Raw genomic sequence first — 1153433 nt, forward strand, 5'->3', positions numbered from 1 at the left:
GGTAAATTTATTAAAATCAAATTTGGCAGATATAAGTTCGCGAAGAGAAGATTCAGAATTAGAATTATAATAGGCATATTCTAACTTCCTAATTTTATCTAAAAGTTGAGTTGATTTGGAGATTGATTGTTTTTTCTTTTGAGAAACGAAATTAATGATAAAGCCCCTAGCAGCCGCTTTAAAGGAATCCCAAACCGTGACAAAGGGAGACTCAGGGAGGTGATTTAGTGTAAAGAATTCAGTGGTAAAAGCTGTAAATTTAGTGCAGAAAATGGAGTCAAGGAGTAAAGAATTATTAAATCTCCAGCGTCCTGAATGAGGAGAGAAGGGGATAAGATCAATATCAACAAAGACGGGAGCGTGGTCTGAAATTAAAATGGAACCGATGTCTGAGTGAGTGGCAAGTTGTGCTAGGGGTTTGCTGAGGAAGAGGTAATCAATACGAGATTGGGAGTGATGGGTGGGGGAATAAAACGTGTACTCTCTAAGGTCAGGATTACAAAGTCTCCAAATGTCAACTAGAGCATTATTTCGAATAGATGTAATAAATTGGGAATGCATTTTGGAGGGAACAAACTTAACTTTGGAATTCCTGTCCATAAAGGGGTCTAGGACTTGATTGCAATCACCACCGAAAATAACATATTGTTCATTAAGTGTAACAAGTTTGTCAGAAATAGCAGGCCAAAACAATTTATCAACACCTGTGGGAGCATAAACATTGAAAATAACTATAGGTATTTTATCAATAAGAAGATTAATAAGAACCCAACGACCATTAACATCGCTTTCTTGAGATATAACTGAAACTGTTAACTTTTTATGACACAACATAACAGTACCATTTTTCTTACCCATAGCAGGAGAGTGAAAAACATGTCCCACCCAGCAACGCTTGAGTTTGATAGCCTCCTTGTCCGAAAGGTGGGATTCTTGGAGGAGGGCTACATCAGCTTTAAGCCTTGTCAAGTGTGTTAAAACACGTTGACGTTTAATGGGGTTATTTAACCCCTTAACATTCCAAGTAACTACACGGAATATAAAACATCAATAGAATGATATAAAAGATAAGATGTAGTAAAAAGGGAGCCGAGAAGATGAGAAAATAGTAACAAGAATAGAAAAATAGTATTTGTAAGAGAAAGAAATCAGGAGAAAATAATGAGAATATAGTAAGAAAAAGGAAGAGAAAGGAGTAAAAAAGAAGATAGTAAAAGAGAACAGTAGAAAAGATAGAAAAATGCGAGAAGAATGTAGAAACATATCAACAGATACAGAACGAAGAAGAATGAGGGATGACGACGCCAGAAGAAGACGACATCGACAACGGAAACTCACACCGTCGAACACCTGAGGAACCAGCAGAGGACCAAATTGAAGGGGAGCATAGGTACACCGGGACGAAGAACATGGGGAGAGGATCTGTAAGAAGACAAAAATCAAAAGGGGATGTTAGAGATACACATGATATACAAGATAAAGAAACTGCACAATACACTGCACAATACTAGGCGAGATATACGGGGGTAAGATGTACTCAGCAGTATGGAGGAAACAAAAACAAGATACGGCAGGGTAACAGAAAGGCAAACATTTAGTCTAACATGGTAAAACAAGGATGGTTAAACAGCTCTTGCAGTGTCCATGCTATCGGTTTCATGATGACAAAGAAACTCTTCAAGGACTTGTGGATCTTCGAACGTTGTTGTCTTGTCTTTGTAGGTCACCTTGAAGAGACATGGATGAAGCAGTCCAAACCTGGCACCGAGAGCTCGCAGTCGTGGTCTCAAATCAAGGAACTGTTTCCGACGATCAGCTGTCACTTTAGCGACATCCTGAGAAAGGTATAATCGGTGACCCTCCCACATAACTTGTTTTTTAGCTTTGCTGCTGAAAGAACTTGAAGGAGATCAGTATATTGTAAGAACAACATGATGACTCCGCGGGGTTTGGTGGAAACTTTAGGACCAAGTCTGTGCGCACGTTGAATGTTAAGTGAAGAGGAAGGAGGAAGATCCAACATTTTCGGCAAAAAGGTTTGGAAAAAAGCTGTTGGATTGGACCCTTCTGTAAGATCAGGAAGATTATAAAGGCGTAGGTTGTTTCTACGATTGCGATTTTCCAACTCCTCTGACTGTCGTTTCAGAAGAGAGACATCCTTTTCTAACAGTGAAATTTTGGCACAGGAGGTTTGAAGAGTCTCTGTAGATTGTTCCACCAAAAGAACCCGCGATTCAAGAGTAGACCATTTGTCATGAAGAAATTGCAAAGTTTTAGTGGTTTCAGCCATGACGGGTTTGAGTGCACGAATTTCCTCAAGGATAAGATCCATAGATGCTGAGTGCGACGAAGAGCCTGGAGAGGGAGGATCTTTTTTCAGACGTTTCGTTGAACCGGGTTTCAAAAGCTTACTTGAGGGAGTAGCTTTAGGAATTGCCCCAGGAGTGACATCCGGCTTAAGGGAAACAGGATCATCCATGGTCTGTGCTGTGGAGTCAGAATCTGAGGAATGACGAGGTTTGGCCTTAGAAGCAGTAAGCTTGAGGTTACGCAGCTTCCCCATAAAAGGCAAGGGAGAAAAATAGCAGTGCCACCACAGATTGCAGAGGAGAAGTTTCTGTAAATAAATTGCAGGAAATACGCTTTATGATGAAATACTGTAGGAAGCGTACAGGAAATGCGCCGAACAATGATGAGATAAAGCCAAATGGTAGTTGTATCACATACAGCTTCTCCGCAGAAAAACCTCCACAAATATAAGTATTGCGCCAATAGAGTATCACCGCATGTCAAGGAACAGAAAATCCAAACGCCCAAGGTCAGCAGCAAAGAGGATATGCAGTAAATTCATGAAGTGAATATGACATAGGAGTCAATGGTCATGAGGAGAATTACTGCAATGGCAATGCGTAGTGAGAAACTCTGTGGTAGACATGCAGGTTTGTGTATATTAAATTACGATGAGAAAAGGCGCCAGACATGAAGAGACAGCGTGGAGCGCTGAGGCAGCGTGAAGGAAAATGGCGCTTGCACGTCAAAAAATGAAGAAGGAGAGTAACAGTTGGAGAGGCATCATTGACGTGAGAATACTATTAAGGCGAGAGGCTGACAATGGAGAGTTCTGCAGAGGAAACGTTGAGGTAGAAAAGCGGCATTTGCCGGTCGAAGAAATATCGCGGCAGAATGCGAGAAAATGGCGGCCGCATAAATAGCGAACCGCGTCACAGATGAGAGGAGCGCATAACGCTGGAGTAGAGGAAAGCAGCTTAGATCTTCCTGTTCACCTCATGTTCCGACAGCGAAATATGCTTGTAGTGGCCACAAATATCCGGTATACTCGGAGAAATTCGCCGGCTCCGGTGCTCGGTTAGCGGAGCTCCGGTATCAAGCCGCCATCTTGTGCGGCGCTCAAGCCACGCCCCCATGGCTATCATTTCTTGGAGAGGATTGCAGTGCCCGCTTTCCAGAAAGCTCCATCATTTTTGGTGGTATGTGTGTTTGAGGAAACGTAATTTCTCTTGTCAGGAAAAGAGTACGGGCTTGAGTTCATTTTCTCTATTGCACTACACGCCGGAGAGAGAGCTACTAAGAAAAAGTATATATTTATACTTTAGATTTGAAAATTAAAAATCATAAAATAGATGTAACATATTGCATAATTAGTAATATATTTCACAAATGAAAATCTGTCAGAAATAGGGCCTTACCATGAGTTTCACACCGCTCGTAGGTGGATGCCACCAATTACTCTGACCCACACAGCTGATTGGACTTTCCATGCGAAAAAACTATTTTTCCTACCGTAACAATATCCTGTGCCAAGAAACAAAATATGAAAAATGTTGTGAGGAGGATATTCTGCACATCTATTCTGAAGGATCGACTTAAATTGTTCAGATGCAAATGGAGTTTGCCTAAAGTTACAAGAACATCTAGGAGAATCAGTGCAAATATAAGCTTGCAAGAAAAATGTGATACAAATCATGCTGCGGGGGGCTGAAAACATCTTTAATTTACCAGAAATTATCAGTAACTTTGAAAACGTCACCAAGAGAACCATTCAGGATCTTCGCAAAACGTATCATGTTAAAAACTGATTTTGAACACTCACGGTCCCTGTCTTTTCACAATCTTGGGGACAGACTAGGTTCTATAGCATCCAATAGGAATTCGTGGTCATGCCTCACAGTTGGCTCCATTACAGAAAAAAATGCTTGAGAAGCCTCATGTCTTCAACATAAGGATCATCATCGAATCCTTGAGCCATTTGCATATTGCAAAACCTTAGTGAGAGTATTACTTTTCTAGTGCTATCTATTTGGAGATTCTGGTTTGGCATGAGGTGCAGCAAAATATATATAAAATCCCCTGCCATACATTATAAGCATATTGCAAGCCACCTCGGAGTTCCTTTATAAAGTATTGGTACTCCAAGGTGACTTGCAATATCCATGTAATGTATGGCAGGAGGTACTTTATTCATTATAATACATGGTCAGACCATCACCCTTACCACAAACTGCTAACATCCTTGGCATTTTTCTTCTTCATATGACAAAAATGCAAAGTTTGCAACCTTGAAGAATAAAGTAGAAGGTGTAGTGCTTAATTAAACACACCAAAAAGCTGCCAGATGTTTGTTGATATTACATTTTGGAATCAGCTTAATACAAGTTACATTTACAAAAAAGCTGTAGCTCAGTGTGGAGAAACATGCAGATAGATTCTATGCTTCCTAAATTTACATGAAACGTGCAAAAAATAATCATCTTGTTGCGTGCTTATCTAGGTTCCTGATCGATACTGTGACCTTATGCCCCTATTCGGCTATAACTCCATTTATTCCCTATATTGGCATAACCGTTCAAGTGCGATTTTCTGAAAAGTCATCTCTGGCCTCACACGAACAGAGCCACATTCCAGCATGACTCTCTGCTACTTCCTTTGCGACCAATTAGTGCAATGACAGTGCAGCAGTCACTATCTGATATTCCTAGATAACACTCCGAGTTCTTCAACAAGATAAAAACTTAGCAAACCTGGAAATCCCCGCTTGCTATGTTTTGATTAGTAATGGAACTCTAATGAGCAACTGATAACTGTCACTTCCTAGTGACATCTTTAATTGACGTCTTATGTCCAGCAAACTTGCGTCAAACCCGGCACCTGTCAGGTATAAATATTACCAACGTTGCCTTAAGCAATGAGCGAACCTGTTGCTGATGCCAGCTGCCTGCATGACCCCGTGTTGGTAAAAACTAGCACTCGGTCGCTGCAGCCTGCTATCCTGTGGTGGTGAAGCTGCTGATTACCATTATCGCCGCTACAGCGCGAACTATGGTTCAGTACGCTTGAGGAGCCGTGCAGCCGTCCTCTGCGAAGACATCCAGCCCAGCTGCCCGCGGACGCTGTCACCCCTCCTTCCTCGACGCGCTGAGAGAAGCCGCTGCCTTTCTCGTGCAGAGAAATCCAGTCCCGGCGCTTCCAGTTTACCCTCGCGGGTGACTGGGATATCGAGAGAGACCCCTGAAGGAGATACCAATCCTCCATCATTCTATTCAGAGGTATGGTGTTGACTAAACCCTTAGACGAGAATTCTTGAAACAAACCTTGGCAAAACCAACTTAACTTAAGCTACTTACTTACTCCCCTTCTCACGTGTTAGGCTTAGGTCAGGCACACTGGGGTAGGCTTAGTTAGAAGCACCAGTTGAGTATGTTAGCCTAATGTATATATGACTGTATATATGTTTTATTACTTTTAAACCATTGTATGGCTAAGAAACCATATCAATGCTTTTACAGTTCTATTTCGCAATACTTATCTTACTGTACGTACTTTTCATAATAACAGTTATTGCAATTGTGGCAATACATTTCTCTTGTACGAGAAGAAAGACTGTTCAATAAATGTTAACCCTTTATTGATACACGCCCGTCTCTCTATTCTCTACATACTGTGAAAGTAAACTGCACTAGACTGACTGAGTGAAATCTGTGTCTATTGTTTCACACGACCCTAGAGATCGACTCTTGATCTGAGGAGCAAAGTTGTCATGTTGCACGGTTGTTGGAAAGCTGAATCCCTTCTTGTCTGTGCCAAGGAAGCTGATCACTTCCTATGCAGAGAAGAAAGTTTCCAGTGACCTCTGAGCTAGTTGGTAACACAACCCAATTAAGTTTAGCATAGTCAGTGGAGGCCTGGAATATCCGCAGTTCCACGTCGATACTACTGTTTATGTTATTCCAATGCGCAGGGCCTAGTGGGAAACTAGGAACTACACTACATAGATAGATAGATATATAGAATTCTTATTTTTGCTGATTACTGTTCATCAAGAAAAACAGAGCAGAAGAAGGAAAAGCCAGGATTAATTTTAATTGTTTAAACTGCAGCTTTAATTATGCTCTTTGCCCTGCTTTTCCCCGAACTGCTGATTCTGGCAGAAGGCTATAGGATGTCAGAGCTCAACTGAATTCATAGAGGTATCCTCGCCGAGGGCCCAGCAGGCTGAAAACAGAGGACCCCATTTTACCATTCCATCGCATAAAGGGAAAAGGCGAAAGAGAGGAGAAGCCAAACCTTTCAAAAAAAGAAAGGAAGCCCACAAAGCAGAGAAGGACAAATGGCATGATGCAGGGCCAAGAAGGGGCAATGCATCTTTTAAGCAGCCCCATCAGATCAGGGCAGCATGTAGCAGCGGCAGCTCCTCCACTAAGGCAGAGGACTGCCGCCCCACTGCTTCAACTGCAAGCATAAAAATGATAATAACATTCGTTTTGTTTTTTGCATTCAGCTTGCAGCTGAAGAGAGAAGGGTGGGCTGAGCTCCCCGCATCACAGTGGGAGGAGTGGTGCCACACCTAAAGCGTTCATGACTCTTTGACCGTCTGCCTTGGGCCGGCCAAAGCATCATACACACTGTGCTTGTTCTCCACCCAAAATATCCAAAAGGAGTGGGAACCCAATCTACCCTTGCAGGTATGGGCAATGAAGTTTACAAAAAGAAGGGGTTTACCTACAAGGGATTTTATTTATTTAAGGTTTTTATAACTTTTTGTGACAATTATTTATAGTCTCACCCTAAACAGTAGTGGAAAATTGAATAAATAAAAATAAAAATACAAAATGATCACAATTTATCAAATGAATCATAAATCATGCACGGGGCAACGAAATATATTCCAAAAACATTCATATATTTAATATATATGTATCTTAAAATTTTATCAGGGAAAAGCAACAAAACATAGTATGTAAGGTAGCGTCAGGTGACCTATACAAAAAACTATGTTGACACCTTCTCTATGCCATTTCAACACTCAATGTGATAAAGAGATAGATGTTGAAGTCGACGTTTCAGTCTGTCAAAGGAATAAAACCATCAGACCATCTTCAGGACAGAGTGTTGACTGTAGCTCCACATAGGTGTACAGTGAAACTGTAACCTGTTGTATTAATTAATCTGGTGTAATTGCTGAACAATGTTTGTTGAAGACCAAGAATAAATAACTGTTGCGTAGATATTAGATGTTGGTCAGACCGTCAATTGGCGGCACCACTCTTTTACGTTTGTTTTGCCGGTTTTGTCCTGGCAAAAGGTCGAGTTTTTTAAAAGAGAGTTTTCATTGATTTCTGTAGAGCGGCTGTAGTCCTAATCGTCTTATCGCGCTATCGCCTTTGACAGACCGAAACGTCGACTTCAACATCTATCTCTTTATTACATTGAGTGTTGAAATGACACAGAGAAGGTGTCAATATAGTTTTTTGTATAGGTCACTTGAAGCTACCTTACATACTATGTTTTGTTGCTTTTCCCTGATAAAATTTTAAGATACATATATATTAAATATATGAATGTTTTTGGAATATATTTCGTTGCCCCGTGTATGATTCATGATTCATTTGTTCATTTGATAAATTGTGTTCTCCACCCAGGCTGCATTACAGCCTCGGTGGAGAACATGCACAGCGTGCCAGCCCCTGTCTGAGTGCCGAACTACAGTGCTCGGACCAATCACAATGCTGCCATGGCACCGTTGTTATTGGTCAGGGGATTCTGGGAGGGTGAGTGCTTCCTGCCAGTGCAAACAGGAGGGCGGAGGAAGAAGAGGTGACGGTAAAAAGGTATGTGCTTTTTTTATTTTATTATTTCCCAACTCCTCCCTTCATCCCCTCTTCCCCTGCCCACCACCCATGTATGGTAGCAGCCGCTACTGGCAAGTAGATACGTACGGGAGATGGCAGAAATAGCTATCAGCACTGCCACCAGGGCGGAAATTGCATTGCAATGTTTCGTCCTAAGAAGAGAAGAAGGAAGGAAGAGTAAAATGGTGGCATAGGAGGCGAGTTGTGGCGAGTCTAGGAAGAAAGTAGGAGCTTCAGCAGGGCCACCAGCTCCCTCAGAAGCTCCAGCCAATGCCACTGGAAAGGACCAGGTGTGAAGCTCAGAAGCGACAGAGGACGTTGGGTCTGAGCATCTCCCGCATACAACAAAGAGCAGTGCTTGCATGGGCCCATGCTGATAGAGATCAGGATGAATCACTTACAAGAAAATAACTAGCAACATGAAATCTTGGCCACCCATTGCCAGCATTCCAGAAGGAGCAGTAATATTCAAAGCTCAGGCACCACCAGTGCAGGAAGGCAACCCACGAGCAGCACCAAGCAGCCTTCCATGCCAGCACATGCAGTTGGGGTCGAAGGTCAGACATGACCACGCCGAAGCCAAAGATTCCCAGATGTGCAGCCAGAAACTGGGGGCTGAGAACTAAGGCATGGTAGAGGGTTTCACCAGAACTGCCGGCTGAGGAGCAGTGGTCAAACCGCAACTGAAGAGAAAGAGACCAGGCAGCCACGATGACCTAGGAGGTATACTTAAGCCAGCAAGGGCAGGAGCTGGGACCAATGGAAATAATGGCGGATAAGGCATCTTCTCCAAGGCACAAAGACCCACGAGGGCAGTGAGGAAGAGGATCTCTTAGAGTCAGAGAGAGAAGCGAAATGGGAGACGCGAGGAACAATGGCGCAAGACAGGCTGGGACAAGGGCTGTCAAGAAGACAAGGGAGCCTAACTCAGAGCTTGTATCCAAGAGGGTGCTGTTGAGGCAGGACATCACACAGGAAGAAGCAGACATGGTGGAAGAAGAGGATGGTGAGCATAAGAAACATTGGGGGCTATTACTGGTGTTAATGATGGTAGCAGCTGAGCGGGGTCAGGCGCATCAGGAGTGAGCAGGTTCACAGGGTAGTGACCCAGCAGAGGCATGGGTGCACAACCAGATGGGGCAACAAGCCACAGCAAACCAGACACCCCAGACTCTTGCATGGTATTGGGCAAGTCAGGCTGGGGCAGCGTGGCTAAGCACAGAAGACATGGCTGGCTGGGTCATCCCTGGCACTCCCTGATCAAGCATACCAATGCTTTGGGCCAGATTCGGGGCTTAGACAGATGATGGCTTCTGGAACCAGGAGCTGGTACAGCCATCCGTATATCACCAGGATAATCTACTGTGATAACAAGGGAAACAGAGCTAGCTGTCTTGGTCCAATTATCATTAAGGGAAATAATATGGAGGGAAGAGTATATAGACATATGTGCACTTTTAGAAAACTAACAGGGTAGCAAAGACCTAGTGCAAGATTTTTTTAAAAGGAAGAAAAGAGAGAGAAGAAGAAATTCAAGAAAGAGAGGAATATGGATAATTAGCTGATGCATATAGGATGCTGACCTATCTATTTGTGAAGACATTTCTCTACAGTGCCCCAGCACTATGGCTGTATGAAGCCAAGATACAGGAGGCGAACAAGATGTGGACTGGCCTGGCTAAACTATGGTAAGGGGTTCAAGCTAAAGATGCAAAAGTAACCAGTAATGACTCAAGTGTCTGATCACTCCTTATTGCTACCAAAGAGTACAGCCTCCTTCTGTGATTCCTCACTGCCAGTAGCTGCAAGTATCTGATAGCCCAGATTCTCCACTTTCGTAGCCTCCTGTAAACTTAGATGGGTCTCCTGTAAGCATACCCACAGCGGTTTAAGTGTAATTAGCTCTTCTTTCACATATCGGAGAATGGCAAATGCTCTCAAACTATTCATGTTCCAGCTGAGAATATGGATGCCCTGGCTATGCCAACCACCAGTCTCAGCCATCAAAAAGAGCTAGATCTCTGCATATGAAAAAATATTTACCAACAATGATTGATACTTTACCATTTTAAAACATTTACAACTTCCTAGTGAGTCGAACAGGCTCTATGATAGTGTACCAAAGCTCCTCCCCAGAAACTTTGAACCCATTCTCCTTTGCCTACGCCACTCCTTCCAAACCCCACGCCAATCATTCCCCAAAGCCCATGCCTATCTTAGTTTTCCTAAAACAATTGGGATCTTCCCCATGTCCCCTCACATTGGGCATAAATGCATCTTTCACGATGCGGAATATAGCCACAAAAATGTTTGGCAAATCACTGATCCAAAATCCATCACCCAATCAGCCCGAGACCTCAGCCATTGATTGAACAGGAAAATAGAAAAGGAAGAAAAGCAACATGACATATTAATGTCTGCCCCTTTAGACCAATCATGAATGTTACTCTTTGGGATATGTATAAAGTGATCATGCGGAGAGCACTCACAATTCAGAAAGTAGATGTCAAAGGAGATCTGGGACCAAACAAATGTTTTCAACTGTGGACCTCATGCCCCACATGTTCAGATGGTCTTAAGCCTTCAAAGCATCCTAGCAGAAATGCATTTACCCTGATAAAAAAGGTTAAGCTTGACTAGTTCCAAGAGAGAGACCTATACTGCCAGATTGACAAAAGCAGTCATCAATTTTCTGAGCTTCCATTTCCATCTGCATTTTACTGTCTTGTGACAGACGTTTGAGCATACAATATAGTGAGGGCAGGGCCTTGCGTGCACACATTGCTATGTTAGCCTAAGCTTATTAGATGTTTAAATGCCATTTTGCAGCTTTTGCACAGAACACTGCATGTAACTATTGTTGTAAGTTAGATTGCTTTATTTTCCTCATATGAGAAAGGATTGTTTTCAACATCTCTAGACTTACATTGCAACCTCCGTCTGTACAGTGTGTGCAGAAACCTCCAATGTTACCATAACAATGTAGACTGTTATTCTGGCTGATCGTCCCACGCTCTAGACACAACATGCATGCAGCTGCAGCTAACTGAAATTCTAGTGCCTTTAATATTGCACTGCTTGCATGATTAGAGCACTTGGAGAAAATCCTTTTCCAGAGAGAGAGAGAAAGAGCTTTGCTGATCCTGATGTGATTCACTTCTGCTGTTCTTAGAGGTATGGGGTTCCCCATTCAAGCCTAAGAGACCTTCTATTATTATAAAACGTAGTTCCTAGCTGGGGAGGGTGGTACACAAGGCACTATAAAACCTGTTTCCACTATCATTATAATATGATTTCTCCCTTTGTGTTTTATGGAATGTATAACAATGCTGATCATATTATTTTTAATCATATGCCTGCCTACTGCATCTTAGAGCACATAGTTAAAATAAATATTTTAAACTTTTCTGTGTCTCTATTTACTCAGGTTGTAGACTTGTATGAGATTGACAAATGAAAGAGTGTTCTTGATTCCCACGATTCCTGAGAGTAATCTAAGTCGCATGTTCCGGGTTGTCTAATCATTGGTAACTTTGCTATAAGATGAAGAGCTAATGAGACACTAGTCGGTTAGGGGTTCTAGGTACTGAGGGGAGTTTTTTGGTTCACCACAATTCACTGAGGTCCTGGGTCTCAGTGCACAGTTCTGTGTATGAGCAGAATCAACAAAAAGGACCAGACTCAACCTCCCTCAGGATGTTGACTGCTCCTGAGCTTGCCTTGGCCCATTTAACCCCCCTCCCACCGGTAGATCATTTAAAAAAGTCTGGAAGTGGTTTTTGTGTGGTGATTGCGGGGGCTGTATTTGACTTCCCTGGAGGATGTGTAGAAATGTCTTGTGTATGTTTACCCTGATTTACTTGCAACTGAAGCTCAGGGTCATAAAGGGTTAATGGCTGAGGCTGTAGTGACTTAAGCTTTAAGATCTCACCCCCGAGATCCCTAAACTTTTATGGTGTGCAAGAGTGACCTTGCTCTGGCAGCTGCTTCTGCTCCATCAGCTCCATCTCATTTTCTACCTTAGCAACTCCATCAACTCCCTCTACACTCTCTGATCCATCCACTCTATCAGCTCCCTCTGCTCCATCTACTCCCTTCTCACCGCCAGCTAGAATGCCTGTCATTTTCTGTTTTGGGCTTCAGGTGCTTCAGCCTGTTTTGGCTCTTTGCGCTTTGCAGTATCCATAGACGGCTTGGGCTCCCTTAACTAGACTGGTTCCTGAGGCCATGCCCCTTGTTGCACGCTTGCTGCTGCATGGTCTAAGCCGTCTGCACCGTTAGCAGAGCCAGAACTGTCAGTATTTTCCACCATTGCAGAAACCATCAGCCCTGGAACCACTCCTCTCATTGAGTCAGCCAGTCAGCTTGTCTGGCTGTAACTTGGCTCCCACCATGATCCGCCATGCCAGAAGGTGAGCCGCACTCTCTCCTGTGGTGCACCTCCCCACCGAGCCTCCAGCCCGCCAAGTGGAAATAACTGAAGATGACAGGCAATGAGCCATGGCTTGCGTTTGACAAAAAGAAGCACTGCAGCCCTCCGGTAAGTGCAACAATATGTAGTATCAACAGAATAGTATCAGAGTTTAGAGCCGTATGGAAATGTGAGGTCTGGATGCCCCCGCTAAGCTCCACATGCTAGCAGGGCCTCCTCCAAGGTTACGAAAAAAAGTCTTCCATAACATACACCTGGTAATTGGAAATTCGTGGGCTGGGGGATCGCCAAGGCTGGGCAACAGAGAAGTGATCAACAATTCATGTCCTTTTCTTTTGCAAATTTTACACGCCACTTCGCAGGAGGTGGATATTACCACTACTAAAAGTAATGAATATTCGAAGATGTCGCCCTGCCTATCTGGCGTTGCAATTCCTGGAAAACAACTTAATGACAATATCTGTGGCACAGTACCTAAAACTATGTCTCAGGCACCGCACAAACTTATAAAATAATAATGAACTGCCTGTTTTAAAAAGGAACGTAGCAAAATATTTTTTTTTTAAAAGAATTTTTTTTAACATAGTATGAATTTAGTGGTTTTTTTTTAAATATATTTATTGTGTATTTCTGTACTTTTATGGCTTTCACAACGAAAACCGAATAAAGATGATTTGACATTGACATTGACATTGATCAACAATGAACTGCCATCTTGCCCCCCGCTTCACATGTCTCTATGTACTATGAGGGGTTCAAGCTAAAGATGCAGAACTGGACAGCAAATGGAGTGGATTCACAAGGATATCATCAGTTACACTCACAAGATGGTAGCAGCAAAGGAAGCGGTAGCAAAACCTGAGCAGCCCTTTTGGTTGAACACAGGCAAAGAAACAGTTTACAGATACAACCCCCCCAACAAGATTTAGGACACACAGGCAGCCCAGGGTTCAGAAAGAAGTGGGGACCATATGCTGGAAATTTGAAAAATAGGACTGTACTTGGGTCCACCCACCCAAATTCAGGAACATGCTACAACTTTCGGGGGACACCCAACAAGAAAATGCAGAAGATAAAGGGGAGTGGCAGGCAAGGAAGATAGATCCCTTCAAAGAAGCACTAGCCCTGAGGTAAACTCCTGCCACAAACAGCACATCTGTGGATGGGGTGAAGGTCCTGCTGGGGGAAGTCATATGCTGAGGAGGAACAGTAGAAGGGCCAAAGGACGCAGGCAAAGCCAAATTCCCAATTTCAATAGCTGCTTTGAGAAGACACCTAAAAGAATTCCACAAGAAAGACGAGGCAAGGAAACTAATGGAAGATTTTGAGCAAACCTTCATCATTCCCTGCACAGGGCCATATAGTTCAATGATGTCTAAAAATCTCAAATCTGCACAATCCAGCAGTAGTGTGGGGAAGAATAGCAAAATAACTGAGGCTAGGCATCGTGGCCAGGCATTTTGCAGTAGATTCTCAGAATCTATGATCTCTCTGTTAGATTTGATTCCAAAAGAGGAGAAGGGGCATTTTAGGCTTATACACCACCTCTCATATCCAGAAGGGGAATTGGTGAATGATGGCCAGGAACCAAAACAATGCCTGGTCAACCACACCAGCATAATTTAGGCCATTGACCTATTGAGGATGCGAAGATGACAAAGTAAAAAATTGGATCCACCTTCTGCCTCCTGCTGGTGCACCCAGTTAGCTTTCAGCTCTTCTGATTCCACTTTGAGTGCAACTTCTACTACGACAGGTGTCTCCTGATGGGCTGCTCAGTTTGCATAACTGCTGGCATGGAAAGGGAGAGGGACGAGAGCAAACCACCACCACATAAGAATGAACGCCGCTCAAACAAAGATAAAAAAGAAAAATGAAAAAATATATGGGGCTGGAGTTTGGGGCTATGCTAATATAGGCAATCTGCAAATGGAGGAAAATTGCAAATTCTGTCATCTCCTGTATCTCCTCCCACTATATGGCCTGAGTTACGCGTGTCATGAGGAATTGGGCATCGCATTGTTAGAGGATTCTATTAAACTGACCCCCCTTACCATCTGTTTTTGTTGTTGTTTTTTTTACTCCTCATATCACCGTGTCAAGTCTTTGTGGAACATTTACAGCCGTGCTCTCTCTCTGTGGGCCACCAGGCTGACAACGCTTTACTTGGGTCACCAGACCTCCTCCCCCTTAGTATCGGGGACATGGTGTAATCATTGGAGTGTCCGGATCATTCTTAAGTTCCTTCCCCACCTCATTAGAGGGTGCCAGATGTTAGACGGCTTCTCCTCTGCCCTTTCGTATTCCAGCCGGGCCATACTAAATGATGATTTTAACCAGTTCTCACTGCTCGGGGGAAGGTGGTCTTTCCATCTCCTACATATTTCCCTCCTTGCCAACAATATCAAACATAGGAGGAGCCCTTTTTCCTGACATGTGGCTAGCTGGTAGAAGAATCCATCATCCCCAAAAATAACTAGTGAGGAGTTTACTTTAATTGTAGTGCTGAAAAGTCCCGACAGTGCCTGTCCTATCTCTTTCCAGTATTGATCTAGCTCTTTGCAATCAATAAACATCTGAATATCGTTAGCCATCAGTTCCTGACATCTTGGGGAATTCGGTGGGGGTATAGGGGCAAATTTCCGGATTTTATAGGGGGTGTAATAGAGCCTATTAATCACGAAAAAGTGGTTCTTCTTCAAACAGGCAGGCTTTATATATTTATATAAAATCTTCAAGGATGGTTCAAGCATGCCCTCTGCCTGCAATGCTAATGCGGTGTTGTTCCAAAACCCCTCTGCCGGTGGTATCCCCATATCTTCTCCCTCTACTAAATGTTGGTAGCATACTGAGATTTCTTTTGCTATGGGTGTGGGGGATTGGCTAAGCCTTTCTACTATCTCATTACTCCCCATCTCCTCCCGTTCCGCTGTATGCCAGGACACTAATTGAAGATATTTGAACCTTGATAGATCTTTCCCCACCTTTGCCCTCAAATACTCCCATGGGTGTATCCCCTCTACATCCATTAACTCATTCCACTTCAAAATTCCGGCTCTTTTAATGGGTATGGCCATGGCATCTTTTAGACAGTGGAGGTACCAGGCGAGTCCCAAATTTGAGATGAAGCTGAAAAGTATCCAATCCCACTGCCTACCCTTACCCTGTATCATACCTCCGAAGCTGTTTTTAATATCTTCAGACGGACCCTCTTGAAGTATCTTGGAGAGCCAAACTTATACAAAAATTTGTCATTCCTCCCTTCTACTCTCACCATTTCTTGTAACAGTTTGCCCCAGGATGAATCATCAGGTCTGGTGAGTAACATGTGGAGGCTCTTAAACTGAAAAGCCACGGCATAGAGGCTGATATCCGGGAGGGCTATCCCACCCTTTAACAGTCTTCTTCTAAGTTTCTTCCAGGTTAGTCGTACCCCTTTGTCTCCCCACACAAAACTCCCAATTTTGCTCTGTATTTTTTTCACATCTTTCTTGGGGAATAGTAGCGGTATAATTGAAAATAAATATAAAAGCTTCGGGAGAATAACCATTTTGACTAGATTCACTTTTCCAAAAATTGTTAGTGGGAGGTTCCTCCAGCTACTAAACAGACGTTCTATTTCCTTAGTGGTTCTATCCAGATTTATCTTGGGAATCCGATCCAGTTCCCTCACGATGTATATCCCCAGGTATCTAAACTCCACACTCTCCACACCTAGCCAAAGATTTATGTTCCAACAGATGACCTCGGTCTGTCATCTATTCGCCTTATAGCCAGACAGTGCACCGAACTCTGCTGTCAATTCCTCAATACAAGGGATAGCTGTCACTGGGTCTCTTGTGTATCGGACCAGATCATCTGCATAGAGGGCCAACTTGGAGCTATACTGGCCAGACTGAAAAGGTGTTATAATAGTATCGAGCCTAATAGCCTGAGCCAAAGGCTCAATAAATAAATGGAACAGTAACGGGGAGATGGGACACCCCTGTCTGGTTCCCTGCTGAATGTTGAATACTGATGTTAATGTTCCATTTAAAAGGATCCTAGCAGAGGCACCCCTATAACAGCTCTTAAGCGTATATATAAATAGTGGCCCAAACCCCATTACTTCTAGGACTTCTCAAATGTATTTCCAGCAGACTTTGTTGAACGCCTTGGCTGCGTCGAGGGCTACCACTGCCAAGGGTTCTGATTTTCCCACTGCAAGGTCTATGTTTCCTAGCAGAAGGTGTGTTTGATCTTCAATGTGTCTACCAGCCACAACGCCCTTCTGATCTTCATGGATCAATTTAGGTGTTAATTTGCCCAATCTCCCTGCCAAAATGCCCATAAAGATTTTATAATCTGCATTTAGCAAGGAGATTGATCTATATGGGTCCGCTCTTTGGGGATCCTTCCCGGGCTTCATGATCAGGACTATTATAGCTTCCTTCCATGAGTTTGGGACCCTGCCTGTAAATGAATAGATTGAGATATAAATGATTTCTAATATTGGGCATAGATCGTCTGTTAGGTGTTTATATACCTCACTGGGTAATGCATCCGTACCAGCTGCTTTTTTATATTTTAATTTCTTAATCTGTGCTGGTATTTCTTCTCCAGTTATGGGGGCATCCAAACTATTTCTTCCCTCCTCAGACAATTTTGGCAGATTCTTATTACTCAGCCAAGTGCGTACGGCTTCAATGGGCGGATTCACCTCTTCTTTATACAGATCTGAAAATAGAGAAAGGAGGCAGCTTTGCATATCCTCAATACTCCTTGATGTTTCCCCATTATTGTTAATTAATAACTCCTTGATGTCATTCCTAACACGGTCAGTTCTAGCCTTCCATGCTAGTAGTGCTCCTGCCTTTTCTCCATATTCAAAATTGTCCATCCTACTTGAATCCCACTGGGCTTTACACTTTGCATCTAAACGCCCTCTATACGATTGTTTAGCCAATTCTAGATCCATTTCAATCTGGGCAAGTCTTTCCTGCTCGGTACTATGCACATTAATCCTATCTTGCTCCAGCTGACCTATTCTGTTCTCAATTTCCTTTAGTTCCCTCACTTCCAATCTGTTCGTAGCACAGACTAATGCATGGAGCTTCCCTCTGATCCCTGCCTTATAGGAATCCCAAACGTTATCTAGAGTGGTAGACCCCATATTAAATGTAAAAAACTCCGAGGTTGAATGCCTGGACCGATTGTATAGTCTCTGGGCTAGACAGAATAGCCCTTTTTAACGTCCATCTAGACTGTGTCTGTGTTATACTTTTCACAAACACTAACTGTATAGGAGCATGATCTGATAAAAGGCTAGGCTTCACTTCTACCTTCTTGATGTCATTAATTGAATGCCTATCTGTGAACATGTAGTCTATCCTAGAGGCATGTTTAGACTTCTTACTATAAAATGTATGTCCCTGTAGTGCACCCTGCTTAGCTCTCCATACATCCTCCAAATCGAGATCGTGAATCATATTTCGTAGTGCACGCCGTATCTTTGGTGCTCCTACGTATTTGCTCAAGTTTGACCTATCTTTGATGGGGTCTAGTAATACATTAAAATCCCCTCCCAAGATATAAGGTGGTGCCTCTAACATCAATATGGATTGTAGTTTCAAGAAGTAAGATGGATCATCCACATTTGGGCCGTAAAAAGAAGCACATACAACCTCAATGTTATTCAATAAAATTTTAACAACTATTCATGTTCCAGAGAAATCTGTTTGGACCCCCCTGATTGTTGCGGAGGTGCCTTGTTTCACTAGTATGGCCACTCCTCTATTATGTGTTGTCTGCTGGGAGACCTCAAAGTCCTTTATCCATTTGACCGTAGAGAATATGGATCGACTTTCAACTTCACTCAAATGGGTCTCCTGTAATAGACAAATCTGAGCGCTCGATATTTCCAAATACTTGAGAATAAGTCTCTGTCTACGAGGACACCGCATTCCATTCACATTCCAGGTGGTAAAAATGGTTTGTTTACTCCCTGTACTTTGTTCTCCCATCATTTTTTCTATTCCCTAACAGGCTTGATTCCTTAACTCTAGTGAGATGAGTATTTTTTTTTATTTTATCCCTATGCTCTCCCCCCTGTGATCCCCTGTCCCCCCACCCCACACAGACTCCCCCTGTGCCCTTCCCTCCCATGAGGAACCCTTCCTTCCAATAAGCTAAGCCTATTTGGCTTGGCTCCTTCTCCTGGATGCAGGTTTATTTTCAATTAGTTTTGTAATACGTTTGTAGTTTTGTAATACTCTGTCATTAGCCGGTCACTGTATTGCGGCCTTACGGCATATCACCAATCAGGCATACTCAATCCCAGAAAAATGCCGCCAGCCCGCCAGGTGGAAATAACGGAAGATGACAGACAATGAGCCGTGGCTCGCGTTTGACAAAAAGTAGCACTGCAGCCCTCGAGTAAGTGCAACAATAAGTAGTATCAACAGAATACTATCAGAGTTTAGATCCGTATGGTAATGTGAGGTCTGGGTGCCCCCGCTACGCTTTACATGCTAGCAGGATCTCCTCCGAGGTTCCTATAAAGTCTTCCATAACATACACCTGGTAATTGGAAATTGTAGGGCTGGGGGATCTCCAAGGCTGGGCAACTGAGAAGCGATCAACAATGAACTGCCATCTTGCCCCCCGCTTCACATGTCTCTATGTACTATGAGGGGTTCAAGCTAAAGATGCAGAACTGGACAGCAAATGGAGTGGGTTCCCAAGGATATCATCAGTTACACTCACAAGATGGTGGCAGCAAAGAAGCGGTAGCAAACCTGAGCAGCCCTTTTGGTTGAACACAGGCAAAGAAACAGTTTACAGATACAAACCCCCAACAAGATTTAGGACACACAGACAGCCCAGGATTCAGAAAGAAGTGGGGACCATATGCTGGAAATTTGAAAAATAGGACTGTACTTGGGTCCACCCACCCAAATTCAGGAACATGCTACAACTTTCGGGGGACACCCAACAAGAAAATGCAGAAGATAAAGGGGAGTGGCAGGCAAGGAAGATAGATCCCTTCAAAGAAGCACTAGCCCTGAGGTAAACTCCTGCCACAAACAGCACATCTGTGGCTGGGGTGAAGGTCCTGCTGGGGGAAGTCATATGCTTAGGAGGAACAGAAGAAGGGCCAAAGGACGCAGGCAAAGCCAAATTCCCAATTTCAATAGCTGCTTTGAGAAGACACCTAAAAGAATTCCGCAAGAAAGACGAGGCAAGGAAACTGATGGAAGATTTTGAGCAAACCTTCATCATTCCCTGCACAGGGCCATACAGTTCAACGGTGTCTAAAAATCTCAAATCTGCACAACCCAGCAGTAGTGTGGGGAAGAATAGCAAAATAACTGAGGCTAGGCATCGTGGCCAGGCATTTTGCAGTAGATTCTCAGAATGTATGATCTCTCTGTTAGATTTGGTTCCAAAAGAGGTGAAGGGGCATTTTAGGCTTATACACCACATCTCATATCCAGAAGGGGAATTGGTGAATGATGGCCTGGAACCAAAACAATGCCTGGTCAACCACACCAGCATAATTTAGGCCATTGACCTATTGAGGATGCGAAGATGACAAAGTTAAAAATTGGATCCACCTTCTGCCTCCTACTGGTGCACCCAGTTAGCTTTCAGCTCTTCTGCTTCCACTTTGAATGCAACTTCTACTACGACAGGTGTCTCCTGATGGGCTGCTCAGTTTGCATAACTGCTGGCATGGAAGGGGAGACGGACGAGAGCAAACCACCACCACATAAGAATGAACGCCGCTCAAACAAAGATAAAAAAGAAAAATGAAAAATATATGGGGCTGGAGTATGGGGCTATGCTAATATAGGCAATCTGCAAATGGAGGAAAATTGCAAATTCTGTCATCTCCTCCCACTATATGGCCTGAGTTACGTGTGTCTTGAGGAATTGGGCATCACGCTGTTAGAGGATTCTATTAAACTGACGCCCCTTACCATCTGGTTCATGGTTTGGATGAATCCTCAAGCAAGCTTAAACCATGTTAGTGTTAGTGACTGCCTACAATGTGAAAAGGGCCTTAGCAAACTCTGGATATCTTATGGAATAGGAGTTTTAAAAGATCTTGGGCTGTCCCACCTCTTTTATAATCCTTCTGTTATTCACAACTCAGACAGCTCACTGGTGAAATCCTCGTTCTTGGATAAAAGGTAGGATGAAAGAGTGCAGGAGTCATTGAAAAAACCAATCTATTAGGGAGTAGGTGGTGCTCCAAACTTCGCACGACCTGCAACCTTACTTGCTCACAGTTGCCGGACATTGCGATAGGGCCCTACTGAGACGTTTTCAGACTAGGGTGATATGTTTCAATTGTGTTTCCCCCTGGTCCAACAAGACAGGGCCTCCATTTGTCTTTGCCCCTGTGATGGGCACTCAACCCAATCTTTTTTTGTATTTTGTCTCTTCTTGCTGATGTTATTGTATTTATTTAAAGCATTTTTGAATCTCCCTGTTGAGGAGAGACAATTTTAGGCAATGCAGACATGCCTTCTGTTTTTTACAATTGCTAAATGTGGATGAAGTTTGTTATGCTGTTAGGTCGTTCTAAAAATCTTTTTAATCTGTTTTTTATTTGTGCCCGCCAGTATGCACTACATATGTACTTTTATGATGTTGTAACTCTTACAATCTGCTCATGAAAATGCTGAGGCTTACGTTTTTTAGATGTATTATTTACAACGTGTCTGTTGGTATGCACCGCTTGCACATGCATTTTTATAATTATGTCTACAATTGAATAACGTGTTTTTTTCCTTTGACTTGACTTAAGCGCAGCATCCTTATTACTAACTCCCTGGGACCGAAGACGGAGGCTAGAAGCCGGAAACAAATGGGCTGGTTCCTGGAGATAACGTGAGCGACAGACTTGAAAGACGCAGATCAGACACAGAGCGGTCTGCAGTTCTTCATTAAACGGTCAGTCACACATTTCACAAGGCTGGAATGGGACACGGATGTCACAAAGTCACTACAGCAGGGTGGGAGTGAAGGGTTGGGATAGACTTCAGGCAAAGTGAAGATATGCCATGCTGCCCATCAAATTTAGGAAGCTGGACCCCCCAATCGGGATGCTAGAGACAGTATGCCACTCACACAAGAGACAACCATGATCCGCATGGTGTTTGTGGTACTTTCTTCAGCACTAGCAGTGTAGCACCCCACTCCAAAGCTGGCTGGACCAGTGACTCTTGCCTCATGATAGATGGGAGGCTACACACATGCACATATTGCTCAGGCTTAGAAAATCAAAAACAGATCAGGTAGGCATGGCTTGGTCATCCAATTGGATTGCACAGAGTTCCTAGCCTGCCCAGAATACCGGCTAAGAGAACAGTTAAAGATACAACCAATGGGGGAGGGCCCATTGCTCAAGCACACGGATGGGGACTATTTGAGGATATTTCAGTTTAGGCAAGGAATGACGAAAGCACACCGGGACCTGGGACTCCCCGCAACAGTACAGTGTGCGTTTACTCAGAATCGGGGTGGCCACCACCGCGTTAGAATGCGGAATCAATGATGAGGGGCCCAAAAGGATAGGGCAAAAGGAATTCAGAGCTTTCAGAACACACATTATTGAAAGGAAGTAGGCGGAAACTACCCATGTAAAAAAAAAAACAGTTTTTGTTTTTACAGCTCGTGGGGGAGGGGGTTGGGGGAAGGCACAGGAAGAATGTGGAATGGAGCATGGGCCATTCATACATTTCGAGAGCTCTGCAGTGGGCCAATAGGAGGAATAAATATGCTGGAATATGGCTGGGAACCACAGTGGTAAAATTGCTTGTGTACCCAAGGATGCAGCGGGCCCAGCTCATGCTAGAAATGAAGAAACTTCATAGAAATCAGGCCCCTCCAGATGAAACGGTTGTCCACCCTGGGTCAATGCCCTATTGGCTGCAGGCAGGAAAGGGCTCTTGGACGCCATGACTGTCAAACTAGCAAGCTTCGTTTGTAAGACCAGGATAATATGGTCACGACTGGTACCCAGTTTTGAATAGAGAAGGGCAGAGGATCATACTGCCGAAGGAAGATCAACATGGAAACTAAACATAACAGTGGGGAAATTCACAAAGAGCAGAGGCTTCCAGTCAGTGAGCCACAGGCTTAGAAATATGAGAATGCCCAAATACTACCCAAGAGATGGAGTGCACCTCGAGGGCATGGACATAGACTTCTTTATCCTAAATATCAAAAGGTTTCTAGAGTTTAGTGGCTGCACAGAAAGGGCGAACTGTAGGGATTAGGGTTAAGGAGAAAAAGAATACGAGCACCTTTATCAGGGTGGCAGTAAGAAGGGCCACAAGGGCGGCCGAAGTCTGCAGTCATCTCTTATCTGTGGGCCTTAGGATGCAAGCTAGCAGGACAACCGAGAGAGACCACAAGGACGTTTGTGTGGCCGCAGCGTAGGTACGGCACTTGCAGCGAAGTAATGCAAGGGCTGGCCTTCTGATAGTAGCGAAAGCAGCAAAGGGAGCCGAGAATCCCTCAGGAAGTCACCTGTTAAGAGTCTATCTGGTGAGAGACTCAGAATTGTCAATAAAATAATGTTTTATCATGATCATTTTATCATCATAAATTATGCTTCTACCCACGTCTCTGCAATGTATTGACAAAACAAATGTTAAGGGACAGAACTGCAGGGATTACAGAAGGAAAATGCTGACCCAGAAGATCCAGTCAAAATTATAACCATCTCCCAAATGATTTGGCATGGCAGCTAGTAACACATGTAGAAAACAATTATTTTTACCTTCAAAAGGCCTCTCTCGTTTCCAATAAATTCCCCTTTATCTTGCCTGCCAACCCTATTCGCCATCCTATGGCACCCTTTGCCATCTCGTGTGGCTGCTCCGCCCCGTCATACCATCCTCTGCTGTTTTCTAGTCTACATGATGCTAGATGTCCTGTCCGTCATGGGTGGGAGATTCTGTCTGCTGGACAACTGCCCGCTTGTATGACACACCAGAGTAGACTATGCCTCTAGTTGACAAAGGCAGGAAAGAAGCCGTCTTTGTCAATGATGTGCCCCTGATTTATTCGAAATAAACACTAATTGCTGTTAGAATCGAGGGCCAAGCCACTGTCAACATTTCTGAAATATACTGTTTGTTTTATGAATTTTTTGGCCCGGGCAATTCATATTCAGGGACCCTGCTTCATAACAACTTTGACTTTTATCAACTATTTTCTGCTAATTGAAGCCCACATGATGACACACTTCCTTTCAGTTCACTCAAAAACAGTTGAAATATGTCTTTCCAGGGCCCCCCAAAAATCCTTAAGATGCTGCTGTGCGATGAGAGTGTGACTCTGAGGTAGAGATGGGCAGAGAGGAGTGGGGTTGGGTATGGAAATAGAGATGGTGGAGCAGATGGACTGTTTACTTTCCCAGGGTCCCCCGGGGATTTTGGGGCCTTGGGCAATAGGCCACTTTGCCCATGCTTTAAAACGTTCTGGAACTATAACGTAATTAAAGCCAAGGTTTTTAGGATAGTGGTACACCTATGGTAGAGCATTTGTTTATGCCACTGGCCGCTCTGTGCTACAAACCAAAATCATCCCTAGTAAAAGAGTTCCAACCAGCACCACACAGCAAGAGGCACCGAATGAAAGGGCGAATGGGGCCTTGGTGGCTGGGTCAAGACAGACATCATGCTCTGAAACAGCCCCTCCAGCTTGCAACCCCCGGGAACATTCCAGGGTTACAGAATGGCCGTTCTGGCCTTTGCCTTGGGTGTCAGGATAAAAATGGGGGGAGGTTCCCTGGGCATCATATCAAGGGGACGTCCTGATATTGTTTTACGCTTCTCTGAACCATATAGTTAGCTGGCCAGGCATTTACGGTAGGCGGTCGGCTGGGAATAAACAGGTGAGAGGGGAAGTAGAAGGAAACGAGGAGAGGAATGCGCGCAGGGTTAGCGGAGAAATACAGAAAAACTGGGGCTCACTCGGAAAGATTAGTACCCGGGTAACCATGAGAACAGAGATCAGAACACCAGCTATAATAAAAGCTCGGCTGCTAAATTTATACCGTCACGCCATGCTCCCGCAGCTGTGCCAAATCACAGCCATTGTGCTTCTGGGCAATTACAAGCGCGCGCCCCTCGTCCTCCCACCCCCTCGCCACACGCCGAGAAAGCTCTCAGGAAGGAAGCGGGACGCTGCTGTTCATGGAACGTTTTTGAACATCGTGTCAATTATGGTGCGCAAGAGCTGTTTTCGAGGACACCGAAATGCGAGGGGTGAGGGTGAATAGCAAAGAACTAGCGAGCCACTTTGCCGACGGCGTGCCGGTCTGAGTGGAGACAGACACACGAATGTACCTGGGAACTGGTGGGGGGATTCGGTACATATGGAATATCCGCAAGATTCCTCCATGTCACGACAGACGCCTCATCAGGCATGGCATTTTAGGAGCAGCATGTTACTGATTATGATTGCAGAGCTCTCTTCGTGTTCGTATTTTGGGACTTGTAGTACTGATGATCTAATTATACAATCGGGACTACAAGCCCCACAATGCAAAATAGAAACCTACCCAACAAAGTTCATGCTTTAGAAAATACCTTTACATACGTACAACATTAAAGAGTGGCACTGGATTGGAGATGACAAGCACCTAAAGCATGTTACTGTTTTGCTTATTAATGATGTTTTTCTACTGGAAGGAATAGTTAATATCTTCATGCAATATATATATATATATATATATATATATATATATATATATATATTATTGCTTCCTTGTGCCGCCAGGTCGCGCACTCAAACACGGGTGCCTGTATGCGGGGGGCGCCACCCCGCTACTATCCAAGCTTTCCTCTCCCTCACCTTCGAAGAAGACACGGCACTCGCGGGAGGAGGGTTCAGTTTCTTTATTTTGCCCTCAGAGAACCAGACGCGTTTCGGCTACTGCCTTTGTCGATGGTACATTGGCGCGCCATTTTTTGTTTTTTAAATACCCATCACGTGATTGTCTTAGAGGTAAACAAAGGACTGGTACATAGTTGCCATCTTGTAATGGTTTTTCATAACAATGTTCTATCACGCCCTGAATGGGCATTGTTATTTTACCGCACCATGGTGTTCTAACGTATCGCACGTGTATGAAAAACGCGTGTAAGAACAAATATGTTACTCATGCCGATTTATAATGTATATATGTCCTAGATTAATGTTTCTTAAGCATATGTGTATATAATTGTATGCGGTAAAATAACAATGCCCATTCAGGGCGTGATAGAACATTGTTATGAAAAACCATTACAAGATGGCAACTATGTACCAGTCCTTTGTTTACCTCTAAGACAATCACGTGATGGGTATTTAAAAAACAAAAAAATGGCGCGCCAATGTACCATCGACAAAGGCAGTAACCGAAACGAGTCTGGTTCTCTGAGGGCAAAATAAAGAAACTGAACCCTCCTCCCGCGAGTGCCGTGTCTTCTTCGAAGGTGAGGGAGAGGAAAGCTTGGATATATTACCTACTGGCTATCGCCAGTAGGTATATATAGTTAGGATTAATTCCCTATGGCATTTCAGAAAATTCTATGTCTAATAACTTTGGCGTTTGTGGACGGAATCGGCTGAAATTTTCAGGAAAATGGCACATTTTGTTTCTGAGCAGCCCCTGAAAATTTGGGGGGGTTTCGTCAAGGGGGGGCCGAGAAAAAAGGGGGGTCCCAAAACGCGTTTTTCCCATGTTAATTTCCATAGGGCGGTTGGACTCACTTTTAGCTCGAACGGCTGAATGGATTTGCACGAAACTTGGCAAAATTGTAGGGACTGTTAGCCCGATGTGCCTTTGCTAGGTCTCAATATATGTGCTTCAGTGGATTTTGAGAAATTAACGTTTAAATCAAGATATATATCTGTAACAGCGCTCCGGGCAGCGATCCGGTCCGCTTACTTTTCGCGTTTCGGAACTTTGCGCGCAGAAAGCTGATTGGCTCTCCGGTGTCTGTCAACATTCTAAACAGTCCGGAGCGGCCGCCATCTTGTCTCTCGGTAGGATCGAGAGAGAAGAAGAGGTGAAAAACGAAGGGGGAATTTAATGAAAGGGGGCAAGGTATCCCCCTCTTGACCCCCTAGGAATGTTGTTGGGGTTATTAAAGGGTCCCGTGGGGAAAAGAAAAAAAAAATGATTTTTCACGGTAGAAGCGCTTCACGGGCCGCGAACTGGGCCGCAAACTGGTAGCGAAACGGGAATTCGCCATTTTGTGCTTCGTTAATTAAATTACTAGGTATAAGGGGGTGCGGGAGACGTATCCTAATCCCCTATGTTTCCTGAGGGTGGCTGAGGAGGCTGATATATGTTGATACATCTCTTCCAGCGGCTGTGCGTGAGCTTTTTTTTTTTTTTGCTGCGTGACAGTCCGGAGCGGCCGCCATCTTGTCTCTCGGTAGGATCGAGAGAGAAGAAGAGGTGAAAAACGAAGGGGGAATTTGATGAAAGGGGGCAAGGTATCACCCTCTTGACCCCCTAGGAATGTTGTTGGGGTTATTAAAGGGTCCCGTGGGGAAAATAAAAAAAAAAATGATTTTTCACGGTAGAAGCGCTTCACGGGCCGCGAACTGGGCCGCAAACTGGTAGCGAAACGGGAATTCGCCATTTTGTGCTTCGTTAATTAAATTACTAGGTATAAGGGGGTGCGGGAGACGTATCCTAATCCCCTATGTTTCCTGAGGGTGGCTGAGGAGGCTGATATATGTTGATACATCTCTTCCAGCGGCTGCGCCATCTTGCCTTTTTTCCAATGCCACAATTTTGTCGTGCACGGCAGCCATTTTAGATGCCAGGCTGGTCCCAGGCTATCACCTACCCCTGCGGATGTAGTTTATGGCCCCAGCTGTAGAGAATTCTGACATGCCAACCCTCCCGATTCAGGCGTGTGACTACTGATTTCAGTGCTAGTCTCCCGCCTCCCGATTTCTGCAAGCAAAAATCCGGGGGCATATCACGAACAACTAGCGATAACTTTTGTCTCTAACTTGTTTAGAGACAAAAATTATCGCCGCACATCGGCGATTTTTATCGCAGATAAACCTTGCTATTATCGCAGAAAAGTCAGCGATATTCATGTATTATCGAGCAAATGCTCTTAGCCATGTTATCCACCTCCCATTGGATAACATGGCTAAGAACTGCTCAGGGCAGGTGTTACATTTTGGAGATATTCGCGCTTAGCGCGAATATCTCCAAAAGTTGGTAATAGGAGATAGCGATGTTAGGGACTGTTTCCAGTCGCTAACATCTTGGCACGCCACTTTGCATGTCATTAGTGATAAGTATCACTGACATGCAAAGCGGGGCCCAAGATGGTCGCTATCTCCTTTTAGCTGTCACTAACTGGTGTTAGCGACAGCTTGGTAATAGGGAGATAATTTTATCTCCGCTTTCATGGCTTTTAAAGCCAAAAAAGCGGAGATAAACCCTCTTGATAATATGCCCCACGATTCCTTGGGGGTTTCAGCTGACAGGGCTTGGTATTGTGTTACATGGTAATTTTTCCAGGAAACGTCAGAGGGTCGATGCAGGAGTTCTAGAAGAGGTGATAAACCATTTAAGCCTCATGAACAAGCGCATGGTCTTTTAAAGATTTGTGAAGTACTCGGGGCGGCGGTGTGTGTGTGCCCTCTTTCAGGAGCGGGCGGGGGGGCACTGCCAGCAACTTGCCAGGTCAGGTAGTGTTCAACACGTGCATCACCCTTTCTCTGCCTGCTATTGCGCTCCATGCTTCAGAAAGGTAAGAAAAAGAACGTGCATTTGAGTTTGAAATGTCCGATCCTGCAGCAGCACACTTCCAAAGCCCACACATGACAATAACCCGATTCAAGGCCCTATTCACCCGTTTTTTAAAAAATAGATAACACTCCAACAAAGTAAGATTATAAAACTTTATTAACTTTTAACTATAATGAACGGAACAAAAACTAAAAACATTTAAACATTTTTCAACTCAAAAAGCAACAATGGTTAGAAGCTGTCTTTTGTGCGAATAGTCCCAAGGCAGCACAACGTGCAGAGTTCTGGACGGCACCCAGGTGATGTCGCCTGGGTGCCGCACTGGTTTTGGGATCCTACAATGCAGCACAGAAAAACAGCGTGGGGCGTCCCGGGTGGTGCGGGGGGAGGCCTCGTCAGTAGCGGTCTGTTGTGCGAATAGTCCCAAGGCAGCAGAACGCGTTGAGATGTTGATGGGACTGTGTCCAGTGTCCCATGGCTGACACAACATGTACGACAGGCACCCAGGTGATGTCCAGTAAACTGCCGCACTGGTTTTGGTATCCTACAATGCTGCTCCGAAAATTGGCGTGCGGCGCCCCGGGGGGGGGGGGGGGGGGGCGTGGGGGAGGCGGCGTGAACGGGCCTCCCCAGGTGGCGGCCATCTAGCTGAGTTGCGCCCGCTCTTGCGGCTACAGCGTCTCGCTCACCATGTTGTTGAGTTGCTCCCACTCTTGCAGTGCAGCGATAGACGGCTGCCACATGGCTCTTAAAATGGCGGACGGCTCCTCGGTTTTGGGCCTGGTCCACTGAAATGGCCCTGGGACACCTTGGAACTCGGACGCTTGCCTGCTAGGGCTTGGGCTCCATTCTCGAAAAGCGTCCCCTCAGCCGTGAAGATTCTACAAAAGTCTTGGGGGCCCCCGACTCCCGCAGGCTTCCGGTGGGGAGCGGCTGCCATGATTGCTCGCGGAATGACCACGACGGAGCCACGAGATGGTGGTGCTCTCATGCTGACGCCAGCTTCAGTCTGAATGATCCAGAAACAAGGTGGGGCTTTCATCGTTTGGGAAAAAAAACATGTTCTAAACCAATGAAAAGTGTTATTTTTAGGTCATATGACCAAGCCTTCCATTTTTAGGAAACCAAAAGTAAAATGAACCAATGAAAAGTTTTATAAACAAGTCACATGACCTGTTATGCGGCATAGGGCTACAAAAAGCGTAGAAAATCCGTTGGCACGTGAGGCAGCGTCAGTAGCGGACCGATGTGCGAATAGGCCGAAGGCAGCACAACGCGCTGAGATTCGGATGGCACCGAGGTGGTGTCCAGCAAATTGCCGCACTGGTGTGGCCATCCTACAATGCTGCGCCGAAAGACGGCGTGTCCAGCTGAGTTTCTCCCGCTCTTGCGGTACAGTGACTCGAACGCGCCGAGATCCGGATGGCACCGAGGTGGTGTCCAGCAAATTTCCGCACTGGTGTGGCCATCCTACAATGCTGCGCCGAAAGATGGCGTGTCCAGCTGAGTTGCGGTCACTGTTGCGGTACAGTGACTCGAACGCGCCGAGATCCGGATGGCACCGAGGTGGTGTCCAGCAAATTGCCGCACTGGTGTGGCCATCCTACAATGCTGCGCCGAAAGATGGCGTGTCCAGCTGAGTTGCGGTCACTCTTGCGGTACAGTGAGTCGAACGCGCCGAGATCTGGATGGCCCCGATGTTGTGTCCAGCAAGTTGCCGCACTGGTGTGGCCATCCTACAATGCTGCGCCGAAAGTCGGCGTGGGGTGCCCCGTTGGCTTATGAGGTGATGTCAGTAGTGGACCGATGTGTGAATAGGTCGGAACCAGCACAAGGCGCCAAGATCCGAATGGCAAGTCCTGGATGTTGAGTGCCTCAGTTGAGAGTTCTGAGCAGTGCTTGTAAGACTGTCTGAAGCTTATTTGCACCTGCTGCAGCTTCACTATTGCCCTGGTGTGGCCAAAGGTGGCACATGACATAGGCGGCCGGCTCCCGAGGTCCGGCGGAACTTTTTTCCTTTTCCTTTCTGCTTCTTTTCCTACAATCCGTTTCATCTGAAGACACGACCAGGTCCCTGAATGTGTGCAGGGGGACGCTATTGATTGAATGAAAATGGCGGCTTGACACAAAGCTGACTCAAGCGTTACTGTTGATGCTATACAGACAAAAATTGGTTTTCAGTTTGTACATTCTTCAGGTTTTTTTTTTCCATCCAAGTCTGATTGAGAGTTTGTAGAAAAATGGCTTCAGATTTTCCACATACTACTCTTCAACATTCTTCCTAAATGTAACAATGTGAAACTCACTAGGAGAACGGCTGTTTCTGTTTCCTTTCAAAATGCTGCCAACAATATTTTCTGAATGGAAGACACCATCTTGTAGCATAAAGGGCCGAAAGGGGTTCTGGTCTGGCCGATGGTTGGTGGAGACATTTTGACTATATCTTGGACCTGCCCGGCCTCGCCCAAAATGGCGCCGGTATAAATGGGACTCGTAACTCCTTGCCCGCAAATGTATATCTAGAAAATGTTATTGTAAGTGGCCCTGTCGTATTTTAATTACAAAATGTACGTCCACCGATTCCGCAACTGTTAGGCACCTTTGTTCTTGCAACCTAATGGCCCGCTCGTTACGTTCTTCTACAGTGTAAATGTCTCCTCTTCATATACGATTTCAGTTTGCTCCGTGGCCGGCCCACGTGGTTATAGGCCCGTATTTGTATACTGACATTTTCACAATAAAGGTTTTTAAAACAAAACACGGTAGTAGTATTTACATTGGTAAAGTTTTTAGGTCTCGGCTAAAAGACGCGCGTAAGCGCGTCTCCGCCGAGATCTTATGTCAGGGACTATGCTTCCCAGGAGACAGCCTTGGTCACGCGCATTGCCTCTTCAAGGAGGCGATTTCCGCTGGCCACGCGCTCGCGAACGCGCTCAGCTGCTGTCTCCTGGGAAGCAGCTACACCACACGCGCATGCGCAGAAACAGCGACAGACACACACGAGCGCTCATGCACGCACGCACCCACACATACAGCGAACCCACCCCCCCGGCGTCGCATGCATACACACACACACACACACACACACGTGCACCGAGCATCCCCCCCCACCCCTCCGTTGTCGCACCCCTCCCCTCCGCCGTCGCACCCCGCCCCCCACCCCTCCGCCGTCGCGCACACACACGCAGACATACAGGCATTCTCTCTCTCCCCCCCCCCCCCCGCCCCGCTCACCGGTCAAAGGCCCTCCGGACACGCAGACATACAGGCATTCTCTCCCCCCCCCGCTCCGCTCACCGGTCAAAGGCCCTCCGACCGCGGGGCTCTCCCTCGGTGCTCCTCCAGGCACTCCGTGGGCGCGGGCTTCACAAAACGGAAGTCCCGCCCCACGATAGGTTTCGTTTTCTCAGTCCCGCCCCACGTTAGGTTTCGCTTGCAGCTCGTTGGGTATAAAAGCTTGTCGATCCAAGTGTGTGTGTATTGCATATGTTATCCCTTTTTACAACAAACCTTGACCTCACCAGAGATTCGTAATTGTCCAAACATTCCTCTATCTTGGTTAGTTTTTGTGTAATAGGAGATAGCAAGGTAGTTAAAATACTCTCAAATGTCTTCCACTGTTCTAAATCACAGTTCGAGTTAATACCATTTCCCGCTGCATAATTGGTATCACCATCAACCAAATCGGCATTAATTATAGGACTGCCCTCCTCGGGTGAGACACTGTCACGGGTTTTGTTCGACCTTGCCACTTTTGCTCTACAAGGCTCTACAAGGCCTTTGTGGTCCTCCTCCCCGCTTCCTTTTTACTGCCGGTTCCAGAGTTAATCATTTGGTAGAGGTTTTTTTATTTGGGGATGTGGCAGATGCACGTGTAGAGACGCTGGCTGTAATGTTACTTTGGGTCAGTGGCAATTTTGGGGAATCCTCTAGTGTTCCAAGGGGATATGGAACTTCAACGCCAACCTCAATATTAGTCGATGGTATAATAATGATTACATCTTGATGAGCTGGCGAGCGAGCTGTAGCTATAGTCCCTAGGGAAGATCTCCTATTTAATAACTGGACCAGAGACAACAGATGCTCGGTACAGAGGTCCCCTAAGAATAAACTGATCAAGCGTCCCCACCACGCTGCCACCATGAGAAGTACCTAGGTATTTCCTTTCCTGTTTGCTCATCTTTAATAACTTAAGTGAACTTAAGCCAACTGGTAATGCAGAGTAGTGAGTAGTGAGTGCAGAGTGGTAATGCAGAGTAGTGAGTGCAGAGTAGTGAGTGCAGAGCAGTGAGTGCAGAGCAGTGAGACCAGAGCAGTGAGTGCAGAGCAGTGAGTGTAGAGTAGTGAGTGCAGAGTAGTGAGTGCAGAGTAGTGAGTGCAGAGTAGTGAGTGCAGAGTAGTGAGTGCAGAGTGCAGAGTAGTGAGTGCAGAGTGCAGAGTAGTGAGTGCAGAGTAGTGAGTGCAGAGTAGTGAGTGCAGAGTAGTGAGTGCAGAGTAGTGAGTGCAGAGTGCAGAGTAGTGAGTGCAGAGTGCAGAGTAGTGAGTGCAGAGTGCAGAGTAGTGAGTGCAGAGTGCAGAGTAGTGAGTGCAGAGTAGTGAGTGCAGAGTAGTGAGTGCAGAGTGCAGAGTAGTGAGTGCAGAGTGCAGAGTAGTGAGTGCAGAGTAGTGAGTGCAGAGTAGTGAGTGCAGAGTAGTGAGTGCAGAGTAGTGAGTGCAGAGTAGTGCGTGCAGAGTAGTGAGTGCAGAGTAGTGAGTGCAGAGTAGTGAGTGCAGAGTAGTGAGTGCAGAGTGCAGAGTAGTGAGTGCAGAGTGCAGAGTAGTGAGTGCAGAGTGCAGAGTAGTGAGTGCAGAGTAGTGAGTGCAGAGTAGTGAGTGCAGAGTAGTGAGTGCAGAGTAGTGAGTGCAGAGTAGTGAGTGCAGAGTAGTGCGTGCAGAGTGCAGAGTAGTGCGTGCAGAGTAGTGCGTGCAGAGTAGTGCGTGCAGAGTAGTGCGTGCAGAGTAGTGCGTGCAGAGTAGTGCGTGCAGAGTAGTGCGTGCAGAGTAGTGAGTGCAGAGTAGTGAGTGCAGAGTAGTGAGTGCAGAGTGCAGAGTAGTGAGTGCAGAGTGCAGAGTAGTGAGTGCAGAGTGCAGAGTAGTGAGTGCAGAGTAGTGAGTGCAGAGTAGTGAGTGCAGAGTAGTGAGTGCAGAGTAGTGAGTGCAGAGTAGTGAGTGCAGAGTAGTGAGTGCAGAGTAGTGAGTGCAGAGTAGTGAGTGCAGAGTAGTGAGTGCAGAGTGCAGAGTAGTGAGTGCAGAGTGCAGAGTAGTGAGTGCAGAGTAGTGAGTGCAGAGTAGTGAGTGCAGAGTAGTGAGTGCAGAGTAGTGAGTGCAGAGTGCAGAGTAGTGAGTGCAGAGTGCAGAGTAGTGAGTGCAGAGCGCAGAGTAGTGAGTGCAGAGTGCAGAGTAGTGAGTGCAGAGTGCAGAGTAGTGAGTGCAGAGTAGTGAGTGTGCAGAGTAGTGAGTGCAGAGTAGTGAGTGCAGAGTAGTGAGTGTGCAGAGTAGTGAGTGTGCAGAGTAGTGAGTGTGCAGAGCAGTGAGTGCAGGTGCAGAGTGGTGTGTATTGGCAATGTAAATGACAATGCCATTTATTTAAGATTTAAAGAAAAAAAAGAAATGTCATGAGCAATGCCAATTGCTCTACCTTTAATGATGCCGAGACCATTGCATTGCAAATGCTTGTTACTTTTAGTCACTGTTTTCGAATCAGTAAAGGCAAGTGAAATAAAGCAGTCCAATTACATGACGGATAAAAGGTATAATATGTAGGAACGCAGTAAAGATAAATGCTTAAGGGCAGTTGTGTTTTTCATGTCTGCAATATAAAGTGATCGATAAGAATCTGATAATCAGGCGTATCGGCGACTAAGACAGCAGGCTGAATCTCTTTTACTCAACGGCTCCGTCATGGAAGGAAGAAACGCCCTTTTTCTCGAAAAAGGAATATATTTTACTTACAAGACAGTTGTAAATTTTCCGGGAAAGTACATTAGCCTGGAATATTATAACATATGTTTGAAAAAAAAATATTGTTCGAAAACAATAAAAAGCGTAATTTTTAGGTCATATGACCAAGCTTTTCATCATTAAATTAACAAAAGTAAAATGAACCAATGAAAAGTTTTATTAACAAGTCACATGACCTGTTATGCTTACGTTACGCGCTGCGCGCCGCGCCTCGGATCACTTCCGGGTGCGGTAACGCGGCGTGTCATATAACGCATTACGCGACAACGTAGGTCAAGAATATAGTCAAAATGTCTCCACCAACCAGCGTTCGGAACACAACTCCTTTCAGCAGTCCAAAAAGTTCTGTTAAATGAGAACAGAGGGGACAGGCAACAAGAACCATCAGTCAAAGAGGGGAGGGCAAGTTCTTCTCTTCCGGGTCATGTTGGGGCGCTACCGGAACTGATCGAATTGGTAGTCTACAGTGTTTCTGGATGTTTCAGACTAAAGCTGGCGTCAGCATGAGACCACTACCATCTCGTAGCTCCGTCGTGGCCATTCCACGAGCAGACATGGCAGCCGCTCCCCACCAGAAACCTGCGGGAGTCGGGGGCCCCCAAGACTTTTGTAGAATCTTCACGGCTGAGGGGACGCTTTTCGAGAATGGGACCCAAGCCCTATCAGGGAAGCGTCCGAGTTCAAAGGTGTCCCAGGGCCATTTTAGTGGACCAGGCCCAAAACCGAAGAGCCGGCCGCCATTTTGAGAGTCCTGTGGCAGCCGCCTATCGCTGCACCGCAAGAGTGGGCGCAATTCAGCTGGATGGTGGGCAAGACGCTGTAGCCGCAAGAGTGGGCGCAACTCAGCTGGATGGGACAAGGTTCAGAATTGAAGAGTCATCAAAAGGCAAAAAGTTCCGCCGGACCCCGGGAGCCGGCCGCCTATGTCGGGGGCGATCTCAGGCTACACCAGTGCTATAAGACTTGGGGAGGGTGTCGGAGCCAAGCGTCTTCTCCGAGTCCATGGCCATCACACCGCCCCTCAGGGGCCTCCGTCAAGCTGTTTAGGAAGGTAACATATCACATTGTTTTCTAATGCAGTCAGGTCCACAAACGACACTCACTTACTTTGAGAATAGTGAAGTTGCAGTAGGTGGAAATAAGCTTCAGACAGTGTTACAAGCGCTGCTCAGAACTCTTAGCTATGGCACCCAACATCCAGAACTTATGCCATTTGAGAATGGCAGTGACATCGAAGCAACTCAGTGACCAAAACCATTAACGTACTTTCACGTATGAAAATCTTACTTGGGGAGGGGGCAGGAGCGAAGCGCCCCCTCCCAGTCAGCGCCACCACACCGTATGTTGTAAATTTGAAGCCATCGTTCTACAAAGTCAACCAAACTTGGATTGAAAAATCTAGAAAAATGTACAAACTGAAAACCAGTTTTGGTCTGCATAGCATCAGTAGCAACGCTTGAGTCAGCTTTGTGTCAAGCCGCCATTTTGATTCAACAAAGCACAGGCATTGAAAAAGGCTCAAAGTCAGAACTTTGAACTATGGCACCCAACATCCAGGAGCTTGCCATCCGGATCTTGGAGCCTTGTGCTGCTTTCGACCTATTCACACATCGGTCCACTACTGACATCATCTTATAAACCAACGTTATGTAAATAGTTTTTTAATAAAATGTTTTACCCTGTTTCTTTGCTGGTGTGTTGTCTATATTTTTAATATTTGCATAGGGTTTGTCGTTATTTTGGGCGGGATGGGTGACGGAGCCGAGCTGTCTTGCAGCCCTCATGGTGTGGAGCTCAGTTCATCTCACTATTTTCGTATTTCTCATGAAGGGTTGTTCCTAATATTTCTATTTTAGCGAGGTCAAAAAGAGATCCAATTAGTGGCCTACTGATTTTGCTCGATTACTTTTATTTTTTTACACGATTTTTCACTATCTGCAAAGACTAAACAGAGTATTGCGACTTTGTGCTTGTTTGTAAATAGAGAATGATCCAAAGAGAACCAATTCTAAAACAGTAAATGCTTGGACAACAATCAATCAAATGGAGAGACAAGCAGGCACGACGGATTACAACGGGGGTAAAGGCCTGCGTTAACTACCCTTCAGTATCTGCAAAGAGAGAGTACTACTAAGACAAAAGAGGGGAGGGGGGGGGGTGCAGCGTTCAAAGCACATCAGCGTGCATAAATACAAAAATGTTTTTATCTATCACGTACTTGACATTTTAAAGCTTTTCATATTTGCTATTAAAAAACCAATGAAATTCACAGAAAAAACCATAGGTTATAGTGGATATATAGTTAGGAATTTGCATTTACAAAACCTTGAAAATTCAATGAAAAAACCATTGGTTTTAGGCCATATATAGTTAGGGATTTGCATTTACAAAACCTTATTTTACTCGCATAAAACCATTGAAATTCCATATATAGTTATAAGCGCTAACTATATATCGCGCACCCGCAATCCACTGCTGATGATGTCACATATTACATCATTCATGACATGGTTAGTGACATCACTGATGACATCACTGATGACATCTCAAATTACATCACTGATGACATCACTGAAAACATCTCATTTGTCATGACTGATAACATCACTGATGATATCATTCATGTGATAATACGATGAACCTTTTCAGACTCTAATATAACCTTAGATACAATCAGTGTAAACAGACACTCACAGACTGTCACTCATCCATGGAGTTACTCACACACCTAGTCAGTCATGCAAAGAATCAATCACACCTCCATTTCCTCAAATATACAGTTATACAAACTTTACTTATTCAAACATATACTAACACATATTTACTCTCTTATACAATCCCTGATACAAGTTCACAATGATCCATACAGCCACTCACACATTCACTGGCTCTTATGCACAGTTATTTATATATGTCAACTCTCACATGTACTGTGTTTTACATATGTACTTACTTTGACATGTAGCACTGAGATATCCATTCACTCACCAATACACTCATGCACACAGTCAACCGCCCATACAGCTGTTTCCACATGCACTTTTGAAACCATACATCTAGTGAATCAACTGCTTACAGATCTATGCACAGAGTCACACACCTCCCAGCCACCCACACACACACTCAATATCCCATACAAATACTTGGGCAACCAATCAATAACCCATATAGTTACTCATATAGCTACTTACCAACACATGCAACAGTTTACAGAACAACAGACATAATGATGCACAAATTAAGACAGTTTAGTCACTAACCCATGCACTCAGTGAGACACATTTAATCACTCACTCATACAGTCAGTCATGCACCTACTAAATCCTTCATCCAGACACTTATATATCCACTCATTCTTCAATATGTAAGAGATATTTTAACTTTACAGAAACATACAGTCACTGGATGATGTCATCAGTGATGTCATCAGTGATGTCATTTGAGATGTCATCAGTGATGTCATCAGTGATGTCACTAACCATGTCATGAATGATGTAATATGTGACATCATCAGCAGTGGATTGCGGGTGCGCGATATATAGTTAGCGCTTATAACTATATATGGAATTTCAATGGTTTTATGCGAGTAAAATAAGGTTTTGTAAATGCAAATCCCTAACTATATATGGCCTAAAACCAATGGTTTTTTCATTGAATATATATATATATATATATATCGAAAATCCACTCTCCTCGCTGCTCTTTCCACAGCGCTTCCAAAATGAGAGAAACGGACGCTTATTTAAGTTTTGCAGCCGCAGGTATTTTATTAATCAAATATTAAAGTGCATTGCAGTGTCCAAAAAACCAAACACGTTTCGGCGTTCCCTGACGCCTTGTCCGCTGGTGTAATACGTGAGAATACCCTCCTACTTTTTAAAACAAACCCCAAACCATCGTGATTGGCCATGGTTTTACTAAGAAAACAAACTGAAAAGGGGGGCTCTTGGCCCCCCCGCCCGCATGACGGCGCGGCGACCGCCTCCTCCTTCGTGCCTCTCGGTGGTGGGGCGTGCCTTCCCGGGCACGCCCCACCACCGATTGGTCGACGCCCTCCCTGACCCGGATGTCATAGTAGGACTTCCGGGTCAGGGGGGCGGGCCGCAAGAGGGGCTGGGCGGGGGGCGTAGCCACCCCCCCGCCGGGTCCCTTGGGGATAAAGAAGCAGGGAGCGCCCGGGAGACCCTCTTGTTTCCTGGACGCTCCCCCACAGCGTGTCGTGCCCTGCGCTCGGGGCTTCTTGTTTTTAGTGACCTATTGAGTTTTGTTTTGCAGGCCGTCAGATCCGGGAAGAAGCTGAGAAACCGGAGGGAGCGGAGGTCGTCCTGCGTTTAGCAAGCAGAGTCGGCGTTGACCAGGTTTCAAGATTTTGGAGCGTGAGCACGAGTCGAAAGGGTGCGGAGCTCGGGGGAAGGCTGCGCATCGGAGGAGCCACGTGGAGCGCCGCGTAGTTAGCTTTCCGGCTGTGGGGCACAGAACGAGGTATTTCTCGGCGGGTGTGGGTGCGGGTTGGCGGGACACGCGCAGTCGGAGTATATGCTGCATTTGTGCCCGATCAGCTGAGGAACTCTGCGTGCGTGTGCCAAAGCGAGCTTTGTTAGTAGAGAACCGGCATGCTGAACTCCCGCCTTCTCCGCTCCTCACGCAGGCGTTTTGAACTAATTGTCCTTTTTTCCCCGCTTTTGCAGCTACGGAATTAGCCGGCTGTTCGAGTGAGCTGAATTTAGGTGGTGAAGTAGGGTCGATCAGGGCAGCACATGGATGGGAGACCAGGGGAAAGGGTGCAGTTAATTGCTGAATTGGAATAACTTTTAAGAAACGTTGGGGCTGATTCATGTTGATGCGCATTGTTTGATTAACCAATTGTGGGTGTCGTTTTTTACATTGAGGGGCCTGTATAAATAGAAAGCAAGGGTGCTTTCAATTGTTAGGGCATACAGGCAGAGACAGTCTTGAGGGTGGTGGACAAAAGGGTAGTCAAGCCTCCAAGTATTACAACCACCTTTAAGATAAGTGTTTCTCCCGCCTCATACTCCCTGGTATTAATACATTTTCTATTACAGGCAATCAAAGAGAACATTGCTGCATTTTGACTGATCAGCTCGAGGACGTGGACGTAGGACACAATACCGGCGCGGAGTACGCAGGATTGGTCGGTAAGGGGAGAGCGGGGGGCTAGCATTTCATCGCTCCTGGTGGCCGCCGGGTGGGTCTACATTAGGTTTACTCACCCCTGACATAGCCGGATAAGCTGGTGGTGTTGCGGTTGCCGTTGCATGGTGCTGACAGCCCCCTGGACATCCTCCATCTGGTGAAGGTACAAATCGCACGTACGCCCAATTGTAACACTAAGAGTGTAGGCGGTGGTTTGTGTTTTAGAACATGCCAGGGCCAAGGGGTAGTAAAGGAGGGTCCAAGATGGAGGTTATGATGCAGGCCATGATGCGTGAAATGAGCCACATTAACAGACGATTGGGGAAAATTGATGAATTAGAGGCCCGCATCAATGAGAAGTTTGATGATGCCCCTGGCCCATCTGGAAGGCCTATTCGCCAGAGGGCGGCCCCCTTGCCAAGGGGGGATTTTGTTATCCCGCCTAAGAGGTCTAAGGCCAAGAAACCCAGGTACACTGCCCCTTCCCCTGAGCCGGTAGTTCCGGTACCTATCATACCTGTACCTGCGGTTCCGGCCCCTCTGGCACCTATGCCTATAGTCCCAGCTCCTGCAGCATCGGCCCCTGTCATTCCACCGGCGCTCCTTCCTGCCGCGCCTGCCCCTTCACCCGTGGTACCAATCCCAGTCATGGGTTTGCCGCCACCGGCCGCTCCCTTGCCTCCTACACCTCTGCCACCGGTTATGCCCCCAGTGGCGCCTGCGGTCCCAGCAGGTAATCTTGACCCAGTCCCTCCAGAATTGGTGTCTCAGATAACGGCCTTGCTGGCGTGGCTGCAAAAGGGGGGCGTGTGTCTTGCCACATCTGATCATGAGGCAGAAGCAAAAAAATTGGTTGAGAAGATTAAGGCTGCTAATGCGGCGGAGAGTATTGCGGTGCCCTCATCTTTTTCCCTTGCAGGTGCCAGTCCCGCCCAGCCGAATGGTGATAGTGTTCTACCGGCCCAAGTGCCTGTAAATGGTAAGGAGGTGTCACTGCCTCTCTTGGGAGACGGCTTAGTGCCATCCAGGAGTTAAAACTTGGGTCAACATGTGTCCCAGGCGGTAAAAGAGATGATCTGGGCGGGAAAATATGTATACATATTTTCGTTGTTGCTAGACAATAGGGAAATGGAGCATACCAAGGTACTGAAGGAATGGATGCATCCAAGTGAATGGAGGGCACAGTGCTCCAGGTTCAGGGTAGAGGAGACTTTGAAGAATTGGATCAGGGCATTTTCTGTCCTTTCGGCCATCACTGCCGAACGCCCCCCAAATGTGCAGGCAGCCATGGCTTGCTACCAGAGTAGGATTGTGGGGTGGAGCGATCAATACACTGGGGATGCGTGGAAGGAGTATGATGTTAATTTCAGGAAGGCCAAGGAATTTGATACATCATTGGCGTGGGACAAAGTAGATTCTATGTCCTGGCACAAGCAGTTCTCAGGTGACACAGCCCCATCCCAGGCCACCAGTGCAGTCAGGGTTTTCTCCGCCAGGCCTCAACAGCCCTTTCGATCTACCCATGGGAATGAGGTTCCAGGGAAAATAGGGGGGGGGGGTCAGAGAGAAAAGGGGTGTGCTGGGACTTTAATAAGCACTCCTGCACAAGGGCCCAGGGCACCTGTACATTTAGACACGCATGTGCGGTCTGTGGTCACACATCCCACCCCGAGACAGCTTGCAGGTCCAAGCAAGGTAACCACGGTCATAGGGGGAGGGGGAAGCCAGAGTAATTCAGGCGGACTGGGCCCCCCCACACCTATAGACGTGTTAGCAATGATCCCATGGTTGAATAGGTACCCTGACCATATAGCGGCCACCCTACTCCAGGAAGGTTTTTCACAAGGTTTTAGGATCCCGGCGGTGGGTTACACAGGTAGCGCAAATTGCAGGAACCAATTGTCAGTGAAACAGAATCCAACGGTCGTGTCCGCTAAGATTACCAAGGAATTATCATTAGGTAGGATAGCTGGTCCCTTCCAGGAGGTGCCTGTCCACAATTTTGTGTGTTCACCGCTTGGAGTAGTACCCAAAAAAGAGAAAGGCGAATTTAGACTGATCCACAACCTGTCCGCGCCAAGAGGAGCATCCTTGAACGAAGCGATTGATGAAGGGATTTGTAGTGTAAAGTATGCCTCATTTGATCAGGCTGTTGACTTGTTGCGTGCTCTGGGACCAGGGGCATTGATGGCTAAATCTGACATAGAATCCGCTTTTCGACTCCTCCCAGTACATCCATTGGATCACCACCTTCTAGGTTTCACTTTCGAGGGCAAGTTTTACATGGACAAATGCATGCCCATGGGTTGTTCCATATCATGTGCCTACTTTGAGACATTTAGCTCATTTCTAGAATGGGTCATGAGACAGGCGACGGGCCACCAACAGGTCATGCATTACTTGGATGACTTCCTGTTCTTAGGCGCGGCGGACTCTCAGGAGTGTGCCTGGGCATTGCAGGAATTTTGCGTGCTCATGCGGGCTTTTGGGGTTCCGCTGGCGCCGGGGAAGACGGATGGCCCGGCTACTTGCCTGGAATTCCTTGGTATCGAAATTGACTCAGTACAGGGATGCTTCAGGTTGCCCAAGGACAAAGTGTCTAGGTTTAGGGCAGCTCTCCGTCAATGCCTGTGTAGAGGTAAGGTTTCCTTGCAGCAGCTGCAGGAAGTGGTGGGGCAACTGAACTTTGCACTGCGGGTCATCCCAATGGCGCGCCCATTCTCACGCTCGATTGCCCAGGCTATGAGAGGACTACGGGAGAAACATCACCGCACTAGACTGTCATCTGAGGTTCGCCAGGACATGCTTATATGGATGGCATTCCTGGAGGACTTTAATGGCAGGATAGTCTGGTCCGGTCCTCCCGCGACATCAGCAAAGTTGGGTTTATGGACAGACGCTGCTGGTAGCGTGGGCTTTGGCGCCATCCTAGGGACCAAGTGGGTTGCCCAACGGTGGCCTGAGGAATGGAAAGCATGGGGTTTGACCGCCAACATTGGTTTCCTAGAACTTTTCCCAGTCTGGGTGGCATTGAAGGTCTGGCCAGAACACCTATGTAACCAATCAGTGGTGTTCTGATCGGACAACATGACAGTGGTGGAATGCATAAACCAACAGGGGGCACGCTGTCCGTTCATATTGCGCCTGATAAAAGAGATTGTGTTGCAGTGCCTGAAGTGGAATGTACTTTTCAGAGCCAAACATGTCCCAGGCATCCTCAACAATGCGGCTGACTCCCTTTCTCGCTTTAAAATGCAGGTCTTCAGGGAACATCTTCCTGCAGCAGACCCCTCGCCAGCGCACTTCCCGGCAGTACTTTGGCGGATTGGTGCCCCAGATTACAGGACCTCGTGGTTGCTAGCTTAGCCCCCAGGACCAAGACAGCTTACGAAGGGGCGTTTTTGTCTTACCGTGCTTTCTTGGGGCAGGAATGGGAGGTTAGGTGGGCACACGAGGACAGCTTTGCGGCTTATTTAGAATGGATGCACAGGGATGGGCGCTCAGTGGCAGCCGCAAGCAGACATAGGGCGGCGGTATCCTTCTTTGCGCAGGCAAAGGGCATGCGAGACCCCACTAATACCTTTATGGTGCGCAAGGCTATGAGGGGATGGCGCGGGTTACAGGGCCACTCTGTGGCTACGAGAAGGCCCATAGGTTTGGCGCGGCTGGTGGCCTTATTGCTGGCTTTGCACAAGGTCTGTAGCTCTGAATGGGAGATACTTTTGTTCAAAGCTGCATTTTCCCTGGCTTTCTATGGGGCCTGAGAATTGGAGAGTTGGTGGCAGGGTCCAAAGTAGATAAGTTGGGCGGCCTACAGCGGGCTAGCGTCAGGATCAGAGAGGATACGATGTGGGTGAGAATTCAGAGGTCAAAGACTGACCAGGAATCTCGGGGTCACACCATAGTGCTCCACCGGGCCCGGGTCAAACCTTGCTGTCCGGTTAGTCATGTGAAGGTTGTCCACAGGCAGTGGGAGGGCACGGCGGGGGGGGGGGCACTGTTGTGTCACGCCGATGGGACACCATTGACTAGGTACCAGTTTAGGTGGGTTCTGGGGCTGGCGGTCAGACAGGCAGGTTTGGATCCCAAAGAATTTGGCACTCACTCCTTTAGGATAGGGGCTGCAACTGAGGCAGCGCTAGGGGGCATCTCGGCAGAGAAGGTGAAGAGAATTGGGAGATGGTCATCTGAGTGCTATAAATGTTACGTACAAATTGACATGTTGTGATAGGATGATTCTCACGCCTGGTATGTTTCTGGTTCTTGCAGTTTCTCAAACCTGTGACGCGGGGGAGGAACTAACTACCGGGAGTCAACGATTTACAACATCACAGCAGGAGCACCGTGGAGGACACAGGACAATGGTGACTTGGATTGTAGGCCACTCTTATGTGAGGCGTGCTGAACATGTTTTTCTTTCAGGAGACCGTAAGAAAAGGGCGGCGCTGAAGGGGTTTGATATCTCATTCTTCGGGAGAGGGGGTCTATGCCTCAGCCAGTTTAGGAACTTCTTCCAGGGACTCCTAGCTCAGCAGCCCGCCTCCCGTTCAGTGGTGATACTTCACCTAGGGGAGAATGATCTGGCCAAACTGGGGAGGCGCATTCTCATTGAAGAGATCATCTCCACTGCGGGGTGGGTGGCCAGGATGTGCCCGGGTTGCACAGTAGTATGGTCGCAACTTATCCCTCGGTGGCAGTGGCGAGGGGGGGACTCGGTCAGGGCGTTGAATCACTCGGTAAAGAGGATTAACACACAGTTGGACAAACTATTTTGAGCCCCCCGGTTGCAGACGATTCCACATGGGTGTATCTGGGGCGAGCAATTTTACCTGGGGGATGGGGTGCACTTGACGGAGGCAGGGAACGTCCTTTGGTCTAATAATGTCTGGGCCTGGTTGGAGGGATTCGCTGGGTGAACACGCTCCAGGTTAGGTCTAGAGTAGGGGAGGCCAGATCGTCGGGTAACAATGCTGGCCTGTGGCGGTAAGGTCATGACCGGTGAGCAGCTATTTTTAAGGTCTGAGGGGGCGGGCATCTTCCAATGGAGGTTCCCGCCCAGGGGGAGGGGCCATTGGCCCCTCCTAGAACTTCAGGGGCAAGGTAACTGGTGCTTCAAAGGGGCGCGGGTTGGAGTAGTCACGCTTTCCTTAGGCTGGTAGCCACCCCGCGCGCGTATACTCATGACGTCACAAGATGGCGCAGAGTAAGGGCCCTTCTTTAGTGGGTAAATGGAGTTCACGGCGTGGACCGGGTAATTACCAGGCCCGGCTGCGCATGTGCACATCTCTAGGTAAGGCGCAGCTAGTAGGACCTGACACCGGTTAGCGACCTTGCCATATGGCCAGAAATGTAGATACAAAAATCTAGATGAGGATGTTAGATTCGGTTAGGAAACAATCTGTATTAGAGTTTCTGTTAAGGTTAGTCTCTCAAACTTGTTGACAATATTGTATCTAATGTCCTGCTGAATTTTGTAACACTTGTTTACCATGCAATTAAAAATTTGTTATTTTTATATCTTAATAAATACGGCCGGCGGGTCTTGCGATCCCCCGCCTTCCAAAGATAACCATGTTTCATGTTCATGTGTCCGGGGGTTGGTGTGGGCCGTTGGGGAGGGGGCGGCAGCCAGTCGCTGACCATGTGAAAAGGGGGGGCTCTTGGCCCCCCGCCCGCATGGCGGCGCGGCGACTGCCTTCTCCTTCGTGCCTCTCGGTGGTGGGGCGTGCCTTCCCAGACACGCCCCACCACCGATTGGTCGGCGCCCTCCCTGACCCGGATGTCATAGTAGGACTTCCGGGTCAGGGGGGCGGGCCGCAAGAGGGGCTGGGCGGGGAGGCGTAGCCACCCCCCCGCCGGGCCCCTTGGGGATAAAGAAGCAGGGAGCGCCCGGGAGACCCATTTGTTCCCTGGACGCTCCCCCACAGCGTGTCGTGCCCCGCGCTCGGGGCTTCTTGTTTTCCCACCCACCATCCCTGGAACTAAAAGGTCGATGCTTTACTAGTCTGATTTAGGTGTAATTTGCTATGTTATTGTTACCGTGGTTTCCATGCGTAAGTGAACTTTATTTGGATTGTATGTTTTGCTGATGATGCTTTCTTTAGGAATTTTTCCCCTCTTTAGTGAACTGTGCTGAAGTATGTTTTGATGTCCAATTGTGTTTAGGCCTTTTCTCCCTTTGTAGCGATACGTTGATGCGTGACATAATTTAGCCAGTGTAGTTGTCCATTAGAATTTTTTCCCATAGGTCGTCGTATTTATTAGGAATGGGGCATGCGGTAAGGTCATGACCGGTGAGCAGCTATTTTTAAGGTCTGAGGGGGCGGGCATCATCCAATGGAGGTTCCCACCCAGGGGGAGGGGCCATTGGCCCCTCCTAGAACTTCAGGGGCAAGGTAACTGGTGCTTCAAAGGGGCGCGGGTTGGACTAGTCACGCTTTCCTTAGGCTGGTAGCCACCCCGCGCGCGTATACTCATGACGTCACAAGATGGCGCAGAGTAAGGGCCCTCCTTTAGTGGGTAAATGGAGTTCACGGCGTGGACCGGGTAATTACCAGGCCCGGCTGCGCATGCGCACATCTCTAGGTAAGGTGCAGCTAGTAGGACCTGACACCGGTTAGCGACCTTGCCATATGGCCAGAAATGTAGATACAAAAATCTAGATGAGGATGCTAGATTCAGTTAGGAAACAATCTGTATTAGAGTTTCTGTTAAGGTTAGTCTCTCAAACTTGTTGACAATATTGTATCTAATGTCCTGCTGAATTAGGTATCACTTGTTTACCATGCAATTAAAAATTTGTTATTTTTATATCTTAATAAATACGGCCGGCGGGTCTTGCGACCCCCCGCCTTCCAAAGATAACCATGTTTCATGTTCATGTGTCCGGGGGTTGGTGTGGGCAGTTGGGGAGGGGGCGGCAGCTAGTCGCTGACCATGTACTTACTTTCACCAAAAAGCATTAATCCGACGGCATGGAATAGAAGACAGATTCCGTCTAATCAAATGCTGCCAGTTAACCTTATAAACATTTCAACATTCGTAATTTTGTAAAGCTATCTGTCCACATGCTCAACGGAAGTACATTTTGTAAATTATTACAAGGGAAAAGACAAAAAGAACAATGTTTGGTATTTTCCCTAAGCTCAATAATGTGATACATTTGTTTACAAATAATTCTCATATTTTGTAAAAATAATGCTGTTACGTCGTGTTAACAGTTCATAGGTTCATGGCAAACACCCGAATATGTGCAAAGTACAAGTAATTAAAAAACAATGTATATTGAAGTTCTATTAATCACACTTCCAGCCGGGAGTGTGCTTATTCATCATTTTCTCAATAGTATTAATTTACAAACATGGAGGGGGAGTCAAGGATAAAAGAGACAGACGGCCAATGATCTGATTTAAAGTTAATAACTGTACAAATACAATACCATTCATTAAGAACATAGATGGTTTCTTAGTTTCCTATACTACCAATTTTATAATCGCATTGCTGCCCAGATGTAAATTGATGTATAGTTAAAACATCACCTACTTATGATTTTTATGTCTTAATAATTCATCTGAGATTTATCTAAGGTTTTGATGGAAGAATAGATTTCATTCATTTACTACACAGTATCCAATGGAATAAGAACACTGTATAAAAAATAAATAAATAAACACATTTAAGACCTTTATTTACATAAATGGAGTTTTCTATATTTTATAAAAAATATACATAAGATTTTTTTTCATATTGACTTTCTCACAAATAACCGATCCTGTGTAGTATTAAGTTACCATATCTCAGAGTTATCCTAAGAAGTGGTGAAGGTCTTCGCAAATATTGAGGCCCCGCGGACTCTTAGTTTCTAGTTTTACAATGTAGCTGGTTTCTAGCCGGGGAAGTTGTTTCCCCCTATCCCCACCCCGTTTACTAGTGGGAATGTGGTCTATCACGAAATAGCAAAGAACATTGTCCCATTTTTACGTGCCTTGCCACGGGATATGTGGGGTTCGAATTTACTGTGGCCCTTAGATGTTGTAAGATCCTTGCCTGTACTGGGAGCTTTGTGCTTCCGACGTATCTTAAACCACACACACAAGTTAAAATGTATACAGCATACTCAGTTTTACAGGTAATATGCCCTCTGATTTTTATGGGCCGATCTGAGAATGCACATGTGTATGATGTGGTATTGGAGCCAAATTTGCAGGCTCGGCAAGAGGAGCACTTAAAAAAGCCATTACGGGAAGAAAGCCAGTTATCTCTATTAAAAATCTCAGGACTGGTCTTTACCAGGTCGGATTTCATATAATGGGCTTTGCGAAAAGTGAAATTGGGTTTGGTAGTATAAATGTCCTTTAGTATACCATCTGTTATCACAATTGGCCATTCTTTATTTACAATTTTTCTGATGACTTGAGATTGCCTGCTGAAGGTTGAAATTAATCTACAAGTATTGTTAGGTTTCTCTTTTACTTCACATGTACTCAGAATATTTAAATTTTCTTCATTATTGCTGACTCCCCTCAGTAACAACAGGGTTTCTCTTTTAATTAAGGCAACCTTACGCAGGGTAGCAGCTAGATTTTTTTTCCTTATAGCCCCTCTCTAACAGTTTGAGTTTGGTTAAAGTGAGAGTTTCTTGCATGCAAGAGTCGTACTGCATGCTCTTTTCACTCTGAGGAATTCGCCATAAGGTAAGCTGGCTATGGTGTGGCTAGGGTATATATATATATATACACACACATATTATAAAATATACTAAACCAATACCTTCATGCAAGACAATTTCATACGGGTTCGGGGAGTATCACTCAGGGATGCTTGGTGGAGGTTAGTGATTAAAAGGAAACCCTTCTTGGAGAGACAGGTAAACGTTAAAGTGCGTTGTAGCAGTCCGATATATACCCAGCTGAGGCCCATGAACTTGCCGATAAAACTGGGTCCATCTCCAGTCACAGGAGCAGCAGCCATGAACCCGAGCCTCCATCCCTGACAGTGACTGGTGCTTTCACAGGTTGGATCTAGAATCCTATGCTGTGCTGTCATCTGCCTTTCTTTGCTGCTGCGGGGTGTTGCTTCTCACTTAGCTTCTGAAAAAGTACAACTCTCCAGAAAAATAGAAGTCTATCCAGAAAAATAGAAGTCTCCCCCTTTCCACCTGCAGTTTGCCCACAGCATAATTACTCATGTTACACATTCCAGGCCACTCGGAGCCTGCCTACTGCTTGAATTGGAAAGGGGAAGGGCCTGCTTGCAGGGGAGCGATGATGTTATTATGAGGAAAGCGGTGTATTATATAATATGGTGTGTTGTGTGACCCAACCGTGTAAAACACTTACAATACTGACATTGGCTCATTTGCTGAACCCTAGGCCGCCAGGGTCATTTGCTTAACCCCTTTCTCAACCAATGGTAGCTGTGGCTTTGAGCAGTTATGCTTAAACATAGGAACGTGTGAAAAGCATTTAGAAGTACCAATAGAACGGAATAAAAAAGTCAAAGAACATGAAAGAAATCCAATACCAATTTATAAAAATAGGTCTTATTTGTATGAATTTTTCGACATCAAAATGGACAACATCGGTGGAGGGTTCAGGAGATATAGATTTTTAAGTATAATGTAATTCACAGCTTTTTTCATTAAAAATGCAAACAAGCATTGGTAACAACTGTGGTTAGTGAAAACGTTGTAAAACTTTTAAAGAGTTGGGTTTTGGTACTTCAGCCTGCTTTGGGCGACCAATTCCGGCAGGGAGGAGGTCAAGGGGGCTAGTAAGAATTTCTCGGGCACTTATCTTGCCACCAAAGCAGTCTCAAGTCCAGTTACAGGCTCTATGGGCAAACCACCATAGACTTCAACAAAGTGGTCCTAATGCAAACAATACAAGATGCTGTAGGATGCTTAGGATGCTGTGTGGTCGATGAGGGGCTTCCTGTGGCTATTCCTTGGTCCATGTTCTTGCTGGGGCGACTTTGGCCACACGGTTCAATGTCCCTCGATGTCCTCTTGGGTCCAGCAAAAGTCCAGTTGCCACTAGACTAGTGGTCTCCAGTCACAGCAAAACCAGTGGTTCCCTTTGGTGAGGGCTAGAGTCTGTCTTGGGCGATCAAACTGCGCTCTGACAACTCTTTCAGGTCCAACAGGTTCAGGAGGCACCTTCTGAGTATCAGGACTTGGCCTCCCTGGCTGTACGTTGAGGGTCTATGGCGATCAGGTGGTTGTGGCACTGACTTTCTTGGATGGGCTTCCTCAGTTTATGTGGCCCTGGTGCTTTAACAAGAAGTCACTTAGCTGACTCTTGGAGTTCACCCCCTCAGTCTTGGGCACAGGAGTGATGTTTCCATGAGCCAGCCACCACAGGCATAGTTCCTTCCTTGCTAGCCCAAAGATCAGCAGGTGCAGCCCAACGGTTAGTGCAGCTTCTCTTGGCAGGGCCAGGGAATATCAGGATCGTCCTTCACCAGTTCTGATGTGATGGGTACCAGGGGTGCCTTATTTATGCCCAGAAAGTGCCCTTGGGGATGTGGTGGTTTACTACAATAGCATTTCCTGCCTGATGATGACTTCCTGCAATATGTGGCATCTAAGTATCCCAGAGTGAACTATTCTGCCCCTCCCAAGATGACAGAAACTCCCTCTTGGTGTGTGGAGCATGGTAGCCCACCCTAGAGGTGGTGCTACCTGAGCGCTAAACGCCCATGGACACACAGGATTGGCAACTTGTCTGCCCTCTCTGTCCCTGACACTAGCCTGTCTACCTGAACAAAATAGCAGCCCTTCTCTTGTGTGTCCACCATTTGCCCTTTAAGGGTGGCTTCCCATTTAAAGCTCGCCTTTTGTGCTTACACCATGTGTGGCTTCTTTCAGGGAGAGGAAACAGCCCTTCCAATGGCAGGCCTCTATTTTTCCAGCTCCTAGAAGTCCCCAGTAGGGGAAAAGGCTGTCTGGTGGCCAGCATCTGTGAATGGCCACAGAGTGTCAGATTAGGCAACAGAGTAACATATTGATTCTTTTGATCCTTGAAGTACCACTTTAGTAATCCCATTCAGAAGCTAGCACAGCTAAGGTGTCTGTACTCGCCAATGGGGCTACTAACCTTTTGGCAGTAAAAACAAGAATTTAGGAGTTTTACTGTTAGGACATTTAAAATCATATGCCCTACATTTTAATATACTGGAACCTGCCTTAGGACTCAATAGGCCTGCTGTAAGGGGGACTTTGAGGGTGATCATGCAAAAAGAGGCATTTCCTTACAATTATTGAAAGGCCTTGTCTGACGCTGCAGTTTCATAATACGAGTCACTTGATTGGTTGCCAAATACAAATTCATATAACCTGATCTTCTTAAATGCCTGTTGTACATTTAAGCCATACTCTTAATGCTTCAGGCAGGGCCGCTATATCTTTGGTGGACCATTGCCAAAACTCTTTAGTAAGTTTATATCATCATAACTAAGTGTAATAACGAAACTTGAGGGGCCTTTCCTGCAAAGTGCATGCAGGGTGCTCCCCCACACTCCGGACCCAGTCAGGAGCACTCAGGCCCGCCTATGTACAGTGCCAGCGGTGAACCCATGGTGCTTGGGGGACTCACCGCGCAACACGGGGGCTGCTGGGACTATTGTTACGTCACTATCCTAACCATATTGGGAGGAAGTGCAGTATAATTTTAAAGAAATTTCTGATCACCAATGAGTGTTTGAAAAAAGTGGTGTGGCGTTACTATAACTATAAAGATCACTTTAATCTGGGAGTTTGTAGAGGTTTACCTGAAGGGCAGTATGGTTAGAAAATGAGTGCAACATTGTGCTCTTGAAAGCACACTAAGTCAGCAACATTGTAGAAGCCAATTAAAGGTTTCCTCTAACTGGAATGTATGGGTACGGTTCTGGTAAACAACGCATTTCAAATCACATTTGACTAGCAGCATTGGCCAAAAATTCCTAGGATGTGAAATGCTTCTTTAACAAACAATGATATTGTTAGAAATAGGGGTCTCTAGTTGGCAGAGTTTTGCACCTTTGTCCAAGTAGGGACCCTTATTCCTAGTCAGGGTAAGGGGGGTACACCTCTAAAATAATCCCTGCTTACTCCCTTGGTAGGTTGGCATGAGCACACAGGCTTATCCCAGAGGCAGTGTGTAAAGCATTTGTGCATGTGTACAGTAACACAGTGAAAACACTACAAAAGGACACTACATCAGTTTGGAAAAATAAGCAAACTTCATCTAAACCAACAAGAACAAATAAAACAAAAATCCAATATATAATACTGTAAAAAGAGTTACTTTTCCAAATAACCTTTAAATTGCAGTAAAAACTGGAAAATACAGTTGCTCCGACTCGGTAGCTCCCCCTGGGGCTACAATAATACTGATTGTGACAGAGCCTAACAATTCCAGCCATCTGCGTCGATACGGGGTAGCTACAGAGTTGACAGACTCAGAGACAGTATCTTTTGTTATTGCGGGTGAAATGATGGTACGAGCTAGTCTGGGAGAACCGTTGTGGTTGCGATGTGAGATGGAAGCATTGCAGCGTGTGGTGTCCACACGACTAGGTGCAGGCAGTGGCTCGTTGATGAAGTCAGTGAGACCAAGACTTTGTTGCAGGGTAAGACGGTGCTCGATGCGATGCTGGCAGGTCATGGTGCGGTGACAGAGCCAGTTGATGCTCGAGTTGGGCAGTGACGGAGTCAATGACTTCAGTGCAGCATGTAGTGAAGCAGTGCGGAGTGTGATTCCCACAGGATGCGGTGCAAGCAGCGGCTCGTTGACATAATTAGTGAGACCAGGGTTGTATTACGAAATGAGGCGGTGTTCTCTACGGTGCCTTCAGGACACGGAATCCTGTGACATACTTGGTGACAGTTGGTTACCCTTTTCATTTGTGGTAACTAAAAGTAGTTGTTTCAGAGACGGTGGCCAAAAGCTTGGTGAGGTCTTTGATGTTCCTGAGACCTCGTGAACAGTGGGCAAGCTTCACTTCAAGCCCTTGGAGATCTTCCTCAAGCGCGGGCACAGCACACAGCAAAGTCCTTCTCCTTTCCTTGGCAGAAACAACCACTGCAGGCCAACCCTAGACAGCACACTGCAAAGGGGCAGTACTCCTCCTCCTGTTTCTCCAGTTCTTCTCCTGAGCAAAGATTCCTCTTGATTTCTCAGAGGTGATCTTTGAAGTCTTTTCTATCCCTGAGACTTCCAACAAAAGGCAAGTTCTACTTCAAGTCCTTGTAGAAAACTCTAACAGGATGATGAAAGCACAGTCCAGTCCTTTTCCTACCCAAGACAGAAGCAACCACTGCCTGCCTACCCCAACAGCACACAGAACAGGGACAGTACTCCTCCTCCAGCTTTCCTGGTCCTTCTTCCTGGCAGGTTCCTTAGTTCAGCAGTGAGTTAAAAGTCTGTGCCCCTCTTTTTATACAGCAACGTCTTTTGTTCTCTGGTGGCAGAGAAGTCCTGTGCTCAGTCAAAAGCAGTTATGTCCTCTATGGTGCAGCTTCCTGGCAGGAGGTGGAGACAGTAATGTGTCAGGCAGACCAGGCTCATTCAGGTGAAAGGAAATCTCCTCACCCTATTCTAAATGCAACCCAGGTCTATTCAGCTCGACCCTGCCTCATCCAGATTCTCGGGAGCCACTGGTCATCCCCAGCCCCTGTCACTCCAAAGCCAGACAGTCAATACACATCCTAGCAGAGGCACACTGGATGGATAAGCAAGCAAAAACCTACTTTCGAAAAGTGGTATTTTCAAAAACAGAATGTAAAAAACACCTTCACTAAAAGATGCATTTTAACATTCTGAGTTCAGGCATACTAAGCTTTATTTTCCTACCTTGTTCCCAGGGGTAGTTATGTTTATAAGATGTTATAAGCAAACTCCCCATTCTATCCTATGGGAGCAGGTAGCCTTGCAATAGTGAAAAACGAAATTGGCAGTTTTTCACTATCAGGACATGCACACACACCAGAGCATGTCCTACTTTGAACATACACTGTACCTTGCCCACAGGGGTACATTGGGCCAACCTTAGGGGTGACTTACCATGCACAAAACGGGAAGGTTAGGACCTAGCATCCGGGTGCACTTGCCAAGTTGACATGGCAGTACTAGACTGCACACAGATACTGCAGTTGCAGATCTGTGTCACATTTACAGGCTGCTGATGTGGGTGGCACAATCATTGCTGCAGGCCCACTTAGCAGAATTTGATTTACAGGCCTTGGGCACACACAGTGTACTGTACTAGGGGCTGACTAATAAATCAAACATGGCAATTATGGAATCATTAATCCATAACAATAATTTACAAAGGGAGCACTTGCACTTTGGCACTGAACAGCAGTGGCAAAGTGCCCAAAGCATCTAGACCAACAAAAACTAAGTCCAACAAACAGCAAAAATGCAGGAGACAAAAGCAAAAATACACGGGAAACCACACCAATTTTGGTAGGTCTAACAGATGTGCAGACAGATTTCTTTTAATATATGAGGTTTTTTCCCTTCTCAGTTCCTGTCAAACAATTCATTTGATCCAACCTCCTCTGTGTTTGTCTGCAATGCATCCACTGCCTGCTTTTGCTGGTGTTACATTTTGTGAGTTTATTTTAGTGTTTCAAAATATGCAAAAACAACAGTTGATGGATAGAATGTAGAACAATGTCATACATTCACCCACCCCAGTACAGAGATCTGGGCCTAAATCCATCGTTTTTTTTTCTCACCATGCCATTCCGGTTTGAACCCAACCATATGCAAATCAGTCTTGACCCTGTGCCCCATGGGAACAGTCCAGCCCGAACTGGCAAGCCAGGTCCTCCCTGGACTGGAAACAAGCATCCTAGGACCAGTTTCGGGCTATCAGCCCTCATCAGCCAGGATAGCTTGATTCCAGTGGCATGGAGAGCACGGGACTCACGCCGGAGCATACCCGTCCCACTCGGGGTGACAAATGCAGAAACAACAGTTGATGGACAGAATGCAGAACAATGTCATACATTCACCCCAGTACAGTGATCTGGGCCTAAATCCGTCGTTTTTTTGCTCACCATGCCATTCCGGTTTGAACCCAGCCATATGCAAATCAGTCTTAACCCTGTACCACATGGGAACAGTCCAGCCCGAACTGCCAAGCCAGGCCCTTCCTGGATTGGAAACAAGCATCCTAGGACCGGTTTCAGGCTATCAGCCCTCATTATCCAGGATAGCTTGATTTCAGTGGCACGGAGAGCACAGGACTCACGTCTGAGCATACCCGTCCCACTCGGGGTGAGAAATGCAAAAGCAACTGTTGATGGACAGAATGCAGAACAATGTCATACATTCACCCCAGTACAGAGATCAGGGCCTAAATCCATCGTTTATTTGCTCACCATGCTATTCCAATTTGAACCCAACCATATGCAAATCAGTCTTGACCCTGTGCCCCATGGGAACAGTCCAGCACAAACTGCCAAGCCAGGTCCTCACTGGACTGGAAACAAGCATCCTAGGACCGGTTTGGGCTATTAGCCCTCATCAGCCTGATTCCTCATAGCTTGATTCCTCATAGCTTGATTCCAGTGGCATGGAGAGCAAGGGACTCACGTCTGAGCATACCTGTCCCCCTCGGGGTGGCAAATGCAAAAACAACAGTTGTAATATATGAGATTGGTCAAGAAGGAGTCTCTGGAAGGAGCCATTTACTAAAAAGAAATGTTGCATTGGGATTAGGATTCGCCAGGGAAATCAGCAAAGTAGTGGCGCAGCCCAACATACTCCGTCACTCGGTTTGTTCATGTTTAAATGGGCTCATTTTAAAATATGCATATCTTGGGCCCGATGGACTAGTTGCATAGTTCTTGGGATAATTTTGTTCCTGTTGTCGAGCCCTAGCTGCCCAAAGCAGTTCCAGCATGCTTCCTGCCCTGTAAAGGGGCACACTTTGCAGAGAGCTGGGTTAACTGGCTCTGTGCACCATTGTATCTCCTTTGCCTGTTTCCATTGTGTTTCTCTCCTCCTGATGGGGCAATGAAGTCCAGGTCTTCACAGAACTGGTCCTCAGTGGGCATAATGGGGCAGGCTAAATGCCCCTAGAGAGACCCACTAGTCCTGGGGCCACCTGCAGAGTCCAGAATCCACCAGGGCATCCTGGGGCTTATTCTTCCAGGTGTCCATGGTGTTGCCACTGTCGCCGGCCAGGTCCAGGGTCTTGCTCTCCATTATGATCTGGGGATGCCCTTTTTATGCCTAGTTCAGGCTCTAGGTAGGGGACATCCCTTTGTCTAACTCTAAAACTGGCTGGGCAAGTTTTTCCCTCTTCCCTGGATTGTGCTCTGGTGTGGCTAGCGACACAGAAGTCTGGTGTCCGGTTTATTTGTGTGTGCTGGGGAAATTTCCTTTGAAGTGTAATCAGGGCAGGGCACAACTCTTCCCCATCCATCCTGGCAGAAAGATCCACTCCCCTTTACACCCAGGCACTTTTGTGTACTGCCTGGTTCCAATACACATTTTTCAGTGGGAGATCCATCACCAGCAACTTAACGCAGGAAAATGCCAAATTTCTAGAAATGGCATTTCTAAAATAATAATTTAAAATATGACCTTACATGTGAAAAGGATTTTAAATTGCAATTCACACGACAGCAAGAAGTATTTCTGTAGGTGCTACCAATCCAGATTTAGCATTTAATAAATGTAACAAGGTAGCTCAATTAATCCCTATTGCAGTTGCCAATCTTGTTAGTGAGAATAATGTTTGGGGCTATTTCACTGTAATGACTTGTTTAACATTAATTTCTGGATGTCCTACTCTTAAATAGCTGCACCCTGCCTTAATGAGCAATAAGGACTATATATATGGGTGAATTTTATATTTAAAAGAAAGGGCTAGACCTGTCAAAAGGGGTGTTTTAAAAAGGCCACATTTGCAGTTTTAAAACTGCCAAATGCTGGTTCCGTGTGCAGTTACCAGGCTGTGCAAAACTGTAGTCTTTCACGTGCAACTTGAATCCATGCGCACATGCGTGTACACACATGTCCACATGATACCATCCCAGTGCTCCTTATTCGAGATGTGTCACAGCGGCCTTATCTTAAAAGGTGGACACTGGTGATAAACATGCGTAGTCCAATTTACCATGCCTACCTGGGCTCTATGGGGGTTCACACGTTCAGGCATTTCAGGCTGTATTTGGGCTGCTTATGGTTAATATCCAGATATATAAGTTAGTGGATTGGCAAATGAGACTGCACCTGAGCATATGATGATTGAAGTTGTTCTTATAATGTTGTACATGTTTGAGACTACACCTGGGCATGCAGGCTGCATGGGTACTTGTGAAGCAGTGCTTTTGCCTGCAAATCATTGCATAGTATGCGAGGCTGTACTTGGATTCTAAAGACTATTAATTAAAAGTTAGCATTTGTTGACAAACAGGACATTGTTGGGAAGCATGAAGAGAAGCTGCTGTTATGGAACAAAATTAACACATTTTTAGAAATTAATAGGCTTATATCTGTGGACAAAGCATGCATCTTCTGAATAAGTAAAGTTGTTATTTGGGGACTGTGGGGTGTAGGGTTGTGATAAAACTAGGCTCAGTGGGCAGCATTCAATGTGCAGCACCCACAGGCCATGTTGGACCTAATAAAAGCAGGGCACAGAACTGTTGCACATGGAGCAAGGGAAGCATGCCAAAGTCTGGGCTGAGACTGAGCTAGGGAAGAGGGGCATGTGCACACTGATCACCTTTTGTCAAGATACTGGTGATAAAAGTAATAATGTGTGACAGTAGTGAGTGTTGGACTTGGCCCTTTTTGCAGGGTCATCCCTGAACTTGTTGCCTTTCTCCTGTATTTTGTCTGACCTGTTTTTGTTGGTTGTATGACTCTGGGCACTTTATCACAGCTTATCAGTGCTAAAGTGCATATGCTCTCCCTATTGTAAATTGATGTATGGATTAGTGACTCCATGATTGGCTGGTTTGGTTTACTTGTTGGACCGTAGTACAGTGCACTGCATGTGCCCAGGGCTTATAAATCAAATGCTGCTGGTGGGCATGCAGCACTGGTTGTGCCACCCTCAGAAGTACCCTGTCAAAGTGTGTCTCAGGTCTTTCATTGCAGAGCCTGTGTGCAGTCTGGTACTGCCATGTTGACAGGGCAAGTGCACCCACTTGCCAGTCCCTAAACCTTCCCTTTTCTGCATATTAGTCACCCGTATGGTAGGCCCAAGGGCAAGGAGCATTGTAGGTAAAAGTTAGGACATGCCCTGATATATGTGGCATGTCCTAATAGTGAATTACAGCCATTTTCGTTTTTTCCTATTGCAAGGCTACCTGTTCCCCATAGGCCAGAACGAGCAGTTTGATTATTACATCTTATAATCCTAACTGACTCAGGGAACTAGGTAAAAATTTGAGTTTAGTATGCCTGAAGTCAGAATGGTAAAATACATCTGTTAGTGAAGTTGCTTTTAACATTTTGTGTTTGAAAATATCACTTTTAGAAAGTAGGTATTTTCTTGTCTAACCATCCAAGCCTGCCTCTGCTAGGTTGTGTATTCCTTGTCTGGAGTTTGAGTGACGGGGGCTGGGGGATTCCAGGAGACAGGTTGAGTCAGTACAGGGCTAAATAGAGAGATCTGCATGTAGATGGGTGGGAGGAGTTGCACCTGGGACCTGAATAGGGCTGTGCCTCCCCTCCACAATGCTGGCTCCACCTCCTGTGGTGCGTCTGATGTCCCTGCCCTGCACTGTGAAAGGAAAGAAGAAGTCATGTAAACAGAGTGCTCCAGGACTGACCAGAACTGGTTTGGACTAGGCAAAGGTCTCTCTGCCTTCAGAGAACAAAGAGAAACTGTGTATAAAAAGGGGGACCCAGACCCCAGAACTTTAGATCACTTTTGGGAAACACGAAGAAACCTCTCCTGAGGAGAAGAACCAGAGAGACTGAGGAGAGACTATCCCTAAGCTGAAGTGCTGCTTGTGGGATTGTCCTGCAGAGGTTGCCTGACTGCCAAAGAGGAGAAAGGACTTTTCTGCTACTTTCATTCAACTTGTGAAGGATCTCCAAGGGCTTGAGATAGAGCTTGCCTCCTGCTGAAGTTTCGGGGGCAACCGACTTCACCAACCAGCACCCCAAGAGTTCTCTGGAAGTGCCTGCAGTTGTGTTGGGCTTTCTGAGGAACTGTGTGTCGCAAGGAGCAGGAAGCGCGACTCACGAAGAAGAAGCATGTCGCTGGCGCAGCCGCTGTCGTTGCATCACCGGAGAAGAGGATCAACATCACATCAGACGCCGTCGAATCAACTGAGAAGCGTGTTGCCACCGCTGCAGCTGTCGCATCATTGCCGAAAAATCGCCGGAGAAGTGGATTGATGTTGCACCAGATGCGGCCGCATAACCGGGAAGTGTATCGCAGGGCCTGCCGCGGCTCAGAAGAATCATTGAGTCGCCGCACGGCCGGCGGTTGTGCACGCATTGTGTCACATCCAAGAAAAGACGCAATTTTGTTCATTGCACAGGATCTTCATTGCATTGCGGCGCTGCTGGTGGCATCGCCACAGAAGCGCAGTATGAAACCGACGCATCACCTCCCCTCGCAGAGAAGATCCGACGCCTCCCCTACGCATCAGTAGGGACCCGACGCATCACCGTACTTGCGTGTAAGGAACAGACGCATCACCTTCCCTGCAACACTTTCGTTATATAGCGTTCCGCATTCTAAGGTACATTGACCTCAAAGTGCCGCATTTTACATCTTAGGAGAACTAAGCTAATTCTACCATTTTTAAGTACAGTATTGTGGATTTTTGTCATTTGTGGTCTTGTGTTAAGTCTATATAAAAAAAACTTATTTTTATACTACACCCTGTGTGGTGTCCATCTGTAGTGTTGTCACTGGGTTACTGTATGTGTTCACAAATGCTTTACACACTGCTTCTGAGATAAGCCTGCCTGCTCGTGCCAAGCTACCAAGGGCGTGAACAAGGGTTATTTTAGGAGTGTACCCCCTTACCCTGACTAGACGCAAGGGTCCCTATTTGGTCAAAGGTACCTACCTCTGCCAGCTAGAGACCCCCAAATCAAACAGTGAGGAATCTTGGCTTTTACTTCGGCCACTCTCTTTTTATCTTTCCTGATCAATAGAATATCTTGTTCTTGCCAGTTACTACTTGTTCTCCTCTTGCTTCACATGCATTTATCATTTCTCTTTTACCCTCACCTCAATCATACTCTTCGTTCTCAGCTTCTCTCTCATGGACTATTCTCTCCTTCCTTACTCACTTGCACATGCTCTGTCACACACTTGTCGTGTTCTCCTTTTACTCCCCTTCATCTCTCACATACCCCTTTCTTGCTTCCCACAGGATCCTACCTCTGCTTCTCTCTCTTCCCCACCCTGGGATAGTGCATGTTTTTATTTTTATATCCAAGGAAAATGTACATGTTTCTGTACCACCCCCCTCTACAATATATTCATTAATGCTCCAAATGTGTATTTGGAGAGCTTGGCTTCCTTCTTGTTCCCAGTTAAATGTTCTTGGCCTTTAATGAAATTATGATACTCAGTGTACTATACGTGAGCTCTGCTTCAGGATCCTAGGGGCCCTATTTAGAGTATCCTGTTGTTTCATCCGATAATATTGTAGAATTACAGAGCACTTACTGCCCATGACCAGGCATTGAAGCAATTTGCGGGCAGTTAGCATGTTGCCCACTGCATCCCCGAATTTGATTCTATAGCTAATTGTGAGTTGTAATTAGTCATATATTATGCAACATTATTAGACGTAATAGAACGATCAGTTTCGTGCAATTTCTTGTCTAGAGATTTAACAATGGGATGTCTACATCTTTCTGGAAGTACCTCTCTCCTGAATGTTCGCTCTTTGAGCTAACTGTCCACACTGTTGGTCAAAAACTGAATACCCTTTCTGTGTATTTCCTTTGATTATTGGGATATGTTATTTGTTCTACATTGCTATGTACGCTTTATGTCATTTTTTTGTATAACATTTCGAATTTAAGCACCTTTGGCCTGATTTAGGGCAGTGTCATAACGGTGGATACGCCTAAAGACGATGGATTTTCTGATGCTGGCTGAATCCCTTTTGACAATGAGTGTGGCAGGTGGTAAGTATCGCTCATCTGAATTTCTCTTGCTCCATCGTCTCCTGCGCCAAGGAGAGGAGGCGACTCTTCTAGAAATTGGTGTTGGATGTACCACATGGTCTAGGGAGGGTGATGCAGCACCATGAATGGGTGGGTATCTCTGTGAAAGACTGCCACGGACAGGTGGTGTACTACCGCTAACTTGCGGGGAAACACCCTCAGCATGTTAGGGAGACTCCCTGAATATGTGTGCGGTGGCAATGCACCCTTTGTTTCATTTGTAGGCTTATGTTTGCTGGCGGAAGCTTCTCCCGCAGAGATGAGCCTTGGCAAATGTTTCACCTGTAATTGGCTCGTGCGATGGCATGTGCACCCAATTAAGATGAGAAACCTCTGCTGCTCTGGTAGATAAAGATAAATATATCACATTTTCCCGTGCGACCTTTCTGGTTGAGGAAAATAAATCACAATAGCATCAAAATACAAACTCTAAACCAGGGACATTGTTTTGCCTTGTATCGTGGCATTATATTTTGTGCGACCTTGTTCGCACTTGTAAATATGATCAATAAACAAAGTAATGATCTTGCCTTCTCCTGATCGCATTTATGGAAGGGGAGGTCAGGTAAATTACCTCTCCTCTGTGTTGATGGCTCACAGAAATCCGATGGGCTGGGGCAAGACCCATGTCACGTTTTCAAAACAGGCCCTGCTTGGGCAGAATCTGTCAGCGATGTCAACAGGGGCAGGAGCTAAACATTTCACTGGGATTCAGTACACACAGCTGGATTCTGCCAGACGTAGCAATTAGGGCACCTGAGGATGTCGACTCCTGTGCTGCTAACACCTCAGCAGCTCGGTGTGGTTCCAGGTATCAAACAGACTTGCTGAGAAGGTCTCGTGGCCTGACCTTTGAAGAGGAAAGGGCTCTGTGGGGAGACCAGCCTGGGATATCTGAACGCGGAGGAGGGCTCTGGGGGGAGACCAGCCTGGGATATGAACGCGGAGGAGGGCTCTGTGGGGAGACCAGCCTGGGATATGAACGCGGAGGAGGGCTCTGTGGGGAGACCAGCCTGGGATATCTGATCGCGGAGGCTGCGTAAGCCAACCTGGCTCCACACCATGGTAAGTCAGCAGGTGTGCGGCACCAGCAGTTATTGTTTGTTTTTATTTTTTAGCTACTAATTTGTGCAGTGGCTCTGCTAACCCGCTCAGGGTGAAGAGAGCTGAACAGAAAGGATTCATCTTCTAAAAATATCCATGTACAGTAGCACAGCAGGAAAGGGACCACCACCCACAGTAGGCCTCAGTTATAAACAAGCCGTCAATGTACAAGGAATGCACAAATGCTGAGGGTAATGCATTAGAAACACAACAAGGGCACATATATTGCAAGTGTCCGTTTGAGACGCGAGGGAGTGAGCTATTGTAAGAGGTGTGGCCCGTGTAAGTAAAAGAGCGGTCTAGCAGGTGCGGACGAGCTTCACTTGTCTAAATTTCCCACCTGTCATTTCTTCTGGAATTAAAGAGCCTCTTATGTAAAGTTCACTCTAGATGACATGGCCCTGAAGTCGCCACCATCAACATCTATGAACATAGCACTGACAGTGAAACCACCATCATCGACATATGAAACCATCTTTCCCCAATGTTCACCTCCCTCCCTCCTTGTACGTTGGTCCTACCTGACATCTCTGTAGCTTTTGATAACATAGACCCAGTGCTAAATTTGAGCCGGTGGTTTCTGGTGTTCCACACCAGCCCTTAATTCTCAACCCCTGCGCTTGTGACAGTCTGCCACAAGGCGGCACTGTCTGAGACGACCACACTGCAGTCGATTATTAATTCAATATACATTAAAAATGACTATTACCTGCCGCCCAAGCCATTCTTATAGCTTTGGGGGCCTGGAATATACCGAATTGTCACACTTGCAGGAGTGTGATGGTTAGTAGTTGTGTTGTTACAATGATTGGCAGCATAGCAGGGGCAATGTGAGGTGCAAGTTGCAGTGGTGTCCTGAGGAGAGTCCTGGCACTTATTTTTATACAAATTAAGCACTGCATAGACCACTAGATCACCTTCCAATACCTCACGAATCATATGGATATGGAGGAGATGACAATAAATTAGGTGCAGTCTTTGTCAAAGTATACTACATAGCGCAGGTGAAGCTCAGCGCATTTCTGTTGTCTCACAAGCATTCCAATGAGGTTGCCACAAAGTTCATCGTTCTCTGGCATTATCCACCACCCACTTGGCCCCTTGACCACCAATACTTGATAGATACACGCTCAGCTACTAAGAGCCAAGAAAACTACTCCAATCCACCAGGCTGGCACAAGGAAATGCAAACATGGCTGCTGTTCAATGTACAGGGCCTCAACCCTGGACAGCCTGAGATCGTGCCTCTTCACCCTGCATGGCCCTTAACCTCTCTCTCTGACTTAGGTCTGCCCCTATTCTGATTCAAAAAGTATGCAATTTGGAAAGCCTCTTTAACACCAACCTTTTTAGGTCTCGCCTGTCAATGCGCTAGCACATTGAGCTTGCGAGAATATAGGGGCTTATCCAGAGCTTATCCATCGGGCGATTCCATGCAGTGCCCGTGATAAGCAAGCTCAATGCGCAAGCGCATTGACATAAAATGCGCATGCACATGAAAGCGAGCCATCTGTCGCCAGCAGCTTCACCGCCCCCTGCTGCATCAAAGGCTTTTCGGCCGTGTCGCATTTCTCCTCCCCCCTCCCCACAGCAATGCCAAGAGCTTTCACTTTCACGGCCGCAACCGTGTCTCTCGTTTCTCCTCCCCCTTTGCCCCTCCCCACTTGCTCATCAAAGGCAGCTCTCTCTCCTTCTCCCCCGCCCCCCACCCTATCCGACTTGTTTTTCTTTCATTTCACGGCCAATTTTGCGTCACACTCGCGTTTTTTATTTATTATTATTTCGCGGACGATTTTCATTTCACGGCCACCAATGCTTGTTCTGTTAGCTCCTTGTTCGCCACTAACTGTATATTTTCATCTGTAAGAAACTATTTTGGCATATTTACAGAAGATCGGCGGTGCCTGCAGCCCCCTCCCACCACAGCCAGCCCAAGCGCTATCGGCAATGCCTACAGACGCCTCCCGCCTCCCACCACAGCCTGCTCCAGCGCCATCGGCAGTGCCTGCATACCCCTCCCATCTCCCACCACAGCCTGCCCCAGCGCCATTGGCAGTGCCTGCATACCCCTCCCGCCTCCCACCACAGCCTACCCCAGCGCCATCGGCAGTGCCTGCATACCCCTCCCGTCTCCCACCACAGCCTGCTGCAGCGCTATCGGCAGTGCCTGCATACCCCTCCCGCATCCCACCACAGCGTGCCCCAGTGCCATCAGCAGTAGCTGCATACCCCTCCCGTCTCCCACCACAGCCTGCCCCAGCGCCATCGGCAGTGCCTGCAAAACCCTCCCGTCTCCCACCACAGCCTGCCCCAGCGCCATCGGCAGTGAGTGCATACCCCTCCCTCTCCCACCACAGCCTGCCCCAGCGCCATCGGCAGTGCCTGCATACCCCTCCTGCCTCCCACCACAGCCTGCCCCAGCACCATCGGCAGTGCCTGCATACCCCTCCCGCCTCCCACCACAGCCTGCCCCAGCGCCATCGGCAATGCCTACAGACGCCTCCCGCCTCCCACCACAGCCTGCCCCAGCGCCATCGGCAGTGCCTGCATACCCCTCCGGCCGAACACCACAGCCTGCTCCAGCGCCATTGGCAGTGCCTGCATACCCCTCCCGTCTCCCACCACAGTCTGCCCCAGTGCCATCGGCAATGCCTACAGACGCCTCCCGCCTCCCACCACAGCCTGCCCCAGCGCCATCGGCAGTGCCTGCATACCCCTCCCGCCTCCCACCACAGCCTGCCCCAGCGCTATTGGCAGTGCCTGCAGACCCCTCCCGCCTCCCACCACAGCATGCCCAAGCGCAGCATGAGTTACATACACACGGATGTGGGATGTTCTTAACTAAACTGCAACTAACAATCGTTTTTCAGTTTGTTTTAATAACATTATTTTCGTACCTTACAAGTTACAGGATTGGGGGTGTTTTGTTTGGGTGCAATCACTAGCGCGCTAATGCTGCTAGAGTTAAAACGTGGGCGCTGAAACTGCATGAAAGCATCACGTTCTCAAGACTAATGGAATTGGAAGTGTGCGGCCGATCCCTGCACCCAGCCCATGTGTTTGAACCACAGCACAGTGTAAGGTGCAACACCCATTCTTTTACTCATTATACCAAGTACGTAGCTGAATTTGACTAACATCTAAGTCACGTACATACAAAACATGTTGCATTACAAATGCTATAGGTGTCACATTTGAAAAAGTTTAAAGTATTGGCATTGTAAATGACAAAGCTATTAATTTGGCTATTTTCAAGACCAACACATTAAAAAAAATTGTCATTTACAAAACCATTAGCTCCAACTTTTCTATTGCGAGACCTATTGCATTTCCAATGCTTGTTTTTAACCTCTTGCCCGATTACGCTCCCTTTTTCTCCTGCATCAACCTGTTGTCCAAACTCCATGAAGAAAATGTCCGACCTCTGGTACTGATTTAGCATCACTTTAAGACACCTAACATAAAAAAAACATTTTCCAAATGCAAGTAGAGCTTCAGCGGGGTCTTGGCCTAGTCCCAGCCTGGAGGAAGTGGGCAGGAGTCTTACCCCATGCTCTGTGTGCGGTTCAGCAGCAGGGCACCCATGCGGGTCCAAATACAGATCCAAATAAGTGTGCAGTGGGACACTCTCGGATCTTCTAACAGAGGATATTTGCCACATAATTTAATGGCCCTTTCTGGGAAAAAGAGGACCTTCTATCTATATAGGAGGTGCTGCCAGGGCACCATTTCAAGACAATATTTTAAGCCTGCTATGACCTGTTTTCTGGGGCTAGGCCCACTTGAGACATAGTCGGCGGAATCATGTGACTTTGCCCAGAGGAGACACCTGCTTTTTTCTTCCAATGTACCATTACTGGTCATCGGATGGAAGATAAGAAGACTCAACAACTCCAGCTTTACAATTAAACAAGGGTCAGGGGAGCAGCATCTTTCACGGCTCACTTGTGTTCTTTGGCCTATGTTGTTTGGCAGCAAAAGTGAGTGATAGGACAGTGTGTTTGCTCTGATCCATGTAGTTACATGGAGACAACATTGGTGTCCTTACATTTAAAAATAAAAAATGAGGGTTAGCAGGCGCAAATACTTCAGCTTTGCAACATAATATACTACGATATCATAGTACATCACTCAGAAAAGGCACCAAGACAGCCTTTAGTGGCAGGCTACGCAAGGGAGGCGTGAAATTGTGAGATTTTGCTTCCCTTCTCTTTGTGAAATTAATTAGAAACGTTGCATATTTCATGAATTTGAGAATTTCATCATTCGTGACATCGGATCTGCAAAACTGAGTTATTATGGGTGTTAATGTTCATGCATATTATACATAACAATGTAAATGGGGCAGTGGAAGAAATACTCTGTAGAAAAGAGGCTACGGTTCTGTCCTTTGTAAATGTCAAAAGTCAATATTGTTACCCTAAAGGAATGTTTCAGGCTTTTTCCACTACTTCTTCTTTACATATCCTAACTGTAGATGCTATGTTATTCTATGTGCCTTGATGGGCTTTCTGTAATTGACTGTACAATTTATATTGTGTAGTTTACATTTATTATTTGAATTTCTATAGCTTATACTGGATTGTGCTTGGAGGCATCTTCTCCTGTTCACACATCACAGGTAGTTTTTTTCTCACAAATCACTTAGGGCCAGATGTACGACAGTTTTTTGAGGTCGCAAACGAGATATCGGCCCATTTGTGACTGTAAAAAAGGATCCTTGCATGTACAAACGCTTTTTTGCGAGTCAGTGACTTGCAAAATAGTGTTTGAGACTCTCGCTATTAGGAAGGGGAGTTCCCTCCTAATAGCGAGTCACAATAGACTGAATCAATGTTTTGCAACATTTGTGGCTGCAAAACACTCGCAGTTTACCACCTACTTCAAGTAGGTGGGAAGCCACTGTCAAACAGGAAGGGGTCTTCCGGGGACCCCTTCCCCCATTGTGAATGGATGTGAAAATATTTTTTAAGAGGAGACAGTGGTCCCAGGGACCACTACCTGCCTGTAAAAAATGAAACAGAAATGTTTCTTTTTTTTAAAAATGCATCCTGCTTTCCTGTAAGGAAAATGGGCTACGTAAAAAAAAAACTGCTTTATTTAAAAAAGCAGTCATAAACATGGTGGTCTGCTGACTCCAGCAGGCCACTTGGGAGTGCTAGCCATTCCTAATAGGGACGTAAATTGCACCTGCCTCATGAATATTGTTGAAACATGCAATTTGCGACACCATTAGGAATTGCAAACAGTGTCTAAGAAACTGTTGTACATTCCAATTTGCGAGTTGCAAATTGCGCGTCACAAAACTGCGCAATTAGGTAGGGTCGTACCCGTAAAGATTTATATGGAGTTCGAAGCACAATAGATATCCCAACAGACAACAGGCCTGATTGTAAGTTTGATGAACGACATTACCTGCACCATGCTGATGGACTACTGCCGGGCCAACGGACATCTCTGTACTTTGAAGGAAAATACAAAAGGTTTGGTGGACAATCGCCATCTGTGATGGCCATCCTCCAAACTTTTAACTTTTTTTATTGAAAAGCAAAAAAAGAATGATCTCAACACGGGAGTTTTCTCCCACGGTTTTATATCCCTCACCACTGGGTATTTATTTGCGGGGACAAAGAGAAAAAAACAGACATTACACCATCTAACCAAAAGTAGGGCAGGTGGCGTAATGTCCTTTATAGGATGGTCTTTACTCTGTCATGTCATTGGAGGAAGCTGCCTCCAAGACGAAGGCAATGGGGGCTCCATCAATGGAAACCTTACCTCACCTAGACACAGCCCACCTGTCTCTAGGTGAGGTGGGCAACCCAAGAGTTTGGGGAGATGGGACTATGCCAAATTTGCACACGAGTACCTTGTCCGCCAATCTCTAAATTAGACCTTTATTGTACCACTTTCACTCCCCGTCACCTGTTGATACTAATTGTTGAATTAGAACTTCACATATAAGCAAATTTAAGCCATTTGTTATTCTACTTTAAATATTCCCTCGAATGCCTCTATTTCATTATTATGTTTTGCATGGTTCGGTAAGGTATGTGGTTGTGAGAAGCACAGCAATGTTTATGTTCATTTTTAGGTCTCGCGACCTATCGATGTGCGCAAGCGCATCGAGCGGAGCGAGAATTCAAGTGGCGAAAACATCGTCAAACCAAAGGGCTTTCAGCCCCGCGGTTTTCATGCAGTTCACGTTTACATGCACGCGCATCGCATGCAAGCCCAGCCTCTCGCAAGCCCAGCCTCTCGCATTCCCAGGCTCTCCCGCCCCCATCCGGCATCAGGCTTCTCCTCCCCTAGCAGCACTCCTCCCACACCAGCCACTCCCCCCTCCAGGCTTCTCCTCCCCTAGCAGCACTCCTCCCACACCAGCAACTCCCCCCTCCCACACCAGCACCTCCCCTCTCTCTCCCCGCAAACACAGCCCTGCCCTCTCCCACACCAGCACCTCCCCTCTCCCACACAAGCACCTCCCCTTTCTCTCCACGCAATCACAGCCTTTCCCTAGCAGCACTCCTCCCACACCAGCACCTCCCCCACCAGCACCTCCCCCCTCCCACACCAGCACCTCCCCTCTCTCTCCACGCAATCACAGCCTTGCCGCACTGTCGAGCCTGTCCCAACAACACAACCCAGCTCCGTCACATGGCTTCTGCTTTGCTCTTCTTCCACCACCTCTCCTAACCACTGCTTTTTGGCGCTCGATACATCTCGCCACCCGACCCCCTCTCCTACCATTCCTAGCTACCCCACTTTTGCTCTCCTCGCACACCCCACCACTTCTCCAACCCCTGCCCCAAAACCACCGCTCCCACTTTCCACTAACCCCGCACTCTAAAAATGAGAAAGCCTGCTCCCCGCTTGAAACGGAGTATCGAACGCAATAAGTAAAATGTCAGCTCGGCTTAGCAAAACCACCGCTCCCACTTTCCACTAACCCCGCACTCTAAAAATGAGAAAGCCTGCTCCCCGCTTGAAACGGAGTATCGAACGCAATAAGTAAAATGTCAGCTCGGCTTAGCGAAATGCCTCGGCCAAAAAAAAACAAGCAAGCACCGTCTTCCGAGGTCATTTGGAGCCGCAACGGTAACAGCTGTACAACAAGCGTCCTAGGTTGTTTTTAATTGTCTCCCCTTTCTCCAACAGCAGTAATTCTTGTTTATATTAGGAGGACGCTTTCCGCCCAGCAGAAGCGCGCCATACTTCGGGGTCACGTGCTTAACCCCGGCGCATGGTTGCAATGCAGGAGTCCCTCTTTGTTTTCATTAATGTGTAGCGAAGTGCTAGAGAGGGAGGGCGCCAGACAGCGGCGCTCACAAGGCTTAAATAACTTATTGTAGGGGGTGTCACAAGAACACCATATTTTTTTTTGGTCTCCCTACCACAATTGTTTAGCATTCGCCCGGGGCAGCCGACCGCAAACAAGTGTGTTCATTTGTCCACAAAGCGCATTTGTTTGTACCTTTTTGTTCCTCTGACCTGCCGTACTCTTTGCTGACCTTCCGCATTGACGAGAGGAAGGACAATCTGTTCTCCCCTTTGACTGCTCATTTGTTCAGGAGAGTGCAGTGGCACAGCGTGAGCTTTTAGAGAGCTGCACATTCCGGGTTACAAGGAGACACCTGTCGCTTTGGTGAACCTGAACATTACAAGGGTTGCAGTACTTTCCCTGAGTGATTCCAAAGTGCTCCGTGCTGTTTTATAGTCATACTGCTACTCTGAAGCTCTAATCAAAAATTTGTTGCCACGCCTAGCCAATATTCATATCTAACAATCACAATTTGATGCGAAATCTATGTTTGAAAACTGAGTTTCAAATACGACCAAAATGTATTATAATTATTTTTGTTAAATGGCCTTGTAATTGGAGTGAAAAATGGTTTGTCTAGAATGATTTTGATTACGTTTTTACACTATGCATGCAAGCTATCCCGTTTGGAATTGGTTTGATCAGTTATAAAAATTTTCTCACAGATCATCATGTGCCCTAGCCATTTCTGGATATCTGACTATATATGTGTGTTATGTTTTATGTCTCTTAGTGGTAGCTCGCCTCCGGGCTCGTGGTATGGGACATCACTTTCGTTCCATGCTCTCGTGCTCTATGTTCCATCTAACGACAATTGGCAGTTGTCAGGTTGCCTGGCCCTGCCGGTTGGGTGTCTGCGCTGCCTCCTGGAAGTAAAGTACATCTTTGTTCATGAAGAACTGCCCCGAGTTATTTATCATAATGTGTAATAGAACAGGGGAAATGGCACTTGTTTAAAAAATCCCAACTGAATCAAATAAATAATAGCAACTGAAGTTCCCTAGATGTTCAAAACCTCCTATATCAGAAACTAGATGCAAAAACGTAGGCACCCATGGTTAAACAATCGCACATCCCAAACAAACCAACGTTGGGGTCAAGTAACAAATTCCAACAAACAGTCAGTAACAAAGTAACTGCACACATGGTATCCTGCAGCCGGCTACCAATAGGGTGTAAGCTGATCATGAACTAGAAAGTTCACAATCCAACAACACAAAACAAATGATACCGAAGCGTACACAAAGTGTAGTCTATGTGGTTACATGAAGAGTTGTTACAAAATTGGCTCATAAGCTACATTAGTTTATTTCTAAATTGTCCAAAATTTTCACACAGATCTTGATTCTGAATTTGTACAACATCTGCAGCCGGTACCTGTTTCATCTAAACTCAACTTTTTCAAGGCTGCAATGATTAACAAGCACTGGCGTTGCCAATAGGTCTCGCAATAGGAAAGTTGGAGCTATTGGTTTTGTAAATGACAAAGCCCTTTATGTTTTTAAAATTAAAACAAAAATAAAAGGCATTGTTATTTGCAATTGTCATAGCTCCAACTTTCCTACTGCGAGACCTATTGGCAACGCCAGTGCTTGTTTACATTTGCATGGTTCCGTAATGTTTGTGTTCATTTTTGACACATCTAGACCATTTGTACAGGGCAGTAAGTGGTGCATCTATGAACTTTAAGCATTTATGTATACTGCACGTGCCAAGTCAATCTGCACGGCAAACAACAATATTTTTGCTTTTTTTAATGTTTGAAAGTTGAAGAATGGTGCAAAGAGGATGTGGCAGTTTGGTTGGTGACAAAATGACGTGCTTTTTTTTTAAACATTTTATCTCAAAGTTCAAAATCATACTTTATTCAGCTGCGCAAACACCCGTAATAGAGCACATTACAGTACAAAAGACAAAATAATAATTAAGAACAGTTAAAAATTAATAAAAAATAAAAGCAATGTCATATATAAAAAATGATAAAAACACAGAACATATCTCGAAAGTCAATACCAATCTCTGGTCCGCAAGAAGCATGTAATATAATTTAGCACTGCATAACACAGTTTCAAGGTTTCTAATTGCTGAAAAAAAGAGAAAATCATCTTATGTGATCTAGTAACTGCGCAGCAAGGGTACTAGGAAACATTTCCAGTGAGTTACATACAGTTTACAAAAGAAAATAAAGTGCAATGTTCTCTGTTGAGATCTGTATAAAATAAAGAGAGGTACCCCTTAATTTAGCAAGGGAATTGAGGTTCAACCGCCTAAGAAAGCACTATCCCCTTGATATTACTCAACAGTTCAACATGTAAAAACAATCAATATATAACCAAATCTAGGAAATTGGTATTTTGTATTCCAAATATGAATTTATACAACAATATTAAAAAGACACAGAATAATGTACATCCTATAATAAAAAACAATATATGTGAGTTACACAAAAAATCACTGGTTTAAAATAAAGCTAATACATACAAAATTATGACCCGCATAATCTGAAGACCGACAGAAACATGTAAGACATCAAAATTGTTCAATACAAATTATACATTCCATATCCTGTAATATCACTTGTAATCGGTATTACAACAAAAGTGATGGACTCCTGAATTGTATTTGGTAAGTGCGTCAACACGTTTTGATAGATAACATCAATTTACACCATCTTTATCAAGACTTTGTATATTCTTTCTGTCATGTGAGAAGGGTCAACAATAGATTCTCCCCCTGCCACCAGTTTACTCCTGCTAGAATCAGAGTAGTTCCACGAGTCGAATGCCAAGCTGGTTTTGCCTTTGGATGTGGCTGTCAAACTGGCTCCCAATCCCGGATGAGTTACTTCATGGGCAGACTTATACTGAAATCACCGGTGTTTAGAACTTCATTTCTCAATCACAACGATTATTATCCCTTCTGCTATTTTCTGATGTTCAGATTCTTGTGTTAAAAGATCTCTAAGGCGGTAATTCATAAGTTGTGCCTCCGATAATAAAAGCGAGAGTCAAAGTCCTGCGCTTGCCAAGTCTCAGCGGGTTACTTTCACCTTCCCTCTCGTCGCGTCTCACATGGAGTTCCACGTTGTTTCGCCTGAAAGAATATACAAAGTCTTGATAAAGATGGTGTAAATTGATGTTATCCATCGCAACACGTCGACGCACTTACCAAGTACAATTCAGGAGTCCATCACTTTTGTCGTAATACCGATTACATCTATGTATACGACATAGTGATATTACAGGATATCAAATGTATAATTTGTATTGAACAATTTTGATGTCTTACATGTTTCTGTCTGTCTTCAGATTATGCGGGTCATAATTTTGTATGTATTAGCTTTATTTTAAACCAGTGATTTTTTGTGTAACTCACATAAATTGTTGTTATTATAGGATGTACATTATTCTGTGTCTGTTTAATATTGTTGCATCAATTCATACTTGGAATAAAAAATACCAATTTCCTAGATTTGGTTATATATTGATTGTTTTTACATGTTGAACTGTTGAGTAATATCAAGGGGCTAGTGCTCTGTTGAGATCTGCCATCACCGGGACCTATAGGGTACGACAAAAAACAAATTCCTTGTATGGGAAATGCCACTAAAAAGTGGACAAGGTTAAAGCACAATCTCGTAAGAATAAACCTGTACCCTTCATTTGGGATAAATTGCAGATACACCTCCTGTACAAAACTCCCACTAATATTTCAACAAAATCAACCCGAGTCCCTTGAATGCAGTTCATCCCTGTACACCATAAAAAGGTTTTTTTTAAAACAGATCCTTAACCGTGTGAGGAGTTCCTAGGGTTTAGATACAAGTCTGGGATCCCCAACTCATTGTGTTAAAAAAGGGTTCCAAAGACAACCGGTAACCAAAGACCCTTTTATGTTGCCCGGCGGTATCGCCTCTATGACCCACCAATATTAATCAATGAAGAAGCAGGCGCTGGAGACTGGAAGGCAGGAAACGAGGATTTTATTCTCTCCGGAGGAGAACACATCAATTCAGACAGCAAGTATCGTCACGAGGTGCTCTAACCACATCTCTGAGACCTGGCCTCTTATACTAGGGTTTATGACCTTTATTGCACATAACACATTCTCGCAATACTTTAGTACTTGAAAGAACATCCTCGGAATCTCCCCTTCAGACCCGTTCCCACATACATTTACAGTTGGATTCCCCACCCCGGTCACAACAGATGGTGGTTGTCGCACAGCAGGGCATTCCGCCGATTCACGGAATGCATGGGGTTGATCGGATCTCATGGGGTGGGGGCTTTGATCGGTTCGGGGGTCTTTTGATGGGGAGGGGAAGCTTCCTACTGTACGGGGTAATAAACAGTATCCGCAGGGCCAGGTGGCGGCCTGGGAACAAGGAAGACAAACGGGGACACAGGAAAAAGGGGGTTTGCATCAAAAGGATCTGAGGCCATGAAAGGAATGAGGGGAGGTGTCGCGCTGGGAACAGGATGGGATTCCGGGGTGAAGCTGCGCTGAAGAGGGGTTTATGACCCAAGGCATGAGAGAGCGGGGGTTGTCAGCGTGCGGGGGAATGCTTGCGAGGTTAAGAGAGAGAGAGACGCGCTGGCTATCAGCGAGGGGCAGGGAGGTCATGGTGCTCAAAAAAATGGCTGCCGCTTACGCGCACGAATGGGCTTGGAAAAGGGGCAAGATGGCGCCGATAATGTTCACCAAGTTTGTATTTATTTTCCACAGTCCTCCCTTTAACATTTCCAAGACATCTTGCTGGCCTATTTCCTATCTACACCTATATGCAGCGATCATAAGTAAGGGAGAGGGGACTTAGGCGAAAGAACTGTACATAAACATCACATTATAAACATCATATTGAAAAATCTCATCATTTAGTAGGCGGGTTCATCGTTAAGTTGGTTGCAGAAAAAGTCATCGTAATGCAATATCAGACTAGAATTATGTAGCGAGGGCGTTGGGTACAGATCATAGAATAAGAACTGGTAAGTTTATCATATAAGTAAGTCCTTTTTGTATACGGCGGGTGCATAGTCAGTCCAATGGTGGTTGGGAGAGAAATGAGATACAGTAAAAAAATATATATATATCAGAGTTCTCGTTGTCCTTTGTCGTCTTCTGTCGGCACTGTTGAGCACCTGGATTACCTATCAACAGAAATGTTCATGTGGATTGAGTCGTTGGGGGTCTGCGGGTAGGGGTGCATTCTGTTTGGTTTTCGTCAGACCTCGTAGGAGGAATGCGTTACGGTTTTGGAGCAGGTGCATCTTCTTCCGCAATGCAGAGCATAGATTTGCAATGGAAAATGCAATTGTTCCAGAATTGTGAGATCTGTTCGTTTCTTGAGTCTCTGTGGTGGGCATTTCCTGTTGCTTCCATCATCTTCAAGGTGCTTGGTAGCGGGCAGAACCACAGACTTTGTTTATCTTTTCTTCGGGGGCGACCCTTGGTGGAGTTCTAGGTCACCGTTCTGGGATTTAACATAGTTCGTGGTCTACTTAGTCGGAGCTCCCTCCCTTCTGACGCAGGGAGTACTCTTCTCTGGGTAGTTCAGTAGGATTTGGAGGAACTTGGGAGTTCGGGTGGAAAGGTGCGGGTGTGAACAGTCCTTATGGTAGGTCGGAGGAGGAGGGGATGGAGCAAGGCCAAGTCGGGAACAGATCAGGGGGACGGAGGGTTTGTGACAGGCGGGTCCGTAACCATGTTCAGAGAGCGGGGACTTTTTGGCACACGTTGATCATAGAGCAGGGGCTTCAGGTCAGCCCTTTCCTTAGCTTTGTTTGAAACAGTGCCCCGTCCTGCGACTCCTTACTGCTGTGGTCTCGCCTCGGCCTCCGTCGCTGATGTTCCACAATCCGCAGTCAGGCCGCGTGCTCCCACATCCGGTCTCTTTCCCCTCCGACAGTGATACCCTTAAATGAGTGTTGAAAAGACAGTCTTTAGAGATTTTGCAGAAAAAGGTAATTACATAAATCTATTTTCTCTCCCAACACCAAGCAACTGGGGTAAGCACTCGCTACATTTGAGATTTTTGCGGCTAACGTATAAACAATTGATGATGGATTTGCTGGATTCCTTACAACTTCCTTTTGTTGGCTAATTCTTTGACGCTTTGATGATTATTACGTTCATTTGTCATATGTCTATTATAGTAGATGTCAGTTCTTCTGGCAGAGACCCATTTCCCTAGTACGAGTCTTGCAAGGCTAGGCTGGTCTTCAGGGCCTTGTATTTTACAAAAAGTGCAATGTGCTATTCACCATAGTCTGATAGGCATCCTTCCGAGGGATGAACATAGGCTAAACAAGTCTTCATTACATCAAAACATCTTATTTTCAGCAAGGCTTACAGCAACAAGGTCTTTCGATTTTCGATCTAATTTTTAACTTTGCATACATCTTTCTAACTTTCTATATAAATCCTCGCAACCTGGTTACTACAAAAAACTCGGGGGGTGGTTTGCGATAATTATTAAACTTATCCTCGGGGAAGGTGGGATCTTATGAAAAACGATTAGGAACACAGCGAATCGGAGCAAGGGGCGTTTTTCAAGTTCTCGTTCAGGGCAGCTGATACCAAACTGGGGGCATTTTGGGTAGATGGGGGTGTCTCGATCATTTCTTACAGCTTGGGGTACGGAGACAATTTTCAATGGGGATGGTCGCATTACCACAGACACATTTTACCATAGAAGCCACTGACAAATAGTTCCCTGAGAGTGGGTCAAATTTAGGGAACCTTAGTCGTCTTACCTGTCCCTTTCCTATCGGTCAATTTAAATTTCATCCATATTTTAGTAGAAAAGGAGAGGTAGTAACGTGGTACCGATACAATTTTATTTAGGACAAATTTGTGCAAATACTTGTGGTATTTGGGGCCAATCAGGAGGTGCACCAGGTTCGCCAATTAGGTGCCAGTTGCTGGGAAGAGGGAAAGTGTGGAGGGGTGGAAGAGTGAGTGAGAGAGAGAGAGAGAGAGAGAGAGAGAGAGAGAGAGAGAGAGTAAGAGAGAGAGAGAGAGACAGACAATAGGCCAAACAGTACACGTGTGACATGGGGAATGACCGTGTATTGTTTGGGCTATTCAGTGCGTTACCTAACGTTTAGACGTTTCGGGTCTGTGTTAGGATGTAGAAAGCATGCAGTTTTGGGACAGAAGAGCATTAGATCAGGTAAAAAGGTCGTGCATTGGGTAGAGCGTCCTTGTTGTGCCGTTTTGCAGCGCTAGTCCGTCTTCATGCATCGGGCGTGACGTGGTTCCAGATCCCTTATGATACTCTAATCGGGATTCTAATGTAACCTGCAGAGGGAAAAAGGGGGAAAAAGGGGAGGTAGGGGGACAACATTCGAACACATCAAATGTATGGGCACGAAAGTCCTTTACTTACCACATACTCGTACTTATCTCTTCGGGATATAATCCCTTAGGGTTTTGGTTTCCTAAAGTCATGGGGGCAGGCAATGTGATAGGTGGTTCATGGGGAGGTTCGAGGATGGCATTAAGGATCGTGTGTAGTGAAAACGCTAAAAAAAGGAATCAGAGGTGCCTAGCGTGAGGTACCCGGTTTTGTAGATGTATCCGGCCATCGGGATCCCTAAATCATTCCCAAAGCTGTGATGTTCTAAGGCATATCAGTTCTTCGTTCAACCCTGTACCTTAGTACCTTCGACCACCATATCTTTATAACATTTTATCAATCACACCGTTTTACTTTTACCCATTCTCAGAAGTCGAGGTCCTTCTTCATACGTCAGTTCCTGAGCTTAGTCGCATATCTTGGAGGCAGCGTATCATACCTTTGATTCGACCATCAACCCAGGGCCGAACAACCATTTCTCGGATAACCTTAAAAAAAGAGCAGAACAGTTGCGCACAGAAAAACCCTCCCACCGATACCCGCATTTACAAAAGTATGCGATGCCTATCCATAGCTTTTTAAGACCTTTATTTGTAGAATTATTCAGTACGTAAAATGTGAGAGCGCAATTCATATTTTGGCCTGACATGTCGTCGATGGAAGCACATACAGTAGGGGGTTATTTTGTAGCACAAGAACATGTAAAAAAGGTCTAATTAATTATTTGCAAGTAACCAAAAACATTTCATTGCGTGACGAAGGAATCAGGGGCATTTCAGTTCATAAATGGAAACACAGTCAAGCTCATCGTAATCACATTTCCTAGATGTAAACCGCGGGTGTGCATCATAAGCGACGTTATGTATCAGTTACAACAAATATCAAAAATAAATTGTTCATTGAAATCAACATTTTACGGAACCCTTCTTAAATGTTCGCCAAGTGAACCCTCCTCCCTTTAACATCGAGTGCTCAATGGTTCGTATATATATATATATCTTAGTACATCAAGTTTCATTAGCTAAGGAACACCACGAGGCATCCGTTAGTTTCCATTGATACCAGCGCCATTTTGGGCGAGGCCGGTTTAGTCCGGAAGTAGCATCAGGGGCAAAATATCCCCGACAATTGGCGGTTGGACCAGAGTCCCTTTCGGCAGTTCAAAAAAACTGTGCTAACAGAGGGGCTGGTGGTGTGGACCGTCAATCAAGAGAGGGAGGGGGTAGAGTCTCTCTTACCGGGTCATGTTGATGTTCAGCCGGAACTTGCTCGAGTTCGTTAGCCCATAATGTTCCTGGGTGGTTCAGACGGAAGCTGATGCAGACACGAGAGCACCGCCATCTTGTTGCTAAGCCGTGGTTATTTCATTAGTGATCAATGCAGCTGTTCCCCTCCGGAAGCCTGAAGGGGCCGAGGGCTCTTGGGACTTTGGTAGAATCTTCAAAGTCGAGGGGATGTTTGTCGATGGTGGGGGCTTGCGCCCAGGTGGGCAAGTGCCCGAGTTGCAATTTCGGACAAAGTTACTCCAGCGGCCTAGACCCGCCTTTCGAGGGCCCAGACGCCATTTTGAGACCCTGCAGCAACCGCCCTTCGTTGTATCTATCAGGAGAGGAAGAAACTTCTTGTGATGGTGAAAGACGGAACATCATGTTGCTGGAGCAGGACATTTTGGTTCGGGGCGCCAGGGTGCAGCAGTGGAGCCTTCATCTGGGGAGGTGAGGGAGGCTCACCCGTGCCGTCTCCCTCTCCCGGCGCATCCTACACCGTCCCTTGGAATCAGGGGCGCACATGATGACCACCCTACACCCCTGATTCCGACTCTTGGGGGACCACTGTACATCCGGTGCTCCGTAAATATGCCCGTCGGACATTGTATGTCCTGTACTAAGGAAGTATACCAGCCGGGTCTTGTATGTCCTGTGCTGAGAAAATATACCAGTCGGGCATTATGTGTCCTGTGCAGCGTAGGTATATGGCCGTCGCCCGGCTGGAGGACGTCGGCGCCGGACCAGGGCAGGGAAGCCTCCTACCTGTGGAGGTGGAAGAGGCTCGTCCGCGTCGCCTCTTCCTCCCTGCCCACCCTGCATCCGTTCGATGGAGGAATTCGTGATGGCCGGACCAGGAGATACGAGGGAGGGGGTCATTTGCAGCCGCCCCCTCCCTACTCGCGGCCCGGGGGACGTCATCCCTGGAAGGGTAGTATGGGAAGACCATTTCATTGCCTGCTTGGCGGAGCCTCCAGGACCTTCTCGCCGGCGATCCCTTTTGGCTCATGGCTGCTGGCAGGCCCCGCCCCACACGTGCTATGTGTTTCGGATGGGCGGGACCATCGAACTGTTACATTTCGAGGACTTCCGGAGTGAGCATAACATGTTTTGTATTTTTCCTATTAGTCAAGTTTGCTTTTTAGAGAGTTCTACTAGTTATTCTATTTACTGTTGGTTGTGTGTTTTACCGTAATTAAATCCTAAGTTATATAATAGACGCTTGGCTTCCTTGAGTCTTTTCTCTAACGGGGGGTTGTTTACACTGGTCTGTAATTGTGTTTGGTTTTTCAGAGTGGGGGAGTAACAGAGAGCAATCAGTCCCAAAACTCTAACATGTCGTTAAAATTGGTCTGACGAAATCTGTGCCACCGAGCATAATCAAACGGGGTGGTTCTATCTGTCCTGTCCGTACTAGTCTGATTGGTTTTTATTTCGTGCCTTTTCCCTTTCTGTCGGCCTGTCCTTTCTGTCGACCCTCCATTCCTACCTATGCTCTGCAAAGTCAGACATTGGGCTTTCCAGTGCCCGAGACATTTACAGAAAGCACATTGGTTTTGTTTTAAATCTGTCCGTCCTGTGCGTAATGTCGGGGGATTACCTTCGGGTCGTTGTGTTCCGGGGTTGGCTTGTCGGCACATCCCTTTACACCGTTCGCTTTTCATGTCTACTTCTCGAGACTGTGCCATCGCTGGCCCTTCCCTTTGCCTACTAGACGTTTGGAGGGTTGTCCGTCGTGTCCCTTCACCTTCTCCGAATTCGTCGCCTTCCCTTCGTCGTGCGGCTTCTTTGCGCCACATACCGAGACTATCGAGCATAATAGGTGTTGTTTCATTCCTACGAAGGGCTATTTCTACTGTTTCTATTTTGTCGAGATCAAAGGATCCTCTCAGTGGCCACTGTCTTTCCCGATACTTTTTCGTATATTTATGCCACAGCTCACTATAGGCTATAGCAATTAATCCATGCTTCATGAACATGTCCTTATTAGGGGTGCCTTCCAGCGGAGCCGGATGGTTCATCTCTAATAAGCGGTCCGGGCTAAACAGGCTACTAACCAGTGGGGAGAAGACAGGCATGACGGATCACAATGGGATAATAGTCAGCACTACCTATCTTATCACTGCGCGCAAAGACTAGATAGAATATTTCTATTCTACGTTGTTTGCACGTAGTGAATACCTCATGAACCAATTCTGAGCAATCAATGTTAGGTCAAAAATAAAAAATCAATATGGTCAATGGGGAGAATAAGTAGGCTCGCAAAGGTTCGCGTCACCTACCCTTTCACTATCTGTAAAGAGGGGACCTATTTTTCCCTGTTTGCAGACAGAGAATCTCCAGAAAACAATCTATAACAGTTAATCAATGGGGGGAAGGGGCAATTGTTCAGTGGGGGAGAAAGATAGGTCCGACGGGTGCGTACCTATCCTTCGCTGTTTATAAAGGGAGAGCCTGTTGTTTCTCCGTTTGTAGACAGTGAATCTCCAATAAATTAACAAAAAGTAATACTAGTATTTTCTCAACAATTATCAATCACTTTCAATTATCTATCACTTTCGCAATTCGTCGTGTTTACACGACCTTACCCGGACCGCATGGACAGTTTCTCGTCTTCCGAATCCAGCGCCCGATCGTCCTCTTCTCTTCGTACTTCTCGTGGCACTCCTGATGGTTCCCAGTCAGGACCGCAGATCACTCGAGAGAGGTCTGTTCGGAACCAGTGAAGTTCGGATGATCGGCTGTCAGACGAGGGTCTATCGGACAGGGGACCTTCCGATCGTTGCAGTCGTTCACTCTGTCGTCGGGACCTCTCCCACTGGATCCACGAGTCGCTGATGGGCCCCACGTTTGGGACGCCAATTGTTAAAAAAGGGTTCCAAAGACAACCGGTAACCAAAGACCCTTTTATGTTGCCCGGCGGTATCGCCTCTATGACCCACCAATATTAATCAATGAAGAAGCAGGCGCTGGAGACTGGAAGGCAGGAAACGAGGATTTTATTCTCTCCGGAGGAGAACACATCAATTCAGACAGCAAGTATCGTCACGAGGTGCTCTAACCACATCTCTGAGACCTGGCCTCTTATACTAGGGTTTATGACCTTTATTGCACATAACACATTCTCGCAATACTTTAGTACTTGAAAGAACATCCTCGGAATCTCCCCTTCAGACCCGTTCCCACATACATTTACAGTTGGATTCCCCACCCCGGTCACAACAGATGGTGGTTGTCGCACAGCAGGGCATTCCGCCGATTCACGGAATGCATGCGGTTGATCGGATCTCATGGGGTGGGGGCTTTGATCGGTTCGGGGGTCTTTTGATGGGGAGGGGAAGCTTCCTACTGTACGGGGTAATAAACAGTATCCGCAGGGCCAGGTGGCGGCCTGGGAACAAGGAAGACAAACGGGGACACAGGAAAAAGGGGGTTTGCATCAAAAGGATCTGAGGCCATGAAAGGAATGAGGGGAGGTGTCGCGCTGGGAACAGGATGGGATTCCGGGGTGAAGCTGCGCTGAAGAGGGGTTTATGACCCAAGGCATGAGAGAGCGGGGGTTGTCAGCGTGCGGGGGAATGCTTGCGAGGTTAAGAGAGAGAGAGACGCGCTGGCTATCAGCGAGGGGCAGGGAGGTCATGGTGCTCAAAAAAATGGCTGCCGCTTACGCGCACGAATGGGCTTGGAAAAGGGGCAAGATGGCGCCGATAATGTTCACCAAGTTTGTATTTATTTTCCACAATTGGAGGTTTCTCTGATATAAGTCAACCCTGGGATTCTCCTGACATTTTCTAATGCAAAACAATACATTAAAATTGCTTTTGTAAAATGGGCTTCAGGTTTCCTCCAGGCTCATAGCCACAGTAGCAAAGGTTGCAATTTAATATAATCTTTAACAAAACCCAAGCCCACCTTGGCATGGCAGCAAGTAGTAGGTGAGGGTTGTGAGAGCTATTGTCAATCGTTTGATTAGGATGAACATCAATATTTCCCCAAAGTCCAGCGCCAAGCATGCCAACAGGCAGACATTTACTTTTGTAAATCTGGACAATTTCCTTAACTGTTTTATGACCGAGCCTCTGAGCAAACCAGAATGCTGCTTGAACAGATTTCTGAAGTTGGAGTGATCTTATTTTCAGCAAACATTTCCAGTTAAAGGCTGCATCAAATGGGATTCCCAAATATGTAAAATTAAATTAGGGACCTTGGCTATCTCTTTGCCCAAGATTGTGAATTTCTGGGATTTAGCAAATGTGGAACCACATTTCATAATAAATGAGTTAAAAAAGTTTGCCTTGAGACCCAAATCGAACATAAAAGTGTTAAAAGCATCCAACAGTATCTGTAATGCATTGGCAGTTCGAGCCATTAGAACTGCATCATCAGCGTATAGGAGAACTGGGATAGGATGGGAACCTCTCTGAGCCACGACCCTCTTACACAAAAAATCTTCAAGGCCATTAATATACAGTAAAAACAACAAAGGTACTAGAGCACACCCTTGCCATACAGCAACACAAGCATTTATTTTAGGGGATAATTGGCCCTCTTTACTGCAATGGATCATGCCAGATGTTTGCCAGTGTAACTGGCGTAGTGTATCAAGGATGGCCCTTTCTCACCCTCTTTTAAATGTATTAATTCATTCACCCCATGCCTTCCATGATGCTCCATAACTTGGCCCATTGCACTGAATCGAAGGCACAGGTGAGATCCATAAAAGCTACGTGCATGGATTCTCTCTTAAGATTAGCTTTAAAAAAAATATAATTTCATAATTTGCATTTCAATTGACACAAAGACAGTTATGATCTCACATAGGTCACATCATCAATGAGGAGAATGGATAACATGACAGTCGATAGAATTATTTACATATTAAACAAGTATGGAGCATGCGCCCTCCTGCCGGCGCAGCAGTTCCCAGTCGAAAAGCATGTAGAATGTGTCCATCTCCGAGCCTTACATAAGCAATGTCATGACATTTTGTTTGCAAATCAATATATTGTAACTCCCCACTAAACACCCCCCTCCTGTAGCTTCCACTTGGCACCTTCTGTCCTGTTTAACCATATTATGGTGGGAATCAGATCATATTCTTTTGTGAGCACACCATGGGGGGAAATTGGCTCTCATTTATTCTAATTAGTTTTAATATCTCTGTAACGTGGGTCGTACGAGCCCCCCACCCCCTGGGGCCTGCACCCCTTCCACTTAATGTGGGGTATCTTCAATGTATCATCTGTTCCTCTTCCGGCGGGTCCACCACTGTTTGAATCATCATCCCCCAGGAGAGTAAGTCATCCTTCCTCTTGCGTTGCATACATACCTGCTCCACCCCAGCCCATTCTATCAGATCTGGCTTCCAGTCCATCACCAGTGGGGGGTGTGGGCTGAGCCACCGTATCGCAATGCACCTCTTTGCCAGCACTAGGTCCAGTATCACAAATCTTCTGCTCAGTTTTCTGTTGGAGTTATTTAGGAGTAAGCACAGTAGGTAATGTTGGATAGTGGTTTGAACCTCCCATCTTGTTACTGTCTTAATACACACCAACACTTCTGCCCAGCATCTGGTTATTTGAGTACACTGCCAGACCATGTGCACAAAATCTGCCCCGTCTCGGCTGCATCTGGGGCTTGCAGAGGGTCTACTAGGATATATCGTTTTCAGCCTTCATGGTAACAGATAGGTCATGTGTATATTGTTATATTGAATAAGTTTGAAATGAGGATTAATAGACACTGTTTTGACAAACTGTTTTGCCTTCACCCAGTCCTTATCCATCAGGGGTGTATCACATTCCCCCTGCCAGATGCCTTCTGAGTGTTTCACAGGCCGGTGCGCCCGTAGCACCTGGTAAATATGCTTTATGTGCCTGTGGCCTCCTGCATGGGGGAGTAGTGTGACTAGGGTGGCTGTGAGTTTAGGGGCCTTTGGAAATGTCGGCCATTGTGCCGTGCTGTTGCAGCTATTTTCGCATATTGCAAAAATTGCCCACTTCTCAGTGCAAATGACTCTATGACATCCTGCATCTTGACAAATCAGTCCCTAGGGTACAAATCAGACAACAAGTTGTTGCCCCCTTCAGTCCACTTGTCTATCGACATGGTTTGAGCTATCTGGGCAAAGGGGCGTATCTTCCATATTTCTAGATCAGGAGCGTGTGGGGCTCGCCCTAGTAGTCTCAATACTGTGCGCTCCCAGAGGCGACATATGAGTCGGGTTACGTGAGGCATGGATTCTGAGACCTTCTGCAGATGTAATAATAACCCTGCCAGTTGACAATTGCCATAAGTTCCAGCCAAAAAGGACCTTTCCCAACTGTCATCCATATCGAACCAGCGGACGGCATGCGATTCTCTCTTAACCTTGACATCTTTTTTTGTGATGAGTTAAAGATTAAGGGCCCGATGTAGGTAATTCTAATTTACCACTTCTTAAATACCGAATCATACCGATTCGGTATTTAAGAAGTGGTAAATTAAAGGGGGGGAAATGTAGGTAATTCAGAATCGGTAAATACCGAATTGTTAAGATTCAGTATTTACCGATTCTGTAAATACCGAATCGGTAATGCCCATTAATTCCTATGGGCATTGAAGCCCATAGGAATCAATGGTCATTACCAAATCGGTATTTACCGATTCGGTAATTACAGATTTTTGCAAGGGTGCAGGGGGTGTCACTTTGACACCCTCTAGCACCCCGAATTCAGGCACGTGTGACATGTGGCACACAGACATGCCCTATGGGCATGTCTGTCTGTCACATGGCACAGGTGTGCATGCACACATGTGCATGCACACCTGGATTCGGTATTTTACCACCCAATTGGATTGGGTGGTAAAATACCGATTCGGTAAGGCCTGTGGGACTCAGAAGAGTCCCACCTACCTCTCCAATGTACCGAATTGGTAAAAATACCGATTCAGTATTTTACCGATTCGGTAAATTTACCGATTCGGTAAAGTTACCGAATCGGTAAAATAGGGCACCTCCATCAGGAATGACCATTTACCGGTCTGTAACGGCCGAAATCAGCCGTTAAGGTCGGTAAATGGCCACCTACATCTGGCCCTAAGGCTTTGGTCCACTGTACCAATTACTGTCCAGAACCCTAGCTGTCCATCAAACAAAACCTTATTCTTGTGTGCCCATTCTTCAAGTTTTAATAATACTACCATGCCCAAGATTGTAAAGGTGTTATCTACGAATGATCTATTTATTTATTTATTAGATTTGTAAGGAGCTGCAGCTACCCAAAAAGGGTTTCTTTGCGCCAGAGCAGGCAAAAAGAGTGTACAGCAGCTTATTGAGATTCCTGGTTAAAAAGCCAGGTTTTCAAGGATTTGCAAAAAAGGGCGTAGACCGTTTAGTTTCGCTAGGCTAAGGGAAGTGAGTTCCATAGTGAGGGACCAAGGTAAGCGAACAATGTACCCTCCATCTGAGATAGTGTGATTTTGGGTACAGATAAATTCCCTTTATTGGAGGAGCGAAGGCAGCGGGTAGGCACGTAGGGGCTGACTAGAGATTGCAAATACTGGGGTGCTGTGCCTATTTTGAACATGTAGCTCAGGGCTTTGAACTTGATTCGGTTCTCAACCCTCAGCCAATGCAAGGGTAATCATCCATTTGTACGCAGTCATTACACCGTGTACCATTACTAAGCAAGCGTTACAACGCATGCGCTGTAATAACGCGTAGCCTTTACTACGCATGTTATTACTTCGCATGCGCTGTTACAATGCATGTGTGGTAATGCGTGTATGGATGACTGGAGTCAGGGTAGGGATGAGGAGAGAGCGATGACGGCACAATCACAGAATTGCAGTGAGAAGGCCATAAAGACTGCGTGGTGGAAGGAGAACAGGTGACAACAGCATTAAAGGAGAGGCACGAGGGGCTCCAGGCACCCACCGAGGAGAGAGAGGTAAGAGAGACTGTTCAATTTTGAAGGGTTTATGTTTGAGGAGTAGTGTTTTTAGTTTAAGGGTAGTGTTATGGGTCATGTAGGGTAGTGTTTGTGTGTAGGTACAGGAGTGATGCATGGGGAGGGTTGTGCAGGGGTTAGTGTTTCAGGGATTAGAATAGTGTTGTGGTGTTTGTGCAGTGTAGGGTAGTGTCGGGAGGCCGTGCATGGTAGTGTTTAAGTGTAGGGTATGGATTGGGGTATTGTTTTACCGTTTAGGGTAGTGTTGTATTGTTTGTTTACTGTAGTGTAGTGTTTTAGGGTTTAGGGTAGTGTCAGGGGGTCGTGTAGGGAAGTGTTTGCGTGTAGGGGCAGGACTGGGAGTAGAGGCAGGGCCTTTCTTAGGGTAGTGGTTTAGGGTTTAGAGTAGTATTGTAGTGTTTGTGTAGTATAGGGTAGTGTTTTCAGTTTAGGGTAGTGTTGGGGGGTTGTGCAGGGTAGTGTTTCAGTGTAGGGGATGGACTGGGGGTAGGGCATGGTCGTGCTGGGGGTAGTGTTTTAGGGTTAAGGGTAGTGTAGTAGTGTTTGTGTAGTGTATGGCAGCGTTTTAGGGTTTAGGGTAGTGTCAGGGTCCTGCAGGGTAGTGTTTGGGAGTAGGGACAGGACTGGGGCACAGGGCAGGGCTGTGCTGGGGGTAATGTTTATTGTAGTGTTGTGGTGTTAGTGTAGGTTACTGTTTTAGTGTTTAGTGTAGTGTCGGGGGGATGTGATGGGTAGTGAAGGAGTGTAGGGACCGGAGTGGGGGAATGCGTATGTTTGTGCGGGGGTAGGGATTTAGGGTTTGGGGTAGTGTAGTGGTGTTTCAGTAGTGTAGGGTAGTGTAGTGTTTCAGTGTTTTTGGTAGTGTTTTCCATTTCTAGATGTGTAGGGCAGTGTATTTCTATTCATTATTTATTGTAGTGTTCTATTTAAAACATTTTAAAAAAGGGCTTAAATGTCTCTTTTTAATATGACACGTTATTCTGCATACCAATTTTATTACTAGGCAATTTTTTACTTCGTATCCATTAACACTTTCAAAGTAATGGTATGCTAACGAAAAACTTGCATAGTAACGGTTATTGCTAAGTAATAACCACGTAGTGTGCATACAAAGTAATGGCATGCAAAATAGTATGTCATATTCAATGCAAGTCATGCAGATGGCTAGAGATGGAGGTAGCTCTCGGAACCCTGCAAAGTAGTCTTGCAGAGAGATTTGTACCATCTGCAGCCTGCGAGTCACCGCATTGTTGGATCCGAGATAAAGAACGTTGCCGTAGTCCGGTCTTGAGGTGATGAGAGGTTGGACTACTGTTCTCTGGGTGAACTCAGGCATCATCCAGATGTTCTTTTTGAGCCACTTCAAGATGGTGAAACAGGTGGCAGTTACCTTGACTGCTTGATGGTGCATAGTAAGCGAGTCATCCATGGTTACTCCTAAATTGCGGACTTGACTGGAGGTACGAGGAAGTGCTCCCATCTCACTGGGCCAATGTTGTTGGCCCCAGAGATCTTTGTTTTTGCGAAGGATCAGGACCTTATTTTTCTCCCCGTAAAATTTTAGGTGATTAGTGTTCATCCATGATGCAATTTTCCTTAGTCCTAGCTGAAGGGGGGATGATCCGTCTGACTTTCCATGGAGAGAGAAGATAATTTGGGAATCATCTGCGTAGGAGAACAGAGTCAGCCCAACATCTTCCGCAATGTCGGCTAAAGGTCTTACATATAAGTTAAAAAGTAGGGGGCTAAGGTGAAGGATGGATGTCAGAGTTGGCTGTTGGGGAAAATATTTGGAAAGTGCTGTTAGCCAGGAAAGAGACAAGCCACTTTAAGGCTGAGCCGAAGATGCCTAGTGATCTCAGCATATTTATTGGTGTTGTGTGGGATACCGTATCGAATGCTGGACTTAGGTCTAGCAAAATGAGGGTGACAGTATCTCCAGCATCCAGATGGTGGCGTAGCCTTTCCTTTACCCCCTGTAATGTTGTTTCCGTGGAGAAACCTGCTCTAAAACCAGGTTGTGATGGTTGGAGGATTTTGTTGGTTTCGACAAATTTAGAGAGCTGGGAGTGGATGTGTTTCTACAACATTTTTGAAAAGGCCAGCAGCAGAGGGATGGGGCAATAGTTGGAGGGTAAGTCGTGGTCGGTATTGGGCTTTTTTATGAGAGGGGTTACCATTGCGTGCTTCCAATCAGGTGGAACTGTAGCTTCATGTAGGGAAGCATTTAGAAGATTCATAATGGCAAGCAGAGATGGTGGCTCAAGCTGCTTGCGCACAGAAGTAGGTAGGTCCTTGGGTGATCCAGATTTAAAGCTATCTAGGATTTTTTGGAAGGACTCTGCGTTGAGTAGGGGCCAGGAGTCCAGGTTGTTTGAGGGAGTATCAAGCACTTTGTCCTGGTCAAAGAGTATATAGTCCGCTATGTGTGGTGTAAATACTGGTTGAAGGGAGTTGGCAGATAGCGAAGGAGGGGGGTTATCACCTTGTGTGCTTACAATATCCGAATAGATTTTCTCAACTTTATGGACGAAGAAGAAAGCGAGGTCTTCACACTGACGTTTATTGAATGGCGGGCCTAGATAGGGTCTCTGGGCCAGCAAGCTCCTTGACTATCCCAAAAAGTGTTTAGGAGCAGTTCAGAGCATCTAGAGATGGTAGTTGAGACATATTCAGCACAGGCTGATTTGTAGGGATTATGATATAATTCTTTGGCCTTTTTATAGACATTTTTGGATTCAAGAGCGTAATCGCTTCTCCATTTCCGTTCTAGTGCTTTACATTTGTATTTCTCTGTTTTTATAGTGTTGGTGTACCAGGGCGCAGGTGGACATTGATTATTGATCTTTTTATTAGACAGTGGAAGATAGATGTCTATGGCATTGAGAAGCCAATTTTATACGGTGTCCGAAAGCATATTAACCCTTTGTTCAGAAATGGGTATGTTGTAACACAAGATGTTGTTTAAAACAGGCAGGTCGAATTTTTTCCAGTCTCTTTTTAGTATCCATAGAGTAGGAAGGAAGGACATAGAGTTGCCAGTGAATGTTAGACTGAACCTGGTTAGAAAGGGGTCAGACCAGCATAGTGGTAATGTGGGAGAGCAGTGAATGAAGGGTAGGCTGGAAAAAATAGGGTCAAGTAGGTGGCCTGCCTTTTGTGTGGGGCCAGAATTATAAAGGTTTATGTTTATGGCTGCCAAGTCAGAAACAAGATTAGTGCTGGTTTTACTTGTTTGGTCATCCAGGTGCATATTTAGATTGCCCAGAGTTGAAAAATTGGCGGTACTCATAAGCAGAGGGGTTATATGGCTGGGAAAGGATCAAGCCCAGAGAGCAGGGGCCCTGCCAGGGGGTGGGGGGACGGTATACTAATATTCCAGAAAGAGTGAAATTTGTGGTCAATGTCAGTTTGAAAAGTGCTGCTTCACAATTTGTCAAAGCTAGGGGTTCGAATTTACACTGAAAGTTCTTTTTAAAGATGATGGCTATACCCCCGCCAATTTTACGGCCCCCATCTTTCTTAACAATGGTGTAGTTAAGCAGTAAAGCGCCACATCAGGGCCTGAGCTCCCATGCACCTATGTCTCCTTCAGAAATAGTGCGTCAGTTTGATCGTTGCTCAGGAGATCAAAAATGTCGGCTTTAAGCTTCGGGAGAGAGCAACAGTTTGTACTGAATAAGGAGAATTCTTTAGTGGTTGGGCGTCAGGATAGATATTGTTTATGTTACCCTTCGGAGTTTCTGGGTTGTGTCAAAAGAGAAACCACAGCACAGCATTTCCCTTCCCTGATGTCTATTTGTGGTAGGGTGCAATCGTGGAGAAGGGGAGGGCGATGAGCCAATAATTGGCTTGATGAGAACACAAGTCTGTCTGTTGAGTTTGGACCAGGGGTTGTGGCCCATGGCCCCGGTCAGGTGCGGACGGGCGCTGACGGGCTTGCCTTTGGTGCGCCAGCGGCATTGATGGGCACAGACGGGCCTGCCTGTGGCGCGCCCGCTGCTGCCATCTGCTGTGCGAGAGGGAAGGCATCAGCTTTATGTAGGCAGCAGACTCTGGGTCACTTGACCGTCCAAGCTCTGCCCCCACAAGCCCCACCAACTAGGGAAACAAGAGGACAAACATGCCAGCACCATCCACAACAATCGGGGAAACCCCACGGTGGAACGAGGTGTGGGCACCGATCAGAAAGTGCAAAGTTCAGGTAGCAGCTCAACAGGTAAAAGCAATTTGCTAAGGTTTCAATCTTAAAATGAAGAAAGTCACAATATTCACATTAAAATGGTTAAAATGATTGCTATTCTGCAGTAGGCAGACTGAGACTTAAATAATTATCACCAGTTCTCTCGTGGCTGCGCGCATGGCTAGGCTAGGAATTGTCCTCCCTTTTAAATATGGGGACAACAACCCCCTCCTGCCATGATGGAACCGGCGGACCTACTATTGTAGCTTTTAAGACCCTCATGACAATGGGGCCCAAAATAAAATGTAATCTTTATATAAATCCACTGTAATCCCATCGGTGCCTGGTGTTTTCCATGAAAGGCTGCTTACAATGGCCAAGTTCACATCGCTGATGTCAAATGACTGGCTCAAAAGGCTAGCCCCTTCACGCACATAGAAAGCTGCTTCATTATAAGAGGGGCCTAGCTTCTCAGGGCTTAGATCAAACATTTTAGAGCAATGCTTTACCCATTCACTAACTGGAATATCGGTATCCATCTGTGGCCTATCACTATCACAGATAAAGGAGTGGTTGGCTGCTCTCCAGAACGCACAGAAGTCCTTTAACTTCCCCGCAATCTCCAGGTCCTCCCATGCTCAAGCCCTTATGTCAATATTTCTGGCTGGTATAGCGACAGTATAGGACTTCCTGGATGAACTCACCGTTATTATATCCTGTGGGTGCTCCCTAAGAGCTACTTTAGGGGCATATTATCAAGGGGGTTTATTTCTTCTTTTTTGGCTTTAAAAGCCAAGAAAGCGGAGATAAAATTATCTCCCTATTACCTAGCTGTCGCTAACACCAGTTAGCGACAGCTAGTAGGAGATAGCGATCATCTTGGGCCCCACTTTGCATGTCAGTGATATTTATCACTAATGACATGAAAAGTGGGCGTGCCAAGATGTTAGCGACTGGAAACAGTCGCTAACCTCTCTATCTCCTATTACCAACTTATGGAGATATTCGCGCTTAGCGCGAATATCTCCAAAAGCTAACACCTGCCCTGAGCAGTTCTTAGCCATGTTATCCAATGGGAGGTGGATAACATGGCTAAGAGCATTAGCCCGGTAATGCATGAATATCGCTGACTTTTCAGCGATATTCATGCATTGCGGCCGATTTTTATCGCATTTGCGATAAACCTTGGTAATACCAAGGTTTATCTGCGATAAAAATCGCCGCAGCTCAGCGGTACATTTTTGCCTCTAACCAAGCGATAGCGATAATTATCGCTATTGCTTGGTAATATGCCCCACAGAGTTTTATGAGTAGATGGGCAAGCCCCATTTAACCAACCAGTTTTAATGGAGCAGGAGTGTTTATTCATGATTCGTTTTTGTGAGATGTACATTCCAAGGGTCACAAAAGCAGTAATGGTGATTCTAGGATCTCCCTGATGAGTTAGGCTGTGGTGGATTAACTCCTACTACCAGTTCCTTCATAAAGGCTGCCATATCCACTTGGCTCCACTTAATTCTGAGACCCTTATTCTTCGTAAATTCAGTAGCTTTACATGGGTCCTGAACGTCTACAGATTTAGATTTTATTTGAAGGTGTAGCATAAGAGGATTGTGATCAATAATGCAACTTGGAACCACCTCATGGTTTAAAGAGAGGGATTAGGTTAGATAAAAACAAAATATGAACAATTACACTACACAAACCTTTACCACGAAAAGTTGAAGGTAGAGGTCCTTAAGTCCTGTGCAAACACTATAATTATTAAGCAGGATTAGCATCCCCATAAGGAGTGAGTCTAAAGTGTATGAGAGGTAAATCATAATTAAGGCTCCCAGTTTTATGGTATTTACTTTTTTAACATTTCTGTCCGTATTTATCCATATTTATTTTTTGACCATCTTATTGGTATTTATCCATATTTATTTTTTGACCATCTTATTGGTATTTATCCATATTTATTTTGTATTTTGAAAAGAAATGGAGCTGTAAAAGGGTATATTTCCAATTTTATTTAACTCTTGGAAGTACACTCATACATTGATGCCTTCACGTTTTAGCAAATTAAGCAGCCACGAATAACAAAAGATTACACTCACAGTTACATATTAGTGTTATACTAAAAAAAATGTTAACATACACCTGTATTTTAGGAATTCTCATCCTGTTTTGTAACTCTCTATGCTGTCAATCTGTTCAGCTTTTGCCTGGAATTCATGAAAGACAGCATGGAGAGTCTCTCATCAGAAGCACCATTTTCAGTATTTTTCCACATTAAAAATGAAAACAGACAGGAAACACATTTTCTGCTTGTATTTATCTGTAAAAAGCATTACAAATGGAAAACCGGAAGATCATAATTATCATGCAGCCCACACACTGCTGAGGTTTCCAGGTTACAGGCTATGTTCCCTCTAGGCTGCATGCATACATGTACGCAGCCGCAGTCTTGCTTCTTAGAGTTCCCAGACTCTCTCTGGGATTGGCTCTCCCCTCGAGGACCAAAATACATAACAAGAGTGAAGTGTGAAAACTTTCCTTTTCGTTGCAGGCTGCGCACCAGAAAGCCCGGTAAATCAATTACGTGGCAAAGGGGCTGCTTCTTTTAAGAGCAGAGTGTTTCAGAGGCCCATGGCAGGCAGTGTGAAACAAAACACGTGTGATTGTGTCTCGTACTGCAAGGGGGGGGGGGGGTATGTATGACTACAAGTGCTGCTAACTTTGGAACTGGGGAAATAGGCTCCAGTCTTGATGCTCAAGTAAAGCACTCCAATACTTTCCAGTGGAGTTTGGTCAAAAAACTGTAGAAAATTGAAACTTTCACAATAAACAATATGGTTAATACCTTTTAACTGTTTCTCCTTTTTGTTCATCATCACAAATGAGGCACATTCAAATACGCGACTTCCGGCTTTACACTGTACAAAACATCTCATGTTTGATTTAAAAGCCCATAAAGTTGCTCCATCTAAAATTATATCCTAGGCCACATATAGGGTACACATGATCCCTGGCTTTCCTTTTAGCTCACTATTAGAAGTGGGGGGAGCAGGAACGTGTCTCAGTTTCTGTTTAAAAATCTTTTGAAGGCACTTTACCATATTCTAACATAATCTGTGCTGCATGATTGACATGCCACATATTTTCGAGGCTCGTTCGGGCTCTTAAAAGCTAGAGTTGACTCTTGCCTCATCTATCCCTATTAACTTTTTTGATTCAACCACCTCTGTCTAGCACCCTAGACAGGACCATTGGAATTATGCGTCAGGAGAGCACCAAATTATGCGTCAGCTGAATTATGCAGCAAGAAAAAGCACATTTTGTGATAGCAGTACTTTATTATTTTTATATTTCATACATTTTAACACTATCTGGGCAAATGTTTCACATCATTTGTAATAACTTCACACCCAAATAAATCAATAAGCAACAGAAAATGACCAGTCAACCTTTGCGATGGGTCTCCCAGATTGCAGCAATATGCGTAGTCCCGGTTTTAATAATTTTCATCCGTACAAGCCAGAAACAATTTTACGGGGTTAATATCTGCAAATTATACAGCAGATGATGGATTATGTGGCACATGTGCAAAATTCTATAATTCCAGTGGCCTTGAATTTAGTACAAGGATGTGAGTGTTCTGTCACACATACGTTTTGTACTGGGTGGGGAGCCATTCAGTACAAAAAATATCCTATAAAACATTTACCACTGTATGTGGGCTGTACAGTGCATCATACATGCATATTCTGAAAAATATAGAGACTTTTAAAATGTTCTCTGCTGTTAAGTCTGCTTTCAAGAAGCATGTTTTTTTACTCAAATCCCTGTGTATAAATGGTATTAGATAGGGATTTGCCTCAAAACCCATGTGTGGTTGCATGGGAATGCCCATGTACCACCTATCGTATTATCTCCTTGATGCTTCGTAGCACAATTTAGGTCATAGTGCTACTTTGTATTACTGTGGGCAACTGTCCTCCACAAATTGTGATCTGCATTGGAAAGCAAATTACACCACAACACTGTGTTCTGGGTTTGTGTCACTTTGGTGATGCAAACTCAGCGCAAAGTGTTAATAAATCTGGATCACAATCTCTAAACAGGAATTTGCCAATATTATAAGGATGATTTGTGTTCTTACTGCAACTACTGTAAGGTTACTAAATGACCAATTCAGAGCAAATGTTGCTGTACTGTGTAAAATCTGAAGGCAATGAAGATGCCAAAGAGAAGGGGCCCCCGTGGCATATGAAAACAATGGTTTGCGTCTGGCAATGAGCATGTCAAATTTCTGTAGAAATGTTCTGGATTGCAAAGAAGGTGTGAACTTGATCCAGCTATCATTTAGTTATGGTTCTTGAAAAGTGCTATATCATAACATTTACAAACACCTAAAATGTCATGGGTGACTCGAAATGTAGCAATGCCAATTCACCTATCTGCACATTAGTGTTTTTTTACTCAGAATGGTAGGTCCATTTTCACTCTCTCTGTGGCACTTCATATTATCTGCAGCTATGTTCACAGAAGCATGTTTGAATCATGTATTTGAACTCCATGCCCCTCACACCACATCTCCCATATAGGATACACCACATGCAACATCCTTATCAGCCATGCAGTCCAAAGGGGTGTCCAGAATCACATGGCAAATCAGAATACCTCACAGCTTTGTCCAGACTATTAAGCTCTATATAATTACACGAGGAACAGCCATATCAGTGTTCCTGTTCTATAGCTAGAACAAGTGGTGAGGTGTGGATTGGGCCTCTTAGTGGTAGCAAAGGGGGTGCCACCTGTTCTTGCCAAGGCTGCATGTCCCATTACCTTTGAGGATTCTAGAGGAGGTTAGACAAGTGGGGCAGAGAAGCCAGCCAGTGCAACCTGTGATGTTAACATGTGATTTTAGTCAGGGATGTGGTTATTTCTACTGCAGCCAGTGAAAAGGCACCATGGCCCAGACATGTGAGAGGCCCAGTCTTCTCCGCAATGGCTGCAGTTTATTTAACATTAGAGACACAAGAGGTGATGGGAGGAATGCATGCAATAAGTCTAACCACTGGCATTCATTCCAGGTAGCATTTCAACTCATTCTTCTTTTGCACACCATGCCACCTCAATTTGGGCCCAGCCATTTGCAAACCTGTCTTAAACCTACTCCAATAGGAACAGTCCACTCTGAACTGCAAGGCAAGATCCCACATGAATCAGAACACAAGCAGTCCAAGACCGGTTTCCCCCCGACTGCGACTTTTCAGTCAGATGTAGCTTGGTTCCAGTGGGACAGTGAGCAAGGGGACAATGTCTGGGCATACCCTTGGCCACTTAGTGTGTTACATCAAACACACAAAAGATGATAGGAGGAATGATTGCAATAGGCCTAGCCAATGGCAATAACTCAGGGTAGCATTCCAAATGATTGTTCTTTTGCCCACCAGGACAACTCAGTTTGGACCCAGCCACATGCAAATCAGTCTTGACCCTTCTGCAATATGAGCATTCTAGCCTGAATTGCCAGGCCGGGTTTTACCTGAACACAAGCAACCTAGAAATGGTTTCACTCTGATTTTGTTAAACACATTTTTTTAGGTGTCTCCCTGGGTTTTGCCTTGTGTGGTCTCTTCCTCTGGCAAGGGGTTGGGGAAGAGTCATTGCTACAGATAGTGAAATCAGTCCCAGGCAGCACTTGTGAAACTCATAATGAGGCTATAGCATTGTAGAGGCCAAACATTCATTAAATAGGTTTTTGCAGGAGCTTGTCATGAGGCAGAAAAGAAGACAAGGAGAAAGTGTGGAAGTTGATGGATGAGACCAAAAGGCAGCGTAAATGAAGAAAAACAAAAGGGTTGAATGAAATGGAGGTAGATACAATGAGGTTGGGAGGAGGAGGGCAGCTATGGAGGTGAGATATTAAGGAGAGAAAGAATGGAGGGATGAGACGGGTATGGAGTAGAGAGAAAGGGAGAGGAGAGACAGGGTAAGAAAATGAACAATGAAATAGGAAAGACAGATTGGAAAGAAAGATTGGAGAGTAAGAAGAGGGATTGGAAATTAGGAAAAGTTACTGGATAGGAAAGGAGAAAACTAGGAAGGGTAGAAATAAAAGAAAGATGGAAAAGAAAGACGATTTGGGAGTGTGAGGAGACAGGAGATTTGAGTCGAGATAAAAGGAGGCATGTGTGGACAGGATGAGCTATGGATGTGAGAGACAAAAAGGAAGAAGTGAAAAAGCAGGAGATGAAAAGAAAGGGAAGTGAAACATAGAAAGGTAAGGAAATAAGAAGGGAAAGAAAGAAGAAAAGGATGAAAAAACAGCCAAAAGGGGATAGGTAAGCCAAGAGGTGACAAACAAGCGGGTCGGAACCAAGGAGAGAAACGAGACGAGAGAGAAGTATACTCAAGATATCGATTTGATAGAGTAAGGGAGGAATGAGAGAGAACAGGGAGATTAGAGAGACTTTGTGGGAGAGAAAAGAGTAGGATGTAGATTGAAGAGAGGAGACTGAATGAGGGGAAAGCAGAGCAGAGTGGCAAAAGAGAGAGAAAAGTGGGAGTGTACAGGCGAGCAAGGGTAGAAAAAAAACAAAAAAGAGAGGAAGGCGATAAGGTCAAGTTAGGAGATCGAGTGGAAGTAGATAGAGATAAGAAAAGGTGCGAGGATGAGATAAGAGTGGCATGTTGATAGCAAACAGAGAGGCATTACAGGTAGAACGATTACGCCACAAGATGCAGTGGCACCCATGCCAAGAGGTGCAAGGAGCCCTCTGCTCCCCAGCAATGGGTGTCTTTTAATACCAACCTAAACGTGTGTGTGGAGGAAAAAGAAAGAAACATACTAAAATTGTGTGTTTATTGTGAGAGGTCCAGTGATTCTGTGAAACACTGTCAGATTAAACATAAAATACCTAAGACTTCTGATGCTGAGCCTTAATGGGAAGGCCTTTGGCCTCATGGTTAACGTGGCTAAATCCATCCTAGTCCCATTGAAGAGCAATAGTAGAGTAATAAACTGGCAGCCACAGCTTCCAACTGGCAGAATCAGCTTACAGTTTCAGAAATCTACATATCCATGGATCCCAGTTTAACTGGGAGTCTTAAACTGGGTCCCCTGCTGCTCAGATGAAGAACTGATCTTACTTGATGGGCAAAACTTAATATTCTGGGTGAGGGTGGCCCTATTAAAAATGATAGTTTTGCCATGACTTCTATAGGACTTTCTCTTTTATCTTCTTCCCCCAATCTTAGTTTTGTGAACTCTTCACTAAGGTTCAGTACTTCCTATGACTGAATCAGCCCTCTTGAATGGCCTTTGGTAAATGCTTGCAATCAAAATATGGCAGGGGCTGGGCATGACAGGCACACACCTGTAATACTGGGCAGCACAGACACTGGTGATAAATGACTGGCTGAGTGTTGGATTGTGCGATGATATAGTGTGGCTGCGCTATGGAAACACTATCCCGCAGGCCCTGCTGGAGGTTACCAAGGTGGTTCTGCTGGCATGGAGGCCTGTCTTATGATGGATTGGAGGATCACGCTTGAGACTCCTCTTTGGCTTTGCAGTTGGTTGAGCACTCTGCGACCTTTCAGGGATTTGGTGGGTGGGATCTTATTGGCATATCGAAGGCGGGTGGTATTTGGCATGGCACACAAAGGAAGTCTTTTCAGGATCTGCAAAGTGAATTTGAATTACATACATCTCACTTTTGTTGTCTCAATTATGCCATGCACTCATGCCTCACAAAGAATCTCTCAGAGACATACCAGAATATAACCCACTTGAAGGGAAGATCCTTATGGACCCCTTAGGAAAAGGGGTTACATCTCAGATATATAAGACCCTGGTTGACTGTTAATTCTCCTGGCCTCCTTTCAGATTTAAGGGCACCTCGGCAGAAGGGTTGGGGCCACTAGATGATAATGACTGACTGTATTTTCCCACAGGTGCTAGTTATTTCCTCACTGCTCCAACTTATCCAGCTAAATACTTACATTGACTTATATCCGCTGAGGTTGTGGAGGGCAAACGAGATACAGAGGCCCACGTGTTTCCATGCCCGGAGAGGAGAATTTCTTTCTTTCATGTGCTGTGGGTATGTCCTGTTGTAATAATATTTTAACAAATTGGCAGTGGATTTTGGCTGTTCTCTCGAGGGTCCTTTGGGCATATTGGAGCCCTCTCCCTATGTCGCATTGTTGGGTATGGTGCACAGTCTAAATATCGATTCTGAAATATCGACCCACAGAAATATCGAGATGGAAATATCGAAGGTAAAGAATATCGGATTCAAGAATATCGTTGGACAGAATATAGACCCTAAGGTAAGTAATATCAATTTTTTTTATATCGATGTAAGTAATATCGAGGTTAGTAATATAGATATCAAATATATCGATGTTACTAATCTCGATGTTACTAATATTGATATTTGTATTATTTGTATGTATTTTATTATGTATGTGATATGCATGTGTTATATGTTTTTTGTTAAGTATTCTACTTGTTTTAAATTATATGTATACTATTTTTATATGTTAATAATGTTATTTTTAAATCAATTTTGTGTTTTAGTACCGGAGTGGGTTGTGGGTTTACAGGGGAATAGGGTGGGAAGTAATTTAATTGTAATTAAGTAATGATGTATTTTTATTTATTGGTATTTCTTCTAATTAATTAATAATTGGTAATTCATTTTTTGAATTGGTAATTCATTTTTTGAATTGGTAATTAATGTTTTAATTGGTAATTAATTTATTTTATTGGTAATTATTGTTTTTAGTTGACAATTAATTTTTTTAATTGGTCATTATTTTTTTTAATTGGCAATTAATATTTTTATTGGTAACTATTTTTTATGAATTGGAAATTATTTTTATTCATTGGTAATTAATGTTTCCTAAAAAGTTTTTGGGGTATAAAAATCATTTTATTGTTTATTATTTTTTAATTGTTAATCAATTTTTAATAATAAATATGTTTTTGTTACGGAAAATATTTTATTGCTCAATATTTATTATTTCGTAATTAATCTTTATTAATGAATATTCATTGGTATTTATTGTTAATTTATTGTTAATTAATTATTAAATTGTTATTATGTTTTTAATAATTATTAATGGGTATTTGTAAATGATGTAGCGTTATTTAAAAATTAAATTATTAATTATTTTAAATACGAAAATTATTTATAAGTATGTTAAATTTAACTTTTACACTATCCAACACTTTCTCTACTGTTGCACTCTCTGTTGTTGGAATAGTCATTTTTACCCCTACGCTATCCAACGCTTTCCCTACTGTTGCACTCTCTGGAGTGGGAATAGTAATTTTAACCCATATGCTATCCAACACTTTCCCTACTGTTGCACTCACAGGAGTGGGAATAGTAATTTTTACCCCTACGCTATCCATTTTTCCCTTCTGTTGCACTCTCTGGAGTGGGAATAATAATTTTTACCTCTTCGCTATCCAACGCTTTCCTTACTGTTGCACTCTCTGGAGTGGGAATAGTAATTTTAACCCCTACGCTATCCATTTTTCCCTTCTGTTGCACTCTCTGGAGTGGGAATAGAAATTTTTACCCCTATGCTATCCAACGCTCTCCCTACTGTTGCACTCTATGGAGTGGGAATAGTAATTTTTACCCCTACGCTATCCATTTTTCCCTTCTGTTGCACTCTCTGGAGTGGGAATAGTAATTTTTACCCCTACGCTATCCAACGCTTTCCCTACTGTTGCACTCTCTGGAGTGTGAATCATAATTTTTACCTCTACGCTATCCAACGCTTTCCCAACTGTTGCACTCTCTGGAGTTGGATTAGTAATTTTAACCCCTACTCTTTCCAACGCTTTCCCTACTGTTGCACTCTCTGGAGTGGGAATAGTAATTTTTACCCCTGCGCTATCCAATGTTTTCCCTACTGTTGCACTCTCTGGAGTTGGAATAGTAAATTTTACCCCTACGCTATCCAACGCTTTCCCTACTGTTGCACTTTCTGGAGTGGGAATAGTATTTTTTACCCCTATGCTATCCAATGCTTTCCTTACTGTTGCATTTTCTGGAGTGGGAATAGTAATTTTAAGCCCTACGCTATCCAACATTTTCATTACTGTAGTTTTTTTGGGACTTTGGATAGTAGTTTTATTTCCTTAGCTATTTAATATTTTTTTTATTATTTTAGATAATGTGGTATATATTTAATTTTAAAAATATTGAAAGTATATATATATATATTTTAATTTATTGAACATATTTATTTACTTTTTATTTATGTTATTGTTTTATGTGTGTAGATGTATTTGTAATTTATAATATTTTTAAATAATTTATAAGTTATTAAAATAATTATTAAAACGTATTATTAAGTAAGTATATATTGTATATTTTATGTATAGGTTTAATTAATGTTTTATTATTATATATGTATTATTCATTAATTTTAAACATTTATAAATATTTTTAACTATGCTTATTTTATTTATAAGTATTATTTACTTTTCCACTTTTTTTTATAGAAAAAAACGATCTTTATGATTACGATATTTTTAACATCGATAGATTTTTTTTTCTTAATATTTTTACACTTACCATGTTGTAAATAGGATGTCGATATTCTTGCCTTCGATATTCCTGTGCGATATTTCTGTAGGTCGATATTTTGTATGTCGATATTCTGTCAGTGATTCATACATACACAGAGCAAAGCTTCGCTCCTGCTGTTGTTCATTTGTCATTGGGAAGAGTTAGACCCTTGAGGTTAACATCACTGTTCACTCATTGGGCCTCTAGTGTTGTTGATCATAAAATGTACACCTGGAATCCGTTTTAGGTTTTGTAAGACTTCTCCTATAGGAAACACAATGGAAGCGGTGCAGTAAAGAGAAAAGTGTCCATTCTTTAGAATAGGGAATTTTTGGTCCAAAAGGGTTTCTGCTGTACGCAACTGAACTAAACACAAGCGCCAGTGGAGGAGGTAACTGGGGTTACTATGAATCTCATCTGGAGCACTCTAAACAACAAGCCTGAAGACTTGCTCTTGCCCTCTTGATATTTACTTCACATATAATAGGATGGAAGCTCAACTGTGTCCCTCTTTGTGCAGTCGACTCTTGCAATAGTGGGATCCTCTGTGCAATATGTGCTTTAGACCTGGGTCAATGCACCATAGTTGGAAGAGGATGGTTGGTTATCTAAAACTGGGATACAATTTGCATTGGAGTTGCTCAAGGCATCAAGGATCTTTGTGCTGAATCTTACTAGGACAGTGTATAATTCTTCAAATACAACAACTATGATGTCAGACCCTTCTCCAGGTCCTGGTACAAACTGACACATTGAGCAACACCAATGCAGTATTGCATTGGCTCCCTAATAGACTAGAAACTGAATACCATCATTACAGTGCATGCACTGTGGTTGTGTGACTTTGTGACCCAGTGACCCAGTGATGGTAGTAGGGTCAAGAATTCAAGGCTTAGGATCTAAAGAACATTTTTGACGGTTTGTAAGATATGCAGTGTTCAATGATGACCAAGGTCAACTAATAACTGTATACTGTCAAAAGTTCCCATTTTGTATGGGTAATGCCTATTTTAATCCAGTCAAAATGATTCATTTTGTATAGGCGATACCTCTTTTAAATCACATTGCAAATGATATACAGCAGTAATAATAAAAAACAGAAAATGAAACCAGAATATTAAAGCCTGGGGATACATACCCTCAGCTCTGATGAGTGCCCGAGACCTCTTTTAGGCTCTGTTAGAACGCAGAAACAAGATGGCACAACAACTGAGAGATACGTAAGGGTCTTAGTAACAACATAGAGACCACCTTATGATATTTTTATGTAAGCCTAGGTACCACCTGAATAAAGGATACTTTGTGGAAAACCCTAAGATTTTTTTAGACATAAACTGGATGCAAGTATGTTATTGAGAGAAAAATAATAATTTCTAGGAACTCTGTCAGGTCAGCCCTCCAGGAGGTTGAGTCCACCCTGGTAGTACTATTTTGAAGCATGTCACATTACATGAGTGAGTCCACCTCGTCCAATTCTTGGAACTGCCCTTTTTCCATGGGAGGAATACTAACAGCAGGTGGGTAGGGAAACGCAACTAGTGTTAGGGAGACAATTCCCTATGCACATTAAGAGGGCGTCACATCATTTATTTGTTTTGAGCATGTAATAGAAAGGCCACATTTACAAACAGACCCCCCAGGATATAGCGGCATGGATTAGCAAATTTAGCGGCGCAAAAATTGAAATTTAGTGGCACAAATATGGAAATTTAGCGGCAAATTTGCGGCATTTTATTTGGCCATTTTTCCTACACCAAACACAGATATCTTAGTTTTTTTAGTTATTTAACAACATGAAGCTGTGTATGTATACTAATGTAAGCATTCCACCATAGAAACTCTCTTAATTGTAGGTTTAAGTAATTCACATGCTTAAAGATAACAGCCCACTTGTGAACCTGTGGCTATGTTTAATTTGCTTGCCGCCTCTTTTGATTTAAACTTAGGCCACATGATGACATCACTCTGCACACCTGTTATGCCTTGGCAGCATGCATCTGTCAATCAATTGCTTGCTCTCTCTATTAGTCATGCATGCATTCTCTCAATAACCTCTGCACATGAGCTTTTTGTTAACCATGCACTTTATCTTTTTTTGAACGATGCATGTAGCAGTAGTTTGTCTGTTCCCTCAGCTTTATTTTATTACTATTAGGAAAGTGTCTGTTGGGATCTCGCAGGAGAAGCCTTGTAGAACAAAATCTCAGTCTCAGCGCTGGTACACTCAACAAGGGTCAGGATGGCATGTTTATCATATCCATTGAGGTACGTTCTGGATATTTGTAAAAAAAAAAAAAAAAGCTAACTTTCCTTTCTCATGTGCTGTCACAGGCGTTATGTACACCATTTTATATCGAAATGTTATGTTTCTAAATAAGTAGAAAGTCTGCACTACATCTGCCTTGATCTTCTTCTTTCCTGGGCATTTAATAATCGGACTCGGTTTGTTCTATTTGGTATGATTTTTTCCTTGCGGAATGTGGCTGGTCAGGAGTGAATTGGGCAAATTTAGGCCCAGATTTGCACCTAAAACAAACTCCACACAAAATAGGCTTCCCCAAAAATTAACAGCAAAATGTATTCGCCATTAGAAAATCAAAATCCTCTGGTCACACTTCCCGGAACTTCCAAATTTGCTTTTCAGCAAAACACTAATAAGGTAGATGTTTTCCCTAGCCCACTTGTTGCCTCGTTCTTTTAAAGGTTTTGGATTGTGCATTTCTCTGTGATTCAAAGGCTAACGTCAAATACATGTGCATTTCTACTGATCATTGGAATTCTAACAAACCGGACTCATGTAAAGAGCAGTCCTGTGACTGATTGATTGAAATGCGATTCCCATGTAGATTTTCCCCTTTGGGATGTTGGCTGCACATGTTGTATGACCATCGGCTCCAGGGGAGAGGGTGGCGCCTCGCCCCAGTCACTGGGAGGGTCTCCAGCGGGGAGTAGGAGGGGCACTTCAAACAAAGCCTGTCACAGTGAGCTGCTAATGCCCCATTAAGCCCGGAAAGTGTTTCTTTAGTGCTTCTGTGTCCTTCCCGCCCGCCCCAATAAACAACGTAAGTGGCCCCAGACCCCCCAGGATATAGCGGCTTTTGTCAAAATGCCGCGATTTCTACAAAAGTGCCGAAATCGCGATATCCTGGAGGGTCTGCACAAACAGGCACAACGTACGTTTGGAATGTTAGTACTCAGATATGCATTACCTCATAGAAGCAGAACTTTACATGAGTGTGCCAGTAGGCCTCCACTCTTGTGACACAGCTAAAAAGGTCTGATGGCAACTATTGATTTCCAAAATACAGTACGCTGCCATCACTACTGTACATGCTAAAGCCATGACAGAGACAGTATGCCACTGTCAGCAAAATGCACTCCATTTCCTTGGGGATAGGAGCTCTTACGACCTCAGGAGAGCTGTCTACATTTTGAGGGGACCGAGGATGGAAAGGCTTAATGAGTTTTAGTGAGTCCTATGCCCAAAGTCAGCTTTTAATCACATGGGTTCCTAACACACAAGACCTTTCCTGACGTCAATGCCTTACTCAGCGCAGAAAACTGGCCTGGATGAGGATATTAAGAAATTAGGATATCCGAATGATCCAAGGATTGAGATCAGTTTCCAATTCCGTAGTATCCAAGCACTTATGCCCTCACCCAGGATCACTACATACATTTGTTGGGCCGGGAGCCTGAGTGGGCGCGTACCTGCAAGGGTTAATAAGACATCTGGCCTGCTAGCCCTCTGGAGTCAACTCTCCACTAGTTTCAGGCATGCAGATTCTCAGATGAGGCCATCACTTTACATTTCTTGGAGGATGAGGGCCGAGGGACAAATGGGAGGAGCTTTGGGACATGGATTTCCAGATTCGCTTGGCAACCTTGCATCCCTCCGTTTCTAACAGATGTGGGGGAAGGACAGGGAAGCGGCCTCCACATGGATAGCCACTAGTATGCCCAGTATGCCAGGGCCAAGTTTAAAACATTTCATCACTATAATGCCTGCTTGAAGAAACACCAGTGGGGTTTGAGGCAGGCCTAGGGGAATCTGGAAGGAGAAACATTTCATCCGTCGACAGATTGCACGGCGGCGCTCGCCTCAGATTTGTCAGTGCCTCGCGCCTACACCTCATTTGCATACAGATTAGCTGAGTGCAATGCTTAGGTTTCTGAGGTTTGCAGCGGGGGGACGGGGCCAAGGCAAGCTTTGGTGACCCGAGACGGACGTTGCTAGGGGGCGGCCCACGTGGAGGCGTGAGGCCTTTTGTGGTGACACGCACGGCCAAGGACGCGATTTTCTTTACATCCCGGGATCTAATGGATTCCAGCGCGCGGGTCTCATCTCATTATGCATTATACAGTAAGCCGCCGTGGCGCCTGTCTCTGCGGCTGGCATAATTAAACCTAATGTGCTTTTAATGGGGTCTTCATAACTCAAACACTCATGTAGGATTAGCATCAAACACCCAAGCGCTGTCACTGGTTCACGAGACTGTGACTTCGTTCCCTCCCCTCACCCCCATCGCTCTTCTCCCCTCACTACCTCCGTCTTTCCCACGATCTCGCTTTCACTCCCTTGTCCAATGTTTTCCATCTTAACTCCATCCCTGCTTCCCTGCGTTCCCGTCACTCGCTTGCTTCCTTTTCAACTCCTTCCCTCTTTCTCGAGCCGAGCTTTTGTTTCTTTCCATTTCACTCATTTACCACTCCAGCCCACAGTCCACCATTTACCTTCCTCTTGTCTTCCTTTACCTCTCATTCCATTCCCTTCATTCCTTCTCCCTTCATCTCATATTCCCTCGGTTCCCCTTATTGCCACCCTTCTCTCCAGTGACGTAATGCCAAATTACCCCCACCCACACACATACACCGCGGAAAGTAATAATGACCTCTGCCCCCGTGTTTCCAATATCTCACAAATCTTCATCAGCTTTGAGGTGAATGGGGCCCCAGGAAGAAGCTGGTTTGGGAGGCCCCGTGAAGACCCCTCCCATCCACACCGCAGGGGTCTTCTGTTACACCCCTGCATGGGCGTCTGCAGGGGGGGTTGGAAGGTCCCCCCTTACCCCCCTTCCCCCCCCTCTCCCCCTCTGGATCACCAGTGCGTCCGGTGTGGGCCCAGTCAGGGCCGGCCCTAGTCCATCATGCTTTTGAAATGGTGCCATTGTTCCAGGTGGCAGCCCCCTCCATTGGGTGGGAAGGGTGTAAGGCAGAGGGTGAGAAGGGTGCAAGGCAGAGTGCGAGAATGTTGCAAGGCAGAGGGGAGAAGGATGCAAGGCAGAGGGCGAGAAGGGTGCAAGGCAGAGAGCGAGAAGGGTGCAAGGTCGAGAAGGGTGCAAGCAGATGGGAGAAGGATGCAAGGCAGAGGGCGAGAAGGGTGCAAGGCAGTGTGCGAGAAGGGTGCAAGGCAGAGGGGAGAAGGATGCAAGGTGAAGGGGGAGAAGGGTGCAAGGTAGAGATGGGTGCAAGTCAAAGGGGGAGAAGGATGCAACAGGGAGGGGGAGAAGGGTGCAAGGTGGAGGACGAGAAGGGTGTAAGGCAGAGGGGAGAAAGGTGCAAGGTAGAGACGGGTGCAAGTCGGAGGGGGAGAAGGGTGCAACGGGGAGGGGGAGAAGGGTGCAAGGCGGAGGGGGAGAAGGGTGCAAGGCAGAGGAGAGAAGTTTGCAAGGCAGAGGGGAGAAGGGTGCAAGGCAGATGGGAGAAGGGTTAAAGGCAGAGGGGAGAAGGGTGCAAGACAGAGGGGAGAAGGGTGCAAGGCAGAGGAGAGAAGGGTGCAAGGCAGAGGGGAGAATGGTGAAAGGTAGAAAAGGGTGCAAGGCAGAGGTGGAGAAGGGTGCAAGGGGGAGGGGGGAAGGGTGCAAGTGGAGGGGGAGAAGGGTGCAAGGGGAGGGTGAGAAGGGTGCAAGGTAGAGGGGAGAAGGGTGCAAGGGGGAGGGTGAGAAGGGTGCAAGGAAGAGCAGACAAGGGTGTAAGGCAGAGGGGAGAATGGTGCAAGGCCGAGGGGAGAAGGGTGCAAGGCAGAGGGGAGAAGGGTGCAAGGCAGAGGGGAGAATGGTGCAAGGTAGAAAAGAGTGCAAGGCAGAGGGGAGAATGGTGCAAGGCAGAGGGGAGAATGGTGCAAGGTAGAAAAGGGTGCAATGCAGAGGTAGAGAAGGGTATAAGGGGGAGGGGGAGAAGAGTGCAAGGGGGAGGGGGAGAAGGGTGCAGGAGGGAGGGTGAGAAGGGTGCAAGGCAGAGGACCAGAAGGGTGCACGTCAGAGGGGAGAAGGATGCAAGGTAGAGAAGGGTGCAAGTCAGAGGGGATAAGGGTGCAAGGCAGAGAGGAGAAGGGTGCAAGGCAGAGGGGAGAACGGTGCAAGGCATGGGGGAGAAGGTTGCAAGGCAGGGGGGAGAAGGGGGCAAGGGGGAGAAGGGTGCAAGGCAGAGAACGGTGCAAGGCAAAGGGGGATATGGTTTCAAGGTGGAGAAGGGTGCAAGGAGGAGGGGGAGAAGGGTGCAAGGCTGAGGGGGATATGGGTTCAAGGTGGAGAAGGGTGCAAGGCGGAGGAGCGAGGGGTGCAAGGCGGAGGGGAAGAAGAGTGCAAGGCGGAGGGGGAGAAGGGTGCAAGGCAGAGGGGGAGAAGGGTGCAAGGTGGAGAAGGGTGCAAGGTAGAAGGGTGCAAGGTAGAGAGGAGAAGGGTTCAAGGCAGAGTGGAGAAGGTTGCAAGGCAGAGGGGAAAAGGGTGCAAGGGGGAGGGGGAGAAGGGTGCAAGGGGGAGGGGGAGAAGGATGCAAGCGGGAGGGGAAACAGGTGCAAGGGGGATGGTGATGAAGTTAAAACATGCCCCCCGGAAGCATTTCTACGGACGCCCATGTACCCCTGGTCTCTTTTTTTGCATATTTCCCTTCCTATCTTTCTCTCGTAGCCATTCTACCCCTTCTACTCAATCTCACTCTTTTCCCCCAGTCTTTACTTTCTAATCCTCTACATCTCGACTCTAACAACATTTGTTTTACGCTCCCCACCTTTTCCCTCATACCTCCTCCTGCTTTCACTTCTGTCAAATTCTAGCACCCTGACCCTTCCCTGATTCGCTCACCATCTCTCAAACGACGACTCACCTTTTTATAATCCTTTTCTCCACCTCCTCATGCCTCCTCTGTTCTTTTCTCTCCCATTCCACCTCTCAAGCCATCATGCTCAGTCTCTCTGCATCCATCCAGCACTTACTTCCACTCGCCTTCTCTCTCCAACCCTTCTTTTTCTCTCTCCTCTTTCAATCAAATCTTCACTCTTTGCCGACTTTTCTCTTTCACTTGCACCATCTCTCTTTATCCGAAATTCAGTATATAAACTGAATTGGCGGTCACGTGTCTTTGAGCTAAGTAAGCCGAAGAACCGCAGAATCCCTGCTCTCGTGCGGGTTGCTGGGGGAGGGCTGCAGCTCCCGACGACAGGCTGACTGGTCGGTGACATTTACTGGCAAGACGCTGCCTTGAAAGAATGGAATGACGTAATTGATCATGCCCTAAAGTCATTCCAGCCTTTCAGATGCACCGACCTCTCGGTTTCTGTACATCTTAGTGTGCATCTCCATATGTCATGTTCTGCTGCTCCTCATAATGGCGACACAGTTTTCATGGAATGCTAAATTGCTTAAGCTCAAAAAAACATTGTGATTGGAGGTTGGTTATCACCCAAGGAGCTGGGGCGCAGCCTAGCGTCTGTCCTGCCTTCCTCATCATCGAGTTATGTATACTGTGTCATGTTATTATATGTTATGTAATACTATGAATTATTTGTTGATATAACACAAAATGATGGGTCGCACTGTAAAAACTGGGGGAGGAGCCCTCAAATGTTTCTTAGGCTGGCTGGTCATAGGTGTGCACAGGCCTAGGGCTGGCCAAGGCTGTCCAATGGGTGTGACATTTCTGCTCCGCCCGACTTTCCATGTCCTGAGGTAAGTTCCTGGCTCTGATGCTTTATGATTGCTGTCGGTTTGGTTTGTTGCTAATCTGAAACATTTTTCAACTTTCTTCAAAGGCACTTCATCTCGATGACAGATATACCCTTGGGAGGAAGCATGCTTGTCTATAAGATGGTGGCACTTGGAACTAATATGGTTCCAACCGCCCAGATACTTCCACCGACCTCCCAGGAAAGTCCGCTCTGCACACCTCACCCAGATACCGCACATACACCGCTATTCAGGACGCTCCTTCTCCCATCTCGCCACCAAAGCCTAGAACACCCTCCTCCTCCGCAGCGCACCCTCACTGACCCACTTCAGGAAAGGGCTCGAGACCTGGCTGTTCGACTGAGACCGCAGCAAGCACCTAGATACCCTCTTGGGTGACAAGCAGCACTTTATAAGTACTACATGATTGATTGATTGATTAATGGTACCTGGACAGCCGGCCTTATCATGAGATAGATGCCTACAATCCAAGTTAGGGGGGCCCATTGAGGTTGAATGACAATGGTTTACACAACATACTTGTTGTTTAGGCCACTATAGAAGGCCACAGTGTTCTCCTGTCTCACCTATATTACAGTCTTGTTCAGGGGATATGGAATGAGCAGGACATATGTATAATATCTGTATATTGGACTTCCTTAGATTCAATACTGGGGCACAAGGTGTAGCTGCCTCCCTGTAGCCTCCCTCCCCCTGCACCTTCCAAGCAATTTCAGTTGAATGAGGGTCTCAGGCCGGAGTGAAGTTGTGTGTTTTTATATGTGTACCTTTTGTAGCACAACTTAGATGTGGTATCATCAGTGAACTGGATGACTCACACATGGGTGTGCACATCACAATGTTTACTAAACATGGTCCCAAATACTATAATACCGTGACCATCACCCTACTCACCCACTGGTATTGTGCCACCTGGCAACTGGATTCTATAGAACTCCTGTCTACTAACGACCACTAACAATAGAAACATAAATGCCAATCGTCTTTAGCTTGGGAAGTTTGGAATAATATTCTGTGGCAGCAGTAGTACTTCCTGTGTGAGGGTAGGTGGTGTGGTGGAATAATTAGGGAAGAAGTTTGTCCTAGCAGCTAGAGCTTGCGACTTTGGATCCTAGGGACCCTGGTTTGAATCCCGACCTCATGTGATTCTTAAAAAATCACGTACTATTTGCGTGTCTAAAATAAAAATGTGAAATGTATTTGTGTAATCCCCACTTGATGTACACAGTCTTGTAAATCATCTCCCAACCCTTTCCCCCACGTAGTAATGTACAATGCTCCATTGATTAGTAGCTACGTTCACACTATATAAATACTGATAGATACATTGAAGGAAACCTTCTAAGGAGGATAATGCCAGTCCAGAACGAAAAATGTCTCTGGTCACTCTAAGATTCATTAGTCAACACCACACGTCTTCACTTAGCCCTAGTGGTTCCAGCTCAAAGTGGGCCTGGGGTAGTATGAGCAAATCTCATGTCAGATGTCATGCAGCAACCCAAGGTATTCTCACACCCTCATCATTGTTTCTATGACTTCCCATGCATGTAGGCCTCTCGCTACCTTGGGGAATGGGAAATGTCAGGTAGACCTGTCGCCCTGGGAACAGGAACCAGATCAATTTTTTCTATGTATGCTTGTAAGACCACCTTAGTCATTAATCTGTGTGAAAAAAGTAAAAACGACCTACATTGAGTAGCATAATATTATATTTACTCTTAAAAGCACTAAGGGATGTTTTAATTTGTTTTCTATGCCAGTAGTTCTTAACCTTTTTGACTTTTGTGTACCACCAATTATTAATTAATGGCATCCAGGAACCCCCAAGGAAGCATTATTGGAATCCGGAGAGCCCCACTGAGTCATTATTAGAATCCAGGGACCAAAACGGATCTAGGGCCAAAGCAATTGCTATGATTTGAACCGCTAAACAATACAAAAAAATACAGGAACAAAAATCAATCAACAAATACATAAATGATTACATATTTTATTCAATTCACAAACAAATATTTTCTAAACAAAATTTAAATTTTATTTGGAAGGTTGGAGCTTTTCTAAATTCAATTCATGCCACCTATCATCTATACTGTATTCTGTTTGATGTACTAGCACTGCTCCCACAAATCAATCTGAGGGTACCAACTTAATTTTTAGCCTCCAATTTCAAATTCCTTGACATTTACAGAAAGTTTTAACAGGTACAATTTTGCTTATTTATGTATACTTTAATGACCTGTTAATATTACTTAATTTTCTAAAGAGTTGCATCCCCGAGTAGGCATTGAGGACCCAGTGGTCCCCGGACCACCGGTTAAGAACTGCTGTTCTACGTTATTATTTGCCAATATAATATACAGGCCAATGCTTGTAAAGGTATGAGGATTTTAAAAGCACCTCCATGCCATGAACTGTTGGGTGTACTGCTATCGCGCTTGAGCAGTGGCATTTAGATGCAAGGAACTTCAAAATGGGAGCAAACTATAGCTTCACAGAAAAGCCAACTCAGCTTTGCAAGGGAGATTCGACCTGGTGTCCCCTGACCAATAGCTCAACCAGGAACCTAAGTGAGCTCCCTTTCTGGATGTCCCTGAAAGGACCTGTGAATCAGAACAAGCACTCCTAACGTCCTCCTATGCATGGGTGTGCTGTGAGTATTCCTCTGACACTGTAATTGTTATTTAATCACAAGCCCTATAAGCTGAAAGCAAGCTTTGAGCTTGATGCTGGAGCATCACATCCATCTGTCTGGCTCCATCCACAAATTCCCACCACACCCTTGCGGCTTCTTCTCCTTTGACCTGTGTTGACTTAGTAACACTGTGTTTTTTCCAGAGTCTTGGTTAGCCTCTAGGCACTTTGTGGATGAATAAACACGGACAGGACAATGGCCAGATGACTAGATTTGTATTAATTAGATTTACATAACATTGGGCCTGCTGTAGCGGTGTACGTCCTTAAATCAGTAATATTCAAAGATTTTGTTATACCACATCCTCCTTGAATAGAAAACCTTTGGCACCAGATTGTGGCACAATACGTAATAGTGAACGTGCAGACTTCAGGGCCGTGGTCACCAGGTGGGGCCCGTCTGCTGGGGACCGCGGCCTGCCACAGATACCGATCCCGGCTTCCGTAGGATGGGTCTCCGATGTCGGCCCCACCTAATCAGCCGAGCCAAGTCACTCACCACACCATCTGCTGCTATAGATGCTGTCTTCCCTCAAGGGCTTCTGCCAGGTGGGTGTCCGGATTGCTGTTTGCTTTTCGTGATGGCCGCTTGTGTTCCTGTGCCCTCAGGGCCACAGGCAATTGGGCATGTGCCACCTCCGGAGCAGACCGCAGGGCCCAATCCCTTTGCGTTCCCGCTGTTCTCTGCGCCGGGATCTGCTGGGTCCCTACTTTCGCTATCAGGGTGCCTTCCAGGATCACTTCTTTTTAGCGGATAATAACAGGATTACGGGCTCCTGCCTGACTCCAAAATGGCACCTGCGGAGGAGATAATACCTACTAATAACTCCGGACCATCTCAACAGCCAGTCCCTCGTCAAGGAATACTGACCTATGCTGCGTCCCCCCTCTGACTCTACTCCATGGAATCCTGCCCTCTGTGTTCTTCTTCTGGATTCTTGACTTTCCTGACTTTTGTGCTTCCCGCCTGAGATGGTCTCCATCTATACCCACGACCCGGACCTGCCATTTTGTCTGACCTTTTTTCCGTTCCTTCTTCCCTCAGGACTCCTCCTGATGACCCTTGATCGTTTTTCTCTTTTTGCTGGGAGCTTTAAATATATATGTAAATATGTATTATATAATTATCCAAGCCTAACTGCTGTTAAAATGTAATCCTGTGTGAATTTACTATTTGTATATATAGAACTCTAACCACTAGTATATGTAGTGGACTTTTCTACGTACTACCATTCCTATGTAATTTTAGAGTTTATCTGTTTGTATCTCTTCCTTGAGTGACTTTCAACTTGTACATTTGCAAATGTTTGTACCTCTTATGTAACTCATGTAATCCAAAGTCCTTATGTAACGTAACTGGTTCTTTTGTAAAGCGCTCTGACACCTTCGGGTAATGTTCGTGCTATATAAAATCACATTAAATAAAATAAAAATAAATAAATAAATAAATAAATGTGTTCAAAGTTAAGGGGTTTGCTTAGGGCTAAAGTAAAATATAGGAGAACAAACATGGAATTCAGTGGTTCAGTAGAGCAGCATTCTCCCATCTACCAGTAAATGTAAAATATGACTAACTATATACCTAGTATAAGCAGAAACAACCGTGTAAGTGTACAGTTCCGTCACACTCATCGAGACACAACAGCAAAGTAAAACGGTTAGGAGTGCGAGCTTCCCTAACACACAAAGAACAGGTGCAGCAAAGCAGCAGAACTGAGTGATATAGTTAACAGTAGAAATCCAAGCATTGTGACAGGTGAATTCTGTGGGGCCTCCTGCTCCAAACAATGTACACCGACACCTAAGAGGTCCTTCTTCTCCTGGCAGTGTGCCATAGAGAGTGTGGGACTGAGGGGTCTACCACTGAGTCTTCCTGTACTCAACACTACACAGGAGGTAGTGTGGTGGCCGGGACAAAGTGCTAAAGTGTCTGTCATCACTAGAAGCCCTGTGCGCGTATTTAAAGGCATTGTAAACCCTGGGTACTGGAATTATGTGGCAAGTGATGACCACATTATGTGGCATATTTGAATACATTATGCAGCAGGACAAGTTAGCTCATGCAGCAAATTGCAATTTATTTGTTTTCTATTTTAACACACCAATACTGTCAAGGCCAGGGGCATTCAACCTTTTCTGTAACAACAGCTACTTATGCTGAACACATTTTTCCAGAGCTACTAGCATTATTAGTGTTATAATAGGGACCACATCAGACAAGATTGCATTTCTGGCCATGCTATGCAAAATTACTAGCATTGATCACCTTAGTGCATCAGGCAGAGTTACTAGTATTAATGTAAAAAACGGTTTTGGTCATTTGAAAAGCCTTTACATTGGTAATACATAAATGCAGTAGCTCCAATGCTCGTGGTGTAAATTAATAATATTAGTAATAGGACTCTCCATCATCATATGATTTATTATTTAAATATTAGTTCTACAAATATTATGCAAATTTGAGAATTTGTTTCCAAACACCATTTCATGAGTTCTGACAATTCACACATTTTCAACTCGAATACACACTTTTCAATTTTTATATAAATATATTCAGCCAAGTAAAAGTTCTTATTTAGAAGGTTAGACTGCACACAGGAGAGATACTCCCAGTAAAAGCTACCAGTAGCTTACCAGCTACTTGTTGAAAAAGCTTGGTCTAGGCAAATGTTGAAATCATCAGTACCAGTTTCTGCTGACCCTATATAGGACTTCTAAGATGTAGGAAATTGGGTTTTTGATTGAGGAGGATGAAGATCTTCTCAAGCAACAACCAAAATCCATGTCAAGGTGAACCACAAAAGGCACCAAATTAGCCTGTGTTGAAGCTTTTCGTGGCTTGGCTCAAAAGCAGTCAGGCTTAACTTGGAGTCAATGGGTTAAGAATGTATGTAACACTTAAACAGTAATAAAGTGAAATCGCAAAACAAGAAAAATATCACACCATTTTAGAAAAAAATAAAAAAAAATTATAAATAAAATTACACCAAAACAAATTAAATCCAATCAGTGAAACCAGGGTTAAACATTTAAAACGTTTTTAGTGAATATTAGCACCTAAAAGAACAAAGAACCACTGCGTATAATCTAGGTGCGTGAGACTGGGGGAATGGCGAAAGTTATGGCCGACCATGATGGGGCGCTGTTAAGGTGCATGGAGTGGATTGGGTTCACTCTTGGCTTACCTTATGGACTTAGAAGAAATTAAAAAAAAGATGTCAGAGAAGGTAAAGTTCAGCAGGGGATGGCACTCGGTGGTGTCTTAGGAGGAGGCATCCTTGTCGGGGAGCAGGTGCAGAAAGTTGCAGTGAAGATTGCTATGTTCAGACTTACTCACTTTTTTGGAAATCAAAAATCTCCTTCAGGACAAAGCTGCAGGCTTCAGGCGATGACGGCTCCACAAGACCAAAGACCCCCCTGAACAGGAGCCTCTGAATAGGAATTGCTGCTGTGGAGAAGACTGTAGAGAGAGCTACCACAAAATCAGAGTGACCAGCGATGCACCTTAGGCAGAGCAGTTAGGTAGGTCCCCATCTGTTGGCTTTCTGGACACTTTTGGTGGATAAGTTCTTACTTCTCAAGTTTCTGAGTGGGCACCAATTGGATGACATTGTGTCCCCGTAGCTCAGAACAGGAGGCCAGACCACTAACCCTTGGAGTCATTCTGGCAGACCTCGTATCAGGCAACAAGGCACGCTTCACACAGCATGGTAGTCCTCTGAGGGTATAAGGCAGGCTTCACGCAGCAGGGCAACCCTATAGTAGCAGCAGGTCAGACCTCTGAGGTACAAAGCAAGCCTCAATCAGCACTTAAAGTACCACACAGTTCTTCTGGGGGCCTCTGCAGGTCCAAGAGTGAAATGAAGAGTTTATCTGAGGGTCCAATGTGTATACTTGGTGCTATCCCTCAAGTGGGAGAAGCTTCTAGACTTCCTTCCAGATCTGTTTCTGGAAATATCCCCTCCCCGGCTCCAGGAGGTCTAGGATGACAAAGAACTGAAGTCAAGTACTTTAAGAGAGTTCTGAGGCAGCCCATTTGAAATGTAAACGGGGCAGGAAACAGCTCTACCCCTCCCATCCTGGAAGGTGGCCCATCCTGCCAACACCTATTATTTCCCCTTCGTCTTACTTTCTGGACGAATACACAAAGGCCAACTTCCAGCCATTCACAGTCATGTGACCAAGGACACAGGCACCATATGATGTGGACAAGAAATTTCACTAGTAACAAAAAGGAAGCACAAAGTTCCCCAGTAGGACTAGAAAGAGGGAGTGCGTGTGTGTGTAAAGCGTAGATAGAGAAGACCAAGAGGGAAAGAAGAAAGGGAAATTTCCCTCTTGGGAACTAGAACCTTCACACACCCAGCAAGCTAGGTGTCATGCTTCATCATATGGGTCCTGCTCCTCATTCGACTGGCACTGCAATGTCTGAGGGCACCCGCGAAGGGGCTCTTCAGCGGAGATCTTTTGTTCCAGCCATATGGTGCATGCGTGTGAGAGGGCAGAAGAATGTGTGTAGTCGTGGGAAAGTGGTGGTGAATAAAAAAGGGTAAGTTAGTCCACAAAGATTTTTAATGGCGTGGCTAACTCCCTTGATTAAAATAGTGGGAGGGGAGATAGACGTTAGCAATGTTGGTGGCGAAGATATCTACAACCCTCTGTTTAGGTCGACATGTTTCATGCTAATCTAGCAATTCCTCAGGACCTTGGTGACAAGTACTACACTGTGAATTAAAAACTTATACAACCTTAATTTTATTGGTCTCTGGTGGGCAGGCCAACTGGTCCTGCCTCAAGAGGTGCAACCTAGAGAGAGGGAGAACATATAGGGAGAAGTGTCAGCATAATTCTCCTCTCGAGCCTAGGTGCATTTCACTATATACAGAACACACACACAAAAATATTTACAAGACTCAGCCGAGTCAAAAACAATAGAAGATTGGATAAAAGGTGCTTACCCTAAGAGTGTCCCTAAGGTGCCCCGCAGTCTGCTCCTGTGGGACCTGCACAAGGAGTCAGGGACCTAGGGGAGGTAAGGGGGGGGGGGGGCGAGGGGGAAAAGGAACAATTGGTTTCCTTAAATGGGAGCCGGTATTCAGTTATAGGAAAAGATAATTTACAGCCGGGCTAACCTAGCCAATTCCACTGCTGATGTCCAATGTCCAGTTCTCAGAGCGCTAACTGTAGCAAAGTTAGGCTTAAGGGTAGGATTCCGGAGGTACAGCCTTTCCTGTGTTTAGTGGTGATTGCAGGGAGAACCACGAGCCTCGCCAAGCCCCTCGAGTCTGCAACGTCAACAGGGAGTGTAGACGTGAAAGTATGAGGGGAGGAAACGCCCGTGTTCCCCTATCAAATTAACATCCACCAAATGGAGTGGCATAGTAAGGTCCCTGTCTCCTGAATAAGCCCATGTGCCCCAGATTAGGATGTCTCAGATTGTACACAAGACCACAGCCTGCAATTGCACGGGAAGCCACGAGTATTTCAATGAAGCTCAACCCGTTGGTGAGCCGACACCATTCAAAAGAAACGTACCCAAACGGCGTGCGGTCTCTGCCGGTAAACCTACCCCCACGTGCAATCCGTGCGGGATCCGGAGCGACTGGTAACGAGGTCGCCATCGGTGTAGCGTACTTGTACCCTGGGTCTCCAAACTCCGGCGATTGCCATGGTGGGCGTGGTCACGCAATCAGAACCCGCGCATGCGCATAGCCTAGCGTGGAGCGTTTACTACGGTCTGTAAGGATTGAAGGGAACTTCTGTCGGCCATATTGGGCGGGTTGGCGGTATGTTATTAACCTGGAACCTTAGTGATCCCAAATGATAGTAAGATCCCAAACAATCGTTGGATCGATATTTTAAGTATCACACAACTGAGTAAGGGGATAAAAAAGACTGGAATCTCAGGTTGATTACATATCCCCGAACATAGTGATAGGCAAGGTAAAACGTACGTTGATGGCTCGTTTTTAAAGGATGACCAAGGTACGGAGTCATTAAGACCCAGTGTATCCAGTTTAAGGCGACGAACCCACCTTTGTTCAATCCTGAACAAGCCTTCTTTGGTGATACCTGGGTGGCATTCAAGAACCAGCCAGCGGATACTGTCAGCTGTGTGTCCCATTTGTGTGTAGTGTTGGTACAGTCTAGTATGCGTTTTGAGGCATCTTATGTTGCTTTTGTGTTCTTGAATGCGCAGTTTAGTTTGTCTCATTGTCATCCCAATACACTGCTGGTCACAGGGACAGGTGAGGAGATAAATACACTTGGCGCTATTGCAATTGGTATGTCTCTGCAATCGCCAGGTAAAGGTGTTAGATAACTGGATCTCTTTGGTGACACAGGTTTGGGGGCATACTGTGCATCCACCACAAGGGAAATGGCCAACTACTGGAGGGAGGTCCCATAGGGTGCTCTGATTGTTTGTATTCTGTTTTTTAGATCTTGTGTGAACCAGTGCATCCTTCAAATTGGGTGTGCGTTTGAATGCAAATCTGGGGCTGGGGAAGCTCAAACCCCCGGAGTTGATAATGTTCCAATGTCTATTGATAGTCTTCTTTATGAAGGCAGAGTTCTTTGTGAATGAGGTCACGCAGGTAATCACATCCTCGGAGTCTTTCACTCTAGCAGTAGTGTTTCTCTGGGGTTGTTTGCCGCCCTTTTGTAGGAGTTTTTAATCAACCTCGTAGGATAACCACTGTCTCTCAATTTATGCTGTAGGGTGGAGGCCTCCTGTCTGAAGTCAGTCAAAAAAAAAAAGACAAGAAATTTCAGACTTTTTAAAAGTGATATTTATAGAATTGTATACAGATCAACGAGAGAGAGAGGACTAGATAAGCTAGCCTGTATCCCCAGTGTTATATGTATCAATCAATAAAGGCTAGCTAGTTTAAGGGAAATATTTTTGGAGACTCAGGTACGTCAGCAGTAGCAAAATGTGGAAAAAACACTGTTTTCCTTTGAAAGCCCTCACCCACCGACCTAGTCGGTGGCATGCTTCATCATCGGGCCCACCACAGTGGCACCGAATGTGCCCCGGGTGTGCTTCAACGCCAGGTGACTGCGGAGCTGGTATGTTGCTGAGTGTGCAGTGAAGGGGTGTGAAGGTGAGAAATTAAAATGCTATCCAGGAGGTCCCAGCACCCGAGGGTTTAGCAATATTTAATAAACTGGGCCTCTGTTAGCAAGTTAAAAAGGCAAAAGGACGTTTTAAGGGAGAGTTACAATGACCTCCAGCGTCCAGTGTGGTCTACATGTTTCAGCCAGTGCCTTTTGTTGTAAGCTGGCTTTCCTCAGGACCAAAGAGAGGTGTAAAAGGTGCAAATTATAATAAACTATATTTTAAGTGAGTGTTGTTTTTTTCTCTATGTGTTGCGCACGCTAAGGCGCTGTAACTGTTAGAGGGGGATTCCCTCAAGCTTTTCTACACAGAACACATAGGACAGAGACAAGACGTACAAGGGAGAGTCATGTTAGGGTTGCATAAAGTAAAGGAACCACTATTTGCCGGCTTATAAGGTGGTGTTCGACCTATATGCGGATAAGGTGAGCTCATGGGGACTCCATAGAGCTTGTGAGGGTATAATAAACCGTTAGTGAGGGGTGGTGGGCTAAAAACGAAATCACAAGGTGAGGTACAGGAAAGTATTGGTACTAGATCCTCACTCTGTTATTTCTATGTAAAAAGCCTCATGGGTCGCCTGGCAGAGAAAGAGACCCTGTGGGGATAAAAATGAGATATGCAAGGCTTTCTAACCTGTAGGGAGAGAAGGTGCTTACCCCAATTGCAGGATTAGAGGGTTACTCACGAGTAGTTCGGTCTGGTTCCTCCTGGGACCTATTCGTCCATCCGCGGCGCCCGAAATGCAGTGAATGGGCCGCAATGTATGTTTTTTTATACTCTTGTCGTAATCTATTTCACCTGTTTAAGATAGAAAGAGAAGGAGGTATGCGCGTGGATCGCCATGTCATGCTGCGGCGGACTGCCCATGTGCAGGGAAGCAGCGTGTGGGAACGCGCATGCGCAGAACCGTGGTGCGCGTCAATGCGCATGCGCAGGGATGGGTCTCCTCTACGCATGCGCGGTGCGTCGCCGCGTCTATTGGCAACGCGTGCGCTGGGCATTGTAAACAACCTGTTAGTGAGCAGGTGTGTGCGAGCGCTGGATATGCGCTAGCAAGCGGGTCAAAAAATGAACAAAGTATTGGGCCTGACGTTCGAACAGGCAGTCTACACCGATATACAAAACCTTCAACAAAAGGAGACCTTCAACAACCTATCCAACAAAGATAGAAGTACCATCCAACGCTTACAAAGTGACCCCACCCTGGTTATCAAACCAGCTGATAAAGGCGGAGGAATAGTCCTGATGAACAAAACAGACTACGACCTCGAATGTAAGAGGCTCCTCAGTGACACTAGGAACTACAAATGCCTTACCAAAGACCCAACTGAACAACTTCAAGTCACCATCAACCAACTGGTCACCAATGCCAAAGACAACGAACACATCTCTAAACAAGAGGCGGACTATCTTTGTCCCAAAGAAATAAAGACCCCATATTTCTACACGGTCCCCAAGATACATAAGGGTATCTCCCCACCACCTGGGAGACCCATCGTATCGGGGATCAAGTCACTCTTAGAGCCCTTATCTCGGTTCTGTGATTTCTTTTTAAACCCACTCGTCCAAAAGACCCCCTCTTACATAAAAGACACTAAACACCTACTAGGTGTGATTCAAGAACTTGACTTTGACCCCACCACAGAACTCATGGCAGGACTAGACATAGAAAGCCTATACACTAGCCTACCACAAGACGCTACACTTCAAGTGTTACATGATGTCCTAATGACAAGCCCTTGGGAATACAACACCCCCCGTAGCTTTATCTTAGACTGCGCTGCTCTGGCTCTCAAAGAGAACTATTTCGAGTATGAAGGCACGTACTACCTGCAGACGAATGGAACGTCTATGGGCAGTGTTTTTGCCCCAAGCGTGGCAGGATTGTATGTGGCCCACTTTGAAGACACTCACGTACAACAACCCACCAACCCTTTCTCTGCCAACATACGAATGTGGCGTCGGTATATCGACGATATACTCTTAATATGGAAAGGAAACCAAGAATCATTGGACAATTTCATGCTCTGGGTCAACCAACTAGACCCCTACTTACGCTTCACGTGCACCAGCAGTGCCACTGAACTACCCTTCCTGGACCTAAACATCAAACCTGAGAATGGGAAACTTACCACCACCACCTACTACAAACCCACAGCAAGAAACTCACTGCTCAGATTTGATAGTTTTCACCCTCGACACCTGAGGGAAAACTTGCCCTACGGGCAGTTTCTGCGTATCAGGCGCAATTGTAGCAATATCAAGGACTATAAACAACAGTCCAACGACCTGGTACACAAACTCAGGGACCGTGGTTACCCTACCAGGATAATAAACCAAACCCGCAAAAGAGCAAGGAATCAAAACCGGGGGGCACTCCTGGAAAACTTTGACAAACCTGAGGAAGAACCAGTCCTTACCTGTGTAACAACGTACAACACAGCATCGAACCAAATTTCAAACATTATACAACGGAACTGGAGAATTATTAACTCAGGCACCAGACAATGGGAAAAACCACGTTTTGCTTACAAAAGGGCCACCAACCTAAGAGACCAACTGGTTAACACCAGGCCACGCACTACCAATCAGAACAAAGACAACACCATTGTCAATGCATGGGGCCTACCCAAAATTACCGGACACCAACCCTGCAATAACTGCAGCGTATGCCACCTTACATCCCCGTCAAAAACACTCAATTTGGAACCTGGTAAAACCTGGACGCAGCGAAATTTCACTAACTGCAACTCTACCAACCTGGTGTACTTGATAACTTGCAGATGCGGCCTGAGATACATCGGCATGACCACTCGCAAGGTACGCACAAGAATGACTGAACACAGGAGTACAATAAGATGTGGGAAAAATATCAGTAAACTCACAGATCACTTCCTGACCCACAACCACACACCTAATGACTTCTCCTGGACTGTCATTGAGAAATTTGACAATGCCAAAGATGAGAGATTACTCCTACAAAAAGAACAACGTTGGATTTACCGCCTAGCCACACACATCCATGGCCTGAACGATGCCATTCCATGGAATAGCTTAACTGTATAATCACAACATGTCCACTAACACAGCTTTGTCTATGAGCCAATGTAAACCTCCCCGGTCTGATTCAACATATCGACCCAGCAGCACCTGGCACAGTACGTGAGCCTTTGCGTCCATATCACCCCATATGGTTTAAGACTTGTGTCTCTGCTCCCGTGCATGAGCGCCCTTCCTGACCCTCTCCCTCCAACAGTGATCCCTCTCCACTTAGTGCATATCAAGCACAGATGGGCATTACCCATATCTCCTCACAGTGGCCCAATACTTTGTTCATTTTTTGACCCGCTTGCTAGCGCATATCCAGCGCTCGCACACACCTGCTCACTAACAGGTTGTTTACAATGCCCAGCGCACGCGTTGCCAATAGACGCGGCGACGCACAGCGCATGCGTAGAGGAGACCCATCCCTGCGCATGCGCATTGACGCGCACCACGGTTCTGCGCATGCGCGTTCCCACACGCTGCTTCCCTGCACATGGGCAGTCCGCCGCAGCATGACATGGCGATCCACGCGCATACCTCCTTCTCTTTCTATCTTAAACAGGTGAAATAGATTACGACAAGAGTATAAAAAAACATACATTGCGGCCCATTCACTGCATTTCGGGCGCCGCGGATGGACGAATAGGTCCCAGGAGGAACCAGACCGAACTACTCGTGAGTAACCCTCTAATCCTGCAATTGGGGTAAGCACCTTCTCTCCCTACAGGTTAGAAAGCCTTGCATATCTCATTTTTATCCCCACAGGGTCTCTTTCTCTGCCAGGCGACCCATGAGGCTTTTTACATAGAAATAACAGAGTGAGGATCTAGTACCAATACTTTCCTGTACCTCACCTTGTGATTTCGTTTTTAGCCCACCACCCCTCACTAACGGTTTATTATACCCTCACAAGCTCTATGGAGTCCCCATGAGCTCACCTTATCCGCATATAGGTCGAACACCACCTTATAAGCCGGCAAATAGTGGTTCCTTTACTTTATGCAACCCTAACATGACTCTCCCTTGTACGTCTTGTCTCTGTCCTATGTGTTCTGTGTAGAAAAGCTTGAGGGAATCCCCCTCTAACAGTTACAGCGCCTTAGCGTGCGCAACACATAGAGAAAAAAACAACACTCACTTAAAATATAGTTTATTATAATTTGCACCTTTTACACCTCTCTTTGGTCCTGAGGAAAGCCAGCTTACAACAAAAGGCACTGGCTGAAACATGTAGACCACACTGGACGCTGGAGGTCATTGTAACTCTCCCTTAAAACGTCCTTTTGCCTTTTTAACTTGCTAACAGAGGCCCAGTTTATTAAATATTGCTAAACCCTCGGGTGCTGGGACCTCCTGGATAGCATTTTAATTTCTCACCTTCACACCCCTTCACTGCACACTCAGCAACATACCAGCTCCGCAGTCACCTGGCGTTGAAGCACACCCGGGGCACATTCGGTGCCACTGTGGTGGGCCCGATGATGAAGCATGCCACCGACTAGGTCGGTGGGTGAGGGCTTTCAAAGGAAAACAGTGTTTTTTCCACATTTTGCTACTGCTGACGTACCTGAGTCTCCAAAAATATTTCCCTTAAACTAGCTAGCCTTTATTGATTGATATTTATAGAATTGTGACATAAAATCCAAGTTTAGTGTTAAAGAGAATTTTACATTATAATTATTGTGAGAATAAATGTGACTTTATGACCTGTCCCGATCAAATGTTAGCACTCAATAAATGTAGTAAGATTACCCAATATTATCCTATGGGAGAGGTAGTCCTCATAGCACTGAAAAACGATTGCAGGTTTTTTCGCTACCAGAAGATGTAAGCTTTCAAAGTACCTGTACAACTTTTTAAATACACTGGACCCTGCCCTGTCAGTTGGTTTGAGCTTACCTTAGGGATGACATATTGTATTAAAAAGGGCGGTTTGTGTCTGGAAAAAGCTTTATTTCAGCAGGTCGTGTTGGCAGTTTAATACTGCACATATTCTGCAATGGCAGGCCTGCTGCATGTTTTAAAGAGCTAGTTAAGCTAGTGGAACAATAAATGTTGCAGGCCCACTAGTAGCATTTAATTTATAGGCACAGGGTACATGTTATACCACTTTATTGGAATGTATATGTAAATTAAATGTGACAGTCAGGTGTGGGCCAATTTTACCATGTTTTAAGTAGTGAGCATAAGCACTTTAGCACTGTTTAGTAGTGGTAAAGTGCACAGTCATAAAGCCAACCAAAACAAACTTCAGCAAACAGAAGGCGATAAGGCAAAAGTAATGGGAGAAGACCACCCAACGGGCTGTCAGGTCTAACATATATTGGATTATCATACCAGGATGACATTTTAGTATTAGATTTGATCTTTTCTTACATTTGACTGTTTTTTAATTCTTACAAAAATCATAAAGCTCTTTATCAGAGGAAAGCTATTAGTGGTGTCTTCATCTTGACCTGTGTGCCTACCAGTGGCAGCGTTCTTCATGCAGTTGGAGCATTTGGTTTTAGAGCCAACTCCCCTAACCAATCCAGACGCTTGTCTCATTCTACTGATAATGTTAAGCAGCATGGTTGGTTGGAGCAGGCTGGCTTCATGCTCTCTCAGGAACTGGGGGCTGTGCCTGCTGTCCACCCAGCTTTCTAAGACAGCTTGGGTTGGAGAGCTTTAAAGTACGCATGTTAGGCTGGCCACTGCAAGACGGTTGGCCAAAGTGACATGTGCACTTTAAACAGGTTAGCCACCACCCCTACTCCCTGCTGCCAATCAGCAGCAAAGGTTCTTCCCGCCCTGATGTTTATCTTGGGCTGGGAGCAGTGAAAATTGAAATGATAACAAATTGATTGTATTGCCATTTAATGTTTTTATCTTTGCATTATTTTCAGCAGTGGGGTGAAGCTCCTCCACCCTAATGGAGGAGTAGGGTTTCGTATCTACCAATGTTTTTATGTAATATGTTAACACAGGACACATCTTCACCTGTATGTACAAGAGCAGTAACTAAGACACAGGCCTCCGAGCCAGCAGACCTTAATTGCTTCATCATGGTACATTTTAATCCCATAGTATTGTAAGTAGAGTAAGTGCTGATGAAAGATGTTACCTAGATCACAGTGGTGGAAAATCACAGGTAAATACATAATTTACACTCAGGAATGAATATTCACTGTCTTGTCAAACTGAGTTCCCACACAGTGATAAGCAGTCATTTTAGTCTAATTCTGCTATTCAGGTTACTATAGCAAGCATTTGCAATAAAATAGGTCTTGCATTTGCGAGAGTTTGAGCTATTGGCATTGTAAATGCTAATGCGTTTCATTTATCTGTTTTGATAATTAACACATAATGCCCAGGCTCAACCTAAAAACCACAATCCATCTACCTCTTTGTTGGAGAAATTTTTGATCAGGCCTTGTAGGAAATTCAATAACTGGCTGAGGGGGGTCAAACCCTACTCAAGCAGCAACCACAGTTCTTGTTATGGTGAAACACAAGTAAACCCCAAATGAACCCGTGCTTAACCCTCTGGTAGCTTGGCAAAAAACCCAGGTCACTTAACTTAGAGGCAGTGTATAAAGTATTTATGCAAAACCTCAATCAGCAATAAAGTGAAAACACAACACATGAAAAACGTCACACCACTTTAGAAGAATAGAGCAATATTTAATACATTACTTGACACCAAAATGACAAAAATCCATCAGAAAAACCAGAGATATGCAATTTTAAACATTTAAGTGAAAACTGTGCTTAGAAGCGCAATGCGCCAACTGTGGTTATCTGGTTGTGCTGGACTGGGACAAAGTCACAAATTCAGACCGATTGCGATGGAATGCAGCCAGGATACAGGGAGCAAGTTAGGCCAGCTCAACATAGTACCTTAAATCCTAGTTGTGGAGAGTTGCAAGGTCTGTTGTCGGAGATGCGTGATGCAGAGGTTTTCCCTCTGAAACAGTCAGCGGGGCTTGCAACATGAGGTCCTATGTCATCGCTGAGGATTCCATGGATGAAACCTTGTCGTGCAAAGTCCTGCATTGGGGATGCATTGCACAGTGGCGGTTACTTGGAACTGTGATGTGAGATCCTTCTTTGGGGAAGCATTGTGTCTTGGCAGTTCCGATGCGGTACTGAGAGGAGATGCATCACGCTGCATCCGTTTTGCCCAGGAGACCACAGCTGGGCTGGCAGAATACCTTCAGGCCCACTTTCAAGGGTCCAGGACTGGAGTGGCACCACATAGGAGGTAAAACTCACAGCAGACAGAGTCCAGGTGTTGAGTTCAAGGTGGTTGGAACCTTTTCTGTCCATGAGGCTATAATCAGGAGGCCAGTTAACTAGCCCTTGGAGCTACTCAGGTGGTCATGGGTTCAAGATGAAGTAGCACCGCAGCACAGCAGCACTTCTGAGTCTTCCACAGGTCCAGAGGTGTACTGAAGAGTTGGGTCTGAGGGTCTAATATGAATACTTGGTGCCATGCTTTGAAGAAGGATAAGGTTCTGGAGGTTTAAACCCCCACAGGTGTTTGAAATTTCCTTCCTCCCTGCCCTGGGAGCACAACAGACTAGTGTAAAAATCTTTGTGTCTGTGTTGCGGCAAAGCCTTTGTGATGTGTAAGTATGGTAGGTGAAAGCTTCACCCCATATCAAGGCAGAAATGGCCCATCCTGCCAATACCTATTTCTTCTTTGTCTCACTGTCTGTGAGTAATATACAAAGACCAACTGCCAACTACACCAGGTCATGTGACCTAGGATACAGGTTGCAGGTAGCAAATTGGTGGGAAAAGAAAATGCTAACTTTCTAAAAGTTGTATTCATGAAACTGAACATACAACCTCTGGGTGTATCCAGAGAGACAGGAGCACCGGGGAAAACAAGAAATCTATAACTAACAAAAAACAGTGGCAATAAGATTAACAATAAGCCGTGTGCCCAGAGAAAAGAACCAAGTCAGATTTTACAAAGTATCAACCAATAAAAATGAAGGAGAAAATTTACCAAGTGGAACCACAGCGAGAAGGAGAACTAACCAGTCAAGGTCCTGAGGAGAACCTAAAATCAATGAGAGCTTTGAAATGTGTTGATGACCGGCACTGGGGATTCTTTAGTTAAAGTGAAAACCAAATGTAGGCAATCCTACAAGACACATTAGAGGCCTACACAAATAGAGCGTGCAGTAGAACACCTAGGGGATGATTGGAACTGGATTCCCGGTCCTTGAAGAAGAATAATAGACTAACAAAAAAAACTCTCGTGCTTTGTAAATTAGAAGACTGGTTTCACTTTCATGTTTTATGTTATACGTATGAGGTATTGAATGCACTCAGTTCACCTACTTTGGAATTATTATTTTTCAATGTGATTTTGTGAAAGTTACATTTTTCAGACAAGGTCTATAAATAATGTGTCTTATACTTTGATGTTGTCTGAAGGATATGTCTAGGTGTTTGTGAAATGTGCTAAGATACTATAATGTTCTAAATCAACAAAACGTTTCAGTTAGTTGGATTGCTTAATCCTATAATAAAGGAGTGATGACTAAATAATTATAAGTTTGGGTATACTGTAGGAGTACAATATATTAGTGGCCCAACCCAGCTGATCAAAAGGCCCAACCACTTTGAACGTGGAACTTTCTAAAAGTGGCATTTTCAGAAATGCGACTTCAAATCCCACTTTAAAGAGGGTTTTCAATTACAACTCTTTCGACAACAAGCTCAACATTCTTCCCTACTCCCAATTGAAATTTGGCACTTATTAAATGTAATAAGGTAACTCAATGTTCTCCTACTGAAGATGGAGGCTTTGCACTATTGATCAACACATTTAAGAGTTTTCACTACCAGGTATGTAAAGGTTACAAGTACATGTCTAACATTTTACATACACTATGCCCTGTCATATGGTTAGTTTAGGGCCTACTGTAGAGGTGACTTATATGCATTAAAAAGGAAGGTTTAGGTTTGGCAAAATGTTTATTTGCCAGTTCAAATAAGCAGTTTAAAACTGTCAACAGGCTACAATGGCAGACAGAGACATGTTTAAAAGGGCTACTTTAGTGGGTGGCACAATGAGTGCCGCAGAACCACTAGTAGCATTTAACCCCTTCGCTGCTCATGACGAGCTCAGCTCGTCATGCAGAACACTGGTCGTGTGCTTATGACGAGCTGAGCTCGACATGAATCATGGAATATAACAATTTCCAGCACAGGAGAGGAATCAACTTAAAGTCATGTGGTTAATTTACAGTCCCTGGGTACAAGTAAAACCACTTTACTTGGGACTTACAAGTAAATTAAATGTGCCAACTGAGGTAAGTAAATTTCACCATGTTTAAGGGAGAGAGCGCAAGCACTTTTGGACTGGTTAGCAGTGGTAAAGTGCACAGGACCTAAAAGGCAACAAAAACAGGTTCAGAAAAAAAGAGGGAGATGGCAAGAAAATTGGGAATGACCCTGCAGAGAGGCCCAAGTCCAACAGGCTATTTTTAAAATGCTCATATTTCATTCCTTTAATAATTGAAAACTATCCTTTTTAATTGAAAGACAGATGTAGGTTTTGTAGCATTATTTACACAATGTATCTAGGTCCATATCTGATTCCTGAGGGAGCAGGTTCTGTTCAGTAAATAGAGGGATGTCCTCAGTGTGCAACAGCTCTGAATTTCTTCTCTCGTCAGAGGATTTATTATCAGTACAATCCACTCGATTACGTCACTTAAGGTCAGGTTATATACACAAAGTTCCTCCAACTCATATACTAGCCCTTCGTTGCTATTATTGTTGGCAGGACAATGGATCGATTGCTACATACAGTCAGCAACTACTAAATTAGACCTTTCATGTTAATCTAAGGGAAAACTCAAAAGGCCATCATGATACTGATGCCATGGTAGAGTAATGGTGTGAGCTAATGGAGCAAATGATTCTTTCATTATGGTGGAATTCAATCCCCCAATAGCCTTTCTGATTAAAGTTTAAAAGGGGAGCATAAAATAACTAGCAATTAAAGTTAAGAAAAGATGAATTGGCAAACCAATAGAATTTGCCTATACAAGACCTATTGGTTTTATCAATGTTTTTAGACATGTTGCACAGAAGCTTGGGGTGCTGTGCAACATGACTTAAAGAACAGAAAAGCGTAATAATGCAGCCAGAGTTGACTGCATAATAATACTTTTTTTCTTTAAGCCATGTTGCACAGCAACCCACACTGCTGTGCAATATGTGTAAAAAAAACATTGACAGAGCCAATAGATATCGCATAGGTGAAAATTATTGGATTTTCCAAAGCATGTTAGTAATGCACTTGATTAGTAATCCAGGATAGGACTACAAATAATAAAAAAAAATCCCTTCTCAGTCTTTTATCCTTAAAAACTCTACTACTGCTCACTCAGAAATGAGTTTTTCCACTGATATGTTTTGATGTTCTGTACATTGCCATATTTTCCAAAGAACTCACATGGCAAAGTCGAAGTGGGAGGAACCCACCCGGGAGGGGACCCACCCAGGGATGGGACCCACCCACCATGCCTGGCAGGTAGGGTTGGAGAGATTTTTCTTCCCACTGATGATAAATTCATTCCCATTTGAAACAAAAAAGCCACATCTCTGAACCTTCACTGCCCTGTTGCAAAATCTAAATTGTGTGGCTGTACACTCACGGAGCAAAGAAAGACCTGTTTGCCATCTCTCTTGTGTGTATAATAAACACTTAATTTCTCTGTCACAGCAATGGAGGTGCGGCTTGTCCAATTGCAGCGAAGGAAACATTGCTGATTTTAGGCTTGCTGGTTGTGTTCTCGATTTCTGCAAACGAGATGGTCAAAACCAGAGGCCATTCTAAAGCATGTATTTTGAAGTGTGAGGAGATTTTTCCCATTTTGAACATGTACAGAGAATGTGGCATATTCTCAAGGACTTATCACCGATTTATCTGCACTTTAGCGCCATAAAAGTGGCGATAGATTTATCGCCCTATTCACAAGCTGGTGCAAACTGTTGATATCGCCAGTTTTCCAGCGAAAGCTGTCACAAAACACATCGCCACTGAGGAGAGTGACAACTAATGCTAATGCTATGCAGAGTAGGTGTTTCCGTGCAAAAACACACGAAAACACCACTTCGCGATATACTCAACGACCAGCGAGATCTGCAATTCGATCAAAAAACATGCGATAAGGCGTGTTAACAGCAGGGATTTAACACCTGCCTCTTACTGGCGTTACGCAGGATGACAATCTGCAGTATGAAAGGGAGCCCAGCCCAGAGCCACACCTGAAAACCATCACATGCCATGGAACTACTGATCATGCAGCTCGGAGACCCAAGAGGGCCACAACACCCACTGCCACCACCCCCAGGGCCCCCCCAGACCTCACCCCCTCAGACTACCACTGAGGCAGCGCAGAACAAGACAGTTGACCTTCCTAAAATGGCATGGCCCCTCAGCCACACAATTGCAGAATGTGGGGAGAGGTGAGAACCAAGTATGTGTGAAGGAGGCATGTCACCCATAAATAAGAATGCACACAATGACAAGTGTGGCGGTGATGTGCTGTACAGACGTCAGTAGGCAGAGCACAGACATGTCCATGTGGACATATACTGCTGGTGTTTGCAGTGTTGTGGACAGTGGAGGCAAGCATGTTACCTCAGACAGTGGAGAAGACCTTGGTCATGTAGCTTTGTCGTCCCCCCTGTAAGCGTAAGCAGAGTGGGCTGGTCCGGCGTACGCCAGTCCAGTTTAGGAGTGTGTATAAATAGGCCGGGGCTCTGGGAGTGGTTCACTTCCGGGATGGCCAACGCGTCTGCCAGGGTGGTGCCCCTCACCCTGCCATGAGGCCGCCGCCGTGACCGCCAGCCTCCTCAGCCCATAACTGGCTTCAGCGACACAGGCCTACAGCACACCCAGTGGCACAGCACCACAGAGTTATGTGTGTGCTGACTACTGCCTTTAAGCTGAACTGCCGTCAGCAGGTCCCCCAATTCAAATTGAGTCTTGATTTATTGGTTGCGCAGTCTAGTAGGCAACAGACATTGCTTCCAGTGCGGCCCACCAGGACAAAGCATCATTGCCGGCTGCGCACCCAAGGAGCGATTCAGGTGCCACTAACTCTGTGCAGCTTAAGTCAATGTCACGTGGTTGTGGGCCCTTGCTGACCGCTGCCTCCTGCCTACACTGCGGTCAGTAGGAATCACACATATCAAATCCAATCCTGAACTGCAAGGACACACCATCATCGCTGGCTGCACACCCGCTGAGCTCATCAGATGCCACTAACTCTGTGTAGCTCAAGTTAATGCCACGTGGCTCTGGGCCCTTGCTGACCGCTGCCTCCGGCCTACACTGTGGTCAGCCGGGTTCCCACGTATCAAATCCAATCCTGAACTGCAAGGAAACTGCATCATCGCTGGCTGTGCACCCGCTGAGCTCATCAGGTGCCACTAACTCAATGCACCACAACTCATGGAACATTTATGATTGAGTTTTGTGCTGTGGAGAGCAGACGCAACAATGTCACCTCAGGCAGTGGGGAAGACCTGGGATGATGTTGATGAAGATGAGGCAGGTGTACCACACCCCATTGCAGCTGCAGGAAGAATATCCCGTAGGGACACAATCATTAACAATTTCTTCACATGAGCACGCTCAGCTCTGGTGCCGCTACCTCAGTGCAGCTCAAGTCATCACCACGTGGCAGTAGGCCCGTGCCAGCCGCAGTGCATCCGGTGCCCCTACCTCTGCGCACTGCAAGTCATGGACCCTTTATGAACACATTTTGTGTGTGTGGTTTCAGATCTGGTGCCCCTACCTCAGTGCATCACAAGTCATGGACCCTTTATGAATGAATCTTGTGAGTGTGATTTCAGATCTGGTGCCCCTACCTCAGTGTACCACAAGTCATGGACCCTTTATGAATACATTGTGTGTGTGTGATTTCAGATATGGTGCCCCTACCTCAGTGCACTGCAAGTCATGGACCCTTCATGAATGAATCCGTGTGTGTGATCTGATGATCACTGTTCTAGTTGTTGCCAGCACCAACCACTCCCGGAGGGTTGGCTTATACTCACCCCATACCCATCCTGCATAGGCGTCACTGGACATGTGACCCTAGTAATAAAAAGGGGCTGGGCGCATGTACCCATTGACAGTTTCACTATTTATCTAAGTGTGTAAGAGTGGTCATTATGTATGCATGATGCCCCAGGGCCCTACTACATTACAATTTTGCTGTGGACAGCAGACGCAACAATGCCACCTCAGGCAGTGGGTAAGACCTTGGACGTGTAGCTTTATCATCTCCCCTGTAAGCGTTAACAGATTGGGCTGGGCCGGTGTATGCCAGGCTAGCATAGAGGTGTGAATATTTTGCCCTGGGCGTGGCTCAGTTCTGGCCTGGACAAGTAAGTAACTGATGCGTGTGTCTCTATTGTAGTGTCAGCACCAGCAGGCCTGCAATCGACAATGTTGCAATGTAGCATGCACCCGGAGGGCTAACGGAGAAATAAAGGAGCGCCAGACTGCTCAGGGTCTTGGCTCATACATGCTAAGTGTGTATCTGTATTGCCGTAGCATGAGCCAAATGCCTAGTCTTAATCGCAGCGCGAGTTCAGCCAGGCATGAACTCAACATCTGTGTCCACTCGATCCTCACCATAGGCCTACACTCATGTGGCCGCCCACCTTCAACGGACAACATCACAGTGTCGTTGTTAGGCTTGTGGACGTGCACAGCCAGGCATGACAATGGTGTGCTGTAGGAGTGCAAGTGATGCAACCTTGCAGTGAACACAAGTAAATAGGCTCAGGGGAGGGAGGAGCAGCTGTGAGGCAATGTAACACACAGTGATGCTGCTCATTTGCCACATGCAGGACATGTCAAAATAGAATCCCAAAGTCGCACACATCCACCCCACCCCCGACAAGCCACATCACATTTCCTGAATGCAAGCTGATGACAAACTAACATTAGGGATGAAAGCTCCTTTGTCTGAACTATCAGGCGGAAGCACATCTGCACCTCCGACCTCAGAATTGCATGTGCCTGGCACACCCTGACGGATACTATAGCAGCCGATGATGACTCCCACACTATGCACAACCCAACGAGAGACTAACGTATACACACCCCACATACAGAAGTCCTTGCTCCATGTTATCTTGCATGGAATGGCCTTCACAGGTACTCCCACACCATCCCAGGCGTACAACCGTTGCACACTAAAACAAGTCATTGATCCGAGCGATATCATTTCATCTACAGAATTGGTGCAGGTTAGAACAGTGCCGCTTCAACCAGAGCCACTAACACAAGGGCAGAACATCCTGGACACATGCACAGCCCCTGTCATGTGGAACTGTACTGTGCATGTATGCTGCATTTACTGGGGGGCACTGCCATTGGCAGTGCTGCGTATCAGTTACCGGCTAAGCTTCTGCCCTGCCAAAGTCTCCTGCATTCAGCCTGTGTTGCATTGTCGATCGTGCATATTCATGTGGTCCATGGATGTCTGCCTATTCAACAGGACGGTAGCTGAACTGGCATATGTGTGCACCCCCTGTTTTCCACGACCAGGAGTGTCACGGTGATACTCCTTTATGGGATGCCTTGATACTTGGCATACATGCTGGCAGCTGGACCTGGGAGATTGCATAACTGCTCGTGTGCAGTGACCACATGGAACTGCTCCCCTATTGGGCTGTAGTGCTAATTGGTGAAAGGGGGTGGACGCAGCACATCTGTCCGGACCTGCTAATGGATCGCCTCACCATCCTGTTTGATGAAGTTGACATTGACCTCATGTTGGAAATGATAGCCTACGAAGCTGCAATCACCTCATGGATGAGTAACTACGTACCTGCAGCCACAACAGATTGAAACCCATTGCACATGTCCCAACACCTTGTTGCATTATGGAGTTCTGGTCACATATCCCACGACAACAGTGGACATGGCTGCTTTCGCCTGGACTCCGAATACATGAGCGGACAACAACGTGGGTTAACACATACCTGTGAAAAGTGAGGCACTTCCCTGGAGTGGACAGTGGCACTTGATAAAGTTCCTCATTCTGACATACTGCTGCATTGGTCTGCATGTTGTGGAATTTATCTTGCTGTACTGACACGCATATGCTAAGAAAGTCTACACACCTTCACTTGTATTCAACTGTGATGAGTGTTGGTTTGAATGACAATGTGTGTCTCACTGCCTATCTGGGTCACAGCCATACATGAGCATTGATAGCATTACCCAGGGAATACCTTTTTGTGAAATCACTGTCCCTACATTCATCCATACTTTCATACGTGATTGATCATAGCCTTGACACATCTGTGTGAATTAGAATGTTTTATTTACATTCAGTGGAGTGTTGAAGCTGGACCAGTACAGGGCCATGCAAACCCCACTTTATATTGTTGCCCCATGGAGAGCCAGCTAGAATCCTTTAGGGATTGACAAGTTAATCAGAAGTGGAAGAGTTCATTCCGCAGTGTGATTGCTGTGTCATTGGTAACCAAACAAAATATGGCAGTCCAGGTCGAGGTCCAAGGTGAGTGTTGCTGAGTGTATCGGAGGACAGTGGAAGGTGTTATTGCAGGGCAGGATGCACATAACATAACATAACATAACATAACATGCAGAGGGCAGAACCAAGTTCAAACCGGGTATGTGGCGGAGATGAATGCTACCACTTAAGTCTTGCCACAAAGCCAGATTCATCATCATCTTTGTCCTCTGATGTGTCAGGTGCCGCACATGTGGGTGGTGGTGTTTTGTCTGCATCACTGGGTGGCAGTGAAACATCAGGGTCCGGAGGTGGAATGTCTGCCGCACCTTGTGGCACTGACACTTCAGGGGCGGAGATGTGGATGGAGTAGTAGCAGCAGCATTTATCCGCGCCAGGCCTTGTGGTGGCAAATGCAATGACGAGGAACTGCAGGGCATGGAAGATCACAGCCGCATCTTGCTGGTGTGCAGCCATGGCAAATATTGTTTCCGCCTGCATCCTCTCCAAGCTCTCCATCATTCTCCTTATGTGTCCCAACTCCATCCTGACATCGCTGGAGTTGGCTCAGAGTCATGACTCCTGTGATGTCAGCCTTGGATTGTTGGAGAGCATGGAGCGGACAGTGAGTATCCGTTACGGCCTGTAAGTGGTCCCTGATGGGACTTAGACCCCACATATGGCATCTAGTTTGGCTGCCAGAAGGTCAAACCCCGCCCGCAGCTGATCAACCATCTTTTCCTGGCACCCTTACACACAGCGCTGGAATGCCATATGTTGTTCGTGGGGGTCCTGGGAGACAGCCATGGTGGTGGGTGCTTCCTGCTGTGTGGTCTGTGCAGGGGTGGGGTCTCCTCAATGCAGCTGGGCTACCCTGCTCCTGGAGGTGTCCATGAGCTGTGGGAGAGCGTCGGTGTCGATGTTGGGGAGGTCCTCTTCATCATCATTGCTGAGTTGTTGGGTCTGCTCTGCAGGGGGTGTTGATTCTCCCTCTGCAATGTGAAGGGGAGATGCAAATTGACATTGTGTTCACATGTATGTTCACGCATTGTACAAGTTTACTAACAGACTGCATGACAATGTACATTGTGACTGTTTGTGAGGAGATGCCTATTTGATGCTGGACAGTTGATATTTCTACACCATTATGGATGTGAGGTTGTACTTGTACATTATCATCTCACAGTCTCCTGCTATGCCAAATGTGAATGGCCATTTTCTACACACAGGCGGCAGAAGTTGTGTCCTGTGTTCTGTTGTGAAAGTGTTGCAGTTTGTACCACATTGTTGTCAATGTTGAGGTGCTCTTATTCTTATATGTGTGTGCTGCATTGTGGGTGAGTTGTCCCTCCAGCTCTGATTTGGCTGGCCCTTATCCCTTTCAGGTGGTTTGCCTTTCACTTCTGTGCTTATTCAGTGCTGAGATGTTGCAGACTTTGGTAAATTGAGCTCTTGGTCGGAGTTGTGACTCTTGGGCATAGTTTTTCCACAGATGTGCTATACTTAATTGTGCATGTGTGCCATTGTGTCCATCTCCCCCGTCCCCCTAGTCCCTGGTTGTTACTCACCCTGTTGCTGTTGGCTCCGGTCATGTTGTGCAGTGTCCGGTCCCCCAACTCCTGCCACTGTCTCCACAATGATGACTTGGGACACAATTTCCTCCTTCACATCCAGCTCTTGGTGTGCTGCTAGGCTCCCACCTCCAGTCTGCACTGCTGCTTTCTGGTTTGCTGCGAGTTTCAGCTTGGTTTTGCACTTCACATCAGTCCAGCGCTTCTTGCAGTCGTCTACTACCCTTCTCTTCACTCCAACTGCATTCACCTTGGCCAAGATGGACTGCCACATTGTATTTTTAGTTACCAATGACACAGTGGAGGTGATGAACAGTTGGTGGTGGTGTTCTATCACCTCCATAATGAGGATCTGGTTTTCCTGCGGAGTGAACAGCGGGTTCCTCTTCTTCTCCTTGCCCTTCGTTGACCCCAAGGTCCCAGGCTGGTCTTCTGTGGCACTTGTGGTGTTCTGGCTGTCCTCTGTACTTGCTCCTGTTACCTCCATTGTGCTTCGCAGTTGTTTGTGTTTTGTTTGTATTTTTTGTTGCTGCTTTTATCGTGATTTTTCCCGCCTGACTTGTGGGACTTGCAGGCCTGGCGCTGCTTATCACAGAATTTTTTATCGCAGTTGGGCCCATCGCAACTTTTTTTCATGCTCGGGTTTAGATTTTTATTGGCGTCCCGATGATTTTATCATGGACATTTGACACATTATCTGGAAACTATTGCATGTTACCACCATGTTGTCAATACGACATTAACACAGAGTTATTTTCCTGCGATAGACTGCGATATGAAAAATTGTGTTGACCTATTTTGGCAATGATTATCGCACGTTCTTGATAATATCCCTACCTATTGCTTAAATAAAGCTTCATTTTCTTGCGTGTGTTACGTTAGCTATTTTCTGACAAAAAAAATGCGGCTACAAATTTGTTGGGTTATTTTGCTTTTCCAACTGTTTTCAGATTAGACAGCTAATTAAAAATATCTGACATGGCAAACAGGTTTATGTCACACCGTGAAAAACGGAAACCCAAGTACACAATGAACCATGAAATTTTGTAATATAAATGCAGGGAAAAAATTAAAATGGTCACAATTTATAACCTGGGGTACATGCGAAATACAAGCGCCATTCAGGTACAACAGATACTTGGTTATGTTTTAAAATGCCCTGCTTAAGATAACACTTTTGTTTGTTACCTAAGAAAAGAAAGGAAAAGTGACTTTGTTAAGAGTAGCCAGTTCAAAAAAAGTGCCTCTGCATGAGAGCTGCCATTGACTGGCTGCAGTCAGGGTCCAGCACTTGGTCCATGCTCCATGGAAGACAAGAAAAGAAAGCGTAGCAGGAGGAGCTGTCCAAACAGAAGTAAGGAGACAAGAGTGTATTGCAGCTAACCATTGCTAAGTACTGAGTGAGATCTACTTTTATTTTGCAAGCAAGGAGCTTGGCTTCCAGAGTGTGTACATAATCATTACCTGTTCAACCAGGAAATCAAAACGTTTCAGGAGAAGCGGATCACTGTGTAACTTAGGTCTGTCTCAATGCTGTAACCTTAAAAAAAAAGCTACGATTAGAGCAACATGGCTTTTACTTTAAACTACCCGGATCTTTGGGTCCCACTACTTAAAGTGTGCCTTAGGTAAATGACTTCCCTTTGGGCAAAGAAGCACTTTTCTCAGTGGGATTTGTCAGTGCTTGTTTTTCTGTAATGAGTTTTGTGAAAACTTATTTAAAAAAGCATTGAAAATTGTCACTAAAACGTGAACATACTTAGCAACACCTGGACAGCACATGGCAAGATACGAGCGGATCGGTAGCAGTGTTGAGAGCTTCGCCAAGCCATCAGCAATAAAATAGGCATTGACTAAAAGCAAAAATAATGTTTTTTTTTCTTAATCAACTACTCACATTGCCACAGTGGTGAAGGGGGACTACCTATTTGTGGAAGTGCAACTTGTGCAAGAGCAGAATACTGTCACTCAGAGTTAAGTTAGCCAATAGCTGAAATGGGCTGACACACTGCACCATGCAGTACGCTGTAGTGGACAGAAGAAAATTTTAAACGGCACAACAGCAGACCAGTGGATGAAGAGGGCTGGAAGAAAGCCTGTATAAGCAGAAAAGTATATAATATAAATAAAATCAAAGGGTCTTGGCTAAAGTCAGAACAAAAAAGTGTCTGATTAGATTCAACACTCCCTGGATGCGCTCCATAAGAGATTTCCAGCCTTGACAAGAGGCAGGATAAAAGGTTCGGACCTAGGTCGGCTAATTTTCTTCATGTGCTGGACATTTCTTGGTGGATTCATTCAGCCTTGGACAACACAGTGCACTTATAGAGCTCAAGGGTGATGGTGAAGCTTGAACTGATCTCTGAACAGCCCTTCAATCGAATCTGCCAATACCCTCAAGCCAGACCCATGGCAGTGGTTCAATTATATGGTGCTAAATCTCCCTGGAACCCATCAAATCTTATCATGCGATAAGCATATCCATTTGTGACCTGGGTTTTCATCCAGTATTCAGCGCAAAACCAGCGACTGATATCTGTCTTTGAAATCAAATCCATCTGACTTGCTTGGGCATTCTGGAAATGTGTGAGTACAATAACCTATATCTTCTCAATTTACCACTTAAAGTATGTAAATAACCAGTGTAACTATGTTTCTAAAAGGGTAAGATTTAATCAGTCTGTAACCTTGTGAGTCCATATTCTGCTCCCCATTGTTCCCTAAGCCAGAATAGCTAAACAAGTATCTATGGAGCTACTGAACACCTGCATCAGCTCACTATGTTTTACCTAGATGCAGCTCCTGCAAGCAAGGGTGGTGGGGCGTAGGGGATGTCGACAGACGATGGAATAGGATTTATTAGTTTTTTACATTTTCCTTTATTACATCGTCTGTCGACATCCCCCCGCCCCACAGCGTTTACCTGCAGGAGCCACGACTGGTTGGATCCCCTATATCCACAGTGGAGTCATTCCTACTTTACCAATCAGGGATGATTCACTCTTCCTCTTCAAGGTCCTCTATGCCACAGATAACCCTTGACATTCTCATCAAATCTGTGTTAGAATTGTATCAGGTTCATGAGCTTCACATCTCTGGTTTGTCTTTATGTGACTCCCCCTTCCCCCCGCTTAATGTGGGCCATTCAACTTCTTGACTACCTGTGAGAACTGGTCCCTATCCTAAAAATTGTACTGTAACATTGGTATCAGTACTACAAGTTCTTTTCCCTCTATGGTCTTCCAAAAGGCCCATTACCAGAACCAGGAATTCTAGACATTCTCTTTGCTTAAAATAGAGAAGACACTGTTTAATTTAGGACATTATGCTCCATCCACTTTCAGTACTTTCTGTCCTACTGGTGGGGAATTGTTATGAAGATGACAAAAAAGAAAGGCTGATTTGACTTCGGCAAAACATTTGGTGCAGACTAACAGACGGAGCAGGCATATCTTAGTTTCACAATCTTCCATGCCTCATAACAGTGGCCTTCAACATTGTTTATGAATTTCTCACAGTCCTTAGGTCTCAGGGTATCAACCTTTACCTGAATTGTTGTTAACTTGACTGAAGTGACATAAACAATGCATCAACTGACAAATAAACTGAATTCTCAACTCAGAGTGCACCTTTTAGAAACCTCAAACATGAGAACCATATGTCCCAAAACTAAGCATGGGCGAATTTTGCGAATCTCGCGTTCGTGAATTTTGCGGATTTGCGAATTCGCAATCCGCAAAATCCGCGAATTCTCGCGAATTTGCGGATTTTTTTTTTGTGTTCGCAAGTGTTTCTGCCAGTTCGCGAGGATTTGGAACTAGTTCGCAATTGCGAACTTACTTGTCGGCTCACAACGGTCGCGACTATGTTGTTTCTAAAACTTTCTACGTCTGGTTCATCATCACAGCCTCCCAGCACCCTCTGTTTCACCACTGGCACCCTCTCTTAGACCCATGCCACCCTCTGTTACATCAATGTCACCCTCTGGTTCATCATCACTGTAGAAGATGGGGGGGAAAAGCAAGCCCACCTGCCCTGCTTGAACTGACATGAATTAATTTGGGGTTAGTTTATTAACAACACCTGCCCTGCCCCAACTGACAATAATGAATTAGGGGCTAATTAATGTGTCACTGAAAGAATTTGAAGTTCCAGCCTGGCACCTGCTTGTCTGCTCCTTTAGCTGTAAATCAGGACCTTTGTGGCATACAATTAAGGTCAGAGCAGGGTCACACAATAGTTGCAAGCAGGCAACCGAATTCTGGAGGGCCCCCTCAGGAAGCACTACAGGGAATTGTTACAAATCATGAGGTTGACCTTTTGCACCTGCTCATTGCTTTTGCTTTTGCTAAAATCGTTTTTTGTTTTTTTCACGCTATTCGCGGGGCGCGGCGTCGTGCGAAACCGACCGCGGAAGCCGCCAATTCGTGCGAATGAGCTTTTTATTTTTTTGCGGCTTGTTGTTTTGCGAGTTTTTTTGCAGTATTCGCGAGCCGCTTGCAGCGCAACACGCGAATTTACCCCAAGGTCGAGTACGGGCGCGGCCATTTTGTTTGCGTGATGTATTTCCGTTTCCGCCTGCTATGTATAATCTCGCGCAGTAAGCGCATTGCGAGTAGAGGTTCGCACGAGATCGCGAGGGAAATCTAGAGGTTCGCACGAGATCGCGAGGGAAATCTTGCACGAACTTACTTTCGCGCTCGTGAACGGGCATCTTGTTTTTCATTCATTTCCTGTGTCTGGGCATGGTGTTTAATCCTCTTGGTATCTTTGCCATCCTTTGCTTGTTTTCAGTTTTTTTTTTACGATTTTGCTTCTTATCTATCCCTCTCTTTTCCTAGCTGTATATTTTTGTCTTTTCTGCTATTTTTCTTTACTTTTAAACTACTTTTTTAAACTCTTTTCTTTTCTTCTTCCCTATCCTATTCTTTCTTAATTTTCTACTTCTTCCTACCTTACCTGCCCAGACCATGGTCAAGCCAGGCGCCGTGAAGCTGCCCAGGCACTTGAGGGCCGCAGCGGCGGCGGGGAGTAGTGCTGGACCCAGTGCCAGGACAGCATGCGGGAGATTGAGGGGGGAGCAGGTGACGCAACGGGAGATATTCAGCCCGGAGGAAGTGGGCGCGCTGGTCTACTTCGTCCAGCGCCGCCTGCCCAGGACCATCGCGGGAGGCGGCAGGATCGCGGCCGGCGGCTACAACATGCGGGAGCGCCGGAAGCGGTGGGAGAAGGTGTGCTGGGCCATATCCCACCTCTACGGGGTCCAGCGCACCTACAGCCAGGTCACCCATCGCTGGACGGACCTCCTGGACCGTGAGCGCGACCTGCTGGACCAGCTCGGCTTGGAGATCCCCGGGCTTGGTGAGTAGTAGTAGCCATTTAATCACTCACTACTATGATGTTTTCTCCTGCTCTGTGTTGTTGTATTGCAAATATTTGTTTTTTTACATGGAGCAAGCCAATAATGCCGCTGATGACGATTACATTATAGTTAAATTATATTTCAAAATCTTCCGTGCATTTCAGGTGCACTGCTCTCCTTCTCAGTGGCGTTGCTACTATGCTTATTTGTTTTCTATTTCGTGGTCTCATTGGCCTGAGTAACTATTATGTATGAGTGTACTTTACAGAACTGCGTAATGCTAGACACTAGGGGGCAGATTACATTTACAAGCCCCTTGCGCCACGTTTACGTTGCCTTGCGTAAACGTGCCGCATCCCTGCGAGTCATTTACAGCATGACGCATCTAGGGAGATGCGTCACGTTATAAAGCCATGGGCCTGCACCACAATGGGTGCGTTCCTAGTACGCAGGGTGGGCGGTCCGGCGGCTGTGTGCCTCGCAAAATTGCCTGCGTGAAATCTACACGATTTAACGCAGGCACTTCTGCGACGCTGCTACGTCAATTCAATTCCTTATGTCTGCTTGAAGCAGGCGAAAGGACTGACACAGCATGTTAAGTATTGGGTGGCCCTGAGCATTACTGGAGTTGCATTGCGATGGCGACGTGACTCCAGCGATGCGCCGCTCTTACGTGACGAGATGCGTCACGCAAGTGCCTACCCTTGCGCCAGGGCGCGCCGCATTGTAAATGAGGCGCATCTGCTGTGTCGCAAGGGTAGTTTTGCGTGACGCATTTGATCTGGCGCATCTCCAGAGAACGCGTAAGTAAGTATGCCCCTAAGGGGCAGAATTGCAATTACCGTCGCATCCCTGCAAAGTAGCAGGGATGCGCCATTAATTGTGCGGCCTGCTACCACCACCAAACATGGTGCGCCGTATTTGCAATGCGGCGCACCATGGGCCCAAAACATCACCGAAGCTTTACTGCTGGAGTTGCGTCGCAACGATGGCGCAGCTCCAGCAATGCTCTGGGGTACCCTATCTCCCCAATGCTGGGTCAAGCCGTACGTCTGCTTCAAGCAGGTGCAGGGTTTGTGTGACGCATCATTGTCCTAAAGGTGACTAATTGAAATTTTGTAGATTTCCCTCAGCCACTTTTAGGATGTGTTCCAGCGCAGGAATGCCCTCCCTTGCGCCGGAACGCCCCTTGATGGCGCAGGGCTTTATAACGGGATGCATCTCCCAAATGCGTCACGTTGTTATAATATTATACGCCGCACCATGGCGCCCTTTTTTGTTTAGCTGCTGCATCACAAAAGTCACGCAAGAGCGGCGCAAAAGAGCCGCAAGGGGCTTAAATCTGCCCCTTCCTTTGTACCCCTGACAATAAGAAAAATAGTGGTGGTGGACTGATAGTTTGACTATTTAAATGACTGGTAATGTAGCAGGCAACTGTTAGTGTTGTCACTGATCTGACTGAAATCACAATGGAGTTTGTCTGTCACTTTGCGTCTTGCCTGCGGACTGCTGCCTGCCAGTCCTAGGTGAACCTTTCAGTACTTTGTTTAGTGAGTTACGTGACTTTCGAAGTCACAGGTCCGCAAATAAATGAAAACTAACCCTAATCAATATAATTTCGCAGAAATATTTTGTTATTGTTCTTTTTAAATGTTTGATTTGGTTGACATTGACAAGCAACAATCATCCATGTTTTCTGTTCTTTCTTTCATGTTGTACGTCAGCTCCCCCCAGGGGCGAGAGGAGGACACAGGAGCAGCAGGCGGCGGATGCTGTTCAACAGGGCCAGGATCGGGCAGGCGAGGGCTCCTTTGCTGGCCCCAGTAAGTTTTCATTTTAGACTAGTACCTATTTTTCCTAGCGTTCCTCATTTGACTTTTTTCAAAATTGTCTTTGATCTTCTTGTAGACTGTATCTAAATTCTTATCCTGCCTCTACTATGACTCCCTGTGGTATTACTAGATTATTCTTATTAGTCTGTCTGTGTAGCTAACTAAGATTGCACGGTTGGCGAAACTCCCATGATTCTAGTCAGCAATAGCTCTATCAACTTAGTGCAGTCCTCTGGGATTGTCCATAATGTCTTTTGAAGTGTTCTATCTGGACTCATGCTTGCAAAAATTGCAAAACCTTTCGCTCAGTCACTCTAGTCTGGACCAAAAAACACAGATTGTATTTAAGTTTAAAAGCTTTATTAAAAGTAAACACATTTATTAAAATGAAGTCATAATAAAACTAAACGTTTAACTGATAATGGAAAAGTGGTTAGTGCTGACGATTAATTGAAGACATTTCTTGTGGTCGAGCCGAGCTCTCACCTGGTTTCAACTTGATCTTGTTGTTAGAAGTCCATCTTCTGTCTGTGTGGAGAAAAATGGTGCATGTTAAAAAAACAGCCTTCATCAGTTGTGCCAAAAAGTGCAGCAAGACAACCTTCCCTGGAAAAAGGGACATTTTTTTTAACTTTAAGGTAGACAGTCACAAATTACATTGTTTTCACATGTCTTCATTCCTAGACCAAAGACTAGTGAGTGCTTTATTCTAACATTCTTAAATGTACTTTGTAGGTGGAACATCTGGTGGCGGGGCCAGCGTGGAGGTGGTGGTGCTCGACACGGAGGCGGAGGGCAATTCTTCAGGGGAGGAGGCGGCGGCTGTGAGAGTTGAGACGGTGGTGGTGGCGGCCAGAGGTAAGCTCTTATATATTCCTTACTTATTGAGATTGAAGACTAGCTGGGAAGCCAAGAATATGAGATGCATGGCTGGGTGAATGATGAAGCAATGATGGGTGGAAGGACAACAGCCTGGGTGGGTGACACAGAAACTGTATGTGTCCATATACCTGGATCATGCTACTATCTGACTCTTAGATAGCATATGTGTATCTAGAGCAGGGGTACTCATAGTACGGCCCGCGGGCCGGTGGTGGCCCGGCAAGCCTTCCTTGGCGGTGCGCAGACCTTGCAGACAATCACTGCTCCCCCGGCCCCCACAGAGCAGAGGCTTTTTTGTATTTCACCTGTTAGCGCCCCTGCATCTCCACTCTGACAATCACTGCTCCCCCGGCCCCCACAGAGCAGAGTGGAGATGCAAGGCCACAAAGAGGTGAAATAGAACAAAGCCTCTGCTCTGTGGGGCCGGGCAAGCAGTGATTGTCAGGGTGGAGATGCAGGGGCGCTACAACAAACAAAGCCTCAATAATATGTTAATGGTCTTTTAAAGACCTGTTAAGTACTTTGGTGTTGTTGTCTGTGTGTGCGCGTTGAGGAAGCGGTCTCAACCCGGGCTGAAGGCTGACACAGATAGACACACACACACAGTGAGATGACAGAGGGGGAGGGAGAGGGAGGGCAGGAGGGAGAGGGAGATGGAGAGGGAGGGCAGGAGGGAGAGCAGGAGGGAGAGAGATGTATGTAAATGCTGGGTCTGGTGGCTCAGTGGATGAGGGCATCTGCTGCAGGGACCTGTGTGCAACCTCATGGTCACAAGTTTTCGTTTTGCTTTAGCCCCGCCCCCTCTGACTCCGCCCCCACCAGTGCGGCCCTCGGCCACAAACTACACTGTAAATTTAGCCCCTGAGAGAAAGTTTGTGAGTACCCATGATCTAGAGAGAGTAGACGGTCAGTGGATGAACTAAGTGTAACTTTGAAGAGCATGTAACACTGCACCCGCACGTCCGTTCCAGTGTAGGAAAGGCAAGGAAAAGAAGTTTTAATTTTGTCCAAATACTACCATCAATAGTAGCAGTAGTTTGTATTGCAAGCACAGCATAGATCCGGTTATTACGGTGGCCACTCCCTACCTCTCTTAATAAGTTCAGTAGTACTCAGTCATTCATGTGTGGATGTATCACTGGTCACTCAATAAAAAGCAAAGCACCTAAAGTCATCCCATATATAAGCAAAAACATCCCATGTGAAGTGATAGATAATCAGATTATTTATCTTCTTCAATTTTCCATTTCTAGTACTCATTTCCACTGTAGGGTGAAAGTTAAATTAATTAAGCAGTAGCCCTTGAGTTGTAACAGAGTATTCTCAGTGCCACCCGTAATAGAAAAGTAAGAGCTTCACCACCTGCATGTACTGGACGGGTACAGTAACGCAACGCAAATCTAGGTCACTCCTCATGGCGTGCGTCTCTTTTTCTCGGGTGCAAGTTTACTGCGCTGGCATTATGCCGGCTTGCAGAAGATAACGTACCAATTTTCCTAAACAAGAGACAAGAAGAACAATAAGACTGGTGTACTTTCATAGTCGACTCCAATGGAAGTCCATAGTGCTCGTAGAATTTGTTCCTTAAACTCCCACTAATGTTAGAGCAAGGATGAAGAAGTGTGAGGTTAGATAGATACTGGCCTCAATAGTTATGTAATGCGCTTGCAAGTTGCTAGTTGTAGTGCAACACAAATTTCTGCTGAATGATTGAGTTAATCTTAAAGAGCATTGGTTACAGACTATGTCTTTCTTTCTTCATATAGGTTCTCCTTCCAAACGAACAAGGAGGAAGGAGCTGGCTAGAGCGGCCCGGCAACGGAGGATCGATGCCACTGTGGCCGAATATCGGCGGCTGGTGGCCCTGGAGGACGAAGAAAGTGTGCAGTCGACCACAACAACTACGTCGTCTGCATCGGCCTCCGTGCCCCCACGGGCTGCCAGTGCCACCCAGCACAGTGGTCCACCCAGACTGAGCCGGGCTGCCAAAGCCAAACGCCACCGCCAAGTAGCAAGGACAACAGCTTCCTCTCACAGCCGTTGCACCTGCAAGGCATTGAAGGCACGCCTGCGCCGCAGTACCCTGATGGTGTCCCGCCTCCAGCAGGAGCTCCACCACTTTTCAAAGGAGTTGGAGGGGCTCCGCGTAGAGCACGCCTTGCTCCGCCAGGAGCATGATGCCCTGGCCCAAAAGGTTGACAGCATCCACCCATAGTGTCTCTTGCCCCTTTTTTAGAGACTTTTGGGGGGTGGGAATTGGGAGTTGGGTTTTTGGGGAATTTTGAAGGACAATCGTTGGGGTTAGGGAGGGTCTTGCGGGAGATTATTTTGTTAGGGATATAAATATACTTTTTCAAACTTTATCTGAGCATACCCGTTTCTTACTGCTTGCCTGGTGGGTGGGGGTTTAACAGTGACTTTGTTTTCCTGAAAGTTTAGTTCCATTTTCTTCCTTTAAGTGTAAATGCCCAAATGTTTTCAACACTAAGTGCCTCTCACAGAGTAAGTGAAGTGAATCCAAGAGTCCTAGGACTTTAGTAGTACTACCTTCAGTCTCTCGTCTCTCCTACTAATACTCCATTATACCCCCAAACCACCAAACGCTTATCTTACCTGTAATTTGTGTTTGAAAGTAGGGCTAGACCCAGGGCTGGCTCCACGGGAAACAGCGAATAAGGTTGGCAATCTTGGTCGGATAACATTTCCTCATAGCGGTGGTACTAGTGGTGTGACACAGTGGCAGTTGCATGCCTATGAAAAAAAAGAAAATGAAATCTGGTTTGTCCTCCTGAGCAATTCAACGGTACAACTGAGAATATAGCAGGTGACAGAAGTACACTAGAACAGTGCCACATTGTAGCCTAACAAATGGTAAAGTATAACTACTAATTCGGTTGAAGTTCTTTGACATTAGCCATGGTTCTTTGTCAAGCAGAGTAAGAATATATCCTCGGATTTCTTCACCAGCCTGTTGCTATCACCTTATCCTCCCCAGCAAGTGTGTGGATTTATTGCTGTAATTTAGTCACACATCAATCAAAACCACACAGCCCGGGGGAAGAGGGTTAGGGTTTGAAAAATGGATGGGTACGGGGGTTTTTGGGAAAGGTTTTGGGAGACAAGAAAAAATAGCACAGCATAGACAAACAATTGTGAACATAAACAAATCTTTGGGTACAAACCTATCCATCAATCTTTGAAAGTGCATGCACTACTGCATGCATGTCAGTGAAAAGTAAGTAGTACTTTCGACAACTGTGGAAGAAAGAATGCGACAGTACAGGGCCTGTGTGGAATTATTGATAACGATATTCAACATAAGGTCTCTCTGTAGCCAGATACCCGAGAGCCTTGCTGGTCACTATAAATCCATTCACAACAACACTCAGTGGGGTTGGTCTGGAAGGTATAGTAGATAGAAAAGGAGAAATTGCTTTTTTCTAGGTGTCCCCTCACTCACCAGGGTTGCCCCTTGGTGACATGCTTCATCATTGGGGCCATCCCAGTCCTCTACGGCCTGGGGGGTGCTGCGACTTGCGAATTACGTAGGAGCACTTACAAATGACTATGTGTGGTGCAGATGTGATAGTGGAGTGGACTAAGTGATGTGTTAAGGGATCAATTTAGAAGCAGAGAGAGATCCAAGAAATGCAGTCACAGTCAGAGAAAAAGGCAAGGGATACTGTATCTATGTGGTTGTAGTGGTCCTGTTGGAAGTGGTAAGTAAGTTGCCTGCAGAAAAAAATCCTCTTATTAGCGGCACTCCTCCATTGCAGCCGACGCTTCGTCCATCGATGTTGGTCACCAGAAGACACCCTGTAAAAGAAGCACAGCATAGACAAACAATTGAACATAAACAATTCTTTGGGTACAAACCTATCCATCAATCTTTGAAAGTGCATGCACTACTGCATGCATGTCAGTGAAAAGTAAGTAGTACTTTCGACAACTGTGGAAGAAAGAATGCGACAGTACAGGGCCTGTGTGGAATTATTGATAACGATATTCAACATAAGGTCTCTGTAGCCAGATACCCGAGAGCCTTGCTGGTCACTATAAATCCATTCACAACAACACTCAGTGGGGTTGGTCTGGAAGGTATAGTAGATAGAAAAGGAGAAATTGCTTTTTTTCTAGGTGTCCCCTCACTCACCAGGGTTGCCCCTTGGTGACATGCTTCATCATTGGGGCCATCCCAGTCCTCTACGGCCTGAGGCGTGCTGCGACTTGCGAATTACGTAGGAGCACTTTCAAATGACTATGTGTGGTGCAGATGTGATAGTGGAGTGGACTAAGTGATGTGTTAAGGGATCAATTTAGAAGCAGAGAGAGATCCAAGAAATGCAGTAACAGTCAGAGAAAAAGGCAAGGGATACTGTATCTATGTGGTTGTAGTGGTCCTGTTGGAAGTGGTAAGTAAGTTGCCTGCAGAAAAAAAATCCTCTTATTAGCGGCACTCCTCCATTGCAGCCGACGCTTCGTCCATCGATGTTGGTCACCAGAAGACACCCTGTCCACTGCCTGCCTGATGCTGAATTGTGGCTCGCTACTGTGAAGCCTGACTCCATCCTTTTTTCCCCATTGCAGAGACTGAAACCCGGCCTGTAATTATTCAACGAAAAACAGGAAGTGATATAATATTACAACACCACTGATAAATAAATATAAGGTATGTAGGCTGTGGAGTGCAAAAAGTCACAATTTGATTTTCCTAGTAGACAGTACAATATTTTTGAAAGTGCGTACTCTGAGTCACCTTTTGAAGGATAAATAAGTATGGGCAAATTAATGTAGCGGATCTTTCCCCTCAAGCTAGGTGTACTGTAAACTGTGTTTTAGAACACAATTAGATCTTCCTAGCAGTGCTCCCACCCAGACCCTTACTAAAGCCAGTCGCAAAAATGTAGAAGACCCCCAATCAAATCTCAAAAAACGAGGCCTAGCAGAAAACTGGTGACAAAACTTACTTTGAAAGTAAAAGTAGGCCGAAGTACCCCCTTCCTAATTACCCCTTACCCACCGTGGATTGCATTCAAACCACTTGCAAGCAACCAAGCAAAAGTAGCCATAGCCAGCATCGCTCCAAGACTCAAAATCCCCCCCACTCAAACACATGCAATAGAAATACTGCTAACCCTAACGAACCCTAAGTTAAGAATAGTGGCAAAGGCTTTCTTTAACTATGCCAAATCCCCCCTTTCCCACCATGGATTTTCTTCAAATGACTTGCAACCAAAATTACACATTCTCACGAGTGCTCTAAGACCCCAGAACTCAGTTGCAAAAATCTAGAACACCCCGAAACACATGCAATCCTGCTGCTAGGGCTAACCCTAACGAACCCTAAGTTACAAAAAGTGCCAAAAGGCTTTTCCGCGAGGATTTTGTCCCAACCACTTCTACCCGGTATTAGACCTTCCCAGGAATGCCCCAAGACCCGCCAACCCACCCGCCAAGAAGCATAACACCCCCAAACAGGCCAAAAGCAAAATCTCATACTTGCAATATTTCTCGGCCTTCGGTCCAAACGCGCAGCGTAGCTAGGCCATAAGTCGGGTTTGCCACGACGGATTTCCTGAAAAGCAAATGCAATCAAGATTAGAGTGTCCCAGCAGTGCTCCCAGACCACGAAACTCACCCACAAACACCAGGAAGCCCCCCAAACAGGCCCCCGAAAACGCTACATTGAGCAAAATGTCAGAAATAGCCAAAAAAAATCGGCCTGGATTTTGTCCCAACCACTTCTACCCGGTATTAGACCTTCCCAGGAATGCCCCAAGACCCGCCAACCCACCCGCCAAGAAGCATAACAACCCCAAACAGGCCAAAAGCAAAATCTCATACTTGCAATATTTCTCGGCCTTCGGTCCAAACGCGCTGCGTAGCTAGGCCATAAGTCGGGGTTGCCACGACGGATTTCCTGAAAAGCAAATGCAATCAAGATTAGAGTGTCCCAGCAGTGCTCCCAGACCACGAAACTCACCCACAAACACCAGGAAGCCCCCCAAACAGGCCCCCGAAAACGCTACATTGAGCAAAATGTCAGAAATAGCCAAAAAAAAATCGGCCTGGATTTTGTCCCAACCACTTCTACCCGGTATTAGACCTTCCCAGGAATGCCATAAAAACCCGCCAACCCACCCGCCAAGAAGCATAACACCCCCAAACAGGCCAAAAGCAAAATCTCATACTTGCAATATTTCTCGGCCTTCGGTCCAAACGCGCTGCGTAGCTAGGCCATAAGTCGGGGTTGCCACGACGGATTTCCTGAAAAGCAAATGCAATCAAGATTAGAGTGTCCCAGCAGTGCTCCCAGACCACGAAACTCACCCACAAACACCAGGAAGCCCCCCTAAGAGCACCTCAAAGGCAAGCAAGTCATCAAAAACACAAAAAAATTTCCGCCTGGGATTTCGTCCAAAACACTTTTATCCGGTATTAGAGCTTCCCAGCAATGGCCCCAGAGCCATCAACCCAGGAGAAAACGAGTAGAAGACCCCCAAACAGCCAAAGAGCAAAAGTACAAAAATGGGGACTTAGTCAATTTTTCACAAATTTCCCAAATCACTCCGCGCGCGCTCTGCAGCTAGGCCCTAACTCCCCTCTGCCACCATGGATTTGCTTCAAACCTCTTGCAAAGTAAAGTATATATAGCCAGCAGTGCACCCAGACACCGAAACCCACCCACAAACACCAGGAAGCCCCCCAAACAGGCCCCCAAAAACGCTACATTGAGCAAAATGTCAGGAATAGCCAAAAAAAATCGGCCTGGATTTTGTCCCAACCACTTCTACCCGGTATTAGACCTTCCCAGGAATGCCCCAAGACCCGCCAACCCACCCGCCAAGAAGCATAACAACCCCAAACAGGCCAAAAGCAAAATCTCATACTTGCAATATTTCTCGGCCTTCGGTCCAAACGCGCTGCGTAGCTAGGCCATAAGTCGGGGTTGCCACAACGGATTTCCTGAAAAGCAAATGCAATCAAGATTAGAGTGTCCCAGCAGTGCTCCCAGACCACGAAACTCACCCACAAACACCAGGAAGCCCCCCAAACAGGCCCCCGAAAACGCGACATTGAGCAAAATGTCAGAAATAGCCAAAAAAAATCGGCCTGGATTTTGTCCCAACCACTTCTACCCGGTATTAGACCTTCCCGGGAATGCCCCAAGACCCGCCAACCCACCCGCCAAGAAGCATAACAACCCCAAACAGGCCAAAAGCAAAATCTCATACTTGCAATATTTCTCGGCCTTCGGTCCAAACGCGCTGCGTAGCTAGGCCATAAGTCAGGGTTGCCACAACGGATTTCCTGAAAAGCAAATGCAATCAAGATTAGAGTGTCCCAGCAGTGCTCCCAGACCACGAAACTCACCCACAAACACCAGGAAGCCCCCCTAAGAGCACCTCAAAGGCAAGCAAGTCATCAAAAACACAAAAAAATTTCCGCCTGGGATTTCGTCCAAAATACTTTTATCCGGTATTAGAGCTTCCCAACAATGGTCCCAGAGCCGTCAACTCACCTGCAAAGAGGTACAACAACACCCCCACAAGTGCTGAGTCTTTCTTCATTGGGCGTAAACCAGCCCTCTGGTTTGATGGAAATAGGAGTCTGGAGGAGGAGGATAGAGGAGCATGTTCTTCTGAACTTGTGAACCTGAGGAATGCAGACTGCGGCAACTTCAAATCAATTAGCAAACCAGTGAAGACAGTTCTGCTGATGGGCTTGATTTTGTGATTATCTGATTAAAGTTTGAAATATATTAACTGTGCACAACAAAGAAAGACAGACACACAGGAATAAAAGTGAATAGGGACGAAAAAGAAAGTTATTGATTCGTTGTCTCATTTTCAGGGCTCGGTATCACGGTCCAGGAATAAGAATAAGGCTTCGTCATCATACTCTGCGAATTCAGGCAGGGTGAGCTCAGTGTCACCTGACAGAGTAGAAATTCCCTCATCTATGTTGCTGGCCACCTCCTCTTCATCCGGCACGCTTTCTCGTACTCTGAAATCTGGTGGTATGAGGTGCTGATTCATCTTGATCATTGTTAACCTCTCCACATTTTTGGGCGAGAGGCGGCTCCGTTTGGGAGTTACAATGCCACCAGCAGCACTGAAAACCCGTTCAGAAGACACGCTTGTGAGTGGGCAAGACAAGTAGTTTAAAGCCAGGTTGGTGAGCTGTGGCCACAATTCTTTTTTCCCATGCCAATACGCCAATGGGTCAGAATTAACATACACCTCTGTTGAGTCATTCAGATAGTCCTTCACCATCGACTCAAGGTCCTCTTCCAAGGTTCCTCCACTTTGCTTAGCTCTTGCTGTGCCTCTGACCTTTTGAGAACCAAACCCACGCAGAGCTAGCCAATCCTCTTCAGCCTCCAATGTTTCTGTTGTGTCTCGTGCAGATGATCCGGTTGCCGGTGTCTTTAACGGCTGAGAGGTCACTTGTGCCACAGCCACAGGTGCAGAAGTGGATTGTTTTGACTGGGGATGGCCTGCTGATGTACTGCCATTTCCTTCAATTTCCAGCCGTTCTCTTTCAAACCTCTTGGCTGACAAGGCTAGCCAACGTTTGTACTTTGGAACATGTTGATCATCAAAAGGAAAGAATGCTTCACTGCCAGCGCCTTTTTGTAGCGTGGATCCAGAATAGTAGCACAAATGTAATGCTCTTCTGAGTGGATCTTTTTAAGACGTTCATCACCTTGTAGGAGCTCTAATAATTTCTCAGCCAGAAGCAAAGATTCTTGGTTTTTGTCATCTTTTTCAAACACAGAACACACCTCCTTCAGTTGGTCCTCCAGCATGTACAACAATGGGATAGCTTTTCCCAAATTAGAGTCCTCCTTGCTGACTGCACGCGTGAAGAACTCAAAAGGACGAAGCATGCGTGTCAGGCTTTGAACTATGTTCCATTGCGGCCCACCCATCCTCAGCTCCTCTGTACCCTCTGTAAGGAAATATTGATCGAGTTCCGTATACTGCTCATACAGACGCTCAAGCATGTAGAAGGTTGAGTTCCAACGTGTTACCACCTCCTGGATGAGTGCTTTCACTGGCATTTTACGTTGATATAGCAGGCTCCTCAGCTGCTTCCGGGCCTTAAAAGAATGGCTGAAATGCTTGCACATTTTTCGGCAGGTGTCCAATACACTGTACGCTGCACTGCCTTTATTACCCAAGAATTTTTGGACAACCAGGTTTATACAGTGCGCCAAACACGGCACTCTGAAATAGTAACCGTCCCTCATGGCCTTAACTATATTGGCGCCATTGTCCGTGGAAACATAACCAACCCGGCGTTTTAGTGGGGACAGCCAGTTAAGGACCTTTGTGTTAAAGACATCCAAAATGTTTTCTGCTGTGTGACGTTTCTCCAAACCAAACATGGCTAGTGTTGCATGTTTCCGAGCAGCTTTAAAAACAATGTCCGTGTCAACACCTGCGTTTAGCTTTGCTTTAGCCCCTGAAAAAGAGACCCAGTGTGCAGTGATGCACATGTAATCAGCGCCTGCGCCACTGGTCCAGATGTATAGTGTGAACAGCACTCTTCTGCAAAGCTGCCCCAATCACCTTCAGAACATCTTCATGTAGTGCTGGAACCGCAACTCTGGCAAAATAGAACCGGCTAGGAACCTTCCATTTAGGGCAGAGCGCTGCCACTAATTCTAGAAAACCAACCCCTTCTACAAAAGAAAAAGGGAGAAGGTCCAGAGCTAGCATTTTAGCCAGCTTAGTGTTATACAGACGCGTCATTGGGTGGTTGCGTTCATATTGCGCTTCTGTAAACAACATCTTTTTAATGTTGCCCTGGACCAAGGATTTATGGGATGATGATGACGATATCTTCGACCCAGTTACGCTCGCTGAGGAACTTTTCCGCATTGATGTCTCACTCTCTCCCACACTCTTAGTATGCCTCACATGGGGTGTGCTGCTGACAGGGGTACTGGGTGTAAGTGAAGTGTTTGAATCGTCTTCTTCCTCCTCGTCATCATCAGATGAAACAGCATTACGTGCAATTCGGGCTTCCTTGATCGCCTGTAGGTGCGCAAACCATTTGACAGCGTGCTTTCTTTCAAGATGACCTCTCTGGCCTCCGGTACCATACTTGGAACCCAACTTACTACGACTAACTCGAAGCTTACACATGCTACAAATGGCTACGGTTTCATTTTTTGGGCAAACACTAAAGAAGTCCCAAACTGCAGACTTGAAATGTCTTTGGGGGCCGGAGGAGGCGGCGATACTGGTGGTGGTGGTCCTGCTGCTAATGCCAGATGAAGTGGAGGATGTGGATTGCCGAACTTCAGTACGTTTTGCACTTTCACCACCACGAATTGAGGTCGAGGTGGATGTAGGTCCCTTGTTGCGAGTTAGAAATATGGAAGCGGTAGGTGTTGGAGTACTACTTAACTCCAAATCTAATGATTGTTGTGTTTCCATTTCCATTGCCTCCTCGTCGACATCATCATCACGCTCAGCAGCTTCTCGGGATAGGGTCAAAATGTCTCTTTGCTGCATGCCCGGTGGGGCTGCAGTGACCTTTGTGATGACTGGCTCGTCGTCATCGTGAGAGGCTTCATCACCAGCAGTATCTGTCACTTCTTGTTGAGCCTCATCACACTCCATAGGTATGAGTTTTTCGACGACCTTCCTTTTACGCTTAGGTACCTTTGTCAGATCATGGTGTGCCTCACTCTCAGACCGCAGTGGTGGTTTCCAAGCTGGATCCGTATCATCAGAAGGAGGTGGGCTTGAAGAAGATGTAGACACCCCCCTTGATCTTTTCCTTGCTAGGGATGTGGAAGACAATGAATGATCATCAGGAGGAGTGGCTTCCAATGATACCTCGGCTTCATTGTCGATTTCCTGATGTGCCCCTACTTCGGGAGGAACAACTTTTGTGGGCACTTGTGACCCTCCACGCACCTCTGCTTGCGCATCTCCTTTTGCTGCCTCTCCTTCCACATGTACTTGGGCGTGTACTTGCACATGGTGTTGTTGTTGCGGCTGTGGTTGTTCAACACTTGTCAGATGAGTTACAACAACCTGTGTTGATTCAGGGACATTGCTGCTACTTTCTTGCGATGAGCCAACATCACTGGTCGATGGTGATTGGAGAAGTACACTGACTGCCTCTGAAGCACTCAAGGGCTTTGACTTAAGTTGGCGTGGTGGTGGAGAATAATAATTCTGTTTGAGGCACAATTCCATCATCTTGATTAACATCTGTGTATGATGTAAGTATGATCCAGATCTTTTGGATAAAAAATGCATGCATGCATCAAGTCCTTGTTGGTGGGGAACTGATGTATATAGACTTGTTACATCAAGGGAAAGCAGGGAAAAATCTTCTTCCCATTTCAAATTTTCAAGCTGTTTCAGAAAGTCATATATATATATTTTACTTTATGGTTGAAAGAATAACAGTCTTTTATGGAGGGTGGTCGTATCCTCACCATGGTACTTAGTCACAAAATCTCTTCAGGTTGTGAATAGTAACTGGGAAGAGGCGTTCTGCAATGCTGAAATCAGGTCTTGGCAATATGAAGGTATCCAGCAAGAGAAATTGTATGCCCTCTCTGAACCACCTTATACTTCCTAATATATCTTAGACCTGGCAGAGAGGTCTCTTTCTGAGATGCCTCAATCAATCAGTCAGGTGGCTTGTAAAGCATAGAGCCCAGTCTCTCACGACCACCTAAAGCACCCTTGCCTACATTGTCCTGGGTGAGCCTCCTCACTAGTCTAGCTTGGGGACTCCCTTGTTACCATCTTCAGTCTGCATGAGAGTTCTCTATAACGCTTGCAAAGTCTGGTATGTAGAGAAGGCGAGGAGGAAAGTCAGGGAAATCCTTTGGGGACTCTTCATGACTTGAGTCCTAGGATGCATTAGTGGACAATTGCTTCTTGGACCATGTTTGTGGTCCCACTCAGTGAAAGTGATTGTATTATAGGCGGCATCACAGAGGCTCTTTCAGGGCTGGACTCTCCAGGCGGGCGCTGCAACATTTTCCCTGTGAGCTGCAAGTCATGGTGCTGCTTTTAGAGCAGGTGGGTTGCTGAGTGTATGCTCCAACTCCTGGAGTTTAATTGAATGAATTTGGACTTGTATTGCGCATGGCTACCCTGAGGCCCCCCAGCACTGTAGAGCACCGCCCTGGATCTCACAACCCGGTAGACTATTTGTTGCGGCACTCTCTGGTGGCCACTCTGGCGGAAGAAGCAAACCCTGATGAGACGGAGGAACATGTACGATATGTGACTGATCAATCACGTCCTATTCCACACTCTGTGGAGGTCCTACGCCAAGCTACCAGTAAAGATGAGTGCCTTCAAAAGGCTCTTAAGAGAGTGAAGACCAACAGATGGTACACCTTTATGAAAAATTGGTCTCTACCAATCGCAGAGCCCCAGCGGATCTTGGAAAGCCTACATCACATTCATCAGGAATTTATTGCTGATCCGAATGGGTGCCTGATGAGAGGGCATCACCTAGTTATACCCACCACCCTCACAGACCGGGTCATTCAAAGTACCCACGCTGGATAGCAGGGTATGTTTAAGACCAAGAACCAAATGCAAACAAAAGTGTGGTTTCCTTTGATGGATGACAGGGAGGAGGAGTTGGTCCACTCGTGACCATGGTGCCAAGTAACAGGGGATGCCAGCCCCCCACCGCCGGCGGTGACCGAAATGGAGCTACGGTGTCTGTGGGTGTGTGCCAATCTTGAATTTGGGAGTCTCCCTGATGGGCACCATGCTCTTGTGATGATTGATGATTGCTCCAAATATTCAGGGGTAGAGATCATCTGATCTTTAAGTGTCAGTGAAGTAGTGCCGAAATTAGAGAAGATTCTGGCCACCCATGGTTTGATTCAGGAACTGCTCACTGACATCAGCCTGCCTTATCACGGGTAAGAGACAGCATCTTATTTCAACTGATTATTTTTCCTATTGCTTCAACTGATGAAGACTGATTTAGATATTGGAGCAGTTGTTGCTTGTCTAATCTTCTTAGAATTGCTTATTCTTTTTATGCTACACCGGATCAGACTAGAGCATAGAATGCTTTTTGTATTAGTGCCTATGTATGTTTTCAACCTCATCATGAGGTGCTTGTATGTTCAGTTATTTCTGGCTTTGTAATAAAATCTCTAAATGGTAAGTTGGAATCAGTGATCCTTTCCGAGTCCAAGTTGATTGGTGCATATTGTTTTGTGATAAGGACATTGAGTTCTCTCCTTTACACTCCTCAACAGATAAAAGGGTCCAGTCGGCCTAGGATTCTTAGGAGTGGTAAGAGAAGATAAAAGATAAGATAAGAATCCGGCGTTGTCAGTTGGTAGCAGAATAGGATCGTTTTCTCTGGAGTAAGGAGAGAACTGGAGAAGGGTAGATATTGATCCCATAGAGCCCAAGTGATGGAGATCCACTGGATCGTGAATGGAGAACGATGCCAGCCCCCCACCGCCAGTGGTGACCGAAATGGAGCCATGGTGTCTGTGGGTGTGTGCCAATCTTGAATTTGGGAGTCTCCCTGATGGGCACCATACTCTTGTAAAGATTGATGACTGCTCCAAATATTCAGGGGTAGAGATCATCTGATCTTTAAGTGCCAGTGAAGTAGTGTCGAAATTAGAAAAGATTCTGGCCACTCATGGTTTGATTCAGGAACGGCTCACTGACAACAGCCCGCCTTATCACGGGCAAGAGATGGCATCTTATCTCACCTCTATAGGGATACCACACAAAAAGAATACCCAGAGGTGGCCCCAGGCAAATGGGGAGACAGAAAGAGCTCTGAGAACCTTAAATAAAGGGATTTGGATTGCCTCAGCGAGCCAACAGTCTCTGCAACATGCCATTTACTCATTCCTACAAGTCGATCGCCAGACTCCCCATTCTACCACAAGTCGGGCTTGATAGAGCGCCAGGATGTTCTGAAAATTGTAGGGGTGCATCATAATCACCGATAGTCCGCACCGCATATATTCTTTTATTGTGTTAACACATGATCATTACAATGTGAATGTTATGTTAAAAATTGAGTTCTTGTTAGTTGGAGTGGTAAAGCGAATGTAATCACCTATTGCAAAACGCCTAGCAAATCAATTCAGACGTAATGTAAATGCATTAGATTTAAACAAGCATCATAGAGTCTGCACTTGTAGATGTGGTTTATTGTGCTTAAAGTGAAGAAATGCAATGCCTTTAAATGCAATGTTTAATACATGTAATCCTTGCTGTGTACTGCCCAAATGTATGTTCACGTTGTTATTGAAGGCCTATTTGCTATTTCTTATATTAGCTGAATTATGTAGGCCGAAATGTATTTTCCAAGAAGAGCTCTATACGATAGACAGTCACTATTACATAAAGTAAATGATTGCAATGATAGTACACAGGTCCCACAACCCATCACATGTGTGACTACTTTTGGAACAGAATCAAATGCCATAGTTAAGATAATAAAACGCAACTGGCATTTAATAAGGAAAGTTGAAACACAGTTACGAACACCACGTTTTGCCTTCAAAAGAGGAAGAAATCTACGTGACCATTTAGTGAGGGCATATAGCCTCATAAGTGCTGCGCCCAGTCCAACGGCCGACGGCACAACTACCTCGGGAGTGCTGCCGTCGGCCGTTGGACGTTCCATTTTATTTTTTTTTTAAAATATTTTTATTAAGATGTTTTGCAGTTATATACAGGGCACGACAAAATTAATGAAACAAAAATAAAGAAAAATAAGTGCATGGCAATGAGGAAAAACAGGCAATAAACCATCAACAGGCGAGGTAGAGAAATCAACATCCAGTTAGGACATAGGATTAAGGTACTTTGATCCAAAATGTTATTCCAATTAGCCTGAGTATAAACAAGCATAGATATCCTTTCCTCATGTTTCCACACAGTCGAATAAATATCTCCCATTATAACCAACATACCCATTTATATCCCATACATGAACCTCATTTAAACATATTTCAGACAACCCACCATGTTTAACCTGTTAAATCATCTCTCCACCTCGTTATAGGATCCCAGATTATCTTGCCCAGCTTCCTTCCCCTTTTTCCCTTCCTTGCGTAAATCTCTTTCTCCACATTGTACGTTGTTAAAAGCTTAGCCAGCCATTTATGAAAAGTAGGTGGTATAGGGTCAATCCATGCTGAGGCTATGCATAATCTCAAAACAGACATTGCAACAAATAAGAATTCCCTCCCACAAAATGGTCGTGCGTCCTCAACATTGACTCCTAATAACATAGTTCCGGGAGTTAACGCAATATCGATTCCTAAAATATTGTTTATGAAGCGTTCAATGTCTTTTTTTAGCGAATCTAAGTGTGGGCATGTTGCAAAAACATGTTTTAGATCGGCGTCTAAGCTTCCGCACCTATAACACTTAATACCCACTGTACCTCCCCATTGTGCTATTTTAGCGGGTGTAAAGTATAAATGATATATCGTTTTATAATGTTGCGCCTGCAGTGGTGCCGAACATAGTAAAGAATATCCCTTTTCTAGGGAGATACCAAAACTTTCGAAACTAATATTATGATTATCCTTCCATTTTTCGCTCCATTTTTTGGTAGTCATCTCGTTTTGTTTTTATCAGCTCAGCATATAGCCTTTTAATTGTACAATTTTGCCCCCCTTGAATTATCTCCATAATTGGATTACGCCTAAATCCCAAAAAGCCTCCTTTTTTGTTCAGAAGAAAACTCCTGACTTGTAAGTATTTGAAGAATTGCCTAGTTTCTAAATTAAATCTAGCTTGTAAATCTGAGAATTGAAGGATTCCCTGTTCCCCCTTTACGTCCCCTATAGTTCTAATTCCCTTGATTTCCCACTCTGCAAATATAGGTCCCGAAAAGATATCTTGTGGGAGATTTAGGTTGTATGAGAGTCTAGTGTACGAGTTATATTTCCCCAAGCCTATTTTTTTAGCAAAGCTTTTCCAAATTTCATATGCAGCTATAAGCGTCTTAAACTTTGTCCTCTTATAATAGCTGGCCTCTGTAAATTTCAGGAGAACATCCTTCACTTCCATGCCCAAAGTTAGTCCATAGATTGCAAGTGATCCGTATTTGCTCCATTCCTCTGATTCTTCCCCTCCCAACATGCCAATCATATTCTGTAAAGCCGCCGCCCAATAATAGGATTTTAAGTCTGGGACTCCCAAGCCTCCCCTTTCTCTCGGCAGTGTCAGAAATCTTAGTGCTCTTCTCGTTTTTCCCTTTGCCCAAATAAATCTATTTATTATACACTCCAGTTTTGTAAAAAATTTTCCATCAAATAATAAAGGTATTGCTCTAAATAAATATAGAAATTTTGGGAGTATCAACATTTTTACTATATTCGTCCGCCCCACTATTGACATATGCAACTTATCCCACCTATCCAAGTCTTTTTCTACTTTCTTAATCAAAGGATTAATATTTTTACCCACTAAGGTATCCAGATCTGGTGTTATGATAACCCCTAAATAAGTACCTTCCTGAACCACTCGATTGTCTGTGCACGGGGTAAATGAATTTTTTATTATCTGTGTTTTAGCTGTATTTAATTTATACCCCGAAATCTTCCCAAATTTCATCGCCTCGAGTTCAAGGTCTTCTATAGAATCAGAGGGATTTGGAGAAATTACAGCAATGTCATCTGCGTAAGCTAAAATTTTGCACTGCCCGATAAGTGTTGTTAAAGGTGCTATTATTTCCGATGTTTCTATTCTTCGTATTAATGGATCCATATATATGGCAAACAATAATGGTGAGCAAGGACACCCTTGTCTAGTCCCTCTTTTTATTTGGAATTGTCCCGTATTTCCACCATTCACTCGTAGAGTCGCTACCGGTTTTAGATAGAGCGTTTGTAAGGCTTTAATATAACCTTGTTTTATACCTGTTCTTGCTAAGGCATACCAAAGGAAGCCCCAGGAGACCCGATCAAATGCTTTTTCTGCATCAAGTAGCATCACTGCAATCGGGTCTCCTGTGACTGACGTTACATCGAGTAGCGTTATTACCTTTCGTATATGGTGGGTAGTTCCTCTCCCTGGTATAAAACCGTGTTGACAGCTACTAACTATTTTATCAATGACTCTTGCAAGTCTTGATGCCAACGCCTTAGAAAAGATTTTTACGTCCGCATTGAGTAAAGTTATAGGCCTATATGAACCTGGATCTTGCGGGTTTTTCCCTTTCTTTAATATTACAACCACCTCCGCGCTCCCCCATGACTTAGGTGCTGATTTGCCCAGCTGTGCCAGTTGCATAACCTTCATTATTTCTTCTATCAAGAGGTCCCAGAATACTTTGTAAAATTCTATAGGAATTTGATCAGGACCTGCTGCTTTACCGGAGGGCAGATTCCATATTGCCAGCTTGATTTCTTCTGTCTGCAAAGCCCCCTCTAGTCTCTCTGCATGCTCTTCCTTGATTATGTCAACAGGGATCTCTTGGAGATACTCTACCATTTCCTCATAATCCCTTTGAGAATCATGACCCACTAGCTCATCGTCGTACAATTTCTCGTAGAATGTCCTAAATACTTCCCTTATTTCACTCGATTCTGTATGAACCGCGCCCGATGTATCCCTAATTTCTCTAACTATACCCACCGCTTCTTGTTGCCTTGTCCGACTAGCTAAAATTCTACCTACTGACTCGCTTAGCTCATAGCACTTCTCTCTTTTCGTATTATAGATTTTAGCTGCTTTGGAAGCAATTTCACCCTCTGCCTCTCCTTTTGCTTTCACTAGTTCAATCCAGGCCTTTTCCAAATCCCTCCCCGACAAAACACTATTTTCTAAGTTCTCCTCTGCCTTAAGCACCTTCTGGGCTAGTTCTGAATTCTTCAGCTGACTTTGTTTCCTTTTATAAGAATTATAACTCTTTGTTTCCCCACGTACTCCAGCTTTAAAGGTGTCCCAAACCACTCCCATTTCTGCTGTGTCCCTGTTAAAGCTAAAAAAATCAATGATCCATTTATTCATATGTTCTATATATTGTTCGTCTTTCAGTAGCTCTCTTTCAAAGGTCCAATTTGTGTATTGTCTAGTATTTGTTTTTGTTGCCATAGTAAGTATTAAAGGATTGTGATCACTAAGGATCCGTGGCAGCCTTTCTATCTTAGAATTTGAGATTGTGATGCTTGAAATAAAAAAATAATCTAATCTTGCACATGTTCGATGCGGAGCAGAATAATATGTAAAACCTTTATTGTCCATTCTCTTATTCCCCCACACATCTGAGAGAGCATTATTTAGAACCATACTGTGTAGTGCCTGATATACTTTCTTTTTCCTGCCTTTATATATTCCAAAGGAACCCAGACCTAATCCATCTGCTCCATTAATATTAAAGTCACCTCCCATTATAATTTTTGGTGCCCATGTTGCTAGCTCGACATCTAAAAATTGGAAGATATCGGGGTCATCCTCTGTTGAGCCATAAATAGTTGCAAACGTTATCCACTCTCCATCAATGAAGCACTCAACCATGGCCCATCTTCCCCATTTATCCTGTGCTTTCTTCCTGGTTAAGATATTATTATTCCTAGCTAAGATAGCTACCCCTCTTTTTTTTACCCCTTGACTTGAATGCACTAGAAGATGAAATCCTAGCTGAGTCAGGAAGTGTACTTGTGCTGCCATAATATGAGTTTCCTGTATAAATATAAAATCCAAATTCATTTGTTTCAAGGCTAGCGCTATTTTTGCTCTCTTTTGGGGATCATTTAGCCCACATACATTCCATGTTACAACCCTAACTCCCATCGTACAAATTATCGCATATCTTTTCCCTCCTACACTCTCTTCTATACTCTATCCATTTAGTTATCCAGCATATTATCAACACTCCATTTGTGTTTTCCCTTTTTTTCACCTCCTTTAAAATTTCGCCACCTCACCTGTTCCCTCTGACTTGAAAATGCCCTTTTCAAGCTCCATCTCTCTATTGTCTGTCCTGCCGTGCCCTGCTCCCCCCCTGAGTCCCACCCCACTCCCCCTTCTCTCTCCCCTCCCTCCCCCCCCTTTCCCTTACTGGCAAATAGGTCAATCCTGACCTATGTGTGACAGCCGCACCCCCCCAGGGGAGTTTCCCCCAGCCACTCCCCTTAGTACATCATTTTCGACAGCTAAATCGTGCTATTTGAAGAAAAGAACAGGCTCCGTTATTTCTTTGTAATAGCAGCTACTTGCTTTAAGCTATCTATACGGTCAGATTGCATATTTCGGTCCCTATGTGTTCTCTCTTCTCGGAGAAAAGACAAGTACTCTTGCGTGACAATTTCAGAAAAGAAGATTCTAAACTGGCCATTAAAGCCTACTTTGAGGCGGGAGGGGAACAGCAAGTAAACTTCACAGCCTATATTCTGAAATGGTACTATGAGTTGCCCCATACGCCATCTTCTTTCCACTGTTGTGTGGCAAAAGTCTGGACGAGCAAAAAAGGTTATGTCTTTATAAGTTTGTTTCTTCATAGGTTTAGCCTTCATTATCACTTCCTCTCTTAACAGGTAGTTTCCCACATAGACAAGAATTGCCCTTGTTCTTACTCCCGTACTACCCTTTTTCTGTACAAGAGGAAAACGATGCGCACGTTGCACTTCTTTGTCCCAGTCCCATGCGTCCATCTCTGGGAACGCGCCTTTCAACAAATCTACGACAAAGGCTCTTATATCCCCTCCTTCCTTGCCTTCCTCCACTCCCAGCAGTCTTATATTGTTTCTCCTCTGTCGATTTTCGAAGTCTTCCAACTTCCAGAGTATATCAGATTCTGTTTTCTCCTGCATCTGCCTAAATTCTTGCATCTTTACCATTTCATCCTCCATTTTACCAGTTCTCTGTTCTACCTCCATCAATCTGCCTGTTGCTTCGGCACACATTTCCTGTACTTTGTGGAGAGATCTCTGTATTTTCTTGTTGGCCCGCTTGGCTCTTTGGCTTTCCATCCGGGCTTCCCCTTGCATCTGTTGCATTGTGGAAAGTAAGAGATCAAATGTATCCTTGTGCAGTTCTGTATCTGGCATATCGCAATCCAGCATTTTAGATATACCCTGTTGCGGCAAAGTTCCTGACTTACTATTTCTTACTCGGGATCTACCCCTATTCTTAAGAGTTTTGCTTTTAATTTGGGGTTTCGGAATACTTTCTTTCCCTGCTCTGCTCTGCGCCTTCTCTAGACGTAAGGAGCAAGTCTCGGATTCTTGGGATTCACTCAGTGAAAGGTTCTCCGACTCTGCAGAAGAGGTAATCGATGACTCTGTTACCTCCTCCTGCTCCTCCTCCTCCAACTCATTATAGTCACTGTCATCGCTATATAATGACCTTTTAATGAAAGGTTTAGTGTCACCCTTGCCCTTTCCCTTATCTTTAAGAATTGCTTTAGGGATTGCTCCTTGATTTGATACTGGTACTGGTATTCTTTTAGCTCCAGTTGTGGCATCAGTTAGTATTTTAGGTTGTAATTTAGCTGTATTGCCGATATTCGACCCTTCTTCATTCCTAATGTGAGTCTCAACTAATGCAACTCTATCACCACTTTTTGTAGCTTTAAGCTCATTTACAGGCTCCTTTACATTATTACTTGCAGATATTTCCCCCTCCTCTGTAGGAACTTGTTGCATGACCCAAAGTTCAGCATGCCCAGTTGGACGTTCCAGCTGCACCTGCGCAATGGAACGTTCAGCACTGGAGCTGGACGTTCCATAGCAGCTAAGGTGATAAAGATCTAGCACCCACCACAATACATAACCTATGGGGATTGCCACCTGTAGTAGGACATTATGCTTGTGGAAATTGTACGGCATGTGCCACCACTGTGACTACAAAGATGTGTACAGTGCCCTTGTGACCTAACCTATATTGGTAAAACGACACAAATGGTAAAAAACGAATCCTACAGCACCAATCGCATATCCGGTGCAACATACAGACCGCAGCATTGGTTGAACATTATCAAACATTGACACATACCCCAACACAAATGAAATGGTTTGTGCTTGAAGTTGTTAAAACCTCTAAAAGATGCACTAACATAGATTGTTTGCTCACACAGAGGGAGAACAAATGGATCTGGTCACGTAGAACAGTGGAAGAGGGATTGAACTCACCTATTGAGTGGCACACTCTGGCTACCTTGCGTTAAACTAAACATTTTGGATCAATGGTATACACTGCACTTAGCATTATGTTGTGCTATGGCACCTGATGTATAATATAATCTAATCAAAGGGTACGATATGTAACGTGAGAACCTTCATGGCTTATCAATATATATGACTGTTCTATTATTGATAGCGGGTAGAATCACGTTGATGATTGTCTGTCACTGTCGACTCGGTGCGTGCCCTTCTTATGGCACTATCAAGTTAAAACACAACCTGTGGGATAAAGTAGTGTAGGACACCTAAACTTTAACTATCATGTACCTATATTGGGCTTTCTATTAAATAACTACAAACCCACCACAAGTCAAAACATAACCTGTGAGATAAAGTAGATAAAGTAGTGTAGGACACCTGAACTTTAACTATCATGCACCAATATTGGGCTTCCCATTAAATAACTATGGAGCCACTACAAGATGGCCGCTGTGTGCGATCCAACACTGACGTCATCCAAATACGTGTGTTGTGCATTGGTTTAAACATGGCGATGTCGGGACTCGTGTTACTCGGTCTCGTGGTAGCTGAGCTGACGGGGCGATCTATGAGACGCCTCCTGCTGTTCATTTAAGTAAGTCTGGACTCATACGTTGTTTAAAGTGTAAGGCGGTTCAGTATGTTACCGTAGTACTCGAGATGTTCTGTTTTAGTGACTGTTTACTTTTGTGTATAGGTGATTGGTAGTCGACACTCCACATTCAGTGAGTATCTTCCAAAAAGGCACGTTGGGTGTACTGGTATACTGGTCTTTGGATACATATGCATGGTCACATTGTGAACTCGTGTACTGAAGTTCTGCCATTGATTTGTGTCTCTGCAGGTTATTGTTGAATCATTAAACTTCGATGTAAGTACTCTCGTCGTTGTTTTATGTACTCTCATGTTACTTTGAGACATTATCAGATCAAGGTGATTCTGATTGGCTTATATTGTGTTGTAGACCTCCATGCAAAAAACCTGACAGAGGGAATTAATCCCGTTCTCCTGTGGGATAGAATTACTGTGAATAAGGTGAATACACTTGAAGCCCAGATGACACGTTTTTAACATGGTTTTAATCAATGTGGAATATATTTTTCCATAAGTTTTTTCACTTGGTGAAGGACACTGGAATGTTTTTGTCTCTCATTCACTGGGTAGTTTGGTTTATAAGGTCTTATTTGTTGTTCAGCTGTGTGAAGCAACACAAATACTGATATGCAGGTGAATTACTAAAGCACAAGCTTGTTTTCTCATCAGATATATACATGTGCAACTACATCGTCCTGATGATGGTCCTAAGGATCGTTTAGACCAAAAGGAGGACCGAAACGTCGACATTATATCACCATTTGGCTTATATGCTATAACTGGAGTATACATAAATACACGTATGATTGTGATTTTGTCGCATATTATGGTATTTCAGAAGTCCATATTCTTGGCAAATGGTGTTTTAACAAGACTGTAACCAATTGTAAATTTTCAGTTTTGTGTATGTTGCCAAAGTATAAAGAAAAAAAGATAAAAAGAAAAAATACAATAAGAAAAATGAAAATGCAACAATAAAACTTGTCTTTTGATACGGTTAGCTATTTGTATTCGTTGACTGTTTCCTGCTTTGAATCAAATATTGATCACGACTGTGACATCATTTTGAAAAAAGATTGAATTGAATGATTCCTTGAGGGACAATAGAATCTTGTTATTGAAAATACCCAGTCCCTGGGGGATAATTGGGTGACTCTCTGTTTTCTAGACTCAGTAGAAGGCAGTCATCAGATTTCATATGTGTGCAAGGGTATTTCTTTCACATGCTTTCCGTTGCAGGTGCAAGGACATCGTCTTTGTTAGTTAGACTGATGATCTTTGTTTTAGGAGTTAGGTATGGAGAAGATCTGCTACAGTGTATCATGGAATACTGATAATTGGAAGCTTGCTTGAAAAGCCTGAGACCCAAGGTTGTATTGACCGTTATTGAACGGAGTGCAAGTATTGTGGAAAGTTACCTGCAAGAGATGTCCAGCCAAAGGAGGTGTTTTAGGGCGTGTCTTATGGATTGATAATCAGCTACTGCCCATGCAATGTGCGTGTACTTCTTAGGAATTCTTCACGAGCTGACACCTTTTCGATCTGGGTTGGAAAATGCTAAGTAGGGATGTCACTTCAGTGTTAGAGTAGGGACAGAGTTAACTGATTGTTTTTCCTTTTTCATCAACTGATGAAGACTAATTTAGATATTGGAGCAGTTGTTGCTTGTCTAATCTTCTTAGAATTGCTTATTCTTTTTATGCTACACCGGATCAGACTAGTGCATAGAATGCACAAAGACAACTGGTAACCAGGTTTAGACAGGGCGCACTACCATAAATCAAGGTCAAGTAACAAGGAGGTAATAATAATGCAGTGCTTCAAAAGGGTGGAATAGAGGTTGGCTACCAGGCAACCCCACAATACCCACTATGTGGGTAAACAGTATACAAAAGAACTTTCCTCCCTGAGCAACAACAAAAGTAAATTATATGAGTATTCATACATTAGTAAACATGTTATAAGACTCAAGTACAGCTGGTGAATAAACAAAATCAGTCCAAATCAAAGCTTATCAAGGTGTAAATCTCGCTTAATCAGTCCATGTTTGGTGTTGTCCAAAAGTAAGTCTTCCAATAGATCTTGTCCAAGATGCTAATATATTTCAAATCAAGTATCAGCAAAGTCAAGAGTACACTACATCCATTTCGTAGCAAAGCAGCCAACACGTGTTTCGTCTTGCACAAGTCTGTGCAAATGAATTCATCAGGGCTGCAGTTCAAAAAGAACATACATTTCATTATAATATGTCTTCCAAAAAATTCTTTAACAAACCGTTGAAAACACCTTAAAAATGAGACAAGTATCCAATAAGTCAATAGTTTCAAGTAGAAAATAGGTAAAGAGATACAGAACAACACCACTGAAGTAATATAAAGGTAATAGCGAAAAATACAGCAGGTCAACAGGGTCTGAGATCCACCACGGTGCACAACTCCACCAAAGAATCAGAATATTTAAAAATATAGGTGCTTCTCTAACGTAAAGCTTGAATTCTGAAAGATTTGTATGATAACCAAAGCAATTGTATCAGAAACTAAATCAAAGCGTATCAACTTTCTAACAAGGTCAATACAAGATACTAGACATCAATAAATAATGCATGGCTCTACGTGACACCCCACCTGAGTTTATAATCAAGTGTCAATACCCCTAAGGAAAACCATTCGGCATCAAAAGAGTAAAGGTAACTCAATATCCCTTATTATATTGCTCACCCGAATTCTTCAGTTATTACTCAATTCAAAATATTGACTAAAGCATGAGTAAAGGTGACCTGAAAATAAATGCAAGGGTTGAATATACACCCATAATGGGTGTGCTGCACTAACAACAACAAACCTGTATTGCTCACCTATATGTCGTGGTCAGCATCATGAAAACTTAATATCGATTCAATATCTCTTAACTGTCAGTCCTGTAAGCAAAGATGGAAATACCGAATAAATCCTAAATGAGTTCATTAACATTCAAACACTACAAGCCCCATTAATTAATACCAAATTGAAAGAATGGTATGATTTGACTTTTCTTGTTCATGATGAATACACATATTTACGAGTAGAATTTCCACGCTCTCCATGTTTATATTGTTTGCCTAAAATTCATAAAAACAAACAAAAGCCACCTGGGAGACCAATTATCTCAGGAATCGGTGGGTCTACTGAGAAAATGTTGCAGTTTGTGGATATTTATTTGAGACCTTATGTTCAGAACTTGCCCTCTCATATAGAAGACACCAAGCACATTTTAAACTTGATGAATGATATAGTATGGGAACCTGGAATGATTCTTGCTACATTGGATGTAGTAGCGTTACATACAAATATTGATCACAATCTGAGATTGCATGCACTGAAAAGCTTCTTGCAAAAAAGACCGGCTGAATTGTACAACCATACTATCATGTTACTGGACATGACCAAAATGGTAACAGAAAATAACATTTTCTTGTTTGATGATAAATTGTATAGGCAAAAGCTTGGTACCACGATGGGTTCCAGATTCGCTCCGTCTTTTGCCAACTTCTTTATGGGGTGGTTTGAGGCGGAGTGGATCTAGGGCCCAAGGGGTAGTAAATGGACTGACCATATATATTATTTGGGGTGTTTTATTGACGATTGCCTACCTATTTGGAGAGGTACAGTTGAAGACATCCAAAACTATTTTGCCTATCCGAACTCGAATGATGTGAACATGCGATTTACTACTACATTTGATGTTGACCATATAGAATTTTTGGATGTTGAGTTATTCATTGAGAAGGGCAGATTATGTAGTAAAATGTTTTGTAAGGAAACGAGTTGCAACTCATTTTTACATGCGAGTAGCTGCCACCCAAAAAGCCAAATGAATGTTATCCCTTATGGGGAGATGTTTAGAGCACGAAGGAACTGCTCAGAACAGTGTGATTTTGAAACCAATGTAGAGGACATGTCAGCCAGGTTTAAAACCTGAGGTTATAATGTTAAGGTTATCAATGCAGCGAAAACCAGGATACTCAAATTAAAGAGGACAGAGACTCTCAAAATAAAAAAGAAATCCTCAGGGACTAGAGAAGTCTCTGAACTAGTCCGATTGGTTACTAATTTTGGAGAAGGGAGCCATAAATTATATGGAGTGCTATGTAAATATTGGCACCTGCTGAAAAGTGATGCAGATATCTCCACATTCTTAAAAGAGAAGCCATGCATTACTTTTAGAAAGGGAAATACCTTAATGAATATTGTCAGCCCAAGTTATCCCAAACCAGTATTGAATCTAAACTGGATAAGTAACCAACCCAACGGCTTCTTTTACTGTGGCTGTTGTAGTTCTTGCAGATGGGCCGTTAGGAAGATTAATGAATTCAATTATAATAACTCAGGTCCATACAAGATCAATTCATTCATTACCTGCGACACGACCTATGTGGTAAATGTAATTGTCTGTACTTGCACCAAAATATATTTAGGGAGCACCATTCGTAGATTAAGAGATAGAATGGTGGAACACTTTCGAGTTCTTAAAATTGAGATATCAGATATCCTATAGCAGCCCATCTGGTACAAAACTGTGAATATAAAAAATCCCACATATTCAGCTACCATGGATAGACCATGTTAAAATAGATAGAAGAGATGGTAACAGAACTCTACAATTAAGACATAGAGAAGTTTTGTGGATAATGAAATTGCGGGCAGTTGAATGGGGGTTAAATTGGGACTCAGAATTTCAATATGTTCTTGGCTCTTGAGAATGTTTTCCTATAGACATTAACAATATTGGATCGAATTATGTTTAAACTGTTTCAGTGATAATGTTGTTATCTGTGTTTAATCAATACTGTATGCGATTATTATAATAATGTACAAATTGTGATTTATTTATATTTGTCTATGCTCTCTTAATCAAGGGATTTGTGATATGATATTAACATTTGAATTCTGTCCTTAACCTCAAACTTCCTTTCCTGTATCTCTTACTTCCAGTAAATTTATGATATTTGGCTACTAGGAATGATTATTATGCTATAAACTCTGATATTTATACCAGGTAAAAGTGGCTCCGGGTGATCGCCACACTTTGAGAGTATAAGTGATTTACTGGTTCGAGATTAGACTTCAGCGGATAATATATTAGCATATTCAATTTTCTTGCTGACTCAGTAATATGAATATTATCAACAAATATTATGTAACTCTCCCGTACATTATATTTATGTGAGGAGGAATCAGACATAGATATAGGGAACTAATATTATTACAGCGTCTCCTGTAAGCCGAGGGTAAGACATACTTGACTAATAGAAAGTGATGATGCACATCATTTCGAATTGAAAGCTGATTGTGGACCGATTAAATTAATAACTCATTATAATCTTTACTGTTGCATTAGATAATATATAAGTATTTATGAATACTATTGGGGAATTGATTGTTAGGTAATACATTTCATTTTGTGTATTAGTGGCTCTTTTTACCGTTTCAAGATGGCGCCCATTTTGTTATTGACCTTATAAACAACGTTTGTAATGGCGCACGGGGTGCACGCCATGGAATACCGTTAGAGACCGATACGGTTTAACCGGTGAGTGGTATCTTGCGATGAGCTCTATATGGGATCTATCTTGACTACAATGATAGTTTCTTTGAGTGATAGTTTTTGAATTATTACTTTTACAGGTTACGTGAAAGTTACTTTTGAATACGAATAATTTCAGGGGAGTCTTTAAACATGGAATGGGGCTTGTAGTGTTTGAATGTTAATGAACTAATTTAGGATATATTCGGTATTTCCATCTTTGCTTACAGGACTGACGGTTAGGAGATATTGAATAGTTATTAAGTTTTCATGATGCTGACCACGACATATAGGTGAGCAATACAGGATTGTTGTTGTTAGTGCAGCACATCCGTTCTGGGGTGTATATTCAACCCTTGCTTTTATTTTCAGGTCACCTTTACTCATGCTTTAGTCAATATTTTGGAGTGAGGAATAACTGAAGAATTGGGATGAGCAATATAATAAGGGATATTGAGTTACCTTTACTCTTTTGATGCCAAATGGTTTTTCTAAGGGATGTGACACTTGATTATAAACTCAGGTGGGGTGTCACGTAGAGCCATGCATTATTGATTGATGTCTAGTATCTTGTATTGACCTTGTTAGAAAGTTGATACGCTTTGATTTAGTTTCTGATACAATTGCTTTGGTTATCATACATATCTTTCAGAATTCAAGCTTTACGTTAGAGAAGCAAGTTGAATTTTTGGACTTCAAAATTTATAGTTCAAGAAGGTGAAATATAACTATGGGGCATATTACCAACAACTAGCGATAATTATCGCTATGTTGGTTTAGCGGCGATATTTTTATCGCCGAGCTGCGGCGATTTTTATCGCTTAGGAACCTTGCTATTATCAAGGTATATATCCAAAGCGATAAAAATCGTCCGAAATGCATGAATATCGCTGAAAAGTCATCTATATTCATGCATTACCGAGCTAATGCTCTTAGCCATGTTATCCACCTACCATTGGATAACATGGCTAAGAACTGCTCAGGGACAGGTGTTAGCTTTTGGAGATATTCGCGCTTAGCGCGAATATCTCCAAAAGTTGGTAATAGAAGATAGCGATGTTAGCGACTGTTTCCAGTCGCTAACATCTTGGCACACCCACTTTGCATGTCATTAGTGTTAAATGTAACTGACATGCGAAGCGGGCCCAAGATGGTCGCTATCTCCTACAAGCTGGCGCTAACTGGTGTTAGCGACAGCTAGGTAATAGGGAGATAATTTTATCTCTGCTTTCTTGGCTTTTAAAGTCAAAAAAGTGGAAATAAACTCCCTTGATAATATGCCCCTACATTTTTTAATATTCTGATTCTTTGGTGGAGTTGTGCACTGCGGTGGATCTCAGACCCTAGTGACTTGCTGTATTTTTCGCTATTACCTTTATATTACTTCAGGGGTGTTGTTCTGTATCTCTTTACCTATTTTCTACTCGAAACTATTAGCTTATTGGATACTTGTCTCTTTTTTAAGGTGTTTTCAACGTTTTGTTAAATAATTTTTTGTAAGACATATTATAATGAAATGTATTTTCTTTTTGAACTGCAGCCCTGATGAAGTCATTCGCACAGACTTTTGCATGACGAAACACATGTTGGCTGCTTTGCTACGAAATGGATGTAGTGTACTTTTGACTTTGCTGATACTTGATTTGAAATAAATGACCATCTTGGACAAGATCTATTGGAAGACTCTTACTTTTGGACAACACCAAACATGGACTGATTAAGCGAGATTTATACCTTGATAAGCTTTGATTTGGACTGATGTTGTTTATTCACCAACTGTACCTGAGTCTTATAACATGATTACTAATGTATGAATACTCATATAATTTACTTTTGTTGTTGCTCAGGGAGGAAAGTTCTTTGTATAGTGCATAGAATGCTTTTTGTATTAGTGCCTATGTATGTTTTCAACTTCGTCATGTGGTGCTTGTATGTTCAGTTATTTCTGGCTTCGTAATAAAATCTCTAAATGGTAAGTTGGAGTCAGTGATCCTTTCTGAGTCCAAGTGGATTGGTGCATATTGTTTTGTGATAAGGACATTGAGTTCTTTCCTTTACACTTCTCAGCAGATAAAAGGGTCCAGTCAGCCGAGGATTCTTAGGAGTGGTAAGAGAAGATAAAAGATAAGATAAGAATCTGGCGTTATCAGTTGGTAGCAGAACGGGATGGTTATCTCTAGAGTAAGGAGAGAACTAGAGAAGGGTAGATATTGATCCCATAGAGCCCAAGTGAGGGTGATCCACTGGATCGTGAATGGAGAACGATGGCGTTTGATGGAAACCGACGGAGAGTGACGGTGCAGCGGAAGCAGAGTGTGCGGGAGAGTGAGTATGAATAGGGATGTTTGCCTGTTAGATTTCATTGTTGTGTTGATTGTGTTATGTCTCGCGGAGTTGTTGTGAGAGTTGAGTGATTGTGGATTTTGGACTGTGAGCGCGCGCGGTCCAGGAGATTTGATTTTGATACCCCGGGGTAAGAGATTGTGGTGTAGAAGACACCCAGAGTTGAAATCGCCTGACCAGAGATTGTGGGAGTCATGAGACGTAATTGAATGACCCACTACTGATAGGTAAACATGTGTGTGAGTGCGTGGGTAACAGACGCAGGTCGTGGGTAGCTGTATTTGGAATATTGAATGTTTGGATCCTATCAATTAAGTACACGACTGTCCAACCATTCATGGACAGATAGTCTAAGGCAGCTGTCAGGTCGTCTCACATACAGACAGTTGCCAGAGTTGAGGTTGACAATTGTGAGAGACTATCTGGTTGTTTGGTGCACAGACAGTCAGAGAAGTGACTGTTTGGTCGTTTTGTGGAAAAAAAGTTATTTTGTTGTATGAAAGATACGCATGAGTGTGCGAGAGGCAAATTGTAAAGGAAGGGAACTGCTGCATGCGGAGGAAGAGTGACCCGAGGAAGTGCCGCGCTGTGATAGGTCAGTTGGTGTGAAGCTGTGCTGGCATTGACGGATTGACATCAAGAAGTAAAGGAAACACTGCGGAAAGAGGAAAGTTGATTTCATCATGAAATATTTTAAAGTTTTACGAGATACGTGTAGAGGAGCTAGAAGGGTGGTTACTCGAAGAGGAGAAGAAGCTCTGCCCGAGGGTACCCCAGCCCATTACATGGCTACAAATGTGGGGTTGCATACCATACTTTGGCTTGAGAATTGGCATAAAATGACTGAAGGAGAGGGAGAATTGGCTTTCCCACACTATGGTACCTTCTGGTTGGAAGTGTTATATCAGTTGAAAACAGTGATGTCTACGTTGCCACCTCTGCCTAGACCAACACAATCTGAGGAGTTACATGCATGGATTAGGGCAGCACATGACAGGAAAAGAGACCGGATTAAGGAAAGGGTGAAGAATCAATCAGGGAATTTCAAGATACGCGATGGGATGCATTAGAGAAAAGATGGAGGGCGGAAATGATTGAGGGGGATAGGTTATTCCCGTTGATGGTAAAGGTGAGAGACACAAAGAAGAAAAGTGTTGAGAAAGACCATAGTGATACAGATGACAACTTGGAAAGGTTATTATCAGAAAGACCACCCCCTTATAAACCAGATTCGGAAAAGTCAGTGCCGTCAGATGGAATTGGAGGATCACAGCCTCAATCTGATGCAAGAGTAGTGGGAAAAATCTCAACAGGGGCAGAAGGGACAGGAACACAGACTCCAGTAGGTACGGAGGCTAACGGAGCTATGGGTGCTAGAAGATTACCGGATGCTCTTACAGTACCCATTACTATTGGTCCGCTAGTGTCAGTTTATGACCCAGATCAAGCGATAAATGAAAGTTTAGCACAGTCACTAGTAGGAGATACAGAAAAGGGGGTGGTGATGAACAGAGTGTCTGAATTAAGCAGACCACTCTTACCCAGTCCAAAGATCAGGGCTTGATCCATCACCGTTATTTATCTCACTGCCCCATCCCAGCTCAGAACCTGGCTATATGCAAATTAGTCTGTCCCTGGCCCAGTGCATCATGGGAACAGGGCAGACCAAACTACCAAGCCAATTCTTCACCAGAAAGGAGACAAGCTACCGGGGACCGGTTTCTGGCATTTCAGCCTCTTCGGCCCGGCTTGCTTGAATCCTGATGGAGCAGTGAGAAAGGGACTCATGTCTGAGTATACCCTGCCACACCTATAGTGGCCAAAAACGAAATGAGACCCTTGCTCATTGCACCATCAGGATTCAAGCAAACCGGGCCGAAGACGGCTATAATGCCAGAAACCGGTCCCCGGGAGCTTGTTTCCTTCCCAGTGTAAGAATTGGCTTCTGTAGTTTGGTTTGTCCTGTTCCCATCATGCACTGGGACAGGAACAGACTAATTTGCATACAGTCAGGTTCTGAAACTGGGATGGTGCAGTGAGCTAAAAAACGGTGTTGGATCTAGCCCTGATCTTTTGACTGGGTGAGAGCTTTCTGTTTAATTCAGAGACTCTGTCCCTCACCACCCCTTTTTGTAAATATTTTTGTCCACCCTAAGCGTGGAAGGGTATTCTCAGATGTGAGACCCTTGCTCATTGCACCATCAGGATTCAAGCAAACCGGGCCGAAGACGGCTGTAATGCCAGAAACCGGTCCCCGGGAGCTTGTTTTCTTCCCAGTGTAAGAATTGGCTTCTGTAGTTTGGTTTGTCCTGTTCCCATCATGCACTGGGACAGGAACAGACTAATTTGCATACAGTCAGGTTCTGAAACTGGGATGGTGCAGTGAGCTAAAAAACGGTGTTGGATCTAGCCCTGATCTTTTGACTGGGTGAGAGCTTTCTGTTTAATTCAGAGACTCTGTCCCTCACCACCCCTTTTTGTAAATACTAGTAGGAGATGGCACTGGCCCTGGAGGGAATGGCACAGTGAGTGGAATAACTCACCTACTGAGCCCCAAAGAATCGAGTACCCTATTACCAGCCACTGGAGACTCCTCTAGGGGACAGATGGATGTAAAGATGGTGAGACCGAGGTCTTTAGCTGATTCAAGATCTAATTTAAGAATGTGTGAACTTCCAGTGAGGAATCAGAATGACAGGATGACAGGAGCCTGTGAACAGGGATATTTTGGAAACTGGCCAATCCTTAGGTATATAGCAGAACGAAATCGATGTGGAGATCAGAACAGCGAGAATGAAGAATTGAGTGGTGCCTCTTGTCGAGAGACCCTGAAGGTTGCTATGAAGGCAAAAATGTTGGGCATGAGGAGGTTGAAGGCTGAGGTAGAGGAGATAATTAGTGGGAACATGCCTTTGGAAAGAGTGGAACTTTATGAACCTGATGAGTTGTTGTTTGTATCAAAGGATGTAACTCGCAAGGCAACATCAGCACATGAGAAACTGGCAGATTTGGCAAAGAGGTATGAGGTGCATTTGTCTAAAACAAAGATGTTGCAGGGAAGTCATAGATTACAGTATAGTGATCAGGAATTGGAAGAGAAAAGTGTCATAGGGCTGAAAGATAACATTCGAGAATTGATTATAGAGATACGTGCATGGAGCGTGCTCGACAAGTGGGAAGAAAGATGGTCTAAAAAGAAAAGCACCAAGAAGAGTGTAGGAGAAACACCGCCTCCAGGAGGGGGTATGGTAGGAGTCGAGAATTGTCCTTTATGAGAAGTATCCAGAGGAGGGTATGTGCATGTGCCATGAAGTCGAGGGTTTTTAGCAGCATTTACAAATGAATTTCCTCAGCTGAGGGAGAACCCCGTTGAATGGTACAAGCAGGTTGATCGGTTTGTTAAAATCTTGAAGGTGTTGTGGGTTGATTTTAATATTGATATTGTGGGCAGCTTGTAAGGTTGCCGTTGATTGGCCAACTTCTGAACCAGACAGGGATCCTGCCTCAAATGGTCCTTCACCTATTGTTGTGAAAAACATTGAACAGGTAATTACGTGGCTGAAGTCCAAGATCTCACCACAGGACATAGATTGGGTTAAAATAGCTCGAATAATTCAGGAACCGAAATAATCTGTACATGAGTACTATGAGAGGCTTCTACAAGCCTTTAAGCAGTACAGTGGGTTAGACACACTAGACCCTAAAGACATGGGACAGTTTGTTTCAAAGTTTGTCTTGGGTCTGAGACCAGAGATTAGTTTCATGATTTAGCGGGACCTGATCTGCTGGCAGAACAAGTCAGTGGATGAAATACTGCCGTATGCCGGGTATTGCAGCAATGAGGTGGACTCGAAACATATGAAGCTTAAAGATGAGCTGATGCTAGTCCAAATGCAAACTGTTGATAGGGAGCTTCAGACACAGACAAATGGAGGGACCCTAGGGAGAAGGCAGGGAAACAATCAAGGAGGAACCCAGAATGTGCAGGGTCAAGGTAAGGGGAAACCTGTAGACCTCAAGACTGGGGTGGATCTGGTGACACTGAAAAAGACTACTGCGTGTCACCTTTGTCACAAAATTAGGCATTGGAAGCGCGAGTGTAGGTTGAATCCAGCTAATCAGGTCAAACAAGAGGAAGATATGGTGGAGGCATCTGATGTCATCAATACAGTTATGAGACCCAGGTCTATGCAATGGGGGACACTGGCCCCACAGGTTCAGGTTCCGCAACCTCTGAAAATTCCGCAGGGAGTTAGAACGTACCAGCAGATGCCCCTTTTTGAGAATTTCAATGCGTACAACTCAGACCCGTTGAAATGACGGAGCCTGAGAGGGGAGGAAAACTGCACTCTTGGGGCTGTCTTAGAGGTAGACCAGATACTGGTGCTACACGCTCTACTGTGAGATCTGCAGTAGTTCCCAACCTACCCCTCTCGGGAAAATCCATCCAAGTTGTAGGAGTGGCGAATAAGAAAATTACTAATCCATTGACTGAACCAATTCCTGTGAGAATAGGAACCTTTCGAGATCGACACCAGTTTGTGGTGTGTGACTCAAGTCCGGTCTGTCTTTTGGGACGAGATCTTTTTTGAAAATTGTATTGTACTATCTACTGCACGCCAAAGGGAGTGGAAGTACAGACAAGGGACGATGATGCCACCTTTAAGATCGCAAATCAACATTTGTGCATAGAGATGTAATCTGTGTGGATGGTGGAAAAGTTTCCACTCAACTTGAGGGATTCTGTCTCATTGGATGTGTGGGACTTCACAGGAGAAGAGATTAGGCTGATCAAAGGTGTGGAGCCAGTTAAGATTCAGATAAAGCAGAATGTTGAATTTCTGAGAACACCCCAGTATAATCTGTCACCAGAGACGATTGCAGGGATCAAACCGGTAAACGATTCCATGAACAAGCAGGGAATCTTGAAGGAGATCAGGGGTAGTCCATTCCAATCACCTATTATGGGATTACAGAAGTTTAGTCGGAAATTCAGAATTGTGCAGGACCTGCGAAAGGTTGACACGATTGTGGTTCCGTGTTGTCCAGTAGTACCGAATCCAATCAGTGATTCCATTCCAGATACCATGCAAAGCAGAATGGTTTACGGTGATTTTCTTTTTTTATATATATTTTATTTTTTAAGTTTCAGTATATAAACAATCAAAGAAACGAAAGCATTGATTCATCAGTGGGCATACAGAATACAAGTAGGTAGCTCAGTAGTGTACACTAGTCGGCAGTGGACAGCATCACATATTTATACAGCAATATAATCACTTTACAATGAGCAGAATAACAAAATACAGAAAGGTACATCAGTTAACATTCATTGTGAGCAAATAAGATGCCAATGGACCCCATATGTCACGAGGCTTAGAGGCGCTAGGGAGTTCTTTAGCATACCAAGTAAGTTGGTCCTGGCAGTAAACCAAGTACTGCAGCCACTGCTTATGTGCTGGGACTGGTCTGCCACCCCAAGCGCATAACAACCCTGCGCTTAGCCAATAGTAGCTCCACCAACACCAATCTTCTAATAGGAACTCGTATAGTGGAGACAAGTCCCAGTAAACACATTTGTGGTGTACATGCCACGGGTGTTCCAAACATTTCGGTCCTACTTTGTGTGACCTGCACCCAGAATTCTGTGACCTCGGGACAGGCCCAGGCCAAATGCTGAAAATCTGCTTTGGGGGTTTTACATCGGACACAACATTTATATAGCAAGACAGGTGTATAATACACTTGATGTAGATATTTAAAATGAATCAGTTTAAGATTACCATTGGCAGTGAGCCGTTTTGTCATTTTACAACGTTCATGCCAATCGTCTTCGGATAGGGGATCAGGGAGAATTGCATTCCACTTAGTCCTGTGACTAACCCCTCTCTCTGCAAGGTATGGTATAATCGGGTAATAAGTCAGAATTTCCTTTGAGTCGCATAGATGAGCTGTAATGCATCTAGTGTCAGCAGCACCGCCGGAAATTGCGGGTATATAGAATGCTGACCTCCCTCTTGCCCCATCAGTTAAGGCGATCTGCCAGTACTCAGACGTTAAGTCAAATGTGCTGAGGTACCGGGCAGTCGCCAATCGATCGATGAGATCATCAGCTCTGGGGATGGGGTGCACGTCAATCCTGGTGACTGAATTGAGCCCTCGGTAGTCCACACAGAAGCGAAGTTCTGGAGTGGCAGCCTTTTGGACCAAGACCACTGGGCTGGCCCAAGGACTGTCTGAGGGCTCAATGAACCCCAGCGCTTACATATTGGAGACCTCCTCCTTGATGCAAGCTCTGACCCTGTCAAACACTCTGTAAATTGTATGTTTTACTGGAGGACTGTCCCCAGTGTCCACATCATGGACGCACCAATGAGCGACACCGGGGGTCAGGGAGAACAGGTCAGGAAACTGCCCCAACAGTTGGCGACAGTCACTCTGCTGCTCAGGGGTCAGGGTGGTAGAGAGGTTCACACCATCAACTGACCCATCTTGCTCCATGGCAGACAGGAGGTCAGGAAGAGGCTCAGTCTCCTCTTCCATCCCAGCATCTGTTGCTAGGAGCATGCCCACTTCAGACCTCTCCAAGTGGGGCTTGAAGAGGTTCACATGCAGGACCCGCAAAAGGTTCCTAGGAGACTGCAACTCCACCAAGTAGGTGACTTTACTCTTGCACTCCACTACCTCAAATGGTCCGGACCACTTATCCTGGAGCACGCAAGACTACACTTTGGCCATGACCCAAACTTTCTGTCCAGGCTAAAACTCGATCAGAGTGGCATTCTGATCATACCAAAATTTCATTTCCTCCTGGCTGGCTTCCAGATCCACCTGAGCAAGTTGTCTGAAACACCTAGTCTGGTTTCTGAAGGCCAGCATGTAACTATATACATCCTGGGGAGGTTTAATGAGAAAGTACGCTCAGCCTTTTTTCACCAAACTCAGACGTCCTCGTATAGGAGGGCTGTACAGCAGTTCAGAGGGACTGAACCCTAAGGACTTCTGTGGCACCAGTCTGTTCGCAAACCGGAGGCATGGCAAGAGGACGTCACACTTGCGTCTCATGGGTTCCTCAAGACCCATAATCATGCCCTTCAGTGTCCGGTTGAATCGCTCAACCAGCCTATTACCTTGGGGGTTGTAAGGAGTGGTGAACTTATAAGTTACACCGCACTCCTGCCAAAGGGACTTCATATACTTAGATAGGAAGTTGGTATCACGGTCTGACACCTCTTCTTTATGGAATCCCACACGGGACAAAATCTCCATCAACGCGCGACCCACCACGGGGGCCGTCACAGTCCAGAGAGGGATGGCTTCCAGGTACTGGGTGGCATGGTCCACCAAGACCAGGATGAACCTGTTGCCCATGGCTGTTTTGGGATCCAGAGGCCCCACAATGTCAATACCCACCCTCTTCAAAGCGGTGCTGACCACAGGTAAAGGTTGGAGAGGAGCTTGGCGCTTCTTCCCACTCTTACCACTTGCCTGGCAAGTCTGACAAGTCCTGCAATAAGTATCTGAACTCTTGCGCATTTGGAGCCAGTAAAAGTGTGTGACAATCCTTAAAAGGTCTTGTCTTGCCCTAAATGTCCTGCTAAAGGCACATCATGAGCCAGACCCAATAGGAAGGCTCTGAAGCACTTGGGTACCACCAGCACAAGGACACATGGGCTGACCCAGGCTCAGCAACCTTAGGCTAACTACATAGGAGACCATTCTCCCAGTTCTGTTTTCTCTCTTAATATATGATCATGTTGTTTATATATAAATATATATATATATATTGTTTTCCTTTTCTTTTCTGACAAAGTCCGTCACCAGGGTTTTACAACGCACTCCTCGGATTCCACATCCAGTGATTCAAAATTGGTTTATTTCACAGGCAGACCGGTTTCGGCGTTTTGCCTTTTTCAATGCCTCATATGCACGAGATTATGCTGCCCCAAACCATTTATACTCTCCTGTTGGTTGCGGAGAGCAGGTAAGTGATGACGGACTCAAATAGCAGCAGTCAATACAGTTTTAGATGTCCGCCATGTCATCATGGATAATCGTTACCTAGGCTCTAAGTGAGCAGGGCTGCATGTCATGAATTTCCATTCCAGAAATGGTTTAAACTGAGTAGACATGAACATGCACACTTTTAAACTGTGCCATGATGCAACTTACTCCTCGGAGCTGAATTCTGGATTGTTCCTCACACTGCCGGACTCCGCAGTGCCCCGGGGTAAGTCCACAGAGAAACAGTTTCGTAACAGTGTCCCTGCAATGCTAGTGATTGCCGACTGAGTGTCAATGAACATCTCCTTGCTGGGTACGCGGCGGCGGTTCAGGCAGTTACATTAACATACACCATCAAAGCCACTTACTGCCGAACATCTTGCTGGCAGGTGCCGTTGACGTGATTGTGGCAATCACGTAAATTCATTTCTCACTACGTCCCTCACCAGGGTTTTTAGTGCGCACTCCACGGACTCCACATCCTGTGATTCGTTTCGTTTCATAAACTTTATTCGAATGTTTTAAAACATCATAAAAGTATACAGATTAAAACATTATACTTATAAAATTGCAGCAACAGGGGAGATACATTTCATACAATTTAACTAGTAAATATGGCATAGGCTACGATAGTTGAAATACAAAGTTTAAAGGAAAACCATACTTTTTCTTGCTGTAATAGATTTTAAGATGAAGGTTGCAGTAAAAAAACATATATCGGGGCTCGCAAGTGAAAATAATAACTTCATAGCATTTCCTGTGGTATACATAGAATATTTCATGAACAAAGGTTTAAGATAGAAAATACGCAGAGCTTTGTACAATGGACAGAGTAGGAGAAAGTGCAAGGTGCTTTGTTTAGTTAAACCGTCACACAGACAGGGGGTAACGAGGTGGCATTTCATCATAGGGAATGCCACCAAATTATGCACAATGCCAAGTCTTAGCCTTGAAAGGACAAATTGATGGGGTCGTCTACTAATGACATTGAGGTACATAGGTATGCCCGAAACATCATCTTTAAGAGAATAATAAAAAAACATGAGTTGAATACTCTCTTGTTTCTGTTTTCCACAAATCAGTTTTAACCCTCAGAAATTCACCTTTGACCTCCTGTTTAGACAAGGAATTAATACATACAGGATCTTTACTTACATCCATATCAAATAGGTCCTTAAGGGTTGAAATCACATATTTTAGCCAGGAGATGTTAGAGACTTTTTCCAAATGTAAACAATCCTTGATGATTCTTTTGGTAAAGCCCGTTTCAGACTTGGTAAAAATGGATTTCCACACCAATAATGGTCTTAGTCCAATTAGGTCGGCTAAATAGTCCAATCCTAATTCTAGGTGTGTTAGCTCAGTGGATGCCGAGGGTGGGAGGCAGAGTAATCTTTTGAGGAACGTATTTTCCATAGTTTGCAGACCCCTTACATTACAATGTCCCCATACCCCGGAACCATACAATGCTATTGATGCACATCTATGTTTGTAGATATTCAACATGTCTACAATTCGACGACTTCCTACTTTTGAAGCAAAGTGGAAAACGCCTAGACAAGCCTTCTCCGTCCTTGCTTTAACATTTAAATGCTCTGGTCTCCAGGAGCCTCCATTATTAAAAGTAACGCCCAGATAACAGAAATTTTCGACAACCTCAATACGATTTTCCTTGAAATAAAACGGTTTAAGATGTTTTACCACACACCAAGATAAATGTTTTTGAGTTATTAATTTTGAGTTTCTTCCCCTGGATAATGGCATAAAAACAATTCATCAATTTTTGGAGGACGAATTGCGGTTCTAGAAAGTAAAACCGTATAATCGGCATAGAGTAATACCGGTATAGGTAGACCTCCCGCTTGTGGGGCGTCGGCTTGGATTTTCATTAGTTCCTGCTCAACTGAGTTAATAAAAAGCGAGAAAAGCAACGGCGCCAAAACGCATCCCTGTCTGATGCCAGATCTGACCTTGATCTTTCTGGTACACTCTCCCGCTGGACCGTAACGGATTTGGGCCGATAGGTTGGAGTAGAGTCTTGCTAAGAAGTGGATAATAGCAGAGGGGGCACCCATGCCCAGTAAGGTTGACCACAATAAGGCATGGTCGACCAAATGGAAGGCACTGGAGAGATCCGCAAAACATAGGAACAAAGAGCCCGGTTTGGCCTTGGTGTATTTTCCTATTAGAAGATTCAGGTTAATACATTGTTCTACAGTACCAAGGCCCTTTCTAAAGCCATATTGGGATGGTGCAAGAATATTGTTGTCTTCGGCCCATTCTTCCAATCGCATCAATAGAACCCTACTCATGATTTTTAATGAGGAATCCAGGAGGGAGATAGGGCGGTAGTTCTTGGCCTCTCCTCTATCTCCCTTCTTGTAGATTGGAATAATAATGGATTCGCTCCAGGTTGAGGGGGTGTTATTGTCAGCAGCGGCATTAAAAGCTAGGGTCAATAGAGGACTCCACAGGGCCAGATTAAATTTGTATGGGTCAATAGGGACCCCGTCTGGACCCGGAGCCTTCCCTCCTTTGCTCCCGTTAATAGCCATATCTACTTCATGCATCGTAATTCCCAGGGGTTCAGATGGAATAGTGGGGTTATTAAAGATGTTAGCAGGGGTCTCCCTGACTGGGTCAAAAATCCCTGCGAAATATAAGACCCAACTATCTTCACTTACTTGAGCAGTAAGGACTGGGAATTCTTCCTTCTGGAGGAAAGGGCTATTAATAGTGCTCCAGAACAATTTACTGTCCCGAAGGGCTGCAGCTTTGTTCAGGTCATCCCAGGCTTGTTCTCTTAGCTCTTGTTTCCTGTGTTTCAATTCAATGTTGTAATTAGCCCTCAAGTGTTTAACCACTTCCCTATCTCTAGGTAGGTTGGATAGCGCATTCTTAAGAGCTTTTAGCGCACTGGTGCACGCATGATTGAACCAACCTAACGTATCCCGTTTGATAGGGGACTTGTTAGTAGTAAAGATTTTTTTAATTATGGTACCGAGCTCCTCGAAGTCCTTTATAATGCTTTCGGATGGAGCATCGATTTCGAGGCAGCAAAGTATCGCTTTTGAACCAGCTTTCACCACTCTACAATGTAAATTCTCGGATTTTTCCCCACACCACTTAATCCGTATCCCGTTTTGCCTACATGGAATGATATTATCTACAACCCTGCCGGAAAAAACCTTCCTAGGATTCTCGGTAAAGATGGACATAGTTAGAACGTTGTGATCACTCAAACCAATGTCCTGAATAAGCGGGACCGTACAAAGCGGGAAAATCCGAGTCGAGATAAGCAGGTAATCAATAACAGAGGCAGTATTTCTCCCCGTAAAAGTGGGAGCCATATTACCCTCTTTATCAGGGGCATGTTGATGGATGGCCATATCATACTTTAGTGGAAGATTGTTGAGGGAAATACCGTAGGGGGAGTGTAGAAAATGAGCTAAGTACTCCCCATTGTCCCCATCGAACCCACAGGCAATTGTGTAAGAGTGAGGACAGGTTCTGATATTAAAATCTCCACCCCAGATGATGTCATAGGATGTGGTAGATTTATAGTAGATGGTGTCCAGTACAGCTTCAAGCTCATCCACAATAGAAGTGCTGGTAGAATCAAATGTGTTATTGTAGTGATTAATCAGCAGAATGTTTCTATCCCTGTTAACTACTATTTCCAATATCTGAGAGTGAAACCCCACCAGATGACTTTTTTTACGAATACAGGGAGGTGTACAGATATTAAGATCAATAGACCACCTTTTGCCCTCCCCATCACAGATTCTTCAGCATGATAATTATAGGACACAAAGCCGTCATAGTGGATGTCTTCAACAGACCATGTTTCTTGCAAACACAAAATATCAAAACCCATGATATGTTCTCTCCATACCAAGGCCGAGACTCCTTGCCGCCACCCTGCAATATTCCAACTCGCCATTGAGTAACCTGTTGGCTTAAGGACCTGCACAGGTTCTATATTTGCACAACCCATATCTGTTTGCCCCGGAATATGGGGTGCGTGAAAAACCTCCTTCGGGTCAACAGACGGAATGAGGGGTACCATAGAAACCTCCTTCGGGTCAACAGATGGGGCAGGTATCATATAAATCGTATCTAAGATACGAGGAGCTACCATACGTTCATCCAGTAAAATATTTTTTGAAAGGGCTATCCTATCTCCGATAACAGTGACCAACTCGGGAGATGGTTAGTTGGGGTATAGTCAGTCGACTCCCTCCAGGCCTTCTAAACAACCATAGCGATTATAATCAGAGAAGGGGTTGGGTTGGGGTATGTAGTGGGGTAGCATGGGAGGTCTGGAGTCAAATGGTCGTTGCCTGCCCCATGTTCCACTACAGTCCAGTCACCTCTTCTAGTATGATGGAAATTATTAGTTGGTGAAAAGAAGAAAGAAACTGGGAGGGTTTGTATAGTGGAATCAAATGATCTGTTGAAGCCCGCACAGATATGGGAAACTGTACGGGGATCTCTAAAACTGACAGTAATGCAATCTCCATTGATGGTTTTTGGAGTCTTACCAACCCAGGGAACCCTCCTGACCATAATAATTTTGTTATGTAAATGAGCCGGTAAAGGTCTATTCCAATTGAGCCACTTAATAATTCTGTGTTTCAAGGAATTAAAAGTTTCTGTTTCCCCGTTTTCTAGTGGCGGTACTCCAGCTAAGACGACCGTAAACCGATTGGCTTCTGGTGGAAGGTCAGGCCATCTGGGTCTAGGGGTTTTAAATTCTTTAACCGGGGACCCCTGATTCACCTTGTCCGTATGTACCGAAGGTTTAGACAAATCGGCTGGTAGGTTCACTAAATGCAGGTGGGTTGGGGTATTAATTTTACTAGGTAAGGACGGGGCAGGTGGACAACTTGTTAAGGAAGGGATAGATTATAGTGTCAGACTGGGGAGGGGGGGCCGAGGGGGTGGGGACAATAAGAGGGTTGTTTAGGCATTTGTGGTTGCTGAAGTTAGCTAGGATCGAAGCAATGGTTTTCTCTATATTGGACATTCTAAGGTCCAACCTATCCAATTTGGCCTCTAATGGGAATATAATCGATTTAAGTAGGGCTGCAACGCACTCCATGGACATCTCACTACCAGGGGGAAAAGCTTCCTGGGTGTTGTTGGACGGGGGTGGGTCACCACGCAGTTAAGCTGATTTAACAGATCTACCAGGTTTTGGCTTTTTTATTGTATACTCTTTTCCGTTTCCTAATTGCGCCTTCCCTCTCCCCTTGGTTCTTAGTATTAGTGGAACTCTCTTCAGGGACAGAGATAACTGAAACATTATTGCTATCAGGAACAAAATTAATCTCTGCTACAGTTTCAATTGTGTTAGCTACAGTATCCACTAAAGTGTCAGAGTCCACTCTTAGCGACGGTTGTACCTCGGGAATCAGAGGCTGAAGTTCGACCATAGGGGTAGAGTTTTCGCAGTTTCTTACCGGTGTTATGGCGTTAGCAAGACGTCCCATAGATGAGCGTTTTAGGGAAATAAGTTCTCTGGATAAGCGTTTCTCCAGGATGACGATTTCTTTGTCAATAATGTTGTTTGCCCTGATAAGGAATTTTCCCATACCTCCAGCAGTTGAGAGGCTTCATTTAGCGACGATTTAATCCGTGTTTCTCTACCAGACATGGTCCAAATGGCAAGTGGATACTATACAAGTTAGGGGGGTAGCCCGGTCCGGTCACTGCTGGTCACGAACGGGCACAAACGGGCCCGCTCTTGGCCCGGTCTTCGCCCGTGCGCGTCCGCGCGCGTCCCGCGGGCCGAGTTAGATAACCCAGCAATATAGTTCCCTTTAGGACCACGCCCCTACTTTCAATCAGAGGGAGGAGGCGGCGGGAAGAGGACCAGCTGTGGCAGGTTAGCGCACTGCCCGCTGGTCCTCGCAGTCCCGTCGCAAGCCTTTGCTGGAATCCAGCTTCACTCCACTCCGTTCACAGGCAGGCACAGCTGACGAAGATGCCCAGGGGGCCGTGAGTCGCGGGTCCGGTCTCCAACTCCCCACAGCAACAGCAGGTAAAACAGGAAGCGTCCGCCGAGTAGTGCCTTTACTCCCAAAAGGGGCACACAAAGCCCAAGTCCGGCCCCTACTTTCAATCAGAGGGAGGAGGCGGCGGGAAGAGGACCAGCTGTGGCAGGTTAGCGCACTGCCCACTGGTCCTCGCAGTCCCGCTGCAAGCCTTTGCTGGAATCCGGCTTCACTCCACTCCGTTCACAGGCAGGCACAGCTGACGAAGTTGCCCAGGGACCCGAGCGGCTCCCGTGCAGCGGGGGCCGTGAGTCGCGGGTCCGGTCTCCAACTCCCCACAGCAACAGCAGGTAAAACAGGAAGCGTCCGCCGAGTAGCGCCTTTACTCCCAAAAGGGAGTGATTCAAAATTGCTTTATTTTACAGGCAGACCGGTTTTGGCGTTTTGCCTTTTTCAAACAGTGATCCTGCACTCTTCGACACCCATCAAGGGTAAAAGAATGCCACACTACAAAGACCATAAACCTGTGGGAGAAGCGAGCCTATCAGAAGGCTGCTGATGGTACTTTAAGGTGTGGATGAGTCGTCGGATGCAGATTCAACAGCCTTTGAAAAAGAGATTTTCACTCGAAACGCGTCAGGCTGCATTTCCTGAACTGGTGGCAACTACATAGCATTAGCTGTTCCCCGAGTGCGCTCCTGCCACATGGGCAACTTTGGAGCTTTAATCTGTACGCGGCATGGCCTGCCGCGGCGAGTGCACCACCGCTAGAACAAAAGCGGGAGAATAGACCAGCGCTGGAATCCAGATGCCCCGGCTCAGGAGGCCCATCCAGGGCGTGCATTAGTGACCCTGCACTCTTCGACACCCATCAAGGGTAAAAGAATGCCACACTACAAAGACCATAAACCTGTGGGATAAGCCAGCCTATCAGAAGGCTGCTGATCGTACTATATATATATATACCTCTAGCCTAATGTACTAATGATTTTAAATATAAGATAAAAATGTTTTTTGATACTGGAAAAAAATAAAATACAAAAATAAAATTAAAATAAAAAGATTTTTGATATACAAAAAATAAGTGAATATTGATATAGTCATTAATTAGAATAATGCACAATGTTTTTTGAATAACTATCATTAAGTTGTCCTGGAATTTGTAAGTTTTGTGATTATTGAACACTTGTTGCTAGCTTCCTTTTTTCTCTTCATTAGCTCCTAAATGCTGCCTTCCCATTGGTTGTAGGCTTGTTAGTGTCTCCTCATGACAGCTATGTCGTCATTTGTATCCTTCCATGGCTACTGGCCCCTTCACCTTGAACACTATTTTCTTCCCGTGCCTCCAACCCTGTCCTCTCGCAGTATGTGACTTCTTGGCCCCCCGCACTCCTATTCGTGCCTTTTTGCCCGCCTGCACTCCCATTTCCAATGCAATAGGTCTTGCGAAAATACGAGTCCTATTGCATTGCAAATGCTTGTTTTTAAAGTAGTTTGCGCTGAGGAGGAGTAGGGAGCTGGCACAGGACGGCAGAGTGTCTGTGCAGATACATGTGCAGTCATTTAAATTTTACATGCGCACAATGCCCGGTCCCTAATTACTTCCTACGCATGCGCACCAGAAGGTCACATTCCTGGGTCTCCTTTGGCTGCCAACATCTGATTAGAAGCAGCGGCGGTGGCAGCACAGTCCGCCCAGCTCTGAGTGGCTGCTCCGGGCTATCAGAGAGGAGACTCTGGACAGCGAGCCAGTGGAGTGATACAAGAGCGGCGAAGACTGCTTGTTTTTTTTCTTCTTGAGACTTTCACTTTTATTCCTCTTTGCTAGTAATAAAATAGCTCATCGAGTTAATACATGTTGCCGAGATGAGACAGCCTGCGGGTTTACAGCCGAGTCAGGAAGTGCTTCCGGTCGGTGTAGAGTGCAGTCAGCTCTGACCCTTCTTGTGCATGTGACAGTCACCGCCTGCTTCCCGGCTGTGTGGATGGACAGTCACCCCTGCACTCGGTACTTGCCTTTTGGAGGTCCAGACCCTCTATGCTTCCTGTGTATGTCATCTGTGCACTGCAACCATGCACCTCCTGCCTGTCACACACTCCCTTTCTTTGCAGCCCCAGGATGCCTGCGACGTGCACTGCCGGCGCCCTCCTGTCGGTCTCTACCCTGTGCCATCGCCCAGGCGCCCTGTGGGACACATACTCTCACATTCCTGGCTCCTGTTATGTTATGCTATGCATAACTTGACAGGAGCTAAAATTAAAAGGTTGATGTATTTAACGTATCTGATATATAATTCTTGGTTACGTTTTAAATACCGTCCAACTTTTAATTCCTACCCGTGTGCAAATTTGGCTCTGTGAGTTAAACGCTTGCAAATGACATCTGGCGTGATCTGCAGATCACACACTCCAATTATGAGGAATGCCAATTCAGCCTTCCTTCCTTCTGAGGTTTTGTAACTATAATAAGGGCCACTGGAATTATGCGGCACGGGAGGGCCACATTATGCAGCAGGGTTGAGTAAATTATGCAGCAAGAAAAGGCAAATTATGTGGCGTAATGTGGCACGCTTTAAGTTAGTATTATTCAATTTTTTGCCATTTTTACACTTGTTAACACTCTGTGGGCATTGTTTGCACCTCATTCTATATTAGAAAAATAGTCCAGCACTACATACCGGGTAGAACTCAGAGGTCATTACGCAGCAGCAGGCGATTTTTCCCAAGTTTTCCCATGCCCGCATGGATGGTTGCTCCTTCCAAGTGCAGGCCTCCCGTCTCTAGAACTGCCTGCCATTGCCACTCAGACAGGTACAGGATCTACTCACCTTCAGGAAGCAAGTAAAACCTGGCTATTTGAGCAATAGCCAATAGCCCCTCTCCCCTTCAGTTATAGTGTCAGTTTTCTGTCTTGGGTTCTTTCAGCGCTGGGACACTCTGTTGAGTAGCTGTGCGCTTTATAAGTACCAATTTACATTGCATTACATTAAAATAGAACCAAATTAACACTCAAATATAGCAGTAAGCAATAGAGGGGTTGCCAGTCAAAGTTTGCAAAGAGTTTTCCACTGCGCGGCAACACGTGTCGCTGAATTTATAGTAACTTTTTAACCGTTAGAACTGGAATAGGTCTTACATATGCCAGAGTTTCAGATATTAGCATTGTAAATGACAATGTTTTTTATTTATGTTTTAAAAACCGAAACATAAATAAAAGGCATTGCCATTTACAATACCAATAGCTAAAACTTGCATAAAAGCGAGACCTATTGCATTGCAAAAGCTTGTTTTGTATCTGACTCATAACTTCTCTTTAGGCCTATTCACGGTTTTTTGTCGTGAAATATTACCCCTGTGTACTCTGGCGTACCATGAAGAATTGTAATCAATATTGGCAGCACTGCAGGCCTAGCAGTAAATGATATGCCGATTTAGCCAGTTCATTTGAAAAAACTTTATTTTTGTCCGTTTTTTCTGAAATACAATTCAAGGAGGAAAATGCGACCCTTAAATTTCCCTGGAAACACCCGCTGGCACACTCCCATGTCTGCCCACCCTCCCGTCTCCTTGTGGTGGGGGGAGCTCTTCTACAGTGCCGGCCCCTCCCGACCTTGGACAGCTGTAGAAAGACTGAGCTCTAGCTTTGGAAGATACAGGGTCCTCCTTAGTGACCAAAGGGATTTCCCTCTTTTGGAATGGAGATGGAATGCTTCGTGAGAGGCACCAGCAGCGGCAGAGGGCCACACATCACAGGATCTCCCCTACCCCACTGCCGACTAAAAGCTCATAGCAGTGCGTGCCAAACAGTTCCGACTGGCGATGGAATATATGAACCACTAACATTTTGTAGATGTAAAATCCTCATGGGCAATCACTCTATTTCCTTATAGGCTTGTCAGCCGAGCCCCTGGGCATTGGATGACTGAGAAAACTCCGGAGGGATAGGGCCATGCGAGGTAAAATAATATCCATAAACACTTAATAGCAGACCACGCAGCCTTCATGGTAACCCAACAATATATAAACTGCCTGATCGCATTAAGGATTTCAGCTGCTCATGAATTTTTAACTGCCTCCTCCTGCCAGCGTTTTCTTTTCTGACGCAGCTCCCCCCGACGTGTAGCGATTGCGAGGCCTGTCCATTAAATCTCCCCCGCATTAAGGAATTCATTTAATGACGGCGACGTGCAGGCCGGGGCCGACGCTGCCGTGCGCCCTCCGTCAAGACGTTTGTGCTTATGGAACACGACGCAGCGTTCATGTCGCTGCCAGTCGATGGCGAGGAGGGTAGCTGGGGAGAGCTTCGGCCCAGGGCCCTAGGGAGCAAGCGGGCTTCTCCGTCTCCTCTGGACTGGAAGGCGTTAAGCTTCAAAGACATGAGGGACACGGACAGCTAACCTAAGTTCCCTCAACCCCTCAAGCCACCAATTAGCCTAGTTTTTCAGGGATGCTCAAAGCCATGGCTGGCCTGGGTCCCAGCGACAGAGAACATTTTCTTTTATGGCCCTTCCATTGGGGACACGTTCCAATCTCGCATCTAATGCCAAGCTTAGTGTCGGGCTTCTGTTGACCTACTCTTGTTACCACAACGGATGTAACATCGAGGCAACCAAGACCTCATGAATACATGTTGTTTTGATGTTCAGGGACCGGATACCAGGAGTGAACTGGCTTACAAGTGACACAGGGCACAAGTGCTAAAAAAAGAAGTTGGGGGACTCTCCAAGGTAGGTGTTGTCACAGGAAGTGACTTCACGGCTGGAAGTGACATCACAGCCGGAAGTGACATCACATGTGCAGCAGATCTATAATTTTCAAGTATTGCAAGATTTAACAATTGAAGCTGCTCAGTACTTAAGCCTGTGACTCAAGGTCCCTGTATGGAGTAATTAACAGCCCAAATTTGGATGAAGTTTGGCGTACAACTACATTAGTCAAGCCATTTAGTGCTGTAAGCGAGGCGTGCAAAGAATTCAATCTGTACCAGGGCACTTCTTGCATTACGCCGGACTAGCAGATATGCCATGTTGACCTGGCCCTCTTACCCTGCTGCACCCAAACCTACTCATACCCTAGGGATCCTGCTGTCCTGCAACACAGGCAGGCATCTAATCACATTGTTATGTAAAACTATGCGAGCTGGGGTGGCGGGTCCCCCATTGCGGGCGCGATTGGCCTGGGATTGCTAAAATAGAAACCCTGTATGATGATGGGGACTGGACGCGTGCATGTGACATTACACATACTCTCTCTTGTAACACCCGCTTGAAGCTGGTACATCATAATTTCCAGCACAGGGCCTATTTAACTCGTAAAGACCTGTATCACATGTCGCCGGCTGGACAGTTGCCCAAGTTTTAGTGTTAGCCGGGCAGACTTTCTGCATTTGGCCTGGAACTACCAGGTGGTGCAGTGCTATTGGGCTGAAATGGTAGTGGAGTTAAAGCAGATCACACACCTTAGATTAGACCACACTCCTCAGAGCTGCCTGCTGGGCAACATCAAAAGGTTAAATGGTAGCAAAATGGCATCTAACTTTTTACAATTGGCATTGGTGTTGGCCAGATGTAGAATCGCCATGATAAAGCATTGGCAGAGGAACGTCCAGGAGTGGCCGCTAGCAGAGGAGACCCATATGTAACTTGGCAGAAGGGATCAAAGAATAGATGAGGACATCACTGTCTGGCAAATATATGTGAAAAACTTCTAAACCAAGAGGAGGACCGAGTCAATAGATAGCGATTGCCCAGAGGGAACATGTGGGAGATAGCACAGATTAGGAGGAGGGAGAAAACCATATTTAATGCCAGTAAAAAAAAGCATGCGATCAGTGGATTCTGTGTTGTATCCTGGGGGGATCCAAATGAAACGAATGAGTGATGGATGGCTGGAGAAAGGCCTTTTCAATTTAAACCGACTGTGCCATGTACATCACACTCAAATAACTGCTGTACTATGTTTGAAAAAAATTAAAATAAAGGTGTTTGAAAAAAATCTGCTCTAGAATATCTAAGTAATGTTTAGCATACAAGGGGCAACCAGAGCCTATGGATGCACCCGTGTCAAGATGTTGGCCCCAACATAAAGGAGGTACTCAGTGAAGTACAAAGGACACCGTCGGAAAAAAAGTGTCAACACCTGCCTAATAAGTGCTGGGCTTCATTGCTTGGCACACCATGGAAGTACTTGAATATGTAAGGAGTGCCCTGGCAGAGCTTTTGAACAAATTTAATTGAAATTTATGCTCTAAAATGCACAATTTTAGCCCATTTCATCAAAATGTTAGAGCCAGGGATGGATGGAGAGAACATCCCCTCTCCCACACAGCCGTCCTCAACCCTCCTTAGAAGACGTCAGACATGCTCCCTTACTTCGCTAGATATGTGACAAGTATTTCACCCCACTGCTTTCAAAGATGACCAAGCCGATGACCCATACACCGCATCATGGGTGAAGACGAAAGCTGACTCACAGTGTAAACTTTGTTCCCACGTTCCTTGAAAATGGGGGCGATCGAGCAAAGCGAGGCAGTCGGTGGTTAGCTGTCACAGGCCAGGATGGAGCTGCAGGTGCTCTGAGAAGGGGTAATAACAACACAACCTCATTCACAAGCAAATGGTCTTTTAAAGACCTGCGAAGTACTCGGGTGGGGCTGTGAACGAGCCCGGGAAGTGTCTCATCCCCGGCTGACACACACGACGGGGGGTGGAGGGGGTGGCTGAAGCCCTTTCGGCTCGATGCCAATAGCAAATTATCCGTCCCGTCCTCCCAGTCATGGACACTGCAGAGGGCAAAGCATAACTTTGATAGGTAGCGCATTCGCGCGCTACACAAGATTGACAGCCAGCCCTGTAGTTCGGAGATGGACGGGTAAGCATCTTTGAAAGTTAAGGGCGGCCGTGCGGGCAAGTAACTCTCCATCTTAGATGGTCCAGCTTTTGAGCAGGGGGGACGGCGTCCACCCTGTAAAATAAGTGGGGGAACGCCCTCCACACGCGTGGTCCCCCGACTCGAGCCCTGAAGTGACACACGGGGAGGATGCTATGTACATTGACCGCTGCAAAGAAAGCTGTGATGAAGTGTACAGAGCAGGTCAAGAAGGTGTCTCACCAGAGGTGTTACAGATAGAACTCATCAGCTCCCATGTGAGGCAAACATCTGCATATCGCACAGTTCACAATCAGAAGTTTTCAGAGGAGACAAACACCGAGCAGAACCCAGAAGAGACCACCTCACCTGAGTTAAAAAAAAGGTCTACAGACCCATTGGCCTCTCCACCTCTTTCTGCATGTAAAGGAGCGTACAGCATGACTATTCCTCTGTCTTCAAAGGCCTACCTGTAACTGCTGACGATGAGATGGCACTCTTTCATCCTCTTCCTAGATTAGATCCATGTGCCCATCAGGCACAGGACTGGGCCAATGGTTTAGCCTACTGACCGCTTTTATAGCATACATGCTGAGGCCGAATACATCACTTCCTGAAAAGACAGGTTGCTGGCAGCTCTCACATCTGCCCCATAGTGGCAAAGACACTGCATTGCATCTGGTAATCACCGATCTAACTTAAACCAGTTATGGAAAAACAAGTTTTCAGGTCTGCGTCTTTCATACACATGCAATTAGCTGATGCCTCTGCCAGCCACCTGCTGATGATAGGTTGGAGGTGCTTGTCCCTGCTGTCAAGCCAGCCTTACTTCCAATCAACCTTGCTCAGCCCAGAGGTTGCAACCTTCTCTGTGGGCTGGTGAAAACCTTCAATAGCAGCATACCCTTTCTGACCTTTGCCAGTGCCTTTCTGGTTCTCGCTAAGCCACGTGGTCTTTATCCCACATTATTTTCCACTGTTTTCCACAAGTAAGTGATAAGTTTGGACAACACAGAGGTGTTGGTGGTTGGGAAACAGCCCTCAATCTGGTCTTCCGCATGGTGGCCTGAGGATTTGGGCCCCACCCCTATCCCAAAACTCAAAGAGAAAAATCTGGGGATCTTTTTTTGAATCTCAGATATCATTTGAAAGTCAGATCAGGGCCAAAGTGGGCACCTGTTTTAGAGTGCTGAGGCAGAAGCAAGTTTTTGAGACTAATACCGGACTCAGCACAAAAAACAGCAACCCAGGCGTCCCTGCTTGACTACTGCAATGTGCTCTACTAAGGGGTTTCCAGAGGAAGACTGGCAATGCTTCAAAGAGTACAAAATGCAGTAGCCTGAATGCTATTAAGAATTCCGAAATGGATTACCATTGGCCCCGGTCAGGCAGAACTTCACTGGCTCCCTAATGAGCACAGAATCTTCTACAAAGCCCTTGTCTTATGCACAGGATACTGAATCAGATGTGTCCTAGTTACCTTTTCCCCTTGATCAAAGCTTACACCCCTTCCAGAGTACTTAGATCAGGGGAAGCAGCTCTGGCAGTGATTCCTAGAGTGCGTCATTCGCAACTGGGGGGTTGCTCTTTTAGCCACCTGCGGCCAAGCTGTGGAACTCAATGCCACTCAACTCGGACTTGAACCGTATCAGGCAAGCTTCCAAAAAAACCTGAGGACTTGGCTCTTTAGGCAGAGTTAGTAGGAGCACAGGGCCTAACTATTTCTGACTCTACGTCTGACCCTGATATGAGGCTACCGCTTAGCGCAGGGAGACTCTGTGGGAGTAACCAGGCGCTCTATAAATTCTAAATAAAATAAAATAAATAAGTCATTTATGCACAGCCACATACAAGCCCAAACTCTGTCTGACTGATAGAAGCAAGGGATGGGTCAAGAACAAGCTGGTTGCTGTGCCATAGGCAGACATGGATCGAGAGCAAAGTTATGCCAAGCTAATGTAGTTAGGGATTAACCAGTAGCAGATGTTGGAGCTAGTAGATGGATCACCCCAGAGAACAGTGGGGTAATTGTATAGAATGGGTGCAGTGGGTCTTAATGCAAACGAATCCCCCATTCACATGGTAGGTAGTAAAAAAACAGCTATAATTGGGGTGCAAGCCCCCCCCCCCCCAAAAGTCATCATCCGCTGTGATACTGCACATACTGCACCATTTATTGCTAAGCTCCTGCATTGGCAGAAGTATAAACCCTGCTATTGCCAATGATGGTTCCTGCATCTTTTGAAGAGGAATCCCAGGCACAGATGATGCAGAGCGGGGTGAATGTGGGATGTGAGCTTGATGAAGCTTCTTTTTACAGTTTTGATGAGGCAAATTCACACACCTACTTTATAAATCCCACTCAGCTGATATGTATTGCTTTGTTCTGCAATTTAAAGTTGAATGAGGCAAATCTCTTGTCATGCCTTCTCTTCTCTAGGAACCCCATGGAAGTAATGACAGATCTGGCACAACCTGGGATGTCTTCAGCATGTTTAGTACAAGAAGAGATCCAGAGGTAAATCCATCGCACATCCTTTTAACCAAGGAATAAACACAAAAACAGTACGATAGAAATTGAGGGAATGATCTTGTTGATCACGCCATCTAAACCCTGACATCTGCTAAGCCAGTCTTATTGGATAAGGAAGCCTCACCCAAGTGTTGTGGCATCCTTCGTCATTGCCCATCTGATCCCACCCTGGTAAGATGATACTACCAGGGCAGACTCGACCTCACTCGAGACGGAGTTCTTAATAAAGCACTGGATAATTAAATAATCTTCTTGCAATAAAAATACTTGCCTCTATAAGTTATCTTCTGTTTCCAGAGCATTAGACAAATGATCTTAAAGAGTTAAGCATACCTTGGTGAAGCTTTTGGTGTGCTTGTCAACGAACTTAGCACGAGCACTCAGCAAGCGACGCAGTTACATCATATGCAGCGACCATCTTTGATCGGGCCAATTTGTGTGTTTACACTGCATTATGCTCAGTTCTGTATTTAGTTTTCAACTATTGCCAACGACTTTTGGTATTCTAAGGATCCTAATTTGCCGCTGGTGTTATGCAGAATCCTGGCAATAATAATAATTTCAGGTTTCTTTGGTTTCTACAAGTGCTGTGCATGTGTGGTGAGTTGTACGTTCTATTTTTATTTATGTCATACTTGTACTGAGGGGATCCTTAAAGTTTCCTTGGACATTTCTTGTTGCATATTGAATTGGAATGGCTACACATCAACATATTACACAGCCCCCTCCCTTTTTGGCTCAGCCAGGCAAAGCTACTATGAGGTGGGCACTTTGGTTTCACATGTTCGAAAATCACTTTATGGCCATTGAAGCTGAAAGCTACCATCCTGAATGCAAATTCGCATAAATGTATTGTAGTTTGGGTTTGGCAGCGCAGCAAATGTTTGACAATTTACCACCTGTAGCGAGACCCAGTGGCCAATCTGGGGATGACTCGTGGGATGTATATTTAGGGACAGTTGAAAGGTTGCGTAAATAATTTGCTGAGGAACCCAGTATCATTTTGAAAAGACATAACTTTGCTAAATGCAAACAACTTCTTGAGGATGGAGATAAGGAGTACGTGACCACTCTGAGAATTTTGGCAGCCACATGTGAATTTGGTTCCAATGTGGATACACACATTTGTTGCCAGTTCATTTTCAATTGCGCGTCCAGGAAAAATCAGGAGTATTCTCAGTTGCCACGTCCCCACCCATAATGAGGTTTTAGACCAGGCCAAAAGCATAGAAAGATCGTTGATCTCCTCAAAACTTTAAATCCTGCATCTAGAGTGAATTTGGTTTCAAGTACGATTCCTGAAGATGAAACTGATAGTTTATTTGCAGTAGTCAGATGGTTTTCTGTCATTGGTTTGAGGTTAGCCTATCACTAAATTGCCTTAGATGAAACATCGAAGGATCTGACAACTTTTGGCATGCATTACAAATATTTAGGGTTACAGTTTGGGCTAGCGTCAGTCGCCAGTGTTTTTCAAAAGTTCATGGATGTCTTGTTTGCCGACATAAAAGGAGTCCAGGCTTAGCAGGACGATATACTTTTTTTTGCAGATTCTCTCAAAGAACACAATATCATTCTTGACAAAGTGTTTCTCATTATAATGGACAGGGGCATGACAGTCAGGAGGGACAAGTGTAAGCTTGCTACTAACGAGTTGGAATATTTGGGCACACCATATCTGAATCTGGCATCACAGCCAAATTTTCCTTTATTGAAGGCCATTAAGGAGGCAAGCACACCCACAGATCGTGATGCCCTTCACTCTTTCTTAGGTCTCCCTGAGTACTACGCACAATTTGTCTAAGTTTACACCTTAGAAGTTGAACCCCTCAGGTTTCTGTTAAGGAAAGGTCAGAACTTCCTCTGGTCTGGGGAAGCTCAAACTGCTTTTGAAAAGGTAAAGGACTTAATTGTGGCGGCACCAGTGCTATCTGCTTTCAGAGAAGACTGCACTTCAATTATCACTGTAGATGCCAGTCTTCAGAGGTTGGGTGCTGTTTTGAGCTAGAGAGTTGGAGGCAAAGAACAAACCATTTTGTTTGCCTCCAGATCACTCAGGAAATTTGAGAAACAGTACAGTATCATTGAACATGGGGTACTGGCATGCGTCCGGGCAGTTGAGGCATTTAAGATTTATGTCTGGGGCTGGTGGTTTGAACTTCATACAGATCAGAAACCCTTAGGGGCAGATCTACAAGGAAGTGCCACAGCGTGGCACTGCAAGCCCTTTGGCTCTATCAAGCTGCAGCACTTCCAGAGCACAGGGATGCGACATATTTACAAGAATATGTTGCATCTCTGTGCTTCCCCCTGCGCTGGCGCACAAACTACATGCCTGCGTCATGGGGAGATCGTTTGTTTGCCGGAAGGGGTACCTTCCTGCACAAAACCAATCTCTACAGGCATTTTCCTCTTTCAATGCGTGCTGTAGAATGCAGCACGCATTGAAAGAGGAAAAAACGAGGAGAAATGAAAACATTTAGCCTTGTTGCGCCTCGCTACACCACCTCTAGGGTGGCGTGGCAATCAGACACATCTCCAGATTTACTATTTCTCGTAAATCTGGAGATGTGTCTTGTTCCATGGGTGGTGCATGGGAACACCCACAGCAACACCCATGGAACACCCCTTCAACGCAAAGTGCTGCGTGTGAAGGGGCCATATGTACAAGGAGAGGGAAATTCACGCAGGGTGGCTTTTCCTGTCCTTGTAAATATGGAGGAGCCTCCTGCGTCACCAGTACGTCACAGAAAGTGATGTACTGGTGGCGCAGGGGACTTGTAAATCTGCCCCAAAGTTTTTATCTTCACAGGCGGCATTCATTACAATGTGTCAGCCAGATTAACAAGACTTGTGTCTAATTATATGTGTAAACTTTCACTATTAGTCACATATCTGGTTTTAAGAACTTTAGAGCTGATTGTCTTTCCTGGATGCCAGAGTTTGATGATGAAAATGGCAGTGATGACATTGAAAGTGCTGCTTCTATTGATTCTACACATGCTTTGCAAAATGGTGATTTCACATTTACTGCTGATGAATGGTTGAAAGCGTGTCAGGAGAATGATTAACTAGTTGGTGCATACATTGTCAAAGGTTGGCCTAGTATTAGATGTTTACAGGGTGATTTAAAACGTATGCACAGGTAGTCAGCGAGCTTTCCTTGACTATGGGTGGATTTTAAGAGGTGATTTGCATGTTCCTCCCACCAAAATGTGTTCTTCCATCATTTCTAAAGCACATCAAGGGCATCTAGGTACCACTAAGACGTGCATACGCATTAAGAAACATTACTGGTGGCCTGTCTTAAATAGCCAAGTGAAGCTTGCTGTGGACAAGTGCCCTGAGTGCTTGCTTTTCGATAAGCGTAAATTTTAAAAAAGCCCCTTTACATCCTGTTTTATTTCCTAACTTCACTTGTTTCCTTGCCAGAGGATATGAGACATGTAATTTTATTGGCTGAATATTTTTCAAAGTGGCTATATTTTTCTTTTGGAAGTTCTTCCTCTACCGTTTCAGCAATTCATTTCTTGGAAAAGTTGTTTGCCTTAGAGGGTTCACCCAGATCTCCCGTTACAGACAATGGACCACATTTTGTGTCAAGGCATATGCAGATTTTTTTGGGCAATCATGATGTCAAACACTTACGCGTTGCCCTCTATTCACCATCTTCCAACGGTTTAGTGGATAGAGGGAACAAAGAGATAAAGGAAGGTGTGCTAACAGCCATTGTAGGTAGGTTGGACGTGAAACAGTTTCTCAAGCAGAAAGTCTGGGAGTATATCATAACGCCCATTGCACCACATGTATCACTCCATTCATGTTGTTGCAAGGGAGTGAAGCTCACTCTGTTTTGTTCCCTACATGGTTGAAGGATCAACTTGCAATCAAAGAAACTGATGTAAGTATGATGGTTCAAGAGACAGTTATTCCACATATTGTGGAAAAACAGGCCAGAATGACACAGGTTGGGAGCCACACTCTCACTTGTGACATTTTATTAGAATAAAGCCTTTTGTTACCTGCCTTTCGGAATCCTACGACATTTGTCATACATGGGTTCATGCATTAATAGCATCAGTACTCAAGGGAGGCAGTTCTGTATGGAGCAGTTAAGAGTTTTCCGTTAAGTCCCATATGTAGTATTTTGCATACTATATGTAACTCTACTTTGAGAGCATTGGTGATACAGACAAAGTGGTCCCAGATAATCGAACAATTAACTCGGCAGTAAAATCACTTGAATTAATACAAAGACAATTATAACAACGTTGTTTTTAATCACAACGTGTATCGTAAAAAATCATTCATAAAATAGATACATAGTAAATCACATATAATGGCCCTAAAGGATGGGATAGGGAAGGGTAGTGTTGGGATAGTGAAGGTATGGGAATTGCAACAGGGGTCACTGAGACCTGAGTACACCAGAAATAATGATAAGTTAACACAATGGAAAAAATAACTCATCAATTGATTTAGCAATCGTGCCTCAAATAAAGTAGAATCACAAATGATAAGTCAGGGAAGAGGCTGAACACAGGAGGAAGTGTCGACGTTTCGACCCAAGTAGATGCAGGCGTAATGTAAACCTTGCTAGAGGGTCTTCATCAGGACGGGGGATGTGGAAAGTGGGGCAATGAATCTGTATGGGAAATTAATAAATTAGTATTACTACGGGTCACAAAGGATCCCAGAAGCTCCTAAAATAATAAAAGGCAGAGAAGGGAAATACAAGGTCATATGTTAAGATCACACTAGGAATACATTAGAGAAAAAAAAAACAAGTCATGACCGATAGTTATTGCGGTCTTATATAACGGAATCTCACATCTCATGTGAGGTAAGCCAAATATAGGGAACCTCAACACAAAAACATGGTCGATTGGATTGAGATGTAATGAATAAGTAGTTGCATGGTTGTAAAAACAGCACATAACAAGCTCGGGACATCGATTAAATGGTGTTTGGGCCATGGCTGCAGGATGATAAACGTCTCTGAAAGAGAACAGGCAGCACCTGGTTACCTGATCTGGGATGTTTGATCGGATATTGCAAAGTATACCGCCCATAGATCACAGTCCCGAAATAGAAATTTAAGGAGATTCACTCAGAGCCAATTAGGCATAGGAATGTATAATAAGTATTCTGTATATGTAAATTGGCCTACCTTAAGTTGGTGCGGAAGTGCAATAAGTTAAGTTCAATAACGGTAGGCTCTCAAGGGTGCGACATTGTGGCTGCGTCTAGAATTCCAAAAGTATTGACTGTATATTAGCGCAAAAAAGTGCTTGTACATAGAGGTATTTTGGGTTAAAGAAATCACGCATACCTGATATGCTTGTACCGGTTTGCTATAGACAGCGTCTCTCTGTGACGAATTGTCAACCGGAATACCGCGTCTAAGTAAATAAAGAGATAACAATAGAAAGACCATTGAGTAATATACTCAAAAAAGGTGTCTCCGCAGTTATGGCATAATAAGGTGATAGGAAGCATACCTTGTGCCGACGCTGTGTATGGTGTTAAGATGACAGAGCCTTGCGTGTTATGGAAATCTATGGAAAAACGAAACACCCATAAGTCACTGGGGGCACCTCATAGGGGTGCGTGCAGTATTAAAGGCAACACAGTTCTCGCAAAATGCGTGCAGGTTGGCATACCTGTTGGGTGGAGAAACACCGCAAAGAGCGGGGGTTCCAATTTAGTTGCTGTAAACGGCACACAATAATCGCCGTTGTGTTGAAAGGCAAAGGGTTGCTTAGGGGTCGTAGTATGATCGTTACATCCAGAGAACGGCCCCTGAGCAACCCTTTGCCTTTTTTTCTCTTCATTTCGAGCTAATGTTGGTCCCATTGATCCTCTTCTAATCCTTTCCACAGTTACCATATTCCCTACTCCAAATATTTGTACAAATCCTATTGAGTTTGTGTGAAATGTATGCAGAAGCGCTACATTGAGGTATTGACTACCATCTTTCCATAGCATATACCTGAACCCTGTATTCTCAGTTTGTGTACCATATTACCAATAATCCTAAATATCAGTGTGTTGAACTTTGGGTATTTGATGGCAGCCAGGCTAAGATCTCTAGATCATCATGTTGCCCATATTGTGACACTTTGGTAACTTCTGCCTACCTCTCATTTCTAACCTTTTTGGGAGTGTCCATCATTTAGATACCTCAGTGAGTTTGAATCCTGTTTACTAAGTTCATAGGACAAAGTAGGCCTTCTTTAAGACTCAGACAAACACCAATTTTACTTAGACCAATGCCTCAAGTTGTCCTCGTGTTGAGAGGAACCCACTTTCGTATTTTGGCTTACGAACTCTTAGGGAATTATCTCTCATTGGAACCTGGTATCTGCGGAACCCAATATGGAAATTATCCATTCTACCCTGTTCATGCTTCTGCTGCTGTTCATCCTACCTCTTTTTTTCTGGATGTAGATGTTCTTCTACCTCTCTGCTATCTTTGTCTGCTTCTTAGTAACAGTTGGTTTCAAGTGAAGTGTAGCTAACCTAAAAGCACTTTGGTGATACCTAAACAGAACAGTGATTGAAAGTTTTCAACTTTGTTTCGCCTCACCCAGCCAGTGAAATTATTAAACAATCTTAAACTGTAGGAGAGTCTCTTGAATTTTAGATATGTTTTCTGCTTTTAATTTGATGTTCAGCAAGTGTGGTAGGAGTACAAATAGCATGGTGAATTTTCTTTCATTTACTTGAAGATATGAGGTGTGGATGCAGCCAGTGGCTGAGCACCACCTACCTCCTTTACTGGGAAGCGTTTGGGCCTGGTATCAAGGATTTCCATCTCCATGCATTTTGTTTCTTGTGTCAGTCTTTGTTTCTTGGTCTTTCAGCCTCACAATGCTACTGTTAATTACTACTTTTTGATCAGCATCTGCTCCTCAATCCTCTTTACAACAAGAGCTTCTGGCTCTGTTTGGCCTTCTCCAATTGATTTTTATTCTCTTCAGTGTAAGAGCTGAACTGTTAGGGGTATCCTATGAACATTGTTGTAGACAAATGTCAATGTGAGCACTGAGAGGACCCACTATCAAGCTCACTTAAAATTGAAGTAGGGAATTGAGTTCGGTTTGGAAGCTAGTGGTCTGTAAATCAGTCCCTTTAACTATTTGATGTTCAATAATGCTTTTCACAAGTCTGCCCCTCCACTGACTTGGGTTACTGGAGCTCTGGGTCTGTGAGGCTAGCATCGTCATGAATATCAGACATTATAACGCATAACTGTACCACACATGCCTTTACCCACAGGCATCATAGATGTATTAAGGTATGGCTAAAGTGGGCAGTTGCCCAGTGAGTGTCACAACCTGAAAAGGGGCCACTGGGAAAGTGAACCTTATCTCTTTCTCACATCTGTCAATTTATCCATATCAACCTTTAAGGTATTATTCAATATTAATTTGCAGTATAGCATCTGAATTAGCAGTAAATGGATAACATAATACAAATTTGTTTTGAACAGGGGGTATTGGTAAGTGCGATTGTTTTGTGACACAAATGCAGTCGCAAAACATTCACACTTTACCACCAACTCAAAGTTGGTGGTAATCCATTCACAAATGGGTTAGAATGGTTGAAAAAATATTTTTTAACAGCAGACAGTGGTCCAAAGGAACACTGCCTGCTCTTAAAAAATTAAACTTCAATGCTTAATTTTTTTGTGTAAGTGCATCCTGTTTCCCTTTAAGGAAAATGACTTATGTTTTAAAAAAATGATTGCTTTATTTGAAAGCAATCACAGACATGGTAGTCTGCTGACCCCAGCTGACCACCATCCCTGTGATGGTAGCAAATCGTAGTGGGTCACACATTGCAGCCCACCTCATTAATATTCATGCAGCAGGTCTATATATGAACTACTACAATCGCCAATGACACTCAAAAGAGTTTCATACATTATGAATAGAGATTTCCTAATTGCGATCCACAAAACAAAACAATTAGGTATTTGCGATTTTCGTACATCTGGCCCCTAATTCAGATGTTGATTGATTTATTTTGCGTTTTATAGAGCGCGAACATGAGCGCTTTGCACAAATAACAAGTTGCATACAAGTAAGACGTAGGTAGGGGGTGAAACATTAGGGACTAAATACAAGTGCATACAATTTTCAAGTAAAAAATGTAGAGAAAGTCCAAGAGTTAGATGTGAGGGAGTGCAGGGAGGTGCAAGGTGGATAGCAGCTGGACAGTCCAGGGTGTAGTAGCAACAAAATAAAACAAGGTCACTGAATGAAGTGTGCAATGCAAGAGTTATGAGAGGAGCTTGCCCATTAGGAATGTTTTGGCTTCCTTTTTAAAAAGGGCCAGAGAGGGAATTCTTCGGGTGGCAGTGAGTTCCAGATTCTTGGTGCGGCCCCAAAAAATGCACAATTGTACTTTTTCTTTCTTTAGAAAGCGGGTGGCTGGAGCAGAAGGTCTCTGGAGGTTTCTGGCTTCTCCGGACACCATGAGTTTCTGGGTGAGAAATGCAGGGGATTTAGTGTGTAGGGCCTTGTGAGTGATACATTCCAGTTTGAGTTGGATTCTGGCTTCAAGAGGAAGCCAGTTCAGAGCTTTCAGATGCGGGGAGATGAGGTCGAATTATTTGAACCTGTTAGGAGTCTGGCGGGGGCATTGAGGCAAGCTTTTAGGGGGGCCGTGGAGATCTTGGGTAGGTCATGGAGGGTAGAACATCCATATTCAATTCTGGAGATGACTAGTGCCTGGACTGCCATTTTTAGGTCTGAAGTGTCAAGGAATGGTTTTAGTTTTCCCAGATAGCTCAGGTGAAATCTGGCAGTTTTAGCCATCGAGTTGATGTGGTCACGCATATTCTGGTTACTCTCAAGGGTTGTTCAGAGAGATTTGGCAGAGTCCACTATGTTCGGTGAGCAGTTTAGAGTTGTAATTGACTTAGTCCATTCCCTAATGTCGGGGATGGTTTTGGGAGGGGAGATTAGAAGGAACTCCAGTTTTTGTGCATTTAGTTTAAGCTGGTTAGAGGTGAGCCATTGAATAGTTGACTTCAGGGCCTTATTCAGGGACTAGATGTTCTCCGGAGAAGAGATTTTTGAGTAGATCTGGGTATCATTGGCATACATGTGGTCGGAGATATTGGCTGTACTCATTACTTTTACTAACGGTTCGAGCTAGAAATTGAAGTACGTAGGGTAAAGAGTTGTTCCTTGGGGGACTCCAACCGTGATTGGAGAAGGAGTGGATATATTACAGTTGACTAAGAATCTCTTGGAGCAGCGCTGGAGGAAGGATTTAAACCATTGGAGAGCATATCCCTCAGTCTCATCCTGAGTTTGAGGTATTCAAGAAGTTTCTCGTGGTTGACTGTATCGAAATCTGAGGATAGGTCTAATAGGATTAGGAGACAGGTTTTGCCTTGGTCAAGGGCTCGGAGAGCATCATCCACAATATGGAGAATGGTGGTTTCTGCGCTGTGCCCTGGCCTGAACCCCAATTGGAAATCGTCTAGTAGATTGAAGTTGGCGATGAGTTGGCTAGGTTGAAGTTGTACACATTTCTCCAGAACTTTAGCTAGGAGTAGGATATTGGTCCAAAGTTGTCTGGAGAGGCAGGATTCAGCGTAGGTTTTTTAAGATGGGGATGACTTGACTGGCTTTTAGAGTGTCAGGTATTGACCCTTTTAGAAGGGAGGTGTTGATTATTGCAGTCCAAATTGGAATGATAGACTGGGAGGCAGCAGGCAAACAATTGGAGGGGAGAGGTCATTAAAGTGGTTGCTTGGATTTAAGGAGGATAGAATTTCCGAGATGGAAAGATCGTCATATAACATGATGCTGAACCAGTGCGCTTGGTTTTTGGGAGAAGTTGTTCTGGCCTTATCTTGTGGGTGCCAGGTAATAGGAAGGTAATGGCATGGTGATCAGACCAGTCGCATGGGTGTATTGAGATAAGCCTGACCACTATTTCCTTAGCAATGATCCAATCGAGCATGGTGTCTTTCGGGTGTGTTGGGAGGGTGAAGGCTTGGGTAAATGATTGGCCAGGAAGTCTTTGATGGCGTTGTCCTGAGGGTACTTGAGGTCATTCCAGTGCAGATTGAAGTCACCAAGGAAAATGTCATTAGAGTTGGGGGAAACCTTGGATGTAATGATTTCCATGAGGCGGTCAGTGAAGGTGTTGGTCTTACCTGGGGGGTGGTGGTAGAAGATGTGCAGTCTGCACAATTGTATGGTGCTAATGCATATGGAGAGTGCAAGGTATTCGCTGGAGTCTGTGGGGTCTGTGTGAAGTTCAGTTACGAGGAGGTCTGAGCGGTTGATGCAAGTGATGCCGCCCCTTTTTTTGATTGCCTATCCAGCCTTGCAATATTATAATTAGGAGGGACCAATAGATCTAGGCAAGGAGATGAGAATTTGTTGAGCCATGATTCAGTCAAGATTGCTACGTTGGATTTTTGGCTCAGGATGAGATCAGCAATGTCAGAGGCATGGTTTACTGCTGAGCGGCAGTTTTAAGAGCCCAAAGAGGGTGGTCATGGTGAGTGTCGTGAATTAGGGCCAAAATGGGTACTTGTGCTAAATTGTTTCTGATAACTCCTCTGTTGCGGAGAGTGATGATCTATTGGATTTGATTGCATCTGTATGGATTACGTACTCATCTTTCTTGTCTGGTGGGCTGGGGGCTTCTTGTCTTGTATGTAAGGAAGAGGGCTAAAATCTCCTCCTCCGAGAGGTAGCTGGGCAGCTTGCGAGGGGGAAGGTGTCTCAAAGAAGATCGCAGCAAGGGGTGAAGTAAGGGCTTGGTGAGAGGGGGGAGTTGAGTTCTGTGGGAGCTTGATGTTTGAAAGAGAGAGTTCAGTGAGGTGCAGGATGCTATTCAATTCGATAATGGAGTTATGAATGAGTTGGCTGCTCTGAGGTGCAAAGTTTCAAGATCCGTAAGTGAGAGAAGTGCTTGTGGGAAGGAGATCAGTGGGTTGGGACAGGTTCTGTTGGCATAAATGGGTCGCCTGGTAGTGCAGCTAGACCATCCTGTGTCTAGGTTCCTGAAGGGAGGGGTTTGCGAGTGGCTAGGCACGCTTGTTAGGATGGTCATAGGGTCAATAGGGCGGGTGTCCGCTGCCCTGCAGGTTCTAGTGTGTTAGTCACCGTGGGTGTGGGAGAGGAGCACAGGCTGGAAGCGGGGGGTGGTGGCATGGTCTCCTTGGGTGGTGGTGGAGCTTGGGTGGGAGTGGAGGGAGGTTCCCTAGTAGATATAGGTGTGACACTGCCTAGAGAGCCATTTAGTGTGAGTAACACCATGGGTGGAGTTGGGTTAGACTGCACCATAGGAAAGGGGGGGGCGAGGGGAGTGGCTGTCGCTTTGGTGAGGCTCAACAGGGAGCTTTTACCCTTGTCCTTTGGGCTGCGTTAACCGGAGCAAAGGGAGGGGTCGAGTGACGACAGCTGGTTCTGGGGGAGTGTGGAGGAATAAGGGTCATGCACATGCTTTTTGAGGGTGGTGAAAAGGTCAGCAAATTTGTTGAGGTCTTTGGAACTTGGATCAGAACTATGCCATTTTTGTAGAATGTGATGGTAAGGTCAGCTTGTAGATTTAAGGAGGGCACAATCGTGAGCTTGGTGCCATATGAATGTTCCTGGATTCTTTTATGTAAAGGAGGTTAGAAATGGTTGCACGTCATAAGGCTGTTTATCTGGAGTAGAAAATGAGGTCATTGATAACTGCCCTTGTCAGCACTGTAGCGCAGGTTGGAAACCAGGGTTTCAAGGTGGCTTCTCAAAAGGGAGTGCTTGAAGGTTTTAGCAGCAGCCCTGGAGAGGTTAGGATGGTAAATGATGGAATAAGAATTGCCCCCTGTTGCATTTGGGCAAGGGCCTGCCATACTAGAGAGAGAAGGAGATCTTTAGGGCCAGGAGGTCGAGCCTTTGGTAGGCTGCGGGAGTGACTCTAGCGGTAAAGATCACTGATCCGGGGCACAAACAAGGAAGGCCACAGATTGCAGGGCGTCAGGAATAGGGAGAACAAGCATTAGATCCTAAGCCCATGTGGTAAGTCGATACCTGTTTATGCCGGTGGATCCTCAGGAGAGGCAGGGTCAGCCCTTAACAGGCTTCTGAGTTTCGCAGGGGAGATCTGACTGGTTTCACTGTGGGTCCTCCATGCTGCCAGTACCGTTGGAAAAAACCCAGCTCGAGGGTTGAAGGATGTTAGCCCCGGGGCGTGAGCAATAGCTGTGTCTGGAGAGGTTGGCCTCACTCCAGCTGTAGAAGAGTGGGCTGCCCCCAGTGGTAATAGGAGGAATGGCCACCAGAAGCACTGTCACGTTGGCTGCGGGGAGGGAGGCCTCCCCCAGAAATAAGCAACAGAGAGCAGACTTGAGACAAGACCACAGGAGTCAGGAGATGGTGAGCAGGCCGGGACAGCGGGCCTAGCTCCAGGGAAGCAGGACATATTATGGGTAGCACCAGCAGATGGCCTGGAGATCGCGGCATTGTGAAATTAAGGGCTGCCATCGTGGCCTGCTGAGGATGCTGTGAGGAGTTGTCGGGTTCCGGGCTGCGGAAGAGAAGATACGGGGGCAGGGCCACATTGGCATGGAGCAGCCGGCGTCATGGGATTCAGGGCCGCCCTCAAGGCCGGCTAAAGATGTAGAGTTTGGGAGACGCGAGAGCGCACAACCATGATGGCCGCCGCCTTGTGAGCTCTGCTCGTTTTTGCTGGTCGTTTTAATCAAAAACTATGGTTTTCTGTCAGAATCTATGTATATAAAAATAAAGGTATGTCTGCCAGTTTGTCCTTTATGCATTACTACACCATTCATCCGATCGGCATGAAACTTTGGGAAGTTGTTGAGTACACTCCTGCAAAGGTTTCTGGCAAAAAAAAAAAAATTGTTAAAAGTTGTTAAGTACACTCCAGCAAAGGTTTCTGGCAAAAAAAAAGAAGAAAAATGTGTTAAATATCGGCCCCACGGCCCTCCAGGGCCCTCATAATCTTTCCAATACTGAAAGTTTACAGTTTCCGGTGCGACTCGCTTTTGCAATGACCATCAACAAAGCACATGGACAATCGCTGCAAGTGTGTGGACTAGATTTGGAGAATCCGTGCTTCTCACATGGAGAACTGTATGTGGCCAGCTCACGCGTCGAAAAACCTTCTGATTTATTTGTGTACGCACCAGACGGAAAAACAAAAAAAAGTGTATCCACAAGCACTCAAATAAATAAACAGAATTAAAACAATACTTTAAAATGATTTCAACATTAAAATGAATAAGTTTCAATGAAAATTACACAATGTAACTTGAATGTTATCATAACAAGTTTCCTTACATTTCCTTCGCTGTGATTTTAAAGCTATTACCTGCTGCAGTTTGGTGTTTCCAGGTCGTTTTGTCAATGGAAGAGGTGTTTTCTTCCTTCCTGTTCCTTCTCCCAGCTCTGCCTTCAGGTACTGCTAAGCTTGTCTGTCAGGGGGGCGGAGTAAGTGCTCAAGAGAGGGCCTGGCTTTCGGCCTAGCCATTTCCACAGTCTGTTCAAGCTGCTGCACCACTGGTTTTTCAAGCTTTTTCTCAGCAATAAGTGCATTTTAGTTACTTTTGCTTTTTTCTACAAGTCTAATTCTTATAACAAAAGAATAGAACATAAAAATGCACAAACACCTTATAATAAAAGGAAGCAACAAGTCTCTCTGCCTCCAGTTAAGTCTAAAGTGGTTGAGTCAAGTGAGCCTTCTCTGTCACTAATTCTTGAGGAAATTCAGGCACTTCGTGCTAACACGGATACTATTGAATCAGAGATCAAAGATTTGCAAAAATTCCTGATAACTCAATTAAAATACATGACAATAAAGTTTAAATCAACGCCTTTACTCCACTTATGGTGAAAATTTCTCTTATGTCTGCCCTCCTTTTGGATATGGAAAATCGTAATAGACAATATAATTTGTCCATTTTCAACTTACCAGAAGATGTTGAAGGTTCCAATTGCAGATTATATTCAGAGAATCTGATTCCTGGCCTTCTAAACATCAAGTATACAGAAAAATGTGAAATTGATAAGGCACATAGAATTCCCTCCCATCGTAATCCTCATCACAGAAAGCCTTGACAAATGGTTTTTACAGTTCTTCACCACCATCATTTGGTTCCAATAAGAAAAGCAGCATGAGAAATTCCTTCCTTGATGGTTAATGGAAATAAAAATGTTATACACCAAGACTTTGCTCAGGATACTGTCTCAATGCGAAAGGATTTTACTGCTTTTCGTTCTCAACTCATAAGTCTTGGTTTTAAATATGGTCTTTTTGACCCACCAACAATGCGCATTTTCTAAATCCTTCCATCGACCTGAAGATGTAAGACTATTCTTGCAGCAGCATTCATAGCATTCAATGGATACTCACGTCTCTGCTACTTGAGCATCAGTTTTATGTATATTTCTGACTAGCTCTTTGGTTAATATTCACTCAGGGCTCCAACTGTTACGGCCATGCTTGTGAAGTGTGTGTGCATTTCATTGCTGTTCTTAATGTTTAAGGTTTGTTGTCTTTTCATGTTTTGTTTCTTTTCTTTTCTATCTATTCTTCCCTTTCACCTGATCTGGAGCTACTATTTTTCACACTTTTTCTTTGTTCACCTCTTCTTGATCTCTTTATCTTTGTTTTCTACTATGGTTAGAGTTCATAATATCAAAATAGTTTCTTTAAATGTTAAGGGCTTACGTCAACCTGTTAAACGTACGAACATTTTAGATTATTTAGGTAGCTGCAAAGCAGATATTTGTCTTATACAGAAAACCTATATTGATGACAAAATCTTAGATTATATGAAAAAAGTGGGTGGATAATATTGTCTCTTCTCCTGCAAATGAAAATATATGGTGTTGTTATCCTTTTTTCAAAAAGACTACATTGCCAAATTTTGAGTACATTTTCTAATGCCGATGGAAGATTTGTCATAGATAAAATAAAGTTTATGATTCAGTCATGTTTTAACTTAATGTTTATGGTCCTACTGCTGATGACCCTACTTTTTTGGGCTACTCTAACTACTGAAGTTCTCAAGTTGGGTAAAGTTCCTCTCATAGTTGGAGTAGATTTTAATATTATTTCTGATCCCTTATTAGATAGATTATCTCTTACTAAATTCCATTCTCCTAAAGATTTTTTTGCCTTCAAATCATTTCTTCAAACCACAAAGCTAGTTGATATTTGTTGATTACACTTTCCTATAGAAAAAAGGTTTACTGTTTTTTCTAACCCACACAATTCCCACTCTAGGCTTGATTACCTATTAATTTCTAAACTACGAATTAACTCTGTGGTCACTCCCATTATTGGTAACATTGACATTTTGGATCATGCCTGAATTTCTTTTGTTTTGAAATTAAATTCAAATTTTACAATGCAATCCAGATGGAGAATGAATACTAGTATTGTTCTTAATGAACAAAATAAACCTAAGCTTTTAAATGCTATTCATGATTACTTCCTTCTTAATCCTGAAGGTTCTACTTTGATGGTGAACAGATGGGGCGCTTATAAAGCTTATATTAGAGGTGTTACTGTTTTTCTTATGGCCCATAAAAATAAAACATTTAATGCAAATATTAAAAATTTGGATAAACAAATTGCAAAATATGAGAGACTTTTTATTATGTCTAATGATCCTCAATACTGATTCAAATTACAAAAACTTAGATATGAGTTTAATTCACTCCTTACCAGAAGAGCAGGCATTCAGCTTTTAAATGCTAAAGCCAAATTTGGTTTTAATGCTAACAGATCTGAAAGACTTTTAGCCAATTATTTACGCATTAAAAAAGATAAAACACAAATAAATTCAATTCATGGTCCTAATGGTAAAATTGCTATATCTCAAAATGATATTGTTAATTAATCTTTAGATTTTTAATCTACCCTTTATGACAAACCTAATTTTGACTATGCCTCTTTAATCGCTTCTTTTTTAACTAGATGTGGATTACCCAAGATTTCTCAATCAGATAAAATTGAACTTGATTCGACTATTACTCAAGAGGAAATTTTATTAGCCATAAAATCTCTTTAAAAAAAAAGTGTCCTGGACCTGATGGTATTCCCGCTGAGTTCTTTAAAGAATTTCAATCACAGCTTGCTCCTCATTTATTTCTACTTTTCACAATTTTTGGTTCTATGGAAATTACTACGGGTTCTTTCACTGAAGCTTTAATTATTGTACTACCCAAACCTGATACAGACCCCACACTTGTGTCAAAATATCGAGATTGTAAATTGGATGTCAAAATGATTGCTCGTTTATTTATTAACGGCCACATTTCTAACCAATTTTCTCTTTTCAGAGGTACAAGACAAGGATGTCCCCTTTCCCCACTTTTATTTCTTCTCGGTATTGAACCCCTACTTGTTTCCATAAGAAATTGTGAGAAAATAAAGGGAATCAATATTAAAAAAGTTATTATTAAAACCTTAGCATATGCTGATGATGTACTTTTAATTATTAATGATCCTTTGTCCTCATTCCTTTCCCTATTTGAGATTATTTTGTTTTATTCCACAGTTTCTGGTTATAAGTTAAATACTAATAAAACATAATTATGTCCTTTAAATATTGATTGTACTCCTGCTATGATATCCATGAAAGAAATAATTTGGCAAAAAGATAAATTGTTCTCTTCATCTATGAAATCAACAATATCACTGAACTGTGATTTCATCTTAAATTATATTAAAGATACAATATCCAAATTGTCTTAACTTCATCTTTCATGGTGGGGTAGAATGGACTCCATAAAAATGACCATTGGACCACAAATTGTTTATACCCTTGCCATGGTTCCTACTTAATTTCTTTTAAAGTTCCATAAAGATGTGAGTAAACTCTCTAAATTTCTTTGGAATAACAAGTCCTCTCTTAGCAGTTATAAAAAAATTAAAAAATGCCCATAAGTATTGGGGATTTTGGATTACCAGATTTCTTTTACTAACACAGAGCTTTTATTTTAAAACAAAGCTTCCTATCGTTTAACGATTCTTTTTTTAATAATCCACCTGCCTGGCTTATTGAAAAAGCATTAGTTGAACCTTTTCCATTACCCACTTTGCTAACAATGTCTAATAAATCTCTATTTATTCACAAATCGGTTATTTTAAAATCTACTAAACTAATTTTAAATGATTTAAATTCAATTTTTCAATCACCCATATCCACCACTGAAGATATGTCATTATGGTACAATCCAGTCATAAAACTTAATAGAAATGTTAGATTTTGGTATTAAAGGATTAAAGCTGGTATTTTTACCTTAGATATTTATTACAATAATTAATTTATATCATTTGAAGCTTTACGAACAAAATATATTTTACTTCCCTCTGATTTTCTCAAATATGAATTTTTCTGTAATTCTATTTAAGATTCATTTCCTCACAATATTCCTTCTAATATTAAATCAGTTTTATCAATTTATATACAAACTGTTTCCACTTTAACTCATGGTGTTTCTATATTATATATAAAATGTCCATCTCTCAAGGAACCAACATTAATGTGATCTCAACATTTTGGAATAATGAACTTTCCACTTCTTTTTCTACTGATACATGGAAAGAGATTTGGCTTAATAGTATTTCTGGTTGGTTACCTGTTTCGCTTTATCAAACTAACTCATATATTTTTTATAACTGTTTATGGACTTTATTACGTTTATTTCAAGCTAAACTTCTTCTGTATTCAACCTGTTTGCACTGTAATTTGTATGCTGGTTCTTTACAACATATGCCTTTTGATTATCCTTCTGTTTTTTGAATTTTGAACCGAAGTTTGTAATATTGTAAAAAAGATATTTAATATTCATGATGATGTTTCATTCAAACTGTTAATCTGCAAATCTGCTGTTCTCTTGCAAAAAGTAAATGACTTAGAAGGTAAACTTTTCAATTTTTTGTTATCAGCAGCTTTAAAATCCATCACATGCTGTTGGAAAGATGTTTCATTATTATCTGTTCACGTTTGGTGATCATAGGTTTTTTTTTACCAGAAGAGGAGCTCAATTGTCTTTGAATGATATTATTCATAATTCGAATTTATATCTTTTTGGAAACCTGCTGATATCTATTTATCTTCTTAAATACATATGTATTGCCAATTAGTTATTGATAATATTATAGTCTAGTTTCACATTATAGTAGCTCTAATTTATCATTATTATATGATATTTATAGATTTTCTCTTTCCCTCTCTTTTGTTTTCTCCAAGTTCACTAAATATACTGTTTTTACCTATCGTAATTTAATTTGCTGCTCTTAATATCTCTCCATTGTAATTCGGTATTTTTTTCGGTACTATTTTTTGCATTGTCTCTTGTTGATTGCTTATTATAAAAACTCAATACAATTTTTTGAACTCCAAGATGCAGAGAGGAGTGGTCTGGTTCTGGGCTGAAGTTGCAGGGGCAGACCCCAGGGCTGCCCTCGTGGCAGGCTAAAGTGGCTGAGTAGCGTGGCCAGGTTAGGGCTGTGGCTGCCCCCAAGGCAAGGCATCTTGCATCTCTGAAGGTGTGCCCTCCACTCCCTTTGGAGAAATGACAAGTGAATAACTTGGATGTTTTTTTTTATTAGAATCTTCTAGCCCTGACATACACTGAAATCTCATGTTGGAAAAGTGAAATAAAAGTTCTGGTTAATTTTTTAGACACTTCAAGGAGCATGTTCCTAGGAGAATAAAGCTCACGATTGGCCGAGGTTTCTAGTCCTTAAGACCTATGATGAATCTCCTTAACATTGAAGAAGTTATCTTTAGAATTGGGAGGACAAACATCATCTACTATTCTGTGAATTTTCTCAGATGATCAGCATTTGTCCCTTCCAGTGCTGAACAGAGTAATTTTATGCTATTTACTTGTTGATTGAGGTTCTACTCATACTTACCCGTCTGGCTTATTGTATTTTTTTCTAGATTTTATATAGCACTTTGTCACATGAATAGGTATTAAAGCAACTTACAGAAAACCAAATGTAACTTACATTGTTCTGGCTTGTTAACAGCTGAATACAATTCCTTTCAAGTTAATGCTATGGACTACCCAGATCAAATGCCTCATCAAAACCCGAGAAACGTTACTCTTTTCTGAGCAGCGACGAATTTGGGCATTTCAGGGCAGCTGTGATCTGCAATTTATTGGCCCCTGCACTGGTAGCAGATGATCGTTCATTCTCACTCAACTTCCTGAGTAAAGTAACGGGTAACAGTGATGACATCTGGCACCTGGACGCTGAGGGCCCTGCTGCCCTGATCCTCCTCCACCTGTTGGCGGCTGTCAACATAGTCTCACATGGGACTCACCTGGATAGACTCCCAGCGGTAGGTCTACGACCTGATGTGCTTGGCTGGTTTACTTTTTTCCTGAGCTTGAGGTCAGAGGCTGTTCATCTGTCTCCTTTTCGGTCTTCCCACCTTGCAGCTTAGTTGTGAGGCTCCTCAAGGCTCTTCTTTAAGCTCTACTTTTTTAATCAGTAAACCGCGCCCCTGGCCAAAATAATTGCGTCCTTTGAGTTCCAAGGGTTTTGCTGACACCGATGACACCCAGTTTATTCCATCAATCTAATAGCGCTTTGAATAGTGTTTAATATCTGTGGCTTACTGGTTTGAAGCCAATGCCCTGTTTCTAAGCGTTGATCAGAAAGATGCCTTGGAGTTCAGTAATCCTTCCATTTGGTCTTCCAATTGTTCACATGTCCCGAATCAAGCGTCCAAGTTCTTAATTTGTGGGTTTTCTTCAATTTCAGACTATTTTTTGAGTTTCATATGAATACAGTTATGTCTGCTTGCTTTGGCATGATAGATATGCTTAGAAAAAATTGTCCTTTGTGCCTTTTTCACCCATAAAAACCCTGGTTCAGGCGCTACGCATGAGTAGATTTAACTATTGCAACTCATTGTTTGTCAAGCTACCATCTTTTCTGATGCAGAGCCTTATACTAGTCCTTTCCAAATCTGCTAGGATCTCCTCCCATCTTATTAACTTACAATGGCTGGCTACCGGTTTTTAAACTCTAGATTTTTAAGGGGCCGTGCTATTGTCCTAAAGCAGTCCATGATGTGGACCCACCCAACTATATATGACTTCCCTTTTCTTACGCTGTTCACCCACCAGAGAGCTGCACTCTAGCTCTGCTTTCCTCATTACTGTTGATTTTCAGCACCAGGTCACCCATGGGTCTTTGCTCTCGATCAAATTCAGACTCACAAATCACTGTGGTCACCAGGTTTATTTATCAGCCATGTGGGTATTACAAGTAACAATCTAAGGTTCAGCACTCCGTTGCTGTTGCACAGAAAGAGGCTAAGTACTTCGACTGTACAAAAAATTATAAGGTTTTAGGCACTTGTTCAACATCACCGCTTAAACTTCCAAAGTTTTGTACACATTTTGTGATTATTATAAATAGCGTTCTGTGGGTTTACGTGGAGTGCACTGTAGAGCCAAAGGAGATTTTCAGGGTAATATAGTATAAAACCTTCTTTCATACGTACATTAGTCCTCATTATGTACATAAAGTGGTGAATGGGCAAAAAAACAGACCCAGTACCGAGCCATACATAATTCCTTTTGAAATATGGCTGCACCAGTTATCACCAAACACAGAATGACGCCACAAGAGTTTTTGAATATCTCAAAGTTTTGTAGAAGTGCAAAAATCCCAGGCTTCTACAAGAGTAATCCTAAAGTGCCCTGAAAAGCTGTAGGGCTGCATGTGCATTACAGAAACCGGAAGGATTGATCGAGCATCTGAAAGAAACCACTCTAGAATTGATTATGTGGATAATTGAATAAATCCAGCCTGAGTGGAAGAGGTTTAAATACATGCGGTTTTAAACGATGAGAAGGAAAAGTGGATAACTAAATAAAACAAAGAATCTGCTTGTGAAATTACTTAAGAACCCAAGGCGAAAGGAAAATAACCCTTGTGACCCACCGTATAAATTAATCTGCCACTATTGAAGAGGCAGCCCAGTATATAAGCATGGAGAAATCCGGTGCAGCTAGACCTACATAAAGGCCAGAATATTTATTAAAAGGTTTCTTAAAAAACAGGTGCTAAAGTTAACAATTGGTGGAGCAACCTGTAGTTTTACGTATCAGAATTAACAGGAAGATATGTAACAGGCCCTATTAAGATTAATGTGTGTTTTTAACTGTCCTGAGGAAGGTGGGGCTTATAGCTGAAACCACTGAAACGCGTCGACAAAAAACCCCTTGGTTTTAAAATAAATGTTTGCATAACTGTTTTTGTAATATTGTTTATTGGCACTAGGCACTGTATTAAATATGAAATGTTGTTGCCAAAGAACTTGTAATGTGATGAGTTGTTGCTAAAATTCAAAAGAACATTCTTCAAATGATAAACTCTATACAGAAACTTTTAATTTATTTAATTTTAATAAAAGTAATGGAATGTACAGTTGGAATTAGTGATTCATTTTGAGTTTATGACTTTGTGGTTCTACTTACATTTGCGGGTTAAGAGTAAAGTAGATTATATGTGGTTGAAAAAGTGAGTGGTTAATCTTAATGAGAGAAGTATAACTGATTAGATTGCTCCAATAGATAAATATAAAATTACCCAGGGAACACCTTCATTTTTACTGCATGGGTTTTTTTCGACTGGGTCATTACCTGTGATCCTCATTTGAAATTTACCCACCAGTATAATCCCAACTCAATTGTTTTTCTGGATGTAACAATAACTAAGGAAGGAGATCGTCTAACCACGAAAACTTACTACAAACCTACCAGTAAAAACAACTTACTTCATTTGTCGAGCTTCCACCCACGCCCATTGCGTGAGAATTTGCAGTTTGGACAATATCTACGGATTCGTAGAAACTGTAGTAACTTAGACGATCTCAATGCACAGGCAGATGACCTAACGAATAAATTAACAGCAAGAGGTTTCCCCAAAGGCATTTTGAGAAAAAGTCGCAAGAGGGCGAAGAACCAAAACCGTGAAGCCCTTCTGGAGGACTATAACAAAGACAGAGAAGATGAGACACCCCTAACATGTGTGAAAACGTACAGAAACATCTCGAATGCAGTGAGCAGGTGTGTGGGAAAACACTGGCGTATTTTGACGAGCAATGGTCGGAAATGGAAGAAACCTCTTTTTTCCTATAAACGTGAGAGAAGCCTGCAAGATGCACTTGTCCACACACGTCCAAGGAACACAGAGACGCCACTGGACAACAATGTACTCACTACATGGGGTTTGCCCAGGGTTACTGGCCACTACCCTTGCGGAGGATGCAGTGTGTGCCACCTGACCTCAGCAACAAAAACACTCCATCTCGAGGAAGGTAAACTCTGGCAGTTAAGAGGTCATACCAATTTATTTATTTATTTATTTATTTTCTGACACTTATAGAGCGCGAACAATTACCCTTGGGTGTCTCGGCGCTAGACTGCAGTAATGTCATTCCTTAGAGGTGAGGATGCGGTGGGTGTACTGTATTATTGGTTGAATAACCACGTCTTCAGATTTTTTCTGAACTGTAAAAGCGATGGACTGGCTTTGATGTGGTATGGTAGGGTGTTCCAGATTTTGGGGGCCGCAACTAAGAAGTGGCGGTCACCCCATGTGACTGTTCTGCTACGTGGGACGACTAATTGGTTAAGTGATGAAGATCGTAGCTTTCTGGCAGGACTGTAAGGTATTAGGTGATCTTTTAGGAAGCGAGGCCCCTGATCCTGCATTACCTTGTAGACTATGCACATAGCTTTAAACTCTATCCTGTTTTGGATAGACAACCAGTGGTAGGACCTCAGAGTATCTGAGATGGGTGCGAATTTTGGTTTTTTTTTTTGACAGCAGGCGTGCGGCGGCATTTTGTACCTCATCCCATGTCATTTACCTTGTGACATGTCCATGTGGTCTCCGGTATGTGGGGATGACCACGAGAAAAATAAAACTGCGCATCAGTGAACACCATAGCAACGTGAGGTGCCGTAAGAGTACAGCAAAACTAACCGCCCACTTTCTTGAACATGGCCACTGTCCAAATGACCTAAGATGGACAGTTGTAGAACAGCTCAATTCAACAAATGAAAACAGCTTGTTTGAACGGGTACAAAGATGGATATACCGTCTTTCCACGCACCTAACAGGTCTGAACGATGCCATACCATGGGGTTCAGTGATGCGACGTTAGTTCCCTTGCTTATCCTGACTAGCTGATTCCTTTTGATCTTTGCAATTATTGAGGTAACAAAGGTTTTCCCCTTCTTTTCATTACAAAGCTATTTACAATAGACCAACTAATTAACATTGTACTGGCAATATTCTATACATTTGGCGCTCTATATTGGGGCAGCTCAATTTAGGTGCACTAATGGTCTCAGGATTTAGTAAATTGTATTAACCTTCTTATATATACTCTGAGATCTTATGGGTCATTGTGCTCTAGCTCAGCTGTAACTGACTCCGGCTGTTTGATATACTAGCGAGCAGGGCTTATTTATCTATCTTTGAATGACATTTCAAAACAACAACAATAATCCAACCAGAATTAATTGCAACTAAGTTTTGTTAGGCATAGGAACACCTAATGCCCCGTTTATTCTGAGTGTGGGTTAAGCGTCTTTCCTATCCTCTTCATTTGTGTTTTGTGAAAAGGAAATAGATAAATAAAGTTAGAGAGCTTCAACTTTCTATATATTGAGACCGATGAAGGCAGAATGTCCTATATGAGGCTATCTAGAGACACAGCCCCTTTAAGAAAAACCGAGAGAGCCCTACCCACGTCACTGTCTGTCACGTGATTGGCACTCATTTCAAACGAACCAACTTATAACCGAGTGAGTATGGCGGCTCTGTATCTTCGGGCTGCGGACCTGGCAACAAGCAGGTTTATATGCGGGGAGTCGCCGGGAGTCAGGTAAGCGCTAAGCGGCGTGCTATGTAAAAGCGGCATGCTTGCTGATTGTGTGCACATATTCACAGCCGGTAGCCCTGCCAGGGCTCCGGCGTGTTATGTAATCTTTACTGCGGGCGCAATAACATGCTGCTCCACTCACCATCAAAACTCCGAGCACCTTCAGCCTTGTAACACTAAGGCTTGATTATTTCCTCAGGTGCCCGAGCGTGAAGATTTTCCCCCAGCCGCGAGCCCATGCGGTGCTGTAACATCAACACGCAAGTGAGTAATTCACTCGATGAAACATTTTTACTCCCAGTATCTCCTATTTGGTGAAGGTATATATTTTTAACATGCTCAACATTCTGAGTATTCGTTTGGCCGATTGCGATTGGCTGCTGGATTGTCTTTAAATTGTTGGACACTTGTGCAATAATATGGACAGAATTAACCTTTCCATTGCGCACCTTTCTCTTGATAGTTGACTGCGCTTACAACGTTTTTTTGTTTAATCTTCAGAAAAACTTAGCTGGCTCTCTCTTTACAATTCTTCATAAATAATTTATGAAGGCCTGATAGGAACTTTAGTAAAATATATACATAATTCCATGATTATCATACAGGCTATATAGTGAGAGCTTCCAGACATAATGATGTTATTTTAATTTAATGTTCACACAGTGGGTGATGGTGTTTGCACCTTTAGAAAATAAGGTCTTCACATTATGTAAAAACCATGAAACTTTGAAACTGAGTGCTTTTTAATATATATATATATCTCCTGTTTTTTTGTTCTGTTTATCTTCCTTTACAGACCTAAATCCCTCACTCGTAGGAGGAGAAACACTAGGAAGTTCCAGTGTCTCGATTACACATAAGGTCGTAATCCCCCCTTTTTTTCAATTCTTCTACCTCAAGTGGCAGTGAAGCCTTAGCGTGCTTCACCCACTCGTCATAGTTATGTATGGTCCTGATGAACGCTGAGCTGAGTTTAGGCTCCTTGTAGCAGAAACATGTCGACCTATATTGTTGTTTTTTGTTTAGGACTGGGTGGTTCAAACTAACATAACCACATTTCCGTCCGCTTTCTTTCTACCAAGAATTTTAATGAAGTTAGAGCTACCCCCTTAATAAAATAATTTGGGGAGTAGTCCACACTTCTTTTAACTTTTCTATCACTACTTTCTAAAAGAACCCAATGAAGCAAATGGCAACCAACTGTCTTGTTGGTGCCTGAGGGTTCTTCTTCTGGCACTCTGCATGCAACCCTAACTGTTTGACTGCTCTTTGTTTGAAACAATTTCTATTGCTTGGTGGTAGCTATTGACTATCCCAATAAAATGAATACCCTTGAGTTGGGTAACAATAGACATCTGTGATTCAGTGCCAAGATTTCTGCATCACTTTTTGTCACGCTACAAATGTTTAAATCATTATAATTTGAAAACGTGTGACCTCACTCTGAGCGAGGGTCAGGCAAAAGCAGGCACTTGCAATAGGCACATGTGCTAGAGCACATGTGCTGCCCGTCACAGAATTTACAGGGCTTACCTGTTCTCAGCCCTGGTCTCCGGCAGCCTACAACATTGTAAGGCACTGCCCTTTGATGACGCACTGCAGCCTCGCTGATTGAAAACAGCCTGGGCGCTTTAAGCATAAGCCCTGGGTTTCCGAGTCTGTTTGTCAATCAGCGAGGCTGTGTACTGCTACAGCCCACCTATTTCCTAACTCGTCAAATGGTAGGGTGGGAACAAGTGTCCATGACCCCACCCTACTCTGGGAGGAGCTGCGGAAGGTTTTTGGCGCACACAAGGTTGGCTGTGGAAGTGATCTCTTCTTGCAACAATCAGCTTCTAGTAGGTGGAGTCGCGGTGCCAAGGTGAAAGACCAAGCCACAGTCTGAAAGTTCACCTAACCGCTCCTCCATGCCAAGGCAAAGCAGCAGATGTGATCGGATCAAAGGTTGGCTGGCAGCATTTATCCCAGGCGACAAGTATATAGTCATTCCGAGATACGGAGGGAGAAGTGCCTATATGCACAATAAATAAATAAGAATGCAGGTTAAAAAAAAGAAACCACCCGGGTGTCTAAAATCGGAGGGAATAAGCTTCTGATAATTAAACTAACATAGCAGTTAGTGTATGTCCTGCATAGATATAGTAAACGTATGTCCTGCAAAAATATCGTAAGTTGTTGATTGTCATTGTAACATTTATAAATGAACTATTAAGCATGTTCGATCTTGAACGTGTGGACAACTTCTTCTAAATGGTAGACAATATACTTTTTTGGGCTGGGAAAACGAACACTAATTAGTCAGCAACATTTTAATGATTTTCAGAGACATGGGTCAAACGTATTTTGGGGGCCTCTGTCGGATTAGGTGTGAATTTAGAAACAATTTTAGCTCTTTCATACCCTCTCGGGCCGGGTCACTGACAGTGCACAGTCACACTTGTTTGAATTTTAAATGTATTTACAACTAATATTCAGGGATACAGCAGCTCACTAATATTGCAATACATTCTGTGACTTCCTCACATTTCTCGTATGTGAGGTCTTTTTTTGATCACAAAGACACTTGTTTTATGGATGTTGCTTGAAACATAAACACAACATTTTTCTGCAAACTGTCTGCAGCAGCCTCTCGTACATCACCCATATTAAAATAAATTAAATAAAAACGTTATTTAGAACAAATTAATAATTATTGAAGGTCATCAGGGTAGGACTCTATGCAGAATCGAGCTACCTCTGTCAAGGGGCCCCCTAAAAGCATTGGGTCCTGTGTCAGGGCTCACTTTGCCCATGCCTTAAAACAAGAGGGGGGATTCAGAAAAGGGGGTGGCGATGAACAGAGTGTCTGAATTAAGCAGACCACTCTTACCCAGTCAAGAGATCAGGGCTGAATCCATCACCGTTATTTAGCTCACTGCATCACCCCAGTTCAGAACCTGGCTATATGCAAATTAGTCTGACCCAGTGCCTCATGGGAACAGGGCAGACCAAACTACCAAGCCAATTCTTCAGCAGAAAGGAGACAAGCTTCCGGGGACCGGTTTCTGGCATTTCAGCCGTCGTCGGCCCGGCTTGCTTGAATCCTGGTGGTGCAGTGAGCAAGGGACTCATTACTGAGTATACCCTGCCACACCTGTAGTGGCCAAAAACGATTCAGAAAAGGGGGTGGTGATGAACAGAGTGTCTGAATTAAGCAGACCACTCTTACCCAGTCAAGAGATCAGGGCTGAATCCATCACCGTTATTTAGCTCACTGCATCACCCCAGTTCAGAACCTGGCTATATGCAAATTAGTCTGACCCAGTGCCTCATGGGAACAGGGCAGACCAAACTACCAAGCCAATTCTTCACCGGAAAGGAGACAAGCTTCCGGGGACCGGTTTCTGGCATTTCAGCCGTCGTCGGCCCGGCTTGCTTGAATCCTGGTGGTGCAGTGAGCAAGGGACTCATGTCTGAGTATACCCTGCCACACCTGTAGTGGCTAAAAACGATTCAAAAAAGGGGGTGGTGATGAACAGAGTGTCTGAATTAAGCAGACCACTCTTACCCAGTCAAGAGATCAGGGCTGAATCCATCACCGTTATTTAGCTCACTGCATCACCCCAGTTCAGAACCTGGCTATATGCAAATTAGTCTGACCCAGTGCCTCATGGTAACAGGGCAGACCAAACTACCAAGCCAATTCTTCACCAGAAAGGAGACAAGCTTCCGGGGACCGGTTTCTGGCATTTCAGCCGTCGTCGGCCCGGCTTGCTTGAATCCTGGTGGTGCAGTGAGCAAGCCGGGCCGAAGACGGCTGTAATGCCAGAAACCGGTCCCCGGAAGCTTGTTTCCTTCCCAGTATAAGAATTGGCTTGGTAGTTTGGTCTGCCCTGTTCCCATGATGCACTGGGCCAGGGACAGACTAATTTGCATGTAGCCAGGTTCTGAGCTGGGATGGTGCAGTGAGCTAAAAAACGGTGATGGATCCAGCCCTGATCTCTTGACTGGGTATGAGTGTTCTGTTTAATTCAGATACTCTGTCCATCACCACCCCCTTTTCTGAATCGTTTTGTCCACCATAAGCGTGGAAGGGTATACTCAGATGTGAGTCCCTTGCTCATTGCACCATCAGGATTCAAGCAAGCCGGGCCGAAGACGGCTGTAATGCCAGAAACCGGTCCCCGGAAGCTTGTTTCCTTCCCAGTATAAGAATTGGCTTGGTAGTTTGGTCTGCCCTGTTCCCATGATGCACTGGGCCAGGGACAGACTAATTTGCATGTAGCCAGGTTCTGAGCTGGAAAGGTGCAGTGAGCTAAAAAACAGTGATGGATCCAGCCCTGATCTGTTGACTGGGTATGAGTGTTCTGTTTAATTCAGATACTCTGTCCATCACCAACCCCTTTTCTGAATCGTTTTGTCCACCATAAGCGTGGAAGGGTATACTCAGATGTGAGTCCCTTGCTCATTGCACCATCAGGATTCAAGCAAGCCGGGCCGAAGACGGCTGTAATGCCAGAAACCGGTCCCCGGAAGCTTGTTTCCTTCCCAATATAAGAATTGGCTTGGTAGTTTGGTCTGCCCTGTTCCCACGATGCACTGAGCCAGGGACAGACTAATTTGTATGTAGCCAGGTTCTGAGCTGGGATGGTGCAGTGAGCTAAAAAACAGTGATGGATCCAGCCCTGATCTGTTGACTGGGTATGAGTGTTCTGTTTAATTCAGCTACTCTGTCCATCACCACCCCCTTTTCTGAATCGTTTTGTCCACCATAAGCGTGGAAGGGTATACTCAGATGTGAGTCCCTTGCTCATTGCACCATCAGGATTCAAGCAAGCCGGGCCGAAGACGGCTGTAATGCCAGAAACCGGTCCCCGGAAGCTTGTTTCCTTCCCAGTATAAGAATTGGCTTGGTAGTTTGGTCTGCCCTGTTCCCACGATGCACTGAGCCAGGGACAGACTAATTTGCATGTAGCCAGGTTCTGAGCTGGGATGGTGCAGTGAGCTAAAAAACGGTGATGGATCCAGCCCTGATCTCTTGACTGGGTATGAGTGTTCTGTTTAATTCAGATACTCTGTCCATCACCACCCCCTTTTCTGAATCGTTTTGTCCACCATAAGCGTGGAAGGGTATACTCAGATGTGAGTCCCTTGCTCATTGCACCATCAGGATTCAAGCAAGCCGGGCCGAAGACGGCTGTAATGCCAGAAACCGGTCCCCGGAAGCTTGTTTCCTTCCCAGTATAAGAATTGGCTTGGTAGTTTGGTCTGCCCTGTTCCCATGATGCACTGGGCCAGGGACAGACTAATTTGCATGTAGCCAGGTTCTGAGCTGGAAAGGTGCAGTGAGCTAAAAAACAGTGATGGATCCAGCCCTGATCTGTTGACTGGGTATGAGTGTTCTGTTTAATTCAGATACTCTGTCCATCACCAACCCCTTTTCTGAATCGTTTTGTCCACCATAAGCGTGGAAGGGTATACTCAGATGTGAGTCCCTTGCTCATTGCACCATCAGGATTCAAGCAAGCCGGGCCGAAGACGGCTGTAATGCCAGAAACCGGTCCCCGGAAGCTTGTTTCCTTCCCAATATAAGAATTGGCTTGGTAGTTTGGTCTGCCCTGTTCCCACGATGCACTGAGCCAGGGACAGACTAATTTGTATGTAGCCAGGTTCTGAGCTGGGATGGTGCAGTGAGCTAAAAAACAGTGATGGATCCAGCCCTGATCTGTTGACTGGGTATGAGTGTTCTGTTTAATTCAGCTACTCTGTCCATCACCACCCCCTTTTCTGAATCGTTTTGTCCACCATAAGCGTGGAAGGGTATACTCAGATGTGAGTCCCTTGCTCATTGCACCATCAGGATTCAAGCAAGCCGGGCCGAAGACGGCTGTAATGCCAGAAACCGGTCCCCGGAAGCTTGTTTCCTTCCCAGTATAAGAATTGGCTTGGTAGTTTGGTCTGCCCTGTTCCCACGATGCACTGAGCCAGGGACAGACTAATTTGTATGTAGCCAGGTTCTGAGCTGGGATGGTGCAGTGAGCTAAAAAACACTGATGGATCCAGCCCTGATCTGTTGACTGGGTATGAGTGTTCTGTTTAATTCAGCTACTCTGTCCATCACCACCCCCTTTTCTGAATCGTTTTGTCCACCATAAGCGTGGAAGGGTATACTCAGATGTGAGTCCCTTGCTCATTGCACCATCAGGATTCAAGCAAGCCGGGCCGAAGACGGCTGTACTGCCAGAAACCGGTCCCCGGAAGCTTGTTTCCTTCCCAGTATAAGAATTTGCTTGGTAGTTTGGTCTGCCCTGTTCCCATGATGCACTGGGCCAGGGACAGACTAATTTGCATGTAGCCAGGTTCTGAGTTGGGATGGTGCAGTGAGCTAAAAAACGGTGATGGATCCAGCCCTGATCTGTTGACTGGGTATGAGTGTTCTGTTTAATTCAGATACTCTGTCCATCACCACCCCCTTTTCTGAATCGTTTTGTCCATCATAAGCGTGGAAGGGTATACTCAGATGTGAGTCCCTTGCTCATTGCACCATCAGGATTCAAGCAAGCCGGGCCGAAGACGGCTGTAATGCCAGAAACCGGTCCCCGGAAGCTTGTTTCCTTCCCAGTATAAGAATTGGCTTGGTAGTTTGGTCTGCCCTGTTCCCATGATGCACTGGGCCAGGGACAGACTAATTTGCATGTAGCCAGGTTCTGAGCTGGGATGGTGCAGTGAGCTAAAAAACGGTGATGGATCAAGCCCTGATCTGTTGACTGGGTATGAGTGTTCTGTTTAATTCAGATACTCTGTCCATCACCACCCCCTTTTCTGAATCGTTAAAATGAGAGGGAGCTGGTGTTTAATGGGCTGTATGATTCAGGTGCTAAGCACCTGAAGAAAAGAAAACTTGAAATGTGCCCCCACCAGGCCCTTATGTCTTAACATCCACGTGGGCATCTATACATATGTTAAATATCAAGCAAGCTGGTGTTAGCTTGTGTCTGAGCAGTTAAATGGCCAATCTTATTTTGAACAGATTAGGAAACACATGTCATCTGATCAATATAGAGTGTGGATTAAATGCAAATAGGAATACATCACAGCGCAGTGTGTTAGGCTTTGCGTATACTGCCTGCATTAAATCACAGTCAATTTTTCTCTTGCAAACAAAGTTTAACCTATTCTGGGTATAAAAAGAGATAACCATTTAACATGCCACTTGTTAACCTGAATTACTTTATTCTAAGGAAGGCACATCCATCCGGCTTTGAAGTAGATAGAGACAATTCCTCTTAGTCACTCACGCCTCCAAAACATTACGCTAACTGAGTGATTGAGAACATGATTCTAATACAGGCAAGCAAATGCACTTTCATCAAGTTTGATGGATGGTTGGATCATATCTGGTGATTTAGCAGTCGTGAAAGGCTACATAGATGGATGGATGAGTGGGCGAAGGGTTACAGGAGAGTATGTTCAGAAGGATGAGTGGTTGTATACATGAATGGAAGAATGTGCCATCTGATGGACAAATGAATTGATGATTTTCTACTGAATTGATACATGGATGGATGAGTGAATGGGAAAGTCTCTAGAAGGATATATGTATGTATGAACAGATGTATGTAGTGGATGATGGAAACATGTATGAATTACTGGGATGATTATTCAGTGAATTATGTCAACCAGACTGGCTCGCTACGCAAACATTAATCCCCAACTCTGACGTCACACCTCTTTGAAATGTCACCAGCCGCCACTGTATGTTACGTTAGGGAGAAGCTTGCTATAGTTGCAGCCTTCCCCCTGGAATGTCGAGGGTTATATAAGTGTAAAGTCTGCCAATGCTGAAGGGCCCAAATGGAGGGGTGTGGACTACTCTTTGCTGTATAGTATTTTGTCTATGTGTTCCTATGGTAATGAATGAATTATAGTACCGCTAGCCATTGTTCACTGTTATAAAAAGTACAAAGAAGATACATAATTAGGATGCAGGAACCAACCTCTTTGTTGGACTTCTTCCTACATTTTCCTTACAGACTGGGTATTATTAATCGCCTTACATTGCCATAATGGAGGGGCTAACTCAAGCACAGAACTGCTACAGTCCAGGAGAAAAGGACTGGATGTTTTTGGGAAACAAAGGGTAGTTGAATGGTTGGGAGACTGAATGTTTGGGTAATTGGGTAAATGTGTGGATGGATTAAAACTGATTTTATTAAATATAAGGGGACAGGCAAGCAGGCAGAGAGCGAAATGGTGAGAAAGTGAGATCACTAGACAGATGAACAGAAAGGAATATAGAGAGATGGACAAATACATAGATGAACAAATAGATAAACACATAGATAGATTTGATTGATTGATTGGATGGATGAATAGATAGACAGATGGTCAGATCATGACATGCCATCAATAGTGTAACAGTTTGCAGGACCTGTGAGAGGCACTTTGTTAAAAGCTCGAATTTTTTTACAAGCCAGTCTGCCTCTAGTAGAAGACACTTTAAGTCATATCAATTGCAATAATACCTAATATTGCACAGTGCACGTAATGGGATATGCAAGTCCTTCCACGTTCATGACGACCAGCTAGGGTAACCATGCGTACCTGCCAGCAGCATCAGAAACCTCCGTTTCTAAGGATTCCATTTTCGCTTTGCACCTAAGGTTGGCATAATAGTGAAATTGCCTCTTTACATGCCAGGACTTACAATGGTTTACCTGTATCTTTCCACTGGTAGAAAAAGCGACAGTTGAACTAGTTTTAATTGAGTCTTTCCTGTCATCTCTTGGTGCGACATGCATTGCTAGTGGCTGAACTGACTCTTTGAAGCTTCCCCTCGGTGCGACGCTCTCCCCAGGTGTCTGCACAGCACACACAGCAGATCTCACTGAGCAGAGGAGGAACAGAGTAAAATACCCTAGCGGCCGACGACACACACGACGGCGTGTCGGCCACCATTTTAGTAGATTGGGCTCATATTAGCACCACAAAGGAAGCCACCATTTTTTTTAAACTTGGGAATAACTGAATAATGGCCTCCGAGACCTTTGCCTTTTGTAGCCCATTGTATTCATCTCACATGCTTTGTTTCATCCAGCTGCCCCCTCATGCATCTCTTTTCACTGTGTTAGTCAGCATATCCTGCCTTAACCCTTTTATTACCGCATTGGTTGGTTTAGCCTTATTATTTCTGGTACCTTAGATTCTTTGGTGTGACAGCATGTCTGAAGAACAGCTGGATGGGAGAACTGAAGGAAGATTGGAGGATATAGTTAATGTGACACTTGGGAAATTGATGGGGCCGCTAGATGACACCATCAATAGGAAGCTTGAAGCATTCTCTGTAATGGGTAAGATTTTAAAGTACACTGAGCAACCTGAAGGCTTTGGATGAGTAGGTAAGACCCAAAGAAAAAGGGCTTATCGTGACAGTGTGGCTAAAAAACCAAAGAGATCAAAATTTACTGGGGAGGATTTGACACTTGAAAGTGCCTTTGATAGGATCAGTGCTTCTGGCACTACAGATGGGCAGGAAAAAGCCCCAGATGTTCCTATTTTCATTTACAGCGATGAGGCTTTTGAGCTTGAGATTAATCTCACATCTTCCGCTGATTTCCTCTGATGTTGACTCCGACCATGAGTAGAAGGAGGAGGAAAGGAACATCAGAAGAGGCATCCAAGGCCTCAGGATCAAAGATAGGTATTATTGATTCCCTGGGAAGGATATGTTCAATTCGATTCTAATTAGGCATGGCTTATCCACTGAATGGGCACACTTCCAGCACGTTGCTGAGTATATCATCTTTTGGCTGCGAAGGGAGAATCCCAAGGAAGTAAGATCTAGGCTGAGATCCGAGTACCCATGCCCTTCCCTCCTTGATAAGTTCACAAAAACCTCAGATTTGGATGCCAAAGTAGTGGCATTTATTAACAACAGTGGCAAAGACACAAGGAAGGGGCTTGACAAGGGCTTGAAGTCCTGCCAGGATCATATGCTGGATGTTATTAGTCCTTTGACCAAAATGTTTGAGATGACTTAGGTTGCCTTCTTCATTGATACACTAGTTGACCCCAAAGAGTTGCGCCATTGGGACCAAAGGGCCATACGCCTCTTGAGGAATGCTAACATGGATCTCTATAATGAGAGAAGTAAGAGCATCATCTTCAAGAGCAACTCCAGGTTGACTGAACTGACGACTAAGGAAGGGGTCCCTTCCTCTCAAGGGAATCTCTTCGGAGATGAACTAATTAAGGATATTGCCAAGTATGAAGGAGTTTTTAGCTTCATACAGAAACCACAGAAGGACATCAAAAGAGTATTCCAGGATAAGGTTTTTGGCAGTGCCAGGAGAACGATGGGTTGGTTCCCCGGCCGAGGTCAGGCTTTACTTAAACCCTTCATGGAACATGGCAACAGCTTCGCCCAGACGAGCTTTGGGCCCCACCAGAGCTTCTTTCGTCAGGTCAGTTTCTCCAGAGGATATTGGAGGCAAAGAGAATTTTCTGAAGGGAAGAGTTTTGAAAGACCTTTCAGATATCCCTATATAGGTGGGAGGCAGTTGGCCAGATTGTGTGGGAATTGGAAGCTGGTAAAGCAAGATCCCCCGGTCCTAGACATTGTCAGGGGATACAAACTGGAGTTTATAAACCACCAATTTCAGGTGAAGACACCTTGGGAAATGAAATTCTCAAAGGAAGATTCAAGGTTAGTGACACAAGAATAGAGTATTTTCTAGCAAAACGGGATATTCAGGAGATGTTAGGCACTGAGATAGGTTTATCAACTATATATATTTGTGGTCGACAAATGTATGACACTGGTGATAAACATAATGGAGCTAAATGAGTTGGGGGTCTATCACCCCTTCAGAATGGAGGGGATTTACCTGCTAAGGGACATTCTGAGGAAGTGGAATTGGCTAACAAGGCTGGATCTCAAAGATGCATTTTTGAATATTTTGTAGTTGGAAGTTCTGCAGGCTGGCGTTCTGCCTCTACTAAGCACCCTGGTGCTTTACCAAAGTACTTTGCTGGGTAGCAACTTGGCTCTGGGCAAGGGAAGTGACTTAGTGATTATTTACCTGGACAATCTAATCCTGGGGCAGTGCAAGGAGGTAATATTGAAACATACAGAAATGACCTTACAGTTACTAGAGCAGCTGGGGTTTGTGATAAATCAAAAGAAGTATTGCCTAATCCCAAGTCACGAGATGCAGTTTCTGGTCTTTATTGTAGACATGGTTAAGGCAGAGCTGAAGCAATATAGAGAAAAACTAAGAAAGTTACGCAGGGAATTGAGGAGTGTTAGGAAGAGAGTAGATACTGCTGAGGCTTTTAGCAAGGATACTGGTCCTGTTACCTTCAATCACTCAGGCAATACTCTCAGGACCATTGCACTAACATACCTTCCAGAGACTCAAAACAAGATGCTTGCAGATTAGTTAGTTGTACTCTCAGATGTTATCCCTGGATCAGAATTCAAGGAATGAGCTGCTGTGGTGGCTCAAGAACGCAGAAGCATGAAACGGCAGGGCAATTTTCGGAGAGGAACGAGAAATAGTGATAGAGTCAGGTGCGAGTTTAGAAGGATGGGGAACAAGATGTGGGAACTTGTCCATGAGCAGATATTGAACAGTTCAAGAGAGGAGATTACAAATCAACTGCTCAGAATTGTTAGCAGGTTCATTTGCATTACTGTGCTTTACCCAAGGAATGATGAGATGTTGTTTGAGGCTTTGTATGGACAATGTTGCAGCAGTGATGGGCAATCCATGTTCCAAAGGCTTTGCAGATTTGGCATAGAACGTTTGGAGTACTGTTTGAGCAAGCAATTTCTGTTGTGGCGGAACATATTCCTTGGTTAAGAAATGGTGTGGTGGACTGGTTTTCCCAGAATTTCAAGGATTCCAGCAAACACAAACAGAGGTTAAACAGGACAGTGTTTCTAAGTATCCAGTAGATGATGGGGTCCCTTCGGGATGGACCTCTTTGCGCACAGACTGAACAAACAACTGGTTCTTCAGTTGTAGACCAGATCCTCAGGCTTAGGAAGTAGGGGGCATATTATCAAGGGGGTTTATCTCTGCTTTTTTGGCTTTAAAAGCCAAGAAAGCGGAGATAAAATTATCTCCCTATTACCTAGCTGTCGCTAACACCAGTTAGCGACAGCTAGTAGGAGATAGCGACCATCTTGGGCCCCAATTTGCATGTCAGTGATAATTATCACTAATGACATGCAAAGTGGGCATGCCAAGATGTTAGCGACTGGAAACAGTCGCTAACATCGCTATCTCCTATTACCAACTTTTGGAGATATTCGCGCTAAGCGCAAATATCTCCAAAAGCTATAACCTGCCCTGAGCAGTTCTTAGCCATGTTATCCAATGGGAGGTGGATAACATGGCTAAGAGCATTAGCTCGCTAATGCATGAATATCGCTGACTTTTCAGCGATATTTATGCATTGCTGCCGATTTTTATCGCATTTGCGATAAACCTTGGTAATGGTTTATCTGCGATAAAAATCGCCGGAGCTCGGCGATAATTTTTTCATGGTAAATGATAATTATCACTATTGCTTGGTAATATGCCCCTAGATGCCTTCCTTCAGGATTGGAGGGGGTGGCACCCTATGCTTTCCCTCTATTTGCCATGCTGCTAAGAGGTCCAGCCTTCTGTAAGTATGCGGATGCAGGGAAACTACAGTAGTACTAACTCCATGTTGGAGGTCACAGGCTTGGTTTCCATTCATGTTGAAAATGGCAGTGACATAATTCTAGGAACAGAGGGAGAATTTCATACTTGAGTGGGACAGGGTCTCCTCATTCTGATGGTTTGGATGTTTTCAGGAGACAGTGGTAAATCCTAGGGCATTTAGCAGATGCTTTCCAACTCATATCTGAGTTGTGGGTTTCCGGAACAATGAAAGCATAATGAATGGCTTTGAAGAAATGGGACTGTTGGTGTATTCGATGGAATTACTACCCCTTTTCAACTGATTTAGTATGTGATTAAGTATCTAACAGAATTGTTTGGTTCTGGTTTATCCTAGAAAACGGTGAATGTCTACAGATCAGCTATTGCAGTTGGACATTGCTTGGTAGATGGTGTATCTGTTGGCCAGAACTTACTAACTAAGAAAATTATAAGTAGCATGCAGGTGCTGAACCCACCAACAGCAAAGTTCTCTTCCTTGTGTGAATGCTAGGGATGTCTTAAAGTTTCAGTAAGTTGGGGAAATAACTGTGCCTGAGGCTTAAACATATCTCTTACAAACTGATAATTTTACCTTGCCTTGTGTGCTTTAGGCAAACCTCTGATGTAAGTGCCCTAGATGTCACTAGCAGGTCCTATCAGCCAGAGGTAGTTTATTTCATGTTAAAAGAAATATAAAGACTCTGTCTACCACTATTTTCTAACCCTTCCTTTGAGATGAATGAAAGGCTTTTTATGGTTAAATGCTTGAAACAGTACTAAAAAGAACAGCAAGTTTGAGAAAAATGTTGTGCATTTGTTGGTTTCACACAGGTGGCCTATGAGATGCTGTTTCCCCCCCCCCCCGCCCCCACCTTGGCAAGGTGGGTGAAAGAGGTAATGAGACTAGTCCGGATGTCAGTAGATTTGGAGCACATTTCTCTGGATTACATCAGCATCAAAAGCTTTCATCTTGGGCGGTGGTTTGCAAGAAATCCTTAGAGCTGCAGATTGGTCCAATGAGAATATGTTTAAAAGTTGCTACTTTAGACTTGTTGCAAATGCAACTCATTATGTGTTAACAGCACTTTAAACTTGCATAATGTTAGCCTCCATGTCCTGACATAAATGTAGATTTCTCACAGCCTGGTAGGCAGGAAGTCTGGATTTTATTAATGGCAGTCCACCAGGCTGTGAAAAATCTACATTTACCTGTATATTTCCACTGAGAGAAAAAAACAATAGTTGCACTAGTTTTAATTGGCACTGTATGAGGCTGAGCAATATATCCATAGGCACACAATTACCACCTGTGCGGGCCCCAAAAGTTGCAGAACCCTGCAGCAAGACATGCAAGAGCCTTAGATAACACCACTCCAGCCTTACAAGTTATTCACTGGCTCCCAATAGCAACTGGAGCACAACAAATCTTATTCAAGGTTCAAAGCATGGCACACAGTGCCATCAACAGCATTGACCCTCTCTTGCTGCAGAAGAGATTTCATGTGTAGCAACCTAAATGGACACTCAGATCAAAAACCATGCTCCAGATTGATATCTAAAAATACCAGAAGTCCAGCTTCGGAAATTCTTCTTTCCCAGAATGATCTGCTAAATTATGAAATTCAGAACCTGTGAGTATGAGGAAAATTGTTGATCACCTCTGCCACAAAGAGTCATTAAACCATTGCTATACTTCCATCTTGAGAAGAAGGTAACTACATATACATGCACCTTAAATATGGACCAAGATCTGACCCCAGCCACTGCTGTTGGAAGAATGCTGATAATAACTCCTTGTGTTTTAGCTATTTCTAGGTGCTGCCACTGTAATGAACCCCAGACACTGCCTCCAACATCACAGAATGAAACTGGAAAGTGGGGCTCAGGTAATTTTGTTGAAGTGTCTATTCTCTGCAGATCATGGATTACGTCATGTTCAGGCACAACAAGGCCACACATGCCTTAGTCTAAACGTATCTAAACTTGATGGGCTGTATCACGTCTTCTGTCTCAGAAACCCTTATGAATAAAGGATGATTCTCTTCGTTGTCATCTTCTCTTAAACATAAAGGGCCCGATTCACATAATGAACTTAAGACTCAATCCTAAACTTACTACTGTTTTGGCTTTCACAGAATGCACTTACTACTTTTCGTATTCACAGAATGAACTTACTCATTTCGGTATTCACAGGAGTCCTAACTTTACTACTACTAAATTGAGAAAAATCCTAATTTTAAGACTTTCGGTATTCACAGAAGGCATTTAGGAGTCCTAAAGTTAGTAGTCCTAACTTTACTACTACTAAATTGAGAAAAATCATAATTTTAGGCCTTTCGGTATTCACAGAAGGCATTTAGGAGTCCTAAAGTTAGTAGTCCTAACTTTACTACTACTAAATTGAGAAAAATCGTAATTTTAGGCCTTTTGGTATTCACAGAAGGCATTTAGGAGTCCTAAAGTTAGGAGTCCTAACGTTACTACTATTAAATTGAGAAAATCCTAATTTTAAGACTTTCGGTATTCACAGAAGGCATTTAGGAGTCCTAAAGTTAGTAGTCCTAACTTCTGCGAATACCGAAATGAGTAAGTTCATTCTGTGAATACGAAAAGTAGTAAGTGCATTCTGTGAATGCCAAAAGTAGTAAGTTCATTCTGTGAATACCAAAAGTAGTAAGTGCAATCTGTGAATAACAAAACAGTAGTAAGTTTAGGATTGAGTCTTAAATTCATTCTGTGAATCGGGCCCAAAGAAACTAGGTTCCCAGAAGCAGGAGAGTGCACGCCATATGCCCAACAGCATCGTGGGCCTTGGTGATTCACAACGGCTTAAAAAATCTTTTCCACTATTTCACAGCACATTATCCATTACAAATGGTCAGAACGTTTCAAGACATAATCTGTGCAGAACTAGAGGTGGGTGATAAATTCTGGCGGAATTGGCAGAGTTACAGGTCACTGTGTGCTATGCATGTAAGGCAGAGTTCCAGCCAAATTCTGCCAACGACCACATCGTGGAGTTTTTCTCAAAAGCCGCTCGACAACGGTAAGTCTATGAGCGCATGATTTTGGTCTCTAGGAGAGCACCAGGCAAGATTTCCCCAACACAGGTGGGCATGGGAGGTCGTGACTGTTGGCATTCGGTCCGAAAGCTGCAGCTCAAGTAGAAAATCTACTTGAGTGACAGAAAAATTAGCTCAAGAAATAGTGCCCTCTGGCGTGCCACATGGTGCCGTTCATGCTGATTTAGCTCCCTGTGGTCCAAATCAGTGGAAGAAGCACAACGTGCCTAATTCCACCCATTCGCCGAAGCCACAGAATCTCACAGAGCTTTCCTGTAATGTAATCAAATTCTACAGAGTGAAAATCTGTGAGTTTCACCCACCCCTACAAGAGCCCGTACCACCACAACACGGTAGGGATCAATGACAAGCTTTCGATACATCTTTCCTCAAATCTGAGTTACAATCCAGTGTTTAACAATGACTATGGACCAGTCCCTCTACCAGCCAGAGCTGAAAGCCACCAAATACCACCTGCACTCGTAGAACATTCAAATACCTACTGAACAGAGAGACTCAATGCAGTACTCCTCACATCACAGACCCACTTTATCTGCAACATGTTTCTTCTGCCACCAATAAATTGCTCATTACAATAGAGAAATTGTAAATAGAGCTCATTTAATCTCGACAACTGGCACATGTTAATTCAGTGCCAGTGCACTGATAGCTCAGGAACAAACACCTCAAGTCATGCCAGAAATCCACCTCATACCATTGGACTGTTTATCATTGGCTCAAGTCTCCGCAGCCTGGAAGCGTCTTCAGCTCTGATGTCCGACGGGACATAGGTGTCTATGAAACCAAAGCCATGCGCATGAGTGGTCATGTTTTTAGGGACAGTCTGTCTATGCAAAGACTGAACTTTGCGTTATTTGTAAGAACCTGGTGGAGGAAACAAGCAATGCTCTAGATGTAGGTACATATGACCATGCTACTTCTCCTTTGGAATTTTCCCAAGTCTTACATGCCAAACGGCATTGTCAATGTACCGAACCTTATACAAGATACTGTGATACTGAGCTCTTCCCTCATATGCCACACTACAACCACACACTCGCAACATACTCTTCCAACCATACACGCATGCTTCAATCTGCAATGAAACAAGCAGGGTTAAGTGCTACAAGCCTCAAAACTGGCAGAAGTGCACTGTGTGAACATTGAGTAATGATATCAATATTAATAACTATGAAACCACAAAGCACAATGCAAAGCTAAACATGGACAATATGTATGTTCCTGTTTGAAAGAAAATCAAGACTGTAAACATGTGTTCATTTGTTCATTTTTTTCTTTTTCTTTTTTAGAAAGCGTAGTAAAAATACATATTACAAGATAGCTGTTTCCAGATTCGTCTCATTTTTTTAACCCCCGCCCGCCCCATCTTCTCTTGTACACCCTCCCAGGTTAACAAATGACTCATTGTGAATGTGTTCGCAGCTCACTTTTACATATGCCATTTCCACCTTTTGCAACCAATCACAAGTGTGAATCCTATTAAGGTGGTGAGGCATCATCAGCTTTACTTCCTGAAGAGGGGGTTGCGATTACCTTGACAAGACAACCAGCTGTATAACTTTCTTTGCAGTTCTATGAAAAGGTAGATTACCTTTTCCCCTGTACGTAGAGCATCTGAGTATGTGCAGTGGTAGCCACAGAAGTGTGTGTATGTGTGTATATGTTGATGTATTTGTGTTGCAGTCGTGTTTGGGTGAAGGAGAGTGTGTTTTATGTATTGTGTTACTCTCCATGTCCATCTTTCCCAGCTGTATGATGAACAATTTCTTTGAAAGCAATATTTCTAAATCCAACGGTGTCTCCTCAAGTGTCTATGCACATACACAACCAAAGGAAACAACAAAAAACAAAGATCAGAAACACTGGGCGCCTATTGTTCCAGGCCCAGCAGATACATCTTTTAGAAGCTGAGACATCAAGCTGGAAGTTGCAGAGTGAAATCTCTTTCCATTTCTTGAACACTTCTGTAAATTAATTGAGTCAGTAGAGAGTTGACAGGAAGATTCATCCCACACATCAGAGCCCACTGGCAAGCATGGGGAAAGTTGAAGTAAGAATTTGCTGATGGAGAGTAGAAACCACATCTGTTCAGGTTAGATTGTGAGAGAACATCTACATGATTTGATTGTGAGACTCAGGCATGGTGATATTTTAGCATGAAATCCTAGAGGTGCCCATTTCAATAATTGCTTGACAACATCCAGAATTAACAAATTTGCCAGTATGCACCACATCACATCATGCATGCAAGTCAGATTTCTTTGCGGCTGCGCACATCTGGCTTAGGCAATTACCTTTAATACTTGACTACCAATTTACACTCCAAGCAATGCACTATCATACTCTTTTCCTTTGTGGTGCAAAGAAATTTTTCAGGAAAAGATGTCTCCTTGATCTTCTACCTTACATGAAAGCCCAGAAGAATTCAGAAGAATTTGGGGAGTTTTTAGCACCCTCCTCTGCCCATTGAAGAAACATTTCGTAGCGATAGTGAGGCTCATGAAATATCCATCTCTCAAGGCGTAATTTATTTTCTGCATGAGATCTAGTTTCCTTTCAGTGAGGTGTTTCAACATACCATCATTATCTCTGCCCCAGGGGTGAAACGTAATTGTGAGATATTTCTCTCTCTCTTCTAGTTGGGAGATGCTCAGTGAAGTCACCTTGATGTTGTCTGTGTGCAAATCATTTAATGTCAAGAAGCAAAATTGTGTACTTTCCAGGATTCTGGCATTTTTTTGGCATCAGTACCAGAGCGGGGTATGACTCTCTCTTGTTGTAACACTGATTTCAAATGGAGGTTTCATGAGAACTCTGAACCATTTACCATCCAACAGAGCATGTGGATGATCATTAGGTCACAATTGAAAGGGATCCACAGCATTTTGAGATGTCTACTATACTTGCATTAAATTTGAAGGATACATTCTGTGGCGTTTATACAGATGCTGCTCAGATCGTGGTATCCTCTACTCTGTAGGGTTGCTTTTTTACAAATATTTATTTGAACCTGGCTGTAACAGTGTTTTTCTACATCTGTGCCTTAATAGCAGTAATATCAGAAATCCAACTGATTTCCGGCTTATCCTCAGCTACCAAGCAGCATTCCGTACCTTTCCTTTAGTCCGAAATATTCCTTTTTCCACTCGGTATCATTTGAAAAAAGATGTTTTCCCCTTTCTCTGATTTCGAAACAATCAACAACCCCACTATGTTAAAAAAAATTTAAAAAATGGCAGCCCTTCATCCGGCAGGAAAAATGAAGAATTCCTTTGCATTGTCTCAATGGCTCAAATCTCAGCTGTGTTTCTCATCCTGCAGCAGTATATTACCCTGAAAACTCACAATTCCATGACTTACGCTCAGTTGTCCACAGCATCCTTCCCCCATCTTCCTTAATTTTTGTATTCTGCTTTTTTTCTCCAAGTGACTAAAGACTTCCACATTGATCGCCACTGAAAAAAATAAAATAAAAGGGACACATTTCTGAGAGATCTCAGAATTGCAAAATATGACTGAGGATCACATATAACTGGGAAACCCCTCATTACCCTGACACTGTAAAGTTTTTGACAGATGGCACACACCCACCATTGCTAAAACCCCAATAATGTCATTCTGCCAATTGGATTGGAAAGGTGGGTAGTTCTCTCCATCACCTCTTTATTGCCATTTGTTCTGTCGCTTCATCCTTCATACTGTGGATGGTTGTATCCAAAAGCAAAATCAGAAGCGAAACAAAAGAGAAAGTTGTGTTCTTGGAGGTGCCCTTTCCACTGGATTCAAGTCTATATTCCAGGGCTGAGGAGGATCCACTCAAACCCGAGGCATCTGTCAGGTGGCTTCATTTCATATTTTCTTGTATTTTTCTTTATAATCCCGTGGCTCCGAGGGACATGCCAGCTCCGTGGCTCATGCAGGGGATCGTCTGCATGGACTTGGGGAAGTCGTGGCTTACTACTCGTCCATTCTCTCCACTGCTAGCTCCTGCCGAGGCCCGAGGCAGTGTGGCCATCCTGACTGTCTCAGTGACAGTTTGCTGGGGAATCAAACAGAAACCCTTTTTAGGAGGACCACGGGGTTACCCCCTTGTCCTTAACCATGGCAATAAGGTTCACTACAACATAAATACAAAATCATGCATTTGTAAAATAATGTGTTTGCTGTAGCCCCTAGCCCCAAGAACAGTGACTCTTTTACAACACCTGTGAATCAATTTTCTGACACTACTAGTCAATTTCCCATTATGAGAGTTTAAGAAACAGCACAAGTTTAAAATGAAAACCTGGATGTCCACCCTTGTTTGCTTCTATACCGAGTCTAGGATGACATTTTTTCATTTAGGGTGGCCGGGCAATGAGCATCATGTGCAGATTCATTATTGGATGTATTTTTCTACTAATACAGGGGATATTTTCACTCATATATATCTTACCCTAACATTAAAAATACTTAGTAGAAATTGCAAAAAAATCGTGTTGGCATTCGATCTGGCACTGGCTTGGTCGGTTTTGTCCTATTAAAAGGTCCTTGGGTCCCTGAGACAAAATAGGGTGCGAAAAATCCTGCATGCAGTTACCAGGTGCACCATGTGTCGGCAAAGTTCTTTGTACCTGGTTTTGTGTCTGGTTCCAAAATTGAGGGGTGTGATGAGCAATCCAAGTTATCATATACAGTATGGTCACTTAACTTTTGCTTCTGTATTTACGTGATGCATATACAGGGTTTATAAGGAAAACAAGTTATGTCTTTCGGCTTATTAAAGGTGCACTTATCTTTTTATAAGATGGGTGGTGTTTTCAATTAGAATGAGTTATGCATAACTGTATTGTCTGTTTGGGGGTGATGACTGTTATGTGGCCTTTTAGAGGGGATTGTATTTGGCATTTGTGTTTGAGGTTTTGCAGTATTGCCAATTTACCAATGCCACCAGCTTTTATCCATCAGAAAATATGAGTGCAATGTAATATGAAAAACTGCATAACTAGATCAAAGATCTTTTATGCATGTTATACCCCATTAGGTAACCATATGTGTACCCAATACCAGTTGGAAATGTTATTTATTTTGAGGTCTTCTGATACTTGACAAAAATAAAACTCAGAAGTGCCAAAATAGAAGGGTGAACTAAAAATGAGTGAGTCACTCACAGCTGACTCAGGTCAGTTTGGGCCCCATGCATCAAACCAAAAACTGGTTGCAAAGGGGCAGATTCACCCCTTGCGACTGGTATTTTTGCATTTGAGATGCATTATCTCAAATGCAAAAATTGCAACTTATAGAATCATTAAAATTGTGTTTACTTAAATTGCAATTGCATTTAAGGAATTGCAAATGTTGATTACTTAAATGCAAAGCATTAAGCAAAACATTATTGCGACTTCGCTATTAGGAATTGCAAAATATCATCAAACTAAAGTTAATGGTAATTTGCGATTGCTTTGAAAAACTTACTAAAGTGCATTTTTCAAAGTCACATTTTACACCTACACATTCCCTTGGGGCATGTGTGTGCGCAACATGTGGAAAAAGAGGAATTTCAGGGGTGCAACAGAGTATCCTTTTGGAATCCTGGCACTCTTGAAATTGAATGCACATTTTGTGAGTACCTATGGAGTACTTGCAAATTGTGCATGCAATTCCCATGGATTCCTATGGGCCTATAGGCCCATAGGAATGAATGGGAATCAATTCCTTAACTGTAACACGTAATTTGCCAGTCACAATTAAGGAATTTTAAGGAATCACATTTTTTTGTGATTCCTACATGCATTGCATTCTGCGATTTCTAAATAGCGAATCAGTAAAATTCACTATTTAGAAATCGCAAAATGCGCACTTGATGCATGTGCCCCTTTGAGATCTCTGCATGGAGGTGAAGGACTGGTTTGTAGGTTATGTCAGAGTATCTATCATGACTTGCCTGCCTGCTACTGTTCCTTCAAAGTTGCCCCTTCATGCCTGCCATATTACCCCTGTTCAAACATACAGCTGTAATGAAAAGGGTGGACTATGCATTATTCGGAGTAGCCTTTCTCCATATATTAACGTTCTCCATATAGAATGACAGGACTTAGAAAAAGGAAATCAGATTGCGGCTGGACAATTCCCCCACAGCAGATCCAAGCCGCACAATCCGAAGAGTGTTCTGCACAGAGAACCAGAGAAAAGGTGGCTGTTTTCTCGCACTCAGTAAGAGTTTTAGGGCCACATGTATCAAATTTGTAAACTGTGATTACCTGATTGTGTTTTTCTTAGAATCACAAAAAGGTAATTGCTTTTTCCAATTTAGAGTTTTATATACTGATTTCTAGTGTGTTGCAAAGCGACCAACCTCATTAATATTAATGAGGTGGATCGCAATTTGTGACCCCCTCGGATTCTTTAAAATCATGGGGATGGTGGCCGACTGGGGTCAGCAGACTACCATGTCTGTGATTGCTTCTAAATAAAGCAATATTTTCTTGAAATGCAGGTCGTTTTCCTTATAGGAAAACAGATTGCGTTTTAAAAAAAAAAATGAAAAGTTTTCTTTTCATTTTTGAAGAGCAGGCAACTCTTAAAAACATTTTTACAACCATTCCCAAAGGGGAAAGGGTCCCTTGGGGAATCCTTCCCATTTACAAATGAGTTACCACCTACTTGAAGTAGGTGGTAAAATGTGAATGTTTTGCGACCGCATTCACGGTCACAAAACATTCATACACACCATTAGGATTGGCTATTTGGAAGGGACGCCCTAAACACGACCCTTTCAAATACCAGGTCGCAAAATATGGTTTGATGACGTTTTTGCATTTGTAACAGGCAGGTTTTGTGAATTGGCCCGTTTGTGAACGCAAAATTGTCTGATGCATGTGGTCCATGGTTCTGGTGACATTTCTTGCCAACGCATAAGACTATCGGCTTATGTAAGGAGCAATTGCACCTGTCTGTGTTCATTGTCAAGTCCAATGACTTCTATTAAACTTGCTAATGTATGGCATTAAAGGCAACGATCACATCCAGTAAAATGAGTTAAGCTACAGCATCCCTGCCTTACACTCGTATGAGCCCTCTTCAAGCTTCTAAGAGTGCCATCTGTGAGTGCCCTCTGTGCTAAATCACTGAGCACCGATCTCCTTACATAATACATGTATTGTTATGTTTAGTTTGTGAATCAGTTGCTTCTTTTCCTAGATTGGCATTGGATGTTGATAACACAGAGGTACCTTGCTGGGTCAGGGGTGCAATGGTTTTTGTTTTTTTATCAAGGAGGTCCTTTTCTCTGCATTGGAGGATTGCTGGAAGAATAGGTTGCCGGCTAAGTTGACAAAGCGAGGAACCAGAATCCTTCACAAGTTTGGATGTGCATGATGTAACATTCATGTTTGGTAAGAAGGCTTTTGTAACTATGACTAGTGTGAATGTATATCTTTGCGTAGGTGGAGATTTTTCGTCCAAACCTTACCTCTAGTTTTATATTTTATCTGATGATGTTGTATAGTACTGTATTGTAAGCTGTTGTGGTGACAAAGACGTTAATTATCGTGGGGGAGGGAGATGTCTTCTACTCTGTTAAGGGGTGAATTTTGTTTTATAAGCTAGTTGGCGTTTCTGGGAGGAATATACATAAGCCTGTATGGAATTATGTGAAAATGGGGAAAAAAATGTTATGAGGAAACAACGAATGAAGAAAATATAATGAAAGAAAGCGAAGATCGAGAAAAGCAAGAATTAGGAGCTTTTATTTTGAAAATCATTAAACATTGGAAACAACTACTACCCTATTCATGATTTGAACATGTTGGATTTTTAGTTTTAGAATTAGATTTGGGTCCACGGGTGCTTGAACTGGGATGTATGTCAGTACAACGCGATCATTTTTATCGCGGTACTTTACATGGCGGATTTTACTTGCGTTGGAGGGCGCGGATTGAGGAATATTATAATTTTATATTCCAACGCCAGTCCACGTAACAGTAGGGAAGGTTTTGGAATATTTAATTACAATATTATAACAGCGCCATCCAGCGCAAGTCGTAGTAACGACTTGCGTTGTAAAGGCAGCATGGTAAAGGTCGTGCGGTGTAAACACTGCGTTGTAAACTACGTTTACCCTTGAACTGTTAGTATTGTGGTAGGGCAGGAAATTTTCAAAATGGGGTTAGGAATGATTTAGGAATAGGTTTATGGTTAGATATTGGGTTAAGGGTAGGACTGGGTTGGTATTTGGGTTAGGTAATACTTGTGGAGTAAGAGTAGTGAATAGGGATCATATAAATGATACCGCTAGGTTTAGGACCAGTATTAGAGTTCGAGCTCTGGTTGGTGTGTTTAGTTAGGGTAGCGTATCTTTTAAGTCATGGTTAGTGTTAGCGTTAGAGTTGCTTTTGTCCAGAAGCTTCATAAGTGGGTGTTCTCTGTAATGCTTTCTTCATAATTGTGCATACAACGCACATGTATTATTTTCTGAATTGATTTTTCATTATCTTCCATAAATGTATTTCTACATTTTCATATTGTTTTTTATCATATCAAACCGGTCATCTTTTTGGGGTGAGCTGGCTCGTTGTGGGCCCTTGGTGGTAGTGCAAAAACTAGTACAAAAAGTAGTTTTCATACAGGAGTTAGGGGTTGCACTTGGACTTATGTCTAGCTTTTGGCAGTGCAAAATCCCCCCAAAAAATTATAAATGGCACAAATGCATATTGTGTTGTTCACGTATTTGCTGTCAACTTTGGACCAGGCACTAAAATATTTCAGGAACACGGAGCATGCGTTGTCTGTGCAAACATTTTGCACCCAATTTGTCTAATGAGCTCTAAATGAAAACCTTTTGTTTTAAAATGCATGCATTTATAATTTCCTCCTATGATGGATTTGCCTAGAAGCCAATTAATTTGTGTTCTGAAGAAATCTGGCTGGGCAAACGAGACCTAATGTCTCCTAGATCTTGCAATCATGAGGAAGGGACGTGGGTAGCCGTCTGCTCCTGATTTCCTAACCCCTACTCCCATCAATGAAGGGCCAGGCTTCTCTTGTGGCAAAGGTGGACACTAGTACGTGGTACCACCTGCATTTTCTTGGATTCACTCCTTGACTTGTAGCAGAACTCGATGAGAGCCACCAGCATGGCCAATCCAAGCCCTCCAATTAGGATGTAGAAGACACCGGCCACATTGCTGAGACTGAGTGCGCTTGTCTTATCCTAGGATCAGCAAGGCAAGAGAAAAAGAAAGAGAAGGCCCCGGCGAACGGGGAGGGGCAGGGGGTAAAAAACATAAATTAGATCATGCAACACTGCCACAGAATAATAATTCTTTCATAACCCCCCTCTCCTCTATTGCACAAAAACACAGCTATTCACAAGATATCACCCCATTCTTACCACACAACCCTTTCCCAGCAATCTCCCCCACTTTTTGCAATTCTTCACGAATTTCTTTGTTTTAATTTCAACTTGGATACTACCATGTGGATTGGAAAAGTGTGAAGCCTTTAAATCTGTTCTCTGCTTCCAAACATCTGCTGGCCATACTCGTGTGTGTCAAAATTAGTGGAAAATTCTTTCCCCAGAAATATTGAAAAATGAAATAATAGAAATGCAAAAAAAACTTTAATGTACTCGAATATGCATGATGTGGTCCTAGTAGGGGACTGAGTTTGGAGAAAAAAAAATATCTGAGGCAATTCATCAATCCAGATTGAGCTGGATATGAAAAAGGTAGGAGCTGCAGAGTCCAATGATGCACACTTTCAAAATGGCTGCTGTCAGTGCTCAATCACTTAAGTTTGAGTTTCAGTTTCAGAGGCCTGTGAGCACTTACTCTTCTGTTAGCTAGACAAGCCTGACAGATGTCTCCCTAGGGGGCATGAGTGGTTGGCAAAGACCATTTAGATCATTCTTCCTTGGAGCTCAGAAGTGCAGCAGCCTATGGGGGGAGGGTTTTGCAAATATAAAATGTCTACACCTCATAATTTGTACTAAAGAGGAAGAGCTGACTATTTTTCAGTTAAAAACCGAATACTACTGCCACGCAAAAGTATGCTCAGTTCACAGCCTATAAATGTTCTTCTTTCTCCTTTTGGCTGACATTTTTTTTACGACGGGGGAATTTGTGAAATTCTAGAATCTTGCATTATTCAAAAGTCCTGCATTTCCTTTAAAATAGCATTAAGCGATTTTGTGTAATTGTTTTGCAGACGCTCACATCTGGGGTAAAAAAGTAAAGTCTCACGCAATACCAGGGTGCTGCTGGTTCACATAAAAAATGTTTTGCTTAGAGCCATTTTCGACTTGAATCAGTCTTCTTCTGGTATTTCACTACTATACCTTGGGGAAGGGATGCTAACTGCACCTCCAGTTTGGAGAATCCTGTTGCACTGTAGCTTGGACAATGGTATTGCACAGAAGTGAGCCTCCAGTGAGCTCTGGCAAATAATTTCAAAGCAAATAAGGAGACTACGGAGACGGGGAAGAAGTTCCATATCATATTGGATCTCTTCTTGCTATCCCAGTGATTTTGGATTTTACATTAAAAATGAAGATTGCCACCTGCCATGGATAAGATTTAAAGCAGGAGTTTAACATGGTACTCGCCAGCATATTTGGTGCCACCTTCTCATTCTCAAGACTGTGATGTCACACCAGATTTGAGCAGACTGTCCTTCTTTCCGTGGTGGATCCACCTCATTAAGGAGCTTACTGGTGAGGTATTGGTAGGAGACACTGAGAGCTGTGCTTACTGTGTGTTAATATGATATCAAGGCAGCGCAGGGAGAAAAAGTACCCGCATCAGCAAGGCTGAAATACTGTGCCACTGGCCATGAGAGTCAAGTGACTTTTTTATGCCGACCCACAGGGAGGACAATGATTCTTTATGCACTAAGTGATTCCTGTAACACCCCAACAGAAGCAGGTGGGATTCACTTCAGAAGATAAAATTGCAGGAACTAATAGATAGGCCACACAATGATGGACACCCTTTGGCCTTATAATGAATTCAGGAGAAAGTATACAAGAGTTGATGGGCCATGATACAAAAAATGCAGCAAAACAATAAGTGCAAATGAACCTGAACATTGAATACCTCTCCAGTGGTCTTGATTTGAGGGGTGTTCCTCGGCATGGGTTAGACATTGGAGAGCATCTACAGATATGGAATGTCCTGGGTCTAGGTCCTTCTTTACAGAAGATACAGTGGAAACAAGTCTTACGACAGTGCATAGCAGAAGTGCATTTAGAACAGAGGACTCTGCATAGTTTCCCCTTTCAACGTATCTTTGATTCATGCAGTTAGCTCAAACAACAATTAAAGTACCTATAGTTTGTCATATTAGTTGACTGTAGTTTATTAGGGACCAACTAACTCTTGCAAGATAACGTGAGAGGATGCATTGGAAAAGGAGGAAGCTCTTAGTTACAGGTAGGCCAATGTTTGGAAACTTCGCAAGACTACTCTTGCATGACAAAAACTTTGTACAAACCCAGCTACGCACATATGTACTAACTAGACCTATGCAAACTTTTCCTTATGGAAGCGTAGATTACAGGGTTCCCGAATAATGACCTACTGTATCAGATGGAGTTTCCTGTTTTTCCTAATCCTACGCATTCGTAGATTTTTTCTCATGCATGGCAGTTGCTTATTGGTGAATCTCCGGCATTTTGTATGTGAAATCAGATCTTGCTTAGTTTTTCCTCGTGGGTAATGTGAAAATATGTTGCCTTGATAACTTCTGCTTCTACTGCAACAGTATCATAAAGGACATTATACAAGTTTTCTTAGTTATGCAATTCATGCGTTTATTTATTGTAATTATATTCAAATAATCCAGAAACGGCAATCATGACAATATGATACATTATTTACATTGAGAAGGAGTAGACGGACCCGACCGGCCTGCTGTGTCTCTAACTTCCAGTTATAATGAAACTTGGGCGAGAGAAAATTTAATGAATCTTAATCTCACGCACGGCCATCATCTAGACGCCTCTTAATACATGATTCATACAAGGAGAGGGGGGTGCATAAAGTCTATACTTTCCACTACACACAGGGCAATTCTCTTCATGAATAATTGAGGTTCTACTGGTCCGCCCAACCAGCATTTCACTTTTATCCTCAATTTGAAGACAAGAAGCACCAGAAGCTCCACCCTAGCCGGTCCAATAATCATTGCAGTTATTTGCTCACAGTTTGCTGAGACTGTCCCACGCAACTCAGACCAACACATCTACAGATGTAAATACTTGTACCATAATCCTCTGTCTGCTTCATTACATCCCTTTGCTCACAGTTTGCTGAGGTTTTCCGATGCAACTAAGACTGACACACCTACAGTTGTGGGTCACTGTACCACAAACCTCTGCTACTTGCTGAATTTTTCCGTGCAAGTAAGACTGACACATCATTTGCTGTGGGTCCTTCAACCCCAATCCTCTGGTTCACCTGTTCTTTCTTTTGTCCTGCTGACGACCCTGCTCAAAGTAAATATGCCAAAGCGTTGAAACATCATCAACAACATATGTGGACTTATTTTAAATTCTGTTTGACCACATTTCTCACTCATTACATGGGTGCCATGTACAACAACATATCACCCCAATAAGTCAAATGTGTGTGTGTATATATATATATATATCAGTGTTTAGCACAATAACACTTTTTATCACATTGATCACTTTCACTGCACTGCCACTTTATAGGAACACCTTATCTTTTGACTAATGTAAATAATGTATCATATTTTCATGAACTTTTTCTGGATTAGTTGAATATATTTACCATGTATAAACACATTAATTACATAATTAAGAAAACTAGAAAACATTTTGTTTACAATACTATTGCTTTGGAAATCCAGGCTACACTTCCCCCAAAGGGACGACTTTCTTGTCCCGCCATGGTCCCTGGGCTACTGGGTTGCCCCATTTTCTAAATATTGATAAAAAAATGTATGCATGTGCATGTAGTGCTTAGCTTTTCTCTGCAAGTGATTTAACATAAATAAGACTCACATAAAATGCTTCCAAAAGTTCCAAACAACAAAGAAGGGCTTTGACTCATACACAGTAACGCAGAGTCCAATACTAGAATAAACAAAAAGAGTGCAAATACTGTGGTTGATTTACCAGACCATCGCCAACTGAATTGGAACCCAGACTAACAATGACTCAATTGCTAGTCGGTTTTAGAAATTTATCAATTGTATTTATTTTTATATTCAGAAATACCTTATTTTTATAAACAAACCAAAATTGACAAAGGACTTTTTACATTTTATATATATATATATACAAAAAAGGCAGATAGGGGTGAGTGATTACAGTGTAGGACAGGCAGTCAGTGAGTTGGGCATACGGCTTTCACACATCAGTCATTCCACATTCACACTCGTATTCCTTCCATACCATAACAAACAATGTGCATGTGAGAAAAGGTAGAACAGGGGGGAGGGGGTCAAGTGAGCAAAATCAAGAACAGATCGGGGAAACACTTAAAATGTTGAAAAGATACTTAATATCACGACAGTTGTATGACAAACATAATATGTATTCCTTATTGACCAAAACCTAACAACAAAAGGTACACAAGGTCGACGCGTTTCGAATCGGACCCTTTGTCCGATTCTCATCAGGACCAGAGAATCTGAAAAAAGGAAAGAAATTTCCTTTAGTATGTTTATATTTAAATTTAAATTTAAAGAGTGGAAACAGCGACCATTCAAAGCCAAACATAGCCTCCTACCTGTGTGTGTTCAATGTTAAGTCACGGTGGTGGCTGTGAACAGAGAGTTAGTCTATGATTAGTATTAAAGGACAGAAAACAAACCTACAGTCATCAGAAATAGGTGAATCATGGAGAGGATTCAGGCGAGGGAAATACCTGTATCAAGTGGTTTAAACATCAAATGTTTAAAACGAACTGCATGGAGTCGAGGTTGTCAGGGAGCCATCGTGAACGGGCGCTTTTACAACAAGGGCTGTAAACATGAAAGAACAAGCCCCATTAATGGTTTACATTGAAGGATGGTGACAAAAAACGGGTCGGCTGAGGGCTCAACAGGGCGCTACGTACCTCTTAGAGCGTAACGAGTTGCTCGAGGTGCGGATGCAGATTGTTTGGATGGAGCCGATCAAAAAATTCAAGAGCCGCTGGCTGAAAGCAGAACCAGGAAGCGCGCGTTAGTGCTTAGGTACGGGAATTGGGAGAGCAGAAATCGAGCGAGGCAGCGTAGCCGCATTTACCTTATCTGAACTCCTTTCAGAGCGTAGATCGGTGGCGTCTCTTTGTGCTCGCCGGTCTTCACGTTCTAGGAACGGTTGGGAGCAGTAGTTAAAGGGGCGCGATCACGAGCTTTTAGGTCCGGTCACATGATCTACAAGGGGATTATGGGAGTTGAAGTTTCACCATGATCCACGTTGTTTTTAGTAGACTCTAGAGATTTCCGAAAGTTCATTTAATCCGTTTAGGACCGTGTTAAATTTTAAAATGAGGGTAGCTTCCCGTTGGCACAGTTTTTCTTCAATGTCGCCGCCCCTGATGTCTAGATCCAGTTTAGACAGAACAGTCCATTTGATGTCCTGTTCCGTATGTCCAGCCGTAGTCCAGTGGCTGACGAGTGGTGCATTCGCCACACCTTTTTTCACTCTTGATTTATGCTGGCAGATGCGCTGCCTAATTTCCTGAGATGTCTTGCCGACGTACAGTTTTTGGCAGGGGCATAGGATTCCATAGACAACATTTCTAGATTTACAATTAGTAAACGTATTGTGTCTCCAAAATGTGCCATTGTAGGAAAAAACATCACCCTCAATCGTTTTGTCACAGCACACACAAGTGCCACATTTATGATGCCCCCGTATGGGCTGTAGGCCAAGTAAATTTCTTAGTGTAGGTGGTTCCTTTATGGGGACTGCTGCACGGACTAGAAAGTTGGCAATGCTTTTTTCTTTTTTAAAAGCAAACAGTGGTGGTTGGAGTAGAGTGTCTTCAAGATGTCTCACTAAATGCCAGTTCTGATTAATGGCCTTCTTTAGTTGATTTGCATGTGGGCAGAATGTCGTTACACATACAGTTCTTTCAAGATTTCGCTTTTTCTTTTTCTCCAGCAAAGTCTCACGTGGGGTCCACCATGCTCTACGCATGGCATTTTTGAGCAGTTTTTTAGGGTACCCACGTGCCAAAAGGCGATCCGATAATTTTTGGGCATGATCAAAATATTCATCTTTAACAGAACAATTGCGTCTGATCCTTAAGAATTGGCCAAAAGGAAGATTTTGGCGAAGATTTCTCGGGTGATTGCTGGTGTAATGTAATGCCCGGTTTCGATCAGTTGCTTTCCTAAATAGCGATGTCGCCAATGTGCCTTCCAGTGCGTAGACTTTGACATCAAGGAAGGTGATTTGATGATTGTTGTGATTGATGGTGAATTTGATGTCCTGAGTGCGTCCGTTGAGCCATTCCAAAAAATGTTTGAGGTGTTCTTCTGTCCCATTCCAAATAAAAAATGCTTCATCAATATAGCGCATATAGTGACTGATACATTCCTTAAAAGGATTATTGTCCGTGATGAATTTAGCCTCGAACAGGCCCATAAATAGAACAGCCAATTCTGGAGCAAAGGGGCAGCCCATGGCCACCTCTTTGATTTGGTAGAAAAAATCAGAATCAAACATAAAAAAATTTTTTTGGAGTGCTCGTTTGGCCAGAGAGATGATAAAATCCGTGGGCACTCTTACCGGTCGTTCCCTGTTGTTTAAGAAGTAGCTCAAAGCCTCGAGTGCTTCTTCTTGGGGAATCTGCGTATATAACGCGACGACGTCCATTGTAACAAGCAGCTGAGTTGTTGGATCAAACGTGATGTTAGTAAGTCTATTGAGGAATGCCGTGGTATCTTGTAGATGAGCTGGAAGGCACATTGGCGACAACGCTATTTAGGAAAGCAACTGATCGAAACCGGGCATTACATTACACCAGCAATCACCCGAGAAATCTTCGCCAAAATCTTCCTTTTGGCCAATTCTTAAGGATCAGACGCAATTGTTCTGTTAAAGATGAATATTTTGATCATGCCCAAAAATTATCGGATCGCCTTTTGGCACGTGGGTACCCTAAAAAACTGCTCAAAAATGCCATGCGTAGAGCATGGTGGACCCCACGTGAGACTTTGCTGGAGAAAAAGAAAAAGCGAAATCTTGAAAGAACTGTATGTGTAACGACATTCTGCCCACATGCAAATCAACTAAAGAAGGCCATTAATCAGAACTGGCATTTAGTGAGACATCTTGAAGACACTCTACTCCAACCACCACTGTTTGCTTTTAAAAAAGAAAAAAGCATTGCCAACTTTCTAGTCCGTGCAGCAGTCCCCATAAAGGAACCACCTACACTAAGAAATTTACTTGGCCTACAGCCCATACGGGGGCATCATAAATGTGGCACTTGTGTGTGCTGTGACAAAACGATTGAGGGTGATGTTTTTTCCTACAATGGCACATTTTGGAGACACAATACGTTTACTAATTGTAAATCTAGAAATGTTGTCTATGGAATCCTATGCCCCTGCCAAAAACTGTACGTCGGCAAGACATCTCAGGAAATTAGGCAGCGCATCTGCCAGCATAAATCAAGAGTGAAAAAAGGTGTGGCGAATGCACCACTCGTCAGCCACTGGACTACGGCTGGACATACGGAACAGGACATCAAATGGACTGTTCTGTCTAAACTGGATCTAGACATCAGGGGCGGCGACATTGAAGAAAAACTGTGCCAACTGGAAGCTACCCTCATTTTAAAATTTAACACGGTCCTAAACGGATTAAATGAACTTTCCGAAATCTCTAGAGTCTACTAAAAACAACGTGGATCATGGTGAAACTTCAACTCCCATAATCCCCTTGTAGATCATGTGACCGGACCTAAAAGCTCGTGATCGCGCCCCTTTAACTACTGCTCCCAACCGTTCCTAGAACGTGAAGACCGGCGAGCACAAAGAGACGCCACCGATCTACGCTCTGAAAGGAGTTCAGATAAGGTAAATGCGGCTACGCTGCCTCGCTCGATTTCTGCTCTCCCAATTCCCGTACCTAAGCACTAACGCGCGCTTCCTGGTTCTGCTTTCAGCCAGCGGCTCTTGAATTTTTTGATCGGCTCCATCCAAACAATCTGCATCCGCACCTCGAGCAACTCGTTACGCTCTAAGAGGTACGTAGCGCCCTGTTGAGCCCTCAGCCGACCCGTTTTTTGTCACCATCCTTCAATGTAAACCATTAATGGGGCTTGTTCTTTCATGTTTACAGCCCTTGTTGTAAAAGCGCCCGTTCACGATGGCTCCCTGACAACCTCGACTCCATGCAGTTCGTTTTAAACATTTGATGTTTAAACCACTTGATACAGGTATTTCCCTCGCCTGAATCCTCTCCATGATTCACCTATTTCTGATGACTGTAGGTTTGTTTTCTGTCCTTTAATACTAATCATAGACTAACTCTCTGTTCACAGCCACCACCGTGACTTAACATTGAACACACACAGGTAGGAGGCTATGTTTGGCTTTGAATGGTCGCTGTTTCCACTCTTTAAATTTAAATTTAAATATAAACATACTAAAGGAAATTTCTTTCCTTTTTTCAGATTCTCTGGTCCTGATGAGAATCGGACAAAGGGTCCGATTCGAAACGCGTCGACCTTGTGTACCTTTTGTTGTTAGGTTTTGGTCAATAAGGAATACATATTATGTTTGTCATACAACTGTCGTGATATTAAGTATCTTTTCAACATTTTAAGTGTTTCCCCGATCTGTTCTTGATTTTGCTCACTTGACCCCCTCCCCCCTGTTCTACCTTTTCTCACATGCACATTGTTTGTTATGGTATGGAAGGAATACGAGTGTGAATGTGGAATGACTGATGTGTGAAAGCCGTATGCCCAACTCACTGACTGCCTGTCCTACACTGTAATCACTCACCCCTATCTGCCTTTTTTGTATATATATATATATAAAATGTAAAAAGTCCTTTGTCAATTTTGGTTTGTTTATAAAAATAAGGTATTTCTGAATATAAAAATAAATACAATTGATAAATTTCTAAAACCGACTAGCAATTGAGTCATTGTTAGTCTGGGTTCCAATTCAGTTGGCGATGGTCTGGTAAATCAACCACAGTATTTGCACTCTTTTTGTTTATTCCAAAAGTTCCAAGCATTACACAGCCTTTCGCAGCAAACCTTTGGGACTCCGCATGGTTTCACATTTTTTGGGATAATTACATGTATTTTGAAAATAAAAATAAAAACATATCTTTTAACACCATTAAATTTAACTCAAAGAGACTTCGAAACAACAGGGGTGTGTCAAGATTGTGTACAATTAGTGAATAGATTGGATTGGAAAATAGGAGGAGAGAGGTAACATCCTCATGGTTTGGGTAGCGGATGCACAAGAGGAGCCTTCACGCCTTAGGGTTGATGGGAGGTGCTACCACTGGAGAGAAGTAGGGTAGAGAAGTAGGGTAGTAAAGGCAGAAGATGCATAGGCTTTCCCTGCACTCCAGTGATAAAAGTTCTCCTCCTCCACGAGTATGGCCTGCACCACGTTTGAGAAGTGAACACAGATTTAAAAACAGATTATTTTCCCAACCGTAAGACATCGTGCCCTCATGCAACCTTCCAATTCAACCCCTCATTCCCACCACCCCACATTTCTTCATCTTCAACTACTAATCCAATCCATTCCCTGTCTGCGGCACATTTGGTAACCCCGACAGTACCGCCTTTAGTCCAAATGTAGCATGCATACCTGTTAGATGTCACTCTTCCCATGTGTGCCAAAGAAAAAGTAGACCTGCCCTTCTTCTAAACCAAATATCCCTTTCCCCACATTTCAGAGCCTATCGTTTTTGAACCTGTTCTATCCCTCCCAGCCTGTAATGTGACTCCCTCCCGCCATGTAAAAGATGTGCGAATGTAGGTGGATGAAGAGTGGCACTGTTGGGCTTAACAAATTCCCTGGGTAAAGGGTCCTTTCCTAAAAGGAAAACAGGACAACAATCAAAGACTTACTAGAGGGTAGGTTGTCTAAACCAAGTGTAAATATTGGTGAGAGAGATAACATGCAGTGTGTGACAATGGGCGTGTGGTCTCAATATATTAAGGCAGGGTTTACAGATTGCACATTTGTTTTTGTTAATAAGGTGGGACGTTGCCCACAGTTGTGTGTTTGGTTTTCTGTGTCCTCTCACAATGTCTGCTAAAGGCACAAGTACTTGCTAAAGAGTGGCTCATAATAGAAGCCAGAAGTAGCTTGGGTTTTAGGGTGTGTCATTCTAATTTTTTTCACATTATCAGAACCAGGGCACCATGGTGTGGTGAAAGGGATGGAGCAGGGGATTAGGCAACCTAAGAAACATTTCTTCTCTGCTTGGCGGACAACCTAACCTGTGGTTTCGATTTGTAAGGATTAAAGCGGAGTCAGTAAGAGGTGTGACCGAATTTCTAAATAAGCCCCTGGAGACTCATATGAATAAAAGGGTCACTGAATGATTAAACCCAACCACAATTCCTAATTTAGGAATTGATACATGGAGTGGCTCAATCTATTCTCAGGTTTGATTGAAAAAACTATTTTAAACAAATAGTTAACTGGGGTGGCATTGCTGCTGGCTTCCAAAGCAACCCCTATCCCAAACTAAAGCAAAAAAAGACCTTTGCTGCTGAGAACACACCAAATTGTCCTCTCTGGTGCAGCCAGCCAAATTCACAGCTACACATTGCATACTCGTCTTTTCTTGAAATTCGTGGCTCTTGTTGATGTCAAGTGACCCAAAATGTGAAATATCTGTGAGGCAGAGGTTTGGCTATCCTGTTCTCTAACCTTTGCTATCTCTTAGGAAATGTGCAATGCTCATTCAGACATCCAGTATTTAACATAAAGGACAATTCCCCCAATCCAATAATTGCTGTTGGTACATGATTAATGCAACACTTTTTGGTAGTCCTTGAAGGTAATCGTTAGGACAGTAAACCTTTGAGGAAGGGTGTTTCATATTTTGTGTGTCTAATGTTCTCCTTTCAACCTCACCAAGATGTCTTGAAACCCCTGTTTGAGTGATACACTGTCCAGTGACACACAGCTCCCTGTTTTCTTCTATGTCAAAATGATCCTTCATCAGTCTTCATTTTTTTTTTTTTTGTGATTTTATTCCGGATAATAGGAACTAAGGGGGATATTCCTGACAGAATCTATTCAAAGAAAAAAACTCCTCTTTCAGTGCTCTTGTGACATTCTTAAAAATGCATTAGAAATTTCAAATTTCAACCAAACATATGGGATCACTGAACCAAGACTTGAGTTGATAGCTTTCAATGGATCCGTTTCAACCAATTCCGTATTAGGAAATCAGCTGCAGCAGGTACTATCTTTTTCAGTTTTGTCTTTTGGTTCTCCACACTATCCAAAACTTTTACATCCTTGATTTATGTCATGAGACGCCAGAAAGCTCACTTACACACATCATTTTATAAATACTTGTCCAGGTGAAAGTTCATACATTCAAACTGTACAATATGTTTCAAAATAACTGCAAATGTGGGAGATGCTCACCAAGCTAACAAATGTCATGTTCCAAGGTAACATGATGCCTACAATCATGAATTGGGCCCTTCTAGAATATAGAGAGTTTGAGCTCTGTACATAGATGGTGAAGGGGTCCCTATTAGGCAATGCCATGTTGAGACTCCTGGCTATTCTTGTTTTCTCTGGTCCAAAACAACAGTCCCTACCATACCACAGCACCCTAATGCTGTATCAGTTTCACCTATTCCTGCATACTAGGCCTTCTGTTGCATATGAGGGGGGTTGTCCAACAGTGAAATCTGAATTCTTCTGCAGCTAATTAAGTGCACTAAATGAGGTTGAGGCAGTGACCCTGTAGGCGGTTCAGTGTGAGAACCCCTTTAGCCGTTTCTTTACTTCTTCAAGTATTGAGCTGGCACTCCAATAGGTACTAGCATCTTAAAACCTAGATTAGGTTGTGGCTCAGAGGCCTAGAATAAAAGGATTTCTATTTCACTAACCTAGATGGCATCAAGGCTCCTCATTTCAAATCTTCTTCATGGGAAACAACAGGAGCATTCCTTATTCAATGATCTTTTTTTCTACTTCAATTTTGGAGGTGAAAAATGCATCAGGGTGGCCCTGAATCCTCACCACCAAAACCTTAGAAGCTGGCTCAAAAATCAACATGATAGGTTTTGCTGACCTGATCTCTATGTTTACAGCATTGTAAGGTTGTCCAAGACAGAATTGTTCAGCTCCGATTCAGATCATGGGATCAGCAAGCATGAGGATCGATATTTGGTGCGAAAGATACAATAACAGGTTTTGTGCATAACACCATTTGACAAATGAGTGATTGAGGATTGACCAAAGCAGGTTTGATCCCTTACATTATTGTTTATGTTTATTCAAGGATGAATCACAGGACATTGTCCCTCTGCTGAATATCATTCAATGAAGTTTATCTGTCTCTGTGGCACTGTTGAAATGACTGAATTAGTCTTCACAGATATGTTATATCGCAATATCATGATTGAAATATTGACCTAGAAAAGTACCAGCTCCCACTTTACCTTCATGGTTAGTAGACATCAAGTTAAGAATATCAAATCTATACCTACCTAATATGCTTGCTTTGATAACCCAGTGGTAGCCATAAAAGTGGTTGCAGATTTTTTGAAGGTCAGTATCTTAAGCACAATATGGTGACATACAACCCACAGCATGTAATAGACGGAATGGGTGAGTGAACAGTTGTGACGGATGTTGAAGCCAGATACCAGTGAAAATGGTTTCTCATACAGTGCCCGTTGTGAGCGAAACTCCACACACAGAGTGCCCACTGTTTCTGTTGGCCTCCTCCCAGTCCACAGGTTAGCACAAACTCAGGAGTAGATTTCCAGCAATTGTTGATAACATAAACAATGGGTGCATTTATAAAGGGCGAGTGCTGGGAGCAGGAAGAACAGCAATTCTTGGCGAGGAGGGAGTAATCATGTCAGATAAGAGATCCAAGAACCTGCTTTCCCATTATGTACACATTTCTCACTTTTCACACTTTCAACTCTTTTTTTCAGCAGCTTAAATGTCTTTCGCAGGCTACCTGCTTGCACTGGAGCCAGAAATATGCTTGTCTCTCAAACAAGTCGTTTGCTGCTTTTTCATCAAGCAGCACTGAGCAGATTCGAGTGGCTTGCATACGCCTGTGCAAAATATGAGGGAAATATGCCTACCACCAAACATAGGTTGAAAGATTTTGGAAATGTCTAAAGCCTTAGACTTCACACTGCATGGCTGGGAAGGTACACGAGGAATTGTGTTTAGCTATGGAAAATAGTTTTTTTCTTTGTCGGAGTTGGAGTGCTAAAAGCTAATCCTGGTGCAACAAAGTTGCTGTAGTTCTGCATGTTTTAGAAAATCCCATAGCGTGGGACATACCTCAAGCAGATGTAGAGATAAGACAGAAATGCGACAGCCTGCCACCTGCATTTCAGGGTCATTCTAGAGGAATATCGCAAAGCCCCTCCTATCTGCCAGACAACATGCCACTGAAGTCAGCAGCTGGAGATAAAGTGACTAGTTTTTTTACTTCACACTGCGATTCAACAGAAGGAAAGCTACAAGGTCCAGCATGATGGGAGGTTGGGTTAAATGACTGATAGAATTGATGGAGAGCCCAAACCTGGGTAATCCGAAAAAAAGGCAACAACATAGAAGACACCTGCAGCAGAATCACTGCCCTGGACATTCATGCACCATCGCTGTTCAACATAATTTTAGCTTTTACCAGAGCATAGGCTTTAACAACATTCACTTTCATTTCATAACTGTTTAATTTCTTGAGCCATACTGTTGTGAAGGTAGTGGTAAATGTGTCTTTCCAATGGAGTCCTTACCTAATGGCCATTATAATGTGCACATTAGCACTAATCTCACCTTTTTGCCATTGGAGTTTCTTGCTTAGGAGCACTTGTCTGATATTTTAAAATGGCCAAATTTTGATGTTGGATTAGAACAGAAACAGGTGGAATTGCAGCAGCAATGAGGTCCCTAATCCGGGTGGTAAGGCGCCAAAATCATGAACATCCAATTTATTTTCCACCGATCTTCAGTGTTTTAAAATGAGAGCGTTCAGGAGACCGCAGAGCAGCTTCATTTTGTGGACGTGTTAAACAAAAAGACAATGAAGCAAGACACACTGAAAGACGGTCCACCATTTGTGTTTTGGGAAGACTTTTGTATTGCCCACAGAATGCGTCATAAAGTTATGCACAGAACACTACGAGTGTTTAAATAATGTTCAGAATGTATATGGTGCTCACAGGAATAGAACATCACTTCAATGACAATCACTAGTTGAGGATGATGAGGATATTAGGATAAGAAGGACACTTGCAGAGATAGACAGTTGGAAAAGATGAATAGTCCAAGAGAGAGACCTTCATCAGTGGCAGACATTGTGAGAGGATGTGTAAGAGAGAGAGAGGCCTACACCCCAAGTGGCAGGCATTGTGAAAGGATTAGGCTCTGGTTGGTCTGGGTGTTGCCTACACTGCTGTGTCCCATGCATGACATAAATCTACTCAAGTGTAGACTGGAGCCAACACTACATCTGAAAAGGTTCTTCCTCTGGATGGCAATTAAAAAGTTGGTAAGTGTTGTATCACATGAAGACCACATCATTTAGCATCTGGGCCCTGGTGTGCACCCTGTTTGACCCTCCCCAGAACACAGCACCCCCGGGTGCACGCCTGCCCAGGGACCACAGGCTCCCCTTGGGTCACAAACTTGGCAGGCTAATCATTGTGAGTTTGTCGAAGCTCTGTGGGGAGTTTGACTGACCTTGCTTCCGGAGTCTTTGCTTCCACACTCCCCTTTATCGTACCACCATTTGCTTTTCAGCTTGTCTAAGACGCCTTGCTCACTGAGCTTCAATACCGCTAGGTTTACAGCACCTCTTCAAACCAGGGGAAATAACATAAATAACATTACCAATGTTATTTTATGTTATTGGGCATCACAGAAACAGTTCATACAGCGATCAGCAACAATTTCATTTTTTTTCAACATAATCAAAGTGATACAGTTCAGTACTCTATCAAGCCCACCCTCTGCCCCTACCCGCACCTTCAATCCCCCCAAACTCCAGCACAGCAAGATGAGTATGTCTTATATCACTTTGAGTAACCAGCAACTTCAAGCACCGAGCACCGTGCTGTACAATGTAGCAGTCAACAGGGGTCAAACAGGACTGCCGGCCATTAAAGGAATTCCTTTTCAATAATTTTACAGTCGGCCTGAAATAGAAATGGGACTAAATGTGGCATTGACAGGAAGAGAGTGTTATTTTTTAATAATTAATTTAGTACATTGGGTGTATTTTAAAGAAGTTAGCCAATTTGAAATCTGAGCATGACTATGCAAAGTCCTTGGTAGGAGATGGAATAGTGGAGGTTACATGACATGGTTTGAAAATCCAAACCAAGACTTGTGAATGCTGTTACAGAATTTCAATTTTATCAAAAATGGGAGGGAATGGAACTCCGTTCAAGTTTACCATAGAAATGAAGTGAAGCCATTTTTAGCAATACGTTATCTAATTGTTATGGAAATGCTGACCAGGAGGAAGTCTGTTTGTTGATGAGCCTGATTTAAACTAAATTTATCGGATCACGGAGGCTGCCCATTTGTTAGATGACCTGTCTGTGACGAGCGACTTAATTCAAGTCAAAGCCATTGTGGGTCATGCCAAGTGAGCGGGTTGTGCAGTGAGTAGGATTTACTATCAAGAACTGTGATCAAACAGCAGTTGAGGGAGGTTGTCATATTTTAATGCAAGAAAAAGTACTCCTTAGACTAGTAATTGTGAGATTAGAGGCCATGCATGTGCATTTTCTTTCGATTTCACCTAAGCTCATGCAAAGCTGGCAGTGGTAGAGACAATCTGACCTGTAGGGGAAACAGGAGGCTTCCAGATACTCTAGAATCCATCAGAGGCTGGTACGACTACAGCAATGTTGTGTCTGGCAAACCTGCCATGTGATGGAGTCTTCTCCACCTATAGTGGACTTGACCTGTAGCAGCAATGGCTTGTCAGAAAGACTCCTGATTTCGCTGCAGGTAAGTTTACCTCTGGGCAATAAATCAAGAATTACATTTTTAGGAGATATTCATGCCCCTCCCCAGAACAAACATTTCCAACAAGCTTAGCATTTGGATCCCCACCCAATGATTCATGCTGAATCTGTGAGCAAACATTATTGGACACGATGCGCACAATTCACACTGCAGCAGTTTGTGGGAATAATATGTTTGCTTGGTTCAGTGGAAGTGATTGGCGGCCATCTTGGATTGAGAAACATATTCCTCTCTGCTTTGAGACTGAGAGAATTGTGGGGTACGGAAGGGTCCCAAAAACTAATTGTGATCATACAATGCAGTAAAGAAAGGTGTACCAAAGTCATAATAATACTTATAAGCATTTGGGTTTAATAGTCCCTATTAGGAGATGCAGGGATGTTAAATAACAAGATTTAGGAAGTTGACCTAGTGCCAGACCTAGTGCTTTATGACAGATATACTGTATGCTAGTAAATTGATAGTACTGCATTTAAGGGCGTGGCACTTAATCACTGGTGAGCTCTCAAGTAGACTTTATAAAGACTTTTTTCTCTCTCTCATCCAACAAGTATACTATTGTGATGTGTAGGAGGTCCTGTGAGCAGATCTAATATTTATGTGTTCATTATGCCAGATCCATTCAGTTTTCCATTTGCGGACCTGGATGTCCTTAAATTAATTTAGGTGCCCTTTGGAAATTATATTTTTATCATCGAAAACACAACTGATATTTTTCTAATTCACGCAATTAATCGTCATGAGATCACAAGTGGTTGAAAGTAATGATTGATTGGTTCAGAACCACATAAGCTAAACTCAGCATTTTAGTGTTTTTTGAAGCTAAGTACAAAAGTAGAAAATAATTCACTCATCTGAACTCCAGGAAATGCTTAAAATTATGAGTCCGTCTCCAGATTTAATTTTCATTGACTTGATTTATAGTGAAGACTCAGATGCAAAATGGCCGCCGGTTGCATCCATGTGCTCCAAGATGGGAGGAGAGAGGGAAACTGCAAAGGGTTATCTTTCTTGCCTGGCTGCATAGCCCTGAGTATGTGTGGTTACGGAGGTACTGGCTAGAAGGAAATCCCTAGTTTGTTAAATATACATATTTATAAACACTGTGCGGCCATGCAGTTGCTGGTTACTATCCATGCTCTGTTTTTACCCGCTAGTTTGTTCTTACTGGGGCTGACCTTGGAATCACCTCCCCCGCTGCCGCATTCGCCCTTGTCGTACCACCATTTGTTTTTGAATTTGTCCAAAAGTCCCTGCTCGTTCAGTTTTAACACTGCCAGGTTTACTGGATTTCTTTAAAAATGAATAGATAACACTTGATAAGTAGCAAGCCCAGGAAGCACTGGCACAGACAGGCTGATAAGGGAATGGTGAGCCAAATCTCCTGACCCATACTGGCTCTGATTGGGCGAGCCGGCAAGGTAAGCCAATGAAGTCAAAGGAAAGAAGGAGGCTTGACTGGCTATGAGTGGAAGGGGCTAAGTTCCATGTTCCCATAATGCTTTAATCTGCAAGAGAAGGAACCCAGGAAGCAGTGAGTTGAAAACACCAACTAATTCAACGGAATAGGTCATTGAATCTTCATGCCTGCAAATTCTTGGTCTGCTCTCAGTGTTTGGGGTGGCAATGGGGCAGAAGCTGGCTCACCTTTCCCTTGGAGTGATTCTTGGGCCACAAAGAACACACATTAAAAGACAACACTCTTATCAGTCAATCAGCATTAACGATACATAAATGACCACATCCCTTATGAAGGGGGAAACACATTGTTGCTCCTTGCGCCTCATGTGATTGAATCTCAGAGGATCAGAGTGAGCATACAATTTATCAAAATCAGACAATTCGAAACAAGGTTATAATAACAACAAAACTGTTACTGCTTCATAATAACTGGATTAACCGGAAGGGTTATGTGTAAGGCTCAATTGTGGCAGTATGTGCTCTTTGTCTGTAGTTAATGAGTGGCTCAGGGAAGTCTGTACTAGCCCGGCAGGAGTTTCAGGTTTGCACTTAACAACATCCCAGTCATTTGGCACCTACTCAACTGAAAAACGATAAGCATCTAACCATCTTAATCAAGTGATAACCCTGTCAGCATCTACCCATAGCAATATACCATAGCAAAGTTTGTTCACACTCAGTTGAAGACCCAGTTTGGATGTATCCATAATATCCAATAGATAACACAGTTTGTTTCCATTTACCAACCGAAATTAGCTGAATTATATAACTACCTTCCCCTTGCAGGCAGAAGACTGACATTGGAAATAGGAATAGCAGTGCTTCTGATGCTTGGCTTTACTTGGGTTGGAGAATGGAGTAGTGGCTCAGGAAGGAAATGCTGTGATGGTTGCAAGTTCCCATAACACAAGTGATCACGACTCTTCGGTGCTAACTTTCTATAAAAGCAAATCTCCAGTGTCAATTTTCATTTCATGTTTTCATTGCACTCTAGAATACATTTTAATGTATCAGCTTAAACCTGGTACAAAGATAATAGCACCTTCCTCCTACCCTTTCTTCTGTCTATGATTTTATGTGTCCTCCTTTTTTTTCTCACACGTGGAGAGGATGGACGGTGTGCTGATACTTTTCAGACACTCACCCGCAGTCACAGATCTGGGTGGAATCCATCATTGTTCTTTAGCTCACTTCCCCACCCCAGTTCAGACCCAGCCATATGCAAATCAGTCTTGACCCTGTGCCTCATGGGATCAGTACAGCCTGAACTGCCAAGCCAGGTCTTCCCTGGACCGGAAACAAGCACCCTAGGACCGGGTAACATCCCTCATCAGCTACGCTAGCTTGAATCCAGTGGCAAAGTAATCAAGGGACCCACATCTGGGCAAACCCTGCCAAATTAGGGTGGACAAAGCAAACAAAAGGAGATGATGGACTGAGTGCGGAAACTTTTCAGACACTCACCCACAGTAACAGATCTGGTTATGATTTGATTTGATCACTAATCTCAATCAAAGGCTACTGAGACGGGGAGCCACTTGGCCTTTGCTCCAGCTGCGGCCCATACAATTAGGAGTATGGGGCTGGGTGAGGGAGGATTTTGACAGACGATGACCACGGAAAATTAACTGAATAAATAATTTGCCCTGGTCATCGTACGTTGAAATCCCCCCTCACCCGGCTCCACCACCGCACCGCTCTTACCTATACGGGCCGTGGCTGCTTTGCTCGCTGACTTATCAATGCAGCTGGCCTCATGAGATGACAATAGCAGACTTTGCTATGTCATTGAACATAGAGGTCTAGTGTTCAAACAAGTACGCATGTGTGCACTATTTCTGAAACTCGATTTATAACAGTAGGCTTGCTAAAAAGATTCCTCCTATTTACACGCTTGGTGCAGTTTGCTGATGCCATTTTATTTGTCTTCATTGTGGTGACAATTCATATTGTGTGCACTAGACTTAGATTTAATTTTAAAACTAAATCTTTAAAACGTATCCTTCTACTTCTAGTGTTCTTTAGTGTGCTATTCCTTAATGAAAGGAGGTTTGGGTGTTCCACTCATTATCCCTGTAAGGTCTCATGGGATTGACCATTACCTGAAACACCTCTTGCTGAAAAGTGCTCAGTGAGTTGTGGAATAGTTACAGTATACCTGTTTTTTTTTATTTGTGCTGGCACATTGACTGATTCCTTAGTGCCAGGGGTTCTACAAAACTGACTTCTGTGTCTCTAGAAAATCTTGAGAACGTGTCACTTGCACCACTTGGCAGAGGAATCCAGGCTGACCAAATCAAGCCTGAGACAATGATGTTAACCTGCTTTAATAATAAGAGATCCCATTGATAGAGAGTGGTGAAGGATAAAGATTGAATTATCTTTGGTGGTCATGATTGGGGAAGCGCTGTAAGGAGTGCTGGATACATGCTCTTTGAATCACCCAGAAGAGCATAAGAGAGACTAAATCAAAAGCCAGCATGGCGTACACACCGAAATAAAAACAAGAATATTATAAGGCAAGTAGCAAGCAACCAGAAGAGCTCTACCCTAAAAAGATTCACACAACTTTTGCTAGGGACATCTGGGGATAATGCCAATAATCATCATCTATAAAATCAAGATATATCCTATCCGGTAAACCATGAATCTATTAAGGTGTCCACTTCTCATACCGAATGTTGAAGACAATCCAATACATTTTCCCATAGACAAAGGTGGTTGAGGGAACAAAACAAAATGATGGCTGCAACCTACAACCAACTACAAAACAGAAAATCGAGGGGTGCTCATGTTAACAGTGCATAACGACACAAAGAAAGTGACAGCTGACAGCTCTAAAGTGAGTGGTGGGCTCACAAGTGGATGTCCCACCATCTTAAGAAAGTGAGGCTGTTATTACATTTAACATTCATAAAAACATAAGGTCTTAAGATAAGAATGTTGAAACCTTATGGGAAATGTCACCTAAATAAGTTAGTCCCTGGACCAGTTTGATTGAAAAGGTACACCAGGTGAAGATGCATTGAAGATTCCCAGATGTCAAGACATGTTTAGCCAGTAACAGCCTTCTACTCAATTTCTGAAGTGCTGAAAGGATTAAAAGGAGGATCTGTCTTGTACCTCTGGCTATCCAACGCCTAAATACAGTATCCAAAGAGAGAGAGATCCAAATCTATTTGCAAATAAATAGATTAACTTACTGAATGGGGTCACCATATATTCCCCAAGCTGCGCCTCAACAAGGTCCACCGACACTCACAAGTGCACTTGACATGCAGATTAATAATGGCACTCACAGTTTAAGTTTGCTATCCGAACTCCTGGTGCGACAAGCAGTAGAGACACTGAACTTAAGCTACAATGATGACACCTACCAGCAAAGATAAATCTGATTAAAAACAATATTAGTTCCTCCTGTGCAGGAGCATTTTTTCAGCTGGAGGAATGCAACTTGGTCCAAAAAACTCAACCAGCAGTAGCCGCAGGGCTTGTTAGAGATGCAAATCCTTAAATATCGCTTCTCGGATCAACTACAGACTGTGCTTTTTCCATTCTAGACTGCATCACCATTGGTTCAAGTATTTTTGTAACTCAAGATGGAGTGATATTTTTCCATGCCATCTGCCCAGGTCATAGATATAATGTGAACATTTGCTGATTAATATTGTCTTGCCATAGAACTGTCCACCATTCGCACCCTACTCAGAGAGCTCTCTAAACAGGACCCGGTACAGTAATGGCTGGAGCAGTGACAAATAAGTTTGAAGAAGCTCAAGAAACAGGCCACGAAGTAAGTGACCAGACACACTATATTTGATCTCATAAGGAAACGTTCTTAGCCAGTAGGTCCTAGACCCATACTGCCCGCAGGTCATTCAGATCGAAATACATTAATGAAAACAATAGCCGCAACCTGCTGTACACCGAGCGCACATTCCAAATCATGATACAACTATTTGATGGAGATTCTGCAGGAGCATTATGCCAACAACAAAGGTTACAACATGGATCAAATGCTTCCTTCCTCTTCTTCACATACTTGAATAGGACCACCTTACAGAAAATGTTTTACACGGCCCTCTAAAAGATGAGGCTCCGCGGACTGACATGTGCATTATTACCAATCATGTTAACCCAGACAACCAAATGAAACATAAAACACATGAATCGGATTTGCATGTAGTCTGTGGCTATTTCCACTCTTCATAACAATTCAGCATGTATGTTATTATTGCGGTGGAAGGTACACTGAATTTCTTTAGCAGTAGCCTACTGAACATCATGATCATCAGAAGCGAAGAAACAAACATTAATATGACTGGAAAAGCATATGCCATCTCACAAACTAAAGGTAGGGGATGGTGACCATTCAGTGGAAGGCAATTCAATAAATATGCAGAGTTCGCTTGTTTCCAGACATAGGCAAGTAATTCTGCAATGGATTTAAGCAAACAAGATGGTAGAAGGTTGCATGGATGCCTTCATGGAAGCAATTGTGTAACCAAGATGCAAAATAATCTTTCTCTTAAACGTAAGACCAACAAAAACTATAATTTACTTCAAAGAGCACTTTGTATATTTTTAAACGTCTTCATAGCCGCCTGACCTGTTGGAATTCACATTCCAAGGATCCAAAGACAAGAATCTCCTTACAACCTTAACAGAACAGAGGGATACCTGTAAAAGACTGAGAAAAAAGTATGAGGTAGATTCAAATGAAGACAAAGCTCTGCGGAGATTGCCAGTGAGCCATGGAAATGCGACGGTAAGAGCCTCATTTCATCACAAGCCCTATCAAAGGATAATAAAGGCAGAGATTGCAATAAAGAAATGCCTCTCTCTTCTGAAAAGCCAGCATGTAAACCATTGTATCAAGACACATTGTGTCTGCATCCTGAGAGACTGAATTAGCACAGAGCAAGTTACCATCTGTGGCAGGATGCCACCCTAAGAGCTAGAGAAGGCTTATAACAGGAAAGTATCATGGGCAGAGGGGACCACAAGCGGCTGTGATGATGTCCAGGAATCAGGAGGCTCAATAAAAGAGGACAAGAGGTGGAGTTGAGAAGACCTGGAGAATCGCAAGAGACAGAATAAGCAGATTACAAAAAAAGAATATAATGGACAGAACTTTGTTTCTGCAGTGGGTACCACCTCAAGATGTTCATCAAAAGATATCTAGTGGGCAAACTTCAGGGAAGTATCACTTTGGAGTGGCATCACAAGAGCCAGAGTGAGGAAGCAGAAGCCAACACCAATAAAAGGGTCCCGCTAGTTCACATTAGGGTCTTTACCGACAGCTAAAAACTGTCGAAAATCTAACAGTGTATCTGGGCAAATGAGTGCTCTGAGGAACTCTAGGTTTTCCTAATGAAGGTCAGGGAGATACAATGTCCTGCCCTTCAGGATCTCACCAAGTGCTATCACTGCACTAATCGTGGCTCTTTCTCCCAGCAAAAAGCAAAGGCTGCAGAGGAGTGTTAGAAGAAAAAAGGAAAGCAAGCAATGAGGGGAAGCTGATTTGTGTTCTTTACATTACTGTTAAATCTATAGTTAGCCTTCAAACCTTCAGTTACTGACAGAGAAACACCACCCTCCTGTGCAACAGTCTTCTCTTCCTGCTGCCTCTTCCCTGTAGTTCTTCTTCTCCCTGAACCTCCCACAGGCTGCCATTTTGTGAATTCTCTCTGTTTGGCCTCAGTGTACCTAACGCCTGTATCTGCCACCTTACTTTTGTATACCTCTTTTACCCCCTGCCTCCTTCCCTGCTCATCCCTGCTTTTCTTCATCCTCAACATCTTTTGCTGCCTTACCTCCATCGCCTTCTCTACATATCTCACCCTTTTCTTACTCCTTACCGTGTACCTCTTTACCCCTCCTATATCTCTTGATCCTATTTGTTCACAACATTTTGGGGACTACATTGAGTGTTTACAAGCAACGTTGTTCCGTATTTGTCAAAGATATTGCGAAAGACCCTTTGGGCGACTAGTTTATGTAATTGTGAGCACAATGAGGTCATAGAGTAAGTTATGCCACATACATTGTATGCATAAATAACATTGTTTTTTCTTGGAGTGAGATTAAAGGGTTCATGTGTTGGTATTGATAACGATTCTATGGCTAGGGAAGGAGGTCTCTTGGGCCGTGAGGCGAGTCTTTACAGGGGCAACGCATTCTTGGAGAGAGGACAGTGCCCTCAGCTCAAGGTGCACAGAGTTCCAGAGAGGTGGTACTGGAATCATTTCCTAAGACGATGTCATTAAGTCATAGATTGAAACTGCTAAATACATTCTAGCAATTACAACCTTTCAAGGCTGGGAGGGCTGAACCATCCCTGAGGAGACTTGGGCCCAAATCCCAAAACACAAATGCTTGATTACGAGTATGAAAAATTTATAAAGGCACATGTAAAGCTATCTACTCATGTGCAATATTATCTACAGAGAGTGTGATATGGTGCCTGGGTAAATCCAGCTCGAGGACTGGGGAGTGGGCGTTCTAGGGTGGAGTAAAAAGTTTAGGAAATTGTTGCATTTTTCACTCACCCATTCCTACCCTTGAAATGTTCAGAGAGTTACCACCGTCACATAAAGAGTACACCCTTTTTCAGTGCATGAGGAGGGTGGAAGGAACAACTACAAAACTGGTAAGGGTTGGGGTGAAGGAGTTTCTCCACGGGGAAAAATGTTATCCCTGTGGGCAAAAGAACGTGAAACAATTGGCTTGCACACTTCCAATGACATTTCTCATTGCTCAATTGTGTGCTATCTTCGTGGAACTTGCTCCACAAATCACAATTGTAGAATCACAAAGGTTCTAGGAGTGCACCTGAAAATACAAAACTGCGACAGGAGGCCACATGTAACCTAGGAATATTTTATTATCTTCAAAAAGTAGGAATCTACACCGGTGCGTGGTTGTAAACCTCTGGCTGTAGACTCACGGCCTCATTTAGAGTGAGGCTAATGTGGGAAATCCGCCCAAAAAACGACAGTAGTCCTACCCACCCTGTGTAGAGTTCATTCCAGTCCTGTACACTCTGAATAGAACAACAGGACCCCCAGCCCTTTTTGGCAGACGTCCTACATCTGCCAAACTCTAAATAAGTCCCTTAGTTATGTTTCCCTAACACCTAACTATCCCAGGTTCATTTTTTAAGCTTAATAAGTTTCATTGACATGTCAAGTTGATCCCCACATTGGAGGCGTGGAGCTGTAAGTCTACTGCCGTGTGGCATGGCCTACCATTCTCTTTTCCTGCACGTGAGGAAGAGACCTGTGATTCTCCTCTTCTGCAGTGTGGGATGAGCTTATAATTCTCCTGCAGTGTGGCATGGGCCTGACATTCTCTCGCAGTGTGGCATGGAGCCGTACTTCTCCTGCAGTGTGGCATGGGCCTGAGATTCGAATGCAGTGTTGCATGGAGCTGTCCTTCTCTTGCAGTGTGGCATGGAGCCGTACTTCTCCTGCAGTGTGGCATGGGCCTGAGATTCTAATGCAGTGTTGCATGGGGCTGCCCTTCTCTTGCAGTGTGGCATGGAGCTAGGATTCTCTTGCAGTGTGGCATGGGCCTAAGATTCGCTTGCAGTGTGGCTTGGAGATATGATTCTCTTGCAGTGTGGCATGGAGCTGTAATTCTCCTGTAATGTGGCATGGGCCTGCAATTGTTCTGCAGTGTGGCATGGAGCCATGATTCTCTTGCAGTGTGGCATGGAGCGATGCTTCTCTTGCAGTGTGGCATGGGTCTAAGATTCTCTTGCAGTGTGACATGAAGCTATGATTCTCCTGCAGTGTGGCATGGGGCTGTAATTCTCCTGTAATGTGGCATGGGCCTGCGATTGTTCTGCAGTGTGGCATGGAGCTATGATTCTCCTGCAGTGTGGCATGGATCTAAGATTCTCTTGCAGTGTGGCATGGAGCTATGATTCTCTTGCACTGTGGCATGGGTCTAAGATTCTCTTGAAGTGTGGCATGGAGCTATGATTCTCTTGCAGTGTGGCATGGAGCTGTAATTCTCCTGTAATGTGGCATGGGCAGCGATTGTTCTGCAATGTGGCATGGAGCTATGATTCTCTTGCAGTGTGGCATGGGCCTAAGATTCTCTTGCAGTGTGGCATGGGTCTAAGATTCTCTTTAAGTGTGGCATGGAGCTATGATTCTCCTGCAGTGTGGCATGGGTCTAAGATTCTATTGAAGTGTGGCATGGAGCTATGATTCTCTTGCAGTGTGGCATGGAGCTGTAATTCTCCTGTAATGTGGCATGGGCCTGCGATTGTTCTGCAGTGTGGCATGGAGCTATGATTCTCTTGCAGTGTGGCATGGGTCTAAGATTCGCTTGCAGTGTGGCTTGGAGATATGATTCTCTTGCAGTGTGGTATGGAGTTGTAATTCTCTTGCACTGTGGCATGGAGCTGTAATTCTCCTGCAGTGTGGCATGGAGCTTTGATTCTCTTGCACTGTGGCATGGAGCTTTAATTCTCCTGCAGTGTGGCATGGAGCTTTGATTCTCCTGCAGTGTGGCATGGAGTTGTAATTCTCGTGCACTGTGGCATGGAGCTTTAATTCTCCTGCAGTGTGGCATGGAGCTTTGATTCTCCTGCAGTGTGGCATGGGCCTGAGATTCTCCTGCAGTGTGGCAGGGAGCTGTAATTCCCCTGTAATGTGGCATGGGCCTGCGATTGTTTTGCAGTGTGGCATGGAGCTATGATTCTCTTGCAGTGTGGCATGGAGCTTTAATTCTCCTGCAGTGTGGCATGGAGCTTTGATTCTCTTGCAGTGTGGCATGGGCCTGCGATTGTTCTGCAGTGTGGCATGGAGCTATGATTCTCCTGCAGTGTGGCATGGAGCTTTAATTCTCCTGCAGTGTGGCATGGAGCTTTGATTCTCCTGCAGTGTGGCATGGGCCTGCGATTGTTCTGCAATGTGGCATGGAGATGTGACTCGCCATGAACCTGCTATTCTGCTGCGGTGTGGGCCCAACAGCAATGATTCTGAGGAGGTAAGCATTCCCATGTAGTGCCATATTTTAGAAGACCAAGGATGCTTTTGAGAGGGAGGATTGAAATTTTCAGAGAGATGTGAACAATAGAGCAGCGGCTGATGAGATCCCAGGGGAGCTGTAACATTGAAACCCCTGGATAGAAACCTCGCTCTGCTTGCTACATACTGATAGACTTTTCGCATTACTTTTCATTTATACATTTTTTATGAGTTTCCCACTCACCTCGTGCGGTCTAAGTGCAGGCCCCAAGCACCTAATTAAATTCAACGTGTGTGTGATTGTGTGCTTGATCCAGGACTATTGTAACGAGCCCCCAAGAAAATTGTGTATGTGTGTGAGAGAACTTGTGATTGTGTGCACATCTGTTTTAGTCGGAATTTCACATTTGTGTGGGCGAATGTTTGAGAGAGTGTTTTTTGTGTGGTTTTATTGTCTGTGTGCGTCTTTTTGTGAGGGTGTGTGTGTGTATATTCGTCTCTGGGGTTTGTATGGGATTTGCTTGTGTGAACTTTGGCTCTAATAATGAGTTGTCTGAGATGCTTTTGAGGCAGCCCTGTGACTTCCAGAACGAGCCCTAATGGGCTGTGTGTTTGTATGTCTGCGTGAGTTTGTGCATGTCTCTCTCTGGGGTTTATATGGGGTTGTACTGCATGAGTTTGCGTGAGTGTGTTTTTTTGTGTGTGCATACCTGGGTAGTTGTGGGAGTTTTCATGTATTGTGGAAAGGTTGAGTGTGTGTTTGTGTGGGTGTGTATGTGTGTGTAGGTTTGTGTGTTTGTGTGTGTGTAATTAAAACCTAAAACTGATGAGGAGACACCTGGAGCAGCTTTGTGGATTTCAGAATGAACACTCTCAATATAACTTGGAGCCTTAGATCATTGTTTTTAATGTACTACATTTAATATCCTACCCCAATAATTTCCAAATCCCAGAATAATGGGTGGCTCGAATGAAAGTATTCGGTGGGCAAACCATTCATGTTCAGTGCTGAACTGTGTAATTTCCTACAACTACATCTGAGACAGAAAAATTACTTTGTCAAGTTCAGAAAATCTCTAAAAACCACCTAATCTCCCAGGCACTTAGATTATGCAATTTTTATTCAAGGCATTCCTGCTGGTCCCAGTAATCTAGCTGTTCAGATGCCTAAATTACTTTATTTAGCCTTGGCTCTCAGGAATATGTTCACTAAGGGCCATATGTATCATACTTCCGTTTTGCGAATTCCAAATAGCGAATTTTAAGGAATCGCTATTTGGAATTCGCAAAACGGTATCTATTTACAAAATCGCTATTCAATAGCGATTCCTTCCCATTCCTAATGTGCGATTAGCAAATTGCTAATCGCAAATTACCCATTCATTTCTATGGGCCAGGAGGCCCATAGGAATGAAGGGGCAATTTGCGATTAGCAATTTGCTAATCGCAAATTAGGAATTTTTTCAAGGGTGCAGGGGTGTCTCATGAACACCCTGCTGCACCCCTGAAAAAGACATTTGGGGGCATATGGCGCACATACATGTCCTAAGGGCATGTATGGGCGTCATATGGCACCTTTGGTTTTTTGGAAAAAAGCTTTTTGTAAAGAATTCGCAACTTTCCACCAACTAGAAGTTGTTGGTAATTTGCGAATCCTTAATGGCATTTTTTGGATATTTTTTGTTTGATACATTGCATTTAAGGAATCGCAAAATTTGCGATTCCTTAAGTGCAATCGCAAAATAAGGAATAGCAAATTTTGCAATTCCTTATTTTGCATCAAACATGTTTGATACATATCATTTGCCAAATTAGCTTTCGCAAAGGCCGAAATTCGCAGAATTTCGCCCTTTGCGAATGCTAATTAGCTTGATACATATGGCCCTAAGTCTTTATCACTTTATGGACATACATATTCGATGGTTGACATCCTCAGCATGGCGCACCCTTAATGGCTGGACTATTGTTCTCCATCACCAGATAGTGCCAAGCACCATCATGTATCTGAATACATTTCATATGTAATCAACTCAATAGGAGCTCTAAAACCATCGGTTGGTGGTTACAGAGCTTTACAAAAACCAAAATAAAAATAAAAAAAATAAACAGCAGAAATGAGATACAATGGCTAGATAACTGAACTAGAAAATCAGACATTTAGAAAACACATGATTGAAATAAATGTTCAGGTGGGGAGTGGGCTGAGCATTCCAAATGGTGAAAATGGCCTTAAAGGGGAGAACGAGCTCCGCATTTCACCTTCTCATTGATCTCATTGGGCTCACAACTAGTTGATATATGCACGAGCCTTCATGCACATCCTGATAGATTAGAGAGGGGAATTGTGCACAAAGACATGATAACCTGGAATCCCTTCGAGATGCTTCCTTTCAGATTCTTTTCTCTATTCGTGAGCTGTTATTTACTCTCCATTGAGGAGACTATCAGTGGGTGAGTCAGGTGGGGAAACATTGTTCAGTGATACCCCCCTCCTTCGGCTCCTATTCATCTTCCTCCTGCCTTTCTTCACATGCTCCCAAATGTCAGCTGCGAGCGAGGGGAGGAGGGGCATTAAGTTTGCTCTTTCACCATGGCAACCAGTATCCTGCAGCACTCATCACAAGAGCAGCGGTCAATTACCAGTGAGTGGTACTTCCTCAGGACACGTTCCCTTAGCAGTGAGGAAGCTGCCACACAGGCAGAGGTCGAGGCCCCCAGCGCAGCACTGTGTCCCTTAGCAATGTGATGGGGGATGGGACGGGTGCTGCTCCTAACCAGCTAGCTTATGGTGCGCCAGCCACTTCCTCCCAGGCAACCTAAGAGGTACAGTCAACACAACGAGCACGACAGCCGAGTACAACGAAATCACATTTATCGACATGTCTGTGACAGCGACACAAGGAAGCAGCTGTACACGAAGAGGCCGTCTACCAGGAAGAAACATAAACACTTCAATGGAAAAAAATAGGTTTGGCAAAGCCTGGTGTATTTCCTGTCTCTTCCCCTCACGCCTCAACTGCACACTGAACAAGTGGGCCACAGATTTTGGTTCCAGCACAGCCAAGCTTGAGAACGAGCCCTTCACAAAGGCTTCACCCCCACAAGTTGTGTTCAATTCTCAGAGTCCGCAGATGTATTCATGGCATGTGAGAGTCAAACGTATTTTTCTAGGTGAAAGCTGCCATTCCCCCCTGATATTACGTTGAAACACATAGATGTGCTTATCCTATACATTGACCTTAATATAATGAATATTATTACTATATAATTGTATTTCTCATTTGAAATTCTCTTTTGTTTTCACCAAGGTGAGGGTACTCAAAGTAAGCGAAAAAGTACTCCCTCATTTCCTTAGCCTCATCACTTTTAGTCTATTTCTTTTTTCACCTCTTTCTTATATTTCTTCCTCTTTCCCTTGCTTCCTAGCTCTGCTTCTTCCTTTCTTCCTTACACCCTCTCCCCCTACTTTCTCTTCCACCAAATGCTCCTCTTTTGTTTCCTAAGTGCTTCCCTCGTTCTCCCTTCCCTCACAGAGGAGGGGATACGTCCTTTACTAAGCTGATAGTGATTTGCCATTTCATTTCTTTTTTCCATTAAAGCCTGTCTATGCTTCTTGCAGGAAGAAGGCACGCAGACACGTTAGCCACAAAACACCCTTCTTCGAATTCCCGCTCCTCCACCTCCAGCCCACACATACATTTCCCCTCATGCTTTTTAGTGGTACTGTACCTTGCAGATATCTCACAGGTCCACTACTTTCAAAAGTTGGTACATTCCAGGCTCGAGTAAGGGGCTGGGGAGGTGGGATCAGGGGAGACTCGCACTAGCATTGGTCGCATAAATTGTGACACCAGTTTCTGTCGAAAGGGACCAAGGATGAGAGCCCTGTTTTTATTAAGTAGGGGGAGGGGTGGGCAAGTGTGCAAAGCTCTGAAGTTTTTGTCTTCTGAAATTCTCGCAATGCTAGTCAATTCTGCACCTACTACCTGTAGGTCACAAAGTTTTCCACATATAAGTTTTCCCTTTCAAAATAGTGAAATGGACACTTTATATATTTTTAGAAGCAAAAGATGACCAACTTACATTCACATTCAAAGTTGAGAGGAAAACAGTTTTAAATTTAACTCAGAAGAAAACTGCACAACTATTTTATTGCCAATTAGCACTGGTGAGGTCAGTTTGTAGGGAAAACTATGAGCGTGTAGAGAGAGAAAAGCAAGGAACTTTGTGAATTATGGATAGGTCAGTGATTGGATCTAACAAAGACTTTTAATATCTAATACACACTACAGATCCTTAATGTCAGATCTTTGTGTGGAGCTCTCCTTTCTGGAGGTATTGCTCACTGACTGACACACATAGCGGCTTCATCACAGCGCCCTGGGCCCGAGATTTGGTATGTGTGTGAGATTTGGATGTTCTGAATCCAAACCTGGCATTTGAACAGAAAAAGTGGGATTCACTCACTCAGAATTACTCTTTTAAAATCATGTTCTTCTGCAGTGAAAGTGGCCCATCTTTCAGAGTATGACTGAATGGGATAAAGAAGACACACAGACAGTTGTCTCCATACACTGTAAAGAGTTTCGGGATTACAGTATTTACTTCATTTTATTTTAGAAGTTTTATATAGCACCAGCTTGACACAGGGGTATCAGAGTACATATTGCATCAGCCCACTACTCCTTTGAGGATGGAAAGTCCTACAAAGGTGCCAGGCGGAGTTGTATTCCAGTCAGTACTTGGCCACTGGAGCTTGACCCGTGAAACAATTCTTTAAAGTGGTGGAGGAGTGGCAAGGGTTGTATGAGCAAGGAGTAGAGTGCAGTCAGGATGAAACCTTGCGAATAGTGTAGGTTTGTAGGAGAGGTCTTAAATATACCAGATTGAACTTTGGGTTATTAAGTTGGGAAAAAGACTAACAATATAATCAAGAAGCAAGATATTATTTGATGTGCACAGGTAGCGGTATAACCCACTGATAGAAGGCGAGTTTAATGCTATTGTGCACCCCACTAGCGACCCCTCGCCTGGAATATTGCCTTGAATTTTGAAGGTCACACCTGGAAAACTATGTCTAGTTTTGGAAGCTTCACTAGGAAAATGGTGTCTACAGTCTGCCGCCAGGGTACTGAGCCCAGCCGTGGATGCCTAATCTGGAACATTGGAGCTGCTTCTGGAGAAATCAGCAGGGTTACTGATAGTTCTGGGGTCTTATCTTCTGTAATCCATCCAGTTCCAGCTGCCCCATCTGGAGTAAACTGTTAAGTTTACGCATCTTCATGAGGACTTTAGGGTCCAGGTTTAAAAGCCGAGGCCTTATCTAGACTATTGCTATCAGTTCTGTAGGCCTTGTCTTGTAAATTGTTTCATGCTCTGCAGGATAGACTAAAGTATTGGGTCCTGTGAGTCGGGGGGTTGCGGTTCATCTATTGTACTGTGCCCTTTTCTGGACTCGGTATTACAAGTGCATGTCCCGTTCTGGAGTCCTCATAGGATCACTGGTTTCACTTCTTGAAGTTTCATCTAGAGTGGGGATCTGGAGCCCGAGTGCATGGTTTCCAGACTAGCCTAAATCACAATTCCTGTGTGGATGTGTGTGGACCCTTCACTTCAGAATGGGAATGAGGACAAGGTATTATTTTTTTACTGTAAGAAAACTCTAAAAGTCACAGTGGTAAACTGTTGGACAGCAGGGTACCAGATGAAAATAGATGTTTCAATTGTACTACTGTAAAATCCTACAGGTGTGAAAGTGGCTCTGCACTCCATTTGAACTTGCACCACAGAGACAAGTGGCCCTCCAATCCTCAAAAAGTTGGGCAGTTATAAAATGGATACCTGGGCAGCAGACATTAGGGACGGAGGCACCTTCGTTCAATACGTCTTGGGCGGAGGAACATTTCACTCAGTGCTACTGCAGAGTATTTAAAAAGTGGGGTAATATCTCTTGTATGTGTTATCCGCTGAAATATGTGCGCAGATCATGCTGTGCAGACATCTCAAGATGTCCTGTGCCATTTGCAAGGATATTGGAGAAGTGTGGCTCAATGTGGAGATGTGGAGAAGTGTGGCTCAATGGTTAGAGCGGTAGACCCAGGAGTGGTCGCCTCACAGGGAAAGCCAGGATGGGTTCCACAGCAGTATTCGTACAAGCGCCTTGAGACCCTTGCGGGTGAGTAGTGCGCTATACAAGTATCAATTTACATATATTGCTCACTCAGGCATCTCAAGTGTCCCCATGACCGGTGTGAGTAGCTCACTCGGAAACCTCACAATGTCCCGTCAGGTGTGAGTAGTTGTTAAGGGGGCAGTAGACCATAGAATCCAGGTATCTCAAGATGTCCATTGTCCGGTGCAAGCGGTTCCTCCCTCTCAAAGACTTCATGTTTCTCATGAAGGCGGTGAGTAGTATATCTCTACCAGGGTCCTTAAATTGTCACAGGTAGTGTGAGTAGCCCACCAGAAGCGAATCAGTCAAGAGATGTGAAGTTATCTCATGTTGTTCAATTGTGTGTTGTTTTGCAGTCTGATAATTTTAGTTCTGGCTTCATAATGAAAAAAGAAATACTACAGGAAAGCAAAGAATACACCAGATCTGGACGAAATACCCACACCTACAATGCAGCAGCACAAAGTCTCTCGTCTTATTCTGGGGACAGTGACACTTTTTTGGAGGTGACTAGATATTGCGAGTCTGAGCCCTTGTAAAGCAGCCGTGCAGCTCAGATGAATATGCTTGCATTTGGGTTGGGTTGGTGATATTTGAAGCCCAAACACCTTATTGGTGATTGTATAACAACCTTACAGCCAGTACATGGTCAAAGGAACACCAGCAAAGCCAACAGTTCAACAGAAACCCAACTTCAAGTTAGCAAGAGAAATCTTATGGAGGTCTAGATGTAGGGGCTTATTTACAAGCCCCTTGCGCTGCAGCGATGGTATTTTTTTGACGCAGCGGCAGTGCAATCAGTGCGCCACACTGCTCCATATCTACAAACTGATGCATTGGTTTCAATGCATCAGTTTGTAGAGCCCTGCATCACATTATACTTGCGCCAAGTATAATGTATGCAGGATAGAAGTTCCCAAGCCAAAAAGGTATGGAGAAGTGGTGCAGTGAAATTTACAAGTTTTCAGTCCGTCACTCTATGACTTGACTGTGTCAAAATCTTTACACCTGCTCAGACCAGGAGTAAGGATTGATGCAGGGCTTTTTACATGATACTCACCTATGTATTCTTATGTATTGCTGGAGTTGTGTCACTTTTACAACCAACTCCAGCAATGTGTCACTTTTACGCCAACATATACGTCAGAATTTCTAATGCATCTGTTAAATCCTTGTGCCGTGGAGCCCTGTATTGTAAATACAGCACATCTATGGTGTCACAAAGACATTTGATGCGGGGGCAAACAAAAACTGACGTATATATGCGTCTGTTTCTTGTAAATCAGGTCCCTAGAAAGGGTTTTTCCCCAACCAGACTTCCTCAGACCCGAAGGACTTAGCAGCACTGACTACTCCGTTTTAGGGCAAACAGGAGTCATTGTACAAACTGCTCTGTTTAGAGAAATAAGAAAATATCTATTCTAATTTGCACGTCAAAATTAGAAAGGGAGCGATCTGAAAAACAGAGAAGCGGTGTTTTCATTAAAAGACCTCACTCTGGAGACATCTTAAAATGGTCATTTAGTCCATTCAACTGTTTTCCTTTAATTAGAGAGATTCTAGCATGAAGTTGTCAGTAGTCTCTGTTCCGTGCCACTTGCTATGTAGCTCACTGGATTCCCCAGGTACCAGGAATGTCGAAGTTTGACAGCACCCCTGGCTGTATTATTGTGAGATTGAGGATCTGAGCTCATTTACCTGAGGCACACCAGCTGTTTTAGGAAAAGCTATCAGGGTCTGCTACAGTATAAACAAGTAAACAGTGCACCCATATTTAAAGCGCCAAAGGACAATGTGGCAAGATTGACTTTAGCGCTGGTGGTGCCCAGAACGACCATGTTTGTTGGCACCCCCATGACCTTCTTCTCCATGAATTCCCCCACTACCACCCTTTAACAGTGACCCTCAAGTCTCCATACCCACTTTGTCACAAGCTTTTCTATTTTTTATTGCACTGCTCATCCCAGACTACGGTGTCAGGGCACTTTACATCACACACAATTTACACAGAGACAATAAATGACACGTGTGTAAATCAGTGTATAGGAAATGTTACATCAGAAAGAGGACAACAAGCTATAGGACTCACATGTCATCCATACTGGTAGATCTGGAGAAGCACAAACTCAGAATTTAAGACATAGCACCATGGTTGGGGGCTGTCTCTACTAATAAGAAATGATTTCTACCCAAATGAAGCCTTTTTGCAACATTAGGTTAATAAAAAAAGACTGGGGAAAAAAGCATAACCTCTAACCTATACCTTGCAGCTCTTTGATGACAGTTAACATCTCACTGTTCTATATTAGGATGTAAAAGTAAAAAAAGGATCCCTCCCACAAAAGCAGTTAACCACTGCACTATTTATAATATGCGCACCTCTGTGATCGGCCTAAAGTAGGCAGAGGGCATATTAGTCCTCTGTCTACTTTATGCCGAGTCAAAACTTCCACTCGACAAAACTCTTCTGTCTCCAGCAGGTCCATTAATCAGCATAGTTATCTAGACATTTTTCTTATTGACTGAAAACCGATGGAGTAAAGGAATGCTGCAGCAGGTGCTTTAAATCATCAATTTATTTGACAACACAACACCCCCTCAAAGTCAGCGCCCGTTCAGTGGCACCTATCGCACAGCCCTAGAGCAACGTGGTGTAACGGACAGAGTTGCTGAGTTTGGAGCTGGTGAACCAAGTCCGAGTCTTGGCGTTGGCTCAACATCCTGTGATTCCGGGCAAAGCAGTTAATCTCTCTCTGCCCAAATAAAGAATGTAACCTTGTGTAATGTAACTTATGCTCAGGTAAATTGCTCCAGTACATTTGGGTCAATAAAACTGCAAAACAAAATGCCCATTTCTATTTATAGAAGAGCTCTTTTATGTGATATTCTATTCTTCAAAAATCAATACAAAGGTGTTCATGAATGCGCAGCTGATCAAAAATAGGATCCGACAAGCTGAACAGATTCAGAGGACACCTGGGCGAAGGTGCCGTCCTATATTGGCAGCTCCTTCATTGCAGTTGAAATACTTGACTTTTTAGCGAAGTTTAAAAAATTCTGAGAATTTCAAATATTTAATATTGCAATCTTGCCAAACTCAAGGTGGATTTTTGATGAGCGGTGATTTGATGAGTTTTCAAATATTTCTAACCCACTATATTTCACTGAAATGCACGGCTGCTTTACGGAATGTACCAAGTTCAAGTGGGACTGTAGATTGCAATCTCTCTCCTGGAGGTTGGGAACAGGGTCTTCTTTAAGATGGGCAGGGAAGATCTGGAAGCAGAATTTTTTTGTTGAGGACTGCGGATGGAAACGCACATACCCAGGAGCTCTAGGTGCTGATTTCAGAATACCTACCTTAGAGGTGAACCCTTTGGGGTTGCAATGCCGTAGCCCTTGGAATCCAAGTTACCTCCCACCTTCATAGTATCGCAGGGTTTCCTCTGCTCGATGTACTCGTTCATGGTAGACTCGAGCAAGTAGGCATACTTGCCCTTGGACTTCCTCACCCGGTTCATCCCCTCTTCGGTGGTCTTCACAAAGACCGAGGGCTCAGCAGACCTCATGTATGTCCACATCTTCTCAAACACTGCAATTTTTGATCTCTACAAGAAACAAATAAGAAAACAGTGTGAAGAGGGCAAGAATATGTAAGGATGAGAGAGAGTTTAGGGTCAGTCAGTCAGTCACACAGCTTTATTCGATCTTTTTAAAACGGATCATAAAAGCACAAGTCTAAAAATTCCAATACAATATATAAACACAAATTTTCACAATTAAAATAAGAATTAAACAGTTGCAGTGATCCGGGTAAATTCATATAAACGTTTGTGAAAAAAGTTCAGAATTTAAAATTAATGAATTAGTTGTTGCTACTAAAATGTCGTCCCACCTTTTTCCTTTTCCTAAGACAAGCCCACAAAAATGAGGCAACAGAACAGCATACATATGGATCCGGTAGAGTTTTTAAAAAGTACATAGCCACCAGGCACTGCCTAAAATTGTGGTACCTCAGGATTGGGAGTATGAATGTTTTCCTTTCCTCTGTGTAGATCGGGCAAAATAATACAATATGTAGCTCTGACAGTACTGCATAGTTGTTACAGGGACAGGGTAAGAGGTCTGCTAATTTATATTTATTTTGGGAGTATCCCATGAGTAGCGGGATCATGTTCATGCGGAAACGCAAAAGGATAAATCTGTGTTGAACATTATTTATGCGTGATAAATACTGAAAACCTTCCCCCGATCTTGGTGGTACCACATCATAAAGAATGGAGGAATTATGAATATGTTCCTTTTCTCTTCGGGCATACTTTAATCTCTTAATGAATAAATCAGTTATTCTTTCCTTTGAAACCCTTTTGCAGGACTCAGGGTCCCAAAAAATTCTCCCATCCCAAACGCTTTCAGATGGACCTCTACGTAATTTAACCATCCAATTCTTTTATAATAATCTAATTTACAACAGTCCTTAATAATGGTTTGTGTCAAATCCACTGTAGACCTCTGCCATACTAATAGTCACAACAAGACTGGAGCCAGTCTTATGTTGTCGCTCAAATAAGGAAGCCCCAATTCGCAGTGTAAAATATGATTTGGGGCTGATTGCGGCAAGGACACACGGTTTTTAAAAAAGGAGTCCTCTATTTGTTGTAGCGGTGCAACGCTGCCATACCCCACACTCCTGCCCCATATAGTGCAGCGGACTTAGCTTTATCTGAATATATATTCTTAATTGCATCCAGTGGGCTACCTTCCAACTTCGTAGCAAATCTTTTGACGGACTTTAGGGTAATAACTCAGTTGAACTCCAGCTGCACAGTTAAGGCAGATGCTTTAAGCCACATAAAAGTTCATGGACTATGAAATATTGACCTGCAGGAGTCTTGGGCTCCAGATGTTGACTTGACATACCTCTATGGAAGTCACCCCATATGAGTAGAAAATGTAACAGAACGTGTCACAACATTTAGAAAATAAATTAAGGCCCTAAGAAGTAGCTACAAGAGTTAATTGGCAGATCTTTCTGTTTAATTCTTGTTTGTGACCTCAGATGGGCTAAGTATTGGATTTTTTGTATGTAATGTGCACCGTGCAAATAAGAAGATTTATTTTAAATTTAGAGGCAACAATATAAGAGGTATTTTGTTGGTGGGTGGATGGAATAACAATGGGATATATAGTATGATGAAAGTACTCTGAATGCAACGAACTTACACAAGGGAGAAGCCATAGAAGCACCATGGATAAATAATTTAAAAAAGTCCTTGGGCAGTCTAAGGGGAGAAAAAGAAGTGAAAAAGCAAAAGTAAAACTGGAAATTGAAGGAGGTCTGAGGTGTAAATAATATAAAAAAGCAGGTAGGCTTGCGTTTAATGCTGCCCCATTGCCACCAGAGTTAAGTCATGTTTCTCCTGTTTTATATCCAGGTCCACTGGAATTATGCGGCAGGAGAGGGCCAAATTATGCAGCAAGGTTGAGTAAGTATGCAGCAAGGAAAGGCAAATTATGTGGCATTAAGCAACACCTTTTGTGATAGTATTACTTCATTATTTTGTCATGTTTAAACTTGTTAACACTGTCTGGGCATTAGTTGCACCTTATTAGTACTGGGTTAACACCTAAATATAGTGATAAGCTACAGAAAGTTGAAAAGACAACTTTTGCAAAGGCCCTTCCACTGCACTGCATCACATCACTGTGGTTTTAGTAACTTTTTAACCGTTTGAGCTAGAAACACATTTTTGGATTTAAATCTATAGATTATGCACCAAATGAAGGATTATGTGGCAATTTTATTACTACGAGAAAACCGCAGCTGCTGCACAATCGCATATTTCCAGTGGCCCTAGCTATATCTCTACTTTTTATGTGTAGAAATAGAAAAAGGACTCACAATGAACTGCTCCCCTCTATGTTGACAAACTGCCTACTCTCACATTAGGTTGCAGTGACCGCCTACATCTTGAAAGTGAAACTGGTGCAGACACACCATCCGTCGACACTACATCTTCTCAAAATGGGATTTCATTTTAAATGCTAAAATGTTGCGAAATATTGGGAATTAATCATAATTGTTTATCATCTTCTTTCTATTGTCATAATGGTTATCTACAAAATGTCTTCTTTGAACCAAATATTTATATTCTTGCTACCATTACAGTTATAACACCAGCAGTGTTTGCCAATGCCTGATAATTTATTTGTGACATTTGTCAAAAGAGGGCGTGATTAGCACAAGTCAGCTGACTGCGTAGGTTCGATTAAGAAAGAGTAAGTCTCATTGACGAATGCTCAAATGGCACCGTGCTGCGTTAATTCGTTGTAAATCAGGCCCAGTGTTTTCCTTTTGTGAAGGGGCCCTCCGGGCTCTACAATGACTCACCTTATCAGCACATCAATTATATAAGCTAAAAAAGTTATTATATTTTTTTCTGGGCTTTAAGTTCTTAAATCAGGAATTCAGTACTATAAAAATGGAGAAATTAATCTAAAAATTTAGAAGGAAGGAATTTATATATGACCTCCAGGACATTACAAAAGCGTGCACTGTCTCTTGTGTGTGCATGTCATGAAACCTGAAAAAGGCACTCAAGAGGCAGGACTTTTAAGATGTCACATTATATTCTAAGGTAGCTTAGTCTATCAGATAGTCAAGGACCATCCTCTGGTAAGTCAGGAGGGCTAGGTAATTTGGCACCTGAAAGTCACCCTTGAAGGGTGAATGACTCCCCCAGAGGCACCCTTCTGGAGAAAAAAAATGACCTAGTCTCTTTATTCTTCAGCTTATATCTTTTGATGGCTAGTCTTCCAATGCATATATGAGAAATTCACAAGCAAAATTTGCAATAGTTGTTAATCGTTTTCCGTTTAGACAGTCTTCGGCACCTCTTAGGTTAACCTTAATTTCTCTGTGTAACCATCACCTGTTACTACAGTGACCAACATACTCCAGGTCATTACGGACACTGTCTCCGCTCCAGAACCTTTCACCCACAAATCACTGTGTTCAGGTGTGTTAGTCTCATTAGTTCAATGGAAGCAGAAAAATACTACAACAGGCAGAATGAAAAAGGTTCTTGAGCAAACGTCCAGGATTGGATATAGTGTCCATAATGACGTGGAGGGAGGATGTCACCCTATCAATCACTCAGAGAAAACATCACTTTACTATTTCAACAGCTGTACATTCAGCAAAGCTACAAACTCGGAAGCATGTTAAATGCTCTAAACAAACTGAATCTTAGAGTCGCGCATTGTGGAACGGCTCACCTGTGGCACGGCGATGTCACTTATGGCAACCAATATCTGGCTTAGCACTGACCCTCCTAGCCATAAACAGCAATGTCATAGTCTCTCTGGCGCAACCATGTCTGGCAGGCAGAAGCACATCACCTTCAGAAGGGCATTATTTTTGCAGAAAAAGCAGGCTTTTGCAGGCATTGTTTTGCCAGGCAAATGCATAACAGAAGGAAGCAGCGGGGTGGGGGGGCAATATGTGGAGAACCATCACGAATAGAACGAGATGGAATAAAACTGAGCAAAAGCCAATGGAGGCAAAGCTTGAAGAAATGTGTGCAATGGAAAAGGCAGTGGATCAAGAGGGAACAGGGTGATGGGAGAAATATGGGCAGAAACGGAGAGTAGAGAGAAATAAAAAAAATGAATAGACAAAGGTGCATCGCTACCTTGCTTATGGAACTGTGGGAAGAACTAATCAGAGCTCATCTAAAGGCCCATTAAAATAAACCAACATATTATGGTGTAGTGCAACATTTGTCAGGTAGAAAGGCGAGTTATAAACTCAGTGGAAGAAATAGAGGGTCTTACAGCATATCCCTTTAGTGTGGCTGCAATCTCCCAGAACCACGCTTGGACACCAGCCACGACCTTTCATTTTCAGGGAAAAGCTACTAGTCACTTGTCTTCTGCCTCACTTCTTTCAGACTCCCTTTTGGGCACTTGATTTGTGTTTTGATTCATTCATAAACCCCATCTACGGTTGCCCTGATTCTTGCTTCTTATAGAGAAATGAGTGGACACTTGTGTCTCTGCATCTTACACACAATTGCCACATGTTGTGGTCCTGGCTTTAGGTATAATATTGAACACAAGCCGTGGCCACCATTTTGTAAAGGCACACAAGTTATGGTCTTTGCTTCTCCCAGAAAACGTACTAGACATTTGCCGTGGTCTTCATTACTTACACACACACTACTGCCCCTTTATCATGTTCCTCATTTCATACACTTGCGTCTCATGCTTTTTCGGACACTGTAGGACAACTACTGTCCCAGGCACCTGTTGGCGCATGTGTTGTGGCCCTTGCTTAAAGGCAGACACATTATTATTCCCTTCCAGACACACTAAAGACATTTGTCATGACGTTCATGTATCACACAGACATTACCGGGCACTTGTCATGACTCTCAAGTCTTAAGGCACATTATAAGATGCCCATCATTGCCCTCTATTCTTACAGGCACATAATTGGACACAATTAGGCCTCTCAATTCTTAAAGACACATTATTACATGTTTGACATCGCTCTAAATTTTAGCAGGCACATTATTGCATGAGTTTTGTGGGCCTCAAGCACGTTCCTGGACACCTCTTCCAGACACATTGCAGTATAGGACAATGACTCCTACTCTGAAGAACTCTTTGGTGGACCCAGAGTCCAGCGTCCCATAGGCAATCTCGGTTTGCTTGGCCAGGTCGTCAGCGCTCTCGATAGGGGACACCATCCTCTCCACCGTCAGGAAAGCTGCCAGGTTGGCTGTGTATGAAGAGATGATGATGAGTGTGAAGAACCACCAGACACCGCCAACGATGCGCCCTGAGAGGGACCTGAGGGGAGAGAAAGACAGATTGTAAAACTTAGGCTTGAAATAGGGACATGCAAAGCAGGAATATCAGATGAGTAATATGAGTGCACTGTGCAGCATCCTGGCAACTCACACAGTGCCACAGTGTGACACACAACATGAGCTCCCTTCACATGGTCAACAGTGAGGAGCTGATATCGCACAGTGGCAGGGAAAATGAGCTGAAACCCACAGTAAACAGTGGAATTCCAGCTGTTTTCAGAGGCTGCTAACTGCAGATGTCCATTAAGGTGTGTGAAAACACCTCAAAACATCGGCACCAGCGTCAGCAAGCTTCTTCTCTGGTTTTGGAGGAGGGTGATTGGGGGCGGCGCGCTGGCAAAAGTGCTTCTCAGGTGCTTCGGTGGCACAAAGCCACGCCACTCCAAGGCTCGTCCCCCCCTCCTCACACTGGGACATTTCTGTCTTAGTTGGCAGGTATGGTGCAGCATAAGGACATTCTCTGAATGCAGTCTTTGAAGCGAGTCTGAATACATCTTACTTCCAATCCTGGTTAAATATGACTTTGTCCTCATACGGGCCTGGGGTCTGCAGACCAGAGCACACAAACAGGGATTACACAAATCTTCTAACGGGCCTAGTTCACAGGAAGGTTTTCATGTTCAGATTACCCCTGATCCCACCAGAGACGCTTGCAGGGTAACATTTTAATCTTGGAGCCTGGACAGGGGCGTAGCTTGGTCAGTAAGATTGGGGGGTCGTGGGGGGCTTCAGATTTCCCAACAATCACGCTGGCACATAATGCTAAAATATGTTATACGATGAGCAGGGTGCAAGAGAAGGGCTTAAGGAGCAGAGGAAATGGGGAAGATTGCGGATTGGGTAGGGGTAGAAAGTGAGAGAATACACTTTGGTCCAGATGTAGGTAAATCCCATTTACCGATTTTGAAATACCGAATTTTACCGATTCGGTATTTCAAAATCGGTAAATGGAATGTAGGTACCAACATCTGGATTGTTTACCCATACCTTGAAATTCGGTATTTACCGATTCGGTAAATACCGAATCGGTATTTGCTATTGAATCCTCTGGGCCTTGAAGCCCATAGGATTCAATTCAAATACCGATTCGGTATTTACCGAATCGGTAAATACCGAATTTGTCAAGGGTGCAGGGGGTGTCACTTTGACACCCTCTAGCACCCCCAAAACGGGCATGTGTGCAATGTGGCACACAGACATGCCCTAAGGGCACGTCTGTCTGTCACATGGCACATGTGTACATGCACAGATGTGCATGTACACAGGAATCGGTATTTTACCATGGATTTGTATTCCATGGTAAAATACCGATTCTGAAAGCCATGTGCCAATGGAAAATTGGCTACCCACATTGCATTTTCGGTAATTTTACCGAATCGGTAAATATTACCGATTCGGTAAATTTACCGATTCGGTAATAATAACGATTCGGTAAAATTACCGAATATGTGCCCCTACATCTCCATAGTCCTTTACCGATCGGAAACGGCCGAAAATCGGTATTTTCGGCCGATTCCGATCGGTAAAGGGCTACCTACATCTGGCCCAATATTCTGTGAAATAACTAGCATTTTTAAATCTTTTCAAACACAGAGAGAGGTAGAGAGTGCGTGCGTTTTTGTCTCTGTGCATAAAAATCCCTGGTGAAATTCGAGAGACACCTCACCATACCTGGCTGAAAGCACCTGTACCCATCTATTTATCATCAGATACATTTATTAGCAGGGTGTAACACTCCAAAGACCCCCCTGCCCCTCCCCCCCCCCTATCCCCCTAGAGGCTACGCCCGATTCTGGATCTAACTTGCAGTCACATTGCTAAAATGAAACCTTCTGTTCCCTTCATAGGTCTCCTTGTGTCAGCCAGCAAGGGGTGTCCAATGAAAATCAAATAGCTGCTGGAGTGTCACGAGAATCATGGTCGGGGGCGTAGTGCTGCGTGATCATAGAGAGAAGAATATATAAAAACCATTTCCATGGGGTGTCCTATTCCACACAAAGCACCACCAGAGCGTGATCTATACACAACAAACCACTGCTGAGATGTGCCCTCTTCCTAACAAAGCATTGCCAGGGCATGACATAACAAGGCACTCGCAGGAAGTCAGGTGTTCATAACAAAGCACTGCCACAGGGTGTCCACAAATAGCAAAACATTCTTATGGAGCCCCCTAGCAAAAACAAAGCAACTGCCAATAAGTGCTCTTGAAAATGACAAAGGAACACCAGCGCACGATCAATCAATAAAAAACAAACCACTGCTGGGAAGTGACCTCTACCTAACAAAGCAATAGTCAGGGGGGGGCATGAAACAAGGCACCCGCAGGAAGTCAGCTGTTCATAACAAAGCAGGCCACAGAGAGTCCAAAACTAACAAAACCCTCTTATGAAGTGGCCAATGCAAAACAAAACACTGCTAAGAAATATCCTTGAAAATCACAAATCAACACCATGGCCCGGTCTTTAAACAATAAACCACTGCTGGGAAGTGACCTCTTCCTAACAAAGCAATAGCCAGGGCATGAAATAAGGCACCCGCAGGAAGCCAAAATAACAAAACACTCTTCTGGAGTGCCCAACCAAAAGCACAGCACTGCCAAGAAAAGTCCTTAAAAATCTCAACGCAACAGCAGGAAGTGATTGGTAAATAACACATCGCTGCAGAGCAGTGTTCTCTTTATTACAGAGCAATGTCAGAGAATGCACTATAAATACCAAACCACGCAGAAGGAGTTTATTCTTTATTACATTGTTCTGTTAGAGAGTGTACTATAAATAACAAACGGCAGTGAAAGAGTGTCCTCTTTATTACAGAGCTCTGTAAGAGAGTGTATGATAAATAACAAACCACTTTCAAGTAATGTCTTCTTTATTACACAACAGTGCCAGAAAGTATTGTATAAATAACAAGCCATTTTGAAGGAGTGTCCTCGTTATTACAAAGCAGTGTCAGAGAGTGTACTATAAATAACAAAATGCAGTGAAAGAGGGTCCTCTTTATTACAGAGCTCTGTCAGAGAGTGTATGATAAATAACAAACCACTTTCAAGTAGTGTCTTCTTTATCACAAAGCAGTGCCAGGGAGTGCAGTATAAATAACAAACCACTGTGGAGTGTCCTCTTTATTACAAAGCACTGTCAGAGAGTGTACTTTAAATAACAAACCACTGTGAAGGAGTGTCCTCCTTATTACAGAGCTCTGTCAGAGAGTGTACTATAAACAACAAACTACTGTCAAGGAGTGTATTCTTTATTACAGAGCTCTGTCAGAGAGTGTAATAAAAATGACAAACTCATTTCAAGGAATGTCCTCTGTATTACAAAGCACTGTCAGAGAGTGTACTATAAATAACAAACTACTGTCAAGGAGTGTACTCTTGATTACAAAGCTCTACCAGAGAGTGTTCAATAAATGACAAACTCCTGTCACAAAGTGTCCTCTTTATTACAAAGCACTACCACAGAGTGTATCATAAATGATGAAATGCTGTCATGGACTGTCGTCTTTATTACAAATCACTATATAGACCAAACCATTTTGAAGGAGTGTCCTCTTTATTGCAAAGAAGTTTCAGAGAGTGTACTATAAATAACAAACCACTGTGAAGGAGTATTATTTTTATTACAATGCACTGCCGGAGAGTGTACTACAAATAACAAACCAATGTGAAGTGGTGTCCTCGTTATTACAGAGGACTGTCAGACAGTGTACTATAAATAACAAACCACTGTGAAGGAGCTCCCTCTTTATTACAGAGCTCTGTCAGAGAGTGTACTATTAAAAACAAACCACTGTGAAGGAGCATCTTCTTTATTACAGAGCAATGTCAGAGAGTGTACTGTAAATAATAAACCACTGTCAAGGAGTGTATTCTTTATTACAAAGCTCTACCAGAGAGGGTACCATAAATGACAAACTGCTGTCAAGGAGTTTCCTCTTTATTTCAGAGCTCTGCCAGAGAGTTTTCAATAAATGATAAACCCCTGTTATGGAGTATCCACTTTATTACAAAGCACTGTCAGAGAGTGTTCTATAAATAACAAATTACTGTCAAGGAGTTTCCTCTTTATTACAGAACACTATCGGAGACTGTACCATAAAGTACAAACTACCGTCATGAGTGTCCTCTTTATTACAAATCTCAGACGAAGAGTGTACTATAAATAACACCCCACTGTGAAGGAGTATCCTCTCTATTGCAATGTACTACAGAGAATTACAAAGCACTGTCAGAGAGTGTGGTATAAAGAGTAAACTACTGTGAAGGAGTGTCCTCATTATTATAAAGCACTGTCAATGATTGTAATATAAATACCAAACCACTGTCATGGAGTGTCTTCTTTATTACAAAGCACTGCCAGAGAGTGTACTATAAAAAACAAGCTACTCTCAATGAGTGTCCCCTTTATTACGAAGCTCTGCCAGGGAGTGTAATGGAAATATCAGACTACTGCCAAGGAGTTTCCTCTTCATAACAAGTCACTGCAAGAGAGTGTTCAATAAATGGCAAACTACTGTCAATGAGTTTCATCTTTACTATAGAGCACTGTCAGAGAGTGTACTATAAATAAAAAAAACACTGTGAAGGAGTGTTCTCTTTATCACAGAGCTGTCAGAAGGTGTACGATAAATAACAAACTGCGGTCAAGGAGTGTTCTCTTTATTACAAAGCACTGTCATCGAGTGTACCATGAATAACAAACTAGAGTCAAGGAGTGTCCTCTTTATTACAAAGCACTGTAGGAGAGTGTACCATAAATAACCAACTCATGTCAAGGAGTTTACTTTTTATTATAAGGCACTGTCAGAGAGTGTACTATAAGTAACAAACTCCTATAAAGGGAAGTCCTCTTTATTACAGAGCACTGCCAGGGAGTGTACTATAAATAACAATCTACTGTCAAGGAGTGTCCTCTTTATTACAAAGCACTGCCAGAGAGTGTTCAATAAATGACTAACTAATAACAAACTGCTTTAAGGAGTTTCCTATGTATTGCAGAGCACTGTCATAGAGTGTATTATAAATAACAAACTACTGTCAAGGAATGATCTCTTTATTACAAAGCACTGTTAGATAGTGCATTATAAATAATAAACTACAGTGAAAGAATGTCCTCGTTATTACAAAAAACAGCCAGAGAAAGTTCAATAAATAACAACCTACTGTTAAGGAGTATTCTCTTTATTACATAGCAATGCCAGAGAGAATGTCCTACTAACACCAAAGCACAGCAAGGGAGTGGCCGACCAATAATAAACCACTGCAAGAGGCCGTCGTATAAAAAGAAACACATTTTCAGGAAGTGTCACATAAATAAAACAAACTAACAGGGAGTGCACAACAAATAACAATGCACTGAAAGGGCGTGTCCTGTAAACAGTCTGGGAGTGCCACCAGCTTGATTTAGCACTGGCGAGGAGGGTCCTAAAAACAAATCAACACTGTCAAGGAAAGCCCTCTTCATTACAATGCCCGACCAGAGAATAGCATGTGAATAACAAGGCAATGAAGGTGAGTGAAAATGAAGACAACTCGCACCTCACACAGAATTGTATTTGTGCGTTTTATATGGCAGCATTACACAAATCGGTGCAACCTGCTTTATCGTTTAAACTTGGGGAAGGCCTCCAGTGCATTGACTTGGAAACCTCTCATAAAGAGCATAATCCACAGAGAACCTTTACCACATAACAGAGCACACTGTTCGCAACAAAGCACTGCCGCAAAGCTCAATGTTCATAAACAATCACTCTCACAAAAGTACGGTGTTCATAGCAAATTAAGTCAACAAGAGCTCTTTTTATAATAAAGAACTGCCCCTGAGCACTCTATCAATGAGAAACTGCCTCAGAGCAGAAAGCACTGCAGCAAGGTACTAAATATTCATACAATGTACTGCACCAGACTGCTAATTTCAAATCAGTAATCAAGGGAAGCTCAACAACAGGCTACCCATATGAGGATGCTAAAGAAAACAATAAAATGACTAACGGGCTGATTTAGAGTTTGGGGGAGAGCGTACCATCTCAGCGAAACTGAAGAACAGTCCACCTCATTTACCGTTGGGCGGACCTTATATGTCACCGGCGGAAATACTCCACCAGTTTTTATTTTCACTCATCGCTATAAATAGCGTGGTGGTAAGGAACAGCAAAAACTTTAAATTATCCGCACACTATGGTAAAAAGCTTTCCTGGTGTGGGTTCCTTGGTTTTTGTTTTTTCAAAAACAAGTTAAAAGTTTCACAAAGTTAAAAAAGTCAACAGTTACTAAAAACACAGCAACACTTGTGCAGCATTGTTTAAGACCCTTTGCAAAGGTTCACTGGTCAGCTTCTTTCTGTTTCTTAATGATGTAGTTGGGTGTCAGACTTGTCCTAATGAGGTGAAACCTTTGCCCTGATAGTGTTAAAAAGTGTTGAAGGACAAAATATTGAGGTAAAATTATCCCACAATTTGCCACATTATGCTGCATGATTTGCATTTTTTTGCCACATACTTTTTGCATAACTTGGGCCTCCAAAGACGCATAATTACAATGGCCCTAAGTCTAATAATAATGGCACCCTGTCTTTTTACCATCTACTAAGTCAGTGAGCTAAATCTCTTCGAGCTCAACCCCACTCAAAAGAAAGTTAGTTAGTAGTCGCTCATTGGGGCAGAACAGACACAAAAAGACAGAAGGCAAACCTTTAGGAACAGAATCCAAAATCCAGTCATTTACTTAAAAATAAAGGTCTAGCCCAAGCTAAAATTTGTTTTACAGAGATTGGTGTTGTACAAAATGCAAGTGTAGTGGAAAGATAACTGAAGCAGGAAGTAAATGTAAAAGGAGGGAAATATGGAACATAGCCATGGGAATAGGAGAGAACAGCCACACGGGAACAAGTAGTGAGTCAAAAGCCCAGCAGGGGAAATGGTAGGGTTGGGATACACTAGAGGTTGTCCAGAGCCGAGCCAAAACAGAGCCGAGGATCTGGCTCGTATCTTAGAGTCCGTGTACCAGCCAAGCCCTGAAAATATTTGCTATCTAAATCATACATCAAACATCACATAAAATATGACAAAGACTTTTCAAAATTCCAAAAAGTGTATTTCTTTAAAAAGTGGAAGCTTGACATTAATAGGGCACATTATAGCACTGCACAGAGAAGTACGTATTAAAAGTGATAGTTTTGCACAACTGCCATTCAGAACTCACATATTTGAAAGTACTTTCATACATAATAATTAAGAAAAAAAGTTTTGGTTAAATAAAATATTCCCATAAGATCACACAATTTAAGAGGGGAAGCCACGATTTATCCAGATTTTCTGGTTCCACTTTATTCATATCAGTCAGTAAATGTGTATCGATTGCCCTTTCCTTACGTTAAGGCTTTGTTTTTACCTCTTAGCACAGTTTTTAAATATAGTGCAAACTCAAAGCCGAAACGCTTTACATGAGCATCAGTTCAAATCCACAAGGTCACATACATTTTATTTTAGGCATGTGGTTATTAAGTGATTTTCCCAGAATCACAAGTTTAACCAACACAGGGTTACGAAACTGGTTTCCCAGTGTCCAACTCTGACCGTAGTACCCCATCCTGGGTAGAAGTAGGGAGCAGCCAGAAGCCACACAAAAGCTCGGCTGGTTATGGGCTCAAGGTTTGTAGAGGACCTTGAGCTGAATCAATGCCAGGCTAGGAAATGTGATGAGGGAATGAGTACTGCAGGAATGTAATTAAAGGAAGTCAAAAGAAGAATACAAACATGAGTTAGTTACTCGAAGACTGAGAACTAGACATAGAAAAAAGAAAGAAAATCAATGAGAACATGCAAGAGTAAATGCACTGATGAGAAAACAACTTGGTGAGCTAGTGCTTGGAAAACAGATCCCATGCTAACTATGGAAAGTACTATTTTTGCAACAAAAACTATATCATTAATAAACATATGAAGACGGAGTCTGATATCAGTAACAATGAGACATTGGAGTACACCCAAACAGCTGTTTGGGTTTTTAGAAATCATGAGGTCTGAGCCAGAGGCGCAACTAGAGACAAATTTCGGGGGGGCTAAGAATTTTTTTGGGGGGGGGGGGCTGAACCTTTAATCAGTAGGCAGAGCGGCGCTGCAGGGTCTCTTAGAAGGGAGTGAAACAACTGCAAGGCCTAATTAACATTCAAATGGTCTTTTAAAGACCTGTAAAACGTTCGGGTGCCGCTCTGTGAGTGCCTGGGATTGGTCTCATCCCGGGCTGCCACACACGACGGGGGGGGGGGGAGGGCTGAAGCCCGGTGAGTCCAATGGGTTTGCGTGCCTGGTCTGAGCACTGACTCAATAACACCCAAAACCCACACAACGCGAAACAGTGAAAATTAGCAATGTAGTGTAAGTAGACCACCGTCCTTACATGTCTAGCATGCCACAATGGCTGTTTTCTCTCTAAAGACGTTGGGCAACAGTAATGCCAATCAGAAATCAAAGAATTGGAAGCCGACAGATTCTCCTAAAAATCCATCTGCATCCTCCATTATTAAGCCAAATCTTTTCTCACCAGGTTAAATAAATAATTACAATTTATGGAAAGTTTGGGCCTCAGCCTCATGGAGTGAATCAACAAGGTACTAAACAGAGACAGATTTACTAGCAATTAGGTGACAGCTTATGGTAGAGAAAGGCACACCCTAGTTGAGCTGTCCGGGGTGTGCATTTTAAGCTTGGAAGAAGGTCTGGCATCAATGAGGCATCTTCTGCTGCCAAGCAAGCGCCAAAAGATCTATGCCTTGGTGGTCACAGTGTGCCATTTGTTTGAATGCTATTTCTTGAGTGACAACCTGCGGAAATGGCTGGAGTTGGTAGGCACCCTGAAGCAAGCGTTTGAACCGTGCCTGAGATTAAGCTTCAAGTCACACCACATGGAAGTTCACAGGGGATAGCTTTAGCCCTCAACCTGTTTTTTTATTTTTATAAATTTGTTTATTGACTTTTTCAAACAAAAATAAAGCAGCAGGTCACATTCTAAGTTACAGCATAGTCAATATGATTGGGTATAATAGTGAGTGAGTCGAATGCGTAAACACAAAACATAACAAAACAGTCAGGAAACATTCATTCCATTACAGTGTCAGATATCAACTTTGATTAGGCCTAGTTCCTAGTTCTCAATTCATTGTAACAGTGCAGCACGTGTTATTTCTGTATATGACCCAACTGGTGGGCCACACTCAAATATCTGGTCAGTATGATCTATCATCACGGCAGCTTAGCATCTCATTTATACCTATGCGGTCCCAGCTAGTAGGATCCTTAAGAGTCAGCCTGGATTGGTGAGAGAGCATTGACATCTCATATATAAACCTGTTTAATAGTTTATCCACCTTACTGTGGTCTATCAAGGGCTTTTAATGTGGCATTTCAGATTAAACTGGATGATTTTCAGCTTCACCTAAAACACCCTGGCGATCTGGAGCTAGAGATAACAACTCAGCCAAAATGTTTGCATAATATTTTATTCTTCTGAATGTTTCAAAAATTAAATGTTTATGTGCTAGGCCTATTCGCAAACATTAAGGCTAACTGTCCAGTCAGGATCATGAAAACAACTCTCTGAAAAATCATAATATTATATATATATATATATATATACTTTGAAAGCAGCTTAGGGGGATTAAACTGCGAAGCTCCAGGCTTGGAGGAGTGGGGGGATTATCACCGAGGATGAATTTCGGTTCTTTTCTTTCGGTCCAAAAATTCATAAGAACTGTAACAAACCACCGGGTCGCCCCATAATATCTGCCATAGACAGTTCATTGGAGAATGTCTCCAAATACACTGACTATTTTCTGCAAGACTGGGTCAAAGGGTTGAGTTTGTATGTGCAAGATTCCACAGACTTTATTCGTAAAATTGAGCAGTTGGAGTGGGGTCCAGACTTTTTGCTTATGACTCTAGATGTATCATCGTTATACACCTCAATTGGGCATCGAGATGGTCTTAAGGCAATTGAACATTTCCTGAATAAACGTCCCATATATTATGGGGTGCACAACAAGATGCTATTATCCATGGCTCAAATGTGCTTAGAGCAGAATTTCTTCTTGTTTAATAATCAAATGTATCAACAAGTAAGAGGAGTCGCCATGGGGGCCTGTTTTGCACATGGGGCTGTGGGAGGAACAGGTCCTGGTGGGAGATCTCCGGACAATCATGGAACAGCATATGGTCACCTACCTCAGATATATAGATGATCTGTTTTTTATTTGGAGAGGGACGGAGGAGGCTGCTATTCAGTTTGTCAACAGGTTAAACATCAACAACTTGAATCTACAATTTACGTCATGCATACATGCAGTGTCTGTTAGTTTTCTGGACATGGAAATCTATGTTAAAGATAATCGCATTCAAACCAAATTGTTCAGAAAGCCCACAGCGGGCAATACCATCCTGCATGCAGCAAGCCACCATCCGCGCCACCTGATTCGGAGCATCCCCTATGGGGAGATGTTGCGTATCAGGCGGATACGCAGCAGTGATGAGGAATGTGAGATTGGTCAAGAAGTAAGTAGGTGCAGATTTCTTGCTGGAGGATATTCCAATACTATCATTGAGGCTGCCCAAAAAAGAACGCGGCTTATATCCCGTGATACTGCACTCATTCCCAAGAATAAGGATGCCCACACAACCCCCACTGGGGATGTGATAAAATCACGCATGATTGTAGCATATAGTAGGCAACTCTCAGCCATTAGAAAAATATTTAACCGTAACTGGAACTTTATATTGGGGGATCCCATTATTGGCAATAGAGTGTTGGACAAAACACTCCTCACATTCAGAAAATCAGTGTCGATGGCCAAATCTTTGGTCAAAAATACCTTAGAACCCCAAATCTCGACCACTTGGAAGGCTTTGGGCAGAGGCTTTAAGAAATGTACACAATGCAAGGCGTGTAAACATGGGGTCAACAAGACTAAATATGTTGTCCCATTCTCACAAACACCACGAGAAATCACCAAACGCCTGAATTGTAAAACGGACTATGCGGTCTATGTGCTGAAGTGCACGTGTGGACTCAGGTATGTGGGTAGCACCCGCCTGCCGGTCCACAAACGAGTACTCCAGCACATCAGAGCCATCAACAACAAAGATCAAGCCTACCCGGTGGCAAGGCACTTTGAAAGTGAGCATAGCTCCAATCCGATGCATCTGTCATACTTTGCAATTGATTCAATTTGGCCCATGAAGAGAGGTGGGGATCGAGACGCGAGGCTTCGCCTTCTCGAAACCAGATACATCTTAGAACTAGACAGTAAACAACCTCATGGGCTGAATGCGACGGAGGACCTCTACACATGTTTGTGAGTCGTCCTTCGGTATGTTACATCTTAGGGCCAGTCTGTACAACAGTTAATTAGGGGATTCCTGTGGGTTATAATGTAAACTAATAACCTTGGGAACTTAAGAAAGGAACTTTCAAATCAACATTTTATAACCCCCTGCTTTATGAAGATGTTTCTGTACATAAGCAATAAGAATTTTTTATAGCAATTTTGCACAGTTTTGATTTTAATTATGGATAATACATTATGAATTATTTCCCATTATTTGGGCGCCTGCATTACCTCAGGTACTGATTAATTGAGCTGTTTTTTAAAGAGGGCCACCCAAGAGGTGTCTCTTGGGGTACTACCATCAGCTCCATATTTGAATATTATTTCTTTGATTTCGTTTAGCACTTGCACTAGCACTTTTTCATGATTAAATCTTGCACCTCTTTACATGCCGGTAACAAAAAAGAGCAAATTTCTTTGGGTTTAATACAAGGTTCCAGCCCACTTGGGCTTAATTCTTTCAAATGTTAATTATGCATTCGAAAATGTGAGGCAACCTGTGAGACTGTAAATAATATGAACTGGGAAGGTGAACGATTTCATTACCCTTATTCATTGTCTTACCTGTATTTAAACAGAAATGTACAACGGAATTTTTAAATATTTAAATACTTATTTATCTATTTTATAATATGGTCGCTTGTGTGATTAACATTGTGTTACAAACAAATACCTCAATGTGCAACATATGGACAAAGTATTTCTTCTATGTTGTTTGCAACAACTTTGAAATTGCCCGCGCACTTGCACTTTAAATACCGGCATTGGCTCTTAGCAACTTGCCATGTGATCAAGCTTTGTGGAAAGAGAAACGCGTAATGGCGGCGGCTGGCTTGCTGGAGAAAATAAAGCACCTTGATTGAGCACTTACAAACGGGTCTGTTCTTTCGTCATTGAAGTTTGGGCTGTTCGTGTGGCGAATTTACGTGCATATATATATATATATATTTGCGAATTAACTCCTTGCCATTTCGCCATGCGCAGCCACAACAGCACACTACGCAGGCATAGAAGGAGACGGACCAACCAGGTACAGCAAGATGGATTCTTTAGTCACAGAATAACAGCTACGCGTTTCGGGCCGGCTTGCCCTTGATATATATATATATCTCCCAGTGTGTTTCCTATGCTGTGTCAACCACGGACATCTACTCCGAGAATATCACCCCGAGCAGCAACTCCGATCCCATCTGCACAACACCAAGGCATTATGGGACTTGCAGTTCCACAACGCGGAGCTACAAAGGAGTGCTGGTCATCATCTCTAGGGGGCGGAGCAAGATTTTGCAAACAGCAGCGTGGCAGATCAACAAACACCGCAGCATTGGCAGCAGTTGGAGAGGGGCACTGAAGAAGGCTGGTATTGCCGAAATGCATTTGCCTGGGACACTCGACCAATAAAGTGCTGCTTTGTTTCTCCCTTTGGGTCACAGCTTCTTTCTTTGGGAGGAGGAGTATCCATATATATATATATATATATATATATATATATATATATATATATATATATATATATATATATATATATATATATATATATATACCCAAAGTCAACTAGTAACATCGATGGGGGCTGTTCATTCAGATCTATCACAATCGAAACACCTCTTTTACGAGTGATGCAAGATCTGTATGATGAAAATGTGGGACATTCTAACAACACAGCACCAATAGCAATATTTCCAATGATGCAATTACATCAAGGCAACTAACTTCATTCAAACCTAGGTCCTCATTCAATCCTATCGCTGTACTGAAGTCCATCAACATTTTGCACGAGACAGTCATTTTGCAAATTAAAACATTGAACAAAACTGTACAATCAAAAGAAAAAAACAACAACAACAAAAATCAACAGTACGGAAATTTGATCACCAAATTGCAAAAAAGATAAGAATATAGTCATCTGCAACAGTGATAAGGGTGGAAATACTGTGATAGGCCACAAGTAAGCTGCAAAAAAGAAGCCTTCAACCAGTTAAATGATTGCACTTGCTATAATCGCACTAGTGTATGCAATTTGAAAGTCACGTACAAAGAGTTTTACACCAAACTCTCTAGATGGAAAAGTGCAAATCTATTCAGCATTGATGAATACAAATATCTAAAAAACGACAATCCTACAACCCCTTCTATGTATTTTATCCCAAAGATCCATAAGGATGCCATGAACGCTCCAGGGCGATCTATCATCTCTGCCAGGGAGGGATTATTAGAGCACACCACAAAATATGTTGATTACTTTATGCAATGTTTTATACAGGACCTAACATCGTATGTCAAGGACACCAGTGACTTTTTAAGGAAGATTTCTAAGTTTGTTTGGCAGGATAATTTTCTTCTTATTGCACTAGACGTGACCGCATTATATACAAGCATTGAACACACTGACGGTATTGCAGGAATTGAATATTATTTAGCACGGAGGTCTGATTGGTATAAGGAACATAGCAATATGTTAATTGAAATGATTAGATTTTGTTTATTTAACAACATTTTCATGTTCAACCAGAGGTGTTGCCATGGGGGCCAGATTCTCACCTAGTTATGCCTGCCTACACATGGGCATGTGGGAGCTGGTCCTCATGGAAATTCATAGTCAATGCATGAACAACAATGTTAAAATGTGGTTACGCTACATTGATGACTTGTTTGTAGTGTGGCATGGACAAATGGAACAAGCCAACAAATTTGTAGAAAGCATCAATTCCAACAGTATCAATCTTGATTTCACTGCGACGATCAGTCAAACTAGTGTCGAGTTTTTAGACCTCAAGTGTATATCAACAACAGCAAAATTGAAACCCGGTTATTTAGGAAAAAACAGCGGGTAACTCTACTCTCCATGCGAGTAGCTCGTGCCCTTAGCACCTCATTAACAGCATTTCCTACGGGGAAATGCTGCGACTACGACGCATATGAGTAATAGTGAAGATCTGAGGGTAGCACAACAAGAGCGTAGAGTAAGATTTGAACAGAGAGGTTACCCAGTGAAGGTAATAGAAAAGACCATAACCAAATCCATGTTGTTGACAAGAGAAGAAGGACTAAAAGAGAAAGCGAAAGACACCACAATTCACGAGAATAGCAACTGTAATGAAAGTAATCAAAGCAGTGAGGATTTTACATTAATTAAGAGATATAACAAACAACAGAAGTCCCTAAACAAAATCATCCAGCAGAATTGGCCTCTGGTGCTAAATGACCCAGTGATTAGGACCCTGCTACCACAGAGGGTGTCCTTCACCTAAAGGTAAATTTTGGTAAAGACAAGCCCAGAGGTCATTGACAATAGTAGCTGGTTACAGTCAAACAAAGGTTTCTACAAATGCAAAACATGCAAAGCGTGTTCCCATGGTATTAATAAAAGCATGTATAATTCACCTATTAGTGAAAAAGTTTGTAAGATCTCCAAATTGTTAGCCTGCAATATAGAATTTGCTGTCTATGTACTGTTGTGTCCTTGTGGCCTGCAGTACATCGGCAGCACAAAATTGCAGGTACATAAACAAGTGTTGCAACACCTACAAGCTATTACAAATCAGGATAATACATATCCAGTGGCGAGTCACTTCAGGGAGAAACATGAATCCATCAACTCAAACCTGAAGTATTATGTAATAGACCCAGTCCCCCCCAGTAGGAGAGGAGGTGATCGAGAAAACAAATTAAGAAAGTTGGAAACCAGATATATATTACAGCTAGATTCCAAACACCCCAGGGGGGGGGGTTGAATGTCACAGAAGATTTGCACACTTGTTTAACACGAAGGAGTACAAAACAAATTAATGGTTCAAATGGGAACACTATATGGCAATTTTTTACTTTGATATATAGTTTTATGAATCTATTTATTCTATGGCAATTTTAGATCATTTATTTATTTGGGAAATGGTAACAGGAGTATGTTAATATATTTATATATTTATTGACAGATATTTATTAGCTTTAATAATCCTTATCTATTCGAGATATTTATGTATTTATACATACAAGCATGATTTTGCACAATATTCCTATCCCTTTAATCAAGTTATCTAATTGTAATGATATTAGATTCTCCAAATTGCGGAAAAAGGGTAAATGTCAACGATTCCGATTGTATGGTTTTTAGTTTAATATCGAGTAAATACCTGAGTAGACTCTAGGAGGTCACTGTATGAACTGTCACAAATGAGACCTAGACACTCCAACCCACCATAAAGGATGTTCAAAGTGTATAATATATATATATATATATATATATATATATATATATATATATATATATATATATATATATATATATATATATATATATATATATATATATATATACTAAAAAAAACACAGGTTTCACACCAGTTATAGTTAGGAATTAGCATTTAAAAAACCTATTAAATTCACTGAAAAAAACCATAGGTTTCACACCAGTTATAGTTAACTGGAAATGTTACTGTCATAAAACCATTGAAATTCCACGTTATAGTTAGTTGGACTCACTATAACTTGCGCGTGCAATGCACTGCTGATTACGTCACATATTACATCACTCATGACATGGTCAGTGACATCACTCATGACATCACTGATGACACCATCCTGTGAATGTGTGTCTTTCTGAAAAATAAATATGTTTTATATATGTATATGTAAAGGTCGATGGAAGAATAAATGTTTAAATAAGTGTCTAAAAAGATATTTTTTTTTTTTAAAAATGTGATTGGTTAACTGGCTTCTTAAGTGTATCTTAGTGAATACATATATTAGTGAGTAATGTTTAAATATTTAAATATATGTATCAGTGTTTCACTTTGTGTATAAGTGGCTGCGTGGGTTGGTGAGTAGCTACATGTGTGTGTATATGGGTTATTAGATGTTTTTTTGGTATCAGTATGAGTGTCAGTATGGTTTGGTGTGGGTATTACTTAGCACATAGATGCATCAATGATTGACTCACTGTTTGTATGTGTTTTGAAGACAGCATATGTGCAGGATTGTATGGGTGGATGAGTGTGTATATGTGTGTGTTAGTGAGTGAATGGCTGTCTCACTAGTGTCTTTATCAGTAACAAGATATGTTTTAATCTAGTATTTGTGAGTATTGATGTATATAAGTGAGTATATGAGAGAGTGAGAGATTGTAAGAGTTCCTTTTTTAATAAGTATGTGTTTCTATAAGTGATTGTTTAAGTGAGTAAGTATGTGTAAGTTTCCTTAGAAGTAAGGTAGTAGTTTGTGTATAGTTGTATATGCAAATAAATGGATGTTCAATAGTTTATTTGCATGTGTGAGTAACTTTTGGATGACTGTCGGTGTGTAACAGGATGTATAGGTGTATCACTACATATGATGAGTGAGTATATGTATGAGTGACTATATAGAACTGTTGGTGAATGAGTGGATGTGTATATAGATGGTGTAATTTCTGAATTGGTTGTTGTAACTGGTACGGGTATCTCCATTTTTTTGAAAATGTTAGTTTCTATTTTTGAATATGTTTTTCAAGGGTTACATTACACTGAAAGGAGGTCTGTCACTCTGTCACAAGGATGATGTCATCAGTGATGTCATGAGTGATGTCACGGACCATGTCATGAGTAATGTAATATGTGAAGTCATCAGCAGTGCATTGCACGCACAAGTTATAGTGAGTCCAACTAACTATAACGTGGAATTTCAATGGTTTTATGACAGTAACATTTCCAGTTAACTATAACTGGTGTGAAACCTATGGTTTTTTCAATGAATTTCTTAGGTTTTTTAAATGCTAATTCCTAACTATAACTAGTGTGAAACCTATGGTTTTTTCAGTGAATTTCAAAGGTTTTTTTAATGCTAATTCCTAACTATAAGTCTCACTTTATAAGTAAGACTGTTAGCGCTCTAGTTGTTCTTTAGAACACTCTGGTACATTCTGTCATTGGGCTATAGTTGCGCTACATCTGGCTGCTATTTGGGCTACATTTGTATTTTTCTGTCTCTGGTGGCCATCTTTGGGCTACATTGGGATACATTGGGCTACATTGGGCTACATTTGGGCTACATTTGGGCTCTAACATATATATAGCCCAATGTAGCCCAATATATATTTTTTCAAAGTTAATTTTCTTAAAAACCACTGGAGCATATATCTTGAGACATAGCAAAGGCACATCGGGCTACCAGTCCCTAAAATAATTTATTTTTTATTTTTTATTATATTGTTTTTTTTTGTATATTGTTTTTTTCTTTGCCCTGGAGCGTTCCCGGTGCGCGCCCCGGTGAGCGCCCCGGAAAGCGTAGTATTTTGAAGCGCCCCGGTGCGCGAACCGGGAAGCGTCCTGTTAGCGCCAATGCCGCGATCGAAAACAACATCGTGACGCGTCGCGTAAGCGTGACGTGTCGCGTAGCCGCGCGATTTGTCTTATGACGCGCTGCATAAACGCACCCGGAAGTGCTCCGCGGCACGGCCCGGTGCGCAAAACGTAAGCGCGCCGGAGCGCGTAACGTAAGCGCATCGGGTCATGTGACTTGAAAATAACACTTTTCATTGGTTCTCATCGTTTTTTTCTCCAAATATTGAAAGCCCCCTCCTTTTTTCCTCATTCTAACTTTCTTCATTGAGAGAGCAAGAGCTATTTTTGAGCAAACAATGGCATCACTTGTAGCTGCAGCTTGTGCACCCCCACCACCACCACCAAGAAAAGAAGGTCCACCATCACAGTTTCTTGGAGGACAAGAAGAAGAGGAGGAAGAAGAGGAGGAGGAGGAACAACCAAGGCGCTTCCTGCCTGAAGAACCAAGGCAAAGGAACGTTAAAGTGCACTTTATTTGGCAATTCTTTTCTTTTCCTGAAGACCAGAAAAAGGTGAATGCCCCCAAAGTCACCTGTCCTATTTGTGGCAAAGTCCTCTCCAGGGGCAATCCCAAAAAGAAATATTCTTTTGGTAATTTTACCATGATCCGCCACATGGAGAGGTGGCATCCAAATAACTTAGCCCAGGCTGAAGTACAGGAACTTCGAAACAACCCACCCCCTGTGGCCAGCACCTCCTCTACTGTACACTCACTTTCTGGTCCTGAAGCACGCCAAATGGTGCCAAATATTCAACAAAAATTTGGCACCATCAATATTGTTTGCATTTTCTGTGGCAAAACATTATGTTATTGTGAACTTAGTGTCACCTTAATAAATAATGCTGTAGACAAACACCAATGCAGCAAGAAAAGGAAGCAGTAATTATTTTTTTTTTTGCTCCTGTTGAGCCATTTCCAATTCCCTGTTTTTTGTTTGTTCCCTTAAAAAACACAAAAAAATATAAAATTGTTCAAAAATACAAAAAAATGTTCAGAAAAATAATAAAAAAATATAAAACAACAAAAAAATTTTTAAAAAGTTATTTTCAGAACTACCTCCCATTTATAAAATATTGCTAAAAATGTTAAACTCTGGCATTCTTTTTTCTCTTTTGTGCGCTTCCCGGTGCGCTCCCCGGTGCGCGTACCAGACGCTCCCTCCGCGAAAATCGAAAAAAAATGTTTTGCCCCGCCGGGCCCTTTTATAGCCCCCACATCAAACCAAGGGGGTCAGGGTGGGTCTACCCTGCCCCCTTATGGTCATTTCCTCCTTTGTTTTGGCCACCTCTTGTGTCTCGATCCTACTGAGACACAAGATGGCGGATGCTCCGGACTGTTTCGAATTTTTACAGACACCCGAAAGCCAATCAGCTTTCTGTGCACAAGTCGCGTGGCGCGCCCAGAGCGCTCCCCGGTGCGCGTCCCGGGGCGCTGCCATAGATATATATATTTTTTAACCTAAATTACTCAAAAACCACAGGAGCACATATTTCGAGACATAGCAAAGGCACATCGGGCTACCAGTCCCTACAATTTTGCCAAGTTTGGTGCAAATCCATTCAGCCGTTCGGGCTAAAAGTGAGTTTGACTGCCCTATGGAAATTAACATGGGGAAAACACGTTTTGGGACCCCCTTTTATCTCGCCCCCGCTTGACAAATCACCCCGAAACTTTCAAGGATGGACCGGAGCTCCGCGAGGCAAATTTGAGGAAGTTTTCAGGCAGATTCGTCAACCGGCGCCAAAGTTATTCCAAATAGAATTTTGAGATTTTGCATTGAAAAAAATCCTAACTATAACTACCTACTGACGACCGCCAGTAGGTAATATATATATATATATATATATATATATATATATATATATATATATATATATATATATATATATATATATATATATATATATATATATATATATATATTAACTGAAAAAACCATAGGTTTCACACCAGTTATAGTTAGGAATTAGCATTTAAAAAAACTATTAAATTCACTGAAAAAAACAAAGGTTTCACACCAGTTATAGTTAGCTGGAAGTTTTACTGACATAAAACCATTGAAATTCCCACGTTATATTTAGTTGGACTCACTATAACTTGCGCGCCTGCAATGCATTGCTGATGACGTCACATATTACATCACTCATGACATGGTCAGTGACAGGTAAGCGCAGTCTTGCGGCGTGCCTCAGGGCGTGTACTGGTGAGCGTCCCGTTAGCGCTATTGCCGCGAACAAAAACATCATCGTGACGTATCGCGCAGCCGCGTCCGCGTGACACGCATGGCGTAAACGCACCCGGAAGCACTCGAGCGCATACGATCGTGCAACGTAAGCATCCAACGCGCTTACGCTACGCGTCCCTGGGAGCGCCCTGGGGCGCGTAGCGTAAGCGCATCGGGTCATGTGACCTAAAAATAACACTTTTTATTGGTTCAGGACAGTTTTGGTTTCCAAATGATGAAAGCCCTGGTCATGTGACCTGAAAATAACACTTTTCATTGGTTCAGGACAGTTTTTTTTTCCTAATGATGAAAGCCCCCACCATTTTTCCTCATTCTCACTTTGTACTTTGAGTGAGGAAGACCTGTTTCCAGAGCTATTACTAATTTGTACTCAGAAATGGCTTCAGTAGCAGCAGCAGCAGGAGCATCTCAGCCACCACCACCACCACCACCAAGAGGACCACCACAACACCACAGTGGTGGAGATGAAGAAGAGGAGGAGGAGGAGGAGGAGGAGGAGAGGAGGAGGTTCCTGTCAGAAGATAATACCCCATATAGGCCAAAGCAGCACATTATCTGGGAGTTTTTTTCAATCCCAAAGGACCAAAAAAAAGTATATGCTCCAAGGGTTACTTGCCTAATCTGTGGCACTGAACTTTCAAGGGGGAACCCTAACAAAAAATACTCTTTTGGCAATAACACCATGATTCGCCACATGCAACGCCGGCACCCTAACAACTATGCTGCGGCAGAGGTGAGTGAGCTGGCCAGAAACCCTCCCCAATCTTCACCCAGCACCTCCAAAAGAAAGCAACCCACTCCATCGGGTCCAGAGACAAGGGAGATGGTCCCAAACATACAACCCCAGTTTGGGCAATAAGAAATCAGTTGTATATTTTGTGGTAAAACAATTACCTATGGTGAGCAAAGCATAAAACTCATCAACCGTGCTGGTGACAACCACAATTGCCCCAAAAAACCATAATTTTTTCCTGATTTTTTTTTGCTACAGTTGAGCCGTTTGCAATTCCCTGTTTTTTGTTTATCCCCATAAAAATAACAAAAAAAATATAAAATTGTTCATAAAAGCCAAAAAAAGTACAAAATGTTAAAAAATAAATTAAAAAAAATAAAACAACAAAAAGAAGAAAAAAACAGTTCTTTTTAGAACTACCTCCAATTTATAAAAAAAACTACATTTTTTAAAAACTCTGTCATTCTTTTTTCCCTATGGTACGCTCCCCGGTACGCTCCCCGGTGCGCGTACCGGGCCCTCCCCCCGCGCTTTTATGGCCCCCACATCAAACCTAGGGGGTCAGGGGGGTCTACTCTGCCCCCTTTTGGTCATTTCCCCATTTGTTTTTCCCACCTCTTGTGTCACGATCCTACCAAGACACAAGATGGCGGCCGCTCCAGACTGTTTGGAATGTTGACAGACACCCGAGAGCCAATCAGCTTTCCGCTCTCAAACTCGCGTAGCGCGCTGGTACGCGCCCCGGTGCGCGCCCCGGTGCGCGTACCGGGGCGCGCTTATAGATATATATATTTTTTGGAACCTAAATTACTCAAAATCCACTGGAGCACATATCTTGAGACATAGCAAAGGCACATCGGGCTACCAGTCCCTACAATTTTGCCAAGTTTGGTGGAAATCCATTCAGCCGTTCGGGCTAAAAGTGAGTTCAACCGCCCTATGGAAATTAACATGGGGAAAACACTCTTGCACTTTATAGAACTAAGCACTTCGTATTTATGTATCGTGTATTATCAACTCAAGTTGTTTAACAAGAGCAGGCGATAGAATTGTTTTGCAAAAGGGACTGATCCCACAATGTTCTTCTTTTTAATTGTGTATGGCACGAAAGTTTTATATTACATGGTATTTTACCAGTATTTAAAATGTATTAAAACTCCGAGCATCACAATTAAATAATGTAGGATGCTGCACTGTAAATACAAGTTCATCAAGTGCTGTCTGAGAGAAAATAAGAAAATCAGACAAGCACTCCAGTCATTACAATGCAAAGAAATGATGGATTGAGATTGAATCATAAAAATGTATGAATGTGTATATTGCTCCTATTTTCATGCTGCAGATATCATGTGATACAAACTAAATTATGCGCTGTCACTTTAAATACTGCACATTCTGAACTTGCCACTGTCATGTGATCAAGGCTCAGACGAGGCGAAACGCTTAATGGCGACTAGAGAGGAATAAAGAATTCTGCATCAAACTAGGGTCTGTGTCAGTTCCTGGATGTATCCTGTTGTTCAGCAGAGAAACACATTATAAATAAATAAATATATATATATATATATATATATATATATATATATCTATGACTGACCGAGGCAAGACCTTTGAAGAAGTTTTCAGTGAAAAACGAAACTCGTCAGGTGCCTTAATCTGTTCTCAATAAATGCTTGTCAGCAATTGTGTAGCGTGTGCGACCATCTTCTCTCCAAATGGGTGAGACCTTTTAAACATACATATATATATATATATATATATATATATATATATATATATATATATATATATATATATATATATATATATATATATATATATATATATATATATATATATATATATATATATATATTTATATAGTGATATTCAATTTAGGTAGTATTTGATTTTTCCATCTTACTGAAATATTTTTTGACTTCTTAGCATTAGAAGGAGGTTTATTTTTAAGCTTCTGGGCGATTTCATGTTTTTATTTGTTGATACATTTCTATGGATAACACCTTAGCACTTTATTATATAGCACTTTAGGGTGTAGACATTATTCTAGCACTTGCACTTTATAGCTCTGTTCCTTTGCATTTAGGATACAGATGAAATATTATACAAATGCATGTGATTAATTCTGTCTTTGTTCGTTAAATCTAGTGTTTGTACACCAGCATTTGAGTCAAATGAATGTAATCGATTCTTGAAGCGTGTTTTCTCCATTTAGGTACAAGTCATCAACATCGATCTAGCTATTAGTTGATATTTAAGCACTAGCACTTTGATATTGAAGCACTAGCACTTTAAGAGTTTATCAATGTACTGTGACATTTATCAATACTTCCTTGTCCGGTTAACGTCGTATTATTTATGCATTATTCAATAACTTTGACGATGTTATAAGCCTTCCTTTTCAGTTTGGTGTCAATAATTTATAGTCATTTTATAATATTTGTATTTCCATCATGAGTATTGACTCAATAGTCCGATGTCTATATCTATGAACATTGCTTGTTTTGTTGCACACATTGGTGGTTGTTTCTTCACTATTTAAATGAGGGTAATATGGCAGTGTGTCATGTGATCAAGACCGCGCTCAGATGGTCGAAATGCATCATGGTAGGCTCTAGCCAGGAGTAGACTATGTGCCGAGAAAGAAAATAAAGCACTTTTGAACATCGTCACTTTGGCGTCTGGTGGTCTGTACCTGAAAAAAAGATAGAGAGGAAAGAGAGAGAGAGGAGAGAGAGAGAGAGAGAGAGAGAGAGAGAGAGAGAGAGAGAGAGAGAGAGAGAGATACGTTTGTTTTCGAGAGCTTCTTGTAAGTCATAGATCTGTTTCGTCAATATTCAACAAAGGTCAAGACCCCGTTGGTCATTTGGCCAAGACCTGGGCCTTGTTATCCTTCTGGGTTTGATCTATATCTCTTTTGGCTATTAGCAGGCCCAGGCCCACTAATATGTTCATATATTTATTTTTGTCAAGCTCATCTAGCGTATTTAGCGGTGCTCTGCATGGAGTAAGGACAATGGTGCTCTGTGTGACATCTGACAGGTCTTAGCCACCACAGCCCACTAACTCTGCGGCACCAGAAAACTCTATAATAGCATCTTCAGCAGATGGGAGATGTTTTTTTACCCATCCAGCAAAGTGTTCCCTGGTGTAGTGTATGCGATGACGTTATTTAAATAGCATCAACCTAAATCGTGTAGCTATTGCTGTTTCCCCAGGGGCTGTTAGAGCAGTCTGCCAGGTTCCATCTTCTATCAGGCTCAGCTCTGACTCCCCGTCTCGCTTTATTTCCAGGAACGTATCTTGAGTGTGCCTAAGGGATGATGAATACACGTTATCCTTTTGTCTGGGAGTGGGGCCAACGTAATTTGTGCCTCAGGGGAGCTACATTCTGGGAGGTGTAGAAGGTATGGTGTCAATGAATGTCTGAGCTGCAGGTTGCAGAAGGACCGGGATTTCAGAAGTCCAAAGTCCTCTTGTAAGGTGGAGAGTGTTTTGAGTTCAGTGTTTCAGGTAACATACCCCAGTGTCGCAATTTCAAGTGTGACCCATCCATTGGAACCCTTCAAGGCTGCCACTTGTCCACCTCCCTCTTATAATGGAAGACATCCCCTCACGCAAAAAAGACATCAGGTTGCGATGCCCCATCGCCGATCTTTCACTGTGGCATGCAGGATCAGGCCTGTTATCAAAAATCCATTCATCGATCACTGCCAGGTGGCATGCACAGTAGTACACATAGAAATGGTCTGCGCTTCATAGGCTACCTTCAAATGACGAGTTGCATCACTTAGACAAGCTAAATGCTGGGGCTCTGTTGCACCACAGTAAGGGTTTGACAATGGAGGTTAGGCATTCAAACAATTGTCTTGGTGTTCGTGGGAGATATTTTGAAGGATATAAAGAGTAACCTAAGAGGAGCGACAATTATAAAAATTGCAACTTTACCCATTCAACATATCAGCAATGCAGTCTACTGCAGAAGACCTCTTCTCAACGTCTCCATCTGTGTGCCTGTTTTCCCATTCTGGTCTCCGACATGCATTTTCCGATATATACATTTTCAAGCAGTTAATCCCTCCTGAAGTCATTGGACTTAGTGACCGGCTGGCACAGTTCCCCAGACCCTCGCTCCTTCCACTATGCTGTAGTTTTCCCACATTTCCCCCCCACTTGACTTGCAACCAGCAACACACCAAACTCTTTTAGCCTTCCCATAATGTGTGGGCATAATTCCCCATGTAAATGAAATAGTCTACCGTGCTCTACAACACCTCACCTTTGACACTTCATCTTTGACCACAGCCAACCATTTGAATGCTGGAGCTGCTCTTAGCAAAATAGCAAATGGATCAAGAGCAATAGCGAAAGGGGCAGCACTTTTTGTACCTTTTGCTCTCGGGATGGGGTTTGACAAGTCTTCATTTGATACCAAATGCGCCTGTGGCTCCGCATTGAGCACAGGTGTGCAAGCAGGAAAACGTCTATCTTATCTTAATCATTTTAACAAGGCAAATAAGTAGTTCCATTTCCGCTTATAAAGGGATTTTTCACAGTCGATCTGAAGACCTGCTACAGATGGTCTGAATTGTTTTGCCAATGCTATTGTATTATTAGGATGATCTATATTATGCCTTGTTGATCTATGTGGCATAACACCACTCTGGTACTGGTGTTCTGGACTTCAATCATGCCTTAAGACAGTTTGTTAGGATCTTGGTGAGTATTTTTGCATTAGCAAAGTCTGATATTTTCTATACACATCGCTCAAAGGTTAAAGTCCTACAGGGGTCCTTGTCGGCAGTTTTCAGTCTGTTGTGGTAGAGTTTCACAATTTCTTCCGCAGAAAAACTCAGTTCCCAGGGGATCTTTGGGACTTTGGAAGGATGCATTTCAAACTCGCTTATAGGTAGTGACCAGTCATCAATGCTTCACCTTTGCAGGTTAGAACCTCTTTCTACCCCAAAGTCTCAACGTCTACATGAGCCCCCTCGCGGCCATCGCACGCCAACACAACCTCAACATCATCTCCTATGCTGACGACACCCAGCTGATCCTCTCCCTGACCAACGACCCCGCCGCCGCCAGAGCCAACCTTCACGAAGGGATGAAAGACGTAGCCGAGTGGATGACGACCAGCCGCCTGAAACTGAACTCAGACAAGACGGAAGTCCTCATCCTGGGCTCCTCGCCCTCCGCCTGGGACGACTCCTGGTGGCCCCCCGCCCTGGGCACCGCACCCAAACCGACAGACCACGCACGCAACCTGGGCTTCATCCTGGACTCCTCCCTCTCCATGACCAGACAAGTCAACGCCGTCTCCTCGTCGTGCTTCAACATCCTGCGCATGCTACGGAAGATCTTCCGGTGTATCCCCACCGAGACCAGGAAGACGGTCACCCAGGCCCTCGTCACCAGCCGACTGGACTACGGCAACGCCCCCTACGCCGGAACCACCGCCAAGCTCCAGAAGAGACTCCAGCGGATCCAGAACACCTCAGCCAGACTCATCCTCGACATCCCATGACACAGCCACATCTCCGGACATCTGAGAGACCTGCATTGGCTCCCCGTCAACAAAAGAATCACCTTCCGTCTCCTCACCCACGCACACAAAGCCCTACACGATCAAGGCCCGAGCTACCTCAACAACCGCATCAACTTCTACGCTCCCAAACGCCATCTCCGATGAGCCAGTCACGCCCTCGCCGCCGTCCCCCGCATCCAAAGAACGACAACAGGAGGAAGGTCCTTCTCCTACCTGGCCGCCAAGACCTGGAACTCCCTCCCTCCCGACCTGCGCCTGACCCAAGACCACCTCTCCTTCAGGAAGAAGCTCAAGACCTGGCTGTTCGAGCAGTAGCAGCCCCCCCCCCCCCCAAGCGCCTTGAGACCCTCCGGGTAAGTAGTGCGCTCTATAAATGTCTTTGATTGATTGATTGAAAGTGAATTTTCTAGTTTGAGTTTGGTGGAACAAAGACCACACCAGGGGATGCACTAAATACATTTTTGTTGACCTAAGGGAAATGACAATGACCTCATGATACAGCGACTGCTTGACTTGTCAGATGTTTGTCACGTTCACGTGGACCTGATTTCATTTACTACTTATACAAATCTAAAAAAGGCATAATTCTAAATATTTGCTCATTTCACAGAATGTAATGACAAGTCAGAGAGTAGCCATTACGCCAGTCAACCAGGCTGACGGTCTTGTAATCAAACTCCTGGACAATGGAGATATAAGGGGGTGCTATTGGACAGAGGCCAGTAAAAACTAAAGTGGTATTACAGCTCCTGCGGGCTTCTGAATCTTATGAAACACTCAGCAAACAACTCAGACGTGCAATATAAGTGCGTTACAAGCAATGCTTTTGCACATTAACGACACACCTAATCCACATGGATGCCTACGGGCTGTTCTTTGGAGCATCATCGGGCATGGATAAGGTTGTCTTTTGCAAGACTTGCAGACAGCCTCAAAGCTGTAACTGTGTGCACCTCTACATGCCTTTTGAAATGTCCTTACTACACTTAGCACGTAAAATGTACACCCTTGGTGATCAGGCGGGGACAATAGGGCCTTGGGAGGGGCGGCCGACCAGCGGGAGGCCTGGCCCTACCGGGGGGTTTTGGCCCGGGGTGCGGGGAGAGGGGCGGGAGGGTAGCCAGCACCTCAGTTGGGCTGGTTGGGCTTTGTGGGCTCCTTTTGGGGTGGTTGAGCTGTTCTTGGGATACCTTTGGGCTAGGTACATAGGTTGGGCTTTGTGGGCTCCTTTTGGGCTGTTTGGGCTTTTCTTGGGCAACCTTTGGGCTGGGTACATATTTAGCTGGACATTTTGGGAAACTACCCACCATGTTGGTGGTAGTGACCCAGCAGCCGGTTGTAGGCGACATGGAGGGTTTCTCTGTTTTTGTTGGGGGACTTGATACTTGGCTTTTACCTTCAGGCTTGGCCTTGTCCGGTGGATTGGCGTTGCTGTTCGGCTACTCGGTTCTTACTGAGTGGCGTAGGTGGTTTTGGTGGCTTTCCTTGCTGATTTTACCGTGTGCTGTGGCTTACCGGCCTACCGCGCTGCGTGGCAGGTAGCGCTCGTTGAGTATTCATTGGAGTGCCCTGTGACATCGTCGTGCTTGTGGCCCGGCGCGGAGTACCAGAATTGCGGGTGGCGGCGTAATGGCGGCTATGGACGATCCGAGGGTGGTGGAGGCCCTCCGCCTCCTCGAAGATGCAGGCGGCACTGACATTTTGCGGCCAGGAGCGAAGGTAAGGCCGCGGTGGCGAGCGCCGCGGCGGCGAGCGACGCCGCGGCGGCTGTTTTGGCCGTTGACCACCTCGTGTGCAGCGGCGGGTGGGGGTGGAGGGAGGGGGGCACGGCCGGGAGGAGAGAGAGGCTGTGCGGCATTGTCGCAGGAGGCAGCTCACGGGTAAGAGGGCAGGGGGGGAGGAGGGGCGCGGCCCCGAGGCCACCATTACAGTTTGTCGAAGGGGACGAGGGGTACCTCGTGGGGTAGCTCCGGTGGGAGAGGTATTGCGGGAGGGGTGGGTGGGGCTCAGTGAGGAGGTGGAGCCCAAAAAGGGGTGTGCAGCCACAGGTGGTAGAGCCAGTGGGGGAGGATGCCCCCGCACAGGAGAGCGACGGGGGGCATCCCCTTTATTAATTAGCACCTCGGACTCGGAGGGGGAGGTGGGGGTGTGGGTGGGGGCGGATGGGGTGGGTGTGGTTTTGGGGGGTGCACAAGGGGGAGGTGGGCATGTGGGGGGGCGGGCAGGCCGCAGGTAGGCGGTGGCATGAGCTGTTGCTAGCACTGAGTGAAATGGTCAGGAGGGGAGTGTGTCCGGATGTGCTTGTTTACACCTAGGGGTAAACGATTTAGTGCAGTGCAAAGGACTGGCTTTAGTCAAACAATTGAAGTGGGATTTGTTGTAAGTGCGGCGCCAGTGGTCAGGCTGCCATGTTATATGGTCAGAATTGGTCCCGAGGCGGATATGGAGAGGAGCGGAAAGGCTGGCGGCTATAGATAGGGCGCGCAGGAAGATTAAAAGGGAGATGCAGTGTTTTTGCGAGAAGGAAGGTTTGGGTAGGATGGAACATCCGAAACTACACTATGGGGCAGTGTACTTTTTTCGGTAAGATGGGGTACACCTATCTCGGTATGGGATGGAGTTGTACATTGTGCAATTGAATGAGGCGCTGGCTAAGGCCATAGGAGTATGCCTCTATCCTAAGAAACAGGATGCCTAAGGGGGGGTCGTAAGCCATCAAGACGACTTTCGAGTGACGTTTTTCCCAAAAAGTGCAGGGGGTAGTTCATGAGGTCTGGGTTTACAGTTGGGTAGATATAAGAAGTTATATAGTAGATAGGTAGGAAAGTTGAAAATTGCAAGTTGGTGTTTATAATTTTAAGGGTGGGGGATCCAATTTTAGGGGTGGGGGAGCGGGGTATGTTATGAAGAATATATTTAGTGAGGATTAGTTTTGTTCGGCACAGGCCAAGATTGTGTATTTGTAAGGTGCACCTGTTTCCAATAAAGCGGCTTTTTACACACCAACAAGCTGGTCTGTGGTATGTGCTGCCCCTCCCCACACCCCTATGGGCCCAACAGGGCCTTGAGAGGGGCGGCCGACCAGCGGGAGGCCTGGCCCTCCCGGGGGGGTTTGGCCCTGGGCGGGAGGGCAGCCAGCACCTCAGTTGGGCTTGTTGGGATTAGTGGGCTCCTTTTGGGCCTGGTTGGGCTGTTCTTGGGCTACCTTTGGGCTGGGTACATAGGTTGGGCTTTGTGGGCTCCTTTTGGACTGGAAGGGCTTTTCTTGGGCTACCTGTGGGCTGGGTACATATTTAGCTGGACATTTTGGGAAACTACCCACCATTTTGGTGGTAGTGACCCAGCAGCCGGTTGTAGGCGACCTGGGGGTTTTCTCTGTTTTACCCTCCCGCCCGCCCTGGGTTTCTTTTCATCTGGGGGCGTTGGTACTGTGTTGTAGGGTTGCGCAGGAGAGGTTTTTTTCGAGATGGTCTTGTTGGGATCAGGTGCATCAGGGTTATGCTGTATGGGGGGGTTTGTCATTGGAGCAGGTGCTGGTACGTTTTTTGTAGGCCTTTTTGGTGGCGTTTTTCCTAAAAAGTGCAGGGGGGAGTTCATGAGGTCTGGGTTTACAGTTGGGTAGATATAAGAAGTTATATAGTAGGTAGGTAGGAAAGTTGAAAATTGCAAGTTAGTGTTTATAATTGTTGCAGGGGGGATACAGTTTTAGGGGTGGGGGAGCGGGGTATGTTAGGAAATATATATTTAGTGAGGTTTAGTTTGGTTTGGCACAGGCCAAGGTTATGTATTTGTAAGGTGCACCTGTTTTCAATAAAGTGGCCTTTTACACACCAACACGCTGGTCTGTGGTATGTGCTTCCCCTCCCCATCCCACTATGGGTCCAATGCCGACAGTGGGAATAGTTGTAAGTCAGAACATCCCTCATAAAATGTGTGTATGAAGGGAAGACGCCTATAGAACAATTGTTTACATCGAAGGGAGGAATAGAACACTTAAAAATATGACCATATGAAAAATATTCTTATTTAAGAACCCTAGATTTGCATGTGCGCACAGTGCATATAACATATGCTTGAATCATCTATGTATATGGATACTACATTGCAATGACCTGCAGGAAGATCGTTCTTACAAAGTAATACGTCAGAGAACTGATTTCGAAACAGACTAAAGGTTCAAAATACAGGTTTAATTTTTTTTAACAGCAAGCAGGACATAAGAACCTATTTTATAACAAGCCAATGACCGAAGTATGAATTTAATAAAAATCTCACATCCAGATTGTAGTGCTCATTATAGTCCCCTGACTCATGGTACAGTTTTAGCAATGTACAGCAGTAAAGCAGACTTATACCCAGCAGCTGGATACAGGGTTCTGATTAAAACACAGTATCAGGTTACAATATCCACAAAACTAAAAATATACACATTGGAAAGGAGAAAGCACAATAGCAAAGCAATGTGTTCATGGAACACACACACACTCATTACAACCTTCACAATCTTCAAAACCAAAATGCCAAACGATTCCTTCAATGAGGTAAAAAAGCCCCACAGCAGCAGCTTCTACTGTTCTTAAAAAACCAGAGGATCATAGTAGATTAATAAAGAGTAAACACTACAGAAAAAAATGAGTCATAAAATATATATCACATATTATAATTTTTCACATTTCAATTAGTGCTAACTTTCAATGGGCAGCATGTAGGAACATTGTGCTTGGTCTCTGAAGAATTGTAATTTAAAACCCTCTTTAATGGTTAAGTTGGATTTTACGTCACAATTCTGAAAATACCAGTTTTAGAATTTTGGTATTTTCTGATCCTAACCATTGGGTGCCTCCAGCCTGTATCCTGGGTCACATGACTAGACGTAACTGGCAGTTGGTCGTTGTGCATACGCCCAGACAGTGAAACAAAGGGCGAATAGGTGTTGCCAGGATGACCATCTCGGTCAGGATCCAGGACAGGACTGGAAATGTTGGGCATCGGGCAAACTCCCAGTAGGCTGGAAGGGGAAAGGGAGGGGGTCGCTTTCTTCACATGGGGCCGATTTTGTTACTGGTGCTGATATTTTAAATCCACCCTGCCAGCAACAACATCAGAAGGCCGTCCTGTGAGGCCCAGGCCTGGGTCCAACGTCCCTGAGAGAAAGAGACTATGGGCTCCATTATGATGTCGGGCGGATCGCCACCGCCATGGTGGCGGTGGCGATCCGCCCGACAGAAATGCCCGCCCACCACCCTTTTCCCCCCCGCCACATTACAATGGCGGGGGGGACCACAGTGGAGCCAAACACCGCCCGCCACTTTTCCGCCCGGTCGCCTTGCGGCCGGGGCGAAAAACGAGTAACATGCAGGTGGTGTCTATCAGACACCGCCCGCAATATTACAATGGGTATTTTTCTATGCCTTTCCGTGGCGGCAATGCCGCCACGGAAAGGCATGCGGTGTTCACTCTGGGGGCCCCCTGTGGGCCCCCAGAGTGAAGGCCAAAGGGGGGTGGCACAGGCAGGGTACCTGTGGTACCCCCCTGCATTTACATAATCAAAGCGGTAGGCACCGCGCGGTGCCTGCCGCTTTGATTATGTAAATGCTGCAAAGCATTTTTAGTATTGTGGCGGGCGGAGCACAGAGCTCCGCCCGCCACAATACTAAAAATACAGGATGTGCCCGCCACAGTGGCGGGCACATCCTAATGGTACGTGCGGGACCCCCGCCCTTAGGGAGGGCGGTCCCGATTTCCGATAGGATGGCGGGCGGGCAAAGCCCGCCCGCCATCCTAATGGGGCCCTAAGTCTCTCTGCCTTGATCCCCGAACTCTGCTCTGCGACTGCCGGAGAAAAAGCACAACTGCCGTTCGTGAGGTGATCTCATCTCAGGAATGACAGGAGTGCTTTTTACCGGCACAGAAAGATGTGCAGTAATTGGGTTAAATTTAGGAATACATGTGCGTCACACACGCACTACTAAATTCAATCCAACTGTTATCATGTGCTGAATTGTGCAAGGGAAAGAAAGTAGTGCAGCGCTTTATTTATTAAAAATGTTATACAGCTGCTGTCATCCCTTCACTGAAGTAGAAACATCAGTAAGCATTATTTGAGTTAACCAATATAAATGAATTAGCCTTTTAATCCATACAACCTAATACAACTTTTGGTTCAGATTCATTTAGAATACACACATTTTAGCCATAATATATTAGTTTTAAAGAAATAATAATTTAGGATTGCCCATATAAAACAGGTTTCTTTTTCTAGCCTCTCAAATGATGGCAACTGTCTGCACACTGCGGAGTGACAAAGTGTGCACAGGCCGTGCCCGCATACACTTTCGGTGCCACATGGCCACCACCACTCGTGACCAGGTGCACTGAGGCACCTAACCTGACATAATGTAGGCAGTGGCATAGGAGGGGGCACAGATCATTCATTGGTGCAACGCGAGTCTGACCAATGATCTGTGCCTCAGCCCCAAGTTCACCCGCCTTCACTGCAGAGAAGTGAGATCCCTGGGCCTCCGACTGCACTTCATACGCAACTGGCAACATAAGTTAAGTAAAAAAGCAATATATCCTTAGACATTAGTGTTAAAAATGTTACGTACACTACCAGTGTAGGTAAGGTTTTTCACACAAGTCAATTCAGGATTGTCGCTCAAAGCACTTGTTAGAGGGTAACTTTGACACAGACCTGGCCGAGTTTGAACTTTACACTGACATGCGTCAGAAATTTGGTAGCTTGCTTTTGTGGTTCCCGTTAGGATTGGAGGCATTTCTTGACTGATTTAAAGGTAAAGTGATGGTTGAAACCTCCAAAGTAAAACTGTGCTTAATCATGTGCATGTATACCAGTCCATGGGCCTTAGTGAAAGGAAAGAAGTGGCTAACACTGGCAGCAGTTTGAAATGGAAATACGACACAAATCCGGGTTCAGTAGACCTCTAGGCCCTGTGCATTCGCACCTGTTGTACCAATTGCACCTATCCCTAAGCTAGGACATGCTCTTACCTCTGTGGTTACCGACTGCTGGCACTACCATTGGAATCCACTGGCAACAGGGTCGGAATGATCTGAAAGGCAATCTGACAGTGCAAGAAGGGCTGGACTGACAGCTCAGTGTGTTGGTCAGATTTTTGTCTGATAGTGGCCTTCTTGTATGATCTGGTAGGCCGCTTTTTTCTACCGATTTCACTGATAATATCTCTAAGGCAGTGCAATAGGTGCCGGGCCCTTTTTGCAAGTATATTTTCATTTTAAAAGTATCAGCAATTTCAGCTATCAATAAAAACATCAAGATCACTCTAGTGATTAATGTTCCTGCTGGAGGTAGTCAAGAGGGTTAATATGCCTGTTGCAAAGAATGTGTTCCATGCAAATCACAAAGTGCATATAATGTAAATAGGTAAGTGGGTTACTACTTGTGTCCCAGTGATCCTTTAGTTACTTGCAGTCTATAAGTTAACATCCTAATATAGCATAGTGAGCTATTAACTTTCATCAAAGAGCTGCATGCAATCTCCAAGATATATATTAGAGCTAAATGTCTTTTTTCCCTATCTTTCATTATACTAAACTTGCAAGAAGGGTTCATTTGGGTAGAAATCTATTCTTATTATTAAAGAGAACCCCTAACAATGATGTTATGTTTTAAGTTCAGAATTTGTGCTTTTCCAAACCAAGGACTCTTAAACTATACTGCCTACCAGTAAAGATGACAGGTGACTCCTAGACCTGTCTTATGTAGCATTCCTGTACACTGATTTACACACGTATGATTGTCTCTGTGCCAATGTGTGTGATTTAAAGTGCTCTGACTCCCTACACTAGTATGAGTGGTGCAGTCGTGCTATAAAACATAATCAGAGAGAGAGGTTATGGAGACTTGAGGAGCACTGTTAAATGGTGGTAGTAAGGGAATCCGTGGCAGATGAGGTCATTGGGGGGTACCAACAAACATTGTTGCACAGGGTGCCACCAGTGCTAAAACCGGCCCTGCAAGCACACATGCATGCATCACAAAAACTTGCCAAACCCCTCTACAGTATGTCTCCACAAGTTCAAAACCGCACTGTTATGCAAATGTGGAACACTTTTAACTGCCTGATTCCATAGAGGAAGACAACATTTATTTTGTCGCAGGGCCTATTTTCTGACCCAGTACAACCCTGGCTGGGGGAGGAGAAAGTAAGTTTGTTTATTTCTCGCATGAAAATTGTACCTGCAGGTAGCCATCTCAGATTTTCACCAATAGCATGGCTGCCAAGGTTTCAGGTTGCCATGTATTCATTTTCATTATTTTAGAGTAATTATGAGTGACAATTGAGGTTCTGTAATTCTCGAGTCTGACTCCATTTTGTTCTGTGCCACCATTTTGTGTTGCCCTCACGTAGGCCTGTGAAGGTAGCCTGACGAATAAAGTGGCCTGGCCTTCTTAGTTCATGTATACATTAACTAGGGTTTCTTTTTGACTCTGAAATGAACTGTAAGAAACTGACCTCTTCACCTGAACCTGACCTCGCAAAGCCAATTTCCCTGATCGATCTTTGTCGGAGATTGCCAATCAATGTTCAGGACATCGTTAACTTTTAGTTTCCTTGCACATGCCTTATCTTGTTCATCATCTGTTACTGTTTCTTTTTATGTTTATGCATTGCATGGGTTATGCTTTCAATTATAGGGTTGTCCGGCTTTTGGAGGTTGAATTTGGGACATTCTTAATGATTAACTTTTGGGTTGGGATACTGTACATGTAATCATGCCATGCCCTGCAGTGCCATCTAAATCAGATTAACCTTTGTGAACTATGTAATTATAATGTTTTGCCCATATCCTGCTAAAACCCCAAAGGCTACTCACCTGCTGACCCTCCAGATTTTCCATTTGTTTAGGAATGTAATTGGTACAACTCCCTTACATGCCTGGGGCAGGATAAAGAGTATATAAGATGTAAAGTAAGACCATTCTAGCAGACTGCCTCATTCAGTTGCTAAGGCTTCTGTGTGACGTAGTCTCACTCATTTGAGTTTAATAAAGATATTATTTTATATTCCAGCTTCTGTGTCAACTTCTTTGTATTAGTGAGACCCCTGAGAAGTGGATTTTTGATTTCTACAAATGGCGCGGCCAACGCAGGCCTCATCAGAGAAGTGGCTATCTGAGGGAGTGATCTTGTCAGAAGACAGAAATCTACTGAGGAGGACAAGACAGGACTCTACTAATGAGGTACTCTGTGCATGGAGGTTCTGGGGATTCTTTGTCTCTGCAGCCCAGTACATTTCTGATCTTCCTGATTTTGATCCTCCACATGATGTCACTCCTGACTGAGAACCTTTTTGGTGTGAGTATTTTAAAAAAAAGACCGTTAGGCGTTTAGAACTTGGCAGTTAGAATTTGGACAACCATTTGTTTGGTATAGCTTTGGAATTTTGGAATTTGTGTTGGCCAACTTTGGATTTGTATAGGTTTGTATATGCGAATTGCAATTTGTGTAGGCAGGAAATGAGGAGATTTTTCTCTATCTGATTTTATTGAACGCTGCACTTACGAAGAGTACTTTAAGCACTACTTTGGGTATAATATTGCATATTCTTCAATATTTTTGGCATGCCTGTTGCAAGCACACATCGAAGAATGTGTTGCTTTTTTTTGGAGGTACCATAGTGAGATGTGAATTAAATAAGCCGGCTCCCTTGACGGAATATCTAAATAGGTTTAGGTATAAAAACATATTTCTTCCTTGGTGATTCTGTATCCCCAAGGAATTCAAATATGACAAAACAACCATACAAGGATCCTTATTCTGTGCAAATTTATGAATGGAGATATGCAGAGTGATTTTATTTTGGTGTTCTGCCAGACAAAGCTAGTGAATTGAGTGTATTTTACTTCTTGGAAATAAAACAGTCTGTTGGGCTGTTTTTGCAGTCTTTTGGAATACTATTGAGAAGCACTTCTTGTAAATATGACTTACAACTAGTATTTACAAATGGTTTGGTTTAAGTACAGTCTGTGGGCTGTCCTTTGTTACAGTCCTATGTGTTGATCTGTGGGTTAAATGTTGGTTTAAATGTCTATGTGGTTTTTCCCATTAGTGTAACTTCTGTAAGTAAATAGCGATGGCGCTTTTTATGAAACAAATGGCAAAAGCGCTGTATTGTGTGTCCTGAGTGTGTGAACCCTTTCTGTTTATGTCTGAAATGAGCTCAATGTGTGTTTGTGTTTTTTTATGTTTTCAGTCTGTTAAGTAAAATGTCAGATTAATTAATATTAAGTAGAAATTAAATAAAAATCCAGCAATTTACCAAATGATATGTAAAATAGCTATATGTTGCTATTTAATTTTTAGACTAAGTAAAAACGCATATGTACAAACTGTTAAATGCTTAAAAAAAGATAAAATTTAAATTCACATTCACTAGGAATATAAAAGGCCTCAAAAACAAATTGTGTGTTTTGTAGAAAAACGAACTTATAGCATTTTTTTACTTACATACATTGTATTACATGTAAACAGGCAAACACTTCAGCTAAAGTGAATTTTTGCTAAATTCAAATGCATATTATTGCACACGCATTTTAAAACTTGAAATGTCTGTTTTAAGTAAGACTGCCACCGTGCCCAGGTTTCAACACTGTGAAGGGCTCTTACTGCCGTTAAGGAAGCAGATGTTGTTTTTTGAAGGCCACGAATAACATAGGAATATTTATTTATCCAGGACTTTGCCGTTAGTTAATCACGGTTGGAACTTTGCATTTCAGAATAGTGTTTTAAAAGGTTACAAAATAAGGTTCATTATTTTGTATCACAGGAAGACATTTCAATTGTGGTTTTCCTCTTTTTAAGCATTTTTTGTAAGCATATTCTTGGTTATGTTGCTAAATAATAATTGTCCTTTTAAAAAAAATGTGGCGCGAAAATCTGTCATGTTTTAAGGTAGGCTTCTGTGCTTAGGCTCATAAATGAATGCGTCTAAACATGATAGGCAAGGGATGCAGCTTGCTTTTATATGTGGAATTATCAAAAATGAGTTTATTAAAAATAATTATTAATGATGTAAAATAATTATTAAAAATAAGTGTTTCTAAATTCGTTTTTTAATATTTATAAAGCTTAATACTCATACTATGACCTCCTAGCATTAACATTTAATTTAAGTTGTGTTTTACTGCATAATGAGGACATTTGTATGTCGAATTTCACTTGGCGCAGGCGTAAAAACTAATTTTTCTAAGGAATTACATGAGATATGTCTAATGTCCAATCTCTGCAATCTGTAAAGAACATTCTGAGGATGATTAATATGTAGCACAAATATAGGATATTTATTTTTAAGTGCCCCAGGTGGCAAAGACGAAATTGGGTGAGGGCACTATTTAGGCAGCATTTTTTTCATTTAGAGTAGCTTTTAAAGTGCCTTAGGCTTCAGTAAATGCATACATTTAGGTATAATACAAATTTGCAGGTTGTTCTCATTTGGGGTTGCTTTTAGTAGCTCAGTGAGCCAATATGCCCGTTGCAGAGGTTTGAGCTTAATATCAGAGTTGAAGGTTTTAACTCTAGCTGAACCTACTGAGACGTTCATCCATTTAAGGTTGATGAAATGAGTACCATTGCATACAGTGGTAACAAGCATTTGTTCTAAAGTTGGTATGTTGTGTTGTTTTGTTTTGTGAATTATTCACAGTAGATGTTTTTGAGTCTGGGAATAGGAGTGGATTGTGGCCCCTAAAGGGAATAATATATATGGTATGTGGGTTTGGATAGGGTTGGTTATTGCAAGTTAGAAAGAGTTAGGAAGGCTTTTTGTCTTTGACAGCTCCAGGGTGAAGAGAGAGAGGGCTGAGGAGAGGCAGATTTTGACCTTGAGGTCAGTAAGGTGGGGGTTAGCAGTATGTTGAAACAAGATGAGTTTTTGTATGACTTCTTTGAAGAAACATTTTTCGTGTGTTTTTCACGTTTTTGCATTTTGTCCCTCTATGAATTGTTCCTGCTGGTCCTGTGTGTCAGAAGCGACACAGTAAGTTGTGTTTGACAGCTGATCACCACTAACTGGTGACCAGTTGTCATAAGGAGGGTGAGGAAAGTAAAAGAAAGTAATGTTGGTGTAATTTCGATTTTAAGCCTGACAAATTAAGCAGGCCAGAATATTGGGTGTTGGGCTGCAGGTTCACAGTGCATAAAATGCATGCAATGGTGTTGTGTGTCACCGCTTATTTACATGTGCTACTTTAATTTGTCTATGCTTTTTGTGCTTGGTATATAGCACGTATATCTGATGGCTTGACATGTGTGTTTTTTTTATTTTATGTATGTTTTTGTTTTATGTTGTTGCTTCTGATACTATTACAAGTGTTCAAGTGTTGTGAGGGGATGTCATGACGATGTACATCTTTGAGCAACCGTTGGTTGAACTTGCTCTGATACTAAATTTCACAGATATGATATTTTCATACTGTGAACAAGACAGACAACACTTCACCAGTGCATCATGTCTATTTGGCTATAATGGTATTAAAGAAAAATAAAAGAAATATACAGGATCAAAGTGTGTCACCTGCAGTTAGTCACGTTACTGCCCCTTCCCTCAAGGAACAGGCAGCCCTAGATTTATGTTTCCTTGATTGGACCTAAGGATGAAATTATAGATCTGTGACTCTTGTACAAGGTGACTTAATTTCTATATTGCATTAGTTAATCATGTTCTGCTTCCTAAGTACCAGGTTTCATTTTCCTTGAAGAAGGAACTGGAAAATTAGCTGAGATTACCATATATGGTGTAGCGGCCAGCGGTAGAGTTAACATTTGTGAACTATTTTGATTTTTGTGTATCACCCATACTCTTGATATTATGTCACAAACTTGACTATCAGCCGAGTAATTTCTTGTTCTTCCTATAGATTTGTATTTTTCCGCTTCTCCCCTTGACTGATGTTGCATTGTGCCTAGTTATTGGGGATTTTAGTTGTGTCCTAGTCCCATTTCCCTTTTCCGTATTCCTTTCACCAGTCAGCCCATTTATTATAATTGGTGTATTGTTCAGGTTCACACTTCCAGACTGCAGTGATGTACCAGGGACCCCCATATTATGTATAATTTTACTTCATGCCCACTTGAATGTTTTTTTTATAGTCTGACTGTCAGGGTAGTGATAGACTGATTAACTGACTTAATATTATAGTAAGACAAGTTTTCCACCTCAATAGGAGATACCTTACGTTTATTTTTTGAATATGACAAATTCAATGCCTATTCTAATTTGGTTTTCAGTTCCTTTTTTCTGTTGCTTTAATTTTTGATGGACCAGATGTGTTTTAATAATGGAAATACCAGGACTCTCTAGTTCTTGTCTTTTTGTTTCCACATTTTGATCATTAGCCTTTGTATTGCATAGTGCACCTGATGCACAATTATTAAAAGGCAGGTATCTATATGTCCCTGATAATCTGTATTATGTGATTTCTCTTTTAGGTGTTCTAGATAAGGAATTTATCCTGTTTTATGAAGGCATGTTTGTTGGCTCTAAGGGCTCTGTGCACTTAACCACCTCTAACCAATGCTAAAGTATTTTCACTCTTTCCATTAAACATGGTAAAATTGGCTTATGCTCTATTGGAAGGCTTTAATTTACGTGTAAGTCCCTAGAAATGTAGTTCTACATGTACCAAGGGCCTGTAAATTAAATGCTGCTAATGGGCCTGCAACACTTATTGTGCCACCCACTTAAGTAGCCTAATTAAACATGTGTCAATGCCTGCATTGCAGTCTGTGTGTGCAGTTGTAAAACTGCCATTTTGACCTGGCAAAAATAATCTTTGGTTAGGCCTTTAAATATTCCCTTTTAATGTAAATGTCACCACTAGGGCAAGCCCTTCCTATCCCTTCAAAAAGGCAGGGTGCAGTATTCAGGATGCAGTGTATTTACATGGTTTGGCATATACTTTAAGCTTTATTTGTCCCAGAATAGGGGAGGCTCATTTGCTACCCTTGTTCTTTGTGTGATTATTAGAATGTTTCACAATCCCATGACTTCAGAGATGTAACCTTGATTGCAGCACCCATACTCTGAATAGTGTTCCCGTGCCACTGGCTTGGGTGCCTTTGTGTGAGCTTTTCATGCTTTTCTGGCCTGGGTGCCATGTGTGAGGTTTCCATGCTTTCAGGCCTCAAGAAGGTGTCAGTTTTGGGCTACAATCCAGGTCTACCTTTGTTGGAAGGTAGTGCCTTACATCAAACCCCATGGGTGGTTACTTAGGAACTCCAACATGTCATCCATGAAACACCCTCTTGACACAAATTAATGCAAAGTAGTGTGAAGTGTGATTGAATATAACACTTGTTTGAGATGAGATGTTTTTACAGTATTTCATATTAGGGAAATTGCTGCAAGTCATGTTAACTGTTTAAAATGTCAAAATGCCCACAATCATAATGTTGGACACTGTTGCACTTTACATTAGATGCTTTATTTTAGCACTGTTTACAAAACTCAGGATATAAAAATCATTTTTATGTTTGCACATTGTCTTGTATATTTTTTCCTCTAAACCTTTGCACAATTGTTTGAGTTTAAGTGCATTTTTAAATGTCTTTATACTATTTTATATTAAGAATAAATCAGTTATATTTAAATTTGTGTTTCTTGCTCAGCATTTCATTTTTTGGTGTTCTCTGTAGGAATGTCTGTGATTTATGACTGTTTTGACTGGGTATCCTGGGGCACCATAAGGTCATCATTTACTATGCTTTAAAAGTTGATACAATTACATTTGTAATGAAAAATGTCTGTGTTGAAAAATGAATTGTTTTGGCCTTTCTGTCCCCATAAACGTCTTGATGGGAGAACCTCTCAAACTCACCATAGTAGTGGTCACTCACTGCGCTTGCTCACTACACACCAAATGGGGCTGGTTTCACTTATACTTTGTGCTCTCTTATTTACTACATTTGTGTCTATTTTTGATGCTCTCTGTAAGAATGACTGGGTAACCTGGTGCTTTTTAAGGTCATCATCTACTATTTACTATGCTTTGAAAGTTAAAGCAATTAAATATGTAATGAAAAATGTGCTGTAAAATGAATCATTTTGGTCTGTCTTTTTCCAAAATTTTCTAGGGGGAGAACCACCCCCAAACTCCCCTAGTAGTCCGCTGGCTCACTCGCTACGCTTTCTCACTATACGCTGGATGAGGGCTGGTCCGAAAACATTTGCCAGGGCTGGTTTCAGTTCCCTGTCCGGCCCTGTTAGGATCAGGGGAAGAAGCTATCACCTACCACACTTGCACATCACAAAGACTCTTCCTCAGCACACTCACAAAGGGGTCCATCCTAGTCTTTTGTACTCCCAGATAAGCTGGGGCCAGATCAGGAAGGAAGGAAATTCCGGACAGCTCTGTAGGGGGAGCACTCCAAACGTTTGTCTCATTTCAAGGTGGGCACCCGGTATAAACAGCAGAATCTCAGACCCAACCCAACTCTTCAGATCTTTCCTGTAACTGTGGTCTCTGCCAGGAAGAAGGACTGCCCAGCTGTGAAGCTGCTGCCCCAGCTTTGCTTTGCTGACTAAGGACTGCTTTGCTGTGTAAGCCTGTTGGTTCTCCACCAGGACTCTTCTGCTGCTGTGAGTGGCTGTGCTAAATCCAGCCTGTCTGTGTGGAACCAGGATTCCCAAGAATCTCCAAGGATCAGTCGGCTACTCTCCTGTTTAAAGCCATAGCGACAATGGCACAAGGCCTTGCATCACAAGCTCCCATTGACAACTTAATCGATTCCTCTGCTGTGTAATGCATCTCGATGCCATACCTTGCATTGTAAGCTCCTCGACGATGACTCATCAACACTGGTCCACTCAGCTCAACGCAAGGACTCTGCACTTCGACACCCAGGCCAGAAGGTACTTTGTCAGCAGACTGACCTCATTCCAGCCCACACATCATGGCGGTCGGCTTGAAGATGTGACTTGGACCCGGTCCACTGCGACCAGATAACTGCAATTGGTGCTTTTAGCTTTTTGCGGTTTGATTTCTTCAACATTTTTAAAATTAAAAAACCTTTGCTCTACTGATTGGACTTTTGCTGCTTTGGTGTCAAATACTTTGTTGAATAAATAATTTACAAATTCCCTCTAAATTAAGTCTGACTGCTTGTGTGCCAAGCACAGGTTAATTTGGGGTTTTCTCGTTGGTCACCCTGAAAAATATTGTGGTTGTTCCTAGAGTATGGTATTACCTTCCCCAACTGATAACTTAATTTCTCACACATTCATATAAGAAAGTGTTCATAAAACAAATAAAGTCCCAGATTAAGGTGTTAAATTCAATGCAGGTGGCGAGAGCACATTGATAGAGGCAAAGTGTGCCTAAAACACAAATGGATTCAGATTACTGTGTTTACAGGGCAAAGTGCGAGTCTACATTGTTACATTGGAAAGGAAACACCAAAACTGCAATGAAAAGAAACTGTTCATAAATCACAAAAAGCATACAGAATATAGAGTTCAAGGCAAGGCAGGGGGCCAGAGCACGTTGCAGCAGACACAGTCACACAGCATGGTAAGTGTGCTTACACCAACACATAGCTTCAGATTACATTAGCCACGCCAAGGCACTGGGCACTACACGTTAGTAAGACAATAACACAACAGCAATGCAAATAAAGTGTTAATTACAATGCACACCCCCTCAGTTTACAATTCTCACCAAAAAAACACAACAGCCTGAGGACTTCAAGTAAAGGTGTTCATCAAACAGATCCCAGCATACAAAAGATTCAGGGAGTCTGATTAATGCAATCAACTAATGGGTCGTACTAATACTATGAAAGACTCTTAGAAAAAGGAAAAAATATTTTTGGGAGGATGGAAAACCCTCACCTACCCTAAAGGGGCATGCTTCATCTTCAGGTTCCCACTCACACCACTAACAAAGGTGTTAGTGGTACAGGCTACAACTCTCCCAAAGCTATAGAGGAGCTCTTGGATGATATCTTTGAGGTTACCTCGATGCGAGCTGTTTGGAGTTGGTGAGCCGAGTGTAATGAAAAGCAGTGAAAAGTTAATTAAAAATGTGTATCGGTGGACAATGTCTTAACTTTAATGAGTGTTCTTAAGGAGCACAATAAAAGAGAAACAAGGGCTATAACTTCACCCTGTGCATAAGAATGTGATCAACGTGTTTCTTCCATTACTACAGACCCTACAAAGTGGTGTGTGGCATTCTTCAGGACCTAAATGTATAACCCTACCACTCTGCAGGTTAAAATATCTGTAGAACAAAAAGGGAATGACATCAGACATGAACAAGAGCACAAACGCTGCTCCACACTGAATGTGGCTTGACCATTGTTGCCAACATCCGCAGTATTCGTGTACGTTGGTCTCAATTCGTCAACCTTTAGACAGACTGGAGCAGGGCTTATATGAAGTCCGCTACCAATAGGACCAGCCTGCTCAGGTTACAGAATTTCACTAAAAGAAAGACTCTGAGAACATTAATAAGGATTTTAGAAAGAAAAGTGCTCAAATAACACAGGCATCCCCAGATTACAGACTACGCACACAGCAGAGTCAGAACACACAAGGACAAAACTGCATGCTCTAAGAAAAGTATTCATAAAGCACACGCAGCCCCATATTACAACGTTCAGAGCTACCTCCAAAACCAGAGAACATTGATAAGGAAATAACACAGCTTCAGCTACAATGTTCACAGATAACCAGAGGAACAAAGCACATAAGCAAAGTAGGATAGTCAAAACACACACGCATCGCCAGATTCCAATGTTGACAACAAAGCCCAGTGACAAGAACAAAGACCTACAGCAAACCAATGTGTGGAACAAACACACTGCACAGAAACAATGCACACAACACATAGCAGAGCCACCACAAATTAACAAGGACACATCAACAACGCGAAATGTTCATAAAGCACACAGCCCCAGTGGTACAATGTTTGCAACAAAGTCAAAACTCGATACATAATATTCATGATAAATCACAGCCCAGAGTACAATGTTCTTAATAAACCATAGTTCCAGAGACCATGTTCATAAAAAAGCACAGTCGCAGAGTGTAATATGCATAAAACCACAGCTCCAGAGTACTATGTTCAGATTTAGGACTTCATATAATTATTTTTAAGAGGATGTTAAAAAGCTCCCTGGGGCAACTCATATGAAGTCATCCTATTTTTTCGAATTCATAACACTTAAGCGTACAAACAAGTAGCAGTGCTTAATCTGAAAAACGTGCAGTGTTATATGGATTATCTATTATATTGTGCCTGTTTGTGGTACTCTGAAGTTCTCTGTCTGGAAGCAGAAGTGAAGCTGAGGTCACACTAACCTGACAGGAGTTTCCGTAGCAGAGTAGGAGGGGTAGTGAGCAGGAAGCAAACAGCACATTGACCAGAGAGCACACAACACGATGAGAGGCATTGGTATTGCTTGGGGTCGCACAGTCTCATTCTTCCCCGACCAATGGAACACGGAGAAGTCAGACCCCTCCTCAAGAAGCCCTCCGCAGGCCCCGGCAAACTCAAGAACTACCACCCCATATCTCTGCTCCCCTTCCCCGCCAAAGTCCTCAAGACGGCCATCAATCATTAACTCACCAAACACCTGGAGTGCAACAACCTGCTGGACACCTTCGAAACTGGCTTCCGCACCGACCAGAGCACCTAGACCACCATGATTGCTGCCACCGACGACATCAGGACGCGCCTCAACAGGGAAGAAACAGTGGCTCTGATCCACCTCAATTTCTCAGTAGTGTTCAACACCGTATCCCACCACACCCTCATCAGGAGACTCCACCACATCGGGATCCAGGGAGATGCCCTCAAATGCACCACATCCTTCCTCACTGGACGGACCCAGAAAATCCACCTATCACCCTTCACTTCGGAATCAAAGAGCATTATCTCCAGTGTCCCTCAAGGCTCATCCCTCAGCCCAACCTGTTCCACACATACATGACGCTTGTAAGCAGACGGTACCCAGCTCATTTTCTCTCTCTCTCTCTCTCTCTCTCTCTCTCTCAGAAAACCCCTCCACCTCTATGACCAGTTTCCACAACTGCATGACAAGAATTGCCGACTGAATGAAGAACCAACTGCCTGAAGCTCAAACAGACAAGATGGAGATGCTCATTTTTGTGAACAACACCTCCCAGTTGAATGACACCTGGTGGTCCTCCAAAATTGGAACCACACCAACAGACCAAGCCCGCAACCTTGCCATCATCCTGTACAATAAACTCACCATGAAATGTCATATTAACGCAATCGCTTCCACCTGCTTCCACATCCTCCACATGCTCTGAAGGATCTTCAAATAGCTCCCTATCAGCGCCAGGAAAGCCGTCACGGAAGCCCTAGTCACCAGCCGGCTGGACTACAGCAACGCACTCTACGCAGGACTCACCATCCAACTCCTAAAGAGATTCCAGATGACACAGAACTCAGCTGCCAGACTCATCCTTGACCTTCTCAAACGAACCCACATTACATCCCACTTCAGGAACCTTCTCTGGCTCCCCATCCAGAAAAGATCCTAATTCAAGATGCTGACACACACCTATAAGGCCCACCATGAACAAGGACCAGCATACACAAACCACCGCCTGAACTTCCACCAACCCTCTAGACAGCTGTGCTCCTCTGCCCTCGCCCTTACGCACACCCCTCGCATCCGGTGAAGCAACAGTTAAGAATGCTCCTTTCAATGGAAGTCCTGGACGAACCTCCTCCTTCACCTACGAACAACACGGCCCTTCCGGAATTCAGAAGGATACTCAAGGCCGGGCTTTTCAAGTGACCCCAGCAAGAACACAGTGCGTGGATACCCTCATCGGTGATTAACCCCACTCTACAAATCCAACTTGATTGATTGATTACAACTCTCAATAGAGTTGTGCGCCAGAGATTTAGGTTCAAAACCCTACAACTCCCACTCTTCTGAACACTTGGCTTCAATGTCTATGCCGAACATGAGTTTATCCATGGTGTCCGAAGGAGTGAGGCCGATTATTGGCCAACAGTAGGATGTCAAAATATACTTCTACTTGAAGGGATCAGTACAAAAATGTGGGGTTTCTATGGCTAAAATATGCCTGACTGAACCTTCTGCCAGTGCCCTGGGTGAGAACCTCTGATTACAGAAGGGCCTGGGGTATGAAAAGAGACCCTGGCAGTAACACAGGGAGATAATGAAAATTGACAATGCAAGAGCATGAGGAATGAAGAGAGACAGAGGGACAACACTTATGGGAAGATTCAATATTCTGTTAGTGCATTCAGATGCATGCAAAATAAGTCACAGGAGAGGATCCCTTAGGTTGGAAGCTACCATTTTGCATCACAACCCCATATGTTAGCAGCAAGGCAGACACAGAGAAAGCTATAGGCAGCCGAAGGTCAGGCGATACGGTTGCCATGCAAGGGACAGAGTGGAATTTAACCCCTTCGAAGCTCATGACAGAACAGTTCCATCATGAGCATCGGTTGAGCTGTGCTCATGACGGAACCGTTCCGTCATGACCACGCCCGTTTCCATTAGGGCTTAGCACCCGGCGAAAAATCGCACCGCACGGATGTGGTTAAGAAGAGGTGGATGTACAGGAGAACCCTCAAAAAATGCAACACCCCTTAAACAATACACACCTTAGTGGTTTATGAGCCCAGGATGAGGACGGAAGTCCTCATCCTGGGCTCCTCGCCCTCCGCCTGGGACGACTCCTGGTGGCCCCCCGCCCTGGGCACCGCACCCAAACCGACGGACCACGCACGCAACCTGGGCTTCATCCTGGACTCCTCCCTCTCCATGACCAGGCAAGTCAACGCCGTCTCCTCGTCGTGCTTCAACATCCTGCGCATGCTTCGGAAGATCTTCTGGTGGATCCCCACAGAGACCAGGAAGACCGTCACCCAGGCCCTCGTCACCAGCCGACTGGACTACGGCAACGCACTCTACGCCGGAACCACCGCCAAGATCCAGAAGAGACTCCAGCGCATCCAGAACGCCTCAGCCAGACTCATCCTCGACATCCCACGACACAGCCACATCTCCGGACACCTAAGAGACCTGCACTGTCTCCCGGTCAACAAGAGAATCACCTTCCGCCTCCTTACCCACGCACACAAAGCTCTCCACGACCAAGGCCCGAGCTACCTCAACAACCGCATCAACTTCTACGCTCCCAAACGCCACCTCCGATCCGCCAGCCACGCCCTCGCCGCCGTCCCACGCATCCGCAGAGCCACCTCAGGAGGAAGGTCCTTCTCCTACCTGGCCGCCAAGACCTGGAACTCCCTCCCGGCCGACCTGCGCCTGACCCGAGACCACCTCTCCTTCAGGAAGAAGCTCAAGACCTGGCTGTTCGAGCAGTAACGGCACCCCCCCCCCCCCCCCCCTCCCAAGCACCTCGAGACCCTATGGCTAGGTAGTGCGCTCTACAAATGTCTTTGATTGATTGATTGATTGTTGGTCAGTTACCTATGCAGAAGGTGCACGGTGGCAGGAGACAGATCAGGAGAGGTGGGGGAATGTAGGCCAAAGGAAAAAAAGTGTTACTGCTGTCAAAAAACGGTAGTCATGGCATGCCAAAAAAGGGGGAAAGGGTCTGGGAGAGAAGAAGAGAAGCAAGTGGACAGGGTCACTAAACAAAACAGACAATGGCAAAGCCAATAAGTCTGCCTTTAAATAGTAAAGCGTGCAAACACTGGTATTTTCAAATGATGTGGCGATAGCAAAGGTGGCAGTGGTAATAATGGTAGTAGTGGTTGTAATGTTAATGGTCTTGGTGGTAATGGAAGTACTGGTGCTAATGGTGGTGGTGTTAATGCTAATGCCTGCATTGGCGGTAGACGTGATTTTGGGAGTAAAGGGGAGATGGTAATGGTTTGCACTTGATTCATGATTAAAACATTAAAAAGCTTAACCAATTTAAAAAATCCAAAAACATTGCTTTTTGTACAGGCAGAATGTGTGGTGATTCAATGTAATTTGCAGATGTAAAACAGCCCCTCATGCATTCCCCTGCAGTCACTGCGCAGGAGGAGAAATGATGAACAACCGACAGTGAAAGAATAATACTCCTCTGGATGGAATAAAAGGCAATTCTATGTATATTTTAACGAATTGTTAACAATAGGCATAACAGAAGACTGTACTGTCAAACCAGACCTAAAATTGACCCATACCGGCCAACACAAAATCACGGCAACAGTGTGCAGGCAGGAGTGGGGCTAGGCTATACAGAAAATTAAGAGAACTGGGGAGAAGATGTGGCAGGAGTGGAGATAGGGCCAAAAAAAAAAAGAACAATACCCTCTGACACAACCAATGCCCGCTGGCAAAATCCAAAAAGCAACAGACCACGATCTACACACAGGAAATTAAAGTCTCAGTCTCATAAAGGTCTGAGTAACCGTTTAATGTAATAAATCAGTCACTGGCCGTAGGCACAATCCTCTACATGCGATCTCAATAATGAGGGGTTGCAATACACAAAAACGCTTTTTACAAACTAATGAGTCAATATTGTACTACAAATTAATAGTCACTAATAGGTGTGCACAATACTCCAGGGGATGCATCAGTACAGAGAGATTTGACATCAATTACAAAAACACAATACGTCAGAGAGGTCCCATGTCTGCTTCTTGTTTTCCCATTTGGGCTACCAGTTTTGGCGAGCTAGAGTTGATGGGGTTATGTGGTGGTGTGTAGGAGCAAAGACCCCACAGTTAGATGCTACGATTTAGTTTGGCTCAGCTCTGTGTGAAGAGATGGACTTGAATTGAAGGAGCTTGTTGGTGGCCTTCTCCATGCCCTTTCTCCATGCCCACCAGCCACATTGCCAATGTTGGTGTGTTGCGAGGGGTGGCATGACGAATAAAGGTTGGCTATCACTTGCACACAGCATTCCTCTGAGTGCCAACTGACAATGTGGAGAATACATGTGAAGGTGACTACTGCCATCCTGAGTTGTACCACACTGCCATGTCTCTGGGGGATTAAATACATTCAGATACTCAGCCTGCCTCTCCTAAGAGATGCTGGTAACATGCTGAAGGCACAAAGGGGGCAATTACATCATGGTGGTCTTGAGGCTGAACAGAATGGATCGGAGGCTAACCCAGAGGCTAGTCCAGACAAAACGACCCTCATATGTGGCTACAAGGGTATCTTTTGATAAGATATGAGCGTTTCTGCTGTAAGCCTTTTGATATATTCCATATTCTATTAGTTCTAATAAGAGGAGCAAGCTTGGCCTATACCGGTTCTCTACCTAATTTCTCCTATAGGTAATTTCTCCTAAAGGTAATCATCTGTACTATGTCGCTGCAGTATATAAGTAGATGCTTATTGACAGTAAACGTTGTGTGTTCTTTTTGATTTATCTTTTCTTCCTTGATATTTAGCACATTTTGTAGTATTGTGCTTATTTTTATGTGTGTTGATGTATTCATTTGCTTAGGAAAGCAACCAATAAAAAACTTTTGAACAAGAAAAGCACTAGAGCTAAAGGACTACAAAAGTGCTGAAATTAGTCAACAATCCTGTCAATACACTTTTTGTGCTGAGTGTCGATGTATAAATTGAAAGTTGTGTACGCAAATTTGTGGAACTGGGAACCCCCAGATTAATAGCAGTACGCTTCGGCATTTGGCCAACAGTATTAATGTCCACAATGAGAGAGAGGCTTGAGGGGATGGATCAGGCTTTTCCAATAACTAGCTCTCCACTTGACTATACATAGCTCTACTGTATGCAGCTCAGCCTACTAAATAAGAAGTTTTGCTTAGTTAAATAATATATGCATACCGAAATTGAGTGTGCTTATTGTAGATGAAAATATGTGTGTCTCCCAAACTCATAAGCTTTATATTTGGAGAATAAAATGGTTGAATTTTCAAAATATATTTAGAGATGATATTTGAGTGATAAATCAGGTAGCATTGGGGACATTTATTAGTAATGTAATTACCTTGGTGCGAGGGGTATTGCGGCTATGTCTGTTATGCACTACCCTGCACATTTGAAATTGACAAAGCTTTTTTTACATTACTGGTAAAAACCTTACCTAATGCACTGAGGTGGTTGGTGCTAGTAATCTTGTATAGAGTGGCTACTAATGTAATCATAGCTGATGTGGTAACTGTTACAACACTAATATGAAGATAAGAAGCTCCTACTATAGAAAAGATTGGGAGACTTCTATGATAGCTAGAAACCTTTTAGGATATTTGCCCCTCTGGTCACAAGAAGAACAGAGAATATCATAGGGGAATGCCCCTTGGAATAGGTGTGTGGGAACCAGCATATTGTGCCCATAAAAGAGGTTATGGTGAACCTTGTGCTCATCACTTTTTTAGGTTGAGCATACGAGACCTCTTGTATATACTTTAGTATATACTTTAGTATATATACTTTAGTATATACTTATATGTGTATGTACTTTGTGAGCTATGGCGATCAGCCCTAGGACTTGTCTGCTTCCGCTTATGGACTTTTTTTCTGTTCAACTGCCTCTATTTAACTTTCTTGATAGAAAATGACCAGCAGATGTCAGTAAAATACCACAATCACTTTAGCATTCTCTAGATTCCAGTCAGTAGAAATTGTCTTCCATGAGCACCTGTAGACAATAATATTTTATTCAAATCTTGTATTTTCAGTGATACTACCACCGAAGTCCCTGCTTTTATATTAAAAACAGAGCTTTGGACTATACCTTTTCCAGCTGAAAGGCAATATTTCTCTCTATATGTTCCCATACCTGGTGTGTCACGAAGTTTGGTGCTTACTTTCCCTCCATGTTAAAGAACAGTAGATGTTTCAGAACCCAGGCTAATGTGCTGCTTAGCTGAATACATATAAGGTCCCATAGGCGAGACCGATTGCATTGCAAATGCTTGTTGATGTAATGTGAGCCTGTTATGTATTTGGATATCATTTTCTAAAGCGATATCAACATGATATATATAATCCCATGTGTGTGCAGTTAATTTTGCATATATTACAAATGTCTACTTAGGGATATAGGGATTTAAAGGTGCACTTTTGAAACAGAGAAATAGATTAATACTGTTAATTACCTCTCTAATGGATTAAGCAAAAAGACTAGTCATTTCTTATATTGTAGCATGAATAATGGAGGTGGTAACTAGCAAAAGGGATCTAGATCCTTCTTTGTGTGTTTAGGTGCACAGAGATTCATAGACACCAATGGTTAACTATTATGGTTTCTGATATTAGCTTGCATCCATGATGAGCAGAAAATGAACTTGCGGCTGGAGCAACATTTAATTATTTGAAGAGAACCAGCTACATTAAAGTGCATCTCCTCTTGTTTGTTGTCCATTTCCATAGTAGTGAGGCTTCCCTTTAAATATGCAGAATATCTAGCACTGAAGGCATCCCATAAAATCCTTTGTCATTTGCTGATTCTCGTTAGGGGTTCCTTTGCAATCACAGGTCGATAGTCAGGTACAGGTCTTCTACCTCAGCTATAGACACAATATTGGATGTTTCGGAAGGTGGAGGAAGGTGCACCAGAGACAAAGTCAATAAGCTTCAAATGTACCCAAAAAATGATTATCCATTATTGTAGTTGTTAAAATTGGACATCAGCCAACGCGTTTCGTTCCGAATGGAACTTCGTCAGGGCTTAGGTATAGTAATCTCAATCCAATCGTTCTAAATACGTAGGTCAATAATTCCCAAGGTCAACAACAGGTAAACAGGGTCCGCTAGTTATAGCAGTGTTCGGCTTGTCAATAGTATAATCGTCCATGCTAAGTGGCCCAAAGTATTGGCCCAAGTTATGATTCTTAAGAGTCCCACAATCATCCAAATTACAAGGCCCAAGAAATTGGCCAAATCCTCCACATCCACACGAACGTAGTAATGTGCAGGATGATAATTCTCAGCGTCCTGTATTTTCCAAAGCCAATGTAGTGGCCAATAATCCCAATCGACGTGCTGGATAAAAGTCCCTCGTCCAAATTTCCGGACGAGGGAATTTGGGACCAAACACGCTGACTTTACTGACACAGCCTTGCTGTACTTCGGTACCTTCAACAATCTTACTAACCACCCACGAGAATATTCCCCCTGAAGTAGAGCTGCGGCTCGAAATGCATCGGGTTCACATTTTCAACGTATTGATGCAACAATGATGGATGATTGAAAATTATTTCCCTTGATGTCCTATATCTGAAAGATTTGCTAACGGATGTTTCATCAAATGAAGCAATATGATCCAAATCAATGACACAATAAATTTGACATCTACTTAGAGAAACCTTTTTGTTTCTTTACCTTTGTTGAAACATAGCGACTTTCGTCGCCCTATGGAGTGCTGGAGATTTTAACCTTACACGATGTAAGGTTTTCCGGACATAAATGTTTTAAGGTCAGACAGAGATGTGGTTGAAGAGATTGATTAACAAGACAAATAGACACACACCGCCCCCAGGCAGGCAGGAACCCAATAGACCTGTCCTGGAATCTACCATATCCAAGGAGACCCAAAGACCCTTATTACACATAATCGAACTCTACTACATCATCTCTCAGCCACGTAATACAACATTTTCCCTCCTTAAAGCAAATAACACAAAGCAACTATTATCATATGCACCTAAACAACAGTACACTCCACAGTATATAAAAATAGAACCCTTGATACATTTGATTAACATGCATGCATCATAATAATGAACAAAAATAACATTTGGAAAGAAAAAAACTGCATTATTCATTGGAAAATAATTTCCTCACATTAAGACATTAAATACGACCTGCATATTTCATGCATCAAGGAATTCCTCTCATTTCCGACATTCACATACGTAATCATCATTTTTCTAGGTGTCCACTTTACACGAACAGTACTGCGTTGTAGATTACCATCACTTCCATCCTCCATGTTTGTTTTTCCACTATGAGACATGTCTTCTTTCCTACACCATATTTCACTCTACACTTTATGACTTACCATGTGTTCCACCATCTGCCCCCTTCTATGCAAACCACATTGCCTCATACCTCCAACACCTTCTTAGGAGATGCCCACTTCTACTCATTCTTTTTACACCTGCTTCAACATGCACCCTGAACCATTCTCCCTTCTTAAATTTGTTACAATTCAAATCTTTGTGGTGTCTCTCAGTGTACTTGTTTTGGTATTGTTTCACTCGGACCATCAAAGCATCCTTGTCCAAAAGGCTCACGTCTACCCTATTCATCCATGCAGGAACACTGATCCTGCATGCCTCTCTTCTTCCAATAGGAAAAATTGAGTCTTTCTTGTCATTAAATTGGGTGTCTTTCTATAATTCCATAACATATCCCTCACTGCCTTCCTCCACTTCAACCCCTTTCCCAACACCAACTGAATACACTCGCCCAAAACTCGATTGAATCTTTCAACTCCACCATTCTGCCGGGGATTATAAACCAATGTCTTGTGGTGCTTTATCCCCTCATGCTTATGAAATCTCTCAAATTCCTTACTGACAAACTTTAGCCGATTGTCAGACACCACCGTTCCAAGACACCCTTCCCTCCATAAAACCTCTTTAGAGAATGTCATCACATTGTGGGTTTTAGCCTCTGACAAATGAAACCACAGGCCATTTGGAATAATAATCTATCAAGACTAAAGCAAACCTGCTGTCAGTCCCTAAGCACTCAAAGGTCCGAAAATGTCAATAGCAACCCTATCCCAGGGTCTATCAGGAAAATTTACAGGAGCAATGGTGAATTCTGGCACCATATGCGTTTTGTTACTGTGTACACATGGTTCACAGTTCTGCACATACCACCCCACACTTGTCCATTGCTGGACACAAAAAATCATTGCAAGCCTTCCTCTTCATCACCAATATACTACCATGGATTTGGTGCAATAACTCTACAAGCCTTGATGCAGGGTAAAAGGTACCACTAACATGTCACACCTCATCAACTACAGGCCATTCATCCCACACTGGAATGTATTCATTCAGCCTTACTTTATCTTCCTGAATAAAATATTTCTGTCAGACAATTTGTCAAATAACAATTTCCTCATGTTATCATTCCAAACTTCCTTCAACCAGTCATCCTCCCAATGTGCCTCTTTACTCGTAGGACCACTTTCTGCCACCACCCAATCATCTCCCTTGCAATTAGAATCACACTTTAGAGGCAAATGAAACAAACAGTGTACATACATGTTCAGGTGCCCTGGTACGTACTTGAATTGGAAGGAATACTCCTGCAACCCATACAACCATTTTGCAATTTGCGGCATGGCCGTTCCTGCGTCCTTTGTGGTGAACAAATCACTAAGTGGGCAATGATCAGTTCTCAATTCAAACTGCGTTCCCCATACAAATGTTTGTAACACTGCACACCCCCACCAACGCGTATGGGCTGCACTCCTTAAAGTGCGCCATGCAAAGGCCACAACTCTTTTCTTGCCGGCATGCTCTTGCATAAGAAATTCCACCAAATCATAACAACTGGCAGCTGTAACCACAACAGTCATTTTAGCTGGGGGTCAAAAAGCACCAGCACTGCAGCTCCCACAACAGCCATCTTGATAGTGTCAAAACCCAGTTGACACTCATCGGTCCATACATAGTTAGATTCCTTCTTTAGTAACTCATGCAAAACATGTTCCTTATTCAAAAAATGTTCTACAAATTTGGAGTAATACTCCACCAGACCCAAAAATTATTTCAGTTGTTCCTTGTCTTTGGGTGGCGGTGCATTCTCGGTTCCTTCAATTAACTTCAGTTGAGGTTTGATCCCTTCGGCAGAAAACGTGTGCCCTAAGTACTCAACACCCTCTCTCAAAAATGTAAACTTGCTCAATTCTGCAGTCAAACCAGCATCTTCCAACCTATTCAGCACCTTCTTTCACATCACATCATGTTGACCCTCGTCTTCACCCCACACCAAGAAATTGTCTTGGTACACTAACACCATAGGTAGTCCATTTAGCACCTTCTGCATAGCTCTTTGAAATACAGCCGCAGTTGACAGTAAACTAAAAGGCATACATTTAAATTGATATGCTCCTTCTGGGGGTGATAAACAACATCATGTGTCTAGAGTCTGGAATCAATTAGACCTGATGGTAAGTGCTGGAAAGATCCAGAGTGGTGAAAAATGTTGCATTGCTAACATTCATCATTTTGCTAATCTTGAGAGGCGAAGGCCTGTCAAACCAAATATTGTCATTTACATCATGAACGTCCACACACATCCAAATCTTTCCATTAGATTTAGTCGCCACAACTATGGGACTCAACAATTCAGATGCCTCTATTGGCTCTATGATCCTCTCTTAACACAACCAAGCCAACTCCTCAGACAACTGCTCATGTAAAACCACTGGCACAATTCTTACTTTATGTACCTTAGGCACAGACAATGTGATGTTGTAATTTCTTTAAACATCCCAACTTTAGAGAAAACATTCTAGGATATTCCACCTTTCTACTTCTGGTTGGGTAGTCAACAGTACCTGTTCAGGATGATTGGGATCTAACACAATCCCATTGCTTGCATCTCTCTCCACCCAAGAAAGCTTTGCCTTTTTCATATACCTTTCCCCATGCACTCCTATCCTTATACACCAGCTCTGCTTTAAAATAACCCAGGACTCGTAACCTGACACCACAATATCCATGTGGCTAAATATCACTAGGAATTAATTTAGTAACTTCCTTTACATTTTTCCAAACCAATTTATCCACCAGAGTATACAGAGAATCTGCCCGCGTGGATACTTCTAATCCATTCACACCTACCACAGATTTGGGAGGAGGGTATCCATTATCCCTGAAGCAATCACATTTGCCTTCCTCAGCAGCACATACCACCAATACATCTACAACATCACTGTCATCCTCACTTTTCTCATGTGCATCATCACTAGCACATTCTCGCATCAAATGAACTTTATTCTTGATTGTTCTTTTATTCCCCATTCTGCATACCCTGGGGAAATTACCTGCTTTTCTACATTTATAGCAATGAGCATTGACAGCTACCATGCCTGGCTTAGATTCAGCCAAATGATGCATACTACCACACCTAAAACATAGTTTCCTCAAACCCTCCCTTACTGGTTCTTTACTGATCTTGACATCACCTTTTTGTTTGATCCCTTTGTTTCCACTTTCTGCACAGCATTTACATTTTCTTCATCTGCTTTACTCTTGAGCTCACTAACTTTCAACTCCTTCACTTTCCGAGAGGTGTTTTCAATGTGAAGTGCTATAGCTAAAGTTTTGTCTAATGACGGATCCTTCATTTGGAGTAATTTATCTTGAGTCTTCAAATTACTCACCCTATTTATTAACTGGTCCCTTAATATTTCTTCCCGCAACTTCCTACATTTACAAGAATCTGACAACATTCTCAACACAGTCACAGACTGTTCTATCATTTCACTGGCTTCTTCTGTTCTCGTAAAAAAAATGTATGGCGGTCCACCACAATGCTCAACGTTTTAGCATAGTTTTGCTGTCCTTTCGTAGTCAAAGCTGACCTAGTCTGTAGGCATAGTCCCTCTTGATGACATAATTAACATAACCCCACACAAATATATTTTCCATTTTCAACATTCATTCAATTGTACTATAGGAAAACCTCATTCACTCTAAAGGATATCTGCGCCAAAAGATATTTCAATCCTGGACACTCAACTCTGGTAGCCAAGGAACTTGGAACTTGGTATACTTTTGTGTTACATAATTTCAAAGCAATTCAAATGTGCGCCAAAGCCCACTGAACTAGTGAATTTAGGGTCAGACTCAGATGTAAAAAATGCCCAAATGCATTGAACAAGAAGTAATTGATCAACTCAAAGCTGTCATTGAGATACATGGTATTATAGACGAGACTCTGCTGATTATTGAAGTCATACAAGAGACAGAAACATTAGATAAATGAAGACCTGTGAAGTCCAGTGAATGACAGCAGTGACAGGGTTCCGATACTGCTTGCCCTATCAACAGCTTTCAACAAAGTCATTCTTTCCAAAACTCTACACCGACTATAAACTACTGATGTCCAGGGTTAGCCCAGGAATGGATATCTTCATTCTCATTGTCAGGGTAAAACAATTTCAATCCCATTGTTTTAATTGCATTCTAAGTAGACAAGATGTGGTGCCCCCTAGGGTTATTCAGTCTCCTTGTCTTAAGATCCAGAGATGAACAAGAAGCTGGCAAAGGCTCTTCAACAGACCTCTCTGGTACCAAATTAAAACATTTACAGTTCAGTGAATTAATGGGTACCACCCAAACAGAGATAAAAGAGAAACCAATATCAAAAACATGTAATGGCATGATAAATCTGATTCCAGAAAATACATTGAAATACCAGAATCACATGCTGAAGCAACCCCAGACAACCTACAGTGCCACGAGGCCTTACTAATGGCAGACTGTATATTATACAACAAGATTGGTGCATGTACACATCCAAACCAGATAACCACTAAAAAGTGCAGTTCATGGCTTAAATCCTCTTGTCTCCTTTCACTCTTTCGAGTATTGCTCTGCATTATATTCCTGGTAGTTATGCAACCTAATGCTAATCTTTCACGTTTTAATGTCCAGTCTTTTGGGTCACAAGCTCAAGCAAGTGTATTAGGGCCACTGTAAATTAGAAATATGCTCCTCTGCATGTTCTGATATCTATATCACTTTTTTGGATCACCTCAGAACAAGGCTTGTCTTCAAAGGAGTTCTAATTTCATATTTTCTCAGCACAGAGCCTCACTTCCTGTTCATAAATAGCGTCTTCGCTAGAGATTGTCATAGCCTTCACTGCTCCATTTATGCCATCCACAAAGCCACAATGAGAAATCCAAACAAGAACAGAATGGAAAATGCACACCATCAAACCATCAATCACTTGAAGCAGTAGTTCGTGATCTAAATAGTTCTTTATCCCTTTCAAATCTTTATTTGCATTATGGACCTCTCAGTTATTTGTAAATGAACACAGTGTATCTTTCACAATGTCTTATTATCTAATGTTTTGCCAGTAGTTTATGGTAATGCATTATACTTTTTGTAGTTTAGAAACAGATTATAGCACAATTCCTGACACATAATTATACAAGGCTTTTTTTATACAATTCCTGACATTGGATATGATCACATCACCACATCTTGCTTACACGCACCAACTTCCAAACCAGTTGCATCTTTTACATAGCCATCCAGACCAGCACCCATGCTTATCTTACAGACACGCTCATCATTTCTGGTTGCACTAGACACATCTGCAGCAAGGACACCATCTGACTGCCGACGGAGAATTGTAAAAAAGAAAAAACCTTTTCATTTTAGGAAAGAGTAGCAGACTCCCCTCTTCAAATAACACTACATTGCAAAACAGTAACAGTTCACTACTGCTCCCAGAACCCAACTACATCTTCTGTTTACCATTAACTGTATGATACAGTCATACAATTAGCTCTTTTTGAAGCTTCTCAAAGTAAGTTAGTAAGGCTGCTCTAAAAAAGGTTTCATTTAAACATTTTCATAGCATAGTGCCTCGGTAGCAGTTCAATGAATGCCTATCTGCAACAGAAAGATTTTCCCTGGTGCAGTGACACCTTTTTACATCTAGGAAATCTCAATGGAAAATCCAGTAACAACAAACTTCAATCTACATTCTTTCATCTTCAGGGCCTTCAAAGAGGTCACATACCATACCCAATGGCATTCTTATGCTTCTCAAAACTCCAACCTGCACTGCCTTCTGGTGCTGACAGCTCCTAACACCTCCCAAAGACCTTAGCCAGATACAGGCTGTGGGTCCTCCTGCCTTCTTGAACCTTCAACAACGGTCAATCATCACTCATAAAGCCACACAAGTGCTGTGGAAATCCCCAGAGTGCATAGTTCAGGAGCTGTGCTACCTCCTCTAACTTCACATATGCCTCAGCAAGTCACCTGGTTGGGCCTTTTGAGGCCAGGGTGGGCTTAGGATCAGAACTCGTGCACCTCTGGTAGGTCATCAACATCAGCATGTGCCACACACACACACACAGCACTCCATATACCCACACTCACACCCAAGCCACAGAAATACAGATTTAAAGATGAACAACCTCACTCAGTTGCAACACACTATCCCAAACACTCCATCAACAGCATACATTTTCAGGCTCATATTATCCCTGCAGTCATCCACATTTCTGACATAGCAGACACCATCACACAACACGACTTTGATGTGCTGTTCAACACAGAGACATGGTTCGGAGACATAAGTCACTCTTACATCCATACACATCATTGATGCCGTCATCCTACAGGATACAGCATCTGACACATAGATTTCACACATTATACAGAAGGAAGATTGGCTATCATATACAAGACTTTCTGGCTGTGCACTGTCTGACAAAACCACCCTCAAGCCATTCAAGTTCCTCACCTGTCACTTCCAACTCTCTCAGCAATTGTAGGTGCCCTCTTCATACTGATCTACAAGCCCCCAGAGCTTGTTATCTCTGGCCAGCTTTCTCACTCTACATTTCTTTGAGGATTCAATCAACCAAATTACTCCAAAACCAACTACGGAGTCACCAACTTCAAAGGCAACACCCTCAGCCTCATTGTTTCAACATCAGCCTGAATCCGCAGCAGGGACCACCATCTAGTATGATCAACGAAAGGGAGAAATACACACATTTTGCTTCTTCAAGCATCTTTTCTTGGATATCCTTCAAGAAGATGTGATAACCCCGGGTGGAGCTGGTGTGGTGCCACTACGCAGAGTTCCACAGAGTTGGAAAGAAACTCAGTGGAAAGCCACTCCGCTCCCTTCCACACTCCCTAATGTACGCACAAGACGTGCAATGTAGGTGTTTCCATCGACGAGGAAGGCAAGGACGAGGAAGGAGAGTGAGACAATGGCAAGGAGGAGGCAGCCACAGCAGGTAAGTGCCTTTTTAAAATGATAATTACATCAGGTAGGGTCGAGGGGCCGGCTAACTCCACTCTGCCACAGAGTCAGAGTTTTGCCTGAACTCCGCCTTCTCAACGGAGCGCAGAGTGGCAAAACTCCGTAAACTCCGCTGGCGGAGCAGAGTTACCTGTCCCGACTTAGTGATTACCCTGTTCAAAATCAGCCTGACCATATCAGATGTCAACTCAGGTCTCGGCATCTATGACTCAACACTAAAAACTAATATGGACCTCAAAGCCCCTATGAACCCACAATCTCTAATCACAAACTCTCAGCACTTTGGTACATTCTGACAGCAAGGACACAGACAGGAAAAGAAATGAAGACAAACTAATACACCAGTCATCCTCACCCAGCACAACTCTCCCTTCCCGTTCATCTAAATCAAAGTCCCCTTCTACAGAATCACTAGCAAAGAAGTGACTCAGAAACAAAGCACTCCTCATGGTTCTAAAACCCAACATTCATCTACTCCCAGATTCTCCCATCCCTCAGTCAGTTAAGTACGATGTTATCAATTACTTCATCACCATCAAAATTATCAAAATAAGATCTCAGATCAACACCACAAAATCTACATCTACATTGCCTCCGAGCCCCCATAGGTCCACCTTGACTTGGCCATCGTTTAACCTTCTCTGAACCAATGAATTCACCAACATTCTGTTCACTCCAGGCCCCTCATCGGAAGGCGACATTATACCACCATCAAATCTCTTTGAGTAGAGACCTCACACCACTTCACAACATTGTCAGTTCTTTTCTCAGCCTAGGGACCTAGCTGTATCCTACTTATCTTCATGATCTATAATACAAAGCAAGCCTTACAAACGACATAAGGCATTTTAAGTCATAATGTGCACCTGTAAGCGACTTGCTGGTTGAATGAAGAGAGCCAACAATTTGTTGTTTTTGCATTTTTGTTATTTATCTTTCACCTGTTTCCTCTTACCAAATTCCACTAGTGTTTTAGATTGAATTGTTTTTGATTACCGCAATGACACTCATCTGCTCTTGAGATTGCATGCTCACTCTAAGACCACACACAAAATCGGGAACTGTAATAGCAACTGACCCGTGGAGTCATGTAACACCCTCAAATGAACCTCAAAGCAACCAAAGTAATGATGGTGTTGACCCCAATGGTGACACCTTTGTGATGAACATCCTGCGTGGACCACTTTTGATTATGAGAATTTGCAGATACTTCTTTGACTCTCCTTTGTTCCCGGGGCCACTTTCAACTGCTTCACTTCTCTGTAAGATGTTAACACGTATCCCTCCAATCATCTGTTAATTAATAAAGTTTTCTACTACCTAGCAGCTAGGCAGTCTCAGACCAGCCATCAACTTTATGGAACGACATTCCTGTCAGCAGCAGATGGATGTATAATCAGAGTCAGTTCAAAGGAAATACCAAATGTGTGTTTTATATACTGCTTCGTATTGAGCTACACTAAACAACAGGTGCTACTATTTACCAATTATGGTCACCCAAGCTGATGAAAGGCTCAGTCACCTTTGCTGGGATTTGAATCCCTGATCTGCAGAGCCTGTGCTCTAAGGGGGCCAGGGCCTGCCAGCACTGGGCACTGGCAATGCAACAAATGGATGCTGAGCAAGGACTTTATGGGGCCCTCGATTGCTATTCATCGCCTGTACCTCTTCGCCTGTCTGCAGTTCAATGTCCCTGGAAATGCCCTTTGGGACATGGGAACAAAGCGGCACGGTGGCTACTGTTGTTTACCGCTGGTGTCCTGGGCCCAAGATGCTATTTAATTACAACTGAATAAGCAAGCTATTGCCACTTCCCTTTAAATTTACCTTCTCAAGTGTTTTATGGCTAATGGTTCGTGGTAATGCTGCTATAAAAATTGCTAGATAAAATACCCTGCTGATTTTGATTACGCTTTGTCCAGTAGGACTCTATTGATTCATTTGTCAAGCACATGATTCTAATTCACATAAATGAGGCTGTGTCTCATTGTGAGTGGCCCAGAGGAGCGGGCCGTATTGATTGCACCCGATAGAATCCAACTCTGCATGAGGAGGAATTTATTGGGTGTGACGAATAGCATCTATTACAAGTTTTTTCCCAGTAATGGGGGATCAGATGCAGATTTTGATCCTTACCACAGTAAAACCCACGTGTTTCGGTAATAATCAGGCATTTTTATCATGTTACATTCCAGCAGGTTTGACCTGCAGAAATCCAGCTCCATGGGTCAGACTTTATCACAGCCAGTAATTACCTTGTGTGAACAAGTGCTGCATGCTAGAATTCAAGACCTAAGGGTCAGGTTTTAGCCACTTGTAATCAGGATCTTAGTGTGTTAGGCAACACCTCTTTCTTCTCAGGAAGAAGCTTCAAAAGCCACAACATTCATGAAAGGATGCACAAGGCACAGCCTCACATCACACATTTTGGAACAAGGAAGAGCCTTGCAGCAAATGTTGCAAAAGAAAAAACAGAACAATGTCTCACGCCTTGAAGTAACACAGTCACGGATAACAAATGTCACAACAAGCACAATATCAGGCCACAGATGTTACAGGAAAGGAGCGCCCCAGGCCATCATTTCCACACACAAGCGCAGGCTCAAGCAACAATTCCATAGCGATGCGCATTCTCAGATCACTGATGTAATACAGCACGGCCTCTGATTACACACTTCAAAATACGGCACGACTCAGGATCACAGTTTTAATACCGGAGCACGACCGGAGGCCACAAGTTCCACCACAAAGCACAACCTGAGGTCACAATTCCTACATCAAAGCACGACCTCAGCGCATGAGCAAAATAACAAAGAACAAACAGTTTACACGTTTAATAACAAAACACTGCACCGAAATTATCCTTTTCAAACATTCACCGATTTTTCCAATTTGTTTGTTTACAAGTCACTGCACATTTTAGCTTATTGGTGATTCGCTTTCTGATAGAACCATGGAGGGCCAGACAGAAAAGCAGGGCTCTGAATTTTTCAAAGCGTGAAATCTGCTTTGATGTTAATTACTGATGATAGAAAACACGAAACCACAAGTTATAGACGCAGACAGGGCATGCTAGAAAATACCTAATTCTCTAACTTGGCACCCTTCGATCTTAGAGGTTTGAGTCATTTGTATATTCTCGCTCTCGGTACAAAGCCCTCCAATAATCCTTTATGGGTCCCGGAGTAGCGTGCTACTCACCGACGCCTTGTCAGGGGTAGTAAGCGCTATATAAATGCAATTACAATTAAAGTATGAAAAAAAGGTAAAACCCCGGTCCAGAATGTGTGAATATTTTAGAGTTTATCCTGTGTCAATGACAAGGGAAGCAGAGGCAGACTTTGCCTAGAATGTCAAAATTAGAGAGTAATCTCTTATTATCATGAACCCCTACAACCTGGTTCAGAATGGAAGTTTCCAAGCGTCTATTCCAGCAAAATAGCCTGTCGAGGGAAGAGACTGGTGCTAAGGAGCGGGGCAGAACTGACTCACCTTGGAGAAATGTCGCATCCTTGCTGCATGAAAGCTCCCAAGGAGAACCAGAGGCTGTTGAAGATCCCAAACTCATTGGTCTGCTCATTGACTGGCTGTGACTCCTGTCCCTCCTCCTGCTCCTCGCTGTGCCACTCGTAGGGGCTGAAGCGGCTGACCAGGAAAAGGACCACGCTGACGCCGATGTAGGCAAAAACGATGCACATCCATATCTCATACGCAAGGGGGTCCAGGAAGGAGAAGACCCCTGGTTTGGACTTTTGGGGCTTCTTGATCATGATGGAGATGCCCAGGCTCATGAAAGGCTTGGAGAAGTCGATGACCTCCTCTCGTACCAGTGTGATGGTCAGTGGAGCGATGGCCACATCTGCCCTCTGGAGAGGAAAAAGAAGCACAGACAACAAGTTGTAATGAGCAAAAGATGGCTGTTGGTAAATAAAGGAGCTGGGTGTGAAGTGGGTAAAAGGAGGGCACATGGGGCGCACGAGGCTGGGAAGTGAGAGGGAGGGATATGTTTTGATACCATTTCCCGTTTTGTCAGATCTCCCAATGGCTGTATCATCTGCTTATAAATTACAATGGTTCTAGATCAATTTAAGTTGACTCTCTAGCAAAATCCCCCCTTCTGTTCAATAGTAAAACATTCCAAGACTCAAGAGAATCTACTATGCTCTGGGAATCTGTTGCTCCTGAATATTACTCCCCACAAACACATCATCAGAGCTGCTCTCAAGGCCACTGTTGCAGGTCCCAAATCCTGGAATGAACACAGTGCATCAGATGTCACCTCATACTGATCTCTTTTGGAATGACCATGGAGCTCTGCTTTTCAACTCACTGTTTTGCGTCATCTCACTATGTTCCTAATCTGCATGAATGTCAGCTATTTCTTTTGCAGTGTGCTCATTTCCAAACCTGCAAGTAACCAAATGCGTAAAACTCTACCTCTAGACCATAGGCAGATATACTGACATGGTGACATGGAGTCACCATTTTCTAGGTAGGTCCTGGCCCAGGTCACAATTACACAATTAAATGCATCTGGGGAGTCACTGTTGTAGGTGATTCCAGTTACACTTATCAGTCTGACCTACAAAATAACAAGGTTCAGTAATAGGAACCCCTGGGATTTAAACATGGCGTTCCAGAAATATGCAGCCAACTGGTGAACCTAAAGGAACAAAAACACTTTTACAATGGTATTCAGATATAGTGCTTTGAACACAAACCCAACATAACGATTTGGGGTCACCTTGTTGCAACCTGAAGGTTTTTTTTATTCTTCAAGATAGCATAGTAATCCAGTCCCTTAAGTCCCATTTCCATTGGCCAGCTAAGAAGTGGGTAGATTTACTTCCCAAATAGACCATTTTCAATGGTGAATTCAGAAGTGGCCACCTTTAGTGCCTGGAGCAGCTAATCTCTTAAATTCATTTTTAGCATTCTCACTTGTGGCATGGCCAACTCCCACTTGACTTGACTGAGGTAGTAAGAGTACTTTCTACTCTGTTGAAACTGAGTACTGTATTTACAGTTCTGACCTTCATACTCTGGGGCATCTCTGCAAATCTGCTGCTTATATGACAGCCACTGATCGCCTTCACAAACCCACCACTCCTCAAAACTACATTCACCAGGAAGCGAAACCAACAAAACATTTCACTCAATTTTGTGAGCTGAAGATTGAATATCATTCTGTTTCTTGAACACCGATCTAAGCTGTCGGTGTTTTCGTTAAAGTTATATAAAAAACAAATTCCACACATTTTTTTCTATTTCAATACTTAGAAGAATTATATTCATTTTAACTTTTAAATATGGTTCAAAGTATGTAAAAAAAATAGGAGGGAATGAAGGGAATGCACTATAAAGTATATATAATGAGTGTCCTCAATATAATAAAGGCAGAGATTATTTTCAAGGTTAGTAAAATCAGTCGTACATCTAAAATTATAACCCAAAGATGTGGTGTTAGTTGAGGTAGTGAATACAATAGGCAGTAATCTCAAATAAGGAACGCCTCTGTTTAATCTATCATAAACAGATATATGTAAATAGATATATACCTGTCCTTTAACAGTGATCGCTTCATAGCCTTCATCTGGGTCACAGGGGCATGAACCTTTCAAAGGTATAATCGTAGTAAGGCCTTTTTCCTGATAATTAATGTCAAGCTTCTAGGTAAAGTACAGTCATAGTAAATGTACTTATGATCAGATGACTAAGGGACATATTATCAAACAGGGCGTTAAAAATTATCGCTGTTTAAGCGGCAGAAAACTGCCGCTAAAGCGGCGATAATGGGCATGATAATATGGCCTTGTGAATTCCAATAGAAACCCATGTGTGAGCCCATTATCACCGCTTTAGCTGCAGTTTTCTGCGGCTAAAACGGCGATAATTTTTAACGCCCAGCTTGATAATATGCCTCTAAGATATTAAATTGCTTGCAGCCGTCTCTGTGAGATATGTGGGACTGAAGTGCACCTACATTGGTTTTTTTTTACTTATTTTTTATTACAGCTCTGCATAGTTATCAAGAAAAACATGCACATCCTGCAATTCTCATAATCCGACCATAGGGCTATTTGCGAGGTTTACATCTAGGCATATGGGGTGCACCAAGTTTTACACACCAAGGCGCTATTGTGTGCAGTAATGTTCATTATAATTGAAGTTACATAATATTATAAAAAAGAAGTACAAAAGATCAAATGAAAGCGAGATAAAAACAACAGCAGCTTGTTGCAGTGATTAGTGACGGTATTATCTAAACATGTTTACCATATGCCTATTCACTTTTAGGGCAGGGTGTCATATGACCATTCAAGGTCTATTGGCCAGTAAAGGGGGTCCCCTCACTGCTCAGCAATAAATGTCTTCCCTGTGTTTGGACGTCAGGACCATCTACAGATGCCGTGTTTGATGTGGGGGCGGTGGGTTGTGATAGGTGTGCTTCGTCAAAGTCCATCTCTGGTTGTGTGTCTGGTCTTTGCAGTCCTTCCAGCATCTATCCCCACTCCTCTAGGTCCCGTTCTGTGTTCACGTCTGCACGTACTACTTTCAGACTACTCTCTTCTGCCACACCTCATTCTCGCTTGTCTGGCTGCCATTTGTCTAGTTTCGGGGGGAGGGTTTGGGTCCAGTCTATAGCAATGCGCCGTTTTGCTAGGACTAGGCCTTGGATTGCAAATCTGTGTCGTATACGTGTTCCATTATTTGGCGCCGGGAGATACCCCAGCAGGCAAAGTTTGATTGTCACTTCTATTCTGACGGCTGTGGCTGTACGGAGTATAAGGATTACCTGCCGCCAGAACTGTTGGAAGCGGACACACGTCCATGCCATGTGTAAGAAAGTTGCGGTGTCCATGCCACATCGGGTACAATGTGTAGGGCGTTCCGGATTAAAACGGGCCAGCCTCTGTTGCAACTACAGTGTAAAAAAATATATGGTACCAATCTGGAAACTAGCATGTACAGCTTGTGCAGTCAATTTTTTTGGTTGATAAATGCATGTTTCATGTTGTGGTAGAATCCATATTCTCTCTGAACAGCATCTATTTGAAAAGATTTAGACTAGAGGGATATAACAAACTAGGCCTGCAGTCATTCCCTACTTGCACATGAATATTGTCAATTGGAGCTAGATGGGCATCATGAGATGAAAAAGGCGATGCAAAAGATGTGGACTGCTAATATCCTACCTCTGAAACACACCTATATCCTCTCACCAGTGTACACACCAGCAATGCCAAAGAAGTTTATTTAAATAAGCAACAACCAAATGCACAGAGCATTGCATTGAAGACATGTAATTAGGTGTGAGCAAAACCGTAATGACACCAGCTCTGTGTTATTCAAAATTAGCTAAAGGTTTTTGAAACTTGACATTAAGCAATTTTGCATAGCTTTTTTAGTGGACATGGATATTACATGGAAAGACTCATGTGATACCGGTAGTATCTCACTAGGAGACATGTTATGTTCAAAATAGTCTCCTGCCATTGTCGTGCAAGATTTTTTCACACAGGAAGCTCCTTTCAAAGAAATCACAAAGAATTCTGGCTATTCGTAATATTACGTCTTTTGCAAAATTCTCAGGGATTTCCACGAAATTTTGCAAACAATTACATAATTTTGTACACCCTGCAAATGGTCTGCAAAGAGGTCTTGAAACATAAAAGCCACCTGATGCCAAGCAATGGACAACTGTGCACCCGAGCAGAAACAAAACAAACAGCAAAACACTTAGGTACACACATCCATACATACGTACCACTTAGAACCACTATCCAGTATGACTCACCTCTAAACAATATGAAACACATCCAATGTTATGTGAACAGACAACTGTGTCTCTGACTTTCTGTTGCTGTAAAGAGCTCTCTGATTCTAAAAGTGTTACAGGACTATGCCAATGATAAAGTGCTAAAGAATTGCTTGAAACATACCAGACCAAAACAGGATTTCAAGAAAGAGCACATATGGACCATTGTTACCATCACAAAACAGTTAAACGATATGCATTATTGTAAAGCACAAAACATGCAAACATCCCCGTCTCAGATCCAAATGCCCACATGTAAGGAATCTGTGGAAACCTCTGTGTGCTGAATAGCATAAGCCCTTGGGTGTTTTTTTCGTGTATATTGGCTGAGAAGCTTCTTACGAAATAGGCAAAGGACTTGGTACTCTGCTCCCACCCTCTTGTGATTGGTTAGGTCAGATGGAAAGGCAGTCTCCTTTCACGTCAGGTAACTCTAACATGACAGAGACACATACACCTGTCAAGCCATAGCTAGACATTTAACTGACTCTTGTCTAGACCTGCCAACCTTTCAGAGGCACTGCACTGCTGGCGAATCTCTAAATGTCCTTACAGGCCAGGCCTCTTTCGATTTATATCAGTTCTGTGAGCTGACTCACGGAGACATGCAGGCTGCTGCCGGCTGTTCCAAGATGGCCTCGAGGAATAACACAGCTCTCCTAATGGCAAGCGAGAAAGATGGCGGAAAGCGCGGAAGCGTGCCCGGCGCTTTCACTGGGGGCAGCCACCCGCACTCCATACTTCACGATACCGCAGGGAGTTCAGAAATTAGTCAGGCAGAGCTCTTTAAATGGCAATTCATTCTGCAAACATGATTAATAAATGAATGATTCCGCACGTACGCTTCACCGGGGGGCATCGATGCGCGCTTCGCGAGGCCAGGGGGAAACGCAGTTGCGGCTCGGGAGGGCTTAAAGCTAGTGTGGGACTGCTCAGAAAACGAAGCAGCTCTTCCCTATACCGCCCTTGCTTCCTCTCCACACCCGGCTTTTGAAGTAGGGGCAAAGCGCTCCTCTTGCCTTTAAGGCAATACATTTCACTCACTTGCAAATTCCAAAACACTAGCCTCATACAGGGCTGCCTTATGATATTTTGACGCCATACCCAAGACAGAGTTAGTGCTATATAGGGTCCTTTTTTTGCACATTAGAGCAGGGACATTAGCCAGGGATTAATGCATTAATGCATATTTCACAAGAGGTTTCATTGACAATTTCCCCCAAAGACGTTAGATAAATATATATGTATATTTTAAAGACATTAAGCAAAGAAAATGTAAAGACAATGATACGGGTTAGGTTTGGCTTTTCCTTACATCAAGTGGCAGACGTCATCAAATGCAACCTACATTTTAACATTGCTATAAAGCTCTCGTGACCCTTATTTCCATGGTTCAGCTGTCCTTTTTTGCTACAGATGTTCATAGGTTTTATTTGCGTACACATTTTTTAGTCACACAACTCAATGGGTTATTTTATCAGGACTATAATGCTACAAGCTGTGGAGAGGCCCTAAACCCGCTGAGCTTGGTTGCTGATGTTCACATTTACAGCATATAGGAGGCACCCAGATCTCTGGAGCACAGATGCAAATTGCTCACTCATCGCAGTGCATTAACAGAATGTTCATGTTAGATCAATATTTTACTGTCAGATGACCGTGTTAAGTGGAGAGCTATTCATGGATATATATATATATGACATTAGTGTCTTCATATCCTTTTTCAACCCCAATATATTTTTTGAATAGCTAAGTACTCCCAGGGCATGTATGACAGGTTTATCCAATTCTGGCTTTTCAATTATCAGTACTTTCTATGTTGGAATATGTAGTTTAGCCGCATATATATATAACCCCGTACAGTAAATCCCATGCAAGGAGTAGGGTGGGAGTTTCAAAATATGTTGTACCGTAAATAGGACAGACTGTGGCCATTTTCTAAGTTCCATTCGTCCTCTTCCCATTCTGAAAATGAACTATATGCTCCAGCCCTGCCAGGTGTGATCATGGGCTTTCAAAACCGGCCTGCAAGGGCTCAAGCCCACCTGGGAAATGCCTGGAGGAATAAAAAGGCCTGTTCAGCCCTGCTCCTTGGACAAGAAAAGAAAACAAATGTGCAGTTTCACACAGTTGAGGGCTTCCCCTAAAATGACGTACTCTGCATGAAATTCCGCATTTGGGAAACACCAAAATTAAGAAAGTGATATGCCTTTCTCAGGCGCATGTCTGAAACATGCTTTTCCAACGAGTAGCTCATGAGCTACTGGTAGTTCTCTAGCTACTTGTAAAGTATCTCTCCTATGCAGCCAAACTTACCACATGAGAAGTTTTTATTAGGTAAAATTAATATAGCTATACCAAAATTAAAAAGTGTATATGAGACAAAAATGTGTCTATTTTCATTACTCATAAGCTGATGTTTGGGGAAAAAGTGGTTGAATTTCCAAACTATATTTAAAGCCCATATCATGCAGCGTTGGGGAGACATTGCTATTATAATTTCCAAGAGCATTGTAGCTATGGATGTTATGTATCACCCGTACAGGGGCATTCCAAATTGACAAAACGTTGCTGCTTTTAATTTCTGCCACAGTTTTCAGGGGACTATGTCTCCCAGAGACCCATGGGTCGTCCCCACCTGCTTCTGCTTTTGGTGCTATATAGCGCACACAGTTGTCCCTCTGTGTGGGACGTGCCTGGGCCAAGCCTGGGCCAAGGGCGTGCCCATCCTGAGCCCGCCAGCCCCAGGAAGAGCCAGGGAGGGCCACCCCTCTAGGTTCAGTGGAAGGGCGCACTTGGACTTTTTAGACTATTTTGGTTAGTCATCATCCATTATAAGGTACGTATACACCTAATTTTGACGCTCCTGTATGTGTTTTCTTCATGGTCTTTTCTTTCGACGGAGGCTCGCCCTCTTGGACCTGGCCATAGGATTTGAGGACACTTGCCCCCTGTTAACTTGCCTTTTCTTATCCTGGGACTCTTTGAATAAGACATTTTAACTGTTTTGCTGTTTTTGACTGTGGATTATTGGGTCTAGAGAGCCGCGAGTCAGGAAGATCCATTATCCTGTGGCTGAGGGCTGAGAGTTTGTGCACTAGATAGCTCAGCCATTCTTTCTTTGTTGTGTCTGCTCCCACCTGCATGCGGCTGGCCCTGCTTTATTTGAATCCCACATTTCCTCTGCTTATGCTTTTGCTGATTAGGGTTTTCATTTCAACTGTTCCTCCAACTTCTACTAAATATGGGAAAGAGAAAACATCCTTCTCCACCCAGCCCCTCAGAAGAGTACACACCATACAGAATTCTGCAGCCAGACTCATCCTGGACCTCCCCAAAGGAACCCACATCACCCCTGCACCTGAGTGACCTCCACTGGCTCCCCATCCAGAAGAAATGCCAGTTCAAGATCCCCACGCATGCCTACAAAGCCGTCCAAGGCCTAGGACCTGCCTACCTTAACCAGCGACTGAACTTCCCCCAACCCTCTAGACACCTGCGCTTCTCCTCACTTGCCCCTGCATCCTTCCTTGTGGTGGCCGCTCCATCTCCTTCATCGTTGCCAAGACCTGGAATGACCTCCCCCTCATGCTCTGTATACCCCACTTGCAGGCAGAATTTAGAAAGAGACTCAAGATTTGACTCCTTGAAGCAGACACAGCGCCTGTGTACCCTCGGCGGGACAGGGTTGCGCTTTACAAATGCCATTTGCTTGATTGATCCTTGCACTTAGCTAGAACAAAATCCTCAGGTAAATCATGCTCTTCAATAATGAATGATATAACTGGGGTTACGGGAGTTATCGGAAAGTTGAAGAGAGATTGACTACATGTAATGAAGGTTCGACTGATCCCTTAATTCAGGCCCCCCCAAGTGATAGACCTTAGTAAATCTCCCAGGCTTGGATGAAGAGACCGAAAGGGGGGTAATTGGTGGGGCAAATGGCTTTGTCCAAGACGTCTCAGTCTCTATTTCCCAATCTGACTCTGAATCCCAATCACCTTTAAAGTGAGTAAAGACTCCAGGGGCCCGCTCCAAAACTCCAGATGCTAATCCCTGAAAGTGCTGCTAATAACCCACAAGCCCAAGCTTTCATCTAGATCAGCTACTACTAATTCCAGAGCTGGCACTACAAAGGCATCTTCAGATGATTTCAAAGCCCTGTAATCCATGGTTCAAACACTGGACTCTTTGGTGAGGATTGCATTGGACTCTCCTACTAATAGATTAATGCTTGTGGAAAGCCTCACTTCCAGCTGTCTAGATTTATTGAAACATAAGTGAATTTTAACTACCAGTCTCTTTTTGCCTAATTCTGGTGTGAATCCCTCTACGGCTGCCCCACGCCTTCTATTTACCGTGGCCCACCGTTGATTTCTTCTTCAAAACTAAGGTTTTGTCTACAAATTATAACTCGGGTTAACAATCGCATCTACACTCACAACCCTTTGTAAGTGGAGCGAATGTCCACCACATGAATTGTAACACAGATTTACAGCCGCTTTCCAATATGCAACCTTGTAAATAGTCACCATAGGGATGAATTGTAGGTAATCTGATGTTTTAGACCTACCACCCAAAGCAACAACTTATGTGACAATCACCTCGTCTAGGCAACACTGTTCTGCTTAGGACCGGTTCCCAACTGTTCCCTTGCTTCAAAATATCAGGATTACAGTTTAGCTACTTTTATCAACCGCAAAATATGGCCAGTGGTTGAAGATTGCTGGTCAGACCTCTACCTGTGTATTCCCCTGAATTCCAATTTGCCATCCCCACCTACAACTATTTCCCCAGATAACCAACCTTACATCGGGTAAATTGACTTGGTTCTTGAACCTGACAGAGATGAGACTTCCATGCCTGACGGGTCCCTATAAGATATAGCTTCCAACCTAGATGACTGTCACCAGTCCTGCTATTTCCCTACCTTTAAATAAATGTGATGCTTGCTCCACTAAAGGGTTAGGAGTTGTGGGAATGCCGTCTCAAATGTCTTTTGGGGTTTATTCTGGAATATGGTCGGCATATGTATAAAGGTTAACACCACCGAGTTGCTAGATTTTATGACCAATTTCCGGGCCTTATCGTTTGAGCCTATACACATTAACAGCTACAGAACCTGTCACGTACCAGGGGTACCTATTACATTTGTCAGAGCTAAGGGTGATCTATGCATCTATACTTCTAACAATTATTCCTTCCCTAATATTACCATTGTTGCAACCACATTATATTATCAAAGTATTACCATCTAAACTTCATCTTCTTGTTACCTTGTGGTGATTAATTTCTATAATAACGCATTAATGACTGAAGTGCTGACCGTCCTTGGGCAGCTCAACGAAGACCAAGCGTCTTTCTGCAATGGCGACAGGAAGGAATTAATCACACTTTGAGATGGTGATTTTGATATTCATCTGTGTCAAATGTTATCAAAAATGAACTGGGGTCTGACAGACACTCATGATTGCAATCTATCCCATTTTATATATAATGGATTTGGTGACAAACGTAACGAATTGCTGTTTAAACACGTTCTGACCTTTTGTAACAACCTTTGCATCCCCTATGTTCCATTCAAATGTACCTTTAATAACAGAGGTGAGAACATGGTTATCAACTATATAGATTTGTCTAATAGATACTCCACTATGGTATCCAATTACACCACACACAGTATTTCCATAAGTGACCACTACCCATAGAGTGTAATTCTCAATTTTCATTATCTGACCAATCAAATAAAGTCTTACACCTCATTGTTTTGTTGATAACATTGAGATTGCCACAGAAAACGGCCTTAGTCTGTTCTGGTAACAGATTACTCCATTTTTATTTCTGGAAAGGTTCATTTGTAAACACAAAGATGCTTTGGAGACATGCCTGGATATTATAGCAAGCCCTATTGATATTCTTACGGCCTTTCTGATTATTACACAGGAGATTAATCAAGGTCACAAGGCAGAGATCAATCTGCGAAAGACAAGGGTGGTTTGATTCTACTTGCTCTAAGGCAAATAAACGACTTAAGGAAGCTCTTTGCAAATCTCCAAAGTGTTCACAGGAAGTACATTCTAACAGATGTAAATACAGACTAGCTGTGAAAAGGAGGAAGACAGATTTAAAGGAAGAAGCCTGGGAGTCCCTTCATAAAGCCAGCCTTACCAAGGATTCAGTGGGGGCAGGCAAGACACGCGGGTGGGGAGGAGGGGGTGGGCACACGGGGTGAGGGGGCAGAGGGCTGCATTATAAAAAATAACACTTACACTGATGCTGCCGCCGCAGGGTCCCATGTATTCTCTCTTGCTCGGCTGTGTCCGACTCCAGGTCTGAACAGGAAGAAGGCAGCCAGGCTCCCACCCCTAAGCCAATCACAACTCTGCAATTGCAGCGTTGTGATTGGTCTGAGCGCTGTGGCACAGTGCTCAGCCATGGGTTCATGGGGTGGGAATGTTCCCCATGCAGGCTGCAATGCAGCCTGCTTGAAGAACAAAGAAGTGCGTATGACTGTTTTGGGCAGCCCGAGAGGACTGACCAAACAGTCATTGCACACAGGAGTGTTCTACCACTCACCCCCTGCCCTGCAGCCCACCCCGCTCCCTCACAAACGCTGCCACAGCAGGAGGAAAACATGACATGATAGTAACATCACGTTATTATCATTTTATGTTTTTCTTTATTTTGCTGCTTCTGCCAGTGGGGCGACGCTCCTCCCCCATAGTGGAGGAGCCGCCCCTGCAAGTAATGCACAGCTCTTTGGCGTGTGCTAAACACACCCTATTTGAGAGAAGACAGTGGCTCACAGCTGGAGGCCACAATCACCGACATTGAGTGGGTTACTATTTTTTCAAAAATGTACTCAATCCCCACTAAGGAGTTGGTATAGTTAATGCCCCTTGATCTAGAAGCTATTGTTGCAGACAATAGCTTCTAGAAAGTCTTTTATTCTCCACAAAGAAAGTTAATAGGGCTCCTATGGTCGCAAGGCCGGGAAAGCACTGGGCACTGATGGTGTTCCCATTGACCTTTTCAAAGCAAACATTCCCCTTTGCGACCCTCTACAAACCCTGGTATTGAGAGCATGTAATTTTTTGGCCACATGGTCAGAGTCACTCATTGGTCTTATTTACAAGAAGGGTGTGATCGCTCTAACCCAGCCGGCTATCTTTACGATTTCATACCTTGACTCACTAGAGAAAGTCGTTGGTCTTATTATTCAGGGTAGATAAAATGAATGGGCTGAAAGTAACAGAATTTTTCCTGAACTACACAATAAGGCTTTTTTCAGTGACCTGGGGATGACAGAACAGGGATTACATCTACACCTTTTAATGAGAAAGTATACTCTAATTAAGCAGGGACACATTTGTTTAGCCTTTGTATACCTATCCAGCACATTTGACTGTGTCTGCGTGATAAGCTGTGGACTATCATGACTGTTCTAGGCTTGGCTCCATCTATAATAGACTTTCTTCAGGACTTGTATTCGGGGTGTGGGGTCATAGTACGGTATGGCATTAAGGGAGAATACACCGATCCATTCAGCATAGAGAAAGGGGTCAGACAGGGATGCGTTCACGCATCCTTTCTGTTCACATTGTATATAAATAGTCTGCGAAACATGTTAACGGAAAACTGTAGTGATCTCCCACAAATTGGTTACCGTCCTATATACTTCTTCTTTCTCTTATCTTGGTATTTTATTTGACAAGGATGGATCATGGAAACAGGCTTATAACATGAGGAAAATATATTTTACGAAAGCCACCACAGCATTGGCCAATTTTGTGACAAAACTTGACAAGAAGCCCCCTAACGAGAGGCAACTATTTTTAAAGCGATACAAAAGGGGATGATGGACGGAGCGTTTGAGCAAATCAAACACTCACCTCCAGTCAACTGATATGGGTTTAATCCATCACCATTCTTTAGCTCACTCAGCCACCCCAGTTCAGACATGGCCGCAAATCAGTCTGACCCTGTGCCTCATGGGAACAGTCCAGCCCGAACTGCCAAGCCATGTCTTCCCTGGACCGGAAATAAGCATCCTGGGACCGGTTTCGGATTCATAATCCTCATCAGCCAGGCTATCTTGAATCTAGTGGCCAAGTGGGCAAGGGACTCACGTCTGAGCATACCCTGCCAACTTAGGGCAAACAAAGCGATACAAAAGGGGATGATGGACGGAGCGTTTGAGCAAATCAAACACTCACCCCCAGTCAACTGATCTAGGTTTAATCCATCATCACTTGGCAGGGTATGCTCAGACGTGTGTCCCTTGCTCACTTGGCCACTGGATTCAAGATAGCCTGGCTGATGAGGATTATGAATCCGAAACCGGTCCCAGGATGCTTGTTTCCGGTCCAGGGAAGACATGGCTTGGTAGTTCAGGCTGGACTGTTCCCATGAGGCACAGGGTCAGACTGATTTGCATATGGCCATGTCTGAACTGGGGTGGCTGAGTGAGCTAAAGAATGGTGATGGATTAAACCCAGATCAGTTGACTGGGGGTGAGTGTTTGATTTGCTCAAACGCTCCGTCCATCATCCCCTTTTGTATAACTATTTTTAAAGCCAAGTGTTTATTGACTGCCCTATATAGGGCAGGAGTCAGGGGACACAGAAGTAGGCAAACGCTACAATCGGTAGAAAATGCTTTAAAAAAAAAAATCTTTTCTCTGTACCTGAGTTGTTTGTCTCTGTCTGCCACTCTGATTTTGGGGCCTTCTTTTGAACAGGTATGGCCAGAATTCAGCCTATCCTACTCTAGCCCAATATTTGGTCACCTGAGCATACCAGACTTAACTGTGAGGTCATTCGAGATTGTCTTGAATCTTCATCTGTTCTCCAAATTCCATGGTTGAAATATATTAACCCGTTCCGTGCTCGTGTCGGCTCCCTCCCTGGTGCTGCGCACGACCGTTGGCCGAAGCAGCCCGCCCACTCTTCAGAACGCCAGCACTGCGGCGGACGAGTTAAGTTGTTTTGCCTAGACCTTTGTCATCTTGAATATTTGACCCATCTGAAACACTGGAGCACACTAGCAGAAAGGAATTAAAAAGGGGGTGCTTCACTTTGCTGGAGGATTTAAGATTGTCCCCAGAATTTTTAAAGCCAAGTGTTCTTAAAAACCAAATGATGTTGGTCCCTTAGGATATACAACCATATCTCAGGTTTGTGCACAATGCCAGACACAGGTTTGTCTTAATCCATTTTAGACTGGACATATTCTAGCGATTGGCCAGCTTTTCAACTATAAACGATTTGTCTGTGACGCTAGTAAAATATCCCATATGAAAATTTGTCAGACCAAAGTACAATGCATATTGGGTTTTTTCAGCAAATTGTATAAAGCTATGAGGAAGAGTGTAATATTACCTATGTTGAAAGACCAACATTTTGTACAGTGTTGTCTGGAATACTTATTTTTACAATATTTACCTACTTTATCTATTTGCCTACTTGCGGTATCAAGGCAATTTATAAATGGGTGGTGATAAATTGCAGGAAGACCTTACCTTGAATATCCATAATGACTCTGATATGAATGGCTGCTTCCATTTGATGACCATAATGTGATCGTAGGTAATTTGTTTTTAATGCCTTTTCATGGTATTATGCATCGTGTTTATATGCTTTTTGGCAAATTATTTATGGGCAGGGGATAAACTTACAGGAAGACCTCGAATTTCTATAATGACTCTGTTATGATTAGCTGAACTTGTACTCTTTGCGCTGTTTGCACTCGAGGACCATAACCTGATTTTACCACATTTGTTTTTAATGTCTTTTTATGGTATTATGTATTGTGTTGTATGTTTTATACGTTTGTCTTTTTATGGTATTATGTATTGTGTTGTATGTTTTATACGTTTTTCAACCCAAAAAAATTAAATAAAACTTTATTGATTTTGTTTGACAAAATCTTTTTTTTACATTGCTGCCTGGTGAACTGAGGTGACCAAAGCTAATAATATCGCAAATGGGGCGACTAATGTAATCTTTTCTGCTATGGTCACGACTACTGCACTAATAGTATTAGTAGCTCGGAATGTTTTTCACAGAATATAAGTACAACTTATTACAATACCGGTTGGAGACCCTTGGCATTGAAAGATGCAACTGGCTTTACTTTCCAAGCATGCTGTGGAAAGTTGTGTGACTGGGCAAATGTGGTAAATCTGCATTCCTGCCCAGAGGTACTCGTTAAAGTGACTATTTTTGATAATCGTGCCAATTGTGCTCAAGTTGTGAAAAGAATAAGGAAAGTTAATATTTGTTATGCTCTGATGTGTGTGAAAGGTACAAACGACATTTGTTTGTTCACTGTATACTACAAAAGTGGATTTAGTGAACTTTAAAAAATGGAAAACAAATAACATTGCAGGCCTCTCTCAATTCAATTCAATTCAAAACAGCTTTATTCGGAGTAAAATATACATCCATAAAAGCATTCTAAAAACAAACCTTAGTTAAATTGATCCAAAATACAGTATATGAGTTTAAAAATACAAACAATTTCCATTAGTATTTTCAAAGGAACCACATGATCAATAATCAGAGTAAACGGGGACCGGGTTACAGATAGAATAAATTACTACAGTTCATAAACCTTATTAAATGCAAATGTTATCACTGAGTATTTTAAGCTATTCTATATACAATGTGTTAGTCTTGGGAATTTATAAAAGTCTGCATTTCATATTTACATTCAATCTAATAACGTATTTTTACTTTACGCAAGAATGTGATAACATTGTAATGTGGTGAGCCTTGTGCAACACAAAAGCATAATGTGCAGAAATCGCATATAAATACAATCACTATAAAAAGGTAATTCTACACATATGTTGTAACAATTTCTAAAAATCCTCATCAGTGTTTTCATATGATAATGCATCTAAGAACGCCAATTCTTTCTTTTCCTGATTGCACGTACGATGAAATGTACAACGGTGCACATGGGCTTCATATTATCCAGGCCACATAAATAATTAAAAGCATTTTTATAATTAAACAATCTATTGGCAAGAAAAAGGGGTCTTATAATTAATTTCCTTATATCACTGTACAGAGTGCACCATAGTATAAAGTGTAGCGTAGACTGGGGGGTTTTCCCATTACACGAGCAATTTGGTAGCTTTTGGAAACCTTTTTCCCTTTCACCAAATGCTAAAATGTAGTGTACAGTGCCAAATCTCAACCTAGTCAGATAAAATCTGTGTTGGACATTTACTGTCATTTTTAGGTACCTTTGTAAATCCGAAACAGAAGGGATTTGGCAGTAGGCAGTAACGCTGTATTTGTGTCTGACTTTGTTAGTTCTAACACCATCCATAAGCGAGATGTATCTCAGCTTCAAATCCATTTTACAGACCCCCCATGATATAGCGGCATGGATTTGAAAATTTAGCGGCACAAATATGGAAATTTAGCGGCACAAATATGGCAATTTAGCCGCATTTGTGCGGCACTTTATTTTACTGATAATCATTCATTTTCAGCCTTAATCAAAGGAAACTGTTTTAGCAGAGTATTCCACTTTGAAATAGGCAACCTGGGATATGGAACAGAGGAAGCAGCCCACAAGTGAAGGCTGTTATCCCTTGGAAATGCAATCCTCCAATTGCTTTAGTGTAGGTTCTGTTCATTGTTGCGTTCTCCACTTGGTCACGTTGTGTCCTTTTTGGACAGCTCATGAATGTGCATCTGTCTCCTTGTTTGCTATATTTGTGAACATATGGTGAGTACTATTTCAATGACTTATTCATTTTTAAACCTGAGTCAAAAAGTTATCTCAAAGCTGCTTATGCATGTAAGCTTGGTTTACGTGTGTACGCGTTGTATTGGCCCGGAAAAGATTATTAACAGAAACCATATCTGTATGCACAAATCTACTGTAGCCAAAAGGATTCTGCTGTTTGAGTCAGAGTTTCCTATTCCAGTGGATAAAATAACAAGCATTGGCATAGCCAATAGGTCTCGCTTTTGTGACCTTAAAGGTATTTAGTTATGTAGCACAATATCCTTGGTGCAACAACATCAACTGTTGCATGGCTAAACACTTATAAGGTCCCAAAGGCGAAACATATTGGCTATGCCAATGCTTGTTTCAAGAGTTCCGGCACTTGTTTCTTTCGAGTCTTTCACCAATTTAACGAATTCACAAACTGCAAAGCCTGTCTGCAAAATATGAGGCAAGAATGAGATAGGTGTTAAGCTCCCAAAAGCCCTGTATCTTGTGGCCGTGCCAGCTATGACGCCAGTGACCAAACTTCTACAAGCCGTGTACAGTGATGTCACTATGCACAAATCGCAAAGCTCCCAGAAGCCAAGAGCCTTGTTGTGTCATTGCACGCTGAGTGTTAAAGCTCCTTGAAACCTGTAAACGGTTTCATATTACATGTACCATTAAAGCACTAAGAAGCCCTGTATACTATTGTAAAATCCCGTATACAATGCCAAAGCTCCAAGAAGCCTAACTTATAGTGTAATATCAAGTGTTTTTGAAGTCTTATGTTATGCTGGGACATCACTGACAAATTATTAAAGTACCCAGAAGCCAGTGGGTTTGCTGTGATGTCACACACAACATGGTTCATCTCCTAGAATCTTTGTATCCTGTTTGGATATATACTTACATAGCAGGTATGTACAGGACTGACACCCGTGCACCAGTTCCTATGTGCACCCTGCTGATCTGCATGTGTGTACTTATAACGGAAGAACCCGTGACATCGGACAGGCCCTGGGTCCAACCCACAGGTGGTTTTGTAATGAGAGCAATCTCTTTGCACCGTTGTTGTGTAGCACCCCAGTACTTTTGTAATTGTAATGAAAGTGATGACGACCCCACCTGGTTTCAGCTTCACACGTGTCTCCCAGCTGCATTCTGTCTTTTGTGAACACAATACAGCCCATACTTCATGCTGGAAAATAAAATGCGTCTGTTTTGCATCTGTCCAGCCTGCCCTGAGTGATACCGAGGAGTGTTTTAAGGATTGCAAAGGGGTGAACCGGGGAAATGGAGCCCACCTGTTCATTCCTTACTTACACTGATGTTAAGAACTTAATGCCGCAGGTATAAGCAGGCGGCTATTACAGCTGAACAGCGCCACGTAGTGACGTAGACGCGTATAGCCAGTAAGATGTCACCATCTTTTTTTGATGCCTGCAAGAGACCTTTTTCGTGGCCAAAAAGGCCAATATAGCGGTCACCGCGCTCATCAGCCGATTTCGCGATTATTTTGCAAATTGCAAAATCGCGAAAAGCTGGAGGGTCTGATTTTACTAATGTCTTGTATGGATATTAAGTCCCCTTTGTTAAAATCTATCTTGCAATCCCTCAATAGGTTTTGAATGTACTCGAGCCATGGGATTCTTTTCCAATTGTCGAGGGCCAGGCAATCTTTTATTATATCAGTCGTCAATTTTGCCTCATCCTTTGCCCACAGCCTTCGCCAAAAAGTGAGACCGGCTATTATAATAGTATCACTTATGTATGGTAAGCCAGTTCCCTATGTACAATGTAATTGGCTGTAGAGCTAGGTACTGCCAAAACTCTTTTCAAAAATGTATTTTCTTGTATTTGCAGTGAATCAATACTTGCTCTTCCTTCCCCGAATATCTGCTCCATAGCAGGCCCCAGTCACACACTTTGTTCTATACAAAGTAAGTGTCTCCCTGGCCGGCCTGTTTCCCATTTTAGATGAAAATCTAAAAATTCCTGCGACAAGTATTAAAAATTTCAAATTACTAGTATCAAAATGTTGTCTCCAGCTGCCTATTCTTTTAAAACAGAGGCCCAGGTAGACAAAGTTTGGGACTACCTATAACCACTCCCCCCACACAGTGTTGTCTACTCCTCATTCTGGTCTTACCACATGTCATGACAAAGGTTTTGGTCAGATTTATTTGCAAATCCTTTTCTGTCATATGCAGGGCAAACTTCTCGATTAAACATTGTAATCCATTTGCTGTCCTTGACAAGAGGACTGCGTCGCCGGCATAGAGTAGTACTGGGGTGGTGCGACTTTCTACTTTTGGGCAATCTGCTTTTTGCTTTTGCAAAAAAAAGAGTCCACATTATTGATGTATAAGGAGAACAACAATGTTGCCAATACGCATCTTTGGCGTACGCCTCTTGTAACCATGAAATCCTGTGTACATTCTCCTTTACACCCAAAACGAACTCTTGAGGTTAAAGAATTATAAATTTGAGATAGGAATATAATAATTTCGTTTGGTGCTCCTATTTTTTTTTAGAGTTTGCCACAGCTTCGCTTGGTTAACAAAGTCGAACGCGCTTGTAAGGTCCACAATGCATAGATAGAGGGCCCCCTCCTTCACCAGTGTGTTCTTTCCAATAAGGAGTTCCAGATTTAGGCACTGTTCCACAGTTCCCCTACCTCTTCTGAACCCAAACTGTGCTTCAGAGAGGATGTTGTTCTCGTCCACCCAGTCTTCTAATCTCCCCGTGGAGAATCCTTCCCATTAATTTTAAAGTAGAGTCCAGAAGAGTAACAGTTAGCCTTTCCTCTATCTCCCTTCTTGAAAAAGGGTACGATAATGCTTTGGGAACATGATGCGGATATGACTTCTCCCATAGCAGCATTTAAAACATTCACTAGGATCGGGGTCCAAAATTCCAAATTACTTTTAAAAACATCAATACACCATCCGGTCCAGCCGCTTTGTCACTGGCACTCTTTGAAAGGGCTAATTTAATTTCCGCTGGTGTGAAGGATACAAAGTTAATTGGTTCTACTAAAATAAGGGTGCTTTTTTGCATTGAAGAGACTTTACAAGCACCTGGATTAAAAATGAACTCAAAGTGTGTAATCCAGTCCTGCGGAGGGACCCCAATTACAATTTTCGGTGTACTATTATCTTTAAAATATGGATGGTCAATGGTATGCCAGAATAAACTCACCTTTCTTCTCTCAGCCGTCTGGATAAGGCTCTTCCAGGCCTCCTGTCGGATTTAGCTTTTTCTACAACTTAAAGCTATTTTATATTCTTTCCTCAGTATACTTATTCTGTTTAGCTTTAAGAGCCATTTTTAAAGCCGTATTTAACCTTGAACATTTTTCATTAAACCATCTGGGGGTTTTATCACTGGAATTTTTCTTCTTTTTACTGGTTAGATCTCTTGCTATTTCAGATGTGATACTATGAAAAGCTTTTACAATATGCAAATCTGAGGTAGAATTGTTTGGCAGATATCAATATCCTTTTGATTGTTCCCTTTTAGCTTTTCCAAAAATAATGTTGGATCTACACCGGCCCATTTAAAGGTTACTCCATTGTTTCCTTGTAGTGTTATAACCAATTGTGTGGGCTTACCCCTTAGTTGGTAGCCCAGACCAATTCTAAGTTTCAAATTAAGAGGGTTATGGTCACTAAAAAGGTCTTCACTAATTATAATATTCTCAACCAGATCTTTACAGTTTGCTGTTATAATAAAATTATCTATATTTGAAAAACCTCTCTCGCCTACATAGGTAGGGATAGCAGTGTCACCCTCTGCATTTTCTGGTTCCAGGACGATTAAGTTGTGTTTAGAATTAATAGTATTTATAGCTTCACCGTACGGCTCATGAGGAAAGTGAGATATCCGATCCCCAAAACTATCAATAAATCTGTATTGTTTTCCTGTAAGGATAACACTAATTTCTGAATTAAAATTCCCCCCCACAAAATTATATATGACCCATCCAGTTCTCTCACAAAAATCTCTAGGTCAACCTCTAAATCATTGATCACCTTTGATTTAGTACCATCAAAAGCATTGTTATAAAAATTAATGAGAATGATTGTTTGTTTCCTTTCTGCATATAGCTGTATCAGCTGATAAAATTGTGAGTTATTGTTAGCAGCTTTAACTAACAGCGGGACTGTGACCGCTACTAATGTTGCATATCCACCTTTAGCTCTCCCTCGCCTCAATGGTTTTGCGTTAGTACAAATTACTTTAAAACAATCTACGAAAAAGGGTTCCACATTCCATGTTTCCTGAATCATGACTATGCTAAACCGTTCTAGAGATTTGAGCCCTGCATCATTATTTATCTTGTTCTTAATTCCTGCTACATTCCAGGGTGTGATAATCGGAGACACATAGTCGTTATTAATTGTTCTTTGTATGGACATTTTTTTCTTATCACACGCAACAATGTCACTAGTGTTATCAAAATTTTCATGGTGATGCCCACCAGGATACGTGCTACCAGCGCTCTTTTTGGCCTAGGAATATAACCCCTTATCTATACCACGCTCTACTGTATTATTCAATCCTTGCACGGTGGTTGCGCTCCCATAAAGTCAGTTAGACTATTTACACTTTCATTACCTTCTCTCCTACATATAGGTGGAGTATCATCTGTAGTTCTCTCTACATCACGCTCATTATTTCTCTTATGTCAATCGATTTCACTACATGATCTGAGCGGTTCAAACCTGTTGTGTGTGGGAATATTAGGGAATGGCTTAACCCCATAAAAATTTGGGTAAACCTTGTTTGGCGGGTAAAAATATCCTAGCGGGACAACAGTTATATATTCAGACCTCAAAGAGTTACCTTCCTTATTGTTATACATGAGCATCTCTAACAGGTCTTCTACCAGTTTTCCACAACGAAAGTTCACCACCACAGAATCTCCCGCAGTGTTTTTACTAGAACTTCCAACCCAGCTCACTCTCCTCAGCATTGTAATGTTGTGATGTAGGACAGTGGTGTCAGTGTTCTTGTTTACATTTAGCCAGTGAATCACCTGATTCTTAAGTTTACCCTAAGGTTATAAAAACGTGTTTTGTAATCTCTGAACATTTTTAAGCACAATGACATAGGGTGTCGCCTGGGGAGGTAGGTGTAAGGACTCATCTATAATATTCTCAGTGGTATACTCATATTTCTTAGGTCTGACTATTGGCCCTATTATGTTTAACTCTTTCACTATACTAGGACTTGTTTGGTTTTCAATGGCCGGCATTTGTCTTTGTGTGGATGACATACGGCCCCCTATTGCAGGCTTTGTAGAGTCGTTTGCTTGCTTACTTTCATGAATGGCTTTACTTCCGCCACCCTCTAATAGCCTAGATTGTATGTTCTCAACTATGCTTAATTTACTCAAGATTTTGGGAACGAGAAGGCCAGAAACCAGATCGGTTAATGAAGTTACCTCCCTTTGAACTAATTTTAATTCAGACAAAAAATGACGTACAATGCAATCCAATTTAGAGTGTACTTTTGAAAATAATGTCTCAAGATTAACAATCCCAGGTTGACTATCCATGACCGTGGTCTCACTGTTTGATGTTCCAGCTCGTTTCCCTCCTTTCTTTGCCTTTTCTTCTGCGTTAGGTTTTGTCGTGATAACTTCTTCAATACAATTCTTCTTTCTAGGCAATTGCTTAACTTTTTTTGCTGGTGGTGAAATTAATGTTGAACTGTCTGTAGACTCTGATATCTCCAGTGACGCTGTTAAAATGCATGGATTATCTCTTCAGCATGACGCCAACCCCCTGCTTACATTGTCACCCGATAGTACTATCTCTGATTCCAGCGCTGCCTCAGATACTTCAGGCATCAATGTTTCTTGCTTATCCTCAAGGCCTGGTACATTTAAGGCAGCGTCTAGTGCGGTTTTTGTTGCTGCCAACTGTTTCTTCACCAGGTCAATTTCACTGTCAATCATTCCCACTGTAGTCTTTAAATATTTGGTTATAGGGGTATTAGCAGGTTGGGACTTTTCCTTGGATGGTGGTTGTTTCCTCTTGCCCATTTTAATTATGTGAAGGGATCACGTATATATATCAATGCGTTCCATAGTTCTCCTTACCGGTATGTTACGAGAGATCCTTTATCACAGCCAAGAGGGGTTGCCCAGCCCAGTCTCCTCGTGTCGCTGACAGGCGCAGTCTGGTCCGCTGTGGGATCCCTTGCCGCCCCCTATGCGCCTCCTGGCGCGTGCGATGATGTGGTTGGCTAGCACACAAGGATCTGAAGTCCTGTCCCAGTCCTCGCCCTCTGTGAACTTCATGAGCAGTAAGAGGACTCAGGGACTGTGGCAGCAGCACTACCTCCTGGCGGTGGACCGGCTGTCAGCGCATTCAAAACAAAGGCAAACTGAGCAGGAATGGAATGAGATGAAAAGGAGCTCCCAGTGTTAAGTCTTGGCGGTCAGGGTAGACCTTTTCAGCTCCTTAGGTGGACAGCGATGTTGCTCCACTCACCTTTCACTCTTCACCCTCCGCTCTATACAAAGTCATGGGGGTGCCTGTGCCTGTGCCGGGGCACATCGAGTATGCTCCCCCCGATTGCACAGTTGTTTCTCTCAGACCCCCTTAATGTAGGCAACGTGCGTTCCGCAAGGCGGGCCGTAGCACTCTCACGGCCCGTCCCGCCTTTCTTGCTGGGCACCTGCCACCTGACGTGCGGCAGGCAATAGCGTTTCACTGCGGTCTGGATTAATTAATCAGGCCTCTCTCAATCTAGACCGACCATCATGTGCTGGCAACAACCCCAGCAAGGGCCGCCATAGATGGCCCTTTACATCAATTATGCCTCAAACAATTAAATGAAGACTCACTCATTATTTAGGTACAGTGAATCTGACCTCCCTCAATGTATGAACTTTTCCAAATATTTATTTGATTGTTAGCATATCAAATTTGATCTCCTGACAATATATGCACCTCTCCCAATGTTTGTTAGATTGGAATTAGAAAATCTGACCCACACACACAATTAATGCATTTTCCTAGTGTTGGTAGGAGTGAAGTCATACTAGTCTATTTGAATAGTTTTTATTACTTGATTATGTTAATGATTATGGATTGGAGTTATGTTACATGGTACTTCATATTGGAATTTTTTTAAGATGTTCAACTTATACTTAATTTAAATGTTTATGTTTCCAATGTATAATATTTCTTCCTAATTCTTGTGTTTTTAAATATTATTTTTTTTGCTATTTGCTTTAATATTTAAACAAGGTTGTTACAAAAGGTTAAATGTTAATTGGAATTGTTGAAGAAATGGCAAATGATTTTTAATGTATTATTAATTATACTTGCATACATTGTGTTTTATTATATGATGTAAATTTATTATGCGTTTTTATATAATGCATTATTCGTATAAGAAATATTTTGTACAGAATAAATAATTTTTTATATTTAATTGATAATGTTATTTTAAAGTTTCATGCATATTTTAATAATATTTTTTATAGATAACAAAATGTTTCTATTATGGGTACATTGTTTCTTTTGATATATTGAATTAAAAATAATTTATCCTTCATTCTTAATTACAATAATGTTAATTACAATCAAATGTATATACTTATTCAGTATAATATCAATATTTTGGGCCACGATATTTTGGTATTTGATATTTTTATTTTTTATATTTTGTTATTATTTTGACTGATTGTTTTGTACCATAATATTTTTGTGGTCAATATTCTTTTTGCAGCCTAACTGAAGGACACCACTGCCCCATATTTGTTTGTGATGTTTTTCTGCAAAAGACCACAATGTCTTTCGCAGACCCTGTGTAGCTCACATGGCTCCAAACTATAGTGCTCTTTGTGGTCTTTGGCGTTTAAATGATGAAGCCTAATACCCCCTCCTACCCACCTCCATTTAAACCCCTTAACTGGATCTCCTACTGCCTTATAGTGGGGTTAAATGGATGAAATGTGTATCTGGTGAAGGACGTAAGCCAGTGGTACATTAGTTCTCCATTTTGGAACCCTCCTATAGGCATGACCAAATGTGTTATATCCTTAAAAGGATTAGGCTTGGCCTAATATAAACACCCATCCCAATGAAGCATGTTCCTATTGTTGTGTCCAGTCGAGAGCCTACAAAATTATTTCCTCCTTCAATAGGGAAAGCACCTGAAACTCAGATAATGATTTATTATATTGGGAGCTGGTCCAGGCATAACTCTCCCAAAGGTACAAGGCCCCTCCATTCAGGTCTTTGAAAAGTACCACCCATGTATCTCACAAGCATCTTGCTAGGCATGGAGCTCAGGGCTATCCATTCCCCCTCTAGCCGAGTCCACAATGGTGCAAAATGTGTTTCCTTGAACCTGATATGAGTTGTCTCTTTATCTAAAGGGCTTGCTTTAAGAAATGAAGCATACCAGCCCTCAAAAGACTGTTGGACTTTTCCTAGGACTCGATCAGTGAACCGTGGCTGTGGACAGACCAGCCTGTCCAGCAAAACAGCAAAGTGTGGTGGGAATAATCACCATGCACTAATGACCCTTCTTGCCCACAGCCGCCCCAGCACATGTCTTTGTCATAAGTGGCACTGACCAGGAGCCTTTTATCCCACTTGTGGGATTCAAGAGTATGTGGAGGTATGTGGAAATAATCAGGGGTCACCTTCAGCCTCAGCTCAATGACACAGAGGTCCAGCAATCAGTGACTTCAGTTGTATTGGATGATGATCCAGGTCATCTTCTTCCTACAATTTCATGCCTAATCTATGCACTTACAGCGGAGACTGAAACTATTAAACCGCAGAAAAACCTGATCTCAAATTACTGAAGCAAAGATAACACCTTTCTAGGACCTAGGCACCTGAAAGGAAAGAGGTTACAAAAGACTTGTGTAAGTTGTAGTTTTTTTAGATTTAGGCTTATTCAGCATCTGCTCGCCCTAAATACCTTGACACGATGTCAAAATATATAATATCACTATGACTGGTAAAAATACAAACATGGACCAGTTTTGAATATGCTTGATTATTCGGTGTCCATACCACTGCGGGTTAAATAATGGAATTCACTGGTACCCTTGGTGCATTAGAAATTCTCACCTGCAACTACTGCAGCTCATTAAGCCATCCTAGATCACTTATTTCTCATTACTACTATTTCAAATTAATACTATTGCAACCAGTGTCATTTTGACAGGCACCTTTGCTTCATCCAGTTGCTTTTCATCTTTTAAGGTAATCGTTCCTGTTTTATAAAAATAATTACCGCACTATAATCATGTTTGAATATTTGAAGAAAAAAAACGAGAGAAACTTAACTCTGGTTTTTAAAATCATGCTAAGGTTAAAAAATGACAAGTAAGACCAGAAATTGTATTCTAATAACAGACGCCTGAGTGTTGGAATTGCTACGAAAAAGATAGCAATTCCATCAATCTATGAAGGTCTTATCACCAAATAAATCAGTCCTTGTCTTGGGACTTTAAGTAGCCATTGCACTGCTGATCGTAGGTAGCATTGTTGTGAGGAATGCAAACGCTTAGCTGCCTTGAAGTCATGGGACACAGTCTGTAATGGGCAATGAACAATGATTAATGGTTGCCACAACTGAAACAGCACACTCACTGAAAGTGACTCTTCTCGGTCTAGCAGAGTGAGAAGAAACCAATGAGCAGACCTTAGATTATGGAAGTCCTGCACCAGCTACATTTAGCAGCACTACTATATTGGAAATATTGATAGACAGTTCTTTAGACGATACCCACAGCCGTGAAATCAATTCTTTGACGAACCGGAAACCACTGAACTTTTTTTCAGTAAAGGACAAATGTGAAAGTGTCCAGGCACCGTACAATTCAATGAATTGATATCGGTTGATGGATTTTGCAGGAGCAACGACAAGATGGGGTGCCCGAACTCGAGGAGAAAAGGAAGAGTGCTTCCTGACGGATGTGAAATCTGTTATCAAATAAGGGGAGGATATTCTGAATTGCTTTTAACTGGAAAATTAAGGTATTTGTTATTGTGGATACATGGAAAAGGGGGCGGCATAGTCAGGCGCCCATTACTGAGGCCCCAGACAAAGATTCAGGATGGAATGCACCTCGGGGACATCTGTGTCAATTCAATGTTGATGGCTTCAGTATAAAACAGTTTTACAACATCTGCCCACGTATGAAATTCATGCGTTGGGACAGACGCAGGGTAGGAGGGCAATCCCTCACAAACCCATGGATCAATTGGGGGTCAACTCCATACATATAGAACCACGTTCAGATTTATTATAACGTTTGAACGAAAGGATGTATATATATTTCAAATAAAATGAACGACAGTGAAGAAGACTGAGACACACCACACTTGAGAGCATTGAGTTTGGACTTGTAGGGATGTACAAGAGGGTAGCCATTTTAAAACCATGCTTGACCTGCCAATTGACCCGAGTCTGGGGATTAAGATGGCATGGCCGATGATAATTAATGCAGCTGGAAGATGTAATAACACCAAGGCTGCACCACCCTCTTTAGCCACCAATCTATAGAGATGGCCCACAACAGACACCACCATTAGTTTGGTGCTTCTGCCTAATCTGGAGGCTGCATCACATGGTTCAAGTTGGCTATTATCCTCAATGTTTTTTAGAGTTGAATGAAAACAAGTTTACCAAGGAGTTTGGACCAATAAAGAAGTAAAGCTGTAGGCCTGAAAATATTCAGATCTGACCAGTCCAAATAAGACTTATTGTAGCAAACGTTTTACTACTGCTGTTTTCCACATGCCAGGGGCTTGGCCAATTGTTAAACATTTGTTTAAAATATTTAATAATTCGCCACCTAGCAAAATGCTGAGGTTATGAAGCCATGTTTCAAGGCACAGATTGAATGAGACGCCAAATGGCATCTACTCCCAATGACCCCTGAACAAGAATCTTTGGAAACAACATCAAAAGCATTTACACTGGATGGACAAGAGTCAGGTGTAGTGCACAACACAAAATGATGGTTCATGGATTGATTATATTACTAATAAATTCTTCCTATTGGAAATTTTGTTTGAAAAGAATGAGACTGGTTCTTTTCATAAGGTCTCAGATGAAAGAAGCTCTTTAGAGATGGTTGTGGGAAACTGAAGTTCATTTATGATGCAGAGTAACTTTTTAGGCAAAATGTAAGTGTTGGAACTCCAATTATCATAGTAAGTTCCTTTAGCATCTTTAATCTCCAGTTTGTGAGCCGTAAGAACTTAGAAAGACCTAAGATCAGGGTAATTAGATTTTCTCCAATGCCTTTCAGCTGCACGTGTTTCTACTTTTGAAAAAGCAAGTTCATGAGAAAAACGGGGATTGTTGTTATTTTCCGGTATAGTTGCTCAGTGTGCATGAGAAAGAATACATTTATTTAGTCTATATTACAAAATTTGAGTAGAGCATTGGTTTTTATGTTAGATTTCTGCTTAAGACCCCTTCTAATCAAATGAATGGAGTGAGTAGCTATACATTTGGAAGGTGTTTTCTTCCAGTGTCTCAGGAAGAAGGGCTTGAGCACATGTTACATTAGTAAGCTAAATGTCATTGTACACAAAACTAAAATATGATCAAACAAGACAAGTGGGAGCACCAATCAAAAGCTCATGATACTTAGATACAACGGGGTCCAATTAAGGACCTATTGTGTGAGTTAACTCACTGAAGCGGAGATTTAGCATAAACCTTTCTGGAGACTTCTTGAATTGTAATACGGTGCCTTAAGGGTCTTCAAGCCATCAGTCTCCTAAAACAGTATCATTGTTATTGTTCAAGCTCGATGTCCCTGTTAGAAACTGACATCTTTTGTGTGTTTTTCTCCTGGATTTGTTGAGCCTTCACCACCCTATTTGGGTTGAACCCATTTTTGCTGGCTAAAGAACTGTATTTCACCTCTGCTAATGAGTGGTAACGTGCTTGTGTTCTCTCTTTTGAAAATGTTCAAACTGGCATGCACTTAACACATTTAATGTACTTATATGTGCCTTGTACATGGTACTATATGTACCTACGGCATGTAAACAAAATGCTGCAAGTGGGCTCTAGCATTGCTTGTGCCACACACTAAGGTAGCACTGAAAACACGGCACAGGCCTGCCACTGCAGCCTGAAGTGTAGTTTTAAACTGCCATTTCAGCCAGAAAAATAAACCTCTTGCCCTGCCTACAGTGTCGTTTTTAATACTTATAAGTCATCTATCTGGTAAGTCTAAATGGCAATGGAGGGGGTATATGGCATTTAAAAAGTAGAACATGCATATTTAAAGTTGGACGTGTCATGGCTGTGGCAAGAGTGGCTCTCACATAGAAAAGGGCTGGATTAAATTATAAAACCTTATAATGCATAACTACAGTTTGGGACTAGCTATAAAAATTATTTAACGGATCATTGTGATCATGGCCCTGGCTAACAACAAGCTTCACTAGATTCAACACCAAGCATTGACACTGAGCAGCACCTGATTGAAGACTCCGCTGAGCATCGATGCAGAGCGGTACCCGATTGACGACTCTGCCGAGCACCGACACCAAGTAACTCCAGAACAATGGTTTCTCCATGCATTGACAGGAAGCAGGCCCAAGCAATTCAGAGGCCATCCTGGGCTGGACTACAGACTTTACCACTTGGAGCCTTTCCGCCATAGTCAACGACTGCACTGTGATCACACTCTTCAGCAACCTGCTGTTGTTGAAACACCCTCCAGATGCAGCTTGCACTGCTGATGACACATTGATGACTACTTTTTCTCTGCAAAAGTTTCAAAGTCTGAAGATAAACTTCCCACCGGTAGAAACCTGATGACTGTCTCCTAACCATATTCAATTGAAGTTGGCCTGAACTTTTGACTTTGACCTGGTCTAGCGCAACCAGCTAGCACGGTTGGCGCCTTGTGCTCTTTGACAATTTTTTTATTCAAATTTGCAAATTCATATCTTTGGTTCTACTTATTGGATTTATGTGGTTTAGTGTCTTTAGTTATTAAAATATTCTCTGTTTTTTATGGTTCGGGGTTTCTCTTATGTTTTCCCTTTATTACTGGTTGAGTATTGAGCATAAATACTTCACACATTGCTTCTAAGTTAAGTCTGGCTATTTGAGTGCCAAGCTACCAGAGGGTTAAGAACATGTTTAGTAGTGACTTTTGTGGTTCATCCTGACAAGGATTGCAAATATTATTTGAAGTGGGTTCTCGCCCACTCACCCTAATACCTCCTCCTAGTGAAACAAAGTGACTGGCTGAAGTGTTTGGAGGGCAATATATTAATAAAAAAATGGCAAAAACCTTTTGCATCTTGCAAGAGCAGCCTAAATGACTGGAAGGTGTCTGGATCAAAGCTTACATTGTTTTAATTCAGCTCCTCTTGAAAAATTGTTACTATACACCCACCGCCCCTTTCAAAGGTCAGTCTTCATGAATAATGTTATAATCAATTGGAATTAGTTAATTAATAAATGGATCTGTGAGAGAGATAAACAAAGTTTCTATCAAAAAATCAATATTGTTATATACAATGCACTGATGAACCAGAATCAAGAGGCAATATCTAAGGATGGGAGCAATATCATTTTTTCTCCTGCTCCCAGTTGAGTTTAGTGTCTGCATTTTGCACCAGTTGTATTTGTTTTGTCATTTTGTGTGGATAAGCTGGATATACTGAGTTACCATAGTCAAGATGAGATTGAAGCAGAGCACTGACTATCGAAATAAGCTATACTTCTTTTATAAAGAGTAGAATTTTCCTTAGCACTTTGATTTGCCAAAAGCATGTGCTATAAACGTATGATACCTAAGCCTCAGGAGAGAGATCGCATCAAAGTAAAAGCCTAGGTTTCATATGGAATTAGGTGGAGCAGGATGAGAACCTAAAATATCAGGGCAGACAGAGGGGCTCCATGTATGTATGCTGTTTCTGGTGATAAAGAGATCCATCCTAGCTAGATTAGGTTTGAGGAGGTGAGATGGCAACCACCATTGTACCAATACCAAGGTGTTGGTGAAGGAATCCTGAAGAACCAAGACTCACTAATGGAATGACTTTGTAGGGATAAATCTGAACATCAGCTGAGAGTTGTACTGTGGCTCAGCCAAAGGCAGCTGATGGATGTTAAATATTGACTCGCCATACAACAACAAATAATATCTGGGGGTCTGAGAGCAAGTCAGTAAGTCAAACAAAAAGGACCACTATACCAAAGACATGCAAAACAGTATCAGTGAGAGAGAATAGGTAATTACAGGCCAAGTCAGGGCTCAAGAGTATGTGGAGAAAAATATTGTTCCCATCAGAAGCCACACTGTACCGCCCTTGTTGTCATCATTTGGGTTCTCCTTACCCAGGAGACATAACGGCCAGTAAGTTGTTACTGTGACCGAAATGTGGTGTGAGGGCAGAACAGAAAGGAATGTTAGTGGCTAATGAAAAAAGCAGTGTCTGGTGGTTAAAGTGAAAAGTGAGGGGTAATAGTAAAATTAGGTAAATTGGGTGGAAAAAGAATTTTAATGATATCCCCCAATCCCTAAGATTAAAAGGCAGGTGTGGGTGCAGGTTTTAAATAATAACCGCACTTTTTAGTGGTCGACATGTTTCTGCATTCACAAGAAAAGAGTTTCTAATGCATTCTTCAGGACCTTGGAAATACACTACTGCTTTGTTAATAAAGATTAGGAAAATAATGAAAAAATATCACCTGGGATTCCAGGCGTACTCAACCGTATACTGTTAGTGCATAGTGGCATGGGATCCAACATGTAAGACAAACAGACAGACAAACAAGGAAACAAATGGACACCAAATGTTATTCACATTGTTCTTGTTTGTAATCATACTGAAAATACAATATGTTCACTCATACCAGGACGCAGTCTCTAGTATACACTCACCCATATATGTTGGTTGAGAGGCTTCACCCCACCTGGCTGCAGCGCAGGTAAAAGGAGCACCGCTCTAGGGATAATCATAAGGTATTTATAGAACGGTTTCATAATGTGAAAGAAAATAAAATAGAGTTTACTTAGAGATAAGAGGTGGTCTGAACCTCTTATATATCAAATGGTGACAGACTTCTAGGTTGCCCACCGTGATCTATCAAACTCAGAGAGGACGAATACCAAATGTTTTCGCATACAAAGTCTCCCAAGTTGTACAGAGAGTAATGTCAAGGGTTAAGCGAGAAAATACGTTGCTTAACATTGAAACGAGTTTGCCAATAATAAACTACTCTGCTTGTATGCACGTAGCTTGGACTCGTCTCAAATGCCAGCAAGTGATTAAGAAAGTAGTTAGCTTTCAAATGAGAAGAAGGCGCCACGGAAAGTATAAAGTTTTAAGATCACGGAGAGCCCATTAGAGGCGGAAACTGCTCCGTGTAAATGTTAACAATTCGAAAGAATACCAGCACTTTAAAAGATGCCCCGTGAGTAGCGCGATGAGCGCAAAGCCTTTAGTCTCTGAGACGGAGTGGCCATTAGGAGCGGTAGCTTCTCCGTGTGCGCGTCAAGAAGCTAGTTAATGCGCACAGCGAGAAGCGCGAGGGCACGCTTACCTTTCCGTCGGTGTCTCCGGGCAGTCTTCAGTACTGCTTGGGGGGGCACCGGCGAGGGATCGCGGGGATGTTTTGTAAACTAGTGAATAGCTCCCTGAACGTCACGTGACAGGAGGCGGTCACGTGGTGTCAGGGATTCTGGGAATTGTAGTTCGCTGTGCGTTTGTGCCAGTTGGTCAAAAATGCATATTCAGAGACTTTTTACTCAAGGTGATACACAACATGGGATGGACAAGGTGTAACAAAATATGTCCCACGTGTGTTGTTAAACACTGATATTGGATAGTATATCTGACAGGTAGAGACAAGGGTATATAGCAACTGGATACCCCACTCCGTAAGGTGTTTGCGAGTGGTACGGGATAACACTATACAGGGCGACAATCAGAGGGACATCCAGGGTATAGGCTCATTGAGGCCCTCCTTGTCGCTATTAAGGCGATACACCCATTTTTGTTCGATTTTGAACAAGAACCGGCTGACATCCGCACATGAGTCAGGGATATGCGGTTGTTCAAGGACTGTCCAGTAGAAATCTTCAGGACCGTGACCCTTCTCCAAGAAGTGCGCTGTGAGGCGAGTAGGTTGTTTTCCTACTTCTTGGAGAAGGGTCACGGTCATGTGCGGATGTCAGCCGGTTCTTGTTCAAAATCGAACAAAAATGGGTGTATCGCCTTAATAGCGACAAGGAGGGCCTCAATGAGCCTATACCCTGGATGTCCCTCTGATTGTCGCCCTGTATAGTGTTATCCCGTACCACTCGCAAACACCTTACGGAGTGGGGTATCCAGTTGCTATATACCCTTGTCTCTACCTGTCAGATATACTATCCAATATCAGTGTTTAACAACACACGTGGGACATATTTTGTTACACCTTGTCCATCCCATGTCGTGTATCACCTTGAGTAAAAAGTCTCTGAATATGCATTTTTGACCAACTGGCACAAACGCACAGCGAACTACAATTCCCAGAATCCCTGACACCACGTGACCGCCTCCTGTCACGTGACGTTCAGGCAGCTATTCACTAGTTTACAAAACATCCCCGCGATCCCTCGCCGGTGCCCCCCCAAGCAGTACTGAAGACTGCCCGGAGACACCGACGGAAAGGTAAGCGTGCCCTCGCGCTTCTCGCTGTGCGCATTAACTAGCTTCTTGACGCGCACACGGAGAAGCTACCGCTCCTAATGGCCACTCCGTCTCAGAGACTAAAGGCTTTGCGCTCATCGCGCTACTCACGGGGCATCTTTTAAAGTGCTGGTATTCTTTCGAATTGTTAACATTTACACGGAGCAGTTTCCGCCTCTAATGGGCTCTCCGTGATCTTAAAACTTTATACTTTCCGTGGCGCCTTCTTCTCATTTGAAAGCTAACTACTTTCTTAATCACTTGCTGGCATTTGAGACGAGTCCAAGCTCCGTGCATACAAGCAGAGTAGTTTATTATTGGCAAACTCGTTTCAATGTTAAGCAACGTATTTTCTCGCTTAACCCTTGACATTACTCTCTGTACAACTTGGGAGACTTTGTATGCGAAAACATTTGGTATTCGTCCTCTCTGAGTTTGATAGATCACGGTGGGCAACCTAGAAGTCTGTCACCATTTGATATATAAGAGGTTCAGACCACCTCTTATCTCTAAGTAAACTCTATTTTATTTTCTTTCACATTATGAAACCGTTCTATAAATACCTTATGATTATCCCTAGAGCGGTGCTCCTTTTACCTGCGCTGCAGCCAGGTGGGGTGAAGCCTCTCAACCAACATATATGGGTGAGTGTATACTAGAGACTGCGTCCTGGTATGAGTGAACATATTGTATTTTCAGTATGATTACAAACAAGAACAATGTGAATAACATTTGGTGTCCATTTGTTTCCTTGTTTGTCTGTCTGTTTGTCTTACATGTTGGATCCCATGCCACTATGCACTAACAGTATACGGTTGAGTACGCCTGGAATCCCAGGTGATATTTTTTCATTATTTTCCTAATCTTTATTAACAAAGCAGTAGTGTATTTCCAAGGTCCTGAAGAATGCATTAGAAACTCTTTTCTTGTGAATGCAGAAACATGTCGACCACTAAAAAGTGCGGTTATTATTTAAAACCTGCACCCACACCTGCCTTTTAATCTTAGGGATTGGGGGATATCATTAAAATTCTTTTTCCACCCAATTTACCTAATTTTACTATTACCCCTCACTTTTCACTTTAACCACCAGACACTGCTTTTTTCATTAGCCACTAACATTCCTTTCTGTTCTGCCCTCACACTACATTTCGGTCACAGTAACAACTTACTGGCCGTTATGTCTCCTGGGTAAGGAGAACCCAAATGATGACAACAAGGGCGGTACAGTGTGGCTTCTGATGGGAACAATATTTTTCTCCACATACTCTTGAGCCCTGACTTGGCCTGTAATTACCTATTCTCTCTCACTGATACTGTTTTGCATGTCTTTGGTATAGTGGTCCTTTTTGTTTGACTTACTGACTGTCTCTCAGACCCCCAGATATTATTTGTTGTTGTATATTGAGTTTGGGGCTTATATCTGGTCGGTCGGTAAACTTGCCCTTAGACCCTTCCTAATTGTTTGTTGAATGTATTGACTCGCCATGCCTGGGGGCTTCTCTACAGCTGATCTTCTGTGCCTCAGATCTAAAGGGCGTTTGTGTGGCAAATTCCTCCTGCTCCAAGAGTTATGGAGATCCCTAAAAGGGACAACATTTTAGGTAGATTAAATAAATGATACTGTGTTGGTGTGGTGACAGCTGCCCCTTGGGGTTAAAAGCAAGATCAAAATCAACAAGCATTAGCAAAGACCATAGGTATGGCCTTGTCAAACAGGTTCAATGGTTACTATGTTTTATTTCCTAATGGAAACGTGCCACAAAATATAAGAAAGAAGAAAAACAAGTTACATTGGCCACCCCCTAAACATGGCAAACATATGAAAGAAATAATACATTTAAATAAAAAATAAAATAAGCTTCACATAAAATGTTAATAGACCACTAAGTGTGCTTCCTTACAGGTAGATTTACTTTATTTAGATTTCATGCACATCACAGGGAAATATGATTCCTTTTGGCAAAAAGAAAATCTACTACTGGCTTTGAATTAATGTAACCAGAGTACTTAGTTTAAACACATTGATGACTAAAACAATGTGTCTCTCCCATGTGTAAGCCCTGGGGCTGCTACATTTGTTGCACTGTATTTCTGTGATTCAGAGCCAGACATGATTTCCAGAAAAAGAAAACTGAATGAGGACACCGTGGAGGTTCCCATGTTGATCCTGCTGACTGCGTTTCCCTCCCTTGTCTCCCTCTGTGTCTGCGTGCAGCCCACCCCAGCGGCCCGCAGACTCGGTGGTCTGGAGCCCGGCTCTCCACATGGAGGGATTTTACATTCTGCTGGGGGAAGTAATGTGTAGCTCTTTGCCTACATCCATGCTGGGGCTGTGGGACCCCCCAGTTACCAACTTTCCAACATAGGCTCAGGCTTGAGGCAAGAAGGCATGCTGAGGGCCAGGCTGAGCTCATATTCTCACAATGAGCATCGGAGACTCCGTTTTCATCATCAGACTTAAAATAGTAAAGGGAAAAGGATGCCATCGGCAGCCCTGACATGCCATCGGCAGCCCAGATGCATGCGTGATGTGCAGGTCGAGTCCAGGGTTCTCCTTCGAATTCTGGGACTTGTATTCTTGTTTATTCATTTATAAAACAGGAGTTCAAATCCCTGAATTCAGCAGAAAAATTAGACCCACGCAGGGGACCCCCCTAGGGGGGCGGCCACGTTAGTGCCACATGAAGGCACATAGCCAGCCAGACTAGTGTTTGGACCCTCTTGGGTCCGGCGCGTTTCATGTCATTTCCGGTGCGCCAGGGCATGGGGAGCCAGGTATGTCTACCTGTCCCGCCCACCTGGCGATTCTTTTTAGCCGAGGTTGTACACTGCTGGGGTCAGGTCTGAGAGTGCGTGCCAGTCGGGTCGGTTTCCAGTTGCGGGCTTCAACAGGTAAGTCAGCCCCATCCGCTTCCATTCCCCGCCACCTAGTGGCTAACACCCCTTGCCTACCCAGTACCAGGCACCATTCTCGTGGCAAAGGTCTCAATCCCTGGGGCTCAATATCCTGTGGATCCCGGGGGTATGCTGGCCCTAGGCTGGGGCAGGCCTAACAGGCTGTCGCATGTAGCTGCTCTGGGGCTGCGATGGTGGGTGGCCTGGTGAATGGCGGTCTGAGCCACCAGGAAGGGCTGCCGGCCCTGGGGGTAAGGTTTGGCATGGGTGAGAGGAGGCGCAGGAGTCTTGGGGTTGCAGTGTTTGTAGGTACCCCCTCCCCTGCAGGCATGCCTACAGCCCAGGAGTGGCTCAGCGGGCGAGCGTGGGACAGGGGATCTGGGTGGTCTGATCCCAGGTTTTCGACGGTGGTGTGGCGGAAAACAACCATTATAACGCAACTTTTACGACGCACTACCATTACAACGCAACATCCATTACAACGAATGCCTTTACAACGCATGACATTACATAGCAGATGCTATTACAACGCATGCCATTACAACGTAAGTATAGGTAAGTATATTATTTTATTTAAACATTTATTTAATTTACATTTTTTAAATGTATTTAATAAATATTATAAATAAATAAATATATTAATGTAAGTAATTTTATAAAATAAATGAAATAAATTAATTTAAGTAATTTTAATAAGTATTTTAATTTTTAGGGTTCAGGGCTAGGTTTGGGTTATGGGATAAAGGGGTATTTTTAGGGTTCAGGGCTAGGTTTGGGTTTTGGGGTACATGGGTATTTAAAGGGTTCGGGGCTAGGTTTGGGTTTTGGGGTACATGGGTATTTTTAGGGTTCAGGGCTAGGTTTGGGTTTTGGGGTACAGGGGTATTTTAAGGGTTCAGGGCTTGGTTTGGGTTTTGGGGTACAGGGGTATTTTTAGGGTTCAGGGCTAGGTTTGGGTTTTGGGGTACAGGGGTATTTTTAGGGTTCAGGGCTAGGTTTGGGTTATGGGGTACAGGGGTATTTTTAGGGTTCAGGGCTAGGTTTGGGTTTTGGGGTACAGGGGTATTTTTAGGGTTTAGGGCTAGATTTGGGTTTTGGGGTACAGGGGTATTTTTAGGGTTCAGGGCTAGGTTTGGGTTTTGGGGTACAGGGGTATTTTTAGGGTTCAGGGCTAGGTTTGGGTTATGGGGTACATGGGAATTTTTAGGGTTCAGGGCTAGGTTTGGGTTTTGGGGTACAGGGGTATTTTTAGGGTTCAGGGCTAGGTTTTGGGCTACAGGGGTATTTTTAGGGTTCAGGGCTAGGTTTGGGTTATGGGATACAGGGGTATTTGTAGGGTTCAGGGCTAGGTTTGGGTTATGGGGTACAGGGGTATTTTTAGGGTTCAGGGCTAGGTTTGGGTTATGCGGTAGAGGCGTATTTTTAGGGTTCAGGGCTAGGTTTGGGTTTTGGGGTACAGGGGTATTTTTAGGGTTCATGGCTAGGTTTGGGTTTTGGGGTACAGGGGTATTTTTAGAGTTCAGGGCTAGGTTTGGGTTATGGGGTACAGGGGTATTTTTAGGGTTCAGGGCTAGGTTTGTGTTATGGGGTACAGGGGTGTTTTAAGGGTTTCGTTTTAAAAATAGTACTTTAAATAAATTAAATAAATTAATTTAAGTAATTTTAATATTAATTAAAAAAAATTCGCAAAAAAATAAAAAAAAGTAATTTTTACCTCTACACTATCCAGCACTTACCCTACTATTAAACCCCACTGGAGTTAGATTAGTACATTATACCCCTATATTATCCTGCACTTACCCTACTATTATTCCCCCCTTGTGTTAAAATTTTATTTTTAAACACCTACACTATTTTAAAAAAATATATATATTTAATAATACATTTTTATAAAATTAATTTATTAATAAAAATGAAGTAAATATTTATTAATTACATTTTTTTAAAAAGAATATACCTACATATACTTAAGTACTTGTAATGGCATGCGTTGTAATAGCATTCGCTATGTAATGTCATGCGTTGTAAAGGCATTCGTTGTAATGGATCCTGCATTGTAAAAATTGCGTTGTAATGGTATGCGTTGTGAAAGTATGCGTTGTAACGTCATACATCCGGTGTGGCACTGGCTGGAAATACAGCATGGCTCTCAATTGCCGCCCAAGCCTGCTATTTGCTGGGGCGGGTGTGGAGGGGGGCAGCTTGACTGACTCTTGTCTCTTGGGGCACCATTCCTGCACCAAATATATTTGCTCGAGGGTGGAAGCTCTCTGCTCAGAAGTGCCTGCCCGCACCTGAACATTTTAAGTATTAACGCCACGTTTAACTTTGTGAGCGTGTAGTGAGCAGTACTTAGTGCTAGATCTGGGAGGTCCAATCCCGGGTTTTCGGCGGATGTGCAGTGCTGGCCGGAAATCCCCCGGGCTCACAATTGGCGCCCCAGCCTTCTATTGGCTGGAGCGGGGCAGCTTGACTCCCTGCACCTAAGAATTTGCCCCGCAGGGTCCACGTGTTGCGGCACTCCCACATTAAATGTTGCCCTTCATAGTTCCCGCCTCAGCATGCTGGTAGCTGGGGCGGGCCAAGCTTGGCTGACTCTTTTCAATTGTACCGGCCTGCACCTCAAAATTCTAAATTATTCACAACAGGTTTAATTTCGTAAACATGTGATGAACAGGATTTATGGAAGAATCCAATGAATTTACCCCTTGAGCACTCGGCCCCTGCCCAGCTGGGGGGGAGCCGAGCAGCCCAGCCCCCGCCCCAGTACGAGCTTGGGCCTCCCCCATGTGTCATGAAGCTCGGATAGCTCAGTCGGTAGAGCATCAGACTTTTAATCTGAGGGTCAGGCGCGGTGCGTCCATTGGGGCGTAGGGGCGAAGCCCCACTAAGCCCCATGGACCCACCACGTTGTCACTAGAAGCCAAACACAATTATTTAAAAAAATCGCGCTATCTGCCGGCCGGGAAACCGGGAGACATCCGACCTTCCCGGAGTGCGAAAGGGGGGGGGGGGGGGGGGGTTAAGGATCGGGCTGCTGCAGCTGCGCAGTGTATTTTTGGGCACAAACATGCCCGCGCATGCGCAGATCGTTTTCTTGTGAATTCCCCCTCAGAGAGAGGACCAGGGGGCGGGCCGCAGCCCCCGGGGTTACACAGGGCGACTGGGCGAGGAGTCATGGTGCCCCCCCAGCCAATCCTGGCGCAGGATTGGCTGGTCACTGCATAGCCCTGTTACATAACCCCTGACGGATAGCACGGCCGACTTTGGTGATGGGAAACCAGGTTCGAGCCTCTTATCGAACCATAAAAATGTATACATGACTTACACTGGTGTTATATAAATAGATATTTTAAAAAACAAATAAAAATGATGTTCCGACTAAGGTGTGAAATTGGTGTCGAATAAATACATGTTTTTAAAAACAATTAATATTAATCATGTATCATTGGTGCTGGAGTACAAGGTTCGAGACTGGTATTAAACACTGACAAGCTGTGTGCAAGTTATAGGGTCATAAAAATACATGAATGATGGATGGATGCATGAATGGATGCAGGATGAATGATGGGTGGATGAATGGATGGGTGGATGCATGAATGAATGATGGATGCAGGATGGATGCAGGATGGGTGGATGGGTAGATGAATGCATGATGAATGCAGGATGGATGCAGGGTGGATGGATGGGTGCATGAATGAATGATGGATGCAGGATGGGTGGATGGATGGATGGATGATGGATGAATGATGGGTGGATGAATGGATGGGTGGATGGATGAATGGATGGGTGGATGCATGAATGAATGATGGATGCAGGATGGATGCAGGATGGGTGGATGGGTAGATGAATGAATGATGGATGCAGGGTGGATGGATGGGTGCATGAATGAATGATGGATGGATGGATGGGTGGATGCAGGAATGGATGCAGGAATGGATGGATGCATGAATGAATGAATGATGGATGCTGGATGGGTGGATGGATGGGTGGATGAATGAATGATGGATGCAGGATGGATGGGTGGATGGATGGATGGGTGCATGAATGAATGATGGATGCAGGGTGGATGGATGGGTGCATGAATGATGGATGCAGGATGGGTGGATGGATGGGTGGACACATGAATGGATGAATGATGGGTGGATGAATGGATGGGTGGATGCATGAATGAATGATGGATGCAGGATGGGTGGATGAATGAATGATGGATGCAGGATGGATGCAGGGTGGATGGATGGGTGCATGAATGATGGATGCAGGATGGGTGGATGGATGGGTGGACACATGAATGGATGAATGATGGGTGGATGAATGGATGGGTGGATGCATGAATGAATGATGGATGCAGGATGGGTGGATGAATGAATGATGGATGCAGGATGGATGCAGGGTGGATGGATGGGTGCATGAATGAATGATGGATGCAGGATGGATGGATGCATGAATGGATGCAGGAATGGATGCAGGAATGGATGATGGATGGGTGGATGGATGGGTGGATGGATGGATGCATGAATGATGGATGGATGCTGGATGGGTGGATGGGTGGATGGATGGATGGATGGGTGGATGAATGAATGATGGATGCAGGATGGATGGGTGGATGGATGGATGGATGGGTGGGTGCATGAATGAATGATGGATGCAGGATGGATGGATGGGTGGACACATGAATGGATGCAGGAATGGATGCAGGATGGATGATGGATGGGTGGATGGATGGATGCATGAATGAATGATGGATGGATGGATGCTGGATGGGTGGATGGATGGATGGGTGGAAGCATGAATGAATGATGGATGCAGGATGGATGGGTGGATGGATGGATGGGTGGATGCATGAATGAATGATGGATGCAGGATGGATGGATGGGTGAATGCATGAATGAATGATGGATGCTGGATGGATGGGTGGATGCATGAATGAATGATGGATGCAGGATGGATGCAGAATTGATTGGTGGATGGGTGGGTGGGTGGATGGATGGATGGGTGGATGCATGAATGATGTATGGATGGATGCAAGGTGGTTCGGGCTCGCTCGCTCGCTGCGCTCGCTCGCTGCGGTGCAATATGCAAATTAGTTTACGCCCCACCACTTTCAAATGTCACCAGCCGCCCCTGCTGAGGGTCCAGGGTTCAGGTGGGTCATATTTTCAAACTGCCTTTGTGCACAAGCACACCCCAGCCCCCCAGCGGAACGTGTGCCACACTAAGATTGGTTGGGTCACCCACGTTGGGTTTGATCCCTGCGGCATGTGTGCACACTGTGCGGACCGGTAATCTGTAAGCACAGGGCCAAAGTTTCGTTCTGGAGGGCGGGCGCCATCACCCTGGAGGGTGGGGAATCGCTGCACACGCTGTCTGGCATGTGGTCGCGTAGGTCGTGGTTTGTCGTTTGGGTGGTGAGTTTTGTGGGCCTTTGTAGGCCTGTTGTGACTGGTGGCAGCAGTTCCTCATTGCGACCGATTGCTTGGCCCCCAGCTATTGTGAGGAGTGTCTGTGGTTTGCTTGTAGCACGTCGGGCGCACAGTTGATGTTAGGTTAGATGGTGTGGTTAACTGCGCTGCTACCTTGATTGTTGCCGGTCTGGGCCGGGCTTCCGTTGGTTACGCTGTTGTGTCCCTGGCCTTTTGTTCCCTGCCTTTCTCCCTTATATCCAGTGGCTCCAAACACCTGGTTGGCGCCCGGTTGCACAGGTGGATGTCCTCTAGCCCCATCCATGGTAATGTGTGTGTGTTTTGCGGGGGGAGCAGCCTGGGCTAGGGGCCCTGTCGAGCACATCTGTGTTGTGTCCAGGGGGGCCATAGCTCAGTGCATGGTCATGTCTCACATACGTACAACATATTTTATTGCCTTTACGACAAACGCTGTGCATCCGCTTTCTCTGTGTATAAGGCGATTGCAGCTGAGTTGGTTCTCTGGCCTCCTGGCGGGGTGTGAGTGCGGGTCGGCAGCAGGGGAAGCCTTAGCATGTGGGGCCTAGCTACCACCTTCAAGGCTCATAGCCGGGTCCTGGTTGTGGCATCGTTAGCAGTGAGCAGTTTTCAAGGACACCCCTCGAGTTAGGCCTGGAAAGCATCCGGTCCTCCACTGAAGATTGCGAGTGCTTCTGAGCAGCCCTGTATGCAGTGCACACGCCCAAGGAGCACAGACTAGATTAACATGGCGAGAAAGTTGTAGTTCCGGAGTTTTGGGACTGTGATGTAACTTCTAAGTGACTCATTATAGATCTTGCACAGCCTCATCATTCCTGAATTGAAGCATTTCCAATAATTTTACATCAAAGCCATAGTAGTGGCTTATTTACATTTGCAACTATCTTCCATTGACAAGGTCAATAGCCCTGACTTGCTGTGGGTGGAATGTGACGTGTTGATTATACAGCTGAATGCAGTGACTGAAGAGGCAGAACGATGCAGCACACTATGATAAGCAAAGATTTCAGCCTAATTGATTTAGTCCAACGCCGAAGTGAGAGCTTCAAGTGTAGGGCCAGAATCATTAGGCAACTGGGCGGCACAACAAACGACTTTTAAAGGCACATGGGAAAATTGTGCAGGCTAATTAGTCCTTAAGGCCTACCTCCTGCTAGTCAAATAGGGAGGATCTGCACAATGGATGAACATGCTTGTTTAATCAATTTTTTGTTTCAGTTACAAGGGGCGATTAGCGGGGCAGGTGAGGGGTCTGGAGAGGCACACTTGGCTAGACTGCCTGGGTATAGCAGGACAAGTAGTCAGCCAGGGGGACATGGTGAGGCTGGACTCTCGGAGGTGGGGTGAGAGCTCATACCAAGAGTTGAACACCAAAATAGCAGTGCTGGGGCTCTTCAGTCCAATGATGAAATTTAGACAAATTTGAAAGTTATTAATTTTAAAAAGTTACAATGGCCGTTGAGTTCTCTCCTTAAGATGGTTCCCCCAAAACGCTTTGAGTATTATATAGCTCCACATTTATTCATTCAAACAAGGAAAGTTGGGTATTAGGAATTTAGAGTATTTGGAAAGATTTTAATGGTATTTAGATGCCAAGATTGATCCTTTCATATAATGATTTGCACTGGCGTGGAGGGTACACACTTCTTTGCGGATGGTTCCTATGAGACAGGGGAGTACACAGGGTGGATGTCTGTTAAATAATTATGCAAGTGAGCTATGCAAAAAAGTCATAGTTGGGCCTTGGTCATCTTATGCGGCTAACAGCTATTGACAAAGCCAATAGGTCTGGCGGGTAGGTATGGTTAATTTTGTAGGGTATAACTGGACAATATTCTTACAGCGAAGCCATATATTGTTGCTTATGTAACTTATGCAAGTAACAACCATTGACAAAGTCAATAGTCTAAAATTGCTGTAGGTGTAAGGTTACGTGTTGAGTAAATATATGGCTACAAGGGAAGAAGAGACAGAACTATGCAGCAGTCTTGGCCAATCAAAATTTGTAGCCTAAAATGTTTCAAACCAATGCCGAAGAGAGAGCCTCAAGTGTTTGGGCCAGAATCAGCAGGCCACCCGGTGACACTACAAAGAATTTTGGAGCGTGCGGATGGCATACTTGGAAAGGATGCATGCTAATATTCCTTAAGGTTTTCTTGTGTCAATCCATAGGGGACGATTTGTACAATAGACGAACAAGCTTGGTTAAATCAATACTTTGTTCAGTTAGAAGACAATGATTTGTCAGATTCAGATATGCCTCCTGACAATTCTTCTTAGACTTGTAACTTGTTCAGGTCCAGCTTGTCTAAGTTGGGTGGGAGCGAGTTACCCAACAGCTGTTATGTAGCATTGACAGTTCGGATGGCTTGTGGAGCAAGGGATGCTTGGCCTGCTCGCATGGGCAGGTGATTTCTTTGCTGGCTTACCCTTGCATGGTACCCTGTGTTTGGTTTATCTGTCTAGGGTAATGCAATGGAATTGTTGCTGGCATGCACCGAGAGATGGGGTTTTTCGATACTATGCAACACCATAACTTAACTGGTTTGAGTAACCAGGCCAAGGAGTGGCTGTGTGACTCTCGGGTGCTAGAGAGGGTCAGTTTGTAGGCATGCCTTTCTAGATGTTTGTTGCAAGCTCAAGGGCATTGCTGCAAAGCGGTCAGGGCACAGGCACTGTCTTTCCCCAGGGAGCGGCAAGTGAAGGCAAGGCTCTTTCCAAATCTGGCACCATATGTTGTATGTGGGGTGACTTGTGTAGGCGAAGACGCAGTACAGCTCTTGCACAGTCCCATCATGTCAGAATTGAAGCAGTGCCTCAGTCATATCAGGCCATATATGAATGCCAGGCAAGAATCTAGGGGATTGCAGAGCTAGGCACTCTGTTCTGAGCCTAGTATATTCAGGCGTAAGTAACGTGGTAGCTGCCCATGTTACTCGGAATCCCAGTGCCTTAGTCATATCAGGGCATATAGGAATGCCAGGCAAGAACCCAGGGGATTGCAGAGCTAGGCGCTCTGTTCTGATCCTAGTATATGCAGGCGTAAGTAACGTGGTAGCTGCCCATGTTACTGGGAATCCCAGTGTTTCAAGCGTTACATCCACCTGTGAAGCCTTCAAGGGCTGAGTGCTCTGGTGGAGCACCATGTGTTAATATGTGTGCAGCGCGACTTCTGAGCAAACTAAGTGCAATCTTGCGCAGCTCCATCTGCTAAGATGTGTGCAGGGTGATTTCTGAGCAAACTATATACAATTTGGCTGAGCACCATGTGCCTGGATACACTCCGCCCCTTCAAGGGGCATGTGTAAATAGGTAGACTGATGGACCACGTGATGTGAGGGGTAATACCCCTAAATGGTGAGCACCGATTGGTTAGGGCCACGGTGCAATTTGGCCCATCAGGTGGGCAGGGCAGCGTAGGGGTATCACTGCTGCCTGCCCTTAGATTTTATTATGCTAATAAACCTGCAGCAATATTTTCTCCACAATGTGTCTTGTGTGTTCTTAATGATGAGATTGCTATGTTTGCAGGAGGGGTATGTTGCTGATTTTGGCACTAAAGAGAGGACCAGCAGCACATGAAGCACAGATCTGCGGTCTCAGATGGACTATATGTATCATGCCGTTTTTGAATCGCAAAGGCCGAAATTCGCAGAATTTCGTCCTTTGCGACTCACAAACGGCCGTTTTGCACGTTTTGGAATGTATGAAACATTCCCAAAATAAGGAATTGCAAACTTGTGCAAATCCTTATTTTTCCATAGAATTTAGGGAATCGCAAATTTGCGATTCCTTAAATGCTATGTATGTAGCAATATTAGCTTGCAAATTTTGTTTAAGAATTCGCAAATTACCACCAACTTTCAGTTGATGGTAACTTGCGAATTCTTCCAGAAATGCAAAAATTGGCATTTTTGAAGGTGGCATATGATGCACACACATGCCCATAGGGCATGTATGTGCGCCATATGCACACACATGTTCTTTTCAGGGGTGCAGCAGGGTGTCTTTGAGACACCCCTGCACCCTTGCAATAATTCTGAAATTGCGATTAGCAAATTGCGAATTCGCAATTTGAGAATTATTTTGCATTCATTCCTATGGCCTCCTGGCCAATGCATTGAAAAATATTCCTTAATTGCGAATTCGCAAAATGCAAATTCGCAAATAAGGAAGCTTAAGGAATCGCAAATAAAAAGCGATTTTGTTCATACATACCATCTTGCATTTCCTAAATAGCGTTTCCTTAAAATTCGCTATTTAGGAAATGCAAAATAGTTTGATGATACATATGGCCCTTAGACACTTGCACTTCTGATTTTTGTTTTTATAAACTAAGCAGGTCGCGTGCCCGCGAGAGGTTCAAGGCAACATTGAAGGCTCCTCACCCTTTCTTACATGGGCAGCACGTCTGTGCAGCGAGCGCACGTGCTGCTCAGAATCGGCAAGGGAAGCACAGCAGAATGTTGAACCTTTGGCCCCTTCTGCCTTCTCTCCGTGGGGCTCCGCCATAGACGGCGCAGGGAGGGGCGTGGGGTGGGGGCGATAGGTGGAGGCACGCACCCCTGTGCATTGAGGGAGAGTTCTGCACGCGCGCTTGTAGGTCAGTGCTGCCCTCTGGACTGGGGGAGGGATGCCCTCCATTTCCTTTTTCTCCCGCTCCGCTGCCCACGCGTATTCTATTTTGAAGGCGCATTTTGTTAATTTCAATTAAAATGTAAAAACAAAATGAGGTTAAGCTTTTGCGAAGCGAGGGGCACCGGAAGCGGTTGATAAAAGACCCTCCAGGGCCCTGGAGTTCAGCAAGTAGAATCCAAAATGGGGGCAGGCCCTGATGCGCATCTTAATGGGGGTCAAATGGTACACAGGGCCTACGCGGTGCTCCTACCAAGCGAGAAGGTGAGAACACCCAGAGCCTGCCTTTTGCTGAAATTGACGGCACTTTATGCGCGGGGCGGGAAACATTCTATAATCAGCATTAACTATTATTTTTTTCGATTTATTGCATAAATAGAAAGCAATAAATATAATTAATACGCACTGCAACATAATTTCATGGCTTCCACGGCTATCCCGCAAGAGCCACAGAGCCACAATCTGGGTGTGAGTTGCAATCTCTCATTTAAATACCAGTATATTGTCCTGCTGCAAAACCACACATTTTACATAGCATACTTTCTGAACAAGAGCTTTTTTCCAACATCATCAAAAACCACCTTTCATAGGAAACTCCAGAAGCAAATTTCTTCCAAAATATTAGACCCGTTTTCCCCAACTTTTCTCAACTTCCTTAATTCTGATAAGTTATGTATTCAATTGTGAAGCACATCTTCCACTTCATGCCACACAAACCAATTCAAAACAAGGTTTAATGCCAAACTATGTAACTATAATAGTGATAACATAATCATGCGTCTGCATTAAGGGGCATGCTGATTAATTGGGTCGTAGTAAACTTAATTTTCAAATTACTTTAAACAACCTCGGACGTTAGAAATCACACATATGTACGTGTATGAACAACAGGGCAGCAAGAAAATACAAAAGAAAAAAAGTTATTAAAATTCAGCAGCCAAGGCACACAAATTCTACATGCCCTCCCAAAACACCTGAGTGAGTTTCAAATATATAGGTTTTCAATTTCCTAGGCTACCCATATTTAACAAAACGTGGAACTTTTCTTGTCTAGAATAACCAGTATTGTTCTCTAATTTCTTAATACGTGCATAGCTTGACAATCCCAAATGACTTCACTTCAGTCCGAAATAAGCACCACAACCTGTTTGAGGGCCATACAGGCAACAAAATTCATCAATGACTGTAATGTTCAAAATATGCCTCAGACTACAGAAGGCCACGGCAAGAATGGGGAATGGGGGCTTTCATGGTTGGGCCACAGCAGTCCAACTAGCTCTGAAAAAGGTCCCTAACAAGCAGCCCAGTAAGGCAAAAGCCAGTGAAACAGAATAGCCAGTCCATGGCCTAATGGCTATTTATCTAAGTTGTAGCAGGCCCGGCTCACCTACAACATAAGCAGAACTCCAGTATGTACAGCGTATAAATGCTCCTGATATTCATGGCCCAAGTCATCCATGAATATGATTGAATACTCATGCAATGAAAATTAAATTCAGACATCAAGGGAGAATATTTAACTGGCAGCATATACATACCATATCTCCTAGAGTCAGCATTTTATCTTGGTGAAATCCTACCACAGCCATGAACTGTGGCTTCCATGTCCGACGTATATATATATATTACCTCCTGAGGCCTAGATTAGCCAAGGTGTTCTTAAATTTAACCAAGCTGTTTTCTTGAAAATTATTTACTGAGGCCTAGATTAGCCAAGGTGTTGTTAAATTTAACCAAGCTGTTTTCTAAAAAATTATTTACTCAGTTCTTTTTATGAAGGGAAATACAAATTGGAAGTAGCCTGATGTTAGACTTGGCATCCTTGGCGTGGTTCCCCAGACTTTTTGCATCTGCCCGTGTATTTTTGGATGCTGTGCTGGATTTCGTTTTTGCTTGCTTAGATGCCACTGCTGATCAGTGTCATAGTGCTCCCTGTGTAAATTGTTATTAGGGTTAATTATCCATGATTGGCATCTTTGATGTACTGGTAAGTTCCTACTAAAGTGAACTGAGTCTGCCAGGGCCTGTACATCACATGCCACTAGTGGGGCTGCACCACTGATTATGCCACCCACCCTGTAAACGTATCTCAGTCCTGCCACCACAGTGTCTGCCAGCAATTTCAAACTGCCATGTCGACCTGACAAGTGCAACCACTTGCCAGGCCCCCACCTTCCTTTTTCCTACATATAAGCAGCCCTTAAGCAGACCCAAGGTAGCCCCATGGGCAGAGTGCAGTGTGGTTAATAAGTAGGACATGTACTGGTGTGTTTTACATGTCCTGATAATAAAATACTGCCAATTTTGTTTTCACTATTGAAAGGCTATCTGTCCCATAGACTAACCTTCGAGCTGCTTTGTAACATCTTACAAGTATACCTTTCCATTGGCACAAAAGAGAGAAATGGAATTTAGGTTCCCTGATCTCGGAATATAATGACACATCTGTCTAGGAAGATGGTTTTTAAACTGTTTGTTTGAAAATGCCACTTTTAGAAAGTAGGTATTTTCTTATTTAACCATGATGTGTGCCTCTGCTATTTTGTGTATTGACTGTCTGGTTTTGGAGTGCCAGGGACTGAGAATGTGCATTCACTGCAGACAGTCACAAGGGGTGTTGAGGTGTGTCCTGCCTTTCCTGGGTGACTCATTGCTGAGCTGAATAGACATTGGCTGCATTTAGAGTGGTGAGAGAAGTTTCACATGCGCCTGAATAGGAAGTGTCTTCTTTGCATAATGCTTTCTTCTCCTCCTGTGGCCATGCTGCACCAGAGAGGACAGAACTGGTTTGGACTGGGAACAAAGCCCTTGTCACAAAGAGAACAAAGAGAAAGTGGGGTATAAGTATTGGACCTTAAACCTGAGAGAATTAGATCACTTCTGGCAACAAGAGAAACCTTTGCCAAGGAGAAGAGCTGGAGAGCTGTCAGGAGGAGTTCAGCCCCTTTGCTGTGCACTTTGCTGGGTTGGCATGCAGTTGCTGCTTCTGCCAAGGAAAGGACAAAGACTGGAACTTTGCTGTGAACCTGTTTGAAGAAGAATCTCCGGTGCTTATGTGTGCTTGCCTACAGTTCTGAAGTCTCAGGGACACAAAGACTTCACCTGCAGCCCACTGGTGTGGCGTCCATTTGTGGTGTTTTCACTATGTTACTGTGTATTTTTTAGTACAAATACTTTGCACATTACCTTTGAAATAAGCCTGTTTGCTCATGCCAAGTTACCAAGGGGGTGAACAGAGGTTATCTAAAGTGTGTATCCCCCTTACCCTGACAATAAGCAAGGGTCCCTACATGGGCAAAGGTACATACCTCTGCCAACCAGAGACCCTCATTTCTAACACCTGGTGAACTGATGTTGATGACAAGAAATGTGTGCCACTACCAGGCTTGTAGATGTGAGCAAGTGTTCAAACCACACAACTTTGTACCAGACAGAGCTCTTTAGTGTAATGATGCATCTCCATATTGGCCAATCTAGCAAATCAAAATAATGATTACAGCAAAGCAATTATACTGTAGTATGATAAATTAACTGCTTCAGTGCGCCGGACGGCCCTCGGCCGCCTGACGTCATCGTGGGCGTGTGCGGAGGATGGGCGGAGGCCGCCTGAACCGTGCGGAATTCTCCCGCAGGCTTGTAAATATGTCCCTATGATCACTGCATGCGGTGATGGATTGTGGACTGTGAGGAGCATGCTTTTAGATTCAGAGCATCTTTTACAGGTGCTGCTTTAAAGACTCCATTCTGCTCCCTAGAAGAAGTGTGCCTGTGATCTGTAGAAGTGTGTCTTATCACTGCAGTCAGTCTTACTGTAAAGCACATGCATTTAACAGCAATTGGGCCAATTCCGATTCGGTTCAGAAGGGCTCCGAACCATGGGGCCCATTAGGATGTCGGGCGGATTTCCTCCGCCAGGGTAGCGGTGGCCACCGCCACCCTGGCGGAGGCAATCCGCCCGACATCCTTCCCTGCATTCCCCCCCGCCATATTACGATGGCGTAGGGGACCCCAGCGACATCGCCTATTTTCCGCCCCGGTCGCCTTGCAGTAACATTGCAAAGGTGCAAATTTAGGCAGGCTCTCAGCGGCGGCAGCTCTCTCTTAGCTGCAGCGGCCCACAGGACGAAGGGTGATGCAAAGTTGGCAAAGATGTGGGCACTCAGTGGTGGCAGCTCTCTCTTAGCTGCAGCGGCCCACACAGACTCAGCGAAATTGCAAAGGTTCAAATTCAGGCGGGCTCTCAGCGGCATCAGCTCTCTCTTAGTGGCAGTGGCCCACAGGACTTGGGTGATGCAAAGTTGGCAAAGGTGCGGGCACTCAGCGGCGGCAGCTCTCTGTTAACTGCAGCGTCCCACACAGACTCTGCGACATTGCAAATGTTCAAATTCCGGCGGGCTCTCGGTGGTGGCAGGGCTTTCTTGGCTGCAGTGGCCCACACAGATTCAGCAAAGTTGCAAAGGTTCAAATTCAGCGTTGCTCACAGTAGAACCAGAGGCTCCAGATTACTCGACGGAGGCCTCACCTGCAAGCAGAATTCCTCGCACAGTTATTCCGACGGCTGACAAGGTGAAGTCTAATGTCCCTGAGACTTCAGCAGGAGGCGCTCTCGATTCAGGCCCTCTGGTAGTTTCTTCGGCGAAGCTTGGTGAAAGTATCAAAGTCCTTTCCTCTCTTCACTCGGACAGAGTTTTGTCTTGACATCCAGAAGGAACACACTTGAACCAAGTTCCAGTGCAGCGTTTTATACCTAAAAAGTCTTTGTTCGCTAAAGTCACAAATCACTCAGTCCAGTCAGGACCAGTTCAGTGGGGTTGTGGAGCACTTGGTTTATGAGGTGACATCCTGCCCTTTCAGAATGAGGGGCCTGCTATCAGACGCCACGTGGGAGGTAGAGCCATCATTCACCTTGCCAGGCACAGCCTTGCTCAGATCAAAGAGTCACCCCTCCCCATGCTCTGAATACTGATCTCTCTCTCCAGCCAGGTCTGGCCCAGCTGCCCCTGCTGTTTCAAAACCACACAGCCAATACACATACTAGCAAAGCCTACTGTAAAGTTTAGGCAAGAAACTACTGCGTTTTCAGAAGAGCAATTTCTTACCATTAGATCTATAAACGGTCTTTGCTAAAAGGTGTATTTTGAGGTCCTGAGCATAAACATATCAAACTTGAAGTTCCTACCGGGTTCTTGGGGTCAGATATGATTATAGAAGGTAATCCTCAACCCGCCCACTCAGGTTTATGAGAACGGATCGTTTCACAGTAGTAACCGTGAAATGGAGGGTAACTTGCTATTAGAGCATGCTACACGGATCTAGACATTATGGTCGTCCTAATTCATACAGTCATCTTTACACAGGGAGCATTCCCACAGTGGCACTGATTAGCAGTGGCACGGCGCCCAGAGCATCTAAATTCAACCAACATAAAACATAGGAAGAGGAGAGAGGAAGGGAGGAAGGGAGGCCCACGCCAATGATGCCAGGTCTAACACCTACCTACTATGCCTACTTCGCATAATGACCAAATTCCCTAATGCCTTGATATTTCTAAGAGGTTCTGAATACTTTGAAAGTCATTTACAAGGCAAGGCACTGTCATTCCCACCATCTCACTAGCACGGACATCTACTTTTAGGATCACCACAGGTCCTTCCTCTTTGTTTCACCTCTAAAACGTTAATGCTTAATGCTAGGCCCCTTCAAAACCTTCAAAACTAAATTCAGTTTCCATGGAACACAGCTACAACTAAAATTGTCTCCAGTGAACATCTTGTTAAAAACTTAATGAAACTTAAGGAGATGCTTGTGGTAGGCATAAATTTACATTCAATATATTAGAAAACAGGTCCAGCAGTACAAGTCCACATTGGCTGCCCTTAATCATGGCCGGAAAGGTAAGGCCCCAACATATCCACGTATACTCTACACCATGGTCCAGTCAAACATTTCATCAGCATAACAGAAGTCCTGGAATTGGTTGCAACCTGCCGTCTATTCTAGTCTGATGTGGAATGTTGTGAGTCACGTGGACTGGATGAGGTCATGAGCGTGAACGTTCTAACCCTGTCAGTTGAAGTTTCAATTTACGGTCGGGCCTGAACTGATTACATCATAGTTCCTGGCGGGGTTCACACCTGTAATTTGTTCTGAATAAAGAGTCTGTGTCTCTACTTTCCTGCCTTCTGAGTCTGCTTACCAGGATGCACCTTCTAAATGTAACGGATGACTCCAAATCTAATCACTGGGGCTAAACGCAATCAGGGCTCGAGTCGGGGTACCACGCGGATGGACAGCGTCCCCCCACTTATTTTACTGGAAGCTCGATAACTGGAGCAAATAGAGCCACACATTCACTCTTTGGCCTCTCTCTGGCGAGATCGGAGCTCATTCAGAACGCTGCTCACGTGCTGGCTTCTCTGATGCAATCGCATCTAAGGGGTGAGCAAAGGGAGGCAATAAGTCTGATGGTGCAAGCCCCCTTTCATGACGTCACTTCCTGTTATGACGTCAGCGTCCCCCACTTCTTTTTTAGGACTTGTGCCCTGGACGCAATGGCAATTCTAACACCACTGTTAGCGCCTGTAACCATACCCATAAAGCAGACCTGCGTGCTGAATGCTCCGTGTCGCTGATTCTCTCAGATGCCTCCTGAGAGACACATGCAAACACAGTCTTAAATATTGAAAAGCAGTGCGGACCCATCACCTCCTTTCGAACCAAATCAGCTGTCTCAAGGTTCTGCAAATCCTGCTTTATCCACAGCTTGATGGCAATAGGCTCCGCCCACTCTTTCAGTGAAACCAACCTCTGGCGGTGCGCGCACATTGCAAGCTTTATATTCATTTAAGTCTTTCTCTACAGATTCTAATTTTCATTCATATAAAAATCCTGAAAGGAATCCTCTATTTTATTGCTTTTCCAGGGACAAGCTCCATTACAAAGTTTCATTACTGTAACCTTGATGCAAGATGATTTAAATCTGCCTTTACTCTCCCACGCAACTTATGATCGGCATAAGAGAATGATGAAACCCCTATTGTGCTTTATAAATCATTTTGCCAAATAAACACTGTCAACATCCCTCTGCTTATTCATGGAATCATTTACTTTTGTATTAAGGCAAAGGCAATGTTCTACTCTGAGCCATCATTACCCTAAGAGAGTACACGAGGGAAAAGAAAGCAAATAGGGGAAATGAAAACCCACATTTTACCTTCTTTGAAACCACTTTTTTGATCATATGCTACTATTCTACAGAACGTTTTTCAAAGCCCCTGGTCACTGTAAAACACACTAAACCCTATGCTGTATGTGAGTGGAATAGGTTAACATCTATACTATTAACTAATTAATCCCAGCTCACACACTTCAGAGTCAACTATTCTAGAATCCTCTATACCATGTTCTTTAACACTTCGAAATATTCCTTTTTTGTTAATTCACAAGGGCTAACGTCGCCTTTGAAGTCTCCCATTCCACACTGTTTAGATTTGTTTTTAACTAGAGGTTTCTGTGCAGGGTTCATTACACATCGTCCTCGGTGCTCTTTCGGGGAAGAATGGGAGTGATTGGGAGGTGTTGATTGCTGGTTTCTGTGGTGTTTGTGGTCTGTATAGGGAGGCAGAGACCAGGCGTCAAAGAACAGGTGCATGTTTAGTTTCATCAAACACACAAAAGGCAACGGGAGGAATGCTTGCAATAAGTCCAAACTAGGGGGCCTATTACGATTGCGGATTTCCCGCATCCTCCGAACTGGCGGAAGCCACCACCGGCCAGGAGGATGCGGGAAAACCGCTGCAGATGCTTGAAAGACCCACCGCCAAATTAGGATGGCTGGTGGGTCTTGGAATCTGTCCACCGCTTTTCCGCCGCGGTCGCCTTCCGACCGCGGCGGAAAAGCATTAACATGGCTGGCGGTGTCTATCAGACACCGCCAGCCATATTATGATGGAGTAGAAAGTATGCTTTTCCACGGCGGCTTTTCCGCCGTGGAAAAGCATACGGACCTTCACTTCGGGGGCCCATTGCGGGCCCCCTGGGTGAAGGAGGGGTGGGGGGTGCACATGGGGGGTACCTATGGTACCCCCCTGCATTTGCATGAACAAAGCGGCAGGCACCGCGCGGTGCCTGCCGCTTTGTGCACGCAAATGCCGTGCATGCATTTTTAACATTGCGGCGGGTGCAGCTTGAAGGTGCGCCCGCCGCAATGTTAAAAATAGAGGATGTGACCACCACCCTGGCGGTCACATCCTAATCTGCACAGAGTGACCGCCGGTGCCCCTGCGGACGGTCCCTCCTACTCTATGGTGGCGGACGGACTCAGGTCCGTCCACCATCATAATCGTCCCCTTGGTTTCTCCGAGTAGCTCGTGAGCTACTAGTGGCTCACCAACTACCCGTGAGTAGCTCTCCGGTGTTCAACCCATCCTGCTAATATAGAAGCTATTGAACGGTTGAATTATTATATAAATAACAAAATCATTTTAAAATGTATCCATGACGAAAATGTGGGTATTTTCAGAACTCATAAGTTGATGTTAGGCAAAAAATGAATGAATTTTGAAGATATACTCAAAGCTATTATTTGAGTTGGAGCTAGGGGGGTAGGAACTATGGCTTTTATGAATTTTATGAATTGTTTGTGTAATATTTTAATTCAAATTGTCAATGCCTTTTTTTACATCACATCAGGAAACACTGCCTAATGCACTGATGTGATCACTGCTAACAATCTTGGATGGGGTGGTCACTATCACATTACTAATATTAGTAGCTCATGATGTTTTGTATGGAACATAAGTAGCTCTTATTATAGAAAAGGTTGGAGAACACTGGTGTAATCACTGGCAATCCCTTGGGGTACCATTCCACCATCAATTTGTTGTCCACCATGTCACCTCAGTTTGCATCCAGCCATGGGAAAATGAGTCTTGGGCCTTCTCTATCCAACAGTCTAGCCAAAACTGCCATGCCAGGCCCTCCCTGAACCGAAACACAGGCAAACTAAGACCAGTTTCACCCTGGTTGGGGCTCCTTAGTTGGATGTATCTTGGTCCCAGTGGCACAATGAGCACAGGACATGCCCTACCACAAATGGCAGTGAATCACACACTCAAAAGGCATTTCATGAATAAGGTGTGGCGTATTTGCTGATGTAGCTAGGGTAAGGCCCCATGCAGTGCCTTAGAGCTGTAAACCAAATGTTTTTTTCCAGTTTTCTTTTTTGGTGCCATCTATGATATGGCCCTTCATACCTTTGTTATGAGAGTGCCTAAACACACAAAGAGCTAGCAGTGCAGTCTCATATCTTCCAAAATGTGACTAGGCTGCTGAAATTTCGCATACAATGCGTGCCATCCTAAATCAGCCTTCATGTAGACAAGAGGTACATTTCCAAACACATTAACAAGCCAGGCTTGCAGCAGACACATATTTTGTCCATTGGCCTAACACAATCAAACAAGGAAGCATTTTTGTACTTGGCAATAAGAAGTTCACACCTAAAGACACAATACAATCTTTTTAATTCCTCCCTTTGCTCGTTCTGTGATGTGGTTGTTTTGGTGGAGACTGTAGATAAGAGGGTGGGGGATTCATAGGCTGTATATTTACCCAGAAATATCAGGGGTCATATTACAAACAAGTTTTTAAAAGACAAATTGTGTGGGAGAGTCTGTTTTTCATTTAGCAATGTTAACTTTTTGCCACAAAACTTATTGTTACAAAAGGGATCCCATCACCATAGAAAATACAGAGGTTTCTTGGGCAAAACAACTAAACAGTGCCTATGTTAAGGTTCTTCACCAACAATTAATCATTTTGGTCCTGATTTAGAGTTTGGCAAATAGGATACTCCATCACAAACATGGTGGATTACCCTGTCCGCCAAACTGACAGAACACCCACCCAATTTAGAGTTGGTCAGATTGTCACATTTACAATGGCGGAGGCCCTGCCTGCTCCACAATTGGCAACCCTACATGGATGGCCCGATGCATTTGGAGCTGTCGGTGTAGGTACATCAGACCCTCAGTCCTGTTTTGAGCGGATCGTCTGATGTACTTTATTCTGTTTGGGACCGCCTAGTAAGCAATGGTGGTCACACACAGAAAAAATATAGAAACATTACCAGAGTAATTTTTGTTGTTGTTCGAAAACAAACTCCCACTTTGGGAGCTTGTTTTTGAAAAACAAAAAGGTTTGGTAAGCGGCCGTCTGAAATAGGTCATGGGTACACCTTAGTGCATGTAGTACAGAAGTTGAATTACTTCTAGAGGCAAGGGTATTGTAAAGTGAAAATAAAGTGATGATGCTGTGGAATAGGCTCCTTACCAGCCGTGGCCGGTAGTAGGTGTAACTGCAGGGCGGTGACGTGGGAAGGGGGAGGGGCAGGGTGGGGGTAGTAATGTATGGATTATGGACTTTAACGGGAAAGGAAACATATAAATAAATAAAACGAATTTTGGTGTGTGCACTGCATCACCAAATGCGATGCAGTTCGCGCAACAAAAAAATTCGTTTTATTTATTTATATGTTTACTTATCTGTTAAAGTCCATACATTACTACCCCTCACCCTGCCCCTCCCCCTCCCCAGGTCACCGCCCTGCAGTTACACCTACTACCGGCCGCGGCTGCTCCTTACATGTGGGGTGCCTATCTATGCAGTAACATTTTATACTATAACCTAATAGCCTGCTGCCGAGGGCTATCCCTGTGCTGTTAAAGGCCCTGAACCCGAGTTATAGGCTTGAGCCGCAGGCGAGGGACTATAACAAGGGGGAGGGCCTTTAACAACCAATATAGGCCGAGGCTGAAGCGTTTTAAAGCTATTAAGACATTCCACCCACTGAGGGTCGAATGTTCTAATTAAAAAGGGAGAAAAAAAGACAAACATTGGAATGCTAGCAGAAAGCTTATAACAGCCATTATAAGCTCTGAGCCACTTTATTATCTTCAATGGAGCTAAAAATATTCCAGTGTTCTAATTTTCTGTTTATGTTAAGAAGAGGATTGGTACTTACGAGTACTGTGATATTGCAAAAAGGAATTAACAAGTGTAGTTTAGCGCCTGGATACCCTCACGGGTGACAAGTAGCGCTCTACAAATCTACTGATTGAATGAGAGATTCAGCATTAGAAATCTGAGTGCTATATTTAGGGCAGGTGCAGATGTATTTCCTAACTTAGAGCAAGCCTGAGTTAGGTTCTATAGAGTGAATTTTTTATCCTTGCACTCAGCTATGATTAGAAATGTGCCTAAATATGGGTTATTATGGCAAAGACTTGCTTGAACAAAATTGGGCCAGTCATTTAAAGTGAACAGGCGGTATGACCTCCTTGATTAGGAATGAGTATCAACCCAACCTGTTTTTTCTTTGTATTCTAGCACCTGTATTGTATACAGTCTTAAACCTTGGGCTGCAAGTTTAAAATTGCAAAAAAAGAACCAGGACTTGACCTATTCTGACATGATTGCAGGCATTACATATGCTCATTTGCCAGTCTCAAATCCTCCACCCGTAAAGGCTCGCATATCTGTTTCACCAAATCAGTGTTTGCCAGGTGCTCCCCCTACCACCATATTCGGTGAGCCATAGCATTTAAGTAAACTGGACATTGCATTTTGGAATGCTACTTTCACTTTTTACTTTGTAATCAGAGGCTCAAAATTCCCAGCTTGCAAAGTGCTGATACCTAAAAAGAAAAGTCTGGTGATTGGTGTCTCAAGCATCATGGCTCTCCTTGGCATCTCTGTAAGTAGTTCCCTAATCCATCCATGTTACCAGGGTGTATTACATGAAAACAAGGGAATCAGGCAATTTACACTTAACTACATATTGCTTTTGTCCCATGCCAAACTGTAAAGATCAATGTCACTGGTGGTAAGGTGACCAGACGAGCTAACAATTGCGACACCATAATGGTGGGCCTTCGTTTAACGACTCGGTGAATTCTGGAAATTGTAGGTGTGTGAAAGAAAAGCTCAGAACTGAAAAAGTGCTGTTTAGTAAGACGACGCCATTTGGTCAGACTATTCAATTAAGATGTGCCCAGGGCTGTGGGGATTGGAGTATTGAAGATGCAGATTCACCAGGCCTAGATTGCTTCATTGCTGTCCCTGGCACTGTTTAAACAATCGGCGGACGCTGTCAGTGCCGCTCTCAGGCATGCTATTCTCATGCTGTGCACTGTTCTGGCACCATAATAGTGACAGAGTTTATCCCCTCCTCCACCCCCAGCCCAACTCCCAATCCTCAGACCTCAAATTATACCATGCCAGGCATTAGTGGGTCATCGGTTATGTATTTCAGCGACATTCTGGTACTTGTAGTGTTTGATTTGTTAAGAGCAAACAAACTATTATTACCAGAACCAAAGAATAACCAGGACTGGATAAGGATTCATCCCTATGGAATAATTTCAAGAATTTTGCTCATTTCATGCCTCCTCCTACAGCAGTTTTTCATTACAGCATCATTCTGTATATGCAAGGGCTGTTTAAATCTCTCGTTGTTTGGTGCCCGGGCATTAAGCGATGGTTGCTCTGAATTGAGGACAGAGAGCGGGGGTAAGCAGTCGTTTTCCCCTTTCCACAGCATGCACTGCTGATGGCATAGTGTGAGGGGGAAAAATATGGGTGGTTGCCCTTGGTGCAAAATTCTTAGGGGCACAAAATTGGGGGCTCAAATTGCACCGCACAATACTTGCCTTGCCTCGGGCGCTGGCTGGTGATTCTCTATGGCCAGAGCTCTGAAGTTGCTGAATGTCATGTATGAGTAGCTCATTCACTCTTGTGCCACGTCCTTATGCGTTTACTACAATTGTATGTATAACAAACTAAGGAATAGGGGGCTTTTAACCAGCACCCTTCATCCATTGGTCTGATATTGTGCCATTCACATTTTTCTTCCACTCACTACACCATTATGGGGCATTGGGTCAGCCGACTTAATCCGTTGGCTACATTCACTGTGAATGAGAGCATTCTGCCCTTTGACATGGAGCACATCCACAAACAACTCGTTCCCTGTAAAGCCTGGGATTACTATAGAAATATGTGCTTTTTAAGGCCAAAGACATAGGTTTGCTTTTTAGCCAACGCTTCTATTTTTTTTTCTTTTTATTTCCAAATGCCTGGTAGCTTTCCCAACAATACTGTTTCATAAAAAAACATGACAAAACAAGCATTGGCAAAGACAGAAGGCTGGGGGCCAATGCCAGACCAATTGGCTTTGTTGTCAATACTTGTTTAAATTGAATTCTCATATTTGTAGTACTGCTTCTGTAATACAAAGCAACACAAGTACCAGAATACACTTCTAAACCGGGACTGGTTGAGCTGCTCACACCTGGCAGAGGGCAGCTTGAGAGTGAAACCTGTGGCTGTCTGGTGTTGCCTCGGCAGTGTCGGCGCCTCTGGGGTCTCTTGCAGTGCCAGCTGCTTGACGGTGTCCCTTGGTCCCAGGTCAGTCACCCTACCCCTTCAATGTATCATGCCTTTTCTCTTCACTTATATGCTGCATGTCTGATGATTTGAGATCATTAAAATAGGTATTATCATAATATCCTTACCAAATGTGATGTGCCCTGGGCGTATGCCAGCTGAACCGCTACAAGAGGTCACGTGACAGGATTTCCGCGAAAGACCTGTTCACAAGAGAGCCTTTTCCAATTATCGCTGGAAGGAAAAGTGTTGACTTTGCCAGCAGGCTCTAAACTACCGACACCTGCCCAGGATTTCTTACCTGATCAGTTGCCAAGAATTGCTACGGTGAGCCTTGCGCCTCATCGGACACCGCCATTCATGAAGGCAGGCCACCACCGCGCATTGGCAGCCGACATTACTGAGCCTGTGGCAGGCATCCTGCAAGACATCTGAGCGCGAGTGGGGCTTGATTTGAAAATATATTTCTATATTTAGCAGCCATAATATTTTGAACAGCGTTGGTGAAGGTAAGAAACAGTAGTGTTACAGAGAGCACTGGGGTCAATCAGGTAGTAACACTGAACCAAAGTGCTCGGGTTGGTGTGTGGTATTTGTGTGAACTCTGTGGGGATTGTAGGTGAAAAGTCATGCAGGACTAAAATATGCATACCTATATATTAAAAGCATTTAAATGAAGCAACCACCTGAAGCAACATCTCAGGAAATGGTCAATGTTCCTGAAAAGTGCCTCTGCCCCTTGGGAAGACTTTGAGCTCGCACGTGCTCGCCGGACTATATTTAACCTTCATGTGGTCTGCTTGCCTCTCGGGCAAGCAAGAGTAATCAGAAAGAGCTGAAGGACCCTGAGATGAAAAGCTGTTTTTATTCTAAACTCTGTTTTTCAACAAAAAAAACTCAGGGTAATACAGTTGAAAATACAAAAACAATGGAAATAAAAACATCAGGAGGCTTACAGAGAAGGTCTGTGGCGCAGGTGTAAGAATAACTATAAAATATTAAATAATAAGGAGTAGGTAAAATATAATTTTTTGATAATGGGTAATAATCCCGAATAATCCCGAAAATAGCATCTGGAACCAGCCCTGGCTCCTGTCTGTCGCAGACGAGGCCGAGTGAAGCCTTTGATTTCCAAATAGGACTCTTAGATCTAATTTAGTTTGTGGGATAAAAGGCCGTTTCCGCTGTAATAACCAAGTGACCTAGCCAGGTCCCCCTCTGTGCAGAGCTCAGCTTAACACCTGCAGACTCCGCATTAATATCATCTTGGTTCCAAGCCAGGAGGGAGTGTTTTGGAGCACGGTGGAGATAGAAGGAAGAACCGAAAGTTACCTGTGCTCTTAGCGCATCACTCTCAGCTACACCAAACTCTCAACTCATTTTTCTATTTTGCAGTGTACTGTACAGAAATGTGACTTTCCAGATGTTACCTTCCATTATCTTGAGTGGATAAGAAACCTTCCCAAAGCAGTCTGGTGTGCCACACAGTAAATCTGCTCAGTTACTATTTTACTGCATGCAATAGCGACACCAACAAAAGGCGTGGCAGGGGCCCGCTGGCACACAATGCTCATATTTGTATTTTGTTCAATATGATACTCTCACTTCAAATCATTTTCAATGTTTAATCCCCAATCAGCGCAGGAGTCTACTGCCTCCATATGAGGTCCACTGATAGTCTTCTACAGCAATGGGTCGAATGCTCCCGCAATCATTTCAAACCATAAGGGGTTTCCTCAACCAACATGGTGCTGTCGGCAAGAGGCATTGCCACTCTATGGGTAGCTCCTAATTTCAATAAAAATAAACGCCTTTCTTCTAAACATTCCGCTAGATCTTCAAGGTTCGAATTAAATAATGGAGGGGCTAAGATATAGTGGGACCCACTTGTGGGACACCCCCGCGCCGCACGGCCACCAGCTGCTGCGTGTGCCCCAGTGCCTGCCCTCTGCCTCAGCGCCGGCCTCGCTGGCGCCTGGAGCGCTCCCCTTTGGTTTTCGCCGGTTTTTTTGACCGAAATTTGTGCTTGTTTATTTTGTTTGCCCTATGCTCGTTTGTTATCTGTTTTGCCTCCGTTTTGACCTGCATTGTTGCCTGTATTTTTAGTACCGTTTTTTTCTTCGTGTTTTGAACTCCTTTGGTGCATCTGTGCCTGTCTCCTTCCTGTTTGCTCGCCGCCCTCCGCTCTCCCTCCCCGCTCCCGCTTCCCGCCACCGCCATTAGCCCCGCCCCTTTCTCTTCTGTTCCATCCCCGCTCCCGCCTCCCAGCTGCTCCGCCCACCCGCGCACTTGGCCTTTAAATGGCGACCGTGCGACGCAGGTGAGTGTGACCCACTTGTGGGACACCCCCGCGCCGCACGGCCACCAGCTGCTGCGTGTGCCCCAGTGCCTGCCCTCTGCCTCAGCGCCGGCCTCGCTGGCGCCTGGAGCGCTCCCCTTTGGTTTTCGCCGGTTTTTTTGACCGAAATTTGTGCTTGTTTATTTTGTTTGCCGTATGCTCGTTTGTTATCTGTTTTGCCTCCGTTTTGACCTGCATTGTTGCCTGTATTTTTAGTACCGTTTTTTTCTTCGTGTTTTGAACTCCTTTGGTGCATCTGTGCCTGTCTCCTTCCTGTTTGCTCGCCGCCCTCCGCTCTCCCTCCCCGCTCCCGCTTCCCGCCACCGCCATTAGCCCCGCCCCTTTCTCTTCTGTTCCCTCCCCGCTCCCGCCTCCCAGCTGCTCCGCCCACCCGCGCACTTCGCCTTTAAATGGCGACCGGGCGAACGCGCAGCGGTCACGCGCAGCGGGCGCGCCGATTGTGCGCCGAAGGCGCGCCAAAGGTAAGCCCGTCTGCGCCCGTCCGCGACCGGATCGCGACCAGCGCCAGGACCCCTGGCCCCCGAAGACCCCGACCGACCCGCCTGACGTACTCCGCCGCCACCCTCACCGCACTCAACACCGGCCGACTCCCAGAATGCCATCAAGCCACTCCACGACGTACCCACGGACCTTTCAGCTGCCACGCCTGCAAGTTCTCCTGCATCCGGACCAGCCTCGCACCAGCACCCGCCAAGCTGAACACCAGCAGCACCCACCTCAAGTGCATCCTGCTCAACACCCGCTCCGTCCACAGACACGCCATCGAACTCTGGAACCTTCTAGACGCCACAGCCCCTGACGTTGCCTTCCTCACGGAGACCTGGATGAACGCCTCTTCAGCTCCCGACATCGCCATCGCTATCCCAGAGGGCTACAAGATCGTCCGGAGGGACCGCAACGCCAACCAGATGGGAGGAGGCATCGCCATCATCCACAGGAACACCATCCGTCTCACGACCAGCACCGACAACACCCTGACCAGCGCCGAACACCTGCATTTCCAGATCCACACCAACCCAAACACCACCCTCAGAGGCACCCTGATCTACCGACCCCCTGGACCACGCACACAATTCAGCGAGGACATCGCCGACTTTGTCAGCCCGCATGCCCTCCCCTCCGCTGACTACATCCTCCTGGGAGACCTCAACTTCCATCTAGAGAACAACAACGACCGCAACACCAGCACCCTGCTCGACAACCTCGCCAACCTGGGACTCAAGCAACTGGTGTCCACCCCCACCCACCTCGCCGGACACACACTCGACGCAGTCTTCTCTTCCAGCACAGACATCGACTTCAGCCACGCCACAGAGCTTCAATGGACGGACCACAGCTGCGTCCACTTCACCTTCAAGAGAACGACGACCCACCAACACCAGCAACAGGCCGCCCGCAGAAGCTGGAACAAGATCACAGCAGACCAGCTCGCCACCTCCCTGAGCCAGCACCCTCCTGCCAGCTCAGCGAACCCCAGCCAGGCCGCCGACAACCTCACGAAGTGGATCAGCAACTGCGCGGACGAACTCGCCCCACGGAGGACCCCGCCTAGCAGACCCGGCAGCAAGAAGGCTCCATGGTTCACCGACGAACTCAAGAGCTCCAAGAAGAACTGCCGTGCCCTCGAGAGAGTCTGGAGAAAGGAACCGACACCGGACAACAGGACCTCCTTCAAACTTGCCACCCGGAAACACCACCAGCTGATCCGCGCCGCCAAGAAAACAGCATTCAAGGACCGGTTGGACAACAACGCACACAACTGCAAGGAACTCTTCAACATCGTGAAAGAGCTTTCCAACCCCAGCGCAGGAAACAACGACATCACCCCATCGCAAGACCTCTGCAACTCCCTCGCTTCATACTTCCACAACAAGATCGCGGACATACACAACAGCTTCTACAACCAACCAACGCACACCATGACCGAACAACCACCCCCCACCACCACCCTCCACGCCTGGACCCCGATCAGCATCGAAGACACCGTCCGCACGATGAACTCCATCCACTCCGGATCACCGACCGACCCCTGCCCTCACCACGTCTTCAACAAGGCCGACGCTGTCATCGCACCCCACCTGCGAGACATCATCAACACATCCTTCGACACCGCCACCTTCCCTGAGAGCTGGAAACACGCCGAACTCAGCGCTCTACTCAAGAAACCAACAGCGGACCCCACCGACCTCAAGAACTACCGCCCCATCTCGCTCCTCCCGTTTCCAGCCAAAGTCATCGAGAAGACCGTCAACAAGCAGATGGCCGCCTTCCTCGAGACGAACGGATCCCTCGACCCCTCACAGTCTGGCTTCCGAGCCAACCACAGCACCGAGACCGCCCTCACCGCCGCCACCGATGACATCCGAGCCCTGATGGACAATGGAGAAACAGCGGCCCTCATCCTCCTGGACCTCTCCGCGGCATTCGACACGGTCTGCCACCGCACCCTAGTACGGCGCCTCGGCAACATCGGAATCCAGGACAAGGCACTGGAATGGATCATCTCCTTCCTCGACGGAAGAACACAGAGAGTCCGCCTACCACCGTACAAGTCAGAGGCCTCCGAAATCATCTGCGGCGTCCCTCAAGGATCATCTCTGAGCCCCACCCTCTTCAACGTCTACATGAGCCCCCTCGCGGCCATCGTACGCAAACACAACCTCAGCATAATCTCCTACGCCGACGACACCCAGCTGATCCTCTCCCTGACCAACGACCCCACCGCCGCCAGAGCCAACCTGCACGAAGGGATGAAAGAGGTAGCCGAGTGGATGACGACCAGCCGCCTGAAACTGAACTCGGACAAGACGGAGGTCCTCATCCTGGGCCCCTCACCCTCCGCCTGGGACGACTCCTGGTGGCCTCCCGCCCTGGGCACCGCACCCAAACCGACAGACCACGCACGCAACCTGGGCTTCATCCTGGACTCCTCCCTCTCCTTGACCAGGCAAGTCAACAACGTCTCCTCGGCGTGCTTCAACATCCTACGCATGCTACGAAAGATCTTCTGGTGGATCCCCACCGAGACCAGGAAGACCGTCACCCAGGCCCTCGTCACCAGCCGACTGGACTACGGCAACGCCCTCTACGCCGGTACCACCGCCAAGCTCCAGAAGAGACTCCAGCGGATCCAGAACGCCTCAGCCAGACTCATCCTCGACATCCCACGAACCAGCCACATCTCCGGACATCTGAGAGACCTTCACTGGCTCCCCGTCAACAAAAGAATCACCTTCCGCCTCCTCACCCACGCACACAAAGCCCTACACGACCAAGGCCCGAGCTACCTCAACAGCCGAGTAAACTTCTACGCTCCCAAACGCCACCTCCGATCAGCCAACCACGCCCTCGCCGCCGTCCCCCGCATCCGAAGAGCGACTACAGGAGGAAGGTCCTTCTCCTACCTGGCCGCCAAGACCTGGAACTCCCTCCCTCCCGACCTGCGCCTGACCCAAGACCACCTCTCCTTCAGGAAGAAGCTGAAGACCTGGCTGTTCGAGCAGTAGCGGCACCCCCCCCCCCCCCCCCCAGCGCCTTGAGACCCTACGGGTATGTAGCGCGCTTTATAAGTGTCATTGATTGATTGATTGATTGGTCAAAATTTTCTGAATCAACAGACTTTCATTTCCCATGTTTGTGTGATACACAAGTTACTTGCTTCAGCGATGGAATCTTGAACATGTCGTAGGCCCAGTTCAGGAAATATATCTTGTTTCTTCAGCCAACAGCATACGTCAAGGAAAATTGGAAGTCACTTGAGAAGACCGGTTCCTGTGTATTGGAACAAGTATAGAATCGCTCCAGGAGTTCGGGGCTGAATTAAACGTCCTATGGCACAAGACAAGGAGTCTAAACCCTATGCCCACTGCCGAAGATTCAATGTACACACAGCAGCAGAGATATCACCGAGTGCGGGTGGACGAGATAATTTCATCGTTTTGTGGTATTCTCCATAGCTGACATGTAAACAACAGACTCAACTCTTGTTCTAAAAAAAGGTGCCACTCAGACCCACCATTACCCTCACCTCCAAGTAACTCATTGAGCTTTTCGATGATAGGTATACATGGAGGACTAACCTTTCACATTCCAAATTTTCACCTACATTTGACTAATTATGAAAATGGAGATGTGTCAACTGTTGCCATTACACCATGACAACAACCCCAATATTGTTTTCTTCTTAAACTCAACAACAATTTTATGTCCCTGTTTCAGCCTAGGTTTCTGATATATGCCAGTCAAAAACTTAATTTTAGAACTTTTCATAGTTGATGCAAGGTATGTAATATTTAGTTGTACTTCATTACTATCTCATGGGAATATTTTACTTAGCTCTCAAACCCGTTCTCTTGATAGTACCCTCTGTACTGTACCACTTTCAATAGGTTTACACATATTCGGCATATCCAAAAACATATTCATTGAGCTTTTTTATTCTTTATGGGGTCAAATGTTTTTTAAAAAAAACAATTCTACCGCATCACACTTCCTTCAAACAGGTTTAATAGTTATTGACCGCTCGCTGCCAAATACATCTTTGCATATCCTTTAAGGGGCTCACAGTTTCTACCCTGCCCAGCTAGACTTTCTGGCTCATAACCCAGGGTAGATGTTTACCTTCAGTATCAGTAGGACCGTAAACATTTGTCAAATGCATGGCCCAATGTAGAGGTGTCAGATCCTTCAAACCAGGAGAGTCTAGCACGAGAATTGTCAGGAACCATATGAAACAGGCTCCAGTCATCCATCAAACAATGCCCTTGTGTATGTTGAAGAGTTTTTCCCAAATTGTGAGTCATTACCTCTCAATTGTTCCCTCATTGACCTCGCTTGCTCTGGTGTGTCGAATCAAATGTGCACCCTGAGTTCTAGTCACCTGATAGTAAGACATTATCCTTTGCCTATTTCCCCCGTCATGTGTATTTGAGATGGTTGGTGAAGGATGACCAGCATCATTTTAGCCTTACTACAACTTTTGGTATCCGGGGAATTAACCCTTCCTACCTACAGATGACTGAAAGGAACCTTGATAAGTTACAATAAAACCTTATATTTATTAGCAATTGAAGGAAATACTCTCTTCTGAGAACTGCTCTTAGTAGCTGGCATTCCACACTCATTCCTGAAATGTCATGAAATCCACTTAAAAATATAAAGCCAATGAATGTCATTCAGTGGCCCAGGCTTCTCTGGACAGATCTGCAAAGTATACTTGTTATCTATCCTTGGTGGTTGTGAATCAAGATTTTTTTTATTTTTCAATGACAAAGGCTCAGGGGGTTGAAAGTCTCTCACTGTCACTCTGGCCGCTGCTATCAGGAACATAACTAGTACCAGACTGTTTGAAAATAGGCAACGGCTGCTGCAAAGAGAGGCACTAGGAAGACAGGACTACCAGACTGATTTCGACTATTCCACCCTACCGCTATAACACACCACTCTTTACTCTATCAGTGCTACACAGGGCACAGCAGGACAGTCTCAGTTTTGCTGCACATGGAATACCACTCCAGGCATAGAACTGCAGGAAGCACCAGTACTGGAGCTCACCCTTAATTGACTCCCACTGATGATCCACATTGCAAAAGACAATACAGAAAAACACAAACCAGTTACCATACAGTGCAGAGATACAACGGAGAGCATAGAAACTAAAGAGAGGATCCCCAGATATATAGCAAGCTAGTAGATCCAGAGGTGGGTACTCACCCCGTTTCCCATCTACTGCCAGCACTATTACAATAATTGTGCTAAAACCTCACACCGAAGCACATGCCTTGATGGAGAGTATGAAAGGTATGAGAGGATGGCCCAGATCTAGCACAGAACTAGTTGGGCCTTTTTGGTACTCACCCCATACACCAGCTCTCCCACCATGCCATTCCAGACCTTGATGTCAGTGTCCTTGGCACCATATTTCCCATCCTTCACAATCTCCAGTTTGTAGGTGAAGCCCACGTGCTTAGCGATCTCAGCAGCTAGCTCAACGCAGTAGCCCTCGTACCTCTCGTTGCCCTCCAGCTGCTCATGGTTCTTCTTCAGCATCACATATGGAGCCTCCTGGTGGGAATGGACAAGGAAGCTGGATTGACAATGGGTCTACAGCGAGCTGTCTAATGGGTCTACAGTGAGCTGTCTTACAAGAAGGGGTGATAGGCTCGAGAAACTAGTGATAGCCTGTCTCAGCTGTGGAGAAAATATAGCCCACTCAATTTACTTATGTCTCCATCCATTCCTGATAACAAGCCTCTTGGCTGACCATCGAGGGATAAAATAGATCAAGCATAAAACATTGGGATGCTGCTCTCACCAGTGCCATCAGAACGCATGGGCACGCTGGGCAGTTTCCCAGGGGACCCACGAGCATAGGAAAATATCAAAAGTAAATGGGAAACCCAATCAAAACTTGACGGCTTGGGCAATTAAATATTAGCAGGTAAGTGAGCCTACAAGGGATTTGCTAAACCATATATTTGCATTAATTGCTGCATTCAATGTTAGCAAACTCTATCCAATAGCTTGCAATTCAATTTGTTCAGAAACAATTCAAGTTATTTACATATGAACAAATCTTCAAAGAAAGATTTATAACACGGATATATGTATTCAAAGAATAGATTTATATTGATCCAAGATTATGAATGATAAAGGGTACAACATCATAAAACACACAATGCAACCAGAAATTACAATCTTTTGCTATTATATATCAATCTTCATTTCAATTGTCAACACCTTTCTACAGATAGTTATAGGGCAATGTGACCAGATTAAACAGAAAACATTGCCTTTAATACGGTGATACAAGGAATACGTGTAATTGTTGACGTTTTGGTCTGAAGTTGTCGATATCCACTTGACCAATTTCAGGACTTTTGATATACAGAGGAATGACCCCTGTATAAACACGGAAAAACCCGCAATTACCCTGTAATCTTCAGCATTTTGTAATTCTCAATTAGGATAACACTCGTGTGAAAGAGATAAGAAATAAAATGTGTCTACATTGCCCTATAATTATCTGTGAAAAGGTGTTCACAATTGTAACGAAGAAGGCTATATAATATCAAATGATTGTAACTTCTGGTTGCATTGTGTGTTTTATGATTTTGTACTCTTTATAATCCATAATCTTGGATCAACATAATTCTATTCTTTGAATACACATAACCGTGTTACATATCTTTCTTTGAAGATTTGTTCATATGTAAATAACTTGAATTGTTTCCTAAGAAATTATTTTGCAAGCTATTGGATAGAGTTTGCCAACATTGAATGCAGCAATGAATGTAAATAAATGGGTTAGCAAATCCCTTGTAGGCTCACTTACCTGCTAAATAAAAAACGAGCATTGGGCCCCATGCAGACCAGAATTAAACAGCAATTTTCCGAAACATTTTTATTCTTGTGAGTGTTTGAGTAAGCAGGTCCCAGTGCACTGCTTTGCCCGGGGGCCTATAATATTAGGATGGCTCTGGCTTTCACTGATTCATCCATTCAAGTGTGAAGCTTTTCGTAACTGACCTAGTAATGGCAGATTTGCTGCTAAGGACAGATATGGCACAAATTGTTACAAACTAATTCAAACAGAAGACTTGAGTTGCTAAAAAAATCCCAGACTTAGGGATATATGTGCAAGGATGATTGATATATGTTGAAATTAGTCCGCTGGCCCCTAAAATATTGTGAAACTAGGCCCACTTACCGCACACATGCCAACGTCGCTATTGTAACCTAAATGTTGATAAAACGCTCATATGGCCCTCTCGTCTTAATTGCGGTTCCATGATTTATCCGCGAGAGATTGCTAAAATACCTCAGAAGTGATCCTATAGTGTTATTGATTGATCATTTTCCAGACACAGTGAAAATATTAGTATAAAGCAGATTGCAGCCCCCTGTGATTGGCTGTAAATGCAGGGATGGTGCAGCCTGTGTTGATTAAAGGGATTGATTGGTACTGTGTTTTAGAAAATAAAGTTTCCCATTTAGGAAAACAAAAGGGACATCAGGCAGTGGTAGGGGTCCACTGGCTTCTCCCACTGAAGTTGCCATTATGATTCCCAAAGGGGAAGCTGTCCTCCCGACTACTTTTGGTCAGCTGCGGTCATGCGGATCGATCCATTCCTCTCTGAACTGAAAATAGGATACGGGAGCCCCTTTGATGTCCCCTCTTATTTGCCATTCGGGCAGGGTAGCAAATACCCCTTTACGAGTCAAAAAGACTTTTACAACTCATAAAAAGGTTTTTGTAAATAGGAAATAGGTATTTTGCAGTTGCAAACCCTCGTCATTATGCGATTAAGTGTAAGAGACTTTGGGCCATATGTATCATCAACCTGATTTGCGATTCTGAAATAGCGATTTTTTAGCAATTGCTATTTCAGAATCGCAAATAGTGATGTATGCACAGATTCGCAATTTTTTTGCAAATTCTTAGTATTCCTTAATTGTGATTAGCAAATTGCAAATCGCAATTCAGGAATACTTTCCCATTCATATATATTGGCCAGGAGGCCCATAGGAATGAATGGGAAGTTATTCTCAATTTGCGATTCGCAATTTTAGAATCGCAAATTGAGAATAATTTCAAGGGTGCAGGGGTGTCCAAATCACACCCTGCTGCAACCCTGAAATAAGCATGGGTGCACATGTGGCGCACATACATGCCTTTAGGGCATGTATGTGCGTCACATGGCACGTTGAAAAACGCAAACATTTGCATTTTTCAAAGAATTCGCAAATTACCACCAACTTGAAGTTGGTGGTAATTTGCGATTCCTTATGGACAATTTGCATTATTTTTTTTGCTTCTTACATTGCATTTAAGGAATCGCTAAATTTGCGATTCCATAAATGCAATTGCAAAATAAGGAATCGCAAATTTTGCAATTCCTTGTTTTGCACCAGATTTTCCTTAATACATACCATTTGGCAAATTCGCAAACGGCGAAATTCTGCGAATTTCGGCGTTTGCGAATGCAAATTTGCTTGATACATATGGCCCCTAGTAACTGTAAAACAGCTTTCAGGCCCCATAATCCTAAATCTAAATTATATCCTAACTTTTTTTTTTTAATTTAGCTTAATTTAAAGGTCATTTTCTTTTTTGAACAGATAATTAAAAATATCGACAAAACAATTTTTCTTTTCAGTGATCTGAAAGTAAAATATTATGAGTAAATTGATTCTTGATTTCAACATTGTAGAGGATTTCCCGTTGTAGGATTCTAGGTAATGACATGATTCCCATGAAAGTCCCACAGTGTAACTTACTATGATGGTGGTCACGATGTATGTCCGGTTCTGGAGCCCCATGGAGTCGTTCCCAGCCTGTGAATCCGTCGTGGACGGCACCAGTTTGTCGTCTTCGTTCCAGTAGGCGATCTGTTTGCAAGAGACAATAAGGAAAGAGTGAACCCTCCGAGCTGCACCCGAGCGGGCCCTTCCCGATGGGGCCTTAAAGGAGGTTACACTTTGCAACCTCCGAAGAGATATCGGGAAGAGAGGTTTATGTTACAGGCTCTCTATGCAATTGACATCACCCCATTCGACTGCCACACACAGACACTGAAAGCCAGGGATGTTCGCCCTGTGTAGCAGGGAACACGGGAAGTGCAGAAAAAAATATTGCTCAGGTGTGTTCCAGTGTTGAAACAGCGAAGTTACAAGAGCCTCCAAAACTCAGCCTTTCTAAATTCTCTGGAGCAGTTCACGCGCAAAGCTAATCTACAGGGGAGGTGGGAGGCACAGGTAAATAACCAACACATTTCATAATTATTTTGGAAATTAAAGAAGCGCTCCAAAGGCTGATAAATTCAGCAAAAAACATGAAGAGCCTATGGTATGAACTTTCCATTTACAAAAAGTGTCACAAACTGAGTGCTGACTTTTTACAAAAGGAAACTATTTTTTTTAAGTGTCCTATGGTCTAACAGGTCCGTTCACAGAATTGCGAACCATAGTGCGTCGCTTTCAACTTAGCTCATAAGTATTTATGCAAATTGCAAATTGGATGCCATTATAGGGATGGTGGCCTGGTGGGGTCATCAGTCCACCATGTCCGTGATCACTTTTAACTAAAGTAAACAGTTTTTAATGCAGCCATTTTTTTTATGAAACAAGGCTGCAGATAGAAAAAAATCTTTTAACTTTTTTTAGGTTTGTTTGAGAGTTGGCATTGAACTCTTCAACCCCTGCCTACTCACAAGCAAACTTTTGTAAAACATTCACAAAGGCGAAGGGTCCCAAAGAGCCCCCAACTTTTTTTCAAATGTGTTACCACCCCAACTCAGTCGTCTGTAACTCTACAATATTTTGCAACTGGATTTCGATTGCAAAGCATAGATACATCACAGTAAAGAATCCCCATTCAGAAGGAATGCCAAAACACTTCTCTCACAAATAGTGATTTGTAATGCATTTCTAAACCCATTTTGTGGTTCACTTACTATTTCCCGAATTGTGAATGGGTTTAATGCATAACACAAATCCATTTTGCAGTCGCAAACCCTGTGATTTTGTGAACTGTAGGCTTTGTTACTACAAAATGGCTTTGTACATTTGACCTCAAATGACATAGCATGAGGCAGAATTCAGCAGTAGATGTTCTAGTCAAGAAAATGTTACAAATATGTCTGTGTCATAATATGGAGGAGATTGGAACAATTGCCATGATCCCCCTGGGAGCAAGGTGCAGGTTCCTGCAGGCCAACATATCTGGTTAATGGGCTGAATTATGTGGTGCTGATGGAACCTGGCTAGTGGACTTCTACAGTGGTGCCCAGGCTCTTGTTAAGATAATCGGTGAAATCCTAATACGACCAGTAACAGGAGTCACCTACGAAACCTGGATTACAAATTGTGTGGGAAACACACACTCCTGATGTTTTCACCATCCACATTTCAACAGGAAAACCTGGCAAAAAGTGCATGCGGAAAAAGTCCCCGGATGAGGGAAACACCTGTGATCATTGAAGCAGAAACTCCCATTCCCATAGTTACAGTTCGAGATTCTTTAGGGGGATTCCTCATTATTCTGCAGCAATCCTGCACTTTGCAATTGCTGTACCACGTGATATCAGTAATTCCAAGTAACAACCTTACTTCCGATTACTTTTTCCTCAGAAGAAACTTGATTTTAACCCCAGACTGAAGAATTATTCCTTGGACAGTCTTTCTCAAGTTGTAGATGATTTCCTTGTCACTTGAGCAGATGTAGAAACCTTTCTCCACTCCTCTCTCATTGAAGACTTTTAAAAACCTGCTTTATCTCTAGCTACTGGCATTGGTTTTTGTACTGTAAAGTGTGGCACTTTCCAGTCAGGGGACACAGCACCTCAATACAAGAGGTAGATGCACTTTGTTTGGCCCTTGACTTGCAGGGCAGCCGTTGCAACCAAAGGGAGACAGACGTGAGTGTCTCCTCAAAGTAACACCCCTCATGCTAGAAGCCTCCGCAGCAGCAGGCTATTGCTGGCCCTTGGTGTCCCAGATAAGCTAGTATTCAAGCACAGTGCGTTCATTGGGGTATGGGGGCCTAGCCCCCCTGCCTGCAGCTCCCTCGGTGTCTCTGAACTTAAGTAAACTGAATCAGTTTACTTAAGTTCAAAGACGCCGAGGGAGAACTGACAATCATGTCAGTCAGCATGACGTTGGACCGCCCACCCCTTCAGAGTCTGAAGAGGGTGGGTGGCCCGGCATCATGTTAACTGACATGATTGTCAGACCAGTGGGGGGCAACAGGCAGCAGCACAACACAAGTGCGCATGAGTGGGGACAGAGGGCGGATTTTTTGCCCGTGCCCAGTCATGCGCACTTGTGTTTTCATTTGTTTGCGCATGCCCATTAGGCGCCCTTCGGTCTCCTAATTAGTAGGCGGCAGAAGAAGAATAACCGTGCCCTAAGCCAATCCTGGCGCTGCTGGCAGCACCAGGATTGGCTGAGAGGGGTTGCCAGTCGCTCCAGTGCAGTTTGTGAAGGCGCCAAGCCAGGGGAGCAGAGGTGGCGCGGACCGACTGTGAGGTAAGTGCATTTTCCTTTTTATATTTAACTCCCCGCTTCCCCCCCACGTGCCACGACTGCCCTCCCACACGACCTCACTTTATCCCTGGGCGACCTCTCCTCCCAGTCCTGTCCCCCCACCGAGAGTATTGCGACTGCGAGCCGCGACAGAGTAGGACTGTAAAATAGTTAATAGCTTCCCCTCTAGGAAATATAATGACCCTTTGGCATGGGAAATTACAGTCCTTAGATTATTCAACAATTTGTGAAAAAAATAATCTGTGCTGTCATGTGTGTCAATTTGAACAAAAAGCATAGCCGTGCTCTGGTGTGTCGCAACACCATTGCATTTGCACATTCCAGAGTGCATCCCGCACTGTGTTCCTCCAAGAGGCTGGCTGTTTGCCTCCGAAGGGTCCGCATCAGAAAAGAACCATACAGTTCCAACCAGACCGGCTCGCGCCCACCACCGTCCCCACAAATTCTTCAGGACTTGACACGTTATTTTTTATACAGATTGGATTGGGGCGAGGAGAGCTCTTGCCTCCAAATCTGGGCTGAAAGAGAGCCACGTTTTCGGCTGTCTGAAAAACCCGCCCTCTGTGACCAATGGGTATAGGTCATTCCATTCTTATTTTAATTAAACGAGTTTCTTAAATTCCATTCCGTGCGCGCGTTTTGTGGGTTATTCTGTCCGATTTTGCTCAAAAGGCAGGGGAGACGCAGTGTGAGTGATTGTCAGATTATGAGAACCCGCTCATTAATGCACATTTTGAGGAACTTACAGATACAAGGCATTATATACTAACCCTATGCACGTGCCCACAGAAGCACCCACAATATCTCATAGGGAAACCTCAACAGGAACTGAAATATTTTGCAAGCAGGCGGCCTAAGTAACATAACGTGTATTTGTGAAGCACACGTTTACCTAAGGGCATCTTGACACCGAACAGAAGATGTTTATTGTCACCCAACGGTCCTCGTTTTATCGACCTCAGAAGGATGAAAGACTGAGTGGGCCAACCTAGATTTGAACCTGTAACCATGAGAACAACAAGACAACATGCCCTTACAGTGGACACATTAGTCCACTAAGCCACCAGACTTAACAAGTACAATTGAAAAAGCACCCCTCTTACTCAAGTTTACATGCACATTCCAAGCACTGTTAAAGTGCGTGAAAAATAGGGCAGCATGAGGGCCCAGAAGGAGTTAATGTTGGTAGGAAGTTAGAGAGACATTAGCTGTAAGGTTTCAGTGTGGTGCTCTGATAGAATTGAGATACAGTGCCTCTGACTGTGTATTACTTTGCTTGCCTGTGTAATGGTGCCACAAAAGGCTGGTAGTATGGTCTTAGCAGTGTTGGTGTTGCTGGTACGTGGTACTGTGCGGGTATAGTGGCACTAGTAGTTAAGTGCTTGGATGCCATCGGTCGACCAGTTGGCACTATGTTTGTCACCACAAAGCTAGTGCCGGCTCCAGCAGTTCCTGCTTGCCCCGATGCTGACATAAGATACAGTGGCCATGGTCGTGTCCCCGGCATGCTGAGATGGTCCAGGCCTGGCACATACCTGCCTGCCTGTCTCTCCATCATCACCACGCAGCTGCAGGCCTTATTTATATCCATGTTGGATAGAACGAATTTCGTTGCGCGCACTGCATCGCATTTGGGGAGGCAGTGCACTTAACAAAATTCGTTTTATTTATTTAAATGTTCACTTACCTGTAAAACCCTGTAATCCATACATTACTATCCCCCACCCTGCCCCTCCCGTTCCCCACGTCATCGCCCTACAGGTACTCCCATTGCCAGCCGCGGCTGACAGTAAAACCCAATTGAATATATAGAAAGTGTACAGCAGTCCTGCATTTTCCACCACCTTGCTCAAGCAGTACACGTGAGAATGCGACTTGCTGCTGTCACTACTGCTACTGTACACTTTCTTTATATATTTCACCGCGACTTGAAAGCACCAGGCTGAAACCTTCAATGTTCTGCAAGTGATGAATATAAATCTTGTTGAGGCAGATTTGGCTTTTTTCCATAATTTCCATCTTGGTAGAGTGGCATTTGGGTAATAGTATAAGTATACTATAATTTATTGAAAGGGACTTAAGTCTAACATAAAGAGCTATAAATAAAAATACAAACAATTTTTTATTGCTGCTGTCCCATTGGAAGAAGGCAAAACGAATAGCATATCTGAAGAAAGATGACAAAGCAAGCCTGTAAGTGGCCTTTATGTACTTCATTGAGCATGTATTTAAGAACCACAACACATTATAAATCTTTCTTAGTACATTAGCACAGTATTTGACTTTGTAGCAGCTACTGATATACAGTGAAGGGACCTCGGTACACAAGGCGGTTGGATTCATGCATATAGGAGTAAACCGTCAGTTGTTACAGTAATTTTCTCTATATAGTTATGTCAATACCTAGTAGCAAAATGAATTTAGTATGATTGAAGTGACTCACTTGCTTACTTTGTATACTGAGTGGTGAGCAAGTTAAACAATTAACGTTTATTACGCATTCAAAAAGATCAAACATGCTTTGTGTTTGCCACTCCCTGGCTACTGTGGCAACTGATTGAGGCATACAGTCACAATGGCCTTATTAAGCTTATTACTTCCTCAAATTTGTGTGAAAAGGCACCATTTACCCACTCTTTTTTCAAAAGGTTCTCGGGTGAGAATCCCGATCCACCCATATGGCGGTCGCGCTGGCAAGCTGAGCTCGCTTGCCACGGGTCACTCATCCAGAACTTTTAGGCACCACGGCTTTTAAATGTCACCAGCCGCCACTGCTAGTATTAGGTTGGGAGCAGTCTGGAGAGAGCTGCTGTCCTTTTTGTACAATCTGCCCTTCACCATTATCAAGTTTTCACGACTTTAAAGAAGGTACAGCGAGCCTGACAGTCTCACTGGTGGCAAGGTACTTGTTGGACATTGGGTTACTGGTTGAGGCGGGTGAAACTGCAAACACAATTCTTCTCAGGGTGAAACAAAAGCAAGCCCCAAATTAACCTGTGCTTAGCCCTGTGGTAGCTTTGCACGGAGCAGGCAGGCATAATTTAGAGGCAATGTGTAAAGTATTTATGCAGCATTTCAAGCAGTTATAAAGTGAAAACACACCACAAAAAAAATAATCCTCACCAATTTAGAACAAAAGAGTCACATTTAATAAATGATTTGACACTAAAACGACAAAAATCTCATTATTAAAACAAGACATACACAATTTTAAAGGTTTTGTAGAAACCAAGCGCTAAGAAGCAAACGGCGCCTACTGCGGTTATCTGGTCATTGTAGACAGGGCCCAAGTCACAAGTTCAGGCCCACCATGACGGACTGAAGGCTGATACAGGACTGTGTTCAGGCTGCTGAAAAGTAACTTGCAGCCTGAGTGTCGATGTATGAGGTCCTGTTGTTGAGCTATGCAGGCCAGCGTCAAGGTGCCATCACGTGAGGATTTGATGTGAGATCTGGCATCGAGATGCATTGCATAGCAGTGGAGTTGAGGACCCATTAATGGGAGCTTGAGCTTCGACGCATCGGACCAGGGACAAGATGTATTATGCCTGGCTGGTGTCGGGCTGCGTCAGCATAGAAGAAGCTGCCAGGGCTTGCGAGGAATTGTGCTGAGATGCATTGGCATCAAAGACGAGCTGTGTCGTGCTGGGCTGGAGTCATCGATGGGCTGCGTCATCCTGGTCCAAGATGCATGAAGTTGCATCAATGTCAAAGAAGCCTGTTATGACCATGTGGCTTCAAAGGGGACCAGGCAACTGACCCTTGGAGATTTGTTGGAGTCAACCCATGCAGGCTGGGTTCAGCAGGGCATCTCACAGCAGCAGAAAAAGCCTGGTGCAGCAACAGCAGGCCTTGCACAGCAAAGCAGTCATTGGTCAGCAAAGCAGAATTTGGGCAGCAGGGAAAGCTTCACAGCTGAGCAGCCCTGGCAGACTCACACAGGTCCAGAAGTGATCTCAAGAGTTTGATCTAAGGGTCACACTATTTTTATCTGATGTCAGGCTTGAGGTGGGAGAAGCTTCTGGAGGTTTCCATCCACAAAGGTGTCTGGGATTTCCTTCTTCCATGCCGTGGCCCTAGCTTGTCTGGGGGCACAAAAGAGTAGTGGGAAACCCTTTCTGAGTGTGTGATGCAGAGTCTTTGTGATATGCCAGTATATTAGGTGACAGCTCTTCCCCTAATTCTAACAGAGATGGCCCACCCTGGCACCATCTATTCCCCGTTTGTATCACTAGCTGGGAGTAATACAGAAAGACCAACTGACAGCTACACCAAGTCATGTGACCCAGGATAGAGGCTGCACACACCAAATGTTTGGGACAAGAAAATACTAACTTTCTAAAAGTGTCATGTTTAGAATTGTGACTTAAAACCCATCTTTACCACTAAGAAAGATTTTATATTTTAATTCTTTAAACACCAAACTCAATATTCCTACCTGCTCGCAATTGAGGGTTTTCACTTATTAAATGTAATAAGGTACTCTGATGTTATCCTATGGGAGATGTAGGCCATCAATTTGGATTGCTCCAGTGCTCCAGCAATAGGTGTTTTGCAACTGAACAACCCCAATTATGCGCGTATGCAAAATGACAGAAATTAGACAAATTACACTACCATAACTGAAATTTCACCTGGGCCTATTGATAACTGTGGTAACTCTGCTGGCACAGATTCTTGCACTTGGTTAATAATAGTAGTAGCTCTGCTGGCACAGACTGGTTCTGGGATAATAATAGTGATAACTCTGCTGGCACAGCCTTTGGTGCTGGGATGATAATAGTGGTAGCTCTGCTGGCTCAGCCTCTTGAGTTAAGATGATAATAGATCTGCTAGCACAGCCTCTAATGCTGCAATGATAATAGAGGTAGCTCTGCTGGCAGAGCCTCCTGTGCTGGAATGAGACTAGTGGTAGCTCTGCTGGGACAGTGTCTAGCGCTGGGATGATAATAGTGGTAGCTCTTCTGGCAGAGCCTTTTGAGTTTGAATGATAATAGTGGTAGCTCTTCTGGTAGAGCCTCTTGGAATTGAATGATAATAGGGGTAGCTCTGCTGATAGCATGTCTTGTACAGTGATGAAGGTCCTGATAGCTCGGCAATTTAAGTCTCTTATCCGGCTACGGAGGTCCCGGTAACTCTGCTGAATGAATGTCTTGTACAGCCATGAAGATGCCGGTAGCTCTTCTGTTTGAGTCCCTTGTCCGGAAATCCGAGGTCCTGGTAGCTCTGCTGATGGAATGTCTTGTACAGTGATGATGCTCCCGGTAGCTCTCAGGGAACCAAAACCGGCCCTGGAAAAGTGCTCGGCCGGCCCCCCCAGGCAGGTTGGGGGTGCCGCCGAGCTCTTTGCCAGGTCCGGTTTTCGGGCGATTTTGTTACAGGGCCGATTTTGCAGCTAAGCTGCAAAAACGGCCCTGTAACAAAATCGCCCCCCAGGGGCCCAAAACTCGGCCACCACCCGTGCGGCGTACCAGGGGATTGCCTGGTGCCCGCTACGGCCAGTCCGAGCCTGGTAGCTCTGTTGTTTGAGTCCTTTGACCGGCAACAGAGGTCCTTGTAGCTCTGCTGATAGCAGGTCTTATACAGTGATAAAGGCCCGGTAGAGCTGCTGTTTGAGTCCCTTGACCTGTGACAGAGGTCCTGGTAGCTCTGCTGTTAGCATGTCTTGTACAGTGATGAAGGTCCCAGTAGCTCTGCTGTTTGAGTCCCTTGTCCGGGAACGGAGGTCCCGGTAGCTCTGCGGATAGCATTTCTTATGCTGGGATGAAGATCCCTGTAGCTCTGCTGATAGCATGTCTTATACAGTGATGAAGATCCCGGTAGCTCTGCTGATAGCATGTCTTATGCAGTGATGAAGATCCCGGTAGCTCTGCTGATAGCATGTCTTGTACAACGATGAAGGTCCCGGTAGCTCTGCTGATAGCATGTCTTGTACAGTGATGACAGTCCCGGTAGCTCTGCTGATAGTATGTCTTATGCAGTGATGAAGATCCCGGTAGCCCTGTTGATAGCATGTCTTGTACAGTGATGAAGATCCCGGTAGCTCTGCTGATAGAATGTCTTATGCTGTGATAAAGATCCCGGTAGCTCTGATGATAGCACGTCTTATGCAGTGATGAAGATCCCGGTAGCTCTGCTGATAGCATGTCTTATGCTGTGATGCAGATCCCGGTAGCTCTGCTGATAGCATGTCTTATGCTGTGATGAAGATCCCAGTAGCTCTGCTGATAGCATGTCTTATGCAGTGATGAAGATCCCCGTAGCTCTGCTGATAGCATGTCTTATGCAGTGATGAAGATCCCGTTAGCTCTGCTGATAGCATGTCTGATGCTGTGATGAAGGTCCCGGTAGCTCTGCTGATAGCATGTCTTATGCTGTGATGAAGATCCCAGTAGCTCCGCTGAAAGCATGTCTTATGCAGTGATGAAGATCCTGGTAGGTCTGCTGATAGCATGTCTTATGCAGTGATGAAGATCCTGGTAGCTCTGCTGGTAGCATGTCTTGTACAGTGATGAAGGTCCCAGCAGCTCTGCTGCTTGAGTCCCTTGTCCCGTAACAGAGGTCCGGTAGCTCTGCTGATAGCATGTCTTATGCTGTGATGAAGATCCCGGTAGCTCTGTTGATAGCATGTCTTATGCAGTGATGAAGATCCTGGTAGCTCTGCTGATAGCATGTCTTATGCAGTGATGAAGATCCTGGTAGCTCTGCTGATAGCATGTCTTGTACAGTGATGAAGGTCCCAGTAGCTCTGCTGATAGCATGTCTTGTACAGTGATGAAGGTCCCGGTAGCTCTGCTGATAGCATGTCTTGTACAGTGATGAAGGTCCCGGTAGCTCTGCTGATAGCATGTTTTGTACAGTGATGAAGGTCCTGGTAGCTCTGCTGATAGCATGTCTTATGCAGTGATGAAGATCCGGGTACCTCTGCTGATAGCATGTCTTGTACAGTGATGAAGATCCCGGTAGCTCTGCTGATAGCATGTCTTATGCTGTGATGAAGATCCCGGTAGCTCTGCTGATAGCATGTCTTATGCAGTGATGAAGATCCCGGTAGCTCTGCTGATAGCATGTCTTATGCAGTGATGACGATCCTGGTAGCTCTGCTGATAGCATGTCTTATGCTGTGATGAAGATCCCGGTAGCTCTGCTGATAGCATGTCTTATGTTGTGATGAAGATCCCGGTAGCTCTGCTGATAGCATGTTTTGTACAGTGATGAAGGTCCCGGTAGCTCTGCTGATAGCATGTCTTGTACAGTGATGAAGGTCCTGGTAGCTCTGCTGATAGCATGTCTTATGCAGTGATGAAGATCCCGGTAGCTCTGCTGATAGCCTTCTTATGCAGTGATGAAGATCCCGGTAGCTCTGCTGATAGCATGTCTTATGTTGTGATGAAGATCCCGGTAGCTCTGCTGATAGCATGTCTTGTACAGTGATGAAGGTCCCGGTAGCTCTGCTGATAGCATGTCTTGTACAGTGATGAAGGTCCCGGTAGCTCTGCTGATAGCATGTCTTATCCAGTGATGAAGATCCGGGTAGCTCTGCTGATAGCATGTCTTATGCTGTGATGAAGATCCCGGTAGCTCTGCTGATAGCATGTCTTATGCTGTGATGAAGATCCCGGTAGCTCTGCTGATAGCAAGTCTTATGCTGTGATGAAGATCCGGGTAGCTCTGCTGATAGCATGTCTTATGCTGTGATGAAGATGCCGGTAGCTCTGCTAATAGCATGTCTTATGCTGTGATGAAGATCCCAGTAGCTCTGCTGATAGCATGTCTTATGTTGTGATGAAGATCCCGGTAGCTCTGCTGATAGCATGTCTTATGCTGTGATGAAGGTCCCGGTAGCTCTGCTGATAGCATGTCTTGTACAGTGATGAAGGTCCCGGTAGCTCTGCTGATAGCATGTCTTGTACAGTGATGAAGGTCCCGGTAGCTCTGCTGATAGCATGTCTTATGCAATGATGAAGATCCGGGTAGCTCTGCTGATAGCATGTCTTATGCTGTGATGAAGATCCTGGTAGCTCTGCTGATAGCATGTCTTATGCTGTGATGAAGGTCCCGGTAGCTCTGCTGATAGCATGTCTTATGCTGTGATGAAGATCCCGGTAGCTCTGCTGATAGCATGTCTTATGCAGTGATGAAGGTCCCGGTAGCTCTGATGATAGCATGTCTTATGCAGTGATGAAGGTCCCGGTAGCTCTGCTGATAGCATGTCTTATGCAGTGATGAAGGTCCCGGAAGCTCTGCTGATAGCCTGTCTTATGCAGTGATGAAGGTCCCGGTAGCTCTGCTGATAGCCTGTCTTATGCAGTGATGAAGGTCCCGGTAGCTCTACTGATAGCATGTCTTATGCAGTGATGAAGATCCCGGTAGCTCTGCTGATAGCCTGTCTTATGTTGTGATGAAGGTCCCGGTAGCTCTGCTGATAGCATGTCTTATGCAGTGATGAAGGTCCCGGTAGCTCTGCTGATGGCATGTCTTATGCAGTGATGAAGGTCCCGGTAGCTCTGCTGATAGCCTGTCTTATGCAGTGATGAAGGTCCCGGTAGCTCTGCTGATAGCATGTCTTATGCTGGGATGAAGGTCCCGGTAGCTCTGCTGATAGCCTGTCTTATGCACTGATGAAGGTCCCGGTAGCTCTGCTGATAGCATGTCTTATGCAGTGATGAAGATCCCGGTAGCTCTGCTGATAGCCTGTCTTATGTTGTGATGAAGGTCCCGGTAGCTCTACTGATAGCATGTCTTATGCAGTGATGAAGGTCCCGGTAGCTCTGCTGATAGCATGTCTTATGCAGTGATGAAGGTCCCAGTAGCTCTGCTGATAGCATGTCTTATGCAGTGATGAAGGTCCCGGTAGCTCTGCTGATAGCCTGTCTTATGCAGTGATGAAGGTCCTGGTAGCTCTGCTGATAGCCTGTCTTATGCAGTGATGAAGGTCCCAGTAGCTCTGCTGATAGCATGTCTTATGCAGTGATGAAGGTCCCAGTAGCTCTGCTGATAGCCTGTCTTATGCAGTGATGAAGGTCCCGGTAGCTCTGCTGATAGCATGTCTTATGCTGTGATGAAGGTCCCGGTAGCTCTGCTGATAGCCCGTCTTATGCACTGATGAAGGTCCCGGTAGCTCTGCTGATAGCATGTCTTATGCAGTGATGAAGATCCCGGTAGCTCTGCTGATAGCCTGTCTTATGTTGTGATGAAGGTCCCGGTAGCTCTGCTGATAGCATGTCTTATGCAGTGATGAAGGTCCCGGTAGCTCTGCTGATAGCATGTCTTATGCAGTGATGAAGGTCCCAGTAGCTCTGCTGATAGCATGTCTTATGCAGTGATGAAGGTCCCGGTAGCTCTGCTGATAGCCTGTCTTATGCAGTGATGAAGGTCCCGGTAGCTCTGCTGATAGCCTGTCTTATGTAGTGATGAAGGTCCCGGTAGCTCTCCTGATAGCATGCCTTATGCAGTGATGAAGGTCCCGGTAGCTCTGCTGATAGCCTGTCTTATGCAGTGATGAAGGTCCCGGTAGCTCTGCCCTTCGACCCTCTGGTCCGAGAACGGCGGCCCCAGCAGCTCGACTGCCACCGTCTCTCGACCAGGCGCGGAGGCCACCATGGCCTCGCTGCTCGAGCTCCACGGACAGCTCGTCTGCCCAGACAGTCGAGCAGGATCAGTGCTCCTGTCCTGACTGTATCTGAAAACCTTATTGTGCAGACAGCACCCTTCATCCCAGGTTAGCGTTTCCGCCTGCGAGCCGACGAGAGCGCAGATAACACGGCCAGAGGGCTCTCGGTGCTTGTCAGGAGGGCCGGGGACTAGGGCGAGCTGACACCCGTCAAGATCCCCGTCAGCACAGACCGAAATAACCGCATGGATTCCTGGTGCCTTCCAAACCGCAAGTGGGCGAGAAATGAACCGCGCAAAGTGCGGAGTTATAGATTTCTATCAAGTATCTGAACCGCGTGTGTGGATCGGCTTATTCTGTGTGTATGTGTTTGTGTGTAGTCCTACTAATAATGTTGTCACTGTGAGCACACTACTGCGACTACTTCCAATAGTAAAAATGATATTTTTTGTCACACAAGTGACAGCAGTGAATAGCAGTGCCACAGCAGACCTACCAAGTGCTATGCATTTGAATGACTTCCACACACTAAAGACTGTGTAATATAGCAGGGTTTCAAACCCACAACCTTCCAGTTACCCACAAATAGCAGAAGTAACCGCATTTACACACTGGGACATGTCACTAGTCATGGGTGTGTGTGTGGTACACCCAGGGCCACTGGAGTTCTGTCCATCTGCGGCTGCAGCAGTGTCTGCATGATTATGGATGAGCTGCTTTTGCCACAGAATACATAACCTGCTGTACAGCCTGCACATTTTAGCAAAAAAACATGAATGTAGATGTGGAATGTGTAGCCCCACAGTGGAAGGCCCTTTGCAAAAAAATGACTGGTCAGTTTTCAGTAACCTATTTCTGTATGTGGGTGTTAAACTGGTTCTAATGAGGTGAAACCTTTGCTCAGCTAGTGTTAACGTGTACAAATGACAAAATAATGAGGAAATGTGATCACAACATTTTCCACATTACGCCACATCATCTGCTTTTTCTTGTAGAAGAATATAGTCAACACTGCCTCGTAATGCATAGGTCCAGTGTCCCTGGACATACCTCTCTTTTTATGTATTAATGCATGTATTTAGTAGATGTATTGAATCTGTGCACGTAGGTGTGTTTGGTTGTAGAAAGTGGTATGATTCCAATAAGTTTGTCTGTGATTTTTGGGTTGATATGTGTGCCAGTGGTTTGCCATTCCCTATTGTGCAAGGTTCACCTGTACCACATGTCACTGTTTATTGAGTATGCATCATATATATGTCTCTGTTTATTAATGCATGTATTCAGTGAGTTTAATGAACCTATGTGTATTGTTTGTTGGGAAAAGTTACAATGCATCCGGTGAGTTGCTGTGTGTTTATGCATGATTTATCTGTTTGCAAGTGTTATGCAACTCTGTGCATTATCTGTGTTGCATATGTGTATCAGTCAAATGTTTAGGTTTGGCTTGTATTATTAGTGTCTGTCTGTGATTGCATGTTTAATTTGTGGTATATTTAGTAAATGAATGTATGTGTAGCCCATCTACTGTACATATATGGGATTACTATGTATGTGTGTTCATGAATAAGTGCACTGACCTTTGTACATAGTCATTGATGCACCCAGTGTATTTGTGAATATGTATGTGTGTGCATTGTCTACATGTTATATTGGTGTATGTATTCTTTATCTGAATATCTCTGTCCGAGTTGGGTGTAATGTATGTATATGCGCATGCAATGTTCATTATCTGAGTTATTTCTAGTGTCTCTGCAATTTCTCTAAAAACCTGTGGACCTGTGTTGGTTCCCCTCAGGTATCTGTCGTCACAGTGCTAAGGGCTGTGTGTCGAATATGTGGTCTCAGAAAACCGTCTGCGGACTACTGAGAACCTTCGGGGACCATTTCAATTAGCCTGGCTCCTGCTCCAAGGATAAGTTTCAGGTAGCTGATTCCTGTCTGAGATGGCATGGTGGGTAAAAGACAATGGACTGGATTGCAGCCCAGAGTAATTAGGATTAATGCAAGCACTCCACTTCTCATCTTTGCTTCCTCAGTATGATTTTCTAAGAGCAACAAGTATGCACAGACATGGGTTGTGTGGCCACCATGCCATAATACTGAAACTGTGCTGTGCTGACGTGGTCTAAATAGGCCAAAACGAGTCTGTGGTTGCTTGCGTTCTCTTTCAAAGGAGACTTGGTACGGCAGTTTGGGCTGGACTGTCCATGTTGGAGAAGGACCAAGGCTGACGTGCATGACATTTGCTTAAAAGTGTAGCAGACCTTTTAATCCATAGGCCTCTCACCCTTGGCACGGTAATTGGGGCTGAGCAATATTCAGCAAAAATTTATGTAGAGTAATTACTTTGTGCAATTCATATTTTTTATTTCACTGTTCAATTTCTTAATTTCATCCACATATGTTTTCATTCACATATTGCGATCCATTTTCAAACATTTTTATATGGTTACAATGCATTTCGGTGCACCTTGCACCTTCATCAGGGAAAATCTCGCGAGTAGTTCTAACGCGGCATTTTTTCTCCTCTTAGTGTTTGTTCGGTCTGTGTTACAAAACCGGCTCGTACCGGTTTTGTAACATAGACATGCACATATGTATATACTCTCATAAAATACACAAGAAGTTTATTTATGTATTCATTTACACACCACAACTTACACACAGAAAGCCTAAAACATGAATATTGCAAACTTCATTACAATCAATGTGAGTCTACAGGTTTAAAAGAAAAGAGAAAATGGGATCTTCATCCAGACCCTGCATGTTCTACGAACTTATGATGTGCAGGGTGTTTTCTGATGGGATGAGGCAAAGTGAGGTTTGCGTGTATAGGGTCAAATTCTCAACCAGTTGTAGTTGAGAGAGGTGGTGTTAGTAGGCAAAAGGCTTCAAGTTAATATTCTCCTGGTGGAGAAACAAGTTATTTGCAAAAAGGGTTGATATATGGAGTTTTTCCTGGTAATTTGAAGATATAGTTGAAAGAGGTAGAGTTTGTAATGAGCTGTGGTTGACAACAAAAGGAGGGATTGCTGATTCACAATATGCACTCTTTAGGAGTGCTTAGATTGAGTGCAGGGAGTTACTAAGAGTTCCCGCTAATAGTTTAAGGATGAGCTACAAAAAGTTATAAAGCTCTCTTTCTAGTGGTTGGTGAGAATAATCAGAATAAGCTTCCTCAAGTTGTGGGAGGCCTAATTGTTATACATTATTCTGTGCTCCCCTAGTGGTGGTAGGAGGTGTTACATTGTTTAATAATGGATTCATTCCAGTGTTGGGAGGCCTGAAGGTAGTGGGGACTCCATGTACTCCAGAAGAATGTGATTGTGTGTCATGACATAGGGATGACAGAGTCTATCTAACGTCACATCTTACCTTTCGGATGCCTTCATGCTTCAGTTCGATCACATGCAGGGTGTAATTTGTCCGACGCCCCTTCTCATTGAACTGGATGTTTCCCGTCAGCCCCTCGAAGCGCACCTGTTGAAAAGAAAGTAACACCTGTTGGATATGCGGGCAAACCTCAGAAGTGGAGCCACTGCTAGCTTCACATTAGCAGATCTCCCAGCATCCCAAAGAAAACACACCTTGTACGGCTGTGTACACTTGAATGGGAAGTGCAGATACTTCCCTGTTGGATCCTTAAACTCTGCTAAGGACCAGTACAAGCACTGCCCTTAATGGCTGATAGGACACTTAAAGGTACTGTACAAGGACTTAGCTGGAGAAGTGCAGTCACTCTTAAAGAGACAGGTGCTTCTCAGCAGGGTTCTAGGCCACCTTAAATGCACAACACCTGCACGTATTTGAATGTCTGCACAGACTTTTATATGGTAGTGGAAGCACATCCTTATCTTTGCACCCTCTCGTGCACTGCTAATGACAGTACTGGTACTCCTCTGCAGGACTTAAAGTGACAATAGCTCTCGTCAAAAGCAGGACCCAATGCCCTTTAATTAAGCAGTACAAGCATTTAACCAAATCATGTACCACACTATGTATGTGCATTTAAACTATTACTCAAGGCTTTTGATATAACTTATCCTTTTGAGGAGTGCTGCCCCTGCACACTCTTTGCAGGTCAGGAATCACAACAATCAGTATCAGTGAACAGTCCAGCATAAGCGCTTGTCCACTGGCAGCTCATAGGTTTGCACATAGGGGGAGGACACAGGCGGGCACACACTGGCACAGTCACTTCCACTCCCTCTCACAAACATACACATATTCTCTCCCACCTAAACACAGGCACACTCGCTCACAACCACCATTCACAAGGACGTACATGCACACACTTTCACACACCCATCCACCCACACATAAATACACATACATTCATACATAGATAGACACACACAAACATTGAAAAAGCACTTACCAGGCTGTGGCGGTTGTGTCACAGGACCAGTGGGTGGTGGGAGAGGAAGTACGAAGGCACTGGAAGGCCCTGAAGGCTTCGCAGGAGGATGGGAAAAAAAGAAGATTCCACCCACCTCCAGTCATTGGCTGACTCTGTCATGGGTCAGCCAATGGGAGGAGGTCCTTCCCTGACTCCTTGCAAAGTAGAGTGGGGTCAGTGAGACTTGCTTACTGCACTCCACTATGTGATGAGGTATCAGTGATAGACAGTCAGCCATAGGAACTTCAGGGCTTAAACCGGAAGCACCCGGGTGGGGGACTTTATTGGTGTTACTGCCACTTGTCATGTGAGGGAGGACCCCCAGGGCTTTGCTGGGCTGAGAACGTCGATGCCATCTGGGCTGTGAAACCTTCATCTTGGCAATGCTTGGCTCAGGCTGCCAGGCACCTGCACATTAGTGCATGTAAAGCACCCATATGCCTGACCCTAACATGGAGAGTGTAAGTCAGACTGACCTTTGCTCAGCTTGACAAACACTTATCATGCTTTTGAAAATGGGGTGATGGAGCCCCATCTCTCATAATGACCTGCGACCCCTGCATGTCTTGCAAAGTGCACAGTATGGAACAATGGACCCCACATGGAAGCTGATCAAAATAATCACTGCACACCAGGGTCTAAAATAACACCCGTTCAATTTAAGGAATCGGGAAGGAAACCATTAATGCAGCAGCGAAGAAAAGCACATTTGACAGATCAGCTGACACCTGATGAAGGATTTCTGAAATATATATTGCTGGTCTTGCGAATACAGAACATGGAAACAAATATCACATCGGTGTGCTGTGGAAACTTCTAAAGTAACAGTTACAGAAGAAATGCAAAGTCTATTGAAGGGCTGGCTTCTCCAGGGGAGGGGTTGGATGAGAAATGCGCGGGGGCTCGTTCAGCTAGCGCCGTGATGCCCTTACCTGTTGGAGCGCCCGCTGGATGTCGATGCCTTGCCCCCAGGGTACAGCGGGGTTGGCGAGACAGTCCCCTGCATTCCCCCGCCGGGAGATGTCGATTCGCTGCTTCCGGAGGTTTTGAAAGGCCTCGGCCATCACTCGAACCCCGTCGTAGGTCAGCGCGGATGTGTACTGCAGACGAAAAGAAGTGCAGGAAGATGTCACAAAGTGTATCGCACAGACCACCAATAAGAAACCAGCAAGGCGCCTCGAGCCATGCAAAGCCTGCGAGGTAATGAATGAACGACCCTCCATGAGTCTGGGAGGCCACGCGGGTGACTCCTTCAAGGTGTATGTGTTCAATAATAGAGTGAATGAATGAATGAGTTAGACCAAATTGAGTAGCATTATTCTGCTGATGTGTAGAATGAGTGTGTAAGGGCAATCATACAAGGGAAAAGATTTCACTCCATTTACGTTTAGGAGTGCAGTAATAGAGCGATAGGTTCGTTTCCATGGACGTGTACGAAGCTAGTGATTGGGGGTGGGTGAAATTAAATATTTTGCGGGAAGGCAAGAAGTACAGAACTCTTACATTTTGCCTCACCTTCTCTTAAGTAGGAAAGCTGGGACACTGTATTTTGGCTTCCAGCCATGCCCCGCCCACTGGGAAAGCATCGCTCATTTCTGATTCCCCCAACGTACGAAACCTGAACCAGGTAGCGTACTCCAAGTATGGAACACACTAAGGTGGCACAGGATTGGCTGATGCGTACCTGCTTGCTTATTCGCTTAGAGGGGGTGGGGTGTCCCTATCCAGAGTGTGGTGGCTCCACTAGCGGCCTGGGCAGTTAAAAAATGGTGGTAGGATGAGTGTGAATTCACAAGTGTGAGGTGAGGGATAGTGAGAGTGTCAGTTGGACTTCATTAAAGTTCATGATACACGTGGAATGAATGACACTATTAAAGCGTGAGAGGGCATTGGTGGCGGTCGAGTAAGAGTCGAGTCACGTGCCCATGGCCACAGCTTTGAGGATAAACTATAGGTACCACTACAAATGGAGTCCGTGTATTTGGATGGGGCCACATTCTGATGGAAGTACATTTTGATGGCTCACTCGTGTGCAGTTTATAAGCAGGCTTGCAGCAGCCCAACCATCAGCACTCTTTGGGTCTAGTAATCAGACTCAGGTTCTATTTGCTGAGGCCCATGTCTTACAGGTGGGTCTTTGCTCAGTGTGTTTGTGATCTTAGCTGCTTGGCTAAGTGTGGCTAAGCTTGTGGGTCCGGATATCACCCTTCCAGGCAAGTCCTGTCTCCAATTCTTGGGCAGCTTAGTTGGTGTTGCTCAAGTTGTTTAATCTGGGAATTGTTTCTTTCTGTTGGCTCAGCTTATGTCCCTCCGGTGGAGGGTTGGTTCAGTTTGTTTACTCTGAAGATTCCGTCCCTGTAGATGAGTTTTGGTTTAGTTGCTTGGTCTGGGGAGTAAGTTCCTCCAGGTGAGTGCTGGCTGGGTTAATGTGATCATGTTGTTCTAGGTGAGTGTTGGTTTGGTTGTTTTGATCCTGTCCTGCTAGGTGAATGCTGGCTCAATTGTTTGGATAACGCCATTCTTGATGAGTGTTAGCACAGTGGATTGGATCATTTAGACTCAGTTGTTTAGCCTATGCCTCTTCAGGTGACTGTTGGTTCAGATCGTTTGTTTATGTGATAATTTCATTCTAAGCGAGCACTGGCTGGCTTATTTGGATTTATTATGTCCATCTAGTGTTATGTTAGGTCAATTATGATCATGTCCGTCTTGGTAACTGGTGGTTCACAATGTTAGGTCTTGGGATCATGTCCCTCTAGGTGAGTGTTGGCTAACTAGATTTGACCATGTCCATCTAGGCTAATGTTGACTCAGTTGTTTAGATGATATCTTTCTGAGAAATTGTTGCCTGAGTTGGTTTGATCATGTCCTTCTAGGGGAGTATTGACTCTTTTGGTTTGATTATGTCCCTCTAGGTGACCGCTGGTTCAGATTGTTCAGCCTTGGGATCATGAAACCTCTAGGTGATTGCTGACCCAGTTGTTTTGATCATTTTCTCCTTCTAAGTGAGTGCTGACTCAGATGGTTTAGTCTTGAGATGTTGTGAAATGTCCCTGTAGGTAAGTATTGGCTTTGCTGTTTGGATGACGTCTCTCTGGGTGAGTGTTGGCTCAGTTGTGTTGCTGATGTCCCTCTAAGAGAGTGTTGACTGAGTTGGTTTGATCATGTCCTTCTAGGGGAGTGTTGACTCTTTTGATTTGATTAGGTCCCTATAGGTGACCGCTGGTTCAGATTGTTCAGCCTTGGGACCATGTACCTCTCGGTGAGTGCTGACCTAGTTGCTTAGATCATGTCTTTCTAGCTGACTGCTGACGTAGGTTGCTTGATCTTGGGATGTTGTGACATGTCCCTGTAGGTAAGTATTGGCTCTGTTGTTTGGATGACGTCCCTCAGGGTGAGTGTTGGCTCAGTTGTGTTGCTGATGTCCCTCTAAGAGAGTGTTGACTGAGTTGGTTTACACCTATTCCCCGAGGTGAGCTTTGGCTCAGTTGTTTGGATCAGTTCCCTCTAGAAGAGTGTTGCCGTACTAGTTTTGATCATGTCGCTCTAGGTGAGCGTTGGCTTAGTTGTTTGGATCACGTCCCTGTAAGTGAATGTTGCCGGAGAAGTTTTGAACATGTCGCTCTAGGTGAGCGTTGGTGCAGATGTTTCGATCACGTCCTTGTAAGAGAGTGTTCCCTGAGTAGTTTTTATCATGTCGCTCTAGGTGAGCGTTGGCTCAGTTGTTTGGATCACGTCCCTGTAAGAGAGTGTTGCCGGAGTAGTTTTGATCATGTCGCTCCAGGTGAGCGTTGGCTCAGTTGTTTGGATCACGTCCCGGTAAGAGAGTGTTTCCAGAGTAGTTTTGATCATGTTGCTCTAGGGGAGCTTTGGCTCAGATGTTTTAATCACGTCCCTATAAGAGAGTGTTGGCGGAGTAGTTTTGATCATGTCGCTCTAGGTGAGCGTTGGCTCAGTTGTTTGGATCACGTCCCATTAAGAGAGTGTTGCCGGAGTAGTTTTGATCATGTCGCTCTAGGAGAGCTTTGGCTCAGATGTTTCAATCACGTCCCGTTAAGAGAGAGTTGCTGGAGTAGTTTTGATCATGTCGCTCTAGGTGAGCGTTGGCACAGTTGTTTGGATCAGGTCCCTCTAAGAGAGTGCTGCCGGAGCAGTTTTGATCATGTTGCTCTAGGTGAGCGTTGGCTCAGTTGTTTGGATCACGTCCCTCTCAGAGAGAGTTGCCGGGGTAGTTTTGATCATGTCGTCCGGGTGAGCGTTGGCTAAGCTGTTCGGATCACGTCCTGTTAAGAGAGTGTTGCCGGTGTAGTTCTGATTATGTCGCTCTAGGTGATTGTTGGCTCAGTTGTTTGGATCACGTCCCTCTAAGAGAGAGTTGTCGGGGTAGTTTTGATCATGTCACTCTAGGTGAGCGTTGGCTCAGTTGTTTGGATCACGTCCCTCTAAGAGAGTGTTGCCGGAGTAGTTTTGATCATGTTGCTCTAGGTGAGCGTTGGCTCAGTAGTTTGGATCACGTCCCTCTCAGAGAGAGTTGCCGGGGTAGTTTTGATCATGTCGTCCGGGTGAGCGTTGGCTAAGCTGTTCGGATCACGTCCTGTTAAGAGAGTGTTGCCGGTGTAGTTCTGATTATGTCGCTCTAGGTGATTGTTGGCTCAGTTGTTTGGATCACGTCCGTCTAAGTGAGTGTTGCCAGAGTAGTTTTGATCATGTCGCTCTAGGTGAGTGTTGGCTCAGTTGATTGGATCACGTACCTCTAAGTGAGGGTTGCCAGAGTAGTGTTGATCATCTCGCTCTAGGTGAGCGTTGGCTCAGTTGTTTGGATCACGTCCCTCTAAGAGAGTGTTGCCGGAGTAGTTTTGATCATGTTGCTCTAGGTGAGCGTTGGCTCCGTTGTTTGGATCACGTCCCTCTAAGAGAGAGTTGCCGGAGTAGTTTTGATCATGTCGCTCTGGGTGAGCGTTGGCGCAGTTGTTTGGATCACGTCCTGTTAAGAGAGTGTTGCCGGAGTAGTTTTGATTATGTCGCTCTAGGTGAGTGTTGGCTCAGTTGTTTTGATCACGTCCCTCTAAGTGAGTGTTGCCGGAGTAGTTTTGATCATGTCGCTCTGTGTGAGCGTAGGCTCAGTTGTTTGGATCACGTCCCTCTAAGAGAGCGTTGCCGGAGTAGTTTTGATTATGTTGCTCTAGGTGAGCGCTGGCTCAGTTGTTTGGATAACGTCCCTCTAAGTGAGTGTTGCGGGAGTAGTTTTGATCATGTCGCTGTAGGTGAGCGTTGGCTCAGTTGTTTGGATCATGTCCCTCTAAGAGAGAGTGTCCGGAGTAGTTTTGATCATGTCGCTCTAGGAGAGCGTTGGCTCAGTTGTTTGGATCACGTCCCTCTAAGAGAGAGTTGCCGGAGTAGTTTTGATCATGTTGCTCTGGGTGAGCGTTGGCGCAGTTGTTTGGATCACGTCCTGTTAAGAGAGTGTTGCCGGAGTAGTTTTGAATATGTCGCTCTAGGTGAGTGTTGGCTCAGTTGTTTTTATCACGTCCCTCTAAGTGAGTGTTGCCGGAGTAGTTTTGATCATGTCGCTCTGTGTGAGCGTAGGCTCAGTTGTTTGGATCACGTTCCTCTAAGAGAGTGTTGCCGGAGTAGTTTTGATTATGTCGCTCTAGGTGAGCGTTGGCTCAGTTGTTTGGATCACGTCCCTCTAAGTTAAGTGTTGCAGGAGTAGTTTTGATCATGTCGCTCTAGGTGAGCGTTGGCTCAGTTGTTTGGATCACGTCCCTCTGAGAAAGTGTTGCCAGAGTAATTTTGATCATGACGCTCTAGGTGAGTGTTGGCTCAGTTGTTTGGATCACGTCCCTCTAAGAGAGAGTTGCCAGGGTAGTTTTGATCAAGTTGCTCTAGGTGAGCGTTGGCTCAGTTGTTTGGATCACGTCCCGTAAGAGAGTGTTGATAGGAGTAGTTTTGATCATGTTGCTCTAGGTGAGCACTGGCTCCATTGTTTGGATCACGTCCCTCTAAGAGAAATGTTGCCGGAGTAGTTTTGATCATGCCACTCTAGATGAGTGTGGCTCGGGTGGTTTGGTCTTGGGATGAGGTGTCATGTCTTCTGTTCTGAGAAGTATAGAGGAATAGTTACTTTGCCATATGTTAGTGTGGTTTTGCTTTGGTGTTGGAGGGTGCATGGAAGCCAGGCCTCTATCACTCTATCTCGTGTGAGTTATGATGTGACATGCCCCTTTAAGTGAGTGTTTGTACAGATGTGTGGATCAAGCCTCCTAGGTAAGTGCTGGTTGACATTGTTCGGTCTCGGGCCCATGCCCTCTAGATGCCTGCTCACTTGGTTGGTTGACACTACCTACCCTAGGTTTCTTCCAGGTCCCCCGGGGGTGCTCCCTCTCGTCTGAACTCCTCCACTGCTGGATGATTCGTGACGCCACCACATCGGTATAGTTCACCAGCTGGAAACCTGTCACATTGGCGCCGGCCTCCTTAAACTTCTGCAAGTCAATGTCCATGAAGCCCTGCGAGAAGGAAGCATGGGATATCAGGAGCGAGCGGCAAACAGCAGTGCACAGCCCTAGCACGGCCTGACCCCCTCATGGACAAGGCTTAAGCACCCCTTTAACCAATCTGTGTATAGTGAACCAGCCAGCAGCTCATATCTCACTGCAAAGGGTGTTCAAAATACAGGAACCCTGCTCTTCAGTGTGCCAACCCCGCAGCACTACCATGGAATGACTGCACTGCAGTGTGCCGAACACAGGTCTATCACAGAATGACTTCATTATGTCAAGCCCGCAGCACTACCATGGAATGACTGCAGTGCAGTGTTCTAAAATACAGGTTTATCACAAGCTGGCTGGAGTGTAGTGAGTCAAACACACAGCATTACCAGGGAATTACTGCACTGCAGTCTGCAGAACACAGGTCTATCACAGAATGACTTCATTATGTCAAGCCCGCAGCACTACCATGGAATGACTGCAGTACAGTGTTCTAAAATACAGGTTTATCGTGAATTACTGCACTGCAGCGTGCCGAACACAGGTTTATCGCAGAATGACTGCTTTATAGTATGCCAAACGCACAGACGTGCCACAGAAGGACTGCACTACACAGTGGTAAACGCATGCACTTACAATGTGAAACCTGCACTTTGTGTGCCGAACACATAAGGCTCAGCAGAGGCGTGCAGCGTTGTCGTGTGCCAGTCCCACATCAGTGCAGTGCAACAAACACACAGACGTGTCACATACATCACCACTATAATGTATCAACCACACAGCCTTGCTACAGAGTGATACAGTGATCTATGCAAAACACGCAGAGAAATCCTAGCAACATTTCAGCAGGAACGTCCTGTACTGTTGTGTGCGGCCTGAGACCCGCAACCGTACCATATAATTACAGAGTCCAAACCCAGAGAAATATTACTGGACTGTTGCAGCAGAGCGCGCTAAACCCAGTGAATTACCAGTGGGACACTGTCCGTTAATGTGGAAAGGATTAGGCATGTCATTAGAAATATTTCATTACAGTGGCCGTAATCCACAGACACATCTCTGCACCCAGCAAATCACAGCTTCTCTGCAGTGTGAATGTCAAACACACCCTAAAGAGCAGCGTGTCGCGTCATCACCGCGGTACAGCGTGTCACCCACGGGAAGCTGACCCACAGGTAGGTCTTTAAAGGTCGACAACGCACTTCACAGGCACAGTACACCATGGCACTGGCAGACCCACGTTAGTGTCAAGGCACAGTGGCGTGCAGCGTGCTACAGGGATAGTGGGAGGTTTATACGCTATACTGGCACTTTAAGTAGCACAGAACTAGCACATGTTAATTCAATAAATAAATACCACAATGAGCGCAAGTTAGAGCAACGCTACTGGAACCCTGCTCTGCAGTGTGCCATATACAGGTTACCAACACATACGTACTGCTGTATGTATTTTAGTTTGCCAAAGACCGTCACAGCTCTCTCTTCAGGCTACTGAATTTCCCCTAGTACAGATACAGGACCCTCTTTTGACGGAACCAAATACTGCTTACGATCTACTGGCAAAGTGACAGCTTCCTCTGACGCTGGTCCTACATTTCTCAGCGGCCTCTGCCCGTGCATTAACTCGGTCAATCCTCACTGCCGCGGCAGCCGCTGCCCGTGGTGCTGCACCTTTCACTATTACAGGACAACTGCTTCTGCCCTTTGTGATACGTCATTCGACAGCAACATCTCTACTGCCCGTGCTGCTGTACATTTTACTAAAGGTATCACTAGCATAGCGCCCCGAAATATACTGCGGAATCTCACCAGAGCTCTGACCATAGTGCGGAATATGTCACTAGCACAGTACCTCTGACTACAGTGCTGAAATCCTCACTAGCACATTGACTCTAACCTAGTGCTGAATATGTCACTAGCACAGTACCTCTGACCATGGTGCTGAATATGTCCCTAGCACAGTACCTCTGACTATAGTGCTGAAATTCTCACTAGCAAAGTAACTCTAACCTAGTGCTGAATATGTCACTAGCACGGTGCATCTGACCATGGTGCTGAATATGTCACTAGCACAGTACCTCTGACCATGGTGCTGAATATGTCACTAGCACAGTACCTCTGACTATAGTGCTGAAATTCTCACTAGCAAAGTAACTCTAACCTAGTGCTGAATATGTCACTAGCACAGTGCATCTGACCATGGTGCTGAATATGTCACTAGCACAGTACCTCTGACCATAGTGCTGAATATGTCACTAGCACAGTGCATCTGACCATAGTGCTGAATATGTCACTAGCACAGTGCCTCTGACCATGGTGCTGAATATGTCACTAGCACAGTACCTCTGACCATAGTGCTGAATATGTCACTAGCACAGTACCTCTGACCATGGTGCTGAATATGTCACTAGCACAGTACCTCTGACTATAGTGCTGAAATTCTCACTAGCAAAGTAACTCTAACCTAGTGCTGAATATGTCACTAGCACAGTGCATCTGACCATGGTGCTGAATATGTCACTAGCACAGTACCTCTGACCATGGTGCTGAATATGTCACTAGCACAGTACCTCTGACTATAGTGCTGAAATTCTCACTAGCAAAGTAACTCTAACCTAGTGCTGAATATGTCACTAGCACAGTGCATCTGACCATGGTGCTGAATATGTCACTAGCACAGTACCTCTGACCATAGTGCTGAATATGTCACTAGCACAGTGCATCTGACCATAGTGCTGAATATGTCACTAGCACAGTGCCTCTGACCATGGTGCTGAATATGTCACTAGCACAGTACCTCTGACCATAGTGCTGAATATGTCACTAGCACAGTGCATCTGACCATAGTGCTGAATATGTCACTAGCACAGTACCTCTGACCATAGTGCTGAACATATCACTAGCACAGTACCTCTGACTATAGTGCTGAAATTCTCACTAGCAAAGTAACTCTAACCTAGTGCTGAATATGTCACTAGCACAGTGCCTCTGACCATGGTGCTGAATATGTCACTAGCACAGTACCTCTGACCATAGTGCTGAATATGTCACTAGCACAGTGCATCTGACCATGGTGCTGAATATGTCACTAGCACAGTACCTCTGACCATAGTGCTGAATATGTCACTAGCACAGTGCATCTGACCATAGTGCTGAATATGTCACTAGCACAGTGCCTCTGACCATGGTGCTGAATATGTCACTAGCACAGTACCTCTGACCATAGTGCTGAATATGTCACTAGCACAGTGCATCTGACCATAGTGCTGAATATGTCACTAGCACAGTACCTCTGACCATAGTGCTGAATATGTCACTAGCACAGTACCTCTGACCATGGTGCTGAATATGTCACTAGCACAGTGCATCTGACCATGGTGCTGAATATGCCACTAGCACAGTACCTCTGACTATAGTGCTGAAATTCTCACTAGCAAAGTAACTCTAACCTAGTGCTGAATATGTCACTAGCACAGTGCCTCTGACCATAGAGCTGAAATCCTAACAAGCACAGTACCTGTGACCGTACTGCTGAAAGTCACTAGCACAGTACCTCTGTCCATAATGTCTGTCAGAAACTATAACTGCTGCTCTTGTTGATTTTGCTGTGTTCAGGTTGCTCTGCCTTTTGCCTGCATACTCGCACTTTAAAAATTATAGGGAGTACTTCATCTCCCTTTACACACTACCCAGATATTTCGTTCTAACAATTTTTTTAATAGTGTTATAAAGGTGTTTTTAACCATCTCGCTGCTATAAATACATGTTTGCCTCTTGTGTCTAAACATACCCTCCCCCATCATCCTCCGGCTCGGTGGTTCACGGATAACCTCAAAGCCATTAAATCCAAGTGTAAAGGTCTTGAGAGGAAATGGAGGCAATCCTACTCTCCTACCCGTAAAGTTGATTATAAAAGAACCCTTAAAGATTATCATAAACTATGCAAAACGGCCAGAGCCACTTACATTGCTGACACTGTCACGCAGACCCAAAATTGCCCTTACACCCTCTTCTCGGTGGTAAAAAGTTGACAGGCTCTGACACTACTTTGCCTCCCCCGATCCTCGATGAGGTTCAATGTGATAAAATTGCTGACTTCTTCATTGAGAAGGTTGAACTTATTTATGGCACTTTGGGTTCCTCTTCCCTCCCCGTAAGATCCATGCTGACTTTTGACCCTACTCACGAAAGTGAGCTTGATTCTGTAGCCAAATTATGTACCTGGCTACCATTTGATGAAAAATCTTTTTATGACTGTCTGTTAAGCATTAAATCAGGCTCTCCACGTGACCCTTTGACAACTAAAATATTGTGTCAACTCCTTCCTGACTCTCTTAACGTCCTAAAAGAGCTTCTTAATTCCTCACTGAGAGATGCCTTGGTCCCGCTTGAGTGGAAACACGCAATGGTTATTCCACTCTTAAAAAAGGTTGGAGCTGACCCCTTGATACTGTTAAATTTTAGGCCAATCTCTTTACTTCTCGTGCTCTCTAAGATCCTAGAAAGACATGTCAACAATCAATTAAATCACCATGTGGAGAGATTTGGTTTCCTGCATCCATCCCAATCGGGCTTTAGGGCTAATCACTCCACAGAAACGACTCTTCTTGGAGTCACTGAGAGATTGCGTCATTGCATGGACCGCGGAGAGACAACAGCACTCATATTACTTGATTTGAGTGCCGCATTCAATACTGTGTCGCATTCCATTCTTCTTGCCTCTCTCCAGTCCTTGGGAGTGGAAGGTCCCGCCTTGGCCTGGCTTGCCTCCTTCCTTAGTGGCCGCACCTTTCAGGTCTTTTCCTCTAAAGCCTCTTCTAAAATCTGTTCTTTAGCGTACAGAGTGCCCCAGGGGTCTATTTTGAGACCCTTACTCTTTAATATCTATATTAGACCCCTGGCCACCATTGTGGAGGATACTGGTGTTTCTCTATTTTCATACGCTGACACACAAATCATCTTTTCTCTTCCCGCCACCGAAGATGATAACATCTCAGCCCTCAAACAGGGATTGTATAAAGTCTCAGAATGGATGCGTAACAACTTTTTGAAGCTGAACAGGGACAAGACAGAGGTTGTCATCTTGTGCAAACGCAAGGACCTATGGGGCCCCCAACACTTGCCCCAAGAAATTGGTCCTCCCCCCCAACCTGTTGACCAGGTCCGCAACCTTGGCTTTCTCATTGATGAAAACCTTTCTATGCGGCAGCAGGTGGTGAGGGTGGCCTCCACATGCTTCACCATTTTGAGATGGCTTCATAAAATCCTCTGGATGCTTCCTGACTCCACCAAAAGGACGGTTGTCCAGGCCCTGGTCACCTCTCGCCTGGATTATGGCAACGTTTTTTATTTGGGGGGGGTGTCATGAAGCTCTTAGAAAGCTTGAGGTGGTGCAGAATGCGGCTGCCCACCTCCTATGCCATGTCCTGCTCAGAGTCTCCATATCCCAGTCCCTCCTGAATCTTCATTGGCTCAGGATTGAAAGTAGAGTTAAGCTTAAGGCTCTTTGCTATATTTTTAAGATCAAACAGGTGTTGCTCCTCTATATTTACAGGAGCTCATTCACGCCTATTTCCCTACACGTTCTTTCCGGTCTTCCTCCAAGGGTGACTTAGTGATTCTGAGATTTAAGTTGGTGAGAATGGGCGGCCGCTCGTTCTCCCACTTAGGCCCTAAGATTTGGAATTCCTTGCCTACTTCATTGAAAACTGAAACCATCTATTTCAACTTTCGAAAGGGCCTCAATACATGGCTTTTTCTGCTATAAGCTGCATTTTGTTCTCTTTTCACCCTTTTAGACTATCCCTTGGTGCCAGGAAACCCTGTATGGGTAGCTGTGCGACTTAAAAGTTAAATAAATAAATAATGCTGAAATCCTCACTAGCACAGTGCCTCTGACCATAGTGCTGAAATCTTCACTAGCACAGTACCTCTGACCGTAGTGCTAAATATGTCACTAGCACAGTGCCTCTGACCATAGTGCTGAATATGTCACTAGCACAGTGTCTCTAAATATGTCCCTAGCACAGTGTCTCTGACCATAGTGCTGAATATGCCACTAGCACAGGGCCTTTGAACATAGTACTGAATATGTCACTAGCACAGTGCATCTGACCATAGTGCTGAATATGTCACTAGCACAGTGCCTCTGACCATAGAGCTGAAATCCTCACAAACACAGTACCCCTGACAGTACTGCTGAAAGTCACTAGCACAGTACCTCTGTCCATAGTGCTGAAATACTCATTAGCACAATGCCTCTGACCATAGTGCTAAAAATCTTCACTAGCACAGTACCTCTGAGCGTAGTGCTGAATATGTCACTAGCACAGTGCCTCTGACCATAGTGCTGAATATGTCACTAGCACAGTACCTCTGACTACAGTGCAGAAATCTTCACTAGCACAGTACATCTGACCGTAGTGCTGAATATTATTATTTTTTAAACTTGTAAGGCGCGACAGCTACCCAAAAAGGGTTTCCAGACGCCGAGACACAGCATAAAGGTAGCAGGGGGTTTCCGGCTATTCAATTTATTGTTCGAATAGCCAGGTCTTGACGTTCTTTCTGAACCTAGCATGATTTTCCTCATTGCGAATGTGAAGAGGAAGGGCATTCCAGAGGGAAGGTCCTAAGTAGGCAAAGGATCTACCTCCCATTCTTGCCAGCTTGAACCTTGGTACGCAGAAATTGGCAGCTGATTGCGACCGAAGGTTTCGCTTAGGAGTGTAAGGGTGGGCAAGAGATAAAAGGTATTTGGGCGCATTGCCTGCTTTGATTCTGAACATGTAGTTCAGGGCTTTGAATCTAATTCTATTTTCCACCCTGAGCCAGTGGAGCTCGCGACGGTGGTTCAAGACTCCAGAAGTTTTAGGGATTCTGCACAGTGGTCTAACAGCTGAGTTTTGGACAAGCTGCAGCCGACTAACTACCGCTTTGTTGGAACCAAGGTACAGAATGTTTCCGTAGTCAAGCCGTGATGTTATGAGGGCATTGATTACGGTTTTTTGAGTGGGGGCGGGCAACATCCAAAGGATTTTCCTCAGCCATTTGATGATGGTAAGGCATAGGCCGACAACTTTGTTGGCCTGCTGTTTCATGGAGAGGGAACTATCCATGATGACTCCCAGATTACGTACTTGGGTAACTGGGATGGGGGAATTTCCCATCTGGTTGGGCCAGTGTGAGGGGTTCCAAAGATCTCGTTGTTTCCCTAGACGAAGGATCTCCGTTTTTTCTCCGTTTAGCTTTAATTGATTTCTTGACATCCAATTAAAGATGTTTTGAAGGCCTAGTTTGAGGAGACGGGGACGAGGGGCTGGATTCAGACAGTGAGAAAATAATTTGGGAATCGTCGGCATAGGTCATGAGGGTGAGTCCAGATCTTTCTGCTAAGTCAGCCAGGGGTCTAAGGTAAAGGTTAAAAAACAGGGGGCTCAAAATAGATTCTGAAGAACTCCGTGAGGGGCGTCAAAAATGTCAGAGCAGGCCGAAGAGGATGTTATTTGGAATGTCCGTAGAGTCAGGAAGGACCGAATCCATTCGAGTGCTTTCCCGCGAACCCCATTGGTGTTTAACACTTTAATAAGTGTTTCGTGGGATATGGTGTCAAAGGCCGCGCTCAGATCTAGAAGCACGAGCGCGACCGTTTGACCATTATCAAGGAGTTTTTGGATGTGTTCCGTGACTCCCAGAAGAGTAGTTTCTGTCGAGAAACCAGCACGGAAACCCGACTGTGAAGGGTGCAGGAGAGAATTGTTTTCAGCAAAGATGGATAAGACCGAGTGGATGTGTCTCTCCAAGCATTTGGAAAAAGCAGGGAGCAGAGAAATGGGTCTATAGTTTGCTAAGGTTTCTGGATTTGCTGTGGGCTTTTTTAGCAATGGAGTTATCATGGCGTGTTTCCAGAGGGTCGGGACAGTGAAGAGTTCTAACGACGAGTTTAGCATATCAACAATGACTTCCAGGGAGCGATCGTCCAATTGTTTGATTACTTTAATGGGAATCGGATCCCAAGGAGAGCTGGATTTAATGGTTTTAAAGATGGTCTTAAGTAAGTTGACCGTGATGGGTGGCCAAAATTCCAATGTATTCTCAATGGAGGGGGCATAGTCCGTGTCAGCCAAAGGGGATGGGTCATTGTTGTTGTTATTAATGTCCCTGATGATTTTCTCGATTTTGTCCGTAAAGAAACAGGCCAGATCATGGCATTGTTGTGTATTGAGTGGGGGAGCCGCGGCTGTGGTTTGTGTCCCCGCAAGTTCTTTGACCTTGTTAAACAGAGTTTTTGGTTTATTAGTAGCTTCCATGATGATGTTAGACGCATACAAGGCTCGCGCTTTCGTGCAAGCAGTGTGGTATAAATTCGTGGCGTTCTGGTAAGTCTTTTTTGTGTCAGGAGCGTAGTTCTTACGCCACTGACGCTCAAGTGCCTTGCATTTAGATTTTTCAATTTTCAAGAGATCATTAAACCAGGGGGCAGGGTGACGATGTCTATTTCCTTTAATTTGCGGGGTGGGTAAGCAATAATCAGCGGCATCACTAAGCCATTGTTGAGCAGCTACTGCTAAACTTTCCATGTTGTGATCCTTGGTAGGTGGGTTTTCATGGCGTGCTGTGTTTAGTTTTGCCATGTCAAGTAATTTCTAGTTTTTCCTGGGAGTAGCTGAGAAGACAGGCTGTGTGGTAGTGACAGGTGGGAGTTTGAGACTGAAATTTATTAAGTGGTGATCAGACCAGCAAATAGGGGTGGTGTCATGCCATTTTAAATCATTAATATTGGTAATGATGGGGTCGAGCAAATGGCCCGCTATGTGGGTGGGTCCAGAGTTGAGTACGGTCAGATTAAGAGCCGTCAAATCATCCATCAGGTTAGAGCAAGTGGGGGAGGAAGGGTCGTCGAAGTGTAAGTTAAGGTCTCCGATTAGTGAGAAGTTTTTAGAGGCTATGTAATAGGGAGTGATGTGATTGGCTAGGTTTGATGCCCATTGGGATGAGTTGCCGGGGGGGGGGGGTGGGGGCGGTAAATCAATAAGCCGGACATGGTAAAGTTCGGGTTCAAAGATATTTTAAAAAAGCCGGCTTCACAGTCGGGGATGTCGACTGGATCTAGAGTGCATTTTAGTTCTCTGTTGAAGATGATGGCAATTCCACCTCCTAGTTGGTTAGTTCTATCTCTCCTAGTGATTGCATAGTTGGCTGGGAGGGCAGTAGCAACGTCCGGGCCAGCACTCTCGTGTAGCCACGTTTCTGTCAGGAAGAGGGCGCTAGGTTTGTCTTCCAGTAGGAGATTAAAGATATCTAATTTATGTTTTGGTAACTAGCGGCAGTTGGTTCTGTAGAACAGATATTCTTGTGCCTTGACATAACAGGGCTGTTTATGTTTCCTATACCTCCTCCTAGGGTCAGGATGAGGTAGGCTAATGGTAAGGGTAAGGTTGCAGTTTAGGCAGGAAGTGACTCCTGTCTGATGGAGGTCAAGCGTTGTGCATCTAGCGTTAGTAGTCGGGCATAGCGCTTTACCCTGACTGGGGGATCTTACCAGCCTTTTGTGTGTAGGTGGAACATAGCCCTCTATCCCATGCCCCGTCCTGGCCCGGACGGGCACAGACGGGCTAGTCTTTGGCGTGTGGACGGCGCGGACGCTGCGCGTCTCCGCTGCGCGTAGTAGGGGGCATTAGGTTTATGTAGAGGACGGGCTATCATTCAGCTCCGCCTCCACAACACTCGCCCAATCAGTGCCAGCACCGGGAGGGAACCCGGAAGAAGGAACCGCCCAGCACCCTCCACAACAAACAAGCCTAGTGCTTGCGGTGGACCGGGGTTGCAGGGGCGACAGAGTGCAGCTATAAAATACACGAAACGTGAAGGTGCGTGGAAAATAAAGTGTGACAATAGAACCAAATAGCTTCAGTGAAATTATTAAGTCAACCCCACAGGAAGCGTTCGATTAAAAACTAGTTAACTCTCCAGAGTAACTGTCATCCATGCAATTCACAGTCAATCACAACAGGATTATTTTAAAAGGTTCAGAAATTTGTTTCACTTCAGTCGCGCTGCAGTCAATCATGCGCGTGTCATCAGCACAGTGCCTCTGACTATAGTGCTGAAATCCCCATTAGCACAGTGCCTCTGATGGTAGTGCTGAAATCCCCATTAGCACAGTGCCTCTGACGGTAGTGCTGAAATCCTCACTAGCACAGTAACCTCTGACGGTAGTGCTGAATATGTTACTAGCACAGTCTCTGTAAATATGTCACTAGCACAGTGCCTCTGACCATAGTGCTGAATATGTCACTAGCACAATACCTCTGACCATACTGCTAAAATCCTCACAAGCACAGTACCTCGGACCGTACTGCTGAATATGTCACTAGCACATTGACTCTAACCTAGTGCTGAATATGTCACTAGCATAGTGTCTCTGACCATGGTGCTGAAATCCTTACAAGCACAGTACCTGTGACCGTACTGCTGAAAGTCACTAGCACAGTACCTCTGTCCATAGTGCTGAAATCTTCACTAGCACAGTACCTCTGACCGTAGTACTGAATATGTCACTAGCCCAGTGCCTCTGACCATAGTGCTTATTATGTCACTAACACGGTTCCTCTGACCATGGTGCTGAATATGTCACTGGCACAGTACCTCTGACGGTAGTGCTGAAATCCTCACTAGCACAGTACCTCTGATGGTAGTGTTGAATATGTTACTAGCACAGTCTCTGTAAATATGTCACTAGCACAGTGCCTTTGACCATATTGCGGAATATGTCACTAGCATAGTGTCTCTGACTATAGTGCCTATTATGTTACTAGCACATTACCTCTGACTACAGTGCTGAAATCCTCACTAGCACAGTGACTCTACCCTAGTGCTGAATATGTCACTAGCACAGTGCATCTGACCATAGAGCTGAAATCCTTACAAGCACAGTACCTATGACCGTACTGCTGAAAGTCACTAGCACAGTACCTCTGTCCATAGTACTGAATATGTCACTAGCACAGTGCCTCTGACCATAATGCTAATTATGTCACTAACAAGGTTTCTCTGACCATGGTGCTGAATATGTCACTAGCACGGTACCTCTGTCCTTTGTGCTGAAATCCTCATTGGCACAGTGCCTCTGACTATAGTGCTGCAATCCTCACTAGCACAGTGCCTCTGACCGTAGTGCTTATTATGTCACGAACACGGTTCCTCTGACCATGGTGCGGAATATGTCACTAGCACAATGCCTCTGACCATAGTGCTGAAATCTTCACTAGCACAGTACCTCTGTCCGTAGTGCTGAAATCTTCACTAGCACAGTACCTCTGACCATAGTGCTTATTATGTCACTAACACGGTTCCTCTGGCCATGGTGCTGAATATGTCATTAGCAAGGTACCTCTGTCCATAGTGCTGAAATCCTCACTAGCACAGTACCTCTGTCCATAGTAAATCCTCACTTGCACAGTGCCTCTGACCATGGTGCTGAATATGTCACTAACACAGTACGTCTGACTATAGTGCTGAAATCCTCACTAGCACAGTGACTCTACCCTAGTGCTGAATATGTCACTAGCACAGTACCTCTGTCCATACTGCTAAAATCCTCACAAGCACAGTACCTCGGACCGTACTGCTGAATATGTCACTAGCACATTGACTCTAACCTAGTGCTGAATATGTCACTAGCATAGTGTCTCTGACCATGGTGCTGAAATCCTTACAAGCACAGTACCTGTGACCGTACTGCTGAAAGTCACTAGCACAGTACCTCTGTCCATAGTGCTGAAATCTTCACTAGCACAGTACCTCTGACCGTAGTACTGAATATGTCACTAGCCCAGTGCCTCTGACCATAGTGCTTATTATGTCACTAACACGGTTCCTCTGACCATGGTGCTGAATATGTCACTGGCACAGTACCTCTGACGGTAGTGCTGAAATCCTCACTAGCACAGTACCTCTGATGGTAGTGTTGAATATGTTACTAGCACAGTCTCTGTAAATATGTCACTAGCACAGTGCCTTTGACCATATTGCGGAATATGTCACTAGCATAGTGTCTCTGACTATAGTGCCTATTATGTTACTAGCACATTACCTCTGACTACAGTGCTGAAATCCTCACTAGCACAGTGACTCTACCCTAGTGCTGAATATGTCACTAGCACAGTGCATCTGACCATAGAGCTGAAATCCTTACAAGCACAGTACCTATGACCGTACTGCTGAAAGTCACTAGCACAGTACCTCTGTCCATAGTACTGAATATGTCACTAGCACAGTGCCTCTGACCATAATGCTAATTATGTCACTAACAAGGTTTCTCTGACCATGGTGCTGAATATGTCACTAGCACGGTACCTCTGTCCTTTGTGCTGAAATCCTCATTGGCACAGTGCCTCTGACTATAGTGCTGCAATCCTCACTAGCACAGTGCCTCTGACCGTAGTGCTTATTATGTCACGAACACGGTTCCTCTGACCATGGTGCGGAATATGTCACTAGCACAATGCCTCTGACCATAGTGCTGAAATCTTCACTAGCACAGTACCTCTGTCCGTAGTGCTGAAATCTTCACTAGCACAGTACATCTGACCATAGTGCTTATTATGTCACTAACACGGTTCCTCTGGCCATGGTGCTGAATATGTCATTAGCAAGGTACCTCTGTCCATAGTGCTGAAATCCTCACTAGCACAGTACCTCTGTCCATAGTAAATCCTCACTTGCACAGTGCCTCTGACCATGGTGCTGAATATGTCACTAACACAGTACGTCTGACTATAGTGCTGAAATCCTCACTAGCACAGTGACTCTACCCTAGTGCTGAATATGTCACTAGCACAGTACCTCTGTCCATAGTGCTGAAATCTTCATTAGCCCAACGCCTCTGAACATAGTCTGAAATCTTCACTAGCACAGTGCCTCTGACCGTAGTGCTTATTATGTCACTAACACGGTTCCTCTGACCATGGTGCTGAATATGTCCCTAACACAGTACGTCTTACTGTAGCGCTGAAATCCTCACTAGCACAGTGACTCTACCCTAGTGCTGAAATCTTCACTAGCACAGTACCTCTGACCGTAGTGCTTATTATGTCACTAACACGGTTCCTCTGACCATGGTGCTGAATATGTCATTAGCACTGTACCTCTGTCCAAAGTGCTGCAATCCTCATTAGCACAGTGCCTCTGACCATAGTGCTCAAATACTCACTAGCACAGTGCCTCAGACCGTAGTGCTGAATATGTCACTAGCACAATGCCTCTGACCATAGTGCTAAAATCTTCACTGGCACAGTGCTCCTGAATATTTCACTAGTACAATACCTCTGACTATAGTGCTGAATTCCTCACTAGCACAGTTACTCTTGCCATATTGCTGAATGCCACTATTACAGTGCCTCTGAATATGTCACTAGAACCGTGACTCTGACTCTCTGTCCGCAATGCTGGAGTTTCCACTACTAACTGCACCCTCTGCCAGCAATCACTCTCTCTGCTCATTCTGCTGCAGATTCCATTGGTAACAGCCCACTCTGACTACTTGTGACACATCTTTAACTGCTAACAGTCTCTTTTTGAACACGTTGCTAACCCTTTCAATAGCAACATCTAGTTGTATGCTGAATGGGCATGGATATTTGGGCACAAGCTGGGGTTGGTGGACGGATCAAGGTGATTGTTGGTGTGAGAGCAGTGAAGGTTGAACCAGACTGCTTAAGATTGTTGTCAGAATGGGGACTCCTTTGTCAAAAAGAGAGAATGTGCAAATAAGAGAAAAGGATTCCCTTCTGAATGCACCACAGCTAGGGAAATGGTGGCAAAGAAAGCGTTACTCACGTGCATGTAACTTAACTAATGGCAGGAATATACATTCAAAGATGGATAGCTTCGATTCCCCTTAAGTGGAACCTTCCACATTCCCCAAATGGAGAATCTGAGGAGATGAATGTATGATCTTAAACTGAAACCTAGAACAGCACAAACTGAGGCGCGAAATCTTTGGGATCAAATGGCGAGTGAGAAAAAGAGGAAGGCATTTGAATTTACGATTTGTAGCAAAGCTCATTCATGGAGAACGGAGCAAGACAAAGTAAGGTACACAAATTGGAGGGAGGAAGTCATTGAAACAGTAGGATCATATTCTCTGTTAGAGAAGGAAGAAAAAGAACTGGGGGGAAAGAAAAATCGGAGAAAGAATCAGATACAGAAAGTGAAGAAGAATATGCATTTATGGAGGAACTTCGTGTATTAGACCACATACATGCAACGCGGCAGTCGTGGGTACGCAAAGTGTTACTGCACCAGGGCTGCACAAGAATGCAGTGACTGCAGAATCCTCAGTGGAGTACTGCGCACCCCCAAGTTATACAGAGACACCTGTTCTTTCCTCTATTCGGGCTCCCCTATCAGTTGCAAAAAGTACCATACCCCTGCCTAGGATAGTTCCTGCTTCCCTAGTTGACTCATCTGCTAGCTTCGCTCAGAGGCAATCTGGCCAAAGTTTACTACAAGATTCAACACCAAGTACAGGAAGCATGTCTATCATTTCTTACCAATAGCAACATTTTGGGTCAGTCCAACCTGCTCAGACTTGTCAGATAGCTCAACCGGTGCAGGGCAAACCACCCTGAGGACAAATCTAACCCAGTTAAAGATGGAATTTGAGGAGATGGTGAAAGAAAATGTGGCAATGGATTACTTAGGTACTATGGAGAAAATGAGCTGATGAGTTGCTTTATGTGTGCAAGAAAGCAGTGAGATTGGCAAAAGAGGTCCACAACAAGATGGAGAAGGTGGGGGATGAATGTGGTATTGATATAACACAGCGAAACGAGTTGCGAAGGAATGCAAGAAGGAATTGTGATTGGTAAAATCGAGAGATTTATGAATGCATGTAAAGGAATTGGTGGAAAGCATTAGAGAGTGGAGTGACATCGAGAAGCTTAGAGAATTGTGGTCCAAGAAACTAAGGGTTAAAGTAAAGCAAAGGTAAAAAGAGGGAGAAGTAGCAGTTTGAAGAGAGACCTAAGAGTTTCCCTCACAAGAAGGAGAAGGAGAAGCATATGTACATGTTCCATGGTCTCGATCAGATCTTTTCCTTTTTATCATATCCCTTCCAAAGCTTATAGAAAATCCTAATAGGTGGTACACTCAGATGGAGCAAATTGTGGCCCTTCCTAAGGTATTGTGGGAAGTCTTGACTGCGTTGTTTGAGGTAGCGGTCCCAAATGATCTGTGGGGTAAATGTAAGAGCTGTACAGAGCACTTAGGAACTGCCATTAGTTCCAGGGACTAATGCTCCTTCCCTTATCTAAATATGAGGATGTCAAAAGACACCCAAAACCCAAGGTTCCCTAAAGAGAGATCAACTGACCAAAAATCTATCAAATCTCTCAGGAGCCCAAAGACTCAGTAAACACTTATTTGGGGAGACTAATGCAGGTGTATAGTGAATACAGCGGGATGAATAATCTTTCAATCAAAAATATGGGAAGATGTCTTGCCTCTTTTGTTTATGGACTGATGCCAGAAATCAGCAATCAAATGATTCAAGGCATACTGTGTTGGCAGAGAAAATCAATTGACAAGATCCTAGAGTACGCACAATATTGTAGCAAAACTTTAGAGGCTAAACAAAAGGGACTGAAGGAGAAGTTCATGAATGCCCAGACTCAGTTGGCCCAGAATGTAGGGATGAAGGGACTTAAGCCCCATTATCAAGTGTCCAAATTAGATCCTCATTTTGGAATGTTATTGCAAGGAGTTTTCCTGAACTGCAGTGGGAAAATACCCAGAAAGGGAGAAGTCGGAGAAGCATGGAATGGGCTATAATATAAGTGCCCTAAAGAGGTTTACAGAGTGCCCCATTTGTAACAGGGTAGGGCATTGGAAGAGGGAGTGTAGTTACAATTCAGACCACATTTCGACCGGGCAGGGAGAGTATTCCCCTGTACCTAAGCCCTCTATGGCTGTTCAGAAAGTTCCAAAATCTGAATCCAAAGCTGATGCAGGTAGGTATCCCAACCCCGCATCCAAATCACAGAGCCCCCAATATCCAATGATACTGCAAAAAACAGTCTCCACAATGTTAGAAACTTCTATAGATCAGGATCAATGATGGTGCCCGAGAGGGGAGGAGAAGTGCGTACTTGGTGGAGTCCTAGAAGTGGATCAGCATGGATCATATGTGGACAGAGCCAAATCACAGGGGCCCCAAAATCCGATGATGCTGTAAAGAAACCCAGTCCCCATGATGTTTGAAACTTCCATAGATCAGTATCAATGACAATGCCTGAGGGGGGAGAAGGAGTGAGTACTTGGCACAGTCCTAGAAGTGGATCAGGGCAGATCATATGTGGAAGGAAAGGTAAGCGGTCATCCCTTATCTTTCCTAATAGACACAGGAGCCACTCATTTTAGGATAAGAACTGTTGAGGTCCCTAATCTGCCCTGCACATGAAGGGAAGTCCCATATGTAGGCATCAGAAATCAGCAGTGTACCAACCAAGTTACTACCTCAGTACCTATGTAAAAATAGGAGACATTAGTGAGCAACATGTGTAACCTGTGATTCTATTCCTTTAAACCTTTTGAACAGATAATTTTTCTGCAAACTCAACTGCACCTTATATTGTATGCAGGGTGGAGTGGGAATTGAGACTCAAGCGGCTGATGCTGAATTTAAGGTACAGTCATCAATGCCAGAATTACTGCGGAGCAGTTTTTTGTTTAAATGATAGTGAGAGTGTAGTGAGTTAAAAAGGCCTAGATTGTGTCCAAAAATAATTTATTAGTTGGCCAATCAGACACAATTAATAACAAGAGGTGGGATATGTAAACTGGATAGATTGTTCAGTAATATACCCCTTTGTGCGTGGTTGATGACAAGTGGATTGAGGAAGCACATACACTCGGACAGTGATAATTCAGGGAAGGCTGAGACTAACCTACCATCGCACCTTTCCTGAGGAGTGGAAGCTGAAGCTGAACTGGGAGATTCTGCATGGGGAAGTGAATTGACCCCATCAGAGCCAGAAATCTCAAGCTCATTGCAGAAAGGTGGGCCAAGAACCACTACTCCTAGAAAGCAACTGTTGACACCTAAGACTAGATCTGAGACAATTAGAGAAGATATCGAGTCAGGAGATCAAGAACAATTGGAAAAGATTAATGTCCATGGCCTTGACTTGAAGTCAACCAATACTAAGTGACCTAACATGGAAAGAAAGATGAATCAAAAGTACTCAGGTCCAGACTGGACATACTTCGCTGAAATCAAGTTTGACTCAAATGACTGCCTGATGGACTCAGACGAGCCTCCTTGAGGTTAAAGGACTTATGCTGACAATTATACTGTACACCAACAACTGATAAATTATCAAAAGGATGAATAGAGAGCTAGGGTAATGGTTAGATGACCATAGCTCTTTAGAACTCCAGCTGATGCAGAACAAAAATCCTGGTAGATTTCGAGATAGGGTTGAGACAATAGCATAGCAACTAGAGGACTAACTCTTTATCGAAGGTTTCTTGATCTGATTTGAGTTGAACAAGGTGTAGTCACCCTGCTAAATTTTAATTGAAAGTTTGACAGTTGCCATTTAGGTTTCTAGGTTTGGATGGGAGGGGATAACTCAAATGTTCCAAATAATTTCACCATTTTCCCTATAACCAGCACTCCTTTGCCTGAGAGTAACGTTTCACATCTTCTACAGCATAAGAGTGTATATAGCTATAACAAACATTATCAGATGTGCTCTGAGTATGTCATGCAAAAAGAACAATTAATGGACAGAATGCCAGACAATGTCATACATTCACCCCAGTACAGAGATCTGGGACTAAATCCATCATTTTTTTGCTCACCATGCCATTCCAGTTTGGACCGAGCCATATGCAAATCAGTCTTGACCCTGTACCCAATGGGAACAGTCCAGTACTAACTGCCAGGCCAGGTATTCCCTGGACTGGAAACAAGCCTCCTAGGACTGGCTTCAGGCTTTCAGCCCTCATCAGCCAACACAACTTGACTCCAGTGGCATGGAGAGCACGGGACTAACTTCTGAGCATACACGTCCCACTCGGCGTGACAAATCCAAAAAGAACAATTGATGAACAGAATGCAGAAAAATGTCATACATTCACCCTAGTACATAGATCTGGGCCTAAATCCCTAATTTTTTTGCTCACCATGCCATTCCAGTTTGGGCAGAGCCATGTGCAAATCAGTCTTGACCCTGTGCCCAATCGGAACAGTCCAGCCTGAACTGCCAGGCCAGGTCCTCCCTGGACTGGAAACAAACATCCTAGGACCAGTTTCGGGCTTTCAGCCCTCATCAGCCAGAATAGCTTGACTCCAGTGGCATGGAGAGCACGGGACTCACGTCTGAGTATACCTGTCCTACTCGGGGTGGCAAATGCAAAAAGTACAATTGATGGACATAATGCAGAACAATGTCCTACATTCACTCCAGTACAGAGAACTGGGTCTAAATCCATAATTTTCTTGCTCACCATGCCATTCCAGTTTGGACCCAGCCATATGCAAACCAGTCTTGACCCTGTGCCCAATGGGAACAGTCCAGCCCGAAATGCCAGGCCAGGGCCTCCCTGGACTGGAAACAAGCATCCTAGGAACGGTTACGGGCTTTCATCCGTCATCAGCCAGGATAGCTTGACTCAAGTGGCATGTGGAGTACGAGGCTCACATCTGAGCATACCTGTCCCACTCGGGTGGCAAATGCAAAAAAAGATCAATTGATGGACAGAATGCAGAACAATGTCCTACATTCACTCCAGTTCAGAGATATGGGCCTAAATCCATCATTTCTTTGCTCACCATGCCATTTCAGTTTGGCTGATGACGGCTGATTAGCCAGAAACCAGTCCCAGGATGCTTGTTTCCGGTCCAGGGATGACATGGCTTGGCAGTGCGGGCTGGACTGTTCCCATAAGGCACAGGGTCAGACTGATTTGCATATGGCCATGTCTGAACTGGGGTGGTAGAGTGAGCAAAAGAATGATAATGGATTAAACCCAGAGCAGTTGACTAGGGGTGAGTGCTTTCAATGTTCAACACTCCGTCCATCATTTCCTTTGGTTTTGCTTTGTTCGCCCTAAGTTGGCAAGGTATGCCCAGACGTGGGTCCCTTGCTCACTTTGCCACTGGGTTCAAGCTAGCCTGGCTGATGACAGCTGATTAGCCAGAAACTGGTCCCAGGAGGCTTGTTTCCGGTCCAGGGAAGACATGGCTTGGCAATTCGGGCTGGACTGTTCCCATGAGGCACAGGGTCAGACTCATTTTCATATGGCCATGTCTGAACTGGGGTGGCAGAGTGAGCTAAAGAATGATGATGGATTAAACCCAGATCAGTTGACTGGGGGTGAGTGCTTGCAATTTTCAATACTCAGTCCAACATCCCCTTTGGTTTTGTTTTGTTCACCGTACTTTGGCAAGGTATGTCCAGACGTGGGTCCTTTGCTCACATTGCCACTGGATTCAAGCTAGCCTGGCTGATGATAGACGATTAGCCAGAAACCGGTCCCAGGATGCTTGTTTCCGGTCCAGCGAAGGCGTGGCTTGGCAGTTCGGGCTGGACTGTTCCCATGAGGCACAGGGTCAGACTGATTTCCATATGGCCATTTTTGAAATGGGGTGGCGGAGTGAGCAAAAGAATGATGATGGATTACACCCAGAGCAGTTGACTGGGGGTGAGTGCTTGCAATGTTCAACACGCCATCCATCATCCCCTTTGGTTTTGCTCTAAGTATGTAATGGTCATGGAGGTTGGGGATTGCTTTGTTTATTCTTGTCTTCCAGCTTTAGCAACTGAAGGAGCAGCTTACTTTCACCTACCTCTGCCCTACTAGATCTCCTTTTTTGTTTTCTTAAATCTCCTTTACCACCACAACACCATTAAACTGCTTTATTTTTATTTTGATGAATTTTTAGAGAATGTACCTTTTGTCAGGGAAGAAAATATGTATCCATGAGCTACTAACACATTTCTCGCTCACACAAAGGGTCACAATCAATGGATCAGAATGAGTATATGATGGAATTCTACCCGTGTGACTAACATGAGCATTACTAATCATAGCTTGCATAACACCACTTGCAAGGTTCATCAAGATGAGGGGATAGATGATATTTGTAAATGAATTGAATGTAAGGATAAGAATAGTAAGCCCGGGCGGAGTCGGCGGAGTGCCACTGCGCAGAATCCACAGAGTTGCCTATAAACTCTGTGGAACTCCACTCTACTCCACAAGAGGAAATAGGAAGTAGGCAAAGCAGCACTTACCTGGTCTGGCGTCTCCGGTCTCCTCAGGCACAGTTCTCCAAAAACATACAACGTAGGGGTTTGCGACCTGCGGCAAGGACGGCGAGGAGGAGGGCAGCCCGGGCATGGAGCAGAGCGGAGATGGCAGACCAGGTAAGTGCTGCTTTGCCTTTCTCCTGACTTGGGTGTAGGCGTGCAGGGGCAAACTCCGCCACGCAGTGGAGTCTGAGATTTTGCCTAATCCCCGTGTTCCCAGTGGAGCGCGAAGTTGACAAAAGTCCACTGGCGGAGCGGAGTTCGCCACCCACGGTTAAAGAATAGATGAAGAAAAGGGAAAAGGAAAGACGAGTGCAGAGCATGTTATTGGGGAAAGTAAGGCGATCTTGAAGGAACCACCCCTTAGATTAAGCATTTAAATCACAAATAAGGAAGCATTGTGCATGATATGTCAGCCAGAGGGAAAGGAGACAGTGGATAGGCTGGTATAGAGTATGTGTGAACACAATAATTTAATGAAGAGATAAACTCTTTCTAACCTAGATATCATCGTTAAGGGCATTTACTATGTATGTGGTAAATCAGCTTATTTACAACTCCGGCACAATTGGGTAGGCAGCTGCTATGCCGCATGTGTATTTTTCTGGATCTACCATACTAATTAGTTAGATTTACCTCTTGAGAAATATATTAGGTGTAGTAAGCAAAGCTTTAAGCAGATTCTTAGTGAAATTTTTAGGAGCACTAATACCCTCCATAGGAGCAGAGCTAAATGATGTCAAGATGAGAAAATGGTCTACTTTATTTGATCAACTTGCAACTAATACCGTGGGTGCATTGACCATGATTAATAAAGAATTGCTTGCAATGAGAGCTACGATTATGCAAAATCGCCTTGCGCTCCGTCTGAAGGAAGGCAGAGTTATTCATGCTTGAGGATGCTGTGCATATATTCCTCGCATAGATAACCAGCTTGGCAGCTATATTACTAATATTACAAACATAGCACACACATTTACTGAACTGGAAGAAACAGGTGATTGGGAAGTATTAGGATCATTCTTTAGCTCCATTGGTAAGGGATTTGTCAAGATTGGAGAGTGGCTGGGTAGTGTAGGAGGAGGAATTTTGAAGTTGCTATTAACCCCTCTTTTGATCCCACTAATCGAAATTGGTTGAGTGCTCATCTTCTTAAACTTTTGCAAAGGAATTTTATCACAGAAGGGACTGAGTAGCGGGTATTAGAAGCCATGAGAGGAAGAAAGCGGAAGAGACTCAATCTCAAGGTTGAAGACATTCACGGCGAGCTTTATGACATGTTGAAAGATCTAGGAGAGACTAAGCAGAATAAATCCAAGTTGATGAATGATGTACTTTAATAAAGAATTTGGGTGATGATTGAAATCATCGGGGTTGTAGGCGTCAATTCTCTGTCAATCAAAAGAGCACTACAATTTGAGCTGCTCCTTTCACTATGCACAAGGGTCTATGCTAGCGACGCACATTTCACCAGTAATGGAGTCAAAGGGTTGTGGAATCTGCGGGGCGTGCCGGCGCCAGAGCTGGCCCCATTACAGGTAAGGGTGTGTCAGAAGACTAGACGTCACAGCTTGTGTTGGGCCTGTGTTCCAGTGATGGTGAGAGAGGTGTGCTGCGACAGCCCCGAAGGAAGAGAGCGGGGAGGGGGGATGGGGGGGGGGGGAGAAATGTAAAACATCAGCCACAGGTTCCTATGAAAAGACACTTTGTAGGACAGCAGGTGGCCGGGGGTGTGAAGAAAAGCCATCCTTGGAGAGAAGAGGTGAAGGGCGAGGTGTGGGTGCCCCCTGCACCTTTAGATGTGGAAAGGAAAGGGGGTGGGGACTGAACCCCGTTTTCCTTTCTTGGTAACTGAGGCAAGGCGCTGGGGTGGGAGCCCCACATACTCGACTTTTTTTCGATGGGATGAAGTAGAGGAATAGGTATTTGACTGCATTTTATTGCCTCAGCTCCACGGAATGACCATAAATACCCGTCACCGAATAGTGCGAAAAGCAAAACATAACAGTAACAATGTATCAGCGATGCTCATCAACAGCTTTCACTCAGCAGTACTGCTCGGTAACATCACATCCAGAGCGTTGCCATGGAAATGCTGAAGTATAACGTCAAACAATCCATTGCACTGCCCTGAGAATACTGCACATTCACCAGCCGAATCCGCAGCGTTACCTTAGAAATAAGGAAATGCAGCATGTCAAATAATACACGGCATTACCACAGACATACCGCACTGAGACCAGCCAAATCTGCCGCATAATGAAAGGAATGCAGCACAGGGCGTGCCATGCCATACAAATACTCCTCTCTAGTGTGTCACATACACAGCATTACTAGTGGAATACTGAAACATACTGTCTAGGCATTACTATTACTTACCATTACTAGCCTAAGCATACCACGCATTACTGCATTACATACATATCATTGCAGGGACACTGGTATGGAGCATAAAGTATTCATTACTTTATCTTGGAAATAATCCATTATTGTGGCACAATCCAGCACACAATCAGAGGAATGCTGCAGATTAGAGCAGGCCAAGGGGAGTTGTGCGATTTTACAGCTAAGGGTTTTCTGCATTATTAGGGATTTGTCGCAGTTGCCACATAACCCATCATCTGCTGTTATCAACTGCCGGATTTAATTAAAAAAAAGTTTCGAGCTCAAACGGATCAAAAGTTACTAAAAACGTGGCAACATGAGTTGCTGTACAGTAGAAGGCTATTCACAAAGGTTGACTGGTTATTTTTCTGTTGCTTGTTGTGTTGTATTTGGGTGCCAGACCAGTACTAATGAGGGAAAATCTTTACCCTGATAGTGATAACATGTGTGAAAAGAGCAAATCAATGAGGTAATAGCATCACAAAATGTGCCACATTGCAATGCATACTTTTCCTTGACCTGCTGCATTATTTAGTAAACCCTGCTGCACAGTTTGACCCCCCCCCTGCCACATAATCCTGTACAGTGCCACACCAACAGACTTGCTGTGAATAATGTACTACAGTGTGCCAAACTCAGTGCTATGGCGACTCACTTACACTTACTACAAGAATATTTCACTGTAGTGTAATACATGCACAACATCATTCTCCCATCTGTAACATTATTATCATAATAATGCACTGTAGTGTTCAACATACATGGAACGATTTTAGGGATACGTCAGAAAAAATGGAAAGATCAGAGAATTACCATTGACATGAATCTCTCGATCTTTTTTTTTTTGTATTTCCAGTTGGTATAAGACAATAATACATACTAAATGGAGAAAAACAAATGTTACATTTTGTAATTAGTAAACTTGGTTTGGCATACATCTTACATTGGAATTAGAGTTTGTTTTTACATAAAAATAAAGTATAAAACCATTGCCCAAAATATTTTACTGCCTAGATCCAATATAATCCAGATATTAGTAGACGGATAGAAAGATTAGTATAAGCCGGCAGAGTGTACAGTGAGACAAAAATTCTATTCTAACAGTAATTTTCCCTTTCTCGTAACCTAATAATTCCTTTGATTGCATTTATTCCAGATCCCCCCAAATTTTCTCAAATTTCTTTAATGAGCGTATACCTCTTAGTTCCGCTAGAGTCTTCTCCATTGTTTTAATTTCTGTAACTAAAAACCACCATTCTATAGCATTTGGTGCGTTGCTGTTAATCCAGGCCCTTGCCAAGATTAATCTAGCGCATGCAATTAATATCGCTGCCAATAATGGGCGTGGTGGTTTTATTATATGTATACCAAGTAGCACCATAGGCGCCGTTATAGAGGATCTTAGGATAAGTTTTGTATTTAGGATTTTTCCCACCTCCTCCCAATATTTCCCGAGCATTGGGCATGAGAACAGCATATGCGCTAGATCCGCCGCTTAGGCCGCACATTTCGGACACTTGGTCTTATCACCTTGGATATTACTACTGGACCATTTCGAGATCTTTTCTGGCGTATAATAGAGTAGATAGGTAGTTCTATATTGTTGAAGTCTGAGACTGGACGATCGAATAGAGTTGTGTATATTAGTATAAGATTCGATTATTTGTTTCCCTGTAATACTTGTTCCAAGTTTCAGGTTCCATTTATTGGTAATTGACTCTCTATCGTCGGAGCTAAAGCTTATAAAGCATTTGTAAGCCAAACTAATAATTGCCTTCTCTTTCCTAGAATTTATGCAGTCCCATATGCCCCCACTAGATACGCTATTGATTTTATTTTTGCGCACCAAGAAGTCGTGTATTTGTATGTATTTAAATCTATGTATTTCCGACAAACCATATAAGCACTTAAGGGTGGAGAAATCTAACATACCTAAAGAATTATACAGATCACCAAGACAAGTTATGCCTTTCAGTTGCCATCCACGTGTTAAACCATCCCTAAATATGTCCGGCAGCCCTGGGTTATCCCATAGTTTAAGCTGGGAATGGTAGATGGTGGTTTTAAAATAAGCGAGAATGTCTTTCCAGACTCTAATTATGTCTCGCGCTGTCTTAAATTTAACTCGTTTGTAGTAATTTGGGTCGGTTATGTGATATAGGAATTGGTTTGAGTCATTCTTTAACAATAAATGGTGGTAATAAAGTGTGTCGTCATTATTTAATAATGAGCGTAGCTGTCTAACGAATGAAGCCCAGAAATATAATTTTAGGTCTGGGACGTTGAGACCGCCTAGGTCAGTCTGATTTTTCAGTAGTTTTAATGACCTCCTAGCTTTTGTGTATCCCCATATAAAGTTTCCAAATATACTATCTAGTTGCTTAAAAAAAAGCCTATTCAGTGCCAAGGGAATTGACCTAAACAAATATAGGTATTTGGGTATAATTTTCATTTTGATCAGGTTTATTCTGCCTATTAAGTTTAATGGGAGTCTTTGCCATTTTTTTAGTGTCGCAGTGGTTGTTTTAATCAGCTCGTTATAGTTGATGTTGTTGAGTTCTTTGATATTTGATATGATTTTGACTCCAAGGTAAGTCGCAACCTTGCAAATTTCAGGAACTGGTGTCGGGGGTTTAAAATTAGTTATTATTTGAGTTTTATGTGTATTTAATTTGTATCCTGATACTTTGCCGAAGTTAAGTGCTTTGAGATTAATGGCTTTTAAAGTCTCGGCTATTTCAGAGGAATAAATGGCACTGTCATCTGCATATGCAGTAATTTTTAGAGTATGCGGGCCAGTCAAAAATGGAGTTATTATAGGTTGGGCATCCAGAGCTATTAAAAAAGGTTCAAGTGATAGAGCAAATAATAATGGAGACAAGGAACACCCTTGACGAGTGCCCCTCAGAATTGGGAAGCATGGCGAGATAAGCCCTCCATAACTAATATGCGCTGTTGGTTTGTCGTAGAGCGCCCAAACTCCATTTAGAAATTGCCCTTCAAAACCCATAGATCCCAGTGTCTGCCAGAGATAGCCCCACCCCACCCGATCAAATGCCTTTTCGGCGTCGAGCATAATCATAGCCAGTGGGGTATTTTCTACCTCTGCTATATCAAATGCTGTAATTGCGGTGTTAACATGTGCCGACGTGTCCCTCCCTGTTATAAACCCATGTTGTTGTTTATTTATAATTCTCGGCATTAATGGAGCAAGTCTATTGGCCAAGCATTTTGCATACATTTTAGCGTCTGTATTGATCAAAGATATGGGTCTGTATGACCCCATCTCTTCCTTGGGTTTTCCCTTTTTGTGAAAAAATATTATTTTAGCTTTGTTCCATGAGTTAGGGGCCGATCCTGTTATCCCAATGTGTAATATGATTTCTAAAAGAAGAGGTGTTAGTTCGTCTGAGCATAATTTATAAATTTCTAGTGGAATAGTGTCTTCCCCTGAGCTTTCCCTGAGGGCAGTGATGATATAGCTAACTTAAGTTCATTTTTAGTTATCCCAGTTGCGAGAGAAACGATTTCTGCCGCCATTAGCTGATTAGTATAATTCTCCCTTAGATATTCATCGATTAAAAGACTGTTCGGCATGTGTTCAGGAGTATAAAGAGATTCGTAGTATTTGGCAAATTGTTGGACGATATGGATTGGTTGGGTGTATTTCTTATTATCAAGACCTGTTATTTGAGTAATCGTGGAGTCTGCCCTATCTTCTGCAACCTTAAATGCTAAAGTTTTGCCTATTTTATCTCCACCCTCGTAGTTGATGAATTTATATTTATGTATCTGAGCACTATTTTTTTTAAGTAGTTTCTCTTTAGTCTTACATTTTAGTTGACTAAGCTGTGCACAGATCTCCAACGTGGGTAAGTTATCTCGCAGAGCCAGAGCCAATCGCATCTCTTCACCTGCGATATCAGTCATCAAGGCCTCATCGTTCTTACGTCTTTCAGAATTTTGTTTCAAGATGTAAGATTGCGTAAAGCCCTGGATGCTTGCTTTACATGTATCCCACACTATTAGACACGGTGCAGTATTTCTGTTAAAATCTGTAAATTCAGTTATATGATGTTTTAACTGTGATAAGTAGACCTGGTCAGATATTAATTTCCTGGGAAACGTGAAAGGTCTAGGGGGTTTATGAGCCAAAGTGATAGTAATATCTGCCATAATGGGATTATGATCAGATGTTATACGAGGAAAGATTGTTATTGATGCAGAGCTCAGCAAGAGGTCTGATACAAGAGCCATATCTAGGCGAGTACATAGCTTGTGTGGCGCTGAATAGAATGTGTAACCAGGATCGTCTGGATATAAGCACCTCCACACATCTTTAAGACCATGCATCTTACACAGGTCTTGAATTGAAGCTCTGGTTCCAGACATACGCTTGTTATTGCATGGTCGGGTAGTATCTCTTTGACAGTTCATAATGCAATTAAAATCTCCCATAATGAGACATGAATCTCTCGATCAGTACATCATATTCACAACATGTTTTTTGGAATACTGCTCTATTGTACTTCTGGGCCACAGGTACTTTTATGGCTTGGAACAGTTGTAGTTCTTAGCCATGTTGGGTTTTTTTGTCCAGCTTTATGTGTTGCACCGTAGACTCGACAGTCTGCAAGCCCTGCATCATAGATGATTTATCTCGCCTAAAGTGGTACACAGCATTATAGAGTATTTATGAGGTGATGGCTGGCGCAAAGCTGAAGCCGTGAAGTGGGACAATATCAAAACATGCATAGCATACATGCACAGTATACGGTCCGCATGCATATGGTTACATGTAGAGTTGTAGAAGGAGTGAATCAGTCGTTAGTGCATTTTAACTCCATCAAATAAGGTTCCAGGTCTGGAGAGGGAGTTGCAATGAAGAGGTTAAATGAGTCTGAAGGAAGGAGATCCAGAGGGGAGAGACAAAGGGGCATGAAAGGTGGCCTGAAGACGGAGGCTGGCAGATCTCCATTTGCAAGTGGGAATGTATGTGGCGGGAAATCAATGAATAGCCCCCAAGGACAGTGAAGATGCTCCCAAACACATGAAGGTCAGTGTTTTTTGTTTTTTTAAATATATAATTATATCAAAACTATGTATTTGGAGCGGCAGACCCGCACACACCCACAACTTACCATAAATTTGTGGTAAAGGCATGTGTTATCAAGGCACGCACGTGGTAAAAATATGTGTGCTACAAAAGGTGCATTAAAGGCACAACGAGGTAAAAAAAACCTTGTTGCAAAGGCTGCTTCCCCACATTAAATAGTGCAACAGGCAGAGATTGCATAGGTGCAAAGGCAACGATCACTGGGCATGGATTTCATGGTGCAATGGCACTAACCAGATGCTTGTGCGGTGGACACAGTTCTTCGGAGCACCAATCTTTCAAATATATGTGGGCGCAATTTTCAGGGGTATAAAGCGCACACATTATTCAGTGGTGTAGGAGACATACTTCTCAGAGTGTGTATGGGACACCAGTAGTTTGAGGAAAAACAAAATGCGTTGTTAAGGGCAGGAGCAGAGGCAGTCATCATTTTGTGGAAATGCTGTGGAACCACCCTAGAATGGTAGGAAGATGTAGTACAGTGGTACTAATATTCACATTTGATGTGAAGGCATCTCCATGAATTGAGGATTACTTGCATGACCAGACCAAAGAGGCCAATTTTGCTGAGCGTGCTTTGCATGTTACATGTGCATGCAAGGCTTATGCACAAAGCCTTTCTCCTTTACTGGATGTTGATAGGTGGACTGGATGTGGACCCGACCCACTCCAAATGGGGAACATATGCTGGGTCAGTACTTAGAATTCTTGTGGCAAAATGAGGCAGTACAGAATGGTGACCGAACAAGTGCCAGCCCAGGAGGTGGCTTGGTTTGCCACACGGATCTGATGTCATGAAGATGGGTGGGAAACAATTACAATGCAGGAGCACTTCATGATCCATTCCATGCCTCTGCTTTGTGGAATGTACACATATGGGCAGTGTTAGACCTGAAATCCTTGGTGCTGTTTTCTCCCTCACCTTTTGCCTTCAACCCTTCTGTTTTGCAGACTTCTTTTTGCTGGCTTTAGGCCTCTGCACACTTTCCCTTTGCTAATCAGTGCTAAAGTGCTTTTGCTGTCTCCAGTAAACATGGCAGAATTGAATTATATCCTGTTGGCATATTTAATTTACTTGTAAGTCTCCAGTAAAGTGGCACTACCTGTGCTCAGGGCTTGTAACTTAAATGCTACTAGTGAGCCTGAACCACTGATTGTGCCATCCACTTAAGTAGCACTTTAAACATATCTCAAGTCTACCATTGCGGCCTGTGTTTGCAGTTTTAAATTACCATTAAGATTTGGCTAAATAAACCTTTTTCCAGGCCCAAACTTTCCGTTTTAATACATATAAGTCACCCCTGGGGCAAGCCTGGGACCGCAAAGAGAGCAGGGTGCGGTGTATTTAAAAATTTGGACATGCACCTTTTAGTTTTACATTTCCTGGTAGTGAGAACTCTTGCATTCGTTTTTTGCTACTGCAAGGCCTTACTCTCTTAGAGGACAGTATTAGAGTTACCGTATTACATTTAATAAGTGATGATAATTTCCAAATGAGAGCAGGTGACCAGTTTATATTTTGTGTCCTTAGAATTGTAATGAAAACTCTCTCATGGTGAAGTAAGATTCAAACTAACATTTTGAAAATACCACTTTTATAAAATTGGCATTTTCCTGCCTTGGCCATTTAGTGCATGCAACCTGTCTGAGTCACATGACCAGATGTAGCTGGCGTTTGGGCTTTGTTTTTTCCTCCTAGACAGGCACAGACAATAGAGAACTTAGGTGTGCCTGGATGGGCCATAACTGGAAGGATGGAAGGACAGAGCTGGGCACAGCCCTACCTACACTTTAATAGACTGTGTCCTGCCTCCACATAAATTTTATTTATTTATTTTATTTATAAAATTTCTAAAGCGCACAAATACCTTCCGGTGTCTCGGCGCTGGAGTTCACAGAGATTGCAAAGGGATCCTGCTAAATTTACTGGTCAAAAAGCCAAGTTTTAAGGTGTTTCCTAAATATTAATAAAGATGAACTGGATTTAATATGAGGGGGAAGCTTGTTCCATAATTTCGAGGCAGCAACTACGAAGCGTTTGTCTCCCCATGTTGCTTTTATTGTGCGTGGGATGTTAAGCAGCTGAGATGCCGAAGAACGTAAGGATCGGTTGGGTTTGTAGACACTGATAGATTTTTTTAAAAAGTCTGGTCCAGTATTGTTCAGTGCTTTGTAAATGATGCACAAGGCCTTAAACTTTGTGCGACATCTGATCGGCAACCAGTGTAGTTGGCGAATGATGGGAGAGATGGATGAAAATTTGGGTGTGCCGTTTAGGATCCTTGCAGCGGCGTTTTGCACAAGCTGTAATTTGTTCAGGACTTGCTCCTGTGCATTCAACAATAGGCCATTGCAATAATCAACCTTTGACAAGACCAGAGTGGACATTAAGGTTTTACCTGCGTTTGGGGGTAGGAAAGGGAGTAATTTCTTTACCATTCTCAAGGTGTAGAAGGACGCTGAGACCACTGCGTTAGCGTGGCTGATAAAAGTTAGCCTATTGTCAAATAAGACTCCAAGATTTCTGACTTTTGGTACCGGTAGCGGAGGAGCTCCCAGCTGCGATGGCCACCAGACTGGGGACCAAGACGGGGTCAGCTCACCAAATAGCATGACCTCCGTCTTGTCTGAATTTAGTTTTAAGCAGTTCTGGTCCATCCAGGTGCTAAACGCTCTCATACCCTCCTGGAAGTTAGCGGCCACTACTGCTCCGTTTTTGTGGATTGCCAGGACTAACTGAGTGTCATCGGCGTATGATGTTAATCCAATGCCAAATGACTTAATCACCCTCGCCAAGTCCGACACATAGATGTTAAAAAGCGTCGGACTTAGCGAGGAGCCCTGGGGAACTCCACAAGGCAAGGTGAAATCAGGCGAGTAGTAACTCCCCATTTTCACGGACTGTTCTCTGTCCGATAAAAAGGATGCCAGGAGAGCCTTAGCTTTGCCCTGAATGCCAATAGCAGCGACACGGTCGATCAAGATGTTATGATCAACCGTGTCGAAAGCTGCAGACAGATCTAGAAGTATTAGGACCGCTGCACCGCCCTGGTCCATGATTATCCTGACCTCTTCTGCTGCTTTTATCAAGGCGGTCTCGGTCCCATGGCCCTTTCTAAACCAAATTGGGTATCATCTAATAGCTCGTTCTTGTCAATAAAGCTTGACAGTTGTAAGTTAATTGCATTCTCGAAAATTTTTGAAGGATAGGGGAGCGAGGCAATAGGTCGATAACTTTTTAACTCTGCTGGATTTAGTGTCGTTTTTTTTAGGAGGGGTTTCAAAATGACTTTCTTCCAGATTGTAGGGTAGTCACCTGTCAGGAACATGGCGTTACAGATATTAGTGAGCACCGGGGCTATCTGATTAGAGACTAGTTTAAGAATAAGCGGGGGGCATGGGTCCATGGGTGATCCTGATTTAACAGTGTTCATAATTTCTTCCATGGAGGCCTGAGAGAGTGAGGAGAAAGCTTCCAGAGTTGGCCTTGTGGATATATGGAGGTTATCTGGACTAGCTAAAGGAGCAGAAGTTCTTTTAGTGAAATTATCAAAAATATCTGTGACCTTTCCTTTAAAGAATTCTGCAACTTCATTACAAAAAATTTGAGATGGTTCTATGGATAATTTTTTTACCACCTGAAATAGCTGTTTGCTCGAGTTTTGAGCTGATTCTATTTGTGTAGTGAAAAAATTGCATTTTTCCTTAATGATATGTTTTTTGTAGCTAAGCAGAGCTTTCTTATATTTCTCTCTATCATTGTTGTCATAATTCCTACGCCAACGCCTCTCTAGGTTTCGGCATCGTAGTCTCTCGAGCCTTAATAGTTCCGAGAACCAAGGAGCAGAAGGTCTATTGCGGTTAGGCTGCAATTTTTTGACAGGTGCTACGCGATCCAATGCATTGTTCAGCCAGCGCCCATAGTTGCTAGATGCTTCGTATGGGTCGTCTGAGTCTTTGGGTTTTGTGGATTCAAGAATGTTATTGAAAACAGGATAATCAATATTTTTCCAATCACGACATTTGATCTGAGAGCGTATAGTGGGCATGGAGTTTTTATGGTTCCTAAATAATATAGAGAATTTTACTGCCGAGTGATCAGTCCATGTGAGTGGGATCACAGTGGGTTGATTCATGAATGAATTGTTTGTAAATAGACCGTCCAAGGTATGACCAGCTTGATGAGTGGCTGAGGAGATTCGTTGTTCTAATCCGGCAGCCAGAAAATCAGAGATAATCCTAGTTGAATCTTTGTCTTCATGATTTTCTAAATGAAAGTTAAAATCTCCCAGTATTGTGTATTCTGTATTGGCGGCCACTGGTTCTAACAAAAGATTAAGAGCTTTCAAAAAAGCTACTCGTGAGGTGGGTGGTCGGTAAAGTAGGGTTCCTTTAAAAGTTTGAATAGGAGAAAGAATAAAGGTGAAACCTAAGGCTTCTACGGAGTCATGGTTCAATGGTTCGGTTTTTAAAGCTAAGCTGGCGCGATGTATAATAGCTAGACCTCCTCCTCTTTTTCCAGAGGATCTATCGAATCGGGTCACATAATAGCCATCCGGAGTGGCTGTGTTGAAATCTGGGCCAGATGCTAAATCTGCCCAGGTCTCTGTAATGAACAGAATGTCTAGGTTTTGGTTAGCTATAAGTTCGGCCACCTCTTCCCTATGTTTTACGAGGGAGCGGGCATTTATAAGGGCACAGTTTATGTGTTTTTCTGCGAATTTAGGGATCGTGGGGGCTCCTAAGTTCGAATGAGGTGGAGTTGTTTTAAAAGCGCAGTTCGGACATGGGTTAGTAGGTAAGTTACGCAAAGAGTCTGCATTAAAATGAGAGCATCGTTTGTAGTTGAGTGTATTACCTATGCTCAGAAGCTGTGCTCTGGAGTAAATAATTACCTTCGATGTGTGGTAGGAATTACAAGGATCAGGGGATGTGGAGCGCAGCGCGGTCCCAGCGCGGACTGGCGCAGACTGGCACCCCTTTGGCACGGCTTCGGCGCGGTGTCGGCGCTCCCGCTGCGCTTGACCGCTGCGCTTCCGGGTGGCCATTTTATATTCTAAGCCCCGCCCCCAGCTGGAACGCTAACTCCGTTCTGCTCGGGGAGCCGGCTCTGAAATAATGAAGCTCACCCTGCCCTACACAAACGGCACGAAGCCGCGATGGAACGGGGCTAGGGGTACAGACACAGTAATGGAGGTAAATTTAAAATGTTTAAGGAACAATTATTAAATCAATTGCATCCACAGCTAAAATGCAGTAGTGCTAAATGCGATTATAAAAACAGCGATATAAAAGGGTTGTAGTTACACTGGAGCCAGGATATGGAAGGCAGGATGCCTGTGGACTTCAAGGGGCAACCTCTAGTAGCTTCTCCCACTTCAAAGGGAGGCCCAGGTATAAATATTGGACCCCAGAAACAGTTGCGGCCCATGCAGGTAAGAGCGGTGGGGCCGGATTGGGGGGATTCAATGGATGACCAGGAGGGAAAATTAAATAATTAATTAATTTCCCCTCATCGTCGTCTGTAGAATCCCTCCCCCCCTGCCACCCAGCCCCACTGCTCTTACCTGCAAAGGCTGCACCTGTCCAGAAACCAACTCTTCAGTACATTACTAGACCTGTGGATACTCTGCCCGGAAGGAGGACTGCTGTACTGCTGAAAGAATTGCCACCCTGCTGAACTGCTGCCCTAAAGGACTGCTGCCCTGCTGTGCTGATTTGCTGCCTGCTGCCCTCTTGCCCGGGGGAGAAGGATGGGACCTGCAATGTTGAACCCAGGACCCCAGAATGACTTGAAAGGCTAGATGGCTGGCCTCCTGAGTAGAGCCTCAGAGACAGAAGGTTCCAAAAACCTTGACCCCAGCACCTGGACTCTGTCATCTGTGCATCCTACCCTGCCAAGTGGTGCCACCCTGTCCTGGACCCTTGGAAGTGGGCCTAAAGATGCTTTGGCAGCCCATCTGTAAACTTAGCAGAACCAACGCATCTCCTCTGCAATGCAGCGCATCCCCAAGCAGAACTAACACATCGCCTCTACTGCGAGAATTCTACCTGCACAAGTTCTCCGCATCGACCTCACATTACGCATCATTACTGCCACTGTGCAAAGCTGTCCTGCCGCAAGTCCTCGCAGTGCAAACTTCTCATCAAAGGCAGCCTCAATGAAGATGTAGGTTCCTTCATCACGGCCTTGCAACTCTTTGAACTGACACATCACCTTGACTGCACAACTCATCCTTGACGCTGGACTTCACATCACAAACCTTTATCAACAGGATCATCAACGACAATGCAGGACTTCGCATCATAGCTTCCCTGCCCCTCTGAACTGATGCAACACCTCCGAAGCACGACGCATTCTCGATACGAGGCCTTGCAATGCTACGCAACCAGAATCTAAGGTACTCTTATTCATCGGGCCTAACTGGGTCCCAGTAGCCAGCCGGCACTTTACCGCTGTTGGCCTGAACTTGTGACTTGTCTTGGTCTGGTGCAACCTAATATCCACAGTTGGTGCTTTGTGATGTTATATTATTTACTAGGGGTGGGTCGAACTTGTGTAGTCACGCTACTCAAAGCTGCGCGAAACAGTAAAAAAATCTCTGCGAGCACCCAGAAATTCTGCCAACACGCGGAATTGCTTGTTCCGCCCATTTGAGACGCTTTTCCCCTGTTCGCAAACACTGTTTGCATGCTCAGGGGGAAATATCTCAGAAACAGGCATTTTGAAAGTGCGAAAAAGCAAAAACTTCTGCAAAGCCACGGATCGTGGAATTTTTGGCATGTCCGCATTCTCCGCGGATTGCGAAATTACCCAAATTCTACAAATTCCGCGAGCGGAATGGAATTTACCGCCAAGGCCTAATATTTATTGAGATCTTTTAAACTGCATATATCAGTTTCCACTGATTAGATTTTTGTGTTTGTGATCTTGATTTATTTGTTAAAGTTTGCTCTATTTTTTCTAAATTGGTGTGTGACTTTTCTTGCGTTGTGTTTTCCTTTTATTACTGTTTGAAGTCCTGCATACAAACTTTACACATTGCCTCTAAGTTAAGCCTGCTCTGTGCCAAGCTACCAGAGGGTTGAGCACAGGTAATTTGGGGGTTTGCCTGTGCCTCAGCCAGACCAGGATTGTGGTTGCTGCTTGAGTAGGTTTTCAACCCCTCTATCAGTAACCCCGTTTCTTACAGGCAGGAGGTGGAGGTGATGGGTGTGTGTGTCACTGCAGAGGATCCCAGTAGCAAGGTTGTGGTTTGGACGCTGTGCAGCATATGTGGGCAGCCAACTAGGTGCAATTCTGCTCTTCCCTTGGTGATATGAAAATGGAAGGAACGTTGGATATGCATGTTCTCAACTTGTGGTACATTATTGACTAGGGACACAGGCCTTTTCTTACTTGCTCAACTGATGGGGAGATTGCCTAAGTCCCTCCCCTATAATGGTGTGACCAGTGTGCCATAACCAGAGTCCTTGCTGTTTCATATGTATGTAGAGTGTGCAGTATGTACGTTTCAAATGTTTTTGTCAAGGACCCGTGTACTCGTACTGTTTTCCATTCGAGAGATACACAAGATGGCGGTTCACTTGCAGGCTGCCTCATCCATGGAGGGTGTTACATCTTGCCTTCTCCTTTTGTCCCAGCCACCCTCTTGGAATCTGGAGCTCTCTGGCTGGCTGAGGTGAATCCTCAAGCAAGTACTTTCTCAGCTGTCTCAATTTTCCACTAAAACTCCATATTCCTTTCTTTCCTGTGCTGTGAATGCTTTTGCTTGACAAGTAGAGCACTGTTGCTCTACCAGTCTGTCTGGAATCCACAAGTGACCTAAACTGATACTGGCCAACCTAGCCAGCACTACCTGTCTGGAGAAGAGCACCAGAGTCAGGACAGTAATAAGGCATGCAGTACCGCCTGATTTGAGGAAGACTTACATATAGCATGTTAGTTGGTTAGGGTTTTCCCATAGAGGGATAAATACAGGCCGACTCAAGGCAGTGGCTACTACTTATTGACCACATCAGACAGATGCCGCACATTACTTTATGGAAGTGAAGTTTTACCAGAAAAAGAATCTTAGCTCGTGGATGTCCTCCTCGATGGATGGACCATGTTAACAGCCAGAAAAGGAGGAATCTGAAATGGGACAGGAGGAGGCTGCTTAAAGGAAAGGTCCCACTTGAGTTGTGTTCTGCAGGGAAGTCACCTCAAAAGAGTAACTGAGGAGCCATAAAATACCTGCAGCCAGCTTGACAGAAACATCAAAGCAAAACATGTTTAAAGAAAGCAAAGCAATAAAACATCATCCATGGTTATGGAGTTGCAATAATGCTTTCTTGACTACATTTGTAGGAATTCTGTATCCTCCAGGCACTTCTGGTAACACGTAGCACCCACGTTAGCCTCAGCCCTGGCTGAAGGACATAGAGTTTTTTTCTCTTCATGATAGACTGTGGGACCAGTTGAATTCTTACATGTTCTCATCCGGTTAGACAGTCGCCACCGGATTCACCATTGCTCACATTACTAGGCACCAGGACTCTGAGAATGGGCCTTGCAACCTTGTCCCATCGCTTTTGAAGTGCGACGGTACCCCTGATTCTCTCTGGATGGTAGGATTTTGGTAGCAGGGTGGATAGAACCGTTATTGATGGAAATTGAGGTGTAGGGGTTTAACCCCACTAAGCTGTACAGCTTTACAGCCAGAATCAAAGACATTTGGGCAGATGGCAAAAGATCATATATAAAAAAACATTTTTTACCCTGAGGGGCCTCCTTACCACATTTACACATATTATAATAAATGCCCATAAAGCAGTTCCCCGATCTTCTATCTATAAACTTGAATTACTTTGACAATAACATAACACAGGCAGTAGGGTGCAGCCCTGTTTAATTTTGTAGGATCACGCTCTTAAGCACCACAGATGCATTAGCGGTCATTTCCCAACTTCAGAAGATTGTAGCTTCTCTGGGGCTTTCGTATTTTCTATTGCGTAAAGATTGCATCTTATTAAAGTCCGATGGTCCTCTGAAGGGAGCACGGGCTGGATATTCATTATTGAGGGTTATTTACTATGTCTGGCTGCATCTAAGGTTCGAGCCCCTCAGTCTGCCTGGAGTAAGCCTGGCCACCTCCACCCACTCCTGAATGCTGAAAGGAAATAACGTCCTTATCCAACTGTAGTGCAATTGTATCGGTAGCCCAAGGACCCCAGCAGTAAATAACAACACGGACCGAAGACACTGCCCAGTAACAGCTGCCTGGCCAAGAAACATCGAAGGAAAACAAGGCTCAGCCCCAGGCTGCTACCAGGCGGGTAAAGCAGTCTTGGGGGCAGAGATTTAGAATTATATTTGCTTTGCTGTCATTTGGCCGAGTTCTCCATTTTCCCATTTGCAGACACCTGCAGATTTCCTGATGTAATGTCACATTCACCACTGCAGACACTATTCTGAGCTCTCTGAGATTTGTTTCACTACACTGCAAGATCATTGTAACTTTAATGAACTCAACCAAGACAAAAGACCCCTCCTTCTTCGGAAAAGAATTAAGGCTTCCATTAGCCAACAGATTCCTCTCACTTTGAGGCCAGACCTCCTTCTCCTCAAACGCGGCGCCTGCTCTCGTGTGCGGCTCCATATATTTATCGGAGCCGCCCACATCTCTGAGACCTGCGCTACCTGTCCATTGCCCAACCGTTCCGCCACACACTGCCCGACACCTATCAGACGCGGCTTTTCGAAGACTCTAGGGGTCTCATTTATGAGAAATGACGCATTGCTGCGTGAAAGCAGCGATGCGTCACTACTCAGTGCGCACTCTTTGCGTCATGATTGATGCGTCATATTTATAATATGACGCATCATGGCGCAAGGAGTTACAGATACGTCAGTATTTCTGACGTATCTGTAGGCGAAAAAGTGACGCATTGCTGGAGTGTGTCACAAAAGTGACGCAACTCCAGCAATGTGTCCTTTCACATGGGCAAGTCCCATGTTGTTAGTGCCTGCGTCAGTCTTACGCCTGCTGTGAAGCAGGCATAAGATTTTGACACATTAGCGGCCAAGAAATGGCGCAGTGAAATCTTATAGATTACACTGCATCTCTTCCATGACCCTTTCTTGTGTCAATACGCCCCCTTTGCATACATTATACCTGGCGCAGGTATAATGAGGCGCAGGGGTTTACAAAGTGACGCATCTACCTAGATGCGTCACTTTGTAAATATGGCGCAACAAGGCACATTTTTTACGCCACTGGTGCGTCACAAAAAGTGACGCACCGGCGGCGTAAAAGTGACGCACAGCCTCATATATGAGGACTATGTGCCTGTTTCTGTTCGCCCTAATATATTGACTTTTTATCCTTTGCTTATGTAACCGTTACTGCACGAGCTACTCTTACACTTTAATGCACATAGCAGTTCATGTGTTGTTTAACATCATTTTGTTATTATTGTAAAGTGCTCAGGCACCCGAAAGGGTCTTGTTCACGCTGCATAAAACTCTTTTAAATAAATAAATTTTTCTCCATCTCCGCTGCCCTCTATGCATGCCTCCCTTGGCACCCATCGCGTCTGTTTGATGAGCCTGTCTGCCTAAATACATGTGAGCCCGCTCCCGTGCCCCAGGGCACGGAGCAGCTCGTTTTCCCACACACGGGCACTTGGCTAATTGCATTTTGATGGCCACATCTGTTCCTGGCATCACGCTCCACGTGCAGCGGGCAGCGGGTGTCCTTTCACCCACCTCAGTCCAGGCACAGCAGGGAGGGTGAGTTATCTTTGTGTACTGTGAATGCACAAGCGAATACCACCGATAGATAGGAAGTAGTCTGGTGACACCTGTATCACTAGCACACATGGGGGAGGGGCAGACGTGTTGTGATCTCACTAGCACGAACACGGGGAGCTCTCACACCCACGCACAGAAGTGTTGTGTTCTCACACTCAGTAGCACACACAGGGAGCAGACCTGTTGCGTATTCACACTCACTAGCGTACATAAGGGGTGCAGACCTCTTGTGCACTCACATTCACACACAGACGTGTTGTGCTCACACACTCACTAGCACTCACTTGGGGAGAAGACACATTGTGCTCTCACACTCAGTGGCATACTCAGTGAGCAGACGTGTTGTGTATTCACACTCACTAGCACACATACGGGCGCAGACCTTTTGTGCTCTCACATTCACATACAGTCATGTTGTGCTCTCACATTAAGACGAAAGATAGGTGGAATATATAACCTCTAAGTGATATTAACTGTATGTATTTGTTTGCAGATTCCAAATGTTTTAATTTTATCTACCTGTCCTGAGGAAGGTGTTTACAAAAAGATCAAGACACCGAAACGCGTCGACATAAGGACCACTTTACAATTGATTGATATGTATAAATTGTATTTTATGTAACAAGAATCAGCTTTTTTGTGTATTTTATATTATATGTGTATAATGATCATGATATGTTTGGCATTATGTGCCGGTTTTTAATAAAATCGAAACAAATATTTTAATAGTTTTGTTGTTGAGGTATATTTTTCAGGTCTCATTCTAATTGGTTGGTAAGGCTTAGAGTCTGATAGTGGTTTGCACAGAAAGGAAATCTCTTTTTGTTTACATTCTGTACTTCCCAGTCCTTTCTGGCACAAGGGAAACTCTCTCTTTTTGTAAAGAAAGACTCACATTAAGTAGCATACACAGTCAGCAGACCTGTTGTGTAATCACTCTCACTAGCACACATACGGGGTGCAGACCTGTTGTGCTCCCACATTCACATGCAGACGTAAAGTGCTCATACACTCCCTAGCGCGCACACCTTAAGATGACTTGTTGTGCTCTCACACTCAGTAGCACACACAGTGAGCAGACCTGCTGTGTAATCACACTCACTAGTACAGATACGGGGTGCAGACCTGTCAGCTCTCACATTCACACGCAGACATATTGTGCTCATATACTCACTAGCGCTCACATGGGTAGAAGATGCGTTGTGCTCTCACACTCAGTGAGTAGACGTGTTGTGTATTCACACTCACTAGCACACATATGGGGTGCAGACCTGCTGTGCTCTCACATTCACACGCAGACGTGCTGTGCTCATGCACTGCCTTGCGCGCACACACGAAGAAGACATGTTGTGCTCTCACACTCAGTAGCACACACGGGGTGCAGACCTGTTGTGTATTCACTCTCACTAGCATGCATACGGGGCGCAGACCTGTTGTGCTCCCACATTCACACACAGTCGTGCTGTGCCTTGTGTGTGCCTCCACACCTGTATTGTTCTATCTTGCCAAGTGTCCGAAGTGTTTCCCATTCTCCACGGATCAGCAAGTGAGAGGGGAGGGGGGGGGGGGATCGGGGGTAGAATAAAACCAACTTCTGGGCCTTTCCAAAGAGATCCTGCCTGTCCCAGAAATTTATTTCAGTGGCGAGAAAACTCACCCATGTGTGAATGTCCCTCAGAGACGGCCACCGGCCACTGGACCCTGCTTGTTGTATTGACCTTGAGGCCCACAGAGGCGGGCACCGCCTGGCGGGCACCCCGTGCTACTTCCTGCCATGCGCACACCTCCAAATCTCTGTATTCAGGTTTCCTGTACACCCTGCCTGCACAGGCCTCAAATAACGGTTCAGTGTGTTATGCTCTCACATGTTTAACGCTTTCTCAACTGGTTCTTAATCTCAGGACGTCTGATGAAGGGTAATGCTCCTTCTGCAAGGAAGCTATTTTCAGTGCACCACATACATGCAAGACGCACATCTGAGAAATGGGTTCTTTAGCGGCCTACGCAGAGGCAAACGTGCATTTAAGGCTAGCTTATCAATGCGAACAGTCTAAATTAGCCTACATATAACAATCTGGCAGATGCATCAACGTAGCCTTTTGCTATTCCTAAATAGCGATTTCTAAGGAATCGCTATTTAGGAATAGCAAAAGCCTATGCATGTAGGAATCGCTATTAAAATAGCGATTCCTAAACATTCCTTAATTGCTATTCGCAAATTGCTAGTCGCAATTAGGGAATGCTGTCCCATTCATTCCTATGGGCCTACAGGCCTTTAGGAATGTATTGGAGATTGCATGAGCAATTTGCGAGTACCAGTAGGTACTCTCAAATTGCTCATGCAATTTCAAGGGTGCAAGGGTGTCAAAATGACACCCTGTTGAACCTCTGAAATTGATCTCTGCACATATGTTGCACACACACATGCCTAAGGGCATGTGTGTGCGCAACATGAAACTTTGAAAAATGCACAAAAGTACTTTTTTCAAAGTTTTAGCAAATTACCATGAAGTTCAACTTTATGGTAATTTGCTACTCCTATTAGCGAATTCGCTATTTTTTTGACTTTCATGCATTGCATTTAAGGAATCTCAATTTGGGATTCCTTAAATGCAATCACAATTGAAGGAATCTCAATTTAGAGATTCCTTAAATTGCGATTTTTGCATTTGGGATGATGAATCCCAAATGCAAAAATACCGGGAGCAAAGGGGCAGATTCTGAGAATCTGCCCATTTGCGAGCTGTATTTACTTTGATGCATATGTCTGAATATATGGTCTTCAAAGGGGAAAACACACCACAATTATTTCACAAAGCATTGATTATTTAAACCGCTCCTTAATTTCTCTATCAACACAACATTCATTTGCCTATTCTTTACAGTTCATCAGAATCAAGGCACCCTATTTTAAAAAAATCGTTGTGATCGACAAAAGTTGAGACATCGTATTATATTACAAAGTTATTTTTTTGAGATGCACACATTTTTGCTTCGACAAGTGTGGGATTCCTCATTGTCGGACTAAGTAATGCCTTCCAATTGCTGTCCTCAGAAAGGTTCAAAGATTCTGGACACCACGCTGGATAATGAATGGACTCTCTAGCATTGAAAGTTAATACTAGGGCTTGTTTCTGATTTTTCTATCTTAAAATTCTCAATATTTTTGTCTTCCACCCTCCCGTACTTGTTAACTAAAAGCATTCTCTGTAGGCGAGGATGTCTGTCTCTCTTATATGAAAATCAACATTCATACCACAGCCTGCTTGTAGATAGGTGCTGAGAGATATGCTCACATTTGCTTTAATCTCTGAAACCTAAATTAGTTTCAGGTTGAGCAAAAGTACAATTTCAAGGAATATAAATTATTGAGCTCAGCCTCGGGCTTCAACATTTTGCAGTGCAAAACTATTTGAAAAAGATGGAAAAAAGAGCACAGAAGGGATGTACATAAAGTAAACCTGAATGCTCTAAATGCCTGGAAAGCTCTTCCGGGTGACACAATAACCAGTGCAGGGACAAGCAGTGGTGTTCAAGCCAGAGAATCTGTGGTTGGAGCTGAGACAGAGCAAAGCCAGGGGTCCGGATTGGCTCTTAGAGCCAAAGCTTTAGTCAAGCCTGCACAACATTGTCATGCTGTGACAGGCCTGGGGTGGGGGTTAGGGAGAAGTGGAAGACGTGGAAATGGGTGGAACGACAAACTGATCCATTAGTGGATATGGGAATGGAGAAACAACCTTTACAACGCAACTTTTACAACACACTACCATTACAACAAAACTTTTACAATGCAACATCCATTACATCGCATGCCTTTACAACGCAACCATTACAACGCATGGCACTACAACGCATACCACTACAACGCATGTCATTACAATGCAGTCATTACAATGCATACCATTTCAACGCATACCATTACAACGCATAGTACCCTTACACTATCCAACACTTACCCTACTGTTGCACCCTCTGGAGTTAGAATAGTCATTTTTACCCTTACACTATCCAACACTTAACCTACTGTTGCACCCCCTGGAGTTAGAATAGTAATTTTTACCCCTACACTATCCAACACTTACCCTACTGTTGCACCCTCTGGAGTTAGAATAGTAATTTTTACCCCTACACTATCCAACACTTACCCTACTGTTGCACCCTCTGGAGTTAGAATAGTCATTTTTACCCCTACACTATCCAACACTTAACCTACTGTTGCACCCCCTGGAGTTAGAATAGTCATTTTTACCCCTACACTATCCAACACTTAACGTACTGTTGCACCCCCTGGAGTTAGAATAGTAATTTTTACCCCTACACTATCCAACACTTAACCTACTGTTGCACCCCCTGGAGTTAGAATAGTCATTTTTACCCCTACACTATCCAACACTTACCCTACTGTAGCACCCTTTGGAGTTAGAATAGTCATTTTTACCCCTACACTATCCAATACTTACCATACATTCAATGTAATGGTATGCGTTGTAAAGGTAGTATGCATTGTAATGGAATGCGTTGTAAAAGTAGCTTTTAAAAATTCGTTGTAATTGCATGCATTGTAATGGAATGCGTTGTAATGGATGTTGCGTTGTAAAAAATGTGTTTTAACAGTATGTGTTGTAAAAGTATGCGTTGTAACGTCATACATCCAGGGGAAGGCCGTGGCAGGCAGTCACATTAAGTCACAGGACACGCTACTGACTCTGCCACAACACTGCATGTTTTTCACGCCCGCTCTCACAGTATCACCCATCTTCCATGGAGTGCCTTTACCCCCTTGCTCTTTCTACCCCTTTTCCGTCTCTCACTTCCTCTGTCTCATTTATTTCGGTATTTTTCTCAGATATCACCCATCTCCCTCTCTGCCCTGCCCCATCTCGACACTTGCCCATCTTTGTCTGCCCTCTCTTTTCCTCTCCCCTGTCCATTCTCTTCCTCTCCAGTCTCGATTCCACCCCTCTCTGAACCATGCCATAGCTGGAGAAGTCAGTCCCTCTTTCTCAGCTCGGCTTGGCTTGTTTATTGTTTGAGCGCCCTAAAGAGCCTCGGGCCGAGTCAGAACCAGGCTGGATGTCAGCTGCCCACACACAAGGCATGAAAAAAAGAGAACAAGCAGGGCACTTGCAGCGCTGAGGGTGAGGAGGTCCACCACGGTGCAGCAGTAGGAGGATGTAAGCAAATGCAAAGGTGCAAGTGAGAGGCTGCAAGGTGCAAAGAGAGCAGTAACCGAGGAAGGTGTTTGAACCTACAAATGTGCCCTTAGATGTGTGAAAGCATAAAGTTGAATGAGGGAAGAACAGGGCAGGATAAATTGATGCTGCGGATGTAGGAGAGAGAGTGAGGTGAAAACATTCATTGGGAAAAGGATACTGAGGTACTTTCCACTGAGAAAAGGCTAGAAATTAAAAAAAATGGAAATCTTTAAGGAGAAAGCACTTCAAAATGAGAAAGGGGAAGAAGCACCTAATTAGAGTGACAGCATTTAGAACAAAAAACTTAAAGGAGAAGAGATAGATTGGACATTTTTGGTCGTGGCACCAAATCTTTGGGACTCGCTTTCCCCAGATACGTGAGCCACTTGTTACCCTTTTGCATTTAGGGAAGCAAGAAAGGCCTGTCTTGTTCTTAAACTAATCACCACTGGATAATTCACCAAAGTACCAAGAGGCTTACAAATGTCTCTGCACTCCGAAGTAACATAAAGGGAAGCATAATCCCAAAGAAACCTGAAACAGCACTATTTACTCAAGACGTAGAGGTCCGCACAAGAAACACAATCATATTCGAGTATTTTCTTAAGACATCAGCACCATCAATGTGTTGGCAGTTCAACTATATGGGGGCTAGGTTTTGTAATTGTATCCTCCCATGTGTAATTGTTGCAAGAGCTACAAGTTGTACTTGTGCCGCGCTGCATGAGGGCGGGTCTCCGCGTGAATATTCAAACGTTCAAACCGTGAGCATGAGTGGCCTCTCATATCTTCCCTCATGAGGGTCCACTTTACCCTGTCATTTTACTGCATGTCTTACATAATCAGGGCACAAGTCGTAAAAAAAGAAGTGCGGGGACGCTGTCACCGGAAGTGACGTCACGAAAGGTGCCAAGCTCCTCGTCCCAGAGAGGTAAAAGAGTGAAGTCCAGCTGTTTGGCAGGGGGGACAGTGTCCCCCCCGTAAAATAAGTGGGGGGACGCCGTCCACCCGCGTGGTACCCGACTCAAGTCCTGTACATAATGGACATTGCTCGTGCTACACACATGACACATGCCTATCACAGGTAAAGCAAAACATTCCTGCTTGAACCAGATCTCCTGCGAGAGAAAGCCATGCGGTCGGTGGAGGTATAAACAAAACAAGACAATATGCAAGGTGTGCATAGCCCAGTAATCAGGATCTATGCAAATAAACAATTCAACAATTGTTTACGACGTCAACAGAACCGAAACACAGCACAATTTCAACAGGTTCTAAAGAGATCAACACCACACAGGCAAGCCTTTTACAAAAAGTGTTTAAGATCTCAACACCCAGGCGCAACAACATTTCAACAATTATTGAAGCGATGGACATAACCTAGCACAGCATTCTTTAATCTGGTCCTTATAACAACAACACATTGCACAAACAACACAACATTCACCTTGTTTGACAAGTTCAGTACTACACAAATTAAACTTAGCAGTGCATACACAGGCGAGTAAGTAGTCAATACAAACAATGGTTTCGAGGAATCCTTACTTGATCAAAACAATTCAGATATATTACATTTTTCATGCAGTTCTGAAGGGGCAGTGACCACACACATGCCTGTTTCCTCTACACAAGGGTTTCCCAGCGAAGTGCATCATTTACCGTTTCTCGTGGGAGCATTACAACAGGATAAAGAAAGTGGAAAGCACCACGAAACCCCCCTGAGCTACTTGCAGAACTAAGATAAGTCTAAAATCCAGCATTGCAAAACGAGGCAGCTTGTTGATAGGCTTTACCCTAGGCTGGAAAAAGAAGTACATTCCCAGGATGACATAGCCCACCTGCAAGCACATTTTAAGAACTCTGGAGAAGAAACTAGAATGGAAGAATAGTTCACACTTACCAAGTTGGCCAGTATATAGTGGTATCCAATGATGTTTTTTTCCATTTTGATGATCTGTCGGTGAGAAGAGGGAAGATGATTAATTGTCTTAAGTCACTAACTTTTGACAAAAACCTCGTGGACATCTTCCATGGCCAAAACATGGTCAGGTTACAACTCTTGCTGTTTAGAGGAAGACACCTCGGGCTACACGAATGTGATCAGAGATTGTGATTCAGCGTTTTCCCTTGTCACACATGATCCAAATGGCCATTTATAACGTGTTCCGTTTGCCAGATTTCCAAAAGTTTCTAACTTAGGACTCACAATTAATAACAAGAAGCAGTGGCCAGTGCTCAAAAGAGAGAGACACAAGTGCATATAACCGAAATCCCAAGGTACAGATTCCTTGCCAAGCTGTATCAGTAGTTTGCTACCAACACTATTTTATCAATGCTGAGTGCTGCCAATATTCTCCATTCAAGGTCTAAATAGTACAGGTACTCAGACCGTTGCAGAACCTTCACACTTCCTACCCGCAGAAGCGAATTCGTTATCCAGGGGCAGCTACAGACTTTAGCTGCTGCTCATACATCTCAGCAGCAACCATTATGGCTTATTCCATGTAGCTTATCATATGCATTTTTTTTAATAAAGGTACTTAACTAAAACTAGAATGTAAGGAGTTAAATTCATGTAATGAGGTAACATCTCATGGAAGAGGCCTCCTGGGAGTTATATCCCTGCACAAAATTATTGTAAAATGCAGTCTGTAAGCCAGCGCAGTGTTTTTCTTGTCGGGTTTGCTGTACTCTGGCAATAAACTGGAATGCGAACTTTGCATTTTAGAACAAAATGTGTGAGAGTGCAATTATTTTTACATCTGCTCTACATAACGCAGTATTAGGTCAAATGTATATCCATCCATCCAAGCATCCAAGCGTAAAAGGTGAGAGAAAAACAAGTCCAGTAATATTGCGAGGGCCCAGCTGATCTGTCACTCTTGGAAGTAAAAGCTTGGTTTTGCAAGCCTCTAAATGCAAAACTTGCTGAACATGATTTTAATGGGAAATCAATTATAAATATGAACCTATTAGGAGCACAACAGTTAGGAGACTATTCCTTAGTTTTGAACTCCATCCATGAAAACCAACCCAGTCTTCAGTTCAATCCTTAAATAAAGTCCTCTTCAGGCTTCCAGTGCAACTGTCCTTTCAAGAGCACATGTCCATGAATGCTGCACAAGCTGGGATCTACCAAGCTTGGCTCATCATTGCCAATGGCTTGACATTCTACTTGCTCAGCCTTCTGCTCTGGTGTTTAGGAATGACAACCTCAGGTCGAGAGATACAACTGTTAAGAAAAGTCCTGTCAGTATTTGGTAACCTGCTCATCTGGACAGATTCAACCTTCAGTTGGTGCAGGGGACAGGCCTATCTTTTTATGTTTGGAGTTCTCCGCCCGACTGCAGAGTCTCCACAGTCGTAAACTTACTATTAACTCCTGGTTTGTAAATACAAAAAAACTGTAAACTTACACCTATGTGTAAGTTTAACTTTATGAATCACACCCAAAAACTCTTTAAATGTGAGAATAATAAAACACTTCATTGAATATGACTGTCTTTCAGTGGAAATCAAATTGTTTGTCCCAATTCCTGCTAAATCACAAATCACCTGCCTCCCAAGGGAAACATTTTACAATTGTGGAGCAACTATTTGGATTCCTAACTGATAAGTCGATCTCCTTGTGTAACAGTTTCTTCCTTGGAGAAATAAACTTAATGTGCTGGGAAAGTGTGTCACAGCTGTCTTCGTTCTTAAGAAATTAAAACTAAACACAGTATGTATTACCTCCACCCTCTCTAAAGCCCCAAATCTAGACCTCGTAATTTTACTGAAGAGAAGCCTAACACAAAGTCACCGATGCCCGTTGATTGATCAATCAGTTTCTCATCCCTTTGTTTCATCTGGCCAACCTAAGACCCTTAAAAATAGGTCAGAGACCTTAAAAATGTGCCCACATCACACCAGTCCTGCAAAAGTACATTGAACCTTCCTCTAGGCCCGCATCATCATCATTAAGACAATTTAACTCACCTTCAACGTCAACAGAAAAAACACCCCTATCATTCCTGCCCAGCAGAAAGTTAACCGTCTCGGCTGGACAGTGTCATACAGGAAGCAATTCAGTTAAGTGTCACCATGAAGCCTTGGTGACATCCCTGTAAGTGTGGGCACACCTTTGGTTCTTGTGCAAGCAAGATTCCACAAGAGGTTGATTTTAGAAGTTTAATCCAATATTATCATTAGTTCTCATGATAACATTTTGTATTTCAATTCTTTCACATTCCTTTTTTATGAAAATGTATCATCATTTCAGAACTTCAAATTACCCCAATGCATTTCGGGCTGTCCGCTCTTCATCTGGGAGCTCTACAAATAATAGAGGATACAGCACTAAGTGTATAATACAAACTATATAATTACAAGACTATCTTTGAATGAGCGTGTGCGTAACATGCAGGTATGTGGGAGTGAGGAGTGCTCACGACGTGATCGGCGTGTGAACACAATAGTATAATGGGTGACTACTGTGATGAAAAGTGCTCATGAGGTGATCGACGTTTTTCAGAAAGTGATCAGCGTTTAAAAAAAGGGGAAGTATTTAAAGTGACTAAGAGCAATAAATGTAGTGGGGGTCCGGAGAGCAATAAATGTAGTGGGCGTCCGGAGCACTCACGTGTCATCCGACGTTTGGAGAATTTGAACCTACGGCAATTGGAAAAAAGGGGGGAATTTATTATATTAACCGAATATCAGTAGGAAAACATTAAATATCAGTGGAGAAACATTAAACATCGTGGCAATGTATTGCCGACTTACTGAATTGATAGTAGGCGTGGTGTCTCCGTGAAAGTTAGTTCGGCATTAGGCAATCGCGGTGTTAACCCGGAAGGGTAAGGTGTAAATAAGCAAGTGCACTGGTAGATAGAGAAAAGGGACGGTGAGGATACTAGGAAGTGGGTATCGAAAAAGGACTAGGTTGTGTAGTTCTCAAGCAGCCATATTGGGTGAATAATCACTAACAAAACGCTAAAGTGGAAAAACAAGTTAGATGGCTAATAGCAATAATAATGATAGTGATTATATGAAAATTAATAAAAATTGGTAAGCATGACAAAATCATTATCTGTAGCACTAAACGAAATTATGTATGAGATACATTACACCCACAATAGGGTGTTTCATAAGTAGCAGGAGAATTCCAAACGATCGTTAAGTCCCAACGGTTTCGTGAATTGCATTCTGAAAATCCACGCAATCTCTCTCCTTAGCAATTGTTTGTTATTGTCAATACCCTCACATTTTTGACAACCTCAAGAATCAGAAACTTGAGTTGTGAGATGTTATGTCTGGTTTCATTGAAATGTGTCGCCACATTGGATTTAGTATTCTGCATCCTTATATTGGGTTTATGCTCGTTGATGCGAGTCTTGATCTTTCTTTCAGTCTTGCCAATGTAAATCATACCAAATGGACATTTAATTAGATATATGACATTCTGAGTGTCACAAGTTGCATTGACGTTTAGCTTTATTTCATTCCCTTTCGTTGGATGGTTAATGGAATTGCCTCTGATGATTTTGTTACAATTTCCGCAATTCATGCAGGGTCTGGTGCCTTTATAGTTCGTTTGAGTGGATGTCTTTTTGTTTAGGATTTCTTTGAAGTTGGCACTGCGGGTGTAAGCGAAGATGGGTGGATTTTCAAAAGTGGTACCAAAATCCGGTTCAGCAGTCATGATGCGCATTCAAAGATTGTCTTGTAATTATATAGTTTGTATTATACACTTAGTGCTGTATCCTCAATTATTTGTAGAGCTCCCAGATGAAGGGAGGACAGCCCGAAATGCATTGGAGTAATTTGAAGTTCTGAAATGATGATACATTTTCATAAAAAAGGAATGTGAAAGAATTGAAATACAAAATGTTATCATGAGAACTAATGATGATATTGGATAAAACTTCTAAAATCAACCTCTTGTGGAATCTTGCTTGCACAAGAACCAAAGGTGTGCCCACACTTACAGGGATGTCACCAAGGCTTCATGGTGACACTTAACTGAATTCATTCAACGACGTTGTTAGGACAGAAACACCACCTGGTGGAGCACCCTACCTTCAATCTACCTATTTTCAAAGAAGTACAAACTTTATTAACTTTGCTGTGCATCCCCCGCCTATTCTCTTTTGGTCATTTATACAGAGAGCAATGACATCTCGATTCTTGACACAAAAAGGTGGAAGAAAAAAAATAAACAGATAACAAACCTTCCCTTTCTACACTGCCACGCACTGGAACAATATGCCCACAAACAAACCGCTTCAACCTTATTGCAATTCAGGAGGATACAAAAACTCACCATTTCAAGGTACACTAAAATCCTAAAACTAAACGCACCCCTTTTCCTTTCTGTTTGTAAACAACTACAAGTCACACCCCGGGCTTTACAACTGTTCAGCACTTCATTCTTTCTTAATGAGATTTGTGAAATGGAAACACATCTACATACATGCATGCGAACATAAATAACAATGACCCTGCCATGCTTGTTGGTAGTATAGCCTCCAGTCTTTATTCCGTGCCATCTGACCAAAAAGTCAAGAAGCTTGAAAACTAGTGCTCTGTAACCTTAAGTGGAACCATTGAAGCACAGCAACCTGAACATTATTAAATCCAAAATAACCAGCACAATGATATTCAAAACACCTTCACAAACAAAGATAAACTTTTAGGGTTACATGAAACTTATGGCTCAAAAATCATCCCCTCTGATCCTAGCAAAACTGAGGAACAAGAAAAGTATAGGAAACCAAACTGTTTTGAAGTCAAGTCAGCTTTTATCAGAATAGACGCTGAAAACGCATAAAAAATCACTTTGAAAACCTTTGTGAGATGGTGTTGAATTACACACAACCACCTCGAGAGGGGAATGCCAGCTACTCAACAGAAAATATGAGAGGTTCTCCACCTTTTGTAAGGAAAGGGTGCTAAAAGGTAGAACTCTCCTCAACATAACTACATATGGTCGATAATCACTATGATATCTTACAGAAACCTAAAGCCACTTGATCTTCTTTTCTGGGAAGTGACTCAATCAGAACTACTAAACACCTTCAACAAAACCAAAGCATGCTCACATTACATTGGACCCATGCCAACAACACTTCTCAAAGAGATAAACACTTTAGTTCGGCTATTTCAGACAGACCTATTTAGAACCGCTTTCTCACAAGCCTCAGATCGAAATAGATTCTTCTCAGTGTACAATGTATCAATCCTTGCAAAAGTCTTGGAAGGCAGCATGGCAGCATGGCTGAAGGAAACCCATTTATTGTAGAAATTCCCACACTATCCTTGGCCACTTTCAATTCAGGATTACATGCAGTGGGCAGATGGCCTCCAGCGCAAGATAGTTTGATAGTACCTCTCCATTCCTAATCAGACTGAGCTGGCTCGCTATTGAGTCAACAAAAAGTGCCTAATAGATTGCCTGCATTAGCCATTAGGCCCTCCAGTCTAACTCCCAAATATAGCTAGCCAAAAACTAGCTATCTTATGTGGCCAGTAGCAGTTTTGAAGCACTGAATTCCATCATTCAGTCTTTCAAAGTCTCTAAAAAACTATTTTTCCTGGAGTGTCCCTAAGGTTTGTGTTTTCATCCTGTCGGTCGTCGAGATACTATGGGGCATATTAGCAAGGGCAATATCGCCGCTTTAGCGGGACTTTTTCCCGCTAAAGCTGTCGCTAACAGCAGTTAGCCACAGCTTTTAGGCGATAGCTACATGTTTGGGGCCCGCTTTGCATGTCAGCGATATTTATCGCTAATGACATGATGCAAAGTGGGCGTACCCAACCTGTTCTTGGCTGAAAACAGTCGCTAACACAGATATCGCCTATTAACAAGGCAAGCAAAGTGATAAAAAAATCGCGCTAAGCACGATTATCGCTATAAACTAACGCCTGCTAAAAAGTTGACTTACCTGTATAGTCAATGGGGGTGGATTATCAGATTAAGCCCTCATTGGCGTTAATGTGAGAATATCGCTGGATTTCCAGCGATATTCTCTCATTTTGCCGCTATCGCTGGATATTTTAGCACAATGGAGAAAAGCGTTGCTAATAGCATGTTTTCTCCACTAAAATATCCAGCGATAAAAAAAAAAGTCGCTAACCACATTTAGCGAAAAATATTGCTATTTCTTGCTAATAGGCCCCTATATTCTTTTGAGAAATTTAAAAAAGACTAGCAATGCATAATGTTTTACTGCCCCTCACTTGCAAGGACCTCAATTGAGAACCAAAGGCATTGATTTTGGAAGTCTTACTTATGAATTATAATCAATGGATACCCGCATTATTTTCGACTGTTTCCTGTACTGCCTTGAGGATTCTACTACTGAACATTGAGGGTATTTATATATATCGTAAAACAAGAATTTTGTGGAAAAAATAGTGAAGACCAAAATATTGAAATGTAATTACATATAGATGAAGTGTAGATTTACTATCCCAAACTCCACATCTACATACCTTGAAGACATACATACCATTAAGGTACATATATGATCAGTCAGGTATAAACAACCTATACTTATTTACCTTTCGATATTTTGGTTTTGATATTTTGTCTATTTCCACACCACAATATTCTATCTTCAATATTCAGGGGACACAGCTGTCTAGAGTATGCCATGCTATTTATTGTTTTATATGTTAGTCATATTATGCTACTGATTTATATTTCAATGCTTTACAAGTTGTTTATAGTGTCCTATCATACCTTCTATAAGTGTATCAAAATCATATACAGTACAGCACTTGTGACCTGAATCTTTCACCCTCTGGATTCTAGTCCATGCTGACAAAACCCATCAATAAATAAATAAAGAAATCCATTAATATAAAATGTGTAAATACATAAATAAATAATCAAACAAAACAAATAAATAAATAAACAAGTGTGTAGGCCTTATGTGCTCCAACATGAACAGTCTGAGGAACTTCATGATCATGCTCAGTTGTTGCAGCACTGCACATTGCAAACACTGCGTATAACTCATGAAGGTGAATTCTGTCACAAATGTAAGTTTACAATTAATTTAGCTGTTTCACGCAGGCAGCAATTCACAAAACGATCCCCCGGCAGGTGTAGACCCATATACTTTTGCTGCTATCTCTGCCACGAGTGTGGAGTTCTCTGCACCCATGAATCCAACTTACGGAATGAGAACATTGTCGTTCCAAAGCATGATCGGCCTGGATGCAGGGGCAGTCTGTGTGCATGGTCAGCCTGGACATTTGTTTACACCCACAAGTGCAAATGTTTGTGGGCATTAACACTTTTCTCCTATTCCCCTTTTTACACTAATGAAACAGTAGGATTTTTGCTCCAGCTGTGGGCTGGCATAAATGTTTTTCTATGGTGGGAAGGAGAATGGATCACAGCATATTTGGTGGTGGGGGGGGGGGCAGGGAAAGGAGGAAATGTATTTTCCTACAGAGAAAAAAAAAACCTGCACTGTGTGGAGGTCTATGTTCTATGTTATGGCAGCAATAGGATGTCACTTCTCAGTGAGAATGGCACATGACCAGCCGCGGCCCATGCAGGTAAGAGTGGTGGGGCCGGGTGAGGGGAGATTTTGACGGATGATGACGAGGGAATATTAAATAAATAATTAATTTTCCCACGTCATTGTCCATCGAAATCCCCCACCGCCCCTCCGCTCTTCCCTGCACGGGCCGCGGCTGCACATGACCTTTCGTAGAATCCCCATGGAACCCTGCGTCAGGGCGGCTCTCCATGCATATTCCTCTGAATGTTTGTGAATCTTAGACAATAGTAAATCTACACTCGCACACAGGTGCAAATCTGCAACCCTAGATTTACTACTTTCTTTTGAAGCAGACCCCGCTTCTTTTAAGAGGAACATAGAGGTCAAATAGACCCGCACTTCTGCAGTGCAGAGTTGTATATTGCCATGCAGACAGAGGGGAACATGAAACTTGAACAATGCAAGATCCTGGACTTGGCCTTTTAGTCTCTAAGAGATACGTATATAAGGGCTCAGACCTAGCTTTATCTGGAATGCTGTTTTGTGGAAAGGAGTGAGAGGGCAGCCCCAGTCTTAACCCCCACTAGGATTGGATGACATCCAGTGTAAGAATTTGCTGATCTCATTCAACTGAACCAATCCATACAGTTGTGTTCAGATGTCTTACTTGGGTGCGCGAGTGCAGGACGGGTGGAAGGGCGGCAGGGTAAATCCCAGACAAAAGTATTATTGATAATGCATTTTGTGTGTTAAATTCAGCTGGGGAGACACTGTATCTAGCCCAATGTAGCAAGGATCTCACTGATCCAACCATCCTTTGTCTGAAAAGTTGAATGAGAGGTTGTGTTGGGGCCCACACAGTGGAAGACTCTTTGCCCCCATTTTGAATATGCGTGTTTGTTCCCGCATACAGTAGTTTGTTTCACCGATTGAGTGCAGGATGCTGACACCACACAGGTGCAGTTGTAGAACAAACTCCAGATTAGTCTTCTTGCAGTCAAGTGGCTGTGCGCCTCTGGAGTGAGTCATGTGGCAGCAGCTGTGAACTGAATCTCTCATCTGGGCCATTCTAGTCTTTATTAGAGGGCAATCAATGTATTTTCCCTGAGTGGCAGAAAAGAGCAAGGGCTGCAGCAGCAGTAAATACAAAACTTTGAGGCTGACTAGGGGTCAAAGTTGAGTCTGCTACTGATGCTCTTAAATCCCTATGACCAATGTCAAGGGGGAAAGTGTCACATCTGGCAACTGATGGTTAACACTACCTGGGTTAGTATTGCGTTCAGTCGGTCCGATTCACAGTCGATGACCACCTGCCGGTCCTTGCTCTTGTCCAGGTCCTGGAACAGCAGCCGGTAGCCCTCTTCAGTGGTGGTCTGGATGTTGACGGCTGTGACCTGCCAGTTCTTCTCCGCTGCGGTGTCGAGCACCTTCTGTAGGACCGTCAGGCCTGTCAATGGAGAGACAGGAGAACAAGAAACCAGGCTATAACTAGTGGCATAGAGCAAAATGATTGATTGCCTAGGCAATGCATGTCTAGTGGCCCCGCAGGTACCCGCCACCCACAATGTAATGGCTAAATCATACACAAGCCACTCAACAAAAACAGTCAGTACTAATGACAGTGCAGTTCTGATTTGCTGTCAGTGTCTAGGGACATTTTGATTTTGTCTGTTGTGCTGGGTAGAGAATAAGTACTGGGGGCCCTCGACACACATGCACACTACTTCCTTCTGTTATAGGCTGTCGCTGGGACCCTAGAGCACCAAGTACTCTGCCCTTTGTAGTAATAGCACAGTAAAGGTTTCCCTTTGGGTGCTCTGACCTTGCTCATGATGAACATACATTGTGCAGGGGTCCCTGGTGACTACCAGAGGCCCTATCGTTAAAACCAAATGCTCTCTCATTAAGTAGCATGAAACTCAAACCAGGGTATTTTTCCATAAATAAAGAGCATTGGAAGAATATATGTGATCCAACTGCAATCTGTGTCCTTTGTGTAACAATTAGATGCCTACTCTGGATTTTACACTTAGGTTTTGTCTCTGCACTGCCTCATGACCTTACAGTGTGTGCTTAGGACAACACTGGTCTATACACCTCACCTTTTACTCTATCTGTTGTTGTCAAAGCCCAGGAATGGTGATAGCTATAGAGAGTTTCTGCTTTGTGTCCCTCTATTTACTGATTGCGTTATAATGTATCTGACACCAACACTCAAACCACATACTGTAGCGGTTACACATTGAACTGCTGAACAATTCTCCTGTAGGGGAGCCAAGGAAGCCACAATGACGCATGGATGTTGCTATTATTTCATTAGTTATCGAAATGTTGGTGATGTGAGAAATGACCAATGAGAAATTATGTATTTTGCAAATTTTCAGGGGCAATTTGTTTTACTGATGTGTTAGGGGATAGGAACTCGCGTATGGAGATGACTGTCACACGCATGATCATTCTGCAACCATGCATTAGCTAATGTGTTATATATGTCACGCCAAGGACCATCCAGCTCACTTTTCAAATGTGTACCACTGACCCTCAAGCCAACCTTGACATGCAATACAGATTGATGGTTGTCAATGTGCATATGAGAAAGGTGCACTGCTATATATAGAACCTGCACTCTTTATAGCAATCTTGTTGTGGAAGAGTTGGGTATGTCATGTGTAGGACAGAAACAAGAGACATTGCCTCTCAGAATACCATTCCGATGCCAAGAGCCCGTGTAGGAAGGTAAATGCACGTTTAGTTGCAGGGTGCTCTGTGACATGTCAGCCTTTTCACTACAGAACTGCTCAACATGCCGAGATGTGTATTTAACAGTGTGTGTACCTTGACCCGCCCAGAGCAGACCCAGAACTAGCACAGCATCGCACAGTCATAGAGGCATGAAGGTTTGCGGAATATCCTTCCCGACAGCGCAAGATGTCAGCCAAATTCATCCTCCGCACCCCACCAGTTAATGTTCTCTGATATTGTGTTATACAGGCCTTGATTAGTGCAAGGTTCACTGCCATTACCACTGAAAGTACAAAAGGAAGCAGCGGAGCATGCATTGCAAGCAGCTAATTGGCGAGAAATCTAAGAGCCTTGGCTGCTCTAGGAGAAGAGGATAATTGCTGATTATCCATGTGCATATTCGAAGGCTCGTCCAGATATGGGAGGACTCACAGAAACAGCACAGCTCCCAGGATGCTCGTATTGGGAGTTAATAACCTTCAGAAAGGGGGATTTGCTGAACACGATATGTTTCCCAGACAACAAAAATACATTTGGGTTAAGAAATTGAAGGTCAGTGTTGTTTCAGGCTGGGTGTACCATGTATAGTTTCATGTACACATTTTGAATGTCTTCTACATTAACATTCTGCATACTACATGCGAGCCCCAACATGAAACTCAAACCCTTACACAATTCTATGTTCAGGTATTTTCTAAAACATTTACCGAAAGTGTCAGAGTCTATGTCTGACTGAAGCACTTCTCTATCGTGCTGATCATTATTAAGAGCATATGTTGCATTAACCACTGAACACATTTCAATGTATTTTTCTTTAACAATTATTGTTCCTCCCTATCCCAGGAATGCAGAGTGGGTGATTTATTTAGCCTCTTGTGTTCGTTTAGCCGTATTTTAAACACATCCCTCTTGCTAAATATTAATACACGTATTCCTTTTACAGAGATGGCGTGATGTAGTGCCTTCACCCACATTCATGTCATTCATGTCTTGTAATTGAAGCTGCCCTGAAGAAGGCCATGAGAAGAAAAAATACAGATGGTCGTTGATGTTTGACAAAAACCCCAGAGATATAAGAAACGTAGAAGATAAGACAAACATAGATAGCGTACAGCCCACCTACACACCCACCAAGAGACACTGCAGTGCATTAATTTATTCTGTGATTTTAACTTACAGGATTCTGGTGTGTATGTAGTGATATCCTTCTTACATTTTATGTAGGTTTTAGCACTATTCCTTGCACTATCACAATGTCCTGAATTCAAGCGCTTTAGCTGTTCCTGTAGGGACTTGAATGCAATCACAACAAGAACACTGACTCTTATGTATATGTGTGTAAATATCATTTAAAATCCTTACATGTACGTATCCTTAAAGGAGGGCTTTTTAATGTGAATTAATTTATATGGAACCGAACACAAACTAAGTGTCCATGTCTGTAAGATAACAGGCCAACAACTAATATGAACACGTCATTGGCCTTAAAGTGGACCCTCTTGGGTTTAGTGCTTGTTTGAAACTGTTGGTGGGACGTGGGACCAGCGTGGACGTGAAATAATTGAATATAGATGTCGATGGAAAATGCTGCAATCAATTAGGATGATTCAGGATTAGCCTTGGTAAGGATTGTGTGCACAGTGGAGTGGTAATGTAACGCGCAATAGTGCGAAATACAGGAATATTTTTTTCTGCGTTTGAATGCGCAGGCGCCATTTCGGAGTTGCTGTCGTGAGTTGCGATGAAAAACAAGACTCCTAAAATTCTTACGGCTGAGAGCTGCGGAGCTTTAGCGGTGAAGCCTGTGGGCGACACTGAGCAGCTATTCAATGCCCCCACCCGACGACAAGCATTCCCATAGGCATCATTCTAAAGAGTGACAGTGCTCCCCAATAATGGATTAGTCCACACATCGCCTGCAGCCACATGTGCTGCAGAAAGGGATGTTGAGAGAAAGTAATCTGCAAAATTAGAAGAGTCGAACAACCGGGGAAGGTATTAATAGTGCAGCAGGTGCAGAGGCACCGAGGCCCAAGGCTGTACGGGGCAAACGTTAGTGACTATTCTTTATTACCAAACCATGGGACGGGGGCCCAATATCTTTAATTGCATTAACGCCTATGGTGCCAACACCTATATTTGTCCTATACTCCACAGGACCAGGGTCTACAGTAGCACATGTGATACCAGATCCTAGGAGGGCGCCTGTCACTGCTTCCACGCCTCCGTGTGATGACGGGGTTGGGCAGATATGGATGTCCAGAATTACAAAGGTAAGCGATAATATGTGAGCTGGCTACCATGGACCACGCCAAAGCTTCTATCCGGCTCATGTTGGAGACTGTGTAACTCCCAGCTCCCTCACTCACATGCTGGGAGCACAGGGCCAATGGTGGAAGATACCAACCTAGGCTAAGGCAGTAGACATGGATGGGTTGTGCGCCCACTCACAGAGAGATGCAGACCAGCTGGTATATACACCAAACACTACACCACCAGTGTATACACATAGGACCTGTACTACCTCTCTGTGAACCAGGAAAAGACTCCATGAGCGCCTGCACCATGCAAATGACCTACCACTATATGCATTAGGCAGAGACGCTACAGGGCATATTTATGAAACTATAACGCAACGCAGCATAGCCAGTCACCTTGCTGTGCTGCTTTACAGGGAAAGGGCGGGAATGTACCATATCTTTTACAATATGGTGAATTCCTGTCCTTTCCCATGCGCTGGTGCACAACGGGCTGCCTAGCGCTAATGAAGGCACCCTTGCACCATGCTGCAACGGTGCCTGCGTTGCATGCAGGATTGTTTTTGTGCAGGAGCCCCCTTCCTTCACAAAAAACATTCCTGAGAGGCATTTTCCTCTTTCTATGTGTGCTGCAGAGGAAGTAAAAGAGGAGAAATAAAGATATTTCTCCTTGTTAAGCCTCTACTGAGAAGGTGTATCTTTTTGGCACATTCCCATGTCTTCCAGTAATGGTAACTTTGGGAATGCAACAGAATCCATGGGAGTTGTGTGGGAACACCAATGCAAAGCCCATGGAATGTCTTCCCAGGGTAAAGTAATGCAAGCAGTGATTCGAGCTCCATTGCGTTACTCCTGGTTTATGAAGCCACTCAAGGCCTTGCAAGGTGGCCTTTGCGTGGCTTCATAAATCACATTTTGGGCTTGTTGTGTGGTGCAAGAGCGATGCACCTCCCTTTGTAAATAAGCCCTTGCTTCTGTATTTACCGTTCATGCACCACATGAGTGCATGTTACATGAATAGATAGCACCAGAATATTCCTAAGGCATGTGTGGCATGCACCAGGCATTGACACGTTCACAGTATGCACCCGCAATGGGCACTAAGAGTTTTGGTGCATTACACATGCACAGTGCCTATATTAACTGCACACACAGACTACTAACAAAGTACATCCAGCAAGCTACAGCTCTGCTATAACACATGGAGGTGCAAAACCAGGTTGTCACTTTCCTTGGCCAGATTGCAGGTTTGTACATCTCAGTTTAGAATCACTATGCAGGTGGTGCCTATGATTAGCTGAGGGCAAGTGTATTCTGGCGCAGAAGTGTTGTGTACTGGTACAGGAGGCCCCTGTAGTGAAATGAGAGACCTATGTACTGTCACATGATACAGTTGCAGTCCCTATAGCCAGCACCAAAATGTCTGGACAGTGATTTTGAATCCATAGGTGGCCTGAATTAAAGCTATGGATGATGCAATTACCCTTATTGACTGGTGTCCAATGCGCTACCTTTAAACTGATATGCCCCTCACTGAGCCCTGGAGCTTTCCTACAGCAAGTCTGAAAGGTACACTGAACTGTGCATAGATAAATGAAGAAAAATAAAATATATATATATATACATATACATATATATATATATATTTATATATATATATATATATATATATATATATATATAGATAGATAGATAGATAGATAGATAGATAGATAGATAGACAGCTAGATAGATAGATAGATAGATAAAAAAGAAGTACACACTTGATATATGTGATGAAATTATAAAAGAAAGTAAAATGAATAAAAGATAAAATATTTTCATATCAAAAAGAAATGTTCGTAGTATATTGATGTGTAAACAAGTTTAATATGTACTGCATCTGCACAATTTACAGCCTGGCTTTTTTTCATTGTAAATGTACGTTTTGGGTCTTGAGGCTAGCGTGTTGTTTACCAATTTAGATATTGTGCTCTGCAGCTAGCACAATATATTATTGTTTCGTAGGGGTCCCCCGTTTCCAAAATAGTGAATAAATGACCTATACTTCCTGGACCAGAGTTGCATGCTGTCTATTACCTCAAGGCTGAGGACCAAGCCTGAAGCACTTCCTGAATATTTGCTGCAGTCTGCTTAGGTCCTGTTTGGAACCCTAGCCAAGGGGGGCCCCAAGCAGACAAGGAGACAAGAGAAGATGCTTAAGACTAAAGAGTACCTTCACTCTCCACCAAAGATACCACACAAGAGAGAGTGGGGAGCCACCACACTCACAGCAGAAATGCAGGTGAGCTGGTACCCAGGAGCAGTGACAGTGTCAAGCGAGCATGCTCCTCTGTACCAATGAGAAACCCAATAGATAAAGAGGTGAAGCCCCTCTTACCCATCACCAGCGCCCACTGACCTCTGTCCTGCTAGTGTTTCCAGCCAGTCTTGGCCTGCTTGCAGGATGGGTGTTCCTGTGTCACACAGAGGGTTCCCCTAAACACGAAGAGCTTTGTAAGGCTTCAGCCTCTGGCCAGCTCCGGCAACGCAACTCCTACCCTACGACCAGCGGAAGCCCTTGTTGAAATTAGATTATGCCTGCATCTGTGAATCTGCCATGCCAACAGGAGAAATCTAGATGTTGGCCATCTTTAGTTGAGTTTGACTTCAGGCAGACTTTGGCTTATTTCACATTATAACCCAATAAGTAGTTATGAATTGGCTAAGGGGGTGGGAGGGTCAAACCTGTATTTAGAGTGACACAATGCAGGAAATTCGTGGTAATTACATCACCAAACGTTTATTCTGAGTGAAGATTTATTATCCCATTTGGAAAGCATTATTGCATTACATATGCGGTTAAAGCACATCACAGAATTGAACATGTGTTACTTTACCTCTAGCAAAGCAGTGGCACCGCACAAATGTATAACATCTTGTGCAAAGGTTATTCAGGATTTTAAAACTGCCATAACTTAAGTATCACATTTTGGGTATTGAAAACAGATCCCCAAAGGTATTTGTGTCGCTGAAACTTGTTTGTTGTACCCAGTACTCGCCCAGAGTGCGCTCACAGTCTTTAGCGGGGGATAGCTCTGGATCTGTTGAAGAGCCATGTCTTGAGGTCCTTCCTGAACATGTGCAGGGTCGGGGAGTGTTTGATGTTCACAGGGAGCTTGTTCCAGGTCTTGGCTGATATGCGAGAGAAGGCTCTCCCGCCTGTTCTGTTTCTGCGGATGCGGTGGACCTCTGCCAGGGCGAGGTTGGCAGATCGGAGGTTCCTCTTGGGTGCATAGAAGGATAATCTCTTGTTGAGGTATTTGGGTCCGATGTTGTTGAGTGATTTATAGGCGTGGGTGAGGAGTTTGAAGGTGGCCCTATTCTCAACGGGGAGCCAGTGGAGGTTTCGGAGGTGTTGGGTCATGTGTTTGTGATGTGGTGTCCCGAGGATGAGTCTGCTTATGCCATTCTTGATGGTTTTGAGTTTGTGTACAAGGGTTCTGTTGATACTGGCATATAGAGCATTGCCGTAGTCCAGTCTGCTAGTTTTGAGTGCGTGGGTGACAGTTCTCCTGCAGTCGGGGGTCCATTTGAAAATCTTGTGGAGGATGCGTAGGCAGTTGAAACTGGTGGAGGCGACAGCATTGATCTTGCGGTTCATGGAGAGGGAGGAGTCGAAGATGATGCTGAGTTTTCGTGCGTGGTCTGTGGGGGTGGGCGGGCTACCGAAGGCGGCTGGCCACCAGGTGCTGTCCCAGGCGGAGGTGCAGATGAGGACCTTGGTCTTCTCAGAGTTGAGCTTCAAACAGCTGTCTTTCATCCAGGCTGCCACATTCTTCAGTCATTCCTGGAAACAGAGTCTGGTGTCTTCGGGCTTCTTTGTGAGTGAGAGTTCGAGATGCGTGTCGTCGGCGTAGGATACAATGTTGAGGAAATGCTGTCTGACGATGGTGGCGAGGGGGGCCATGTAGATGTTGAATAGCATGGGGCTGAGCGATGATCCTTGGGGAACTCCGCAGTTGGTATTGGTGTGTTCGGAGGGGAAGGGAGGGAGTCTGATCCTCTGGGTTCGGCCAGAGAGGAAGGATTGTATCCATTCGAGGGACGTTCCTTGTATTCCCGCGTCGTGAAGTGTGGTTGCGAGTGTGCGATGTGAGACTGTGTCGAAGGCTACGGAGAGGTCAAAAAGGATGAGATGTGTCCTTGGTTGAGTAGCTTGCGGATGTTGTCAGTGGTGGCGAGGAGGGCGGTCTCGGTGCTGACGTTGCTGCGGAATGGGAGGCGTCCAGGATGGAGTTCTTTTTGATGAAAGCAGTCAATCTGGTGTTTACGAGTCTCTCTGTGACTTTGGCAGCAAAGGGGAGGAGCGAGATGTGCCGGTAGTTTTTCAGGTCCGTTGGGTCACCGTTAGTTTCTTGAGGAGAGGTTTAATCTCTGCCAGCTTCCAATCCTCTTGGAAGATGCTGGACCTTAATGAAATGTTGATAGTCCGTCCCAGTTCGGGTACAATGGTAATGTGGAATATGTGGGGTGGGCAGGGGTCCGTTCGGGCTCCTGAGTGGGTTTTCTTCATGGTTGCGATGATGTGTTCAATGGTGGCGGGGTTCCAGGTCATGATGAATTGCTTATCGGCGGCGAGGGGGGGGATGGTATCTGGCGTATGTTAGTTGAAGTTGTCGTAGAGAACCTTGATCTTCAGATGGAAGCAGGAACTAATGTGACACACTTGCCCTATGGTCATGTGCTGTGGGTCTTTAACTGCCTGTGTGCAACACGTGCAGAAGCACTGTCAAATAGGTGCCAGGAGAAAATTTTGTTATGCCATCATAACCTCGCGTAATTCCCGTATTTGCATGGTAAACCAGTCACGTGAAATTACGCTATTCGGTCATGTTGCGTAATTACGCGTATATATAATGTACATTGTATTGTCTTTTTTGTAGTGCTTTCTTCTCCGTTTGTAAAGCCGAGAGTATTAGACGCACCCGATGTTTGCACCTCCTGAGAGTATTTTTTTAATATTCTCTTGGGAAAAATGTGAAATTTTGCCTTTTTCACTTACATATTTTCTGTCGCGGGTAGAGAGCAAGCAGTATAAATGTGATCATTCACAGGCACCAGGACATTTATGAGCCCACATCTCCAATTATAGCAGAGCTGCTCCCTTACTTTTCTTTTCGCTGTTTCATCTTTCTAGGCCGCGAAAGACTTTTGCACATGCTAATTAACTCAGACTTGGATGTGACCTTCAATGTGTTTTTCGTATAAAATTAAATGGAATAGATTAAAAAATAAAGACAAGACACTGGCGCGGATCTGATGCTAAGGAGACTTTGTATGAAATGTGCTCAGGTCTTAGAGGGTAGAAACTCGTCGCGGTGCATTACTGACACCTTGGGTCCATTTACGGTATGACAAGTCCAGGTGCAAGCTGGTAGCAAGATTCGCTGAGTTTAAGAGACAAGTACTTAACAGTCAAAGTGGTATTTTTATGCAACAGTGACACCTGGGTACACATAGAGTTTAGCAGTGACAGACACGTGTGCGTTTACAGGAATGCGTCACTGTATGACTAAGTGAAATTTAAGGAAGGAAAGAGAATACCAGGGACGGCTCTAGGCTCATGGTGGCCCTGTGCAGGGAGCGTAGGTGGGGGCCCCGGGAACTTTGCCATTAACCAAGGCGTATCTCGCTGCTCGTATGTCACCCTTCAACTCAACAAGCACGGCTAGTGCATATAAAAGGCAGCTAGAAACAAACACTCACGCAAACAACCACACATTCGCGTGCTCACGAACGCACAAATGTGCATGCACGCACACATGCACTCACTCACAACAGGAACACACACACACGTTGAGGAGCACACAGACGCATGCATTCGTGAGTTCTCGGTTATGCACAGGCACACACTCAAATGTGCATACACACGCGTGTCGTGAACATGCATAATGCAGACAAACCATTCAGTATTGACTACGCTGCGCATCTGAGACATGTTGTTAACACTCACATAACTAGGCATCTCAACTGGAAAGACAGGCGATTACTTTATAAATATTTTGTGAGCAGTCTCGTCTCAGAGACAGAGTCATACTCGACTCTCACCGTTCCGTTGGGAAGGAGGGTTCACACTGAGAAAAAAAAATCACCAAATTGTGGCTTTTACAGCACACTTGTCACATAAATGTTCAACCAAAATCCAAAGTTTGTGAAGGGGCGCAAAGGAAATATTCCCAAACCTTAGTGGTGCTCTACGGAAGGCCTTACACTGGTCATTGATGTTGGTACCCACCTCCCACTGTCACGTGGCTGTCACTGATCGGAATACACAGAGCATTCTTCACCATGCTTTCAACCTATTCTAGATCCAGGGAATGTAACTTAGTCTTAAAGGGGAAAGGTGGACATTTCACAATCTCTTGCTGTAGACCGGGAGCCTCACCGCTTACTTTCAGAACCAGTGCGAGCCTCTTTCTAAATTTCTGTTTATTAGATTAGATTTCTCGTAGTCTATTAATCAGCAAACCTATACCATTCACAAACTTTGCAAACATTGGAATAGGGAAGTCTTACATTAAACAGAAACTTCTGTCTTTGGTGATGTAAAAGGGTGCGTCCACTTTTAAAAGCTTGTGTTAGGACTTAATAATAGTATGAGAGAGCTCACTATACTGAGCATTACAGCTTCAAATCACAGAATGCCAACTTATCTCTTCATCCTTCTGGGAGTGATCACATGCTTCCAAACACTTGGGGAGCTCGCTTTCGCTCCCTTTGTGTCTCGCTCTCTTTCATCTTCTGCGTTTCTCTCTCTTTCAGCTTGTGTATCTCTCAGACAAAGTGCCTTAGCTTTAGTCAACTTGTCAGTATAAAGTTAAATGTTTGAATCGTTTGGTCGTTTCTAGGAAACATGATCCAAAAAGCGTGTGTTATTTTAATGTTGGTCTTTTTCGCATCAACAAACTTCTTTTTAGGCTTTGCACAAAATATTGTAAAAAGGATTGAAAAAAAAATCTGAAGGGGACACCCGGATTTGAACCAGGGACCTCTTGATCTGCAGTCAAATGCTCTACCACCGAGCTATATCCCCGCTTGTTCCATCTCTCCACAATAAGGAATATATTTGTTTTCATTGGCCCTTCCTGTGCAATATCTTTTAGTTTTACATTTCCGTCTTGTAGTTCGTTTTTTCTGCTCAGCTCTATCCTCAAGCCATTGGGGTTTTTTAGCACTGAGCTACAAACATATCCTCCAATTCTGTTCCTGTCCTTCACCTCTTTGGTGTGCCTGACCTATATTCACCGGTCTTGTTCTTTATTTCTCCACTGACCTACGTGGCCCTGCTTCAAGGCGCGCCCCGAATATGATGACGTTTCACCTTCTGAATGCGGACAGAAAGCCTTCTTAAATAGGATGTTTTTGATTTTACCTCCGCGAGACGCCATGGCGCAGCACCTGGAGTCAGGGGCCGCGCCTGGGATGGCACACAGGCCCTCTGGGGGCTTCTGCACAAGCAGCCAGGACAAAACCCTGCCAGCTGTCAAAACGGCGCCTCAGTCAAACAGTATCTGTAAAGCGCACTAATCACCACAGCAGTGCTTAATTTGTAAGATTTGAAGTGCTGGTGCTCAAATCTTTGTCGGAGGCCCCACCAACTTTTCTCTGGCTCTACCCCCTTCCTCCGATTTAACCAGGCCTGGGATCTGTAGAACAGGAAAAGTCTTTTGTCCAAGATCACACAGCATTGGTCAAGTGGGAAGGCATTATTTGAAGGACCGTCTCCTTGTGCCACGATCGTCAAGCAAATACAGGACTGTCTGTAAATGAAATCTCTCTTCAGGGATAGACTACAAATTTATAATGACATCCGGGGGATTTAAGGTGCATGATAAAGAAAACTAAAAGTACCAGGATGCATCGAGAAAAACAGAAGTGAACGAGCTGTGCATGCCTGACACGGGCTAACTGTCAGTGCTCAAGGATCATTTGTAAATCCTGTCTCGTGCATACAGAGGCACCGTATCTGAGCATCTCGCATAATTCCCGCTCACAGCATATACCTGCTATGGGCTCGAATACAACACCGACGCATCAGCCAGTGTATGGCTAGATGTGTGCGTGAAATAAATGTAGAGGTGGAACCTTGTCAGCAGCTCTGGACACTGGTAGACGAGCTGACTACAGTGCAGATGTAATGTTCAGTATGCAGAAGTCTAATAATGCACGCTTCAAACACTATAAATAGCAGGTGCTTCTTTTTAGCCAGTTGAATCTACGCATTTCATTGCCCCTGGAAGGATGAAAAGTAGCTCAGGAGTAGTCAATTTCAATTTAAACGTATGTATTTCATATAAGAGCCCCGAGCGATGCTCAGACATGCTGGAGACAGTAGCCTCGTGTCATTTTATTACAAGCAACCGGACGGATGCACCAGACCACAACCTTAAATAAAATGACGGATGGAAGGCGTAGACACGTCACGAACACTTCTATCAGTGCGCCGACTGGGACTTGAACCATAACTCGAGACCTCGGCAGTAGCACATTAACCCTCAGTCATGCATGCGTTTTGAAACTACTAGCAGTGCACACTCATCCAAAAGGAATACTATAACAAGAAACATACACAATTCATATAGCTACAAGCCAGGTGAAATACTGCAAACCCTGCAAGGCGTTAAATACCTCCAATGCTGCAATTCATATACATCGATTAGCCATTTATCGCCATGAGGTCATGAAAGTAGTAAGAGGCACTGCGCTAACAGAGACCTGCCTAATTTAACAAAGGTATATAGCGACGAGTCGATGTGTTAGAACCCGCATGCGTGGCATCCGCAACCCAGAAGGAATGGCACACAACTGCGCGTCTTTTAGACTGGTATGGCGCCTCAACCGTGCCTGCCAGATAGGCCTGGCGCAGTGTGTGCGCTGGGGACAGTCTGATACAGGAGTATATCTGTCAGCTGGAGGAATGTGTGTCTGGCCGCTCTGGCGAGAAAGATGACGCATTCAGCCTGGGCCTTACCTGGGCTGCCTGATTAACTGCAGTGCAGACTCGACTCCTGACTAGCTGTCACGGGTCGGGACTCGAGTGAGAGTAGACTCGTCTCTGCAGTCTGTCCGTGTTAGCTCCAGGCGCTAGGAGTTGATGACACAGTGATGGCAGGCTTCCTTCTTCCAGTACGTTCCGAGGACCACCACCACCACCACAGAATGCAGGCACACGCCGACTGGAACTGTGTCTGTCACCGCGGGATGGACTGATGATGACTACGGAATGGTTTCTGTTTCATTCATCGACATGCCACTGCTGTGCTTCGGAGTCTGTGGAGAGCTGCAGGTACACGTTGGCTGTGCTTGGACAAGTTTCTCTCATCTCTAGTGGTAGTACATGGTTGGTCAGTTTCGTGGAGATTCTTGAGTGCATTTGTTTACCTACGTTTGTGTTTGCAATTATCAGAGCGGCACATTTCAAAATGAGTCAGATTTCTCATGAGATTCTTTTCGTATGAGGTTGAGTCTGCGCAGACTCGAATCCTCGGCTTCTGACGTCTGCCAGACCCGATGCCCTTGCTGAGAAACACCGCCACTGCCAATCAGGGACGAGAGCCGGAGGCCGCCAAATCCCTGCCAGGGGCCGCCACGCAAATATTGTATCCATCCTCGTGGCGGCCCCTGGGGTTTGGCGGCCCTGTGCAGGTGCACAGTTTGCACATGCTTAAAGCCGGCCCTGAGAATACATCATAAATGATCATACATGCTAACATTTTTGCAATTGGAATGAGGGAGGTTTTGAAAACAAATCGAGGGAAGTTATTTTTACCATTGAAGTGGAGGACATTTTAGGCAGGAGACAAGTAAAATAAATCCCTTTAGAGATTAAATAATCGGGGGTCTCCCTCCTGAGTCGGGTCCGTTGGCATCTATGATACATACACTAGGACAATAGTGATGCATGTGAAGGGTTGGCACTGGAAAAGATCTTGGAGGCAACAGAAAAATGCCTCTAAATCACTGAAACGTGGGGACAATCAGTCGATGGTTCAATACCTGACTGGAAGGAACAGACCCCTCCCGGCCGCCCCCAATTTGAAGCAGTGGCACTTAATATCCCCTCGGAACATGAGTTTAGCTGAAGGCCTGGAGGGCGCAGACAAACAACAGCACAACAGTGACCACTAGTGGTCCATCACAGAGTGGCAACTGCTGCGATGTCACTGAGAGTGTATAAATACAAGTGCAGTGTTGACACGCAGTGGTCTGTCTTGAGCGGTGCAAAACACACTGATACATCATCACATAGCCAGCTGTGGATTTAACCGAAAAATGCTCCTCCCGGCCGCAAGGGGTCACTGTACTGTGTTTGTGCCCTTGAACTTGAGGGACAGCCTTGGCATTACAATAATGTTTTCTTATAAGATGGCATGCTTCTGGTGTCAGACCATTGACATGCTATGGAGGGGAGGCTGTAGAGCACAATAGCCATTCAAACTAAGTAAGCCTCTGACATATGGTCCTCATGGCACACAAACAACCCCTGTAGTGGAGAACATGCAGAACATGGGAGCACTTATCCCAATGTGTTGACAACGCCGTCTTACCTCGGTCTGCGTCGTAGATGTATACAAACTTCTTCCACTTGTAGTGCTCAATGACGCTGATGAGGGCGTCCTGCAGCTCCGGCCGCAGCTGCAGGACGAACTGGTTAGAGGCGTCCACGGGGAAGCTGGGGGTGATGAAGCAGACGTGTAGAGCCCCACAGAAGGACGTCAACATGTTGACGGTCTTCCGGTCGTAGAAGCCGAAGATAGCGTAGACTCCCTTGGAGAACTGCGAGCAAACTGTGAGAGAGGGAGAGAGAGAAGGAAGGTGAGTACGAATGGTGGAAGCCAGCCTCGTAACACACCCCCCCTTGCTTGTCCAGGTATACTGCCTCTAGTGACAGGACTTCGAGCGCTTATGGGGCCCGCCCACCCACTCTGTATGATACAAACATGGCGCAGAGTGGTGCTAGAACAATTTTTAGGTGGGGGCTGCCATTAGCGTTATATCACTGAAACCATAGGAATTGTGAAAGATCTCTGCGTCATACAAAAAACACAAGTATATAAAAGTTACCACGCCCATTCAGCAGGAGAGTGGCACGGGTGTGGTATGTAACACGGGTGCATTTTGGGGCACTGGTGGGGTAGCACGCTGTTATTTATAGGCAGTACATTTTCAGTTCAAATTGTCTTTAAATTTGCATAGACATGCAGTTTTACTGGTAAAAATATATAGTGCAAAAACAAATATGTTTTGAAATCGGGTTTCAGAGAATATTTATCACTTGCATATCACCAGGAAAAGTGTCTTGATTTCTTTTGCATCGATTAAATTCTTTTTTTCAATCACACCTCAGAATTACAAAAAAGTGCTTTCTCTTGTGCTTTCCTAATTTCTGATATAGTTCGAAATATGTGCATACTTAATTTCCCGATCTTTCTGGTTGAGTGAGGCTGAAGCAGAACCTACCACTTCTTTCAGGGTTAAGTGATTACAATCACTGTAAAACCTGTGCTCACCCTTGGGTAGCTTTTCACTGAGCATTCAGGGTTATCGCAGAGGCAATGTGTAATGCATTGGCACAGCATCTCACACAATAAATACACTGAGCATCACAAGAGAGACTTTACACGTAGTGTATGTAAATTAAGATTGTATTCAACACACACATTAACACAACATGGACATCATGTATTTCTGGACATAAATCACACTTGGAAATATTACTAGCAATACTAGGCCCAACAGTGTTAAAATGACATCAGTAATATATGCACTTGGGAAAAATCCTATTTTCCCCGAGCACCCTTATGCGAGGTAATACATTGTCAGAACTGGGCCAACTCTGGCAAATAACACATTTAAAATCTACACATTTCTAGGGTGCACCCCCAGGTCACTATGACATCGGAAATTTGTACACACATGAATTTATAACACTTTTTAGCAGCACCGTGGGCGAAGGCCGCACAGGTAAAACCAATGTCAGAACGGAGCATTTGTTAGATAATGTAACTGACAGGTAAAACAACACAGCTGCACGGTGCAACTATTAGCAGGTTGTTCTCATGCAGCACACTCCTACACTCACACAGCACTGTAACATGGTGCGGTGCAAAGGATAGAGGAAAGTCCGTATGAAGCACCCTCTCACACACAAGCACTCAGCACAGTAGCGCGGTGCAAATGATATCTAGCAGGTCAGTTGATAATATGAATGTGGACCCCGTGGCACAATCCCCCCACACCTCTCAGTTACCCCCCACTACTCCGCCCATAGGTTAGAGTCAAAACCCCCCACCCCTCACTATATCGGTTTAAGGCCAGAGTCACACGAAGTCATTGGCCCAGGGTAGAAGGCTGGAGTAACTATCAGGGTAACCAAGCAACAGTCAACAGATGGGGGTGGGCCACCAATTGGGAAGTTCAACCACTTTCTGTGGAGCAGAAATTGGCTAGAGGCTGTCCCAGTTCAATCAAGAGGGCCCTCAATTTGTATTCTGACACCAGCCCAGTACTGCAAAGCACAGGTGGATCATGCAGTCTCTTTACCGGCTTCCGATCACTCTCCGAAGTGTCTCTCAGCCCAGTCCCTTGCTCTCACCATCCAGGCCTGATGTCGGCGATACTACCTGGCTACACAAAGTTGACGGACCGGGTGAGGTGAAGGCATTTGATTTGCCGCACTGAAGGCAAGACGGAACACTTGGTGAATAGGGGGTACAGCTGTCCCGCACCCCATGGGAAGTGATACACAACATTTGGTGCCCATTGATCAGAGTCGAAACAGACAATATCGTCACAATGAACCATGAGTCGGATTCTATGTACCTCCCTGGAAATGAGGCACAGCAACTGGTGCGTGATGATCTCCGTTATGTTATGTTATGTTACTGGGTATTTATAGAGCACACGGCTACTCCTGAGAGTGTTCCGGCGCCAAAAGGACCCCTTAACAGAACAGTGTACACAACGGCCGGTAAACCTTGTCTAATGTTGGAAGAGCCACGTTTTTCATTTTCTCCTGAAACTAAGCAAATCCTGTACCTGTCCCAGGGAGGATGGCAGGCTGTTCCGTAGCTTGGAGGCTGCCACCTGGAATGAGCGACGCCCATACGAGACCAAAATAACTTTGCACGATCGATAACCTCATGGTCGAAGACCTCAAGGTTCTGGATGGAGCATAGGGCTAAATTCTATTCCTAATATAAGGAGCCCCTATGTTGTGAAAGGCCTTGAAGGCCAGCACCAGGGTTTTAAAGTCTACCCTCTATCGCATGGGGAGCCAGTGCAGGGACATCTGATGAGGCGTCATATGTGTCCTGGGGACAACCATGAGTACTGCCCTTGCCGCCGCGTTTTATACCACCTGCAGGTGGACTAATAAGCAATCTGGAAGGCCTAGGTACAAAACGTTAACATAGTCCCACCTCGACGTGATCCAGGCTTTGACCACTGTTTTCCTATGCATGATCAGACAATCCAGTCACAAGGAACCAAAAGTTGGGTTTGCCGTACCTCGTTGGAAATGAGGCACAACTTCTGGTGCACGATGATCCAATTTGCATCAATCGAGTCCCAATCAGCCAAGTTCAGTAGTACAGCACTAGGTAGAGTGAGGCACTACAACAGAAGTACCCACCCCGTGGGTTGCAACCTGTGAATAAGACACCGCCCACAATGAGCATGCACTATGCAGTCGCACTAGGGAGATGCAGCACAGATGACCAATCAGGCAACATTGAGTCTTGCAACTGGTGAATCCGCTCTCACCATGGAGACACTTGTGCGTGCTGAAGACTCACGATGCAGGGGCCACACTCCCTAGATGTGGGCATGGTTTGGGGCTCTGCACAAGGCAAGCCAGTCTCCAGGCACAATACTTAGTTCCACCCTTACACCTCGCTGCAGTCAGGCTCCAGCAGATGAAGTAGGCGCTTAAGAGGGCACCGCCCTCCTGGTGAAACACGTAGACAATGTAGGTCCTTTGCAGGAGGTCTATGATGCCCTTGAGACTGCCACAAAGAACAGAGAGCAAGCCAACAAGCACCTGGAGCGCACACTTCCTGGTGCCACACAGCAGCAGGTAGTCAGCCAAGACCATACACAATTCAGGTAAGGTTCATGGTCCGTTCCAACAGATTCCTTTGGCAGTATGCACCAGGCAGGCCAGGATGTATGGTCCCACGTCCCCATAAGTGTATCTCTGCCCTACTGAAGTATGGCATGAGTAGTTATGCTGTATTGTGTCTCCCCTGAATTTCAGTCCTGTCTGCATTGAGGCCTTGGAATGCAGATCGTAATCTTCAGTACGGCCATGATCTGGTTTCCCAGAGGCCAAGTGGCAAAACCTCTTCCTCCAATCTATTCCAGAAGGTCCTCAATTGGCAGAGGTCTGGCATTCCGGTTGCATGCCCAATATTTATGGCTGTATCTGGGCAATGCACAGATGTGCTCCTCCAGTATGGACTGGAGTAAAACTAAAAGGCACAAAAAAGAGTTTAGCGCAGAGAAATGCCCTCTTTCTAGAAGTGGCATTTCTAAGCTATTAATGACAAATCCACCTTACCACAAGCGAGGATTTGTCATTGTGAATCCAATGATAGTAAACAACTTGAGGCTGTCCTACTGTAAGCCACCACTGCAGTTTAAAGTAATCTCAGCCATTCTCCCATATTAACCCATGGGGAGAGCAGCCCACATAGGTAGTGAATACACACATTCCCCGCCAACTACCTCGGCGGGGAATACACATGTGTACTTGCCCTGTCTTTCACCTATCATTTGCTCCACACCCCCAGGGCTCACTCTAGGGGTGCTCTAGCATTGGTGAAAGGCACCCTCAGCATTGGCGAATGATTTAGAAAGGCCAACCTGAGCATAAGTGCAACTGCGGACACAGGCCTACAATGGCAGGCATGCGACCAGTTTAAAAACATCCGGAAAGCACCACTTCCTAACATGTGCATGATGGGTGCACGCACACACGTTCACACTGCATTACAGTAGGAAAGTGCCCAGGGTCCTCAGGCCACAACAAGAGAACCAGCAAAACCCATGGGGAAAAAACAAAAAGTTTAGGAAGACACTACCTCAGTATCTGGTCTAACACTAATATATTTAATTGTTGGTGTGTGTCAGACATGCTACAGTCTTTCCTTTTATTTCCTGTACCCCAGAAGTACTGCCAGCTAGAACACTTTTACAATATAATCTCACTTTGCAGTAGAGAAATGAAAGTACAGTCCAGTTTCCGAAAAAGCAGCAATTTGTCAGAAGATCTAGCCTGATATTTGGCCTTTGTCTTTGAACGGGCGGAAAATGTGACAAGATACTTACAAAATGTAAAGGCATCTTTATTGCTCATTCGCCTTCTGAACTCCAGCATGATTTTTTCCAGAGTTGCTGCAGCACCCCCAGCACCTATTCTGATGTGAGAGTCCACAAAGCTCGGTGCAGGCAGTGCACTCGGATCTGTGATACACGCCTCATTGCACACTGTTGTTAGAACATCAAAGGTCCCCGTGACTTATTCAGAAAATTAAAAAACATTAGAAACAGGTAGAACAACAAGGATCTTTACGATCGATCTCTCACACTGTGCTTTGGAGTCAAAACACCTGGGGTCTACATGCTGCTCACACACTCTGCATTACTGTTTGGACTGTTGGGGTCTGCCAGGCACCCACACATACTGCACTACCGTGGGGGCATCTGGGGTCTTCCAGACACCCCCCCCTCCCAGACTTCCACACACTGCTCATCAGTAGAGACAGCTAGGGTCTGCCAGACACACACACACACACACACACACACACACACACACATACACATACACACTGCTCATCAGTGGGGACAGCTAGGGTCTGCCAGACAGACACACATGCGCGCGCACACACAAACACACACAAACACACACACACCCACACAGCACTAGGGGCAGCTATGTTCTCTCAGGCACCCCACACACAATGTGTGATGCAGACAGTCTCATTAGGACAGTGGCGTAACGAAACGTAAGTGGGGGCACCCTGCAAAGTGCATGGAGGAGCCCCCTTCTGGACTGCAGGGGGCCTTTGTTATGCCCCTGCCTTAGGATCATCTCAATCTCCAAATGCACTCACACGCTCTGTTTATCTCAACAAAACAGCAACAGATAGCACCTCTTCTGCTTTCAGAAATAAGGGGCTAGTGCAGGTAGACAAAGGAAGGATATCAGTCAAATATTTATACAATCAGCTGAACTTTCAGCTCTTTCTCAGAACCCTTTTACACACAAGTAAGGGCAGGATGCTGCATGAATTATAAAGAGCTGAGTAAAAGCAAAGTAAATTATGCCGCACAAAATCAAAAAGGAGACTGTATAAAACAAGTTCCATTAATTACATTCAAGCACACTGCTTGAATGTTATAACCTTGAGTGCTGTTAAATTCACCTAACTCAAGAGACTTCACAACCACAACATACACAGTGCTTAATTTGAGCTTGTGGTTGAAGGTGGGTCCCCAGGCGCTCAATTTTGCCGACCAGGACTTATTTTTAATCATAACACTTTGATCTAGAAAAGAGAGAGAGAAAATTTGCAAAAAGGAAAGAAATAGGAAGAGAAAAATGGAAAACAGCGGCAAGGACAGAAAGCTGAGGTGAAACAGAAACTACTGGAGTGTGATATATGATCAGGGAGAGTATGTTGGTGGATGGAAGTGTCATGAGGTGCACTAAAGACCTAGGCAGCCTTGATAGTCAGCAACTCTATCCTTTGGAAGCAGAGCTGGTGGGCTTTTTGTTAAAATGTGAGCCTTATTCTTTTACAGATGAAGCACTGGGCATACCTCTGCATTGACACGATATACACATATTGTTATTGGCCACTTCATCAACATCAATGTACTATTGTGAACTCTACTCTTAGCCTTAACAGTAACCCTGCCACTAGGACTAATCCTAAACATAACAGTAACCCATACCTTAAGATTGGCCTACATCTCTTCCTTATCCTATTCCTTAATCTTACTATAAAACTAACCTTAACTCTAATCATGTTCCTGACACTAAACATAAACTTCACCATAACAGTATGTGTCCTCTACTCTTTAACCTGATCACAACTGTCAGCCTAACCTTAGCCTTGCCATGTCCTTAAAATTAAACCTACCTCTAACTCTTAGCCTACTCCTATGGATACCCTTAACCTCCACCACTAACCCTAACGCAAACCCAAAACTAGAACCATCACTAGGGTTCATCCCAAAACTTACACTAGGCCCTGGCAAAAATAAGTTTAAACAAGTGTCATCTTGTATAATTTCCAGTAGTCCACATTATCCTTGTTACAGGAAATGCTCAAGATTATGCCATTATGCCATGTCACGGAATTGAGATCGCATTCGGGTAAAAAAATCCAGCCACAGCAGCATAGGAACAATGGTAATTAATTGAACATAAGCATCATATGAGATTTTGCTCTTTTTTTTTGTGTAAATGGGTCCTTGCATCAAAAGTGAATGTGATGGTTCATTTGTACTAAAAAAAACTAGTGCAGGATGTAAGATTAGCATTTTGTGTAATGTCACATAATTCTGTGTCATTTTGAGGGAATTTCACACAGTTCCCTGAAGGGAAATTACACAAACTTTGCCTGGGCCTAAAGACTCTAATCCTAGCACAACCCCTGAGAGTGTTAATGTATTGTGGCCTAAGTGGACTTTTGTCAATGACACAGTCAACGTAGTGGTAAGTGTCGATGTACTGGTGTGTCTGTTTAGTGGAACATTAATGCACTGGTATTGATGTACTTGTGGTGTAACGTATCACTGTGGATTTATGTTTCATCCTGACTTTGTGTCATTATCAGCATTTTTTTATTTTATGTGCTTTTTAACACATTTGCAGGTTGTAGCTGGTCCTCTTCTTATAGAAATGTTTACTTTATAAGAGGGTGACAGGGATGTAATGTTTGACTCTTCCCACTATATTTACCTGAGTATTAAGAGATGGGCAGGGAGGGACGATCTAAATAAAGTGGGACAGCCTTTGTTTGACACTCTGGAACTTCAGTAATGATGATGAGCTCCTTAAATGACCACACTCGACACCCACCACCAGCAGCCACACCCATGACCCACCAACCACCCATGCTCTTGTATGGCTATTTGCATAGCTCTTACTACACCTGGCAAGAATATGAAGCCATTTGCGCATTCGTAGCATGCTACATCGTAGGGACCTGAAATTAGTGGTTTCGTCAGGTTTATGGTAGTGGCAGATCATGCTTAGAATTTGTGTTGTGCTGTTAATACATTTCATATATAGTTTCTACTATTGATCAGGCTCCAAATTTTTTTTTTGCTCATATTTTATTGATTTTTGCAAAAACAATACAAAAAATACAGTAAAATATAGAAATACCTTATCTCCGCACTCACGTCACTAATCAGAGAGGAGAGAAGTTACTTGTTTTGAAACTACTTTGGTAAAGATGCTCACAAATGGTACAATTGCATAGACGGAAATGATAACGCATAATTGACAAAGCACATCGGATGGATAGAACCTTGTAGCTCTACATCATTTTGATTAGACACCCTACGAATCTTGCCTGCTTCTGATCGCTATTAGCGATGTGCCACTGTTACACTTGTGATCATATATCACAAGTTTATATCGACTCCATTGCATAACTTCAATCCTCCAATGGAATCTAAGGAAAGTAAGGTACAGTAAACAACCTAAATAAAATAAATAAATAAGTAAATAAGTACAGAGTTAACCAATAAGAAAGAAGAAGAAGAAAATAGAACTAACTCTGGGCCAAGAGGTACTCTTGCCAAAGCGTTTGATAAATTAGATTGGACAGTCTTACAAACGACACTCAAGAAACTACATTTTGGGCATAATCTGATCCAAATGATCATGGCACTTTACTATAACCCCAAAGCTAGAGATAGAGCGGGAGGTGCACTCTCTTCTTCCTTCCCACTGAAGCAAGGAACCAGACAAGAATGCCCCTGTCTCCTACACTGTTCCTCTTGGCTATTGAGCCCTTCCTTCAGCATCTAAGAGCAAACCAGAATATCCCCGGCATAGACTTTGCCAAAACTAATTCTAAGGTTATGGCCTATGCAGATGATATACTGGTGGTAACCAAAGAAGCAGCCACAGCCTTACTGACTCCTATGAAATCTATTCAGGATTACACTGAGGTATCGTGCAACTCCCTTAACAGCTGAGGTCGGTAGTGGGAGTACCTGCTGGGCGGTGACGTGGGGAGGGGAGGGGCAGTGTGGGGGGTAGTAATCTATGGATTACGGAGCTTTACAGGTAAGTGAACATATAAATAAATAAAACGAATTTCGCTGCATCCCCAAATGCGATGCAGTGCGCGCAACAATATTTGTTTTATTTATTTATATGTTTACTTACCTGTAAAGCTCCGTAATCCATAGATTACTACCCCCCACCATGCCCCTCCCCCTCCCCCTCCCCACATCACCGCCCGGCAGGTACTTCCACTACCGACTATGGCTGACCCTTAACCCCTTCCCTGTTGCCGTCGGCCATCGCGAGCACTACCTTGCTGGTGCTGCGAACGTCCAACGGCCGACGCGGCCCCGCCCACTCCACGGACCCGCCGCACTGCCGCAAAATAACAGCCTCGGCTAAGGTGTTAATAAAGATCAGGCTCCAATTTTTTTGAGTGAGAGCAAGGAAACCAGCAAAAGAAATTATGGTGGATTTTAGTTCAGTGAAATTACAATTCCCAGCATTGTGTGGTTGTGGACCTGCATGGTTAGTGTTAGTTTGTAGTACAGATGCCTGCTTGTTGACAGTGAAATGTATTGCATGCAGGATTAGCCAGAGTTGCTCAAACTGGATCATTCAGATTTGTTTCTTCAAGTAGACCATATTTCGAATTTAGAATGGTTGGTAGAAGGAATATACATTAGACTAGAAGGTGGCGTTTCTGATGACATGGTGCCGTCCGTCAATTCTATCTCTCCCATCAATAGTTCGAAAGCAGTGAAAGGGGAAAAGACAGCCAATGCCCATTAAACAATTGAGGTTTGTTCGTTGTCGGTGTTATTTGACACTGTGATGCATCACCACCAAGTGCCACACTCCCCGGAGACATTTGCTCTCGGCTGATCGAGCGACGACCCATTTTAAAATCACTTTTCATGTGAAGTTTTTGTCTACGTGGAAACTGTTGCCACACTGCTGACTCTCTGCTGTTATTTTTAGGCCTCCACCAGGAAAAAAGAAAATCGTGTCAATTAAAAAAACAACTTGTTACATGTTGTCAAAACACAATGGATAAAAAACCAACCAAAACAAACATACACATGGCCTTCAAACAGGAAGGAACAGAACAGCCTGTCAATAAGCACACTGATTTTACCTCTAGTATTTATATGAGCTGAGCAAAAATCCTCAGCGCAAACCGAAATCTTTTTCCTCATCACCATGGAAGCTGGGCACTTCTTAAAGAAACACCAACTCCAAATTCACCATAAACTGCAACCGGCTTAATGCAGTCCTCCTTCTCTTTTTACATCATTTCATTTCCTACTGTATCAGAAATTGTATTACTTTCTAGACCTTCTTTCTCCCTCTTACTGTAAGAGAAGTTCTGAATTACACCATAAACTCACCAGGGATATACACCACTCTTATTTCTCTCACCTTAACATTGGAGGTGCAGATTATGTAAAGTTTTTGCAAGTCCCAAAAACTAGATAACCTGATCCTGCTCTGTGTATGCTGCTTATGTAACAAGAAACATTACAATATGTTTGCTTCAAACCTGTTAAATGTTGATATATAGTTTGTGTCAATACTTATTATGCAAACACTGCAAAATGGAGTAAGTTCAGTTTGCATTTGATCTAGAGAAAAATCTTTAATACATTTGGAAGGGAGCTCCACCCCCTATCGTGTGCAACAAACAAAAATGGTGTAACTGTTCACACATAATTGAATACCTTTAAATAATCAGGATCGCGTCTAAAACCATGGTGACTATCAATGAGGCTGGAGAGCACTTTCTTCATCTTATGGCCCAGTCCGAGATGCTGCCTAGTTATTGCTGGACATAAATTGCATCCTTTGGGCTCTTAATACAACACCAGCACTTAATCCCATCGCAATGGCACACTAACCAATACGCGCTATTAGCAACCGATACAGAGACAAAACGACCACAAAGCCACACTCCAGTCAGTGAAAATCCCAGAATTATAAAGAAAGAGTTTTATTGGGCCACACAAGTTGTTGTAGTTCACCATACACATGATAGTGTAATTTACTATAACTTAACGTAACATAGTACACACAATGTGACATAGCATAAGATAACGTAGCATAAAGTATCGTAACATAAAACAACACAACACAACCTAACATAGTATGGGCTGCAGCATTCTCCCTACTACTGCAAAATGTTGTCCTAAATACCACCGCGACTAAGTCCTATTATGATCATAGAAAAAATTGATTGACTATTACAACAACAACAAAAAATCATATAATCTGATGGCCTAACTCCTACATTTGGAATTTGTCATCTTTGACATCTAACCAGAAGTCCATCAGGAAAGGCAGCCCCATCACATCGCACATCTCCTAGGACACATCTAAAATGGGATTTTCCTATAATCCCTTAGAGAACTTAGCGTCGCCCTCCGGCACTGATAATGAGTAGCTCTGGAGGCGTGAATGATGAGCAGCATCCATGGTCCAAATAATGAGCGCCTCATGGCACAAATAATGAGCGCCTCGTGGCACAAATAATGAGCGCCTCATGGTTTAAGCGCTAAGCATTAATGGGTGTAAACGATGAGCAGCGACTGATGACATACGTAATGATGCTAACTGATGAGACTCATTCGCTGGCACAAAGGATGCGCCTCCCTAGTGGGAATCCATGATGAGCACCACCACTGATATAAATTATTAGTAATATTTAATTTAGTTCATTACTTGAAAACACAAAATACATCTCGAAGGGACATCTTAAAGGAACCGGGCAAACACAAGTGCATTATAATCCACTGCACCATAGAATCAGCATTTGCATAATTTCTATATGCATGGAAGAGCAGATGGATAAGCAGCTGAAATGCAAATCATGCAAGCTAACCAATTCAGTGTTAACAATCCGTTTAGTCCCTCTAAGATAGAAAAGATCAGTCAATTGAGATATGTTTATTAATGATTTCAAAGAAATAAATCATACAGACTTTCCAAGTCAATCATAGAGAGCATATGTAAACAGATTACTAAAAAAGACACACATTTGTGATTTATGGTTTATAAATTAAAAAACACATATTTACATCCATAACATTCCTCATTTCACTGCTCTTCAACTTCTAGTTCAGTTGCTAATGATCATCCCAGTCCATCTCATACTTCAAATTCGGAGTCATAAATATTTTTCCCATCTCAGTCAAGCTTTTCCATTCCACCAAGACATGCTCTCTGGATTCCGTACAACACACACCAAGCACAGGGGTTTGAGGCTATGTGAAATTGCACCTATCCACTAGTGTCACTCGAATATCTAAGAATTTTAGGTGCTAAGGACAGGAGATCCAGACCCCTAGGTCTCCCTGAGACTAAGAAGTCTCAAACAACACAATCTAGCACAATGTCCAGCACTCTACAAATGTATGGAGATGATCTATTTCTTTATCGCATAGTAGCTAGTGAAACAATAATTATGGAAAAGCACCATATAATTACAACATTTCAATCATTCCATCCAAGTAAGTTAGGAGTCTTCAATAGTTGAGTAGTCAGGTCTTTTATTCTGTTCAAAATGCTATCTTCATAAAAACAATGTTGTAGCCAGTGCCTACGCGTTTCGTCCAACCGGACTTCTTCAGGGCAGGTTAGTCACTGTTTTTAAGTATGTTTTCTTAGTTGAGGGTCCCGTTACTCAAAGAGATATTTTCATGCTTTCTTTGATGAAGTAATTTTGCTGAGCCGGAGCGTTGTAGGTCCAACTTATTGTTGTAAACTGTAGAGTCGAAGCATCATGGCATCATAACCGCATTCGTTTCCGACGCTCCGGCACAGCAAAATATCTCTTTGAGTAACGGGACCCTCAACTAAGAAAACATACTTACTGTTTATAAGGTATTTGCCTTAATGTTTGCACAACCACGCTGAGAAAGAAATTTACAGACAAACTCCTTAGATGAAGCATCAGACTAGACCAAAAAAACAGTGACTAACCTGCCCTGAAGAAGTCCGGTTGGACGAAACACGTAGGCACTGGCTACAACATTGTTTTTATGAAGATAGCATTTTGAACAGAATAAAAGACCTGACTACTCAACTATTATATGGTGCTTTTCCATAATTATTGTTTCACTAGCTACTATGCGATAAAGAAATAGATCATCTGCATACATTTGTAGAGTGCTGGACATTGTGCTAGATTATGCTCTCTGGATTCCAACTGTGGACAGCTATTACAACACCATTTATTATTGTCTCATCCCCAGTGGCGTAACATAAAATGATGGGGCCCCTTGTTGAATGTGAAGAGAAGCCCCTGAGTCTCCCATACATCACAGATATTTATTGACCTTGGAGTGGAATGGGGGCCCCTGGAGGACTGGGGACACCTGAAGGGCCAGGGTGTCTTCTACGCCTCAGGGACCTGTATTACTGCCCTGGTCAATCCAGTGCTACCTGGTTCCCTCTTAGATGAGTAGTGCTCTATGAAGGGACCTATCTCTGAGGGCTCAGGCCGCTGGTGTAACGAAACTTGAGGGGGGCCCCTGCAAGGTACTTGGAGGGGCCCTCTCTGGACTCAATCGGGAGCTCGCTGGCCAGAGTAGTACAGTGCTGAGGGGGGGGGGCCTGGAGCTTGGGGACCACCCGCACAGTGGGGGCCAGTTTTACTCCACCGCCCCCCCACTATGGAATTGGACCTTGCAGATTCCGCCAGAAAGAGAAACAAAAATAACTATTTTGTTTCTCTTCAGTCCTGGGTCTGCACAGTTTCAGCTTGGAGCTTCCTGCTCAAAGCACCTGCTTTAGAGAGAGAGAGACACTTTCAGGGCTGGACTGGCCTTAGCGGGCGTCAGGCGTTATCCCGGGAGGCTGGAAGGGTGGGGGCTGGTTTGACAGCAGCGGGGGCTGTTTTTTTTGTTACTGTTGGCCGGGTTTGCAATATCGGCCCCAGTAACAAAAGCTGCAGTGCTTTACACTTGCGCCCCCCTCCTTCTAAAGTGCCAGGTCTGCTTTGGGTTCCCATGCTGGTCCTGAACATATTTACAGTACAGAGAAGCCTAGGGGCCAACCTTCAAGCACTGAAGACTGGGAGACCCAATGATTGTGGGGGATGTGGGGGTGTCCGTTACACCCTTGCTAATCCAAAGTCAACAACCCTGTAACATCAAAACCAAAAAGTCAATAAAGCCAATACTCATTAACTCCCTTCATCTGGGTTCTGGGGATGTAGTCAAATAATTCAGGGATTGCCCTTTAAAACACGAATTAAAACACCTGGCGGTGAAGAACGTAGTTTGCACGGTGATTTGCACAGTCATTTCATCGTTATTTCAGAGAGGGTAAACTTGAATTCACCATCATTGTAGGTTTAGTTTAGTTTAGTTTTAAATATATAATCCGCAACAGCTACCCAAACAGGGTGTCCCGGCGCAGAAGCAGGTCAAGGCGTGATAGACAGAGGGCATTCTATTCATCAAACAACCAGGTTTTTAGCGACTTGTGGAAATTGATATAGTTTGTCTCATTACGGAGAACGATGGGAAGAGAATTCCAAAGTGAGGGCCCCAGGTGTGAGAAGGATTTGCCGCCCATCCGGGGAGCTGCATGCTGACATTGTGCTGTTGAAACATCCCTCTGGCTGCCTGCACACCATGGCAGCTGTGCATACAATACATGGAAGAGGTCTGGAACAATCCAGAGGGGAAGCAGACTGGAGGCAGGAATGGCACAGGAGTCAGGTTCACAAAATTATTGGTGGGCTCAGATCATATGAGCATCTTCTTTTAGGTGAGATGCCACATTGTCCCGCGGGACCCCTTCTCAGCCTCTGTTATAGTTCATGCAAAAGACCCAGGAATTAATGAACACTCTCAGACTCCAGAACCAGGAATAAACCACTTGTGTATTCATTTGGTATAGCACTAACCAACCAGCAGTGGGCACTCAAGATACCCTTCCTTTAACCCAAAAGAAGGGAACACGTCTTAAAAAAGAGATGAGGGAATAAATGTGCCACAGTGTCACTTCATCTTAGGAAGGACTGTCGCGGCTTCATGGTGCACCTCCTTTGCAGTCATAGTTCCCGTAAAAACTTTGCAAAGTATATTTTATCTGCATGTAACATATTATTTAAAATGTCTGTTTTCTTAGATGTCACATGCAACGATTTCAGAGGTTTGTGATCTTGTTATGATTATATTAGCGCCATAAAGAGACCTTCGGCTGTCTTAGCACTATCAAAATACAAAAATAAACTAGATATTAGCACAAAAGGAAATGTGAAAAGGACATTTAAAGGTTATTTTACTTTTTGTAATTCAGATGCATATTTTGACTCAAAATTCTAACATTGGAAAACAAAGGGATGCTTCGTGCCTTCGAAAGGGGATGTTTACAACAACTGAATCTGACATTCCATTTTTGAGTATTTTTATGCTTACATAAAAAAGGCTCTACAAGTGAGAGATGGCTTGCAATTGCAGTCTTGTGTTGCCTACCCCTCACTGCCATTTTAGAAATATTGATAACTGTATCTCACCCCTTTAGTAAAAAATGTGAAAAGTTCCAGCTGAACCTGGAGCTCTTACCATAACGTATTAGTGGGGCCCAAGGACTAGAAACTCTTGGAACCTGGCAGCTTTGAAGAAGGGTAATAAGAAGCCAAGCTGAAGTTCAGCAGAACAGCCACCCTCACTTAATGTATCTTTTGAAAGTTCCTTTCATTGATCATAGTTTGTTTTAGCTATGTTTAGGAGCACGCCCCTCTGAGAATAATCCCCTTTGAGACGGCACCCTTCCCCCCCAAAAAAACACTAACATTATATTGGGTTTATCGTTCACAATAGACCATACTTTGAATGGCAGTTGAGGAACAGCTATGCAAATTGCCTTTGATCACACTTGTATCTGATCAGGTCGGGAAAAGTTGAGCTGCTCAGTGCTGATCATCTTTTTCCATATCTTATCGTGAAAAATTATAAGTTATATTATCCTATTCCTAACCCATACCGAGGTCCTGCCCGGTACAGAATCGTTCTGAGCCATTGTTTTCTCGAAACCATTTTCAGATGATAGCTCTTGAGACAAATACCCCTAAAGTGGGGTCTTCAAAATGGAAGGTAGGCCCCCTTGGGGTTCTGAAGTGATCTCCTGAGGGGAGGAGGGGATGCAAAGCACTGGCCAAGAGAAGCTTCCTGCTGAAAATAGGCAATGAACGACTTCATAATGGGCTGCCTGTTACAGCTTTTGTCATTCACATCTTAGTTGGAAATATGAGGAGGGACTACAAATAATCCTCAAAATCCCTCTACACCTCAATCTCTGATAATAAGGAATCCCAATGTGGGCACTTTTACACCTTACGAAGACCTGGCTGGCCAAGGCATTTTGGCAATGGTGTACAATTATTAGGATAACTGATCATAAGTGCAATGTTTCAATTGATAAATATGTTTAGACCTGCTAATTTTATAAAATATTTGTGACAAAATGTGTTTTCCTTCTGGTGGGGCTCAAATGAAATGTTTTGCCTGGGGGGAGGCACAGCACTGAAAGCTTTGAAGACCACTGCCCTAAAACATTAGAGGGGTACACCAGGATTATAACCACGTTGTTCTCCCTTAAGGTAGGAGCAAATACATTAAAAGCATGGGAGGTATTATGTGCTTGGCAAGTTAGTCAAGTCATGGAAGAGAACCAAACATGTCATCCTCACCCTATAGAACAATTTAAGCCCTAAAAAAGAATACTTTAGAGCATGTAATCCTTAATGACTTTATGACATCAGGGATGATTTTAGCATCATTCATTAGTTAATTGCCTGTAGCACTTAGCACCCTGATCACTTATGCAATAACCACACCATTTTCAGCGACATTGTCGAAAATATGTGGCTGGAAATATTTCTTGAGACACTCGTCCCACCAAAAACACCCACGAAAAAATACCAATACCAATTCCCGTTCAATAGCTTACAGGCACAGACATCCAACAACTTTAGCACTGAGTCATTCTTAAAGCTCGCCCTGAGTCCATCTTCCTCCTCACTTACTATTAGTACATAGATTGTGTGTGTTCATTTTTGATTATTGAAAGGGCAAACATTGTGTAACGTGAGGCCAGTTGCAGAAGCCGAGATGGTCACATCTTCCGCCAAGTGCTCTCCCTTAAATTCACCAACATGGGAGTCGGACACACAGTACCAATCGTTGTTATCATTTGGGGAAGGTAGCAGGGTTCTTGAACCACTAAAATGCAGGTAGAGATATGAGAATGTTGACTATTGGGGAAATGATACATATAAGGGAATGCACACTGCCTTCACCCATGCTCAGGCATGGGAATCATCACAGGCTGCACCACATTACTTCGACTTTAGGTGGTGGAGAACTAGACCCTGCCCCCTTGCATCACTCCACAAAGAAGTCTGGCGGTAAGAAGGACTACGTCATTTTAGGACAAGCCTGTCCAATATATGTAGGAAGAAAGTTTGATATGACAATACTCATCGCGGGCAAAACATAATTCTTAGTGCTAGTCTTTTTTGAATTTCTAGGATTTTTAAGGTAAACCTATTGACAGAAGAGTATCAAATACTTCTAAAACAATTATACATGCATTACACTACTAGAAAATCAGGACACAGGATGCGTTTTAGTGGCGTAGTTGATGACTCTGGGAACTGGAAGATTATGTGGTACTGCGCAGGAGATTTTACCTGCTTGTGCCTAAATACTGCAAAGATGTAAAATGTAATGTCAGTGTGTAATCCAATCATGCACAACAGTTGTTATGCACAATCTCGAATCGCCTGCCAAGCCCTCAGAAGTGACTAGCGTGCAGCCCCAGCCAGCAGACGATCAATAAAAACAATAATAATGCAATTTAATGATCATTTTATTTATGCTGTCTGAGCCCCACAACACAAAAGAACAGGGCGGGCGGGCGGGGCATGTCAAGAAGGAGTAGAGTGCACTCATAAGAGTGAGTTGGCCTAAGGGCTAGGGTGGTCGACCTCGAATCTTGGGACGCTTAACATCCTGTGATTCTGGGCTAATCACTTAATCGCCCCATGCCTAACAAAAAAAAACTTAATGTGTCCTCATGTAGTGCAGCTGGTGCTTTGTGAAGCACTCTGATACCCGATTCGGGTCAAGTTAGTGCTATATAAAACTCTGTAAAAAAAATAAAACAATAAAATAAGTGTGCATGTGTGTTTGGCCGGCTGTCTGAGGCCGGCCAAAAACGCATGTAAACTTATGTTTCCCAACATGGCTGTTATATGCAGCCGGGCTGGAGAAACAGCACTGAATCCAATTCACCGTCTGAGCAGCAAACGAGGCTGCTCAGACCAATTCTGGCGCTGCTCTCTTGTGAGAGCAGCACCTGAATTGGGTGCGGAGCCTGTGCCCTGAGGGCCCACCCCCTTCTGTCAGTCGGTCGATGAGAGAAACAGCGAGGCAGGTGTCAATAGGACTGGAGTGAAGTGGAGACGCAGGTAAGTCATCTGTTTTTATACTTATATTTTATTTCCCCCTCCTCCCCAACCCACCGCCCTCTCCTCCCGCGCCCGCCCTTCCACTTGAGGTAGGCGGCGGCCACCACTGCAGGCATGTGGTTGCACCAGATCTCGGTTTGTTGTGTAAAATTAGTAACACACACAGAGCTGCCGACTTTGGAGCCGGAAACCCTCACGCCTGCTTTAAGCACCACATTAAGTATGGGCAGACCCTGAACATTGCTGGAGTTGCGTCGTGCTTGCGAGACGACTCCAGCAATGCACCGCCCTTACTCCACAAGAAGCGACAAGCATCTGCCTATCCTTGCACCACAGTGCGCCTCATTGTAAATGTGACACATCCGTGGTGGCGCAAGGGAAGAATTGCGTGTCACATCTATTCTGGCGCGTCCCTGCTGATATGCAGAGATGCACCAGTCCTCGTAAATATTCCCCCTGTGTTTGCGATCAAATCACTTTAATCTCTCCATGCCTACGAAAAATCAATGTGTTCTGGTGTAATATAACGGATGCTCATATGAAGTGCCTTCGGGTGGGGCTCGCACACTATAAAACTGCAACATCAAAAAAAGCCTAAAAAACAATGCACACGCCGTTAGCGTTCCAGTAGCAGGGGCTGTGGGTTATATGTTGTGAAGCCCACTGTCGCAGCTTCGTTCTTGGCTGCTGTTGGTATTTTACTCCCGGCCTCTCCACTGCAGACACATGAGCCTTTGTGCTGCTTTCTCTTCTGGTGAATGAGAGTAGGCGAGGGGCTAATGACGCACATTTACCATGAAACGTGTCTGTTCTAACCAGAGTGGCATTTATGGAGCTGGAGCCTGGTAAACACTAAGCTTAAGGGGCGGGGGCTGTGGGGGGGGGGGGGGGGGTGTTGTGCTGGTTTCATGAGAAACGGTTCCCGCCGCGTATCCAATAGAGAAGAAACAGATGGCAAAGGAGAGGCATTTAAGTTTTATGGGGCATTCATCTCTCCATCTTAAATCATCTACATACTGATGCGGAAATGGCTTCTAGATTAGCAACTTGGTGGGTGATATGTCGTTGTGTTTGGTGTTTCATTACTCGCTTCAGAAAAAGGGGCGGTTTCGTCAGTCAAGAGTGACACCACGGGACCTCATTATAGAAATAATTAGCTTTGCATGTTGATAGAACTTACGGTGCTGTAGACCAGCCAATAAGCAGTTACATTTCGTAGGAAGGGATTACATTCTTGCAATTAGATATATTTCAGAGCTGTAAGGTGCTATCAGCATGTTAAAATACATCTTACCAAACAGGTGTGCTTAAAACGGGCATAGAGAACCGTTTTTAATGTTAATGCACGTCACAGTAAAATATCATTCTTATTGGGCAAAGAAACGGTACTATTGACTTTGAATTACTGTGACCAGAAGACTGTTTAAACACATATGATAACTACAACTTTTTTTAAGGGTTAAAGAATGCAAGGTAAAGATTTGGCAAAGAAATGCATTGAAGCAGAAGCCCTGGCACTTATGGAATTCACTTCTTTTGAGGTGAATGTGCAAATAGGATTTGGCAAAATGTGTTCACTAAAAGTGCAAGCGGGAAAATGACTGAATGTGCTGATCCAGTGCTCTATGCTGTGGTGGGTAAAAGCAACATGTGAGTGACAGTTAAACAGACCAATGTATGAAAAGGGCTGAACCATAAGCCCCTTGGTATGTGTGTGTGTGTTTCTAAATATATATATATATATATATATATATATACATTCCTACCCTGGAAGTAGGCACATTAATGATGTCCACTGAACCAGCATGTGATGTCTAACAGACTTTGTGATCGATGCCTTCACCAGGCATTCTAGGGGAAGTAATCAAGAATGAAAGTTGAGGCTACTGGGAAGCTTATGCAGACTTAGACTTGATACCAAAGTCCCACATGGACTCAATTTCGAAGAGGACTTATATTGCTTTTTATGATGGTTTATATTTTCTGCTGAAACTGTCTCTAGCTTTAGTTTGAGGGTGCTCACATTTGTTGGAGAACTCAACTTAACTGATGGGGTAGAAGTAGTATTGGGGTTGAAACAGTATGGGAGGAATTCGCAATATTTGAAGGGAGTAATGAAAAGGGTGTGGTATTAACGTTCCTGAAAATTTGCCCACTAGGGTACATTTTTAATTGATTAATTTGATATTGGTAAATCTCTTTAAGAACCATATGATGTGCCATATGATATTCTGGACCATGCACACATTTAATTTTATTGTTTCGTTTCGCAGGTTTTAAATGTTTACCAATCATGTAAACGCACTAGGTGCATGATTGTGATCAGAGCTATTTAGATGAGAAGCTAATGTAAAAGAATCATTGTTGCACACTATGGGTGATATTTATATTTAACATGGTTTTATTAATGATTGGGCGTGCATGGTTTTTTACATCATGTTTGGGCTTGATGATATATGTGATAGCATGAATACCTCTGAATCATTTGGAAATATTTGATTCCCTTATACACTGATTAGGTGTGTTTTATGCTTCACTGTGTGAATAGTCCCATAGACTTAATGGCATTTTATTGGTGTTCTCCATTATAAATATTTTGTTGCTTTTCCAAAATGTCACTTTTTATTTTTCACTTTATGCTTTGCATCAGTAATGAATTGAGAATTTCAATTATTGGTGATTTGGCACGCTGTGGAAATACATGTAATTTTTTAACGGATAAAAGCAATACATCTTTTTTTCATAAGAGCACTTTAAATGTTTTGATTGTTGTGTGACATGAGTATGTGAACAAGGTCACTGTGTGCCAAAACCCGACATGGCTGACAATCTCTAAATTAACTACTATTGTGGAGAAACTGGTGCATGCGCCTGGTCCATTGCGGATTTGTGTAAGTTACATATATATATATATATATATATATATATATATACATATATATATACATATATATGTATATATATATATATATATATATATATATATATATATATATATATATATATATATATATATTTATATATATATACACATATATATATATATATACACGCACATATATCTATAACTATATACCTCTATATACGCACTATTAAAAAGAGTACCATTCAGGGCCAGTATTCAATCAATCAATCAGGGGTTTATAAAGCACGCTACTCACCCATGAGGGTCTCAAGGCACTGGGGGGGGGGAGGAGGGGATGTGCAGCTCCAGATCAGTTGAAGAGCCAGGTCTTGGGGCTCTTCCTGGCGGTGTGCAGAGTGGGGGAGTGTCTGATGTTGACTGGGAGCTCGTTCCAGGTCTTTGCTGAGAAGTCGGAGAAGGCTCTTCCACCTACTCCGGTTCTGCGGATGCGTGAGGTCTCTGACATGGCGGGGTCGGTGGAGCAGATGTTCCTTTTGGGCATGTGGAAGGAGACTCTTTCGTTCAGGTATTTGGGTCCAATGTTGTGGAGGGATTTGTAGCCGTGGGTGAGTAGCTTGACGGTTACTCTCTTCTCAATGGGGAGCAATGGAGGTCTCGTAGGTGCTGGGTCATGTGCTTGTGTCGATGGTTTCTGAGGATGAGTCTGGCTGCAGTGTTCTAGAGGGTTTGGAGTTTGTGTAGCAGGGTTTTGTTGATTCCGGCATTGAAGGCATTACCGTAGTCCAGTCTGCTGGTTATGAGTATGTGGGTGGCGGTCTTTCTGCATTTGGGGGGAAGCCACTTGAAAGTCTTGCGAAGGATGCGGAGGGAGTTGAAGCAGGTGGAGATGACAGCGTTGGTCTGGCGGGTCATGGTGAGGGAGGAGTCTAGATTGATGCTGAGATTCTGGGCGTGGTCCATCAGGGTGGGTGGGTTTCCAAGGGCAGGGGGCCACCAGGAGCTGTCCCACACGGTGGGGGAGGGTCCAAGGACAAGGACCTCTATCTTCTACAAGTTCAGTTTTAGGCAGCAGTCTCTCATCTAGGCTGCAACCTCTTTCATTCATTCTTGGAAGATGATTCTTGTGTCTTCGGGGTGCTTCGTGAGAGAGAGGATGAGCTGGGTGTCGTCGGCGTAAAATACTATGCTGAGCCCATGCTGTCTGACGATGGTGGCGAGGGGGGCTATGTAGATGTGTAAGAGCATGGGGCTGAATGAGGATCCTTGGGGTACTCCACAGTTGATCTCTGTAGGTTTGGAGAGGAAGGGAGGGAGTCTGATCCTTCGGGTTCTGCCAGAGAGAAAGAAGCGGATCCAGTCAAGGGTGGTTCCTCGTATATCGGCGTCGTGGAATCTGGCTGCGAGAGTGCAGTGTGAGACAGTGTTGAAGGTTGCGGAGAGGTCTAGTAGGATGAGTGCCGCAGTGTGGCCCTGGTCGAGTAGCATGCAGATGTCATCAGTGGCGGCAAGGAGGGAGCTCTCGGTGCTGTGGTTGCTGCGAAATCCGGACTCGGAGGAGTCGAGGAATGTCGTTCTCTTTGATGAAGGTGGTCAGCTGGGCGTTGATGAATCTCACTGTGACTTTGGCTGCAAAGGGGAGGAGAGAGATGGGCCGGTAGTTTTTCAGGTATGTTGGGTCGGCATAGGGTTTATTGAGGAGGGGCTTGACCTCTGCCCACTTCCAGTCGTCGGGGAAGATGCCGGATTCGGGGGAGGCGTTGATGATCTGGCTTACTTGGGTGCTATGGTGGCGGAGGCTCTGCAGTAGATGTGCGGTGGCAGGGGTCCGTGGGGGCACCTGAGTGGGTGTTCTTCATGTTCGTGGTTGTGTCTTCAGTAGTTGCTGCTTTCTAGGTGTTGATGGTCGGCTGGTTGTTGGTAGTGGGGAGGGGGTGGTGTCCAGGGTCTTTTAGCTGAAGTTGTCGTAGATGGAAGTAGGAGCTCACCTTGTTGCAAAGGTGGCGGGATGGAGTGACATCCGTGGCTTTGCTGGGGGGTTTGGTGAACTGCTGTATGACGTTGAAGAGTTCATTTGCGTTACTTGCGTTGGTGTGGATTTTGTTATGGATAAAGGTCTGCTTGGTGGCTCTTATCCGCTGGTGGTATTCATTCATGGCGTTACCACAGTTGTTCTGGTCTTTGATGGTTTTCCTGTTCTCCCAGGGTTTCTTGAGGTGTCTGCAGGAGCGCCTGGCTTTTTGGAGGTCGGCTGGGAACCAGGCCGCCTTCAGTGGGTGTTGTTTGATGGGGTGGCTGGTTGGTGCGAGCTTCTCAGCACAGCTGGAGATCCAGCAGTGTAATTTGTTGGCTGCGGAGTTGGTGTTGGTCGTGGTGGGGGGGGGGGGTCATGGAGAAGGGTGATGTTGAGGTGTTCCTCTGTGATATTTCTCCAGTTCATTCGTGGGTGGCATGGGGGTAGGTTTGGGTGCAGTGGTGGTGTTGAAGGTGAAGTGTACGCAGTGGTAGCCTGTCCAGAGAGGCTGCGTGGTGTGTCTGAAGTGGATGTTTTGTCTCTCCTGCAAAGATGGGGTCGAGGGTGTGTCCGGTTCTGTGGGATGGGGTGGTGATGAGCTGTTTCAGTCCGAGGTTGGAGAGGTTACATAGAGGGTGCACCGTCCTTGTTTGTGCCACAGTGCACCTTTAAGCAGGTGTGCCTGGTGCAAACAGGGACAGTCTGTGCCCTATTTCAATGAAATGTGCTGCCTCTAGGACAGCCGCAAATGTGTGCTGTCTTGGGGCAGCCCATTCAGTGAAATATAGAGTGGCAGCTTTAAAGCCTTGGTGTGTTTCTTGTTACAGGCAGTAACCCTCCTAAAGTGAGTGACTATCCCATCTGCAGTGGGATGTCTTGGGGATCTTGGGACCCATTTTCACCCGTCTAGAAGACTGCCCTCAAGGGGTGCACTCACAGTGTACCTCCTAAGGGCATATTTGCATCTCTGCATGCATCCGTAAAACAGCGCAAAGTGATTCCATCATTCGCATGGAGCCATGCCTATATACAAATTAGGGAATGCCCGCTGAAGAAAACGCTGGTGCTACATGTGCAGGCCTGCGCTATCAGTATTACAGAAGGGGCTGTACCAGCATGTTCTTCTGCTTCTGTAATAACAGTGCCCTGGAGGTGCAAAACGCAGGTGCACATTCCCGTTGTGCCCCTCACAGCACTATGTGTAATATGTCTTAGATGGCTATTATGCTTGGTGCAGTTCCAGAGATATGGCCACTGAACATAAGTTAAAATCTGAGTGACTATCTGTGACTGATTTTTAAGTTTTACTTCAAAAGGTGTAGCCTTTTGTCACAAGTCATTGCACTTGCGCTTCCTGCTGTCAGATTGGCTATAATGCTAGCTGTGCCGCTCATCCTGCCTGTTTATGTCAGGGAGAATGGGAACCTTACTGCTAAAAATGCTGTGCAACATCATGATGGTTGTTAAATTCATGAATAATAATGAAGCTCACAACAAAAAATGTTTTTGCATATAAGGAACCTGACTAAAGGATGTAATGATTACAGTTTGCCATGCATGACAAAAATAATATCCTTCAGTGCTTATATGGGGTACACTTGGGTGCCATTGCTACCTCACTCAGTGGTGGCTGTTGCGTTCCTGCCAGCTGATTACTAGAACTGGGTGGCTGCGAGATTCTTTGAATTCCACGAACTAGGCGTGTTGCGCTGCTCGCACTGTGATTTAGTGCCAGGAGTTCGATCCGCTCTGAAAAATCAGGGCGAATGACACCATGTGGCACGCCAGAGCGTGCAGCTTCTTGAGTTGATTTCGCTGCTTCTCAAGTTTTTTTCTTGAGTGGCAACTTTCTGATGGTGAATGGTTGTGACCGCCTGCATTGGAGAAACCTTGCCGGGTGCCCTCCTAGTGAATGAAATTCATGGTAGGGGACACCAAATCTTGCTCACCCACTTACTGTTTTCGAGCTACTTACAAGAAAAAGCTCCACCAGGCGGCAGTTGGCGGCATTTTCCCTGAACTCTGCATAACAAGCTTAATGCGGAGTGGCCAAAAATCCGCCAATTCTGCAGGTAGAGCGGAATATATCGTCCACCCCCACTGATTAGACAGAACGCTGCCGTGGATGTTCAATTCACTGAACGATACTACTGCCTGCAGAGAGGATCCAGAAACATATGCAGGCTTCCCAGTTGTTGCTGTTTATTTGTTGTGAATTTTATTGGCTTTATTTCAGTGTTTTCAAAACACGTCAAAATCAGTCGCAATCCTCGTTTATGTTTTATGTGCAGTAAAAACTTCTCGAGCACTGGATTTTTCCAATGCTCATGAGAATTCTTCTTGTATTGCCTTCTTTTTGACATTCATTCCTAGTGACAATCCTTCCTTCCTTCTTTTCATAATCATCATTCTACCTTTCCTTGAATTTTCTGTTCCAGGGAACTTTTTATTATTTCTCCCCTCTCTGTGCCTATCTTGTTGTCCAGCACTTAAACTCATCTTCCCAGTAGACCACTCCCGCCCCATGCCAAGAATGTACATGGCTAGAGATATGTTTGCATCTCATTAGGAGGATTGCAGCAGATGCGAGGTTAACGGGGGACATTTAATGCATGATTCATCATTGGCAAATGGCAATGCTCTGTTGAAAGAGGATGTTCTACTTTAGAACATGAGGTATATGTGTGGTGTATTCCATGCTCCATATTGTGTGCCAGTGTTACGTTGTCCTTTTTGTTTGTGTCAAAACACCATGGAAGGGATGGATGAATAAATGAATAATTACTGACTAATCTGGTCCTTTTCCTTCTCTCCCTAGTCATAGAGGAGAAGCCTTCTCAGAAATGAATATGCGTTCTTTTGGCTATATGACCTTTGGTGGCAACTATCTGTGCTGTTGCATGGAAAAACAAGTGAAGCAGTAAAGAAACGTGAGGACCTTTAGGTGACCGCTGATTGTTTGACTGTGTAAATCAACTAATGTATCACAGAGTGTGAACTGCTCAATGCAGTAGACCACAAAACAAGGCGTTTCCACTGTTTTGACCTGGCATTATCTTTATCTGGGAGTCAGTGTGAAGGTTGCGAAGCATTGTTTTTTTCCAGATAATATGGACCTTTGTTTCTTTGAAAGCAATAAGGGAGCGACTGCCCTCCTGGGAGTATTTGAGAAACTACTGTTTCTTCCCCACTGCCACTCAAGGCCTCTCAGCTGCTGCCCCTGTTTAGAACTTCCTGCCCACAGCCGGGCAATTCCGAGGTGAAAATCAAGCCATTCAGCCATACAACTCATTAATATCCTGCTGCCGGATGTTGCCGCCATAGTTGGTCCAGGCAAGATAACCTTTGCTTACAAGAAGACAGGCAAAGTTGGGAAACGTTACCCACCTTCACAGAGGTCGTAGTTTGACCCATGCCTGCTTATCCCTAGTTCAAATCATGCCTATTGTCGTTCTCTCTGTCTGCTTGATGAAAGATGTCTTGCACAGCTATTGAACGCCTAGCGAAGAATGGCGAAACAAGGAGAAAGTCGTAAGGACAATGACCACTGAAGGGGCAATAAATAGGATAATTGATTTGCCAGTTAGAGAAGCCGGATGGATAATGTCTGCCAAGTCTCATGCAACTGCTGTAAGTCTTTGTAGCCGGATGTCCCGCAGTCCGCAGACTGGGGCGTGCTATTACTGAGGCTACATAGGAAGTGTGCAGGGAGGCGAACCAACAACACTTTGCATGACACAGAGGAAACAAGCTGTGCCGCACAAACATAAGAGACAAAGATAATCATTGGCATCCTGCACAAGGAGGAAGAAACAGTTGTGAATGGTTGGGAGATGGAAGCAGAGAAGAGGGAAAAGGAAGGGAGAAATCTAATAAAAAGAGATTAAAAAAGACACACTATGAAGGGTGACAAGACTCAGGTAGATACACTGGATGAAAAGGAAAAAGGCCCCCACCCCTTCCCCCTCAACAAGGGATACTTAACAAAGCTCATCGTGAAAGAAAATAAAGATAAAAGAACAGTCAAGTGAGGAAAAGTAAACATATCAGGTCAGAGATTCTGGCACCACAGTGAAGAAGAAAACACTTATCTGAGAGCCTCCCCTTGAAAAGGAAGCATGCAGCCTTGTTCTAAGCCGCCTTCACCTTGATGTGGAAAGCACGTAGCAATTTTTGTTATCATTCTTACATTGTTGGAATTTAGCGCCATTAAATATAATGCATAATGCCAACCTCTGCAGCTTGGTAGGAGCAGGAGACAAATTATGAGCAAAACTATTGTATGCTGCAGAGCCATCCCCAGCCGCTATCTCCAGGTTGGAGAAATGAGACTTATATTAAGGTTCTTGAAGCCACTGTGAAGTTCTAGGGCTCAGATATGTCTCTGAGTGCATTGGGTTGCTACTTTACACAGCAGCGTACAGCTCAGACATCAATGCATGACTGTCATGCTACTATTGGCATGACAAAAGGACGCTGAAGCAGCCTCACCATGGGACACACACCTGTGATTGTGTACACACAGGCGGCCAAGGCACTTTTTGGTGAAGACTTGACTTGTGGCACACAGAATAAATACCCTCAGTATACAGGAAGTTTTTGGAAGACTTTTTATTGGTCCTGCAAGTGGTCTGGCTACCCACAAAAGACAAGGCAGGTGTAGCTGCTCACCTGGGTAGATTTTACTGAAGGAGTAGCAGGATATGGCGTCAGCTGGCAGACAAGGAGACGCATAGTGTTTTCTCAGGCAATATAGAGGTAAGTGGGCATTATCTCTGCGGTTAACTCCACTAAAGTCAGTCAAAGGTGACTGTAAGGCAGGCCTGCAGGTGGATATATTATCCACTGGTCCTAGGACTAGCATCAATGCTTTGGCATCTGTCTGGCCCTAAAATATATTGATGTTCCTCTGGTGATGGTCACAGGGTGTTTTTCACCTCTTAAACTGAGAAGGGCTGGATCCATGCCAGTGAATGTTTAGAAGCGCAGCGGGTATTGAGTACCCCTCGCTCCTATTACACATAGGTGTATTATTTTATTGTCAGTCTGGTCCAATCAGATGAAGGTTCCGCTCTCAGCTTCCTCTTCCTATTGCATACATATGTAGGGGCATATCATCAAGGGCATTATCACCACTTTAGCAGCACTTTTTGCTGCTAAGGCAGCAATAATCTTAACCCCCTATCAGCAAGGTCGCGCGTGAATCCTTGCCTTAGCGCCCTTTCCCTCAACGCCCAGCAGTTCTTATGAGATACAGCTGAGAGCAGCTCTTATGAGATACACAGTAGGCATTCCTTCCCAAAATAAATGGAGAAATGTCGCTAACCAACATTTCTCAAATTATCAAGCTGCACACTAACATGCATAGCGATAAGAAAAGTACCGCTAACCGCGGTTATCGCTACTTTCCTTACACCTGCTTGCAGTCTGACTTAACCATGATATCCAATGGAAGGTGGATATCATGGCTGAGTCTGCCCTATCATCAAGCTATCGCCATAATTTGTGCGATTATCACTGGATTTCCAGCGATAATCGCACATATTGCAGCTTGCGCCTGGAATTTTATCGCTGTTGAGATAAGCGTTGCTGATATCAAGCTATCTCAGCGATAAAATGCAGCGTTAGTCAGCAATAATTTTCCTTGCGCTAAGCGCGGTGAGCGATAATTATCTCCAGCCCTTGCTGATATGCCCCGTAAACATTATTGAATGCTCGATATCTGGACCCACCACAGTAGAAAAATGTATGATGGGATACTCAGCACCTGAATCCCAGAGGAAACAAGAAACAAAACAATTGAAAGATGTTCGCCTTCTGTGTATCAGGGAAGGCAGAGAGTAGTTAAAAAAATATTACCTGAAGGAATGCTTGTGTACTTCAGGCAAACGGAGTACAGCTGTGGAAGTAACCTTTCCAAGCACCTCCCACTTGAGGAGATCCTACCCTGATGGGAACACACCTGGAACACGGGGAAAACAATTATTGGGTCCTTGTGGCTTTGGGATCAATGTACGCCAAGATTCTTATTAGAGGCAGCTCATAGAGTCACAACATAAGCCTCGACACAGAAGGGTCCGTTGTTTCTTCAGGAGCTCTTTGTGTGGTACCAGCCAGCTAGACCGCTCCGCTCTTCGGGTGCGAAACTACTGGCAGTGCAGAAAATTCGGACCATGCGTTAGGGAGGGCGGAGTTTTCAGTATGGTACCTCGAAGCTGCGTAGCTTGATGCCATCTGAGATTAGGAAGGCCAGCTCTCTTCTGAGCTTTAGAAAAAACTTGAAAACCTGGCTGTTCCAGTGAGGGGTGTTAGGCAGGGTTTGTTCATGGTTTTAGCGCCGAGACACCATCTTTGGTATTTGCCCGCTTTTATCATTATCATTATCATTATCATTAACAGCAGAAAAAGATGATTTAGCCAAAGGGCTACCACAGCATAGGGAATAGTCCCAAGCCTTAGATAGATTATCCTCTAGGGAGGCAGAGATATTGATCATGACTTCCAATTCACAAAATATTTAGTGCTCTATGTACACCACAAGGTGGACTTGCGGCTAAAACAGAAAATTCTGATTCAAAGTGGATTTTAACACTGCATCATCTCATTACTGCGGGCATGATGGATTTTGTGCCGTTGTAAGTGTAGGGTTTGGAATGGGGACGTTAATGTTTCCAGGGTGTTGCACATGTTAGTCCATTGGGGAAAAAAGGAACACACATACTCAGCTACCAAGGGTTTATGGATAGTCACACCTCATCCTGCTGGTTCTTCAGGCCCAGTTCAGGCAGCGGTTCAAACGCATGGCGGATGTGGATGTCTAGGACCTGGGCATGTAATACACCCTAACATTTCTCATAGTTGCAAGAGAAGGGATTGCTGCAGCTGTAAACGTATTTACAGGCTGACAAATAAAATGTATAAACGCTTATGTTCAGTTTCACCCAACGTATTCTGTTGAGTGACATATTACTACCATCTTAAAGAAGACACGTGCAGGAAATGCTTGCAAATGTATACTTTAAATGCCTTGTCGTGGTTTTAGTGACTCCCTTGCAAGTTGTACATTCATACTGATTCGTAAGTTATGGACTCGAATCTTGGCCATAAATGAGATTTATGAACCTTCGGTATTTTATGGGGGCTTTGAATTACACTTCTGCTCTTCCTCTCCATCGCGGGTAAATGAAGCACAAACGTGTCCGGAAACTCGGAGCCTCTAACGTTCAGTACTTCCGGTGTGACGGTGGCCGCGGGGCACTGCTGTCGGGTACCCGAGTTCAGGCTGCACATCCCAGTGAAATGACAGTTTACTCGGGGTCAGGGGTCTTTGAGCTCTTCGCGCAGCCCCATCTTCCGGGGCAGGATTCCCCACAGTAATATCCGGTCTGCTCTCCTGAAGTTACCCCTGTACAACTCTCAGAAGGGTGAGTCCTTTGTTTATTTACAGACCGACCCAGATAAAAAACACACAGTATCCAGGGGCTGGGCCATGCATGTCCTGCCTGGTCATGGCTTGGATGCAGGGTAAATAAGCATGAGGGTACAAAATTCAGTTTATCAGAAAAAACCTCTATCAAAATAGGAGTAGTCGAGGGAGTTAGGTTTATTTGCACTGATAAACAGGCTGCTAAATGTGTTCTTTGCCATGGAAACAGCAAAAAGACCAAATATACAATAAATATAATAATATTTCGTAGCCCATAGCTGAAAACGAAAAGTAAGTATCTATTACCTGTTTTTGTTTTGCTTCCTACTGTGCATCTCATACTGCGTGGAAAAATAAAAACACAGCTCCTTGCCAGGTAGATTGTTGCACAACTGATCGGTGGAGCCTAATCACTGTCAGCCTTCCCCTGCACCCCTGTGCTGCTCTCTGTGTGGTGAATATTTATATTTAGCTGTTACATATATGTGTGCAGCACCCCATCTGCAAGCAGTGGAGCACTCCTGAAGCATGAGAGGCCTGCTCCAGCGAGATCCATACAAGTACCTGCACTTCAGGAAACCTCCAAGGAGCCCTTGTGCCAAGCAGCAGCTGACACCCTAGAATGATACCGCACAGGTATCCACCGGAGTGTAAAGGAGAGCGCGCTCTTAGCTCGCAGAGTACATGCTAATGCACACTCCTAGCCCACAGAGTGCACCCTGGTGCGCACTCTCAGCTCATCGGGCCTACCCTGATGCCTTCTTGTAGCTAAAGTCACAAATACAAAGAAATGCGCACTCAACTCCTAGAGTAAATGTTGATGCACATTCTCCACCATGTGCACCTTGATGCGTGCTTTAGGTCAGTGTTACCACAGGATACAGAGGTGGTAGCTCCTCAGCTCTGACTCACCTTCTTGGCTAAGAACACCTCCATGCATGATATAAGCTTCTGGAGAACCCCTTGATATGCGCTCTTAGATCACTGAATGAACTCTGACGCTTGTTTGTAGCTCACTGGCTGCACCTCTTTGATGCATGCTCTCGAAGCTTTCCAAGCACACCTTGATGTATTTGCTTATCTTTCCCAGTATACTGACTACATTCTATTAACTTACTGCAAAGTCATGATGTACTCTCTAAACTCTCTAGTTACACCCCGATTGTAGAGATTTCACGAAATGCATTGACTCTGCAGACCTTTGTTCATGAAATAAGAGTGCATTTGACTGCTAGTACTGCTTATCTTAGCTCAAGAGCGTCAGCACCGATGGCAGCTCTTTTAACTTTTCATAAGGTGCAAACATTAAGGAGGTATTCTTTTTCTGTTAGTGTCTAGGGGACTTGCGTGTAGGCCTATCTGAAACAGAGAGAGGGAATGTGTGTCCTGATGTAGTTGATGCTTCCGCGTATAAGCGCGCGCCTTACACCACTGAGCCGCCCTTAAGTTGAAGGCGCAGGAGTGCTGGCTGAAGCCGTGGGCTCGTTTCCACCTGGATGGCAGGGAAAGAGGAGGTACAGTTTTTAGAGGAAATCTGAGGACGATGAGAAATAGTGACTGGCACGAGACAGAAGAGCACTGCAACAAGTGCCCTCCATCACGACTCCATGCCAGCCTTCTATGGGTCCTTGGACTGCCACCTCTGAAGGAGAGTGATATTCAGAGTATTCAATCTATGAAGAAAGTCATTATGCTTTGGCCCAAGACGATCATGTTCTGGCAGAATGTACAGAGAGCTTGTAGTGAAGTGGGGTATTTTGACCCCGCCCCCCTCTTTGCCAACAATGGATTTCGCCAGTTTGGGCTTTATACATTTTGTTCAGCCGCCCTGATATCTCTGATGCTTAGTCCTACTGCCCACACGCCAGCAATGTGCGGCCGAACCTCGTTCATCCCCAGAGTTTTCTATTAAAACCTGAAATAATGTGTCATCCTAGCCAAGAGGCTGTCTTGCGTGTTTACCATGTCCTTCACCCCGCCCTTCACGTGCGGGCCCATGAGGCTTCACAGCAAGGACTGGGCTTTCTTGAAATGGACAGTTGTTCTTGCCCAGGCTAGGCACAGTGCCAACATGCGCATGTTAAAAAGCCGGACCCCTCTGCCAGGGGGTGCGATTGGTCAGATTATATAAACCCATGGACAGTCTATTACTAAATTCTAATCCAGGAACGCTGCTTCGTGTGTCCTGCGGGGAGCTAAGCCAGAGAGTGGCTTACTTAGTCACAGCGCGCCTCAGTTCCAAAAAGATTATATTTGCAATCATCTTTCGCTCGCCTTCTCCTCCCTCCCTGAAGGTGAAACTTCTTGAGTTTTATACAAGGCTCGTCTTGTGCTCTGTGAGACACAGACCCTGCTGCTGCAGTCGTACACCCATCTCCCTGTACGGACACTCACAAGTTCACCGTAAGGAAGGTGGCTTTGATTACATGTGTGCTTTCGGTGGCATGAAGAGCATATGCAAGGTGTGAGAAACAGTGTTTATGGATAATACCCATCAGAATCCTCAACCGACAGTGACGTGGAGAAATAACGCGAACAGCAGAATTTCTTCGGCTCGAGTGTGCAGAGCAAATGGCCCATGTTCGAATATCACACGAGCACGGGTTTTCATTCACCAGGACCAGCCTGCCACCCTCGCATCTGCTGGTGTCGGGCACACCATTAGAGCCACTCTTCTGCAGCGACAGGATCAGTGACGCAGTGCGTCGCTTCCTGCCCTGAGACACACTCCTCAATTAATGTCAATGTAAATGCTTCCACCTTGTGGTGCTAGAGATGCTGCAACAAAACTACCAAGAACTGGCAAAGCCAATAGGTCTGGGTTTGGCATGCCAATGCATGCAGCGTAAGCATGTTAAAGCCATGTAGAGAAAGGGCAAGGCGGACATCATTAAAGGTTCACTTGACTTCAAATCAACCTTTTATCTGTCTGTATTCAGGCTCTCTTGCCACCATTCTTTCTTTATCATTTAAACGAAGAGAACCGAATTGAGGCAAAAGAGCCTTCATCACGGGTCATCTTTCACTTCTATATATGAAAAGGTGGGAAACTAAGCAGCTGGGCCCTGGCGAGGGTTTCTAGGAGGGTAGAGCATAAGCTGGTAATGGTCAGTCGGGAAAGAGGGGAGGAGGCATGACATGAAAGCTGTTTCCTGCAGCACTACATTGCAGGCGCTATGGGGGAGCAACGCAAGATGGTGGCGGATGGGTGGGTGACGGACGGGTGAAGGAGGTTTGATGTGAAACCTGGCCTGGGGACTCTTAAGAGAAGCTGCAGGAAGTGAACAATGCTAAATAGTGATGGCCATGTGGGCGTTGACATACAGAGCCGAGGCCACATAAAGAAAGCTATAAGAGAGAGACCTTGGGTGCTTGGATGGGTATGACAAGGAGCATATGTGAAGTAGTGTGGCTCACTGGTTAGAGGCGGCAGACCCGAGAGCAGAGGACGGCCCGGGACCAGGGTTCGATTCCCGACGCGGCAGGGTCGTGGACCAGGGTCAGCGGACTCGATAATTCTCTCGCCTCGGTGCCCACTCTGATCAGCGATCACACTCGGCAACTCTGGGCACTAGCTTGCCTCATCTTCACTAACGGCCCCACCAGACCGCCGGGGATGCCTGGTCTCACCCTGGAGATACCCATTAAGGGACCATCTCTCAGAGAAGCCAGGAAGGGTTTCGCAGCGGTCGAAGCGCGGAGGTACCCCTTCGGGAGTGAGTCCTGCGCTATATAAGCACACAATTAATATAAGCACACAATTAATATGGGGAAAAAAGGGTGGGATGGGTGGGAGGTGCAAGATGGTAGCGGACCAGGGAAATGAGAACAAGAAGCACATACTGGAAGGCTGGAGGGTGGAAAAAAAGGAGGCAGACACATCAGAAAGAGCCACTTGGAGCAGAGAGGGCTGCAGATCCACACAGTAGTACCTCAGCATGTCAGCGCAAGCAGTCGAGGGAGTCGTGTGGAGGCAGAAGCATACACCCAAAGAGCCAATAGATTTAGGAGAGAGAGGAATACTTCACTGGACTGAGTCAAACTAATTATTGACTAAACCTTAAGACAATGGGTGAAAGAGGATGGGCAAAAAAGCCAATGGTTGCAAAGGATGACCTCAATACCCACTGAAGTATATTGGCAACAGTTGGTCTGTTGGATATGATTGACAAAGCCTGGAGCCCATGGGTAAAGGATGAAGGAGAAAAAATCAACGCTAGAAAGCGCAGACAGAAAGATCACTGTAAGTGCGTTAGAAAACAAAGGTGGCAGCTTTACTGCCAACCCAGACCTAAAACGTATCAGATATATCGTATCAGTCATTTTGGTAACGCCAAGGCATGAATTGTAACATGATCAACTTTGGGAATTCTACATATGCACTGCTTAAAAACAACCATCCACATACACGTACAATACAAAATGTAAATTAAATTAGAATTTTTATTTAATGCTCACAGTCAATGAAGTTTTGTTTATGGCACAAACTGTACACACATTTCTTCTCTTCCACAATAACAGTAACAACAATAGCTGCACACATTCACTTAGTCAACACCAGAAACTGAATTGCCACTTGCTGCTTAAGTAGTAGCTTCCTCATTGCCCAACTCAGCCGTACCCATCTTATCAAATATAGGAGATGGCGTCTTTCGCAATGAACTGCAGTTACCAGAAGGGTCTTTGCAGGAGGTGATTGTACCACTGAGCTGACCCAAGAAAGATTCCTTCCTTGCAAATGAGGACCAAGGCTCGGCTAAGGCAAGAAACATGGGGGCCACAAGCCCGTCTGTGCTGGTACTACCCATTCTCAGAGCCGCTGGGATGCCTCCTCTTACTGACAATACAGCACCAGAAAAAGAAATGCAGGGTGCTTAAAAATACGTATTTAGAATGTATTGTCTCCCAGTGGCCCTCGGACGCCTGCCTCCTTTTATCCTTGAGCTGCTGGGACGCGCTGAGGGTTACCTTTTGGCGGGAGAGGGTTGCCAGAAGGAGGCGGAGTTGGAACCCTGCTCATAATTAAGGCTCCCTGTTTAATGATTTTTACAGATACAGCAGACTGAAAACCATTTACTTTCCTGCCTGTATTTATTGTGAAATGTGGGTATAATGGAAATGAGGTCATTGTAGGAGTGTTACCAAACGCTGCCAGTCATAAATGCCAGGCCTAGCTGTGCTTATCCTGTGGATCTTATCGTGTTTTATGTACTGTTTGAAGACTATGGTCTAAATTAACAACCTTTCTCTCTCTCAATAGCTGTGCAGATTGACGGGTGGGGGTTGTGTTCAACAAAGAATGACATGTTAGCAATGAGGCTTAAAAAACAGTAGAAAAGCAGTAGATGTGCAAAAGGTTGATTGTAAAATGTGCAAGTTTCCATATAGGTGCATTGATTTTGGTGTTCATATCATTGAAACCTGACGGGACTTCAAGTAAGAGGGCCCATGTATGTGTTAAATACATGTGTAAATATACTAGTTTCAGCTTCAGTTTTTCACAAAAACCAAACAAAAAATGGAACTAAGCGTAGAAAAATATGGAAAAGTACAGATAATATTACCAAAATATAAATATGGATAAATACAGATGGAATGAAAACCGTGAAACCGGAAGCCCTGCTTATATGTATCATGAATATTATTCATTTTCTAATGATGACGACTGCTATTATCCCAATTAACCTAGCTGAATCTGTTTTCGGGATTGATTTTCCTGCTGCCGGAGCTCTCGCTGTATGCAAGGCTCCAGCCGGCCCATGCCTCCCCCTCATGCCTCGCAATGTTGTGCATTACTGCTGGGCTGCGCTGTTACCATGGAGACGGCACTTCTGTGAGCCCACGACGCAGAAAGATGGCTGCTGACATTCAGCGGAGGCGATTCAGGACATGCCGGGCTCCCTGCAGGAGCGGGGTTTGTGATTACACATTAGAGCTTGTCATTTTCGGTGTGTTTGCATAGTCCTAGGAAAACCAAGCGCGGTGCTGTGTGCGGGGGCCTCCGCTCTCCTCTTTAGTCGTTTTGGATTGGAGGGAAAAGGCGCGCCTCGAAATGTTTCGAGGTGCGTTCGAGGTGCTTGAAGGGGGACGGGAAGGAACAGGTGCCCGCGGTGAATTTGGGGAAGAAAGGGTCGCAGAAAGAGGGGTCCGAGCACTGTTTGATTGTGCATTGTCGAAATATATACTGGAGCTGGTGGACAAATAAACGAGAGCGTTTAAAACACAGGTTGAGCATGGCGATGCCTCAAAGAAATGAAATGCAAAAACAACAGTTGATGGACAGAACGCAGAACAATGTCATTTCGGTCCTAGGATGCTCGTTTCCAGTCCAGCGAGGACCTGGCTTGGCAGTTCGGCCTGGACTGTCCCTATGAGGCACAGGGTCAAGACTGATTTGCATATGGCCAGGTCTAAACTGGGGTGGTGTGGTGAGCAAAAGAATGATGGATTTAACCCAGATCTCTTGACTGGGGGTGAATGTTTTGATTTGTTCTGCATTCCGCAGTCAGTTGGTTCCAGCTGTCCTATCCTGAACTTCATCACCTTCTTTCCTTGCAGAGCCCCCTGTTTGCCATACCTGGAGGTCCCTAATCTCAGAGGCAGCCCCGGAGCCCTTGACTGCTGCTTGGAGGCGGAGTCCTATTAGGGGGAGCCCAGGCCGACCCTCTTATGGAGAGGCCACCTAATGGTTGTTCACAATGATGATGGTGTCTAATGGCCTCTCATGTGAAACCCCATCACAGGTCCCACTTTTGCCTCATCCTGAGTGATCAGGAATAATGAATGTGCTGAGAGGATGCGCTTGCGGAAGCATAATAGCAGATAACTGCCTGCCAGCAAGGCGTCATAACTTTCATAACAGTGCTTGGACTGCGCGTGCTCCTCACCCAGGCAGCCCCTCATAAAGGCCTGTGGGGGTGTCATGCACCTCGAAAGAAGCACCTCCATTTGCAACAATTCACCATACGGGGGTCCATGTGCAACCCACCCGTCACAAGTGCAGCTTAGACTGTGCATAACTCCTCATTTCGAGAGAGCAATCAGATTCCAAGGTGGCAGATAAAGAGCCTGAACCGCAGAATCACCTCATCGGCATTCTCAATGTGGCTGCATTACAAAATTGAGGTATGACATCCTGTCCAAATATAGTTTACACCAACAAAGAGCCAATCCTGTAAGAGTATGAGCATAGGGTGCATAGAGCACACATTAGCGAAGAAGATCTTGCAACCCACAATGAGCATGTGCACTTTTAATAGGGAGAGAGTTCCAACTGACTTGGAATGTGAGTGCGTGCTTTGAGCCGGTGCTTTCCGGTGCTCAGCACCGGCACTTAATTGTCAAGACTATACTTAGAATAGTCTGCCACATGGTGCCACATCTCATGTAATTTAGAGATGAGCAGTATAACAGTTGTTTAGGAATACAATATACATTAAAATTGCTTATACCTGCCTCCCCAGCCATTCCTTTAGCTTTGGAGACCTGGAATAATCTGGACTGTCGCATTCAGATGCAAGAGAGATGTTAGTAGTTGTTTAGGCAGCGATGACAAGGGCGACAGGTGGTGCAAGCTGCAGTGGTCTCCTGGTCAGAGCCCTGGCACTTATTTCTTTACAAATTAAGCATTGGTGGTGGTGGTACTTTGCAGTAAGTGTGGCCCACCTCTTGCACCCCCGCTCTGCTTCAGTACCACAGCGATGGATCCACCCCTCTAACGCTAGCATTCACAGGCTCTCCTGAGCACAGAAGAGTGAACAGGGCTTTCTTTCACCACTAGGCCTTCTGACCTCCATCTCCATAGTGCATGACTTGCACATTTATTTCAAGGAAGTGAACAGGATTTCAATCTTCACACTGAATCAGGTGGGGAAACAAAATCACGTACACCAGCGTTTAGTCCATGCCTGATCATTGGTGTATGACAGGGTAACTAATTATGCGGCTATGGTGGACTACATTAAGGGGCAAGATGAGGGAAATTAGCCAGCATTTATGTGGCACATATTACCATTAAAAGCACCTCAATAGATCTATTGGGTACTTTTCATGATAACTATGTAATCGTGTGCAGTGTCGGATTGAGCTCACAATTACATCTTGGCACTCTCAAAAAATGGCTCACATTCCCTGATCATCCCTTTCATGGATCACCATCTGTTTAGTCTCACTGGAATCGGGCTGGTTATTTTATGTTATAGTCTTGTATAGTGTAGTTAACCCAAAGTCATTGGAGCAATGTACATGAGCACTAGTTACATTACACAAGATCAAATTCATTTTCGGTATATAGATTAGGTGATTTGCCCAGAATCACTGGAAAGGCTGACACTGGGACTCGAGCTAGTTTCAAGGTCTGCAACTCTGACCGTAGCACAATTTTATGCAACCATCTCCTCTCCCCCAACAAGTCCTAATGGACACTGGGGATGACGTCACAACACCTGGCTGCTACGGAGGCCCTTCTCTTACTCAACCCCTCCCCAGTCCATTATAGCCTTAGGGTACTTACCTGGCAACGAGGTGTCAAAAAATACACTGCTGCTGCTCATTGGGGGTGGGGAGGCCCATGGCCTAAAAATGATGGCCCGGTGGGGGATAACACTGCTTGTGGAAGGCCAAGCAAGGCAGAGCACCAAGGTGAGAATGCCCCAAAGGCTAAAGCAACACCTGGTACCCAGCCTTAATTTACAGCACGGCATGGGAGTGACCAAGAAACTAAAGTAGCCTGGTGGGGACTGGGAAAGAAAGTCAGTCTCTGGGGTCAGTTTACAGAGGCCCCCCCAAAAAAGTCCCACAGGTGAACCTGGGGCACCGGCCCATCAACCAATGCTCCATTGCCCGCCTTCCCAATCCAAGCTTGCTCGTGTCACTGGGAAGCAGTTTAGGATGCAAGACATGAGACCTAAAATAAGAGGAAACCTGTTTGTAAGTTATCTTAAGTCTGAGTGCCCTCTTGAGATACTTGTGGCTTTAGGCGTCTGCCATGTAAACATCAATGCGGGTTAACATTCAACAGTCCAGGCGAAGCTGTTAGCCTAGTGTCCTGGCCATGTTGAGCTCCTAAGCTGGATGTAAGTTGGCAGATTGTTGAATAGCGTTTAACATTGTTGTGTAAAGCTGTAAGTGGATCTGTTCGGATACTCAATCAGGACTGATCAAACCCCTCTTCTTAAACGCAATATATTAAATAGACCGTAAGCTCTGAAACTGATGCACCCAGAGCAAAAACTGGTAATAACGTTATTCAACAACTATGCAGAGAGACTGCACATTAGGCTTGATAGTGATAGGTTTACTAAGCCTTCTCGGAGTGAAGAGGATTAAATTTTACAATAGGAAACCATCAAGATATGCAGGGAACTGTCAATAGTCTTGCAATGGGTAGACATATTGTGCAATAACGGCCCGTGGTGGGAGTGCAGCGGGCCCTGACGTGGGACGCAGGAGGGGCAGGGTGGGGGGTAGTAAACTGCGGAATACGGCAGCACAGAGGTAAGTATACAAACAAAAAAAATCCCTTCTTCCAGTTGATGAAACAGGTGTTTACAATATCAGGATATCATTGACTCTTAAAATGCCATATTACAGCAAATAACACCTAAATGTGACCGGTTCATGTTCGTAAAGTAGGGTGCGCAACACTTCTAAAAATGTTTGATCTTTTTCAGGGACAACATTGGGCAACGACAATATCTGCATAGTATAAACTAATAATACATATATGTGGCAGGGGTGGAAAAATCATATATATATTTAGAAAACACAACAACTGCATAATTATGTTTTTCCTGTGGCTCTTGTGCATGTGGCCTTGTATTGTCAGCCGGAACTGGGTAGATTTCCGAGGGAAAGGCTGCACAAGGTTAGGTGCCTAACATACTCGTCTAGCCCAATCCACAAGAACATTTTACATGCTTCACCTCTCTGCTTGTGTGAATATGTGTAGAGCACTTCTCACCGTCTCATTTCCCATTTGCGAATGTCCCATTATTTTTCTTTTATATTATTTTTTAAAGCTTTATTTTTAATGTATTATTTAATGTTTTTTAAGTGCTCAGCGTACCAACTTCGAGTTATGGAGTGAAAAAAGATATTGGTTCATTACATTAATGGTTTTGCCAGAGAAATGATATCAAAATTACAATTCACATTAGTAAATCAGACATGCAAAGTGTAATAATATCTTCAAACAAGGTAGAGAAGGGATAGGCCTTAGTATAATAATAAGCTAGTCTTAAGCTATATTACACACACACACACACACACACACACATTTATACATATCTTAATTTTTCATTTAATTCGCTGTCTCCATTATTTTCCATGGGAGTTGTACAGGAGTGTGTTGCAGTACCAGTGGTTATAGTGGTAATATATATGAAGGAAGCTCACACTCCGAGGTAAATTCTTCAGCAGGGTTTGCTTGGTATTGTGTTTCTGGGCAAGGCTAGGAGGGACCCTTTCTCCAGCTCCTAATATGTGACTCAAGTTAATAGTCAAACATTTGTGGGTGCCAGGTGGGAATGTGGACAGGGAGAAAGACTCCTAATGAAGAAAGCAGATATATTTTCAGTGTTTTAATGGAGGAGGGGGTGCGGAAGGTGGAGATAACAACTAAGCCATACATTTATATTTACCTCTGAGCCAGAGACTGTCTCTTTCGGTTGAAGCAGAAAGTCAGAGCCATCAATCGCGTTCTTCAAGAGGGTGGTGATAATGGTAAAAACAGACAAAATGATTTTTGAAATTGATTCTACACTAACTCCAGTGAGTTACATTGAAATAGTGCTAGCTCCTCTAGGTTTGGCACTCAATCTTTCTACCACCAATAAATTGGTGGTAAATCAGATAACGAAACCTGTTAAACAGGCAAACGATTTGCACAAAATTGCTTGTGACAATTGTTCACTTTTGTTCCACAATAAGCTAAAGCTCTCACTACAAGTTTCAGAGAAATCCTGATTCCCCATAAATTGGGCACATTTCATCAGTAAAAAGCAGGTGATATGTATTGGATTAAAAGTCATCTCAATGAATGAAAATGATGTCTGAAATTGATGCCCAAAGACAGATTTCTGTAGTTATTTCTGTTTCTGGGGGTCAAAACATGTTATGATGTGTTTACATTGCTCCCAGCAAACTCCCTAATATTGGCAATTCTGGGTTTTAAGGGAAACTCGCAGTATAGATGTGAATCAAGCGCTTAAGCTCAGCACCAACCAGATTCAAACATTGATAAGCCATAGGTGTGGCCCATGCAGGTAAGAGGGGTGGGGGGATTCGACATACGGCGACGAGTGAAACTTAAAAATAAAAAAGGAAACCATGTTTTTCTTTTTTTAAATGTAAGTTCTCCCTTGTCGTTGTATGTCGAATCCCCCCAAACTGTCCCCCCACCGCTCTTTCCTGCACATGCCACGCCTAATAATTGACAATTTATTTATTTATGATCTTGGAACTCCACTCCTAATAAGCCAATGGAGTTCATCAATAAAATTACCCAAGCTCTTAATGAGGTACCTGGAATGTTGATGCTGTGCCCCTGGGTATAAGGCCATTCAATGGAGAGGATGTGGTGTAACGGCCAGAGCTGCCTACTTTGGAACTGGGGAACCAGCTTCCAGTCTTGGCATCGGCTTAACATCCTCTAGTTCTGGGCAAATCATTTAACCTCTCTGAGCCTAAAAAAATATAAGTCTTCCTGTGTAATGTAACTTTTGCTCACGTAAAGTACTCCAGTACTTTCGGGTCAAGCCTGCCCTAGATAAAATTGCAAAACAAAACAAAAAACAAAAGTATCCCCCTCGTATTTCATTTGAGGTGTCCAATACTACCATGTTTTAGAAGAGCAGAACCATAGTTGAGCACTACCATACACATGTGTCCCGTTTCTGTTTCAGCTCAGAGGACCTATAAAGCATCTGCAATCAGGGTCAGGCTAGGAAAGAAATCAGTCCTGCGCACCAAAATAAAAGTGGCCCACATTAGTGAACTAGAAAACCCCAAAAAGTGCCCATGTTTACAATCTGGTGCAATTTTAAACTTGTGAAGGCATTATTTTTGCAATGTATGGATTTAAGCTTGCTGCAGGAAATTATTGTTTCCAGGGAGAGATCAACAGTAAAACCAGCCCAGCAGACATAGAACAGGCCCACGAACATCCAAAATATAAAACCAACCCACACGCTTACTCTTAGACCAGCCACTGCCTGCCTGCCCGATAGGTCTGTCGGACACTGTCTGTAATGGACACGGTTTATGCCCCTTAACTTCTGGGAAGTCAGGTCACAACCCTGTAGAAATTCTAATGTCTGCAAGGGTGATGAGAGCGCCTATTCTAAAACTAAGCCTGTTTCTACGTGAGTTTTCCAAAGCTGCATTCTAATACTGCCGACCAGTTTCTGATTACACTAGGGCAGTTTACTGACATTTATAGGAAATTATATCGAAGTTTAGAGGGCTATGCTCTCAATAGAGTTGATGAAAATCACTGCTGTGGCTTAAAGAGTCAAAATAAATCGACATTTTGAAACCCGAGGAATAGAGAGGGAGAATAACGTGTGATTTATTATTAGAAAGAGACCTGTATGCTTTCTTTGCCCATATCTAGAACCGATTACCGGTAAGCATCTTGCGCACATAAGTGCCAGAGGGATGTTCTGGGCCGACAAATGCCGGATGTACTTTTTTAATCAACGGGGAGGGGCTGTCTGCTCTGGACTCAGTTGGGGCGATGGCGAAGCGCTGCAAATACCGGCGTGTTTCCTTCTGCGGAGGCAGCTACCCTGCTGACCGCGGTGGCACCGCCTCGCCTTCCGCGCGGGAAACCTTCTTATCTTTCCCAGCTGGTCTCTCATCCCCTTGAAGTGTAAATCCGCGCCTGGCGGAGGGCCGACTAATGAACGCCGGGAGCGGGATCAGAGCCCGGTTACTGCTCGCCCCCGGAACCGGGCCAGAGAGGACGCTCGCCTCGGCGCTCCGGAGGGACGCGCAGAGACGCGGACGTCTGAAGGAACGGGCGCCATCCCACCCAAGGCCTTGATGCAACGGGAGAATCGGCAGTAATTGATAAAATACATACTCGCATTTCCCAAATGGCCATCAAAAGAACATCTGAGCAACATGAAAGTGATTCGTAACACCATCTAAAAACTAGAACGTCACACTTTTTAGGGTTAGGAATGCAATCTGAATAGATTTTTGACTTTCTAGGAATTGACAAACATCCTATAAATATTCGTTTGAAATCTATGCAGTAGTCGATTCCGAGCCAGGCGGGTAATTGGCATGCATACGTACATGTAACAGACTTCTGCAGGTACACAACAAATGACACCTTGTCTTTTTTCAACAGGCAATTACTTTTTCTGATGCAGAATCCCCTTCACCTCATCAACTGGAAATCCTGCTTACTGCAAAATATATTTTAAATAAATATGCATATATTCCCAGGGTGGCAGTGGCCACGGAAAAAGTATACGAGTACTAGGCCTGGGCGGAATTTCTCTTACACCGATGTAATCTCATGTAATTTCACGAATTTTGTATTAAGCTTGTTGTGCAAAATTCCTTAATTACACTGTTACACCACAAGGCACAATTATCTCACGTTCATGGCAAAACTTTAGCACAAGGGCACAGTAATGAAACAAACGTGAGCGCTGTCGTTTACAGCACTTTTTGGTATTTCTTTTTAGTGCTAAATGCTTCCTGCTGTCCATTTTGATTAAATTGAGCTAAATTACTGTTTTACATTTCACTTCATTTCACATCATTTTTGTGGAATTTAAAAATGTGAAAGCAATTCCTGCAAAATTTGAACACCCCTAGTTCACACCCTCAAAGTTTCCACTTTCACACCTCTAAACCTAATATCGCAACATCAGTTCATCTACCACACTTTGCTCAGATGAAAGTTATATCAGCAGGTATACATTTTCACTGATTTGGTTTAGTGAATTCTGATAACAGAAATAACACCTGTTGAGATTCTTTCACATACATGCAAATAGACACGATTCAGGTGGGAGATTTTTGTATCAAAAAATGGCTTTATTTTAGGTGTCTCCCACCTATCTCTGCTGCAATATAAGAATATGTGGAAAATACGTTCCATTAATTGTTTTTCAAAATCTCCCATTCCCGAGTTTGAAATGTTGGCATGTATGCGTTAAGTGCACCTAAATTTAATTTAGACACGCAAAAATATATGGGAAACCATGCCCGTATGGGAAGCAGAAAGCAACCAAAGAGATTGCCTACAGCAGTGCTCCTCAAATTTTTAGATCCACAACCCAATTTTTAGGATGACCCACATGTGCTAACCATCTAGCTTTTCAAACATGAGGGTGTGTGTTTTTTTTAACTTAATAGTAGACATGCCTTCACAATGCTGTGAATGACCAAAATAACATCCTCATTGCAATTTTCTCCCTTTTCTCTCTAACACCAATTGTTTGTAAATGTCATAACCATGACCAAATCATTCATAAGTCTTTATCTGACTTTGGCCAAGATATTGATCTGCCCATAAAAGTGGCAGATTGTGAACTGCACTGGAGCTGGAACACTTTCCTGCGTGAGGTGCTGGTCTATGGAGCCTGTTCCCTAAAATCACAAGGCTTCTGAAAAATCATGGTGTTGATACCAGTAACGTTCGCTAATTTGAAAAACCACTTCTGCAGCAGAGTATGGGGTATGGCCTATGACCATTTTTGTGTTAAAACACAGCCTAGTGGAGCATTGTATTCTCTCCCTCTCTCTCTCTCTCTAATGCACTAAAGAAAACCTGGGTCCACGCTGGTCTTTTCAAGTAAATTGGAGCAGTAAGGTGAGTTTGGAATCATATATATATATATATATATATATATATATATATATATATATATATATATATATATATATATATATACATATATATATATATATATATACATATATATATATACATATATATATATATATATATATATATATATATATATATATATATATATATATATATATATATATATATATATATATATATATATATATATATATATATCATGTCAGGGATCTACGTAGAAGTCGGTAGTAGCCACCGGTGCAGTGTCAGTTTGAAGGGGCACTGTGACTTTAAGATAATGGCGAAGTTGAATGCTTCCTCCAATGGGAGCATTGTACGTAGTCATCCACCGATTCCCAGCTGATGAACTGTGCAATTTTACCAGCACTGAAGAAAGCACAGAGCTGAAACGTGTCTGCCGAGGCACTTCTTAATACGGACTTGACACCGCTGTACTTACATTACTGGCAGTAATTAAACTCTCAGGTTGTTTCTGAGCTGTGTTGAAGCCCGTTTTATTTCAAGTGGGAGTTGGACATTATATACATATATATAAATTGCAGTTTTATATGGCGCAATTTATGCCCTAGGGCATTAGATTACTTTGCATGAGCACTGTATTTTTATTTATTTTTGTTTTTATGTTCTTATATAGCGCTCGAATCACCGGGGGAGGTATCTCATTATGTTACATACAGTCGGATTAATTTTAATGTAAGCACAGGAATTAAGTGATTTGCCCAGAGCCAATGCCCGGACTCAGCCTTGGTTCTCCAGATACAAAGTTGACACCTCCATATTTTCCAATCTGTGTGTGAAAGTCGTACACAAGTGGGATGATTATGTATGATCCCTTCCAGTGAGTACATTCTCTGTTGAATGGGTTAATGAAGTAAAAAAAAAGGTGTAAAAATACTGGAATGTTCTCCTAGAGTTTTCATTGGGAATATTTGCAAGAATTTAAGTTAAAACTGGATTTAGGGATATAGATCAGCACCTTTGTACCAATGCTTCCGGAAAAAGAATCAGAGTGACAGTGCTGACATCAATGTCACATCATTGAGTCATAGAGATTGTCAAAAACCACAGCTTCACACAAGGCGTATCAAATATATTCAGCAGAAGAATAATAAAGTTAGTATGTAGCAGTATGGTACATTTTGGAGCAAAATGTCGCAAATATATTACTAAAGCATCATGCAGTAGAGCATTGTCATTTCTGTTGAAATGGCCACTAAATTTGCATTAAAATACCTTTTTACTGATACACCTATATCCTTCAGTCTTTCCTTTCACACTCCCTGTATCCTAGCAAGATTGTCACATAGTTCACTTTAAAAGTTCCTCTCACTTGGCAGTCAGATAAAGAGAAGTTAACACCAATCCCAGTTCTAAAAGAATAAGCAATTTGTCACAAGACATATCCTGACAATTGACCTCTGTCTTTGAAGCGCAGCGAATGTGACAGTATACATGCAAATTGCAAAGGCATTTTTATTTACTACTTTTTTCCTACCCACCAAAAATTGGCTGATGACTCACTGGTGAGTCGCAACCTACACTTTGGGAAATGCTGGACAAGTGTAAGAATAGAGAAACATTCATACCGTAGCTATGCGCAGAAGTTAGAAAACATGGCACACATTATCATTTAGAATAGTATGTGTATGAATGTCTGTATTAATTATGTGGTTCACCATTTGGCAGAAAAGGGGCATCATGAGTAGAGGATATTCTTAGAAACATGTGTGCATGTGATACATCACAGGTATAAGCAGCACATGGTTTACATATATACATGACATAGTCAATTGTAGGCAGTTCCAATGCAAGATTACCTCACAAGTATAGCACATGCAGCAGCAATTCCCTTGCACAGAGGCTAGGTATATCACATGCAGCAGCAGGGCAAATGTCCCCCAAAATAAAAATACACATAACAGAGACAGTGGAGTAAGCACCAGAAGAACTAAGAACAGATACTTCATGTGTATGAAATAATATCTCACAAACAGAATAGGAACATCATAGGCATGAGCAGCAGTACAGGTTTCATTCATGCATGTCATAGGTGCTGCATGGGCAGTAGCAGTGCAAGATATATTTCCCCCCAAAATGAGCACACCATGGTCATCTCTTGATCTTATGCACAAACAGATGCACAATAACCAAAGACAGCACCGCTGTATGCTTCCCTCTCTTAACAGAGCAGGCTCAGTACAGCTTCACTCACGTACAACTTATAGAGAAAGGGCAGTTGCACTGTAAGCTTCACTTGTACAGCATGGGCAGCATCAGTGGAAACTTCAGTCACATTCAACCTGTACACCATGGGCAAGAACAGTCGAAGCTTCACTCACATGCAACTAATGTAACAGGGGCAGTCGCAGTGCAAGCTTCACTCAAAGAAAAATTATACAGTGCCAGTGGAAGACTCACTCAATAGCTCTTGATGACTGGAGGGTGGAAAATGATTTCAGACAAGTTGTTTAAAACTTTGATTGGCAAACAGTATTAATTGTTGTTGGACTTCACCCTTTTTGGCTAAAGTTCCCTAAACTTTTTGCTTCCCCCCTAGACCTTTTTTCTGACATAGTATTGCCAACCTAGATGCTTTGGGCACTTTCTCACTGCTGATCAGAGTCAAAGTGCAAGTGCTCCCTGTTTAAAGTGTAATGGTAATTAGTTGTCCATGATTAGTATGTTTGGCTTACTAGTAAAGTCCCTAGTAATGTGCACTATATGTGCCAGGGCTGGCAATGCAAATGCATCTAGTAGGCCTGCAGCACTAATTGTGCCACCCACACAAGTAGCCTTACAGAGAGAACCCAGGCCTGCCACTGCAGTGCCTGCGCGCAGTTTGGTAAACTGCCATTTTGATAAGTGCACCCTCTTGCCAGACCTTACCCTTCCCTCTCTATGCACATCAGGCACCCCTTATGGTAGGTCCAAGGTAGTCCCTGGGCAGGGTGCAGTGCATGTGAAAGGTAGGACATGTACTAAGGTGTGTATCATGCCCTGACAGAGAAATAATCTCCATTTAGTTTTTCACTGTTGAAAGGTCATCTTGCCAATAGGACAGAATGGGGAGGCTGTGTAATTTGTTCTCCGGCCTATCTTTCCCAAGGCTTAAGATGAAGAGGTGAAGTTTAATATGCCTGAAGTCACAATGTAATAACACATCTATTTATGAAGGTAATTTTTGGATTAGGTGTTTAGAAGCCATCCTTTTAGAAGTGGCTGGGTTTTTGTGCTCTAACATTTCTGTGTGTCTCTGCCTGGCTGTGGATTGACTGTCTGGATTTGAAAGTGATAGGATCTGGGGAATGTGTTGACCCCGGGGAGGAGGCGAGACAGCAACAGGCTGACCTGCATCCGAAGTGTAGGGGGTGGAATAGCCCCTAGAGGCAAAGAGTCCTGGGCTGCAGCCATAAAACTATGGCTCCATCCCCTGCTGAGTGATTGAGAGTTCAGACACCCACTAATCAAATGAAGAAGGTGTCACTGGCAGGGAGGCACCCAGAACTGGGTTGAACAGGGGTCAGTGCCCCCCTGAACACAAAGACTTCAAAGACATTTAGGGGTATAACTATGAGAGCTGAAGCCTGTAAACTTTGGAGAAATGGATTGATCAAGTTTGAACAAGACTGAAGCTACTTCATGGTCAAGAGGAACCTTTGCCAAGGAAGAAACAACTGAAGGAAAGGACTGACCCTGGCTGTGTGTTCTGGGGCTGGCCTGTAGTTTGTTATTTTAACAGAGGAAGAGGCTGCAGGGACTTTGCTGTGTGCTGTGCCCCCCTGCTTGAAAGGGCTTTGCTGTGCTGTGGCCTGAAGTAACTTAACCCCAAGGGCCCGAGGTGAGCTGGCTACCTGTTGTGGAAACTCCGGAACACAAAAGTTTCCAGGAGTGTCTCAGCGATGCTATGTGCATGTGCTTTTTGCAGCCTGAGACCCTCAGAAGAATTGCCCTGTGATCGTGGGCACCGGAAGTGCAAGTGAGGCTCAGCGATGCTGTGTGTGTGTGTGCTTTTTGGAGCCTGAGACCCTCAGAAGAATTGTCCTGTGACCGAGGGCACCAGGAGACGAGTAAGTCTCAGCAACTCTGTATGTGTGTGCTTTTTGCAGCCTGAGACCCTCAGAAGAATTGCACTGTGATCGTGGGCACCAGAAGTGCAAGTGTGTCCCAGCGACGCTGTGTGTGTGTGCTTTTTGAAGCCTGAGACCCTCTGAAGAATTGCCCTGTGATCCGGGGCACCAGGAGTCTAAGTGAATCTCAGCAACAATGTGTGCATGTGCTTTGTGACGCCTAAGACCTTCGTGAGGATTGCACTGTGGCTGTGCACACCTGAGGCTCAAGGGAGTCTCAGTGACACTATGTGTGTGCCCTGTTGCAGCCTGAGTTCTTCGTTATCTTCATCGGCCAGGAATCAACCCAGTCGCATTGGAGGCCCAAGTCGCGAGAGGAGAGCGAGGTCCCACTCCCCAGGTAACGTGTGTCGGTGCCTGGGGCGGGGTGCGGGCTCAGAGAGAGACGCTCTCGGCCTCCCCCTTTCTGGTAGCGCGAGCCTCTGTCCCAGCTAGAGTCTCGGCCCATACGTGCCAAGGTGTGGCAGTACCGGGGCCAGAGCAAGGAGCTGCACTGTGGTTTACACCAGATCTGTGTTGGGGGCAAATGGTGACATAAACTGACTGCGAGTCAGTAAGAAGGGCGAAGAGACCGTCCGAAGCACCATGAATGGTGCTAGAGTGTATTACGTATTGCATTCGTTTGTAGAACTAACTACCTGATCGTTGCATTACGCATTGCATTATTTTTACATAATGAAGTGCCTAATTGTTGCACTACGCATTGCATTAATTCTGCAGTACGAACTCCCTGATTGTTGTATTACGCATTGCATTAGTTTGCAGAACGAACTACCTGATTGTTGCATTACGCATTGCATTATTTCTGCATAATGAACTGCCTGGTTCTTGTATTACACATTGCATGAGTTTGCAGAACGAACTACCTGATTGTTGCATTACGCATTGAAATATTTCTGCATAGCAAACTGCCGAATGGTTGTATTATGCATTACATTAGTTGCATCACAAATTGTATTATTCTTACATTGTAAAGTGCCTGATTCTAGCATTACGAACTGCATAGCCTTGCAATAGGACTGCATAGGATCACCTAGAAGTGCTCATTAATACCGCCAGAATATAACAGAGCTGGCTGACCTAATTGAAAACAATCAAGGCTTGGGGTGCCCCAAACCTGCGTGATGCACAGCAAGTGTCCCTAAGGTTTCACTAGATTTCTGATAATTCTCAGTATTGTTATGGTTGCTTATAAACAAACTCAAACACAAGTTAAATGTAACAACCTTGTATTCATCATAATTCTGATAATACAATATATGTTATAAACATGATTCAATCTTCATATATCTGTGATGCAATGTCCTGCAAACACATTATTTCAATGTTACACAAACATAAAATACCAATTTGAAAAGTAAATCCCAATGCATTTCGGGTTGAAATCAACCCATCTTCATGGGTATTTCGTAACAACACAGTAGTGAAGGTGGAGTTTTTTAAAGAAGCCCGTAGCGAGATAGCACGCTAAAACAGAGTTAGGAACCAAGCAGTTATAGCTTAAACCTTTAGAAAGAATACACACATAGAAGTGCAGGTCCACCCATATACAGAAGCATTTTAATATTGACCTAATAACTGGCCAGGAGGTATATTACAAATATGGATATGTTGGATTTTTATCGTGTGGTCTCATCTTATATCTTTTTATATAAACTTATACTTGTTTTTATATGAAACTCTTGTGGAGTCCTTTTGTGGTGTCACCATTGGGTTACTGGAAGTGTGGTTGCAAATACTTTACACATTTTTCTTGAAGATAAGCCTAGCTGCTCGTGCCAAACTACCAAGGGGGTGAGCAGGGGTTTTCTGAGAAGGTGTCCTTCCTTTCCCTGACGTGGAAGCAAGGGTCCCTACTTGGCCTAAGGTACTTACCTCAGCCAGCTTGGGAATCCCGGTTCTAACAATTGTGAACGTTGCCAAGATGCTCTCTGAATTTTGTTTTCAAATGCCCTAGCACTGTTGATGGAGGGTGGCCAACCATGGTAGTGATAGAACAGAAACGATCAATGTAATAACCATTAGAAATTGTATTGCTTACATCACTACAATGCATAATCTTGGGGTGCTCTCTTGTATGAACATTATTCTTAACAAATATTAATGATACTGGGTTTGAAGCAATGTAATTTTAATGAATGCCATGAATAATCAAGTCCTCTTTAATGTGATTTATTTTGTGACACTCTTAGATGATTTTTTCTATGCTGTTATAATCCAATTTGTGATATGAGTTGGTTTAGAATTGGTATAATGATTTGTACCTTTTCAGTTTTATATTTTCCTGTGTGAGGTTCAATTAAGGATGCATTTGATTACCGCAATAGAAAAATAGTGCTCAATCTTTGATTGTTTTCTTGTATGCAAATTGCTTCATATTAAAATGTTAATATCGGTACACATGGTTAAAATGTAACATTTTCTTAATAGAATTCTGTGAGTGGAAAAATAAACTAAGACGGTGCCTCCCTCTGTCATTCAGTCATTTGTTGTCTCACAGACTGGCTCATTTATTTATTCTGTCACTGGCTAACTCACTCTCTCACTCATTCACCTTACCGCTACCTAATGCACTCACTCTCTTGCTAACTCACTTATTAACTCACTCCCACTCACTTATTAAGTTGGTCAATCACTGATTCATTCACACTGACACTCTCATACACTTGCTCTTTCATTCACTCTCTCACTTATTCACTCACTCTCTGGCTAAATTGCTCATTCACAACTTCTTTCAGTTACTACCCTACTCGCTCACGGACTCATTCACTCTCTTACTCACTAACATAAATGCTCATTCAGTAACTTGCCCATTGATTACTTTCTCACTTTCAGTATCGATCCATTTCAATTTCTCACTTACTAACATGCTCTCTCACTCATTCACTTGCTTGCTCTATCACGCACTCCCTCATTTACTCGCTCAGTGGCTCACTCACTCACTCTGAAGGTATGCAATGGACAGCTTGAACACAATGGTCCCTCACAAGTAGTGAGTAAGTACAGTGCAGTGAACATGAACGCATTTCAAATGCCATGTGGGGAAGAGAAGCAATGGATTCCCTCACTATTCTCATGTAAATCTGTGACTTATATTCTGGGGGGGGGGGGGTCACATTTTAGAAAATCGCTCTGAGTATCTAGACAGGTATCTGTTACAATGAATTATAGGCAAACAAACAGAACTTCGAGTCAGAAACACTTCTCTGCTGCAGAAACAGAATCAGCCAAGGTGCAGAACATATTAGCCAGGTGTGATATGCACTGCATCTTCACTGTGTCAGCATATTCCAGAGTGTGGGTGCCCCCAAGGCCAGGGCTGAAATAACTTAATACCACCAGTGACCTGCTAACAGCAGGATGCCCCACCCATGCTAAAAGTTCAAAGAGAATGATGATTACTTTCTGATCATTTGCAGAGTTAAATATGAAAGTCACAATACCAATATAGGGTATAAATGACTGGATTGCTTTTAAATGTGTTATTTACCACTTGTTGTACATGAATAATGCAGGAAATGACTGTCTTTGGTGTCATTTTCCCTCATTTGTTAACATATCTGCTTTGCAGGACTTAGAACTCTGCGCACTTTACCGCTGCTGAGCAGGAGTAAACGTGCATGTGCTCCCCCTTTAAGCATGGTTACATTGGATTACCACTGATGGACATATAGTCCCTAATATATGGTGTAGAAAATACACCCAGGTCCTGGAAGGTAAATGCCACTTGTGGACTGCGTGCAGCACCTATGGTGCCATCCATGGGGCTGGCCTGTAAAACATAGCTTCAAGTCTATCATGTATAGCCTGACTGCAGCAGCCTAAAACCCTGCTGCCAAACCTGGCAAAAGAACCCTTTTGGCAGGTGGAAACCCTGATTTTAAATATTAATAAGTCACCCCCTAAGGACACATTGTCTCCCACATGGTAGGGTGCCTGATATTTCAAAGAGGATCCTGCGCGGTATTAAAGTTGGCATGTTCCTCTAGTGACTAGACCCCAAAGCTATTTTTACAAACAGAGCTGTAGCTTTAGCCTAGAAAATGTCAATGTATAGATTATAAACTTGAATCTGCACATTTTGACAGGAAACAGCTAACATGGTCACCATAGACAATTGTTCATATTTATTAAAAGTCTAATACATTGGCGAAGTTAGATTTTTGAGACTATTTAGTAGACTTAACTTTTAGACAGCTACCTTTTCCCTTCCTGAAGCTCCTGGCGGATAATTTGCATTTGCCGGCCAGCGGCTGCCCAGGAAGTGCTTGACATAAATGAGGTGTGAAAGCTGCTCCCACAGCAGAAAAAGGAATGTCTTAGGCATGGTGACAGGATGGACTAGGAGTGGGACTTTGGATCCCTATCAGCCCAGGAAGGCCATTTGGGGTGGACACAGGAACTTCATTAACTTGAAAGGGACAGAGGTGAGGCCTGCCCATTCATAGTTTAGTGTAAGGAGAGATCTGAGGAAGGGAAATCCTTTGTACCCATGTTTCACATTAGCCAGTCTGGTTCCAAAACCACTGAGAGCTAAGCTACCACCAGAACTGGTTTGAAGTAGATGGGGAGGAAGGGACTGCTCATTCCCCAGGCCACACCTAAGGATGGAGACAAGAGCTCTACACAAGGGATTAAACGAATGGCTTAGGCCAGGTGACAGGATAGACTGGACATAATAGCTCTGCACAAGGGATTTTAGAAGTGTGTTGGATTGTGGGATAATTTGCAATAAGGCAAACAGAAACTATTGCAAAAGTGGGTTTGTTTGCACCTGGGTTCTTTTACCCTGTTGTTTAGGTATTGCCAGGAGTCATCCCAATCCACTAGCTAGTACCAACCAATCTGGCATCCCAAGGCACCCTGCTTAGAACACTTTCTGGACCGTCAGAAGATCATAAAAGGACTGGACCTGCAGTCTGTGACCTGAGAGGAGCCCTGAAGGATTGGACCTGTTCACTCTACAGGAACACAAAAAGCTACAGGAGGTGTTTTTCCTAAGTGACCTGTATCAACTGGACCTGGACTGGACCTTGCTGTTGGCCTCTGATGGGGTAATTTCTGCTCAATAAATGCTGATCATGGGGTCCTGGGGGCCTTAGATGTGACAGAAAAGAGTTGCTCCTGAAAACCCTGAAAAGTTGGGACTTTCAAGACTTCCAGGAGCTGTCAGAGAAGCCTCATGGCAAAGGTGCCCAATTTAAATGCAAATTCACCAGATACAGCTTCCTTTTTCAGTATTCCCGCTCGAGAATTTTGAGCTCCATAAAAAAGACTAAGGGCCTGATTAAGAGGTGGGCTGGAATGGCTTTGACTGTCGGTCAGAGCCCTCCAGCTCGCATCATAATCGGCTGGTCGGATTCCTTTCCGACCGACCCATTTTGATGGGGTCGGTCGGAAGGGAATTCTAATTGGTTTTCCGAATGGCCTCCGATGGGCTCAGAGAGCCCATCCGCCATTCGGAAACCCTGTAGTAATCCCTTGGGTGGCTCTTTCTGGCTGAGGGATTACGATGGCAGATTACCATTGCCTTTCTGTGCCAAACTTTCCAACAGAGAAAGGCATTGGGAATTTGTCTTTGGGGGCCCCAACATGGCCCCCATGGGTGCAAGGCCACTGAATGGCAGCCTAGGGGGCACATATGGTGCCCCCTGCTGATCGTGAAGACTGTGGCCAGCACCATGAAGTGCCTGCCACAGGATGCAGGGATGAACTGCACCGCTGGTCTTTGCAATGAGAGCATGCATTCTGTTCAGAAAGCATGCTCCCATTGTAAAGTATAGGATTGCGACCAAACAGGGTTCAGTCACATCTTACATCCTCTGCTGGATCCGACAACTGGAGGTCGTTCAGTTGGTTCCAGTTCCAAATCAATGTCAGACGGACTCCGGTCCATCTGACATTGGAATCGGGCTTAGGGGCTGATTACGAGTTTGGTGGTCCGATGGAAAGGCAAAGCCATAGCTGCATCGGTTGTACGACCGCGTATTATGAGTTGGGTGGTCAGACCACCATTAGACCGCTTCAACCACCAGGAATCCATGTTACGAGTTTCCTCACTGCCATTTTTTTCATGTCGATGAGGAAACTGAGGGTGCCATTGTGTCATTTTGTTTATTAAAATATACTACATTTTTCTGTTTTGGTATAGCATTTGTATGTTTGATGTTTTGACGTTATTACTGTTTTGGTACTGCATAAATACTTTACCAAAGGTTAAATTAATGGTATAGTTAGGTGAGCATATCAGTGACAACATTAAAGTGTTTAACTAAAAAAACAAAGAAATGCACCTGTTAAAGTTAGCAAAGCTAACTACAACTTGCACCCCGCCATGCACTGCTTCTGACCTCACACATTACATAACTCATGATATGTTCTATGGCATCATTTATGGCATCACTGATGACATCACTGATGACATCATCCAAAGAGTATGTTTAGTTTGTTCTATGGTTTACATAGTGGTGGGTAACAAGCACATTCATTTTCTATCTAATTGTGTACAGCCTATGTCCAACTAATGAGTGTGTTTACAAAACGCATGTGCTTATGATGCCTCATAGGTGTGTTGAGGTATTGAACACATTATAAATCTTTGTATCGACGAGTAACTCTGTGTGCAGATGACAATTGATGACTTGCGTCCAGTCAATTCCACCCAAGATTTTTGCTTCTGTAGAAAAAGTTTCCAACAGGGCAAAAGGATATTAAGTATTGTAAGCAGCCTTGAGTTATTAGAGAGAATTTGTCTTAACATGACACTTTCTACATAACATAAAAGACTGCATGCACCAGGGTCTAACCTATGTACATGTGCTTCTTTTGCTTCAGAAGATGGCCTGTCATAAAAATCTTCCCGACAGTGTGAAGGTTGCATGTAGTATGATTGTTAGCACCTACAGACTGTGGTTATTTTAAGCGAATAGTGTCTTTTTGACAAGTGTTGCATAGAGTGTACACTGTTCTTAGTAGATACTTATTAATACTCTGTGGTATATTTCCCATGATAATTTCCCTGTCTGCAAACCGTGTGGTACAGAGTAAACTCTCCATAGACTAAACACTGTTTACAGTTTGTCCTCATATTAACTTCATTTCTCAATGTAAGTTCGGTGATTGAGAGGGGTTTGATACAGATGAAGCTGTCCTTAGTAGGGCATTATTTTGGAACAGACATTGAGTATCTTGAGGAACTTGTTTTTCTCTGAACAGTTCAATAAATATTTAACACTGCGTGCAATGAGGGTTTCCTATGTATTTGTGGGTGATTATTAATGTGAACTAGGCTACCCATTAAGTGTATGTATAAGGTCAATTTTGACACTAAGTCAAAGAAAATTCCCTCTGGGTCTCTTCAATAGCATACTAAGAATCAATAAACTCACTCACACTTCGCTCATATCCACACTATTGCAAATCCCAAATGATAGTATATAAATGTTTTATTCACCAGGTGAATATTCAACTAAAAACCCATGTTTTATATGAATCAAAAAATTTTAAGTCAATAGATTTTATTAAACAACAAAATATACACAATCATACAATAAAATACACTCAAATATTTTCCAGAAAAAATCCTTGCTATAATGCACATAGAACAAATAAGCGTCTCATAATTCAACAATTTAGTCCGCATTAATCTTCAAATCACAGTTAAAAAGCATATTATATGCATATGAACATTTAAAATGACTTCACAAGAAAAAATAACAATTTAATGCAAAATGACTAAAGGCAACGCGTTTCGGTGGCAATAACTGTTCCAAACCACCTTCTTCTGGTTTTCTATACAACTGTGTCCAGGACTCCTAACATCGGTATACCCATGTGGATTAAGTAACAGAGGGGCATCAATCCCTCTCTCCTTCTGTGTTTCTCCGATTGTTCGGTCGCAATTTAAAAAATACATTAGGAACATCTCAAACTGATAAAGATATGTATTAAGGGCACAAAATGGTCACAGCAGGATAATGGTAAAATGCCCTTTCAAAATCAAGATCAGTGTTCAAATTTAAAAACAAATCATTAGCCAAGATGCTTCCAAGAATATGCTCTTTTGTTGACAGGTATTTCTGTTTTAGATACAGCCGGCGTTCTTTACTCCAATAATACAAATCTTATCCTTATTCTGTGATTCGTACTGGGGGATTACAATCTGCGAAATGCCAACCAGCAACTAACACCTATACTGCAACACAAGGTCAATTTTGAACACATAACACATGGTTGCTACACCTAACGGAGTTGTATTTGTGATGGCATTATTTATGCTTCATATTATTCTGAGGTTATGTGTACAAAAGAAACTTGGATGATGTCATCAGTGATTTTATTGACAATGTCATTTGAGATATCATCAATGATGTCATAAATGATGCCATAGAACATGTCATAAGTGATAGCTTTGCTAATAATAATTGGTATATTTCTGTGATTTTTTTAGTAGAAAACGTTAATGTTCTCACTGACATATTCACCTAACTATACCATTACTTTAACCTTTGCTTTTTTCAGTGAATTTCTAGTTTTTTTGTTTAACACAAAATAATATTTTTTTACCATATGTAAGGCCTTTCATCACGTGCAGCGTGGGTTTAGTAGCAGGGCCAGACTTGCAGCCGGGCCCATTAAACACCCTGCAGGCCACCACCCGGAGGCAGCCAACCCACTGCCAGACACAGCTAGGCATGGCGTGAGGTTAGCAACAGGACCTGTCTTGCAGCTACCAACTACCTGAAGGCAGCCAACACTACGCTATGCACAGCCTTTAGAAGTGCACAGCCGGGGGTTGGTCACGGGGCTTGGCCTGCTTCCAGGCCCTGTGGCCATACCCCCAGCAGGCTGCCACCCCCACAGTATGCAGAGACTTTGGTGTGCGCAACGTAGGGTTGGCCTTTGGGCCCTGGGACCCAATCCTCTGGGCCGAAACATATATATTACCAAGGGCTTGCAGCCCTCCTCGGACCCTTAATTAGCCTGAGGCACTTGAGGACCCCATCTCCCAGGGCCAGTTCTAATTAAAAGGGGAGAGGTGTCACTTTGCCCCTCCACAAACATTCTTGGGCTCCATAAAACCCATACCTTGGTCTAAAATCTAAGGCGAAGAGGCGTGCAGCCTCCCTTCCCCCAGTCTTATTAGTCCCTTGGATCCTCATCTACACAGGCTAAAGGTTACAAAAAAGGGGAAGTGAGCCATGCAGCCCAACTCCCCAAGCATTATTAGGCCCTTGCATCCCATACCCGGGCTGTTTTGGGGGGAAAAAAGGGAGGGGACTGCTCGACTTCCTTCCTGAGTCTTATCAAGCCCTGGGGACTCCCACCCCCAAGGGCCAAAGCCAATTAAAAAAGGGGTGGAGCAGACCACCTCTCTGAGCCTTATTAGGCACCGGGGATCTCATCCTCTGGGGCCGTACCTTTTTTAAAAAGGGAGAGGAACCAGGCAGCCCCCCTCTCAAAGCCTATTTTGGCACAAGGACCTCATCCCCCATGTGCCTGCCATTTATTTTAAGCAAGCTGTATGGGCCCTCTCCCTGAGACTCCTTCCTCCATGGCCTGCTTTTTTTAAAGGGGAGGGGAGCCACGTCCCCCACTCCTTGAGCCTTTTTCGACCCCGTAGACCCCATCTACCGGGGCCTGCATTTTAAATAGGTAGGTGTTCTGGTTACCATATGGGGCACCCAACAAGCACAACATCATCAGCCAACTCCCTGCATGGTGCGCGAGCCAGCATTGCTCCTGCCCTGAGAGAGCAGCTATTTATGTTGCTCCCTCCAGGCGGGAGCAACATGTTAGTCTGTTTCCCTGCCTGTAAACAGTTTGCAAGTCTGCTACCAGCTGGTGGCAGCATTTTTAAAGTTTCCACCAGATGGGAACAGACAAAGGGCCAGATGCACAAAGAATTTTTCTGTGCACAAACACCCCTATTCGAAAAATTTATCCGTTTCAGACCAGAAAAATGCATTTTCAAATGTACAACATGCAAAATGCGATTTGGTAACTTGTTACTGAATCACATTTTGCATTTGGGATTCAGTATTTGAAAAGGGTGTGTTTAGGCATCCCTTCCAAATACTGAATCAGTATGGTATGTATTATTATTTTGCCCTCGAATTCTAGTTGTACAACAGTAACACTTTAATATAAGTTTAAAACTGGTTGGTAACCCATTCAGAAAGGGGACGGGGTCCCCAATGAGAATGTAAATAACTGCCTACTCTTAAAAAATGAAACTTTAAGGTTTCAACTTTTTCTTTTTAAACACATCCAATTGTGCTTTAAGGAAAACGGACTGCATTAAAAAAAAAGATTGCTTTATTAAAAAGCAATCACAGACGTGGTGGTCGGCTGACTTCAGCAGGCCACCATCCCTGTGATGGCTGTGATTCCTCATGGGCTGCCTAGTGCAACCTATCTCATTTATATTCATGAAGTAGGGCGATTTGCAATTCACAAGGAATCCCTAAGTGAAACTTAATATTTTTAAATCTTAATTTCTCAAAAGCTACTGAATGGATCTGTGATTTGCACCAAAGCACAATCTGCGGACCAAGATCTAGATTCCTGCCCAATTGCCAAATTTGGTGTAATTCCGTTCAACAGTTTTTTGATACTGGTTCTCAAGGAAGATGAGTGGAGATTTTGCATTTTAGGACCTCCCTTTATCATGTCCCCTACTTGACAAATCGCCCCAAAACGTTCCATGCACAAACAAGGCAAAGAGAGCACTTATTTTAGAAAGTTTTGTGAAGATTCCTCAAACTGTGCCAACGTTATTAGCAACACAAAAAACACATTTCCTATGGAAATGTTGACCTGACTATAACTACCCAGCGGCGACCATCACTGGGATATATAATATACATATATATATATATATATATATATATATATATATATATATATATATATATATATAACAATTGCCCAAGAGCTCAGGAGGGCACAACTGTTCGCCATCCATCCGGATTACACTTTCACTCGCCCCATAATCCGATAATATTCAAATTTGCCAACGCGTTTCAAGTCCTCACGACTCTTCTTCATGGGCACTTTACAGATGCATCAAAGATTTGTTTCTTAATTCAATATCCGCTTTTATTCTCCGATTGGCCCCCCTAGTGGGCCTCATGCTCACACAAATCACTGCAATGCTTTATGGGAAAAGTAGTCCCAGAAACTAGGGAAATTTCCCCTAAGTGGGTATTGTTGCATCTGCATAGTTTAAACTCATTATGTCCTTTAAGTAAGGTCCGGAAAGTGAAAGGCGAGTGCATTTTAAAACTTAGCTTGCACTCGCCTTTCACTTTCCGTGAACAAGAGCACGTGATGCTCGAAACGCGTCGCCCGTTGAGAGGTGCAAAATAAATCTTACCTTGCCAACAGCCTTGGGTCCGTCTCTTCAATTTGCTGCAGCTACGGAGGTAGTGAAGATTGCAGGTTCATATATATATATATATATGCCAATCCAACCCGTCACCAAAGTGCTTCGTGCACTGAAGGGTACGCAGACTGCAAAATCAGCACTCCAAGGCGAAATCGATGCTTTAACTGCTGGTATTTATTTTACAACATGTGGATAAAAAGCTGCCATCATATAAATATATATACACATACATGCACACACACATATATATATATATACATATAAATACATAAATGTATATATGTGTGTGTGTATATATATATATATATACATATATATATATATATATATATATATATATACAATCCATCACCTCTGCCAACGCCGAGAATGAAGATATATACACTATCCCTGTGTAAACATTCACTTTTGGTGAAGTTACAATATAAATTGAATATTCTAAACAAGGAGTGCTGTTCATCTCTTCCAATCCAGAGTAAGTTCAAGTGACAAAGTTGTTAAAACATATATATATATCATGTGATCAGGACCAGTTTTGTCTGAAACACATCATGGCAGACCGTTGAGAATAAAGAAAGAATTATTAAAATGATACAACAGGAGTCTGTATCTGTTCGTCCAAACTCATGGTATTTTACAAGTGGAGATACTTTTCACTCCATCAAACGAAATAGCGATGCACTTCGTGAACTGTAGCCACAAAGTATCCTTTAATCAGACCAAACAAATACTCCAACGTGTTTTGACCATTTTGGTCTTTACCGTGAGCGATGTTTTGGGGCACATGGCCTTCTCCCCACCCATGCACCAGCTGATGAGCTTGTCGTTTCATCAAGACTGCATTGGAATTATCATACAGCAACAAATTGACAAGTCCTTGCCTTTATCCAGGGGAGAACTTATTTGGAATACCAATAGCAGAAACAAAAGTGAGAGAATTCCATTTGTGGTTGACAATCATAAATCAACTCCCAACTACAGAAATATAATGCAAAAACATTTCCCTTAATGTCCACTTGTGAACAATTGCAAAAGGTTTTTCCAAAACTGCCAGTCATTGCTTACCAAAGACCTCCCAATTTGCAATCTTTTATTGTGAGAGCTGAACTTAAGCAAGCTGTAACAAGTAAAGGATTCAGTGCTATGACTCTAAAAGGTGCATCACATGTGAATACCTTTTACAAACATCATCAGTTATTAGTTATGTTACGAGGAGAACCTATTGAATAAAATAGTTGCTCCACATGCATTATTTATGTGAAGAACTACTGAACTCCAGAGAAAATTTCTGGATGTACCATTTAAAATCACTCTATTCAGATGGACTGAACATCACTGACAATACCTCCTGATCACTGCATATCTCAAGAGATCTCAGGACTGCATTGATTCCATTTTCCAAATAGAATCTTCATTCATTATGCTGTTTTAAAATCCAGCTACGTTATCTGTATATAAATATATGATAATAACATCTGTATGTAAGAAAAACCATTAAATAGTCATTAAAAAAAATAGAAATTCACTGAAAAAATCCAAATGGTAATAAGATTGCCCTTTACGTTAAAGTACACCCTTTGAAATTCGATGAAAGCAACAAATATTAAAGTGATGTTATAGTTAGTATAAAAAAGATCTTAACTTGCTTAACCCCTTCAGTGCTCTGGTCGGCCAACGGCCGTTGCAAACACTACCTCCGTTGTGTTGCGCATGTCCATTGGCCACTGATTAAAACTGCCGCACCGCGGCGGAATTCACGCCGCGGTTAAGTGGTTAAAAAGAACTCAAAAATGACATATAAATCAAAGGTTAAAGGGTCGTTATAGTTAGGGGAAAAGGTTGGTAATAATGTAACATTTTAAACCCCAAAAACAATTATAGTTCAACAAGCTAACTGTAGCCTGCGCCTACGCCATGTACTGCTTATGACCTCACATATTACATTACTCATGACATGTTTAATGATATCATATATTACATTACTGATGACATCTCAAATTACATTTATTAATGACATTACTGATGACATCTGGTGCAAGGAGAAGAGTTCCAACATTGAAAATCAAATTATCAAAGATCATGACTCTAAATTCTATAGGCAATGATAAAAAAGTGAAAACAAAACAGTTAAACAACCCAAAAAAATAAAACCCAAACTCCAAAAAGAACCCATCCTTCAAAAAAACAGCTCTTTTGAGATGTTTGAAAAAGAGTGTGTCTCTGTAACAACCCAGTCCTGCAAGGCCGCTGACATTGGGTCGGCTGTTGGGACCAACATTTTTTAAGCTCATTACCTGCCAATATGTGAAATACCAGTCCACTTGCTTTCTCAGGGCTGCCCACATTTCAACCATTATTAAGTATACATTAATAATTAACTAATTGTAGTGAAATTATGTGTCATCAATTTTATAATTAATTTTCCAATGTTATTCTATAAACTCATTGGTACATCAGCCTATTTGGTCAATTCTCAATGTGATTTTGATTTATGTTGACTTAATATTCAAATGCCACATCACTGCCATTCACATTATAATTTTATTTTCTCTAAATAGTTCCTCATCAAATAAATCTGATAGCTGGTACCTAATTTTTAATGTGTTTCTTCAGAAATAACACCCTATCAATTTCTCCATAATGTTACAGTTTAGTTGCATTCACACAATCTCATTCTTCTACTGAAACTCCAAATATAATGATAGCAGTTCAAGACTAAACTTAGCATCAACAAAAGTCTTGGTATTTAATCAAAGAGAATCACTCGATTTTAACCCCTTGGGCACGGCCACGATTCTTCGCCTGTGCGGCAGAATCGTGAGTGGGCCGGTTTATGACGGCCCCCAGCCATAATCAGGACACGCCCACCGTAGTGCATGATGGCTGGGGGCCGTCATCAGCATCGAAGGGGTTAAGTGTGAGTCAATCAATGCTTTGTAAAAATTGTGTTTTGTTGAATGTTATATTGTTTGGAAAATTCACCAGTACTTGTCTATCAGCTGAAGAACTTTTACCTTTCATAGCAGTTAACTCTAAATCTATTATCTATTTTGTCCATTATTTCTGCATTCACAATAGCCTTTGCCCTTTTTGAAAATACTTGAACTTCGTCCTGCAGAACACTGCAAACAGATCCCTTGTTTCAATTTAGTTGCCCATTGCTGTCCTGGCATCACTGACTACATAATGTGGAACCCTTCTGTTTGGGTAGAGGGCTTTTTTTTGGGGGGAGAGTCCAGGGGAGGCCGGCAGGGCTCGTGGGTGTGGGTGGGGGGTTTAGGGGAATGTGCGGGTCACAATAAAAAAAAAGCACTTACCTGGCCGCCAGGTCCCGCGTCTTTGTTCCTGCTCTCCTCTCACAGGAACAGTAAGCACCCAGCACACAGGCTCCCATGTCCAATCACAATGCTGCAATGCAGCATTGTGATCGGTCTGAGCGCTGTGACACGGTGCTGAGTCATGGGCTGGAGGTGTGGGCACGTTCTCCAGGCAGGTTGTAATGCAGCCTGCATGGAGAACAGGGAAAGAGCGCATTACTGGTTTGGGCGGCCCGAGAGGGCCAACCAAACAGTCATTGCACACTTTAGGATGATTGAACCCTCCTCCCCTGCCTGCTCTTCAGCCCCGCCTGCCCCGTCACACAAGCTGTCGCAGCAGGAGGACAAAATTAAATTATAATAAAATTAAGTTATTATCATTTTATTTTTCCCTTTCTTTTCCTGCTTGAAGGGAATGGAGTGACGCTCCTCTTCCTTAGCGGGGGAGCCGCCACTGGGAGATTCTAATTTTTGCAATTAGAAACTCAGCAGCTTGCAGCTAATGCCACTAAATGTTTGTAATATGCACCCTGAACCAGAGCCATTGAAGAAGAGAGAGAGATAGATACCATGACACATTTGCTAGCAAGAATCATTTTTAAAGGCATCTGTGACCTGGTGGCTGTATAATCAAAGGTATGTTTGTAAATAATATAGTTATAGAGCTGGCGAGACCTGAAATTCTCAGAGTTGACCCACGTGCAGCCCCATGGGAAAACATTGGCCACAGTGCTATTCATTTAGAAAATCTCACATGTAGTGTGTAAAAGTTAATAACATGTTAGGGGCAATGTAAGTCATTCCACAGAATGTGTTGCTACCTTCTGTTTTTCATTTTATATCATATTGTTTTGACTTGCTCAAATAGCCTTATTAAGACCTTGGTGGACGTCCAAAAATCCTGCCCTGGTGGTGGAAGCCATGCCCTCCGCCACCCTGGCAGAGGGCCACCTGCTTTATTTAGAGAGCCCCGTCTGCCTGGCGGGGATCTCACTGCTGTGGAGAGAGCTCTACTGCCGCTGGGGCACCATTCAGATCAGTGAACTTTGCTGAGTAGGCACCATACTCGAAGCTTCCACTTTGCAAACGTTATTGGACCTGATGCATGGGGAGATTTTATATTGACTCTGGAAGTTAGTCCGCAGTTGCCCTGACTCTAGATAGAGCATGAAACCACAGGTTTGTCGGTGCGGAAGGAGCAGTGTTTTGTGGCATTCCTCCCATTCTGCCAAGCCCTACATAAACCCAAAAGTTTCTGTCCTTCACTGAGGATAGCACTGGCTGGACTTGAAGTTCACTGAATGTTATTGAATCTGTCATGCTACATCTGAGTTTTTAACCCAAATCCCAATTCAAGATGCCCCCTTCATTAACACACATCTAAATTCTGCAAATATGAATTATTACTGCTGTCAAAATAATAAAACCTGCAAATGTAACATGGGCTCTCCCTAACAATACCACATCTTACAATATATATATTCCTTAATATTGAATTGTAAATGTAATATTCTCATAATACTCACACTTTCAGTGAGCTCCATTGTATCCCACCCCAGCACATCCCTAGTTTACACAACTTGGTGCCCTTCTCGTTTGATTATACAAACATACCTACATTTTTCACAGTTCTTTTGTTTTTCAGTTTGGACCTTCTGGCATTTTTCTCAGTATGAAAACAGCCAGTAAACGTGCTGCTAATTGAGCCATTACATATTTGAATGTTTACAGTACAATCCCAGTTTCATCAATCCTAACACACTGGCCTTTTCCCAAATTAAAAGGCACAATGCATACCTGGTGTTCGTAAACCCTGTAGAGATTTAGTAGGCGTGCATATTGCACAAAGTAAACATGTCCCCTGGTTGACAATCTCAACAACGTTATCAGTTTGCCTAATGCCAGCACACTGGGGGATTCCTAATGCCAGTACACTCACTGACCATCCAAGTACACTCATGGTTTAGTTGGACAGCACAATTGCAATTTGACATTCTTATTACTTGTCAGATTTAACAATCCCAATTCATGCTGGGTTTCCAGAATTTCACTAAACCCCTTATAAAGGTCTTGGTGGGCTTCCACATTGACATTCCTATTACGTTTACATTGTTTTTAATAGCGGGCACACTTGTCTTTTCACAAACCATATCTGCACCTAGTTTCACAATCCTAATTAATACCCAGTTTCACAATGCCAATGCAATTCCAATACCATATTATCACTGCATTCATAGTTTCAATCTCTCAACACTACCGGCTTTATCAGTACATTACCAGTTTGGCAATCCTGATAGATTTCAATTGCAATTATTTGAGTAATGCCACGGTTTCACAATCCCAAAGTACTCTAAATTTTCAGAGTATCAGTTCACTCTAAGTTTCAAAATCTCAGTTTAGAATATATATTTTGTCAAATTTTACTGTCCTAGTTTTCATAATCCCAGTATGCTCTTCGTACACTCCAATATTGGCAATCTTTTTTTATGTATTTTCTAAAGCAACAGAGTGAGTGGATCCATATACAACATGAGAATAGGAGTATGTCTGTACATCTCTTCATTATTAAACACAGAAGTAGCAGCAATTGATTAGGTAGAATCAAATGAACATATTTAGGCAGCCCCATTGAAAATGTTGTCATAAATTATACGGATCTCTCCATATTACTCATGTTTATACTTCACTATGTAAAGTTTATACTTTTACATCTCATGCACCCACCTTTGAAAAAAGTTTCTTCTTGGCCATCATGAATTCTCTTATTCTATTACTATTTTACATTTCAATATTTTTTTATATGCAATACAGGGATCTTCTGTATGAAGTGGGGTTCGAGGTCAAAGGCATTCTATTTAAAATTGAGCTCTACACTTAACTATCTTAGAACACGTAATGCACATATGAACAATATTAACAGGATGGCTCCTACAACTTCAATGTTCATCTGATTCACATTTTGATCTATCATTTTTGGAAATGTGCCGGTATGAATATATCAAACATGTTTGTTTCATTGAGTGCAGCTATAAGAACAGGAACATTATGATGGTTAAGTTAAGAAACCCAGCAATCTTCATTGTGCAATCAGTAAATCTTTATTCATTGTTCAGTCTCTTTGAATATAATCACTGGGAGAAGGATTGATGAGACCTTCTATGTCAACACTAAACTATTGGTCTGGTGAATTGACCTTGTGCAACTGAACCTCCTAGCATTTACCTAGGTCATTTTCCATTGAGAGTACCTTAAGATCAACCCCACTATTGCCTACTCACCTGTCAAAATTATCATGGAATTCTGTCCCATTCACATAGTTTTAAGTTGTTGTACAATGTAGCTATTTCAGGCCTTTTATCTGTCAATGTGTCCACATTTTTGAATGAGCCGCTCCCCCATTGCTGCAAAATCACCAACCAAGATGGCAAAATTATATTGGGTAAGATAATAAGATAATAATGATCCACGCCATAGACACCAAATGTATAAGATCGAAGATTTAATAGTCTCGACTTTTGAACGGGAGACATTGTTAACAATGCAGTAATTACATCGCAGTTAATTTCCAACACGGTTGTTACAACGACCGCGTTGTTAGAACACAATGCCTTTACAACGCAAGTCATTAGATCGACTTGCTGTAGGGAGCGCTCTAACCTAAGGAATAGTCTAATTCCCTATTCCAACACCTTCTCTACTGTTGTGCAGGCTGGAGTTGGATTAGTAAATTATAATATTCCTAAATCCAGTGTGCCCCCTACAGCAAGTCGATCTAATAACTTGCGCTGTAAAGGTATTGCGTGCTAACAACACGGTCGTTTGTACGACCGAGTTGGAAAGGAACGCAATGTAATAGCATGTAACATGCTATATTTCTTTTGAGCACTTAGTTGGGCTGTTTATCCTTACCTAAACACACGCTTTAGTCTAACAAAAGCCAATTAGAAAATTAGATGTGTTGCCAGTTTTATAAAAAGTACATTATTCTGCCTCTTTTCAAGCATTCCCTTTTACAGACCACCCTTCCCAAAGTAGATTATACCCTCTGAGTGGGCAAGGCCACACAGGTGTCAGACAGGTTGAGAGCTGAAGTTTCACCCAAATAATCTTTGCCCTTAACCATAAAGTGACAACATAATAAACCTTGTTGTCTGCCTCAGCATGAAAACTTTGGATTTAGTAATATAGCCACAGTCATGGTCAGACCATGACTGAGGGCCAGATTTAGCTTTTGGTGGATGGGTTACTCCTTCAGAATGGTGAAGGATATCCCATTCACCGAAATATAAATCCCATTATATAACCTATGGGATTAATATTTCGGTGGGCGGGATATCTGTCACTGTTGTGATTGAGTAACCCATCTGCTGAGATCTAAATCAAGCCCCAAGTCACTTTATGAAAGACCAGCACATTTCGTCAGTCTCTACTGAAAGGAATTTGCTCTGAGTTTTCAATTCTTTGCAGATCCCTGTACGAAATTTGTAGTTCTGTAGCTATTTCTCAAAGCCCTGACTCTGCCTTCACTTGAGTATGATACAAATTACTTAATCTGGAGGCTCTACATGAGGAGCTCCAGGACCCTAAATGATCTAGCAACATCCTGATAAAAACAAAACCTCAATCTCTCATCCAGACAGGTGATTCAAGAAACAACTATAACCTTGCATATAGGAAGGGAACATGTCTGATAACATGGAGGACAATCTTCAGTGCAACATGTCTCAAAAACCCAATGGTCTAAATCTCTTAACACTGCTGGGACTTTCTCACCTTTTCCCTACATTACATAAATGATTTATTGCTGTTTACAATACTAATATCTATTCACATCTCTACGAACATATAAAGGAACGCTATCATATCTTAAGCCCAGAATGAGTTCAATGTTTACAACAGTGTATATTCCTTCCAAACTTCTCAGTACCAGATATAATATCATGTGATGGACTCAACACTTACCCACACTGTAGTTACAATAAGTGATTCCCTTGCAAAAAGGGGACCTAGGAAAAAAGATTCAATGAAGGAAGCAAGGGGAGTGTTCAACTGCAATACCCTTCTCCTGGGGGTCAATTTACCCACTACTCTCCTCCTAAAACCTCTCTTCACTGATTTGCCAATTTCAGCATTGTGAGAATCTATTCACTCTTTCAGGACACCATCGAGTTTCTATCTCTAGATCTTGTTGATTCAAGATGTATAACATTCGTGAATCTTGCCAAATTTCTTACATTAAATTTATCAAAACCTTTATCGCCTCCTGGCCAATTGTATATTTCTCAATTCTTTCTGGCCTCCATGCTTATTTCTCTTAATTGTATTCTAGTTTACCTTCAATGCTCTGATGTGCATACACCTCAGACTTCCACACTATGTATGTGTCTTTCACTACTTTGTTCTAAACCAATGAACACAAAAATATGTGATGCAAATCCTTGTATTCTCTCCTTTTCTATGATAATGTCTACATCCCTGATGTTAAATCCAGGATTCCTGGCTTAAATGGGCGGAATCCTTTTACTCCTGGGAATGAATCCATATTTGCTTGGGTGTAAATCCCTGCTTCCTGAAACTGACATATTATGCAGGAGGGTTTTCCTGCAGTCGCTGACAGATCTTCACAGTTATGAGTTATTTTTACTCCCAAAGGTTTGCTGCTGCAGCTGGGGATTCTCCTGTTACATCCAATTGCTGTAAAGCGACAGGCACCGAGTGACAAGTGAAGGCAGTTCATGCCAACGGTGCAAAGTGAAAGTCTGTTTTTTAAGTAAGGCAGACATGTCCAATCATGTAGTGACAGAACTGGGCACTGCAGCCCACAGAGAGGCTGCTGATCAGACCTTTTGACGGGAGAGGAGCGGTACCAGCCTGGAAATCACTGGACCTACATTCTATTGATCCTAAAACATATGAACACAAAACTGCATCTCCTCAATGCGTGTCACATACCCAAACCAAAACAAAAACTGGGTTGCCTTTGCAGGCAACAATCAAGAAACAACTGGTGCTGTGGGAGGCTACTTCAGTGGTGCGGTGAGAGCGATGTGTGATAAGAATGCGCCCCAGAGATTGGAACCCTACAACAATTGATCATCATGAACAATAAATTGGGTCAATATGTAGGTGAGGACTGGGCACATCCATGGGGCGCGGAGAATAGGAAACAGGATTTTGAGAGCAGGATGAGTCATGTATACATATGGTGTTCGGGAAGTGGACTCATCTGGCGGGAGGGGTAGAGTATGAAGGTAGTCATTCCACCCCTATCTCCAGACTCAGTGTCCTTATATCACGTCTTATTCAGATTATCAAATCATGTGAAGTAACTTCGGATAAGAGTAATCCCAGCAGAATCCGATAACGGTACAAAATCTCAGTCTGCTGCAATGCTATGGAACTTAGATATTGCTAAATATTGCATGTTTGTCTGCTAGCTTCAAGAGGTATATTCTAATGAGAGGGTAACTGAGAGGTGGAGTGAGTAAAATCAGATGCATACCATATTGCCTTGCACAATGCCTATATCCTAGACCAGGGAAGCGTAGATTTAAGGGCAGTAGTGGTGGATTTAGGGTCTATGAGACTTCCTTGTGCTCCCCAGTATCTTCCAAGCTCTCCCTGAGACTAATGATTCCAAGCTACCAGCTGGTCACGAAACTCGTTTTTGGAAACAAGCTTAGTAGTGCCTGTCTTTCATTGCTAAGAACATTTCTGAACACCCCCAGCAGCCACACAGTACCAATCCTGATTACGGTCTGATGAAAGGGGTTAGAAACGAGCCCCATTTCAAGCATGACCACAAGTTAGTAACAATACAAATAATCTATATTTACAGGTTAATGTAACACAGACACATAAAATATGACACAGTGCAACATATCGCACACTGCTGCCAATAGGTTGGTTTGGGGTTACTCTAACGTTTAAGTTGGAAATCTGCATACCTCATAGGGTGCACATCTGTAGGTGCAAACGTATCATTTTTTTGTGAGTTGGGCCCTCAGTGTTTTCCCCAGATGGAGAAACAGAGGATAGCAGTGGGATCCCAGAGACACCCTCAGACCACCATACTCAGACCACCCAGGGCACCCTGATACCAAGACTAACCCCCAAAATGCTCTGCTGTGATGCCAGCGCTCTCCACACCACGGATGGTGACAAATGACGTAACGTAATGGTCCAGAGTTATAGATAGTGGTACTGTGGAGTAATGCTCTACAGCACCTGAAGCCGTCATGGACAGAATGGAGTGTTCTCCAGACATGTGCCATAGGTTCTAGGGGGTACGAGTTCTAATGAATCTGACCTTACTAAACATGGCCACGTGGGCCCAATACATTATTTGTGTCACCAGGAACACACATTTTACAACTATCAATGGAACACAGGATGCTCGGGCGTAACCAGGCTTATCGCCACCATGGCCACCAGAGAAAGCTGTGCCGTGGAAGAGAAGGCTTGTGGTGACTGAATTCAGCCGCCCAATGCCACTGCTCTGACTGAGGGGGTTGATGTCTCCGCCCTCTGCTAGTGCTGTCTGTGGCTCAGCTGTATGTATTTCATTTTCTCTGAGCCAGAAAGTCCACCTTAGGGATATAGATCTCTTGATCCCTATGCCAGGGGTGCTTCCTGGAGGACTGGCGTGGAATATCCTCAGTTCTGTTCTAGGAGCTCCTACTCAGCGGTACTGATTGTGTCCACAGTACGCCAGATGCCCCAACTCAGGCATGCAGAAGACTCTTGGGCAGACTCATAAGCAGGGATAACATCCGCCCTCTACACTTGGAGAGCTGTGCTTACAATCTGCACACAGACCTTTCGGTGCCCACCATCCCCAGTTTGCCTCCCCGTTGCTAAAAATGCCATATTCATGGAGCCTTTCCTTGTTTCTGGACTACTGCCTGTTTAAACTATTATCGTATCGCTCATCAGTTTCTATGGAAAGCGCTTTACCACCATGTACGAACCATGTCAGCGCTATAGAAAGATCTAAGTAAGAAATGCAGTGCTAGGTGCTGTGATTGGGGACACGGGCATAGTCGGGCCAGTGCCATCCGTTGATAGATATCCGGAGCAGGGTTTTCATCAGCCCTGTGCCATAAGGCAATGAGAGGAAGAAGGGGAGACAGCCGGCTCCTGCGACTGGATTGCTGGATTGTAGATTTCCTGTAGTGGAAGAGATGTATCTCCCCCCCCCCCCCAGCCTGCAGCCCTCCGTCCCACACCAACCCCGCCCCAGGAGCCCCTAGTGCCCTGTTCCTTATTCTCCTTCACTCCGAAAGTATGCTCTTTTCAGACCAAGATTTGAATAATCGACAGAGCAGAAGGGCGCGGGGGCCGCCGCAGTGACGCAGGCTTTGGTTTGTTTCATGAGACAATACCAAGAAGAAAAGTTCGTGTCATCCAAGCAGAGGGGAAAAGAAACCTGACTCCAGCGATGCTAGAGCCACTCGCTGTAAGAGTGGGGGAGGAAGGGAAGAAAAGGGAGTGACAGGGAGGAAAATGGTGGAAGAAAGAGAAGTACGGACGGGAATAGAGATGAGGAGAGGGAAGACTGCCGCTAAAGCGGCGAAAATGGGCTTGATAATACGCCGTAGAGAATTCCCATGAAAGCCCATGTTCACTCCAGAACATGGGCTTCTATGGGAATTCACAAGGGCGTATTATCAAGCACATTGTCGCCACTTTAGCAGCAGGTTTCTGCCGCTAAAGCGGCGATAATGTTAACGCCTTTTCTTGATAATATGCCCTATGTTTTTATAGCGCATTTCATTCATTCAGTAGCTAGGTGCAGCAGGGCAGGCCCCAGGAAATTGTGATTCTATATGGCCAACATATGCACACAGACATTGAGTAAGAGAGGAAAAAAGAGAGAGAGAGGTAGGAAGAAATATTCAAATAGTACAAGATGAAGGGAGCCATATAGAGAGAGAGAGAGAGAGAGAGACAGATTTGAGAGAGGGGGGAGAGAAAAAGAGAGAGGATAGCTAGAGGAAAGGAAGAAACTGGTGTAAACAGATAATGAGAGACTGGAGTACAAAAGACAGGAGATGAAGCAGCAACATCAGAGGAAAGACAAGTGGAAACTGAAATACATGGGAGCAGTGGTGGAATGTAAAAAAGATGGGATAAACCCACTGAAAAAGAGGGAGAATGAAAGAAAGTGAGAGAGAAGGAGCAAGACAGGAATAATATTGAGAGGGAAAAAGAAGATGGGAGAAGAAACTAGAAAAAAAGAGGAAAAGAAAGTAGGGGGTTTGAGATTGAGCGGTACTATAATGGGTTTTCGAGATGCAGAAAGAAACTCAGAGGTGGCCTACGACAGAAAAAGGTGAGGGTGCAATAGGAGACAGACAAGCAGCAAAAAGCAAAGAGCATTATTACTCAGGGAAGAGCCTTCCTCTACAGCATGGGTACTCACAAACATTTTCCCAGGGTCGCAAAGTTTGGTCTTTGGTGTGACCGAGGGCCACACTGATGCCAGCCGAGGTGTAAAGTCAGTGTAGGGGAAACAAAGCATATATATTTAGTGGCCAAACTCAATTGTGCAATGTGAAACCAGAAAACCTGGGATGAATCCCAGCTTTTCCTCCACTTGACCAAATTGTGTGACCCTGGGCTATTTATTTATTTCAAATTTCAAATTACCTCCTTTTTCTTCCTTATCACATATAAGAAGAACTCAAATTATATGACTTCAGAATGTGCGCTGTATAATGGGATAGAGGAATGAGAGAGGAAGCATAAATTCATGTTTGAAAACCATCACTTATACTTCTGAATGCACTGCTAAAATTTGATTTACTAAAGTGAAATGGTTCTACAGGGCGATGAATAACACTTTTTGGATTTTGAAACAACTCTGTGTTTTTAAAATGTTTGCTGTCGTTTAAACAGCACCCCAGTGCTGCTGCTTCTCAAGGGGCCACAAGTAAAGGTCAGGAGGGCCGTACTTTGAGTATCACTGCACTAGAGGCAATTACTGGCCGGCACAGATCAATACTATCTATCGATGGTCTGCTGTTAACACCTACAATAGCCCTTCTGACCTGCAGGTTTCCATGAAGTAACAGGTTAACGAGGCATCAGGAAGCGGCTCTTGCAAAGTGCAGCAGTGAAACCAGTCAAGTAATCAGTTAAGTTAACCAGCTACATATAGCCAAAACTTGCAAAGATAGTGATCCAAGCTGTCACCCAGCATCTGCACTGTTGTGAACCCCTCCATCTCTTCCAACTGCAGAAATCAACAACAACCTACCTGTGGTTAGGAATATGGCTGCCAAGAGGATAGGTGGTGGAAAAAACACAACCATGCCAACCAGCCATGATGTGATCAGTGAACCACAAAAACTGTATTTGATTGTCATTCATCTCTTGGTTCATCATCAAACGGCAAACGGCTATGACTTTATGAACTGAGAAAGATCATAGTGCTACAAAAACTGCAAGCACATTTATTTTGAGTAAATAAAACAAAAACAAAAGAAAGTGAGAGGTAAGTAGAGATGGAGAACCCAAATGAGACAACATGTATCAACAGAGACTGTGGGGGGGGGGGGGGGGGGAGTAGAAAAAGTAGAGATCAAAATGGACACACAGGGGCCAACAGAGACAAACTTGGACCTCTTGAGAGAAATAAGAAAAGAACAGAGACAAAGATGGAAAGAACTAGAGAGAAATTAAAAAGTCATGAGGCAAAAACAGTAAGAGAGAGTGGAGAAAAAGAGGGGAGAAGAGATATGGGGAAATGAAGATAGACATGTGAGACCTATATTTGAAACAGCACGAAAAGATGATGGACAAAATACTAAACATTGTCAAACATTTACCCCCAGTCCCAGATCTGGGTTAAATCAATTGTTTTTTTCTTACCCCACCACCCCAGTTTGGAGCCAACATATGCAAATCCGTTTTAACCCTGCACCACATGGAAACCATCCAGCCCAAACTGCCAAGCCAGGTCCTCCCAGGACAGTAAAAAAAGCATCCTGGGACCAGTTTTGGGGTATCCCCGGTCATCAGCCATGCTAGCTTGAATTCAGTGGCATACTGAGCATTGGACCTATGTCTGGACATACCCTTACCACTTAGGGTAACTAAAGCAGCACAAAAAGGTGATGGACGGAATGCTGAACATTGTCAAACATTGACCACAATTCACAGATTTGGGTTAAATCCATCGTTTTTTGGATCACCGTGCCACCCCAGTTTGGACCCAGCCATATGCACATCAGTCTTGACCCTGCTCCTTGTGCGACAGTCCAATACGAACTGCCAAGTCAGGTCCTCACTGGACCGGAAAACAAGCATCCTGGGAATGATGGATTTAGGTTCAGGTCTCTGTACTGGTGGTGAATGTTTGACAATATTCAGCATTCCGTCCATCATCTCTTTGTGTAACATATATTTTAAGTACAGGAAAATAAAGAACAGGGGAGAAAAATAGTGTGATGGGACAAACGGGGGTGAAAAAGAGTAAGGGAGCAAAGGTGGAAAGAGGAAGATAAACAATGAGGAAATGGGGAAAGAAAAGAAAAGGAGGGAGTCTAAGATGAAGAGGGGTTAAAAAGAAAAACACTGAAGGAGAGGGAGCCAGAGAAGCCGAGCAAGAAGGCTTATTAGCAACCAGCTGAGCCGCAAATGAGATGTTACAACAACAGACATGTCAGAAAGATTTAGTTTGTCCTCTGCTTGCAACAAGCTCCTGGGCTGGTGCTGTATCGTCGCTTTTCATCTGTCAGGCTGCATTGCAGGAGCCCATGCCTCTTCCTCATGCAAGAAGGCCCTCACTTCAGACACTACCTCTTAGCGGCAGGGCTGCAACCCATGCTGGGAAGGGGAGCAACCCGTGCTGGGAAGGGGAGCAATCTGTGCTGGGAAGGGGGCTGCAACCCATGCTGGGAAGGTGGCTGCAAGCCATGCTGGGAAGGGGGCAGGACAGAGAGGTTGGGCCTGCATCCTCGAGTTCAGGCCCAATAAAATAACAACTGTGAAACCACTGAGGCTAACAACCTGCTCCGCCAATGGCACTGAAACAGGCACGCAAAACAAGGCCGCAATATCTGGTGGCCAAGAGGACTCGAAGTTCAACCCAGAAAAATTTGGAAAAATCTTGTGCTCCATGAAGTGCAGTAGGTGACACTTAGTGTCAACTCTTCATTGTTTACTTCACTGACTCACCGTAAAATACACTAAGACTGACATCATGTTCAACAATGACATCACGAACGGCGTCACACGTGACATTATACCTTCATTGTGAATTACACAATGAATGATAATGATATAATGAATGATGTAGTGAGTGACAAGATGAATGAGATCACAAATGACATATTGCACAACATGAGAAAACATTACCATTACACATGACAGGATGAATGAATAATATGGATTATGCTGTTTATGACGTTGAGAATGCTCGCCAGTCAAGATCACCATCTGCAGGAGCTTTTTGCCACACTCATCCAAGACCCCATCAGACTGGAGATGAGGAAGTGTAAGACAAAAGTAAGCAACAGGACTTGTTCATCTATTCCATCAAGATTTGGAATGAGATCCCTGTATCCATCAGGACCACCCAACCCTGATCCAGTTTAGGAAAGATGTAAAGACACATTCCATTAAAGAACACAGCATCTCCAGGACAACACCGACCACCTCCATCCTCAGAGACCAGCCTCCACTCTGTCACGCTCTGACTGTATCTCAGTCTCTGCCATTGACCCTGAACAGCGCTCCGCTGCCAACGGGCTGGGTTCACCATATACAAATTTTACTGACATAGGTTCATGCAATGATTTTATGACTCACCCCACAGTGGCACCACGAATCACACAACAAAAGACTTCAAACCTGGCATGGCAAAGACATCATGAATGATAATACACCTTCAATGACATAAGTATGACACCATGAATAGCTTCATAAGCTACGACCTGAACGAAATAGAAAGAAATGACATGAATGTGTCTGTGACTGACTTCATGAATGAAATCTTACGTTACATGATAAATGGTATCAAACCATGAATTAAATCACAGATGCAATCAGAAAATGATAACTATAACCCTAGGGAAGGCATCTACAAGACATCATGAAGGGCATCACATAGCGCATGATCAATGACATCAGCAATCCAAGAAGCCAGTCTGTGTGTAACGGGGCGGGATCATTGTCTAACTTCAAGATCTGCATATTCCCTTAAGTACTGGGTTCTAAAGGGTGTAATTGTGGACAGGACACACTGAACCCTAGCCCGTGCCCGCTTTTTGCAAATACATGGCAGATTCTTCCAAATGTTAGCTGGTCATCTTCAAGTTGCTGGCTTCTGTATTCTACTTAAACTGGTACCAATCAGGGGAAACTCTTTTCTAGACAGTATTAACCGTATCGCTGCGGCGGCTTTTCCCGCTGTGCGCGGCAAATTACGAAAAGCCGCGTTACATGACGAGCTCAGCTCGTCATCCGCACACGACATCCGTGGCTGATGACGAGCTGAGCTCGCATCAGCAGCGAAGGGGTTAAAGTGCAGCCTGCATGGAGAAAGGGCAGAGTGCACATGACTGGGTTGGTCGCCCCTCAGAGAGCCGACCAAACCAGTTATGCTCACTCAGGAGTGGGCATACCACTCCTCCCGGCCCAGCCCTGCTCGCAGAGCGGTCCCGCCCACCAGCAACCAAACACTTCTGCTTCTGCTTTCTCGCAGTGCAAGAAGCAGACACATAAAAGAGTCGTTTTACCATTTTATGTTTCTGCTTTTCGCACTGCGAGAAAGCAGTGGGGCGACGTCCTAGTGGATACTGTCACAGGCTGTGCCATATAATTTGACTATACTTGCCACATCATTTAGCCAATGCTGCTGCATAACGTGGTCCTCAATTACTGCATAATTAGAGCGGCCCTGCCAGGACCACTGTAGACTTATCAGATTCACATAAAAGGAGATAACAACAGGGCTCCGTCTACACAAAATGTCGGCATACGTTCACGCTGGGGGAACAAGGCGCTTTTTCACGCACCTGGAAAGCATTGCCTGATTACAGCCTTGAAAACCATACTGAAGAAAACATCTTCCATCTCATTCTACGCAGGCAACTATGCAGACGCCGCAGAAGCAGGCAGGAGAGCGTTGTTTGCTTGAAGCCAGAGGTTCCTTGTCGCACTCTGGCTCAGCAGGAGCCTGGGGCATTTTCGGCTCATTTCCAAAATTGCCATCAGGCCATGTCTCCGGGGACCACGGCCGGGGTAATGAAAGTGCAAATGAGGTCTGTAAACGTGAAAACAATAGGGTAGTGAATGCATCTCGCAGCTCGGGACTTTCTGTTTCACAGCACGCCTCTATTTTTCATCAATGGCGTTGGCTTTAACTTTATGGCTGAGCCTTGCTTTTGGAATGAACCATTTTCAGATTTTAAAGTCTATCAGCAGAATTGCCTGGTAGACTTGCTGTGACCGAGTCCTAGGCGACACTCGCCCCGACGCGCCACTGTCACACCTCGCGCATCATTATTTAATATCAGCCGCTCGGCCTCGCGCACCCCTATTACTTGCACTCAAGATACGTTTATTGATATTTATACCACTTGTTGCAAAGCTCCGCGGAGTTCAATTATGGGCCCGCTGTGTCGGCGGCTGCTCCTTCCAACACTGATGTGCGCGTGTCATGAAACAATCTGTACCTGTGCAAAGTATCGCAAAGGCGCCATTTTGTGATAATAATGATATATTGGATTTTTATTGTCTTTTGTTTCCAGCACCAGAAGAACAGGTGATGACAAGTGTGACAGCGGATTTCAGCAACACAAGCTGTTATTTTGCTGTGTTTTCATCTATTATCCTTCTTTCTCACGCCACTTTTTTGCGATTTTAGTGATGGCCAAAGGTAACTCTTTGGTTAGTGAGTCAAATATCGCTCAGAGGCCCGGGTCGCAGTGTGACATTTTGATACATTTATACTTTCCAGGCCAATGAAATGAACACGTTGAGTTGCACAATATTGTTATGTTACATGTAAAGCTTTGTGGACACCAAGCCGGGCTACTAGCTGGACTTGGCACTGTCTGCTACTAGGAGTTTCGGGCAGCGAAGATTCATGTGCTAGCCCTAGATAATTTGAAGAGACTTTGAGAAGCCGGAGTCAAGTCAATCACTGTCACCAATAGACAAGCCACTGATTGGTTACAGGTGGCACTAACAAAAATCCGAGACTCTGTCGCTGGTGCAAAGTTTTTCAGATCAACCTCTTGGTCATTCAAGAAAACCAATCATCCCTTGTGAGCCCAGCATAGCCCTCGCTCAGTGTCCAGTGACTTAGTATGGGTTGTGCCTATTACATTTAAACTGACAGGAGGAAGGCTATTGAGTGCCTTGAGAGATTATTCTTACAACTCTCTCCCGGGTCCACGCTGAAACCTCACAGTGCTTCATCAGAAGAAACAAAAAGAAGTAAGGTGGAGATGCCTAGTGCCACGAGGCAGTTCAGTCCATCCTCGGTTAGGTATATCAAGAGGTCACACAGGTAGGTTAGCCAAGCCTGACCCTGGTAGGGGTTTGGGGAGGAGCAGCGGAGCAGATGTAAAGACGCACAAGGTATTTTGCATCTACACACACACACATGCAAACAAGCACAGATGCATACAGGTGCAGACACACTCACACACACACTCGCATACACACACACACACACAAACAAACACAGATGCATACAGGTGCACACACACACGCACATACACACACACATTAACCCTTTGAGGAGATTTAACACTGTCTTTTGCATCTATACAGACACATACACACACACACACACACACAAATTAGCACGAGGAGGAGATTGAACATTGGACACATTTATCAAGGTGGATCACCTGTCAGTAAGATATGGATTTTGTGGCTGTACTGAATGTATCTATCGATAAGTAACATCGATTGTGGATGATGACGCCCTAAAGTTGCATTATTTCTCACCCTTCCTCAGCCCTGTTCTTGATTCACAATAGAGGAGAGGGTGGAGGAAGAAGGGTCTGATGTGTGTGTGAAGAAGGGAGGGGGTGACAGAGGGGGCAGAAGGGCAGAGACGATCTGGTATGTGTGTGTGTGATGGATACGAGGGTTATTGGGCTGAAAAGGCAATGTCTGAAGTGTTTATGTAGATGTGCAAAGAGAAAGAGAAGTGAGTGGGGAAGAACGACCCAGTATATGTATGGGAGAGTGAAGATTAAGACAGACATGACACACAGTCGATTCCACCCTCACCAGCAGGGCACAGGTCCTTTAAAAAGAAGGGGGGGACTGACCAAGTTAAGTAGTATGCAGGTGGTATGATGAAGTGTGCCATCATAGCACATGAAGTCACAACGCGTGACATTCGATGTGGCATCACAGGAAGTGACCTCCCTTGAAGTCACATCACAAGAAGTGACATCAGATACTAAGATCTCACATATGTGTTTATCAGGTGTATCATGAGTACATTTACGTGCATTATGATATTTAACAAATGAGATTTGTAGTCAGGTTGTGCCAAAAAAGTGTTGCAATCCTGACACAAAATCTGGAACACAACTAACAATTTTTTTTAAAACTTGCCACAAAGAAAATGGAAACAAGGAAAACATGGTAGTAGATCTGTTCTGATTAATTGGTTGCAAAATCTGCATTTTAAAACATTTTATGGGGTTAAGACAACTGCTGCATTTGGTGATTGTTGAACCTCTATTTTGTTGCTACCCTCTTCAGGTTTGCTATTCATCGTCTTGCAACACACATGGTGTGCATCTTATACAAGCACAAATGTACCAATTAATTACGCAATAGTGCTTTGATATGTGTATGCTTATGCCAAATGAAAATGCAATAAAATATGTTTTTTTCTAAAAAAGTTGTCTCTTGCAAAGTACATCATGTAACATGCAGATTACAGATTTTTATTTTCTGTAGATAGGTAAGTGGATTACTGCTTTTCACACAGAGATCCTTTTGTTAGTTGAAGTTAATCAATTGTAATCCTTCTAGTGGACGACAGTGAGCTATGACTCCTACACCTTGTAACCCTCACTGTCTCATGTAACACATCTTGTACATTGATTTGCACACTTATATGATTTATTTTGAATGGATAATGTGTATGTTGTATGTTGTGTGAAGCACTCTAATACTCTGCATTGAGATGAGTAGCGCTATAAAAGAAATGAAATACTGCTATTTAAATTGTTATTTGTGTAAATACTGGGACAGTCCAACCAATTTGCCATTCTTACAGTGCATGGACTTACATGCAGGGATTGAACAAAGAATGCATCTCTTAAGTACCTGTGAAGAGCCTACAAGTGCTGTGCTTTTGTTTCCTCTCCCTTGCATTTGCATTTAAGTGTGAGGGTTCAGGCCACCTCCAGTCAATACTAGATCAAAAGGAGGCCTGATGGCCACATAAGTTCTGCCTTTATCTTTGGCACAGCTGGAAGTGGGAGAAGAAACCTCAATGCCTGCACGTTGCTGCTGGGAATGGAAAGCAGAAAACGTGCAGGAGGTGCTGAATGAGTCCAGGTGTCTGAAAATTACACTGGGACAAGTTCAACATATTTCTGTGGGGCCCAACTTTTTGGCAGGGTGGACAGTGTCCACCAGTGAAAATAGTGGGTGGATGCAGTGCACCCACGTTTAACTTCGACTTGTGCCCTGCTCACCAGCCACTACTCAGTGTGAATCATAAACAAAACCAAATATGGGGGCATATTACCAACAACTAGCGATAATTATCGCTATGTTGGTTTAGCGGCAATATTTTTATCGCCGAGCTGCGGCGATTTTTATCGCTTAGGAACCTTGCTATTATCAAGGTTTATCTCCTAAGCGATAAAAATCGGCCGAAATGCATGAATATCGCTGAAAAGTCAGCGATATTCATGCATTACCGAGCTAATGCTCTTAGCTATGTTATCCACCTACCATTGGATAACATGGCTAAGAACTGCTCAGGGGCAGGTGTAGCTTTAGGAGATATTTCCAGTCGCTAACATCTTGGCACGCCCACTTTGCATGTCATTAGTGATAAATATCACTGACATGCAAAGCGGGGCCCAAGATGGTCGCTATCTCCTACTAGCTGTCGCTAACTGGTGTTAGCGACAGCTAGGTAATAGGGAGATAATTTTATCTCCGCTTTCTTGGCTTTTAAAGCTAAAAAAGCGGAGATAAACCTCCTTGATAATATGCCCCATGGTTTCCACAGACCGCCTTGACTCAGGTAAGTGAAAATCCCACAGTCGTAATGAACACCCAGATTCTAAAAACTTTACAGATCACTTGCATAAATACTCATAGCATACATTTAGCATTACATAACGGAACGTACCATACATAATGAAATGTAAAATATAGGTAAACATTTTGTATCATCGCATGGCTTTACATCGAATTACATACAATGATACGATTTGCCTTGTGTGTTGGAGAAAGAGAATGTCAGCTAGCACAAGGAACAAAAAACCTGGTGTGTGGAAGGAAAGGGAGAGAGGAACAGAAATAAGAGTAAGCCCTGTGTCCTACACTGTTTGCTGCCACTTCAGCTATCCCCTTGACTGTAGCCATGAATCCCTCCTCACTCGCCCCGGGTCCATCCTGAAATCCCTTGTTAGGTTTCTTTTGTTCCATTCTCTATTGACATTTGTAAATTTCGATTTTTTTTAGTTCTTTATTGTAGTCTATTAGTTTCCTCTTGCTTCATGACCTTCTGTTTTCTTCTGTTTGATTGATTTTTGTATACTCTTTACACTTATTCTTACCGCACTCTGATCCTTTTAACACTACTACAGAGGAAAGTGGTGGGGAGGGGAAGGAGATGTATTTGCCCGTTTTTCAAGTTGCTTAGGCCATAGTGCCCTCTACACCAGGCCCAGGATGCTAGAAGGATGTTTCATGATGCTGGAAGGATGGCCCAGGATGCTGGAAGGATGGCTCATGATGTCATAAGGATGGCCCAGGATGCTAGAAGGACGTTTCATGATGCTGGAAGGATGTCTCAGGATGCTGGAAGGATGGCTCAGGAGGCTGGAAGGAGGGCTCAGGGTGCTGGAAGAATGGCTCATGATGCTGGAAGGATGGCTCATGATGTCATAAGGATGGCCCAGGATGCTAGAAGGACGTTTCATGATGCTGGAAGGATGTCTCAGGATGCTGGAAGGATGGCTCAGGAGGCTGGAAGGAGGGCTCAGGGTGCTGGAAGAATGGCTCATGATGCTGGAAGGATGGCTCATGATGTCATAAGGATGGCCCAGGATGCTAGAAGGACGTTTCATGATGCTGGAAGAATGGCTCATGATGCTGGAAGGATGGCTCAGGAGGCTGGAAGGAGGGCTCAGGGTGCTGGAAGAATGGCTCATGATGCTGGAAGGATGGCTCAGGATGCTGGAAGGATGGCTCAGGGTGCTGGAAGAATGGCTCATGATGCTGGAAGGATGACCCACGGTGCTAGAAGGATGGCTCATGATGTCGGAAGAATGGCTCAGGATGCTCGAAGGATGGTTCTCACAAATTCTTTTACACAAGCTTATCTCTGTCATCTGCTATCACATCTCAGTTTTTTCTTGGACATCCACCACATCTTCGCCTAGAATCAGATTTCGATTTTTTTATTTTCAGTTGTTCAAATGACATGTGGCAATACAAATAAGACAGATCCGTGAAAGTTAGAAGGAGGTTTCAGATGTGTGATGGATGTGCACTAGAATAACATTGCCCAATGGGGTGTAGATTAAAGAATTATGATGCACAGTGCAAGGAGTGGGCTAGGCTAGAAGACACCCGTGTTAACAGAAGTCTGCGACGCGCCCTTGCATGGTACCGAAAGATGACTTGGCTCAGCTTCACTGAGTCAACACTTTTTCACTAGATTCGACTCATTTAAATTTCCAAAGAACAATGGTCACGACAATCAGGTGGCTCAGATTAAGTGCGCATCTTAATTCCTAATTTTTGTACTTCTTAGTGAAGGATCATAAGTTGTTGTAATATTAGCCCATTCCAGTTTTATGGTGCTTTTATAGAATTTTAACCTATTGTATTTGTAGCTGTTTAATTGTGTTTTACGTAGTTTAAAGACCAATTGGTCATAATAAAGTAATTTTTGACTTTGATAAGTAGTACCTGAGATGAATCGATCTTGCCTTCATATCTCTCCTTTTTAACTCTATTAGACACAGGCATGTTGTCCAGGGCCTTGTATACCTTACGTTGTGAATATCACTCCTGGGTCTGAGATGACACAACCACAGATAGCACTAGTCTAGAACAGGTTATCTGCAGTTGTGAGGTGAAGCATTGGCAAAATGGTGTTAGAGCATAAGGTAAAGGTGGGACTTTTATAAAAACAATGGGATGCAGTTGAGGATTACCACTCTGCAGAGCTGAAGGACGAGTAATGGCCGATGGAGGGTAAAGCGGACTTAGACACATTTAAAGTTGAGTATACCGCGGGTGCCTTACAAGTACCCTTTTGTACTATTTTCAAAGAGGGTGCAGAGACTGTGCTGTCTCAGTGCAATTAGATGTCCGGGCACGCTTAGGGTGTGCCTGCATCTCTTTGTCTCGCATGCACCAAAAAACAGCGTCTACCCTAAGCTAGGACTGTTGTATTATCATCTCAATGGATGAACAGGTGCCTTTTTGTCTCAGCCCCCAGATTCAAAATGTCATTTCATTAGAAGAGTTAAATAGGTTCGAATGGCCTCATGCAGGGTGTTATTTTTCTGAAATAATACCATTGGCCCAAATTATATATGCAGAGTAAACTTACAAGAGGGAAAACATTTGAATTTGTTTACTTCAAATATTATTTTGTACAAGTTACAAGCCCACCTGAGCAACTGGTTTGCTCATTTTAGAGGCAATTCTTTAAACTTTTGTGGGGGTTTAAAGATTATGAATGAGATGTAATATAACTAGTATAAGGATAAGTGTGGTAAATTCTCAAAGTTGAAGTTGGAGTTTTATTTAAAAAAAAAACACACAGTAGACACTCTTTGAAAATGATTACCATCTTCTGTCTAGAAATTGGTGAAACTTGCAACAAATGAGCAGGCAGAGCTGATTAACACAAACAATTAGTTTATCTTTGAACCTCGAAAATTAAATGGCACATATGTTAACAGGAGCTCTAAGTTCTCAGTAGATAACTTGCTTATACTTCGGTATTGACTGGTCATTAAGAGGTCTGTAAAAGCCTAGAACGCAGACGCCACAGGACTCCTATTTCCCAAAGCTCCCTTAAATATTAACAGATTAGCATTATATTACAAAATGCTAAAATTATGTCTGTGGCAGTTTCCCATCAAAAACAAACAGAAGCCTGTAAGCTCCTTGTAATGAATGCTACCTAGTAATGAACTGGCAGAATAACTGCAAAGATAATTACAACACATTAACCTTCAAGGCCATTTAGAGGTCTGCATCAGAGGCAGTTCATACTGAGGAGGCGAGTTTAAAAGAATGCATTACTACATGGCCTAGCCAGTAATTTATTTACATATTTAAAAAAAAGTTAAAGGACAAGAGACGACCATTATAGGTTATTAACGCCCACACAGTACATCTCACTATATTTATATGATTAGAGATTAAATACTGCCACCAAAAAGAGCATGGTGTTAAATGAATCTGAGAATGGTATATTAGGGGCTTAAACATCTAAGAATTCCAACCAGTAATCGACAGTTCAAGTTAAAAACACACCAGTGTCTCGAAAGTTCCAAGAATCCCATCTTACATTTATTTACATGATCTTAGAATCTTGAATCCTTTTTCTTTTTGCTGTGGTGGTGGTTGTGGGGGTGAGGGGTGTCTTCAAGGGTATTTACTTATTCATTCTGAAGTTTTATATAGCGCTGGCCAGACCGGGGGTACCGGAGCCCTTTAAAACAGTAGTACTGCAAAAGATCACAAAATACAGTAATAGTAAAGAACATGGATGGAGATTTTCAGCGGATTGAGTAACCAAAGGGCATTGAAGACTTGGAATGCCTTCAATGAGTGTCATGGTCTTAGGCAGAGCTCCTCTTCCAGGGAGTAATATTTTCAGTGCTTCTGCTGCACCTGTCCCTTCACTAGGGAATGATCTAGGAAAAGATTTTTGAGCTGACTTTTGAACTTTGACAAGGATGGGATAGTTCTGATGTGGGGGGGAAAGAGTTCCAGATTGTGGGCGCATTACCCGCGAAGGACCGAGCTGCGGTTTTTTGTTTGCGAGCTTTCAGCGGAATGAGTAGTAGTGTGTTCGAGCTCCTGGGGGTCCTGGTCTGGCCAGCTTTTTTGGGTTTGGAATCCAGGTATTCAGTTTTGCCTTTGTGAAGGGCTTTGTGTGTGAGGCAGGCTGTTCTGAAACAAGCACGCATTTCAACTGGTAGCCATTTTAGTTCTCTGAGTGCGGTTAAGATGTGGTTAAATTTCTTCACTCCTGTGACCATTCTGGCTGCTGCGTTGAGAGTTGTTGGGAGCAAGGTGTGATTTTGATGTTCCTGTGAGGGCTGCTATTCAATAGTCTAAACTAGACAACACCAATGCTTGGATGGCTTGTTTGAGGTCCTTGGGCAGGATGAAAGGTTTTTTTCTGTTCCGTAGCTTCAGGTTAAGGAAGGTGTTCTTGGCGGAGTTCTTAATGTGTTTGGTCATGTCCAAGTTAGGGTCTAGAGTGATACCTAGTGATTTTACAGAGTCCGCCAGGGTGAGGTTGCTGTTGAGCGCATCAATCGCTTTTAGCCATTCCGTAATTTGGGGGTTCTCTTCTTTGTTAGAGATGAGGAGTATTTCAGTTTTGTCCTGATTGAGTTTTAGGTGGTTACTTGAAAGCCAGTGTTGGACTTCTCTGGGCGTGTCATTGAGTCTCTTAATGTCCTTAATGGAGGTGGTTTCCAGATAGATCTGTGTGTCGTCTGCATACACATGGAAAGGGAAGTTGGCTTTTTTGAGAAGGGTTGTGAGGCGTTCCATGTAAATGTTGAAAAGTTGCGGGGAGAGCACTGAACCTCGGGGGACTCCCCTACTGACAGGCTGTAACAGGTGTGGTTTCTGCTGGGGATACTTTTCTGCCCCTCCACACTGCAGTATGTGAGCTGGTGGGGGTCTGTTGCGGAGGTTTCCTGCAGACCTCACAGATCCACTGCGAGTCCAGACCAGATCTTTCAAAGGCAAGGAGTCTGCTGTTTTTGAGAGATTTCCTTCCTTTTTCACATTCGAAATGACCACCTTTCCTCTGTTTTGCACCTTCTGTAATTTTACAAGTGTAAGGTTCATTCAACATTAATGCTAAATATTTTTTAAGTTGCCTTTCAATATTTAGGCCCCAGACACAGTTGCCTAGAAAATGGTGTTATGTTTACTGGACCTGATATATAGTGACAGCAAGGGATTACACTTTATCGGGTGTGATGTATAGCACCCCATTCAGGATATTGTAACATTTTGCTTCAATGGACATTGTAGTTTTCTCTGTGTGGTTGGAGTGGAAGCTTGTTGGTGCACTGAATGCTTTCCAGTCTGTGTCTTTATTTTTCATTATGTGTCTGTTTCTATTCTTGCATCCTTTCTGACAGCTTCGAAGGGCTCCAGAAAGTGCATCCAATGGTGAAATAATTCAGTGGGAAGATGACGTCAGGGGAGGTGTTGAAGATGTTGACGGTCTGATAAACTTGTCTGTAATGCTGTTCACCACCTTTCCAAATCAGGAGCACGTGGTGCTTATAAAGGACCAGTATCAGTGCTGTCTGTTGCTTCCCCTTCAGGATGTCCTCGGCCAGGTAACATTACAAAGGTTGGCATATTTGGGGGCTTCAAGTGCCCATTGTAGTTGCCATTTTCTGTAACAGTGACTGCAATGAAATATACTTTTGTGAGCAGTAGGTTCAGGTCTTACAGGGCAAAGGGATGGCATGTCCTGGACTAGCCATATAAGGAGCTCCTTTGCATAAGGTTTGGGCACAATGTTATCAAATGCTTGTGTGTGTAATATGGTATAGGTAATGACTTCCATGGAAGTAAGAAAGAAGTTATGAGGAAGTGACCTATGTGTTGCTCTTCGCTTAACAAATCAGTGGCGGTTAGGGCACAACGTTTTACAATTAGTATGACTACAACAAAACATATTCAAATACGTTTGAAAGTGCCAGCCATTAGCCATTGACACTCTACATGGTGGACATTATTTAGGCATTTGGTTTCCTAGATAATGCCAGATGAAAGTAAATGCAAGCAGACTCTCTTCTGAGACCTAAATACTGAGGTTACCAAACGCCAATGAAATGATCTCAAACCACTCATCCCTCTGGAAAAGATTACATTTCATAGTCTCATGAAATATATAATCTGGACAGCTCTGTGTTGACTGCATTGCTTTGATATTTTACTCTGCACTCATCTGAATATTTAATGTTACTTTTTTCTGAGAGAACACAGCTAAATCGTGTTAAAGAATGTATTGATATTTTAGAATTTATAGTAGATTTAACAATTTAGCCCATAGTCTTTGTAGCAGGGATTAGGACACTTTAATGGGTTATTCTTCTAACATTGCACAAACACCCTCATGCAACACGTCCCTTTCACAGACGCACAGCGCGGGTCATGACAAAGGTGTCTACCAGGTGGGTGTCTCGGTTAGCTGTCTTGTAAGATGCTACATACTTTCCTAAGGAAGAGCAAAGCTTCTAAAAATTGTGTTTAGACAATCAAGTGACTGTGCGAGCTGTCCTCAGTTTGTCCCCAGAAATGTATCATTAGTGGCATTTAACGTTGTCTTTTAAGAAGTGTTTGATTCACAAGGTTGACTGATAAGTGGCTTCTCTGACCCACGCTCTCCTCATCTTCCTTAGCAACCTGTTGAGATGCCCATGCCCCAATGTGACATAAGGTACCCTACACAGACATACCTCCTGCAAGATCATTTGCTGTTATTTACAGCCCTACCTGAGATGAAGTGCTGACTCATATAGATGTGTAACTATGGAGATAAAATGGAGGACATGTTGTGGTTACTTGTTGCTATCCTGAGATACGCTGTAGCCCGCCTCTTGTGCATTTGATGGGTGCATAACCATGCAGCGCATATGGTGGTGAATGCTTTGACTACTTACAGACTGCAGCATTAAAGGGGGGCACAATCCTGCAGTGTATGAGGTGGTGGATGCTTCGGTTATTTGCAGCCCTGCAGAAAATTCATATATGGCAGGTTTCATATGCGTAAGATGAGGCATTACCGTGCAGCCCTTGGGGTGGGGACTGGTCTGGTTATTGTTGCTCTCCTGATAGACATAGCAGTTATTCTGAGAGTGTGGGATGCTTTGGCTATCTGCAGACTACCTGTTGATTATATATGGTCCATTCACTGGTCATTATAGACGTATAACCATACATAGTTGTAGATGCCGGGCTCATTAAAACACCAACCCTCCCCGCAGGTGGGTCATTGTTTTGGATATTTACAGGTCATCACGCGCACCCTAGAAAATGTCTGATAACGAAATAAGTGAAGATAATCTATCCTTAGTTGAATTGATCAGATCTGTTTGGATTACGTGTTTCCTTGTGAGCGTGAACACTTCAGGATTCTGAATAAAATAAAAAAGACCCTGGGAGATAGGCCACAAACTGAACAGTAGTTGTTTCTAGAGTCCAATCCAGGTTCTTCTGGTTCTCTCTCTTGAATTGGTGCTCCAAGTGTCCTAATTTGCTTTACCCTGTCTCACCCCTACCTTGTCATATTAACCCCTACAATTACCATTATCTTGTTTGCCATTACACTGTGTACTATCTCATTAGCGCAAGGATAGGGGTTAGAGTAAGTGACAATTGACATGGTTAGAGCAATAACAGGTTGGCGGTGTAAATGTACAGACCATACTAATGATGAACAAGTATTTGAGGAGGTTGTCCCAGTAGTTCCTGGAGGTGCAGTGGCATTAGTTAATCTAGGGGTTACATGATTGAATGAGCACTACGTTTTATGGTTTCGACCCCCTCTCGACCCACATGCCTGACTCTGGACATCATGCCTTGCTGCCACATGTGGCACAATGTACGGGAAACTCAGTGTAATAACCAATACATTGAAACTATCTGGTATAAAGATTGGTGTTAGAAATGGGATTTCTGGTTGGCTAAGGCTTGTGCCAAAGCCAGGCAGAAACTACCACTCTAGACAGGGCAAGAAAGTTACATACTGATGATACCCACTGCTCATCTCCTTGGTAGGTTGGCACGAGCAGTCAGGCTCATCCCAGAGGCAATGTGTAAAGAGTTTGCACAACACAGTCACCAGCAGCAACACACTAGGCACACCACAAAAGGAACTTCGCACAAGGTTATATGAAAAATAGCCTTTGTATTATCATAAACACATAGAATAGTAATCTCATATTTACACTATGCCAATGGCACTGGGCCATATCTACAGGGGATTATATACACCTGACAGGGTCACTGGGACCACTGTCAGAACCATCACAAAGTGAACTTAGCAAATGTAGAACATATAATAAACGTAGAATACAACCAGTAATGACTGGTACCATAATGACCTAAGCATTGTCATATTAGCATAAATCCACATTAGGCGCCAACCTCACCAGTATAGACACCATCCTAAGCATAAACACATTACGCATTAGGCCTCACCAGCATAAACACATTACGCCATAGCATCATGAGCATCAACACCATTAGAGGCATAAAAACAGGGTGCATAAGTCACATCACATAAGTCACATTATGCAATCACAATCACAAGGGGCATAAAACACATTGTGTAGTTTTGTAGAGCCTGGCCCTCCATTCCTCTCCCTCACAATGACTCGAGGCCAACTGGCCTTCTCTAGGGCTCAAATGCCCTCTGTCCAGAATGTCAGGGCGCTAAGCTGCCACATGCAGCTAAAGCAAAAGTGCGCAATGCACTGACACCACGGTGCCTCCTGGGTCCCCCCCTGGGACTCCTCACTACACATTGGCCTAAACGTAGCAGCTGCCCGCTAATTGCTGGGCAACTGGGATCAGGACGTGGGCCTGGGCACTCCTGTGCCCTCTGTCAAATATGCAAAAACATTGCAGCTGCCCGCGCTGGTGAGGTGCAGCTGAGAATAAAACAAACTAAAGGGCCCTGGCACATCTGTGCCTAAAATAAGGGCAGGCACTGGCACCCAGAGGGCCCTCTGGAAACCACACTGGGGCACCACCTAAACAATTGGGCCAATCGTTGCAGCTGCCCTCTGTCAGCCGGGGCAGCTGGAATGGCCAAAAGGAAAGGCTCGGGCACCCGAGGGCCCTCTGGACCCCCACGGGGCTCTAAAGCAAACAAATGTGCCCCCTAATTGGAGCGGCCCGCTCTCCTGCAGGGCCGCTTTGTAAATGGGCACTGACAAGGTGTCAGGCAAAGCCCTAACTCACCAGCACTCTCAGATGGGAACACAGGGATCTCCTCAGCTCACGGAGCCCTGGCCATGTCTTTACTTCAGGGGGGAAGGCACTGGCAGTGTGCCTCTACACACCCCCCACCGGACTCCTATCTGTGACCCACTCACCGGGCTGGTCTGGGGAGGCTCTCCCGTCTTCACCCGGGTCCTCTCCTGACTCGGGCCCGGGATTCCTACATCAGGCTCCTGTGGGTGTGCATTAGGAGAGCCCCCACCCTTCGGAAGCTCTCTCCTCACTCACGGCCTTGCTCTCCTTCTTTCCTCACTTCATCCGGGCCCCCTCCTGGGACTCTGGACTTTATGGGCACATGCAGGGCTTCCACCAGCACACGGGGCTCTCCTCAGCTCACGGTAGCCCCGTCCATGTCTCTACTGCTGTGGGGAAGGCACTGGCAATGTGCCTCTACACATCTGCCCCACCGGACTGCCATCTGTGACCCACTCACCGTGCTGGTCTGGGGAGGCTCTCCGGTCTTCACCCGGGCCCTCTCTTGACTCGGGCCCGGAATTCCTACATAAGGCTCCTGGCAGCATTCATTAGGAGAGCCTCCACTCTTCGGAAGCTCTCTCCTCACTCGCCGCCTCGCTCTCCTTCTTTCCTCACTTCACCGGGCCCCTCTTGGGACCCAGGAATTCATGGGCAGAAGCAGGGCTCCCACCAGCACACGGGAGCCCTGCTCGAGCAGACACCACCTTCTTCTTGGCTCTTCCGCTTTTGTATGCAGATCGCGGCGGTGATCTTTTCCTCCTTCTCTTGGCGGCAATGAGGGGTAGGCTCCCTCTTATTTTAAAATATAAAGCGGGTGGGATCCCGCTAATTATTACGAGTGAAGTATGGGGTGGGCACCCGCTCTGTGCGCAGACCTGCGGGGTGGGCACCCGCTTCAGCCAACATCACGGGGGAAACCCTACCATGGGGATTCCCTCTCCAAGGGCAGCAGCGCCACGCTGCGAAGCCCACGCTCCCCACTTCCCTGGGAAAATTAAAATATAGTCCTCCTTTCTTCAGGATAGAAACCAAAGTACTCACAGGGCGCAGCCCAAAGTCCTGGAAGATGAAGGGGGCAATGCTGGTCCTATGGAGGCAAACACAGGGCCCTCCATCAGGGAGGTAAGCCCCCATTGCGGTTCCTCCTGGGCCCAAGCAGCAGCACGCCCCCTTGCTCAGGAACAAGCACCTCAGAACAGAACAAGAACCACTTCATGGGGTCATAGCCCATATACTTATGCTCCATAATCTCTTTGTCTGCAGCGCAGGGCTTGGGGAACCAGATGCAACTGGTTCAGGGGGGCTTTGGAGCACTTTTTTTGCAAGCTCCTCTTCCCCTTTGTCAGGTGGGGGCTCAGTGATCAGACACACCCAGGGGGCGGAGCCAGCATTCTAAAGGCTGGGCACAGTCCTTTTCAGAGTCAGGGGATTACTCCTCCCACTACTCCCAGCCGTCCCAATTAGCCTAGCACTGACTCACCCTGCATCCCTGGAGCCACACACACCTCCTAGCCCCTGTCACTCACAAGCCAGAAATGCAATTCACATCAGGCAGGCAGACATATAGCACACAGAAATGCCAACTTCTAAAAGTGGCGTTTCTCCACCAGTCATAATAAATCTGCGCACACCATCGGGCAGTGTTTATTCTCACAATTTCATACATACAAAAATTGACCACTCTGCTCCTCTCATAACAGGAATTACCAGACACACCTTATCAGGTTATCCCCCATGCATTCCTATGGGAGGGCAGGCCAACCTTACCAATGTAACACAGAGAGCGCACGCACTTTACACTGAACCACAGTGCTAAAGAGCTCAGAGGCCTAAAATCACCAAAACCAGGTTACAGAAAAAGGGTAGGAGATTGCAAAAGGTTTCGGGGGGAACCTGCTAAAAGGGCCAAGTCCAACAATTGTAATCGACAACGTTTATAAAGTCTCACACAAAGGTGGGCATGTCACTCTTCATAATGGTAGCAAAGGAAGTATACACAGTATCTTGACTCCATCTGTGGTGAGGATACACCTGAGGCACATTAATGTTCCCTGATGACCTTGAATGGCTGTGGCAGGAATTCCTTAGGGTTCACTTACAATCCCTATGACCACCACACCAGGTGGAAAGTGCACGGGATGTACCTAGAATGTGGCTCAGGCAAGTAATCTAACTGTTGGGGTAGGGAGTGGCTGGGGCTGCAGTCTGACCAGAGACCTTGTGAGGGTGTGAGGGGCTGTTGCTGGGACGGGCACCTAGGGGGTGTGGTGATTGGGCTCAATCAGGGCTATCTGCCTCAAAGCATAGGCCATAGGTTTTCGCTACAGAATTTTGCAAGGGATGGAGACATGAAGCAAGTCATGGGTGAATAACAGGAAAGAGTTCACATGTAGTTAAAACAGATATTTTATATGTAAAACACCTGTAACACATCAATTGAATGTATCAATGGATGAGCTTTGGTTTATCCTCATGCACATAAATTGACACATGAAAATGTATTAAGCATGGCCTGTGAAAAAGGCATTGATTGCTAAGATTCCAAATGTTCATGCCTTTCGCCATTGAGCTGTATATTACAGAACCAGTACATAGAGCTGTCGAAGCCTGGTATTTTTTGTGTAATAATTGTGTAGTAAATAATATCTATCATCAGTCTTTTTAAGATCACTCTGATTTTCTTTTCTTTCTTGTGCTTTGCCTTTTGGTTAGGATGCAGCTGAGGCCAAGAGCACGAGTAGATCGTAGATCTCAATGCATATAAATGCTAAGCAGAGAAAATGTAATAAAAATGTAGAGAAAAAAGAAAACAATTGAGACCTAGGTCTTATTACGAGCACTGAGGTCCTAGGACCACCGTACTTGCGGAAGTAGTCTGACCACCGCCACCACTGCGGATCCGCCCAGCGTATTTTGAGTGTGGCAGTTGGAGCACCTTGTCTGCTGCGATACAGGATCCTGCGGCATTGGCACAGCGAAAAGGCGCAGGATAATGCAGATGGGGCTGCTGCGGCACTGCAGAGCATATTCCAAGTTGCCTTTCCACCACCCATTGGCAGTGACCCCAACATGAAAATGGTGGCGGAGATGCAACTAAGGGAGCTGCTTCTGGGCCTGGGGTGTATGCAGGGGCACATGCTGTGTCCCCCTGGAATTGCAACCCTTTTCCTGCATGGTGTGGCGTGCACGGCATGGTGCATTCCACATTGTGTAGGAACGTGCTGCAGGCACTGTCACAGTGAAGGTCAGCTGTAAAGGCTCTCCTATGAGCCTAACACAGTCGCCCACGTGAGAGCACCGCAGCTCCGCCTGCCTGCCCTGGATTCAACTCAAAATCCGGTGGGCAGGCGTACCACAGGTGTGGCAGTCCACCTGCCAGTGCAGTGGTGGCGATGCTGCAGGAGGACAGCCAAACTCATAATAAGGTGTAATGCACCACAGACTGACTGTGGTGGCCTGGCCAAGAGAGGAAACTGAATGTTTCCAGAAAGTGCTCACACTTTTTCTTGGAATGTTCTGTTTTCTGAGGCTGGAGCTCAGTCAGAAGAAAGTTACGGAGGAAAGTGAGCAAGATGGACGGCCATGCTGCACACCTGTGGTCACAAGGCACCTTCATTAAACATCCGCCTGTGCTCCGCACTTGGAGGGGGAGGCATTGTTTCCTCACAAAAGTCAAAAGACGGTGGCTGAATCCCGGGCCACTGAAGGACGCAGATGGAGCACTTAATGTGAGACAGCTGCCGGCTTCCCTGGGAAGTTGATTGGACGCAACAGGGTTCTGAAAGGAAGAAGCTGAAAATGGCACAGAGCGGCATTTTAGAAAGAGTCTGCAGCACTTCTTTGCTTTTGCTTCCATCTCCAAATGGTACTCATCACTCAAGTGACTGCGCTTGTGCCTTGGAGGTCAAAAGCAGGGGCTTGGTGTACCCTCTCATCCAGTGTAGAGCTCTGATTCTAAAAGGAGAGTTCCATTGACACAGACAAATATAAACTCGCACCCAAAAGTTTCCGCTTTTGAGTTGCATACATTTTTTTTTATGAACTGCAGCCGTTGGCTAGAGTAAGCACGAAATACTATGTAAAGAAAAATGTGCATGCGCACTGCTCATCTGCCCCATGTGACCCTGGAGAATTTCCTTTAGGTGAAGAATTAGGCTGGAGAATGATGGAGAAATGTGCAGTTGCGTATCATTTCGTTTTTGTTTTTCTGCGGGAAAAGATTTTCCCCATAGGTAATGCCCTCCCCTACATCATCGTAAAAAAAGGTGCTTCATGCTCTCTCTCCATCAGAACAGTCATTTACTACTACTATTCGTAGGATTAAGAGGCATATTTATCAAGGGGGATTGAGTCGCTTTTTAGCCATACAACGAGGGACATGCGCGACGCAACCCTAAGAAGCGATTTATCAACTCACGCGGCCACTCTGTGTGGCCCTGAGTGGCTTGATAAATCAAGAGTAACGCAGCGCAAATCATTGTGTTGCATTACTCTGCCCCAAGGAAGCGTTTCATGGCGGTTGCATGGGTGTTTCCGCGCAACTCCCACTGGTTATTTATACATTCCCAGATTTACCACTGTTAGACCTGGAATTGCGCCAAAATACTACGCCTTCCCATGGGAGGAGTAACGAGGAGAAATATCTCTATTTCTCCTCGTTACTTCCTCTTTCGATGTGTGCTGCATACCGCATACTGCATCCTGCATACTGCATAGATAAAGAAAAAATCCACAGGGATTGTTTTTCTGCAGGTAGGTGCCCCTTCCTGCACAAAAACAATCCTGCATGCAACACAGGCACCCTTGCATCATGGTGCAAGGCTGCCTGCATTAGTGCTAGGCAGCCTATTGTGTGCCAGCACTGGGGAAAGACAGGAATGCGCGGTATTGAGATAAATACGGTGCATTCCTGTTGTTTCCCTGTAAGGCAGTGCAGTGCCGCAAGGTGATTTGCAGCACTGCGTTACTTTTTTACTAAGATGCCCCCTAAATGTTCAGGATTGGAACACGTGCAAAAACTGATGAACGTCTACATAAACTTAAAAGTGTGCTCCTTTTTGTCTTTAACCCTTAAACTCGTGACTGTGGGCAACCCTTTCAATCTGTCAGACTGGTGCACTGTCCAGATCTGCAAAGGCAATATTTGTCCCTGGAAATGTGTACTAACACTGATTCTGTTAATCAGGATCTTGGGTTATGCATCTGCAAATCATTTTTTTTTAGCACCGTTCTGTAATTTAAATGAGCAAAAAATGGGACGCCGGTCCTGAATGTCCATATTGCAACCACTCTCAACTGTGTTTACTCTCTTAGCCAATGTTATATTCTAGTGGCCACAAGCTATCACTGCTGCTCAAGTCTACTTATGTATGTGTACATGTGTGTATAATATTTGTAACACTGTACAAATATGTTTTTGGGCGCTAGAAATGGGTGGTGGCCATTAGTGTTGGATTCTGTGGCACATATCGACTAACTCGATTTCCATGGACCCGCAATGGGGAAAACCCATTGATACATAAGGCCCTACATTCCTTTAAGATGCACATCTAGCTTCAAATCTTCCCAGAACTGCAGAAGTGATGGGGCAACCCTGAGAAGTTGCTCTGCCTCAGGGCACACTGATTGAGAATGCTGGCTCCATTTGTTTTTTTCATTTTTGGCAGATCAGCTCTAATCTGTTGATGTTCTGGCTTTTTAAGACTGACCTCTGGGGATCACACTCACAAACACAGACACACACGCGAGAATGAACAGGGACCCAATAGTCTCACACTTTGCTGTGAAGTTTTAACCTGTGGGCTGGAAGGGAGGCTGAAAAGCCACCCCAGAACAATATGCACAGTTCATATCTCAGGATGTGTCCGCTTTTTTCCAGTGGTAATGGGGAGCACTGTGGACCTCCTTTTTGTAAACCCTGTCTGGGATTTGGGGCACAGAAAGGACAGTAAAACACATACCTGTGTTGTATGCCTACTGGTGTGTGCTTTTGAGCTTCCTCCTCTAGTCTGTTTGCTTTGTTCATGGCCACATTGTTCTTCTTAATTTATTGTCACCTACCTTAGGGGCAAATTCCAAGTGGACCGACAATCCTGTCTTTAGCCGATACGTGATTGGAACTACTTATTCTGGGATGTGGGGAAAACATGCAGAAACGAGTGCGGTAACACACCTTTCAGCATCTTACTCCCCAATCCGCTCCTAATTGCCTACTGCAGATGTCAGTGGTAGCTGCTTCAGCATTACCAAATCTTGTTACTAGTCCTTTGGGATCAGCCCATTGGAGGTGAGTTACTCTGCTCTTTTCGAATTTACTCCAGTGTAAGTCTGCGTCAAGTCCAGGGACTGGTTCATAGTGTAGGAGCAGAGGCATTTTGTCTTTATCACGTGCCGTGGATCTGTAGACCCCCATGCGAGTTGTCCTTCTTTTCCCACTACATCGATATGGTGAGTTATGACATGTGGATTGGGTATGGTGTGATTGTGCTCCAGTCTTACATGATGGTCAATGTGTTGTGGGAGGTGTGTCCTTAAGGATATAAGATGAGAGCACAAAATGGCGGATCGCCTTCAAGTTGCCCATGCACTCGGCACAATTTACATGGGCTTCCTGCTTACAAGTGTTGAAACCCGTTTGGGAGCAGCGGTGGAAGATGATCCAGGAGAATGTACACAAGACGCTAAGGGAAGCACCTACAACTCCTTGTAGCAGACATTAACGCCACCCTGAGACAACACTCACACTTTATCCTTTAAGTGACATACCTTAGTAATGGCGGCACGGGGGCTCATACTTCAGATTTCAATCAACAACCAATTGGATAGCAATACCATTGTTTTTCATTAGGCCAAATAAAATAACCTCTTTATTTTAAATATCTGACAGGCGGCTTGAAGAAAAAGAATAGAGTGTAAACAGGAAGAATTAGCCCTGTCAAGTGGAAGCCATGGCTGGAGAAATGTGCATTCAAAGAAATGGATGGAACATGAGAGAGGTGCTGCAGCAAGGAGAACTACGGAGAACTGTCTAGGAGGGCTCGGTAAGCATGGCAGTGATAGATTCAAGATACGAACATAAGAACAGTTAGTAATAGAGCCAGCAAATAGACATCAACAAAGGGAACAGGTGCTACAGAAGAATCCCGAATAGAGTTGGGAAACAGAACCAGTAATAAAAGCAAGAGAGTCTTTGTAGAGCCACTAGAAAATGAAAGAAACAAGAACTGCAGGTTAAAGGACTGGACCAGATAACAAAAAGAAGAGCCAAGGATAAGAATATGGAATGCAAGCAACAGAGGGAGGGAAAGATACAACACATGATTAAACAGGGGCTTAGAGCAACTTTGAAAAATAGAGCTAAGAACTTGATGGGACAATGGGGAGAAAGAGTACTAAAATGAGTAATATCATCCATCTTCAAAGAACACCAAGAAGCTACGATTAAGGGCACATCGTGGCCTGGGTACTCTTGATATCTGCTCTCTTCTTAGGGTTTAGGATGTTTTAAGGTAATTTCATACATGCACTACTTGGACATAGCAATGAGCCACGTAGAGCAACTAATAAAGTTCCAGACCCTACCATACTCTACAGTACCTTACCATACCATACCCTACTTTTCCATACCTCACCATACCATACCATCCCATACCCTACCTTTCCATACCATACCATACCATTCCATACCCTACCTTTCCATACGTTTCCATACCATACCATACTCTACCTTTCCATACCATACCATACCATACCATACCATACCATACCATACCATACCATACCATACCATACCAAACCATTCCATACCATACCTTACCCTACCGTTCCATACCATACCATACCATACCCTACCATACCCTACCTTTCCACACCATACATACCATACCATACCCTATCATACCTTACCTTTCCATACCATACCCTACCATACCATATCATACCCTACCTTTCCATACCATACCATATCATACCATACCTTTCCATAGTATACTATACCATACCATACCCTACCTTTCCATACCATACCATACCTTTCCATACCATACTATACCTTACCACACCATACCCTACCATACCCTACCTTTCCATATCATTCCATATCATACCATACCATACCATACCATACCATACCATACCATATCATACCATACCATACCATACCATACCATACCATACCCTACCATAATACAAAACAAAACAATTAAACTTCAAATGGCGGGAATTACATAAACAAGAGAATCAGTAGGGGGCACTTGGTGGCTGAGCTTGCCTGGCCATGGAGTGCGACGGCTGGTGTTCCCAGCGGAGGAGGGCACAGGCCCTGAGTGTACCCGAGCTAGAGCTGGCATGAATAATTCAGAGCACGCCTCGTGAAAGAAGGCTTTGAACAGAACCATCCTGTGACTGCAGTGACACAGTCAGTCCATTACTGGTGTTAAAAGACCCATCTGTCTCCATTTACATAGAGATTCCGTCAGGCGACCGAGCTGTTCCCTGTCCTCCTAGAGGCCTCTCTCTCTCTCTCTCTCTCTCTCTTTCCCGCCCTCCTTTCACACCTACCCCCGTCACCCCTCCCCATCACTCTGGCCCGTGTCCCTCTCTGCCTCCCACCCTCGAGCTGTGCGAATCCCTCACTCCCCGCCCCGTGCTGGTTGCATTGATGGGGAGGTACTAACCGGGGGTTGTTGTTCTTTGCATCAAACAAAGCACATGGATCGAATTGTATAGAAATATGCAATCTGAAAGATGTAAGATGCAACAAAAGTGACTGCCATACAGTTTGACCACCAGCCACGCGCTCGCTTCCAGAGAGAGCAAGGGTGGTGCGTGTGTGGGTAGCACGCAAGTGCACACATTGCCATGATTTTTCTCTGTGGATAGATGGATTTCCCAGGGCTCGAGTCGGGGTACCACGCGGGTGGACGGCGTCCACCCACTTATTTTAAGGGGTCTTACCGGGTGGACGCCGTCCCCCCTGCGCTAAAGCTGGGCTTTAAATTATAGCGTTATTCCCGACTCGATCCCTGCTCTTGCCTCCGTTAGACGCGCTTTTTAATACAATGAATAGGAAGGAGCCAGGACTGCCAGACAAGCACCCCAGCCCCCTGTCCTAATAACACTGCGATCTTATCGGCGCTGCTGCGTTAATGGAGTATGTGAGTGCTATCACGTATTTGAGCGTCCTCCCACTTTGTTTTTTTTCCTTTTCGTGACGTCCCTTCCTGTCTGTGAGCGTACCCCCACTTCTTTATTTAGGACTAGTGCCCTGGGATTTCCCATACTTGTAGGGATCTGGTTCAGCGTCCAGGACATGACTATCCTGGTTGCAGAGGTACAAAAAATAGCACAGCCTTTAGCACGCTGAGGGCAGCAGGACTAGCCCACCTTCGATGCCCACACAACAGGCAGCATATAACCGCTGAGTCCGTCTGCGCATAACTAGAGTAATTAATGAAAGTGAGGCCAACATGATTCTCATAACCAACAATGAATGCTCTGTCAAGGTAGCTCTACAAATAAGGTATTCACTGCCCTAAGGACCACATGCCACATCCGACCTGGAGAGAACCACTCTATGACCCTTTACCACCACTTTAGCTTTGTGACACTAGTGCTGTGAGTCTGTGTCCTGGTGCCATCCAACCTGCAGGCGACAGGCTATCACCGTACCAAGAGTAAACCCGGCGAAGGAGCTAACAGCGTCAGGGTCCTGATCACAATCCCATGAGCCAGTGAGCCCCAGACGTATGCCAGTCTGTGCTCCTGTGCCATTCCTTGTGGCCAACCTGGCCTAGAGGTGACGGACTCAATGTCCCTATCGCAATTCCACGCGTTCATCCACCCTAGCCGTGACAGGCTCAATGTCCCTATCGCAATCGATCGAGAGGTACAGCTCAGAAGTGAATGCAAATCCATCACCTTCACTGCACTTGGGCTCCTGTCATCAATGTGCCAGTCTCCTGAGCCTATATTGTCTTCGGGTGACAGTTTCGGGAATGGTTTTCCAGTTCCCTCGCCATCACCCAGCTTTAGATGTCAGAGGGTTTGGGCCAATCCCCTTCCCGCCCGCCTCGGAGAGAACAGACTGTGGCTCTTGTTCTAGTCATGTCGGTCATTAGCAATGGAGGGAAAGTCTTTGTATTAATGAGGTGACACAGACCCAAAATCCCTATCACAATCTCCTGAGAGCACCCAGTCCGACATTCAGCAGTAGAAATACGGTTCTTCTGGGCCAAATCCGGGTGGGTTTCTATCCCTGCCTCCTTTCTCCACTCCTGCGGCTGCGCCTACGACGTAGAGCATGTCGGTGCCCAGCGTAGGCGTCCGCTCACGGACATCAATACCCCCACGCCCCCCCACAGATCCCTTCAGCCACTCGGCATGATCGCTGGCAGCGTCCGCCAGTCTCCCGGGGACATCCGGCTCCCATGACACGTATCCCCGTCTGGATTCACAAGAGCAGAAAATGATTTCAAACAAAACATAACCCGTTCAGTATGAGAAAACATGATTCTTTTGCCATGGCAACAGGTGGAATAGAAAGCCACAAATGCATCTGAGACGATTTAATGAGGCAACGCACCCAAGTTTCCGCCGCCCCTTCCCCCTCCAGGAACCCTATTGATCCTCGCGAGCTCTTTATGCAAAGTGCCTCATTGCTATTCAGGAAGGCGTGTCTCGACTCATGGCCATTCAAGAAACCTATGCTAAATTACACCACGTATTCGCTCCCGCTCTCTCGCTCATTTTCTCGGCACCTGTCTGTCTCTCTCGTTACCGTTCTTTCTATATTTCTCTAGCTTGTTTGTCTCCCTCGCTCTCATGCTCTCTCCCTCGGTCTCTCAATCTCCTGCAATTTTCTCACTGTCTCCACGTGCGTCTTCCCCTCTTTCTCAGTGGCCGCAGTAGATCCAATTTTCCCTGCCTGGATGGGTCTATCCCCATCTCTAAGATACGAAACCCTCACAGGAGAGTTCTACGACCTATACTACTCCCGTGGTAGAGCCGCATCACCCTGCTGGGAGGTCTGGAGGGGACATCTTTCCCTCCCAGTGACAGACCCTGCACATAGGGGACCCAACTGGCATGGGTGCAAATTCAGGATGGTGAGTGTAAAAATTCAGGACAAAGGGTTCAAATTCAGGACAAAAATTCAGGACAGAAGGTCAAAGTTCAGGACAAAAAAATTGGTACAAAACATACGATTAACAGACATATCAGAGGAGGTCGCACAATAGTATATAGGTAAATAGACAACCAAAATCAGTACAAGTCAAAATGACTTCATATAAGGTTTTGACAATCGTGCACTTCACAGTTTTTCAGTATGTGCGCAGCAAAGAGACATCAGGCCCTTTCCGCAATCAAGATTTGTGCAGGAGAAGGCAGACCACATGCTGTCACTATAATAGGGCCCATTGTCATTCTATCTGTGATAATCGTCTGCAGTCTCAGAATGACAATGGGCCAGTCCACAGTCTTTGCGAGGTCCGGGAGGGGCTGCTGCAGGCAGCCTCAGTCTACAGATTAAAAGATAAGTGCGAGAGGCCCTAAGTGGAAACTGTTAATCTCATGGGGCCTCTCGCAGGGGAACAGCATACCTTCTTGAAATTTCCCACTTAGATTTTAGTATGATATCTAAGGCGTCCATATTTTGGGGACCCCAAATTGCGTACGCCTTACAGACACCATACTAAAATAACGGACTGTCCGTGAAATTTATGGACGGTTGGTCACCCTACCTGCCCGGAAGCTGAGCTGGGGGCCCGAGGGGGGAGGGTTCACAAGAGAGTAGCGACTCTCAGAAGCAGAGGGCTTGGCTTCGTCTGAACAGTGCTTGAAGCTCCCAGCCAGTCACTCCAGCTAGAAGTGATCCCTAATAAATAAGCCATGCATCAATAAATGCATCTTCCTACAGAGTTCAGGCCTCCCCTGGGAAGAAATCTCTGTTAGGAGAAGAGCCACGGTAACAAACTTGTTCCCTGTCGAAACAATTCTGTATTTAAAACAGTGCCTCCTTCAGACTATCTCTACCCAGCAGCAGCACACTCCCTTTCATCGAATTGAATCAATTAACTACTATTTACCTCTGATGACTTCAACCATCCACCCCTCCACAGTTGAAGCACGTGCCTTAGATGGACACACAGGGCTGCTGTGTTTTACCTTGTCTCATTTGCCAGTAGCTACCCATTTACTGCGTTCAGTGCTTAATTATAGAAGCATTGGCAAAGCCATTAGGTTTCGCCTATGCAAGATCTATTGACTTTGTAAATGTTACTTTAAGACATATTGCACAGCAGCACAATTGACGTGTCACTAAGCTCTGAACTTCTCCACCACTCACTGTAAGAAAGGTCCCCATTATTAACATTCCTTAGTGTGGTAAAACCAAGTGGTAAGACAAACAGCATGTGCAGTCCTATAACATGAAATGGACCATCTCAACTTCCAACTTCAAATTGATGCCAAGACGACCATCAGAGGCGCCGTCGCCTACAGACCCGCAGGATGCCATATCTGCTTCTGTGATGCCATTGCTGAATTAAAAACACCTCCAACCATCGACTCCAAGCACTACATCTTCCTCAGTGACCTTAACTTCCACCTTGACGACCCCAAAGATGCCAACTACACCAACCTACTGGAAAGCGTGAGCAACACTGGCCTTACCTAGCTGGCCACCGGCCCCACACATAGTGCAAGGCACACGTTGGACCCAATCTTCACAGCCAGCGACAGAGTCAAGTACAGCCATGTCACCGAGCTCAACTGGACTAACCATGCGATCATCCACTTCACCATCGCAGGCTCCCCGGGCACCACCACCAAACCCCGAAATTCCTCCCACCACAACTGGAACAAAGTGACAGAGAGCCAATGGATGGGTGCCCTGAAAATCACCAGGCACAACATCATTGCCCACAGGGAACAGGTTGTCCAGAACTTCTCTACCTGGATCTCCGACTGCGCCAACAGAGTCGCACCCATGAAGCCTGCCAATGCTAGCAGATCCTCAAAACATGCCAACTGGTACACACCAGAACTCTGGTTCATCAAACGCGAATGCAATCGGTTATAAATACAATGGCACTCCAACAGAAAACCTACAGAACACGCCTCCTTCAAGTCAGCACTCAACAAATACCACCAATGCTTCAAGGACACAAAAAAGAGATGTCCTGAAAGACCGCATCAAGGCAAGCACCAACCACACCAAGGATCGCTTCATAGTTCTCCTGCCCTTCGGCCACCGATAACATGGTTCCGGTTTTCCGAGACCTCTTCAACACACTAGCAAATTACATCCACAAAAAGATATTTGCCATTCACAGCAACTTCAATCCCCAACCCACCAACAGCAACCATCACTTCACATCATCGGACACCACCCATACCCATCCGCTCACCACTCACCAAGCAGAACACCACAGCCAACAAAACCTCCATCCACTCATAAGCACCCACTGACCCATGTCCCCACCACATCTTCAACCATGTACACAAAGATATAAGCAGCATACTCACTTCCATTCTCAACACATCCATCACCTAAACCGCCTTCCCCAACACAAGGAAAAATGCAGAGGTCAGACCCCCTCCTGAAGAAATCCTCAGCCAACCCCGCTGAACTTAAAAACTACAGTCCCACCTCGCTGCTCCCATTCCCTGCCAAAGTCCTCATGAAGACAATCCACCACCAGCTCACCAAACACCTAGAAAGAATACAACCTACTCAGCTCCTCCCAATCCAGCTTTTGCACCAACCACAGCACCTAGATTGCCCTCATTGGTGATACTGACAACTTCAGAACCCTCCTCGACCAGGGTGAAACAGTGGCCCTGATCCTCCTTGACTCCTCAGCAGCATTCTACACCATACCCTACCACACCCTCATCAGAAGACTCCACCATGTCGGCACCCAGGGAGAAACTCTCAAATGGATCACATCCCATCCTTCCTCACAGAAAGCACACAGAGAATCTACCTACCTCCTTTTACCTCTGAGCCCAAGAACATCATCTGTGGTGTCCCACAAGCCTCTTCTCTCAGTCCCACCCTGTTCAACATCTACATTACACCCCTTGCCAAGATCCTCAGAAACCATTGACTCAATATCATATCTTACGGAAGACCCTGCCATCAACAGAACTAACTTCTGCAATGCCACGCTGAACATTGTCGAGTTGCTCAAGACCAAATGCCTGAAGCTCAACACAGACAACACAGAAGTGATGATTTTCAGGAAAAAACACCTTAGCATGGGATGACACCTTGTGGCCCCCCGAACTTGGACCCACACCCGCTCTAACTGACCACGCCTGCAATCTTGCCATCATCTTTGACTACAAACTGACCATGAAGCACAAGGTCAATGCAGTTTTCTCTGCCTGCTTCGACACCCGCCGCATGCTCCGGAAAATCTTCAGGTGGATCCTTGTTAACACCAGGAAAATTGTCACAAAAGCCCTCGTCAACAGCTAGCTGGACTAGGGAAACATTCTCTACTCTGGAACCAGCACCCAACTCCTCAAGAGACCCCAGACCATACACAATGCAGCGTCCAGACTCTTCTGTAGCAAGTAGCATTGTATGAGTGCATGCTAGAGATAAATCTCTTGCACACACTTTCAGGACCTGCTGAATGGAAGCCTTAGCTCAGCTTTATGTTCCAGTTACCCTCCTTCCTACTTAAGGTCTCAGGTATTTGCAGGCAATAAGAGAGGCCTGGTGGGAGGGGTCTGAAGCCTCACACCCTCAGCAAATGTTGCTACATAGGAACTTTGTGTGCCATTAGAGATGTAAATACAAACGTTGGGGACACAGAGCTTGAAAGCAAATATTGAAAATGTTAACGGATAAAGAGTGAGTCAAAACATGACAAATATGCTCCCTGCGGTATTACAACATTATGGTAGAAACATTATAGGAGAAGAATGATAAATGAATCATGATTTTGCCAAATCACGGGACAAGCATACCTGTCCTGTAGAAAATGGTGGTATGATCTAAGTAGCAACAGAAAGCAGAACACTTGAGAGCCTAGTCTGGGAATGAGGAATTACTGAAAATGAAGAATGATAGCAGAAATATAGAAGCTGTACTGAAGGAAAGAACGGTTAACAACCTTGGATGGACAAATATGTCAGTCTCTTGTTCAGTGCAGTTGGCGTAAGAGAGCCAGCAGCTGCAACCAATAGTCTTCTGGCAACATGATCTGTTGCTTAGGGTCCAAAAGCATGACCGGCATTGCAAGCGTCGCTTTGGTTGCCACCAATTCATAATTCCAATGAATAGCAAAAGTCTGTGCATTAGGAGAAGCACTTGCTCTTTCAGAGCGAGGCTTTCAAGTATTAACGATTAAGCGCAACTCAATCCCGAAAAAGTAACAAAGTTTGGGCTGGGGTAAATGAGGGGGATGGCAACATGGCTTATGGCAACAAACAGGATGTTGGCTTTTTGCCAAGAGGAGGAAGGATGTTTGGTTTCAGCAATGAAGAGGATGTTGGGTTTCGGTATTGGTGTGTCCACATAATAGGGTCACTGCACACATGAGTTTCTGGCAGCTCATGGCACAAAAGAAGGTTGTGCGGCTTCGAATGCCAGATTCAGATAGGAACGATGAGTTAAGATGGTGATTTTGTTATGAAAAAGGCCTATAAAACTATGGCTAGCATCCATAGGCCACCTGGCACAAGTATTGTAGTCTCTTCCTATTGGAAACACAGCATATGTGGACGGGTAGTTGTAACGCTTTAGCAGAGGGAGGCAAAAGCAGTGATGACTCGCAGAGTAAGCGCTGCGGGGTGGTGGGGCGGGGTGGGGGAGGGGCAGGGTGGGGGGGTAGTGGACTCAGACATACGAGAGAACGGAGTAAGGTGAGTAAATAAATAAAACTATTTACCTTGCGTGCGCTGCATCGCCAACTCGGTAAATAGTTTTATTTATTTATTTACTTACTTCACTCCGTCCCCTTGTATGTCCGAGTCCAATAACCCCCCACACCCTGCCGCTTCCCCGCCACGCCCTTCCCCACCACCCGCAGCACTCCCTCTGTGAGCTGCCACTGGGCAGAAGACAATGGGAAAGAGAGCCCGCTCACACATATGGAGGCAGCTCTGTGGTGACAGCTAACTTTACTGAATTAGTACAAGCATGAGTTAGAAATGAGTGGACAGACTGAGTGCCAAAATGAAAGAATTTAGGAAAGTTTTATGAGCAGCTGCGGTCGGTAGTGGGAGTACCTGCCGGGCGGTGACGTGGAGAGGGAGAGGGGCAGGGTTGGGGATAGTAAACTATGGATTACGGAGGTTTACAGGTAAGGAAACATATAAATAAATAAAACGAATTTCGTTGCATACAATGCATCCCCAAATGCGATGCAGTGTGCGCAACGAAATTCGTTTTTTTATTTAAATGTTTACTTACCTGTAAAGCTCCGTAATCCATTGTTTACTACCCACCACCCTGCCCCTCCCCCTCCCCACGCCACCGCCCGGCATGTACTTCCACTACCGACCGCGGCTGATTATGAGTGGAGGAAATAACAGGAGACTTAAATACTATATGTGCAATGAAAGCAATATTTAAATATTTCAACGATACTGCTATGAAAAAAGCGAATCAGAAAAAATTTGAAGACATGCAGAGGTTTAAGAATGGAGAGGAAGAAGAAAATACTTATCCTTGAGATACAGGAGTGAGAGCAAACAGGCCTGTCTGGTGAGAACAAGTGGTCAGCGATACGAATGTTGGCGCCCTGGGCAACTCAGCGTAGAGAAAATTAGAAGCGTATTTCCAAGTCTCTTGCGCCGCAGGTATGTCACTTTTTACCATTTTAAAAGTGACGCATCGGCGGTGCAAGGGGTTTGTAAATATGCCTCTAAGGGGCAGATTTACAATAACTGGCGCATCCCTAGGAATGCGCCAGTTATTGTGCGCTGCAGCTCCGCCACCCATGGTGCGCCGCATTTACAATGCGGCGCACCATGGGGCAAAAACGACACAGATGCGTGACGCATCTGTGCCGTAAAGGCGACGCATTGCAGGAGTTGCATCGCAAGTGCGACGTAGCTCCAGCAATGCTCTCGGGGGCCCTATCTGTCCAATGCTGTGTCAAGCCTTACGCCTGCTTTAAGCAGGCGCAGGGTTTTGACGCAGCATTGGCCTAAAAGTGACTGAGTGAAATCTTGTAGATTTCACTCAGCCACTTTTAGTAGGCGTTCCTGCGCAGGAACGCACCCTCCCTGCCCTGGAACGCCTCCTTATGGCACAGGGCTTTACAACGTGACGCATCTCCCAGATGCGTAACGTTGTAAATACCCTGCACCATAGCGCATCTTTTGCGCTGCCGCTGCGTCACAAAAGTGACGCAATGGCGGCGTAAAAGAGGCGCAAGGGGCTTGTAAATCTTAGTTTGCAAAAGGGGCCGAAATCTCAAGGCATGCATTCATTGTCAAGCTGCCCATGAACTTATCACCCTGTGTGATTTATACCGCAGCATTTACAGTCAATTTCTACTTTCTATGTGTCTCACCCTGTCTAGAATATAAGAATAAGGGTAGGTGAAACTTTAACCGTAAGTTATGCAAATGAAATGAACACGTGACTGAAAGAAAAGGGCCTGGAAACATGATGCTGAAATAATGAGGCATAGGGGGCCTTCTCCCGTGCGGTGCATGTACTCTGCGCTGCTTAGCAGGGGGTGGTAATAATCTTACACTCCACGGGCCAGAAGAGATAAGGAAGAAAAGGCTGTTATGTTTTAATGTGCTGCTCCCTTTAGGGAGTATCATGATGGATAAGGCGTTTAGAACAGTTTACCTTCGGGGGTTCAACAACAAGGAAGGCCTGTTGATTGATAGGTTTTATTTTCATTCTTTGGCTTGTCATATGTTATAACTTTTTTCTCTCTCTATTCATGACCTCGGCAGCCGGGGATGAAGAGATCTGAGGGACTGTGTCGCAAAATCAGTACCATTCTCTGTGTATACGATAGAATGCATCAGGCAGCGCCGATGGGCTGGTGTGACAGATCAGTGTGTGGGTCGGTATTTTAGGAGCTGTGAGCCGGTTTTATGGCCAGGTGGACCGGTTTTTACTGTTGATTTCCCTAATATTACCACGTTTTTAGCTATTTGCTTCAACAATGGGGCTGCTTTTATTTTGCTGCCCGGGCTTATTTTTTGTCCCAGTCGGAGCCTTGTAAGCAGTAGCGTATCAAGCAGACCCTCCAGGATTTCGTGATTTTGCGGTTTGCCGCGAAATCCACACTTTTGTAAAAATGTTACGATTTTTACATAAGTGCCCGTGAAAATGAAGGAGGTGGGGAGTGATGTTTGGGGAGAGGAGAAGGGGATGGAGGAGGGAATGTCATGTGAGGAGAGAATAGAATTGCAAGAGGGGACAATCCGTGCAGATCAGGAGGTCATTAAGCAGGCAAGGGATAGTCGGGTCATCTGAAGCTTTTTCAAGTTGGCTTTGAAAGTCCACAGAGATGGGTCGTTTTTTTCATGTGAGAGACAGTTCCAGAGTTCAGTGCACTCCGTTGCAAGCTATTTTCCCTCTAAGTATTTACCTCCTCCATTCGGGTATGAAAAGCTTTGCGTCTTTGTTAGAGTGTAGCTTTCATCCAGACTTGGGCTGAGGAACTAAATCTATGAGGTATTTTGGGGGATCTTTGAGTTAACTTCCAGATGATGCATAGGGTGTTCAATGTAATGTGATTGCATGACATTGTGTGTGGTGACAAGAGAGATCAGATATTTCTATGTAGAGTGTATTTTACAACTAATCAGGTCCCATGGTCTCCGATGATGAGGAACTCTACCATGTTGTATACACTCTGCCATTTTGGTGACGTGACTCATGTAGCAATACCCTGATGTTTCTTCATCTTATAGGATAGTGTATGCTATTTACATAAGGGTCAATGTGAATCTGTACACATCAATGGATTCCCAACAGCCAATTTTTAAAGAACATCTATGTGAAAAACTATGCTTGCTAAAGGTTGGAAGAGGAGATTCTAAACAGTGATAGCAACCCAAGGTAAAAGTTTCAATAATTTAAATTAATACTTGTAAAAACCACAGCTGTTTGGGCATCATAATTAATCACTTTTAGAAGTAACGCTTTCTTCCTGGACCCTGACTATGAAGTGGGCAGGGAATACTGAAGAATTTGCTGCACCCTGTAAATAATGTCACTCCTGGGCGAGATATTAACTGGATTTGATAAATACCTCCTATTATGGGTTAGTGACGGGACTTTGAACTTTGCATGTGCTAGATTTGTCCTGCACATTATCCTCTGATAAATGTTGCCTCCTATTTGTGCAGGGATGACATATTTCCTCCATCACGCTCAGGAGCCTGGCAGTGAGCTCTGGGTGCCCGGTAACTGAATGTGATAATACCAAGACCAACACTTTTGTTGGCATAAATAAGTTAAGTATACACAGCACCTCAGTTAACACCATTACTAGCAGGATGGCCCTGATCTGGATATTCACAGGACATAAAGCTCTTTACATCATCCCGCATGTCGCACTGTGAATGTGTAAGTTTAATGGCTTCCATGAGAAAGCAAGCTATTTGACTGATCTTAAACATAATCAAATAATGATATATTTGACAGAATGGATTAACATATGGGGTACACAGCTGTGTATTATTTTTAAGAGTACATTATTGTTCCAACAGAAAGCCAATGTCACCTTTAAAAAACTTTGGCCTGCATAAAAAAATGCTTAGATATCCACATCTTTCAGGTTAACAGCCTGATGAGTAAGGTGGCAAGGGATAGCTCACCCATGATACCACCCTGTGTAGTGTACTCAAGGGGGCACTAAGCCGGTGTAGATGCCTCCCGCACTGCCTTTGGGGCCACTAATGTCTAGTTGTCACTAACCACATATGTGCAGAACCCCTGTACAGTCTGCTGTGGCTGGTCCAGTATCGGGTCAGTAGAGTTAGTTCTATGCAAGAACAGCAGGGAGTAAGTGGTGGGCCTTCATGGAAAGGTAGTCATGGCGCCCCAAATCTGTGCCAAATCCAGGCTGATATGTGGTGCATACCTTGTATTTCCACTTTGCGTGACCTTCCCAGTGGCCATGGCTAAGCCGGGTCCTCATAGTCACAGGTTCAAATCCCGGTGGGTCCACTCAGCCTTTCATCTTTCTGAGGTCAATAAAATTAAACCACGGAGTTGGTTAACAAACATCTGTTATTCAGCGTCAAGGTGCCCTTGGGTGAACGTTTGCTTTACAAATACTTATGTTATATTACTGGTGGAATCTCCTCAGCGGTGGCTCTTATTCAACAGAGTATCTGCACCCACCCATGGGAGGAGCCACTTTGGTGATAAAACATTAAGGCCGAAACCCACTAAAGTATTTCTTCCCATGGCGGATGCTGCAACTTTGGTGGACAACCCTCCTGTGTCCTGCTGGTTAATCCTTCATAAGGTGAATTTTCAACAGCTGCCTTGTCAGAGGGAGTAAGTCTGCCAGCATGGGGGGTGGAAAATCCGCCAACCCGAGTCAAAAGGCGGCTGTTTGTTGTGTAATTAAACACAAGATACAGGGTTTTACTGTCATTTCAGTAATCCCATTTTGGCCACATCCAGTAAGGCGACCTTAAGCTTAGCCGTCTGTCTCTCCGTGTAGGACAGAATAAACATTTCTAATTCAGATGTTGCTTTAATATATGAAGTTGTGGGTTGTCTCATCGCATCAAGATATATTTTAAATACAGGCACATTGGACATGAAAGGTGAGGGGGTAACATGGCGAACTAGAGCATGGGCATCAATTCACTAAAATGCTAGGGGTAGTGGAAGGGACATCAAAGGAAATGACATCACATCAGAGCCTATTTCAAAGTGGAATACTCTGTTAAAACAGTTTCCATTGTTTTAAAGCTGAAAATGAATGATTATGAGTAAAATGAAGTGCTGTAAAAATGCTGCTAAATTTCCATATTTGTGCCGCTAAATATCCTGGGGTCTGGATCAAGGGTGCCACAGACCCTAATGCTATCAAATAAATTGTGCCTCCCACCCCTTGGGTCATGGCTATAAACAGTGACTAACTGGGGTGATTTGGGCCCATCACATCACTGGACACAGTGCACTGCACCTAGCAAGAAAAGGCTGTTTCATTGATCTAATAGCAAAATAACTGTTAGAACAAAAATACGAGAAAGGGAATATTAACAACAATCATAAAACATCAAGACCAAGTTAGACGACAACAAGAACATAGGAAATCAGTGTGCATTGGTAAAATTCATTTACTCCTTAGAGGATCAAAATTCACCTGAAACACTGAGTTAGTCTATAACAATCCTTGATCGGCAAGTAATACCCTGTACCAAGTGCCAATAGAAAATCAGAACCTCGCAGAACATACATACATACATAGGAAATCAGATTACAGCCTGAATGGGCCACATGCAGGGAATCATAGTCCATCTAGTTAAAGCAGTCATGGAGGGCAGAATACTCCCTCCTACGGGTCAAGAGTAAATAGGGTTTCAGAATCTCACTGTGCCATATATAAGGGTCAGAATCCACAGATATTCCAGGACAGATGTATATAGGGCATCAGAATTAGGGATGTGTGAAATTTATATAATTTACTTTTGCGCGATTACGTGCAATTTTGGAAAAATATGTGAAATTACATGAAAGGCAAATGTGGCATTTAGAGTTCTATTTTCATACAAAATGTGTCTTTTTTACCCATTTTAATGTGAGGGCGCATTTTGTGCAAAAACAATAGGGCAAAATTATAAGTGATGTCAACAGCAGTTTGTGTTCTGTTCATTCGGATTGTTCCCCTGCTCCTGCAATAGGATTTTTTACACAACAATGGAGCCATTGTATACGTATAGAATTTTGTGTAACAAGCTTAACGCTAAATGCCGGAAATTATGCTAGATTTGCTGGCATGAGGAACATTTTGCCTAGTCCAATCAAAATCTTGTAGGACAAGGACAGGGAGAAGATCCGAATCCCTTCAAAACGGGGCTGAATAGGGGAACAGAAAACCATTGAGCAATACATAAATAGGGGACCAGAAACCACCAGGACAAGCGTTTATAGGGATATGAATTGCTACTAAGCATGTGGCTCTGGAGCCCCCAGGAAACCGGTACATAAGGGATCAGAATCTGCCTTGGACAAGTGAATGAAGGAGGTTCCAATACTCTCTGACAAGCACTTATAGATAAGAGATCAGAGCCTGGTAGAACATGCATACATTAAGATTAGAATGCTCTCAGGACCATTGTACAAAGGTCTTCAGAATCCCTCCAGAATAAGACTGCTTAGGGTATCAGAGACCTAGTGGGACTTAGTTTGGAGGGTCATGCGGCATCCAGGGTCTACTAGACCTCAGTCATGAGGACATGGGCCATTTACTTCTAATATCCCAATGGCTCGTCCTACTGGGCCAAGTATAGTCCCTTCAGGGCTTGTTGCTCAGTGGTACAGATGGCGAGTAGTCATAGGCTTTCTGGGAGGTTAAATGAGAATTAAAAACTGCACTACCTCCAAAGAATCACCACTATCTGTTTGTATAAAAATAGTATCTTCAATTTTTTAACGTGTGACGTCCTCAAATTACCACACAAAATGCATACAGTTCATGAAAGCAACCTACATTCTCTGTTCCATCATATCAGTCACACAATTCCACTTTCATTATACACACATAAAACATGCAGGTAAACTTGTTCTAGTCTATACATTCAGTCCCTAACAGAACCTCTGCAGTGTACATATAGCTTTCAATTATGGGAGGTCAGTTTATCTAATTGAGATTGAATTCCCAACAGCTTAGTAATTTAATTGTCCAGTTCAGTGTTTAAGTTTCATAAAATAGAAGTCCTTTAATACACTTTAAAATATAATACTGCACACTACAAAACTTCAGGTACAGTTTCTAGTGGAAGGCCACTGTCATATACCAGTGATATGCCATCTACTCCCCCTCACCACCTCCCCTCACTCTCTCTTTGTGTTAGGGTAACTGATGTGGGCCTCAGGCACAGGTTATGTTCTCCCCACCCATCTGTCATCGTTGCACACTTAGTTTTATGTTTCTCACCAATTGTGAGCCTCTACTGTAAACTTCGGATAGGCCTCCCTGCACTTCAGTCTGTGTCCTATTCCTTGATTGAGGAAGATGCACTGGTCACAGGTGCTCCAGCCATGTGCTCTGATTCCAGGAGTAGATGCCTCTGCATGGAGCAGTAGCGGCTCCTGGAGGGAGTGCTGCGGGCGGTGGGCAGTGGTGGGGCAAGGTGGGGGGTAGTAAACTCTGGAGTACGGCCGAAAGGAGGTAAGTACATCAATAAATAAATAAAACAAAATTACATTGCACACGCTGCAACGCCAAATAGCGATGCAGCGTGCGCAATATAATTTGTTTTATTTATTTATGTACTTGCTTCCGTTCGGCCAGACACCGGAGTTTACTACCCCCCACTCTGCCCCGCAGCACTCCCTCCGGAGTCGCTACTGGCATGGAGAGTCTGTAGGCAGTGGTATACATGGGCGTGTCTGTCTTCAGAGCAGCAGCACGCTTCCGGGTACACAGTGAGTAGGTAGGAGGTTGTGACTCCTGGATCTTGACATGGTCTTTCTTCATCTGAGTCGATTAGTGAGTTGGCTCCGTTTAGCAGATCTCCTAGGAGGTCACCGTGGTGATGTAATCTACTTCTGGTCTGGGGTCTGGGTGCCAATTGGTCTACTCTAGGCTCTTCACAATTCATCTGCAGTGGCGCCATCTGATTGGGTGCAAATTCATATTAGCACCTTGGCCATCTGCTCAGTCACTTGGGCCCCCAGCGGACAAGCAGCTCAAGGTAGCAGCCTAATTACAGGGGCCCAGACTGCTCAAGCACAGTTGGGCAAGTGCCATCGGTTACAGCAACAGGGGTCCTTTCTGGCACATTTTGGGCAAGTCCCACACACCAGCAGCAGAAAGTTTTCATTGGGCAGATCCACTCTTGCCATTGTCCCTCTGCTTCAGCTGGAGTGCAGCTCCAAACCTGGAGCACACCTGTTACACTCGTGGGAGCCTCTGATGGGCGGTCCCTCAGCTCTTGGATTAAATGCTCTCGTCCACTGTGACAATCAGCTCCTCCTGTAGGGTCGGCTCACTCTTTACCTCTCTCTCAGGCAGGTACTTCCAGATGTTTCAGGACAGGGAGACAGTTCCTCCTTAAGATCAGATTCCAGGTGATGTTCCCTTGCCTCTGGGAAGCTGGTGGTAATGCTTTGGTTACGTGGTATCTCAATCGATACTCTATGGAGCACCCACTCCTTGCTCAGAGAGAACTTGAAACTGGAACAACAAGTGGGTCAACAGCCCCCGCATTTACACATGGTACAGCAGACAGGAGATAACTGCTGCTATTCAAAGTAGGTGCAGGAGATCTGCATTCTCAGCCTGTCTTTTAGAACTGGTTAGGGCCATCTCTCCTTTCATGCAGTGCTACATTTGTTGAAGAATAAGTGTAGGTGCACAATAGCTATGTCCAGAAGCAAAAATTATTGGATAATGTGACGTGCAATTTCGAAACTCTCGTTTAAACAACATTACTTTAATGTAAGGGCTTTTTAACGGTAAAGTTTTCTTTTACATATATTAATTTGTTTTTACTCTGATCCCAGCACAATATACGAAGAGTGAACTGGATTATTAATAACACCATCAATAAGAAAATTGCACATATCAGAGATATGTGTGACGATTAAACACTTTAGACAGCATACTCCAAACGTATCACTGGGGAGTGTCGCTCACACCTGTGTCTGATGTGCACACTGCTCACTGCGAGAGACTCAAAAACATATGCTTCGCCGCCAGTTGTTGGAAGGAGCAGAATTCGATTGCTGTCTCTAATGTCAAAGTTTAGTGTTTTGCATCTTATGTTATCACTGGCGTTGTTCTGCTTCATTTGGCTTCCATTTTCGAAAATAAGGACATCGATGCTCCGAGATTTGTCCAGTATCACACAATGCGCCGTGGCAGAAAAACCGGGATCGGGACCGTTCAACATCTTATAACGACCATCAGAAGTTCCGAATTCCCAAACTGCTAGAACGGCAATTTGCAATATAAAGTAGGTAAAACAAGTATGATTACAAAGCAACAACAACAAAAATAAAACAATGTTGTAGCGTTAACACATTTATATTTTAACTTTCGAGTTATTCGAGTGAGAGGAGGGATGATGGACGCTTGAGAGTGAAATTGAAGACAACGCACACAAATGTGCAAAAAGTGTATCAACTTGAGAGCGCGCTTCTCGGCAGTAAATCACCCTGCTCTGTGTTTAAAAACTGGAGCTGACGCTACATCGCCTCTTAGCACTGCGGACATAGCTACCAGGGGAGGGCTATCCATCACACGGCGCTGGGGGTGGGCGTTATTACGTAGGAGAAGCAGCGTTGCAATGCCGTCCCTGCGTCGCGAGGTACGCCCTGTACCATGTTTGCCTTTGGGCGATATCTTCACCTCTGAGGCTGCGGGTGACAGGGAAGAAGGATGCGCGGCCTTAACTCGAGTAATACCCGTACCCGTAGAGGTCCCCTCCCATTTATCCCCCATAAATCAGCTTCGACTGCAGGGCACAAGTCCTAAAAAAAGAAGTGGGGGGACGCTGACGTCACGACAGGAAGTGTCGTCACGAAAGGTGGCTTGCACCATCAGACTCATTGCCTCCCCTCGCTCACCCCTTAGATGTGACTTTATTCTAATTCCTTTCGAGTAAGAAATAGGTGTTTACTCCTGCTTTACATGCAGTGCGTTTTAAAAGTAGTGCAATTTTTCTTTTTTGCTCCAGTTATCGAGCTTCCCGGTAAAATAAGTGGGGAGACACCGTCCACCTGCGTGGTACCCTGACTCGAGACATATTTTACTGCCTCAAAGCAGTGTGAGAACTGACTGGATCCAACAGGTGTTTTCTTCTAGAAAGGTCCACACGCGAGTATCCTTGGTCGCCTGTCACCGCGTGCCGGAAAAAAGGATGGGGTCGTTTTTCGTAAAGCTTCAGTGGAATGGATGGATGCACTTATAAAGGGAGCCTCTTCTCTCATCGTTGGTTACACTGCAACCCTACACCACCGTTGCTGTCATAAACACTGTCTTGTCAGATATCACCGGAAAGAGACTGCTTTACAGAGCGCATGCACAGTGTCATACTGCTGTCATGGCCCGACACCACCGTTGAGGCAAAAATACCCAGCCTGGACTATGATGAACACAGTATTTGCAGCACACTGTCGTTAAAGTCTTGTTCAACAATAAACTTTCCTCACAAACTAATATCTCATGACAGCCATAAACTTTCTGCACACCTATAAACCTGCTGCTTATGAATATACTCGTACTTGGCTAGGCCACGCGCCCCTCTGGACGCTCGTCTTTCACATTCACAGTCAGCCAAGGTCTGTAGTGGGTGTACCTGCAGGGCGGTGACATGGGGAGGGGCAGGGTGGGGGGTAGTAATGTATGGATTACATAGCTTTACAGGTAAGTAAACATATAAATAAATAAAACGAATTTCGTTGCACGCACTGCATCGCATTTGGGTATGCAGTGCATGCAACGAAATTCGTTTTATTTATTTATATATTTACTTACCTGTAAAGCTACGTAATCCATACATTACTACTGCCCACCCTGCCCCTCCCCCTCCCCACATCACCGCCCTGCAGGTACACCCACTACCGACCACGGCTGTTCACAGTATGTACTTTCTGTCAGACACACGCCTCCTGCAAGATAAAACACCTGTCTGGACAGTGCTTTAAATGGGGAAAAATAAGTGCAGGTACTCATTAAAATGAGCTAGAGGTGTGGCAAGTGGGTGGGGCTATGGGCGGGGCTAAGGGCAAGCCATAATAACACTTAATGACTTCTATACCAGTTGCAGCACATATCAAAACACAATAGAAATGCATTTATGTAAACAAAATAGGTTAAATCATTTCACAAAATGAAAGATAAAAGGGATATGTCAACATTTCCTTGTTTTGTAATATTGCAAATTCTTATTGTCAAACCGTTATTTGTTGTTGGTTGGCACAATGCTATATATTCTCAAGGTAGCACACATACAAAAACAAGCAAGCAGACATACACAAAAGCATTCCACCATGCAAAGGAGCCTAAGCTGAGTAGTCAGCAGTGGCTGATCTCAGGACTACAGAAGCGCTGTGGCTGTCAGAGACAGCTTCTTTCCGGAGAGCCTAGTGCTCACCAGCACTACCAGCCATGAGCCTACCAGTAGCTAAATGCTGGTACGAACAGTGATAAAAAGTGATAAAAATAAGGAGTGCCGGTACTGTGAGTATTGTCCTATTGAAAGCACTGTCTCTGCCCTTTTCACTACGGTCAGGCTCTTCCTGTCTATTGCTTGTTCCGTGTCTTTACAGCCAGTGCCGGACTGGGAACCACAACCGGCCCGACAAAGTGCTTGGCGGGCCCTCCCCTCCCCACTCGGGAGGGGGGGGGGGGGGGGGGGGGGTTTGGGGGTGCCGCCGAGCTCTTTGCCTGGGCCGGTTTTCGGCCGATTTTGGTACAGGAATGATTTTGCAGCTATGCTGCAAAAACGGCCCTGTAACAAAAACAGACCCCAGGGTCCCAAAAATTGGCCCCCACCCATGCCGCGCACCAGGGGATTGCCCGGTGCCCACTAAGCCAGTCCGGCCGTGTTTACAGCAACATCTCCTCTCCGTTTTCGATTCACCTCTCATTTCCACCCAGCCTCTAACCTTCTCTCTGTGCTTCTGCCCCTCTTACTCCCACCTCTTACTTACTCTCTTCACAAGTCCCTTACATTTTGTCACTATTTTCTCCCCACTTGCCTCCTCTTCTCCACTCCATGATGTACCCATACCCTAAATTTGCCACCTGGCCAGTATTTTATTGTGCTATATTTCATTATATTTGTTGATAGAGCACACTTACTGTTGAGGCCTGAATTTTAAATAAAGGCTCACAAAAAAAACCTTGATAAATCAGGATTGATATTTTTTCCACTAAATAAATGCATACATCATTTAATCACTTCAACAGTATTTGCAAGCTGTGAAAGTGTGTGCCTGAGTGCGCGCGCATGCGCTGTTGCTGTCTGCAAATACTGCAAGGCAACGTTTTAAAATAAATTTCAGGCTAAAGGTTATTTCATTTCTCTTGATTAGACTACTGCCCAGCATTGAAAGAGGCAATTCGATTGAAATCGCATGTAGTTCATCAATAGTTACTTCAAGAAATAAAGCAGATTTTTTACTTACACAAAGGTATGCTAAAATACCATTTCTAAGCACCCATTTCAGAATTGAACAAATATCTGGTATTTTTATCGTGAAAAAGTGACAAATCTAACTTCAGCTGTCACACTTTTTTACACCCCCCTTCCATGTTTATCTCGTTTTTCTCCCAACCAGATCCATTGACAGTTGTCATTTCAGGGGTGCTGCAGGGGTCCCTGCTATCTTTGCTCTTTGGGCAGGACTGCCTTCACACTCACCGATCCCTTTATTTATTTATTTATTTTATTTATTTATGCGTTTTTATATAGCGCGGACTTTACCCGAAGGTGTCAGAGCGCTTCACAATAGGAACAGAAAAGATACAAACTGAGAACGTTACACGAGCAACAGATTGCAGAGGCATTCGTTACGTTATATACGGTAAAGTGATAATTGTGAGCAACCAAGAATACATGAGGTAGTAAAAATTGTGAGAAACCAAAAATACATGAGGTAGACAAGGTAATTGTGACACTTGTGAGCAAACAAAATACATGAGGTAGTAAAAATGTGGGCTACCAAAAATACATGAGGTAGTAAATAGCGCACAGGAGGGAAAAGTGACAAGTGTGCAGGCTACAAGAGAAAATAGAGTATAATTTGTGGTATAATACTGCAATATATGTTACACACTCAAGCACAAGAACAAACGATTACGTAGGCAAAAGTGGCACTTGTGCAAGTATCAAAGGTAAAAAACCTGTGAGAGGAAGCAAACCGTGTGTTACAGGGGCAAAGTGGTGAGTGCAAGTTGCAAGAGGGTACCAAACACAGGTGCATGGATAATACTGCAATAAAAGGCAAACACTCTAACCGCAAGAACACACTGGGAAGGCACTTCCATGGACATGAGAAGTAGAAATTATCACTGCATTAACACCCTAACCGGAAGAACACACTGGGAAGGCACTTCCATGGACATGAGAAGTAGAAATTATCAGTAGTGGGAGATCTTCCTTCAAACAGAAGGGAGTTACTTTTGGAGGTGTCTCTGGAGGAGACACTGCTGTTTTAATGAAGATGCAGCCATTAGTGCAGGAGAGGTACACAAAGGGAAGCTGCTCCTGTGCTAAAATAAACATGAAAAGAAAACCAGCTTTGGCGAGGGTGTAGAGTTGTTAATCACTGCGTGACACAAGCCCTCTCCAACACCTGCAGTGTGGGGAAATTCAAATGGGCGCTGCTAATCCAGCAGCCTCTCCGCAAAAAGGCCACTTCAGGGACTCGATTTGCGGCATCCGGAAGCAGAGCGGCATCTGTCCTGTGTTGGAAGAGATACTTAACCCGAGCCTGCCGTTCCATCAATCAGGGTACGGGTACTCTCACTGACTAAAATAAAGTGCTGGTATTGGAGGCTAGTAAATATGGAAGTGCCGGTACTCAGTACTGGTGAGTACCGGCCCATTTAAAACACTGTGTCTGGACGAATATCTCCCAACTGAACATACGCAGGCTGTATGCACATGCCTGTCCTGTATTAATGTAAACCTCCTTCCTCCTGGTCATGCATATTCAAGACCTAAATCACAAAGATACATGCACATGTGTATATTTACTCATATTTCTATTTACTACAGCACTTCGACTTACATGTCTTTGCCCCTCATATTAGGAAATGGACCCCCCTACTAATGTATTTATAACTGGCAGGATATACAAATAACTTTACAATCATATTTTACATTCGGCCAGAAAAAAGGCGCTCTCCATACTGGTAAGTATAATTTAATAAGTTTCCTATCTAAAAATAAAATAAAATAAATACAAGTATTTTAATGTATGATGTACATTATTTAAAAAAAAGATTAACCTGCAAATGATCAAATAAAAATTTAAAGCACATTAACTCCTCAAAGTAAATGTTTATTAAATAATAACATAATTAAAATATATTACATCTACAAATATTAATTTTCAACCACCAATTGACAGAAAATAGTCACACCCACTAACATTTTCATTTAATATTTAATAACATTTGTTATTAAGCTATGCACTTCATTTAATGACTCTTTTAGTTTTACATTAAGTTTATTATTAAAAAAATAAAAAACAGTTACACATCATATTTACTATTTTTAATTTTAAATAGTGAACTCATTTTAATTCATTTAACATTAGTTCCTGTGGGATTTTATTTTAATATCCTGCCTCTATTGACTTCCACATGAGTGTATAGCAGTTCCAGTGGTTGGCCGTGTGTGCATGATGTACTCCAAGGCTGGGCTGGAGTACATTTACACTTCTTTTTATACCTTTACGGCCGCAGAAATGTTAGAAGTTTATGTTGTGGCTTACAATTGTTTTACCGATTTGTGGGTATGTGTTTTGTAATAGCATTTCCCTCCTTAAACTTTCCCAAACCTCTTGCAGTTAGTAGTATGTTGTCCACATTTTCTAGCCACTACCCCTTTCCTTTTGCACGTTTACTTAAAAAAGTGCTCCTGTTTTTTCAGAGATCTACGCACAAGTTACCCAGAAAAAATAGGAAAGGTGGAGTTTTCTGGCAACAGGTTTGAAAATTGTTTTTTTGTAGTGCATGAGTAGTACTACTCTAGTACCACTCTACATACTACAAAATGTAGGTTGTGAACTAAGTCCTCGGTGTGCTCAATGATCTGTTGCATGTGCACACACTGCCTGCCTCGACAAGCATTTCTTAAAGGAGCATATACCGTCTGTCTAGTCAAACACCTCCTACCGGGACAGACACTTCCTGCCTGGAATACATTCTTCAAAGGGATGCACACCCAGGGCCTGGTCCAACACAAACTGCCTGGTGATAAACTTCCTCTGTGGACAAACCCTTTCTCTATGCTCATGCATCTCTTGCATGGACATACATCTCCTGTAAGGCCAACTACCTCCTGCCTGGTCATACACTTTCTGCATGCTCTTCACCTTTACGTGAATTCATCTGCTGCCTGGCCACAAACCTGTTTTGACATACACTTTTTGCATAGACTTGTTATACCAAGCAGATTTGTAGAGTGCACAATCACCTGGGAATATATCCTGGCGCTCAGCAGGTGTAAGTCTAGCCAAACCTATGGCCCAGGGGGACCACACCTCCGTACACCTCCTCCTGGGAAATGCAATTCCTGTATGCACAGATTTGCATTTTCAAAGGTATTCGTTATTTACCACCAACTTACAAACCGGCCCTCCACCCATGCGGCTCACCGGGGGATTGTTCCGTGCCCGCTACGGCCAGTACGGCCCTGATAATACTTCATATGCAATAGCATAATACTTCATATGCAGAGAGTACAGCTGACTGACCATGTGTCCAACCCAGGCACCCTCCCTTGTGGGGTACCACAGTGCTCAGCACTGTCACTCCTCCTTTTCAATGCCTACCTCCAGCCCCTGATAGCTGCGCTGAATCAGATGGAGTGCTAGATCTACAACTATGCCGATGACACCCAAATTATCATCCAGATAGACAACTCCCCGACTGCCCACTCAACAGTTCAAAATATTTTTAAATTCACGGTCAACTCCCTCAAAATCAACCCAGATAAGACAGAGGTATTGGCCATCAATACTGATGCCAATCCCTGTAACGATCTCTTCTTGCCACAAGTGCTAGGCAACTATCTGGAGCCAGCCTTGGCCGTAAAAAGCTTGGGAATCAAAATCGATGCCAAGCTATCCATGACCCAGCAGGTGTCAGCAGTAGTGGGCACATGTGTCGGCTTGCTGAGACAATTAGGTAAACTTCCCCCCCTTCTCACCTTTGCCACACTCAGACTGGCTGTATCAGCCTTGATATTGTCGAGATTAGATTAAGACAACTCCCTGTATATCGGCCTCCCGGGAAAACTGCTGGCCAGATTACAGGTTATCATGAATGATGCAGCCAGACTAATCTTCAGAGTGCCTAGACGAGCTCATGCCACCACCTTTTACGCCAGCTACACTGGCTTCCGGTCAGGCAGAGAACAAAGTTTAAAGGCCTCTGCATTGCGCATAAAGCCATCTATGGCCAAGCCCCGAGGTATATCAAAGACCGCCTAGTCAAATACAACTCGAGTAGAATTCTATGGTCTGCAGAGGGCAGCCTGCTGGCCTGCCCTTGTTTTTGCCTGTCCTCCAAAGGAGGAAGAGCTTTCTCAACCTCCATCCCCTAAATTTGGAACAAGTTGCCAGAGAATGTACGCAAGGAGCATACTCTACTTCCCCTTAGGAAGATGCTATAGACAGTACTCTTTTCGGAGGCGTGGGACACAATTTAATTTATACCATCTCCACCCATGCTAGGGCAGGGCTCTCTCATAGCGCTTAGAGACCTGACGGTGATAACATGCTTTACAAATGACAATTAACAATAACAATAAACCCCCTGCCGGTTCCTGTGGTTAGGTCATTCACCCATTGTATGGACCTATTTGTCATTCAGGAACCCCCTCACCTTTCGCAGAGCTACATAACTTGCGCCACCGCTGACAGGACCACATGCCTCTATTTACTACATAGCTGGCATAAGATAATACATGTTTTGTGGTGCCAAACATCTACTGCAGGGCAATACACCTCTTCCAACACTATTACAGCTCTGCTCAGCCATAAATCTGTTATACCGCCATAAACCATTTTCTGCTATGAATAGCCAAGCCTGCTGCCATTAAGCTTTCTGCTCAGAAATACACATTCTGTTCTGCCACAAAGTCCCCACACAGCTATAAAAAACACAGCACTACTTCATCTTCTTCGCTTTTAGAACTCTTTGTGAAGAACTCTTTCTTACAGAGCTATTTCAAACAACTAGAAGAAAACAAGCACCCAGATACTGCTGCCATTAACACACAACAGCACAATAAATACCCCCATCCCTTTAAAGTTTATTTGCTTCCCTTCCCTCTTTCAGTCTACTCTAGCACATTTACAGCACCCCATCCCTTCCACACTGACCGCTTCACTCTGCCCTTGCACAGTTAAAAACCCCTAACCCTCCCATATTCCCTTATTATTATCACTCTGCACTTGCATGTTTACAGCTCTCTGGCCCACCCACTTTGCCCTATCTCATTCACTCTTCTCTAGCTCACTTACCGCACTACAACTCTTCCACACTACTTAATCTCTTTCATTCTGCTCTTTCTTCTCTGTCGACACAGGCCTTTCCCTCTGATCGGTTTCACACTTGTCTGATCTCTTTAACATTGGCCCTCTTGCCTCTCCACTTTTTATACTATTCATTTTTCACACCTTCCTCTCTTTCTGAACACTTTCAGTCCCTTGTGACACTCTTCCTGTTCCCTGACCGATTCACACCTTCAAGTGTTCTCTCTGTTCTACTCTTTCATCCGCCTTAATCCTTTCCACACTGACCTAATGCTTTCTCACTAGCCTCATGCCTTCGCACAAAGGAGGCCCAAACATAGGGGATGCTCATTTTAGGAACAGGAGAGCAATCTTGGTGATGGCTGCCAGCAGATTTTATTGACGTAGGGGCCTAGGAGCTCATGAAGTCGGGCTTCTGTTGGAAGTGTGGGGATATTTAGGGTCAGGTGTTGAGAAGGATGATGGTCACCTTAAAGTCTCGAGCCAACGGTTGGGTGACCTCTTTGCCACATTGACCCCACCCCATGACCAAAATGACCCAAAGTTGATTTTCTCCTTTTCCACCTACACTGCCCTCAACTTATGATAGTTGTAGGTGATGTTAATATGAAGTCTTTAATTCAGTCAACTTGTAAGGTGTCTAATATATACCATAGTTTGGCCAGGGTAGACTCCTGTTAGGCAGGGGTACAAGTAGCCACATTCAAATCTTGTGATAGCAAAACGGGTATCCCAAAATTAAGACACTCCAAACTTTCCTTTAATCAAGCCTCCCACAATTACCAGATAGAGATGACGTTAAACCTCAATTTCACGAGGCAATATACCTACGTTAAGGCACTACCCAAAACATCAAAAGCAATCGAATTCCAGTTCATTAAAAATGATTGGAATGAATGAGCTCAAGCAGCAACTGAGTTCTAAATCAATAAAAAGTTAACTGGTTTAATATAAAATTAAAAAATAAGTGGTACAGAATTAATGCCACAAAGGCTCTCAAATTCAAAGCTATACACAGAATGTAAAAATCATAAAATATACTCAGTCTTAATGGACAGCAAAATCAGAAAAAGTTTGGACAGCATTCCCAATAAAACAGGAACGTGTTGTGGCGCACCTGCAAAATCAATTATTTAAAAAAATAAAATTCTTGCATGAAAAAATTAGAACGGCTGTAGCTTCATCGTGGCATAAGGAAAGATATAATTTCTTCAGCAGTTCAGAGCAGAAGAAAAAATAAAGTCACATTACTTTGACACCTAATTACAAATCCACTGCAATAGTGATTATTCAGCACCCTCTTTGTTAATGTCATCTGGAGATGTTCATCCAAAACAAGATAGAGTGACAGTACACACTATGCGAATAGATAGGCCTCAGTGAAGAACCAGGAGATCTGGCAACGTTTCCGATTGCATCCAAGCTAGAGAACATTCACCAAATGCAAACCAAGACCAACAGTAGAACTATCATAATACATTACAGCGTGACTGAATACTGCGAAGCCCTTAGGGATCGGACAGGTGCAGGAGGGGAAGTGTGAGTGAGTGATAGAAATGACTTCCATTTTAGTCAAAATGGCTTTTTACCAGAAAGTGGCTTAACTCATCAGTAGATGTTAAATTGTGTGAAAATGCATATTGCACATTGTTAAAGATGCACAAAAATGTAAATCCACAAAAGTTTCTTAAACATTTCACACCAAATTAAGTACAGATATGGTCTTTGCTCCAAATGAAGGCTTTGGAGCTCTAGTCATGCCAGGGCTCTGTTTGGGGTACTCACTTGACTGTCCTAGCCCTTTGACTGGGACTCCATGATAATGCTCAGGGGAATGGGGTAGATTTAACCACTCCCATGCTTGTGACAAGGTCAACTCGTCATGGGTGTTACCTGCGCTGTGCGTTTGACGAGTTGACCATGTCACATAACAAGGGATTTTGAAAATTGCAGCACAGCACGGGAATGTACAGTAGCGGTTAATTGCTCCAGGCGACCAAGTTATGCCTCAGTTGCCTGGGCATATCTCCTATAAGGTACACCATGGTATTCTGGTAAATATACCTCTGACATGGTTCTCAGGTCTGCATCAGAGCAGGCCTAGCTCCTTGGTAAGGGGGCTGAGTGTTTCCTTAGTTTAAACAGGGGCTCTTTGTTTGAACAAAGTGCTGAATTAAAATAGTGCGGGGAAGACCTATTGAACAGCCAATCATGAGTCCACTAGACATCTCTAATGCCGATTCAGGTTTAGCAATGGCAATGTCTATATTGCACTGTAAACAGTTTATTGTGAGGCCTTTGGTCTGGGGCCCTCCCCCCTCGACATATTACCCTCCTATCCTTTGCCTGACTCAAACTCCCCTGGTCCCTTCCCTCATCTTCTTATCCTGCTCAAATTTCCAAGGATATTTCATGAACCTTTGCACACTTCTCTAGTCATTTCACAATAACCATAGTGGCACCTTAATGTTGCCCTGGCCTTTTCAAACCTCAATAACCCTTCCGCACAGCCTTATATCTTCTCACTTCCCCAGCCATTTCTCACACACTGCACTAAATCAGTCCAGCTGCTTTAACAATTTATCTACTTCCCCTTATGCATTCACCAAACACCTACATCTCCTTTAACTATAACCCCCTGCAACACATTGGGCTTCCTAAATGGCTTTAAACATCTCACACTGTCAAAAATCTTCTGCGTAGAGCTAAACGTGCTACATCTTCAGATAACTCTTGCTATCGTCTCAGTCAACCAAGAGGGCCAAATATGGTTATTTGCCTGCATTGTGCATTTCAGGTTTAGAGAGGAGGGACATTGGGCAAACACAGTCAGTTGGCCTGATTGTATGGCTGTAATAAGTGAGATCATGGATACAGTTGAGTATAACCTCATTACCAAAAAGTTGTCAGGTGTTAACAGTAATCAATTGCCCTTCTCATCATGTGTTTTGTCTTGGGCCCATAATTAATGTGTGGACAATTAGCCCCCTGTGAAAAGGGTTTAACTCAGTTGGAACCAAGCAGTGGACTGTAAGGCTGAATTAAGAACCTCTCTGGAATGCAGAGATTGACTTAGTTTATTAGATTGCTAACAACCAGGGGCTGTGTTATGGAAAGGGTGCAGGGTTCCTGTTTGTGCCGAGGCGCAGCTGCTGAGGCGCACCCTTAACCAGGTGCTCCAGGTGCAAACAGGGACAGTGTGCTCTATTACAGATATTGTGCTGCCACAGACCCCACTCTACAGTGCATTAGTGAAAGATGCAGTGACTATTTGAATTCGCCATTCTGTCTTTCATAGTGAAGGCAGCATGGGCTTGCTTTATATGGGCTATATCTGGGGTGATCCCTGGGACCCTCTTTCTACCGTTTCATGGGGTACCTTAGGGTGGGCCATTGTCTGTGCGCCACCTCTTTGTGGACCACAGTTAGTGTGCCTTCTGACAGAATCTTTGCCTCTGCCCCCACATCCATAATATGGCCCAGGAGAAAAGACAAAGTGCTTTCCTTATTTGCATGGGGCTACACCCCCTTGCAAATATCTGAATGCCCTCTTACAATCTTGCTGGTTCTATATATGTCACAGCATGATCTGTTTTACAGAAGGAGGTGCACAAGTGTCTGTTGACCCTCCCGAAATACTAAAGTGGGCACACACTCTGCATAATTCAGCCTCTGCTGCTAACTAAGGTAAGAGTGTAACACAAGTGCACGAAGCACTTAGAGACAATGGTCATGTCTGCCTTATAGCGTTGGGAGAGATTAATGAACAGTGGCAAATGCTGCTGGGCACCCACAACTGTTAACTGCTGATTCCCCTCATTATACTCTCTCGAACCAGGCCCATAACACCAAAGGCCATCAAGTGCAGTCAACAGCCTAAGAAGAGAGCAAAATCCACTTAAATAATGAATTTACAAACATGCGCGTTTTTTTTAATACTGTAACATTGCTTCGAAATACGAACATAATAGATGAAAAGTGACGCTGTGGAATGCAAGTGAATGTGTGATTGAACAAAAAATCTGGATGCCTTTGGCACTGATGTCTAGTGAACCAGAAGCCTGTTCGCCTAGTAAGACTGCAATCCATTCTGAAGAAAAGTGTTTTATGCCAATCTGTGTGCATTGTTCAGGCCTAATAGGGAGATCCCTCCATTGTGAAGACCTGGACTGCACCACACCGGTATCAAAAGGCTTTTTCAAATCAAAGAAGTACCAGTGAGCTGAAAATGGGAGAGGATACCTGAGATATGTCCTTGATGTACATATGTGTCTGTTTATAGAAATGTATGTGTTCATAGAAGAAAACCAGCAGCTCACGTGGTCCAGGAACTGAGTATTAACCAAGGCTTCAAACACTGACATGGCAGCATTAATAATATATCTGAAATAAAACGTTGTAAGCTTTGCACACAAATGAGGCTTTTTATTGACTGTGATGAACACTAAATGACATTATCTCGAGAGATGATTGATCCCTTTTAACCTGACCACGCCCTCATCCTTGAGACCATCACAGGCCCTTGCCTTCTATCTTTGGACACCTGTTCCCATGCACCCCACCAGTATCGTGTCCACCAGTGATTCTGGCCTCTCAACCTGTCCCAGCCTACCTCCCACAGAACTATTCAATGAGAAAAAAAATGCCCTATGAGCAGACGGCACATTGATGTGTTCTCATCATATATACACTATCCAATTCCACTAGTACCTCACCATTGACGAACCCATCTGCTTCCAGACATACTATTTTTCTACAAGACCCTGGATCCATTCGGTTCTCAAGTCACACGCAGCCCCACAAATCTAAATCACTTCTCCACAACGAAAATCCAGATTACTTTTCACAATCCCAATGCCACCTTTCAATTTACTAAGTCAAACAACTGCAGCCAAAACCCACTCCTTCCCACTTACCATCACCCCCATTCTCAGTGCCTGATGTCACCCCCATTTTCTAGTTACTCAGCCCCCTGCTTAGCCACCTCTCAATATCTTACTCTATAATTCTTGAAGAACTATGCCCTACTCACATTCAACATACTATTTTGCTTATTCAACTGGCTGATACCATCTGACATCTAATCCATCCAAGTTAAAAACAAACTTTTTCATTCTCTTGATCCCAATATTGGGAAAAAACAAATCACTTCCCCCATAACTAGTCATCCCCCATTCGCCTTGAGACCCTCACAGGTGAATAGTTGTGCTTTACCAACCCTGATTGATTGATTGATTGATTGATTGAACTAGTAAAAGTATGATTCCTCTCTCTGCTACTTTTCTTTAAAAGTATTAAAATGCAAGTCTCGCACTGACTCATACAGTTTCCTCCCTTCCACAATAACTGCACTTTCATGCAAAGTGGCTGCCACCAAATGCATCTCCAACTTTATACGTCTGCCTGACAATTTACATCTTCTCCAACCCTCAACCTTCTCCATTACCTTTAATATGATTGATCACGTCATACAGCATACTCTTGAAAACTATGTCAAGCCTATCCTTCACAACCATAGCATTCTTCTTGCTCGCCTACTGCCTTGCTGACGGGTCCCACCTTGTGTACTGGCACTCCTCTGGCTCTCTGCCTCCCCTCATTACCCACACGCCTGCTCCTATTTACCATTTTTTATCTGAGTAAACATCCACTCTTGATGACTACACCAATTCATTTGATTCATTTTGTCATCTCTTTCTGAGGGGTCCCAAATCTTTTATTCTGTCCTCTGTTCACATCCCCTGTTGACTTATTCTGGGATCATGCAACTCACTGTCATAATAAAAAAAGCTATATCAATTAAAATAATGGCAACGAGTTTTGGAAAGCAAGGGCTAACTTGTGGCCTTCCTCAGGAGTTAAGTGTATTTCCTACATCTGCATCAATTTCAAATGTGTTCTCATCAATGCACATAAATGTCTTCAATTGTTGTCCTTCTATGTGACAACCAACATAAATAGTGCACCAAAGGCATATCGTCTTAACCAATGAAAGGACTATAAATGATTATGCTTACGTCGCTGCAATCATCATTTGGTCTTAACGAACATATTTCAATAAATTAAAAAGCCAATGAGCATCTAAATGCATTTTACATTTGTCAATAACATAGACTGCAATAAGTACTGGATGGGTTAACATCACTCATTTGATAACAATTGATGCGTTATGCATGAGATTGACACCAGAGATGTTTTAAGGCATGGGCAATGGGGGCACTGGCCCAGGGCCCCAGTTTTAAGGGCCCCCCTGATACAGTCAGCTCCGTTCTGCAGAGTCTTGCCCTAATCACCTTAAAGAATTCTTAAACAGATGGCTTTAAATACCATTTTCCAATAATATATTTTTTATGTGGGTGATGTGTGAGAATCTATTACACATATTTTGCAGAAAAGGAGTGTTTATGCTTCATGCAACATCCATAAAATAAGTTTTCGTTAGCTCAAAATAGGACCTCACATATGAGAAATGGAAGGGTGTCACAGAGATCATACCCAGTAATATCAGCGAGGTGCTGTTGTGTTACAGTATTGAAAACTCTCATTATCCCTGAACATTAGATGTAAACACATTAAGAATTTGGTCAAGTGTGCATGTGCACTGTCCAGTGACCTGGCAGGCAAAGAGAGCGTAAAGAGCTGAAACTGGATCATAAATTCAAAGTTGTTCCGAACAGGGGCCCTCCAAATATATTTGGCCTAGGACCCACAAAATCCTTAAGATGTCCCTGATTGACACCAGGTCTATTCTGCACCTTTTATTCACTTTCAAGTCACTTCTTTGGGCAAACAATGAGGTCTTCTGGTATTTAAAATGACTTGCATTGTTTGCATTTAATTCATGTGTATTGTATCTGAAACAGACTGTTGAAAAGAAAATAGCCAGAGTTGGTAACCGTAGTTCTCATTTCTAGGAGAGGAACCACAATTGTTATGACAATTATGTTTTGGAGATCAGGGAGTGATCATAATGCACATGTACACAAAATGATCATTGTAAATAGCTGATCAGACAAGGGGACGAATATCACGAAGGACTGGTGTTTGAGTGTTCTTTCTAAACCACTGACATGATCTGCTCTCTTCACTGATCTTTACATTCATGTTGACGTACTAATGACGGAGACGTGGTTTACCAATGCATCTTTTGATTATTATAGGTTAATCACAAGTGAGTACATTGCCTGGGCAATCGTTCAAGTTATTGAAGGTGCGCTCCACTGATGAGGCCCACTGAGGCTGAAACACAGCCTGGCCGTTCAACCTGGACTGGATCTATCGGAGATGATCTAACGCTGAATTGGATCCAGTCTGCAGCTGCATATGAGCAAAGTAACATTGACTAGAATGTGCCCCGAGTCATTACTTGTGGCGGAGATTAAGTCAAGCATTCAACTTTTATGTTTTTCTATTCTAGAAAATATGTCAAAAATACACCATTCGGGTTCTATGTCTAACACTTTGTCCATTGAGCTTTGCCTTGGGAGCAGGATTCACTACCTAGTACCTTAAAGACCACTCAAACATGAATCACTATACACCACTCTACCCATCATGCATAAATGTTTATTCCTAATGGAATCGTTGTTGACATCAAAAGACCCCGCCTCGAAGCAGCTGGATGGATTGCTGAATGTGGACACATTTGTCCAACACCTTTAAAGGTAAGGGCTCCAGCCAGGCAGATGATCCGTCATGTATAGAAGACGCTCCATACAGTGAGACAACAGCAAGTTGGTGGTAGGAGAAGGCAGGTGAGTCACTGTGATTAGGGATAACATCAGTTTCGGCTGAGTACTGGCAGAGTGGGGGGGTGAGAGAGACGGGGACGTGGGGGGAGGGTGGGGCAATGGACAACGAAGAAAACATTTTTAATGAATAGGGAAAAAAAACTTACCTGCTGCTTCTCTACAATGTGTCATCACTGCAGCACAGACACCCCTGAAGCCAATTTGCTCTCATGCTTGAAAGCAGTGTCGGGATTGGCCTGAGCACTGTGAATTACCTCTCCCAGAGAGACTGGGAGCCTGTGCTTAGCTGTCTCCAACCCGGCAACTCCGCTGGGTTGGAGGCAGCTCAGTGTGCCTGTCAGTTTGGTCTTGCTGAGACCTGCTCCCCACTCCCTCTCGTCACTTCCCTCACGATGGTCCTTCCCCCCAAGACTTGTCCATCCTTAGAAACTAAAAAAGAAAACGATAAGAAACCTGTTTTATTATTGTTTTATTTTTCAAGTTTTGAAGCTGGTGGGGTTGGGGCAACGCTCTTCCACCATGGTAGAGGAGCTGCCACAGAATGACATTGGCTGGTTAGAGCCTACAAAATGTTCATTAAGTGACTATGGCATTCAGAAAAGTACAGGGGGTAACAGTATATTGTAGACTGTAGAACAGCCATTGAATACCAATGAACAGGGGGTAGACTAGTGCAGGAGCCAGTAACAGGTTATAGGCTCCTGAACATCTAGTGAGTGGCCATGGACAGCAGTAGAGCCATCGCAGGTCTGCTTCCTGAATGGTTGTGACTGAACATGGTATGCCCAGATGTGGGTCCCTTGCTCACTCTGCCACTGGATTCAAGCTAGCCTGGCTGATGAAGAGTAATACCCCAAAACCGGTCCCAGGATGCTCGTTTCCGGTCCAGGGAAGACATGGCTCGGCAGTTCGGGCTGGACTGTTCGTATGGGGCACTGGGTCAAGACTGATTTGCATATAGCTGTGTCTGAACTGGGGTGGCAAAGTGAGCTAAAGAACGATGATAGATTCAACCCAAATCTGTGACTGGGGCTGAGTGTCTGACTAGTTTCAGTGCTCCGTCCGTCATCTCCTTGTGTTTGCTTCCGTGACTGGACATGGACAGCTGTGAGACTCTCCATAGGCAGACATCAGCAGGTGAAAGAGTTAAGGTATGCAAAGGGAGAAAGACTATATGGGGAGAATGCAAGAGGGGAGAGTTTGGAGAGAGGGGTTTGTGGGCTCATAGGGAGGAAATTGACAGGGACCACCAGTGCAGGTAAGTGCGGTTTTTAAAAAGAAAACCACTTATTCTTGCTGCATCTCTGACACGGGGATGCGGCGAGCAGAAGGTAAGTGTTTTTTTTAATTATTTTATATTTCCTCGCAATTGTCTGTCGACTTCCTTTCATCCCACCTCACCACTCTTACCTGCACCGGCCGTCACTAGAATAAGGCTGTCTTTATGTCGGAGACAGCCAGACGCAGGAGAGAAGGCAGATATTGTCTGTACAACAACAGAATGACAAGAAAATGACACAGACTCATGCCCCCACTACCACTGATTGCGGGTTTATTTTTAAAAATCTATTTATATTTTCTATCAGACATTTCAAAAGTCATAAAGGGCCCCAGGAGAGGCAGACTTTGGAAGGGAAGATACAATTAAAGTAAGAGACGCAGGATCTCTGCTCGTTACGGACAGACACCAATTGTAAGTGGCTGGCCCAGGGGAATCTTTACTTCCTATTCTGTCACAGTCCATATAAAGTGACCTCACAACGGCACTATGGGGAGCCTTTGATGAAAGAGGCCTAACATTGAAAGGGCAAGGACACTTGCTTCTCTCAGCCTCCAGAGAGTGTAAAGGATGGAAAGACCACGAAGATTGAGCGATGTTCCCCTCCTTCACGAGGGCATCAAGTGCTGCTGGATGGAAGGGCATAGGAGACTCAGCCTTCTGTCACACTTATCAGGAAAGCTTCTTTTGCCTACAGTGTGACAGACAACATAGAAGAGCACTGCAGAGGGTTCTTGTATTGCTCTTATGTGCCTCTGCCTTGTGTGAAGGAACATGTAAATGAGGCACACTTGCCATGCTGTTGTGTGTGTGTGTGAATGAAGCCTACACTTCATCTGCTTTTTCTGAGCCTACAGAGAGTGACGGACGCTTGCACTTTTGTTGGCCTTCTACTGTGTGTGCGTGGTGCGTGTGTGTTTGTAGCATACACTATTGCTGTGGTCTAGTAAAATACTTCAGGTCATGGAAGTCGATTCACCAAAATGCCAGGGGTAGCAGAAGTGACATCACACGCCCTTTGACAATAATGACACCACTGGAAGTTACATTATATGACTTTTGAACCAGAGTATTCCAAGGACGGTATGTCACATTTGTTCTATAGGATATAATTTTGATATGAATCTGGGCATTGTAATTTTGTCTGGATCCTCCACTCATGTAAACACAACAGTCTTCAGATGTGGGTGAAGAGGCGGATTCACTCGTGTTGACTTCTGGAATTGCCCTAAAACATTGTCAGGCTTGGAGATTCACTTGTAGGAAAACCCATGTTCAAGCCTCCATGATCCAGAACAGGAGCCAACATTTCTTTCATAATATATTCCCAATATATTTTATTCTCCTTTCTGATCATCCTGTGTCGCCTCCATCTCACTGCCAGAGTTAGAAAGTAAGGAAGCTGCCAAATCCACTGGAATAGGGATAGAGTTGTCCGTCTTGTCTTTTCTGGGGTTTTCTTTAAAGCCATTATTGGTCCCAATGCAAGTATTTTATCCTAATATCCTCTGAATCCCTACTCGTCTTTCTTGTAGGGGACAAGGATCACGACGCTACAGGTCAGTGGAATCAGACTGCACATGGCTGTGCTTTCTTCAGCTTCCCCATCTTAAGAAACACCAACAGCATTGGAAATATCACCAGTTGTAGGTCACAATATAAAACAAATTTGACCTCTCTTTCCAATCTGCACAGCCTCAGCCGCGACTCCTGCAGGTAAGAGTTGTGGGGGCATATGGGGGCATCCCCAACCCGGCCCCACTGCTCTGTCCTGCACGGGCCGTGTCTGGCATTTCCTGGTTTGTTTTTCCTTCCAAACAACCTCTTAAGAAATAGCTGGGATGAGGACGCAAGACACAGAGGAGAGTTGATGGAAGACCACAGGTATTAATTGGGGACAACAGTATCAACACAGAGTCCAAAAACTGGCTTCACAGAATTCTGGGATGGAAACAAGAAACCAGTGCAGTGTTGCAGAAGGAAAACTCAAATTCACTAAGGACAGGAGAAAGGACAGACCTTCTTTGAATCCTCACGGTCCCCATACGAAGGTCGCAACGCGTCGGCACAACCATCACTCACCCAATTCTTTCCATGAGGCCAAGAGCATCTCCACACTAAATTGAAAAGAGACTACGGACATTCAATTTTAGCCAGCTATTGGTGGCTTAAACTTACACACATTATACTCAGGCATTCTCTGACCTCAACACCATCTGGACCGATTAATGTATAAGAATCGAGGATAAGTAAGTCACAATATCCCGGTACATGACAAGAAAGTAGTAGGACCGTTCAGATTTATAATACGTTTGTTTATGTAATGTCTGTAAAGGTTGTTTGTATTTTTTCAATTATGCACTGTACATAGAGTGTTTAATGTATCACAATCAAGCACTAATAAGTATAAAATAGTACAATTGTGAAATTATGTTTGTGTGAATCTCAAAAGAAAAAAAACGAAAAACAAAAGTACGAAGTAAATACGTACCAATGAAATATCAAATATTTTGTATGAAGTATTTTAAATATGTTGAGAAAAGCTTGCATGTCGATCCACTGTTTAAATTAGAATTGAGATAACCACAATTCATTTGTTGAACAGACACGTAGGTAAAGAGCTTAGACCTACGCACTTAATAAGATAAGCCAATTCATGGTCCAAGAGGCATTCTTTCATTGCAATTTTTAACTGATTCCATCCTCTGTGGTCCTAAACAGAATCACCACCCTTCTGCTTGGAATATATCTTATAGAATATGGACATTTCTATGATCCAAGAGTCTCGGGGACCGTGGTATCGGGCTCAAATGGTCACCAAGGGTCGGCTAAATACATCTGTGCGTTTCCCAATAGACAGTCATAAAACATGGACATCCCACAGGAACTGCAGACCTCTGCCATTTGAGGGCCGAATAGGATAGATTGAAGATAGAGGTTGTGACACTTAGCCTCTAGGAGCGGCATCATGGCCCCACTAAATATTAAGATCTGCATTCGAAGGCCCCATGGCAGACAGGCCTACAATTTGGGGGAGACATCTGCGGTTCAAAAGGAAAACCCACTGAACCACCACAACTTCAAAGACACACAACAGTATAATTACGGGTGCCAAGCTTCAGGAAAAGGTGAGATACGCTTGTGGGGAACAGAAAACCTGGACTGCGTGTTGCACATTGTCAGAGGACTCTGTTGAGCACATGGAGGATAACTGTCCAAATGGAGGCTGGACTGGGCCGAGGACCTGATAAAGTGTGGCACCCTGAAGTGTGCTCTCCAAGGGCCTGACTGCAGACCTCCGGTTCTCTCAGAAATCTCGGGAAAATCAAAGATCTCCCCCGAGGAATCTACACCATCTACGGGTGACATCTGGAGAGCGGTGCCCTCTCAAGTGCCCACTACTCGACTGCTCGACTACTAAATCCAAACTGGTAGCATGGTGTGAGCATGAACCTAAGACTTGTGTCTCAAGACCAGATTGCCTAGTGCAGAGCCTCAGAAATATTGCCAGCATCTAAGGCGTGAGGTTCCCGTACTGAGGGTACCTCAACACTCATAACCGTCTAGTGGTAGTGAGCAGATTCATCAGTTGTGAAAACCTGCATGGCCCATTTAGTCGTATGCGCTGCATTTCTCTCCTGCGGCTCTGCGAGTGCCTGCTCATTGCCTGCTGTGTTTGATTCAAAGGGTGCGGCCCTCGTAGGTGGGGGTGGACCCAGAGTAGTGCCTCATTCTAGCTCATATGGCTCTGCTGAACTTGCGCCTGTTTGTCGGTGACTGTACTGGCCTGCTGCAACCTTCATCATCGTGCACCGGATGTTGTTCCTTGTTTCCAGGTATGTACGAAATTACAACTGTTCGCTGTATTTGACCGGAATTGCCAGGTGCAACCCACTTCGATGTGTACCAGTCATAGTGCCTCCTTTCAAGGGAGGTACAGAATTTGCAATTCTTTGTGTTTGAAATCTGAAGTGCATGGTGTGACTCATCGCTACGCACACTAGACATTGTGGGCTGGGTCACCTGGGCATGAATTGGATCATCGTGTACTGATCCGGGCACCTCATCCTATCGAAAGGCTCCCCTGTGTTACTCCCCATTCATCTGTGCTTCCCTTGTTGACCCTCATTGTAGTAAACTAACTGCCCTCTTCACACCTGGCCGCTTCCTAAGAAATCTTGACACAGGTAGCACTGGGTTGAAGAAACGCTTCCAAGACAGTTCGGAAGTGGGACAAGAGACTGCGTGACTCTGTTGTGTTTTGAGACTGGAGTGGCTGCTAAATTCTCCCTTGTTTACGTCTACATCCTAATTAAAGCCTACTACATATCCCCACCTGCTTCCCGAGCACCCATACTAAGTGTGGCTTTAACCGCATGAGGCGCAATGTTTGGGAGGCAGGCTGGTTACCTTCCATCTGGGGGCATAAGACAATTAAGGTAAACTAGAGGGCGGAGGGAGGCTTTGGCCACAGAGTCTGCAGAGGGTCAACCATTGACCTGGGTACCAGTGACACCGCATTAGGGTGCCGAGTGCATATGTGTGTGTAAGAACATGCCATACAGACTGGCTGATACCTGTTGCACCATCATGTCCTAGAATGTAGCTGGAGTTAACAATAAGTTGGCACATGTTAAATGGCAGGAACTTTATGGAGGACAGGAGAAATTACAAGGAGAGAAAAAAAGCAGCAGCCATTGATGTATTAGAGTCATATAATGCAATGATATTCCAAGTCATCTGTTAGTTGTAAATAGTCCACAGGAAACAAGGCTTTGATTAGATAGTTTTCATTTTGCTGTTGTATTTCCAAAAACAGGTTGTGGGAAAAAAAGTACCCAAATGTCTCTGCAACATTGTGGAATCACTGAATAGTTTTATCCTTGTTATTTTTCAGGACATTAAGAAACACTTTTTTAAACCAGTTTTTTTAGCACAGAACTTGTTTTATTTTAAAAATGCCCTGAATTATTTATGTAATTTAAACACAGTAGAATTGTGCTCTACAGTATCGATATTTGTTTTCTATGCAATTAAGCAAAGAAAAACTTTATACCCACTTGGAAATATTGCACTATGAGTCAGATTAATAAGCTTATGCCTTTTTGCACAGCACATAGCTCTGATAATTAGCACTTGACAGCTATATTTTTATTATACTATTGTAACAAGGCAGTATTTGCACACTTTTAATTTTTACTATGTACTACGGATTTTAACTTTTAAAATACTTTATGTAATGAACTATGTTGTATATGCATGAAACTTTTATGTAAAGCTTCTTTTCTGAATAAAGATTATTTGAATTTGAGTATGTGTGAGTGGGAGTGATCATATGCGGACCGGACCGCCTGTGATTCACAACACTTGCCGGCGGTGCCGCCTTATATGTTAATTGTTGCCAAAAGCACAATACCTTTTGACATTGGGTTTTCCTGCATGGCTTTTGTCCACAGTGTGGCTAAAAGGTGTTCTATTATTGTGTATGTAAATAATTTTGATATTTTGCATCACAAAGGGGTGCTCTCGCTCAATTGGGGGGGGGGGGTTGTAGATTAGGAATTGTCCACAGTGTGCATACTAGTGATATATATCAATACAAGTGGGCCTAGTACTGCTAAAAATATTTCCTAAAGTTTTTTATGATGGTCATGTTTTAATGATTGAATATGTGTGTTGAATATAAATGTTTTTACATACATCTTATGTGAAGTTTATTATGTGATGCTCAGTGTATTTATCGTGAGTGGCTGCTGTATCTTTGCTTTATACATTGCCTCTGTATTGAGTCTGACTGCTACCCAAGGGTGAACACAGGTTATACAGCCAATATTTTTACCTGCCCTTGGCGGGAGCTGTAGTTCTGCCTGCCTGGGGGCATCCCTTCAGCCAACTAGACACTGCTGGTTCTAACAGCCAGTGTCACATGTGCTTCTAGACAAGAATTACGTTCATTCTACCAGGGCAACATCAGACGCACAAGAATAATTCCACATTCTGACTCATGCTCACTCACAATCACTCATGCATTCATTTTCACATGATTGCACTCACACTTTCATTGTCATTTACGGATGTCTGATAGAATATCATTTGCTAAATACCTTTTGGACAGAATATTGTTAAAAAAAATAAGGGTAAGTGTGAAGTTAAATTCAAATAGGTAAGTATAGATTTATTATTCTTACCTCCACATCTACGCGCATTGAAGATATATATCGTCATGGTCAGTGGCGGCTCCTCGAGGGAGTGCTGCTGGCAGTGAGGCGGGCGGGGAAAGGGCAGGGTGGGGGTAGTAAACTACGGCATTCTGCCGAACAGAGTTAAGTAAATAAATAAATAAATAAAACAAGTTAAATTGCGTGCGCTGCATCACCATTTGGCGTTACAGCGGGTGCAATGTAATTCATTTGATTTATTTTTTCAGTTACTTAACTCTGTTCAGCCGTATGCTGTAGTTTGCTACCCCCCACCCTGCCCTTCCCCAGCCTCACCGCCACTCAGCACTCCCTCAAGGAGCTGCACTGGTAAAGGTACATATATGCAGAGTTAAGAATAGTAAAACTCTGCTTTCCCATAGAAACTTATCTTAACAGTATTTTTGTCCTCAATATTCTTGACACAATATTTTGTCCGCAGAATATTCTTTCCTCAATTTTTTGTCTAGACACTGTTATTTACTCTTGCACTCTGTCTCATACATTTTCATTCATTCACACTCAGTCACTTTAATTCACATTCACTCTGTCACTATCTCATACTTTCTCACTTACACTCACATGCACTCACTGTCACTAACTCTTTTGTATCACTTTGAGTGACTGATTCTCCCTCACATTGATTCTCACTCACACTCTAACACTTCGTCACACTCAGTCATTCTAACCCACTCACTTGCAGTCAGTCACTCTTACTCAGTCTCACTCCCTTGGACTCACTCATACTCACTGACACTCAGTAACACTCATTCTCTCTTTCTATCACTGACTTTCACTAACATACATGCTTGCACACACAGAGACACACACATACACACATGCTCTCTCTTACATTACATACTCTCACCGGCAAGCACCCACACAAGATACATTTAAAGGAATTTCTTATTTATCTCAGCTGCCAGCGAAGGTCCCATTCCAGCTTATTGTACTGCATTTTTTGTTATATCAATATAGTTTTATTCACTATTATTATAATTTTAAAAAATGGCAGAAAACAAGGAGGACACTCATCATGAAGCCTGTGTCACACTGATGTTGCCACCTCTGAGGCCATGGGTCACAAAGGCAGAGCAAGGGGGCACAAGGGGCAAGCCATGGGCCACCACTGCGCCCCCCGGGTGACCCCTAAATGATGTTCATTTGTCACTGACTGAGCAGGATCTTTCCACCCAGAAACCTTGCAAAGAGTTTCAGACCTCCAGGCAGCTAGAGCGCTGTCCATACAGTGATAAAAAGGCTATTTTGGACGAATCCTAACAACAAAAAGAGGCCTCCCACGAAGCTTGGGTCCTGCAATGAGACAACGCTGGACAGAGCGGGCCTCCTTTTTCCTGAGCTGGGTTCCAGGAGAGGTGAGGTACACTCCCTGTACTATTCAGATGTAAGAGACACCGTTTGGTACAGAGGAACACGATTTTGGACTATTTATGTATATCCTTTACAGACTGTCGTTACGTTGACTTTATGTATGCAGTAGCTAATGCTTAGAACTCTGGCCCTGAAGAAAGCCATGGGATCTTGTCCCTACCGGCTGAAACATGTTGGCCTTGTAAATGCAGTTATATGTTTAGACTGCTTCCTCTGCATTGTTCTTGTTTGTTTGAGGGAAAGGACAAATTACATTAGAGTTTTTCGCCTATTGATCCTTTTACCCCTTGTTTTTAACTCACACATCTTTTGATTTTTGCACTGCACTCGATCCCATCTCTATCATTTGTTCATGGGTACCTTAGCGATTGATGGTGCGACCCAATTGAGTAAGGGCGATGGATGGGTCTCATTGATCAAGAGACATACCACCCCATTTTTGGATGACCAAATGAGAACACTTGATCTACATACCTATTTGATGGGAATCCAACACATCTCTGTACGGGTCTTACCAACAATCTCAGTAGGTCCTTCGACAGGTTTGTCCTGGCACACATTCTGATATAGAGACTTGTATAGCTCTATTAGCGCCTAACTCACTTATGTAGGAGTTTTGCCGCAGCTCGGAGTACTTGAAGCTCCGTTATAGACCCCCGGTTCTTTTTGTTGTTAGGATTATAGTTAGGGGGATACGAACTGGGCAGGTCTTTAAATTTCCCTCAGACCCTTCTTCAATTGTTTGTGTTTTACTATTTTGGACGAATGCCTATAATTTCACAGCATCACTGGGTACCTCACAAAGGCCTCTGCGTCCGATACCGATAGAAAAGCGGATTCTGCTTCTACGCCCTGTTATGTGTGCACATTTAGCAGGATCTGATCTGTAGAGATGTCTAATGAGTCTATGCACTTTGGAAGGGCTCGGAGTGATGTGAGGCTTCCTCACAGATTCTCGCAGCAAATAGCGAGCCCTGCACGGTCTCAAGTGTTCTTCATGCACCCGCTGTTGGTTGGGATACCAGGTGCTTAGAAAGCAGAGCATAGACAAAGCCCCCCCATGTGAAAGTGAAGCCGAGAAACCAATGACTGGGCTATCGAGCCAGAGCAACGGGTTTACAATCTCAGACAGGACGGATGAATGTTGAGTCTGAGATAACCAGTCCGTGGAAGGATATATCTCTTACCCACAAACAAACAAAATTGAGTACAACAAGGCAACTGATCTTTAGCTATAACAACCTGTGTGGCTCTCTTGTTTTTGACTCCATCTAACCTGTAAAAAGTTAACAATTTGGATTCTGAACTTATAATATTTTCATAAATGTCTTTTTTTGTATTTCTTATTATGTCTTTGTCTTCTCTTCTATCCGCCTCAATCCTTCTTTAGTTCAAAACGCTTTAGAAATTGATATAAATAACATCTTGTGAGTCGTGACTCCGGACGGGCAGGGTAAAGCTGAAGAGCTCCTGTCGTCGTGAATAACGGAGGCAGCGCTGTGCTAGGCGCTTGACACTGCCCACGGTGATAATTGTGTGGGCGGGGCCGGCCATCTTCTGGGTGCACTGCAGCTAGGTGTGTCCTCCAAAGGTGAAATGGTGGCGATAAACTCCACACGTTTTTAATAGAGCTCAAAACTAATAGAAGTAACATCGACAGGATTTAAACAAGTACTTCCCGTGTCCACGGTCACATACAGTAATCAATGCGCCCGTCATGGTGAGACACTTCCTGCCATCAGATGTGCCTCCTGTATTTTAAAAGGGGTTCCATGAGGCATCGCACCTCGGTACCGCAGGCAAGTACCCCTGCAAACTACAACAACCAAAGAAAACCATTTAGCGCGTCAGTACTGGTCCTGGTTTTTTCAGTACGTACAGTATCGCACGCGGAGCAATGCGCGGGCACGTGGTACAGTACTCCTCAACTGGGACAGAACTTAACTTAATCGGGCCTTATTCGAGAGTGACAATTATTCTGGAAGATAGCAAAGAGTGGACAAGCAAAGATGGCCACCATAACCAGTAGGTATATTTGTAACCGCGCCCCTCAGTTTCCGGCAGGCACTGACTCTTGCACCCTCAGAAGCAAGGCTCGTGTCTCACGTGGATTCTTCCTCGGCACTCGCGTGGCAGCCGGGAATGGGAGTAACTCCGACTCAGCCTTTCCGAAGCATTCCCCGAGAAGACATTTCCGGATTCCTCCAAAGGCCAGCATGGCTGCATGATGAAAGGGAGAGTCTGCGGGCCTCGGTGCTCTGTGGTTCCATTCAGCTGCCGGCGGCACGGTCGGTGAACCCCTCGCTGCGGCTCCAGTGAGGCCGCCGTTGAAAGGGACCAGTTGCCATAGAGATAGCAGCAGTAATTACACGGCGTTTGCTATCTTGGAGTAGAGAACTAGAGTGACCCCCTTCCCCCGGCAGTCTCTCAAAGCACAAGCAAAGAGGATGTGGCCTAGCGGCCTCAGCTGCCGACTTCCGGCTCGAGGCTAGGCGTTGGCTCAACACCCTGTGAATCTGGGCAAATCACTTAATCATCAAAAAATGAATGTGTCCTTGTCTAGTGTGACTGGTGCACGTGTAAAGCGCTCCAGTACATTCAGGTCGAGTTCGCGCTACACAAAGCAGCAACAAATAAAATAACAACTCTTAGGGCGAATACGAGTCATGAAATACGAGTTGCAACCATCCGTGCGTGATTTGGTACACTTAGATAAACTTTTGGTGTTCCCAGGGCCACTGACTTAGAATGGGCCCCGAGTCATCCAAGCATCGATTCTTCCATATCTAGGGCAATTAAGAACGTGCACGTCCGTTCTAGTCCTACCCAAGATGTCTCTGCAGACGGGCATTTACACAGGCACAATTCCAAAACTGCAAACTAGCGATTCACATTAGATAGTGCTGTATAGTTGCCTCTGTCCTGCTGTGCATTTACGTGCTATTGAACGCCTCATTAGCGGTACGCAATCTAATTATGCCTGCATAATTTGCATAATTTTGGGAATTACACATAATCCCTTGTTAAGCGAAATTCCCGAAATAACATCACATCATGTAATTTACCCATGTACACAGCAACATTAGGAACAACTAGAATGACCAGAATGTGAGTGGCTGGTGTACACAGGACTTGTGTTTTAGGAACTATCGTTTTTACACGAAATGCACCCTTGCATCCTAAATGGACACAAGGACACATGTTGCCTAAAGTATAGCATTATGTGACAGATTTGCATTTTGCAAAATTACGTGTAATTTCGCAACATTTTCTGAAATAATTACACAAAAAGAAATTACGCGATTTTCATTCAAATCCCTACTGGTAACTTCATAAAGAATTGTTTAACTGATTTATACACAAGGACTATGACGTCTTGCTGGAGTTCTTGAATATTGCTTTCTTTTCCAAATTCGGGGGAGCATGAATACATTCTACTATTTTCCTCCACAAACGTCATGAGATTTATTCTAAAACTTTGCAAGCTTAGTGAAAAAAAGGAATTGATTTTCTTTTTTAAAGAGAAGGGAAAAGCTGCAGAAAAAGGGCGGATCCAGAAGGGCAGCCTCATGAGCAGCAGAGCTAATGAAAATTCAACCCTGGGCACCAAGTCAATATGCAATATGTTTACAAACTCTGCAAGATTAATCCTCATGCTCCCAAAAAGGGCCTCGGCGACAAAGGCACTGGCGTCCTTCCACTGGCTCCCTATCAGGGAAAGAGTGAAATTCAAGGCTTTGTGTGTGAGCCACCGTATCCTACATAGGAAAGGTCCCGCGTGTTTGTATGGTCTTTTGACTCCCTATGCACCTACTAGATCGTTAAGGTCCAGTGGAACAGGTAGGGTATATGTTCCCAAAATTAAAAGAGCCAGGATGGGCGGACGCTCGTTCTGCTCTTTAGCAGCTCAGTTGTGGAATTCGCTTCCTCAGGCACTCCGGCTTGAGAGTTCTGGGCCCATTTTTAGGAAGGGTCTGAAGACGTATTTATTATTATTATTATGGAGTTTTGTAAAGCGCATGGTTACACTCCCCGGCATGTCCCCGCGCTGAGAGCGAAGTGTGGAGTATTCAGATCAGGAGGTTACAGCAGTGCTAGGCGGAAGAGGTAGGTTTTTAGGGCTCTGCGGAACTTAGCCTCAGAAGGTTTGAGGCGAAGTTCTGTAGGAAGCTGGTTCCAGCTCTTGGCTGCGAGAAGCCTGAAAGATCTGCCCCCCATGCGAGCTTTACGGATTTTGGGGACAGCTACCAGACCGGTGCCAGAAGATCTAAGCATCCGCTTTGGTCTGTAGGGGGTAATGAGGCTATTTAGGCGGGCGGGCGCCCTGCCGCCTATGATGCAATGACACGTGCATAGTGCTTTGAAGGTAATCTTTTCTCTGATCGGAAGCCAGTGAAGGGACTTCAGAGCAGCTTTAGAGGGCGTTCTCCTAGGGAGCCTCAGCACCAGCCGGGCTGTGGCATTTTGAAGTACCTGAAGACGGTTGAGACTTCTGGCTGTTATGCCCAGATAATGAAGGTTAGCATAATCGAGCCTGGATGTGACCAAGGCGTGCACAAGAGTCTGCCTGGCACCAACAGGAATAGGTCCAGGACCTTCCGTAAGCTCTTGAGTATACCGAAGCACATTCTGACCACCTGATTAACCTGGGGAGCAAATGACAGATTGGAGTCAAATAATACCCCAAGATTTTTGGCCTGTTGACAAGGCACTGGAGTAGAGCTAAGGCAGTCTGGCCACACCGCCGGACCACCTCCTACCATGAGCACTTCAGTTTTAGACCCATTCAGCTTCAGGCAGTTGTTAGACATCCAGGAAGCAAGCTCCTGCATGCAAGCACTGAAGCTAGATGACGCAACTTCAGGTGCCCGTGACAGTGAGATGACCAGCTGTGTGTCATCAGCATATGACACTAGTTGAATACCATGACTTTCAACAATGGTGGCTACAGGGGAAGCGTAAAGGTTGAACAAGGTAGGGCTCAGGGCAGAGCCCTGAGGGACCCCTTGATCAAGATTGAACATGCGGGAGTAGTGTTCTCCCTCTCTGACCTGAAAGCCCCTATCAGTCAGGAAAGATTGGATCCATCTCAGCGCTGCCCCATTTACTCTGCCTTTGTTAAGACACTGTAGCAAGGTGAAGCGTGCTACAGTGTCAAAGGCGGCGCTCAGGTCAAGTAGGATGAGAGCCATGGTATGCACCCCATCTACCCCTTGCCTGATGGTCTCCGTGGCCATGAGCAGCGCGGACTCCGTGGAGTGGCGTGAGCGAAAGCCAAACTGGGTAGGATGGAGAAGGTTGGCTTCCTCCACAAATGCCATAAGTTGAAGATTTGCCACCTTTTCTGCCACTTTGGCCATATAGGGGAGGAGGGATATGGGACGGAGATTGTCCAGTCTATCCCAACTGAGATTTGTTTTTTATTTGAAGCGGGAGCACTATCGCTTGCTTCCACCTTTTGGGTAAGGTACCGGACCCAAAAGAAAGATCCAGAACATCCCTAATATAAGGTTCAAGGATTTCAATACTCTCTCCAAGAAGTTTTGGTGATGCCGGATCACGGGGGGATCCTGACTTAAACGAGCGGCATATCTTCTGAAGCTCATTAGGGGATGGGGTGACAAAGTTGCCCAACCCATAGGCACCTACATCTACCAGTATATTCTCACTGAACTCTGTTACCTTTTCCTTTCCCCCCGAAAAAGTGGAGTAGATGTTGGCCACTTTATCAGAGAAAAAAGCGGCAATGCGGTCACAGGATTCCTCTGAGACCTAGGATGGGTCAACAGATGAGCCGCAGAGAGAGATTTCCTTATGAATTTTAAATAGCTCCTTGGTTGAATTTTGAGCTTCTCCTATCCTCTCTGAAAAGTAATTAGTTTTGGCACGCCTGATCAGGCTATGATATTCTATGCGTTTGCCTATATATCTCAGTTTAGCTTATCATGGTAGGCCATCCTCCATTGTCTTTCTAGTTGTTTACATTCTGCTTTAGCTAGGCGAAGTTCATCGCTAAACCAGGGGGCGGATTTATGGGGTCTACTACAAGGTTTTTTGTGACGAAGAGGGGCTGTGTCGTCCAAAGCATTAGTAATGCGATCATCTAATCTATCTGATGCAGTAACAGCATCCTCACCTCCTGGTCTGCCGCCTTTGGTCAGAGCAGTATCGAACTTAGCTTTGGTAAACGCGGTCCATCTGCGACTCAAGTATTTAGTATTGGAACGCTTTTGGGTGTTACTAGCAGGGATAGTTATTATAAAAGGTACTAAGAAGTGGTCTGACCAGGGGACAGGGACGGGGGAATTAACTTCTATATCTTCCCAGTTGGCAAAGATGGGATCCAACAAATGGCCTTTTTGGTGGGTCGGGCCTTAGATCTAATATATAGTTGGAGGGACTGTAGCTGCTGATAGAAGTCAGTTGCTCCTTTGTCTGATAGATCGTCCAGATGGATGTTCAAGTCGCCCAAGAGCATAAACTTGTCCCTACGCAGAGCGGCTTCCGTTATGCCTTCGGTAAGGTTGGTGGTGAAGTGGGTAGAAGGACCAGGAGCGCGATAAATCAAGAAGCCCTTCAGCGTGTTCCCAGCATTAACCTTAATGGAAAAAGCTCCTGTCTCACTATCAGCGATAGCGAGAGGTTCTAGTTGACAATACAATGGCTGTTTAGATATTATAGCTATCCCCCCACCTCTGCCTTCAGATCTATCCAGGCGTATCAAGGTGTAGCCAGCAGGAAGAGAAGCAACTATATCCGGCTCTGAGTTGGAATCAAGCCAAGTCTCCGTAAGAAACAAGAGATCAAGTTTCATATCTATGAGCAGGTCGAATATGTCAAGATTATGTTTCCGCATGGATCTAGTATTAAGTAGACCACATGTAAGCTTAATGTTCCCAGCCCTAATCGTAGGTCTGTTGTGCCAGTTATACTGACACTCTTTGCAGTTATTGGTGTCTTCCTCATTAAGACTGTGGAGACAGGCTTTGGCAAAAACAGGACAGAGGGCGCGGAGTTGTTGTGCGCTCCAGCATATTACCAGCCCGTTTTGGCCAGGGGTTGTGGCCCCTGTCCCCGGCTGGCCGCGGACGGGCGCAGATGGGCTCGCCTTTAGCAAGCCTTCGGCGCGCCGTCGGCGTGCCCGCTGCGCTCGTCCGCTGCACTTCCTAGGTGGGGGTGCCATTTTATGTCGGAAGGGGCGGGAGGAGCTGAGCACTAGTCTGCTCGGCCGCCTCCTCACCCAAGATGGCGGGACCCACGGGGGGAGAGTCTCCAGTGAATGGTGAGACTAAGTGCAAATAGCAATAAAGTTTAAAATAATGGGCAGCAAGGACGGTAGTTTTTAAACGCACAGCAACAATTTTAAAAGCACAGCAACAATTTGTCAACACTCGAAAAAGTCACTGGCAAGGTCCTGGCTTCCGCCTCTGGATGATCAACACATCACACACGCTCGCAATCAGCGGGATGCGTCAGCACTCGGGTTTTTATGTTGGAAGGAGCGTAGCACTAGTCTGCTCAGCCGCCTCCTCACCCAAGATGGCGGGACCCACGGAGGGAGAGTCTCCAGTGACTGGTGAGACTAAGTGCAAATAGCAATAAAGTTTAAAATAATGGGCAGCAAGGACGGTAGTTTTTAAAAACACAGCAACAATTATTTATTCCCAGCTTCCTATATTTCGCCCTGGTCCTTTTTGGTTGTTGCTGTTGGGTTTGTTGATACCGTAGCGCGGGGACATACTGGTCTCAGTGTACCAGGCGCTTTATAAATGTAACTGTTATTATTATTGTTTATTATTAAACTCTGCCACCAAAGGAACGGACAATATGGAAAATGTGACTGTAAAGTTGTTCTTGCTTTCCTTCTTGGTCACAGCCTGCATTTGAAGATACCCTATGGTGTTAAGAACAACTGCTATAAATATCTATGTTTATCAAGAGAGTCTCTGTAGAATAATGGCTAGATACTTTCGGTGAATAATATACTTGCTCAGAGATCGGAGTATTAATCTCAAATCACAACTTTGACTCACCATAAAATAGCTTGAAGGGCAAATGGGCTAGCTGCAAAGGATTGTGAGTAACCAACATGTCACAGGCTTGTATTCTTTGTGAGATAGCTTGTCAGGTTAAAGCAGTTGTTGCTGAGATGTTTTTTAGTTACTTCCTGTAACTTCTATCTGCACTCTTTGCTGGGCATTCAAGTTTTTTTGCCGTTTGTAATTTTGAAGACTCTACCAGTGGTTGCTTTTGGCTTCGAAATCTTTGCATTAATCCTCAAGAAGTGTCGACTTTTGAGTGGCAGAGATCTCAACACTGAAGATTAAATGACTTTGACCATTTGAGGGTCATAAACTACTAGAACCTGTCCCCATGCCCCGAAATCACTCCCAAACTCCTGACATCGTATTGTGAGCAGCATTCCAAGAGCCTGGCAGCAGACTTTGAACTGCTCAAAGAACTTCACTAGACTGTAACATCACTCCTACAAACTAATCTGTAACTGTGTCGTCATCACCTTGTAATCTCATATAAAACTATAGTCTGGCTCCAAGAATCCACCACCATGGTGCGAGATCACCCAAAGGACATGAGGTCAAATTGTAAAAACTTTTCAGAAACATGATGTATGGTTGTAACATCATTCCAGGCATTGGAAGAAGAGACTATACTTTTACTGCAGAAAATTTATATCAGACATTATCATCACTGTCAGAACATGATGCCAGTTTGTGACATCACTGCTACTAACTGAGCTTAGTCTGCAGCCAGGGCCCGTGGAGGGAGTACCTGTGGTGCAGAAAGGCGGGGCGGGGGAGGGGCAGGTTGCAGGGTGCTAAAAACGGAATATGGATAATTGGCGGTAAGTAAACCATTTAATTATTAAAACGAATTTCGTAGCGTGCCCTGCATTGCATTTTGCGATTCAGGGCGCACTACGAAATACGTTGTATTTATTAAAGTGTTTACTTACTTCCATTTATCCATATTCCTGTTTTTAGCACCCCCCACCCTAGCCCTCCCCGCCCCGCCATTTTTCCCCATCGGTACTCCCTCCACAGGATGTGGCTGTTAGACTGTCATTCCACTTCAAGTAACCAATATCTGACTCTAGCGTTACCGGGACGCCTCATAACAGGCTGTGCCATTGGTCCGGAAACTGATAGCTGATAGGGCTATCAAATTCAAGAATTTAAAGTTAAACTATTTTAACTTGGTGCCAACTGATTAAGATTACTTATGTCAGACTACGACATAACTCTAAGGAGCCTCACACCAAACTTTGACATCACCAAATACTGTTGTTGGCAGACTGGGACATGGATTACAGATGCCACACTTTAGTGCCAATTCAAGAAATCAGACAACATACTTCGGCATCACTACAGATGCTGGACTGCGGCATAAATTTAAAGAGCCTGACATTTGACAACAATAAAGGCTGATTGTTTCATATTGTGGCATAACGTAGAAACCCTAGCATTAGTCTTTGATATCAGTCAACATGAGTTATGTCGGACTATTACATTTCACAAGAAAGTTGGCATCAAGCTTTGACACCACTCAAGATTGATGTGAGACAGTAACACAACTTTAAAGGACTGACATCCAACTTTGATCGCCCTAACTAGTATGAATCCCAGTTGGAACACATCTTTAAGGAACCTGACTGAAGAATTTGACATCACTAAGACTACTGATGTCAGACTGTGGCATACCTTTACGGAAACTTAGAAATATGAAAGATCTTTGACATACATAAAGAGTACAGATATCAGAGTTTGACTGATCTTTAAGGAACCTGCTATCAAACTTTGCCCTCCCTAAAGACTGGTGATGCCAGACTGTGACAAAATATTAAAGAACTTGGTATCAGACTTTGATGTCATAAAATGAATGTTATGTCAGTCTGTGGCATCACTCTAGAGACCTAGTTTCAGACTATGAGAGTCACTTCATGAGCCAAACTCTAATAGCCATCTCAAGCTTGCAACAGGCCTTCAGAGCGTGACGTCACTCCCAAAATATAACCTCTACCTATGACATCACAGTAGGACCCAGGCGTCCGACTGTAGCCAGATGCCTGCTGTGGATTTCCAGTAAGGCCCCAGCCCAAGAAAAGCAGATATCCGTCCAGTGAAATCTATGGCGACTAGAACATGTTTTAATGTTCAAACCAATCGTTATTGTTTAGTGAATCGAATGAAAAAGAAATAGAAACTAACAATAAAGAACAGAGGCATAAACAATGCAGGGAAGATTTAAAAAAGAGCAATCATGGTGGTTTAAAAAGACTGCATTCAGCAGCCTTGAGAAAAAGCATTACTTCTTAACATGGCAGAGCCTCTCTGGCGCTTGGCATGGGATTTATAATGGCCCTGGAAATGGTTTTCAGCTTTATGCCATTTGAATTGCTAGGGATGAATCCGGGCATAAGTGCGGTACTTCCATCTGTCAAACATTATTCACAAAATTACGATTTTAAGACCCAGTGCCAGCACATTCCGCAGTGCTGAGAACCGAGAGAAGGATGCGCATGAGTCTGAAAAGCAGACAGAAGGAGATGCAAAGCTGTGATGGATCGCGGGAAAAGTGTGGTATGGACAGTAAACCTTGAAAGAAGGAACCAGAGGCGAGAATAAACAAGTATCTAGAAAGACAGGCAGGCAGGTAGGTCGGTAGACAGACAGACAGACAGACAGACAGACAGACAGACAGACAGACAGACAGACAGACAGACAGACAGACAGACAGACAGACAGACAGACAGACAGACAGACAGACAGACAGACAGACAGACAGACAGACAGACAGACAGACAGACAGACAGACAGACAGACAGACAGACAGACAGACAGACAGACAGGCAGGCAGGCAGGCAGGCAGGCAGGCAGGCAGGCAGATCGATAGATCGATCGATCGATCAGACTGGGAGGCCAGGTCTGGTCTGGAACAGTGCATTGTAAAAGCATCCAGACATAAACTTCATACAGTCACAAACGGTACCAAGCAGAGGGCTCAAGGGTGGGGTGTATGTTGACAGCAGGGTAGACACAGTGGGGCATATGTACAAGGAAGTGGCAGAGTGAGGCAATAGCTGTCAAGCCTTAACGCCACACTCTGTCACTTCTGAAACGCAAGGCTGTACCATATTTACAAGGCTATGGTGCAGCCTAGTGTTGCCCCCTGCCCTGGCGCTACATTTAGCAGTGTAGCTCCAACGCAGGCACCCTTGCACCATAGTGCAAGGGTGTCTGCGTGCAGGGGAGGATTGTTTATGTACAGGAAGGTGTCTCTTCCTGCATATAAACAAGCATATATGCTTAATGCAGCACACATGAAAGTCACAACATTGATTTTGTTAAAGATTGTTTATGTACAGGAAGGGAGACCTTCCTGTACATAATACCATTGTAACAACACTGTATTGAGGGTGGCAGGGGGGGGTAGGAGGGGTGGGAGGGGTAAGCCACTCAACCTTAGGACATTTAAAGGTTACCTTGAAGAATTCTGATGGGCAAACGAGCAAAAAGATGTTTGTGAACATTGCAAACTTCTTTTCGAATATTCCAAGGGATGGTGATGTGTCATCAGCTGACTAAATTCCTGCCCAGGAGCTCGCCGAGGGGCCTTTCACTCACCAGGTCGAACTATGCCTATGCCGTGTCATTATGCATGCACTGACTGAACTGGAGGCCCCAGAGCTCGCCATTACTGGAGACTCGCTGTTCTTCTTCACAGGGATGCTAAGGAGACACTCGGAACAAAGAGAAAGTGGGGAGCATAACAAGAATTGTCAAACTCAAAAAGCGAAGGGTTCCTCCCGAAGAGGGCCGGTCGGTGTTAGGCCTTCCATAGACGACTGGCAGAACAGACGCAGTTATGCAAGTCAGCATTGCAGGGATCTGGGGTACTGATGTCATTCGGTGGGGTGAGGCGCGCGGGAAGGTTAGCCCGAGTCCCAGACTCTAAGCTTGGATGGCTCTCTCCTGGGTGAATTATATTAATCGTGGCCTCCTGAGCTATCTGGGATGGCCAGCCTTTTCAGTCTTCCAGGAGCTTAACATCACAGACGCAATTAAGCAATGCACGTGTTCTCTTTCCACCCCCTGCGCTCCTCTTACGAGCCGCTCCCTCCCCCCACCTCCCAGGGTTCGGGGTCTCATGTGCGGAGCCCGCCCTCCCGGCGAGTCCATCAAGGGACCCCACCCCAGTGACAGCTGACTGATCGCCTGCCCTGCATCCTAGAATCGAGAGCTCGACCCTGTCACTCCTCGAGCAGGGCCAGGGACACTCGCCCCGCCCCCTTTGGCTTCTGTGGGGTTTAGCACGAGCACAGATTTCAGGGTTATTTTTCGGAGAAATGCGTTATTTCCGACGAAGCTTTACCACAATGTCCCCAGTGACTAATGAAGCCGTGTGTGCCTATATTGATTGTTTCTTCAACTCTCTGTAGAATTTCAGTAAAAGTAACACAGCATCGGTGCCTTCGTGCGTGCTCTGAGGGAGAGCATAACTGCTTACAGACATAGCTGCTTACAGGCGGTGCTGCTTACAGACTTGCCCTGGTTCATATCAGAACACCTTACACCCCCTGAGAGGTGCTAGAGAGGTCTGCTCAAACCTTCAATGCAAATAAAGTTCCATATCGGCTCAGGATGAGGGACATTCATGTGCATTTATATAGTGCTTAATTTGTGCCAGTGCTTTCCGATGCTCAACACCGGCACTTAAATGCCAGCACCGGGGCTTATGATTGTCTGCCACGTGGTAGTGGTGTCTGCCAATTTAGGTACGAGCACAACAACTTCTACATATTATTTTCATTTCAATTTCCAATTATTAGTATTTGCCTCGAAAGCCATTTTTATAGCTTTGGGGGCCTGTAATAGTATGAATAGTCACACTTTTAAGATTGTGATGATTAGTAGTGTGTTGGTGCTGTCGTTGGCAGTGTTGCTTGGGCCAACGGATGGTGCAAGCTCTAGTGTCCTTCTGTAGTGAGCCTCAACACTATTTTTTTTACAAATTAAGCACAGAGACTTAGCCTAGGTCACACAAGAATACATTATGCCCCAAGAGGAATATTAGAGATCTGTGCAAACCCTCAAGGCAAAGAGAGTTCTATACAGACTCAAGATGAGGGTTATCCGGCCTCCGTGCATACTCTGAGTGATATCAGAGCTTCTTATTGATTTACTCTGGGTCATCTCAGAACCTTCTTTCGTGCACCAAAGGGTACCAGAGCTTGACGTAGACTCAGGAGGTGGGATATCCAGCCCTTGTGAACACTCAGAGGAACACTGGAGCTCTACATTGATTTACCATTGAAAAATCACAACACCTGGTACCGCCCACAGGGTTACCGGAGCGCTGGACCTATCCTCAATACTGAGAGAGTTCTATGAGATCCAGAATGAAGGACAGCTGTGGGGCATCCTAGAGTTGCTTGTAGGCTTACCCTGGGTCATAGCAGAGCCAAGCTGGAAAAAAACGTTTTAATGTGTTCAAAATAAAGACTTTGAAAGTATTACACACGGTTTTGGATCCATGCTTTGAAGCCTCACTACCAATGGACTGACTGTTGAAATTGGTGAAAAAGAACCATAACTTTATTCTCGCATTTGGAAACAAAAAAGAATGTCTGTTTCTTGACTTTGAACTATAAAGAGGGTGCTTAGTGTAACTTGGTCTTCCTTGTTATTATTGATACGAGCATTAAGTTGCTCTGTGTAACACCCCGGGTGGTGGGTGTCTTACCAGGTTCTTAGTGCACCTCTTCCCTTGACACTGTACACACGACTTGCCCAGAGGAAATAGTCTTTGACAGAAGGTGCGGACGCTTTCTCTCACTGAGAAACGCTACCACCAACATTATTGTATTTCATATCAAATGCCATGAGGGTCCACAGAGCTTGATACAGACTTAGGGGATGGGTAGGCAGTCTCTAAGCGTGAGCGCAAAATCCGTTCCGCTCACGGATTTCGTGGATTTTTGGGAAATCCGCGAACTCCCGCGAATTTACCGAAAATCCGCAAATCCGCGAGCCGCGGATTTGATGGGCAAAAGTTCAAGCATTCAAGCTTGAAGTTGTAACTATTTTAGTATGGCGCAGGCAAGCTGCCAGCGCCATCCTAAAATAGTTACTAAGTTAGCTTCAACAGGAAGCACTAATAGATAAAATAAAGCAGGTGCTCGAGCACCTGCTTTATTTTATTTATTAGTGCTTCCTGATTGGTCTCTGACCTTTTATACACACAAGAGGCATGAACTCGCATGGAAGCCCCGCACGTTTGGTCCCGCTCACACACTCGCGGTGTGCACCGTCTTCCCGCCATTTACCCACTATGATAGCTCACTCAAGGGACCCCTGCGTCCTTCGGGGCGATTGCATAGTAACACACACATGGTCGCTGGAACTAGTTGAAGCTCAAATTCAGTGACTCATTCATCAGCCCAAAAACAATTGTGAGCGTCGTCGAGGCCGCACAGAAGACCCCCCCATTAGGAAAATCCGCAAAAATTGCGATTTTTACCGAATCACAAAGAAATACCGAAAAAAATGATGCATAGCATTTTGCACTTCTTAATTTGCGATTCCTTAATTTTCGCAAATTAAGAAATGCAAAATGACACAATGATGCATGTGGGCCTGAATGTTCCTGCGTTCACACACTACGATGAATAAGCAAAATGGTGATGTTTAAAGCCATCTGCCTCTCAGAGCCAAACATTTTGAACAGAAAGCGGATTTGGGCGGTATTCCACATCTGGCTTTGCATCCTTCCGCCTCCCCCCGCGTCATCCGTGGGCCTAGACTGCGGAAACCCGCTTGTAGCTGTCTTGGCACTCTTTTGTCTGCGCATTTAGTTCACCTGGCAGCAGCTGGCCGTCCGTGGTGTGATGTCTGCTGCTGGCCGATGGAAGCGCGCGCGCAGGACACGCGGCTGCCTGTCAATGCCGCAGTGATTGCTCAGCCTCCACCAGCGGTGCCTTAGGAACGCGGCTCTGCACTGAAGCCCCCCCTGATTGCAACCGGCACCAGCGTTTCCCAGCCAACCCAATCATGGCCATTATAAGCTTTCTGCCGCCTGTAATTATGCACTGCCAAGGCGCACTCAGGAAACATTACCCGGCGTGCTCCAGGAAACCGGCGGACCGCTAATGTTCCGGAGGAATGGATGCCTGGCACGTATCCCCGGATATGTTTGAAAGGGAACAGAATTCTCTTTCTTGAGGGGCCTGTTTACTTTATGGCCATACAACTATGCAAACTCCTTCAAATCTCATGGAACGTTCGTGATCCTATGGGTAATGGAGGGCGATTGTGCATTGAAAGTAGCTAGAGCCCCAGAGCAACTTTTCAGCAATCCCCCACAGTCAGGGGGAGTCCGAAGAGTGGAGTAGCTCTATTGTGGTTTTAAAGTAGCAGCTGTCCCCTTAACCCACGGGTTGGAGCTGTTTCGGTTGCCTCATCTAAGAGGGGGCATACAATTCTTCCTGTTGCCTTTGATAAAGACAGCGGATATGATTCTTCCAGTTGCCTTATAAAAGCGGGACACACTGCTCTTCTGGTGGCCTCGCGTAAATATATGGCATACAGCCCTTCCCCACTGCCTCACATGCAAAGCCTACGACTCTTGCAGAAGTCTCACGCAACAGCAGGGCATACAGCCCTTCGAGTCACCTCTCTCAGCAAGGGTGTACAGCTCTTTCAATTGCTTAATGTAAAGACAGGGAATACATTTCTTCCATTTGCCTCATGAAACTAAGTTCATAGCATACAGCTCTTCCAGTTGCCTCGTGTAAAGGCAGAGCATACAACTCTTCCAGTGGCTTCCTGTAAAGGCGAGTGTGCGGCCATTCCAGTTGTCTAAAATAAAGATAATGTGCATGACTCTTCCAGGTGCCTTATTAAAGGCGGGTCATACAGCACTTCCAGTTGTCTCATGTAAAGGCAGGGAATGCAGCTCCCCCAATTGGCTCATTGAAGGCAGGTGGATACAGCTCTTCCGGTTGTCTTGTGTAAAGGCAGGTGATACAGCTCTTCCAATTGTCTCATTAAAGGCAGGTGATACAGCGGTTCCCGTTGTCTCATGTAAAGGTAGGTGATACAGCTCTTTCAGTTGTCTCATGAAAGGCATGTGATACAGCTCTTCCAGTTGTCTCATTAAAGGCGGGGAAGCCAGCTCTTCCAATTGTCTCATTAAAGGCAGGTGATACAGCGCTTCCAGTTGTCTCATGTAAAGGCAGGCAATACAGCTCTTTCAGTTGTCTCATGAAAGGCATGTGATACAGCTCTTCCAGTTGTCGCATGTAAAGGCAGGCAGTACAGCTCTTCCAGCTGTCTCATGTAAAGGTAGGTGATACAGCTCTTACAGCTGTCTCATGTAAAGGTAGGTGATACATCTCTTCCAGTTGTCTCATGTAAAGGCAGTGAATGCTGCTCTTCCAGTTGCCTCATTAAAGGCAGGCCATACAGCTCTTCCAGTAGACCCATTAAAGGCAGGTGATACAGCTCTTCCAGTTGTCTCATTTAAGGCAGGTGATACAGCTCTTCCAGTTGTCTCATGTAAAGGCAGGGAATGCAGCTCTTCCAATTGTCTCATTAAAGGCAGGCGATACAGCTCCTCCAATTGGCTCATTAAAGGCAGATAATATAGATGATCTAATTGCCTCATTAAAGGCAGGTCATACAGTTCTTCCAGTTGCCTCATTAAAGGCAGGTGATACAGTTCCTCCAATTGGCTCATTAAAGGCAGGTAATACAGATGATCTAATTGCCTCATTAAATGCATGTGATACGGCTCTTCTAGTTGCCTCATTAAAGGCAAGACATACAGCTCTTCCAGTTGCCTCCTTAAAGGCAGGTGATACAGCTCTTCTAGTTGCCTCATTAAAGGCAAGTCATATAGCTCTTCCAGTTGCCTCATTAAAGGCAGGTCATACAGCTCTTCCAGTTGCCTCATTAAAGGCAGGTAATACAGATGATCTAATTGCCTCATTAAAGGCAGGTGATACGACTCTTCTAGTTGCCTCATTAAAGGCAAGACATACAGCTCTTCCAGTTACCTCCTTAAAGGCAGGTGATACAGCTCTTCTAGTTGCCTCATTAAAGGCAAGTCATACAGCTCTTCCAGTTACCTCCTTAAAGGCAGGTGATACAGCTCTTTTAATTGCCTCCTTAAAGGCAGGTGATACAGCTCTTCTAGTTGCCTCATTAAAGGCAAGTCATATAGCTCTTCCAGTTGCCTCATTAAAGGCAGGTAATACAGATGATCTAATTGCCTCATTAAAGGCAGGTGATACGACTCTTCTAGTTGCCTCATTAAAGGCAAGACATACAGCTCTTCCAGTTACCTCCTTAAAGGCAGGTCATACAGCTCTTCCAGTTCACTCATTAAAGGCAGGTCATACAGCTCTTCCAGTCGCATCATGTACATACAAGGCAGACACTTCTTCCAGTTATCTTGTGTAAAGTGGGGGCATGTGGTTCTTCCAGCTGCCTCGTGTAATGGCAGGGTATACTGCTCTCCCAGTTGTCTCATTTAAGGCAGGTGACACAGCTCTTTCAGTTGTCTCATGTAACGGCAGGGTATACTGCTCTCCCAGTTGTCTCATTTAAGGCAGGCGACACAGCTCTTCCAATTGTCTCATGTAACGGCAGGGTATACTGCTCTCCCAGTTGTCTCATTTAAGGCAGGCGACACAGCTCTTCCAGTTGTCTCATGTAACGGCAGGGTATACTGCTCTCCCAGCTGTCTCATTTATAGACTGTACTAGGATTATGAGATTCATTCTGTGGACTCAGTATTAAAACCTGATATTCGACAAGTAATTCCCATCCCTTCCTCAAGCGCCTTGAGACCCTCTGGGTATGTAGCGCGCTATATAAATTTCTGACTTGACTTGACTTGATCTCGTGTTGGTGGTCATGTTTGACAGTCTGGAAATGGCGCTGCCTCCTCGAGGCCTGCACATAGTACAAATCTCTCGCAGGTTCCTGGCTATGACTGAGACATGCTCACCCAGGAGTGGGGGCGCCTTCTAATAGAGTCAGGGCGAACCCATACTGACCTCTTTCCTGGGTACTTCTCTAATTATACATGCATGTGTGTGCATGTATGTTTGTATGTGCGTGTGTGGCTGTGTATGCTGCCGTTACTGTTTGCCTCCATGCAGGGTTCAAGAGAAGTGGGACTGCACTGCAGCAGTCACCCTTCAGATGCAAAGCCGCTGCTCCTTGGCATCCCTTCGATCCTCACAGACTGACCGGCATAGCCGGGCCTCTAACCAGACGCCAGGGTGCTCTTTGTTGTAACTGGCTCCTCCTCCTTCAAACACATTCCTTGTCGCCCGAGTCAATGGTGTGAGGACTAGAGAGGTGAGAATAGTACGTGGGGGCATTATGAGATCTATTCAAGTGGCAAACGAGAACCTGCAATAGTCCAGCAGGCCACCATCAGGTAGGTGGACGGTCTTTCCATCTTCAGTGTTCCACCACCCAAACTACCCCTACTGCCTTCGTCAGACTTGACTCTGTATGTTTGTTGTTGGTTTCACAGCTACAGGGCCTAGAATCGGGAAGCATGGGTTCAAGCTCTTCGTGTTCAGCACAAGAATTCATTCAAAGCCACCCACAGCCTATCCTGGAGGAGGGCTATGAGGTGCGTGGCACCCTTCTGCCATACCAGAGGACAGTGGTGTCGACCGTGCTGCCCGCGCCATCTGGATCCAGGGCGCATCAGAAGCTGGATGGCACCTTCTTGTTGTTCCTGGCATCTTTTCCCAGCCTTGCCACTTAACTCCTGGTTAGCTCTGGTTACCAGTAACTTTTAGCACACACACTTGCCAGGCATTTGGGAATTGTCAGGGTTGCCATTGTACATTTCTTAGGCAATTCTTTGACGTCATGGTTACATTTATAACACACAGATTCATTATGTTCTCGGGTATCTGAACATACTAGTTCACTTTTTAATGTTTGTAAAAGGTTAAGATTTATTAAAAGGTGCAACTCCTTTTAAATGGAGACAAATGTATATTGTCCCTGTTTATTTGCTGCAGGCGTTTCCAACGTAGCTCCTGGGGTGCCATGTTATATTGTCGGGCTGATCACGAGCGACACATCTAGCATTTCAAAAGAGGAGTGATCGTTTGTTTAAAGAAACATTTTTGTCTGTGTAGAGGAGCAGCAGGAGGCTGTGACTAAAGTCTGCCGAACTTTCCCTTTGTGTGAGTGGTTCATGTGATGGAAGGGCCTGCTCCACTTGTCACACATAGAGCCATGTCCAGGTGCTGTCACAGTGACCATGCCAGGACCTAGTTGTTGTTCTATTCTCTCCACTGAAAGCAGGGCTGTTAGTTGTACTTGTGCCTCAGATAAACCAACACATGCAGCTTGTCTTCTTCCTTTTTCGTGAGCACGACTAAGGGCTGTTCTATCTCTCAAGTAAAGCCTACACTTGAATTCTTACATTTGCACAATCTAAAGGCAAATTGAAGCTGTTCCAGGCACAGGCTGAAGGCAGAGCCATGAACTGTTTCAGGCACACATCTAAAGGCAGATGTAGAAACTGCTGCCAGGCAGGGCCAAAGGCTGTTCCACAAGGCCTCCTAAACCTACAGTCCAAGTTAATACCTAAAGAAAGGCCCGGACATGTTCCCAGTGCCAGTGTTAATGCAGGTTAGACGCTATTGAAAGTACAATTTAAAACCCAGACTACAATCTCTTTTGTGTGCCCATTCAAAGAGAAAAGGGTTCTTCCAGGAATCGGTTTCAAGGCAGAGTTGTTCCGTCTGCACATTCTAACTAAGGCACCCGATTTTCAGTTTTTACTCATTTTTACAGATAAATACAGACAAAAAAAAGTCATGTCCGCATTTATTTTAAAGGCAGATAAATATGGGAAATAGGTTTTCTTTTAGACAATGTTCACTATTGTCAATCATGACTGGTAAGTCTATAGCTGCTCAGAGAACAGGGAGGACGTGGAAAAAATGAAAACTATTTCTTCATGAAGCTTACATAATTTCACCAGTAAGGCTCTTTGAGCTGTTTTATGATGCAGGTGGTTTCAAATGACTGCATGGTACTGTGACTGGATAACATCTATTATACAGTCAACCATAAGCAAACATTTCTTGATAAATAAATGTGGAAATACACCCATTGCAGCTGCATATTTTTTAAACTAATCGAAAAATAAATATAGATAAATACTGATAAAATCATCAATAAATACATTTGGATCAATACAGATGGAAAGGTTAAAAAAAGAAATATCATAACACTTAGAGCCCTAATTATAACACACAAAAAATAACAGTTGCAAGGACCAGAAAACTGTCCTGAAGATGTTCTAAGCCAACATCTGATTGGAAACCTGTTCCATCTACTTATCTATATACATGCCCAGTAGCAGGACCAACTGGAAGAGTCAGGATTCATTCCAGGGCCCAAATAAAAACAGCTCCAGGACCTCTTCCATGCTTCCATCAAATGTCAAGGCAACGATCTGTTGTAGGTGCTCTATTAAAGCTGGTTCGAAAGTTGCTTTTGATGCTATTATTATCACAAGCAGAACATTGACATGCTTCATCGAAAGGGAAAGTTTGGAGCTACTATTGTTGCTTCTCTAGAGGAAGACCCCAAAACATTCCAAATTGTCTCTCTTAAGTGAGGGCCAGGACTTGCTCCAGATAGCTATCCCAAGATGGCATGGAAGTGCTGCAGGCATCCATATAAAGACATGTGATGGAGGTATTCAAAGTGCAGCCCTGAAAGTTCCATGTGCTAAAGTGATGGCAGGGGGAGGAGCAGGTCCAGTTATTCATCCATTTTTTTCAAAACATGTACTTGTTGGACATTTCAAAGTAAACAATAGTAAAAAACAGTGAACACAATCTGCATTGTCAACATTTGAGCTTAAACTAAGAGCGCAACCAACCATGTAGAACAAGTAATGTGAATCCGGATGTATTGGAACTCATGGGAAGCTGAAGGACAGCAAATTCACATAAGGAGAGCCTGGGGAACGAAAATGAAATGCTGTGGAGGCCTTCTAGGCCTAACTAGGGGGGGAAGAGGGAGAGAGTGAGTGAGAGAGGGAGAGTTAGAGAGAGAGAGAAAGAGAAAGAGAAAAAAGGCCCCCTATACCATTAGCACCCAGCTCACAATGTCCTTTTCCAGCCCATTTACAAAGCAGTCATTTTTAGTATTTGGGTTAAGTTTTGTACTTATTGAGTGCAGCATTCACCTTAAAGGGTATCTTGGTGCCAGCTAGAAAGAAAAACAAGTATCTATCACCTAACTAGAATAACCAAAAACACACTGCAAAGGGCTGGAACAACATATGTGCTTCAATGTGCATGGGAAAAGCATGGACAGGAGAGGCGTACCTAAAGTTAGGGAGGCGGGACTCTGCGGTAAAGAATTCCACGTTATTACCACAGCCACAACAATAGAGGAAGCCCAACCTTGATGCACAGGACTGCATAACGAGTGTGACTTTATTAATGAAATGACTCAAAACATGATTTTATAGAGCAGTCACGCAACATGGTAACTCTGAATGATCTCTGACATGCCGGACTGTCCAATAAGTGCAGCTTTGTCACAATCCCGCCCAGTCGTTTTGTGACACACCCAATTATTACGAGGTCTTGTTTACTCAGGTAGTTAGTTGCGGGGATAGGAGACCAACCGATCACATACGTAGGCCCTAATTATTCTGAGTAGCGCAAAGGCTTTCATTCAAGACGATTCTTTTTAGCCATGTATATGCTCGTGTATTTGCAGAATGTTTCCAGGTGAACTTTCTATGGTTTCAAGAATACATCTTCGTACGTTTTTACTGTACAGTATTTTTTAGCAGTTATCCCACTACTCATATGGTTAGATGCCGCAATAGGACACCAAACAATCACATATGCAGGCCCTATTCATTATGAATAGCACAAAGGCATCAATTCATGATGAAATTATGTTTTGCTGTGTCCATGATCATGTACATCCACAAGGATTCATGCAGTGGCAGTCTGTACAGGTAAGCATGGTGGGGCAGCGTGGGGGTGTGAAAGGGATAAAAACCGGAATAGGTGAGATAAAATAAATGAATAAAATAACTTACCTTGCGTTCGCCGCATCACCGCATCACCGCATCACTAAATCGGCGATGAGGTGAGTTCAAGGCAAGTGGTTTTATATATTTATTTATTTATTTTATCTTACCTATTCAATCGTTTATCACTTTCACCCCCACCTCACCGCACTTACCTACACGGGCCACCACTGGTTTCATGTGACATTTCTATGGTTTTATGAATACGTCTTCGCAAGTTTATGATATTGCACAACACTATTGACCTATGCATTGTTGATGATTTTAATTAATCCAAACAGTGAAGTTCTAATATAGATAAGAAAAGAAAGCAGAACCACGCAGGCATCAGAGGGAAAAGAGACACTTGTATTGAAAAAATGTCTGTCTCAAAGGGACCAGAGAGGAGATACAGCTCCTTTACCGCAGCTACACGTGCATTTTACTGGGGACTGCTCAAAGAGCATAATGAGCTTACATCGCGTCACCATGGTGCAATGGCCACATTCTAGTCTTGTCCTCTTGCATTGTGAGGCTTATTTGAGCAGTTTTGCCAGAGCTGGTTTGTATTTCCACTTCACTGTTACCTTTGACCCTACTCTGGAGGGGCCAGAGCCCAGGGCATTTGAGCAGAGTCGGAAAACACCTGGAACATATGCAGGTACGGAGCATTTTAAATCATGTTCTATAACCCTAATTGACCCTTCATAGGGCCAACATTCTTGAGAGCCCCATCCCGAGATACTAGTAAAAAACCCAACCATGGCCAATACGGGCAAGAGAGCTTGGGTTATCACCACAGATCGCCATGTTACCTGCTTAGATAATCTAATTAAGAAAGTATAAAAGACATACTCTTTTATAGTAATACCTCTGATTGGCCATTGTTCTTAGTAGCTTCTGACAGCACTGTATCCATGTTTGTGGTACTGACCTTCACACACCTGCCTTGACCATACCTGTGCAAACATAACTACCACTGAAGAGCCAAGGAAACCAGATTAGACTTGGGTAGCTATTGCAGTCTTGATATCCAGAATTCTGCGCTAGAAGGAATAACAAGTACCATCTCCTACTTCACTGTATAACATATAACCGACCGGAACTGATGAAATATGTCTGGCAATAAACTTCTAATACCCTTCTACACACCTTTTTTGCCATTTTTTATGATTTGTCCTCTCTAACATATGAAGAATTTATATTTCCAAACCAGGGGCCCGATTCACAGAATGAACTTAAGACTAAATCCTAAACTTACTACTATTTGGTATTCACAGAATGCACTTACTACTTTCGGGATTCACATTGTGAACTTACTACTTTCGGTATTCACAGAATAGATTTAAGACTACTAACTTTACGTCAGCACACGGGCCGGAAATTCTAGCCCGGAGGCGGAGTTTCCGGCCTGGAGGTGGAGCTTTCGACTTGGGGCGGAGCTTGCAGCCCGGAGGTGGAGATTTCAGCCATGGCTAAATCCCCACCTCCGACCAGGAAGCTCTGCCTCCAATCCTGCAAGTTCCGTCTCTGGGTTGGAAGCTCCGCCTTTGGGCCAGAAGCTCCGCCTCCACGTTGGAAGGTCCACCTCCACGCCGGAATTTCCAGCCCGAGTGCGGACGCAAAGTTAATAGTCTTAAATCTATTCTGTGAATACCGAAAGCAGTAACTTCATTCTGTGAATCCCAAAAGTAGTAAGTTCACTCTGTGAATCCCGAAAGTAGTAAGTGCATTCTGTGAATACCAAATAGTAGTATGTTTCGGATTTAGTCTTAAGTTCATTCTGTGAATCGGGCCCCAGGCTCCCAGCTTGGTGGTCCAGCTATCTCTGGTCGTGGTTTTGCTGCTGTATCCTTTGTCCTCTTACGGTGATGGTTCTATTGCTTCATTCTGTAATGCCCTGTGCTTTGCTCGACTTGTACTGGGCTATGCAGCAACCATTCCTCTTATGGAAGGTATTTGACACTGGCTGATTTCTGACATATGATCCCACCTATGGTGATGTCTCAGTTTAGGGTTGCATCTCCCTGGCCCTAGGACGCCTTTGCACATGAGCTTTTGGAAGCAAATGCCTGTGGCTCAGTACGCAAGCAGAATCCTGTAAAGACAATAGGACCACCATATTAATACCCAACAACAATCGTTACTCCTATTACTGTTAGAATAACAAAACACGCATAATCTTTCCAAGAGTCTCAGATTAGTCAGTGTGGAGCCACAACACCAAGTAACTCTTGGCAGCCACTGATTTGCAATTAGCAGCTAGAAACAAAGGTGGCTGTATTTACAGCGGGGAGCATTACCTAATGAACAGCGTCCTGTAGCTGTCCGCTGATTCTCCCTTGATGAGCTAGATTTAATTGAGAGTTTGGTCTCCTGGATAATTTGCCTGGAATGCGTAGAAACATTTTAACACCTCTTTAATGATAATTAACATGTTTCGCTCATTTTTAGTAATGTGAGGGCTGCTCAAAGAACACTAGAACTGAGCACAAATTTAGGATTGCATTCCTCCCTTCTTTGTATCACTCTCTGAATCGATTTTGAAAGGATCGTTTATGTGGGGATTTGTGTGACAGACAGACGTCAACAGCATAATCTTATACATGACTACATACTAAGAAAAACGGGTACAGTCAGGGCTTTAAGTCGGCCGGGTCTCCAGGGGTCTGAGCACCGGTAGTTTTTTAAACGGGACCTCGAAACGGGTCTCTGTCGGGCTCTGTTTTGAGCCCTGGCACAGGTGGTCCGTTTTTTTTTCCGGACTGCAGTGACAGTAGTTTGCTGTCACTGTAGTCTGGAAAAAAGTGTAAGTATGGGCGGAAAATCCGTTCCGCTCGCGGATTTTGCGGATTTTCGGTAAATTCGCAATCCGCAAGATTCGGGAATTTCCCGCAAAATCCGCAAATCCGCAAGCAGCGGATTTTATGGCTTGCTCGCACTGTTCGCGTGAGTTCGCGGCTTCCCAGTTCAACTTCGCGCCCCGCGAATAAGCGCTAAATTGCAGAAATACGATCTTAGCAAAACTGAAACTACTTACCAGGTTCAAAAGTTCAAGCTCATCATTAGTAGCCATTTCCTGTAGTGCTTCCTGAGGGGCCCCTCCAGAGTTCAGTTGCCTACTTGCAACTATTATGTGACCCTGCTCTGACCCTCAGAATAGTTACACATATGCCACAAAGGTCCTGAATTACAGCTAAGGGAGACAAGCAGGAGCCAGGCTGGAAGTTCAAATCCAGTGACACATTATTCAGCCCCTAATTCATTATTGTCAGTTGGGGCAGGGCAGGTGTTGTAACTAATTTTGCAACAATGAAAGCACTTAGCAAGTGCAAAAGATCACTAATCAGGAAGCACTAAGGAAGCAGGTGCCAGCTAAAAAAATATTCTGTGACACATTAATCAGCCCCAAATTAATTCAGGTCACTTGAGGCAGGGAAGGTGTGCTTTGCTTTGCCACAATAATGTACACTGGACAACCAGAGGGTGCTGTGATGAAACAGAGGGTGGCATGGGTGGGCCAGATGGTGGCATGAGTAGTCAGAGAGTGGCAGTGGTGACAGAGGGTGGCAGTGATGAAGAAGAGTGTCCCAAACAGGCTGGACACATAGAAACAACAAGTTCGCAAAACTTGCGACCCGACAGGTAAGTTCGCGTTTGCGAAATTGTACAAAACCCTTGCGAACTGGCAGAAACCTGCGCGAACACACAAAAAAAAATCCGCAAATTCGCGAGAATTCGCGGATTTTGCGGATTGCGAGTTCGCAAATCCGCAAAATTCGCGAACGCGAGATTCGCTAAATTCGCCCATGCTTAAAAAAGTGCCAGGGCGCAAAACAGCCCGATTGAGACCCGTTTCGAGACAGCAAGCACATCGATGTTGCCTGCTCTCACTTCTCACTAGCGGAGAAGTTACGGCATGACGTCATGCCAGGTGAGCGTTTTGGGGGAAGGGAAATCCTTTAAAGAGTCATTTTCTTTATGGATTTCCCGTCTCTTTTTGAAAGAGCAGCAACATTGTAGTAGGGTCAACAGGGCTTTAATTGGAAGCTTTTCAATATTATATGTAACAAGCCATAGTTGCAGCTTATTTATCTTATGCAACTAATAACCATTGACAAAGCAAATAGTTCTTACTTGTAAGTATGATGTTACTTGTTGTATCACATATCTGGATGCAATGACAGAAACAGCAAAATACAAGTCGGTCGGCACACTATGCTAAACAGATTTTTTGCATAAGTGTTTTAACGCCACGCCCCTAATTACACTGACCACGCCCCTTTGAGAGACCCCCCAGTTTTTTCATCCCACTTAAAGCCCTGGGTACAGTTATCCCTAAAAAGTGAAATAATATGCAAATGAACATAATTCATGTTAAAGTGCATTACATTCAGTGGATCCAGAGATAAGTGGCCTTAAGTACTAACATTAACCACGAACGCTCCAAATGACATTTTTAGGATCTCACTATCAGTTTAATGTGAACATTGAAAGACAACAGATTAGTTCCACAAAAGGGGTTTGTTCTAAACTAGATCAACTGAACTAGGAAACAATGGTCGGGGTCCTACCCAGGACACGAGTGTCTAAGCCATTCCCCGATTCCAGCCTTATGTAGAACCTGCCCTCAATCTTTCAAAGGCATTTCAGATACAGCATGGGTGTTTACGTGTAAGTACATTTGCTTATTTTGGACACAATGTTCTACATTTGCTCAGACAGTCTGCCTACCTTGTGAACTAACACAAAAACACGCTATATTCACATGGACTAGTAGGCATGCATATGTAGTTTTTCTCAGCTTTTAACAAAATACTGTTCTTGCTGTAGTTGACACGTTGTTACATTCGGAATCAAATGAGTATCTTTCCACCCTCCAAGTGCTTTGAAATGAATGAACCTACAAACAGATTCACCGCCAAGCATAACCCGCTGACCTCCTCACACTCAAGTGACCGACAAGCAGCCTCTGGTGTCCATGCCAAAAAAGCAAAGAGCACAACACACTTCAAAAGCTACCATTAATCTCTTCCCCTTGTAAAGGCACAGTCAGTTCATGGAGTCCAACAATAGGTGCATTCAGCCGTTCAAATGTGTATTCAGGCTCTTGAATCACTTGAGGCTTGACTCGCTCTCTGGCCAGTCAACGGCTTAGGACGGTCTCACGCGTTCCTCCTTGGATAGAGGGGCCGTCCTGTGGCTAATAATGCACAGCGTAGCCTTGGGCGAGAAGGTCGCGTATATAGCAGCGTGGTAGAGATAGCTAGTGGCACCCAACCCAGAATGCTTGGCTACGAAATGACATAGTAATAAAGCAGGAAGTGACCTACAGGCTCATGGCCACCATGCACCCTTGGGCCGCATTCTCGAGTTCTCGCCAGGACAACAATATAATAAAAGATCAAATAAAGACTACTTGACTCTTGTCTAATTCTCTTTATCGTATTTGTTGGAGATCCATTACATCCCACCTTTGCATGGATGGTCCTGTGCACACACCTGTGCCTCTTGTGGCTTTTGCTTGGATACAGGGTCATTGCTGGGGGCTGGTCTATGAAAGTAACATCTATGAGGCACACTGTTCAATATTCCCACCTCTTCCAGGGGGCTGTTGCATGGATCCAGCTCGTGTGCACGTGGCTGGTGCATGCATTCAATTCCCTTATGTATACATTTCTTATGACTTTTAAGAAGTTTAAATAAATAAGATTACATTTAGAGTAACTTATATAAAAGACTGCCATTACTTCCTCTTTCCACAGTTTATTCTCTCTACCCTCCTGTCATTCCCAAATCTCTTACAACCTTTGTTTTTCTACCAGAACGACTTGACTTTTGTTTTTAATATAGATTTGAAACATGAACCCCACTCACTGGGTTTAAAGGTCACGCGGGTGCCATTTTGTTCACTCTTCTCTGGATCTTTTCTAGAAAGGAAATATTTTTATGTATTAAGTCAACAGAAGTAGATCCAGGGACCTAGATGCATATTCCCAATTACAGGATATTGCTCCCCCTTCTGCTGATTACGTCTATATATGTTGGTGCTTTCCTCCATTGGAACGCTGCTTTGCCAAAGAGAGCTCATCGGCTGTTACTGCTTCAGGATGCTTTGCCTGTCCTGTGATCGACAGTATGCCTACCAGTCCATTGGGCTTGGAGAAGAAGACTGACACATACTGAAATCAGTTTATTTCCCAACAGCGTGATGCGACTGAAGGGCCCCACGTCAGGCATGCCTGACAGTAGACTTTCTCTGTCCTAACCCCTAGACTTTCAACTGGATTTGTTGGGAAATCTCCATTTGCGCTCCAAGCCAGACCACCTCTCTGCCTGACCTGGTGTCATCTGCACACAGGCATGCTTTCCCCACTGGTACTTTTTTGAATGTCACTTTTAAAGACCTAGCATTGAGCAGAAGATCTCCTCACTGCACCCTTTTAATGATACAAAGGCCACCAATCTCTCATCTGCATGAGCCAGCCAGTCATTTCTCACATCACACACCACCCTGCAGCGAACGCTTTTGTAAACCTTTTCTATAGCATGCTGATGAAGACCTAGTTGTTAATCCAAAAGCAATACATTATGAGTTTGTCATTCGTCTTCTCTGAAGTCATACCATATATTGTGAACTAACTTGACTTGACGCTGCAGTGGACCTACGGAGACCGGGGAATAACTCACTTTGTGCTTTCTGTCTTTAGCTGGGGTGACCTTACTTAGTTGGATGGGTTCCCAGAGTATACCTGGTTGTTAAGGACCACAAGCTTACTACTTGTGGCTCTAATGACTTTTTTTCAACATTTACATTCGCCAGTTTACAACCTCTACACCAGTGGGGTGTTTTCTAAGGCGGACTAGCATGGGTGGTGGAGTCTTTGGTCACGTAGGAAGGGTCCACTGTAAATTAGGTTACACCAACCTATTGAAGAGCGGGCATCACCCAAGCTATTCCATGGAAGAGAGTCAGAAGCAGATGGGAAAGGGTGGTGAAGGGAAGCAGGTAAGGTAAAAGGGTAATAGTGCATCAGCTGTGCGGGATGATGGTGTGTGGATTAGGGCAGAGGGTGGACCATCTTGACATAGGTGGTGAGGGCAAGCAGCGGGGGAGTGCAGGTGTGATGGGTGGAGAGTGTGGAAGGGGTGTGGTTGAGAGGAGAAGTAGAGGAATTTGGAGGAGGTGCAATAGCTGGTGTGAAAGTAAAGAGTGGAAGGAATGTGAGTCAGGACAAGGAACATTTCAAGTGACTTTTGGGTGGTGTGTGGGGGTGCGAATGGAGGGGGAGGATGTGGGGTATACAGAAAAGAATGGTGAGTGCTAAAAGCCTTTGAGAAGTGATGCAAAGGGGTCATAGGTCGTGGAGGTATATGGCATGTGATTGAGGGGAAGTGTGATTAAGCAGTTGGCCATTTTTTAGGGTGCGAGAAGAGCCAGTGTGCCTAAGCAAGGCTTATGGGGTGTTGGCGGTGGAGTTGGGGTGGAGGCGGGATATTGAGGATGAGGATAGGGAATGGATGGTGACATGTAGGGTGATGTTGTCAGTGTGAGTCAGACTGTGGCCAATGTTTTAAACTGAATTTGAGTGGGATGAAAGAGGAGTGATAAGAGGAGGGTGAGCAGCCCACCTAGAAAACGGGACAAAACGTATCAGGAAAGCAGGTAAGTAGGTATGGGAATAAAGGTGTATTATGCGGATACGAAGGAAATGGCAGAGGAAGGCAGAAACGTTGTGTATGAAATGATTGAGTAGGCACAATGGTGAGCAATACAGAGGGGAAGCCCTCTTAAGACAGTGAGGGAAAAGTGATAGAGTGCTTTTATAAAGAGGCTTCTGTGGGTTTCTTGGGTTGAAAGATGCTGAATGATGTTCAGGTTCTTCAGGCTGAGGTGTGGTATGTTCATGTCTGGGTGGGGGCAATGCTTAGTGTTTAGCGGCAGGCGGATCAGGGAAGAGACAGAAGAGGTGAGTGGAGGATGAAGGCTGAAGTGCTGGGAGGATATAGGGTAGTCTTTGGTGAGAGGTGGGACTAACATTGAGGGCTGAAAGGTGATAATGGGCAAGTGGGTTGCATAAGGATTAATGATAAATGGGGGTATGGTGCAAAGTGTAATGGATGAACTGATGGAAAAGCGAATGCACAAAGCATTGTGGATTTCACATAGTATTACAAATTTTATTATAAATTGCACTGTATGTTTACACATTAATGTAAGTTCATTTTGTTATCCGGAAACTGTGTTTCCAGACATTGGCCTACGTCTTTTCATAGTTCATACTTTATGGTGACTAGAAATGAAGTATCAGGCCATTTTAGAAACTCTTCTCTTCCGGTTCGTGCTGCTTCCTTGTGTCGATCTGGATATGATTGGAGATCTTGTGGTTTACTTTGTTAAACAAATTTGCTATATTACCATGTGAACATTATATTACGCAGAGACAATCAGCCTGATTCATGTACATGCCGTTTTGCGTGTCCCTAATAGCGAATCATAGCGAATCTCTATTGAGGACACGCAAAACGGCATTCATGTAGGAATTGCTACTTAAATAGCGATTCCTACATGTTCTTTATTTGCGAGTAGCAATTTGCTACTCGCAAATACTCCCCAATCATTCCTGTGGGCCAAGAGGCCCATTGGAATGAATGGGGATTTGCGAGTAGCAATTTGCTACTCGCAACTGAGATAGCGATTTTAAGGGTGCCAGGGGTGTCCAAAGGACGCCCTGTAGCACCCCTAAAATGCACTTTTGGACAGGTGTTGCGCACACACATGTCCAAAGGACATGTGTGTGTGCTACATGCAACTTTGAATGATGCTTTTAAAAGCATTTTTCTGAGTTTTTGCTATTTACCGACAGGTCTGACCTGTCGGTAAATAGCGGCCCCAAAAGTCCAAAATCGCAATTTTGTTGTGTGTCATGAATAGCATTTGAGGAATCTCTATTAGAGATTCCTTAAATGCCATTCCACGCAAATATGCGAATTCTTACATAGCGATTTTTGCATTTGGTATCATGAATACCAAATGCAAAAATCGCACTCGCTAAGGGCCAGATTTTGAGAATCTGGCCCTTTGCGAGTGCAATTTACCTACATGAATCAGGCTGTATATGTCCTCTTGTTACACCACCTCTTCTCACTAGCGAAGTGTTGAATTCTAGCCAATCTCTGCATGCATTCATGTACATTGAGTGTGCGACTTTCATTGGAGGACTCGACTTACATTTTGTCTTAAGTGGATTTAATGTTTTTTCTGCTCCTGGCGGTGCCATGTAGATGATGAACTTCTGTTAGTTTTAGAGGTGTTGACTAGGCACTGGCAACATTTTCGTTACATTAGCATTTTCTAGAGTAATTTTGCGTAACACTTGTTATGGGAAATTTCAAAAATTAAGCTGTGCCAGGTATTTGTGGACCATTCACTGTAAACATTTACCATGAACGTGCCATTGGTAGAAAAAGTTTATTACAAATACAACAACAGAACACATGCTGCTTTTTTCTCAATGTGCTTTCAGTTTTCCCCCAATTTTTTAAAAAAGCGATATGCATCCTCGTGCTCAAAGTGGATGAAGGTGCATTTTGTGCCAAAATACAGCGCTATATGCCAGTTTCACATTGAGTGTAATTTCTCCTAATGTTTCTGAAATTTTGTGTTATAGTACATAATCAAATGACGTAAATTTCGCACACCTCTGATGTTGATGTAAAGCATATGTCATGTAGTTAAGGTGAAAAGACACACAGGTCCAAATACTGGTTGAATGCCAAAATGGACTTCATTGTCAACACTTTCCATCTAACAAGCCCTCTTGCAATACCCATAAATGTACAGAATTTGATCACACTGGATTGAACCTTCGCACCTTTGTGCAAAGAAGAGGAAACCAGAGCCAAATAGTCAGAAGAGCGCTGCCAACTCAACAGCATTCTTCGCACATATACCAGCCAACATCTTAAACACTCACATATCATTTTCTTAACAAATGTTTCATGACGTTCAGTTAACCATTGCATCAATGACTGAATGACAAAGCACTGGCAAAGCCAATCGTCTTGCTTTGCCAATACTTGTTTGCTGATATTGGATTTGGCAGTGTTTATCAAATTAAGCTGCCATTAGCGGAGCCAATAGTGGCACAGGCTGTCTTAGAAGTGTATTTTTGATAAGGCCGAAATAGTGATCATTCTGTGCTCAGTTACAATGCACCAGCCATCTTGTAAAATTAAGAAATAATGTTCAGCCATTTTGCAACATTATTTTTTAAATATTTTCATATTTATATACATTGCAACATGTTGCATCACACAAAGTAGTGGGCATCTTGGAAGTATAAAGAACACCTTCAGATTGATGACTGCCAGTGCTGGCTTTGCCAGTGCTTGTGTCATTTTAAAAGCACCTACCATTGGCAAAGTCAAGAAAGACTGGCAGTGGGTATGTGGAATTTGACTAAAAAGCTCCCTTTTTCTCTGGTGTCCCATCATGCACCCTATCCACCCTGACATTGACCAGGCAAGCTGATCCTCCTATGTCAAGCACGAACCCCGTTGTACCCCCTCTTGCCTGCTCTCTTTTTCATAAAGCTGACACATGCCAAGAATAATGTCCAGCTATCATGTAACCTACGGGTTTCCGTCCCGTTCGATATTTTCTCTTAGACCAGAACAAAGTCAGTCAGATGGCTGACTCGGAAAACCCCCTTCCCTGACTCTGTCACCGAACGAGCAGCTCTCGCTCGTCAATTATTTCCTAGTTTGCGAGGACAGCCACGGGTTGGGTTAACAACCAAGGGAAAACCTAATCACACACACGAGACAGCCACGAAGAAGAATAGTTTACTACAGCCCATTCTCCTTCTTCCCCGCTGCACACACATACCATTGTGAAATATCACCACCCTTGTGTACGAAGTAAAGAACGCACAATGCCTCGTCCTCTTTACCTTTCCGACAGCAATGACCCTGTAACAATGACTCGATTCTCTGTCCTCAGATACCAGCAACTCTGTAACTTGCCACCACAATCGCCACGATGCAATATGTTTGTTTATATGCTATTCAGGTTATTCTTCAAACGAGAACAAGTATGCTATGTCTTTGATTGAATCAAGTCTGAGGGAAACTCCTTCTTTTTGATTGTACTCGTATTGTATAAAAATGCTGATCAGTTTCAAGTAAAGTAGACTACTCCTGAACCCGCTTGGTGAAGGAGCTCTCCCTTAACTCGAGTTCTGGAATAAAACCCTTTCAATTCGAAGACCACGGACTCTGCTCCTCATTTTTATGCATTACCATTTTCTTGGGTAATTATAGAAATTCCGACACGGCATAAATAACTAGCTTTTTATTTACCACATTAATTGGCGCCTGAACAGGGACGCTCCCTCTTCCCTACGCGCCGGCGATGTAAGTCGGGTCCTTGTCCCTTCCATACTTTCGACGGACTTCAAGTGCACAACAGCGGGGTGTTCCCGCTAACTCCCTCCAGACGAGGAGGAGACAGACTGCGACTGATCATCCACACGAGTCGGTGAAGAAGATTCAGGAGCGTCCCAACCCAGAGCCTGACCAGTGAGAGTGCCGAGTCCGAGGTCTTTGGAGCCCCGAATTCCTGCGCAAGCGTCAAGAGTCCGATGACCAGGTCTTCAAGTTTTGCTTCTTGGTGAGTACCACTGAGGTAGTATAAAGACGGGTTCCATTTTTGGAAAACGGTAAAGACGTGTTTCCTTCGTGAAACCGGTATGATTGCACTATATTCTAGTGTATAAAGTGTTCGTTTTGTTTTTGTATATTCCAAACCTTCTAAATCGTAATTTGTTGAGTTTAAGAAATGCCTCTGTTTTCCAAATTACGTACAATTGGCACCAAAAAGAATCTGTTAGAAAAACCAGTTAAAGTCCCGCCTAGGGACACTCCTGGATATTTTATGTACAACAAGCATGGGTTGAGTGCCATATTGTTTTTAGACCTTTGGGTAGAATATACCGAGAAATTAGAGATGGCGTATAGGTGGCCTGTCACAGGTACATGGGATGCAGAATGCATTATGAGAGTGGAGGAAGAGTTATGGAAAAGAAAGGCGAGGCCCTCACAGACAGAAGCCATTGAGTTATGGCATAAGGAAGCGCATAGGAGGGCCCAGAAAGAACTAGGGCAAGTCGAGAAAAGTAAGAGAATGTCGGAACAGGCTAAAGAAAAGCAATTACAGGTAGAAGGTGAGAAAGTCTTAGCTGAACAGGTAGAGAGAGAGAAAAACGCCCGTGTTACTGGTATTTATCCCGTTCTTCCTGAAGAAATTGTGGGAAAACACCCCAAGTCCCCAGTGAAAGTAATTCCCACTGCTCCCGAAAATTTCCTTCCTGCCTATCTGTCCGAACCACCCCCCGCTTATGTAAACATGCCTAGAACACGCCCGCCTGCACGTGCTCCTGAACTAGTAGCCGGTGGTTCTACCTCTGATTTAGGAGTGTCCGGGAACGGGGCTGAGGATAAAGACGATGTCCCGCCTCTTGAGTGTCCTTACGACCCCGAACCCGGTAGTGGCCCAATGGCCACGATATCAGAGAGATTAAGATTAGACGTGGGTCAACTCCAAAAGGTCCCTGATATAACGAAACATTTGGATAGAGTTTACGAATTCATACGGACAGGTGAAGGTCCAGATACTCTGGCCCAGGTCATGAAGAACAGAAAAGTTCCCATCAGAGGACTGCTCCTGAGGTTCATCATAAATTGTCTGATCCGGGAACTAGACCCGGGTAATGGAAGCGTAGACTCTGAGTTAATAGATCTTAGCGATCAGATACACCGAGGAGCACACGATCTGGGACATCAGATCGCCAAAATAACAAAAAAACTGGTTAAGAAAATTGTCACTGTTCACTCTGAGAAAGTCACACAAGAGGACGACTCAGAGGAGGATGATAGTCCGACACTAGATAGAATGAAATTCCTGGGTGTAGCGCGACATTGTCCTGGCTCCAAGTGGCGAACCCCACGAATGTCACTGAAAAGTAAAAGATTGGATCCTTCTTCGGAAGATCTTTTTCAGTCCACGGAAAGAGCCCTAGATGAATGGATGGACAATGAGCCTCCCCTTACACAGCAAGAAAAAGAATTGACTCGGTCTGCCACCTGTTGGATATCACAGCACCGAGTGTATGGCCCAGATATAGTAACGCAAATGTTCTTGGCTCTTCCCCGAGCAGAACAACGACTAGCAGGTATTTATATGGTCCAACACCTGGCTACTTTATACGAGAATAACTCCCACCGACCAGACAAGCTATACAAATTGTTACAGGAAGTAGTGACAGATAAATGGAGGTCTCGGGGACCGGAATTGATCAACATCATTCTGGACCTGCGCCTCCGTTTCCTGCAACTTACCTTAGCCTCATCAGATCATGAACCTTACGGTATAGGCCAATATCCTTTACGAGAAGTCCACCCCATACCCCAGCCAGATGGTACACTGCAACGAGTACACGTGTATACTCCCCTAACCAAGTTAGAAATTATGGAAATGAAAAAGATGGTGCCCTCTCACGAAAAAGATCCCGGAGGATTTCATAGGGAATTGAAAGATATCCTCCAAATGGGTAGTTTTACATATCCAGATATCATAATACTCCTTAAAGTAATTCTACCTACAGGCGTATTCGACAAGTTGAAGGAAAAAGATTGGGAAGTGGGTGGTAAAAAGATGACGTGGACTGCCCTAGAACAAGAAGAGACAGCCAGAAAACCAGGTGAAGGTTTAGGTGAGCGCATAAGAGAACTGCCTAGTCTCCTCATACAGGTCTTGCCTGTGTTGTTGACAACGAAAAAGGAAGATTGGGATGCCATTTCTGCCTGTAAACAAAAACCATACGAGGATACAGGTGATTACTACACCAGATTAGAGAAATGTTTTTCTATAAATAGTGGTCTTGCACATAGCAGCGAGGCATATCCTCATCTCTTTGTGTCCAAATTGGTGGACAACGCCTTACCTTCTATCCGGAATAGAGTACTGAAAGTTGAGAGTACCTGGCAAGCAAATAGTCCTTCACAAATGTTACGGATGTTACAGTACCACCACAACAGAATAAGGGAAGAACAGGAACAGGAAAAGAAGAGGGTAAAAGACACAAAAATGAAGGTATTGGTTGCACAGACGGCACCAGTAAATACGGGCCCCAAAGGTAATGTAGGGGCCAATAGAGGTACCTGTAACTACTGCAAGCAGCAGGGCCATTTTGTGAAAGAATGTCCAGTTCTGAAACATAATATAGCGACAGGAAAGACGAAAGAACGCCCACATGCTCCTAGACCAGGTAACACTCAGCAGCCTCAGACCATTACGCCGCCACAGGTTCAGAAACCCGCTACTGCTGCCACACAGATGTACCAGTACGCACAGTCAGATTATCCCGAGTTTGAACCGTGTGCATGAGACAGCCTTGAGAGAGAAAGTGACTTGCCCCTTATTCCAGTTCCAGTAGATCAGAAAGGTCCATATGTACAAGCTCACTTACTGGGACAAGACAGAAAATTCCTCATAGACACGGGGGCGAGTAGGACTACCATAAGTCATAAGGAAGTCCCAGAGGTTCCTGTATGTATTGGCATTTATATAGCGCACTACTTACCCGTAGGGTTCCAAGGCGCTTCGACCGCTGCGAAACCCTTCCTGGCTTCCCTGAGAGATGGTCCCTTAATGGGTATCTCCAGGGTGAGACCAGGCATCCCCGGCGGTCTGGTGGGGCCGTTAGTGAAGATGAGGCAAGCTAATGCCCAGAGTTGCCGAGTGTGATCGCTGATCAGAGTGGGCACCGAGGCGAGAGAATTATCGAGTCCGCTGACCCTGATCCAGAAACCTGCCGCGTCGGGAATCGAACCCTGGTCCCGGGCCGTCCTCTGCTCTCGGGTCTGCCGCCTCTAACCAGTGAGCCACACTACTTCACTTCCTCTCTCTGGCTCACATAATATATCTCTGGGCTTTTCAGGAAAACCGATCATAAATAAAGTATCTGAACAAGTCTCTTTAGGAGTGGGTCCTCTGACACGTACTACTGATTTGGTCCTTACAGAAACGTGCCCAGGGAATTTATTAGGTATCAAGACACTCAAAGAACTAGGAGCAGTAATATGCTGTTCACCGGAAGGAGTAAAATTGTTCCTGCGAGATTTCAAAGGACATTACACAGTCAAAGAATTCGACCCCAGACTAAAAGACATACTACCACATTTATGGGCAAAAAGCTCGACTGATGTCGGTTACATGGACATCACCCCACATCAAGTCACGCTCAAGGAGGGTGTAGTCCTACCCCGTATACGACAATATAAGATTCCACCCGAGGCTGAACAAGCCTTACTAAAAATAATCCAAGAACTCATAGAGCATGGTGTGGTGATCGAGACTGATTCAAATGTTTGCAATTCTCCAGTTCTTCCAGTCCTCAAAAGGACTGATCCTCAGGCACCCCCGGTCTACCGACTGGTGGTTGATCTCCGAGAACTGAACAAATGTGTGATCCCACAATATCCGGTGGTCCCAGATATTTCTTCACTATTGACTGCCATAGATCCCGAAGCTGCATTTTTCACAGTCATCGACTTGAAGAATGCGTTTTTCAGCATTCCAATACATCCCGACAGTCAATATCTGTTCGGATTCAGTTTGAAAGGATGAAGCTTCAGGTTCACTAGAGCTCCCCAAGGCTTTACAGAAAGCCCGAGCATCTACAGCCAAGCACTAAAAAGACAACTTGACAGTATCAATATGCCTGCCAACACAGCTTTGATACAGTATGTCGACGACATCCTCGTCACTGCAAGGACAGAACCAGAATGTGAAAAAGCATCTCTCACAGTCCTACATTTCCTGACAGACAAAGGTCACAAGGTGTCTCCCTCAAAATTACAGTTCTGTGCACAGCAAGTAGCTTACTTAGGACATCTGCTGTCGAAAGAGGGTAGGCAACTAACACAAGAACTAATCCAACTGATTTCGACAATTTCACAGCCAAAGTCACAGAAAGAAGTCCCCTCGCATTCATTGGTCTCACTTCATATTGCAGACAATGGATCCCTCAGTATGCCCACATAGTCAAGCCACTCATACAGTTAACCACAGTGGAAGCAGCCACTCATACAACTCTCCCTTGGACATCAGAACACTCCCAAGCATTTGAAGCTCTAAAACTAGCTCTGTGTCAAGCACCAGTTCTGGCCACTCCGAACTATAGCAAGCCTTTTACCCTGTTCGTGACAGAACGTGACGGAACAGCACTATCCGTCCTCACACAAGACCAAGCAGGAAGAAACAGACCCTGTGCTTATTTTTCTAGCACATTAGACCCCGTAGAACAAACTTTACCTGCATGTCTGAAATCTGTTGCCGCTACAGCCCTGGCCATAAGACAAAGTGACTCAATAGTGTTAGGGCATCCCCTGATAGTACAAGTACCACATGCTGTAGAAGTCATTCTGAACAGAACACAGACCCAACACCTGACTGTAGCAAGACTGACAGGATACGAACTAACGCTCTTTCAGCCACACATACAGATCAGACGATGCAACGTGTTGAATCCTGCTACCTTTTTGCCCTCAAGCTCAGATGACGCGACACAACATGACTGTGTAGAAATGATCGACGTAGTGACAAAACCAAGACAGGACTTAACAGATGTTGCACTCCCAGATCCTGATGTAACTCTCTATGTGGATGGGTCGTGCATGAGGACAAGTGCTGGCAAATTGGTAGCAGCCTATGCAGTAACAACGGACTGTAAAGTTATAGAGACCCAAAGAATTGACATTCTGTCAGCTCAAGCAGCAGAGCTCATCGCTCTGACACAGGCCTGCATATGAGCAAAACAATTGAAAGTGAACATCTATACCGATTCCCAATATGCATTCGGTGTAGTTCACAATTTTGGAGTGTTGTGGCAGGAACGAGGTTTCCTTACCTCACATGGGACCAAAATACAGCATGGTCCCCTGATTCAAGCCCTACTAGATGCCATACACCTACCTACAGCCATAGCTATTCTGAAATGTAAAGCGCATACCAAAGCTACAGACACCATATCCAAAGGAAATGACTTAGCGGACCGAACTGCTAAACAGACAGCTCAGAATCCAGTGAACACATCAGACACTCGGGTACCAATACAGACGATCACTATGGTAGTGAGAGACCCCTTGAAAGATGTGCTAGACATACAGACTCATGCCACCTCAGACGAAATAAAGAAATGGGCTGAACAAGGAGGGGTCCAGACAGATCAAGGTTGGATGACCAAAGACCAAACAGTGTGGTTTCTCCCTGATTCCATGGTACAAGTTATAATTGACACAGCCCATAGCCCCGCCCACTTAGGCGAGAAAGGTATGCTGGACAGTTTACGGAATATCTGGTTTAACAAACATCTGAGAGCTGCAGCCAAACAGAAAGTAAAAACTTGCATGATATGTTGCCAATTTAATCCTGGTAAAGGTGTATCACTAGAACAAGGTGGATTCCAGCCTCCTGATCATCCCTTCGAAGTCCTCCAAATGGATTATATCCAGATGGACAGATGTAGAGGGTACAAATATGTGCTAGTGGTAGTATGTACACTGACAAGATGGACTGAAGCATATCCTGTCCCAGACTATGGTGCCCAGACAACAGCTAAACAATTAGTAAGAGAGTTTTTTCCCAGATACGGGTTACCACGGGTCATCTATTCAGACAATGGACAGCCTTTCTCCTCCAAATTAATGGAGGCTGTTTCTCTTTTATTGGGATATTCCTGGAGATTCCATTGTGTCCGACACCCTCAAGCCGCTGGCCTAGTCGAGCGGCACAACCAGACCTTGAAAACGAAACTAGCCAAAGTATGTGCAGAAAAAGGGATAGACTGGGTCACTGCCCTCTCGGTCGCTCTCTTTTATATGCAAATGGTGGCACATTCCCGGACGGGACTGTCCCCTTTCGAAATAACATTCGGGAGACCTCCTAACATATGGGGTGTTCCTTCTCCTACAAAACTGACTGACGTTGATTCTAATATGCTGACAGATTACCTGGCTTCCTTGATGTCTGCACTCCAATCTTGTCGTTCACAGGTTACAGCAGCATTTCCAGACCTCACCACGCCTGGAGAACATGCCATCAGTCCCGGGGATTGGATCCTGATCCGGAATTTCGATCGTACCAGCCCCCTGGAGAAGAGACGGACAGCTCCTAAACTGGTCCTGCTGACTACGAGGACCGCCGTCAAAGTGGAAGGACGCAAAGGATGGCTCCACGCTAGCCACTGTCGGAAATTTTTTGGACCTACACCCACAGACACTGTACCTTGTTTAACGGCTACCAACGCCACGGATGTAATTTCACCAATTCCAGAACTCACTCCTCAACAGGAATACCGATCGCGGCTGCGATCTCACCAAAAACAGACTAAAGACATTGCACCTGATCATAACGCACCGGTGGCTAATTAAGACCAGGAACAAGCTCTTGGTGAAGCGGCTGCTGGGGGACGTTTTTGGTCTCGTGTCCAGAGACATCTTGATATTAAATCCATAGACATGATGAGGAGAAATGACGCAGTGCGTCAATGGAAAAAGACTAATTATGTAAAATTACTGCATAGCAGGTTCTCGATTTTTCTGTTCATAATGTTACTTGTTTGCTGTGTAGCAGCCTGCCTGGGATGGATCTTATGTACAGTTTTCCCTCCACATTCTTCTACGTTTGTAAAGAATGCCACTATGCAATCCCATGTAGATCTTCCCCCACACCTCGAGGACAGAAGAAAGGAATTTATAAATAATACTTTCATTTCCACCCACCATAAACACCAGCTCATAGTCAACAAGACCAACTGTTGGGTTTGTGGCTTGATGCCACATTCCGTGCATAAGGGAATGCCCTTTTTCTCCCTCCCGTTCGGTTATTCAGGATCTGCCTATGCCTTAGCCATGATATTCTCTGCTTCCGTCAGAAACATTCCCCCGACCAAATTGAAAAACGAAAGTAATTGGAACGAGGTAAAAACCAAAATAGTGAAGGCTGTTTCTAAAATGGTGGATCTCACTGTCACCTGGGGGAGGGCCGAAGATCACAAAAATATCAGTTACTCCCAGTTCCATGACATTGCTTCCTTCAGGGAAATGTTTTCCGTCGACAAAAGACGGACAGATCAAGGAGGTTGGGTAGTACCGCAAAACGGCCGGTTTTGCATAAAGGGGAAAGGAAAAGGGGAAGTAATGGGGAACAGCGAGTGTGATAGGACATACACACTGCCCGCTCCCGATTTTCCGACCATAGTAACTGCCCCAAACACCTATTTAATTTGTGGACCCCATGCGCGCACTTGGTTGCCCCAAGGCTGGTCTGGAAAGTGCTACATCGCATTCCTATTACCACCGATTTACACAGCCCCCGCCAATTACCACCTGATTGACCCTCTGACCCAAGTTAGAAGACAACGAAGGGGGGTCATAGATGCAGAAGATACTACGGGACAAGAAGTAGGAGACTTTTTTAAAGGTTTTCTCCCTTTCTGGGGACCTATGGCAAATAGTCGCCACATCCGGCAACTAACCCGTGTAGTTCAGGCCGCCATAGACGAAACAACTGGCGCCTTAAATAACATTACAGCTGAGGTCGCTGCAGATAGGCTCATGACACTACAGCACCCTATAGTTTTAGATGTCCTGTTAGCCGACCGTGGTGGTGTGTGTAAGGTAATAGGGTCCAGTTGTTGTGTATTTATTCCCGACAACGTCCCCTCAGTCTATTCTGCTATCTCCCGCCTCCATGTTCTATCCGACAAATTGGATATGGACACCGGCACATGGTCCCTGACTGGCTGGTTTTGGGACCTCCTGTCCACCTGGGGGTGGAAGGCACTAACAGTCCTGGGCCTCGTTTTGGCCACTATCTTCACCTGTTGCCTCTGTGTCCAGTGTGGCCCCGCCCTTTGTGGACTGTGTGCCACTTCATGCACTCCTCGTCCACGAAACAGAGGAAAGAAAAATGAAATGATTATGTTGCAGGAGCAAGTATACAACCTGATGAATATAGAAATTGACTAAGAATTTCTGTAATAGGGTTCCTATGGGACAAAGAGGTAATGTGGAATTTGACTAAAAAGCTCCTTTTTTCTCTGGTGTCCCATCATGCACCCTATCCACCCTGACATCGACCAGGCAAGCTGATCCTCCTATGTCAAGCACGAACCCCGTTGTACCCCCTCTTGCCTGCTCTCTTTTTCATAAAGCTGACACATGCCAAGAATAATGTCCAGCTATCATGTAACCTACGGGTTTCCGTCCCGTTCGATATTTTCTCTTAGACCAGAACAAAGTCAGTCAGATGGCTGACTCGGAAAACCCCCTTCCCTGACTCTGTCACCGAATGAGCAGCTCTTGCTCGTCAATGATTTCCTAGTTTGCAAGGACAGCCACGGGTTGGGTTAACAACCAAGGGAAAACCTAATCACACACACGAGACAGCCGCGAAGAAGAATAGTTTACTACAGCCCATTCTCCTTCTTCCCCGCTGCACACACATACCATTGTGAAATATCACCACCCTTGTGTACGAAGTAAAGAACGCACAATGCCTCGTCCTCTTTACCTTTCCGACAGCAATGACCCTGTAACAATGTCTCAATTCTCTGTCCTCAGATACCAGCAACTCTGTAACTTGCCACCACAATCGCCACAATGCAATATGTTTGTTTATATGCTATTCAGGTTATTCTTCAAACGAGAACAAGTATGCTATGTCTTTGATTGAATCAAGTCTGAGGGAAACTCCTTCTTTTCGATTGTACTCGAATTGTATAAAAATGCTGATCTGTTTCAAGTAAAGTAGACTACTCCTGAACCCGCTTGATGAAGGAGCTCTCCCTTAACTCGAGTTCTGGAATAAAACCCTTTCAACTCGAAGACCACGGACTCTGCTCCTTATTTTTATGCATTACCATTTTCTTGGGTAATTATAGAAATTCCGACACGGCGTAAATAACTAGTTTTTTATTTACCACAGGTAGTGAGTGTTTGGTGGGAAGTGAGGGAGAGAAACACAGTGGAGTATAGAGAGAGCTGAGGTAGGGTGAGGGTGACACTATACAGCAGCAGTGCTTAGTGTTGGAGGGAGGGGAAATACATTACTTGGGTATGGGGAAAACATCATGAAAGCATGCCTGATCCGTGAAGGAGAGAGAGAGAGAAAGAGTGAGTGAGAGAGAAAGGAGTAGGACATACACTTCAATGGAGTAATAAAGCACAAATGATGATGAAAAAAGTTGTTCTCCGATGTAAGCGGTGGAAGCATACAATCAAACCGTCAAGACAAAGGTGAAACCTAATTTCTCCGGAGGTGGGATAAACATAAGAATAGGAAGCGAAGCCATGGAACCATGAGCAGCAAAGTGAAATAGACTAAGAAGCCATCCAATCATGAGGAAATATGAAGCTCGGTCTAAGAGGTATAGACGTACTGATTAGAAGGATGCCTGCAACAGTAGGAGTTGTTGGTTATGGGTCCATAGTTGGCCCTGTCATTTGATTAGAGAGGAGAGGATTGATTTTAAGAGCTTTGAATTGATCTGGAAGTGCCCTCTTCGAAGCAAGTTATTGAACACGCAAGACGCAGAAGTGTTCTGAAGAAGTGGTGGGGTGAGAATGCTCTTGATTGTGACTTGATGCACATGGTAGCATGCAGTCAGACCCGCATCCTCAAAGAACACACATGTGGGGGCTCGGGACATGCCTTTGAGAATATTCATTGGGTTTGAGCCTTGATGGATAGTGGCTTTGGCCTCATAAGCCCATCATGTAAACACTAGCATCCCAAGCCTGTGTCCTCATTCCCTCATCCCGTCCTGTCGAGCAAGAACCCACCATGCAACAGCCTGACATCATTTCCTACTGAGTGTGACATCTGCCTGAAACGGAAACGGCGATAAACCAGATGTGTTGCTAATGAATGGAGGTAGGGTCAGCCGCCGGTCAACGTGCCCAACAAGCGGACAATTCCCAATAGTCTGAGAATGAATTAAAAGATCGACAGTTTCTGCTGTGCAATAACCTTAATGTTGGTGCTAAAAGCAAAGGGTGATTCAATATTGGCTATTTCAAAATACTGAGTGTTCTTGGCAAATCTGACAATAAACGAAATCTCCCCGAACTAAAAAGCCCTGCGAGTGTTTTTTCCCCCTTGGTCTTTGAAAACGAATCACTCTCTAAAATAACAAGCAGATTTCAACAACATTTTGATCCAAATTGTAAGTGCTTAAGGAAACTGTGTTTTTTAATAAGTTCCCCTAAAGAGGATGAGTGTGCCACGCAAGCACGTGTTCTGCGGTTCACTGTGCCACAGAAACTCATGCTGAGGTCAGACAAGGAGCAGATGTGACTGTAGCTTCTTTTATTCCTGACTGAGGGGCAGGGGACTGGCCGTTCTAGTTGGACAATCCCTTCCAGGGCAGGACCAGGACTGATTTGCATATGATTTGTCCCTTATAGAATGGAACAGAGAGCAGGGAACGCTGACCCGGAAAGGGCCTCAGAGGCTGAGATTAATTGAAGCATTCCGTCCATTACTTTTTGTGTTTTATTGCAGTAAGGCATCAGCGCCAGTAGCTGTCCAGCACTTTGCTTTGCTGTCTTCATTAAGTGTAGAGAGGGCACAGTGGAGAAAAGAAGATTCTCAGATTCCCTTGGCTTCTTTGTTTCCCTTCCTCTCTGCATTTCCCGGTTCTTCTCTCCCTGCCCCCAAGGATATAGTTCCCCATTTGTAAAACCTTAACACCGCTCCTGCGTCTGCTGCTTCCTTCGCAGCCGGTGACAACAAGCAGGAACAAGGCCCAGCCAAAGGCAGGTAGTCACAATAAATGCACCAGGCGGGCTGGAAGATGTTATACTTGCTAAGTGTGATCATTTGTCATTTGAAATTCCGTTTTGTTTTCCAGTGCCTGCACACAGGCATGGCTTGCACTGATAAAAGCAACTACATTAAAATTTCAAATCAGACATTGCACTGTGTAAGAGAGGCAGAGAGGTTTTGGGAGGAGACGGGCGGGAAGGTGAGGGAATGGGGGTCCAGAGAGACAGAGCAAAGAGCAATAGGGAAAGAGACCGAGAAAAAAGAAGGACGAGAGTGTTTGGAAGGGACGACTGGAAGTTTCTTTTGCATACACATATAAATATATAAATACACACACACACATACAGACAAAGGGGCACATGCATCAAGATGAGGAATTGTGATTCCTTAATCACGATTTTTAAGGAATTGCCATTTAGGAGTTGCAATTCCTTATGCATGTAGGAATCGCAAAATAAATTGTGATTCCTACACATTCCCTGATAGCTAATCGCAAATTGCGATTCGCTATTAGGGAATGCATTCCCATTGATTTCTATGCCCAGAGGCCCATAGGAATGAATGGGAAAGCATTTGCAATTTGCGATTACCAAATAGGTAATCGCAAATTGTGAATCCAATTTCAGGGGTGCTAGGGGGCCTAAGGCCCACCTGATGCACCCCCAAAACAAGTAAGTGTGCACATGTGGCACCCACACATGCCCTATATTTTGTGCATTTTTGCAAGGATTTGTAAGTTACGATCAACTTGAAGTTGATGGTAATTTGTGAATTCTTAATGCAAAGTCGCATTTTTCAAATGCTTCATGCATTGCATTTAGGGAATCTCAAATTGTGATTCCCTAAATGAATTGCCCAAATAGGTAATCACAAAAATTGTGATTACCTATTTTGCAAATGCATTTTGGTTTGATGTATCAGAAATGCTGTTTTACCGGTCGCAGACGGGTCAATTCTGCGAATCAGCCCGTTTGCGACCAATAAAAAGCTTGATGCATGTGCCGCCTAGAGAGCACATGACAAAGAGAAAGAGATATGGAAAAGAGACAAAAGAGAAGAAGAAAGAAGAGCAAGAATTGCCATAAAACAGAGGAGTGAGCATACAAAGACAGGAGGAATGCGTAGAGCTGTAAGCAGCTATGTATAGAGTGGTGTGCAGAAAGAGTCACAGAAAGATAAGAATGTTCACACTTTAGAGAGAAGGAAATAATGACAGAGTGGGGACAAGCTGGAAAGAGAGTGTAGTCAAAGGGGTAAGAGAATAAAGGTTATAGGCAATGGCTGACAAAGAAAGGACAAGCAGAGAAAAAGAGACAAGTAGACAGATATTTCATTTAAGGAACACAACCCGTTGCTCTAGAGGTGTGATGAGTAGGCAGGAAATATTCCTGTGCTGAGAACTGGAAGAAAACAGGAAAACTAATTCCAGCCAAGGCCCTTTAGGGAAAAAGCAGTTTTACAAACATATTGGCTGGGGTGATGGGTGAAATGCAAGTGTTAAGCTGGGACATGATTTCACTACTAGAAAACACCACATCTGAGGAAGATGAGACAAGAGTCGAAAGCAGATATAAATCAGGAGAATAATTTAAGGAGTTGGAAAATAAATACTTGTGGAATCATGACACCATATAATATGATTTACAACATTCATTTAGATTTTTAGTGGAAGAGTTGTGGCACAGCGGCCAGGGTGCCTGACTCTGGACCACAGGGTTCACGGTTCGGTGCCGGCAGCAGGTTAGCCCAACACCATGTGACTCTGGGCAATAGTTCGCATAATCTTCCCAATGGCCCCCAGCACCTTGACACCCTCTGGTAATTGTACACTTTACAAATACTGGATTTAATTTAATTTAAACTCATCTAATAACTTCATCTACCCATTACACAATGATCTTCAAGATCAAAACTACTATTCTCCCCGTATGGTCTAAGATTGTGAATGCCTTGCTACGTCAAGGTACTATCCCTGAGTGCCAGAATATAGGGGAGGTAACACTCATTGAAAAAAAAAACTAATGGAGATTGTTCAGATCTTAACAACTTCCCCCCTATCTCCAACATCCTGATTCTGGCAAAGCTGCTGGTAAAATTTATCCAGATCCAATTTTGCAACCACATAGATAACTTTCAACTCCTTAAACAACTTCAATATGGTTTTTGTCAAGGTCACAGGACTGAATCAATACTCACACACATTGTGGATGACTTATTAAAAATGCTGGACCTAAATGGATAATTTAGGTCCAGCAAGACCGATTTTCTGCTTTTGACATTGTTAAACATGTCAGTCTACTGAACCTACTTGAATGGACGATGGACTTATCAGGATCTTCACTGCAATGGTTTACTTCATTCCTCAACAACAGAACCTAAAGAGTCAAAGTTAATCAATCCCTTTCTCAGCCCTTTGTGGTCACCCTTGGGGTTGAGCTGGGATCCACCCTCTCACCCATTCTCTTCAATTTATTCTTGGAACCTCAAGCAGACTCCTTGTAATCTGCTAACATTCATTATCGCATGAATGCAGATGACATTCAATTATATCTGAAAATCTCCTTCCCAGAAGACATCACATCCCTCAGCTCTACTTTACAAAACACTCAACATTGGCTGACTGGCAACCATCTCAAGCTCAACACTGCCAAAAAGAAGAAATTCCTCCTCATTACTCCTCCGAACCACATTCCCAAGATCGACCTTTGGATGAAGCAACTAACAGCCCTCAAATGTTCTCCTCACATCAAGGACTCTGCTAGATCCTTGGGAATTTCATTAGACAAATACCTGAATATGCAGGATCACATCAGTATTGTCAGCAATGGAGTGAATTACCAGATGATGAACATTTTAAGGGAACATAAACCCTTCCTTCCACAGGACAACCTTAAGCTTGCGGTCCAAGCTCTTGTGTTGCCCAGGTGGGACTACAGAAGTGCCACACTATGCGCCCTACCTAGATGCAAGCCGGCCCCTCTAAGAGACTCCCTTAACACTGCTTCCAGACTTGTTACAGGGACAAAAAGAAATAATCACATCTCCCCAGCTCTTAAATCCCTGAACTGGCTCCCTTATGAGGTAAAAATACAACTAAAGATTGTGTGCATGACTCATAAAGCCCTACATTTCAATCCCCTCAGGTATTTGGCACAAAAGCTAGAACTATTGTGGGAATGCAGATCTTTGCAAAGTGATAGATCCCTGCCACTGAAACCACAGAATTTCCATAAAACAAAAACGTGCTACAGAGCCTTCTCGGGTGTCGCCCAAAGATTTGGAACTCTCTGCCTCGGATGTTTGCCTAATTTTATATACCGCCTCCTTGAAAAAAGAAGTGAAAACATTTCTGATCAACAAGTTTTTGCCCTAAGATCACATCTTTTGTTTATTGATCGTATACCTGCTTCTTATTCATTTTGACTAATACATTGCTGACTCCCCATAGAGGTCAAGCTTATTATTTTGTTTATCCTCAATGTTTATTCTTCACTCGTATATGTGACTAGTTTTGTTCTCACACATATGTCCTACCTCCCCTTCATGTAAAGCGCTGATACCCTCTAGTGTCATGTTCGCACTGTATAAAACATTATAAATAAATACATAAATACTATTTCAAAGCTACAAATTGTTTTTCATCCGAAAATGTAGTAGTCTCCTGTTTTCTTCAGTCAGTCACATCCCCTCAATCCCTGAAAAAAATGCATTGTCTTTCCTTTCCCTACATATCTCCCTATCCCTGTAGACATGCAAAAAACGTGGATGGGAAATACACACAGAGAGAAGGTTTACAATTATGAGCCAACTATTGAGATGAATAAACGGACATGGAGTAAAAGACATTTGGGGTGTAACCAAGTTCTCTTAGAGAATTCATTGATTAAAAGAACAACAGAGAAGCCATTAAATCTAATATGAAATCTTTATGAGCTGTAAATCAATGAAGCCCAAACCAGGGAGAATTGTCATAACATTTTATTTTTATGCCCTTGCAAAATAAAAAGGATGCCTGTGGTAACATCAGGAATTTCCCAGAATGCTTGGTATGTTAAATTCCCCAAATTAAGCCATTTGTGGCAAAACTTTAGCCAGGAGCATGAAAAGAACACAAACAACCCGAAAGTAAGCACCTGTTGTTTGCAGCAGTTTTATTTTTCAAACTACTTTTTTTAGCAAAAAATTCATTCTTGAGACAGAAATTGACTTGAGGACACAGTTTGTACTAAAATATAGCACCAAATGACGGACTTGCATTCTGTGTAATTATGGGAAATTTCAAGAAACTTTCCCCAAATTTCACCTATTTGCATAAAAGCAAATTATCCATGTTTCGCACAACCCTATTTTTGTTTTGTTGCCGTAGTAGGATAAGCTCCCTTTCTACTACACAGAGGCATTGTACAGAAGAAGCAGCAAGAACGTGTTGTAGCTCAACCCGATCAATGGATGTAGAGCATGCAACAACAAATTCCAGAGTTTTGGTCTTTGCTGATGAGGCCTCTCTTGGCAACGTTGCCAACGGTTATTTGACAGCAGACTCTGCCACCAACCACTATATATTTATGAATATTTATGCCCACCACCGTTCAACATAACTTTGGCAGGAGCAGCATATGTATAATTATTGTAAGTCACGGATGCTACCTGGAAGCAGCAGTGGGGCTATCAGGTTAAAAAGAAAATCACTTGCCTCCCAGCCAGCCAGCTGGCCAGCCACCGCCGCCTCACGTGCATCCTCTTCCTGACTTCTTGGGAGAAACAGGAAGCACCAAGGCTCCCACGCTCCCCAGCCAGATTTGTCTGAGTGCCATGACATGGTGCTCAGCCAGGGACTGGAGGGGTGGGCATGTTCTCCACGCAGGTTGTAATGCAGCCTGCTTGGAGAACACTGAAAGTGAGCATGGCTGTTTTGGGTGGCCCGACAGGGCCGGCCAGACAGTCATTGCACACTTAGGAGGGTTCTACCACGCCTCCCGTGCTCTGCAGCACGCCCCCTCACACAAGCTGCCACAGCAGAAGGACAAAATAAAATTATAGTGTATAATAAGAAATCAGCACCCATCCAGAAAGTATTGTCTTTATAGTCTCAAATGTCCATAGTACATATACAAATGCACAGTCTTGTAAAGAAAGGGATCCACATTCTTGCAGAGTTTCTTATTCAAGTTCTTTATTATAGTATTTCAGCACAAAAAAAAAATCCAAGAACACAAAAGAATTTACTTCTTAGCCAGCCTGGCTAAGAAGTAAATCCTTTCTGGATGGGTGCTGATTTCTTATTATACACTACAATTTTGGGCTTTGCCCTTGACGGAACAAACGGGGTTGTGTTCCTTGGAATCACAAGCACCATCAATTTGAATTACAAGCCACAGGTGAAAGCAGGTGTAATTTGTTTTACCTCAACCCTTGGTGTCCTTTTGTATAAGCAAAATAAAATTATAACAACATTACTTTATTATCATTTTCTTTTTTTCTTTCTTTTGCTGCTTCAAGGCAGTGGGGCAACGTTCCTTCGACTTAGCTGATTGTTTTTCAGTTGAGGGATGGTCCGGTTTCAATATGTGTCACATTTCTGGCCTGTGGATTTTGTAATGATGGATGCCTTTCAATGCCAGCTGAACTGCAAAAGAATGAAATATCTTTCCCTAAACTTGAGAGCAGCCGCGACTGAGGAGAGCACAGTTCACATGGGTTACATTGCTTGGGAAACCACCTCACAACCAGCATCTGATCTCACTCTGTTGCTATCCTCCTAGTTCAGTGGGGCACTTGACGGAACAATGCCTATCTAGCCAGCTTTCCCTCCTTAGGGCCATCGTCCTGCAGAAGCAAGAGTGTCCACACTTAGCGCTTCGACTCCTCCCCCACCCGCAGAGGAGCTAGCCTGACATGGAAGCCAAGAGATTTGAAGACAAGCTGGTTCCATATGGATAGGATCGACTCTCTTCTGCGCCTGGCAAAGTCCCAGTTGCAATCTCCCCACTTCTCCACAAGTCAATCACCTCGACCTAAAGTGTTCAAATGAGACACCTGGTGTCACATACGTCTCGACACCCCAACACATCTCACTCCTTCTAGCTAGGACAAGCCGACAAATGCATCAGGAAACAGAGGTAGGGAGCAGGTACTCACAGGTGTACGTCATCTCAAAGCTGTCGCTGATGTTCACAATATCAATTTGTGGTAGCAGTTTCGGAGGTTCCATGAGCTGAGAAAGCGCAAAGCGAAAAGCGGCATGTTCCTGCGACTGTTGGTTAGGAAATAGCCCCCCTGTAAAGAAAAAAAAAGACATGAGTCACACAACCAGGAAGGTTGCCCACTCTGCATCATAAATGGCAACGCAAACCCCACATTCCTTAATGTAAACACACGGTTCTTCCAAAAGACTCTGCTCTGCGTCAATTCAAATTGAGATAGGTTTTAAGAGCACATTGATTTGGTTGGTACTGGTAAGATAGCTCAGTGGGTTAACGCGCCTGCTGCAGTGACACTTTTGTAAACTGAATATTAGAGGTTTGGAAATGAATAGACAAGGCTCCGCCTGCCATCATTTTGAGTCTGAAAATATGAGTGACAAATTAGCTAGGTAATAGTAATCCCGTTACAACATTGATGCTCCAGACAGTGAATCGTTCCTAATTCAAGTAATGGTTGCTAGATAAGCACTTTGTACTATTGTGTACGTACCATGCTCTGGTGTGAGGAATTTTCTGTCCCTTCAGTAAACGGGAGAGATGACCAGAGGTTACATGGCTGAATATAATTTACAAAAATACTATCCTATTGGGTTAGATTTTCTATTATTAACTCCAATGAGGTGATCATTCTCTAAATGATATTTAGAACACAATATTTTTGTCAGCCAATATTTGGTCCACAATATTCTGGTTTCAATCCTTTACACAGGATTATCTCTGAATAAATTAGGTCTTCTACAATATTTGTTTGAAATATTTTGGCACAACGAAGGAAGGTGTAGTTACAAAAGAGTTCCTAGTCTCTCCTTGTGAGCGAGCTTGAGTTATGAGGAAGTGATACTGCACTCCTTTTTAATGGCACCCATTAGTGGTTCATCATTAGGATGTAGTCTACCTCACCTGGCTATGGGATGTGTGCCTGATTTGTCACAGTTTAGGTCGCAGAAATACAGATTTTTTACTTTACCCTGAGGGACACGTTTACCCACCTCCCTGACTAAAGCCTTCGTACGAGAACCAGGGGTCGCTCCTCTGTTGGAGCAGAGGAGTGTCACCCCACGTACATTACCCCCAAAGCCCCAGAGATAAAACATAAAATGACAGTTCACTACCATTTTATTTTTCATCCCCGTCCCGAACAGAGTATCAGGATGGGGCGATGTAGGCTGGGTGACATCAGCAGGGAGAAGGGTCAATGGACTGTTTAAAGGGTGCATGTCTTTTTGGCCAGCCCTCTTGCGATGGCCAGCCACACATGCACACATGCACACTTTGAACATCTCTAACCCAGCTGTCTCCAGAGTGCTGTGGAGTGCCGAGTGAGACCACTCCCTTCAATTAGGGGGCTGTTCTCATGCTGCATGATAGCAGCACCAGGATTGGTCAACAGAGTTTCCTGGTTGCCAGGCTGCTGTTGAAGGGAGAAGATGTTCCGTGCATAGTGCATTGTGTTCAACATCAGGTAAGGTTTTTTAAATATTAATGCCGTGCCTGCCCCCACCCCCATAGATGCCAGCCGCCACTGAGCAGAACCCTTTCTTCTATCTAGGTAAGTGGAATGAGCCTGGTTAAAGTTTGTCACCTGTATTCAAAGGGCTGAAGTCTTAGAATGTTTGTATTCAGGGTAGGTTCAATGTACTTTGGCATCCAACACTTGGTACTTTTTTTGCATTCCTTTTGTATGCGTTTGCTGCTCCGGATATACTTAAAAGAACTCCAAGGTTACGTGTTGGTGATGCGTTAGCTATTTAGTAGCCTATGGATATGCACAGATTGCTGTGTAGCCCACTATAGTCGTATACTGTGTTTGTGACCCTGAAAAAATGTTCTGTGCTTTGTCACCAGCCAGATCTTCAAATACTGAGGGATGCTTGACTTTGTAACTGGAATGCATGTCCTCCTTCAGCCAGAGCCAGCTCCCCATCATTGCCTGGGAGAATGGAAAGTCAAGGCAACGATGGGGGGCAGCTTACAACTAGTTTACCAGCTTAAAACTTTGAATTATGCCTCTGCACTAAGTGCAGCTGGACAACTAACCATGTCCCCTCAAATCGGAGATACTTGACAAATCATGGACGAGTGGTCAAAGAGCTGCACCTCAACATACCTACGACATGTGCTTTTGGAGGTTGTGGTTGTCCTGTCTATTTTCTGCCAGCTGAGACCAAGGCAGACACATTCTGCCTGGACCCTGGCTTTCTATGCCTGCTGTGAGGTTTGTCGTCACAGTGGAAGCACCCTCGGCAGGAGGATGATTTCAGTGACCAGATTAGAATTGGCTGAGTATCAAGAGACGCAGCAACAGTTTCTGTAAGAACCCCCAAGTGTTTTCAGTGGAAGAACAAATCAGATTTCAGACCTAAAACGCCACCTTTGCCTATGTAAAAAACATATGATGGTCACCAATTTTTTACATTCCAATATACCATGTAAGCCTATGTAGAGTCATATCACCGGAAAAGTGATAGCCATGTTTGTTTTCAGTCATGTGCTTTCATCTTAAACTGCTCTCTCTTTAGTAGTGTAGTGTATATTAAAGACATGTTAATTTTCAAAGAAATATACATGACTGTACATGAACCTTTTCAGAGTGTAATGTTGTCATATATTTTATCTGACCCAAGCTTGGCACCACTTCTTCTGAGTGACCCTTGACTGCTTGACCACAGTGCAAACACAAGGAGATCATGGACCGAGCACGGAAACATTTCAGACACTCATCCCCAGTCACAGATCTGGATTTAATCCATCATCGGTCTATAGCTCACTTCGCCACCCCAGTTCAGAACCAGCTATAAATAAATCAGTCTTGACCATGTTCCTTGTACGAACAGTTTAGCCCAAACTGCCATCCCAGGTATTCCTTGATCTGGAAACAAGCAACCTAGGACCAGTTTTGGGGTTTGACCCCTCATTAGCCAGGCTAGCTTGAATCCAGTGGCAAATTGAGCAAGGGACCCACGTCCGGGCATACCCTGCCAACTTAGGGCAAACAAAGCAACACAAGGAGATGATGGACGGAGCCTGAAACTTTTCAGACACTCTGCCCCAAGCTTGACCGCAGGGCCTGCTACTACCACTGGAGAGTCAAGGAACCTAACAGAGCCTTGGCTAGACTTTGCAAGTAATAGTATCAAGTTTGTATCTGGTGGAAAGAGCAGGTGTCTCTGAACTTACATAATACTCAGCACAAGCCCCAGATTTGGATAAAAAACATATGACAGAATTTTTTGAGAAGATGAGGTAGGCTTGGCTGGGGTGTAGGTTCTGTGTAAGCATATAGTATGGTGCTGGTTTCAGAATATATGGCAAGCTATGCGTCAAACAAAATTTTGATAATTGTTATTGAAAAGAGATCTGCTGCACATTGCCAGTTATTAATCGCTAAAACGTCGAGGACCCTCCTCATGAACATTAGATATTACTTAATTTGATGTACACTTTTTGCTGTGGTCCATAGAAACCTCATAGCTTGTAGTTAGTAGGGACCACTGTGCCTGACATAAAAGTTTTACATCAGTCACTGTCAATAAAGTATCGTTACTCTTTTTCATGATCTAAAGGTGGTTTCACTAGGGACAAAATGGCTCGGCCAGCAGAAGGTGGGCCTTAGCCTTCTGGTAGAGAGTTCTACAAAGAGTCTTGACACTGTAAAACGAAGATTTCTCTTATGCCGCTCCCTCCAGGAAATCCGGATATGGCCCCCATGTGAAACATGTGTGAGATTAGTCAAGGGCAGCATAGTTCTTGGTCCAGCCTAGATGAATAATACACAGGTCCCTCAAATCGACCGCACCAGGATTCTTCGGGCTATTTTCCAGACCACAATAAAAACTCCTTCCTGAACTAAGAGGACCCTGCGACTGCAGTCTTGAGTGCAATATTCTATTGACCAATAGATGCCTTCAACTACTTTTCAAGGTTTGATAACTTGTTAGGACTTTTCTCATTCATAAGGAACACACCTCAGCATATTGTAGTCCAAACAAAGGCCCATGTCACGTGTCGTAATGGGTATCCCTGAGTTCCTCCTGGAGTCTAACCTTAATTAGTGTATATGAGTAGGTGATGCTGGGTACCATAATGTGAGATTATATACAGACTGACCACTCCAGGAGCTGTCTATGCACGTGACTCAAAGTTGTGGGAATTGTCAGGATGAGCAAACAATCTCAGGATGGGCACATAATCTCCCATCGTGGGAGCCAATCATCGTCCTTTTTTCCCCAAACCTACCTCCCACCACTTTACTTTGTGTCTATGACTGAGGGCTCAAAATACTGTGCAGCGGCTTTTATCACCACTTGTATCGCCAAGATTCTCCTTTGCTAGATGTGAGACACCCTCTCTAAGCCATGACATCTCCAGAGAAACGTTTAGGTGGCCATTGGTTTCACTCAATCAATTAATCATATTGTTTGTAAAGCGCACTACTCACCCGTGAGGGTCTCACGGCGCTTGGGTGGGGAATGTTGCTACTGCTTGAAAAGCCAGGTCTTGAGAAATGTTCTGAAGGTTAGCAGGTCTTGGGTCTGCCGTAGGTGGATGGGGAGGGTGTTCCAGGTCTTGGCAGCCAGGTGGGAGAGCGATCTGCCACCGGAGGCCATTCTTCGGAAGCGGGGGACTGTGGCGAGGGTGAGGTCTGCGGAGCTGGGTTGGCGGGTGGGGGTGTAGAAGCTGAGTCGTCTGTTGAGGTACGTTGGTCCAGTGTTGTGGAGTGCCTTGTGTACGTGGGTGAGGAGCTTGAAGGTTATCGTCTTGTTGACCGGGAGCCAGGACAGGTCTCTCAGGTGGGGTGTGATGTGGCTGTGGTGAGGGATGTCGAGGATCAGGCGTGCAGAGGCGTTCTGGATGCGTTGGAGCCGTCTCAGGAGTTTGGCTGAGGCTCATGCATAGAGGGCGTTTACGTAGTCCAAACTGCTGCTGACAAGGGCCTGGGTGATCGTTCTTCTCGTTTCAGTGGGGATCCACTTGTAGATCATGTGGAGCATGCAGAGGTTGTTGAAGGAGGAGGAGGAGACGGGGTTGACCTGTTTAGTCATGGAGAGGGTGGAGTTGAGGATGACCCCTAGGTTGCCTGTGTGGTCGGTGAGTGTTGGAGCGGTTCCCGTTGCGGTCGGCCACCAGGAGTCGTCCCAGGCCAATGGCGTTGATCCGAGGATGAGGACCTACATCAGCTTCAGTTGGCTGTTCCTCATCCATTCAGCGATAGGTTGGTTTTGGTGGTGTGGGGGTCCTTGGTGAGGGAGAGGATCAGATGGGTGTCATTGGTGTTGGAGATGATGTTGACGTCTTGCTGAAAGGCGACGTGGGCGAGCGGTGCCATGAAGATGTTAAACAGAGTTGGGCTGAGGGATGAGCTCTGGGGTATACTGCAGATGATCTCGGTGGCTTCGGAGCGGAAGGGTTGAAGGCGGACGCTCTGTGTTCTGCCGGAGAGGAGGAAGGTGGTCCAGTCCAGGGCCTTCTCTTGGATCCCAATGTTGTGGAGGCGTGTTCATAGTGTGTGGTGGCAGATCATGTCGAAGGCGGCTGACAGGTCCAGGAGGATGAGGGCTGCCGTATCTCCGTTGTCCAGCAGGGACTTGATGTCATCGGTGGCGGCGTTGAGGCAGTCTCGGTGCTGTGGTTGTTGGGGAACCCTGACTGGGAAGGGTCCAGGATGTTGTTCTCCTCAAGGTCAGTTGTTCATTGACGGTCTTCTCGATGACCTTTGCCAGGAATGGGAGCAGGGAGATGGGCCGGAGGTTCTTGAGGCCCTTGGGGTCCGCCTTGGGTTTCTTGAGTAAGGGGTTGATCTCAGCGTGCTTCCAGCTCTTCAGGAAGGTTTCTGTCTTGAAGGAGGTGTTGATGACTTTCCGGAGATGGGGTGCGATGGATGTGCTGGCTTTGTTGAAGATGTGGTGTGGGCATGCGTCTGACGGAGATCCAGAGTGGATGGTGTTCATGATCTTGATGGTGTCGTCGTTGTTGATGTTGGTCCAGGAGAGCAGGCGGTTGGTGCGGATGGTGGTCTTGAGGGCGGAGGTCTCAGTGGTTGTCAGGGTGGTCGTGGTGTTGAAGCTGTCATGGATGTCTGCAATCTTGCGGTGGAAGAAGGTGGCCAGCGAGTCGCACAGGTCTTGCGAGGGTAGAATGTTGTTGGTGTTGGAGCTGGTGTTGGAGAGTTCATTCACGATGTGGAAGAGCTCTTTGCTGTTGTGCGCGTTGTTGTCTAGGCTTTTGAAGGAGGCCCTTTTGGCGAATCTGATGAGGTGATGGTGTCTATGGGTGGCGTTTTTGGGGGCTGCATCGCTGTCCGGTGTTCGTTCACGGAGCCAGATCTTCTCCAGATTTCAGCAGGTTTGCTTGGAGGCACGGAGGTCTTCAGTGAACTAGCTGGCTTTCTTGCTGGTGTGACTGTTGGAGGGTTTCTTGATCAGGGCGAGGGTGTTGGCGCAGTCGTTTCCACTGTCTGAGGTTGCGAGCGGTGGTGTCAGGGTTGGTGGGGTCGGCGGGTGGGCTCTTGGCGAGGGTCATGGTTAGCTGGTCTTCGGTGACTTTGCTCCAGCAGCGGCGAGGCATCTGTTGGGTGTGGTGGTGCGTGGTGGGTTTCTTGAAGATGAAGTGGATGCAGCGATGGTCGGATTGGCTAGATTGTTGATCAGGGTGGTGGAGTTGGTGTTGTTGTTGTTCTCGAGGTGGAAGTTCAGGTCCCTGAGGTGGAGTAGTCCATGGAGGCTAGGGCGTGTGTGCTGACAACGTCGGCGATGGAGTTGCTGAACTGTGGTTGGGGGCCAGTGGGTCTGTAGATGAGGGTTCCTCTGAGGGTGGTGTTGGGTCGGTGTGAATCTGGAAGTGCAGGTGTTCGGCGGTGCTGAGGGTGTTGTCGGTGTTGGTCGAGACTCTGAGAGTGTTCCTGTGGACAATGGCAATTCTCCTCCTGCTTCGTTGGTGCGGTCACTGTGGGTGATCTTGTATCCTACGGGACGGCTTTAGCTATGTCGGGTGCCGAGGTGGGGTTCAGCCAGATATCCGCCAGAAAGGCGACGTCTGGGGAGGTTGAGTCGAGTAGGTTCCAGAGTTCAACGGGGTGTTTGCGGGCAGAGCGGGTGTTGAGAAGGATGCATTTGAGGTGGTTGGGTTCTTTCCTGGTCGGTAGCATGGTTGGGCGGATGCTTGTGAAGCTGCAGTTCCGGCGGGTGAAATCTCCATGGGCGCACTTCAGGGCAGCCAAGAAGCAGGTGTGTGATCGTCCAGTGTTGAGTGCGTGGATGGTCATGGCATCATAGCTGTATCGGGCATTGTGGCATTTGCGAGGTCCAGGGGTCCTGGTGCTGGGTGCGGTCCAGACGCGGATGGGTGCAGATGGGCTTGCCTTAGGCTCGCCTTTGGTTGCGCAGCCTCCATATGGGGGGATGTGGGAGGGAGGAGCAGCTGGGAGGCGGGAGCAGGTGGTGAATGGCATTACAGGGGGGTGGGGCTGCAGGAACGCAGCAGCAGGAAAAACGGGCAGGGGCCATGGGAGAACTGGGCACAGGAAGGAAAAACAAGTTTAGGCAAGAAAACAAGTATAAGCACAGAGGAATAAAAACAAGTCTGGGCAAGAAAGCAAGTACAGGCACATGGGAATAAAAACAAGTCTGGGCAAGAAAGCAAGTACAGGCACGGGGGAATGAAAACAAGTCTGGGCAAGAAAGCAAGTACAGGCACAGGGGAATAAAAACAAGTCTGGGCAAGAAAACAAGTTAGGCACAGGGGAAAAATACAACATTAGGCAAAAACAATGCAGGCAGAGCCATGCAGCAGCGTGGGGAGCGACCTGCCTGTGAGCGGGTCAGAGGTCACTGCATTTTGCTACCCCTGGGTACTATGCTTGGTGGTAACCCGGAAAAGTATCCAGAAGATTCTGGTATGTTCATGGGGCTGCATTAATCAAAATGACTTTCAGAACACCTGTCTTTTCTCAGAGGCCCACATACAGGTACAGGCAAAAAGTTGGATGTCCATGCACACATGCACAGCCCGCTGGCAGGATCCTACCAGCCTCCTTAATTGAGCTATCTGCCTCCATCTTTCTGTAGCCGCCATGTCCAACTGACCTTTCTCCCTCATGCATCATGTAAGTGAAGATGGGGTGTGCATACTCCAGGAAGTCATAACCACTTCAGAAAAGAAATTGAAACCGCAAAACAGGCAGATGCATCAGTCCAGCTGTGTATATATTGACGAGCACACAAGCGTAGATTTTATTATTAATGTCCCCACAGCGTGGTTTAGTAACGTTACTTGTCACTTGTGGTGGCGTTGTGCTTTTTCATATTGATCGAAAATAGAGTTTCCATCCGTCACTGAGAGTTTTTTGTGGTTATCACATAAAGAGCTGCCTATTTGGAAGACCTGGGGTTCCCTGTCTAAGGGTGGGCGGCTGGTGAGGTGCTAAGACAGTGGGAGAACTGGGGGGCAGGGGTGGGCATCTGTAAGAGTGATACTTCAACAGGGAACATCCTGCATGCCAGGTGCCCTAATCTCTGAGCCTGTGTCCTACCTACTGAGTCTTTCCTTCTCCTCCTAGTTTTAGCATTAAATCGTTTTTCTAGTGCTTTAGAGGCCGGAAAAGCTTCATTATTGAGTAGAATGCGACCAATCACCCTATATAAGTGATAGAAAGGTTGGCGGGTGTGGTCATGGTGCGCGGCTGATTGAATGAGTCTGACGTGGTTCGGTTTATCAGTTGCTGGTGTGACCTGGTAGTTGTGGACTCTGCCGATCCTACTACCAAGTAAAGTGCTGAGAGACCGCTGACGCGAACTCATGGCTTTCGACGTATAATGTTAACATGACTTCATATTTTCTTTGGACATAACCACACTTAAGGGCAATTTTCCATTATTTTCTGTATCAAACCTTATAAAAAAAAAGAAATGCTGCTTCAGAGAACTTCTGGGTGGAACAGTACGAAGGTAGGAGCAATGGGCCCTTGACCAAGCGCCTTGAAGATGGTCCAAAGACAGGCGACTTCTTTGGGGGCAGAGGCATTGTGGTGGGTGGGCCTGGACTGAGGAGACTGTGTCCTGAACTTGGATTGATTGGATCCAGTCATGCCATGGTATCACGACTACCATACAAAGGGTCTTTGGTGTCCATTCTTATTTTTCTTAATTCTGCATCTATTGTTGTAGGCCTCTGGGCCTCGGGTCATGGGCACTGGTGTATTATAAAATGCAACAGTATGTAAGCACCTGGATACCTTCACGGGTGACATGCAGCACTATATAAATTCCTCTTGATTGAATGATTGATTGTAATAGCTGAAGACACTGTACTTCGTGCCCTGTTACCAATGTATCTTATGCCTGCAGATTTCAAGGTCATCTTTCAATCCATTTGACTAGAAGCCAACAGGGACCTAATTTTGACGACTTGACTTCCTTTAGACACATACTAGGCAGAAATCGAGCGCATATAATGATGCCCCCCCCCCCCCCCCCCCAGCTCCATGCAGTGGGTAACCGTCAAGAATGAGGAAAGAGTTGCTTCTTCACTTTTAATGTTGAGAGTCCTGAATCATCGTTTGTCTGCAAAACCTCATCGTTACCTTAACACATTAGGTGCATTTTTATAACCTTTAATGAGATAACTTAAATCCACGTGTTAGTGCTAAAACAGCTTAAGGCAGTATTTTTCCCTTTCGGACATTAGCACCCATGAATGAGCTTAGTGCAAATAGTTCTCGCTCACTTTATATTTTTTAATACATATGAGAATAAACCCTAATGTTCTGAGGGAATTTTATCCAGTGGCTCCACACCCCGAAATACGAGGAAGGGGGTCGGGTGCCACTGTGCCAGCAGGGTTACTGTTGAATGAATTGAGATAAACAGGCGGGTTAATTTCCTCAACACTCGCATGAGCAAACCGCCCAAACAAAGCGCTGCCCTCCCTCCTGGCCCTCTGCGCCCCCCGGCCGACCCTCTACTGTGACTTCTTTTGAGCATTAATTGACGTTTTCTTCAGTCGATGTGCGAAGCAATACCTTCGAGGTTTCTGGAACATTGAAAGGTTCTGGGGGCTCACGGGCAAGGAAAACATCTTTACTGCTGTACAGTGGTGCCCGTCTTGCACGCGTTCGACTCGGTTTCTGGTATAGTTGTTGTGATGTCACTTTTCTAATGTCCCATTCACACCCGGGCCTCTTGCTTTCATGCGGTTCAGCAATGAGAGAATAATGAGGTGGGCGGTTCTGCTGCAGCACTCGGGTCAGACCCCCACCTCGCCCTCAGTGGCCAACAAACACACAAGAAAACACATCATGCCGAAGTCAAGGCCAGGCAGCTAGAAAACGAGTTCTGCTGACACTTCGAGCTGCCAATTGCCTGTTTACAAGGTACACTTCTGTAAAATGGTGCAGCTGGTCAGGGTAGTGACAGACTGGCACTGGAAAGCCAGATTCGTATGTTTTTGCTGGAATGCTTAAGTCCAGGCAATCAATCAGGCTGTGCTTGTGTAGTTGTGGTTTATCACCTGAGAAAGTATCCAGTCACGGTGCTGCAGGAAATAGTCAAAGATCCAGGTTGTGAGTCCCTTCCTGAAGTGGGTCAGAGAAGGTGTGGTGCGGGGGTGGAGAGGGTGGGCGTTCCAGACTTTGGCAGAGATGTGGGGAAAGGAGTATTCTGGAGTGACAGCAGCAGATGTGTGGTATCTGTGCACCGCTGAGATGTGTGGAGCAGAGATTCCTACGAGGATGGTGGAAATGCAGGCGGTGGTTCATAAAGATGGTTCCTTGGTCATACAGGGCTTTGTGGGCGTGGGTCAGAATCTTGAATTGGCATGAGGTGGGTCCTCTTGGGCAGGTGGAGCACGGGCGTTCTGCATCATCTGATGTCTCTGCATGAGTTCGGTGGTGGTGACTGCACAGAGTGTGTTGCCGTAATCCAGTCAGCTGGTGATGAGGGCCTGCATCACGATTTTACTGGTGCTGACGGGGAGCCACTTGAAAACTTTGCAAAGCTTGAGAAGTGTGTGGCTGCTGGCTGAGGAGACAGCATTGACCTGATGGTTCATGGAGAGTTCCCTTTCCAGGATGATGCCAAGGATGTGGGTGTGGTCTTTGAGTGTCTGGGTGGGTATGAGCTCTGCCGGCCACCAGAAGACATTCCAGAGGGCAGTGTGTCTGCTGAAGATAAGAGCTTTAGTTTTGCCCATGTTGAGCTTCAGGCAGTTGCCCATCATCTAGGCAGAGACATTCTTCATACAGTTGTGGAAGCTGGTCTTTGTCAAGGTGGGGGCCCGCTGAAAGTGAGAGGACAAAATGAGTATTGTCAGCATATGAGATAAAATTGATGTTGTGCGGTCAGATGATGTCTGTGAGTGGTGTCATGTAGATGTTGAAGAGGTTAGGGCTGATGGATGAGCCTTGAAGTATGGCGCATATGGTGTGCTTGGGTTGTGAGAACGGAGGGAGGCAGACTCTGGATGTGTCCCGCAAGAAAGGATGCCATCTATCTGAGCTCATCGTCTGTGATTCCAAAGTGGCATAGTCTATCGATGAGTGTGTGATAGGAGACAGTGTTGAAGGTCACAGGTAGTTTGACATAAAACAGAGGGAAATTGCTAATGGGGGGCATATATGTTGCATGCATCCCTTATAAAAAGAATTGCAGCCGTGCAGACTGCATGCATCACACACACACTAACCTGTGCACTCAGTGTACAGAAAAAGGTTAAGCTAGTGATGACAGCACTCGATTTAATATGAACCTTTCACCTAGGAGTACAGAAAAAGAATATACCCCACCACTACACATATAGTTTCCACAACCAGTCAGTTGTTCACAGTCGTTCACAGTCCTCCAGGCATGTTAGACTCTCGGGATAACATAAAAAGCATTATGATTTCTTCCCAATCTGGCAAAGAGTACCTGAGGCTCACACAACTGTGACAGACATTTCTGGCTTTCATCCTATCAGCTAAGAACAACCCTTTCTCTGCAGCATGCTTTATTGATGCAGAAAAAGCATGCTCTCCAAGTTCACAGAGAAAATGTCTTGGTTCTGAAAATTCTCTTCGGCTTCATTCATGTTGCTACGTGAAATGTGAGAAATTTGCTCAGTTAGATGTCAGTTTTCACTATCTCATTCCTGGTCGAGGTTAAGGACTTCTGTCTGTAGCTTTATAAAACTCACAGAGGTTGTATGTGTTGGCATTATAGAAACTGTCCTTTCAAGACTTAACAATCTAATGCACTCCTACATACAATCTATAACTTAAGGTTAGCATTAGGGTTAAGCTTAGGATAACGTTTGTTGTTAGAGCTAGTCTTTAGGTTAGGTTTAGGGTTTTGATTTAGAGCGAGGTCAATATTTAAAGTCTGAATAGATATGGGGTTGGGTCTTGTGTTACAGGTAGATTTAGGCTGATGGCCAGGTTTATATTTAGGCTTAAGGTAAGGGTTGAGACATGTTTGAGCATTCAAGTGTATAGTAGGTGCTAGATTGCAGACATTTTCAATGTACCACTGGTGACGAGGATGGATTACAATAAACAGGGATCCTTGTAGGTTATGAATATAGGTTCATTTAAGTTGGATACAGGTAACAGGTAGAGCCCCACCATGACCAGCATCCTGCTGCTTAGCCCTTCTCTATCCAACTTGCCACTAATGCATGCACAACCACCTCAACAGTCCAACCATCCAATGACCCCACTCACTGGCTGAGCAGCAGGGAACATCAGGACTGTGGGGAGAATGCATAAGATAGCAAAAGGCCACAACACATCTCCCCTTTATAAAAACAATAGAAAATTCAGCAGGATGAAGGACAGCAGGAGAATGCGTACGATAGCAGGAAGCCACAACAGTTACAAACCATTTGCACCAATATTGCAAGCCTTAGGGTGTCTGCAACCACTGACTAGGTTTTTTTTCTTAGCAACCTGGTCCTGAAGAAAGCCATTGTGACCCAGCAAGTATGTATATTTGGCTAAAACATGTCGACCTAGGATGTGGGAGACCTTTATGATCTCACATCACATCCACTCTCACCAATTTTAGCCCACCCAACGTATCCATGATCAAAACATTCTTACAGGACGGATCACCATGAGGCAGTTTTAGCTCACTCACAAATTCATTAAAAAAAACTGTTGTAATTCAGGCGCCGCAGCACACCTGAGGTGTACTAGGAGTCTTGGGTGGGAATCCAATGATGAACATGCCACTAACTAGGTTAGCAAGTGAGGGCTCTTTTTTTTCAATGTTTTTTTTCTTTCTTGATTACAGGAGTGAAAGGCATTAAGTGAAAGGCATTATTGACGCTACAAAGGGAAGAGAAACAAGTTTATCTCAAATTCTCACTCTATTGTTTTGTTTTCTTCCAAAGTCAACACCCACAGCAGATGGTATGTGCTGTAGTACACGGTCCAGGGCGCAGTGATAAAAAGTCTCTTGGTGCAGTGGTATAAACTCTACAGATAGTATCAAAGCTCCAGTCTTCTCACCTATCACATCATTTTGGCAATCTAGTGCCCGGGATCTGCTCACCAATACGTCTACTAATGCTCTCTCAGGAGTTCAGACCAGCAGCCCTGTGGTTGGTGACCAGATTCCTTGTGCTTAGCATGATGATGGCCCACACATCAGCTAGGCTCAAGGTGGTCAGTTCGGGCCATAGACAAAACGTCCAGCCTAAAGCCACCTGCTGACAACAGTCAGAACACAGGTTCAATATCTTGGTAACACCCTTTGGGTCTGCACAGATCTTTAGGTTGCAGCTTTTCAACTGCATGTCCTAGGGCTTCTAGTATTGGTTTTGCTCTGTGTGAAAGATCTAATCATTACCGATAATGATGCAACATGTTAGAGGATAGGCAGTGAGAAGAAAAAGACGATTCACAGGTTTTCCTTCCGTAAAAGTGGGAGAGATGGCTTGAATTGGAAGAGAATGTGCATTCTAAATCTCAAGACAGATGTCTCGTTAACAATTCCTTTTTTTGGACATCCAGCTGTGGGATTCAGATCAGGGCAACCTACCATGCGTCAAGTACATTTTTGCTTTACAGTATGGAAAATTAGATATCCTAGTGTCCCGCACCTCTCGTAGAATTCACACCAGGGTACAGTAGAATGAATGTACCACTCCAGGTAACCCGCTAAATAACTCCCCCAAGTAGGCAAGAACCAGGCTAGGGGGATTCCTCTGCGTGAACAAAAGAATTACCACAATTTGTACTTCTTGGCTGGAGAAAACACTTGGGAACTCTCAGGGATCAGGGATAGCCTGCTGAAAATGAATAGGGGATGTTTAGTGATAAAAAAACAAAATATTGCAGGCTGTAGCTGCTGCAACAATTAAACCTGGGTTTTCTTCCTTAAACCAATAATCAAACTTTGAGATACCTGAAAGTGTACTCTGATGAAGTCACACTTTCAGAGTAAGCACATCTTTGGGACACTAAAACATGACTAGGAGGCCGCTATCTAAGGTGGAAAGATGACCTCCTTTGGAACTCCCTACCATACTATCAGATCTCAGATCAACCCTTGACTCCACACCTTTCAAGAAGTTCCTCACCACCTTCCTCTTCAATAATACCCAGTGTTTGGAATGGAAAAATAGAAGTGCGGGTACTCTGTACCAGATTACCTGCTTGTTTCTGAGAAGTGCCGGTACTCTCCAATTAAAAGTATAGCATTTCTCTTCAGAAGTACTCTCCCTCTCAAAATAAAAAAGTGCTGGTACTCAGCACCAGACAGTACCGGCCCATTTAAAGCACTGATAGTACCTAGCCATGGCTGCCCGCCTGCCACTCGCCAGTCCACCCCTATAGTGTAAATCAGAACATTCTTGCATTACACGGGCTGCAGGGACCTGCCCTGAATTTTGGGTCCACCCACCCCAACCGGGTGGAGATCAACTGCCCCCATCCGCTTTGCTTCTCTCAGAGGCATCCCGGGTGGTATGCAAATCTTTACAATGCCTGTAATAGTTCAATAACTCTGCAGGCATCTTCCCAGCTGTAAGAAGCAACCTGTGTGTGTGTGTGTGTGCAGACGATGAGCCTGCCCTTGCATAAACTGTTTACAGCTTCAGTCCCCGAGGATGCGAATGTGTGTTAATTTTTTTACAGAGTGCGCGCTGCTCTTGAAGGCGCCTGTCGGAATGAAAGGCAACCTCCACGGCGGCTACATGTAAGAGCGAGTGCTCGTCAATGAGACTTCCTCGCGCAGAACGGTGTTTCCAGCCCCTGCCCTTACTCGGCGCTGTCCAGTGCTGAAGTGGATCCCGGTGACCGCGCGGTGTCTCGTCCCTGTCCCAGTGATCGGCCGAGAGAGTAGGGGGTGGTGGAAGGGGAAGCCAGAGCTACTCCACAGCAAAGGCCAGATCCAGCGGTGCAGGCTCCGCCCGGAGCTCCACAGGCGCTGCGCCTTCTGTCCAGGACTAAGGGTCAGTTTGCCTGTGGAGAGTCTGCTCTGGTACCGATAGATTTCTTCAGCACCCTCTTGCCCCCATCCATTTAGAGAGCATCACGCGATGTTAGCAGATACAACTGGATTATCTGTCTTTGAGGCGTCTGCCCTGGCACCAAAGATATGGGGGCGAGGGGTGGGGGTTTGTACCGGGACTTGCTACTTCTAGCTGCCCTTCTGTCCGCGTGGGACTCTGAGGTGCTGAAACACCCTCAGGACCCCTCGGTCCCTGTCGCGCGCTGTCCAGCTCCGAAAGGTTCCAGAGCACTTGAGTCGCCGCCTACGGGCCTGCTGGAGCTAAGCACTGAAAGAAGGCAGAAGGTGTAGGTTTTGCTATCGAGAAGGACTGTTCTATCCCGCGAGGAAGGCATCCGAGTTTACAGAGAGGCCTCAAACAGTACTTCCAGGGAACCCGATGCTTGCAGGAAGCTGCGGCTGTCTCTGCTTCTGTGGCTGGCGTGCCTCCATCGCAGCAGGGAGCTGTTCTGGCTCTGAATGCTACAGAGCGGAAGGCAAGCCTCGTAGTCAAAGCAGTGCAGGGAACCTGCTCTGGTGCTGAAAGGAACCCACAGGTGCTGAAGGGAACCCACAGGTGCTGAAGGGAACCCACATGGTTCTGTGCAGCGTCTGTAGGGGCCCCAGCTTCATCAGCCCCTCTAATGAATCGCTGATATGACTGAACCCTTTCTAAGAGATAAGCAGCTGTGCCTGTCAGCGCGAGTGCCATTTCTATGGTAACCACGTAGGCAGCGTGGACAGGAAGGCGTTCTTTAGCGCCACACAATACAGCGGCTGCGTCCTGCTGAGAAACAGATCGCTGACGTCTTTAGTGACCCAAATGGAAAGGGAAAGTCTATGAGAGACATGAAGAAGAAAACACCCCTGGCAGAAATATTATTATACTGACCAAGATCACGCATATATAAACGTGTTAAAAAACCCCGGGCAGATTTACAAGCCCCTTGCTTGACCTTTACACCGCCGTTGCGTCACTATTGTGACGCAGCGAAGGCATACATTTTGCAGCCATTTACAATTTGACACATCTAGGGAAGATGAGTCACTTTGTGAAGCCCTGTGTCACATTATACCTGCGTCAGGTAATATGTATGTAGGGTGGCCATTCCCATGCAGGAAAGCCTCGCAGAAGGGACGTAGTGAAATCAATTAGATTTCACTGCACCACTTCTAGGATAACACTGCGTCAAAACCTTACTAAACAGGTGTAAGGAGTGATGCAGCACTGTAAGTATAGCCCTCACCATGCATTGCTGGAGTTGCGTCGTGCTTGAGACACAACTCCAGCAATGCTTGACTTTTGCACCAATATATGCGTCAGAATTTTTGACACAACTGTCACTCCTTGAGGCATGGTGTGCCGGATGTGAGAGGTCATTCTGATCTCACATCACATCCACTATCACCAATTTTAAACCTACCTAAAGGTATCCATGATCAAGACATCCTTACAGGATGGATCACCATGAGGCAGTTTTAGCTCAGATACCAGTAGCACCACCACTTCTGTGGAGGTGTCTCCCTGGGCACTGGGTTTAATGGCTGTGATAGACAGCGAAGTTCAATGAAACAAATTGACCAAAAGTGTAGATTCCGTTTTTAATATTCAAAACGTAAATCCTTGAAAACACTTTTTTCTCATAAAGCGCTTGTTCCAAATGGGTTGATTAATTCATACATAATCCATATGGTTGGTGTATGCAAACTTCCCTATGCATTTCGGCACTATGGCCTTACCGTTACCTTGCTACTAGCTGCATGACGCTCACTGCGCTCTGTAAACTATCGCGCAATGATTTCAATTTTTTTTCGTGTTATTTAATTCTCGCGCTGCACGAACACTCTCCCACAGGTGTTTAGTTCTTCACTCGATCCTTTTACTCCACAAACTATCCCTCTGAATCACGGAATTATGTCTTCCAGGGCATTTAACTATCAGTATTTACACGATAAGATTTATGGCGTTTTAGCACCATTAATCACATATAAACACACGACCTAACTTAGCATGTTAAGCTACTTAAAACACTGGAGACCGCCTTTACAGTAGCGTGGTGATGGTACTATTTAGTGACTAGTCCCCATTAGTCATGTTGCTCATTTTATCTTCATTCTAGACACTCCCCTGATGAAGGCCATAGTGCCGAAATGCATAGGGAAGTTATGCATACACCAACCATATGGATTATGAATGAATTAATACGTTAATCAACCCATTTGAAACAAGCACTTTATGAGAAAAAAGTGTTTTCAAGGATTTACGTTTTGAATATTAAAAACTGAATCTACATTTTTGGTCAATTTGTTTAATTGAACTTCGCTGTGTATCACAGCCATTAAACCAAGTGCCCAGGGAGATACCTCCACAGAAGTGGTAGTGCTACTGGTGTCTATTTGATTACAGTCCTGAGCGGGGAGTGATTCCGTGGAGCACGGCATACATATTTGAACTTTCATCAACCTACCAGCAGTGCACAATCATACTCCATTTGAATTGATGCAGTTTTAGCTCACTCACAAATTCACAACAAAAAAAACACCAGGTGTAATTCAGGCATCGTACGACACCCGAGGAGCACTAGGAGTCTTGGGTGGGTATCTCATGATGGAGCATGCCACTAACTAGGTTAGTATGTGAGGGTTTATTTTCTCTTGCTATGGATGCATCAGTTACTTGTAAATCTGCCCTGTGTTCAAAGAACCTACGACAGATTAAAATGCAAATGCAGATGACAAGATGACCCTTGGTGCCCAAACTGCTGCTGGTTGGTCACATATTACAAGCAGTTGCCATGATCTGGCCAAACAGGTTCCCAAAGTACCGTGAAAGACTGACATCTGACTGTACACCCACTCGGAACCTGCAGGCTGCTGAGTCTACTTTACCTGCCCAAGATGTACAAAATGAAAAAGCAATGTAGGTTTGCTCGCGCCTTTACTGAGGAACACCTTGGGAAGACTTCACTCATTCAGGAAGGGTGTGACATGCTTTCTCTGCACACAATACATTGGTTGACGGACTGGTGCATTGTGACTTCGCTACCCTTTTCAAGATGGGGCCCGGCCTCCCCATACTCATTGATATGTGTAGTAATGGGTATAGTTAGGCAGGTAGAATTGTGGTAGTCATATAGAATGTAGAATTTTAATTGCTATGATGTTCTAGATATTTATGTAAGGATATAGAATGTTGACAGCAGATGATATGGTGCTGTGCTTGTACTTCTACCTGTTCACCAAGCTGTATGAGGTTGTGTAATAAAGATGGATTGTGCACAGCTTAACTGACTCCGCGTATTCACTACAGAATTTAGCGACAAGTGGGGCAAACTCATGAACCCACGGATTTTCAACTTTTACACCATTTGCAAGATTATGGATCTGGATGGTGAATGTTAGAAATAGGGGTTTTTAGTTGGCAATGGTTTGCACCTTTGTCCAAGTAGGGACCCTTGCTTCTAGTCAGGTTAAGGGAGTTATGCCCATAGACAACCCTTGGTCACCCCCTTGGTAGCTTGGCACAAGCAGACAGGCTTATCTCAGAGGCAGTGTGCAAAGCATTTGTGCACAGATACAGTAATACAGTGAAAACACTACAAATGGACACAACACCAATTTAGAAAAATAGGAAATCTTTATCTAAACCAAAGAATACCAAAGCAACAGAAATCCACAATACATATCTCAAGATATCACTAAAGGAGGTTACTCACAAAAATAAAGCTTGTAGCAACAAATAGCTCCACCTGGAGCTATTATGATGCGTAACAGCTGAAAATTCCAAAGTACAGTGCCGACCGCGAGGTGTGCAGCATCGGGCCTGGAGTCACACAGCCCCTAAAGAACAGTACCTTGGCAAACGAAAAGAAAGCAGTGCACGGCATTTGGGAGGTGATGCTTCGTTGGTGCCGGCCGGCTTCGGTTCCTTATGACAACAGGGGAGGTGAGATTACAGTTCCTTACTGAGATGCAGGGGAGGTGAGGCGTTGGTTTCTTACTGTTGCCGAGGTTGTGTCGCGGTGACATTGAGCATCAGCTCCTTCGATGATGCAGGGTCGATGGATTCAGAAAGTCACCCATGTCAATTGTCGGCTCCGTGATGTTGAAACATCCGCGTCAGTGAGGTCGGGGCTTCAATGCGAGTCGGGCAGTGCATCGTGAGTGTCACGAGCGGTGGCCTTCAGCTCTAGTGCAGGCAGCGGCCTTAGTGGCAGTGTCTGAGTCGGCATGGTGCTGCAAACACAAGCGTCAGGGCTGCGATGCAAGTCAGAGCGGTGCGTCGTGCACTTCATGAGAGATGCCCATGACTTTGTTGCAGGTCGTGGCATCACCTGCAGGCATCAGTACAGCTATTTCTCTCTGTGGCAACTGAAACAGCAGTTCCAGGTGCAGGAGGACAGAGGAAATTAAGTCTTTGTGTCTCTGATACTTCAGGACAGGAGGCAAGCTCTAAACCAAGCCCTTGGAGATCTTCTCCAAGCAGGATACACAGCAACGTCTTGGTCCTCTCCTTGGCAGAAACAGCCACAGCAGGCCAACCCCACACAGCACACAGCAAAGGGGCAGTACTCCTTCTTCAGCTTTCCCAGCTCTTCACCTTGGCAGAGGTTCTACTTGAGTCCAGAAGTAATCTAAAGTTCTGGGCCCCAATATTTATATCACATGTTTCTTTGTTCTCTTGTGGCAGAGAGTCTCCTGGCTCAGTCCAAACCAGATCTGTCCTCTCTGGCCCAGGTTCCTGGCAGGAGGTGGAGACAGCATTGTCCAAGACAGCCCAGGATAATTCAGGTGCAGGGAAATCTCCTCTCACTAGTCTTAATGCAGCCCAGGTCTATTCAGCCCAACCCTGACACATCCGGGAAAGGCAGGGCACACCTCAAAATCCCCAGTGGCTGTCTGAAGAGAATGCACACCTACAGCCTCTGTCGCTCCAAAACCAGACAGTAAATACACAAACCGGCAGAGGCACACAGGATGGCTAAGCAATAAAATATCCACTTTATGAAAGTGGTATTTTCACCCACACAATATAAAAGATGCATTTTTATATTTTGAGTTCAGGCATACTAAACTCCATCTTTCTGTCTTGTCCTCATGGGAAGTTATACTTGCAAGATGTTACAAAGTATTCCCCATTCTATCCTATGGGACACATAGGGGCTCATTAGCATGGGCCTGGCGGGGGCGAACCGCCCGCCATCAGTCCCGGAATGACCCCCTGCCATATTAGTATGGCTGGGGGATCCGCGGCGGACAGAAAGATCGTCCGCTGCTTTTCCTCCCCGGTCGCAAGGCGACCGGGGCAGAAAAGGGTTTCTATGGTGGTGGTGTCTATCAGACACCGCCAGCCATATTAGGATGGGTCTTTTTAAATGCCTTTCCGTGTCTGCAATGCCGCCACAGAAAGGCATTCAGAGTCTGCATTAGGGGCCTGAATCGGGCCCCCATGGACTCCAGAGGGTATGGGGGGTGCACATAGGGGGTACCTATGGTACCCCCCAGCAGTTCCATGCACAGCATGGCCGGTGCCTGCCATGCTGTGCATAGAAGTGCACTGCATGCCTTCCTGCGATAGTGGCGGGGGGTGCTGAGTGCACGCCCGCCACAATGGTAGGAATGCAGGATGCGCCCACCACTGTGGTGAGCGCATCCTAATGTCCCCCACTGGACCCCCGCCCTTATGGCGGGGGGTCCCTAGTACCGTCAGGATGGCGGGCGGGCAAAGTCTGCCCGCCATCCTAATGGGGGTCATAGTCTTTCAATAGTGAACAATTAAATACACTGTATTTCACTATGAGCACATGTCACACACCCCAGTAAATGTTCTATCTTCCACATACACTGCACCCTGCCCAGGAGGGTACCATGGGCCTCCCTTTGGGGTGACTCACATGTAAGAAGAGGGAAGAGTGAGGCCTGGCAAGTCGGTGCACCTGCCGGCTGATATGGCAGTAGAAACGCAGTGGCAGGTCTGAGTCTCCTTTGAAAGGCTGACTGCGTGGGTGGCACAATCAGTGCTGCAGGCCCACTATCAGTATTTGATTTACAGGCCCTGGGCGCACACAGTGCACTGTACTAGGGACTTAGCAGTATATCAAATAAGAGAGTCATGGAAACACCAAGACATACCCACAATTCACATTGGGAGCACTTACACTTTGGTACTGATCACCAGTGGCAAAGTGCCCATAGCATCTAGACCAGCAAAAACAAAATCCAGCACTCAGCAAAAATACAGGAGGCAGAGGCAAAAAGATAGGGGAAACCACGCCAAGGTTGACAGGTCTAACAGTGAACAGCTATGGTGAACTCAGAAGTGCCTTTAATTACCTGGTGAGACTGTTGTTGCTACTAGTGGTCAGACAAGCAGCCTGGTAAGTCGTACATCTTGAAAACTGAAGTCTAGGGGACTGAGTAGTTCTTAGTTGGCAACCTTGCAGTTTGGATCTGCACAAACCTAAGTTTCAAATGTTGCAGCATCCTGCATGAAAATTTCAATGTGGTGGCCGTGGTGTGCACCAGTTACACCACGAAGATCCGAAGTGTAGTGTGCGGATTTAAAAGTTGCAGTGTCCTGCATGAAGAGCCGGACATGTTGAAGTCGTGGTGTGTACCTGCAACACCACAGGAAGAGCCCAGTATTCTATCCTGAAAGACATGGCGAGCGCTAGAAGGTGCGATTAGCACACACAACAGGGGAACACTTTCTCTGGCAAGGAGTTCTGCACGTCATCATGGCAGTGCAGAATGCTAGAGCATTAAGCTACTTCACGTCGTCATACAGGGTCATAAACCTGATGGGCCTCCATTTTGTTATTTCAGTGTACGGAAGCACAAATTAATTACTGCCACCCGTGTTGTAGCAGCACCAATTGAAGGAGGTTGGGGTTAAGAGATTTCTGAATTTGCACATTCTGCTTGTAGTGCGTTTGTAAGTACTCCTTTTTAACTATTTTTTGTGAGGTGTGTGGGCCATTTTATACCAGCCGTACTGTGATTATCTGCCCTTAAGGATAATATGGCGATCGAGAAGAAAGCTGAACTATCTGAACATAGTGCAAAAGTATCCCAAGCACAAAAGAAAAATATGGAGGAGGTACCATTAACAACATTTTGGATGGGAAAAGTAAATTAGTACAGAATCCTGGTCAGCACAACTTGAAGAAAGACAAAAAGAAAGGTGATTGCTCACGCATTACAAGGAAGCCTAATGTTATCATTGCGGCAGCAGTGCACATTCGGCTAGGTTTGACAGGTGACCGGCTAAATCAGACAAGTGTATGGAATGTGGACTAATAGGGTATTTTTCTAAAGTATGCAAATGCAAAGATAAAAAGATATGGAGTGGTGAAGTAAATTGTGTTGAAGAAAGTGACGAGGAAGAGTCTATCTCAGAGGAGAATGTAAATGAAGTAGGTGCTAGGTATGATTGTAAAATAAAGTTGTTCTGAAAACTTTAGGGGAAGGAGAAAGCAAGCCTCTTTGCTGGTGTATCAATACAGGTAGCAGCTGATTCCAGTTCATGTTACACAATCATAGCAGAAAATGTTTGGCTGAAACATTTCATTGGTGTAGTAAGGGATCAGTTAGAACCTTATGATATTAATCCCAATAGTTATACAGGGGAAAAGATTGATATGATTAGGGTAAGGCAACTGTTTTTCAGATTTAAGAGTAGACAGGTCTTATGCAAATTGTACGTGGGCGAAGACGGACCATCTGTGCTGGGGTGGAAAGACCAGAAAACTAAAAATAATTTTAAACTTGAACAGCCCTGAACAAATGTGTGTGGCTTGTGAAGAAGAATACACTGGGAAGTGGGTATTAGAAGAATTCCTGGCAATCTTTAAAGGGAAAGTTGGTAAATTGATGGGTTTCACTCATATAATCAGACTAAAACACAATGCTACTTCAAAGATCAACAAAGCACACAATATCCCATTTATTTTAAGGGATGAGGTGAAATTGGAATCGGATAAATTGTTGAAAGCAAGTATTTTTGAGTCAGTGAAAGCCTCATAATGAGTCTCTCCATTAGTGGTGGCCAGACGCGTCAACGGTAAGGTACGTTTGTGTGTTGACTTGAGGAGGCTTAATAACAACATATTTGTGGACCAATTTCCATTGCTGTGCATAGATGAAATGTTGTCATTAACGAGAAATGCTAAATGGTTTTCAACAGTGGATCTATCGGGTGCATATCACCAGGTAGTTTTGGATCCTGCGTGTAAACATCTCACTGCCTTTTGCATGCCCTTTAGTTGTTACCAATTCCAATGCATGCCGTTCAGTTTAGTGTCAATGGCCGCCGTTTTCCAAAGGCTCATGACACAGCTTTTTGGGAACATCCAGGAGGTGACATTTTTCCAAGATTATATTTTGATCTTGGGAAAAACCAAGAAACACCATGACAAAATTCTAAGAAAGGTGTTGAACATTCTTTGGAAGAAAGGGTTGACTGCAGAAATAAGTAAATGCAGATTTGCAGTAAAGTCACACATTTGGCGCATGAAATTAGTGACAATGGAATCAAACCCAATGAGAAATTTGTGGAAGCGATTAACAGGGGCCCGCTACCCAAGAACAAAGATCAGCTCTGCTCGTTTTTGGGTCTGGTGGAGTTTTATTCAAAATTTGTTGACAAATTCTGAGAAGAAACACATGAGATGCGGGCTCTTTTGAAGAAAAAAATAAACTCAAGTGCTCAAATCAGTGCCAAAATTATTTCTTAGAAATAAAGCTTGCAATCAGTAACGCTCCTACATTGCAAGGTTTTAATCCCACTGTAGAAACCTTTGTTACCATGGATGCCATTGGAAAGGGCTTGGGTAGTGCACTCACTCAAAAAAAGAGAAGTGCAAGACTTTCCATGCATTTACAGGATTTTATATATGAGGTTCAGTATGTGCTGGGGAAGAGTATTGTCACAGCCTATTTTTTAGCAGGTTGTCATTGACTCTTAGGAAGGTGGATGTTAGTCCATGGAATGATGTGTGCATAGCCAGAATATTTACTAGAAATTACATCAAAGGGTTACAAAAAGAAGAGTGGATGAAAGTGCAGGAGGAGGAGGATGTCTTGAAAATGTTAAAGGGAAAATTAAAAATGGTTGGGGAGAGTGTTAAAGTGGAACTTCTAGGAGATGAGTTAGGAGTTGAAGGCATGCTTGTGGTGAGAGGTGATGAAGGTAATTCCACAGTTTAAAATGAGGAATAATATTGTTTTGTTTTGTCATGAGGGGCATGCTGGTATAGCACGCACTAAACGGAATGCTGAAACTTTGTGTTGGTGGCCTTAAATTTAAAAAGAAGATTTGTTAGGTCTTGCCTTAAGTGTGGGAGTACAGACAAGTCCCGGAAAATGCTCAATCCCCCATTGAGTTCCCTAGGTTGTCTGGTCCTACTATGGGAAGATGTGGCATTGGACAAGATGGGACCAGTTATGGGGAGTGATGGTAACAGATGTATATTTTAGCTGTAATGGATTGGTTTTCAAAGTGGCTTGAATTGGAGGTGGTTGTAAACGTAGACACTGGAACTGTGATCATGTTCTTGGATGACTTATTTTTGCGAGTGTGCTTCCCATAATCTGTACTCACCGATAATGGAGTTCAGTTTAGGTTTTGGAGGGGAAGGATTTCGTGGAGTTTGCAGGGATTACTCACAAGTTCTCTGCGCTTTATCACCCTGGGGCATTGGCCTAGTGGAGAGACACCAGAGGTATTAAGGGTACATTGCAGTTAGCTACTCCAAGTATGAAAGATTTAGAAACAGAATTGAAGAAGAAAGGTGTGGACTTAAAGAGTGAAGTCCCATGACTCTGTTGGCGAAAATCCTATTGGTATAATGAGAGGTTGAGTACCACATTCTAAGTCTAATTCGGTTGGATGGAGAGAGGAAAGAATGTGGGATGCGGAGGAAGTCAGGAAGTGTATTTTGACACCCCAGGAAAAGAATAAGAGGTATTTTGACACTAAGCATGGAGTATGTGACGGAAGTTAGTAGTAGTACAGTGGGTACGTGCAGAGTCAAACAGGAAAGTTGGAAATGGAATACCCAGGTTCAGTATCCCTAAACAAATTATGAAGAGGATGAACAATACAGTGGAGTTAAATGATGGCAGCATTTTTTCATTTGAGCTGCTTGGCAATAGTCGGGTACAGTGGTAATAACAGAGGGAGGAGTGCTCACCAGGAGAATGACCAAGGTGAGAAATACTGGTGGATATATATAAACTCAAAGGGCAGGAAGGAAAGTGTGGATAAAGAGTTACTAAAAGTAATTATTCCGGTGTAAGGAAGGAGGCCAGTCAGAGTGAAGTTCATGTGGATAATGGTATAAGTAATGACAGTCAGAATGGTCAAAATGAAGGTGTGGGAACAAGTACTTTTGGTAGAAACATAATAAAGCCAAGGAAGCTGGGGGACTACGTATGTAACAAATAAGATAACACTTATTGCACTGGGTATCCTTTATTATTGGATATCATGGTGTGACCTTATTTTATTCTATTGTGGTCATGAAATGCACTTTGTTTTTGTTTTATTAAAGGGAATGGATGTGTAGTAATGGGTATAGTTCGGTAGGTAGAATTGTGGCAGCCATATAGAATGTGGAGAAAGCAAAGAATTATGTTCTAGGTATTTAAGCCAGGGTGTAGAATATTGACCGCAGATGATGTTGTGCTGTACTTATACTTCTACCTGTTTACCAATCTGTCTGAGGTTGTCTAAAAAAGATGGATTGTGCACAGTTTACTTGACTAAGCATATTTACGACACTGTCTCAGAACCTCTGTGTACCTCCCCCCAGGGCCATGACCCCAATCTCATCACAAATATCACAGGAAAAGCCCTCAAAGACAAACGTGGATATGGAGGGAATGTCCTACTGCCAATCAACACATCAAAGAGGCATGCAGAGCACATTGCGAGATGCAGTTTTATCTGCCGGACAGTTTTTACGATCTATGCATACATAATAAGATTTTACCATCTCCCTCATTGGTATGCGCGCTAACGTCTCACTTCAGTGATGCCTACCAGCGTAGAGGCTACTTTCTGGCACGGGCAACTTTCAAAAATGATTAAAACATCAGAAAGCTAGGTGCAGTTCACTGCATGTGCTAATGGTGGAAAAGGTGGTACATGAGTTAGATTCACTGCTCACACACCCACGTGTGGCACAACTTGTATACACGTCTAATGCACATCAAGTAGATGGCTGTATACTGATCTGGTCATTAACACATTGAGTGTCAGGGATTTAGCTGGCATTTGAACACTTAACAACTTGATCCCAAACCAGGAATATAGTGCCTCAAATGACAAAGGTGAACACTCCTTTGGCTAATCATTATACCATGGCGAAATTTCCTTTACGCCAATGTAATCATGCATAATTTCAGGCATTTTGTATTACTTTTGTTATGCATAATGCACAAGAGTATGCCATTATGCCACATAATGTAAAAGAGATTCAATTTAGGTAAACATCCTTCTGTAAGCAAACCGATTGCGTGTGGCAATTTTGCACGCTTATTATACACAAAATGCTTCCTTGCGTCCACCCTGGAGTCAAAGTGCCAGACTGGCATTTCACATTTTAATGTACCGGTTTTTAGCAAACAATCTGTGTTAATTTGGTTGACAGTGACACACCCACCCAGTTTTTGGGCCTGTTAGCTGCATGTGCTATGAACGCTGCATTGTAAAACAAGGATAGATGTCATACACTTGTTCCTGTCGCTGTAAGGACTTGAACACTTGTGTCTTGCAGTCTTTTGAAGGGTAAACTCACACGACATACAGTCACGTGATGCTTTGCACCAAAAATCCCCATGATCCTTCCTCCTGGACCCCTGTATACAGTGAGGTACCCAAACCATATAATGCAGACAATTATTACCAAGACAAACCAGCTCTGCAGAAAGCTCCTATTCTTTCCTGCATTAATTAATGCTTACGGTGTCTCAAATGCAGTAACAGGAGTTACCACATGTTGGAAGTGCCCCTTTCTAGGGTGCTTTCCCTTCACTTTTTGTTTTTCTCCATACTGGTTTTACGCTAGTCTAGGTGCTAGCCTTAGGACTTTGAGTGTGTTTGACACTGCCATTCAGTGCCACAGCACTGTGCTCGTCATATACATACTGGTGATTGGTTTATACATGATTGGCTAATTCGAGTCAGCTGTAAGTCCCTTGTCTAGGGGTAGGACATATACCCAGGGCATGTCCCACAAATGCTCCTCCATGGCCCTGAAGCACTGGCTGTGCCATCCACAGAGATAGCTCATCGATCGTGCCAGGTTTGCCGGGGTGGGGCCTGTGTGTGCAAGTTACTGTCATTTGGCTTGCCATTTAGAAAGCTACATGCCAAGGTTTTGCATGTCTCTTGCTATATCTGAGTTCTCTCTAGGGACAGGGTGCGGTGTTGGGAAAAGGTAGGGGAAGTGCGTTACATGCAGGGGTTGTGACTGGCATCAGATGGTGAGTTCGGTACAACAGGGCCTGCTTTTTGCATTGGATTAGCATGGTGAAATGTAGGGAAAGGCTATTGAGCAGTATTACCTATGTGCCGAATAATAGCAGTATAGTGTTTGCTATGGATGAGTTCATAATGGCGAATCGTCTCCGGTAGGGCAAGTGGATCCGACATCATGTATGTGGAAATGTCACTTTGGGAAAGTGAACATTTCGATGCTCATGGCTCAGTGTGCCTGTGTGCCTGTCTCCAATTCACATCTGGGTGCTGGGGGAGCAGCTACATCTGTGCATTCCTGATAGAAGACCATAAACTAGGGCTCAAATGAATCTACTGACCTCTGACTTTGAGGGGCCTCTCTGAGACAGTTAAATTGGGTGTGGAATTGGCACCTGCATTCTAAGGGGCAGTGTCATGGCCCCCTAAAGATAGTGATCAAACCTTCTAGGGTAGGATGGCAGACAGGACAAAATTTTAAAGGCGGTCTGCACATTTCAAAGGTGGGCTTTTGCACTGATTGAATCTTCAAAGGCCTTTGGGGGTATAACTACTGGGGCTCTGGCCTCCGAAAGCTGAGACACTTTTGGATTTGGAACCATAATGCACTGGTTCAATGCTGGCACATCAACAAGAGGAATCTTTAGAGCAGGAGGGCCTGCAACTGGATTATCCACAGGCTTGTGGTGACTTTGAGCTTGTCATGCTCCAGAAAGGGGCATCACTTGGTCCATTTTGCCTGGACGTTGATGGCCTTCAGCTAGGTGCGAACTGTCATGGCCAAGGTCCCTAAGTACTCATCATGGCCAGTTGGCTGGCCTCCTGTCCACGAGATACCAGGGACACAAAGGATCTCCCCATTTCCATGAGATTGTAAGGACCACGCAGGTTGGGATGGAAATGGATGGAAGTGATTGTCGGTTGGGACAAGGTCCGCCCTGGCGTACACCATCATCACACTGTGCAGAGGAATGTGCTTGTAAAGATCTGCAGCCCACCTGAGGAGACAGGAAATGAGAAGTTCAAGAAGTGCAGGGGAAGGTTGCATACACCAAGGGACCCATGCTTGCAACCAGGGGATCTGTTCTAGCTTGTACTCTGGAGAGTGTGGTGTCCGATGGTTGTTGGGGAAACTGAGCTGGGAGATGAGACTGTCTTCAACCTCAAGTTCGGGAGGACGACTTTGCCTGACATTGTGGCCTCCATCCAAGGTCACTGGCTCCCTCTCCCTGGACCCATGCCACAAAGTACTGTGTTGTGGAGAACATTGTGACAGGGCCCAAGTGGCTTCGTTGTGCCTTGTGGGCACCTACAGCTGGCTGTTGGGAGCTACGGCGGCTCGTACCGCCACTTGAGGGGAAACATTTCTACAGACTTGGAAGCGTGCCAGCTTCTTGGTTCACAAACGTTTGTCTATGGGGATGATAGCGATCCTGCACTTGTGCAGGTGCATTGGGCACCTGGAGGGCTGATGCTGATGGATGAAACTAAGTAACTGTTTTTTTCCATGTTAGGTGGTTGCGTCAATCTATTCAGCGTGGCACCAGCTGGAGCAATTTGTATCATTGACTGGTGTAGTTGAGTGACTGAGGGGCTGGGTCACAAGGAGTAGTCAAAGGCCTGTGATTGCTTGACCACTGCAACTGTTGGGGGTATGCGATATTGGGGAATACTGAGTTGAATCACTACCTCTGTTTAGTGCCTGTATGTTCATGCCTTTCTGTTGCTAATGGGAAAGTTTGACAATTGCATATAACTGTAAAGCGTATAGAAAATGTGTATTTCCTTTTGATTTAAATGTGTGTGTAATACAAAGACCAGCGTTTTATACATACGGTTTGGAGTCTTTTAGTGATGTACACTGTGTGTTCCGAGGGTGGTGTAGTGCCAATACTTTACACTTTGGCCCTGAGGATAAGCCTGACTGCTCGGTGCCAAGCTACTCAATGGTAAGCATAGGTTATCGTTCACGTGTTTCTTACTTATCTTATCTAGAAAGGTGGATTCTGACAGGCTTCGATGCGTCCCTGCCAGCCGTAGATTTCTAGGTCTAACACTGCACATATTACAATTACATTTGTAATGTTGGTGCAACATACACACATGAACAAAGAACATTTCACAATGCGCGTCTGAACATGACTCCCCCTAGGCACCTTTAGGAATTGTGAGACATGGGGGTGCACCTAAGGTGTCAGCATGTTGGCTCACATTTTGACATCTCAAACATCTGTCTAGTGTGTGTTACAACCCAGTTAAAAAAGAGACCCCAAAAATCATACATTTCGTATTTCAGTATCATAAAGAGAATACAGACCCATTCTAGTAGGTAAATTGTTGATTTTATAGCAGAAAACACGAATGGTATGTATTTGAAAGAATATTACAGAACTAAACTCGAAACATACAAATATACAGAAAATGAACATCCCAATTAAATCCTTTGACAAAGCGGCATGTGCCATATCTTCACTGCCTCTATTTTGAAAGAAAATATTTCTGTTCACCTCATTAACATTCTGTGGAAAAAAAGCTACTTATCTGGTCATTTTGCAAGAAAGATACTACACAAGTATACATCAGTCTTTTCTGCTTACATTCAGGGTCATTGCTTCAGGGGGGCTGTTGGGGAGGGATATACATGCATTCCTGTCTTGGCAGCTAGGTCGGGGGGACCTGAGTTGGGTTTGCTATGGCTGTGTTTGCTTTTCTCATTGTTCTGATTTCACTAAGAGGGTTTAATTTGTTCATGTTTTAGATCAGGAACTTGAAATATACAGTGACCAGTTTACTCAAAAAGTAGTAAATCTACAACCATATAAGTATTCTTTGAATGAATGCAAATTGACTATTTTTATGGAATTCATAAACATTGGCAATAGCACCTTGGTAAGCTGCACCAGGAGCAGGTATACAGGCACACTACTGGCAATCAAACCGCCAAAAGGTAATTGGATGAATGCTTGAGGTTAGTTTAACAAATGCCATTGCTCAGGGTAGTATACCAAATCGTCGTTATTAGCCCACTGTGCCACTCTGTACAGAGGGCCTGCTTTAGAATTTGTTGGACAGAATAACTGCAGACAGTGTGGTCGGGGAATTTATGTCAGCCACCCTGCTTTTACTCCGTTAGCAAAACTTAGAGCTGTCCTCCGGTACCACGGATGTCTCTATACATTGGCAAGAACCGTCGTCTTGGTGTTTCCTGTCGAAGTCCAAAATGTTTAATGGGCCTCACTGTGAAACAGTGAGGCCAGTTGTCAAACGTTTCCAAAGAATTTGTTTTTGAAAAATAAAAATCGAATGACCCTGCACACCATGGAGTTATGCCATATGGTGTGGGGGTCTTTTTTCTTTTTTGTACCCTCCCTGAACACCAGGGTATACCAAGTAGTAATGCACAGTTCAAAAAAGGGCATCAGATCATCCACTCTAAATAGAGTGGGCAGTCAGATGGCTTACCTCCAATGACCCTTAGTTCATCTGTCCGTCATAAACCAATACAATAAATTATTCTGTGTGAAATTAAACTTGCAGTCTGCCCAACTCAAAATGAGATGGGCAGACCTTGAGTTTGCAACAGAGTGCCCTGGGCCCCAGAGGCCCACCTAATGCAAATCAGTACTGACCCTGCACCTCACGAGAACAGTCCATCCTGAACCACAACTACCTCGCCCATTAACCTTGTGGCCCACCCACTGCATTTTTAGTTGGCAAATTTGAGATTCATACCCCTGAATCCACTGACTAAGCTACATAACTACTTCACTTTTAAAAAATTTTTGAATGTCCCTCCTGGTATTAAACAAACACTGTGAAACACCTGGAGAAAGAGGAAATCCTTCCTACTGTATACCTAATAACATGGTCCACAACAGCTTCGACTACCAACCCGGAGACCAACCCACCCAACCTTCTGCCACACCTTCACCCCCCTCGAACATCCTTAATGATTGGAACCCAATCTTCACGGATGATACCATCCGCCTGATGAACTCCATCCACTCAGGATCCCCCACAGACCCATGCCCTCACCACATCTTCAACAAAGCAGATTCCATCATCGCACCCCACCTCCGAGATGTCATCAACTGCTCCCTCACCTCCGCCACCTTCCCAGATAGCTGGAAACACGCCAAACTCAGCGCCCTTCTGAAAAAACCCACAGCTGACCCCACCAAACTCAAAAACTACCGCCCCATGTCACTCCTTCCATTCCCAGCCAAAGTCATCGAGAAAGCTGTCAACAACCAGCTCGCCGCCTTCCTCGAAACCAACAAATCCCTCGACTCCTCACAGTCCGGCTTCCGAGCCAAACACAGCACTGAGACCGCACTCATCGCAGCAACAGACGACATTCGAACTCTACTGTACAATGGTGACACCGTCGCCCTCATCCTCCTCGACCTCTCCGCAGCCTTCGACACAGTCTGTCATAGCACCCTGTTACAACGCCTCAGAAACATCGGAATTCAAGGAAAAGCACTGGATTGGATCACCTCGTTCCTTGCTGGAAGAACTCAGAGAGTCTGCCTCCCACCATTCAAATCAGAAGCCACTGAAGTCATTTGCGGCGTGCCACAAGGATCTTCACTCAGCCCCACCCTCTTCAACGTATACATGAGCCCCCTCGCGGCCATCGAACGTCAACACAACCTCAACATCATCTCCTACGCTGATGACACTCAACTGATCCTCTCACTCACCAAAGACCCTAACACCGCCAAAACCAACCTACATAAAGGAATGAGAGAAGTAGCCGAATGGATGAAGCACAGCCGCCTGAAACTGAATTCTGACAAAACAGAAGTCCTTATCTTAGGTACCTCCCCCTCCGCCTGGGACGACTCGTGGTGGCCAGAATCCCTTGGAAAAGCACCCATCCCAACAGACCACGCACGAAACCTGGGGGTCATTCTGGATTCCTCACTCTCGATGACCAGACAAGTCAACGCAGTTTCATCATCTTGCTTCAATATTCTTCGCATGCTCAAAAAAAAATTCGCTGGATCCCCACTGAGACTAGAAAAACAGTCACCCACGCACTGGTTACAAGCCGCCTGGACTACGGAAACACCCTATACGCCGGTACCACCGCAAAACTTCAGAAAAAACTCCAACGCATCCAGAACGCATCAGCCAAACTCATTCTAGACATTCCGCGTAAAGATCACATTTCTGGTCACCTGAAAAACCTCCACTGGCTTCCCATCAATAAGAGGATAACATTCCGCCTTCTAACCCACGCACACAAAGAACTTTACGAACTTGGACCCGAATGCCTCAACACACGACTTTCCTTCTACACCCCCTCCCGCCAGCTACGCTCCTCCCACCAAGCCCTTGCTGCTGTACCTCGCATCAACAAAACCACCATGGGAGGAAGATCCTTCTCCTACCTGGCGGCTAAAGCCTGGAACTCACTTCCCACTCACCTTCGCCTCACCCAGAACCACCTAGCATTCAGAAAACAACTTAAAACCTGGATATTCGACAAGTAACTCCCACCCTTCTCCAAGTGCCTTGAGACCCTCTGGGTATGTAGCGCGCTATATAAATCACTGAATTGAATTGAATTGAATTGTTGCCACATGCACCACAAGCCTCGTTGATTTCAAATACCAGCCAGTCTGGTGTCAGCCTAGAGAGGTGCAAGGACGAAAGCTCAGAAACATTGCTACTCTATGAGTTTTTTTAAGTTTTCTCCTGCAGCTTTTCTTCTTTGGGCTACTCAAATCAAGGGAGAGCCTTGAAGGGTGGGAAACCTGCAAGGTACTAAGCCACCGCTGCGTAATAGGAGGCCAATGAGAGTCAGTCTGTTGGCAGGCTCCCTCGAAGGAAGGCTTCCGTCTGATGGTAGGGACAATTGTAGGAGTACACTATGGCAATACCTGGGAAGGGAGGGCATTAGCCTCTAGTGAAATTCGGTTTACTCTCTGCAACTGGGACTGTCTTCAACCTTCACTGGCTGAGTGGATTGAGTGTGTGCCTCTCTTGCTGTCCCCTGGAAAACTGGTCGTCAGTATGTATATGTTAAGGCAAATACATACTTACGAATCTGCTACCATGGCCGTATCACCGTCTGCTTCCCTGAAGCCTTCCAAGTCTGGTAGCAATGTATAGCAAATCAGCCATTTAAAAAATCATTATGGGCATGCTTGAATGTATAGGGTACTTCGGTGCATAGCCCTGGCACAATAATATGATATGCTACAAAAAACATAACAGATAAGGGAATGAATGTCCTGAACTTGAGCAAAGCAACCCAAGTACAACTACACATACTTGCGCTAACTTGTGAACTGTACAGGTCCAGGTTGCTTTGCCTGCCAGCCATCCTCGAGGTCTTTCTGTGAGAATCCCCTGTGCAGTGAAAGAGACCCACATGATTTATTTTGACTATCCTGCAGGTTCCAGCGACCATCTCATGGAAGATGAATGAGAGCCACAGAGCATTGCTCAAGTGGCAGTGAGCAGTGATTCTACCCAGGGAAACATGCTTTCCTGCACCAATACAGACTGTCTTAATTTGAACTCTCCATCTTGGGGCAACCTCGCCACCCTGTAGGCTTCCTCTGGCATGGTGCTCTGCACGATTCACAACCCTGGCCTCAGCTCATTCATTAAAACAGTTTACCTATGCCACACTTGTGACTCAGGTGACTTTGTCAGACTTTGCAAAAATCCAGTAATCAGCCAGGCCTGTGACCCCAGATCATGAGCACATCAACAGGACCAGGACGTGTGAGCTGTACTAATAGATATTGTCAATCTTGCTTTACAGGGTTAGGGAGACTCCTACTTTGTTCTCCACCTTGAAGGGCTTCCTACAGCCCCCAGACACTGGGACCAATGAAGCTTCAAAGCTATCATGCTTCATATGCTTAGAGGGCCCCTAATACTAACTGTGTATCAGTAAAGTCCAATCTCAGCCAGAGATGTTGGAATTTTACATGCACAATCAGCTGTGCGAAATATACAACCAAATTAAGTGTATGGGCCACGTACTCCTAACCCCAGCCCAGTACACAAGTACCTCAGAGACACTAGACCATTTTCACCTCAGCTAACATATGGTCTCAGAATACATTGGTGAACTCTGATCCCAACCGCAAGGCTCTATGAGACCTTCGTTCCCTGGGGTGCGGGGGGGGGGAGCGGGGGGATCTACAGTATTTTGACTGTGATCGATAGGAAATGGAATAAGGACATTTGAGTCAACTTTGCTTTGTTTCTGAAAAATAACCCAAGAAGAAGTCTAAAATTCACTGATGAACTCAAAGTACAGACTCTCATTGGGCCAACAGATTGTACTCCTGTAACCCCTGGACTTGACTATAGATTCCATCATTCTTGACGTCTCTGAAGATGTCCATGGTGCTGAAGTCTCACAGAATCAGGGACGTAATTTGGCATCCCCTAGAGTAGTTGTGACCAGGAGGCTGTTTCTTGAGTAGATTTGCTGCTGCTCAAGTAGATCTTCTACTCAACCAGCAAATATTTGAATGGCCGCGGGCTCTTGGGCACTGCATGGTGCCTTTTGCATTGATTTTACGCACTGCTTGTGCTACCACGCTAAACTGCAAACAAAACAGGTGATGGACCGAATGTGGATCAATGTCACACATTCACCCCAGTCCAAAGATCTGGGCCCAAATCCATCGTTTTTTTGCACTCCACACCACCCTAGGTTAAACAATGGCGATATGCAAATCAGCTCTGACCCTGTGCCCCATGGGAACAGTCCAGTCCGAACTACAAAAGCCATGTCCTTCCCAGAACGGAATCAAGCATCCGAGGACCGGACCGGTTTCGAGGTAACACCTCTCATCAGCCCGGCTAGCTTGACTCCAGTGGTGTGGAGTGCCTGGGACCCACGTCTGGGCATCCCCAGCGCACTTATGGCGGCAATTGCAAACAAAACAGGTGATGGACCGAATGTGGATCAATGTCACACATTCACCCCAGTCCAAAGATCTGGGCCCAAATCCATCGTTTTTTTGCACTCCACACCACCCTGGGTTAAACAATGGCGATATGCAAATCAGCTCTGACCCTGTGCCCCATGGGAACAGTCCAGTCCGAACTACAAAAGCCATGTCCTTCCCAGAACGGAATCAAGCATCCGAGGACCGGACCGGTTTCGAGGTAACACCTCTCATCAGCCCGGCTAGCTTGACTCCAGTGGTGTGGAGTGCCTGGGACCCACGTCTGGGCAACCCCAGCGCACTTATGGCGGCAATTGCAAACAAAACAGGTGATGGACCGAATGTGGATCAATGTCACACATTCACCCCAGTCCAAAGATCTGGGCCCAAATCCATCGTTTTTTTGCACTCCACACCACCCTGGGTTAAACAATGGCGATATGCAAATCAGCTCTGACCCTGTGCCCCATGGGAACAGTCCAGTCCGAACTACAAAAGCCATGTCCTTCCCAGAACGGAATCAAGCTTCCGAGGACCGGACCGGTTTCGAGGTAACACCTCTCATCAGCCCGGCTAGCTTGACTCCAGTGGTGTGGAGTGCCTGGGACCCACGTCTGGGCATCCCCAGCGCACTTATGGCGGCAATTGCAAACAAAACAGGTGATGGACCGAATGTGGATCAATGTCACACATTCACCCCAGTCCAAAGATCTGGGCCCAAATCCATCGTTTTTTTGCACTCCACACCACCCTGGGTTAAACAATGGCGATATGCAAATCAGCTCTGACCCTGTGCCCCATGGGAACAGTCCAGTCCGAACTACAAAAGCCATGTCCTTCCCAGAACGGAATCAAGCAGCTTAACGTTCATAATTTCTGCCGATTGACGGAGCTCCGCAACATTTTGAGGAGTTTTTATGTAACACCCCTGAATTCCGTGGATGAATCTCAATGAGTTCCGCCCAGCCCTACACAGGATACGACTGGCTCATTATATTATGGGAGATATGTTTTGTTAACACCTACCATAGAACAGGCTTCAAATTGGGATGCCAACCATGGAACAAGGCCCTCCAGCTAGTTTAGTAATGCAGTGATTTGAGATTTATAGTACATATGCTAACCTAGATGAATGTTTTGACAGAAGAACCAGAGAGAGGTGTAAAAGAAGAGGTGCAATCTCAAAAGCCTGCATGTGCGGATTGAACTTCCATGTTTTGACCAGCTTACGAAACAGGAAGGATGCAGTCTGGCGGAAGGCTAAGAACAATGAGGCTTGGGATTCCAATGCTTTGAGGGAAGGGCGATGGTCCTGCTCTCATGCTGCTGCCAGTTTCCGGCGCTATCAACAGTGCAGAGAAGAATAAGCACAAAGGCTGTAGAGGATGGAATGGTTTAAATTGGTCCTGCAGAAACCAAGACAAGTAGCATTAATAGGTGAAAGGTAAGGTAGAGAACATTAAAAGGATGTATTTCAGCCACCAGAAGCCAAAGCAGGCAAAATCTCTCGGATTAATCCAATATTGCCCCAGCTAGAGGAGATGCCTGCCAGTATGGCTGCTTTAGGCACAAGGATGCGGAAGAAGGTGGAAGACTCTTCTGAAAGTGTTGAGTCTGAAGAAGTAGATGCCACGTTAACATTTTAAGAGCCCAGAGATATCTGGGTGTTATACAAGAAAACTCAAACTGAGGTCAGAAACCTATTAGATAGTGATGACTGACAGTTTGGAGAACCAGAGCATTGTTGTCTTGCATATGAACACAAGAGTATCATTTGTATCTGAAATCAGTTTGAGTGATGGTGGTCTTCCAGGTAGAGATCACAGGATAAACCATTGATGCCTTTTGGACAGCAAGGTCTAGAGGCTCAAGGCTACCATCCTTCTTTTAAATTATTAATGTACTCTAATTCGAAGGTGTTTATTAATGTGGAATTCCCTTTATAGTAACATGCCTGTCTGGACGTCGATGTTCATTGTGTGTGATAATCAACTGTGTTTTTTGTATCTGACTCAACCTTGATACCACGTCTCATCAACTTGGCTGTAATTGCTCATCGAGGCTACATCAGACCATCAACAAGGCTTTGAATGGAGGCACCTTTCCATCTGTGGCCAAATACCTGAAATCCTTGTCAACAGGAGATACATGCAGTCTCACTGTTTACGTGGCTATGTGGTCCTTTCGTCTTCAATGATCTGTTGGACATCCCAACATTGGCGGTGTGGATCTAAATATCGACCAAAGGAAAGATGTTATTATAGTCTGACTGTGGTCATCGGTTAATCCTGAAAATAGTAAGACCACAGATCGTACTGCGAAAATAAGTGAAGATGTGCTTAGTGGGATGACTGCGCAGGCATTAAAGGAAGAAGGCAAGTTGAAGGATTTGATAGTCTCCTGGACTAAAGACTGCCAGGCAAGAATCTCTGTTGGATAATAAGGCTGTGATGATACCCTCAAGAGATCTTGCCTTAGGACGCCTGACTCCCATGTAACTAGTTTTCTTAACACCTTCAGTTGAAGCGCTGAATCAATATTCACATAGTCGGTTTATGCTACGATGGTAGGGTTATATGACGATTTATAATTCTGTAAGCTGATTTGTTGATATGTAATTCTTTGATCACACCATGGTGATTTTAGTTTTCTAAAGCTTTTTTATTGAATGTTATGTAATGTTATATTGAGGTATAAAGCACACCAATCTCCTGAGAGGGCTTTCAGGTGTGTGGGCAGGTGTGTAGGTTTCTGGTCCTCAAAGTGCTCATATGAAGAGCCAGGTCGTCAGCTTCTTGCGGAACTCAAGAAGTGAGGATGAGGCTCTGATGTGTTGAGGGAGGTCGCTTTATGTATTGGGTGCGATGTAGCAGAATGAGCACCCTTCAGTTTTGCTTTTGAGGTAGTAGGGAATGTTTATGAGTGAGAGTGAGGCACAGTTTAGATGTCTGGTAGGTTGGTGAAAATGTCTGCAGCTGTTCAGGCATTCTGGTCCTGTGTTGTGTAGGGCTTTGTATGTGTGTGTGAGAAGTTTGAATTAGCTGGGCTTGTTAATGGGGAGCTAGTGGAGCTTCCTGATGTGTAGTGTGATGAGGGTGCGGCATAGGAGGCCGAGTATGAGTCTTGCAGAGGTGTTCTAGGTGGTCTGGAATCTGTATAGGAACTGTTAGAGAGATTCCGACTTAGAGAATGCTGCATTAATCCAGCCTGCTGCTGATGGGTACTTATATGATTGTCTGCCTGGTGTTCTGAGGCAATTAATGTTATCAGCATGTATAGGATGTGGAAGCAGGAGGCACACACACCATTGATTTGAGCTCTCATGTTGAGCTTGTTGTCTAGAATGATCCCTAGATTTCTTGCATGGTATGTGGGTGTGGTTCTTGGTCCTAGCTCGGAGGACCACCAGGTGGACTCCCATTGGAAGTTCTTGTTGCCAAAGACCAGTACATCCGTCTTGACTGAGTTGAGCTGCAGCCAGTTGGCTTGCATCCAGTCTGCTACCATGCTCATGCAGTTGGTGAAGTTGGTTCTGGTGATAGCTGTTTTGTCCGTCAGGCAAAGGATGAGTTAAGTGTCATCAGCATAGGGAATGACAGTGATGTCTTGTGATTGTATGATGTTGGTGAGTTGTGTCATGTATGTGTTGAAAAGGGTGAGGCTGAGGGACAATCCCCGTGGGACTATGCATATCAATTTCTTGATCCCTGATGTGAAGGGTGATAGCCTGACCCTTTGTATTCTTCCTGTGAAGAAGGAACAGATCCACGTGAGAGCAGATTCTTGTAGGCCAATCCTGTGCAGTCGTCTGATGAGGGTGTTATGGGAGACAATGTTGAAGGCCCCAGAGGGGTCAAACAGAATGAGGGATACTGTTTCTCCTCAGTCCAGATGATTTGAATGTCATCAGTGGCTGCATTGAGTGTTGTTTTGGTGCTGTGGTTCTTTCTGAAACCTGATTGAGTGTTGTCTAGAAGATGGTGAAGTATGAGTGGGTTGTGAGTTGCTTGTTTTTTTTTGTGTTGCAATTATTTATTGAAACAGTATAGGGGTACATAGCATGGAAACTCACCATCCACCAAACAGGTACAGCAACTTCATACATTGATATTGAGGATGAGATGGTACATAATATTCAGCTGTGAGAGTAGGGAAGTGAGGAAAGGGTAGGGAGGCCGCTATGTGTGGGGGGGATATGGGCTAGCTCCCCTGAGAGGTGCTAACGGACTGTTCTAAAAAATTCCAGTGGTAAAGAAATTTGGGTGGCTGTCTGTGCGTGATGAGGTATTGGGTGCCCACATTACCGACTCCCTAAAGGGCGCTGCCTGTGGTGCCCGCAGTATCGCATGTTTGCGTTTTGATGAGATGTGAGATGAGACCCCTGGAGAAGAAAGTACTTGCATGTTAGGTAGCGAAGTGGTTGATGCACAGGTAGTGCGACTAGGGCCGTGTGCCTCAGGGTAAGTGTGGAGTGGGGGAACAGGGTGGGTGATAGACCATACAGGAGGTAAGGAATGGAGATTAGTGGGGGTTCAAGGAGATTTCCGCCTGATCCTGCTATTGATGCTGTGGGTATAGGTCACAGCAGAGATGGGTGCGAGCTGTAGGGGGGATGGGAGAATCTAATTGATGGAATCAGCGGTCTCATCCGCTGCTGTCAGGGTGGAAGAGATGGGGGTCCATATTCTAAGGGTCTGCGGGTCTGGATGGAAAGGGGGGAGGGTGCAGGAACGATTGTAGGGGAAGGCCATCAGTAGGGTTATAGGAGTGCTATGGAGAGGAGAGAAGGCATTGATGAGGAGGGGTGGAACGGGGTGGAGGGGAGTGGGAGAGGGAGGAGTGCTGGTCTATGGGAAGGCAAAAAGGGGACAAGGTGGGGAAGGGTAGGATAAGATAGGATAGGGTAGGACATTGGTGGGGGAGCAAAGAAGGGGTGTAAAAGAGAGTTTTACTGTACGAGCAATAGTGGAAGTGTGAAGGAAGGGGGTGGAGGGAGGAGGAAAGAGGTGAGTAAGCAACCTGCAACTTAGGGGTAGGCAGTTGTGAGTTGTTTGTTGATGGCCTACTCAATTATTTTGGCTGGATAGGGAAGCAGGGAGCTGGGTTGGAAATTGTTCAGTGTATTAGGGTCAGCTGTTGGCTTCTTGGGAGGGGGTTGATTTCTACAAGTTTTCATTCATCAGGGAAAGTGGTAGACATGATAAAGGTGTTCATAATGTGGGTCAGGGTGGTGCTGATTGGTGATGTTCCCAGGCTGTAGTTGTGGTGGGGGAATGGTTCTGGTAGGGCCTCTGAGTGGATGATCCACTTGAGTGCTGCTGTGTTGTTTCTGGTGAGGATTACACCATTTCGGCAGGTGGCCGTTTTGGTGGGGGGTGCGTAGGTTAACAATGAGTTCTCTGGGGTCTCACCATTTTTTCTAGCTGTTTACAGTGCTGTTTGGTGTCTTTGAGGTCTTCTGTGTACCAGCTGGCCTGCTTGTATGATGTACTATGCCTGTTCGGTTTGATGGGTATGAGGGAGTCCGCACAGTACTTGATCCAAGTTGTTGAAGTTGTTGATGTCCTTGTCGAGGTTGTCTGTGGGGCTATGAGTATCTGTACTGAGGGTACTGAGCCACTCTGCTTTTGTGATTTTTCCACAGATGCGGCTTGAAATGCTGAACCTGGTAGGGATGTTGACTTGAGGTGTGTTGATTACTGAAGCGGATGATGCAGTGATCAGTCCATGTGAGCGGTGTGGTGGAGTTGCATTGAATGCTGTTTGTTGCTTGTGGTGAAGATGGGGTCTAATGTGTGTCCTGTGAGGTGTGTTGGTTTTGGGACGAGCTGGGTGAACCCAATGTTGCTCAAGCTTTTGAGGAGTGCTATGGAGCTGAAGTCGTTTCGGTCTTCCAGGTGAAAGCTGTGGTCATCGAGGAGAAGGTAGGCTCTAGTGTCGATGGTGAGTGAAGCCACGAAGTTAGTGATGCGGTTATTAAGGTGACTCATGGTTTGGATGGTCAGTAAGCAAGGGTTCTGTCAGGGCCGGACTGGGAACCAAAACCGGCCCTGGCAAAGTGGTCGGCCGGCCTCCCCACTCCCGGGGGGTTGGGGGTGCGACCGCGCTCTTTGCCAGGGCCGGTTTTCGGCCGATTTTGTTACAGGGCCGTTTTTGCAGCAAAACTGCAAAAACGGCCCTGTAACAAAAACGGCCCCCAGGGGCCCAGAACCGGCCCCCACCCTTGTGGCGCACCGGGGGATTGCCTGGTGCCCGCAACGGCCAGTCCGGGCCTGGGTTCTGTTCATTGGAACGTTTTGTCTTCCGTTACAACACTTGTTTGAGGAGTAGGAAAGGAAAAAGGAAGGTAAGGAAAGAAACGGAGGAAAAGACTTGGGCACTGATGTTCCAATACCTGAAAATATTGGGCCTGGAAACATTGGCCCACTTCGAGCAGAATTCCGTGCAGTAATTCTGTTCCGCCTGACTCATTATCAGGGCTATTGTGTCTTTTTATTTTTTTCAGATAGCTTTTTTACCCTCTGTGGTACTGCCTGTGTATTTGAAGTGCAGAAAGAGACTACGGCTCCTTTCCCTGGCATCAATGATTTCAGTCTCATGGATTTGTACCATTCTATTATTTCCACGTACCTGCACAGTGCAGTCTCTCTGGTATTCATATGTGGAAAGTTATTGTCCCCACAACAATCTTTCAACAATGTTTTAGATCAGATGCAAATAATTTCAACCAGATGGGAACATGAGTGCATTAAATGCAAATGCTAACTTTGCACACATTCTCCATGCTGTCTGTGACAGGGGTTACAATTGCCCACCCTTTGACACTTTTTTAATCGACCTTGGGAGGAAGAAAGGCTCTTTCCGTTCTCTTGGGATTATAAACCCCGGTCTATGGGGCTAATAGATCTGCACTGCAGACCCCCCTCAACGCATGAGCTACGTCATTGCCAGATAGGGTGAGCAATGAACCCAGGGGGGTGGTGGCTTCTGGTAGAAGACCAGTTTTAGAAATCCACATCATTCCACACCGTTCAGTGGATTCTCTCAAGATGTCAATTCACGTGTTGCGTCATCGACATTCTTAGCTGTTATCCAGGCTCGCGCTTCGAAAGAAGTCTGTGGCTGACCACCTGGTCGACAGGTGTCTGTCTGCGTCGGGTTTACCAGGGCACGTTCAAAGAGGCGGTTCCTGTACAGTAGAGTATTAATCTAAGACTGTGATTGGAGTCCGTAAAGATACAGTCGAGCGTCCCTCGAGAGGCCTCTATCGCGCATTCTGCTGCGCCACAGAGGCTCGGTCGCCTGGCTGGCGTCGTGGAGGTCGGCTGGGACGGTTTCCTTTCCTGGGCACCGTACTGGGCATTGCTCCGATTCTCTGCTCGCCGCAGCATTGAGAGCCTTTGACGACAACTTGGCGGAGCGCAGACTGCGGCTGATAATTCAGCAGGAATGCATGCTAAGGCTGTAAAGCGCCACCCAGGGTCTGCGTGACATTAGAGCACGGGCCGTGCTGAGTGTGATTCCAAAGGCCTCGGCATGAACTGCTGCTGGCATCAGCTCAAAACTAACCGCATTAGCATTTCTCTCCCCGTTTCCCTGCTCGCTGTATCTATCTGAATTCGAGTCTTTTCCGTTCGCCATCACGAAGCCTGTGCCACCTGCTGGGGCGCCAGGGTTCACTGAGAGGATGAGACAGTAATGAGACCCTGCGTTTTATAGTATCTGTCATGTACAGAGAAGTGGACAACACACCTGGCGCAGATACTAAACTCAGTGGCACCGAATCTATTAAGCCTCACAAGGACGACAGGATCAGCCATTCACCCACCCGCATATTACGTAAAAAAGTGTGTGTGTGTGTGTGTTTGTATATATACACACACACACACACATATATATATATATATATACACACACACACACACACACACACACACATACGCATTTCAAGGATAATATAGAATATTGTAGGTAGGACAAGTCTTTGACTCGGACAGGGCCCATGCTGCACCAGTACAACTGCACAGCAGGAGGGTGCCCATGGTGAATCTCAACAGCAGTTTTATCATACATGGAAAAACCAAGCAGAAAAGCCATCGTGTGAGAGTGCTGTCCCTTCTAGATGCCGCCAATAGCTTCAGTAGCCCTTTCTCTAGCCTTGTGTGGTATGTGTTGGGACAGAGAAAGGTCCCTTGCATGGGTTTTTAGACCACAGCCCCTTGCCTGAAGTTCTTCACAGGGAGATCGGTATGTTTTTGAGCCTCCACCTAAGCAAATTACTTTTTCTGTGGCATGGATTGCAATACAAAGCAGGGTTCTGTGCTCTGGAGGGGCTCACCATGTGCACTCCCCCCCCCCTTACTGAGTGTGACTATCCTCAGCTCGCCAAGCTGTAAACCTCTGAGAGCTGGTGACAGTGATGAGACTGTGGTGGCAAGACAGCCTTTTCACCTGTCTCTGCCAGGAACACTCTCTTACTGGCCTATCTTGCAATGTTTAATTTTGTCTGTCAGTCCCTGCAACCAGGTACTTCATCCATTCATGTGGGACATGGATGACCCAGGAGTGTAGATTATTTTGGTCTGTCGAGGATGTATGTAAAGTGCATATGAAATCCATTTTTTCTATATCTGGGTGGTACTTAAGATGGAGGGTGGAAAGAGTCAGAGACAGTAATGCGAAGTTCAGCACTCCTGCAGGATATTTTAGAAATCCTCTGTAGTAGGTCAGATTTTTGGATGATGAAAAGAGGAGATGGGGCGCATTTGAAACAACAGGTGCTTCCCCAGTTGATTTCCATGCTACTGCACACAAGTTATTAGGTACTAAAATGGGGAGTCTCTCTCCCTCTCTTGTCAATTTGTTTTAGGTCTCTCCTGACAGGCACCCCCAAGTGGACCCCGCCTCTTGGATGACACCTGAAAACAAGGAATGTGCTGGATCAATCGGAGAGGAATTAGCAAAAGGAAAGAACTGCCTGAAACTGGGCTCAAGGATCACTTATGGAATCCACAAAAGCTGCTGAAGATTAAAAAATGGGCAGAAACTTCCAGCAAGCGAGCGAGGATATCTCCTCTGGAACCCGGGGCTTCCACGTCTGTGGTGAATGAGAAACTTGCTGTGTTCCAGAGTTGGGGTGTGTACTGCCAACCTCCCTTGCCAGGTTCAGGACCATAAACCTGGGCAGTTCTACTAGTCTGCTAGTGGGCTGCCAGGACCTGCTTTGAAGGAGGAAGCTGACTAACTTCTGAGGATGGGCATATTGAGGTGCCCTTGCATGAAGAAAGACTGCTCAGAAGGAGAAGAGGCTGCACAAATCAAACTGTTTGCTATGTCACATGGAAGACCTGCATCACATTGTCAGAAGGTGAAGCCTGGAAGCCCTCGGTAATCCCCAAAGTGTGAGCTTAAATCCATGCACCTGTGTCTGTAGGGTGCCATGAAAATCCACTCTATGTGAGTTCCTTTCAAGTGAACAGGTGCTTAGAAGCACGAGGCACTGGAGAATCCTAACTGCCTTCTGTGGTCTCCCCTGAAGAACTGGAAAAGCAAGAGTTACTGTGCCAAAGAAATATGTGCCCCCCCCACCCCCACTGTTGGAGGGGACTGTACAACCATCCTGAAGTACCTACCTCTGCAACTTGTTTGGTATGTATATTTGTGATTGGGCTCATGGAAGAACCGAAAGTGCAAGAAGCACCAAACTGTGAGCAACATGATGCTGATGCAAAGTTCAAGAAGGTGTCAGGGCAAAATACGTTTGTCTTAATTCTTAAGAAAAAAATTCTAAAAAAGGCAATAGTTCGTTTTCCGGGTGTTTTATAATGATTTTGTCACTCCATCTGTGAGAGTGAGTGAAAGAGAGAAATGACAGCCAACACGCGTCTCACCCCTTACATGGCCATCTAGTCAAACCCTGTTCCACCTGGTAGTGACACTACCAATGTTTACCTGAACCAGGATTCGCAGGTGCAGTAGTCATAAACAAGAACCACACCACCTAAAGTAGGCAAGACGCTATATGATCCCCACTGGGTGGTTCATGCTGAGAACAACTTATCCAGAGCGGCACTGCCTCTAATTACCACGGAACACTGAAAGCACAGCCTGCCCTACCAAATGATGAGAGCATTAGCCAGCAACGGCAAAGGCCAGTTGGGCCTCCCCACAAGCACTTTTCATCCCATCTCTCGTAAGCAGGCCAGAGACTGGTTTATTTTGCACTAGATTAGATCTGAGTTCTGTCACTAGGCAACAGCGCTGGCTGTCTCCTAAAAACCTTAGATGCGTTACTTAAATGTAGAGTAATCATTTAATGCTCTCTGTTATCTATGTTCAGTATTGTGTTGAACGTGAATAGTAAAGTAGTTTCCCTTTTACAAGATGCAAGCACTGGCTGGACCTTGATTCATTAATGACTATTGAATTATTTATTGAGTTATAAAGATCTGGCCCCAAACCAACCCTATGGGCGAGGCGTGAACTGTTTTACTCTGATATCCTGAGGGTCAAGTGCTCAAGGGCTGCACTTGGTGCTCAGTAGTGAAAGACCACAGCAGTAAGCATCTCTACTTGTCTCAGTGTAAGCCCAGTGTCTCCTGCCTCCCACAGGACTCCTGAAAAAGTCCCCACTGTCCTCTTTTCTGTCTCTTGCTGTAGGTCATAGTTTGATTTTGAAGGAAAAATAAGTCCCGGCCCCCAAAACATGTCCCGTGCCCACAAACTGCAATGACATGCCCAAATTAAGCATCACACCTGAGTCAAACTGACTAAATTAAGCTTTTTTTTCTTTAAGACCTGATGCTAGCGTGAGCCAATCCTGCCTTGCTGGCTTCCAAACCTATAGGATGGACAAAGATCAAAACAGCAAAAACATTCACCCTCTGAGTTATGCACATCACCCCTCGCGCTAGCTGTAGCCCAACAAGGTGATCTCAGATCAGTTTCTCATTTGATTATATCAGAGTTTGATTCGAGGTTTGCAATTCTGACGAGACGTAAAACACCAATAGCCCGGCAATACCCAACCCCAGCACATCCTCTGTTTCCGAAGCTAGTCAGGCCTCCCTGGAAATGACTTTTTTTTCCCGCCGAGTTCTTTCACGAAAGGCAATTACACTGGTGCGAAGAGTTCATGTCATCAAACCGAGATTTAGTACTCTGTGTTCTAACCACGATTTATGGTTCATTTCTAATTCCAGAGTGTCCTTAGAGCCCTGCGCTCAGACACAAAGACACCACCACTTCAGCGAGCCGCGCCCTGGAAGTCTTTCCTGCGTCTAGGTGCGTGAGTGACGTTCTGGTAGCGCCGGGGTCACAGTCATATCTGACGTCACCACTGCGCACCATGTTAGATCTCTCGCGCGCCAGAAATCATGGAGAGAGTAAGAGCGCGGGCTATCAAGCCATGAGCAGCAAAGAATCAGGACAACATGGCGGGCGACGAGAATGACGGGCAATAGGTGGGCCTCGGAGTGCCAGTACGTTTTGTAATTGTAATTGCATACATATAGCGCTTACTACCCCTGACGAGGCGTCGAAGCGCTTTTTCGGCAGGTAGCACGCTACTCCGGGACCCACAGAGGATTAGTGTTGAATTAGTATAGTGAAACATGCAAGTACATTTTAAGTGGTGGATAAGTTAATCAGTTATTTGGATTTGGAATGATACCAGAAGGATAGAGTAGGACAAAGGTTTGTATTTATTTATCGCTCGGTTGATGACGCATGCTATTCAGGGAGCCTATAAACGATTAGTGGTGAATTAATATGGTGAAATATGAGGTGAATTCAGTGGTGGGTATTAGTCTGTTACTTGGAGTGAGAAGGATAGCGGAGGGATAAAAGGGGAAGAAAGATTTGCATTCATATAGCACTTGTTACCCCTGATGGGTGTTGAAGTGCTTTTCTGGCAAGTAGCACTCCACTCCGGAACCCATAAAGGATTAGTGTTGAAAATTAGTATAGTATAAATATGAAGTAATTTGAGTAGTAGATATGTTATTCAGTTATTTGGGCAGTATATAAGTATAGTTGAATATGGAATATGGAATTTGAGAAGTGAAACATGTTAGTCTGTTAATTTTGATTGAAAAAGGATAGTGGAGGGATAAAAGAGTGAAGGATTTTTTTTAAGTCTTAGCAGTAGGAAGAGGCTTTTGGATGAGTAAAAATGAGTTTTGGAGGGAAGGAGTCAGAGGGGAGAGTTTAGAAATGTTTATTTTAAGGGATCGGTGTAGTAAAAAGAGGTGTCAGATGATGCAAGGAGGGGTAGAGCAGGAGAGAGTCTAGAAAAGGTTATTTTGGCGATCATAGAAGTGGAATGGGGTTTGGGATAAATAAGAGAGTAGATGTAGAGGATATATTGATAGATCTATAGGATGAGAGATAGGGTAATGCATTAGAAGGAGTAGTAGAAAGAAGTTTGAGATGAGTCAGAAGGTTGGGCTAGAAGATATATAGAGCGAAGTATAGGCTGAGAAATAGGCTAGTGCATTGGAAATGCTAAATTAGAAGAAAGTGATAAATATATAGATCCATAAGTACATTGAAAGTATATAGATACATAAAGGAAGTAAGTATACTTAGATTAAATATATTGATAGAGGCACAGGATGAGAAATAGGGTAGTGCATTGGATATGCTTTTTCAGGAGAAATGTAACAGACACACAGATCCAAGTACATGGAAGGTACAAAGATGCACAATGGAAGTATGTACATGCAGACTAAAGATGATTTTTATTTATTGATGAATATTATTTTTTTTTTCTTCTTCTCTTAACAACATAACTGTTTTACATGTTTTATAAAGTAATACACAAAGATAGGTACATATCTATAGTGAAAACCAATGATTATATACAGAGGGATATGCTGTAAAGAGCCAGATCTTGAGTATGTAAATGTGACAGCAACAAGTACAGTTCATTTCAGAGTTGGCGCTCGAACCAGGGTACAGGCTCTTGCTGGAGGGTATGAGGACCCAAGTGTGGCTTGTAGAAAGGTCTACCGACAGCTGGACGTGATGACAGGCCTAGTGGGCTTTAGGGGTACTGGGGATTGCAAGAAGTAAAGCTTGAATTATTTGAGTAGGGGAGGATGTTTGGCTGGACGAGACACTGTTTCTGAGGCCTGTTCACTTGCTCTAAGTGCACAGGGAGCAGAGCTCTCCTAGACCTATTGAGACCCCTACTGGGGGGTGGCAGCGAATTATACCTGCTTCCCAGGGCACAAGTCCTATAAAAAGAAGTGGGGGGACTGCCAATATGGAAATTACCTCATGACGTCACGTGCTGAACGTGTCCCGGTGTCTGAAAATTACACCGGGACACATTCAGCATATTCTGTGGGACCCAGCTTCTTTACAGGGGGGACGGCATCCACCCTGTGAAAAGAGAGAGGGGACGCTGTATACCTGCGTGTACCCCCGACTCGAGCCCTGCTGCTTCCCCCTCAATCCCTTTTGATTAGATGGGGCCTCTCACAGTCATACCCTTAGGTATTTTATCATGTTGTGTTATAATTGCATTTATGTAGAACTTACTATCTCTGACGAGGCACTGAGGTGCTTTACACCCAGCATCATGCTGCTCTGAATTTAAGGTTAGTGGTTAATCCAGTGGTTTATGGGATGAGCCCTGGCCTCTCAAGGGAACGATTCAGTGAATTTACTACAGTTTATTTTTGATAGGTAGGCAAACAGAACAGCAGGGTCACTGGCACATGTCCTTCATGCATGATCCCAGCATGGGAGTAACTCGCATTCTGCAGATTGCACTGCAAACTCAGGTCAGTTTGATGTCGTTTTTAGTGGCCAGGGCGCGAGGTGTCATGGGGAGTGCTAGCCTCTTTCTGGTGCACACTTAACTTTTCTGCAGAGGGAGACGATGAAAGTGCACCAAGAAGGAAAGAGAGGGGGCAGACAGTGCTGGAGAGTAGGAAAAGCCATGGAGCAAATTACTTCTGTTTTAAGTTAAGTAGGAAGAAGTGATGGGCTGTTCTGTGAGGGACTGCTGAGAAAGAGTCAGGGATTCTAGACTGGACATGTGAGGGGATGAATCGTAAGAAGGGTATCTAGTTGCCCTTTACTGGTTTGAGGTTTACATCTATAATTATTGTGGCTGTCTTATCCTGAACAGTGGCAGCTCCTCCACTAAGGCAGAGGAGCATCGCCCCACTGCTCCTTGTTCAGTGCAAAACAAAAATAAAATGATAATAACAAGAAGTTATTATCATTTTATTTTTCTTTGCTCCAGCCAGGTGGGGCTGGGCTGGCTCGGGCAGAGGAAGCAGGAGTGGTTTGCACTCCCTCCCTACGTGTGCATGACAACTTGACCGGCCCTCAAGCGCCACCCCAACCGTCATGCGCACTTGGCATGTTCTCCATTGGGCTGTGTTGCACAGTCATGTGCAGAACATGGCCAGCCTCTCTAGGCCCGGCTTTAGCGGCAAAACTGCCTTTTGAGACCAATCACGATGATTGACTGGGAGAGTCTGGAAGCCTGGGTGCTTCCGGTTCTGCCAGCTGACGGAGAAGAGGCGTGTGGCTGAGGGAAAGGTGTGCGGCGGCGGAGAAGGTACGTTTATCTTTTTATTCCCCGCCCACCACCTCCCTTCAGAGGCAGCCGCCACTCATCCTGAACTCATGTGGACTGAACTCCCAAACAGTGATGTAATGAAAACTAGGGTGAAAAAGTAGTTTGGAGGCAATGGTAGGAATCTAGCCTTTTGTTGCTTTCTCTAGCCTCATCAAATATAATCTCTATTTACATCGAAGTATTATCTAAAGCATTACACATTGGCACAGTTGCTCTGTATGGTTGAAAGTCAGCAATAGAGGCCCACAAACTTACAAGTACAACTTGTTAGTTTTTCTCCTAGAGGTGCAGGATCATATAGGTGCCATTTGACACTGGCTGTCAACTGAATACTAAACTCTGGTTAGTTGAACCAGGGGGCACTTATAATATAAAAGGGTAACGGTCCCCTGCCTTGCTATGGGGAAATTGTCATGGCGGCCTTCCGTAATTTGGAGGACAGATTTTCTTAATGCACCTTTGGATATGAGGTCTACCTGTGCCCATCTATGTAAAATAAATGCTGTTCCTCTACAAATAGGCCTCCCTCCCAACCAGAGTACATCGAGTCACCATATACATACTAACCCTCCTAGATAGTTGCATGCTTGCAATATTGTGATTCCCATCTAGAAAGTGAGCCCTTGAATGATTGGCAGTCTCTTGTGAGACCATACAAGTAGGTCTTTCATGTCTGGCTTGGGTTTGGAATATATATCTTGATTGTCTTTGAGGACACGGAAAGTAGCCTGCATAACTGTGACACTCGATTTCTCTGGACACCTTAAATTCCAAACAAAGTCAATTTCTGATGGAGTGCTGGAACCCTATCCAGATTCCTTATAGTGCGTAAGTGTTGGGCCTCTACAGCTAGGACTTTTAGATCTACGTGTGGAGGATGCATGTGGATTGAAAAGTAATTCCTGGATAATTGAAGCTGGATGCTGCTCATGTCCTCTGATCAGGGACTCTAGCTGGAAGATGGTCTACCTGGACCTTGACCTTAAGTGACTGGATGACTGACCGAAGTGCTTGTCTAATGACCCGTTAGACCCCACCAGCATAAAAGGAATCTAAGCGCTAAACAGGCCCACCGGTCCATCCTCCTCCTTAGTCTGAAGAGCTGTTCCATGAAACCATTAATGGACCAAGATCCCAATGCACCCCGGGGGTACCAGAAAAACCAAATGCATTAAATAGAATTTTGAACTCGTAACCATAACCACAAGCTAATGAAGGCTCCATGACAAAGTTGGCTGTAGCAAAACTTTAATGAAAAGGTCCGAAATCAAGCCAAAGTAATATATAAGTATTGGTTGTGTTGCATGTACTTCTTTTTTGGAATCCCTCTGCTTCCTATCTAAAACTAGCTGACTTCCCAGTACTAAAGGCCTGGTAGTTGTAGAGTCTGAAATGCTGTCAGCAATTGCTACTTTGCTTCTTACCCTGTTTTATTTAATCGTTTAATATTGGTTATATAGTATCCATATAATCTACTAGCACCACCTATACAGTATTTGCATTGAGCACTACACAGTTAGGGCAATTATAATAAAATCGTAACAGTGATGTCATCAGCTGAAGGAAACCTAAACAATATCAGAAAGTTTTAACCAGTCTGCGGGGATACTGCCAGATTGACTGCCCAACCATTGAATAGAGTAGAGGCGATGATTCGAGGCCTGAAGCCATCGCAGATGTCCGAGGCCTCACAAATCCAGGGCCACTCATTTAAAAGGGCCTGTAGCCACGTTCCTGTCTACCTTATGTTACGCTTTGATGAAACTGGTTTAATAACTACAAGAACAAAAGACATCTCATTTTCACCTTTGACCGCCATTTTCACTTCTATCTTAATGTCTGTGCAAATGCAATGCAGCATTGTTCAAAGTAATACTCATGGCTGGGCATTGACCATTGTTCATTCTGGGGAATAGTGCACTGTAATGAGACCAACCTTCACTCCACCTCCATTGGGTGGTCTTGTCTAACCGCAGCCCTCGTATGCGGGTGGCGGGATTATCAAGGAGAACAGAATTGTACTCAGGTTACTTCAAGGAGCGTCCATCAGACACAGGATGTGGTGAAACCGCTACAAACACACATACACACACCCACCCACACAGATATGCATGCTGGTGTACACACACTCCAGATACGCACTCGCCATGCACACACGATACACACAACACAACACATAAAATACAAATACAAAGAGGAAAAGTTTTGTAACTATGCATTGCAGACAAACACAGTGGTAGTCACACACATGTCACGTACAAATGCCAAGGCCCCACGAAAGAAATTCTTGCATGTATAAAGTCAGCTATGTATTCAGATATTTACATGCAACATGATCAGGCACATCAAACCCTCACACAATTTCAGAATAAGACTCAAGCGAGTGCACTAAACCAAGACGTAGGCATGATAACAGAGACACTGCCTCAGAAACTGATCTTGGACACACACAAGCAAACAAATACATGCACAAATGCAGCACACAAACAGAAACAGGCAGGAACACATTCACACAAGTGAACGTACACACACGCACATATATTCAAACACAGATAAGACCCCAACACACAGGCCTACATGATCTATCCTCTCATCACTCCCACCCTCGCACCCGCCGTGCTTCCATATTCCATATTCCACCCACCACAGGTTATAAAACATCTCTTGAGCAATTTACTCCAGATAACTGCACACAGCAGCGTCTTTAATGACCAGGCAGGGGAAATCAGGGAGGTGTTTCTATGAACATCCTAATGATATATCTGCCCGGGAGGACATGCTCTTCAAACCCTTGCCCCCGCAAAATCAACTCTTCTCCGCCGCTAAGACAGTCTCCGCGGCTTAGTAACCTGCCGGGCCCTGCTTCGGTACTAGCATCAGTACCACGGATGGAGCAGGCCTTGCGCAGATGCTGTCCCGCAGCTGGGTTTGGATTTGGACAGTGAGGACACCCTGGACTACTCATGCACCTACTGTGCATAGAGTTTATACCACAGTAGAATATTCATTTGTCATAAAAGATGTTACTTGTGCGTTGCATATTACTGGAGTGCCTGGAAGAGACACATTAGCGCCACGGAAGGACTGGCCCTTCCGCCTCTCTGGCGTATCTCAATGGTCCGCAGGAAAGGGAGCTTCTTTCGCAGCGGCGTGGACAGGCCCCGTCCCAGTCACAGCCCCCTGCAGCGTGGGGGCATGATTTGAACATTTTGCCGAGGCTGGTTTTGTTTCCAGTCCTGATCTAGCTAGCGCCGGCGAGAACTGCTGGAAATACATTAATAAACTCAATGGTCATTATTTCTCGACCATGGGAATTCAACTTGTGACTCATGAAGGAGCTATTCTCGCTGCAGCGCCTGGAGGCACGGAATACGGCCTACGGAGCTGTTCAAAATTAGCTCATGTACCCACTGAATGCTGGAAGTTTCCAGAACAAATAATGTTTTGCGACAAATGACAAACCCAGCCGTCAACACAAAAGAATGACATGTACCCATTCCCTAATGAGAAAAGAAAAGCAAACCCCCAAAACGAAAAGCACATATTCCGCGTTTAACAAGAGCTTCAAACCATCCAGTTGATGAAAATGGCATCCCTCTTACTGGCAAGAACAGAATTCTCCATAATCCAAAATGAGTGAACGAAACTGATTTACAAGATTAACGTTCGCTACCACATAACACAATCAATTCTTCTCAAAGTAGAGAGACATCCACACATCTTGCAGGAATGATATCCACCTCACTTCAGTGGACAAGAAAGACAACAAACTCACCAAAATCATACAATAAAATCCTTACCTCCCTCCCGTTTGACAAAAATATCAACCCCCTGACAGCTCCCACTTATCGCGAACGATATCCCCAATACAAGAGCTAGGGTCCGCACTACCCAACAACAAGTATTATGGCTTTAACGTTCAATATGCTCACATCCACCCATCAAATGACATCCAAAAGAATGATATTCAAGCACTCAAGAGAAACGACACATATTCATTTAAGGCGAACAACAACCACCCATCGAAGAGGAATGACATCCATCCAACCTGAATGATAACCACTAGCATCCAACAATAATGACATTCAGTCATCCAACAAGGCTAGCATCCTACAAGAACAGCATTGAGAACCACACCAGGAATGACATCTGATTCCATCCAACTCGAATGACCCATCCTAAAAATGACATATTCTAGCATCAACCTATAACATTGCTGTAACCCAGCATATTTTCCATCACCTTACATCGAAACAGAATTGCATTCTCTACCATACAAAAAAATCATGTTTTTCATGTCTAGTAAGAAGGATAAATATGACTGTCCAACAAAAATCGCACCCATCTGTGGCATTAACTACTATTCAACAGGAATGCCACCTGCGGTCATACAACAAAAATGAATTTCACTTATATCCAATAACATTCACCCAGCAGATCCAGTAACATTTATCAAGCATACCAGAATGTTATGATCTTGTTTCCAACACAAATTGTATCAACAGCCATTCAAAATAAAATCGTCCAACAGGAATGACGTCCACCGTCCTCTAACAAGAATGGAATATACCACCAACCAATTAAAATGTCATCCATCATCATGCCGCAAGAATAAAATCAGTTAACAATAAACACAAATGAAACTTGTGACCATCCACCAGTAACATGTGTACCTGGCATCCACTGCTAACTAATGAGATTAAGATCTGCTACCACACAACAAGAACTATATTCACTTTCATGTAACGAGAATGACATTGCTCATCACCCATCAACTAAACTACCACCCCAACAATTGCATACACCTCACTCCAGCAAGATTTACATCGAAGATCATCTGACAAAAAGAGACTCCATTACCGTCCAACAAAAATGGAATCCCTTTGCACCCAGGAAAAAGTACACCCACTACCATCCAACAAGAACATCTGCTACAATTTAAAAAATAACATACACTTATCTAACATAAAAGATGTCCACAGCATCTAACAAACTTGAGATCAGCTACCATTCACCTAGAACAACATCTGATTATTTCATTCAGAATGATATAGGCCAGCGGTTCTTAACCTTTAGGCTGCTGTGGACCTCCACTTAATCATTACAGTCACCTAGGGACCCCCTGTGAATCATTGTTGTAATTTCCAGATCCCCCCACGCCCCCTACTGAGTCATTATTGAAAGGCGAGGACCCCGGCTAAGCATTTTCGATCATTTGAACCACTAAACAGTAAACCTAAAATACAGAAAGAATCATTCATCAAACAAATACACAAATTATGCAATGTTATTAAATTTAGAACCAAATATCTTCAAAAATAACATTTTAAAAGAAAGGTTGGATCTTTTCTAAATTCCATTAAGGGAACTCATCATCCATGCTAATTCCTTTTGATGCATTTGTACTGCTCCCACAAATCAATCTGACGATGCTAACTTATTTTGAAGTTTTCAATTTCACATTTCTTTACATTTACACAACGTTTTTTTTGCTGTTGTACGTTTTTTGTTTTTTATATAATCTTTATTAATGTGATGATTTTATTATATTTTCTTAGCAGTAGCAGCCCCCCTGGAATGCTTTGCGACCCTCAAGGGTCTCCGGACCACAAGTTAAGAACCACTGACATAGTTATCATCCATTAGGAATGAAATATGCCACAATACACCAAGAATGGCATCCTCCACCAGTCAATAAAAATGGCACCCACCACCACTCAAAAAGACTGGCATCCATTGCCATCTAATACAAATGTTAGGCACTGAAAGAGTGACTCCAGTACCATCCAATAGGAATTTGCTGCTGCTAAGATTGACAGTCACTATCCTGCAGCTGGAATGACAGCCACACACAAGACTGGCAACCAGTACCATCCAACAGGAATGACACTAAATACTGTCCAACAAGATTGACAGGCTTCAGTTCAAGCACAATGGCATCAGGACGAAACCAACTACCAATCAACAAGCCTGACATTCACCCACCCAACAAGAAAGACACCCACCAATCAAAGAAATATGACATCCTTCCCCTACCTGACAAGAACAGTATCTTCATCTCAGTGACAGGAAATACATAGTTCAATTTATCAAGGAAGTTGTTTCCCCTGCCCTGCAGCCAGAATTACTTCCTCGCTCCATTACAAAAAGATCAACACCCGCTCTCCAGCTTACAGGAACCGCAACCTCCACCCCATTATATAAGAACAGCTTTATGCCACTTCAAAAGTACATAGACGCGTGTTAATAAGGCAACGAATATTTGCCCTACAGTCAAAATGTCCACCCCATGTAATAATAAAGAGCAACATTCATCCTTCTGATAAGAGCGCCATGTGTTATCTTATAAGAATAATATCAACCCCCTATGAAAATAACGGTTCAGAATGACGTACCAATTCATAGAGGAATAAAAACCACATTATGAATAACATCCACCCAACACTATAAGATCGACTAGAAATGACATGCACTCATCCCAAGAAAGAAGGCATCTGCTCAGGTCTGTAGGAACGGAATCCACCATAAGGGCACCCTCTCATGACTGACAGCTGTCCATGGTACAAGAATCATATTATGTAACCACCAGATTCATTCCATCTTAAAGAAACCATTTGCCCCATCCTACGGCTATTGCACTGGCTCCGTCCTGTAAAAACGGTTATCTCACCCATCCTATGGGTAAGACACCCACCCCACCTCAGCAATCACTTACACCACCCGACAAGAACGCGCCAACAACAATTCCAGAAGGGCTTGTAGCAACTCCATCCTATACCAGTAGATCATTCCATCCTATAAGGAAGTCATTCACTTATCTACCGTATCCTATTAGAGGCACACGGTCCAGCATTTACTGCATCCTATAAGGGAGAAATCTTTCAACCCTATAAGAAAGGCGTTATCTAAAGAGACTATGACAACGATACAATCCACCCCTTCTCCAAAGAACATTGTGAACCCCACCCTATAGGAACGACATCCAACTGGCTCCACGGAGCCCAAGTCTGACAAGAACGTCGTGCCCCCGCCCCCCTCTGAGAAGAAGCCCCCCCCCACCCCCCCTCGCGTCGATCTCATTCAACAGTGTGGAGCAGCGCAAGTTTCTCTGCCAATGTGCAGAGCTTCCCCCACGCACCCCCTCCCCGGGCAGGCATCCGTGCACGAGAGCGCCGGAGGGCTGAGGCAGGGTGGGTGGGGGCGCTCCCCCCAGAAATGCATCCCGGTGTGGTAGAACGAGAGGCGCACGGGGTCTGCGCTGCTTTATTCGAATGGCCATTTTAATAATCGCGCGGACAGGAGCGGAGGTTCCGGCTCTGCCTCCAGAATGGCTTTAACCTAATAAAACGCGAAGCGATTACCGTCAAATTAACGCCATGGGAATGCTGCACGCGGGGGAATGGGAGAAAGGGGGGGAGGGGGGTGTTGGTGAATCGGAAAAAAAGCCACAATAGACATACACAGAGGGTGCGAACGAAAGGTGCGGGGTGGAGGGGGGGGGGGGGGGGGGGACTCCACCTGATGGACGCTATCACAGAGCCCATGTGTCTTAGTGCCGACGCGCGCCTTGGACATGCTATGAAAGCCATATAAATCTCACCCATGACTCCCACCCAGGACCAAGACACCGCAGGAAACAAAGCAGCGCGCGCGTGGGTCCTGCACCCACTGCCACCCGCTGCCAGCGCTCGGGCGGAGAGGCACCCATGGGTGCCAAACAGGGGTGCTGGCTAAAACGCAGGGGCTCTCATGCACAGGTTGACGTGGGGGCGCTGCAAGGTCGGAGGGTTGGGGAATTTGGGGAATGTCTTCATAATTTCAAAAAGTGTAGGGATAGGTCAGTCATTTGAAAGGACATTCAGTCGGAAGGTCTCAACTTAAACACGTCACCCTCTCCCTCGATAACAACTGTTACATTCATACAGTGCGCGCCCCACTTTATCCCCAGCACCCCGTATTTATCATTCAGTGTAGCAACATCCAGGTCTGTGAACAGGTGCAATGGATGTCTGAATGATCATCTAATGCGGTTCGTCGAGAAGCAGCGGGCGTCGCGACCCCCCACCGCTCCACAGACACTACACACATCCAGAGTACGCAACATTCCATATTGCTATCTTCATATCTAAGCAGGGTCCCCCGTCGTGGTTGCGACGGGAGGGTGGGTCGAGGGTCTCTATGAGGCACGGCCGCCCCACCCCCTCCTGTTGCGCCCCGGGGCCCCTCCCAGGGGCCACACTCACCGATCTGGATGTTGTTGGGGAAGTTGACCCCGCACACGGCGCCTATGAAGCTGCTGCAGAGCAGGGCCAGGAGCCGCAGCATCCTTCCTGTAGCATTGGCGAAGCAGAGGGCGCCCAGCCTCCCACCATAGGCGCTGCTCCCCCCTGCGGGAGCCGCTCTCCCTCCCGCCCCCCTTGGCTCCTGCTGCCGCCGGCTGCGGGGGGGATGCTCCTCTCCGGGGTGGGGTGGGGGGCGGGAAGCCGTCCAGGGCCCAGGGGGTGGTGCTCGGTGATTTTTGGGTGCTGCTTGTTGCTCCCCGGGCTCGCGCTCGGTGCCTCTCTGGACCCAGCACTTGAGATGCCGCCTTAACCACAAGTGACAGCAGGATTAACTGTGGCAGGGAGAGGGAAAGGCGGAGAGAGCGCCCTCCTTATTCTCAGCCTCCCTCCCTCCCGCTCGCTGCACTCCGTCAGGCTAATAATCTGCCTTTCTTCGCAGCCACACAGCGCACACACTGGTCTTCCGTGGCCCCCGTCCCCCAGTCCTCGCGCACCCTTCCTCCCCTCTGCTGACCACAGCTTTCCGCTCTTAATTTGTGGACCCTCCTTCCCTCCCCCAAAGCCCCCAAGGTTTCCTTCTGACCACTGAAGCGAGAGCAAGAACATGTGCCCAGATGCCGGCCTCCTGTTGCCGCACCCCCCACCCTCACGAGCCTGAGTCAGCACTTTCACTTTCCAGTCACTTGACGGGCTTTGGGGCAAAAGAGGAAGAAAAAGACGCGAGGGAAGTTAAAGGTGAAGGAGGCGTGGTGAGACTGGAACGCGTAAAGGAAGGGTATAAAAAGAGGGAAAGACACAAGAAAGGAGATAGAAGAAACACATATAACAGCCAGAACGATTGAAAGAGACGATGTAAAGGGAGGAGAGAAAGGAAGAAGAGGATAAAGAAGGCAGGAACTCGGATACCAGAGATGCGGGCAAACACTGAAAAAAAATGAGAGGGGAAGGAAGGAAGAAAGGACTTTAGAAGAAAGCAGAGCAGGGGAAGGAACGAAGAAAAGCTAGGAGAGAAAGAAGCTGGGAGGGAAGAGAATAGTGACAGGTGGACCGGCAGAAGGAATAAAGACAGCAATAACGAACAGGCGACCCATGGACGACGTGTTTATGGACTGTGTATTCGCCCCTGCACTAGTCACACTGGATGTGCCCAGAGTTCACCTCCATTTCTGGGCTCCCACGGATACTGCTCCCCGCCTCTCCCCACACCTTTATGCCGATGGGACCCTGGCCTGGCTTTGCTGAAACTTTTGCCTGATTTCTCGCATCTCCTCAGATTTCTCTACTGGTACCTTAATTAGCCCGGTTGCAAGTGCACTTCACATGCTTCGTCGCAAGAGATTAGACCAACAAATAAAATATTCCCATTTTAACCATGTCTAAAGTAGCTCTGAACGAGTGGTCGAGTCAATGCTTAATTTGAGCCGGTGGTTTCCGATACACAGCTCCAGCACTTAATTGTAAACACCAGTGCTTGCGACAGTCTGCCACAAGTTGGCACTGTCTGGCTAATTGAGGCGCGACCACAATACCTGGTAATTAGTAATTTAATATATACATTAAAAATGACTATTACCTGGCGCTCAAGCCATTCCTATAGCTATGGGGTCCTGAAATTGTAGGAGTGTGAGGTTTAGTAGTTGTGATGTTACTGGGATTGGCAGCATGGCAGGAGCAATGTGTGGTGCGAGCTGCAGTGGCCCCCTGACGAGAGCCCCAGTACCTATTTTTCTTTACAAATAAAGCACTGGGACGCGGCAAACAAATTCTGCACATGTTCGGGAGATTACTCCCCTTAAGATAATTCTGAATTTCCCTAAATCCCATTTCTTTTTGCTCTTCTTTTACTCATCCCTTTTCATTTTTTTTTCATCTGGATTTCCTTCCTTTTTTAGATCAAATGTGTTCTTTTTTCAATCCATTCATTCTTCTTACTTTGCCATCCATGTCTCCAGCTTTCTTTTTATCCATCCTTTTCTCCATCCAGCTTTGTCTTTTTCCTTCTTTTTTCATTCATCTATGCATCCATCCATCTGACACCCTATCTCTTCTCTCCATCTATTTATCCTTGTTGTGTGAATCATGACCGGCCTGTCTCACGGATTTGTGGTGTTTTTAGACCAGGAGGGGTGCCATAAATGCTCCATCATAGTGATGAAAGCCTATTGCCAGGAGTTAGAGGAAAAACGGGGACACCTTGTTTTCCAATCGAACTAGGGAAACAAAGGCCCAAAATACAACAATGTTCCAAAGGTAATCATTTAGAAACATTGAATACATTGGCAAGGATTATCACATTCAGAACCTGCTATGACAAGAAATTATTTTAAAGAATACTTCAATGTAATCATTGCATACATTGCATAAAAAAGGTGAAAATTACAATACATGGAAAAGTACTACATGTGATGGCACAGTGAAAGTGAAAATAAGGTAAGAATATGTGAAAAAAACATTTAGTGTCCATAAGAAAAGAATGTCTTAATTGTTAGACCTGGTACTATTGACGTGGGGTTTCCCTGTCTTTTTTTGCTTTTGCCTCATGTGTTTTTGCTGCACTTTGCTGGTCTAGACACGTTGGGCACTTTGCCACTGCTGTTCAGTGCCAAAGTGCAAGTGCACCCTTTGTAAATTGTTGTTATGGATTGTTGATTCCTTGATTGGCATATTTGATTTACTAGTCAGTCCCTGGTGTAGTGTACTATGTATGCACAGGGCCTGTAAAATGAATGCTGCTAGTGGACCTGCAGCACTGATTGTGACATCCACATTAGTAGCCTGTAAAGTGTAACTCAGGCTTGCCATTGCGGTACCTATGTGCAGTCTAGTACTGCCATGTCAACTTGGCAAGTGCACCCACTTGTCAGGCCCTAACTTTCCCTTTTTTTACTGTTAGTCATCCCTACGGTAGGCCCAAAGTACCCCTGTGGGCAGGGTGTAATGTATGTGAAAGGTAGGACATGCTCTGATGTGTGTGGCATGTCCTAATAGTGAATTATTGCCAATTTCGTTTTTCACTATTGCAAGGCTACCTGTTCCCCTAGGATAGAATGGGGAGTTTGCTTATAACATCTTTTAAACATTACTTTCCCTGGGAACAAGGTAGGAAAATAAAGTTTAGCATGCCTGAAATCAGGATATTAAAATGCATCTTTTAGCGAAGGTGATTTTTACATTCTGTGTTTGAAAATACCACTTTTAGAAAGTAGGTATTTTCTTGCTTAGCCATCCAGTATGCCTCTCCCAGGATGTGTATTGCCTATCTGGATGTTGGTGTGACAGTGGCTGGGGAGATGCAGTGGACCCAGAGTGTCTGATGAGTCAGGGCTGGGCTGAAGAGACCTGGGCTGTATGTAGAGTAGGGGGTGGAGATTTCCTTTCACCTGAATGGGCCTGGTCTGCCTTTCACAATGCTGTCTCCACCTCCTGCCAGGAAGCTGCACCAGTGAGGACAGAACTGGTTCTGGCTGGGCACAGACAACCCTGCCATCAGAGTACAAAGGATTTTGTATTATAAAAAGAGAGGCCCAGACCCCTCAACCTTAGATTACTTCTGGCAAAATCTAGAGGAACCTTTGTCAAGGAGAAGAGTTGGAGAAACTGAGGAGTACTGCCCCTGTGCTGTTTGCTGTCTGAGGTTGGCCTGCAGTGGCTACTTTCTGCCAAGGAAAGGTAAAAGGACTTTGCTGTTTGCTTTGTCCCCTGAGTGAGGAAGATCTCCAAGGCCTTGAAGAAGAGCTTGCCTCCTTTTCTGAAGTATCATGGATACATAGACTTCACCCCCAGCTCCCCCGAACTCCTTTGCTGGGAGTTCTGTCATGCTAAGAGGTGCCTGCTGTTTGTTATGGACCTCTGAAGGCTGTTTGCCGCTGGGAGCTGGAAAAGTAATGTAACATCGAGAAGCGTGCCGCATCTGCATTTGTTTCTGACGCATCGTGAAGAAAACGTCACAGCAGCTGCCACGGCTCGAGAAATCGGCACACGCCACATCGAGAGCACCGAAGTCCGAGGTCTCCACACTTATCCCGATGCAAGTCCTGCTGTGCAGCCGCACAAACTCAAGCATCGTCCCTGATCGACCCGTCACCTCCCCACGCAGTAAGAAACCGACGCATCACATCCTCTCTGATAAGGAACCGATGCACCACCTCCTCGTGCAGCAGTAAGGGACCAACGCATCACCTTTCCTGCGACCCTTTTTGGTTTTGTACGTGACGCATCCAAGGTACTCTGCGTGAAAAGTATCGCACCTGCAATTTGCTTTGAACGGAACTATTTCTACCATCTGAAAGTCATGTTTGTATTACTGTATTGTGGATTTTTGTCATTTGGTGTTGTTTTGGTTTAGATAAAGATGAACCAAAATCAGAGAGAAATCAGAGAAAAGAAGAAAGAGAAATCAGAGAAAAGAAGAAACAAAGACCCACTTCCAAGTGATGTAAAACAGGTCCCAAGTAATCCTTGCAAGACAAACATTGTGCAATTTTGATTATGTAGCACTTCCTTCCCCGCAACCCTTTTTGTTTTTGTGCATGACGCATCCAAGGTACTTTGTGTGAAAAAGTGCTGCATCTGCAATTTGCTTTGAAGTGAACTATTTCTACTATCAGATTGTCATATTTTTATTACAGCATTGTGGATTTTTTTTGTTTGGTCTTGTTTTGGTTTAGATAAAGATTACCTATTTTTTTTAAACTGGTGTGGTGTCCATTTGAAGTGTTTTCACAGTATTACTGTATGTGTTCACTAATGCTTTACACACTGCCGTTGAGATAAGCCTGTCTGCTCATGCCAAGCTACCAAGGGGGTAAAAGGTTCCTAGCGCTGTCAACTAGAGACACCCATTTCTATCATTAATCAACAGGAAATAAGTTACAGGGTGAAAAAATTTTGGGAAATAAATAAATGAAATAGGTTTTTGAAAGTCTGGCAATCAATGCAAATGTATTTAAGATATAAAAGTCGGTGTTTGATCCATTACCATTATTTGACAGGGTCTTCCACTGGACAGAACTGTAGCAATCTGGCCCTAAAGGAAAATAAGAGAATTCAATGTCCATGCACTGAGAAAAGTTGGTGACTCTGTATGCCAAGTGAGGACGCTGTGAAGATTGCTGCTGTGTTGATCGGGCCATAGCCTGTTTGTAGAGTGACGTCTAAAACCCCGTATGCCAGGTTGGGCTGCTGTGAAGATTACTGCTGTGCAGATCAGGCCGTAGCCCATGTGCGGAGCGAAGTTGATCACCCCATATGCCAGGTGGGGCCAGAGGGAACAAGGCTAAGAGAGGGTCGTCAAGAGGTAGAGGTTGTCATCAGAGCTTAATTTCAGCCTGTGGTTTCCGGCGCTCAAGCACAGGCACTTAATCATAAACATCGGCACTTATAGCTCGAACTCGACCCAAAGGTATTGGAGTGCAGACACATACATGTTTGGTAGGCACAGGAGTTCTGTTTTAGGCGAAGTTTACTAGAAAAAATGGGCTGGTGCAAGCTGCGTCCTGATGAGAGCCCAGGTACATTTTTGTTTTTACAACTTAACCACTGGTTATCATCGTGATAACACCTGCAGGCCCTGACTGAGGATGTGTTTCGGGAGTGTCAAATTCCTCCCAGCCCCCAACAAACTTGTGGGGAGGATCCAAGGACATTCTCCTGTATCTGGAGGAGAGTCGAGGACACCTGGCTACTGTCCCAGCTGCACCACATGCGTAGAACTCAAGGGCAAATGACCACTACCCCTGCAGAGCTGCATGTGCTAAACTGAAGGGAGAAAGTTGCTGCATTCTCTATGCCTGCAAAGGGGTTGGGGGGGGGGTGCCCTCAGAGACCCTGGTCATGCAGGTCCTGCTGGTGCAGGTAAGACCGAGAACGGGCTGGAAGGCCCCTTGGGAACTTGCCTGCCTTATATTGCTTCTTCATGGAATACTTTTGACTTTAATTGGAGTTGGAGTGGAACTCCTGAGACTCGAACGAATAGTGGGACTAAACCTGAATGTTGCTTCTAGTGAAAGGGGAATGACCACTACCACTAGCAAGAGGTGAATCGGACTCAGGAACCATCTATTGAAACACTAAAGCCGTGACCTAAGGGGAACTATGTATAATTTTTGTGAATGCCATAGTTCACTTTGTTTTAGTATATAAATACTCATTTTTTCATAAAAACAAATATTTGACCCTTCAATCATTTATTGCTACTATTGAGCATACTTTGACTTGTGAGCCAGTGTTCACCCACGTGTGTCTACCTACCGTGAGAAATCTTGGACTGCTAGACCCGTGCTACCCCTGAGAGTCAAATGCTGAAAGGGTACTTGGCTCTGTTGCTCAGGATCCATAGTAGGTTGTGCCCAGGACATCAGGAGCAAAAGCCTTGAACCCCCATGTTTGGACTCAGTAGCTGCCGGTTGCCCAATGGCTCTCTGAACGGAGTTCTGACAATCCTCCTCTCCATTTAACCATCATCCATTATTTCTCCATCCTCCTTTTCTCCATTCATCCCTTCATCCTCCTCTACATCTATCAATGCAACATCCATCTTTGAATCCATCCTCTTTCCAACTTTCTCTACATTTATTAATTAATTCATCCATCCATCCATCCACCATCCATGCATCCATCCCTCCACAGCAGAGCCCAGCAGGAGCCAGTATTTCGTTCACGGAAGTTCGTCTGCATCACCGTTACGAAAGTTTGAAGGAATATACCTTCTGAGCAGACCGGATCGGCTGCCTCCGTCTTTAGCAGACACCGCCTGACGGCCACTATAAACTGACCATGCCACAATCATTCATGATTTAGACTATCGATTTTGACCTATAAAAACCTTCTGTGTTTTTCCTCGATCACCATCCCGAAATCTGGCTCCTTCATCACATTAATACTTGCACTCGAAGAGTGCCTGATAAATTAATCTACATCGTATATACATTTGGGCTTGCAGCTGGTTTTTCAAAAACGAATAATAGACGAGTCATTTTTATCTACGAATACTATTTCATGCGACCCTACAGGGCTCCAGCTCTATTACCCTAAATTGTCACCGGAGCAGAAACCACATTATATCTGAGCGTTCCATCACTACTGTGAATAGTGGACAGCTACCTGATAAAGGCATGTATGCCGAAACGCGCGTTGTAAGACATCTGCCGCACTGCCTAAGTCAACGTTCTCGTCAATCGCATGAGTGATACTTATCTGTATACGGTATATAAAATTATTTACATGTGTTTGACCTTTTTTGTTTCCAAATGCATTATTACGTCATTGCTCTGATTATTTTTTTATATATAGAATGTATGTGAATTCAAATAAGTAAAAATAAGCTCAATAAACTATTACAAATAAGAATATATACTAATCTCTATTGTGTACATTGGGAATTTACAGAGTGTCCATCTCATACATGTCTATATTTGAGACATAATTAGGTATTCCTTTTGTTAAATTATCATGTAGTATCTGTCCTAGCTATAACTTCCTTCCACTTGATCCATCCCTCCACTCACCATCTTTCCCTTCACCCTTCTCTTCCATTTCAATAGATCGTATTTTGGAGCTTCTTACAAATCAGTCTCCGATCCAAGCCAAACAAGTCATAAGCAAAAACTTAAATGCTTTGTGTAACACAGAGCTCACCCTGGGCGAAGTGCTACACTACGCTTGCATAGTTTGCGCTACTTCGCACTACGAGAATTGCACGTAGCACAGTGCAAACACGCGTAGCGTAGTGGTCATTTTTTGCTTGCTCGCTGTCCTCAACGTCAAGTTGGCAACCGCGAGCGAGCAAAATGACAACCCGGCTAGATTTTTTCCTCGTTCGCGATCAGCAATATCAAGTTGCCGATCGCGAGCATGGAAAATAAACCTCCCGGCGAGATTCTCAACACGGGGAGGTCAAGTTTCATATTGCGAGTGGTCACGTATGCTCGCGATGAGAAACTACCAGTCCGTGTTGAGAAAGCTGAAGCTAAGTAGAAATCTATTAGAGCGGCAGAAAACGACTGCTTGCACTGTGCAAGATGCGGTTTGCACTGATTGCACAGTGCGGACAAGCATCCGGCACTGTGCAAACAGTGCGAACAGTATTTTGCACAGTGCACGGCGCAGTTCGATTAGCTTGACAGAACCCCTTTTTAAGAGAGGCAGCCAGCTGAATTGATGGAGGTAAGAATAATAGTTAGTATCAAAAAAGTTTGACAACAAACTTTGATCGCATTTTATGATCATAGGTGGATTGCAGCTACCGAAATGCTTAATACAAAGAACCCCCTGCTTTCAGACCACACAAAAACAAATATTAGTTTATCACGCACCATGCCATAGGGATTCAATCTGCATCTCACTGTTGAGACCTAATAAGTGGGACCATGTCTAGAGTTCTTGTGCTTTCTTTCCGAGAGATATGCCCTGGGAGTCAAGGTTGGAATGTCGCTTTTGGATTGGGCAAAGATTTGCATATGATTGGTTCTTGTCTGTAGTGGCACATTAAGCAAAGAAATGCCTACACAGAATGCTGTCCAGAGTAATTATCAGTGTTAAGCCAATTCAAGCCTTTCCAGTAATCGTTTTTTCTTTGAGTCATTCTAAGTGTCAGAGGAATTCACAGATGTGGGTCGCTTGGATCAGTGTGTTCCAGGGTCTCAACCTTTGTCTAGTTGAAGAAGCTCGACAACACTGGTCTTTGTTTGTGATGACAGAATGAACATGAAAGAATGAAGTGGTACACTGCCCAGAATAGTTGTCAGTGGTCAGGAATAATTCAAGCATTTCCATATTTTTCTGCTTTTTATAGTGAGTTGCTCAATGAGTAGTATGTATGTATGCATGTATATATTTCTAGAATGCAAACTTATCTGAAAGACAGCGGTCCGCTGTGCATGTGTTATATGTATTTGTAAGGTGCACTATCACCTGAAAGGCAATCCTGGCATTTAACACGTGTATGTGTGCCCAGCCCTGCCTATGGTAGGTTGATTCATCGAAAAGCCAGATCCTCAGCTTCTTGTGGAGTTCAAGAAGAGAGGAGGAAGTTCTGAAGTGGAGTTGGATGTCATTCTACACATTAGGAGCGATGACTGAGCATGCCTGTCCTCCTGATCTGGTTCTGTGTATTGGTGGGATATGTGCAAGTAGAAGTCCTGCAGAGAAGTGGTGTCTGGGTGGTTGATAGAAGGATATGCAACAGTTCAGGTAGTTGGGGTCTGAGTTGTGCGCCTTGAATGTGTGTGTGAGGAGTTTAAATTGAATGCTTTTGTGTATAGGGAGCCAGTGTAGGTCATTGAGGTGTGGTCAGAGACATTTTCATGTATTATGTCAAAAGGACAACCCTCTATGCCTGCGGGAACTAGGGTCAGTGTTAGATCTAACGCTTTACATCTTTCAGGGACACATCGAAGCCAGTCAGAATCCTCTGCTCTAGATAGGATGAGTAAGTAAGTAAGTAAGTAAATCTTTATTCGGTTTCAATTTACATGAAAAACCATAAAAGCGTTTGCACAGTACATTTCATCATTTAAAATTCATTTTAACAAAACTAGAACCAATTTAATATATTTACATTTAAAAAGGGTACCCTTATTCTTTGGCCCAAGTAGTCAAACATTATCATATCAAAGATTTACTCTATGTTTAAAAATGCATTTTAAAAAGGTGCTCACAATTTTATATATCAATTCAGAGCTTAAAAATTGCAGCCACAACATGGCGGGACGACATTTTCTAAGGCCTAAAGTTCTCAAAAGGGGAATTAACCATAGCTTACAATGTGCAGAATAGTATTTGCAAAACAATACAGTGTGAATTGTTGACTGTTCAGATGTTTCGTCACACAGGCATACCATTAAGCATTCGTCCCAGCTGTTTCTGTTAGGAAAGGCTACGACCCTGTGGAAAATATTCAGCCTAAATCTTGCCAGTAAAAACCGCTCAAAATGTGACTCAACATATGTTAAATAGGGTTCCATTTCTAAAGTAGTCATGACTGTCAAGGAATGTTGCACTGATGGTTTCTTAATCTCTAGGCTGGTGCGTAATTCTTCTATGTGACTCAACACCCTTATTTTAAGCTCTTTCTTCGGGATTTCAACAATTGTTTCAGGGTTGGAATAGTACTCAGCCATCCCCAAATCAGTGAGAAGATTTTTTACATATCTCAGCCATTCTATTTTTTCCACATGGTCCAATGACATACAGTCTGCCACAATCTCTTTTGTAAAAGTATTTTTTGTTGACGTCCAAATACGGCGCCAGAGAAGTATGGGCTCGATCTTTGCCAAATCCTCAATGTGGGGCATTCCTAGCTCTGCATGACAAGCAAAAGTAGATACTCATTTTGGGACCGCCAAAAGAAATCTCATAAAAGTATTCTCCGCTACCTGTAGGGCTTTTGTGTTTTTATGTCCCCACAGGCCCGCCCCATAAAGTGCGATGGAATGGCATTTTGCTTTATAAATGCGGAGTAGTTCAACTGGTGGCCTTTTTCCTAATTTCTGTGCAAATTTTATAAGTGCATCAATTGCTCGCAAAAGTTGATGTTTGCGGGCTTCTATAGCCGCTTTCCAGTTAAGCTTCTCATCCATGATAATCCCCAGATAAGGGTATTGGGTGGTTGGTTCTATTTTTTCATTGTCAAGAAAAATACTCTTCCCATGTTTCTTCACTTGGCCTGCCACCATAACATATGTCTTTTTTACATTTATGTGGAGATCTAAGTTGCTCATGAATTTTGCATACCTGTTCAGTGCTTTTTGTAGCTCCTGTGGGGTGCCTGCTAATATCACGGCATCGTCTGCGTATAGGAGCGCGGGCATGAGGCGATCTTTCACTCGGGGCAAATCCAGGCCCCCCTTCAACATCTCTACCTCAAGACCGTTAGTATAAAGGGAGGAGAGAAAGGGGGCCAGCACACATTCCTGCCTGACGCCGGGCTCCACTGTGAAAGACTCTGACAATTCACCCCGCACTCCAAAACGTACCCTGGAGGAAGCATTGGAATATAGTTCACTAAGGAAGGTTACAAGAACTGGATCTATTCCCATATTGGTCAGAACTAACCACAATTTTGCATGAGAGACGCAGTCGAAAGCTGCGGAAAGGTCGACATAAACCATGTACAGCTTTTCCCGCTTAGCCGACACATACTTTCCCATCATCAGGGCCAGGTTCAGGGCTTGTTTTGTTGTCCCGAAGCCCTCTCGAAAACCAAACTGGATGTCTGAGAGGGTCCCGGGATCGTCCGCCCACTCCTGTAAATGCTGGAGAATCACTCTGCCCAGTACTTTCCCCAGCGAATCCAGGAGCGAGATCGGGCGGTAGCAGGACACGTCCTCTCTGTTTCCCTTCTTAAATATTGGTACCAAAATTGATTGGGTCCAAGATGTAAGTAGCCCACACTTCATTGTAGAGTCAAACACCCTTTTTATAATTGGGGCCCACAGATCTAATTTGAATTTAAAGAAGTCAACTGGTACCCCGTCTGGGCCAGGGGCTTTTCCGCTTTTACTCGCTTTGACTGCGTTTATTACCTCATAGAGTTCTACTCCTAGTGCAATTGGAAATGGGTTACCCTGATTTTCCCTGTTATTTCCCTCGGTTAAAACTACTTCTGGAGGTTTACCGAAATATTTTGAAAAATGGTTTACCCAGGTTGGTCCCTCGATAGCGAATTCTACTTTTGGGTGGTCCTTTGTGTCTGTCAGAAAAGGTGCTTTCACCACCTTCCAGAATAGTTTGCTGTTTCTACTTAGTGAGCTCTCATGAAGTTGGTTCCATAAGGCTTTCTTTAATTCCTCTTTTCTAACTTTACATGCCAACCTGTATGCCTTTCTCAGGGTCCTAACCTCCTCTTGGTCTCTGATAGTTTTTGTTAGTGCTCTTTTTAAAGTTTTATGGGCCACTGAGCAGTTGTGGCTAAACCATCTTTTTTTCCCTACCGTATTCCCTTTTTGCTTCATTGTCAGGCATTCGTTTACCTTTTCCAGAATCACCTTAAAGTGAACTAAGACTCCCTCTTCTTTTATGTCAGTGTCTAGACACTTCAGTATTGCCGGGTATGCCGCAGTTACTACCTTATATGTTAATTCTACAGGGTCTATCTTCCCCCATCCTAGAGTATAACCATTAGTTTTTTTTAGGTGTATGTTATTCTGGGCGAGGGTGGTCATTAAGGTTTGTGCTGATAGGTGCCCCTGATCTATAAATAAGTCAAAGGCTAGAGCGGCATGATCGCTCAGAGTATTTATTATCACTTTAAAACTCTGGGCCTTGTTTACGAGGGTCGCTGTGGTCAAAATGTAATCAATTGTTGATTCACTACCCCTTCCGAGATAGGTTGGTCCAATTTGCCACAAGGGGGTTTTGTTTCGTTTAGTACTACCAGGTCCAGATTAGATAGAGTTTCATTTAGGAAGTCTCCCACCACTGAGTGGCTGAAGTGGGTTATTTGCTCATCTGTTTCATACCCCATACCGCAGATGTTACTGTTATTCCTTTCACAGGGGTGGTGAATGAAATCGCCACCCCACACAATACTTGGGGGTTCTAGGCCTTGTGTTTGTTTTGTCCAGGTAAGGAGTTTCTTACAGAGAGCCCCGAGTGTTTTTACTCTTTCGCTTTCCACTAGATTGTCATACATGTTTACAAGAAGAAAAACCCGCTTTATCTGGAAGGACAATCTCAATATCTGGTAATTGGGTTCTAAACTAAGCGCAGTAATTTCTAGCCCTGGTATGGTGTTTGCTATGTAAGTTATCAGCCCACCCTTTGCCCTACAATGGGTACCAGCAATAGCTGGGGAAACATACGTTTTATACCCAGTCAGGTGCATTTCTGTAGTAAGCCAGGTCTCCTGGAGGGCTAACACTTGATAATCTTTGGCAAATTCTAAAGCACTACCATCCATAATTTTTGCACGGAGGCCCGCAATATTCCAGAACATAATTTGTATTTTTAATGCTTTCCTACCAGGGTCTGGTCTTTCATTCGTGCTACTATCCTTGTTTAAGACTGGTGTCCCTAAAACCAACTGTCGTTCCTCACTTATTAAATCGGGTGTACTGCTAGGTGTGTTCCCCAGGATAAGATTTCCCCCTCCCCCTCACGGGTATCACATTCGGTCGGGCCAACTGATTTTCACCTTCTGGTTTGCATCTTTCTGCGGAACCTTTAAAAATGGTATCACCCTGCAAGCTGGTGGATTCTGACAGAGTATGTTTTACTAAAAAAGGATTAAAAGTGGGTTTGTTAAATTCTGGGAATGATTGATAATTGTTGTTCTGATTCCCCCACTGTGGGCTGTGGATATACTGGTTGAAGAGGTTGGTTGAAATTTTTTTTCTGAGAAGGTTGATAACCTACTTCTCTCCAATCTGGGTAATACCTTTTCATTGAGTTCTGTTTTGGGTGTGTTATCAGTTCTCGTGGGTAAAAATAACTAACATAGTGTGTGGAAATGTTATCTCCCCCTATGGCCTCATACCAGTCGCCAATACACCTCACCGCTCTATGGTCCTTGAAATTTATGATTATTACGTCCCCCCTCTTATCTTTTGGTCTTGATCCCACCCATACTGCACGCCTTATAGTTAAAATTTCCCCATTTACATGTGCGGGAAGGGGTCTGTTTTGCTTCAGCCAGTAGATAGTTTTGTTTTTTAGGGCATGGTAGTTCTCTCTAACCCCCTCTGCTAATTCCGGCACCCCGGTCATAATGATTGTATATGGGGCCGATTCCGGGGGTAGATCGACTGTCCTAGGTGTTGGTCTTTTTGGGCGCTGGGTTAACTGTTCTCCCGTCTCCCTATCTGGTCTATTTTTCATGCGTGGATTTTTCTTCGCGGGAGGGAGGTTCGTTTCTACTTCATGCTTCTCTACTTCCTTTTTTCCCCTGTCAGATTGAGTAATTCCATTTTTTACTTGGTTATTTACAGGGGGCTTAGGTTTTTTTTTATTGGTTATTTCTTTTGATGATTTTACTAATGCTTTTTTCCCCTGCATAGTACCAGATTTTGGAGGTACACCACTGGTGGATGGTTGTTCTAGTAGTGGGACACTGGGAGCAACAGAATTTGCAATATAATTTTTAGGCTGTGATGTTGACAATTTCGTTAGGGCCAAGGTGTTCCCTTCTATTTGCTTACCCAGCTTATCTAGGTGTGTGCTTATTAGTCTAGTTCTCTCCAAGAGAGGAAGTAGAAGTGACTTCACAATGACCTCTATTTTTGAGAGAAGTTCACTCTCCAAATTTTGGTCAGGAAGTGACCCTGTTATGTTATTCATGATAGGTGGGTTATTATTTAGGTGACCATGTAAGTGGGGGTGTTGGGTCCAGAATGATAGCCGGACTTTGAGACGGGAGAGAGGCTCGTCTCTTTCTTTTTTTTGATTGATTCTCTACTTGTTCTGAAATTACTGGAGAGGGAACAGGTAATTTGGATGAGCTGGATAATCTTGATGTATTGGGGCTGACTAAGAGATTAGAGGGGGACGTCACATCATGGATGTTAGTCCTGTTGTTTCCCTCATCCCCTACAGCCCCTGGGAGGGTGAGAGAAGTAATATCAGTGGGGGGGGGGGGGGGGGGGCGGTGACACTCAGAGATTCGAAAGCTATCACCTCAGGTGAACATGCTTTCCCAATCAGTCCTAGAGAGGAGCGCTTGCCGGTTAATAGGTCCATGGATTAGCGTTTTTCTGTGTCAGCAATTTCCTTTTCTAGGACAATCGTCACCCGTTTAAAAAATTGGTCTATTGTACCTGTTACTGCCCCCTTTGATGTATTGACAGTTATATTCCGTGATTTCCCTGTGTCTGAGGACATGATTGTGCGAGGGTGACAACTTCAATATGTAAACACACTTAACGGCGAACAGTAAACAATGTCTTATATTTCGTTGCACTGTCACTGATGTCCTATGGATATTAGTAGGGAGATAGGATTCTTACCGGGGAGCAAATGTTAGAGGACTGGCCCGTCCCGTCCTTTATCGACCTTTGACGGCCTTAGACGGCCCGCCCTTTGCCCGGGCTTAGCCCAGGGCTACGTCCCGCGTGCGTCCCGCGATGCGCGTTAGCAGGTCAGACTTAAATGTGTAAGGGGGCGTGGCACTGAGAGGGGGCGTGGCTCGGCCGGGAAGAGGAACCAGCTGTAGGTCTTACACGGAATGCTGGTCCTCGTAGTCCCGGTCTCCGCTCCTCTCTCCTCTGCAGCCACGCAGGTCAGGTTTAGATAGCAGCAACAGGGTCCACAAGGAGCAGGGACCTCCACGCACTCCGCAGGCTCGGTAGTAGAATTCCAAAGTCCCAGTTCAATCTCGAGCGGATGAGTACTATACACGTGTCCGATAACATGTGCTCACCCTTAGGTAGCTTGGCACCAAGCATTCAGGCTTATCGTCAGGACCCAAGTGCAAAGCATTGGCACAACACCACCCTCACATAGCACTGCATATACCACACAAAGACTCCACACCGTATGTATAAAACACTTATCTTTGAATTACACACACACTAAAATCAAAATGAGATACACATTGTGTTAGATCTGGGGTCTCTAGTTGGCAGAGGTAAGTTCCAATGTCCAAATAGGGACCCTTGCCTCTAGTCAGGGTAAGGGGGATACACTCTTTAGATAACCACTGCTCACCCCCTTGGTAGCTTGGCACGAGCAGACAAGCTTATCAAAGTCAATGTGCAAAGTATTTTTACCAACACTCACACTAACAGAGTGAAAACACCACAAATGGACTCCACACCAGTTAAAAAAAATAGAAGTATTTAATCTAAACTAAACAAGACCAACATGACAAAAATCCAACATACACAGTTCAAGGATATGATTTTAAAAGTTTGCTTTAAAATAATCCACAGTTGCGTCACGTTTTAGCCAAAAGTACCTTTAGATGTTACAAAAGTTCCAGGGGAAAGCTGCAGCGTTGAAAAACAAGCGATGCATCACTCCTGAGACCCTGGGGAGGCGACGCGACAACCCTGCTGGACGCAGCGGGCGTGTTGCGGTGACTCCGGTCTGTATGGGGAGGGATGCGACACCTTGTATGAATTCCGGTGCGCAGGTTTTGTAAGAAGCGTTTCGCAAAGGTACGATGCGACGATCTTCGGGACGGCGATGATCTCAGGTGCGGTGGTGAAGCGCAGCGTCTATCTTCTCCTCTCGCGGCCCTTTGATGCGATGGCTCTGCGACGACTCTCGCAGCGACGTGATGCAGTCCGCAAGCAAGCGGTGCAACGATCTCACCCAGTGACGACAGGCTCTGGGACGATACTCGCAGCAATGGTACTCTTCCCGCACTGAAGCGATGCGTTCCGCAAGCGAAGGATGCGTCGGTTCTTGTAGCAGCAACAGGCTCTGCGACAATCTCGATCTTCGCAGCAGCGGGAATTTCCTCGCACTGATGGGGATGCGCTCCGCAAGCGAGCGAGCGATGCGTGAAACTTTGCAGATTGTCTTTAGTTTCTTCTTATCCAGCTTCCCAACATCAAAAGGTACTACTTCCAGAGGCACCACAACTGGCCCAAGCACTCTAGGAAGGACAGAACTCTCTCAGTAGAGTTCAGGGGGGGGAAGCTGGGGTGAAGTCCCTTTCTTCCTGGGTCTTAACAAGGAGCCAACTCTACTCATGCCCTTGGAGACATCTTCAAGCAAGGGGACACAGCACAAAGCAAAGTCCTTCCCCTCTCCTTGGCAGCAAAGCAACTGCAGGTCAGCCCACAAACACACAGCAGGACATTCCTTCCTCTTCAGTCTTCCAGCTTTCTCCTTGGCAGAGGTTCCTTCGTGATTCCAGGATGATCTAACTTCTTGGGATGGGGTCCCAATATTTATACCCCAAAATCTTTTGCCCTCTGAGGGCAGAGGGGCCTTTGCCCAGTTCAAACCACTTCTGGAGCACTCTGTTGACATGACTCCTTCTTTCCTTTCACAGTGCAGGGCAGAAACATCGAATGCCCCACAGGAGGTGGAGACAGCATTGTGGAGGGAAAGCACAGCCCTGGAACACTTTGTTGACATGATTCCTTCTCTCCTTTCACAGTGCAGGGCAGAGACATCAGACGCACCACAGGGGGTGGAGCCAGTACTGTGGGGGGCAGGCACAGTCCTATTCAGGTCCCAGGTGCAACTTCTCCCTCCCATCTAGATGCAGATCTCTCTATTCACCACTGGGCGGACTCATTCTGTCTCCTGGAATCCCCCAGCCCAGTGACTCAAACTCCAGACAAGGAATACACAACCTAGCAGTGCAGGCTTGGCTAGTTAGGCAAGAAAATACCTACTTTATAAAAGTGGTATTTTCAAACACAGAATGTTAAAACCAAATTCACTAAAAGATGTATTTTATCATTCTGAGTTCAGGCACTCTAAACTCGAATTTCCACCATGTTCCCTGAGTCAGTTCGGATTATAAAATGTAATAATCTAACTGGCCATTCTGGCCTATAGAGAACAGGTAGCCTTGCAATAGTAAAAAACGAAAATTGTTGTATTCACTATTAGGACATGCCACACACACCGGGCATGTCCTACCTTATACTTACAATGCACCCTGCCCTTGGACCTACCATAGGGGTGTCTGATATGAAGAAAAGGGAAGGTTTAGGGACTGTCAAGTGGGTGCACTTACAGAGTCAACATGCCAGTACCAGACTGCACACAGGCTCTGTAATGGCAGGCCTTAGACACATTTTACAAGCTGCTTCTTTGGTTGGCACAACCAGTGCTGTAAGCCCACCAGCGGCAGTTGGTTTTACAAGCCCTGGGAACACTCAGTGCACTGTACTAGGGTCTGACAAGTAAACCAAACACGCCAATCATGAAAACACTAATCCATACATCAATCTACAACAGGGAGAGCATATGCACTTTAGCACTGATCAGCATTGGTAAAGTGCTCAGAGTCCTATTGCCAACAACCACAGGTCAGGAAAAACAAGGGAGGAAGAAGCAAAATATTTGGGGATAACCCTGCAAAAGGGCCATTTTCAACACATTGTTTATAAACTTTATAGTTATGTGCAATTGTCGAACTTCCCAGTTGAAATCAAAATGAGATACACATTGTATATACACTTTACAGTTATATGCAATTGCCTAACTTTCTCATTTGGAGAAAGGCTAATCAGCCACTGGTCTTTGACTATGCCTTGTGACTCAGCCCCTCAGTCACTCAACTACACCAGCCAACAATACACTTTGCCCCCTGCTGTCGCCCCATTGACTAGACAGGCTAAACCACCTAACACGAAAAGAAACAGTTACTTTGTTTCGTCCACCCGGAGTAGGCCATCAGGCACTGAACCTGCACGAGTGTGGGAACACAATCTCCACCATAGACAAAAGGTTGCAACCCAGAAAGCTGGAGCGCTTCCAAGTCTGGAGAAATGTTTCCACTCAGGTGGAGGTATGAACTGCCGTAGCCCCGACAGTCAGCTGCAGGTGGCCACCAGGCACGCAAATCCCCTCTGGCTTTGTCACGATGTTCTCCACAACAAAGTACCTTGTGTTGTGGGTCCAGGGAGATGGACCCAATGACCTTGGACAAAGGCTGTGATGTCAAGCAGTCCTGATCTAGAGGTCAAAAACAATCACTGCTCCCGGCTCAATTCCCCCAGCACCGCTCTGACACCACATACTCTGGAGCGCCAGCTAGCACAGGTCCTCTTGGTTGCAAGCACGGGTCCCTCAGACTCTGCAAGCTTCCTGCACACTCCTCAAACTCCTTACGTCTCTGCATCTTAGGTGGCTGCTGATCTTTATGAGCAATTACCTCTGCACAGTATGATGATGGTGTACGTCAGGTCCTTGTCCCAACCAACAATCACTTCCACCCATTCCTGCCTCACCCAGGCCGGTCCTTATGATCTTGTGAAAACTGTCAGATCCTTGTGTCCCTAGAATCTTGTGGACTGGAGGTCAGCTAACCGGCCCTTGGACATTACTGCGGGCCTGGGCAATTACAATTAGCACTTAGCTACAGGCCAGCAACGTCCAGGCAAAATTGACCAAGTGATAGTCCCCTTCCTCGAGCACGACAAACCCCAGGCCACCACAAGTCTGCGGATAATCCAGTTGTAGTCCCTCATGCCCTAAGCATCCCTTGTGTTGATGTCCCATCACCGGACCAGCGTAGTATGGTTCCAAATTCAAAAACGTCTTTCTCTTCTGAGGCCAGAGCCCCAGTAGTTATAACCACAATGGCCTTTGAAGATGCAATCAGTTGAAAAAGCCATCTCTGAAATGCACAGGCCCTTTCTAAATACTGTCCTGTCTCCATCCTACCCCGGGAGGTTAAATCACTATCTTCAATGGGGCCAAGACCCTAACCTTGGAATGCAGGAGCCAATCCCACCCCCAAGTAGCAATCAAAGAAAGGCCCATCAGAGTCCAACTTCTACCATTTCCTTGAGCCCTAGTTTATGGACTAAAATCTGTAATGCATAGATGTAGCTGTCCCCCTAGCACCCAGATGTGAATTGGAGACACACAAACAGGCACAGCATCGAAATGTCCATGAGCTACAAGCATTGAAATGCCTACTTTCTCAAAAGTGACATTTCCACCCATGTAATGTTGGATCCACTTGCTCTACTGGAGAGGATTCGACCTTAACAAACTCATCAATATCAAACACAATACTGCTATTATTCTGACTGTAGTAAAACCTGCTCAATAGCCTTTCCCTACAGTCCCCCTTGATAATCCAATGCAAGACGTAGGACCCGTCGTACTGAACACACCAACCAGTGCCATTCATGACCCTTGCATGTAACGCACACATACACATTCCATACCTCTTGCCAACACTCTTGTCAGGGAGAAGTCCGATATAGCAAGAGACATGCAGTAACTTGGTGCATAGCTTTTTAAATGCCAATCCAAGTAACAGTAACCTCTGTAAACAGCCCACACCAGGGCAAACCTGTGGCCCAGTCGATGAGCTACTGTAACGTCCTGATCGTCTCAGGATCGTAAACAGACACGTAATGAGGACGCAACCACTTGTGTACGTTTTAGTTATTTTAATAAAGGCAAAAATAATACAATACAGAAACAAATGTTATAGTCACTGGAATCCTCCAGTCTATCCACGGTACCAACCCACAGCACGGATGGTCCTAACCGTCCTCTGCAAATGCCCCGGTCCCGGCGTATGCCAACAGAGGGCAGATAAACAATGGCCGACAATGCCAGTCGGTATGCTGTGAGGGGTACGCAGAGTGATGGGGAGAACAGAGGAGACAGGGAGACACCCAGCCAGGGTGTCTACCTGAAGGGAGCAGCCGCTCGACCTCTTCCTCGTACTACACCGGGACGCTGAGACACCTCCGGGTGCTGCGTCACCGATGCCCAAATCAGAATAGGTGTACAGGAATCGAGAGCAGCCGCTCGATCGATCCTGTGGACTTCCTAGCCTGTAACGCGGAAAACACCTCCTGGTGTGCGTTACAGCCGGTAGTCCCTGTATCTCAGGTCGGGCTGGGAGCTACGGCTCCTACCAGCACACGAACCAAGACGCCTAGACTCAGCCGAGTCAAGGTAAGGCTCAATGGCTGTCCGGTAGAGCTTCCGGGTCAATAACAGGTTAAGCTTGGCAAGACACGGCCCAGGGAGTAACGACTCAACCTACCTCCGTTCTTGCCTGACGGGATTACCTCTTCGGAACGCTGCTCTTCACGAAGCAGGTACGTCGGTGAAAACACAATATCCGACAGTGTTCTCTCTCTGGGTTCCTCCTTTTATAGGGCGTGTTTCCAGGAGTTATGTAACGGGTCGTTTGTTTACATAACATCTACTCGCTAAGCATCCTGGGGTTCGTAGTCCGATTTTCCAGGTGCCGGATTACTCCTTCCCGACGGGAAATCTTTGACAGTACATCCTCCCTCTCTCAGCGGCTCCCCGCGGGGCCAGCGCTGGAAGGAAACCTACGATGAAACAACGAGACCAAGCGCGGGGCATGGACTCCTTCAGCCGGCTCCCATGACTGTTCCTCCGGACCATAGCCTTTCCAAGCCACCAGGTACCACAGCTTGCCCCTATGCCATTTGGACGCTAGTATGCCCGATACCTCATACTCCACCTCCGATTCCACACATATCGGCCTTGGTGTCTCAGACTGCTTGGAGGTTGCTGGTTTAATTAAAGATACGTGAAAGACAGGGTGTATCCGCAATGACTGGGGCAAACACACCTTCACATTCACTGGACCGATACACTTGGAAATCCGATAGGAGCCCATGAACTTGGGATGGAACACACTGTTCTTTCGAAATCACATGTTCCTTGTAGATATCCAGACGAAGTCTCCAGTACGGTACAGTGGCCCAGGCCTTCTTTTCCTGTCAGCCGTGGCCTTGTACCTTCTCTTGTACCTTCTCTTGGCCTCAGTCAGGACAGCCTTTGAGCGCATCAATGCGTCCTTAATGCGTGCTACCCTGTCCGCCGTGGCAGGAATCCTGTTTTCTTTGAGTGGATGGAGAAAAGGCAAGAACCTGGGATGCTGACCATAGTTGCTATAGAACGGTGATGACTGGGTGGAGCTGTGAGTGGCATTGTTGTATGCTATCTCCGCTACCCATAGCCGGTCTACCCATTCCTCCTTACCCTGGTCCACAAAACATCGCAGATACTGTTTGAGCGTTTGATTCAGACGCTCGGTTTGTCCATCGGTTTGAGGGTGGTAGCTGGTGGACAGGGCGGTTTTAACGTGCAGCGCTGTGCACCATGTTTTCCAGAACTGCGCCGTGAATTGCGACCCCCGGTCTGACACTATCACCCCTGGCAATCCATGTAGTCGTACCACATTCTTCAGGAGGAGTGACGCCAATTCGCCTGCTGTAGGGACTCTTCTGCAGGGGGTGAAGTGTCCCATCTTCGTTAGATAGTCCACCACCACCAGGATCGCTGTCATCCCTTGGTCTATAGGTAGCCCCACCACGAAGTCCAGTGATATGTTATCCCATGGCCTATCCGGGGTCGGAAGTGGACGGAGGAGCCCCTTGGGTCGGCCGTGATCGGTCTTCATGGTAGCACACGTAGTACGCCTGTCCCCACCTCCTGACATCCACTCTCATGGTGGGCCACCAGAAATGCCGTCCCATGCTAGCCATCATTTTTTCGAACCCCAAATGTCCAGCACATGGAGAGTCATGGCACCAGACAAATGCTTGTTTCCGTAATCTAGGCGTGGGTATTAGCAGGCACCTGCCTTTCAGGGGTATCCCATCCTTCACCTGCCATTCCTTGTGACTGAGGAGCCACCTTTGCCAAGCGAATGACCGGATCCCTCTCTGGATTCCCCTCAGGAATGTATCCGGCTGGATAACTCCCAACACCATCTGAGGGGGAATGATGGAATGTTCGGAAACAGGTTCTTTAACAGCAGTTTGGCGCGACAGGGCGTCTGCCTTCCGGTTTTCAGTCCCAGGCCGATACGTGATGTGGAAGTTGAACCCTGCAAAGAATATCATCCACCTCAACTGCCTGGGTGAAAGGTGTCTTGCGACTGTCATGAACTGCAGGTTCCGATGGTCCGTATACACCGTAACCACATGCCTAGCACCCATCAACCAATGTCTCCATTCGGTGAAGGCGTCCTTAATAGCGAGAAGCTCTTTCTCCGCTATGTGGTAGTTGCGTTCGGCGTCGTTGAGCTTGCGTGACATGTACGCCACTGGATGAAGCACCCCGGTGTCCTGATTCCGTTGGGACAGGATGGCCCCCAGCGCCACATCCGACGCGTCTGCCTCCACCACGTAGGGGAGATCCGGATCAGGGTGAGCCAACACCAGTGCCCTACCAAAGGCGTTCTTCAGGGCCTCAAAGGCAGCGTTTGCTTCTGGGGACCAGACGAACTCCTTGGACTTCCTCAGCAGCTGCGTGATCGGGGCCACCAACCCTGAAAAGCCATCTATGAACCGCCTGTAAAAGTTGGCGAAGCCAATGAAACTTTGGACGTCTTTCACTCCTAGAGGCACCGGCCACTCTTTCACCGCCTTGATTTTGCGTTCTGCCATCTCCTGGCCGTCCGGACTCAGCATCACCCCGAGGAATACCACCGATGTGACGTGGAAATCACACTTACTGAGTTTGCAAAACAGCATATTCTCCCTCAGCTTCTGGAGTACAGTTGTGACGTGGTGAATGTGCTCCTCCTCATTGGATGAATAGATGAGGATGTCGTCGATATAGACTACCACGTATACATCCAATATCTCTCGAAACACCTCATTCAGAAAGTACTGAAAGGCTGCAGGGGCGTTGCACAGGCCGAACGGCATGACGAGGTACTCGAAAAGGCCGAACCTGGTCTTAAAGGCGGTCTTCCACTCGTCCCGGTCTCTCATGCGCACAAGATGGTATGCCCCCTTTAGATCTAACTTAGTGTAGATATGAGCTTTCTTGACCTGCTCCAAAAGAACACTGATGAGTGGCAAAGGGTACCGTTTTTTATGGTGATTGCGTTTAACGCCCTAAAGTCCACGCAGGCTCTCAGCTCTCCGTTGGTCTTTGGGATGAAGAAGAGTGGTGAGGCGGCCGGGGACTTGGATGGACGGATGAATCCTAGCCTGAGGAGTTTATCTAGGTACCCCCTGAGATGCACGTTTTCCGGTTCCGTCAGGGCATACAGCCTGCCACTGGGAACGCTCGCTCCAGGCACCAGGTCGATCTGACAGTCAAACAGTCTATGCGGCGGGAGTACCTCGGCCTTGACTTCATCGAAGACGTCCTCGAAGCTGTGATAGTGCAGAGGGAGTGCCACATCTTTCTCAGCCGCTGTAGCCACCGTCTGTCTCCCGTTTTCTTCTACGTCAGGGGATTCGGGTCGCATTCCACAATGCAGGATGCAATATGTTGACGTCATTTCTATGCGATGTGTTGGCCAATCCACCGAGGGGTTGTGCTTCTGTAGCCACGGCAATCCCAATATAACACCATATTGGGGTGCTCTGATGATGTTAAAGTCGATTTGTTCCAAATGGTCCCTTCCATATCTCACCGGAATGACCCCCGTGTGTTGCCCAATGGGCCCCATCACCAATCGCCTTCCGTCTACAGCATAGACGTCTTCGGGTACGTCCTTGGGAATTAGCACTAGCCCTAGCCGGCATGCCTCGTTGTAGTCCATAAACATGCCTGTGGCCCCTGAATCCACCATGGCCACAACGGGTATCCACTGGTCGTGCACTCCTATGTGTACCGTGAGGAATAGATGTCGCTGTCCTTTCGTGACAGAGTTGGATAGTGAAGGGATGGATGCGTGACTCCAAGATGCCCCTTCGTTGGTCTGGGAGTCCTCTAGTTTTCCGCCGGTACATCCACCACGGCTGTTACAGACCGATTGGTCCTATAACGTGAGGTCTTCGGTTTGGCAGGGCATTCACGTACGTAGTGGCCTTTTTTGCCACAATATAGGCACAATCCTTGTTTGCGGCGTGACTCTTTCTCCGTGGCTGTGAGACTGGCTCGTATCGCACTAATGTCCATGGGTTCTCCCTTGGATGCGGAGGAGGGTTCTGGGCTTCCCACTGTCACATATGATGGAAGGGATTTTCCCTTTCTCCCATGATCCCCTTTTCTCTCATTTAGCCTATGTTCCAACCGTAAGACTAGGTTGATAAGTCCTTCGCATGTCTTGGGTTGGGGGTCAATATGAGCCACAGCGTCTTTAAGCTCATCGCACAGCCCTTGATGAAAGAGCGCCGTTTGTTTAGCAAGAGGCCACTTGGTTTCCGCAACCAACCTACGGAATGCGTTGAGATACTGTACCAGGTCGTTGGATCCCTGTCTCAACTCGAGCATTTCACGGTCCGCCGTGTACGAGTCAGCCCTTCGGTCGAATACCTTCAGGAATTCTTCGCGGAACGCACCCCAGTCACATAAGATGGGGTCGTCTCTGCTCACCAGAGGTACGGCCCACTGTGCCGCATTTCCGGCCAAATAGGAAATAAGGAAAGCCACCCGGGCCTGACTCGTGGGGAACGCCTTGGGTTTGCACGACAGATGTAGCGCCACTTGTGTGAGGAATACCTGTACCGTGTTGGGGTCCCCACTGTATCTCTCAGGTGTTGCCAAGGGTATGGCAACCGGCATCTCCACGACTACCGCAGGGTTTTGGTTCGTGAGGGATGCGCTGGGTGTGAGCGGGTCCAACTGTATAGCATCCAACCTGGCCTTTACATCGGCAGTCTCTTGCCTGGAGGCTGCCAATTCAATTTGCACGGCAGCTAAAGCTGCCAGGACGTCATCAAGTGTTGCCATGTCTGTTTACCGACCAGGAGACAGTTAATGTTTATAAGGTCGGATATTTTGTAATGTCCTGATCCTCTCAGGATCGTAAACAGACACGTAATGAGGACACAACCACTTGTGTACGTTTTAGTTATTTTAATAAAGGCAAAAATAATACAATACGGAAACAAATGTTATAGTCACTGGAATCCTCCAGTCTATCCACGGTACCAACCCACAGCATGGATGGTCCTAACCGTCCTCTGCAAATGCGCCGGTCCCGGCGTATGCCAACAGAGGGCAGATAAACAATGGCCGACAATGCCAGTCGGTATGCTGTGAGGGGTACGCAGAGTGATGGGGAGAACAGAGGAGACAGGGAGACACCCAGCCAGGGTCTCTACCTGAAGGGAGCAGCCGCTCGACCTCTTCCTCGTACTACACCGGGACGCTGAGACACCTCCGGGTGCTGCGTCACCGATGCCCAAATCAGAATAGGTGTACAGGAATCGAGAGCAGCCGCTCGATCGATCCTGTGGACTTCCTAGCCTGTAACGCGGAAAACACCTCCTGGTGTGCGTTACAGCTGGTAGTCCCTGTATCTCGGGTCGGGCTGGGAGCTACGGCTCCTACCAGCACACGAACCAAGACGCCTAGACTCAGCCGAGTCAAGGTAAGGCTCAATGGCTGTCCGGTAGAGCTTCCGGGTCAATAACAGGTTAAGCTTGGCAAGACACGGCCCAGGGAGTAACGACTCGACCTACCTCCGTTCTTGCCTGACGGGATTACCTCTTCGGAACGCTGCTCTTCACGAAGCAGGTACGTAGGTGAAAACATAATATCCAACAGTGTTCTCCCTCTGGGTTCCTACTTTTATAGGGCGTGTTTCCAGGAGTTATGTAACGGGTCGTTTGTTTACATAACATCTACTCACTAAGCATCCTGGGATTCGTAGTCCGATTTTCCAGGTGCCGGATTACTCCTTCCCGACGGGAAATCTTTGACAGCTACCTATTTAACAACAAGGGGTGGTGATGGACAGAGTTTCTGAATTAAGCAAAATACTCTCACCCAGTCAAGATATCAGGGCTAGATCCAACACCGTTTTTTAGCTCACTGCACCATCCCAGCTCAGAACCTGGCTATATGCAAATTAGTCTGTTCCTGTCCCAGTGCATGATGGGAACAGGGCAAACAAAACTACCAAGCCAATTCTTACACTGGGAAGGAAACAAGCTTCCGGGGACCGGTTTCTGGCATTTCAGCCGTCGTCGGCCCGGCTTGCTTGAATCCTGATGGTGCAATGAGCAAGGGACTCACATCTGAGTATACCCTTCCACGCGTATGGTGGACAAAATATTTAACAACAAGGGGTGGTGATGGACAGAGTTTCTGAATTAAGCAGAATACACTCACCCAGTCAAGAGATCAGGGCTAGATCCAATACCGTTTTTTAGCTCACTGCACCATCCCAGCTCAGAACCTGGCTATATGCAAATTAGTCTGTTCCTGTCCCAGTGCATGACGGGAACAGGGCAAACAAAACTACCAAGCCAATTCTTACACTGGGAAGGAAACAAGCTTCCGGGGACCGGTTTCTGGCATTTCAGCCGTCGTCGGCCCGGCTTGCTTGAATCCTGATGGTGCAATGAGCAAGGGACTCACATCTGAGTATACCCTTCCACGCTTATGGTGGACAAAATATTTAACAACAAGGGGTGGTGATGGACAGAGTTTCTGAATTAAGCAGAATACACTCACCCAGTCAAGAGATCAGGGCTAGATCCAATACCGTTTTTTAGCTCACTGCACCATCCCAGCTCAGAACCTGGCTATATGCAAATTAGTCTGTTCCTGTCCCAGTGCATGATGGGAACAGGGCAAACAAAACTACCAAGCCAATTCTTACACTGGGAAGGAAACAAGCTTCCGGGGACCGGTTTCTCGCATTTTAGCCGTCGTCGGCCCGGCTTGCTTGAATCCTGATGGTGCAATGAGCAAGGGACTCACATCTGAGTATACCCTTCCACGCTTATGGTGGACAAAATATTTAACAACAAGGGGTGGTGATGGACAGAGTTTCTGAATTAAGCAGAATACTCTCACCCAGTCAAGAGATCAGGGCTAGATCCAACACCGTTTTTTAGCTCACTGCACCATCCCAGCTCAGAACCTGGCTATATGCAAATTAGTCTGTTCCTGTCCCAGTGCATGATGGGAACAGGGCAAACAAAACTACCAAGCCAATTCTTACACTGGGAAGGAAACAAGCTTCCGGGGACCGGTTTCTGGCATATCAGCCGTCGTCGGCCCGGCTTGCTTGAATCCTGATGGTGCAATGAGCAAGGGACTCACATCTGAGTATACCCTTCCACGCGTATGGTGGACAAAATATTTAACAACAAGGGGTGGTGATGGACAGAGTTTCTGAATTAAGCAGAATACTCTCACCCAGTCAAGAGATCAGGGCTAGATCCAACACCGTTTTTTAGCTCACTGCACCATCCCAGCTCAGAACCTGGCTATATGCAAATTAGTCTGTTCCTGTCCCAGTGCATGATGGGAACAGGGCAAACAAAACTACCAAGCCAATTCTTACACTGGGAAGGAAACAAGCTTCCGGGGACCGTTTTCTGGCATATCAGCCGTCGTCGGCCCGGCTTGCTTGAATCCTGATGGTGCAATGAGCAAGGGACTCACATCTGAGTATACCCTTCCACGCTTATGGTGGACAAAATATTTAACAACAAGGGGTGGTGATGGACAGAGTTTCTGAATTAAGCAGAATACTCTCACCCAGTCAAGAGATCATGGCTAGATCCAACACCGTTTTTTAGCTCACTGTACCATCCCAGCTCAGAACCTGGCTATATGCAAATTAGTCCATTCCTGTCCCAGTGCATGATGGGAACAGGGCAAACAAAACTACCCAGCCAATTCTTACACTGGGAAGGAAACAAGCTTCCAGGCCGATGGAGAAGCATTCGAGATACATGTCCGGGTATATCTCATACCCCTTGACAAGGGACTTACAGCTTACTCGAATCAGCCAATCATGTGTATGACAAACACAGCACTTTGGCACTGAATGGCAGTGTCAAACGAGCTCAAAGTCCTAAGGCTAGAAACCAGAATAGCTGAAAACTGGGAAAGAGAAAAGCAAAAAGTTGAGGGAAAGCACCCTAGAAAGGACCTTTCCAACATTCAGGATACGTGAATTTGTTTAGGGGTGCATTGGTCTGCATCCGACTGCTAAGCATGCCAACTCAGCATGCTTAGTAGTCGGATGCTGACCGATTTGCATCTAAACAAGTTCATGTACAAGATCTTGGACTTGATAGCATGTTAATATATGATTGATCATCGCGATCAGTGACAAACAATACTGGTAGTCCAGATTGGATCATAAGGATTTAGTATGCATGTAAAGCTAGTGCTCCATTGAAAGTAGATACTTTCGCAGACAGACGTTATGGAAATTCAAGTAACGCACTTTCAGCAGTTGTGCAGTGGTTACATGGAAACATTGAAGTTTCGCACAGACCATTCTCTGGTGTTTATTGATATTGAGAGATACCTTTTGCAATTCATGAGGTAATTCTTGATAGTTCTACAAATGTTCTTTCATACCTGCTGTGCTCATACAATGTGTGCAGTTTGATTCACTTTGCACCATTATTCAGCCATAAAATATGCTTTCAGTACAATGTACCTTTCTTTATTGTAGATATCAATAGGTTTTAATGATAAAACAGGTAAGAGTGCTTTCTATACAGTTGCTAAAGTGGCAAATTGAGTCTATGTGATAAATAATGGGTATTGATTCACTCAGATCAGTTGTGCTACTTGAAAAGTCACAGAGTAGTAGGCAAATAGTCCACAAGCATAGGTGTATTCTGGATTGTTTAAATGCGTATTAATTATAATACTGTTAGGTAAAGGTCCAATCTGCCCAGATCTTTACAACAGTTTCTAATATATTTCAACCAGGGTATCTTGAGTTGTCCTTCCCAAGTGAGGACTTCAGCGAGGATGTTATGAGTCAGTGGTATAGATACATTGCGCCAACAGTTTAACCAACAGAGCAGAGGGTTTGCAGCAATTTTGTCTCCTAGGAACGGTGTGCCCAGTTCCTCATGTACAGAGAAATTGGCTGTACTTTTTGGTAGACTCAGGACCTGTTTCAGGAAGTTATTTTCAAGAGTCACCAGGGCATCTGCTGGTAAGAAGCCCCACAGTTCACTTCCGTAGCATGCCACCGCAACGCTTTTTGCCTGGTATAACTTCATTAAGGCGGACACTGGAGTATTACCCAATTTGCGTGCAAAATCCCTTATTCCAGTGTTGGTCCTTAGTATTTCGCCTTTCTTTTTGGTTATGGCAGGGCCCCATGAAAGTTTATGGTCAAACAATACTCCTAAATAGGAAAATGTTTTTGTTGGTGGTATGTTTTCCCCGTTGAAGAAATTGAGTTAAAGAAGTCCAGCGTAAGGAGTCACACATTAACAAAGACTTGTGTGTTCTCCGAACCATATTTATCATGGAATATATCTAGACATGAGCGCTTTCTGCTGAGCAGATTCCGATTTGGGCTTTACCATCTGCTCTTAGCTGTGCCGAGTGGAGCCCATAGAGGTCAAGTGTTGCCAGCTTGCGGCTGCAACCACAAGTCTCCGCAAGACTTGGCTCACTTTTATTCCTGTGTTCTTACTATTCGAGTCCACGAAATATGTTTTTAAAACCTTTGCTTAAAAAGATGAATTTTGTACAAATTAAGCCTGCACTTTTATACCTTCAAATGTTGCACGACGATAGCACTTTTTTTACCTGTAAGTTTTTAAAAACAGCCCTGAAGTTTAGACTAAGTATGGAAGGATGATCCCAAGTTGAATTGTGTTATATATGTAATCATGTTTTTCATACTGGACTACTGCATCTTCTTAATTCTCTCGCGAATTGCCTATTTTAGACGTGTTTGCTGGAAAAAAAAATTTTGAATGATTTGTATTTTACTGTATTTTTGTGCTTTTATGACTGCTTTTCTGTCAGTCGAATAAAGAAATTTTGACTTGACTTGAATTATAATACTGCCCATAGGCGGGAGGGCCTGAGTCCACCCGCCATCCCAGCGGTATTGGGACCGGCTGCCAGACATGTGGCGGTCCTGCACCCCGAATCAGCACGCGACCGCCACCATGGCGGTCACATTCTGCAATTTAACATAGCAGCAGGTGCTGCTGACAGCAGCACCCGCCACAATGTTAAAATCACATGTCTGGCATTTCACTGCACCACATGGTGCCTGCCACTTGGTGCAGTGAAATGTAGGGGGGTACCATAGGTACCGCCCAGGTGCACCCCACCCCCCCAGACACAAGGGGGTCCGCAACAGGCCCCTGAACGCAGTCCCTGCCAGCCTTTCCATGCCTCCATAGAAAGGCCTTTCAGTCCCAACATCCTAATATGGAGGACGGTGCCTGCTAGACACTGCCACCATATTAGTGGCCCTGCTCCGCCCACCAGGCAATTGTTACGATTGCCACCGGCGGTAAACCAGCGGACAGACTTTGCATCGCCGCGATACCCACTGCCATGCTAATATGGCGGTGGGTAAATCTCATTACGATGCCGGAACAATCGCCACCGATAGGCATTTTGCCATCGTAATGAGCCCCAATGTTCCTTAGGTAAATAGGCAATACCCATGATTCACACAGTCAACATGTGTTATCCTACAGACTTTTTTGAAGGCTATAAATAAATGGAATCATAAATACAATACGCTGAAAATATTTTTTCATGGTAAAAAGAGTTACATTGTGGCCATATTCATGCTGGGCACATTTATGCCCATTAAGTGCACACCATTAAAGCAGCCCTCATTGGGTTGCAAGATGACTACAATTTTATGCTTGAAGTTGATCAACCAAACCTGTCATGCAATAAAGAAACAACATAACCTAAACTGAGCCATCGTTTAGTCCTCAGTGGACTCGAAGCATGTCATGCTAGTGAACAGTGAAGACCCTGCCCTGGAGACAAAATTGTAAGATTTAGGTATGGCTAAGATTATTCACTCTAGTTTGAAGGTTTTATAAGCGAGTGAGAAATAATGTGTAAGTGAAACAATAATAAAAGAAAATGCTGCTATGGGCAAAAAGTAAAGATGAAAATGAGAGTGAGTACCTTGAAAAAAGATGGCCAAAGCATATGAGTAAATCATTGTGGCCAAAAGTGAGACACCGGGAAAACCCGTTATCTAGATGGTAATGTTCTGCACACTTTTACTTGAACCACTTGGTTCTCTTCAGGTATACTCATAGACAAAAATAATGATAATCCATTCCATGAAATAATCCTTATTTCAAAATTTCTGTTTATTTCTTCCTTTTAATTCATGTGAATCCTTCAGTTTTCAGGACAATTCAAATTAACATCTCCCATTTACCCAATGCATTTCGGGTCTATGGTGACCCTTCCTCGGGGGTCTCTATTAGAAAAATCAAGAAAAATGCAATCAGCCTCTTAACCTATATAAGTGTATAAGTGTATACATTTACATTTAAATGCATTTATACCCACTCTATTATTTAGAGCAAACAAACATCTAAAAATCATGGCATGTCATTTTATAACGATCCCTAAATAGCCTACCTTGCAAAATCATTGTGGCTACAGGAAGAGATACAAACAAGAACCGGCCATGTATGATTGAAACCCAAACAAAAAATACAGGTGATGTAAAAAACTGTATGTGCAAAATACTCAGATGTCAAGGAATGGGATATATTTTTCTTAATCCAATTGGGCCAAGAATAGTGTGGATTGGGAGTGTGCATGATTCCAGAGTTGTGCCGACAGAAAGGGATATCAGTACTGCTAAGGAAAAGATTTGTATACCGAAGCAGTAGCCATGTATTTAAGTTGGTCAAACTTCCAAAAGAAACATTAAGGCTACTATCCATTGCAAAGTCATCCTTCATGTCCAGTGCATAAAGATCCACTACTGGAAATAGCTCCACTGGAAATACGAACAGTTTCTACAAAAGTGTGTCTTTTAGGAGACTAAAGTAGTTTGAAAGGGCAATGGTAAGTCTAGTGTCTGAGAAGGAAAAAAAGTGATTATTTACATATCTGAGTCAGAATTCAGTAAGCACCCCAAAACAAATGAATTAACATGTAAGAAAAAGGTGCCGGAAGGCGGCCGGCATAGACCTACCTGTTCTGTAGCTGGGTGTGTGAACAGAGTTGGGTGGTTCTATCGCAAACACCAAGATAACGTGTAGATGAGTAAGTGAGACAGACCAGCATTCAAAATTGATTTATAAAATTACCTTTTCCCTGCCTGAACCTCGTGGACGTTAATTTGCATAAGCCTGCCATCGCCTGCCCAGTCAGTGCTTGACCTTAATGATGTGTGAAATCTGCTCTCTGAACTCAGGAAAGGCAGCTGGTTAGGGTTGAGTAGCTCCATTAACTAACAAGCAGAGGTGAGGTTTATCCATTCTTAATTTAATGTAAAGTGAGACCTGGAAAATGGCCAACCCTTTTTCTTTGGGGTCTCGTTAACCTTCATAGCTCAAAACCCAGTGAGAGGGAAGCTCTCTCCCCACTCTCAGAACCAGTATAAAGTTTGGATGGGGAAGGGGACTGCTTATTTTCCTGGCCACAACTATAGGTGGACATAAGGGCTCTGCACAAAGGAGGAAGAGGATTTTAAGAGTAAGGGGCACTGTGGTATTATTTTCAGAAAGGAAAACCCAAACTGCTGAAATACTTGGCAGGGTTACCCCAGGGAACTTTTACCTCATTGGTTAGATAAAGGGGCATGAATTAGCCATATCCACTGGCTATTGCAAACCATAAATGTGACACCCCAGGAACACTTCTCAGAACTCAGACACTTTCCTCAAAACCCTCTCATGGACCTGCAGATAACCAGAAGAGGACTGGTGCCTGCTTGCTGTAACCTGAAAGGAGCCTTGAAGGACTGTCCATACTCCCTTGTGTACCCAGGGCAAAGAAGTGGACTCCAAGGGCCAGTTGCTGCAGTGCCTCATCAAGTTGCAAGATACCATTTTTCTAAACTAATAAGTTCCAAATGACCTGGGCTGTACTGTGCTGGTGGCTTCTGTTGGCCCCTAAGTGCTCTCTGTCAGGCCCTGGAAGCTATAGAGTGACCTAGAGGAGTTGCTCCAGAAACCCTGAAAATGTTGGAGTAAGAAAATGTTTGGACTTCCAAGACCTCCTAAAATTCTAATATATCTCACAGCAATGGTGTCCGATATTGTTGCAACTTCATTGAATTCATCTTCAGAATTGCCCCACTGAAGGATTTTGAGCTCCAAAAAATACCCTAAGTTATAAGATAAAATCTTTGACTGTGATTAACTTGCTTGGTGTACCCGACCTGTGCTCCACTATGGCTGGCCTGAAATCACACTTGGGTCTCAATCTACTGATTCCATGGGCTATCATTGGCGCTTAGTGCTTTTTTAGTGCTATTTTCTCCTGTATTTTTACAAATTCATAGCTCCTGGTCCCTTTAGTGTTTTTTAGTTGTTTTGATGTTAGTTATTTAATTAAATGTCACTTTATTTTTCTAAATTGGAGTGGAATTTTTATTGTTTGGTGTTTTGCCTTTATTACTATTTTGGTACTGCATAAATCATTTACATATTGCATAACTTAAGCCTGTCTGTTCTGTGCCACATCTTGATATATGACGGTACAACGCATACCGTCACAACGCATCCCTTTACACCGCATCCCTTACAACGCAAGTCGTTACCACGACTTGCGTTGGGGGGCGCGGATTTCGAATAGTATAATTTACTATTCTAACACCAGTCCCTGTGGACCCTAGGGAAGGTGTTGGGATAGTAAATTTACTATTTTTAATCCTTTAGCGCCCTCCAACGCAAGTCGTGGTAACGACTTGCGTTGTAACGGCCGCGTGGTAAAGGTACCGCGTGGTAAAAACTTTGTGGTAAAGGATGTTTACCGCCACATCTACCAGGGGTGGAGCCCAGGTTAATTTCTTGACTTTTAGGTGCACCCTGACAAGATAGTGTTATTATTCCTTGAGGGGGGAAACCGCCCACCCCAAATAATATTCCTCTTTCTTACCAATCCGATTCACAAAGGCACATTATTTATGTGTAGACTAATTGTGCACAAATATGCCTTGGATATTCCCATTTTATACAGACGTGTACTGTTTGGGGCAATTCGCAAAAATACTTAAGCGTATGTGATATGGAACACCTGGAGTACTGCTTCACATACTCGTAGGTGCGTGTGAATTTGCCCCTTGATGCGTCTTTCAGGATAATCATTACAGTTTTTAAATGTCTGGTTGCTGCAGAAGCAAAAGGTCAGTTTGGGTTGTTTAAAAGTAGTGTACGACTGTGAGTAAGATTATATTCTAGGACTACTTTCGAATTTAGTTGAGGGCAATAGTCTTTTGTACAATATAGTTTGGTATTTGCCGTGCAGGACTTTGCAGGGGATCCATTTCCGTGCGCATCTGCTCTTGTTTTCAGAGTGCCTCAGCCAGAGAGCGTTGCTATTGTATACAAGTTGCTACAATTCATACACTACATTGCATATTTTGGCAACTATCACTGTGCATGTTGCAGTCCTTCATATATATATGTGCGGGTCTGTGTGTGTGCTGTTTCTTCGAGGTTCTCAAACTGTAGCTCTTGCTCAACAGTTGCAGTTCTGTAAGTGCATTTGCTTCTTCTCTTCTTGTACTGGTTAAAGTCGTTCTATATATTCTAAAGTTATGAACATAATTATTATCTTAATGTACCCACACTGTGGTGTAGTTCTGTCTAAAGATTAATCTTTCCTTTTGTACATTTTGAAGTGCTTGCTGACAGTGCAGATTTTGTGAATTTTACTCTGCATTTTTCGATAACCCACAGGCACATGCATCAAGGTAGGATTTTGCGAGTGCTTAATTGTGATAGTTAAGGAATCGCAATTAAGAACTCGCAAAAGCCTAAGCATGTAGGAACCAGTCGCTATAAGAATAGCGATTCCTACACATTCCTTATTTGCGACTCGCAAATTGCGAGCGGCAAGGAATGAATGGTAAATTGCATGCGCAATTTGCGAGTACCAATAGTTCCTCGCAAATTGCGCATGCAATTTCAGGGTGCAAGGGTGTCAAAAGGACACTCTGTTGCACCCCTGAAATTGATCTGTGCACATATGTTGCACACACACATGCCCTAAGGGCATGTGTGTGCTCAACATGAAACTTTGAAAAATGCACAAAATTAACATGAAGTTCAACTTCATGGTCATTTGCGCCCCCTATTAGCAAAATCGCTAATTTTTTTACTTTAATGCATTGTATTTAAGGCATCTCAATTTGCGATTACTTAAATGCAATTGCAATTTAAGTAATCGCAATTTAGACATTACTTAAATTGCGATTTTTGCATTCGGGATGTTGCATCCCAAATGCAAAAATACTGGTCGCAAAGGGGCAGATTCCGAGAATTTGCCCATTTGGGACAGTTTTTTCTTTTGATGCATGTGCCTGCAAGTGTTTTAAATATTATAGTAGTTGTAGTCTTTGATTAATAGATTGCGATTAGTCTTATAGATTGTTTTGTTCTAACTTTAAACGTTGTATCTATTTTGTACTTGTTGATAAACATTTATAGATACTGCTGTTCATGTAGCAGTTCTTTCAGTACAGCCTGCAGTTGCGCTGTACATGTGGTTCGTAAAATGGTGATGCTGTATCCCGACGCAAGGCAATTGACTGTAGGTAAATTAGTCGAAGGGTGTTCTTTCTTCTTTTCCTACACAGGCCTTATAACTTTTTTCAAGGCAATCGTGATAATTATAGACGGAGCAGACTGTCAGTAGGTAGGAAAAGAATGTATTTCATTTGTTTGTGATGCTGCAATCACTTTGATATCCAACTTACTTCTCAGCAGCATTCTGCTCTAATGCAAACATTTTGCTGAACGCAAGTATCACCCTTAATAGTAAGTTGCTGCTAAGGGATCGCTAAAAAAGTAGTGAGACAATAACTTGTGAATTAAGAACAAATGTCCAGGGTTTGAGTGCTTTCTGGAGATCTGCTGGAGACTGAGTGATAAAAGCATCTGGAAGATGATGCTTACAGGTAGGTAGCCGGTGGATGGTGGTCATGAATGGAGAAATGGCAGAATCATGAGGAAGATCAAACATCTGGTGAACTGCCATGTTTTGAAAATATTGAAGTCGAGATAGAAGGTTAAGGAGTAGTGCCAGATATAGAGAATTTCAATAACCCAATCTAAACATAATAAACCCTGTTATGAAAGCTCACCTCCATATGAAAGATAAGAAAGGGCACATTTTTGATGGAAGCGAGCTGAAGAGAGCCAGCCTACTTGGGGAATTAACAAAAAGTTATGATTGAGTCAGAATCCTAGATTTCGGACTTTGGTTACTGGAATGGGGCAGTTGATAAAATAGGTGGCTGAGGAATTCAAGAAGTCGGGAAGAGGCTCTTATATATAGCAGCACGTTGTTCCACACTTTAGGAGTGATGTAGAAGAAGGCTCAACCACCAGATCTGGTTTTTCGTATGTGTGGGATGTGTGCAAGTAGAAGTCCAGATGACAGAGGTGTCTGGAAGGTTTGTGAATGCCGGTGAGATCATTGAGGTGTGCTGGGCCAGTGTTTGTAATGCCTTGAAAGTGTGGGAAAGGAGTTTGAATTGTGCTTGTTTGTGCATGGGGAGCCAGTGGAGCTCCTTCAGGTGTAGTGTGGTGTGAATGAGGTGTTGGCGTTTGAAAGTAATTCTGGCTGCCACATTCTGAATTTTCTAAAGCCTTCTGGCTAGATTTTTGTTGATACCGGCGTAGAGGGTGCTCCCATAGTTTAGCTCGCTTATGACGAGTGTTTGCGATATGGGTTTCCTGGTGCTGATTAGGCCTGGTTGGAGTTCGCGGAGTTCAGCTATGTGGAACTCCACAAAGTGGCCAAGAAACTCCTCTGTGCTACGCGGAGTTCCACAAGCGGCGTTGTGTTAGGTCGGGCTGGTATCTTCGGAGCAATCCTGCAATCAATTCATTAATTTCTTGGCAACGGAAGTCAATTGGTTAGTGTTGAGGTATTGGCATTGATGTGACTTCCAGCGCCTTGCAGAGAGATGCAATGGTCATCCGAGTCCTTTATACTGTTTAACATCTATGTACACCCAATGTCCCAGCTCTTGGAGCAGTATCTTGTGAACCTCAAAATGTATGCAGAGAGCCAATTCCTTTTCAATGTGGAAAGCATGTCAATGAACACACCAAAATGCTGGGCCGCGTCCTTATGGCCTATGCTACCACTAAAATTAAGTTGATGTTTTGCTGTTGGCGACTTGAGAACCACTGCGTTCCCAGCTGAGATGATCCGATCGCTGTTTGGTCTCAGTTCCAGGTTGCAATGGTAGGAGATTTGTAGTTGATCCCAGGTTCTGCGGCTCTCATGGAGATTGAAAAACACACAGCTTTAGTGATTGCAATTGTACTTCTGTGTTTGCAGATTTATTATTTTCACTTCTGGAGAAGTTGAAAGCAATGACTTCTCGGCCATGTCCACATCTGCATACATTATACATATCCCCGCCCATCCCCCAGCACACTTTAATGGAAACACTGGAAAGGTTTACACACAGTGCACAGTTTTTGATTTGTTCAGGGAGATTAAAGCAGGAGCAGTGCTTACCACGCTATCCAATGTTTTAAACACAAAGAGATTAATCGTAATGCTGTTAGGACATAGTTCTCAACAGCATCTATCTACCTCGGCTGCTCATAAACAATAGGTGCTGCTGGGCAGACTAGGGTCGCAATGGGGAGGGGTCCTGGAGCACACTGGTGCGCAGATCGCCGCTTTTGAAATCCTTTGGAGAAAAAATGTGACCTCTGCCACGTCTAATGTAGGCCTGGGAGAAACGTAAGTTATGCTGGCGTAATTCATGCTTTTTTGGCAATTTTGTGATAAGCTTGTTAAGCTATGTTGCACCTTGTTATGGTAATTATGTGCCATTTGCATTTAAAGTTTACCCAGAATGCACTAGAAAAACAGAACGCGCGTAGTTGCTTATTGTTGTGCTCTTGCTTAAGTGTGTCCTGTCACCAAAGATTGAGGCGTGGATGCATTTCGATGTAAAACATAGGGGCTTATTTTCAAGCAACTACTATCGCTGGTGCATCACTTTGAATATAGTGGGAAAGTGACTTACTGACGTGTAAATATGCACTGTAAAGCAAAAGGATGGCTCCGCGTTTCGCGTAATTACCAGCACTTTTCACGTAATTACACCGAAACAAGAGGATTTCGCACACCACACATTTACTATCCAATGTAATAAATGCGTAGCAAATAAAAAAGCTATTTCAGTCCGTGAATGCAAAGCGAAAACGACAGCTGGCAAAGCATAAGATCAGCGTGTGTGAAACGGGGAGTTCCTGAGCACCTGTTCGGAGGCCTGTGAGGAAGGGACACACAGACATCTCTCCCAGTTATAGCATGTTTTTACGGCGTGTGCGTTCACTCCACGGAGCATGCTCGCTTCGGAGGGACCCCTCGCTGCCTCCATGAATGTGCTTGAGTTTAATTTAGACGAGTGCCTAGAACTAACTCTGTGGGCAGGGTCGGATTGGGATCACAATTCGGCCCGGGCACTGACGAAAAAAGTGGCCCACATTCAAGAGGCGGGGCCCATATTTAAGGGGCGTGGCCCACATTCAAGGGGCGTGCCCTTTCATAAAACACCATTTGCACAGACAAGGAATGAAAGTGGGAGGATACTGTTCTTGCACACGACACAGGGCCAAGGTGACAATGGCCTACATGCTTAGCAACTAAAAAAATAGCAAGGCCCCTTTTTGTCACAAAATGATTCCAGCCCTCCAGCACAGGAGCACCTGAAAAGCAGCAAAGCCTCTGCTATTACTAACCTACTCAGCCCTCCCCAGACCTTCAGCTCAGGAGCACATGAACAGAGATAAGGCCCCTGCAATTAGTAAATTAATCAACCCTCCAGCCCTTGGGAAAATGTCCTGGCAGGGGAGCACAAAACACAGCTTTCTGGGTCATCCAAGGTAGCAAGGTAGCCAGGGGGGAGGCTGAGGTGAAGCTGGTGCATGGGAAGTGCCTTCCCAGTGTGTTCTGGCAGTTTGAGTGTTTACCATTTACTGTAGTATTACCCTTGTACCTGTGTATGGTACCCTTTTGTAACTTGCACAAGTCACTTTTCTCTTGTAACACACTGTTTGCTCCTCTCACTTTTGTTTGCTTTAGATACTTGCACAAGTGCCACCATTGCCTACGTAACGTTTGTTCTTGTGCTGGAGTGTCTGCCATTAATTGCTGTATTATACCTCTACTTTTATTTTGTACGCTTTTGTAACCTGCACACATGTCACTTTTTCCTCCTGTAATGTATAGTTTGCTCCTCTTGTATTTTGGTTGCTCACTATTGTCACTTTTAATTCATGTAACTTAACGTTTGCTTTTGTAATTTGTCCACTTATAATTTTCTCCTCATGTAGTATTGCTGTTACTAGTGTGAAGCGCTCTGACACCTCCGGTAAAGTCCGCGCTATATAAAATCGCATAAATAAATAAATAAAACAAAAAAATTCCAAACATCACCAGGCCCCCACAGCAAGACCCATTCTTCCTCGCCCACTGTGCTCTGAATATGAAGGGCTATGGGCGAGGTGTTAAGACTAACACCGTTTCTGGGCTGCATGGGCGCCAGGGGGCCAAGGTGCAAATGGCTCAAAGGCCTGGGAAACACCTGGCCCCAAGGGAGGCCGATTATTGCAAACAATCACCCCTCCCCAGCCCAGCCTCAGCTTGATTGCTTGGCAGGGCAGGGGTGAAGGAGAGCCCACAGCTGACAATCGCTGTCTGGCCGCACTGCGAGGCTGCTTTCATTTTCTCTGTCTCTGTGCACTCTGTGGGCCGTTTTTTTTTCTCCCCTTTCCTAGTCTGTGGACTGGGACAGGGGAGAAAAAAAACGGCCCACAGAGGGCACTGAGGCACCGGCCCTTCGGCCCATTCCCGAATGCCCGCCTTGCCAATCCGCCCCTGTCTGTGAGGTCATAGGCCTTACGTTCCCCGCCCTATGCCATGCGAGAAGCCCGTCTCGCCCAGGGGGTTTCTTTGCATTTTGGTATTTGCCAGTAGTTCTGTGGCAGCAGGGGCCATGGCACATGGACCACGGATGTCAGGGGCGCACCTTCCCTGTCAAACAAATGGGCGAGGGAAAAGCACCTTCACCGCTTACATTTGGGCAAATTTACTACGCCACAAATTTGCGGGCGATTTCCCACCATGAATTTGAGATCATCAACCCCACGGTGCAAAGGAAACCCATGGACTGGACGAGTTACTCATTCACAGACTAGGAAACGTGAGAGCTCTGGTGAGCGCAGATGATTTGGATATCCACCTATAAGTGCTGTGAGGAAAACAACATGTGCCTCCAGATAAATTTCATGCCTGGCTGTTAACATCCTGTGATGTTTATTAGTTTCAGTTTTCTTTAAACTGTAGATTTGTTCTCATTCTTTTTACACAAGTTGTACAGCGTGCAATATTCACTTCAAGCACGTACATGCCGTATCGGCACCTGTAGAAACCAGTTGTTACTGGAAGTGGAGTAATGCAAAGTGGTGCGTAAGGGCACCCAATGAAAATGTGGCAAAGGCCTTCAGATTCAGGGGCCTCATTTATGAAAAGTGACGCATCGCTGCGTGAAAACAGCGATGCGTCACTTTTCACTGCGCACTCCTTGCGACACCAATGATGCGTCATATTTAATGTATGACGCATCATGTCGCAAGGACTTACAGATACGTCAGTATTTCTGACGTATCTGTAAGCGCAAAAGTGACGCATTGCTGGAGTGTGTCACAAAAGTGACGCAACTCCAGTAATGCATCCTTTCACATGGGGAAAGCCCCATGTGAAAGGGCTTGCGTCAGTCTTACGCCTGCTGTGAGGCAGGCGCAAGATTTTGACGCAACAGCATCCTAAAAGTGACGCAGTGAAATCTCATAGATTTCACTGCGTCACTATTACGAGGCTTTTTGCAGGGGAATGCCCCCTCTGCATACATTATACCTGACGCAGGTATAATGTGGCGCAGGGGTTTAAAAAGTGACGCATCTACCTAGATGCGTCACTTTTTAAATATGGAGCAACAAGACGCATATTTTACGCCACTGGTGCATCACAAAAAGTGACGCACTGGCGGCACAAAACTGACGCAAGGCCTCATAAATAAGGGCCCTGGCATCTCCCGCAGGTAAAAAAGGGTTATAGTGACTGTGGCGCCCTTTTTTCACTTCAGCGTCATCACCTATTTACGTCACCCCCTTGGTACCTTTTCTTTTGAGCTGGAGTTGTGATGTCGTAAACGCGATATTTTCGGGTCTTTCGTCTCATCGACATTTATAAACATTGCCCCACCTTGAGCGTGCTACTAACTGTATCGAATAGCTTCACATCGAAATGAGCGTAAACGCCTGAGGTCCAGTCCATTTTCAGCAGAACGCACGTGCTCTCAGGGGAAACAGCCTTTAGAACGAAACTGTTACAACGCATGCCTTTACATCGCATGTCGTTGCAACGCAAAATGTGTGCAGCAGTGGGTAGAAGGTGTTGGATTTAACTCCAACACCTTCCCTACTGTTGCACACACTGGAGTTGGAATAGAAAATTAATCTATTCCAATTCCAACTTCCAGCGACCCCGCCCCCCCCCCCCCCCAGAAAGTGGGAGCATGCGATGTATTAGCATGCATTGCAACGTCACATATTTGCTTTCAGGGCAGGTTCATGCTCAGCATCTCCTACAATGGCCATAGTGTAGTCCCCTCGGATGTCATCCATGGACGTGCCTACGTATGAAATGGCTGCGTAAGTGAAGTTGTTGGATCGCCTCGCCAAAATGCACAGGATGGAGGAGGCATCATTTTACCTACACTATTGCATTATGAGTTTAGTACTTAATTTGTGCCAGTGTTTGCCAGGGCTCGGCGCCCACACTAGTTTCTAAGCACCTGCAACTAAGCATCTATCACACGGTGGCGCTGTGTGTCTATTTTTTTGTTTTTTTTTGTTAGCAGAATCCATTAGTGAAATGTTTAATGATTTAAATACTTTTAAAAAACTGTTAAAACTAGCACATAGGTATTGCTGTTATGGCATTTGACAGCAGTGGGAGGAGCTGTAAGCAGTTTCAGCTGCAGTGGATTCCCCATAAATACGTTGGGCCCTGGAACTTCATTTTTTTAAAATTAGGCATCTGTGGCCAATGCAATTATCTCAGTTTCAACAGTGTCATACAAAATCACATGCAATCATATTCAGAGTGGTTTGAGTGTTGCAGTCACTCAGGACATATTTTATGTTCCAACTCTTCAGTGAGAATAGCCTACAGTTATTATCACAGACTGGGGGAAAATGGTCCCAAGCAAATTGATCCTCTCATTCTCACGTTCACTATGTCTGCCAAGTGCGATTAAACAGGGGCAACAACACTCGACAGCCAGAGGGATTGCAGACTGCATTAACTTTCTCAAGGGAAGCAAATACCAATATCTAACTACACATTGATGGACCTTTTTTTAGTTCTTGCCTAGACAACTCATACGCTGTCTTTTCTAGACATTTTGTTTACTATTGATGGGTTTGGAGCCCTCCCATTACTTATAATTGGTGGGCTTCAAAGACACTCTCAATTGCTTGCTTCCAGTTGGTCAGTTCTTTGGTCGGCACTCCCCTCTTCTTGTATGCGACCCTCCCCTAGAGCATGGCCCTAATACTTGTGTCATTAGACTGTTCACACTTTTGGAAACTATTTATGTTTTTTGCTGAGCCACTCTATGGAGTGCATCTTTCCTAGTTGGCGCTGTCATTTGCATGTTGTTTTAGCCTGTCCAGCTTGACTTAGTCTCTCCTGTGAGCATTCCTTGTTTACTGTATCCTACTGAGTATTCGATATCTGTAAGCAGGTCTTTAAATCTTGTTGTTATCATGTCTAATTTGCTGTGCATTCAAAGACAAAGGTCAAATGTCAAGCTTTGTATTCTCTGGGCACTTGGTGTTTACTTTTCTTACACTGACCTCAAAGTGAGAGAATGTATGTGACAATCCATCCTGCTGAGTACCCATGTGAGAAGACAGACTGTAGGATGTTATGTTCTCAAGCAAACATTTTTTTTAACAATATTTCAAAATAAGAACAGCAGAGGAAGCACTTTTTTTGTAATTCTGAAGTGTGATGGAAACAAATATTTTAATATGAGCAAAATAAATCAATTCATTAGGTTATGACATTTCCACACATTATCATTCAAGCGCAATAAAAACGGTATGTGCAAATTTAATTGTCATTTTCAATTAGAAATGTGTTATTTATAATAGCAGTGCGCTATCACACCATGCATATTCCACTCTACACCACTTCATTTTACACTAATCCTCTCTACAACACTCTACACCACTTCACTCTAGAACACACTGCTCTACTCTATGCCATTTCACTCCATGCCACTCCACTGTAAAATACTCTACAATATGGCTTGCCACTCTACTCCACGCCCCTCCACTCTACGCCCTTCCACACCAATCTACTCCATTCTATCCCACTCCATTTGTTGGAAGGTGGTTTATTAGTAGGTGTAGGTAGGTAACTACTACAAGGAATAAGGACATAATCACAATATAAGCTCTAGTCAAGGTCTCAATAAATTATTCCCTTGCTCAACCCATGGCAGCTGGCTGCGAGCAGGCAGGCTTAACTTAGGGGACAGGTGTGTAAATCATTTAAAACACCAATACATTAAATGAGTAAGACACAACACAAAATAATAATCCAACACCAATTTATAAAAACAGGAAATATTTTTATGATTAAAATTACATCAACACAACAAAAGGCAAATGTGGGGAACCAGAGATATGAATTGTATATAGAATAAACACTTTCTAGTGCTTAAAAGCTAAAAGCGCCAACTTGGGACATCTGGTTGCGCTAGACTGAGACAAAGTAAATGTTTCAGGCTGACTGTGATGGTGTGGTAGCGCCTGGTCAAGTTTTTACCTTGTGACCTAGCCACTTTTTCGAGCTTTTTCTCTCGATGTCCACAGGGCCTCCTTGGCAGGAGTGGTTTGGGTTGACAATGGCAGCATGGTCCAACGGGAGGCCTTGGTGAACTTCTCGAAGTCTCACTGACAGTGAAAAGCTCCTGAGCTTCAGCAGGAAAACCTGGATTTCAGGCTGGGTCACAGTTTGACTTTGCAGCCTGAGTCTCGGGTCAGTCAACTTATGGAGCTTTTTACAAAAAATCTTCAAATGATCTCAGACTTATGTATCTTCTTCCAGCTGGCCCTTTTGGGGTTCCTAAGTGCCCACAACACCAATCCAATAAAAATCCAGTTGAAGGTGGTCAGTTGGGTTCTTGGTGGAGATGATGCAGGTGGAGCTCTTTTAACCTGTTGCTTTTAGGGAGTCCACTCGTTCAACTTTCACAACTAAGCAAAGTCCTTTTTGGGCTGAAGACCACAGTGTTCAGCAGGTGCAGCCCTTATGGGTGCAGTTCTCTCTTGTGGAGTCCAAAGGTCCAGCAGGACAGTCCTTCTTGTAGTTTCAAGGCAGAGATCGGAGTTGTTAGGCAGCTCTCCCATATTTGTCCATGCCTCTGGGGTGACAAGTGATCCAGCGCTCTTACTAAAATTCAGCATAAATGATGTCACTAACTACCACCATACTTACCAATCAATACCAGGCCCAAAGAAATAACAGAGCAGCTGAATCATGAGGCGAATGGATCTTATATGTTGAAATTGAACTCTTTTCAATAAACAAGACCAGCTTGTCATTTAAAAAATGTATTAAAACATATTTAAGAAAACTTAGTTTTGGAACTTTATTAAGCAAGCATTAGAAAAAGTCATAAGAAAGTTTTATTTAGCATTTATAAAGAGAGCTTAATTCAAGAAAATATTATTCATTAGCAGAAATAAGTGAAAAAGAGCATTTCCAAATCCTAACTAACTCTCTGTCTCTACCCTCATCGCCTGAAAACAAAGTCTTAAAAAGTTACTTTCCTTACGTGTAATCATCGGACAGCAGAACACGTCCCTCTGGAATCAAGAAGCGTAAGCCAAAAATTTGCTGCTAAAGCCTATTTTTATACCCTAAATTAAGCTGAGCTAACTATTTTTCACATTCCATTAGCTGAATTCTGGCTCCCCATTGGCTGAATCACCTCACGCCACAGTAAACTGTGACATCTTCCACCACAAGACCAGGCTTTTACACAGAGCCATTGTTCATGCACAGAATCCTGGCGACAGTTCCTTAGTCTGCTACATTTTGTAGCAAACATGTTCAAGCAATACAAAATCTGTCACATCTCTTCCTTTCAACCTTGAGCCTGTCCGTTCTGAGCTTTCCGTGGCACAAACAAAACCACTCCACAGAGTTGTCTTTAGCAGTTCATTTTCAAGCTTTTCATAATAAAAGTTCATAAGCTTGTCATCCTTTTTCAAAATATATGTTCTCCTGTGGCTTAACATCAGTAGGCTTTTTCTGCGCCACATTTGCTTGCGTCACTGCGCCACTTTTAGCTCGCGTCACTTTCCAGAAAAACTATTATTTAAACAAACACAAAACAATAATTAATTCAGGTAATGAAAGTCATTCTGTTTCCAACCTACATAGCTAATGTTAACCCATTAGTATAAGTCACCTAGCAGAAGCACACAGAAAAGCAGCACATTTAAAATCTACCATTCTTCATCGTGTCCAGCTTTAAGTTTCTGAAAGAGTAAAAAGATGATTAAATAATACACAGACAGACAATCACAACATAGGACAAACATGTAAGCACATATAATAAAGCACATGCCATGAATGATCAGCCGCATAATAATAGTGACAAAGACAATAGGACAGACATGACAAACAAAACAATATTAGTTACATGTTACAAAACAGACTTGCAAATGCAACACAAAGCACATTAGTCCTGTATAATGATGTGGAATCTTATTCTAAATTGGTTTAATTATAACAAATCATGTAAACACTCATTAATATATTATTTCAAGTTATGAGAGTATGACATCACGAGCTAGAATAAAATTATTTCTGAAGCTCGCTCCATCAACTCCCTCATCTGGTGATTTCAAAATCACCAAACAACACCCAAAAGTTTTACTTAAAATTGTATCTATTGAACATGTTTCAGGCTTACTCAGGATTAGTACTTAAACTCTAATTTCATCTATATTTCTGCAATTCTCATAATTAGTATTGAGTCATACAGTCTACTAATTCTATATCCTTTACCCTTTCTTTATTCAGCTAAGTTGGATCCTTTCCACCTTTGAATCCAGCAAAGATGTTCAAGCAATACAAAATCTGTCACGTCTCTTCCTTTCAACCATGAGCCTGTCCGTTCTGAGCTTTCCGTGGCACAAACAAAACCACTCCACAGAGTTGTCTTTAGCAGTTCATTTTCAAGCTTTTCATAATAAAAGTTCATAAGCTTGTCATCCTTTTTCAAAATATATGTTCTCCTGTGGCTTAACATCAGTAGGCTTTTTCTGCGCCACATTTGCTTGCGTCACTGCGCCACTTTTAGATCGCGTCACTTTCCAGAAAAACTATTATTTAAACAAACACAAAACAATAATTAATTCAGGTAATGAAAGTCATTCTGTTTCCAACCTACATAGCTAATGTTAACCCATTAGTATAAGTCACCTAGCAGAAGCACACAGAAAAGCAGCACATTTAAAATCTACCATTCTTCATCGTGTCCAGCTTTAAGTTTCTGAAAGAGTAAAAAGATGATTAAATAATACACAGACAGACAATCACAACATAGGACAAACATGTCAGCACATATAATAAAGCACATGCCATGAATGATCAGCCGCATATTAATAGTGACAAAGACAATAGGACAGACATGACAAACAAAACAATATTAGTTACATGTTACAAAACAGACTTGCAAATGCAACACAAAGCACATTAGTCCTGTATAATGATGTGGAATCTTATTCTAAATTGGTTTAATTATAACAAATCATGCAAACACTACTGGAACTGATAAAAATGCATGAGGGGGTTGATCTCGCCAGATCCCTCCTCCAGAGAGAGATTCACTGGATAACATTTCTTAAAACACAAGAACCTGCAGGTCTAAATGAAAAAAATGATCTATCATGTTTTCTGTGACCCTTTTCACCCCTGGGTCTGTAATCATGGCTGTGCATGCAAATAATAATATGCCATTACTTTTCAGCACTTGTGTTAATTGTTTATACATTATGGAGTATTTATCTTTCTACATGGCATTATCTGTACTTTCATTTTTTGTTCTTTTATTCCTTCTTTTTCTTCTGTACATTTCACTCTTTTCACCCCCAGCGTGTTCGGTTCCCATTCCAAGATGGCGCCCGTTTTAGATATAGTTGAACTTTTCGAGTTCGTTAATTAGCATTTGTTGCAGTCTCAGTTTAGGTTCGATATGAGTACTTGTTGTAGTCACAGCTTATTTTGGTTCCGGTTAGTATTTTTTCACCCGTCCATCATTGCCAGCGGCGCTGCTTCCTTCAGCTTACTCGAAGACAGAGGACTTGTCCGTTTTTAGTTTCTTGATCCCATATAGACGTGACAGGAAATGCAGTGAGTAGCGGTTTACCGAATCACCCGTACTTAGTTTGATTGTGAGCTTGAGCAGTCTCCTATGGTACGCTTTTGAAGGAGGTAAGGTTCTGAGCCAGGAGTCTCCGTTTTGTGAGTCTTGAAGTCTCTAAAGTCCGCTAGTATAAATGGTTCCCTTTCGTTCTGCAGGTTGTGGATGTCGGTTGCTGTGATCCGTTCAGTCTAGTTGCCATGAGTCTTCCTGTGATTAGCAACGCATAGTAACCTTTCCAGGTAATATAGCTGTGAAGACCCCTTTAACAATATCGAAAGCCTTGTTCAACACGCTCTAGATTTTGATCTTGTGTACCTGTTTTGTAGGATTCATGCCAATCACCGTTTTGGGAAAGTGAGTATGTACGAATTTTCCACGCACCCTGGTGTGGGATATGGCTTTATCTTATCACTCTATGACTTTAACACTTCACTCTCTTTTTTAGATGCGTTTTTATGAGTCTCTTTTTCATGTTTTGGAATCTTTGCCATGTAATGTCTGAAGCCTTGTTTTTCCTGTATTCGAGTCAGTTGACACTATGTTTATTTTAGTTACAGGCCCCTGATGAAGAGCTTGTAAAGCTCGAAATGCATTGGGCTCAAGAGAAGATTCATCATTTTGATTGCTTGTTATATTAATATTCATGAAAATATTCTCATATTTTTGGAATGTTCACAAAAGAATGTCTTGCCAATAATGGTGTTTATAATTTTGTGTAGTAAAATTTGACGATATTGCACTGCTCAAAGACAGATGTTTATTCATTTATTTTTGTGAAAATTGTTTAATATGTAGTGCTGTTCATTCCTTGAACCACATATAACAACAGTGCATCGAGGTTAAGTGTGTCCAACACTTAATATAGGACTTTAATTCAGGCACGGTCAGGACAAACGTGCTACCTCAGTTGCACGCTTACGTTAATATTTTAATACTTAAGCTTAGTTCAAAAAATATTTCTAAAAGCTATACCGCAAAAGTTAAGGAGTGCTCCTCTTATCACTTATACCCTACCCCTGGGTAACATTGGGGAGACCTAAGGGGTGACATATGTAAAATAAGCCAGTTTAAGACTTTGGATGTACCTTTAATTCCAAAGTCGAATTTGCATATCATTTTTGTTTAAAAGCACCATGCAAAGCAGGTTTGACTTTTAAAATGACAGCAGGCAACACAGCAGTGCACACTTAAGTGCATTAAATCTTCTGGGTCTCTAAACCTATACCCCCTACCATATACTAGGGACTTACAGATCGGTTGTTAGTACCAATTGTGTAATTATACCTAATTACCATTTACTTGTAATCAGCGTGCAGGCCCTGGGTCTGGTGGCAGAGCCCAAGGCACATTCAGAATCAGAAAACCAGCATTTAGTAGACAAAATGGGGGCTAAAAGTGGGGAGACACTGCTAAAAGCCCTGTTTTTTCACACCATTCTATCCCACTCCACTCCAATTTACACTAACCCAATTTACCCCACTCCACTCCACTATATCCAACTCCAGTTCACTACAATCTACTCCACTCCAATATACCGTTCCAATCTCCCATACTCCAATCAAGCCAATTTAATTGACTCCAATGAACCTCACTCCAATCTACCCTACTCCACTCTAGTCAACCCTACTGCACTCTATCCCACTCTACTCTACCCTACACCAATCCACCCAATCTACCTCCTCCACTCTACCCAATTCCAATCCACCCAATCTATCCCACTCTACTCCACTAAAATCTAGCCCACTATACTCTATCCCTATCTATCACACTTCACTCTACCCCAATCTACCTCGCGCGATTTCACTTCAATTTATCCCACTCCAAACTAGCACACTCCACTCCAATCTAACCCACTGCCTCCAATCTACTTCACACCGGTCTAGCCCAATCTGTTCCCCTCCAATCTACTTCACTCTAATCTACTTCACTCTATTCCATCCTACCCGAACCTACCCTACCCTACACCACTCCACTCCAATCTTCCCCACTTCAAACTATCCCACTCCAATCTAACCCAGTCAACCCTGTTCCACTCTACCCATTCTGGCCACTCTATTTCAATCTACTCTACTCTAATCCATTCCACTCCAAATACCCCACTCCACTCCAATCTACCCCACTCCACTCCAATCTACCCCACTCCACTCCAACTTATCCCACTCCATTCCAATCTACCCATCTTCAATCCACCCAATCTACCTCACTCCAAGCACAACACTCCACTCCAATCTGACCCACTCCACCCCACCGCACTCCAATCTACCCCAATTCACCCTACCTCACTCTTCTCCAATATACCCCATTCCAATCTACCCCAATCTACCACAGTCCTATCTACCCCAATCCACCAAAATCCGCCCCACTTCAATTTACCCCACCCCATTCCACTCCAATCTACCCTGCTCCACTACAATCTACCCCACCGCACTCCAATCTACCTCACCACACTCCAATCTAACCCACTTAATTCCAATCAACCCCACTCCACTCCAATCTATCCCATTCTTCTCTACTCAGTCTATCCCAATCTACACCACTACACCCTATCCTAATTTACCCCACTCCAGTCTACCTCTCCCTACCCCAATATACCTCGCTACAATCTACCCCACTCCACTCTCAACCAATCTACCCCACTCCACTCTAAACCAATCTACCACATTCCACGCTACCCCAATCGACCCCACTCTAATCTAAACCAATCTACCCCACTCCATGGTATTCAGATTTACCCCACTCCATGCTAGTCTAAACCAACCTACCCCCACGCTACTCCAGTCTATCCCACTCAATGCTACTCAAGTCTACCCCATTCTACTCTACCCAAATCTACCCCACTCCAATCTACCCGACCCCACACTATGCGACTAATGTTTAGCTATGCTTAACAGCAGCCACACTAATGTACAACATGACTAAAACACAATGCCAAGGCCAATAGATCTGGCATAGGTGCGACCTATTGGCGTTGCCAATGCTTATTCTTCTAGGTTTCTATTGCCATTTGGAGGAGAAACAGACTTCAAAAGACTTAAAATCAGATGAGGTACATCCATTCTGGACCACAAAAAATGTATAACATCACATCTGGTTTGGTTTTGCATCAGCGTTTCTAGAATACAAAGCTCAGGACTTTGTGAAATGTGCATTGAATTCTGATCAACTGATTTGTGATATATATATATATAAATATGCATAGGGCATTTTTAGTTATTTATTTGAGAGTTTTTGATTTGGTAGTCATTTGGTGCAAATGTATTTTTGAACTTGTAATGTGCAAATATTGGTGCATAATTGTGCCACATGGGCTGGAAATGAAGCATGTTTACTCCATCACATCACAGATTGGAGACGGGCGGTACAGAAAAACATTGGAAAAATGGGCCTCTGGCAGAATAAAGGGGATTAAGTCTAAAAGGGTAGTGACAGGAGGGGTAGAGCCAGGAGAAAATGGTCAATGGCAACCGGCCAAGGTCTGTTGGTCCCTAGCATTACTTTTACAATCTCTACCCACTAAACTGAAAAAAAATCAATAGTAAAGAGTTTTGGCATACTTTATTCATCAGACCCAATTAAAATACACTTAAGTGTGCCAAGACATAGTCTGTTGATCTCCATGTGTACTAGGTGAGTGTTAGGAATGTGTGTCTTTAGTTGGCAGAGAGGTAGGTACCTTTGTCCAAATAGGGGCCCTTGCTTCTAGTCAGGGTAAGAGGGATACACTCCTAAAATAACCCCTGCTCACCCCCTTGGTAGCATGGCATGAGCAGACAGGCTTATCTCAGAGGCAATGTGTAAAGCATTTGTGAACACATACAGTAACACAGTGAAAAAACTACAAATGGACTCCACACCAGTTTACAAAAATAAGTAATCTTTATCAAGACCAAACAACAAAAATTCACAATACAGTTACCAAGATATTCTTAAAAATTGGTTATTCACTCAAATAAAGCTTGTAGCAACAAATAACTCCACCTGGAGTTATTATGACGTTGTGACAGATGAAAATCCCAAAGAGCGACGACGGGCCCTGAGTCAACCAGACCCACAAAGAACATTACCTTAGAATTGATGAAAGCAAAGACGGTGCACGGCGTTGGGGAGGTGATGCTTTGTTGGTACCAGCGAGGCCGGGTCCTTATGACCCCAGGGGAGGTGATGCCTCTGTTCCATACTGCAGTCCAGGTAGCTCAGGGGAGGTGAGACGTCGGTTCCTTACTGTGCCAGGGAGGTGACGTCACGGATGGCGCCGAGGCGTCTGTTCCTTCCGACGGTGAAAAGTCGATAGATTCGGAAGTCACCCATGTCGAGGATCGGCTCCGCGCTGATGAAGCACCGGCGTTGTTGAGGCCTGGGCTATGGTGCGAGTCATGACATCACAAGCGATGTCGTCGGCTCCGGTGTAGGTAGGGGCCTTGATGTCGGCTTCGGAGTTGATGCGGTACTGCGTCAGCAGGCAGCGAGCCTACAGTGCAAGTCAGGGCGCTGTGTTGCGTTCTTCACGAGACAGCATTGTTGAAAGAAGACTAGGCCCATTCAGGTGAAAGGAAATCTCCTCCCCCCTGCTCTAAATGCAGCCCAGGTCCATTCAGCCCACCCCTGACTCATCAGACTCCTGGAGCCACAGCCCCTATCATTCAAAAGCCAGATATGCAATACACAAACCTAGCAGAGGCATACTGGATGATTAGGCAAGAAAATACCTACATTCTACAAGTGGTATTTTCAACACAGAATGTAAAAATCACCCTCACTAAAAGATCCACTTTAACATTCTGAGTTCAGGCATACTAAACTTTACTCTTCTATCTTGTTCCTAGGGTCCGTTATGTTTATAAGATGTTATATACGCCTCGTCAGGGGAAGTAAGCGCTATATAAATGCAATTACAATACAATTCAATAAACAAACTCCCCATTCTTTCCTATTGGAACAGATACCTTGCAATAGTGAAAAACAAAATTGGCAGCATTTCACTATCGGGACATGCCACATACATCAGGGCATGTCCTACCTTTCACATGCAATGCACCCTACCCACAAGGGTACCTTTGGCCTACTTTAGGAGTGACTAATATGTAGAAAAAAGAAGGTTTAGGGACTGGCAAGTGTGTGCACTTGCCAAGTCGACATGGCAGTCCCAGACTGCACCCAGGCTCTGTAATGGCAGGCCAGAGTTAAATTTTACAGGCTGCTTCTGTGGGTAGACAATCAGTGCTGCAGCCCACTAGCAGCCTTTGATTTACATGCTCTAGGCACACACAGTGAACTGTACTAGAGTCTGACAAGTAAATAAAATATGCCAATCATGGAATCACTAATCCGTAACAATTTACAAAGGGAGCACTTGCACTTTGGCACTGCACAGCACTGAACAGCACTTAACAGCAGTGGCAAAGTGCCCAAAGCATCTAGACCAGCAACACAGAGTCCAACTCACAGCAAAAACGTAGGAGGCAACAGCAAAAGATTGAATGGAGACCCACACAAATGGTGCCAGGTCTAACAGTGAGTTTTAGGGAATTATGCTATTAAGACAGCTCACACTTTTAATGTATATCCAGCAAAGATTTGTGTGAAACCTCTAATTACAAGGCTGAATCATCATAGAACAGCTGAAAGGGTTAATGTACAAGATGTAGAACATTGGAAGTAACCTGCAAGTCATGGGCTTGTGTACTAGAAAACAGCACAGTTTGTCCTCCGTCAGTGCAGATTGGCAGGAGCAAGTGGGCAGCAATCAAACAAAGGTGGCAGCTGTAGGGAATCACAGTGCTGGATTTCCCCTAGAGTATGTTTTCAAAGTCATTCCTGCAGCCGCTTGTGTCCAGACTTGCCTACCAGTGGAGGCTGGCATGTACCAAGGGTGGTGGGGGCACAATAAATAAATAAATAAATAAAATAGACTTACCGTTCTGGCTTGCTGCTCGACATCCTTCTTGCTCTGGTCTTTTCTCCTCAAGGCAGACTCCAACTTGTGACCCAGCCAGCTCCCCTACCCAATCCTGCATGAGAGAAGCACCAGGATTGGCGGAACCGGCCACTCACAGCACTCTCAAGAGCACTGGAGGCCTGCTCTTTGTTTATCTCAGACAGCTGGGTTAGAGAGGTTTAAAATGTGCATATCTGGGTGGTCATCGCAAAATGGCCGGCAAAAGAGACATGCACATTTAAAACTTGAGGGCACAGCTCCCTGCTGCCACTTGGCAGTAATAGCCACACCCCGTCCTGACACTCAGTTTGGGATGGGTTACAGAAAAATAAAATGATAATAAATGAACTTTTTTACCATTTTATCTTTCAGCTCTGGGGCTTGTTGGGCGACGCTCCTCCACTCGAATGGATGAGCCGCCCCTGCTGCCTACTTCTAACAAAATCTCACCATGTGCAAGAAGAGAGCACAGCATGAGGCACTCCTAACCAACCATCAACTAGGAATTTAAATTACTCTAGAGTGATCGCAGTAATTTCAGTGACTGTGCATTATTCTCTGATGCAGAATTATTGATAATACTATGATTTCTCCTGCTTGTGTAATTAAGAGTAATTTGGGGGAAAATAACTTCTTCTGCTTGAGCACATTTAGTGAGCGGACACACTCCCTATTCATGTTCTGCTGCATCCCGTGTACATTTTGGACTTGCGAGGGCATTTTTGTGCTAAGAAATAGCTCTAAATGCCAGGAGTAAGTTGGGGGAAAATCCTATCCCAAGAGCATATTTAGCAAGAGAGAGCAGCTACTTGTGCTCTCCATTTGTGTCCTGTATCATTGAATGCCATTTCATAGTGAAAAATGCAACCTTGCATCCATTTTAGATGTCAGGGGGCATTTTTTCAATAATAGTGTTGAACCCAGAATTACTCTACATAGAATTCTTAGGTATTGATTGTGCTACACATAATTGATACAAGTTACGCCCACCCATTCCCTCAACCCCTTCATTAAAAAAAAAAGCTTCTAAGCCTCCTGCTAATGTCCCGAGGATGCTTCACGCCTTCTAATGGACATGAGCTGTGCAGGGTCTTGAAACAAGAGCAACAAACCCAATTTGTGAAGAGGTTTCCAGACCTTCTTTTGTGCCACCATCTTATATCAGCTCTTTAGCAGGAGACCATGAAAAAGGGCCACTTCGTGTGTCACCTGTTGGCACTGTGTGAGTTGGCAGGTCCGTGTCCCGCAAGCTTCACACCAGCCCCCTTCAGCTGAAGGTGTAAACTCCCTTCTAGAATGGAATTGCCCAGACTGGAAGTACCGCCCCCAAAGTTGCATCTGCGGTCATCACACCCACCTCAGCTCTCCTCGTCACCCACCTCGTCTGGCCTCATCACGCGCCTCCACATACCGGAGAGCACAGTCTGCTAAACATCATGTTTGGTTCGATTTAACATCACTGGTTCCAGATTCCAGAAATTGCACTGATGCTTGTGGAAAATATACATCATTTCGGACTGATAGATAGACTGGGGCACAAAAATGTGGCTATTGGACAGGTAGGTTGGAGCAAATGTTATTTTGCACGTTTCAGGTGGGGCTAATATGGTGATGCTAAAAAGGAGTATCACTGAAATGAACACCGATTAAAGTTCCAACCAGCAAGTCAGTTTGTACTGGGTGCTACATAAATGTTCATTATTAGCATAATTATGTACATAAACCTTCCAACTTTACATATATACAGAGCTAAGAGAAAGTGAAATTCTTTCATTTTCTCTGTTTATGTCTTGGCCAACTTGTGAAGTCACAAAAATAGTGGAATTTGTGTTTCGTCTGATGGGCTTCTGAGTCAGCAGAGAGGTTTGGCAAAGGCCAGCTGGCTCCAGCTTGCCTGCATTGACTTCCATCACTTGCTCCCAGCTACACCACAAGTATTTCTGCTGCGCTGTAGCGGGGGTAGTGACATCACTGCATGATGCACACTGAGTATGCACATGTGCCACTGCATGCATCTTGGTGTCGGTGCACTGAGCCACAACATCCCCGACAGGACTCACTGGTCTAAGACCCAGAGCCAGGGGTGGAATCCTGACTGTGCACTTCATGCCAGAACTACAATCTTATCTACAAATGCCGGGGCCACATTGTGGGCGCCCAGCTTAATTAAAACCCTTATTATAATGGTTTTAATACCACAAGAGATAAGGTCGGGTTAATAGGGAAATTATCACGGAACCGTAGGTAATTTCTTTTTGCTTATGTGCTTCTGACCATAACCGTATGTGTTTTAATGCGTTGCATTGAAAATTAAAAATATTTAATAAATAAACTCAAATCCGAGGGAACCTCGACGGGAGATTGAAAATATGATCAAAGAAAATAGGGTTCAAGTGACTGACGAAAAAAAGCACCGCAACATGTTTTGTTTCCCGGGGAGCACACATTTGAATCATGGAAGTAGCCGCAAAATTCCAGAAAGGCTGTTTTATTTTATTTGTTTATCTGTTTATTTGCTGAGAACCAGAACTCATTTCGACAGGAAATGCTGTGCGAAGTACTTGTTATTCCGTGCATAGTACATTATTAGCATGTTTAAAGAGCTGCATAGAAGAGGCTGTGGTGCACACAGATGATGGATGTTGAACAATAACAAGACAGTACACACATGCATTAAATATACATAATTACAGTAACGTGTTATTATGGAGATAGTTTAGTGGTGTACCTGGAAATTAGCTCTGAATGACGTGAGCGCAGGTACACAATACTGGGCAGCTAGTAATCAAAAGGATTGGAAATCTAGATGCTGCATAATTTGCACTTCACATGGAGTTTGGATGTAGGCGGCAGTTTTTGTTGGCAGAGCCGGTTGCTAGTTGGAAAGTAATGGCTGGGGATTTTAGAGAGTGCAGGTGGTTTAGGACTTGTTTTTTTAAGCATTACTAGAGCGAGGCCTTGGTTCCGCCAACATAATGGGAGCCACTAGTACATGTTTTGATTGGACAGAAGTTGTGCGCTTCCACAAAAAAAGTGCTTGCACTCCACACAGCTGTGATCATTTTATTTATCCAGCTGCTTAAGCTTGATTTTCTGGGAAACTAGATAATTTATGTTCCTTTATGCCGATGGGATGAGGACAGTCATTAACCTGCGTGGATATTTAGGTCTGGCTCAACAGTGCAACTGTCACCTGACCTTTGCACCTACACCAATATTATTCTACATTTCTCTGCGTCTACACAAATGCATATTGGTTCCCAAGTTGTTTTATAGTAATGCTTCACATTACCATACAACATTATTTCAAAGCAAGACCTATTGGCATTGTCAATGCTTGTTGACTTGAAAGACCAGAATAAGTGGGTAACATAGTGCTTGTTTTAGCTGAGAGCCTTCCAGTTTGGTGCCTGACAATGCATATGTTCTGTGAAGCTAATTCCCATTAGGGAACGTTTAAAAATGCATCTTGTACCAGATCGCTCCTGAGGCATGCCGGGACGGCTGTCAGACGGCGCGGCTGGGTGACACGTTCAGCCTCTGGCAGGCCCGTCTCAGTGCCCCCCGCATCACCCTCGGAACGGAGCGGCCTCAGCTGGCGAGCCTCAGCTGCTTGTAATGAGATTTCTTTCATCTCCTCTCTTTTTTGGGATGGTTCAAGCACCAGTGCTCCGCGGATAGATTCGTCGGCTCTCCCTGAAAGCAACATTAAAATGCCATCTCCACTTTTTAAACACAGACACGGAGTACACGCAGTACGGAAGCCCAGTTTGTGTTATTTTAAATTGGTCTGGCCGTCATTCTTTTTTAAGCTCTGTAAAATCCCTTGAATCATGTTAAAGATTTTCTGGGGTATGAATGATTCATCTGCAAATTAATTTCAGTTTTCATTCTTGACCGTCCATTCACAAAAAATGCCAGGGTTAGCAGAAGGGACATTGCCAGTGACATCACGGGGTTGGGCACTTCACTCGTCACTTCCTTGGCCCCTCAACAGCCTGATGTTTGATGCTGAGAGGTTTAGAGAATGTCAAGGATTGGAGACCACAGAAGGTGAAGAGGGATACAAGAGGCCTTCACGTTTTAAATTACTGACACTCCCTTGATCACTGACACCAGAGGTGGCCAAAAAAGAGGCAGGGATAAAAGGTAACCAAAGACGAAATGCACGAATCCTCTTTTTTTAAAACTCTTTATTCTCAGGAGTGTTTATTTAAGCACGTGGGGACATATCACTCACAATATACATGAGGTTGTTAAACTAGATTCCAGGAAAGGCGCACTGTGCCCTTGGTGACTTGGAGTCATTTGGTATGGAGCACCACTGGGTAAGTCAAGCTTAGTAGGGTGTTATGAGGGAGAAGTTTACCGACGGTTGTTGGTGAAAATAAGCAGGTTTAATCCAGAAAACATACTCTACCTGCCAGGAGCTTAGTATCCACACTAACTCCCACCCTGAAAAAATCACCACCATAATTCCATCCCTAACAACACAGATTCCCTGTCGACATTCCACGTTACTTAAAAGCATTCAACCCCAGGCCAATTACAATCTATGCGTATTAAAGCTGCAAAACTAAAACACAACTAACTATATTCATTTTCATTCCAAATAAAAGACTTCATATAAAATAATGTAAGATTTAAAGTATAAAGAAATGAACAGTGAAAGAAGAATGAGGTTTGGTGCTCCTTGCTGTCTTTCCTTCACATCCTCAACCCACCTGGACTCTGCTCATTTAGTTCTCTCATACTTTGTGTCTTGCTTGCAAAATTCAGAACACCCTTTCCATAAAACCGTTCCATCATCACAAATGTTTTATGATCTCATCCTTACATTTTGGCGGCAAAGTGATTTCGTTGATGGCCTTGACTAATTCATCCTTTGGTCTTAGCCCGCCCCTGTAAGCCTACGACCTGGATCATTTATTTCCCTCAGTCTAATGTTACACTTTCCCAAAATCCGCGTGAGTCCAGACTTTTAGAATAGCCCACTTTCTCATGTTATTTTTTTTATATACTCCCAGTGCTTTCATGTTCACGAGTACGCTTTCCATTATTCGATTAAATGCAGCGGCCGCCAAAATGACTCCAAACGGCATCTGTAAAAATATATAGGTATCATGGGGCGTAACAAACACTGTTAGGTCATGCGAGGACTCATGCAAGCCTACCTGGTGCTATGCCAATGCGAACTACAGAGTGTAAAAGATTTTGGCACCCCAAACAAGTCATCATTTCAACAGTGTTGGTAAATGGATTTTTATCCACTACTGCACATTATTAAGCACTCTGACACCTGCACACAATGAACATAGCTTGATGTCCCCAGCTTGTTTTCTGGCCACAAGGGCTAGTCATTTCGTTTCGTGGCCCACACCTTCGCAATGACTCCTTCAGCAATGAGCCTATCCAGCAATGGATTGACTTCCTCACTGATAATGATGGGGATAGTTCGGATTCTTCTCCCAACAGACCCTTTCTTCAATTTAATGTGATGTAAACCCCTCTTAAGCATTCTGGCTTATCACTATAGACATTAGAATACTCACACTTTCCATGTTACCTACATCTGGAGGTGTTATGGAACTAGTCTCTGTTATCTCTTTCAATTGTGTGGGTTGTTGCTAGGCGGGATCAGATAACTTTCAGAACCATTTGATGAAATCAGATAATAATACTGTCAGCTTTGCTTGAAAAATACGTTTCCCGTTGTCTATCTTACCTTGTTTTCTGTGCAGCCTATAAAACACCCAAGCAGTTTTAAAGATTCCCCACCATAACCCAGTGGATTGATGTCAGGTTTCAATTGTTTGATTCCAACTCATACAACTCGCTGGACACCATAGTTAATTTAGCAACTGAGTCAAATAGCATTTTTACAGAATGCTGTTCTACATTTACCAGATCAGGCTCGACCAGCATTATTACTTTCCACAATTTGCATGACTTCACTGACCCTTGCCACTTCTTCAGGCGCTTCTCACACTTTTGCAAACTGTGCCTGGTTGCCCCACAAACTTGCCACCCACCTTAATTGCAGGGCATTCCATATCATTAGGAAAAGGCCTTGGATAGAGTATCTAACACAAACCTTGCTATTTTCTCCTATCGGTTTCACATGGACTCCCTGAATGCTTTACTTGCCTTTATTTCCATGTTCTTTTCTAATCTCTTCCACACATACCAAGCTAAAATCAATCTTCTTGGCTACTTTGATCACCTCACTCAGTGGATGCATTTTTATCTACTTCCTTAAGGGTTTTAAAGGCAATCTCTTGTCATTACCCCAGTCCAAAATAACTCATTTTTTAATGAGCCTTGAACTAGGACATACAGTCTTGGAGAAGTCTTTTATAAAATGCCTATAGAAATTTAGGAACCTTTGAACTTCTTTGAAGGGTTGAAATGGGACCAATCCCATACCACATTAGCCATCTCCAAATCCATCTGCATTCCTTCTTGTAAAATACAGAGCTCCGACATTACTACTTCGGGCACTTCAAACAGACATTTTTTCAGCTTGGCGAAGAGTTGATGCTCTCTCCATCTTCTTAGCATTTCCTTGTCAAGTACATGATGTTCTATATTCAGTAAAAAAAAATCAAGAAATCAACATATCCAATGATATATGTGTCCAGTAGGTCTCCGAAAATGTAATGAACACATTTCTGGGAAGCTGCAGATGTGTAGCGGCGTTGCACTATTCAAAGGGCATCACTAAATGCTCTGTGTTCATATCTAGTGTTGAACTTCTTTGCTGGCTTTATCTGATCGAATTGTATGAGATCAATGTATGATTGTGATGGCATTACGTTCTTGGTAGTCTTTGCACGCACTTCACTCACCCCCGATTTGGGAAAGAAAAAAATAGAGAGTCTGCAGGTGAAGTGAATGTGCTGAATGAACTCCTACTTTAAGTTTTCAATTAAGTATTCTTGAAGGATATTATTTGTGAGTACCTTTAATGATTATATCCAGCCATGAGGAATCTTTGCTCCTGGGATCAAATCAATGGGGCAGGCGTAAGGGTGATGTGGAAGGTGCAGTTGATAAGCTCTTTCACTAAAGATATTTTGGAAATCTATATACACCTCTGGTTTCTGATGTTGGTCTTTCACTTTTTGTGCCATGCAGCAGGTTAAAAGAAGTACAGTTTCTAATCTCATTTGAAGAAAGCCACTCTCATGGCAATTGTGAGATGAAGAATTGATGTTCTGCTCTTGCAAATCAATAAAATGGTTAGGTTTTCAGATCTAATGTGTACCCAGAATAATGGCAAAAGCTGGAGTTTCAATGAGGTCAAATTGAATGGTCTCAAAATGTCCATTGCTCAAAACTATTCCTAAGTATGGAATTTTGTTGTAACTTGCCCTTTAAGTTCTTGTTCTTTATTTGAAAGTTATGACATCAGCGGCGTAATGTGTGAGCCGCAGTGAAGGGAGTTGAGTTGCTGTGTCAGCTGATGTTGCTGTTTGTCTGGTGGGTGTTACAATAAACTCTCTTTGAAGTTTCTAAAAGTATGTTGTTATTACTAGCGACGAGGAGCGGAGAACACCCTCCGAGGAACCCAGCGTACCAAGAAAAGAACTGACGAGAGTCAAAGATTCACTAAAAGTATCTTTTTATTAAATTTCCAAGCAGAATTACCAAAAATCATTGGTTTCCCATCTATTCCCACATTGTAAATGTATTTGAGCTTGTAAAGCGCACTGCTACCCGTAGGTTTCCTGGCGCTGTATAACGCCGGGGAATCCGTCCTGGCTTTCCCTGTGAGATGGTCCCAACTGGGCACCCCCAAGGTGAAGCCAGGCATCCCCGGCGTTTATGGGGCCGTTTGTGGAGATTAAGCAAGCTATTGCCCAGAGTTGCTGAGTGGGACCCATGGTTAGAGTAGCACCGAAGGCGAGATTTATCGAGCCCGCTGACATTGGCCCAGCACCCTGCCGCATCGGGAATTGAACCCTGGTCCCGGGCCAACCTCCGCTTCTGGGTCTGCCGCCTCTAACCAGTGAGCCACACTACTCCAATAGTTGATGGAGTTTCCCTGCACTGTTTCAGTAGACAATGGCTTTCATGGAATCTCTGGTCCATAAAGCACCTAGAATCATCACATTCAATGAATGTCGATGTGGAAAGCTAGCTTTGCTAAGTGAGAATCTGTACCAGGAGTTGGAAATACTGTCTTCCAAATTCTTTATTGGTGGGAGCGGATTTCACAATATTGCAAGGACATGATTGGGGTTCGCTCTTCACATTTGAGCCTTGGAGTTTTCCATCAGACTTGGACGCTCTTTAGCCAAATTTAATTCCACAATAAACACATAGAAACAGATTTTTTGCTGGAATACGACATTTTGCATGAAATTCTGTGAGTTTGAGCGGCATCAATCTGTAATGTGAGAACAATAAGTGCAGCAGTGGTTTGTCGATGGTTACCACTACAGGAAGAGGCACTTTTAAACCCTCAGGATGGCCTTAGTAGAAGGCCCTTGCTGTTGACTCATCTGTCTGGATTACCTCTGCAATTAACTGCTGGGAACAGCTGATGTAGAAATCACATCCTCCTTGCCTTATCAATGGTATAGCAAAGCAGATAGCAGAGCAGCCATTGTCTTTTACTACAAATTGCTGTAAACTGCTGCACAATTTTTCCAAAGCTCCACAACAGAGGGTGTTGGTTTAAAATCAAGGAAATAACCCGACTCAGAGACATTAGCAGAAAAAGTCCTGAAGAGCAAATATCCCACCAAAGTCATCAGGAAGGCACAAAAAAGAGACTTAAACTGCCACAGAGAAGCACTTTTGGAAAAAGTGGAATATTTAATGAACAAAAACACTATCTGTGTTACGACATTTAACACAGCCTCTACCCATATTAAGCGTATCATACTGAGGAACTGGCGAATCTTAAATTCAAATAGCTTGAGCCTGGAGAAACCGCTTTTTTAATTTAAGAGAAGTCTGAACATAAGGGACCATTTGGTCCATACTAGACCCCACCCAACAACACAGAGAGAACACCAAAATAGAATGTTAAAGATGCCACGTTGCACCAAATGGGTAAGAAGGGCAAAGACAGCAAAGCTTTTTCACGTAATGAAATTAAAAGGCATTTCACTTATTATGCTTTCCATGTTTCTTTGCACTTGTACATATGTTCTATATCACTTACAGATACGATTTGGTGTACGGTTACAGGACCTTAACAAGGTGTAGTAACCGATATACATATTAAGGTATTTGAGAAAGGGAATTAGACTAGGGATCTAACAGTCCTGAGGAAAGCCAGGAGAGGCACGATATCCGGCTAAAACATGTTGACTTCTTTGCAGAATGGAGGGGTGAATGGTGTATAATTCACTTGTTTCACCACCATCCTTTGGTATCGAGATACCTTTTAGCTCTAACAAGGGAATCCGTGAATACTTTTATTGGGATATCCCTTAGTTAGTTTTAACTCATTGTCTGCACTTACCTTTTCTTTAGATCCTGTCCTTTTCTTTATGCTTGTATCATCTTCTCCACCCTATTGCTCCACCTCATGCTTTGGTCTGCGCAGAGGTGTCAGTAGCAGCCCAATATTGAAGCATGCCACAAACATTTGTGGGTGAGGGCAGTTTTTTCAAAGCTTTGCACTTTGCCACTACTATACTTCTTTTTAAAAAATAGCGATTTACACGTCCTTGCGTGTGTGACTAGATTACTCACACCTGTATCTAAGGTGGTACTGATACTAAAGGAAGCAATTTAATTCCACTCCCCTGAATGTGGTGGAGGGGGTTGATTGCCTGGTTTAATTTAAAATGAGTGCTCTTGATGAGTGACTTCAAGATCATCTTGGCTCTTACTGATCATGTGTGCCATTGCGGGAATGGCCTCAGAATCCATTTTACGGTGGTCTGGCAATGAGTCATGAACATAGTGATTCAAGATTGTGGATGTAGAGACCAGTCGCTCTGGCTTCCCCTAGAGTTCATCTCAACCCCTTGCTCTGGCTTAAGGATGTTAAGGAAGACCCAGATTAAGGGGAAAATGGGGTTAAGAGCGACAGCAAGAGAGAGACATACACCTGCAGGCCCTTGATTGGAAAATCCAGAATGGATTCCTGGGTTACATAATTGCAAGGCCAAACTATAAATGCCACGGTCTGCACATACAGGTGAGAGAACACAAGTTGTCAAAGAGTTTACACATTAGGATAGGAGCTAGTTGTAAATGTAACAAGATTCAGGACTTACTCAGTGCAAACAATGCAAGCTGTAACTAGCCCTGGGCACACTGCAATCCCACTCAGGAGCCGAGGAATATCATCTCTTCTCCGGCTCCTGAGCAGAATTTCAGTATGCCAGGGGCTAGTTCACTGGGAAAGAAGAGGCCTGTACAAGGAGATAAAGTGATATAAGGAAAATTAAGCAGGTAACCACAAATAGCAGCTAAGGGAACTAGAAGACTGAATGGAACTGAACAAGGGCAAAGGTGAAGGGATGGAATGAACTGAGTTGAAGCTGGTGAATAACAAAGAGTCACAACAAACGCTTCTTCCAGAAAATGGAAAAATATCTGTAGGTTAAATAACTGGTGTTAGAAATAGGGGTCTCTAGTTGGCAATGGTTTGTAGGGTAAGTCAAGATAAGGGAGTTACGCCCTGAGGCAACCCCTGCTCCCCCCCTTGGTAGCTTGGCACGAGCAGACAGGCTTATCTCAGAGGCAGTGTGTAAAGCATCTGTGCATACATACAGTAACATAGTGAAAATACTAAAAATGGACACCACTCCAGTTTAGAAAAATATCTTATCTAAACCAAACAAGACCAAAACAAAAAAAATCCACAATACATAGATCGAGATATCCTCAAAAATAGGTTATTCACAAAAAGAAAGTTGCTACCAACAATAACTCCCTCTTGCAACATCACCACAGATGAAAATCCCAAAGTACGGCGCTGACCGCGATGTGCGGGGCGTCTGGCCCGGAGTCAAACATACTTCACAGAACAGTACCTTGGCAAATGATGAAAACAAAGACAGTGCACAGAGTCGGGGAGGTGATGCTTAGTTGGTGCCGGGCGGCGAAGTTCCTTACTACCACAGGTGAGGTGAGGCGTTGATTCCTTGCTGCGATGCAGGGGAGATGAGGTGTCAGTTCCTTACTGTTGCTGGGGAGGTGGCATTACGATGGTGTTGAGGCGTCGGTTCCTTATGACGATGCAGGGGTCAATGGATTCGGAAGGTCACCCACATCAGGTATCAGCTCCACAATGATGAAGCACCAGCATCGGTGAAGTCAGGGATAAGGTGTGAGTCAGCGCATTGTGAGCATCAAAAGCGGTGCCCTTGGCTCCAGTGCAGGCAGCAGCCTCGGTGATGGCTCTGGAGTCGATATGGTGCGGCATCGGCAGGCGTCCGGGCTGTGGTGCAAGTTGGGGAAGACACAGCCTGGACCATGAAAAGCATCCACTTGGGGGCCCCCTGACCCTTCACATCAACCTCACATCTACCACAGAGCTGCGTCTGCCATCGCACCCGAACTACAATGCACCATCAATAGCACCTTCAAAACAGGCACCTTCCCAGAATACTGGAAGCACTCAGAAATCAGACCTCTGCTTAAGAAGCCCACAACTGACCCCACCGACCTCAAGAACTATCGACCATCTCGCTCATCCCCTTCGCAACCAAAGTTGCAGAGAAAACAGTCAACTGGAAACTGACACGATTCATTGAACAGAACGCTGTCCTTGACCTGTCCCAACCCAGATTCTGAAGCAACTACAGCACAGAGACTGCCCTACTCGCCACCACAGATGACATCCTCACCCTCCTGGACCAAGGCCACTCTGCAGCCCTCATCCTACTTGACCTATCAGCGGCCTTCGACACCGTCTCCCACCACACACTATTCGCCAGACTACACAATGCAGGCATACAAGGAACAGCCCTGGACTGAATCCAATCATTCCTCACCGGAAGATGCCAAAGGATCAGACTCCCACCCTTCCTCTCTGACCCCACGAAAATCACCCGCGGAGTCCCACAGGGTTCATACCTGAGCCACACCCTCTTCAACATCTATATGGCCCCCCTCGCAGCCATCGTCCAACAACTCACCCTCAACATCGTATCCTATGCCGACGACACCAAGCTCATCCTCCCCCACACCAAAGACACCACCACTGCCAAACTCAGCTTCCAGAAAGGAATGCAAGATGTCGCAGTCTGGATGACCAACAGCTTCCTGAAGCTCAAGGCCGAGAAGACAGAAGTCCTCGTCCTCAGAACCACCCCTTCTGCACGAGACAGCACCTGGTGGCTCACTGCCCTCAGAAGCACACCATCCTCCTCAGACCACGCCAAGGACCTCGGCATCGTACTCGAGTCATCACACACCATGAACCGACAGGTCAACGCCATCACCTTCAGCCGCTTCAACACCCCCGCATCCTCCGCAAGACCTTCAAGTGGATCATCCCTGAGTCAAGGAAGACAGTCACCCACGCACTCATCACCAGCAGACTGGGCTATGGAAAAGCACTTTATGTCGGCATCAACAAGTCCCTACTCTGTGCACTCCAGACAATACAGAACACCGCAGCCAGACTCGTCCTCGGCATCCGGCGACACAAACACATCAGTCAACAGCTACGAAGTCTTCACTGGCTCTCTGTGTAAAAAAGAGTCACTTTCAAAATCCTCACTCACGCCTACAAATGCATAAACAACAATGGATCCAAATACCTCAACGACAGAATCAATTTCCATGTACCCAAAAGAAACCTCTGATCTTCTAGCCTCGCACTGGCTGAAACCCCGTGCATCCACAGAGCCAGAGCAGATAGAAGATCCTTCTCTCACATTGCAGTCAAGACCTGGAACGAGCTACTGGCAGACATCATAACATAACAGGTGTATTTGTAAAGCGCACGATTACCTGTAGGTGTCTTGGCGCTGAATAACAGATGTTTATTGTTACCCAACTCAATGGTACTCATCAGATACACCTCCAGGAAGACCCTCAACACCTGGCTCTTCGGCTAAACAGATCTGGTGACCACCCTCTCAGTGCCTTGAGACCCTCACTTGTGAGTAGCACACTTACAATTCCCTGATTGATTGATTGATTGGGGTGGTGCATTGTGCTCTTCATGAGCGGAGCCCATGGCTTCGGTGTAGGTCACAGCATCACTCGACTCCTCCCTCTCCATGTCAAAACAGGTCAACGCCATCTCCTCCTCCTGCTATAACACCTTCCACATGCTTCACAGGATCTACAAGTGGATCCTGACTGAAACCAAAAGAACGATGACCCAAGCCCTCGTCAGCAGCAGGCTGGACTACGGCAACGCACTCTAAGCAGGAATCCCGGCCAAACACCTGCGACGACTACAACGTATCCAAAACGCCTCCCGCCGCAGCCACATCACCTTCCACCTAAGAGACCTGCACTGGCTCCCCGTCAACAAGAGGATCACCTTCAAGCTCCTCACCCACGCACACAAAGCACTCCACAACACCGGACCAGCCTACCTGAACAACAGACTCAACTTCTACACCCCCGCCAGCTCCGCTCCGCCAGCCTCGCCCTTGCCACCATCCCGCGCATCCAACGTACAATTTCCGTCGGCAGATCCTTCTCCTTTCTCTCCGCCAAGACCTGGAACACCCTCCCCACCCATCTGCGGCAGACCCTAGACCTGCTCACCTTCAGAAGGCTCCTCAAGAGCTGGCTCTTCGAGCAGTAGCAGCCCCTCCCACCCCTCAGCGCCTTGAGACCGACATGGGTCAGTAGCGCGCTTTACAAGTTTATTGATTGATTGATTGATTTTATTCTGGGCAGCTGAAACTGCAGTTCCAGGTTCAGGAAGACAGAGGGGATGACGTTTTTGTGTTCCTGGGACTTCAGAACATGAGGCAAGCTCTACACCAAGCCCTTAAGAGATCTTCAAGCAGGATACATGGCACACAGCAAAGTCTTGGCCTCTCCTTGGCAGAAACAGCCACTGCAGGCCAACCCCAGACAGCACAAGCAAAGGGGTAGTACTTCACCTTCAGCTTTCCCAGCTCTTCTCTGTGGCAGAGGTTCCTCTTGGGTACAGAAGTATTCTAAAATTCTGGGGTCTGGCCCCAATATTTATACTGCATTTCTCTTTGTTCTCTTGTGGCAGAAAGGCTCCATGCTCAGTCCAAACCAGTTATGTCCTCTCTTGTCCAGTTTCCTGGCAGGAGGAGGAGTCAGCATTATGTAAGGCAGACCAGGCCTATTCAGGTGCAAAGTAATCTCCTCCCCCTACTCTAAATGCAGCCCAGTTCCATTCAACCCAGCCCTGACTCGTGCAGGAAAGGCAGGACACACCTCAACCCCCCAAGTGGCTGTCTCAAGAGAATGCACATCCCCAGCCCCTTTCACTCTAACGACAGACAGTCAATCCGCAAACCAGCAGAGGCACACAGGATGACCAAGCAAGAATATACCCACTTTCCAAAAGAGGTATTTTCAAACATGCAATATAACAATCATCTTTACTAAAATATGCATTTTTATATTCTGAGTTCAGGCATAATACCTCCAACTTTCTACCTTGTCCCAATGGGAAGTTATAAGATGTTATAAATAAACTCTTCCATCCCATGGGACGGATAGCCTTTCCATAGTAAAAAATGAAATACAGCGTATTTCTTTTTCACTATGGAAAGGCTATCTGTCCAGACCCTCTAGAATTTCGCAATTTCGCGATTTGCAAAAAAATCGCGAAATCCGCAGTTTTGTGAAAATGCCGCGATTTTTTCAAAACTGTCCGCAAAATTTGCATTTCAGCCCCACATGGCAAAGGTTTGTGCTTCCCCAGTCGCTATTTTTCTCTTTTCGCCACAGTCTCCTCTCCAATTCCATGTAGTTAGAGCTACTAGGCCCGAGTACGCTCTGCCCTTCCCCCCACTTATCCCCTTGCCCTTCTATAGAACGATCCCCACTCCGCCCCACCCCTTCAATCGTACTCCTCCTGCCATAGATAGGACATCTGCAGCTTCAATCACACTGTGTGCAGGCCACAAGTCTCTCCCTCCTACAGGCTCCAACTGATATTCAGACGTCCGTTTGGGTGCCATGACACGCTGCACACTGTGTACATTTTAATTTCCTGTCTTCTTTCTATGTCACAGATCAACATTCAGGAGTCACGTGTTTGCCGAGTCCAATATCTGCATACTCCTGGCAATGCTGTGAGAGGCGCAGGGTTGGGTTAAACATGCGCAGACAGACCCTTGAGCAGTACAGGACAGGAGGTGGTGGTAAGGGCTGGCTCTTTAAAACTGCGTGGTCCCTCCAATCTCGTGGGGGTTCAGCAGCAAGGACCCTGCAGCCTGGCCTTTGAATCTTAGTGTTCGGCAAATATGAACCTGCGAAACGGTGCAGTTCAGCTGAGGGCTCACGTAAGAGCGTCACAGCAGTGCACAGGCTACACTCCCGTAATTTACAGTACCACGATTACCAGTTGAATCCCAAGGAATGTGGAATAACAAAAGCGTGGATACAGGTTTACCGAGTAAACATGAGCATGTAAACCCTCATTCTTCAGGGTTTGACACCTTCCGGGTAAATGGGGAGGGGGGAGAAAGGGGTTTTTTGGGATGTGGTGAGTAGGGATCTGGGGCAGCACAGGTTTGCTGTAGGGAGGGGGCAGGAGGGGGTAATCCACACTCCCTGCGTGTCCTAAGAGATTCAACAGGGGTTCAACTGGGCATTTTGCATCCGTACCCCCTACCCGACCCTTAAGCAATATTACCGTCGTTTTTTCTGGCCAATAAAATCTGTTCGATTTTCACGGTTGCCACTCAATACAGGTGTGGAAACAGTAGTGTAGAAAAGATGCCATGAGCCTTGGTGGAAGCAGGGAAAAGGGCCCTTTTCACTGCTGTAGAGGTGGGAAAATACAGCACTGTGGGGATTCAATGAGCCCTCAGGTCTCTGGGCCCCAGAGACTCTGCACCTGCTGCACCTATGTTAACTAAGTCCATGTGGGAACACTAATACAGTCATGATCAGGCAGAGTGGTATCCCATCAGGGGATTACCACCGTCCCTGACTCCTAATCGGAGCCATGAGGCAGATAACTGCTCATATTAGTGTTTCAGAATCAGGCAGCATGCTTCAAGGCGTGCTGGTACTTTATGTGGCACAGCTGCTAGCCTCCCAAAGAATTCTGGTACTTGTAGTGCTTAATGTGCTCAGCCAAACAAGACAGCCGCTTAATCTGACTGCCCTAATATTGGTCACCACATACCTCAGCTATACTCAACACAAAGGCATACAACTGGGTCTCAATTGGGGTGATGGTGTCTGGACTTGGGTAAACAGGGCATGTGCTGCATCACCATTTAGTCACCGGGTGGCACCTTAACTACACCGTGTTCATATGATGCACTAATTAGCACTCTGATGTATGACCCTTTTAGCTTTTACAGCACACCAGGTGTTTTGCTGCATCGATAACAGCACAGATGGGGCATTCTCACTACACAAACACTTTAAATATGCCTATTACACAGTGGTATACTCTGCTAAATCAGTTTACATTGATTTAAGGCTGAAAAGGAATGATTACAAGTACACTAAAGTGGCGCAAAAATGCCGCTAAATTTCTATTTTTGTGCTGCTAAATTTGCAAATCTATGCCGCAATATCCTGGGGGGTCTGTCTGTCCCATAGGATTCTATGGGACAGATAGCCTTTCCATAGTGAAAATGAAATGTACTGTATTTCACTATTAGGACATGTCGCACACACCACATGTCCTACCTTCACATACACTGCACCCTGCACACAGGGGTGTCTTGGGCTTACCTTATTGGTGACTCACATGCAATAAAAGGGAAGGTTAGGGCCTGGCGAGTGGGTGCACTTGCCAAGTCGACATGTCAGTAAAAACTGCACACAGACACTGGAGTGGCAGGTCTAAGAACCCTTTGAAAGGTTGCGTGTGTGGGGGGCACAATCAGTGCTGCAGGCCCACTAGCAGCATTTGATCTACAGGTTGTGGGCACACACAGTGCACTGTACTAGGGACTTAGCAGTAAATCAAATGAGCCAATCGCGGAAACACCAACCCATAATAACAATTTACAAAGAGAGCACATGCACTTTAGCACTGATCAGCAGTGGTAAAGTGCCCAGAGTCCTAAAACAAACAAAAACAGGGTCAAAAACAGGAGCTCCAAAAGCAAAAAGTCTGGGGATAACCACGCAGGAAAAGCCAGGTCTAACAACTGGTTTGCCATTATCAATCCAGAAGTGTGCCTGATTGTGCTGGTCATCTAGTAGCTGGGGCTATGAATGTGAATCTGGGAATCATAATTTTACGGGTATGAGTATATATGTTACACTGTCCTGTGTGCCATCTCTTTCACATTCCTGCCCTTCTCTGTACTAATGTGCATTGAGACCTGAGAACCGCAATATTTAGCTCCCTGATATCAGAAAATCCCTCTTGATATTCCACATCACCTAAGAACATTTTCCACCACAGTGTTTAAAGGCTAGACACCACACAGTTATTATTCATGTCTACTTCCAATTGACATGACAAAATGAACTGGCATAACATGGGTGAAGAGTGTTTAGGCCCAACAACATCCAAATCCGGATGTTTATAAACAGAATCTATCCCAAGTGTAGAAGTGTGAAGTTGTTGAAATGTGGAACTCTCCAAGTTTTTAAAACTATTTTCTAACTTTTGGAACTCTACAACGTTGGTGACGTTGTAAATAAAAACAGCAGGTGAAAAAGTCTGCTAAGGGTTTTTTTTAGAGGGACAAACACAGAAAAAACAACTTAGTAGGAAGATTCACCTACACAAAAGGTTTTTGCACAAAGTTTAATTTTGTGAAAATTTGTATTTACAGATGAATTTGACAACATTTGAAATGTCACAAAATTGCAAAGTTTCACCTTTGCATAAATTTGACGACTAGCTTAACTTTGTTTCATGCTTAGCACGAACGCCCCCCGGAAGTAATATTTTGCTAAGCAATGACTGAATTCAAAAGCATTAGCTAAGTGAAAGACGCTGGCGAAAGCAGATTTCAAGAAGTTCAGATACTGTCAAGTTAAAAGGTAATGCACAAAATATATCAAGCAAGTCATAGATAAATGTAGGGCTTTTCTTTTTTAAGCTACCAAGAAATTCTGAAGAAGAATAAAATGAGGTAAAACTGTAACTGTTTCATCAAAGGCCAATGGGGACAACCGTTAACAGAGAAGTCAATTGAAGGCCATTGTAGTCAATGAGAAAGTAATACAAATGTTGAGTGCCCTTTTTGTGTTTTTTTTCTGTCAGGCCAACACCCCAAAAGCTGGCCAGGGAATGAGTGGACCTAGGTATCCATAGGTAATTAGGGCCAAACGCCCTGTTGATTTGGCAGTCCCTGTTGATTTTGAGACCCAACCCTCATTTTACACTGGAACACAAGTACAAAAATGTCTAAGTGCAAAATGAGCACTCTGTAATGTAAAATCCTAACAATATGCTTCTGAATGAATGTAGATACAGAGACCTGTGATGGACAAAAGGCCTCCATCTCTGCATGTTCTATCCCAAAATGTTTTTTTTCTCAACGGAGCCTCTTTTTTTGTCTATTAAAGGGACAGAACCTGCATTCAGAACAAAGAAATGGCATGCTGCGACGAGTCATTGGCTGGGCCTGATCACATTGAAGCCTTTCAGCTAGCAATCAAAAAGTGGAATCTGTCTATCTTTGACATCTTCCACTTTGTGAAGGATCCTTTGACAGGTCAGTATTCTATCAATAGATTGCATCTGTAGTTGCAAAGGCAAATCATTGATACATTCCATTGCAACTCGGAAGGATCAATCAATCAGATATTTATAAATCACAGCAAATCATCAATGAAGTTCTTAAGATGCTGTGCTTTCTAACTGCTTTGTGGTGATCTGTTCAATTGAATAGCCAGGTCTAGAGTCAGTTTCTGAATTACCAGAAGAAGGCTCCAGTCCTGAGGAGCAGGGGGAGGTTGTTCCAAGCTTTACCTGCAAGGTGTGAATAGGAGCCCCCTCCCCTGTTGCTTCGGAAGATCCAGGGGGTGTCTGTGAGGAAGAGGAAGGTGGAATGTAGATGTCTGGTTGGTGGGAGATCATGCATTTGTTGATGTACGCTTGTCGTTCATTGTGCAGGGTTTTGTATGCGTGTGTCAACATTTTGAACTGGTATCTCTTCTGGATTGGGATCCAGTGTCGGTAGAGGTGGAGGGTGATCTTTATCCATCAGGGTAGGTCGAGGATGAGTATTGCTGCTGAGATTTGTATTGTCTGTAGTTTCTTCAGGAGGCATGCAGTGATTCCTATATAGAATATGTTCCCATAATCCATGCTGATGGTGACAAGGGCCTGCGTGATGGTCTTTTGGTGTTGACTGGGAGCCACCTGAGGATCTTGCAAAGAATGCTTAGATGAGACCGAGTTCCCTGTTTCTTCATAGATAACCTGCTGTCCAGGATGATGCAAAAGTTGGGGGCATGGTCTTGCGGGGCAGTGTGTGGGCCGAGTTCAGCAGGCCACCATGCTTTGTTCCATGGTTAGGTTTTGTTCCCAAAGATGAGGACTTCTGTCTTGTCTGTGTTCAGCTTGAGACAGTTATCCTTCATCCTGTCAGCAATGTTCCTCATACATCTGTGGAAGATGGCACTTGAGGTGAAAGAATCTTTCAACAGTGATAGGATTAGCTGGGTGTTGTCAGAATAAGAGATTATGTTTAGTCTGTGCGATCTGAAGGTGTTGGCCAAGGGGGTCATGTATGTATTGAAGAGGGTGGTACTGAAGGACGATCCATGGGGTATGCCACAGATGATATTCTTTGGTTCCAAAGTGAACAGTGGGAAACAGATTTTCTGGGTTCTTCTGATGAGGTATGAGGTGATCCATTTGAGAGCATCTCCCTGTGTTAGAATGAGGGATGAGGCAAACATGCCTTTGTGTCCTTTCACTTTCCAGTTCACAAGGAAAGATATTCTTAACATGCAAAGCACTCTTTGCAAATTAGGATTCTGTTTTTTGCTGTCTCAAAGCCTATAAATTTACGAATTGCAGGATTTGCCACATTGAAACACTTTAGTACATCACCCTTTTTTTGGAGTGCAGTCTATTTCTACTGCAGTTGTTTAAATACTGTGTTCAGGAATGGCTTTATAAGGCCAGGTACACTGAATTAAGCTGATGGTCAGAAAAGTTATTTTTTGTGAAGTTCCTTCACAGCAGGTGGGCTGTTTGGACATTGTCTAATCAAGAAACATTGATCTTCATTAATGCCACAGTTCTAGTCATGAAATTAACTGATCCCCTCTTAAATACAAATTTTACGCCAACTGACAATGTAGTGCACTAAGTTTCACTTGTATGAAGTAGATACAATGCCTCAACATTGACCTATTCGGTGGGAAATCTGCTCAACTACACTCTCGTTCAGAATCCAGTAACTCTATTTTCTCCCTCATCCAGTCGTTAGACTCTTGCTTCGTTAGGAACCCTCAAGCTATCTTTATTTCCATTTCACTAACATAACAGAACACTGCACTTTCCCAGGAAATACCTGGTTTAAGTTAGCTTGCTGCGTTCCCTCTTAGTTGCCACCCTCACTAGTGATAAGTGCAAGGTAGTCTTACTTGTTGTGCCTTTCCCCTTTTAAGTCTGAGTGTGTTCAGGTCACTTCTGAAAATCTCCAGCCCAAGCTCTGAAGTGTGTTAAGATCACTAATTATAGTCATATCAACATAAACAAGCTTTATATTACAAATATTAAATAGATTCAAAATCCAGGTTTCTGCCTCTTGCCAGGACATTTTGCAGCCATGCTTGAAATAATAACAATGCAGAGTGAGGTTAGTGGGATATTGGGTTCCTCCAGGAAATCTGTTGTCAGGTCTTCTGGCAAAATTATCAATTCACCAAAATGCCTGAGGGCATCACAGGAAGTGATGGCATGTGACCTGTGACCCTGATTGTATTGCTTATAAACATAGTTTAACAAATTTACAATAAATGTAAGATTAATAAAATGACAAGAAAGGTACTAATGCAGATAACATCGAGTTTAGTTACCATCTATATATTAACTAGGATGCTGCCTCAATATGTCTTGGGACAGGCATTGCCTGGGGGCAGCTGGTGAACCTTTTAACACACAGGACATATATGTGAGCTGTGCATACAGCTGTGCCACACCCACAAGAAGATTGATTACCAAAGCTGCAAAACAATAGGTTAAAAAATGAAAAGGCTTCTAACTTTATTAATTTGGTAAATGGTTCTCATGGAATTGAACTCACTGAGTATGACTCACATGAACGAGGCCCACAATCTTTCTTGCGTAGACACCCCTGATATTTAAAAATGAAATGCGTCACTTGCGATGTGGCTTATTAAGATATTTGGTGTCATATTCCCACCCAGAAGGCAGTAGGGCCTTCGGTTTATGTGTCAATATTTAGCTTTGCTGTTCGGCATGTTACTGTATAATGGCCTCTACTACAAAGCCCTAAATGGGAAGCAAACTTTAGTGAGTGCTTTTTCTTTGTGTTTTACTGAATCATATTTTCAAAACTCTCAATTGCCTCCTAGACTAAACCTTAATTACTCAATCTCGCTATGTAGCCAAGTAGCAATACTGGGCACTCAGTGGGCAACACAATAGCACAAAGGGCCAGATGTAGGTAAATCCGATTTACCGACTTTTAAATACCGAGTCATACCGATTCGGTATTTAAAAGTCGGTAAATAGGAAGGAGGCAGATGTAGGTAAAAAATTACCGAATCTGTCAGAGTCGGTATTTACAGATTCTGTAAATACCGATTCTGTATTTCCCATTGATTCCTATGGGCCTTGAAGCCCATAGGAATCAATGTGAAATACAGAATCGGTATTTACAGAATCGGTAAATACCGAATCCAGCAAGGGTGCAGGGGGTGTCACTTTGACACCCTCTAGCACCCCAATTCTGGACTTGTGTGCAATGTGGCACACAGACATGCCCTTAGGGCATGTCTGTGTGTCACAGTGCACAGGTGTGCATGCACAGATGTGCATGCACACCTGAATTCGGTATTTTACCACCCAATAGGATTGGGTGGTAAAATACCAATTTTTAAGGGCCTGTGGCACTCTTAGGAGTGCCACCTACATATGGTTTTTCCGAATCGGTAAATATACCGATTCGGTATTTTACCGATTCTGTAAATTTACCGATTCGGTAACTTTACAGAATCGGTAAAATATAGGTCCCCTACATCTGGAAACCCAAATACCGGTCGGTAACGGCCGAATTCGGCCGTTACCGACCGGTATTGGGCTACCTACATCTGGCCCAAAAACACTTGGACACAAGAAGTAAATATTAGTTACTCACCAAAATTAACTATCCATTTACCACTGGCCAAGAAGCTTTACATGGGCCCAAAGAGCCCTCACGGTGCACCCAGATACCGACCTACGGCACCGCTTGTAATTTGTACTGGTAGTACCACAGCGCTGGACTTCAGTCTTGACCTGTGACACTACAGATTTTTAGGCACTGGGATCACACAACCCTAAAAAGGTACCTCCTTATCAAAAGGACACCCTATTTCCAGCCCTTGCCTTTCCTTTACTGTTGGAATGCATTTGTGACAGAGCATTGGTAGATTTCAGGTGGCCTATTAAACTGTCTCTCCTGGAAACAATGATTTGTGAAAAGAAAATGCAAGACTGAAAAAGTTATGCATTTGCAACTTGGAATCACATGGCCATTCTATGAAACTGATTTTTCAGCAACCCTTGCTTTTCCATCACTGACTCATGACAGAGATTTCTGGGTGCACTTCAGTCCTAATCCATTACACTCTCTCTTATTCCAAAACCGAGACCCACATACAGCTGTGCTCACAAGCCTCAGTGTCGATCACATTTATTTTTACATAGAAATCCCTTAAGTCAATTACATGGCTTGTAATATTGATCCCATAAATCACTTTTCTCAAAGCCATTACTTGAACATACGTAACTATAGCCTACCACACTCCCCATGTCCTCTCACGCTTTTACTTCAGGTGTTAAGTGCAGAAATGTTTCCGATGCTTAAGCCTTTCAAATCTCAGATGTTATAAGATAAAACGAGGCCCTGGAACTCATCAGATTGGAGCCTAGGATTTTTTTGTTATCTTCCCATGAATAGCTGATCAAGGTCATGTCCGGGGCCTTCTCTGTTAACTTTTTTTCCTTTCATAACACAGCTTCCCTTTGGCACCTCAAGGTCAAAAGGTCACTGTTGCTATTCCCCACGAGCAGGGACGTGCCTCTCCCTCTCGTAGAGCCTTGAGCAGGGGCTGAGTGGGCAATTTACAAGGTAAATGGTGCTATCACAGCCCTGTTCTTCGAGTGCTGCTCCTGCACCCTCCGAGGCCAGGGGTCGTAAGGACATCCTCAGGGCTATCAAGGGGAAGGTCAGAGTGTTGCAGCTGTGACCTCTGGTGACCTCTAAATTACATCCATGTCCTCAGGTATTGGGCCTTGGTAACAATATTGATGCACTTGAGTTTGCTGGTTACGAGGATGGGGTGGGCCTCCAGCATTTACCTCGATGGAAGAGGTGATAGTGGAGTTGAGGCCTGGCGAATTGTCCTACCTCTCTACCCAGAAGTTTTAATGAATGTTGTAAAGATTATTAATCTTTCACTAATCAGGGTGAATTACACTTTTTGAATTGCATCAATCTTTGTCAGGAGTTTATGGCTGCCTTCCTTTAAATAAGCAGTTTATTTGGGAGCAAGTAGCTGTCCAGACATCCCATGTCCAGTTGTGAACAGAACACCAGGGCAGTTGTCATCTGTCCCAGTCTTCCTACAATCACAATGTTGGAATGTCAAGGACAACCAGGACGGCGTACATCGTTCTTGGAGTCCTTTTCCGTGTTGCAATTACAAACAGAAAACAAGGGCAACTATTATCTACCCCACGAAACCTGAAATATAGTTAAAAAAATTAGCACAACCCTCCCAGCCCTTGGACAAGCTGGGGAGGCCATGTTGCTCTTATCTATCCACCTTGGGCTACTAATGGTTGGCACCATTAATGCTGTGACAATTAGCTTATTAATGGTTGGTGCCATTAATGCCAGGACAATTAACCTATTCATGGTTGGTGAATGCTGGGCCAATGAAGCTCATTGGTGCCGGAGACATTTTTGTCAATTGCTGGATTGCGTCATTGATGATCGTCTGTGGTTGGATTGATTAAGGCATATAACATTTTGGTGCCGTTATTTCTGATGCCCGTAGCCAACATAACACCTCTCTTTCTGAGCTCATTCGTACTCATTAATTGCTCGGGCCATTCACTCTCATTGACACTTAAAGCCATAATGGCTCGTTACTACAAGGAGCCATTGATGAACATCAATGCCCAGCGACATTAATGCACCTTGCTGCTTCGGGCATTTGATGCTCATTGGTGCTTAAGCCCAGCACTGATTATCAATGTAGGGGTCATTGATAATCATTACTGATTGAGGCAATTCAATTCATTTCTGGCAGGCACCAGTCAGTATAATTACTACCTTTCGCAATTTATGGGAATGTTGCGGCATGTCCCTGCTCATTAAGGTAGAGAACCATTCAATTCCTTACTGCATCGCGCTGTTAATGCTCAGATTATTGCCTGTGGCAATTGAGGAGGCCCGAAGTACAAACACCTCTTATGGTCACAAACTCCCCAATTCACACAATTACAAGTTTTTTGCCGTGCCCAAAAGGGGCTTTTAATGTGAACTAAACTCTTTTTGTGAGTCAAAAAGCCTTTCCAACTAGCAAAATGGATTTTGAAATCCATTCCAAACACAATTAGGAGGGGACATGGAATGAGCAGCCCTCATAATTGCGAGTCACAATTGTAGATATGAGTGGTCTTCAACAGCAATTGCAGTTGCAAACCATTGATCAATAGCTTCACCTTCCCCTTTGTGAATTGTATCAGCAGCCTCTGGGGATACGAACTGGTCCATCTGACCACCACCTGATGCTGCTTCTTTCAAAAGCAACATTGGTTCATTTAAGAAACACAGGCTGCTTTTGGGACTGCAAACACTGGGTTGGTGGTCTGCTGGGCCATGTAGGCCACCATACTTGTGCTTGAAGCTAATCACAGGGGGTCACAAATAGCGGCCTGTCCAATTGTGTTCTTTTCTAGGAACCTGAATCAATATTACTATTTTATGCCCTTGTACGGCTATAATCAATAATATCCCTATAATGGCATAAGAATCAGGTCCAAATTTAGGTAAATCGCCCTTGCAGTCCAAGGCACGGCAAAAGCTACTTCCTTGGATTCCTAGAAAGCACAACGAGTTCTTTCGACACACCAAACCTCCAGCAACCAGGGAAATACCCACTTGCTTTGTTTTGATTTGTAATAGAACTCCTGCGAGCACTATAAGAACGGCCAGTTCTTAGTGACATCTTTATTGACGTCTTTTGTTCAAACCTTACGTCAAACTCGGCACCTTTCAGGTATAAATATACCTACGTTGCCTTAAGCAAACACACGGTGGTGGTTTTGGAGCAGAGCAGCTATCTACTTGCCGAGAGCCCAGCTGATGCGAAAAGCCCACGGACGCTGCCCCTCCTCTTTGACGCGCTGAGAAAGACGCTGTCTTTTCTCCTGCCGAGAAAATCCAGCTCCGGCGTTTCCAGCCTACCCTTGCGGGTGACTGGGATATCGAATCCTGAAAGAGAGATACCAGACCTCCTACATTCTATTCCCAAGGTACAGTGCTGACTAAACCCTTAGAGAGAATTCTTGAATCAGATTCTTGGCAAAACCTACTTAACTTAAACTGCTACTTACTTACTCCTTCCCGCGTATTAGGCTTAGGTCAGGTACATCGAGGTAGGCGTATTTTTGAAGCACCAGTTGAGCACGTTAGTCAATGTATATATGTATGTATATATTTTATCCATTTTATAGCGCCTTATGGCTAAGAAACCATATCAATGCTTTTACAGTATTATTTCATAATACTCCTTTTACTGTACGTACTTTACTTTATATTAAGTATTGCAATTGTGGCAATTCATTTCTCTTGCATGAGAATGAAGACTGCTCAATAAATAATACCTTTTATTGAAAACGCCCGTCTCTCTCTTCTCTGCACTCTGGTGAAACTAATAACGCACATTTGACTGAGTGAAATAGCTGTCTATTGTTTTCACACAACTCTAGAGATTTACTCTTATTCTGGGGGAGCAAAGTTGTCATGTTATATGGTTGTCGGAAACTGAATCCCTTCTTGTCTGAGCCTGGGAAGCTTATCCCTCCCTATTCATTCAAGAAAGTTTCCAGTGACCTCTGAGCTAGCTGGCGCAAACCTAAATTAAGTTTAACATAGTCAGTAGAGACCTAGATGACCTCAGTCCTACGTCTACACTGCTGTTTATGTTATTCCAATGCGCAGAGCCTATTGGGAAAATAGGAACTACACTACATGGCGCCCAACGTTTGTAAGGCAATAAAACTAACGCAAGACGTTAGAGTAACTCAGTCGTGCTTTTTCACACAGACCCTTTCTGGAGTGGGTGAAAGGTTAAAATCCGCCGGAACTTAGTAGGAAGAGATTCCTATGTAGAGTTTTTGGTTTAGTCAACGTTGAAGGATACAGTGTTCCAAAATATTGTGCACCTAATCTTTTGTTTTCCTTGAAACTTGATCTGCAACAAAAACCTTTCTGCCAGTAAAAATGGTGGAAAGTGAAGACGATATAGAGGCAGCTAGAATAGCAGCTGAACTCCTAGAGGATGACACACGTCTCCTAAAAGCAGAACCGAATGCAATACTCATTCCGGTCAACATAAGAAGAGCTATAACTCTAAACTTATAGAAAACGGACTGATATCACGAGGTGGTACAGTCATATTCGTGATAGAGGCACACGAATATCGGCAGACAGAGGTATTCTATTCATGGATAAACTTTCCAGCAGCACACGCTACAACACATGATTTCCACTATTACAAAATAGAGGAACCTCCGGAAGAATACACTCCTTTCGAGGATGTTGAAATCCCACTAAATTACCTAGAGCACCTGCTCTGGTTTAATGGCGCCCTAAAACATACTGATCACATCACCAGGCTCGGTCCACTAGGTAGACCAGGAGCAACGTGGCCGGTTCTAGCCAGCTACACACCACATCCAGACATCGAAAAAATGTCAGACAGGGAACTTTTAGCCCAGCTAAAAGTACTAATTAAAATTCATAGACAATTAGTCCAATATGTAATGCGGACTGCAACAGTCCAACCAGCTATTAACATTCCACAGCTGATCCCTCATCAGGGAAACACAAATAAAATTACACCACAGAACATACAATCATGTCTTGGTAAAACACCCGCAAAACGGGAACAAATTCTATTCTGGCTAGCACAAAAGATAACTCAAATAGAGGCAGTATTCCCGAATACTACCCCTAGTGAGAAACACAGAATTCTGACTATCTTCCTTCCAATGGGGGTCGCACCACATGTGGAGGATTGTGACACTTGGGGCACAGTCTTTGCTTCCATTTACACAAAAACACATGGTGTTCCGTCTCTGGCGGTGATACCAGATGTACTAAGACAAATTCAAAATGAATACGGTCCAGAACCTGCTTTAACTCTTGGTATGAAATTACTGAAAGACTTCAAACAGGTCTCGGCTATATTATTAGCCAACATAAAAGGAGAAGTAGCATCTGGGCGATCCGCCAAAAATTGAAGGAAACAGATATAGCAGACCAACCAATTGAACTTGCCAGAATCATAGAAAAATCCTATGAAGAACTAGGTAGAGATAGTTGTGAGAAGTTGGCCTGGTATATGATGCTCACTAGTTTTAGTGATCACATTGTACCATGCCAAGCAACCCTTAGGATGATTGGTTGTAAGTCAACCTTATAGACAAGCTATCCTAGTAGCGTGGACAAAGCAGTCTTAGGCTAAACTCTGTGAAGGCATGTGAAGCAAGCTGTTTTACCATACACAATCCCCTTGAATACCAAATGAAAGGACACCACACAGATATATATTGAATATATATATATTTATTTACAACAAAATCCCCTATACTCTTTATGAGCACAGAAGCAAATGCGTTAAAACAAAACACAGTTTAAATATACAAAAGTTGCACAATATGGATGAGCCCTAGGGGCCACCTAAACCATATACTAAAATAGTGGTATAAGAACCACCTAGCTGAAAGGAAGTAGGCCTAGGGCCCGGGGAATCGCTGGAGCTGTTCCGGACTAACAGTGAAGAAGTCGGGAAAGGCCCGCGGGACTCGGGTGCAGTGCGGAAAGTGCACGCATATACCAATGTAATGTCAATGGTGCGTAAAAGTTACAAAGTTAGTGTTTAAGGAACCTTCCGGCTGACCTAGAAGGACAAAAATTTAGACCTAGGCACTAGAGGTGTGTACCAGTGTAGGAACACTGGCGTTGCTAAGTTACTTCACCCACAGGAAGCGGGTGCACAGGTGTGAAGTAGTGTCGGGTTTCGTCACGCAGGTCGATGGTGCTTGGAGCTGAAGATGCTGCAGGCGTCGAGACGAGAAGAGTTCCGGTGGATCCAAGGGTGGATCTGAAGTGGTGAAGACCTGAAAGTAGAGGGGATAATGTTCAAAGTCACTAGCTAGTCACCACCGTGGATCCAAGATGGAAACAGGCGATGTTGGGTGCAAACAGGCGATGAGGTGCAGCTTGTCTCCTCAGCCACGTGGACACGGAGAGGTCGAGGACGTCAAGGAGTCAATTACAAACTGTCCCACAAAAGCTCTAGCTGATGGCGGTGCCAGCAACTTGATTGAAACAAACAGGCCTTGGCTAATGCAAGCCACGCAGGAAAAGGAAAAAGCTTATCACTCGGACCAGCAAGATCAGAGCGGGTGCTCCCTTTTACAGGAGCAAGGGCAACTCTGGAGCAACCAGACCCGCAGTGTAAATTGTAGGTTTCATTGCCAAGATAGCCGCTGACCACGTGGCAAGTGGCTGGGATGGCGCTTCGAGTGGCACGATGCAAAAGGGCCCCACGCAGATCCTGGAGATGCTGGGGGGCTGATGTTCGGTGCAAAGGCTGCTCGGTTGTGAGGATTCTCAAACCCCAAAGCACAGCATCGAGGGTGCCTCGAGTGCTGCGCAGTCAGCTTCTTGGGCGTCTTTCAAGATGCCCGTTCCCACGTCTCTCGGTGCCTCCACGGGTCCCTTCTTTGCAGGGACTGTGGATTGGGCGGTGAGAAGTCTCGGAGTCTGGGTCTTGTCAGGCTCTAGGCTCGGGTTCCGGCAGGAGGTGGCGGCAAAGCAGACGTCGAGTTGCTGCATGGTGCCTGTGTTCACAGGGTGGCCACTCCTAGGCCACAAGGGAGATGCTCTTCATTCTTCTGTGCAGCAGAATGTCGAAGTCCAGTCATCCTCTTAGTTTCAAGTTGATTCAGGATGATCTGAGGTGCCATGGCACTGCTCCCACTCTTATTCCCAATCTGAGGGGTGGATCACCTGCTAGGTCCCTCCTCTGGGTGGGACCAGGAAGCGGGGCGGTTACACCCCCTTTCCTTTGTCCAGCTCCGCACCAGGACTGGGGCTGGGAAGCCCCAGGACCGGTTTGGACTGGCTTAAGCACGAGGACACCTTGTGTGCCCCGGGCATGTCTGATTCTATTCAGCCCTGTCCTACCCAATACACAAAATCCTGTCTGGGGTGGTGCTCACACCTCCCAAGGCAGGAAACCCTTTGTCCAAGCCTCCCTTGCTGGAAGGACTCCCAGCAGCAGGAGGTCAGACTTGTGTCTGTGGTGGCAGCATCCATTTTATGATGCTGAGGCTCTGGTTAACTTTAACCGGGGTTCAGGTTATGTACATGTTGTGTCCCTCTAGAAGGGTAGAATGCTATCCCCGTCGACAGAACTGTCGAGTGGATAGTATTCCAAATCGTATGACACCTTACTCGACATGTTTTGATAAAGCCAAACCAAAGTAAGCATATAACCGCGAGGATTATAATGCACTTAAGAGTATATGGTATGGCAATATCCCGGAACAGCTAAGGGAGTTGTTCCTGACAGCTGCAGACAGGCTCAGCTCATGCTAGAGCCCCATCTCACATGTAACCACGCACTCTGCCTCCAGGATTGCAGAGGCCTTCCGTAGGAGTGGCTTATAGGTAAACATGTGTCCAGTTAAGGTTAGATATAGGGATACTATATCTAAGTCGGAGGTGATTACACCAACTTACCCCAGCTGAGTGATCAGCCAGTTGTGTCAAATATGGAGGCCAGGCCAGGGGTGGCACAATACATGCTGCAGCCCCTGGTAGGCCTTGGCTACACCTATGCCCTGGGTACCTATGGTACACTGTTACAGGGGCCTATAAGGTGAACTAGTTCCAATTCGTAATGCACCTAGAGTGCATTGGCAGTAATTTATAGAGAGAACAGCAGGCTGTGGGTCTGATCAGCAGGCCCACAGCCACATTAAGTCAAAAACCAGTGAAGCAAAAAGCAAACATTTGGGGTGACCATAGGATAGCAGACCCTACTCTCCTACAATAGTTTGGGTGGGAAACCGGTAAAACCCCAACTAACTGAAAATCCTGAACAGATATTTATTAAAAATAATCTAAACACTCCAAAAAAGACCTGGGATGGAAAAAAACAATCCACTCCCAAAGAAAAAAGATTCCAGTCCAGAGGAAGGTCTCCTCGGCGGAGTGAAAGAACTCCGAACCGAGAACACAAGTCTCCCCAAAGGGAGCCCTCTGAAAAAAGATACAACCTTAGAAATAGGGATAATTTGAAAAAGCCTGATAGATATCAAGATATTGATACACGTCCCTCTCGATCTTTTCAGACTTCCTCGCAGAAATCGGAAAGAAGAGGACGGTCAGAACACAGGGAAGAGCACGTCAAGTCCAAAGACAAGGAACCTGCTCAAAGTAAAAAATTACAATTTCCAAGAAAGAAGGTAGCAAGTATTAAAATACTCAAACATGCCGAGGATACTGAGGACACAGCTGAAAAATGGAGAGTGGGCACAGACAATGCTAGACAGCGCAGCAGAAGTGACCATAGCTCGCAAGATCCTGATGAATCATCTGGAGACAGTGGACACGAATGAATACATTTAGGTGGAAACTGCAGATACCAGAATTAGCGAACCTCATAAAATATACGAAATAACATTGCGTATAGAGGGAGATAAGACTAGGAAGGTAAGGGGTCTGTTTTGGGATAACCTCTCAAAAGGCTATGACATCCTATTAGCTGAGAAAGACTGGCCACCAGAGTTTGTCAGGGAGTGCCCTCATGGCGAAGAAATGATTATGCCTGCCTTCTCAAATCATATTCCAATTCATAGAAAATATATATATGCAAGAAAATGGGCAGTAGCCCAAGCTCCTGCATTATATAAAAATCATGTAGGATGGGATGAGGACTCTCCTCCTCACAAAATCCAGTTAAAATATCAACCAACTGCACAAAGACAGTACCCAATTAAGCAAGAAGCTAAAAAACAGGTTAGGGAGATCTTAGATCAACTTGAATACCAAGGGGTGATTGAAACATGCACCTCTCAAATGAACAATCCTTTGTTTCTTTTCTCCATACCAGACGATTCAAATTGTCTAGTCTTGGACTACAGACACCTTAACTCATGTTGCAAGACATTTGCGGTACAAAATTCGCACAGTGCGGCACTAATGAATAACATCATTTGCAAAAAGTACAAAACAACATTAGACATTTCTAATGGATTCTTTTGTCAAAATATTGCACCGGAAAGCAGGTATTTAACCTGTTTCTCAATAATGGGGTCACAGAAAAATTTCTGTCGACTCCCACAGGGATTCCAGAATAGCCCAGGATTATTCTCAGCAAGAGTAACAGAGTTACTACAAATATATGATGATGAGGCATTATCTTATGTCGATGACATCTATCTCACAGATGACGACCTGGATATTCACTTGAAAAGAGTGAACACCATAATACTTGGGTTCGCAGCAGAAGGTTACAAATTCAACTTTAAAAAGTTACGAATTGCCCATCTAACTGTCCTATTTTTAGGATATGAATTATCAAGTGAAGGCAAAAGCCTAGCAAACAACTTCTTAGAGAAGTGCGCTGTACTCCAAGCACCAAAAACGCTGAAGAACTTACAATCAATACTAGGCTTCCTGAATTTCGGAAGAACTTACATTCTAAATTATGCAGAGAGGGTTAAACCTCTCTACGAATTAATAAAACCTGATTTTAAATCAATCAATTGGACTCAGAAACACACAGAAATTTTGAGATCATTGCAAACAGACATGTTAGCTAAAACAAAATTAGAAACTTGCGACAATACACGCAACCTTGTAATCCGAGTCATCCCAGGAAGATGCGGATTAACGTACCTGACCCCTAATGAGGGAGAAACGGTACCAATAGCTTACAAATCACATTTGTACACACAAGCTGAAAAAACATTCAGTCTTACAGAAAATACGGTAAAGGCGGTTCAGACTGCTGTAGCAAAAGAAAGAGCCCAAGCCCAAAGCAAAAGAATAACTGTTTTTACAGCAGAATCAGCCTTTGAGGCGTTATTCATCCCAGTTAATCTAAAAACGGTGGCACTAGATCCGAAATGGATACAGTGGGAAAATTCTCTTGCTGCAGAAGACGTGACATACTATTTTGACCCAAACATGAAAAAACTGAATGATTTGAAATATGAAGAAGAATATCCTCTGCCAATCGAAATTTTGCCTCTCCAACAATACTCTTGTATAATCTATACGGACAGATTTGTACAACATTACAAGGTGAATAATAAATCCTACAATGCAGCATGCGCGATTGTTAAAGGTCGCTGGGGCTGTGGTAAATTCAGACCAAAAATAACAAAAACTGAATCACTGAGAAACTGTTCGGCTCAGCGAGCTGAAATCAGATCTTTAAAGATGGCGCTTGAAAATGCGGATCGTGAATTCCCGACACTAATATTGTGCGATTCACATTTCTGCGTCAAATCTTACAATAATGACTTGCAGAACTGGGTTCAAAACGGTTACAAAGATGACACAGGTGCCACAATAAAGCATAAGAAGCTCTGGGAACAGGTAGTTCTTTTACAGAAAGAACTACAGAAGACTCACGTGATACATACACTGAGTCATCAACGTGATGGCGTTCACGTTGCAGGGAATTCATTGGCTAATACAGCCACAGCGGAAGCAACTCAACCGGCTTCCGTAGCCACAAAAAAGCGTTCAGAAAAATACATAGACGGGGAAACCATGCTGGCGGTAAAAATTTCTACAAAAAGCGACTGTGCAGCACTACCCATGAACTATCCACTCAATTATACATACGTAATTGACGCAAACTCCGTTCCTTTTGCTCGAATCCCTAGAGTGGGGGATAGAGTAATTCCAAACACAAACAGGAGAGTCTTATTAATAGCAGACACACAAATGGGTGAAGGTCCGAGGCACAAACAGATCAAGGAATCTCTGACAGAATTACAATCAGAATACTGGTGGCTGGGGATGAGCCTGCAACATTATACATTTGCAAAGAGCTGTCCAAACTGCAACAGAGATCGCAGTAGTGAGCCAACCGGAGTATTGCCATGGCCATTTCTGTAGTTAGCATAAGGCTATCTATACATAAATTTCAGCGTCGCATTAATTTCTTTTAAGACTAGATTCACTTAAAAATACAGGCCCCAGCGCTCGGCTGACGCCAGAACTGTTATAAAAGATTTGCGAGTCTTTATCGGCACATACGCAATTGGCATGCTACATTCTGACCAGGGTCCTGCTTTTAGCTCTCGAGCTTATAAGGGGGCCAGTATTGCATTGCGGTACTCTTGTCCCTTCCATCCTGAAGGAAATGGGATTGTGGAAAGAAAAAACCGAGACATAAAGCAATCTATAACGGCAAAGGTATTAGGTTCGGGTGATGGGTGATTCCAACATTTAACAAGTGTCCAACGTAGTCTTAACAATCTGCCAGAAATTCTCTAAAAGGTTTCCGCCCGTTCAAACTATTGTTCGGAACTAGAATGTATATTCAGGATTTAGATAGTCAGACTTCAGTGGTAGAAGATAAGAAAAAATGCTTGGACATCAAAGATCGTTTGGCTGTTTTACAGGACTTAAATGAAACAAGAAAAGCCCTGAGCAACATAAAGTTAAAACAGCAGCCAACAGCCACTGAAGATAAACCACCTGTCCCAGCAAGGCCTGTCTGGATTCCAAAGATTGGGGGTCTGGTCAGAGAGAAGATTGCGGTGAAGAAGGAATTTGGGCCTTCTTACAGAAAAGCAGTACCTGTCTTAGCAGTCAGAGGAACAAGATCAGTTGTACTACCGCCCCTTGCTGGTAAAAAGGAGAACCGAGTTGTATCCATCGACCTGGTAAAACCACAATCATGTGGCCAATAATAAGTAGTAGGCCCAATGGACTCCCAAGAATTAGCAGAACTCCAAAACTTGCTACAATCCAAGAGGTTCAAACTGAAAGACTAATCACATTTGATAAACCTGCAGTGAATAAAAAAGGACTATGCAACAATGCCATGGAACTTGTGTCTCTTGAAACCCAAATTGAAACAATTCGTCAAGAAACACCGGTCTACAACGATGTAGCCTCAGACTATGCTAATGAAATAAAAATTGAAAAAGCAATTCCAACAATTGACAGAACTGCATCTGGCTACTTCATCAATTTCGATAACTTTCCTTAAGATCCAAGCGAACCAGAAGAAACGCCAGCAACAAAAACTTTTAAAGACAAAGCAACAGAACTCTGTCATCAACTCAAAGAAACCTATCTGATTTCTCCATGGATTGAATTTTGGATTGTGTTAGGTGTACGATTCCTCCTGCTTTGGCTCATCATGGTACTTTGTTTGGGAAAATTCATTGAGGGAAAATACAGTACAATGGACACAGCAAGTCAGAACATCAACTTGGTCCTAAAGCCACACAAGTCATCTCACATCGAGAAAAGAGAACTATCATCAGTGAATGTCACAGCCATTCCAGTACCCGGTGGGGTAGTTTGGGACAAAACGGATTACGAAATCTATGGCCCGGTCGAACTCTTGAAATATCTACACCAATTCAAGGTTTCATTAAGTGACTTTGTAAAACCTAGTACATTCTCTGATGATTGGGACTTTGAAAGCATAAATAATATGATGTCAGATTTAGTAATGTCAGCAAAATTTACAGAACATGATTATTTACAGGGTTCATCGAACTATGAACAAATGTAATGCTATAACCACTATGCACATCACTATTTGCATAAATCTGCACAACCTAGAAATGTTTTTAAGCATAATCAATGGAAACATTCTGCAACTCCACCTAAAAGCAGTTCGAAAACATTTTTTGAGAAATTCTCATACTTCTCAGGGTTTAACACAAGTGATGCAGAAACATTTTATTATAAACTGTTAGATAAAACAGGGTTAAAAACTATGTTGACAAATACTAAATTGATTTATTCGAAAACATTTTATGAAAAAATGATTACATTTGGTTTTGATTTCTGGAAAAATAACATTGAAACACAAGCATTTGCAATGCAATAGGTCTATCATTAGGAAAGTTTGAGCTATTGGTATTGTAAATGACAGTTTTTGTATGTATATGTTGGTTTTGAAAATAGCGATATTAATAGCTTTGTCATTTACAATGCCAATAGCTATAACTTTCGCACATGTCACACCTATAGCATTTGTAATGCAATATGTGTTGTATTTCCGTGACTTAGATGTATTGCTATTACAAATAACAATGGCTTTTAATTTGTTTTAATAATGAATACTTAAATAAAAGGTATTGTAATTTATAATGGCAATAGCTTAAACTTTTGTAAATAACTTTTGTGAAGATTATTTTCAGTGTATTTTATTGTGACGAAAATCCATGAACAGAAGTGAAATATTAACATCTTTTTGTGACATTTGTAATAAAGCTTGAAACATTGATAGAACATATTTGAACCAGTTGTTGAATGGTTGCACAGATTGATGCTGTGGTGGTGCTGAGTGATGCTATTGTGGCGCTGAGTGATGTTGTGGTGGCGCCGAGTGATGCTGTGGCGTTCAGTGATGCTGTGGTAGTGCATAGTGATGTTGTGGTGCCGCTGAGTGATGCTGTGGTGGTGCTGAGTGATGCTGTGGTGATGCAATAGAGTGAGGGCGATAGATAGATAGAGGGAGGGCTATGAGATAGATAGATAGATAGAGGGAGGGCGATAGATAGATAGATTGAGGGCGATCGATAGATAGATTGAGGGAGGTCGATAGATAGATTGAGGGCGATCGATAGATAGAGTGAGGGCGATAGATAGAGTGAGGGCGATAGAGAGAGTGAGGGCGATCGAGAGAGTGAGGGCGATATAGAGAGTGAGGGCGATAGATAGAGTGACAGATAGAGTGAGGGCGATAGATAGATAGACAGATAGATAGATGGTTGTGTGTGTGGTTGTGTGTGTTGTTGTGTGTGTTGTGTGTGTTATGCTTTGTTTTGCTATGCTATGTTTTGTTATGTTATGTTTTGTTATGCTATGCTATGTTTTGTTATGTTATGTTTTGTTGTGTTTGGTATGCTATGCTATGTTTTGCTATGCTATGATATGTTTTGTTTTGCTATGCTATGTTTTGTTTTGCTATGCTGTGTTTTGTTAAGCTATGCTATGTTATGCTATGTTTTGTTATGTTATGTTATGCTTTGTTTTGTTATGTTATGCTATGTTTTGCTATCCTGGTGTGTGGTTGTGTGTGTGGGGTTGTGTGTGTGGGGCTGTGTGTGTGTGGTTGTGTGTGTGGGTTGTGTGGGTGGGGTTGTGTGTGTGGGGTGGGGTTGTGTGTGTGGGTGTGTGTGTGTGTGTGGGTGGGGGTGTGTGGGTGGGTGTGTGGGTGTGTGTGTGTGGTTGTGTGTGGGTGTGTGTGTGTGGGTGTGTGGTTGTGTGTGTGTGTGTGGTTGTGTGGTTGTGTGTATGTGCGGTTGTGGGTGCAGTTGTGGGTGTCTGTGGATGTGTGGTTGGGTGTGGTTGTGTGTGTGGTTGTGTGTGTGGTTTTGTGTGTGTTTATGGTTTGTGTGTGTGGTTTGTGTGTGTGGTTGTGCGCATGTGTGGTTGCGCGTGTGTGTTTGGTTGCATGTGTGTGAGAAAGAGAATGTGCATGTGTGCGTGCTTGTGTGTGTGTGTGAGAGAGAGAGAGAGAGATAGCGTGCATGTGTGTGTGAGGGGAGAGAAAGAGAGCAGAGCCTGCATGTGTGAGTATGCGTGTGTGTGTATGTGAGTGCGAGAGAGCGTGCATGTGTGCCTATGTGTGTGTGAGAAAGATAGTGCGTGCATGTGTGTGTGAGAGGGAGAGGGAGAGAGAGTATGCATGTGTGAGTGCATGCGTGTGTGAGAGGGAGAGAGCTTGTGTACGTGAAAAAGAGAGAGTTGTAGGGAGAGCGGGTATATCCTATCAATGAGAGGAAAGGCACCCCGCGGCACCGGTTCTCATGCAATATTTTTGTGTTTTAGGTATTTCAAATGCTGTGTTTTTCGGACCTCTGTAATATACACACGAGGGACAAGCGGGAGCATGGAGTAGAGCCGGAAAAGATGTGAGGGAACGCACACACACCACCCTAGCCTTTCACAAACGCACCCACTGCTGACTCCGCAGCTGCAGGAGAATCATTAACAGGCACCAGCCCTGAGCAGCTGGAATGAATGATGCATCACCACTGCTGGAGACTTGATAGGGAGCAAAGGCCTGCCTGCTGTCAAGCCATGGCCCTATTGAAAGCAGTGAGCACCAATGAATGCCTTACCGTGCATAGCAGAAGGCAAAAGTGCTTCGGCACTACGCACTGCCACCACTAGGCCACCAGTGCTTGAGGCCTGAAAGGGAGCAAAGGGGTCCTTGCATCATACCACAGTGAAGCTAAAAGCACCAGTGAAGGTCTTACTGTAACTACCCCCACCACGCCACAAGTGCTAGAGGCCTGGCAGGGAGCAAGGGGTCCTTGTATCATAATAAAAGCACCCATGAATGGCTTACCGTGTCTAGCAGGAATAAATGGTACTTCGGCACTACACACCAAAGAAAGAGAGAATGCATGTGTGCGTAAGTGCCTGTGTGTGTGCGCGAGAGAGGGGGGAAGAGAGAAAGAGCGTGCGCGTGGGCGTGTGTATATTAAAAGGTGTTAAAGCGGGCAGTTTCCCTTGGGCTTGTGATTTTGCTTTGGATTGCTTATGGGAGAGGACTCTCACGCCCGCCTTCCACCCACACTTTGCCTTTCTGGTGACACTTGTGACAAAGAACATTGCTGGACCAGTCTGCGTGAAAATAGCAAAAGATCAGAAGCACGCATAACCATTCACTGAAGGGAACTGCTTGATTACCCACAAACTGCTTGCAGCTTGGTTATAAGGATGGGACAGAAACTTTCTGTGACAGCATCTACAACGCTACGAAGCATCTGCAATGTGAAAATGTCTGGCTCATAGTTGCAAGTGCCACTTCGGTCACTGGTGAATTTTAGGTCTCCATACCCAATCACACGTGCGCTCTGCCACTCAAGCTTGCACTGATCCATCCATCCATCAACTGACTCATTCTTGCATTCATCCACTTACGAACCCACAAAAACACCCTCATATTCTCAAGAAAAATATGCAGGATTAATTAAAATAATAAAAGCAAAAAAAGATCAATGTAGCATATAATTTTGGCAGGCAAGTGCGTACAATAAAAATAGGTACAAAAATATACATAGCATGTCTGGCTGTCTTGGAATAGTATTGTGCTTAGTCTATTGTTTCTATTCTGATCCAAGGTGGCTGACCTCTTGCTTCTGAACATGAATGGAAAATAATGATGCAGCAAGGAAAATATGATTCCCATATGGCAGTCTGATTTCGAAGCAGTGGGCTTATGGGATGCGATGCACTGCAGATTAAATGAATGGCAAGTGAGTCGGTCATTGGTTTTAACACAGTGCAATAATAATCCATCCTCAAAGGTATGCTGCTTTGCCAAAAAATAATTCAGGCCTACTGCTGTTTTCATACCGTTTCAGGCACGGGCTTACAGCTGTTATACATTTGCTTTTGTAATTTGCGCACTTGTAATTTTCTCCTCATGTATCTTTACTGTTCCTATTGTGAAGCGCTCTGACGCCTTCGGGTAAAGTCTGCGCTATATAAAAACTATAAAAAAACACTAAAATTAGTCGCATGAAATAATAAAAACTCACCGCCGCAGCCTGGCTTGAACAGGAAGCCAGGCAACCTGTGTTGGGACGGGGGCGGGGCCGCAAAAAGACAGGAAGCAGACGGGAGCCTACCCCGCGCTCCTGTGCTGAAGCGCTCCTGTGCCCGTCAGCCAGAAGATTTGCGTGTCAGCTAGCGGGGCTCCCATGCTCGTGGAGAGCCCCGCCTGCTGCTGAGAATGACCCGCTGCCTGCCGAGGGAGAGAGGGACACACAAAAAGAACTCGGTGAGTGGGGTGTGAGGGGGGATGTGTGCGCGCGCGCGTGTGTGTGTGCGAGTGTGTCTGTGTGTGTGTTTGTGCGCGTGTGTGCCTGTGTGTGCGCGTCTGTGTGTGCGCGTGTGTCTGTGTGTGCACATGTGTGTGTGTGTGTATGTATGCATGCATGCGTGTGTAAAAAGAGCCAGATGACTGGTGGGGGGATGGAAAGTGAAAGTAACCAGCAGGCTCGCAGTGGAGACAGGAGATGGGTGTTCGCGCGTGTGTTTCAGTCTGCGTGGTGTGGGGGCTGGCTGTGTGCGCACGGGAATATGGCGCCGTGCACGCCCACGAGGAGGAATCTGAGACAGCAGAGGCGCGGCCCCGAACGCTGTCTCAGATTCCCCCAAACACGCCAACAAAAAGTCCTTCGCTACGCTCGACCTAAAAAACCACCTGGGGTACAAAAGAATGGCAGGTCCAAGGTTTAGAAGCATTATTTCGCGCCTGCATGATCCCAGAACAAATAATGTTCGTGAATGACACCATTTAACAGACTACTTGTCTTGGCCTAGGTAAGATTAAAGACCTAAACAAACCGTCTATTCCAAAGCCAATACCTGATAATACGACCACAGATATTGAGATAGACGTATCCCAAATTTTACACCAAAACAGAACACATCCTGATTGGAAAAAGTGGTTAATCTGGCCAACAGACACAAATAACTGTCAAGATAGATTCCTGAACAAAATGCAGGGGTTCAAAATGACCAGACCAGACCCTAGATACTCTCCGAGACAACATCCAGGATAGTAACAACATACAGTGTAGGGAAACTATGCCTTGAATGGCTACAGACATCCACACTGGCAGAAATTAAGCATCACTTGACTTTACTTAAAGACGGTGCTAACTTGCGCGATTTCATAATGGGACCACGCAAACAGCATCAAAAACGTTTCATAGCGGCCAGTATATACGCTGCGTACGACGAAGCTTGGAAAGTAACTCAACTTGAGACAGCAGAGAAAATACGAGAAATTGATCGTATTAATTTGGAAAAATCGCTTTCTGTTGTGGACAATGGGTTAATGACTCTGTCCTCCAGAATATATTCACTGGACAGTATTGTATCATTTGCTATTGATATAATAGATCAGGACTTGCTAATGTTACAACACGGTCAGTCCCAATTACGTTCTATTGTACAGCTAGGCTGGACGTTGCAAAATCTGCGTTCAGGCTACGTGCCATGGCGTCTGATAAACATAACGTCATTGTTCTCTATCTTTAACCTCACTGATAAATAAATCAGTTTGGCACAAAAAGGAGCAGACTATATGATTCTGAGCATTGAAAAACTTGAGAGATTACCATTGACAATGTCAGAAAGACCTGTCATTGAATGGATAATACACGGAATAATCACAATTCCGATAACAACTTTCCAATTTAAAAATTGCCAAGAGTATATACCAGCAGGCCAGTGGGAAAGGTTGGGTAAAGGGTACATTAAGTCATCATGGAAATTACCTTAAACACACACATGTTATAGTGACAAGAACCAAAATGTATTTCTTAGTGGTAATAATTGTAAACGATCACTAAGCGGTATACTTCTATGCCAAGGTATTAATTTGCATGGGGTCTGTGAGGGGACTTCAAATAACCTTTCATGCCACCAGCACGGCACACCTGCAACACAGATAGAACCATTCTTTAGACAACTTTCTAACGGGAGTTACGTTCTAATAACGGACCACAGCTGTTGTGGCATGGTGCCAGGGAAAGCATATCTCGTAAGCGTTAGTTCCATGGCCACTTGCTGTATGCAAGTATTGTATCCAAACGGCCCTTCTGATACAGAGGCGAAGATTTGGCCTTCTTTGAATATCTCTTCTATACGAATTGATACTTTAAGCAGAATGAAGTCTGTTCTTTTACAGACAACCGTGCCTTTAACGTCATCAAAAGAAACGTATGATCTTCAAGTTGCAAGGACAACAGCAGAGATACATACAGTTTTATCAACTAATTGCCCCGTGCATTTCGTAGAAATGCTAAGCCAAATTCTAAATATGTCAGATACCAGTGGCATCGCACATGTATTTAAGACAATTTTTTCGGGACTGTTAACACCCTTCGCATCAGTTCTGGGCATCTTTCTCAATTTTGTCCATTCTGTCTTTGGCGGCCTACCACTACTTTTGGGACTCGTGGCAGGAATTTTATTTTTGACTCTTCTGCTCCGATATGGCAAGCCAAACCGCAGACAAGACTCCAGCAACAATGGAAGAAACGATTCTAGCTATACACTATCCGGACCGCATATCTAATGTCCTTGGATTAGCCCGGCTAAGAGATCTAAATATGACCTGGTTTCTTTCATTCAGACCTATATGGCAGAACTGCATCTTACCTGTGCTTCGATGTATGCTATGCGGAGAAGAATGCGTGTTGGACATCTGTCTTACACTGCAATCAGCAGTACCAATGGATATCGATACTTTGCTAAGTCCTGTAACGGCTCATGCATCGTGTTGTCCCCAGCGGTTACCAATCCTGATGACGGCATTCGTTGAAACTTCACCACTACGATTAGGTGGCAGTGAAGCACGAGATGAGAGCAACATCACCCAGGTACGACCTTCTGTCAGCATTGCTGATCCTGACATCGATGATAGCAATCATTCTCACGACTGCCCGGTTACAGCATTTTCACCCTTGCTCGAACTTTCACCTGAAGCTGTAGACTGTTTTTTTGCACATCTGTCTGAAATGATGTTCTCCCCTGAACAGAAAGAATACATTTTTTAGCAAACCGAAACACAGCTTTCCCCTGAACTCTGAATTCGGCCTTCAGCTTTGATAAACATAAGCTACTGAAAACATTTGGAACTATTTTTCCCTTGAAAAACGAAATTATTTTTTTTCTAAATTCCAAAATATTTACCTTTTTTCGGGCACATGTACTCTGCTTAAAGTAGAACTATTCTTAAAGAACAGAGCTTCTATTTTTAGTAATTCTAGAGACAAAATATTACCTCAGCCTCTAGTACACTTACAAGCAATTGCATTTATATGTGATGAAATAGTCTCGACCTTCTTTTCTGTATTAAGAGACATTTCATGTGTAATTTTCGCAAATCGTTCAGCTAAATATATATGCATTCTTTTTTCTGAATGATTACACTGCTTGAAAAACGTACAGTACCAATAATCTTTAGTGTATTTCGCATACACCATTTCAAATGCAAAAATGTATTTTGGGGTGGGTTGGAATACACATGCACCTTTACATGTTTACTATTGCTTAGTTTTAGTAATAATGGACATTAGATCGTGGAGTGGGTATTGTGTTCTTTTCTAGGAACCTGAATCAATATTACTATGTTATGCCCTTGTACGGCTATAATCAATAAGATCCCTATAATGGCATAAGAATCAGGTCCATATTTAAGTAAATCGCCCTTGCAGTCCAAGGCACGGCAAAAGCTACTTCCTTGGATTCCTAGAAAGCACAACGAGTTCTTTTGACACACCAAACCTCCAGCAACCTGGGAAATCCCCACTTGCTTTGTTTTGATTTGTAATAGAACTCCTGCGAGCACTGTAAGAACGGCCAGTTCTTAGTGACATCTTTATTGACGACTTATGTCCAAACCTTACATCAAACTCGGCACCTTTCAGGTATAAATATACCAACATTGCCTTAAGCAAACACACGGTGGTGGTTTTGGAGCAGAGCAGCTATCTACTTGCCGAGAGCCCAGCTGATGCGAAAAGCCCATGGACGCTGCCCCTCCTCTTTGACGCGCTGAGAAAGACGCTGTCTTTTCTCCTGCCGAGAAAATCCAGCTCCGGCGTTTCCAGCCTACCCTTGCGGGTGACTGAGATATCGAGTCCTGAAAGAGAGATACCAGACCTCCTACATTCTATTCCCAAGGTACAGTGCTGACTAAACCCTTAGAGAGAATTCTTGAATCAGATTCTTGGCAAAACCTACTTAATTTAAACTGCTACTTACTTACTCCTTCCCACGTATTAGGCTTAGGTCAGGTACACCGGGGTAGGCGTATTTTAGAAGCACCAGTTGAGCACGTTAGTCAATGTATATTTGTATGTATATATTTTATCCATTTTAAAGTGTCTTATGGCTAAGAAACCATATCAATGCTTTTACAGTATTATTTCATAATACTCCTTTTACTGTACGTACTTTACTTTATATTAAGTATTGCAATTGTGGCAATTCATTTCTCTTGCATGAGAAGGAAGACTGCTCAATAAATAATACCTTTTATTGAAAACGCCCGTCTCTCTCTTCTCTGCACTCTGGTGAAACTAAGAACGCACATTTGACTAAGTGAAATAGCTGTCTATTGTTTTCACACGACTCTAGAGATTTACTCTTATTCTGGGGGAGCAAAGTTGTCATGTTATATGGTTGTCGGAAGCTGAATCCCTTCTTGTCTGAGCCAGGGAAGCTTATCCCTCCCTATTCATTCAAGAACTTTTCCAGTAACCTCTGAGCTAGCTGGCGCAAACCCAAATTAAGTTTAACATAGTCAGTACAGACCTAGATGACCTCAGTCCTACGTCTACACTGCTGTTTATGTTATTCCAATGCGCAGAGCCTATTGGGAAAATAGGAACTACACTACACTACGCAGGTCATTCGGCTACCCCCTGCAACTGGAGATGTTGTGATGCGGACTATTACAGCACAGGTCAAATTACAGAATTAAGATTGGTTGCAAAATGTTTACAGCCATTCTTTTTGTAACATCTGTCCCAAAGTATATTGCATCAGACAGTAAGACAGTCACTCGGAGGTTTGTTTCATCAGGTGGCATCGAGCCACAATAAATGGTCTGCACATGATATTATTATTCTATGTTAGGTAACTTCGAGTCAAACCACGTGCTAATTGCACAAACATCAGTGATATAACTTGTAACTTTGTACATTAGGTGAGAAATTGTGTGAGATTATAAAGAATGCCGTGTGGTGGTGGAATTTATGTCAATAAACAGTACGTTGTTGAGCCAGGTGCTTGTGCAGTGGGTGCACAGTGCCGTAGCCACTTGTACAGTGAGGTCAAAAGCAGGACAGTGTGCCTGGCATTATGCCCAGTTTCCACTGCTGGTAGGCGAAAGCCACGAACTGCAGATTCAGGGGCAGAAAGACTGAAGTCCCAACGTGGATGCACGTACAAGGATTTGAGCTGGCCGTGATGTGCTGTTTCTAGCAGCTCTCAGACCCTGGAACACCTCTGAGAAGAGGTGTGTAAAATGTGAGTCATTTGCTTTTGCATAATTACACAAAATGTCTACAAAAATATGCATAATTATGTGAAATGTGAAACTGGCATTTGGAGCTTTACTTTAGTGTGAAATACATTTTCGAAGCCACTTTGAATGCGGGGATGGCTTTCACGCTAGAACAATACTGCCAAAAAAGCGCCATGAACAACAGTTGCTCGCGCTGTTGTACGCATTGTTCCTGTACATTTGCTGTGAATGTTTACCATACACTGCACATTTGCAGAAATTTTATATAGGAAACAGCTTGTATTTTCGTACTGTGTTGTAATAGCTTAATTTTGGGGATTTCAGATGACAGGATTAAAGGTAAATTACGCGAATTATGACGGAGTAACCAGATTTCGCCGGACCTAGTGCTATATTTAAGTATAGCTATGGAACTTCCTCCATCCGGGACGTCCTTGGAGTAACGAAGGAGTGTGGACAAAACAAGGTAGGGGGCTTCTCTGACCCATTGCAACATAGAGACACTTCTGTTTGTGTGTGTTTTTCAATACTTTTCTAGCTTTGCACTCGGTGAATCTGGAAAACCTTTTGCAAAAAACTGCAGAGTTGCAAGATATCAGATTTCACCATTTTGACAGTCTTACTTTAAAACTAACATTATCAACAATTATTTATTTTCTAAAGTTATTGCCACAGACCTACAATTGTGCACTTAATAGACGTTTCCGCAGACACAGAGTTCACAACATGTATGCATTTATTCAGGTAAATATGTGTGTGTGACTTAAACTGTGCTCACCTGGCTCCATAGCAAGAAGATGACGGTTTTACAGTGAGTTGTGCTACAGACAGCCAGAGGGAGAACTGGGAACACCATCAAAGGCGGGGGTTTAATGGGGACAGAGAGATAGTGTGCTGGAGTCAGGGTTGTGACAAGATAGCAGAGCGTGGGTGGCAATAGACACAATTGCAGAAAAAGAACTTCCGGGTGCGTGGTTACCCTGTTGCAGTGTAGTGTTGCAGAGAAGCGTCGTTAGCTCTTTCTGGAATTCGAGAGGGGGAGAAATCTAGCAGAAATGCCCTACAATGGCAATGCAGACTCTAAGTGCATACGAAGGAAAACGTTTCTTTCCATACTCCTTTCTGCCTGGTTGTCAGTTTGACCTGGATGCTGCATGTCATGTATGATCCAATGGACGGGTCAAGAAAAGCGACTCGGTGTGGCGGGCTGCCAGAGCTGACTTCCTTGGAGACGGCGCAAGAGATGTTGTTTCCCAGACGTTGGAGACAGCGTATTAGAAATCTGCTGGCTCACTCTAGAACACCTTCACTTTTCTGCCTTTCACCGAGTCTGGTGGCTCAGTGGACTAATGCATCCTCAGCAGGGGCCTGTGTTTGACCTCATACTCACATGTTCAAATCCTGGTGGGTCCACTCAGCCTTTCATCCATTTGAGGTCGATAAAATGAGTACCATTGCGTTTGGTAACAAAAAACCTCAGCTATTCAGCCCCTTGAGACCCATGGGTGATAAGTGCGCTTTACAAATACAAGTGGTATGTCATGTTTAGGCAAACATTCCACTTTCCCTGGTATGCCGGTTCACCTCTTCTATAGACAGGGCACGAGACAGGTACACAGCGTCCACCCACTATTTTCACCGGTTGGACGCTGTCCATCTTGCCAAGAAGTTGGGCCCCATAAAAATATGTTGAACTTGTCCCAGTGTAATTTTCATACCCTGGGCACGTTCAACAGCTCCTGCATGTTATTTGCTTTCCATTCCCAGCAGCAACATGCAGGTGGGCGGGGGCTTTTTGTTCACCTCCAGCTGGGTGAAAGACAAAGACTGAAGTTAAGGGGCCATCAGCAGGGCCGGACTGACCGTAGCGGGCACCGGGCAATCCCCCGGTGCGCCACACAGGTGGGGGGCTGGTTTTGGCCCCTGGGGTCCGATTTTGTTACAGGGCCGTTTTTAAAGCATAGCTGCAAAATCGGCCCTGTAACAAAATAGACCGAAAATACTCCCTGTCAAAGAGCTTGGCCCCCCCACCCCCTCCTCCCCCTGCGCAGGAGGGAGGGGGGCGAGCACTTTGCCAGGGCCGGTTCTGGTTCCCAGTCCGGCCCTGGCCATCAGGCCTCTTTTTGACTCAGTATCGGACTAGAGGCGGCCTGGCTCCTCAAACTTAAATACAGGGGAACAGAAATAAAAGCACACAGCTTGTTATCTCTTCACAGGTAATTAAGAGATGCATGCTTTCTTTTTACTTTGTTCAGTCCCTCTATATAAGTGCATGGGCTGTAAGAATGTCAGATGGGCTTGTCTGTCCCAGTATTTACACCAATAGCAATTTAAATAGCACTATTGTATATCTTTCATAGCCCTTCTCATTCCAATACAGAGAGTTAGAGCTCTTTACAGAACACACATATTATCCATTCAAAATAAATCATGTAAGTGTGCAAATCAGTATTCAAGATGTGTTACATGAGACAGCCAGGGTTGCAAGGTGGAGGAGTTAAATGCCCTTCATAGCTCCCTGTGATCTACTACAAGGATTACAATTTATGAACTGCAAGTAACAAAAGGATCTCTGTGATCAAAGCAGTAATCCACGTTCCTATCAACATTAAATAACAATCTGTGATCTGCATGTTACATTATGTGCTTTGCAGGAAACAACTTTAAAAAAAAACATATTTTATCGCATTTTCATTTAGCATATTTTATAACATACACATATCAGCGCAGTATTGCTTAATTAAGTGGTACATTTATGCTCACAACATTATATAAAATGCACACCTTGTGTTTTGCGATATTATAAATAACAAACACAAGGTAGGTATAGCTACAAAATAGAGGTTCAATGATCCCCAAATGCCCCATCCCGCCCAAGAACAGTGGGTGATTATGTTTTACAAAAGGCAAATTAATCTTCTATACTACTTTGATTCAAATCTGGGACTACACAAAACACAGATCTCTCCAACAAATGTGTTAACCTCCAGAGTTCTCTCACCATTATTATTATTCTCTGACATTTATTGAGCACCTGTGCAGCAGATGCCTTAACCCCATAAAATATTTTTAAATGCAGACTTTGCAACCAATTAAACAGAACAGATCTACTACCATGTTTCTCCTAATTGCCAATTTCTTTGTGGCGGGGTTTAAAAAAAAAACAATTATTCGTTGAAGCCCAGATTTTGTGCCAGGATTGCACCACTTTTTTGGCACAACCCGGACTCCAAATCCCATTTGTTAATTATCATAATGCACTTAACCCCTTGCATGCTGGTGACGAACCCCAGCCGTCACGCTCCACGGTGCTCGTGTGCTGATGACGGCTGGGGTTCGTCACGGCCCCGCCCTGTTCGTTTGTTTACCGCACAGTGGCGGAAATGGGCCAGCAGCGAAGGGGTTAAATGTACTCATGATACACTTGATAAACATATGATTGGGAACTTAGTGTCTGATTTTACTTCTTGTGATGTCACTTCCAGTGAGGCCACGTGGAATGCAATGCGTCGTGGCATCATGTGCTGTGATGGCCTGTCATGATGTCGCTTGCATACTGCCTAACTTGGTCTGTCCACCCACTTCTTTTTATAGGATTTGTGCCCTGTCTATAGATGTCACTCACAGCTTGGATATTGTGGACCCAGAGTGTTATCTCAATATATAAATATATTTGAAAGGTTATGATACTGCTAGAGTCAGGCATAGTAGGTGTTATGCTGTGGAATACCTGTCAAAGGCAGGAATGAAGTCGATAACCAAGCACACCCGCCCGGCGTGCCACCTAGAACTATAATTCTGGAGACTGCCCCAGAAAGTGCTAACATGGACTGAAAACTTTGCTGTGCACTCAGTCAGCAGGTCAGGCGCGGAGCATTAGGCGGATTTCATATCGGAATATGCTGATCTCCTCAGTGTCAAATTCCCAGAGACAAAGCAGGAGCTTTAATGAAGAGTAAACAAAAGAGAAATGAGACAGAGAGAAGGGACGTTAAACAAGTTACCTTAAAGGTGTAAAGCACAGCAGAAAACACCGGCAGCCTGAGCGCTGCTCATCACCTTTCCACCCCCCAGCAGCATGGAGGATACACACAAGTCCTTGAACACCAAAGCGCCATGGGCAACGTGGGCTCTCAAGGTCAGCGTTGGCAAGGGAGGGAGGTAGACATCGTTGCTCATCTGGCGGCCATCATGGTTTGATGTGGAAGTGCACAGTCCAGATCCCCAAGGTAAAGGGTTAATTAGGCATAAGGAATCACACTCAGAACGTGCCACTCAACGGGGAGGCTACGCACGGAATAGGCAGAAGCTAAACGTCTCCCTCCAGGCGAGCACTGCAGTAAGAGGTGAAGATGAAGAGGTTTCCGAGAATAAAATACACCCTAGGGGACTCCTCGCCAGAAAGCAGTCCTTTTCTGTTCCTTAGGCTTGTTCCATTTCTCACAACCCCTCCCTGGTCCTCGGTGTATACTCTGTTTCACTTCCATTCCTACTTTACTTCCCTCATTCCTTTTTTTCTTACTATGTCCCTCATTCCATCTATGGGATTTATTTAGGCGTCCTTGGGCACCCAGAGACTATTAGGCTCAGATTATGTTAACCCAAACCATTTACCACTGGTGTACAGACCCCTTACTGGAGGGAGACTCAGCATCCAGGGCAGAGGTATATTCATATGATAAACTACATGGAAAATGTATGTATACTTTACCATAGAGAGCTCTCCGACCCGGTAGCTGAGATCGTCGCATGGTAAAATAAACGGAAAAGTGAAAAAAAAAATGTTATACTTAGAAAAGCGTTTGTTAAAATATTTTTAAGTTAAATATTGTTCTAAATATATTTTATAGATTTCAACTAAACGAAAAAAAGCTAAAGTGCTATTATCTATATTGTAAATCGAAAATTTAATCATCTAAAGTACATTACATTGGCATTATTTTTCCTCAAGTTTAAATTAAAAAGGAATTTCCAACCTATATAATTCAATTTTATTATATATTATGAAATATTAAAAGCAGTGTACAGAATTAATTAAAAGTAATGTAATTTTATTGAATAAAATATATTTTTACATTCATTTTTAAATGCAAATCAATTATTACCTTTTTATAATTAAATACAAAATATGCACTATATACATATTTAACAATAGATTACATGTATTAATATTTTAACTTAATTATATTAATTTAATCTAAAATAACATCATTTCCCACGATTTACATTTAAGTCCCTGCCTCCATTATTTTCTAGAGGAATGTATTGAAGTCCGGGGATTGACCATGTGTGTGCTCAACTTACTACTGTTTTCTGTTTTTAATAGTAATTTACACTCGTCAGTTAGGCTCCATGCACTTTTTTCATGAGGTGGAGACATGTAAGTCTACACTCGTCAGTAACTTAACATTTGGATTTTGTGACTTGCTACATACAGTAAAGTTTCTCAAAACTGTAAGAGTAAATTTAAATGTATAAATTACTCACAAGTGTCACATACATTTGTGAATTACCCTAGTTTTGTGTATTCCTACGGTTTGATTTTGTGACCTGTTTTTGGCACTTCTAAACTTTTGTCATTTCCATGCAGGCAAGTCCAGGCATGGTCTTTAGAGTGTGAGTAGGAAAGTCGAATGTATATGGGAGTCTCCTGTCAGGAGAAACCAGCAACAAGGACACATTCAGACAATCCCACCCAGTTACTCTGTGGTGAGTACCCTTCCCAGAGAACAAATGGCTAGAAAAATGTCTTGGAAAATGCCTAGTTTAAAAAGAATCCACTGTCATCTCTACTAAGTCTGACCCACTACAGAGATTCCTGGAATCTGCTGCCAGGAAGCTGCCTGAGCTCTCCCTGTGACCCTCTGCCATAGATTCAATGCATATTTCATCCATACAAAATGGAAGCCAGCGTGGCCAGTGCCACATGCACTGCACACACTCCACCCATTTCTTCCACTCAAACAGATTCTTTCACACATGCAACATCGATGTCACACATCGATAAGCTAAGAAAATGAGAGACACTGGTAGGCCACTCTCCCTGGTAGGAAAGAGCTAAAAGGCTTCCCTTGCAACTGTAATCATTTCGCTGTCATTATTGTCAGTCCTGTGCAGCCCGTAAGTTGACCGTAGTCACTCTCTTTACAAGGAAGGTGCATATCATTTCCCCTCTTTACCACAAAGCTCTGCTCTAGGTCTCATTTCAGCAAAGGAACGTCTCAGAGCACACACATGATCTCTGTACATGCTGAGGAAGGGGTCAAAAAGGGCACATCATATTATTGGATACTGCAGGAAAGGGCCCACACTCTCCAGAGACATGCACGGGACCTATCGTCCTATCAGCACATGTTGTGCTCTCAGATCAAAATACCCCAGAACATACCCCACTGTTTGAGAGACCCTTTCATCAGAATGGGAAAAGTGGCCAGAAGGTCCATCTGCATTCCTGTGATGTAACCCTTCCATGTGCTCAAGTATCGAGGGAAAGATTTACCACTGGTGCAACTAGTAGTTCTCTCCCTTCATAGCCATCAAACTCTTGCATAACTTGTAAGTCCATCTTCAAACCCATGCTGTGACCCTTAGATGTGCTCCACTCTAAAGTCTAGTTCCTGGTAAAATATTGTGCCACTGAACAATTTAGTTTATGGAATGGAATGGAATTTGATTAAGCGCACGGCTACCCCCTCCGGGGGTGTCCCGGCGCTGTGGACAGCAGCGGTAGTGCTCAAGGCGGCTAGTAGCAGGAGAACAGGTATGAGGGGTTCCAATTCAATGAGTCTAAGGTCCAGCGGTAGGGAGCTCTACAGCTTAGCAGTGACCACCGCAAAAGCTCTGCCTCCTCTTCTCGAGTGCTGGAAGCGGGGAGGTAGTAGGAGACTGAGATGGTTGGATCTAATGGAACGGACTGATTGGAACTGCTTCAGTCTGTTGCTGAGATAGCCTGGTCCATACCCATTAAGAGCTCTGAAGGCCAGGCCCAGGGCTTTGAACTGGATGCGGTGAGAGATTTGAAGCCAATGCAAATTCTTTAGGTACGGGGAAATGGAGTGACGATAGGGAACGAGGCAGATCAAGCTAGCCGCCGCGTTCTGGAAAATTTGTAGACGTTGACGTAAGTATGCAGGAGCCCCTACATAAAGACTATTGGAGTACTTCAGGTGTGAAGTTATGAGGGCGTGCACAACAGTCCTCATTGAGTCCCTATACAAATAGGGGGAAATTTGTTTAATCATTTTTAGTTTGCCAAAACAGGTGGAAGTAACCTTCTGGATTTGTGTTTTGCATGAGAGTTCATTGTCAAAATGAAACCCTAGGTTCCGGGCGGAGTTGGTGGGAATGGGAGGTGGGTTCAACTCAGTTGGCCAACATGCGGAAGACAGCAGGGGGGTTTTAAGATTAAAAAATAGCACCTCAGTTTTCTCAGTGTTCAGTTTTAATGTGTTAGATGTCATCCATTGTACAATGTTGGTGAGGCAGGATTTAAAGTTGTCGAGCCCTTTGTCAGAGTGGTCTCTGAAGGAGAAGATTAGCTGAGTATCATCAGCGTAAGAGACCACTCTGACACCTTTCATAGCCATCAACCTCTTGTGTGTCTTGGGATCTTTCTGTGTTAGCTCTCACCTATCTGGGGCAGAGTTCACAGTTTCTACAGCCATTCAAGATGCCAATACCCCACAACCCTCCTCGTACCCAATCAGTCTCACTTTTTGGTCATACTACTCCATGAGCCCTTGGTTGGCCTCAAAAGTTTTGTTTGCCTTATTCATTAATTGCAGAGTCAGGTCCATGAGGCCCAGAATTTTGTCCACAACATCAGGGTTTACCAACTCAGGTGGACCTTCCCAGCTCTCCCTGACCAGAGGTCTGTGGACCGTGGTCAGGACCCCCAAGAAGAAACTCAAAGGGGCTAAACACTACCCTCTTCTGTGGCATTTTCTGCAAGAGATAAAGAGATATCAGGAGGATATATCATTTCCTCCTGAGGTTCTCGAGTAGAGTTCCTATCATGCTCTTTAAGGTTTTGGTGAAGCATTCCACCAACTCATTGGTCTCTAGGTTTTATGTGATGGAGAAGTAGAAGCTTGCTCCCACATTTACCTCATGTATGAGAACATAGAATTAATTCCTTATTTGGAGACCAGAGACTTTGGGAATCTGACCCTGAAAAAAACTCATAAAAAGAATGTTGCCCCCACCATAGCAGTTGTTTTACTTAGAGGTACTGCTTCTGGGTACCACGTGGCCTTTTCAAATATAACCAAATTATATTTGCTACCCGAAGTGAGGTGAGGTCAAAGAGATCAACAATGTTTATACCCACCCTCTCAAATTGCACACCAAGTATGGGTAGAGGTACAATAGTTCCGTGGTTTGACCGCCACACATTCCAATTCACTTGAAAATAGCCAACAGCATTTCTCTACGTCTAGGCTTATACTTGGCCAGTAGAACAAAGGCTCGAACCTGTCCTTGGTCTTTTTGATGCCTGGGTGCCCTGCTAAAAGTACCTCATGTTCTATCAACATTACAACGTTCAATGAGCTTTTGGAACTACCTGCATCTTGCTGTCTCTGGGTTCTGTCTCAAAGGGCTCACAACACAGCAACCTGTTCTTCCAAAGCATGATGTGTTTGCCAAACCTTTGATGGCAACTGGTTCCTGGGTCAGCTTGCATAGGCTCATGGAGTAGGGCTCCCATATTGTGCCTTGTGAAACTGCTCCCTGGTAAGTCCTCCACCAGCCAGAAGCTCCTGCAGCTCTGGCAGTGACCCAGAGTCTTTCGCATCGTCCGCCTCGGGGGCCTCATCCTGCTCTCCATCTGGAACATTGGCGATAGGCACCGCAGCTGGTATCTTCTCAGAGCCTATCCTTGCCCACCCTACACTACTCTCATCTTAATCTCTCCATATCAGGAGTGATCAAAGCCTCTTACTAAGGATGATGTTCAGCATGTGCTCTAGAAACACAGATTACATTGTCCAGGCCAGGTAGTTCTCTGGGCCTGGCACTAGTCCAGGCACAATCATGTCATTGGCCAGCAGGCATCCAGTGCCCTGTTTCGTTTGCAGCCCTATGCCAACCATGGGCATCTTACCAAGTATGTCTACCTCAACTCTGGCTATTGTTATACAATAAGCAGGTCTATTTCTAGTACTTAGGCTTCAATCTCGCACTTGCAATGCATTCAATGCACAATCAGTGACCATGTAAACAAACAGGATTGTGTTTTATGCAACATTATAAAACCTCATATTAAGTCATCTAAAGCCATGTCACAAATGTCAGTCTCTGTTTTTATTTATAGGTCCCTTCCCTTTTCTCACTGTATTTCTTCTCTAACTCTTTCAGTCTTAAGAAAAGAGCAGAAAGATCTAAACTACAGTTAACTAAAACTTTGTAATATTAGATGGTAAAAATGCTGCGCTTCATTGATAGGTGGGGTTATTATACCTAGCCTCGGTAGGCTCCCTAATCTCTGACCGTGTCCAGATATAAATTATAATCCATTTTTCGGGAGAAAAATGATTCCATATCTGTTGCTTCTAATATCGGTCAGACGTAGGGTCTTTGGATCTGTCTGGGTGTATACATTATATTCCCTATGTCTGGGGCATATTCATGTCATATTTGTTACTACTAATATCTGTCAGATGTAGGGGTCTTAGATCCTACCTTGGTGGTTCCGTAAGAGAGGTTGGATCGGAAGGAGCGAGGACAAGGCTGCAGAGAACAACCACTTCTCATGGGTTGTGGGTGTGAATGCTGCAGGGAGACCAGGTCGTGGGTAACAAGTTGTTGTCCAATCCAAGACTGGACGATGCAGAACTCGTGCTTGTCATGGCAGAACGAAGTCTGAGGTTGTGATGGTGCGGAAATGATCCAAGTGACACTATAGTCATGTTCATTCACATCTTGAGGGGTGCAGGAATGCAGTAGCTCATTGGAAACATGAAAAGGGGAATTATTACTTTAAATAATATGCTTTTCAACTTACCAGGGGAAACGTGGTCAGTGGCGGACGGCAAGGCGACGGGGGGTAGGGGAACCTGACGCAGGAGGGAGCGTGACAAAACAAAAAAGAATTACTTTACTTTCCAACGGGTCCTGTATCTCTGCTCCTGCTCTCCTGCGTCCGACTTCAGAAGCAGGAAGCAGGCAGCCAGGCACCCCCCCCAAAGCCAATCACATTGCTGAATTGAAGCATTGTGATAGGCCTAAGCACCGTGGCACAGCGCTCAGCCAGGGGCTGGAAGGGTGGGCATGTTCTGTAATGCAGCCTGCATGGTGAATGGATAACGTGCATGACCGGTTTGGGTGGCCCGAGAGGGCTAACCTAGCAGACATTGTGCACTTAAGAGTGGCAAACCACTCGTTCCTTGCCCTTCTCAGAGAGCTGAGCAACCCCACCCCCAAAGCAGCACAAACATATAATTTTCTGTTTTTGTTTCTCACACTCCTTGAAAGCAGTAGGGTAACGCCCCTCGCCATTGGGGAGGAGCCTCACAAACAAAATTATACCTTCAAGTAAATCCATTTCAGGCAATTACGTAGAGGATCCCAGACCATATTGAATCTTGTTGAATAGAACCCTATTCTTTCCAAATCCTACATCTTTTCTGCCAGTAGCTGTGAGATTCCTTTTCTTTTGTAGGTTAAAGTTCACCACTTCATACATAATGGCACCTGTGCTTTCTTTAAGTGTGTTGAAACTTCTCTTGTCTCATTGTATTGCATGCTCTGAAGGAATTTCTTCTCTCCTGCTTTGAGTTACTATACTTCCAGGATCTGCTCTTCCTGTTTTGGCCTACTTTGAAGGTTCTGTATAGTTGTCCTGTTTTGTTTCCCTTTAAGGGTTCTGTTGGTTGCCCCACGCATACTCTACTGAGTCCTCAGCTCCTTTTACCAGTTTGGTTTCACTCAGGAGCAGAACATAGTGGAAGGTAGCAGCAAACCTTTGCTACTCCAAAACAGATATTTTCTGCATTGTCTGGCAGACCTGGCCTTGACCATGATTTTATTGTTAAGATGTGAACACGACAACTAAGGGGGCTTGCATTTCCATGTTACCTTGTTTCAGTCCACATTCAAGTGACCTAGGCTAGATTTCTACTTCAAGGGGAAATCAATGTGCCTGTTCCATAGCTTTCTGTCTGGAAACATGTTCTATGAAGGCAGAACGCTTCCTATATTTGAGTTGTGTCTATATGGATCTCAGGTGATATTTTGACAGAATTGTGTTTATAATAAACAGCTTAAAAACACGCACACGCACGTACACACACACACACACACACACACACACACAATCAAGCAGGAGGTACCAACGGGCCAGTGGGGGCCAATAGTGGGAAAATTGCTGACTTACCCGCGCCGGCCAACTCCAGCACGATTAGCTGCTTGCTGCCGAGACCGGAGTTACCCTGGATCTACTCCCTGCAATTTTCCCACAATTGCCCCACACGTGCCCGTTGGTCCCTTCTGCATGATTCAAGGACACCCCTGACCCAGCCTTCAGTACAACTACCGCTGAATGTGTGGACCACTTCCTAACGTGTCACATATTCTCCCCAAGAACCCACCCACAAAATCAATGACCCACCGGCGATCACGCTGCCAGATCCTACCAGCTCACATGTTTTTTGTCCTGATGATGGTCTCTAACTAAGGAGATCGAAACACCGCCAACTTTCACAACCAAAACTCTTTTAACATAACTTAATATTTGTGGAGTTTTGTACAGTGTTGTCAATGCGATGTTAATTTTAAGTCTTCAGCACTTATCACTTCACACACTTTCACCTTTTTGTGTGAGCACCGGGACTAGTTACTCTAAAAAGTGAATGATACTCCGTTTATGATGCTAATAAATGTGATGTCATTCATACAACCTTGTGTCCCTTCACACATTGTTTCTCCAGTTCTGCTTGGACTCCCTTCCACTACTAACCTAGATGAAGGCTCTACCTTAAATAATAGTAGCCCTGGCTACCTGAGGACCTTAGTGGCCTCCCCCAGACCGCTGTCTCTTTAACTACTTAGAAGTTACTATAACATAACATAACAAAACATATACCCATGTTAAGGTTAGATAAGAGCAAATACAGACATGTAGTCAAAATAGCGTAGTCTGTATTGACCCCTGATGGAGCAAGGAAATGAATAAAATTTTGTTCAAACTTGAGAAGTTAATCTCTCCTAATAAAAGTAATCAGTCTAATAAGCTTGTGATGAAATTATTAATCAACTTAGTTTAAAAGATACATTCACGATTACACACGCAGGACTAATGTGCTTTTTGTTGCAAACGCAAAGAAAATTAATAAACTAACCTTGTCTATTGTCTTTGTCAGTATTAAATGCGGCAGTTTAATTTAATGGCATGTGCTTATTTTATGTGCTTATGTTATGTCTTTTGTGATAAAAGCTTTTGGAGTTCCTGCCAATCGAAAAAGGACAAATAAATATAGTGCTGCCTTTGTGTGCTTTTGCCAGGTAACCTAATTAACAGGGTTAATTAGCAAAGGGGGAGGGTAACAGAATGGGTCTCAATTCTTTAATTAATTGATGTCTTGTGTTTGTTTAATAATACTTTCCGAAGTAAGGCCTAAAGATGGTGCAGAAATATGGCTGACAGAGCTGCAGACACGAAAGCTTGTCCAGAGTGATTTCTTGCACATGCGCAGCTGTGAAGAATTTTGCTGCAAAGTCGTTATGAAATAAAGAGCAACTTCTTTGTCCTGTTGAACGTGTTCACCGAGGCCAGCCAAGGACAGCATTTTTGTTATGCCTGCCAAGGTTAGGAAGTAGATGTCCTAGGCTCGAGTAAAGTATCATTCTTGAGGAAATCGAGGATGTGGAAATGAAAGACAATGGGCCTTATATGAAGCCTGGATTTTGGTCAAAAGTCGAATGACCTAATAAACTTTATCGTGGACTGACACAGGACAGCCAATGAAAAGCTTGGATTCCTATGAAAGAATGTAAAATGTAGAAAGTTTATGTAGAGAGAAAGGTATAAATTATGACACCATGAGCAGGGAAAAAACTCTTACTTTCCGATTCCTGAGTGGTGTGTCATGCCGTTGGACCTTTGACGCATGTAAGGACAGCAGACCTTTAAGGATTTATTTTTTTCTAGGTAAAGAGAGATTTAGACAGGGAAATAGGTTCAGGGAATGGAAAACTATTATTTTGCTAATTCTTCATGTTTCTGAGCTTACTTTGAAATGTCAGTTCTAATTTTCATTTCCTTATTAAAATGCTGCTTACTTATTTGCTTATAAAATAAAGATTCTAAAACGTAAAATGCTCTTTCTTTATGAAAATAAAGTAAATAAAATTAGATTTGAAGTGACAAGCTGGTCTTGTTTATTCATGGTCTAGTTTCCATTAGTCGATCCATCCACCATTTGTGGTTTGATTTTTGTTAATAATTGATTCAAATCATGAAAATGAAAGATAAAACTGCAGTTGTATATATTAGTGTAAATATTATGTGAATAGTTTATAAATCAAATCACATGATTCAGTTACTCAAAAATTGTCTCATTGGTGTTATGGGCCTTGTATTAGTGTTTAAAGGTGTATGGTGAGTATTGAGGTGATATTAGTGTTTGTGAGACAGTTTTTCAATCGAAGCGCTGGATCATCCCCTTTCCCCTTATATTTTTATTAAGAAACAACTGGAACACACACCTTGATGCACATAATCTATGTCAGGAATTTGTTAACTTATGTCAGAAATTCCAGAATCTGCTAAGATTTAGTATATAAGGCCTGCCGCTTAACCACTTGCCAGGAGAGGTCCTTTGCCCAGATTGCAAGTCATTCTACTCTGCATTCCCTCTTAGTATAGCGCATAGATTTAGTTTCTATTGTGTTATTTATTTATTTTTTTACATTACCCTCTCCTCCACCCCCACCCACACCGCCATCCCAATCATGGCGAAGACAAACCTATAAGAGAAACCACTCATCCCCTCCCCTTCCCAGCTTGATTCACATTTGAAGAAAACCCCAAGTGTAGTGGTATACACAAGTGGGTGGGAACTGCCTGCCAAGAACCCTGGTGTGCTATCACACAGGGGGTCGCTATAATAAATTAACTTTTCACATCAAGATCTGCAAAAACCGTATGTGGCTGGATCACATGTGTATGCCTTACATCACTTATACAACCATATTTATATACAATCTATGATAATGTCGATATAAAGTACAGATGCATGTTCTACTATATACTTAGCACTCTAAATTACTTATCTAAGTCTTTGCCTCACTGTTTAACCAGGCCGGCAGTAGTTCTGGCCATCTATTTCAGTGAGCACGTTATACAAGTGTTGTTCCGTGTGATGTACGAACCAGCTGGTGCACATTTAGCGGCTCTAGTGTCAGCTGTATTCGCCAGTCGCAAGTTTATGTATGTTTTCGCCCTCCCGGGCCTTCACTAGTTCGTTACCGGACACCCGCTAGCAATACAGGGCTGTGCCCGCTTTCGCTTTCACCTACGTCTGTTGTTGCGCTGTAGTTGAGCAGATTCTTCCTTCCCGGTGGGTTTCAAGCCTTTTCCGAGGCTGGCGATTTCCCCAGTGCCACTCAGTCAGCCTAGGCACCGGGCACTATCAGAGCTCCTCTCGCGGTCTCCTCCACCGTCTTGCCTCCGAGGGTCACAACGCAGAGCCGCTTGCTCACGCTCGGGCACATCCTCGGGCCTCGCCCCTCGTGTGAAGTTGGGGGCGATTTTCCCACTTCAGAGTTACTTCAAACAGTGCAACCAGGTTCCCTGGGATGCCAATACCTTCCGGTTCGCATATATGCAGTTTTGGTACAATTTGCAGGAAGTTGACGTAGGATAAATTAAAGGATTATCTAGCGACCGCAGGAGCTCGCTCAGAAAGCGACCATCTGCAGGCATTTGCAATGTGCCTCCTGCTGTTTTTATGATATCCTGTGTAGTTATTCTAGTTGTGCTGAGAGATTTGTTTGGCCTTTTGTAATACATGCTTTTAGTTAAAAGTGCCTATTCTTCGTAGTGCAATGTGTGGTTGGCCTGGGCAAGTTCATGCAGTTCCGCATGACTGAAAATCTCTGCTGAGCTACTCGGAGTTCCGCAATTGGTAAAGTGCATTAGGTCACGACGTTCGCTCTTATATGTAGCTCCGGGGTTTGTCCTGAACTGTCAAATCAGTGTGATTGGCACCATGCACAGCATAAGAGGGTGCTTCTTCTTTCTGCAGCTCAAGTGGATTTCCTACTCGAGCGGCACCCTCCACAACACAAACAGATGGTTTCTCAATGTGAACAGTCGTGACCATCTGCGACCGCATGCGCTGAGAAACCTCTCTGGGAGATGGTCTACAACTGGATTTTCCTCGCACGGGGTCGTCAACTTAACATTGGTGAGCACAGACGAGGAAAAAACTCTGCTCCGCTTTGTGTAGTGGAGTTTATCGGAACTCTGCATGCTCTGTGGAGTGCACAACTCCAGAAACTCCCTGAATGGAGTGGAGTTCACCACCCAGGCTTAATGTCTGTGAGATATTGTGAACAATGAAATAGGTTTGTTTCTTTTAGTACTTTGCCCCTAATCCTGTTTCCGGGTTAGTTAGTAACCCAAAGGCAATAGCTCTACTCCAACTATGTATTGGGTGGGGTTCTGTGGGGCTGCAATACCTTGTCTTTTGCATTCAGCACAGGTGCATTGAACCATGTTCACCTGTGTCAACCACAGGTGGGAAAGGAAACCTTGTAGAACTATGCCAACGTGGTAGTTTATGCAACAGTTGGTGCCTAACTCGGGGACTGTATCTTAAAATTATGCCTTGACTAGTTATTTCACTATTCACACACATGAACCATTATTACAGCGATGTCCTGAATAATCAGGGTTACCTCCTAATTGGGATAAAGAGGCACCAATTTACGTGGGTTGGCCAAGCTTTACTTTTGAAAGGTCATTCCCCAGTCTGTGGGTTTTCTAATTCTTTGATTGCAGTTTCAATGTAATCCATTTACCAGGGCAGCACCTATTGTGATAGGGACATATTGCAGGGAAGAAATCACTCAGCATCTTAAAGCTTGAGGTGTCACTGATGGAGGTGGGGTGGGGCAGTTTCTTTTGCAATAGCTGCACACACTGTGTATGCCTTTGAGCTCTTTGACTCATTGGTGGAGTTCAAGCTTATCAATTCTGCCTCATGTTGCCTCATGGCAGTTCATTGTCTAGTCAGTGGTAGACCCACTGGCACAATACCAAGATTTGGAAATCACTTTGACTTAATGGGAACACCTAGACTAATTTGCTGGTAAATTGCCACATATGCACAGAAATGTTTGTTTGAGTGCCTTGAACAATGAAGGGGCTATGTGGCCGGTCTTGGCTGGATACATGACTGTTCCTTGCCTTGACAATCTAGCACTTGCTGAAGTGTTTGACATTTTAATCAAACATTCCTCTTATAAAGGAGATTCATAACGTTTGTTCAATATACCTTGAGCTCCAGATCAGCTCTCACAGTGGGACCAGCCTCTCTGACACAAGTTCAAGCAATTAGTCCACAGACTATTAATGCTTTCATGGGAAAAGCGCCCATGAAGTGTGATGAAATGGCCTTCTGGATTGCTCGCAAGACCAACCAGTTAGAAGCAGCATACAATATAATCCAGGACAAACATAGAATACAATGTGTCTTGCTCTTAGGATGGTGCCACCTGTAGGGGAGTGCAATACCTGAGGAAGTATTTATACATGCATTTACACCAGCATGAATTGCGCACCTTCATTGACAGTTCTTAGTGACATACTTAAGCAGGTACAGAATGAGCATGGAGCTGCACCAACTCAGTCCTTAGGAATGACGTTAATGCCAAACATTTCTACAGTTTCCTCTATCATACTGAGCAACATTCAGGGATAAGCTTCAGTTCTGGCTATACGACAGCGACTGAAAGTGGGTCCAGTTCAAGATCCTAGCACTGTTGCGAAATAGGACTTCGCAAAAGAGTGTTTCTAGACAATGCAGCAAAAGTCACAATAGTCCATCAGACACTACAGAGGTTTCTGGATGTGAATCTAACCGATGACCTTATAAAAATAATGGCTCTAGATAAACATTTAAACATACAGAAAGGAGATATATCACGTACCATTAACACACTCTTCTAGTCACAATTGTCCAATGTTTATGACATCATCCTAGTTAAAGAGGACTGGCCTTCAGTCTTTATTAGGGAAGAGCACAGGGGGACTACATTAAAAGGGTGTCTTTTTCTCCCATGGTACCGGAAAACATCAGGGAAGTTTATACCAGTGAATGGGATGTAAGACAGGCTCCGGCCTCATACAGAAACCAAGAGGAGTGGAATAAACTCTATTTCATTTGTAATTTCCTTATACAGTGAACCTCAAGCACAAGCACAATCCCCATTAAATTCAGAAGCAAATTTTAGTATAAAAGCAATATTAGATCATTTGGAATAACAGGGGATAATATTGCCTTGGTTGTTATCAATGAACACATCCCTTTTCCCATCTTGAAACCAGATGGCTCCTTTAGGATAGTTTTAGACTAAGGATATCTAAACTTGCATATGTGAACCTACACAGTGAAAAATGCACATAGCACAGGAGAAATGACCAACCTGATGTAAAATAAATACAAAATAAGCGAGGATATCGCCAATGGGGTTTTCAGTCATAATATGGTGCCAGAAACTGAGTATCTAATCACCCTTATTTTTGATGGGGTGGAGTTCTCGTTTTAATGATTTTCTATGGGCTATGAGAACCATCCTGGCTTATTCTGAGTGATCATCATGGAGATCTTACAACCAGATCCCGAGGCCTTGTCATATATTGATCATAGATGATAATTTAGATCTACACCTAACTAGGGTGGACAGAGTAGTAACCATATAAACATCACTTGGTTACAAAGGTAATGTTAAGAATTCAAAAATTGCCTACCAGACTCTAACCTTCTAAGGATATGAGTTGTCCAGTGAAGACAAAGGTCTAGCTCAGGTGTCTTCAACCAGTCGAGCAGAAACCTTCAGAGTAGCTCCCAGCCTTGAGTTCATTTTTAACTAAGAACTGCAATAAATAAGTTTTGAGTTTTCCAAGTTGATGAAAGGGTATGTTTATTTTACATTGCAGACCTGATAATGAGCAGTGCTCCACTCAGATTTATGACCCATATGGTTCATACTTTTCAGAAATGAAGCACTGAGGTAATTAACTCTTAAATAAAGGTAGTTGAAAACTCAGTATAGGAACATGCAAACAAAATGATGTTTCTGAATGCTTTTATATGATAGAACATTAAAATGAAGTTAACTTAATTAAGTCAACTCTTCATTTTAATTTTCTCCCTTTTCAAAGTGTTGCATTTACAAACAGCAGGCATCTTGCTCCTAGTGGTTGCTAGACACAGTGTCATATTTGTAACTGAAAAATACAGTCATTTTCTTTTCAATGAGAGATATTTAAAGTAAAACAAAACTATGAATCATTAAAACTTAATGTTTTGCTGTACTTTAAATTAAGCCAGTTAAGTCCTAATGTTTTATGAAGCATGATTCTACACTTTAAATTCTAAAATTAAAACAAATGACTGTATTTTTCTGTTAGAAACATAGCGACATAGCGATATAGGGTATGCCCAGAAGTGGGTCCCTTGCTCACTCTGCCACTGGATTCAAGATAGCCTGGCTGATGAGGGTTATGAACCCGAAACCTGTCCCAGGATGCTTGTTTCCGGTCCAGGGAAGACATGGCTTGGCAGTTCGGGCTGAACTGTTCCCATGAGTAAGTATGGGTGAATTTTGCAGATCTGCGGTCCGCAAATTTGCCTGAAATTGCAAAGAAATCTGCAAATTTATGGATTTTCCTGCGAAATCGCAGATTTTTTTGCGATTTGCACCATACTTAACTTGAGTACTTTCTACTGGCTAATCAGTAAGTGCTTCCTCGTAGGGTAAATGTATAGTGCTTTTCCTACACTGCAGCTGCATAAAGGGCCAGATGATTTTTCCCCAGTGACCATGTGTGCCTGTAAGTTTGCCACCGCACCAAAAGGCGCAGAGGTCCCTTGAGTGAGCTGTCCATCATAGTTGGGAAAGGGCGGGAAAAACATTTGATACTGCTAGTGTGTGTTGCAGGGCTTCTATGCGTGTGCACATGCCTCTTGTGTAAAGGATCAGAGAGCGAGCAGGGCAGCAGGTGAGGAGAAAGCAGCCACCTGGCCACAGGAACTACAAGGAGATCGCGCTCGAGAAACTCATGGATGCAAAGACCTCCCTTGAGTATTACAGCTAATTTTCGACGGCAGATATGGGGTTAAAGCACACTTGCCCAGCCTCGACCGTGCTCACTAATGTTTTGGGCTGATTACAAACATTACTGAATTTGAACTTCAACTCAGGCACCAGCTATATCTGTAAGTGCTTCCTGTTAAGGTTTAATTTTTGTGACAGGAGCCTCGTGCCAGAATGAATCCTGCCCTGCATAGTTATACACGAAGATGCCACTGTTTTGTGCAATACCTCTACTCAACTGCAGTACTGGCTAATCAGTAAGTGCTACCTCGTTGTGTAAATGTATAGTACTTTTCCTACACTGCAGCTGCGTAAAGGGCCAGAAGATTTGTCTCCACTGACCATGTGTGCCTGTAACTTTGCCACCGCGCCAAAAGGCGCCGAGGTCCCTTGAGTGAGCTGTCCATCATAGTTGGGAAAGGGCAGGAAAAACGTTTGATACTGCTAGTGTGTGGTGCGAGGCTTCTATGCGTGTGCACATGCCTCTTGTGTAAAGGGTCAGAGAGCGAGCAGGGCAGCAGGTGAGGAGAAAGCAGCCTCCTGGCCACAGGAACTACAAGGGGATCTCGCTCAAGAAACTCATGGATGCAAAGACCTCCCTCGAGTAATAAAACTAATTTCTGATGGCAGGGATGGGGTTAAAGCACACTTGCCCAGCCTCGACCGTGCTCACTATGTCAATAAAACGTTACTGAATTTGAGCTTCAACTCGGGCACCTGCTTTATTTATCTGTAAGTGCTTCCTGTTGAGGTTTAATTTTTGTGACAGGAGCCTTGTGCCATACTTGTAACTATTCTCTGACCCTACTTCGAGGATCAGAGCGGGGTCAGACAATAGTTGCAAGTAGGAAATGAGGCGCCGCTCAGGAAGCACTTACAGCGTTACAGCAGGTGCCCAAGTTGAAGTTAATTTCTTTGTAACCATTTTGTAAATGGTTACAAAGAAATTAGCTTCAAGTTGGGCACCTGCTGTAACCCTGTAAGTGCTTCCTGTAAAAAATTTGTCCCGCTCACGGATTTGCAGTTTTTTCTGCAATTTCGCGGGATTCACGGATCGCAAAATTGCAGAAAATCCGCAAATTCCGCAAGCGGGACTAATTTTCGGCCCATAGTTATCCATGAGGCACAGGGTCAGACTGATTTGCATATGGCCATGTCCGAACTGGGGTGGTGGAGTGAGCTAAAAAAAATGATGATGGATTAAACCCAGATCAGTTGACTGGGGGTGAGTGTTTGATTTGCTCAAACGCTCCGTCCATCATCCCCTGTGGTATTGCTCTGTTATAAACATCAAAAATAGTAAACAAGGGGACCCGAAAGGTAACTAAGGCCTGTGTAATACTGTTAGAAACATGGCACCATATCTACAGGCCACTGGAAGTAAAATGCCTGCAGCTAGTAAAGACACTTTGACATGGGAGAAAAAATGAAATGTTGTGTTTTCATGGAATGCATATAACTATAAAGTTAACTCTTCAATTGAATTTTCTCCCATTTCAAAGTGTCACAGTTACACATAGCAGGCATTTTGCTCCCAGTAGCTTGTAGAAATGCTGCCATATTTATAACTGAAAAATATGGCAAAATTGTAGAAATGTAAAGTGAAAAATGTTATATACAGTTCAGAAACTTTTTCCTAATTAAGAACATTTTTTGCAGAAAATGTTTCTGCACTTTAAATTTCTCCCATGAAACATAATGTTGCCACATATGGCTAAAGTTATGTCCCGTGCCATAAGAACATATGACAGGCTCTCAGTCACCCATACACATATATCCCATCCATTCACCTATCATTCAAACATCCTCTCAAGCCATGCACTCATTGATGCACATGGCAGCCCCATCATAGTACTCCTAGTCACAGTATTTTGTTTAAATCATGGTATCGGGCTCCATGGACATTAGATTTAAAGCCAATGAAGCTGGGCAAGGGGGTGTCTGGTAACAATGCGCAAGTTGCTTGGCCTTCAGTAGGTCACAACGATTTTCACTGATCAAAAGTAGCTCTCATTACAGAAAATGTTGGAGTCCCCTGACCTAGCTCCAGACTTACTTCAGAAGTGTGCTTCCTTGCAGCCTCCCAGCACACTGAAAAAGCTGCAGTCCCTGTTGGAATTTCTTACATTTTGATATATTTACTTGCGCACTATGCTGAGCAAGGGTAGCCCTTGTATGTCCTGATTTCCCCCACCTATTCAGCCAAATTATGGACAAACACACACACTGATATCTTGCGTACTCTACAAGCAGAGATGCTTGAGAATACATTTCTACAGACTAGCTATAAGAAGACAAACCTAGTTATCAGAGTTATACTCAATCACTATAGTTATACCTATGTGACCAACAGTGAAGGACAGACTGTTCCTTTTTATTTTTATTTTTTTTAACGTTTTTATTTACCATCGTGCAGAAGAGAAATACAGAGAGCATTCTTGAAGCACCCGCCCCCCTCCCCCCACCCTCATTGAAGAGAACCCAAGTATACATTTTTTAAGGAAAGAAGGCACAGCCAGACAGGACGCACATAAAAAGAGAGAAAAAGAGTAGAAAAAACGGTGCAGAGAGCAAAAAAGAAGATAAGGACAAGACTGAGAAAAAAAACAGCAAGCACTTTAGGCAAAGAGGTGATTAACCTGACTGTGCCAGCCAGGAGGTCAAGTTATCCCATACCTCAAGGCCCTTTTTCCGGCCTCTACGTCCCTTCCTGGCATAAGCAGCAATTTATAGGTGATAAGTAGCGGTAAGTCTGGCTAACCACTTTGAGAATGACGGGGGCTCAGGGTCAAGCCAGGCAGAGGCCACACAGATTCTCCAGACTGCCATGGCAATGAAAATTAGACCATCTCTTTTTGGCTGTGTGGTCTCAGTCTGTGTTACCAGCATGATAATTGTAGGATTTAGTGTTATAGGCTGAGTTGTAACTTCTCTTAGAAACTCCTGTATGCGGTTTAGGGTAGTAGAGAGCTTTAGACAAGTAGAGAAGATATGAATGGAGTTAGCCCCATATTTCGAGCATCTAGGGCAGAGCGTGCCTTGGCCAGAGCCCCACTTCGCTATCTTGTTAGGAGTAAATTACAGGAAAAAAATAGTTTTAAAGTGTTGTGCCTGTAATTTGGCTGAAATTAAAATGTTCTGTGATAGGGTGAGCGAGTTAAAAAAGTGCTGCTGGTAGAAGAGAGCTTGTGCCATTGGTCGGCTACATTCTGTAAGTCGTCAGGGGTCTGTTTGTTTATAATGTTATATAACAGGCCAATTCGAGGGGGTAATGGTTTACGTAAGGTGTCAAGGAGGACAATTTCCCTGAATCCTGAGGCCCCCCTACTTTCCTAGACAGAAAATCAGAGACAGAAAGATATTTGAAGGCATTTTCATTCTTGAGTTTATATTTGGCAGATAAATCAGTGAAGGGAATTACCCCTTCACAGGTGAGGAGGTCTCCTAATTTCAGTATGCCTGCCTTATGCCAGTCTGAAAAATAAGCCCTGTAAAAAATGGCGGGTAGGCTGTCATTGTTCAGCGTGGGAGTATAGTGATTGAACCTACCCAACCCAAAAATTCTACGGATACTACGGAAAGCTTTAAAAGAATTTAGTAGTGTCTTAAATCTCACCCGTTTGTAGTATCCGCAAGTGATTTCCCGAAGTAAACAGCCCCAGGATTGTTCCCCCAGCAGTAGCTGAAATGGAGAGGAAGGCTGAAGGACTGGGTTCTTTTGGACCCAGCGGTGCCAGGGCACAACACCTGAAACCTTCGTGGGTAACCTGCTCCGGCGTACAAGTCACAGAGACACGGGACACTTCCTCTGACGTCAAAGATTCAAGGTTTATTTGCTGCAGGGAAAACAGAAGTCACAGGAAGTACATCGAGTGTAGTTCGGGGAGACTGCTTCAAATTGGTTCTGTGGATCGCTCCTTTTATACAGTTTTTACCCATAGGCTAACATTGAACACAAAGGTTTACAACCCAGTTCCCACATCTAGCTCCCAGAGGGGTCGCTTTGGTCGCTTTGAAACACACAAGGTCCGGAACATAACTGCAGAAACATTTGGCGGTTCCCAACTGTAAAAACCCATCTTCCCACCATTAGCAAATTCCAATCAGCAATCAAGTAGATCGAAACAGGAACGAAGACAGGTGCAAAGGAAGACGGAGACAGTGGGGAGATCGGAAAGGGTGTTGCCCTCATGTAGGCAAGCACTAGTCGGAATCATATTCGATATTCATCAGACCATCGAGATGTTGTTGTAGCATAGCTCTGTCCAACCGAGTCCCCTTGGTAACAGATGGTTGTCTCATACACGTTGTAGCACAGAGGCCACATAAGGCAGGACCACACTGTACACAAAGGCAACACGTGAACAGGAACACTACCACAACTCCGATGATCATCAGAATCTTCCAACCCCAAGTCGACATCAGGCCCCAAAACCATCCAAGTAGCGTCCAATCCCCCACATCCACGTGTATGGATTCGGAGATCTTATGCAACTTCGAGATGGCTTGATAGACAGTAGGAGCATTATCTGGGATGAAAATGCAGCAGCTCGAATGGATCACCTTACATACCCCACCGCGATCCGCTAAGACGACATCTAAAACCATACGGTTTTGTAACGTCATAAGTCTCTCCGCCTGAAGTTCTGTGGTGATATTACCAAGGGCACTGGCAGTAACATTAGCTGTCGATTCCACCACTCGAGTCAACTGTCTCAGGTTCCTACTATTAACCATAGGTCCCCAAAACGGGAGGAAACCCTTGAAAAAGTCTCCTGCCTCTTGACCAGCAGTATCTTCTTCGCTAATTATGCCTCGTACAACTCTAGTCTTATGATAATCGGCATCTACAGTGAACGTCGGAGGCAACAGATTTGCAATGAAACATGTACCCATAAAGTCTGTGGGCAACCATGTGTATGCACGATCATGACAGATAAAGTAAGTACCCTTGGCAGCCAGAAACACAGGGGACGGGGTCATTGGCACAACGTAGGTTTCAGTGCAAGCACTGTCTCCAAATCGGGCTTGCGGACCTTGGCCACGACCCATGAGACACAAATTACCAGTGTGGGGTACGACCCATATTGGAGGCGAGCTTTTAAGCTGTTTTTCACTAGTGAACAAACTGTATTCCCCTCTACTTAGGACCTTATAAGCTCGTACCTCTTCTTCAGGGATAAGAAAAGGATCATGGATCTCATCTTCCATATCCTCTATTGCCATTGATAGCAGCTTCTGATACGAGGTAGGACCAGAGTTGGGGGAACGTGGTTCTCGATTGGGGTGGAAACCCAGTGCGCTTCGAAACATTGTTTGGAATGCTCGAGCTGACCCTTGGGAACTATACGGTAACACCAGATACGGAATTCCCTTACCCGTAGTATGTGGCATCAACCCACACACCCAACAATTAGTAGTGTTAACCACTAACTGATGCTGATGAAGGAGCTGAATAAAGGAATTGTTGCGGAATTCTACACGTCTAGCCTGCTCGTGTTCCGGTAACATGTGAAAGGAATGAGGAGAAGCAGTAGTGGTAAGATTAGGGTGAGGAGTAGGAGTAGGGGTAGCAGATAAGAAGTAAGACATAGTGTAATACACCCCACCCGTCAAAAATGCAGAAGCAGTCAAAAACAACATAAACAATTGAAATATGAAACATTTGGTACGACTGAGTTGCTGCAGCTTGAATCTGTATGCCTGAGCTCCTTCCAAATCATTTAGCTTCGAAAATGCCATTTCCCTACGACCGTCCGCAACGTTTCTTGACGCACTTCGTTCCGTGCAGCAATAGTCAATCCCCAGGAGTTCCTAGGAACCGACGGCCTTTAACCTTGCGTCAAGACCTACTGTCCAGAAGGAAGTACGCGCGCGGCCCTACGGCCCTCAATACACAATATGTATATATATTAGCACAATATTTCTTCAGCTGTGGAAGGAAAAAGATACAAGGAAAAAGCTCGACATATGTACAAAAAAAAATTTCAATGATATGAATGTTCAAAATTGATCATGGGAAACGAGGATATTGCAGTTGTCAATTACAGCAACGCAAGAAAATTTTATTTGTCCTTAGTGTGAGAACGCAAAGAATATCGATGTTTCCCGGGACGTGTCTGCTCGTCGAACAAAGGATCTGTTGAAGAGACAGCGTCCTGCTGATCAGTTCGTTGCTCTGGTCTTGAGTCTTTTGCTGACAATGTTCCAACAGTGGCTTTCTGCTGCGCTGAGGCTTCTCCAACAAGCTGTGCGTCGCTAAAAGGTACAAACGCCGGCAATGTTTCTGTTTCTGTTGACGCAATGCCTTTCCTTACCCACGGGTCTGCCGGCAAAGGAATAGGGACTCGCTTACAATGGGTAGCATGTACCCAATTTTTCCGCCCCTCAAGACGAACGGCAGTCCTCGTGGCCAGGAGTACCTGGTACGGTCCGGAGAATCGGGGGTCCAGATTATTCTTGCGTGAGAAGTTGCGGGTAACCACCCAATCCCCGGGCTGGAGCTGGTGGCCTGGACCCTCCGTCTGCGTTGGCAAGGCGTCGTAAACCTGTTGGTGAATTAACCTCAGTTTAGCAGTCAAGTCATGTAAGTAGTCAATCAACATCGGATACTCGAGATCAGAGAATATTCCTGGCCTAGGAACCCCCCACACATTCGCAGGACGGCCGAACACTATCTCATAGGGACTAAGCCCTATTCGGGAGTGTACAGTCGCCCTAGTTGACAGTAATGCTAGAGGCAAAGCATCAGTCCACGAAAGACCAGTCGTAGCCTGAATCTTCGCTAGTTTTAGTTTAAGGGTGCCATTGTACCCCTCAACCAATCCAGCTGACTGGGGATGATTGGCGCTATGGAATTTTTGATTAATTCCAAGGCCCTTACACACACTCTTCATCACACTTCCAACAAACTCACTTCCATTATCTGACCACACAACTCTAGGCATTCCATACCGAGGAAAGTATTCCTTCAGTAGGATTTTCGCAGTAGACAAAGCAGTATTATCTTTGAGGGGATAGGCCTCAATCCATCGGGAGAATGCGCAAACCACAACCAAAACGTATTTCAGGTTATTGCATCTCTCCATATGGATGAAGTCCAATTGGATCACCTCAAAGGGATACCAAGGAGGAGCAAAACTACCAGGGGGAGTTGGGGTTCCTTTGCCAGGATTGTACATTATACACACCATACAATTCTTCACCAGACGTTCAGCACATTTTGTAATTCCATCATTCTTCCACACAGGCGACAACAACTTACAAATACCTTTCGCGCTAATATGTGCTAACCCATGTGCCATTGTCACAACGGCCAGCACATACGCATCAGGCAACATCCATCTTTTCTGATCCGACAAATCAATCCAACAACCATTCGCATCCAACTTTCCCGTACTTTCTTTCCACTTCGTCTTTTCAGTCTCAGTGGCCTCGTTCTGAATTGCTTTCACACTCTCAAAAGTATCTACACACATACTTGATTCTGTAGGCCACCTAACCGAACTCGTCACATACATTCGAGTGCTAAGGTTCCGGGCAGTCTCCTTAGCAATCTCATCTGCATACGCATTACCACGACCAACGTCATCCGTCACTTTACGATGCGCACTACATTTAACAATCGCAACTTGTGCAGGCAACGTCAACGCATCCAAAAGATCGTTCACAAGCTGGCCATGCTGTATTTTCGTGCCATGTGACGTCAAGAAACCACGCTCTCGCCACAATCGTCCAAAACTATGCGCTACACCGAAGGCATACTGGCTATCGGTGTACACATTCACACGTTTCCCTTTTGCTAACACACATGCTCTAGTGAGAGCAATCAGCTCTGCAGCTTGGGCAGAATTCTGATTCAATCTCGCAGTCTCAACAACAGTATTCAATGTTACAACAGCATAAGCAGTAGTCACATCGCCATTCGGCAATTTAAAACATGACCCATCCACATACAAAGTGCCGTCCGGATTTTCCAATGGGGTGTTTTTGAGGTCCACTCGACCCTTTGTTTCCTCTTCCGTCCGCAAGTAACAGTCATGTTCTGTTACTTCATCTGACTCTGCACTAATTGGTAACAAAGTTGCCGGATTTAGGACATTACAACGTTTTATCTGAATGTGGCTTGCCAGAAGCGTCAATTCGTACCCAGATAACCTCGCACTCGTCAAGTGCTGAGTTTTCGTACGATTCAACAGAGTATCGACTGCATGCGGAACCATCACCGTAAGCATATTATCCATGACCAATCCTGCTGATTGTCGGATGGAGACCGCAGCTGCCGCAGTTGCTCTCAAACAACTCGGCAATGCTCTAGCTACTGGGTCTAAGGTCGAGGAAAAATATGCACATGGACGTTGCTTACCACCAAAAGGTTGCGTTAAGACACTCAACGCACAGCCTTCTCTCTCGTGAACATATAACGTGAACGGCTTGCTGTAATCAGGAGTACCTAACACAGGAGCCGAACACAATGAATCACGTAATTCAGAAAAACTTTCCTGACATTCTTCCGTCCATGGTAAAGGAGTTGAAACATCCTTGCACGTAAGAGCCACCAATGGTTTCGCTAGCAATGAAAAATTAGGAATCCACTGCCTACAGTACGACGTGATACCTAGAAAGGCACGCACATCTCTTTGGGTTTGTGGCACAGCCATTCGCACAATCGCTGCAATTCTCTCTGGGGTCAATCTCCTTCCCTCCTTTGACAATAAGTGACCTAGATAGGTTACTTCTTGACAACAATATTGGAGTTTAGAGGGTGACACCTTGTGATTTAACTCACAGAGATGTTGCAGCAACGACACCGTAGCAATTGTGCAAATGTCCTGAGTATCAGCAGCCACCAATAAGTCATCGACGTATTGGATTAAGGCCGCACCAACCGGCAACCTAAACGCATCCAGTTGACCCTTCAAAGCTTGACTGTAGATAGACGGACTTTCACAGTAGCCCTGAGGAGCGCGTTTGAACCGGAAGCTACGTCCACCGAGAGAGAAACCGAAAAGGTCCCTGCTCTCTTCGGCAATCGGGATGCTGAAAAAGGCGTTTTTCAAATCAATCACCGAAAACCATGATGCAGTAGCTGGAATCAGAGTCAGTAGCGCCATAATGTCAGGCACAACAGGAAATTGAGGAACCACAATTTTATTTACCTCCCGTAAATCGATAACAAAACGATAAACAGGCGGTTTTGTAGGGTCAGTACGTTTTAGGATGGGCAGTACAGGGCTGTTGCACACGTTTCCCCGAGTCTCCTCAATAACATCTTTCTCGATCAAATCATAAATGATCGCTAACAGTGCTCGTTCACCATCAAGGGAGATACGATATTGGGGAATACGTGGCAGTCGCACATTAGCTTTCAACTGAACAACATAAGGAGAGATATCAAGTAGGCCCACATCATTTGGACCCGTCGCCCACAAAGACGCAGGAAGAGAACTCAATTCCGGTGGGAGCTTGTCGAGAGACAAGTACATGGGAGAGACAACCCTCTCACCTAACGTAAGCTTTACACCCGCAGGAGAACAATACAATGTTGCATACAAACGTTTAAGCAAATCCAGACCCAAAAGATTTTCGCCACAACCAGTGGTCAAAATCAACGGAGCTTCGAGCTCACGTGGCCCAATTTGAAGGGGCAAAGGGCGTGAAACTGGATTGCTAACGGGGGCGCCAGAGAATCCAACGGAAACATTTGTTAAGCCAGACAAAGGTGCGCCAGGGAGTTTCGAATGCATAATAGAACTTTTCGCTGCACCAGTGTCCAACAGAAAAGGCTCAACGACGCCCGATGTAGCAACTGCGACGTAAGGCCCTCTCTGATCAACCGGAACTGATACCACTCCCTCCTTTTGTCTTTGGCTGTCCTAGTAATTACTGTCGTCAGTTCCCTGATCGACGTAATAATCGTCTACATTGTACTGCGCAGATCGTCCTTGCGATGATCCACGTTGGTCGAAACAGTTATTAGAGTTTGATGAGGTGTCAGAACGATCGTTCTGAGCACCACGACCTCTACCACGTGATGCATTCTGTGAACCACCACGGGCTCCTCTAGACGAATTACCACTAATACGTTCGTTCAAAACGGGACAATTGAATTTAATGTGTCCCTCCTGTCTACAATAAGCACATTGATTGTACCCCAACGAAGATCTTTGAAAAGAGGAATCATTACGCGACTGCGATCTATTCGATTGCGACTGTGATCTATTCTGCTGAGACGCATCCTGATTAGAACGCGGCGGATACGCTTGTTGTAACAACACTTTAGTTTTCAGCTCTTTTGTCTTTTTATCAGCTCGGTCATTTTCTTCTTTCTCTCTATTTTCATAATATTGCGCCGTAGCCAGTATCTGAGCTGAGGTAGAAACGGCCCACGCACTTTCTGAATTCTTCAATTTATTGCTCAAATCGGGCAACAAATTCGACACGAATTTATCCACAAACAACCTCTGTCCACCCTCAGTACCCATATCCTGTCCACTATGATCAACAAATGCTTCCTCAAACCTCGTAAAGAAGTCTGATACACTCTCATCTTTCTTCTGTTTACAGGCTGACAACTTGTCCCAATTTACCCTCATAGCTGGCAGAAGCGTTTTCATTAATGTAATGATTCGCTGGGGAAGATCAGCAATCAACTGATCGGGTTTAGTAGCAGCCGCTTGTCCAGCGTCTGCCGCTGTAATGGCATTCCAATCACCACCTAATTCATTTGCGTGATCTTGGTGACGAATCTTAGCCCATACCGGTTGTGGTACGACGTTGCCAAACAACATATCGATATCAGCAAGATTCATTACCGTAGCATCTACGAGCTGCGATAGTTCCTTATAATACCCAGCAGGATTTTTACGAGGATCGGGCAAAGATTGTTTCACCTGAAGCACTTCCGATCGTTTCCATGGGAGATGTATCCATATTCTCTGGAAATGTGCCGCCACTGGCTGGGCACCAGTATTATCAGCTGGTACCCAAACCGGCGGAACTTCACGCATAGGATATTGGCCAGACTCGGCTTGTTGGCGTTCAAGATCCTCAACAAACAGTGCGTGAGGAATAGGAGCGAGACGAAAAGACAGCAACTGCTCAATAGCACGTCGGACATTAGTATCGACTATCAGTCCAGTTGCGAACTGAAGCCGAAGATTAGACAGGGCGGTCAGCACCTCGTCAGGCGCAACGGCCGCTATCTGATCATGTAGGAGTTTACACATTTCGTCAAACACATATCTCTGAGTCGGTATGTTGAATTGACTAAATGTTTCAAGAACAACTCGGGGTGGATTTCTCTGCGGATTGTCCATCCAACCCATCGCCATATTGTATAGCGCAGCGCGTTCCCTATTACCAGGAAGCTGACTACGCCTCTGCGGTGGACCATCAGAACCAGCGGACCCAAAAACAGGTCCGAGCGACTGAAAGAAGCTAGCCGCAATGGGAGAATTACGGCTACGAGTAGAGGGACAAGAGTAAGACACAGGACTAACAAGAGAAGGAGTAGAAACGGTAGCAACAACAGGGGTTAACAACACAGGAGCAGTAGCGTGAGTAGGAGTATGTGGAAGCGGAGGAGCAGTAGGAATAGAAACAGGCACAGGAGCAGGAACAGTCGGAAGAGCGGGTGCAGGTTGAGGAACGGGTGGAGGAATAACAAGTGGAGGAACAGGTACGGCAGGGACCACAGGAGCTGCGGTACCCTGTACGTACGGAGGTGGCGACTTCATAAGATAGGACATTAAAGGATCCTCAACTGCCTCTTCCTTCTTATCCGACTCCGTAGGCAAAGCAGGATAGCATTTATCTATGGTCATACGTTGTAGCCTCTCAAACACTTCCTTATCCTTATCCTCCTTATCACGCTGAAACTGCTCAGCTTTCTTTACTATGGTAGCAACATTATCTCGCTCACTACGTTTATTCTGTCTGATCTCTTTCTGTCGGGCTTCTTTGCGCCACAACCGAAAGGCATCAAACATGGCCGGCCTAGATTTACGTTCGAACAACTTTATTTCCAAATTATCTAAGATCGACGCCTCGAAGCTACCGTGAGGTGGCCAACGAAGGTCGCCGTCTTTCTTTGTATATTTTATCCAATAATCGTTAAAAGCAATCGGGCCTAGCCCATGTTTGCTATATAAGTCATAAGTAGGAGTTCCAACTGGAGGTATCGGACACGAGTCCTCCAGCAGGGAATCCGCACCACAAGGTCTGAAACAACTAAACAAAGTACTGCGACCAGGCATCTTGCACACTAGCCGAGTTTCACAAACTTCAAGGGTTACGGGATTTACCAAGTCCCAGCAAAGAACAAAACCCTCGGTTTTTGGCGGCTGCAGTCGTCAAACAAATACAACAACAAAGTACGCTAGCAAAGTGTCACCAACAAAAACACTCACACAGCGTGTACAACAAAAACACTAGTGTTTACAACAAAGACACTCGCTAAAGTGTCTACAACCAAGGACTCTGGGAGCGACCCACAAATACTTAACTCAAAGATCGATGGCGTCACCAGGAAGGCCCGTCTATCGTCTCGCTATACCAAGGTCTACGCCGGGCGCCAAAACAGGTCTACAGTCAGGGCAGCAGTCCGTCGCAGCCGTCAGGAGGCGGGAATCTTCGCGGGAAAAGTCTTCGGGCCACTTATTTCGACAACAGGATCGATGAAGCGGGGTGCACCTTCCCTCGGAGATTTCACACGAAGTTCCTCACGATCGTCGGGCTTGGACCGGTACCACTGATGCAGCCCCACGTTGGGCGCCAACTGAAGGACTGGGTTCTTTTGGACCCAGCGGTGCCAGGGCACAACACCTGAAACCTTTGTGGGTAACCTGCTCCGGCGTACAAGTCACAGAGACACGGGACACTTCCTCTGACGTCAAAGATTCAAGGTTTATTTGCTGCAGGGAAAACAGAAGTCACAGGAAGTACATCGAGTGTAGTTCGGGGAGACTGCTTCAAATTGGTTCTGTGGATCGCTCCTTTTATACAGTTTTTACCCATAGGCTAACATTGAACACAAAGGTTTACAACCCAGTTCCCACATCTAGCTCCCAGAGGGGTCGCTTTGGTCGCTTTGAAACACACAAGGTCCGGAACATAACTGCAGAAACATTTGGCGGTTCCCAACTGTAAAAACCCATCTTCCCACCATTAGCAAATTCCAATCAGCAATCAAGTAGATCGAAACAGGAACGAAGACAGGTGCAAAGGAAGACGGAGACAGTGGGGAGATCGGAAAGGGTGTAAAAAGGGAGGTGTCGGAAAGCACGAGATACAGGCATCAAAGGGACGTGCCTAATGAGATGCACGGCTGAGACAATAAGTCCGTGCGGCAAGATGAGCCTCGAGCGGCGCCACCTGCCTTACAGTAGCATCCCCCTCGTCATAAAGACACTTTCAAAGGACATGTGTCTTCCGCAAATATCTTGGGAGTCCCAGGGTCGCGAAGCGGACAGCGTCCGTTCGCTGACTACTTGAGGGCAAGAGATAAAATGGATGCCGTATCTAAGATGGAACCCGTGGGTACAGATGAAAAACCCACATAACAAACGAACGGTTTAAGTTAGCACAGCGAAACTGCGCACACTTACTAAACTCGTCATTTGCGGTTCATAGATACCAGACTCGACCATATTCGTGCGAGTCGAAAACACCACTCACAATTGTCGCGGAACCTCAAGGCCCTGTAGTATGAGGGCGTGGAGATTTTTTTTGCAGTTCTGAGCTGTACTGTAGCACCGAGGCCCAGTAGTAAAGAGCGATATTAGGGAACGACCACCCCCCTCGTTCTTTTGGTAAACATAATTGCCTTAAAGCCCTCCTTGGTTGAGAATACGACAAGATAAATTGTGTAAATAGTTGTTGGAATTTTTGCAGGTTAGATTTACTAAATTCCAGAGGTATTGTTCGGAAAAGGTATAGCAGTTTAGGAAAATATGTCATCTTTATGACGTTACATCTGCCGACCAGGGTTAGGTGTAGATTGTTAATTTGTTTCAGGGTTTTCCTAGTGTGTGTGGCCAATGGAGCTAGATTATCTGTGATGATCTCATCTAGATTTGCGGAGATTAAAACCCCCAGATATTTGGCCTTAGTAACCACCCTGTAATCAGTCCAGAAGATTTGTCTATTTGTAACTATTTGAGTTTTGGTCTGATTCAAGGCATAACCAGAGAGCTTACCAAACGTTTGCGCCTCGAATTCTAGAGCCACTATAGCGTTAGAGGGATCAGGCGAGGTGATGGCTAGATCATCGGCCTAGGCCAAGATCTTGGTGCAGATCCCTTGAAAGAAGACTGGGGGAATCTCAGCATGTCTCACTATTTGCTTGATAAAGGGATCCAGATAAAAAGCAAACAGCAGAGGGGAGCAGGGGCACCCCTGTCTGGTTCCCCGGGAGATCTCAAATTGCTCGGTTAGTTGTCTATTAATGGAGACACAAGCTGTTGGTTTTACATAGAGAGCTTGTATCGCCTGTATAATCTTAGTCCCAAAGCCCATTTTACTCAAGACTGCCCACAGAAAACTCTAGGAGACCCGGTCAAAGGCTTTCTCACCGTCCAAGAGTGTAAGTGACAACGGGTCTCCGGCGGATTGTGCGGCGTCAAAGAGGGTGATAGTGCGTCTAACACGCTCGGTTGTTCCTTTCTTTGGGATAAACCTGTTCTGCCACTCTTGCACCAAGGACTCGGCCACTGAGGAGATTCTCTTTACTAAAATTTTGGAGAAGATTTTTGAATCGCTGTTGATGAGTATAATAGGTCGATGGGAGCTCATCTCTAGAGGGGATTTATCCTTTTTAGGAAAGATGGCTATTCTGGCCATGGACCAGGAGGCCAGTGGAAGAGCCCCGTTGAATATGGAGGTTATTACTTCTGTGAGAATTATTTTAATTTGTGGGGCGAAGATCTTATAGAACTCTACTGGGATGCCGTCCATCCCAGTAGCTTTCCCATCAGGAAGGATGTTGAGTGAGTCCAGTATCTCCTCCCACGTAGGGGTTAACTCTAGTATTTCCCTATTATCTGGGGAAAGAGATCTCGCTAAGATAACTGGTAGTTTAATCTGAGATTAAATCATTTGGACCGGGATTCTCCTCGGTGTAAAGTTTGGAGTAGAAATCCTGGAATCCCTTTCGTTTAAGTTCAGTGTCATTGGTCTCATTTCCAGATGGGAGTCTAATTGTGTGACTACAGGAAGTCTGTTGTCTGGTCCTAACAGCCAGATGATGCCCAATACTATCGCTGCATTCATAGTTTTTCTCCTGGGAGCTGGCCCATTTTGCGGCGGTTTTCTCAGAAAAAATTGCCCCGATTTCGGCTCTGGCCAGCACCACCTCTTTATGGGCTGACTCAATATCTTGCCCTGCTTGAATACATTGGGTTAATTTAGTTTCAGCTGTTTTCAACTAATCATCATCTTCTCTTTCTTGTTTTTGCGTGCTGAGAATTCCAGGGTCTCTACCCTAATCCCTGCTTTTAGAGTATCCCAAACTGTCATAGGGGAGGCAGAGCCAATGTTAAAGTCTAAAAATTCCTGTAGCCAGCCTTGCATATGTATCTTGTATAACGGATCCTGTAGCAAAGCTTTTTCAAAGCTCCAGGTAGAACTCTCTCTGGGCTTCCCCCATCCTCTGATATTGATGATGAGGGGGTTATGATCCGACATGAAGTGTGGGGCTATTTCAATAGTGCAGTTATTAATGATTGAAGATGAGAGGAAAAAATAATCAAACCTGACAAGGGTGTGATGTGGGGCAGAGAAAAAGGTGTGGCCAGGCTGAGAGGGGTTCAGTCTAGCCCAGCAATCTCTTAAGCTGTGTGTCTGAGCGAGATCTATCAAAGCCTGAAAGACCAAGGGCTTCCTGCCCTTGTATTTCCAGAGGCTGTCAGTATCCCAGTTGGAAGGCAGCTGTAGATTAAAATCACCGCATAGAACAATGGGGGCGGGCCAGTGTGCTAATTCTCCTGAGACCAAACACCTGGGTCATATGTATTGCTCCCGTAGATTGAACAGAGGGTAAAAGGGGGTTGTTAGAGATATGACACTCAGTGATTACCCATCTGCCTAGGGAGTCGGCCTTAACCCGGGGCGAGACGATAGGGAGCCTTCTCTCCGCCAGAATTCCAACTCCCCTGTAATGTCCCCTCCCAAAGAGCGAAGCCCCTGGATCACATTTTGCCTTTTCGTACGATCATTTAACCTGCATATGTTGACAGAGACAATTCTTAAAGTGTCTAGTTTAGCCATCTTAGAAAATAAAGAAAAACAAGCAAACAGACACAACAGGAGAGCAATAACATAGCAAGTGTTTTGAGAGTACATGTGTATGCATAAGAAAGGTCAGAAGACTAGTGATTCATTTTTTTGTGCCAAACTTTCCTATTGAGGTGCCTTTCCCATCCCTCCCCCCTCCCACCCTTCTTTGAGCAATCAGGCAGAGCCTGAGTGATGGCAATCATCATGAGCCCCGACTGCCAGCCACGCCAGAGTGGTCAGAAGTTTAGCTCTAGTTATAGATCGGCCAACTGCCCCCCCCCCCTGTTTTTTTTTCTCAGATTCCCCACCCCCCTCTTTTTTTTTTCTTTTAACCTATGCTCCGTGTGGTGTAGGGTAGTGAGGAGTGAGGTAATGAGGTAGTGCATAAGAAGTAAAGAAGACAAATTACGAATGAACCTAAAAAGAGAGACAAAAGAAAGTATCAGGAAAAGTCAGAGATAATCAAACTGAAGTCAGGAGGTACATAACCCAGGCCTGGGTTTTTTCCTTTTTTCCCCAGCGAACAGATTGGATAAGTGTTATTTCTTTCTGGATTTCAATTCCTCCAAGACCTCCCATGCTTTAATCTCGGAGAGGAAAACCTTGGTGTTTTCGTTGGAAATTACTTTGAGCCTCGAAGGAATCGTAAGATACACTTCCGCACTCTGCTGTTGGAAAGGGGAGATTAGCTGCCTCATATGTCATCTTCTTTCAACAGTCTGGTGGCAGAAGCCTGGTTTGGCGAAGAAGGTTATCCCGTTAGCTCCTTTTTTCGAGTTAAAGTGGGCCTGATCATAGATCATCTGTCTGATGAGGAAATTTCCAAAGTAAACTAGAAACATCCTCGGTTGTCCCCCCAACGAGTTGCCGCTGTGGTGTTGTCGCTTCTGATGAAAGGGAAACCGGTGGGCCCTCTGGACCTCGTGATCCCAATCCCAGCCTGGATGATCAGGGAAGAAGTCCTGCAGTAGTTGGACTATGCAACGTCTTGGGTTGACCCCCTCCTTCCCCTCCGGAATGCCAAGTAGGCGTAGATTGTTCTGGCGCTGATGGTTTTCCTGCTCCTCCATTTTAGTCATCATGTCTATTATAGGCTGTGTTAGATTCCCCCTATTGTTTGGTGGCCAGGGCTTCTGTTTCAAGGTGTTGGGTACGTGCCTCCACCATGGTGACCCGGTCACTGATGTCAGCACAGGTTTCGTTCAGTCGTCTTAGTCCACCCTGCAACTTCTTTGCCGCATTTTTGGCGATACAACTATCTTCCCGAACTTCTTCATGAAATTCCAAATGGAGGCTAAGATGGATGCTAGAGAGGGTTCAGAGGTATCTGTTTGCAGGCTCTTAGTACTTCCCCACTGAGTAGAATTGGATCGTCATCATCAAGGGGGTACGACATTTGCGAGTTGGAATAGTCCCACTTTAGCTGGATGCGGTGTTTGTTTTTGCTTATGTGTTTTTTAGAGCGCTGGACCGTGCCTGTGTCTTTGAGTGAAACCTCGCTGTCCCCCTCGCTGGCCTCCTCGGATCCATCCTCATTAGAGGAGGATGGAGTGCTGTCTGAGACAGAGTAGAAATCTTCCAGTCCTGCTTCAGGAGTCCAAGGAATTAGGGCCCCAGGGGGGGCCAACCAGGTTTTGAATGGCTTTGCTGGTATCAGCCTCACCAGAATCAGAGGCGGTCAGTGGGGTCCAAAGGTTATTCTTCCCTAGTGTGTTGTCTGGCACCTGGGTCTGAGGGGCGGGCTGCGTTAGAGGAATCAGCATGTGGGTGTGCTGAGGCAGGGGTTTGGGGGGTCCCTCTTGAGTTTTTGCGGGCTCTGTGAGCGTGCCTGTGTTGGCTTCAGGGGTGGGTAGGGCATCATTTTCAATAGCACTCCCGCTTCAATACCAGGGTTTGCACTTCCTACTGATGTATCATTGATAGGAGGAGAGTGAGTTTTATTGCTGGGGTTTGGCAGCGCTTTTTTAATCCCCAGGAAGATATTTGCAGGGGGGATGAGTGGCTTTAGTGTTCTTTGTGTCTCTGGATAGACCACCCCACCCTGGTTTGCCTGACAGTTTCCCAACTGCTTTTCTGTCCCCACTGACCTTAGATTTAGACCTGGACGCTCCCTCCGTGACAGCAGAAGAAGTGGCATCCTTGGCAACAGTAGGCGTTTTCTGTTTCGGTCCTCTGCGCGCCTCGCAGGCGCTCATGCTGCTCCTGCTGAGTCCAAGTGAGGTCCTAAGAGGTAGAGCCCAGCAGCCCCAGAGTCCGTTGCCCTTGCTGACGGCTGTGCGGTGAGCGGGACAAAGAAATACCGCGGCCGCAGCAAAAATCAAATCGGCCCGTATTTCCAGAGCCGATGTCTCCTCAATAGTGCAGGCGGACCGGATAAGTAATGTGCAGCCAATTGATTCCTGATCGTGATCCCCTCCGGAGGAAAACGGCTTCACAATCCTCGTTGCGCCGCAGAGCTGGCATGACTGATGATTCAGCATCCCGGTGAGAAGTGCGATGCGCAGGGCAGCTAGCCGAGCGTTACGCGTCCGGCGTGAGCAGTGTGAGCTCAGGCGGATTCCATCTTGCTCCGAGGAATATACTCCCCGTTGTCCATCATTTGGGACAGACTGTTCCTATTGCTTACTAGCCTCACTTGTATTCCTTAGCCGAAGTTCATTTTGCTTCCATTGAAAAAACTCCTTGTAACTGTGTAAACAGCTATCTTGAAGGAGAGCCCTGTGGCATAGTAAACATATCATTTTTATTTCTCTTATACTGGTACTAGTGGTGGGCACCAAGGCAAGCCTTCCAGATGCTTGCACCCTACACCCAAGGTAGGTGCAGTGGGCATCTTCTTTAAGTGAAGTGGATGTAAAGTTTCAGTATGATCCTACTCTTGTACATGTTTTTCTCCAATTTGAACAACATATTGCTACAAGTCCAACCACTTTGCCCATTGAGTCTTACCAGAGCACATTCTATACAGATGGCTCTGCCAAACCAGCTGTAGAAACAAATTATAAGTAAGCTGCAGCCTGCACAGCAGTACAAGGTGTAGTGAAAGATGGGGAATTTCATCCACAGTGCACCCACATTAAAATCCTAGGTGACAGCACTGCACAGCATGCAGAAATACATACCCTGTTACTTGCATTACGAAATGCTCACTCATTGGTTGTCCAACACATCCTTCTGTGTGCACGGTTACAATGTTGACTGGCAGCATTTGTATTTGAATGGTTAAAGGATTCAAAGAGAAAGGTAGCTGTCTTACCAGATAAGCTTCCACAAGTCCACTTGAGGCACACTTTAGGCCATCGCCGGGAGGGTGTTCATGCAAAAGGGAACTGTGCAGCTGACTTAGCTGCTAAGGCTGCAGTCCTAACCAGAGCTCAAACCAAGATTGACGCAGATATCTTAACAGCCAAAAATACAGCAAAGCAGGGTGGGAAACCTCCTGTAGGATTTCATCCTAAATACTCCTAAACCCTTAATTTAGACTAGATTCATGTAGTCACACCACCAGGAGTGGGGGACAGAATAATATCTAATAATCTGTCCAGTTTAGATGTAATCAAAGAAGCCCATAAAAGATGGGCATCTGCTCATGCAGGGGCAAATGCAACCTTAGGAATGCTACAGAAATGTTACTAGGGATTATGTTACGCAGTGTGACATTTGTCAGCAAATTAAAACTTTTTCTGTCAAAAGAGCTTCGCCATCTCCTCTCACAGTTTCTAACATTCCCTTCCAGGTGATTTAGTTGAATCACGTTGGTCCACTTCATTCAGTCAATGGAGTCCGGGCTCCAAGCTGGCTACAGTGACAAAACTGGGTCTTTTTTTTTTTTTTTAAATATATTTTTATTGCAGAGTTATAAACCACAGGATACAATTAATCAGCCAGTTCACTCGTGATATCTCCCCGTCCAATAAGAAATCCAAATCGTACACAGCCATTCAGCCCGCATCCCGGAGGCCGGGCGGCATATCACTTCGTTCAATAGGAAAACATCACGGTGCACGTCCCATAGGGACCATGGTTGAAATGTCGTTTTGCGTATCTGCTTTTACCCCCCCACCCACAACATCACTCCCATCAGCCATCCCAGTGAGAATCAGCGGTATCGCCCTTGTCGGGACCTGCCCTAGGCGCTATGAGTTATCACACCTGGCCGCTCTCCCCAGCCATTCCACGCTCCACACAGTACCCACCATCCTAGTAGGTCCAAGGTGCCCTAATGGGCTACCATCTAGCGGCTTCCGGCCCACCCCAAGCTCCCATTAACCAACCCCCCAGAGCCCCCCTCCCCTGGCAACTGCTAAGGTGTATGCCTCGTCCTGCCGAATTGGATGGATCCACTACAGTGCGTGGTACAATACTTTTATGTTCGCCCCGCGGTGTCCACCGGCCTAGTTTTCACCATCCTCATCCTCTACCAAAGAATCACGCAACGCCTGTACCACTAACTCCCATGCACGCGCCGCATCCAATGCCTTCTCGTTCCCCATCTTGACAGCCTGCTTCATCCGGAGCACACTCTCGCAGTCAGACCACCGCAGCAATTCATTCTTCCATCTACGCAGTGAGGGTCCCCCCCTGGACTTCCAATGCCACGATATTTCCCTCTGCGCCAGTATCAGACCCAGGTCAATGAATTTGCTTGTCACCTTGGTGTGTTTAGTATGCGGGAACCAGAGCAGCAGGCACGCCGCCATATCAAATTCCACCTCCATGTCAGTTACTTCGTTCAGGAGTTCCCCTACCTCCGCCCAATAGGTCCCCAGGTGTGAGCACCCCCAAAACAAATGGTCCATGTCCGCGCCCAGAGACGAACACCGTGGGCATCGGGCATCCGGCACCTGAAAGTACCGCTGTAATTTCTCAGGAGTTAAATAGGCCCTATGAAGCACATAGAAATGCACTTGCTGAAAGCGCGCGTTTCTCGTGCCCTTCCACGTGCGCCGCAGGATATGGCCCCATGCCGTATCCGGTATGGGCCGGCCCACGCTCCCCTCCCATTTAGCCTTGAGCCCTTGGAGTGGTTCCAGTCCCTCATTCAGCATCCTATTATGGAGGCACGTCACAGCTTTGAACGTACCCGCCGCCATCACCACATATTGGCACGCCATAGTCGTTGTTGGTTCCATGAGCCCCCCTTTCCAGTGCTTCTGTATGGCAGCCACCACCGCCGCGTGTAGGAGGAACCCCCCATCTGGCAGCCCAAACTGGTCCCGGAGCGCTTCGAACGGCGCCAAAGCCCCGTCTATGTATAAGTCGCCTACCACCTGCAGTCCCGCCTCTTCCCAATCCAACAACGGGGACCAATCTCCCCCGTGCGGCAAAGCCGTCAGCATTCCGATCGGGATCTCCGGTGCATAAGGCCGCGATGCCTTCGCTCTCCGAAGGCTCCTCTGCCAGCACAGCCGGAGCGTCCGTTCCTCCATGGTGAGGGCCCGCAACTCGAGCCTCTGTTGCATGATGATGTAGGACAGCACGTGGCGTTGTATCCCCCGATCTCGGTCCTCCTCTGGCCCCCGAAACACCCTAGCTACGTTCTGAGTAAGGACCTGCAGCTGCGCCGCAAGATAATACAGCTCGAAGTCGGGCACAGCCATGCCCCCTTCTAGCTTGGGGCGAAGTAGCGTGCTCAGGGCCACTCTACGGCGGCCATGCCCCCATAGGAAGCCAATAATCATTGACCGCAGGTCTCTAAAGACCCCTTGGAGAATCCAAACAGGCAGCGTTCGGAAATAATAGAGGAAGCGGGGGAGCGCCACCATTTTCAAAAGTGCAATCCTACCCAGAACCGTCAGCGGGAGGGTCGACCAGAAAGACAAGCTGCCCCTCAGTGCCCGGACACAACGACCAATATTGCCCTCCAATAAGTCCGCTGTCGCGTGGTAGATGCGTACACCCAGATAGGTGAAGCAAGAGGGCTCCCATACCACGCCCAAATCGCTGTCAGGGACTGGTGAGCCCGCTCGCAGCGGGAACACACAAGTCTTCGCCCAATTGACCTTAAGGCCCGACAGCCGGCCAAACTCAGACAACAGATCCATTGCTCCGATCAATGCCCCCGAGGTGTCAGCTAGGTACAGGAGCAAGTCATCCGCATATAGCGATATATAATGCCAGTGCCCGCCGCTGGCTACCCCCACGTACCTGTCACCTTACCTCGCATGGACCGCCAAGGGTTCCATCGCCAGAGCAAACAATAGGGGGGATAGAGAACATCCCTGTCGTGTGCCCCTGCCCACCGGGTACGCTGCAGACACCAGACCGCCCAACCGCACTCTCGCCGTTGCCGAGGTATATAAGACCCTCGTCCACCTGCGGAACCCTTCGCCCATGCCAAACCTCTCTAATACTCCATCCAGGAAAGACCATTCCAAACTATCAATGTCCACGGACAGGACCGCCGGAGCTCCCTCTCCGTCCAAGATGGCGTCCATTATTCCCACCAGGCGGCGAATATTCAGCGCCGTGCTCCTCGTGGGTATAAACCCGGCCTGGTCCCTGTGTACCAGGCCCGTCATATGTGGGGCCAACCTGGTGGCTAGGATTCGGCTCAGAATCTTATAATCTACCGTCAGCATGGACAGCGGGCGATAAGACCTCACATCCGCGGCATCCCGGCCAGGCTTCAGGAGCGGTACAATCAAGGCCTCCCGCATGGACCCAGGCAACGCCCCAGCCTCGAAGGCTTCCGTATACACCACCAGCAGCCTGGGAGCCAAGCTGTCCACATACCGTTGATAAAATTCAATCGGCAGTCCGTCCACCCCGGGCGTCTTGTTGCGGGCCATATGTTTGATGGCCACCCATATTTCTGTGAGCGTGATCGGGCTACCCAGCTCCTTCGCGTCCTCCTCGTCCAGGACCGGAAGCTGCCTCTCCCCCAGGTATTCCGCAATGTCCTGAACCCCCACTCCCAGCTGACTCTGATACAATTCCTCATAATACCCCCTAAAACGTTCCAATACCGCTGCCTGGGAGTACACCATTTCTCCCTGCGCATTATTAATGCTGAGGATTGGGCAGCCCCTAAGTTCCGGGTTAGCTAGTCTGGCCAAGAGGGTACCCACCTTGTCCCTGTCTGCATGTGCCCTGATGATATACTGCCTGTAGTCATAACACCTTAAACGTTCCGCCTCGGTGGCAACCACTTCCTTCGCTTCCAATAACTGGGCCTGTAAATCTGGCCTAGCCGGCCTGCGGCGCTCCAAGTCCCTCAATGTTTCTTCCGCTTTCATGAGGTCGTTCAACACAGTCGTGCGAGCATTCGAGAACCTACCCAAACACACCCCTCTCACCACCACTTTCATTGCATCCCATTCAGTGGATCTGCTCGTGGCCGTGCCCTCATTGACTCCGAAATAGCTATCAATGCCTTGCCGAACCGCGTCGCTGAACACAGAATCCTCAAGCGTCTCCGGCCGAAGCCGCCATGTTGGTATCACTGAGCGCTCTCTCTGCCACTGAATGTGTACCAATAGGGGATTATGATCGGAGATAGTCCTAGACAGGTACTCCGCATGGGAAATCAATGGGGCTAGGGAACCACCGCAGAGCACCGAATCAATCCTGACATGCAGATCATGGAGGGCAGAGTAAAAGGAATAATCCCTGGCTCCCCTGTGCCGCTCCCTCCAGACATCCAGCAACCCCCATCTATCCTGCCAATCCTTCCTGTGCGCGGCCAGCCTGCGCACCGGGGAGTCCACCAGGGGGGGATGGGACCTATCCAGTGCCACATCCGTGATCGAATTGAAGTCCCCCCCTAACACTATCGGGCCCGCCAGGAAAGAGGCCAAGGACCCCGAGAGGCTATCAAAGTATCGAGCTTGTTCTGTGTTCGGTGCATATACACAGCAGAAAACCACATCCCTTCCATATAACCTCCCCTCCACCGCCACAAACCGGCCATCCGGATCCACTACTTGATTCAGCACTTGAAAGGGTATCCCCGCCCTCACCCAGATCAGCACCCCCCTGGCATACGCTGAATAAGTGGTGCCAAACACCTGGCCCCGCCATCTTTTCTGCAGGGCAGCGCACTCTTTTTTGGTGAGATGAGTCTCCTGGAGCATAGCAATCTGAACCCCCCTACGTACTAGATATGCATGGACTTTGTGACGTTTCACCATAGTTCGTAGCCCCCGGACATTCCACGTCAGGCATTTCAAATTAGGTAATGTCCCCATTCCAACTCCGTACAGTCCGATTCAAATAACAAAGGATCATAGCCCCCCCAATGCAGTTGCCCCCCCCCGAACATACCCAAAACAGAAAAACTTCCCAAACCCCACTCCCCAGGACAGAGCACACGAACCCAATGGCCGCCCCCATCCAAACCTTGAACCAACTTCTCGCACTCTTACCCTGTGGTCTCCACCACAGTCGGCCTTAAGGGCCCAAGGGGGGTGAGTCACCGCCGACCCCAGCAAGCGGAGCCCGCGCCCCGCACCATCATCCCCTCAGATGCACACAGCTCCCCCTCCCGGCATCCCGTCCTCCATCAACAGGATACCACCCTACCATGAAGTCTAGATATAGTCCCAATTCAATCTCAGCCGCAGAAGATACCATCCGATGTCTGTGGGGTCACTATCGGTCCCTTCGAGCTTTCCGCCTCTGAGAGTTCCTCTCCCGTCCTGCTGCCTTCCCCTCCCGAGTCCGTCTCTGCCCGTTCACTGTTCTGTTGCGACCCTGTAATGGCTGCCGTCGCTGCGAGCGCATCCCTCTTCTCCGCCGCCATTTGAGCCTCCCGTTTCTCCCGCTGGCGCCTGTTGCGGGATCTGATGCGTTGTGATTGCCTCACCCGGGGCTGCTTGGGTTGGTCTCGCCTACTTTTATGCGATCTGTCCGTCCCCGCTCTATACGACTCCAGCCATTGCCAAACTTCATCCGGAGTCTGAAAAAAGTGCGTGGAGCCATCCATAATGATCCGCAGCTTAGCCGGGTAGAGCAAGGAGTACTGGATGCCTTCCTCCCTGAGCTCCTTTTTCGCCGCGAGGAACGATGCCCTGTTCTTCTGGACCGCTTGAGTGTAGTCCGGGAAGATCGTAACCTTACTGTTCTCCACCTCATACGGGCCCGACATCCTGGCCCGCTGGATGAGGAGATCCCGGTCCTTGTAGTGGAGGAGCCGCACCACCATCGGTCGGGGGGGGCGGCCAAGCCCCGGCGGGCGTGCAGGTACCCGGTGAGCTCGCTCCAGAGTGAAAAAAGGAGTAAGCCCCTCCGGCGCCACCACAGTGCGGAACCAGTTCTCCATATAGGCCACCGCATCCCCCCCCTCAATCCGTTCCGGCAGGCCTACGACCCGCACGTTTTTCCGTCTATTGCGGCCTTCGGCATCCTCCGCCCTCCGCTCCAGCGTGTCCAGTCGGGCCAAAATGTCCGTGATCCTGTGCTCCGCGGTCACCACCGATGGCTTCAGGTCCAGCAACAGTTGGTCATGGTCCTTGACCCTGTCCGCCAGCTTCGCATGATCCGCGCGCAGCAGCCCCAGGCCCGTGGCCACCTGGGCAATGTCTTGGTGCAATGCTTCCTTAGTTGAGGTAATCGCCTCAAGTATGGCATCCAAACGCCGGTTCAGCCGCTGTTCTTGATCAAGCTCCGGGGAAGGACTCTCGCTCAGCCGAGTTGATGTCGCCAAGTCCCCCTCAGGGCGTCCCTCGGCCATCGGCCCTCCGATCGCCGCCATTACAGGGTGCTGCGTCACAGGTCCAGGAACCCGTTTTGCGTTGGCGCCCGTAGTTCCGTGCCAGTCTCCGGGCACCGGGCAGTGCAGTGTCCCCTCCGACGCTCTCAGGAGCAACGACCAGTTAGACTAGCTCCGTTCCGTCGCCCCCCTCGGAAGCCTGAGGGGGGAAGGATGAGTCTTATGGCGGTGGCCAACGAAGGTCCCCAAGCTCCTGGGTGAATCCGGTCAGCGTCCCCTGGTCTCAGGACCCAGCACCGCCTATCCTAGTGCCCCGATCAGCCGATTGCAGGATCTCTTGCCAATCGGCGACAACTTGGCTCAGGGCTGAAGTTCGGAGCCGTCCGACCTCCTCGCCGCCATTTTCTTCGCGCCCTCGGCAACACCTCGGCCGCCTCTTCAACTCGGTCGTCCCGGGGCCAGCAGTCCCCCAGCGACTCTCCGATTGTGCCCAGCTGTCCCCTTACACTTCAGAGGGCAGGAGCATCGTCTTCGGGTCGCCTAGGGTTCCGAAAACAGGGGAATTAGCGGGATTCCGCGCGAGCTGCTAGCTCACGCCGCCATCCCGATCGGCGTCCAAGCCACGCCCCTGACAAAACTGGGTCTTTAGGCACTTTATGTGAAGGCAGACACAGGCTATCCAGGTTCAAGTCAAACTGTCCTCCGCTTGGCCACTCCATTCTGCCAGCAGAAGGCCTATTGTAGCATCTCCTCCAAGGTTACATTCAAATGGGAAGCAAAACTATTCCTCATGAACAAGTTCTTACCTTCATAAGATGTGCAAATGTCAGCCATTAGCGCATCGGCCACACTACAAGAAAGGACATCATTCTGGTACTTCATTATTGTATTGGCTCCCCTTTGTCGTTATGTTTCAATGCATAGCACATATACTCCTAACCAAGCCTATTTTGAGTCTTCCATAGGCACAGTATTGTATTGCTCTTGTATACTCCTTATATGACTTTCGTACTGTTATGTTACCTCATTCCCTCAAGTGTAAAGTGCTCTGATATCCTTCGGGATCAAGTTTGCGCTATATAAAACTTTATGAATGAAATAAATAAATAAATACCTAATCCCTCTATTGTGTGACTGTCTGGGAGAAATTCACAAAGTCTAACTCTCAGCTACACCCAGTCATGTGAGCCAAGACTGGCTACAGACACAAAGGACTGAGGAGTAAGGGCAGGAAAATGTCAATTTCCTAAAAGTGGCATTCTCAAAATTGTAATGAAAAATCCAACTTCACTATTAAAGAGGGTTTATCATTACAATTGCATAGGTACCAAACATGGTATATCCACTTGCCCTCAATTATGAATTACAACATATTCAATGTAGTAAGGATTCCCCAATGTTATCCTATGTGAGGGGTAGTCCTCACAGTAGTGAAAAACGAATTTAGGAGTTTTTCACTAGCAGGACATATACAACTTAAAAGAACATGTCCAAACCTTTAATTGCACAGCACCCTGCCCCGTGGGCCCTTAGGGGTAGTTTATATTTAATAAAAGGGGCATGAAAGGGATGGCAAGTAGGTTTAAACGGTAAGTTGACATGGCAGTGTAAACTACATTCAGGCTGCAATGGCAGGTCTGGAACATGTTTTCGAAGTGCTGTTTAGGTGAGTGACACAATAAGAGCTCTAGGCACACTGGCCGCATTTAATTCACAGGCCCTGGGTAGATGGTATACCACTCTACAAGGGACTTATAAGTAAATTAAATAGGCCAATTAGGTATATGCCAATAAAACCATGTTTAGGGGAGTGAGCAGAAGCACTCTAGCACTGTTTAGCAGTGTAAAGTGCACAGAGTCTTATGGCCAAGCAAAAAAATGACATCCAGCAAAAACTCGAGATAAGTTGGCAGAACATTAGGGGAAAGACCACCTTAAGGATGATAAGTCTAACAGTTCCTATGTATGTGCCTGGCTTAGATAATCCTAAGAACGTGGTGAGTGAAGATACATTTGAATTGAAGAAATGATTGAATGTTTTGCAGAGTATCCAACAAGAGAGAGACAAGCTGTCTAATGTAAACCACTCTTGCACCACCACCTTGAAGAGAAGGTTATCACTGCTGCTGACTGGGGGGTTCCCAAAGATGGGGACCTACTTTGAAGAAAAATCCACGACATGTAAGCTTTCAAACCACCTTACAGACCACATGTCACTGTTCTTGGGGTTAAAGGTAAAAGAACTATTATTCTGCCTACTTTGCTTGGCTTGGGAAGAAACAGACAGGTTTCTATTGACCACGTTAAAAAATCACTGTGTGACCACTTCTGCACAGCAGACCTCCGCAGACACCAAGAAGGATTCATGGTAGTGCCTCCCAGCCTCACCCTACTCTGAACACCTTGGCCCTTGAACACAGCAGTAACATTCCTGGCTCAAATAACCAGCCATGGTAATTTGAGCACACACTTTAGACAGAACATTGAGTTCAATAAACACAGCTGATGCTGCCAATGTGACAGTGCCTGCTGTCCAGTGTAATTCCATGGTTTAGTTTCAAATTTTACCTGACACTACGTCATTTGAACTGGTGCCTTTTCGAGAGCTTTGATAAACCCACAGCATTGAAAACGACTCTTAAAATTTCACAGATAACTTTTCAACTTTACAGCCAAACACCCCTTGGCACTTATGGTTTCATGACAAGTATCTAATTCCTCAGTGGTCCTATGCCTGGATTGCTTTGGGAACTTTTCTTTTCATTTTATGGTTGGCAAATATATCTGTCATTCTATTGCAACATAATGGCCATTTCATCCCTGCAAGAACATTTGCCTCGCCTGTAGTTTGTGAACTACAGCAACACTCCTCATCCCGCAGAGCCTGAAGATGGATCTGTGCTGCAAACATTACAGCGTATCCTGTGCCCTAGGGCGCAGTATGTGAAAAGGGTCTATATAAGATTATGGGACCCACTGAGACTTTGCAATTAACTTATGCAATAAAAGTTTAAATTAATGACATTTTAATACCTAGTTCTATTTCAGGTGACTGGACCATTGAGACTGTTAAAATAAGTGTGTCTAATTTTTATAGGCATATGCTACTTTGAATAATGAAGATCCTTATTTGGATTCAGCTAATTACAAGGAAATGTATTGTTATAATTAGTATGTACATTAGTACATACACAGGACAGGCAATCCTAAAGAAATTCACAATTGCCACAATGGTAACATTGTGAGGCTCCACCTCCCTGTAGTCATTCTAACTTATTGAAGAAATTTCCATAGTTTCAGAGAGTTGACAGATAACATACTTCATCCTTCTATTTTATACAGAAGCTACAGCAGCTTCCAAAAATCTAATCCCTACCAAAAGTTGATTTACTCTACAGAATCTAGTCAAAACCTCGCTTTTCAAGGGTCTGAGTAGTGGAAAGCAAACATTGATGAGAGAAGAACTCGGAGAACCAACTTTTGACAGTTCCACTGTAAAGAAGCCTTTAAGCTTTGTTTTGAGCTAGTAAAATACTAAAAGAAATACTATTTCTACACAAAACCATCCAACAGACTACTTGTCTGGAATCGGGAACAATAAAGGGCTTAGAGAAACCTTCTATACCAAAAGCTAATTTGACCATGCTCAGTAATTTGCAATTCTAAATTAATATGTCTGAATGAGACATAAATTATATTATACAAATTGGAAAATATAATTCAACACTATTCCCTATTGAGGTTTTCGTGTTATGGCCTTATGATTCTGATACCTGCATGCAGTGTTTCCTTTCCAACACTCCTGGACCTAAAGTGAATTGTCCTGGTCCACTGTATGATACATAAACACACGTAGTAGTTCCCACAAATACTGTAGGTAAGCTATGTCAACAATGGCTACAACATTCTAGTCTTTCAGCTGGCGAGGAATGCTTTTCGTTAATCAATGACAAAAAACATGGATTGTTCTGACTTTCAACTGGGCCAATGTTCTAAAAAAAAAAAATATTTCTTGCCACAGGAATATACACCATTCATAATGAATTAAACAAATATTCAGAAAAAGACGCTGCAGAAATAATTAGGCAAATAGATCAAGAACACTTGTAAACTGTTTTTAAAGTTATTGACAATGGAATGGACACACTTTCTAAAAGAGTGTGTTTATTAAATCACACTCTGTCTTCAGCCTTAAACCTCATAAAAAGAGACCTGAATGTATTAAAACACGGGCAGTTTCAGTTAAGAGCATTTGTACAATTAAATTGGGCACTACAAACACTCAGATCAGGTTTTGTGCCTTGGAAACTTCTCAGTGAAACAGCCCTTTTTGTACAATATCATTTAACCCTCATTCAAAAAACAATGACCTCGAAAGAATATACGTACACACTATTAAGAATAGAACAGATAGAAGACAAACCATTCATGGGTGGTGACATTTTACCTATTACTTGGATAATACACTGTATTATTTCCTTCCCATTACATTGTTTCATTTTCATGACTGCCAAAAACATAAATCCATTGGCTGGTATGAAACTATGCACAATTCACAAGTGTTCCATTCATGAAAGTTAATTTTTCCCACATCTGGGATAAATGAAAATGAAGATGGCCCTGTGTACATTAGCACAGCAAATTGCAGAAATCCTCTTGGACACTGCGTTTTGTGTGACACTACATTATTGCATGGAATGTGTAGAGATTCATAGGCTGTTACATTCACTCTACCCAACACACTTTGCTGATTTCATAAAAGTGATGTTCAAATTATCTTGGACAACTGGTGTTGTGCAGCTTTTTTAGAGGTGGGCAGTAAACTTTGCTCCACTGGTGGAGTTTGTGGAGTTTTGGCCACTCTACCTAGAGTAGGGAGTTCCAAAAAAACTCAGCGAACCACTGAGTAGTGGAGTTTTACTTGTGTGCAAGCTGATTGAGTACTAGAACAACTCCCAGCACGATATCTCAATGCGGGCAGTCACAGCAGGTCTCTACCATTTGCGATGAGAATGCTGCTGCTCTAGTAGAAAATCTACTTCAGCAGCAGAAAGAAGCCCTCTAGAGCTGTGCGTGCTGCCTTTTTTTTTTTTTTTTTTTAAATATATTTTTATTGCAGGAATCAGTAAATCAGTACAGTAACGACCAGCATGGCATCATCAGCAATAGTAACAGAATAAAGCCCTCTGGCCCCCCTCCATAGAGTCTGTACACAGCCAACCAGCCCACAACCCTGGGGTCGGGCGGCGAATTGCAATGGGGGTCAGTAGGATGCTGGAGCTGGTCCGGATAATGCACTGTCCGTCGTCTGCTTTTCCAAACAAGCCTAAAACCCCCAAAATAAACCCCCTCCCCATAAATGTCTACTAACTAAGAGAAACCCCCCCCCCCCCACCACCAGCGCCGGGGAGCTATCAACCTAGGATCTGCTATCGGACCCACGGGGAAGGCAATAGGACTGTCAGTACTAATGTTCACCGGGACTCGGGGCAAGTCGCTTCTTCACTTTCAGAGTCACTAGGGGCACTATAATCCCTGAGGGCCTGCACCAACATTTCCCACTCCAACGCGGCCTCCTGCGCCTTCTCATTACCCTGCCTCCAAGCCAGTTGATATCTCAGTGCGCTCTCTCCCGCCGCCCACTTCAAAAGCTCACTGTGCCATCTGCTGCCCGCCGGACCAGCTCGTGCCTTCCAGTTCCTAGTCACCTCTCGTTTAGCAAGGAGGAGCCCCAGGTCGATAAACTTACTAGAAATTTTATTCCTGGGGGTATGGGGAAACCAGTGTAGGAGCCCCACCGCCGCATCCAATGATAAGAGCCTCCCTGTCACCTCCTCCAGGGTCGTCGCTACCTCCTGCCAGTAGGATGTCAGTCCTGGACAGGCCCATAACATGTGTAGGAGGTCCGCCTCCTGAGCCGGGCATCTAGGGCATTCCGCCGAGGCCGTGGCAAAATAACGCCTGACTTTCACCGGGGTCAGGTACGCTCTATGGAGAACATAATAGTGGACCAGTTGAAAACGGGCGCTGCGTGTGCCCTTCCAGGCCCGTCTCACCAACTGGGACCAGGTCGTTTCCGGGATCTCCCTACCAATGTCCTCCTCCCAGCGGGTCCTCAAAGTGGCGAGAGGAGCCAATCCCTCGGTAATCAACCTGCCGTATAGGCAAGTGACCGCCTTCACCGTGCCCGCCGACATCATTACGTACTGGCACACCTGAGATAAGTGGGGTTCCTCCTGCCCGTTCTTCCAGTGTGCCTGGATCGCTCGTACAATGGCCGAGTGCAGCAGAAAGTCACCTCGGGGGATCCCGAAGCGGTTATTGAGATCCTGAAAGGACAAGAGCGCGCCGTCCTCGTACAGATCACCTACGAGCTGTAAACCGGAATCCTCCCAGGCCGCCAAACGTGACCAATCCCCTCCGTGGGGGAGGGCCGTCAGCATCCCCAACGGTATTTCAGGCGCATATGGCGTTCTCAGTTGGCCTCGGGCGTGGGCCCGATTCCAACACAGGCGGACAGTCCGCTCCTCCATCGACAAGTCCCGCAGGACTAAACGTTGTCGCAGCGCTATAAAGGAGAGAACATGCCTGGCCATACCTGTCCCTCTTCCGTCTTCCGGGCCCCGGAATTCCCTGGCGATCTCCTGGGTGAAGGTTTGGAGCTGTGCCGCCAGATAATACTTTTCGAAGTCCGGCACAGCGAGCCCCCCCTCGTCTTTCGGCCTCATCAAGGTATTGAGGGCCACCCGCCGCCGGCCCGTTCCCCAAAGGAATCTGACCACCATAGAGCGTAATCGACGGAACGTGGCCGGTGGGACCCAGATCGGCAAAGTCCGGAAGTAATACAATAACCGGGGAAGCGCCACCATTTTGAGCAGGGCGATACGTCCCGCCACTGAGAGCGGCAGCGTGGCCCAAAAGTCCATGCAACCTCGGAGTGCTCGAATGCAGCGAGTAATGTTTCCATCTAGGAGGTCGGGTTGTTCGTGGTAGACGAATACCCCAAGGTACTTAAAGCAATCGGGCTCCCATCTAATCTCCCTACTCAGCGCAGGGGCGGGGGTACCCCTGCGTACCGGAAAAAGGCAGGTCTTAGACCAATTCACTCGGAGGCCCGAGACCTCTCCGAACTCCGTGAGCGCTAATTCCGCTCCCCGTAAAGCGTCGACCGGGTCCTCTAGGAAGAGCAACAGGTCGTCCGCATAAAGCGAGACATAATGCGGGCCCGCAGACGACCACAAGCCCGTATAGTGGGCTCCCGAGCGAAGGTGCAGCGCCAGTGGCTCCACCGCCAGCGCAAAAAGAAACGGGGACAAGGAGCACCCCTGCCGCGTGCCTCGTTCCACCGAATACCGCGATGAAATCAATGGGCCCGCTCGGACCCTGGCCGAAGCAGAAGCATAAAGGACCGTGGTCCATCGGACAAATCCCTCCCCTAGGCCGAATCTCCGTAACACCGTGCAGAGGTAGTCCCACTCTAGGCTATCAAAAGCCTTCTCCAGGTCTACCGATAAGACTACCGGGGACGGGGCATCCACAAATGGTTCCCCTAGCAAACGGAACAACCTACGAATATTCATAGTCGTGTTCCGCCGTGGGATGAAACCGGCCTGGTCCTCATGCACCAGAGAACTCATGTGTCCCAGCAGCCTCGAGGCCAAGATGCTGCTCAGTATTTTGTAGTCCACCGTCAACATCGATAGGGGACGGTAGGACCCCGGGTCGGATGAGTCTCGGCCCGGCTTGAGGAGAGGAACCACCAGCGCCTCACACATCGAGCTCGGGAGTCGCCCCAGCCTCTTCGCCTCCCTGTAGACCACCAGTAATCGAGGGGCTAGTAGGTCAGCGTAAGCTGCATAAAACTCCACTGGTAGGCCATCTAGGCCCGGGGTCTTGTTTCTCGCCATCCGTTTAATGGCCCCGCGGATCTCCCCTAATTCAATGTCGGAACCCAGAGTTTTCGCCACTTCCTGCTCCACCGTGCGGAGCTCCAGTGGGCGAAGGTAATTATCAAGCCGGTCTGGGTCACGTGCGGAGCGACTGCAGTATAAACATTCATAATAATGCCGGAAGCAACTAAGAATCTCCGGTTGGGTGCATACCTCGGTTCCGTCTGCCCCACGCATATTTGTCGTCGTTTGGGACTGGCGCGTAGGGTTGGCCAACCACGCCAACAACGCACTCGCCCTGTCCCCCTCCACGACAGACCGGACCGTATAGGCCTTATAATCAAAACAGCGGAGCCGTTCGACCTCCACTGCCACCTTCTCCCTCGCCTCTGCCGTTTGCGCTTGCAATTCCGGGTGTCCGGGGCGTCGGATCTCAAATTCGCGGAGTTCCCGGTCCGCTGTGTCTAGATCAGCCAGGATGACACGCCTCATGCCCACCTTCTTGGAGATACAGTAGCCCCTCACCACTACCTTAAAAGCGTCCCATTCTAACGCCCTAGTACTCGCGGAGCCGCCGTTGGACGCAAAATAATCCGATATTCTCTCCCCCAAGTCCGCCTTGAAGACACTGTCCTCGAGGATCTCGGGTCGCAATTTCCATGTGGGCACCGCCGGTGTCCCCGGAAACCAGCGAAGGTCCAGTAGGAGGGGGTTATGGTCCGAGATGGTCCTCGATAAGTACTCCGATCGGACCGCTGCCGAAACCAGTTCGGGCGATCCAAGAAATCCATCTAGTCTGACATGCAACTCATGGAGGCTCGAGAAGTATGAATAATCCCTAGTTGCGGGGTGATGCGCCCTCCAAATGTCCGTCAAACCCCAGCGGGTCTGCCAATCCTGACGACCCTTAGCCGTGCGACGGACCGGGGAATCGGGAAGCGGGGGATGCGAGCGGTCTATGTCCACATCCACTACGGAGTTAAAGTCTCCCCCCAGCAGGAGGGGCCCGGCGAAAAAGTGGGCCAACGAGCCCGATAACCTGGAAAGGAAGGCAGTCTGGTCTACATTAGGAGCGTATACACAGCAAACATTCAGGTCCCTCCCCCCTAGAGTGCCCGAGATGGCCACGAAACGCCCCTCTGGATCCAATACTGTCCTCGTGACTTGGAAGGGGACCCCTGCCCTGATCCATATTAGCGCCCCCCTGGCATAAGCAGAGTACGACGTGGAAAAGACCTGCCCCCGCCACCTACGCTGAAGCGCCGCCCCTTCCGCCTTGTTCAGATGAGTTTCCTGTAGCAGCGCCATTTGCACCCCCCTACGCACTAAATAAGCGTGGACCTTGTGGCGCCTGGACATAGTGTGAAGCCCCCTTACGTTCCAAGTAACACATTTCAAGTTAGCAACATCAGCCATTGTCCCAGATTGTTCTTGCACAGTCCCCCCATCCGGGTCCCCTCAAAGAAAGGACATCAATCCTCCCAGCGCTGATGGCGGCCATTTTCCCCAACCCAAACCAAGCAACCCAAAAACCATCCCAACTCCCCCCCACCCACCCCAGAACAGGACCCAAACTGCACCATCTAGATCCCATCCAAACCTCGTCCTCCATCAACCCCAGAACCCCCTCTAATCCTACGGTCGCCACCGTAGGAAGGCCTTATGGGCCAGGTGCGGGCTGGGCGGAGGCAGTGGGCCCTCGTCGCCCAGGCCACCAGGACTATAACAAGCCCCAAACCGTGCCAAGACCTCCCGGGGCAAAAGCAGAGGCCCCCCAACCCTCTCCCCCTCGTTGTCATCAGTAAGGAACGGCAACCGCCTCCCCCCTGCCGGGCCCCCACCCAAAACAAAGCAGTATGCCCCGTTACCCTTGTCCATCCAAAAGGTCCTCCACCGATTTCGGTGTGATCACCGGTGTATGGGCACTATCTGCTACTGAACCCTCCGAGTCCGATGGTGCTCCGTCATCACCCGGGTTTTCTTCCTCCTCGATGACTTCCTCCCGTGCTCCCGACAACTCCGACAATACTTCCAGCACTCCCCTCCGTTCCGATGATGTCTCCGCAGTCGAGGGCCCTCCCGTGCGGCCGCGGCGATTCCTGACCCTCTTGGACCGCCGCCTTTGTTCCGGCTCATCTGCTTGTTGGGACGAGGAGCCAAAGCCATCTTTCCCTGTCCTGTATAGGTCGAGCCAGGCACATACATCCTCCGGGGTGTCGAAGAACTGGGTTTTGTCATCGACAATGATGCGAAGCTTTGCAGGATATAGGAGTGAATACTGAATGCCCTCGCTCCTGAGCTCTCGCTTAACCGCCAGGAAGGAGAACCGCTTGCGCTGCGTTTCGTAGGTGTAATCTGGGAAAATGTTCACCTGACTGTTCGCTACTTTGAACGGGCCATTGTGCCTGGCGGCATTGAGGATTAAGTCCCTGTCTCGGAAATGCAGCAACCGCGCCACTACCGGCCTCGGGGTGCGTCCCTGCTGTAGGGGCCGTGCTGGGACTCTGTGGGCCCGTTCCAGAGTGTAGAAGGAGGACAGTCCCTCCGGGACCACCGTGTCTCGGAGCCAGGTCTCCAAGTATTGCACCATGTCGCCATCCTCAATCTTTTCCGGCAGGCCCACCACTCGGATGTTGTTCCTCCTGTTGCGGCCTTCCGCATCCTCCGCCCTTCGTTCCAGGGTCTCAATTCGGGATAGGGCGTCCTTCATCGTCGCAGCCAAGGTTCGCTGCGCCGGCTCCAAGGTTTTCACCGTGCCCTCCACCTCCTTGACCCGGTCTGAAAGTTTGCCATGGTCCGCCCTGAGGAGGCCCAGGCTCGTCGCCACCTGAGCAATGTCCTGTTGGAGGGCTGATCTCGTAGTCTCTATCGCCTCCAGGACACGGTCGAACTGTTGTTGCATCGGCGCGCCACCAGAACTTTTTGGGTCCCCATGCTCCTCTTTGTCCTGGGCTTCAGAGTCCGAGGCGGTCTGGGTGGATCCCTTAGCTCCTCTGGGTTTCCCCATGCTTCCAGGGGCACTCCGTGAGGGTCCCGTAGTAGGCGTCTCCGCGTGCGGGTGTCGACCACGACCTTCCCGGGTGCTTGTCCTCAATTCGGGTCCGGGCGACCTCCTTCTCCAGAGCCTGTGGAGACTCCGCCGCTTCGGCTCACGCCATCGCCACGGCGTCCGAGGGCACCGATGAGGGGGCGGAGACAGCCGTCGTCGAGTCGGGCAGACCCGTTCACCCACTATAACCCCGGGGTGAGGGCCACCTACTCCCTCGGGTGATCTGTGGCGCCAGAGTGTCGCGCCTCCCATGTAGGTGGACTGGCCAGGAAGACGTAGCTAGTTGCGGAGTCGCGAGGCGGGCCACCGCTTGGATCACAGGGCGTCCGCTCCCGGTGCCCTCCGCTGCGTGGGCACCCGCCCGGCCGTCCAACCGAGTGCAAATCCGTTGCAAGAGGTCCAATCCAGTAATGTCCAATGTCCAGAACAGCCGGGGATGGCGAGGCAGGGCACCAGTCGCCACCCGCGGCACCTCTTCAACTCAGTAGTTCCGAATAGGGGGACAAAGGGGTCCGGGCGCCATGTTGGGTCGCACTCCGCAACTCCGCAAACTTCGGTTTTACTCCGGAACAACCCTCGCCCGGGCTTCACCAGGGGCCCCGGCAGGTTTCCGTCGGTACGCTCAGCAGAATGCGGGGTCTGGGGTGCCCCGCAGCCTCCGATTTTCAGGATAATTCCGGGCTTAGTCCCGGAGCCGAGCTCTCAGGCGACCATCGCCATCGGCGCCCAAGCCACGCCCCCCAAAGCGTGCGTGCTGCCTTTTATGTTGATTTTACAACATAGAACAAGTTCCCAGAGCTAAAAATCAGCAGAGCAGCATGACATGCTGAAAACTTCCCACCCATGGAACTTCGCTGGATCTCGCTGAGTTTTTACGTAATGCCACGGAATTCTGTGGAGCAAAACAATACAAGTTCCTCCTACTCCTAATCTTTCTAAGAGCATTGGATCTGTTCTGGTGACTTGATTTAGAGCAGTGTTTGAACTGATTCCATAATTTTTTCACTCTTTATTTTCCAGCCTTTTGGGAGGATTTCCAATCATCATACTGATAATCGGCTGTGGTATAATCATCTTTCTGCTGATCTGACAAGGAAATCAACAACAAGGAGTACATGTATCAAGGGAAAAAAATGCAGAGAAACTCTATCACACCATATGGGGCATGCTTGGTTATCTGAACACAGCAAGCACTGGATGCTCATAATTTCCCAAATGGATACTACACAAGTAAAACCAGTTTCATGGTGCATAAACTGTCTGCCTAAAATCCTCTTTGACTTACAGCTGGAACAGCCCCAAGTGGCTTATCTTTCTATGGAATCAATCATTCAACCTGTACATGAGCACCAGAGACCATGCCGATGAATGCATCCATTCATTCTACAAAATGCTACCTATGACAGAGTAGTCTCGCAAGTGGTACTTTTTTTACGCTGCTCTTGCCGATTGGCTTGACTTATGGTTATCTTTTGAGCTCCCTGAAGAGGAGCTGCAATTACCTTTGAATGCCTCAGTTGAGCTTTCAATTCCTGCTCCATCAAATACACAGACTACCATGCACGTGCTTTGCATGGTTTTCTTAAAGATCACATTTGCTGCATGTCCACCTGACGATGTCTACTTGCCCTCTGATGAGGAATGAATTCAACATGAGCGGACCAACTACAATATATACCACAAAAGCCTGTACGAACTATGAATTGAAGAAAAACTTTTTCTGCCTAACAGATTTTTTAAAATTTTTGCTTTTTTTGTATACTGCATATTTTTAATCTGGCCTATATCATATTGTCACTGGTATGTTTATTCGCCAACACACATTTATTGCCTTTGTTTTATGCTTCAAATATGTTATGTTCAAATATGCATCTTATTTTTAGGTATTTTTAGATTCTCGTAATTTGAGAGCATATATTGCTCTATATCATAGCTAAATCTCTACCTGTTAGATACGCCCCTATGACATCACATTCAGACGTATAAACCGAGGATTACGTAAAGCTTCTAAATTCCAACTTCATTTTATGTAGGCCATGAATCCATCTTAGGTAATGGAGGTCGCTATCTTCTCAATATCCAGCAATGGAAATAACCATATTTCCTGATTTATGCTGAATCATTGTCATGTCTGCAATTTGACGCAAACATCGCCTGAACTTATCTTTCTTAGAACTGTGAAAGGGTCAAGTCATTCGACTAATGACATTGATATTACACCTGATGTGACATTAGTCTGGGACAAGTGTCTGCTTTTCATCATGTCAAAGTTAAATAAGAACAATCAAGACATGTTGCTGAAATAGTGTAGTCTGAGTTGACGTTCTTTTACCTTTCATGTTCTTAAGGAAACATGTGGGACTCAGACTTTGATGCACATTATCATATCAAACATTCCTAAGCTGATATCAGAAATTCTAATTTCTGAAAAGACGTAGTACATAAGGACTGCCACTTGATCCCTTGTGAGGAAAGGTCTTTTGGCCAGATTATCACACAAGATTCTGCGAAAGATGGTCTCACCTACTGCTAGCACACTTTGCAATACAGAGATTCGGTACACTGCCTGAGGCCTGAAGGTGATAAAATTGAGTCCTGGAGGAAGACCACCACAGCAGCATGTATTGTCCTTTGCAGCGAACACAGTCTTCATGCCTCCACTGATTAAGACAGCCTTTGCTGTTAATAAGATATGCAGTGCAGCTCTTTTCCTTAAGAAACTCTACACTGCAAGTTACTCTGCCTCCCATGCTCTCTTATTGTAGCGCATAGACATATATATTAGGGTGTTGAATTTTAGATGACATTCATCTTAGTGCAGTGGGTGTGTGGGTGTGTGGGTGGTGATATTGTGAATAACGAAATAGGTTTGTGGGTGTTACCACAGTGTTCCTTATCCCTTCACAGGGATAGTTAGCAACCCAAAAGTAATAACTCGATTTCAATAACACATTGAGTAGTGTTCTGTGCGGCTACAATAACATGTCTTTCACATTCATGGTTGGTGCATTGAACTAAATTCACCTGTGTCACCCATGGGTGGGAAAGAAAACCTTATCGAACTATGCCAAAGTTGTAGTTTACGCAACAGAAGCTTTAAACTTAAAAAAGTTGTCAGGGGAAACACCACATTTTATAGAAGAATCAAAAGCCTGCCATAATAAACCATAGGGGGCCACTTTACACAGTTTATTTGCCATTCTCCTTGGCGTGTCAGAATCCATCAGGCAAAAAGTGGACAACGGGGAGACGGTGGCACTCATTTTGCTTGATCTGAGTGCCGCATTCGACACCGTCTCCCATTCCATCTTGTTGTCCACCCTGAGAGAGGTGGGTGTCGATGGTGCTGCCCTGGCCTGGATCTCTAATTTTTTATCTAATCGCACGTTTCAAGTCTTTTCCTCTACTTCTGTCTCTTCTACTTTTCCCTCTAATCACGGTGTCCCACAAGGTTCTATTCTCAGTCCTCTTTTTTTTAATTTATATGTGAGACCTCTTGCTTTTTTGGCGGAACAGGCAGGTCTCTCTATTTATTCCTACGCTGATGACACTCAAGTCATCTACTCTCTCTCCACCAACAAGCACCTCCCTTTCTCCTCTCTTCAAGCTGGACTAAAACTGATTTCGGCATGGATGTTGGAGCACAAATTAAAACTAAATGGGGAGAAAACAGAACTGCTTCTGTTTGGTTCTGACATCTCGCTCTGGGGCCCACAACATTGGCCGCCGGAGATGGGCCCTTCTCCCACTCCAACTCCTTTTGCCCGTAACCTTGGGGTCATCCTGGACAATCAATTGTCTTTCAGGCAGCACGTCGTGAAAGTCTCTGCCACCTGTACCACCATCATCAGGTGGCTTAGGAAAATCGCGTGGATGCTGCCTGCTGACACCTTGAAATCTGTGGTCCAGGCTCTTGTCATCTCACGCCTGGACTATGGTAACATCCTACTTCTGGGTGCCTGTAAGGAGGTCACTAAGAAGTACCAGGTAGTACAAAATATGGCTGTTCGCCTTATTTGTAATCTACCCGCCAGATCCTCAGCCTCTTCCCACATGCGTAATCTACACTGGCTGCGGATCGAGAGCAGGGTCAAATTTAAGGCATTATGTTTTATGCATAAAATCCTGACTGGAAAAGCTCCTCCTTATTTATCTATTCTGGTGCAGCAATATCTCCCACCGCGCACACTTAGGTCTTCCACCCAGAATAAGTTCAGGATACCACGCATCAAGAAAGCAAAAATGGGAGGTCGCTCATTTTCTCTGCTGGCTCCCTCTCTTTGGAACTCTTTACCTCCCCCTTTGCGTTCTGAAATGTGCTTCCTTACTTTCCGCAAGGGAATCAAGACCTGGCTTTTTAATATGTAAGTTCACTGATTTGACTCCCTCCTCATCTGGTACACTGTTTTATATACCCAGTGCCGGGAAACCTACGGGTAGCTGAGCGCTTAAGAAATGTAATAATAAATAAATAAATAAATAAATAAATAAATAAATAAATAAATACATTTTAGAGTTTTCTCCTATCAGAGATAGTTTGCATGTCAGTCACCAAAAGCATCAATTGGCTGGCGGTTGGAGTCCATTTTATTAGGTTCACAAAAATATGTGGCATATCTGTTCTATCTTGCTTATGTGTTCAGGCATCTCCCCTGTTACCTTGGCTCTTAGCTGTTCAGCCAGTGTGAGTGTTCTGAGTAGAATGTTGGTGTGATAGAGATGAATGGAATGTTTGGCTGCCTGTGTGGCGAGGTGTGACAGTTGGAGTAGGGGCTGAGCAGCAGGCAGGCTGCACCTAATGGGGCTGCTGTACTTGGATATCATCCTGCAACCAAGGCTCATCAATAATCTTGAAAGATACTCCTCGGCTACCGTTCATACATCACAATATAATCTCTACCTCATTTTAGAGAAAATCAAAATAGAGAACACTGGCAGTAGTCAGACAATCCCAGGGCAATGAATCTCCAGTTTTAGAAATGTTCAAAAAAAGAAAATATCTTTCCTTACAATTCAAGAACATTCAATAATACATGTACAAGAAACAAGAAAAGAACAATAGTAATGCGAAAAGAACACAAGTGGTGGAGAGGATAAGATACAGAGCTGCAAGGAGAAAGGTAGGGGTAAAGGTATTAGAGTATAGGTTGCTATAGAGTTACCCATGCATTGAGAGTGTAGAAGTAGTAGGGCAAAAGTTAGAATGGTGGTGCTAGGGTAATGGCAGGAGTACAGGAACTAGATTATAGATAGTGATACTGAATGAGCAGGGGAAGAAGCCATATTATAGGAAAACATAGTTGATGGAAAAGGTAGGGGGAGCACACTTTGGTATAGGAATAGGAAGAGTGATGAATAAAGCAGAAAAAAAAGAGGGAAGCAGTGTGAGGTTCACAACAGACAAGACAATGAGAGGGAAGACAGCGAGGAAAAGCAGAGGAGATCTATGTGATCCAGGAGAAATAAACTGCAGTATTTTTTTTCTCAAAAGGAAGGACATTCGCGACAATGAATTCAACATTTTAGGAATGCCATTCAATTTTAGAAATGTGAGAAACTAGGTTTAAAAAAAATTCTCCAGAACAATAACCATCTGTTATTCAGCCCCAAGATACTCTTGGGTGAACGTGCGCTTTACAAATACACGTTATGTGATTAGCAAATGTTTTGAAATAAATATTTTTTCAGAATCATAATAAACCATATGGTACACATAGCTGGAAAGCAGCCCGATGCCACCTGTCACACCTTCAGCCAGTTCTCGATTTTAAACCAGAAGTATTTTGCACTCTTCAAATTGTACATATGCACTTTATCAAGCAACTCTTAGTAACCTGTGTACTGGATAATACAAAATGATTCCTTTTTAAAAAAAAATATTTTTATCAAGATTTTCTTTCCACACACAGCGAAACACAAAAGCACAAAAAGCAAACTACAACACTAATAATAAGAAACAATAATCATAAGACATTGCGGGCCAAAGAAAATACACCTGAGAGAAAGAAAAAAACAAAATTCCAGAAAGCACCTGCAGGAAGTACAAATTCATAGTCATCTTTGCGCCATACTCTCCTTCCACCCATGTATTGGCTCCCAAATTTTCCTCCCTAGCCCCCTTGCTCTTCTGCCCTTCCTAGCATAAATACCTTTTTCTAAATTAAATACCCCCAAAAGAGTAGCCAACCACTGCTGCAGCACCGGGGGTACTTTATCCAACCAAGCCCTGGCAATCACCAGTCTTTAATCTGTCATAGCTACAAACAAAAATTCCCCATGCTCCCTGTCCCCTCCCCCTCCGACCCCCAATATTACCAAGGGAGGCATTAGAGTAACATTCAGCCCCAGTGATTTTATCATAAAGTCTTCTATACCTTTGAGAAGAGTATGAAGTTGAGGACAGGTAGCAAAGATATGTATACTATCTGCCTATAACACATTACAACGGGGACAGGTGATTCCGACGGTCCCACCCCACTGAGCAATTCGAGCAGGAGTATATTAAAGTGAGTATAGTGTTTTAAAATGCTGGGATTGTACTGGATTGGAGTAAAGAACCGAGCATCCTAGCTCTAGAGATTCAAGAAAATAGCTTGTGTCAATTCCTAGCTTAGTAGCCCATTTGTTTGCATTTTTTTCCAAATCATCCGATTTAGCCCCTGCCAAGACTGCATAGAAACTACGAATAGAACCCTCCCCGCCCCTTTCTATTGCTTCCAATATGGTATTTTTGGCAAATCCTGCATCTCCCCCTTTCTTATTGCCTAGGAAGCTCCGAACCTGCAGAAACTTAAAGAAACTCCTTCTACTGATCTGAAATATTGCCTCTAACAAGGAGAATTGTGCAATTCCCCGTCCGGGCTCAGTAGATCCCCTATCTTGACAATATCCTTTGTTGCCCAGTCTGCCATGGTTGCATCAGCAAATACCGAAGGGGGTAACGTAAGATTTTTGTACAGCCGGGTATATCTGTTGAACCTCCCCAGCCCAAATTTCTTTAAAAAAGTCAATCAGATGTTATGGGCTGCCCTGACAGTTTTAAAAGTTGTTCGTTTGAAATAGGAGGAATCCGTGCAACTAAGAAATGCATTCTCAGTCCCAGGGCCAAGAATAGTTGCATATACCCTATTCGAGGATGCCGTAATTTTAGGGTCTAATCCACCGCCGCCAATTAATTTCTGCATATACTGTAGAGCAGAAGCCCAGTAAAAAATATCTGAAATCAGGTACCCCCCACCCTCCCCTTGCCCTGGGTAATGTCATAAACCTATAGGCCATCCTGGTTTTCCCATGCTCCCAAATAAATGTATTCAAAATTGCCTCTATCTTATTAAACCAGTGAGCCTCAAATAACAAGGGGATAGCCCTAACGAAATAGAGAAACTTAGGGAGTATTAACATCTTAATAACATTTGTGCTTCCTACCAATGAGAGCCGAAGGTTGTTCATCCTGACGAGGTCCAGGCTTACTTTCGACACTAGCGGGGACATATTTAGCTCTACCACCGTACTTAGGGGCTCATTAGTATTGCGGTTAATCCGCATCCTTCGGGCCAGCGAAAGACACCGCCGGCCCGGAGGATGCGGATTAACCGCTGCGGACAGAAAAAAGACCCCCCCGCCAGATTAGGATGGCCGGGGCATCTTTTTCCGTCGGACGCTTTTCCGCCGCGGTCGCCTTCCGACCGTGGCGGAAAAGCTCTAACATGGCTGGGGTGTCTATCAGACACCGCCAGCCATATTAGGATGGCGGCGGTCCTATGCCTTTCCACGGCGGCATTTCCGCCGTGGAAAGGCATACAGACTTTTCTTTCGGGGCCTGTTGTGGGCCCCCAGGGGCAAAGGGGGGTGGGGGGTGCACATGGGGGGTACCTATGGAACCCCCCTGCCTTTGCATGCACGAAGCGGCAGGCAGCACGCGGTGCCTGCAGCTTCGTGCACGCAAAGGAAAACATGGTTTATTTAACATTGCGGCGTGTGCTGCTTCAAGCAGCACCCGCCGCAATGTTAAATGTACAGGATGTGACCGCCAGGGTGGCGGTCACATCTTACTCTGCACGGAGGGACCGCTGCTGCCCCTGCGGACGGTCCCTCCTACTCTGGGGTGGCGGACGGACGCAGGTCCGTCCGCCATCCTAATGAGCCCCTTAGTTCAGCAGCTATCTCCACCCCCAAATAAACTGTTGCGGGAACCACCCGTGGATCATTACAAAAAACATGGGAATTCTTAACTATTTGCGTTTTATTGCTGTTAAGCCTATATCCTGATATCCTACCAAAACTAAGAGCCTCACGCTCTACTTCACCTATTGCCAAGGAACGGTTAGGAGTGACGATAGCGACATCGTCCGCATAAGCCAGAACTTTGAGCTGCGAACTGTTTATACTAAGAGCAGGAATCCTGGGGTTACCAATCAGTTTGCGCAAGAAAGGGTCCATATATAGCGCAAACAGGAGGGGAGATGATGGGCAGCCTTGTCTTGTTCCCCTCATTATCTGGACCGCAGAGGTAAGCCCCCTGTTAATTCTGATCCTAGCGGTTGGAGCTCTATACAGTGCCTGAACCGCTTTGATGTAACCATCCCCAATGCTAAACCATCTCATCACCTCCCAAAGATACTCCCAGGAGACCCTATCAAACGCCTTCTCTGCATCGAGAAAAAGGGCTGCGATAGGGTCACCTGGGATCTCCGTGGCATCAAACAAGGTAATAACCTGCCTGATATGCTCGGTAACACCCTTCCCCGGAATAAAACCGTGCTGCACCGGACAAACTATGCTCTCAATTATCTTGGCAGCCTCATTGCCAAAATTTTCGAGAACAGTTTGGCATCTGAATTCATTAACATAATAGGCCTGTAGGACCCGGGGGATGTAGGTGGCTTTCCTTTCTTAAGTATCACTATCACTTCCGCCCCTCCCCATGAGTCTGGAATTGAGAGCCCGCTCTGTGCTTGAATAAATGTATCGAGCAACTCAACCCCAAGAGTTTCCTGGAATGTCTTATAAAATTCCACTGGGATCTGATCTAGTCCTGCAGCTTTTGCTGACTGGAGATCCGCAAGAGCAAATGCTAATTCTTCAAGAGTGATTATGGATTCTAGTCTTACTCTCTCCTCCTCAGGTAGTTCTGTGGATTCAAAACTGTTCTAGATACTCCCTAGTTTCATTACTCCCCCCCTCCCCCTCTGAATGGGACAATTCTGAGTAGAACTTACTAAAAACTTCCCTGACTCCGTCTGGCTCCGATATCAAGTCCCCTTGCCCATCCATAATATTCTTAATGTCACCAGCAGCTGCCTTCTGTCTTGACCGAACTGCCAAAATGTGGCCAACCCTCTCACTCAGCTCGAACGCTTGCTCCTTCTTAGCTAGGTAATTGGCAGCCGTTTTACTGGCTATATTTTCTACTACTTCAGCCTTTAGTGCAACAATTTCCAGCAGTTGCTGCTCCAGAGGACTACCGAGTTGGATTAGTCGGCCCAATTCTACCTCCGCCTCCATTAGGGTACTGACTAGTTCCTCCACTCTTGCCCTCTCTGCTTTCTGCTTATGCAATGAATAACTGAGTGTCTCTCTGCGAACTCCTGCTTTGAACACATCACAGGCATTGCCTGAGTATGTGCTTCCCCTATTAATACTCCAAAATTCTCTAATCCAATTGCCCATATACCTACAATAGGCACTGTCCTTAAGGAGGGCCCTCTAAAACGTCCAACGGTATGGTATAGCGGTTACCCCCACTAGATTAATTGACAAAATTAAGGGGTTGTGATCCGAAATTATACGGGGTAGTTTCTTAATTTGTGACCTTGAGAGTAGAGAGTTAGTTATCAAAAAATAATCCAACCTTACAATGACTCTATGTGGAGCTGAGAAAAACATAGTGCCATCCAGCTGGGGATAGAGTTTGGCCCAGAGATCTATCAATGCGTTATGCTGTGCCATGTCGGACATAGCTCTATGCGTTCTCCTTTTCCTCCCCGTGTACCCTTGCCTATTCTGGACCTCCACCCCAAAAATTCAAATATATCCGGGTCATACCCTGTAGAGCCGTGTACTGAAACCAACGTAAACTTCTCTCCCTTAAACCCTACTTCAATTATAACCCACCTCCCCCATTGGTCCTCCGCCTTCCTATGTACTGTACACTCCCTTCCTCTCCCAAGTATCGCAACTCCTCGTGACGTTGACCCTTGTTTGGTATAGGCCAGAACCGAGAGTCCTAGCTGCTCAAGCAAATACCCCTTCCCTCCCTCAACATGCGTTTCCTGCAAACAAACCAAATCAGGAATCATTGATTTAAACAAAGCCGACACCCGCAGCCTTTTCTGCATATCATTTAGCCCACAAACATTGACTGACACAATTTCGGCAACACATTAAAATACATCAAAAGGTTGTTCCAATTCTCTAGCCGGCTTTACAAAATAGAAGAAGCTTGGTTGCTGATTCATACTAGTGTGCATGTGCGTGTGCTATGTGTGCCCCAGTACCCCCAACCTCCCCCACCCCCCCCACTCCCCTACTCCCCCCCTCTCTTGCCCTCCCCCCTCCTTCCCCCCTACAGGCAAATAGGTCAAACATGACCTATATGTGGACGCTTGGAATGCAGCTGTCGCCTCCCCCCCTCCCCTCCATATTAATCCTCGAAAGATAAAGAAAGAAAGTGATCCTCCACAAAAAAAAAGAAGAATAAAAGAATAAAACAAAAAAGAAACCCCTTTTAGCCACTTGCATTGGTAGAGTCAACCTTAAAGCCTACTACATAAGCTCCGTGGGCTTCATCTCTCCTTATGCCCCAGAACCTCCACCATGTACTCCTTAACCTTAATCTCTGAGAAGAACATTTTAATCTGGCCCTTGGTAATAATTTTCAAGTTGGCTGGATACAATAGGTAAGCCTCTGACCCCAGAGCCTGTATGGTAGCAATAAGTTGCTTGAGTCTCCACCTACGTTCCACCGTGACGTGGCAAAAATCGGGGCCTGGCAAAGAACGTGACCTTATTGAATACCCGCTTAGCCTCTGGCTTTGCTTTCTCCAAGATTAGCTGTCTGAGCAGGAAGTTACCCACAAAAATAAGGATCACTCTGGGTCTACCCTCTAGGGCTCCTGCCTGCCCCCTTCTGATTGAGAATGGGAATCTGTGTGCCCTCTGGATTTCCGTCTCCCAGTACCAAGATGATAACTCCGGGAAGGCCCCCTTTGATACATTTACATCAAAGAGCCTGTGGTCCTCCCCTTCCAACCCCTCCGTCACCCCCAACAGTCTAATGTTATTGCGGTGCTGTCAGTTTTCATAATCCTTCATCTTCCAATTTACGTCCTCGGCTACTTTCTGATGATCTTGTTTAAAAGTCTTTAGACTGTTGAGGTCATCCTCCAGTTTCCCCGTTCTCTCCTCCACATGGGTAATCCTCTCAACAACCTCCTCATACCGTTTATTCATTTTTCCTAATGAATTCTGTATTTTCCTTGATTCCTGTCGTTCCCTGCGACTCTCAACCCTAGCCTCACTTTGCATAGTTTTTAGTGTGTTAAATAATAAATCCATTGAGACTGGCTGGGGCGACAAATGGGGAGAGACCTGACCCCCGGAAAGAAGAGTAGCATCCTCTTGCTCCATATAAGTTAATGAGGTGGCTGAATTATCCCAGGCTACTTATTTCTTGGGATCCGAGGGGCTGCCTGCTGTGGAGGGTTTCCTTCTGGACAGACGCTTCTTTTTTTGCGTGCACTTGTGGGCCGGGGAGCTACTCCCTCTTTCCGAGTACTCATCTAAGCTTCCCCCTTCAGTGTCCAGAGACTGGGACTGGGAGTCCTCATTCACCGAAAAGAACCTGTCGGGCGAGGTAGCGCCACTTCCAACCCCCAGTTATCTCAGCCGGCCCTGACTCAATCTAGACAGTCCCACTGTGATATCCGTTATATCAGTTATGTCCGACCAATCTGCCCTACCCGGGCAGCCCCCCCCAGCCAGCCAACGCCTCAGCTCTCTTTTGTTCCCCCACGGCCCCCAAAAGCCCTGACTTGCCTTCACATGAGTCCCCAGAACTCTCTCCAGGATCCTCCCCAGCACTCGGATCCTGGATACCTCTCCCGCAGCCGTCCTTTGCCTTCCTGCCTGCCGCGTCGTTCCCATCAGCGTTTGCTGGGATTACCTTCCCGCTGCTCTCCTGGGCTTGCGTCGGCTTTGACTCCAGCTAAAGCTCTGGCAACGCCGCTCTCACCAGCGCTGGTTGTCTAGCAACTGTTGAGCCGGGGTCCACGAGGACGTTCAGGCTGTTAGTACCCTCTCTGTTTTTTGATTTCCCGGCATCTGTATCGCCGCTCCCCGCAGGTATACTTGCGAAGCTTTCTGCCACCGTGGTCTGCTTGAGTTTGACTTTCGCAGGGTTTCCATGCTGGGGAATACTGTCCCGGGGGGCCCCAGGGGTGGGCATAGCATCCGCCCCTAATTTCTTCCCCGTGGATTTTTCCCCCCATGTAGCGCCCTTATGCGTGCTAGCTCCTGCTAGTATCTTAGGGTCCTCGTTGTTGTCCTCCTTGCTGGGGAGTTCCTTCTGGCCCTCTGCTTCCTTGGCCGGCCCTTTGACCTCCTTAGCCTCGCTGCTTTTATCCCCCCCGGGGAGGCATGTTGAACAGGCTTTTGAAGATCAAACTGAGTAAGGCCGTGAATTTCCCCTGAACACGAAGAATAGCTCTCCCGATCCTCCCGCTGGGATATTTCTGCCACAATCTGTCAGCCTGCTCGCCGATCTTAATTTTGAACTGCTTCCCTGCTTGGCCACCGGGATCCATTCTCATCGCCGTGCAGAGGGCACTCTCTTAGTCCATCTGGTAGGTGAGGTCGGGAGGGGGAGTAAAATGTGACTGCTTACTGCAAACCACTAGCGGCCATCTTGCCCGGCATGAGAACTTTTTGTTTCAATATTCTATAAATCATTGCCAATAATCGATTGCCTCAAGTCAAGCCAAAATGATTCCTAAGAGTAAAATTTTTCTCTTTTATTTCCCTTATATTTTTAGGCACTTACCCCCAGATGCATCAACAACCTAATTTGCGATTCCTTAATAGCGAAAAATACCGATTCGCTATTAAGGAATTGCAAAATGGAATGCATCAAGAAATCACTTAAAAAATAGCGATTTCTTAGAATTCCTTAATTGTGACTCGCAAATTGCGCAATTAAGGAATACCTACCCATTCATTCCTTTGGGCGTAGAGGCCCATAGGAATGAATAGGAGGACAATCTCAATTAGCGATTCGCAAATTGAGATTGCGATTTCAAGGTTGCAGGGGTGTCCAAAGGACACCCTGTTGCACCCCTGAAATTGATATGTGCACATATGTTGCGCACACACATGCCCTTAGGGCATGTGTGTTGCGTAACATGAAACTTTGAAATATGCACTTCAGTGCATTTTTCAAAGTTTTTGCAAATTTCCCAAATTACTATGAAGTTGTACTTCATGGTAATTTGCGTGCCCTATTAGCGATGTCGCTATTTTAAAAACTTTCGACCGGCCGTGGAAAATGGCCGCCTAGTCCGAGAGCTCCGGAGTAACAGCAGCCCTTAAACATCAATCCGCACATTTATCTGCTGAATTGGGGCTCCTCCGCCGTCGGAACTTGAGCGGCACACATTGATGCCCCATGCTTCTAAACCGAAGCCCGCTTCAGAAGTTATCCGCTCTGGACTGTACGAGGCCTGGTGGAGCCTGTGAGACCGGGCACTCAGTTGGTTACAGAAGCTGGCGGCGGCCTCATAGACAACGGCGCACGCCTGCATGACACTCCTTCCGCCTCTGCCCCTTCCTCTGATTGCCTCCCTGGCTGGTGGGACCCTGCTGCGGGTGGCAGAAAATTGACCGACGTCGTCCATTGTACTCTTGGCCTTGCGGAAGACGTCTCTCGGGCCTCGCCCATCGCCTCTGACCTATCGACTCACCCTCACGCGAACCCTCTCGCCTCCACCCCACTACAACAGCTAGGGACTGGGACGTCGAGAACATTGAGAGCGTGTGCTGGTGTCCCCAAAGCTCCACAAAGTTCACTACTGGTACGCACCCTACAACCCACGGTGAGATGGCGGGCAGAGGGCCCAGAAACCAGACTGTCCAGGCGAAATTGGACAAGTATGCATACGGAAAGGGATCGCATACGACGCCACCTCACGGCAAAGCGCAGGAGGGTGATGGAGGGAAGAAGGTAACATTGGAAGACATCATGAAGGCACTAGCAAATGTCCAGACGACGGTTGGAACGATCTCTATGGATGTATCCCTGCTGCGGGCAGACCTCCACAAAATGGTGGACAGAGTAAAGGACGTGGAGATAGTGGCAAAATCCCTGGTCCAGGATACCTCGGACCTCCAAGTATCAGTGGGCCGCCTGGAAAAGGATAACAAGCTGCTTATGGACAAACTGGATGACCAGGAAGGGCGCGCTAGACGAAACAACGTCAGAATTATTGGCATTCCTGAATCGGAAGGGACCCAGGCAATGGACCTTTATGTTGAAGACCTGATAAAAACTAAGCTACAGCCCAAGGGACTCTCGCACTTCTTTTCAGTCGAGCGCGCTCATAGAGTGCCAGGTGGAAGGCCGAAACCGGGGGCGCCTCCAAGACCTGTACTCGCACGTCTTTTCAACTTTAGGGATCGCGACGCCATTTTGCAAGCTGCGAGGATCGCCCCCCCTGTTCGGATTTGAACTCTACCCTCTCCTTCTTTCCGGATTATACTGCAGCAGTCTCTCTGAAACGTCGTAATTTTTTTGAGGTCAAAAAACTGCTGCGGGCGCAAGAACATGCTATTTCCAGCAAGGCTGGGGGTAATGGCTGAAGGGAAAACATGGTTCTTCGACATGCCAGAGACAACCCTCGAATGGCTAGAGGGATGGCGTCCAGCAAACCAAAAGAATCAGGGACCGGGATCGCACCGCCGCTGAGAGGGGGTGGACTCCCCAGAAGATATCGGCCCCGGGGATCAGGAGTCCCACCATGATCTACATCCTGAAGAAGAGTAGGGCTGATCAACCTACAGACAATACTTTAGACTAGAAAGTACGGCATCATGGACTCTGACAATTGAGCTGCCTTGAAGTTCTGGACTGGGGGGGCCTAAGGGACTCCAAAAGGCTGCTGCCTCTAAGGACTCTCCCCCGACGCGCAAGTATTGCAGTTCTGGGAGGGACAATAAAGCACTCTGCAAAGTTGGGGTGGCGGGCAGTTGTAGGTTCGCCTGGCAGGGAGGCAGGGAGGGTGGGTGGGACGCGGGATGGGAAGGTAACTTATGCAACAGCTTTTGTTATATATACGATTGTTTTTTGTTTGTTCGACTCACTCTGGTTCTGACAGCACTATGGGACGGCACCTTGGCACTTTGGGCCACACGCAACTTTAGATTCTCGATCCACCTCAATGCACACAATAATTGGCGGGTCACCTGCATGATGTACCTTACTACAGATAATGGCTGAAACTGCTTCGCATGAGCCGCAGGCTCACCGAACGACTCTCACCCTTCTCACCTGGAATGTTAGGGGCCTGGGAGATAAAGTGAAAAGAGGCCTAGTACTGCAATGCCTGAAACGCTGTGGCCCTGCAGTGGTCTTTTTGCAAGAGACGCAGCTGGTTGGGTCTGCGGTTCGAGCTATGGACAGATGGGGTTATCAGATGGTGGCCCATGCCGACTTCTCCTCGGGCTCCAGGGGTACGGGGATTCTTATTAGGAAAAACTTCCCATTAGCAGTGCAACAAACTTGAATTGACGAACAGGGCCGCTTCGCGGCACTGACCTGTCTCTGGGAAGGAAGGTTATTCAACTTGGTCTCTGTATACATACTGCCTGCACTCCATACACAATCCCATTCAGCTCTTACGACGTTCCTATTGACACTCCCAGAGGCGACACTTCTAATGGGGGGCGACTTCAATGACATAGTAGATGGCTTATAGGACAGATTCCCTACCAGGCCTGAACCTCAAAGTGGGCGACGTCTTCTCGGTCTCATAGATGCCCTAGGGCTTACAGACAGCTGGAGATTCAAGCACCCAAATGAGTCACGGTACACCTTCTACTCAGCAGCACATTAATCTCTCACACGTATTGATTATTTCCTGGTGTCAGTAGACGCACTGCAGGGTATAGAAGAGGTCACTATCCGCCCCAGAAGCATATCGGATCACTCCCCAATAATGCTTAAATACACCCATCACCAGGTCTGCCGAAGGCGCATGTTCCTGGTACACGCTAGCTTCCTCCAGATTCCACCCATTCAGTCAACCCTCGCACGTACCACTAAACAATTCTTCCAAGAAAACCAGGGCTCGGTGGACTCACCCAGCACACTCTGGGAGGCGTATAAAGTGGTCCTCCTGGGACAATCTATGGCATCCATTCTGGGACACAAATGGGAGCGTCAGGCGGAGCTGGACAGCCTCGAGGCGGAACTTACCGTAGCCATTGAGGAGCAGGAGGCCCACCCATCTCCGGGAACCGCCTGTGCGGTTCGCTTAAAACAAACAGAACTTTTGGCCCACCAGGGAGAAATAGCGCTCACCAAGATACAAGTCACTAGACACAGGGTGTATGAACTGGGAGATAAGGCAGGGAAAATGCTGGCCTGGCTAGATCGGAAAGAGAGGGCACGTAAAGTCATTCCACAACTTACCACTCCTACAGGCTCCATGATTTCCGACCCAGATGGTATAGTCAATCTTCTAGCTGACCACTATGAACAAATCTATGCTCGCGGGCAGCCTATTTGACTGCTGAGGCATATGAATATATTAAGGATCTATCAATATCCAAGATCTCCCCGGAGGCAGCTCTCCTCTTAGAGTCAGACAGCCACCTACGCCTTAGCGTCTGGCAAAGCACTGGGGTCGAATGGGCTCCCAGTTGAAATGCACAAGAGACTGATACAATCGACAGCCCCCTTCTTCCTTAGTATGATCTCCGACAGTCTGGAATTAGGAGAGCTGCCACGAGATCAACGACTAGCCACTATTGTTGCAATTCGCAAACCTGCCAGGCCTGAGGCGGACTGTGCCTCATACCGTCCGATCTCACTCATTAACGCAGAGCCTAAGATCCTCGCTAAATTGCTAGCGTTGCGACTCACTCCTCACCTAGCAACATTAGTGCACCCGGACCAATCTGGCTTCATGCCACATCGGAGCACAGCCCTTAATCTCCGACGGCTTCATGCGGTCCTTGCACGTGCCCCCTATCTCAAAGACCCTGCTGTCATCCTCTCTCTAGACGCCACTATGGCATTCGACTCAGTCGAATGGCCCTACTTGTTTGCAGTGCTCCAACATATGGGGTTTGGTCCCAAATTTTGCGCCTGGGTTCTTTTGCTGTACACCAAGCCATTAGCGCATGTTGTCGCAAATGGACACATTTCACGTGATTTCCCACTTGGCCAAGGCACGAGACAGGGATGCCCACTGTCTCCGTTGCTATTCGCACTGATCCTGGAACCACTTGCGATCTGGATCAGGTGGGAACCCTCCATCAAGGGGCTCCGGTGGACTGACACATGGAAGGATCGAATATCCCTATATGCGGACGATATCCTTCTGTATCTCATATCCCCGAAAAAATCAATTCTTGAACTATTGAATGTGTGTGAAAAGTTCGGTAGAGTATCAGGATACAAGATTACCTGGACTAAATCCATCCTGTTTATCCTTTCTGGTCCGCCGCCTTCCCTACCATTGACCTGCCCTTTAAGAGTAACCACAACTGCATTCAAATACCTGGGTATCTACATAATGCCAGACCCCGATGAGTTCTACAGTCTAAATCTCAGCCCCCTATTGGACCGTTTCAAACGTGACGTGAAGGTGTGGCAGACTCTCCCTCTCACGCTCCTAGGAAAAGCAGCATTGTATAAAATGATGGCTCTCCCCCGCTTTCTTTACGCTCTTGAGAATACTCCTTCCTTAGTCCCTATACAGTACTTTAAATTGATAGCGTCATCAGTTTCCCACCTGCTGTGGGGTGGAGGGCCACCATGGATAGCGCAAGATAAACTGACTAGAAGTTGGTACGATGGGGGAATTGCACTACCAAATGTAGAGCTCTACTACTGGGCGGCACATCTTAAGCAGATTAATTTTTGGTTACATGCCCCGCAAACTGAACCTACGTATCATGCTGACAGACACTCTTTGGAAGGCAGGGTACTGCTGGCTAATCTATACAGCCCCCGTCCACCTTCCGACTTAATAGGCCCAACGTAACACTCTGTGCAGCTTTGGTACCGGGCTAACAGAAGACTCAAATGCTTGAGAACCATCACCCAAATGACACCACTGTGGGATTCAAGCAGATTGGGTCTCCTCCGAAATAGTAAGGGATTCCAGGCCTGGGACAACATTGGTATTTCAGTGGTAGGAGATTTATGGAAGAAGGGTAGGGTGGCAGACTTCGCCCATCTGCAAACACAATATGAAATGTCACAAACAGAGATATTTAGATACCTTCAAGTTAAACATGCGCTTCAATCGGCTACACCGGTAGGCACTGCCTTTGGGGAATCCATTCCTCTCGAGGATAGGCTCTTGACCGAACACATGCAGGAAAGGGCCACTTCCCTCACATATCGAAAGCTAGTTAATAACCTCCCTGATGCTACAACCACCCTGAAACAACGCTGGTCTGAGGAGGTGGGCCCACTTGATGATTCTGAATGGCAGGAGGCCCTTGCATCTCCACGTGAAGCGGCGATCCCCTCTAGACTAAAACTGATCCAACTCAAAATATTGCATCGTACGTACTATACCAAACCACTCCTACACAAGATGGGAAGAGCTGTGCATAAATTCTGCCTACTTAATTGCGGGGAAGAGGGGACTTTTTTCCACACTATCTGGGAGTGTAGGTTCATATCAATGTACTGGACAGCAGTGATGCGCACAATTTCTCAAACAATAGGCATCTCCCTGCTGCCGGAGACTGGGCGATGCTTACTAAATGTATGGGAGCCTAATGACTTGAACCACCGGCAGCAGGACTGCGTGATGTTGGGCATGCTGATGGCAAAACACAATGTCGCCAGGCTTTGGGGCTCTGCAGTGTCACCGACATTAAATAATTGGTGTAAAGATATGGATGGAGCAATGGTAGCGGAGAAGGCTGTATTTATTCATCGTGGTTGCCCAAGCAAATGGGGTAAGATATGGGGTGAATGGAACACGTTCAGGGGTAACATCTGCGAACCACCAAGTACCGATGGGGACAATGAGGAGCTAGACTAATGATAATTAATGGGATGTACGGCTGATGAAGAGATGTGTTCAAAATGTTGTGTTTAATACCTGTGAATTCAAACTGAATGTAATTGCGAAAGGCCCGCTATTGTGTCTATATATCTGATGTAACGATCCTATGCAGAACTGTCCTAATTGCTGTGTTGTTACAAAATAAAAAATATTTAAAAAAAAAAAAAAACTTTCATGCATTTCATTTAAGGAGTCTCAATTTGAGATTCCTTAAATGCAATTAATCCCAATTTAGCAATTTCTAAAATTGTGATTTTTGCATTTGGGATGATGGATCCCAAATGGAAAGAAAATCCGGTCGCAAAGGGGAAGATTCTGAGAATCTGCCCCTTTGCGAGCGGATTTTAGTTTGATGAATCTGAGCCTTAGTGATTGTTACTTTGAACATTCCTGAAAATAATTTATTTTATATATAATTGTGGGGGATAAAACACGAAGAGGCTGACGTTTTTGCACAATATTTCAACAGCAAAGAGGAATGCATTAAAAAATCATATTAGCCCAATCAGTGTTTGCAGTAGGACTTGTACTATTGCTTCACAGACTCATAATTGAATTTCAAAATGGTACGATGAGAGATTCTCATCTACGTCTGTCCTATCTCTCATGTGCAGGATTCCCTGCCATGAGGGCATAGTACTACGGAAGGTAATTTAATGGCAAGGAGCAATATATCCTACAAAATGGGAGAATATTAAAACTGAAAGGGAGCACAGAGAGGGACATTGAAATACACAAACATACATACAAAGGGGTAAGTCAGTTATAATTCTCCCAAATTACAGCCACGGCCGGACTGGCCGTAGCCGGCACCAGGTGTTTCTCCAGTGGGCTGCCAGGGTAGGGGCTGGTTTTGGGCCACTAGGTGACTATTTTTGTTATCAGGGGATTGGAAAATTGTCCCCCTATAACAAAATTGGCAAAAAGCTGCCCCTAGCAAAAGGTTTGGCCGACCCCCCAAATCCCCCCCCCCCCCCCCCCCCCCAGGGGGCCAGCCAAGCAGTTTGCCAGGGCCGGTTGCGGTTCCCAGTCTGGCCCTGGTTACAGCCACATTTACTCCAGTTGTGCTACAGCCCACATAGTCTGAAATCTACGACAGCCAAGCCTTGGACCAAGACACACATTTCACATGGCCAAGTACTGTTAGCCCAGAGCTCAACATCTTCAGTAGAAATTCTAAAAATATGGTGCGGTAGGTCTATACATTGCAAACACCTGCTGATATTACTGTGTATATATAAATTGTAAAAATATCAAAAACCCTGCCTTTTGAGTTACTAGTATTACCTTAAAATCATATTTTGTTAGGCGGTGGGGCATATATACTCACTACTTAAGTATAAACGCCCTCCTGGAGTTGGTAAATTGCATTTAGGGGAAGATTTGCACCTAAGCATATGTGTAAATCTACGTGTGAAGAATTTTTCTTATGTAGTTATATCTTTGTCAGTCAGATTCCTTGCCGTTTACTCACATTAAGAAATAGTTTCAAACTAAGCATGAGCAATTTAAAACGTTAGAAATAAAGCATAAGAAATGCTAGCATCTGTTCCTTCAGCAGATTTTTAGGTCTCGCCTAGCGTTGCAGTGCATGCGTTGCTCGCTCGGCGAGACATATTGTTATAGAGGAGATTTCAGAAGGGAGCTCAATGCCCCACCCATCATTTTCATTTGGTCGCATCAGCGTTTATGCTTAACACTGGCCTCCCATTGAAAATTATGCTTTTCAGCCACTGCCCTTTCTTCCGGCCCATCCGGACTGGCTTGTCTGCTTCACGGCTGTCGTGAAGTAATTTCTTATCGGAACATCAGCCGCATGTTTATCCCCTTCGATGCTGATGACGCGCTCAGCTCGTCATCAGCCACGGGGGGCGTGTGCGGATGACGAGCTGAGCTCGTCATCTAACGCGGCTTTTAGAAAAAAGCCGCGTAGCGCGAAAATAACGCCGCAGCGATGCGGTTATTTTTGCATCGCGCTTTCACCTAAAGTGAAAGTGAAAGCACAATCCAAATATAAACAAGCGTCTGCCTTCCCATTTTGTTCATCAGCCGCCTTCCTTTCGAGCGATGCTTGTTTCTCATGAACCCTGGTTAGTATTGTATATAGCACAAAGCTGTAGTAGTACTGTTCAGCCTTTCCAAAGTCGCTCCACCCAAATTATAGCACACATGCAAACACGGACATTGGAGTATGAGCGCACGTGATAATGAGAATACGTGAAAAAACACGATTTTCCCAATATTAAACGTATTCTCTTATAAGGGGAAGCAGGGATCGGAGACTACGGGTTTCAGTTTAAAGTCCGGCAATTCAGCTACAAGGGCGCATTATTTCCTTGAAAGTAGTTTTAAATGACAGGCAGCACTTGCTATAAGCAGCCCTTTCAAGCGCTGCCCATCTGTCAGCGTGAAGCTCCAAGGCAGCCCTCAGCTGCACCCATAGGAAGGGCAGGAGCAGAGGAGTGGTCAAGGACAGGCAGTGCTCGCTGCTTCCTGGAGCCAGTCTGACCGGTCCGGAAAGGAAGGAGGCACAATGAAGGGGACACGGAGAGGCGCATACACCCAGGTCCTACCAGCAGCTGTCAGGGTGCGGCGTGAGGCAGTGCCACCCACGGGGAATTGAAGGAAATAAAGGCCTGCTCAGGAAAGGGTTATTTTGGACAGTGGCCCCTTTACTGGGATAGGGCATGTGAAAAACACCTGTAGTCCGTGCAGTTCCTCTTAAAATTGGTGGCCTAGAACAAATAAATTACCTATGTCAGCGAACAAGCCCTCCCCACCTAGACATGATTTCAACAGGAACCGAGGGGTGGGAAGCAGGGTCGGAGGCTCAGCCATCCTGAAATGTTCGCTCTTTAAGTTCTGAAGTCCATCCTGCCCTGGAATTATGGAAAAAGCCACCAGTCATGTTAATTTGGGCACAGATTCACAGACACTGGGATTCGCAGACCCTGATGTAGCGCCCACCACGAAATGATTACTCTCTCAGCCCTTCGATATAATGTAATATTATTATCCCACTCAGTGGTACTTTTTCTGGTGAGCCTCGATGGATGAAATACTGAGTCAACACAACACGTATAATGAGAAGCTGCAGGTTATACACCGCAGGCGATTTACCAGCTGCGCTGCCCGGGTGACTGTGTATGTTCGGTTCATTCATCGCTGTTGTTTTGGAGTGGTCAGTGTCTGTGGTGCAGGTAGGCCTGTAATCGATAGATTCAGAGGGAATCGACCCACTCCTGCATTGGGTAGACGCTGCAGCCAGGCTTCTAGAACTTGGTCTGCATTGAATCAGAAATAACAGTTGCTCCTGTCACACTGTTTGACGGTTGCCACCCTGTCATAACAGAGTCTGTTTTAAGCCTGCCTGGGAAATACTCAATGTAGTGTTTTTTATAGTGAAAACTGCTTTTTCTGGCACTAGTAGCGTAACGCAAAATAGTGCGTGGACTCCACGATTTTGTATGCCTCACATATATTATTTGTTCTGTGACTGACTGAAGGCTCCCTAAAGTGTTGGGGAAGGGCGCAAAAGGTTACCCCCACCCTGCACCGCAGGGGCTGCTGGAACTTGCCTCTCACAGGATTAGCCTGTGTCACAGTTCTCTGGCACTTTATGTTAACATTTGATTTGTATTTGCTTCCCACATGCTTCACTCGTGTGTTCACTGCACTATAGAGGTGATGTACTCAACCTGCCCCTGGAGACATCAGACTTTCCCGTGCACACTCACCGGATCCAGTGCCAATGCGATCACGGCGCGCGCCTTAAGATGCTTCCGGCTGGTCCTGTGGTTTCAACTAAACTGTGGAAACGGTTGTGCATCTAGGGAGTGTATGTATGAATAGTGCAGCAGGCGAAGTGACACCAGGGTCAAGGGGTTTGAGGGTCTCACTACACGTCTACACCCCGGTTATAATTTTTTCTCTACCAAAAAAAGAGGATGTGGGTCTATTTCCCTTGCTCGAATTTGTAACCTACAGCCACTTCGCTACAACCCTGTGTCCAGCCAATGCGCTATTGCATGTTTTTATTGCATTTTTGGTTGTGTACCAAACGGAGATTTTTCAAGACATTCCCAGAAGCTTGTACCTTCCATCTGTGAACATTTGCTTTCCCTGAAGAACAAAACAGCGCTTTCGACGGGTTGGTTTTGTCAGACACCTGGGTGGCCGCACTTCGATAGAAGCCCTGCACTTTCAGTGGAACGGCGCTGACACAGAAAAGGGACACATTTGTGATGCGAAAGCTGACTTCCGGGAGGTGAACCACGATTCCCCACCTATGTACTATTCTCTCAAAAGGAAGCCTACTACTTTAAAGGGCAGGTGCTGTCTGTACTGAGTGCCGGCTCTTCTCAGCACTGCTGCAGTACATTTAATAGGAGAGTGTCTGCACAGCTCATCAGGGTCGAACCAGGACAAAAAATAGTACTAGGAGAAAGGGGTCCCAGTGTGGACAAGGAACAATTTACACAATTCAATGAATTAATCAGAAAACAATCATTAGATCCACAGAGTTTTATTCACTGAGGGATCAAGTGTAATGAATACATATAGCAAACAGTCAGCTGTATTGAAGGTCATACAGTGCCCGGGAGGAAGGAGGGAAGTGATAGAAGTGAGGATAAGGGAGTGGTAGGATTGTGTGACAGTAAAATCAGACATTTGAAAACACATTTAGCTATAATTTATATAACAGCAACTGCCATAAAGAATGGCGACCATGATTTAGAAAGGCATACTTCACAAGGTACAATATATCTGCACAATATTGGCGTGAGGTTGCCACAAATAGAACAACAGTCGACGTTTCGACCCTCTTATCAATGCAGGAAATGTTATCCTTGCTGCGGGGTCTTCATCAGGACCAGGGGATTGGGGCAGGTAACCTAATGGAAATGAGTATAATAAACTAAAGTTAGAGGGGTATTATTCCGACCTCTTAAATTTATCACATCGGTAGTTTAAGCATGAATCAACATCCTAGTTAAAGGTAGTAATTGGATAATTTCTCTGAACATGAGAGTATAAGGTAGTGCAATTTATGGATTAAAAGTACCGTATTAAGAACCACGTCTATAGCATGAGAAGCAGTGGTATAAGGTATAAACATTAATAGGAGGGAGGACCCGAGCGCCCGGGTCAGAAAACCGGCACGTGTGTTGGCGACAGAGCCACTCACATGTAAGGCGTGTAGTAATTGAATTACCTGAGATAGATTGAACATAAGCTAGAATTCGGTCCCAGAATTCCTAGGAGAGCCTGAAATATAGTGAATAAGACTATCACATGCTATTCTACTGCATATTGACATCACAATAAATTAAAAATAGTTTAACAAAATGGGAGGAAGACATACCACAGGGTTAGAAGTCCTCCATGTGGCCAATGATTAGTTAAGGCAACCTCAATAGTCGAGCTGCACCTAAAAAGTAATGATCATGCACTAATTAAAGGTCTATACAGAAGAGGGCAGTCGAGGAACAATACGGTAATGTCCGTTTGAATCCAAAATAATGATGCTTACCGATCGTTACATCAAGCACTCACGCGGTGCTGGACATATTTAAGGCATCGAGGGAAGTTAATCCAATGTTCGTCTGGTGAGTCAAAATAGTGGGACCATTAGTAAAGATTCGGAAATTAAATGATTGAGGAAGGTGGCGGAACAAGAGGAGCCATACTCACTACGTTAGATTTAATCAGAGAGCTCCGTGCGGGGGCAAGCGATGTGAGCTCGGTTTCCTGGTTAGTGAAATAACCATGGTAACGTGGTCACGTGATGGTCGAGTGAGCCATGGAGCCTGAAGACAGACTACCGGTTGCATGGCTAGCCAAGTCACGTCATTAGTATTAATGGAACTGGAAGGGCAAGGCAGTTGGGGAATAATGCACCAATATTACAATACAAATTAGCATGTCATAAGTCAGAAAAATTACCATGAGGAAAATAAATGGTCAAAGATTATCAATTTCAAGAGTGCATTGGGATCACCGGATCAGAGGAACAATGTAATCTCAGTGTAATCTCAAACAGCCAATTAGTATCTGCATGGCGTACCTCTCTAACATGAGGGTAAAGCACATAGCGCGGCCAATCAACACATTTACTTACAGACAGCATGTCATTTACTACTGCAATTTTAGCGTACCTCTCAAACATGAGGGGAAGGCCATCTTGCTGATACTCAGAAATATTTGGTAAAATGCACATGGATTTGCCTGGGAAATTGAACATATTAAGAATAAGACCCAACCCCGGGGAGTCAAAAAGGTTCATGTATGTTAAAGATTGGGAGATTGAGCATAATGTAGTGGAGATATACCCTTTCATGGAAGTGTAGCCAATTGAGAAAATGAACTATCATGTTCATTGAGGCCAGTCTCAATTGAGTTAAAGAAGTAGATCCATTTAAGTTCTCGGGTGTTGAGAATATCAGAGATATTTCCACCTCGTGGACCCAGTGTTGCCTTTTCGATGACGAGCCATTGTAGACTTTCAGGGGGATGAGAATTCAACCTGAAGTGGTCCACCAGTGGTGCGCCAGGCACATCACAACGGATCCGGCACATATGTTGTAAAATCCGTGCTTTTACTTTTTGTTGAGTTTGGCCGATGTAGATTTTTTGACAAGGGCAAACGATGGCATAGATGATGTTATTCGAATTGCAGTTGCTAAAAGATTTGAGCTTAACTGTAAGGTGGAGATGTTGAAATTCCTTAGTCTGAATTACAGAATTGCAGGCTTTACAGTGGCCACATTTGAAATGGCCAATAACTGGTGGTAAGTTCCACATGGAGGTAATAGTGGGTTGGCTGTCTGTGGATAGGAAAGAACAAACCACATAGTCGTTGATGCTCTTAGCCTTCTTGAACGCATGTAGTGGTGTCTCAGGTTGTTGAATATCCTCAGATACCAAATGCCAATGCTGGTTGATAATCCGTTTAATCCTGTTGCTTTTTGTATTGAAGGTAGTGACACAAACAATACGATTTTTTTTGCTGGTTGGTTCTGTCTTGGGGTGATAGTAATTCTTTGCGGGGATAGAACCATGCACGTTTGCGTGCTTTCTTTATCAGACGTCTTGGGTATCCCCGGCTTAGCAGTCGATTTGAGAGGTCCTCTGATTCTGAGAAATAATGGTCTTTACTGGAACAATTCCTACGTATTCTCAGAAACTGCCCAAAGGGCAGGTTATCGCGGAGAGCTCGAGGATGATGACTGTTATAAGCCAGTAGAGAGTTTCTTTCGGCTGGCTTGCGATATAGTTTGGTACAGAGTGAGCCAGATTGATGGTAAATCATGACATCCAGAAAGTCAATGGTGTTGCTGTGAGACTGGATAGTGAACTTGACAAATTGGGATTGTTGATTTAGCCAGGTAAAGAAACAGCTTAATTCGTTCTGGTTGCCGTTCCAAATTAGTAAAATGTCATCAATATACTTCATCCAGAGACCTATCTGGTCTCTGAATGGGTTCAATTGATTGAGGACTGTATCATCCTCAAAGGCTGCCATATAAAGTATGGCTACATCAGGTGCGAAGGGAGCCCCCATGGCTACCCCGGATGTCTGGAGGTAGAAATTGTTGTCAAACAAGAAGAAGTTTCTAGTCATCGCTATTTTGAGCAGAGCTGCAATAAATTCAGAAGGAACTTGTACAGGAGCAGGACGTTTCTAAAGACATCTAGCAATCACTGTAGACGAACATTGGATTAACATTGGAGTAACTTCCCTCGATGCCTTAAATATGTCCAGCACCGCGTGAGTGCTTGATGTAACGATCGGTAAGCATCATTATTTTGGATTCAAACGGACATTACCGTATTGTTCCTCGACTGCCCTCTTCTGTATAGACCTTTAATTAGTGCATGATCATTACTTTTTAGGTGCAGCTCGACTATTGAGGTTGCCTTAACTAATCATTGACCGCATGGAGGACTTCTAACCCTGTGGTATGTCTTCCTCCCATTTTGTTAAACTATTTTTAATTTATTGTGATGTCAATATGCATTAGAATAGCATGTGATAGTCTTATTCACTATATTTCAGGCTCTCCTAGGAATTCTGGGACCGAATTCTAGCTTATGTTCAATCTATCTCAGGTAATTCAATTACAACACGCCTTACATGTGAGTGGCTCTGTCGCCAACACACGTGCCGGTTTTCTGACCCGGACGCTCGGGTCCTCCCTCCTAATAATGTTTGTACCTTATACCACTGCATCTCATCCTATAGACGTGGTTCTTAATACGGTACTTTTAATCCATAAATTGCACTACCTTATACTCTCATGTTCAGAGAAATTATCCAATTACTACCTTTAACTAGGATGTTGATTCATGCTTAAACTACTGATGTGATAAATTGAAGAGGTCGGAATAATACCCCTCTAACTTTAGTTTATTATACTCATTTCCATTAGGTTACCTGCCCCAATCCCCTGGTCCTGATGAAGACCCCGCAGCAAGGATAACATTTCCTGCATTGATAAGAGGGTCGAAACGTCGACTGTTGTTCTATTTGTGGCAACCTCACGCCAATATTGTGTAGATATATTGTACCTTGTGAAGTATGCCTTTCTAAATCATGGTCGCCATTCTTTATGGCCGTTGCTGCTATATAAATTATAGCTAAATGTGTTTTCAAATGTCTGATTTTACTGTCACACAATCCTACCACTCCCTTATCCTCACTTCTATCACTCCCCTCCTTCCTCCCGGGGCACTGTATGACCTTCAATACAGCTGACTGTTTGCTATATGTATTCATTACACTTGATCCCTCAGTGAATAAAACTGTGGATCTAATGATTGTTTTCTGATGAATTCATTGAATTGTGTAAATTGTTCCTTGTCCACACTGGGACCCCTTCCTCCTAGTACTTACTGAACCCAGGTCCCAGTGACTACATTTGGGTAACCCACTCATATATAACCAGGACAAAAAATAGACCCGGAGATCAAAATAAAAGTGGTCCCCATTTGCGAAAAAGGAGTCATATCAGGGAAATCAACAGTTAGGGTGACCAACCGTCCGTAAATTTCACGGACAGTCGGTAATTTCGGCCGTCTGTCCGTTGTCCGTGAAGGATTCTTTAACGGACGCCATTTGTCCGTAATTTTAACCACCCACCTCCCTTCTTGAATCCGATGCTGCTGCTGTCAGGTGTAACAGACTCTGATGCGGTACCAAAGCTCAGATACCCAGCAGCATTGGAGAGGCACAGCGGGATGGCAACCCTCACACCTTCAGCCCTTGATGATCTGTTAAGAGGTGCTTGAAGGTGATGAGAGGGGGGGCTGCAGCTTCAGGAGCAGGGGCATCTATTCAGATGCAAACAGCCCTGAATGTCTCATGTCTCTGCAATTTAGAGGGGCCTCACACATTCCCTTTCTGCCCAGGACCCCAAACATTCTAGAACCGGCCCTGATTACACAGAGGCAGCACGTGGTTCAAAACAAACCTAGGTTCTTCAAACATGCAGTCTATAATGTAATAAAATGAAGAAATGGCACAATCACAACCACACTGATTAACAAAATATGGGGAACAATCAGTTAAATCAGTTCTCTCGGGGTATCTCCTTTAAGTACTGTACATCACAGTGGGGGATGGCACAACTAACATTTTGGAAAGAGAGTGTGTCTTCTCGTTGTCGTCTTCAGGAGGGGGTGAAGAGCCTACCCCACCCTGGAAGAGACCATGATGATACTAGAATACTGCATGCCCACTCCTGTGCCCACCCTGATGGATCCTGTTCCCCCTCCTGTGATGGCTCCTGTCCCCCCATGCGGTGGCTCCTGTCTCCCCCCACCTGTGATGGCTCCTGTCCCCCCCTGTGGTGGATCCTGTCTCTGCCCTGGCTTCTGTCGCAGTCCTGGAATGGCTCCTGCAGCGAGGGTAAAGTTCTTGATGGGCCTCTTCTCAAAAAGGCTCAGCTCAAAATGAATATGAAAAGGTGGGCGAGTGAGTAAGTGAAGGGATGGGTGGGTGGCTGGATGAGTTAGTGAAAGGGTGAATGGATGAATGAAAGATTGAATAGATGGATAATGAGAGAGGATGGATGGATTGATGAGTGAGTGGAAGGATGAAAGAGAGAGAGAAAAGGTAAATAGCTGGATGTATGGGTGGAAGGGTAGCTGGATGGGTGAAATGGTGGATGGATGAATGAAAGGATGGATGGATGGATTGAGGAATTGATAAGTGCTTGGGTGAGTGGATGAACGGCTGAGTGGAAGGGTGGATGTAAGGATGGATGAGTGAGAAGGATGGATGAGTGAGTGAAAGGGGGTAGATGGACAAACGGATGAATAGATGAGTGAAGGAGTGAAAGGATAAATGGATGATAGAAAGGATGGATGAGTGATAGGGTCAATGGATGAATTCATGCATGGATGAGTAGATGGATTGGATGGAAGGAAGGATTGCTATGTGGAAGGCTCGATGGAGAGAGAAAGGGAGGGTGGATGGATGACTGAACAGATGGATGGATGGATGACTGAAAGGGTGGAAGGATGAGTGACTGGGAGGATGGATGAGTAAGTGAAAGGATGGCTGGATGGGTGAAAGGGTAAATGGCTGGATGGATGAGGGAATGGATGGATGGGTAGACGAGTGGATGGTTGAGTGTACAGATGGATAGGGTGAAAGGGTGGATGGACGGATAATGGTTGGATGAGTGAAAGGATGAATGAAGGAATGGATGAGTGAAATGACAGATGGAAGGATACATGATGGATAGGTTTGCAACTGGTTGAATATCTTTGGATATGGCTGGGCTTACTTATATACTATTGCGCAACCTCTGATGTGTCTGTAAAACGGATCCAATAGTCCCGAAGTTTTGTCCTGAATTTTGACCTCCTGTCCTGAATTTGTGTCCTGCATTTTGACCCTTTGTCCTGAAGTTTTACATTCACCGTCCTGAATTTGCACCAATGCCAGTTTGTTACCCTATCAACAGTACAAACCGACCCACCTGGCCATAAAATCGGCCCACGACTGATAAAAAACTGCCCCACACACTGATCTTCCAGACCAGCCCTTCAGGCCCTGCCCGATAGCCCAGTCCGACCTCAGGGGCAAACAGGTGCTATTGAGTTACCTGCACTTCTCTATTTACATTTGAAGGCTTGGAAGGAAGGAACGATACTGGAGGCATCCTTCAGGCCCAACCAGGCAAGCAAAATGGCGGCAGAAGTCGAACAAGAGGTCACAAAGCACCACCTGGAGCACCCGCCAGAAACCGAAGCTTCAACCATTGAGGAATGCTCAACAGGTGAAGTCCAAGCCCTATTAAAGAAACTAAAAAATGGCAAGGCTCATGGAAAGGATGGAATAACAAACCAAGCCATCAAGATGCTCCCAGATGCTGCAGTGGATCAACTTACAGAGATATTCAATGCGTGTATGCAGCAGCAGTACTTCCCCAAAGCCTGGAAAGAGGCAAGAGTCATTGTTTTCCCTAAAGCTGGAAAACCACTACGAGACCCGGTAAACTACCGACCCATAAGTAGGGCCTATCAAAGCTCTTTGAAAAAGTTATACTCGCTCGCCTCACGGATTTTGCCTCAAGTGAAAACCTCCTCTCCAAAGAACAGTTTGGTTTCCGGAAAGACCACTCAACAAATCACCAACTTCTCAGAGTTGTGGACTTCATCAGCCATGGATTCAACATCCACAAGTCTACAGGAGTAGTCTTCCTGGATGTAGCCAAAGCCTTCGACCAAGTATGGCACAAGGGACTGATTTACAAACTCATCAAACTCAAGTTCCCAAGCTACCTGGTTAAACTGCTCTCTAACTACTTGCTAGGACGGACCTTCCACGTGACGGTACGAGAGGAATGCTCATCAACGCGCCCTATCCTCGCTGGGGTGCCTCAGGGATCAATTCTCGGACCTTTTCTCTTTAACATATTTACCAACGATATCCCCACAGACTTAAAGAAGACTGATCTGGCTCTTTACGCTGATGATGTTGCAGTCATCTCCCAATCCTTCAGCGATATAGAAGTGCTAAGAACCTTGAGGCATCACTCAAAAGTCTCTCTGAATGGTACAGCGACTGGCAGATCACCCTCAACACAAGTAAAACCACAGCAACATTATTCACCAGGAAGCTGAACAGGAAACATCCACAGATCCTCCTCAATGGGGATGAGATCAAATGGGAAAACAGCAGCTCCTACCTAGGGGTGACTCTGGACTCTAAACTCAGCTGGAGAAACCACATAGAGAAGACCTGCCAGAAAGCAGCAGCCAAACTGGCTGCATTATACCCACTCCTGAAGACCAAGTCGATGCCCATGCAGAGCAAGGAGCGAGCAATCACCGCAATAATTCGACCAACAATGACATACGCTTCACCAGTTTGGAGTGGCTGCCGCTCGCAGCTTCGGGAAGACCTACAGAGACTACAGAACAAGGCCTTACGGATTGCAGCAGGTGCACCTATGTTCACACGAACAGCAGACCTCCACAGAGACCTAGGCATTGAGATGTTGGACGACCATCTCCTCAAACTCAACAGGAAATTCTACAAAGGATTAGATCAAAAGGAAAACCTACTGATCAGGAAACTCGCAGACATCTCTACAAACCCATTTGACCGCTACCCGCGACCCACTGAAGCGCTAACCTTGCGAAACTGAAACAGAAACGCAACATCCAAAAACTCACCACTGCTTGAAGGCAAACGCCGGCAGGTACGCAAAACTCACCACTGCCAGAAGGCATAATCGCCTCGGCAAGCAACCAAAACCGTTTAGCTGCCAGATGGCATAATCGCCTCGGCAAGCAACCAAAACCCTTTAGCTGCCAGATGGCATAATCGCCTCAGCAAGCAACCAAAATCCTTTTGCTGCCTGATGGCATAATCGCCGCGGCAGGCACCCAAAACTCAACACTATCAGAAGGAACTAGATAGACAAAGACAAGACTCTCTGAGGAAACATGCTGACAATTCTGCAAACTCAATTGACCGCTACCCGCGGCCCATCATTGAGCTGACCATGTGATACAACCTCAACTGTGACAAAGAGTCACACATCAATAAGACAACCTAAACAGCGACTATAAAAAAATTCGAAATGAAGGTGGAGTAATGAGGCTACTGCCTTGGTATCCAAAAACTCATCACTGATAGAAGGAATCTGACAGACGAAAACAAGACAGGAAGGAACGATAAAAACAATCCGAGTGTTAACCTGCGCCTGGCCTCTCGCAGGGGGCAGTGTCTCGATAACCACTGGACACCGGTGGAGTGATGTCATCTGTATAGGGAAAGAACACGACCGCCTGGAGCGGAAGCGACGTCATGGAGACAAAGCAGGGAAGAAGTTCAGGAGCATGATTAGTACCAAGATGCCAATGGCCGAGCACGTGGAGTCTGTGAGGAGTAGAGAGTAAATGCCGGGTTTTGTGCTTAGTTCTGTGGTGCCAGGTTAATTCTCGCAGGGCAGCAGCATGGCGACGCAGCGAGTACCTGCAGTGCCGCATGAGCCAGTTAAATCTAGTAGGCGCTGTGAGCAATGCCTCTTATTGGATGCAAAGATGTAACCGATTTCAGCCAACAGGACCCCCTGAACAGTGTACCATCGTGTTACTTATTTAAACGTAGCAAGATGTTTCACTTCAGTTTGCACAAGAGCATACCTATTGGTGTACAAGTCTCCATCTCACGTCTCGTCATTTCTTCTTCTCTCTCTGCCCCCCTCACGCACTCTTTTATTTTTAAACTTTAATAAGTGCGGCACCGCACTGTCTTCACGGACACCATGCTATGAAATGCAATAGGTGTTGCTTTTGATATTGTAAATAACAATGCCTTTTAATTTTTTTAAAGGCATTGCCATTTACAAAGCCAATAGCTCAAAATAATGTCATTGCGAGACCTATTGCATTGTGAATGCTTGTTTTATTTGTAGACAAAAATGGGATTGGGCAGCTTGTATGCGTCGCTATTTTGGTTACCTGTAATATTATGGAGAAATAAATAGTTAAGCTCCACGTTCCCATATATGTTCAAAGATGTTTAAGTAAAGATACCTTCCGTCATTTAATCTTATTTGTAATGATGTGAAATTATCATCAAACTGTACTGTTACCTTCTTACTATGTTGGATGCACGTGAACCTGATTGTATATATTGCAAAAAATTGCTTTTGACACAAGTTTTCAATTTTTGGCTGCTTCATTGTGGAACTCACTCCCCCTGACCCTGCGACACAGTAGGGACCTCCTTACCTTTAGGAAAGCATTCAAAACTATTCTTTTTTCACAGGCTTACTGTAAATAGTGATTTGTGTCTTTTATGTACTGTTATGTTTGATTCTCTCCAGTGCCAAGAAGCCTCCGGGCGTATGTGCGCTTAACAAATAATAAATAACATAACATAACATAACATAACATAACAAGAGCACTAGTCCCTACAAATGATTACCCATTCGCGCTGCAAACTCATAATCAGTATTACTGTTCGGGCATGATGGGGTTGTAAGGTCCTCTCAGTAAGGCTATGTTTCACGCACAATTTTCTAACCCATCCAACTCTTAATTTTAGTGAGAAAACAAATGAATCTCAAGGTACCATAGCCCACAAAAACTTTACAGAACACCCAGTAATTTAAGACGCTCTAACGTCTTTGTTGAATCTACATTTATGTGTCATACCCACCTTGAAAAGGAGTACAGTAACGAATGAATTAAACAAGTTTTAAAATATTAAACAAAAAAAATCATTTGTCAAAAATGCCTTTAAAACATTTAAAGAAACAACCAGGGAAGAACAATGTTCTAGTTGTCAAAGAAAACATACAGCCAGAGTGCGGTCTTTATTCTTCATTCACATATTGTCTTGGTGCTGCTGCAAAGTAAGAAAGACCCTGATTTAGGACCCAGCCCTAATACTGTCGGTCCCAGTATCCCTTTTGTTCCAGCTGTTTTATGATTTACTTTTCTGAAACAGTGTCTCCACAGACCACATTTCTTCATCTCAATATTGAGACACATATTGCTTTAAAAGCTACATAGCTTTCCACTGGTCCCAATGTGTTATAAATTGGATTATTTGGATAGGGCGAGGGGGTGATTACCCACTTCAATAAACAATCATAACCCATTGCCACGGTGAACCCTTAAAGTCACTAAATTAACCTGAGCTCCACCCCTTGGTAGCTATATCACAAAGCAGACAGGCTTAACCTAGGGTAATGTGTAAAATATTTATACAGTTCCAAACCAGTAATGAAGTGAAAAGGCAAAACAATCAAAAAATCCCACATTCAATTAGAAAGATAGAGTTAATTTTAATATACAAAATGGGACCAGAATGATAAAGAAATCTAATAAGGGGATCCAGGCATGTGAATTTGTATAGTTTTGAGTAGGAACAGCGCTAAGAAGCAGAAAATGCCAATGAAAGTCAATGGTTGCTGTGGACCAGTACCTCGGTACAATTTGAATCTGAACGTGATGGTGTGTGGGTTGTATACACCAACCAGGTTTGGCCTGCTCAAAGATTTTATCTTCTGACTTTGGTCATTTAAGTCCCAATTCATCTCAAGAGTACACTTCTAAAGCCCCCAGGGCTCTCGGGGGAGGCACTTAAAAACTAACAGGGTATCAAGCAGAGGCAAACAGCAGGGTCCACTCCAGGTTCAGATGCCACTGATCAGCTGAGTAGTGGCTATAAAGGCATCTTGTAGCTAGTTGTATCTTTGTAACTTGAATTGAAGGTTAGCATTATAACCTTTAGAGTCCTCTTCTTTCTTCTGGGTACAAGACAGGGCAGGTCCAGTCATCTACAGCTCTTCTCAAGTCACAGACAATAGGTTCAGTCTTCTTCTGATCTTCCTCTGTTCTAAGAATGTTCTGAAGTCAGTGGAGGTGCTACATTTATGCCTGGCTCAAGCTAGTGGGTGGGAATGACTCCTGGGCTCACCCTTACCAATGGGGTAAAACTTTCCAGGGCCAACCCTAATCACTTTGGGCATTTACCAAATGGCTTACTTGTTCAGCCACAATACACTCAGGTTCTGAGCGCTGGGGCTGTATGGGGAAGGGGGTATACAATTACATTCATAGTGTCCTCCCACATCTAACCCTAAAATCCAGTTTGGGGCAGTTACTGTACCCACAATAAACCCAAAGATCAAAGCTTGGTAGACAACGCAGGGTTCATCAGCAACCACACAGTAAGTACACAGGACTTGTTTTGCCATCCTGGTCTCTTCCCTTCAAGTGCATCCTAAAGTGTTATATGTAAATCCTGCAGACCTGTCAAACAGGCTTGACATTCAAGCAGGATTTGACAATGTAATGTCAAAAAGTAGCTCAAAGTCCAATCTCACATATTCTGGGAGGTTCAGAGGAGTCATCTCTGCCCCTTTGTGTCAACCTATAGTTTGCTCCTGGGAAGCGTTTTACACTTTTTTTTAAGACTGTTAATATGCTAATCCCTGCCTTGGAGAAGTCTGAGAGCAGAAGAAAGTTTGCATCCAGGAACGTCAGGCAGGGAAAAGGTAACTTTTTAAAAGTTACTTTCCCTTAATATTTATTTAAAATACGTCTTCAACACAGAGTTGGATATTTACTAACTATTCAAATAGTTGTTACATTATTTTTCTGACTAGACCCATTCTTGAGATACAGTATTAGTCTTTTAATCTGCATTCTAGTTTTCTACAAAGGACAACTTTGACAAATAGCATTTGGAAGTAAGTCACTGTAAGAACATGTTAACATTTCATGTCTGCATATTCTATTTTTAAATACCATGCACGCGAATTGTGGATTGCAAGGCCTACATATGGGTGACTTATTAATATTAATAAATGATGTTTTGACCTCCTAAAGGGGTCTATTTTGACAGGTAGAACTGCAGTGTTTAGACTGTCACAGTCAGGTTACAATAGTAGGCATGGCACCAAGTTTGCACTGCTACTGTAGTAGATGGCACAATATGTGTTGCAGTCCATTAGTGGCATTTAACTTCCAGGGCCTAAATACATCATGTAACATATACTAGGGAAGTATAGGTAAGTTAAATATATCAATTAAAAATAGTATAATTCAACCATGTGTGAGGGGGAGAAGTTGTGCTTGACCACTGGTTAGAAGAGTTAAAATTAACATAGTTCTAAAGTCAGTAAAAATATAGGGCCCAACAAAAGGCAAAACATACTGCGTGACCACTCTGAAAAGGTAAATTTCACACACAGTGTATGACAGGGACTTCTACAGACTTCCATTGACCTTTCAGCATGATCTGTTGAAAGAAAACGTCACTCTGTGTCTGTGTGCAGTCTAGTACTGCCATGTTGACTTGGCAAGTGCACCCACATGCGAGGCTCTAACCTTCCCTTTTCTTACATGTGAGTCACCCCTAAGGTAGGCCCAAGGTACCCCTGTGGGCAGGGTGCAGTGTATGTGAAAGGTAAGGCATGCCCTGATGTGTGTGCCTTGTCCTTATAGTGAAATACTGACAATTTGTCTTTCACTATTGAAAGCCTATCTGGCCCATAGGAAAGCATGGGAGTTAATTTATAACATCTTATAACCTCCCAGTAGGACCAGATAGGAAAATAAAGTTTAGTATTCTGAACTCAGAATCTAAATATGCATCTTTTAGTAAAGGTGATTTTTACATTCTGTGTTTAAAAATACAACTTTTAGAAGTAGGTCTTTTCTTCCATAGCCATCCTGTGTGCCTCTGCTAGAATGTGTATTGACTGATTGTAGTGAGTGACAGGGGCTGGGGATGTGTAGTGGCTCCAGAGAGTTTGGTTGAGTCAGGGCTGGGCTGAAAAGACCTGGGCTTCATTTAGAGTAGTGGGAAGAGATTTCCTTGCACCTGAATGGGCCTGGTCTGCTGCAGACAATGCGGTCTCCACCTCCTGCTGGGAAGTTGGGCCAGAGAAGACCAAACTGGTTTGGACTAAGTACAGACACTCCAGACACTCTCTGCCTAAGAGGACAAAGCAATTTGGAGTATAAATATTGGGGCCCAGACCCCATAACTTTGGAACTCTTTTGGAACCAAGAAGTCTGCCAAGAAGAAGAGCTGGAGAAACTGTGGGGAGAGACTACCACTTTTCTGTGTTGGCCTGCAGTGGCTGCCTCTATCCAGGATAGTAAAAGGACTGGACTGAACTTTCTGCAAGTATCTCAGACGCCGCCGCTCTACGCCAACATCGATGCCACTGCTTGCACCGTGGTTGGAGGGCACCGCTCGTAGATTACACGACGCCCTGTCCTCATCCCACACTGCTGCCTTGGCCCATCAACGCCAGCGCCATTGACTTTAGTTCGTCAGCTGACGACAGAGGTTCGGCAATGACGACGACGCTGCTTGCACTGTGACCTGCCAGAACTGCGACGAGCACTGCATCACATTGTACTGCAGCCCTGGTCTCACAGACACTGCTGGACAACCATCACCTAGCCACTGTCTGCACCGTGACCTAAGGGCACCTCAAACCACACAGCTGTACTTCGTACTGCAGCCCTGACGTTTGCCGATGCCGGCACTACCCAACTTCAACTAACAGGAGTTCAATCTGCAACACGTGTGACTTCAAGGTCCCAATGACTACTGCACCGACATCCGGAACCGACGCCTGTGGACGCCGGTCTTATGGGCTCATCGAGAGGTCGCCGACGCCCTACATTTCTAAAGGTACTCTCTTGCGGGTCTTCCCGACACCGTAGCTGGCCCGCGACACTGCAGTCAGCCAGAAGTTTGGATTTGTTGTTCATGATGCCGTGAAAGCTCCAGACTGTATTTCAAGTCTATATTTGAGTACTGAAGATTTCAGAAAATTGTATGGTGGATTTTTATCGTTTTTGGTCTTCTTTTGGAAATATAAAAATATTAGATATTTTTCTAAACTGGTGTGGTGTCCTTTTGTAGTGTCTTCACTGTATTACTGTTGGTTATGTGCAAATGCTTTACACACTGCCTCTAAGATAAGCCTGACTGCTTGTTCCAAGCTACCAAGGGGATGAGCAGGGGTTATTTTAGGAGTGTAACTCCCTTATCCTGACTAGAAGGAAGGGTCCCTAATTTGGACAAAGGTGCAAACTCTTGCCAACTAGAGACCACCATTTTTTAACACATAGTTACGTGAAATTCAACAAACAAATATGTATAATGCAAAACAGACTTTTAGTGCTAGATTTTAGTGTAAAATACATCTTCATGTTCATTTTCCAAATGGAGAGGAACATTCAGTGCTAGAAAATATTTACAATAATGCCAGTGTTCCAAACAAGAGACGCTCATATTCTGGTTGTGTTTCCGTGCTCCAGGACTAAAATAATTATGCCATGTTGTGAATGGAGAGATATAGATGTTTGCTAAATTAAAAGTTGGAAAACTTGGGCTCGTATAATTTTTCTAATTGTAACACTTAAGAGTTACAAGTTGGTAAAGGGAATTCTAATACTTTTACGTTTAGATAGTTGTCAACATATTTTGACAATTCACCGCACATTCGACCTCTCTCTGAGACACGATTAGCAAGTGTTAAAAAGCACACATGCCTCCAATAGTAATTAGGACATCCACCTAAGTCTCTTTAATACATGTGATACTAAACAAGCACTAGCAAAGTAGCAGTGTCTGATAGTTCTGTTAGCCCTCTCCACCCAGCTACACTCTATAAGTACGTCTTCACATTTAAACATGGTCTGGATTTACTTATTGATCAGTGCTTGGGAGGTTCATTAGTTTGAAGAAGGTTTGAGTGGCTGATAAAACTATTAACAGCAAGGGTGTGAAAATAACGCTATTTAGAAAACGTGTAGAACAAATTTATAAGGCAGAGGAGTCGCCGATGTCCCATGGGTATTTACCATTCCATACAAACATCCATGTAAATGACAATGCCTGACACCATCTCTTTGGGTTAGTGGTCATAAGACCACCAGCTGTATTTTATTTTCATCACAAAGCATTTTCTAGTCAAAATTTCCACAGTAACTACTTTATTTACATCTTGTTTGCAAGTGAGACCTGTCCATAACAGAGACTCTAGTACATGGGGCTCACCTAACCATACCTAGTGTGTTCCTGTGCAAACAACATTAAACATAATCATTCCAAGTAAGATAATGACTGGCTCTGTACCCCTTCCCTTACTACCCCCAATCCAGCAAATGGATCCCTCCATATGGGTGGGCCCTACCATCTTTCTCCTGTACCGGGACCTCTTCTGCCTCTGAAGCTTTTGTGCAAGGGGCCCAGCTGACCATTGGATACCTCCCGCGGACACCCTGTACACCCAAGTTCCTCACCCCCAAGGGCCTGTGCTAGCTCGCACCACTGCACCTTCACTAATGGCTGATAGGTAAGAACTGCATGCCAGTGACCTTCCTGAACCCCCTACATCCCTGCAACTTCCTTATGACTTGCTGACAGTGACCTTGATATTAATTTAGTATTAGAGGATACCCAAAGTGTCCTCCCCAATCATGACCTCACCTATCAACTGGCTAAATTACGACAAATCAGCGGAACACACAATACATTGATGCTAGAAAAGCAAAAAGTGTTAAGCATGACATTAACTATGTAATACCGACATTTTGATCCATTTCTGTTGTCGCTCTGGGGGTGGTGAAAATCACTCAGCCCCTGTGGCTCCTGGAGTAGGACATCTAGGAGGGGGCTGCCAGCAGTACTAGGTCCTTCCTTGAGTGGGGGCGTCAGGGACTGTGGGAATAGCAAAAAACACAGTTGATGGACAGAATGCAGAACAATGTCTTACATTCACCCCAGTACAAAGATCTGGGCCTAAATCCATCGTTTTTTTGCACTCCACACACCCTAGGTCAGACACTGGCTATATGCAAATCAGCCTTGACCCTGTGCCTCATGGGAACAGTCCAGCCCGAACTATCAAGCCATGTCTTTCCTAGACCGGAATCAAGATTCCAAGGACCGGTTTCTGGCTATCAGCCATATTCAGCCTGGATAGCTTGACTCCAGTGATGTGGAGAGCCTGGGACTCACGTCTGAGCATACCCAGCCCACTCGGGGTGAAAATTGCAAAAAACACAGTTGATGGACAGAATGCAGAACAATGTCTTACATTCACCCCAGTACAAAGATCTGGGCCTAAATCCATCGGGGATAGACACATTGGTTCCATTCTCGGCGGCGAGCAGGGCCAAAGAGACCTGCTTGCCATTGCAAGGCTCCTTAAATAGGGGCAGGGCTGACCTGCGAGACCTGTAACAGTGCCCGAGTCGGCCTAATCCATGCCCCTGGCTCGAAACAGGCCACAGGGTGAAACATCCCGCCCCTAGGTATGACCCCGGCTCCCCGCCACATTATCTGCTCTCCCAAGAATGACAGCCTTTGGAATATGGCCAGGGAGTTGCAGATGTCCCATGGGTTCCTACCATTCCATGCAAACATCCATGTCTATGACAATGCCTGACACCATCTCTTTGGGTTAGGGGTCTTAAGAGCCCCAGCTGGATTTATTTTGAACACACAAAACACTTTTGCCATCAACCTTTGCACTGTAACCACATTATTTGCATCTTGTTTACAAGTGAGACCTAGCCTTAACAGAGATTCTAGTACATGGGAACCACCTAACCATAACTAGTCTGTTCTAGTGCAACCAACAAAAAACATAACTGTTCTGAGTGAGATCATGACTGGCTCTGTGACCCTTTCTCTAACACCTACCAGTCCAGAGGAAGGGCCCCTCCTAAAGGGAGGGCCCCACTTTCACTCTCCCATATCGGGAGCTCTCCTGCCTCGGGAGCTCTTGTGAGGGGCGCATGACTGCCCTTAGGATACCTACCACAAGCACCTCCTACACCCAAGTTCCTCACCCCCTAAGGGCCTGTACTAGCTTTCACCACTGCCCCTGCCCCTACGGGTGTGGTTGATATGTAAGAACCGCGTGTCAGTGACCACCCTGCCCCCCCCACCCATGCAAACTCCTTTTGACTTGCCGCAAGCATCTCCTGGAGGGTCCAGTGGCACTGATGTTAATTTGATATAAAAGGATGCTGTAAAGGGATTCAAAGTGTCTCCACCAATCATGACCTCACCCGCCACAGGCCAGCATAGTTAACCTACTATTTGCCCCCACACAGTGTGAGTTGGCCCAGCCAGGCCAGCAAATTCTCAAGAAACATTGCATTAGCTTCTTTCGACAAGTGCGCTCCATCCTGTAGGAAAAAACACTCACCCTTGATGCACCCAGGATAAAAAGCTGGCAAACAAGCTGTTCTCAGCAACTTTCACACCTTCTGGTTCAGCCATTTCACTGACTCATTAAAAACCCTGACCAATTTAACACCTCTCCAACTCAACCTCGGGATAATGTTGGACCATGCAATTATGGCCTCCAGGAACTTCTTTGAAAGCCAATGCATTTCAGAGACAATCAGTTCAAATAAGTGATTTTGATCTAGCTCCATCAAATCATTGCCTCCGAGATGCACAGTTGCAATCCCTGGAAGCAGGAGCCTTTGGGGGAGCAGTCTGTCCAATGAAGTTCTTCCAGTGGGCCAACTGTAACCCCCCTTGTCTGTGGAAAGTCCGCTGATACCTGGCTTTCCTTGCTCATGCCACATATGCAGTAGCTACGCAAACCAAAATGAATGGGAACTAAGAATCTGCAAGGTCCAAACCTGCTGCCACCAGGTTCCCGATGAGGATGTTGGCAAATTAAAATCTTGTGAGTAGCATTCCATCCTCATGTACCAAAAGGGGGCCTACCATCCCTTGTACCTGGTGTGTAACAAAAGGCTTCCAGATTCCACAGGGGACAGCAGCCCTGGAGCTCGGTGAAGCAGTATGTGGTCCCCCTTACCCATTTGGTCAGTCTTACAATTGGTAAGGGAGACTGTCAGAGTGCCATTTGGCCATTTGATAGCTGCTAGTTGCAAACCATCACTCATGTCCTGTTTATTCTTCACCACCAGCTTCCCCAATCTGAATGCTCCTTAGAATGCCAGGGAGAAAGCTGCCCTAAAAAGGTGAACCTCGTCTTGTGACATGCACACCCAGTCCAGGCTGTCAATGATACCTGCCAGTTTCCTTGTGTCTATGAGGTGCATAGCAACCTGTCTCCCTCCTACAATCGCTGCCAGTCCTTCAGCTCCCTTTGAACTAGGAAAGCCGTTTTCTCCCACACATGTACCTTAGCATATTTGCAAAAAAGGAAAATGCCATAGTATGTCGCTTGGCACGGAACACAGGTCACCCTAACCCTCTCCGAGCCTCCAAGAATCCAATTACTGACTCAGGTGAAAACCATTCTTCTACCCATTTACCTTCCTGAAACTTGTAATCCGTGCAATATGCTCCTCATAGGCACTCATCATCCTGGGTGCACAAGGCTGGGCACCAAGCAGCCACAGTTGATTTTGAAATGCTGAAGGGAACTCCGCTGCTTCTAGGTGGTGGAACCAGAAAGCCTGCATCTTAAAATGAAATAAAGCATCTGCTGCATTGCTTAATACTCAAGGCACGTGTTTTGATTTAAAATGGACATTAAGACTCAACTAGAGCAGTACGATCTCCTTCAATAATCTCAAAATCATCTTACACTTGGCCACTTGATAATTAATCTATTCCAACATAGTCATGTTGTCAGACTAGAATACTACTGATTGAATGCGGAACTGCTCCGGCCATATTGTGAGTGCCACCAAAATGGGAAAAAGTTCTAGGAAGCTAAAGTTTGACACCAGACCAGATTCCATCCAGCCTCCTGGCTGTTGTTCTGCACACCAAATGGCTCCCAAAATGGTGCCAAAGTCTGAAGTGCCTGCAGAATCTGTAAACATACCAAACTCCTTGTTGGTCTTGGTCAAACTACTGTCCCATTGAAATCCCTAAAAAATATTTACCATATTCTCATATCCTGGTGGATCTCTCTTGACAATCTGGTATGATGGTGCCTCAATTTCAAACACCGTTCACTGCTAATACACAGTAGAGAATGAATTAGAAATATTTTTAGCAGAACTAAGAAAAAATAACTGTTTCTGATCTCTGCTTTGTTCATACTGATTAGGGAGACCAGACACAACAGAAAATATAGCGGACGCCAAACTTGCTAATCTTTAGGGGCTCCGAGACAAGCCAAATCCAAGGCACGGATTGGTCAAAAACCAAACATGTAGGGGACTAGTAGCAGCATGACTTTATCAGTACTTTCAAAGACCAGGAAGATGCATTATCACAACCCAAAGTCTGAATTAAAGGATACCGCTCACAAAGAATGCGGGAAGTACGTTTTACTCTCCCTAAACCTCCATGTCTACTTCTGAAGATAGTACAGAATGAATCCAAAAAAACTATAGCAGCTGTAATAAAAGAAAAAATAACTGGTTGCCATCTCTGTTTTGCCCATACATATTAGGGAGACCCAACATGACGGGAGAAATAATAAGGGAAGAAAGTGCCCTTTTTGATGTATATGGGTTATACGTCCTATGAAATAAAAGTGACATTTATGGTAGAAGGGGTATTAGTGTTGCATGTATATCAATTTCAAATCAGACATGGCCTGTGCGATTGACCTTGAAAATGGGCAGCCCATGGGTATGATGCAGAACTCAAATTTTAACTTCCCAACTAACACCTGTAATTGATGTAGTGTCACCTTCTTAGCAACCAGACTATCCTCCAATGCCCCTGTAAACGCCCTTACTTTCTCCTAGAGGAGCCTAGATATCCCTTCCTTGGAATCCAATACTATCCCCAGGAATTCAATTGTTGTAGCTGCCCACAGGTCTTTGCTGGTGCCAGAGGTACCTGGAATATCCCCATCAGTTCCTGGAAAGATTCTAAAGCCTCCCCACGCTCTGCTGTCCAGGGGAGCCTAGGAACAGGAAATCATCCAAATAATGTAGTACCCCTGCCTCAATCTCTGCCTACATACCCACTCTAAGAATGTGCTAAACACCTCGAAGTAAGTGCAGGAGACTGAACAGCCCACAGACATACATTTGTCAAAGCAGAAGGCAACCTCAAATTGGAAACCCAATAAATGAAAGTCCCTAGAGTACACGGGTAGCAGCCTAAATGCAGATTATATATCCTGAAGCGATGCAATTTCTTTATCTAGAGAGGCACACTTGACTGAGCGCAGTGTCCCATCTATAGCCTCATTGACAGATTAAACCTTAGGTGCAGACAAGTTGTGGGTCAACTGGAACTCCCCTGGGTCTTGCTTCAGGACAGTCCCTAAGGGGGGCGCATACGGTTCTTCAAAGGGATGGTATCAAAAGGACCTGCTACTCTACCCAGACGATTCTGTTACACAATCTTATTTCTGGCAGTGGTAGGATTTGCCCTTAGCGATTGCTGATTTATGCAGTATATCACACCCATACAGCCCTCAGCCCTGATGCCTAACCTGTTCTGAAACCCCTCATACAAAGACTGAGCTGCTGTTGTGTTGCTGTGAACATTCAACCATGACAGTACTGCTTGCAAATTAACCGGGGAGGGTACCTTAACCAATAATGGGTGGTCATTCTTTGTCTTTTTAAAGCACTTGGACTTGGGGTATGAGGGAAGACCACAGAAAGAATGAACAACAGTGCTTCAATTTGCACATCCCTGGGACCCTGGAACAAGACCTTTTTTTGAAGCATGACCTCTTCCTTGCCCTGCCCCTGGATTACTGACTGCCCCCAGGCCCGCCCGAAAGGGCTGACTTGGGGCAGCCTCAACCTTCTGTGGTTTCATGAAGCATTCACATCAATCTGATCCCACCTTAACGTTAGTCTGGAGGCCTTAATGCACCTAAATTCCTTGTCATAGTCCCTCCATGCGGTACCTTCAAACTCATCCTATGCTGTTAGCAACCCAATTGTGTCTCCAGAGTTGGGAATGATTGCCTGGAAAACCGAGAAACCTCTGTCCCAATTCATCATTGTCTCCTCCACCTTTTTCCTGTAAGGACATTGCCCACACTCCCTGGAATGCAAGCACTCCTTGCACTGCTTGCTCTTTTCCCACTCAGGCACATCTGTAATTAGCAAACACATATCTAAATAATTGCCTCTCTAAATCTTCTCCTTCACATCTGCAGGCACATGCATGTCCAACTGGTCGGGCTCTGAAACCACATCCCCAAACCCATGCTCGACAATGGTGCCACCATACGTGCTGGTGTAAATTCCATGGGGAAGTGTAGTGCCCTGGCTACTGCCAGTTCCTCTTGTGCCCCCCACCTGCTTGTGTGGTACTAACCACCTCTGGCCCCTGTGCCACCTGCACAGCTGGATCACCTACCAAATCCACCTACCCATGTGTAACCTGTCCCTCCATGCTCTCCAAATGGGACACAAGCCTCCTGCCCCTTTCTACGTGGTCGCTCTCCACTACACTTGACAATGAACCCCCCCCCATTAATAGTGCAGATCACACCCATACTTTTGAAAGTCATGGAAAAACACTGACTAGATTTGCTACTAGTCCCTTGACCCCTACCACGTTTCCTCACTGGGTGGCATGCCACCTGTGGTGCAACTCCTTGATTTCTAGGCTGTTCTGCTGGCACTGCAGGCTCCACAGGTTGCCCCCTTGTGGGCGCCAATGCATCAGGGTCTCGTCCATCGCATCCATCCTACGCATCATTTTACCTATATTACTGGAAGGATGTGCGTGCTTGGTGCCTTTCCTAGCTCCACCTGGCCTTCTCGCCAGATCAACAAGAACTTTAGCTCCCATTAAGTGAATGCTAATCTAACCTTGCGATGAAAAAAACACTAAAGCTGCCAGTCAGGTCTAAGGGACTATGCACCTACTAACAAAAGCTTCATGGAAAGTGTCACCAAATTCATCCATGACAATTAGCTCCCTGTGCAGTTAGCTTAAACCAACCAGTCTTTACTGAAGGTACATCCCTTGAAGCAGAAACTTCTCTGAATATATCAGAGTGATGATGGCTAGAGCGGCGCTTTCCAATTCAGCAACACACTCTTCCTCCAGGCAGCTATGCACTCTCACACCACCCAAAAATGCACAAGAGCACTTCACACACTTGAAAAGCACTCCAAACGTGTTTACAGTAGCCCATTTGTGCCTCGCTGCACGTTCCTTTACCTTGTAGCCGCCTACCCTGCATACATTACACCTGATGCAGGTATAATGTAGGGCCGGTGTCTACAAAGTGACACATCTGCTTAGATTCGTCACTTTGCAAATAGGGCGCAACAGGAGGCATGTTTTATGCAGCTGATGCGTCACAAAAAGTGACGCAACGGAAGCGCAAAACAGTCGCAAGGCCTCATAAATAAGGCCCTACCAGTCTTAATTTCCAATAAAACACTGTCGGGTTAGGCGAGAAAATCATTAGCCCATGTGGCTCCCTGAGAAGTGTGTCGAAGTGGGGTCTGCTAGCAGTGCTGGGTCATTCCTTGAGCAGGGGAAGGGGGTGTCAGGGACCGTGAGGAAGGTTGCATTTGTTTTATCATCAGCAGCAAGAAGGCTTCAAGAGACCCGCTCACCACCATGAGGCTCCTTAACTAGGGGCAGGGCTGTGACCTGCGCGGCCCCGGAAGTGCATCTGGGGTAGCGCCTGACCTTGCCCAACCTGCACCCCTGGCTGAAACCAGTCAGTCAGTCAGAAATACTTTTATTTGATCTCGTAAAAAAATCATAAAAGAGTGGAAGAAGTTCAATGATACAAACATGTTAAAAAAAAAAAAGCATAATTAGATAAATTGTTGAGGGTTAAAAAGGAGCTAAAAAAATAAAATAAAAACACAATGCTGTCATGACCTGGATAATCATCCATAGATAATACATTAGATAAAACTTTCATATTAAAAGGAAATTTTGAACAGAGAGAGGAGGTACTGTACACCGGGGGCCCAGAAATTATGTTGGTGCAGGAGAAGAACAAGGGTCCAAGCGGTCTTAACTGAACCATTCCAGTTCATTCTTGTTTGTTGTCTAATTCTTTAGCTGCCATTTTCCAAAGCATAATGGCTTTGCAAGAAAGTTCAATGGAGTGGCCTCCAAGACATTGTATGACTGCCGCTCTGCATGTCCGTAGCTGATTTTTTTATCAGGAACTTGCGGAGGACCCTTTTCCGAATTTCTAGAAGTGTGGGGCAGATGCATAGGAGATGTAAGAGGCTCTCTTTTCCTTGTCCACACAGCCGGCATTCTTTTGTTAACCATACTTGTTTCCATTTTGGGGTTAGGTCCTTCGTGGGAAATGACCCCAACCGTAACATAGTCAGAAAATGCTTTTTATGTTGTGAGAAGTGATCTAACAAGTATGGTTATGGTTTGAGCAACTGATAAGAACTAATCACTGCCCAAGCATGTTTTTTCTTTGAGAATGCAGTTTTGTCCATTAGCTGTGAAATTTGTTTGGTTGCGCTGTTTACTGCCTTTTTGAAGCCAGAGAAAGAAGTATTTCTGTGCCATGCCCCTTCGAGGTGTAAGTCCTTGAGTGAACCTTTTAGGACCGTGGCAATGGAATTATTTAGCCTCGCTTGCTTTTCGATTCTTCCCAGCAGGAGTGGGCTAATGTGTTATCTTCTGCTTGCCTCATTCGCCAATAGTATTTGACGACCGCCCCTTGTCTGGTTGGTTTCTGTTTTTTTTGCCCGTATTCCAGTCGAATCTGGGCTTGAGAAATGTGCTGGGGAATTGAGAACAACCTCTTGAAAAAGCTTGATTGGGCTTGGTTAAGGGCGGCTGCATCTATTGTATGCATTATTTCTGACCCGTATGATATGGTTGGTATGAATTTGGCTGCGATTACCTTCAACACATGCCCTGTTGAGCAGCCTTTTAATTTCCTGTGTAAAATTTTGAAGGCGTAGAGAAGTTGTTTTGCTTTCGTTCTCATTTGATTCAGCTGATGTTTGAAGTTAAGGTTTTGATCAAGTTGAGACACTAGATATTTGTAGGATTCCACCTGGGTTATTGGTTTGTCACCCAGGTTCCAGATGAATTTGCCTTTTGACCCTTTTTTATGATGTTTTGAGAAGCACAGCACCTTAGTTTTCTTGAGATTAATTGTTAATTGGGATACAATGGTGTAGGCTCCAAGTTGGGTCATTGATCGTTGAAGGCCTATCGGTGTTTGTGATAGAAGGACGATATCATCTGCGTATTGAAGGCTGGTGATTGGTGTTTTGCCCAGTTTTGGGGGTCTGTTTGGACTTGTTGAAGGTATTTCTCGAGGTCGGCGGTGTAGATGTTGAAGAGGCAAGGGGCCAGCACGCACCCCTGTTTCAGCCCGTTTTTAGTTTGGATCTTACTTGTTATGCTGCACCCATCTCATTTTTTTATTTGGACCCATGTACCGAGTAAAGGTTGATAATTGCCTCCAAAAGTTTTGTTGGTGCCCCCAAGCTTTGCATTTTGGCCCATAGCTTTGCCCTCTGTACTTTATCGAATGCTGCTTTGAGGTCAATAAAGCAGGCATAGAGGGAGCGGGATTTGGCCATGGCTTGATTGACTAGGAGTGTGACCGCAGAGATGTTGGTGAGGGTGCCCATTCCAGGCTGGAATCCTGTTTGTGTGTTTGGCATCAAGTTTGTGTGGCTCACCCAGTCTTCTAGATCTGTCAGTAGGTTTGAGGCGTAAATCTTGGCTTCAACATCGATGAGTGCGATCAATCTGTAGTTGGCAGGATCTGAACGTGGACCAGATTTATATATGGGATTAAGGATGCTTCCTCTCCAGGAGTCTGGAATCGTACCTGACGATAGTGCATGTGTGAATAATGGAGTGAGGATGTCGGACCAGAATAAGGGATCGTGCTGGAATAATGCGTTAGCAATCCGTTAGGTTCTGGAGCTCCTTCAGGCCTTAAATTTTTTATGGTTTTAAGGACCCGATCTTGGGAAATCTGCAGAAGTGGTTCTGGCAGTTCAATCGTAGGTGTATCATAAGTTATTACTGCAATGGGGATTTCCTGAGTTGTGGCTCCTGAAGGTAGGATGTCATTAAATGTTTGCTCGATGTGTGCTTTCCAAGTGTCCTCCATTACGTCAGAGTTGAAGTGCCTGTTCTTGCCGTTCGATAGCTGGTTGATTATATCCCAGAAGAGCTTAGAGTCTTTTTGGTTGCTGGCGTGGAGGAGTTTTGCCCAGAGTTCTTCTCTGAAGGCTTTCTTGGCTACCTTGGAGTCTCTTTTGAGGTCTTTTCTTGATTTTGATATTAGTGAGAAAATGTCCTGAGTGGATTCTGGGCCTCGAGTTCGCAAATGCCTTAGATGTTTATTCAATTGGTTTTTTTGTTTCCTTAAACTAGTGGTGAACCACCCTACCCCTTCTGGTCTGCCTGGTTTGCTGCCATTTTTTGAGAATTCTTTGTTTAGGTCTTGAGCAAGGATTTCCCAAGCCTTTATGCATCATGGATTGACTTTAAAACTCTCTGAAAGGGTTATGCATGTGGCCATGATGTCACCGATAGTTTCCTTTTTCCAAATTAAACGTCTCAGATTGTAACATTTTGTGAGTTGGGACATCACTTTGTCTTTTGCTGGGTCGGCCGTATTTACGAGTAAAGTGAAGGTTTGAGGATGGTGGTCGCTTTCTGGCCTGTCTTTTATTTCAAAGTTTGTGATGTGTGGGGGAAGGTCTAGGTTTGTTAATGAATAATCAATGATGGAGCATGTTCTCTGCGTTACCCGGGTATATGCTTGGTGGCTCTCTGATGTCACTTGTCCGTTTAACACGCCCAATGATCGTTCTTCCAACAGGGAAGCACATCTATTACCATGTGTATCACGTTGTTTGCTAGATGGAACGTGGCCTGTTGGACTATCTTTCCTAAGATTTAGTAATTTCATGTTAAAATCTCCTTATAAAATTATGTTGGAGTGTGGGTGAGCCAGTTTTAATGTATCCAGTGTTGCTACTAGAGTATCAATATTCAATCTCTTTTGTTTGGATGATGGGTGGATGTATATATTCAATATTATCAGGCTGAAGAAGGTCGGGGCTGTTAATTTGATACATAGCATCCATGTTGTATCTAAATCTACTTCCGTGGCCTGCCAGGAGCTATGGGTCGAGACATAGATTGAAAGCCCTCCTTTAGCTCTTCCATATTTCGAGTCCTTCTGGGCCGGGTTAAGATATTCTTTGTAACCTACTATTGGTGAAGGATTTGTTTGCCATGTCTCTTGAAAGAGTATTAAATCGTGTTTTTTGAGAAATTCCATGAAGTCCGGATCTTCTAGTTTTGAGCTCAACCCGTTTATGTTCCAAGAGCAAATGTTACACCCGTGGTCTTTTGTTTTAGCTTTGGATGGGTTTGTTCATGCCGTACATTGGCGGGTTCCGGCTGGGTTCTGTTTTCTTTGCCCTGTGTGTTTTCCTGCTTCTGGATCAACGAAGGTTATGGTTATTTTCCTCCCCTCTTGATCTTTGCCAATTCTTGGGCTTTGGTGTTCTGGGCCTTTCGTGCCTCTCAACAAGCTCTCTGGCGACTTTAGTTGTTGAAGTGGGGTTGGATAGCTGACGGGCGTTGTTTTTTTTAATTCTATACCCCATTTGGCAAATAAAACCTGCTGCTACCAGATTTGCTCTGTGATGGAGTTATCTATAAAGCTTCCTATAGTGATTTCTCGACCAGATGGGTGGGATTAGGGCTAAATTCAACGCTTTCAAGATTCTCCGTCTCGATGTGATGCAGGGACGGGAGTGCTTTGAGCAGTTTTAATATTACGCTTCTATTAAGGATATCATGGGTTCCCATATCGATTCGAAATGAGGGATGAAATGCAGCTTTTCGTAGTAGTAGTTATTGCTGTCGGAGAGGACCAGGTCTGTGTGATGGCTTTTTTTAAGTTCTTTTCCCTCTGAGGGTTGTCCCGCGGTGGTCGGGCGAAGATTCTGAGTGTTACATCTGGTGTTTAGAGGAGGTATATCATTGTTCATTGCAGTGGTTGGAACACTGCTTTCCCTGTGAATCCTGTATGTTTTGTCGGCAGTGCACCCATCCTTGCTGTCTCCCTCATTGGGCCAAATTGCGTCATTTGAGCTGGTTTTAACGGATTCTATCGTGTTGCGTCTGGTAGTTTTTGTTGGGGTTTGTGTGGGCTGAGATGTTACATGCCGATTCTCTGCCTTTTCTGCGGGTTTCTATATGCTATATACGTTTGCTGGCTGCGAATGTTCCATTTTTGGTTGCTTTTGAATTGTTGTGTTGGTAGGCTTATTGGTGGATGGGGTTGTGTTGACCACAAGGCTTGCTTTCTCTGTGTTTGTTGTTGATGTGTCGTCTTCACTTTGGGTAACATTTAGCTCCGTTGTTGTACTGATTACGCTTGGTGCATGTCTTGTTTGTTTTCCCTTTCTTGACTTTCTTAGTCGTTTCCTCTCCGCTTTGATAGTGAAGCTTTAGTATTTGCTTCTTTTGCAGGTGGCTCGTTGCAGTGATTAACTGATGGGCTGATCGAGACAACTACATTGTCTGAAACTGTTTTTAACTGTGATGTTTTTGTGCTTTCGGGTGTTAGAGCACTGTTAAGCCCCCCTGCTTTTACATTGTGCTCTTTTGGGGGACTTGGATAAACCTGATCCATTTCCTGCTGGGTTTCTTTGAATTTCTTAGTTGGTGGATTAGTCTGTGCTGAGGTGTCCCTGGCGACCCCCAGTAGTTCGGACATTAAGTTTGGAACTACGGCTAGTTGATCTATTATTTGCGTGCAATGGCAGTGGTTTGTTAGGTAGCTTGTTTCTCGGTCTTGCTGCACCCGCTCTATCATTTCATTAAGGTTTTGCAGCTTTTGTTCCACCCCCTGAACATAGATGGCTAGGATGTTTAACAGGCCAACTTGGGTATCTAATTTGTCTGCGTGATAAGTCAATGCTTTACCGATGGTGTCCAAAGTATTTAACAAATGGGGCCAGACTGCTGAGGGTGGTGAGCTGGCTGCCTGTACCGGTGAAGGTGTATGCTCTTGAGGCAAGGAATCCAGAGAGGCTGGAATTTCGCGTACTTTCTCCCTATGTTGCGACTGCAGCACCATGGGGGAATGTTCGAGATTTTTTAAACTAAGAAATAAGTCATCTTGTTGCCTTGAGGGCGGTGATTTTCTACTACTTCGATGGACAGATTCCGGTGAATAATGCTTGTTGGTTATTGCTTTGACCGGGTCGTCTGTGAGTAGGGCCAGCGACAGCATGTGTATGGTTCCGAAAGGGCTTAGAGGGCCCATGCTTATCTGATGTATTGAGATAGCTTCTTTGTTACCGTGACGACCATTGTGGCTCGGTAACAGTTGTTGTTGCCCCTTCGGCTGTGGTTCTAGGATAAGTGGCTGATGGTGTATTTCTGCTTCTATGGTGTTGACTTTATGGGTATGACCGCCTTCTGAAAGGGGTATGATTTTTAGAATTTGGGGGCCATGGGCTTCGCCTTTTAATGCGTGATCCAGGTCTGGACCAGTTACCCAAAGTTTTGCTTTTTTATTAATGCAACTCTTGATGCACTTATCGAGGGGGATATTCGTATCGGCTTCACTTAGGCCGTCGAAGGTGTCAATGCTAAGACTGGTATCTTGTAAATGTTTGAATTGTTTAGGGTCGTCGCATTCCTGGTTGTTTTCAGCTGTTTTTGTTTTTGTGGCCACTTTTAGGAAGTCGGTGATCAATGCCCGTTTGCTGCTATTTGGGCATAAATAATGCCTTTTTGGTGCAGATGGTGTGCCCTTCTTGCCGCCTTCGTTAGTGACAGACGGGGCTGTCTCAGCCACTTTTTTGCTGACAGTTGACTTTGCGCTTGCGAATCCGGAGATAACTGCGATGCCCTGTGTTACGCCTTCCGCCGCATACTGCTTGTCGCTATTTCTTTGCCTCGGCTCCGTAGGTGACATTCCTTCCTGCGCGGTACCTGATGCTATGCTGTTGTCCTCCATGACCAACACCTCGATGACCTCCGTTTCTATTTCTGGTTCCATCTCCCTTTCTTTTTTGGGTTTTTTGGGTTTTTTGGGGTTAGATGGTGATTTTTTCTCTTTAAACTCATCCCCCCTTGTTCTTCCGGACCTCATAATTGGGTTGTTGCCCACCCACCTTGCGACTTGATGCTGTGGCGAAGATTTTTTTTATTGCTTAAGGCGGAGCTGTGAAATTTTTTTTTTCTGGAGAGGGTCGTTATTATTATTAGTCTTTTTGCCGATTGTAAAAAAAAAAATTGTATTTTCTGTTTTGTTCTGTTTTGTTTGATTTCTGTTTATTTGTTGGTTTTGTCTTTGTTTGTTTGTTTGTCTTTATACTCCTGTCAATTCGCCCTCCTTTTCTAACAAAACCGCTTTCACCAACCAGGAATGTTAGGCTCCTGTTCCTGCCTGTGCTTAGCCTTGGCCTGTGGGTAGGGAGGGAGGACGTCCACCGAGGAAACAGCTAGAGAGCAGGGGGGGGGGGGGAAGAGCCGTCAGCTGTTCGGCGTTCTCCCACTTACGTCCTCCTGCTTCTGTTCTCCCCCGACTCCCCCGACACCTGCAACTCTCCCCCAACTCTGCGCTGCTGCCGGATAGTTACCGGAACTGCTGGAACCGCCGGACCGGAGCCACCGGAGTCCACCGAAGTCCAAGGAGCGGAGGTGACTAGGTGGTGCAGCAGTGAGTCGGAACCTGGTGGGGGGGTAGGGCTGACTCGTGAGCCGGGTGGGGGGTAGGGCAGACTCGTGAATCACTGCCGCTACCGCTGCCGGACCGAGCCGGAGCATTCCCCTGCTGTCGGCGGATGTTGTTCGTGCTCAGCTCTCCCCGTTTCACCTCACCTCGGCCTCAGACCGGCGTTTCTCTACTTCGCCGGTGTCGCCCACACCCTGCAGATTGCTGCCTGGCTCAAGCTCCGAGCTCCGCACACATCCGGCAGAAAACTGAAAAAACTGGCTGAAACCAGGCTGCGGGCGAAATGCACCCCCCCCCCCCCCCCCCCCCCAACAATCCTTATCAGCCAGGTATGGCCCCAGGCTCCCAGCAATGTCTTTGGCTCGCCCGAGGGGGCCTCTGGAAGATGTTACACTGTGTCCACCTAAATATAGGTCAGTGGAGTCCCCAAGACCTCAAATTAATTATTGTACTTTAGTGTTAAAACGTCATGCAATTCAAAATCAAAGCTTCCTTAAATTACAATATCTACATAAAGCCAATCGAATTTGAAAAGCCATCTATTTATTGTGTCTGTTTGCATCATTAAATTCTTCCAGTGCCTCAAATTGTTCTGAAGCAGTGGGTGTGGGGAGGCAAACATCCTGGTGCAATATACAACACGCAAACAAATTGATATTGTACAACAGTTTTAAAAAATGAGAGACTCGATAACACACTCTATTGAGAGAAATCTACAGCATGTCACTGTGGTCCTCAAAATAAACATATCGCTTAGTGTAAATATCCTGCAGCCCGGCTCCTAGCAGGCAGTGGTGAATGGCCTCAGGGCAGGGAACATTACTCACAGCAAAAAATCGCATATAACAGGGCATCCTCCGCCTTCCAAGGGTTAGACGAATAAATCATTTTTAAGTGAATAATGAGGCTTTAACTGCCTGTCTCTGCTTCTGTTTTTCTGTGGCTCACCAACTATGTTAGTGTTTATGAAACTTAGTATTAGGTTTTGCTTATGTTGCTGTACCCATCCACCTTAACCATTCACAGCAGCACCCCTAACCACGCCGGGACAGAAAGCGAAGCCTGCTTTTATCGATCCTGCTGCACCCTATCTTTGCACTCACCATCTCCCCTACTTCAGCAGACAGTAGACACCCAGCCGCAGCCCTGTTCTTGCACCTCAGGTAAGCTCTGCAGTACTTTTGTCCAGGAGGACATTTCAGGGACGCAGCTACAAAAGTGCAGCAGGTTCCGCGGCATCAGTGCCCAGGGGTGTGAGGCGTCCTCTGCACCTTCATTTTCACTCCCTAACCATGGGATGAGAGGCCCAATTTCCCTACTTGTGTTAGAGCTCACAACAACCTTGCCACTCAATTGTGAGGGTTATATCCTCAAAGGCGTATGTTAGACCTCACCACAAAAATGCTGCAATGGGTGCGGAACATTTCAGGGCCCATCTGCAGCTAAATACTTTGATGTAACTGTGAGGCGGCCAGCCAAAGTGAAACTGCAGGAGTCACTCACCAAATAGTGCAGGCGGCTTCAATCTTTTATTTGACTCCACTGCCTCGTGCTTCTGTCAAAGAAGCACAAGCTGCCACACTACATCCTGCAATAACACAAGTACACTGTTCACTTCCCATGGCAGAGATTCAATTGGAGGAGATACTAGTGACAAAGGATGCAAGTAGGAGTGTCTGGTCCACAAAATAATTCTGCCTTCTTCTGGCTGTGACCGCTTTTCCTAGACAGTCAAGGGATGTAGAGTATACATAGAGCTGCCAGTGGGCCCATGTTATGTGTCACACCTTCACCCGCTCTAAGCCTTGGATTCCTGCACACACCTTGCTAATGGATAACGTGAGTCAACACATCCAAGAATTCAAAGCACTGGCAAAAAGCAAGAACTGCCTGAAGATATCAAACACAGAACAGACCACTTGGCATTTCAGAATACATGAGTTTTGAGACAACGTGTGCCCTTTTCAGAATTTATTAGCAGTGAAATGCAACGTGTAAATAATTCCTATAGGAAGAATTTCTAATTAACTGCCCTTTATGATGCTGAAATTGACCAGCGGCGTTTATAACTTATAGTTACATGCAGCAGCCCGCTTCTAGCTCCACTGATTGTAGGGTTGGCAGTTCAACAATGCAGCCTCAGGTGCTTCTGCTTAGATCCGCAGAAACATGATGAGCGACATTTATACTTCTTTGACCTTCAATGAAAGACACAACGTAAAACATACACAGATCCCTGCTCAAAGAAATGCTTCCTATTGTTCATTTCTCAAAGATGCAGAAAAAAACTCAGACTGGATGGAGGATCACAAGCAAAGTCACACACAAAGGTTGGAAGAAGACATACACAACATGTACTTACACGCCTACGCACCGATTTAAGACACAAGAGCACACCATACACAAGTACTCCAATTAACAAAACATGCCCAGGTTAGATCTGCTTGCTTTTGAGATCTGCTGCTACCTGCAGGTCCCACTACACTGAATGATAACAACATCTGTCTGTTAAAGTGCTAAGAGACCGCCTCAGTATGGGAGTGATGGAGCAAGGATTCGCACGGGAAGCGACTTGCTTGAATTCATGAACTCGAATAACCCTAACTATGTAATCAACATGTTTGTTTTACTAATTTACCCCTTTTTTCATCATTATTGGGTATCCGAGTGAAGCTTGCTTATGTGTTTACTAATCCTAATACTATTGCATCTAAGATGGCTACTGCTACGCGGGAATTTCTACTGCGCATGCCTCTGTCCTACACATGTGACATGACGTACTCGCAGCTTTGGAGGGAATCTGTTGCTTCTGCGCACTAGAGCTAAAATGGCTGCTCTGTGTTCTCACATGCGAGAGGCTTGCACTGCTGCTCTTGCTAAGCTGTTCGTTCTGCCTAATCCTAATGCTATAGTCTATTATAAAGTAATGGGTATAGAGTAGAAATTCATGGTATACAGTGCATTCATTTATTCTGTGTTCTAAAACTGTTTCTTTTCCATTTCATGTTACACTTTGAAAACTGGCCTGTCTCGTAACGCTGTACTCCATCTTTGTTGAAACTGCGACTGCGAGAGAATCGCAAGTCTCTGGAACAGTGACCTTTGGACTATTACCAAGGAGCTGACTGACTAGAAGATGCTCCTGAGAACTTGCCCCGATGTACTCTAAATTGTATACATTGTAATCGTCAATAGAACATCCATTGTTGGGTGGAATGAACCGGCATGAGAACCTGAATTTGATGGGCGTGGACATAAATTTGAATAGGAGACGGCAACAGTCTAAAATGTAGGTGGTGTGATGACCTGTCCTCCTCCTTTGTCCAATTGAAATTGGGGATCCTTACACTTGCAACATTGGGGGTGTGGTACACTGACCTGGAAAACAGTATAACTAGGGTAGGCTTAGTTAGTTAATTTGTCCGACTTGTCCGAATAGCTGACCTGTCACTGACCCAACGCACTCAATAGGTGATTAAGAGCAGAGGGCTGAGGAGCACTGTGTCGGGAGGTTTACTGTCCCAATCGGGATTCTGGGAAGCTGAAGTGCTGGCGAAGCACTTTGCTGGTGAATGCTGTAACCCAATCGGGGTTTTGGCTGATTCCTTGCAGAGGGGGAGTAGCGCAGGCGTTGCAACCGAACTGCGGGTGCTAGTCTTCACCTTTGATGGTCCGGTCCTGATCCAAATCTGGGGTTTCCTGTCCTGATTTCCGAACTGCATCGGCTGGCCTACTGGCACTGCAACCTTTGGGGTTCTTCTCTCCTTTCCAACTGACCCGTGGCCAGGGTTGGTCTTCACACAATTCTAGGTAAATATAAATCTGTGTGGGAAATTGTTAATATAATTTGTGTCCTTTTCTTACCTTCCCTGATTTGAAAAGCTTTTATTGCATATGTTCTTTTTCTTACCCTTCCCTTAAGTAAATGATAAATTCATGTGTTGCTGTTTACTAGCGTGTCCCATATTCTTACCCACCTTTAGTTGAATGTTATAACAGTTTTCTATGATTGCAAAATTGTTCCTTCTCCTTACCTTTCCCTTTGAGATGCTAAGCTTGATTATTTGAATTTATAGCATGTTCCAAATTTTACCTTCCCTATAGTTATGTGCTAAAATTTAGTTTCGATAGTGCACATGGTGTTCTTTTTCCAAACCACTAATAATTGCGAAACTGTCGGTTTAGTATGTTCCTTTTCTTTACCCTCCGCAAATTGCGAAAGCCTTTATCTGAAAATAGTATGTTCCCTGTTTTACTTTCCTTTATTTCAACTTGCTAACTGGTTGGCATAATATATCTTTTGCATGGTTATACACTGTTTCTAATCTTGAATATTGACAGTCTAATTACTTTCAAGCTGTGGCTCATGACTTTTGATGATGATTAGATAAAAAGTTTAAACCTGAGTTTGTGGTTATTATATGAGTGCAAATTTTATTGAATATTGACTGCCTTCTTTACAACTAACTCCCTGATCCATGTGGTCATAGGTACCAGTGATGAGGATTGGTAAGTCAATGGTATAGGAATTTGTGGAATAAAATAGACTGATAGTAGAGTGTGGGTTACCTGATTAAGTAAAATGTGTAATTGAATTATGGGCCCAGGTGAGTATTGGTAAAATTTATAGTCGGGTGATCTGCGCGCTCTATCAGTGTATTTCTTTGGTAGCAGTAGTATGGTTAGGGATTAGTTAAAGATAGGTAGTTAGTCAATTGGTTACGGTTCATATTTCATTGATATTATTTGAAATATTTGAAATTTTATTGAATTTGATGCTGCTATATTGAATTTTATGTATTAACCAAAATCGTTTGTACCTGTTATATGTTTTGTCTGGAATCCCCGGAGGCAGAATAGCGGGTGGTAAATAGAAGCCACATCGCGGTGAGGTCAGTTACTCGCAGGAAGTTAGTGCATGGCTGGGCAGAACCGGAAGCACTATTTAGGGTTTTCTGTATGAATGTGTGAATAAATGATTACAACGAGTTCGCTGGCAAAATATTTGCTGTGATATCACCTAGAAAGGGTCACAAGGAAGGAGTAGCAGGTTCGTCTAAGCTCGATTGATAGCAAAGGGGTTCGCTGGTGAAACTTTGATCTTAGTATATATCCCGGAGTGGATAAAGTCTAAAGGAGTAGCAGGTTCTCTAACGCTTGTGTGAAGGGTAGGCGGAAGGGATCTACTCGTAGTGTATGAAAAGTAAACGGAAGGGATTTACTTGTAGTGAAACATATCTTTCCTTTCTAGTCACTCGGGTACAGTGGCGAATGATTTTACGTTGTTGAATAATAAAATCTGCACTTTAAAATTAAAAGAATTGAGTTTTCGCATTACTTTGGGAAGGAGGGAGTCAGTTGCGGAGCTGCGCTGACGTCACTCATAGCCACTCTGGTATTGGCCGAGACAGCGAGCGTGTAGCTGAGATAGCATTGTAAAGGAGGGGTGAGCACATGAGCATGGGAACTTGTCTCACGAGAAAGGCCGCGCAATCATTGGTTGAAATTATTTGAAACCGCATTGTTGATTGGTTTGGAGAAGAATAAAAGACGCACGAGTATTGGAAGCATTTAGTAAACTGAAATAAGTATTGTTGTACGATTTGAGTTTTTGCTAAATATATTTGGTATCCAAGTCATCCAGAAACTCGACCTGATACAAGATACCAAGGGTTTGCTAGGGATCAGATGATACGGGGCAGACCTCGCAATATGTACGGAAGTAAGAGAAAAATGTCACTTGTAGACAGAGTTAAAAATTACTTTAAAAAAGACAAGCCCATTAAAACTAGAGCAGGAGTCATTATTCCACCACCGAATACTCCCGCATCATTTATGATGTTCGACAGGGGTTACCACTCTTGTGTATGGTTAGAAAACTGGGTGGAATACACAAAAGATGATGGGATTTTAGCATTTCCCTTAGAAGGCACATTTAATGGAAGAATTCTGTTCAATTTAAGGACTCAAATGAATGATTTACATCCTAGACCTAGATTAACGCAATATGAAGCACTAGAAGAATGGGAGATTGAGGCTTTCGAGCGAGACAGACCTAATATTGACAAAGGACTGAGTACATTTTACCCAAAGGTTCCACGAGATTACAAAGATAAACAAATGAAACAATGGAGACAAAACATGTTAGTGGAAGGACTATATCCAGTACTAACTTTAGAAGAGCCCATGGGAGGTAAAAGGACTGGGAAAACCAAACATTTAATGACTAGTGGTGATTCAGACGATGATTATATGGAGGATTTATTAATGAAAAATCCACCACCATATAATGAGGAACCAAGTACAGTAAATCCGAATGCCCCGTTCTTAAAACCGCCTTTAATTCTGCAATTGGTACATGAGACCTCCATCGAAAGGGTATTACAAGATAGAGAAAGAGAAGCTTTAAAAAAAACAGAGAAGTGAATTAATTCAGAAAATCTCTCAGTTGCACACAAGTCCTGAAGCTCTGACAATTCCAGTAACTATTGGCCCAGTTGTTCCTTTGTACGGAGATAAGCAAGCTAGTCCAAAAGCTCCGGTTATATCTACATCAGTAGTACAGCCAAGAAAAGAACCATTGATAATAGATGATCAGGCAAGTAAATGCGAGTCAGTAATCTCTTTAATGGATTTACCAATAAGAGAACCAGAAGGTTGTTCAATGAGAAAAACCACTCCTTTAAATTTGAGAGAAGTACAGCTAGAGTCATCCTCTGGTACGAGGAGTGCCATTTTAGTAACTCCTGAAGAAATGGACAGATGGACACGTGAAATAGAGAACCCAAAAACACAGACAAAGCCATTAGATATATATAAATTAAGGACTGAATTGATGGCTGGGAATAGGTACCCCCCATGTGCACCCCCCAGCCCCCAACACCCTGGGGGCCTGCAACGGGCCCCCAAACACCAAAGACCACATGCTTTTCCACAGCGGAAAAGCCACAGTGGAAAAGCATGTTGCAATGCACATCGTAATTTGGCTGACGGTGTCATGCAGACACCGCCACCAAATAGCCCTCCACACCTCGCGGCCACCGCCGGCCCGGAGGATGCGGATTCACCGCCATCCTAATCGGCCCCTATGTTTGGAATCGTGTCCCTCAGGGGTACACGGAGAGCCCCTCGATTTTAAATCAAATTTTGAAAAAGTGCCTTGAGTCATTAGTTCTACCTGGACAGTCAGTCCTGGTTCAGTATGTAGACGACCTCTTGGTGGCGTCTAAAACACGAAAAGACTGTTTTGTTGATACCATTGCATTACTGAATCATCTAGGTGAAGGAGGACATAAAGTGTCCCCAGAAAAATGGCAATTTTGTGCTACATCAGTGAAATATCTGGGGCATCGGATAGAGAGAGGTGTCAGAAAAGTTACCACATAAAGAATCAGGATAATTAAAAACATGAATTTACCACAAACACAAAAAGAAATCAGAAACCCCCTGATACAAATAACAAAGAAAAGAGCCAAGGACCCAGTAGAGTGGGATGACGAAAGCTTGACTGCTTTTGTAAATTTACGAGACTACCTGTGTACAGCTCCAGCATTGGGAATGCCTGACTATTCAAAGGATTTTGCACTGTTCTGTGACATTCTCAGTCGTGACTCAGATCCATGGACTAGTGCGACGTCCTGTGGCCTATTTTTCTTCCACGTTAGACCCAGTGGCAGCTGGATTACCTGGATGTCTGAAAGCAGTAGCTGCAACTTGCATGAGCCTTGAGCAGAGTGAATCCATCATTATGGGACATCCTGTGACTGTGTATGTTCCACGTGCAGTTGTAATTCTGCTAACCAGGACTAAAACTCAGTATCTCACACCTAGTCGGCTGACTAAGTACGAGAGAATTCTTGTAGGTGCAGGAAATGTAACCATTGCTAGGTGTAATATTCTGAACCCAGCAACCCTGTTGCCTAATTCACATATTGCAGAATTGAAGGAAGACGTTGAACATGACTGCATGGAGAAGCGTGGCTCAGTGGTTAGAGGCGGCAGACCCGGAAGCTGAGATCGACCATGGACCAGGGTTCAATTCCCCGCCTCGGCGGGTCTCGGGCTCAAAATTCCACAGACTCGACAATTCTCGCTCTGGTGCCTACTCAACTCAAGGGGTCACACTCTGCGACTCTGGGCAATAGCTTGCTTAATCTCCACTACGGCCCCTCGCGGCGGGATGCCTGGCTTTCACCTTGTGGACACCCTGCCGTGGTTTCTCACAGGGGAATACCAGGACGGGTTCCCTAAGCAAGCGCCGGGACGCTTACGGGCAGCTGTGCGCTTTACAAGTCCAGCACATTTACATTTACATTTTACATTGACCTGACTGAGTACAATACAAAACCACGACCAGATATAAGAGAAGAGCCCTTAATTGATTCAGCGTATGAGCTATTTGTAGATGGCTCATGCATGAGACATGAGGAAGGAGGTCTAAACGCTGCTTATGCAGTATGTACATTGGGAGGTCCAGTGGAAGTATCCCATTTACCTGGAGTCAAGTCTGCACAAGTAGCCAAATTGGTCGCCCTGGCAAAGGCTTGTAAGTTTGGGAAAAATTGGAAAGTAACCATATACACTGACAGCCAATATGGTTATGGGGTTGTGCATGACTATGGCCAATTATGGATGCAAAGGGAGTTTCTGACTTCTTCAGGTACTCCAATCAGAAATGGTCAATATGTGAAAGATTTACTGGAAGCAATCCAGTTACCAAAAGAAGTGGCTGTGGTCAAGTGTGCTGCCCACAAATGTGGCAATGACAAAGTGACAGCTGGTAATCAATATGCAGACCAGTTAGCCCAACATTGTGCAAAGTATAAGATGGCTGTTCATAAAAAGGTTGAGGTGGACGGAAACAGCTGCCAACTTATGTTGCTGGAAGGTGTGGATACGTGGGAAGAACTGAGAGATTTGCAGAATGCAGCAGAACCAAAGGAAAAGGAACAATGAAGGGGATTAGGGTGTCAGAGAAGGGCTGAAGATGGTGTCATTGTTTATCTTGATGAAACGGTAGTGTTACTCAACTGTCTGCTTGCTTCTATGGCTAGGTTGATTCATGGAGACTCACATTTGGAAAGAGATGCTATGATTCGTCTGTTCAGACGAACAGGGTTTAATGCGAAGTTCAGGAACATAGCAGAGGCACTCTGCCAGAGGTGTTTAATTTGCCAACAAATGAACCCAGGGAAGAAAACAGTGGTTTTACCAGGAAATATTGGGAAGGCAGAAGGTCCCTTTATACGTTTGCAGATTTATTTATTTCAGTTACCCCCTTGTCGAGGACTAAAATACGTACTTGTCATTGTCTGCCTGTTTTCGAAATGGGTGGATGCTTACCCTCCACGCAGGAATAATAGCATCACAGTAGCAAAACTCCTACATAGAGAGCTGATACCTCGTTTCGGTTTTCCAGTAACAATTGAATCAGATAGAGGAAAACACTTTAATAGTGAAATAATGGGCCTAATTTGTGAAGCATTCAAGATAAAGCGAAACTACACTGTGCATATCGCCCAGAGGCTTCTGGAGTGGTAGAACAATTGAATGGCACTATGATGAAACGGTAGTGTTACTCAACTGTCTGCTTGCTCCTATGGCTAGGTTGATTCACGGAGACTCACATTTGGAAAGAGATGCTATGATTCGTCTGTTCAGACGAACATGATTTAATGCGAAGTTCAGGAACATAGCAGAGGCACTCTGCCAGAGGTGTTTAATTTGCCAATAAATGAATCGAGGGAAGAAAACAGTGGTGTTACCAGGAAAGATTGGGAAGGCAGAAGGTCCCTTTATACGTTTGCAGATTTATTTCATTCAGTTACCCCCTTGTCGAGGACTAAAATACGTACTTGTCATTGTCTGCCTGTTTTTGAAATGGGTGGATGCTTACCCTCCACGCAGGATTAATAGCATCACAGTAGCAAAACTCCTACATAGAGAGCTGATACCTCGTTTCGGTTTTCCAGTAACAATTGAATCAGATAGAGGAAAACATTTTAATAGTGAAATAATGGGCCTAATTTGTGAAGCATTCAAGATAAAGCGAAAACTACACTGTGCATTTCGCCCAGAGGCTTCTGGAGTGGTAGAACAATTGAATGGCACTATCAAGTCAAGATTGGGAAAGATGTATGAGTCAACTCAATTGGAGTGGCCAGATGCTCTGCCATTTGTTCTGATGGGACTTAGAAGTATTACAGACTGGAACACAGGTTTGAGTCCCCATGAAATACTGATGGGAAGAGCAATGTGGCATGCATGGGTGCCAGGACACAAACTGCTGAGCATATCTGATGATTTAGTACTGGAATACTGCAAAGAACTGGCTGACCAAGTGCGTTCTAATTTCTCGCCAGGTTGGGGAAGACGCTGTTGCCAGACCAGCAACTCCAGCACATGACCTGAACCCAGGTGATTGGGTAGTGCTTAAGAAACATACTCAGAAAACTTGCCTTACACCAAGGTGGGAAAAACCACGTCAAGTGATCTTAGTAACTACTACAGCTGTAAAGTGTGTAGGAGTTCCACACTGGATCCATGCCAGTCATACGAAAAAGGTGATTGAACCTGATGAAACTGAGGCGGAAGGTTGTGCAGCTGAAGGGTCTCAAGAGATCGATCCTGAAGTAGCTGAAGAGGAACAACCGAGCACCATTCAAGATCATTGGATTCCAGTAATCGACATACCTGCAGAATATGTGCGGACAAGAAGTCAAACCTATCTAGACAGACAGAGTGATAGTGAGGATGAGACAGGTGTATGAAAAGATACTCAGATCATAGCAAACAAAGTCAAAAGTGATTCTGAGAAGGATCGAATAGGGAAAGATCAAATAATCGACACTCCACCGAGAACTCCTGAGCCTGAAGAGGGACAGATAGAAATTAGGGCGAAAACTCAAGCAGAAGAAAATCAAGGGTTCGAAGAGCTTGAGCAGGACCTGGCAGGAATAGACAATTGTGTTCAGGACGAAAAGGGTGAAACAAGCAAAAGTCAAAATCAGCAAATACCTGAACAAGGCCAGATTATTGACCAGGCAGAAGAAATAGAAATGCAACCTGGTTCTAGTCAGATAGAGAGGGAAACAGAAGACAGCATTGAAATCGATATGCCACAACTGAATGAAAATAAAAGAGCATTCAAAGAGGGCCAAAGCACAGTGCCAGTTAAAAGACTTAGAAAAGGAGACAAATGGCCTAGTTATGTCAAGAAACTGAGTCTGCGTTTAAAGAGAATTAATGAAGAACCTGAACAAGTAGATGAAGTAACAAGTCAAACTGATCAACCTGTGATACAACCAAGAAGGAGAAGTCCACGACTAAAAAGACTGAATAATAAATACAAAGGCCCTGAATGGACTTACATTGTATTGGAGGATTTTGAAAACTTGGAAATAAGTGACGAAAGTGATGAAGAATTGATTACTGATCAAAGTGACGAAGAAGTGAGACCAACCTGAAATTGGCACAGGGTAAAAGCTGTGTAAAGAAGTTACAAAGAGGGGTTGAATCTCCTTTAGTCAGAAATGGCTGATCATACTGTAAACGGAAGACCGAAAAGGAGTTGTTTAAAAACATGCTACAGAGTATGTTTATGTAGTGTAGCAATAGTACTTATACTTTGGATAGGACTAACAATAGCTTTTCCTTACATGATGAGTAAAGACACAAATCTGTACCCTACTAAGCAATTGCCAAAAGACACAGAAGAGCTACAAACTAGAGATACACCACAAAGAGTAGATCTACAAGAGAGAGCACTTAGCCTTAGACAAACTAAAGTAGACTTGGAAGCACCAGATGAGGAAGGACTGCATTATAATAGAATCAAAAACAGAACTCATTTAAATGTATTTGCTAACTTGTTAGTACACTATGTAGAAGCAAAGGAAATAGAAGATTGCTATGTCTGTATGAAGTTACCTACTTCGGTAGCTGAAGGTGTGACGTACCACCATTTACCACTAACCTATGGAATTTCCTGTAGTATTTTAGCTCGTTTATTCTATAAGAAAGGACCTTTACAGTATTATTATTCCAACTTATATGTGATATTTTCTGAACTTCCTGTACGTAGAAACCTAAACCCTGTCCATACTATTAGAGATGTAGCACGTTATATGAGTGAATATTTTCTAACTATAGGTAAAATAGATATAGATGACGAACACAAGAATAACTTAACATGTTTATTACAGGAAAAAGAGAAAATATTTTTGAATATGGTAGAGAAGAGAAGAAAGAGTTTCCAAAGAAAGGCAAAAGACAAGAATCACAAAATTCTTAAATGGGCTGAAAGTATAGGGAGCACCTCACATGGTGGGGCTAATGATGCTATGTTGCTGGATTTCGAAAAGAAGGGGAACCTTTGTCTTCACAGAGAAAAGACTAGTTATTATAACAATGTATTCATTGGTTCCAGTGAATGTGATCACAATTACAAAGTCATTGGGGGTTGGGGTTTCAAAGATGGAACTGAACCTGTGTTTCCCGGAGTCTATTGTATATATGGGAACAACGCTTATTTCAAATTACCAGGCCATTGGTATGGGAGTTGTTATTTTGGTATTGTCTTCCCAAAGATATATCATGTGGGTAAAATCGCTGGAAGCAATGGAGAATCTAATGGATTAATACGTAGCAAAAGAGCTAGTGTTGGGGAAATAGTAGGTGATATGTTTAGTGCATTGATACCTACAGTGGGAGTGGCTCTGAATACACACAGAATCTGTAAATTGTCAACAGTAGTAGATCGGTTATCAACTGACACTGCTGGAGGTTTCTTGATGGTCAATACCGAATTGGTTGCGATCAGATCTATGGTTTTACAAAATCGACTTGCTCTTGACACGTTATTGGCAAAAGAGGGCGGAGTCTGTAGAATGTTGAAAGCGTAACATTGTTGTACTTACATACCAGACAAAAGTGTTGAAATTAAGAGGTATGTGAGGAACATTACTAATTTGGAAAATGAGCTTAAACCAATGGAGGTTGATAGTGCATGGAAGAGGCTTACCGATAGTCTCTCCTCTGTAGGTAGTTGGTTTTCTAATCTAGGTAAAAGTCTTGTGAGTAAAATACTTACTTATACTTACTTACTTATACTTATACTTATACCAATGGCGGGAATAGGTTTATTAGTTTTAGGTTATAATTTGTTGCAAATGTCAAAAACATAAAAAGAAATATTCCGTGAATAAGCGAGGAATAAAAATAAATATTGAAGAGCTTGAATTAGAAGAGTTAAATAGCCAGATCTATAAGAAAATGAAAAATTCTCATAATAATATTGAGAAAAGGCAAAATAGAAAGTTTGAGGAGATTGAAATGGGTGAAATGTGAGAAGTTGGCATCTGTTTCATTAATTGGTGATGATATAAAATATCATCAAAGAGGGGATTGATGGAGCAAGGATTCGCACGAGAAGCGACTTGCTTGAATTCATGAACCTCGAATAACCCTAACTATGTAATCAACATGTTTGTCTTACTAATTTACCCCATTTTTCATCATTATTGGGTATCCGAATGAAGCTTGCTTATGTGTTTACTAATCCTAATACGCTTGCATCTAAGATGGCTACTGCTACACGGGAATTTCTACTGCGCATGCATCTGTCATACCCATGTGACATTTCGTACTCGCAGCTTTGGAGGGAATCTGTTGCTTCTGCGCACTAGAGCTAAAATGGCTGCTCTGTGTTCTCACATGCGAGAGGCTTTCACTGCTCCTCTTGCTAAGTTGTTCGTTCTGCCTAATCCTAATGATATAGTCTATTATAAAGTAATGGGTATAGAGTAGAAATTCATGGCATTCCATGTATTAATTTATTCTGTGTTTAAAAAATGTTTATTTTCCATTTCATGTTACACTTTGAAAACTGGCCTGTCTCGTAACGCTGTACTTCATCTTTGTTGAAACTGCAACTGCGCGAGAACCGCAAGTCTCTGGAACAGTGACCTTTGGACTATTGCCAAGGAGCTGACTGACTAGAAGATGCTCCTGAGAACTTGCCCTTATGAACTATAAATTGTATACATTCTAATTGTCAATAGAACATCCATTGTTGGGTGGAATGAACCGGCATGAGAACCTGAATTTGATGGGCGTGGACATAAATTTGAATAGGAGACAGCAAAAGTCTAAAATTTAGGTGGTGTGATGACCTGTCCTCCTACTTTGTCCAATCGAAATTGGGGATTCTCACACTTGCAACATTGGGGGGTGGTACACTGACCTGGAAAACAGTATAACTAGGGTAGGCTTAGTTAGTTCATTTGTCCGACTTGTCCAAATAGCTGACCTGTCACTGACCCAACACACTCAATAGGTGATTAAGAGCAGAGGGCTGCGGAGCTCTCTGTCTGGAAGTTTACTGACCCAATCGGGGTTCTGGGAAGCTGAAGTGCTGGCGAAGCACTTTGCTGGTGAATAGCTGACCTGTCACTGACCCAACGCACTCAATAGGTGATTAAGAGCAGAGGGCTGCGGAGCTCTCTGTCTGGAGGTTTACTGACCCAATCGGGGTTCTGGGAAGCTGAAGTGCTGGCGAAGCACTTTGCTGGTGAATGCTGTAACCCAATCAGTGTTTTTGCTGATTCCTTGCAGAGAGGGAGTAGCGCAGGCGTTGCAACCGAAATGCGGGTACTAGTCTTAACCTTTGATGGTCCAGTCCTGATCCAAATCTGGGGTTTCCTGTCCTGATTTCCGAACTGCACCTGCTGGCCTACTGGCACTGCAACCTTTGGGGTTCTTCTGTCCTTTCCAACTGACCCGTGGCCAGGGTTGGTCTTCACACCATTCTAGGTAAATATAAATCTGTGTGGGAAATTGTTAATTTAATTTGTGTCCTTTTCTTACCTTCCCTGATTTGAAAAGCTTTTATTGCATATGTTATTTTTCTTACCTTTCCCTTAAGTAAATGATAAATTTATGTGCTGTTGTTTACTAACGTGTCCCATATTCTTACCCACCTTTAGTTGAATGTTATAACGGTTTTCTATGATTACAAAATGGTTCCTTCTCCTTACCTTTCCCTTTGAGAAGCTAAGCTTGATTATTTGAATTTATAGCATGTTCCAAATGTTACCTTCCCTATATTTATGTGCTAAAATTCAGTTTTGATAGTGCAAATGGTGTTCTTTTTCCAAACCACTAATAATTGCGAAACTGTCAGTTTAGTATGTTCCCTGTTTTACTTTACTTTATTTCAACTTGCTAAATGGTTGGCATAATTTATCTTTTGCATAGTTATACACTGTTTCTTATCTTGATTATTGACAGTCTAATTACTTTTAATCTGTGGTTCATGACTTTTGATGATGATTAGATAAAAAGTTTAAACCTACCCTGAATTTGTGGTTATTATATGAGTGCAAATGTTATTGAAAATTGACTGCCTTCTTTACAACTAACTCCCTGATCCATGTGGTCATAGGTACCAGTGACGAGGATTGGTAAATCAATGGTATAGGAATTAGTGGAATAAAATAGACTGATATTAGAGTGTGGGTTACCTGATTAAGTAAAATGTGTAATTGAATTATGGGCCCAGGTGAGTATTGGTAAAATTTATAGTTGGGTGATCTGCGCGCTCTATCAGGAGGTTATGTAGAAAATAAGGTATTATTATTATTAGTATTATAATGCAAAGTATAATGTGAGGAACGGTGGAGCTCACTGCAGGATGTAAGTCGATATACAGGGCGAGGCAAGACTCAGGCTCTGATCCTCAGTTAGAAGCTATGAGGGCGACACAAGCAGGAGACAATCGAGGACATTTCAGATGTAACTGTCCTTGTATCATACATGACATGTCCTCTGTGATAAATCACCCCTCTCCCCACCCCTGTTAACCTCAAGACATTTGTGTAACCCTTGTTTAATCCAGATGCCTGAATGGCCTTGCCTTTGGCAAACAGCACTAGGAGGCCCTGCCTCTACCTAGGAGCCAGCCCACAGACTTCCTCTCACCCCATAGCAAAGAGGTTCACTGCTTTAGATTTAACTGTCTTTAATGTTTTCTGTTGCTTACACGTCATCTTGCTTACATCCCATCGGCCGGCAAGGAGCCGGTTGCATAGGGAAGAAAGACAAGATATGCAAAGGAGATATGCAGATATCAGTCATGAACTCCCCAAACATCAACGCCCTTCATGTGTCTCCTCCACTTAGTGACTAACAAATAATCCCTAGACTAGCTAGGAGCGTCAAATGAATGGCGCATGGCAAGTAGGAAGTAGGAGTCCATATCGTCAAAGGCAGCTACTCTTAGTGGCATTAGTTGTAGTGTACTAAGGAATCAAGGGTCAGATGTACAAAGCCTTTTGCTGGTTGCAAATGGCCCATGGGGCCGATTTTGACCTGTAAAATGCTTTGTGTCATGTACCAACCCTATTTTGAGATTTGGTAACCTATTACTGACTCACAAAATAGGGCTTGCCAGTAACTCTTAGGAAGGGGCCTGTTAAGGGTGCCCCTTCTTAATAGAAAATCGCACTGGTATTTAAGAATGTTTTCAGACCGAGAATGCAGTCACAAAACATTTGCAGTTACCCCCAGCTTCAAGTAGGTGGTATCCCATTCACAACGGGAAGGGTTCCGCAGGAGACCCCGTTGTCTTTATGAAAGTGGGTGCCAGCATTTTGTAAGAGCAGGCTCTGGTCCCAAGAACCTCTGTCTACTCTTAAAAAAAAATAGGCAGCTTTTCATTTTTATTTTTGAAATACATCCCCGTTTGCTTTCAGGAAAATGAGCTGCATTTCCCCCAAAATTGCTTTATTTAAACAGCAGTCACAGACATGGTGGTCTGCTGCCCCCAGCAGTCCACAATTCCTGTAAGTGCACATCATTCCCAATATGTCGCAAAGCGACACCTACCTCATGAATATTAATGAGGTAGGTGTATTTGTGATCCATTGCAAATCACAAAATATGTCTAAGACACATTTGTACATGGATGTTTGCGATTTCCTAATTGTGAAGTGAAAAAATCCTCAATTAGGAAATCACGAACTGACTTTTTTTTGTACATCTGGCCCCACAGCGCGGGTTAAGGCCCGAAACTTGCGAGACAATATTGCAATTTAGGGAGCCGAATCGACCTCACAGGATTGGTGTTTCTGTTCTGTAAGGAACCGCTGTTATAACAGCTGTAGAAAGCTGCCTGCTTGTCGTCCACCCACCATGGGTAAACTCTAAAAGTTCGGTCTAGATCGTCAAGTACAACTTCCGTTCCCAATATCTGTGTATTTTGAGGCAGTGACAAAGCTGGTGTGATAAGACGCCTATGGCCTCACCCTTGCTAGCACATGGCGATCTTATCTGCAGTGTGCTACAATAAGTGAGGACCTTGTAGTTTCCCTAACCTTCATACACCTAGAAACTATTTGTGCTTTGTTGTATAATTGCTCCCAGTTTTTAGTTGATATATCGTTCCCTAGCTCCCTCTCCCAGAGCAGAAAAATAATGCACACAGACACTGCTGGGAATTGGGGGGACGCCCACTTGATACTGTTAACGAGTAAATTACCTGGGCAGTAAACACACATTTTCTCAACAAAAAGCAGCCATGGGAAGAAGAGGGACTGCAACAGCGGTTGTATTAAAAAACATGAAACACAAAATAACTGGCCCAAGCCTCCCTCCCTTGCTACAGGTAATTTGAGCGAGGCACCTCCCCTACTATCACCTACAGAAGCGAGACGCAGGCACTTCGGACAGTACGTGTCCAGGGCAATGCGAATAATATTCAAACTACCCAAATACACCTCGCCGGCACAAATAAGACTAGAATTCGGCCTGCAGAAACAACAAATAGAACGCAATGGAGCCTTCGTTAAATGCTGGCACAAAATAAAGGGAGTAGACTGAGGGACTCAGAAAGCGCACCTTTGGAATGAGCCTAAGTTAAAAAAAGTCAACGCGGCCATGATCTACCTACAAGACTCAATAGACTGTCTGACCCTACGAGATCTTTGGGAGAATGCTGGGTCCCACTAAAACTTTAAAGACCTGGTAAATAAATTATGTCCCTTCTGGAGGACTACGCTACATTAAAGAAAAGGGCACACAGCTGGTTTGTCATACAGAGTCACTCCCAATGTTCACCCCAACCATACTTACCTGCAGGCTTTACAAGAGCAATAAAGGAAAGATACTTTCCTATGCGGCAGGGCATCCTGTGATCATTGATGCATTTGCCCCCATGGAAACGGCCACAGTCAACAACCCAGTGTTGATTATGTGGTGAATCAAAAGAGGACATGCTACACACACTGTGCATATGCAGGAAACTAAATAAGGAATGAAGACTCGTATCAAAACCGGCCCTGATGAAAAAGGGGATGAGAACATGCAGGCAGGCAATGAAAGCATGCTTTGGAGGAGGGGATATCCAAGCTAACCTGTTGCCTGGTCCAATTCATGGGTACAGCAGGAACAAAGTTAAACACCAGCACTTAGTTGACTTAATGGACACTATACCAGGCACCCAAAACTCAGCCACTGCCGTTCCAGCACCAAAGAGAATCACCCCGTTTGCTGTTGGTCTAGCACCCTGCTTGCTAAAGCTGCTGGGACCCCCATCAAAGACGCGGCCCTAGAACGTGCTACACAGGAAAATAAAGTAGCCCAGAGGCTATCTGCTACAGTGTAAAATACAAAAAAATTGCATTGACGTTTAAAATACATATTTTTTAACAAAAAAACATTATATATAACCAGTATAACCCCCCACCCCCAATGCACTGTCTCTTTACTGCATCTCCAGCATTTAATAATTCCTTACATTTTTTTTAGATCTGTACTCCAGCCAAAAATGAACTGCAAGCACTGGGACACAACTAAGGGTCTTAATATGGACAATCTGTATATTTCAGTTTTATATACGCAAAGGTTTTTCTAAATTCAAATCATGGTTTTATGACCTAGGAGATAATTTAATACTGATGTTTCATTGTTGCAAAGGTTTTAAGTAATCACGCAAATAAAGATTTTACTTAGCTCCCTCTCCAACGTTTTCTACGTTGGTGTTTTTTTATCTCACAGGACTGTGACCCAGGAGGCACTTATACAGATTGGATGTAAAGTGGCGGATATGCCGCCCACATTTCAACAATTTCACAAACTCACTGAGGGGGCAGGGAGCTCTGTATCTCATAGAAAGGTGTAACACCCAGTGAAGCACCTGGAAGTAAGCAAACCTCTCCACCTCTGATAGAGTATTTTGTCTTTTAATATCCTTAAATGGTTTGATTGCAGTACTACCCCCTCCCCTCTTCCTGCACAGAAAGAACTGACTGTGATGCATTGATTAACCCTCTATTTCTTAAATTCATGCTTTCACATTGTAGGTGACAAATGTATCTGAAAACAAATGGGTGGAAACGGGACGGGAAATGCAGCCCATCCCATGCGTTTACCCACCCTGTCCAAACCTAGAGTGTAGCACTGGTGACTTGGGAAGAGTACAGCCCCAACCTTCTGTGATGGCGTCATAGACTTGGGACCTGCCATAGCTGTCTAGCAGCTATGAGGTCACCAATGTAACACCAGTACTTCAAAGTCTCAGCTGGGCAGCTCTATAATAAGAACAGTCATACCCATTGTGAGATAGGGCAGTAAAAGAGTTTGAAAGCCATTTGCAGAGCTTTCCCATGCCAATTAAAGTTGTTTATTAACACCTTGGCTGCTAGGGAGATTTTTCTCCAGTGCTGATATTTCATAACTCCCATTATTCATAACGAGCTCAGCTCGTCATCAGCACAGCTCCACTGTGCCTCATGACGAGCTGAGCTCGTCATGAGCATCGAAGGGGTTAATGTCTGAAGCTACTTCAATATGGAACTTGGTAATGTCAGGGGGATAGTTTGTAACAGAGAAATAATTTTGGGCAGGACTGTCATTTTGATGGTGGCTACTTTACCCAACCATAAGAAGTGCTTCATTTGCCAATTGACAAGAGATTTTTTCAGCTCAGTAAGAAATCTTGAGTAATTTAATATTACAAACTGAGCGGTGCAGGGACCCAGCTGGATTCCCAAATAAGTTATTGCTTTAGACTCCCACTTTAGATCTGTAAACCTCTTTAAAAAGTCAAATAAATCTGGCATTGAGTTGAGGAGCATGGCCTCTGATTTTGTGATTTTAAATCCTGAGACTAGCTGACAGGCATGCAGCTCCGCAAGGAGGTAGAGACAAGTTTGGTTTCGCCAGGCATACTACAATGTTGTGCACTAACACAATGAGCTTATACTCATCCCTATCCCATTCGACCCACTTTACCTCTGTCCTCCGCCAAATAGCATCTGCCTCGAGCTCCATTGTGAGTGTAAATAATGGTGGCAAGAGCAGACATCCCTCCCTTGTGCCCCTTTTTGTGGTTATCGGAGTAGACCGAAGCCCGTAGATTATAATTAGGGCTCCCGGTTTTATGGTATTTAATTTTTTGACATTTCTGTCTGTATTTATCTATATTTATTTTTTTGCAAATTATATCTGTATTTATCCATATTTATTTTGGGTTTCGTGGAAAAATCAAGCTGAAATTGAAAGTATATTTCCACATTTATTTAACCTGTAAATATGCACTCATGCTTGAATGCCTACTAGGTTTCAATGTTATAACCCCCCACAGAATATACATCTATGCACCTATAAGAAAATAGGCATATTTCAGTATCAACCTTGTGCATATCTACTGCTGTTTAAACCTATTTACTAAAATTCCTTTCTTTTTGAGCACCCTTACCTACCAATACACACTGCTATTGGCCTGGCAGTCATGACAGACAATATTTAGAATTACTCAAAAAGCAACCCAATTTCCATTTTTATCCACATTTAAAAATAAATACAGACAAGAAAATAAATGTTTTCCGTCTGTATTTATATGTAAAAATCAGTAAAACTGAAAACAGGGGGCCTCAATTATAGTTGATGCCCTTGGGGAGTCATAGCTGGCCAGTGCCCATATGAAACAAAAAACTACTAAATTGAGAAAAATCCTAATTTTAACACTTTCGGTATTCACAGAAGGCATTTAGGAGTCCTAAAGTTAGGAGTCCTAACTTTACTACCACTAAATTGTGAAAAATCCTAATTTTCAGACTTTCGGTATTCACAGACGGCATTTAAGAGTCCTAAAGTTAGGACTCCTAATTACTGTGAATACCGAAATGAGTAAGTGCCTTCTGTGAATACCAAAATGAGTAAGTGCCTTCTGTGAATACCAAAATGGTAGTAAGTTTAGGATTTTATCTTAAGTTAGTTCTGTGAATCGGGCCCCTTGGGCCTGATTTAGATATTGGCCGATGGGTTACTCCGTCGCAATGGTGACGGATAACCCCTCTGCCGAAATCTAAATCTCATAATATCCTATGAAATTTTGATTTTGGCAGACAGGATATCTGTTCCATTGTGACGGAGTAACCCGCCCATCGATATCTAAATAAGGACTATAATGATCACCTGTATGAAAGCACTAATGGTAGCTAAATTGGTAAAAATATTTTGTGTTAATATCCATGCTTTGAAAATTCATTGTATGGTCCAGTGGAAACAAGTTAGAGGTTTTGCAATTAGTTTGCAGACCTGTAAATGCCATAAAGGCACATTTCAACATTTTAAGCATGGTAGTGCTTAAACTGTAAAGTTATAATGAAAATGAAGAGCAACACTGTAGTAGTTCACCAATGGTACATCTGCCCTCACCGGTGGTACTTCTGCCCTGGCCTACAAGAAATATTTGAAATTTGCGGAATTTTATCCTCAAGCATTTTTGCATTATCAAACTGTATTAAAGATGAAAAATATGTAAACTTTTTATATTTCCATCACGGATATGATGTAACATCAGATTCCAGCAGTAGATTTCAATATTCAACAGAATTTTCCAATTTCCATAAACTTTATGTGGAAATCTCTGTGTAGGAATACCTTTTCATAGAAAATATTGTACATAGGTTAATGTGTGTAAAATACATAATATAATTGTTATGCCATGCAACTTTAAGAACATTTGCATGTTTTCAGAGGCTAGTATAACCCCCTCAGCATATCTGTCTTTTGAGCTACACACCATATGTGTGCTGGGACGGGTAAAAATCACTTAATTTGGAAAAACAAATGGTATATCCCAGAATCCAAAGTACTGTTAGCAAAAACTGGATGGTGGGAGATGCACCTGGTAGGATGTCACTTGATAGCTAAACTTTGACATCTAGCTAAAAAAGGAGATTGATTTTGCACCATCTGATGACCATATATGACAAGGTAGCTGAGTTTGGGCTACCGCGAAGTGCCAAACCATTGCCCACAATCTTGGGGGATCAAGTGGGAATTCAGGCATAACCTCTTCTACTTTTTGGTTATGATATTTATCAAGGAACATTGACCCCTTATAAACAAAATCACGAAGAGCAGTCATACGCAGAGATTCAATGATATCTATGTTTTGAAATCGAAATAGAGATTATAAATTTTAAACAGCCATGGAAGTGGGACAATATACAACAAGAAGAAAGTTACTAGGACTTCAGACCTCAGGCATTGTACAAGTGGCTAAAACACAAACAATAGTTAAGCTCCTATCTAAAATAAATAAGTAAACAGGTTTGAGTTAAGGTACTCAAATTAACGGTCTTGAGATCACTGACAGAATATGAGGATCATCATTTGGGCACAACTTATGCCTGAGAGAAATATCTGCATGTCGCAGTGCCATAAAAAATGCCAAAGAATGCCTTAATGAGTTTCAAAAAGACCTGATCTAAATATGAGTAGAATAACATGATAATCTGGGAGATGACCTTTCCTACGCGGGCGTTTCACCACGGTAGGTTTACAAATCGGGCTTTACAACACAAGTCCTTTCAACGACTTGCGCTGGAGGGCGCTGTACGTTAAGGAATAGTACGATTTACTATTCCAACACCTTCCCTACTGTAAGTAGACTGGTGTTGGAGTAGTAAATCGTACTATCCCTAAGTTCAGCGCCCTCCAGCGCAAGTCGTTGAAACGACTTGCGTTTTAAAGCCCGCGTTGTAAGATACCGCAATCAACATGATCGCGTAGTATCGTCATACATTCTGATAATCCACAATGCAAGTCCAGGAAACCAATATCCACTCAGGAAAGATGGGGTAGTGTGTAATTGATAACTAGATCAGAGGGACTAAAATATATAAACAGCGGTCACCAGACCGAGTCCTGATTGTCTGTAACAAGGTTCCCATCCTGATAGAAAAAACAACAGGCCTAGAGTTAGCGAAGCCAGAATCGGCCTCTGTATGTCTCCCATCAAGCGTGTGTGTAAAAATATGACAGACGATATCACTGGGAAATGGATATTTTGATACTGAGCATCCATTAAAAACATAATGTATTCTGCAAATGTAGTGTTGGTTCACTTCAAGTAGACTAGCATACCAGACTGCACATTTTTGCTGATAAACTGATGTTTGCAGGTCCTCCCTTTGGCTAAAACAAACTAAATAGGACACTTAGAAATATTTGAAATGTCCTCTGGGATTTTCCGTTGCCCCTGCTCCGTGGGGTTAGGTTTATGCTTCCTTTTAGTGTCAGAAATTGGTGTAATACCCACGTATACAGACCTTCAAATTAGACTCAAACAGTAAGTTTGGCCTGATTATGCTAACACTATCCAAATAAAGTGGCCCATTTTCAGGAGCATTTGATACCCTGAAATAAACAATGTGCACATTCCTTATCATCATTAAAACAGCTGTGCACACTTCTTAAGCAACTGTCATTTTTTGCAAGTAGTCTTAAGTTATCACCTATTGTTTTCTTCTTCAAAGATGCTGCTTTAGCTTTCTGTTTTCTTGGTAATATTGCACAGCTAAATGCACTGTTCAGGCAATTATTTTCCACATCTTAAAAGGTTGACCAGTTGCCACTGGGCACTAGCTATACCATTGCACATCACAGCAACACATTAGTCAATATATGGCTGCTCTATAAACTAAAATAAAATCTGCATTAGTAACTTTGTTGATATTGTTTAATTTGCATTCATTGTTGTCTTGTTTAAGACCTTTAGAGATGTCACTTCCTGTGATGTCGGTAGGGGGGAGGGGTCATAGATGTGATGTCACTACCGCCACCCTTATGATTTTGGTGAATTAATGTCCATGACCTTCTCACTGATAATTGGTAAATCTAGAAGTCCATTCTGCTCCCGGTGGAGGAGGGTTTGCAGGTTTGAGCTGAGATGATATGAAGTATGTTCCCTGGTATTGAGTGATTGATAGAAATTGTTTAATGATTTCATGATTGCCCAGTCTTCAAAGACTAGCATTCCTTTGGAGGTTACTAACCTCTTCACTCTATCCATAGTCACCGTCTTCTTTACTAAAAGGCCAAAAGTATACACACTTTACTGCTAGAGGAATCATATTTTTGCTTTGATCACAGCAGGGAGTATTCCATCTTGGATTTGAATGGATGTTCAGTTCCAACACAATAGGGCATGATGTGAGATTATGATGTTCCCTATAGTAGTGGTCTGTAAGTGTGCTAGAAGACTAGAGCTGAGAAGAAAGTGGTCTAAGTGGGCATGAGACTTGCGAGCATGAGGAAAAAGGTGTCATTTACTGCTCCCCAGTGTTATTCCATCCAGGCATCTAGGAGTCCTACCTCCCCCAGCCAGCTTCTATAGCCTGGATTCACTGCGCCCCAACCATAAAATCTCTGCTGGGAGAGATATCGTTGACTGTCAGTTATAAGATTTAGATCACCTCAAATATTTATATCCCCCTTCATGTACTCCTACACCCTTGCTATTTGCGATTTGAGGAAGCTTTCTGGGTTGCCATTGGTGATGTAGACAGAGATTTCAGCAGTGGCAGCAGGTACGAACAGCTTAGAGGGGGTAGAGGGCCCTTCAGACACACACACGCACACTCACACCCATGCATTCACATTCTGACACACACACACCCATTCACAACACTCACTCACAAATGCACATATATTCATGCATACACTCATGCAGCAACCAATTAAAACACAACACTTACCTGCTGCAGCTCTCAGAAAGGGAAGCCTTGGAGGTGCCAGGAGGGTTGGGACTGCTGCCTTCCCCTGCCTCGTCACAGAGTAGGATGGGGTCAGAGAGGTTGCTGACCCCACCCATTCTGTAACAAGGTGTCAGTAATGGACATTCAACCCTTCGCACTTCAGGGCTGAAAACTGAAGTGCCTAGGTACGAGGCTATCACTGGCGCCCCCCTCATCTCAAGAGGGAGGACCTTTGCCGGGCTGAAGGGGTCACGCCCACAGGACATTTGATATCTTCTGCCCAGCAACGCTCAGCTCAGGCAGCCAGGTGCTGGATCATTTAGTGCAAGTCTAACTCCTGGCTGCCGGACCTGAAAATAAAGAGTGTCTGTCAGGCTGACCTTTCTCAGTCTGACAGACACTCTTTGTGTACAAAGGGTGCAGAGGCATGGCTCCTCTGCCCTTGTGGATGGGCCGCTGCTGGACTGTAGTATATACAGTGTTCGCCATTTGAGCTATCATTCTCGGTATTCTCCCTGCTTTGTCTGTGTTGAGACCATTGTAGCAAGTGTCAGAATAGGTAAAAAGACCAACACACATTTAAAGAAGGTTGCTAAGTATCCACATTGGAAAAGGTTGCATACTTCATTCAACAAAAAAGTTTAACATTTTTTTACAGGTTTTACAAATGGTGCACCAAGTGGCCAGCAATCTAAACACTAATGTTCTCAAGCTTGGTCAGCACTCTAGTGTTCACCGCTATCGCTGAACCCTAAATAGAAGTGCGCACATTCCAATTAGGAACCTCTCACTTCAACTGTAGCCTGAGGGGCGTTGTGCATCTCTCAACGGCCCCTGCGTTTTTGAAGAATTTCTGAGAGGTTGGTGGTTACAGGAGTGTCCCTGAATTCATCTGTTGCTTCAACCAGGAATCAGAACCATTAGCGATAGAGCTCTATTTGCATGCGCAATTAATTTCTAGAAATTTAATTTAGCTGAAAGCAAAGCTTTTCTGGTAAGAGTTGTTTCTCCGTGGAAGTTCAGCAAGAAGATAAGGTATTGGTCCCCTCTGTGTTGCCTAGTTCCTTCAGTTTAAGATTATTACCTTCTCCACTGAATTGCACAAGTATTCAACGTTTTGAAGAGATTATATGACTCAGTGAAAAGTATATATATAGACTAAATTTAATTCTCCTAAAGAAGCTTCACTTCTGAGAATTTATCACAATTGTTTATTCTCCTTCAAAGAAATACTACTACAACAAGAGAGAAGCAATAGCCTAATGTTGTTGGGGTTAAAAAAAGTTCACAGTTATTATATTTCAAGTTTTACTGGTGTTTAAATGAAATGAAATGAAATTTGATTTGTAAAGCGCATGGCTGCCCGAGAGCGTCCCAGCGCTGCCTAACAGATAACAGAAAACTCAAAAGGAACCGGAATTTTTAAGGAGTTTTGGGGAAAAGAAAAGATTTAAGCAACTTTCGGAACTTAAGAAGGGAGGGTTCAGTCCGAATATGCCTAGGGAGAGCGTTCCAATTTTTTGCCGCATTTACAGAAAAATGTCGGCCTCCTGCTGTGCGGGCCTTCCTCACTCTAGAGACTATGGCAAGGTTATCCAGGTCCGATCGGAGGGCCCGAGGGTGTCTGTAGGGACAAATCAGGCTCCTCAGGGCCAGAGGACCTTTGCCTTGGAGTGTCTTATGGGCAATGCAAAATGATTTGAAGGCGATTCGCTCCCGAACTGGGAGCCAGTGGAGAGCTCTCAGCAGTGGTTTGGCTGACGCTCTTCATGGGGCGCCCATGAGCATCCTGGCAGCAGCTTTCTGCACCCGCTGCAAGGTATTAATGGTGGCTTCTGGGGCTGCCAGGAGTAGAGCGTTGCTATAGTCCAGTCTGGATAAAATTAATCCCTGGATCAATAGTTTCCTGGACTGAAAGGGTAATAGAGGGAGGACTTTCCGCACTCTCCGGAGCAGGCCGAAGCACACGCCCGCGACTTTCTGGGCATGTGTCCTAAAGGTTAGTTCGGGCTCAAACCAGACCCCTAGGCTTTGGATTTTCTCTTTCGGTGGGGGCAGCTCGCCCATGCAGGGCGGTCAAAAGGCTTTGGGCAGAGATGTGAATTGGTGGCCCAGAATAAGGATCTCCTTTTTTGCTCCGTTCAGTTTGAGCTTTGAACTGGTCATCCAGGAAAAGATTCCAGTGAGGCAGGCCGAAAGGTTATCCGAACATCCCACTTTTTGCGTCAGCGAGACGACTAATTGGGTGTCATCTGCGTAGGTGACGGATTTAATCCCGAAGGGGGCTACTACCTCCTACAGTGGGGCCATATAGACATTAAACAAGGTAGGGCTCAAGGATGAGCCCTGGGGACTCCACACTGGAGGGGAGTAGATTTAGACATGACACCATTTTCCCAAATCCTGAATGCTCGTTTATTCAAAAAGGATTCCAGCCATTTTAGGGCTGATCCTGCAATCCCTAGTCTAGCAAGACGTTGGACTAGTATTTTGTGGTCCACCGTATCAAATGCAGCGCTTAGATCCAGGAGGATCAGAACTGCCGATCCCCCTGAATCTAAGATGCACCTTGCCTCCTCAGCCACCACTATAAGGGCTGTGTCGGTGCCCTGTCCTGGGCGAAAGCCCATTTGCGAGTCACCCAACAGGCCATTACTTTCCAAGAACCCTGAGAGCTGTTGATTAACAATTTTTTCAGCAATTTTTCCCAGACCAGGTAACAAAGAGATCGGGCGAAAATTGGCTAGATCAGCTGTATCCAGACCCGTTTTTTTTAGGAGTGTCTTAATTCTGGCTTGTTTCCAGCTGGGTGGGACCACCCCGTTGGTAAAGGAGGAGTTTAACAACTCTGTTGCGAGGGGGGCAATGGTGTCTGCAGCTTGTTTGATGATGTACATAGGCGCCGGGTCAGATGGAGAACCACTATTCACGGAGGATAGCGTGTTACAAAAATCCTCCTTGCATGTATGATTGTTTTTCTCACTATGCAGATGCTGAGTATCCAGTCCCAGACAGAGTAGCGGAGAACTAGCAGTGAACTTCCATATCTCCGTCAAGAGGCTGTCTCTCTTTTTATCCGCTTCCCCTTTCACCCAGCTGTTGCGCTCACCAGTAGAGATTCTGTTGGTGGGAGTACCGGTGGAGGGGCTCTGGGCCAATCTTAGGTTCCTGTGGAATTTATTATAGTTTAGGACAGTCTGGGATTATTCTCTTTATTGTACCACTGAACTGACCTGAAAGAATACCTCATCGAATACAAAAAGATGTTGCAGATTTGGAAGGGAGAGGAGATTATATGAAACACTCCCTAGAAGATGGCTTACATGTAAAGGTGTTTACTTCCACTGAGCAACTGAATTGCATTTTTGTCTTATGAAAAATGTATATACAATACAGCAGGACTGAGTTGGGTATGACGACACAGCAATGATAAAGGCTGTAGGCCTAATTGGGTGATTGGAAAAGTTACATCAAATTTCATATGCCTTCGCTGTTATTTATGAAAGGTTATATAAAAGGAATTAGGACATACTTTGTTATGGAAAATATATGTTAAAACCAATAGACATTAATGGGTGGATGTTATTATACTGTGTTAAAGTTCATAGAGAGGTCATTTGTAACACTGATTCTGACACATTACAATAATAGGCATGGGTTGTGGTGTTGTGTAATCCTTCTGGCAAAACCCGGGATTGCAAGATTTGCATTGTGCTAATCTTACAAAAGCCTCTTTCAAGGGAGTCATATTGTTTTCTTAACTCTAATTTTGTACATATTTGCAATTTATGAATGATTGATGGTTGCCTTGTGGAGACCAGCCAATGTGTAGTTTAGATAAAGATACTTTATTTTTCTAAACTGGTGTAGAGTCCATTTGTGGTGTTTTCACTGTGTTACTGTGAGTGTTGGTACAAATACTTTACACATTGCCTTTGATAAGCCTGTCTGCTTTTGCCAAGCTACCAAGCAGGGGTTATCTAAAGAGTGTATCCCCCTTACCCTGACTAGAAGCAAGGGTCCCTATTTGGTCATTGGTACCTACCTCAGTCAACTAGAGACCCCCAGATCTAACAATGAATGATCGATGGTTGCCTTGTGGAGACCAGCCAATAAGTAAGGCTATAGGCTAGCCGCTCCTATTCCTACATCACAGCCAAGACCTGTAACAACCTTCACCTCCAGCTAAGTACAGCCCCCTCACTGGCAGACTTCAGGAAGAGGCTCAAGACCTGGCTCTTTGACACAGACATAGCACCCAGATATCCCTACAGGTGACAGTGTTGCACTTTACAAATGCTCTCTGATCTGACTGATTGATAGGGTTAATTGGCTCATTGGGAAAGCTGTAGTAGATGTCCTAGGTCTGAACTGTTTATTATGAAAAGTTACGACAATCACAGTAGGCCTGATGTACTTATAGTGAAAAAGCCATGAGGCATTTGAGGGTGGATTGGTGTTGTGGGTGTTAAAACCTGCAGTCAGTTATTTTAACACATGGAATGTCACAGACTACCAATGGAAAGCCAGAAGTTTGATTAGCCCTTCTGACAAGACCTGAGTTAAAGGATTTACAGTGTGGTAATCTCTGCTAGGCAATTTTAAAAGGAGAATATATTATTTTGACCGCTTTTTAATTTTATACATTTTCAATTGTATGATTGTTTGCCTGATAGTTGCTTCAGGGTAAAGACTACACTCAATTCAAGAAGTATCATTTGGTTACAATGACTGAAGTCTCTATTACGAGCTTGGCGGTCTGCCCTCCAGAAATCCGTGTCCTCGGCTGCCAGTAGCCCACATCGCTTGCGGTCTTTAGACTGCTGTATTACAAGTTACCGCGGGGCCGCGATGTGGATGTGGTTTTGGAGGTGGGCAAAGGTTTTCCATATCTATCGGTGCAATTGTGTACATTTTGACGGCATGTGTTGATTATACACATATGCATGATACTTGTGGAAAAAACACCTACCCATTGCCAGAGTCCGACCTACATGTGACCAGTTCAGCAATGGGTATATGGTACAAAAAGGACTTACCTGTAGATTGCAGCAAACAGGGTCATATTATTTAGGTAAAGATACTTTATTTTTCTAAACTGGTGTAGAGTCCATTTGTGGTGTTTTCACTGTGTTACTGTGAGTGTTGGTACAAATACTTTACACATTGCCTTTGATAAGCCTGTCTGCTTTTGCCAAGCTACCAAGCAGGGGTTATCTAAAGAGTGTATCCCCCTTACCCTGACTAGAAGCAAGGGTCCCTATTTGGTCATTGGTACCTACCTCAGTCAACTAGAGACCCCCAGATCTAACAATGAATGATCGATGGTTGCCTTGTGGAGACCAGCCAATAAGTAAGGCTATAGGCTAGCCGCTCCTATTCCTACATCACAGCCAAGACCTGTAACAACCTTCACCTCCAGCTAAGTACAGCCCCCTCACTGGCAGACTTCAGGAAGAGGCTCAAGACCTGGCTCTTTGACACAGACATAGCACCCAGATATCCCTACAGGTGACAGTGTTGCACTTTACAAATGCTCTCTGATCTGACTGATTGATAGGGTTAATTGGCTCATTGGGAAAGCTGTAGTAGATGTCCTAGGTCTGAACTGTTTATTATGAAAAGTTACGACAATCACAGTAGGCCTGATGTACTTATAGTGAAAAAGCCATGAGGCATTTGAGGGTGGATTGGTGTTGTGGGTGTTAAAACCTGCAGTCAGTTATTTTAACACATGGAATGTCACAGACTACCAATGGAAAGCCAGAAGTTTGATTAGCCCTTCTGACAAGACCTGAGTTAAAGGATTTACAGTGTGGTAATCTCTGCTAGGCAATTTTAAAAGGAGAATATATTATTTTGACCGCTTTTTAATTTTATACATTTTCAATTGTATGATTGTTTGCCTGATAGTTGCTTCAGGGTAAAGACTACACTCAATTCAAGAAGTATCATTTGGTTACAATGACTGAAGTCTCTATTACGAGCTTGGCGGTCTGCCCTCCAGAAATCCGTGTCCTCGGCTGCCAGTAGCCCACATCGCTTGCGGTCTTTAGACTGCTGTATTACAAGTTACCGCGGGGCCGCGATGTGGATGTGGTTTTGGAGGTGGGCAAAGGTTTTCCATATCTATCGGTGCAATTGTGTACATTTTGACGGCATGTGTTGATTATACACATATGCATGATACTTGTGGAAAAAAACACCTACCCATTGCCAGAGTCCGACCTACATGTGACCAGTTCAGCAATGGGTATATGGTACAAAAAGGACTTACCTGTAGATTGCAGCAAACAGGGTCATATTATTTAGGGGAAAGCTGCTGCTGTGAAGGGGTGACCTAGAGAAAGGGATCCACACCAAACTCTGTCTGGAAGAACAGGAGAGGGTTGAGTATGCATCTCAAATCTTTTGTTACCTCCGACTCGAAATTCTGGCTGTCGGCTCATCTGAAAGCCTAGCGGTGGAGCTCCCCAGTACCGCCCTATGGCAGCTACCTTTCCCTGACCACGACGCCAGCAGTTGGCGTGTTCTGGCACTGTCGGCAGTTCAGCCGCAGGCTTTGGTAAGGCAATCTACCCATCTCGCAAAACGGTGGTTGTAGTGATCCAGAATCACGGTCAGCAGTCTAGTGCTCTGTAAGCCAGCACACTGAACACCCACCCACCACTGCTGTCACTGGTCAGGTGACACAGCTTTAATAAAAGGGACCGAGCGCACGTGCTCTGGGCCAGTTGCACTATTTAGCTGTTGGTGTCAGCGTCAGTCATTCTCTAGCATGAGGGCCCAGGGCCCCCAACATTACATTGGCGACGAGGCGGTAACGAAATACCACGTGTGCCGCAGCTGAAAATCCCCGGAAAGAAGAAGGGAAGTGCCCATGTGCAGGGCACCCCTCTGGGGAAGCAGCGCCGGCCGCCGAGAGGCCTGAGGGGCGTGTGCCGTGCCCCGGGGCCTAGGCATCCAGCAGAGGTGACCGGGAGCTCACCCCGCACCTCCATGCCCAGCGTGAGCCTCCCGGCGGGAAGAGAAGTTACAGCGGACCGACCAGAGCCCACCTGTGCCGGCCGCAACTGAGTGCCACGTGGAGGCGCAGCCCGATGTGCCCAGGAGTAAGCGGAGCCGAGCAGAGCCCACCTGCGCCGGCCGCAACAGCGTGACCCCACCGGGACGAGGCCCGTCGGCCGGAGGTGAGCCCGGGAGTGAGGCGACCCCATCTCATGACTGTATACAAGCGGTGCCCACCCGCCATGCTATAAACATTATCAGTACCCCCAAGCGTGAGTGGCGGTGGCCTTTGATGAAGCACGACTCGCGGAGCCCACCCGCGGCCTGCCTGAGGCGTCCCCTGCCCCCGCCGCGTGTGTGAGGAGGTGCGGCGGGGTGAAGAGAAGAATCGGAGAAGCGGTGCCCACCCGCATCGTAGCGCCCGAGAAGTGCCTAGGGGGCCGCTCTAGCCTCAAGCGACCCCCGTTATGTAACACATATGAAGCGGAGCCCACCCGCGGCCTGCCTGTGATGCCTCCTGTCCCCCGCTGCGGGGGTGATTTAACTGAGAGCGCCCGCAGCGTGAGGAGAGCTGCCAGGCGCCCAGCGACGAAAGCGGAGCCTCACCGACACACACACTGCCGGCTCAGTCCGAATAAGTAAATGAGCCTTACCGCTAGGAAGTGAAGTCCTCCAGCGGTGACCGCCTGCACATGCCCCAGCACGCGGCGTCAGGAGCAGCCTGTTCCCCACATATGCAGCTCTGTGAATAGCGCCAACACCCCTCCCCGCCGCACCGTGTGTGGACTGCGAGGTTGCGGCGGAGGAGTAGCTGCAGAAACGCTACGGGAAGTCTAGAGGCACGAGCGCTATTTTCTTGCCCCCCCCCCTGCAGCATGTGTTAGAGAGGCTGCAGGCGGGTGAACAAGGAGGGGAGGGGCGGCCCGTGATCAGAGACGCTGACAGCTGTGAGCCCCTTCGGAGGGGCGGAAAGGTATACAGCCGAGAGCCCCCAGCGCCTGCCCCGCCTCGAGGCTGCAGTACAAGGAGCCCTGGGACTGTGCCATGCCCCACATGCAACTGCTGAGGACAGGGGAGCCAGGCAAGCAAATCCAGCCCATGCCTTGTATGCAGGAGGCCTGCAGCAAAAGCGCACACTTGATTGTGCACTAGCAGAAGGCAGGATAGGAGCAGCCCCCCCCCCCCCCACGGGTCCCAGCAAGCGCGAGGTCCACAGCGTTAGGAACACACACAGACTCGCGAGCTGGAAAAACAAGGCACTGCCACCTAGTGGCCATCTCGCAGCAATGCACCCGCTGATAGGATACAGGGCAGCAGATCAAAGCACAATGCCTGGAGAGCACTGAGGGTGCTCAGGGACAATTCTAGGCTGCTGCAATCTACAGACAGGCAGTAGAGGACTGGCATAGCAACGCCACGCAGCAACGCAAAATTGGCGCAGCAACACCACACACACGCAGCAAGTGTGTGCGGAGGAATGCGAGCGGCGGCGCATCAATGCGCCAGAAACGCAGAAACACGCCACGAGGCGCAAGGACGCGCAGGAGTGCAATAACTCCACTAAACCAGCGAGGAACATTCCGGAACGCGCCAGGAGTCAGTGCAGGAACGCGCCAAAACATTCTGGAACGCGCCAGGAGCCAGCGCAGGAACGCGCCAGAAGCAAAGCATTGCGCAGGACTGCGCAAGGAGTGAAGGAACTCTTACCTCAGGACCAAACAGCATTTGCGCAGGACCGCGCAAGGAGTGAAGGAACTCCATGCCACCACGACTGAGTGACGCAGGGATCGCGTCCTCGGAGACCTGTCAGTAGGTCACAGCGAAGATGACTTGCCAAAAAGTCACCGCCAGATGCGGACCCGTCGTCTGGTCGCCCGAAAGAAAAGGAGAAGATGACCAGTCGGTTGGTCGCCCGGAAAGGAAAGGAGAAGATAACCAGTCAGTTGGTCGCCCGGAAAGGAAAGGAGAAGATGACCAGTCGGTTGGTCGCCCGGAAAGGAAAGGAGAAGATGACCAGTCAGTTGGTCGCCCGGAAAAGGAGAGGAGAAGATGACCAGTCAGTTGGTCACCCGGAAAGGAAAGGAGAAGATGACCAGTCAGTTGGTCGCCCCGAAAGGGAAGGAGAAGTTGGCAGTCAGAAGATCAGGACTGCGATGACATGCCAGAAGATCAGAGGCATGGTAACTGAATAGATCAAGAAGAGGTCCATGGACGGGACCCAGAAGAGGTCTGATGATACCGACCCGAAGTAAAGATGGAGCGACAGGAAGAAAGGTGCGATGCCTGGTTTGGCCATCGGAAGAAGAGAAGGCGTGTCCCAAGGGTAGGACGCAACCAGGGAGACACGTGTGGAGTGCACGCCACACGGAGATGGCCTGGGTGGTTGAAGAAAAGAAATGGGACAGACCACGTTGTGTAAAGGAATGGAGGAGAAGGGTAGTGAGTGCCACGGTGCCACTAGAAGATCACAAGAAGAGAAGAGACGTGACCAGCCAACTCACACAAACATCAGGAGAAGATGGCGACATGCACCAGAACACCGGAGTACAGCGGAGAACAAGGCCTGGCATGAACACCGGCGGCACAAGTCAAAGATATCCACCTACAAGCCATCCATCAATGTGGCAATCGCAGAAGAGGGCCAGTTTGGACTGTTGACAACAATCTACCTTTGGGGTTGAGCGGAAGATTGGATGGCGAGAGTGCTCACACATCCGGCTGAGGAACTGACCACTCCACATCAACCCGTGGCAGCCCAAGAAGCAAAGGCCTCAAGGGACTCTGGTGGCAGCAAGTCCCGCAAGAGAGACGGATCCACGATGGTGCGTCTGCAAGACCCACTGAGAGGGAAGCTTCGTGTGCAAGAAAAGAGTCAACAGCGTAACCTTCAGGTGGAACTAGGACACAACGGTGAAGATCGTGGAGCGCCCCGCTCACGGCCCGAAGGCTATGGTGGAGCAACATGACCGACAACACCAGTCCAGTGGAAGCCTGGCAAAGAGGTCCTCCCGGACATCTTGTGAGAGAGGAATACCGGCGAAGAGGGGCATCCTAGTGAGAGGGATGTATGCACCTACTCATTTCATCTGCCCAGAAATACTTTGAAGCCTGCCCCGAGACATCACCAAGGACCAGGACTGAAGAGGAGGACCGAGCAGACAAACAACACTCGGATCGGGTCACCCTTCTATCTAACTACCAACTGTCACCAGTGGTGCCAAGCAAAGGCAAGACCAAGAACAACGTCCAAGCGGTGCAGACAGAAGATAGGACCCGCCAAACAATGGCAAACCATGCCACAGTGACTCATGAGTCCTGGATGCAGCAACTACACCATCTGCGGCCTGCAATCCACCAAAGAGACTCTCTTCAAAGTATAGAGTCCAGTCTTATTTTGGATGTACAGTTTCTATCCCACAGGTTGAACTTTATCGTGGGGTTTGCGAATTGTACTTTTCTCCCACAGGTAGGACTTTCTTTTGTTTTCAATTTTCCCCGAAGTTTGGGAGGGATGTAGTGATCCAGAATCACGGTCAGCAGTCTAGTGCTCTGTAAGCCAGCACACTGAACACCCACCCACCACTGATGTCACTGGTCAGGTGACACAGCTTTAATAAAAGGGACCGAGCGCACGTGCTCTGGGCCAGTTGCACTATGTAGCTGTTGGTGTCAGCGCCAGTCATTCTCTAGCATGAGGGCCCAGGGCCCCCAACATTACAGTGGTCAGACCACCGAGCTTGCTGCGGTCGGGATTGCCATTGGAGGTACGTAGGTTCATGGACCGCCAAACTCATAATAAGGCACTAAGACTACACTATTCTAAGTCAATTAAATGGTATAAATGTGCTCTTATTTGGTTACCACAGATTTATCATATTTTGACACTGTAATATGGCTCTCTGCTCTTCATTTTTGCACGAGAGAAAATCTATGCAAATGCAATGCATATCTATCCTCTGCAACCATGTTCCAGATTGAAAATTGGAGCTTGTTATGTTTGTTCAATCGCTTTATCATTAAAAGCTTCTAAAAAATGTTTCTTTTCTGTAGTTGGCTTTGCTAATTTTTACTATTAGATCCGATATCAGAATGTATGGCTAATGAAGCGATTTGTGGAGAAAGTTTTAAATGCAGACAGGAATCAGTTGACAGAGTTCCTCCACCATACGATCCGAACATATTGGGAAATGTCATTGTATTAGTGCTCTCTCAGTAATTCGGAGGATTTTATGTTCCTACTCATTGTTAAATCAGGATCTTTATTTAACATTCAAAGCTCTCCACAACTATTGCCCATTACGCCAGCAAGTGTAGAAGGAAAGTACATTCTGAGCAGCCAGCTAAGTAAGATTAATTATTTGCATATTGCTTCTAATTCCAAGAAAGGCCTCATAGGTTGCCTTATTACAGAAAACTATCAGCCATATAGGGCTTTTTAATACGTTGTGAAAAACCACCCCTTCAAGTTGGCTTTTCCAATAAACTCATAAATGAGAGCTGTACTGCTCTCACCCTCAGGACCTTTTTGGTTCCTTCATGTAGTTTTTTTTAATTTTTATTTATTTATTGCGAATTTATATAGCGCAAACATTACCCGAAGGTGTCAGAGCGCTTTACATAAAAACCAGTTGCGATACATAAGGACTTAGGATTATATGAGTTACATAAAAGATAAAAACAGAAAAAAATGCAAATGTACAAGTTGTAAAGTCACACAAGGAAGAGATACAAACAGAAAAATTGCAAATGTACAAGTTGTAAAGTCACTCAAGGAAGAGATACAAATGGATAAACTCTAAGAATCACATAGGAATGGGAGTGAGTACAAGGATTTTCTACATATACTAGTGGTTGGAGTTATCTCTATATACATATATATATACAGTCTTTCGTCTGTGGCTTACCGTCTCTTAGCAATCTTATCACCCCCCTTTTCCTGTCTCTGCTCCCATGCAATTTTGCACTGCTATGTAGCTTCACAGTGATGCATTGAGAAATGAATTAACCCTCTTGCTCTGAGAAGGACATACAACTATCAATTTCATTTGTCGCTTAGCCATCTTGGTTCTTACAAGTTCTCCCTTTCTTCGGTTCATTATGCCTACTTGCCTGGCTTTCAGGTCTCCCAGTGTGACTGTCCACAGCTAATCTTGTTTGGCTTGTATGGTTTCCTAACTTGGTTTCTCTTAGGTCTACTTCCCTAGATCTCTCTGTCTAACTCTTACTCGGCCTGATGTCTAGGTCACCCTAAGTCTCTCACTAAGCCCCGATATGTGGGTTTCCCTAGGTCTCCACACCTGGCTTTCCTTACATCACCAATGCCTGCCTTTCACTTGATCTCATTGCCTGCTGCTCCCTTGCCTGGTACTTTGGCTGTGTCTTCCTGGAACTCCCTGACTGGCTCTCCACGTGTCTCCTTGCTCGAATTTGGTCCATGTATTAGCTTTGCCTGCATTTTCCTACGCAGCCCTCTCTGAAAAGAAAAATGCTGTAGATACTGCTCATACTTGTCAATTCAATGGCACAGCAGCTAATTTGTGCAGTAGCTACTTCGGTTTCGAAGGAAAAGTCTTTGCTCTTCAATTCTTCTTCTTCTGGGATCAATTAGTTCTATAATTAACAGAAATCAGCAGGAATGTAGAAGAGGAGGCAAAATCCCATACAAGCTTTCCCGTTGTGACAGGGGGTCTCGCGACGGCTGGGTTCCAAATCTCCACACTTACCCAGCAGGCTGAACTGCACATGCAGTGGTGATGCATGCTGGGAAGAGGTGCACACTGGGAAGCGCTGCTGCTGATAGCACACACCTGCCTCCTTTGTGGTAGGAAGAGAGATATAGATTTACCGGTGCTGCGAGGATTTAGTCTGCCCTGGTGGTTTGATATTTTTTGGCGCACAAATGCCCTCCACTTGAGATAAGCCCTTACACCAGCGGAAATGGAAATGTTCTTATTATTTCAAAAAAGCGACAAGGAATGGGTGGTTTGCCAATGAATCCTTGCAAAAAATGTCTATTGATACAGAGCATAATAAAATATGTTTTGCTTTCTACTAGGCAATTGCTTCCAGTGGTGCCTTAATACCTGAAATTTCTTGTTCTGCTCAGCCATTTTGCTTTTGTCGTTTCATAATTTGTATCACCCACCATCACAAAATATTATTAGTATTTCTGAGTTCCATCTTCGTTGATGTTTCAATATATTTTCGACTCGATTATGACTGCCTCTTTAAAAGTTAGTTCTTGAGCAAGCACTTGTTTGTGCTAGAGTAGAGTTGGAGTCGTACGAAAATGTTCACGATCAAATACCTCTTTCCACCAAGTTATTGAATTTCACCAGTCCAGGTTGGATACATAGCACCAAATTCTCCAGTTGCCACCGATGCATTTGTTAGTAGAATTGTCTCTGGCACTTCTGACAAACAACTTTTTGTGTTGGCAGACATTTGACAGATTATAGTTTGCTTTCGCTGAGTTTTTGCTCCATTATTTTGGGACAAGGGTGACCCTTGCATGTTGACAGGGCAGAACTGTGAATCAAAAGCAGCCTTTGAAAAAAAAAGTTCTGATCCGGCCTGCTCTCCTCCTTTTTTTCTATTGCTCTGTCTTTCTATCCAACCATCCTCTCTCCTCCACTCCTCTTTATTTCTCTACCTCGCTGCTCTCGCCTCTCTCTCCTGACGTCCCCGCTGTGTAAGTAGCAATTAACCACAAGAGCAGAAGAGAGCGACAGAATCCCTGGGTCCTCAAAAAACAGCCTTCAATGGTTGCAGCCCCTGGGGAATGCGTGGTGGAATACATTGCCAGTCCTGCGTGCATGGTGCACTGTTGTGTTTCATGCCTTGTGTGCTGAACTGATAGTATCTGGTATCATGGTTTTCAGAATTTTTAACACCAGCCTCACACTAACCTGTCATGAGCATTAAGTCCTAGGCCTGGTATTGACTTAAAAGTGGTCCCGTATCTGTCCTGGACTTAAGAGATTCACAAAGCAGACCTTCTGAAGTGATGAGAAGACCATTGCTCATCTCAACGGTTCATGTGTATAGCATGTTGTTGGCAGCAGGGAGGGATTTTTGTACGACAAGGCCGTTTTACCTCTGTCATGTGAATGGGAGCCTATCACCCCTTAGGATCAAATATTTTTGCTGATGATAAACCCAGAATCCTGACGCCAAGATCCCACGAGCCTGGATTTGTGCATATATGCTAGTAGACGTTGGCATGCATTGCATGTGTGCCTGAGTAAAGCAGAGTGACACAAGCCTGATGGTTCCATTTTGGAAGCCCCTGGCCCAGCCACAGCCGGCAGTGGGAGTACCTGCAAGGCGGTGACATGGGGAAGGGGAAGGGGAGGGGCAGGGTGGGGGGTAGTAATGTATTGACTACAGAGTTTACAGGTAAGTAAACATTTAAATAAATAAAACGAATTTCGTTCCGCGCACTGCATCGCATTTGGGGATGCAGTGCACTCAAGAAAATTTTATTTATTTATTTAAACGTTTACTTACCTGGGAAGCTCCATAATCCATACATTACTACCCCCCATCCTGCCCCTCCCCACATCACCGCCCTGCAGGTACTCCCACTGCCGGCCACGGCTGTCCTGGCCTGTTCATGTACACAAGATTCAGGTGAGGCTGGTTTCCCAGACAATGGAATTTTATTGCAGACAAATTTTAGACTGGTGGATGAATGACAGAAACATTGATTAAAAAATAATATGCTACTTAAGTATGGTGTCCAAATTATAAACTACAAAGATATTGAGGAACGGAATAAAAAGGGTAAAAATATCAGGTTTTTATGTATATCATATTGTTTTTGAAAATATTGTTTAATATAGCCTATTTGATATTGTTTTTTTAATAAATATAATACATATATTAGTTACATTTAATTTAGGATAAGAATTATTACAATTGTTAGAGGAGCTAATAGATGGCATTCAGGGTGGAAGCGTTCTGTACGGATGATGACCTTGACAAGGGTCAATAGAAATAATCTGCGGGTATTGGGCATTATAGAAGGCGCTGAAGGAGATGATCTTAGGGGCTAGGTTGTTTGCCTGTTTTGAGTAGCATTTTCTACACTGAGTGGCTGAGACATGGATAGTATGATCCAGAGGGCGCATCGTATTTCATTTAGGGATCAACAAGGGGTATCCTCTCGGTACCCCATGGCCATTCTTATTTACGTAAGCAATGTTATTTTACAACATGAGATCTATTAAGCAGCCCCATGGAAGTCAGCCATCAAGCCTGAGTAATGAAATGTTTTGTTTGGTCAGATTTTTGCCATCAATCTGGTGAGGCGCTGGCAGATCTGGGAGCATATCCCAGCACTAAAGAATCAGCTCTCTTATGAAACCTGCAACCTTGCGGGTTAGATTTAGTGGTCAGACTCATTTTTGCTACAATGGCCCAAAGATTCAGGAGTTGTTAACTAAATGACAGCAGGGGAACTGAGCTCGTGCATTTAAGTTTATTTATGTATACTCGTGTGCTCCCTCAACTGCAAGTAGAGCGGCCTCCAGCATTGTTGTTTCTACTCGTAAATGTTGGGCGGGTGTTGCTGTTACAGGTTCAGGATGAGAGGTGCTCCCCTCTGAGGGTTTGGGAGCCTGTCATGGTGGCTATAAAGCTGTTTTTCTTTTTTGGCTGGGGTCTATTATTATTTCTCGGACTTCGTTTTTGGTGCACTCAGGGGGTTTCAGGGTGAACCACGGTCATTAGCTAAATAGTTGGAAGCCCCAGGTATATGGGTTAATGGCCCTTTTGTTAGGGCATAGCACAAGGGGGATGGGTTGGTTCACAAGATTGGGGACCTGGGGAGTGGGAAGGAGAGAGATTATGGTATCATCTGTTGCAAGCTTGGGCTGGCAGTTTTGTTTCTAGGTTGAAAGGGTGTAAATGTTTGAGGGTGTAATACTGAGAAAAGCTGTTTCTTGGGGAACAATGGTGATTTATTATTTGTGGGAACATATTCAGGGAGCAATTGGGTAGAAAATGTGACTGGTTGAGGGAAAACTTGTGGATTTCGATATAAAGTGGTAATGGCTGGTGATAATAGTGTTCTTGGCCCGCAATTGCACATCCTTTCCTGGAACACTATTGGAGTTAAGGTGCCTCAAAAGCACAAGATCACACATGAGGAATTATACACCCTCAAGCCACATATCATCTGCCTTCAGGAGATGCACTTATTCTACACAGAATTTCCCTTGTTAAAGGATCTTAATTGTAGAGTCCTATGTGCCTCTTGTCTTAGCTCTGCTCAGAGGATTATTGACTGAGCGCCACCTCTGGTCATCACCCCCTTTAGTCTGTGGGGATTTTTATGTTACTTTATGCCTGAAAAAAGATTCCACGTTTCAGGCCCAGGGCCAGTTTCGTCTGGATTTTTGGGGGAAGTTTTGGCTCAGGAGGGCATTGAAACAGCTCTTCGTATGTGCTGGTTGATCTATGGTGTTTTGAATGATAAGTATGGGCGAAATTTGCGAATTCGCGCGAAATCGAATTCGTGATTTGCAGAATCCGCGAATTCGTGCAAATTTGCTGATTTTTTTTGCGTGTTCGCTGTTTTTTTTGCGTATTCACAGGCCGCTTGCAGCGCACCGACCACGAAGTTACCTATGCGGTCATACATGGGGTCGGCCATCTTGTGCGTGTTGCGTATTTCCGTTTCCGGGCGCAATTGGCAAGCTCGCATTGTGTGCTGCGAGCTATTACGAGTTCGCACATGTTTTTGCGTGCTCGCGGGGGGAATATTGTGCGAACTTACCTACACGGTCCTCAATGGGCATGGCCATCTTGTTTTTCATTCATTGGTATGGTTCTGGGCATGTCTTCTCCTATCCTCCCTAATCTCTGCAATCCTTTGTTTATTTGAAAATTTTTTGATCTTTTTTACTCATTATCTATCCCTCTATTTTTCTACATCTATATTTTGTGTTTTTTTCAACTTTTCATTACTTTTAAAGCTACTTTTTAAACTCTTTTCTTTTCTGTACTTTTTCCCTATGCTTTCATATTTTTTTTCTTCAGCTGTCCAGGACCATGCCAAAGGGAGCCGGGAAGAGTAAAGGGATGGGTCCCGAATCCCGCACCCAGCTCCCATGTGGATGTGTGAGGGGGGTGCAAGTGGTGGCCAGGGAGATTTTCACCGCGGTGGAGGTTGCCGCCCTTATATTTTTTGTTCTGCGCCACCTCCCTAAGACCGTGGGAGCAGGGGGCAGGCCCGGTCTGGGGTATGGCTTCCTGGAGCGCCGCCAGCAGTGGGATAAGGTGTGCTGGGCCATGCGGAGGGAGTCGGGGTCCGGTGCACCTACAACCATGCGACGCACCTGTGGGCCAACGTCCTCGACGGGGAGCAGGACCTGCACCACCTGCTAGGCATGGAGATCCCTGGCCATGGTGAGTAGCTATTTAATAACTACTTTGTATTCTTCTGCTCTGTGTTATATTGCTAATATAAGTTTTCCCGAAGAGCAAGAATGCTGCCTATTCGATTACATTGCAGGTAAAATAGTGTTTAAATAGCTTCTTTGATTGCAGGTGCTCGCCTCTTCAGTGGCGTTGCTACTATGCTTACTTGTTTGCAACTTTGTGCTTATTTGGCCTGAATATGTATGAGTGTAGTACTTTACAGAACTGCGTAATGCTAGAGAGACTAGAGACTCAGTCTAGTCCTTCCATTGTACTCCTGCTGCCACTAAGAAGAAGAGATAGTGATGGATTGATAGGTTGAGTATATTATGACTTGTTGCTAGTAGTAGGACATTTTTTAGTCCTCTGCAATCATGATGACGGACTGTGTCTGTCACAACGTGTGCTGCTGAGTGCTGGCAGTCGTAGTAGAACCTTTTTGTTGTTGGTTTAGTTAGTGATTTACATAACTTTCCAAGTAGACGGTCTGCGAATCCAGCAGTACTGTACTAGTATCCTCCTAGTTGACCAGATCAGATAGGTCAATACATGTAGTACAATTGTTGCTAATTTGTTTCCCCGAGATAATTTTAGATTGTGGTCAAAGAAATCAAATATTTCCAAAAAACAATCATTCATGTTTGTGTTTATTTCATGATCATCAGCACCTCCCAGGGGCAAGGCAGCAACATCCCAGACTCCGGCGGAACGGACTGGGCAGGAACGGTCCTCTGCAGGCTCTTCAGCTGGCCCCAGTAAGTTGTTCTGTAGTTAATATAATTATACTTCCCTAACTTTTACAGCTCCTAATCATTCCAAACTGTTTCCTAATTCTATTTTTTACAAAATAGTCTTTGATCTTCTTGTAGACTGTTTCTACTTTCTTATCTTGCCTCTCTACCATCACTCTCTGTGCTACTACTATTTACTATTATTTATGAGTCGGTCTGTGTAGGTAGCTAAGCTTGCCCAGTCGGCAAACAGTGTTAAACAAAACTCCGATCCAGCAATAGCTCTAGAGGCACTCAGTGCAGTCCTATGGGTTGCCCTTGCAGTCTATCCCAGTCTTCTTAATGTTAGTGCTTTGACGATTTCCAACAACAAAATGTCAATGTCCACCAAGAATAAGCTAGTAGTTGGATTTTTGATTTGATGGTAGCACATACCATACCGCTAGTGTTTCAAGGACTATTCTGCACATACAGAAGTATGGACAAGAGAAATAGGACATTGTTGATGATATGTGCAGTTCGACTTTCCACATTCCTCAGTCAGAAGTAACTGTGCGGGACTCGGGAGCCCTCACCTTGTTGGAACTTCAAGTCCTCCTGGTGGTGATGAGGAGTAGTTGGTTCTCTCTGTAATTATAAAAATGTTGCACGTTAAAGAGCAAGCATTCATCAGTTGTGCCAAAAAGAGTTGCATGTTATGGCTAAGCATATAAGTTAAAACCCTCCCCAAGACCGTGACTTCTTTTCAGTCCCAATAATCAAAAATTGTTTAACATTTTCTCTTCCATTACGAGACGAAGTAGGGGTTGGTGTATGGCATCTAAAAATATGACATGTTTTTTCTAGGCGTCACAACATCGGATGCAGCACTTGCAACCCCCAGTGCCGGGGCCAGCAGTGCGGAGGGGTCCACTCAAGCGGCGGATGCGGCACGGCCACCAGGAGGAGCTGAGGGGGATGGCTCAGCAGCGGCAGACGGTGGTAAGTTATTATTATACTCCTTACTTATTGACATTTTAGAGTAGACTCGCAAAGGAGTGTATGATGTACTGTACAGTAGACAGTACACTACTACAAGTACACTGTACTGTTAAGAAGAGTTACTGATTTAGAACTGAATTTTTTTAGCCAATCACGGAGAAGACAGTCACCCTTGACTTAGCAATAGCATTAGCGGCGGTAGTTCTCGAGTAAGCAATGGCCCCTCTGTTTGACTTCAAATCAGCTGGGAAACCTTTATCGTGAAGCCAAGTCATATCAGATGAACTTGAGGGATGTGATGAACGAAAAGGGAAAGAACCTAGGGTCAATGGAAGGACGAGCGAGTCGTAACATTTATGACTAAAGAATGATACGCGTTTTTGAATGCAGGCAGAGGTGGCTGATAGTAAGGAATCAGATGCATGGCTGCTTGAAGCAAGGATGGTTGGAGGAGAAAGAAAAATGACTGCCTGTGTGGGTCAATCAGAAAATTCATGAGTGGTGTCCATTGCAATATATCATTTTGGTGGAACTCAAATGCAAGTCAAGACGGTGGTTTACCAAATAAAATGAAAAGGGTGTTATTTGGTTGTTGAGAAAAAGTAAAGTTGTTACAGTTGAGACATTAAAAAGAATGATAGACATTTATTTTGGAAGCCTGGATGGTATCTTCTTCCTCATACATAGCAGAGGTGTATGTAGAGCAGACCCTCAGTGCATGAACAGTGTTACTTTGTTCGAACAGCATGTCCGTGCCAGAGTAGCAAAGCAGAGGAAATCCAAATACTACAAGTTGTGATTGTTCAGAAACTCTCCCTTGCCCAAAGTAACAGTACAGTAGTTTACTTTGCAAGCACAGCATATATTATGTATGCATTGTATAGTTGACAATTATATCAAGTCAAGTAAGTCCCTTCCTCCGGCAATTATGGTTACCACACTCACTCTATGTTCATAATTTTCTTTCTGCTGTGTTAATCATGGGTGGACTATCGCTGTTGTTCACTCAATCTATCACCACAACAAAGCACCTAAAGTCATCCATCATATAAGCAAAGAGATCATGTGATCTGAATAATCTTCATTTTCCTTTTGTAGTACTGAAGGCCCAGGGGGGGTAGTGCGAAATATAAATTACATTGAGTAGTAGCCCTTGATGTAACCGCGTATGGCCAGTGCCACCCATATACAAAAGTAAGAGCTTCCCTATCCCCACCTGCATGTACTCCTTAAAGTAATGCATGCAAGTCTGCATCATCAAGGCTTGTGTCTCTTTTTCTTGGATGCAAGCTGACTGAGCTGGCATTATGCTGGGTACCACAAGTTCACGTACAAGTAATCTCTTTCACAAAACTAGAGAAAAAAAGAAGAATACTGGTGTACTCTCTGACTATGTATTGAGTCCATAGTGCTGCCTGGTAGTAGAATTCCTGAAACTCCCACTGTTACAGGCCTACAAAGAAAGCGGAAAGATACATGCCAAAATGTTATACTGTGCTTGCAAATTGCTAGTGTTACTGTGAGACAACTTTCTGTTGAAATATTTTGTCTTATTGTTAAAGAGTATTGGTTACATTATTTTTCTTTCTTTCTTCATATAGATGCTCCCAAAAAGCTCACCAGAAGGGAGATGGCTGTCCGGGCCAGGGCCCGGAAGATGGAGGCCATTCGGGTGGAATATTCCCTGCTGTGGGCTCGGGAACAGGAGGAGGGGGCGTCAACAGCTTCCTCCAGCACTGCCCCCGTGTCCACCAGCCAGCAGCCTCCATCACGGCGTTGTGCTCGGACAGCCCCCGACGCCGCTCAGCTGCAAGAACACCAGCGGCTGCCCCCCCCAGAGCCTAGAAGGCACGCATGCGCCACCTAAGCCTAAGAGTGGACTACCTGGAGTGCAAGGTGGACGACCTTGAAAAATAGCTCCGGGACCTCCGCAAAGAGCGGCAGGACCGCCTGTCCAGACACCGCCAGAAGTGAATGTGTCCCTTGCCCCTTTTTTAAAGACTGTTGGGGGGTGGGAATCGGGAGTTGGGGATTATTTGGGACTTCTGGACTATTTGAAATGGACAATTGTTTGGGTTAGGGAGGGATGGGACTAGTTTATTTTTGTTAGGGTAAATATATAATTATTTATTTTACATACTTCAACATAGTGTACACGTTGATGTTATTTTGTTGGGTGGTGGGCGGGGGTTATGGTACGTTTGGTTTCCTCAAACCTACCAGCATGAATGATCTAAAACGTCCAACAAATTTCAAAAGTGCCACTTACAGAGTTAGTGAATTCAATTGGCCTACTAGTACTTTACTAGTACTACTGTCAGTCTCTCCTCCGAGTCCTAGCCCATTATTCTACCTCCCCAAAATACTTATCTTACCTGTGATTCGTGTTTGAGAATAGAGCTAGGCACAGCTCTGGCTGCAGGGCAAATGGTGATTACGCCTTCCCGGACCGAAATTCCGTTGTTGTGGTATTAGTAGGAGTGGTACCACACTAGCAGTATATGAAAAACAAAGTAAAAAAATGAGACATTGAGTGGCCTGAGAGTAGTATTAGAAGGAACAGTAGCCTAAGCAATGCTGAAGATAAGTATGGGGAAAAAAGAATTGCATGGATGATTATGGCTACAACAAGAACAGTGACACAGCAGCGTAACAACAAGTCTTCTTGACATGTAGGAGGATGATGTTGACGATGGATCCAATCGATGGTGGGCATGAAATTCAGAATTTATTTTAAAATACTCATTGTTTTTTTTTCACCTGAATTACAATATCCTAGGATTCATCTAGCTGCCTTGAAATTGATTGGAGGAGGCTGCTTGCACCTTATCCTCCCCAGCAAGTGTGTGGAATTATTGTTGTAATTTACTCATACCTCAATAAAAATCACACAGCCCGGGGGAAGAGGGTTAGGGTTTGAAACTTGGATGGGAATGGGGTTTGTGGGGAAAGTTTTGTGGAGAAAGGAAAAAAAAACACAGCATGGACAAACAACAAATAAAGATAAACAAATCTTTGGATACGAAGCTATCCATAAATCTTTTAGGGGACATAAAGGAAGTGCATGCACTACTGCATGCATGAAGTTGTTTGCTAAATGGATAGGTTACTGAAAAGTAAGTAGTACTTTCTACAATGTACTAACTATGAAGAAACAATGTGACAGTACAGGGCTGCAGTAATTACACAATTTCACTTACCTATCTGCCCTCAGAGAGAAGAACCACTTAGTGCATTAAATTAGTTTAAAAAATAGCAAAGACAAAAGTATACAACGGCTGGAGGGATGCATTGAAGCAGAGAGCAAACAAATGCACAGAGTCACAGTCATAGAAGTTTAGAGCAATAACATTACTTAAAAGATAAGTAGAAATTAAGATGGATACTGTAACTGTATGTTGTTGTAGTTGTCCTGTTGAATTTAGGAAGTTGCATGCATCCAGCCATTTCTCTTTTTCGCGGTACTCCTCCATTCCATCTGACGCTCCGTCGATCAATGTTGGGGACCAGAAGACAAATTTACAATACATACAAGCATCATTTCGAAAGTGCGTACTCTGAGTCTCCTTTTAAAGGATAAATAAGTATGGGCGAAATTTGCGGATCTTTCCCCTCAAGCTAGGTGTAAAGTGTAAACTGCGATTTTAGAACAAAATTAGACCTTCCCAGAAGTGCTCCCAGACCCCTCAACCCACCCCAAAACATCTAGAACCCCCCCAAGCAGCCCCCCAAAAACATGCAATACTACTACTAGGCCTAACTTTCAACCGTGCCAAAACGCTTTCTATAACTAGGGCTAGGCCCAAACCCCCCCTTTCCACCATGGATTTTCTCCAAACCACTTGCATCCGATATTAGACCTTCCCAGCATTGCCCCCAGACCCCAAACCCACCCCACTATCCCAGCAGTGCTCCCAGACCCCCAAACCCACCCCCAAAAACCTAGAACCCCCCAAACAGCCCCCAAAAACACGCAAGTGAGCAAAAAAGGAAAAACTTTTTCACCATGGATTTTCTCCAAACCACTTGCATCCGATATTAGACCTTCCCAGCAATACCCCCAGACCCCTCAACCCACCCGCAAAAAAGTAGAACGCCCCCAAACAGGCCAAAAGCAAAAATGGAAAATGTGACACTTAGAGAAAATTTGAGGCCTACTTTACAAATCACTCCAAACGCGCTCTGCAGGTAGGCCCTAACTCCCCTTTTCCACCATGGATTTTCTTCAACCACTTGCAATCAAAATGATACTATCCCAGCAGTGCTCCCAGACCCCCAGACCCCCCCCCAAAAAAACCTAGAACCCCCCCAAACAGCTCCCCAAAAACACGCAATACTGCTAGGGCTCAGTTTAAATCATGCCAAAACGCTGTCTGCAACTAGGCCCAAACCCCCCTTTTCCACAATGGATTTTCTTCAAACCACTTGCAATCAAAATTAGACTTTCCCAGCAATGCTCCCAGACCCCCAAATCCCCCCAAAAACCTAGAACCCCCCAAGCAGCCCCCCAAAAACATGCAATACTGCAGGGCCTCAGTTTAAATCGTGCCAAAACGCTGTCTGCAACTAGGCCCAAACTCGCCTTTTCCACCATGGATTTGCTCCAAGACCCCCGACCCACCCCCACAAATCTAGAAAAACCCCAAACAGCCCCCCAAAAACATGCAATACCGGGATATCCAAAACATGGCAAATTGCACTGTTCACAAAGAAATGCTGTTTTCAGCACTTGCACTACTTCGATCCTCTTGAAACTTACCTGGACACTTGTTCCAGCGATTCCCAAGAATCTCAGCTAGGCAGAACAAAATCGAACCACTGCGCTCTTTGAACAAGAAGAAGAAGAAGCAGAAGGTCTACGACTTGTTTTCACTTTTCACCCAAACACACGCGCCAGCAAAACACCAAAAAAGGCCAAAATTCTGCCAATTCTGGACCTAAGAACACCAAACCCCCCTAAAACCTTGCCAACATCATTATGAACGAGCCTGCATCGGGCCCTGAGCCCTAGACTCAGCGGGAACCCTACCAACTTAAACCCAAAAACCCTAGTACATCCCTAGTACATCGCACTGAACCCTATACCCTTGATATGCTTTGTCTGTCTGTGTCAAAGAGCCTAGGTATGCTACATCAGGATGCTTCACTCAGTGATGCCAGCCTTGACCGTCTGCATAGCCCTGCGCAAGCATGGGCCAAAAATCCGTTCCGCTCAAGAATTTGCGAATTTTCGGTGATTCTGCGAGATTCGCGAGAAACTGGAAAACAGCAAATTTTGCAAACATAACGGATGTTTGGCCCAAGCTTGAGGCAGGGCCATGCAGACGGTCAAGACAGGTACCACTGAGTGAAGCAACCTGATGTAGCATACCTAGGCTCTTTGTCAGACAGACAAAGCATATCTAATTGTATGCAGCAAGCCACATAGCCCCAATTTTACATGAACTGCTGTCTGGAATGGAGTGGACTCTGCCTGGCATAACAACAACAGTACACTGCATCGCCCTCGACGACTACAACCACGAATAGACAGACATGTAGTTCTGCTGTAGTAGTTGTTGTAGACTGGTTTACCTGTTTGCCACTCACGAATTGGCCATAGTTCTTCCGTAAACCAGCGCTGATGATCCATCCATCCCAGTGAGTGACTGTAAAGAAAAAAGATATGTTATTTAATCAATCATCATGGTATGTTGGTAAGTGAGGCCACTCAAAGGACTTTTTGCATATTGGAAAAAGCAACATAGTGGCCCCTGAAGTTGAAGTACAATTTGAATTAAACAAGGTAAAAAAAAACAGAGTAGTAGACATGAGTTACAATTACTGTGTAAAAGATTAAATAATAACTAAGACAAGACATATTATTCATGTCATGCACAAAAAACAAACATCAATTGGTTTCATCAGAGCCAGACAGCCATTGCTGTCCACTGCATGCCATCTTCTCATTATTCATTACCTGTTCTACTTTTTGTCCGCATCTTCTTCGGAAAATGAGGGCCCACAGGGCAGCCTCTCCTGTCAATTTCAGAAGTAACTCTGTCAGCAATCAGCAAGCATGTAGTCAGTCAGTAATTTCAGTCCCACTTGAGGGGACTCGTCTACGAAGACAAAGTTTCTTTATTCTTCGTAATCCATCCATCTGCCTTGAGGGAAATGGATAGGGGGAGTCTGGAGGAGGAGGATAGAGGAGCATGATTGAGTTGTGAACTTGTGAACCTCAGGAATGCAGACTGCGGCACCTTCAAATCAATAAGGAAAATGAGATGAAGACAGTGCTGCTGATGGACTTGTTGTGATTAGGTGATTAGATTTTTGTTGTGGTAAAAGTTGCAAAACAAAGAAAGACACACAGGAATAAAAGTGAACAAGGACGATAAAAAAGCAAGTCATTTTCAGGCCTCGGTGTCAGGGAAGTAGAGCTTGTCCTCAAACTCTATAAATTGAGAATGTAGTAGGTCAGCTAACAGAGAAGAACTTCCGTCACCTAAGTCGGTGTCCTCTTCTTCCTGCGTGCATTCACGTATTTTGTAATCTGGTGGTATGAAGTGCTGATTCATTATGATCAGTGGTAACCTCTCCACATTTTTGGGCGAGAGGCGTGTCCTTTTTGAAGTTACAATGGCACCAGCAGCACTGAAAACACGTTCAGAAGACAAGCTTGCGAGTGGGCAAGACAAATAATTTAGAGCCAGGTTGTTGATCAGTGGCCATAGAGCCCTTTTCCTATACCAATACAGCAATGGGTTCTGATTAACAAAGACCTCTGTTGGGTCATCCAGATAGGCCTGCACCATCGACTCAAGGTTCTCCACGGTTGCTCCACTTTGCGTACCATCTGTGGCCTTTGCAGCACTGGAACGAGTAAACCCTTGATGAGTTAGCCAATCCGCTTCCGACAATATTATGACTGGGCCTGGTGCAGGTGAGGATGATGATATAGTTGCTGGTGTCATTAACGACTGTGAGGGAAAGTGACTCCCTTCAGCCACAGATTCAGAAGTGGAACTTGACGCCGGATGGCCAGCTGATTCAGTTGAACTTCTGCAGGCTCCTTGAATTTTCTGCTGCTCTTTTTCGAACTGAGTGGCTGACACAGCTAGCCAGTGTTTGTACTTTGAAACATCTGATTCATCAAAAGGAATGAATGCTTTGCTGGCCACTGCCTTTTTGTACCGTGGATCAAGAATAGTGGCACAAATGTAATGTTGTTCTGTAAGTATGTTTTTAAGCCTTTCATTGGCAACTAGGTGGCTTAATAACCTCTCCGCCAACTGATATGCGTCTTGCTTTTCAGCATCATCTCAGAACGTTGAAGACACCGCCTTCAGTTTGTGCTCTAGCATGCATAACAATGGGATAGCTTTGCCCAAAGTACAGTCTTCCCTGCTGACTTCACGCGTGAAGACCTCGAAAGGACGAAGCATGTTTGTCAGGCTTGCAACTAGCTTCCATTCCTCCAACTCTAGCCTCATGTCTTTCATAGTAGAACCCAGTTTATAGACATAATCATTTATTACCCCCCCCCACTGCTCAGACAGATGCTCAAGAATGTAAAAGGTTGAGTTCCAATGTGTTCCCACCTCCTGGATGAGTCCTTTGACTGGCAGGCTACGTTCATGTTGAATGCTCCTCAGCTCCTTCCGGGCCTTAAAAGAATGGCTGAAATGTGTGCAGATTCTTAGAGATACGGGGCTAGCATCACTATGGTGATTGTCAGTCTAGTTCCCTCAGGACAACTTTTACCTGGGTTCACCTATCAGGTGATCAACATTGATGGAGTGCAGAAAGATCATCCCATGGCAGTAGTAAATTTCAGCTGTGGAGATGTCACTGGCCCCAAGAGAGTGGCAGTGTCTTCAAACGTGCCTGTAGATTGTCTACTGGAGAATGATCTAGAGATCTCAGCCTGGGCTGAGGTAGAACAAGAAACCCATTACAAAATGGTAGGCCTTCCAAAAGAGGTTATTGGGGCTGTTATAGCCACAGCCCCAGCCCAAGCAGAATTCCTTCCTGAAAAGGTTGGAAGGGCTATGATGGTCACAGCCCAAGCTGTACTGGGGTGAATGTAAGACATTGTTCTGCATTCTGTCCATCAACTGTGTTTTTTGTAATTTTCACCCCGAGTGGGCTGGGTATGCTCAGACGTGAGTCCCAGGCTCTCCACATCACTGGAGTCAAGCTATCCAGGCTGAAGAAGGCTGATAGCCAGAAACCGGTCCTTGGATGCTTGATTCCGGTCTAGGAAAGACATGGCTTGGTAGTTCGGGCTGGACTGTTCCCATGAGGCACAGGGTAAAGGCTGATTTGCATATAGCCATTGTCTGACCTAGGGTGGTGTGAAGTGCACAAAAACAATGGATTTAGGCCCAGATCTTTGCACTGGGGTGAATGTAAGACATTGTTCTGCATTCTGTCCATCAACTGTGTTTTTTGCAATTTTCACCCCGAGTGGACTGGGTATGCTCAGACGTGAGTCCCAGGCTCTCCACATCACTGGAGTCAAGCTATCCAGGCTGAAGAAGGCTGATAGCCAGAACCCGGTCCTTGGATGCTTGATTCCGGTCTAGGAAAGACATGGCTTTGTAGTTCGGGCTGGACTGTTCCCATGAGGCACAGGGTCAAGGCTGATTTGCATATAGCCATTGTCTGACCTAGGGTGGTGTGGAGTGCAAAAAAACGATGGATTTAGGCCCAGATCTTTGTACTGGGGTGAATGTAAGACATTGTTCTGCATTCTGTCCATCAACTGTGTTTTTTGCAATTTTCACCCCGAGTGGGCTGTGTATGCTCAGACGTGAGTCCCAGGCTCTCCACATCACTGGAGTCAAGCTATCCAGGCTGATAGCCAGAAACCGGTCCTTGGATGCTTGATTCCGGTCTAGGAAAGACATGGCTTGGTAGTTCGGGCTGGACTGTTCCCATGAGGCACAGGGTCAAGGCTGATTTGCATATAGCCATTGTCCGACCTAGGGAGGTGTGGAGTGCAAAAAAACGATGGATTTAGGCCCAGATCTTTGTACTGGGGTGAATGTTAGACATTGTTCTGCATTCTGTCCATCAACTGTGTTTTTTGCACAGCCCAAGCTCAGGCAGACTTCCCTGAAAAGGTAGGCAGGGCTGTGGTGGTCACAGCCCACACCCAAACAGAGTTCCTTCCTGAAAATGTTGGTAGGGCTGTGATGGTCACAACCCAAACTCAAACAGATTTTAGTGTTTTGAAGCCTGAAACTATGGATCACTCCACTCAAACAGAGAGCATTGGGGAGTAAGAAAAGTCTCCCTCAAACCAGACATTAGGTGAGAGTCAGCCTCCTCAGGGAACTGACCCTACCCTTTGTGAAGAAGCTGCCCCAGAGGTAGTCAGGCCCAGCCTGGCAGAGCCTCTGATGTCAGTGGACCCTTCCAAGGTGGAACCCAGTCTGGAGCAGGTAACCTGCCACTCTCTACCCTGCCTCAGTCAGCCCAGGGCTGCAGAGGTCAGGGAGGCCAGTGGTGGACCCCAAAGGGCCCCCTGTCCACAAGAACCACCCTATCAGCAGATTAGGGGCACCAAAGCTAGCAGCCCTAGCAAGGTGAACATTTCCAAAACTCCTGAGGGATCTCCCTTACACTTAGTTAGGAACCTCCCCCAGATGGATTCTGTTGGGCACAGCCAAACCTGGGACACAAAGGCCCCAAACCTGACCTTTCCCTCCAGTAATCCAACAAAAGGGACCCAGCCTCCAGCTTTAGGTAGCCAGAGGTTGACCCTGAGAGCACACTGCAACTCAGTCAAGGAAAGAAAGGCCTATAGGGTGGAAAGTGATTGGAGGAAGCTGAGCCCTACATTAGAGGAGCCTCACTTCAGTACTCCATCTCAACACCAGCCTTTTACTTTGCCACAACACACCACAGGTAGAGATTCCCTATGGTGGAAACCCTTGGGAAAGGGATTGCTTAGTGGACCATGAGCCAGGGGGTAACCATGCTAGTGCAGGTACTTCCTTATATGGCCACTTAGGCAATATAGGCTTACCTGGTCAAGGATAGCCTTATCTCCTTTAGTTTGGGGGGTGGGGGTTGTGTAGGAAGGTGGATGGCTGACTATGGCTACCCCAGATTTTTTGCCTAGTGTTTAGCTGGTTTTCGACTTAGTTGGCCTGGGATCCTGCTAATCAGGGCCCCAGGCTATCTGCTCTCTCTTTAAAATGGGCTCCTATGGGTACACCTCCAATTGGATACTGGGTCACCTTATGAGCCCGTGTACAGTGTACCATAGGTACCCAGGGCATAGGGGCATCCAAGGCCTACCAGGGGCTGCAGCATATCTTTTGCCACCCCTGGCTGGCCATTCATATCACCTCAACTGGCTGATCACTCAGCTGGGGCAAGGTGGTGTAATCACCCCTTGCTTAGATATAGTATACCTATATCTAACCTAATATCTGGACACATATACACCTATAAGTCACTCCTATGGCAGGCCGTAACAATCCTGAAGGCAGAGTGCTTGGTTTTATGTGAGATGGTGCTCTAGCATGAGCTGAGCCTGTCTGCAGCTTTCAGAACCATGTCCTTTATAGCTGTTCTAGGATATTGTCATACCATATACTCTTAAGTGCATTATGAACCTCCCGGTTAAATGCTAACTATGGTTTGGCTTTATCAAAACATGTCGAGTAAGGTGTCATACGATTTGGAATACTACCCCCTCGCCAGTCCTGGCGACAGGGGTAGCATTCCACCCTTCTAGAGGGAGAAGACATGTTGTTCTAACTGTTCCCGGTTAAAGTTAACCAGAGCCTCAGCATCACAAAATGGATGCTGCTGCCACAGACACAAGTCTGACCTCCTGCTGCTGGGAGTCCTTCCAGCGAGGGAGGCTCGGACAATAGGTTTCCTGCTTTGGGAGGTGCTAGAACCACCCCAGACAGGACTTTGTGTATTGGGACAGGGAGGGCTCAAAGGATTGAGACATGCCTGGGGCACAATCAATCAATCAATCAATCAATCACAGCATTTATATAGCGCACTACACACCCAAAGGGTCTCAAGGCGCTAGGGGAGGGGGGTCCGCTACTGCTCGAACAGCCAGGTGTTGAGTTGCTTCCTGAAGGCGAGGTGGTCCTGGGTCAGGCGGAGGTGGGTCGGGAGGGAGTTCCATGTCTTGGCGGCGAGGTAGGAGAAGGACCGTCCTCCTGTGGTGGCTCTTCGGATGCGAGGGACGGCGGCGAGGGCGTGGCCGGTCGATCGAAGCTGGCTTTTGGGAGCGTAGAAGTTGAGGCGGCTGTTGAGGTATCCCGGGCCTTGGTTGTGTAGGGCTTTGTGTGCGTGGGTGAGGAGTCGGAAGGTGATTCTCTTGTTGACCGGGAGCCAGTGCAGGTCTCTCAGGTGTCCGGAGATGTGGCTGCGACGGGGGATGTCCAGGATGAGACGTGCTGAGGCGTTCTGGATCCGCTGGAGTCTCTTCTGGAGCTTGGCGGTGGTTCCGGCGTAGAGGGAGTTGCCGTAGTCCAGACGGCTGGTGACGAGGGCCTGGGTGACAGTCTTCCTGGTTTCGGTGGGGATCCACCGGAAGATCTTACGTAGCATGCGCAGGATGTTGAAGCACGACGAGGAGAAGGCGTTGACTTGTCTGGTCACGGAGAGGGAAGAGTCCAGGATGAAGCCCAGGTTGCGTGCGTGGTCTGTTGGTTGGGGTGCGCTGCCCAGGGCGGGGGGCCACCAGGAGTCGTCCCAGGCGGAGGGTGAGGATCCCAGGATGAGGACTTCCGTCTTGTTCGAGTTCAGTTTCAGGCGGCTGTTCTTCATCCATTCGGCTACCTCTTTCATCCCTTCGTGTAGGTTGTCTCTGGCGGTGGCGGGGTCGTTGGTGAGGGAGAGGATCAGCTGGGTGTCGTCGGCGTAGGAAATGATGTTGAGGTTGTGCTGGCGTGCGATGTCTGCGAGGGGGCCCATGTAGACGTTGAAGAGGGTTGGACTGAGCGAGGAGCCTTGAGGGACGCCGCAGATGACATCGGTGGCTTCCGATCTGAACGGAGGGAGGCGGACTCTCTGTGTCCTTCCGGTGAGGAAGGAGATGATCCACTCCAGTGCCTTCTCCTGGACTCCGACGTTGCTGAGGCGCTGTACTAGGGTACGGTGGCAGACAGTGTCGAAGGCCGCGGAGAGGTCTAGGAGGATGAGGGCCGCTGTTTCTCCGTTGTCGAGCAGTGCTCGGATGTCATCGGTGGCTGCGATCAGGGCAGTCTCGGTGTTGTGGTTTGCCCGGAAGCCAGACTGCGAGGGGTCGAGGGATCCGTTCGTCTCGAGGAAGGCGGCCAGCTGCTTGTTGACGGTCTTCTCGATGACTTTTGCAGGAAACGGGAGCAGCGAGATGGGGCGGTAGTTCTTGAGGTCGGTGGGGTCGGCTGATGGCTTCTTGAGTAGGGAGCTGAGTTCGGCGTGCTTTCAGCTCTCCGGGAAGGTAGCGGTGTCGAAGGAGGTGTTGATGATGTCCCGCAGGTGGGGTGCGATGACAGCGTCGGCCTTGTTGAAGACGTGGTGAGGGCAGGGGTCGGCCGGAGATCCGGAGTGGATGGAGTTCATCGTGCGGATGGTGTCTTCGGTGTTGATCGGAGTCCAGGCGCGGAGGGTGGTGGTGGTGGGCGGGGGTTCGGTCGTGGCGTGCGTCGGTTGAGTGCTGAAGCTGTTGTGTATGTCCGCGATCTTGTTGTGGAAGTAGGAGGCGAGGGAGTTGCAGAGGTCTTGCGAAGGGGTGATGTCGTTGTTTCCGGCGTTGGGGTTGGAGAGCTCGTTGACGATGTTGAAGAGTTCCTTGCTGTTGTGTGCGTTGTTGTCCTTGAATGCGGTTTTCTTGGTGGTGCGGATGAGTTGGTGGTGCTTTCGGGTGGCGAGCTTGAGGGCAGCCATGTTGTCCGGAGTTGGGTCTCTGCGCCAGGTTCTCTCGAGGGCTCAGCAGTTCTTCTTGGAGCTCTTGAGTTCGTTGGTGAACCATGGGGCTTTCTTGCTGCCGGGTCTGCTAGGCGGGGTCCTCAGGGGGGCGAGGTCGTCTGCGCAGTCGCTGATCCACTTGGTGAGGTTGGTGGCCGCCTGTCTTGGGTTCGGTGTGCTGGTGGGAGGGTTCATGCTCAGGGAGGTCGTGAGTTGGTCGGCTGTGATCTTGTTCCAGCTTCTGCGTGCAACCTGCTGCTGGTGGTGGTGGCACAAGGTGTCCCATGCAGAGTCCAGTTCAAACCAGTGCTGGGGCTTTCCTGCCCCAGCTCTGGTGCAAAACTGGAAAAAAGGGAAAGGGATGTAACCGCCCTCTTCCCTGGTCCCACCCATAGGTGGGACCTAGCACGTAATCCAGCCCCTAAGATTCGTATATAGGTAGGAGCTGAGTCTAGAGACTTTAGATTATCCTGACTGAAACACTGAAACAAAACTCTGGACCTTCATCACTCTACTTTGGAAGAAGACGACTGAAGAATCTCCCTTGTGGCCAAGGAGTGACCACCCTGCACCAGCAGGCACCATCAAGCGATAAAAATGATTTACTGTTGAAATTGGGGCGTTTATGGTTGTCGATAGTTGTCAATGATGAGGAGTACCAAGTTCTACACAATTGTGTCGAGAGGGGGTCCTTACGCCTAAAAGATTTTGTTAGGGTGGTCTGTGCATCAAATAATGTGAAGACCTCTGGCCTAGAGGGGTCAACAGACGGGCTCTGGAGAAGGAACAACCCTAACTTGACACTGGTATTCACATGATTATCCAAGCATGAAACGTCAAGTTTACCTAAGCTAAGCCTGCCACATTCATAGAGGTGAGTTACCTGTCCACCTGTTCCAAGAGCTGTGTCCATGTACCTATCTTTTTGTCTTTTTTTTTTACAGCTATGCAACATAGATCAGATGTGCAGTGCAGTATTTTGCATTTTATTTACAGCTGAACATGGGAAGGCAGAGTTATGTATTGGAGGCATGCATCTTGTTTGTTCATGAAATGGTCTTGAGGCATCCATTTCAGACTTAGATAACATTTATTGCTCAAAGCAAATCCTACGGTTGATCCTAAGGTTGAAATATTTTGTCATGATATTTTTATCTGAACTGCGCACACTGGTCCGTTTAAATGTAATTTCATTAGCTGCAGATCAAATCTAAAAATATATTTTTTCCTGTTTTTATAGCAGTCATTTTTTTTGTGTTCATTGTTTTCTTTTTCTAATCTGGAATGTAGAGTTTATCCTCAAATTCAAGGAGGTCATGTGGAGGATTATTGCTTGCCGCTCTTGCAATGTTTGACAAACTCCCCTCATTCATGATTGTGCCTTTTGAGGAGTTATGCTTTTTTGTATGAAATGTGTATTTTTTTTAATGATCATTAGTCTCTCTACTTTTTGAGGGCTGGTCATTTTGTGCTCCGACAATTGCACCAGCTGCACTGAACACGCACGCTGAAGATACCCTAGTTATGTTCATTCCATATATTTTACTGCAGCCTGCTCAATTCTGCCCAGTTTTCATTCTTCCCATGCCAAAAGGTCAATATGTTTCTATCCTTGTAGACTTATGTTTGGTCATCTAAATAGCCTTATAACGTCTTCTCAGGTGCCATTGTTGTCCACACTTGTTTGTATGCATTGCCGGAGCCAGTACAGTATATTTAAGGCCTGCCATTCCCATGAACCAACCCATTGCAGATGTTGAAAGTAAAGCTTCTTGATTCCGCGACAAAACCGTACTCTCCGCTGGTTGAACTCTGCACTTCTTTTCCGCTATCGCCTTGACTTTGCAATCATTCATCTTATAGGTCATCTGCTTCCTGATAATCCAAATCTTGTAAGCTGAAACATTCACTGTTGATAATTGAATAAAAATAGGCTGTGCTTTTTTGTAGTGTGGATCCTGTATTGTGGCGTAGACATATTCTTCAGAGGACATGATCTCTTTTTGCAGCCTTTGATATGTGTTCACTTGAAGGTTTAAGCTGTTGACCAAAGCAACTGCTTCTTCATTGACATCGGTAAATGCTTGTTCCACCTTTTGCAAATGTAAATGCAGCATCTACAACAATGGGATTGCTTTGCTCGTGGTACTGTCCTTGCTGACTTCCCATATCAAAATCTTAAAAGGCGCTAGCATTTAGATCTGACAATCCACTAGTCACTAGACATCCTCCATCATCAGGGCTTTGGCAGTTGCATTTCCTCTTCTTTGTAGTATGTAATCATTAATAGATCTGTACTGCTCAAACAGGCATTGCAGTATGTAGAATGTGGTGTTCAATCAGTTGGTGCCTACTGTATTAAGGCTTTTACCCATACTTTATTAGCACACTGAATATTCCTCAACTGCTTCAAGGCTTTGAAAGAATGACTGCAAATCCTACATCAGGTGACCAGTATGTTGTTGACTACAACTTCTTTTTTGAGGAAGTCCTGAAAAATAAGTTGATGCAATATGCTGAACATAGGACTCTAAGGTATCCTCCATCAGCCATGACTTTGACAATATTACTGCCATTGTCAGTGGCAAAAAATTAAAAACTGATGTCTTTGGATTGAAACTATTCATATATGTTGGTATTAAGTTCTTTCAAGATGTTGTCAGTAGGAATGGGTGTGAAATTCTGCTTTTCTTGCAGAGTTTTTTTTCCACTGTGCATAGTGCACAGAGTTCCGAACAACCCTACCGAGTAATGTAGCAGAGTTTTTTCCTCACTCGCACTCACAGATGTTAAGATGGTGAGCGCAAGCAAGGAAAATCTAACTCCAGACCACCTCCTGGTGAGATTTCTCAATGTGGCCGATCACAGATGGTCGCTATCGCTCACATTTATAAACCTTCCTTTTGTGTTGAGGAAGCTACCACTTGAGTGGATCATCTACTTGAGTGCCAGTGAGAAGCAGCGCCATCTTGCGCTGCTCGTGAGGCTGTTCCAGCTGATTTTCCAGCTTGGGACAAACGCCTGGTGCTAAAAATCTGTGTGAACAGTGCAATGTAATGCACTCCGCTGCTTGCGGAACTCTGTGTGGCGGAGTTTTTTGGTCACTCCGCCGAGTTCCGCACAGCTAACTCCGCCCAGGCCTAGTTGTCAGTTGTTTGTGCTTTCTCCACTGAGAACACTATAACTGTTGCAAGCCACCAAATTCCCCGAAAAACATCCTTAACGATGAAACCAGTAGCTAGCCTGTTTTTAACCCCCTCAAAAGCGACCCAGTGTGCAATGATGCACATGTGCTGTTTGACAACTGGTTCACATGCCTTTCGTGAGTTGGATGGTCTGAACATAGCTGTCCTTCAGAGCTTTGCCAATCATTTACAGCGCTTGATGCAGCAGCACTGGTGCAGCAATGGAAAAATAGGTCTGGCTTGGAACCTTCCAATTTCAATAGAGGGCCTTCACAAATAATAGGAATGTCTGTCCTTCCATCAAAGAAAAAGGCAGGAAGTTTTTGCTTTCATTTTGGCCAGCTTCCTATTGTATAAATTGACATGTTTATGGGTTTTGTTGTACAATGACTCCATGCTAAACATAAACTTGATAGTAGGTTGTTGTTTTCTTTGTGAGGCTTACTCCACAAGTGACCTGTGGGTAAGCTGCTTCGATGCTTTGGGGTGACTGTAGCCTTATTTTCCATGTACCATGATGAGTTTGCTGTGGTTGATCAATGCACATTAAGAGCAACCTCCTGCTCTGCTCCTACCTCCGAAAGCTCAGGTGTAGGAGACTGGGGTTGTTGTTGAACTTCTTGTGAAGAAGATTCAGTTTGATGCTGGGACAAAAAGATGTAAGACTCACTACTCTCATCTGTGACCGCAGTCACTACTGTGCTGTGAAACATTTGCTTTGGTTTTGGAGGTGGTGTCATAGATGAGTCCTCTCCCAGCCCTTTTATGCTCAGAGGAAGGCTGGAAAAAGTATGATGGATTGATGTCAGTGGTGGCAATATACTACTTCTTCTCCTCGGTGGCCAATTTTTATGCAGGATCCTCCTTCTTTGGGGCCATCTTTGTCACTTCTTGTATTGGTTAGCGGCACAACCAGAAACACTTAGGAGGAAGGACTCTTGACTCCAGTGTCAGCTAATTCACTGACTTCTCTCAATATCATTCTGTATGGTGGTAAGCACCTAGATGCAATTGAAACTAAGGAAGAGCTTGAGACCTGGTGTCACTCCAGTGCCCCTCGGCTGCATCCTTGAGGCAAGGCAGTGGAAGTGGTCAGGCAAAAAATGCAATGCATTAATAAAATACCTGGTGACCCTCCAGGACCCATCACCGCTATGTGGCAAGGGGTGGTGAAAAATTAATAAATTATTATAAAAATGGGCATATATAGGAGGTGGGGCAGGTAACATTTGAATAAATTAATATAAAAATACCTGGTGTCCCTCCAGGTCCAATGGACTCTTGTGTGAGGCTGAGGGGGCATGCACAAATTGAATACGTTCATATAAAATACCTACCTGATTCCCCTCCAGGGCCCACGGTGTCTATATGGGAAGCAGGAGGAAGAGGGAAACAAATCTAATACATGAATTAGAAACAACAACTGTTTACTACAGGCTACTATAATCAGCCAAAAGCACAAATAAATATATCAGGAAACATATATTAGGAAATAAAATGACATGTACTTCTAATGCAATGCTCTTAGAAACTGTGGACTAAAATGAGTAATATTCAGAAACACACACTGGCTCCACAATATGGTCGCTCACCACATGATCAGCAAAGGAGGAGAACAAAGACAAAATGGCTTCCCAGCCACCATCCCTACACCCCCCACTCCCATACACATTGGCTGCACAGAACAGTGGTTGTTCATCACATGGCCCACAAAGGAGGCAAGGAGAACTAAGTCAAAATAGCTGCCTATGAAACAGACACACACATGTACACTTGTTGTACAACACACACACACACACACACACATACAGCAGTTGCACAAAAGGGTGTTCACTGCATGGCAAACAAAGGAGGAGGCATGGAGAGCAAAGACAAAATGACCGCCTATGACACACAAACACACACACACAGACACATACTGGCTTCACAAAATGGCCATCACCAAATGGGTAGCAAAGAAGGAGACATAGAAAAAAAGAGAACATGCCGGCCTATGGGCAGTGCGAGCTGCGCCACTGCGTCAGGTGCCAAGGTCAGGGGGGTGCCATTTGTTCTCTGAAATCGACACCAGTAATATTTCTAAAAAAGTCTGCACTGTTGAACACTGTTGTCGCTCTTTCTTTTCCGCAATGTTAGTCTTCGTAGAAATAGAAGAGAGATAACAGTGTTAAATAGATCATGAGGCCGCGACGCATGCTTATGCCCGCTGATGCGAAGTGTTGCCACCACCTGTGGATGAAAACTAGCTTGTTTGGGTACCAGGGCCATCAATCTGGTAGTGTGCGAAAGCGCTACCAATGACAGCCCTACAAACATGATTGTCCTGAACCCGCCCCGCGGCATAGAAAGTCACAATGAGTCAGGTGCTGTGGAGTTCGAGAGCGGAGGAGTCAGAAGTGTCCAGGCAAGGGCTGGTTGGCCTATCCTGAAGCCTGCTTCTGTTGTGTGTGAGATCCCTAGGTGCCCAGCAGGTTTTGTAAGGTAAGATTAGTGGTCGCAGTGTCCACTTCTCCTCTGCCGCTGTCAGTTGTTCCCATTCTTTCTTTCTTGTACTCTCTCGCTGCTCACCAATTGCTGAAAAGCGTGACTTCAATAAAAGTGTCTTACCTTCTTACCCTCTGTTTCTTCTACTTTTCTCAATTTGTTCCCCTGTGAAATGGATCCAAAAAAGAAAGAAACACTTTTGCTTAGTGTTTTGCAGACTGTTTACTCTTGCGACTCCGGGTTAAACACCCTCATGTGTGCTTAACGACTGTAATATCACAGGCTCTGCATTCTTCTAGGCACCTTGAACATGAACATTACAAGTTTGCAAGGATTTTGCCCAAACCGCTTGCAGCAATATCGCTGCATTGGCGGAGTCTAGGCCCAGGCATTGGAGAATGTATGTTTTTTAACTTTGTGCTAATCGTGAGGCTCCCAAGTTGTATCCTGGTACATTTGTTCTGTTTCCTATTACTCAACAGGCACCGCTTTGATTTGAGTTCTCGCCATCCACTGCCATTCATCATCTGCTTCTTATCAGAGAGGCGTGATCTATGCAGTTAAGGCTGTGAGTTAAAAAACATTACCTTAAATCCTTTGTTTTGCATGTTGTACCATTTGACCAGTCAGTAATTGAGTGCCTTTCTCCTGAGTTTTCTGCTACAGCATCCAAACATAACATATGACAATGAACATATGGCTAAATCAAGGCAGATGGGTTTGCTAATGCTTGTAAGTAGTATCAGACAAATAACAATTTCATTGTGAAATATTAATAAACCTGCTGGTGTGACAAAGCCACTCGGAAGACCACCAACTATTCCACTTCTCCTGCTCTGCCACTGTCAGCTGCCCTCTCTTTCTTCCCCTTGCTCTTTTTCGCTCTCTTTCGCTGCTCCTCACTTGCTGAGAAACGTGACTTCAATAAACGTCTCTTACCCTCTGTTTCTTCTACTTTCCTTCACTTGTTCCCCTGTGAAATGGATCCAAAAAGAAAGAAACGTTTTTGCTGGAAATACCTTTTTCAGAATTTTTTTTGCTTTAAAGTGCAGGCTCGGGAAAAAGAGAAAAAAGTTTTGAAATACGAAAAATAAATAAATAACTAAATAAAGCATGACAGAGTACTCGCAAAGTGGCCAGATTGGTTTTATTCACCCCCTAACACATTAGCCCTAATTTACAAAGTTTGCCCTTGAAACCCTACTTTAGTTTTTTCATCTTTCTTTAAACAGTATTATTTTCCCCGGGTGGGGAAGTGCACCATTCCTGGAGGTACTGCAATACCTGGTTGATGAGTGGAGTGGTAAACATGTAATGTGATCGTTATCTACTGTTTTCCTTATTTTTGTTTATAAAATGTATACCGCGATTCTGTGTTCAGGGGTGTGGTCTTTTTAAACCACACTGCTCACATTTTGTAAGGATACAAGCAATGGACATTGAAACGGATCCCTTCCAAGCCCTGTAGTCATGTCCTTAACTTTTCAGGTAAAAACACTCATTGATTTCTGAATAATGAGTCTAAAAAGGTTAAGATAAACATGTTGTTCTGCTTACCTTTCACATGCTTTACTTCATCTTGCATTCCCTATGAGGTTTTGCATTTTCCGGGATGTTCCTTTTTTTTAGGCTGCATATTACTATGGTTTAGTGCATAATTTGAATCAATTTGCATCCAGGTGTGTATAGCGGGCACAATTAGGTTGTAGCTGATGGCAGCCGAATTTGGAACTGGGGAACTAGGTTCAGTCTTCATGAACAGTCCACCAGACCACCTTCCCGAGGGAGCACATTCCCATGCTAGACATTAGAAGGCCCAGCTAGACCTTAGAAGCCCTGGTGTCTTAGCACCTTGAAAGCCTGTTCATCACAGTCCATACTGAAATTCACCTCCAGTCTTGTGGGCAGGCCTACAAAGCAGTACACCCTAGAGCAACAGTGACTGTCACTGAGTTCACAGGACCCTAGAGGCCAGTCTGCCTCACCCATTGGTACTTTCATTGGTCTTGGTTCAGCAGGTGTAGTGAAACTCACCAGATATTGGCAATGCAGCTGGTTTTGAAGATGATGCAAGCAGTAATGGGAGCTAATGGAGTTCCAACAGAATGGAGGTGATGTAATCATATCTCCTCAGGCCCCAGATGAGATGTGCAACAGTAGGATGTCCATACTGGGTTAAGAAGAATATAAAAGGATTTTACACACATTTTTTGTTACGCACAAGCTATGAGCCCTTTTACGACCCCAAAACTTGCACAAATGGCAATTTTCTTTGAGAAAAGTGGCAAACCTAGTTTAAACCCAAAAGTGTGTTACAAAATGGAAGTGCATGCATGTAATTTGGAAAACTTGCCACAAATTTTCACTGAGTCCATGAAATGTATGTACTCTGGACCATACACTGAAAGTGATACACAATCCACAAATAAGTCAGGCATTACTTCAAGATGCCTATAGGCATGCTTGTGTACAAACATTCTATTTCATTGCAACAAATGTGTACCACTTTTAATCTGCCCATATTCCTACCAATTTCAATACATTACTGATAAGTCAACGTTGTACTATTATTTAGTTCTCTCTGTTGCAGTTTGTATTTTGAGAGCAGTATGTATGTGTGACTATGAAGAGGGACAAGCTATGTGTTTTCTATTCAATAATGATTATGTACTGTTTTCTCACCTAACACATTTTATTATGAAAATATTCTCTCCATTTGCATGATCTCAGTCTGTAGTGCCCCTCTTCAACCTGGTATCCTTTTACAACTAAATTGCAAAGTCGATTGGATAACACCAATATGGATGCAATGCCGGGTGCAGTTATAATGAAGTTAACGATCTGAGACCCCCATCCCTGCCATACCATATGGCAATTAGCACATCAAAGTGATGGAAAATGTTTGTGCATTTTTCTGGCTTACATCAGGAACTGTGATTTCGAAGAATGAGCCCAAAAAAGCTATCAGGAGCACAAAGTCAGAAGAGGAAAGCAGAAAGTGAAGCACTAAAACCGAAAGCTGCAAGAAGCCTTGAAAACTTTTTACGACTTGGTGGACCATCTAAAAACAATTGTGATGAAGGATGAGGGTCATCTTTTGAGTGTTGTTATTCTATGAATTTAGAATTAGAATAGTCTTTTGGTTCAACTGACAAAGAAGTTGAAGACATCGTAGCAGCTGTGCTAAATGACCAAAATGCTAGTATCCTGTCTGCTGACCACAATATCCTGTCATCCTCCTCAGAGAGTCAAGATTCTACTAATTTTGAATTAGAGTCAGCTTTGGTTTCAATTGAAAAAGATATTGAAGACAACTCAGCTGCTGCTTTAAATTGTCAAACTAGTACACTGTCAGATGAGCACAATACCTTGTCATTCTCTATATATGACACAGCCAATCCAGCACTGTGGCCAGACAAATTGCATTTTACATTTGTGTATAATATTATAACTTCTGGACCACCTGAAATTGAGGATATAACATTTCCTTTAGATAAAAATAAACGTCATTTTTCTAAAGTCTTAAAGATGAGGAAACTGGACAATGGTGAAATAATAAAGCGCAGGTGGCTGGTTTATTCAAACATTTCAGACTGTGCATAATGTTATTGCTGCAAACTTTTTCCATCTGAAAAGTCAAAAACTTCTCTATGAAGTACAAGTTTTTGTGATTCGAGACACATTAGTGTTCTTTTGAAGGAGCATGAAAAATCACAGGGTCATATGACCTCTTATTGTGTTTGGATGGAAAAAGAGGTAAGACTTTGGTTTAATAAAAGTGTGGATGTGTCACATCAGCAAATGATAAACCAAGAAACTCTTCATAGGAGAGGTGTTCTAGAAAAACTTTGTCAATAATCTTATTTTTATTGGTGCACATCTTGGCCTTTAGTGGATCCTCTGATAAGCCGTTCATGCCAATAATGGAAATTTCTTGGGATTGGTAAAACTTCTTGGCAAGTTTGGTGTTGTGACCGTAGAACATTTGAGACGTGTTTGTGCTAAGGAGAATACCAATCATTATCTTGGAGAAAACATATAGAATGAAATAATCAAACTTTTTGCAAACCAAGTTCTTAAGGATATTCTACTTCGAGCAAAGACAGCACAATATTTTTCTGTTATATTAGACTTCACACCTGACAAAAGCCATTCTGAAAAGCTATCCCTGACCATAAGGTTTACTGATATCACAAAAAAGCCATATCTGTTAAGGAGCATTTTATTGATTTTAAGGAGGTGAATGACTCTACAGGCAAAGGACTAACAGAACTGTTATTAGGAGTGCTGAAAGAGTATGATTTGAGTTTACAAGATGTACAAGGTCAAGGCTGTGATAACGGTGCAAACATGAAAGTTCAAAATAAAGGTGTCCAGGCCAGAACACTCAGAATGAAGTCAAAAGTATGTTTTCTTCCATGTGGTTGTCATTCCCTGAACGTAGTGAAATCGGATTCAGCCGCAGCATCTATAGAAGCTGTTTCACTTTTTGGAGTTCTGCAAAGAACTTACACTCTGTTTTCTGCTTCAACTTAGAGTTGGAAGATTTTACTAAATCATTTACCTCCCCTAACTCTAAAGCCATTAAGTGTAACTCATTGGGAAAGCTGCATCGAAAGCGTGAACGCGTTGTAGACCCAAACATCAGAAATGTATGATGCTTTAATAGAATTACACAATTCAAATGCAGTAGATGCAGCGATCAGCCTCAGGCACTAAGCATATTGTCCATCTTAGCAACTTATGGACTTCAAATATCTGATAGCTCTTTCTGTAGGGTATGACATTTTATATCAAATCAATATTGTCAGCAAACAAATGGAGGGCGAAAAAGTAGATTTTACAACAGCAATGCTTTAATATAGGGCACTATAAAAATTTTCTCTGCATACAGAGAGAATGGAGATGAAGAAGCAAAGACAAATTAAAAAATATTAGCCACGTCTCTTGAAGCAGACACCACCAAGGGAAACATCACTTACAACGCAACTTTTACAACGACATACCATTACAACAGAACTTTTACAACACAAAAACTTTTACAACGCATGTATTTACAACGCATTTTTTTACAACGCAGGTACCTTTACAACGCATACCATTACAACGTAAGTATTGGTAAGTATATAATTATATTTTAAATGTTATATGTTTGGGGTAAAGGGGTATTTTTAGGGTTCAGGGTCAGTTTTGGGTTTTTGGGTAAAGGGGTATTTTTGGGGTTCAGGGTCAGTTTTTAGTTTTTGGGTAAAGGGGTATTTTTGGGGTTCAGGGTCAGTTTTTAGTTTTTGGGTAAAGGGGTATTTTTGGGGTTCAGGGTCAGTTTTTAGTTTTTGGGTAAAGGGGTATTTTTGGGGTTCAAGGTCAGTTTTTAGTTTTTGGGTAAAGGGGTATTTTTGGGGTTCAGGGTCAGTTTTTAGTTTTTGGGTAAAGGGGTATTTTTGGGGTTCAGGGTCAGTTTTTAGTTTTTGGGTGAAGGGGTATTTTTGGGGTTCAGGGTTAGTTTTGGGTTTTTGGGGTACAGGGGTACAGGGTAAAAATAAATTAAAATTAAATTTAAATTAAATTAATTAAATGAAATGAAATGAAATTAAATTACATTAAATTATATATTTTTTCAATTAATTTACGATTATAAAATTAATATATATTTACCAATACTTACGTTGTAATGGTATGCGTTGTAAAGGTACCTGCGTTGTAAATACATGCGTTGTAAAAGTTTTTGCGTTGTAAAAGTTTCGTTGTAATGGTAGGTCGTTGTAAATGTATGCGTTGTAATGACACCAATCCCGCTACCAAGTATGTACCACCTGCATGTATCAAAGATACATGCAGATGTAAAAAAGGGAATGTTTGATTATGAAAGTTTCGATGCAATGAATAAAAACCCAAAGGAAATATTTAAGTGAGAATTTTTTCTCACCACGTCGATGCAGCGTTAACATCTTTAAAGGAATGTTTCCATCAATTATGTGCTCATACAAAGTTGTGGGGATTTTTGTATCATTTGAAATCTCTATCTGAAGGTCTTTCTGCTTGTTGCAGGGGTTTACATGTAGCCCTTGCAGATGACGAGTCTTCTGTTATTAATGCATCAGACCTAACTGAAGAATTAAAACACTTTCAATTAATTCTTCCTGATGGTAAAAATACTCTTTGTAAAGCATTGCAGATTCTTCAATACATGAGTATGTAAGATATATTTCCTAATATTTGGGTGTCTTTGCGTATACTTGTAACTCTTCCAGTGACAGTAGCTAGTGGAGAGAGAAGTTTTTCTATGTTAAAGTTAATTAAAATACATTTAAGATCCACAATGACAGATGAAAGGCTATCATCTTTGGCATTTCTATCCATTGAAAATGATATTGCTCAACAGCTGGATTTATCCACATTTATTTTGGCATTTGCAAAAAATTAAGGCCCTTAAGTTAAATGTATTTGGAATTTGAAAATGACATTTAACACAGTTAGAAAATTTTAATAATTACATAAACAAGATATGTATATTGTTTTAGGCTATAAAATAAAATATTTGACTGATTGTGTAGTAATATACGTCCCCCATCTAATCCTTATTTCATTTACATGATTTTTGGACATACATTTTATATACTCTAAAATGTATCCTGTGTATATTTAATATGTGGTGGAGAAACCCAAAAAAACTCAACACAAAAAATAATGTTTGTTTGTGGAGGAGGGCGCGAACAAAGAGTGTCACACAGGGCTCCACAACCTCTAAAGCCATCCCTAGATACCCTGCCCTGGCTGCTGCTCTTTCCTTCTTCATCATCAACAAAAATGTGCAGGATTACAGGGAAAGGATTGAATAAATATACACCCACGGTGTGACAGAACCTATCAGTGGGCCTTAGTACACCAACAGTAAAGCAGCAACAATAATATTTAAAAAATGGAAACATTAAGAAAATAATAAAATAAACTTTAAAACTTCCCCAAACACAAACAGCAAAAATCAATAAGTAACCCTGCAAAATACTTATTAGAGATGAAGGAAAACAATAATCAACCAAATATGCCACATAATGAAAATCTACTCTGGACCTGTGCAATGTTTTGTGAAGGTGACCCCAGATATTTGGATCATAGACTCCATTCACTTTTGTGTGGTCTTCATTGCTGGCCCTTTGTGTCGGGGTCAGTGTCGGCACATGGCCTTCCTTCTCCCCTTTGTAGGGTGATAAGAACCTCTGAACATGGACAGAAGTCATTGATCTTTCATCCACCTCTCTGGATTTGCCACTCAGGGAAAGCCTCCTCTTTTACTGCACAAGCTCCAACTATGGGCCTCATTATGATAGTGGTCAGACGAGTGTCCAATCACCATTGCTGCAAGCAGGTGACCATCCGACAATGAGTCGGCGGTCCCACCTGTGATATTACAATCAGACCCTGTGTAGGTGGTCAGAAAGTGCCTTTTTCTTCTGTTGCCTGTGCTGCTGCCCAGGAAAAGGGCCTGGCACAAGCTTCAGTAGTAAAAGGCACTTAGTGCACATCCATGCACCGTGTGCCAGGCATCATGTGGTACCTGACACTTGGCGCATGGATGTGTGTGTGCGGCACTACATGTACCCCCCCAGTCCACTTTACAGTGACCCAGGTGGGAAGGAGGCCGTGTTTGGGGCACCCAAAAGTGCCTTTCATCTGCCTTTACATGGCAGTGGGACCGCCATAAAAAGGCATCCTACGTTGATGCCTTCACAGGCACTGCCCTCCTGGTAGGGGTAGGAGTCCGACTGCCGCCCCGATGGGATCCTTGATCATGCTGGAGGGAGCAGTCTGTCCCCCAGAACGCGGCGGTCCAACTGTCTGCATTGTAATGTGGTGGTTGCTCACAAATGCCTTCCGAATGCCATTCTTCAGTTCAGTATGCCACTGCTTTGCCCAGAAAAGACTAGGCTTATGTCAACTGCAGCCTAGCGGGCTGCTAATTTGTAAGCTAGAAACGTGCAAAGCATGGTCTTTTGCCGGCTTATATTCCACAAAATAAATGAGGTGTCCGGGAAACACGAAGTGGTTATATTAGCCTTTTCTTTAAAGAGAACAAACAGCCGTTCCGCACAGTATCTGCGGCACTGAGTATGCTATTTAAGGCCAGGCATAACTGCCTGTTGGAGAATGGATGCATCATAAAAACCACCGTGATTAACTGTGTTTTCGGAGCATTAGATGCCACAGTGTTAGCAGCCATCTGCTTTCCGGTCTGCGGGCCAAGAGATGAGACGTTTGAATTGTGCTCTTCTGTGAGGCACATTTAAAAGTACGTATCTGTCTCCTCAGTAAAGATAGGACTGCACACCCCAAAGACAAACTACCGCAGGAGAAGCCATGGCAGCTGATGTGTTAAAGAACAAGACTGACGATGAGGGAGGAAGCTGAAAGATGCCTAGAGCTGTGCAAAATCATATCCCCCCCCCCCCCCCCCAAAAAAAAAGAGTATAGGAAATTACCCATAAATCATACAAAATGCATTTGGAGTTATTTCAAATTAAAATTGAGCGCTAGGGTTTGACTTGTATTCAAAAGTCATGCAGACTGGTTCGAGGTGAAAATGTCTCTCACATTGCATCTTCTGCTTAACCCTGTCTTTCACGGTACATTTTCTACCCAAACTCGTTTTCTGCAGCAATTTTGCGCTAGCATAATCTCCGACATTTTGCATAATATTCATATTATGCAAAAAGGGGAAAGTGACCCTATTACGCAAATTACGTTAGCATAAATGTCCCCCCTGCCTAGGACTCGCCACAGGCTTTGAAAGGCTAATTGAGCAAAGGCAACGAGTGCCGTCAGTCAGGCTCACCTGACGCCTGGCTGACGGTGCACTAACTTTATTATGCTGCATTTATAGTGAACCTCCATCACTGAGCAAATAGCACTGGTTCAAAGCAGGGGCGTCCACCACCGTGGAGTTTCATCAGCTGGTTCTCCTCAAATTTCTGATTGCAAGATGGGAGATCCCCGCCACGCCTTTCGTATTGAAGGATGACAGCCTGGGTAAGCACTGCCCTCAAAATCTTACTGTGACCTGAAATAAAGTGCATTTTTTCACAGGGTCGAGGGTGAATGTGTCCACGTTATATTCCTTGTAATCAAGCTTTCTGCTTCTAGCAATACCTAATCAGCATCCTGTAGGAGGATTTTGTGTGTTGTGCTCCCTCCTGGACTGTTCCCTCACCAAGGAAATCGTTGTAAATCCGTTTAGAAAGCCATGGGGGTTTATTTCTGACACGGTGTCACGTGGTGTGTCATGGGCCAATCTTATTGTTGCATTAACTGATTGAATTGGTGCCGGAAAGACCAATCAGAAGGCCCCATTCCCATAGGCCTCAGCCCTAATTTAAAATTAAGTGTCAATGACTGCAGGAAAGACTCTAATGAATTATACACTTAGGTCTTAATAGATGCAGGAGGTTTATTAATTAGTGATAATTGCCTGTGCCAGGCTTAAACATCCTCAGCCATTTAACAGTAGACATGGTCAATTATTAATTAATGGATTGATTTCGAGGCCATTAAGAAGACAGGCAAACACACCTGAGCTTCTCAAATTCAGGAAGATGACCCTCGAAGAAGCAGCAAGGACGCTTCCGAGCATCTAGAGCCAGAGAACCGGAATAAAAACTTCTCTCTTATCTCTGAAAATATCATATGTGTAAAAGGGCCACTTGATACGAACACATTGTTCTAAAATAAAAACGGAGACTGCCTCTAAAATGTTAGTTAAAATGGAGATAGATGTTTTAAAAGTGCAAATAGCTCTTCTCCCTACATGTACGCAGGCATCACACAATTCTTCCTACCTTCAAGATAGTGATGCATACAGATACAAAGATATGCACATACAGAGAGATACACACAATGACAACAACGCTATATATACCCACACGCACACGTTCACACACAAACAGAACCACCAAGGGGAGTAATAAACACAGATAGAAATACCTCAAACACAGGGACAGTTACCCATTCATTCAACTTCATATCAGACACACACAGGAAATAATATATACCATTATAACATACATACCTAGACACGGCCGTGTACACAAAAAGGACTGACGTAGAGGACACTTGATTAACCTGGACTCTGTTCTTTTCAGGATGCCAGATGTTGGTAGGTTTCCAGATGTCTTGAATGAGAAGCTGATTGGCAGTCAGATTGTTCTGTAGATGAATTGCAGGTGTCTTTGAGGTGCCAAGACTGCACTCTGGAAAGATTAAAGACATTACAGTAGGTATTTTAATGGTGTGCAGACTCACCTCTAGAATGGGCACTGAAGGATGTGTATTTTCTGATTGCCCTGGCTGTCCTCAAGGATGATGACAGGCCTTAGAGTGAGTGTCGCCTTGCAGTATTATATCATATGACTTCCCTTTAGAAACGGTGAAGAAGGACTCATTTTGAGCTGAAGAATCTAGTACAAAAGATAGTGGAGGCATATTTTTTGTGATGAGAGCAAAGCTTCCTTTTAGAGTAGATGGTACGGGTAATTAGGAACCTTGAATGGCCACGCCTTCTTTTTTCATTGTCTTTTGTGGTTCTGCCACTGGAACTCATGCCTGTCTCATGATTAGAGACTACATGTGATCGGTAATCTCATCTGTGGTACTTCCATGACCTTGGGTGAAAGAAGGTGAAGCATTACTTACAGGTTTCAGTAAAGTTGTGAATAAGCAGTTTTTTTATTGTTGTGTAATATCTTTGAAATAACTTTAGTTATATTACCCAGAACATCTTTTCCTTTGCGTATAATTACAAGCAGCACGATGCTGAGTACCATGCTTATCAGCAGGCATTGACACACAATGTCAGGGTGTAGTCTAGTAGGAATGTAGTCATGCAAGTGAATTCAGGCTCTGGTTGATTGATTTCATGTAGGGGGATCACTGACATAATATATAAGGCCAAGATATCGACCTCCTAGCTCCAAACAGGTAAGTACAAAAATATCGAATCAAAAATATCGACGTAAAAAATATAGTTAGTCAAAATATAATTTTTTTTAGATGCTTTAAATTAATTAAAAATTAATGAATATAATGAACTTAAACATACTTAAAATACTTAAATAACCTTAAAATAATAAATAATTAATGTAAGTAAAAAAAATACACATTGATTTGTTAATACATAGATATAAATATATATATATATATATATATATATATATATATATATATATATATATATATATATATATATATACGTAATATTAATAAATAAATAACAATATTTCTACCGTAGGATAGCGTAAAGGGTAAAATTTACTATTACAACTCCAGTGAGTGCAACAGTAGGGAAAGCGTTGGATAGCGTAGGGGTAAAAATTACTATTCCCACTCCAGAGAGTGCAACAGTAGGGAAAGCGTTGGATAGCGTAGTGGTAAAAATTACTATTCCCACTCCAGAGAGTGCAACAGTAGGGGAAGCGTTGGATAGCGTAGAGGTAAAAATTACTATTCCCGCTTCAGAGAGTGCAACAGTAGGGAAAGCGTTGGATAGCGTAGGGGTAAAAATTACTCTTCCAACTCCAGAGAGTGCAACAGTAGCGAAAGCGTTGGATAGCGTAGTGGTAAAAATTACTATTCCATCTCCAGAGAGTGCAACAGTAGAGAAAGCGCTGGATAGCATAGGGGTAAAATATACTATTCCCACTCCAGAGAGTGCAACAGTAGGGAAAGCCTTGGATAGCGTAGAGGTAAAAATTACTATTCCCACTCCAGAGAGTGCAAAAGTAGGGAAAGCGTTGGATAGCGTAGGTGTAAAAATTACAGTTCCAACTCCAAAGAGTGCAACAGTAGGGAAAGCGTTGGATAGCGTAGAGGTAAAAATGACTTTTCCCACTCCAGAGAGTGCAACAGTAGAGAAAGCGTTGGATAGCGAAGTGGTAAAAATTACTATTGCCACTCCAGAGAGTGCAACAGTAGGGAAAGCGTTAGATAGCGTAGGGGTAAAAATTAGTATTCCAACTCCGGAGAGTGCAACAGTAGGGAAAGTGTTGGATAGCGTAGGGGTAAAAATTACTATTCCAACCCCAGAGAGTGCAACAGTAGGGAAAGCGCTGGTTAGTGTAGGGGTACAAATTACTATTCCCACTCCAGAGAGTGCAACAGTAGGGAAAGCATTGGATAGCGTAGGGGTAAAAATTACTATTCCCACTCCAGAGAGTGCAACAGCAGGGAAAGAGTTGGATAGTGTAGGGGTAAAAATGACTATTCCGACTCCAGAGAGTGCAACAGTAGGGAAAGCGTTGGATAGCGTAGGGGTAAAAATTGCTATTCGAACTCCAGAGAGTGCAACAGTAGGGAAAGCGCTGGATAGCGTAGGGGTACAAATTACTATTCCCACTCCAGAGAGTGCAACAGTAGGGAAAGCGTTGAATAGCGTAGAGTTAAAAATTACTATTCCCACTCCAGAGAGTGCAACAGTAGGGAAAGCGTTGGATAGCGTAGGGGTAAAAATTACTATTCCAACTCCAGAGAGTGCAACAGTAGGGAAAGCGCTGGATAGCGTAGGGGTAACAATTACTATTCCCACTCCACAGAGTGCAACAGTAGGGAAAGCGCTGGATAGCAGGAGGGTAAAAAAGTCTATTACCACTCCAGTAAGTGCAACAGTAGGGAAAGTAAATACTTCATATATAAATAAAAATAAAATAAATAATAATACCAATTACAAATTAATTAAAATACTTAACACGTTTATATAATATATTAATTAATCAATTGAAAATGCAAATAAAAATTAATAAACATAATCACCTAATAATACAAATTATTTACCAATTAACAATGAATTAATTAACAATTAGAAAATAATTAAAAATTTGATAAAATAAAAAAATAATTTAAAAATAGAATTACTTACAATTAAATTACTCCCCACCCTATTCCCCTATAAACCCACAACCCACTACAGAAACTAAATTAATACAATTAACATAATTATCAATTACTTAATTCATTAAAATTAATTACCCATTATATTTTAATTAATTACCAATTAATTAACAATTATTTCAAAATAAATACCAATACATAAATTAACAAACTTATCAATTAATTAAAAATAATTACCAATATTTTAATTACCAATTATTAATTAATTACCGATTAATTCAAAATAAATACCAATAAATAAATTAACATATTTAATTAATTATCACTAAATTACTTCCCACCCTCTTCCCCTATAAACCCACAACCCGCTACAGAATTATATTACGCAAAAATTAAATACCATAAAAATAATAATTAATATACATAATAAAATAAATATACACTTTTCACAATAAATACAAATAAATAAATTAAAATATTTAATTATTTATAATTAAATACTTCCCACCCTATTCCCCTATAAACCCACAACCCGCTACTGAAAATAAATTACTAAAATTACCATCATTATCAATTAATAAAAAATAATGACCAATTATATTTTAATTAATTACCAATTAATAATTATTTAACATTTAATTAAAAATAAATACCAATAAATAAATTAACATATTTAATTAATTATATTTAAATTACTTCCCACCCTATTCCCCTATAAAACCACAACCCGCTACAGAAAATAAATTACTAAAATTACCATACTTATCAATTAATCAATTAATTAAAAATAATTAGCAATTATATTTTAATTAATTACCATTTAATAATTAATTAACAATTAATTCAAAATAAATACCAATAAATAAATTAACAAACTTATCAATTAAGCAATTAATTAAAAATAATTACCAATTATATTTTAATTACCAATTATTAATTAATTAACGATTAATTCAAAATAAATACCAATAAATAAATTAACATATTTAATTAATTATAACTAAATTACTTCCCACCCTCTTCCCCTATAAACCCACAACCCGCTACAGAATTATATTACGCAAAAATGAAATACCATAAAAATAATTAATTAATATACATAATAAAATAAATATACACTTTTCAAACATATACTAACATAAAAAACACTTTAAAAATTGATATTAACTTACTTACCTCAAATCCAATAGTTTTGTAGTCTATATTCTGTCCATTCTATATTTTTGTAGTCTATATTCTGTCCATTCTATATTTTTGTACTCTATATTATGTCCATTCTATATTTTTGTAGTCTATATTCTGTCCATTCGATATTATGTCCATTATATATTTTTTAATTCAATATTAATGCTATCCTATCCGATATCTTTGTAGTCTGTATTCTGTCCAGTCGATATTGTGTCCATTCTATATTTTTTAATCAATATTAATGCCAATCGATAATAAAAACTCGATATTTTGACTGTATACCCATGGAGCGTCATAGATGCTTGACAGAAATTATTTGAAGCCATAACTGGAGTGGCTTCTGGGTTCAATTTCGATTTACAGTTTGGTTCTTGGGTGGATTTAATGCCCCCATTCGTGTTTGGTTCAGATATACCCACAGGGACAGAAGCTATTGGATTGTATACTGACTTTGCCAGGCTTGGGTGTCATAGACAAGTCTTTGTACTCACATGCTGAATTGGCCTTAACTCACATGCTGAATCGGCCAAGGTGCATGCACTGTCATCATCATAATGCTCAGTTGGCATTGAAATAATGCTTATGCTCATATCAAAAATAAATGGAAGATTCAGAAATGGGTTCTTACACTGTGTTTTCTTATGATTCTTGTTTCAGCGTTATACTAGAGAATGTAGCAGATTCTGCAATGGTTTCTCAATTTAGGAACATTTATGACACTAAGATAGGGTACCAACTTGGTATCTGCATAGTTGTAGCTTGTTTCAAAGAAAACTTCTTAATTTCCTGAGCAGAGAAGGAAAGGTGAATTATTTTATTTGAAGCTGGGAGGCACATACGCTGCTCACTACTTTGAAGATTCATTTCCCCTATTTAAGCAAATAAGTTGACATCTCAATGCCACTGATGGTCAAGGAAAGAAAATCTGGTTCAGAGATACAGGGATCACTGTAAAGATACATATCACTTTGTAACGTTTTAGCAGAATACACAGACATAATCGTCATACATGGCGGTGGCCTCACTTTTTAAGACAGTTCATCTTCTGAATACTTAAATTCAGTGACATTCTTTGAGGATGTAGTTGACATTATTAAGAAAGAACCGTCTTTCGTATGTACCCGCGACATGGCTGCATAACGTCTTGGAGACTGCAAAATCTTCTCTTTAGGTACATGATGGCTTGGTCTTCAAACCCCAGCTGTTATTGATAAGTCAACAGGGAAAGCTCTGTCAGAACACTGTTCTTGGAAGTCATTAAAAGTTGGTAAAGGCACTGTTAGAGGAATTCTAACTGGTGGCATTGAATTACTGTCTTGGAACTGTCTTTGGTGGAATCATTGTCTCAGTCTTTGTTTGTGGAGTTGTAAACTTGGAAAGAAGTTCCTTTTACAGCACAGCCATATAAATCATAGTTCTACCTTTCAGCTGCAAACATTTGCAAAAATTCATTTTTATAAATTACTAGCTGGGGTAAGGTTAGAGCTCGGGTCAGAAATAGAAGCATAACCTTGCATGGAATTATTATCAGTGTTAAGGAATTATTAATCAGGTAAACATGCATTTTCTCTCATAAATTGGTTTGTAAAGCATTCCATCTTCATTGCAGTCTGTACACCACTGCCATGCTATGGCAATTGATGCTTGCCTACAAAAATATACTATCAGGAATTTTACACTGAATATCCCTTCAAAAACGTGTTTGATTGCTTTTTACAGTCTATCAGGACCTTTGCTGAGAATGGGACTGGACTAATAGGGAGAGCTTGCTCTCTGCAGGGACAATGCAATTCAGAAATGGGAGTTTAGCACAAACAAGGGAGTATCTGAAAACTGGGAAGGAGGACATGACAGAAACTAAAGCTAAATTGTGCAGCAGGTCAAATCGGACTGGATCTCGGTCACTGGACATGAATTGGATAATACTTTCAAAGGACAAACATGTTATGAGAACACAACATAATATAATAAACAATAAAAGGCAATAAGAAAGCATGCACACACATGATATTTTGTATAGTTCCTAGGAATATGATCTGTCTGTAACAGAAAAAGATCTAACAATAAGGCTGGGCGCAGTTTATCCCATGGAGTTGATAGAGCGCAGATTTGCTCTGCCATTTGTAGGAGTGCAATATAATCATGAGTAGTTCATGCCTGCATATCATCTTTTTTTGTGTTAACAATGGGATATTAGATTATGTACTGTAATAACGTGGAAAGTGAAGTGTTGTTAAGGGTATTTCAGTGTAAACGTAAAGAAATCAGCATTACATTAACATGTGACTAGATGTAAATCTTAATGTGTAGAACTGTGCATGTAGCTAATGAAGATGTTTATAATTAGTGTGCTTATGAAATTCATTGGTTTAAATATACTCAGTAATAATGTTCACTTATACGTGTGTTTTATGAATTTACATGCTGTTTCTTAGGTTGGCCGAATTCTGAAGGCCTAACGTGTATTTCTCCCTGAAGCGCTCCTATTAGATTTACTAGTAAAATTCATGTGTATGTAGAACTTGTTCTTTCTCACATTTCTGTTGCAGGTGGAGAAATTCATCTACGTTAGTTAGAATAATGTCTTTGTTTTAGGAGTTAGGTTTAGGGAGGAGAAGATAATGTGATAATAATGATAATGTGAGGCTGATAAAGTGGGATGGTGTTCTTTCTCACCGGAGAGAGCCTGGGAAGCAAAGTAATTGAGCCATGGCCTGTGAGCATTGTTGCCGCATTGAAAGTTACCCACAAGGATATGGCTTGCGTGGATGGGGTGATGCTGCATAGCATTGTGGGACGTCTCTTACAAGTTAATTTATTAGAGTTAGGGACAAAGTCCGGGGAGTCTTCTGACTTGCAATTTGAGAGAAAGCATCTTAGAACGAGCTCTGTAGCTTTATGCTACCTCACCAATTCAATGTGGATGGACTTCTGAGGAGGCCTTCAAGTGCTGACACCTTTTCGGAACTTGCTTTGGGGAAACGCTAAGTAGGGATGTCACTATAATGATAGTGTAGGGACAGACTAATGCTTTTTACTTATGAACCATCAATGAAGGGAACACTCAATATTGGATCCCTCATCTTTTGTTTCCTGATTCTGGAATTTGTTATCATGTGTATGTTGCATTGTCTTAATTTCACCCGTAGGATTGGCTTTGTATTAGTTCCAATGTATTTTTATACCCTCTTCTTGAGGTGTTTGCATGTCCAACTGTTCTTGGCTTTGTAATAAATCAAACTAACTTTGGATTGAGAGTCTGTGATTCTTCGGAGTCATGGTTCATTGGAACAGTGATGAGCAAATTGGCTAATGATTCTTCCTTCCTTTCACACTGGTGGAGTCGCATGGAGCAAAAATAGTGTTGTTTGTACGCCGACGACACACAGTTGCTCTTCACCTGTGACAAGGACACAGATTTCAATAGTGATCAATTCTTGTTCATCAGAGGTGGTTGCCAAGCTTCAACTAAATCAACTGAAATGTAACTCTGAAAAATTGAAAATTGTTTTCCTTTGGCCTACCCCCCAACAATATGTGGCGCAGCTGGTGGCCACAGGACATGCACCCGCCAACTACCTCGGTCAGGTCAGTCAAAAACGTGGGGGTGAAATTGGATGACCTCCTAAATATGAAATCCGAGATTCAAACGGTAGCCGGACAATGTTTTGGCTTCCTGAAAATGTAAAAACAGTTCCTGCCCCTTCTCCAGGGACCCCACAGGAATACAGTGGTCCTGGCCTTGATCAGATCAAGGCTGGATTATGTAAATATACTATACCTTGGACTACCGGAAAACCTACTCACCGCCTCCAGGTAATTCAAAAGGCTGCAGCCAGGGCTATACTTTTACTTGGCCCCAGGACGCGGATGTCTCCCCACTTGAATTCTCTTCACTGACTCCCGATCCGCAGGAGTATCCCTTTCAAAGCTCTTGTCCTGGCCTTTAAGGCCCTTCATGACACAGAGCCCACTACTTTAGGAAAATAATCCAGCTCTATCATCCTCAGTTTAGGAAAATAATCCAGCTCTATCATCCTCAGCGCTCTCTGCGTTCCGCGTCCCTGTCACTAGTAAGCACTACCGTGTTATTCCGCTCTCGAATAGGAGGATGATCTTTTCAGGTACACGTTGCCAAACTTTAGAACGGCATGCCCCAGTTTTGGGCTGATTTTGTTAAAGGGCTATGCTGCAAAAACGTCCCTGTAACAAAAACAGCCCCCAGGGCCCAAAACCGGCCCCCACCCTTGCGGGGGATTGCCCGGTGCCCGCAACGGCCAGTCCTTGCCTGAAACAGACGCATAATCTCCTCTCCTTCAGGAAGTCCCTATAAACGTGGTTGTTCCTGCAATAGCCCCATGTTGTCCTTTCTAAATCAGCCTGTCACACTCATCCAGTGCCTGGACACTCAGCCGAGTAGCTGTGGACTCTACAAATACCTTGGTAACATAACATAACATTACACACTTTCATGCAGACAAAAAGAGACATCGGCCAAGGGTTCCAGAGTAAATCTAGAATGTGGAACCCAGCTCCTTCAGTTGGTAGCAGCGTAGGATGGTTGTCTCATGAAGTGAGGGGAGAATCTAGAAAACTCTAGAAAAAATTTAGATCCATAGAGCCCCAAAATAGCTCCCAATGATAGAGAACGGAGAACGATGGACTTTGGCGGAGACCGATAAAGATTGATGGTTTGGTTAGCAGGTCTCGAGTTGGGGTACCACGCGGGTGGACGGTGTCCCCACTTATTTTACTAGGTGGACACCGTCCCCCCTGCCCAAAAGCTGGACTTTCAATAATGGCCTTACTTGCCCGCACAGTCGCCCCGTCAATCTCCCAAGAACAGGGCTGGCTGCATTCAGCTAGCAGCGCTGCTCGGCCGGTCCCCACGTCTGGACAGCAAGGATTTCTCGCATCAGGAAAAAAGGCTGCAGGCTGCCCCACATTAGCCCCAACGTCCCTCCTCGTGCTCTTTACTCAACACATCCTACCTCTGTCATTTCAGGTCCAGCTGCCAAACTCTGCACTGACTGAGCTCACGGTGCTCGTCCTTATATCTCAGTTCGTGATTACTCAGCTTTCTTGAAGTCTGAGTTTCAAACTTTCATTCAGGCTATTGTGTCGTTGCCAATCACTGACATCTTTCTGATGACTGCCTTTCTGGCTAGTAAATGGGAACTTTACCCCGGTGTCTAGAGCCTCTGTGTGGGCCCCACCACTCCTTCCGATTAAGGTCACGACTTCTGTGTGAGCTAAAGAGGTCTTTTCTAGACTCACCTCTCTTTGCCCACTTCCAGTTCCCCTCCACTTTGTTCTAGGTTATTTTGGTCCTTGTAGAAACATCCCTAGTGCTCTGAGCTGCAGGTCCCCTCTGTTGTATGGAGGCATTTTTGTTTATAAGAGTTTTTAGACCAGGGTTTCTATCTGCAAGGTTTATTATGAGGTAGCTATCATTAAATACTAGGCCATCATTACAAGTGGCCCGGTATTAGGTGAAATATTGATCACACCTGATAAATAATGGTACAATGGAGTATGGTATTTACCTGGTGAGATGAATGGCGGATATTTCAAGTTCCTTTCCCTAAAATGGGACATAATGTAGATTTTGTTGCTTACTACACCAACATCCACATGGTACCGTGATTTCCGGTCATTTGCTTCTCTTTTATATAGCCTGATTTGCTATTGCTCATCACACTTCCGGTGTCACCACCTAACTTGGAACATCCCCCCACTTCTTTTTTTAGGACTTGTGCCCTGGTGTGAGAACAGCGATGAACATAGGAGTGAGTATCAATAGGGATGCATTGTGTGCTAATTGCGTTGATGATTTGATTTTGTGGTGTTTTGCAGAGTTGGAATGAAAGTCGAGTGAATGAGGTTTTTGGGCCGGACACGGTCCAAGAGTTTTGTTTTGGTTTTGGTTATCGAGCTCAAGAGTACCCTAAGATCCTGGGATATATTTGTGGTGCAGGAAACACCGATTTGTTGTGATTGTTTGACTGTTGGTTTGTAGGGAAGTCATGAGGCGCTATCGACAACCAACCTGAGACAGGGAACTTTGTGTGAGTGGACTTGTTGGGATCGTTTAGGAAGCCTTGTGTACAGGAGTGGACTATATCGATTCAGGTGACCAGCAAAGGTATAGATGCAACTAAAACACAATGTCCTGAAAGGTGAAAGTCAATAGACAATTATAGATAGCATGCACATAGCATTACTTGGGTGGACAAGAAGGAGATTACTCATTTCTTAGTCAAAAGGTAATTATTCATCTTTATGTGGTAACATGAGTTTCAAGGTCGGATATATACAGTTAAGAACAGCATTGCATAGAATGTAATGACAACCACATGGAACTTGGTGCAACAAACGTGAATAAAAAGTGCAGGTGGCGACGCAAGTGAAAGGAGAACAGCGTTGTTGGCGCACTATGCATAAGGTGCAAACTATTTACAGTGAGTGGCTTAACGGCACATGTGACATTGCGATATCACAGTGGGCACAATTGATTTAATTTGAATCTAGAGCCACAAAGAAGAAGTGCGCCTATTGGTCAGGCTGTTAGGTCGACGGCGTTTCGATCCGGAGCATTTCGGATCATCATCAGGACTGGTTGTCTGAATAAGGAAGTGCTGGAAGGATCCTGGATGAGTGGAAACCTTGTAACCCACAATTGGGGGATGACTTAAGGCAGCTTGGGGAGTCTCAGTATAAATAGAGTCTGGACTGCTGGGAGGAGCTAGCTGGAGACCTCAGCGCTCTAACCGGCCGTAGGGATCAGCCGTGCTTGGTTTGCATTAGCTGGGGAACTCAGCGTTCTCGCCGGCCGTAGGGATCAGCCGTGCTGCGTATGCACTGATTGAATCAGCGCGTCTCGGCGGTCACCGGGAAAAAGCTGCTTCTGTGATATCACAATGTCACATGCGCCGTTAAGCCACTCACTGTAAATAGTTTGCACCTTATGCACAGTGTGCCCACAACGCTGTTCTCCTTTCACTTGCGTTGCCACCTGCACTTTTTATTCACGTTTGTTGCACCAAGTTCCATGTGGTTGTCATTACATTCTATGCAGTGCTGTTCTTAACTGTATATATCCGACCTTGAAACTAATGTTACCACATAAAGATGAATAATTACCTTTTGACTAAGAAATGAGTAATCTCCTTCTTGTCCACCCAAGTAATGTTATGTGCATGCTATCTATAATTGTCTATTGACTTTCACCTTTCAGGACATTGTGTTCTAGTTGCATCTTACCTACCCAGTCCTGACTTGGTCTATGGGTTATACTCCTGTCTTGTTTATAACAGCAAAGGTATAGGGCGCTGTGTGTGAATGTTTTTGAGTGATTGAATTCCATCAATCATTTAGAAAGGCAGACAATTACTTGTTTGTTTTGCTGATTGCAAGAGTGAATGTGTACAGTGAGATTGTGAAGGAGGGTGAACAGCTGTGAAGAGGAAAGGTGACATCGAAGTGTGCTGCACTGCGATAGTTTGGTTGGTGTAACACTTCACTTGGTTTGGTTGGGGATCATCAAGAAGTTGAAGCGAAATCTTGGTTGAAAGGGAAAATTGATTCAATCATGCAATGTTTTAAGATGCAACGGGATCTTTGCAGGGGAGATAGGGGAGTGGTGACTCGAGTGGGTGAGGAAGCAGAGTGGAGGATACCTCAGCAAGCTACATGTAACAAATGTAGGACTCCATACTATAGTGTGGCTTCAAAATTGGCATAAGATCACTGAAAAGGAGGGAGATTTGACTTTTCCACATTAGGGTTCATTTTGATTAGAGGTATTGTATCAGTTGAGGGGAGTGAAGCCTTCATTATGGCCTCCACTTAGACCAACACAGTTTGACCCATTAGATGCTTGGATGCGAGCAGCTTAGGCAAAGAACAGGGAGTGATGTCAGGTGAAGATAAAAAAGGCAATGAAAGCATATCAGGATGCACAATGGGATGTACAGTTGAAGAGGTGGAGAGTAGACATAATTGAGGGAGAGAGATTGTACCCACTATTAGTGAAAGAGAGAGACACTCAGAGTTAAGAATCTAGAAGGAGACAATGGGAGCAATACTGATGACAGCTTGTTAGACAGACTATTAGCAGAACATCCTCCACCATACAATCCACATTCAGAAGAAGAAAGGTAAGAACTGGAAAACGCAGCGAGTATGGAAAGAATGGCAACACCACAGACAGGCCATAGTGCAGGAGTAGTGGGAAAGATTTAAACAGGAGCAGAAGAGACAGAGATACCAGTATTTGAAAGTGCAGAGTCAAGTGGAGTCTACATTGCTATAAGGTTACCAGAAGATCCTTATGGTACCGGTCACTATTGGACCTATAGTCTCAGTGTATGACCCGAGTTTAGGAGAAAACGCTGGTCAATAGCAGTCAGGTTTGGGAGAAAGGGTAAATCCAGGGGGGAATTGTGATGATGAATGGAAACAGTCCCTTTTTGTTGCTTGTAGAAGCTAGTACCCCATTGCCACCAACCACAGATTCCTTGAGCGTGCATGTTGGGTCTAGTACAATACGGTCAGTGTCACTGACAGATTCAGATTCATATTTAGAGGACCCTTGGGAAGGATATCAGAGGTAGGCGCATATCAAGGAGCTTCTGGAGAACAGCATGTCTTGCATACTACAGCATCATAAAATCAACATAGGAAGCAAAGTTGTGAAAAAGAAGGACAGAGTAGAATGTCAAGTCAGGGAACGATTAAAGCTGTAGGAAGGCAAAATTGCTAGACGTAGTGTGACTGAAAGCAGAAGTGGATGAGATAATCAGTGGAAGCTTGCCTTTGGAAAAGATAGAACTTTATGAACAGGATGAATTGTTGATCGTGGTGAAGGATGTCACTCCCGGTGTAAGGCAAGCACACGTATAACTGACAGAATTGGCTCAAAATTATGATGTGGATTTGTCTAAGACAAAAATGCTACAGGGAAACCACTGATTGAATTATACTGATTCGGAACTAGAAGAGAAAAGAGTCATAGGTTTGAAAACGCATATACAGGAGCTGCTCATAGGGAAATGCACATGGAGCATGCTCTATAATTGAGAGAAAAGATGGTCGCAGAAGAAGGATGATAGGAAGGGGATGGAAGATATACTTCTGCTGGTAGGGGGGCTATACCAGGAGTTGAGGTTTACCCATTGCGAGAGGTACCAAGCTGAGCAGGGGTGATTTTGCAGCATTCACAAATTCCTGGGCTGAGGGAGAACCCTGTTAAATGGCATAAGCAAATTGATCACTTTGTAAAGATGTCAAAGGTGTTGTGGATTGATTTGAACACATTGTTTGACATTGTGGTTCCTAACGATTTGTGGTCTGCTTGTAAAATTGCTATTGATTAACCTTCTACTGAACCAGATAGGGACCCCATAACTCATGGTTCTTCATCTTTGGTCAAGAAAAAGTATGAAAAGGTAATTATATGGTTACAGTCTAAGATTGCCCCACAAGATATTGATTGGGTCAAGATAGATCAACCCACCCAAGAGCTTAAGGAGTCAGTACATGCCTACTATGAACCGATTTTGCAAGCCTTCAAGCAGTACAGTGGGTTGGATACTTTAGATCCAAAGGATATGGGACAGTTTGTGTCCAAGTTCATGCTGGGATTGAGATCAGAGATCAGTGTCATGATTCTGCAACATGTATTCTGCTGGCAAAATGTCAGTGGATAAGATCTTGCAGCAATGAGGTGGATTCTAAGCACAGGAAAATGAAGGACAAGCAAATGTTGGTCTAGATGAGGAAACAAATAGGGGAGAGCAGGCGCAGACTAATGGAGGGACTTTAGGCTGGAATCAAGGGAGTAATCAAGGAGGGATTTAGAATGTGTCACACCACCCAGGACATTGAAAAGGGAAAGAAACAGATCCCCAAGCTAGGGGTAGATATCAGTACACTAAAGACAACCACTGCTTGCCATTATTGTCACAAAATCAGGCATTGGAAGTGTGCGTGTCGAGCAAATCCAGGAAATCAGTTCCAGGATGAGGAAAGTATATAGTCGCCTGATGTCATAAATACTGTAACAAGATCTAGATCCATAAATGGGGGAGGGGGTCCAAATCAGCTAGAGCAAGTACCCCAACCTCTGGAAATTACACAGAGGAACCGAGCGTACATCAAATGCCCTTTTCTGGGGAGTCTCGACGGATTCGACCCAGATATGTTACAATGATGGTGCCTGAGGGGGAGGAAGACTGCAACCTTGGAGCAGTCTTAGTGGTAGACCAGAGTGGACCGTATGTAGAGGCAGTCGTAGACTATATTACATTCTTGATTGATACGGGTGCTACCCGTTCTACTGTGAGATCCGCAGTAGTTCCAAACCTACCCCTCTCGGGTCAATCGATCCAAGTTGTAGGAGTTGCCAATAGGAGAATGACTAACCCATTAACAGGCGAGATACCAGTGAGAATAGAAACGTTTCAGGATCAACACCAGTTTGTGGTGTGCCATTCAAGTCCAGTCTGTTTGTTGGGGCACAACCAAAATGGTAGCAGGGATTACACCTGTAATTGAGTCTATGATCTCGCAGGGCATCCTAAAGGAGATCATAGGAAGTCTGTGCAATTCACCTATAATGGGGTTGCAGAAACCGAGCGGCAAGTCCCGCTTTGTCCAGGACCTGAGGAAGGTCAATTTGATTGTGATTCCACCTAATCCATCTGTGATCCTATTTCAAATTCCTTGCGAAGCCAAATGGTTTACTGTGATTGACTTGTGCAAGCATTATTTTTGATCCCGTTAAATGAAGAAAGACAATTTGTTTTTGATTTCCGGCTGGAGACCTATGTGTTAACATGGTGTTGTATACCACAAGGGTATATTGAGAGTCCACCTCTCTTTAGCCAGATTTTGAAAAAGAATCTTGAGAGCTTGGCGTTGCAGCAAAGCTCAGTGCTTGTGCAGTGCTTCGATGACCTCCTGAACACTTCAGAGACCGAGTAGGCTTGTAGGGATGATACCATTTCTCTATTAAATTACTTGGCAGAAAATGGACACAAGGAGCTCCAGCGCAAATGTCAGTACTGCTTGCCTCAAGTTCAGTATTTGGGTCATCACATTGAGAAAGGCAAGAGAAAGGTGTCACTCGACTGCATTGAGGCAATCATGAGATTGAATCCACCTGCCACGCAGAAGGATGTCAGAATGTTTTTGGGAATGTTTGGTTCCTACAGACAGTGGATTCCCAACTTCTCACTGAAGGCAAAGCCGTTACAAAGATTGAGGCACAAGGATTTGAGTGATCTGTACCATTTGAAAACACCTGGTTGGTGACCTTCTCGGAGCTGATAGAAAGCCTGTGTTGAGCTCTGGCTTTGGGAATGCCTGATTACAACAAAGCATTTTCATTATTCTGTTGTGAGAGGGAGTGTTGTGCTCTATTTGTACTCACCAAGGTACATGAGGGCGTCCCTAGACCAGTGCCCACCTTCTCAGCTACATTAGATCCTGTAGTCTGAGGATTGCCCGGATGCCTCAGACCGTCACTGCAACTGGTGTCAGCATTGAAAGATGTGAAAGTATTGTGATGGGCCATCCTCTTACTGTTTATGTTCCACACTCACTTGAACTCTTGATGACGAGAACCAAAACACAGCAGTTGACCAATAATAGGCTCACCTGATATGAGCAGCATGTGCTAGCCTCTGAGAATGTTACTTTGAAAAGATATTCTGTGTTAAATCCTGCTACTTTAATACCTGTTCCAATTGTTGAAGGAGAAGATTGTGAAGACCATGACTGTCTTGATGTAACTGAACTCTGTACCAAACCAAGACTAGACATTGTCGATAAACCTCTGCCTGAATCAGATCAAGTACTTCTTGTTGATAAATCATGCCTAAGAGACAATGAGGGTTACTTGAGAGCAGCCTTTACCGTTTGCACAATTTATGGAGTTGTGAAATCTGCTTGTTTACAGGGAGCACAGTCAGCAAAGTGGCTGAAATCATCTTCGTTATTGTAGAAATGAAACTTAAGAAAGGGCAATTCACAGAATTATGAAAAATTAGTTTCAATCACCATACAAAATGGAGTCTAAAAAGAAAATGGTGGAGTAAATGCTTACTAAAACATGGCATTGCGTGCGCATCAACAGGCCTAATCTAAAAATGGCAAAACAGATTTACAGAGAAGTTTAAATTGAGAGAGATGCAATGGTGTAAGTGTTCAGACAATCGTAGCTTAACCTGAGGTTTTGTGTGTTTGCTGAACAAGTGTGCCACAGATTTGTTACATGTCAACAGATGAATGCTGGAAAGTAAACTGTGGTTGCTCTGAGCCACATTGGGACGTTGGGGGGTCCCTTTAACAGAATTTAACTTGACTTCATTGAGATGCCTAGGTGCAATGGGCTAAGGTACATCCTAGTTGTGGTTTGCGTCTTTTAACGGTGGGTGGAAGCATACCCGACTAGAAAATGTCATAGTCTTACAGTAGACAAGTTATTACTTAGAGAGTTGATACCGTGGTTTGTATTTCCAACTTCATTGGAGTCAGATAGATGAACTCACTTCCATAGTGAGATCATGAAGCTGTTGTGTACTGCCTTGCAGGTTGACCAGGGATTGCACTGTAGCTACAGGCTGGAGACGTCAGGCATGGTGGAGCAAATAAATGGACCTCTAAAGATGAGAATGGCAAAGGTGTGTTCTTCGACGTCACTAAATTGGCCTGATGCATTGTCCTTGGTGCTGATGAGTTTGCACAGCATTCCAGATAAGAGGATTGGACTATCTCCGCATGAGATTCTGATGGGGAGGGCAATGCGCTTGCCTGCGGTGCCATCCACCGCATTGAAAAACAGCACCAATTATTTAATCCTTGATTATTTCAAGTGACTGGCTGACGTGGTCCGTTCTGTGTCTAACCAGGTTGAAGCTGTGACTACACCGACCTCGAAAGACCTCTGCCATGACCTGTATCCAGGGAACTGGGTTCTAGTCTGGAATAATATGAGGAAGAGCTGTCTTCATGCATGCTGGCTAGGTCCATATCAGGTGATTTTGGTAACAAACACTGTTGTTAAGTGCGGAAGATTGCCAAACTGGATTCATGCCTTCCATAACCACAGAGATTCAGGACCCTTGGAAAAAACAGCTCCTTTCCCTGAAATTCAGCTGTGTTTGGGAGGCCACCGTAGAGGGCAGGCCAAGCTGTGGGGATTCCTGAAGAGGCTGGATACCTACCAGGTCGAGCTTAAGGTGGGGAGTGATACACAAACCCCAGGTATAGACTCTGAGGGAGATGGTAAGAGTGGTAAGAGTATTATAGAGTCAGACACAGCTGAACAGACTGGTGTGGAAGGTGGTCGAGTGCTGCGAAAGAGAATTGAGGTCACAAGGGAATCGTGGGCTGTGAGACAGAGGAGGCAGAATTTGGGACATGCGCCTGAAAGAGACCTTGCGCCTGTGTCTGAAACATTTGAATCAGAGCAAAGTGACACAACACAAGCACAGGGGAGTTGAGGAGATCAAGGAAAGCGAAAATATCATGCCGGAGATACGCTGCCCCAGAGTAGACTTATCTGATTACAGATGTTGGGAACAGTGAGGGCCAGAAGAGTGAGGTCCAGATGAGTGAGGCGCGATATGTCAGTGCTAATAATTGAAATTTAACTGTTGGTTTCTGGAGTAGAAGCTAATGGAATTTTGACACTGACTGTACCAGATCCACTGAGACTGAGTAGCTTGCGGAGCTTCATTCTTGAAGACCTTATGTTTCCAACATTTGGGTATCAGCCACCAGCTCAGGAGATTGAATCATTTCGTATTGAACTTTTGCAGCATGTCATTGAGGAAATTGGCTGCGATCTTATAAGGGACTAGCGGCCCGTCCCGACGTTGTCCGGGTATGAAAAAGAATGTCTGCAATGGTTCGAATAGGTAAGAATATTGTATTTCAAAACCTCATGGTATACCACATTTCTTGTTCCATGAGATTGTGGATTTAGACTAAATTGGTTTTCGGCATTCCCGGACCAAGAGAGGGCGACATATAACTGGCCATGAGTGAAGCAGTCCTCTCGTAAGTCCATCCCAATGACTTTGTAAGTCTGACCTTGTGATTTTCTGAAGTTCTTTGTCCTTGGCGCTGAAGTTGAGCGTGTGTGCCCGCCCCCAAATAGTCTGGCCTCACAGTCTGCAAATGCGGCACAGCCGTCCTGCCGTGCACATTGTGCCTGGGTGTCTTCGTACTTTCACTCACTTCAACAACACGGCGTGGTGCACTGAGACGCCACACGCCACGTCAACGTCATCTGACGGCGTACTCAGACGCCACACATTTTCTACGTGATAGAATGCTATTCTCTCTAGAAAGCTATTCTCTTTACGTGATAGAACGCTACTCTGACGCTTTACAATGCTGAACGCACACGCCCACCACAATGCTGAATGCACACGCCTACCTCAGAGCTGGTGCTACATCCCACAGACTAATTTGTCCCACAACGTGCTTTGACCCTTCCAAACTAAATTTCACGCTGGTGTATAGCCTATATTCATCTGGTTTGTCTCACCTTTCCAATGCTGTATGCAGTGTTCCGGTTGGCGCTGTGGTTCCGGAGCTTACCCGCCTCAACGGTTTGGTCTCTCTCTTTATATTATTAGTATGGATGTGAATTGAACTGCGAAATGTAAATAGAACTTTGCTCAAAAAAAGGTAACCTATGCCCAAGTGGAAGAACAATAACATTAGGGACTTTCCCACAGAAAAAGAAAGAGGGCTAGGGAAGTCTTTCAGCTGTGTAAATAATTGTGCAAATATTTCTAAGACTTAAAGAAACTGTATGAACTTTGTTGTGCAGCAGTAAAAGGTAGCGAAAGAGACTAGGGGGCTGATTCCGATCCTGGAAAAACGCTGTACAAACCGTGGTATGGAGCGTTTTCTCCATACATCTCGTACTTGTAAGGAGGCCCCTACAACCTAGGAAGTACGATCTGTACAAATAGACGCACTCCATACAAATTGTAAAAAAGACCATCCAACTTGTATATACAAGCGATTCCGATTCGGATTGCTCTGTACGCGACATTCCCATGTATTCCCGGCAGCAGTTTACAACCCGGCAAGTACGATTCGTACAAACGGCATGCGGTACGGCTCTTTTTTTACAAGAGCCAAAAAGTGCGGGAAAAGCCTTGTACGCCCCTAAAACAGTACGAGACAGACCCCCCCATGTACGCGTCGTACACCCCATGAATACAGGGGTACGGTGTGTATGCACAGTGCGTACGGATGATGCGGAAAGTGGGGTACGGTGCGTACATACGCGATGAAGGGGTACTGGTCGTGTACGCAATGTACAAGCACCGTACCTCAAAATCACCTGTGTACGAACCGTACCCCAAAATCGCGTACGTACGCACCGTACCCCAAAATCACCTGTGTACGAACCGTACCCCAAAATCGCGTATGTACGCACCGTACCCCAAAATCGGCCGTGTACGCACCGTACCCCAAAATCGCGTATGTACGGTGTGTAAATGTGCGATGTTGGGGTACAGTGCGTACACAGGCGATTTTGGGGTACGGTGTTTACATACGCGATTTTGGGGTACGGGTTGTACATACGTGATTTTGGGGTACGGTGCGTACATAGGCGATTTTGGGGTACGGTGCGTACATACGTGATTTTGGGGTACAGTGCGTATACAGGCGATTTTGGGGTACGGTGCGTACATATGCGATTTTGGTGTACGCACCATACACATGCCTCACATGTGGGGGGACCCCTGTACGCCTCATACCACTATACGACCCGTACCCCGGTATGAGTCGTACCCCCAGAACGAGTCATACCAGGGTATGGGGCGTATAGGGGTTCGCTTCGTTGCCCGGTACGAGTCATTCCCCGTATATAGGCCATTTTCCATACAAATCGTATGCTGACAAACTGGTACGAATCGTACTTGACGGGTTGGACAGCCTTTTTACAATTTGTATGGTCTTTTTTACAAGTCCGTGTCGTACAGCTTTTCCCGATCCGATTTGTAAGGATTGGGCCGATCTGTATGTATTTTTCCCATACGAATCGTACTACACGGTTCGGAAGGGACTTGTACAATTTGTATGGAAAAAAACTACAAATCCTATTTGTATGGAAAAAAAATCCAGGATCGGAATCAGCCCCTTTATATTGATCCTCGTACAGTTGCAATCTGAATTCATTTGAAAATGAAGTCTGGAAGTTCGAACCGTAGAATCAAACGTGTAATAGGAACACTTATAGTAGGAGTAATCATAGTTACAGCAGTAGCCATTACTGTCTGTTATAGGTTCACATCAAGTAGAACTTGATGAGGTGGGAGTACATGGGACATCTGCACTTATCACTTCTAGCATAAAAAAGGGTACAATAGAGTTGACAGTGCTATGATTGATTGGACTAGTGGCTTGTTGCACGTAGATATGTCTAAAGGTGATTATGCGTTGAATGCTTATGCAAAGCTGTTGTATGAGTATGTAAACACAATGGATGTGAGAGATTGATATGTGTGTATGCAGTTACCTGCGTCTGTCGAGGATGGTATTAGGTACCATCATTTGCCTCTGATGTATGGTATCACTTTCAGTCTGTTGCTTAGTAAGTTTTATGGTAAAGGTAATTACGAGTACTATTTGTAAAATTTTGATGTAGAGCCATCAGAGGTTCCAGGTTACAAGCACCTGAATAAGTATGACTATTACAAGCAAGAAGAGAGAATGGGAAAGTATTTAATACCTGCTGTTACATTAGACACGGCTAATGCGCTGACATATTTTGACCTGCATGTCGACTGGCATAGAGTAGAAGTTTGTTGATCAAGTAGAAGATAGACATAGGTCACTAGCAGTTAAGCTTAACAATAGAAAGGGAAATTTTGAATGGACCAAGGATGAGTTAGCTCACAAGTCTAAGGGAAGTTACGGTCCAATAGCTTTAGACTGGGACAGCGAGGAAAGCTTTGCATTAGACAGGTTCAGACATGCTATGACAAGATCTTTGTGGGGCAGAGAGTCTGTGATCACATTTTCACAACTGAAGCCACTGCAAAGAAGTGTTTACAAGAAGCGGCACCAGTGGTGCCAAATGTGTATTTTGTGTCTGGGAAGAATGCGTAAGTCGGATTGCCATTGAATTGGTATGGTAAATGTTATGTGGCTGACTGTTGTGTTTCATAAGATAACCCATGTGGAAGATTTGAAGATTTTAGAAGGAAAGCAACCGCATAGAGAGAGACGTTATACAAGTGCCGTAGAGATCATAGGTGATGTGTTTGGAGCATTGGTACCAGGCTTGGGAGTGGTTTTAAATGATGTTAATATTAGAAAATTGTCAACTATAGTGAATAAATTGTCAGTCAATACAGCTCAGTCATTGCTACTCGTAGATAGAGAGGTGTTTCGATAAGAGCTATGGTGATGCAAAATTGTGTTGCTTTAGATGTGTCATTAGTAAAAGAGGGCGGAGTCTGTAAAATGCTGAGGGTTCAATTGTGCTGTACTTATATCCCAGACCATAGTAAGGATCTGAGGAAATATATAAGTAACAACACTGAGATACATCATGAGATACATGCCTTGGCAATAGAGAGAGTCTGCAGCAAGGGTGGTAAAGGATTCGGAAAGGTATTAAGTTGGTTTGCAAATCTTGGAAAGAGAATTCTTGGTTATGTCTTGAAGCCAATAGTAATAGTTGTGATTTGTGTCACCCTTCTGATGGGAACAGTAAAACTTTCAAGTGGCATAGGTACAAACAAGTTAAAAATTCTCTTAGACAGCAAGAGAAGAGACTGAGGAGACTGCAGGACGGTCACTATGAGAATCTCAAGAGCCTAGAGAAGTTTCGACAGGGAAGACTGGCTACAACTTCTGTTTAGGTCGGTTCTTTCTACAGGGAGTATAAAGTGAATGTGATGACACTAGTCATCAGAGGAAGGAAAGTGATCGATTTCAGATTTGCTCTGCCATTTGTAAGGGTGCATTATAATCATGAGTAGTTTGCGCCTGCATATAATCCTTTATTGTGTTACCAATGGGTCATTAGATTATGTATAGTAATAATGTGGAACTGAAGTGTTAGTGGTATTTCTGTGTAAACTTGAAGAAATCAGCGTTACAATTACATGTGACTAGAAGCAAATCTTAATGTGTGAATTGCGCATATAGCTAATGAAGATTTTTTAAATTAATGTGCTAATGTATTGCATTGGTGTTAATGTACTTAGTAATAATGTTCACTTATAGGTGTGCTTTATGAATTTACCTGTTGTTTCTGATGTCGGCTGAATTCTGTAAGCCTAACGTGTATTTCTCCCTTAAGCTCTCATATTAGATTTGCTAGTTAAATTCATCTATATGTAGAACTTGTTCTTTCTCACATTTCTGTTGCAGGTGGAGAAATTCATCTTCGTTAGTTAGAATAATGTCTTTGTTTTAGGAGTTAGATTTAGGGTGGAAAAGATACATTGAACAGCGATGCTGATAATGTGGGAGGGTGTTCTTTCTCACCGGAGAGAGCCTGGGAAGCAAGGTCATTGAGCAATGGCCTGGGAGTGTTGCTGCCACATGGAAAGTTACATACAAGGAGTTGGCTTGCATGGATGGGGTGATGCTGCATAGCTTTGTGGGACATTTCTTACAAGTTCATGTATTAGAGTTAGGGACAAAGGGATCACTGACAAAATATCGACCAAGAAAATATCGACCTACAGGAATATCGATGCAGAAATATCGAAGGCAAGAATATCGGCATCCTATCTACAACATGGTAAGTACAAAAATATCGAAAAAAATGTATAGATGTTAAAAATATCGATGTTAAAAATATCGTTTTTTTTTCTGTAAAAATATAAATGTAAAACAAATTAAATAACACTAATAAATAAAATAAACATAGTTAAACATATCTAATAATGTTTGAAATTAATAAATAATACATATATAATAATAATACATTAATTAGACATAAAGAGAAAATATATAATATATACATACTTAACAATAAGTTGCACTAATTATTTTAATAATTTATGAATTAATAAAAAAGATTATAAAGTATAAATACATTTACAAACAGAAAACAAAAACATAAATAAAAAATAAAGAATTATGTGTAATAAAAAATTAAATATACTTCTAATATTTTTAAAATTAATTATATACCACATTATCTAAATTTATACAAAAAAATTAATAGCTAAATAAATAAAAATACTATTCAAAATCCATAAGTAAAAAAAAAACAGTAATAAAAATGTTGTATAGCATAGAATTTAAAACTACGATTCCCACTCCACAGAGCGCAACAGTAGAGAAATCGTTGGATAGCGTGGGGGTAAAAATTATTATTCCAACTTCAGAGAGTGCAACAGTAGGGAAAACGTTGGATAGCGTAGAGGTAAAAATTACTATTCCCACTCCAGAGAGTGCAACAGTAGGGAAAGCGTTGTATAGCGTAGGGGTAAAAATTACTATTCCAACTCCAGAGACTGCAACAGTAGGGAAAATGTTGGATAGCATAGGGGTAAAAATTACTATTCCAACTCCAAACAGTGCAACAGTAGGAAAAGCGTTGGATAGCCTAGGGAGAAAAATTACTATTCCCACTCCAGAGAGTGCAACAGTAGGGAAAGCGTTGGATAGCGTAGGGGTAAAAATTAATATTCCCACTCCAGAGAGTGCAACAGTAAGGAAAGCGTTGGATAGTGTATGGGTAAAAATTACTATTCCTACTCCAGAGAGTGCAACAGTAGGGAAAGCGTTGGATCACGTAGGGGTGAAAATTACTATTCCCACTCCAGAGAGTGCAACAGTAGGGAAAGCGTTGCATAGCGTAGGGGTAAAAATTACTATTCCCAATCCAGGCAGTGCAACTTTAGGGAAAGCGTTGGATTGCGTAGGGGTAAAAATTACTATTCCCACTCCAGTGAGTGCAACAGTAGGGAAAGCGTTGGATAGCGTAGGGGGTAAAAATTACTATTCCCACTTCAGAGAGTGCAACAGTAAGAAAAGCGTTGGATAGCGTAGGGGTAAAAATTACTATTCCCACTCGAGAGAGTGCAACAGTAGGGAAAGCGTTGGATCGCATAGGGGTGAAAATTACTATTCCCACTCCAGAGAGTGCAACAGTAGGGAAAGCGTTGGATAGCATAGGGGTAAACATTACTATTCCCACTCCAGAGAGTGCAACAGTAGGGAAAGCATTGGATAGCGTAGGGGTAAAAATTACTATTCCCACTCCAGAGAGTGCAACAGTAGGGAAAGTGTTGGATAGCGTAGGGGTAAACATTACTATTCCCACTCCAGAGAGTGCAACCTTAGGGAAAGCATTGGATAGTGTAGAAGTTAAATATAACATACTTATAAATAATTGTTGTAAATAAAATAATTAAAAATTTAATTTTAAATAACTCTACATACCAGACGACTGCACGAACTACGAGACACCGGTACCTTATTGACGGCACCTACTGTTCTATTCTCATTGAAAATTCGGACATTTGGCACATCTTTGATACATGATCTCCTTATTTATTGAAAACATTTGAATCTCAAGTGTGAAGACCAATCTGAAGCTGTGCCATATAGAAATATTTAAATAAAGCCCTGAAGAAGTCCGGTCACGGACGGAACGCGTTGGCTATTGGTTTTAATCTTCAACTGTGAATAAAAGAATTGCTTAAAGAAGAAATCTGACTTTGGATATTCTTGGGAGAACAATTGGAGTTTATGTGACCATATGCATAAAAGCATTTACATTGTGTTACTTATTGTTGAGGTGTGCAGGGTCATCTTGCGCAACTCTACATCATTTGCAAATACCCATTAATAATTACTAAAAGCATAATTACAATGGAATACTTAATTAACAATAAAATAACAATAAATACCAATAAATATTGATCGATAAATATAAATGGCCAAATAATTAACAATTAAAAATATCAATTACCAATTTAAAAAATGTAATTACCAATTAAAAAAATTAATCACCAATTAAAAAATGTAATTGCCAATTACAAACCTTAATTACCAATTAAAAACATTAATTACCAATTCAAATAATTAATTACCAATTAATAATTAAGTAGAAATAAAATAATTATCAATACCAATAAAAATAAATAAATACTTAATTACAATTAAATTACTTCCCACCCAATTCCCCTATAATCCTACAACCCGCTACAGAACTTAAATGCAAAAATGGTTTAAAATTAATTTACAATTACTAAAAATTAATAATTAATTTCTTATAATTAAATTACTTCCCACCCTATTCCCCTATAAACTGACAACTCGCTCCAGTACTAAAACATAAAATTAAATTAAAAATAACATTTTTAATGTATAAAAAATAGTACACATATAATTTAAAACAAATAAAATACTTAACAAAAAACATATAACACACATATAAAATGCATAATAAAGTACATAACAACAAACAAATATCGATATTAGTAACATCGAAATTAGTGACATCGATATATTTGATATCGATATTACTAACTTCGATATTACTTACATCGATATAAAAAAAATCGATATTACTTACCTTAGGGTCGATATTCTGTCCAACGATATTCTTGACCTTGATATTCTTGACCTTCGATATTTTTGACTCGATATTAATGTAGGTCGATAAAAGGGAATCGATATTTTGACTGTGCACCGGACTGCCTTGCACTGAGAGAGAGAGAGAGCATCTTAGAATGAGCTCTGTAGCTTTATGCTACCTGATCCATTCAACATGGATGGACTTCGTAGGAAGCCTTCACGTGCTGACTTTTCAGAATTGGCCTTGGGGAAACACATAGGGGTCGATTAGGATGGCGGACGGACAAAGTCCGTCTGCCATCCTGTCTGGAGCAGGGACCGTCCGCCTCAAGGGCCGAGGTACCGTGCCCCGAATTAGGATGCACCCGCCACAGTGGCGGGTGCATCCCGCATTTTTAACATTGCGGCCGACGGTGCTGAAAGCATTGTCCGCTGCAATGTCAAAAATGCATGTTGTGCGTTTCACAGCACAACATGACAGGCACCGCACAGTGCAGATAGGTACCCCCCATTTGCACCCCCTACACCCCCTACTCCCGCAATGGGCCCCCAAAGCAAATCCATATGCCTTTCTGTGGCGGCATTACCGCCACGGAAAGACATCTGCATCCGGCCATCCTAATATGGCTGGCGGTGTCTGATAGACACCGCCACCATATTAGACCTTTTCCGCCGCGGTCGAAAGGCGACCACGGCGGAAAAGCGGCGGACGGTCTTCCCCTTTGCCACGGTCCCTCCCGCCATTATAATGTGGCGGGAGGAAAATAGGTGGCGGACAGACAAGGATGACGATCCGTCCGGCATCCTAATTGACCTCTAAGTAAGGATGACACTTTAGTGATAGTATAGGGACAGACTAATGCTTTTTACTTATGAACCTCCAATGAAGGGGACACTCATCTTTTGTGTCCTGATTCTGGAATTGATTTTCCTGTGTATGTTGCAACGTTTTATTTTCACCTGTAGGTTTGGCTTTGTATTAATTCCAAAGTATTTTTATATTCGATTCTTAAGGTGTTTGTATGTCCAACTGTTCTTGGCTTTGTAATAAATTAAACTAAGCTTGGATTGAGAGTCTGTGATTCTTCGGAGTCATGGTTCATTGAAACAGTGATGAGCAAATTGGCTAACGATTCTGCCTTCCCTCCACACTTTCATGCAGACAAAAAAGAGACATCGGCCAAGGGTTCCAGAGTAAATCTAGAACGTGGAAGATACTCAGCAGTTCTTATGAAATAAGAGCACTGAGTCAGTTTATAAAACACCAGGCCTCGGAACTCACTGGTAAACTCTGGTAATAATTATTAATAATTCACATAAACACAAGAGAGTGCAAAAAACGCAGAGCAAGAGGAATTGAAAGTAGAAATGTGGATCAAGAAATACACAATCAGTATCTAAGAAAGAACAAAAGGACTGGAAGCATGCCAATCAACGAAGACTGAAATAGAGGACCAGGAATCTGCACATAAACAAGGGCAGAACTAGAAGTATGGAGACTGAACTTGGAACACCTGAGTACCAGACTAGGAATCTGGACACAAACCTGAACAGGAATGGTAGTATGCAAATTGATCTAGGAACACCGACGAACCAGACTAAGAATCTGGACTCAAACAAGGACAGGACTGCTAGTAACCCCAAGTACCACATCAAGAACCTGGACATAAACAAGAAAAGGATTGCTAGGATGCAAATTGAACTAGGCACACTGAAATACAAAACTAGGAACCTGCACACAAATACGTTTTGGACTGGAAGAACTAGTGACCTTGCAAATTAAGAAAGAACTGAGGGGCTGTAACAAGAAGGAACAGGGCCATGTGTACAAAGCATTCTTACAGTTGTAAACACTCCGCTCTGGAGTTTGAAACAACAAAATGCTTTGATTTTTAATTCTACTTTAGAAGGCAATAAACTTTTACCGACTCCTAAAATGAGTTGGAGGCCCCATACTGATTCACTATTTGGAAGGGGCGTTAGCGTTAGGCGTCCCTTCTAAATACTGAATCGGTATGACATGAATCAGTGTTTTGCAACTGAAATACTGCACAGAATCCGAATAGAATATTTAAAGATGTCCTGCTGCTATCTGCAGGAAGCTGCCATTGCCAATTAATTGAGGCCATTCTCTGCATAAACCGGGTGGTTTTTAACAGAGCCACCTCAATTGTGATTCAGTGTTGCAAGAGGTCTCAAGTATATTTTGTATTTCATTGCTGAATGAAGCTGCCTACATGTTCAGAAAGAGTGCCTCTAGAGAGGTACTGACTACAGTGAAAGAAGAACGCTTTTAGACTTGTCACTGATCAGAAAAATCTGGACACTGGAACACGCAGAGCAACTCTATTTAAACATGCGGTGGGTGTGGGTATGTTGCATAATAAATATGTTGATCTATAGGTCAGTGAGCAACAATTTGCTATTTTCTATGCCAGTCCCCCTTCCTGCCCTAAACGACTCTTCATGGCACAGGGAGCTGTTTCCTTCTGCTGCAAAGGGTCACTTATGTTGTTCATTTTATTTTTTCGTCCTCGAGGGCCTGATTCACAAAGGTACACTTACACCTCTGTGTAAGTTTACTACTTTTTGGTTTTCTGAAACAACATGAGAAGTTTTACGACTCCGGATTCCCTTACTTATGTGTGCGGAATTTTCTGCACCTGAAGAGTTCACTGCCCAAGAGGAGAATGCCTCAGACATTGGAATAGAGAGTGTTGAGTGCTAAGACTCCACACACAGGGGCATATGTACAAGCCCCTATTGCCACCACAACATTACTTTTTTATTACGTTGTGGTGGCAATAGGGGCATTGCCTTATTTACACGGCAGCAATAAGCAACTTAACGTGGCTTAACGCTGGCTTGTAAATAAGGACCCCTTTCATGCTATGCTTAGCGTGAAAGGGGTGGGCAGTGGGCGTTGCAGTGGGCGTTCCACCACAACACCTATTGATTTTGACACAACCCCCTATTTACAAGTGCAGCGTAAATAGAAGGCAGTGCCAACATTAAGACCAAGTAAAAGCTGGTCTTAAGTTGGTGAAACGAGGAGGAATTCATTATTTCTCCTCATGTTTGCTTTTTCCATGTGTGCTTGGGTTGTTTATGTACAGGAAGGTCCCCCTTCTGTACATAAACAATGTTTTATTAAATGCCATTGTGTGACTTCCCTGTGTGCTGCATTAAGCAGCATACATAGAAGTGACAAAACAGCATTTAAAGATTGTTTATGTACATAAACTATCTTTCCCCTGCACACAGACCCCCTTGCACAATGGTGAACGGGTGCCTGCATTGGCGCTACACTGCTAAGTATAGTGCCAGTGTGGGGGGGAAACGCAAGTCTGCATCATATCGTTGTAAATATGGTGCAGCCTTGCATTTTTGAAGTGGCAGATTGAGATGTTAAGCCATGATGGCTAAAGCCTCCCTCTGCCACTCCCTTGAACATATGCCCCATAGTTTGTTAATACCACAAAGAGTAAACTTACACAAAGCGTAAATTTAGCTTTGTAAATCAGGTCCAGATGGGTTTGCACTTTTAAAATAAAGTTTCTGAAAATAAAAATAAAAATAGGTGAGCTTGCAGTCTCACAGTCATTGCAAATGTTCACCCCTTTCTCATTAACCCCAAAACATGTTTGCTTTTTATGTACCCCAATTTTGATTTGCACTGCGATTTGAAAACTAAACACCTCCCTCAGGCCTCATGTGTCTATAATAAATAGGAACACAAACAGAGTTCACACCATGTTAGAAAAATATAACTTAATTTAAAACAAGACCAAATTGATAGAAATCCAATAAATAGAACTTGAGATATTGAATTTCAAAGATTTTTCTGTGAAAATAACATTTAGAAGCAAAAAGCACTGTTTAGGATATTTGGTATCGCCGGACTGAAACAAAATCAAAAGTTCAGGTCAAATACGATGGAGCACGGACTGGATACAGGGACACAGGAGACTCACTTAACAAAAGTATCTTAATCCTGAGTCAACGTTGGGGATGCGTGGTACAATCGAGGTGATGCCTCGGAGCCAATCCACGCAGTGACGATGATGCACTGGCCCTGTTCTGCACAGCAGCATCAGTTCTAATAAGCAGTGAGCTGCGATGCAGAGGCTTCGACATTGTTGCCAAGGCTGCCATCAATGGAGATGCAAGATTGCTCTGGAAAGTGCTTTGCACAGTGGTGACTCCAAAGGCTCTGCATCAGGTCCGATCTACACAGCAGCAGCGATGCGTCAGTGTGAATCCCCACAGTAGAGATGATGCACCAGTTTTGATCCACGCAGCAGAGGTGATGCATTGGTTCTGATCTGCGCAGCAGTGGCGATGCACCGGTTTGACAGTAGATTCATGGGCTCAAACACCTTAGGCCCACTTCCAAGGGTCCAAGACTGGGTTGGCACCACTTGGCAGGGCAGATTCACAGATGGCAGAGTCCAGGTGCAGAAGAAGGGTGGTTGGAAGTCTTTTATGTCTCTGAGACTTCAGATCAGGAAGCCAGCCAGCAAGAGCTTGGAGTCACTTTGGGTTCAAGTGATGCAAGTTGAGTCTTAACAGCAGGCAGCAGGACAGCACAGCAAGGTGGAAGTTCAACATCGGATCCAATCAGTGTTGTATGGCATTTTAAAATCTGAGCGAATTTTCCCGATTCATGCCCTTATATAGGTACAATTCACATTGCCCTAATATAAGCATGGAAATAATACCCATATTTAGACATAGCCCATGCAGTCCAAATACAGGCATGACTACTTCCACCCGTACCAAAAAGCCACAACGATTTCTTGGAAAATCGGCTTAAAGCAGTCAGGGACATCCCCTTGCTTGAATATTGATTTGTCCAAGAACTCATGGAGTTTCCAAAGAACTACCATTCCCTTGGGGTTCTTTACTGACGTTATTATGCCCGACTTTATGTCAAGCTAGGCACCTTCAAGGTATAAATATGCCTTCACTTGCTCTAGCAAGCACACAGTGGTTCGGAGCAGTTCGACTATCTACTTGCCCGACGCAGCTTGCTATAGCAAGTGCCAAAGGAAGCCGACCCTCCAGCTGAGGCACTGATCGAGATGCTGGCCTTTCTCTTGACGAGAATCCAGCTCCAGTGTTTCCAAGCTCCTGTCGCGGGGTGTTGGGAAATCGAGTCCCAAGGCAGAGATACCAGACCTCCTTCATTCTAAACTAAGGTATGGAGATGATTAGACCCTAAGAGAAATATTGGATAGATTCTTGGCAAAGAAACTAAACCTATGCTACACAACACTTACTTCTTCCCCCGTACTAAGCTTAGGTTAGGTACATTGGAGTAGGCGTATTTTAGAAGCACCAGTTGAGTACTCTTAACCTTTGTTATTTATGTAGTATTTATCTATGGTTTAGAAACCATACAATGCTTTTACAGTATTATTTTATAATACTATTCACGCTGTACGCATTATACTTTGCAGCCTGTATTACGATTGTAGCAGTTCACTTTACTTGCATGAGAAAGAAAACTGTTCAATAAATCCTTTTTATTGAAACCGCCTGTCTCTCTATTTCTCTGCACCTCTGATAAAACGAAGCATGCACGATTGACTGAGTAAAATATCTTTTTTTTCTTTAAAGCTTTATTTTTCAGTTTCATACATACATGAACTAGATATATAGCACATTGCTGCATCTAGTATCGGCATCAATAAATATATATATGTATTGTGATATGTATGACATGATGGAACCCCTGGTGTAGATGGAAAATGGAATGTGGGGGAGAATCGAAGACATACCGTAATTTATTTAACAGGGTATTTGCAATACACAGAAATATCTGCGTCCCTCAGCCTCCCTTAATGCAAACAGAACTTAAATGCGAGTGACAGTTAATAAAGACATTTCCACCCCATGGGTGCTTGTCCCGGTCAGTGCTCCTAGCCAACCCCCTCGGGAACAATACCACTAACCGTCTGTGATACATGCTCAGTTTGTTTCTTAGCCATGTAAGTTTTGTATGGCCCCCAAATGTCCACCAGTCGTGAGGAGCTAGGGACCAAAGTGGCGTATTCCTCGCAATTTATGTTGCAAAATGCTACGCTGCGAAGCCATGACTGTAGTTAAGGGGCCCTCTTTCTACCCTATAGTAATGCCACCTCACGCTTAGCTAACAGGAAACTTAGCGCTGCAAATTTCCTGACCTTCCTATCGAAATTGACCACATAGCCCAACAGTGCAATCTTAGGAGTTGGCATCAGCGACATGGAGAGTATGTCCTCTAATGTGACGTGTACCTGAATCCAGTATTGCTGTATTTTAGGACATGTCCAGGAAAGGTGGGCAAAGTCGGCAAAGGGAGTCAAGCATTTCTGGCAATGGTGAGGTCTAGTATGGTCTATCCTATGGGACTATGCAGGCGTGTGATACATTCTACGGAGAAACTTGAAATGAAGCAGCTTATGCCTGCTATTCATTGATTCCTCCTTAGTTGCCCTGCAGCATTGTTCCAACTGGTCGTCCGTAATAGGCCTGCCTAGATCTATCTCCCAGGCCGCCCGTGTTTTAGCATCAGAGGATGGCCGGGACATCACACATTGTTTGTATAGTTTTGATATCAAATGTGCGCCTGTAGGACATTCGATAATTAGGGTCAGTCGTGGGGCCGGCTCAGGAGCAGACGGGAAGGAAGGGAACGTGGCCAGAAGCATGGAATACATACGCTTCAGTACAAAGGTGTCCATAAAGGAGCGTTCACTGAATCGAGCCTCTTCAGACACCGAGAAGACATGATCATCAGGAAACAGGTCCCTTATTGTGCGGATGTGAAATTTCTCAAGTGCGCGCTGAATCAAGACCTCCCCCGTTATGGGAAGCAATGAAGGATTTGGTAGAGGCAACGCTGGAGAGTATAACCGGACTAGGCCCAACAGTCTACGCAACCTGTCCTATGCCCAGCAGGTGGGGGAGACCATCTGGATGGTACGAGGGTCCCTGGGGATGCCCATGGGTAGGATTGTGGAAAGCTTCTGCGGGAGTACCAGGTCAGCCTCCAGTTTCAAATATGGGACACGTGCGTCCGGGTGGTACCAGGCATATGCATAACAAAATTGTGCAGTCAGGTAATACAAATACATGTCCAGAACACCAAAGCCTCCTCTCTCATACGGCAGGGTCAAGGTCTGCCATTTTACACATGGTCTCTTGTCACCCCACAGACGCAAGAGGAGTATACGCAGTTCAAGAAAAAAGGTCTGATTGAGAGGAATAGGGATATTGTTAAAAAGATATAAAAACCGAGGAAGGACCACCATTTTAATTATAGCCTCTCTCCCAGCCATTGACAGAGGCAACCGCAGCCAATTCACAATCTGCGATTCCAGGGAGCTAAAAGCCCCACCATAATTTAGTCTGATCATGGTGGCAGTTTCCAGATGGATATAAACTCCGAGATACTTGACAGCGTCTTTGCACCACTCAAGCGGGAATTCGCAGTCCCAGGAAGTCGTGCTGAGAGTCAATGGGAAAATATACAGATTTGTGCCAATTGACGCTGAGACCTGAAAATCTACTGAATCGAATAATTTCCGGAATAAGGGGTTCAAGTTAAGATGGGGCAGTCTAACATATAAAATGGTATCATCAGCATACAGTTAAACCAGAAGAGGCCCAGTGCGAAATTTTAAGCCGTGGTGTAAATGTTTTTCTTGAAAGTGTCAAACTATTGGATCCATTGCCAGCATAAAAAGCAATGGGGACAGGGGGCATCCCTGCCTCGTGCCACGAGATAAATTAAAAGGACTGGAAAGAGTACCAATTCAGGTGTAGTCTAACAGTGGGTTCAGTGTATAAGAGAGTAACCGTAGAGACAAAACACTTGGGCATTCCCATGCGACGCATGACCGACAGAAAAAAGGGCCACACTAGGGAGTCGAATGCCTTCTCGGCATCAAGGAGTACAGCGGCGGCAGGCGTGTTGGGATCAATCCCATGCAACACTGTGAACAGAGTCCGCAAGTTAAGCAATGTAGACCTATGAGGCACGAAACCCGATTGGGCCGGAGAAATGATGGATTCCATTAATAAAGATAACCGAATTGCGATTACCTTTCCCAATATTTTGTAGTCAAGATTCAGTAGGGACAACAGCCTATAGGAGCCACAGAGTTTGGGGTCTCTACCCGGCTTGGGAAGAAGGATAATGTCCGCTTCCCTGAACGTTTGAGGAATTATACCCACTTCTAGAGCCTCAGCATACTCCTCCGCTGATCTTGGAACTAAGATATCTTTATACGCTTTATAAAAATCCACCGAGAATCCGTCGAGACCGGGAGCAGAAGAGCCCCGCAACGCCTCGATCGCCTCAAAAATACTTTCCTTAGATAAGGGAACGGACAGGAAGTCTTGCATATACCATTCTAGGTAGACCAATGCAATTTCCGCAAGGTATTCTCACTGTTCTCGCAGGTCTCCGGCGACTCTGGAGGTGTATAATTTTTTGTAGCAAGAAAGGAACATGTCGCATATGTCCGGGTTGGAGTGTAATAGCGTGCCGTCCGGTCCTGTGAGTTCAGTGATGTAGGCTTTATCCTGCAGAGGGCGGATGGTGTGTGCGAGGATCTTTCCGGGGCGTTCGCCCTCCCCATATCGTCTAGTGACATGCTGTTTGTTAAGGAACAATAGCTCTCGTTCTGCTGTCTCTCTAAATTCAAGCAGCAAAGTTAAGCACCGGGCGTCCCCGGTCCCCGATGCCGTAACCATTAAATCTCTGTCCAGAGCAGCGATGTCAGTCTCAATGCGGTTTAAAGTGGAGCGGAGATCTCGCAGGACCCCTGCATATTTAGCAATACAGACTTCCCTGATATAGGCCTTAAACCCCTCCCAAAGTACCACCCAGGTGTCCACCGAGCCAGTGTTAATTTCAAAGTAGTCCTCAATAACCTCTCTAAGTTCCTCATGAAAAACCTAATCTAGAAGAGCGCTTCCAGGAAAGTGCCACTGCCTCTCATATCCTCCAGGTCTGGGAACATTAATCTTAAGCACGACCGGAAAGTGGTCTGAAAACGTGCGCGGTAGGGTTACCAATCCACCCAGCCATCCAGCAACTCCCGGGGAAACCAACCAGTAGTCTATCCTGGTCCATGTGTTGTGGAATCCAGAATAATGCTTGTAATCCGCCACGTGTGGGTGCAATTTGTTTTCGACGTCTATTAAGGAGAAGTGGCTTCATATGTCTTGAAACGCCTTGCGTGAGCTGGGTCTAGTGTCAGGAGAGGAGGAAGTGCTATCCCTGGCGGGATCTAACAATAAATTGAAATCTCCCCCCATTATCAAAAGTCCAGGGTCCAGTGCCAATAGTCGCACCTGTAACTCATGGTAGAAATCAGGGGAATCAACATTAGGACCGTAGACACAGACCAGCGAGACTTTATGTCCCATCAATGAGCCAGTCACAATCAACTTCCAGCCCTCGCCGTCCACCATCATCTTGTGTAATGAGAAGGGAACTCTTCTCTGTATAAATATGGCAACCCCCCTAGCATAGCTACTGTAATTGGAAAACAATCTATGGGAACTCCAGTTCGCTGCCAGAGGAGTATCGTCAGATTTGGACAGATGTGTCTCCTGCATGAAAACAATATCAATGTTATGTCTTGCGATGTAATTGAGAACTTGCCTTCGATTTTGAGTCTTGCTCAAACCCCTAACATTCCCGGAAATCAAAGAAAGCCCAGAAGAACCGGGCTGCCAGCCTAACTGTACCATTTGAGAGCAATCACAACAAACTCACACTTATGCAAATCAAACTTGTGCCGTTTACCAGCAACCTGAGCAATAACTGCTAAAGTTACATCAAAAACAAGCAAATGTCCCCCCCACCACCCACCACCCAGATTCATACCAAACCCTGCAAGGCAGAACCCAACTCCCTTAACCAAATGACGGTGCAATGCAATCGACCACAACAGTGCAGGAAACAAATTTACACACCACAAATTAGGCCTGAGAAGTTAAGAAACCTTGGTTTTCACCATGAGGTTCAGCAACGCCACGCCGGTCGGGTATTACCGAATGTGGTAGTATCAATCAGGATAAAAGTGCACTCATAATACAAACACAGCAGCACACAAAAATAGATGCAATGTCAGTTCAACCAGTCCCGGTATTAGAGAAGAGCTCCATGCTGGGCTCCGACTCACTTTGAGGAGGGAGGGTGGCACGCGGGGTGGCCGTCGCTCCGGCACGTTTCTTCTTATACACTTGACAAAACTCCTGCACCTCCGCCTGTGACTCAAAGATGCGGAATCTGCTGTCCACATCCACTTTCAACCTCGCCGGGTAGAGCATGCCATACTTAAGACCCAGATTTTTCAGGGTAGCCTAGAGTCCATGAAACTTGCGCCTTGCCTCCTGAACCAGGATGGTGAAGTCGGGGAAAAAGGACAACTGACATCCATGACATAGGATTTCCCCACGGTCCCGAGCTGAGCCAAGAGCAGCATCCCTGTCCCTGAAGTTCATGATTCTAGCGATAATGGGTCGCGGAGGAAGGCCCGGTCTAGGGCGAGGGCCAAGCGACCTGTGAGCATGCTCTACTACAAATCCCTGCGTGACAGTCTCCTTCCCAAACAATTCCGTTAATAGTTGTTCCTCAAAAGTGTCCATGTGCCCGTGGTGGCAGTCTCCGGCACTCCAATTATTTGGATGCTATTCCAGCGGCTGCGAGCCTCTAAATCCTCGTTCTTAATTGCCACGTCCTTAAGAATCTTCTCCACCCTCTCCAGCCGTTTCTATGAAGACGCCACTCCGTCTTCAATATCCGAGACCCTCGCCTCCACCACATCCAACCTCTGGTCGTGCACCTGGACTTTGGTGCCCATGTCAGCCAATTTTAGGTCTAGCGCATCGAATCTACCGTCCAGCGCCCTGAAACCAGCTCTCATTTCTTTAAGCATAGCTGCAGTAAGGGAGGTGGAGTCGTTCATGTCGTCCTTCGCCTTGTGCCCCATCTGCAATGTCAGGAGGATCGTCTGAGGTGGGGCAGGGGGCCTTATCGAATTGCTGCGTGCGCTGTTTAGGGTCTTTTCTTCCCATGCTGCAGGGAGAGCCAGGGCACCCCCAGTCGCAGTAGGAGCAAAGCAGATGTCACAAAACAGAAAGGTCGGATGTGAGCGTGGGACTCGTGTGAGATAACCCCAGTGGAAGAGCCTCTCAGCGCAACCTCCCAGTGGTTGCCAGTAGAGTAGAGCACTTGTGGCAACACTGGCCAAATCGTAGGATACTGTAAACGCCCCAAGAAGGTGAGACAATGGCGTCTCAGGTCAGGCCGCCCAGTCAGAGAAGAGTGCAAGGAAGAACGAGGGCTGTTTGGTCAATAATGTTAGTCAAAATGGCCAAAGCTGAGTGATCAAGTAGATAACGGCAAGCAGCAGGGTCAGTGCATGTGTATTAGGCCCATACACAATGTGGGAACAGCAGTATCATAGTACCAGAGGGAGAGACACCCCTTATGGCCGCCAGTAGGTGAGAGGGGGCCAAGCATGTAGAAACAGACGGTGTAATAAGGCGTTGCACAGCTGGGGAGGGAATCTTGGTGTACCACATATGACAGCGCTCATCACCCTCAATCGTGGCAGCGCTCCACCACACACACAGCGGGATCCAGCCAAGAGCCTTAGCAGGGGGAACGGGGGAGGGAAGCCAATCAAACGGGGCAAGGGTCAGCCGATACCGGTGCCGGGCGCCCACCAGGACACTCTCACCTCTGCTGCGAGTGTCCGCTCTTCAGCCAGGGAAAGGCTGCTGGGCTGCGCCCATCATCAGCGCGGGCCCTCGGCATATCAGTACCACCCCTCACAGCGAGCCGATCCGGGCCTGCTCTGCTCATGCCCCCGGGTAGGATGGAAGGTGTCTGCCGGTAAGGGATCGCTCCTAACAGGCTACATCGTTGCCCGGCCGGCGGAGCTTTAGGCACAGGCAGCCATCTTGGTCGCCTGCGTGGCTACGCCTGCAACTGAGTAAAATATCTATCTATTGTTTCCAACAAAGTTGTCATGTTTATGCAGTTGTCTGAAACGAATCCCTTGTTGTGCATTCGAGAAAGTTTCTAGTGACCTCTGAGCTAGCTGGCACTCACAATTAAGTTTGATATATTCGATTGAGACCTAGTAGACATAAGTCCTACTTCAAATCTATAGGATATAATATTCCAATGCGCAGAGCCTATTGGGAATATAGGAACTACACTACATGGCGCCCAACATTTGGTATGGCACCAATTTAACGCTAGAGACTAGAGTAACTAAGTTGCGCTTTTCACAGAGACCCCTTTCTCCCGTAAAATACTCCAATAGACGTCTGGAGTGGGTAAAAGGATAAAATATCCGCCATAACTGAGTAGGGCGAAAATCCTATGTATTAGTTTTTGGTTTGTTCAAGGTTGAAGGATACAGTGTTCCAAAATATTGTGCACCTTATCTTTATTTCCTTGAAACTAGCTGGGCAACTTTCATTAAACAATGTCGAATAACGACGGCAATAAAGCAACCTGTGGAGCTGCAGGAACTGCAACTCAACAGGGCTTAGACATTACAGGTTTCCAACAAGACGACCCGGATGCTATAATCATCCCAGAAAAGTTAAGGAAAACCATCACTATAAAGCTTATAACAAATGGCCTATCACCAAGAGCTAGTAGGGTAATTTTTGTCATAGAGGCACATGAATATCGGCAGACAGATTTATTCTTTTCATGGATTTTCTTCCCTGAAGCAAATTCAGTGACACATGTGTTTCACTTCTACAAAGAAGAGGAACCTCCAACGAAATACACTCCTTTCGAGGATCTTGAAATTCCACTAACTTACCAAGAGCATGCCTCTGGTTTAAAGGCACCCTACAACATCAAAATCACATTACCAGGCTCAGTCCACTAGGTAGACCAGGAGCAACATGGCCGGTACTAGCCAGCTATACAACACACCCTGCCATTGAAGAAATGATAGGTGCGGAACTATTAGTTCAACTAAAACAACTGATCAAAATACATAGACAATTGGTGCAATATGTCATGCGGACTCTAACAGTCCAACCTCCTATAAGGATTCCACAACAAACCCCTCACCAGGGGAACACAAATAAAATCACACCACAGACTATACAATCAGGAATTGGTAAATTGCCCGCAAAAAGGGAACAAATACCAAATACTCAAATCGAGGCAGTATTTCCCGATACTAACCCTTATTAGAACCCTTATTAGAAACAGAGGAGTTTTAACAATCTGTTTACCAATGGAGATTGAACCTCACCTGGAGGAATGTAACACTTGGGGTACAGTCTTTGCTGCAATCTATACAAAAACACATGGTGTTCCGTCTATGGTGTTTATATCAGATGTCCTGAAACAGATTCAAAATGAATACGGGGCAGAGCCTGCTTTGAATCTGGGTATGAAATTACTGAGAGATTTCAAACAGGTCTCAGCTATAATATTAGCTAATATGGTGAGGCAGCATCTGTGGCGATCCGACAAAAATGAAGAGAGCTTGATGTAACTGAGCAACCATATGAACTGGCCAGAATAATTGAAAAATCATATGAAGATCTAGGTAGAGATAGTTTGGGTGGGAAACCAGTCAAGCCCCAACTAACAGAAAGTCCTGAAAAGGTCTTTATTAAAAACACTCTCACTGCTCCAAAAAAAAAGTTGGAGAATACTAAACAAACTTCTAAAGAGAAGCGTTCTCAGTCCCGAGGAAGGTCTCCTCAAAAGGAGCCCTCTGAAAAGAGGTATAACCTCAGGAACATGGATAATTAGAAAAAACCTGATAGATATCAAGATACTGATACACGTTCTTCTCGTACCTTTCAGACTTCCTCACAGAAATCGGAAAGAAGAGGACAGTCAGAACACAAGGAAGAACGCGTGAAGTACAAAGACGATCAACACGTTCCAAAAAATAAGAAAGCTCAATTCACCAAAAAGAAGGTAGCAGGTCTAAAAATCAGACATGCCGAGGATCTTGAGGACACAACTCAAGAACGGGGAGTGGGCCCTCTAAGGGTTATGACATTCTTCTAGCAGAAAAAGACTGGCCACCAAAATTTGTCAGGGAGTGCCCACATGGCGAAGACATCATTATGCCACCCTTCTCCAATCACATTCCACTTCACTTAAAATACACCAAGGCCAGAAAATGGGCTGTAGCCCAGGCTCCAGCATTTTATAAGAATCATGTAGGATGGGATGAGGATTCCCCTCACCATAAAATCCAGTTAAAAACTCAACCAACTGCACAAAGACAGTATCCAGTAAAGCAAGACGCTAAAAAAACAGGTCAGGGAGATATTAGATCAACTTGAATACCAAGGGGTGATTGAAACATGCACCTCGTCAATGAACAATCCTTTGCTTCCTGTCTCCAAAGCAGACAATACATATCATCTAGTATTGGACTACAGACATTTAAACTCTTGTTGCAAAACCTTTGCAGTACAAAACGCATACAGTGCAGCAAAAATGAATAACAATGCGCGTAAAAAATATAAAACAACATTAGGTATTTCTAATGGTTTCTTCCGTCAAAACATTGCAACTGAAAGTAGGTACTTGACTGTCGTCCCCCCCAAGGATTCAAGAATAGTCTAGAGTTATTTTCTGCTACAGTAACAGAGTTACTACAAACATATGATGATTAGGCATTATCTTATGTTGATGACATCTATCTAACAGACGATGATTTGGACAGGCACTTGAACAGAGTGAATACCATAACACTTGGATTTGCCTCTGAAGGGTATAAATTCAACTTTAAGAAATCAAGAACTGCCCACCTCAATGTGCTTTTTCTAGGATACGAGTTATCAAGTGAAGACAAAAGCCTGGCAGCCAATTTTTTAGTGTGCGCTGCTCCAACCTCCAAAAACGCTGAAAAACCTACAATCAATTCTAGGCTTCCTAAATTTTAGAAGAACTTACATTCTAAATTATGTGGAAAGGGTTAAACCTCTTGATGAATTAATCAAACCTGATTTCAAAACAACTAGTTGGACTCAAAAACACACAGAAATTTTGCGTTCAGTGCAGACAGACATGTTAGCAACAACACATTTACAGACACGCGTAAACGTACGCAATCTTGTAATCCGAATCTTCCCAGGAAGATGCAGATTCACGTACTTAACCTTTAATGAAGGTGAAAAGGTACCAATTGCTTATAAATCACACTTGTACACACAAGCTGAAATGAAATTCACTTCAACAGAAAAAATGCTGACAGCGGTTCAAAATGCAGTAGCAAAAGGGAGAGCCCTCGCACAGGGAAAAAGCATAGTGGTCGTTACTCCTGTACCTGCCTTAGAGGCAGTGACAAAAGAAAGCATTCTGAATGCAAAGGCTTTACATCCAAGATGGATACAATGGGTTAACTCTCTTGCTGCAACAGACGTTGAATAGGTTTTTGACCCCTATTCGAAAGCACAAGAATTTCAACAATACAAGAATGTCCTCTGCCCACTGAGATGCTGCCTCTAGAACAGTACAAATGTATAATTTATACAGACGGATCAGCACAACCAGCGATTGGGAGTAAACAAGCTTATAGTGCTGCGTGCGCAATCATCAAAGGTCGCTGGCGAAATGGTAAATTCTGACCTATGGTCACAAAAACACAATCTCTCGGAGATTGTACAGCTCAGCGAGCTGAACTACAGGCATTCAAGATGGCGCTTGAAAATACCAATCGCGAATTCCCCACATTCATAGTGTGCGATTCATATTACTGCGTTGAATCTTACAATGAATACTTACAGAATTGGATTCAAAACGGTTTCAAAGATGCAAAAGGTGGCACAATCAAGCATTAGTTGCTTTGGGAACAAGTAGTTCAATTACAGAAAGAACTAAAAAAGACTCACGTGATCCATACACTGAGTCATCAGCGTGATGGCGTTCAATTCATTGGCTGGTGAAGCCGCGAAGACAGCTGTGTAAACGGCTTCTGTAGCTGCAATCACTTGTTCGAAAACGAATATAGATGGCAAAATAATGCTAGTTGCCAATGCCACAAGCAAAGGCAGCGGTGCAGCGTTACTTCAAAATTTTCCACTCGAATATTCATACATAATTGATGCCAACTCCATTCCTTTTGCTCGAATTCCTGGAGTGGGGGATAGAGTAATCCCAAACCGGAGACCTAGAGTAGCTTTGATACACGAAGCACATTTGGGAGAGGGTCTGATACATCAAGGGATCTCTAAATCTATACTAGAATTAAAGGAGACATACTGGTGGCCAGGGATGAATTCCCACATTCATGAATTTGCAATTCATTGCCATGACTGCAACAGAGATCGCAGCAAAGATACCTGACTACAGTGTAGGCAGCCCAGTTCAGACACCGTTGTTAGACAGCATTAGACTATCTACACATAGACGTCACTATGGACAAATGCGGTCCCACAAATAATAAGATAGCTTCATTTGCATGTGGCCTCAGCGCTCGGCTGACGCCAAAACTGTTATAAAAGATTTGCAAGTCTTTATCGGCACATATGCAGTGACCACGCTTCATTCTGACCAGGGTCCTACATTTAGCTCCAAAGCTTACAAAGAGGCCATGGCCGCTCTGGGCATTGCATTGCGGTATTCTAGTCCATTCCATTCTGATGGAAATTCTGTAGTGGAGAGAAAAAACCGGGACATAAAGCAATCTATAACAGCTCGGGTATTAGGCTCGGGTGACGGGTGGGTCAAATATCTAATAAGTATCCAACGTAGTCTAAATAATCTGCCAAGAAATTCTCTGGGTGGAATTACTCCATATGAAATCCTTTTTGGTACTAGAATGATTGTCCAGGACCTTGATCGTCAGACTTCAGTGGTAGAACAGAAACCTTTTGATATCAAAGACCGTTTGGCTGTTTTGCTGGACTTAAATGAAACAAGGAGAAGTCAAAGCAACACATTACAGAAGCCAACAACCACTGAAGGTGAACCACCTTTCCCGGCAAGGCCTGCCTGGATTCCAAAAATTGGGGATTTAGTCAGAGAAAAGATCACGGATAAGAAGGAATTTGGGCCTTCTTACAGATAACCAGTACCTATGCTAGCAATCCACGGATCAAGAACAGTGTTGCTGCCTCCTCTTGCTGGAAGAAAGGAGAACAGGTTTGTGTCTATCGACCTGGCAAAACCACATCATGTGGCCAATCATAAGTACTAGGCCTAGTGGACTCCAAAGATGTAGCAGACGACCAAATCTTGCTACTATCCAAGAGGTTCAAACTGAGATACTCATCACTTTTGAGGAATCTTCAGTGCAAAAAGAAGGACTAAGCAATAAAGCCATGGAACTTGTGCCTCTTAAGACCCAAATAACAGTTCGTCAAAACACTCCTTCCTACAATGATGTAGCATCTGACTATACTAAAATTACAAAGGATCCAGTAGCTCCAGTTATTTCAAGTAATCCTGATGGAATACCTACCATTGACAGAACTGACTCTGGCTATTTCGTTAACTTTGATACGTTTTCTGAGGATCCCAGTGAGCCTGAAACAACCCCAGCAAAAAGAACTTTCAAAAAACAAGCAACAGTTCTTTTTCATCAACTTGAAAAAACGTATCTGAATTTACCATGGGTTGAACTTTGGATTGTGCTAGGCGTACTTTTTCTCCTACTTTGGCTAATTTGTGTATTATGTTTGGGAATGCTGATAAATGGAAGATATAGTAAAATGGACACAGCAAGTAAGAACATCAACTTACTCCTCAAGCCACACAAATCATCTCATCGTGAACAAAGAGACTTGACATCAGTGAACATCACAGCCGTTCCCATACCTGGTGGTATAGCTTGAGACAGAACTGATTATGACATCTATGGCCCTGCAGAGCTGTTCAAGATTCCACACCAAATCAAGGTTTCCTTGAGTGACTTTGTTTCACCAAGCACATTTTCTGCTGATTGGGACTTTGAGACTGTTAATAATATGATGTCAGACTTAGAGATGTCTGCAAAATTTACAAAACATGAATACTTAGAAGGTTCATCAGACTATGAACAAATGTACTATTATAATCACTATGGTCATCATTATTTGCACAAATCTGCAAACCCTAGAAATGTTTATACTTTCAATCAATGGGAACACTGTCCAACGCCACCAAAGGGTAGCTCCAAAACATTCTATGAAAGATTTCCATACTTCTTAGGTTTTAATGTCTCAAATCTGTAAACATTTTACTTTAAAGTGTTAATAAGACAAGGACAAAAAGTATGTTGACCAATACTAAGCAAATTTATTCAGTGGCCTTTTATGCTCAGCTGTCCACATTACGTTTTGACTTTTGGATAGAAAACATTGAGACGAAAACTGTCTGGGGCACAAAAGACTGGCAGGTGCAGGGATTAGAAGCTTTATTTCGAGCCTGCATCATCCCTGAACAAATAATGTTTTTGAACGACACTGTCCAACAGACATCCTGTCTTGGCCTAGCTAAGATAAAAGATTTGAACAAACCGTCCATACCTACACCTACACCTGATAGTAAAAACACTATAGGAGGGGTCGACGTAAAAACAATTTTACGTAAAAACAAATCTGATCCTGATTGGAAGAAATGGTTAGTCTGGCCCAAAGACAGAAATAACTGTCAAGATAGATTCCTGAATAAGACACAAGGGTTTACATTCACTAGGCCAGATCCAAGATATGTCCAGAGACAACATCCAGGGATAGTAAGAACATACAGTGTAAGAAAACTATGCCTTGATTGGCTACAAAAGTCCTCACCAACAGAGGTAAAACAACACTTATCTTTACTTAAAGATGGCATTGATTTAAGGGACTTCTTACAAAGACCTACTAAACTTCATCATAAACGTTTTATATACGCTGGTATATATACCATTTATAATGAGGCTTGGAAAGCGACACAAGCAGAGACTGTAGAACGAATATGAGAAATTGATTGTATTCATTTAGAGAAAGCTCTCTCTGTAGATGACAATGGGTTAACAACTCTGTCATCCAGAATTTATTCTTAGGACAGCATAATATCCTCTGCCATAGACATAATGGACCAAGACTTTCTCATGCTACAGCATGGACAGTCACGATTATGTTCTATAATGCTTTTTGGCTGGACGTTACAAAATCTTCATTCTGGATATGTGCCATGGCGTCTAATCAACACCACATCATTGTTTTCTGTATTTAACCTTACAGATAAACAAATCCCTTTGGCACAAAGAGGAGCAGACTATACGGTGCTAAGCATTGAGAAGTTGGAAAGATTATCATTAACTGTTTCAGAAAAACCTGCAACAGAATGGCTAATACACGGAACAATCACTCTGCCTGCCACAATTTTCCATTTTCAGTATTGTTTGAAACATATACCAGCTGGCGTGTATGAAAGGTTGAGTAACGAATACATTAAGTCAACCTGGGAATTACCATATACACACATATGTTGGAGTGGGGGAAAAGAAGCATTTCTTAGTGGTATAAACTGCAAAAGCGCACTAAGCGGTACACTTTTCTGTCAGGGTATTAATTTACATGGAGCCTGTGACAGTTCTTCGACCAACTTATCTTGCCACCCGCAAGGTTCACCAGCTGCAGTGATACATCCAATTTTTAGGCAGCTTTCTAACGGAAGCTATATTATGTTGAATGATCACAGCTGCTGTGGCATGTTGCCAGGAATAGCCTATCTCGTAACTGTGTCAGCCAGGGTCACTTGTATGCAAGTATAGTTTCCTAAAACTAAGACAGACGGGGAGTCGCCGTTATGGCCTTCACTGAACATCTCTCTATACGAAATGATCCTTTAAGCAGAATGAATGCCATTCTTTTACAAAAAACTGTGCCACTGACCTCGTCATGAACTGCAAGTTGCAAGGTCCTCTGCTCAGATACATGCCCTTTTATCGACAAACTGCCCTGTACATTTTGTAGAAATGTTAGGTCGTATCTTAAACATGTCTGATACCAGTGGTATCATACATGTATTTAAGACAGTTTTTCGGGACTGTTAGCACCATTTGAAGCAGTCCTCTGAAAAATTCCAAACGTTGAGCACTCTGTGTTTGGCGGCCTGCCTCTCATTTTGGGACTCGTAGCAGGATTACAATTCTTGTTCCTTCTGCTCCGATATGGCAAGTCCGGTCACCAGCAACACCCAGATTACCATAGAGAACACTCTCCTGGCAATGAAGTGTCGTGAGCGCATGATACAGATTCTGGGCCTGGCTCGTTTAAGAGATCTGAATAGCACATGGTTTCTATCATTCCGACCAATCTGGCAAGATTGCATATTACCTGTTCTATGATGCCTGCTATGTGGAGAAGAATGCGTGTTGGACATCTGTCTGACATTCCCATCAGTCGTGCCAACGGATGTGGATACTTTGCTTGGATTGGTAACGGCTCATGCATTGTTTTTTTTATTAACTTTATACTTTATTGCATATACAATTAACACACAGCTCTTATAGCCTACAACCCGGAGGCCGGCAGCAGTCCACAATATCACATCACTGCAATGTAGATGTATCTTACACAGCCTCTATGCCAGCATCCCTGGGGCCTGGCGGGAAATCGAGTACTAGAGGGACAATAGGACTGCGATGCTTGTAGTAGGGCCCCATCCAACACCCACTGCCCCTTAAACTTGCATCTAGGAGAAGCAAACCGCCTGACCATACTGCTGTTGGTAATATAGGACATCAAGGCTCCCCGGCCTATAGGCCAAAAAAGAATATTGCCTTGTCAGAAACTCTTCAAACTACCTACCCCTTAAACTACCCCCCCATCCCAACAACCACCCCCCAGCCCAGAGTGTGCCTACCGTTCTAGTATGTGCTACAGTTGCGTGTGCTGCCCGTGTGCTGTGGTGTCCGTCCCTACAGTCCACCCACCCGCAAATTTTCCAAGTTGGGACTCGGCCCCCAAGTTGCACCGCCCCCCTCCCGCCAATTATATCTCATGTCCCTATGAGGTGTATTTCTCCCTGTGTATTGCCAGACCCCCTGTGTCCAGAACCTTCGCCCTTCGCCCGGAGAATCCCTAAATGCCTGAGATGTCGCCCCCCCGGTGGCCCGGGGCCTCATCCCGAGTGTCTTCTTCCTCTGCATCCTCCAGGTCAGATCCTGTGTCTGCGCTATCTCTAGCATCCAGATAGGCCCTGTACAGACCCCAGAAATTCTTGGGACGATTCCTTGGCGGCAGCAGTTCGCTGTATGTCTCCGACTGTGTACAGCAGTATAGCAGGTCCGCCTCCCACCTTTTTTTAGTCGGTAGCGGCCCCCTCATCCAGCACATCGCCACCGTACGTTTGGCAGTTAGCAGGGCTATATCCGCCAGCCTTCGCATTGCCACCGGTAGCGGTTTGGAATAACCCAGCAGTGCCAGGGCCGGGTTGGGCGGGATATCCACACCTAGAATCAGCCCCAGTTCGGAGAATATCTCCGTCCAGAATCTGTAAATTCCAGGGCAGGCCCAAGCCATATGTAGAAAGTCCGCACTCGGGAGATGGCAGTGCTCACATTCCGCGGAACCCCTTAGGCCATACCTATGCAGTCTCTCCGGGGTATAATAGACACGCTGTAAGTATTTGAAATTAATTAGCCTATGTCTGTTATTAAGAGATATCTTCCTGGTCCTGGTGCAACAATAACTCCACATCTCGTCAGTGATCAGCGTCTGGAGATCAACCTGCCAGGCCGCTCTTGCCTTAGAATGCAGACCAGACTTCTGTCGGTCCCCCATTTTGTTAAGTTTAGACACCAGTTTGCCAGATGCAGGGTTCTCAATAACATAGGTGAGTTCCGGCATTTCCAGAGGTTCAGCCAACTCTGTACCACAAGTTCCTGCAGGGCACTACGCACCCTATTGTATTGGAAGCTATGGAGCAGCGACTTCCCTGTCTGCGATTGCAGAACCTGGTGGAGAGTTTTCATAGTGCCATCCAGGAACATATCCCCCATCTTGGTAATACCCAGTTCCTGTAGGGCCTTCGTTACCCCTTTCTCCACAAGATGGGGTATCCACACAGCCCACTCCACCCGCATAGCTGGAGAGTAGAGTCTATCACCGTCCTGCAGTCTCAGCAACTCATGCCATGCATGATTATTTGCTTTAATGGAATCTGGTATCCCCGTCCTGCGATCCATCGGAAGGCATATCGTGGCCGGGAGAGGCATCGGGTCTGCAAACAGCCGTTCTAATTTTACATGCGGTATATCAGGATTGCCATGGATCCACGTGTGCAGGTGCGATGCCTGCGCGATTCGGTAATATTGTTCGAGATCCGGCGCTCCCAGACCTCCCTGCTCATAGGGCAGCGTCAAAATCTTCCATTGGACTCTAAGTTGTTTACCTCCCCATGCCAACCGAACAAGGACTTGCGTGAGTCGCCGAAAGAAGGATTTAGACAGGACCACCGGTATGTTGTTAAAAAGAAACAGGAACCGAGGCAGGACTACCATTTTCATAATCGCTAACCGCCCCATCAACGACAGAGGTAGTCTACACCAGGCCTCCACATCGTCCATCAGTCTGCTGTATGCTCTCCCGTAGTTCTCACGAACCAGTAACTCAGGGTCGGTGTGGAGACGAATGCCCAGATATCTTATGGAATCCGATGTCCACTGCAGCGGGTACTCCGCCGCAAACGGGGCAGTCACTGGCGTTAGCGGAAGAGCTACCGATTTGTCCCAGTTCACGCGTAGCCCAGATAGTGCTCCAAATCTTACCACCTCCCGCAGCACAGACGCAAGATTGACTTCCGGTTCTCTGACATAAAGCAAGGTATCATCCGCATACGTGGATATACCGATCTTATACGCAGGGAAGTTGATCCCTTCGTGTTCGTGGTATTCTCTGATGGCACATGCCAGGGGTTCAGCCACAAGCGCATATAACAGAGGAGACAGGGGGCAACCCTGTTTAGTGCCTCTACTTATGGCAATAGGGTCAGTGACAGTGTCTCCTAGTTTCAGGCGAGCCGAGGGCTTGTAATAAAGAGCACCTAGCATCTCTAGGAAAGGTTCTCCCAGCCCGTACTTCCGCAGTACCCTTAGCATGGAGGGCCACTCCACAGAGTTGAAGGCCGTCTCCATGTCTAGGAATATCGCGACTGCCTTGTTGTCTTGTTTCACTTACTGCATAGTGCCTAGGACGGTGCGGAGGTTATATGTCAAGTTCCTTGCAGGGACAAAACCCGCCTGTTCCGGAGCAACCATTTCCGGGACAATTATAGCCAACCTTGCCGCAAGTACCTTCGCGTACAACTTGGCATCCACATTCAGAAGAGAGAGCGGCCTGTATGAGCCGCATTCCCTGGGGGACTTCCCTGGTTTAGGGATGGTGATAAGGAGGGCTTCTCTCATAGATTTCGACATACTACCCTGTTGACATATGTCATCGAAAAGGGACATCAAGTGTGGAACAAGGGTATCTTTGAAGGCCTTATAGAAGGCTACCATGAGTCCATCCGCACCCGGTGCGCTGCCTGATCTCATTCCATCCAGCGCCTCTAGGATCTCGTCTCGCTGTATGGGCATCATCAAAAATTCCCTTTGGAAATTTTCCAGGAAGGGCATTTTAATATAACTAAGGTAGTCATCGATCGCCACCTCCATATGCTCAGATCTACACCTATAAAGTTTAGAGTTATAATCTTTAAATTCAGCAACAAAGTCAGCCTCCTCAGTAACTACCTCGCCTGTGGAAGTAACTAATGACCAGTCTGGGTCTACTATTGCGCATCAATCTAGCCAGCAATGAACCTGGGCGATCCCTTTCCCCATATGTTCGCGCAGTGGCATACTTCCCCATATGTTTAACCTCTCTATCTGCTTCCTCATTGAATTCTATGATCTGTTCTTCCGAGTCAGTGTCCGATGTGTGCCTGTGTTGCTCTTCTAAATCTGCCAATTGTGTTTCAAGGCTTTTGAGTCTTTGTCTAATGGATTTGAGCACCCCAGAATGTTTCGCCATCGTCATTCCCCGGATGTAAACCTTAAAGGCGTCCCACACTGTCTGAAAGCTGTCCACAGACCCCAAGTTAGTGTCGAAGGATGTTTCTATGTCTTCCGCTATCTCCCCTCTAAAAGCCTCGTCTAGGAGAGAATATGGCGGGAACCTCCACGTAAACGGGGGGATTTTCCTAGCAGGGGCGGTGAGGGTCAGAAGCAGTGGTGAGTGGTCCGACAACCCTTCACTAAATTCAGGAGAGTAGAGGACACGAACCAATAATCAATCCTCGTATGTATATTATGGTAGGCCGAGTAATGTGTAAACCCTCCCTTCCCCGGATGTCTGTGTCTCCATATGTCCACCATGTCTAACTTGATTAGTTCCGAGTGCATAAGAACGGCGGCTGCCGCAGGGCTGCGGGCTGACCCAGCTGACCGATCCAGGTCCGGGTGTATCACAAAGTTAAAATCCCCTCCCCATACCATTCTGGAACCTACTTATGTCCTGCATGTATCTGCAAGGGCGGAGTACAAAGCGGGGTTATCGTAGTTGGGACCATAGACATTCACCACAATCAAATCATGACCTTTCCCTGTACATCGTGAAATGGTGAAACGACCCTCCAGATCAGTAGACAGGGGAGTCAACAGTAGTTGCAAGCGGGGATTTACCCATGTCACCACCCCCCTAGAATGGGTAGTGAAACCAGCTGCCACACAGTTACCTCCCAGACCTCTTGCAGACAGCATCTTACTCGTAAGTGGGAGGTGTGTTTCTTGCAAGAGTGCTACATCAACACGGTGTCTGTGAAGATAGCTCATTACTTTTCTAAGCTTACGGTAGTCATTAAGCCCCCTCACATTCCAGGTCAACACCCTCACAACACCGGAACCATCGTTCATTCTCAGATCTTCATGATCCTCCATCTAGAATCAATACGTGAGGGCAGTCCACTGCAGGATATCTGGAACATCTAAAAAATGTAGGTGGGACCACGGATGCAGCAACGATTTGCACAATACCAGTGACAGCGCACCTCCCAATTTCCCCAGGCTACAAACAACAACATGATCAATGCACAATCACCCTCCCCCCGCCCACAGCCGACCTCCCCCAACCTGGTCAGGCAGGACCCAGTACCACCCTCCCTCTCCCCTGAAAAACAAACTTAAACAGTCCCTTAATTGGCTCTCACCAGAGCCCGAGGGCCGAAGGCACAGGGGCAGACGTTACCAGCCAAGAGCAGTTATCTACTAGTCCGAAACCGCAATGCTGTAGCACTCCAGTGCCCTGCCCCTGCAAAGCATTCAGTGCCAACATGAGACCCAGTCCAATATATGCATACTTATGTTCCCCACCCCATCTCGTAGCCCAGCTCTCAACACAGGACCACCCGCGACCCGCCCCACAGACCCAAGCAGTAGAACCCTTAGTCATAAAGTAACATCCCTCGGTAAGGGCCCCCCCCCTTTGGCCAACCACTACATATAGACAAACCAGAAAGATCTCACCCAGCCGGGTATCTTCAAAGTGCCGCCAGGGCTCCGCCACTGGGAGCCGACGATGTAGAGCGTCCCCGCAGGTTACAACACAACTAGGAGTTAGATCAATCCAGGGGGGGACGTTCCGTCCAGTTCAATAGTATGACCAAATCAAACAATCACTTAGTCTTCATTCCTGTTCATCCAGTTGCGACGCGGCATTAACGTCGTCTCGGTCACTCCTCGGGCTGTTCCTGCGCTCTCTGGACCAGTCCTTCAAAGATTTTTGCAGCTCCCTGGGGTCAGTGAATAAATGTGAATGCCCTTGCCTATTTATCCGGAGCTTCGTTGGGTACATCGTGGCATAGTCCAACCCAAGTTCGCGCAGTTGTTTTTTGTATGGAGCAAAATGCCTACGTTCCTCTTGCACTTTCGCGGTGAAGTCCGGGAAGAGTGAGATTTCCATTCCTTCATATTGTAGTTTGCCTTTGTCTCTGGCTAGACGGAGTGCCATCTCCCTATCCCGGTAGTTCAACAGTTTCGCAATTATGGGGCGCGGATTTGCACCGGGCTTCGGTCTAGGTCCCAGCGTGCGGTGGGCCCTCTCCACTATAAACATAGGGGAAAAAACCTTGTCTCCCAGTAGCACTTTCATCTTGCCAGTTTGTGTAGTCTCTGCCACACCCGTTATGCGAATGTTAGACCTACGTGATCTCGCCTCCAAATCCTCCGACTTGTCTTGGATCACCTGCAGGAGTCTGCCGAATTGCTTACGATCTTTGTCCCACTCCGACTGTGCTTCCTCCGCTTCCGTCAGTCGTCTCTCCACCATGTCAAGACGTTCAGCATGCTTGTCCACTCGTTCCGACATGCGGTCCATGCGGTATGTCAGGGCATCGATTTTAGTTCCAATGGACGCTATACTGTCTTGTAGCCCTTTTTCCATTGAAACCAGCAGTTCGCGAATGTCAGCGCCCATGGAACCGTTAGAGGTAGCACCCCGCGGAGACGCCTCCGCAGCCGGCACCTCCGTCCCCTTTGTCCGTCGTTGCTCAAAAGAGAGTTTGGGTTGTGTTCTGTCGTTTTTGCCCATGGCTGTTCTGCTGGACATCAAGACAAGCTGTGTTACAGGTTCCTGTATCCAGTCGGAGCAGACAATTATCTTCCCGCGTCCGAAAGCGTGCCACAGGGCCCAAGCGCCAGAGCCCAGTTCACACGAGCGTGCTCCCAATTGCGCGGACAGCCGCTTCAGTGCCCTGGTGGACCGCGCACCTCAATTGCACCGATTGGCAGCCAGCTGTGTGTCCCTCCAGCCGGACGCGCAGTATCCTATCTATGTCGCAGCTTCTCCGCACCAAACACTTCCTTCCAGGGACCCAGTTCGTCTCCAGGGCAATTTAGTCCCAGGGCTACCACTGCGCCGCACAGCCCAAGCAACAGGGTGCCCACGCCAGGGCAAACAATCACACCCCCTACCCCAGTCCGTGCGGAGCAGGTTCCTCAATCTCTGTTCATCGATGCCCGAAGCGTTATGCCCAGGCAAAACTGTAGGCCATGAACCTTGCAGCAAATGTCCGCCACCGAGGAATGCCGGGCTCCAAAATGGCAGCTGCCGAGAGGCTGGATAAGTGGCAGCAGGCACCCAGCAAACCCCTTCCCTGCACAGACCTCTGAGCGCGCCCACTCGTTATCTCCTGAACCTGCGGGGGGGGGTCAATGGTGGCACCTGCACCAGACGCGAGTACAATCCCAGGTGCAGCACAGCAACCGGGCCCCCGCTGGTACTCTCTAACGGCTCTCCGGGCCGCAGCTGGATCTGCGCTAGGCCCCCAAGGTCCAAAGGTGAGCCGCTGTATTCCGCAACCTGCCCGGTCAGCGGGCTCACAGCCAGCGATGCGGAGCCTCACACAGCCAGTTCAGGCGGCAATGGCGGGCCGGGTAGGGGAGGTCAATCGGGCTAGGCCGTCAGGAGCGTTCTCGGGATTCCAGCACCACCGTCCCCCAAGGCGACAATCCAAGGCACGCTGTGCAGCCGTGCGATGTGTCCAGGGCACTGTCCGCCTCGGAGGGAGGCGCGCAGACTGCAGCTCCGGGGCGTCTCAAGCCCACTGTTAAGGTCGCGCTGCCGGTTCGTCCGGCACCACTGTGGCCGCACGTCGAGTGACGCCGGTCGGACTGCTTTTCAGGCCAGGCCGGGGATGCAGGCCTGGTCCGCTCCCGCTGGGATCCTCCCTCTAGGATGTTCCGTTATCCTGTCGGACGGGACGCCGGGGCTCCGCCGCTCACACCCGAGGGCTGCAAGGGAATGAATAGCGGCCAGTAGAGTTGGTTTGGCACTTCTTAGGATTAAGTTGGTGGATTTTAAAGGGGCTAAGGCGAGGAGCTCCGCGCTCACGCGTCTACCATGGACGCCGGCAAGCTCCGCCCCCCCAACGGCTCATGCATTGTGTTGTCCCCAGCCGCTACGAATCCTGATGATGGCATTCTTTGAGGTCTCACAGACGCAATCTGCTGACAGTGAGATACCTGGATCGACAGGCACACAGGTACCATCTCCATCTCCATTGAACATTGCTAATGCGGCTAACGATGATGGTGATGCTTCACATTTTTGTGCAATCGGTCTACTCAACGAAGTGGTCCAACTTTCACCTACTGTGGAAGACGAATTCTTTACCAGCTTTGAGGATTTGGTGTTTTCTCCAAACAATGAGACTGACTTTTGAAATTAGTACACAGCGTTCTATGGGGCTCTGTATTCCACCATCACTTTTCAAAACAAAACTTCTAACTTTAGAACTCGATTTTTCCACGATTTGACTTTTTCCAAAATCGAGTTTTTTCTTTTTTGGCACAAAGTAATATGCCATGGAATGGTCTTGAACTTGTTCGTCTATATTTAAGAGCCATTTCATAAATGTACTTTCATGATTCATTTGAATAGCATTTCCAATGTCATACTATATGCTTTGAATGAAAACAATTCTTTTAAAATGCGTACAGCACAAATGCTCATCTTTCGTGTACAACCATTTCTAATGCATGTTATGTATTTTGGGTGGGGTTTTTACACATCATGCTTTAAATATGTTTTAAATGCTTAGAATGTAGTAATGTCGAACATAATAAAGTGGAGTGGGTGTTGTATGGCATTTTAGGATCTGAGCGAAATTTCCTGATTCATGCCCTTATATAGGTACAATTCACATTGCCCTAATATAGGCATAGAAATCATACCCATATTTAGACATAGCCCATGCAGTCCAAATACAGGCATGGCTACTTCCACTCGTACCAAAAAGCCACAACGATTTCTTGGAAAATCGGCTTAAAGCAGTCAGGGACATCCCCTTGCTTGAATATTGATTTGTGCAAGAACTCATGGAGTTTACAAAGAACTGCCATTCCCTTGGGGTTCTTTACTGACGTTATTATGCCCGGCTTTACATCAAACTAGGCACCTTCAAGGTATAAATATGTCTTCACTTGCTCTAGCAAACACACTGTGGTTTGGAGCAGTTCGACTATCTACTTGCCCAACGCAGCTCGCTATAGCAAGTGCCGAAGGAAGCCGACCCTCCAGCTGATGCACTGATCAAGAAGCTGTCCTTTCTCTCGCTGAGACTCCAGCTCCAGTGTTTCCAAGCTCCCCTCGCGGGGTGTTGGGAAATCGAGTCCCGAGACAGAGATGCCAGACCTCCTTCATTCTAAACTAAGGTATGGAGCTGATTAGAGCCTAAGAGAAATCTTGGATAGATTCTTGGCAAAGAAACTAAACCTATGCTACACCACACTAATTTCTTCCCTCGTACTAGACTTAGGTTAGGTACATCTGGGTAGGCGTATTTTAAAAGCACCAGTTGAGTACTTTTAGTCTTTGTTATTTATGTATGTATTTATCTATGGTTTAGAAACCATACAATACTTTTACAGCATTATTTTATAATACTCTTCAGGCTGTACGCATTATACTTTGCAGCCTTTATTACGATTTTAGCAGTTCACTTTACTTTCATGAGAAAGAAGACTGTTCAATTAATCCTTTTTATTGTAAACGCCTGTCTCTCTATTTCTCTGCACCTCTGATAAAATGAAGCATGCACAATTGACTGAGTAAAATATCTATCTATTGTTTCCACGACTCTGAAGATACATTTATTACTCTGAAGATACATTTATTCTTGGGGAAACAAAGTTCGTTTTTTTATTTGGTTGTCAGAAACTAATCCCTTCTTGTGAATTCGAGAAAGTTTCTAGTGACCTCTGAGCTAGCTGGCACTCACAATTAAGTTTAATATATTTGATAGAGACCTAGTAGACATAAGTCCTACGTCATATCTATAGGATGTATTATTCCAATGCGCAGAGCCTTTTGGGAATATAGGAACTAAACCAAACCAGCGGAGTGGCAGACCTTCATCAGCACTGTTGTCCTCCTACCTGGAAGAGTCTTCACAGGTCTAGAAGTGTACTGAAATGGTGGTGTCTGAGGTCCAGTACTTATACCCAGTTGTGCCTTTTAAATATAGGAGACTTCAAAAACTTTAAAGTGCACAAAGGTCCTCCCTTCCTGCCCTGGCTCCAGACTCACTGGGGCGGGGGTATGCAGCCTTTTGTGTGGGGACAGGACACAGCCTCTTCAGGTGTAAGTGAGGCTGAGTCCAGCTCTTCCCTCCCATCCTGCCAGGATGACCCGTCAAATCACACCTAAATTTCCATTGTGTGTGGGTGTCTAGGGGGAATACTCAAAGCCCAACTGTCACCTACCTCAGACAGGTGATCAGAGGCAGGCAGCAGACACCAAATAGGCTAACGTAAGAAAATGCCAACCTTCTCAAAGTGGCATTTTCAAAACTGCAGTTTATAATCCAACTTTACCATGAGTAAATTGTGATTCCAGAGACACCAAGCTGGGAAAGTCTATATCCTCACAATTGGGCACTGCATATAGACAGTGGAATAAGGTTATCCCAATGTTATCCTATAGGAGAGACAGGCCTTGCAGTAGTCAAAAACGAATTTGAACATTTTTCAAGACCAAGACATATAAAACTTAAAGTACATGTCCTGCCATTTAAAATCATTGCACCCTGCCCTCTGGGTTGTCTTGGTCTAGCTTAGGAGTGACGTACATGTATAAAAAGGGAAGGATTGGGCCTGGTGCGAGGTTTATCTTGCCAGGTCGACATGACAGTGTAAACTGCACACACAGGTTCTGCAATGGCAGGGATGAGCCATGAGTAGAGAGCTACTTAGATTGGTGACACAATCAGTGCTACAGGTCCACTAGTAGCATTTATTTTACAGGCCCTGAGCACATGTGGGGCACGTTACTAAGGACTTACAGGTAAATTAATTGTGCCAATTAGGTGTAAGCCAATTTTACCATGTTTAAAGGAGAGAGCACACGCACTTTAGCACTGGTTGGCAGTGGTAAAGTGCACAGAGACCTAAGGCCAGCACAAACGATGTTTAGAAAAATTGGAGGAGGAAGGCAAAAAGTTGAGAGAAGACCACCCTAAGGCTGTCAGATCTAACAATGCCTCACACAGCTGAGGCACTTGAGTAAGGCTGCTCATCTCACAACATCAATGTTTATATATCATGGTGCAGATCAAAGTTATGAAAATATTCAGCTTGTTAGATCTGCTTTTCAGACAGTTTGCACCAATAAACAGTGATGGTTAAATATGAGTATCAATTCTGCATTGTGTCAAAAACTGTGGAAGAGGCATCTACGAAGCCTCTGGGAGTTCTCACTGCAGGAGCTCCAATAGAGGCCTATTCAAGCATCTTTGCTTAACAACATCGCATCTTATGTTTGGGTTTTCTTACACATGTACATTAATATATATTATTGTTATGAGCAACCTTTTTCAATTGACCACAAAGAAGCAAATACTTTCTAAAAGTTGTAATTGTTGGCATGTCATTGATTTGTATATGTGGATCTTTCTCCGAAGTTCGGCAAGTGAGTAGCATGAAACTAGTCTGGAGGTTGCTGCACTCTCTGTGGTCTGTTTGTCTCCGTCTCTCCCGCGACTGCTCAGTACTGGGATAGAGGGTGGCGGCCTTTATTATCAAAACCTTTTGAAGAATATTCATGGATGTGCAATTTAAGTAAATGTGCGCACTCTTTACACGTACCCCTGCCATCTTTAATGGGTGTTGCTTGTGTTGGTCCGTAGCTCCCTTCCCGTGGGGATCATATTTACTTGTAGTGGATATTCCTCTTGGTGGTTTCATAGTGAGTTCCAAAAAGGAAGTGATGCGTGTACATGAGAATTTTTTTTCTCTTCTAAAAAGTGCACCAATTTACTATGGGTAGGGCATGGCAGCTGATTCTTCCTATACAGTAGGGTGCCACTTTTAAAACCAACTCATATTTTTAAAAAGGTTTTGGCCTGTATTCAGAGCTCTTCGTCTTTCTGAGATTTAATTAGCACATGCAACCTCAAGAGAATTTAGCAACTATTAAATTCGACTAGAAGGTGCTGCTTAGTCATGCCCGACTGCCTTACCTTCTGCTCCTGAAACTACCCGGTCCTCCGACCAAGCCCCAACTCTTTCGCACCAACTTTTGGTCCACTGAAGAACCCGAAGCCTTCCTTCCACTTTTGCCTATTTCCTTCTTTTTTCTGCTCTTGCACACATTTCTCGGTTTGTTCTCCTTTGTTTTGCTCCTTCTATCTCACTATTTCACCAACAATCGTTTTGTATCAATCTTATTCTCCTTTCCCAATCGTTTTGCCTCTTTTGTCGCTCTTCCACTGTCTTTCATTCCTACCTATCTTTTTTGTCGGTTTCTCTCTTTAGTTTTGCTTCTTTTCCCTACTATCACTCCCACTCTTTCGCCCTCACAATTGCTTGCAGCTTGTTGCCTTTTTTACTCTCACTCTTGTTTTGCCTCTTTGTTTTGCTCTTGTACTCACCTTTTTCCTTCGTTTCTGTGGCACCCATTTTCACAAGTTCATGCAGCTGGTCTTTGCTGCCGTTTCCTGTCTGTGCTCATCAAGCCCTTACCCTGCCCACCTCCCTCCAGGTTTCTCCCATCCTCTAGACTTTCTTACTGGAGGCTTCATCATGGACATGCTGCTGGCACGCCAAAGGTACGCTAAAGGAAAACCCATCTGCGCTCCGCTCTCGCCCCACACACTCCCAGCACTAGAAACCTATGGCACCCTGACCACCCACCCCCACCTACATGTCGCTATCTGGCCCATGAAAATCAGAACCATTTATACCAACTTCGCCCCTTATATGGATCCGTATCCCTTGACATCTTCGACTCAGCTACCAGCACCATGCAAGGCCTCCAGTTTTTGTGCTGGGCAGAAATATCAACCACAGAAGCAGACAATACTAGGTGATTCATTAAATCTGGGGCTCCCTCCGACCCCTGATCTCACCACATCTTCAAAAGAGGACTGGGTCTCATCTGCCAAGAACTTACCCCAATACTCAACCTCTCTCTCTTAACCAACATGTTACAGGAAACCTTTAAACATGCCACTATACTACCCCTCATGAAGAAACCTTTGGTTGACCCAATGACCATGTCCAACTCCAGGTCCATCTGTCTTCTACCCTACCCGCTAAAGTCCTGGAAAACTAGTCAACTCTCGCCTCGTTCACTACCTTGAGATCAACCTCGACCCTAAATGCACTGAATTGGAATTGAAAGCCAAGCAATGCACCCAGACTGCCCTCATCACTGCCACAGATGTCATATGCCTCATCACTGACAAGGGAGACACTCGAACATTCATCCTTCTAGACCTTTCAGCAGCCTTCAACACTGCCTCCCACCTAGTCCTCATGCAGAGACTCGATGAGGCTGAAATCTGGGGTCCTGCCCTACAATGGGTCCACTCTGTCATCACTAGATCCTCTCAAACGGTCAGCCTAACCCCCTTCCAGTCTGCAGCCACACAGGTGATCCGCAGAGTTCCACTGGGTTCCTCCCTGAGCCTCACCTTCTTCAATGTCTATGTGGCTCCATTCGTCTACATCGTTCGATACCATGGCCTTAGTATCATCTCATACGCAGATGACATGCACCTCATACTCTTCCTCACTGAACAGAAGTCCACCTCACGATCCAAATTAGCAGGGTGCATGTCTGACATAGCAGGATGGATGAAAAGGCGCTGTCTCAAGCATACCTGTGTAACAACAATACAGTAGTGGTGTTGGTAAGCATAATGGACCCCTGCCTGGTGTCCTACCACCCTAGGACCTGAATCCATACCCACTAGCACCACTAGTAACTTGGGTTTCTTAGTTACCAGCCACATAACCATGATAACAGCAACATGTAACTCAAGCTTTCATCACCAGCAGGCTAGATTACACCAGTGTACTCCACTTAGACATCTCCAACAAGTTCTGTAACAAACTTCAAGTAGTTCAAAACATGGCTGCCAGACTCATACTCAACCTTCCTCCATAAGTTCACATTTCCAAATGCCTCAGAGACCTGAGCTCCCCATCCAGAAACACGCTACCCTCAAACTACTCACCCCCTCCCCAAGGCACTTCACAACATTAGCCCTGACTACCTCAATGGCCACATCCACTTCCACTTCCACACTTCTCCCAGGCACCTCAAATTGGCTGAATGACTCCTCAGTCACATCCCACTGCATCTGATACACTAAAATGAAGGACACACCGTCTCCCACATCATTTCCAAGACCTAGAACAAGCTCCCATTCCTCATCAAATGAGCCAATTCCCTCTCTGAATTCAGAAGAAACCTGGCTTTTCAACCTGGCTACTCTCAAACAGCTTAGTTCTCAGTTTCTAGTATGCCTGGATACCCTCTTGAGTGGTTAGCATGCCATTCAAATCACTATAAAATACTATAAAAACTAACACATTACATTTTGCAAAAGTATTTTGCAAAACCTTCATGTCAAAAGAGTTTGCAAATAAATAGGCCTACAACTAGCATGCCCAGCTTGCTCCAGCAGCCAATAAAAGCGGTCTGAAAATTCCCTGACTTTTATGAATGAGCTTAACAGAGGTATCTAGATATGTATTACCTTCACAGTGAAATTTAACAAGTCCTGCTTTTCCTGGGGAGCACCATTTGTTTCTATACCCCCCACCCCCAGCTGTTCCCCATGGCAAAAGCTGTCATGCAGGCTTCAATTTCAGAATTCTCCCTCCTTTCTATCTCAGCTTCCCTTTAAGATGCAACAGGGTTGCCCCAACACGCAGGGTTAGAGTCACGGATAAAGGTAAAGGGCCCCCTGGTTTAACAATGCCTTAAGAGGCTTGAAACAGAACCTTCGCAAATTTGAGAGAGCCTGGCGGAAAGTCTATGACCCAGGTGCCCTACCTATAAAAAAGCAAAACTCGTAAGGAAAGCAGAATTTTACGAAGAAAAAATCACCAAGGCTGTGAAAAGGAGACCTTTCGGATCTTGAAAGAGCTGAGACAAGTTAGGGAGCAGAAGCCTTCCTTCTGCTCAGAAGACTGTAAGGGTTTTCAGTCTTTTTTTTGCAACAAAAGGGAAGGATTTACTAACGAAAATCCACTCTATCCCTAAGTTCCCATGCACTTTGGCCCCAACACCACTACCTCCTATCTATGACAAACCATTCATTAGCTTCCCCCACTTACGCATGAGTCCCTACTACATCTAATAGGGCGAGTGAAGTCAGAGTCACCCACGGACCCCTGCCTGCCCCAGATCTTCAGGCAGCCTTACCAGGGATTAGAGACGAGGTCCTTGCACTCCTCAACCAATCCCTCTCAACAGGTCAGGTTCCCTCTAATTTTAAGGAAGCACGTGTTATTCCACTTCTGAAAAAACCTGGGGCCAACACAAAAAAATGAAAAATATTTAGGCCGATCTCTCAGCTTCCTTTCTTGGCAAAAGTGCTGGAACGGCACTTGCTAATATCCCTGTCTAAACATATAGAAGACAACCACCTGTTATAATTTAATCAGGCTGGGCTCAGGGCACATCATAGCAAGGAACTGGTAATGTTGTCGGTCTTAGACAAACTCAGACAAAGGGCCCAAAAAAAATAACCCTGTGCTCTGGACCTATCCGCGGCATTTGATACGGTCAATCATGACCAACTAATGTTCCGGATCTCAGATCTGGGCATCAAGAGCACGCCTCTTGCATAGCTAACTTCTTTTCTCAAAGATCGCTTCCAGAGGATACAGCTGTAGGACCACACATCCGATTTAGGATTACTTTCGTGCGGGGTCCCGCAGGGTTCGGCGCTGTCACCACCCCTCTTCAATGTCTACCTCCTGCCTTTGATAGCGGCACTGAACAATATGGAGTGTCAAATTTACAATTATGCGGATGACACTCAAATCATTATCCAAATAGATAATGCCCCGACTGCTCATACAAGGTTTCAAAATATTTTGAAATTCACCGTTAACTGGATGACGGCCAATTCCCTCAAAATCAATCCTGATAAAACTGAGGTATTGCCCGTCACCTCAGATTCTAATCCTTGGAAATAACTCTTCTGGCCACAAGAACTTGGAACTTACCCAGAGCAGGCAGCAGCTGTAAAAAGTCTTGGCATCAAAATTGATACCAAACTCTCTATGATCCAGCAGGTCTCAGCAGTAGTGGGAACATGTACATGCTTGCTGAGACAGCTGCATAAACTTGCCCCCCTGCTCACCTTCAATATATTAAGAGTGGCAGGTTCAGCCTTGATACTGTCTCATCTTGATTACGGTAACTCCTTATACACCGGCCTCCCGGGCAACCAATTAACTAGGCTACAGGTTATTATGAACGATGCCGCTAGATTAATCTTTGGAGTGCCAAGGAGATCCCATTCGACTCCCCTCCTTAGACAGTTGCATTGGCTTCCGGTGAGACAGAGAACAAAGTTCAAGGGCCTTTATATCACGCACAAGGCCATCTATGGCCAAGCCACTAGTTACATTAAAGATCGCATAGCCAGATACACTCCTAGCAAGGGTGTTTCGATGCTTGGATGCCAGCCTTCTGGCCTGTCCCCGATTTTACCTATCCTCGAAGGGAGGAAGAGCGTTCTTCACTTCTATTCCCCACATCTGGAATAACTTGCCGGAAAATGTACGCAAGGAACACGCTCTTCTCTTGTTTAAAAAAAAGTTGAAACAGTACTTTTTTCAGAGGCCTGGGATGTAATTTAACCTCTTTTTTCTCATTCCCCCACATGCAAGAGCTGGGTCTTCTCTGAAAACGCTTAGAGACCTGTAGGTGATAATGCGCTGTATAAATGGCAATTAACAGTAACAATAACAATAACATAAGGACAAATAATGTTATAGGAGCCCTTGCTCAATGACTTGAAAGCAACTATCGTATTATTTTTAAGGCATCTTTGTTTTAAAAGCAGATGCAGGTTAATTTATCGATAGCTTGAGATTGGTGTACTTTAAGCTAGAAAACATTGTGAAAGAATCCCAACTTTTTTCCAAATAGTAGCTAGCTGAGACTTAATGGTTATGGGCAGTTTTGTGTGTTGGAGTTTCTCCCGATTCCTACAGAAGGTAAAATAATTCAGTTCGTCCTTGTTCTAGACACCGTCTTGGACTGAACTTGACCTACAGAGATGATTTCCTATTCAGTGAATGTCTCTGAAAGTTGAAACCTTTAGGACCCCAAGCAACACACAAAACTCAGGAACAGAAATTAACACTCCTTTAAAGTCCATGTATCATCAATCATGTACCAGGCTATGCTCAAAAGAAATGAAAGACTTGTGATCAAGGGCCAGATGTAGGTCGGTCGGTAACGGCCGAAAATTTGTATTTTCGGCCTTTACCGACCGGTATACAAGATTTGGCATGTAGGGGGCATTATTTTACCGAATCGGTAAAATTACCGATTCGGTAATTTTACCGATTCAGTAAAATAAAAATCGGTAAATTTACCGATTCGGAAAGATGGCCGCTATGCTTCTGTAGAGAGCAGTCGCACCTACTCCTTCTCCTGGACCCATGGACTACGAGGCTGGATGGAAGGGTAGAATATGCTGAATTTCCGGGGAGTTTCCTGCAGTAAAGAAGGCATCAAGGAATCTACTGGTACCAAGATATTGCGGAAGGTGATCTCAACCCTGAGATTCTATTACGGCGAATCTTTCAGGAGAGTGCTGGTATATGGTATCACTGCCGGCTTGAGGATGTCACAACGCACTGGCGCGATCCCAAAAGCCACTCTGAACAAGCGAGCCGTAGCATCTACAGCATCTACTGCCCAAAAGATGCAAGCTAAGAGAGGAGAGAAATCCACCAAAGAAAAGGAAAATATCGATTCCAAGGCCGACTCCAAAGCGGCATTACAAGAGACGCAAGCGGGAACCCCTGGAGCCAAAGGGCAGCCGCAACAGCCACAACAACAGAGGCGCTCGCAATCGGACAGCGGAGCACTAAAACACATGAACGCTGTACCTGTCTCAAGTAGAGATCTGCGACAGTCTACCGTTACAGAGGCATTTGCGGGGAGAAGTCAGAACTCAATCGTGGTTACGGGAAGCATCTCAGAGCCGGCCACGAAGGTAAACGCGGAAGGCGTCCTCGCCGACCGCGAGGACGCAAGTACGGCGGTTGCTGGGCAACCGGCGTTGCAGACGTGTACGCATCAAGCGGGAGCCGCGGGAGCCGCGCAGGGAGAGGAGACCGCTGCGAAGGCTGGCGAGGACAGGAACAACAGAGGCAGGGATGCAGATACAGAGACAATGGCATCAAGTAACACCGGTAAGCCTGGCAAGGGGCAGCTAGAGGAGTTGGGAGCTCCAGTGAATAACAATAATGCCCTAATGCTTGAAGCACTTATGGAAGTAAATGTGGCACTCACACCTACAGATAAAATTGACATGGCACAGTCTAACTGGGGGAGTATGAGAAGCCTAGAGAGCCGCACAACAAAGGGGGCTAAAGGAAGGAGAGTACGTTCCCCGGAGGTGGAAAAATTCTACTCAGTGACTGAGGGCTCAGACTCTTCTCTGTTGGGGTCAGAGGAGGAGGGCAGTATTACAGATCTCTCATCAGGAACTGAATCAGAAGAATCTCTTTCTAGTGAGCATAGAAGTAAGGAAACTCAAAAGAAAAGAAGAAGAACTATGATAAGGCGAGAAAGAGACTTAGATAGAGCTGCGTCAAGTACAAATAGGAAGCTGTTATGGGATTATGGTAGCACCGCCAAAATGTATCAGGAACAGGACCTGGGTGATGCACCTGAGAACTATCCTTTAAATGCACCTCAAGACGCATCTGATATCCCACCTCAAGCGACTCTGGACGGAATGTTTTCCATGCTGAAACAAATGCACCTAGAGGCTCGCCTAGAAAGTAGAAGAGCGAGACAAGACACCAAGAAAATTCAAGCGAGCATTAGGAAAATGAATAAGAAATATGTGGAGGTGGAAGGCAGGGTGGAACACGTAGAAGAGAGGACTGGAAGACTGGAGGATGAAGTCACGGACTGGCAGAATGCAAGAACAGAGCAAGGAAAAGTGATCGAGGACTTACAGTGGAAACTGGAAGATTTCGAAAATCGCCAAAGGCGGAACAACTTACGCTTTTTGGGCTTAGAGGAAGGGCTGGAAGGGAAGGACCCAAGGGGGTTTATGATTAAGTTATTAAAAGACGCATACCCAGAGGCGCAGTGGCAATGGGAGCTGGAAGTACAGAGAGCGCACAGATTTCCGCTAACGCAGAAGGGAGGAAGAGGAACTAATCAGAATGGTTTACCTAGGGCAATGTTGGTTTTTTTTGGTAACTTCTTGGCCAGACAGGAAATTATGGAGACTGCAAGACCAGATAGGAAAAAGTCAGTTGAAGAAATTACCTTTTTTACTAGACCTGACTTTTGTCATACAACGGTGGAAAGGAGGTGGAAACTTAGGCAGCTTATCACTCCGTTCCAACGTCAGGGCTCTGAGGCATATCTGATGTATCCATCTAAGCTAAAAGTTATCACAGGGGGACGCACCAGAATGTTTTTTTCGGAAGTAAAGGCAGGCGAATACCTCGCAGAGATTACAGAGAATCAGAAAGGTAGGAAAAGTAGGGAATCGGAACCAGCATAGGATGTATATGAAGACTCTAAGAGTATGGTCTATCTTAATGTGAGTAACTTGGGCGGGAGAAGGAGGCGACACTACAGTAGAGAGCAGCCACACATAGGTCAAGATTGACCTATTTGCCTGTAACAGGGGGGGGTTAGCAAGGGGAGGGGGGGGAAGGGGGGGTTGAGGGAGGGGGGGTGGGGAAGGTGGCGGACAGGAGGTAAGGGTATGTACAGCACAAAGTATGAAGGTTTGTAGGCACAACCAGGTGGCAACAAAAAGATTTGAGGAGAGTGATTGTGGGACCTATTTCAAAATCAAATGGCAATAAGACTTGCTACCATTAATATTTGCGGGTTGAATGATGGCGGGAAAAGGCAGAAAGTAGCGGCCATGTGTAGATTGCTAAAATTGGATGTTATCTGTCTTCAGGAGACACATGTGAGAGGAAAAGATAAATACCTTATGGATCAGCTAGGATATGAAGTTTTAGCATATACACAGCAAGATGTTAAGTCAAAGGGAGTCGCTATTCTTGCAAAAAAAGGCTTTGTGCTAGTAAAGAGGAAGAAGGTAGACGCTGAAGGTAGATGGGTAATGGTAGAGGGAGAAATAACAACTGGAGGTAGATACACAATTGTTTCTGTTTATGGCTCGAATGAAGACGAACCTGAATTATTTGATTTCTTAGATACGGAATTGGCTTTATGGCCAGAACCAGTAATTTTTTGTGGAGATTTTAATATCAATAGTCTGGCAGGGTTGGGTATGACGGGAGGGGGGATGTTGGGAGACCGGAAGAGAAGAACAAGAAGGGCTATTGCTAATTTAATGTATAACAATGCACTGGTAGATGTTTGGTCAGCATATAACCCTGCAGGGTCAGGTAGTACCTTCTACTCAGCTCCCCACAAGAGTATAGCAAGACTGGATTATTTCTTAGTTTCGAGTCCCTTAGTATCAGAAGTGAAAATTGAAATGTTACCCCGGGTCTTCTCGGACCACAATCCATTGGTGCTCTCTATATCCCGGAATTGTAATGCATGTCATAAAGAATATAACTGGACATTCGAAAGGAGGCTACTTAAGGAACCCGATTATGTCAGTAGAATGAAGGTATGGATTAGACAATTTTGGGAGGTAAATAGAGGTACAGCATCTACAGGTATGGTTTGGGACGCATTTAAGGCAGGGATAAGGGGGGAAACACTGGCTTATACTCTACATAGGAGTAAGAAAGAGAAACTGGAATTGACTAGTAGGCTACAAGACTTAATGAAGTTAGAACAACAACTTATTCAGGCGGTCATGAGTCGTGAACCCCTCGAGCAGATCTTATTAGAAATAGAGCTGAAAAAGGCAGAGACTGGTGAAAGATTGGCAAACAAAGCAGCGAGCAATTACTTAGCAAAAAAAGAAAAATGTTACGAATTTAATGAAAGGGTTGGACATTTGCTAGCAGTTCGTATCAGACAAGATCTGGCAGCCGGGGAAATCAAAGAAATTAAGAATAAAGGAGGGAATGTTGTAACTAAGGTGGAAGATGTGAGGGAGGTGTTTAGGGAATTTTACTCAGAACTGTATGATCAAGACTTGAGAACTGGGGCCGAGGTGATAGAGGATTACTTGGCAGGAATCCCTCATAAAGAATTGATGTTAGAGGATAAAGAGGCTATGGACCTACCATTAACACTGGGCGAAATATATAATGCGATAATGAAACTCCCTTCTGGGAAGGCCGCAGGGCCCGACCAAATTCCCGCAGAATTTTATAAGACTTTCTGGGACGTGCTGGGGATTGACATGTTAGAAATTCTAAGGCATGCACAGATGGGGGAAAATATACCACAATCATGGGCCGGAGCAAGTATTGTAGTTATCCTGAAAAAGAATAAATCACATCTGGACCCTGGCTCATATAGGCCAATCACGCTCATGAATGCGGATGCAAAAATATATTCTAAGGCCCTTTCACTTAGGCTTAGCAGGGTAATTGAGGGGCTGGTATACACAACACAGCATGGCTTCATTCCAGGTAAAGGGACCACGGAACACACAAGGAGGATGGTTACTATTTTGGACGCTGCGGGTGCTGCAGGAGACCCTGCCTCGGCTATCTTTTTGGACGCAGAAAAGGCCTTTGACAGGGTCTCCTGGAGTTATCTGTGGAAAGTCTTGGGATGGTTTGGGATAGGTACAGGCTACATAAAGGCTATTAAAGTGCTATATTTAAACCCAACAGCTAAGGTAAGGATAAACAGAGGGTATACGGAGAGCATAAGCATAAAGCGAGGTACAAGACAGGGCTGCCCGGCTTCACCATTACTCTTCGCCCTATATTTAGACCCCCTTTTGAGAAGATTAGAGGGAAATCTAAATATTCTCCCGATTGGATTTCATGGACATGAGTATAAAACGCTTGCATATGCAGATGACGTGGCAGTTGTCACACCAGATCCAAGGTCAGCTATTATAGAAATTGAACAAGAGGCTGCACATTTTGGTATGTTCGCAGGGTACTCGTTAAACAAAGGTAAAACTCAAATAATACAGAACAACTGGGTAAACTATCAGGATATAAGAACAGCACCCGAAGTTACATACTTAGGGGTGAAGATTACAGCTGATTTAGACAGTTTAGTAGAAATCAACATGCGCCCACTACTGGAAAAAATTAAAACAAATACGGAAAGAATGAATAATCTACATTTGACCCTAATGGGCCGAATTAACGTTATTAAAATGGTAACATTCCCCAAAGTTTTGTATTTATTTAGATCCATACCGTTATTTTTTGACACTTTATGGTTTAACAAGTTAGAAGCGATCCTGAATAAATTTATTTGGGTTAAAGGGAAAACAAGGAGAGCATATAGGCACTTAACTGTAGGAAGGGAAAAAGGAGGTTGGGGAGCACCGGATTTCAGGCTTTATTATTGGGCAGCAGTACTACAATATAGCAGGGTGTTATTAGGTGGGGGAGGGTCAGAACATTTAATGGGAATCAATGTAGGATTAGCCAATGTCTATATGATACTTTTGGGTGAGGAGGCTGAGAATGGGCTCTTAAATACAACTGACTTCACGTATTTTAAACACACGAGATTTAAGACCTTGGAAGCAGTATATAGGGTGTGGAAAGGAGTGGCCAAAAAATTTGGCTTAGGCAGATACAATAATTATACAAGATTATATACAAACTGTTCTCTACCGAGGGAGATCTTTAAGGATGCCACTATGTATGATTGGTATAACAAAGGCATAGTGAAGATAGGGAACCTACTGGATAGTCAGGGTAATATGATACAGTTTGGGTTGCTTAAAACGAAATTTGGTTTAGAGCAAAATAGCTTTTTTAAATATCTTCAAACCAGGAGCTTCTTAACACAAAAGCAAGGTGGCACGGCAGGGATGGGACAATGCAAATTCATGGAATATATAGGAACAACTAATAAATGCACGATAAGACAATTATATGCTGAATTGAAAGAAAACAAATCAGATGAAAGGGCGAAATACTCGCAGAAATGGATGGAAAAACTGGGGGTAGGCTCAGAAACTTTTCAGGAGTCATTGGATTTGGGTAGAACAGTGTTATGCTCGGCAACCCTTCAATCACAGCATTTCAAAACAGTGTTCTCACTCTATCATACCCCGGCTAGGATCGCCCACTGGGGTGGGACAACGGGAACAACATGCCCTCGGTGCAACGCGAATGGGGCAGACATCGTACACATGTTCTCGCAATGTCCACAATTGTTTACTCTGAAAACGGCCATCGAAGAATTTTTTGATAAAACACTGAGGATTAAAATTAATCTCGAAGATAAATTAGTTATTTTAGGGGTGGCCGATACGGTAGAAGCTATGCCAGTAGAGTTTATTTTTGTTTCAATTGCAGTTTTTCGCATTTGCATAGCAAGGAATTGGCTGAATAAGACTCCACCACTATTTTCGGATTGGATAGCCAGCCTTCTCACTATATACAACTTAGAAAAAGCAATATACGCCAGGAAAGGCAGAAGGGCCAAAGCATTAGGCGATATAATATGGCAACCTATTACGAGGTGGAAAAATAGTAGGACAAACCTTGTATAGCATAAGAAAGTGTGATATATAATTAATTTCTGCATTTGTATGTTTCCTTTCCCTTTCTTTGATGTTCTGAATATGGTTTGGAGCTGGGCAGTATGTAGTTTATAAGTTGTGTATACTCACTCTATTTTTCTTTATGTTTTTCTTTATGTTTTAATGTATTGGAATGTATAGATAAATGTATATAGAACCACCAGAGGAAATGGAATGTGCTGTAAACATATGTTGGATTACTTGGAATTTTTTTTTTGAAAATTTAATAAATATTATTAAAAAAAAAAAAAAAAAAAAATTACCGATTCGGAGCCACCCATATGTAGGTGGGACTCTTCAGAGTCCCAGGAGCCTTAACAAATAGGTATTTTACCATCAAATCCAATTTGATGGTAAAATACCGATTCCGGTGTGCATGCACACCTATGCCATGTGACAGGCAGACCTGCCCTTATGGCAGGTCTGCCTGCCACATGGCACCCGTAGCTGTTTTGGGGGTGCCAGAGGGTGTCAAAGTGACACCCCCTGCACCCTTGAGAAAATCTGTATTTACCGATTCGGTAAATACCGAATCGGTAATGCCCATTCATTCCTATGGGCTTCAAAGCCCATAGGAATGAATGGGCATTACCGATTCGGTATTTACCGAATCAGTAAATACAGAATTCATCCGATTTGGTATTCCAGCACATCTGGAATACCTACATGTTGGACCCATTGATTTACCGATTTTAAATTACCGAATCGGTAAAATTCGGTAATTTAAAATCGGTAAATCTTTCCTACCCACATCTAGCCCCAAATGTTTTGTGGAACTAAAGTCTTGAAAATCCCAACTACATGTTACAGAAAGAGTAATCCATTCCTGATGAGAGGTAAAACTGGGCAGTTGAAAGACAGGGATGAAGAGCATGGATCGACCTGATAAATGGTCAACCTTACTGGCTGGCTCCAGCAAAATTCATGCCCAGAGTTTTTTCATTTTCAACTCTCACAAACCTCTCTACGGTGGTAACCAATTGTGGTGTCATAGGCTGTGATAAACAAAGTGATGGGCGAAATGCTTGAATTAATGTGAGCCACTGGCAATTACTTGGGCCACATCCCAGTCCATTGTTGTTGTGCCCACAATGCACTCTAAGATTAGGCCCAGCCATTTGCAAACCAGTCTTGGTCCAGCCTGAATTGACAAAGGAAAGTGCTACCCGAACAAGAACACAAGCATCCCAAGACAGGTTTCAACCTACTTAGGGCTCTTTAGTCAAGTGCAGTTTGTATCCAGTGGCACGGTGAGCACAAGTGCCACATCTGGGCATACCTGTCACACTGAAGTGAACAAAAAAGTGATGATTAGAGTGGTTGAATTAATCTTAGCTACGTGTAATTAATCGGGCCACACACCAGTCCATTTGGTTTTTAGTCCACCTCATATTAGACCCTGCCATCTGCAAATTGTAAGAAATTGAGTTTTATTAGTAGGTAGATAATAACCCACCTTAGATAATAAACACAATACCTGTCAGGGCAAACAATTAAAGTAATTAAATTAACCTGAGCTCAACCCCCTGTTAGCTAAGGCTTAACAGAGGCAATATGTAATGTATTTATGCAGTTCCAAAATAGTAACAAAGTTGATATGCAACACAATAAAATTCAAACCAATTTGGAAAAATAGAGTACATTTTAATAAATGGAGCAACATAAAATTGCCAAAACAATTTAGGTATTAATTTTTAAAGCTTTAAATAAAAATGGATGCAAAAAGCATTAAGAGACAAACATGAACAACAGGTCATGGCAGACCAGGACCTAGGTGTGAGTTGAGGCCGACCACAATGCAGCATGGGTCGTAAATAGCGACTAGGTTGAACTCAGTCTGACACTTTACATTGGGACGTAGTGTCAAAAATAGATCTTGGAAGTCCACTTTTTGTCCTGAGTGCAAGAGGGAACAGGACCAGTCCTTGAGAGCCTCTCCTAACTCTTAGACAGCAAGTTATTTTCTTCCTCAGGTCCTGTAGTATTCTGAGGAGGGTACTAGGGATCCCACGGTTATGCCTGGCACAAAAGGGTAACCGTTTCTAAGGCTTGATCTACTCATTCTGGCAGCAGTTCCTGTATGCCATACTGTACACAATCCCAAGTGCCGCGCTCAGTCTAAGTCCAACCTGGTGAAACCCTTCTCCCTTTGTGTGATGCTTCCTGTGGTGTGGCCAAGGAAATGAGCAGCACCTACTCTGTGCCTGTGGTCATTCTGAACCTGGGCTCGGGGCTGGTACCCTTCCACTCAGGTTGATTGCTGTCTGACTGTGTGAACAAAAGAAGGGGCCTGATAAGGTGCCGTCTGACAACTACATGTGACCGCGAAGGCCTCTTTAAAGTTAATTTCCTGGGCACAGCAAAATGGTCTTTCTGCCAGAAGAACACAAACAGCCTCTGTTTCTGCGTTGGGAACAGTTTTAACACTTCATTACGGTATGTAACTGTTACCACGCATCTTTTAGCACAAAATACTGTTACAACGAAACTATTACAACGCAGGACCCTTTACAACGAATACCTTTACAACGCATTACACTACAACGCAGATACTATTACAACGCATACCATTACAATGTAAGTATAGGTAAGTTTGTCTTTTTTTAAAAACATTTATTAGGGGTATTGGGTTTGGGTTTTGGGGTACAGGGGTATTTTTAGGTTTCAGGGTTGGGTTTGGGTTTTGGGGTACAGGGGTATTTTTAAGTTTCAGGGTTGGGCTTGGGTTTTGGGGTACAGGGGTATTTTTAGGTTTCAGGGTTGGGTTTGGGTTTTGGGGTACAGGGGTATTTTTAGGTTTCAGGGTTGGGTTTGGGTTTTGGGGTACAGGGGTATTTTTAGGTTTCAGGGTTGGGTTTGGGTTTTGGGGTACAGGGGTATTTTTAGGTTTTAGGGTTGGGTTGGGTTTTGGGGTACAGGGGTATTTTTAGGTTTCAGGGTTGGGTTTGGGGTTTGGGGTACAGGGGTATTTTTAGGTTTCAGGGTTGGGTTTGGGTTTTGGGGTACAGGGGTATTTTTAGGTTTCAGGGTTGGGTTTGGGTTTTGGGGTACAGGGGTATTTTTAGGGTTCAGGGCTGGGTCTGGGTTTTGGGGTACAGGGGTATTTTTAGGTTTCAGGGTTGGGTTTGGGTTTTGGGGTACAGGGGTATTTTTAAGGTTCAGGGCTGGGTTTGGGTTTTGGGGTACAGGGGTATTTTTAGGTTTCAGGGTTGGGTTTGGGTTTTGGGGTACAGGGGTATTTTTAGGGTTCAGGGCTAGGTTTGGGTTTTGGGGTACAGGGGTATTTTTTAGATATATATTAACAAATTCTTTAATAAAATGTAATTTAAATAATTAAATTAATTAAAAAATTATTAATTACATTATTTTAAAAAAGTATATACTTACCTATACTTACGTTGTAATGGTATGCGTTGTAATAGTAGCTGCGTTGTAGTGTAATGCGTTGTAAAGGTATGCATTGTAAGGTATCCTGCGTTGTAAAAATTGCGTGCTAATGGTATGCGTGGTAAAAGTATGCTCGCTAACAACATACATCCCTTCATTACTAACTTGAGCACTCAGAGGGCTATTGTGGGAAGCTAATGCTAATTAGCCTCCATGGGCTTTAGGCAAGGACAAGTTAACTTTCTAATTATATCTTTTACTTAATATTTATTAAGAATCCAACTTCAACATTGAATTGGGATGTTAGTAAATATTATGAAGAGTCCTGCAATTATGTTTTTACATGTTTCTTAGCCGAAGATGCCATTAGTAAATTTAATAGTGTACCTCAGTGCTTCTCTATGAAACAGGTAGCCTTGCTACAGTAAGAATATATTTTCATTGCTAGTCACAGCAAGGGCATGTTTAGCATTAACTTTCTATATATCCTACTTTTAAATACCATGCATCCTGCCTCATGGGCTATAAGGCATACATTGGGTTGACTTATTATTATTTAAAAGGAAGGATTAGGAGTATGCCAATTCAACCTTGTTAAAAGGGGGCCCACAGGCACTTTATTTCTGGTTATCAGGTGTAAAGTGCACAGAGTTCTACAGCCAGCAACATAGGATTTGGCAAAAAGGCAAGAAATCCAGCATAACCTTACAAGGAACGAAGATTTCCCACACCAATCAGTCTTGGCCCTGCTTCTTTATGGACAGTCCTGTCTAAATGGACAAGCGAGGTCCCACCTGAACCAGAAAACAAGCAGACCAAGACCAGTAACTATGCACAATCATACAAAGTGAATAACTGCCATTTGGTGCTGTAGTTTATTGCAAAATGCACCCAGGCGTCCATTTTGGAAATGAGGACTTCTTTTGCATTGAAAAACATGCTAAAACGCACTGCAAACAACAGTCGCTTGCATTGTGTCATTTGCATTGGTCCTATGTACAGTAACTTTTCACTGCACATTTGCAGCACATTTTTACCGCAAATAGTGCGTAATTATGTGATACGGTGTCATAGCATAATTATGGGGATTCCACGTAACAGGAGCAACCCAAATGTACTGAAATGACGCTAATTACATTTGTGTAATGCAAATTGCTCTCTGGCTTCTACAAAACTACCTTCCATCAACATCATCATAAGTAGCCAAGGTATTGGGATCTTGGCAGACTCAGTTTAACTTAATTGGTAGGAAGGAGTTTCAAAGGTTTCACTAGACAAATTATAAGAATCTAAGTTTACAATTGTTGCCTATTGTGGAAACAAATGTGGGTAGTTTGATGCTAGCCACAAGTTTGAAGATAGTGTAGCTAAAGGAGTACTCTACATGGGTAAAGATCATTCAAAGTGTTTGGGCTTGGAAGGAGCAGGGTGAGGTAAACATAATCTTTGATCCCAACCATCCTGGTTAGAACATGCCTAAGTCTAGGATAAGGGTAGTCAGTCAGGTTGTTAAGAAAGGGAAGAATGAGGACAAATGGATGGAAAGGTATCCAAAGCTGTTAGCTAGATTCAATGATTGTTCTTTTCAGATGTCCATATTGTCAATGGAACGGGCCTTTTACTAACACCAAAATCAATCAAATGTTCATCATCATTGTGGCAGCTAGCTCACTGATCCCTAATAATGGAAAACACTCTGCATCTCCAAGTGTTGGAGATTGTAAAGACAAAATATTTCCAATCAAATTGAAGGAAAGTATCCATGCCAAGTGTACAGGGAGACTGGCTAAGTGTGAAAAAAATGGGAATCTTTTTTTAAATGATGAGCCTGACATGATAATTTAAAATTTGCATAATCTTGTGTTCTAGATCTTTACAAATGAAATTCTACTATCATACCATTATATATTGTGTGTGTGTGTGTATATATATTTATACATATATATACATATACAAATATATATATAATTATATGATGTATTAGAATGCCTCGATAAAATAAATATATAAACAGAGCCAGTTAATTCCCTAATCTCAACACAACTTGACATATTTACATTAGAACATTTCCTTGCTATAAAAGCAAATACAAGAATTAGATGTTTGTTAGAGATAGCGCACAAACGGCTAATGAGAGTCAATCAATCAGTCATTTGTTAAGTGCACTACATACCCGAGGGTCTCAAGGCCCTGGGGGGGAGGAGGTGGGGGCCGCTACTGATCAAACAGCCAGGTCTTTAGTGTCCTCCTGAAGTTCAGCAGGTCTTGGGTCTGTCGTAGGCTCAGTGGGAGGGTGTTCCATGTCTTGGCGGCGAGGTGGGAGAAGGATCTCCCACCTGTGGTTGTTCTACGGATGCGCGGGATGGTGGTGAGTGAGAGGTCAGCGGAGCGTAGCTGGTGGTTGGGGGTGTAGAAGGAGAGCCCTCTGTTGAGGTAGGCTGGGCCGGTCTTGTGGAGTGCCTTGTGTGCGTAGATGAGGAGCTTTGAGGATATCCTCTTGTTGATGGGGAGCCAGTGCAGGTTTCTCAGGTGGGGGGGTGATGTGGCCGTGTCGTGGTACATCGAGGATCAGTCGTGCCGAGGTGTTTTGGATGCGTTGTAGTCGATTGATGAGCTTGGCCGGGGTTCCCGCGTAGAGGGCATTTCCGTAGTCGAGTCTGCTGCTGACGAGGGCCTGGGTGACTCTCTTTCTTGTATCTGTCGGGATCCATCTGTAGATCTTGCAGAGCATGTGGAGGGTGTTGAAGCAGGAGGAGGAGACGGCGTTGACTTGCTTGGTCATTGAGAGCGTTGAGTTAAGGATGATTCCCAGGTTGCGTGCGTGGTCAGTGGCGGTCGGGGCTGCCCCCAGTGCTGTTGGCCACCAGGAGTCGTCCCAGTCTGACGGGTTGGAGCCGAGGATGAGGACCTCTGTCTAGTCCGAGTTCAGCTTCAGACGGCTGATCTTCATCCAGTCGGCGACAGCCTTTATTCCTTCATGGAGGTTGGCTTTGGCGGTGATGGGGTCCTTGGTGAGGAAGAGGATCAGTTGAGTGTCATCGGTGTAGGAGATTATTTTGAGATTGTGCTGTAGGGTGACGTGTGCAAGCGGGGCCATGAAAATGTTGAATAGTGTCGGGATGAGGGAGGATCCTTGGGGTACGCCGCAGATGATCTCGGAGGCTTCAGAACGGAACGGGGGAGGCGGACGCTCTGGGTTCTGCCAGAGAGGAAGGAGGTGGTCCATTCCAGTGCATTGTCTTGGATCCCTGCGGCATGGAGGCATGTGCGTAGTGTGCTGTGGCAGACAGTGTTGAAGGCGGCGGAGAGGTCGAGGAGGATGAGTGCTGCAGTCTCCCCATTGTCTAGCAGGGTCCTGATGTCGTTGGTGGTGGTGGCGATGAGGGCGGTCTCGGTGCTGTGGTTGCTGCGGAACCCTGACTGGGAAGAGTCCAGGATTCTGTTCTCTTTGAGGTATCAGGTTAGCTGTCTGTTAATTATTTTCTCGATGATCTTGGCCAGGAAGGGGAGCAGAGAGATGGGTCTGAAGTTCGTGAGGTCTCTTTGGTCTGCCTTGTGATTTTTGAGTAGGGCGTTGATATCGATGTGTTCCAGCTCTCTGGGAGGTTTGCGGTCTCAAGGGAGAAATTGATGACTTTGCATAGGTGGGTCCCTATGGAGCTGCTTGCTTTGTTGAAGACGTAGTGCGGGAATGGGTCTGACTGAGAGCCGGAGTGGATTGTGCTCATGGTCTTGATGGTGTCATCGACTCTCACGCTGGTCCAGGCTAGTAAGGGTATGTGGTCGATGGTGTGCTGTCTGTTCGGGCTGTCTGAGTGTTGAAGCTGTTGTGGATGTCTGCTATCTTGCTGTGGAAGATGGTGGCGAGGGAGTCGCACAGGGCTTGCAACGGCATGATGTCGTTGGTGTTGGGGCTGGGGTTAGAGACTTCCTTCCCGATGTTGAAGAGCACCTTGTTGTTGTGTGCATTGTTGTCGAGGCGGTCTTTGAAGGAGGTCTTCTTGGCAGCCCTGATGAGGTGGTGGTGGTTGCGGACGGCGTCCTTGTGTGCTGCGTGGCTGTCCAGAGTTTGTTCACTGTGCCATTTCTTCTCTAGTTTCCGGCAGGCTTGTTTGGAATCTAGGAGCTCTGCAGTGAACCAGCTGGCCCTCTTGCTGGTGTCTCTGTGGGAGGGATTCTTCAGTGGGGCGAGGGTGTTGGCGCAGTCCTTGATCCAACGTCTGAGGTTGTGGGCAGCGATGTCGGTGTTGGAGGGTTCGGTGGGTTGCCTGCGAGCGAGGTGTGCATGTAGTTGGTCTTCGGTGATTTTGCTCCAGCGGCGGCGGGGGATCAGTTGGGTGCAGTGGGTTTCTGGAAGGTGAATTGGATGCAGCAGTGGTCGGCCCAGAGGAGTTCGGTGGTGTGGCTGATGGAGACGTGCGGGCTTGAGGAGAAAACGGGGTCGAGCATCTGGCCCGCAGAGTGGGTGGGCGTTGTGACGAGTTGTCTTAGTCCGAGGTTGACGAGGTTATCGATCAGGGTTGTGGAGTTGTTGTCGTTGTTGTTCTCAAGGTGAAAGTTCAGGTCTCCGAGGAGGATGTAGTCAGTGCAGGTCAGGGCGTGCGTGCTGATGAAGTCGGCGATGAAGTTGCTGAACTGGGGGCGGGGTCCGGGGGGGTCGGTAGACGAGGGTGCCTCTGAGGGTGGAGTTGGGGTCTGTGTGGATCTGGAAATGCATGTGTTCGGCGGTGCTGAGCTTGTCGTCAGTGCTAGTTGAGACTCTGATGCTGTTCTTGTGGACGATGGCGATTCCTCCTCCGACTCCGTTGGTGCGGTCTCTGTGGGTGATCTTGTAGCCGTCTGATATGGCTATGACAATGTCGGGTGTGAAGGAGTTATTTAACCAGGTCTCTGTCAGGAAGGCGATGTCTGGGGAGGTTGTGTTGAGCAGGTCCCAGAGCTCAACGGCGTGTTTGCGTGCGGAGCGGGTGTTCAGTAGTATGCATCAGAGGTGGTTGAGGTCTTTCTTGGCGGGTGGTTCGGCGGCTCTGTGGCTGGTGTAGCTGCAATCCCGGCAGGTGAAGGGACCGTGTGTGCGTTTCGGGGTGGCCTTGAAGCAGTTGTGGGTACGTCCGGGGTTGAGAGCGTGCAGAGTGCTGGCGTCATAGTGGCTGGGGTGGCAGAGTGGGCTAAAGAACGGTGATGGAATAAACCCAGATTTGTTGACTGGGTGTGACCGTTTGATTGGTTCAGATGCTCCGTCCGTCACCACCTCCTTTTGTACCGCTTTGTTCGCCATAAGCTGGCAGGGCATGCTCAGACGTGAATACCTTGCTCACTATGCCACTGGATTCAAGCAAGCCTGGCTGAAGACGGCTCGAATGCCAGAAACCAGTTCTAGGAAGCTTGTTTCCGGTCCAGGGAAGGCATGGCTTGGCAGTTCGGGCTGGACTGTTCCCATGAAACACAGGGTCAGACCGATATGGCCTTGTCTGAACTGGGGTGGCAGAGTGGGCTAAAGAACGGTGATGGATTAAACCCAGATCTGTTGACTGGGCGTGAGTGTTTGATTGGTTCAGATGCTCTGTCCATCACCACCTCCTTTTGTACGGCGTCATAGTGGCGGCAGTGGTTATGGCGGGTGCAGGGGCCAGGGGTGCTAGCCCTGGGCATGGTCCTGGCGCAAATGGGCGCAGACGGGCTTGCCGCGTGCCAGTGGCACAACCGCGCAGCGGCCGGCATGTATGGGGAGGTGGGAGTGAGGAGCAGCTGGGAGGTGGGGGCAGCGAATGGGCAATCAGTGGGGCGGAGCCGCAGGGGATGCGGAGGTGGGGGTGGTGAATAGCGACGAAGGAAACAGAAGGCATAGGGCACAACGATTAAGGGGTAAACGAGTGGCACAGAGGGCAGAAAGGTCACAAAAGGGCAAAAGGTCACAGAAAACGGGGGAAACGAGTGCCACAGAAGGCAAAAGATCACAAGAAAAAGGCTGAAAGGTCACAAAAACAGGGGGAAACGAGTGGCACAGAAGTCAGAAAGGTCACAGAAATGCAGGGTCAGCTAAGCAACAGAAGGGAAAAACAGGCAGAGAGACACGGGCCGTGAGGGGAGCAGAAGGAAAAACCAGGCAGAGAGACACTGGGGCAGCGAGAGGAGTAGAAGGGAAACCGGGCAGAGAGACACAGGGCAGCGAGGGGAACAAAGGGAGAGAATGGTCACACACCACGTACAGGCAGCGGGGGAGACAGACAACAGCAGTCACAGACACAACAGTGAAAATGCAATCACTACAGCGGGAGCAATGAAAGAAAATACAGGCAATACAATGGATGAGCAAACCTACGGCCTACCACTGGCCATCATGTATGAGGCGCAGGTGGGAGCCTGAAGGTGGAGGAGGGCCTCAAACTTCTTCAGCAGCGGCAGCTGGGGCAGGGACACACAGACGGTGCTGTGCTTAAGGGGGAGCGACTCACCTGGAAGGGTCAAGGGTCGCATGAAGAATGCGATTTCTTCTATTTCTGATGGACCATAGAGATAGAAAAATACGTAGTAAAATATTTAGCATTCATATGATCTAAAATCATCATTCACTTCCTATCACTTGAATATCCTTCCAAATGTCAACACGCTCCATTATTTTCTTTGGAGTTTTCAGCAATTTAAGCTGGAAACATTTAACAGGAAGGAAAAATGCAAAGGAACTATTGTTCTTTTCAGCCCTTTTGCACAAAAAGAAAATCCTACTGAAAAACTCATGCCAAACATTCATTGCATCGAAATGTGAGGTACATTCAATTAGATAAAGGCTTTTGTGCTCTTGCGCACAATTTTAATAAATCTTTCCACAAATACACAGTAGGGACTGCCTCAGGATGGAGGTGGTGGGGGGAGGTCGGGAAAAACTGGACTTACCTAAAATGGCCCGTTTCTACCTCCCCTCCGTCCTCTTCCTTCTTCCTGTCTCCGGTCCCTGCCGGCAATAGGGAGCACCCAGGCACACAGGCTCCCCAGAGCCAATCACAACGCTGCAATGCAGCACTGTGATTGATCTGATGGCCATGGTTCTGTGCTCCGACAGGGACAGGGAGCCTGCACATGTTCATCACCAGGCTGTGTAATGCAGCCTGGTGGGGAACATGCAAAGTGCGCATGACTGTTTGGTTGCCCAAGAGGGCCAGCTAAATAGTCATGCTCACTTAAGGAGTGCAAACCGCTCCTCCCCTGCTCTGGTCAGCCACGTCCCACCACTGACTGCAATAGGAAAAAATAAATGATAATAACGATATTATCATTTTATTTTTTCTTATGAGCAATGGGGTGACGCTCCTCCGCTTTAGCGGAGGAGCAGCCACTGCAAATACGTGCTGACCTGTGTTCATTTATGGGTCCCCGAATCATGACCCATCATCTAGAGCTGGTTTGTGTTAATAATCCCTCTTGACATTCAATATTAACACCACATTGGTGCCCATAACAATGTCGGTTGGATGAGTGTCTGACCAACATCGTAGCAGAAACGGGATCGCCATACCAGGAATCCCGGTCCGGCTTCCATTATTATGATGGAACCGCCTTCATGGTGGTCGGAAAGTGTATTTTTTCTATTGCGACTTGTGCTGCAGGCTGCAGCAAAAGCCTCAATAGAAAAAACATGCTTTTAAAACATCCATGCCCTGTGTGGCAGGCACCATGCAGTGCCTACCACATGAGGCATGGATGTTTAGCGGGCACTACAGGTGCTCCTAGGCTTCACAGTGGAGGCCGCGTGTGGACAGGGACCTACTAGGGGCCCCCAAAGTCACTTTCAGACAGCCTTTCCATGTGTGAAAGGCCGACATGGAAAGGCTGTCACAAACTGACATCATAATCCTGACAGCGATGCCTGAGTAGGTACCGCTGCTATTTTGGGATTATCTGTCCGACGGACGCACCCCACTGGATCTCTGATCCTGTCGGAGGCATTGGTCCTTCCCCCTGGCCACAGCGGTCTGGACCGGCCACATTGTAATGCGGAGGTCTGACAGCTGAATCCGATTGTCGGATGAACAGCCACCGACAGCTTGTTGGTGGCAATACACCCGACATCGAAATGGGCCCCATTGTTGGTTAAGAGCCATAGGACCCTATGGATCCAATCACCTCTTAATAAATATATTAATTTAGAGTTTTATAACGTGCTACATGCTTCTTTCTGGTTACTTCAGGGTACTAGGTGAAATCAAGAAAGTGGAAGTCAGAGTCCAGTTATTGAAGGCGGGATTCTGTTATGATGTCCTCTAGTCACCACCTCTGGTGAAGATGAGTTTAGTTGAATTCACGCTAGAACACTTCTGATCTAGGCCTGTCTTGAAATGGTGATAGTTTGGTTGCTCCCCTGGCTGGGGCTACGTGAGGTCCACACTCTTGCTTCCTAAACTCCTTTGGAACTGCCTCACAATCAATGAGAAAATCCAGCTTCTTCTTGCCACTGGACTTACTTGTTTCTAGTCCAAACGTTTTGTCAAGATCCTCATAACCTGGGAATTGATTTAGAGTCTGAAAGGAATTATATATACTGATCCCCTTTGTACACATCGTCATACAGATAGTGCCTTTTTACGATCTTTTTTTATCATTATTTTGTTACCATAGCTTTGGTTGTTTCCTGATCCTGTATATGCTCAGAGGTCATTTTTGAAAACTGAAAGTCCCGTTTTGTTAATAGTTTAATATCTTGAGGAGATCCAAATGGGACATTTAGTAGTCTTTAAAACACGCAAAGCATCATGGAACATAGAAGGTAGTAGTCACATTATCACAGATAGATAATGGTGTGAAGAAAGTGCTCCTAAAATGGCTGAATCTCCAGATTAAGAGCATCTCAGGTCACTATACGGAAATGCTCACCAATGATGGCTGCTGGCAGGTAAAAACACTCTCATGTGAACTGTTCCTTCATTTATAAAACAGTGAACCCTGCCTTTATTTCCCTAGAGCCAGGATGTTTTATTTGTGCATTGCAAAGCGTAGGCGCTCAACCTAAGTTAACTCCAATGAGCACAGGCCTCAACGCACCACAGAATGCGAGTGCCAGGCTCAGCGGGGGCAGGCGCTGCCCACCATGGGCATTCTGTGCTATGGGTAGTGGAAAGGGAGCAACTGTTCTAGGATGTGCTCGCCTAAAAGCAGGCACTGTGCCCTCTCCCACAACAGTAGAACATGGCACCGGACGCTGCCTCTTAGCACGGATAGAAAAACTAACACCAATAAAAGAAAACGCGGTAAAATCGATATTTCTAAGAAAGGAAATCACCTTAAACAAATAAACACTGACAAACACAAGTCAGGTAATCAAACAATTACTGGGTGATAAAGAAGAAAATAACCATAATGAAAATGCTGGGAACAATATAAGAAAACATTAAACAATCCAATTACTAACAAATAAACAGCTCTCCTACCTAATTTAAAAGTAGGAAAGAATTATACAAACGTCCCTAATTAACAATAAGCTGGAAAACTAATGAATCTGAAAAGCAGATAAAAAAGACAACTCACTGAGGAGTAGCAAAAGAAAGACATTGGACTACAAAATTACAACTCTTGTGATCTGAAAGTTACTTTTTTAGATTGCTTTTATGGTGTCAGTCAGTGATTGCTGATTGTGAACAAAGTTAATCTTCAGTAAACAACAAAAACCTCCGGCCTTGCCTTAAAATCTGTCATATGATGACAAAATAAATTACTAATAAACAGACGGACACTTTTTCTCGTTTCGAAGGCACTAAAACATATCTACTGGAAGGTCCAATATCATGCACAGACGTCATTTTAGGGTCACTGCTGCGACCCCTGGTATGCCCCTTCTGACCCCTCCCACTGCTTTTGCGACGCTGAGCGTCAGCAGTGGCACAATCAATGGCATGAACAGAAGCAGCTCGTCCTTGGGGACATCGGTGGGGCTTCACTCATCCCGTTTATTGTCAATTTTTCATTATACTAATAGTGAATAGTATTTTATTATTTCTATTCTTTTAATAAAAAAACGGAGTACAAATAGCTGGAATATGACTTTCCCTGGCAGCTGAGGAAGGTAAAAAAATATTTTGATTGTATGTATGTTGTGTGCGTGCTTGAAGTTATGAGTGTTCATATAAGATAGTGTGTATGTAAGAATGTGTGTGACTGTGTAGGCAGAGTGTGTGTCTGCATGTGTATGTATGAGTGAAAGTGAAGGTCAAGGGACATGTGAAGACACTTCTGCTACCCCTGGCATTTTGGTGACTTGACGTCCATGATGTCAGGGCGGACACCTTTAGTCAGACCCGGCTTTTAAGCCTACATCGCTTTCAACACAGAGATGAACAGGTCAGCACTCAAAATGCAAATTACAATATTATAAATGTCAGCATGCAAAGAGATGTTGCCTACTAAGGTAGAACTGACTGAAAGCCTCACGAGTGACATAAAATCTTTCGTCGCACATTTAAGTGTCAATAATTAAAATATGAAAGCCCGATTACAAACACTTTGTGCCTTGCCTGATCCAGGATTTCAGAAAATGCAGGGTAAACCTGGCGCTACGAATTCTGAGATTTGTAGTTTTATGTGCAGTACTCTGCAAGAAAGCCACCACTTTTACAGAAAATGCTGCTGCTGATGACTTCCATTTCATAACATTGAAATACAAGTTATAGAGATATGGGGCCATGGCAGATCCGCTGAACAAGGCCAACACTGGTGCCAACCCGAAATATATTCCCAGGCAGTACTGCACAGTGAACAATGGGTAAATGCCCAACTCCCTAGCAGGACCAGTTAGTCTAGATGAGAGAAAGAGACAGAACCAGATATCATGGCTGACTCAAAAATTCATAGTTTGTGAATCAGGCCTTTACGGGGTATGTTATTTGTACTATGTAGTAGAAGCAGCAGTGCTTAATTTGAACCAGCGGTTTCTGGTGCTGGACACTAACAGTTAATTATCAACACCAGCTCTTATGACAGACTGCCACATGGTGGCACTGTTTGTCTAAATCAGGGACAAGCACAACAGTTGATTATTAATTTATTATACATTAAAAATAACGAATTCCTGCCGCCAAAGCCTTTCATGTAACTTTTGGGGCCTGCAAACGTCAGATTTGTCACATTTGTATGAGTGTTATGGTTAGTAGTTGTGTTGCTACATGGTGGCACTGTCTAAATTAGGGACGAGCACAACAGTTGCTTATTAATTCAATGTACATTAAAAATCTCTAATACCTGCTGCCAAAGCCTTTCATGTAACTTTTGGGGCCTTAAATCATCATATTTGTCACATTTGAACGAGTGTTATGGTTGGTAGTTGTGTTGCTACTGCAATTGATATAGCTGACAGAGGCAATGGGTGGTGCAAGCAGAAGTGGCCTCCTAACAAGGGCCCTGGCACTTATTGTTTTGCAAGTTAAGCACTGAAGCAGTGACAGTCGTAGTAGTGGACCTAGTAATAATCATACCTTCTGTTTATACAACACACTCATCCTTTATGGGTTCCGGAGTAGCATGCTACTTGCCAAAAATGCGCTTCAACGCCTCGTCAGGGGTAGTAAGCCCTATATAAATGCAATAAGAATATAGTTACAATACAACAATACCCAGTGAATTTATTAACGTCACAAGGACGAAAGACTGAGTCAGCCTTGCTAGGATTCAGAACTGTATTCAGTAGGGATGAAGAGAAAGCAGTAAACTCATTAACCAATCTTACCAAATGTACTGAAAGGGACTCTCATGTGTAGTTGTCTTTCCATGTGATCACGTCCATCAGCTGAAGCTGAGTTTAACAGAGTGGGTGAAAATGGAGTTTTTTTTACCTTCAAGTACCCAATGAAGAAGGGAAAAATCACAGAGCAGCAATAATAAGACTTGGACATCGACACAATAAGGTGTCAATACATAGAAAAGCTTTTATTTTAATGTGCCGCAATTAGACTGTGACCCATGCACTATTTATTAATTAAATGAATACAGGGGCACCGAGGGTGGGGAATCCGCCCCCTCCAGCTTTGCCAAGTACATATTATGAACAGTTTGAGATATATCTCTTGATTCACGAGCAAGAAGTGAGCTAGCTAGTGGCGGTGGAAAGGCTAGATTGGATTGTTGGACTGCCTTAAACTCGAAGTGGACACAGGAGGGCTCTGTTTACACGCATGACACTGTAGTTGTAAGGGTCTGCACCAGTGATTTGAATACGGAATCATAGCAGTCTTTTCCTGGGCATCATTATACACAGCTGGCAGTGGTGGCCATCTTGGGGTTATCAAATGAGACATGTCACAAGAACCCCCTGAGCCCGATCAAGCAAAAGCCTTAACAAATCTAAATTGGGAGGGAAAGGGGGGCAGGCCACACCAAAAACCATTTTGTGTGTGTAAAAGGCTGCTTTATTGAAACAGGTGCATATCACAATTTTATTAATACTGGCACTTTGCCTTACAAAACTAAAACCTCTCTATACATCAAATACCTGACCACCTTTGTCTCCACCCCACCCCTACGATCCCACCATCATAAACCCCCACCCTGCAACAATACAAAATATAAACTTTCAATAACAATAATATTACACAATCTTGTAATATAGCATTTATAAATCCTAACCTCCCATGACCTAACATCCTACCTGCCTTTATGCAACTGTAACTAACGAACCTTTAATGTAAACTTCCTGCCTATTTAACCTTTCCCAGCTCCTGTTAACAAACTCCCCAAACTTAACAAGAAACTAAAAGTCCAGCCAAACTTGGCCAACTTTCAAATAACCCCACAAGCACCTGTTCCAAGCGACAATTCTACAATATATCAAAACCCCTATGAACATGTTCCAATAAAACCCCAAAATAAAACCCTGCCCTAACTGCCTCTCACAAAATCTCCCAAGACCAGGTATGGAGGGCGGGGACAAAAATCCTCAAAATACAGTGCTCCCAGCCACTAGGTCACCAAACCTAAAATGGTGGTTGAGGAAGCGTGAGAGACCCCTATGTAGCTTGGGCTACTATTATAAAATGGGGCTACTTTTGGACTAGTCCCAAAGTAGCCCAACAGCCTCAAAATGGCCGGGCCCTGCTGGCCCCACCCCCTCCCAATCTGCCCGGGGGCAGACCTCGCAGTGCTCGGTTGCCCCCAAACCCTCCTTGGGAGGGAAAGGGGGGGCAAGCCAAACTGACTGCCCCCTGCCTCCTAGCCCTGATTCCCTGCCCCTTATGCCCCTGCCTAATTCCCCTAGCCCCCTCATGCACCCTCTAGAAAAGTGACCCCTTCAGCCTCTATGCACGCCCAGCATCCGGGCCAGGACTTCCCTCAACTCCAACAAATACAAATCCATGCCCAGCCTTGACAAATGGACCCTGTCCCCCCAAAAAAAAGTCTGGCGTGTCGTACCTGATGTCTTTATGCCGAATCCTGGCAAAACCTAAATCGCAGCAAAAACAAACCATTTCCACGTTTACCTTTCTCCGGGCCTTGTCCACGGCCTCTGGGTTCACAGCGCACCTCCAAATCCTACACGGCACAAACTCCCTCCACACTACTGTGCACCCTGACCACTGACGCTTAATATCCTCCAAGTCACGCTTCATGTACCTCATCAGGGCCAGGCCTGTCTCCTTAACCATATTGTTTTTGCCCAGATGAATGACCAGGACATCGGGGCACCTACCAGCCACCAACATCCTATTCAGTACTTGCAAAAGTTCTTTCCAGAGCATTCCCCCTCTCCCTATCCAACAGACACTGAACAGTTCTTTATTAAAGCATAGGTTCTCCCCTAAATAGCTGGTGTGGGCCTGGACTTGATCCCACTTCACAAAAGAAGGACCCACGATCCAAATGGACATTTCCCTGGCGAGGGGACCCATCACCGAACCTGAAACGAGAAACAATAATGAACATGGGGAAAAACATATAACCGCGCTACAGGGGGCCGGGAGAGCAGCGCACATAGCGCTGGTAACTGTCCGATGACCACATGCCCAATCTTATAATGTCCCCTCGCCCCAACCCCGATTGTTTGCTTCTGACACCGCTCCAATCCTGAAGGCATGAATCCCAAAACATTTGCCATCCAAGCCCAGGTGGGTCAAAGCTTCCTCAATATGGCCAGGAGTTGAGACCCCTTTGCCACCAGCCCAGTCGAATGCCTGAACACCAATCCCGACGTGTCTGAGGCCCAAAAACCTCCCTCTTGCCCCCCCCCCCCTTTACGGGCAGGTCAAGCCAGAGTCGGCTGCCTGTAAAGAGACCCATCGACCCCCGCCCCTCGGATCTGTTTTCGATTTCCTCCGCCACCAGCAAACCCTACTCCCCTGGAGGGAAACCTCGGTCCACAACAAGCCCCCCCCATTTGGAACCCAATAACTCCGAAACCGGAAAAGCCCCCACGAACACCTACAACATCAACGTGGAAAACAGGCCCAGCTCCGAGTCATCCCTGCATAGCCTTGGCCAAGACTGCAAGACCCTTTCCAGAAAGGTCCCCGGACAGAGAATCCCCGACCAGAGTCACACGGCCGCACTCTCTGGCCCATCCTACCAACCTGCACAACCCTAGTTCCCCCGCGGATGGCGCATAAACCCAACAAAAGCTTCCCCATAAAAGCTATCCCTGCCAGTTCACCCGCTATTGTCACCCACATGAGCCACTGTTCGATCAAAGACAGGAGAAACTGTATTACATTTTCCTGCTGACCCTCCAGATAAGCCAGCCACCTTGCTTCTGAGCCTAAGAACTCCACGCCCACTCAGGGGGCCACTTATGTGCGCATCATTTTCCCTGCCAGCAGAGACCGAATCCCTCGCTGCCTGCCGCGTCTGAAAAGATCTGCACATCCCAGACCATGTCATCATCCCGCATCATTAGCACGCCATTGGAGTTCAATGCCCTGCCCAGTCGCCTACAAACAGTCTGCCCTAATCTCACTACCCTACATGCAAAGTTCAGGTGACCCAATAGCACCTGTATGTCTGTCCCTGTCACTTTGTGTCGTGCCAACATAGCTGCCCGCAGCCCCAACATTTGCTGCTTTTTGTCCGCTGGTAGGCGTCCCTCCAGTGCCTCAAAAGCCAATTCAGTTTCTTGAAATGACAGTCCCATACCAGGCCCCACTGTCTTTTTCTGTGCCAGCGGCACGCCCAACTGCCCCATGATCTCTTGGAACCTGTCCAGGGCATCCTGGCAGTTCGCGGAGCCTGGGGTGCCCACAAAGAAAAAGTCATCCAGGTAGTGCGTTGCTCATTGGTGACCCGTCCGTTCCGTGAACCATTGCAAGGAACGTACTGAAATATTTGAAACAGTGTGTAGGACATAGAGCAGCCCATCTGTAGCTGAGTTAATGCCGCACTTTGCCCTCATCGCCGTTGTGCCCGTGGTTGCACCTAGTAACAGGGCTGCGTCAACTGATGAATAGGATACCGTGGTCTCCTGCTCTTCAATGAAATCATTTACCAAGCCACCTTCGGGCCCCGACAGATGCCATATGAGGCAAAACTGTCCCTGCTCCTTTTTTAGCACCACAACCACGGGTGACATGATCACATTTTAGAGGCCAGTCCTTAAAGGGTCCGACCATGCAGCCCTCACTCCCTTCCTTATTCAGTTTCCCTGTACCACCTCGGGGTGCTCCTTTGCCGACCTCAAATTGCCAGCCCAACGTCAGAGGCCAATCCTCAAAGGGTCTGACCATGCGGTCCTCAATCACTTCCTTATTCAGTTTTTCCTGCACCACCTCGGGGTGCTCCTTTGCCGACCTTAAATTGCCAGCCCAACTTCTTGTCCTCGGTCCATCATACCCAAGTCATGACCCCACTAACAACCCCACCTGCAAACGTTCTGCAGCCCCCGCATCTGGATATCCACGTAGGGCTGCGACCAACTTGTCCCCTCTAACTGGCGTACAAGCCCTTCAGCCCAGGCCCCTATGCCCCACGCCCGCACTCGAGCTGTTGTTGATTCCCTGACCTAAACCCCCCTGCCTGTCCTCGTTGTCCCCCCTGTTGCTGCCCTTGACCCCCCAACATTTTACCTAGGCATGCCCACTCTTCCCAGTGGGCATGCCTAGGCCTGTCCCCTCCCCGCACCTCCCACCCCTCTTCGAGTGGGTCGGCCCTGCAAGGGCTGATACACTATGGGCAGCCCGCAGGCCATAAAAATGGTCTTCCCCGACCCCGCCAACCCCATCGTATGCTGCCACAGGTCTGTGTCCAGCTCGCCCCACTTTGCTTCCAGGTCCCACTCCATGCGCACCCGAAACTCCTCGTCATATTGGGCTCAGGCATATCCCACCCCAGTAATCTGGGCCTTCCTGATAACGCCCATGTATTTAAACATGGCCACTGACCTCTTGGGAACTTTTCATAATACAGGCTGGCATAAATTAGGAATGCCGCCGTCCAGCTCTAGATTGTAAGAGGCACCTTCGGCCTGTTCCTTAACTCATATTCCTCCTCTTTCGACCCTTCCTTCGCTCTAACTTCCCTGTGCAGGAGCTTCAGTATCTCCAGATACTCTCCCTTCCAGATACGCTCCTTAGTAGTCAACATCAAATGAGCCCCCAATGGCTTCGTGACACCCATATACGGTAACTGATTAATCTTTAATTCTTTACTTTCCAATTTGACCCCTGACTCCCCCATCATGTCGGGTCCTGCAGTGTCCCCTTACTCTCAGGGTTCACTGGCCCCTTACCCGGGCCGTCTCCCTTAGCCGTGGGCCCCTTACCCGGCCCATCCTCCCCTCCAGACGCCTTCAGTGTCCTGTCAACCATGTCCTTGGTTCCAACTTCAACGTCAGTCACGTACGTACCTTTACGTAACCTGCCACCCATGTCCCCTACCCCTCCCATTATCCCCAACGATACCATCCCAGTGGTTGCACCGGCTGCCCGTTTACCTGGAGCCAAAGAAGCTGCTCATCGATCTATTGTCCTTCCCTCCAGGGGGACCGACCTGTCCTCCTAGCATGATGTCCGACCCGTGGGCTCCGCCTGGTGCCGTGACACCTGTAACACACTACACACACCAGTACTCGGCACCCCTCACCCTCTCCTTCTCTCAACGTGCCTTCCTCCATACTATCCTCCTCATATATTAAATCATCACCTTTAGAACACTCCGCCCTCACGGGCGGCGGCACCGACTGCACCCTCTTAACAGCATTAAAAAGAACTTTCACGTCGCTCCTCTTCTGCGGGTGGTCCCCAGGCCGTGGCGGCCCCGTGGGTCTTGGGGTCGGCGAGCCCACTGTGGGCCTACATCTGCCGGCCTCAACAGGATCCCCCGCCGGTACCCGAGGCTCAACCCTCCTTTCTCCTTGGCGCCAGTGGGCCGTACTCAGCCCTGCCAAGTCAAGTGCCTTGTGTCGGTCCGCCTCCTGCAAAATAAACATAAGGTCTGGTGTGCTGGGCCCCACTCTCTTCCCACCACCTAGCCAATTTCCCTCACACCTAGGAGAAGTGTAGCTCAACGGTTAGAGGAGGCAGACCCGGACGCAGAGGTCAGACCCGGGACCAGGGTTCAATCCCCGACGCGGCAGGGTCTTGAGCTAAAAAATGTCCACGGACTCGACAATTCTCACCTCGGTGCCTACTCGAATCATGGGCTCACACTCTGCAACTCTGGGCAATAGCTTCCTTAATCTCCACTACGGCCCCACTGCGATGGGATGCCTGGCTTTCACCTTGGAGATGCCCAGTAGGGGTTATCTCGCAGGGAAAAGCCAGGACGGGTTCCAAAGCAAGCGCCTTGAGACCTTACGGTGAAAGGCGCTATATAAGAACGTATGATTTACGATTTTACACCTACCCCCAACGTGCTAATTGCCCACGCCTGACCTACCGCCCTAAGGTCTACCCCTACCTCCGCCTCCTCACCCTCCGCCTCCTCCTTGCCCCACACCAATACCCCTGCTCCCACACCCCCCTCCCTGGGGATCCCCTGTCACCCCCAAGCCCCCCCCAAGGCCCCTACCTTGCAATCGGCCATACCCAAGGTCTCCCCATCCTAAGTGGAAGGGGAAACAACCTGGCCCCCGCTCCACCCAACCTGCCTTCCCCGTGGACATCCCTGACCCCCTCCGCCCAAGAATCGAACACATCCAGCCCCTCCCAGTATTTCTCACTCCCGTCTGAATCCCACAACAGGGGGGACATGTCCCCCGCACCCGTGCCCCAGGATTCACTCCCACCCTCCCTCACACCCGTCAAGCTACCCGCCGCAGAGGCCGCCCTCCTCTCTAGCGTGCGGCCCCTGTCCCCCCGCATCCCCACCGGGCATGTGCTCTGCGCGCTCACCTTCTTTGCGGCTTTCTTGCACCCTGAAGGCGCAGGCGCGAATGCCTCGTCCTCCCCACCACCACCAATGAGCTCTGTGCCCCCTCCCTGCATGTGCTTGGCCGCTCCCTGCACCTTGGAGCGGCCGGCCCCCTTCAGAGGTCCCGGCGGGGAGACGGGCGATGCGCTCTCTTGCCGGGCCTTCTTGCCGCAAACTACTGGGTTCTCTTTCGCCCACACCACCTCCCACTCCGTCCGCCGAGCCCCCAGGGCAGCGCTCCTTGCATCTGCGTGGCCTGGGACACTCACCATTCTCCTTCCTATTGTGTGGGGGGGGGAGCAGGCCACCATGATGGCTGCCACCCTGGCGGACGCACGCCGCACCGGGTGCGCCCGGCCCGCTGGACCAGGGATGAAGAGGTCCATGCGACCCTCCTCGCTGAGGAGGCGGATGGCCTCCAACACCCTAAAATCCTCCGCAGCCATAATCTGACGTGGAATTAACTCCCCCACTGGACCTCCCTGACTGGAAAGCACCAGAACTGCCCTGACCAAAACTATCAAAACCTAGACAAAAAACTCACACTGGCCCTGACATAAATCCTCAAACTGCAGCGCTCCCAGCCACCAGGTTACCAAACCTAAAATGGTGGCTGGGGAAGCGTGAGGGACCCCTATGTAGCTTGGGCTACTTTTGGGCTAGTCCTAAGGTAGCCCAACAGCCTCAAAATGGCCGCGCCCTGCTGTACCCCCTCCATATGTGCCCAGGGGACAGACCTCGCAGTGCACGGCTGCCCTCAAACCCCCCCATGTGAAGGAAGGTTTGTCTAGTCCAAAAACGTCTCTGCCAATTGCAAATTAATAGCAAAACAAGGCAGTCCATTCTTTTTTTAGTCTTCAAATCAAAATTGGAAACAAAGTCTAGTGAAGACCAACACATATGCCTGATTAAAACCACAGAAGCAGGGCAATACTGCAATCCAGCTAAAGCCTCAAAACAACAGATGTATTGCATAACCACACTAACGCGGGCGCACATAAAAACACGAAATCATTTGAAAATCATATTTTATAAATTCAAAAAACACTCACAAAAGATTTACAATAAAAGGGGAGAACATGAGTATAACGATCTGCAGACGAAAGCGTTTTTTGGAGTAAAGAAACAACTGATGCCATAAAAGGGATGAATGAACACTTGAGAGAAGCACGGACCGAAAAGCAAACGCCTGCCAGATCCCATCCATTGTTAATGAAGCCATGCTCTCGTACACACCACATGCACACCGCTGCACACCCAATAAAGGAGCAGTCGAATGCCTCATCAACCCAATCAACTTCCACCCAAATGCTTGCATGAATGTAAAAGCTTTGCACTAAGCTAAAGCTGACAACCTGTAAGACTTCAACAACATCAGCAAGCAAACTACATCTCACACAGAAACCCCTGTGAGAAAATATAACTCCGAAGGAAATCCACAGGGACAGAAACTCCTGCAAAGGAGAACTCTCCATGACTGCAATGGCCACGTTTACAAAGATTCTGAGTACCGATCGACCTCACTTCTCTTATCGTCATCATTTCACATGCCATGTCATTTAAAATATGGTAATGGTAATGAATTTGCATATCACAACAATTCACCTGCAAGGTGCACCAGACGGTCACAGACCATGCCAGGGGCACATTTCAAAGCACGCCTCCTTTCCGTGGGCAACACTGCAGATACAACAAACACAGAGAAGTTTATTTTATGTGTGTATCTTCTCCTTTGCCCTAGGGTTCAGAAATTGTACAAAACCGACCATCAGTCACCTGCGGTCACCAAATATACACGGCTTCAACAGACTGTTGCCATATGTTGAATGCTCGCCTTTCACTTCATTCTCCAAACTCCATGGGTTACTGACAGGATGCCGGGGTCCTGGATGCCACTAAAGACTCAGTATGAAAGCAAAAAAACAGAGGCAGAAATGGTGTGCTGCTGGGTGACCTGCACACTGGCACACACAAGGCCACGCTTGAATACAGGAGTATAAAAAAACGAATGATTCTTCACCTACCCCCACAGATGACAATGATTGCCCCTTGAACATATGCTCAGAAAATGTTTGATCAAGAAATTGTTGCAGGAAAGCCCTCCTTATGAACATTAAATATGAACTATTTTTTTCAGCACTTCCAATTACGTATTTTTTTCGTTATTCTCTATTCTTTCAAACTTGTTTCATGATATTTTATTTTTATTTGCTTTTTCGTGACCCCTCATGTCAAAACGTCAGGTTAAAATGTATTTTCATCTATCTAAATCCTGGACTGCTACAAATCAGCTTCCTATCATGCTAAAACACGGTTAAAACAGAGCGTTCCAAAGAGGTTTCTGCCATATTTACATTCTTCTTTTGATTTCTTACTAGGCCTGGGCGGTATATTCCGTTTTGATCGCGGAATTTGCCGAATTTGGGAAATTTCACGTTCCACAGAGAACGCGGAATTGGCAAAAATTCCACGATCCGCAGCTTTGCAGATTTTTATGATTGTTCGCACTTTTAAAATGCGTGTTCGCAAGATATTTCCCCCCCGAGCATGCAAACAGCATTTGCGAACAGGAAAAAAGCATCGCAAACGAGCGGAACAAGCAATTCCGCTTGTTCGTGAAACTTTTGCGTGCTCGCAGAGATTTTTTACCGTTTCGCAGAGCTTTGCTTAGCGCGACTATGCAAATTCTGCGCATCCCTACAAGAGGCAATCCAGGCTTTCTATTACAAAGGTCTTTTGTAAACACGATTGCTGACACCCTACCACAGCCCCGCAACCAGGGAGCAGGTAGCAGACAGCTTGGAATAATTCGAATAAAATGAACCTTTAAGCAAGATCTTGTGATACACAATAGTGGTTCAGGTGCCTACGTCGAAGAGAATGCCAGAATCAAGTCCAGCCCTGAAGGTTAGAGACATGCTGCTGGGATGCTTTATGCTTTACAAGATGAGCATCAAACAGATGACTGTTGATCCAGGATGATCACTGCCAGCCCCAATGCTGCAAGAACCAGGTATAAGGTGGTCTGAGAACCTGCAGTCCAGCAGTATCCACAGACTGCCTCTGAGCAAACGAGGGCAGCAGTGGACTGGGGGATGTCTCAGTCACTTCTAAAAAGGTAATAACTACACTGTCCCTTAATATGTCAGAGATGCTCTCTTACAAGTTGACTAGGGAGACCCATGAATAACCTGCCTGAACTTGTGCTCCCAACACCAATAACCAGTGGACGGGCCCTGTCATTCACACCTCTACTCCTTGAAACCTAGCATTAGCCTTCTAGCGATGCCCAGCTTCATTAATTTCCTCCAACGTGATCATGCTCTGCGTTCTCATCCATATACTGCACAATTGTGGTCTCTACATGTGCACATTGGCTCCTAAACACCCCTGATATATAATTAGGTGGTACCCGTTTCATGTACATCCCTAGCCTTTTCCTGAGACTCCATGACTTATCAATTTCAGTAGTGGTGGGTGTAACATGCGTAATTATGTGTAGCGTAATCACAAGAATTACCTAACAATTGCATAAGATTACACAGAATTATTCGAGAAAACAGCAGTTCTGCATTTAGCACAATTTCTTAGTGCTAAGGTACCCCCTCATTGCTCAAAATGAATGCAGGAATGCATTTTGCGCTAAGAAATAGTGCTAAATGCAGCAGAACACGAATAGTGAGCGGCTGCTCATGCTCGTTAAATGTGCTCTTGCTTTATACAATTGCTAATTAGGTTCAGCCCGTAGACTCATGTGCAGCGAGAAATGTGGGACACAGCAGTGCAGTGTACAGCAGTGACAGTCTGTAGGAGCCCCAAGCATTAGAAGGATGTGCCAGTCCACTCTCCTTCTCCACAGTTCATGGGCCTGCAGCACACTTGTTTGCACTTTCCACTCCCCCAGCAGCCACTCATCAATGCTCGGGGGGACAGGCGTCCCAATCCTTGTGCAATCGCTGAGTAGGTATGGTGTGTCCCTGCTTTTCTAGAGGAGCAATTAAAATGGCAGTGCAGACAACTTATGGAGCATAGTGAATGACGGAACCCTCGCAGCTCACGGTTGACTGTGACAGGGCGCAGGCCCGTCCAGTACTATGTAGGCCACAGTAGGCCGGCATGTGGGTGCTAGTGGGGAGGGATTGACCAGGCTCCCACCTCACTTTAGATATTCGAGAGGAAAGAGGCTTCCTCCCCTGGCCATCATAGTGCAGGCACCCCATGCCCGGTGCTGCCCCGTATGCTCAAGGCATCCATGGCAATCAAGTCCGGGGTCACGAGGCCTAGTCAAGAGGCACGCATTCCTACAGCGTGTTCCAGACCAAAGCGTGCAGGGATGGCTGTCTGGAGTTACTGACAGGGAGACAGTGCCTTATGTCCCCGCGCCGTCGTCCTGGGCATGAAGCAATATTAACCCCTTCCCCGCAGGGCTAATTCCCCCACTGTGCTGGGAGGAGGGGGGCGCGCGCAGCGCCGCGGTGCTCGTGACAAGCTCAGCTCGTCACACAGTACCGTGGCACTGTGCTCATGACGCACTGAACTCGTCATGACCACGCCCGTTTCTATTGAACTCTCAGCACAGCGGGGGAATTAGCCCCGTGTGTGAGTGCTGCGCGTGTCATGATGAGCTCAGCTCATCATGAGCCCAGCGTAACCGTGCCTCATGACGAGCTGAGCTCGTCATGAGCACAAAAGGGGTTAAGACATTCTGCAATCTGGCAAATTCATCCACTGGGTCGCCAAAGCTTAGTTACAGTGTGTTAAATAAAACAACAAGGGCACCCGAATGAGTCAGCCACAGTAACGGCGAGGGAAGTTACCCGACCGTAACTTTAAGGCTTCCCCCTATGCGACTGAGCGATCCGCTGGCGCAACTATCTGCAGTACCTGCTGTTCTGCGGGAGATTGCTTCCCGCCCTACTAATCCCAAGGAACTCCATACACCTTGAGTTCCACCCAGGGTACCGCTAGCCGGCCCCGATCCTCAGTGGCCAGCCCCGGCATCCATGGCTTGTTTAAATTAGGCAACATTTTGTCCTGATGATGATCCCTATGACTCTGTAAAAGATATCGAAACGCCGTCGACTGTATAAAATACCATATACTTTGTATTGTACTAATTGCCTAGATTGGCAAGTAATGGTGTTTAATGAAATTCCTGGTATTGAAGTATTCACAGGAAATATTAGCTTTTGCCCAATCACTCTGGTCTATTTTCTAACCTTTTTCTCCTTTATGTTAAATTGTATATGTTTGGGTACAGGCTTGTGCCCCCTCTATGGAAATGTTGAAGGTATTCAATTAGAATATTATTTTCTAAAGTAAAAATTGGACCTCTGTCCGGCTGGACAAGTCACTACTCAATATAGTGCTATTGTGTCTATATTTATTTTGTTCAACCATTCTTTCGTGCTTCGGACCACTGTTGCTTTTCTAAATAGTTACAGTGTGGCCATCTTTTTCGGCAGACCTAGTCACGCCTCCTAGGTCATGTAAACCTTGCTTATTCTTTCAATTTGTCCTTGCATGAATCTTGAAGCAATTACTTCTTTTCATTTTATCATGTTACTTTAGGATTGTGGTGAAGTGCTTCTGGCCTTCATTCAAGCCTTTCGGTACTAGTCACCTCTTGACAGGGCACCTCCCTTGGTTATATTATATTTTATCTGTTCTAATTTGCATGTGTGTTCTGATTGCACATAATCTCCTGCAAATGTAGATGGAGACCCATGTGGCTTTCTAGAGGGCTTCCTGCTCCTGGCCTGAATGGAAGAGCAGCTTCACACGAAGCTGTATCTCCTATGCATTGGTGAACACTGAGGGCCTAATTATGACTTTGGCGGTATGGGAGTGGCACGCCACGCCAGCGCCCTGCTCCCAAACTGCCAAAGCTGTATTGACACCACTTGCCAGAATACGAGTTTCCGCATGATTGGCGGGTGGTGCTTTGGTGGTCCCATGGTGGTGCCCATTAAAAAGGCACTGCAATGGGAGAGCCAAAGGCCGTTCCTGCACGCCATGGGCTGTGCACTCCATTACTTGCCGGAAAGCGGGTGAATCTGCACAGGGGGTCACAAAATATGCCCCCCTGCAGGTAACCCATGGCCCTTAGGAAATAGGGGGCCCTGTAGGACCCCTTTTGTTTCCTCACTGCCATAGTTTTCATGGCGGCCTTGCCGCTATAAAAACTGTGGAGTTGAGAAAAATCCTAATAGGCTCGCCGGTGCCCCAGCAGCCCCACCAGCATATTAGGGCCTCTCACCTCCACACCACCACTTTGGGATCCATGATCCCTGGCGGTTGCATTAGGCCTGTGGCGGTTCTACTGCCATAATCATAAAACGGCAGGTAGACCACCAGGGATCTTGTCAGCTACCTCCTGTCTCAATGCCTATGTGAGTGCATTCACCTGGTGAATACTGTTAGTGAAGCTGATGTCACCAGTGGTGTAGTCTGTGGTGTTCATGGGCACATTTCCCTGTGAGCTAAATTCACAAAGATAGGTATGCAGCAGTTTCAATGCACTGTATGTGAAGTCACTTTGAGGCAGTGTTTGATGCTGGGGTGCGTGCATATTTGTGGCCACTGCAAGAATCACAGTCAGTGTTGTAAGTTTACAGCAACTGGATTTTTGTCCTTTGGTTTGTGTACTTCCTTTGCATGTTCATCCCACCCTTGCATTATTAAATGTGGTCCTTTGATGGGCGGTGCTTCTGACTTGCTGCATTTCTTGATGTTGCCTGCAAGACAGGTGCAATGTAATTTGGCACCCATTTTTCCTGAGGAATATCTGTAATTGCTGCAGGTAATTCCACTTTTGTCCCTGGCTCTTCCATTGTTTTATGTCTTGGAGTGATAAGTATGTCTAGACTATGGGTGTGCATTTTTGTTTTTTAACCAGATGAGCATTATATTACAAACAATTCACTTCGCTGTAGTCTCAAGAAACTTTTTCCTGATAAGGTATCCATTGCTCAAAAGTCAAATGAGGTAATGACAAAAGACTAGTTCTAGAAGAAAATGTCTAATTCAAGGACAAAATATATCACAGCAAGACATTTACTACTGAAAATAGCTTCCTGCAATCAAACATCACACAAACTTTATCGTTTGCGAAAAACGGTGTACCTTTCTCACATTTAACATGATGCAAAATTTGGAAATTATGCAAGATCACGGAGCAACAGGACCAGCCACATTGGCCATGCCCCTCACCTTTTGACGTTGAAGAACAGTGTCTGTCTGGCTGAGCAAAGGTCGGCCGGACAGACACTTTTCATTTTCAGGTCAGGCAGCCAGGAGATAGTTATGCTCTAAATGCGCAGGCTTCTGACTGCCTGAGCTCAACTTTGCTAGGCTGAGGATGTCACAGATCCTGCGGGCATGACCTCTGCAGCTCAGCAAAGGTCCTTGAGGCCCTCCGCCTCAGTAATGAGGGGTAGCATCACTCATTGCCTTGGACCTGGGCGCTTCAGTTTTAAGCCGTAAAGCAACCAGGGTCGAGTGCCAATCAGTGACACTTCTTCACAGAGTGGGATGGGGTCAGCAGTCTCACTAACCCAATCCCACTGTTTGATGAGATTGGGACTACTACCTTCCCTCATTTGTTGACCTTAGGTCAGCCAATGAGGGAAGGCAGCAGTCCCAACCCTCCTAGAACCTCTGAGTCTGAGCTGCAGGTAAGTGTGATTTAAAAAAAAAATAATGTTTGTTGCATACATCTGTGTACATTTTCAAATTTGATAATGAGTGTTGTGAATGGGTGTGTGTGTGCGCGCGCATTTGTGAATGCATGTGTCTGAGTGAGTGTGTATGTGTATATGTGCCTGTGTGTCCCATCCACCCCTCTCCCTCCTAAAATTACTGGCCACCACTGAACAGGCCAAGTATAGAGCCAGCACTACATAAATGAGACCAGGGTCTACATGATGTAAAATGCACACTGTCCCTGTTTGTACCACAGCCTAACTTTAATAAGGTGCACCAGGCACAAACAAGAGCAATGCTTCCTTTTACATATAATGAACTGCTCTCAAGGCAGCCACAAACTCATGACTGCCTTGAGTGCAGAGTGTTATTGAAAGGCAGATTGGATGTTTGAAGCAGTCACTCCTCCTTTCATAGTGCAGGCACCACCCATTCTGCACTTCAAACAAGGAAGAAGATCCCCTGCAGGTGGGAGCATTGAACAGCTTCACCTACCTACAGGGAGACAGGGAGATGTCTTGTGGATACATTGGCCCTTTTTTCTCACTTTATGAGGGTGCTCTTGCGGAGCACACTGACAATGCACCACCTGTTTGTGCTTCCTGATGGCCTCTTTGCCTCTGCTCCTGCATCCATAATATGACTCTGACAGAGGCAAAACGTGTCCCTCATTTGCTTAGGGCCACATCCCCATGCAAATGAAGGAGCACCCCTTTAAGGTAGCGCCCTCACTGTCTGTATTACAGAGCGGGTTGCACAAGCATCTGCACCCCCGACTGTAATGCTACAGTGCCCTGGAGGTGCAGAAAACGGTTACACATGACCATTGTGCCTCTGGGGCACTGTATGCAATATGGTCCCTGGTGATAATACTGGGATTGGGTTCACATATGGCCTCTTCTATGTCCAATAGATTGTGTTGTATAATGTGGGTGGGGGAGAGATGCTTGTTGTGATAGTTGTTTTTCCTGGACGTAGTAGTAAGGCCTTTTATGGGCTTCGTGGTACACTGTAGCTCTGATATTGGTAGGTAGATGGTGGTTGGTTTTGTATTGATTGTTTTTAAATTCTGTATGCAGTTTATAAGTATGTTTGTGCAACACGTGTTATGATGTGTATTGATAATGGTGGCTGGTTTCTCTTCTGTGTGCCACTTTGTCCTTGCCGCAAATGGAGCATGTCTATGCTTGTGTCTAATATCAGTAGTTGAGACTCCTGTGTAGTGTGCTTTTATGTTCCATAGGCTGTATTTTTCCGGATAGTCCTACATTGTGTGACTACTAAAGGGTTGTATGTATTGTATATTTATCTTGGCCATGACAGCTTCTACATAAATGTGAAGAGGGCTGGCTGTTGGCTTGCCCAAGAGTTGTTTTTGCCTCAAACGTATTTACACTGCAATATATGAAGAAATACCAGTGGGTTAAGATATATTTTCTGGTCAATTGGCAATGAGCTGGGGAAGTTATTAAACTGCATATAAGTCTAAGGTAAGTTTGAAACATTAATATCCATGTTTCTATTTAATTTTGAATTAGACTCGGTTATAGCTTATGCACTTTATATGTAGGGGTCACTGATCATCGGACACTGGATTTGGGTCATCCAGATCATCTAAGTGTCTATCAGTTTTTTTGTGTGTGCTCCTACTCTTTTCTCTGTGTGATGCCATGCTTTTGACGTGCATTCATCCCTGGATTCACTGTGACCATCTTTTAGGTGGGGGAACACCCTCAGATGATCTTCAGAACATTGTGGTTGCCCTTTTAGATAATACCAAAGACAAGTCATCCTACCCACAATTTTGAGTTTACTGGTCAAGAAAGCGTTCAGCAGGGCAATTTGGTCCCTCTATTCCCATGCTTGTTGACAGGCTGCTTGTGAAACCCATAGCTTAATAAGAGCTGGTGGTTGGAGGTAGCACCCACAGGCACTGATTTTCTGGGACAGGCTCTTACTTTTTCTCATCAGACATTGACCTAGAGCAAGAGAGAGAAAAACACAAATCAATCAATCAATCATAGCATTTATAGAGCACACTACCTATCTGTAAGGGTCTCAAGGCTCTATGGGTGGGGAATGCTGCTACTGTTTGAAAAACCAGGTCTTGAGGAGCAGAAAAGAAGAGGAACAATGGAAAAACAGTAACAAAGGCAGAAAGCAGGGATGAAAAAGAAGCCTAAGAGTGAAATGCAAGATCGGGAAATGCCTGAAATAGGCATGCAGTGGACTCTAGACTATGCAGCCTTGCTATTTGGCAGGCACAAAATGTGTCAATGCTTAATGACATAATCTTTGTGCACCAGCAGTTACTACTTTACAAATTAAGCACTTGCCCCTCCTAGAAAGTTTAAGATTTGGACACTCTGATACCATATGTGAAAAGCCTCCACATTTAAGAAAGATCTGAGGCACAAGGAAGTAACTATGCCAAAGAATGCCCTCCTTTTCATGGGGGATAAATAAGTGTGGTGTATGTAGCTGATTTGAGTGTACTTGGGTGGGGATTTTCTAGTTATTGTGTGGGTATATGTGGGCAAGCAAGACCCACAATCTTGACACCCCAAAATTTACCTCAATCAGAATGCTTAAACTTCAATTTCATGAGGAAATGTGTTCCAGAGTTAAGGCACCCCACAACACACCAAAATCAGTAAATACAGTCTATTAAGTAAAAGGGCCCACTCAGTAACTGAGTTCTGGATCCGCTAAATAGGTAAGGGCTTTATTACAAAATTCAAAAGTAAGGAGATAAGGAGCCAATGCCTTGAAGTCTTTCAGTAAAAAATGGCAATACAGAGGAATGCAAAATCAAAAATTAGTCTAACTCCCAGGTGGGCAGCAAAATCAAGAGAGTCCCGGACATCATCCCTAGTAGAACAGGAAAGTTTATCTGAATCACCCCTAAAATTGAGGATTTTTTTACATTATTTTCACATATGAAATTAACAGAACTGCAGAATCATTGTAGAATGAGCAAATGGATAATTTTTTCAGCATCTGAGAGAATAGTGAAATTGGATGTCATACTGCATTAGCACCTAAGTACTATTCCACTACATGAATAATTATTCTACCCCTTCTATGCTAATGTCATTGGGGATGTTAGAACAAGCTAGATATACAAACAATAATGTTTTACATGAAAAAATAGTGCACAGTTATCTAACAGAAAGACCTTGAAGAAACAACTTCAGTTTTGTGATTGAACCAGGTAAAGTTCATCAAAATCAGCATGAGCAATGACAATTAAAATTAAAACAACATATTTTAATTCACTAAGTGCTGCAGAAATAACAGGCAGTGAGATGTGCAGGGGGGAGTTACAACAGTGACAAGGGTGCAAGAGTGACATCCAGCTTGTACAAAATGGAGATTAGAATCAAATTGAGCCCGAGTTGACAAGGGTCAGAAAAAACACACTTCCATACATCCCTGAGAATTTGTTTCAAAGACAACAGTACTATATTAGAGCATATATGAGCCATCAAGTGTGAAAATACATTCTCCAACTTGTTAATGATGCACAACAACCTATACACATAAAAATCTCAAACACATATATCTGTCAGTAATGTTTATCTTTAGTTCCTTTCTCAAATTGGTGTGATAGCTGTAGGTTTCTTTGCAGATATCTCAACATTTTTGCAGTAGCTTGAGTTGTTTCTTATAAATCAGATCACACTCAATAATTACATTGTTTATGAGTCCCTCATTATGTTGTTGGGCAGCGAATCTGGTGTCAGTTACATAGGTCCCATCTATCCACCTCACCTCCAATTGCAACTATGCAGCTTAAAGCTTGATAGCTCTAAATGTGGTTCATCCAAAACAACTTCATTTACTGCATGAGTTAACTGGCTGCTACTTTGTTCATATCTTTTCTCTACATCACATCAGTCAATAATTTGTCCATCTCTCCAAGAAGGTTTATTGGTATCAAAACAGGCAGGATAACAAAAAGATGTAATAATTGAAGATGCATTACTATTTTAGAAAGGGCTATACATCCTGGTTCTGGTCTAGTGTTCATCTAGTAAATCGGAGCCCGAGTGCCATATCTGATTTTCGAAATGTTAGAAGGTGGTTCTGACACTAGGGGCCGCCCCGGATTTTTTTTCTTTTTGAGCACCTAAGTGTTGAGCTTTTACTGTGGGGGAGCCTCGTTATCTTGGACTCACCCACAGTAAACTCATAATGAAGGAGCCTGCGTGGAGATTTTACTGGTGTCCCCTGGCATGAATAGGCCACTGGAATATGGGGCACCGGGCGGGTTACATGCAGACACATGTGTACATGCGTGTGCACTTGTGTAGGGGCTGTCCAGGGGAGATTCCTAGCTGCGCAGACCAGGAGAGGGTGAAAATTGAATGGTATGGCAGTACTTATGCAGAATTGGGTGGTGACATGGAATAGGCTTTATACACTGGAAAGAAACATGCCAGGGAATGTCAGTGTGTTTTACTGTGTTTTCACTTCATTATTCCCCTACGGGGATGTTGGGCCCATGGCTAAAATGACTTCCACAAGGCCTACAGATTTCAGACACGCACTAAAGTCCATTGTAGTTGAGGGGAAAATAAGTATTCTGCAGAGTCCAAAGTCATATTTGTACTGCTTTGGGTCGCCCAGAAATGTCATATTTCTCTGAGTCCCTGGTTGGGATCTGGCCCTGTCAGGTTAGATTAATGACCTTTCTTCCCAGAGCGAAGATCTTTTCTCCAAGGAGAAAAGATAGGTGGAGCTACAAGCCAATCCATCAACTGCTGTCGTTGGGTATAAGACACATAGCTGAACCAAAGTGAAGGCAGCACTGGGAGAAGGTAGGCATGTGGCCAGAGACACTGGAGGACTCCATTTTGACCAACCCAGAGGCTGGACAGGAAGGAGGGGGCAGGGGCAGGAAAGTGATGTGTCACTGTTTGATAGGACACACAGAGACTTCCTGCCAGCCCCCTACTCAACTTTTAAAAAGTACTTGCACAGGAAGAGAAGCTCTCTCTGGGGTGTGGTCTGCGGAAGCGGAAGGTGCTGGAGCCTGGCAATGGGCAGTTGGAAGGAGAGACCCCCTGACTGTCACCCAGGGCCCTAACAGCATAAGAAGAAGTGCCCATGACCGTTGCACAGAAGCAGGGGCCTCTGCATCGGGAGAGGAGAGACACAGGGAGCCAGTGAAGACCGCTCACTGCAGAATGCACCTTCTTGTAGAACCGGAGGGTGAAGGAGAGTACTCCCGGTGGTTGCGGGACTCCACCAGGACCAAAACGATGCAAAAATGGTCAAATCGAACTCCAGGGGGCCAAGATATGCCCCAGAGAAGGTAGGCAATATTTGACCCCACCTGAGACCATCGACGAAGCGCGTGGGTCTCCGCCGCAGGTAACAATCATGCCCCCGGGGTGGGCCAGGTCCAGGGGGCTACCCCAGGAGGAAACAAAATTGGGGCACCGTCACGCCCCCGTGAAGATGCCAGAAGGGGGCCAGGAGCCCACCCTGGCCCCCGGTGATGTGAAGGAGGGGGGCAGGGAGCGCCCTCACACCCCCAAATGAAAATAGCCCCAAGTGGGGGGCCAGGAGCCCACCCTGGCCCCCCGTCAATGCGGCATGCGGGGGAGCGCCATTGTGCCCCCCGAAGATGTCCGGGGGCCCGGGACTCAATCCCCGGGCCCTGAAGACCATCCGAAGCTAGAGGGAGGTGGGGGGAGTGCTGTCACACTCTCCCGGGGTCTGCCAGCACCAGCAGGAACCTTCCTGTCTGCCCGGGCAGAGCGAAAGAAGATGCAGGCTCCCGGGGCCGCACACAAAGGTACGGGCCGCCCGGGGAGCCGGCCGGAGTAGCTGGGGGTGGGCTCCCTTGGCTGCTGAAGGCACAGGGGCCTTGCAGGAGGTCTGGGTGGGGCCGGACCTCCCTGAAGCGAAACCACTCACCTTCAGGAGCAGCAGGGGGTGGGCTCCCAAAGCTGCCATGAATCCCCTGGGGGTCTTGGTGGGACACAGCCCCCCATCAAGAATGGGCAACGCGGCGAAAGTCACAGTGAGATCGTGGCTCCCTCCGAAGCAGCGGGGGAGCCGCTACTATAATATGCGGCAACTCCCATAATGCCTTACAGATCAGGACCGGCCTGCAAGGGCAATCCAGCATTTTCACAGCTTGTGGTGGCCCCAGAAGAGCGGGGTCACCCCCACCCATGCGCTAAGGTGCTGGGGGAGCTGCTGGAGAAGCGCAGTCTCCCCCCAGCACGAAGAGGAAAGTCCCACCCTAAGTGTCTTGGGGATTTAAAGGAACCAACCTCTCAAGGGCTCAGCCAACTATTATCACCCTCTCAGCTGGAACCTTTGTTCTTCAGCTGAGAGTGTTTGCATAATTGCCTCAAGGAGTGAAGGGCTGAGGGGGGTGTCTGGAAGAAGGTATCCCCTGCAGGTGAAGATGTGTAATTGCACTAGAAATGCTTTTACTTATGCTTATTTCCTTTAAAGGGACTGAAGGTCACATGTAAATGTAAATGTAAATGTACAGGAATTTATATAGCGCAAATCACCAACCGGTCTCTAAGCGCTTGCTTAGGGAACCCGTCCTGGTATTCCCCTGTGAGATAACTCCGGCAGGGTATCCGCAAGGTGAAAGCCAGGCATCCCGCCGTGAGGGGCCGTTGTGGAGATTAAGCAAGCTATTGCCCAGAGTCGCAGAGTGTGAACCCGTGAATCGAGTAGGCACCGGAGCGAGAATTGTCGAGTCCATGGACATTTTAGGACTCAAGACCCCGCCGAGCCAGGAATTGAACCCTGGTCCCGGGCAGACCTCTGCTTCCAGGTCTGCCTCCTCTAACCAGTGAGCCACACTTCTCCACGGGAGTGGATGTGAAGTACTGGTGTAAGGCGATGTCATAAGCAATGTGGGGTTGTGTTATCAGACATTCCTGCTAGGGTGTCTGGCTACATATGCATAATCCTGTGATCATCTGTGATGCCTTTAGGGGCTGTAATTGCAATGCATTTTTTAATGATATCCAAATGTTATGAGTATGACCATTCTAATGTGGTGCTTAAACATGTATTCTTGCAGCTGCTGTTAGGTGAGGAACAACCCAGACTGTTAGCCCTTAAGATGTAGATGTGCATACGTTATGGTCAGTAGGAGATGCTCAGTCAGGGTTATGTGTCACCAAGGCAAGTGTACCCACTTTTTAATGCTGGTTGACGTAATGGGGGGTCGCCACTAGGATGGTGCCAGTGCACAGAGCCCTCGCTCAATGTTAAGTCCAATTCACTGCATTGGGGGAAAGATGATGTGCATACATGGGAGTAGTGGTACTAGACCCCACCCCCTTGCGGGAGGGGTGGAGATGTTACGCATTGTCACAAAGTAATTCCAACAGCTTATGTATATTTGTAAATTGGTGCATAGTATTGAGTAGTGTGTGTGTTTAATAAATGTACTCTTACTTTTATAAAGCAAAGTACAGACTGGTCAATCAATTATTGAGTGTTATTTTTGCACACCTGCACATGGAGATTACTAGCCCACACCACCTCCCTTGAGTAAGCCTCAGACTGCTCTGCAATGCTACCCTCTGAGAGTCAGGCGCTACAATTGGGTGTTTGGTTCCCAGTGAAGGACAAATGAAGTCATGTTATTTGTGCAGGCCTCACAGATGCTGCCTCGTTTTCCAACACCAAATATCTGAATGTAATTAGCTGCCAAGTGATGTCTTGGATAATGATCAATTCTAGCGCCTCAGCACTGCCGGATAACAAAGGACTTAGGCCAATTTACATAAAGGCCCAAAACCCTGCAAAGGCCTCATTAGCTTCCATTGAGACACCAAGTCCTGTGGGGGCATGTTGCAGGAACAGTAGGAGATTGGCCACATACAGAGAGATATTATGCTTGTCAACTTTTATCGCTATACCCCTGTATAGGAAGGTGGAGTATTATGTGGTGATGCTGACTAGTCTTCACCATGCAATACTCTCTCAATACCCCAAAGATGGTCCTTTGATTCACAATTACTAATC

The 1153433-nt window shown here is 44.6% G+C and overlaps 1 protein-coding gene and 1 non-coding gene across 5 annotated transcripts; both read right to left on the minus strand.

Annotated features, from left to right (window-relative positions):
- Nucleotides 1-237442: 237442 nt before the first annotated feature.
- GRIA1 (glutamate ionotropic receptor AMPA type subunit 1) lies at nt 237443-765413 on the minus strand. Of its 4 annotated transcripts, none has more exons than XM_086931263.1 (16): nt 765076-765413; nt 706296-706433; nt 513527-513766; nt 499200-499384; nt 490341-490394; nt 444485-444646; nt 439070-439237; nt 437114-437218; nt 421360-421470; nt 417937-418143; nt 350539-350912; nt 286612-286810; nt 281315-281562; nt 260042-260156; nt 245211-245345; nt 237443-240215 (listed from the first exon to the last, which is right to left on the minus strand). In XM_086931263.1, exons 1-16 carry the CDS (start codon nt 765155-765157, stop codon nt 240027-240029), a joined length of 2712 nt encoding a protein of 903 aa, XP_086787389.1. In that variant the 5' UTR covers nt 765158-765413; the 3' UTR covers nt 237443-240026. The 4 variants fall into 4 exon arrangements, with proteins under 4 accessions (XP_086787389.1, XP_086787387.1, XP_086787390.1 ...); XM_086931261.1 differs by having other exon boundaries at nt 499197-499384; XM_086931264.1 differs by lacking the exon at nt 260042-260156 and adding an exon at nt 262516-262630 and having other exon boundaries at nt 237449-240215.
- On the minus strand, nt 509941-510012 carry TRNAC-GCA (transfer RNA cysteine (anticodon GCA)). The gene has a single exon. It is a non-coding gene; the product is annotated as a tRNA-Cys (tRNA).
- Nucleotides 765414-1153433: the final 388020 nt, after the last annotated feature.

The sequence above is a fragment of the Lissotriton vulgaris genome, chromosome 7 (genome assembly GCF_964263255.1).
Source record: "Lissotriton vulgaris chromosome 7, aLisVul1.2, whole genome shotgun sequence".
Classification (NCBI taxonomy): domain Eukaryota; kingdom Metazoa; phylum Chordata; class Amphibia; order Caudata; family Salamandridae; genus Lissotriton; species Lissotriton vulgaris.

Bases quoted from the DNA above. Each gene is read 5' to 3' on its own strand.
- GRIA1 (XM_086931261.1), bottom strand. From the start codon at position 765,157: ATGCTGCGGCTCCTGGCCCTGCTCTGCAGCAGCTTCATAGGCGCCGTG. The intron at 513,767-706,295 runs GTGAGTACCTGC...CCTCTCTCACAG, and splicing joins CTTTGAGATGACGTACACCT to TTTGCTCGCAGTTCTCCAAG. The intron at 281,563-286,611 runs GTAGGAGTCATT...TGTTTCTTGTAG, and splicing joins CCACCAAAGAGTTCTTCAGA to AGATCAAAAATTGCAGTGTT.